Source organism: Arvicola amphibius, chromosome 12, assembly GCF_903992535.2.
Source record: "Arvicola amphibius chromosome 12, mArvAmp1.2, whole genome shotgun sequence".
NCBI classification, from domain to species: Eukaryota; Metazoa; Chordata; class Mammalia; order Rodentia; family Cricetidae; genus Arvicola; species Arvicola amphibius.
Genome location: NC_052058.2, coordinates 47,841,243 through 48,994,675, shown reverse-complemented (window position 1 = coordinate 48,994,675; position 1,153,433 = coordinate 47,841,243). Strand labels below are relative to the sequence as shown.

Genomic DNA, 1,153,433 nt, shown 5'->3' with positions numbered 1-1,153,433 from the left:
GGAAAGAATAGACCGTGACAAAGGGTGGGTTTATATGTGAATATTGCTGAGGAATCGAGGAAAATCAAAGCCACAATGCATCGAAAACCTCAGAGAACTCAGGATGGAGCTCGAGGGCAAAGCGCCTCACCTGGCAGTACAAGGCCCCAAATATCTGACTCTAACATTTCAAAAGTTGAGGCAAAAGAATTGTCATGAGTCTGAAGTCAGATATGCTACACAGAAAGTTCCAGGCCAACCTCCCCACAAAATAAATCCTGTCTCAAAAAGTAAAAGCTGAAAAACAAAAGTAGGGCCCAAGGAAATGTCTCAGATGGCTCCATCACTAAGGCAGTTGCCACAAAAGCCCAAAGACCTGACCAGAACCCACATCAACAAGTCAGGCATGGGGCTGGACAGTGGTGATGCACAAACCTTTATTCCCAGCACTTGGGGGCAGAGGCAGACAGATTGCTGTGAGTTCAAAGCCAGCCTGCTCTACAGAGCAAGTTCCAGGACAGCCAGGGCTACACAGAGAAATCCTCTCTCAAAAAACAAGAAGCCAGGCACACTGGCATTGTTTATTATAAGCCTAATGCTGGGCAAATCCTTAGCACCTGCTGGCATCCAGTCTATCCAAGCCTTGGGTCAGTGAGAGACTCAAAATAGAAGGTGGACAGCACCTAAGAAATGACATACAAGATTGTCATCTAGCCTACACACACACACACACACACACACACACACACACACACACACACACACTTTTTTCAGTATGCTTCACAAAACTTGCATTGAAAAGGAGAGCCCAAAATAAGCGACCAACACTAGCAGAAAGTACTTCAAGTCGTTTGGTTCAGAATTCTCTCTAAAGAAGTAACTGACAGGCCAAAATATCTTCACAAGCCACCACAAATGCTCCCCATGTCCCTTTGTGCATCTCTGCCAGTCACCCTTCACCAAAACAGCAAGGTGACCCTTGGCCAAGTTTGATTTCTCTGTTGGTGTGAAAAATAACACAAATTAAAACAACTTAGGGGTTTATTTCATTTTACGTTTTATAGTCCATCACCGAGGGAGGGGCAAGTGGGAACTCAGGAGGTGGGAACTGAAGCGGAGACCATGGAGACAGGCTGTTTACCAAAGGCTGTTTACCAGCTTGCTTCCAGGATCACACTTGGTTACCTTTCTTACACAGCCCAGGAATGGCAGCGCCCACACTGGTGTGAGTTCTCTTCCATCAACTAGCAATCGAGAAAACACCCTCACAGACGTGCCCATGGGTCAGTCTGGGGGGTCAGTTCCTCAGCTGAGGGTCCCTCTTCCCAGGTGTGTCAAGTTCACAACCAAAGCTAACCATGGTGCCCCTTCATCAAAGTCACCTAACAGAATTTCAGAAAACTTTTCATTAAATAGGTATCCCATGAGCTCATCACATAAGCTCATAACATCACAAAGCCTGAACCCACCCCAATATAAAGGAGAGTATAAAAATTCCTTTGTATGCTCCAGCACGTAAATGTTCGATCTGAAAGGAAACTCCAGATCTTTAAATAAAATATATAAGTTTGGTAGGTGGTAACAAAAAGTGATCTTACACCTACATCCTTAAGATTTCTGATATCCCTGTGTAATTTTTCAGTGAAATAAAGGAAAACCCGCAGAAAGTCTTGCTTCTTTCCAGTTTCTCTGTAGTGGCTTGAAACTTTCAGATGGATGGGACATCTGGACTCTGAGCAGTGTGTATTATTATTGTGTCCTAAATATCAGGCCTAAGTGGATTTTCCTTGTTTAGTCCAGTAAACATAAATAGCAAACATTTGTCACATGACTGATATGTTTGCCTTTAACAAAACAGCCCTGGCCAAAAAATTATTAGGAAACAGATCGGAAGCCCTGTTGGACTGAAGCAATGTAATTAGGTAGTCCGGCACTACATTTTGTCAAAAAATTCTGACAACCTAATAACCAGACTGTCGTCAGACAGACACTGAAAAATAGTACTGGGCTTGTTCCAGCTTCAGAATGCCTCTGGTTTTTGTTGCGTTTTTTAAATATAGAATTAAACAAAAATCTATAAAGGATGCAGTCGGTGGTCAGGCGGTATTTAAGTGGGCGTATTCCTCTTACAGTACGGAGTGGGAGGCTTAAAGTTCCCAGGAACACATGTGTGATTTCTATAACGTGGCGTGTGCACAGATGCTAGGCACACATCACTGGACATTGCTGGGCATTTGCTCGGCCCTGGCACTCTCTTCTCTTCTCTGTGTGATTAGATTCCAAATAATCATGGGTGGTGTGTGTTATTGTGACCCTCATTTCTGAGGGACAAAGGACGTTTCTCCAGACAATCAAACACACTTGTTCATACCCATTGGAGGCTCAGTCCACATGTATAGTGACTATCAGGCGTTGGCAAAGAAATGAGGTTTAATACAGTCTTGCTAGGCTGGTAGTGTCCTTTTCAAGAAAACTACTACATATTTTGCCTCTAAAAGATAGCGACGCAGTGTGTAATCTGACCTGTACGTCAAATTCTATGCACATTGTGTGCCAGTAAAAGGAAACAGCATTGTGTGTATGGATTATTTTCACATTTGTACCGTTAAATACTAAAAGGCAGAAACATTAGCAGGTCGCCTTAGGTACAAACAAACAAACAAATAAACAAAAAAAAACACCTCGTTTCCACTTGATTAGTCAATTATGAGAAAGGATCCACTACCCTCTACAAGAAAACAAAAACAAAAACAAAAAAACCAAACCTCAGGGTGCACATTTCTAAGGGGACCTTTGAGATACTAATACCTGAAACTCTCGCCATTGGCTCAGTTGGGATCTAAGTGAGAGACTTGCTGTTGAAGTTGCACATGCAAATTTTGTGGGTGAACTTGTCAGAAAAATAAATAGATATCAAAAATTGGGAATATTTCCCAGATACCTGAGATACCTCAGAGGACTTAAATATACAAGCAACCAATTGATCCTTTTATCTTCAAGGTACTCTGAAATTTCAAAGCATTTTCACATCCTCTGATTTCATTTAATGGCCACAAGTCTATATTATTTCTTAAAAGCTAAAAGGAAAGATTCCAAATGCCACAAATACAATGCTGAAAAAAGATACCACACACGAAGGACCTCATACAGTATGGGCCTATTTATTACCTAACTTTCAAAAACCTATTATCTGGGCTTAGATCAGGTCTCAGCGACATGGCTGCCAACACCAGGAAGAAAGGAATCAGTAGTAAATTATCATTCCACGTATGTCATTAGCCAGTAATAAATAGCAACAAAATCATCTTTCCTTGCTGCTACTTGCATTAGTTGGATGCTTTTACCTGCATTGCATCAATATTACTTCATTCAAAAGAGACTTGGAAATTGAAGCCTTCCTTAATGTATACTGCAATACGTGCTGGGATGAATTATTACAATCCGGGGTGTTTGGGTTTGTGTTTTCTTTTGTAGGGGTCAGGAAGTCAAATGATAGGGTGTGGCACGAGAAGGTAGAGCTTATAGATCAGGGAGTTCTCTTTTTTACAGCTTCTTCTTGACAGGTTGAGATTTGTGAGAAACATTAGAGCCAAATGTGCAAGCTTTCATTTTAAAATGATGCTCCATATTTTTAAAGGTTCCTAAAAGTGTAGGCTATGCTATGGGGTAAAATAAAGGACGTGCATATATTTTCGAAAACTTCAAACCTGTAGCAAAACAAATATATGATTCGGAGTCAAGATGGTACACAGTAGTGATTGGAAAGTGGTCCAGGTCACACACTTTAGCTTTCCTAGACCCGCCCCTTGGGCACACTCACTGCAGACTTTAGATCTGCGGCACATGAGTCACATAAGTGCTTTGTACTTCTTTACACAATTGATGGTGAGCACTGTCCTCTTGCTTCATTCATTCCCTAGACAGATCAGGAACAAAGTATGTAGCGTGCAAGAGCCCAGGCAGTATAAAAACATGTCAAAGTTGGACTATGCAAACCGCTGAGCTGCTGACAGTCAGATTAGACTCTCCAAGCGTTCCCTTCGCTCACAGCATCCGACAATTTACACAGCAATTCTTCTCAAGTAATCCCTATAATGGAAGTGTGAGCTTTGTAGTCGATCATAATTGGGTTCTAAAAATCCCAGACAATGTCTTCTGGGATGCAGGCCTCTGAAGTCTCAATGAGTGGTTTAGGGTAACGTGGGAATGAAAATGAAATGTGTGCCATGGCGATGCTGACGCATGCACAGGCAGCCCATATATGGTGGTTCTGTTGAACTTGTCCATATTGGGTCTCATGGTTGATAAGGACAAGTGACCAGACCTCATTACAGATGGTTGTGAGCCACCATGTGGTTGCTGGGAATTAAACTCAAGACCTTTGGAAGAGCAGGAAGTGTTCTTAACTTCTGAGCCAAGTGGGGAATTTTCTTAATCATTGTAACTTAGCAAATCTCCTTAAGATACAGACACTTGTTTGAGTATGGTGGCTCATGTCTGGAATCCTAGGTTAGACCTATTTCTGGTTGCTTCCATATAAGAGAACTATGGAGATAATGGAAGCCCTACTTCATTTTCTCTGATCTTGTCAGTTTGCAGAATTTGGAGCACAATTACAAATTATGATTTTCATGCCGGTGAGTAATGAATTCTAAGTTTGTAGCCATCTGTGTGATGTGACCTTAAATGTTTCCCAAAAGTCATGAATTGAAGGCTGGAACACCAGCTGATGGTGTTAGTGGGAGATGTTGGAACCATTTGGGGTGAGGACTACAGAAAGGAAGTTCGGTCATTGGTGGCATGCCTGTGGGGAAATTAGGAAGCTGAAGTCAAAAGATGTTTGTTTTTCAGTCGATTTTCTCAGGTATGTTGTCACGGCCATCGAAAATTGATGAACACACAGTTTAAAATTCTCTATTTCAAGACATAAATTGATTTGATTACCAAAAGTATCAAATGGTGCATTGTCTTCCTTGTATTTCTTGGGCTCACAAGACTATCACAAGGAGATTACCAATGATGCTAACAGCTGTTACCCAACTGAGTGGAGAGCACAGCAATTTGAGTAAAATTTGCTCCCCAGACAACCATGATATATACAGGGATAAATTAACATCAGTAGCCATTTTAGGCCTGAGCTCCCCAAGTTACCATGGAATACATTTTATAAGATGGATACATTAGCCTCCACTGGCTTTTCTTTTAAATAAATTTAAAAGAAATATGAAGGTTTGGATTGTTGTCTTCTTTCACACGTATAAAAAAATAAGAAAGCAAATATTCTTAAATTTTTTTTTTAGTTTGGCAAATCCCCTACTGGGGACAAAGTAATCAAAATTATGTGAAAGAAAATAACGGTTCCTCATGACAAAAGAACTAGGGAAAAAATCCCAACAAGTAAGTAAAGCTACGTACGAATGGCTGCACGGGGAACATCAGTCACTTTTAAATTTCTTCTTGACTTTCACTCATTAATTATCAAGAGACTACAGCAGACAAGCAAATCCACGCTGTGGAGATGCTGCGGTCTGTCTCTACGAAGGATGGAAACTCACTTCTGTCGCAGCAACCTTAGTAGGTAAAAGTGTGACAAGAGACTTTGGAGAGCAGATGGACGGACAGACAGACAGACAGACAGATGGACTGGCAGATGGTCCTTTTGATTCTTGAAGGAAATACAGTTTCACCGTGAGATTCTGGAAGAAATCATCTAGAAACCAGGGCCAAGGAGAGCCCAGGCTGTCACCTGGACTCCCATGCACCAATTCCCCAGTCTTGTTTACTTCCACCACCATAGGCTACTCCCACAGTCTCTGGGTTCTTTTTCCTGGCTCTTCCTAAAGACAAACCCACTCCAGAACTAAAATAACTCCCCCAGGTTGTCCAAGTGGTCCAGTGCTAACGAGCTCCAGAATCCAGTCCCAGCAGGCTTGACACTCAATTCCTATTCTACTTCCAAGCTTAATAAATATTCGCACAGGAAAAAAACTCTACCCTTGTTTTGACCATTTTTCTTGTCCTTCAAAAAATGATTCAGGAGTAGATTCATCAAAAGTAGAACATAGAGCAAGTAACAAATATTCTATTTATTCTACTAAGTTTTTATAATTTTATGGCTAAAAGGTCAATGTAGCTGCTAATTATAACATGCCTACTTACATGCACATATTAGTCCATGCAAGGGTGAGCATTTAATGCAGAAGAAACTATGGCTACCTGATTTATAGCTATACAAACCTGGATGCTTTCTCTGAGAATTCACTCACCTGTGAAGAAAAGAGATAAAGGACTGACAAGATGCCTTAAGAAGCAAACACACCACTAAACCTAAGAACCTTAGTTCAATTCCAGGGATACACACGGTGTAAAGAGAGAACCAATTCCAGCAAGTTGTCCTCTGACCTCTACATGTGTGCCATGCACACGTGCTAGCAAGTGCATGCGTGTGCGTGCGTGCGTGTTCATGTGTGTGCGTGCACACACACACACAAGTAATCGAGTAATTAACATAAAATAAAAAAGGAGAACGTGGAGTAACAGGTAGTATCTGCAGCACAAGTGAAACAGACGTCTTCAGAGGAGCTGTGTCCAAAGCACAGCACTCCACAGTGAAGGATGAAGCTTGAAACCCAGACAAAAAGAGACTACCGGGCCAAACCTTCACCTGTCCCTTCCATGGTCTTTATGTTTGTGAACATTATATCACTAATACAGTGTTTTTCTTTAAATCAACTCTATTTTCAATATAAATGAAATTTTGAGGATAATTCTATGTAAGCACTGTAAATATTCAGTATCATAAACATGTGTGTGCATAGTCTGTATATAGTATATAGCTTGCATCATTTACCATTAATAGAAAGAAACAGAACTCCAATGTGACTAACCCAGAGCATATTCTCATATCATGCATCACACAAATTACTATGAAGAACTGTTGATTTAAATGTATACTAGAGAAGAAATGAGTTATGCACATATATGTTATCACATCACACATAAACATGTACAATTACTATGTGCCAAGAACTTCATGTACACAGGAAATTCCCCAAACCCCACCACATATCTTGTCCCTTCAACAAAATTGAAGAGCAAGGAATCACCCGGAAAGGTATGTGGGACACCAAGGAGTGTCAATGTTCGGTGCTAGGGGCAAATTATAAATGGGGTGTCACAAACTCAGAAGTAAGGGTATGGAAGTGCAGACTGCAGATTGCCTTGCTATTTATTTATTCCCCGAACTGGATTCTCTAAACATGTGTCACAGAGAAGGTCCTTCGTACTGTTTGGTCTGAACGTCCTTCATCTCTTCTGCGCCGTCTCTTTTAGACATACATATCTGAGCTCACAAATTACCCATCACAAAGAAATGGCATGCTGCTAATAGGTCTCTTCATTGTGGGTGACAGTGCAGAACAAACAACGGTCCCTGAGCTGAGACCAAATTTCTGGAATACTAACCGGGGTTCCCAACGGGAAATGACACATTACCTAGAGGTCACCCCAAGAACTCTGGAGCAAGCTCCTGCATTCTGCTGCCACTCCCCACACTCACTACAATGTGCCATGTGCCCCAACTCCCTCGGGGCGTCCTCTCTCCACAGTCTCAATTCTCTAGCTTGCTACTACTCTAAGACCTAGCTGTCAACAGGTCCCCATTTCACAGGTGGCGGGGGCTGAGGGATGACTTGGCAAGGCAGCTTAGTAAGCAAAGGCATTTGCTGCCAGGCCTAACAACCTGAATTCAGTCATGGGGACCCATAATGTAGAAAAAGAACCAGCTCCTGTGAGTTGTTCTTGGACTTCCGCAGGCACAGTGTGACACTAGAGTCATATGACTGCCACCATCCATATGAAAATAGATAAATAGATGTAATTTAAAAAAAATGAGTAAGTGAATCAGAAAAATATCAAGCATAAGGAAATAGGGAAGGAATATATAACAGAGCAGCTCTTTAGAAAGGCTATGGTTTCAGGACAGATCATAATATCTCTGTAAATATCCATGGAGTTAGCACGATGGCAGAGAGCTGTAGCCCAGAGGAGGCTGACGCAGGAGCTCGAGTCCCCCACTAGCCTTGACCTACATAACTAGACCCTGTTCCAGACACTGACAGGATGGAACCAAGCCAAAGAAAGGCCTCACAGTCTCCGTGATGGTGATAAGATACCCTCATGTTTTCAAGTAGCCATCCTCCCCTGTTTCCAGGATGCAAGTTTTCAATGTTTACTGAGAAGGGGTGGTCAGCCGATCCTCCTGGGCATTAGTGTACACTGCATTGTGTACCAATATTTATAAAGGCACCGCCGGCATATTCCAAACTGTTGACATCTCGAAGGTCCTTAACTTTTTTGTTTCTCACTCTCAGCTTCCTATACTTATGACGCCCACACAGCTTCTCTCAGTTTTCAACCTGAAGGTTGAGCACCTGAAGCCACAGGAAGGGAAACGTGTGCACCTGATGGTTGCAATATTTTCCAAACCAAAAAAAAAAAAAAAAAAAAAAAAAAAAAAAAAAAAAAAAAAAAAAAAAAAAAAAACCACTCCCAGAATGCCTCTACCTAGGAGATGGTAAACTGCTTCAACATCTTAGCTGTTGCCCCTCCAAGGAGATTCACACACTTCTCAGCCAATGTCCCCTCTGGGCAGGCATCTCCTGTGTTTACAGCTATTCGCTGTGACCGGCTCTACTCACACAGAACCTTTGGAGTTAACCAGATGGTCCCAGAGACCTCTAGTCCAAGACAGCTGGAGGACACAGATGCGCATAAACAGGACATGGGCGGACCAACTGTGGTGGCTTCCTTGATAGGGAGAAACTGACACAGACCTGCTAGGGAGTACGCCCGAGCTCCACTGCAGGAGACTGCAGATCAGGAAGTTTTCCAAATTATCTTCTGTGGGTGTCTGCAAACCAAGATGACAGCAAGAGATAGCATCACTGGGGTAAGTTCCCGACTCTGAGCGTAAGTGTGGTTCTGATTCCAAAAACACAGTGGGAGAAAGGGCCTTCGCTGTCTGCCATCATTTAAAAATAGTCATGGGGATAGGTGGAGGGGCAGCACCTTCCAGAGGCAGCCCTCAGGCCTCAGAACCTCCTACATGAAACACCCTGTGTTGAAACGAGGGGCTCAGGTTCCTCCAAAGGGGCAGTCGTCAGTCACGGTCTCAAAGCTGGAAGTGAGTCTAAGAACTCTAGAAAGCATAGCAGAGTCCCACCAACACAGCTGTATCAAAGAGCATTGGTGGCGCCAAGGGAAATGAGAAAGCACAAATGGTGGCTTCTAGCATGGCATCCAGTCTTCATCCTTGTGATCCTCCCATTCTCAGTTCAAGTATAAACAGACTTTCTTCCCCTGAAATAGGAAGAGGATTAAGCAGGCAGGGCATTTTCTGAGTTCTGTAGATCAAATGTTCATGTGCTTTCCTTTTGTGGCATTTACGGATTCACTCTGAAGAAGGGGGAAGCCGGAGCAAAGCAATTTGGCATGCTTGCATTTGCTTTATCCGGACCAGCAAGCACAGACTGCAGGGCCACCCCAACCTGAGCTGCAGAGATGTTTCCAGAACAGTGAGGGGGCTGCTGACTATTTTCCTTACAAGGATATTCAAGCTGAGCCACCCTCCTTGCAAAACAGCAAATGAGCTCACTCAAGACTATCCTCAGGAAAAGGATAGCCAAAAGGACACATGTAATTATTATCATACAAACTTAATTTCTGACCAACTTCTACAATCACCTTCTCCCCTAAAAGTCAGTGAGGCAGGATCTTGTCAGTCACACAGACCTTGGGCTGCATGCCGACATCTCAGCCTGAGGACCATTTTGAAAAACAGATGCGTTGTTCCGACCTATACCTCCATTTTTTCTGCAGGCAAGGTCCACCCGCTGGAACACAGTGCAGACTTAGATGATGATGGTTTAGGGGAGCTTTTAACATTCACAATATGATGCTCAGCTGAAAAACGAGCATGTCCCACTTCCTCCGAAGAGTCTATCAACATAGAGAACTAGCCAGAAAAAGCATCTGAAGGAAATAGTTGGTGATCTCTGCAGAGTTGGATTAAGTACAGATTTGATTTTCTCCCCCTGCACTGATGTGTCTCCTAAATATTATAAAATTCAAATGCACTAGTTACAGAATAAAAATCGAGCAATTATAAGAGATTTAAAGATATAGAATGTCATTTACCAAAAGGTTTTCGATTTACAAAAAAGCAAAGAAGAATTCCCACTAAAATAAAACAAGCGGCTGTCGCCATTAAGAAGGAACTTCATCCTAGTTCAGGCAGCTTCATCGCCGCCATCACTACTTCTTAAGAACGTGCATCATGTGGGTCCCTGTAGTTGGAATCATGTAAACAGCTCAGTTGGTGACTAAGTTATTTACATCACTGGGACCTCTACCAGGGATATTGAAGACAGAGAACCTGAGAAGCAACATTTAACAGGGGTTAATAATACAGGTCTGTCTGCCCTGTATTCCACCTTCCTTGGAAGTCTTTTTGCAACCTTGCCAAGCAGGATGAAGTACAATTAAGTAGGCAGCCAGCAGTCAAAAGTACTCTGGACCCTGGGTCACAGCTGACTCCAACAAGGGGAAAGGCGTGCACTAACCCAAGCCATTCAAGGAAGGATGTTAGGTGCATAGGCAAAAAAAAAGAAGCATCCACAGAAGAGACATACAGAACCCATCTAACAATAGTGACTTTCCATCTCTTTCCCTCTACACATTAGGCAGAGTCCTGCAGTGATGGATTCCCTGTATCATCTTGAATGCACCAAGGCTGCCCTAATTAACTGTAATTTTGGGGTATGTCATTGTTTCTGGATGAGATTAGCATTTCAGATGGTAGACTCTGGAAGACAGGCTGGCTTCCCCAAAGCAGTTGGGCACCACTCAAACCCTAAAAGTTCTAAACAAACTAAAGGAGGGGGGTAATTGTTTTTTCTTCTTCTGCCCTGCTATCTGAGCTTGGACATATCTGGTCCTCTTTGGTCTTCAGACTGGAATTTGCACCCCCAGCTATACTGCTTCCCAAGCTATTGAGTCCCTTGCTTTCCTGGGTTTACAGCTTGCAGATGACACAGCATGGGAGTTCTCAGCTTTCCTAATTATGTGAGCCAACTCCTTATCATAAATAAGCAAACAGATAATTAATTCATTGGTTCTGTTTCTCTGGATAATCCTGATGAACATAAGCCTAGTTTTATTGTGTGTCCTCCCTCTTCAAAGCCATGTACCCAAGAAAGGGTCTGTTTATCTCTCATAAGGAATGAACTTCATTGCTTTAAAACAGACAAAGGGTTACTGTTGCTCTAATATCCACCCTTCCAGTTCCTAGGACAACTTGACCAGAACCAGCTAGTACAGGAGCCTCTTACTCATTCAAAGACACACACACACACACACACACACACACACACACACACCACTTCCAGCTATGGGTAGCTTTTTCTCTTTATCTAATATGCTGCTGACTAAACTATATTTTCTATAGCCCACACAACAACAATAAGACACTTGGTAATCTTGGTCTACATGCAAGTGTCTGACTTGGGAAAGAATTCTGGTGCTGTTGGTAGAAAAAAAAAAAACCTCTTTGCTGTTAAGCAGAGATAGATGAGAACAGTCTCTTTGGTCAATGGTGCAATGGTGCTGTCATATCTGCTTGAGGCTCACCAAAAACCAAAATGAAACAAAAAACAGAAGACAGCTGGTCTACGAAGGAAGTCAACACAGCAAAGGTGGAAGAGGGGAAAGAACAGGACATGGGGATTGTAATGACATCACGGAGCCAGTGTACTAAGACAACCTACAGCGACATCCTCCAGGAGGGCTTCCGTCCTGATAGAATTCACCTTTCTTAGTCTCATAGGTTTGGCTTTTTGGATTTCAAATGCAAGTTGGTAGAGCAATTCAGAAAACGCTTGTCAGGGCAGCGATCTGTCACTGGTTTACAGCCATCCTGAATCAGAGAGGTGCGGCGGGTGGACATGGACCGAGGAAAGCTTTGCCTTTTAACGCCCTTATTTTCTTAAACCATTTCAAGCTGACTTTTTGATTATGTGCAGCCAAAAGCATCTTCAATGATAAATCTATCTGCACATAATTAGCTGGAAATTTATGTATCCTCCTTTGAGTGAAGACTCCAGAGAAAAGGTAGAGAGATCCATAATTCTGCCAACATTCTCCCAAATCCTTAAATGATAGATCTTAAATGATTCTTTTCCAAAAGAAAGAAAGACAAGAGGGAAGCCAGAAAATAAAAAAAAAAAGGTGACTTATGCGACCACCTAACCCTCATCTGAGAGCCATAAAGCACCCACTAGAGACATCATGCCTTCCTCAGCATGGAGCCAGGCAGCGTCACTTAGAAATACCAATCTGCATGGTAGGTCATCCTTTCTGGGAATAATCTCCCTTTCTCGTTTCAAGGCTTTAACACACTTGGCCTTAAGGGAATGTCTAAAGAGAAAGTTATCACAGGCAATCCCAACCCTCAAATCCTGTCACCAGTATGGATCCCCTCCTCCCCCAAGTCTTAAATACATTGAACGGAATGTGCCAGACCCCACAAGGGACAACAGATAAAGACAAGTATAGGCTGCTTCTGCTTTGCTTAAAAGCCACCCTGTTTCCTCTGATCTTGCCTAGGTAGCCAACTGCAGGAGAGTGAGAAATGGGTTTGCCTGATGTTAAAGAGACACTGAATTCTGGTTCCTTAAAGCAGTGGTGACTGTCACCCCCATTCCTGCCAGTACTTTCAATAGGCATACTGACAGGCTGCTGAGAACATGGAGACTTTGACCTTGAAGTCACAGTAAAGAACACGACCTCTTTAGACTAGAAACAACAAAGCTGTATTGCACTGGGCGGGCAAGAGGCCCCCGAATGTGGTTGGTATAAGATGGAAAAGATGGAAGGGCTTTCCCTCTACGCTCTGGGCTATCTCAGGCCTGCTGTACTTTTGTACCAATGACCACTGATCACTATACAGCTCAAATAACACAGAGTCGGCTTTTCCCAATATTTAAAGGGAAACTATAACCAGGTCTGTGTCCATGCATTATTAAAATTGTGTCGCTCTTCCCTCCAGAATGCAACATTCCCTCCTGGGGAGTGTGGGGGTGATCACATGACTCACATAGCTCAGTGGCCTATAAGACTCACAATGTCCCTCCCCAGGTTATATAAGCAGTGTACAATTGCTTCTGAAGAGGAGCTGTGCCGAGAGGGCCGGTGCCACAGCTTCTGGAGTCATCCACAGAACTGCAGTGGGATTCTCACGGGTGCTGGTGCTCCACACCTAGGCTCCCCTGAGCATGCCCACTAAATGCACTGCTTCACCAAGCTGGCGCGGCTGGACTGGGTTCTTGGCGGTCTTCTGGGAAGAACAGGCTGTGTTAAAATGTCCACAGGAAAAGTCACACCACAAAAGCCACACGTGTAAGATTGAGAATAGTTTCTCAAAATGACACTGTTAAGTCAGACTGCAAACTCCGTGTTGGTTTGTGGTGGTTTGACATGTCCTTGGTTTCTGAAGGACACCACACCCCAGGACAGGTTCTCCTTAGTTACTCAGCATATTCACCACTACACTTTGTAAAGGGGAAGCTGGGAAACAGGGGCCCCCTCGGCTGGCGAGCAATGTTAAGCATGTTTAAACAGTCACACCAAAGGCGACGACAAACTCCTACATTAATTCTCTTACCAAATGTCCCACCCACTCATAAGAAGCTGTTTGATTCTCAGTGTACTGAGCATTAATGAGGACTGAACACAAAAGAAGGAAGTGCCCTACACACATAGGTCTTAAATTGTTGAGGTTCCCAAACAATACCAAAGCATTTCAAGTCACATATGGGATGGAAAGTGAAAACGTCCTTAGAGGGATCGTCTCTAATAAGACTTACCTACTTCAGAGAGTGCTGCAAAGCTCTATTAACACCAGCTGAACACTTTAAGATCTTCAAATAAAATTGTGGTAGAAATGCAGAGTATTATTACTATAGCTCTGAAATAATTTCACACCTAGGGATGAGAAAACCCCAGGCCAAATTTTACCACTTCTCTTCTGCCTGATAAACAAGAAGTGTCAAATATGGAGGTGGTGACAGGCAGAACAAAGACATCAGGGTTCCTCTGTCACCAAAGTTTTATATTTTCCGCCATGTCACTGTAGGGACACTTTCAGAGGAAAGCAAGTCCCTTAAAAGGGAGGGTTCAAATGGAGATAAACTTTTCATTGTTTTTGTACCAGGCCAAACAATAAAGCTAACAGAAGTAAAATCATTTAATCCAGTTCTCTGGGGCACATTCCCTCTAAGCAGCTCCCAAATTTAAAAATGATGAGATACATCCTTACCTGAATCACCACCAGTAGGAAGTCACTATGTCAGAGAGCAAACGCTTTAGCAGACATCAGGACTGCTACTTGGCAACTGAGGGCACCAAGCGACACAGCCACACATCACTGATGACAGTAACCGTGGTGACTGACAGTGAGTAGCATCACGTAACTATGACAGAGGAAGGACAGGACACAGACCTGGCCACTGCCTGTGGGGCACACCCCCAACTCTGTGCTAGCGATCTGGCTAGGGCCTTGAGAGTGCCACACAAGCATGCTCTTGCTCTCCATCTTAGTCCTGCTGCTTAGCATAGCGACCAAAGTGACAGCATCCATCACAAGTGTCTTGATTGGGACTATTAACCCTTCAGAGATCTGACCCTAGTTGTGCTCTGAACAAACTACTTGGCTTCAGCCTTACTTTCCATATAGATAAAATGGAAACACCTACCTGGCCCATCTATGGCCACCTTCTTCATAGGATACTTAGAAAAATAATTTTTGAAATCATGCATTAATTATAAACTATATTAGAATTTACATATTACAAGAAATAACCAACTAGCCTATACCTCCTGGCTCACTATGGAAAAGCAACATTATTACAATGATGCAATAATTACCTACAAATTTAAGCAAAAATTGGGATATGACTGTATTAGAAGGTCGTGGGAAATGGAAGTGGCCGGAATGGAAAACATCAGAAAGATAGTATTAGAACTCACATATAAGGAAAAGGTGATATAGACATTTTATTAGAAACAGAAAAGGGAATACCAACAGAATCAGAATAGAAAGAGGTTAATTTAGGGAGATCCGAGGAAAGAGAAATAGATAGAAAGGAGAAAGATGCTGCGGATTTTCATCATTTGCTTCTTGATGCTATTCTACTTAAATAATGTAGATATGTTGTTTTTATTAAATGTCAAAGGACAATTCACAATATAAGATGCTATACTTCTAGGCCAGGCAGTGGTGGCACACACACACCTTTTAAAGGAGGCAGAGGCAGGCGGATCTCTGTGAGTTCAAGGTCAGCCAGGTCTACAAGAGCTAGTTCCAGGACAGGATCCAAAGCTACAGAGAAACCCTGTCTCCAAAAAACAAAAAAAAAATGCTATACCACTTACATTTTAAACCTTGATAGAACTAATTATACACAGTTCTTACGCGGTTCTTAAGAGTGTACAATAAACAGTTAACTTTACCCCAGGTACATGATATCCCTAAAATACTTCTGTTGAATTGACTTGAGAGAGTGACAGAAAGTCATATACTTTATAATTTGGCAAACATGTCTATGTGCATGATCAGTATGTGACCCTCACACAGTCCTGCACACTGTGCAGGTTAAGTGACTCCTGACTCTGCGGATGAGGAATGGAACTGCAGGGAACATTAGGACTGTAGGACTGTTGCCCAGAGCCCAAAGCTAGCAAGCTGCAGAGTCAAACTGAAAGGCATTCTTCCTTTAGTTGAGGCTCTTCCCAGCATGCAACCATGTACTTAGTCGCAACAGGAGAGCAAAGATGATGTCCCTGTGTCCCTGGGAGAAGAGTCATTAAGTATCTTTGTTCCAGGACTTGCCCCAAACAGAGAAGTAGGCAACAAAGAAGACATAAGAGAAAAACTGCCCATTCCATTCTCAGGAAACCGTAAGAATGTCAGAGACCCAAACAGTAAAGTATTCAACCACATTTTACACATCAACTAAAAGGAGTTCCATGAAACAAAAAGAAACAAAAATGGTATTGAAAAAGAGAAATTAAAACTCAGAGAAAAGTAAAAAACAAACAACATTGTTTTGTTCTGAGATGTTGAGATAAATCTAGGCCACAAGGAGCTCAAGACCCTAGGCATTCGATGGGTGCCTTTCCCATCTCTCCCTGTGTGTGAGCATCCTGCATTCTCAGAGAAGACATCCAAGCATCTGTATCAAGCACGGGGGTCATGGGGAGTGCACCAAAATAGTGTGTTTTGAGATCTGTATTAGTAGTCTACTGTACAGCGCTCTGCTCTTACGCGGAGTGAAAGAAGGGTAATGGATACTCTCTTCATGAAATCTCCAAACATAGCCCCTCAATCGAAATCTTGCTCACTAAGGTCTAAGCTACTAGTTAGGGTTCTCAAATTATTACCAAGATAAACAAACTGGCTAGATCTAGATTACAAAAGGCACCTGGAGGTTAGATAAGGCATGGAAGAGCCAAGACAGACATGAAGGCTAACTCCCGGGAAATGCTATCTGCAGTCTCATGGGTAGGGCCAGGCCAGAATGCCCATCCATCTGGGATGAAGGAAAATGTTTTAGTAAAGATCTGAATTTCAAAGAGCAAGCATGCTCTTCAACCAGCTTGCAGCCGCCCTACATGTAGGACTGCAAGAGTCCACTACAGCATCACCCTAAAGGAAATAAAAGCCCAGAAGAGAAAAAGTACCGAGCGGAGGGAAAATGGGGGAGGGTGTTCATCTTCACTTACCAAGGCTTCCTTCAAAACCTGCTTAACAAACTACCTAGCAGTGGATCACTAATTTCTAAAAATATAATTTAAGACTACTGTAATTAATAATTGGCCATGCAGAGCCAAAAGGTCTATCTTCCTGATGCTCGCAAGACTTAACCTGACTGTTTCATTTTTTTCTTCTGAAAGTTTCTTATATTTCTTTTTTATTACATTTTACTGAGTCTCTCTCTCTCTCTCTCTCTCTCTCTCTCTCTCTCTCTCTCTCTGTGTGTGTGTGTGTGTGTGTGTGTGTGTGTGTGTGTATGCATGTGTGTTTGGACATGACATAGGATGCAGGTAGAAGTCAGGGGGAAAGGAATGATAGTTAATTCTCCTGTTGCACCGTGTGAAGCATGGTGACTGAACTCCCATCATTGGGGATGGCAGCAAGCACCTTTATCTGCTGATCTGTCTTAACAGACCCATTCCTAATTACCTATTAAAAGTAACATTCTCATTTTGAAAACATCCTAAAAAAAAAATCTTTTTTAAAAAAAAAAAAAAAAAAAGTAGGCACCGGAGACTGTTCAGTGCTTAGCAATGATTGCTGCTCTTACCGAAGGTCCATTACCCAGGTCAGGTCAGGCAGCCGAAACTTACCTGTAACTCCAGTTTCTGGGGGATCTGACACTTTTGTCTTCCACAGGCACCTGTACTCAAGTGCACATATGCACACACGGGCACACACGGGCATATACATTCATAACTTAAAACAATTTAAAGATTAATCATTAAGACTATAAAAGGAATGGACATGACCGGAGAGATGGCTCAAGCCACAAGGAGCACGCTGTACAAGCAGAAGGCCCTGAGCTTGATCCCCAGCATCTACACCAAAAAGGCTGCCATGAGCAATCTGATTGCTAGAGAGGCAGAGACAGGAGGATGCCTGTGACTGGCTGGCTAACCAACTTAACCCAATAGGTATACTCCAGTAAGCGAGAAGGTCTCAAAAAACAGTCAGAAAGCCATGGCAGAAGACACCTGATGTCACCCTCTGTCCCACACATGTACACACACACACACACACACACTTATGTGCATATGCACATGCACACACACAGATGCACACACATATATATAAACACATGAATAAACAAAAAGAATATACTTTTCAAAATATCTAAAAAAATTTTAAGGCCGCTATTGCTCTGGACAATGAGGACCAGGAGGAGGAAGTGACAGTAAGCAGCATCTGCTTGTCATGAACCAGAACAGGCTCTTGCACACCAACCAACCGAGGTCGAGTATATCTATCTTCTCCGTTTCACAGACAGGGAAGAGAATGAACACTTTGTTCATGGTCCAATAACCAAAGCAGGACCAAACCCACCTCTGACCGCAGAGTACTAACTATTAATAAAGAAACTGCCTTGGCCCTTTAAGAGACAGAAAATTAGGTAGGCAGAGTAGACAGAACAGAATTGTAGCAAAGAGAGGAGAGACACTTCAGGCAGTCACCATATGAAGTAACCATGCTTCTCCTCTCCGAGATGGACGCAGGTTAAGATCTCTCCTGGTAAGCAATCCACCTCGTGGTGCTACACAGATTACTAAATATGGGTTAAAGCAAGATATGAGAATCAACCAATAAGAAGCTACAGATAACGGGCCAGGCAGTATTTAAATGTATACAGTTTCCGTGTAATTATTTTGGGTAAAGCTAGCCGGGTGGCGGGACGCGGGCCCTGCCGTTCCTTCTACACTTGCACACCAACCAACCGAGGTCGAACATATCTATCTTCTCCGTTTCACAGACAGAGAAGAGAATGAACACTTTGTTCATGGTCCAATAACCAAAGCAGGACCAAACCCACCTCTGACCAAAAAGTACTAACTCGACAGAGAGCATGAAAACACTCCCTCCTCCAAAGGACCGCAGCATCCCAACTACACCGCCTAACTGCAAAGTCCTCGAAACGGCCTTATCATCTCTAACTCCAATGCTACTGAGTCCTGCCATGTTCCAGGAAACGGCTCAAGGATGCAGGGATATGAATGATATAGGAAAATGAGGACCATCCGCATCTTCTGGTATTTTCTTCACTACGGCCACCACTATATCAAAAATCCTAAGGAAGCCAGGCTTCATGCGCCAGAACTTGATCACCCCAAAGCAAATCCTCCAATCAGTTTTTATAGATAATGTTTTAAACATTCCAAAAAGATTTCTCTCCAATTTCTTTGTAAAACTACACTTTACTCTCAAAATGAACATTAAAAACTCATTTGTCGTAAAGTTAGAAATAACTTAAAATAGAAAGTAAATCAAAATTGCTTTTCAACTTTAACCAAAGTGGTCACGATCATAATTACTATAATAAAAATGACAGAAAAAAACTAAATTTGTCAAAAACATAATTGATGATGAAAACAATCGTAAAATTATGGCATATTTCACCCTGGCCACCACAGCCTCCTGATGAAAGTGCAGCCCTATAATTCCTCAGAGTGAATTCTCTAAATTAAAATACTTCATGCAGAACAGAAATTAAACAATGAATCAAAGAACACTGCTGTACAGAGGTACACTTATAAATACACCTGCAAAGGAGAAACAATTACATTTTCCCATGCAAAAACCAACTCAACCGTAAGGTTTCACAGAACTGGTATTTTTGCTATTGCTTTGAACTTGGAAGTTCACTTCCTGTAACTCACTTAGGACCCAGTGTGACTGGTGGAAAGGTAATTAGCCCCACCAAACTGGAAGGCTGTCTCCGTGATACAAAACCAGCTCTTCCACTCAACCACACGACTGCCTTCCGTGATGAATTTCATCCGACCCAACTGAAATGCCACTCTGCATTTTATTTTAAATGCTTTCTTTGGCCAGCTAGTTTTATTTAAATATTGACCAGATATTTAAAAGTGCATTCTTCTTCCATCTAGCATTAATCTTAGTAAACCTAGCTCTATTGAAATGTCTTAGGCGCTGAAAAGAAAGCAAAAGTCAGCAAGCACACAATTGCATTTGGCCACCCTCAGCACATCATTCTATTTCCTCCTGCTCTCTGCTAACTATTGCTCAGCACTTCTGCCTGTGAGGGGAGATGAGCAGGTGGTTAAGGAAGTTGTCCTGTCAGCTGTATCTTTAATCCAAGTGTTTAAATCTCTGAATAAAGGAAAAATCAATGTGGTAAAGGCAATGTTTGTCAAGGCAACGTAACAAATACACTTACCTTTACAGACTGTTCTCGGTGGATTTTCCCTTCTTTGCTGAGCTTCAAAGCTATGGAGAGATAAAAATGAAAGACTGAGATGCTTGAGAGCAAAACACCAAATGTTCCTTTTCTCAACAGAATTTCTATGGGCTGTTGTCTGTGGTGCTAGCTAAATACACCATCAATGAAACTCGTCCCTCACACCTGCCCAAGAGGCCAACCAGAGACACAAACAGCTATGGTTTTAACGTGTCCCAGTGCACCATGTGTCAAGATTTAATTTCTATCATGAGGCATGAAGAGAATAAAAACTTAATCTGAATCTGGTTAGAGGAAAGGACATCAAGAGATCTTAGGCGCGAATAAGGTTACTAGAGTAAAGGCTTCGGGATTAAATTCTGGATCCTGATAGCTTTTATAGAGAGAAGGAAAGAGACCAGACAGTCACCACAAGAGGCGTGTTTGTGTGTCCACATCTGTGTGTGTCTACGTGTGTTAGTGTGTGTACATGTGTATATGTGTGAAAAGATCAGATAGTCACAACAAGAGATGTGCATGTACATGTGTGTATGTGTGTGTACGTGTGGATATGTGTGAAAAGATCAGACAGTCACGACAAGAGACTGTGTGTGTCTGTGTGTGTGTGTCTATGTATGTATGTATGTGTGTCCATCTTCCTAAAGGAGTATGACCTGTGAAGACAATGCACACACTGATATAAATGGACACACATACCTATAGTCCCTGTCTCTTGGTATGTGATAATCTGCCAGCCTTGGTGTTCTGCCATAAAAACACCATGGCTAGATGGAGCCCTTTGACCTTTCACATTCATAACCACGATCCAAATAAACCTTTTAGATTTTTATAATGCCCCTTCTGCTGTGGTGTATCATCAGCAAAAAGGAAACAGGTTGATATGGATACAAACTGAAAACAGCACACGGTTGCTCAGATCTGCATCATCCAGACTTGGCTGCATCTACGGTCCAGCCTTGCAGGATGTACGTACCTCAGCAGTGAATGGCGCATGAACTGTGGGGTGACGAGGTGTACTAAACATCAGGATGGCACATGCAACCTGACCAAGCACTCACATTCTTAGTCTGGTTTGGACCCTTTTCCTACTGTGATTTCAACCTCCCATGGGAATTTTGAGTTCTGGAAGGTTGTTCCATTCCTAGAAGGCATGTGGGCCAGGAGCTCAGCTCAGTGCTGTTGTCCCGTAAGAGAGAGGGTGGCAGCTGCCCGCGCAAGCACAGTCACCCTCTCTCCAGGAAGAGTGCAGCTTCCTTTTAGGAGAAACTCACAAGAGAGCAGAAGGTACAACTTGGTATTTCAGATCAAACCTCTACTTGTTAACTTCCCCACTTACCCAGATACACTATATGCTTGCCACATCCTAATCAATGAGATCTGTGGAAACACCTGCCAAATGACAGCTGTTGAAAAATAATGACAGCTTATGGTTTGGGGAAGCTGATTCTATAGCATCCAACATCACTCACATAGTCCATGAAATTATTGTAATTTGCCTCTTTCATATCTTGGCTAGGTTCTCATTCATCCTAACATTGTAATAGTTGAGAAATACAAAGCTTTTTTTTCTTTTTAATATTCTGAGTGATGGCTTTAAGTCTTACAGGACTATTTCCCTCCATGTTCCTTAACTCCACCAAGGAATAGGCTATATTCACAGGCAATGCTATAAACCTTAGAATACTAATGCCGGCCTCTTCATGGAAAAGCATAAAAACATTTTCTCAAGCCCCTCCTAGCTCCATGCAACAACAGGGTTGGGAAAACCATAATTTGGTAATGAATAAATGAAATTGTATAACATTTCCTTTTGTGAAATGTGAGAAATTTATGGTCTGAACCCCTTTCCATTGAAAATACATAGAAATGCTAAGCAAAATAAGGAATCACAAGTGGCAAGGAGAAAGACCAACATGGAAAAACAATGCATATCAATTTTCTAGAAGGAAAGCCATGAGCCCTCGTAAAAAGCACACCGAAATCATATGATAAATACCAGAAAATCCTAACTTAGATACATCCAAATGAAAGTACAGAACATCAGAGACAGAATGGCAGCCCTAAATTCAATAAAAAGTACACCTACAAAAACAGGTTACCCACCCATAAAATGAAAGCAAGGTAATGATGGTGTAACATGTTCAAAGTGCTGAGAATGAAAAAGATCAGTAAACTACACTCATGCCAACTCTATCATTCAAAAATAATATAGAAATAAGGGCATTATTCAGATAAAAAAGATTGCTATCCATATACAGTAGTTTGCTTTTGCTGAAAAAAAAATCAAGGTGAATCTGAATCATAGACATTTATCTCAGAGGGAAAGGATAATGAGTAAAAAGCAATGGTGACCAGAGAAAGTCCGTCGAACTGAATTATCAACGATGAATATTCATCAAAATTCAGATTGTTAAGAAAGTAATAATCATAATTCTGGTTGTAAAGAAAAGGGAAATTGATGTGGGATTCCCCTCTATATGTTGTGAATACCATTGGTTAATAAAGAAACTGGTTTGTCCTGATAGGGTAGATAAATGGGGAAAACTAAACTGAATGCTGGGAGAAAAGGAAGCAAAGTTAGGGAGAAGCCATGGAGCTGCCGCCAGAGACAGACATGCTGAAACTTTGCTGGTAGGCCACGACATCATGGTGATGCACAGATTAATGGAGATGGGTTAAATTAAGGTGTAAGAGTTAGCAAATAAGAAGCTAGAGCTAATGGGTCAAACAGTGTTTTAAATAATACAGTTTCTGTGTGATTATTTTGGGTCTGAGCTGCCAAGCAGCCAGAACAATCCTTACAACAGGAAATACCAGTGATGATGTCTTAGAGTCACTGTTGCTGAGATGAAAGACTGTAACCAAGAAAGCGTACACTTTCACAACAGTGTTCCTCATCAAAGGAAGTCAGGACAGGAACTCAGGCCGGGCACGAACCTGAAGACAGGAGCTGATGCAGAGGCCACGGAGGGTGCTGCTTACTGGCTTGCTCCTGGTGTCTTGCTTCCTATGGCTTGCTCAGCCTGCTCTCTCACAGAACCCAGGACCACTTTCTTACAGCCAGCCCAGGGACACCACCACCCACAGTGGGCTAGGCCGTCTCCATCAGTCACTACTTAGGAAATAGCCCACAGCAGAATCCTATGAGGCATTTTCTCAATTAAGGTTCCCTCCTTTCAGACGATGCAAGCCTGTGTCAAGTTAACATCAAACTGGCCAGCTCAGAGGATAATAACTGCTGCTTACTGTTTGGATCAATGCAGTTGAGAAGTTACATGGAACGTGATAAGAGAGAGAAGGGTTAGAGGAAGTCAGAGTGTTCACATTACATGTCAACATGTGTGAGTCCTCTGAAGTTAGCTAGCCGTTCCTTATCCACATAACCACAGACTCATGCAGTCAAACTCAAATCCATACAGAAACTGTCCAAGAACACCATGGATAAAAACAGCATGGCAAAACATGTGAAACAACCCAAATATCATAGCAGTACAATAAAATGTTCACAGATTCTTCACATCAAATAACTTACGAACCAGAAGAGCTGATGGATCCATCATCAGCAATAACAAGGATGGGGGAAAGCAAGGCATAGATGGTCTTCCATAATATCATTCCTCTGCATACATCCCAAAAGGGCAAAATAAATACCAGGTTGTTTGGGAATAAATATAACATAAGTAAAGAAAAGCTAAAAATGAAAGCAAAGAAATGTCTTACACAGAAGTTAGGGTCCCTGTCTTGGAGTATTGGTAGGTATATGAGGAAGAACATGGGGGTTCCGAGTATGGGATACTTCTGGTGTGAGGGAAGGTAGTAAGATTATCATTTTTCCATATTCCATTTTTGTCCATATATTTAAAAGTTTTCATTAAAAAATCTACATGTCAAAAACCATCTGTGTGTGTGTGTGTGTGTGTGTGTGTGTGTATATCACCTGATCTCCTTTGTCCTTTTGTTGTTTTCCTGAGAAGGGGGCCTCATTATATGCCCCAGAACTGGCCCCCGACTCCCAGTACTTCCTTCTCAGTCTCCTGAGTGCAAGGACTAAAGCTTGCCAGATGTACAGGCAAGATTCCAAAAGCGTGTGTCCCAAGACAGAGCCAGGCAGAAGTTACCACTTTTGGGACAGAGGATAAAAAGTCACACAATATTATTAGCAATGTCACCAACCCCACCTGACAAAGACATGCACCTCCAAAGGGTGTCACACTGTAAGATCACATAACCTGTACAGGGGCAAACATGCTTGGGGAACACACTGGTCCTCAACATTGAGTAGCAAACCAGTGAATGATCTCTTCTCGGCAGGCAAAGGCACCACAACCTGAACTGATCCTTGAGCCTCCACAAAGGAAGGAGAAAACCAACCAATGCCTACAGGTCAGCCTCTGACCTCCACATGCATGTTGGGATGCACATGAACCTACAGACAAAGCCACATATTATACGTGAGCACATAAATAAGTAAAAGCTTTCTCAAGAAATAAGTTTTAAACTCAGTCTTCATGGCAGCTTCCTTTCAGAGACTAGTGGTGAGAGACTGTCTTAAACAGCTTTGGTGTCCCATGTAACGTCCAGGGATGGATATACAAGCTATTATCTGAAAGTATTATGTTCTGTGTGCCTATATTCTCTGACTTTAATCAGATGCTAAGTTATTTAAAATCTATACCTGTCATTGTTCAAACCCGCTTGCCTTATGCTTTGTAAGCCCGAGATTTTATCACAACATCCATAGTTATTCATTAAAACACATGCTCAACACTCAAATGCAAGTGTGTCCTATGTATAGCTTTTATAACATTTTTAGTGCCTGAAAATGTGTGTGTGTGTGTGCATGTCATCCCATGTGGCAACAAGTCAGGACCCACAAGATCTTATTCCCGTGTCCAAAATGCCAATCTCTAGACAAAAGTCGGAAATCGCCACTCAGAATTAGCCTTCCCTTTCCTTTGGCTACGTCCAGGGAACTACACTTACACGGCCTGGCAAACGTTCTCCTCTGCAGCTGCAAAGCTGCTCCACTCCCCACTCTCCCGAAGCCAAACTCAGCACACTCGTTTCTAAAGCAGACAGTGCCTACATCCTTCAGATGACCTTCTGCAAGACATAAATTAGATTTAAATGGATCCAAATAGGATTGGGCTTCAGCTGCTCCTCAAAGAAATAAACAGGGAGCCAAACCCGAACAGGCCAATGAGAAACTGATTTATCTTGGTGTTTTCTCGCAGCTTGACAAACCCCAAGCCCCTCGAACCGTGACCCACCCCCAGATCCCTTACAAACTGATCTGAACTAAAAGAAACTGCCTTCCCGCGGCTTTGTACAGCCTTCCCAAGCACACAGGTGGGCTTTGACTGTGGCTCTGCTTCTCGCACTTGAAAGCTATTTCTAAGGACCATCCAGGTGCACCCTACATGCAGAGAGAACACTCGGAACTCGGGTGTCTGAGCTGCTGTCACATTCTGCAGCCCTCACCCGACTTAACTGCCATGTTGAGGGATTGGTTATTGACCTTTAAGTCTGTAACAATTATCTCCACAGCTCCGGAAGAGGCTGTGCGTTCAGGTACAACAGTGAAGACACGGAATAAATTCAGTGCTCATTTTCATTTTTATGCTGCATTCACTGAGCTGTTACTGCAGACAAATTACTGCGACAGTCTTTCAAATGATAGCCAATTTCGACGAATAGAAGATTCTTAAACCACTTTCTAAAACCTTTCTCAACATATCGGTAAAAACCAGGCGGTGGGGAAACGGGCCTGGGTAAACCACCTGATGATAAATGAATAGTTTTAAATCCATGGAGTTATTTGAGAATCTGCATAGCAATTTAAACACTCATGAGAAATAGCAGCAAGACCCCAAACCCTGACACATTCTCCAATATACTCTTGGAAATTGTATATGTGTGTGTGTGTGTGTGTGTGTGTGTGTCTGTGTGTGTCTGTGTGTGTGTATGTATGTATGTATATATATATTCATACACATATTCTATATGAGATATTCTGAGACTTTGTGAAACTTGGGTATTCTCAGGGTTCAGAGTAACCTTACCTTTGTGATTTACCGTATGTTGTAAAAGTAAGTGGAAGTCCTTTCAAAAATCTGTAACTACAATAATGATTTGATCAGTGCTACATCTACACCTTCTATAAACATCTAGCAAGTAACAGGCACTCAGCAAAGCTTGCTTAACACCAGAGTATGTTTTCACTGTCACTAGTACACAAGACTACATCCCCACTCTTACTAGAATACATAGACTGAAATTCTAAAGCCATGGTTACTTTGGGGATTTGCTCTTTGTTTTCATTTGTTCCTTACTTTCTCCTACTTTGAATTTCAGTTGCAATAAAAGGAAGCTCTCTCTGCTCAATCCTGCCTCCCACGGCCTGCAGCGTTTTCACGTGCACCCATGCATACACACCCTGCACACCCCCGCCGTGCCTGGTCAAGACGGTCTTTGATAGGCATTGCAAAGGTAAACTCACCAAGCAGCCTAAGATCTGAAAGCTATTAGGTGACATCTGAGGAACAGAATACCAAGCGGTCAATAATGACCACCTCAAAAGTTACAGAATTCCAGACAAATCGGATTTCATGAAATCTCGGGGAGTATGACCTGAGCTGGGGAGGTACCCTGAAAATGGGGGGTCAATGAATTTGTCTGACCACCCAGACAGGACTAGAACATATGGGACTAATCTCAGGAGGAGACAATGTGACAATGTGGCATTTGCTCAGGGATGCCCTAACATGCCCCCAGCATGTTTTCTCAGAATGGGATGACATTTCAAGTCAAACAGCTCTGCTCCCAACAGCCCCAGCCCTCCTCAAAACTTTACTGAGAAATAGAAGTTCATCTGTAGGAAAAACTGAGGATTTTTTTTGTATGCTAATCCAGACTTAAAACGGTTCACTTTCTAAGATGTTGAAGCAGACACACAGCAGAGCCTCATTTGTTCCCTTCCTGGCATTCCTTAAACCGCAGTCTAAAAACTTGCTCTCATTCGAACACATTCTTCCTCCTGGATCCCCATACTGAATACTTTTCAGGGCATATTGAAATTAATTAGAAAGCCGTGTTACCAAGAGGCAGAGAGAGTTGTTGTCGGTGTGCTGTGATCTCACCAAGCCACTGCTTCCCAGAGAGGCTGTCCATGTGACATGTGAGTCAGTCTAAGGACCAACGGCCACTGCTCTACCCTTCCTAAAATCACCTTTCCTGCCCCGAAGAAACTGAAGATGCTGAGGATGCTAGCTCCCCATTATGTTTCTACACTTGCCAACTCTAACCTCTGTGTGACTTGGGAACTTGCCCTTGAGCAAAGACCAAGAAGAGGGAGCCAACACTTCCCAGACTGACAAAGCCCTGGGGTAAGGGTGGTGCCTGTACCACAGAGTCTATGTGTACCCCCACTGAATCTGCTCCCACCCAGAAACCATAATGCCTGTTCTGCTAGACCCTGCTCTGCTTCAAGACCAGAAAACAGTCTGTGCATCTCCTGGCTTCTGGCCAAGGGCTCAAATGACCCAGCGACGTCACTGGAAAAGGGAGTCTGGCTGTGCCCTCCTCTGAACTCTCCATCTGGAAGGTTCTCTGGCCTCCTTCCCTCTCATTTTTAATCTGACAGACACTGCTGGACAGGGACACTCAAAGCAGACCAAAGTTCATCTTCCCGTCTCTACTTCTCAGCCTGGATAATCACAGGGGCAGAATGAGGTTGGCATGAAGCAGGATGCCAGGAACTAAATGAGGATCCCTGACCACTGGACCACATCAGAGCTGCCTTCCAAAGTCTTAATTAGCCTTCTCTGCCTGGCACCCCCATGTGCCTCTGGAACCCATTGAGGTGGCGGGCTAAGGTGCCATGCTCACAGCAAGCAGTCAACAAAATACTTGTTGGGGATGGCAATCAAAGCCTGTTGGCTCATGACTTGGCAAAAACATCTGTTTGGAAGTCTGGGCACCGGCAGCAAGATTTCTGCTCCCCGTTCTGAAGTAGGCAATTCTACCAGCTTTATTCTGGGTGATAGTCAGCCTCTAGCTCAATTTGGAAGCAAAATGATCTTAACAAACAGAGGCAGACTTGACAGACAGGCTGCTGAGCCTGGATACCAAAACATGGGATGAAAAGCAGAAGAGGGGAAGGATATCGAGCAGAAGAGTGGGAAATGGTATTCAGACAAAGACAGAGCAAAGGGCAATGAGGATGAAGTCAAGGAAAAGGAATGGGACAGACTATCTTTGGAATTTTGATACCAAGACAGACTCAGTGGCAGCAGTGAACAGATTCATTTGAGAGTTTTCAAAAGAGAATGAGTCTTAATTTTGTCCTGTTTTGCAACTCTTGAGCTTCAGTGACACACTGAAATTTGCTATTTTTCTAAGAGGACATTGATAAATACAATGGAAAGTCTGAATACATTTTCCCCTCTGCATTCATTATCTCTGGCCCTTATCCACGGGCCTATTGCAGACTAAATTGGATTTTGGATCACTGGTACTAAGGCACTGCAATTAATTAACAATAGAAACATAATATTTATATCCAGGCCTAACAACATCTGACATTTAAACTATTCCGCCAGTCGGGCAAATTCCATTCGACAAATTTTCATTTTAATGAACATGGCAGACCACAGTTTACTTGAGAGGCCAAGATGCAGAAGCAAGTTGATTTCTTGGCGTGCGCTTCCAAGGACTGGTCATGCCCCAGGAGGAAGAAGATGAGCAATTGTCAGAATAACAAAAGGCCTGGTCCCCAATCCTACCCAGACATACCAAGGACATGCCACCCTTGTGACTCTTCTAAAAAGGCCCTGGACAAGGCTGTCCTCATTTCCTACATGTGCTCAAGATTAAGTCCCCTTATGCCACCCGTTATGAACCTCTGGCTAATGGTTCTATCGTTGAGCTACTGACACTTTCTTGGGGGCACTAAAATCCCTTAGTCCTTCCTAATTAAAAAGTGATAAACGGTTTTCAAGGCATGCAATAATGTGCAAAATACATGAGAGTTGGATCTGACACAGCTTTTTCAGTTGGCACAATCCGGCCTTCCGTATTTTGCCAGATGGTGTATCTCAGTAAGTCCTCGATTTCTGACTCAAGTGAGAGGCACTGTCATCATGATGCTGACGCAGAGATGGTCTTAAATGCTATCTTGTTTTGCATTACGCTAGCACCATGGACCCAACATTTATTCCTGCTCGAACCTTCACAGATTAAAGAAGCTTTCGTTCTCCTGTGATTCATCAGTCAAGCTAACAAAAGATGGCACAGAAGAGAACTTTCCACCTTACAGGAGCCATATAAAGTATCTGGTCTCCAAGGCCCATCCTGGAGCAAGGGCATTTCAATGTCAAGGCCAAGGTCAGCAAGCAGAGCTCACAGCCCAAAGTCCTCTTGTTCTTTCATGGCTACAGGGCTAAAGGAAATGGGTGAAAATGGTGTGGATTTACCCAAAGCCATCACCACTACTCCCACAACATGCATGTAAAGAAAACAAAGATGAAAAATTTAATCACACCATTATAAGATGGAGAGACATGGAAGCAAAGTACAAAACCAACAGTGGTCTAAAGGATCCCTTCCTAATGGAAGAGAAATATATTTCTAGCTCAGGTATCTAAAATACCCATTATCTAAGTTTTAAATGTCACTGTAGATGAAGTAAAATAAAAATGTGTTTTATAAATAATACTTCCTTGGAATACAGATTTGGCTCATAAGCTACCATCAGCACCTAAAATATCCACCTTCATGGTGGCGATCCACCCTCAGGCTATGTATGTGGTCACGTGTGAAATAGGAACTATGCTCCATGTCACGTTTAGATATGGCCAAGACACCAGACTATTAATTCCTGTAAAGATGAAAGCGTTTCTTTTATGTGACCTAATTTAGAATCAGCGAAATACTGTTCAGACCAACAAAACTTTGAATAGGGACAAGCACAAACAAGGTCTGCTGTGTGCACTGTCAGCGCTGTTATGAAGTCGGGACATGGTGAGGAAAGATACTTACAGCTATGGAGCCCTCCTAAATTCATGTCCACCGTCTGAGCATTTAAATGCAAGTGTAGGGAGAAAGCCTGGTCCCTCTCCCTCCTCAGCTGTGAGCTCCTCAACACAGTGGCATATGACAGCATCCACAGGGGAAGCAGCATGAAAGAATTGATTCTTTTTGCCAATAGTCAGAATATCATTTAAATATCAGGTATGAAACATTTTCAGACCACCAGATGCTTATATAATTTTGAAAAAAATCAATTTTATGGAGCTGCTACACGTAGTTTCATGTTTGTTAATGCCTGGTTATATTCTTGTAGAAGTAAAAGACTTAGAAATCTGAAAATGCCCTTTTTTGAAAGTCAGGAAACAAAATGGGACCCAGACAGGACTGAATGGAAAATGTCTGGCGGAACACAAATGAATAGCTTACGACGTTACCATGCCATTGTGGGTGACATGTTCTAAAGTGGCCATATCGAATGCAGAACACAAAAGACTTAACATGCTTATTGTTGTAAACAAAGGCATTCGGTTAAATGAAAGTTCCATCAAAGGATTAATAACTGAATTCGAGTGGGCACAAAGTAAAGGGTTATATACTTTCTGCGGTTTCAGTAATAGCTAATCTAATAATGGCAAATGGAGGGTTATTGTTGATTCCTTTGCCTCTGGTTCATAAATTAGATAAAGCAACCTGGCAGTTACAGTACTTTAGAGTTTTATTCGACTAAGTGATTTCCAAGCTATCTTAAAATATAACCGAGTCATGACTTGAATGGCTGCTGAATCGCACCTGGCTTCATGTCACCACGTTCAAACTTTTCACCGGTGTGAGGTGAAACCTTCCTGTTAACTAAAAACAACTCCGTGAAACATAGCTTCTGTCTACAGGGCCGAGCCATTTAGACAGCAAATGTCATTGATGCAGTATTATGTGATGCTCCGTTTCATCAGGGCCAAGCTTGTAAAATACAAACTGTAAGGGCAGTCAAGTGTTATTTATTTCCTCTGAATCAGAACTCGGAAACAGTAGAATTTCTCTGCTTAATGATTTCTCATAGCACGTTTCCCATTTCTCCCCGACAGTTTATTGATCTGGAATGCTAAAGCGGTTTCTTTTCCGACTGAAGAGTACACAGAGCCCATGACCAAGGTTCCTTAGGATGTGTCTCCCAGGGACAATGAAAGGGACATCTTATCAGTCAGCCGAGGTGCCCTGATGTGAGCCAAGGCACTGTACTTGAAAGCATGCACCAGTTCAATCTCAAACGTTTTGATAACAGCACCATCCTGGGCCTGTGCAGTTGGACCCAAGGCTCAACTCCTGCGGTGGGGACCTGGTAGACTGCCCCCTCAGAGGCAGCCTGCTTTCCCATACTTTCCCCATGTGCTCTGATATGGTTACTTTCAATTATGATGAAAGCTCAGCGAGAAAAGCATCCCTCCCTTTGTATCGCATGCACATCATAAGAATCTGCGAGTTGTTTTGTGTGACGGATGAGGATTGCATACTGAAGCAACCAGTTCCGCCTGTCAGCCCCCAAGAACCCACGGCCATGAGGTACAATCATGTGACATTACTAGAGAAGTGGGTCAAATGCATGGTCACTGGACAACAGAACGTCAGTCAGTCTTTCTACTTCAGTGATTTGATGTGGTGATGCTCAAAACACACTCGGAGAGAAAGAAAGAAGAGAAAAGAGTCTGCACCAACACAAATGAAAGCACTGCTCAAACGCCGTTCCCATGCACCCCTGAGCAGGCTTTCTGGCCTCCAGCCAGTGATTCCAGAAGCATTACTGGCATCAAGTATGAGCCAGACACGGAACCAGGAAGAGAATGTTGAAGACAGACACAGCCTGTGCCTTAGCTTAAGTCACAGGCAAAGGAAAAGGACAAGCATTGACGTATACCTGAGATTCATGTAAAATAACATATGATGTAATGACTTGAAGTACAGGACCCAAAAGAGCGTAAGAAGCTAAAAACCAAGTAAGTCATGTGGGTCAGAAGAGGTTTTCCTGTCAGAGGGACATTCGAGCTGAGGCCAGGTAAACATGAAGGGAAGGCGACTTTCCCCTTAGAATGTTTCCTTTCAAAAATTCAGTGAGATAAAGTCAGGAAAACGAGGTAGAAACCAAGTAAATGAAACCATGTGGTCCATCACTGGGGGAGTTATCGTTTCCTGTTGTTAAAACTAGCCTAAAAAATTAATTAAACAATTTAGATGTCAGTATAACTCTGTCCTGTCTTGTCACATAAAATCAAAAGTTAATCACAACATAATTCCTCATTGATCTATATATGTTAGGTAGATTTTATTTTTAAAAATCTAATTTATCTTGACTGCACAGATTAAAATCCACAGGTTATTTTTAAAAACATGTTTTGACAGCAGAGAAAGTCGCAGCACATATAATACCAAGAGCAGAAAATGTGTTCAGAGTACAAGTCCATGAAAATTAACACAAGCAGTGGTAAATATAATTCACCAAAAAATAGAGACTTGCTAGAATTTCAAATGTTATGTAATATATATTTATATCAAAGTATCACATGGTACCCCATTAAACATAAAATCTTAAGTGTTAATTAAAATCTTGAAGTTAAGTAAGTAAATGAACAAAATAACTGCAACTATCTACATGCCATGACGGGTAGACATGAAGAAGAAAAATGTTCTTTGGTTTCATATTTGGTCCTGAAAATTCTGACTTCCTCTTGCAGAAAGTTGTTTTAGATTATAATCCATGTCTTTCACAGTGAACAACTTTCTTGCACGGGATCTACAAACTGGAATGAAGAAGGAAACCAAACATATTCATAAATGTGCCTGCCCTTTCTGCTAAACCCCAGAGTGTGCCATTTGAATTATTTCCTTTTTTAACTCAAAACCCGTTCTCATAATCCAAAATCAATTTTAAAAAAATGTATTAGCATAACCAAGGGTTGAGTCTGGCCCTAAAAATTCAATGTCTGAGTTAACATAGGAGAGGTTTTTATTTAATGTCCGTAGTTATTAACTGCCAGAAATGACTTCAGCAGGTGCTTTCAAATGAACACTTTACAGCTGCTGTGTAGAAACACAAGGTGCCCACCATGAGAATCAACAGTCCCATTCCACCTGTAAGTGAAGGCAAACTATCCCACCCCAATACGCAGCTTTAACACTGGGAAGGGGACTTTAAAAACCCCGGGCCAGAGGCTGGAAACAGAGGTGATTCTGAACAAACAGAATCACACTAATCCGTGCCACTTTTCTTGCTGGTAAATATCCTCAACCCCAAGTCCTTTGCCCTGCCACACTGACACCGTTCTCTGCTCTTTGTCCAATCCTGCTTGGAAATATTCACCCCAACTACATCTCTGGAACTGGGTTTCTTTATGAGGCCCCAACTTCGTCGAAACATTAAATAAGATGGCATGCTTGCTCGGCTCACCTCTCCTTGTGGTCCTTCCTGGCGCTCCATCAGGAGGGCATAGTTTAGGAGGAACAGAAGCCAACCTTCTCAAAAGAGAAAAAAAAATCAACAGGAGGACTACACAAAGGGGAGAGAGTGGCTTTTTGGACCTCACATGAGCGACCTGGATATTCTGCCTGGAGTAAACCAAGGGAGACATGAAAAGTGTCTTAATCTACTCAGTGGGTCATCCAGTCTTTCTGTTTGAGTGGGCGCTTCCTCTCAGCAAGGCCCTGTGAGACACAATGCAGGGACAACACGGAGGGACAAAGCCAGATTCTGAGAACGTTGAATTGAAAAGAACTTGGATGTTCCTAAGCTGCTCCGCAGAAAGCTGTGTGAGCACAGACTCGGAAGCCAGCTCTGGAGTCAAAGCCTGGGGCAAGATGAATGGAGGCGCTGGAGCCCGCTGACACGTAGATACATACATAAAACACACATCATGTCTTCTGTCTGTGCTTGGCCCAACCGAAATCCGTTTTAATCTCATGTCATAGTTCCTAAAATTCTAGAGTTTGGGAACTCCTACAACAACAAATGACCTACCAAAGTTCTGCTCCAGCATTAGCATTTTCCATTTCTGAGGAATACAGAAGTGTGCAGACTGGCCATCAAGGAAGTGTTCATGATAAAGAACCGTCCTTATAGGATTCAAAGATGCTCCCCAGAAAAAGCAGATAGGAGCAGACCTCCACAGAAGACTAGAAAGTTGCCAATGAAATGAGTAGGTTCCATCCACGTTACCATCCTGAGTGTGGATGGTAAACTACAGTTCTGAGAACCATTATAATTAAAAGAAACTGGTTGAAGTGTGCCCAGAATTTTTTCTATCCCTGTCTTATGCATGCATGGGAACCTGTCGTCTGAAAGGAATTTCATTTAAAAAAATAATCTGAAAGTTCTTAGCTATGTTTACTGATCAGATTTAAATAAGTGCCAGAGAGTGCCTTTTATATGTAGTATTTTTAACAACCATTAATTAGTTCGACAAATATTTTTTCCTAAGCATTTCTTATGTGCCAGGTCCTATACTAGGCAGAGAAGTCACTGGCCAACCTAGCCCTTCTGCTCTAGATTGAGAAAAGGGGAACAGATGCCATCTGCATGTTGTAAAGAGGAGCAAAGGGAGAAAATACAGAGTGGGTCACGGAGGACCCACTCTGGGGGGGGGGGGGGTCACAAAGGAAGTAGTGCTGGATACTAGACATGCAGAATCACCTCAAGGGGACTACATGGGCCGAGAAATGCCCAACCGGATACCCATTTAGGGACATGTCCTTACCCCTTCACCTTCACCTGGCATAGTTCTGAATAATGAAGGACCATGCTTTAGAACAAGGTTGTGGGGTGCCCTTTGGGTGACTGTCTTAGTTAAGGTTTCTATTGCTGTGAAGAGACACCATGACCACGGCAACTCTTATGTGGAAAACATTTAAATGAGGTGGCTTGCTTACAGTTTCAGAGGTTCAGTCCATTGTCATCATGATGGGGAACATGGCAGCATCCAAGCAGACATGGTACTGGAAGTGACAGCCCTACATCTTGCAGGCGACTGAAACATGGGCGGTATCCTAAGTATAGGAAACCTCAAAGCCTACCCGCACAGGGACACACTTCTCCCAACAAGCCCATATCCACTCCCACAAAGCCACATCTCCTAATAGTGCCCCTCCCTATGAGCTTATGAGAGCCAAATACATTCAAACTCCCACAAGGAGCAAGAAGGAAATCCAAGGTTTAAGTTTGTCTTTAGAGATATAAGACGGTAAAGATGTCAAAACAGGCGACTTACTACTACACTTTGTGAGACGAACTTCCCAAAAAGGCCCAGAGTGTGTAACTTCCTGTCCTGCATCATTTCTATGGCCCCTGGGAGGAGAACAAAGGGCTTGGCTCACTACCCAGACTAGAATATGAGAGTGCCTACTAATGTAAGAGCATAAAACCACCTGGAGATTTTTCTCTCCTTGGGAGATCCAGAATACCTCAGACATTGCCAAGCACACACTGGGTGTTGTTAGATGCTGAAGTGTGCAGGAGCCCAGGCAGCAGGATAGGAAATGAAGACACAGCTGCCTACGCCTCTTAGTGGAACAGCCGCAGGGCCAGAATACTATGGTTCACTTGGGCCCAGTCTAGCTGGAAAGACACAGGTTTCAAATAAGGCTAGACAGGAGAACAGAAAAATAAAACTATGGAATAGTCACATAATGGAACATTATACAGCAGTCACATCAAATAACGCAACTTACAGAACCATGTGTATTGTTCAAGAAGGAAGGGAAATAATGTCTACTCTTTTCCCAGTATGTGCTTAGAAAACACTGAGAAGATAACAAAGGAAGCTACTTTTCTTAGTGCCTCCCCGAGAGAAGAGACCAGAGGCTAGGTTGTAGGAAGAGCAACAGAAAAGAGACTTCAGTTGAAAGACTCTTTTTAATGTTTGAGTTAATAAATAGGTTACACACACACACACACACACACACACACAAACGTATGCACACACCAGAATGCTATCCTCCTTAATCTCACTAAGAATTAAGAACTAAAAGAAGGCTACCACAACTGACAGATGGTGGGAGTGCAAAGCAGCACATCCTCTAAGGCCCTGTGGTGATGGGCATCTCCAGCCACCGGGTTCAAGCATGGACCTGGATGCTGATCACAAAGACTGCTTCCAAGGCAGCTCGCGGATAATCTTAATTTCTCTGCATATGGACATGTTTAACGAGACCAGAAAGACAGACATCAGAACCAGAGCAGGGATTCCCTCCAAATGGCAGGACCACAGGTGAGATCATTCCTACAGTGAGTGTGTCATCGCTGCGGTGAGAGATAAATAGAGAGAAATGTGTTCCTTTCTGTTCCACCACAGACTACCAACTCCCGGGACAGAGGGCATGTGACACTCATCCCTCTCTTCTGTCACCTCTTCCTAGCTCCCTGCATATAGCTACTAGCTATCCCAAGACCACCAGAAAGGGGCAAGAGAGCACTGCAGACACTCCCTCGCGTCTCTGGCTGGCCGAGCCGATACCCGTTTCTAGATTTTTCCTTATGGATGAGTTATACCCTCTGTTTGTTTCAGCCAATCTAAACTAGGTTTTCTGTTACTTGCAGCTGAAGGCATTCTGCCACACTTAATACATCATATATATATATATATATATATATATATATATATATGTAACATTTTTAACTAGCAATATTCACTAATCCACTATTAATAAATAAACCATGGTAGCAGATTAACATATTAAATAATATATGATTTCTTTAGGCTGAACAACCAATCCAGCATGTTTATTTTGATCAGCCCGCAGAGCCTGGAGAGTGATGGGGCTAATTGTCCCACCAGCCTCAGGCTTTACAGCTCTCTTCTGAAGTTCCTGCAAACCAGGGCTCAGGGGGAAAAAACACTGTTAAAAGGATTCTAAGTCTATCAATGAGGCCTACCTGCAGGAAAAGGGGGCACATACCCTGAAACTTACAATATGGCCCAGAATCTCCATTTCTGGGAAAGCATCCTAAGAAAGGGGCCATGGATGATGACATTTACATGTAAAGAGTCTTCATTAGTATGTACAAGAAAGAACGGGGGAAAAAAAAGAGATGGAGGAAACCTAAAAGCTTGATAATTTGGAAAAGTTAAGAAACAACGTTGTGTTCGAACAAAGATGTACTTTGGAAACAATAAGGAAATGTCAGTCACCCAGTTCACTGACGAGTGAAAGGTGACCCGTCTACATGTGAAGCATGAAGAAGAAACAAGTGTAGCTGAGCGGTTTCAAAGAAGGAAAGCGCTAACTGGAAGCATCAGTGATACCAGATGAAGGTAAAACGCCAATGCCATCTTATTTAGCGAGCATTTATGCAGTTAAAAACATCTAAAATAAGTCCACTTTCTTATGCGTTAAGTAAAATGAGTTAGTTAGCAAGTCAGTTTAACAGCAAAGTATTATAGACTATTCTGGGCCTTCTGACCAAAATGTTGGCCTCATAGACGCCAACTTTGTCTAATATTTGCCCACAGACTTAATGGAGTTAGCAAGAAACAATTTATTTTTGTGTTTTAAAAATAGACTGATGCCAACAGCTGCAAGCTAGGCTACAAAGAATGACAGAGAAATTAGATGTTTACTAGGGAATCACATTACAAAAATTCAGTATGTTTCTTTAATTCCATAAATACAGTTTTGATGCTGCCAATTTGAGAAAAACATTGACATTTCCTTAAATAAGTCTGTTCTATGTTGAAGTTCACCCTCTTGTTTGAAACGGAACGATCTTGGAAACAATGAGAATGAATGTTGACATGCTGTGTCTCCGAGGAAGAGCAAGTCCGTCTCTAGGCTGGTCCCTCCCCATCAGATGTCATCAGACAGAGAGAGCAGCTAGCAGGCAGGTCACCCTTCTGATGGCATCTGCCGGGAGAGATCAAGCTCCCTATTCACATGGCCTGGAGGCCCGGCACTGGCCAGCTGGACATCCTGGGCATTTATTTACTTTCTTGGGGGTTTTCCTTGTCTCTCCTGTGAAGTCGTGGTAACCAGCGCCTCTGACTCAGAGTCACTACAAGGACGACATGAGACAACATACAAAGGTCTTGTGTTTATTCCTGGCACACAATAATCTGGTAAAAAGAAGGGGCCCTAGTTCATTGTCTATGCTTATGTGGAGACAGACGGAGGGCCAGGAACTTTAGACTGTACGGAGGCCTCAACATTCTGCTTAAGAATTAACATTGGGTCTTGATTCCCCAGTGCTGTTTTGACACATTTATTCCACAGAACACAAAATAAATGAGACCTTTAGGACAAATATCTTGGACCGTATGTCTTGGTTTTTTTTCCCAGTTCTTTCATATTTAAAGTATTTTAATTAATAATAAAAATGAGCCCCCAAATGATTGCTAACGCGTATTTAGTGCCTGCTGCAATCCAGGATGCACCCTATGCAGTTTCATATGTTTTCTTATGTAATCCTCAGACTAACCGGTGAGGTGGTGTGTCCTACTATGATCATTTTCAGATGAGGAAATTGATGTAAAAAGAGACACAAAAGTGCTATCAAAATACAAAAGTCATCTGCAACAACATACTGCATACATGACATATAACAATCTATATTAATGTTTTCTCATACAATAACAGCAATTATACCATCACTGCATTATCAATAAATCCTATGCTCTGCTCAATACAGCACTTGATGCTACAACGCTTCCCAGAAACATTTTCTCTTGTCTACAACACCCTTGTTCTCTCCTCACATGAGGAAAGAGCACATTCAAGCCCAGAACTTCTCTACCCATGTCCCTGCATGTTGGAGAGTGACGGGATTTCAGGATGATCTGTTCTAAACCCTGGCTTCACTAATATGGAAAGTGAGGCCCAACAAAGGAAGACATGTGTGTCCACTGAGAGCCAGAGCTGTACCCCAAGGCCTCCCAGCAGCCTCTGCTCTTTAGTGGCAGAGTAATGCTCGCCCGTGGTGAGTTTGTGTTCTTGGTCACTAGGAAAGCAAAGACAGGTCTAGCCATAGGCCAGTGGGGGTTGTAGTGTGTGCTTCCTGACCCATGAGACTGTGAGATGTATTTCCAGGCGCCTTCAGAGCTGGCAGAGAATCTGCGGGCAAGATAAGCGGCACCAAGACTTTGGGTGATCCATCTGGATCCCAGTTCCAGTGCCCTTCTTCTGCCACAGATCCAAGATCAAGGTAGAAGTGTTGGCTCGGTTCCAGGGTCTATTTCTTAGACAGACACAATATACCCAGCTCTTGCAGACATTGTTTGAATCAGCATAACACCTGAATTTTTAAAAGAAATGAACATCTTTCTTACTTATGTAGTAGATAAAAATAGCTTGCATCATAGAGAATTTTTTTTAAATAGCGGTCTGAGATAACTGAATTAAAAATGCATCCAGCATTATGTAATCCTTGAAAGATAACAGTTGTTTACTCTGCTTTGATTTCTAAGCTTTCTCTTTGATGACAAATATTAATATTTATCATTTTTCTGGTGCTGGACTAATGAGAATCTTAAGTGTTTATGAGAAGGCATTTAAATATTATAGTACTGCAGATGTGTTTATTTTCTGATTTATATTCCTGTCTGTTGCATCAACCAGCATTTACTTTTTATGCTGAATCCTAGGTGGTGTTAATTGACATTTTCAGTAAAGTCTACATGCCCAGCACTGTTGGTCTCTTTATTTATTGGACGAAAAAGTGAATGTGAAATTTTACCAACTAACACTGCACTAGGAGCATAGCTGACCTATGATTTTCAATGTGAAGACTGACAGGCATGTAACTATTAACCAGCAATTCTAGGCAGACGGGCTGAATAATCCACATTCTATATCAGGCAGAATTTGCTGAGTGCTGTGTCAGGCACTTCCTATGGTCCGACTTACATCCATCCCCTTGGTACTCACGACACCTAAGTTTAGTTGTGTTATCATCTCAGCTTACGAAACTATTGCACGGCTCAGAGAGGTTGAGTACTTGGCTCAAAACAGCACAGTAAATGAGAAACAAAGTCAGAAGTCAATCTTTAGAGCAAGGTGACAGAGCCATGTCTTAAGAGTCCCACATCATCAGGCCAGCATTGAAAATTCCTGTTATCTTCTCAGCATAAATAATCCATCTGCCAGGATCAACAATAGTCAGGACATACAACCCTGACTTTCAGTTATTGATGGTAAGAGCGAGGTATAAATCATGCATTTGTCTATGCATGGAGACAGAGGATAAACAGGACAGCAGTGGTTACCCTCAAGGATCTAGAGAGCAAAGATAGACAGTATTCATATCATAAGCCAGTTTTGACCCCTGACACGGGAAGGGAGCGGGGCTGTGCAAGTTCAGAGAAATGGCAGGAACGACTCCTTACCCCTATGCACCATGCAGGTAAAAATCGATTGACCAGAGAAATAATTCACAACAACACAGACGGACGGCGCAAACATAAACTGGGGCGATGTAAAGTTCAACAATAAACTGAAGTTTAGGGACCAGCGGTGAGGAGATGGTCACGGAAGAGCAGGCGCTACTTTTGGCATCTTATAGCACTTGCATTCTGGAGCAGATAGAGGTTCTCGTTAAGACATTTTAGGTAAAATAAAGGCTGGGTTTTGCTTGTGTGTTTGGGAGTTTTTGTTTGTTTTTTTGGTTGGTTGGTTGGTTTCTTGCTTGCTTGGGTTTTTTGTTTTGTTGCTATTTGTTTGTTCATTTAAGTCTAGTCTAGAAGCTCAGGAAGTAAAATGCAAGGACCTAGCTCAGAAGAGAGTGAGGTCAATATGATGCTGCTGACTTAATCCATGACACCACTGAGTCACTCATCCACCTTAGAAGCAGTTTTCCTAATGTTCAAATAAGGAAGTGCAAGCTGTGAAGCTCTTTTCCCAGTGTGTCTTAGGCCATGATGAAAACAACATTTTCCTCCTTTGGTCAGATCCTGAGCTCTTCCCTCTATCCTGCATTTCCCCTTCGACTGCATCCCTCCCGCAAGGCTCTTTTCATGATTGTTGTGGCCATATGGAAGAGAAACCAAACAGGAGGGACATACATGTGCTGCCCCATCGGGAGCAGAAAGAGGTAGAACAGACACTGAGCAGAGGCAGGTGGAGGAAGTGAAAGTGCCCTTGTACATATGGAGCTTAACGTTCAATAGTGCGTTCACAGAAGAGCGGTCTGTGGAGATGGGAGGCAGTATACACCCTCGGCTAGGAACAAAACTGATGTCCTAGCAACAAGGAAGACGAAGGAGTCTAGGAGAAGATGCTAGATGAAGAAAATGTGGACGATGAGGAAGACCCAGACATCAAGAATCCAGCTACAGCTTCAGCACTGTAGTCTAGGTACCATTACCCAAACTCTATGCTTCCTTCTCAGGCCCTAGGGAGCCTGGGCTTATGGACAATCTTATCTAGTCTATCTAGTCAACCCTGACAGTCTCTACTAACCACAGATGTCACCTTTAAGCGTGGCAAGTTCTTTCCACCTTAACACCTGGTAAGGCTAATGTTCCTCCTGCTAAGAACATCATTCTACAAGCTGGCTCCATTGCATCCTTATGTGAGTCTCTGCTCAATATCCCCAGCTAATTTATCTAAAGGGGATACCCAAGCCCCCCTTCATCACAGTACTGTGCACCTGTCCTTCTTGGACTTGAGCTCTTTTAATCACATTTTCTGGGTGTTTATTTCCCGGTTCTGCCACAACTCTAACTGACCGCTCGATCCATACCTAGCACAGTATCTCACACACAGAAGCTGCACTACATTCTTAAGAAGTTTCCATTGAAATCTACATTTTTAAGGATGGGAAAATGGAGCCTGAGCCAAGTAACCAGTTCAGACTCGTGCAGCTGGTGATTAGTAAGATCCATGTTTGGGTTTAATGTATCCGGATACTTGAGCTCAAAAGAGTAAACGTGTAAAATATTTTAATAATTACATTTATCAGGTGCTTACTATACAAAGGATGTTGTGCAAATTAATGTTTTATTAGTTATTTTTGCATCGCTAAGAAAAGGCCTGGCAAACAACATAAGGGAGGAAGACTCACTCCGGCCCATGGTTTCAGAGCATTGTGATAGGGAAGGCTTAGCAGGGCCTCTCAGGTCACAGGGGCAAAGTGTGTACTGAAGGCCATTTACATCCCAGCAGGCGGGAAGCAAAGAATGATGCCAGAACCAGGGGCAAGATACCTACTGGCAATATCCTTCTTCCTGAAGGCTCCAGACTAGTGAAACCAACTAATAAACAGGCATTCAAAACATAAGGCTGTGGAGACATCTTAGGTTTGGACCACAATTACCACCAAATTCAGACCTACTGATAAAGAGTATACCATTCCATCCATCATTTTGAGAATACCTACAAATTGAAACAACTTGCTCAATAGTCTTTGAATGTATATATACACACACACACACACACACACAGAGAGAGAGAGAGAGAGAGAGAGAGAGAGAGAGAGAGAGAGAAATTAATAGATAGCCAGATACATTAGATTTGTGAATTATAAACAATTCTTCCTCATAACATTAAAACAGAAAGTCATAAAGACTAAAACTTTGTTATTTCAAGTAAGGACCACGGACTTCATCATGAGCAAAACCATGGAGTTTGCTGAAAACGCAGATGCTTCTGGCCTCCCTGGGACCCGTGCATTTGGCTCCAGCCAGCCCTTGACCCACAGGAGTTGGGCCCAGCTGTTCCATCTGCACTAGGAAGCCAAGCCCAGCCAATTCCTCTCGGCCAGGGAAACCTTGGCCTCCTGCCTCCTGGAAGTTCAGGAGGCCAAAGGAAGCCCAAGCTTGGGGGAAGCTTTATCCCTGCTCCACAGAGCCAAGAGGAGGCCTCAGCGGCAGATTTTTCTGTGGCCATTGGCGGATAAAGCTGCCTGGCCTTTCTTTTACCCACCTAAGCCAGAAGAACTTTGCACCTAGGATGTCAAGGTGCAGTGGTCACTTGTTGGTCTTATGCCCCCCGTTTCATTAACCCTCTGCTCAAAGTATCCCCATGTCCGTGTAATCAGACTGCCTCTGTGTTCAGACACACAAGCTGTGCACACAAGGCAGTCCTTCCTACTTCTTTTGAGCCAACTTCAGTGCTGGGAATATGCCCCTTGCCTGGCCCATCCCAGCATGCCTGACTCTGGGGACAGGAAGAGTTCTAAGTGGTAGGCTCATTACCCAAGCTGGAACACCTTCAATCTATATTAATTATTTGGATATTATGCTCAAGTGGATATATTTCAGCTAATAAAAACTGAGACTCTAAATTTGATGGTAAAATCTGAAAACCTTAAAATATGTTATATCTGGTATGTCATATAATGTTAGAATTTGAAGTTAGCCTGAACATAGTTACCATATTTTTTTCATATTTTAATCTGTATGGACTGCTTGCTTTCTTTCTTTCTTTTTTTTTTTTTTTTTTTTTGGTTTTTCGAGACAGGGTTTCCCTGTAGTTTCTAGAGCCTGTCCTGGAACTAGCTCTTGTAGACCAGGCTGGCCTCAAACTCACAAAGATCCGCCTGCCTCTGCCTCCCGAGTGCTGGGATTAAAGGCGTGCGCCACCACTGCCCGGTTTATGAACTGCTTTCTAAGCAACAGTTTGCATGTGGAATACAACTTAGATGACCTAGATCCTATGTGATTCAGAATGGCTTGGTATCTCTCTCTGGCTTCAGATTTTAGACACTGTTACTAACACCTGAGAGACACTATTTTAAAAACGGAAATTTGTAATTTGCCTCACAGTTTTGGAGACTTAGCAGAGCACTTGGCTCAGCAGTTCTGAGCCTCTGGTGAGGCGGAAGAGCATTCACAGGAGTATGTGGGCAGAGGAAGCTGGTCATATGGCAGCGACCAGCAAGCAAAGACAGAAAGAAGAAAGGGAGCTAGGGGCCAGGTAGCCCCTTCCTTAAAAGGCACACCTCCAGTGTCCTGCCCCTCCAGCTAGGCCCCACCTCCTAAAGTTCCCAGTACTTTCCAGTAATGTTACCAAATGAAGAGTCTACCAAGAGATAAGACCATTGATTAGGTCAGAGCCCTCAAGATCCTCCCCTCCCTGAAGCGCATTAGTTGGTAACCAGTTCCATAGCACAGGGGCCTTTGGGAAAAATCTGTCACATCCAAACCAGAGGTGCACCTTAGCTTCTGCTCTCCTAGAAGATAACCACTCATTTCTCTACCACGCCTCCACATGATTAAACGTACCAGTGTCTACATGTTAAATCAGACCATCCAGAGAGTGAGCCCAGCTCAGTAAGAGGAGACCTCCTCTTTCATATATTACGGAAGGAGCGAAGCACGTTCCTTCTTGCTCAGTCTCCCTACTGCTGCTGTTCATATCCATGCATGCGTCTCTCATTCTTTTGTCTCCTTCACCCTTCTGTCCTCTGTGTCCTCCCACCACCTCCTCGCTGTGGGCTCATCCCTGGGAAGGTGAACTGGAATTTCCAGTGCTCCAGGGTTGACATAGCCTTTATTTCAGCAGGTCCCACCTCTTCCCTGTACCTGTCCCAAGGGCTTTGCTTCTGTCTATAAAATCCTGCTGCCATGGCTTACACAGCTCCTGATACAAGCGGGGAAATACCCTTTGGGTAATGCAGAATCTGAGGGCAAAGCCAAAGTTTTATAGTTGTTTTATTTTGGTGGAATTTTTTCAAAACGGAAAGGCATGGGAAAGAGACTTCAAGCCTTGCAGAAAATGAAAATTTTGTTCTTACTGCATACCACAAACTTCACTGATTAAATGACTACAGGCTGTAATCTCCTCTAACTAAAATACGCATGCATTAAACCTCATAGGGAGTACTGACACCTCAACATTATCTATGATGGTTTTAACTCCAGTAACTGTGAGTCTGAGAAACTGCGAAATACACTGAATTTTAATAGAATTCTGATTGCTAATAGAAATAGGCAAACCTGAAAGAGGGAGGGGGGATTGCTAACAAACACACAAAAGACCTTACCTGTCTTTACTTTCCAGAATAGTCAACCGTACCTTCTGTGGATTTTCTTAGCACTGCCTCAATCTTCTCTTATCCATACTTAATTCATCATTAAAAGGAAACACAGGCCATAACTCTAAAAATGTCACGACTCTTAAGCATGCAAGGTTTTAACTGCTAAGCCCAATGGCAACAATCTTCTTCTTCCCGCATTTTCTCTTCCTCTATGGTGTCAACACACCAGGAAAACAAAGCTACCACATTGTGAAATAGCCTCCCACTGAGCAGAGACTCCAGAAATGCTGCCGAATAACGTGGTGTTGGCTAATATACATTCAGGCCAGGAATGCTCTCCGAGCCGCTTGGAAAGGTTTTAAATATAAATATTCAAACATAAGTTTGTGCATTTTCTATGGGGAAAAAGGCTTTTAGAAAGAGAATTCTGGCAGTGATCAGAACCTGTCTGCCCCATACACAGCACCTTAGAAGAGTGGCTACCTGTGCGATGGTAGTTAATCAGCTGCCCAGGGAGGGGGGGCTCTTTCAACACCTCCCCAGCTAGCTGAAAGCAGGGCGTACATTCTCTTTGTGACAGAGACGTGTTTGTAAAGGTGTGCCCCTCTCCCGACAAAAAGAGCTTGACTATGTGCATAGCAAGCCCTCATTTCCCATCCGTTTCTGTAGGCGCCTCCTCCTAACTCGCCCTACCTCCCATCTCTCCTCCTAAAGCAAGTCACCTCTCCCTCTGTTCTATCTGCACAGGGCATGCAAGCCCCAGCCTACCTCCTCTTCTCTAAAGTCTTCCACATGCACACCTAATAAAAAGCCCCCCCTCTGCAATCTCCCCCTTTGTACGCCTAATTTTTAGGGCCCTAGAAGCAAGACCTAAGAGGGTAGAAGTTTTCTTCCTCTTCATATAGATAATTCAGAAAATAAAAGGTATCTAATCAAATTATCTTAATTAATGTGCCAATGGAAAATGGGAGTAATTATTTAAGAAAAGGAACCAGACTTTTGGAGAGGCGGCTCTGAGGAAGCCATGCATTTTGGGCAACCGCACAAGAAACAGAGGATGTCACTAGTAAGAGCGGCTGGTAGTTTCTCTGAACCGTCTTTTAGACCTCTGAACAACCCTCCCCGCTTCTGAAAATTTCTTCTAAACATAGTTGCAATGAGTTGGTTGTTTCTTGTTGCCAGTTATTTAGAATGAAGCAAACTAAATACGAGGAAGAGAACCCCAACCTGAAAGTCCCCATGAGGAGAATCATGACTGGGATAAATAAGCAAGGCTAGAGACACAAAGAGAGGCAGGGAGGGAGGCATCGCCGAGCGTGAAATAAGGACATGGCCCAGGGCACCACCTGTACTTACTCATTAATTCCAGGAGAGCTTTGGATGAGGAGACATCTCATGCCTTTCACCCCCAAGGCTTCAAATGCTACTTTCCGCATATCTTGCTCCATAACTATGGCATTGGAATCACTTGAGAAACTTCCAAAAGAAAATGCCAACCCTGCCTCCTTTGCCAATCTGACTGGATCCATCTGCATGAGAACAGCCAGTCCCGGGTGGGGATGGGGGACTCTAGGGGTAGCTAGACAGCCCTGAAAACCACATATTGGAAAGCTATCCGAGCAGATTAATATTGTAGAAAGGGAGAGATTTCCATTTCAATGCCTCAAAGTCCCTTCTTAATAACGGAGCTTTGACTTGAACATGGTATGTTAAGAACCTTAGGTTTTCTCATTGAATCCGAAGAGGCTCCACTATGGTCTGAAATCCCTCTCCGCCCACAATGGGATGCACAAATATCAGAAACAAGGTTTTATTGTCAACTTTCCTCCTTCTCTCCTGAAGCAGGTTATAAAATCTAGGAAGGATTTTCAACTTTCCCATGAAACAGGGCATAAAACGCTCATGAGAAATAACCTCCCTCTACCTGGAGGAAGGACACATCCGTATCTCTGAAGAAAGGGGTCATGGTGAAGAATCCGATCTAACAGGCCCTCCATTTCCTTCAGGGTACTGACATCACATCACACTGTTTTTATCTGACCCCACTAACCATGACTCAATCTACTTCATCAACCCTGACATAAAAATACACAGGATTATGGTCTTCAACTCATCGTTACCTCATAAGGACCCATGTATCGTAAAACCTTACAGAGCACAAATTTGTAACTTTTTTAAAGTTGTTCACCAGTCTTTTGTTCAGGGGAGTGGGAGGTGGGGGCGTCCCTTCGCCATAAGTCTAGGACGAACGAAGAAAAGATATTTCAATTCTGCTGCACCAATAATATTTAAATCGATACAAATGGTTGGAGAACCTCTAGACATGGTATCAAGGGAGCTAAACAATAAGATTAAAGGTAATATCCCATCCAATGTTCAATTTATGATAAGCAAGGAAGCATGAAACAAAATGCACCAAGTTGTGATTTTATTTATTTATTTTTGGTTAGTTGACTCTTTGTGAGTGTCTTACTTGGTAAACTTACAAGTCACTATATGACCCAGGCTGGCTTTGAATTCATGATCCTTCTGCCTCTACCTGCTGAGGACTGAGACTATCAGTGCTTGGCTACCACTGTGCTTGGCTTATGGGGCTTTTGTTTTGTTTGGTTTTGTTTGTTCATTTGGTTGATTGGCTGGTTTTTGTTTGTTTGGTTGGTTTGGTTTTTTGAGACAGGGTTTCTCTGTGTAATATGTAACAGATGTAGCTGTCTTGCAACTAGCTCTTGTAGACCAGGCTGGCCTCGAACTCACAGCGATCTGCCTGCCTCTGCCTCTTGAGTGTGTTGGGATTAAATGCATGTGCCACCACCGCCTGGCAGCTTATGTTTTTTTTATTACTGTGAATAATAATAACAAAATGAAAAGTTACCATGTACTGAAGAGAGCTACTGGTTAAACATTTTCTACAGGTCATGTGGAAACTAAGGCTGAGAGAAACTGTAATACTTGACCCTGAGTCACCCAGAGGGTGGGACCAAGATTAAAAACCAAAGCCCTTTGTTCTTGTGGTCTGTGATGAGGTAAATGAGAATGACCTCCACAAGAACCTATGCTGGAATACTCGGTCCCCAGTTGGTGAACCTGGGAAGGATTAGGAGGCGTGACTTGTTGGAGGAGATGTGTCCCTGGGAGTGGGCTTTGAGGTTTCCAATCCCGGTCTTCTTTCTCTGCCTCTTGACTGCAGACCAAGGTGTGAACCCTTAGCTGGTCCCGCTGCCTTTGTTCTGCTATTGTGGACCCTAAGCCTATGAAACTGTAAGCTCAGTTTTACAAGCTGCTTTGCTCACAGTGCTTTGTCACAGCAACAGAACAGTGACTGAGACAGGGCCCATCCTCTCACCTATTCTCCTCCCAGCTCTCACAAACAACCTAGGAACTGCCTGAATACTTTCTATTCGGAGTACAGGTCATAAAGCAGTAGCAAGAGCCTATTAAACAGACTAGTTTTCTGGTCTATGCTTATCTACCAAATCGAAGGACACAGGCACATGCCAATGTCCAAAAAACAGAGATCTATGTATATCAGCCCTTCAAGGCTCAAGGAACATCGCAGCCGAGGGGGTTATGGGAAGAACGAGTGCTCCACAGGAAGATGTCAGCTGGATAAAACACGGTTGTTACACTAATGAACTCATGGGATTACCTCCACATGACTGACGTAAGATTACAAGATTGGGCCCAACAGCAGCATGGCAGCAGGGACACGTGAGGGGTTCATAAGACCTCACCTCTCCTTGGACAACTTTCGGAAATTAACGTTTGCTAAGGGGTGAGGTGTCATTCTTCTCTATGGTAAAGCCACAGATAAGCTACCAATGCTCTAATAAATACCCCTCATTCACACTCACACAACTAGCCATAATTAAACACAATGACGCCTCTCTCTCTCTCTCTCTCTCTCTCTCTCTCTCTCTCTCTCTCTCCCTCACACACACACACACACACACACACACACACACACAGAGTAGGAGAAAGACTTATTGGGAGGAAGATTGTAATAGGGGTAAAAATGACCAAAAATTCATTATATATGAATTGTAAGGAGGAGGCAGCAAGCACATTTGTAGATATTTTTTTTCTACATTAACTACTGCCTGTCACTGATTTACCTTACCCATTGGATCTATCCTTTTAAAACTATGCAAACATTTCATTTCCTCACTTGAGACTGGTAGGTGATTTCCTAAATTCCTTTGGAATAAATTTCAAGACTCTAGCAGAGGCTGGATGGTGTAGAACATTATTGTCCCTGTTTTCTTTCTATTGTGGTGATGAACAACACAGAGAGGAAAGTTGTTGATTTTCTCTTAAGGCTTCCAGTCCTTCATGTGAGGGCAGAAACTGAGGCAGAGTCCTTAGGGGGATTATGCTTACTGGCCTGCTTCTTGTGGCTTGTTCAGCTTTCTTCCTTATAACAGAGGATCACATGCCCAGGGTTGGTACAGCCCACAGTGGGCTGGATCTCTCATGTCAATCATTAATCAAGAAAATGCCCCCCACAGACCAGAAACAGGCTGATCTGATGGAGGCAAGTCCCCAGCTAAGGTTTCCTCTTCCTGGCTCACACTGGTTGTGCTCCTGTGACAGAAATGAAGCCGCACAGCTGTCTACGCTGGTCTGTGCAGCAACCTCACCTTGTCAGCTTCTGCAGTCAGTGGACATCACGCTTGGGTACCCAGACCTCCATTCCACTCCCCAAATCTCTGCACTTTCTTTCTTCCTTCTCTCTAGAATATTCCACCACTCTCCACCATGACTACCTTCCTATGTATACATTCATAGCTCCCTACAACTGGTATGTCGCGTAGGGTCTAGGGGACCCAGGAGCACACTTTCTACATGTGTTCAGTGTTTAGGATCCTAGAGACCTCTACCTTTCCTTTGTCCACTTAGCCCCTCCTTCTTCATTTGGCTGTGATCCTCATTTCTGGTCCTTCTTCTCTATCACTGAGTAACAGATAATGATGTCTTTATCAGCACCATCAACTTTAGAAACAAGCCACCAGCTGCTGCCCCTGAATTACTCACCAGCTGGAGGACAGTTGCCTCTGCTGAACCCTGAGGACCCTGGCATGGGTTTTCCTCCTTTTCACAGGTAGACAAAAGGCCTCACTGACACAAACCAGCTGCTCCTCAGTCTAAATTTAATATCTGCATGGAGCCATGGGTCAGGCTTCTCAGCAGGAAATTCTCACATTCAGTCTTTACCATCTCCCTGCCCGTAAGAATACCACTGGAATGATAAGATGGGTTTTCAAGAGCGATAAAAATTTTGTACTTTACATATGATGGCCCGCCCTTCCTCCTTTAAGAGGATAAATAAAAAAATCATTTTGCTTCCACATATCAAGTTTACATAGACAATGACAAACTAAGACATCTTATTTATCTATTTACTGCAGGCTCCTGGGAGCCTGGGAGCATGCTCTGAGTTAGAAACTCTCTTCTTATCTTCACCCCATTAAGCAAAAATGCAGAGATGACACAAGCCTCACAGAAGCCTCAGAGAAAGATCTGGGATTTAAATCCCAGGACTACACGTGACTGAGATGTGTTGCTTTAATCTGAATGCCATTTCATCTGAGAAGTCAAAGACATGGACATGCCCACATACAGCCCTTTGGAAGATGACCTCAGAGGCTGAGATGTTTCTCTGCCGTGTTCATGTTAAAAGTAACATAACCTACATCTTATCTTTCAAAGCTGCATTTCTACCCTAGAAGAGACAAGCGAGATTGAAAAATGCCAGGGGAGCAGAGCTCAGGGGTGCTAATGAATGCAAATCCACAGGCCTGCTCTCTGTCTTCTAGTGGTCAGCCCTGCGGGGTGGTGCATGACCAGCCTCCCACTGGAGAGGGTGCTGGAGGTCACGCAGATGGCTGGGAAGAGCTTCGTGCACAGCAACATGCTCTGAGTCAGTGATTTTCAAGGCCGTGATGTCATTATCTAATTATCCAGAAATCATCTCTCACATGGGAAAAGGTGAGAGGTGCTTGCTTACATATCTGTGAATACATAACTGAAGGGCCCGTGTGTCTTCTCGAACAGAAGTTCTGGGAACTTGTGGACATTTCTAATACCTCATACAGAGCGTCTGTGATATCTGTGAAGGTAAACACAGCACCAAACACTCGTTCTCTCCCCTCCGGAGGAACAAAGGAGCATTGGGAACCAAGACAAAACTAACAGAAATGGAACATACCAAAGCTGCTTGTACACATAAATTAAGACGAGAACACGGAAGCGTCCCTAACACATGCCACCGGATGTTTGCAGGAGGGACGTGGAGTAGGGACATCAAGAGGAGGCTAGCAGGGCTCTGGCAGTTCAGCCCTGTGAAGCCTCAGGAAACCCTCTCTTTGGCCCAAGGCGTGAGAGGAAGACCCACTTCCCTACAGAATGAAAACGATAGAGATGATTCCTAAGAACTTCCAGCTCTAGCACACGGGGCACCTCTCATTTAAACAGCCTTGCACCTGAAGAGATGAACACATCTTTATATACTTAAAATGTTTCTCAGGATTTGATGAATTAATGAAATCGGACAACTTTAGCCATGAGAAAAAAAAAAAAGACTTTACTTCAACTGGCCCTAGTCTGTGGCCTCTAAAGAACAAATCTTGAGAACAGGGGAAGATAGCATTATCCAGATACCTACACATCCACTGTGCCTTCTAGTTTATTGCTTTTGAAAGTAAGATTCTGGGGAGTAGTTTCGTCTCTGTCTTAAACCAACAACTTGACCCCAGGCAAACCGCTCTGCCTCAGGGACCAGCATCCTCATCACTGAAATAAAGGTGTGCTCAAGCTATATATAGCTACAGGTTTTTGAAACCTCTACTGCCAGCAATTGTTCTGAACTCCTTGCCATGGACTTTAAAAAGCTCAAAAGGTTTTGCAACACTAGCATTTAGTGTCTAATTACAGAAGTGCCACTGTGCAATTGAAAGGTTTTGTATTCTATAGTCCAACAGGCCGGAGTCTCAGAATGCATTCTGTGAGGTAGGTTCTTTTGCTAGGAAGAAACAAACTAGCAAACGGAAGGCGCTACAAACCCAGTACTTCTATTAAAAAAAAAACTCTACCATATCGCTCTAAAAAAATTTAAATTATAAATGAATCTATAGCACAATTTTGCTATAGCTATGAAACCATGACAGCGATCTCAGCCATCTTCTCAAGCTTTTTATTATGGGAGATACAGAATTATTTGAAGACCATGTAAACATGCATTAACAAAAACTCCATACCTAATATTTTGCATAGCATATGCAATCAGAGGGGGAGAAAAAGAGATGGGGGTATCTTCTCTAACCCTTTACCTTTAGCCCCATCTTAATTAAGCAGATGGACAAAGAAGGCAGCCAAGAAGGGAGGGCATGTGGGAGTCGTAGTTCTAAGGGACTGAACTACCTCCTGGTGTTCCCGAGAGTGAGACTTCAACTCCCAGAAGACATCTCTTCAAGCCAAATGGCACGTATTAGGAGCTGAAGTACCAGGCCAGTAGGGTGCACCGGGCAGGACTACAAGTCCCAGAAGTCTCTGCAGCCCAGGTCTCGGGTCATAAAATGGAGCCAGGAAAAAAAAAAAAAAAAAAGAGCTTTCAGTTGCAATCCGCTTAAGCACAAGTTTGAGCTGGGCTGCATCTGGCTGTCCAGGCCTCGCCCTAGTTATGCCCGAAACAACCACGGGATATTTTCAGCACAATTCTGAGAGACCAAAAATAAGCCCCTTTCCACTGACAAACTTTCTCGAGCCTGGCCTCAAGGTCGACTACAGCTCTAGGCAGCTTCTCTGAGCTGATTTTTATCCACGTGAGGACCGCTGGGCAGGTGGTCTAGAGTCCCAATGCAGAGGCAAACCCGCCTCCTTCCTTCTACCTACGTTTACAGCTTCCAGGTCCCCGCGTGTGAAACCCAAATTAAAATGCACGGAGGTGTTAAGGTCCGACGAGTGACGCGTTCTCACGCCACAGGGAACGGATGGGAGTTTGTCGGCTTTTCTTTATTTTGCTTTCACACTTATCAAAGGCAAATTCTTTCCCGAAACATTGTGCTCGGTGTGCCCGGCTCTGCTGCTGCCCTGGCACAGGTTCAGACCTTTGGGGACTCTGGAGCTAGGTTATCTGTTTAACCCAGACCTGTTGGGGTCAGAGGTCCCTGACACTTGTCTACGGGACTGACGAACTATTAGCCAACTAAACCTCCAGAACCCGCTGGCGCGACCCCGTGCCTCAGTTTACCCCGAGGGTCTTGCAGGTGCTGGCCTGGCCCCGCCCCGCCGGCCGCAGGGGTACGCGCGTGGGAACCCAGCCCGCGCCCCACGTTCTCTTCCACTTGGGCTCGCTTCCCGGGCCCCTACCTTCCAAGATCTTGACGGCTGGAATGAAAGGCAGAGGGCGGGAGCGCCGCCTGAGTGGGTGCCCACTGGGGTGAACCGGGGAGCTGAGGGGGGAACGGTCGGGCTGCTGGGCCAAACGGGACGGACTACAATTCCCACAGCGCCCCGCGGCAGGGGCGGATCCAATATGGCTTCCCGCCTGGAGACAGGCGCGGGGACCAATCGGTGAGGAGCACAAGCTTACGCCCTGCCAATCGGAAGCCAAAGGGCAATGACACCTAGTCTTGGAGTAGATTGTCTAAGGTGACACTCCCTTTTGAAAGGGGATTTTTGTCATAAATCACACAGTCTTTGGCTTTTCCCAAATGAGAAAAAGAAGCACGATTGTTTTCTCTTGAAATGAAAGCCTGCCCTGTACGTTTGCTTTCCTTCCTTTCGGAGCTGATCTAACGATGCTGCATCTCCTTTCCCCCACCTTGGCTCCTTCTTGTTAACCTAAGACCTTTGTATTTCTCCCAGAACACATTCCCAAGGCCCCCAAAGCCCCACTTGGTCCAGCATACGGCTCCCTTTGTCCTTCCCTGACATCCTGTCAAAATCACAGCACAACATTCCCATGCCTTTCCCCCTGCCTTAATCCTCCGCCCTTGCAATATTTTCAACTAGGCTCTCACCAGCAAACACTGCAAGTTACTTATTGGTGCCTTTTATTGTTTTACTGTTCCACCAGGATACTTGAAGAAGTAGATTTTTATTTGGCTGCCGTATTTCTTACACCTAGGGGAGCGAAACAACGAGTCAAAGATAGTAAATAAGTTTTGAATAATTGAGTGATATCTAGAGATGACCTTCTCTCTATCTCTCGCTCATATCCATTCAACTCATCTCTAATCACCACGGGTCTTTTATGCCTGCTCTTTTTCATTTTTATTCAGTCATTTCCTTGGTGTATTCTTTGCCAGATGCCGCGTGAATGGCGGAGAAATCGTTGACTTAGCCGATTCCAAACCTAAACATATTCCGGGTCTAATAATGAATGAGAGAAACAACTTAATTTCCCAATGAATGCAGTTGCAAATTGTGGAGCGCCTATATGGTTGCCACATGATCATGCAGCTCCTTAGCAGGGAGTATAATCTTCTTTCTTTCTTCTTAGAAATGCCCCTCCGCCAGGCAGTGGTGGCACATACCTTTAATCCCAGCACTTGGGAGGCAGAGGCAGACAGATCTCTGTGAGTTCGAGGCCAGCCTGGTCTACAAAAGCTAGTTCCAGGACAGGCTCTCCAAAGCTACAGAGAAACTCTGTCTCAAAACAAAACAAAACAAAAAACAAACAAAAAAAAATACAAAAAAAGAAAGGAAGGAAGGAAGGAAGAGAAATGCCCCTTCCTCTTTCTTCCATTCTCCCCCAGATCTGAGTACAAGAAAAGAAAGATATTTGTTAGTGTTCTTTAATGTTTCTAAACAAGGAGCAGTAATGATATGTCTCTGTTTTCTGTGGCAAAGCACCCTTCCCCTTGCCGTTTTTTCATGACTAGCAGGAGGTTGTACGAGTCTCAGATCGCTCACCCTTTCAGAAGTTTGGACCCCATGCAGGAGCAGCAAGGTGTGCGTAAAGCATCCTGGTAAGAAATACTGATGTCCTTGGAAACTACTTTGGGAGAATGTCATACAGGATGGTCGTCAAATACGCCTATTAACACTGAGACCCTAGGCAAACTATGAATGAAGGTGAAACACGGAAAGAATAACAGTTAAAACAGCAAGAATGCGGGTCAATATGTACGCAGAGCTAATCCTGTGCACAGGGATTAAAACCCCCTCTGGGTTTCCTCACACAGGCTTCTGTCAGCTTAGGGTTATTTCCTATAATACAACAATTCTTTTTAGCTTTTATGAGCATAGAGTTGGCTCCCCAGTCCCAGCTCTGCTCTAGCTGATCAGCATGAGAGATGTCACCACCCGTGTCTTCTGTGTAGCAGAGTGCCAAACTTAATGTGGAATAAAATCCCTGGGCCATAGGAAGCTGGGAATCATAACACTTAAACCCCTCCCAAGGAAGTACCAGTCTGCAGTCATTACATTTTCTACTTAAAGATGAATATGAATACATTTCAGATATGACATTGTGTGTGCTGATTGTTATAGCATTGGCAAACAGCTTATTAACATAGCTATATGAATATAAGCATTTGGCTGTGAATGTTTCTGGGTTTCTGGGTGAGCTGTGACCTTTAGCAATATAAAGAACAGCAAGAACACCAAGGCATGGTCTTGGAGATTGGATCTTTGGATCTGGTATTTGATCCAAGACTTCTTTTTTTGGGGGGGGGGGGGTCGAGACAGTGTTTATCTGTAGCTTTGGAGCCTGTCCTGGAACTAGCTCTTGTAGCTGGCCTTGAACTCACAGAGCTCTGCCTGCCTCTGCTTGAGTGCTGGGATTAAAGGCGTGAGCCACCACCACCCAGCTGAATCCAAGACTTCTAAGCACCAAGACAATCAACTGGAAGGTTACAATCTAATCTACAAACTGATTGAATAATTACTGCAGTGTGGGTTTTTCCAGAAGCATATCCTGAGGTACATACTCCACAGAGAGTTGTTTATCACACAGTAAACAGGAAATACCAGAAAAAGAATAGGAAAGTGACACAGGGAAGGGAAGACATGCTCCCCCACCCACCCAAGTGGCCCATCCCTCATGTCACTTGCAGTGGCAGCTGTAGCTCAGTCCTCCTGGGGAACCTTTAGAAGACTATGCTGAATTGATTTGTCCCAACAGGTAAGCAGAAGACCTAGGTTACTGAAGCACTAATTCCCATCCCTCGGTAGGGGATGCTTTAGGGGGTGTTTATGTTCTGAGTTGTCAGGCGTCTGGGAACACAGAGTTAGAAATTGAAGTCATGCCGTTGGAAATAAGAGGACACGGCACTGAAAGATCTGCCACTGCTGTGTCATGGAGACTAATAGAATAAGAATAGTTCCAAAATGAGGTCAATACATACCAAGGTGTGTGTGTGTGTGTGTGTGCGTGTGCGTGTGCGTGTGTGACGGGGAGGGGTGCTGCATGCACACACACACACACACACACACACACACACACGGTCATGTGCAGTCCAAGCTGCGTACCGCTTTACCCTTGTACCCTCTACCATGTGAACAATTAAAATAGACTATCCTCTCTAACAATCTTCGTTAAGGATGTAAACCAAACAGTGACTCTGGGAACCAGGAACTCCTGGGACTTTAAGAGGAGTCATGGTGAGTAGGATACATAGAGGATCAAGAGATGTGGAAAGGAGACTTGGAGAACATACTGCTGAAGACATGCTCGTTTTTTGTTTATCTCATTGCTTATCTTATGATCTTAAAGGAACACAAAAGCTTCACGGCAGGAGGAGGAGGGGGCAAAGATTGAGGTAATGCGTAGACCTAGAAGGCATGTTTTGTGAAAGTGTTCTCTAAGTCTATAGTGTTTCCTCAGAGCAAGTAGCTTTGCTTAAGACAGTAGTCACTGTCATTCTGCTCTTCCCTTGTCTCCTGCTACGCAAACTCTGAGAAGCAAGCACTTTCTGTCATAGTTCCTCCTCCATGGGAGTCAAGAAAGGAGCATGGCACCATAGCTATGTTATAACCGCAGGGTGCACACAATGGAGAGCTAGAAGAGCCCCAGAGTATTAAGCGAAGTCAGGAAGCAAAGGCATCCAGACGACCTCCCTGTAACCTTCCACTGTGAGAAATACAGGATCACCCTCCCCTGTGGGGCGCCTGGAGATCACATAATGGAGTCCCAAGAGCATCCTCTTCAAGCTCACAGGACCTACACAGAAATCTTTACTGTGGAAAGTCTCAAAACTAAGCAGTCATTGGCAGTCAAAGAGTTCAGCCCTCTGCATAATTCATTTTAGCCATATGTTACAGGTCATAAACTAGACAGTCAGACAAGCATTCTGAGGGCATTTATTTGAGAAAAAATATATCCAAAATGAAACTATACTAACCCAGGGAAAGCAATGTTTTGTTTTTATCATCCAAACTATAAAGAGACTGGGAGATTCAGCTGTCCTGAGATGCTCCAGTCTCCTTCACAAATCCCAGCTTGGAATCCTGGAGATTTTCTGGCTGTCAGGGAAAATACAGTTGCTAAAAAGAGCAAGAACCATCTTATGACATACTAAATATTGTCCAAATCTTCCACTCTCTCTTGTTCTGTCACTTTGTCCTATTTATTCTTTTGTTTTCCCATATTAAATAGATTCCTCAGGTAGATCGACTCATCAGATATCGAAGAGATCAGTATATTCCCTATAGTTAGAGAACATATGGACGCTGTCTCTTTTTAACTACGCCTCATAAATAATCACACTTAATCCTTCTTAGTGCCATCTTCTGCAATCATCTCCTGGTTACCTAGAGCATAAGGTACATAAAACTAAGCTCAGTGTCCACGCTGTGCTCTCACTGGGGTGGCTCAGAGAAAAGCTGTGCCTCCTCATCACTCTCCCTCAAGACAGGATACATCCAGACACAAGGCCCGGGCTCACTGCCGCGTTAAAGGCATTCCATCATTCAGGAAGATTAAAATCCATTAAAAACATTTCCTAAAAATTAAAAAGCTGTATTTCTTTAGTAGAGGACTGTCCTGGTGTGCCTGCCTATGGCTGTGATAAACACCATGAACAAATGGATTTGTTTTAGCCTCCAGGTTACAGGTTACTCCCATTGTGGAGCCCAAGAAAGAGCCTGGAGGAAGGAGCTAGAGCAGGGGTAACTTACTAAATTGTTTTCCGACTTGCTTAACTCCCTCTCTTATATGGCGCAGTCCTGCCTGCCCAGGGGTGGCACTGCTCACAGTGAACTAGGTCCACCCACATCAATTAACAGTCAAACAACAGTCTGTGTCATAACAATCCAGTGGTCAAGAAGACAGGGGTAATGAGGCATGAGCTTGAAGAAATGAGGAGACAAACCATGAGGAAGTCTGTGGAAGAAAGTTCCAGACAGAGGGAACAGCAAATGCAAAATCTTTAAGAACCAAAATGCTTGGCATGATAGTCCACAGTTAGTCTTATTAGTGGAAAGTCATGTTAATGAAAAGTAAAACGATAGGAGATTAAGTCAAAGTCTTAAGGGAAAAGGCTAAATTAGTCCATAAATATAGTTGCCAGTCAGTGCATATATAATATCCATTTGTGTAAACCTGAAAAGATTAGGTATTGTACAAGGGTACACACACAAACAATTACTCACATCTCTAAGTACATACATAAAGCTTTTGGAGCAGGTATATTTTGGAAACAGGTAAGTTTTGTAGGTTGTAGAAAAGTACATACCTATACTCCCTGGTCTACCCTGCTCAGGTCGTTTTGGGACAGCATCCTGTAAACAGACATTACTATGTAACAATCCATGGATATAACAAGCAAGTGCATTAAAAACCCTCAGTCAGGTTAACCTTTTGGTTTCCAGAGATTGATTGATTGATTGATTGATTTGGACTTCAGTAGTATGGATCTGTGCTTGCACTGGCAAGGAAACTCCTGGGAGAATCCCACGTGATTCTGAAGAACCCCTGGGAGCTTTCCAAGTGGGAAGATTGAGCCAGAACTGCTGTTAGGAGACTCTGTCTTTTGGCTGCATACTATCCTAAACTTCTGGACATTTTCTTAATATTTTTAAAATATAAAGAACATGAAATAATACTTTTGCTATAAAATGGTACAAAGTTGACATTTTTAATGAAGGTATCAAGGTTTTTAATTAATGTACTACTTGGATGTTAATAAATAAAATGGATAGTATTAACAGAAAATGTTCTCAACAAAAAAAGTTTTTTTCTTTTATGTGTGTGTATGTTTGTATTCAGGACTGTGTGTATGTGAGAGGATTCTTACGTGTGTGGTGTGGTGTGTGTGTGTGTGTGTGTGTGTGTGTACTCATGTATGTCGAGGCTGGGGATCATCCTGGGGGTGCTGTCACTCCTCAGCTGCCATCCACCTTGTTTTATTTTGAGAAAGGGTCTCTCTTTTACTTGGAGGTCATCATTAGGCAAGGATGGATGGCGAGTGAGTTCTAGGGATCTACCAGCTCCTGCCTTACCAGAGCTGGGACTACAAGCATGCACCACCACACACAACATGCCTCACCAGAGCTGGTATTACAAGCATGCACCAACACACACAACATTTTTGCATGAGTTCTAGCACTGAGCTCATGCCTTTCTGTGTGTATGCTAAGTACTGAGCTCGCCCAGCTCCCTCTCCAGACTTAGGAACGATTTTTAACATGGATCATAAAATCATTTCTAAATTTGAACTCAACTTTCACTCTGCACTCTGCTTTTCAGACTTTTGTCTTCTAAGTTTGGTTCTGTATTAGAATCATAGTGAAAAATGGGTCTGAAAGGAAGATGAAATGTGTGTAACAAATTCAAAATAAAGCATTCTTTGAAAATTTATGTAAATCATAAATAATATTAACTAATGTCCAGAGAAGTTTTTTTCCATTCTATTCTCAGGATTTGGGATGTTTCTGTTTTATTTTGTTTTGTTTGTTTTTAAGGCAAATCTCTGGGACTTTTTTTTCTGTTTTGATAACAAGATGTCATGCTTGTGATAAATACTCGCCTGAAAGATATTTATAATGTAAAAATCCCCTAAAATATTTAGACATTTTAAAACTGCAGCTAAAACCTCCCTATCTTCTACCACTTTTTCCCCAACAAAAAAAAAAAAAAAACCGCAGAGATGTATTTAACAGACAGCACATTTCATGGTGAACATTATTGGCTGTGTGGCTGAAAACTGTAATTAGCCATGCCTCACTGATTCATACATGAATCATTTTGAGGTTTGTTATTCCACTGGAATGTTAATGAGCACGGACGCAAACTACTCTGAAAGCTTCTCTTTTTATCTTGGTAAAGGACATATGTTAAAGCAGGAAAACAGGAAAACATTTAAAATAATTAATAAAAAATATTTCATGTAGAGGAGTAGCCCACTGATCGTTTTCAAATAGTAAGGAAGACTGGATAGTTGATCAGAGCCAGTTCTCTGTGATATGGTCAGTGCTTTTGTAAATATTAATTAATGAAGATTCCAGACCCTTCCAGGTAAATGTTAATAAAACCCAGGAGTCCTAGTTCTGACCTCGCTCCTGTTCCCAGGTAAGAAATTAGCTGACTAGGATGCTTCTAGATCTCTGAAAGGATTATGGGAATGAAACCAACATTCAGAGTTCAGATGTCTTTAATAAGTAGCATTCTCTTACAAACCCCGTTGGAAATAAAAGTAATTTAGGAGAAACGGTCAGTACTGCTTTAATCTAGCAGGGATTTTCCTCGTGCAACAATTATACACAGACTGGAAGTGTGACTTAACTCGTCCTACCTCTACACTTAGGGTCACTAAAGCATACTGTAAATGGAAATCAGCTTGCTTTAAAATCCAAGAACAAACTCTGCTTTTGACCTTTAGAAACTGTGTGATGTATATGCCCACAGAATAAACAAAATAATTTCTAAGCAAATTCGTTGAGTGTACCTGACCTTTGAAGCAGAGCAGACGATGTTAATCAGATTTGTATAATATTAATCTAGCTCATCCTCCATCCCTCCATGTAGTTCTCAAATATCATAAAGAAGAATTTCACACCAGGGGATCTGTGCCATCAGAATCAATTCAGATATGCAACAGAATGTACGACCTGGCTTAAACACTAACGTATGTGACTCAAATGCAGAAGCAAGGGAGCCCTGTGACTATAAACCTATACCATATACACCTAAGTTGGAAATGACTTTGAAAACCATTAACCTGAGTACGTTATAGACAGCGCCTCAATAAAACATAGCTTGAGTCCTGATACTATGCAAAATATCATTAGGTCAACTTTGAGCTGAAAATTACCTGCGTATTATAAAAAGGTAGTCCTTCTGTCTTCTTCTTCATTCCCCTTTCCCTCCTCCTCCTCTTCTTTAGAATTATTTTCCGCATTTTGAGCTTTCAGTGTTTGAGTCACAACTCTTTTGAATATCCTGTTAAGTAACTTGGTACATATACTCCTTTGTTCCCAATACTACCTCACAATGATAATCATCAAATCTGACCTCTTTCCAATAATAAAACTCTACCCATGTGGCTGTGGTGGAGCTGACCATGGATGTTCCTGATCCACATGACTGTGATGGAGCTAACCGTGTCTGTTCTTTATCTATGTAGCTATGGCAGAGCTGGCCATAACTGTTCCTGGTCCACATGGCTGTGGCAGAGCTGACCTATTCTTTTCCTGATCCATGTGGCCATGGCGGAGGTGACCATGGCTGTTCATGGTCCACTCCACATGGCTGTGATGGAGCTGACCATGTCTGTTCGTGGCCCATGTGGCTGTGATGGAGCTGACTGTGTCTGTTCCTGGTCCACGTGGCTGTGGGGGAGCTGACCATGTCTGTCTCTGCAGAAGTAGAAATGAGTACAGAGAAATTCACAGCAAACAAGCTTAACCAAAGTATTAAATGCCACCTGGCTAAAATGATTGTCTCTGAGAAGACAACGACCCCAAGCTAATCCAATTTCCTATGGTGTTTTGTCACAAAGATTGTTATTTTTTTCACAAAATAATACCAATGTAAAGCTTCTGTTTAACTTGTCTACCTAGGAATTAAGTCAAGCAGGGCAAAGCAAGGACAAGAGAGGGCTAGAGAACCTAGAGAACAGCCAAGTATAGCATCTGGGAGAGCAGCTCTACCCAAAGCTACTCCTCTGCCCGAAGCTTATCTGAGCTTCTTCTTGTGTCAATTGAGTTGCATTCAGTTTATACTTTCAAGCACAGGAATTCTGGTCAATCAACAAGTTCAGCTACCAAACTTTTAGCTGTTCCCATTGTGTTGCACGTTGGGGGATTCCTGGACCTTAGCTCTACTATCCCAAAAAGCATGCCCAAGGCTCACTGTATTTTTCTAATAACTGCAGTTACCTAGTCTGTAGACGAGAATACAATATGGACAGCGGCGCTCAACCATCTGAGGGGTCACTACGTGAGAGAAGAGCCGGGTGCATTTTGTGTGTCTCTGTGTATCACTGAAACACTCTCTGACAGAAGTGTTAACTTTCCTAACAACAAAAGCCATGTCTGCTTATACTGGACTCTACCACTTCCTTTTTTTCTTTTTTAAGGTGATGTGGTATTCCCCTCTGCATGCTGTGATTAACATTATTGAATAAAGAAACTGCTTTGGACCTATAGGAGAGCTAGAGGGGACAGAACTGGGTGGAGAAAACTAAACTGAATGCTGGGAGAGAGAAGGTGGAGTCAGAGAGAAGCCATGGAGCCTCTGCTGGAGACAGACATGCTGAAACTTTGGTGGTAGGCCACAACCTCGTGGCAATGCACAGATTAATGGAGATGGGTTAAATTAAGATGTAAGAGTTAGCCAATAGGAAGCTTGAGCTAATGGACCAAGCAGTGATTAAGGTTTTAAAAAATAATGGCTATATGTCTGCATGTATGAGTGCAGTACACATGGACTCCAGAAGAGGGCATCTAATCCCTAGAGTTGGAGCAGCAGGTGGTTGTGAACGTGGCAAAGTGAGTGCCAGCAATGGAAGGTGAGTCCCCTGAAAGAGCTGTATGTGCTTGCCACCACCCAGCCATCTCTCCAGCTCCCTCTACCACTTCTGTTAAGTGAAATTTCCTTGAATGACTTTTTAAGATGACCCTTATTCCCCGATTGCAACTGCATTTCATGATGGCCATCATAGCTGTATTATAAACTCCTCTCAATTTTCCAACAAATCACAGATTGTTATAGATTTATCATATAAAAGAGGCAGATGCCCCAAATGCAAGTGTGTATGCATTTATTCTCTGCCCCTTTGACTGCGCATGTGACTAGCGGCTCAGGTTCCTGCCACCATGGTTTCCCAGCTAGGGCAGACCATCCACTGGAACTGTAAGCTAAAGCAAACCCTTTCTCCCCTCATTTGCTTTTGTCGTGTATTTTATTAAGCAGCAGCAGATGATGCTAAGATAGAGGTGATATTTGAACAGTTTAAATTATAAATAAGGCTTGGTTTAGAGCAAACAAATCATGTGAACCAACACTTCACTGAACTCTGACTTGGAAAATATCTGTCCTGATGATGATTTCTTTAAAACCATGGAAGTGTAATACAGTAGCAGCCTATCAAAGCAACTGCAATGAAATAAGACCTTTTCTGTCTTGAGTGCTTGTAGGCAGATAAACAATAAGTGGCAATACAGGAAGATTTACCACATGTTCTTGGGCGATGAGTGCAGGTTCTTTCTTACTCCAGTTTTCCATACAACCGTGAACTCAGCGGGCTCCACACGCATGACTTGCCTGTTCTCTGTGGCATTCATTTGTGGACTGCCAATGTATTTTGGGCTCAATAATAAAACCAAGACGACAACAACAACAAAAAAAACCACCCAGTACTTAAGAAAAGATATGTAAATGTTACTTGCACACAAGAGTTGCCACAGCAAAGCAATGGCATCATTGCAGATATGCAAGAGTTAGAGATTCAGATACCTTTAAGAATTGTTTGAAAAGACAGAATCAAGCAACAAGGATCAAAAGAGTATCTGCTGACACTCTGAAGGAGAGCTTGAACACTACTAGCCCAGGTAGAGCAATCACCAAAGATTGTGTGAAAGCTGCTTTAAAGAAAATTACAACAGAAGAGCTGTCGAAACTTCAGAAGGTTAAAGAGCACAGAAGCATGTTTGCCATGTTGAGGGCCCGAGTACTTCTCCACGGGGACAACGCTAAGGAACCCCCACTGCAGTGCTGGTCACAACAGCATCCCCATCATAAACAGACTGTGGGTGCTGAACACCCAGTGAGGAAATGCCTCCAGACAGAGGAAACAAAAGGGCAACTTATAGAATTGGTAGTTTAGAAACCGTAAGTGGTTCATTGATACTTAAGAGGAGAGGAGAGGACAGCAGTTAAAAATGAGATTGAGACTATATTCAAAAGATTACAGGGTGGGGAGATGGTTCAGCAGTTAAGAGCACTTACAACTCTTGAGAAGAACCTGATTTTGGTATCTAGCATGCACACAGCAGCTCTCGACTGTAACTCCAGTTCTAAGGAAGCCACAGCCTTGTCTGACCTCCTTGGGGCCTACACACATGGCACACGCATACACTCAGACACATACACATATAAATAACTCTTTTATAGAGTTACTAAAGCACTGATAAAGCATTCTCTAGGCCTAGGGCACTTGAAAAATAAATGCAGGGTTTTATCACGCAAGTAATAACATCAAGCTTATATTTGTAGAAAAATCTAGAAAGGTTGTAGAGACTTAACTGGAATGGAATATAACCTGGGAGAAAATAAGAGAAGGAATCACTATGAGCAATTAGACAAATTATTTGACTTTTCAAATTACTAAACATTAAGTAAAAATGAGTGGTAAGCCAGCCAATAGCTGGTGGTACTCTCCTTTAATCCCAATGCTCAGGAAGTAGTGGCAAGTGTATCTCTGTGAGTTTGAGGCCAGCCTGATTTACAGAGAGAGTTCCCAGACAGCCAGGACTACACAGAGAATTTCTATCTCAGTGTGTGTGTGTGTGTGTGTGTGTGTGTGTGTGTGTGTGTGTGTGTGTGATAAAATAGGACTTGTTAAATTTCTAAGAAGCTTTTTATAATAAAGTTTTGTTGTGAAAATTTAAGATGCTCAGGCTAAAAAATGTATGTCCTTTGACCTAGCAACTCAATTTCTGTAAATATGTAACAAAAATATAGGAGATGCACATAAAGCCAGGAGTCCCGGGAATGTGTCACTGCCATTTACAATGCTTCCTGTAATACCACTGCCAAGGGACATTGTCCCTGGATTTGTGTTAACTCGAAAGCAAAGCACAGTGGTATCCATATGGCAGGAGCCTAGACTCATGTGAGAGTATAAAATGCAGTTGCAATTTACTTCCGGGTAGTGGTGGTGGAACTATTTTTATCTTCATATTTTTTCCCATTTTAAATCCATTGTATGAATATGTACAAATTTCATAGGTAAATGTTAGTCTTAGCCATTTGAAATTGCTTACTAGGCACAAAATCGTAGCCCCACCCCAATGCCTATGTTGAAGCTCTGACCCCAAGTTTGACTGAATTTGGGATAATTTCCTGGATAATTTTGATATTGTATGTCATTAGATTTGGTTGAGGTTTTGGGGGATGGGACTTATGAGGGCACTGTTGCCTTTATAAGAAGAGGAAGAGGTGACAGAATTTGTCTATTTCTGTAGACAAAGAAGGAAGAGGCTAATGAGTCGAAAGTAAGATCTACAACCCAAGGCCTGAGATACCACATTGGTAATCTAGTCATGGATTTCCAGGCTCCAGAATTTCAAGAAAATAAATTCCCATTATTGAAGCCTATGGTGTTTGGGAGCATTTGTCTACAGTATTTAGTAGTAGACTAAACCGACTAGGACGATGCTTACCTGATTCCAGAAATGGCAATTGCCTATAATTAAACCTACACAAAGGCGAAATAAGACAAAAGCCATTTATTTGCAGTTCTTGGCAGCGGATGCTAAGAGTCAGGACAAAAGCTACAAAGGTAAAAATACAAACTTTGGGTAAGGTGGACAGTGCAGGCTTGAGGGAGAAGTGGGGGCTCCTAAAAACCGAGTCCAGAGTTTTTAACCGTAGGAAACTGGGTTACAGAAGGAACAAAGAACATTAGAAAGGCCTGCCTGGTAGTTCTTATGTGGCCTCCAATAATCAGTCCCTACCTGCTGCTGTCCACACCTTTGGGAAGTCCTTGTCCTCAAGTTCAGCTTTAGCAGTGCAAACCGTCTCCAGCTTCTCGCCGTTTGCTGTTTGGCTTTGGGAAGCGTCTGCTGTCATTTCACTTTTCAACTTCATGGGGCAGGACAGAAATACACATTCAGTGGAACCATCCTCGACATTCTTTATTACTTCTTAGGGCTAGCAACGCACAACAGAATACTCTGTCCATAATAGACGGGCAGCCAACAGCCTCCACAGCTCCCACCCCACTCAGTCGGGATCCTTATAGTAACAACTGCTACTCTAGACAATGCTTCCTTTCCAGTGTTTGCTAACTACAGACAATCAACCAGTTCATTAAACCTTCAACAATTTAATATGAAACAGGCGCTATGTCGGATGACTGGGTCAAACCCTAGGCTAATGAACATGTTCTCGGGACATTTAAGGAAGGCTAGACTATGCAAAAATGCTTGGTAGGTGTATTTACTGTACTTGTAACATAATGAGACTTTCAGCTTAACCCATTTAATGAAAAAGATCCTAAGATACAATCATTCAGGAAAAAGATTTGTTTGAAAAGCGGTCTGATGAATGACTTTTATTCTTGACATGGCTTTTGGGACCCATGGGGCTTACATGTGCATTTTAATAATTGTGTGTTCTGGAAGCCCATAAACTCCCAAATGTTCCAAACTGCAAAGTTCTAAATCTGTAGCTTTTTACTTTGATAGAATAAACTTTAAAAAAATGTGAACCTATACATTTTTTTAATTACAGAAAGACTTAACAAGATAGTTTTCTCCAAATTCTTTCTGGTGCCTGGGGTAATTTGTATGTAGTGATTTTGTATCAACTTCCTTTCTTATTCTGGGCTGTCATGGACATTGACTTAAGGTTTATAGGTACAACTATTAACTCAAGCTTTTATAGTATATTTCAGTAATTATATGATACACAAATCAGTCCACGAAAAGCTAGTTTGCTGAGAACCATTGATTTCCTTTTATTGTCTGGTCCTATTAATGATTGGATGATCCAGAACACAGAAACAGCAGAATATGTAGTGAAGAGATTTGGCTCATGAGACCCACGTGCACTCCCAACAATGCTTAATCTTTAAATAATTCCTTGCTGAGATAATGCTGCGAATACACATAAACACTCATATACACATTTGCATATATTAATACACACACATTCACAAAATCACAGACACACACATAGATATACATATATACATATACACATATAAGCATATAGACACAGATGCATACATATATACAGAAAAATGTATACATATACACACATAAACATATCAACACACACATATATATGTGCATAAACATATAGATGCACATACACATATAGATATACATATGCACAGATACACAATAAGCATATAGATACAGATACATACATATATATATATATACAGACACATATAGACACATAAACATATAGACACAGACACATACATACACACATATACACACATATATATACATATATACACACATGTATATATAATAAACATAAACATAGACACACATATACATATATATATACATAAGCATATAGACACAGATACACATACATATATGTACAGATGTACATATATACATATACACACATAAACATAGACACATATATACATATATACACATATATGCATATACACACATAAACATATAGACACACATATACATATACACAAAAGCAAATAGACATAGATACACACACATATATACAGATGCACATATATACTTATACACAAATAACCATATAAACACAGACGCACATATAGACACATAAGTATATATACACATACACACACACATATATTTATACACACACACATAAACATATAGACACAGATACACATTCCTCCTACGTATCTCATCACAGTGTGTCCAGCCTGTGGAGAATTCCTGAGTGCCTGGAAGCACACCACATGCAATTAGAATGAAATGTTTATAAATTCAGGAGTATGATTCAGAGTTAATTATTAAAATGTAAAGCTAGAAAATCTCTTGTTCTAGCCAAATGAAAACTAAATCCACAGGAAACACTCAGGTACCACAAGAGCAAGGGAAGAAGAAACAGGAAGCCTGGGGTGTGAACTGAGGTGTGAACTAGGGCTTGTCCTAGGACAGCTGGATTCCGTGATCTTTTCTCGCTTAGTACTGTTCTATAGAGCTTACATGCCTCAGCCAATCATCTCTCCGATCCTACTGCAGACTTTCAGTTATATACAGTTATATACAGCAAATAAGTTCCCATCCCTGGGGCTGTCTACATGAACTTCCGGTTGGGTATGGCAAATAGAAGATCCCCTCCCAGGGTGTGCCTGCTTTTCCCTTTTTTTAGTATTTCATTTCATATCTCACTTTGATTCTCCATATAGTTCTTGCATATAATTTGCTACTTTCAAACGCTGAATGAGAGTGAGCCTTGCCATCTAGATTTCACCTAACTAAATCACAGGCAGACACTCTGACATGGCAAGAGATCTTTGACCTGTCTTTGATGTAATTAAGATAGCATCTCCGGTTGTATCCCATAGAAAATACAATAAATAAAAATATGAATTGATGCAACAATTCATTTATATTGGGTAGTAGATAATGGGGTAATCCTCATCCTCTGTCCCAGTTGGCTAGAAAGGATCTCCTCTGTGTGACCCCCTAGAAAACCTTGTAACCTTTCTGTGCCTTGGTTTCTTAGTCTAAAATAGGATAACAATTCTTGCCTTTAGGATTAGTTGGGATTAGTTTAGGATTAACTTGGATTATGCGGCTCTCATGACAGTATGGATGATATCATTTTTAACATTTCTCACAATCTTCTGAACTTCCTTTTTCAAAAAGATTTTGCAACATCTCCAGAACTTACACATCCTAACCTAACGAATATTATAAGGGGTGTGTGTGACATTGTTATCCATTTGAATTAGAAGCCTGTATTGAGTTGCAGGATCCCCAGTTGGTGGCTGGTACCTAGTTAGCACTTAAAATGTAGCCGGTCCTTGTATGAGACAGATCCAGCTGCTATAGTGAATAACAAAGATGTCCAGATGAGAAAGACTTAAACAAAACAGAATCTTTTTAGTCCTCATTGAGAACCAACAGGATGTTGGTTCCACAGTGTCCAGGCTTCTTTCATCTTGCTACACTGCCATAATCAGTGGGCATCTTCCATCTTTGGATGTGAGAAGGTTGCTTCATTTCTTCCACTTCCCCTCATTTCAGTAATGGGATAGAGATGTTGTTTAGCTTTCAGGCTATATATTTCACTTCATAAATAAAAAAACACATAGTGACATAACACAGAAATTACGGGTTCTTGGAAAGGGATTTGGAAAAAGCATAGCCAAGATGGCTCCATGTTGGGTCTTTGGCATCAGGGACCTCATCTGCGAAGAACTGAGGATCAGATGAATCGGTGGCTGAGGGATGTAGCCACCACCATGCCTTCCTTAATCACTATGTCTAAGGGTTAGTAGAGCACTTTCCTGACATGTATGCGGCCTGGAGTCCAATCTCCAACCTTACACACACACACACACACACACACACACGACAGCATATATATGGGGCTGGGGAAACGTGAAAGTCTAAATTATTATGTAATCCTCAGAATGACCAAAATACCTTGACTAGGGAAATAAGCTTAGACTCTGGGAGGGGCCACTGGGTTTGACGTGTGGAAGGTATGGTGAATGCAGTAGGGTCTATGGACACCTTGGATGTGAGGTAGGAAACAGGAACATAGAAAGTGGTGGTAAGCTTGGAGGCTCCAGTTTGTGTTGGAAGCTCCCCAGGCATCCAAAACTAAAGGTAAAGATGTGTAGCGCTTCTTGTTTCCTGGATAAAAACTCAAGGTCAAGTGCACAGACTGGGGCATCCCAGCAGTGATCTTGAGGGCCTTCCTTCCCCACAGACTAAAGGCAGAAATAGCCTCACCCTGAAGCTAGGATAACGGGGGTGGGGGAGGATTAAGTTTTTCGGATGGCTAAGGAGAAAAGAGGGATGCAGGGGTGAGCCTGTAGTCTTGAAGGTTATTTCTGCAAGAGTAGTGGACACAAAGGAACCGGGCATTCAGGATCCAAGCACAATAGAGCTCTGAAGAAACTGAACCCCTTAATTCTCTCAAAGTCATGGCCTTTGCTTCCTTCATGCCAGGCACCCAGTAGGCAATCCCCAAGTACCAATGACCACAAAAATGATGTTGCCAACCAGGCAGCACAGCCTCTCATTTGACCAATTATTTATGATTGTTCAGCTGATTTCCTATTCCTGTAATGGCCTTCAATTTTACTGCAAACACAATTAGGGCATGCCAACAATCATGCTTAACCACCACAAAAATAGATCTTACCTCGCACTGGACACCTTTATGACTAAATCTCTGGCTAAGAGACCTAAGAACAAAGTCCTAGGCAAGGCTCTCTTGCCTGTAGAGGAAGGCAGTTGCAGGAAAAGCCAATGTACTGGAGTCAGCCCCAGAAGTTGGGATCTATATCTTCATTCTTCCCGTCTTTGCTTCATCTGCTTCTTTATCATCGTTTTGTTTATAATATCCACGTCTTCAGAGGTTAAAATATGCATTTTTTTCACTTCAAAAACTGAGCATCGATTGATCCAAAAGGCATCATCTTACCATTTTGGGTTTTATTCCCCCTCATTCTATTTCTCTCTACAAGTCATATTTAAGTCAAAATGAGAATAAAGGGGTTTGAAATCACATTATATCCCTAAACCAGATATAATCCCAGCACTCTCGATGCTTGATCCAGGAGGACTGAGACTTGGAAGCCAACCTAAATAGTAAAGCAAGACCCTATCTCAAAAAGAGAGAACAACACAAAAAAGCTAGCTACTACATTGTTTCCTGGACACATGCCATTGGGTTTTTTCCCTCTGGGAATACCTATTTTTCCATTTTCAGACTTTCCCCTGTGTTTATCCCTTCACTGTGATTATGTGCTTACTTTTTGATATCAAAAGATTTTGCAACATAGAGCCTATGCATGGTTTGATCCTTCCCCTGACAGTCTCAGCTTTCCCTTTGTCCAGCTCTGCTCCCACCCACCTCCACCCCTGCTCCTGAAGGCGCCATCAATCCTGAGGATAAACAAGAGCCTACAAGAATTCCAGAACAAACAAGAAATGAATTCTGAATTGTAAAATCCAGAGCCAAATGAGGGGAAACAACACATTTTGGACACCCAAGCACCATTGATTAGCATGACTAATCAATATTTGATCCATTTCTTTAAAATTGAAGCACAGGCCTTAACCTCTACTGCAAAGCTTTCTAAGAAGAGCATGGTAAACAACATCCTACTGATGACAGCAACTCTAGCCCCTTTCTTGGGTATGAGGACCTGTTTTGTTGGGGTTTTTGCTGTGTTTGTTTGTTTGTTGTTTTTTTCCTTAGAGTTATGTTACTCTTGTGTTTCTGCTTTAACTTTTAGGCCTTTGGTAAAGGAATGTTTTTGTCCCTTTAAAGCTAGTTTTTCAAGTGTTATTATAATAGTCTCTCCTGTCCCTTTAAGAGACAAGCCCCATCTCCCTCCCCCATACACCGGCTGGGGAAATGTGGAACCCTGGGCTTTAGAACCAGGTTTCTTTTCAATAGCTCTGAATCCTATCTGCCTCAACACTGACCTCTACGTACACCAGCAGCTACGCACACCAGATGAGTTTTCCCCTTCCAGCCCCCAACCACAGCCTTCACAGCTATGGTTGAGTCCTTCACTGACATTCATCTCTGGTTGCTTTCTATGGCTAAAAACGTGACCGGACAACCCAGGGTTGGTCCTCCCATGGTAGCACAGCACACTCTGTTCAGTGAATTTGATTAGGAGCTTAGGGTTCCCCCAATTTTTCTTTCTCTTTTCTTTTTCTTTTCTTTTCTTTTGGACCACTCGTAAGTGGTCCATGCCATGAGAAACCGTTCGGAGCAGCCTCTAGCCTCTCTGGCTTCCAAGTCACCTGGACTGGAGCCAGTCAGGCTTTAACACCTAGCCTGTAGAGAGAGGATGCTCTTCAATAGGCCTTGTGGTGTTTTCGCAGATTTTCACATTTTCAGCTATGGTATAAACTTTCAAACTATCAGTCACCCACCTGTGAATGCTCTGCCAGTGTCCCGCCAGCTCTGCTTTTCCTCAAACTATCCTTGCCACCTCTTCCGCTGATCCCACAGAAACCGATCTGCAAGGCAGCTGTTTTCAATTCCAGTCTTTGCTCCTAGGCAACAGGGCAAATCATGCCTCTAGGTCTCTCTTCCATACAACATATGACTGCTGCCATTTTGACTGAGGTCAGGTGACCTTACCACCATCTTAACTGAGGTCAGGTGACTTCACCACCATGAGTGCCAGGTCAGGTGACCAAGTCCCGCCATCTTTACTGAGGTATTCCCTGCCAGGTTCCCTGGTGTTGACTCTGTTACATGTGCATTTTGCGTAATGGCATGTCTTTGGTAGGGACCAAAAAGAGTATCCACTTTGCCCAATTCCTGTTCACCACATGTGCATATGTGTGTATGTGTGGTGTGTGTATACATACATATAACTTAAATGCACCTATGTTTACTGTTAAATGTTATAATTGTCTGTTCATTATATCTCATTCCAGACTAACAAGCCAATAAATTTTATGTTTTAAATTGGTACTTTTAAGTCTCTTACATAAAATACTATATATTTAATACAACCCTGCTTTACCTGTTAAGAGCCACTACAGTCAAGCTTGGACCCAGCTGTTCAGGCAGAATCTATAACTTATCTATACCTGGTAAACAGCTCTCAACTGCTAGAGATCTGGGAAATATGGCATTTAAATATTTAATTATTAAAACTTTTCATAACAAAGAGAGACAGGGTGGCTCCTAGCAGCGGCGCTCTATTTCCTCCAAAGAAGACAGAAGACAAATGGACACACACAACAATGTCCATCCGTAATTCGCTTTAACTGCCAAGCACTGACCACCGGGAAAAACTGCCTTTCATCTAAACTGAAGATATCCAGACTGTGGACAGAATTGCTACAATTGATAGCCTAGCTGCTCAGGTCAAGGTAGGCTTGTCTTCTTAGAGATTTCTAGCCCACAGGATCTTCTGGAGCCTGGCAGGCCCTGCGCTAAACAGTAAAAGGCAAATACAACCCTCAGCGACCATGGAGACAGCTTCTGTTTCACTCCCTTCTCCCCCACTTCCCCCATCTTTGCCCCTCTTCTCTTCTCTTCTCTTCTCTTCTCTTCTCTTCTCTTCTCTTCTCTTCTCTTCTCTTCCCCTTTCTTCCCTTATCTTCTTTCCCTTTCCCTTCTATAACCCACTAAATAAATACCCACTTTCTCTGCATGGTGTGCCTAATAGGTCTCTGTCACTCACCCACTGCATAGCTCTCTGCTGGGACTAGCTGCTTTGGGGGACCTGTGGCATGATCTTGTGGCATGCCTATCCATCTCAATCTCTCACCTACCATGTGGATCCCTGCATAAGACCTGCTGGCCCTCATGTCCCATGTGCCACTCAGGGGCTTCCTACCTGGGATTGGCTGCCTTCATGGCCTGCCATGGTCTTGGGACCTGCTGCCTGCTGTAGCTACTCAGGGAACAGCACCATCTTACTTAAACTATAACAGTTATGCCCAGATCCACAGAGTCCCCCCAAAAGCAACAAGGAGACCAAGTCCTGTATGTAAAAGTAAAGACCCTTTATTCTTATTCAAATTTGAACTTGGACTCTCCAACACATTGGCATGATCAGAGAGCCCCGAGCTCAGTTGGGGTGAGGTTTTTATAATAGCAGAGGTTGGGGTGTGGGTTTTCTAAGGTTCAGGACCCCTGTTTGGCTGACATTTGTCCAAGGGTATCCTGGTGAAAAGCAAGTGTGTGCTGGCAGGTGATTCTATCTACAATGGTTGGAACCTTGGGAATTTCCTTTGGATGATCTGTTCGTGGGTGGTGCCTGAGTAATCTCAGTTTGTGGTCTTTATCAGAACCAGGTATTGCCTCAGGATAAACTACTGAGACTCAGGCCTCTATTGAGCAAGTCATGGCTGGGCCCTACATCAAGCATTTGTAAATGAATACAGAATCTTCTACTTTCTATCCTCAGAAAGTAATGATGTGGTTTAACAGATTGCAATGCCAGTACATCCTCTTTAACTTTCTTGTGTAAGAACTCTCCTCAGCTCCATCTCCTGTCACTGCCCTTAAAAGCTAAATCTCACTGTACTTATCAATAACATGTCAAAATGGCAACTAATCAAGAGAAACCATACCCAATCACACTTCCTGCAAAACAAGTGCTGTAGTTCTAAAGAGCATCCACAAAAACTTTTGAGTGTTGGTTTGGAACAAAATAAAAATAATAGATAAATATGTGTGTAACAATAATAATCAATGAAAAACAGGCTATCAATTTGAGAGTGGGGAACGTGGGAAAGATTGGCAAGAGGGCTAAGCGAGGGGCACGAGGAAGAGAGGGAAAGGGTCAAGTGATGTAATGATGTCTTAATTTTAAAAGTTTTAAAATAAAATATGTGTGGAAACATTAAATGCCCTGAATTGATATGTGTATACTGAGTGTGTACATTGAAATATCACCCTGTACACTGGCAGTATGCAAAGCCATTGCTTGCTAACAATAAGAACTTCATAGACTAATAAGTAAGTATATAGCTCCTACTTTGTTTCCTTTTGGGGCACTTCCTCCTGGGTATGGGAACCAGAAAATGCTTCTCCATCATATGAAGGATTGTTGAGCTAAAGACGATTAGAGGCAAATAAGTTCCCTGCCTTCCCTCTCTTCAGCTAAAGTAAGACATAGACTTAGAGAAGAGAGAGATGCCCTGCCCACCTTCCCACCATGCTAACAAAGATTAAATCACTGAAGCCAGGTGCTGGACCTTACATCCTGGAGAATGGTGAGTGGGTAAATCATATGAACAAGTGATGCTAACATGGGGTAGACAGGTGGGACACTGATCCTGACTCATCAGAAGGGTGACTGTTAACTGGCCTATGTCATCAGAGTTTTACATGATATGGGAACTCTCAGAATGAGACCAGAGAGCCAATCAAAACTGTCAGAACAGATAGCTGGGTAGAATTACAATGGAAGAAACCAGCATGTGAACCTCTGCTAACAGACTGAGGGCAGCTCAGTAAAACCTGTCTTTTCAGACTGAACCTCAGATGCAGCATCCACAGCAAAAGCCCTGTGGAGCAAAAGTGAGCATCAGGGAATTTCTGTGACATACCTTGGTGGGGGAGGGGAGAGAGAACTCGGGTCTCTATGACCCAACTTGTGGGGGAGGGGAGAGAGAACTAGGGTCTCTACAGTCCACCTTGGTGTGGGATGGGGAGAAAGAATTCATGTCTCCATGATCCACCTTGGTAGGGGGTGGGGAAGAGAGAATTCACGTCTCTATGATCCACCTTGGTGGGGGAGGGGAAGGAGAACTCTGGTCTCTATGAATCTCTTTGGAGGGAAACAAGGAGGCAAGGAACTGATGGGGAGAGGATCAGAAAGGCCTTGCTTCTGACATCCACAGGGATGTTGCCTTTTTCTCAGTTTGATACCATATTGCTAACTGCAAGGCCAGTTACGTGTTCCGAATCATTCCATTTAATTAATGAATACAATATCTGCAACATTTTATCAATTCAAAAGTAATGGAAGCCTATACCTTTTCTTCCACATGAGCTGTGGCTTGAACTCAGGGTTTTAGTAAGCATGTGATCTATCAAGCTACACGATTGTCTATGCACATTTTAAATTAAAAATTTACATAGTTAACAATTTATGAATGATATAAACCATACAATGAAATTTATTTTGTCATCACATAAAACTACTTCATTTTTTACTTATCACTACTTTGTATGCACATGTATGTATACATGTCCATGTACGTGCATTCGTGTGCATCTAAGCATGCATTTACATGAAGGCCAGAAGTCAGTACTAGGTATCTTCCTTAACCACCCTGTACTATATATATGAACAAGCATTTATAGCATGAGCAAGCAGTACTAACATAAGGGTAGGCAGGTGGAATACTGCTCTTTACTTATCCTAAGGGAGATAAATAGACAGACAGGATAGATAGATAGATAGATAGATAGATAGATAGATAGATAGATGATAGATAGATAGATAGATAGATAGATAGATAGATAGATAGATGATAGATAGATGATAGATAGATAGATAGATAGATAGATAGATAGATAGATAGATGATAGATAGATGATAGATAGATAGATAGATAGATAGATAGATAGATAGATAGATAGATGGTAGATAGATAGATAGATAGATAGATACATAGATACATAGATAGATACATAGATACATAGATAGATAGATAGATAGATAGATAGATAGATAGATAGATGGATAGATAGATGGATAGATAAACAGACAGAGAAGGTCTCACTGACTGGCCTGGAACTTGCTATGTAGCCCTGGATGGCATTAAACTCACAGATATCCACCTGCCTTTGCCTTCCTAAATCTGGGGTTAATGCTATGTGATGCCCATCTTCATCTTATTATTTTTTATCCAGGGTTTCTTACTGAACGTGGAGCTCATCAATTAGGCAAGGTTCACTGGCCAATGAGCTCTAGGAATCCATCTGTCTCTTCCCTCCTCCACCACACACACACACGTATTACATACACACATACTCATTCATATATACACACTCATCCACATATATACACACTCATTCACATATATACACACTCATTCCCATACACACATACTCATTCACATACAGACACACACACTCACATGCATATACACATTAACATACACACATTCTCATTCACACATAGACACACAATCACACACATGCTCATTTGAGTACATACACATTAATATACACACTCATTTACATACATACATACATACATATACACACATTCATATACATATGCACACTCATACACACACACACACCACACACACACACACACACACTAAGGCTCTAGCAAGTGTGTATCTGGCTCTTTATGTAGGTGTTAGGGATCCAGACTCAGGTTTTCATACTGCATGACAAACTCTCTACTGAGCCATTCCCCAGCCTCCTTATCATAGCTTCTGCAATTAGCATTATTCCCACATTTTATAAAGTAGAAAGTAAATCTCAAACAAAATGAACAAAATGGGCAACCGATTAATAAACAGTAAAGCTAAACACTAGGCCCTGGGACGACCAAATTTTGTTTTGTTTCTGCACAAACACAAATGAGTCTTTTGAAAAGTGGTTTTGCTAGTAAGAATGATGGGGTAGAACATGTGTGAACTGGAATTTAGACATGTATCTTACCAGGCAAAGTATCTCACAGTTTCCCCATAACGCTAATCAGGAGCCTAAATTATTATATCATTGTCTTCATCCGTTTCGGTTGTGCTTTGCGTCCTTATTCACGCATTAGAACATATCAAACGGATGTGGAGACTGTTAGTCTCAGCGTGGCCTGAAGAGTCCCCCTGTGGTGAAATTCTTTTACATTGTAATGACTTTACTGGTACCATTGTTTACCAATTTCATTTTCTATTACTCTCACACTGGCTGTAAAAATCTTAGCAAGTTGCCTGGAAAAATTAACTCAGAGCATCTATATCATTAAAGGTAAAATAGTGGTTCTGTGAAAGAATCAACCTCTGTTTCTGAGCGGAGCTGTGTAGAATCACACTCAATCTCAGCCATGACAGATGTTGCGTCTTCACCATTAAAACAACGTCAGATAACTTTGGTCAAAATAATGCAATAAAAACCTAACACGATTGCCTAAAAAAAAAAAAAAAATCACACAGTTGTAATTTTTTCATATAAAAACTGATAATTACCAAGGCTTTCCCGCCTTCACAAGTGGGGAATTTTCTCCAGTTTGTAAAATAAATGACCCCGAATGAGTGACTTCCGATGAGCTATATTATTATGTTTCTTTCTCTGACTTCATATTCTGAAGCTAAATGAATCCTCACATTTCTCAGCCAGGGGTCTCGCTGTCTCACATTTTATTTTTATGATTCTTTTGCTTAATAGCAGATTCTTTTGCTTTCACATTTCAATTTGATACTCCAGATTGTTCAATTTGTTGAAAGACAGAAGGCTTAAGAAACACATTAATCTGTTTTTCTATAACGGTGGCACGCCAATAGTTGCACGCCAATAGTTGCCTCTAAATTTTTCTTAATAGTAGCTGCAATAACTCTGCAAAATAAATTTTCCCTCATTTAGTAAGTAGAGAATTTCTTCTATATTTTTCATTGCAAATTAACTCAGTAACCATCTGATCAGTTACTTTCGAACATGCATGGTTCTACAGCAAGAATTCTAAGCTGACTAGACTACATGTGATACCCTACTTTAAAAAAAAAAGTTCCAGAAAGTCCAGTTATTGCGTGGTAAGTCACCTCTATGCAGTAATCTGCAGCTGACCTATAAACTCTACCGTCTTTCAGCTAGCTTGTTATGAGATTATTTGTATAAATATTTCATTTAGAATCCGAGTATGAGGAGACCTGCTCTTTCAAATATTTGACTCTTCTTAAGGTCCTAAACATCTTAAAATTAAATTATCTTTCAAAAATGATCTTTAGTGGAATTTTAATGCCATAGAACTTCAATCCATGTTTAAAAATATGAAAAATTTGCAGTGTCATAGCCTGTTTCTCAGAGATCTCTTTTGTGAGTTCCAGCTCTTCAGTCTCTTGTGAGAGAACCATATGCAGAATTTGACACTTTTCTCCCATTATAGGCGAAACAAACCTTTCTGCCCTGTTTATAAACCCTCCCTGGGGACAATGAAAAGGAAATAGCAGGCTTACAGGTGCTTGCCTCCTCCATTCTGCTCCTCATCACTAGAGAACCGTTCACAAGCAACAGCTGGTACAGGCTGGGATGTTACGTGGAGGAAATCTGAGCCTAACACTTGGGTCTAATCCGAGCTCACCTAGTCCTCACCAAGCACAGCAAAGCCTTAGACTCAAATCCACCAGCAGAACAAAACCGAATGCTTGTTGTTGAGAGACCCTGATGTTTTGGATTGTTTTGTTACACGGTGTTTCTACAGCAGTTGCTGCCTGTTACAGAGTCCCGGTTCCACCTCATTAGTTCTCCTTTGTGAACAGATTAAATGAGTTAATGAAGTTCAAGTGTTTCTCTGTTTCCACTTTTCATAGTCCTGCTATGGCTGAAGCTTTACGTTGCGAGACTCACGCCTCTAACTCTCCAAAACTACATTGCCAAGGCAGGACAAGGTCATTCATACTTACTCTATGGCAAAGTTTATGGTTCTGTTGATTTCAAAGACTATTAATTTCATTAAAGGGAAATTGGACAGTAGTACAGAAAAAAAAATAAAACAGAATCTAACTTCAAACTCTGAGAAGTGGATTTTTGGAAATCATAGGCAAGTGTGGTTGTGCAGCGAAGTTAAAAGAGAGTATTAATATAATTCTGTTTAATTACTAATTCAGCTTCAAAAGTCTATCTATAGAAACTAAATGTTGCTATCTCAGCTGCACACCAAGATTTATCTCTATAGTACCTTGGCATTCTTTTAGAAGCAAAAATATTGGAAGCAATGTAAATATGTAATAAGGGATTCATTAAATAAATTTTGATATAGATAGGATAGAACGAAGCCATATAACTTTCCTGCTGTGGAAAAACAATGTATAGTATGGAAGATTGCCCATTATATGCGACTTTAATAGAAAAAGCTTATAAAGTATTATTGCAGCTCAACCACACTTCTTTTTAAAAATACATATTTAGCAACCTGAAAGGATATTCAGCTTCACAAATGTAAGGGAAATGCAAATTTTAAACATTAACAATCATCCCACTTATGAGTTTGTCAAAAGCCCAGTGTCCAATCCCATTGTGTAACGAGAATTAGAGACGCTATGCTCACCCACTATTGATGAGATCTAGGATGCAACATTTATGGGTCATATTTTGGCAATATTTATCAAAATGACATATTCACCATTTTTGACTAACCAGTGCTACATTAACGTTCCAGATATTCCAAATTTCAAAGCCTAAAAATTGGCTGCAGGCTATACTCTTTTTCTGCAAAATGACTCATCAAATTTGGATGTTGAAGGCCAGTCTTTAACACCTCAGAATGTGACCTTATTTGGAAATAATGTTTTTGGGGTTTGTTTTGTTGTTGTTTGGTGTGTGTGTGTGTGTGTGTGTGTGTGTGTGTGTGTGTGTGTGTGTGTTTTGTGTATGGGAAGGGATATTTGCACGTGTGCCCATTTAAAGGTCAGATCAACTCCTCAGAATATGTATTTTGCCACAATCCTCTCACTGGCTTCTGGAGCTCACCGATTAGGCTGGGTGGCTGGCAGTACACACAGGAACCCTCCTGTCTGTCTCCCAGCACTGGAATGAGGCCTAGTTTTCCATGTGGGTTCTAGGAGTGGAAGTTGGGTCTTCAGGTTTGCAATTGTATCTCTGTGACATTGGAAAGGAGTAGTCACTGTGGCAAAGTCTAATAAGTGTAACTAGTTGAATCCAATTACATAGTCATAGAAAGAAAATGATGTAAGGGGATACAGGGAATGTGTGATCATCTACAGGCCAAAAAGAGAAGCCTTCTCAGGCCACAGAGGAAACGAATCCTGCTGATACCTTGATTTGGGGTCTCTAACATCAGAATCATTGGATGAAATAAAAGTATAATCTTGGGGCAGTGAATTAGGTAGATTGGTTTGTCTTAACATTTTTAAATTATTACCTTTGCAATTATTAGAATCACTATGGCATTACAATATCATGCCATTTAACACAGAAGCACAGAGACCCAAAGAAAAGGAATGGTTCATTTTCTTTGCTTTTTAATCAGTGTGCTAGAAAGCACATTAATAGCAGGATATTAGAGAAAACCTTCCAGTTATATTGTGGCCTAACAACCAGAAAACAAAAGCAATTATTAAATAATTTTCATGGCTATCTTCACTTTCATGTACGAAGCCAAGGGGGATTGTTTTCTTTCAACAGATGCACATGCAACAACCTATTTCAGCTAATTTGCTTGGAATATAAAGACTTTTATTCATAGGGATACTATTTAAAAAGGTCTTGTGTGTTTACTCTGACAGTCAGCCTTCATGGAGCTAACAATAGACCAGCTCCATCAAGGTAAAGAAGCAGGTGCCTTTCCTTACCATGTAGAAGATCATTAGTAAACCAAACCATATGTTAAGGACCATCCCTCTGAGGAGAGAGATGGAATCAAAAGCCCTTGTCCGTTCACCGGCGAACTGACAAACTTCTCTGTATAATGGCCCACTAAGATAAATCCAGCCATCATTCTATTGTACAAAGAGCAAAACAGCTCCCACAGGCATGCTCTAAAATAGCCCATGAAGAGGAAAGCCCAAATAAGGTGGACTTTAAGGCAGGCTTTGAAGAGATTCCATTTTCCTATAGGATAATCTGAGTTAGTGGTAGACCTCTGTAGACTTTCTACTGTTAAAGTCTAGAGAAGGAAATTACTTTTAGAAAGAAGGGACTGCACAATTTCTAGCCTCTTGGTATGACAAAGCAGACAATGCACCCTCATATTTATCTTTAATGTGCAGCTACCAGAGAATGTGTCTTTTGCTGTGTTAAAATCTTGTACAATCAGCGGCGATTTTACAGATTACTAGATAGATTTGAGGGTCCAGGTGAATATGCCAATTGTTTGGGGCAGAACCCAAATGCTTATTAGTTCTTATTCCTTTCCCCCTATAGAAGTTGGCATAAAAATATTGGCTGTCCTTCATAAAAGAAGTAATATCCTGGTATGTTATCCCGGTCCTTACTAGAGAACACAGGGCAAAAAGATGTCTCCACACAACACACAGTCATGAAGAATGCTGAAATGTCAGGACAATAGATAGCTACTAGAAATTATATTGACAATTAGAAGGTATTTCCAAGTGGCCAAGGAAGGCATCTTATGATGATCTGATGATCTTAAGTAAGCTCTAAATGATCACATGGCAGCCGGAGAGCTGGCCCAGTTGTTAAGGGTGTTTGTTGCTCTTACTGAGGATGAGAGTTTTATCCCAATACCCATAGCAGTGACTCACAACTACCTGTAACTCCAACTCTAGTGTATCCAACACCCTCTTCTGGCCACTGTGCAAACCTGAATGCATGTGCTCATACAGAGATACATATACTCACAAGTAAAATAAATTAATAAATCTTTACAATATGGATTTAGCTTAAGACAACCCCAGGTAAGGTGTTGTGCAGAGGCTGCTTCTACTTTATACCTTTTGTTTGTGTGCAACGAGGAAAGACAACAGAAATCGACTTACAGACGACCACGTTGCTCAAGACACCATGTATAGATACTTGGGTAGACAGCCTGGCTGACCTCCCAGTCAAGCGTTAACCTCAGCTAAAACCATATGGCTGAGGCAACCTTGCCTGTCCTGCCATCAAGTCTCCAGACTGCCATAACCCTGGCTGACAGTGAACTATAAACACACTGAAGATCCCAAAGAAAAACTGCCCACATGAACCCTTTCTTCATTCCTGGTCACAGAAAATTAACTCTAGGTCACAGAAAAATGAAGTAGTTATTGTAAGCTGTTTACGTTTAGAGTCATTTGTTGCACTGCAAAAGTAAGAGTCCTTTGACAAGATCATAAAAAGGACACACAAATTTAAACCATCAAAGTCTTTTAAACATAGGCTAAGCTGTCACTCTTTGATCTGCAAGAGCATTTGGTACTTTTCCACTCAATTTCAGGGCTTCTCAGCTCTCAATACCCCACTGCTACTTGAATCTAGAATGCAGACTGGATGGATAGAGATGCCAATAGCTTTGGGAGCAATTGTTCTTCTCATTTAACAGCCAATGGGACAAATGATTCCTGAAAGCTGAACAAACGCTGCTTTAGCAAGAAGTCAGTATGGAGAGGAAGTCATTGCTCAAGCCGTGACCAGGAGTCAGGATATTGACTACTCAGAGATACCTCACTTAAGCACACATGGGACGCCCACATCCTTTTTATTCTTTAGCACTCTTCTTCCTTTACCCATGTTATCCAAGGTCAGTCAGAGGAAGGTCTGGATTTCTTTACTTTGGTCCATGAGCTCAGCTAAGCAAACAGCACCAGACACACTCTGAATCTAGCTCACACAAAGGGGGCATCATTAGACAGCTTCCATGGGTTTCTGTCCTCACCAGATGTGCCAACGAAAGCAATTGTTCTTCTTGAATGCGGAGGGATATCTACAAAAGGTAAATGACAGAGCATCTTGACTGCAGCTATTCAGATAACCTCCACATCTTCCTGGCTGGCCTTCACAGCCAAGTCTCGCTCCAGCAAGACACTTGCCTCATAATGATAAATTCTTACTCTGACAAGCAGGCAAACCATAACTGGCCCTGTGCTAAGAAGCGAAATTTGGAGTCTTCCTTGAGTTGCAATATTTTATATGAATACTGTTTTTAAAGTATTCTGTTGCAAAGAAGTTCAAATTTCTTCCTTGCAGATGCTTTAATGATTTTTTTTCTATTACCTTACCTCTTCCTACTTCACTTCTTCTATACATCATGCAAGAGTCAAGCTCCTGGATATGAGAGGTTATTCAAAGTTATCAAAAGAAAAGGTTAATCAAAATTATAAATGAATTTCGGTAATTGGAGACTTTCAAGTAAAGAGTCCTGTAAGACATCAATGACATGGCTCCTGGTCTCTGAAAGATTCATATAAAATAAAAATCTTCCAGGATTTTCTTGATTAACATTTACTCCTATTTTGCAAAAAGAACCTTGGTTTTCCTTGGGGAAAGTAACCTTTCCTCATCCTTAGCTCTGTTTTGTATAGGTAACTCTCCCTTCTACCTATTGTGTGTATGATCACACACTCACCAGGGTTTGCCATCCAGAACACCCTTGAAATAAGAAAGGGAGACAGGAACATTCAGGAGGCTCGCATAGGCAGATACTGCAGAGCACTATCTACAGATTAGTGTGGGGGAACCCCACAGGATGTGAGGTGCAGGAGATAAAGTGAAAAGTGAGGGAGAGAAACCTTTGGATAGCTTCGGAGGAATTTGACATTCCTCCTGGGACCAGTCCAAGGGCTTCTAAAAGGGAAGTTATGAGGCCATTGCTATAGTGCTATTTAAAAACAAATATTTATTATGTATGCAATGTTCTGCCTGCATTTATTCCTGCTTGCCAGAAGAGGGGACCAGATCTCATTTATAGATAGTTGTGAGCCACCATGTGGTTGCTGGGAATTGAACTCTGAACCTCTGGAAGAGCTGCCAGTGCTCTTAACCTTGGAGCCATCTCTCCAGCTCCTCATTGCAATATTTTTATAACTAAGTCACCCAAGCTTGCCTTCAGTCCACTCTCTGTAGCCCAGGCAGGCCTTGAACTTGCTATCCTCCAAGCTCAGCCTCAAGACCAGCATCTGGGACTATACACTTGTGCCACCACAGCCAGCAAAAAAAAGTAGAAAGGATGTCTGTCAATTTATCTTGGTTATCTGCTCCAAGGTGCTGAGATGAAGAAATGTTACAAGGTACTTTCTGTTGGAAATTATTACAGTAATATTTTAACAAGACAAAAAAAAAACCTGACAGAATAAAAAATAGCTGTTAAGAGGCCGGAGTCAAACAGGGAAAAGTGGGGTGCCAGGAGGTAAAAACCAAAACACACGCTATTTAATATCTTTATTAATGATCTGAAGCACAGAGTATAGATTGTACATTATTCTTATTTGTGGAAAATCATAAACGATGAAAGATAGATCAACAGCGCAGCATAATACAGAGGCCTTGGAGAGGCCCACCGGCTTAAGTGCGCTGGGTTCAATTTATAAGAACATAAAACTATACACTTTGAGAAAAACCATATGAGACACAGACAAAAACAGAGAATTCTTCTAAAGAGAAAGCAAAAGGCCAAAGAAGATTTGGAGGTGATAGTAGAGAGCAAACTCACAAGTGCTTAAACTATACACTAGGACCTAGGACCACCCCCACCCCCCAAAAAGGCAGGGGCTGAATATTCGAGAAGCAGAGCAGCATGAGATTAACCATGAGAGCTAAATCACAGAGGTAGTAATCTAATGGCTCCAAATCACCCTGCCACTTTGTAATGTCTCCTCTAGCAAAGCATCTACAAAGACAGCCCTCGCTGTGATGAAAATGTTCTCCCCAACTTTTTACACTTCTAAAACCTCAAGTCACGTAAGACGTGAGGCTGCCCTCATAGGAATGAACTGGGTGTTTGCCGCAGCGGCAATAGAACTCCCCTAATCCAATTGTCCTTCGAGGAATTTGAGTGAGCAGAAGCACAACACCGTTGTTACGCAGGCTGGATTTCGCCGTGGTTGTCTACAAAGGAACATCAAGGGAAATTACATTGCCTTGGTGCGTTTCCTAGTCCATAAAACCTCATCAAGAAAGACTATCAACGATGATATGCAAAGGCATACGGTGCCCAGATGTAGAAAAGTGAGGCGCTGGTGAGGTGGCTTAGTGGGTGAAGCGCCTGCATCACAAGTATGGGGAGCTAAACTCAGACACCCAGAAAAAATGCTGAGGGTGACAATGTGCACCTTGACACACAGTGCCAAACTTTTAGGGGATGGAGACGGATGTAGAACCTTGGATCTCACCAGCCAGCCAGTCTACCTCAGCTGATGTCCTTTCGGTTCAGTAAGAGACCCTGTCTCAAAAAAAAAAAAGTGGGGTGTGATTGATGAAAGATACCAGTGTTAGCCTCTGGCTTCCACATGCACGCACACACACACACACACACACACACACACACACACACACACACGTGCCTGTGCATGCTCACACATACACACTGTATAATGTGTAATTCTGGAATAGACCCTTGGCTTATCCTGTCACCTGGTATGGTAAGTCCAAAAAAGACACAGTACGTGAGGCCTGAGCAGCAGGAGCAGCAGTGTCAGGCTAAGGCACAAGATGCTCTCAGCTGTGTGTTAAGCAGGTACCATGTCCAGTCTCGGAGAGGCAAGAAGACCCTGTCAGGTCCTTAAGGAGTCATTGAAGAGTGCTAAGTCACAAAGGGATGCAGCGCATAAGAGCCACTCTGGCAGCCGGGTGGAGACTTAAATTATTTGAGGGAAATGTTGTCCACTGTCTAGGGGTAGGATGCTATAAGAGACATCTGGTGCTTTTGTCAGGGCTGCAGGTGGACAGAGTACCCAAATTTCTTCCAGGAAGTTCTTTCCTTGCTAACTGTGTCTTTGGTCCAAAAGTGGATGGATGTTAAGATGAACAAGGCAGACTTACCATGTTTCCCACTATTTTAGATTAATAAGTATGGCCAGGAATAGAATCACATTCTCATTTTTTTTCCTAAAAGAATATGTGCCAAGTTGCAATTATTAAAAAGCCCGAGAACTGGTAAAAAAAAAATTAGAAAATACATAACTATTTCAAATGAGCTACTCAAAAAGTTGTTTAGGAAACTTTTATCTTTGAGGGATAAAGCAGTTTAACGCTCAGAAATATCGGGTTTCCCCAGTTAGCGTCAGATGCTTGAAGCCCTGTTCCAGACCTCGGAAAACATAAAATCAAGCCATGACATCATGAGAACTATTGAACAGGGGACTCCCCAAGCATTCACCCTAAGGGAAAATGGGGAGAGTGCTTACAATGATTTTTTCCATTAGGTACAGCAATGAATCAATCTGAAATTATTGAGTGGCCGACACGGTAACACAGAGGAATAATGTTCTGGAAGTCTCTCTTAAATTACTGACATCAGATATTAGAAAATGAATGGCCGTGAAATGTGCCCACAGGTAAGACACCGTGTACGCAATTATTCTTTCAATTTCAACCAGGGAGACGTGCTTTTAAAAGCTTAAAATGAAAGTTTTTTTTAATTACATTGCCCATTGTATGTGTAATTGTACAACCACGAACACAGGGCCCTTCGTTTCCTCTAATTGGAAATTGCAAAATGAGTAAGTATCAGATAAAGACAGAGGGTCAACCCTCACTTGTGTCCCCATCTTCAAGGACTCTGGAACAAGTCCTGAGTCTTTGGATGTTGCTCACAACGACATTTGGCTCGTCAAGGGCATCCAAGCCATGCTCAGTCCTGCCCCAGGACCCCTTCTTGTATACAATTCTCCCACTGTTTGCCTCTCCCTCTGCCCCCATTCAGTCCATGTAGAAGGATATACTCGGTAAACCCTCTGTGAAGAGCGCTACAGCCACTCAAAAGACCTGACCTGGGATTAACCTCTTCCAAATTTACCCTAAGCTCATCCTTAACAGTCATTTGCATCGATCAAACAACATCCCATTGTAGTAGCGTTTCATTTGTGATTTAATAAATAAAGCTGGTCTGAAGATCAGAAAGTAAAACAGCCACACTGCCCAGCCTTACAGACCAGGCAGCAATGACACAGACCCTTAATCCCAGGAGCCACACTAGTTTGCCATAGCAACCAGGTGTTAGTGGTGCACGCCCTTAATCCTAGAACTAGAGAAGGTTATAAAATGGGAGGAGACAGCTCTCAGTCTCTGGAGGCAGGATCACCATTTTCGGACTGAGGTTGAGGTAAGAGCCAGTGGTTGACTGCTTCGCTTTTCTGGTCTTCAGGTTGAACCCCAATATCTGTCTCTGAGTTTTTATTAATCATGTAACATCTCACGTTGCTAATCTTTTAACTATATAATATCTTACTATGCCTGTAGCTAGACCATTTGCTCCTCTATCAAATATTCCCTTACTCCTATGTACAGACATGGTCATTTGTACAAAAAAAAAAAAAATCCCAGCTGGGGGGAAAACTGGACACAGATGTCATCTAGTTGGAGGACCAATGCTTTAAAATATTCAAATAAGAAGTATGTGTTTAAGAATAAAATTATCATGAACACTGAGACAGCATGAATACATGCCACCTCCCATCGGAACTTATTTGTTAGGGTGGTGCTCCCTGCTCTCAAGTACCTGGTTGTTCTGCCTGGTTTCCCCTGAATCCCATCCTTGCTGTAGTTGTCCAGCACTGGAGAGCAGGCCACTGTTCAGGCAGCTTGTCCAGGTCCATAGAGACAGACCAGGCACTAGTCAGCAAATCTTGACCACAGGAGGTACTGTCACCAGGACCACCCAGCATATATCCCATGTTATTTCATCGACTTATGTTGGGTTATATACCCAACCTTTTAAAAAGAGAATTATTTATTTCTATTTTATGTGTGTGTATGTGTGTATGTTTGCCTGCATGCGTGTATATGTACCATGTGTATGCCTGCTGCCTTTGGAGGCCAGAGGAAGGTGTGAGATCCACTAGAATGGAAGTCATGAGTGCTCATGGGGTAATGTATGGGCACTGGGAATAGAGCCCAGGTTCTACGGAAGAGCAGCAAGTGCTCTTAACTGCCGAGCCATCTCTCCAGCCCCATATACATGAGATATCCAAGGAGGAGTGTCAGCAAAGCAGCTGGGACCATTAACACAGTCTGGACTCAGAGGAGCAATCTGAAGCATAAGCATTTGCATGTTAAAGCCTTGGGATTGAATGACAGTATCCAGACAGGCATAGACGGAGAAAGGCATGAGAATCATGACTGCAAGGCTGAGGAACTCTAATAGTCAATGATCAGAGAGAAAAGATAACTGGGAAGGGGATGGAGAAGGATCTGTCATAAGGCAGTCTATTATAGACTAAGTGGGACAGGGACCTTTTTATACTCCACCTGTCTCTTAGGTTCCATCTAACACAACCCCTGCACCCTGCAAGTGTTTCTGTCATCGTTTTCTGATTAGCTACAATTACCCTTTCCATTTAAACACCATTAATTAATGACTACCATGATTTGTACCTTAAAAATATTATTACTCTCAAATTGCCTCTAATACACAATTTATCACTTCGTGATACCCACACACATTGGGGCCAAAAAAGAATTACATAGAGCTAGAGTGACGGCTCAGTGGGTAAAGTGTTTCTCTGCAAGCATGAGAACCTGTGTTCAGATTCCTGGTGGCCAAGCAAAAACCAAGGCAATGTGGTATATGCCTTAAACCTGCTACTGTTGCAGCAAAGACAGACGGATTCCCCCAGAGCTTCTGGGCCAGTCAGTCTAGCCAATCGGTGAACACTAGGTTCCGTGTGAGACTCTGTCTCCAAAATTAAGGCAAAGAACAATGAAAAAGACGCCTGCTAACTTGCAGACTCCACGTGACCTCGCAAGGCCAGGAGCACGTCTCCACCACACACATACCCGCGCACAGACATAAAAAGAATTCCACATTTACTGTGTTTCTACTTGTTTCAGCAACCAGAAGATAAATTCTTTTGTAAATCTTATAGCCCCTTTGTCCTCAAAGCCCTAGCTCAAAAGTTTGCCCATACTAGTTTTTCAGGAGACTTTCGGCGAAAATGTCTTTATTTTCAATGATTTCTGGCATTTTCTACACATTCCCAATATCTTTAGTTCAGGGTATGAAATAGTCTTACTGTCTTTGCATCGTGCTTAGAGCCAAGTCTACCCTGTGTGGTGGTAAAGAGAAGTAAACCCAGGAAAGAAAGCATCTACTTCTAACCCACACCCATCTCATCCCCAAGGTCAAAACCATCAAACGGCATTTATTTTTACTAACTATGCCTTTGCCATTTAATCTACAGCTCCTCATTATTTTTTCTAATGGAATGGTTAATAATTTACCAAGTGCAAAAATGAAGATTGTGACTTCAAGGAAACATGCCCTCCTCCCTTTTTTTTAACCAGATAATTGCTAATAACATTAGACTGCTGTCAATCAATCCGCCCCATTCCAATTTCATGTTCCTACAAGGCTTTAGGATTCATTTGCTGTCAGTCTCTTCGATGGCCAACATTTCCAATTAATTCTGGAAACTCACTAAATTATGTGAAGGCTGTCTCACTTCTAAGAAAGCTAGCTCTTCAACACGACCTGTATGGACATCTGCTTACATTAAGGTACCCAGCAGTTATGCTGTGAGCCCACGGAATCATTTTAAGTGCAGGAGAATGAAGAAAGAACACTGTACAAATATTAAAATGAAAATATTTCATACTCATCCATAAGAAAAAACAAGTCACGTCAGAGCCAATAACAAAGAAGAAAGCTGGTAGCTGAGAACAATAAATGAAAAGAACAGCGCACAGCTAATAATTCCAGAAATGTCCTTTCCAAGAAAGTCCCTTGGACTTTCACAGCGACGCCACTGACATCTTCAGTGGAGGAGAAAGGCCTGGCCTACCCCTTACTGTCTTTCGAGAACTCGCAAACAATGGGATGTAATTACAAGGAGTACTGGGCCATCTTGCAGTTTACCTGCTTTGGAGTCTAAAGCTTTGAGCCTATCAAGCTGTCAGTTAAGCTGCCAATCAATCATCAAAGCCCACATTGAGTGCCTTCTGCAGGTCCATGTGGAGAGGAGGCGAGACTGCAGTACCAGCTTCCCAATCTGGTGCCTTTCGTTAAATTACAAAGACACTTGTCTTTGTCTCTTGATTAGAAGAAGTTATTCTATGTCCAGTCTTCCCTTTAAAAAGTGACAGAACTCAACCATGCACTATCCATTAGCTCCTTCTGGCAACTCCATTTAGTTAATGGGAAATCAGGTGCATTCGTGTGCAATTATTAGATATTGAAAAATCATAAAACATCTAACTTTCCTTTTTACAGCCCCACTCCCAGGTTTTCCTCTATATTTGTGAAGAAATACACCCAGTTGCAATATGTCAATGGGCCCCCGTAGGGTTGGCAAGTGTTCACCTTACTGAGTTCCTGTGAGGTGTTAAAAGCAGTCAGGGTTGTTCCTTACTTTTCCTTCACAGATCCGTACCAGATACGTTCATGTTTATTCAGAGTAGGTAAGAGTTTATGAAGAAGGACAGGGTTGGGGGACTATAAATCTGGAAGGTCGGGGTTGGGGAATTATGCATCATCCTGCACGATGATATTCAATTGTGGGTGTCAGCTGGAGTGAACTAAAGGATCCTCAGACACCTGGTAGAGGACTATTTCTGGTTACTATTTCTGGTCTCTGAGGGTATTTCTAGAATGACTGGCATTTGATTTGGTGGACTGAAAAGGGAAGACGTGTTCTCATTCATTGTGGGTGGGTTTCATCCAATTAGCCAAAGACAGAAACCAAAGCAAAGCTCAAAGGAAATACAAACTTTTGTATTCACCCTCTTCTTCCCTTCCTTTTTCCCCAAACTGACACATCTACCCTGTTCTTGAACCTCATATCTCCAAGTCCATGTCCCTTTGGACTCGGCCTAGTTCTTCTCTACCACCACTCATGAACTCCCAGTTCTCTGATGTTGCTGACTCTAAGGTACTTTGCACCTGGAGTGAGCGATGCTATTGCATTCCCTGATTCTCCAGCTTGCATGCAGTGTTGGCTTTCACAGTCTCCACAGTCCCTGAGTCATTTCTCCTAACGAGTTCTTAGCTATGTAACTCTGTTCCTTTCTCTCCCCTTCTCTTTTTCTTCCCTTTGCATGACTTCATTTTTAAAGGATGCCAAGCACTACAGATAGTTTCTTGGCAGAGCCATTAAAGGACCAGTGCCTAGGAGAGAGGATGGCGTTGGTGGTTCAGTGTTTATTGTGGAGCCATAGAGGGTCACTGATGGGAACTGTGCCATGTGTCTGATTCACAGGATCTTCATGTAGTGGATAAAGACAATACTAGAGCAGAGTCAAGTATTAGGGTGAGATAGAAGAATAAAACATAATAGAGTTACCCAAAACCAGGAGGCTAGATAAACCATATTTTCCTATAGTCCTTTAAAAATATCAAATTGACAATATGCAGCTATGTTTTGTTGTTTTCTTGTTTTGTTTTGTTTTTGTAAATAAGGATTTATTGGTATCATGACCAGAAATAGACTCCAGTAAGTAAGAGTCATCTAAGTACAAGGTTGGAATAAATCTTTATTTCAAATAATGACAGTTGATTCAACATGTTTTGGGGTTTTTTGTTTGTTTGTTTTTTGCATTACCTTTGAGTGTGTAAAGCATTGCATGACAAGACTGTTTTCTTGGGTGACTGCCTCTTTGGGTCCTCACTTGCCTTGCCTTTGTGCTGACTAATTGATGGATGTCCACCACATGGTGGGAACATCTGTCTTTGTCCAATGTGAGTGGGTGAAATCCAGTCAGATGAAGGCCGGGATGGAGCAGAGGGGCAGAAAGAGGAAAGGTAAGCCTGCAGACACTCCTTCCCCTCCCTTCTTACGGAGGAGGTTTAGAGATGGCTTTTCTGGGTGTTGATGGAGACTGTTCATTCATTGCCCAGCTGCACAGACCCAAATAATCACACAGTAACTACATTAATTACGACACTGCTTGGCCAATGACTCATTGACTTAATCAGTTTCTATTAACCTGTGTATCACCAAGAGGCTGTTGCCTACCAACTGGTAAAAGTTCTGGGCATCTTTCTCCTTCAGCAGCTACATGGCATCTCTCTGACTCCGCCCTCTCTCTCTCTCTCTCTCTCTCTCTCTCTCTCTCTCTTTCTCTCTCTCTCTCTTCCAGCCTAGCTATATTTTGCCCTGCTATAGGCAGAAATAGCTTCTTTATTAACCAATGGTAATGAAACATTCATAGCATACAGAGGAGAATCCCACATCACCTGGGCATCTCCTCAGTCTATGGGCCCCAACTGGCAGTGAACTGATGGCCATGGAAGGCCGAAAGGCTTTGTATTAGGAGCCTGTCTCCTCTGCCTGTGAGTTTAATAGCTGGGGGTGGGGTGGGGGTGTCAGTCAACCAAAGGGGTGCATTCTTGTTCGCATATATCCCCGTTCAACATATAAACACTTTCTTTCCTAATGCTGAGGAACAGTGAGGACCACAGTGAGGCAAATGAAGTGCTGGCTTCCCAAACAAAGTTTGAGGAGATGCCAAAGAGCCAGGCTCCAGAGAGCAGTTTTAGGTCAGTTTTTCTTCCAAACAGTGAACTGTAAAACTTACAGACAGCTCGGATTCATGCTTTTGTTTGTTTTGTTTTTAATTTTTCTTATTTATACTTTGTATCTTTCACACCGTGCCTCCCAAGCCCACCCATCCCCCCCCCAACACACACACAATCAAACAAAACTTACGAGAATAAAAGGAAAATCTCATCATGAAAGACGCAGTGTGACACAGGGAGTCACACAGTAAGCCCGTTTGTCCATGCATCTTTACATACAGGCATTCATCACAAAGAATCATCGGTCTGGTTTGAGACCCCTGGTCTCTGCTACACCCTCCACCTTGGACCCTCACTGGAACTTTTCCTGGACATCCCCTTGCTGCCCTGTGTCGTGGAGATCCTGTAGCCCTGGATCTTCAAGACACCCTGTTCCCTACCCAACCCGGTGACCCAGCAGCTCACAGATGGGATGGATGTTGGGGTGGGCCAATTTGTAATCCTGGTTCTGGGCCTGTTTAATCGCCCGTTTGTCAGCCCACCAGCTCTCACCTATCTTCACCACAAGGGTACGTTTTCCTGCATTGCCCAGTCTAGTTCACCCCAGGCAGTTAAGAGCAAGGGGCGGGGCCAGTTCTCCAGCTTTCATGCCCTGGGGTCTGCTCTCCGGGGCCAGCTCCTCTGTGTTGCCCAGGCGGGGTGAGGGGGCCATTCTCCCTAGTGCTGCTGTTGAGGGACAGAGGAGTAATGAGGAAGGTTCTCCCGTGCTCACAACATCGGGGCTGACTCACCCCTCGGGAGTCGCCCGCTTTCAAGTGCAGAACTGGCATGAGGTATCTTAAGTTGAAAACATTTGGGATTCAACAAATGCAGAAATACTTCTCTGCACATCCCTTATCTGACAGGAACTTCTGGGAAAGGAGAATGCTGTAAGTTCCCTTTTCAGGGCAGTTTTCACGCACAGGAGGAAGACCAAGAGCAAAGACCAAGAGCAAACAGGCTACAAGTGCCCTCTGGGGAGCATCGTGACAATGAAGGAGGTGGAAAAACTGAGTCAGCTGTTGCACTTGAGAACGATTTTCCCTTTGTTTCTCTAGAACCCATTCCTCCTTCACAGAGAGCCCCATTTGGCCCTGGGGCAGCCCCTCCTCACTTTCTCTTTGCCACCCTAAGAGGTAGATAAGTGTTTTTAACCTTCCCATCTGCCATTTGTTCATCTATTTCCTCCCTGTGTTGCAGGGAAGGAAGAAGAAGAAGGAGGAGGAGGAAGAAGAAGAAGGAGGAGGAAGAAAAAGGAGAAGAAGAAGGAGAAGGAGAAGAAGCCTTCTTCATCTCATCTGGCCAGGAACCATCTTTATCCCCCACTCTCAACAAGGTAACACTATGTTATCTCACATATGAAAATTACCATGTTTTTGCAAACCAGATAAAGAGCTATAACCAAACAAATTTGGCCCAACGCATGATTTCCCTTTAGCCTAAAAGATCTTCTTACTGTTAGCAGACAAAACCAGACCCAAACAGAGGAAGCAAAGAAAGGGTCTTAAAATAATAACCTTTCTCCAATTCAGTCTTGTTTTTGAAGTCAGGTGGAGCCTGTTAAGAACTCCATCTGTGTCGGGGGTGGGGGAGTGTGCTTGTTCATAAGCAGCAACGTCCTACCATACAGAAAACCTACCCATCAGATTATTCTCCTCTTAATCCTTCACAGCATACAAGATTTTAATCTCCCCCTCTTAGCCTGGCTGCGTTTACCTCCTGCTTTATGAACCGAAAGTTTAAGCAAAATGGTGCCCACAGCCAAAGGCTACTGGAGAGCTTGCCTGGAGTGGGTAGGCAAGAGAACAGTAGTTTGGTTTGCATTTCGCTCTGAGGTTTCCATAAAAGGCACGCTTTTCCAAAACAAATAATCCTGGAGGGCTGAGGATAGATATCACAGTCAGATCTTCGCTCTGCTGGACAGGCCTCTTCCCTTACTACTTGATGTCTCTGCCGTTCCCTAGGAATATTGAATTCACCCAAGCAGCTGCGTCTCAGGGAGCTGCGACCCTTCAAGCTGGAACAGGGCCCCCTACTCGCATGGGCTTTTCCCCACGGCTGCTTCTGAGATTGGCTCGGAAGAATGTGCACCAGCCAGCATGACTCTCATGGCTGCGCTCGGCTGTCAGTCAAGGAGTCAAACTGACTCCAGCTTCATTCTATTTGCATCTGAAATCTAGGCACCCATTCCTACTAAGACTCAACAAGGAAAAACGGTAGTGATGGCCTCCTAAATTCAGCCAACCTCCCTGGGAATAACTACAGCCCATCCGAGTATATCTGAACGTTTTAAAAATTAAAAGTTGGTGTGCAACTCAACAAAAACCTTGAAAATGAGCATTTCCTCCTGCTCAGCAAATATATCTTATTAAGCCAGGCGAACTTAACAAAAAAAAAGGAAGCCTGTCCTAATCCAAGTTAGAAATCGAAGTTCAATAAACTTTACAGGGGTGAGAAAATGCATTAGCTAAAGTGCTGACCGTGGTTTGCAGAACTGAAGTGGGTGGGTGCTGGGTTATGCAAAGGCACAAAAATGCAACCAATCACCCAAGCCCAAAAGCTGCCTCTGAATAAAATATTAAATAACTTTACACACCACAAAATGCAATCTGTTCCCATGTAGGGCTAAATCGGGTGTGAAGAAAACTTGTTGGAAAGAAGACCTTAAAAACAAGTGACGGCTGAGCAAGGGAGACAGCTCAGTTGGTAAGATGATCATCTTGCATGCAGAAGATCCAAGTTCTGGTCCTGAAATCTATGTTTAAAAAAAGCTGGGCATCGTAGCCCACTATCCTATGCTTCCTCTTGCTCTGATAAAACACCCAGCAAACCAACTCAGGGGAGAAAAGGGCTATTTGGCTACTGTGTCACGTTCAGTCAGGGAGGGAAGTGGGAGCTGGAACCACGGAGGGACACTGCCCCCCTCACTTGTAGTGTGAAGCGGCGGGGCTGTGTCCCGCCACCCGGCCACCGGCTAGCTTTACACCCGAAATAATTACACGGAAACTGTATTCTTTTAAAACACTGCCTGGCCCATAGTTTCAGCCTCTTATTGGTTAACTCTCACATCTTCCTTTAACCCATATTTAGTAATTTGGGTAGCACCACGAGTTGTGGCTTACCAGGAGAGATCTTAACCTGCATCCATCTCGGAGAGCAGCAGCATGGAGCCTCCCCACGCGACTGCCTGAAGCGTCTCCCCCTAACTCTACTTCCTTGTTCCCACAATTCTGTTCTGTCTACTCCACCTCTCTTAAAGGGCCAAGGCAGTTTTCTTTATTAATTAACCAATGAAAGAAACACAGACAGATAACTCTCCTCCATCATTTCCCCTTTTTCTGTTTAAACAAAAAAGAAAGGCTTCAACTTTAACATAGCAAAATTAACAAAACAGTTATCAAGCAAGTATTACAGTTACAATATTTAAATCTATTTTATCTTTTATCATAACTAAGGAAAGCTATAACTATCTATTTATTCTTCAACTCCATCAAAGACTCCAGAAGGATATAATGCTACCTAAGTAAATAAGAAATAAGTAACTTATAAAACTCTAGAAATGACAGAGACAACTCGCTGCCTGGACAGTCACCCAAAGTTCCTCTGTACCGTTGAGGCATCCATCTTCAGCCTTCAGGCCCATAGTGTCCAGCAGACTTTTTCATGAAGCAGGAAATTCCAAAGACAGTTCAGTCACTTTCTGCTGTGTCCTGCAGAACGTCTCGCAGGCTCTTTCATGAATCAGGAACCCCAAAAGGCCATCTCACCTTTAGGCAAGTTCAGCAGTCCTCTTTCTGTGGGTTCCTGTGTCCAGTTTATGCAACAGTCCAGGCAAGAGCAGTTCTCCATAAGTAGCCTCTTCGATGCCCATCTTCCTCTCGAAGTAGATTGGTGCTGCCAGGAGCAGACGTGTCTCATTGTCATGAAAAACCCTAAATTATTAAAACATTAAATGCCATATTCTGCAGTCTTTGAAAGATATGAAGAATGTCTATCTAACTGAAATATATCTCTACATATCTAGAAAATCTAATAACATGACTACAAGCTTAACTATTATCAATGATTATCCATTAACAACCTATATTTCCTAATTATACATTACAGTTTTTAAAATGAACTACAATCACAATAGCTTAATCAAGATCAGAAATACATATACATATAACAAAATTGACCTTAAAATCTATACCAATGCAAATTCATATCTATATCATCTCCCCCTTTAAATGTAAAAGAACATTTATAAGCAATATTTGGGAAAATGGGCGCAGTTTTTTCTCTCCAAACTGCTTCCTGCTGAATGGGGGCGCTGTTATTTAGGTCTTTTATGGTGTAACCTGTGTGCTAGGTTCATCCCAGTTGGCAGTTGAGTGAAGTAATTTTTTGAAGATGTTCACAGCAACCTTTCAGGAGGGCGTGGTCTATCATACCATATTGGGATAGAAGCAATCCACAGAGTCTCGTCCTCTGTGAAAACAAAAGAAGAAACTCTTTTCCAAAGCATCATGTTCTTAGATCCAAATCCTGAAGTCATACCGTTAAGATGTCCATTCTGGTCTAGACTGGCAGCCCATATAATGAAATGTCTCTCTGTACTTAGCTCCTTTACAGTCAAAAAAATCAAAGAAAACACAACAAAATACATAATCCAGACTCTCTGTGAATTTTCCATTTTTACGTGGCTTATTTTTACTCTATCACTTTACTTCTTTTAATCTATAACTATCTGTACTCTGTCTCTTTAAAGACTTTAACCTTTTTTTTTTAAGGCATTAACTTTATTCTCTATATTTTCTTTTTCTCTCTTTTAAGCCTACGTGAGCCATTTAAAGGCCTTCTATGTCTGAATCTTTTCTATTGTGAATCTGTAATTTTTTACTATCCAGGAGCATTTCTTAAAAGGTTAACCACTTCTTAAAATAATACGGTACTGCCTGTTTATAGCCAAGTCTAAACCTTAACTGCGCTGTTATCATGGTAATTACGATAGTTCCTGCCTGAGGTCAGCACAATTCAGCATGGCGGAGCAGAGCCAAAGCCGCTCCTGCCTCAGTCATTTGGTGCCCCTGAGCCGCACACAGTTCCAGGCACACAGCAGTCGACATTGGAGCCGCACTCAGCAGTTTAATTCTGAGACTGAGCGTGCAGCACAGAAACTCTTTTCATCCAAGTTACAGCCAAATCTGACGCGCAGAGCAGTCTGAAAACACCTCTCTCTCTATGGCGGCAGGAATCCGCAAATGCTGTCCCGCTCGCCTAAGCCTGATTCCGCCATCTGCCCAGGTGCAGGAAGGGAGCAGTGAGCCATTGGCATGGTCTCAGAGAACTTTCTTTCCGATCCCAAGCGGGCAAGGTTTTTAAGTGGATTTAGTCACCACGTTGGAGCGCCAATCTGTAGTGTGAAGCGGCGGGCTGCCACCCGCCGCTGGCTAGCTTTACACCCGAAATAATTACACGGAAACTGTATTCATTTAAAACACTGCCTGGCCCATAGTTTCAGCCTCTTATTGATTAATTCTCACATCTTTCTTTAACCCATATTTAGTAATCTGGGTAGCACCACGAGGTGTGGCTTACCAGGAGAGATCTTAACCTGCGTCCATCTCGGAGAGGAGCAGCATGGAGACTCCCCACGCGACTGCCTGAAGCGTCTCCCCCTAACTCTACTTCCTTGTTCCCACAATTCTGTTCTGTCTACTCCACCTCTCTTAAAGGGCCAAGGCAGTTTTCTTTATTAATTAACCAATGAAAGAAACACAGACAGATAACTCTCCTCCATCACTCACTTCCTCTGGTTTGCTTAGCTACCCTTCGTAGACAGTCACCCAGGGTTATAAGCACACAGTGGGCTGAGTCCCCGCCCCCTCTTCAGATGCACCACAAACTTGCCCTCTGACTGATCTGATAGAGACAATTCCTCCACTGATATTCCCTCTTCCCAGGTCTGTCTAGGTATCTGTTTTGCTTATGCTGTGTTTTAGCACAACAGAAAGCACACTAGGGAGGTACACACAACCTGATAAAAACCGTGACACAGTTCGTTGTAGTTCCAGTGTTGGGGACAAAGACAGGTAGATCTCTGGGGCTCACTGTCCAGCCAGCCTAGCCTGTACTAGAGGACTCCAGGCCAATGTGTCAAAAAGGAATTTGGGGGCTGGAGAGTTGGCACTTGTTGCTCTTGCAGAGGACCTGACATTAATTCCCAGCACCCATATGATATCTTATAACTATAATGCCAATCCCTGGGAACCTGATGCTATCTCTTCTCTGCGGGTACCAGGCATGAGGAGTGCATACATACATGCAAGCAAAACACGCAAACACATAAAATAATTAAATAAATCTTTAAAAAAAATTATTAAAAAAAAGTTGGATGTCTTCTGTGGAAGGACATCCAAGGTTGTCCTCTGGCCTCCCCACACACTCTGCACACATGTGAATGTGCACACACATGAACGGGAATAAGTACATACACCCATGCATACATATATGCACATGAAAACAAGTGGTACCACGCCCACATTATTCCCTGTCTCTTGTCACAGGTGCCATGTACCACTTGGGACTCTGCCAGCAAGGAAACTGTAAACAGATATGCCCCTTAACCTCGTAGGTCCAGAACTACAAGTTAAAGGTGGAGTGCAGATCCTGGCACACACGAACTGTCAAAAAATGTTTAAACTATGATATAATTACAACATACAGAGAGAGAGAGAGAGAGAGAGAGAGAGAGAGAGAGAGAGAGAGAGAGAGAGAGAGAGAGAGAGAGAGAGAGAGAGAGAGAAACGAGAAATTTTATCTTTTGGTGGCTTCTTGCAGTGTCTCCTGGTAAGTCTAGTTGCTGACTGGAGTTTGAGAGTTAGCAGCAAGTAAAAGTATCTAAGTTAACATGAACTGGTTTGCTTTTTTCCCCCTCTCTGGAATCTCAGCTACAGTCAGAGAACCCCGCCACTGGCAAGAGTAAGGACAGCCTGGCCTGCAGGCCCCTTAGCATCTCAACGGAAGGACTAGGACAAGAAAGCCCCTTTTCTCAGGCCTTCTGTGACTTCAGGCTCCAGAGAAGCTATGCCCTCCATAAGAGGACTGCTGGCCTGGCTGAGAGTTCTGAGCTCAGAAAGCCACCAACTAGTGAATGGATCTGTCAGCTTTACTTTGGAAAGATCTTATTTTCAGAGTAATTGTTTCTTACCAGCCAGTGGGGACAAAGCAGGAGTTTAACAAATAGTTGCTAAATAATGCTCCTTGCAGATTTGGGTTGTCACTAACAGGGTTTATGACACTTCACGTCCAGTTATTCTTATATCTGTGTGTACACACACACATACACACACACACACACACACACACACACACACCATGAAATACATACTGCTTTGTGTCAGGGAAAAAAGTCCACAAGTGAACTACTTTCAGAGTAAAAATCTAAAATCAAAGACATTGGCCAAACTATAAAAAGACTCGTGGCTATCTTCCGGGAATAGATCGAGGGGTACATTACCCAGGTTGCTCCTGGAAGGACTGAATCTAATGAATCTAATCAACCAGAAAACTCTTCACCCTCGTCCTTGTGGGGAGGTTTCCATAACTTGCATTTTCAAAGAGGGAGATTCACTGCCCTTGCCTTCCCTTTCCTGGAGGATGTGCCCTGTTGGACTGTACACTGCAGAACTGAGACACAGCAAAGACAAAGAAGTATGGGTCCAGTGATAAATCTCGGCTACACAGAGGGGTTGGGGGTGAATCCAGATCATCCCAATACCCTTCAGTCTCCTTTAGCACTACTGAGATGTAAGCAATGACTTAAGCTAGCTTTTTTACATTGAGTTAGGAAAGTTAGGGTTCTCCTAGAAACAGAGCCAACGGGATGAATATGGCTAGCAACAGGGCTAGCTTGTGTGGTTACAGAGGCTGGCAAGCCCTAACTGTGTAGGGCAAACTGGCAGAGTGGAGACGCAGGCAGGAGTTGATGTTACAAAGCCCAAAGGTTGTCTGGACGGCCAATTCCCTCAGGGGATTTCAGTCCTTGTTGTCTTACATCTTTCAATAGGGTGAGGTCTGCTCGATAAAATGCAAACCACTTTTGCTGATTTTAATGTCAATCTCAGTTTTCAAGATTCCTTCACACCTCGCTTAACATCTGATGAAATAGCTGGGTGTTGTGACCTAGACAACTTAGAGAACTCTGTCATTCTGAAATGACATGTCTGCTGCCGTATCAAAATCAGAGTGGGAAATTCTCACAGGATTGGGTCCACAAATATCCCCTCCTGGATAGAAGACAGGGCTCGGGAGTAGCCTCAGAACTGCCAAGGAGTTTGTACATTTCCCTGAGGATGTACAAGCAGTAAATGGTTGCTGGGGATGGGAGGCGCCTCGGGAGCTATGTTGTGAATTCTCCAAACTTCTCCACGCCCTTCTCACACAGGCTGCTGTAATCTAACCCAAGTCCATTGGGTCATCAAGCAAACTTGGGTGGAATTGTATCCTTAGTGTATCATTAATGCCCTGTCTGGTGTGAACAGACCTGTGTTCACATCTCCTCAGCAAAAGTTAAAGCGACACAAATAAATGCACAAAATTAACCACTACAAGGAGGACAGGGCAAAGGTGGGGAGCTCAAGGTCCAGTTAGTAGGCTTCACTATAATAGATCATTGCAAAGAGAAGGGAGATCAGAAGGCTGAGTCGAGACATATTAGCAAAGGTCTTTTATCTGTGAATTGCAAACTGGCTTAGTCTATTCATACATCAAAGCATCAGGCCTGCATTAGTTTTTCTAATATCTTACGGTCGTGTTCTGAGGCATTAGGAAGTATCTTCGAGGGGGTGGAATGAGGCCCATGAACAGGAGTGGTAGTGATCACTAGACACTTCCCATGCTTGGCAGTGTGCTATCCTCACAGCAACCCTCAGAGACAAATAGATGCCTTTCTTCCATCTTTCATGGATGAGGAAACAGGATTAGAGGTGATGAATCCAGTCTCCAGTCAGCCAGCAAAGACGGGGCAGAATGCTGACTCGAGGTCCATAGCACCACAAAACCCAACACCTCTCTTTACGCTGTATCACACAACACCTGTGGGGTTCCCCCATGAATCTCAAGTTCCTACGGTTGTACAAATAAACTGTGAGCTATTTAGGCTACTGGAATAGGAAATGACAAACGGAGAATAGTTGCTGGTCTGCTCCCTCCCTTTCTCTACTGTTTTCTCATTTAAGGAACCCAGCCAAGCCAACCTGTGCTTGCCAATAATATTAAAGTTGCTGTCTCATATATTTCCTTCCGTGGTTCCTGAAAAATAAAATGAAGTCATCATCCAGGTACAGAAAGGCAATTTATGTCTAAGCAAGCAAAACGGCAAGGGAAGGAGATGTCCGATGTGGGGGTACCATCCTGGGAAGGGTATGAGAAATCACCCTCATCAAATGGGCACAAATAGCTCCATTGCTTAGATACTCACCTAGAGTGAGCCAAGGGTGCCATGCACTCTGTGCCCTCACAAAGAAGAGTGCACACTATTTCCCCAATACAAATAAGCACCAACAATAATGTTCCAGGGACTCCCAGGAGGTGAACAAACCCCAAAGGAGCCTGACAGGTAACTCAGTGAGTATAGAACTTGATGCCCAGGCATGGGGACCTGAGTTCAGATCCCGAGAAAGACCTATGTTGGTGCATGTCTCCAATTCGAGCACTGTGAGAAAGTGGGGGTGCAGACAGGAAGGCTTTCTGGCTAATTCATCTAGCCTAATCTGTGGTCTCTAAGGTTCACTGAGAGACCCTGTCTTTAAAAATGGGGCAGAGAGAGTGATGAAGGAAAATACCCAAGGTTGACCTCTGTCACACAAACACACACCATGCATGTGTGCACCAAACACACACAACATAAACACTACACAAACATGACAACAACAGCAATAATAATCCTTGGTCTTGTAGATACTCTAAGAAAACTCCAAGAAAATCAGCAAGCCCCTGAGCAAGAGGCAGTGAAAACCACTGACATCCTTGGAAAGGGGCTGAACGTGCCATGTCTCAGGTAGGAGCCCCCAGCTCAGGCATACCCGGGTAGCAAGCTGCTGTGACTTCCCAACTGGTTCCTCTTCACGGGCCTCGCTTCTACAAGGGGCATCCAAAGCAGTAAAAGTGGAGAGGATTCTCCTCCAGGTTAAGTTCAGCAAGGCAAGGTCACCAATGACTGTGGACTCTGCAGATGGTCTATGGGTCTCTGGAGATCACAAAAGTTTATTCTGTCCTGGCTTCCTCCTGAGGCGGGGGACAGTATATATATACCTGACACACAATCAGTGTTCAATAAAGAAGCAAGGGAGTGTCACCACCAGCCAGTGAAAAGCCACAGGGGACCGTGGGGTTGTTGTTGACCTTTGTTGTGAGCTCTTTCTGTGTCTTCTTCATCCCCATCATATACAGGTTAGGATGTGTGTTTTCTTATCTCAGGGGAAGTCTGAAGCCAGCAGCAACTGTCTTTTGTGGGAACCCTGCAATCACTTAAACTTGCCTATGGGTTGCCTTGAGCTTTCTGAGAAAGGCAAGCATCACTTTAAGGGCTATAGAGAGAATGAGGGACATTCGTCAAGGAAGATTGAAGGAAGGTTGAAGACGTCTTTTAGACAACCAGAGCAGGTGCGCAGGACCTCAGAGGAGGAGGATGCTAGGCAGACTGGAAACTCACCTCCCCATCTCCTTCTTGACCCCAGTTCTAGTACTCTAATCCCCAAGCCATCTTGAGGGCCATACAGCGCTCCCATGCTCTTCGCAGAGCCACATGAAGCTTAATCTGTCACACCAGGGCTATAAGGAGAAACAGTGTGTGTTCATGACAGATGTTCATATTAGACCCACACTCCAAGGAAAGGTTGGAACACTTCTCTTTAGTATGGTGTATGACTATGTTGTTAATATCTAGTATGCTGATGAGATGTGGATGGCCATGGTCACCGCTTGGTGGGTAGCTATGGTGTCATAGCATCGTCCCTACAGTTGTCACCTCAGAGCAGAGACCGTGTCCTGATCCCCATCTTCTGAATGAACACAGGAATCCAGAGAGATCATGAGACTTCTCCCACTTACAGGATAGAGATCTGCAACTGTGGCCTAACTGGCTTATCATTGCAAACTGTAGATGTTAAGCCTCATTTGGTGACACACTTGCACCCACAACAAAAAGTGAGTTAGTGAATACCATTTTGCATGCAGCATACTGATTCAGGGCCCTGCTACAGTACAGTCCCAGCATTGGCACTGAGCGAGAAGGCCTGACACACCCCTGGCACTTGCTGCTTAACAGCAACCAAACTAAAAAAATAATGATACAAACAGCAAGAGCAGGAGTACATTTAACATCGCTGTAATGCTACAGAGAACAGACTAACCTCTTTATGTAGCTCAGTGGCATTTCCAAATGAAGAAACAGAAAGCCACAACTGCTCTAACCTCCCCACACAGAGGGGCAGGTGCACAGTACAGTCTCTGCCTCCATAGATCCAGTGCTGGCTAGCGATCTCTAGAGTTTACCTACGTTACACAACTAAACTCCACGCTCATTCATAAGCCACTTGCCCTAGTCACCTCCCTCTATGCTCTGGCCACCACGGGTTATTTGCTTCTTTGAATTTGAACATTTTTATATAGAACACATGTGGGTATTTCTCCTTCTGCATCTGGCTCACTACAGTTGAACATAATATCCTTCCAAGCTGATTCAAGATTTCAAGAATGAGTCAGTCCTTGTTTTTTTTTAAATATAAATAATATCCCATTGAGTATATTCACATATATGCAGATCTACACACATATATGTCATTTTAAAACTGTAATTGCCTAATTATCTTCACACTTTGGTAATTGTCAACAATCCAGCAAGTAATCCTGAAAATTCTAATGACTCTTTAGGATCCTGACCTACAGTCAAGAATGCTATTTCTGGCTCATCTAGCAATGTCCTCTTCTGGCTTCTTCTGGCACTACACTCACATGGTTTATCATCACACAGGTGCACACGCGTACGCACACGCGCATGTGCACACACACACACACACACACACACACATCCATCTTATAAAGTGCTACAACATTTTATATCCCCTGTATAAGAGTCCCAGTTTCTCCAAATCTCTCCAGTCCCATTATCTTCCAGCTGTGTGTTAACAGTTATCTTAACACGTGGGTGATAACATCTCATTGCGGTTTCGATTTGCATTTTCCTGACGGTACCCTCTGACCTTGAGTATGTCTTCTTCAGAGAAATGGAGTCCTTTACTTATTTTGATCACAGATATCTACACACAGCATCAGCTCAGCCTGCACAGGGTTCAACACTGCCTACGGCCTCTGGCAACCACGGCGGGAGTGGGGGTCTCAACTGGTATTAGCCCACACATGGTCCATGGCTTGGTGGTAAACACACTTTAAGCCATAAACACCCATAGAGCCCAACGTCACTACATCCTACGATCCCAGTTTTCTACGGTCAGCGAGGCAGGATCCATGTCCTTCTCTACACCCTTAACAATGTAAAATAATAAAACAGTTCTTGGAAGAAGCCGGAATCTGTCTCGTCGGAAACACTCTGGACATTTTAATGTGTTTTCTAAAGAGCAGGCAATGTCCACCAAAAAATAAAATAAAAGGGAATGAACTGTGCCATTATATTCACAGCGGCTCAAGACAAAGCATCCCTTCTAGTAAATCATGGTCCTTCTCCAGTGCCATAAAGGTGGCATGTTACTCTTCCTGCTAGACACAGTACACTTACCCTAGTGAATCCCAAGTTGCAGTTAACTCAGCGCCCCTAGGGAACAAACACCACACTCACAGCAAGAAGGAGCTTGAGGTGTATATGAACATACACACATACACAGTATGTAAATGTTTGATATTAATGTATACTGTATGATATACAATTTTTATATTATTATATCAATATAGTGCAAGCTTGATTTTGTTTGCACACGGATAATGATGTTTAATACAATGAGAACATTTAAATTTGGAAAAGGTATAACAAGTATACAATAGGATGTTCTACTATGTGAAATATAGTGACAAACTTATTGAGTTATTCAAAAGTGTAAGATCGGTAATTGTCAAAGATCAAAAGGAAATTTGGATTAAAAAATACCTTTGGCTGGGAAGATGGCTCAGTGGGTAATTGTGCACTGTGCGAGCTTGAGGACCTGAGCCTAGATCCTGCACACCCACATAAAACAACATGTCTGAAACTCTAGCGCTGGAGAAGACCAGCAGGAAGATCCTGAAGCTCATAGGCCAGCCACCCAAACAGTGAGCCCAGGAGTGGAGAAGGACCCTATCTTCCCAAACAAAAATAAGGTAAAAAGTGATGGAGGAAAACATCTAAGGTCAACCTCTAGAAGACAGGGAGGGAGGGAGGGAGGGAGGGAGGGAGGGAGGGAGGGAGGGAGGGAGGGAGGGAGGGAGGGAGGGAGGGAGGGTGGAAGGGCAGAGTAAAAGGGGGAAAGAAAACAAAACAAAAAGGAAATAGGAGAGACTAAAGGGAAACTACCTCACTTCTTGCTGGGAAGATTTCTCCAAAGTGAGGCTCATCTGGATTTGGGCTGCTTAGGCCCTGCCCCTGACAGCTGATAAGGAAGAAGGGTGGGGCCCAACTGCCCAGTAAAGGGACCCCCTGAGACCCTGAGTTGGCTAAGTTGCAGGTGCAGAGCCTGCAGGAGCTGTAATGTCCAACACTATGGACAGAGACCCCGCAGGTTTGGGAGGTACTGGCTGTGTCTACCCACAGCTCCAATACTCTGTTTTTGGCAAAGAGGTCAATGGCACTAGGGAGACTTGCCCAAACCAGATAGTTCATCATTATCAGTGTCAAGATTCAAATCTGGATCTACTGCACTCCAAAACCAATCAGTTAACCAAAACACCCCAACACTCCAAGGTAGGGGTGGGGGGAAAGGGCAGGTGCCTATTCCCTGAGGCTGCTCTAAACCTTATTTCTTCCCCAACTAACACACACAGAATGAATTAATTACCCAGGCAAAATTCAGTCACATTTGTTTGGACAGCAAGCAGCCTATCAGTGGTAAAGTCACCCCCCTCGTTGAGAGAGACATGATCTCTAACCCGACAGCTCGGCAAGGATATACAAGTTTCTTTTTCACAAAAAGATGGGAGGATGGTGCAGGCAGGTGGGGGATCAGTACCAAAACGGAAAAGCTTGCCTTTGGGGTCAGTCCATATGGATGTCTGTTTATACACTAATAGAAAGCAGCATATAAAAAGGGGGATTTTATGGTTGTTTTGTAAGTATCCCAACAGAAGTACCTAGAAAGAATCATGACCCACACAGGAGTTCCTAAATAATAGCCTATCTTTTTGTCAGTGTAGCAAGAACTAGCAAAGCTTGGAGAAAGCGACTTCATAAATAAATGTGTTTCTAAGTGCAATTTATTTACAAGCCACAAGACATACAGTGGACTGCTACCATGCCTTTGCTGAGATTTCACAGGCAAGAATTCATAGATTTTGCATTACAGGTCATCAGTTATACAAATATTTCATACTATCATAAAAAAGGCCTTACCATCTATAACAAAAAGACTTAAGTTTCACTATGAATTCTATTTCCTGGTTGAAACACAGCTCAATCAATCAGACTCGAGAGACTACTACATTACTTACAATAATGTTTCTTTATTGTTCTCTTTGGGACAAAGTCTGTGTAGCTCAAGGTGGTTTTAAAGCAACAATCCCCCTGCCTCAACTTCCCAGTGCTGAGATCACAGGCAGGCACCAGCACATCTGACTGTTGTTGGTACTTGACAGTTAACATCCTTGGATGCGTTCTGTGAGTTTTTCCTCTACAAAGAACCTCTCTGATGCTCAGTGAGAACCACTGTGAAGATGGAGCTTGGCTTCTCCGAGTATGGATTTGCACCATCAACACCTGCTTGTATCTTTTAGGAGACTTTTGGAAATGTCATATCTCAGGCTCCACCAGTATCTTTTGAGGCAGAGTCAGCACTGAATCCCAGAAAAGACCTTTGGAATCAAATCCCAACAGCGATAGTTATCACATGTATTATTTAACCTTCTGAGCACCAAGAAGGTGAAGATGATATCAAGTTATACCCTAAACATTTGCAGTGAGGAAGAAGCGACCGAATACCTATAAAAATGTCAATTACACAGTGTAATCCAGAGCACTCAAAACAGCAAGAACAGAACACTGGTTTTCATAAAGATGGTTTTCTATTTTGCCAAAGGAGGAAGCATCATAAATACCCATTGCCAATACTGCCATCTACATTTGCAGAATAAATATGTGGGTTTCCTACTAATTTGTTAATGGCTGGTAGGCCCAGTATCGATTGCTTAATGGCAATGTGTAACCTGAGAGTTTATCAAATTCTGTGCACAGTCAAAGTCGATTTCCAGAAACAGCGTTTAAGCTCAGCATGATAGAAAACTACGTCTGTGCGTAGAAAAAAAAAAATGAGAAGACCAAACTGGAAGCTCTCCTCCTGGCAGACTGCTTCTACACGAAGACTCAGTACACGCTACTAAAATTTACATCTTCTCTGAGAAACCTCTTTATCACTGACTTGCGCCTTCGAACTCGGCCTCGTGCCCAATTCAGTGTGACAGAGATGAAGCCCCGTCAACGGCCTCATCGCGTCATTATGGCAACTGTCACACAACTGTCCTGTTAGTCATTGAATTGTAAATATCCCTGGTTTGCAAGGAGACCCCAGTAGTTCTAGCAGAAGGCTTAGCTTAGTGTCGAAAGGGGCTGTGTGTGATGGCGATGGGAGTCACGAAAACTTCAGAACATTTGGTAATTAGTCCTGCTTTGCATTTCAGTTTATTTTCCTTCCCAGCAGGCCACTGGCAGGGTCCTTGACTCTTCACAGTTGATCAGACGTCAGCTCTGAAAGTATCAGAAAGGACTTGGCTCTCCTTGTAAAGCCCCAAACAGTGCACTAATGCCCAAGTCACCTACCGGAGTGACTTTCAGATAGAGCTGTTAGTGTTCATCGGGTCGCTGGATTGCAGCATGAAAAGGGGAGCACTAAGGATCATGCCCATCTTTTCCAGAACACACAAGGATTATCTCACATTTTATTTCTGTGATATTGAACTGAAGTGGTCCCTGAAACAAACCGGGCATTTGAGGAGTGCTTGGACCTACAGCCGCATTCAGAGCTCAGTGATGGCTGAAGCTAAGACCTTTACTCACGAAACACCAGAATTACATGATTAAAGAGCCTTAGCTGAATCCTGGATATGGAGTGTTCAGTAGCTACAGGATATTATTGGGACAACTCAGGGAAATTCTACAGTGTGCTATATATTAGACAATTACTTTAAATTGAAGTTAAATGGCTCAGAATAACTGCATGGTGGTCACAAAAGTGAGGGTTCTTGCGATTATAACTCTTAGTTACAGTATCTGTAAATAATTCTCACATGATTCAAATATATATACACATGCATTATATACAAGCACATTTATTCATATGCATGGAAATATGAAGACAAATGTGGTAAAATGTTAACAACTGATATGTTTACATACAGTATTTCGGGTGGGACATTCTCTCTTGTTTTTGTATTTTTTTTCTTTTACCAATAAAAAGCAGGAAGAGAAAAATCCATTATAATGCAAAGCTTCAAATCTGATGGGAGAGAAACAGGAATAAAAATAAAGATACAGGTATCAAGAAAACATTATAGCACAATGGTGTGCAGAACATACAAAAATTCCTTGGGAACCAAAAGCATCCATGTTACCGTGGTCTCCATACTGATGATATTTGACCCATATATATAATACATAGAGAGAGAAAGAGAAAGAGAGAGAGAGAGAGATTATTACACATAAGAAAATACCTTTAAAATAACAGAGCCAGAGGGAAATGATCCAAGACAGCTATGCAAGAGCCAAAAATAGTCATAAAAGCAAGTTGAGAGAGGAGGGTGGGTATTTTGGACCTCTTATCTCTGGTGAGAAGTCTACCCGTAGGTGGCTGGCAGGGTGGGCACCCTGGCCTTCAGGCACTCCAGTGAGCAGTGGCATACCTTGTGGGCTTGCAAGAGCTGAACTCATCAGCGCTGAAGCTAAACACTAGAAGAGATCCAACAAGCCAGCATAGTTTTCACATTTGTCTTACATCTGATAAATATCCCTTTCATTCATGTCTATTCTTGTTTTTAAAACAGTTGTCTTTTGTTTTTACAAAATCTGATCAACCCACGTCCTCCAGATACCTTCTTCAAACTCATCAGTGTGCAGTGTGGTAGGTGGAAAAACGGGATGGTAAAGTGAGCCCCGGACGCTGAAACGCCCCAGCTGTGCGGCCTTCTTGGGGTCCCCATCGGTGAGATAAGAAAGATGATGCTTCGCTTGAAAGCATAGACATGCTGATCTTATTAAGTTTAATAATGCCTTCAGAATAGGACCACACACTCTAGATGCCACCCAAATATCAGCCAAGATTACTGACGACTTATTTCAAAGTATCTGCTTTCATTTGTCTCTCCAAACAGAAGCAGAAACATTTGAGGGCTCTGCCCAGAACTCCAGCAAGAAAAAAAAAAAAGCTAGTACACAGACTCACAATTGTCTAAGGTTCCTAGACATTGCATGGGAGAAAATACCACGGATGCTGGAATTTCTCAGAACCTGCTTTTGACTCTCTAACCACTTCTCTTTACCTTTGTGTTTATTGGGAAACACCCATGATCTCTCTAGACTCCTGTGTTCATTTGGAAGATGGGAATCAGGACACGGTCTCTGCTCTGAGGTGACAGCTACAGGGACTACACTGTGAGACTGCAGCTACCCACCAAGCGGCGACCATGACCATCCACATCCCACCAGCTGACTAGAGAGGCGAATGTGTCTACCAACACAGTCACACACCAGTCTTAAAAGAAGCGATATTTCAGATAGCCTCCCATGTGGCCACAGCTACTGAAAATATCACAGCTTCAAAGAACTGGCTTTGGAATCAGAATCATGCTGATTGTGTTCTTTCCTTAAACCGAAGTATTAAACGTATGGAAAGCCTTGCCAGCTCTTTAAGAACACTCTCCACAAACAGTACAGCTTGCTGAACTGTCCAAATTACGAGATTAGTCCCCACCATGAGGTGGGGGAATTTCTAGCATGGTCAAAGCAACACACACCCCTGCTCTGACCACAGCTCAGCTTGCTTTGTCTGGAGCCGCTGTGAATATAATGGCACAGTGCGTTTCCTTTTATTTTATTTTTTGGTGGACATTGCCTACTCTTTAGAAAACACATTAAAATGTCCAGGGTGTTTCCGATGAGACAGATCCTGGCTTCTTCCAAGAACTGATTTATTATTTTACGTTATTGGGCACCTCCTTGTCTTGGTTTCATGCTCACTTGCTGTTTGTTTCAAATCAATTCTCTGGACATGCTCTAAAAGAAATGGCCTGTATCCAACCATCTTTCAGGAGCTAAATGATGACCACTTATGCTGTTCATCTGAAATGAAGAAAGCATGGGTGTGGACATTCAAGTACATCTTCCGGGAGAGGGGGGCACAGGTGGGTGCTGCGTACTTTTATCTAACCAGCAAGTACGTTCAGATGTATGTGGCTCAGAGCACTAATGTTTCCTGATGTGTTCGGGAGGGGCATGGAAATCCAATTATGTAGGGTTTGGGGGGAAAGAAACCTCAATAGCAAGAAGAAGCAACTTCAGAAGATAGCAGCCAAGGGGGCATAATTACAAAAGCAGAAGCAGTAAGAGAGGAAGGCAAAGGTTTCTGTAAACACAATAGGATGCTACACCCAGGGAGACAATGGCTGCTTTTGCTAAACCAGAGGCAAAGGAGATGATGAGAGACGGAAATAAGTGTGGAGACAGAGTCACTATTTTGTCTCAGTCTTTAGCACAAGAATGAGAAAAACAAGAGATCAGCAAGATAAATATGAATGGGTCTCTGGGAATACGAAGAAACAGAATTAATAAGAGATTGGTAAGAGAATGGTTATACAGTTTTAATATTTATAAATCAGCAGAGCTAGGTGAGAATCGGTTGAACATTTTGACAACACAGCTACTGCGGGATGCACTTCCCCTGCTATTTGCTGCGGAGACTTATGTACCAGGGACATCTAAGCAGGCTGATTTAGCACTGGAGATAAAGCAGCCGCAAGCAGATCCGAGAAGAGGTGGGCTAGTTAACGTTTCCCAACCACCAGTCAAAATCATGAATGAAATCATAAATCAGCCCACTAACACCTTGAGGAAAATAACATGGTAAGTAACGGCTGAAGAGGTTCATAAAAACAGTCTGTCAATGCAAGTTAATCCATTTTGGGATAGGCTAAGAAATTCGGGGAGGCAAATGGATATTACAAACATGGTTTGGGGAGTCCCCACAGAGGCCACCAGACAACTCCGTTAGACCAATCTTATTTATATGACGGCTATTGCTCCACTATTTCCAACAGAGGGAGGAGATTTCACTTACATACTTAATATGCAGGGAGAGGATTCTTTATTCATTCCCCATGACACCACCGCATGGGGTTTAGTTACTGGGTAAATACAGTCGTGCCCAGGAGTACAAACTAACTGTTTCCCAAATGAGACTGAGAAAGATTGGAAATTTTGTAGCAAACTGAACTGACATCCTTTGGAAAATCAATGTGTGTGTGTGTGTGTGAGAGAGAGAGAGAGAGAGAGAGAGAGAGAGAGAGAGAGAGAGAGAGAGAGAGAGAGAGAGAGAACATGCATGTTGTATGCCCATGTGCGCAGGAGAGTTAGCAAAAACAAATGTTTTTGTGTAAATTGTTCATATGACTTTTGAAAACATGAAGGGTTGTATAAATACAAAGACTTTCATAAATATAAAGGTTGTATAAAATATAAAGACCCAAACAGATCTTCAGGTCCCTCTGACGTAGTTCAGTGACTTTCCATTGTTCCTTGGCCAGAAGCCCACCCCTCTGACAGGTTCCCACCTCACCCCCTCCACATTCCCCAGCTGTCTGAGGAAGCTAGGTCTCTTCTGCTCTTCGGGAACTTCCTATTGCCCTTCCCCCTGGTCCTCTGCAAATGTTGGCCTCCCTTTCATTTCCTCAGGGTTCACTTTTTTTTCCTCAAATCCCCGCTTTGGGGGTGGGAGGGCTTTTTAAAATTTCAAGACCATATGATTTCCTTTGGACTTCACTCTGGCAAGACCACAGCTCCTTTTCTAGAAGCACTTATTTTAAAATACAATTTTACACATGTCCTTCAAGAGCGACGGTTTACATAGCCCTCCTCCACTAGCCCACAAACCCCACAAGGACAAGATTAGGTACATGTTATTTCAAAATTTCATCCCAGGACTCAGCACAGTGCTGAGCACCATAAATGTTGTGATCCAATCTCAACCCTAGGAACCCATATGCGGAGGGTTCCCTTCTGAAGTCTGCCTGGGAGAGTATCTCTCCTTCCTGGGTATTATAACATTCTCTTCAGCCTCTCTTTCAAGTATAGCACTGGGGAGAAGTCTTTAATGAGGGTCTTGTTGACAGAGGTGTAAAAACAGGAGGCAGCTAAAACTCGGATTGTTGGATTCTGCATTTGCACATTTAACTTTACCTCTGATGTGTTCCAAAATTTCATTTCATGGCGATAATGAATCTGTAGGAAATTAGCAATCCTATCACTCTTCATAGGAGAGTGTTAGAGGAGGTTCGCAAATGTGGGGGGGAAATAAAACATTTTTCAGGTATCCAATGCTGCCACTTCCCTCCTCGCCTTGACAGTGTTTGTCTTATGCCTCAGAGAAACATAAAACACCAAAGTACAAGACACCATGAAGTTAGGGGGGTAGGGAGATCACATTTTAAATTATGAGCAGCAGGGAACTTTCTTTTGCTGAAACGTTTAGATGCCTGTCTATATTTTTAAGTAAGAATTGTTAAGTAAAAGAATCAGTGACGTTTTGACATCTTCAAGGGCATGAAGAAAGCTGTGACCAAGGAGAGTATAGATGCCAGTTTCTGATCGCAGTCCCTTGACTTTTCTTGAGTTCCAAATGAAACTGAACAGTTCCCATGAGCTGGCGACTGTGCTAGGCAGTCAGGAAGCAAACCTAAATCTAATTAATATTAGCAACAGAAAACCAGGAATCAGATATCGGGATAAAAACCCGGAAGATCAGAGAGCCAGGATCAGCTGCCACTGCCTCTTTCCTCTCTAGTTCCTTAGTCTGAAAATGCTCAGCTCCTGTCTACATCCCATCTTACCACTTAGTGTCTCCACCTCCCGAGTGCTGGGATTAAAGGCCTGTGCCACCACTGCCTGGCTTCTATGGTTAACTAGTGGCTAACTCTGCCCTTTGATCTCCAGGCAAGCTTTATTTGTCAGAACACAAACAAAATAGCACACAGCATGAAGGTACTGTCCTTGTGCAACGTGGTCCCCTGCGCAACTGCAAGGGGTGATATCAGAGTGACTGCTCCTGGCCCCTAAGCCACACAACTCTACTCTCTACTGTGGCTACTGCTGAGATGGGTACCTCTTCTGCTTGCCTACTGGTTTCCCTCCTGTCTAAAGAGTCTCTGTATGGTTCACTCAGCACTGGGCGTGACCCATCCCTGGAGGCAGTCATCAGCCCTGAGGGACTGTGAGTCACTGAACAGATGTCATCCCTTCCATCCATTCTTCTGAAGAACAAGTCTGAGGGTCACCCCGCATTTTCTCCATTGTAATAACCAGCTCCACACTGTATCTGCACTGATTTTCTCATTTCTATTCTCTTTCCCATTGCTCCTCACAACTGCTTCTAAAAACAGGGGCACCAATGCGTAATGTCTCTAAACAAGTGAGTACAGGAATGATTCTAGAGCCAGAGCTACAAACTGAAACACCTCTTCTTGGTTATCAACACAGTCACTCCACATGGATTAGGTTTTAATTCTGTCTTACCTGCATGAAGATTATGCTGTGAAGCATTGAGAATAAAGATGAAGCATGGGGCTGCCACGTCATGGGCTAATCACCTTGTTAACTAGAGATGTGCATAGGGAAGAAACTAATGTAGAAACAGAGAAGGTAAGGCCAGCACACCTGCAATACAAAAAGAACGAGGCGGATAAATGATAAACAATGAGATACCAGAAGAGATCTAGCTATTGGGAGCTGCCCTTTTGGAAAGAGATGTTGAAGCCATGTAATATGTTATGAAATCCCCCAGGTTCTTCCCAGGCATGCAATGGGCCCTGGGCACTGCTCTTACTCTTGGGACTGTACACGCAGAAACATGGCTTCACAATCACTTTTGTAACCTGAGCTGCAGACAGTCCTGGGACTCACTGTTGCTTACCAAGATCTCCCAGCACACAAAAGATGGTCCAACAAAGGAGAAGTCAAACAGCAAATGTGTACTCAAATGTCCACACAGGGCTGATGTTTCTTAGGTTACTTATTTGTAGAACATGCCTATAACACAGAAATAAAGACAGAGTAAGGGAAATCGTCCCAATCAGCATAAATCAGGCTCAGTGTGACTTGCTTATGAGGGTGCCCTTGAGTTAGGGTGACAGCTGCATCAGGGCTCCAGCACCCAGCATGGTGCCTTACAGATCAGTACTTAACGCTTAATTGTGAACAAAAACAGGGAATAACAAGGAGGAAGGGAAAGAATTGGATTAGATTTTCAATTAATGGGTCATCCATCAAAAGATTTTAAACAATGACATAAATTCCAGATTGGTTCACAGACCCCAGGAAATTAAATCTTCATGAGGAGGAAGACAATAACAACTCAGGGCCTTCCTGAGTCCCTTTGATTAGGGATGGGAACGAGGACTGGAGTGGTGGACAAACGCTGTGTTCACACTGAGGTGGGGATGTTTGTCCTGCATAAAACATCAGAGGGTAAGATTGTGCTCTCTTATTGGTAATGAGCAATGGGCTTCCTTCCAGAAAGAGTGTAGTCTTCCAGTGAATCTTGTGCCCTTTGACGGGAGCACTGCTGGACACACATCAGCTGAGAAAGAGCAGGAGAGACATTTGAAGAGGCCATTCATGTTCTCCTCCACTGTGCCTTTGATCTCATCCATTTTGCTCTTCCCTGGGGAAAACTTGCCTCTGTATTTCTCTGTTGGCACACGACCCAATGAATAGGTGCTAGATAATGGGGCCTCCTGATTATCCAAGTGCTCATTATCGAAATTCCCATAGGCCACAGACTGCATAGAAAAGCAAAACTCATCATAGCAAAATTATTTACCTATGAGATTATCACTTAAAATGTTATCCCCGATTTTAAGATGTTTTGCCAATTACGAATAACTAGACAACACTAAAAAGCCCATCAGCCACTCTGAACAAATTGTACCATTCACAAGAGATAGTAGCATCATGCAGTTGATCAGAGTGGTTGTAGAAATCATCTGAATATCAAAAGGCTCCTTAGGGAAAACGACAAAGTGAATATTTGTTTCCAAGACGCTGGTTAATAAAACTCATGTCTAAACTTAAGCGTGACATGAAAGGTATCGGTTCATGCTTCATAAGTCTGTTCTGACAAACTGGGCCTCAGAAACTTCCGTCTCCTTCTGCATTTTAAACACTAGTTCATAATTGTGGGGATTCACTACATAATTATTGATATTACAAAAAAAACCCTCTAATTTTGGTTTTGTTTTTTTTTTTTCTTTTTTCTTTTTTTGGTTTTTCGAGACAGGGTTTCTCTGCAGCTTTTTTTAGAGCCTGTCCTGGAACTAGCTCTTGTAGACCAGGCTGGCCTCGAACTCACAGAGATCCGCCTGCCTCTGCCTCCTGAGTGCTGGGATTAAAGGCGTGCGCCACCACCGCCCGGCTTTGGTTTTGTTTTTTAAAATGAGTTCCAACTAAGTCTTCTTCCTCACTAGTTACTGAAAGATGGAGTCTCTGAATCAAATGGCTTCATCTCCTTTGTTGAGCCCCACTGTCTGTCCTCCACTCCTGCTTCTGTCTGCTTCCCCCACCATCAGTCCAGGAACAATTCACAGAGATCACTACAGCAGCCTCCCCTGCTCTATCTTCTCCTGAACCGCCTCTGATTCTCCTCCCCATTGTGGTCAGAAGGTATCTCTGTCCTATCTGCAGTCTTTTCAAGGGGACCATTCAGTTCAGTGTACATGGTCCTTTATGACCGAATACCTGTTCTCTCTCCTGCAACCTCAGTCCCTGCCCCATCTGGGTGATCTCTCCATACAGTTCGCAGTCATCTCTGGATGCACCATTGCCCTGCACCTCTCACGCTTGAACCACCTTAATGCCGACTAAGCTTTCAAATCTTAATTCAGACAACCTGGGTTAAGAGTCCATCCTTTATGTCCCTACAACACTCTGTGATACCCAGCTCTCTGTGAGGCTAGCCTGGGCCTCAGGCTTCAGGAGGCTCCAGCACTTACCCAGTATCTGAGTAGGAGCAGATGTCTAGGAAATGTTTAATAAAGGAATGAATGAATAAATTTTGAACAAATAAATGACGAATAGAGGAAGCGCCAAGCAAACCAAAGCAGAATGAATGACATGTCATGAAAGGAATTAAACCATGCTTGTTAGGCTGAAACATTTTCAATTCTAGTGGCCATAAAAAAAGTGAAGACATCAAAATTGTTCAGGCTAGCTCAGAGGTGAAAGTCTTTCTTGATATATGCTTGGCTCTGGGTTGATTCCCTAGTACTGAACAAGATGTTGCTGATGATAGTTATGATGATGGTGATGATTATAATGGTGGCGATGGTGGTGGTGATAGTGATGATGATGATGATGATGGTGGTGATGATGGTGATGATGGTGATGGTGATTGTGATGATGGTAGTGATGGTGGGGGTGGTGATGAAGGTGATGATGATGGTGTTGATGAAGGTGATGATGATGGTGATGGTGGTGATGATGGCAATGATGGTGGTGGTGATGGTGATGATGGTGAGGAGGAGGAGGAGGACCTGTTCCCAGTACTAGTTTCTAGAAAACAGAATGGAGAGAGTGTGAGGGGGAAATTTCATTTACTCTACAAAGCTAACAATTGTTTGTCATTACCCTACGTATGTATTATCATAGTAATAAAAAATTTTAAATAATAAATTCCCACAACTACATGGTTTTTGTTGGTTTTTAAATTAGAAATTATAAATTTCTAATCACCTTCTCCCACTTCTGAATCTGAAGATTTGTTTTTGTTTCCCCTTCTAAATTACATAAAAATAGAAAACCTTTAAAACTGCCAAAGAAAGTAAGTAGTCTGTAATCTTAGCTTACTTGATAAGCAATGTTTGTGCAGGATCTCAAGTCTGGCCTAAAACTCACAAGCCACCCTCCCCCCCCGTCTCATTCACCCAAGTGCAGAGATTATAGGTATATACAATTATAGGTGTGTACAAGCCTGGTTTTAGGATGTTGGGATTGTTTTTTCTTTATCATGTGTGTGTGTGCGTGTGCGTGAGCGTGTGTGTGTGCGTGCGTGCATGTGTGTGTGTGTGTGTGTGTGTGTGTGTGTGTGTGTCGGGCCATTGAACAAGGTTGGGAATTAGTTCTTACCTTCCCCCGTGTTAGGCAGGGTCTCTCTTGTGCCTGACATGCCACACAGCATACTTCATGCTAGCTGATCCACCAGCATCCTGTCCATTCTTCTGTCTCCTCCTCCCATTCTTCTGTACATATTCTGGAATTACAGATTGGTGCCACACATGAGAGGCTCATATTAGGTTGTAAGGTTTGCGTGGTAAGTGTTTTTACACACTAAGCCACTAGACCACTAGAGTGGTCTCCAGCTCTAGAATGTTTTTAATAGCAATGTGTCTTAAGAAATGAATGTTATTCCTTCAGTGAAATAAGCTTGACCATGACAAAGAACAAAGACAATTTTTAGAGGAGTTCTACTTTCCACTGAATATTATAGTGGAAATTGTTACCAGGGTTCAAAAGATAACTCAGTGGATAAAGCCCTCATTGTGAAAGCATGGGGTCCAGAGTTCAGATCCCCACAACCTGCAGAAAGCCAGATGTAAGTGTTTACAATCCCAGCTTGCTGAAGACAAGATGGGAGGTGGAGATGGAAATCTCCAGATGCTCTTGAGCCATTTGGACTAGGGTAATCCAAAATGAACAACCAAGAACCCTATTGGAAACAAGACAGACGTCATAGAGAGTCCAAAGCTATGCTCTGACTTCCAGACGTGTGCCGGGACCTTAAGCTCACACTGAAATGTACACATATACAATACATACCCAAAAATGGGTTTTTTAATTGTACAAGAAGCTCATATTACTTCCACAATAAAATAAAAACTAATTAAAAATACAAGAGCAAACACTGGCAAACATTTCATGCGGCTTTTAAAAAATGCATTAACACTCCTGGCACCTGCAAGGTAGACATTACCTTCATCTTAAAAATGAAGAAACTGAGACTCCAAGAAATTCTGTGACTTGTCCAAGGTCATAAAGTTAATAAGCTACAGACTAAGGACTCCAACACAAATCTGATTTCAAGGCCAAGGTAAAAGTCTTTAAAGGGAAACTGTGCAATGTTTGTTTTGTTTTATTAGAGAAGCAGATAGCGGTGTGCTCAGAGGGTAACTGTGTTACTTGAGGGGTGGAGGGAGATTTATTTCCTTAGTTTAGGGCAGTAATAAAGCTTAGGGATACAAAATAAATGCTTTCCTGGCCCAGGGTACCCTAAGAGGAATCAGATTAGCTGCCAAATTGAAAACGAATTTCCTTCTAACACTATTATTAGTATCTTAAGCATTGTAATATTTCCTCCATGCTATCTCTCAGCTTTGGCAACAATAAAGCCTTAGATGTGGAGCCCTGCATGTAAGAAGATATTGATTCCAATTTTAGTTCTGTGGAGTATACACGTGCCTATATCTAGATGCATGCATGAGTGTATTTTCACATGCATATTTGCGTATTTCAGAACAAACGTACACCAAATTTCAACTGTTATTGTACTCAAAGAACAAATTATGAATTCTCTGGAACTTTAAGTACTTCCATTAGTCTGAAATTGAGGGGGTTTAAGGCAAAGTATGCTTTCTTTATTTCTTGTGTTTACTTATTTGCAGGGCCATCAAGGGACTCAATGTGAAACATGAAAAAGCCCTTGGCACATTCAAGACTTTTGATAAATGTATCTACCCCTTGTAAATCCATGTAAAGGTGGGGATGACTCGTGTGTGTGTGTGTGTGCACTTGTGAGCAGATTTTGTGCAGAGGACAAAGATCAGCCTAAGGTATCATTCTTCTGGAATCATCCACTGTTGTGGTTGTTTTTGTTTGGTTGTTTGTTTTCTTTTTTAATCTAGCCCTGCTGCTGGCTGGCCAGTGAGCTCCAGGTTGTAGTTGGAGGCTGCTCGCTCATTTCCTGATCACCCAGCTCCAAAATAATCACACAGAAACTATATTATTTGCAACACTGCTTAGCCAATAACTCTAGTGTATTCTTAGTTCGCTCTTACATCTTAAATTAAACCATTCCTATTATTTTATATTTCACCTTGAGGCTCCCGGTTTACCAGTAAGGTTCCTGGCTTTTCTCCTCTGGCAGCTACATGGCATCTCCTTGACTCCTCCTTCTTTCTCTCAGCATTCAGTTCAGTTTTCCCACATAGCTCTATTCTGCCCTGCCTTAGGCCCAAGCAGCTTCTTTATCCATTAACCAACAAAAGCAATACATATGCAGAAGGACTTCCCACATCACCAGGGATCCTCCTGCCTCTGCTCCCCCACTGTTAGAATCATAAACACCTACCAGCATGGCCAGTCTTCTTACATAACCATGCACTTAACTGCCTGAGCTATCTCCTCTGTCCCCTCAATGCCTCCCTCCCTACCCCAGTTCAAAATGTTAATGCTTACTTTCTTCAAGGAGAGCATCTTCCAAGGTGTTATGCTATGATTCTCCTTTGTGAAATATGGAAGCCAACCATTGAGAGCTAATGTGACTCACTGTAGGTCACCCACACAGAAGGAGCAGGTCTGAACTTGAACTTGAGTAGTATGATTGATTCTCCATACCCAAGTCCTCTACTGCTTCTAAAAATCACTAGGTTGGAATATCAACTCACATCAAACAAAATCTCAGTCAGCAAGGGTTCCCAAGTCTGCCTCCTACTCCCACCACTCAGAGATATTATGTGCCTGTGTGTTTGCATGCACATGTGCACATGTGTGTGCATGTGACGGTCAGGTCAGACAGCTTTGACAGTCTATGGGAATCCTTGGGGCAAATGTCAGCTCTGAGCAGCAAGAGTCACAAAGGGTTAACAGCGTTCTTCCCTGAAGGGCACCAGAAAGTCAAGCAAGCAATTCTTGACCTTTCAGAAGCTATTATGGGGAAAACATAAAGAAACAATTCTCCAGGCTTAATGAAGGAACGCTGTGAAAGTGTAATGGGCTATTTGTGCAACATCTCAAAAGCATCATGTAATTTGGCCCAATTGGCAGCCTATTCTCCAGTGTGGCCAAGCAGGGTGTGTTGCTACTTAGGCCCAAAGTGCCTTGGCAAAGCCAGGTCCCCACCTCCACCCCTGCTCTAAAGCCTGGGGTGTCCATGATTTAATTTTCAAGGCTTAAGTATCAGCCGCTGTAATGAGATGTGGCACAGGTTCACTTATTTTCCCCAAGTGCAAAAAAAAAAAAAAAAACCAAAAAAAAAAAAAACATGCTTTATATTTCAAAACGCGAGCCCTGTTTTGGTTGGATTCCCCCCTCCCCACAAGTCTGGAGCTCTTTTTCTCTTTTAATAACATTTTCAGGCAATTAGTTCATTACGCTGAGGCAGCTCTTCATGATGTCGGTGGGAGTGGGGGCTGGCGGAAGACCGAGGTGGGAAAGTACTTCATTATTTTTAAAAATGGTTATTGGCCGCGCTCGGTTCCCATATTTCACTCCTGATTTCATAAGGGCATTTAGTATGCAGGGTCTGTGCGAAGCACCATCAGCTGCTGCATTAGCACAATGGCTCTTCTTGGAGCCATAACAGTCCACTATGGAAATGATCCGTGGATTATGTAAGTTTATAAGGTCGGATACACTTACAAACAAAGATTTTTTTTTACCCTTTTTCATTATTTATTCCTCATTAGGCTCCCCACCTTCTTTCTCTCTTTATTGTGAATGCAAACCACACACTCGTTGGCAGTAGCGGGGAAACAGGAAACACCCCCAAATAGTTTTAACTAAAGCTCAGAGAAGCATAAGGATGCAATGGTTACAGTTAACACTGGCTACACATGTGCTTCTGTTCACACTCTGAGTGCTCTTCCGAAGACGTGACGGAGCATGTGACATCCAAGGCCAAGGCTCTCTATTCTATCCATTCCTATGTATTTCTGGGGAGGGCTATCATAGGACATCTATGGGGTTGTTCTGTTCACGGTGAATGATCTGAATTTATTACAGGTTCTCAGTGTTCCCAAACAGGAGCACAAGTGGGGATCAACAGTGACAAGATGTGAAATATTTTAATCAAGTTTCTGTAAAACTGAAAAGCCTGGTCTCATGATGGCAGACCGAAAAAAAAAAATATCTTCAGCAAAAGGCTGGGATGAGAGCCCACATTTGGGAAAGCCATTTACAAAAGCAGCAACAAAAATGAATCTAATGACAACAGAGACATGCCCAGGACAGCTGTCACTGCTCATATTTGATTGGACGATATTTTACTAGCGGTACAGCCTTGCCCTTCACTTCTGACACCAGGGAATAGATTGTTTCCTTAGGAATGGAATAGTCAAGTGCAAGGTGTCTTGGACATCTCTGGGAACGTATCCATCAACAGCTGAGCATTCATCATCTCTCCCTTCCAAGACACAGAAACTGATGGCAAAAAAAGAAACCCATAACCAGGACAGACATGGAGGGGAGGCAATTCGTGGATGAGACACCTCACTAGTTTTCAGACAGATGGAGGAAAGTGGGGGATGACAGTGGATGAAGGCCACTGCAATGAATGTATGAATCGGGAAGAAGGACATAACACAGAACCCATGTGGACAGAGTCTCTTTGGAATTCAGCTTCATCTCTTTCTTCCTGTGTTAGGGTTTCTATTGCTGTGAAGAGACACCATGGCCGTGGCAACTTGTATAAAGGAAAACATTTAACTGGGGCTGGCTTACAGGTTCAGAGGTTTTAGTCCATTATTGCCACAGTGGGGATCATAGCAGCATGCAAGCAGACTTGGTGCAGGAGAAGGAGTTAAGAGTTCTATGTATGTCTGGATTGGCAGGCAGCAGGAACAGAAAGATACTGGGCCTGGCTTAAGCTTCTGAAACCTCAAAGTCTACTCCCAGTGACATAATTCCTCCAACAAAGCCATACCACCAAATAGTGCCACTCCTTCTAAGCCTATGGGGGCCATTGTTATTTAAACCACCACCTCTCTGTCCCAGCCCTACCCCAAACATTGCAGCACTATGTTGATGGGAGACAGGGACTCCCATGCTACCTTTTCCCCAACAAGCTAAGATAGAGTTCACCCTACAGCCACTACTTCCAACACCAGCGGTTTTATCTTCAGGCTGAAAAAAAATATCTCATTCAAGAAAAGCTGAAGCAGCTGCCTGGAGAGGAATGAATGGTCAGGTGCACTGTGGTGCTCCTCAATATAGTTTCCTGCCAGTGGGTGCCCTGTGGTGCTCTCTGATACAGTTCCCTGCTGGTGGGTACACTGTGGTGCTCCTCAATACAGTTTCCTGCCAGTGGGTGCCCTGTGGTGCTCCCTGATACAGTTCCCTGCTGGTGCACTGTGGTATGCCTCAATATGGTTCCCTTCTGGTGTTTGCAGGCCTTCTGCCTGGAAACCAGCTCCCTGTGTGTTTGTCTTAAAGCCATCCCAACAGAACCCTCACCTGCATCCTCACACCTACTAGACAGCATCGTAATCATCAGGATAACAGTACCAAGATTCCATGGACCAGATAACAGATGTCACCACTACCACCATCTTCTTCAACACTTACTGAGTGTCATGTGGACTTTACTTCCTGAATCTCTTGAAGACTTTAGAAGTTCTTGCCTAAGGAGAGCTCATAACCCTGCCCCAACTTCCTCCCTTAATGGCTCCTCTTCCAATATGTCTTCTCTCCTCTTCCAATATGTTAACAGGGAACCTACTGTATGACATACACTGATCTCAGCACACCACAGGGTAGAGGATGGGTATATAGAAATATAAAGACAAATTCATAGATCCACAGAAGACAGATGTCAATAAATTGAAGTGACGGTTAGTTGTAAAGCTTATCCTATTATGGAGTTAGGTTTTATATGTGTGAAAGAACTGTGGATATGTTTTTTAATGCACGGTCTCATCAAAAATTTAAAGAATGGCAGCACTTTAGCAATGTGCATATCCCAGAAGAAAAGCTGAGCCTTGAACAAATTCTTGCACACGCATGTCTCCAGTAGTGTCATACGCACGGCAGGCAAAAGGTGGAAATCACCTGCATGTCCCTCTGAGGCCAAGCGTGAAATAATAGCTTGGATACATACAGTGTATGCATATGGCCCATGTATAGAGTGGATCATAGCTCAGCTTTTTATAAAGGAGGAAGCTCCTCAACAAGAATGAACCTTGAGGGCATTATGATGTTGGGCAAATGACAAATTCAGAAGAACCCACCTCTAGGGGTCTGCAGTGATGGTTCCCTAATTAATAGTCCTGGCTGGGTTTGATTCCCAGCATCCACAACAGTTCACAACAGGCCATAACTTCAGTTCCAGGAAATCTGACACTCTATTCTGGCCTCCACACTGTATACACATGGTACATTTACATGCATACAAGCCAAACACTCATACACATTAATGAATATAAATCTTTTAAAATATACCTGTAGGAGTACCTACAGTAGAGGAATTAGAAGTATAAAGATGCTGGCTGGGGAAACAGGCAGTTACGGCCAATAAGGTGTAGAGTTTCCATTTTGACAGCTGAGAAATTCAGGAATATAAAGGTGTTTAATAACTCTGAATCATACTCCTAAAATGGCTGAAATACTATATTTTATGTTGTATATATCAGCCACTTTTTATAATATTTTTATTAACTATGAAATTTTTATAAAATGTGCTTTGATAATACTCAACCGTCATCCCTCCTAATTTGGATCCATTACCCATCTCCCTATTCCTTCCTACCTTTATGTCCTCTTTTCTGTGAGCTCAATTTGTGTTCCCCACGCATTCACAGGTATGGAACTGTGTTAGTTACTTTTCTATTGCTATGATAAAACATCATGACCAAGGCAACTTATAGAATAAATAGTTTATTTGGACTTATGCTGTGGGACAATAGTCTGTACCCTGTCAATTGTATTTTAATAAAATGCTGATGGGGCAGTAGCAAGGCAGGAAGTAGAGGCGGGGCAATGAGAATAGGAGAATTCTTGGAAGAGGACTGAGTCTGCAGCTGTTACCCAGATGCAGAGGACATAAGATGTGACTGCCTCATTGAAAAAGGTACCAAGCCATGTAGCTAATACAGACAAGAATAATGGGTAATGTAAGATGTAAGAATTAATTAATAAGAAGCCTGAGCTACTAGGCCAACCAGTTTATGATTAATGTAGACCTCTGTGTGTTTATTTGGGACTGAATGGCTGTGGGACTTGGTGGGACAAAAACATCAGTCAACAGGCTTAGGTTTCCAGGGAACTGAACTCCATTACAGCAGGAACAGCAGGGTAGAAGGTAGCAGACATGGCAGCAGGAGTTGAAAGCTCACACTTTGAACCACAAACTAAACTGAGGATGGCATGGGGTTTTAAAACCTCAAAGGCCTTCTCCAGTGATGTATTTCTGTAGCATCAGGACCTGCTTGTTTGGGGTTTCTGTCCTGCCCAGTTCCCACTGCTGGTAGGCCCCAAAGAAAATCACACAGAGAGTTTATATTAATGATAAACTAATTGGTCCATTAGCTAAGGCTTCATTTTAGTTCTTATAACTTACAATAACCCATTATTCTTATCTATGTTAACCACATGGCTCGGTACCTTTTTCAGCGGGGTAGGTCACATCTTGCTTCTTCTGTGGTCTGAGCAGGACTACAGGAAGAACTTCCTTCTTCCCAGAATACTCCTGTTCTTATTGCCCTGACTCTACTTCCTGTCTGGTTTTCCCACCTATACTTCCTGCCTGGCTACTGGCCAATCAGCGTTTATGTAAAACATAATTTACAGAATACAGAATTGTCCCCCACCATATTTCCTCAACTAGGGCCACACCTCTTGAGCACCACTCAACAGAGTCACTAACTGGGGGTCAAGTATTAAAATGCCTGAACCTCTGGGGAACATTTTCATTCAAACCACCAGAAGGGCCATTCACTGGGAAGTGGTTGATCTACCAGGGCCCACTGACTCTCTGAATCACCTTCCCCTAGAAGCTTTTAGCTGTCTATCACTCTTTGGTGAAGGATGGGTCTATGAGCTCTTCCCCCTGTGGTAGAGTATTGGCTTGCTAGATCTTGTGCTTTTGTAATGTCTAGAAAAGAGGTTGACTCTGTTCCTCTGGCTTTTAAAAATCTCTCTCTCTCTCTCTCTCTCTCTCTCTCTCTCTCTCTCTCTCTCTCCTGTCTCTTTGCTGCTGTTGTTTTGTTTTGTTTTGTTTTTTGAGACAAGGTCTCACTGTGTAGCTCTGGCTGTCCTGGAATTATGTAGACCAGGGTGGCCTTGAACTTGAAGAGATCCACCTGGTCTACCTTCCAAGTGCTGGGATTGAAAGTATGTGCAGCACCAATCCCTGGCTCAAAAATCCTTCCTCTTTTTTCCTTGATGATCCCTGAGCCTTGGAGGAAGGTATGATAGAATAGTGAGCACTCCACAGATGTTTATCCTCTGTGCTTTGACCAGTTGTGAAGTTCAGCATTGATCGCCAACTACTACACAAAAAAACTTCTCTGACAAGGTCTGAGAGCTGCCCTAATCCACAGGTAGAGACATGAATTTAGAGGGAAGTTGGATGATGTGTCCATTTAGCAGTGTTCCCCTACCAGGGTTTCTTGGCAAGATGTACATGGTCAGGCATGTGTTGACACTGTAAATTTAATCAGAAACCCCTTAAGTTACTCTTCTTGTTGCTATGGCAAAACCCATGATGGAAACAATTTCAACAAGGCAGTGTAGCTCACAGGGTCAGTCCATCTTGACGGGGAAGTCACTGCAGCAAAGACATGAGGCAGCTGCTCACACTGTAACCACAGTCCAGAGTCAAAGAGATGAGAACACTGATGCTCACACTTTCTCCTTTGATGTGGGAGAGTCTTCTGTTTGTGTTGATTTCATTCACTAATAAAGAAACTGCCTTGGCCCATTTAATAGGCCCGCCCTTAGGTGGGTGGAGTAGACAGAACAGGAAGAAGGAAGTGAGGTAGATGGCTCAGTCAGGTGCCACACCTCTCCTAAGTGAGACAGATGCCATGCCTCTCCTCTCTGAGCCAGACGCAATGAAGCTCCGGCCCAAGATGGACGTATGCTAGAATCTTCCCGGTAAGGCACCACTTCGTGGTGCTACACAGATTATTAGATATGGGTTAATCAAGATGTGAGTAAGAGGCTGAAAGTAATGGGCCAGGCAGTGTTTAAATGAATACAGTTTACGTGTTGTTATTTCGGGGCATAAGCTAGCTAGGCGGCTGGGAGCCAGGCTGGATAGCAGCCCACCACTCCCAATCACTACATTCCTTCCAACCAGTCCAGGATCCCAGTCCATGGGATGGTACCATCCGCACTTAGCATGCAGAAAGGGTGGTTGAGATCAGGGATAAAGAAGGCTATTCCAAGATCACCATTACTGAAGTTAGTGACATGGGACACAGTGGGTTTGAGGTGAGGGGACCGTGTTTTCCATTTGGAAAATGTTCCACCACCTCCAACTAGGTACAGGACACCTCTGATGCTCTAACTTTTCTGATACAAACAGGAGCCTGGAGAAAAGTCACTGCCCTCAGCTGGGAGAAGACCCCTCACCCCACAGACTTTCCAAAGTAAGAATTTCACCCACAACACTCTCAGGGTCTTCACTTCTCACAGCCATTGAAAGCTTTGGAGACTGAAATGAGACTGGACTGTTCTCTGGAGAAAACTTCTTTGTCTAGTGAGTCAGGAAGAAAATGTCAGATCAGGACAGTGCAATCGAGGGTTTTAGCCATAAACAGTCGTATCCAACCCTGCAGTGAAGGGGGCACATCTGAAATCATAATAAAAAGCTGGTCTTTCTCTCTCACTGGTATTACGATTATTTTGGTTTGACACTCATATCGATGACAACAAACACACAATTATTTATACTTCCACCTGAGACAAACAGCCACAAATTGCAATACGAACCCTTATTGCAAAGGCTATGAAGTCTCTACCTTCATGATCTCAGAGAATCAGTTCTATCTGGGGTCCCCACAGCACCCCACCCTCCACAGATACACAAATTTCAAGGTGTCCTTGTTGGGCCACTACAAGCAATGGCTGTTTCATTAATTCACATTGCAGCAAATTTCTTGAGTATTTGCTGTGTTTCAGGCATAGTAGTTGGTGCTAGGAGATGAGGGACATTCCGGACCCTGAGTAGATACAGAGACAACTCTAAGAGCCTGTGAGATTTAGTAGATGCAGAAAGAAGCCTCTGGAGCTTCCCCTTATCTAAGCACAGAAACTTCTGGAAATGAGGCTGTCATACATCCCGTCTTCAGGGCAGCATATCATCCAGAAAGGAGACTTTGAGTAAAACGGACATAAATCCCTCTGCAGGAAGATGACAGTAGCCAAGGAGATGGTGGAAAGGCTAGGCTGCTTCGTCTGCATGAGCAAACATCACCACAGACCGTTCCTTGACTTGTTCTTCTGAAAGTCCATTCATCCAGCAGAGAAACTCACTTGCTCTCCCCAGGGAAGACTTTCCTCCCCCATCAGCCCTTTCCCCTTATCGTAAAGGCTATAAAGTCTCTACCTTCATCATCTCAGAGAATCAGTTCTTCCTGGGGTCCCCACCCCCACCCCACCCTCCACAGATACACAAATTTCAAGGTGTCTTTCCTTTAACTAACCAACTTATCATCAATTGAATTCAGAAGTTCTCAAGCACTGAACCCAAGGAACTACAATAAAAGTTTTTCTTTTCCAAAAGATGAGGACAGGCCAAAGTCTCACTCTTGGAAGAACTATTAGAGAATGCACTCAGAAAGAAAGAATATGTGGATAAATACTTAGAGGTTGGAATTTCTGACACAGACCAGTCAGATGAATTAATACAAACCGCTACCAACCCAGTGATCTCGAAGATGAGCGCACTACTGGTACCATGTAGGTGTATACAGGTGGATGGGATTTGTCCCCCACCCATTAAAGCCTCAAAATGTATGAAAAGTTTGAAAGTCAAGCAAAGCCAACATTTATTTGAAGAGGACCATTTTATTAGAGTATAAAAAAAATCCAGGGCAGGCAAGATGTAAGCCAGGCCTCCCAAGTCAAGCAGCATGGAGGGCTGTGGCACAGCAGAAGGCAACATGCGGTGATGGTGGTGGTGAGGTTGAAGAAAGAGCGAAACCTAACTTGTTAGGGAAGCCTACAAGGTTAGACAAAGCAGCATACTTTTCTGAAGTAATTCAGAAAAGCAGGAAGACTACAGAGCAGCCAGCTGTCCTCTGTAACATTGCAGTAAGGGGCGGGGAAGCCTGTAAGCGAAAGTAGGGTATCTCATTAGTGGAATGACTGCTACACCCATCTCTTCAGCATGGCTTAACGTAAGCCTGCCTTCCTAGGAGCAGTTCCACCTTTCCTGAGGGGTGATTGATGGCCCCAACTGGACTAATTCCCAGATTAATTCATTTGTATTTTGAGTAGCACGGGATACTCATGCCCGACATTTTGTCTTAATCAGAAGGAGCTAGTTTTACCTTAAGGAGGTCTTTACTGTTTCTGTATCATGGCTCGTCAATAAAGGTGCCTGTTCTGATTGGCTAGCCCCTATGTAGTTCTGTATCCAGAGCATCATCTTGCCTTGAAATCCCATCCAAACAGGTGACACTTAAGGCAGTGTCCATAAGCACAGGGAAGAGCCATCTTGGAGGAAATAGAAAGAAAAGCATTCCGGGCAGAACTAGGAGGTTTTACGTTCAGGGTATAGAGAGCCACTCTATGCGACATGGCAGTATCTGCCCCCACAGGACTGCAGAACGAATGAGCATCTCCACCAGCAGCCCTGGTCCATGCTGGTCTGTTCGGGATGTGGGATGTAAGGTTTTCAGGCTGATAAGGGAGATGTGAAGTTACAAGAGACATTGAGATATTAAGTCAGGAACTCTGTCCAGAAAATATGAGCTAAGCCATTCAAAAGCCAGGAGCAGGTGAGAATTACAGGCTTCAAACAGAAAGTGGAAACTCTCTAACCCTTAGTGATTGGCAAGGGGAAGAATCCTGGACATCTGAACACAGGTGAATGTGTGGATGAAGCTGAATTCCATAGTAGAAAATTAAAAACCAAGGCATTCAGCAGCTTGCAGAATATGGTCCCCAAACAGATTGACAGACTATTGTATGTTAGCTTTCACTTCTATAGGATGTGTACAGAAAGATAGGGTCACACATTAAGTTTTAGACTCAAGAGAACATTAGAATGGTCTCGTTGTTGGTCTTACTTAATTTCTGTTATTATAAAACACCTTGTTTTGTTGTTGTTTTCATTTTTCTTTTTCTTTCTTTTTCCTTTTCTTCTCTTTCTTTCTTTCTTTCTTTCTTTCTTTCTTTTTTCTTTTCTTTTTTTTTTTTTTTTGGATACAGGGTTTCTCTGTATAGCCCTGGCTGTCTTGGAACTCATTCTGTAGACCAGGCTGGCCTCAAACTCACAGTGACCTGCGTGCCTCTGCCTCTCAAGTGCTGGGATTAAAAGTGTGCACCACTATGCCTGACTAGAAAGGTTTATTTTAGCTCGGAGTTCAGGATCAGTCTTTCATGGCTGGGAGGTAAAGGCAGCAGGAGCCTGAAGCAGCTGTCACGCTGTCCACAGCCAGAAGCAGAGAGCAATGAATGCTTGCGTGCTAGGACTCAACTTCTTCCTCCATTTTACCAGTTCAGGGTCCCATGCCCAGGAAATGGTCCCACGTCCACAATAACAATGAGTCTACCCACATCGACTAAAGTAATCAACATAATCCTCTACCCTTCCAGGTGAGTCTAGATACTGTCATGTTGACAACACTAACCTGCATGCTTCGATCATCACTGAGGACATCCCTAATGCCTCAGGCTCTTGAGTTACAGAGAGGACTGACTGCCTTAAAGCAGCGTTTACAGTGTCAAAGGGAAAAGCATCCCAAGCTACATGGCTCTCATATTCCTAGAATTCTGTCTGGCACCGTTTGCTGAGGACTTGGATTTAATTTTTTTTAAAGAGAGTGAATTTTATGTCATCCTCGAGGAAACGTGGTATTTAAGGTTAACCTTATTACAGGAGGGTTCCTGGAAAGACATAATAGAAAGCAACAGTTGGTAGATCAGAGCTGGAGGTCACTGTAATTAAGAAAGGAAAGACTAAACGGAATGCAAACAATCCTATTTCACACTAAACAATTCAACATGGGGAATCGTTTGAACATAATGACTCAAGGGCAGATTACATCCTCAGATAGGCAGGCACAGCCCCCTTTGACTTCCAGCATAGACACTGATGCATAGCTAGGAACAGTCTGGGGCCTGGGGGCTGCTGAAATAAATTGTGTGAGTCAATTTAAAATGCAGCCAGATGTTTTTGACTCTGAAAATAAAAAGACATGGGATGGGGTGGGGAAAGCCACAGATGGCCCTCAGAGCAGAACGCTGGCCCAGGAAGCTTTTAACTGTCAGGTGTAGCTGGTTATGTGACTTCTCATATCTTGCTATTTAGTACCTTCTTAATCACAGGTTCACTTCCTGCCATCTCAATTACTTGCTAAGAACTGCCGTCCAAGCATACTAACTCAGAAGCTCCACATATAAGCAATCCACAGACAGTAACTTGCAAACCCTTCTAGATGAAGCCTTACCCTGACCTTCCTTCTCTCTTGGGTTAGGGCCATCTTTGTGTAGAGTGGATCTGAGCAGTATATTCTACTCAGCTACGAATCACTTGGCTTCTATCTTAGTTTTCAGTTCAACCACCTTGGCATCACAAGGCATGCATGCTATTTCAGAAACACAGCTTTGCAAAGGCCCCAAGTTTACCAAATTCAAGAGCGGTGGTGCTGGTAACTCAGATATGAAAGTTTATTGTAGATCTGTGCACCTACAAAGGGTGAAATTCTACCATAGGGAAAATACTATGTAGAAAGTGTTGGCTACTGTTCTAGGTGCCAGACATCCAGTAAGGGTGTGTTAGAGGAGAACAGTGTCCTCCATTAAACAAAGAAGGACAAGCATTTTTGGAAGGCCCTGCAGTTTTAAACCACTCTAATAAAAATAAAAATCGAATGACCTGAATCTGTACTTTACAAAGCTCAAATGCTGGTTAAAGAGAGGATACGATCCATGTGCCTATAAGATCAAACAAGGGCAGACATTTGGGAGATAACTGTGAAAAAGAAAAAAAAGTGGGGGTTGCCTATAGACTGGAGTTTTATGGAATTTTAGGAAAATATTATTGTATGTAATATGTTCCAAATAGATAACTGTTGAGACTTAATGATAAAAATAGAGTACCTATGCAGTGGAATCATTCTTTTGTACACTGTTAAGATTTGTTACTCCAATAAGTTTAATAAAGAACTAAATGGCCAATAGCTAAACAAGTAGAGGTCAGGTGAGATTTGTTGGGTATGGGTGGGAGGACAAATTGCCAGCCAGACCTATAGGAACTAAGAGATGAACCTGCTGTGCCATGTGGTAGAGCGTAGATAAGAAATATGCATTAATTTAAGTTGTAAGAGCTAGTAAGTAACAAGACTAAGCTAGTGGTAATTATAATTAACAAGTCTCTGTCTCAGTATTTGGGAGTCAGCTGGTGTAACAGGGAAGAATGGCAGAACAGAAAACCCTACCTATAAATGGCACCCAAGACAGAGCCCATATTTTCAAGTGGGGCCTTAGAAAGCAAAAAGAAAGAGAGAGAGAGAGAGAGAGAGAGAGAGAGAGAGAGAGAGAGAGAGAGAGAGGGAAGGAAGGAAGGAAGGAAGGAAAAAAGAGAAAAAAGAAAGGAAGGAAAAGGAGAGAAACAGATACAACTTCTTTAAGAGGCTCTGCCATAGAGTAAGCTCTTGAGTAGCCAGTATTTAAGTAGAAATGAAAACTCAAGCAAAGATGCCTACCACAATGAGGAGTACCAATTTCCTAGAGCTGGGGGGTTGAATGTATTTCCTGGTTTCACACCTCCAACTAGCCTGCAAGCTGAAGGCTAGGCTCTTACAGACCCTAGAATGGGATAGAGCCAGCCACCAAAGCCATGGCAGAGGATCCAGTGGTAGCTTAGCAGTTTAAGATTTTCTTTTTTTAAAAAAAAATTTTAATAATCTATTTAACTTCATTTTATGTACATTGGTGTGATGGTGTCAGATCCTCTGGAACTGGAGTTACAGACAGTTGTTAGCTGTCATGCGGGTGCTGGGATTTGAACCTGGGTCCTCTGGAAGAGCAGTTAGTGCTCTTAACCACTGAGCCATCTCTCCAGCCCAGTTTAAGATTTTCTCGTGCAGAGAGAAAAGGCTAGAGATACGCAGTTAAGCAGGTTCAGATGGAATAAAAAAGAAATTTCTAAAAAGATTCCAGTGTATTTAAAAATGTGTGTAGGCTTAAGAAAGAAAAGAAAATGGGTATAGACACTCATAGAAAAAAATCAAATAGTTTATACATCATAAAAAAGAATGAGCTACACAGATGGAAAATATACATGGAGTCTGGATCTTATATGACATCGTGTTGTCTTTAAATTTTTAATTGCTGATGAATGAATGATAGCTGCTAAGAGACATTGAATTATGGAAGCTGCTGTAGTAAAGCAACCTATGTATTGTAAAAGTATCTTGAGTTCAAAATGGAGGTCAAAAGATGTGTTGCTTTGTGAAAGATGTTAGACTTTTTCTCCCACAAAGAAAATGAAAATCTTGGAGTCATTCAAGGTTTAAGATGATCATGTTTGATCAAGGAAGACCCCTGAAAGTCTTGGAAATTAACATAAAGAAATAAACTTAGAAAAACTACAACACATGTAACATATATTTTGCCTACTCAAACATAAACAAAAAATCATCTTTGACTGACTCATGTATACCACAGTCTATACTTGTATTAATGAAGGTATGTATATTACCTTGGAAAGTTTATGTATTTTAAGAGCAAGGGGACCAGACACCAATAAAAATGAATGACCCAGCTGATCTAACATCTCAGGCCATGTCTGTTGCAGCTTCCTCAAGAGTTCTAGATTCAGAACAGCTTCTAGACTGCTGCTTGAGATGGTTCAGTCTCACAGACTATACCAGCCTAGACTTAATCATTATCATAATTTTCTCAAGGTTCCCTCACAGATGCCAGTATGCCCAAACAAAAGGAATCAGTCTAGAGAAAATGACACCCACATTCCCAAAAGATAGATTATGGGCATTTAATATCATTGTGGGGTAGGGATGTGCAAGTTGTTATTAATCATGGTCTAACCCCTCAAAAGAAAAACTAAATGAAAGAGTTAGATTTGGGGATCTCTTTCTGAAGAAAAAGGGGGTGGGAGAATATTAAGATAATAGAAAAAAGGTAGATTATTGATTCTACTTTAAAAGGGAAGAATATAGAAATAATAAAAAAAAGGTAGATTATAAATTTACTATTAATCTCAAAATATTTATATTGGTATGGATTTTGGTTTATTTTATGAATTTAAAGTTAATTTTCTTATTCTGTATGTCTGTTTCTACTCTTGTTTAGGGTACTGTGATTATATAGCTCATTTAAAATATAATATATAATTAAGAAATACAGGTTAGTAGTTAGTCATCTATGATAATCAAATGTGTAGTCATATTAGGTATGTTTTCAAGGTCAAACAGATATATTTAAATAGGTGATTTTCAAGCATTTCAAAGACCTACAGAATATGGCATTTAAAATGTCTTTATATAATTCTTTTTCTTGACAGTGAGATGCATCTGCTCCTGGCAGCACCAATTTACTTCAGATAAGATAATGGGCATTAAAGCAACTCCATATAAAGTTTTCATTCTTTGTGGCAAAAGCTAGCCACTGGGTAAATAAACTACCCTTGCCCCAATTGCTGACAGTATGCTGTCCAAAGTGGGCCAGCAGGAAACAAAAGAAAGTGACTGCGAAACTTTGTCAATAGAAAGTAGGAAAGTTCTTCAATATTCCCGTCTTCTCAAAAATGTCTGTCAGATATACTGGGCATGTAGGATTGCAGAAGAACTTTAGGCGACTGTCCAGGTAACCAGATGTCCCTGTCATTAGGTAATATTATACACTTCTGGGGTCTTTGATGGTATTAAAGACTAAATATTAAACTTAAAGTTTTCTTTAGTTATGATAAAAGGTATATTAATTATAAAAATTTAGACTCACAAAAATAAGATAGATAATAAAGTATTTTCTCTAATTTTTCCAAATACAAATAAACTGGGTATTGTAACTGTATTTCTTACTTGATAACTATTTCTGTTATATGTAGTTTTACTATTTAAAGTTAAAGACTTCCTTTTTAATTAGACAAAAAGGGGGAAATGCTATGGGATAATCCTTTTATACACTATGAAAATTTGTCACCCTGATTAGTTTAATAAAGAGCTAAATGGCCAATAGCTAGGCAGATAGGCAGATAGATGTTAGGCAAGACTAGTGGGTGATGGGGGAAACATGGGTTCATAAAGGAAGTCAGAATTGCCAGCCAGACACAGAGGAAGCAAGAGATGAGCATGCTGTATTGAAAAAAGGTACCACCATGTGGTGGAGTGTGGATAAGAAAAATTCATTAATTTAAGTTGTAAGAGCTAGTTAGTAACAGTATATTCCAGCAGCTGAGCATTTATGATTAATAATAAGTCTCTGTGTGGCTATTTGGGAACTGACTAGCAGGACAGAGATGGATGGCAGAACAGAAAACCCTGCCTACATGTCTATCAATGACAATGAAGGCTAGGGATATGTGTACTTGCCTGGTATGCATGAGGCTCTAGGTTTAGTATTTAATGCTAGAAGAAGTAAAAAAAAAAGATGATAATTAAGAGATGGCTCAGAGGTTAAGAGCATTGCCTGATCTTCCAAAGGTCCTGAGTTCAATTCCCAGCAACCACATGGTGGCTCACAACCATCTGTAATGGGGTCTGGTGCCCTCTTCTGGCCTACAGGCATACACACAGACAGAATATTGTATACATAATAAATAAATAAATAAATAAATAAATAATTTAAAAAAATGGTGGCTGATGCCTATAATCCTATATTCTGGAGGTTGAAACATAAGGAATACCTCAAGTTTAAGGCCATAGCTATAGCTACTATCAAACCATCCAGGACTGTATAGCAGTGGATTGTCTCAAGGAGCAAAACGGGCGAGATAGTTTTTAGCTATTTAGAAAAAAAGGTACTGAAGAAAATATTTAAGAATTTGGAAATTTATTGAAGAATCATCAAGTGAAAAGCAGTTACCCAAACATCATTGACACCTGAGTTCATTTTTAAATGAAAGAAACATATTTTCACATTGGTTTGTTTGCTTGCTGAGGGACAGAAAAGACATGTATCATTAACACTTATTTCCTCATACTATAATTAAGAATTTTATACTTTGCTTTGCCTTTTTCTCATATGTATTTTCCACACTAAATACATGTGAACATGTAACTGTTGCATAATATTTAGCTAAGTAAAGATGTGTTTTATTTATTTAAGCTGCAGAATATTACTTTAACTGTGTAAAGGTGTGTTGCATTTGTTTCTGCTGCCTCTGTTAACAATGTAAAGATGCACTACTTTTCTTTATGCTGCATTTGTTTAATTATATAATGATGTGTTGCTGTTTCTTTGGTCTAATAAGAAGCTGAATTGCCAATAGCAAGGCAGGAGAAGAATAGGTGGGGCTGGTTGGCATAGAAGGAAGATGAGAATGAGGGAAAAAGAAAGGGCTACACCCAGGGCCAGAAGCCAGGCAGCTGCCATTCAACCACACATGAGAATCAGTTAAAGTAAGATATACAGAAGAAAAGAAAGGTAAAAAGCCCCAAGGCAAAACATAAATGAAGAGAGACAAGTTATAAGAGTTAGCAAGAAACAAGCCTGAGATAAGGCTGAGCATTCATAACTAATATTAAGTCTCCACATCATTATTTGGGAGCTGGTTGGTGGTCCAAAAAAGAAAAGCCTGGTACATTTAACCAAAAAGAGTATTAAGATGAGGGCTTTTAAAAGAGGATATAAATATGGTTCAAAATGGGAATGCAGGCATGCACTCAGAGAAGGTAGTGCCGGAGCTGGTCTGTGAGGGTGGAGAAAAGAAGAGAGGCTAGGGAGATGGCTCTGCTGGTAAAGTGCCTGACACACAATCATGAGGACCTAAGATCAATCCTCAGCAGGTATATTAAAGCCAAGCATAAGGAAATGCATATAATCCAGTGTTGAAGGGGGCAGAAGGATTTCTGAAGCTTAGAGGCCAGTCAGCCTAATTGAATCTATGAGCTCAGGTAAGGGAGAGACTCTGTCTCAAAAATTAAGGTGGAGAGGAATCCAAGAAAGACACCCAATCCTGACTTCTGCCCCCACAGACCCAAACAAGTACACAAAATACATAACCAATATACCATATACATTGAAGATTCCTATGCACACACACAAAACAAAACATACCAGAAATCTGGCATTTATCTCTGTCATGAGAGTTTTATTATGCCTTTTGAATAGCCTAATTTCACAAAAACAAGTATATGTGTCCCTCAGCAGCTGTGGGTACAAACAACTGCCAACAGGAAAAAGGGTGTGTGTGTGTGTGTGTGTGTGTGTGTGTGTGTGTGTGTGTGTAAATTCATTTCTGTGAATTTTTGTTCACTTCCCACAGCAAATGTGTAGAGGACAAAAGGCAACTTCTGATGTCCATTATCACCTTCCACCTTATTGGAGACAGTTTGTATTAGTTATTTCTCTGTGTCAATGTTCAAGAGGGAGATTGGTCTGTAATTCTCTTAGTTGCATCTTTATGTGGTTAGGATATAAGAATAGCTGTAGCTTCATAAAAAGAGTCTGGTAATGTTTCTTCTGTTTCTATTTTGTGGAACAATTTAAGGAGTATTGGTATTAGTTCTTCTTTGAAATTCTTTGTAGAATTCTGTGCTGAAATTATCTGGCCCTAGGTTTGAATGGGTATAGGAGATCACTTCCTAAATAAAGTAACACAGACACTGATAACAAAAATTAATAAATGGGACCTCCTGAAACTGAGAAGCTTCAGTAAAACAAAGGAAACAATCAATAAGACAAAAGAGCAGCCTACAGAATGGGAAAAGATCTTCACTAACCCTACAACCTCTGTGACTAATCTCCATAATATATAAAAAACTTAAGAAATTAGACATCAAAATACAAAATAATCCAATTTAAAAATGGGGTACATATCTAAACAGAGAATTTTTAACAGAAGAATCTCAAATGACCAGAAGACATTTAAGAAATTGTTCAATATACTTAGCCATCAGAGAAATGCAAATCAAAACAACTCTGACATACCATCTTAATTTGTCAGAATGGTTAAGATAAAAAACACTGATGATAGCTTATGCTAAAGAGGATGTGGAGTAAGGGGAACACTCCTCTGTTGCTGGTGGAAGTGCAAACTTAACTAATTTGGAAATCAGTATGGCAGCTTCTCAAAAAATTGGGAATAAATCCACTTCAAGAGCCAGCAGTATTATTCTTGTGCATATACCCAAAGGATGCACAACCATACCCAAGGACATTTGCTATAGGAACTCCTTCAGTCAATAGCCTTTATGATACCAGCCCACTTGGGCATGGCCTCTTATACTATAAATGCTGAGGTAAAGTACACACTTATTCTCTCTTCTGGCTGCTGGATTCTGTTGCTGTTCTCCATTAATGCAGAGTAATATGATCTGTGAGCCTACCCCTAAATAAATAACACTTTATTATGCTCAATTCTGAGCTACTGTGGGATTTCTTTTTATCATCCATAATCATCTGGTGCCAAGATGGATCCCAACTCCATGCCTACCAGGTGGTTGGGTCTAAAAAGCCCAAAAGGTTTGTAGACCAGAAGGTTTCCCACCTCCACCTGCCTGACTTGATTTCACCTACTAAGCAGTTTTTTGCAAAATTCAGTACAGCAGAGCTAAGCACAGTAACTTGGAAATTTCTCAGGTTCATGCACATTTCCCCCCACTGCCACTTTCCCTGCCATGTGGCAACTTGCGCAGCTTCCTGTTTGTGCTCCCTGCTTGTGAACTCTGGGCTCCTTGCTACATGTATGATATTGATCCAATTGTTTTTAATTTGTCAAGCAAAGCATATTTGTCAGTATTTAATCAGGCACTAACATGTGAAACCAAAACAGTGCAGGACTGTTCATGCCACTGCTAGTTACATCTTTTCACCACACGGCTGCAACCATGACACCTGCTGGATAATAAAGATTATAACATCTACAACAATTTACCAAAATCTTATAATAAAGGAAACTATTTGATTAATAAATAAATCAATAAATTTGAAAGTTATATAATTGTTGAAAATATTACTATCCAGGAACTTAATAACCATTTTGCTTATACTATGGATGGTATTCTTATGTGTTTTTTTATGATACATCCATTATTGGATATTGGGACTTAGTTTTCTTTTTCATATTATATCCTTAAGAAAATGGTTTGATAACAGAACCAAGAATAAGGCACTTTTAGAAATGATGCATTCTTTACAGAATAATAATGAACAGCTAGCTGACAGGAATAATACCATCAAAAATCAAAAGCTAGCTGAAGATTAATACCATTGAAATAGACAAAATTTGACAAACAAAATTCAATCCATGCCAAAGGGGGAATGGAGAGATTACCTGAAAGAATTCATACTATTGAATTTGATAATCAAAATCTGTTAAAAAGTTATGATAGGTTAGCAGATAGAGTATCTCTCCAGGAAGGCAATCTGTACACTATCCAAATAATGTCCATGAATGAGATGTGATCTTTAAAGGAAAAACTTGATACCTTGGAATCACATGTGTAGAATGAGGACCATAGGCTAGGTACCTCAATGAAATCACTAGAAGTATATACAGGCCAAGAGATTCAGGCTTTACAAAAGACAGTAGTAAAAAAGATTTGAAAAGATTGAGAAAATTATCAGAACTGATGAACAGGGAAAGAAGGAACAAGGACAGGATTTAACATCACTAGTACCTGTCAGAGTCAGGATGACTTACCCAGGGTTTTAGCTATACTGTAATCAACTCTTAAAAATTATCAAGATCTAAATACCCAAAAGGATCCAAATAATGTAGAGATATAAATGATCTAAAAGAAATTAAGCAAGCAGTGGTATATCATGGTTTGCATCTACCATCATTTAGGGGGATTATAAAGACATAGGTTTCTAGCAATAAAGCTACCCCACATGTTTGGCTTTAATTAATTTCAGCAGTGCTGGAAGATGGGCCACAACTACTGTGAAAATGTTATTTGTGAAAAGAGTCAAAAAAATTAGAACAAGAGTGGAAAGCAAAAGGTCTTGAGGCTTCTAAAGTCTAACTCTTGGCAATGGCACTTATGCTGACACATAGGATCAAGCTCTTTATGGTGAACAAATCTTGTTGTTATGCCACAAAGCAGCCTTAAATGCTTGTGACAGGACTCACAAACTAGGAAAATGGGGCCAGAGAGAAGCTTTTAGTGACTTTTTACAAAGATCAACTAAGGCTGTACAAATAGGAGTGACAGACCCAGATGCTAGATGAGTACTTATGGAATCTCTGGCTTTTGAAAATGCCAACTTAGAATGCAAAAAGATACTTGGGCCTTTAAAGATTAGATAAGCACCAACAGATGAATGGATCCTGCATACAATGAACATTGAGACATTTGAATATAATACTGAAGCTTGGGTAGGAGAAGCAATTTCCACAGATATGGGAAGACATTAAAATGTCAAATATTTCAATTGTTGTAGAATAGGACATCTGAGAAGGGATTGTAGTCAAGGAATTCCTAGAAATAATGTCTCCTCTGGGAATGGAAAAATTAGAAGGTCTCAATCTTCTGGATTATGTAGAAGATGTGGCAAAGACTGGCACTGGACCAATAAATGTAGATCAACAAAAGAAAGACAAGGCAACCCAATACCATCAGGAAACTCCTTATGGGGGCCTTTCACAGGCCACCAAATCAAACATGGTTCAGTCATTCCCAGTCACTGTGGAGGGCATGTTTCAACAGAAAAAAATTTAAAAATCCATTGCCTGCTATAAAAAAAAACAAACACATTTTTCTGGATGATGGAATAAACATGGATGATGAATCAGAAATTCCAATATAAAATAGGAAGCATATATTTTGGCAGACTTCTATAAATGATCAAAAACCAAAACTAAGAGTGCATATAAATAACACTGTAATTGAGGGATTACTAGACACAGGTGCAGACATGACTATAATCAGACTCTTGGCATCTGAATTGGTCTCCTCAAGAGGTAGATGTTCAATTTCTAGGAATTGTAACCCTATGTCAAGTAAAACAAAGCACGGGATGGGTTGAATGCATAGGATCAGAAGACAGAGAGAATGCTGAAGCCATATGTGGTTAATAGGACTTTGAATTTATGGAGTCATGACCTGCTGTAGCAATGGAATACCAGGTTAACATTCCTACAGTACCAGAAACTCATGTTTCTGTGAAGCATATGATAAGGTACTACATACAAAGTTCACCAACCATTTAGGCTATAGAAGAACACAAAGAAACTAGCAAATGTTTAGAGGTACCAACGGCTTTACCTTTAAAATGGTTAACTGAGAAACCAATATGGGTTAAACAATGGCCTTTAATAGAAGAGAAACTGTAGGCTTTAGAACAGCTGGGACAGGAACAACTAGATGTTCACCATATTGAAAACCCAACCAGTCCTTGAAATTCTCCTGTATTTGTTGTTAAAAAGAAATCTGGAAGATGGAGGATGATGATAGATCTAAGAGCTGTCAACAAGGTAATTCAACTTATAGGCATTCTACAATCTGAAATTCCTTTGCATTGCCTATTGCCTTAAAGGATGGTCTCTTATAGTTATTGATTTAAAGTATTGCTTCTTTGCTATACATTTATAAGAAAAGGACAGAGAAAAATTTGCCTTCACAATGCACACTTATAATAATTCTCAGCCTACTAGAAAATATCAGTGGACCATCCTCCCACAGGGAATGCTCAATAGCCCCACCCTATGCCAACACTTTGTAAGTCAGCCATTGGAAATAATATATAAACAATTCCCTAAATCTATAATTTACCATTACATGGATGACATTTTGCTATCTGATTCAGATGTAGATACTTTAGAATGTTTGAAGGAGTAAAGTTTAGCCTAAACGGGGATTATAAATTGCTCCTGAAAAAATACAAAGAGGAGATTCTGTCAATTACCTAGGTTATCAAATAGGTTTGCAGAAAATTAAAACACAAAAGAATAAGTTAGGAGAGACCAATTGTGTACTCTTAATGACTTTCAAAGACTTAGGAGACATTTCAAGTCTATGACCAGCTTTTGGAATAACACCAGATCTAATAGTTCATTTAAACAAAACCTGAGATGGTGACAAAGGTTTAAATAGTCAAAAGGAATTAACAACTAAAGCTGAAAAAGAATTGATTATTGTTGAAGAGAAATTACAGGTGGCACATATGGATGGGGTGAATCCAAATCTTAATTGCATTCTAGTCATATTGCCTTCCACAATTTTCCCTACAGGAATTTTAATGCAAAGGGAAGATATTATCTTAGAATGGATTTTTTTTTACCACATAAACCAAGTAAAAATTAAAAACTTGTGGGAAATGTCTCTGAATTAATTACAAAAGGAAAATTGAGACTTCATCAACTAGCAGGAATAGACTCAGCAGAGATTATAGTGACTTTTACTACTGATAAAAATTATGAGAAGACAATGAAACCTGGCAAAGAGCTTATACTATTTTTAGGAGAGATTAATAGCAATTATCCCAAAAGTGATAGAATTAATCTTATAAAAAGAACTACTTGGATCCTTCCTTGCATTGTATGTGACACACCAATAACATACAGCCCATACTGATGCAAATAAATCAGGAAAGGTAGATTACAAATCAGATTTAAGTAAGGTGGAACAAAATCCTTAATATTCTGTCCAAAGGGCAGAATTATGTTCAGTTCTCATGCTACTATGGGATTTTAAGGAACCTCTCTATATAGTTACTGATTTGCAATATGCAGAACTGTCTTGCACATTGAAAACACTGAATTTATACCATATGATACAGAATTGACTTTATTATTCATTCAGGGTGAAGATATAATTCGGAATAGGCTTTGTCTCATATACCTAACACATCTGATCCCATATGGGTCTGCAAGTCCTCTAGCACAAGGTAATGCAGAAAATGACTGATTATTGATTGGATGTGTGCTGAAGGCCTCAGAATTTCATAAGAAACATCATGTCAGAGCTGGGCGGTGGTGGTGCACGCCTTTAATCCCAGCACTCGGGAGGCAGAGGCAGATGGATCTCTGTGAGTTTGAGGCAAGCCTGGTCTACAAGAGCTAGTTCCAGGACAAACTCCAAAAAGCCACAGAGAAACTCTGTCTCGAAAAACCAACAAAAAAAGAAACATCATGTCAATAGCAAACGTTTAAAGAGTTTTCTATTACACAGTATTAAGCTAAGGAAATTATAAAGAGATTCTGTTTGCTCTTTTTATAACCAAACACTGTTACCTGCAGGGAGAAACCTAAAGGTACTCAAAGGAATAAAATCTGGCAGATGGATGTGTTCCACTTTGCAGATTTTGGAAAATCAAAATATGTACACCACACCATTGAAAATTATTTGGGTTTTCAATAGGCAACTGCTTTGAGCTCAGAAAAGGCTGATTCAGTAATCACACATTTATTAGAAGCTATGGCCATCATGGCTATACCTGCACAAATAAAGACATTGAGGAAGGGGTTTTGCTCTTGTTTCCACAGGAAAAGAAAAGCTGTGGATACCATCAAAATTAATAAATATTTAGTTTGAAAAAGAGAAACCTCTTGAGAAGGAAATATGACAGCTCATTCACAGAGGGGACAACCACATAAATGGTAAGGAAACCTCATAAGGGTTGGGGCAGGGTTATGTTCTTTTCTTTGCAGGAAAAAATACTCATCTTCAGGCTGGAAAGATGGCTCAGAGGTTAAGAGCACTGGCAGCTCTTTCAGAAGTCCTAGTTCAATTGCCAGCAATCACATGGTGGATCACAACCATATGTAATCAGATCTGGTGCCCTCTTCTGGCAAGCAGGAATACATGCAGGCAGAACACTGTATAATAAATAACAAAATTTAAATAAAATAATAATAAATAATAAAATTTTAAAAAGAAAACTCATCTTCAAAAAGTCAAGAGACCCTGGACATCGAGATGCCTAAAAGGGAAAAGATAACTATTCAGATAAGATCACAAAGTAAAGAGAATTATGACTTACGAGGACAGGTCATCTGAGGAAAATCACTGAATATATTATACACACACACACACACACACACACACACACACACATATGCTGCCCATTATAATAATAATCATGACTCCCTTAAAAATCAAAGTTGGCTTTGGAGTTGGACAATGGCTCTATCCTTCTCTAAATCCAAGCATGCTGTTAAAAAAAATTCAGAGTTTCTGTCTCATGTCAGGAACCATCTGGTATGGGACAGAAAGAAGAAAGAATTCAGAAAAAAATTTACTTTTCTCCCATACTTATTTTTGTCTCTATCATGCCTTGCATTGAATATATGTCTATATAAATCATGTTTATACTTTCTACAATAAACAATGAATTTTCCTGCAGTAATATTTTTAGTTTCCAGGAAGAAGATGCAGCCCCACAACAATGACTGGGCCTGGTTGATATGACATCATGATACTGATAGCACTACCATAACACCAGTTTGGGGTACCAGATACTCAAGATGGTTCCAACTTGGTTAGCTGAAATGGTGCACCTTTTTACAAGGTTCTGGCCAGAATTCCAACTAATAACCTCAGAAAAATCCTACCAAATACTCACATGCTACTTGCAATTATACCAGACAGTAATCTTAAAAGTTACCCATCATTTTACTTTCACAGGATCTCATAGAAAGAACATCAGCCCCATGACAGCTAGAAGTAATTCTAGAAGATGATATCCCCCTCCCAACAAAGTTTGTCCTCAGGGATAGGGACATCAATTAGGGGTTGATTATAACTGGTATAGGGTTGGGGTGGAATTTATATAGGCTCAGAGATCTCTATGAAAAAAAATAAAAGAAAAAAGGAAATTGGATGGGATAATAGGTAGATTAGTGTGACCTTACTCACACTAATAATTATCATGAAGAATAGAGTGAATACTTGTGAGCTATTATTTGATATGGGACTTCCCTCTGTATGCTGTGAATACTATTGGTTAATAACTGTTTTGGGCCTGTGATAGGGTAGAGCATAACTAGGTGGAGAAGGCTAGGCTTAGTGCTGAGAAAAAGAGGGCAGAGTCAAGGAGAAGACATGGAGCCACTGCCAAAAACAGACATGTTGAAACCTTGCCAGTATGCCACAAGCCTCATAGTAAAATATAAAATAATGAAGACTGGTTAATTCTCGATATAAGAGGTAGCTAGCAATATGTTTAAGTAATTGGCCAAGCAGTGATTTAATTAATACAGTTACTGTGTGGTTATTTCAGGAGTCTGGGCAGCCAGGAAACAAACAAGTGGAGGGCAGATGGGAACAGACTAGTTGCCTCTTACTACAAATTGGCACCCAATGTGGATCTAACTAAATCCACATAAAATCTGAGAGAGCTTGAAAAGGAATTCTAGACACTAAAAGAAAAAGGTTAGCCACATTTTTTTCAGGATGGGCTCTGCTTGCTGGTGGCATGCTGCAGCTCCTTTAAGAGAGGTTTTCCTGATTCAGCATTAGCAGGAAAAAAGCACATTTTTTTCAAAACAGCAACTTTCTGGACTCTGCTACCAGCACAATCTCTGGTTCTTTCAGGAGGCCAAGCATTTAAACAGAGTTTGTGGGCAGCGTGCTGCAAGTTACTGGGTGGCAGCATGGGCCAGCTGATTATCAGAGTTGAGGTGGTAAGGACGGCTCCCACCCAGCAGTCTCAGAGGCAGTGAATGGACTTCTGCCATGTCTGACTGGGCTGAGCAAGCAGACAGTGCCATATTTCCTCTAGCAATGCTGTAGCTTAGTTTCTTAAGAGGTGCTTAGCATTTTAAGAAGTGCTCCTGGATGGAAAGGTATATCAGATACACAATAGGACAGATTCAGACATAAAAGACCTCTAAATGAGACACAATATGTTTTAAAAATGTACATAGAATGGGGGGGGGGAAGAGTATAAAGAGTTACAAAAAGAAGTAAATGTTTTTTTTAAAAAAATTAAAGTCTTTAAAGAGACAGAGTACAGATAGTCATAGATTAAAGGAGTAAAGATAATAAAATAAATATTAAAAAGTAACACAGTTAAAACAAATAAGCCATGTAAAGATTGATTATATACAGTGTCTGGATTGTGTATATTATTGTGTTTTCTTTGAATTTTTTCACTGTGAAGGAGCTAAGTAACCGACATATATACTTTAAAGGTATCTTGTCTTCAAAATTTGAGTCTTAGGATATGTTGCTTTGGAAAAGAGGTTCTGCTTTTGTTCCCACAGATGATGAGAACCTGTGGATTAATTCTAGACTATTGTAGTTTGTTTGACCAAGACCTCCTGACTGGTCACTATGAACACCCCCCAAAAATTACTTTGTCAAAAAAAAAAAAAAACCTGGAAGCAGTTTGGAGATAACTATGCCCAAATTCCATAAATGATTGTTTATAAATTATTGTTTACATTTAAAAGGAGATATAATATAGAGAGGAATACTTTGCACTGGTATGGATCTTGGTTTATTGATACAAATTTAAGGTCAATTTTGTTATACTATGTATATGTATTTCTACACTTGATTAAGGTATTGTGTTTGTACAGCTCATTTAAAAATGTAATGTATAATTAAGAAATATAGGTTAATAGATAATCATCTTTAATAATCAGGCTTGTAGTCAAATAAGTTAGGTTCTAGATGTATAGAGTTATATTCCAGATAGATAGGTATTCTTTAACCACTTCAAAGATCTTTAGAATATGGCATTTAAAATGTTTAAGAACTTAGTACCTTTTATGACAGTGAGACACATCTGCTGCTGGCAGCACCAAGCTACTTCAAGAGGATGATGGGCACTGAAGAGGCTCCTTATGGAGTTTGCTGGCCATTTGGGTAAGAAACTGCTCTTGCCAGGACTGCTTGATGCTATATTGTATGAACTGGACTTGAAGGACCCACAGAGAAATGACTGCTGAACTTTCCTAAAGGTGAGACAATCCTTCAGGGTTTCTGCTTCATAAAAGGGTCTGCCAGACATTCTGCAATATATATATATATATATATATATATATATATATATATATATATATATATATATATATATATGTGGCTGACAAACTGTCAATATAGATGGAACTACCTTTGAAATTTTCTGCTTCGTGGAAAAGTCTGCAGGATACTATGGGCCAGTAGGCTGAAAATGGGTGCCTGCAACATTACAGAAGAACTTTGGGTGACTGTCCAGGCAGCAAGATGTCTCTGTCAATTCTAGAGTTTTGTAAGTTTCTTACAATGTACTTCCTGTTTACTTAGGTAATATTATATCCCCTGCGGTCTTTGATGGGGTTGAAGAATATATAGTTATAGTAATAGTTTTCCTTAGTTATGATAAAAGATAAAGTAGATATAAATATTGTAACTGTAATTCTTGCTTAATACCTCTTTTCTTTTATGTAATTTTACTATGTTAAAATTAGTACCTTCCTTTTTATTTAAACAGAAAGGGGGAGATGATGTGGGATTCCCCTCTGTATGTGCTGAATACCATTGGTTAATAAAGAAACTGTTTGGGGGCTGTGATAGAACTAGGTGGGGAAGGTGGGGCTAAGTGCTGGGAGAAAGAGAGTGAAGTCAAGGAGAAGCCATGAAGCCACTGCCAGAGATAGACACGTTGAAACATTGCTGAGCCTCGTGGTAAAATATAAAATAATGGAGATGGGTTAATTCTAGATGTAAAAGCTAGCCAGCAATATGCTCAAGTAATTGGCCAAGCAGTTATTTAATTAATATAGTTTCTGCGTGGATATTTTTGGAGTCTGGGAGGCTAGGAAACAAACAAGTGGAGGGTGGCCGGGAACACACTAGTAGCCTCCTACTACAATTATTTATAACTTATTACATTGGTATAGATTCTTTTTTTTTCTTTCTTTTTTCTTTTTTTGGTTTTTCGAGACAGGGTTTCTCTGCAGCTTTTTTAGAGCCTGTCCTGGAACTAGCTCTTGTAGACCAAGCTGGCCTCGAACTCAGAGATCCGCCTGCCTCTGCCTCCCGAGTGCTGGGATTAAAGGTGTGCGCCACCACCGCCCGGCTTGGTATAGATTCTTGTACATTGATAATAATTCAGATTATATTTGTTATACTGAATATGCTCCTATTTCTGTTTACAGTTTTTGTACACCTAAACAAAGTTATTTTGTCATATTGTATGCATGCATGCTTCTTTCTCTGCTTAAGACATTTTGTATATTGATACAATTTTAAGATATCTTTATCATTCTGCACTATATATTTCTACCTCTGATCAAGAAACTTATACATTGTTTACATTTTGAGGTCATTGTCCTCATTTGTTGCACAGTTGTTTAAAGATTGTTTAATAGTTTAATATGAAGTCTTCGTCTTTAAGCTATATAGGTATTAAGAATTATAGATCAATAGCCATCTATAGATGTTTGTCATACTTATAGTTAAACTAATCAGGTTTTTTAGAAACATAGAGATTGTGTTCTGCATAGATAGGCAATCTTCAACCACTTCAAAGAGCTCTAGAATATGGCATTTAAATAACTTACAGCTCTATTGACAGGAGACACAATTGCTTCTGGCAGCACCAATCTACTCCTGAGAGAATGTTGAGCACTTGAAGACACTCCACTTGGAGCTTTTTTTTTTTTCTTGACAAAACTGGCCTTTGAGCAAAAAACTGCTTTATCTGTTAGGGTGGGTGGGGGTACTGGCAGAGGAACCAGGACTTATCCCGGGTGCATCAGCTGACATTTTGGAGCCCATTCCCTTTGGTGGGATACTTTGCTTAGCCTTGATATGGGGAGGGGGAAGGGGAGTAGTTCTGCCTCAACTTGGTATACCAGATATTGTTGACTCCCCAAGGGAGTCCTTACCCCCTCTGAGGAATGGATGGGGGAGTAGGAGAGGGAGGAGGAGGGGGAATGGGAGAAGAAGAGAGAGAGGGAAGTGGGATTGGTAAGTAAAATGGAAAAAATTAAAAAAAGGAAAGAAAAGAGAGAGGGAGGGAGGAAGGGAAGGAGGGAGGGAAGGAGGGAGGGAGGGAGGGAGGGAGGGAGGGAGGGAGGGAGGGAGGGAAGGAGGGAGAGAGATAAAAGTCCAGAAAGAAATTCAACCAGTATATTGACTAGATTTGAAGAGCTTTAGGACTCTTCCTATACCTCTGGACACCCAGTAGAGACAGGCTTATTGGGTAGAATTCGAATCCTCTCTACCATCTCTATACTATTTCCACAGGTAGCTATGTACATTGTAGTGTCAAGCACAGATAAAGCAGTGAAGCCCCTCTTCTTTAACCTAAAACTAGATACTAAAAAGATAGATGGATGTCACAGCTTTCCCTGTAGGGAATCTTTATGTGTGTTTGGGGCATAAGGGGGACTGGGGAGGCTAACTCTAGTCGCTAGAAATGGGAAGTTGATACCTGGTTTGGGAACTGCTTAAACAGACCTCAATTTAAGGCCACCACCTGTTATTTCTTCCTTTTATAACAGTCTGTCCTGTCCCTTGAAATTCTAACCCACCAGCCTTGTTGGACTGGACCACTAGCTGGCTCCTCTCATGGCCTTTGAGTCACATTTTCTGTGAACGCCTGTCCTTCCACTCAAGAATTTGTCCTTTCCTTTTTTATTTCAAGGTCAACAATCAACAATCAAAGAGAGTGGAGGGGAGCTTGTCCCTCCCCGGCAGCACAAAAATATGAAGTTCTTTCCTTTTCTTCTAAGATTTCTATTCGGATTTGTCTCAATGTTTTTTAATTTGTCTTTTGATGTCATTTATAGGATAGACAAATTTTAACATTTAACTATTAGCATGCATTGTACCTTTTATCATTATGTTGGACAGCACAGACTTTAGTATAAACAAAAGAGCATTTATCCACTTTTGCAGCTCATACATGCATTTTATTCTTATAAGAACAATAGAAACATTGTACAGAACAGATTCAACTATTCCCTACTTAGTAATATACACATGTTGGTCTCCACATGAGTTAAGAACTGCAAGGACCAGAACTAAAAGTTGGTTGACCTTTCCTGATTCTTTCCCTTCTCCTTCCCATACCCACATTCCTCACTCCACCCCCCCATCCCTGCCCCACACACATACACCCCGCATTTCAGCATTAAGAGACTGACTGACATAGAACAGAAATAAATAGAGATATGACAAATCCCTGATCCATTTGTGTTTAGTAGAAACCTGCTCGGTGGTGAATTCTGCAGAGAGAAGGTTGGCTTCTCAGCCCCTGCTGACTCAGTGCAGCTATAACATTATTTAGACGGCGATAGCTTCGAGTCTCACGAACTCGCATCCGCAGAGGGTCAGCTAGAATACATTCTCCCATGGCATCACTTATAGTGATAGTTTGTTTATGATCTAACAAATAAAGCTTGCCTGAAGGTCAGAGTGCAAAGCTAGTCTCACTAGTCAGCCATACAGGCCAGGCAGTGGTGGCACACACCTTTAAGCCCAGCAGCCACAGTAGTTAGTCACAGAGTCTGGGCAGTGGTGATGCATGCCTTTAATCCCAGCTCTAGAGAGGAATATAAAGCAGCATGAGACAGGAACTCTCTTTTCAGTTTGAAGATTTCATAGGTGTGAATCTTGCGCACTTTTCTCACTACATTTTTATACAGAATTCCACATAAAATTTAATACAAGAAATATAAAAATTCATGCCAAAAGGAATTTTATATAGTATTAAAAATACCATCCCTAAAGGCTAGAGAGAAAGTTTGGCCCTTAAGGAACATTTGCTGTCCTCCCAAGAACCCAATCTCGGTTTCCATTATCCACCAGAGGTATAAGGTGTCTCCCAACCACTTGTAACTCCAGTTCTAGGTGACCCAACACCTTTTCTGGCCTCTGCAGGTACTTGCACATAAGTGTCGCAGACTCATAGAGACATAAATAAAATTAAATCTTTATAAATATATAATATAATGTGCATGTGGAACTGGGAAGGTAAATAAAAGAGGCCAAGTCCCTTGGTCTCACTTTTCCTGATGCCAAGAAGCATATAGGATAATCGTTACTCAGTCACCTCTTAACTCTACCATGAGGAAAATTGTAATGCTCGTGCCATGAAAAATGATTACTGGCCCCCTAGCTTTAGTGTTCAGTGACACTGGGGACTGTTGAGGACATCTGGACTCCTGTCCCTCAGGAAAAAAACTCTCTACTCAAGGCCAGCTGCCACTCCACTGGAAAAAGTGAACTCCACACTGCTACAGCCTCCAGTTTTCCAATACAGGAAATCCACGCTCTCTGTGATGTACCCCGATTGTTTAATACTGTTGGCTAACTAAATTTAACTTTACGTCAGGGACCTTAACACAAAATAACATACCACCAAAGGGACAGTAGAAGTCAAAGACAGAAAGAAGTTCAGTGGATAGTGTTGGAAAGAGTGACTCATCACATGGAGGAAAGGAAGGCTAGATTCAGAAAGAATACACACGAATCCTAAGGAATGGAGGGCTCAAGGGTAGAACACATGTTTAGCATGTGGGAGACCCTGTGTTCAATCCCTGGCACAAAGACAAAACGGGGAAAAAAAACCATAAAAACTAAATCCCGATGTGAATCGCCATATATATAAAGAATGCAGAAGCTAATGCAATCAAAGCAACAGGAAAAAAAATGGGAAAATATCTCTGTGACCTCAGCATAAAGAAAGAACTCTTCGGCCAAACTTCAAAAGCACCACTCGAACACACGGATGGATGCAATTATGTGTCAATATAAACAGAGTAAATGGGTCTGGCAGCTCAGGAGATGCTCTAGTTTCTATCAAACACAGGATTCATGCACAGGATGGAATGGAATGAGAGACACAGAGATACTCTGCAGAAGAAAGTGAAAGTGGGCTATTCATTTATAAAATATATTTTTCTATCAATCTTTTCAATACGTTTTAATAAAATGTGTTGCTCTGATCTTTTACATCTTTCAGATCTTAAATCTACAAAATTTTATGCATGTTTTATGTTCATGGCATGTCTCAATTCAGACTAGCCAAGCTTCAAGTGTTGAGCAGTCACATTTGACTATTATATATACCATGTTGGAAAAGTCTAGAAAAGACAGGATTCTTCCAATAAGAAATAATAACATTTTTTTCCAGGTGTCATGGCGCACACCTCTAACCTCAGTGCCTAGTGGGCAGAGGCAGGCAGATCTCTGTGAGCTCAAATCCAGCCTGGTCTATAAGGCAAGTTCCAGGCCAGTCAGAGGTACACAGTGAGACCCTGTCTCAAATAGTAATAATAATGCTAGTAACTTGATGTCAACCCCATAGGAAAATGAACAAAGGATAAGAACGGCCAGGTTGTATTCAGGGAATATTAATGTTGGGAAGAGAGGCTCAAATCACTAATATTTAGGGCTAGTGAAATGCCTCAAGTCTGATGACCTCAGATCCCTGGACTCACGTGGCAGAAGGACAGAGCAAGGTCCTACAAGATGTACCCTGACCTCTACATAGGCACCGTGGCCACGGAATGAGTGCACCTACACCCCTCCCACACAATAAAAATTGTAAAACCATTATCAATTAGGAAAGCATTACATTAAACCTATACATCTGGACAAAAAACAAACAAAAACAAACACTAAGTTGGGTATGTTAAGAGTTTGTGGGAATATTGGTATAAAGATTTTTTTTCTCATTTGCCAGGGGGAGGCAGACAAGTACAGACACTGGGGATGCTCATTTCATCAAAGTTAAATGGATGACAACAATTAATTTTGCTGTTAAGCATCGATCCTAAAGAACTGCTTGCACAGCTCACATGTTTATTTTCGTTATCTACGTTCCTTGGTGTGATGGTTAATGTTGCTACTTGACAGGAATAAGAAATTCAATCTAGGAAAAAACTTCTAGTCAAGTCTTTGAGGAAGTTTCTAGATCGGGTTCAAGGACATGGAAACACCCACCTAAAAACAGGCAGTGCCTTTTCCTAGGCGGGGACTCAGACTGAACAAAACGAAGAAGTGAGCAGAATGTGTGGGTGTTCTGCCCTCTGCTTCCTGACTGCGGTCTCCATGTGACCAGCTGCCCCACCTTCCAGGCCCGATGTGTTGTACTCCTTCAAACTGTGAGCCAAATAAACCCTTCCTCCCTCTGTTTGCTTTATTTGGGATAACTGATCACAGCAGGGAGAAAAGTAACTTATACAACTACTGAAAATGTAGGATATCAGAGATTTTTGGTACAGTCTTCTTTGTCTCAGTCTTGATTCACGGCAGACACCACTCTTCCAAGGATGAAAACAGAAGTGCCAAGTGGCCATCCCCGACACTGTGTCTAGGGCCAGCAGAGAAGGTATTAACACAAAGTCTAACAGCCTAGACCAACTATGATTGGTCCATTCTATATTTTCACATGGCGTCTTGACCATTTCAAACAGAAAGTTGGCTTATACACACCTGCAAAGGGCAACACTGATACATTTTCCAGATTAGATCAGAGCATGGCTACACATAGGAAAAACTCCCTCTCGACTCCTTCAGATCTTCTTGGGTTATGCCTTAGCTAGAGATTTTATTTTAAAAAAAAAAAAAAATTTTAAAAAAGGGAAGCAAGGGAACTATGACCAATGTGCAGCCTTTGTTCTCCTTCCCACACTTAGCATTTAATAACAAGGTAGGCAGTCTCAGACAGACACAAATCACAGCTTTCTGCTGGTCCTGAGTGTTGAAAGGGTTAATGCTCCCCCTCCAGTTTGTATACTATAAATTCTTGCCTTTCTCTTTCTCCCCATCGCTCTGATCTGAGATCTGGAGGAGCTCATTTGAATACGTACTTCATTTTCTCAGTTCTTTTTGGCCTCCGTTCCCTGTCAGGTTTCACCCTACGTGGGTATAAGGGCCCACTCCACACCACCACATATCCTTTCCACCCACTATTTCATGAATCAAGTGCTAACTAACTCTGAAGCAAAAACAGATCCATCTGGAAATTGGCATTTCTGCAACATGCTTTTAAAACTGCTGCTCATCATTCTCAGTATGTACACACGTGTGAAAAATTCCGAAGATATTTAAGCACGAAGCATTGGGAAGATTAGGTGCGCATTTAGAAGCCAGACTGCTTGCCACAGGGGGAGGGCATATTTTTGAGGGTAACGAGGACTGGCTCACACTTGTATCAGGTATACTAAATATTTGGCTAAATTTGACTAAACGCTTTTAGTCTGAACGTATTCTCTACTGTTTAACTAAGGATTATCTCCCAATTGCCAAAAGGATTAGTATTGCACAAAGTCCTAACACAGATCCCCTTTCTTCAGTAGCTAATTAATTTATGCCCAGCCCTGCTTTTGTCACAGGAAGACTTGAGGTGGCCTATAAACAAATTGATGGAGTGGATTATCTGTAAAAAAAAAAAAAAAAAAAAAAAAAAAAATCTCTTTCCAATGCTGATTCCCTATTTCCAAACATGTGACATTACTAAAAGTCACCACAAAGCCATGTTTCTGAATCAGTAGCATCCTGGGAGTGTCTCTTGTGTGCCACATTCTGCACAGTGTAGTTTTTTTTCTTTACTTACATAGCCACTACTTTGTTGTTTTTTTTAAAACTTTCTCTGTAATTATTCTTGGTGTCTTTCACATCATGCATCTCCATCCCATTCATTTTTTGTCCCTGCCATATCTGCCCTCTGCTTCGTAGCAACTGCTCCCCCAATAAAATCTAAGAAAAAAAGAGGGGGAAAAAATCTTGTCATGGAAACTGCAGTGTGACACAGCGAGTCATGCAGTAACCCCTTCTCTCCATATATCTTTACTGCAAGTGTTCATTGCAGAGTCCTTGGTCTGGTTTGAGGCCTCTGGCTTCTGCTACACTATCAACTGCATGGTAGATCTTCCACATATTTTCTCATTTAACCCCTAGGGTACTGCAATTATATACCGGTTTTATTTTCATTCACAGATAGGAACATTGGTTTTGGATAAGCAGAGGGCACAACTACATGTAACAGAAGGAGCTGGTACTGGACCCCAAATCTGTTCTAGAAAATCCTCTCCCTGCCAACCCTTTCCCACTACTTTCCTAATAAGAGACAGAAAGGTTCCTGGTCCATTCCTTGGGTTCAGGTGACCCCTAAGTAATTATCTAGAAAGACAGGTGACCAAGAGTGAAGGAAGAAAGAAGAAATGTGTGATGACCTCTTGTTGCTCATGTTGGGGAAGGGGCTGTCAGTGAAACATAGTGACCTATAACCTACGGCTGGGGCCCAGGATTCCAGCTAGACTTCAAGGCAGTGACCATACCTGCTTTATGTATCGTTCTATCTCCAATCCATTGCATATGACTAGCATCCAGCAGATGGTCATTGAATATTTGTACTTAAATTAATATACCACTGAGCCACCAACTCAGACAAGAACCCATCTCTCTCTCTCTCTCTCTCTCTCTCTCTCTCTCTCTCTCTCTGTGTGTGTGTGTGTGTGTGTGTGTGTGTGTGTGTGTGTGTGTGTGTGTATTTATGAGAATGTCCTCTGTAGGCTCACATATTTGGTCTCCAGTTGGGGGTGCTATCTGGGGACTTTTAGGAGGCATGGCCTTGGCAGAGGAAGTTATGACCCTGGAGGCAGACATTAAGGGTTTAAAGACATATCATTTTGTCAGCTGTCTCTCTGCTTCATGCTTTTATGTATGTGATTCAAGATGAGAGCTCCCAGCTTCCTGCTCCAGCTACATGCACCCCTGCTATGCCTCCCCACTATGATGGTGAGGGACTCAGCCCCTGGAACTAGAAGTCCAAATAAACCCTTCCTTCTATAACTTGTCTTGGTCGTGGTATTCTGTCACCGCTACAGAAAAGCAACTGACCCTCCATCTGACAGGGTGAGAATATATAAAGAGATGCTATCTCCAGAAATCAAAACACACAACAGGAGCACAAACGATGGGCCACTTCTAAGGTACCCCTAATGTTCTCTCCTCCCGATATCCACGTCTTGTGGAACACCTACCCTTTGAGCGCACGCCAGATTTACTGGCTGCTTCTAAGAGAAAGCATATGGCATAAGGGATAGGGTGTGCCATTTCCAAAATTAGTTAATAAATAGACTGGAGCTTCTGAATTATTCTCTTCTGTCCCTCCAGTTCACTACTGTCACATCGTGTGGCTACTCAGGCAGCCTATGGAGTAGTCCATATGGTCTAACAACTCAAGCTGCAAACAACCACCCAAGGAAACTTAGCAGATTTTCAGAGGCCTGTCAACAGCCACGTCAGTGAGCCTGGAAATGATTCTCCAGCCCACCATATGAGTCTACAAATGACAGCGGCCCCAACTATAGAGAGGATGACTCACCCTCACAAGACACCACCTCAAACAGAAACCCACCTCCGTTGACGAACTCATGTCCTTGTTCCTTACACACAGAAACTGGGGCATGCATAGGAAATTTTTGTTGTGTTAAGGTGCCAGACATGGGGACACTTTGTTATGCATCAATAAATCTCATCCATAAAGCTCATCGCTCCCCTCATAGCATCCATGTGTATTGTTTCTTACTTCCTGGCTTACCTCCTCATAGCAATGGGCTATTGCAAATTTCAAAGAGAAAAGGACCTCATGCAGTGGCAGCAAAGAAGTAAGGACGACTGGGAACACTGAGTCTCATTCCATCTAGTTATATTTTTGAAAAGGGAAGAAAGGCAGGCATAGAGAACATAACTGTTAGCCCTATGGAAACTTCTTGCTTCTCTTAGTTTTCTAAGCACGGTACTTGGGTGATAGACCAAGTAAGCAAGGTTCAAGTATAAGCAAGGGAATTCCAAGGAACGATGTATTAAAGGGACAGGATGCCCTTCTCTGTCACATAGGAAGTCACTTGAAAACTGCTATGGCATCTCTATAATGCCATCTGAAACCAGGTTCTTGGTGTCCATACTCAAGGATATGCATGACAGACGGAGCCGCTTTCACAATCCAACATAGATATTTGATTTCTGAGCTTAAATTATCAACCCATCAGTGGATGGAGGGAAAGGCAAAGAAAGGCACCCTCATCCTTCCCAGAGTGCATGGCTCACTGGCCAGGTCGTATTTATACAGTTTTCTTAGCTGCAAAGAAGGCTCTGAAGTGCCTCACTACAATTAAATGCTCTGCTATTAAAAAGAAATTTGAGAAGAGATAGGAGGAACTACTCAGGACTCTCCGCTAATGATGGGCTATGTCTCAACCAAACCACTGGAAGCTGAAAAGATCTTAAGTCACAAATATGTTCTCTATGTCTAACCTGCTTAGCACCATGGCTCGGCCCCATGGTACACTGCAGAGTGTCAATTATGCACCCCGGTGACCCAGTGTCCCCCTACCCTCGTGAGCTGCAGCACTCAGGAGAGAGGCCTCTGTGCCTCACCTGAGCAACACATGGTGTGAAAGAGCAGCCCCCGAAGACGTGAAAGCAGGAGAACTGGCCCCACCCCTCCTCTTTCACTGATGCAAGAAGTGAAATTGCTGAGGTGATGCTGGAGAACTCACCCTGGTGCTGAGGACAGGGGAGAACTGGCCGGCAGACCAACCATGCACTGCCCAGGCTCAGGCCCAGGGTTATGACTTGGCCTACCCCAACACCCACGCCATCTATGATCTGCTCTAGCATGTGAAAGGACCTGACCCGCAGACCGAAAGCTGCAGGACCTCCACAGAATGGAGTACAGCAGGTTATTCAAGAAAAGGCCCAGTGAGAGCCTAGCATTGATAGTGTAGTAGAAACCAGAGGCCTCGAACCAGACCAATGACTCAGTAATGAACATTTGCAAGTAAACATATATGAACAAAGGGGTTTACTGCATGACACTGCAGCTTCCATGACAAGATTTTTATTTTTTTAACCTTTATTAAAATGTATTTTTGTTTGATTTTTTATTTTTTCTCTCTTTTTTTTTTCTTTCCTCATAAATTTTGCTTTACTGGGGTGGGTGAAGGGGCAGAGGGCAGAGGCGAAAGGACGGGGAAATGAATAGGATCAGGATATATGATATAAAAGACACATACAATAAATAAAAAGACAGCCAAAAAAAAAAAAAGAAAGAAAGAAAGAAAATAGAGGATCTTGTTAGAGGTAGATTTGTGTCCCCAATCCCGTAAGGACCCACCTTCATATATGACAGGTCCTCTAAGGGAGTTCCTTAAGTGAATACAAATTTATTTTTCTAATCAAACAGTGGTGTCTAAGGCTGATGTAGACGTCAGAAACCCATGAAGGATTTGGGGAGTGCCTACTGCACTACAGAGTCTATCTGAATGTGGACTCCACCTTAATGTCTTGTCTCCATACCAGACAAGAAGAAAAGCACACAGGAAAAGTAAGGAATCGGGGAGCTCTGCTTGCCTTTCTGAGAAGTTCATTACTTTTAATTGGCCAAAACTAAGCCTTGTGCCTCTTACAAAAGCCACAGCTGCTGCAGATTCTGGTAAGGAGAGCTGTAGTGGTGCTCATCACTGTCCTTCACCATCAGGATTCGGTAATAAGGGATTGTGTGGGAAACCAGCCGGGAGCTGAACCTGCTTTAGCGCAACTACAGCTTAAAGATAATCCCTTTATCATGGAGAAGGAATGGGCCTAGTTAAACAAGGGGACAAGGAACTGACCAGATTTGCATTTAGAAAATGCTACCGCTTAAGAAAAGATTGGGGGTAAGAGAAGGACAAAGCCAGAATGGCCAAGATCAAAAACACTGATGACAGCTTATGCCAGAGAGGTTGTGGGCTAAGGGAAACGCTCCTCCATTGATGGTGGGAGTGCAAACTTGTACAGCTGCTTTGGGAAACAGTATGGCAATTTCTCACAAAATTAGGAAACAACCTTCCTCAAGATCCAGCAATACCACTTTTGAGTATATACCCAAAGGATGCTCAATTGTACCACAAGGGCATGTTCATAGCAACATTATTCATAATAGCCAGAACCTGGGCAACCTAGATTTCTTTCTCAATTTTTTTATCATTTGTATATAGAAGGGCTACTGATTTTTTTGAGTTGATCTTGTATTTTGCTATATAACTGAAGGTATTTATCAGCTGTAGGAGTTTCCTAGTAGAGTTTTTGCGGACACTTATGTATACTATCATAACATATACAAATAGCCAGAACTTCAAGAATATGTTGAATAGATATAGAGAGAATGGACAGCTCGTCTTGATCCTGATTTTAGTGGGATGGCTTTGAGGTTCTCTCCATTTAATTTGATGGTTGCTTCCAGCTTGCTGTATACTGCTTTTATTATGGTTAGATATGTTCCTTGTATCCCCGATCTCTTCAAGATCTTAATCATAAGGAGTGTTGGATTTTGTTGAATGTTTCTCAGTATCTAATGAGATGATTACATGGTTTTTCCTTTCAGTTTATTTATATGATGGATTACACTGACAGATTTTTGTATGTTAAACCATCCCTGCATCTCTGGGATGAAGTCGACTTGACCATGGCGGATGATTTTTTTTGGTGTGTTCTTGGATTCGGTTTGCCACTATTTTATTGAATATTTTTGCATCAATGTTCATGAGGAAAACTGGTCTATTTTTCTCTTTCTTGGTTGAGTTTTTGTGTGGTTTCAATATCACGGTAACTGTAGTCTCATAAAAAAGAGTTTGACATTGTTCCTTCTGTTTCTATTATGTGGAATACTTTGAGAAATATAGGTATAAGCTCCTCTTTGATGTTCTGAATTCTGCACTGAAACCATCCAGCCCTGAGCTTTTTTTTTTTTTTTTTTTTTTTTTTTTTTTTTTTTTTTTTTTTTTTTTTTTTTTTTTGGTTAGGAGGCTTTTGATGATTCCTTCTATTCCCTTGCAGGTTATAGTCTATTTAAATTGCTCACCTGGTCTTGATTTAATTTTGGTATGTAGTACCTATCCAGAAAATTGTCCATTTCTTTTACATTTTCCAATTTTGTGGAGTACAGGTTTTTGTAGTATGACCTAATAATTTCTCTGGATTTCCACAGTGTCTGTTATTATGTCCCTCTTTTCTGATTTTGTTAGTTTGGATATTCTCTCTCTGCCTGTTGATTAGTTTGGACAAGAGTTTGTCTATCTTGTTGATTTTTACAAAGAACCAGCTCTTTGTTTTATTGATTCTTTGTTTTGTTTTCTTTGTTTCTATTTTATTGATTTCAGTCCTCAATTTGATTATTTCCTGCTGTCTATTCCTTCTGGGTGAGTCTGCTTCTTTTTGTTCTACAGCTTGCAGGTGTGCTATTAAGTTGCTAATGTGAGATTTCTCCATTTTCTTTAGGTAGGCACATAGTGCTATGAATTTTCCTCTTAGCACTGCTTTCATAGTGTCCCATAGGTTTGGGTATGTTATGCCTTCATTTTCATTGAATTCTTAGAAGTCTTTAATTTCTTTATTTATTCTTTGACCTAGGGATGGTTCAATTGAGCACTGTTCATTTTCCATGAGTTTGTAGGCTTTCTGAGAGTAGTGTTGTTGTTAAATTCTAACTTTAAACCATGGTGATCCAATAAGATTCAGGGTTTTTTCCAATTTTTTTTGTATCTGTTGAGGTTTGCTTTGTTACCGAGTATGTGGACAATTTTAGAGAAGGTTCCATGAGGTACTGAGAAGAAGTTATATTCTTTTGTGCTTGGGTGAAATATTCTGTAGATGTCTGTTAAGTCCATTTGAGTCATGACATCTGTTTCTTGTTTCTCTGTTAAGTTTCTGTCTGGTTGACCTGTCCTTTGGGGAGATTGGGGTGTTAAAGTCTCTCACTATTAGTGTGTAGGGATTGATGTGCTATTTAATCTTTAGTAATGTTTCTTTTATATATGTGGGTGCTCTTGTATTTGGGGCATAGATGTTCAGGATAGATACCTCATCTTAATGGATTGTTCTTGTGATGAATATAAAGTGTTTTTCTCCATCTCTTCTGATTGATTTTAGTTTGAAGTCTATTTTGTCAAATATTAGGATAACTACAACCATTTGATTCTTAGGTCCATTTGATTGAAAAATCTTTTCCCAACCCTTTACTCTGAGGTATGTCTGTTTTTGAGGCTGAGGTATGTTTCTTGTATACAGCAGAAGGATGGCTCCTGCTTTTGTATCCATTCTCTTAGCCATTCTCTTTTTGTAGGTAAAGTGAGTCCACTGATATTAAGAGATATTAATAACCAGTAATTGTTAACTTCTGTGGTTTTTCAGTAGCAGTGTTTTTTTGTTTCCCTTCTTTGGGGTTTGGTGATATGAGGTTATTTTGTGGGTGCAGTTAGCTTCCTTGGGTTGGAATTTTCCTTTGAGAACTTTCTGTAGGGCTGGATTTGTGGATAGGTATTGTTTAAATCTGGTTTTGTCATGGAATATCTTGTTTTCTCCACCGATGGTGATTGAAAGCTTTGCTGGGTATAAGTAGTCTGGGCTTGCATCCATGGTCTGTTAGTGTCTGCAGCACTTAGTGTCCAGGACATTCTGATTTTCATCATTTCCACAGAGAAGTCAGGTGTAATTCTAGTAGGTCTGCCTTTATATATTACTTGGCCTTTTCCCTTTGTAGCCCTTAATATACTTTCTTTATTCTATATGTTTTATGTTTTGATTATTATATGGTGAGGGGACTTTTTTTTTGGTCCTGTCTATTTGATGTTCTATAAGCTCTTGTACCTTCATAGGGATATCCTTCTTTAGGTTGGAACACTTTTTTTTTTATATTTTCTGTGCCTTTGAGCTGGAGTTCTTCTTTTTATTTATCCCTCTATTATTCTTAGGTTTGGTCTCTTCATGGTGTCCCAGATTTCCTGGATGTTTTGTGTTAATAATTTGTTGGATTTAACTTATTCTTTGGCTGATGAATCTATTTCCTCTATAGTCTCTTCAACATCTGAGATTCTCTCTTCTATCTTTTGTATTCTGTTGGTTATACTTGCCTTTTTAGTTCCTGTTCATTTACCCAGATTTTTCATTTTCAGAATTCCCTCAGTTTGTGTTTTCTTTATTTTCTCTATTTCAGTCTTTAAGACTTGAACAGTTTGCTTCACCTGTTTGATTGTTTTTTTCTTGGTTTTCCTTAAGAAATCTGTTGATTTCTTCCAATGTTTTCCTTATCTTTTCCTCCATTTCTTTAAAGGATTTTTTTCATTTTCTCTTAAATATCTCCATCATCCTCATAAAGTTACATTTAAAATCATTTTCTTCTTTTTCTTCTGGGTTAGGATGATCAAGTCTTACTGTTGTATGATCACTGGCTTCTGGTGTTACCATGTTGCCTTTTAGGTTGTTGAATGAATTCTTGCATTGGTGTCTACCCATCTCTTCCTCCAGTTGGTGCTGGCAGTGTTTTTGCCTCTTGGTCAAATCCTTGCAATTGCTGTCTGGGTCTTTGGAAACTGTTCTTGGTCTGCCCTGTACTGCCGCTGTCTGTGTCTCGGGGAGACATTGAGAGGTCTTCCTTAACCTTCTCTCTTGGCCCACTCTTTTGGTCCTCTCTGTGTCGCTGCAGCCTGTGCTTCAGAGTTCCTCTGAGGTCACAGGAGATAGGAGTTCTTGGGGGCAGAGCAGGACTTGTAGCTTACAGGGTCTAATCAATGGGATGGGGTGTTGGAATAGCCTACCTGCAAGAAGCTTGCCTGCTGGCTCTACCTATTAGTCATTAGCATGTCCTATTATATATGCTTAAATTAGTTATATTAAAGAGAGATTTTGGAGACAAAAAAAAGGAGAGAGAGAAAGACAAAGCTGGAGACCAAATGATTACTGTCAGGAATCTGTTGAGGGAAGAGCTGGAAGTCACAGTGTAATCATGGGCAAGCAGGTTAGTAGTGGATTCATCTGTACCCCTCACACAAAACTAGTGTCCACCAACAACCTAAAGTTATAGTATTATTCAGAGAGTCTTTGAGGGTAGAATCAGGTAAGGATCCAAATGCCAGGTCTTGATGGGGTGAAAATATAATGAGAATTTCTTCAAGAAATGTGAGAGGATGCAAAAAGACACAGAGAATGACCTGTGATGTCCTGCCTGGTATGGAGACACAAAGAAGGACCTATGAGACAGGAGCAAAGACGGAGTGATGGACCCACAAGCCGAAGAACATTGAGAATATCCAGCAGCCACACAGACCTTGGGAGGAACCAAGTACAGTTGTTCCTCAGAACTCCCCAAAGGAACCAACCTCACGAACCTCTTGATTTGGGCCTTCTGGACACTTGACCTAAGAGGAAATTGCTTTTTGCTGTCCTAAAGCCACCCTGCCTGTGCCTATTCGCCATAGCAGCTCTCGATGATGGACTCAGGGACTGAAAACCATGAAGAAGATGGCATCAACAGGAGGTGTGAGCAGGAGCCAAGACTCCTTGGCTTCTGCTTTGGCTAGCCGAGCACATGTCAGTGTGTTCACGGAGGTGGGAACACGAGGAGGGACAAAAGCGATAGAGAAAAGGACTAGGTGCAGAGTTTGCTTTTGAAGCACCTGAGGGACCTAAGGGGACAGCCTGTGGTGGAGACTCAGAACCCTCAGAGTAGACGCCGTCCTTCCATCGCCCCACCTTTCCTTTCAGAGAGATGAGTCTTTTATATAGGAAAGAATTCGGGAACATGATTAGAGAGTTTGAGCTAAATTGCTAAAATGTGGAGCAAATCTATTTCAGGAAACTTGAATTAAAGGAAATTAATGTGAGGTGAACAAAATGGCCCATATCTCCATGTTAACAAGCAAGTTGCCTTCATTATTTTTAAGAATGGCGCAAGCCTACCGTAGTCTCTTACTAAAGTGGCTGTTCTAGTTCAGAGACCAGCTCTATCACATGCGGAGGTGTAGCACAAATTTGTAATTTGTCTTAATACTAAAAACCCAGAGTCAGATACGGGGGTTAATGCTGAAAGATCAGAGCAGCTGAGCAACCAACCACTAGTTCTTACCTTTTCTGAATCCTCAGACCACAGGGGCGATCTTGTCCCTATGAATTCTCAGACTGAATGCCGTTTCTATAAAAGCTCAGGCTGAATCCTTTGCTCCTGTCTCCTCCCACCTTCTGTTCCTCTTTTTGCCCGTCTCCAACTCTCTAGCTCTGGGATTAAAGTTGTGAGCCACCACCACTTGGTTCTGCTTCTCTTTGAGACTGATCCAATCTTGTGTAGCCTTGAACTCACAGAGATCTGTCTGCCTTTGTACCCTGAGTGTTGGGATTAAAGGTGTGTGCCACCATTACCTGGCCTCTGTGGCTAACTAGTGTGACTAGCTCCACAATCTGATCTCCAGGAAGCTTTATTTGTTGTTAAAACACAAACAAAATATCAGCATACGGAGGTGCTCACAAAATGTTAGAAATAGAAACCACGTCTTGTCCAATCTCCTCCCACATGGAGGGAGTCCATGGGGTTGTGGGAAACTTGCTCAAACTTGAACACAGGCTTGGCCTCTTTCCTGAAACTGACATCCCAAAGTGCATTATGGGAGAAAAAGTTAAAAAAACTCATCTGGAAGAAAATGAGATGTGGCTTCATCTATAAAAGTCAAATGATGAGAAAATGAGCAGATGAAAATATCAATCTTTTCTTGGCTTCAGATCCAAAATGCCAATGCGCCTATGCATATCAGTAAAGAAACTTTGGGGTGGGGTGGGGTGGGGTGGGGGAACCTAGCAAGTAAGAAAGTGATTGGTTGGCATCATTGACTAAATCCATTGGTAGGAAGGTCTTTGGATGTGGTTCCAGTTTGGTCTGCACTGTTTTCCAGGCTCCGCCCTTTTAGCAGCACCCCTGGAATGGTTTCCTAGAGAAGCCACACTTAGGGTCTGTCTGACGGTCCAGAACACAGAACTTCAGCACAGGGCTATACAAAGATGGGAAGGTGGCAGTCTTCCCTGTGGGGTGGGCAACAAGGAGTTGTACTAAGTGCAGAGAATTTTAAAACAACAGTAAAACCAACAAAATTGGGTCGACAAGCATCATGATCACAGAGTGGCCAGTCAGGGAGAAAATGTTCCTTGCACCAAGCCAACTGTGGTACTCATTATGTTACCCCCAGAGCCCCAGTAACTGGCTGGATGACGTCATGGTAGGTGGGGCACAGAATGTGCTGATTGACTGATCCCAGAGCCCCAGAGAATTCTACCTGAACCTTGAACAGGTCCCTCGGGCAACTGTGTGACCCAAGTCCCTGTTATATCCTAAGCATTTTATAGATGTGTAAACCCATTTAGCCCAACACCATCCACTAGATATAGCTGTTGTGATTATCTTTGCATATTTGCTAGGATCCCAACAGAAAACATATAGCAGGCTCAAGATTAAACTGTTAGGAGGGTCTATTTACAGAAATGCTTGTCCAGCCGGGTGGTGGTAGCACAGGCCTTTAATCCCAGCACTTGGGAGGCAGAGGCAGGCAGATCTCTGTGAGTTCGAGACCAACCTGGTCTGCAAGAGCTAGTTCCAGGACAGGCTCCAAAGCCATAACGAAACCCTGTCTCAAACAAACAAATAAAACAAAACCAAATACAGAAATGCTTGTCATAAGGATGTAGGGACCTAGGCTCCATCATTATCCCTGGGCCTATACTGTGTTATCTAAACCTGTTCTCATCACGTTGATCAAAACTGTTTTAGACAAGTTCAAAGTCAACCCAAGGTGACACCTTCAAGGTGGGAACCTTGGGAAGAAAATACCATAGAATTCCTCCCCTTCTGCCCTCCCAGAGGAGGACCAAAGCTGCCCACTGGCCCACCTGAAGAGAAGCAGAGGCCTCAGCAGTCTATTTTAGAAGCTGGGTTTTTTTTTTTTTTGTTGTTGTTGTTGTTTGGAAGATGGGTCAAGGAGAAGCTAGCTATTCAACACATTCCATCCTGCAGACGCGGACACAGAGACTTGGAGAGGTTGGGTCACTTGTCCTATCTAGAAAATGTGTTCTTTACCACCCTTGCAACTTCTCAGAACAAGATTCCAAGCAGAACTGTGTGTGTGTGTGTGTGTGTGTGTGTGTGTGTGTGTGTCTATTTCACACTTCAAGGAGGTTCTTTCTCTACTTCATTTTAGCTTTTACTGCCAAAAAAAATTTACTGATGAAATCAAAGTCCAGCTCTTCACCAGTCAGCCAATGAACTAAGCCCTCCTCTCCCTTCTCCCTCTAGAAGTAGCCTGTGTCCCACCACCCACAGGGTTTCCTAGAACCCTAGGGACCACAGTATAAATGTAAATGCATGCTTCTCTGCCTGCCTTTCTAAGCTAACTTGAATTGCTGGCTGTACCACAGAAATAAATCAGACTGTGAGCGTCTGTGAAGAGGTTCCATTCAAGGTGCAATTGATTTGTTACACAATGCATGCAGCACCCAGAGCCATGCAGACTAAGTAAACAGGGTGACTGACAATGTGCACAGATGCCAGCAAGCACTGCCTACCAATCCCCTCTCTCTAAGAAAATCAAAGCTCTCCACTGCCGTCTTCCTAATCCAATTCAAGCTCGCCTCGCTCTTGTCAGAGGGTGGGTGGCAGGTATTATTTATCATCCCGGTGTCAGTGCTAGGCTCAGAAGGGTGACATGATTTAGCTATTGTCAAACCAGTTTTCATAACAGCTAACTCCATTTGACACATTCCTTTCAGCAAGGCAAATACGCTGTCGGTCCATACCGTGAATGTGTCAAAATAACTTGCAAGCAACACCCACAGCCAGGTCCCATTTGACACAGTTGGGTTAGTCACTTGGGGGAGTTACTACGGAGGTTATTCCGAGAGGAGAAAATGGGTGTTCCAGACACTCTGTCTCACATCGGGGAAGCTGGGTTTACAGTAATGCCATATACAGGGCACAGTCTGCGGCCAGGGCACCACCACCAAACTCCCATATGGACCATGAGGGTGCTACGGAGGGAATCAGACTGTTCTGTCTTACAGAGGAGGAATTTGAGTCTAGAGAGATGTCTAAAGGGCCTGGAGGCAGGGCTATGAAAAGGGTCTGTACGCTATACTTTGCTAACACTGCTTGGACACACTAGGTGCTAATTTAGGCAGCAGACTCTCAGGCTGAGAAGCCAGCAGGACAAGATTCTGAAGGGTGCTCAGTCCACAGGCCCCAGGAGGGCTGAGGGAGAAATGCTCTAACACATGATGGGAACTGAAACAGGGCCATGGGAGAGAAGGGCTATAGGTGACTCTGAGACTTGGACAGACACCAGACTGGACATGATGTGGGGCGTGGAAGCTTAGATTTGACGTTCCTGCTGTGGGAAGCAGGGAAGTAATGAGAGCTGATGCACATCTTAAGGAGATTACTTGGGTGATTATTACGTGGAGAACAGATCGAGAAAACAGGAGACGCCCAGCAAAGCGCTGTGGTAAGCTGCTGTACTCTTCACAGTTCTCTACAGGACAGATGGGACAAAGCTCAGGGACGCTATGAAGTCATCCGGAGAGCCTACACACAACTGTATGGGAATTGTGTGTATATGTAATCTGTACACATATGCATACATGTAGTGTAAAGCACCTAAGGAAAAGCCACATACAAGTGATTTGCAGGTCAGAAATGTGTGAACACACACATGCACATATATTTCTTTTTTTTTTTTTTTTTTTTGGTTTTTTCGAGACAGGGTTTCCCTGTAGTTTCTAGAGCCTGTCCTGTCCTGGAACTAGCTCTTGTAGACCAGGCTGGCCTCGAACTCAGAGATCCGCCTGCCTCTGCCTCCTGAGTGCTGGGATTAAAGGCGTGCGCCACCACCGCCCGGCCACATATATTTCAACATGAAAAACACAACCAATACGTTCTGCACCAAGTTTACATGCAGGATATTAATTCGTGGCATGGATTGAACTTGTTTCTGTGTAACCTAAAATTAGAATTCCTTTACCCTCCCTGCGTGAAGAGCCTCGGGGGTGGCTTAGGATAAGATGACGAAGGACAGTGCCACTGTCTATTGTCTGTTTGTCTGGCAGTAGTGGGGATGCAACCCGGGGACTCCTGTGTGCTACTAGGTAAGGCCTTTGTGGCTTTGTTTCTTTTTGTTTTATTGATTATTTCAAGTTAGCATACAAAGTAATGGGTTTTCTCATGGTGTGCATGCGTGTGTGTGTGTGTGTGTGTGTGTGTGTGTGTGTGTGTGTGTGTGTCCTTCATTTGCAGGAGAAGCCAGAGGGCAACAAGCAACGTCTTCCTTTATCACTATCTTATTTGGGGGACAAGGTCTCTCACTGGATCTGGATGTTACTCATGGCTAGACCTACTGGCCAGTGAGTACGCAGAATCTTCTTATTGCTGCTTCCTCAAACAGCTATAGGCATGTTCTACTATAACCAGCTCTCTACATGGGTGCCACAGATCTGAACTCATGATCCCCAGGCAGGATCAGCAAACACTCAACTTGCTATCTCCCCAGTTACCTTAAACCCATTCTTCAGACTCTAATAATCTACAACCAGAAGAGAATAAAATGGCAGCGGGGCCCATAGACACTCTCTTTATCCAAAGATGGCGGCTTCACAGTTGGTATTTCTCAGTTTGTCTGACTGCCTTTAAAGACAGGAAAATGCTTTTAATTTTAAAAATACTTGTTTTCCAGTTTAAAAATCATTATTTGTCCATATATCTACAATGTGTGGAGGACTATTGTGGGCACAGCGGAACTGGTATCAAACAATAAGAAGGTGGAATCTGCTTTCGTGGTGTGTGAGATACTAAATTCACGGGACTCTGTGTAGGTCCGTGTCAAGGGGGAAATGGTCTGCTTCTAAAGCCGTGAGGTGCTCAGATTTTCTGCCTGGATTTTTGTTAAAAAAAGAGAAATGCCCAGTGAGAGCAAATCTTTGACCATTTTAAAATGTCTTTAAAGGGGGAACTGACACAATCTTAGAGGCTTCTGTCACCGGCAAGAATCAAAGACTGTGGCTCTGACTGAGCAGGGAAGTTCTTACTTATAAAATACACCTGCCTATTAGAATGTACAGCTGGCCTGTTCTTGAAAAGTGTGCCAATAAAAGGATAATTAATAAAAACAAAGATTTCTATAATGATAAACGTTTATAATCAAGTCTGAGCCTGCAATTAAAAAGGAAACGGGGCTACTGCTGTAGGCATTAAAGTTTTCTAAATCCAAACTCTACCTGAGATATTTATTTTTCGCCCACACCCTCAGCTGTTGCTGTTAAGAGTTTGTGATTATCAGCATCACCATGGCAACCTGTTTGCGAGGGGCTGGGAAAAAAAAAGATGTACCTCAGGCTGCCTTCAAGCTGGTGTTCGCCAGTCAAGCTCACATCCTTCAAATTAAAGAGGTGAAGTTCAATTTCTTGGGGCAACCAACAGCCTGTACCAAACAATAAGGTCTTTTTCTTCCTTCCCTTCCTCCCTTCCTTCTTTCCCCCAGCCTTCTTTCTTCCTTCGTCCTTTCTCCCTCCTTCCCTCCCTCCCTCCCTTTTTTCCTTTCTAAGAAGATTATCCGATAATTAAGAAAATCATTGAATTCTAAATATGATCTGAAACCTGATAAGATTTCACATTTGTAATCCAAACACGGCGTAAGATCCGTCAATAGAGAACGGTTTGCCGATCATATTACCATAATTGTTGACTGAGTGATAGATGACATGAGCAGTCTCAACACAGATTTTCTTCCCTTTTTAAAAATTCACTCTTAATTCTAACGTGTGGCCTTACCTCGTGAATTTTGAAGCCACTAATTTAGAATTTGTGATTCAAATTCAATCAAAATGTATTGAGTGCCTACCAGGTGCCTCTACATGCATCTTTCATTTAATTCTCAGAGCTACACAGCCATTCTAAGAAGTAGATATTATCACATCTATTTTGCAGATGAGTAAACAGAAGCTGTTCGAGGTTCAGTAAGTTGCCCAAGGTCATCCGATAATAAGGGAAATGCTGAGTCGAGTCAGACACTGGGATCTTTCTCAGACCCCAACCGATGTCGACCACGGCTTAGCAATGTTCTCATAATTATCTCCCATAAAAACACTAGGACAGGCATTAACGTAAAAGAGGCGATTATTTTCAATTATTTTTAACTCTTTAAATATAATTCAAATCCCTACAGATTTGATCTTCCCAAATAGCTGATTCATTTTAGGTAACCCAGAGATGGTGCTTTCAAATATTTGACTTATCGTTGCAATTATGTGATGACGTTGGGAAAACTGCATTGAATATCCTGTTTGTTCCTCCAAACCCACCCTCTATCCGTGTCCATTTTACCCTCCTACGCTCTGCTCTGGGAAGCCTCTCTGAACCTAGGAGACTTCCTGTCCTCTCTGTTCCTAAAGGTGTCCTTCAATGGTAGGGAGACCAACAAGCAGATCCAGGCTCCCTCCCTAAAAGCTAGCAGCAGGCACAGTCCTGGAGCCAATGCCAAGTCCTACCAGGTGAGGTGTCGTCGCCTAGAACTGCAGTTCCCACCATGATGCGGCAAAAGCTTCCTCTTCTCATCCTCAAGCTCAAACCCAGAGGGATTCAAACTCCTGACACAAACTCTGGGGGAGTCACTGTCCTGTGCTGTCTTTTAACCCTTTTCTATTTATCAATTATCTCTTTTTTATTTTAGGAATATATATTCTGAAAATGATTCAATAATTCTTGACATAGAATTCAAATATGGTTACAGGATAGGAGATCCTTGATGTAAACACAAGAGAGGGCTTAATTAGGTCTCACATTTTTAGGTGTGTGTGTCTGCATGTGTGTGTGCCTGTGTGTCTATGTATGTATATCTTACAGAAACTGCTAGTTCCTTTAAGATACTAGTATGTAAAGGTAAGTCAGATTAATCCACATTGACTGACTATAGTCATCTCTGACTGTTTATAGGATGAGTACACATGTAAATTCAGGGTTTCTTTGCATCTCCCTCAGGGGCTCTCCTTTCTCTTCAGTATTTCTTATTCCTCATTTTCTCACTACTTATAATAAAGTGTTGATATTCTAGCATTTAATATACCATTTTTGCCTATCTTTATCTGTTCTCCAAAATAAAACATATCAAACCACAGTGCACACTTTTTTTAAATAACAAACTGAGAGGTGGACATCACACTTTTTAATTCCATGATTATCTTTTAAAAAGCGAAAGCAATGATGAAAACTGATTCGCTATTTTAAGCGACTTCACATTACAGAGTATTCCATTTTATTTCTGTGCTCGGAAATCACTTACTCAGACAAAAGAGCAGACGTCACTCCTAAACATTCATTGTATTTTTCCTAATTTCATGAAAACAATTGCTAAGACTGTGACTTGGGCCATTTTGCAGATGCTCTGTCTGAGTTAGGTCTGCTAGCAATGTTATTTTCATCGCCTACATCATCTTCATCGCCACCATCCAGTAGGTCCCGGGGCTCACACTGTATTACACCAGGGAGCCAAGGGATTTAGGCAGCACTCTTCCATTGGGGCCATATCCAACACAGGCTCTGAAGAGAATCGGCAAGCTGTCATTCGGCCTCTTTCAGGCCACTTGCTGTGGGTCCCTTTCCATCCTCCACAGTGACTGCCTCTTGAAGAGTGTTCCACAAGAAAGTGCCACCCCTGGACCAGGTCATCGCAGAGGCACGGAAGGAAGGAAGACAGGAGCTCAGAGCTGCACACTACACGGTCACCAGTCACACGTAGGAGCTTGGATTGCTAACTAAGGCTTTATCTTCTTTTTCTTTTTTCATTCTAAGCTGACACATTGTAGCAATACCTATTGGTGGAGAACATTGTGGTTTTGTTCCATGGTGTGAAAAGCCAGTTCAAGGCAGCCAAGCCACGTATCACTTCAAACATGTGATGTGTTAATGATGACATTTAAGATCCACTGTCTCTGCAACTCTAAGGTGTACAAGAATTAGCTATACTCATCTTTATATGCAACAACCCGCAACAAGGGGAAAGAAGGAGCGAAGGGAGGAAGGAAGACAGGTCAGAGATGAAAGGGAAGCTTTGCCTCCCATCTCACTGAGGTCTCGTATCCTGTGAGGATCTTCTCAGCCCTTCTACTCAGTCTCTGGCGATGACCTTTCTACTCTGTTCCCCAGTCCAGTCATTTCACAACCTACGTATGCAGGAATCTCCTTTCTGTTTGGCTTCTGTCACTGAGCACACTTCCGGTTCCATTCATGCTGTACAGATGACAGGAATGTTCCTCCCAGAGCTGCGGCCTCTCTCTTTATCCGCTTGTCTACTGGTGGACACAGGACTTGATTCTCCAACTTAACTACTCTGTTCCTTCTGTAGTAGTTTTCACATGTTTAGAATAAGCCTTTGCTTGGCAGTTATTACGAGGTTTCCAAAAACAAGCACCCTGCTGGTCAACTATGTTACAGTGATAACCTGATTATGATGCTAAGAAACCAAAAAAGAAAGAACAAATATGCTAATAAAATACATTAATAATAATACTAATGTTCTGATAAGAAGATACTAATACAAATTACACATTTGAGCTCTACTGTTCCTACATTTCAAATGTTTGATGCCCTATTTTCCATCTTTGTGGGCTGTTTATCTCTAAACATTAATATCATCATATTACTATAACCATTTTGGTTTTTCAGTCTTTCTTCTAAAGATATAAATGCTTAGGCATCATGCTTATAATATTAACAGTTTGAATTTGTGGTTTCTCAGTAAATAATTTTTGCACCTTCTAGTGTGTACCTTTTGCTCATCAAACTCACTTTCTTTTGGTTTAAGAAAACTCCATTTAGCAGGGTTTCGCTGTAGTTTTAGAGCCTGTCCTGGAACTAGCTCTTGTAGACCAGGTTGGCCTTGAACTCACGGAGTTCTGCCTGCCTCTGTCTCCCCGAGTGCTGGGATTAAAGGTGTGCACCACCACCCACCCACCCAGCTTCCATTTAGCATTTTTTAAGTTGCAAGTTTTAATGGAGATGTATTCTTACTACTGATATATTCTCATCCATCTAATTGGTGGAGGGAGGCCCAGTGCGCTCTGGGCAGCACCATTTGCTGAGCAGGAGATCTGGGGCCATAAGAAATTGAGCTAAGAGTGGGCCTGAGTGAGCCAGCAAACAAAATTCCTCCGTGGTGTCGGCTTCAGTTCCTGCCTGAGTTCCTACCCGGACTTTCCTCAGTGATGGACTGAGACCTGGAAGCATAAGCCAAATAAAGCCTTTCCTCCTCTAAGCTGCTTTCGGTCAGAATGTTTTATCAAAGAAGCCGAAATCAAATTAGGTTTTCTGCTTCGATGTGGAAATGTTATGTGCCTGTCTCCTGGCGGGTGGCGTCTCTGCTGAGTTTGCCCCAGACAACCTGACAGCCTTCTCTCTTAGTTTTCTCCCAGGGACTTGAGGAGTTTTTCTTCATCTTTCACTTTCAAGCGTTGATTATACTGAGGCTTTGGGTAGATTTGGTTGAGTAGAATCTGACAGGTGAGCTTAGAACTTCCTGGAAGCAGGTGCCCCCCTCTTTCTCTGAGTTGGCAAAGCTCTCTGTTATTAGCTCTTTAACCAGCTCTCTTTCCTTTGGAACTGGCTGAAGGACACTGCAGTGACCACAGATCTCCAGGCTTTTCTTCAACATACAAACAGTGCTGTAGAATATTATTGTAAGGTGTGTTACATTTGTTTATGCTCTGAAACATGTTTAACAATGTAAAGATGTGTTGCTTTTGTTTATGCTGCATCTGTTTAACTCTGTGAAGCTGCAGTTCTTTGCCTGTCTAAAACACCCTACAGTCTAATAAAGAGCTGAAAGGCCAATAGTGAAGCGGAAGAAGGAACGGGAGGGGCTGGCAGGCAGAGAGGATAAACAGAAGGAGCAACAAGCAAAACGGGAAGGAGGAGCAAGAGGAGAAGGAGAGGAGGTCATCAGGGGCAGCAACCCAGCTACACAGCAAGGCACAGAGAAAGAGGCAAAGAAAGGTATTTAGACATAGAGAAAGGGAAAAGCCCAGAGGCAAAAGCTAAACAGAACAATTTAAGTTCAAAAAAGCTGGCTAGAAACAAGCCAAGCTAAGGCCAGGCATTTATAATTAACAAGACTCAATGCATGTGATTTATTTGGGACCTGGGTGGCGGCCCCTCAAAGAGAAAAAGAGCAAAACACAGCAATAATCAAGAAAAAATGTTTTCGATAAATACTAACAGGCGAGATTACTTCATCACATGCTAATTCTCTTGGTTTTTTTTTTTTAGGATGTTCCATACTATTTTCCAAAACAGATAAATTTGTTTACCTTCCTTCCCACAATGTATGAAGGTTTTCTTTACTATACCCTCACAGAAATACTTAGTATCTTTAGTGATTTTATTAATGCCTATGCTAACGGATGTATTTTGTCTCTTCTTTCTGATTATTACTGTTAATCATTTAGTTCATGGATTTGATAGCCAGGCATACCTCCTCTTTTTATAAACATCATCTGTCCAGGTCCCCTAGGTCAAGGTGCTCTCAATGGAGACAGGGCCATTGGAGCAGCCTGGAGGGGCCTGGAGGTTAAATGCGTCAGAATTAGAGCAGTGACTGCTCTATTCAGTAGAAATACAAGTTTGCTTTTTGCCTCCCTTCCTGAACAGGGTCTGGGGATAAACGTGGGGTCATAGATACAGCAGAACTAAAGTCTGCTTGTTGGGAAAAGGTTCGCTTTCCAGTCTTCTCCCTGTGTGACCCCAGTGGTCTGAGGAGAGTCCTGGGACTGACCAACGAGGGTTCCAAGGTGATCAGGACTCCCCGACTCTTCTGGGCTCTGAGGATGGATTCTGCTCCTCGCTGGCACTGACTGCTGTTCAGGTGCATCTGCTGGCAAACGCGCAGACCTTTCATCAAAATCTGCTCACTGGGTTCTCCAGGCTCCACCCCCATGCTTTGTTACACGACTTCCGGTGGCCTAGCAAAGCAATTTCATCCCAGATCCTTAAACCCTCCCATGGTAAGAACGGGTAGCACTCCTAAGGAGCTTCTCAGAGGGATGGAGAAGCTGGTACCCATCTCCCTGGTTCTCTTGCACCCTCCTAGAAACCAAGAGCCCTGGGGAGACCTTTTAGGGTGCTGCCTTGTGGGAGGGGAAGGGGGGACGCCGTGCCTACTACTCTGTAGCACGGTCTTTCACTCAGGTATCTGGGGTGCCATGTAACTCAGGCCCCGGGTTTTTCTGGTCCTCTCCATAGCGTCGATATCTGTGGATAACTGTCATTTGATACTTCTGAGAAAATGAAACTGCCTCCATCTGCCATCTTGATGACATCATCAAGTTTGACTTTTCCTCTTTCCTGATGTCTAATTTATCTTTCATCCCTGCTTTCACTGTGCCCCCTGTGTTGTGAGATGTTGTATTTTCATTGGCTTCAAAGTATGCTTTACATCTCTAGAGGCAACATTGTCTACTGGGTTATTTAGAATCGTATTGTTCAAGTTTCAAGCCCTGGGTGCTTTTTCTACTTTTGAACCTGCTGCTGGCTTCTTTCTGATTCTATTGTGGTCAAAGAACACTCTCCATATGGTATCAGTTTTTGCATTTTCTGAGGTTGGTTTTACGGCTCATGATGTAGTTCACTGTACCACGGACAAGAAACACAAACGTGTATGTTCTGTTGCTGATGGGCAGTCTGCTGCAAATATCTGTTTGATTCATATCTGTTTGATTCTGTGGGTTGATCATATTGAGTTCTATTTGCAGGTTTTATGTCAAGGAGTTCTTCTGTCATTCTTGAGGGAGGGATGTGGAAGTTTTCAGCGATCACTGTGGGTTTACCTATTCCTGTTTTTTAGCTTTACTGATTGATCTCTCCACTGTTGCCTGGAAAAAAACAGGACCCTCTGGCTTTCTATTCAGCATTTGCTTGGAGAGAGACGGGGATGGGAGGGGTAACAGTTTTTTCCTATGATGTTTGTCTACTACTCAGTAGGTGCTATCCAACCATTCTTTAACAAGTTGCCCTTTTCCTCATGTCTTGGTTGAAGGATGGAGTGGATTCTTGCTGGAGGTTTCATCTGCACCTCTTGGCAGAAGTAAGTAGCTAGTTTCTCCAGTGTCTGATCTCAGATATGGGGGTGGTGATCATGGGATACGCTCACCATTATGTGAGTCCTGATATCCCTGTCTAGTCTGCCTCCACAGCGACCTCATCACCATCATCATCCTCTTCCTCCATCTTCAGCCTCACACCCCTATTTCACAGTCTCTTACACGTTTCATGTATGGTAGCCAGGGTGTTCAATTATATTTAGCAAAGAAACAGGGTAAAGTATATCTAGTCCATGTGCTCGTAAGTAGGAGCCTTCATATTTGGTAGGGTTTTTATTTTGGGGTGTGTGTGTGTGTGTATGTGTGTGTGTATTTCTGTGTTGTTTATTCATTTTATATGTATGAGTGTTGTCTTACACACACACACACACACATATACACACACACACGGGTAGACTGAGGCCACCCTATGATTCGCAAACATTGAAAGTGAGTATCAATCTAGGGAAAGTTGGCCAGAGAGCAGTCAATGACAATGGCAAATTGAGAAGGTCTAATTTCTAATAAGAAACTGAACTAGTAATATATATATACCACGAACATTCCTGGTACCCATGGGGAGTCAGAAGAAGAAATCAGAAACCCTGGAACTGGAGTTATAGAATGGTTATGGACCATGGGTGCTGGAAATTGAGCCTCGGTCCTCTGAAAAAGTAACAAACACTCTAAACCACCAAGCTACCTCTTCAGCCCTATGTCTGATCATTTACAAAGGAATTTAGTACAAGGAACTCGCTGCCAAGACTGAATGAGCTGGAAAGCCAAATGGGTAGACTGAGGCCACCCGATGATTCGCAAACATCGGCAGTGAGTATCACTCTAGGGAAAGTTGGCCAGAGAGCATATGACACCAGCAAACTGAGAAGCTGGAGGCCCAATTTCTAATAAGAAACTGAACTAATAAACTATGAAAAACAAGCATTTTAAAGACTGCTTTCAAAGTGTCACTTTTAATAATAAATAATTAGTAGAGTGATCAAACATCTTAGGTTTTCACTGTATTTTTGGAAACATATTCCTAACTCTGAGAGCAATGAATCAATATTTCTATTAAAAATACCTTATAACTCAGATATATTAATAAATGTCATTCAGTGGGTTAAGGAATTGTTTCTGTGCTGTATGGAAGAGTGTGTGCTTATGAAAAATACATTATGTCTATTCTTTCTTTTGCGTGTGTATGATTGGTGTGTGTGTGTGTGTATACACGCACAAGTATGTGTTTGGAGGCCAAAGGGCGATGTCAGGGTGTCTTCTTCCATCATTCCCATCTTAGTTTGAGATGGGCTCTTCCCTATACCTAGACCTCATGTCTGGCTAGCTGGCTGGACTGTAAGCCCTAACTTGTCTCTGTCTCCCACAGCGCTAGCATTACAGAAGTGCACAGCCACACTTGGCTTTATCCACGGATTCTCAGATGGAGACTCAGCTTTCATGATCGCTCAGCAAGCCCTTTACTCACTCAGCCCTCTTCCCAGCCTCTAATTTTCACTCTTTCAAACGAATCATTTCCTTCATCCGTAGGATTTTCTTAATTATCACAGCAAACTGTAGCTGTTAGAAGCCAGTGAGGTAAGTCTCCTTTGACTGTCAATCAAAACAAAGTTTGAGAAAGAACTCAATACGGAGTTGAGGGGGCAGGCAAGCACAGTGTGTGCAGCTGTTTAGTAATGCACAAGGATGGCCAACACGGTACTCGAACAAGATGGGGGTGACAGAAGTCAATTAAAACCTTGAGACAGTTTCTGAGATGCGGAATATTAATTACAGAAAGTCACCGCAAAATACTGGCATCGCCAGGCACACATTTGAAATCTTGTTTGTAGTTCATGAAGTCATTTTTAAAAGAGCACTTGAGAGACTGAAAGGAGGCATCTAGAAAAGAAAGCAATTAAGATAATTCAGAGCTGGAAGATGTTAGGTCGACTTGGCCTGCGCAGTCCGCGAGGACATGGTGGTCAGCGGGGCTCCCCAGGAGACTGTCGGAACAGCTACTCTGTTTTTGTTGTCTGGAAAAGGGCCACTCAGGAAACAGAAACACGAGAAAGGCAGTTATGGGTGTACAGCATTGCCCGCTGTTGTGAACCTCCTTTTTTTCCAAATGTAAGCAGACACAGAGCCATTTCTGAGCTGGTTAAGCAAATCCTATTTGTCTGCAACAGGATTAGGGATACCACAGACTGGGAAGCTTGGCTGTGTTTCTGTGGCCCAATATTTGTCCTACAAAAATAAAAATAACGTCTTTTGGTAGAGTCCTTGCAGGCCAAGCACTGTAGCATGGTTTATTTCTTCCAGAAGGAACGCAGCATGGAAGCAGGTAAGCATGCTCATTTTGAGCACTCTAACTTCATACATGTTTGGTACATGGTAGGGTAGTTGGCACTCAATAAGTATTTTGGTAATGCATGGTGTATCTATAATGAGTGGATTTTATTTTTGTGTGTGTGTGTGTCCATATTACTTCCATATTCCGGAAAGAAAATGAAATTGTGACTTTGCCACTTCTTGGCATCCATGTCTTTGTACAAGCTCCTGGTCTTGGGACAATCTAAATGTAGAACCCCACTTGAAAAGAATGGAATACAGAAAAATTCATTTAGTGTCACTTGTGAGACTTGGGCCTCCATCTTGCCCTCTTTTCTGTCTCACTTGGCCATTATGAGAGAAGCTGCCATTTTCGAGCTACCCCTGTAAAGAAGTCTTTATTGTCAGGACTCAGGGAGATGAACAGCCAGAGAGGAAGTGAGACTTCAGGGCAACGGCCTATGAGGGGCTGTGTCTGGCTGATAACCATGTGGGTGAACTCAGAAGCAATTCTGGGCCCTGGGTGGACCCTGATGGCACCTCAGCCCCAGCTGTGCTAATTTGTGAGCCACCCTGAGCCAGAGTCGCTCCCAACCCCCCAACCCACCCCTGGATTCCCAGCATGCTCTAACTAGTGGGTTGAATATTTGTTGTGCTAAGCTTCTCAGCTTGTAAGAAGTCCCTTAAAAAGCCAAAGGTAGCTAATGCGTTCATCTAGAGAAGAGTTTTTTTCCAACTGCATTATCATTTCTTATTTTCTAATCTTTACGGAATGTATTGTTTCTCAAAAGCTGTGCCTGCGCTGGCAATGTGCTAGAAGCTGCTTCTCCTGTGACCAATGGCTAGGGATAATGTTATAATTAAAACCTCGCCTTCTCACTCTAACATGCCACCCTAGCATGTTGACAAAGAGATCCCTAAACAGTTCCAAGGAAACCAGAATTGAGTCCAAGAGGGAAAAATAATTTGAAATCCATTAGGCTTGTATAACATAGCATTGTATGTATCACAGTAATACTGGTTACTAAAATTAATGTCTAAATACCTTCCTGCTGAAGGTAAATAGGCTTTCACTGTCTAGATCCATTTACAGCTATAAGATCCCATCTGATTTTGTATTTGTTTTATAAAAGGAGCAAACAGCTGTACAAATGAGTCCTGTGGCCACACACCAGCTCAGCATTCCATCCTAAACACAGTTAACACCTTATTGTCTGCCCCCCAAATTCCAACAATGCTTATACATTATAGTTCAGTTCCACATTGCCAACATGTAAGCTCTCAAAATCTCTAAGTCTGGCACTATAAAAGAAGCAAAATATTCATTATTTGAACTTGAAGGTTATTGTGAGTTTCCATCTTTGTATAGTAAGTCTTCTTATTCTAGGCAATTAATGTGGACCTCTTATCATGTAACTTTATATTGGGACTTTTATTTATTTTCCTCTCAACTATAGGTTTTATCACGGAACAGCACCTGACATGTAGCACACTGTCAAAAGCACATGCTGAAGTCAGGGGTGATGGGGGTATACCAGTAATTCCAGCACTCAGAAGGCAGAAGCAAAGGATTGGTGCAAGTTCAAGGCAGACCAGGGCTACATTGTGAGATCCTGTCTCCAGACAGAGAATTGTATGCCTGATAAATTAATATACAAACCCCGCCCTCACTCATCCAATCATTTATATCATTCTAGGCCTCGTGGATTAGTAGAGGAAAAGAAAAACTATATGACATGATAGAAGACAGCAACGATTGCTTTGTAATCATCAAAGTAATATTAGGGATTTCTTTTTAAATATGATGATCCTTAGGGGCCAGCTGAATGTTTAACTTTACCTTGGTTTAAGAATCATAGATCACAGGGCTGGAGAGATGGCTCAGCAATTAAGAGGATTGGCTGCTCTTCTAGAGGTCCTGAGTTCGATTCCCAGCAACCACATGGTGGCTCACAGCATCTATAGTGGGATCTGATGCCCTCTTCTGACCTAAAGTCAATAGAGCACTCATACGTAAAATAAATAAATCTTTTTTAAAAAATCATAGATCACAGAGATTGACAACCTTTTTCCTATAATTGTACAGAATCAGGCATGTCCAACCTGTAGCCACGGACCACATGTATCCCTGGATAGGGATCAGCACAGCACATTTATACCTTAAATAGTGTTTAACTTTAGGTGGCTTGAAGACCGTCTAACCTTTGTTGCGGCTACTCAGTCCTACCAAGGCATGCAAAAGCTACTGTCAACAGTCAGAGTGGATGCACCTACATTCCAATAAAACTTCATTTACGAACGCTGAAATCTTACTTCACGAATTTCACATACTTTCGTTGTGTGTTCTTTTTGCTTTTTCACTTAGTCATCAATCTTGACTCTTGGCCTACACAACAGACAACTGTTCAGTCTGGCCTTGCAGCTGTTCTTTGCCAGCCTTTGGTACAAACAGCACAGGCTCCTGGATCTTCTCAGCCTAAGTCTGTGTTGCAGCTCTTCTGTTGTCTGCCTGGCGAAAGGAATGTGGTATTTATCCCGTGGAAGACATAAGCAACTGTAGTAACAACAACTTCATCCTTGATGTAGCAAGAATCTTGAAGGCCAAAGAGAAACAGAGGCGGGCTAAGAAGTCCGTGTGTTTCAAAAAAACAACTGTGCTGTTTGAACATCACAGTAAACATGTTTTCTTCTTACATGCCAATCAGGGAGCTAATTTGGACATGGATTTAATTAGACGCAGTTGGCCGTGTTGCTAGTACACCCCTCTCTCTTCGTCATATTCTGTTACACAGCGGTCATTTCTCTCTGGCGGTTGTTGTTGTAATGTGATGAGACTTCACCGTAACATGTCATGGGGTGTACCAGGCAGCATCTTTTATTTTTATATGACTAGATTTTAATGGGGTTTTACGATCCGGCTCTAGGACGTCTAGCCTGCCAAGTCATTCAGCAAATGCTAAGGAAATTGTCTTAACTAGCACACTACAAGGAAATGGTTTAATTTAATACATCATAAAAATAATAAAAAGAAGAAAATAAGATGGATAGGGTCGGGGGAAATTGTTTTGGGAAAAAAAAAGGTCTGGCTTTCTCCTAAATTAAGGTTTTAGGAAATAAGGTTTATCTTTTATTTCTGACAGAGTTTATAGCTGGCGTAGTCATGATTTTCTACCGCTACCCATAAGAAGACAGATCCTCCGTTTAATCACATTTCCTTTATATGGTGCTCAACAAGCAGTTGGCTAGTCTCATTTCGACAACCTGCCAGTAATGAAGCATCATAAAGGAACAATGCTTAACTGAAAGAATGAATATCCAAATGACACAGTTAAGCTCATCAAAGTAGGAGTAAGAGAGCCGTGACGGGGGCAGAGAAACAGAAGAGCCCAGTCCTTCTACGTGCAGACCCAGGGAAGGGACACACGTGTGGTCACAGACTGTGCCATACTCTTGACAAGTCACAGATCATGAAATCCCCAGAGCTGACTCCCAATGGGCTTCGTGGTGGCACAGTCACACTGAGCAGGCAGCAGAGGAGGTGGATCTGGGCTCAGGCCAGGGTTTCTGGTTGGGACTGTACTAGAAAATGATGAAAACTCGTAATCATGTTCAACATCATTGTGGTATGAGAGATCAATATGCAAAAGTCAATTGTATTTCTAGATATTAGCAATTAAGAATGCAAAACCAAGCTTAAGAAATAATCCTGTTTATAATAACATTAAAAAATGAACTGTTATACTTTGGTGCAAATTTAATATTAAAAGTGGAAAATGTAAACCCTAGCAAGTAGCAAACACTTTAAAAGAAATTTAAGATTTAAATAAATGGAAAACAATTCCAACTCCTAGATTAGAATCTTTGATGGTAATAATGGAAGCTTCCAAGTTGATCTACAGATTCAGCACGATCCATATGGGAGTCCCAACTGTATTCTTTTTTTTCCATAAATTGGCAAGCAGATCCTAAAATTCATCTGGAAACACAAGGGACATGAAACAACCTTGCAAAAGTGAAGAATAAAGAATAAGTGCCAATTTAAAAATGAAACACAAATGGCAGTAATCAAGACAGCATGTTATGTGCCAATGAGTATAAATACAAATCAATGGGATAAATTAGGAATGAGGAGTACGGCTAAGAAGATGGCTTGGCGGTTAAGAGCATATACTGATCTTGTAAAAGACTTAAGTTGAGTTCTGAACATCCTTATTAGGTAGCTCAAGCCATCACTCCAGTTCCAGGGGATCCACAGCCCTCTTCTGGCCTCTGTAAGCACCTGAACATGCATGGTGTACATAAACTCAATGAAACAAACACACGTAAACATAAATAAAAAATAAATGAATATATTTTCACCTTTCTGTTTCTAGGTGTTGCTTTTCTGATAGATTGAACACCCACCTTTTATGAAATACTGATAGGAACTTCATGTATGTGTCAGACATTTTCTTCTCTACAATAAAATATCTGACAGAAACAGCTATAGAAAGGAAAAACTATTGCCCATAGTTTTAGGGGTGTCAATCAATTGAGAGAAGGGTGGGACAAGTTAGAGCCATTCACATCATAGCACAAGGAAACAGCATGGATACCTGGGCTGATGAGCTCTCCTCTTTCCTGTCTGACTCCACTGACTCCCTGTCTATGGAATGATGTGTGGATCCATCCAGGTCTGGTCTTGCCTGCCTAGTTAATCCTCTCTGGAGATACCTGTGTAGGTCTCCTCAGATAACATGTACAGGTCTTACTCCTTACATGACCTGTGGCGATCTCACTCCTTGCGTAACCTGCATAGGCTCTGACAACTTGTGTAGGTCCAACTTCTCTGTAAAAGCTAAGTATCTCACGACAGTGAGGGAAGGGGCTATCCGGTCCCTTCACCCTGCACTCTTTACCCCAGTTAGAGTGTTTAATGCACTTTATGCTAATCCTTAAACAAGTGGAATGGTCCAGGGCCAAAAATCAGCAGCCTTCTTCTTCCCTTTGTCCCTTTTATTCGTTCAGGGAGGCAGTTGGTTGGTTTGTTGTCGTTTATTTATTTATTTAGAAACTGTGCCTTGCTATATAACTCAGGCCAGCCTCAAATGCAATGTCCTCCTGCCTTAGTCCCTTAGAGGCTAGGATTACAAGTGTGTGCCCATCATACCCTGTTTGACAACCATCTTCTTAAAGGGACAGATAGGAAGCACTTCAGGCTTGCAGTCACACAGATTTACATAGTCCAGGGCTCCCTTTAAGGTGCCACAGAACTTAATCTAGTGGGTAGGGCTATGTGCTACCTATAAGCCAAGGATCTCAGCCCCTGACCAACAGAAGTTTTGCATTATCTTAAAATGGAGCCTCCTGACTTCCTTGGACTTTTGGGGTACCTTTCTTCTTTCTTCTCTCCTGCCCAAAGAGCCACAGTTTTGGATTCTGGAGAACTTGGCTTTCCCTGCCTCTCTAGAGAGTAGAAGACTTTGTTTTATAAAGCCTTGAATTACAAAGCAATATTACGATAATTAAAATACTGGCTGACATTTACTGAGGGCTTACCAAGTCTCCAGCATGGCACAAAGACTGTCTTACGACAATTACATGAGGCCATCCCTCCCCACCATTGTGGAAGACTGATGGCTGCTCCCATCGGTGAGGAAACTGAGGCCCGCTGAGCACTAGCATACAGCTCCCGAAAGAGGATGATTTCAACCCGAGAAGTCAGAATCTAGAGTCTGTGACCCTAAAGGTCATGCATTTTTAATGATAGAACTGAAGGGCCTCCTGTAGGCGTCTTTAAAACCTACAGAAGGGATAGTATCTGACTTCAAAGAAGGCTGGATTCCCCCTAAAACCAAGGGAATAGAAGAGATCACAAAAGGCAGAGACTTAGGCCCCATTGCTCCCCAGAACCAAAAGCACAAGACCCTTTGATGGAGTAAGGGAGTGGGTCCCTGGGCACTGAGCAACAAGCTCCGCTAAGATGACATGAATTCCCAATAGCCATTTCTGTACGGAAAAGAAGCCCTGAAAACTACCTTCCTCAAAGGAACCCATGCTGGGCAGAGACAGAACGGTGACCATTTATTTTCCAGCCCTGAGAAATACAAATAGCTCTAATCAGACTCCATACCTAATAGACTAACAAGGTGGAAGCTGGTGTAGTTTAATTTAACAAACTGAAATGAGAGCTGGCTGAGAGCTACAGGACAAATCCAGCACTACGTAGGTGGAGGCAGAGGGAAGAGATGCTTTCACAAAAGATGCTGAGACAATGAATGAAAACACAGGCATGGTTTTTGAAAGGTAAGAAAGGATGGTTAATCGAATCCCATCTTCATGATGACAGTAGGAGTACATACTACTCCAAGAACAAAGACTACTCTGCTCTGTTTCTATGCTAAGCTATAGGACACCAACTACAATAAATTTGGTCGCTTGCTCCTGAAAGACTATGAACGGCACTATTGATACAATGAAGTGGATATGTTTGCTTCAAATTCTCAGCTTTTGCCTAATAATTTCTGTTTGACAAGATTTGCTTTAAAGTCCTTCTAAATTCTATCATCTCTGCGGATAATTCCTTCCCTGACCTCCCCCATCTAAGATGCTAACTACTAAGGGCCCCTTGGAGGTGTTCTTTCTTCCTACCCCCATCACTCAAATTAGCAAAATTCTGACCAACAGGTCTTCCTAGAGATTTCTGGACTAGGATGGAAACCAAAGACCAAAGACGCAAGGTGGATCCATTAGCACTGAATAGTCACTGGGAATTGGAAAGTGTTTCTTTAGGGCTTGTTGTTGCTGCTGTTTGTCTGGATCTCCCAGCACAGGGAGAGACTTCAAGGGTGGAATATATTTTTTTTAAGTTCTCCCTCCAGGACAATGGAAAGGAGCAATAGTTAGGGAAAACATTATTTGAAGGGGAAAAAGATGGGGATTAACTGTAAGGGGGAGGGAGACAGGCACAGAAAGAGGGGGGAGGCAGTAAAATAACAGCGAGATTATCTAAAAATCTCTTAAGGAATCATATTATTGTCAATTTACCTAAAATGACACATAATACATATAAGTCTATGCATACACATATGTGCTGGGTAGTGCTATGTCAACTTGACACAAGATAAAGTCAACAGAAAGGAAGGAACATCAGTGAAGAAAATACCCCCATAAGATCGGGTTGTAGGCAAACCAGTGTGGCATTTTCTCAGTGATCAATGGGGGAGGGCCCAGCCCATGGTGAGTGGTGCCATCCCTGGGCTGGTAGTTCTGGGTTCTACAGAAAGCAGGCTGAACAAGCCATGTGGAGCAAGGCTTTGCATCGGTTCTTTCTCCAGGACCTTGCCCTGTTTGAGTTCATGCCCTGACTTCCTTCGGTGATGAACACTGATAATGGAACTGTAAGCCAAACAAACCTCACCCCCTTCCCAATATGCTTTTCAATCAAAACATTCCATCACATCAATAAAAGCTAAGAAAATGTATGTAGTTTATTTTATTCTTTTAATTTTATAAGGTTTATTATAAAACTTTATTTTAAAAAACCTGCAAATAAAATTTAAAAATTACAGGCCAAAATTAGACAGACCCAAAGTCTATACAATTCAATTAACTCTATACTGTTTGGACAGGCATTTGCAACAGAAGCTGTGGGGCTTCTCACTAAGTTACACATGTAATCTAAATGGAATTCTCTCACCTGAGCTGGCTACCCTCAGCAAGGCATGAGAAGCCCTCTTACAAATTGATGGCCGGGAGAGTTCAAGAGACTCAAAATATTATAGGTACCTGCTGTTGCCTTTGGTCGCATCCTAGAGGCTAAAGGCAAGTCCCCATCTCTGAAGACACCCTGCACTTTGGAAACAGAGTCTGAAGGACCTGAGATGAATCTGATCTGAAAGCCCTCTCCTTGAGGACTAGCTTTTATGGTACCAAAATGGACCATGCAAGCTACCAAGGGAAGGGAGCAAACAATAGTCCTATGTAGTAGTTATGGTACCTCCGAACCACAACAATGACCAGCATGGCAGGATCTCGCTAAGAGCACAGTGCTGGTACCCATACCTTGGAAGTCACCAAAAGATCTCTAATTATGTTTACACCAAGAGGGAGATCATGCCTGATACTGAAAACGTAGCCAACTAGCCATAGCTAAGAACCCACGGATCTTGAAGGAAAACCTACAACCACTTGCTAAGCCAGCATAACCCCCAACTACATTTTAAATATTTGTCTTTATACACACACTTACATGCAGCTTCCACACCCATCAAAGAAACTTCTCGTTGCAACAGAACAACAATCTTGTCACTACAGAAAATGGCAACTGATCAAAATGCAAAGAGCAAGAGACTGTACGGGGCCCAGCCACAACTGATCCATCTATAGGACAACTCTTCCACCCAAGGCTTAGGGAACATCTTGGAAGAAGAGACAGAAAGAAATTGTAAGAGGCAGAAGGAAAGGACGTCTGCTTTGAGATTGTGCCTCCTAGAAATGTCAAGAAAGCTATGCCCACGGAGTCACCCCAGCATGGCTGCCTAAACAAGACCTGAGCAAGGAGGATGCCAACAGACATTCTAACAGAGAAGAGTGAAATATCACAGGATGCTAGCCCTAGACAACTACAGGCAACTGAGGAACGCTGGGAGTAGGAGAGCATTTCCCTCAAAATAGAAACCCCCAACTGGTTATCCAATACCAAGTGGTCAGTCCTGAAACTATTTACATAGATAGATTTTATGGACTGAGCAGATTGTACTTATATATTCAGGAATACACAGAAATGCATGTGTGTGTATGTATGTGTGTAAAACAAAAGATGCAAGAGGCCATGAATTTGAGAGAGCATGCAGAGAGGGTGAATACATGGTGGAGGGCGTGTGGAAGAAGAGAAGGGAAATGATAAATGTTTTGTAATTAAAAGTTTCCAACCGGGTGGTGGTAGCACACGGCCTTAATCCCAACACTTGGGAATCAGAGGCAGGAGGATCTCTGTGAGTTTGAGGCTAGCCTGGTCTATAAGAGCTAGTTCCAGGACAGGCTCCAAAGAACAAAGAAACCCTGTCTCGAAAAACCAAAAAGAAAAAAGAAAAAGAAAAGAAGTTCGCCCTCTAGTGGCGGGGGGAGTACAGCAATGGACAATTCCATTGCATAACTCTTCATACCAATAGTTTTTAAATCATGTGTTCTTATTGCTCTGACAAAACATAAGACTCTAAAATATTGGTAATAATTACACAGCAGCTATTAGACTATTCTCCCTGGAGATCCAGCACTTCTCTTTCTAAATTTAGCCCTAAATCAAAACAAGCCGGCCTAACAAAGTAACGGTACAAGGTATGACCATTACCTGTTGCGGGAATATCAGAATTACAGAATGGGAGGCATATCTGCCTATCTAATGGGTGCAAAGGTGCAAGAATGAAAAATCTTGCCATGGTCCGCTGTGTACCCATCATGTGCAGTCTGGTTTCCTGGTAACGATTGGTCCATGAATCACCTTCCAGGGGTTTAGTCCTGGGTCTCCTTCCACCTTTTCCTCTGCAGCCACCTTCCTCTCTGAACTCACTATCAACGAGACCCGAGGAAATGGCAATCTTTCTTACAGAACAGCTTTGTTCCCAAGCCCCAATTATTTTTTAACCTTAAACCTTAGAGAGAAAATTACCTTTTCTGATTGGGAAGCAGAGTTTCTGTCTCCGTTCAGCTTTAGTTTACATATGAAACACTTCACTGAGTAAGTTCTGTGCTCAAAGCTGAACATTTTTAAGATGGATGGGAGAACTCCGAGGGGAAGGCATGAGTGGGTAGAGAGGCTTTAGAAGTAATACGGAGTAGGTACATTTCTACCAGAAAGACAAGCATGCGTATCAAAAACTTCTGAGAACATGGACGTGTAGACATGGCATGCAGCTCAATTGTAGAGCACCTGCAAAGCTTCCATGAGGTCATTTTTCTCAATCCCCGGAGCCATGAGACTCAAGAGGGGAGGACCAGAGATAACCAGGCCGGGCGAAGGGATAAGGAAGGAGGCAGGAGGCAAGCAGACGGATGTGGAAGGATGCTCTCTGGACGTCCATCCTGAACACCTGGCACAGGGGCAGAGAACATCCGCCAGGTCAGGTCACTGAACATCCCCTAATCCACTCCAGAATTAGGTCAGATAGTTTTTATCACAAAGGCATGGCTCCTATATTTTTAATTCAGCCCCTGACCGGAGCAGAGGCCAGCAGGGATGCTACTAAGAGTTCACTCAATACCCTTTCATTCAACATTTGAGCACCTGAGTGTGTTGGCCGTGCTAGAGCCGGTGAGGATGGAAGTCCTGACCAAGCAAGCTTCTAATCTAAGGCTCTGTGCCGAGCAGGCATGGCTGAGTAAATAGGCAGGAAAAAAGTCAAGTCCAAAATGAAATTACACCTGAATGGTAGACTTTCTACCTCTTAAAATTTATCTTTAAATGACAATAAGAAGTAAGTAAATTAGAAAATATACAATGATGGTAAATACCTGTTGCATATCCTTAATAAGACCCAGCACTTGGGAGGCAGAGGCAGGCAGATCTCTGTGAGTTCGAGGCCAGCCTGGTCTACAGGGCAATTCTCCTTAATAAGAAAATTTATTATAATGATCTATAGTTTTGTGGGTTTTTAATTTTCTTTTTTATAATTTATTCAACTTTATTTTATGTGCATTGGTGTGAAGGTATCAGATCCTCTGGAACTGGAGTTACAGACAGTTGTCAGATACCATGTGGGTACTGGGAACTGAACCCAGGTCCTCTGAGAGAGCAGTCAGTGCTCTTAACCACTGAGCCATCTCTCCAGCCCCGATTTATATAGTTTTGCCATTAACAAATAAATATATCTACAAAGCCCCATAAAGGAGAAAAATAAATTTTAAAAGTCAGAATATTATGGGTGAGCAGGCACACAGAGGACAGAGACATCTCCTACCACCAGGCCCCTTAGTCTGGGGTGTGCAGAATCAATCACAAACCTGCCCAGAGTCTCTGGTGCTGGGTGACCAGGCAAAATGAGTATAAGATGAGGACATGGGAGAGAGAAAGGAGCAGAAAGACTCATAGCCGGGGAGAGAGATGGAACTGGAGAGGAAAGGATGGTGAGGAACAGGTTAATAAAGGTATCTACCCTGCTTGCTGGCCGGGGCCATGATGACGCCTGGGTCTGAGCTGCTGCCAAGGGCCATGTCTTTGTGGCCCTGATGCAGCTGCAACAGTCTGTATTGATGTCTGTGGCTCCTGCTACCACCAAGGGCCCTATGGACACATGGAGTCAGGGCTACCACCTGTGACCAGGTGGGTATGTGAGGGATGTGTCCCTACAGAAAATGCCTGTTTAAGAGGCCTCTGCTGCCACCCAGAACTGCTGCCCGGAGCCACGGCCCTCCTGTCGTTAGGCTCTGAATTGACATCCTTGGCTTCTGTTGCCACAGAGGGCCCAGCAGAGGCACCAGAGGCATGCAGTCTGGGCCAGCATCTGAGCCCTGTTGGTCTTTGAGGATCAAGCTGCCTCTGGTGTCATTTAGACCTGGGAGGCCTGAGCTGCCACCTGAGGCCATCGTGTCTTCATGGCCAAGGGCCACGTCTGAGTTGGTGGCCCTAGCACGACTGGAGTCTGTGTTGATGTCCATGGTTCTGGTTACCATCAAAGGCCAAGCAGATGCCCAGGATCTGGGCTGCCACCCAGGGACATATTAGCATTCTATGGCCACACCATCATTGGCGCCATGCCCACCTGGGTGGTCTTCAGTGCCAACGTGGGCCATGATGAGATGATATTCAGGTCCGGGTCACTGCCAACAACCATGTCTGGGTCTGTAGGTCATGCTGAGTCTGTGTTGATGTCCATAGCCTGTGCTGCCCAGAATCCAGGCTGCCACCTGTGGCTATTTTGGTATCAGAGGGCTGTGCTGCTGCCAGTCCACACAGACTTGAATGATCTGCTGCTATCTGGGGCCACGGTGTAGTATGGTCCATGGCCCTGCCACAGCCTTCATCTGTGGTGAGCTTCATGGCTCCTGATGCCACCATAAGCAGTGAAGATAGGGCTACACAGAGTTGGCCATATGCCTTACCAGCTACAACACTAGGTAGGGAGAACTAGCCTTGCCCCTCACTGACTGCAGCATCAGGGGAAACAGGCCCTGCACCACCCGAGGGCAGCACAGTTGAGCTGACTCTGTTGGGGGAGGGGCAGTCCCACGGGTTATTTGTCTCCTCTAACTCTCCCCACCCCTCATCTCCCATATGGTGAAAGACCTTTCCCCCTTTCCCCACCCCTTACTGCCTGTGACAGGTAAGAGAGTTGGTCCTGGGGTCATGAGAGTAGGAAAATTGACACTGCCCCTCACGTAGGCAGCATAGTAGAGTTGACCCTCTTGGCAGGGGTTCAGGTGAGTCAGCCCAGAAGGTAAGAGCAGGATCATTGACCTACATGACCCTCACCAGTCACGTGATAGAATGAGTGAGGGAAAGCTAGCCTCCCCTCACCTCACCCCTTGCTGCCTATGGTGAGTGGGAGAGCTGGCCCTGGGGTCTTAGAAGTGGGAGAACTTGTTCTATCCCTCACCGGGTGCAGCACAGCACACAGATCAGGCCCTACACCCTGAGGAGCACACTGGAGCTGAACCTCTCGTTTAGAGAAGGTGAGCTGATCCTGTGGATGCGACAACAGCAGAGAGACACCTGCTCCCTCCCCCCTCTGCCAAGTGATGGCATGGGTAGGGAAAATGCCCTCCCCTCCATACCACTTGCCAACTGCAGTAGGTGGGAGAGCCAACTTTGGGCAAACAAGAATGGAAGAATTGGCCCTGTCCCTTACCAATGGCAGCAATTGGGAGAGCAGGAGACAAACCTTGTCTGGGCAAAACAGTAGAGCTAGCCCTGGTGGTGTGAGCATGGGTGAGCTGGACCCAAGGGTATGAGTGGGAGAACAGGCCCCGCCCCTTGCTTTCTGCTACATTGGGTGGGCTAGCTGGGGCAGTGCTGGAGGGCTCACCCGGTGTAACAGTGAGGGAGAGCTGACCAACCCAGCTACCACCCAGGCCCAGAACCAGGGCTACAAGGAAGCCCACCCCAACATCCACTTCATCTGTGAACTGCTGGAGCTTGTGAAGGGGCCAGACCTGCAGATCCAAAGCTACAGGATCTCCATGACACAGGACAGCAATAGGACATCCAGGAGAGTCTCACTGGAGGCCCAGTATCAATAGGATAAGAGTCAAAGGCTGGAGCCGGACCAACGATCCATTGCAAAGAACACTTGCAAGTAAAGATGTGTGGGTTAAGGGGTACACTGTGTGACTTCCTGGGCCACACGACAGTTTCCACACTGAGATGTTTTGCTGCTGTTTTGGTTTGTTTTTTCTGGTTATACTTTTAGATTTTGTTTTGTTTTCGAGGGGAAGTCACAAGGGCAGAGGGCAGAAGCGAGGGGGCAGGGAGATGAGTGGGATGCATTATGTGAAAACCACAAAGAATAAAAAAAGTTTTTAAAAAGTTGGACTTACTAGCGTAATTTTCTTTAGAATTAGACATTACTTGTTTTCATAGTCTTAGTTTTCTGGTTTTTCAGTTTTTCTATGCCAGATATACTTTCTTTAAGTTCTTCAGAAAATTTGCATTTCTTCTTTACTTTGGTTACATTTATTTACTGTGTGTGCGCACATATGTGCAGACATGCCTCAGCACACATGTGAAAGTCAGAGGACAAACTTTAGGAACTGGTTCTCTCCTTCCGTGTGGGACCTGGGAGCAAACTCAGGTCGTCAGGCTTGGCAACATATGCCTTAATACACGGAGCCATCTCACCGACTCAGAAAGATTGGGTTTTAGTGGAGAGGATCACACTCATAATTCTGCATAGACAAGATCATCAGAAACCAACAGGGCCAACAGGCTTCCACAGGTCTATGAACTTGTTCTTAATACCACATTCTTGCATCTCAAATCTTATCTGTGGGTGGCATGAGTGTTGCTAATTCACAGAAAAGAACCATATCGCCTTAGTTAGGGTTATCATGAAACAATTGGTATCATGAAACACTGACCAAAAGCAAGTTGTGTGGGGAGGGGTTTAATCCGCTTACACTTCCACAGTGTAGTCCATCACTGAAGGAAGTCAGGACAGGAACCTGGAGGCAGGAGCTAACATTGAGGGATGACAGATGGACGTTGCTTAATGGCTTGCTCCAGATGCTTTTCTCAGCCTACTTTCTTAGAGAATCCAGGACCCACCAGCTCAGGAATTGCCCCACCCACCATGGACTGAGCCCTCCCCCATGGATCACTAATTAAGAAAATGCCTTATAGGCTTGCCTACAGCCCAATCTTACAGAGACATTTTCTCAACTGGGGTTCTTCTCTCTTAGATGACTTCAGTTTGTGTCAAGCTGACATAAAATTAGCCAGCACACGTGCCAAGCCATCTCTGGGAAGAAGACCAAAAAAACCTCTACAAGAGATAAAGCCTGGAAACAGTCAAGAACTCATTCTAGGGAGCCAACACCTGGAGCGGAGCGGCAAACTCAACGAAATCACACACATCTTCAGCGGTTGTTAATTGGCCTCTTGTTTTTATTCAACAGTTCCCAAACACACAGAATTTGTGACGGTGTAGTGTGTGTTTATGTTCTATCCAAAGAGACTGTTCTTCTAAACATAAACAGAGACAGGCGCTAACAACTGTAATCATCTCTGCTTTGCCATGCTTGCTACGACCCTGGCGTGGGGCTAGCCATCACACACACATTAGTTCATCCTGAGTCTCGTGAAGCAGGTCCCATAATTCTCCTACTTAGAAAGGAGGAAACTGAAGAGAGGTGTAGAAGGAACTCACCCAAAACCAAAAACAGAAGGGGTGGCTTCGCAGCAGGGACAGGTAATTACCGTTGCTTCTCTTTCCTTGGACTACTAGGACATTTTCAAGCCGCAATAATGGATCTTTTCCTCCAAAAACAAGGTCATGCAAAATGGAAGTTTTAATAACCTCTGTGTATCCTTTTAGCTAGCGTCTTTTTTTACCCCACAAGAAAGTAAGGCTGAGAGGAAGGAACCATTTTAAAAATAATTTATTTTAGGGTGGCAAAAAAATAGCTGTTATATATTATTTGACTATTTCTCCATCACATTTAGTCTTGAACTTGATTAGTTAAAAAAAAATGTATGCTGTGCTGTATTTGTCTTTCTCAACAGTCTTGAGAGATTCCACATAGAAAACCATGTAGGTAGAAAAATATTCCTTCTGATGAATTCACTGTCGTTTATTATTCCAGAAAACCATGGGAAGATTCTTCCTGAGAGTCACAAAATTTATCTAAACCAATCCAGTGCTTGTTTTGTGTATATTCATTACACCAATAGCTAGCAAGTGGTTGGGAAAGGAGCTATAGTGTGGAAAACCTCCGGTGAAAAGGTCATGAATGGGAGCAGGTTAGTGTGAGCCACACCCAGGGTACACGCTCTGTTGTTCTGTTAGTTCATGTGTGGGTAGGATGCGTTTGAGTAAGATGTCACATTCTTATTCAAAGTCTTCGAAGCAGAGTGAGTCTCACTGGTCAAGGACTCTTAAAAATGAGACTCACTGGCTTCAGCGTCAGAGATTCTGTCTGCCTTGCGTATCTGGAAACCTGGATAAAACAAGATCAGAACTCGAATGTAGGTATCACGTGATTCAACCTTTCAGAACTACCAGCTTTGAGACGATGAATCAAAACACAGGATCCAGGGTTGGCTAAGTCTAAGTTTTAATTGTGGACTCCCTGCTTATACACACACGGTATCTCTGACTTCAGTTCCTACCTGTGTGAAGTGGGGAGACGGAAAGATGATTTCTCAATGTTGTGAGAAGTTCTGAAAATTAAATAGTTATATAAAACATGTTTGACTTGCTGTGACTATGAAATCCCCCAAGTTTCTGTAAAAAGCCTTATTAGGGATTCAAATCTTTCTCTCTGCAGTATAAAACATGCTCAGTTTGACCTTAATGGGTACAATAATTATAACTGGTCTTCCTGGATCCATGCATGCAACAAACAAATGAATAAATCTCATAGCACAGAAGACAAATTAATTTCTTATCAAAGTAGTCCACACTAAACTGTAATCTTTTCCCATGTATTAGTCTGGCTTTTAAGGCATCGAGAGCTTTCCCACCATTGATAGTAATGACTGCTAGAGACTGAGGCCACTTTTTTCAGGGCTACGACTCCCTGGTAGGCTGCCCACAGTCCAGTGGAACGGAATAGTCCCCTGGGCATATGGGCATCACTAATTGTACTCCATAACTCACAAAAAAATTAAGAGAACAGGAACTTGGGAGAATGATTGGGGGCTCTGGGAGGAATAGGAGAAAGGGGAATGAGTGATTGAATTCAATTAAAATAAACCTTTTATAAAGGTATGAAATTCTCAAATAATAAGTAAGTTTTAAAAGAAAACTTTATAAACTTGCATTGGTGTGTTGATAACTAAACTTCAGGCTTGACTTGAATTTCTCTAGTCTTTCTACTACTGTGTCCTTTTTCTCTTCCTTAATCCCAGCTAGGCTACCACATCATATTTAGTCATTATTTCTCATTCGTCATCTTGGGTTCACTCTTCTTGGTTTTCATGACAACTTTAAGAATTATATTTTGTAGAATTCTCAATTTGAGTTTATGGGATTGCATGACTAGGTGGGAATTAAAACTCTTGCAAAGGAATACTCCTGGCCGTGTTCTTATTGAGGTTATGTAATACCCCCATGACTCATGCTTGAGGCGTTCACCTTGAATCCATGGTTGTTTGGCAGCTTTGGTTCCTCTATAGAATCATTACCTTTCATTTCCCACTCTGTTTCCGGGGAGTGAGTCATCTAAGTGGATATAATGGGACGTCTTCACTTCTGAGTTTGTAGTTTATGAATCTGGATGTGATTTTTGCATTGTATGGTACCCATGTGTCACTTACTCCTATGGGCAGAGGAGAGGGTTAATCTGAAGGAAGAATGTGTTGTAATCAAAATGTATTTAATCCACATCTCACAACCCAATTAAAAATGATGACTACAGGGACAATAAAATACGTGTAAAATGAGAGAAGAGGGCAGATTACTAGGAGTTAAAGGATTTAGCAGGGGTGGGGGCAGGGGACAGGTGAGAGGAAAAGGCCATAGATGGATTAACTAAAAACATATGAAGAAGCTTTATGGTTTCCCACCAGTTAAAAAGCTAACTTCAAAATACAACAATTAAAAAAGAAAGGGAGGAAAAGTTCGAATAGAATCATCCTGCAAGGGTAGACAATATTACTCCCAAAAGACATGGGTTAATTAATGGAAACTGAGTTATTGGTCAGGAAGGCCCAGGGATTGCCAGAACAACACAGGACATGTGCCACTGTTCTTGATCACCCATCACAGTTGAATGGGGAGGCCCTGTTGCTAAAGACACCACACACTTAGGCAGTAGCACTTGGAGATGTCATTCTTAAATGAAAACGAAGTTCCTCCCTACTGGCTGGATTTCCTAGTGCTGGAAAATGCTATGCCCAAACCCAAATGCTACTCAAGCCATGATTTTTTAGTTCAGCCTCACTCAAGTTTTCAGGACATGGGAAGAACACAGCCAGATACTTCGCCAAAATAAATATAATGGCTCTAAAGTCTTACTCATTTATCCTGCAAGCCAGTTCAAAAAATGTAAGAATCACATGTTCAGGTTTGGTACCAATTTTCTATACCGCCTATTTGTCTCATCATTGTGACCAAATACTTTGCAGAAGCAATATACGGTAGGAAGATTTTATTTTGGCTCATGGTTTGAGGGGACACAGCCCATTGTTTTGCAGAAGGCACAGTGTCAGACAACTCTATAGAAGCAGGAGTGTGCAGAAGGGGATCCTTGCACATCAGCAGAACAAGAAAGAGAAGATAAAGCAGAAGTATGGGAACAGGGTCAAGGCCCTGCTTCTAGCAGCCTACTTACTCTGGATAGACCTCCAAATTCCCAATGATTCCATGCATTCCAAGACAATACCATTAACCAATGTCTTAGTTTCTTTCCCTGTTGCTGTGATAAAATGCCCTGACCAAAATCATATAAGGGAAAAAGAATTTATTCTGTCTCGAAGTGTTCTCAATAGCTTTAGGCCAGCTTGAAACAAGCTAAAGTCATCTGAGAAGAAGGAACTTCAGTTAAGAAAAGTCCTCCATAAGATTACACTGTATGGTATTTTCTTAGTGATTGGTGAGGGAAGGTCCACCCACTATGGTCCTGGGTTCTACAAGAAAACAGGCTGAGCAAGCCATGAAGAGCAGCCCAGTAAACAGCACCTTTCCATGGGCTCTGCATAAGCTCTTATATTCAGGATCCTACTCTGTTTGAGTTTGAGTTTCTGTCCTGACTTCCTTAAACGATGAACAGTGGTATGGAAGTATAAGCTGAATACTCCCTTTCCTCCCCACCTTGCTTTGTGGTCATGGTGCTTCCTCACAGCAACAGAACCACACACACACACACACACACACACACACACACTATGGAGACATTGTGGTGGGGAAGTCTAGGCAGCAGGAGCTAGAACAGCTGGCCATGATGCATCCGTAGTCAGGAAGCAAAGACAAATGCTTGCACTCAGCTCATTTTCCTCTTTCTCTTGAGTTCAGGGCCAACCCCAGAGAATAGAGCTGCCCAGCGTATGGGTCTTCCCATATCAAGCAACTTAACTAGGATGATCACAACAACCAGGCCCTAAGGCTGGCTCCCAGGTGGCTCTATATCTTATTAAGTTGTTTTTATTAGAGATTAACCAATTGAGTTTAATTATTATACTAGTAACTGAGTGTTCAAATACATAAGTCTATATGGAAGATGCATTATATTTAATGCTGTGGGACAATGGTCTGTACCCTGTCAATTATATTTTAAATAAATGCTGACTGGCGAGTAGCCAGGCAGGAAGTATAGGTAGCCAGGCAGGAAGTATAGGTAGGGCATAGCAACGAGAATTAAAGGAAGAAGGAAGTCTCAGTCTGCAGTCATGACCCAAACGTAGAGGACACAAGATGTGATTGCCTCGCCGAAAAAGGTACCAAGCTACATGGCTAACACACACAAGGATAATGAGCTAATATAAGATGTAAGAATTAATAACAAGCCTGAGCTAATGGGCCAATCAGTTTATTATTAATGTAGATCTCTGTGTATTTATTTGGGACTAAACAGATGTGGGACCTGGTGGGACAGAAACCTGAGACAACAATTTAAAACATGACAGTATGCATACATGTGTGGGTGGATGGATGGATGGATGGATGGATGGACAGACGGACAGACAGTCAGACAGGCAGGCAGGCAGACTCATTTTCCTATACTTACTTTAAGGTCTCCTAAATATAATATCCATCATTACCTCATACCTTCCAATTTAATATAATTCCCTTAATATAATTCTAATTATTGTACAACCCAAATTCTTCCTAGTTCTACAAAAATAAACCCCTTGTGCTTCTATATTAGCACACAGGAATAAAATGATTTGTCAATTATTTTTTCCTGGGATATAAAAGGCAAGATACCTCTTTTACCTGAACTTCATGAGGTAGCCATTTATACTTTTATTCACAAAGCATTTGCTAAGATACCTATTAGGGGGCCCCCAAGGACTTGGAGATGCAGATGGTTCATTAGGATTCCTTGTTTGTTTCAACTGGAAGAATTTACAGAGCGCATGATTTATTAGGTAGCTGTAGCAAACACATCTGGCGCCCTGAGTCACATCCATCCACCCTTTTATCTTGTGGTAACCAGGTTAGAACAGATAATTCCATCCTATATTAGACTGGTAAGAGCCTTTCTCTTACTCACACTGAGGACTTGGTCTGCCCCATCTGTCTTGAATGCCAACAGAATGCTCAGTCCATACATATACCCAGAGAAAGAGTAGGAGACAATCTGGACCAATGGACAAGAGCTCCCTCTGAACCACTGTGTGAGTAACTTTAAATAGTATTGTATGATCCAACAGAAATAAGAGACCTGATGCCCCAAACCTTAAAATATATCCCTCCTCTATTTCTCTTCCCTCTCACCATTCCCCTCCCTCTCTCTCCATCTCTCCCACCCCCTACCTCTTGTCTCATTTACACCCCTGAGACCATCTTTTGGAGGAACCTATATGGCCTACCAAAAAAACCCTCTTCTATTTAAAATATATTGTCATTTAAGTCCTCTCAAGTTCAGCTTCATTTCCAGAGCTACTCTTAAGCCCCTGTTTCTATGGCATGTATTCCTAGACCATAAAAACAATGAACCAGTAAATGTGTTCTATTGCAGTGCCATCTAGTGGCAAGGATGAATCAAAGCTCATGCATCTAAGTGACTGTGGTACAGCTATTAAACAGAAGCACTGGGGACTTCACATGACATTAGTTAGGTGCATTTAAGAGCAGGCAATCCTACTGAAGGTCAAAAAGATAAATGCTTGTGGGAGGATATTAAAAAGATGGGGTAATTTTATGATATGTAGGTAATGCACCATAAGACAACAATAAAAATAATCAAATCTCACATGTGAAAAAGCAAAAGCTAGCCATGGACGAGGTCAGGTGGCACTTTACCTCTGTGTTTCGATTGAGTGGAAGGCTAAACCACACAGAGCTGGTTCTCACGGTACACAAATCTGCCTCCAACAGTCAGGGCTAAAGAGACCTTTGCAGAGAGTTAGCAATTGATTAGTAATATGCAAAGGTAACAGCAGTTACCATCAAATGAGTGTGTCTTATGTCCCGATTTATTGCTAAGTGTTATATTCATGTGATCTCATTTAAGTCCCAAAAGAGCCTTGGAAGATGAGTATTACTGATGTCTTCTGATGGATAACTTTGGCTTACTCAGATAGTATATGAGGAGATGAGGAAATAGTCCTCAAGTTTCTCAGGTCATAGATGTGGTGAAGAGCAGGACGGGGTCAGGTGAGATACTGTTTGGATACAAAGGCTGCTCTTCCACTTAGCTCATGATTCATGCGGCATTAAAAATCATGACTAATTTTTTTTTTTTACTAAGTGCAAACTAGTTACTGATGGGAGTTATCTATGAGGGTCTCTTCATTCTGCAAATGGAGCGCTGAAGCAGACATGGTGATATATTGCCTCAGGTCAGCTTAAAATGGACTGCTGAAATTAAGATTTCTTGCTCACTGGACTCTAGTCAAAATATATACTCTTTCTCATGACTGACTTCTGCCAGCAATTAATTTATAACCTCAAGCAAATGATCTGTTTGCCTTATCTGAGCTTTGTGGGACTGAAAATGCTATTATTAGATAACATAATCTACAGAACCATGAAAAAACTTCACTGCAAAAAATTTAACTCAGCGCCATCTTCTGACAAAGAGTTTCGAAGTTCAGCCAAGTTGAGGGTGCATTACAAGTAAGCTGTCAGCAAGTTCAGTCCTCAAAGCTCCCCTTAACTCAGGGATGAGATAGTCTGACCGCCATGATCTATTTGAACCTCACCATGCAAAGAGAGCATCTCTCGGGTAGGAGAAGAGCCTTCAGCATGCTACTGAGAATTCATCCATCAGCACAGCCTTGGACACAATAGTTAACCTAACTGGGACTTTGTTCTGCATCGTGGGTTGAATGAGAAAAAAGTAAAACCAACTTCACAAAACAGTTCTAAGAATTTATCAACATAACCCAGAAGAACACATTATACATAGTGAAACTTCTAAAATTTTTTTCTTTTCTTTCTTTCCTGTTTCAAAAAGAATTTTGATGTTGCTTCAGAAAATGATCTCAGTAGTGTCATCTCTCCTCCACTTTCCTCTATCCCAGTGAAGAAAACACTTTTATAGCTAGTTGAAAACCGTATAGCACTTCAGAAGTGAACGCTACTGAAATAGCTAGGCTTGCCAATGGGGAACCGTTGAGCACAGCTAACAACTTACAAATGCAAATGCTGTCTGATCTAGCAGTCCACCTATGGGAAATTATCCTACAGATAAATAATGTATTACAAGACTATGCATTGCAACAATAATTTCCATAAGAAAAGATCTTTTGAAATCTAAATGTCCATCAGTAGAGGCTTGGTTATTTAAATTATGATGCATGAAAGACTATACAGCAAGAAAATACACAGCTAGAAAAAAATCCAGGACATAGTTTTGAGTGAGAATAGCAGATAATAGAACATTATGTATAATATGCTACTATCGTATAAAAGGAAGGAAATAAATATGTTAATATTTGTTTATATATGTAAAGAATAACTAGAAAGATACTCAAAGAACGTGGAGTTCTCGGTAGGGTGAGAAAAAACTATATCCAAGAATGAAACGGGTGAAAAGGAGATTTTTATTCTGTCTTGTTTTTTGTTTTGATTTTTAAGTGGCGAGATGCAGAGAGATAGCTCAGCTGATGAAGACACTTGCTGCACAGGACTGATGACCTCAATTCAATCTCTGAGTCCACAGTGGAAGGAAAGACCTGATTCCTGGAAGCTGTCTTTTGATCTCCACTTGTGTATTGTAACACATGTACACCCCAAAACATCATACACATAATGCAACATTTAAAGACACTAGTGTCATATTTTTAATAAATCAATTCTAAAGTAAAAAAAAAATTTAATTAAGTGTGTATCTGCTTTCAGTATGCTGTCTTATTTTACATAGCCACTGTCAGAGTTAATTTTCATTGTCAACTTGACTTGGATTTAAAATTACTATGGAAGCACAGTTGTGTTTATGAGAGTGTTGTCAGAAAAGACTGAGGGGAAAGAACACAACCATGAATGTGGGTGGCCCTACTCCACATTATAGAGTCCCAGACTGAATGAACAGGAGAAGTTTTTGATTGCCAGCATTCATATCTCTGCTTCCTGCTGTGATCAACCTCACTCTGTTTGGAGCTGGACTGTAGAAAGAAGGTAAACCAGATGGAGCTGTGGGCTTGAGGCACCTAGAGATCTGTAAACAGTACTTCATAATCCATTCTTATGGGAGTTTGGAAGAGCAAAATGCTGAGAAAAATTCACACCCTGGAGGCTTGTTCACAAAATTACAGTGGGAAGCAAAACTGAGTTGGGCTAGCGTCTACTTGTTACACTGTAGCAAGACTCTTTGTTTTATTCTGCCCGTGTCTTGAGAACTTGGAGTGGGGTGAGACTGGAAAAAGTGGGCTTACTTCTATGGCAGTGAAAATTTCAAGACAACATAGTGTTCAGGCTATGTCACGGCTTCTGCTCACTGCTCTCATTCAGATCTACAGTGACAAAGAACTTTGGGTGTAAGAAAAAGACATGAGCATAGCAAGAAGAGGGGTGAAAGTTTGATGCTGAAAACAAGCACACTACAGAGAAAGCATCTGTAAGTGGTTAAGGTAGTTCATGCCCATGAAATTATAAAACCTCACATTCTTCTTTGGAGCAATAGAAAAGCCCTGAGGGTAAGACCCCACTCATTGAGATCTCCAAGGCATGAACTGCAAATCCATTTAAAGGGGGGAAGCCTGGGTTGAGAATGGGATTACCTGCTTAAACACAGGCCTAGGGAAGTGTTTTCTTGGGTTCTTCCCTGAAAGCACACAAAGGACACAGCAACTCTGTAATCTGTGTCTATCAAGGGTGCCCAGCATTTTGACACTGTGATGCGCCCTTGTGATCTGCTAATGTGTTATGTCTCTTTCATAGCTACTCTGGGATGCATGGGGCCTACAGACAGACTCTTCCTGCCATCTAACCCAGGAGGGTCATGGTCCTTCTGTTTCAGCCTCTTATATCATAGGCATGGGTGACAAATCCCTGCCAAACTGTACAATGCATTTCTAAATAATCTGTGCTCTATCTGGAAGATATTTCAAATTAAATCGCATGAAAATTTGTAGTATGCTAAAGCATTGCTGAAAAGTGAAAATAAATGTTAAATGATGAAGATCATAATGAAGACAATGCTAAAATCAAAGAGTGAATTCTCATAATAGAGAAAAACAGAATTTTATGCAAAATAAACAGAAAAAATAAATCAATGGCATATAAAACAAAAAAAAAGAAAAGTCTAAGAACAAAAATCCAGTTCTATGTACAAAGTAATCAGACCAAAAAGACCACTAGTGAGACTGAGAAAAATAAGAGAGAAACCTGAAAATCATTAATATCAGGAATGGATAAGGAATGTTTTTTCTTTTCCTTCTGGAGACTAACAGCGTGGTACAGAATATTACCAACAACTTTACACCCACAAAATTGATGAGCCATACAAAATGAAAAATTTTCTCTTCTTTATTGCATTTAGTTATTTTATGATATATATATATATCATATATATATATATATATATATATAGAGAGAGAGAGAGAGAGAGAGAGCATAAACATGCACATAGGTGTACAGGTGTGCCATGATATGTATGTGGAGGTCAGAGGACAACTTGGGGGAGCTGGGTCTCTCATTCTGTCATGTGAGTTCAGGGACTGAGCTCAGGTCATCAGGCTTGGCAGCAAGCACCTACATCTGTTAAACCACCTAGCTGCCCCTCTCATTAACATTTTTTTAAAGAAGACTACTCATAAAAGTTGACGACAAGCCCCCACCTCAAAAAGAAACAGTCTAGACAGGAAACCATTGAAGAGAGTCCTTAAATTTGCAATAAAGATGCTGAAGTACAGCTCTTCACAGTTGATGGCTCTGGTAGGGGTTGGAGTGCTTGAGGGCATGGGAACAATTCAGCTTTCTTTAAGGGAGTGTCTACTGGGAGTTTGACCATGTTCCAATAAATATATGAGCAACACAAATTGAACTTGCCATTTTTTTTTCCTTTTGGGGGGAGGAGGTACCTGAGAAGATGTACCTGGGAGGAAGAGGAAGTGAGCATTATTGGGGTGTGTTTTATATGATCCTCAAATAATCAACTAAAAAATATTATGTTGGGAAAAACTGATAGAAAAAATATGCTAAAATTTGAATGGCCCACTATTAGTAAGAATGTAAATTTGAATCTATTATATTTTTTTTTAAAAAAATCTTTCTACAAAGATAGCTCTAGATCCAGATGGTTTCACTGGTAAATTTTATCTAACATTTAAAGAAGAAAAATAACCATCTTAAGCCCACTTAGAGAAGAGAGAATTCCTTGCAGCTCATTTTATCAAGGCCCTACTACATTGATACCTAAACCTAACAAAACATCCTTTAGAAACTGCTGCCCAATATCTCTCATGAATAAAGATATCAAAGCCTTCAACAAATGCAAGTGGCCTTTGACTTGGAAGAATCTAATGTTGTTTTTCACTTTACGGGAGTGTGGGAAGGCTACGCCTTCAGTAGAAACCAAACAGCATTTTCACATCTCATCAAAGCAGATGTGCAAATGTAAAAAGATGTTCAATGAAATTAGTCAACAAGGACCATTAAAAATCACAACACACTGACTGGCCTTAGAAAGCTGTTAAAATCAAAATGACATAAACAGCACCAAATTACTGGCAAGCCTGTTGGAAGAACGACAGACTGATACCCTGCTGGTAGGAATATAAAACAGCACAATGACTTGACAAGACAAAAGTTAAACCCTGAGAGGGCATAGCTCGATGGTAGGATACACACTTAGCATGCATTAAAAGTCTTGGGTCCAATCAATAGAGGTAAAAATGTTAGACAGGCACGTAACCGCAAGCTTCACAATTTAAACATTGCTGGTCTGTTAGATCAGCCTTTGCTGATGTGATGCCTCAGGTACTAAGCACTGATGCTGGCCTCCACTGGGTGCCAGTCATGATAATTATAGATGTCAAATGTCCCAGACACAGAGGAAATCCAGAGAATCATCAGGTCATATTTTGAAAACCTGTACTCCACAAAATTGGAAAACTTAAAGGAAACAGACAACTTTCTGGGTAAATATCACTTACCAAAATTAAATCAAGACCAGATAAACAAATTAAACAGACCTATAACGACTAAAGAAATAGAAACAATCATCAAAAGTCTCCCAACCAAAAAAAGCCCAGGACCAGATTGTTTTAGCTCAGAATTCTACAAGATTTTCAAAGAACTAATACCAATACTCCTCAAATTATTCCACACAATAGAAACAGAAGGAACATTGCCAAACTCGTTGTATAAGGCTATAATTACTCTGATACCCAAACCACAGAAAGACATTACTAAGAAAGAGAATTACAGACCAATCTCACCCATGAACATTTGATGGGGAAGCTGACCAATCCCTTGTCTGAGGGGCGTGACCCCTCCGGGGCACAAAATACCTTTAAAAAATCCGTGTTTGTTTGTTTTGCGCTCTTGGTTCCCTGCTCTTCGCTGGAACTCTAGCTCTGTAAATTTCTCCCATTTTCTCCTTTTATTAAAGCTGAGTATTTTATATAAGGCTAGTTTGGTTATTTCCAATTGCCGACCAACCATGCCCGCTATAAACATTGATGTAAAAACACTAAATAAAATACTGACAAATTGAATACAAGAACACGTAAAAACCATCATCCATCATGATCAAGTTGGCTTCACCCCAGAGATGCCAAGATAGTTCAACATACGGAAATCTCTCAACGTAATCCACCATATAAACAAACTAAAAAATAAAAAACACATGATCATCTCATTAGATGCCAAAAATCTTATGACAAAATACAACATCCCTTCATGTTAAAGGTCTTGGAGAGAGCACAGATACAAGGAACATATCTAAACATAATAAAGACAATATACAGCAAGCCAATAGCCAAATGGAAAGAAACTCACAGTGATCTCACTGAAATCAGGAACAAGACAAGGTTGTCCACTCTCTCCATATCTGTTCAATATAGTTCTTGAGGTCCTAGCTAGAGTGATAGGATACCAAAAGGTGATCAAGGAGATACAAATTGGAAAAGAAGAAGTCAAACTCTCACTATTTGCCAACGATATGATAGTTTACATAAGCAACCCTCAAAATTCTACCAAGGAACTTCACAACTCTTAAATACTTTCAGTAATATAGCAGGATACAAGATTAACTCAAAAAAATTAGTAGCCCTTCTATACACAGATGATAAAAGGGCTGGGGAAGAAATCAGAGAATCAACACCCTTCACAATAGCCACAAATAGCATAACATATCTCAGAGTAACCCTAACCAAACAAGTAGAAGACTTGTATGACAAGAACTTTAAATCTTTGAAGAAAGAAATTGAAGACGACACTAGGAAGTGGAAAGATCTCCTATGCTCTTGGGTAGGTAGAATTAACATAGTAAAAATGGCAATCTTACCAAAAGCAATCTACAGGTTCGATGCAATGTCCATCAAAATCCCAGCAAAATTCTTCACAGACATTGAAAGAACAATATTCAACTTCATATGGAAAAGCAAAAAATCCAGAATAGCCAAAACAATTCTGTACAATAAAAGAACTTCTGGAGGCATCACAATCCCTGACTTCAAACTCTATTACAGAGCTATAGTACTGAAAACAGTCTGGTATTGACATAAAAACAGACAGGAGGACCAATGGAACTGAATTGAAGATCCAGATACTAATCCACACACCTTCAAACACCTGATTTTTGACAAAGAAGCAAAAAATATCAAATGAAAAAAGAAAGCATATTTAACAAATGGTGCTGGTATAACTGGATATCAACATGTAGAAGAATGAATATAGATTCATATCTATCACCATGCACAAAACTCAAGTCCAAATGGATCAAAGACCTCAACATAACCCCAGTAGCACAGATACTGAGAGAAACAACTAATAAATGGGACCTCCTGAAACTGAAAAGATTCTGTAAAGCAAAGGACATACATGGTCAAAAAGACAAAACGACAGTCTACAGAATGGGAAAAGATCTTCACCAAGCCCACATCAGACAGAGGTCTGATCTCTAAAATATACAAAGAACTCAAGAAATTGGTCATCAAAAAAACAAATAATCCAATAAAAAAATGGAGTACAGACCTAAACAGAAAACTCTCAACAGAGAAATCTAAAATGGCTGAAAGACACTTAAGGAAATGTTCAACATCCCTAGTCATCAGAGAAATGCAAATCAAAACAGCTCTGAGATTCTATCTTACACTGGTAAGAATGGCCAAGATCAAAAACAGTGATGACAACTTATGCTGGAGAGGTTGTGGTGTAAAGAGAATACTCCTTCTTTGCTGGTGGGAGTACAAGCTGGTACAGCCCCTTTGGATGTCAGTGTGGTGATTTCTCAGAAAATTAGGAAACAACCTTCCTCAAGACCCAGCAATACCACTTTTGGGTATATACCCAAAGGGTGCTCAATCGTGCCACAAGGACATGTGCTCAACTATGTTCATAGCAGCATTGTTTGTTATAGCCAGAACCTGGAAACAAGCTAAATGCCCCTCAACCAAAAATAGATAAGGAAAATGTGGTACATTTATACAATGGAGTACTACACAGCAGAAAAACTAACATCTTGAAATTTGCAGGCAAATGGATGGAGCTAGAAAACAACATACTGAGTGAGGTAACCCAGACCCAGAAAGACAATTACCACATGTACTCACTCATAAGTGGCTTTCAGACATAAAGCAAAAAAAACCAGCCTACAAATCACATACAATCCCAGAGAACCTAGACAACAATGAGGACCCTAAGAGAGACATACATGGATCTAATCTACATGGGAAGTAGAAAAAGACAAGATTTCCTGAGTAAATTGGGAACCTGGGGACCATGGGAGAGGGTTGGAGGGGAGGGGAGAGGCAGAAAGGGGAGCAGAGAAAAATTATAGCTCAATAAAATCAATAGAAATAAATAAATGTCAAATGTCCCGTAAGTGAAAAATTTGCTTCTAGATAAAAACCTCTATCTACTCTGTCATCTAACCATTGCACAGCCCATTTGCTTAAGAAAGCAAAACCATATCCAAGGAGAGATATTTTGCACTGAATATGTGTACTAACAAATCCATAGTGTCAAGAATTGATATCCAATACGACGCAATTAAGAGGTAAGGCATTTGGGTCACATCATAATGAGTAGTATTAAGTGCCCGAATAAAAACAGATTCCAGAGAGTGCAGCATAGTGGCTCCATGCCTTTAGTCTTGGGACTTAGGAGGCAGAAGCAGGTAGATCTCTGTGAGTCCAGTGCCAGCCCTTCCTATATAGTGACTTCCACTCAGGGCTACATAATGAGTTCTTGTCTCTAAGAAAGCAAAGACCAGGAAGCTTTCTTACCCTTTTTACTTATGTGAAGACATCTGAAGTCCGGGTGCCAACCTGATGCTGGATTCCCAGCCTCAAAACCAGAAGAAAAAATGTTTGCTGTTTTACCATCCGCAGCGCTATTATCATTACTGCTTGAACTAAGGTAGATTTGTGCCCAGACATTTCTATGAATCGTATTCTCAATAACTAAAAAATGGTGGAAAAATACAAATTCACTCAAAAGGCAGGTGATTGAATAAACTGTAGTGAGCTCATGCAATGTATTAATTAGTGTATTTTCTCCGTTTCTCCCGTGTCACCACCTAACCCCCGTGTAAATGAACTTTCTGTGAGAAAAGAGATGGCCACTATAGTCCCAGTGTTACAGAGAGACCGTAGTTCCTGGAACATAGTAGACATGCATACAAAACTGAATGAATGAGTAACTTTCAGTCTGTCTCCTGACGTCAGTTAATCCCTCTGTCTGTTTCTGACGTATGTCACTTCTCCCTCTGCCTAGACCATTTGTGGTTCTCAAATACTGTGTACCACTGGTAGTTCATGAAGATAAAAGAATTTTTTTGTTTTGTTTTCTTTTGTTTCAAGACAGGGTTTCTCTGTAGCTTTGGATCCTATCCTGGAACTAGTTCTTGTAGACTAGGCTGTCCTCAAACTCACAGAAATCTGCCTGCCTCTGCCTCCTGAGTGTTAGGATTAAAGGCATGTACCACCACTGCCCGGCCACAAAAGAATTCTTTTCCTAACATTAGGATATTTGTTTGTTTGTTTGTTTCAATATTGGCATTGCTACAAATGGTTCTGCATCAATAGTGACTAAAGCCATTTTTTAATGCCCAGTGTCACTTAATGTTCTTATTCAAAGAACAGAAATGCAGGTTGGGGAAGTGGCTCTGTCCATAAACTATCTGCTATGTAAGCATAAGGACCCAACTCGAGTCCATGGAGAAAACTGGGCCCAAGCTGGAGACATAACCCCCTGTTAAGAGCAAATACTACTCTGGTAGAAGATCTGAGTTTGGTTCCCAGCACCCACATTAGGCAGCCTATATGGGCACCTGTACTCTCAGACACACACATACACACACACCTACACTTACACACACACACACACATACACTTATACACACACATACACATATGTATACACACACATATATACACACACATATACTTACACACATACATATGTATACACACATACACACACGTATACACACATATACTTGCACACACACATACAAATATGTATACACACACATACATACACACACATAATTTAAAATATGACCCTGTCTCAAAGCAGATAGCAGTCACCAGATGTCAGCTTCTGGCTGCTTCCACACATGCGTGACCACACATGGACAGGCAGACACACAGAAAGAATCAATGATCACTTACTTTAAATTTTAACCCCAAATACATGCAACTTAAATATTCTAGGGACAAAATGGGAAGAACACCTACAACTCTTGATGTTGCATAGTGAGCTCAGTGGTCACAGCCAGGACCAGAGGGGCTGTACTGGGCTGGACGACAAGCCAAATGAGCCGCTTTCCTCATGAAATAAGGTATAGGCATTTAGACTTTGGAGTTGGAAGACCTTCCATGACAACCTTATTTATTTATGTGGTTTTGGATGCTGAAGATTGAACCCAGGATCTCGTGAGTTCTAAGCCTGTGCTCTTCCATTTTGCTGCATTCCTAGCCCACTGTGTTCTTAGCAATGAACACTGAGAGTCTGGAGAAATGGCTCGGTGGTTAAGAGCACTCAGTTTTCTTACAGAGGACCTGGGTCCTCTTCCAAGCAGCCATAGCCGCTGGCAAACACCTTGGGGAAACCAGGCACACATACAGTGCCCATACATACATGTAAACAGTACAATCATACCATAAAACAAAATAAATAAATCTTTAAAAAATAACACAATGAATGCATCTGTTCAAAACAACCAACAATATGTGTTGCCTGGCTTCTCATAATTTCCTTGATCTTTAGAAAAAAGTTACATTAACCCCCGATGCTTTTATTCTTTTAGTATGAAATGAAATAATGAATGTGATTTTTTCCATTTTAATTTTGAATTCAGCAATTAGAGATAAATGTATCTCAAGTAAATAAAACCTTTTTGGGAGCCTTGATTTCTTTTATTTTTTTTTTTACTAGTACAATAACACATAAATAGAATAAAATGCATTCTTTTAATCATTTTTCGGAATGTAATTCAATTTCAATCACTGTATCGACGAGCACTATCAGCGCGCATTTGCAGAGCTTTCAATCGTCCCAAACAGAAGTTCAGCTCACCACTCCCTGCCTTCAGCCTCTGGGAATCTCTGTTCAGCATTTCACAGCTACTCTAGGCGGGATCACACTGCTTGTTTTCGTTCTTGCTCGCAGTTAGCATCGTGTTTCCATGGCTCACCCGTTGTCTGACTTGGGTCAGAATCTCGTTCCTTTTAAAGACTGAACAGCGTTCTATTGTACGACATCCTGCGTTTGTTTATCCATTCCCTTGCTAACAGACATTTGTGCAAATCTGGGTTTACGAACCTCGCTATGCAAGTATCTGAGCTTGTACCCATAATTCTTTGGAGAGGGATTGCGAGATCATTTAACAACTGTGTGGAGTTCGTTTGCTTTGCTTTGCTTTGCTTTGCTTTTGTTTGTTTCGCCTTGTTTTTTGAGCCAGGGTCTCACTACACAGCCTAGATTGGTTTCAAATTCACCACCCTTAACGCCTCAGTCCCTTACAGTGCTAGCGTCTCAGTGTGAGCCACCAAAATTGGCTTATATGTCTTCCTTTTGAGAAATCCTTAGCAACCTTCAACAATGTCAAAGAATCTAAGACCAAAACCAAAGTTACTAGTTGCGATTCTAGAACATTCCAAATTTTGTCTTCATAACTCCTGCTTGTTATACAAGACAAAGACAGACATGGGAGAAATAGCAGGCTCAGCTTCAGGCTGTCATGAGGTTCCTCTAAGTGATGCATCTGCTATTTTCTGTTTTCCCTTTCTAAACTGAAGTTCTCTGAGGGCAGGATTCAGAGTTCTGCTATTTAAGTTCATGTCCTCTGGAACATGGGGGCGCAGTAGGAACGCCTGTGGTCTATCTTCAAAAGAAAGAAAAGATTGTTGTGTGCTATGGGCTATTAATTTAAGATTAGTTACATTTGTTCATGCTGTGGATCGTTTGTTTAACGATGAAAATGTGTTGCATTTTTTTTACACTGCATTTGTATAACTCTGAAGCTGTGCTACTGTGCTTGTCTACCACATCTGACAGATCTACAGAAGAGCTGAAAGGCCAACAGCAAGGCAGTGCTGGCAGGCAGAGAGAAGAACCAGGAGGAGAAATCTGAGGAGAGGGATGGAGGATCAAGAAAAAGAGGAGAGGAGGCTGCAAGAGGCCAGCCGCCCAGCTACACAGCAAGCCATGGAGTAAGAAGTAAAGAAAGGTATACAAAAATAGAGAAAGATAAAACCCCAGAGGCAAAAGATAGATGGGATAAGTTATGAAAAGCAGGCTAGAAACAAGCCAAGCTAAGGCTGGCCATTTATAAGTAAGAATAAGCCTCAGTGTGATTTATTTGGAAGCTGTGTGGCAGACTCCCAAAGAGCCAAGAGAGTAAAGAGTAAAAACTGCCAACAGAAGTTGTGTGACACTCTATAGGAAGATTCATAAACTTTTACCCGTATGGCATTGCCTATCCACACTGCCTGGAGGACTGTGCTGCATACATTCTGGGGTCATGTGGAGGCTTATGGAGGGAAGCAGGGAGTTATTAGCAACACAAGTGGTGCACGGAAGAGCTGCCTTTGCAGACCTGATATTCCACACAGGGAATGTTATTGCTTGTGCCTTCAAATCTCATTCTTAATACTTTATCTGAAGAATCTGATTCCTCTCCTATGAATACACTGGCTGTGGCCGTGCTGCAAAATCCACTCGTTTCAAAAACACGCATGCTGACATTCCCCTTTCAGACCGCGTCAGCGTCCCGGGAGCTCCTCAAGATCAAAAGTTCCTTCTGGAATTCTTCGTGGAGTTTTCAGAAACACATCAATGCAATCTTATGATAATATGAGGCAGTTAGACTTGAAACGAAGCACACTGCTTTTATCTAGGGACTCATTTCTTACCCAAGTAGCATTCAGAGACAAATATATACAGCCCACATTTTCACTTTATTTCCAGATTCGTGCCTTCGGTTGTGTTTATAAAAAGCTACACGTTGTTCAAAAATGAAGACTATTCAAATGTGCATTATTACATTATTTTTACAATCTTCGGTGTACAAATGGACTCCTGTCTGACATCTAAGGAATTACAGGCTACGATAAAAATGAATGCTGGCGCAGAAGAAAGGCTAATGAGATACATTAGGATTGGGGAGTCTAGCATCATGATTGCCTCCACTTCAGAAAGGAGAAAAAGTGGGGAGGTACCCATGAGCTAATCCACGAGGGTGACATCAAAGGTTGTTACATCACAGCATTGGCTTGCCAAGGCATGGCTGCACATGTGTTGAAGGTGGACTGAATGTGGCACCCAGAGACGACCTTTCATGAGTGCTGTCTAGATTTGTGCAGACATTACGAGGCCTCGGAGAGCGTGCTTAGTGCTTACCTTAAACTCACCCTGCAAGATACAGACAACAAAATGGAGAACTGAAATTTGTATCCAAATGTAAGTGAGGGGAAGCTGTACATTCTTGAAGAGGGGGAATGGGAAGTGTGGGACTTCTTTCCCAAGCACACATGTGGAGCAGAGCATTATGGGAAGACAGCATTGCCACCACGGCGTTAGTATGACTATCCCAAATTTTACAGCACTTTTTCCTTACAAAGGCACACTCGTGTGTGATTTCATCTTATCCTTCTAAAGAGCCCATAAGGGTAATGGGCAGGTTTGCTGCTCTCCAGATTTGTGTAACACTCTTACCACTGCTGTTCTAGAAGGTTCACAAATGCATTGGAGAGTATTTGTATGGGAGCTCTGTCTGGTGACTCACAGGAAATGGAGAAACAAATAAAGACTGTTTTACTTGGGAGCCAACCTTCCCTTATAAATATTTAACACAAAAATTAACAGCCTGGCAGTAGAGACATGTGCCTCTAATCCCAGCACTGGGGAGGCAGAGGCAGGTGGATCTCTGTGAGTTCAAAGCCACCCTGGTCTACAGAGCTAGTTCTAAGAATGTCAAGGCTACACAAAGAAATCCTGTCAAAAGAAAAAAGACAGAAGAAAAAAGGAGTGAGGGAAGGAGAAAGGAGGGAAGGAGGGAAAGAGAAAAAGAGAAGGAGGGAAGGAAGAAAAATTAGCAATAAACATTTCTGCTCTACTGAGTTATAATGAGTATCACCACACAAGGTGTTCCTATGTGGCTAGGACAGGAGCTAACCCTGAGTTGTGATCCTAAGAACCATGTGTAGCACAAAAGGCACTGACAGAAATTCAGGTTGGACTCGAGGATGAGGGCTTTTGTCTTTGGTTTTTTGAGACAGAGTTTCATGTAGCCCAGTCTGGTCTGAAACTCACTATGTAGCCAAGGATAACCCTGAATTTCAGATCCTGCTGCCTCTAGCTCCTGCATCAACCACTGCATCCAGTGTTATGAAGCACTTGGGACCCACCCCAGGGCTTCCTGCATGCTGGAGAAGCACTGTTGTAACCAAGAGGCACAATCTCCTTAACTCCATACCAAATGTATCATTCTTTCGGGCCTCTAGATAAAAAACCAAGAGGAGAGGAACATATTAAATAAGGCAAAAAATGACAAGCGACTTCCCTGTCATATACTGAGCTTAAATGAAACTTTGTTTCATTTAAAATTAATATATGTATTATTTCGTCTATGCCTTATCCAGAATATGAGTGAAAAGTCTTTATTAAGTGCTAGAGAGACACTAGGCAGAGTAAAAAAAAAACTTGCATTTAAAAACACTAGCATGACCTCTGTGTGTGCTCTTCCCTGCAGTAAATATAAGCATTCCTCCTCAGCTGGTGATGGGCAGGACCCAGGGCCAGCTGTATTTATCAGGCTGGCCCATCTACTTGTTTCATATTTTCTTGACTTCCTGTTGAGTTGAGTGGAAACTGTTAATCATCTTAGCTACAGCTTCTGACATGAGTATTGGCCTTTATATTTTTACCTTTTTCTATGCATTTGAAATCAATCCTGATGATTTATTTATAGATGTAAACATATCCATAAGCCATGTGCGTACATGCATATGTACACCTGTAATGTGTGTGTAGGAAGACAGATTCTGTGAAACATTTCATCTTGGTGTGTAAGAGAGAAAGGGGCACTAATTTCTTGCTGGAGCCACTAGTTTTTGAACACCCACAGTGCTCCCTTTAAGTTCAGACCTTGACCAAATCAGCAAAAAGACTTCCTTTCTCTCCCATTGTGTTAGATTTTCACCACTGTGATAAAGCTTGGAAAACTCAGCCTAAAGGCAGAACGTTTATTTTGGCTCAGTTTTGGAGATTTCGAGTCTTACTCATCGGGGCTCCTTTGGGCAATCATTATTCTAACAACGACTACGTCAACCACAGCTTCCTCGCTTGTGAAATGAAGGACTTAGGTGGTTAGAAGAATTAAGAAAACTATGAACGGGGGAGTGTGTAGCACACAGAAGGTCTCAGTGTCAGGAGGCAGCTGGGCCTTTAGATAGTTGTACTGTCCTTGACCCCAAGAGCAGGTAACTTATGTCGGTGGAAGACACTGGTTTCAAACTTTACTTCCTGAGTTCTTCACTACTGACCTTTTCAGGATATACAACAATACTGATATCTAGAACCACATTTAAAAGTTTTTTTTGAGCCTGGAGGTATAGCATAGAGACATTGCTTGCCTGGCATGAACAGTCATTTCCTACTTCTGCTCTGCCGTACCTCACACACCTGCATGTCCCTCTCCATGATTTTTTTCATCCTGGCTCAGAGAATGACCATCTGTGAACAAAGATCTTTTCTTTATCATTAACTCCATCTCCTCTCGTGCCTCTGAAACATTCCCATGTGGAGGACCTGGGGTTTCCTGGTGCCCAGAACAAGCCACATAACTAAGTCTCCTGAAAGGAGGATTTCTTACTCCGTTTCCTCTCTGCTCAGCTTCCTATGTCTCCTGATGCAGGAAGATTCCCAAAAGAGCTAACGAGAGGTATGAGAAACAAAGTATTTTGACTCAAGATTTGCTATCTATCTTTATTTTTAAATATTCTTGCCATGAATGTATATGTCATTTCCTAGGGTCACCATAACTATGTCTATCAATGGGGTAGTCCAAGTGATGGAAACGTACTGTGTTCTGGGTCTAGGGGTGAGGCATACAGACTGAAGGTGCAGGCAGGACAGGTGCTTTCCTGAAGACTTGGAGAGAGAATTGGTTTCTTCTCCAGCTTCTGGTTCTCCAAGTCAACTGTTGGCCTGCCTAGGCTTGTAGAATCGCCATTCCTCATCTGCCTCTGTAGCCACCTGCAGTTCTCTCTGTGTTTCTGCTCCCATCCTCTCAGTCTGACTGCTATTCTAACAAAATACAACAAACTGTGTAGTTTGAACAACAAATATTTGGTTTTGGAGACCGAAAGTCTCAGGTCAAAGTACACGGTGGTTTCTGACAATGGCTCTCTTCCAGGTTGCTGACAGACAAACTTGGATGTTCATATGGCATCAAGAGGACGAGAAAGATCTCTGAAAATCCCTTTAAAGGGGTGCTGATTTTACTCATGATGCCATTTCTTTCCCAAGTACCCCATTTCCCAACACTATCACATTTGTATTAGGAGTTCACCATGAAAGCTTTGGAGGAACACACATTTTAGCCCATTCAGCCCATTAGAGTATACGTAAAGAGAAGGGCCTTAAAAGAAGTAATTGAATTGAAATGAAGTCATAAGGGCAGAGCCCAAAGCCAACATCATTGGTGTCCTCATAAGAAGAGAGAGAAGTGTGAGGGGAATATGATCAGACACAAAGGGAAAGTCATGTTTTAACCCAGCAAGAAGATAGTTCTTCTGCAGCCCAAAGAGAAACAATATGAGGAAACAGCACCGAAGAACTATGACAGAATACATTTTGGTGGCTTTAGCTTTCAAGCCCAATGGTTCTCAATTTTCCTAATGCTGCAACCCTTTAACACAATTCTTTGTGTTATCGTTGCTACTGCATAGCTGTAATATTGCTATTGTTATGAATTGTAATGTAAATATCTGATATGCAGTCTACAAAGGGGTCGAGATGCACAGGTTGAGAACCACTGCTCAGGTCTCTGGTAGACCAGATGGACTAAAATACTATACCATTTAGTTCTTCCCTCTGTGTCATTGATCTCTGTATCAGCAAATCCAGTCCTGGTCTCTCAAGGGTTTCAGATAGGCTGCCCAAGGAAGTCACTTTTAACATGTCCACAGAAAAACTGTCACTGAAATGTCCTACTCTATCTCCACCCTGCATTGAAAACAACCCCCACCCCCAGAGACAGCCACCCTGAGCCAGACACATGGGCATCTTCTCCCTGAACTTGCATCTAATCACAGCCCTGCTGAACCTCTCTCACTAATATTGCTCATCAAGTTCCATCTTCCATGCTCTCTCTTGCCATCACATAGGTCCAAGAACTCATTATCTCATACCTGTGCCATTGAACAGCCTTCTAATTGGTCCCCCTGCATCCAGTCTTGGTCCTGTAAGACCATCTCTTCCAAAAAACTAGAATTATTTACATAAATTGCAAGTTGTATTTTTCCTCCCACCCCCAGCTCCTTAACCTGCTCACAAAACCATCTCTTACATGTCTTTCACATCCTTACAGTCACAGTTCTTGCCTCTCCTCATCATTACAGAACTAGCATCAAAGTGCTTACAGACACACGGTTCTGTGTCTCTTCCCCCATGTTAGTCCCTACGGGAAATCCAGCTTCTTTCTACTCCCTTCCTTTTCTCAACCTTTGAGACACAGTCCAGATGTGTTGTGCCCTTCAAAAAGCCACCTCTGAGAGTCAAGGATGAAACAAAGCACTTTTTCTATGTGGCCAGAGCTCCCTAAGCAGATTCAAGCAAACACCTCAGTGATAAATATAGTTATCATTTTATAATGCTTTAAAGTATTTATTATCATTTTATGATGCTTTAAAGTATTTTTCTATTTTATTATGAGACTGAAAGCCACAAGGGATGGGGACGTCTGTCTGTCCTCCTGGGTAACTGGAGCTGTATATGGGCATAGATACCAATAAACACTTCTCCAGTAGACCATGAGGGCAGAAGTCCCGAGTCCGTAGACTTCTGCAGTCCAGTGTGAGAAAAGAGGGCTGGAGAGGAACCCAGATCACTGTAACCTCCTGATCTTAATTGTTCAGTGCCAAGGTAGGAAGGGGCTGGTTTTGGTTACTGAGGGGACAGAATCATAACATTTATTCATTTATTTCCTGTTTGCTTATAATGGAGATATACATGTTCCACCATGTGGGTTCAGGGGATTGGACTCAAGCTGATGGCAAGTACCTTTACCCACTAAACCATCTTTCTGGACCCAGATATTATGTATTTTAAAACATGTATATTCAGTGGTTACCCAAGTCTGCTTTCAGAAAGCAATTGCTAAAGACATGGTGTCCAAAGACGGGCATAGTTAATTTTTCTAGAATTCCTCCAAACTGTTGGTTAACAAAGAAATGGCCATTTGGATAACTAAACATCACAGTCCTTACCCTATTTTGTTTAGATCAAAGTTTCTCAGTCTTGGCACTTCTGACATTTGTGCTGGGTTTTCTCTGAGGACAAAAAGGTCCTAAGACATAGGTCCTAACACATAGTGGCATCCCCCACCTGCCAGCAGTTTCTCACCTCCGGAGTGTGACAACAGAGGGAGGTCCCCAAACACTGTCAGATGTCCCCTTGCCAGGAGAAGAGGGCAGAGCTGTGAAGGTACAGGGAAGTGGGACAGCACACAGCACAGCCTGACCTTTAAAGTCAGTTCAGTTTTCCATAGCGCACTTCTGAAGGCAAGGATTCCCAGAACACTTCACTGGGTCCCTCAGGAGAGCATTTATTCTTTATAAGAACGCATCTGCCAGGGTTTATCATATGTTTTTAAAGGCATTTAAATCAACTGCATGTAAAACCTTTAAGAGTTTTTCTAATATAATTACCTTGTAAAAAGATGAGATCATGTCATTTATTGTTCTATAAAAAATGTAGGGTTGCTTTAAAAAAAGCAACCATGTGCTGATTCCCATTTGGAAAGGAGAGCAGTCTGTAATTTAATTTGAAAGCTGCTCCCCTCTGCATAAGAGGGGGGAGGAGAGAACAGAGAACAAAGACCAAAGGAAAGGAAGGGAGAAAAGGGCAGTGGGAATGTTGGATCCAAACAGGGAAATGGAGCATCTCTCTTAACCACCATTCCCTTTGCTCCCTGCCTGGTTCTAACCCATCAGTGTGGTCAGCACTAAACACAGCCTGAACAGGTAGTCTAATCCAATACTCTGATGGACACAGTTCACATAATCAAAGTATTCTATTATTGAATACAGCAAACAGGAAAACTAGACTAACATACTCCAAAAATTATTTGAGGTAAAGAGGATCCTGCCTGTGCTAGGATATGTGGGGTTTTATTTTTAACGCCCTGCACAGATGTGAACTCTATTCTCTGAAAGTTTATTATCTAGTTGGGGAATATAAAAATTAATGAAATAGTCACACTGATGGGGGTATAATTACAAATTGAATAAATGCTATGCAGAAAAGTAATTAAGGAGCATGACCTAGACTCGGGGAACTGACACTGGAATTGAGCTCTGAAGGAACCAGGATTTAACTAAGAGATGGAAAAGCAGCCGCAGATGGAGGGGACAGCATGAATAAATGTCTTTGACTGGTAGAAGCAGCCCAGGGAACTGAACTAAGAGCCAGGAGGACTGGTGGATCTGAGGACATGACTAGGGCCTGGTAGTTTGGGTAGAAGGGCCATCCATGATGTAGAGGCTAAGAAATCGCCTTGCGTGTGCTGTAAAGAATGGCGATACGTAAAGCTGGGGGCGGGGGATGCCAAGAGGGTTTCATGTCTTACATCTTGATCCTGGTTGTTCTTTCTAAGCTCAGGCAGAAATCTCTCCACTCTGTGCACAAACTCTGAATCACTGGGCCTGAAAGGACCCACTGACCAAGTCAAGGAGCCTGTCACATAGGCCACCGCATGTGAGACATCCAGACAGGCAAATCCATAGTGACAGATAGAGTCTGGATGAGGACGTGACTCGTTGGTTATAGATAGAAATTATCTAGGGTTAGACAGTGGTAATGGTCGCACGGCTTGATATACTAAATATCAATGGATGGAACTCCTTCTGGTACCTGAATCGCATCCCAATAAACCTACTAAAAAATAAACATCATTGTGTTTTAGGACAAAGTAAGTTCTAAATTCTAGGTAAATATAAGGTCAAGAACTAGCTTTCATAATTTCTAATTTTAAATACGTGTCTTTTAAAACATTTTTTACATCCTAAAATTCAACCAGGCAGAATAGGATAAGGATGCTTTTAAAATAGAGACATTTAAATAAGAACAGCTGATCAATGATTGACAGAGAGCTCTGTAATTCCCAAATCACACTTTTATTAAGAAAAATTATAACGAACCAGCTACTGGGAACGAGATCAATTGGGATTTTTCTACTTTGCCAGTTCAGTCAAATGGCAGATTTTAACTTTGAGCACGGCTGTCATTTTCCACCCAGACAGCCACTTAGCAGATGTGTGACATCAATACTGGTCTCCAGCCCTAGCTTTCTGCGTGAATTCCACAGGGAAGTGACTGCACAAGAATGTGTTTTAAAATACACATCTCAACGACCTCATCATTACCTCCACAGTTGGCTAATTCACCAGCCGTTGTGTTAGACCAGATCTCACCAACATGAATCTTTTAAGGTGAACCACATAGAATGTGTGTAACTGCTCTAATTGCCACGACCACGGCCTGTCCTTAAACTCAGATTCACACTGATATTAGGAACAACAACAATAAAAAAAATCCTATATAGGGACATTGTCCTGGTCAGGATTCATTCTGGTATGACAGCAAACCCAACTCAACATAATGTAACTGGAAATATATAATGTTCTTTAATTGCAATGTTCAGGGTTTTCAAACCTCTCTGCAGGGAAGTTGGCTTAATTTTCCAACTCAAGTGTGTCCCTGGTGGAGAAGCAGAGCCTCCCCTTACATCTCTACAATTCTACAAAACAAACAAGAAACACTCTGACTCCTAATGGAGCCTGGTGCTCAGTCATAGATCAATGTCAATCAATCCCAATGTCCGTGAGGATTCGTCGTCCTAGAACCCGAATCCCACTTACTTACCACATACAGATTGGGAATACTCGAGCAACTAATGCAGATGGAGAAGGACACACCCCTACAAGGAAAGCAAGTATTCTGACGGAAAGAGAAGACTGAGGCCAGCCAGGAGAATGACAAATTCCCATCATGTTTCCTGTTAAAAGACCAGCCAAGCCCGAGGGAGGGCAGCAAGAGGCAAGGGGACAAGAGCCTCCTTTGAGGCTGCAATGGGTAAAAACTCCCTTATTGTATGACCTAAGATATCACGTCGTCGGTTGTAGTTAGAACAGTCACAGCCCATGGGTAGACGCTTGAACTTTAGCTGAGAGTGACCACAGAATGAGGTGGGGTCGGGTGAGAAGTCTTCAAGTCCCTAGAGGTGTCCTCAACAGGGATGTGAGAGTCTGGTCTCTTCCGGTTTCCCTTTGTCTCCCAGTCATGAGGTGAGTATTGTTTCACCATCTGCTTTCCCAAAGTCACAGAGCAACTGACCATAGACAGACTTACAAGATCCTCCAAAACTGTGAGCTGAAATAGCTTCCTCTTTAGATGTTCTCTCCAGTAGCTGTGATGTCAGAAAAGATGGACTAACGCACCATCCTTGTGGACAACTAAACCCTGCTGATGGCTTCGCCAATAACCCCTTGATTAAAGCCTTCAAGAATTAGCCAACTTGATTGCACCATCTATTTCCTGCTGAGGTCCCCCCTCTCTTACACACACACGCACACACACACACACATGCACACTCTACCCAACCACACACACACACACCCTACACCACACTATACCTATATACCACACATACCACGCACACACACACACACACTCACCAAACACCACACAAACTACACACACACACCATACACCACACTATACCTATATTCCACACACACCACACACGCTACACGCTACACACACACACACCATACACCATACTATACCTATATACCACACACACCACAGACTTGCACACACACTCACAAACACCACACACACTACACACACACACACACACACACACACACACGAGCAGCCATACTTTACTGGTCAACCTCACTTAATCCTTTCTGATTATTCCCATATTTTTCTTACAAGGTTGGTATTATGACTGCCTGTTTGACAGATGGGGAGGCACAGAGTCAGCAAGGTTCAGTGACTTGTCAGAGGTCGCCCAGCCAGTAAGTGCCAGCTGATTCTGGAAGCCAGATCAAAGTTCTCGTGGTTTTTGTTCAAAGGTGTCATCTCTGGTCAGAACACTACTACCAAACCTGCTCTTTTATAGTTTTACCCCACACAGCAGCAAAAACACTACTCTTCTGTTGATCTAAAGAGACCGACACAGGGATTTGTTAGTAAAGAACTGTGTAGGCATAGCTCTGTGACTTTGCTTTCCATACATAACCCATATATATGGGGCATACTCACGTATTCTGAATGTTAACTATTACATATTATGTTCACACTCATAATTTGACTCCTTAGGTTGGAAGCGATATCAGAGGGACTGATCCTAGGGATCCAGTTTTTCTAAACCAGGCATGCTTATCTTCCCCTCTAGAAAGCCTTCTGCCATGCCAGTGTGGGTACCAGTCCCTGCCCTGGCATCCATGGTAATTCTGTCTGCTCGCCTCCATGTCCCATATGCTTGTCTAGTCACCTGTCTCTCTTAACCGACAGGCTCTAGGTGATGAGAAGTCTGTCATTCTTTCTGATACACACGTGCTGGCCATTGAGAACAGTCGTTAGATCTCTTCAGAGGTATGAACTGTAGCAGCAGAGACTGTACCCAAACTCAGTCTGGGATTCAGAATATCAGGGTACAGTCTTATCAGGTAATGAGTTTCTCACATGGCGTGTGCTAATAAATCTTTAAGTATCTCATATATTTTGGACCAACCATGATCGAATACCTAAATATACTGGAGATAATAACCAGATTAATCACTGTTGGGGGAAAGACTTCAGGACACAAACTGATGAAATTCAAATGAGGCCTCTCATTTAGGCAAGCGTACCCTCCCAGTGTTAATTTCTTGGTTGTGATAATCACGCTGGTTATGCGATCCGTCAACTTACAGAAAACTGGATGGAGGCTCAGGAGCAAGTTTGCACTGTTCTCCCTTCTGGTGCATCTTCAATTGCAGTTCAAAATGAAACTGTCCAACAGCACAGTCTTCTAAACTGAACTCTTAGCAACTGATATGGAGATGATACAATTTCACCAAGACTTTGGTGGGGTACAGCACACAGTGGTATGCAGGATCACAGGAGCTTTGGCTTACCAGTGACTGCCAATTGTGCTGTCAAGGGAACCTTCTTCAGAGTCCCTGACAGCACACAGCCTTTACCAGGCCTTCTCTAGGGAGAACAGTATACCACTACCCTACATGGTTGCCAGAATTGCTGGCGATGTCTTCCCGCTTCATCCCAATGAGTCACAATGTGTCTGTTGTCAAGTCTATAGACCCACAAGGTAACTCTTTAGAACAGAGAGAGCCAGCATGGTGCTCCTGTGGTTTATCTCCTCCAAAAAAACAAGGACACAATCACGCATTAAAGGGGGCCTCTGAGCTTGATGCAGTAGTTTCCAAAGCATTTCCATCAGCCACAGAAATCCTCATCAACATAATTCTCATGTGGAATTCTACAGGAAAAAGGTATCTTTGAGACAGGCTCTCACTCTGTAGCTAGGACTGGCTTTGAACTCACAAAGAGCTGCTTCCCTCTGTCTCCCAAGCACAGGGATTAAAGGTATTTGCTATGGTACCTGCAATATCAGAACCTTTAAAAACCAGAATAAAATGAAACAAACTTTAAATCAAAGTTGTACGATGACATGGGGCCCTCAAGCCTCAGAGTACTGACAGAACAATGCTTTCTGCTTCCCAATGCGGCAGAGGTACCCCCTGACATAAACATCTGCTGGGCCAGACATGGTGACGGGCCTAATAATTAATATCTGTGATGTTATAGGAATCGACTTAAGGAATACTAAGGCACTGCTATTGGGACCATCCCATTTTACAGCTGAGCAAGCAGGCACGCAGGTAAACCAGCATGCCCAGGAGAAGTGACAGAACTGAGCTTTTAACCCTAATTTCTCTGACTTCAAAGTAAGGGCTTTAGCCACTGTGTTTCTGGCCTCTTGGGTATGGATATTGGGACTTCAGACATCTCCCATGGACAGTCCCTTGACTATCTGGAACCCCTTTTAGAGAAGATTGGTGGGGATGAATCATAAAATACTGTCCCTGAGATCAGTCTCGTATGCATCCCTGTTGTAAGGAGGGCCGCTTGTTGGTTCCAGCTGCTAGGACCAGAAATAATTACAGAAACTGTATTAATTAAATTATTGTTTGGCCCATTAGCTCTATCTTCTTATTAGATAACTCTTACATATTAATTTAACCCATTTCTATTAAGCTGTGTATTGCCATGTGGCCTTGGCTTACTGAATAAAGTTTCATCCAGCTCCAGAGGGGCTACATGGCTTCTCTTTGACTCCGCCTTCTTCCTCCCAGCATTCAGTTTAGTTTTCCCTGCATAGCTCTGTTCTACCTCATCAGGTCAAGCCAGTTTTATTTATTCATTAATGATAATCACAGCATACAGAGGAAAATCTCACATCACCTCCCCTTCTCTCTTTAAACAAAAAGAAATGTTTTAACTTTAACATAGAAAAATTACATACAACAAAACAGGTATCAACAACTTCCAAAACTTGAGAATTGACAAAGACATCTCACTGCTTAGACAGTCACCCAAAGCTCTTCTGTACCATTGGGGAATCCATCTTCAGCTAAAGGCCCATAGTATTCGTCACTTTCTTCTGTGTCCTGCAGAATGTCTAGCAGACTCTTTCTATTCTTTCATGAAGCAGGAACCCCAAAGGACAGTCTCACCTTTAGACAAAATCAGCAGTCATTTCTCTGTGGGTCCTGCATGTCCAGTTCATCAAGTAGTCCAGGTAAGAGCAGTTTCTTGCCCAAATGGCTAACCAACTCAATAAGGAGACTCTTTGATGCCCATCTTTCTCTTGAAGTGATTGGTGCTGCCAGGAGCAGATGTGTCTCATTGTCATGAAAAGTCCTAAGTTCAAAAAATTTTAAATACCATATTCTGTAGTCTTTGAAAAGTTTGGAGAATGCCTATCCGTCTGAAATATATGTATGTACATCTAGAAAATCTAACTAACATGACTACAAGCTTGACTGTTATAGATAATTATCTATTAGCCTATATTTCTTAATTATAGATTACATTTTTAAATAAACTGCACATACAATACTTTAATTAAAATCAGAAATACATATACACAGTATAACAAAATTGACCTTAAATTTGTACCAATAAACCAAGATCCTACAGATGCAAATCTCTATAGCATATCCCCTCTTAAATGTAAACAAACATTTATAAACAATATTTGGGAATATGGACATAGTTCTTCTCCAAACTGCTTCCTGGTATTTGTTGAGCAAAGTAATTTTTGAGGGGTGTTCAAGGCAACCTTTCAGGGGGTCTTGTCCATCAAACCACATTAGTCTGGAATGATTCCATAGGTTCTCATCTTCTTTGGAAACAAAAGAAGAACCTCTTTTCCAAAGTAATATATCCTTAGACCCAAATTCTGAAATCAAGATACCTTTAAAATATATATGCTGGCTTATTTTAGCAATCCCCAGAATCAAATGTCTCTCTGCAGTCAAAAAATGTGAAGAACAATAGCATACATAATCCGCACTCTCTTGCATATTACCTCTTTACATGGTTTATTTTTCTTTACTCCTTTTAATCTATGACTCTTTGAACTCTGTTTCTTTAAAGACTTTATTTTTTCTTTTTATAACTCTCTATACTCTTTCTTCTCTATCTTAAGTCTACATACATTTATCCAACACTGTGACCCATTTAGAGGTCTCTATCTGTCTGAATCTGTCATTATTATGAATCTGTAATTCTTTACTGTCCAGGAGCACTTCTTAAAAACTTAAAATGCGGCATTACTAAGGTATATATGGCACTGCCTGCTTGCCCTGCCCAACCCAGCAGAGCTATTTGCTGCCTCTGAAAGCCATGCTCACAGCCCCATTTTTAGGCATACAGTGGTCTATGCTGCCATTAAGCAAGTTGTAGCAGTCTGCTCAACACTGAGACCTATTTAAAGGCTCCATAGCCGGACCTCCAGAAAGAGCCAGATATCCCTCTGGCAGCACAGCCAGCCCAGAAAGTCAGCACTTCAAAGCTGCAGCTTTTCTGCTACCACTGAATCAGAAAAACCTCTCTTAAAGGAGCCACAGCATGCTGCCAACAAGCAAAGCCCATTCAGTAAAATAAATGCAGCTAAACTTTGTTTTTCAGTGTCTAGAATTCCTTTCCAAGCCCTCTCAAGTTTTAAGTGGATTTTAGTTGGTCATAAGGATGCCAATTTGTTGTAAGGAGGCCACCTGCTGGTTCCGGAAGAGAATTGCACATCTTGAGTGTTGGAACATGGTCTAAAGAATGATGCATGGTTTAACACTGTGAGGAAATGTGAGAGAGGCTTCAAGAAAAAAGGCAGAGGGCCTTGCATTCTGTTCCCTGAATTGTTCTTGAATATTCTTGTCCCTTGTGTTTACAATTGAATTTACATTTAATTTATAAGACATGCTCATTCTTGTTGGATGTCAGAATGTAGCTATAGAACCATTTCTGGTCAGTGTACCATAAATCTGGATATAGCCTTCTGCCTTGCTTTCATGCTTTCCCGGATCTAACCTATAGTATGTACCAGGCAATTGTGTTTAAATTGGTCTGTCCTGGGAAAGTTCTGGGAAAGGGGTGTTAATAATTAGTATGTATTTACTGACATTTATTTACATGTTTTTCTGAACCAAACAACCTTCCTTGGATCATTGCTTTCATTCTTCCCTCTAGAAAAGTACACTGAACCTGATGTAAGGCTGTCTACAGCATTAGACTGTATGTAGTCCATCTCATTCTTTCAGACCCTCAGATACCAGGTCCAGCAGACAAAGATCTGCATAGATTGACAAATGTCAGCACAGAGGTTTAGTGTTTTTCTTTTCTTTTTTTCTCCTCCCTTCCTTTCTTCCTTTTTCCCTTCCTTCATTCATACCTCTGTCCTCTCTTCATCCTTCCTCTTTCCTTCCTCCCTCCATTATTCTTCTGTCCTTCCTCCTTCCTTTCTTTTTTCTTCCCTCTGATGGAGGAGTGTTTATGTGTTACTTTCATTATTAATAAAGAAAACTGCCTTGGCCCTTTAAGAGAAAATTAGGTAGGTGGAGTAGACAGAACAGAATTGTGGGAACAAGGAAGTAGAGTTGGGGAGACGCTTCAGGCATTCGCCATAGTGAGTCTCCATGCTTCTCCTCTCCGAGATGGACGCAGGTTAAGATCTCTCCTGGTAAGGCACCCCTCGTGGTGCTATATAAATTACTAAATATGGGTTAAAGCAAGATATGAGTATTAGCCAATAAGAGGCTGAAACTATGGGCCAGGCAGTGTTTTAAAAGAATACAGTTTCCGTGTAATTATTTCGGGTGTAAAGCTAGCCGGCAGCCGGGTGGCGGGACGCAGCCCCGCCGTTCCTTCAACATCCCTCCCTCTCCCTTCCATTGTTCCTCTGTCCTTCCTCTTTCCTTCCTCCCTCCCCCCTCCATTGTTCCTCTGTCCTTTCCCCTTCCTTTTTTCCTTCCTCCCTCATTGCTCCTCTGTCCTTCCTCCTTCATTCCTTCCTTCTTTCCAACAGCTTTCTAATCATACATAAGATCTTCTCAATAAGAGCTGTTGGTTACCAACAAGGTATGCATGCCACTACTACACCTTAGAGTTATCCTGCCATGCTGGTCATTGTTGTGGTTTATAGGAATGAATCATAACTGCATAGGACTACTTCTTGTATCCCTCCATTGAATGCTTGCATGCTGTCTTATAGTATTATAATAGCTAGTCCTCAGGGAAGAAACATTCATTTCAGTTCCAGCTCAGGGGTTTTGACTCTGTATCTGAAGTATGTAGTGGCTTCAGAATAAGGACTAAACTTCCACCTCCTTAGGGCAACCAAGCCAATAGTAAAAGCCCGTAATGTTTCAGGAGTCCCTTGAACAACCTTAAACAACAATTTTTAAAGAGGTTTTATGCCTAGTGTTTCTTGGAGGTTTTTGTTTTGTTTTGTTTTATGTTTTGGTTTTTTTTTTTGTTTTTGGTCATCTTTGGCTCTTGCTGAGAATATTATCAGCCCAGATGAGGAAATTTCATTTAAATTGTACATATATATATATATATATATATATATATATGTTTATACAGAGACTTACCTCTGTTAGTAGGTGTTTTTAACTCTCCTCTTGCCTGTATTTATCTCTCTCCTACCTCCCTAATTAACCCACAATAGTGTGTATATCATAGTCTCTTACATTTATTGCTTTGTAGTATCCCATGGTAAGAATGCACAACAGTCTGTATATCCATTTACCTGTTAGTAGATTCTTGGATTATGTTCCAATCCCAACTCTTAAGAATAAAGTACCATCCCAGACCACAACTCCAACAAAGTACCCTACTCTATAAGAGGCTGGTGTGGGAGAATTGTCTGTATTCTGTCAATCATATATTTTAATAAAATGCTGATTGGCCAGGAAGGAAGTATAGGCAGGTCAACCAGACAGGAAGTAGAGGCAGGGTGATGAGAACAGGAGAATGCTGGAAAGGAGGAAGCCCATTCCTCCCAGTCCTGCCCAGACCACTGAAGAAGCAATATGTAATCTGCCTGGCTGAAAAAAGGTACTGAGCCATGTGACTAACATAGTTAAGGATAATGGGGTAATATACGTTACAAGAGCTAATAAGAAGCCTGAGCTAATGGGTCAATCAGTTTATAATCTTATGGAGATCTCTGTGTGATTTTCTTTGGGGCTTGCCGGCTGTGGGGTACCGGGCGGGACATAAACCCCAACAAGCCGGCCCTCATGTTACAGAGGCCATGCCAGTACTCAGAATTCCAGAATCCCAGAAGCAATGTTGGCACCCAGACCTCCAGAGGCCACACCAGTACCAAGAGCCCCAGCAGTTACTCAGGTCACCCCAGTGGAGGCACCTTACTACACCAGAGGACTCACCAGTCACCAGGACTGCAAACCACTCAGGCCAGAAGACCAGAGAGAAAATATAAACAGAGGGGAGGAAACACCCATATAACAAAGACAAAGTCAGAAGTTGGCATCTAAACTTTTAATTACCCAAAACCCAGATGCCTAGAGGCCAGTGTGAGAACACAGTCAACAACAGACAGGGCAATATGGAATCACCAGAGACCAGCTATCCTCTGACAACACACCCTGAATATTCCAACACAGCTGAAACACAAGAAAAAGGCCTTAAAACTTTATGAATATGACAGAGGTTCTTAAATAGGAAATGAATAAATCCCTTAAAGAAGCCAGGAATACACAAACAAACAATTGGAGGAAATGAATAAAACTGTTCCAGACCTGAAAATGGAAACAGAAGCAATAAAGAAAACACAAACCGAGGAAAGTCTGGAGATGGAAAATCTAAGTAAGCAAAGCAAACAGGAACTATAGATGCAAGCATGACCAAAAGAACACAAGAATTACAATACAGAATCTTAGATGCAGAAGATACAATAGAAGGAACTGATAGATCAGTCAAAGAAATTTTTAAATCTAAAATATTCCTAACACAAAATATCCAGGAAATATGGGACACTATGAAAAGACCAAGACTAAGGATAACAGGAATAGAAGAAGGAGAAGAATCCCAGCTCAAAGGTATAAAGATATGTTTAACAAAATCATAGAGGAAAATTTTCCTAAAGAAGGGCGTGTCTATTTTATAATTATTATTTTTTTTTTTTTGGTTTTTCGAGACAAGGTTTCTCTGCAGCTTTTTTAGAGCCTGGCCTGGAACTAGCTCTTGTAGATCAGGCTGGCCTCGAACTCACAGAGATCCGCCTGCCTCTGCCTCCCGAGTGCTGGGATTAAAGGCGAGCGCCACCACCGTCCGGCCAAGAAGGGCGTGTCTATAAAGGTACATGAAGCTTACAGAATATCAGATAGTTTGGACCAGAAAAGAAAGTCTCCTTGTCACAAATAATCAAAACACTAAACACAGAGAACCAAAAAAATTATTAAAAGTTGCAGGGGGGAAAGACCAAATAATATATATAGGAAGAATAATGCCCTACTAGAATAACGCCCAGCTTCTCATGGAAGGGCCTGGACAGATGTCCTGAAGACTATAAGGGATGATACATGTCAGTTCAGACTACTATACCCAGCAAAACTTTCAATTACCATAGATGGAGAAAATAAGGTATTCTATGATAAAGTCAAATTTAAACAATATCTATACACAAATCCAACCCTAGAGTAGATACTAGAAGGAAAATTCCAACCCAAGGTGCTTAATTACACTTATGGAAGCACAGGAAATAAATAATTTTACACCAGCAAAAGCAAAATAAGGAGGCATACACATACACACAAAACCAAATGAACAATAATAAAAAATAGCAGAAATTAGCAATTGTTGGTCATTCATATCTTTCAATATAAATGAACTCAACTGCCCAATAAAAAGACGCAACTTAACAGAATGGATATGAGAACAGGAACTATCCTTCTGCTGCATACAAGAAACACACCTCAGCATCAAAGATAGATGTTATCTCAGAGTGAAGGGTTGGAAAATATACAACAAGCAAATGGACATAAAAAACAAGCAGATGTAACCATTCTAATATCTATCAAAATAGACTTCAAACCAAAATTAATCAAAAAAAGATGGGGAAGGACACTTTATGCTCATCAAAGGAAAGATCCACCAAGATTATCTTTCAATTCTTAACATATGTGCCCCAAATACAAGGATACCCACACCTGTAAAGGAAACATTACTAAAGCTTAAATCATCCATCAACCCTCATACATTGATAGAGGGAGACTTCAGTATGCCACTCTCACTAACAGACAAGTCATCCAGACAAAAACTAAACAGAGAACTATTACTGGACCTAGCACATTTCCACAGAACATTTCACCCATACCCAAAAGAATATACCTTCTTCTCGGAACCTCGTGGACCCTTCTACGAAAGTGACAACATACTTAATCACAAAGCAAGTCTCAACAAATATAATAAAACTAAAATAACTCCCTGCATTCTTCCAGACCACTAAAGACTAAAGCTGGATTTCAACAACAAGAGAAATAAAAGAAATCTCATGGAAACTAAACAACTCTCAACTGGATCAAGGCAGAAATAAATAAATTAATTAAAGACTTCCTAGAATTCAATGAAAATAAATGTACAACATACCCAAACTTACGGGACAAAATTAACGTGGTGCTAAGAGTTCACCGTGCTAAGTGCCTTCATAAAGAAATTGGAGAGAGCTCATCCTAGCAACTTAACAGCACACCTAAAATCTATAAAACAAAAAGAAGCAAACTCACCCAAGAGGAGTAGAAAACAGGAAGTAAGCTGAGTTCTGTTTATTTCAATAAAACAGAAATAAACAGAACAAGACAAAGAATCAGTGAAAAAAAGAGTTGGTTCTTTGAGAAAATCAATAAAATAGACAAACCCTTATTCTAACTAACTAAAAGACACAGAGAGAATATATCCAAATTAACAACATCAGAAAAGAAAGAGGAGACATAACAATAGACACTGAGAAAATCATCAGGTCATACTTTAAAAACCTATACTTCATCAAATTGGAAAATCTAAGAGAAACTGATCATTTTCACTTGATAGATAGCACTTACCAAAGTTAAATCAAGATCAGATTAACATTTTAAAAAGATCTATAAACTCTAAGGAAATAAAAGCAGTCATTAAAAGTCTCCCAACCATAAAAACCAGGGCCAGATGGATTTAAAACAGAATTCTTCCAGACATTCAAAGAAGAGCTAAGACCAATTCTCCTCAAATTATTCCACAAAACAGAAATTTTCTTATTAGTGTGTTTTGTGAATTCTTTATGTGTATTAGATTTAAATCTAAGATATGTGACTTGCAAATATTTTTTCTTGTCTCTGGTTGATCCTGTCTTACTCACACCAGCACGTTTGAAAGACCAGGTTTTATTTCTGGTGATGACCGAGTTCTGGATTTTACTCTTCTATCTAGCTCCAAGTCAAAAAGGTTTCGCAGGTGACTTCTGGTAGAAGCACTTGCTATTCAGTTTCATACACAGACCTGTGGTTTACTTTAGGCAAATGTTTAAGAGTGACAGGAGTTCTGGAGTGTGATACATGTCTATTTACATAAATATTCAGTTGTTGGAGACTATTTTTTCAAATATCATCCTTTGAATTACCTTTGTTAAAAATATCTATCAACTTTCCTGGACTTTCTATTCTATTTTATTGATCTGCTTATCTGTCTTGACAATAATACCAAACCATTGAAATTACTGTAACTTTAAAATAATTTTCAGCTTCAAATAGTGCCATTTCTCCATCTCTAAAATTCATTTTCAAAGTAATATAGGCAATTTTTAAAAGACTACAGGCAAGATGGCTCAGGAGGTGAAGGTCCCTGTCCCCAAGACCGACAGCCTGAATAGAATCCCTGAGACTCACACAGTGGAAGAAGGAAACATACTCTTAGCAAACTTCCCTCTGATGCACACGCACATGCACACACATACATGCATGCACACATGCAAAATAAGTAAATGTAATTTTAAAATACTTTTTACACAGCCTATTGAGATTTTGGTTAGATTGTATGTATTTGTTGGGGAAAATACACATTTTAATAGTACTGAGTCTTTTGACCCATGGAAAACTACCTAAATCTCCCCCACTTCTATTTTTTTAAAGCTTCTACCAGCAATGTTTTACAGTTCTGGGTATATCTTAAGCATTTTGCCAAATTTGTCCTAAGTATTTATTTTTCCAATGTTACTCTAATAATCTTGGTTTTAAAATTTCAAGTTTCCAGATGTTTACTGCAAAGCGCAGCGTCTTCTTTTTGTTTAAGGGAAGATTTTAGGACTCATAAGCAACCTCAGAAAGTGCTCTCCTGGATCAGGAATAAACCCCATCCAGTCAGCTGTAAGCAGTCTGGAATGGTGAGGTATAGATCACTCCCCTCTCTCACCTCAAGGATCAGCCTAATGTCACTTGACCTAATGAAGGATGGCCCTGGATTCACTAATTCCATGCTTTAACTAAAATTCCCACTAACAAGTAGAATGTTTTGGACTGATTACTCATGTTGTACTTTTTCCATTTTAAAGCAAAACCCCTCCCCATGGCTAGGGAGGACCAGCAAAAGGAATCTTACTCTAAAACTCCAGCTTTATCCTGCTGGCAGATCTAAATACAGCCATATGGTCCTAGAGGCCAGAGTGTTACAAATCCCACCTACTACAGGAAAGTCTTTGTTCCTGGGAGACCATATGTCTAATGATGCATCCCAGCCCTTTAATTTACACTGCGGTCTGCCAACAACTTGCTTTTCCACTGGTCTGAGGAACACAGAAGGCGGCACAGCTCAAGGGACTCTCAAGAGTAAATAGCAGGGACCCGCTGATGAATACTATCTTGGAGGAGAGACGCAATTCTGGGACTCAGCCTCCACCCACTAAAACATCCTTCTTGAATGCACATCAGTTTCAAAAGGAGGTATGTGAAACTTTAGTTTTCTCTGCTAATTATGATATTCTTCCTGTTATTCCCTGTCCCTTGGTTTTAACTTTTATTTTCTTACATTGATTCATCCAACAAATACACATACAGGAGGAATTTGCGTCTCAGGGCCAGGATAGCAGTGGGGATAGGAAAGACTATACAGACTTAGAATACAGAGCCAAGAAGATGGCTCAGTCTGTAAAGGGCTTGTCAAACAAGCATAAGGACCCAAGTTTGGATACACAGCAACCACGTAAGAAGTAAATCATGACGGCACACACCTGTGATGCCAGCCGTGGGCAGAGAGAGAGGAGGACCCCTGGGGCTTGCTGGCTATCCAGTCTAGCCAAATTGGTGAGTGTTGGACACAGAGAGATCCTTTCTCAAAAACTAAGGTGGAGAAATGGCTCATCAGTTAAGAGCGCTTGCCGCTTTTGCAGAGGACGATCACACATGCAAATACAATTAAAATAAATATTTAAAAAATAAAGCTACAACCAAGGAAGAAACACAGTGTCAAATTCTGGTCTCCATGTATATAACATGTATGCACGTTCATGTTCACACACACTACACATAAACAATACACGTGTGTGCACAGAGACAGAGAGAGAGAGAGATTTGTAGCACAAGATTCTCACACATTGTGGAGGAAAGAAAGACAAAAGCACACTATAAACAAATATATATATATATATATACATACATACATACAGAACACTGTACTTTATGAGATACAAAGCACATTCAGCCAGCAATTATTTCCTTATTCAGAAGAAGAGACTGTGCTGTGGAGAATGGAGAGTAGCCCTGCATGGTTTCCCAGAAGACAGACAAGTATTCAGTCTGAATTAGGAAAACAAGAGTCACCTTACGAGGAGAGAGTTTCTGTTCTGCCTGCTCCTTCCTTCAGCGCATTGTAAATTATACACAAGGAAGCTGGAGAATATGTGGTAGGTATGTATGGTGGGTTAATATTTTCCAAAGATGGCCAACTTCTCCACCAAGAGATGGGATCACTCCTTCACCTGGCCCTTTACATTCAAAGGAGAGGAGAGAGAATGCAATGTTATAAAAGGAGAAGGAGGAATAAAGGGGGTAGACTGGATATAGGGGAACATGAGGAGGGATCACTAACACCAAAGACCTTCTGAAAGGTTATATGAAAAGCTAATACTTGAGAAGCTTCCAAAATATTAACATATACATATATTTTTTTCTCTTTTTATTGATTTTTTTATTGAGCTCCTCATTTCTCTCTGCTCCCCTCCCTGCCTCTCCCAACACACACACACACACATACACACACACACACACACACACACACACACACATATATATAAAGTTTAAATGGAGTTGCCCTCAGATGGGCAACAGTGCCCCTACTAAACACCACAGACTAACAGGTAGAAAGTCCAGAGTCAGGGAAGGGCTGTCCCTGTTAGAGTTGCTGGCCAATGAGATCCCATAGACACCCACATGTAACAGGCTATGGCCGTTGCTCTGGGTTACCCTCTGAAATATGACAGTAAGACCCTGTCGCTGACAATACCTCATACTTGAGTCATAGAACACACACATACACATCAATCTGGCAGTGACCTGGAATCTTATCAAAGCTGACTAGTTTTCATAGTGCCGGAAGGTGCTCTGTGTGTTCTCAGAGGTGAAAAGGAATCTTCTATCTTACTCAACTCTGAACCCTTCGAGATATACTAATGACCTGCCTACTGGTGCAATAGTGGCAGGAAGGGTCTAGAAGTAAGCAACTTTACTACTGATTTAAAGACTGCTCTACAAGATAGAACTCAGGCCTGATAGAGTCATCAGAGCCAAGAACCTGTGGCTAGGACAGGTCATGGCCTTAGGAGAGAATCTACTACCATTATGATGCTACAGGGATTGGTTGTATTAATCCAACTCCTAAGGACTTCTTGTTATACCAATACATGATCACATCTCTCAAGCTTTGGTTGTGAGCTTAGCCTTTAGCAGCTGAGTCATCTCTCCAGCCCTAGCACAGCTCACAGACCTCATCAGAGATGCTTCTTTTTTGCAATATGATCCTTAACACAAAGATCCCCAACTGATCAAGGTGCAGAGAGTAAATGGGACATTTTACACACACACACACACACACACACACACACACACACACACCTTCCTCCCAAGACTCAGACGGCACTGTGGAAGAGGGGGTGGCAATACTTTAAGAGCCAAAGGCAGTGAATTACGGCACTAGATGGGTGACTTTCAGACACAACAGGGCAGTTGTACATATGAACGCACAGTCGTTGTAACAGCAAGACTTGAGTAAGCTCAAGCTAGAGAAAATCCCAAAGTGGAGGGTGGAGCTGGGCACAAAACCCTACCCCTAGCTGAGAAGCTACAGGTATTAGCCACCAGGAAGGAGAGAGCTTTCTTTAAGGGTGTGGACCGTGGTAGGTCTAACACATTCGGTAAATGGTGACGCACCTGGAAGGATCTAGGGGGCATTACTGGGTGGGGGTCAGTGGGTCTTTCAAAGAAAGTGAGGACACAAACTTGGGTGAGCATGAGATGGGCAGGAGACCTGGAAAGAGGTGTGGGAGAGGAATGAAGGCGACTAACATACAATGTATGAAATCCCTAAAGAAGCTGTAGAGATTGTAATAGCGCGTTGAGCATTGCTTCTGAATGTGAACTCGGTTTTGTGACTTCCGCTAACAGAGTGTTGCTGACAAAACACCACCATCTTGGTTCCTTCTCTCTCTCACTTCAGCAGGTGAGAGTGATGCCATGCTTTATAAAGAAAGGTGGCTCTTTCGGGTCATAGATTGGGTGACACATCTTACAAGGGCCTCACCACGCATCATGACTGGCTTTGGAAAAGGCAGAAGGGGAACAGGCATAGGGACGTACAGAACTGACAAATCACGAGAGCAGTCTCACTTCCTAATGACCCACTCTTCAGATGACTAATCCAGTCCCGAGAGAAGGCGTTAATCCTCCCTAATTTAATTGCCTCTTGGAAACACCGCTTCCCCTCATCACCACAACAGCAATCGAATTCCACATCCTTTTAAAGGGGACAAAGTATAATAACTTCTTACAACATTAAGTTAACAATTCAAAAACAAAAGCTCGTTTTCTCTCTGTTACCTGGCACATACATGTGGGAGCCCTGAACTGCCCTGTGCATGTTGCCTTCTGAGGGCTCTTCTGTGAGAGAAGCCATCCCCAGCCAAGTCCCCAGAGAAGTCTCAGGGCTCTGTAATGAGAGAACAATGCCTCAGTAGTCCCCACTCCCCAGCTCCAGCCACCATCTGATTGCAGTTCAGACCTGCTCAGTTGAGCTCTCCCCCAATTTCTGACCCACAGAAGCCAGGAAATACAATAATTAGGATTGTTTAAGCCACAAAAGCATTAGGGTGATTGGTTAGACAGCAACAGAAAAGCAGGGCAAAGGGGTAAGAAAAGGGAACTATACCTTTCCGGGAAGGTAAAAAAGCAAAAGGAAGCAGAAAAGCTCACCCTCGATTTGGCAACATGCCTTATATCAAAACATACCTGAGAGTATTGGTTTAGATATGGAACAGCATGTAACACAGAAACAAGATAGCTCCAACAATGTATAGCATAGCTACGTTCATACCTAAAAGGAGAACTGAACAGTACAGGCTAAACCAGCAAATACTATAAGTAAAGGTCCGTTCATTCATTTATTCATTTATTTGAAGTAGCGTCTCACTTTGTAAACTAGGCTGGACTCAAATTCACAATCTTTCCACCTCGACCTCCACTGTGCTGTGATTACCAGTGTGTGCCACACCATGTCTGGCTTGGGAAAATGTATTATTCACTGAAAACTTAGTGTCTAGCTGGTGTCACATTAAATTCCTCCCAACTCCAAGTCCACTTTGCTTCTAAATAACCCTAGGAGGTAGTTGCTATTGTCATTCCTGCAGGTAACCACAGGCAGTAAGCACGGCTAAAAAACTTCCAGGAAGTAGTTCAGTGGTGGGGACATGAAGGCCCACAGTCTGGCTCCATGGCACTGCACAGCTCTGTGCGCTACACAACTCTCAGTACAAGGGACCCGAAGGAATGACATGGGACTAAAACTTAGCTCAGCTGTTTCCAGACTCTTATCAGCACACTACCAGAAGACGACTGAGACAAATAATCTTCCAGAAGGACGAGCAAGCAAACAGAACAATGATTGCAGGGTTAAGAGGGGAAAGGGAAGGATCCAGAATGGATATTAACATTATCCATTCTTCCAAAAGCTACAGAAAATGCAGGATGCAAACACATACCAGAAGAAAACAGAGTTGTCACTGGGTAATTGGTGTCATGTACAGGAAATAAGGTTGCCAGCGAGAATGTCTTTCCAGGATACTATCTTGGGTTTTCCTCCTTTGGATCCATCTTAGAACTGTGTGACTACACGCATTTGGTTCAGCCCCTCTTTCTGAGGCACACTTCGTTATACATTAATTTAGATCTGATTTCTGAGAAATCAGAAGAGGCGGGAATTAAAGCCGTAGCTGATCACCCTGTCTCCTGCGTTTCTCCCTCCATTCTGAAGTGGGGTGTGTTCTACGCACACATTTGCCACTAGAAATGGGGCTGTCTCCAGTATGTCCTTATTTCTCTCCCACGCCTCCGTTTCTCTGACAGCCCTGGGAATTCGGATGGCTCTGAAGTGTGAGGAGAGGGTGGGAGTTGCTAACCAAAATCCTCCATCACAAACTGCTCCAAGCTGCTGTAGATTCCCTGCCCCGCCACCCTCCACACCGACCAAGGCAAGAGCATAAAGAGCTCCATGTGTTGAAATCCATTTCTCCTTTATGCTCATCCGCCGAAGGAGCACAGTACAGTTAGACGAAACCGCCACCTGATGAAGGGTTAGTGAGTGTGTAATTGCTCCCACAGCATTTTCAGAGTGATGCTCCCGCTGGAAGGAGCCAAGTTTGCTAGAAATAATCTCACTAAACCACCCAAAGCCTGTAATTCCATCCATCCATGGCTATTTGACTAGCATCCCAAAGATTCTGGAGCATCGGTTACCAGAAGTCATTCATCCCCTCAGCCTCACTTCCAGCAGGCCAGCAAACTCAGGTGTTGATGGTCTCTGTCTCTGAGGGTGAACAGCTGCTGACATTCATGCTGATGACTCTGGAACCTTTTTTTCTACAGCAGAATTTACTAGTATGTAGATAAGATCTTCGAGGTCTGGGTTACAGACAAAAATCTCTGCTGTACAAGATCACGTTCATAGAGCGGGAGGGATCCTACAACTCTTGATTTCTGCTTGAAGACCTCTTTTTACCTGAGAAGTTTTCACATAACCCCGTGTCCATTGTTACACAAACAGGCATACAAATAAACATCTACTGGTTATAAACCATAAATTTATTTCGCAATTCTTTGTTAGGCATACAATTTCACCATTTAAAATGAATACAAATCTCCACGCTAACAAGATGGTTAGGCTCTTTGGTTTTCACGTAACAAATAGTCCCCTTGCTGAATACTCGACACCATAAGACAGAATATCTTCAACATTTTCAGAGCTGATTAATATTTGATTTTATAATCAATAAAGACATTGCTACCTTATATAAATATGTAGTACAAAATGGCAGAGATATGTTTAGAATGCCATTGCAGGCAACTTTGGAACTTCTATCTCAATCCCAAGCCATGGTTCACTTAATGGCTTTTTTTGTGGAACTCAACCCAGCAATTCAAAGAGAAATCTTTAAAATTTTCATTCCAAAGATACAGTAATTTGACACACACTGAAGAACTATGGTAGGAAAACATTGAAAGTCTTTTCAATAATTAAATCATTCGGTTTCTATAAGCAGAAAATTAAGTTAAAGGGGAAATACAGTGCACTTCACAGCATGCCAGGATTAAATCTGAGCTGAGGTGCTGGGGCAGCTTTCCTTATTGGTATTACATGGAATGGCTGCATACACAGAGCAACATCGAACACACAATGTTGCATGTTCAAAACAAGGGTTGCACGGAAGTCATGTATGACCGACACCTCTTGGATTCATTACACACGTGATCTTGCTTTTATAGTTGTGCTTCAGAAACATACAGCTGCCAGATTTTTCCACACGGAAATTTTTTTTTTTTTTTTTTTTTTGGTTTTTCAAGACAGGGTTTCCCTGTAGTTTCTAGAGCCTGTCCTGGAACTAGCTCTTGTAGACCAGGCTGGCCTCGAACTCAGAGATCCGCCTGCCTCTGCCTCCCGAGTGCTGGGATTAAAGGCGTGCGCCACCACCGCCCAGCCCACACGGAAATTTTCAACCCCATGGCCCCTTATGCCCTTGCAAGCCACAGCTAAGGACGGCATTCTCTATTTCACAACTCATCCAGCTGAGAATAGAAGTTCTGTGAGTGCTAGCTACTGCTCTTCCCATTTCGCCCCACAATGCACAGGGACGGGGGAAGCTTACCTGCGGTGAGGTGGCCTACTGATGCGCACGGTCAGCCTTGGTAGACAGGTTCCTGTCCAAGCTCTCACGGGTACTAGCATCCCTCTTAACCAGAACTCTGCCAATTTTCCACTGTCTCAGCATTTATGTGAGTTTTTCTTCCTCACCACCTCCGCCTCTAATTTCCAAGGCTTTGCCTCGAGAGTGCCATCGCTCTTCATGTCTCCAAGTCTGGCTCGGCAAGAATATGCAAGGCTTCTATGAGGGTCTCCCTCTTGTCAGGACTGAATTACAGGGGTCATAGCATGGATACCCAAAGTGTGGGAAACGCTGCCAGAGTGGATACACGGAGACTTCCGGTTCCTTTCTCGTTTCCGCCCACGGGATTTTCACTTCCTCTGGGAGGTACAGGGTTAGTAGTCTTTCCAGTTCACTCCCTTTGGAAGGTAGTTTGGTGAGGAAAGAAAGCCAGATTTGGTAACATCTTGGTACGCCTGCGTCTCCACATGGCAGTTCCAGGAGGAATTGGCAGTGTTCTGAACTCTCCAGTCCGCTTCTGGAAAGCCAGGCAGGATTAAAGGATGGGCTCTGCCCGCCCGTGTCTGCCATCACTTCCTTCCACTCACGGCGGAATACAGAAGGGCTTTCTGTCCCTTTGCGTTTCTTTCTCTGGCTCTACAATTTGGGCATTTTATTACCTCCAGTTAAGACCTTGTTTTGTCACTATAAACGAACCACTCATGGCACAAATCGCTCAGTTTTACTAGGATTTACTTCTCAGACTTTGGGGACAGAATTGGCGTTGGGTTACTTTTTTGACATTAATCTCCATCGTCACCTCACGCATAAGAGGAATGCATCATGTGGACCTGACATTATCTCTTTGGTCATATTTATTTTGTGAGCTATTCATGTATATTTTTTTTAATCCTTCCATGTTACTCAATGTAACTGGCAACCCTGGGAACATACCCACTGGGTGCTTCTCTCCCTCCCACCATCGTTCTAGTGGGATCAGCGGGTAGGCAGTCAGGAAGATTCTTAAACGAGCAATGAACAAACAGTCAGGTCTATTAACACATCTTTTTCACTGATGAAATACCTGCGAGTATGTTTATGCAGGATAGAGACTTTTTCAGCTTACAGTTTTAGATGCTAGAAGTCCAAGTTTTAGTCAATCCGTTATGTCCACAGCAGATCACAAGAGAATACAACTCTGAACCAGGACTGGGTTTGGCGTTTATAACATCTTTCCCTTAGGCAAAAACTCACTTCAGGCCATTTAGTATGTCCTTCTGAAGAAAGGGTCCTCACTGACCTAAGAATGGATCTTATTCCACACCTGTTAAAGGATCCATTCCACCTCACTGGACATCTGTTCTGGTTTGGCTTCTGTGGTTGTAATAAACATGGTGACCACGTATGGTTTCCATGTAGTGGAAGGGTTTGTTTGTTTGTTTGTTTGTTGATTTATTGGAAGGGTTTATTTTATCTTACAGCTCCGCGGGTAACATTTTATCACTGAGGGAAGTCAGGGCAGAAACTCAAGACAGGCTTTTATGGAAGAAGAGACCACAGTGGAGAGCTACCTCCTGCCTGGTTCCCTCTGGCTTGTTCAGCTACCTTTCTGTTAAAGACCCAGCCCTCTCGCCTACCGATGGTACTGCCCACAGTAGGCTGGGTCCTCCTACATCAGTCAAGAAAATGCTCCAGAGACATGCCAATGGGCCATCTGAGGGAGACAACTCTTCAACTAAAGTTCCTTCTTCACAGATGTCTTTAGTTTGTATCGAGTCAATAATAAAAATTAACTAGCATAAGACCAAATTCCCTTTGGTAGAGGGGAAAATGCTTACAGAGAGAATCCCAGTAATTTTTAAACATATAGATTACAAAGTCAAGTATGGAAATTGAGAGGAGAAAGTAGCAGGATGAAGTGGTGTCTGCAGTTCCCTGTAGATAATTCAATGATTGGCTCAGTAGTCAGAAAGAAAAAGGTAGTAAATAAAAGGCAATGGAGAAATCTAGTTTACAGGACTCAGAGTGAGGTTTGCATGGAATGACTGCACATCTGTAACGGGACTGTCTCTCTTCAAAACTCCTCTGGTTACAAGCAGCACAATTCAACTTAAAGTTCCTCTAGTGAAAATAGGAACTGGGGGCCAACAGTGATGAGACAGCCACTTCACAGTCGTCGGAGGAGAAGAAGGAAGTCGCTCAGGACAAGCACATAAGCCAGAATGTGCAGAACAGATCCCCAGGATGTCTCTAGGTGACTTCCCTCACTTCTGTGTCTGAGTCTGTTCCCCTCATCCTCTGCTCTGCCTCCCTGTCGCTCACCTGACACACACTCCAGCAGAGACAAATTCAATCCCCCAACATGACTTGTCTACCTATTCTAGTGCCCATCTTCAACATAACCTTGCCAGGCAAATCTCTGGATCTCCGTACTTGACTTCGAGAAGAGCCTTAAGAGTTACATATGCTTGCTAACCAGCACTCAGAGGCAGAGGCAGCAGACTTCAAGGTCATCTTGATCTACATAGTAAGTTCCAGCCAAGACCTCACAATAAAACAAGGGAGGAGGAGGAGGAGGAAATAGAAAGTTCCATGGGTGGGAGAGACAAGAAAACACACCTACTACTTTTGGGGGTTTTTGTTGTTATTTTTGTTCTTGTTTTTTTTTTTTACTTTCAGTGCTCTTTAAACTTACTGGTTTTAGGAACATTGTTTTATTGATGGTGTGCTTGTCGCCTAGTTGAAGGACTAGAACATAGCAGCCATCCTTTATCTGTTGAGTGACTAAAGAATGCATGCATCAAACCGCCCTCAAGATACAGTCACAAAGACAGACGTAGCCATAATCGGAATCACACAAAATAACAAGTGCTAACGAGGATACAGAAAAACGAGAATTCTCATGTATTACTGAGAAGAATGTAAAATGGCCTATTTCATTTGGAAACCAGTGTGGAAGTCTCTTTATAAATGTTGAATATGTCACATGTAGTAGCCACGCCCTTCAATGCCAGCACTGGGGAATAGAGGCATTTTTCAACCCCATCATCATTTATCAACTTGTGTGAGCAGATAAACAAAATGACATCGATTCACACAATGGAATATAATTAAAAAACAAACTGGAGATAAATGTAAGAATGTAGGTAAACCCCAAGCACACAGAGTAATGCTAAATACCAAAGACTCCATGCTATGCCATTTCATTTCAGTGACTCTACAGAAATGGAGGGTGGGTATGAAAAGAGAATATCAGGAAAAATGAGCATAGGGGGCACTGCAGGGAATATCCCAGAGTTAGATTGCTGTGGCGTTGGCACAATTATGAAGACACGGGAGAATCACTAAATTAGACAGTCAAAATTAATGCATTTTATGGTTTGCCAACTATACCCCAGTTACTGTCTTCGAAAATCTGTAGGACCAAAATGACCATGTAAATTACCTATGATTACCAAATCCTCCTAGCCAATCAATTGCCTTTCTCTGCTTTGGAACAGATTTATACCCGGACCACTGAAAGTTTCACATCCGCCATACAATCCAACAAGTGAGGAAATGAACCTAACAGAATCAGAGGGATGAGCCTATTTCTTCTGGACTTTAAAAACCAGCTGAATTACATACACATAACATCACCAGGGACAGCTCAGATAGTATCCAGTGTGGTGGCCTGTTCTTCATCTCTGTAGCCTGCGTGACTAGAAAAGACCTTCTCCACAATATGGACAACTCACTTATCTAGAGAGGTATTACACAGTGTTATGATATGGACCATTTGCTTGCCTGAGAAAATAGAACCAGCCAGTCATTTAGGCATTCATAAAAACTAGTGTTGTAATTGGCTGATGCAGAATGTAACTTTACTATACAGAAATTGCTGAACGTTACATCCTTCACTGGCTATGTCATGATGTTCCATAACCTCTTTAACATAATCTTCCCACTGTGAGTATGGGGACTCATTCCATGACAAGTATGTGAAGTTGGAAGACAGCTTCTGGGTGCCGGTTCTTATCCTCCACGTTGTCTGAGGCAGGGTCTCCCTTGCTGTCCACTGACTTCACTGTGAACTCCAGGCTGGCTAGCCTGTGCGCTTCTGCATGCTCCTGTCTCTGCCTCCCATCTTTATCCCATGGGAAAAGGACAGAGAAGACATAAAGATTTAAAAAGAAGCCAAAATATTTTTCAGTATTGAAGTGGTTTGAATGAGAATGACCCAAATCGGCTCATATATTTGAATTCTTGGTCCCAGATGGTGGAACTGTTAGGAAGGCTTAGGAGGTGTGGCCTTATTGGAAGAGGTGTGTCATTAGGGGTGGGTTTTGAGATTTCAAAATAGCAGCCTCATTCTGAGTTAGTGCGGTCTCTCCCTCTGTCTCTCTCTCTCTGTCTCTCTCTGTCTCTGTCTCTCTCTCTCTCTCTCTCTCTCTCTCTCTCTCTCTCTCTCTCTCTCTCTCTCTCTCTCTCTCTCTCTGCCTCATGATTAAGGATTAAGGTGTTAACTCTCAGTTACTGCTCCGGCACCATGCCTGCCTGCCTGCTGCCATGCTCTCTGCCAAGATAGCCATGAACTCTCACTGTAAGCCTCTGAAACTATAAGGCCCAAATAAACTCTTCTATAAGCTGCTTTGGTCATGGTGCTTTATCACAGCAATAGAAAAGTAATCAAGACGAGTGACTAGTCTCCTCTTTCCTGGGTGGTAATGAAAAGACCATGGTGAGGAAATTTTAAATAACTGCAGGACAGGAGATGGATCTGTGGGCAAAGAGGCTTGCCATGTAAAAGAGTCTGGATGCCCCTGGAACCCATGTGACTGCACGCATCTGTAAGGATGGTACTCCTACTTTGAGATGGAAGGCAGAGACCGGACAAGATGCAGAAGTGCACAGTCCAGTCAACTTGCAGGACACAGTGACATCAGTGGACAGCAAGGGAGACCCTGCCTCATGCAAGGTGGAGGATAGGAACCAACTCCCCAAAGCTGTCTTCTGACTCCACATACATGTCAGGGAGTGAGTCCCCACACTCACGGCTGTAGTATACACCATACACAACAACAACAACAACATGGTTATACCTTCATATCTTATAGAAACGTTTTTATGTCAATAAAAAAAACTTACTTGTGTCCATTGAAAACACTATCACAATCCCTGCCACTCACAGAGAATTTGATAATTTGAAATAAGGGGTTTTCCAAGTCTTTTACCTTTTCACTTTTTCCAGAAAGTTTTTTTTTTTTGCTAAAATAATTTGTCTTTTTTAAGCTTTTACTTAATTTCCTAGCTGGTTCATAAATTATACCGAAGTGTAAGGTAAGAATAACTCACTTATTTTTAAATACCCTATGAGTTCTTTAGACAGCCTGATGATTTAACTTAAAAAGTAAACATTTTCATGCACATATATGTAGATTTTTGCACGTCATTTTGAGCCATATATTCCATGAGCCCCTGTGGAGAAGTCCTTGTTGTGCAAGTGCAAACAGGAGGAAGATAGTGCACAAGTACTACTAGTGACAAACTGACTTCAATACAATAGTGCAAGGGTTATATTTTTTTATTTTTAAAATTTAATTTTTAAAAATTTCTTTAAAACAACAAATAAGTGCAAAAAGAGAGGAGGGAAACCACAAAAATTGCAGCTATATGCTGTGAAAATGCACAGCAAAAGATGAGCTAAGAATTCTTTAATGGAAAATCAAATGATAAAATGTTTGTTAATTAAACAGAACACCTTATACATATTGATTAGAACTTGGGAAAACACTAAGCCTGTGCATCATAAATCAAGCAGAACAAAAGCTTTAAGACATGACAGGTGAAAAATAATGCACTGAACCTATTAAGTGTCCACAGCAAAAATAAAAGAGTTCTTATGGCAACCTGTTCCTGCTTCCTGTACGAAAAAGAACTCGAAGCATATTCTCTAGAAGCTGAAATCCTGGTCTTACTGTACTGGTAGGGGAAATGAGAAGGGGTCAGCAAGGGAAAATGGCTCAGCAGATAAGGGTGCACGGTGGCTAATATGACAGCCTGAGTTTGCAACCCGGAACTCACATGGTAAAGGGAGAAGACAGATTCCTGCACGCATCCTCTCTGACTTCCACATACACACCATGACACATGTACAGCCATGCATGTGTAGGCTGGCACACATATAAATACATTATGCACACTTACATTAACCCACTGGATAAATGAATAGAAAAGAAGGGAAAAAATCAACCATTCCAAGATACTATATGACTCACTAATTTTTGACAATAATAGAAATATTAATAATAACTTGATACTGGCCTGGGGGTCTGTAAACAAAGTCAGGTCTGAACTTGAGGAGTCTGTATTTCAGAGAGCGTTTGTGAGGCTGGAAATGTAGCTCGGTGCTGCAGTGTTTGCCTTGCGTGTGTGAGGTCAGGAGGTCGATTCTCATTTCCACAGAGGAAAAAACAAATGTAATAAAACTGAGGTGTTATTTGTTTTAAGTTTGTTTACAAGGTGTTTATCTTTACTGTGGTTCATTTAGAAAATATCTGAGCTTAAGTCTTAAGATGAAAAGGTCAGAAAAGTCACTTTAAAAAAAAAACCAAAATTAAAAAAGCAGATTTCGAGTCAGGTGGGAATGGAGAAATAACTATTCAAGAGGGTGTGCTTTGTGAAATCACACCGCTTTTGATTAATGAGAAGAAGGGCAGCCTAAATTAGCAAAATATTAAATTGAAAATATTTTCAAAGAAAACAAATGCTGTTATTTTTCTAGGTCAGGCCCTTGAGATGAAAAAAAAAAATTACAACGTGTTGAACCTGATATTATGGCTGGTTTTAATTGGCATACAAGACTGGTTCACAAATATGCATTAATTGGTTTTCGCGCCTAGACTAATCACCAGATCGTTACTAAGTTCCTTTCTCCATGCCCACTTGCATACAAAATGCTGGAGCAGACATTCCGAAACAAGGCAACTTCAGAAATCCAGCTTCCTTAGGGAATCAATGAATTTATTGACTTGCCTGCCCAATTAGAGTCAAGTAATTCTTAAAAGGTCACAGGTACCTCCATCAGCACAAAAAAACAGACTTCACCAATAGTCATTATTAAGGGCGTCTGCTGCCCTGAAGTATGGCCCAGTGATCCGCCTGAGTTGTGAGGGAGTCCTTCAAGCATTTTCGGGTTGCTCTTGAAACGAAAAGGTGCCCCTCAGAAGTTTGAGTGCTTGCGCAGCGGGTCCCCAGCTGGCTGGTGGTAAGTCTGGTCCCCAGCTGGCTGGTGGTAAGTCTGGTCCCCAGCTGGCTGGTGGCAAGTATGGGGAGGGTGAAAAACAGCTAAAGCAAGAGGGATACCTCTCGCAGAAGAGCCTTTAAGAGACAGATGTCAACTCTACTTCTGGGTCAAGCTATCCTTCCAGAGTGTCACCCAGGAGTGAAAGGCCAGGCACAAGCTCCAGCTGCAGAGAATCCCACCGGCTCCTCCCTCCCCAAATGGGCTGTATCCCTTTCTATCTTTAAGCTGCTTCTGTCTGGTATCTTATCACAACAACAATAAAAATAACAAACATGCAGGATTTGATAATGTCTCTGATCCTAATTCTCTGCTTATCCTCTATCGAAATGGAAAACCTGGCTCTCTCTCCCTCTCTCTCTCTCTCTCTCTCTCTCTCTCTCTCTCTCTGTGTGTGTGTGTGTGTGTGTGTGTGTGTGTGTGTGTATGTGTGTGTGTACACATATGTACATGCTAATAAGAAATAAACCCATGGTATCGCACATGCTAGACTAGACAAGTGCTTTCCCACCAAGCTGTACCTTCGGCCTCTTTTTATTTTGAGGTCAGATCTCAAGCAGACCTCAAACTTTCCATCCTCCTGCCTCAGCCTCGTGAGCACACTGGAATAAGTCCCTTATTTTCATCTGAGTGCCTTTCATGGAATAGTTGGAGCAGCCATTCCTGCATGACAGTTTCTGAGTTGGTCTGCTCTAGTGGGTACCTGATGTTTGCCTATTGGCATGATCAAGATTTTACTTTGAGGGACTTTCTGTTCTTTTCTTACTACCCAGACACACTGGAGTGAGCAAGAAGTAGACACATGTAGTTTGTATAACAGCACATACTTTATTATGCTGAGGGTCATCACACACTCCAAATTTCCAACTACCGTCCTAAGCCTCTCATCCCAAGGTTGCTCACCTGTGTGTGGTATCTGAGCTAAAGGTCAGGTCCAGTCTCTTACAGTCTCTGATTCAAGGGTCAGGATCCTGGGGGAGACTCTTCAGCCACAGGGCACAACAAGGCAGCATTTCTGCAAAGAACGTTACTCTTGGCCTCTGCTTACACACTGTCCAGTGGAAGTCATGGGTTCTAGGCCTGTGTCTGGTTATCTTGAGTGAATGATGTCACTGGGTTCTGCTTATCAGGTGCAGCCTTGGGTGTAGTGGGAATCCTGACTAAGCTATTTTTACATGTCTAAAAGGCAATTTTTAATATGTTTATTACAAACATACACATACACACATGTTCTGACAGTATGTAAAATTTAAGTCTATGGTCACCCAGTTTGGGCTTCTCAAACTCATCTGCCTTCCTGACTATAGCCATTGGCAAGAAATGACGGGCAAATCCATCCAGGCTAGTCCTGGGCTTTCTGGAACCACTGAGAAGGAGAGCTTCCTTCTTTGGTCTGCTACAAAGACAGTATGACATTGAATCCTGATAGTCAACGTCACTGTCTCAAGAACCACCTCAGACACTGGGAAGCACACTTTTGGGCTGTTGTTGATGAAGGTGTTTCCATAGAGATTGCTCAAGGGGATTTGTCAGGAGCCCTTTTCCATAGAGTGGGGCCTGGGTGGAAAGGGATCCCCTAACCCAAGATCCCCTCCCTTTCCTTCCCCTCTACATTTCCCCTCCTCTTCTTTTTCCCCTTCCTCCTCCTTCCCCTTTTCCCCTTCTCTCTTCCTCTCCCTTTCCCTCCCGCCTCTCCCTCTCCCTCTCCCTCTTCTCTCTATTTTCTTCCTAATCACCCAGAGGTAAGCTGCTCTGCTCCTACATTCCCTTCCAACTAAGGCGGTCTTTATAACCTCTAAAGCTGTGAGCCCAAAAGCCCTTAAAATTGCTTCTCCTTTAAATGGTCTTCAAACCTGTCTCTGATCCTAATTAACTGTTTACCCTCTATATCTAGAATTACTGGGAAGACAAGAACAGTCTCATCGATGTGAATGCAGACATGCCTTTCCTAATTAAATAATATTCTATGTGTCTTCTAGCTTCATCATATCACAATATTTACCCTAAGTAGGATTAACCCCAAGTCTTCACAGTCACATAAGGACATGGACTGCAGTACCAGGCACAAATGTTCCATATAGCACTGGCTGCTGAGTTATGACTGCTATAGATCTCTGCCAAGGTTAGTGGACACACCTCACCTATGGGTCTCACTCATCCTTGGCAGGCCCAAGTCATTAGGCAGATGATGGGGGACAGAGGCAAAAGTAAACAGAGACACAAAGTGTCAGTACGGCTGTGACAATGGATGACTCTACAAACTTCTGTCCCAGGAGGCAAATCACTCATTGAGAAGCTCCACAAATCAGCTGCATTATTTAGCATACATAAAATATGTGCAATCTTAATAATAGCTTAACTCATGAAGGCTTGCTGGAGATCAGCCACTTTGCTGGGATCTCAGCTGTCTCTGTCATATGCTCATAGCCAGGCCCACAGGGCTGTTGCCAACTCTACCTATCAGTTCCTGGGCTAGGGAATAGGCTCAGTAACCTGTCCAAGGTGACACATTCAAAAAGAGGAAGGAGGCTTTCAGACTTTATGGCCCATTGTCTCTGGAAGCTAAGACAATCACATTACTCCACCACTAGAAATGGCCTCTGGGATACAGTTTGATTCAGCTGTACCCCCACCCCACCGTCCTCTGTTCAAATGCATTTATGCACCTATATGTATGATGGTTCATAGGTATGTTGTGTGCACATATGTGTGGAAGTCAAAGGTCAAACATGGATCTCATTCCTCAGAAAATATCCATCTCACTCCCTTGAGTCAGGGTCTCTCACAGTTCTGGATCTGGCCATCAAGGCCCACCCTATCTTCCCAGTGCCATCAGGTCTGGCTCTTTTACATGGTAATGGGTATCAAACTCAGGGCCCAACACTTGCATGGCAAGGAATTTACTGGCTGAGTGAATTCTCCCTCCAGGCCTCTGTTGACTTTTTTTTATGGTCACCAAGCACACATAACATAAAATTTACCATGTAACCATTTCTAAAGGTACGTTTCTGTGTCTTCAGTACTTGTACACTTCTGTGATACCATTATCACTCACCTCCAGAACTGGTTCATCACCCCAAATGGACACTGCATCCTCTCTGTTCCATATTCCATGGCTTGTGTGTAGGACACGTTGTTTATCCATTCCACAGTCAATGGACCTTTTGGGTTTGTTTCTACCTTTCTGTTCTTGTAAATAATGGTGCTGTGAACAATATTACATAAATATCTAGGTCCCTGCTTTCAGTTTTATTGGTATAGACATGGAGGGAGGGGTATTAGGCAGTCATAGGTCACATGACAATCCTATGTTTACTATCCTTAGGTACCACTACACTATTCTCCATAACAGCTACACCCTTTATCTTCCGACCAACCATGGACAAAGTTTCTGATTTACCTATATTCATGCCAACACTTGTTATATACTGTAGTTCCTTTGGGGAGGGGCAGTTTTCGAGAATGATTATCCTAATAGTGGTAGAATTCTTATCCTGAACCTTATTTACATTTACCTAATGATTAACGAGGCTGAGCATCTTTTGTGTGTTGATATTTTTAACACTATGCCTTCTTTGAAGGTAGGTCTAGGTGAGTCCTTTGCTATTTGTGAATTGAGTTGTTTGTTTGGCATTTGCTGTGATCTTTAAATATTTTTCAGATTAATCTACTACCAAAAACTTGACTTGCCAATCAAAATTTTCCCCAATTCTGTGAGTTGCCTTCTTACAAATTATTTATTGATGTAGAAGAATTTTTAATATTTAATATTCATGCATACATATAATGTGTTTTGATCAAGTTTACCCCTATTACCTTGCCTTCTTACAAATTATTTCCTGATGCAGAAGTACTTTTAATATTTTAAATTCTACATACATATAATGTGTTTTGATCAAATTTACCCCAATACCGCCTCCAACTCCTCCCACTACTTTTTTCTCCAAACTTTACAAGCTTTTTTTTTAATTTAATACCAATTGAGTCCATTTGGTTTTGCCTGTAAGTACATGGTTGTGGGACCATCTACTGATTATGGATAACTCTCCCAGCCCACATCCCTGAAGAAACCTGACTCTCTTTCTTAGTCACTGTCCTATTGCTGTGAAGAAACACCATGACCAAGGTAGCTCTTACAAAGGAAAGCATTTAATTGAGGGCTTCATGCCTCTCTAAGAGAGCCCACTAAGCTCTGCTTAAAACAACCAACCACTTTTCTAGTCCAAGGTCCCAAAGTCTTCCATCTCCCACATTCAAAACAGCTGGGGTATTGCCCTAGCAATACCCCAGTCACGGGTACCAACTTTTGTCTTAGTCATTATTCTGTTGCTGTGAAGAGACACCATGACCCTGGCAACTCTTGTAAAAGAAAGTATTTAACTGAGGACTTGCTTACAGTTTCAGAAATTTAGTATACTACCATCATGGTGGGGCACTAACGCAGTGGCTGAGAGCTACATTATGGTCTGTAGGCAAGGAGAGAGAGAGAGAGAGAGAGAGAGAGAGAGAGAGAGAGAGAGAGAGAGAGAGAGAGAGAGAGAGAGACTCCAGGTTTTGCATGGGCTTTTGAAACCTCAAAGTTCACACCCTCAGGGAAATACTTCCTTCAACAAGGCCACATGTCCTAATCCTTTTATTCTTTCAAATGCTGCAATTCCCTGGTAACTAAGCATTAAAATATATGAGCCCATGGGAGCCATTGTTTTTTTAAACCACCACACTTTCCTTGCCCAAGTAGCTACCGATTGCCAACAGCTTTTTTCAAGACGGGGTGAGACTTCACAAGCTCTTCCCCTATCCATACTGGTCTGTTGATTGGCTTGATCTTGTACAGGTCTCATACATGGAGTCCTAGCAGTGATGAGTTCATGTGTACTATTGCACTGTCACTCTGGCAAATACTGTTTTTCTACAGATTTCTATCCCTTCTGGCTCTTAAGATCCTTCTGTCCATCATCTTTGATATCTACTGAGACGTAGTGGGAGGGGAACTGGGCACTCCTCAGTCTTTTATTCTCTTCAAGTTGACTGTTGGTAGGACTCTGTATTAATTGTCATTTACTACAAAAAGAAGCTTCTCTGATGAGGTTTTAGAAGTGCACTAATATATAAAGATATGTAAAGATATAAAGACAAGAACTTAGGGGGCAGTTTATTACTATGACCATTGAGCAGAATAAAAGCCCTAGGTTCACCCCCAGAGTCTATAACTAGCCATGGGCTTTTGGCCCAGTCAACAAAACCAAGTATGTGTAACATGTGAAGTAAGCTTTAAATATAATCAGGAAGTGGTTGGTTTCTCCTGTAATACATGCCTCAGTATCACTCCAGCGGTACTAGCTTGCAAAGTAAGATGCTATTTTTAGCATACAGGGTCACCAGATGTGTAAGATATTAATGACTTTTCCCCCTCACCATGACAGATAGCCAGTAGGGTTGAAGGCTACAAGTCAGTGTTTTTCCATGTATTGTGATACCAGTATTGGTGCCTTCAGCAATGGGGTCTTTCTCTCAAGTTCTAGAGGGTAGCAAACAACAAAGCAATAACCTGTAATGTTTGAGGCATCTGTGGGATCCCAATGGCTATTGGTTAAAAAGAAGGTAACCTAAAGTTTTATCACTTGGTGCTTTGATAGCCTATGGTGCTGTAGAAAAGGATTCCCCCTCCTCTTATAAAGTTAGTCCATTTAAACTCCTTTATTTGTGCATATTTCCTAAAGTTTCTACAGTAGTGGGTTAGCTATGCTACCCCACACTCTCTTCTCTACATTGCCCTCCCATCTCCACCCAACTTAACCCTTCCTGTGCCATTATTCAACACCCCTTCTTTATACCACTTGCAGTCTATCCTAGCCTGCCTGAAATTTTTCAAACGGCCCCTCCCTAGTGTCCTGTTTTCTACTGATACTCTAATTTATACATAGATGTCTCAAGATTCAAAGCTAACAACCACAGGTGAGAGAAAGCATGTGAAATTCATCTTCCTGGGTCTGGGTCACCTCACTCCGAATGATGATTTCCAGCATCATGCATTTACAAGCAAATTTAATAAATTTGCTTTTTCTTGTAGCTGAATAACAGTCTCCTGCATATATCAACCACAGTTTCATTATCGTATTCATCATCCGATGGGTATCAAGGCTGTTTCCATTTCCTGGCTATTGTGACGAGTGCAGCAATGATCATGGATGAGCGATACCTCTGTAGTAGGACAGAGTCCTTTGGGAATATGCCCAGGAGGGGTAGAGTTGGATCATGTGGTAGATAAATTTCTAGCCTTTTGAGGGACTTAGCATACTGGTTCCCATAGTGGCTGCATCAATGTGCACTCCCACCAACAGAAAACAAATCCCCCCCGCCCCTTTCTCCAGATCCACAAAAGCATTTCTTGTCATTCTTTTTTTTTTTTTTTTTCAACTTTAGCCACTCTGACTCAGGTAACATGAGATCTCAAATTAGTTTTAATTTTCTTTTCCAGAATGATAAAGGTGTTGAACATTTTAAAAAACTTTTCTTGTCCATTTGTATTTCTGTCTTTTGAAAACTCTCTTAGTTCCATGCTTCTTTACTTTTCTAACCCTTTTTTTGTTGTTCTTTTGTCTTTTGAGACAGGGTTTCTCTGTGTAACAGCCCTGACTGTCCTGGGACTCACTTTGCAGATCAGGCTGGCTTTGAACTCACAGAGATCCGCCTGCCCCTGCCTCCCAAGTGCTGAGATTGAAGGCATGAGCCACAGCCACCTGGTCCATGCCCCAATTTTTAATTGTGTTGTTTGCTTTCTTGTGTTTAGTTTTTCTGAGTTCTTTGTATATTCTAGATACTAACTCCCCTTCAGATGTATGAATACGAAAGACTTGCTCCCTCTCTAGATTGTCTCTTCACTGCAGGGCTATTTCCTTTGCTGCACAGAAACGTTTTTCGTCTCGTGGATGTCTGTTGTAGCTTCTACTGCCTGTGCTCTGCAGAGAAAGTTCTCCTTACCTGCAAGTGGAAGAGTGTACCTGTCTTTCTTCCCTGTCACCTTCAGAGTATCAGGTCTCATACTGAGTTGCTTTCTTTATTCTGCATTTTTAATGTTTGAATTATAATTTATTATGGGGAGTTTCTTTTCTGTTTATATCTTCTTGCTGTTCTGTAAGCCTCTTGTATTTGAATGGGAATCTCTTTATTCAGGTTTGGGAATTATTTTTCTGTGATTTCACTGAAAACATCCATAAAAGACATTCACATCTTCACTATGGTGATCTGCTCCTCTTCTTCCTCTTCCTGCTCCCTCTCTTCCTGCTCCTCCTTTTTCTCTTCATCCTCTTCCTCCTCTTCCTCACTTGCCCATAATTCAAAGATTAGGTGGTTGTATGGTGTCCCAAGCCTCTCCCACATTCTGGTCTTTGGTTGTTGTTGTGGTGGTGGTGGTGGTGGTGGTGGTGGTGTTTGTTTTATTTCTCACTGATTTACTGAATGATCTAATTTCTCTACTTTGTCTTCCAGCCCTGACTCTATTCTGCCAATGAGACTTTCCAATGAAGGTATTTGTTTTGGTTTGATTTTTGTTTGTTTGTTTGTGTTTTGGGGTTTTTTGTTTTGTTTTGTTTTTCTTTCTGTTTTTTTTTCCTTTTTTTTTTTTTTTTTTTTTTTTTTTTTTTTTTTTTTTTGGTCTTTCAAGACAGGGCTTCTCTGTGTAACTGCCCTGGCTGTCCTAGAACTCATTCTACAGACAAGGCTAGCCTTGAACTTACAGTGCACTTGAGTACTTGGGTTAAAGGTGAGTGCTGCCACCACCCAATGACTGTAGTGCTCTTTTCTTTTTTTTACATTTTTTAAAGATTTATTTATTTTTATTTTATATATGTTGGTGTTTAACCTGCATGTGTGTCTGTGTGAGAATGTCTGATTCCCTGGAACTAGAGTTACAGACAGCTGTGAGCCAGTGCTCCTAACTGCTGAACCTGGAATTGAACCCGGATCCTCTGGAAGAGCATCCAGTGCTCCGAACTGCTGAGCCGCCTCTCTAGTACCTCCGCTGAAATTTTAATTTTGCTTATTGAGTTTTTTTATTTCCAGCATCATTTACGTTTGGGATTTTATTCAACAACTCGATCTCTTTATTGAATTCGATTTTCCTAACTTGGGTTGGCCTTCCTATTTAATCCAGCTCTTTGATTTTGTCATCTTTGGGTTGTTTGCGCACAGTCATAATCACCCTTTCCTCTGCAAAGTCGTCCTCACTGCAGTTCAGCACTGTGTGATCCCTAACTGGGGACAGACAGTCTTGATTTTTGTGTTGCCTTTGTTTCTGCACTAGGACTTGACATCTGTTTGTTAGTTGTATCTTTCCTTGTGCTTGAATCTCCTTTCCTTTTCCTTTCTGCATACAACACTCAGGAGAGGGTTATGTTATAAGAAGACTGAGACGACTTTATTTCCTTAGTGGAATTTGTATTGAGTGCTAGAGGTTCTAACCCTAGTCTTTTTAGATGTTGCTACTGTCTGTACAGAAAGACACTCTCTAAGGATCAGCACTGCTGTCTGCTGCAGGTCTTCAGTTTTGGATGCTCTACTTTGATTAATTTCTAGTCAACCAAAGCTTAGAGATAGAAGATGTTGTGAAGCTAGTTGTATATTCCGGAGGCCTACGGGGTCTACTCTGTACTGTCTTCAGGTAGCCAGGCTGGGGTCACTGGGTCAGCATTTTTCAATTTCCTTGCATTTTAATAGAAAATGTTTGTCATTGATGCTCACAGCAAAGGTAAAAAGAAATTGTAAGAGAGGAATGGGGCCCTCTCACCAGAGAGGAAAACATATCACAAAGCCCAGTTTGATTAAAGCCACACAGAGGCATTGAAAAGGCTGGCTTCAGAGGCCATGGCAGCAATGACTCCCATGAAGAACAGAGGTCTGGGAAGCCTTCTATCGGTTACCTCAAGTAGGAATTATTGCCTAAGAAGAGACTTAGAGAGACCAAGTGTCAGTTCTGCAGGGAGGAAGGTCAAGACCAGAGTAGGGTGGAGGAGGTTAATGATTGCTAGAAAGATAGTGAAGTGGACCTTGGGCAAAACAGAAACTGTTGGAGGCCTCATTCTGGTCCCACCCTACCCAGATACCAAATGAGGGGTCAGGAATGAGTCATTCAATATTTCTATATGTCAGCAGCCCCAGCTCTAAGAAAGGACAGCAAGACTCGTCCTCTCCATGCCCCTACTCTCCTGAAGAGTTAGAGGGGCCAAGGGCAGTGACTAACTCGTCATAGACGACACCACACTTCCGGGGAGGAAATGAGAAACCCAAATGATGAGACCATGACGCAGAAGGGCAAAGTCAATGGTTTAAAATGTGGCCCACGTTTAAAGAGTTTCAAACAAAGGTGTGGCCATCTAGAGAGGTCTAGTGACCAAACAGGCCTCCTAGGAGCCCAGCAAAAGTTCAAGGAAAATTGCTACTTGTTGAAGAGTGGCTGAAACAGGGGAATCAAGTAGAGACAATGAAGAACTCCTTCAAGATATTTGGGAAGGGTAACTGAGGAAGGCACGGGATCATGAGAAACTTCTCCCTCCCACAATGGGAGGATGGTTGCAGATACAACGCCCAAGTCTGGGTGACATACACTTTCCCTGTGAGGATCTTTTAAAGGGCAATATTGAGATATTGTTCATATACTCTGAAAATGGTTCTGTCAGCACATACTACCATAAGGATGTTAAGTCCACATACTCACATATGCACACGGGGAGCCAAAAGTCAACATCAGGTAGCCTGCTCTATCACCTTACATCTTATTGTTTTGCGACAGTGTCCCACTGAGCCATCCCCTCGACTCTAAGAATCTTAAAGCATATTTTAACCATCTTCCTATGGGGCAACCTCTGAAAAGTTCCCCTAAGTTCTGCGTCTTGCCTCACACTGGTCCAAGGTGATGGTTCAATAGGGATAACAAAATTATGGAATGTCTTCTCCACTACTGCATTAGGAGATACATAACCACAAGCCTTGGTTTGGTTGTTGTGATTTAAATATGTCATGTCCCTCCTAAGCTTGTGTGGGGAAGCCTTGGTCCTTAGCAGGTAGCACTGTTGGGAACCACTAGAAGTTTTAGGAAATGAGGCCACTTAGAAAAAGTGGGTCACTAGGGGAGGGTCTTTGGGGATATAGCTTGTCCTGGCCTCTTCTTGTATCTCTCCCTTCGGCTTTCCATCCATCCTGGAATGAGCTGCTTCACTTCAATACATATTTGCCTCCAGGACACTCAGCCTCATCTTGAGCACACAGCGGTGGAATCAGCCGAGCCTAAATCAAAACCATGAGCCAAAATAAATTTCCCTTCCTTTAAGTGTCCTCTCAGTTTTTTATTATAACAATAAAAAACATCAAACATAGAAGCCAAACAAATATTCCATCTATCTATCCCATGCAGCTGTGCAATTGATCTGTGATAAGCCAGGGCGAATCAGCCCAGTCAAAGATGGCTGTATGTGTAGACCCTGGAAACAGAAGAGGAACTCCTTCCTCTGAGAAAAACCAACCTGCAGCAGTAAGAGGTGTTTCACCTTTCCCACCTGATCCCACCGACCTAGTTATATGGTAGGAAAGACTGAGCACATCAGCAGAAGATAATAGAGCCATGTGAGATGGAATCAGAGAGGCGCCAACGCCAAATGATGCCTGTGTCTCCAACCCAGGCTTTCCACTAAAAGGTAAAACTCCATCTCACACTGCAATGCCTGAAGAAAGCTAAGAAACAAAGAAAAAGAACGTTTTGCGTTTCATGAAAATGATCTAAAACTGACGTGTATCATCCACAAATAAATTTCGGCAGGAAGACAACTGTATTCCTCGCTGACATCTTTCTCTGGCCACTTTTGTGTGAGCTGGTTTATGCAACAGTTATGACAAGGCTCACGTGGCTCATGAGGTTGAAAACATTTACTATGAGACTATTTCAGAAATAGTACAGTGATGTATGCTTTTGGGTCATTCATTACCAGCCTGAACTGTTACCCTAGGAATAAAGTAAGGAAGGAAGGAAGGAAGGAAGGAAGGAAGGAAGGAAGGAAGGAAGGAAGGAAGGAAGGACCCCTGTCATTTGAAACAAAGTGCTTTCTGAAAAATTTCTTCTTGGGTTTAAGGATGAGTAACATGATGTTTAGAGGGGATGTGTAACTGGCTTGGTAGCATAGGTGACAGAATGGAACCTGTGCCCTGTCCTCCCACAGACACTAGCTTCATGGACACACAACCTGAGTGACCACATATAACTGTAAATGTCGAAAGACCCTGAGATTGGTTATGACGCTATCACAACCTTAAGGCTCTTAACTGTTTTTGAACAAGCCCTGAGTTTTGATTTTTCACTGAGCCCTGCAAATTATGTCGCTGGTCCTGGGCCTGCCCATGAAGCCTGCCCGACCCTACCAACCCTGCCCTTTGCCAATCGCATTACACATCATTACAATTTCAGTCACACCTACCACAACAATGTTAGAGAAACTGATTGAACAGCAGCTTCTGAGTTTTAATTTCGGCGTGGTTTATAGTCGGAAGCACACGTTTTCCCATCTTTATGACAAAATTAACTTTGTCCAAGGTTCTAGTAAAATAGCTGTAATTTTATTTTTCCCATGTGATTTGATTATTCTCGTGATCATAATTGACTTCTATTTATTTTGTGTTTTGCTGGTGCTCTGGGAGTAGTGGAGCTGAGTGGAGAGATTTAGAAAGTTCATACACTGGGACCAGGGTCTGGAGAATGGTGCCTGTTAGAGAAACATCTGGCTGTGGTGGCAATGGAAATGAAAACTTCTCTAAAGTGCGTGGATATCCCCTGAGCAGAGGATTAGTCAAACATAAGGAAACAGAAAAAGGAGGAAGAGCTCAGAGATAAGCAGCAAGTTGTCCACTCTTGTAAGATAAGTTGTCCACTCTTGTAAGCAGCCATCTAACCATGTTGTCTTAGGTTAACGTCCCCTGGGCTCCTCGTTTATCTTCAGACCCTACCCCTTCTCACTGTTACCATTTTTATAAATAACCCAAACCATACATGTTTATTGTAGAATATTTTTTAGGCAAAGGTAAGGAAATTTATTAACACAAAACCATTTTTTACCACCCAGCAATAACTACAGTTAACATTAATTTTTGTCATTTTTAACATTTAGAGTATGTCTTTCCTACTTGGTTTTCTATGCATGTAAAAACTTTTTAAGACGGCATCGCGTGGTACCCAATGTGGGTCTGTCACACATGCGTGCTTCCCCGAGCCATCGTTAGTTTTCTGCGCTGACATTTTAAGGGGTACACTCTGCATCATCTGTATAACAAGTTCCCTTTTGGGCTTTTGGGTTCTTTCCCATTTCTCAGCCACTTGAAGAAACACCTCCACAAACACTCTTAGAGTGATAGCTAAACTGTGTCTCTTTCTTCATTTCATGTTAAAGACAAAGAGAAGAGATCTGTAATCTGCACGCCTACACAACTTCTCATTCCAGCGCAAACGCTGGCAAGGGAGCCTGAATAAAAAGGATATATAAAGTTTCAAGAAGTGTGTAACATAGTGCCTTGGCCAACAAATGATGGCAGCTAATAGCATCCAGGGTACAACCTTCCTTGTGCCAAAGGCAAAGGGCAGTTTTCCTTAGCTGCCATTTAGGATCCTAAACATAGAGTTTTAAAAGAGATCTCAGAGTGTATTTTATCACACCAGAGAAGGCGAATTTCATTAGTTAGTGTCCATAAGAAAAAACGGGATATTCTTTTAACTCTCAGTTTCATTGTTTTAATATTTCAGAATCGGATAAATCGTGTATTTGTGTGTGTGTGTGTGTGTTTGTGTGTGTGTGTGTGTGTGTGTGTGTGTGTATGCAAAAGCAGGCATATAGAGGTCAGAGGGCAGCCTCGGGTGTCAACCCTTACCTTCCACCTTGTTTGAGACAGGGTCTCTCTTGCTTACTGCTGCACACACCAAGGTAGCTGGCCTGTGAGCTTCCTGGAATTCTCCTGCCACTGCCCCCCGCCATTTCCCCGCAAGTACACTGGGATAACAGATGCATGCTCTTTAAGTTCTAGCTTGCATGTGGGTTCTGGGAATCAAAACGCAGGTTATCAGGCTTACAAAGCAAGTTTCTCTCCCCACTGAGTCATCTCCCCAGACTAAGAAATTCATCCTAAGCAATTCAAAGGAGACATAAAGCCTACAGAGTTACAGAGACATATTTATATGCAAAACAGAGCTCTTTGGTTTTTTTTTTTTTTTAATTTTGCTACTTTTAGAAATGAAGATTCAATTCCAAGTTCATAAAAATTAATAGATGGGATTCAGGATTTTCCATTTTTATGTTAAATATGTCTGATAGTTTATTATAACTGGCAGGTAATTTTAATTTAAAAAAAATAGATTAAATACTAATAATAAGAGGATTAAATTTCTTTCCCATTTGATTCAATGTTCTACAAGGGACTTGTGTCTTTTTGACTTTCCAATATCTGAGCTTACAACAGGGTAAATTTTCATTTAGGTGGCAGCACGGATATCCTGTATATGGCAGGTTTTCTACGAATCCCTAAAATACTAATCACTGTAAGCACAGTGAAGCTCCCTTTTCTGAGCGCCTAGCATACAGAGTACAATAAAATTCTACTGATAAATAAGTGAATCACTCAATGCCATCAGATATTATCACTACTGTTAGCAACCAAGATAACTTTTACTTATTCTCTTCATTTATAAGCACCAGGAATGCATAACCTCTTTTGTTCCCTCATCTATACACTCAGTACAATGGTTATACCCACGGAAACATATGCAAAGAACATAACACTAAGTACGGCACTCAATAAGCTCTTAAAGCTTAGATGATCCATTACCCTTTACCTACAACATATACATCATCACCACCACCATCACCATCATCACCATCATCATCACCACCACCATCACCATCATCTCCATCATCATCACCATCATCAAAATCACCAACATCACCATCATCATCACCACCATCATCATAATCACCACCATCTCCACCATCACCACCATTATCATCATCATCATCATCATCATCATCACCACCACCATCACCATTATCATCGTCATTGATACAAATGCTATCTTCTTTAATCTTTAAAAGCAAATTTGAACTTTATTTTCTCCCTGAGAGAAGGGTTGCTCTGCTGTAGTCTGGTTTCAGAAATATTCCGTGCCTGGCAATACCATACAGAAGACAGTCAGTGAGGAGAAGTAGAAAAAGAGGGCCAGATATGTTGAGAAAAGTGAAATATTCCAAAACGTCTATTGTGACAGGAAAATGGCCTTTGTAATTTCAGTGGGCTTGAAGCTTGACTTTCATGAAGCCAGAAGTTGGAACTGTACAATCAAACAATTCAAAACTGTCCAAAGATCACTTTGTATTGCCTGAAAGTGGATGACACACAAGACTTTTTATAGAGAGGGCCTATTTGGCATGAAGTCTGATGCATGACACGGGATGTAACAGGCTATCAGCAGCTAGTTTGAGCATGAAGAAAAAGAATCAGAAATGGTACATCCGTATAATATGAGCAAACCCTGGGAGGAGATAATGGTGGTATTATCCTGAATAAAGAGCATGGCTTCTGTAGACATCACACTATAGAAAATACGGGAGGAGGGTGTTTATTTTTCTTGGTACACTGACTTTTGTTGATTTAATTGGTTCGGAGAAAGGCATTTAACATTCCAATCTGGATGGAACCATTCATCACGATATTTAGGAGGAAATCTATCATTAAAAATAAATTGGTGGGGGGAGTGGTTCAGTGAGTAAAGCTTGCTATCAAAGCATCCTAAGCAGTCACCTAAAAGCTAGGTGCAGTGGCATGCAGCTGCAACCCCAAGGATGGGAGCATGGAGATGGCAGATCCCAAGGGCTCGATGGCCAGCCAGGCAGGCTGCAGGTTCAGGGAGAGAGCTCCTGTCTGTGAGAGATCCTGCCTCAAACTCCAACATCAACCGTAGGCCTCCCATGAACATGCGTGGACAAGTGAACCTACACACACATACTTTTCTCATTTCTGAGTGGAGAATAAATAAGATTTCAGGTTAGAGAGTGAAGACATGGCAGAACAAAAAATTCACCAATTTCCAAGAAGAAGAGGAGGAGGAAGAAGAGGATGAAGAGGTGGAGGAAGAGCAATAGTGGAATGTAAAACTGTTTTCCGCTAAAATCCACACCTGCAAACGCTACTGTATCCATCAACAACTGATGGCTGATAAGTAGGGAGCCTTAAAAAGCTTACAGTTCAAAACAGAAACAAAAGCACATACATGTTCTGCCTCATTGGCCGGATGCTACTGCAGTTGCTGACCTCAGCTGCATGCTGCTCCCTTGCTTCAGGACAGACCACTGGCTGATCCACGGGGTTTTCACGTTCTAATTTCTGCAACAGCCACAACCATTTCTCATCCACTAGAATGCAAACTGTACAAAATGTCCAAGGTGACGAAACAGAGCTGTATTTTAGGATGTTTAGAAGCCATTTTTCTAGTAGAACAGGTAAATTATGAACTAGAACAGGACAACGGCACTAAAATTCAATGCATCATCTCCCTGGGAACATTCGTGCTGATTTCTGGCAATAAGTTACTCCAAGCTAACAAAGAATCAACGCTGCACCTTGTGAATGATGTCTCTGTATCAGCAGAAAGCATCTTCAAGAACTAGATGGTTTCCATATTAACACATTCTAAAATGCCTGTGAGTGGGCCATGGTCTACCCGCTGGGGTTAAAAACCGAAGGATTCTTTCTGGTAAACTCTCTGTTGCTACGGTGGCCTGCAAAGGGAATGCTGGCTGCAGCCCCAGCCATTAGCCTTCCAGTCATCCTGAGAGGACTGTCTGAATGATGCCTTGATTGCAACCAATTATCTCTGCTCCCACCAGCACATTGACACACATCCAGTGCAGACTCTCCCATGAGTGCTGGAGCCCTCTTGATGAACTGAGTGGCCTTGCTACCGCCACGCTCACTTCCTTCAATCAGTCCTAACCAGAACTATCAGACAGTATTTGAAAACAGGAAGTGGGTATTGCCAGCACCTCATTTTAAAGCACATCCATTACAAGCCCCTTTCCTACCAGAGTTAAGTCCAAAATCTAAAGACTAACCATTTAAAACTCGTGTGCTGGTTATTTTATAAGCATTCCATTTAATATTGTAATATTATTATAATTATCAAACTTAAGATTTCTCCTTAAGTCATGTACACTGTGGTTTTTTCAATTGCTGAATAAATAGTTCAATTTTTTTTTTTTTCTGAGCAGCAGATACACATCACAGTAGTGGTTTCCCAACAGGAACAACATAGCCTGCAGGGGACATTTTGATGGTAGAACTGAGAAGAAACAACCCGTATCTACTGTGTGGAAGCAGGAATGTTGCTAAGCATCCCACAGCGGGACAGGACAACACCTAACCACCAACCCCAAGTGTGAACAGTGCCAAGGTTCAGAAACTCTGCAATAAAACGATTTGTTAAAATGCCACTGAAGCTATGGCCGTGAAATTCAAGTTTGACAGCTCATACTATACAAGTGGACATTGGCAGCTGGTGGATGACTGCTTTGGAGAGCGATCTTTGGCTTTGTTTGGGGTTATGGTGGCTTCTAAAGGAGAGAGGACGGCACTGCATCAATACATACGGCATACCAGTTGGGACGATGTCTTTAAATGAGTCAGGCAAACAAAGGGGACAGAAGAAATTGGAAATGAATAATTAAAGCAGCAAAGAAGCCCCCACATGTCTGTCTGAAGAATGCAGGTGACATGAGAAACTATTCTTTGGAGAGAATACAGAGAAAAAAAAATCCACTGAAACTAACGATCTACTGAGTCCCTTGCCGCAGAAGTCTCACAACCCAGCTCCTTCTGGTGGAGCTTCCAACCGTCACCATCCTTGTAGGACAAAGATATGCACGTGAGACACTGCTCTTGGGAGCCAGGCTGAACTGGGCAAGAACAAAGGAATTCTTAAATCTCCCTTTAATCTCTCAGAAGAAAAGCATTACATCTGAAGGAATTTCCCCCCTTACCACAAGCCAGAGGTACCAGGAAATCGAGATGAGATGAAAGGACATTTGTAGCTTCCCAGGCAGGAGGTAAGAAGGATGCCTGTATAGTTGGGAGATATGTTTATAGAGTATGTAGTGTGTAAAATACGGGACCCGGAGAAGGGATGAAAAGAGGCCGCGAACTAGAGTACGGGCTCACCTGGAGGTTATGGAGCAGAGGTAAGGCCGTGTGAGCAGGAGAGAGGAGGTGATAACATTAGGATTTGGGTCGCACTTCACACTGCAATTCTGGAAGGGGGCCTTGTCACAGACTGCCTCTGACGGCTGCACAAAAACAAAGGGACAGGAAACACAGACAAATGTGGCAAGAGACGACCTGAAGTAATCCAGATGTGTCCATATGTACCAGTAAGGAATGTTAACGTGCTATAAGATCAGGAGTCAGTAGTTAAATGAGAGGCAATTTTATGGTGGAGGCTGGGTGGGCACTCAATGTTTGGATGCAGGGGTAGAAGGCTCTGGGGTCTACACTTAGACACTCCCATCAACATGAGAAGGGGAAACACAAAAAGAACAGTAACCAAGAAAGCATGATGAAGCTTTTATCGCCTTAGAAATTCAGCAGATACTGCCAAGTGGAACTAAACATATCTTCATAAATTCGACAAATCCAATGGGGGTCCAGACCCTGGTCCACGGCAATGCACGGAGTAAGCATCCAGCAGACATGAGCTTAGGAGAAATAGCCAGCATCTGAGAGAGGCAGATCTGGAGATCTTTCAAGTGTAAGGAAGAGGAAAGAAATGGACCTCATGGATTTGGAAGAGAGATGCGGAGAATCAACACTCAATAAGATTCTAAAAGCTAAATCACACCGTTTAAAGCATTGACACCTGGCTACAATGACAAACTCCTATTTACATAGGATGGTTATATAGCAAAATGAGAGGCAAGTACATTCCACAAATCAGAGTCAGTAAGAGGAGAAGCCCTCACCCCAAAGATCTCTCTTCTGTGTTTCCTTTCTATCACATTCCAGAGCATCTTGGTGCCTGGCCCCGCCCTTTTCTGCTTCCATAGGTCATTGCATCATGCCTGTGTCTCCAGCACAGGTTTATTCTGCAAACATACCATGCCTTTCCCTCCTTTATGGTTTTGGAAAAAAATCTTGCTGCTTCTCTGTACTTCCCACATACTCCTTTTATCTCTCCAACTTGATTTCCTCTTTTACTATAACTGAAAATACTTTGGGGTAAGTTGAGGCCCCCATTAGTTGGTAGCAATGCATGGAAGATACCAAGAAGCAAATTGACAAAGCACTACTATTTCTCCTGTTTGGCATTCCTCTGAGCAGAACGACAAAAGAAAATATATTCTACAAATGGTGCTGGCATAACTGGTTATCAACATGTAGAAAAATAAAAATAGATCTATATCTATCACCATACACAAAACTCAAGTCCAAATGGGCCAAAGATCTCAACATAAAACCAACCACACTGAGCATCATAGAAGAGAAAGTGGGAAGTACACTTGAACACATTGGCACAGAATATCACTTCCTAAATATAACCCCAGTAGCATAGACATTGAGAGAAACAATTAATAAACAGGACCTCCCAAAACTGAGAAGCTTCTGTAAAGCAAAGGACAAGGTCAACAAGACAAAACGACAGCTTACAGAATGGGAAAAGATCTTCACCAACCCCACATCAGGCAGAGGTCTGATCTCTAAAATATACAAAGAACTCAAGAAATTGGTCATCAAAAGAACAAATAATCCAATTTAAAAAATGGAGTACAGACCTAAACAGAGAACTCTCAACAGAGGAATCCAAAATGGCTGAAAGATTAAGGAAATGCTCAATATCCTTAGCCATCAGAGAAATGCAAATCAAAACAACTCTAAGATTTCATCTTACACCTGTCAGAATGACCAAGAACAAAAACACTCATGACAGCTTATGCTGGAGAGGATGTGGGGTAAAGGAAACACTCCTCCATTGATGATGGGAGGGCTAACTAGTACAGTCACTTTGGATATCAGTATGGTGATTTCTCAGAAAATTAGGAAACAACCTTCCTCAAGACCCAGCAATACTACTTTGGGGTATATATCCAAAGGATGCTCAATCATACCACAAGTGTCCAACCATGTTAATAGAAGCATTATTCATAATAGCCAGACCTGGAAACAACCTAAATGACCCTTGACTTAAGAATGGATAAGGAAAATGTGGTTCATTTACACAATAGAGTACTACACAGCAGAAAAAATAATGACATCTTGAAATTTGCAGACAAATGGATGGATCTAGAAAACATCACATTGAGTGAAGTAACCCAGACCCAGAAAGACAAATATCATATATACTCACCCTTAAGTGGCTTTTAGACATAAAGCAAAGAGAAACCAGCTTACAATTCACAACCACAGAGAACCTAGATGGCAAAAAGGACCCTAAGAGAGACACACATGGATCTAATCTACATGGGAAGTAGAAAAAGACAAGATCTCCTGAGTAAATTGGGAGCATGGGGATGTTGGGAGAGGGTTGAAGGGGAGGGGAAAGGAAAGGAAGGGAGCAGAGAAAAATGTAGAGCTCAATAAAACAATAAAAAAAGAAAGTTGCTGTGGTCATGTTGTTTCTCACTACAACGGAAACCCTAGGATTGTTTAGTGCTGCAACCATGTCAGGGGAATCATACTAAATTCTCAAGTTTTCAAAACGTGACTCAATCTTCCTGATGAAAAATAAAAGTGGAAATCTGGTATGACGTGCACAGGAAGGGTGAGCTTAAGCTAGGTAGAAATAATAAATTTATCAACTACGAGTTGTTTTCTTCTACATCTTTTTTTCTGGAAGTCACTATGGCATAAGGGAAATATCTTTTTTTTTCATAAAACATACAGAGCTAAATGATGTATATTCTAAGTGCTAATGAGGCCCCCATAGAGGCCAGCATTAATTGTAATATTTGAACTATCAGTTATCAAATGTTGGAAGACGAGATGCCTGGAGGACCAGTTCTCAGCACAGCTGTCTTCCATAACACACACAAACACCAAGGCCCATTTCTGTAGATTTCTGCATCTTTCCTGTAGATTTACTCTGCTGAGTGTTGCTGCCATTCCGGTCTCCTCATATCCTCATGCCAAACCTTAGCTTCACTATTTTTCAAGTGCAAATGATATTGGGTCACATCCATGATTGAAATCCATTGCTAAGATCCTTAAAATGAGCTACAAGGCCTGAGTAATCTGACAACCCCACCCAGCTCCCCAGCCCCATCTCTTTGCACACCAGCGAAGCCACACTAGCCTTTCTGTGGACCCTCATGGTCTCTACACACTTCTGGCCCCAGAACAGGTATCGTTTTAGCACATGCTGAAACTGTGGAGCTCTCCTTTAGCCCTGCTAATACCAGCTCATCCATCAGTTCTTAGCTGAGGCATAATTAATACAGGGAATATGTTCATGACACCTGAGCAGGCACAACACTCCTTCAGTCAGCAGTGCATCCCTCTTCAAAATCACGTTCCAGAGATGATCTTACTTGAATTGTATCACCGGACACATGTTGGTTGTCACCCCCAAATGATTAATTCCACGTAGACGTGAGCTACATCGGCTTTCATATAGCATTTCAGGACTCAATACCTAGTGAATGATTGAAATAATGAGTTATCCATTGATGTGCATAATATTTTTTCAGTATATAGACCCAGTAACTAAATATCACTAAAGATTACAACTCATGGTATCTGAAGGCAACAAGAAGTAGGTTCCCAGTAAAGATAAGAACATCAGTCATGCTATGACTCTAGGGGAAGAAATGACAGGTGGCAATCTTAGGGCTGGAGAGGCAGACTTAGGAGGCTCTCTGCAACTTGATGGCCAACCAGTCTTGCTGAATAGGAGTGCTCCAGAGTAAGAGACCTTTCCTCAAAAACCAAGGTGAAGGTTTGGGGCTGAAGAAATGGCTCAGCATTTAAGACTATTTGTCACTCTTACAAAGAGACTGAATTTGGTTCCCGGTATCCACACAGTGGCTTACAATCCATAACTCTAGTTCCCCAGGATCCAATGCCTTCTTCTGAACTTTGAGGACATGTTGATGTACACACATACACAGGCAAAACACTCCTGGACATAATTTAAAGTAAATATCTTTTTAAATCATAAGACAAAACAAAATAGCAAAACCCAACAAGGCCAAAAGTTCTAGTACATGCCTTTAATCCTAAGAGTCAGAAGACAGAGGCAAGAAGTCTAGCCTTCTCTACATCGTAAGTTCCATGCCAGCCAGGACTTCATAGCAATAACCGGTCTAACACATGTACATATAAACAACAGTAAGTGAACTAGATAGATGATAGACAGACAGACAGACAGACAGACAGACAGATAGATGATAGATAGATAATAGATAGATAGATAGATAGATAGATAGATAGATAGATAGATAGATAGATAGATAGATAGATAGATGATAGTAGATAGATGGGTGTGTGTGTGTGTGTGTGTGTGTGTGTGTGTAAAATAATAGTAATTAAAAAAGAAGAGGTCAAGAATTCAAGAGGGACTGAGGGAGGGACATGAGGTGCCTGAGGGAGAAATGTTGTTTCAATGTCCTGTGACTGATCTTGAAAGGACAGTTTTCAGCTTCATACAAAAATACAACATACCCAGTCTAGAAAAACCAATCCTGAATAATAAAAGAGCTGTGGGCAGTGTTCCCATCCCTGATTTCAAGTTGTACTACACAGCTATAGTAATAAAAGCTGCACAGAATTGTCACAAATCTGGATACGATCAATGAAACTATACTGAAGATCCAGATATAAAACTACAAACCTATAAACACCTGATTTTTATTTTTATAAAGTCAGAAATGCACACTAGGAAAAAACAGCACCTTCAACAAATGGTGCTGGACAAAGTGGATGTCTGCATGGAGAAGAATCCAAATAAATCCAGACTTCTCACCCTACACAAAAGTCAACTCCAAATGAATCAAAGACCTTAAGGTAAAACAAGATATACTGAATGTGATGAAGAGAAAGCAGGAAACAGCCTTGAACTCGGGGACACAGGAAAAGGCTTTCTGAACAGACTTAGCACAGGCACTAAGATTAAGAGTTAATAAATGTGATCTCAAAAAACTGAAATAGCGCTGGGAAGATGGCTCAAGGGTTAAGAGCACTGGCTGCTCCTTCAGAGGACCTGGGTTCAATTTTCAGCACCTACATGGTAGCTTACAACTGTCTGTAACTCTAGTTCCAGAATATCCAACACCCTCAAAAATGCCAATGCATATGAAATAAAAAATAAATAATTACAAAGAAATTGAAATGTAAGACAAAGGGTACCATTTGGACAAAGTGGCAGCCTACAGAACGGAAAAAGATTTTTAGCAAATGCATATCTGATAGAGGACTAAGATCAAAAATATATAAAGAACTCAAAACAACTAGATACCGCCGGGCGGTGGTGGCGCATGCCTTTAATCCCAGCACTCGGGAGGCAGAGGCAGGCGGATCTCTGTGAGTTCGAGACCAGCCTGGTCTACAAGAGCTAGTTCCAGGACAGGCTCTAAAGCTGCAGAGAAACCCTGTCTCGAAAAACCAAAAAAAAAAAAAAAAAAAAAAGAAAAAGATGAAATCTCAAAGTAGTTTTGATATGCATTTCCCCGATGACTAAGGATGTTAAACATTTCTTTGTTTCTCAGCCCTTTGAGTTGTTTCCTCTTTTGAGATTTCTCTGTTTAGAGCCCATTTTTAAATTGTGTTATTGGTTTTCTTGGTATCTAGTTTTTTTTTTTTTTTTTTTTTTTTTGGTTTTTCGGGACAGGGTTTCTCTGCAGCTTTAGAGCCTGTCCTGGAACTAGCTCTTGTAAACCAGGCTGGCCTCGAACTCACAGAGATCCGCCTGCCTCTGCCTCCCAAGTGCTGGGATTAAAGGCGTGCGCCACCACCGCCCGGCTTCATCTTAAACCCATGAGAATGGCTGAGCTCAATAAAACAAGTGACAGCTCATGCTGGTGAGGATATGATGTACGGGAACACTTATCCTTTGTTGGTGAGAGTGGAAACTTGCCCAGCCACTGTGAAATCAGTGTGCTACTTCCTCAGAAAGATGGGAATCAATCTACCTCAAGATCCAGTTATACCATTCTTGGGATGCTTCATGCTAACACAGAGACAATTGCTTAATCATGATCAGTATGCTCTATTCCCAATAGCCTGACCCTAGAGACAACCTAGATATCCTCCAGCCAAAGAATGGACAAAGAAAATATGGTACATTTACATGATAAAGTATTATCCAGTCATTTTTAAGAAAAAATGACATTATGAAATTCAAAGGTAAATAAAAAACAGAAAAAAACATCATCCTGAATGAGGTACCCCAGACCCAGAAAGATTAATATGGTATACATTCATACAACCCATAGAACCACAGAGGGTAAGTACAAAGTCAGGGACTAAGTCCAGACAGATCGTGTCAGCAAAATGTAATATAATAGATAGTTATATATGGATGGAGTAGGGGAGGGCTGGAGGGTGAGAATTAAGTAAGGAGGGGGAGGAAAGAAAAGGATGAGGGAATACAGGACCATTTGAGGGGTAATGTGAAAACCTACAGTAGAAGCTTCCTAAAATATATACATATATGAAGGTGCTCTAAATGAAATATCTAAATAATAGGGGAGACAGCATTCCAACTGTCCAACTCTTTTCACCAAATGAAGCTTTCGGTCCAGAGATTGGGTTTCATCTAATTCAGTTGTTGGCTAAAGAGGTCCCACCGCCAAACAGCCCAAGTTGTTTCCAAGACTATATATTGGTCTCCATGATCTGACAGCAAGGCTCCATTGCTGAAAGCAACACCTGTACAACTCAATGGACATGGAGAAGTTGAATTGGTTCCTACATGGAGCCTTCACCCAAATGTTCTGGCCACAAACACTTTGATCTACAATGTGTCCTGCCTACAAGATATTGCTAGGGCAATGGTGTCACAAAGTTTGTGGGAGTGACCAACCAATATCTAACTTGACTTAAGGTCCACTCCACGAGATAGAACCCAGACCCAACACTGCTTGGTTGACCAAGAGCCAGAAACTAGACAGCCCAGGGACCTATGATAAAACCAAATACTACTATTATGAAAACAAACAGCAATGAAATGCCTCTGGGTGGCAATCCGCTACACTCATAGATCAGTGCCCTGCTCAGCCATCATCAGAAAAGCTTTCTCCTGCAGCAGATGATAACAAATACAGGGACCCACAGTTGGGCCTCATGAAGACTGAGAGACCTCAGAACACTCAGCCCTAAATGGGATGTCTCCATCAAATCCCTCCCCTCAGGGCTCAAGGAACCCTGGGGAAAGGAGGCTAGAGGATCATAAGAGCCAGAGGTGAGAGAGGACATCAGGAAAAGAAGGCCCTCTAAAACAGCAGGAGCACAGCTCGTGTGAACTCGCAGAGACTGCAGCAGCGAGCACAGAGCCTGCACAGGTCTGCTCTGCACCAGGTCCTCTGCATCTGTACTGCGACTTCCAGTTTAGTGTTTGTGTGGGATTTCTGAGCATGAGAACAAGTAGGTCTCAGATTCTTGTGCCTGCTCTTGGGATCTTTTCCTTCTGTTTGCTTGTCTTGTCCAACTCTGATGTGTCAGTTTTTGCTTTATATTATAATATTTTATTTTATTATTTTTTTTAAAAAAAAAAGAATGAAAATGCCCATGATTAATGGGAAGAAAATCCTGTAATTATTCTTATGAAATTGACTTCAGAGGCCAAGGATGTCGAGCTCTTAACCCAAATGCTTCTTGATCATAAGATAAGACATGAGCCCTGATATGATAGGTCTGGTCTTAGCTATTACTTCTGGATGTGCCTTGTCCCCAAGGGATCATAGAGGACTGCTCCTTACTTTTCTAGTGCAAAAGTGATGTAGAGCCTTTAGCAGGCAGAGCTTCACACATGGTCCTGGAGTTAGTTTTTCTGCTTGCTTTGTTTGTTTCATTGTTTGATTTCTGGGGAAGTACAGTTGGAGTTCTGAGATAATTTCAAATACCATGTTGTGAAAAGAGCAAGTCTGACCCCTAAACTACAATCTTACTTTTGTCATCCACTGTGCCACCCCAGCTTATACTTCACTGAAAGCTAGTCTGGTCAGGCTCTGCGGTGAGAGCTTGATAGTGCTATCTCACTTAACGACCACGAAAAGTATGTATCTGCAGTTTTGTTTAGCTACTCCTTAGGATCCCCGATTCTTTTTTTTTTTTTTTTTTTTTTTTGGTTTTTTCGAGACAGGGTTTCTCTGTAGCTTTGGAGCCTGTCCTGGAACTAGCTCTTGTAGACCAGGCTGGTCTCGAACTCACAGAGATCCGCCTGCCTCTGCCTCCCGAGTGCTGGGATTAAAGGCGTGCGCCACCACCGCCCGGCAGGATCCCCGATTCTTAAAAGTCATTATCTCCTCCTATACATTATGCTTTCCACATAATACTGTCTTGTGGGCACTATTTGAACTGCTTTTTATCCTCCCTCCCATGAAGTTTTAGCATGTGATGAGGCAATTGCTCCCTCTCTGGAATATGACTCCTAGGCAGAGAGACAACAGGAGTCTGAAGCTAGTTGCTGTTCCATTCAATCTCTGGTGCCCAAAGGAAGCCAGATTCCTCCATGCAGGAGGCCACCTGGAGCTTGTTCTTGACTTATATCCCTGCTGTCTACAATGTTCAGGGTCCTGACAACTAGACTCTCCTTGTTTAAGGTCAAGCCAATTTCCATGACAGCTTAAGAAACCCATGGCCACTGAAAAGATGATGAGCTCAGTTGAGAAACAAGCTCACACAACTAGGAGACGATAGCATTGGGTTAGAACCCAGTAAGTCTAATTACAGAATTATCCTCATTGCTAACAGAGCAGGTTCCCAAGTGCTGGTTCTATGCTAACCTGCTTGGTTCAAAACTTCATTATTGACTCACTAGCAACTCCAAAGCATCCATGCCTCCACTCTTTATTTAGGAAGGCTAAAGGGTCAGCTGGAGCACAGATATGCGGACTGCTCACCCACATGGGTTTTACAGGCCTGTAAATAGAGCCAGCCAGTTTCTAACGCAGGCTGGACACAACGGCAGAGGGCTAGACCCAGACAGTAAATGGTTCTCCCTGAAGAGTGACCAAAGCTGATCTTCGGCCTGAGTCAGCGTCCAGTCTGAGAAATGCCCCCAGTTCTCCTGTCCTCTTCCCAAGCCAGAGGTTTTATCATTCTGGGAACAGCGAACATCCCACAAGAATGCATCTAAAACTCATATCTGACGCTTCTTCCTCTCAGACTTCAAGACATCGATGATGCTTCAAAGTGAATGAGTCACTCTTGAGAGAAGAAAACGATTTCAAGGGAAAAGGGAAACCAAACCACATGGGGCTAGGAGCCTGACCCTGTTGGGGTTCCGATCATGCCGGTGACCTTTCTCCATGGGAGCACACTGATGCACAGTCGTGTAAGCCCATGGCAGAATAAAAATGCACATAAACACGTTGTTGGAGTCCAGCGAAGAGCTCAAAGCATTTCTCTGCCTGTGTGGATTACAGCTCCCTCACACATACAATAACAAGTTTCTGGTTTCGCTGGCACATATGTTTGAGCAATGTGCTGCTGCATCCCCGACAGTTGGTGACATTTCCTTCGCAATCAGCAGGATTCGTACAGAGGCTGTGTGTCCAACGAAGAGATTAACATCCTGAGTCCTGCATTTGCGGTTAGTCATCATTCGCAACTTTATCCCCCCCTCCCTCCGCATTCACTGAACATCTACTGGGGGCTCAGCCTCCTCAGACACAAAGACACCCAAAGCAGCCTCCGCTCTCTCAGAGGCATGATACATGCACCAAAATCACGATGTTGCTCACTGCCATTGCTAGCTAAAACAGGAACCAGGAGACAGCCGGTCAGTAATGCTCTTGCTGAACAAACCTGAGGATGGGACTTTAATCCCCAGATCCCCAGCACCTTCAAACACACCTGCCTATAATCCTAGCATTGAGGATGTGGAGACGGACAGGTCCCTGGGTCTTGCTGACCAGCCAGCCTAGTTTAATCTAGGAGCCTCTGGTCCCAGTGAGATGCCCTATCCAAAAACACAAGAAGTGATACCTTCAGTTGGCCTCTGACCTCCACAGGTACCTGCACACATACACACACACACACACACACACAGAGAGAGAGAGAGAGAGAGAGAGAGAGAGAGAGAGAGAGAGAGAGAGAGAGAACAGTTGCAATTAACATTTATTTCAAGATATATTTCATGCTTAAATATTAAGCATGGAATGTTTTTCTATCACTCTTCAAACTAATGTTACTATTACACCCACAGATTAGAAACAGGCACAGCATGGTGCCACATGCTTACTATCCTAGCACTGGGGAAAGCTAAATTCAGAGCATTGAGAGTTCAAGACCAGTCTAGGCTATATAGCGACACTCTATCTAAAACTTAAATAAAATAAAAATAAGGACCATGAGGAGGCTTACATTCCCCAAATCATATTTGAACAGCAAGAAGGAGGCAGAGGGTAGAGGCCGCAGCACCTCAAAGCCACGCCAGGACGGCTCAGCAGTGGAGACTGCCGGGGGGCGGTGGGGGGAGCCCATACAGCCGCTGGACAAATGGCATCGCTCTGTTGGGGAAACATGAGCCTCTTTCTTTGTAAATCTCACCTTCAAGGACCACTGTTAGCCTGCAGCCTTCATCAGAGAGACGCTCACGAATCTGCCGCTGCTGATAACAGGCTTAACATGAAGATCTTAGGCTTCTATTGATCTCTTTTCAGAGCTTGAAAAAGTTCATCCCATTGGTCTGTTGTGTTTGAGATCTGAGAACTCAGTGGGTCGATTAAACACAGGAAAGAATTATCACAGAGTTAGAAGATCATTTGAAGAAACTGATACCGGACAAATTTACCTACTGGCTAAAAAGCCATTATAGAACCAAAAAAAAAAAAAAATCTCCACTGGATGAGGCCTTAGACATAAGCCAGTCTAATACTTTAATTTTAAAACTGAAAGAATGGAGAACATGAGTAGTCAGGAGAATCCTCCAAGCACGTAGCGAGTGCAGAGAGCGGTCACTGGAGTTTTCTCATTCCTTCAACAGTGTGCATGCATATGTGAGTGCAGGGGCGGGTGTGGGTGTGTGTCTGTGTGTAGAGACTAGAGGTTGATAATGTTTGTCTCTCTCTACCGCTTTCCACCTTCTTTGGGAGGACAGGGTCTCTCTCTGAACCTGGAGCTCACTGACTCAGCTAAAGTATCAACCCAGTGAGCACTGGGGGTTCTCCTCTTAGGATTATAGACAATCGCATGCTGACTTTCACATGGGTGCCGGGGATCAGAACTCAGATCCTCAGATCCCCATGCTTGAGCCCTTTCCCCAGCCTGTCAGTGTGTGTGTGTGTGTGTGTGTGTGTATGTGTGTGCGTGCGTGCGCATACGCGCGCGCGCATATGTGTGTGTGGAAGGGGGGTTATCTTGTAGGCTTATGTGATACTGCCTAGGTAAGTCAATAATGGCTGTCTTCACAATGGGAAGACTGAGAACACATTAACTGTTCAAGGCTGAATGCCTCAGTGGATCCAGCCTGGGGTAAAGTCCCAGATGATTGGCGTCAAGCCACTGGTCTTCAGTACATATTGGAAAGATGAAGAAGCTGGGTTCTGATGTCAGTAAAAAAAAATGGCAGCAACAGAGATGAGCCTATCATATAGTAATATGCTATAGTAGATGAACCCGCCAGCATAGGAAGGCAAGCAGGCAAAACATCGAGAGCTTTTTCCATCATGGTTTCTTACCTAGTGTTGCTTTATCTTTGGCACAGTGGCTGTACCTTAATCTACTGCTATCTCAGCCAGCAATTGAGACCCAACAGTTACCAACCCTCTTCTCTGGCAGCAGCCTATCTGCTCAGGCTGAAGCCTGGAGGGATTTCTGTTCCCACAGGCACCAGCTCTGTCGCTGCTGTAACAACAGCTTTAACCAAATCTCTAACGGGTCTGTTTATAAATAAGACTCAAGATTCAAAGGCTGAGGTGAAAACCTGCAAGCTCAGAGAGGTTGAGTAGCAACTAGCTAACCTTATCTCCTTACTGGCATCTTCCACAAAAAAAAAAAAAAAAAAAAAAAGCCACTCAGAATTCTCTCCATGTTACCTCTGGTGCATCTCTATCTCTTCCAGATGTCCTCTGATGCTCCATGATTACTTCCTGTCAACTAGTTGCTAAGCTCCTGACCCAAGTTTAATTTTATTTAATTAACGCAAAAGCTAACTCAGAGTTTACAGCATGATCGAATATTCCCCAACAATCTAGGCTGGTGCTAGAAGGTGTTATCCACCCCTCAAGAAGACCATTGTACTGAATCATAATTGAGGTATATTAAACCTCGTTTTAAATATACAATTTGCTCCATCTTTTGTGTGTATCGTGCTGTGTGTGTCTCATATATGATAGTGCAGGCACATGTGTGGAGCATCTGTAAAGGCCAAAGGACAACCATCATCCACCTGATTTGAGGCGGGGCTCATTATCACTCACCACAGCATGAGCTAGCCTAAGACACTGACCTAAGACTCTGAGAATTTCATGTCTCTCTCCTGTCTTCCACAGGAGCACGGGGTTAACAGACATACTGTGACTGGCTCTTATTTGAGTCGTGGGAATCTATCAAGATTGCCAGCCTTGCATGGCGTGTCCATTAAGCACAGAAACATCTCTCTGCCCCTACAGTTTGTTCCATTTTAACACATAATGATTCATCCATGAAACCATCACCACCAGGAAGATAAACATTGTGATAGTTCCTAAATTTTTCCTTAGGCCTGTAAACTGTATCCCTAGGCAACCACTCATCAGATATCATTCTACACTTACATTTTGACAATCTATGTAAATGAATTCATATAGTATAAGCTAGTTGGGGCTGGCTTCTTTCACCCACATAAGTAATTTGAGGTCCGCTCATATGTCTGCCCACAATTAATCCCTATTTATTGTTGAACAGTATTCAATTATATGGCCATTACTTATTTCATCATTAACATGTTTAAAATTTGTTTTTATTACTATTTTTAATTATGTGTCTATGTGTGGGTGTGCACATGTAAGCCAGGTACCCCCAAAGACCATAGTCATCGGGTCACCTGAAGCTGGAGTCACAGATGGTTGTGAGTCACCCAGCATGGGTGCTAGGAACCAAACTTGGGTCATCTGTAAGAGCTGCAAGTGATCTTCACTGCGGGGCTATCGGTCCAGACACTAGCATTAAGATGAAATTTGGGTTGTTTCCATTTTTAATTGCATGAATAAATCCATAATACACAATCCTATACAAGCATCTGTGCAGGTATATGCTTCCTTATCTCCTGGGCAAATATCTATGGACAGATTTATTGAACCATAGACTAGGTTTATCTTTTAGAGGAACTGCCAAATTGTCTTTCAAAGTTGCATCTTCTTACATCCCCACCAGTGTCCGTGACTTCCAGCTTTCCATGGCCTCCAACGGTTAATACCAATTTTTACAGAATTATTCTTAGCTAATGCTATCTATCCCCATTGCAACTGATGGAGAAATTATTTGATGCTGCACTGGTCATGGGAACCACAAGTTGTCTTTGGTGGGATATAATATTTGATATTATCTCTAGAGGTGATATCAAGGCGAACTATAGAAAGGCCTGGTTTTCTTAGAAATGCTCCCCTCTGGTGACTATGGAGGAACAGAAAGTCTCATCACTTAACACAGAGGAAGAAGGTGCCATTGCCACTACTCTGGCGTTAGATGCAATATTCACTCAGAGGCTCAGGGACCAAGGTCAGGTTTCAGGAAGGTTCAGAGGTGTGAAAAAAAGGAAGAGAGTAAGAAAGTTTACCTATCTTCTGCTTTGGAGTGCTCTCCAAGGGCACTGGTGATCTTTTTTCCTTCCCTAGACCCTGAGAGGGGACCCCATCTCTACATCATCTCTCTAAGTAACCCGTAAATATATATTATTAGTTATTTGTTCATAATAACTCTTCCCATTACTATAGACCTCATGTCAGCACAGTGCTGAGAATTCTACACTCATTGCCTCATTCTTGACAGCTACGTCATGCAGTTTTCCTGGTCTTAGTTTACACAGGAGGAAATTAAGTCACAGTGGAAAACACAGATATCACATGTTTTCTCTCCTATGGAGTCTAGAGGTTGTCTGTTTGTTTGTTTTTAAGAAATGATAGTAGAAGGACTATTAGGGAGGATGAAGAACTTACCAGAAGGATGGAGAGTGAGGGGGAAAATGATCAACTTATATAGCAAGCATGTCATGAAGTCTATTATTGTCTATTATTTTATACAGTTAATATATGCTACTGGGTCATGTGATCGGTCCATGACTCCCAGTCTAACCAGAAGAGATGTATTGGAAGCCACTTCTCTCTGATTCAGGAGCCCAAGCTCTTAACCTCCAGACTCTCGATCTTTGAAATGACTGGCTACAAATGTACTCTGATATGAACCCTTCCAGACGTGAGCCTCGAGGGGTCTACTCTGCAATACCTGGACCACTTGAAGGAATTGGCAACATGCAAGGAGTTCTTTCTTTCTTGAAATGTTGACTGAGAGTTGGTCCTTCAGGTGCCTGAGAACAAGCTGCAGGGGAGAGAGAATGAACATTTAGAACTCAATTACTAACTCTACCAATATTTTCTGCCTAGTTTGTTTTCCTGTTCTACTATTCGCTTCAAGCTAGGGTTTCATCAATAACCACTCCTTCTAAAGGGTCTGAATAAATATCTCCCAATAGCCCAAGTGTTTCAAAGGCAAGGCCCCTAGCCTATCGTGCTACTGGGGCATGGTAGAACACTTGAGAGCTGAGGCCTATGTGTAATTTGTCTGGTCCAACAGTAGTACGTCCTTGAAGGAGATACTGAGATACACAAACCAATATCACCACCACCCCGACACCACCCTTCTCTTCCGGCCCACCCTGAGGTTATTAGCTGTTTCCACCACACGTTCTCCATCATAACAGTCTGCTTGGCAACAGGTACAAAAGGCTTGGACCAATTATCCACAGACGAGTATCTCTACAGCCGTAAGCTGAAATAAAATGTTCTTGTATTAATTGTCTCAAGTTTGCTGTTTAACTGGCAGAAAGCTGTGTCACAGTATACCTCCCATGGCACCCACAAGTCTCACCTGGGGAACCTCAGCCCCACAAAAACAGAGGTGTAAGACCCCCGCCCTCTGAGACTCTGACTCAGTGACATTGTTTTTAAGCCTGGTACCTGTATTTCCAGCAAGTACCACACATATACGGCAGACACTTTTTACCTTGTGTCTGCCAATCATTTCATTCCCTGGCCAAAAAACCAACAGTTTTACTTAGAGGGACGGTTCCCCAAGATTCTCTGAATTCTACGAGTTCCCTCCTATTTACTCAAATACCTATTCTAAAAAATACAATTTTTTCCTATTAAGTTAGTCCACCATGTTGTGATGTTTGCAATCAAGGGTATCTTGGAAAGTTTTTATGCAGGGATCCAAAGCCCAGCCTTTAGGAAGTACTATGCTTGATGTTCAGAGACTCTCTGCTTGATCATTCTTGGTAAGGGCAAGTTAGCTTAACTATCATTAGACATCATTTCTGCTGAAGCAGTAGTAAAACAATATTTGCAAAAGCGAAGGAGTAATTCCATTACAATATTTTATTCTTCCTTTTTTGACCAGCATATAATGTTTTTATGTAATGTAGAGTGTCTTTTGTTTTTTGGTGTTTTTTTTTTTTTTGAGACACTGAATTAGTTCCCAACTGCTGTTTTTGGGCTGTCAAGTCCCGAATGGCCCTCACTATTTTCTTTCCTTATGTACCTCAGAGCCCTTGCTAGTTAGAAGTAGAAGAGAGTTGGTTGGGAGAACCAAGCGAGCAAGCAGCTGACAAGTCACTAATTAGCTGCCGGGTAGCGTGTTGATGTGGCCCTGACCTCAAGAAACTGGTTACAACACAAAGATCTATAGAAAAGCCTGGAAAACCAAAGGAACACCATTATTAGCAACTCCTGATGAGATGATGACACCCCAATGGTAACAATAGATGCTAATTGTCCCTTCCAAGGAAGTTTCTATGGTGATAAGCCCTTGGTCACAGATTTGTGGCTAAAGAGTTAGTCATTGCAGAACAAATTAGAGCAGGAAAGAATGAGGGCTGTGACCCCCTTTTCCCATCTCATGCAATCTTATTTACTTTGGTGTTCAGTAGTGTTGTCAGCTGCAGTCATGCTGATCTTCAGAACTCAGGACTTAGGGTAGAGAGCCAGTTTCCAAGGCTTTTGACAGACCAATGTACATAACTACTTCTCTCTCTCAGGATGGCATCCCAACATGTCTCTAGGAGACCCAAATTCTCCCATCGTTTCCTATGTCATTTTAATGAGCTGGCATCATCTCCTTAGCTTCCAACACAGACTTAGTTATTGGGGGCATTTAGTTTCCCTGCATGTGACAAAACCAGACCGATAAGAATCAGCACTGGACGTCCACTAGAAGCTACTAAGAAAATGGGTTTCAGATCCAGACAGTTCTTCTAGCACTAACAGAGAGGCCATGATAGAATCAAACCCACTCAGGGGAGAGCAAGGCCAAGAGACCAAGGAAGGAAGATGCTCTGATATCTCCGAGTGAGCCCTTGACTCCTGCCATGACTGAAGTACCACCACCCTCTGAGTTTTTCTATGACAGCAGCCAATAAGGCCTTTTCTGGTTTAGCTTAAGGTGGCTCTGTCACTTGGAACCCAAAACCCTGATACATAGACAGAGGGAGCCATATACTGACCTCTACAAAGATCATTTAAAGAGGCAGATAATCCATTTGCCTAGAACTTTCTGTTCTTCTGTTTTGAGTCCAGAGAGTGAAGAGATCTAGACATAAGAAAGGGACAAGAAGCTCTTATAATTGAGTCCTCCCACAACAAACACTTGCCCACACATTTCCTAAGCCTTGCAGAAAAAAAATCTTATTTCCTCGCTTTCCTTCTGCACAATGTTTTCAGATTCAGAACATATGCTGGAACGCTCCAAATGAACTTGACTTCTGCTGTTTCTCTTTCTCCAGGAAACCATTTCCATTTTTATGAAGGAGCTGGCCGCCCCCCATCATCTTGATGCCTTTCTTCCAGCTGTGATTTCTCCAAGAAATTCTACTCAGCCAAGACCATAAGCCCACCCATCACCATCCAGTCTCTGAACCTGCTTTCCATCCCAGTGAATCAGAGAGAACGCACATCGAGGTTGCCTCCCTGAATTCAATCCAGTGTGCACACTCTGCTCCCTAAAGAGCTCCTACACAGTAAGGAATTCCAGTCTCTTAATATTTGATTACCTTTCCAGTAAGATGGGACGGAACTACTGAGCATCCCAACAAGCCTCACTAGCTCAGAGTTTTAAAGTCAATTTGCCGCTTATTGACATCCTTGACTCCTTGGAAGCAATTTATTGTCAAACCCTCTGATCTCTGTGCACAAAGAACTTCACAACAAAATGTATGCTGCTAATGAAAAATGCACAAGGGGATTTTCAATACCCCCAGATTGGGATCTGGATAACCCCAAGATCAGCCGCAGTAGATCTATGATAGAAATACAGTCTGAAACCTTGTGAAGACTGGCGGCAACTGAGGACACAGAAGAAACAAGATTGTTAAGAAGACTATCTGACAGCCATGCTGGAGGTTCTCCCTCTGGAAGTCAGGCATCAAGGTAGAAAGTAGACAAAGATAAATACCAATAAACACAAAAGAATCTTAACATGAATATGGGGCTCATTTAGAAATAGAAATCACTACTGCCTGTGTATAAAGGTACTGAGAGTTTACTCGTTTTTTTATTTCTCTTTAAATTTTTTATTATTTTTTCTTTTATTAAATTATATACTTTTTATAAATTTTCACCCCCTCCCCTCCTCCCATTTCCCTTCCTCTCCCCATACTCCCCCTCCCCCTCCCTTTCCTGTTCAAGGAGCAGTCAGGGTTCCTTGCCCTGTGGGAAGTTCAAGGTCCTCCCACCTCTATTCAGGTCTAGGAAGGTGAGGATCCAAACAGACTAGGTTCCCACAAAGCCAGTACATGCAGTAGAATCAAAACCCAGTGCCATTGTCCTTGGCTTCTCAGTCAGCCCTTGTTGTCAGCCACGTTCAGAGAGTCCAGTTGGATCACATGCTCCATCAGTCCCAGTCCGGTTGGCCTTGGTGAGCTCCCATTAGATCAGTCCCATTGTCTCTGTGAATGGACGCACCCCTCACGGTCCTGACTTCCTTGCTCATGTTCTCCCTCCTTCTGTTCCTCATTTGGACCTTGGGAGCTCAGTCCAGTGCTCCAATGTGGGTCTCTGTCTCTATCTCCATCCAATGCAAGATGAAGGTTCTATGGTGATATGCAAGATTTGAGATACCATCTTACACCTGTCAGAATGGCTAAAATTAAAAACACCAATGATAGCCTTTGCTGGAGAGGATGTGGAGTAAGGGGAACACTCATCCATTGCTGGTAGGAATGCAAACTTGTACAACCACTTTGGAAATCAGTGTGGCGGTTTCTCAGGAAATTCAGGATCAACCTACCCTAGGATCCAGCAATACCACTCCTGGGAATATACGCAAGAGATGCCCTATCATACTACAAAAGCATTTCTTCAACTATGTTCATAGCAGCATTATTTGTAATAGCCAGAACCTGGAAACGACCTAGATGCCCCTCAATGGAAGAATGGATAAAGAAAGTGTGGAATATATATATATATATATATATATATATATATATATATATTATATGCATTAGAATACTACTCAGCAGTAAAAAAAAACAATGACATCTTGAATTTTGCATGCAAATGGATGGAAATAGAAAACACCATCCTGAATGAGGTAACCCAGACCCAAAAAGATGAATATGGTATGTACTCACTCATTAGTGGATTCTAGCCATAAATAAAGGACATTGAGTCTATAATTCATGATCCTAGAGAAGCTAGATAGGAAGGTGAACCCAAAAAAAATCATGTAGTTATCCTCCTGGATATTGGCAGTAGACAAGATTGCCAGGCAAAAATTGAGAGCTTGGGGGTGGGGGTAGGATGGGGATAAGGGGAGATGGGGAGAGCTTGGGGGGGGGGGAAATGGGACAGTTGGGATGGAGGAAGAGTGGATATGGGAACAGGGAAATATATATCTTAAGGGAGCCATTTGAGGGTTGGCAAGAGACTGGACGCTAGAGGGGTTCCCAGGTGTCCAAGGAGATGTCCCCAGCTTGCTCCTTGAGCAGCTGAGGAGAGGGTGCCTAAACTGGCCCTATATTATAGCCACACAGATGAATATCTCTTTAAATTTTTATACAACATATTGACCCTATTTTTCCTTCTTTCAAAAATTTATTTTAATTTTACGTGTTTGAGTGTTTTGCATACATGTATGTCTGTGCACCGCATGTGCACAGTGACTTCAGAGGCTGGTAGAGGTCATCAGATCCTCTGGAACTGGAGTTGCAGATGGCTGTTAGCTGCTTTATGGGTCTTGTAATCACCGAGCTATCTTCCCATGATCCTCCCTACCTGACTAGACACTGTCCATAATATTCAGTACAATCTGTCTACTTAAACCTTATAGTTTATTGTCACCCCTCCAAACCACTAAAACTATAAACATTTAAATTCTTTTATCAGCTAATTACTTAATATTTAAGAAATAGCAAGTATAAAGAACAGAAATAAGGATAAAGGACTGGAGATAGAGCTCAGTGCCAAGTATTTGTTCAGTATATGTGAGGCCCTGGATTTAATCCCACACAACATACACACACACACACACACACACACACACACACACTACAATTATACAGTGAACATGGAGCTTGAGAGTGAAATCATAAATGCTTTGGAAGTATATTATATATAGTATATAGAATGCAGTATAGTATATAATAAAACAAAACATATAATATTCTCCTAGATGGGATTCTCCTCTTTGCCAACAGTAACCACTTGAGCATTAAAAAGATCTATGTTTCTCTGTTGCAAAATGTTCCATCATAGAGGTGTATTGGACTCTGTGTCATGAAGATAGATCAGTGGATAAAGGTGCTTGACACCGTGACTGATGACCTGAGTTCCATCCCCAGAACTCACACAGTGGGTAAGGAAAAATGATTCCCAGGAGCTGTCCTCTGGCTCCACTCTGTACCACACATATGATAGACAGACAGACAGATAGATACATAGATCACTTTAATGTACTAAAGTCTATATAACCAGTTCTTCAGTTGATCTTGGCATTGGGAACTGATTGTGGTAAACTAGCCCAAATGTCACTAAACATTTGAACTTCTTCAGATTATACACAATAAACAATGCTGCAGTAAACATCATGATGTACACATTTTCACACACACACACACACACACACGCAATCTGTGGCAGTTTCCTATGCTATTAGTTTTTGTTAACTGAGCATGAACTAGTACCATGTGGGAGAAGGGACACTCAACTGAGGAAATTCCTCTATTCCATTGCCCTGGAGTCATGTTAGTATGGGATTTCCTTGATATTTTATTGAAATGTAAGACAAGTAGTTGAATGTGTTCCTGAAAACAATCCAGTAGCTTTCCTCTTTGGTTCCTGCCTCTGCTCCTCCTGAAGTTCTGTAGATGGAGCTGCAGGCCATGTTCCTGCCGCCCAGCTCCTGACCGCCTGGCTAGCTTAGCCCCAGAGATAACAACACACAAACTGTATTCATTTAAACACTGCTTGGCCAATTAGCTCGAGCCTCTTACTGGCTAACTCTCACATTTTGATTAACCCATATTTAGAAATGTGTATAGCACCATGAGGGGTGGCTTACCGGGAAGATTCTAGCCTACGTCCATCTTGGGTCCTACTCCACCCACCTAAATCCTGCCCTATCAAAAAGCCAAGGCAGTTTCTTTATTAACCAATGAGAGTCCTCCATCAGAGTTCCTATCCTCATTTCTTTCAGATGACCTGTGATGTGGAAGTGAAAGTTTTCCTCCCTAAGCTGGTTTTGGGTCACAGTATTGATCTCAGCAAAAGAAAGCAACACAAGGACAAACTCCTAGAAGTAAAACTGTTGTCACTCAGTGTTGAGAGCATTTTCTGATGACCAACATTGCTCACTTCCCCTCCTGGGCAGGTATAACCAAGTTGACCTCTGACCTTCTTATGCATTCACATAGCCTCATGCACATACATATACATACACACAAAAGAAAAGAATGAAGCTGGGGAGCTGGCTTAGTGATAAAGCACTTATATAAGCACGAGGATGTGGGTTCCAATCTTTTTGTATAAAAGTTCGTCATAGTTGAGTACATCTCTAATTCCAGCACAGATGGAAGATGGACAGGGACAGGCAGATCTAAAGGACTCACTGACCAGCCATTCCAACCAAAACAATGAAGCTCCAGGGTCAGGGAGAGACCCTGCCTCCAAAAGTAAGATGGAAAAGCAATTGAGCAAGGTATCCTGACTTCTACATGTACCTACTCTGGTGGATGTTCCTACACACAAGTCACACACATGTTCATGGATACCAGAGCACACATGTGCATACACACAAGTGCACACATACACACATATAACTGCATATAGGGCACATACACAAATGTGAAAAATAAGAAAGATAAACAAAATGGAGAGGAAGGAAGGAAGGAAGGAAGGAAGGAAAGAAGGAAGGAAGGAAGGAAGGAAGGAAGGAAGGAAGGAAGGAGGGAGGGAGGGAAAAAAAGAAAATGAACAAGAGTACAGCACAAGATTTCAGCACAAAAATACAGCCATTCTTCTAAGGAAAAAGGCCCAGGAAATGCTCCAAGCTAAGTTTCCTGCATTCTTGCCAGTGTGTCTCTACAAAACAGGTGAGCAAAATGCTTCCTGTACTTGCCTGAGGTGACATCTGCACAGGACAGGTTAGTACAGGAGCTTCTGCTGCTTGTTTTCCTTAGGGAAACTCTCATCCCTCATCCCACATCCCATGTCACTCTTGTGTGCCTATGCAGCCCAGGCATCTCCACACAGAAAGGTATCATTATCATGTCTGTGTTCTCTCATAGCAACATACTAAGAAGTCCTGAGGGGCTGCTACATGTTGTCAAATCTCCATGCTAAGTCCTGAGGGATGGAGCAGATAATGAGAATATGGTACTGAGCCAGGCACAGTGACTCAAGCCTAGTTTATGGATTATGGCCTGGATTATGACTGTAATCCTAACCCTCAGTGATCTGAGACAGAAGTATCTTAAGTTCAAGGTTAGCCTGGTTTCACAGCAAGACTCAGTCACCAAAAATTCAAAAACAAAACAAAATTGCCCTCAGTAACTTTTCATTCTGGTAACAGACTGAGTGTTTTGTATAACACATTCACATTTCTCTAAATATGACTAGACATTACTGGTCTATAGAAAACAACAATGAAAATTTTATTTTGTAATTAATGAGAGACAATAACTATAAGACAGGAGCAAAAGATAAAAATTTTAAAAAAAATTTTAAAAAAGACAGGAGCAAATAAACCAAATAAAAAATAAACCAGGTTAGCCGGGCGGTGGTGGCGCATGCCTTTAATCCCAGTACTCGGGAGGCAGAGGCAGGCAGATCTCTGAGTTCGAGGCCAGCCTGGTCTACAAGAGCTAGTTCCAGGACAGGCTCTAGAAACTACAGGGAAACCCTGTCTCGAAAAACCAAAATAAATAAATAAATAAATAAATAAATAAATAAATAAATAAATAAATAAACCAGGTTACCGAGCATAGTGGCATACACCTATAATCCCAGCACTCTAGAAACTGAGGCAGGAGGATTGTGAATTTGAAGCCAGCTTGGATTGCATAGCAAAATCCTGCATAAACAAACAGGCAAGCAAAATCCTGAGAAAAGTCCAGCTGCTTCAGGATTGGAACATATCTACCCTTCCTGACGAGCTTCTTGTGTTAGTGACTTCCTACAAATTGAAGCATTCCCTTCTGGGGGGGGGGGGCAGCTCGTTAAGACTCAAGAAATAAAGGAACCTCACAAGTCCCAAGCAATTCTTGAAACTTACACGACTAACAGGCCTCTCCCCAAAGTTAAATAAGCAGAAGCAATTGCTGGGGAGGAGGACACCCCATTAGGCAGGGCTGCCTGTAAGCTGTGCACAGACGCCCAGGGATGCAGTTCCCCGTGCCCTGGCTGGTTTCTTGATGCTACCTTTGAATCAGACGTGCTCCTGGAAGTAATTTCCCCAGCCTCATTAATTCACTGAGCTGGACTTGGATGGGACCAGAACTTCGGTATATTGTTGGTGCCCTATCTGGGGTGAATTGACATTTGTTCTCATCTCTCCGGGGAAAGTCACAGAACAACTTGAAAGGTTTGTTTTGTTCAGGTTCCAACAGTAAACATTGCAAGTTTTGCAGCCCCTGGATCCCTGCTACACTCACTCAGCTATGCCAATGCAGGGGCAAAACAGCCTGAGACAAAGCACTGGCAGAAACAGAGCATGTCGCAAGGTCGTTTCACAACACCCCCTCCACCCTGCTGTGAAAGAGCACCCTTCGCCAGATGTTTTCACCATTTAAAGCCATGAAAATCATCCCTCGCCCTTGGGACGGATTTGGCCCGTGGGTCACAGATACTAATTTCTGATTGAAAAACCTACATATTAGCCCAGCCGTGGATGTTTTGATATATTTTCACTGATTTTTGTTGCCCAGATTTGAATGTAAAGTGTCCCCCATGGGTGTCCCCCATGGGCTGGCATTCTGGGTGCTTAATCCTGGAGGCACTATTTTGAGAGATGATAGAAACTTTAAGAGATGGACTCTGTCTAGATGAAGTGGATCACTGGAAGCATGACTTTGAAAGGCTTCCCTGATTATCCTTCCTCTCTCTCTTTCTCTTTCTCTTTCTCTCTCTCTCTCTCTCTCTCTCTCTCTCTCTCTCTCTCTCTCTCCCTCTCTCTCTCTCTCTCCTTCTCTCCTCTTCTATCTGCTTTGAGGTGACTATGCTCCTCTACAAAACCTGACACCATGATGCTGTGCCCATCTATAGGGGAACAAGCATACACAGACTGATCTCTTAGAAACAGTGACCCCAAAAAGATAAAAGAAACCCCTCCTCATCCACATTAGGTCTCCTGTCAGGCGATGAAAGGGCAGCTAGTAGAAGCCATCGGCAAACCTGTAGTCATGTCTAGCTTTTCCCACTACACACAGTACCTGGATGGCGTCACTACACGCACAACCTTTGCATCCTTTCCAGGCATCTTGAGCCTGTATCGGAATCACCCATGTCCCAAGCAGCAGCCCATCCAACAGTGTTACAGAGGAGGAGTCTCAGGACGAGAGCATAGCAATCCAAATGCAGAGGCTCTCTTATTCTCCACCCCAATTATTCTGGGTTGTTTTTTTTTCTTTAAGATTCTACTATTTGGTGAATAGGAATGTTTACCTGAATGTACATAAGTGCGCCAAATGCATGAGGTCCTCCCAGAGGCTTGAAGCAAGCCTCCGTTTCAGTTCCCCTGGATTCCCTGGAAATAGAGGAACAGATGGTGGTGAGGTGGAATTTAGATGCTGGGAAGTGAACCCAGACCGCTGGAAGTGCAGCGAGTGCCCTTAATGGCTAAAGCATCTCTCCAGCCCCCAATCATTCTGTTCTTCAAGGATGTCAGATTCCTACGTCGTTCCTTACGAATCCCGCAGCTTCTGTTCACTGACTTCTCGTACTCACAACCATTTGCAGAGTCATGCTGATTCACAGAGATGCTTCTCCACCCAGGCTGGACCATGCATGCATGTGCACCTAGAGCTGTCCCCTGCTGGTTGAACATGACCACTTCTGTCTTGAGGCAGAGCTGCCGCGGCTAACTGCACAAGACCTTTCTGAGGTCAGGCCTGTTAACTTTCCCTCAAACAGGAAGAAGAAAAGCTCTCGCAGTGGATGGGGACGAGGTCCTTCAGCACTACAGCTGCAGGTGAGTGAGACATGCTGAGGGGTGGAACATTCTTGGGGTCGGGCAGCCTTTAAGAAACCTGTAAGTAATCCCTATAAATATAAATCCTGATGAATTCACTGGTCTACCATGCTGGGCTCGGCAGTCAGTGCCTTCTGCGTGGGGCAAGCAGACATTTTCTTACATGGCTCCAGGAAGTCAGGCAACACAGCATCCTCCAGGAGGCATCCCCACGCATCTTTGTTTTCCATAGCTAGGTTGATACAGTGTTTCATCCCCTCTGCTGCTACATCTCAGGAACCTACAGGACAGGTACCTTCGATTTTCTTCCCACCCGAAGATCCTCACACACCTTCTTTTTTCCCCATTACTTCAAAATTTTGAAGAAAATATTTTTAATTGAAGAGACACCATGACCACAGCAACTCTCATAACGGAAAACATGTCACTGGGGTGGCTGACATCTTCAGAGGTCTAGTCTATAATCATCATGGTGCAACACGGCGGCGTGCAGGCAGACATGGTGCTCAAGAAGGCATTGAGAGTCCTACATTTTGATCCGCAGGCAACAGGAAGTGAACTGAGACTCTGGGCATGACTTGAGCATACATGAGACCTCAAAGCCCACCCCCACAGTGACACATTTCTTCCAATGAGACCACACCTACCCCATAACAGTGCCATTCCATATAAGCTCATAGGGGCCGATTATATTCAAAGTACCACAAGAATCAATTAAAATCTTATTCGATGCCATAGAGTAGAATGAAGGTCCTTCCTTCCTGCCCCTACCCCTAACAGCACCTACTGCCCAGTGGCAACTACTGTTATCCAACAAACTGAGATCTAGCTACAGAATTGCATATCTGTAACTACCTCCGTTAATCCAGACACCTCATTCCTCTGGAGCCTGGTTACTTCATTTATAAATAATGGTAATTCTTTCTTAACTGCATTAGCCAGGGTACTCTAAAGGAACTACATTGATAGAATGCTATATATATTGAGATTTATTAGCCTGGCTTACAGGGTGTGGTTCAAGTTGTCCAACAATGACTGTCTCACGTCAAGAACCTGCTAGCTGTTGGGTCAGCCAGGTTGGATGTCTCAGCAATCACAGTCATTAGGGGAATCCTAGAGAGCTGTGGGTCTCCAGTCTTGGCCTTTCACCTAGCTCGAGACAAAGTCTCAATCTTGTTTGCTGCTACACTGCAATTGCCTGCATGCAGCTTGTCTCTGCTTCCCATCATGCATTAGAAGCCCTGGGATTATCCCACCACACCTGGCTTTACATGGATCCTGGTGATTTAAACTTGGATCCTCATACCTGTACAGCAAACACGTTATCTATTGATTCATCTCCCCAGGGTTATATGTTTTAATCATTATTTAAAGTTTTTTCTTACTTTTTTTTTCAGCATAATGTGTTTACTGATTCTTTGGGGATTTCACATCATACACCCTTATCACATTCTGTTCCCAGTCCTTCCCTATCCAACACCCCATCCTTGTGACCTCTCCCCAGCAAAATAAAAGAAATCAGCCCGGCCGGGCGGTGGTGGCGCACGCCTTTAATCCCAGCACTCGGGAGGCAGAGGCAGGTGGATCTCTGAGTTCGAGGCCAGCCTGGTCTACAAGAGCTAGCTCCAGGACAGGCTCTAGAAACTACAGGGAAACCCTGTCTCGAAAAACCAAAAAAAAAAAAAAAAAAAAAAAAAAAAAAAAAAAAAAAAAAAAAAAAAAAAAAAAAAAAAAAAGAAGAAAAGAAAAAAAAAGAAATCAGCCCAATTTATGTTATCTATACACTCACTGGAATATATATCATTCCATGGCCTGCTCCTTAAATAGAACCAAGTCCTTCCCCTTTCACACCACTACCAAAAGTCATCTCTTGGGCAAGGTGACGCTTCAGCATCCTTACCATGCTTTTTAAGAGTTCTCTTTAATGGCTTCCTGTTTAGGCTGTTACTTGGGGGGGGGGGGGGGGCTGGAGGGCTAGGGGTTGTCAGAGAAGCCTTCCATGTCCCCCTTAACTGTGTGCCTGCAGTTATCATTACCATAGCCAAAGTAGCGCATTTGCTCTTTATGGTCAGCAGGAACATGGATCATGACTTTCCACATGGTTTCTGGCATCAGAACAGACCGCAAACAGGGTTCCTGGCTGCAGCAGGGCCAGGGACCCAGGCAAGGACCTCAGACGCAGTAGGTACCATCAACATCTACATGACTTCAGGCTACAACATAGACCACAGACATTCGCCAGGCCTTCAGTGGTGACACGGGCTACAGGCATCAACACAGAGCCTAGCTGCAGTAGGACCAAGAACCCCTTTATGATCCTCAGGAACAGCATCAGGTGAGAACATCACTATGGCCTCAAGGGCAGCAAAGCCCACCCACAGACACCCACACGGCTTCTGGCTGCAGCACACACCACTGACTTTATGGCCTTCAGTGGTAGCATGGGCCACAGACATCAACACAGACCCAACCTCAGTAAAAAGCAGACCCAGACATCCCCTCCATGGCAGCAGGGACCCGGACATCTCCATGGCCTTAGGCGGAAGCGCGGGCCGCTTGGTTCATTATGTCCCCAGCAGAAGCACATTTATTTGAAGTTTTTAATACAGATCTTTCAACGCTGGAGGAGCTGTCTTGGAACATAATGAATTGAGTATTTCTAGGAATATTCTCTTAGGATGAATTCCCCAAACTGGAATTGCATCAATCTGCAAAGGACATTTTTATTCTGATAAAATGTCCTATTTTTATACATTCAAAATGTCCTATATTTATTTCAAGAAAAAGGTCATCCTAAGTCATCTGCCCAGATTCCACAATATTTCCGGCCATCGGCCTTCCACACTTCCCAGGCCCTTGCCTGTAGAAAGACCTGGAACATTAGTCAATACTGTGAGCACAAACACCATTTTATTGCTAATCTGAAACCTTAATTCCTCTGTCACCTCCCAAGGGGATGTGACATGAAGCTTCTCCACTAACCTGGACGCTGCAGTGAGTCCACTGTGAACGCAAACCTCAAATGACAGCCAAAAAGGTACAGCATGAGCAAGGGAAAGACACCTGATTAGGCCGCCATCATTTCGGTGGTACTGGCCACTGTGGCATAGCCTGCGGCAGGCACCATCCAATCCACGCTCCTGCCAAAGAGACGACTACTTTCCATCTCTTTCGCAATTTTCTTCCTGTTATAGATTTCTCTTTTCCACTAAACTCATTAGAGATGATCAGAAAATGGTGTGCAATGCCTAAGCCACTCGCCAAGGCATTATTAATATCACACACCTGCTTACTTATTAGAAAATCCGGTTTTCCTCAAAAATATCCTCCCATGCTAATAGGCAACTAAAAGCCTTCTTCTCGTGCTCTTCAATTGCTTTTTTACCCCACATTAGCCAACTCCTTTTTTTCTGGCCTAATCATATGTTCAATGCCTTAGAAATGTGCTACCATCTCTCCTCGGGTCCTGATTTTCACCCTGGCCCACAGAGAAAGTAGCATGTACTGTATTTTATATGCGACCATGGTGAAGAGTCCCTTTGAGAAACTCACAGTAACTCCTCCAAGTCGCCTGCATTTTTTAAATAAGGAGAAATAAATGTGAGCCCCTTTATCTGTTGTGGTCTGGATTTTAAGTGTCCTAGAAATGGTTCCGGTCTTAAAGTGTTGCTCCTCAGCTGAGAACTGATTGGATGTCAAAGGCTGCGATCTTATCAATGAATTAATCCATTGAGAGATTCCTAATTTCATGACATCATTGGAAAGGGTTGAAAGTTCTGGCAGTAGGAACTATGGAAGTGGGTCAATGGGCGTGTCCTTGGAGACTACATTTTGTCCCATCCTTCTTCCTCTACTTCTCTCTGCTTCCCACCCACCAGGAAGTGAAACATACATATGCCCTTGGTGCCCTCTCTACCAACCGTGGTTACCTCTGCCTCCTCAGGCCCAAAGCAATGGAGGCGGTCGGCCATGAACAGAAACCTCCAAACCCGTGAGCCCCGATGCGCTCTCCTACTCTGAAATCTCGCGGGGATTTATCACAGCACGGCACTCCTGCCTCCACCACCCACAGACGCCATTTCCCTACAGGAGTGGCTTTTTTGTGCCCTCAGCTCGGGACCAGCCCTGGCCTCCACATCCTAGCATCTTTCTCCTGACTTGCAGTGCGCACTCACCACAGAGCTGCAGTTACAGGAGCATGCTTGTTCTGTCCCTTGTGCCGCTGCATTACTCCCTCATGGGAGTTACATAGCAGGGACTGAGCACAGCTCTGACCCAGAGACTAAGGAAAGCATTGGTCCGTACACAGCAACGCGTTCCCAGGAAGGATTTGGAAAACCCTTGATTTTTATACCCCAACCCCATGTGGAAACTAGCACTCGCTGTATTTTATATGTGACCATAATGGTCTTTTTTGGGGGGAAAAAAACACCTCACACCATCGTTACCAAAAAATTTACTTTCATCCTTTTAATAAGAAGAGATAAATATGAACATATATCTATTGTGGTGTGGATTTAATTTGGTCTTAAAATATGAGTGATCAAATTCTGAACCTTGAAGAGTACAGGTGAATATATGTTTCTGTACATTAAATCATTCTGCTGACTTGGAGCCGGAGAAATGTTTCAACAGTACAGAACACTTGTTCTGGCAGAGGACCTGGATTCATTTGCCAGTATCCACATGCTGATTAACACCACCTATAATTCCAGTTCCAGGGGATCTGATGCCTTATTCTGATCTCCACGGGGCTCCAGCCTTTTGTGTGACACACAGGCATAAAGGCAAAATACTCACATGAATAAAATATACCTTTTTTTGTTTTTTGAGACAAGGTATCACTATGCATCCTTGGCTGGCTTGGGGCATACTACATAAACCAGGTTGGCCTTGAACTCATTGATATCTGTCTCCATCTACCTCCAGAGTGCTGAGAATATTAAAAGCACACACCACAAAATAAATCTTTTTTAGTTTCTTATTTTATCTTTTTGTTGTTTTGTTTTGTTATGAGACAGAGTTTCTGTCTGGAGCTCCCCAGGTGGAACTCACAGAAATCCACCTGCCCTGGCCTCTCAAGCACTGGTATTAAAGGCACGTGCCACCACCATCCAGTTTTATTTTTTATTTTAAATGATTGTTCTGCTGATTAAATCCAGGGCTGAGGAAGAGGGGTTATGTTGTGCATAGCGTTTGAACCAAGGCTCCCCAGGACAGACACTAGCTGGTAAGAATGTAGTTGGACAATACAAGCCAAACAAGGCTGGACTATTGAGATAAATGCAAAGATTGGAGTTTTCTGGAGGATTGAAGTTTTAAAAAAAGAACATTATAGTTGTTCAGTAATTGTTTACAACATGCTTGGAGGCGAGACAATGTACCACATGCCCCAAATCTTGCTGCAGTAAAAGCCAAGTTAATCTCAAATCCCGTCACTCACAAACACACACCATTGGATAAGCATTTATCTTCAGGCAGGCAAAAACAGGAGTCCCATGTGCCCGTGCTCAACCAACACAAAGCTCTTTAGCCCATGTACCTGACCATTATTTTTGCATGAAGCAGAGACGGACACAAGCATACTTTTAGGGATCATCCAGCTAAACTCGTAGCCAGCACCAGGTAACTAGAATCATCTAAGTAGGTAGGTGAGGGTAGGGTCACATTACAGCCAAGCCTCACCTACCATTCTGAACCTGGAGAGAGCTCTGGAGTTCAACATCTAGTTCATGAGCAATTTAGAAATGTCTCTAAATATTATAGTGTATCTACTTATCTTAAATACCAGTCATTTTGCTAAGGAATCCATATTTTAATATTCATCATTATATATGACCTGTGATACTGGTCAACAATAAATATACCTAAAGTTTAAGTTCATCCGAAATATAAATTTAGGAATAATTACCTACTGACCATCTATGAAGCCTATTCCCTATATGGGAGACAGCTATAAACCACTATCCTCGTGATTTAGCTTTAAAGCTCATCAACATGTTTAGATCTCCTGCTCTCTCCTCCCAAGCTCAATGTAAAATCAAGTGCAGGAGCTGAGGATGCGGCTCCATTAGAAAAGAGCATGCTCAGCACACACAAAGCCCTGGCGATATCAGCATAGCACAAAAACTCGATATGATGCTATACACCTGTAATCCCAGTACTCAGGAGGCAGAGATAGGAAGATCACAAATTCAGAGTCATACTTGGCTATATAGTGCATTTGAAGCCAATGTGGGCTGGACTACATGAGACCTTGTCTCAAATAAATAAATAAGTAAATAAATAAATAAATAAATAAATCCAAACCACATAAAACACCCAGAAATCTAGGATGCTATGAAAAAAACCAAACCTAAGAATAATAGGAATAAAGGAAGGAGTAGAATTTCTACTCAAAAGTACAGAAAATGAATTACAGAAGAAAATTTTCCCAACCCAAAGAAAGAGATGCCTATAAAGGTACAAGAAGCATACAGAACACCAAATAGAATGGACCAGAAAAGAAAGTCTCCTGGCTACATAATAAGCAAAATACTAAATTACAGAACAAAGAAAGGCTACTGAAAGCTGCAAGGGAAAAAGAACAAGTAATATATAAAGGCAGACCTATTAGAATTATATCCAACTTCTCAATGGAGACTCTAAAAACAGAAGATGTCCTGAAGACTCTAAGAAACCAGAGATGCCAGCCCAGATTACTATACCCAACAAAACTCTTAATCAATATATATGGAAAAAACAGATATTCTATGATAAAATCAATTTTAAACAATATCTATCCACAAATATAATCCTACAGTACTAGAAAGAAAACTCCAACCCCAGGAGATTAACTACACCTATGAAAAAAACAGATAAATATAACAACAGATGTCAAAAAAAGCCAGAAAATCATAAGGGCATACTTTAAAACCTGTACTCCATCAAATTGGAAACTCTAAAAGAAATGAATAATTTTCTCAATAGGTACTACTTACCAAAGTTAAATCAAGATCAGATACACAATTTAAATACATCTATAAGTCCTAGTGAAATAGAAATAGTCATTAAAATCTCCCAACAACAACAAAAAACCCAGGGCAAGACAGTTTTACTGCAGAATTCTACTATCAGATTTTCAAAGAGTTAATGCCAATACTACTCAAAATAGAAACAGAAAGAACATTGTTCAATTCATTTTATAAAACCACAGTTACCCTGATAACCAAAGCACATAAAGACTCAACAAAGAAAGAGAATTATAGATCAATTTCCCTTATGAACATAGATGTAAAAATATTCAATAAAATACTTGCAAATTGAATTCCAGAACATACCAAAGGATCATCCATCATGATCAAATAGGCTTTATCCCAGAGATACAGATACGATTCAACATACAAAAATCAGTCAATGTAATCCACCATATAAACAAACTGGAAGAAAATAACACATGATCATCTATCTAATTATAGCAGAAAATGGCTTTGACAAAATCCAACACTGTTTCATAATAAAAGTTCTAGAGAGATTGGGGATACATGGGACATAGTTAAATATAATAAAGACAATGTATAGCAAGCCTCCAGATATCAACAAATTAAATGGAGAGAAACTCAAAGCAATTCCAGTAATATCAGAAACAGGGCAAAGTTTTCACTTTTTCTATGTCTATTCAGTATAGTACTTGAAATTTTAGTTAGAGTGATAATTGAGAGAAAACAAGTGGGTACAAATATAAAGGGAAGAAGTCAAAATATCATTATTTTGCAGATGATATGATAGTATACATAAGTAACCCTAAAAATTCCACCAGGGAACTCCTACTGATGATAAACACTTTCAGCAAAGTGACTGGATGCAAGATTAACTCAAAAGAAATCAGTAGCCCTCCAATACACAAATGACAAATGGACTGAGAAAGAAATCAGAGAACCACAACCTTTCACAATAGCCTCAAATAATATAAAAGTCTTGGGGTAACTAACAAAACAAGTGAAGGGCTTATATGATAAGACTCGAAGTCTTCAAAGAAAAGAAATTGAAGAGAATTTCACAAGATGGAAAGATCTCCCATGGTCATGGATCAAAAGGATTAACATAGTAAAAATAGTCATCCGTACCAAAAACAGTCTACAGATTTGATGCAATCCCCATCAAAATTCCAACACAATTCTTTGGGGATCTTGAAAGGACAATATTCTACTTCATATGGAAAAAAAACCAGGGTAGCCAAAACAATCCTAAACACTAAAAGGACTGCTGGAGAGAACACCAACCCTGATTTCACATTGTACTATAGATCTATAGTAATAAAAACCACATGGTATTGGCATAAAAACAGACAGCTGATCAATGGAATAGAAGTGAAGACCTAGAAATAAATCCACACATCTGCAGACATATGACAACGAAGTTAGAAATGCACACTTGAAAACAGCATCTTCAACCAAGGGTGCTGGTCAAACTGGATATCTGCATACATTAGAATAAATAATACATTCTTATTACCCTGCACAAAACTCAAGCCCAAGTGGATCAAAGACTTTGACATAAAACCAAATACACTGAACCTGATATAACAGAAAGTTGGGAATAGTCTTGAACATATTGGCACAGGAGAAGAATTTCTGAACAAAATACAATAGCACAGGCACTAAGATTAATAATTAATGAATGGCATGTTATGAAACAAACATGTTTCTGTAAGGCAAAGGACACTATCAATTGGACAAAGCTTCAGTCTACAGAATGGAAAAAGGGTTTAAATAATTCTGTATCCAATAGAGCTCTAATGTCCAAAACATATTTTTTTAAAAGTCCAAAATAACAAATAATCCAATTTTAAAATGGAGTAAAGATCTAAACAGAAAACTCAATAGAGGAAATTCAAATGGCTGAGAAACAAATGTTCAACATCCTCAGTCATGAGGAAAATGCAAATCAAAACTACTTTGAGATTCCATCTTACATCTGTCAGAATGGCTAAGATCAATAGCAAGTGACAGCTCCTGCTAGAGAGGATTTAAGCAAGGGAACACTCCTCCACTGCTGGTGGGAGTTCCAACTAGCACAACCACTAGCGGAATCAATATGGTGGTTCCTCAGGTAGTTGGGAATCGATCTACTTCAAGACTTAGCTATACCACTCTTGGATGTATACCCTAAGGACACTTAATCTTACTACAAGGACACCTGTTCAGTGATGTTCATGTGGCTTTATTCTTAATGACCAGAAACTGGAAACAACCTAGATGTCCCCCAACAGAAGAATGGATAAAGAAAAATGTGGTACATTTACACAATGGAGTATTATTAGTCAGCTGTTTAAAAAATGACACCATGAAATTCAAAGGCAAACAGATGGAACTAGAAAAAAAATCAGCCTGGGTGAGGTAATACAGACCCAAAAAGACAAACAAGATATGTACTCATCTATAAGTACCTACTAGTCATTAAGTAAATGATTACCAAGGTACAATCCAGAGACCCAAAGAGGAGGATGGAGGGGAGCAAGACTCTCCTTGGGAAGGAAAAATAGAATAGATTTAGTAAGTAGACTCAGGATGAGTGGGGACAAGAGAGGGAGGTACCAGGTGGTGGGTGATGAGATAAAGAGGGAAAGTTTGGAGAAAGATGGTTAGAATGGGGAAGGCACAAGGGAGTGGTATGGAATCCTACTTCAGGGGAAACTTCCTGAACCTATAAGGGCAACCTTAGTGAGGACTCCTAGTAATGGGGAATATGGAATCTGAACTGGTCAACTCTTGTAGGCAGGCAAGGTTTCCAGAGGCGGTGCTAGGTTGTATTCAGTTGAGTTGTTGGTCAAGAGTCCCAGGTAAAGATTTCCCCAAACAACCCAGGCTGATGCTAGGACAGAGGGTTGCTCTCTGCAAACTGACAGTGGGGCCCTTTGCTGAGGACAACTCCACACAACTTATTAAACGTGGAGAGGTTGAGCTGGTGCTTGTATGGCATCTTTACCCCTACATTCTAGTCTCTCTTTTTTTTTTTTTTTTTTTTTTTTGGTCATTCTAGTCTCTTTGGTGCAAAAATGTACTGTGCAGGCTATGAAAGAGAAACCTAAACACCAACCCAGCCACAATTTGACCTTTGATCTACAATCTGTCCTGCCTGCAAGAGGTGCTGGGGCAATGGCTGCACATAACTTGTTAGAGTGACCAACCAATGTCTGATTAAGAATGAAAGGAAAAGCAATGAAATGATTCCTAATGATCTATATCATAAATTGGTGGGTAGTCCAGTTATCATCAGAAAGGCTTCTTCCAGCGACAGATGGGAGTGGGTGCAGAGACACACAGTCAGACATTAAGAGGAGAGAGAATCTATATTGGAAGTCTCTATCAGGTCCCTCTTCTCAGAGCTCAGGAAATGCCACAGAAGAGGCAGAGTGAAGAAGGACACTTAAAAGAAATCCCACACAAGCTCAGAATTGAGTAAAATAGAGGGTTATTTATTTAGGGGGTAGACTCACAGATCACAATCCTCTGCTGGAACGGGGAACAGCAACCAAATCTCACAGCCAAAAAAGAGGCCAGATGTGGACTTTCCATCAGTATATATAGTATAAAAGGCTACACCTAAGAGGGCGGGTAACTTAAAGGTTATTGGCTGAATGATTTCCTACAGCACCTCCCCCTTTTGTTTAAATAAGAAAGTTCTAAGCCTAATGCAAAGTTATATAAGAACAAATATCAGGTATAAAAATTAGAATTACAACCAACATAAAAAAATATCAAGCAAGAAACATGTAACAAATGCTTCAATAATTATCCTATCCTAGTGAGTTTAAGTCTTGTATAATAAATAACTTGGCCAAGTCATGAGAGGAAAGTAACTACAACTATCTAGTCTTCAACCCCAACAAAAGCCTGAGACGAGAAATAATATTACTTGAGTAAGCAGGAAGAGCAATCAAGCAACTTACAAAACGTACAACAAATGACAGAGACAACTGGCTACCTGGGCAATCACCCAAAGTCTCATTTGCAATGTTGGAGCAACCAACTTTGGCTAAGGCCTAGAGTAACTGACAGACCATTTTCAGAGGCAGGGGATTTTTCAAAACCATCTTACCCTGGCAAGATTTGACAGTCATTTTTCTTGTATCCTGCTTGTTCTGTCTGAACAACAATGTGCATTTTATCAGTGGTTGATGCATGGGCAGTTCCTTGCCTAAAGGCCATTTTTGCCAAGAAGAAAACAAGCTCCAAGTGGAATGTCTTCAGTGCTCAACATTCTCTTGGGAATAGATCATTGCTGCCAGTAGCAATCATGTCTCACTTCAACAGAACCCTAAGTTATTTAAATGCCATATTCTACAGCTCTTTAAAGTGGTTGAAGATTACCTATCTATGCAGAATACAATGTCTATGTACCTAAAGAACCTGATTAGTCTAACTATAAGTATGGCAAACATGGATGACTATTGACCTATGAATCATAATACCTATATAACTTAAAGACTAAGACTTCATATTAGAATATTAAACAATCTTTAAATAACTGTGTAACAAATGATGACAATGATTTCAAAATGTATAAGTACCTTGATCAGAGGTAGAAATATATATTGCAATATGATAAATATATCCTAAAACTGTATCAATATACAAAATGTCTTAAGCAGAGGTAGAAACATGCATGCATACAATATGACAAAGTAACTTTGCTGAGATATACAAATATTGTAGATGAAAATAGAAACATATTCAATATAAGCCTGTATTAATATACAATAATCTATATCATTATAAATTACCTATAAATAATAGCTCACAAGTACTCACTCCATTATTCACTATTATTTTTTGTGTAAGTAAGCTTACAATAATCTATTATCTCATCCAATTTCCTCTTTTTTTCAAAGAGATCCCTGATCCTACATAGTTTTCACCCAACCCTATACCAATCATAATCAACCTCAAAATGATGTCCCTAACCCTGAGGACAAACTTTGTTAGGAGAGGGGATGACATCTTCTAGAATTACTTCCAGCTGTCATGGGGGTGACGTTTTTTCTATGGGATCCTGTGAAAGTAAAATAATGGTTAAGTTCCAAGATTACTGCCTGGTATAACTACAAATAGTCTTCGAATATTCCATAGGGTTTTGCTGAGGTTCTTATTTGGAGTTCTGGCCAGAACGTTGTTTAAAAAAAAAGTGGACCATTTCATCTAACCAAGTTGGAATCATCTTGAGCAGCTGGTACCCAAAATAGGTCTTATAGGAGCACTATCAGCATCATGACGTCATATCCACCAGGTGGAGTTGTTGTTGTGGGGTACAATCTTCTTCCTGGAAACTTCAAAGATTACTGCAGGGAAATTCGTTGTTCAACGTGGAAAACTTAAACATTATTTATATAGACATATACAGACATATTCAATGAAAGGTACAATAGAGACAAAAGTAGGTATGAAGAAAAGTAAATTTTTTCTAAATTCTTTCGTCTTTCTGTCCCATACCAGATGGCTCTTGACTCTGAATTTTTCTTTTAAAAACATGCTTGGATTTAGAGAAGGACAGAACCATTGTCCAACTCCAAATCCAGCTCTATATATTCATATATATAAATGTATATGATTTGATCACCCATCCTTACAAGTCATGTTCCTTTACTTGATGATCCTTTTGGATAGATATTTTTCCTTCTGTCAGCATCCAAGCATACAAGGTCTCTTGAATTTTTGAACATGTGTATTTTCCTGTAAAGACAAGAGCAGAACCCTGCCCTTACCACCTCTATGATTGTCATTGTTGTGGATGAGCTATCATTTCTCTTTACCAAGGGATTTCTCTTTTTTGAAGAGAATCTTTATTAATTTTGATGGTATCCATAGTTTTTCTTCTCCTGTGGAACCAAGAGCAAACCCATTTTCTAATGCAGCACATATCCTTGTTTCCATTGTGAGGTCAACATGTCCTTAGAATACACCAGCTGATTTAATTCAGAAGACATTTCTATTATCCAATGTCTCTCTGCTGCTGTTGTCCCTTTCTCATTAGCATTAAGAAAATTCAAGGTTAATAAAGCATTATGTAATCTATTTCTGGGGTATTTTCCATCCCTTTCTGTTTGTTTAACGTATCCTTTATAATTCAATTTCATCTTTCTACAACTGCCTGACCTGTAGGATTGTGTGGTATACCTGTAATATGCTTTATATTATAAGAAGCAAAAAACTGTTTCATTTTTCTAGAGACATAAGCTAGACCATTATCTGCTTTATTTGTGCAGGCATACCCATGATGACCATAACTTCTAATAAATATGTGATTACTGAATCAGCCTTTTCTGAGCTTAAAGCATTTGCCCACTGAAAACCTGAATAAGTGTCAATGGTGTGGTGTACATATTTTTATTTTCCAAATTCTGCAAAGTGGAACACATCCATCTGCCAGATTTCATTCCTTTGAGTACCCTTTGGGTTAGTCCCTGAAGGTAATGGTATTTGGTTATAGAAAGAGCAAGTATGACATATCTTTATAATCTCCTTAGCTTGTTGCCATGTAATAGAAAACTCTTTCTTTAAACCTTTTCTATTGACATGATGTTTCTTATAGAATTCTGAGGCCTTCAACACACTTCCAATCAGTAATCAATCAATTTCTGCATTACTTTGTGCTAGAAGACCTGGCAGACCCATATGGGATCAGATGTGTGTTATGTATTTGGGACAAAGTCTATTCCTGAGTATATCTTGAACTTGTATGAATAATTAAGTCAATTCTGCATCATCTGGTATAAATTCAGCTGTTTTAATATGCAAAACAACTCTTTCTGCATATTGTGGATCAATAACTATATTAAGAGGTTCTTTAAAATCCCTTATAACCATGAGAATACATATAATTCTGCTTTTTGGGCAAAATTAGAAGGGCTTTGTTCCACCTTACTTAATTCTTCTGATTTGTAACCTGCCTCCCCTGATTTATTTGCATCAGTATAAAATGTATGAGCTCCAGTTATTGGAGCATCAACTACAATTCGGGGAAGAATCCAAAAAGTTCTCTTTATAAGATTAAGTCTACCATTTTTTGGGATAATTACTATTAATTTCTCCCCCCCAAAAAAAATGAGCACAAACTCTTTGCCATGGTTTATTGTCTTCCTGTAACGTTTTTATTTCATCAGTAGTAAAAGGCACTATAGTATCTGCTCAGTCTATTCCTCCTAAATTGACAAAGTCTCAATTTACCTTTTATAATTAATTCAGAGACTTTCTCCACAAAAGTTTTTAACTTTTTACTTGGTTTATGTGGTAAAAAAAAAAATCCATTCTAAGATAATATCTTCCCTCTCCATTAGAATTCCTGTAAATTCTGGAAAGCAATATAACTAGAATACAATTAAGATTTGGATTCACCCTATTCACATGTGCTTCCTAATTTCTCCTCAACAATTGTCAATTCCTTCTCCACTTTAGTTGTTAATTCTCTAGGACTATTCAAGTCTTTATTACCATCTAAGGTGTTGTTTAAATAAATTATTAGATCAGGTGTTAGCCCAACAGTTGGTCATTGACTAGAAACGTCTCCTAACAATCTTTGAAAGTCTCTCCTAATTTGTGCCTTTTGGGATGCTCTTCCTCCTGTCAGGTTGGCATGTCCAGCATCAGTGTGAGGGCTTTTGCCTTGTGTTATAGACAGTCTTTCTTTTGTGGTTTTGGTTGTCTCTTGGAAGTCTGCTCTCTTCTGAAGAAAGACAGAGAGGAATTGGATCCAGAGAAGAAAGGAGATGGGAGGTGGGTCTGAGAGAAGTGGAAAGAGGGGCAAATATGGTCAGAATGTGCTGTAGAGAGAATAATCTATCTTCAATTAAAAAAACAATTACAGACTTGAAGATGTATGTTCACTCATATGAGATCTGAGAGCACAAACCTTAGAGTACCAAACCCAGCTCTTAGAACTCAGGTTGGGCATGAAAAATAAAGTGAGTAGCTAGAACTCCTTATGTCTCTGGTCATGTTGGCTTTTGTTGCAGTGTAATAAAGGAGAGATGATGTCCCCCCCACCCTCCAACACAAATTCTTCTGGGGCCTATGTGCTATGGAGCACCTACCAAGAAAGATTTTGGCTCTTCTCCATGTACCACCTCCCTCCACTCCTCGTAGCTCCTCGAATCTATCACTGAAACACTTCCAAGGGTACCAAGATTTTCCATTTACCTCCTGCCATGTTCCGTGCATAGCATTCCTAGTTACCAACATCGCCCGCCAAAAGGATCATCGCTTGGCTGATGTACCTGCTTTGGCACATCATTATCTCTCAGTGTTGATGGTTTCAGTTAACAATTGATGTTGCTACCCATTCTAAGGGTCTAGAAAAATGTTTAAGGATGTCTATACAACATTTCAGCTCCATATGGAGTAGTTGCACTAACGTGCAAATCCTCTGTGCTCTGCTATTCAGCCTCCTCTCCCTGGATTCCACTGATCTTATTAACCCTCTCCAGAGCCTTAGCTTCTCAAGGTCATATCAATGGAATCATACTACAGCAGCTTGAACAGACTGGCTTATTTCTCCTTTAGTATCTTTAAGAAGGCTATAATGGGCTGGCAAGATGGCTCCATAGGTAAAAGTGCCTAAGGCACAAGTCCTGTGACCCTGGGTGCAATCCCCAAAACCCACATAAAAAGCCAAACACAGCAGTGTGCATCAATAATCCCAACACCGCAGGAGTACACAGCACAGCAGAAGGAAGAGAGACCCTACGTCAAAGACAAGTGATGGATGGGCTAGGGAGACAGCTCAGCAATTAAGAGCATTGACTGCTCTTCCAGAGGATGCAGGCTCAGTGCCTGGTACCCACATGGAGGCTCACAATGGTCCACAAATTTAGTTTCACGAGACCAACACCAACTTCTGGCCTACATGGCTGTAAGACACATGCAATTGTTCCATACGGGTGCTAGGAACCAAATTCCAGTCCCCTGGATTTGCAGGAAGTGATATTAATCACTGAGCCATCTCTCTATCACCTCAACCACCCTCTTTGGTGCCTCTTGTAGATGTGTTTTATGATAGTCCCAAGAATGACACTAGACCACACACACAATAATATTAATATTAGCTCTTCCTTTTCTGTCTCCCTCTCAGAGAGGTACCTTCTATCTCTCTTTCCTCTCTCTCTCTTTCTCTCTCTCTCTACCTCTCTGCTCTTCTCCCCTCCTTCTTTCCCCCCCTCTATAACCCACTAAATAAATATCCAACCTCACTCTGCAAAAAAAATTCATGTTAATAAATAATAATAATGGTAATACTCAGCTTTTAAAAGGGAGTATATAATGCCAGACATCATAGCTCATGTCTGCAATCTCAATACAGATTGGGGCAGGAGTACAGCCATGAGTTTGAGGACACTGTGTGCTACAGAGTGGATCCCAGAACAACCTAGCCTAGACTGAGGCCCTGTCTCAAAACACAGAAACACACAAACCAAGAAGAGGATGTAAAGGAGGCCAGATCCCGTAAGCCTAACAAGCTTACTGCTCCTTGTCCCCAGTCTCTAGCTTGGCTACTCACTACGTACATGGAGCCAGAGCAGATGTGAAGTTCAAAGCAATGGTTCTGGACCATTCTCACAGTCCTCTCTGCTCCTCCTTGCACTCATCACTCCTCTCTCTAAAGAATATTCTCTATGCGGCATTTTGTATAACAAGGTCCCCATAACTCTTCACAAGCCAAGGGTCAGCATCTGAAGGTACGAATGATTACACACACCCTTTATGATTTCCTCTGTATTTACATAATGCCTTTAAGTGTTTTTTAAATGTGTTTTGGGTCAGTGTTAATGGATGAAAAGTGTTGAATAGTGAGGCTCTAAGTAGGTATCTAGATTTTTTTTACAATAATTCTTCTGGAAATAATTTCTCATTATAAATCCTTGCACTCTAAGTTACATTGTTCCCGGGAAATAGCCTTTACATGTGATACAGGTCCGTTTACTGGCATATTTTAACCCCCATTAGAAACTCCAAGGGCAGGATTCTATTCCACTTTATTTCTGGATGTCTGACATCTAGCTATTTCCATGGAGCATAAGAGACCTTTACTCCATATTTGACATATACACATATACTAGCATGGTATATGTAAATCCACAAAGGTGGATGGGAACTGGAGGGATTGGGAGTAACCAGCGGACATTAGTGGTTAGTTTGACCATTCTTCAGGCCACAGTTAGATTTAACCTTGTTCTCAAAGTATATTAACATTTCAGTGTGCTTATTGGGACTTATATGCATATAAAAATAATTTAAAATATCTTAATTTTTGTAGGACTAATTTTGTATTTTCCAGACACATAGAGGGCATTGGGCCAACCCTACGAATTTTTGCCTGAAATTTAACCAGTAGTTTCCACATTATTAAAAGACTCTAAATCAAGGGGACAATTGGTAGCTGAGCAACATGATAGCTAGAAGAAACCATGGGAATTATTTCATAATAATGATGTGTGTTTATTTTATATTCACTATGTACACAGCTGTGTGCCAAGTACCTTACAAGCATGATTTCATTTAATCCTGTTTCCCTTCTGCCTTGGACTCTGACATGACTTGGCAGACCATCATTACCGATTTTGTCTTTATTGAAAAAAAAAATGTGTGTTTGCTCCTCATGAACTTTTGTAATAATTTTGACTTTTCAATCTTCTCTCTTGGGATTATTGAGGTTGGTGAGCCCTCTCTAGTGTTGTACTGTCTTCCAAGTCACAGACTCGAAAGGCCAACATTCCATTTTTGTCACTATAGGAAAGGGGAAACTAGGGGTTAGAAGAGTGGTATGTCTCCGTGGTTTATGGGGGCCAGTGACGGGTGGAGTAAGATCAGATTCCCAGCATCTTAGCTTTCTCACATAATTTCCCAGATGAGGGAACTCAGGATGTGCAGAGGAACTGAACAGCTTGAGAGAAGAGTCATTGTACAAACCAGGATTCATCTCTCTCCCTCAACTGTGGCAGAAGGAGCCACTGAGTGGAAAGCAGCTCAATCATTCTCCAGGCTGTACCGACTGCAAACTTCATCCTTTCAGCAACTCTTGATGAGTCATCACCTAGGAAAGCGTCCAATATTCTTGGCCTAATGATGATCAGCTTTTTAGCACAGAATTTGGAGAATGTTCTTGGAAGGCATTCATTCCTTCGTTTCCTCCCCCAAAACTCTGGGATACACTGTAGAATATGAATCTAAGTGGACGAAAGGGCACATATATACAAGTAAAACCTGGAGGGGCTGTGGTAATAGAGAAAGTCGAACACAAATGATATCAAAGGGGAAAGGGAAATGAGGAGGATGAAGGGAAATGAGGAGGAGGAAGGGAAATGAGGAGGAGGAAGGGAAATGAGGAGGAGGAAGGGATAGATAAGGAAAGGAATGGGAGGATAGGGCTGAGGAGAGGTGGGCTGAGGAATTAGTAACACAACGGAAGTTTGAGGAAACTTGTTATTCAGTAAGCTTCATAAACTCTCTCTCTCTTATGTATATATATAGTGTGTGTATGCGTGTGTGTTCATATAGAAGACTTTAATTGGAGTTACATTACACATGGGATAATGCTCCTCCTAGAAGACATGAGTGGCCAACTAAAAGGCATGTGCCAGATTATAGAGTACCTTCCCCAATGTTCTTGGTCAACAGTCTCCCAGAAACGTACCAGAGCATAAAAAGTATTGTCATTGTCCTTACTCCTGATAAGACCCCATTGCTGAAGACACCACATCCTTTGGTCACAGGACATGGAGACATCAAGTTGCTACTGACCAGGAAGCTTCCGCCATGTTGTACTAAGGTCACTTGTTTGTTTTTCTGACCCCAAGCAGCTCAGACACGAAATAATCACACAGAAACTATATTATTTAAATCACTGCTTGGCCCATTAGCTCTAGCTTCTTATTGGCTAACTCTTATATCTTAATTTAACCCATTTCTATTTATCGGTGTATCACCACGTGACTGTGGCTTACTGGCTAAATTTCTGGCATCTGTCTTTGGCGGGGCTCCATGGCTTCTCCCTGACTCTGCCTCCTTTCTCCTAGCATTCAGTTTAGTTTTTCCTGCCTATCTAACTTTTGCCCTATCAGGGCAAAAAAAGCCAGTTTCTCTATTGACCAATGATATTCACAGCATATAAAGGGGAATCCCACATAACCTCCATGCTAGTTACTTCTCACAGTACTAGAAGGTGCAGTGAGGCTGCTAAGGGGGAAAGGTCAACAATTCTACCCCTCTGTGAACCCTGTGAACTACAGTGATGACTCTCATTGCAAAATATCCCCATATATTCAATACTGGCGCAGCCATAATGGGGATAAGCAAGTACATTCTGCTTAGACTTAAGGCTACCTCCATAAGAGGAAATGCATACCTACTACTAGAAGGCCAGCTAAAACCCTATGGTTGGGGAGCTCACGGTGAGTGAAGTACCATTAGTCTCCAAAATGGACATAGTGTCAAACTCTCCTCTGATTTGTGTCTCTTTCCCCACATATTCACATGTGCCTCAGACCTAATCAGAGGAGATTCTTTATGCAGTGAAAGGTAATTAACAAAGAAACTCATGACTGTTCCAAGTGCAGAATAAGAGTCTCTGAAGTGCTCATTACAAACGGGACATCTATACCACCACCTCTGCCCCCTCCTCCCACCTCCGCCCCCTCCTCCCACCCCATCATGCAAGGCTCAGGGACCTCTGCAGAAAGAAGGGGAAGAAAGTTTGTCAAAGCCAGAGGTGGAGGAGACAGGAGCAAAGTAGCATCTTCTGGACATGGCAGGTCCACTTAATCATTGCCTCATAAGAGCTGTGGTTGAGAGCGCACACAAGAGCAAGTCAGTCAAGGTTCTCACGTGGAGGCAAGAGGGGCTCATGAGCTCTTCTCACTAACTGAGGAGCTATTCATAACTGATGGAATAGAAGGGAGCGTCAGGTGCTTTTTTAAGTGTGGCCCCCAGCAGTTAGACATCCCATGCTCCAGCAGATGGTCCCACGCTCATGATCCTCCTGCCTCAGTCTCCCTAGTGTTGAGATTATCATAAGCATAGACCACCACACCCATTCATTCATTCACCCTAAATTGTAAATGACTAATATACGACAGATTATAAATAAAGGGATGAGAAGATTAAGAACATAGACTTTCTGCTCTGTCTACCAGGTGACCTTCAAGAGAAACCTGCTTATACCTGAAAGAGACCTGGTAGGGAAGCAGAAGTATAGGGGGTAGAGGCTCCATGGAGCATGGTAACACATTCTCTCTCCATTGGCAGCAAGGGGAAGCTACTGCGGGCCAGTTATGTGCAGCTTCTGCTATTTGCATTAGATTTCTCTGTGCCCTATGCATAGATTATAGGTAAATATAAGGATTGATGACTAGATAAAATACACAGCTCCAATTATGCCCCAAACTGAAGAGAAGTAATATAATCAGCAATACGCAAATTCCAACAGCACAAGCAGCATCTAAGCAACCAGCTATTTCATCAACCCCTTGCTGAGGACACTGGATTCAAGCCTTGCTACAGTGTTGGGGATCAGAGCAATAGAATCACTAGGAAGGCTGCTGGACTCAGGAAACGAGTTACCTGAGTGAGAAGGCTATGCCCCTGTGGTTCAACACTGTCTCCTGAGTCTGAAAGCCATTTCCATCTTAGTCAGAGTAGCTGGTACTAGCACAAGGGACCCTCAGCACTGGGCCTTTTGGTGTTCCCTCATTGAAGGGGGCTTTGTAGGGGGCTATCCTCCCCTGAGGGATCAGCCACTCCTTTCTGCTCCTTCTTGCCAAGTGAGTGTAATTCACCCAACGGCTCTAGTCTTGCAGCGTGGGAAGGAGGTTGACTAAAAGGCAGACTCCATCCATGCAGCTATGTGGAAGTTATCATTCGTACTGAGGTGAGTCTTTTCAGTCAGATAGTTATATGGGGTCACCTACACACCTATAGGTAACCCTTTAGGTGACGTAAGAAAGCCCAATAAATCGGTTAGCTCACCTAAATAGGATGGCTACCCAGAAAGTGCAGTACTTGAAGAGGTGTTTGTAGAACGCGGTGTAACATGAATGTGAGATATATTTTTTTAATCTCTCAACCATTTTTATGTATCGGTGGACTCGGTATACAGCTCATCAATAGAACACGTGCCTGGTCTATATGAAGCCCCTGTTGCCATCACCAACGCTGTCACAAAAAAACAGCGGCTAGAGAGAACACTCCTCGCCAGCCACCTTCTCTCAAGATTCTAATTCTTGAATTTGCAGCAGGGATCGCAGCACCAGGCCAAACTTCCACAGAGTTTTGGAGGGGTTGTGGGAGCTACTGGATTGTGTCTTATTTCGAACAAGAAGACCAAGAGAGCTAAGACAGATTTGGAAATGATTACTGGATCTATAGCCTTCCGATCTAAGAGTCTCTTTATTTGTAAACAAACTTCCAAAAGGCCATTTGAGAGAGCAATTCAGAAGTTCTGTGTCAACAGGGCAGAGGCAAGATAAACAACACAGCTGAACAGAACAAGGAAAGGGCTGGGTTAAAACATAAAAACGTCTGTTTAAAAAGTGCTTTCCTGGACCGGGCTGGAGAGGGGCCCTCCCAGAGGCCAGGAGCTGTAAAGCTGGGGGACATTCCTCTGAGACCCAGACCTTGAACTTCGACACACACAGCTGCTCAGAGTGAGCAGGAGCGCAGAGTGGGCAGAGTCGAGGGGCAGAGTGCAGAGCAGAAATAATTTGTTATTTCCACATCAATCTGAGACCCTCCGAGTACAAAGCAAGGAGAAATGAGCCTGTTCACTGACGGCGATCAGACAGAGCTCTCTGGTCCATCATTCACCTCTTTGTCTCTTTGGCCTAATGTGTAGCTGTGTCCAGACTGTTGACACTATGCCTAATATTGTCAGCTACAAAGCTCACACTTGGGAACCATGTACTTAAAACTTTATTGTTATTATTATTACTTCATACTGTGCTGGGTGATGTTTGACTGGTTTTGAGACAAGGTCTCACTGTGTAACCCAGTCCTGGAACTAGCTACAAAGTACACACTAGACTCAAACTCTTGGCAACCCTTCTGCTTCAGCCTCCCGGTCCTGAAATTAAAATGTGAGCTATTTTTACTACATGTGGCACATTTTTGGAATGCATTTAAGGCAACCTACAGTAGCAAAATGCTTGAAGGCAACGTGATGCAAAGATGGGCCTGTTTTCCTTCTTCGTTTAACTCTTCCCTTGTTCTTTTGTCTTCCATACAAAAAGAGAGAGATTGAGTCTGTTGGAATTGTTATGAGGTTTTTCATCAATATGCTAAGTTAATGGCAGGCAATTGCTTAATTTTATTGATGCCTAAGCCCAGCTGGGGTAATAGGAGACATTTTCAAACATTTGACACTGGGAAGACCTCAAATGCCTTTCCAAGAAAGGTGGGCAAGAAGGAAAAAGTTAGCCTCTGGGAGGTATTTAGGTCACTAGCAAATGTACTAGAAAGACAACAATCATCTTGGCATGGCAATGTCTCCCCCTGGCAATCCAGCTCAGTCTCCCAGATGCTCAAATTTGTTTATTTGTTTAAAAGGCCCGATGAAGTTCACGAAGAATACTATTTAAACAGCCATTTCCAAACAGTGTCCAAGTGGATCTCCCCCACCCCACAGTTTGCTGATCTGTGTTATTTTTTTCCAGACATTCTCCTATGTATAATATCAAGTAATTCAGATCACCATATATATAGCGGTTGACAGACCATGAGATAATTTGCTTCCCAATGCAAAAATAATTGTCAGCTCTATTATGGGAAGAGGGCTTAGTAGTCATGCCAGAACTATTTTAAATCTAAATCAAGATGTCTCAACATGATGCCTTCAAGAGATGATCATAGATCTGCATAGCATTTCACTAAACACAGAGGTGCTTCACTGATAGATTCAACCTGGTTCACTTTTCAGAAGTGTCATCTTTTATAGGCCAGAGTAGAACTCACCTAGCATAGAGTAGAACTCACCTAGCACAGAGTAGAACTCACCTACCTAGCACAGAGTAGAACTCACCTACCTAGCACAGAGTAGAACTCACCCACCTAGCACAGAGTAGAACTCACCTACCTAGCACAGAGGAGAACTCACCTACCTAGCACAGAGGAGAACTCACTACCTAGCACAGAGGAGAACTCACCTACCTAGCACAGAGTAGAACTCACTACCTAGCACAGAGGAGAACTCACCTACCTAGCACAGAGGAAAACTCACCTACCTAGCACAGAGGAGAACTCACCTACCTAGCACAGAGGAGAACTCCCCTCCTTACTTTGAAACTGGTCTAGAACAGGGAGGAAGCACGACTTACAACCAAAGAAGCAAGCTAGCCTCGTGAGGCAGGCCTGTTGTTCCAGCCACTCAGGAGGCTGAGGCAGGTAGGTTCCAAGTTCAAGGCCTATCCGCATTACAGAGTTGAAATTCACAGTCCAGCCTGCCTAGCAGATGCAGAGCCCCTGCTTTAATCCTCAGCACCATAAAAAGGGGGAAAATGTAGTAATTACATTAAATTAAAAAGAAGAAGATCCCAGCACTTGGGAGACAGAGGCACACAGAGCTCTGTGAGTTTGAGGCTAGTCTGGTCTCAACCTGAAAGTTCCAGGCCAGCCATGAAAACATAGTGAGACGCTATCTCAAAAAGATAAAATTGATACATACAACGGGGCTGCAAAGATCACTTGCTATTGTAGAGGGTTCAGTTCCCAGTACACACATGGTGGCTATAACCATCCCTAATTCCAGTGCCAGGGGATCTGACACCCTCTTCTGAACTCTGAGGGCACCAGGCACACACATCGTACATATAATACAGGCAGGCAAAAATTCATACACATAAAATAAAATAAATAAATATGTAAATGAAAGCAGGCAATTTGTGAGGACACTTGTCCGCCTTCATCTTGGAACATGTAGCCATCCTGTTGTGACAGGACCCCAAACTCTCCATCCTAATCTTTGGCTGGGTTTGAATTCTCGGAGAATCCTGGAGTAGCCCCCAACTGACAGTTAACCAGAGCACCTGTGCGCGTGTGTTTGGCACTGGGTATCATTCTGTAGTCCACGATGGCCTGGAACCCACTATACAGGCCAGACTTCCTAAAACCAACAGTGATCCTCCTGCCTCAGTCTCCCAAGGGCTAGGATTACAGGTGTGAATCAGCAAATCCAGCGAGAATGCCAGTTTTCAAATGAACTGATGATGTAGGAAGAAAGAAAAGGGAAGCCAAGCTGGTTCTGAGGGGTGTGTCTGCAACTCTACATCAGTCTACACCTGAAGTCAGTGTATCTTTGAAAATCTCTGCTCGATAAGCAGAGAGAGCCTCCTATTATGTAAGCTAATGTGGCTCAAATTTTCCATTTCTTTGCCAACAAGTAAGTCTGGTGCCAGAGTAGAGGACCTAAGCCCTTTGAAAACTTCAACACTACTGAAACTATCCACACGGCTTAGGGATTAACCGCTTAGATGGAGTAAGATGTCTTCGTCAACAACGTTGGTCTTTACTGAAGTTGAATGTATATTTTAAAAAAAGATTTTTAACACTAATGAAGAAAAACCTATTATTCATGGCAGAATGGCAGATTTTGTTAAAACATTTCACCACGGAAAAGGAGGAGAGGAAATCATTGTCTTCGTCATCTCCATGGCAATTGTGAAAGTCTCCATCAGAAGATGCTTCCTTCAGCCAACCACCCACAGTCTTGGTTATTTAGATGACTGGTGGATTTGAAAAAGAAAGATGAAAAAATTAAAGATAGAGTCTTGAGACTCTGAAGATAAAGACATTGTTTCCTCCATTCTTCTGATGGCCATCAAGAAAGCAGCACACTTTAGAAGCTCAGGTCTCGGGTGGTCTAGCCCTTGTCTCCTTTCCCTTGGTCTGCATCCACAAGGCCTCTATGCTGCTTTTCAGCAGACATGATTTCTTCACAGGTCCATTGTTGGCATCCATTTACTACACCAGGGATTGAGGCTTTTTCCACTAAGCTGGTGAGTAGCTTCACAATAAGCTGGATTTAGAACGGAGCCTCTCAAGTGAATTTATGCCTTGAGAAGGCTGGTCTAGGACATACCATCTGTAGAAATGGGTGGTCATCCTAACCCATGAAGATTGGAAAACTGAGAAATTGATATTCAGTTGTTTTTTTTTTTTTTTTAGGAGAATTCAGCCGCCATTTTTGAATGGTTACTCACTAGCAGGTACATTACCTGCTTCGTGCTCTGAACTGTTCGTGAAGAAGCCACCGTTACGTCCTTTCTACAGACAGTAAACCTAGGATGAGATTAATCATCCAAGATCTGAAAGTTAGTAAATGACAAAGTAAACTTCAAGTCCAGGCCATCTGACTTCAGGCCATTTGCTTTAAAGCTCAGTGTCTCAAACGCAGGTGCCATTTTAGCCTAAAGTTTCACTGTGCCTCTTTCTGGGAAGACCCTCAGTATTTCTATGAGAAAACACCTCTTTTAGTTTAAGTTGGTTTCTGCATTTTACAAGTAAAAGTGTCTTAAAGAGAGTATTACTGACAATTGGGAATCGACATTTATAGTTCCCAAGAACGCAATAAACAGTAAATGGAAAAAAACAAACCACACTCAGCCACTCTGTAGGCTTTAGGACATCCTAAGTCACAACCAATTCCAACTCAGAGGCGCTGAGCAATGCTTCTGGTCTGTCCCCTGAACACAACAGATGCCCCGTGCCTGGGCATTTTGGTAGTGGGTGGATCATTTCCTGGGTCTGGAACACATTCAGGAGAGGAAACACAGACAATGCCCTCCCTGCAAGCTTGGCATTTTGAAGGACAGATTTGGGACTCAGTCCTCAGTTAGAATCCAGAGGAAATTGCATTGAGATTGGATTTTGGAAAACAAAGCCATCCTACTTATGACGAGATTAACTCAAGGCTGAGGATCCAGATCCAGAGTGAAGCAAATCGGAATTTGAGTGCTGGCCAGCCCCACCCGGAAGAGTTCTGTGACAATTAACAGGCTTCTGCACACGGCTATTTCGAAGTTTCGCAAGTTTTAAAATATTGCTTTAGGAATTGAACACAGACACCCAAGCAAGCACAGAGAAGAAAACAACCCGTCATATTTCTTCAGAACAAGTGTCACTACATCGTGGCCTCCTGGCCCCTGTCTTCTCTGTTTGTTAGGCAAGTTGATTAATATGAGAAGGCACCCAACAGTGTTCACAAAAATTACTATTCATTATGAACATAACAAACAGAAAAGCTCATTTTTATCAGCCAACCTCCCCAATCCAGAAACTTTTCTCATTTACATTTGGAATACACACACACACACACACACACACCCCCAACCCTCACCTGCTATATATGATATAATTTGATAAATATATATATATATATACTTATTTAGCTTCCATATAAACAGAGAGACTTCCATATTAACTTGCATATATACATATGTATGTAGACAGACAGACAGACAGACAGATAAAGATAAATGCAGTTGAGGAGGTGAGGACTGGCCACATAGTTTGATAGACTAGATAAAATTAGAAATACTTTGCAAAGATCAGCTTCACCTTAGTTTTTAAGTAACATATTTAATTATATTTGACACCAAATAAATAAATGAGAGAGGCTAGGTGGCTTAGCAGGTAAAACATGCTTGCTGCTAAGCCTAGTTTACCTGAGTCCAACCCAGGGGACCCACAGAGTAGGAGAGAGCAGACCACCATGAGCTGTACTCTGACTCCACATAGTGCACACACCCACACACACTCACACCGCACACACACTCACACCACACACACACTCACACTGCACACACACACACACACACACCATAAATGAAGAAATGGAAGTCTAGAAATTTTAATAAATCAAAGAGACTGTAGATCTTGAAATGTTCAATTTCTAATTTTCTTTCTAACATTTTATCATATTATGATGAAGGGTGTTTTGCCTGCCTGTGTGTCTGTGCACCATGTGCGTGCCTAGGTCCCGCTGAGACCAGAAGAGGGCACCGATTCCCCAGGACAGAAGTTGTGCATGGTCATCTGGATGAGGGGAGCAGAAACTGGATCCTCTGAGCTGCCTTTCCGTCCCCCTCTTTTTGTTGCTGTTATTGCTATGTTCTTTCAAACCAACCGTTTGGTTGGTTGGTTGGTTGGTTGGTTGGTTGGGTTTTTTGTTTGTTTGTTTGTTTGTTTGTTTGTTTTTAACAGGATCTCACTCTTAACTTCAATATCACCCAACATCAGCCTCCCACATTCTGAGGTCACAGGTATCACCACCACACGGCCACTTTCTAATCCTCCTCCTCTTCCACGTTTTAATGTACGAGAAATAGGTTTGATAATTTGCCCTTCTTCATTTCCACTCCGGTCCCCCGTCTCTCCACCACCCTGCACCCGCCTGCCTGCCTCCAGTAGACACAGTTCTGTTTCCCACGGCAGCGCTGCCACCAGTCACCCACACATATGTAAATATTAAAGACTAGGAGCTGCGTGTGGGAGAGAACATGTGTCTCTCCGAAGCTGACTCACCTCTCTTAATAAAACGATTTCCAGATCCATTTACTTTCCTGTCAGCTTCTTAAGTTCCTGTTTCCTTGTGGTTAAACAGGGATTCTGCCGTGATATGAACCACATTTGTAATATCCATTTATCTGTGGATGGGCATCTAAGTTGATTCCCTTTCCTTGGTATTATAAATTGAGCAACAGTACACATGGATATGCAGGTATCTCTGGTAGAATACAGTCCTCTGGATATGTGTCCAGCAATGAGACAGCTGGGTCATATGGTAGCTGTTTTTAATTTTTTGAGAAACCTCCATACTTGTTCCCACAATGGCTACACCAGTTTCCGCTCCCACTGGCAGCGAATAGATGCTTCCACACATCCTTGCCAGCATTTCCTGTCCTCTGGTTCTTCTGAAGGAGCCATTCTCATCTGAGTGAAATGGAATTCCAAAGTGCTTTCAGTTTGCATTCCATGCTGGCTAAGAATGTTGAACAATTAAAAAAAAATACTTATTGGACATTTGTGTTTCTCCTTTTGAGAACTGTCCATTTCAGTAGCCCTTTGACTGACTAGCTTGGTTACTTTTATTGGGTTTTTTGTTTTTGTTTGTTTGTTTTAGATGTTCTGTTTTTAACATTCATTTTTTAATTTATTAGCATTTATTTATTCATTCATTCATTTACTTATTTTGTGCATGCGTATATGTGAGTGGAGGCATCCGTGGTTCAGTGTGGCTGTGGAGGTCAGAAGACAATCTGAAGGAGTTGGTTCTCTCCTTTCACAGTGTGGGTTCCGTGGATTAAACCCAAGGCATTCGGCTTGAGAGTCAGTCTTAGCTGCTGAGGCCCCTCGGCAGCCCTACAGTTAGTCATATATTCCAACACTGCCCGTCTGAAGTGTAGCTGACAGGGGTTTCCTCCTATTCTGGGGTCACCCGTTCAGTTCACTGCTAGCTTCGCCTGTGTAGACACTTTTACTTTCACATGGTCCCTGTTGTTTTGAAATATGAGATTCAGCGGCATTCAGTCCATTGGCGGCCACCTCATCGCCTCTGAAGGAAACCCTGTGCCCGTAAGCTTTCACCTTCCAGCCAGCCTCTCCCTCTGTCCTGACAGCCAAACAATGACCTTTTTGCCCTTGATGAACAATCCGTAAATGAAATCATGGTGCCTGGTTTTTTGCCTGGTTTCTCTACTCAGCATTTCCCCAAAATCCATCTACATTGAAGCCTTTGTCGGAATTCTGTTTACTTTTCTAGACGAACACTCTTCCACTGCATGGACAAGCCAGCTGGTTACAGTGTTTCCTATCAACAGCTGGGTGTTTCTGCTGCTCCTACCTTCCAGTTATTATGAATAACGCTGCAGTTGACAAAAGTTTTGGCTTTCAGTGTTGCTGCTGCTGCTATTGCTTGTTTTAAGGGCTGGTTTTGGTTCATGAATCCCAGCTCAGCCTCCATCTTGAAATGTCGCTGAGGGTGGCATTAAACTTCTGATCCTCCCTCCTTACAGGTGTCTACCACCCAGCCTGGTTCACACAATGCTAGGGATCAAACCCAGCATGGCCCAAAGGAGGCAAACACTCTACCAACTGAGCTGTGTGACTAGTCCATTAGGTCTCTTGAGCATGTACCTCAGGGGAATTCCTGATCACATGACAATTGTGTTGGTTGTATTGAGGTATTAGCAAACTTCTCTGGAAGCTGCACCTTTCACATCCTGTTTCCATCACTCATACCACACCTGCATAGGCATCCCCCCCCCCCCCCAAAGTCAATTCCCGAGTTCAGTTCCAGGACCATTTCAACCATGCTGTGCCACTGTTCTTCTCATGCTTGGATGTTCAGGATCACAGTCAGGCAATTCTGAACCCAGCATCTAATACTTTCTCACCATCTGCCCAAGTATAGGCTGCCAGTTGATCAGTCTTCTCTGTAACTCATCATATACCACTGCCAACTGGTGACCAGAGAAACAAAAATTGAACTTCTCTCCAGGCGGAGAGAGGGTGAGAGGGTGAGGCACGCCTTTAATGCTGGCAGTCAGGAGGCAGAGGCAAGCAGATCTTTATGCTTAAGGAAGATCCTGCCTTGAAAGAAAGAAAGAAAGAAAGAAAGAAAGAAAGAAAGAAAGAAAGAAAGAAAGAAAGAAAGAAAGAAAGAAAGGACAAAAGGGAGGGAGGGAGGGAGGGAAGGAAGGAAGGAGGAAGGGAGGGAGGAAGGGAAGAAGAAAGAAAGAAAGAAAGAAAGAAAGAAAGAAAGAAAGAAAGGAAGAAAGAAAGAAAGAAAGAAAGGTAGAAGTTAAGTCGATTCGGGAAATAACCAGGCTAACTAAAAGATAAAACAATTATATTTTTATTTATTATAAGGGGAAAACTCACGAAACAGAAACGAGAAGTACAAGCTCAGCTGTGCCAAGAAGGAACCACACAGAGAAAGAGAATGCACCTGGGTCCCAGAAAACCACACCCTAACTTGGTCCCACCTCTTAAAGATAATTGGTTAATGAGGCTTCCCCATCAAAGGAAGGAAGGAAGGAAGGAAGGAAGGAAGGAAGGAAGGAAGGAAGGAAGGAAGGAAGGAAGGAAGGAAGGAAGGAAAAGAAAAACAACAACAAACTAAATTCTTCATTTTTCTCCCACACATGTTTTGTATCAGCCATCTTTCAGGCTTGGAACTCTCATCTCCTGGGGTCTCTAACAGCTGCTTGGTTTCTTATTTGTTTGTTTTTGTCTTTTATGTTTGAGATTATAATCATATCCCATCCTTGCTCCCCTTCAAATCCATGGCTTTTTCATTAATTGTTGTTGCATGAATATATGTACAACTATACATACATATGTAATCCTAAATACAAATTTTTCGGTCTGTATACTGTTCCTTGAATGTGTGTTTTCAGGGCTGAATATTGAATAACCAGTTGGGGTGCTCTTCCCTGGAGAAGGCTATTTCTCCCACCTTCAGCATTAACTTAGTTGCCTGAAGCTGTTTGTACAGGGTCAGTCCCAATTAGAACATACTGTTTCTGTCCTCCCTGCGGTGAACTCCTTGTGCGGCCATGTTGTCTGTCCATGCCCCACAGTTTGTATCCATTTTGTGTCTCTTAGATTTTATTTGTATCTAACCAAGTTCTCTTCACAACTCACGTGTTTCTGAGTTTGGTGAGAAACAGAGTGAGCAAAAATAGGGTTGATTAGTCATCAATGAGATACAGGCTTGAGCTCAAACTTCATGAGATACTCTAGCCGCCTTCCTCCCGCCCCCAGCTCAGGGATCTCCCTATTTCCCCTCCTGTGAAATGGGGGCAGTGCTGACCTGTGATGATCCTTGTAGTTAACACTGTGAACCCCACAGGCTACCAAAGGATTGGAGAGACAAAGAAGAGCAGAGTTTGTCTTCAGACTCTCTCCTGTCACAGACACTGCTACCGTACGTGGTAGTCATTCCGCACTTACCTGCCAGCCATGGGGGAAGGTTGAGAACCAGGTGAAGCCTCTTCTTCCATGGTACTTGCCAGCATTGTGTACATGGGACATATCCGTTTGTTTTGCTGAGTGTTTTATGGCCACATCTTCCCGAAAGTTGATGAGACACAAATATGCTCTTGTCTGAGCAGATTCTTTCCCAGAGCCTCTTCAGAATATTAACAGAGATAGGAAGGTGCCACCGGCCTGTCTTCCAAGCCAGTGAGTTCCTAAGTAACAATCCAATACAATAGATCTCAGCTGCCATCTCCTAACAGACCTTAAGCACAAGCACTGGCTGAGTTTGCCCCAGAAGTCAACAACTCACCCTAGGATAGGGGTGGGGCCACTGCCACAAGCCGTGGATGGAATCTGAGCATTTCAACCAGATGACTGCTCTTCATTCTGATACTGTCACATAGGGAAAAAGATTTGGACTCACCCTGACCTCAACCCAAAAGTGAGCAAAGGGGACCTTGTCAGGAAGATTAGTGTCAGTGTAACCTTAATGAGGGACAGGGGGCATGGTGAAATGATGGAGGAGTGTCTATGTGTTACTTTCATTATTAATAAAGATACTGCCTTGGCCCTTTAAGAGACAAAAAATTAGGTAGGTGGAGTAGACAGAACAGAATTGTGGGAACAAGGAAGTAGAGTTGGGGAGACGCTTCAGGCAGTCTCCATAGTGAGTCTCCATGCTGCTCCTCTCCGAGATGGACGCAGGTTAAGATCTCTCCTGGTAAGCCACACCTCGTGGTGCTACCCAGATTACTAAATATGGGTTAAAGGAAGATGTGAGAATTAGCCAATAAGAGGCTGAAACTATGGGCCAGGCAGTGTTTTAAAAGAATACAGTTTCCGTGTAATTATTTCGGGTGTAAAGCTAGCCGGCGGCCGGGTGGCGGGACACAGCCCCGCCGCTTCACACTACAGTGAAATGCCTGGGCTGCTAATACACCCAGCTGGAGTCCTTCAGAAGTTGGACAGGACAGGGAAGTCCTCACTTTGCCTACCTATGTACCAACTGGCTTAACAGTTGTCAGGCCTACCCCACCCCCAATATGTTTGAATAGTAGTAAACTTTGGTGTGATTATGCAGTTTTTCAAGTATTGGACCAATATTCAAGGAATATTACTCAGTGTGAAACACTGAACTTGGCATGGGATGTTTTTTTGATCTCTCAGAAGGGGATTTAATTGGAAAGTTTGACTGTGAAGTACGTCATATATTTAGGAGAACCATAGTACTTGAGGCAGACACTCTGACTTCTGGGCAGACTGAAGTCTGCCCAGGCATTCTTAGTTTCTAAGAATGAAGTTAGGTGGGGCATGATAATACATGTCTATTCTTTCAGGACTCCAGAAGCAGAGGCAAGGGGAGTCCAAAACTAATCTGAATTAAATAGTAAGACTCTATCTCTACAAACAAAATAATTAACACCCCCCCCCCCAAAAAATGTGATTTGTAAGAAACTGTCTTGCCACTGGGCAGTGGTGGCAGACACTTTTAATCCCAGCACTTGGGAAGCAGAGGCAGGCGGGTCTCTGTGAGTTCGAGGCCAGCCTGGTCTATAAAGCAAGATCCAGGACAGCCAGGGCTGTTATACAGAGAAATCCTGTCTCGGTGTGGGGCGGGGGGAGGGGGACACCTGTTTTGTCAAGCAGTGGTGGTGCAAATCTTTAATACCAGCACTCTGAGAGTGCAAGGGCAGCTTGGTTAACAGAGGTTCTAGGACAGAAAAAACCCGGCCTCAAAAGAAAGAAAGAAAGAAAGAGAGAGAGAGAGAGAGAAAGAGAGAGAGAGAGAGAGAGAGAGAGAGAGAGAGAGAGAGAAAGGAAAAGAAGGAAGGAAAAGAAGGAAAGAAAAGAAAAAGTTATTATCTTTATTAAAAACTCTTAACAGTATCTCCATCAATATTATTAAAATTTGATTAATGCTTATCACTTTTCTAATGCGAAAATCAAATGTCGGTTATGCCTAAGCATCCAACATATTAAAAACATCAATCCAAGCATTATATTAAAATGAGACCCCGCGTGTCCCATGTTCTCATACTCCTGCTGAGGTGTCAGAATAACAGTCTCCAAAGATAACCAAATTTTAATCCCTGGAACGCATGGCTTTGTCACAGCCCAATAAAAGGGACTTTGCAGATGTGACTCTGGTTTCAGGGACAGGATCAACAGGAGATGACCGGGCACATCATCGTCATCATGGGTATCCTTAATAAGAGAGACGGTAGGTTAGTGTGGAAAGGAGCTGAAGAGAAGAGCTAGGTTTGGGGATGGAGACCGGCAGCCTCCGGAAATTAGGAAATCTCTTCCAGCATCCACAGGTAAAGGGCAGTGAGTTTGGACTTCGAGAATTACGAATTACGATGCAGGTTCGTGTGACTTTACACCACTGACCGTGTCCATTTGTTGCAACAGTCCTAAGAAACTTCCAGATCAGCCTCTCGTAAGTCACACAATACCCCCATGTTCAATTCTGACTGAATGTTAAGACATAACATAAAATGACGTCGCTTTTAAAAAGAAATATCTGTCCTGAAGACAGGACAGAGCCAAGAGATCAAGTAGATACTGGCTTGTCAACTGAAGAGTTGCTGGGATCCTGAGGAGCTAGCTGTAGTGGTCCGAGTGCTAAGGACCTATCTACCCATCCCATGATATTGCAGCCATTGCTGCGGCTGCCAGAGCAGCTAGAGCTGCTGGATGTTCCATTTGTCAGTCAGTTGCTTCTGCTTGCACAATGGACACCCTCTCAAGGGCAGGTTGCAAATGCCTTGGCCATTCAAATTGAGCTAAATTTACATATGAATATTGCAGTTAATTTTGCTATTGGTTGTGGTTAAAGTCCACTGCTAGGTTAAAGGCTTATTGCTGTTTTTCATGGACCCTGGAGTATACAATTTACTAATTGGCTCTTGAGATTATTCTAGTTTACTATACCAGGGTTCCTTTCACCAGTGCTGAGACCTTACTTAAAGGACTCCAATTTGGGCAGACTTATTAAGCAGACACAGTCTCCTAAGGAATGCTTATATGCCCTGGAGCATCATCTTCATGGTTTCATGGTGCCAGAGCCAAAGGCAAACTCAGGTCAATGTTGCCACGTGGCAAGTCCTCTTAGCAATTGCCCCAGAGAATCTTTCAGCACAAATCTGGCTGAACTCGGTGATGGGTGACTAGTGAGCCAATGACGGGAAAGGTTTTTGGGGGGCTACCCCAACCTAAGACAGGAAATGTGTTTGATCGGGATGCTTTCCCATGACGGCTAAGGGGTATTGCCTGACGTCCAATGCCACCCAAGACAGGCCTAGTCATAATTTATATAAAAGGGGGACCTGTAGAGCCCGGGTCTGCCCTTGTCCTTGGGCTCATCTTGAGGACAGTTTCTGGTCAGATGACTAAGCGTTCTGTTTGTTCCTGTGCTCCCTCTGCCCTGCCTGGTGATTAGCTGTAGGGCATTGTTGACTCTATTGTTAGATATGGTAATTTCCCACCTGCCTAGGCGGAAGTCCTTGTGCAGCAGTTAGATGTGGTAATTTCCCACCTGCCTGGGTGGAATTCCTTGGGCAGCAGTGGGATATATAAGGATTTCCCCAAGGCTAAATAACGGCATTCGGCTGATCTCCTTTCTAATGACCCAGGTCTCTGTGTGTTTTTTCAATCTCCAGGCCCTTGTCCGACTCGAGTACGGTACAGGGGCAAGCGAACTGTACCGAGGGGGTAACACAGAATCGGGTGTTACAGAAAATGACAGAGCCCCACATTGGAGCACCGGACTGAGCTCCCAAGGTCCTGATGAGGAGCAAAAGGAGGGAGATCATGAGCAAGGAAGTCAGGACCATGAGGGGTGCGTTCACCCATTGAGACGGTCGGACAGAACTAACGGGATACCACCAAGTCCAGTTGGAATGGGACTGATGGAACAGGCGACCAAACTGGACTCTCTGAATGTGGCTGACGGTGGAGGAGGACTGAGACACCAAGGACAATGGCGATGGGCTTGGACTCTACAGCATGGACGGGCTCACTGTGAGCCTTGTCAGTTTGGTTGCTCACCTTCCTGGACTTAGGGGGAGTGGGGAGGACCTTGGACTTAACTTAGTGAAGGGAACCCTGATGGCTCTTTGGCCTGGAGACGGAGGGAGTGGGGGATATGGGTGGAAGGGAGGGGAGGGAAGGGGGAGGAGAAGGGGAGGAGATGGAAATTTTTAATAAAAACAAACTAAAAAAAAAGAAAAAAGAAAGAAATATCTGGCTTAATATGTAAAGGCACTTGCTGCTCAAATCCTGATGCTGTAAGGTACAGGCGGGGTGAAGGCGGGGTGCAGGTAGGTGCAGGTGGGGTGCAGGCGGTACAGATGGGGTGCGGGTGGGGTGCAGGCAGGGTGCAGGCAGGGTGGTGCTCAGTGTAAAAAGCAGATGCCAAAGCATCTGTAAGGCCACAACTGCGGGAAGACGATGAAGGGGAAGATAAGAAAGTCAGCCAGACACGGGCTGCCTGACCTGCACTATGCTGCGCAGTGACAGAAGCAGAGTTCCTGCCTCAACAAGTTTGGCGGGGGAGAACTGACTCCTGAAATTTGTCCTCCAACTGCCACACATGGACTGCACAAAATAAGTTGGAATTTGGGGAAGGGGGGGGTTGTTTTTGTTTTGTTTTTGTTTTGTTTTGTTTTTTTGTTTTAATGGACTTTAATGGACTTTATTAATTAATGATTAATCTCCAAGAAAACCAAACCTGTCCTCCGGTTACAGTAAAAGGGAGAAGAGAAACAGAGGCGCGCAGTATGCAATCGGACCTTTCTGAGGAGCGGAAACACCATCTATGAACGTGAGGATCATGGCAATTCAAAGGCTGCTCTTAGCTCTACACACACCCCTGCTCTTCCAAAGGACCTGGTTTCCAGTCCCAACACTCACATAGGGCAGCTCACAACCACCTGTAATTGCAGCTCTGGGCCATCTGATGCCCCGCCCTCTGTGGGAAACTGCACATGCACACACAATACATACAAAGTAAAAAAAAAAAAAAGAATCAAAGCCTAAAGAAACATAAAAACTACATGAAAAGAGGAAAAACACAATCTCTTCAATTTGGTGCATTTTCTTTTATATCAGTGCCTTGAGACTTAAATGCAGGGACCGAAAGGATGGCTCAGTGGTTGAGAACACTTGTTAACTCTTCCAGAGGACCACAGTTGAGGTGTCCCCCCCCCCCACCCGCGCATCCTCATAGGGCAATTCACAATTTCCTGCAAGCGCCAGGGGATCCAATGACCTGTTCTGGCCTCCCAGGCAACGCACCGGCACCTGCACACACGTAACACACATACACACATGAAAAGGTTTTTTAAGAATTAAATGCAGTAATAAATTAGAAGTGTCCATTGTGGCTGGTCTAATCATGGGCACCAATGATGTTCAGGATATACTAGCTCCTGTCTGTTTTCTAGAAGAGTTACAACAGCCGCCAAGACAATAGCATCTCAGCCTTCCACCCCACGTCTACCTCCACTTTTGAATATTTCAATTATAAAACACATCCACCTGCCGTCAGGTGGCACATTCCCCAGAACAGGAGGAATAAGAATCTCGGAGAAACAACCCATGAGAACATTATTAAGTTCCAGCATTTGACTGCTGAATACTGAAAGCTCCAATCAAAATGTTTCAGTACCTGAACAAGAAGTAGTCACAATGTGTTATGAAGAAAATGATTTTTGCTAGTTTTTAAGTATTTTTTATAAATTCTTCTGTACTTTGGTTATACAGAATCTTAATTTTCTGTGTGTGTTTTGAATTGTAGTGCAATGTACATAAAATACAACTTACAATGTTAAATGTTTCTTCCATTTATTTTAGGTGTGTGTGTATGCATGTGTGTGTAGTGTCTGTGTATAAGCATTATTCTGTTGAGGCATGTGTATGTGTATGTGTGTGTGTATGTAGTATCTATGTGTAGGCATGAGCCTGTTGAGGAATGTGTATGTGCATGTGTGTAGTGTCTGTGTGTAGGTATTAGTCCGTTGAGGCATGTATGTGTGTGTGTATAGTGTCTATGTGTAGGTATGAGCCTGCTGAGGAATGTATGCCTCTGTGTGTGTGTACATATGTGCATGCATGTAGTGTCTATGTGCAGGCATTAGTCTGTTGAGGCATGTGTCTGGAGGACGTGCACAGCTTTGTGCATTCAGTTTAACCCCCGCCCTCGACCTGGCTTGGGTCCTGGGGATTGAATTTGGGTCCTCAGACTTACACAGCAAGTGCTTTGCCCACTGAGCCATTGAACTGTCCTAATTGCACAGCCCTATGGCCTTGGCTGCATTCACATCATAGGACAACCATCAGCACCGCTACCTCCATAAATGCCCTCATCTTCCTTATCTGGAACTACATATTACACAATCAATAAGGTTCTTCCCTCCAGCCAGCCCCCAGGAACCACCGTTCTACTTCCTGCCCCAGAGGATTATATTACATATTTCACGTAAATGGTCAAATAGTACTTGTCTTCTTGTGACTGGCATCTTTCAATTAGCATAATGTTGTCAAGGTTCACTCTGTAGCAGCACATTCAAGAGTTGTTTTCCTTTTCAGAGACAGTTAATATTCCATGACAGCCCACCTTGTATGTCCTCCTGTCAATCAATGGGTGCATATTCCATGGCTGCCCACCTTGTATGTCCTTTTAGCAATCAACAGATGCCCATTCCATGGCAGCTGCCTTGCATGTCTTCTTATCAATCCATAGGGTGTTTCCACCTTTGACTTTCAATGAAAAATGATCTTCAAATGCCGATATCTGAATACACGTGTTTCTTTTTTATGGGTTGCTATTGTTTAAGACACAGTCTTACTGTGTAGCCCTGGTGGACGGAACTCCCTAGATCAGGCCAGGCACAAACTCACAGAGATCTAACTACTCATTCTCTTTGAGTACTGGGATTAAAGACAGGAGCCTCCATGCTCAGCCTCCAATGCGTTTGTCATTTAAATACTTAAACCACAATGACCAAAACTCACCAGGCTCGCTTTACTTTTGTAGATATTTAATATGGCATTCAAAATTGACTTTTATTGGCCTGTGAAAATATACAAGTCAAGCTTCCTGGAGCAAGCAGAAACAGCCAGCAACAAATGTTAACGTGTAAAGGGCGGTGCTCTGAGTCAGCCTAGTCAATGCAACCCTAGGCAAACGACTTCGTCTTCGAAAACTTTGTCACCTAGTGAAGAATTAACTATGCTCTAGGTGTTGAGGGGAGCATTCCACATGCCATACAAAGACTGCGATCTGCTCAAAATCACCCTGCCTGGGTCCTACCTTTATCATTCGGTACAGTAGTCAAGGGTGTGCATTTGGTAATATCTAGTGCTTCTACTTTCTGGGCCCTTAGTTAAGCCAATTAACCACATATTTACTCCCTCCATTGTGAAGTAGAGCTGACAATGGCATCCTCGGGTGCTGTTATCATGATGAGGTGAGAGTGCATTAGAGGTGCTGCTTGTAGGAAGTATTCATCTGCATCGCACATTAACCTTTGAAGCTGACCTTCACTCAGCACAATCCCATCCACAACCGTCATGCCTTAGGAGTATGTGCAGAATTTGAGAATTAATGTTAATACCAGCTGAAACCAAACAAGGTTTAATAAGTCACCTACCCTAGGGTTTCTATAGCTGTGATAAATACCTTAGCCATAAGAAAGAAACTTGGAAAGGAGAGGCTTTATTCCACCTCAGAGCTTCTAATGCATCATCCAAAAGAAGTCAGAGCAGGAACTCAGGGCAGGAAGCTGGAGACAGAGGCCATAGAGGAGTGCTGCTTACTGGTTTGCTCCTCGTGGCTTGCTCAGACTGCTTTCTTACAGAATCCAGAGCCACGCTGGGCAGTGGTGATTCATGCCTTTAACCACAGCACTTGGGAGGCAGAGGCAGGTGGATCTCTGGGAGTTTGAGGCCAGCCTGGTCTACAAAGCGAGTTCCAGGACAGACAGGGCAACAGCTAGAAAAACCCTGTAAGGAGGAGGAGGAGGAGAAGAAGAAGGAGAAGAAGAAGGAGAAGGAGAAGGAGAAGGAGAAGGAGAAGGAGAAGGAGAAGGAGAAGAAGAAGCATCTGGAGCCACGTGCCCAATGAGTGGCAGCACTGCTCACAGTAATTTGGGGCTTATGTCATGTAGACATGAAACTAGCCAAAACATCATATTTCCTTTTAATTTATATAAAAAAGTAATAGTGATATTAAGATCACATTCCGAGTCCAAGTAAAATTAATTGGTAATAGTTATCAAGTTCTTCCCCGTCCTCATATAGAAAGTGGCAACATTGAATTCGGTGAGTCCTCTCTCTGAGAGCCAGGCCAGTTTGAACTAGTTGCTTAGTCATGGGGCCTCGTTTTCCTCCTGGACAGATATGGGCGCAGACCTCAGGGGTCACTAAGATTTCCTTCCATTCTTCTCAAAGATGCTCGTTGTACCAATCACCAGTCATATAAAATGTACTAGCACAACGTGGAGATAGCTTCTTATCTGGAACTCATCCTAAGACCAAGGTCAAGGCCCAATAACATTCTAATGCCCTCAGCCCTGTTCAACAGACAGGAACTGGGTACAAGACACACTCTTTACATATGGGTTGGTTCTTAGTGAGCAAGCTATTCTTTGAAGGAGAAGGTCTCCTTTCTCAAAAGAGCAGCCTACATGGCTTCTGGCTAGAGCTAAATCTTGGGCAGACCTATCCATTGTATCCTTTCTGGTCACTGTTATGAGTGAAGCCGCTGGCATTCTGCAGTTCTCCTGACCAGAAGACCATGGAGGTGACCATGGCTTTTTTGACTTCTAGGACTTAATATGAACGATTTTATTTGCATGGCATATTCTTTCCACGGGAACTTGTACCAATTCCTCTATTTCAGTACAAATTCCATGTTCCCCAATGATATCTCCCAGAATATGATCAATTGTAAGGTTCTTTCCTGGGCAATTTCCACTGGTTAATTTACACCTTTTCCTTGACCTTTATCTTAAACTTTTTTGTTTGGTTTATAGATGTATATACAGGAACCTTGTCTTCTTTATCTTTGGGATATTCAGAAAACTTAGGGCAGCATCTTACAGTTGCAGAAAATTGACTATTTGGATGCTACCTACACCACTTTACTACAGCATCTACCTGTAGAACTGAATCTACTATTTTGGGTTCATGGGGTCAGATCTGATAATTCAATGCATGTGCTTTCTTTGTGTACCTCACGCCCATCCACAGCTTATACAATACCCAAATAGGTTATTTTTCATCCTAACTCTATCTAAATCTTCTCAGTCAGAAATAGAGAATAAGAAACCAGGAATCTGAACAAGAACAATTTTTTTTTAATTCTGGATAAAGAAATCTCCTTACACTGGAGTGGCGCTGTCCATGATGACCTAATGGAAAGAAAAACGGACTTTGTCTGGGATAACTATTAATGTGCTACGAAGGTCCTAGAAAATAATCAAAAGAAAGCCATTGTGGATAATCATCATGAATACTGAAGTGGGCCTATCCCATCAGAAGAAGGAGGAGGAGGAGGAGGAGGAAGAAGAGGAAGAAGAAGAAGAAGAAGAAGAAGAAGAAGAAGAAGAAGAAAAACAACTTTGGGCATTAGAAATAGTTGGAAGCATGCAGACATGGACCAATACCAGCTTCAGCTGGGATGAAATGGATGGCCTTTTGTACTTAGCAAAGCTATTTATAAAAGTCCACAGGATTAAGGATTAAAAATAAAGTACTAAAGAACTGGCAAGGAGTAAAATCCACAGGCTGATGTCCAGACCTGAGCGTTTGCCTTATCAGTTCAGAGGGGACCCTGCATCTCCCTTGGAGAACCGAATGACACGTGATGGCAAAGGCACAGGCACCTTGGGACCAGACCTATCACACTGAATATAAACAAAGACGTCAGCTGGCAAGCAGTATTTTCCATGAATAATTTAATCTAGGATTAGCAGGAGCCCAAGTAACTCCTAGATGAAAAACCAGCATACTAAAGAACCTCAGGGGATGTTTCCCATGTGTTAAATGCGAACCACAGTCCAAAGACTGGGCCGGGCTCCTGGAAAGAGAAGAAACTGGCTAGTTTCTGATGCTAACTCCAAAGCACCCTGGCCACCTGCTCAGTGATTCAAAAGCCCAGTCTTTCTATTTTTTAAGTAAAAATGTAAAAATATTAAAAGATGGGTATTTCTTTTTAAGCATCCATACATAGTTGTGTATGTACATGTGTGCAAATGCACATATGCTTGGGTGTGCATGTGAGGACCAGGGCTTAACTTCACGTGTAATCACTCAGGAGCCATCCACCTTCTTTTTTAGGACAGGGTCTCTCCCTGAGACCCGAGTCCTGTTAAGTAAGCTATGCTGGCTGATCAGCAACTCCAGGGATCCACCCTTCTCATTCTTCCTTGATCTGGTGGTTTAAACGCATTGCCACCGTGCCTAGCCAATTCAGGTCCTCATGCCTGCATGACAGACACCCTACATTTGCAGCACCCGAGACCTACACATTTTATTAAAAGTATCTCTACTTTCAGGTCCTGTATAGTGATATGGCGTTGCAGAAAATAAATAAATAAGCCGTGCATGATGGCACATGCCTTTAGTCCCAGAAGGCAGAGGCAGGCTGATCTCTGTGAGTTCAAGGTCAGCCTGGTCTACAGAGCAAGTCTAGAACAGTCAGGGCTACACACACAGGGAAATCCCTTCTCAAAAAACAAACAAATAAATAAATAAAGATAAGATAAGATAAATAAACAAGCAGAACTAACTAAATAAATAACTGTACTTACTTTAAAGAATCCAGAGGTGACTAAAACAGTCTCCCTGCGGGGGGGGGGGGGAATGTAGAGAGAGGGCACAGTGGTAAAAGGGGTGGCTGCTCTTCCGGAAAATGGGGGTTCTATTCCCAGCACCCACATGGCAGCTCACAACCATCTCTAACTCCAGTTCCAGAGAATCCAATAAACACACTTTTCTGATCTCCTTGAGCATAAACATATGCAGACAAAATTCCCACACACATTTGATGTGGGATACCCTTCTGCATGCTGTGAATATGTTTTGTTTCCATTGGCTAATGAAGAAGCTCCTTTGGCCTATTGCAGGGCAGAATATAGTTAGATGGCAAAACAAAACTGAATAGAGGGGAAAGAAGGCAGAGTCAGGGGGTCACCAGTCATTGCAGGAGAAGCAAATGTGACACAATAAGCCGCGAGTCAGAATAATATAAATGGGTTACTTTAAGTTGTAAGAGTTAGTTAACAATAAGCTTGAGCTAATAGGCCAAACAGTATGTAATTAATTAATATTAAGCCACTGAGTGGCTATTTTAAAAGCAACTGAAAGACCAGGTGGGATGAGAAACCTCCAGTTACACATATTTTTTTTTAAAAAAAAGTGGAAAAATTTTTAAAGAGCCTAGAAAGTTGGCTCTGTGGTTAAGAGCACTTCCTATTCTTGGAAAGGACCTGCATTCAATTCCCAGGACTCATACAGTGGCTCAGAACCATCAGTAACTCCTGTTCCAGGGTATCCAGTGCTCTCATCTGACATCTGCAGGCACCAGGCACACACGTCATGAACCAAAATTCATGCAGGCAAAATGCCCATATATATGATAAATATAAATAAACATTTTAAAAATAAGTTAAATTTAAAAAAAAATTAAGAAACATTGTATGTGTCTCCATTTATTTAATCATCTTTAAAATTTTCAGAAATATTTTCAGTATAAAAGACTTGGTAGATTTTTAAGTATTTTGTGTTCAGCAGAAATAAGTAAATAGAATTTCAATTATTTTCTTGTTTGTGACTTCCATATAAAACTGTTTGTTATATATTATCTTTTGATAATATACATACATATATGATAAATGCTTGTTAAGAGTTTTCTTTCCTGGTTTGTTGAAAGGAGGAACTGATTAATTGATTTTCAGATAATAAGTCTTACACACCTGTAGTAAATCTCAGTGGACATTGTGTATAATTTTTTATGCATTGCTTTATTTGGTTTTTTATTATTTTGATAGTTATTTTTTATACCTGTTTACAAAATATGCTATTTTTGGTTTTCTTTTTTTCTATTGTCTTTCTTAAAGATGTATTTTGTGTGTGCGTGTTGTGTGTGTGTGTGTGTTGTGTGTGTGGTGTATGTAGGTGTGTGTATGTGTGCGTGTGCATGTGCGTGTGTGTTCTTCTATGAGCTTATATGCACTGCATGTGCTCAGGAGCCCACAAGGGACAGAAGAGGGCATTGAATCCCCAGACCTGGAGTTATAGGCACTTGTGCTGCTCTGTGGGTGCCTAGATCCAAACACAGACCTCTCAAGAGCAAGCGATCTTAATCACTGTGCCTTCTCTCCAGCTTCTTCTAGGAGCTTATTCATCTGCATTCGGTGGTAGAGTCATAACTTCAGAAATAGAGGCCAGCTTCTCTCTTATTTTGTTACTTTTCAGCTTTCCTCGCTGATGTTTGCTCTTTTTTTTTTTCATATTCTTCCCTGTGCTTTGAATTTATTTTGTTTGTTTTTTTCTAATTTCTTGTAGTTTCCTGATTCAAATGTAGCTGTTCAGGTGGCACCTGCCCTTGGGAGGCTGAACAGGAGCTCAGGGACAGACCCAATCACAGGGCAAGCTTGAGGAGTTTAGACCTTCCCTCCATTCTGCCACGACCTCTCTCCCTCTGCACACTGCTTCAGGGGCATTCCAGATGTTCATTTTCCTTGAGTTTAAGGTGTTCTCTTTGGACACGTCCATCGTGAGCCTTGGATTATTTGGAAGAGTGTGTTTAATTTTCGCGTTAGTGAATTTCCTGCTAGAATTATGCTGTTGGCTTCTACTTTAATTCTTTTGTCGTCAGAGAACATACCTTATGATTTCAATTTTTGTATTTGCTTGGTGTGCTGAGGATTAAGCTAGAGCCTTGAACAGGACAGGCAAGCACGGTCATAGAGCTGCCTTCCCATCCCTTTTATTGAATACACTGAGGTCCATTTAAAACCCAGGACATGGCTTGTCTTGATGAATGTTCAGTAGACGCTTTGCTCTTATATTCATGGGAGGGTTGTCCAACCTTTGGCAATGTGACGTGATGTTACCTACAAATATGTTGGGCTTCATTCATAGCCATCAGGGAACATGTGTGGCTTGAACATAGAATGATGTTGTGATTTTTATCAATAAGTAAATATTGTTTATGATATTTGCGAGTACAAGGATAGGCTATTGCGTCTATCCATATAACTCCTTTTCTCTGATCTTTTTTTTTCCTGGTGCTCCAAGATTCCTTTTTAGTGTTACCTTCTTGCCTGAAAAAGATCTTTAAGCCAGGCTTCAAGATTAACTCTGGGGGCTGGAGAGATGGCTCAGAGATTAAGAGCACTGCCTGCTCTTCCAGAAATCCTGAGTTAATTCCCAGCAACCACATGATGGCTCACAGCCATCTATAATAAGATCTGGTGCCCTCTTCTGGCATGCAAGCATACATGGAAGGAATGTTGTATACATAATAAATAAATATATCTTTTAAAATATATCTTTAAAAAAAGATTAACTGTTTTTAATGAGTTTTTCTGGTTTTTTTCATTTTGTCTCAAAGGAATTAGTATTTGATTGTTGAGACACTTTTAGAGTGGTTGCTTTAAAGATCAGACCTATCTAGACCTATCTCGATATTATCAATTGATTATATTTCTCATTCAAATTGTAATTTTTTTCTTGGTTCTTGGTTACTCTAAGCAGAGACTGTTCTTTCACTTCCCATCCGCCTAGACCTGAATAATCCCACAAAAACTATATTAATTACAACACTGTTTGGTCAATGGCTCAGATATATTTCTAGCTAGCTCTTACATCTTAAATTAATCCATTTCTATTAATCTGTGTATCGCCATGAGGCTGCGCTTTACCAATAAAGGTTCTCTCCTTTGGCAGCTACACTGGTGTCTCTTTGACTCCACCTACTCTCTCTCTCCCTCTCTATCTATGTTTGTATCCCACACACTGCTCTGTTGTATTAGGAGACTATGGGTCACACATACATCTTTTTTACTTTAGTACTAAACCATACTATGTAGATTTAGCATGTAGATCACAGTTGGCCTTTATGTGCTGTGATTTCTATGGCAATTTAATTAGCAGACTTTGGCAGTTTTACATGCTTTGTTTATCTCTTGCCTCTGTTGGTGGTGGAGTGAGAGAAAGACTTTTCAAAACCACACTATTCCTGCCTTTTAGTGAGATATGGAAGGATGTACCCAAGCTACACTGTAGTACAAGGGCACCTGCACTCACATACATGCACACACCCCATACATATGCAATAATAATAATAAAATAAATTTTATTTTAGAGAACAAATAAAATAAATTTTACTTTAAGGAGAAAATAAAATATTTTGGGGAACAGAGTATAACTGTGTAGACGTGGTTGGTCTGGAACTCACTGTGTCAACCAGGTTGGCTTCAAGCTCATAGTCTGCCTGCCTCTGTCTTGTAATGGGGGGATTAAAGTTGTATGTCACCATCCAGGCCTAACATTAAAAAAAAAGACAGAAAGAATTATAGGGTTATTGAGATTTTCTGTTTCATCTTATATCAGTTTAAGCAAGTTGTATTTTTAATGTAATAATTTTTATTGTCTTATACTTCTTAAATAATTTTATTATTTTATGTGTATGAGTGTTTTGTTTGTATGTATGTCTGTGTGCCATGTGTGTGGTACCAGCAGAAGTCAGAAGCAGCTCTCAGTTTCCCTGACACTAGAGTTACAGACAGTTATAAGACAGCATGTGAGGGCTGGGAATCAAACTCAGGTTTTCATAAAAGCAACGAATACTCCTTTTTTTAAAAATTGATATTTATTGAGCTCTACACTTTTCCTCACAAGTAGTTAGCATAAAGTTGTAAGACTGTATTTTTAATGCTGGTAGGAGTTGTAACAATGAGACCTATTTAATTTCTCAGATTGCTGATTTGTGTTTTGTTTTTCTCCTGATCGTCTAGAGGTTTGTTGATTTTGTGTATTGTTTCCACAAACCGATTTAGCTTTCAGCTTGTGTGTATGAGTATGCACACTATGTATGTATGTGTGTAAGCCTGAATGTGGGAATATGCACGCTGTGGAACATGTATAAAGGTCAGAGGACAGCCTCAGGTATCATTTCTCACCTCTACATTGTTTGAGACAGGATCTCTTGTTTATTCCAGTGCCTGAGTCAGACTGTCTGGGCTGCCAGCTTCCAGAGATCACCTGTCTCTACATCCCAGCCCTCCATAGAAGCACCCAGATTACAGAGGCAAGTCTAGCTTTACTCCCATCCTGGGGATTCAAACTCAGGAGCCCACACTTGCATGGCAAGCCCATTGCTCACTGATCTATCTTCCAAGCCTCCAACTTCTTGATTAATTTTTGGTATTGTTTATTTGGATTTTGTTTTTCTCATTGGTATGCTTTTGAGGTAGTTATTTCTCCCTTCTACATGTTTGGGTTTACTGTGGTTTCCTTAAGTTGACTTGATATAAGTATACTGCAATGATCACTGGCATAAGAATTTAAAGTTCAATCTTCCATCTAAATGCTTTTGTAGTTTGAGCCCACAAATTTTGACACATTATATGTTCATTAGCACATATTTTAAGACACTAAGTTCCCTAGTGATTTCTAACAGACACATGAATTATTTAAAAGTATGCTACTTGATTTGTGAATGCTTGGAGCTTGCCTTTGTATTGTATTAATTTTTAATTTTTAAAGCATACTTTATATAATTAAATTTTCCTAACTATATGGAGACTTGTTGACTTAACTTTGATAACCTGATGTATAACCCATTTCTGTCAGTTTAGGATAAGTCCTTTAAAAGAGGCTTGTCCTTTAATTTCTGAAATGTCTTGTAAATATCAGTTCAGTTGATTTAGAAGATGATGCTATTCAAATTTTCCAATTCTTTCTTATTGGGGGGGTCTAATTTTTCTATCAATTGTTATGAGGTCATAAAACCTGATACTATAAGCACACAATTGTCTATTTCCTTTTAATCCTATTGATTTTTCTTCATGTATTTTGTTGCTTAGAAGTAGAAAAACGGCAGGATATAACTAATAAATATTCAACTCTGGGTAAGGCCAGGAATGGTGTAATATTGATATTATTAATTTTCATCTCTATTAAGTAATGACTGCATGGGTAGCAATAACAACATTATCATGCTGGTTTTCTCTCATGCTGTAAGACTTTATTACAATAAAAATAGTGTTATCAGGAGAATCTGCAGGCTCTTCCAGAACAAAATATCATTAGACAGAGTGTAGATGAGATCTTTTATAGAAAACAGTTAAAATATATAAACATAAGCAGGAGGTATCATAATCATTATCATTATAAAATCAGAGACAGAATCCCCTTCCAACCACATCCGTTCGGGGCAGGTTGTTTTCTCCAAAGCCTTTAGTACTGACAAAGCCGATCAGAGCTGTTTTGAAAACTACACACAGAGTCATTGCTGTGTTCGCGAATGGGGACACTTCTGTTGTTTTATTTTTTTTTAAGGTGGTGAGGACATAATCCAGGCATCATGTGACCAGCCCACTGAGCCACACACCCCCATTCCTGGAAGCACTTTTATGCGTGGATAAAGAGGGAGAAAATATTCTGAAAGTCACAAAAGGTAGTCATGTGGAATATACCACAATGAAGGAGAATGAATTATGTACCACAGTGATCAGAATATATTAATAAATGAGAAGGAATGTCATTTAATGTGGTCAAACTTTCTTTGGAATGCCAGCATCCAAATAATGGCATGGAGACTTCTTCTTCTTCTTTTTTTTTTTTTTTTGGTTTTTCGAGACAGGGTTTCCCTGTACTTTCTAAAGCCTGTCCTGGAACTAGCTCTTGTAGACCAGGCTGGCCTCGAACTCCCAAGTTCGAGATCCGCCTGCCTCTGCCTCCCGAGTGCTGGGATTAAAGGCATGCGCCACCACCGCCTGGCTGAGACTTCTTATTAAGTATGAGAGCTTGGCCTTATCTTAGGCTTGTTCCCAGCTAGCTCTTAAAACTTAAATTAACCCATTTACATTACTCTGTTCTGTCATGTTCTGTCACATGGCTTGTTACCTTGCCTCCATAATGTATACCCAACTAAATCTACATCTCCCCGGCCAGTCTCATCTCTCTTCTTCCCAGAGCTCCTAGCTCTCCCTGAATGTTCTGCTTATCCTCTCCTGCATAGCTGTTGGCCATTCAGCTCTTTTTGAAAGCAATCAGAAGGTGTCTTGGCAAAGACACATCTTCACAGTGCACAAAAAGACTATCTAACAACAGTTTAACAATACGTAATTAGGGAGGGTTGCGGGGTTTTTTGTTTGTTTGTTTGTTTGTTTGTTTTACTTTTAGTTTGGGGATTGATTTGTTTTGTTTTGTTGTTTTGTTTTGTTTTGTTTTGTTACAGGATCTCTCTATGTATTCCTGCCTGTCCTGGAACTTGCCATATAGACCAGGCTTGAACTCAGAGATCCATCTGGCTTGCCTTCTGGAGTGCTGGGATTAAAGGCCTGTGCCACCACACTGGTCCAAATGTTTTGTTTCGTTGTTTTGTTTTCAAGCAGACAACTTCAGAGGCATATGTGAATGGATAGTGAAATTGTTAAGGACAGACAGCTCTGCAGGTAAGGACTTCAGAAGGGTGTCAGCTTGTATGCATGGTGGGAGTGAGAGACAAAGGGGACCAGGAGCAGGACTGCGTTTACTTTTTTTACTTTCTATAGCTTTGTGTTGTTTCTATTCTCTTCTATAGCCATCATGTATTATTAAACAAAAACTCTATTTTAAGTTTGTGCAATCATCCTAAAAGTGATAAATACATACTAAAATAAGGCTAAATTTTCAAATATTGGGATAGGATAAAATCTTGACGCATGATAATGAGGGATTCCTTATGAATTCTCAAGGCACTGCAGACTTGCACACCTAAGTTTTGCTCTAGCTGGAAGCTTCAATTCCCAGGCAATAATAATAATAATAATAATAATAATAATAATAATATAATCATAAAACAGCTAACATGGATTGACACTCATCCTAAGCCAGGCTCTATTTTAAGTGCCTTCGTGTATTAACTCACAAGTCTACAAAGTAAATACTTTCATTTCTCCCTAGTTTCGGGAAACTAGTGTACCAGGTAACTCTGCCTGCATCTCACATCTAGTAGGTAGCAGAGCTGGGCTATAATGCCTGGTACTTTGGCTCCAGAATCTGTGCTCAATGCTTCCACAAAATGTCCTCTTAGAAATAAGCTTTCTTGGGGCTATAGAGATGGCTCTGAGATCAATAGTGCACCCTGCCCTTCTGGAGCTCCAAAGTTCGGGCCCCGCTACCCACATAAGGCAACTCACAATAGCCTGTGACTCCAGACCCCAGGGATTAAACACCCTCTTTTGACATCTGCAGGCACCTGCATACACACGACACACATACATACATATAAACAAATTCAAAAGCAATGTTTTAAAAAGAAAGAAACAAAAGCTAGGAGTGGTGGTTCATTCCTTTAATCCCAGCACTCAAGAGACAGAGGTAGGTGGGTCTCTATGAGTTGGAGGCCAGCTCGGTCTACAGAGTGAGTTTCAGACAGCCAGGGCTGTTACACAGAGAGAAACCTTGCCTCAAAAAAACAAATAGTAATAACAATAACATAATATCAATAATAATAACAACAATAATTTTAACAATAACAATAATATTGATGATGATGATATTAATAATGATAATAAAGAAGCAATGTCTCCGAAGGCAAAAGGGAGGAGTGACCTGAAGAGCGTGTGCATAGCACATGTTACAGGACAAGTAAAGGCTTCCCTTGTCAGCTTTGCCTGTGCTTCAGGCCTGCCCTGGGCTCTCCAAATGGCCAGTTTGTTTTTCATTTGGTGTTCTGTTAGTTCAAGAGCCAGAAAGTGTCTCCATGTCCAGAGTCACTGCAGCAAGGCAGTGGGGTGCCCCTCCCAGGAAGGACATCAGTTCCCAGGTCTTGGTCATTGAAAGAATGTCCCACACTGTAAGAAATGAATGTGAGGTCTCAAGTAAGTGACTGCACAATCCAAAGAATGCTAGCAAGATAAAAAGTTTCACTTCAAAAGAATACTGTGAAGCCGCACCATTTCAAGCAAGTGCATCCACTTGGGGTGTTGGGGGCACTGAGTTTGTCTTACTAACACAAAGGAGCCTTGAGCCTCTACTGTGAGTGGTCAGAACTTGGCCTCACATTTTTATGTTATTTAAAGCCACACAGTTGATGAGCAGAATACAGTTCTCAGCACTGAGGGCAATCTTGAGCACATGTTTTCCTTTCCAGACGCGCTGACCCTGGAGGAAGTTGAGCTCCTGCCAAGATGATTGACAATTTTTTTTTGAATGAAGTTTTCTAGAGCTGGAGAGATGGGTCAGTGGTTAAAAGCACTGGCTGCTCTTCCAGAGGAACTGGATTCAATTCCCAGCACTCACACGGTGGCTCCCAACTATCTGTAACTCTAGTTCCAGGGCCATCTGACCCCTTCTTCTGATCTCTGTGGGCAGCAGGCATGCACGTGGTGCGCAGACATCATATAAGCTCAATACCCATAAACACAAGATAAAAATATATTTAAAGTGTTGTCATCTTTTGTTCTTAAGTTTCCCACAGTCACCAAATCATTCCAAGTTCAATCTCAGTGCATTTCTGTCTTCTTTTGGCAAAAGCACCAAGGCAGTCAAAATTCATTCTCCATTTGGTAGGGTTACCAATCTCTTTCCCCAAACCTCTGTCTCCCTGTACCCATCCCTTCATTGCTTTGGCTGTTTGCTTTGTGATGCATTTCCTAGTGGATAGGTTGGAGGTTCGGGAAGCCATCTTTCCTGTCAATGTTTAGAGACAGTGGGCTACTATCCTTTTGGTAGCATAGGACAAGGATGGAAGTTTAGTTTTCCTTCATTGAAAAGAAGCGTCTTAGTCACTGTCCTATTGTTGTGAAGCAACACCATGACCTAGGAAAGGCCTATAAAAAGGTAGTACTTAATTAGAGGTTTGCTTATAGTTTCAGAGGTTCAGAGCTCATTGTCATCATGGCAGGGAGCATGGTGACAGCTATAGCAGGCATGGTGTTGGAGAGCAGATAAGGGTTACATCCTGATCCTAGAAAGACTCCGGGCCCGGCTTGAGCTTTTGAAATCTCAAAGCCCACCTCCAGTGACACACATCCTCCAACAAGGCCACACCCTTCTACTCCTTCTATTCCTTTCAAACAATGCCACTCCCTAGTGACCAAACATTCAAATCTATGAGTCTGCGGAGACCATTTGTATTCAAACCACCACAAGTGGTCATCAGGAAGATGGCTTGGTCATTAAGGTGCTTTCAACACAAGCCCAAAGAGCTGAATTAGGATGCCAAACTCCCATGTGAAAACCAAGTATGAGGGCACATGACTGTCATCACAGTGGTAGGGAGTAGAAAGAAGTGAACTCCTGGGACTCGCTGGCCAGTCACTCTAGTCCACTTGACAAGTTCAAGGTTCAGTGAGAAACTTTGCCTCAATAAATAAATAAATAAACAAACAAACAAACAAACAAGGCGGAGGGACCTGTAAAATGGATTAGCTTGTAAAGGTGTTTGCCACCAAACCTGCTGACCTGAGTCCAACCCCTTCAACTCACATAGTGGAAAAAGAGAACCGACTCTCACAAGTTGTCCTATGACCGCCATACCTCTACCATAGCATGTGTATCACAAGTTAAATATACAAATAGCATATTTTTTAATTTAATTAATAAGGTAGAGAGTGAGTGCGGAAAACATCTAAAATTGATCTTTGGCCTTTACACACCACACACACATGCACGCACATGATTGTGTTTGCATACATAAACCATATATACACATGCATGCTCACAAACACACACACACACACACACACACACACTCACTCACAGAAGCCACTGAAGGATAGGATGAGCGTAAAACTAAAATTCCACTTCCCAATTATTTCTTTCATCTAAGGACAGCCTGACCACTAACAAGAGACCAGGTGCCAATGGTTCTGTTTCTTTTCTGATCTCTCCTTGCAGCAACTTTTACAGTGAGGATCAACAGTGTCACTACAACTTCCCTAAGGAGCCGGGCGGTGGTGGCGCACGCCTTTAATCCCAGCACTCGGGAGGCAGAGGCAGGCGGATCTCTGTGAGTTGGAGACCAGCCTGGTCTACAAGAGCTAGTTCCAGGACAGGCTCTAAAGCTGCAGAGAAACCCTGTCTCGAAAAACCAAAAAAAAAAAAAAAAACTTCCCTAAGGAGACAACAACTCTCAACCCTAGATATGATCACTAAGGGACAAAAAAAAAAAAAAAAAATCAGGACCACGCCCCAAACCAATCACATCAGAATCTCTGGAGGTACCATCTGAGCAAAAACATTATTGAAAGCTCCCCCGGCAATCTTCAGGAAGTAGAAAATCATTTCCCTAAAATAACGTGTGACCTTGTTGTTAAAATATCCCACTTTCTAAAAGATAAAATCTTGATTCTTATGCAAATGTAAAGCGTGTGTGTCAGCTGTTTCAACTCATCAATGAGGAAGCCAGTAATATGTCAAAGACGGTTCAAAGAGCGTGTGAGGAACTAAATATTTATGGGCAATGTTAGTATAAGGTTGCTGTGTTAGAATCAAAACTAATTAATGTCATTTCCTGAAGCAAGTTATAGATTCAGTGCAAACTTGATCAGCATTCTAAAGCTTGGTTTGTTTGTGTTTGTTGGTTTTAAAGAAATGGGGGTTCCTTAAATTTCTTCAGGAATTATAAACGACCCGAAGTCACCCAAACGATCTTGGCAAAGCAGAAGTTGAAAGGCTCACATTTGCTGATCTCAACCCTTGTTATAAAACCATCCAAATCAAAAAGTAGTGTGAAACGGCCATAAAGATAGACAGATAATTCGTGGAACTGAATTAAAGGTCCAGACAAAAACCTGTGTCTCTACAGACATTTGAATGAAGAAATGACAGTCTTTCCAACAGTAGGCACCAACATAACTTCACAAGGAAAGAAACAAACAAATAACAAACAAAGCAAAGGTAGGGCCAGGAATGTTGCTCGCTTGGCAGAGCATCTGCCCAGCATACAGGGAGTTCTGAGTTGGGTTCCATTCTCAGCCCTGTATAACAGTAATCCCAGCATTTGGGGGGTAGAGGCAGGGGGATCTGGTGATCAAAATCACTTTCAGCTACACAGGTAGTTGAAGTCAGCTGGGATTATGAAACCCTATCTCAAAAGATATGAAGATGTGGGCTGGCTCAACAGCTAAGCTCTGAGTTCAGTTTCACACTGAGGAACTGACAACAGCAGGTAACTCTAGTTCAGGAGGGATACACATGAGGTTTGCCATAAAATCCCCCAAAAGGAAAATAACTGTTCAGAAAGATTTGGGGAAATTGGAATCCCCATTCATTACTGCTAGAAATAGCTGCCATGAGAAAAAGTTTGGTATTCCCTCAAAAACTTAAAGACGAGCTGGATGTGATGGCCCACACCTTTGATCCCATCACTCTGGAGGCAGAGGCAGGTGGATCTCTGTTAGTTTCAGGCAAGACTGGTCCACACAGTAAGCGCCAAGACAACCATGGCTACATAGAGAAATCCTGTTTCAAAAATTAAATGATGTAAACACAGAACTAATACAATACCCAGGTGTATGCCAGGTATTTGCTCAAAAGAGCTGAAAACTGGTATTTAGAAAAATACCTGAGTACCATTATTCATGACAGCCAAAGGTGAAAACAGTCCAAGTGTTCGTCAGGAAATGAACTGAAGCACAATTAATAAAACCTCAGGGTCAGAAATTGGGGTTCAACCTGAAGATCTGAAAATCAAAACAGCTAGCCACTGGCTCTTCCCTTGACCTCAACCTGAAATGGCAATACTGCCTCCAGGAACCTCAAAACGAGACTATGTCTAAGAGCTGTCTCTATGTAATAGTCTGTCCTGTCCCTTTAAGAGACAAGCCCTTCCCACTCCCTTCCCCTCTGCGGAAGCAAGAGGATCTTCCTTCTTCAGCTTCCAGCCTGCAAGCCTTCTTTCCATTTCTCTCTCCTGAAGAGGTAGCTTCTCCTCCCCCCCCTCTCTGTCCTCCTTCTCCCTCCCTCTCCTCTTTCCCCTTCCCTTCAATAACCCACTAAATAAATATTCAACCTCACTCTGCACGACATGCCTATCCGTCTCTGTCTCTTACCCGCTGCAGCTTTTTGTGGAACCAGCTGACCTACCGAGGTCTCTCACCCACAGCGTGGCTCCCTGCCTGGGACCTGCTGCCCCTCATGGCCTATGGGCCCCTCAGGAAATGGCGTTGTTTTATTTTTACCATTACATCCCCCCATTTTATATTCCTCTTTAGGGTTGGGGTTAAAGGCATATACCACCTAGTTTCTATAGCAACTAGTGTGGCTATTGGGATTAAAGGTGTGTGTTACCATAACCTGGTCTGTAAGGCTGAGCAGTGGGACTGTTTTACTCTCAGATCTTCAGTCTTTATTTATTAAAATACAATTGAAATGCCACTACAATGAATGACTGATGGACTACGGAATACCATCCAGTCAATAATAGGAGTGAAGAACCAACAGATCCATAGCTACCACAGATACATCTTGAAAACATTGTTCTAAATGAAAGAAGCCAGACACAAAAGGGTTGGTGTCATTTATTGAAATATTCAGAGGAAGCCAATTTTTAGAGACAGAAAATAGATTAGTGGTTGCAGGGATTGGGGTATGGTAGAATAGGATGCAGGGTTACTTTGGGGTAGTGATGAAAACCATTTGCAACAAAAATGGAGATAGTGTGTGTGCAAGATTCCAAATGTCTAACACATTGCTGAATTCTACACTTGGAAGTAGTTATTTGGGACAAAAAAAAAATAGTGGTTTGGTGGTGAAGAACACTTTCTATTCTTACAGAGGACCGTGGTTCACTTCCTAGGACCTACCTCAGGCAGCTCAAACCTGCCTGTAACCACAACTCCAGGAGACAGTCTTCTGGCCTCCATGGTGCATGCACATGTGTGTGCACAGGCACACACAACACACACGTAGAGACCCAAATATGTGAGCCTATTTCTACCTTGACCAAAGGTCAGAGAGTTGGAACTTACCTCTATTCCTTCAAGGTTATTGTGTTTCTACTCAAACAAAGGTCTAAGGATCCAACTAAGGTTCCAATTCCTTTAAAAAGATAACATTGGAGTCTACCCAGGGAGTAGTTTGCCTACAAAACGTTTTGGTCAATAGTGTAAGTGTGACTTGTTTTGTTCTAGCAACATAATGTTTTACTATGGATGTAGCCCGGAACCTTCAACTGGTCTGTTCATTTCCTTGTATCATGTTAATACAGTTTTTTTTTTTTTTAATCTTACGCCTATCTCATAGGGTCAGGGTATTTTAAGCAATTGGAAATTAAACATGGGCGATTTCAGCATTCACTCCCTCCCAGTACTATTCGGTGGTTTCTGTTTTATTATTTTAAACACATCTCCATATTCTTTACTTATATTTCTAAATCCACATGCCCCTATCCCGGCAAGTGGTATTTTTGTTGAGGCTGGTCCCTGACACACACACACATATAAATAAATAATGACAATAAATCTTTAGAAAAAAATTATTCTTTTCTAAGATAGACATGGTGGTGCATGACTGTAATCCCAACACTCAGAAAGTAGAGACAGGGGACCAGGCCAGTCTCCACTACAGATCAAATTCAAAGCTCTCTGTATCTCAAATATTATATGAATAAATAAGTGGTTAACTTTATGCTACATAAATTTGACTCCAATGACAGGGTTACAAATTATAATCTGAAGGGTGACCCATTCTTCCTAATAGAAACTAATTTAACCTGGTTAGATTCTATCAGAAAAATAAAAACAAACAAACAACAACAGCAAAAAAGAACCCATCTTAATCTCAGCACTGTGGGTTGTAATGTCCCTGACGACAGAAAGTTATCTTTATCCTAAACTAAAAAATAAGGGAGGAAAGGAGGGAGGGAGAAGGAAGGGAGGAAGGAAGGGAAGAAGGAAGGAAGGGGAGAAGAAAGGAAGATAAGAGAGAGGTAGGTAGGTAGGTGGGTGGGTGGGTGGGTGGGTGGGTGGGTGGATGGATGGATGGATGGATGGATGGATGGTATAGGTAGATCCTGTTTTTTTATTTCTGACTTCAGCCCCTGCTCAGTCTTCATGAATACTGAAAGTACCCACTTTCACCATTAGAAACATACTGAGACTAGGGAAGGAAATGCCTGGGATCTACATTTCTTTAGTCTCTAAAAACTGTTTGCATCCTTTATGAAAATTCACTCCGTTCTTCCCAATAATCATAGACCCTCCGTGTGAGGATTTATCTGACTACATCTGGAGGCTGTGTTTATCTCTGTCCACAATGGGGAAGGCAGAAGTGTCTTTCAGCATGTCTGCAGAGCTGGGTTCTTAACCCTTTGAGAGCAAAAAGCACACGGCCATTTGCATGCAAAATTCAAGATGTCATTGTTTTTTACCGCTGAGTAGAACTCTAAAGTGTATATGTGCCAGAAAACACTTTACTGAGTGAGATAACCCAGACCCAAAAAGAGGACTATGGTATGTACTCACACATAAGTGGATTCTAGTCATTAACAAAGGACATTGAGCCTATAGTTCGTGATCCTAGAGAAGCTAAATAAGAAGGTGAACCCAAAGAAAAACATATAGTTATCCTCCTGGATATTGGAAGTAGACAAGATCGCCGGGCAAAAGTTGGGAGCAGGGGTAGTGGGGGTGAGTTGGGAGGAAGAGGAGATGGGGAGAGAGAAGGGAGAAGGGGAGGATTGGGGAGAGCCTGGAGGAATGGGATAATTGAGATGAAGAAAGGATGGATATGGGAACAGAGAAGAAGATATCTCAACTAAGGGAGCCTTTTTAGGGTTGGCAAGAGTCTTGGCTCTAGAGGGGTTCCCAGGTATCCAAGGGGATTTCCCCAGCTAGGTCCATGGGCAGCAGAGGACAGGGTGCCTGAACTGGCCTTCTCCCATAGCCACACCGATGATTATCTTTCATATCACCATAGAACCTTCATCTGGTGAGGGAAGGAAATAGAGAGACCCACATTGGAGCACTGGACTGAGCTCCCAAAACCCAGATGAAGAGCAGAAGGAGGGAGAACATGAGCAAAGAAGTCAGGACCTCAAGGAGTGGGTCCACCCATGGAGACGGTAGGACCTATCTAATGGGAGCTCACCAAGGCCAGCTGGACTGGGTCTGAATGAGCATGTGATCAGACCGGACTCTCTGAATGTGGTTGACAATGAGGGCGGACTGGGAAGCCAATGATAATGACATTGGATTCTGATTCTACTGCATGTACTGGCTTTTTGGGAGCCTAGTCTGTGTGGATGCACACCTTCCTAGACCTGGATGGAGGGGGTGGCCTTGGACTTCCCACAAGGCAGGGCACCCTGACTTCTCTTAGGACTGGAGAGTGAGGGGGAGGGGGAGTGGTGGGAGTGGGAAGGAAATGGGAGGATGGGAGGAGGTGGAAATTTTAAATAAATAAATAAATGTAAAAAAAAAAAAAACACAGCCCCACCAAGCCGTGCTGGGGAAGAGTGACGGAAAGGGGGAGGGGGCGGATGAAGCAATGTCAGATAAAAGTTGACACTGGACACATTGGGGTGTTCATTCCTGAAATTTCCATTATACTAAACATTTCAGCATGACAGTACTGTTATAATTTTAAAAACAGGGAGAGAGAGAGAGAGAGAGAGAGAGAGAGAGTTGTCATCACGCAACAGGGCTCAGGGGAGGGTATTTTATTGGGAGAAGGAAATGGGAAGTGGGGGAGAGGAGGGAGGAAAGGAGCAGAAGAAAGGAAGAGGTGGGCGGAGCTTAAAGGGGGTATAGCGGATACACAGAGACCAAGTAGTCAGAACCGTGGGCAGACCAGAGTACCAACTGAGCATGCATGTGTCCTGCCAGATCCCCAAGGGCAGGCCAGTGCAGGTGCCTGACTGCTAACAAGTACTTCTTGAGAATTTAAAATACATTGAGGGCTATAGTTACATAAAAACAGACATGGATACATTAACGCAGAACTTCACAGATAGTTCAGATGATTTGGACTTCAGAAAGATTGTTAGGTGAGAAGTCCCTCCAAAAACCAGTGGAATGGCCAGGGTAAACCCATTAAAATGCTCACTGTTGAAGCTGGGAATGCAATTCAGTGGGTAGAGTGACTACCTAGCATGAACAAAACCCTGGCTTGGAACCCCGGAACTGTCTAAACCAGGCACTTTGGTGCAAGCCTGTCGTTCCAGCCCTCAGAGGTGAAAGCAAGAGACACAAGGTCATCCTTGGCTACAGTGCTCAGTGCGACGTGACTGCCCCATCTGTACTCAAAACCTCCAGTAAGTAGCTTTCGTCTTTTTTAAAAAAGATCCACAGGAAATGCGAAAGTGCTCCTTATCCTTGTAAGTTCTGAAACGAAGGACTCCAATTGTGAACAGGCAGGAAACCACGAAGGAGGGAGCATCTTCACAGACTTCCTCTTCTCGGGTGTGTTATTTTAACTAATTAGCCAACTACTGTTAAAAGACATTCATTTTGAAAACCTTATTTATTTTGCTCTGCCACATTGGTTTGCTCAGAGCCACTCTTGTGTGCATAGATTACTGGTTAATGAAGTCTAGAATGGCTTACCCAGCATGCCCTGCCGATCTAGACTGAAAATGCAACGTGCCCTACCAACTTCTCACGGAAATTAATCGCATTCCGTTTTTTCTCAGCTTGACTACTTTTTATAGCCCTACTACCCCTCCCGTTCCAAAACTCATTATTTTCATCTGCTAATTTACTTTTTTAATTACTTATTCAGCCACAGTTGCACAACAACATCCAGTGATTCCAGTAAACCTTGGGCTATTTCACAGGAAATGAAAGATGTCAGAATGGTTGGTTTTTGTTTTTTCTTTTGAGGGGAGTCTAAAGTTAAAAACAAGATTTACTTTGCATGTGCCATTAAAGGTGATAAATCTCTCGGCTTCAGTTAAGAATATAATAGCATCAAGTGTCATGGAAACTCCCTCTGTATGACACTTATGTCGTTATGAAGTCTAAAGTAGAATTTAAGGTCTTCTTTTTTTTGAAATAGCATAGTTTGGGTGAATAATACTTCTGTGAAACTGAAAAAAAGATACAAAACCAGGCTTGGTAATTCGAGCGCTGATGAGAACCAGTGTGGGCTGACCCTTCTGCTTATTTGGCGTCTTATTCTGACTGGTTAAAGGTTCAAGGTGACCAGCTTATCCCCTTTCTCCGAGGATTTCTCCAGGTTCAGCACAGAAAATTCCAACATCTTCTCCCAGTTCTCAGGAAACCATGACAGTTGGCCACCCTAATTGCCCTTTTCAGCAAAAACTCAGCAATAGACATTCAAAAGCACCCCAAGTCCACATTCTGTAAACAACTGCCCCCCCCACTGTGTTTGTAATACACTCCAGAAAAATTGTTTTAATATGCTCAACTTAAAACACATTGAAGACCAGAATGGAAATTGCGTGAATATTATGTCAGAAAAGCCTCATGGCAGGAAGGCTCATTTGCATTGGCATTTACAATGGGGGAAATTTACATATTCCTTGTGAAATTAAAGAGTTTTTTTAAGAGAGGCAGATTTGGAAATCTGCCTATCAAATGTTAATCTGAGAATAGTAAAGAATAGAATTTTCCTGCAGCTCGGATTTGTTGTTGTTTCTACAATTTAATTATATTCTTCGGAGCAGATAATAAATGTATATAAAATTCAAAAGGAAGGCAAAGTTAATGAAACATCCTTCCCTCTTCGTCCCCAGCCATTCAACTGTCCGAACAGTTAATTTCTAGGCTATTGTTGAGAGATAGTTTACAGAAAGACAGACAAATATGTAGAAGTTTTACTAAGTAAAAAGGCAGAAGTGGAGGGCTACCAGGCCCTAGCCTGGGGCAAAGGTTGGAGAAGCTTCACTCCACTGCCGACTCTGGGGTCAAAGGGCATGAGACCGTCAAGTTGGCAGGGCCAGGGAGCTCAGAGACACAGCTGGAAGCTGAAGGGACTCTAGCCAGCTCAGACTTGGCAAATAAGGCTTCTGGTGGGCCTTGCCCTTCTTCCCCATACTCTCTGCCTTGCTGAAAACCATTAGATTACATTCCTAAATCCAACCACCATGGTCTATTCCCTTATTTGGCCACTTCCTCCTCCTAAAGCAGAATACCAGAGTCCGGCTATCAAAGTACTGAAATCCAACCAGGGCAACAAAATGAAAAAACCTTTGGCTCACCTAATCAACACGCCCAAATAAAATCAATCACCTCACCTAGAGTGGGGGGAGGTCCCCCTTTATCTTTGTAAACTGCCATTTGCCTATGGCCACATCTGCCCATAGGCAGTCTTTTGTCCCTCCCTGCAGGGACAAAAAAAAAAAAAATCCCCCTTTCTCTAGTTCCCTTCCCCTCTCCCTCGTCCTCTATCTCTGAAGTTAGTCTCTTCCCTGCAAAGTAATCTTCTTTGTGATGAGAATTTGATCTTGCGGTGTCCTGGACCTATACTGATCTCTCACCTTTAAACTTAAAGGCTCCAGGGAGCCCCTAGAGAAAGGGCAAGGGGAGACGGGTGTAGAGTCAGCAAATAAACCAGCGTTCTACAGAAAAGCAGTTTTTGTATTAGAAGACTGTGGGCTAAACCGGGCGGTGGTAGCACAGGCCTTTAATCCCAGCACTACAGAAGAGGGAGAGGCAGGTGGGTCTCGGATTTCAAGGCCAGCTGGACTACGGAGTGAGCTCCAGGACAGCCAGGGGTTTTTACACAGAGAAACCCTGTTTGCTAAAACAAAACTTAAACAAAAAAGTGTGGGTAGAGAGAAGTGGACTCAGCTCACCTCAGGAGGCAGACAGAGGAAATTCTGAGAGACAGTTCAGTTGCTGCCAGGCCACGGATGGAGCGACCAGTGGGCAACAGAAAAGATCAAACCGGGCCGGGCGGTGGTGGCGCACGCCTTTAATCCCAGCACTCGGGAGGCAGAGGCAGGCGGATCTCTGAGTTCGAGGCCAGCCTGGTCTACAAGAGCTAGTTCCAGGACAGTCTCTAGAAACTACAGGGAAACCCTGTCTCGAAAAACCAAAAAAAAAAAAAAAAAAAAGAAAAGATCAAACCGCGTTTCGGCCTAGGCTGAGGAACCACACCAAGGTTTCGACAAAGTCAAGTATCAGGGGGCATTGTTTCACAAGAGTGTCCACTCTCCATCCCACCCACACCTCACCCCACCCTCACCCGCGTCCTCACCTCACCCCACCCCACCCACACCCACATCCAGACCCCACTAAACTTCCTGATGCAACCCCAGGTTTCTAAACTGCGGGGAAGAATCTCTTTCAAGCTGCCCCACCTCCTCCAATTAGGGCTCAGCCCTCCAATTGGCTGCGACCTTTCAGAAGACATTCTTTCCCACTCACAAGACTCCTGGGAAAGATGAGCGGTCCTCCCTTGCCCTTGGTGCTGCGAGGCAACAGGGTGCCGGCTGCTGGCAGCTGTGAGAAGATTCCCTTTGCTCAGCCAAAGAGCAGGCACTCCCGCTCTCAAGGGAATGACTTATCCCACTGCGTAGTTGATTCCAAGAAAGAAAAGAAAATTGCCAAGCTGTGCCAGGCAGGAGTCCTCTAACTTGGCTCTGTATTGGAGTATCAATGATGCTTTAAAAATTAAAAAAAAAAAATACTATGTCAGAAATGGTTAAGTTTTGCTTTTAACATCCCTGGGGACATTGGGATTGACCATAGGGAAATTCTGTCTGCAGAGGACGCTGGGACTGAGTCTTCGAAGAATTTGCATTGAGCCTGTAGGGAGGCTTCTTTTTTGGTGACAAAGCTGCCTACTTCTGAACAACTCCACAGCAGCGAGAAAACAAACCCGTGTTGGGACACATCAGTGACGTTTAACACGATAAATGTGTTTCACAGAAAGAGTGAGGAAACCAACATTTTATAGAGTATCTTAAATGGATAAGGGGACCTAGAATTGTAAAGCGGTTTTAGAGGCATTTCTCAGACAATGCAAAATATCTACACATAACAAAAAAATAAAAAAATAAAAAACATGGATGTAAAAGCCACTTCTGCCTCATCTATTTCCTCCCAAATATTCTATTTTTCTTTGTATTGTATTCATTTAAGTGAATTGTATTAGATTTTATAAAATCTGTTTGCTTCTCTTTTCCCCTTTTTTACAAATGATAATGCTAGTCCCTGTTAGGAGATAAACAGTCCCTCATTCTTGCACAGATAGAACGCATGTACCATACGTCTACATATGTGTAACTATTCCTCTTCTCGTGGACAGTCACCCCACCACCACACGCCAATATCAATTGTCCAACAAACATTCTGAAAAATATATCCTTATTAATATACTGTTGGTCACATATGAAAATAGTCTGGGTTTTGGTCCTGTAAACATATTCTAACAGAGTGGTAAGTCAGTGGTAAAGAAAATGTGGGGGAGACTGCTCAGCACGGAAAAGCACCTGAGTGAATTAGTTTAGCCAAAGGCGGGAAAGCACGGACCTTAGGTGGTTTTCTCTGGTTTCATGTGCACTGCCATATGTGCAGGCATGCACACGCAGAGAGATTAGTAATTCATAAAATTTAGCAAATTTAAATTTTATTTTTGGCTCACGATTTTGGTGCAGGGTTGAGAGGCCATATCTAATGACGGCTTTCTTGCTTGGCAGAGAGCCAATGTGACACAGGCCACCACATGTTAACAGACAAGGAGCACATGTGTGTACATGTCCTCTCTCTCTCTCTCTCTCTCTCTCTCTCTCTCTCTCTCTCTCTCGTTATTAAAAAATCATTTTTTCACCAGGCAGTGGTGCCGCACGCCTTTAATCCCAGCACTTGGGAGGCAGAGGCAGGCAGATCTCTGTGAATTTGAGGCCAGCCTGGTCTACAAGAGCTAGTTCCAGGACAGGCTCCAAAGCTACAGAGAAACCCTGTCTCGAAAAACCAAAAAGAAAATAAATCATTTTTTTTTTCAGTCATGGAGACTTAACCTGATGATCTTATCTTACCCCTGGTTTAACACCCCAAAAGCTCTGCTTCCAAACCCTATTGTCAAACCGTATTCAAACTATGTTAGCAACTGATTGACTGATTGGACATCTACAGGATAACATACCAGTAAGATCCATTCCCACAAGTAAAACTGCTATCTGCTCATCAGACTCAGTAGATAGTTCCAAACATATGCCAGTCCCCAAATACACCAACGTCCACTCCTGAAGGTACGTGTGGTGATCCTCCATATGTGCATTCATGTGTGTGTGTGCTGTGTGTCTGCTGGGAATTGAAGGCAAGGCTCCCATGCACACTGGGCAAATCCTGGCCACCATCAGCCATTGCATGCAGGTCTTTTCGACTGCTCCAGAGACTGTAGCTCACACAGCCCAGTCAGAGTTAAGAGAGGCAAAGGCAGAGTAGATCGAATGGTGCAAATATTGCTGAGATAATGTGGAGTTTAATAAAGACTGACTTGCCAACTCTGGGACCAAGAATGTCAACATGGATAACTCAGGCAGGCGTGTTCTAGACAAAACTGCCGTGAGCCAGTACACAGGCCTCAGGGACACTGGAGTTTTCCAGGTAAGCATAACAACATCACTGCATGAAGACGGATTTGTGCCTCAACCAATTACCCATTGCCGCCTTCTGCCACAGGGTTCCCTAAACACTCATTTGATGGTCGCTTGCTGAATGAACAAGGGCTGGGTCACAAAGCAGTCTTAGCCTGAAAAAAGATTTCTATTGCCCTCCCACCCCCATGGGCAGAAAGAGAAGCCTGCTTCCCGGGCAGGGGATGGGGGACGGGACTCAAGCATTAAAATTCAAGGACAGAATTTCGAGGGGAAGGCACCATAAATCGGCAATCACCCTGGGCTGCTATGTACCCTCATCAGACAAGTAGAAGAAAGACATTCATCTGTAAAGCAGCCATATCAAATACGAAAACTGACCCCCACAGATCTAAATAGTTCCATCAGAGAATATATAGGGCCCCACGGTACCCAAATCCAGGTACAGCTCACTGTGCATATTTTCCATCCCACTGAAGATAATACCAACTGGAGATGGGGCCCCTCTTTGGTACTCTGAAGGCTATCAACAACCATCCCACCCTGGCTAGATCTTGCCTTAGCAGAATCATCGCTGCTTTAACAGGCCATTAACTGTACGCTATACCCACACTTCACAAGAGACTAGAAAACCAGGTATGTTTGAGAATGCTTGTAATTCCAGCACTTGAAAGACAGAGGCAAGAGGGTTAGTAACACAAGTTTGAAGCCAGCCTGCTGGTCTGCTTAACAAGTCGCAACCCATCAAGGGCTCCACGTTGAGACCCTGTATCAAAAAGTGGGAGGGGTGCTGAGTTTCAGGACAGCCAGAGCTGTTTGTTACACAGAGAAACACTGTCTGTCTTGGGGGGGGGGGAATGAAAAAATACATCAAGATATTGATTAATCTGGCATTAAGAAGAATGATTAAAATTGTGGTGTTTTCAACAGTTAGACAACATTTTCAGGGATTTCTGTCCCTTTGTCGTATGCACTTTTCAGAATCCTGGAACAGAGGTGTTAGACTCCCTTTCAAAAATAAGGACATGGAAGTCTAGGGCATCCACACCAGAAAGGTGGAGACAGAATGTCTCTAGATGCTGATGAGGATGTGGAACAAGGGGAACACTCGTCCATTGCTGCTGGGAGTGCAGCCACAATGGAAATCAGTGTGGCAGTTCCTTGGACACTGGGAATAGATCTACCTCAAGATCTAACTAGACCACTCTTGAGTAAATACCCAAATTACCCTGCACCCCACTACAGAGACACGGGCTTATCCAGGTGCATTGCTGTGCTACTCATAATTGCTAGAAATTGGAAACAGCCTAGATACCCATTAATAGATGAATGGTTAATTAAAATGTAGTACACTTCCACAATGGAATATTTATTATTCAGCTGTTTAAAAAAATAAAACCATGGAATTTGCAGGTAAATGGAATTGGAAAAAAAAATCATCCTGATTGAAGCAACCCAAACTCTAAAAGGCAAGTATGGGATGTATTCTCTTATATGTGCGTGTTAGATTTTTAAGCCTCTGATAGGCCACAATCCATATAACCACAGATATTAGGTATAGCGTATTGAGGAAAAGGAAGGATTTCCTGAGGAAGGGGAATAGAATATATAGTCATGGAGAGACATGGGAGGAGGTAAGACTGGAATGGGGGGATTAAATGGCAAAAGAAAGGGAAGAGGGGGTAGGGGAGAGAATACAGGAGGGATGGTTAAAACTAAGGACCATCTAAGGGGTTAATACAGAAACCTACCATAATAGAAGCTTCTTATAAGAATATATAAAAAAAGCACATAAATGAAAGACATCTAAATGGAATCACTAAATAACAGGGAGACAGAGCCCAACCTAGATATCTCTTGCCACCAAATGAAACCTCCAATATCAACAACTGGTTGCATCTTATTAGTTGTTGGCCAAAGGGACCCCATGGAAACCCCCAAACAACTCGGGTTATTTCCAAGTCTATTGGGTGCTCTCAAGAAACTGAGGGTAAGTCCTTACTGCTGAAAATAATACTGACATAACTCACGGAACACAGAGAAATCAATCTGGTGCCTGGCTAGATCCTTCGTGCCTATGGAATAGTGTTCATGGTACTGAAAGATACTCTGTAAGATACCTGAGAATAAAGGTGAATACCAACATGGATATAAACCTTTCAGTCAGTGACAGTGACCTGCCTCCACTGGTGCAATAGTGGCACAGAGGTTATGGGAGCAACCAACCACTACTGATTGGATTTAAGGTTTGCTCCATGAGATGGAACCCATGGCTGACACTGCTCAGATAGCCAAGAATCTGGGACTAGATAGAACATGAACCTAGGGGAAACCCAAATACTATTGTTGTGCTAAAGGAATGTAGCAATAAAATGGCTCCTGATAACCTTCTGCTATACCCATAGATCAGTAAGTTGTTCAGCAACCATCAAAGATGCTTCCTCCTGCAGCAGACAGAAACAAATACCCACATTGGACAGTGTGGAGAGAGTAAGAGACCTTTGAAACCCAATCCTAAATAGGATGTCTCCACCAAATCCTTCCCCTCAGAGGTCAGGGAACCCCACAGAAGAGGAGGGGGAAAGAGTGCAAGAGTCAGAGGAGATGGAAGACGCAATGCCTTCCAAAACACACACACACACACACACACACACACACACACAAACTGATGCACCTATGAACTCATGAAAATGGTAACATCATACATGGTAGTCTCCATAGTTCCAAGCCAGATAGAGTCCCAGCCCTGAGAGGGGATGTGGACATGATTTTCCAAGCCTAACCAAGAAACTATGTCCAATTGACAAACCTCAGAAAGGAAAAATTAGTTTTCACCAATGGAGTCTCATTGGGTATTTAAACTACTCTCAAGGGCAGGCCCCATGTCTAGCTGTAGAGGGTCAACTCCAAATGAACTCTAGTGAACTTGGGGAAGTTGTTGTTTGTGAGGTTGTTGTCTCAGAAAGCTGTCTGGACATTTGTTTTTGACCTTACTGGTCTTTTGCTTACACATTGTGGTTTCTGACTTTGTGTTTTGGGAGGCTTTCTTTGTATGACTGTATATGTGCTTCTCATACTTTATTTTATTTTGCTTTTCCTCTCTGTTTTTTGTTTTGTTCTGTTCTGGTTTGTATTTTATTTGCCTGCTTATGTTCTAAAGAGAGGAAGAAGGCATGGCATTAGAGGGTGGGGAGGTAGGGAGGATCTGGGAGGAGATAAGAGATGGGAAACCATGATAAGACTATAATGTTTGGGGGGGATCCATTTTCAATTAAAACAAACCAAAAAGGCGGGGGGGGGGGGGGGGGGGGGCAAGAATGTCCCTAGAATATAAACTTTCCAGAGCATGTCCAAGTATTCTTTCTGTCACTACCTTCCATCACGTAGGAGAAGGTCAGTGTGCTCTTCTGATTGCCCAGAAGGTGACACAGACTCACCGAGACAAAGTTATCAAATGAGTGCTCGTGGGAATGGTGCCCAGAGCTGCCACCTGCCAAATGGCTTGGACAGTGAGCTGCAGGAGACACTCCTGCCTCCCTGGTGCCTTCGCCAAGGTCTGTCAACATCAAAGGGCAGAAGAAAAGTTCCAAACAAACTCTGGAAGGATGTTTACCAACAAGTAGAGATGAAACTGTAGGGGGCTGACCAAACAGGGTGAAGAAGAGCCAGTGAAAGGGATGCTCAGGAGACCTTCCCTTTGTTTCACCCACGCAGTTCTGGTATGCAGACATGCACGCCAGGCACATGCGCAGACACGACTAGCTGGCCAAGTCAAAAACAGAAGCGTTCCCTTTGGTCATACTAAGAAATCCCAAGACACTCGTGACAACCAAATATTTCCATTACTCTATGTCTACCTACAGATGGAACCGCTCAGCGTTTGCAGGACCCCTCTCCTACCTCAACCCCAAATTTGCTCTTCAGTCTTTTTTTTTTCTAAGTCTTGTAATATATCCCTTATACAGCCAAGGATGATCTTGAACCTCAGAACAGGCAGGCCTGGAACTCAGAGATTCACCTGCTCCAGTTTACCAAGTGCTGGGATTAAAAGGATGGCCACCACACCCTGACCAAACTTCTGATCCTCCAGAACAGAGAGGTGAAGGGCAGGCACCACCTACAAGGCTGGTTTGTGGGATTCTAGGAACCTAACCCAGAGCTTCCCGCAAAGCCACCGACGTTCTAAGGACTCTGCTCGTCCCAGCACTTTCCACAGTTCACCAGTTAAAGACTGAATTGGAAGATCACGTAAGTAGAGGCCATTGTCTGAGAAAGTCCACCTTCCAAGCCCAGTCCCAGTCAAACCAGTTTGTTCCCAGAGAGGAAAGCAGCCAATGTTTCTTAGGAAAACAGTGTGGTGACTAGTCAGACAGCAATGGCCACTCCAAGACAGGTCCTAGGACTCTGCTGAGGAATCTCATTAAACCACGCCCATGCCTGAGCCCCGCCCCCACCCCACCCCAGCCCGTGCCCTCTTCCCAGACTGCTCAATCCTGTAACACTATGTATTTGTCTTCTAAATCGAGGGTTTCTATTTCGGTTGAAAAGTGTTCTAGGTGACTCTGCTGAGTCAAGAAGTTTGGGAAACCCTGCCTGCAGGCACTTCCTGTCTCTAAGACTGTAAAATAGGACACACTTTGGCTAGCAAGCGCAGATTTGAAAGTTAGCTTCTTGAAATATATAGTCAAAGGATTCTTCCTTCTTATTAATGTCTCTAAGGAAAACAAAACAGGAATGCAAGCTTTCTCCAGGGATCTGATGTCGATCAGGGCTGCCATGCTATTTAAGGGTGCACCATAAAAAGGAATCTTAAGTGGCAGAGAGACGGTTCAATGGTTAAGGCCACTGGTTGCTGTAATAGTCTGTTCTATTTTTTTAAGAGGCAAGCCACTCCCACTCCCTCCCCCCATTTGCTGAGACCGGCTGATCTTCAGCTTCCATCCTGAGTTCCTTCCCTTTTCCAATTCCCTTTCAAAGTGGCAGCTTCTGCCTCTCCCCACTTCTCCCCTTCCTTATAACCCACTGATTAAATAGCCAACCTCTATCCATGTCTCTGTCTCTTGCCCGCCACCACGTGTCTCCCCCTGCCCTGGACCAGCCACCACTTGGGAACCTGCAGCCATCCCTGCCTGGGACTGGCTGCTCTCAGGGCCTGCTGTCTGCCGCTACATAGCCCTCTGCCATTGCTTGGGGATCTGCAGCGTTTCTGCTGCCTGCCACTGCCAGGGATCCGCAGCATTTTTAATTTTTCCATTACAGTTGCTCTTCCTTGGTTCAATTCCCAGCCTACATGGCAGCTCACAACCAAGGAATCTATATTCCATGGACACTAGGCATTCAAGTGGGATATCACATACATGCAAGCAAAACACCCATATGCATAGAAATATATATTTTTTCTTTTCTTAAGGAAACTTAAGAACTGCCACAGCCCTCCTAAAGCCAGGCTAAATGTACTTTCCTGTTTCCCAAATGCTGATTCTAAAAGCCAAACAACACAGCAACTTGCCCAAGAACTAAACGTGAATGGGACTTGGGATGGGGTTGGTGAAATTACCTAGACACAAGTGAGACCATGACACAGGTCTCCAAAGGTGGCTGGTCCTGGACAGGAAGACATGTGACATGCAGCTGCGGGCAAGAGACTGAGATGGATAGACAAGCCATGTAGAGTGAGGTTTGAATATTTATTTAGTGGGTTATGGAGGGGGAAGAGAAGGGGAGAAGAACAGAGAGAGAGAGAGAGAGAGAGAGAGACAGAGACAGAGACAGAGACAGAGACAGAGAGAGACAGAGAAGACACAGAAGCTGCGGCTTCGAGAATGATATGGAAAAGAAAGAGACTCAGGCTGCAAGCAGCAAGGAGGAAGGAAGATCTGCCTGCCTCAGCAGAGGGGTGTGTGTGGCTTGTCTCTTAAAGAGACAGGACAAGCCTGGTCTACAAGAGCTAGTTCCAGGACAGGCTCTAGAAACTACAGGGAAACCCTGTCTCGAAAAAAACAAAAAAGAGAGAGAGAGAGACAGGACAGACAGACCATTACAGTGGGGACTGATGAGAAAGAGGACTCTGTTTGAAACCGTCGTTTGAGTTCATCTAATCTCCATTTAGAAATGTTATCTTAGGGCTTTTACAAATTATCAGACATCAAGCTACGGAATTAAACTAAGTGCCCACCGTAAGAGAAGTGACAAAGAAGATCTGGTGGTTATTGTGCCCAGATTGGGGGTCCCCCAAAAACCACTATGGAGTCCACACTCATATGCAAAAGCAAAGAGCCTTGATTCAAGCTCAAGCTTGGACCCTCTGTCCATCCAACATAGTGGTGAGGTCAGAGAGCCATGAGCCCAGTTGGGGTGAGGTTTCTTTTTTTTATCATAGTAGAGGTTGGGGTGAGGGGATTTCTGAGGTTCAGGACCCCTAATTGGCTGACATTTGTCTAATAGTGTCTTGGTGAAAGGGGATGGGTGTGTCCTAGGCTAAGGGACATCAGGTGATCCTATTTAAGATGGTTGGAATGTTAGGTATTTCCCCTTGAATGGTCTGTTCCTACGTGGTGCCTGGGTGGTCTCTAGTGAGCCTGTCATGGCTGGGCCCTACAGTGGTGTGTAGAGACAATGAACTATTATTCAAATATTAAAAATGAAATCCCATCATTTGTGCAACATGCTTGAGCCTGGAAGAGACGATGCTAAATGAAATAAGCCAGGCACAGAACTAAAACTGCCCACATTATCACTCATATGCAGAAATGAAAAAGTTGATCTCACAAATGTGGAAATAGCAATAACTAAGGCCAGTGTGTGTGTGGGGGGGGGGGGGGAGTTGATGGGTACAGATTGCAGTCAGATGGGAGAAATGCCAGCATTCTGCAGCATACTAGCTGACAACCACTTAAGAAGGGGTGCTCAACATCGTAGCACAGACTTGTAATCCTTACATGCAAGAGGTGGAAGCAGGAGGATTATGACTTTTAGGCAAACCTGGACTACAAGAACCTGCCTCAAAAATTTAACAAGGAATGGCGGGAGAAAGGTAAAGGAGGAGGTGGGAAGATGGCTTGGTCTGTAAAGTGCTTATCTTATAGGCAAGTAAACCTGTGTTTGAATTCCAGAGCTGGTGTTTAAAAGCCAGGCATGGTTATGGAGGTTCTGATCCCAGCATTAGAGACAGGAAGTAGATACTTGGAGCCAGGAGGTAGTAGGACATGCCTTTAATCTCAGCACTTGGGAGGCAAAGACGTACAGCTCTCTGAGTTCAAGGCCAGCCTGACTGAGTGAGTGAGTCCCAGGACAACCAGGGGTACACAAAGAAGACCTGTCTCAAAAAACAAACAACAACAACAACAAAAAAAAGTAGATACTTAGGGTTCATTGGACAGCCACCTAGCCTACTCTGCTGACTCCAGGCCCGAGGGGGGGTGGGGAAGAAGAGAGAAAGAAAGAAAAAAAGAGAGAAAGAAAGAAAGAAAGAAAGAAAGAAAGAAAGAAAGAAGAAAGAGAAAGAAAGAATGAAAGAAAGAAGAAAGAGAAAGAATGAAAGAAAGAAGAGAGAAAAAAGAAGTAAGAAGGAAGAAGAGAGGAAGAAAGAAAGAAAGAAAGAAAGAAAGAAAGAGAAATAAAGAGAGGAAGGAAGGAAGGAAGGAAGGAAGGGAGGGAGGGAGGAGGAGAAAGAAAGAATAAAATGACGGAAGGGGTCTTGGGTGTAAAGAACAACATTGGAGTACTGGAAGTTGTCCTTTAGCCTCCATGTGAACACAACACATAGGCACAGACACACCCAGTCCCCGACCCACACCATGGAAAAATTGTTGATTGTACTTCTATTTTATCTATGTGTGGTTCTGATCGCAAAGGGTCAACTTTACAAGAAAGGGCTTTAGCTTCTCCACAAACACACGCATAGCCACTCTATCCTTACAAACATTATTAAAATAACTCCTGGTATCAGTTGATCAAATGTCAATGTGCTTAAGAGTCCCTTTTCCAGCTAGCTACATGCAGGTTTTAATTCGTTTATCAGTTCTGAGATGAGGCTGTGGGGAGTCTCACACTGGAGACCCATTTCTAAGATTTTCACCAGCATAACGTGTGTACTTCTTCCGGCTCTCACCACCTTCTTGTACTCCAAGGGGAACTACTTTTCTGTTTAACACAGCACTGTCTGGGGTAACTCAAAGAGCTCAGGGTTTCAAGAAAATCAGGTGGCTTGCCTGTCATGCTTTATGAAACGGCTGGGCTAGGTAGATCAGCGCCCCCTTGTGGAGCGCCTTCCGTGGCAGGTGCTAGCAGGATAATTGAACCACCAGTCTAGGAACAGAACTGGACAACAGTTCAAACAAGAATATTCTTCGAGGACTTGGAATTCTGGGAAAGCCAGTTGACTTCCTGTGTCCTCCCTCACTTCCTTTCTTTTCTGTTCTTTGGGTTTTTTGAGATAGGGTTTCCCTGTGTAACAATCTTGGCTGTCTTGGAACCCACTTTGTCCATAAGGCTGGCCTCAAACTCACTGAGATTCACCTGCCTCTGCCTCCCAAGTGCTGGGATTAAAGGCGTGCGCCACCACCGCCGGGCCCTCGCTTGATTTCTTACATCTGGGCTGGTATTGGGAGTGCCCATCCTCCTGATGATGGGAACAGAATTAACCGAATTAGCCAGTTTCCAATTTCCATTTGCACAAACCAACTCGGCATTTAATTCCACAAAGTCTGCTTTTCTCAAAGCCCTCTATTTTAAAGGGGGAAATTCCTAGATAAACAAACCGCCTTCAAAGAAAAAAAGTTTTTCCCTTTGCTATTTCCAAAGACAGATAAGTTAAACAAATTTTTCTATAATAGCTTCCATCATCATTTCTAAAACAAATATTTTTTTCGAAATCTCTTAATTCTCTGGTAATCTCTTGTAATGCATGTTTGCTGTATTATTTAAGATTACTCAATTCGGCAGTGTAAAGTAAAAGAAGCAAAAATAAGAAGAGATGAAACTAAACACAGAGGCCACATTGGCAATGCATTGGAACACGGATAAACCAGGCAGAGCCATGTCTCCACCAAACACAAAGGAAGGGACGTGGTAGCACACCGGCATCAGGTATCCCTGCAGCCAAGATACAGGCAACATTTTCTTCTTCTTTATCTTTTTCGTTGTAGGGTCTCCTGTAGCTCAAGCTGGCCTCCGACTCACTACTATATGAGGTTGACCTTGAACTCGTGATCTCCCTGCCTTTGTTTCCCAAATGCTGGGATTCTAGGCCCATCACATCAACACAACTGGATTAGAGACACGATTTGGAAAGGGATGAAGGGTGCTGAAGAGATGACTCCGTGGTTAAGGATACTGGTTGCTTTTCTAGAAGATCCAGGTCTGATTCCTAGCATCCACATGGCAACTCACATCCATCCATAACTCCAGTTTCAGGGGGTCTGATCCCCTCCACAGGCACCAGGCATGCATATAGTGCACAGACATAATACAGGCAAAACACCCATACACACAGAGTAAAAGTGAATACATCTTTTCTTTAAAAAAAAAGGAAAGGGGATGCTATGCAGAATGCATTGGTTGTCTCCAATGATAGGAAGCTTTCAATCAATATTCCGTGAAATCTTAATTGGCATCTATGGTGATATCCATTCCTGCCATGGTATCCTTTTCTACCCAAGAATGATTGTGGCTACCTATTTTATTTTGCCAGTTATAAATGTTGGTCAGGGGTACTGTCCAGCATGACTTTGATAGAGCAAGAGCAAACCTTGATCCCAGAGGTCTTGTCTGTTAGGTGTCCTGCTCAAACCTCTTGTCCTGATAAACATACCCTAACCCTAATCCTAACAACCATCATTGAGGATACTAATGTGGCTGAAAGAGAGAAGAAGAAAAAATCTACAAAGTCCCAGGAATTTGGATAGCATGGGATTTTCAGCCCATAGATACCCTGGAGGAAGGACATAACCTCGTCCAGCTTTCCCTCCCTTAGAATCTATGTGTGATTGATTCGGTGACCCATATGACCTGAGCAGCTCAGGCTGCAAGTGGCCCGTTAGCTTGCCTAGTAGTACATTCCGGAGCTATGGGGACAACTAAATTCCCCAAGTGTCTCCTATTCTTAATCTTTACAAAGCTTGTTTTGTTTGACTTTGTTTATATTTGTTTGGTTGGTTGGCTTCTGTTGTTTTGTTGTTTATTGTGCTGCTGGGAATCCAACCTGGGGTGTTTTATATATATATATATGAGGCAGGCTCTCTATCACTGAGCTGCACCATTAAGCTTAAAGATTATTTTAAGGTCCATCAATAAAGACTGCATATATGCTGGGTTAACATTATTATCACATTACTACAGCCCCACTAACATTAATATGCAAAGCGTCCTAACCAAGAATCCATAGGCAATGAACATCTGAAGACTTACAACTAGTAACCTGTTGGGGAATATTATTTTCAGATGTATGACTTTTGTTTATGCTGCATTTGATTAACTGTGAAGCTGGGATTCTTTGCCTGTTTAAAACACCTGATGGCCAGGCAGTGGTGGCACATGCCTTTTAATCTCAGCACTCAGGAAGCAGAAACAGGTGGATCTCTGTGAGTTTCAGGCCAGTCTGGTCTACAAGAGCTAGTTCCAGGACAGTCAAGGCTGTTACACAGAGAAATCCTTTCTTGAAAAACAAAAAAATAAGTAATAAATAAGTAAATAAAACACCCAATGGTCCTAATAAAATGATGACCAGCCAATAGTGAGGCAGAAGCAAGGCTAGGCGGGGCTAGCAGGGAGAGAATATAAAAGGAGAAACAGGGAGGAGAGCAAGGAGAGGAGGACACCAGAGGCAGCCACCCAGCCAATCACAGAGTAAGAAGGAAAGAAAGGTATACAGAAATAAAAATAAAAGCCCAGAGGTAAAGGTAGTAGGGATAACATAAGTTAAGAAAAACTTAACATAAGAAACAAACCAAGCTAAGGCTGGGCATCCATAAGTAAGAATTACCCTCTGTGTGTGATTTATTTGGGAGCTGGGTGGCAGGTTCCCCCAAAAAGCCAAAAGAGTAAAACTTCACACAACAGAGAACTCCTTACCTAAGGACTTCAAACTCCCCATCTGAATCCTGAATCAGCACCCAGAAGACGTGAACACGTGTGTATAAGCGTGGGGTACATGAGAGTAAGTGCACACTCGATGGTACTAACACTGGCATCTTCCTCAGATACTCCTCCGCTTCATTTTTTGAGACAGGGTCCCTCCCTGAAGCTGGAGATTAGTTTCAGCTCCCTTGGCTGGCCACAGAGCCATGCTCATCAATCTGCCTCTCCCCTTTAGCTGAGTTACAAGCATTCACCACCATGCTTGGCTTTTGTGTGGATCCTAGGGATCCAAACTCAGAGCCTCACCCCTGTGCACCAAGGGTTTGACTCATTGAAACAACTTTTACAGATGTTCATTTGGTTTTCATTTGTTTGTTTTAGAGATGGAGTCTTGCAGCGCACAACGCCTGTCTGCGCTCTATGCGCTACCATACAGTTCGCGAGCTTTGAGCAAGGGGCTGGAGGTTGAAACACACAAAGACTCACACAGAGACAGAGAGAGACATGGACCTCTAATCACTGGTAAGAAGCCCTCTATTCAATAGCACCACAGAGGCTTATATACCCAACAGTCAGGTGGGCCAACAGGTGAAAACCCTATCCTCTGATCCTCAAGGCAAGGCAACACGTGCTCGTGAAGCAGAGGTGGTAAACAGCTTTGACACAGCTTTCAGTAACTCAAATCAGAAGGAAAGTAAAGATCGCTAGCAGGGAAGAGCAGCTGGAGGCCAGGACTCCAAATGGTCCCAACAGAGTCTCACCACGTAACCCTGAATGACTTGGAACTTGATGTATAGACCAAGTAGACCTAAAATTCACAGAGATCCGCCTGCCCCTGCCTCCTCCTGAGTGTGTGTTGCCTCTTATTTGGAGAAGAGTCACATACTGTGTGGTCCTGTTGAAAAGTTTCCGTGGACTGAGAAGCACCTCAGTTGGTAGAGTTCTTGTCTGCCGCTCTACCTGGCACTCAGTCTCCAGGACTGAGGACACCAGATGGGATGGCCCTCGCCTGTGGTCACAGCAACCGGCAGGTAGCCGCAGAAAAATCAGACCTTCAAAGTCATCTTTGGCTACCCAGCAAGTAGGAGGCCAGCCTGGAATTCATTTTCCCCTGGATATAGTTAAGTAAGTTGATTAAAAACGAAAATGGGCCACTGAGATGTGTCAGTGGGTGAAGTTCCTGTCACCAGGCCTAACAACCTGAGGCTTGATCCCCAGATCTCACAAGCTGGAAGGAGTGAACTGACTCCCACAAGGTATCCCCTAACCTCTACAGGTGCCTCATGGCCACTGTGGCTTCACAAACACACAAGCACACACACACACACACACACACACACACACACACACACACGTTAAAACCCTCTACAAGGTACCTATTTGACCTCAGCTTCATGAATTAAAGGGTCTGTTCCATCCCTTCCATTTTTCTTACAATAAATATCCATCAAGTATTCAGTCCATGGCAGCCTGGTCATGGAACACAGAGCACAGCAGATGCTGTCTAGGCTGGCAGGATGGAGAAGGCCGCCTGGCCAGGACAAACCCATGTGTGGGCAAAGGGAGGTGCCATGTGTGAGGACCTGGGACTGTAGTGACCTTGGAGAAACGCTGAGTAATTTCCTGTCCACAGTGGCATCTGTGATCAGTTTCCCTGGAAGCACTATGGGCTCTGGATTTCCACACCTGGTTTTTCAAAAGGAAGTGGGAATGTGTGTGCATCTGTAAAATCCTGAATTTCTTTGTTAGCAACCAATTCAAACTATTACAAAACACTATGAGAAAAAAAAATGCCAGTGGGCCTAAGATATTTCCAAGTGTGACATTCTGCCATGTCTAAATTTAAAAAAAACAAAAGAACAAAAGATTAAAACTCTGATGATTTCAGGATGATGTCAGCAAAAGTATCAGAGAGTTTTAGATGTCAATGGTAAAGTAACAATTCAGCTAAAGAGATGAAAGTTCCATGCATAGATATCAAATAAGCAGAAGAATGTTCACATAAAGTAATAAAAGCACAGATAAAGTTTCAGATGAAGGCTCTATTATCTAAGTGGTGGGAAGACCTTGAAAACTAGGAGATTCGACATTTTCAAATGATGTTAGTGCTTTTTGTAAAGCTCTCAAAAATAAAAATCGTGAACTTCCCAGAAAGACAGACTAGAAGCTGTCTTCATGTGGCATGGTAAAGATAAGATTCTGAAGAGGGAAAGAGAGAAAGAGCTTTGGAAACCCACACACACAAGGAGAGTTAGGATAGCAGAAGAAAAGTACAGGGGAGTGGTGGTGGGGGCCTAGCAGATCGGGTGTTGGGGGGTGGTGAAGTAGGGGGCAGAAGCCTCACCCTAGAGGCAAGCCAGGCAGTCCTCCCACAGGACAAGCCCACAGCCCTCACAGCTGCACAGATTTCTCCTGAGGGATTGGTCGACAGTGGAGAGTCCCTCAGCTCAGAGTAACAGTGGCCCTGAGCCATCCAAAAAAGGATCTGTTGTTCAAACCTGAGCTATCCTTGGCCCCTGGGAACAGGTAAAACCCACAAAAGCATGAAACTCACCTGTCAGAGCCCCAAGGTGAGAATCAGCCCTAGGAGGCAGTTGAGGAGAACTAGAATCGGGACAAGCTAACAGTGCAGGCATCAGGAAGCTGCTGCAGGCCCTGAAGTGTGTAAGCAATGGTAGAGCTGCACTCACCGCCTGACAGGAAGTCTCATCACCAAACAATAACTCTGAAACTTGTTGAGCTACCTATATATGGTGACAGCTCTGGAAGGCCTGTGGATGCCCGACACCTACAGCCTCATCCCTCCTGTGGGGTCATTAACGTTTGATGGGTTTTAAAAGCATGAAGACAGGTCTACCTGAACATATCTCTTTGGAGAGTTCTCTTCCTCCCTTCCCAATGCATGTGGAAGACAGAGGCACCACACACAACTATAACGTGGAGTCTCAGAATGGAGGACTCCACCCACCCCAGAGATCACAAAGGTAAATAGCCAACCAAAGTCCCCAGCACACAAAAAAGGGAAACTAAGTAGCATCCCTGGTGGACATTGGACACTTTTCTGCTACAGGCTCACCACCAACCATCTTTTCCTGGCCACTTATGTTATCACCGTTTGAAATGGCCACTGTACTTTTAGCGAATTTTAACTTTCTTGTTAATATTTTTTTCAGGAAAACTTTTTTATTTTTTTAAAAAATAATTTATTTTTACATTTATGTGCATTGGTGTGCATGTATGTCTTGTGAGGGTGTCAGGTCTTGGAGCTTCAGACAGTTGTGAGCTGCCATGTGGGTGCTTGGGTCCTCCAGGAGAATAGCCAGTTCTCTTAACCATGGAGCCATCTCCCAAGCCCAAAGCTTTTCTTTTCATGCTCCTCTTCATACACTTATTTAGTTTGGGTTACATTTTTTAGTATTATTAAAACAATCTTTTGCATTATAACTTCTTGTTTTTCTGTTCCTTTGGTCTTTTCATAATCTTTATTTTTGTTTTGTTGTTTGTTTGAGATAAGATCTTCATATACATCCTTGGTTTGCCTGGAACTTGTTCTGTAGATGAGGCTAGCCTTGAACTTAAACAGACCCTTCTGCCTCTGCCTCTTACCTCCTGAGTGCTAGAATTAAAGGAACATGCCACCAAGCCCAACCTTCATGATATTCTTACCCTCTCCATGTGGTTTCATTCTGAAGAGGCAAGGATGGCTCAGCATACACAAATCAACCAATATAACATTAGACATAAACAGACATAAGGGCAGAAATCACACAGTCCTCTCAGTAGATGCTGAAAAAAACTAACATCATGGCAGCCTCAACAAACAGTGCTGAGAAAATTTAAACTGGCTATTCCATAATAAAGACTAAAGCTAGATTCATAAACACCAGTTCCAGAGGGATTACACACTTTAAGGCAGGATCTGAAACTTCAAGAAAGAGGCATAGGAGAGATATTCAGGAAAGAATTCTCGTAGCCCAGGAAATAATGCCAAGAACTGACAAATGGAACTACATAAAATTTAAAAATACATAGCGGAGTAGTCACTAGAGGTGACTCAGTGATTATGAGCACTTGCTGCTCTTACACAAGACACCAGCACCTATATGGTGGCTCACAACCGTCTGTAATCCTTTTCCAGGCCATCTTCGAGCCTCTGTAAACACCAGACACATATAGTGCCCAGACATAAATGCAGTCAAATACCCATACACATTAAAAAGGGGGGCAACTTTAAAAATATCATCTAGACAATTGATGAACCAAATAGACAGCTCTCAAGGAAAGGAATAGGAAGGAGGAGCAGCATGGAGGGGCACAGATGGTTGGAGAGTAAGAGGACAGGACGCTGGGCTGGAGAGGATTTAGTGGAGACTGAGTAGGGGGATCGGAGATAATGAGGTGAGGAGGGAGGTTAACCAAAATGAAAGGGGGATAGAAAAAGCTAGATTAAAAACTCATTTAAAATATAATTTAAAGACGTTTGGGGCCAGGTGTGCACGTTTAGCATGCAGAGACCTGCCCTGTGGTTTCAAGACCAGCTAGCACTACATTGTGAAACCCTGTCTAACAAAACAAACAAACAAAAACCAAAGTTTAAAGAGAGACTCCCTGCTGTGGAAAGCCAAGGCCGGCTGAGTTTTGGGTCCAGGGAAACCCTAAGGTCCCCCAGGCGATACAGACTCTTCTCCCTCTTTTTGGTCACCAACCAGACTCAGATAATAAGGGCCTCAGCAGCAAAGACACTGCATACCACAGACTTTGCTCAGGAGATAGAAAAGCCGAGGTGGAGCTGAGCAGGGAACTGGATTTCACAGTTTGACGAGGTGGTGTGTGGGAAGGTGGTGTGCACACAGCGGGGGGGGGGGGGGGGGGGGGCCGAGAAATGTCACCTGTGGTCTTTCTTACCCAGAAAACTAATATACAAACTTGCCAGACAAAATAGCCCTATGGATGCAGTAGAGGCAGGGCTGTTCTTGAGGTAATCAGCTGGGGGACTCTATACCTATTGCATCAAGCCCAAGCCATGGCTAAGAAGGTCATGGGCCCTCAGGGGGACCCTACAAATGTTGTTTCACTAAATGGACATGATGTCAACCCACCCTCTAAGTATTTATTTGTTTGTGTGTTTGTTTGTTTGTTTGGTTGGTTTTTTGAGACAGGGTTTCTCAGTGTTACAGCCCTGGTCGTCTTGAAACTCATGCAGCTATTGAGTGTTTTATTTTTTTTTTAATAGTGCTACAGTTAGTTTTGGGTGGAGAACTGCTCCTTACACTCGACAACAAACTGTCTTAGTGTTCTGTCTCTGTGAAGAGACACCATGACCATGGCAGCTCTTATAACGGAAGACATCTAACTGGGGCTGGCTGATATTCAAAGGCTTAGTCCATTATCATCATGGCGGGAAGCAAGGTAGCACGCAGGATAAAGACATAGCTGAGAGTTATACTTCTCAGTCGGCAGCAGACAGAGAAAGACATTAGGCCTGGCTTGAGCATTTGAAACCCCAAAGCCCATACCCTGTGACACATTTCCTCCAACAAGGCCGCACCTGGACCAACAAGGCCACACCTCCTAATCCTTCTCAAGTAATCCCACTCGCTATGACCAAGCATTCGGATCTATAAGCCTATGGGGGAGGGGGACCCCTATTCAAACCACCATACTAGTTAACGCAAAGTCTCATCCCTGGTCAGAGAACAAGTGACTCCTGCGTGCTCAGATCCAGAGGAGGCTGTCTCCATCAGCCCTCTGAGGCTCACAAAACATTGCAGAGCAGGACAGGGCATGCTGTGAAAAGACTGTCTCATAGACATGATTTAGCTGCTCCACCCAGGGACTCAAGGCAGCAGTGGTGTGCACATCACTGGCCCACCAACATTCCGTCCTGCGTGGGAGAGGGCTTATCAGGCCTCACCCCTTGCTGAGAAGCTACAGGCACTAAGAGCATGACAGGAGGGGAAGTCACATTCCACACTGGTACACTGCCCTTGGTCAATCTCTTATCTCTGCTCCTGCAAACAGCTATAATTAAGTGTAGTAAGTCACAAAAACGAATGTGGGGGATGACAGATGAAATTGGGGAAACTTTGATCAAAGAACATATATATGTATATAATTGTGAAAGAATAGAAACAAAAGATAATTATTTGAAAAATAATACTCGTGTGTGTGTGTGTGTGTGTGTGTGTGTGTGTGTGTGTGTCTGTGTGTGTATGTGCATGAGATTTTGCCCTGGAACTAACTCTGTAGACCAGGCTGTTTCTAACACACTGAGATCCGCCTGTCTCTGCCTCCCAAGTGCTGGGATTAAAGACGTGCACCACCACAGCCCAGCTCAATATTCTTAACTATTGAGAAGAGGTAAATAAAGAGTGGCTTAAATCCCATCTCGTCCCAATCAGAGTTACTATCATTAAGAGAAGAAATAAACTTCAGTGTACAGCTCATGCTTGTAATCCCATCGGTGGAGAAGCTGGGCCAAGTGGAATTTTGCAAGTCTGAGGCCAATATGGGCTACAGAGTGAGACCCTAACTTAAAAAATAAAAATACAGAGAAACCCTGTCTTGAAAAAAAATTAAAAAAATAAAATAAATAAAACCATACGGTAACGAGTGAGATGGCTCAGGGGTAAAGGCACTTTCCGCCACGCCTGACCGCCTGAGTTCAAGCCCCAGGACTGCATGGTAAAGAAACAGACTCCCACAAGTTGTCCTTGGATTTCTATTCCCCCCCCCCGCAGCATGTGCATGCATGCTTGCACACATGCAACCACCACCAAATAAATATAATTCAAATTCAATTAGCAATTATAGTTGCAAAAAAAATCAATGAGGATATAGATCTGTGTACATTGTCCAGTCCTTGCTACTTCTGACGATTCAGATTTAGATCTAAGAGGGCTAGGGTATGGCTCAGTGTGAGCATGCTTGCTCAGCGTGAGTAAGGCCCCATGTTCCCCAGTAACAATACAATTAATTGAAATATTTGATTTTAGCTGGGTGTAGTGGTGCATGCCTGTAATCTCAACACTTAAGGGATGGGGACAGGAAAATCAAGAGTTCAGAGTAGCCTCCGTTATGTAGGAAGTTTGAGGCCAGTCAATGGAAACGTACCTCTAGAAAGCAAAAGTAATTTAGTGGCAGAGGACTTACATATTGATGGAGGATTCTCATTGGCTAATAAACAAACTGCCTGGCTCATTTAATGGGCCAGACCTTAGGTGGGTGGAGTAGACAGAACAGGAAGAAGGAAGTGAGGTAGATGGCTCAGTCAATTGCCACGCCTCTCCTAAGTGAGACAGATGCCATGCCTCTCCTCTCTGAGCCAGATGCGATGAAGCCAGCCACCAGGTCAGACATGCTGAATCTTTCTGGGTAAGACACCACTTTGTGGTGTTACATAGATTATTAGATATGGGTTAGTCAAGATGTGAGTAAGAGGCTGAAATTAATGTGCCAGGCAGTGTTTAAAAGAATACAATTTGTGTGTTGTTATTTCTGGGGCTAAGTTAGCCGGTGGCTGGGAGCAGGGCGGCAGGAATGTGGCCCACAGCCCTCCCTACAGAATGGGTGGCGGGACGCATCCCACCATTCCATCTACAACATATAGCATGAGAAAGGCTACAGGTTCGGTAGTCAGTACTGAAAACAGAATATTCCTGAGTGACCATCATCCCCACCCCTAATATTTTTATTCTGTTGTAAGTCTGCAGTTCACAATTAGGAAATAGAAATGGTGATGTAGTTGCCTTGCTTTAGTAATATAACTCAAAAGTCAAAATATGCCAGCCATTTGAATTTAAATAAGAAAGCCATTATGACTGACATTCTGTAAATGAGGCTGAGTGGGTGTGGATATTTGGCCGCACAAGGTAAAAAAGCTTTCCTCAGATGAAATCATGATATTCAAACCAAGGGGATATTGGTGAGTTCAAGAGTTCTTAATACAAATGTTAGCCTTTGAGCTTAGACACGTTATACTTTTCCAAACATTTTACTTTGTAAAATAAAGATCATTAGGTAAATGCCCTGGTTAGTTTTTTGTCTAAACTTGATACAAGCCATAGTTATCTGAAAAGAGAAACCTCAGTTGAGAAAATGCCTCATCAAATTGCCTATAGGCAAGTCTGTAGGGCATTTTCTTGATTAAAAATTAGCCGGGCAGTGGTGACGCCCGCCTCTAATCCTAGCACTCCTGAGGTAGAGACAGGCGGATCTTTGTGAGTTCGAGACCAGCCTGGTCTACAAGAGCTAGTTCCAGGACAGGCTCCAAAGCTGGAGGCAGAGGTAGTCGGATCTCTGTGAATTCAAGGCCAGCCTGGTCTATAAGACCAGGACAAGCTCTGAAACTACAGAGAAACCCTGTCTCAAAAAAACAAAACAAAAAACAAACAAAAAAAATGAATGAGTGAGGGCTCAACTCACTGGGGGGGGGGGGGGGGGGTGTAATTCCTGGGCAGGTCGTCCTTGGTGGCGTAAGAAAGCAAGCTGAAGAAGCTATTGAAAGCAAGCCAATCAGTAGAGTTCTGTCATGGTCTCTGTTTCTGTTCCTGCCTTGGCTTCCCTCAAAATTGAACTGAGATCAGGATGTGTAAGCCAAATAAACCCTTTCATGCCCAAGTTGTTTTTGATCATGATGTTTGTCATAGCAATAGAAACTAAACTAAGACAACATTTCTCAAAGCCCTGAAGAAATGATGAGATTGTGTAAGATCCAAGCACACCCTCTGTAATCAATAAATGCCCGCTATTGTTATCAACTGGCCACCGGCCTCCCATATGGCGGTCTGCCGGGAACAGAACTAGTTTGCCTCCTACAGATTCTTACCCTTAAAATCCATGGGACTCTTTTTAGGTCACAGTTGGGGCCAACAGATGGCTTCTTCCAACATAGCTCTGCATCACTAGGTGGGCATTTGTTTAGTCCCTGGGAAATTGCTTTAATGGGCCTCACAGAAGACCAGATCCTGGTTTTCTCACCATGACCTCTTCTCTCAAAGGAGGGTGAACCCAACTCTCAGCTTGTTTGCTTAGAGATAAAAATAAAAGGTCACGTCCCCAACTGTAATATTAATTAGTACCAGCTAAGTGTTTTAGAAATGTGAAAATATGGTTGCATTTTAAAGGGTGGAAACATAAATGTTAAAATTGTTGGGATTTATCACACAGCGGAGGGAATACAAGTATTTTAGTATTTTTTTTTTTCCTGCAGGAAAACATTACATGGTGGTGGTAATAACATTTCATTCTCAGAGGCCAGGGCTCAGGGTAGCAGAGCTGAGAGGAGCCTCAAAAGATGAGGTGACCCTTTGAAAGCTGGGCAAGGAAAGCACAAAGAAACCATGCATGGTGTTGGGCTGCATTCTCTAAGATCTCTCCAGAGAAAGTGAACTTGCTACAGCTTCCCAGCAACTTTTACTCTAGTAAAAGTAGAGCGCCTCTAGTTTTATTATGGAACTATTTGCACTCAGATTTTTTCTCTTTGTCACCAAGAGTCTCCCTGTTGTATCTAAAACCGCTCATTTCACTTGTGGGAATGAGGGTCCCTGAGTCACAGGATCAGTGTAGCAATGTTCTATGAGCTGGCTCCTTAATATAGCAGTGGGTTGTTCTAAAATCAAGATTTGCCTAAGGACTACTTGATTCCTTTCTTTTTTGCAAAGCAGAAATGTTATCCATTTGACTGATAAAATTCACATAGGAATTCCTGACAGACAGAGAAAACTACCATGGCTCACATTGGGGTAAATGTCCTTCACAAACAGGAGTTACTAGTTGATCTTCTCTTATGAAGAATGATACACTTTATTTTTATCGCGGAAGATATCCTATGGGATAGATGGATGTTCTCTCCGTGGTTGGGAGGAAACTGGGGCATTTGGGTGTGGTGGCAGACTTTTCCTGACTTTGCAATGGAAGTAAATGAAAGAGCCAAAATTAGAATTTTCAAGTTCCGGCCCACTCTCTTCGCTCCAATAAAGCTACTTCATTCCAGGCAGCCTCCCTTCACTGCTTCCTGTTTGGTCTCTGGGGGCTTAAGCCTATCCATATTGTTTTTTTTTTCTTTTGTCTGACTTTCTAAAGACAGGAATATTTATGAAAGTCCTCCTTCCAAAAGCTCTGCTAGGCACCAGCCATTTGGGGATTTTGCTTATGGAACAGGTGACATCCGGCTTTGGTGGATAAGTCTGATTGAGACACTTGCCTCTACAAAGGGACCAGTGAGGGAGAGAAAGCTATAAAGTGGACACCAAATAACACGTCACCGTCACCGAGGAGAGGAAAACGGGATCCAGGAAGACTGTGAGTTGTTTGAACGAGAATGGCCCCCATAGGCTCCTATGTTTGAATATTTGGTGGAACTGTTTGGGTAGGATTAAGTTTGGCCTTGCTGGAGGAGTTATGTCACTGGATGGAGGATGGGGTGGGGCAAGTGTTGAGGCTTCAAAATACTCACCATTCCCAATGCTCCTCTCTCTGTTGTGCTGCTTTTGCCACCGTGTCTCTGTTCCACCATGAGGGACTATAACCCTCTGAAACTAGAAAGCGCAACTAAACACTTCCTTTTTATAAGTTGCCTTGGTCATGGTGTCTTATCATACCAACAGAAAGGGATCATGGAGTATTAAGGAAAAAGAAATAGTAATTGGTGTCGTACAGGATTGAGAACAGAGAACAGAACAAAGACTCAGGTTCCTGGAAAGAGACAGAAAGAGCTGTGTATTGCTTGCGGGTGCTGACCAGAAACTGGATAGCTATGATAGTGATGATTATGATAGTGATGGTGATGATGGTGACAATGATGATGGTGATGGTGGTGATTGTGTTGGTGGTGGTGGTGGTGGTGATGGTGGTGATAATGATGGTGAAGTTGATGATGGTGGTGATGATGGTGATGTTGATGATTGTGATGATGATAGTAGTGGTGATGGTGGTGATGGTAGTGATGGTGATGATGGTGTTGACGGTGATGATGGTGGTACCTCTCAGGTTTGAATGCAGTGCTGTCTTGGGAAAAAAAATGGACTAACTAACAGAGTGTCTAAGAATTGTTCCTGTTCTGTGTTCAGAGTGAGAGTGTGGGAAATTGACACAGATGCAAAGACATTGTTCAAATGCAAATTCTGGCTTGCATACCTAGCATTTCCTTTCAGTGAAGGCAGTCTGTACATGGGAGCATGTTCGCACAGTGGCCAATGGTCAATGTTGGATATCTTCTTCAGTAACTGTCTAGCATATTTTTTGAGACTGGCTCTCTCATTGAACTTGGAGCACACTGTCCAATTGAGCTTCAGAGATCTGCCTATTTCTTCATCAACAGACCCTGGATTGACAAGAGTTTTTTTATGTGGGTGACAGAGATCCAAACCCAAGTCTTTATACATGTGTTTTCAGGCTCTTTATTGAGTCAGCCATCTCCTCAGCCCCTTAATTTATTTCTAACAGAGGATGCTGTTGCTGGTTTTCAAAGAGTGGCACTATTAGAAGATGTGACCTTGTTGAAGTAGTCAAAACAGTCACAAACCTAATATTAAAAGAAGTCTTGAGGCAAGAGAGATGGCTCAGAGGTTAAGAACACTGACTGCTCTTCTGGAGGTCCTGAGTTCAATTCTCAGCAACCACATGGTGGCTCACAACTATCTGTAATGAGATCCGGCGCCCTCTTCTGGTATGCAGGCATACACACAGCCAAAACACTATATACATAATAAACAAGTAAATAAATCTTTTAAAAAAGAAATCTTTAATAGCATGCCCAAGATATTATATCATTACCATGTACTATGTAAGATTCTTTGTATTCCTCCCTTTCACCTCTACTAAATTTGTGAAATCTAATTTATATTTCACAATTACAAAACATGTCAGTTTGTACTTTATGTGGTAGAGGCTAATAGCCTCTATAGTGAGTACAACAACTTGAGAGCATGGAGGCATAGCACTGAAGAGCAAGAAGGGGCTGAAGGCATGATGGGACATAGGTGATGCTCTAGACTCTAAAGAAAGATGCTCGTGCCCCTCCGTGGCAAGCATGGAGATGGTAGCAGCCATCTGGGATGTCCCAGGAAAGGACCTGCTACCTGTCTCACTTCTGCATCTTTTGGATTTTGTCCTGTGGCTTTCTGTAGATTACAAGACTACCCCAGGCTCAATACAGAGAGAAGTTAAGTGCTTTGTCTTCCATATCTGCCATATGAAGAAGGCCACTGTCTCTTAGTGATTTCTGTTGTCTTATTTCTTGTAGAATACCCAGAAACTAAGACTGGGTTATGAACTTGAGCACTTGCCTCCAGAAACGCTAGAGGCAAACTGAAAACAACTGTCCATTCCAACCCCAAACCCTTCAGGCATGATCCACAGAGGACCAGAAGCATGAGGAGGTCCGTTATTTCCCAGCCTTCTCTGTAGTCCATGCTAGATTGCAATTAGTATGATTATATTTCTAGATGAGGGTTGATACAGGGGCCTCCGTAATGGCTATGGTCATAAGAAATAAAATGATAGGTCAGTTCAACACAACTAAATAGCCAGAGTTGCTTCAAAATTCTAAATAGCTACTGGCCCCAAGTAGGGTATTTTAGGTACATTTAGACACAGTACAATTTGATGAAAAATTTCTCTGTGATAATTAGCTCAATCCCATGGGCACAGTAAAACTTGAAATATGACTGCACCAAAACTCTTTGTAAAGTACATGTGACATTTTCTATAATGATGGATGCTATAGATTGACTCCATGTGACACCTTCCAAAAACATAGTTTCTATAAATTGACAAGTTCACAATAAGTGTCTGGGGGGAGGATTCAGTATGGTCTCAGCCACATAGATGGCACAAAGGTCACCAGACTATTAACCACGGATGCTGAGCAGATAATTGTCTGAAGTTTTCTGTCCTGCCTGGTTCCCACAGTCGTTAAGTCCCAAAGAAATCACACAGAGGTCTACAGTAGTTATAAACTGATTGGCCTAGTATCTCAGGCTTCTTATTAACTCTTACAACTTATATTAGCCCATTATTTTTATCTGTGCCACACGGCTCAGTACCTTTTTCAGCGAGGCAGCCACATCTTGCTTTTTCTGTGGCTGGGCCAGGACTGCAGAAGGAACTTCCTTCTTCCCAGAATTCTCCTGTTCTCATTGACCCACCTCTACTTCCTGTCTGATTGTCCTACCTATACTTCCAGCAGGGCTACTGGCCAATCAGCGTTTATTTAAAATATAATTAACAGAATACAGTTGTCCCACACCAGATAATAGGTTTTGCCTTTCTCCCTTTGAAGGGACAGCCCTGCATTTCTAGCATTCCTGGTTTCCCTAAAGTTTATCTATGAGCACAGAACCGCTCTGCCTTCCATTTGTCATCCTAGGACTCAGGAGTTTGAGGCCAGCCTGGGCTACAAAATAGCCCGTTTCAAAAAGACATTGACTATCTATGCACAAAAACATAGAGAGAGTAATAATGGTCCTCTTCCTTTTCCTTGATGCCACCATGTTTTCTATAGAGATGGGGTTTGAACTGTTTGCCTCTCTACACTGCCTGGCTGTGTTTCACTTACTCTTACATCCCTTTTCTTCCCTAAAAGCTGGCATTCATTGCGAGAGAAATGACAAGACCCAGAATTTCAGGGATTCTAATTAGAAGAAGAGTTTTCCACTCTTTACCCTGTGCTCCATGTGGAAAACACGAATGAGCATTTGGAATCACAATGTCTGGGTCTCCCCCGACTTTAGAGTGTATTAGCGTGGGGTGTACTCAGCCTATCACGAGTCTTGAAAGCTCTTAGGAGGCTCAGGCCAGCAGCAATGGTGGAAAAGAGCTGAAGTGGACAAGCCACAACTTGAAACAGCCGAGTGTTTCATCAGAACCTCAAGATCTGCCTTCCGGGTGGTCCCTGGCCATTCTGCCCACTCCACACTTCTACTCCAGAGCAAACCCTCTAAAGCTTACAAGGTTTTCTGGCAAAATAAATTTTTATTTTATTTTTTTTTTTTTTTAGAATTTCTCATGTATAGCACCTTGCTGAGAATTAGCCTTTTGAAAAGGTTTGAGAAAAAACAAAAACAAAAACAAAAACCACCCCTGCTCCAACTTCCAGGGACACTGATATAATTATTTGGGGTGCCCCCTGCAGTCTTTGGTTTCAGCCTCCGCTGGTGATTCCATGCATAGCAAGGAATAACACCCACAGCAGTGCCACTCAGTTGCATGAGCACATGCATCGTCTGCGGATTGCATTAAAGATGCAGATTCTGCATCTGCAAGTCTGGACAGACTCAGGTTCTGCATCCCGCTGGGATGAGAGTGCCAGTTAGTAGCCCTGGAGAGCACGGCCCTGGCAGTCCACTTCTGTAACTTTCTAGCCCGATAGCTTTCCAGGAGCCACTTCAGCTCTCTGAACCTTTTCCTCATCCACAAAACAATAAGACTAATAACACCCACCCCACACGCCCCTGCTTTAGCCACGGTAAATAGTGTCTGCAGACGCGAGCGACCTGGGTAGCTGAGTCGGAGGTTGAGTCTGTTGAAGTCATTTCCCACTGAGGCCAGATCATTTCCAAGAAGTCTGTCTGGCCTTCTCGCTGATCCTTTGCTGTAACTGGGAGTTCAGGGCATTTCAATAAGTATTCCGGGCCCAGCATCGCGATCGCTCTGCGGCTGTCAGGCTCTTTGCTTAGCAAAGCAGAATTGGAGGTTACCCGTGACCTGTGCTGTCTCCTTACTGCTCATCCTCATTACCTCTGGTCGCTAGCCCACCCACTTTGCCTCTCCCCAGCGCTCTGGATTAATGGCCTCTGTGTCGTCATAAATCACAGCGAGCACCGCGTGTTTCCGCGACCGTTTTGAAATAAAACTTCTCCTTTCTCATCATCTGCATAGCTTGCCCTCAAGTCTGAATCCTGCAAGTTCTCAACCTCAACTTCTCAGCGCTCAGAACGCACACTGAAAAAGCACCCCGTCTTTGAACTGTATGATTGCGCAGATCCTTTCTTTTTAGCCAGATGTGGCTAATGGAAGGTTGTGTATCATGTGATTATAGATGTCATTAAAACAAAACAAAAACAAAACAAAAAACAAAACCTCTTCTCAAATAAAAAGTTCTCATTGGTGGCACACACCTTTCATCCTTGCACTCGGGAGGCAGAATTAGGTGAATCATTGAGTTCGAGGCCAGCCTTGTCTACGGAGTGAGTTCCAGGACAGCCAGGGCTACACAGAGAAAACTTATCTTGAGAAACAAAAAAGAAAGCAAAACAAAAAAGTGTTTGTGCTACAAGGTTGTGGTGAGTGCACCACATCAGAATGGATGAACACGTGTGGTGTGTTTTTCCCACAATGTCACGATGTATTGAATACCAAGTCCCTAAGGGACAGGGGTTTCAGCGGCAACAACTTACCAAATACTCCGGCTTTCTCTGATGCCCCTGGCCAAAGCAAAGGCAGGTTCATCTATTCAGGTTTTAGGTGCTGAGAGTAACTCTCAGAGCACACCTGACCCACAGCACAGTGATTGCATCTACATGTGCACACGTAGAGGCTGCAGAATAGCCTTCGCTGTAAATAGGTCAAAGCAGAGTTCAAGGACTTCCAAGGATGCCTGGCTGCTAAGCGGCAGGAGCTGAGCTGACAGGGATTGGGACTCTCTGCTCCAATCAGATCCCTGCCTGGGCTGGAGGTCTGTGGTGACCACCAGGGTTGTAGAGTTGACTGCTTCCAAATTGCAGGTTTGATCAGAGCTACAGGACTGAGCCCAGCTGTGGAAGGGAGATACAGGACCATAGTGACTGTAGAGCCAAAGGGAAGGACCAGGTCCAGGCAAGTGAACCTGTAGACTGATGAACAACAGGTCCAGACAGACGTCATCAGCAGCAGGACCAAGTCAAGCTAAATTCCTAGGACAGTGTTTGCCATCAGTCCTCAAAATCAGAGATCTGCCTGTGTCTGCCTTCTTAGTGCTAGGATTAAAGGTTTGTGCCATCCTGGTCTTCCTGGCATGATTTTTAAGATGCCCTGTGCCTCTGCAGAGCCACCTGGTGAATGTATAGGGTGGCACAGTTTCTACAGTTAGAAGTATGTCATTGATCAGTCTCCATGTGTGGTGCCAGGCAGAGGACTGCATTCTCATGTCCTCCAAGGTGCAAAAATATCTTCCATCCTCCAAATGGAATCACAGGCCACTAGTGAGGTGGTAAAATGGTCAAGAAAGGCGCTGGCTGCACAAGCCTGTTTCACAATATGGCGCAGCTTGAGATTAGGCTATAGCTTAATCTCAACATCTGTAATCCCACTCCTTAGGAAGAAGAGGCAGGAAGATCATAAAGTCAAGACTAATCTTGTCTCCCTAAAGACTTTGGGTCAGCCTGGGCTACATGAGACCTATTCCCCTCCCACAAAACAAACGCAAAGTTTGCCTTGTCTCTGACAGTGCTTATCAGTGGTGTTTGGCAAGTTAACAGCTCCCAAGGGATACTTCTCACCACAGTTAGTGTTTTTCGGTTTAACAGAGGTCTCCTATCTATATGAGTTACTCTTAGTGTTCGTTTCTTCCCAATGCTCCCCATCCCAGTATCTAACTCCCAATTTCAAGTTCTTGTCTTCTGAGGGATCAAATAAATTAAAAAGCCTTTTTATTTGCTTCCCTGCAGAGATGTCCTTATGGCTGAAAATGTGTTTTTGATTCAAATTACAAGAAGAAAAAAATATACAACTTCTCCAGTGACTTAAAAAGAGGCCATCAGGGATGAAGAGACGACTCAGTGATTAAACCCAAGCATAGTGAATGAAGAGACCCCATGAACACCAGGTGGGTGTAGCAGGGAGGGCCCACTTGTTGGTTCCGGGCCGTCTGGCTGCTCAGCCCCGAAATAATCACACAGAAACTGTATTAATTAAATCACTGCTTGGCCCATTAGCTCTAGCTTCTTACTGGCTAACTCTTACATCTTAATTTAACCCATCTCCATTAATCTGTATATCGCCATGTGGCAGTGGCTTACCGGCACAGATTCAGCATGTCTGTCTCCAGCAGCAGATCCATGGCGGCCCTCTTTCTCTGCCCCTCTTTCTACCAGCATTCAGTCTATTCCTCCCCTCCTACCTTTTCTGCCCTATCCACAGGTCAAAACAGTTTTTTTTTTATTCATTAACGGTAATTACAACACACAGAGGGGACTTCCACATCAGATGGGGGTGACAGCTAGTGTGTAAGAGGCAAGGGATCCCCAGAGCAAAGCTAATCATGCAGATGAGTTCTAGGTTTGATTGAGAGTCCCTGCCCCAGTGGATGAAGTGGAAGGCAAATGAAGAAGAGGTGCAAATCTAGTCCCTGTCTAGGGACTAGAAACCCTGGAAGGGAAGGAAATCCACACGCTTGAGCACCTTGGTGTGCACACAATGACAAACACCTTTCTCACAGCCTTCTCAGGTCCTCTGGGAACGTTCCTGGTCACAGCACAATAGGACTCATTGTGTCCTAACCCCCGGCTGGTCCCCTAGGGAGGACTGAGAACTGGTGAGGTCAGAAACTTTATCTGCATATCTCTCCGAGCTCCTGCAACACAAAGGCTGCTGATGAGGACGGGGAGGGAGAGAGAGAAAGTAAAAGGAAGGTGGGCTGGGGGTGGGGTGCGGAGGGAAAAAGAGGCCGAACAGCAGCGGAGGGGACTGAAGACCGAGGAACGGAACGGTGCCAGTGGCGCAGGCGTTTGGGCCTGTTGATGGAGGTGTAATTTAAGTCAGACTTTTCTAAGGCCTGGTAAGAATTACACTGAGCAAAAGGCCCTCCTAATATTGAGGCGGGAAAACAAAACCTTACGAAATCAGCCTGTGAGCAAAGCAAGGAGACAAAGAGGAAGGCAAACAGGTCTCACCCTCCCACCCCCACCACCCATGCAGGCTGAGGGAGGCAAAGACGGGCTGGAGCACCGACAATTACTTACAGAAGCGCCCGAGAGAGTGTCAGGGACGTACCTACAGGTCGCTTTATAATACTGAAGTGCGCACCCAGATGCTAATGAGACACACAACGCATGAAATTGTGTGTAAAACTACATGTAGCCCCTCTGGAGGTACCTTTTGGACACCAGTGTCACCTGGCAGCAGAATGATGTGTGTCCCGTGGGCCCGTGATTCCAGCATTTGGAAGGCAGACGCAGGAGGATGGCAGCAAACTTGAGGCCAGCCTGGGCTACAGAAGGAGTTTCCAAGCCAGCCAAGGCTTCACAGTGAGATGTTATCTCAAAACGATGAGGAGTGGAGGGAAGGAAGAGGAAGGCTTGAGGGTAGGTGTGGTAGCCCATGCTCCACTCTGAGGCTGAAGCAGCGGGGTCAGGAATTCAGGCCAGCTTGAAGTATGTAGTGAGACTTTTAAAAATAAAAACACAGGCTGTGGAATCGGCTCAGAACTGAAGGAGCAAAATCTGGGTCCCCACAACCCAGGTAAAAGCCATGCAAGTGTGGCTGCCCACCTATAAACCCAGCCCTGCTGCCTCCAGAGGATCCCTGGAAGAAGCTGGCTGACTAGACTAACACTCTAACTCAGTTCAGCAAGAAACCCTGCTTACACAAATGTATGGGATGCACGAAGAGCTTATGGGATGGCTTAGGGGTAAAGTCACCTGCTACTCTAGTGACCTTGATTTGATCCCAAATAATGGTTTTCTGGGAGCCTGAAACACAGGGGGTGCTGAGTGAGGAAAGGAGAAAGGAAGACAGCAACTGGAAGGTGGAAGGGGGTCGTTCTCTGACCTCCATTTCCACCCCCCCAAATAAATATGTGTAATTAAAAAAAAAATGGAAGTAGAGAACAAGCAAGGAAGATACCAAACATCAGCCTCTAGTCACACACACACACACACACACACACACACACGAGAAATTGGGATCTTGCTTACTTTTTTAGAGGGTTAGTTTGACATCATCATAGTGGGGAACATGGAGCAAGCAGGCTGGCGGACATGGTACTGGAACAGAATCAGAGACATTACATCCAATCCATGAGATGGAGACCAAGGAAGAGAGACCAAGGACTGGGCTTGTTGTGGACTTTGAACCTCAAAGCCCACCGCTAGGGACACACCTCCATCAAGTTCCACAATACCTAAATCTTCCAAACAATTCCACTAGCTAGGACCAAGCATAAGAGCCTATGGAGGTCATTTTCATTCAAACCCCAAGGACAAAATCCTTCATGCCTTTTCTCACTAACCCAACACGTATAACTCTATGTGTTGAGCACATTAAGGCTCTATGCAGGCTGTGTTCCGGGTTCTGGGGACCAGAACAATATGGATCTGTGAGCTCCCTGCCTGGGTGAGGCTTCAACTCCAGTGGAGGAAGAAGGTGGCAATTTTAAACAGCAGCGGGGCCACGCAGATGTGATGTGGCAGACATGGCTCCTCACTGTGAAGAGGGCCATGGTTTGTAATAGTCAAACAGGGAGTAAGCATCTCTGGGGCGGAATTTGGAAGAAGTAAAAATGCAGCACCCCAGAGATGGAGTAGACACCTCCAGCTAAAACACTGGGCTCAAGAGGGTAGCATTTGATTCCGCAGGGGAATACTAGGCAGTGTCTGGAGATAGGTTGGTTGACACATGCTAAGTGGAGCTTGCCATTCACATGTTGTAAGGACCCAAGTTTGGATTCCCAGAACCCACATACAAAGTAAGACACGGAGGCAAGCATCTGTAACCCTAGTGCTGAGCTGGGGTGCGGAAAATTAAAAACCCAGCCCAGAAACACACACACACACACACACACACACACACACACACACACACACACGCACGGCCACACACACATAGAATTTTTAAAAGTGTGTAGTGTAAAGATAATTCAGCTGTTAAGAGCATTGGCTGCTCTGGCAGAGGACCTGGGTTGTTTCCAGCACCCACATGGTGGTGCACAACCACCTGTGACTTCAGGTCCACAGGATATGACCCCCTCTTCTGGCCCCCATGGGCACCAGGCACACATGTTTTAGATGAATACTCATATATATAATAAAAAGAAGTAAATATTTAAAAATATAAGGTGAATTGATTGAGGAAGAATCTGATAGAAATACCAACCACTCCATGTGCACATACATACAGCATGTGTAGGCACAAACACACACGCCCCCACCGCACAATCCCAGAAGAATTATTTGTCCCAAATGTCAATTGTGCCTAGGATAAGAAATCCCGAGCCAGCAAGATGGGCAACTGCTGTGACCTTGAAGTGGGAACTGAAAGACTCTGAGGGCAGCTGGTGTCAGGAACCATGCAAGGAGTGAAGGAAGATGGAGAGGCCAGGCTGAAACCTTCTGGGGCTTTCCTGGTAGTGGCAATGAGTATATCATCTATGAGTCTTCAGAACAATTAAGCTGGACCCCATGGTTTCTGCATGTTAGGGTTTTAGGTGGATAACTTATTTCCTCTAATAAATTTAAAATAAATAAGTCATTGTGTGCAGACAGCTATTCCCAGCTCTCTGCTATTTCAATAACAGAGGAAAAATGATTTCAGTACAATTTTCTTCTGAGAGATTGAAGGAAAGGACTCCTAAACAATCAGGCCCTTCATTCTGAGAATCAACAAAATTGCTGTGGCAAAGAGGGTCCCAGGAAATGGAATCTTGTTTAACCTTGCTTAATCCAGTTCTCCGGTCTTCTGTCATACAGCTCTATGGCTCTTTCGCCCACCTAAATTGCTAATGTGGGAAGAAAGACACCTTCATTACCAAGGGCTCTGAAGTGATGGATGGTGAAGCAATGATTGATTTGCCGTCGGTAGAAGACGGAGCCACACATGTCAAACCCACAGCAGAGAGAAGCAAGATGAACAGGTACCTGGCTCTTAACATGGTTGTGGAGAATCATGAAGAAAGGAGCTTCGGGAGGCTTCTGATGTTCATGCAAATGCACAGTCAATAAAAGTATTCCCAACCGTCAGTTATCACTCACTCTGTCTTGCATGCTATGCTACCCCTGAGCTACTGCTGTTCCATGCAGGAAAATGTGCATGGTGCCACAAGCTAAAAAGGAAAGTAAGGAGAAATTGGTTCTAATTTACAGCCGCTAGCAAGGTGTCACATAGTCAACGAAGTACAGCATAATATCCAGGATCAAAGAAATGCCAGGTTGACGCTGCAGTCGTCTGGAATTTCTAGCCTGCCTGCACACAGAGACAGCAACTGGCTTTTCTCTTTGGAGATGGTCACTCTCTCAACCCAAGGGGATTGATCAGGCTGGTAAGGTTTTACTGGACAGTTGTTTGATGTTGTAGTTTTTGGTTTTAAAAGTTTTGGATTTTAAATTTCATTTATTATTTGTGCATACGTGTGCATGTGTGTGTGTGTGTGTGTGTGTGTGTGTGCATGTGCTCATGTACATGTAATGGTTGCTCCTGTGGGGGTCAGAGGACAACCTGACAGCCAGCCAGCACCCACCCAGTCAAATCACTGGCCCATTGGCTTAGATCTCTAGGATGGACTGTGATAGAGACACCATTGGCTTAGATCTCTAGGATAGATTGTGATGGAGACACCATTGGCTTAGACCTCTAGGATGGATTGTGATGGAGACACCATTGGCTTAGACCTCTAGGACGGGTTATAATGGTAAATGCTCTTATTTGTCACCCATATATACTCTTTGTGTTTTTTTTCTTTTTAATTTTACTGTTAAATCTTGAGAAGCATTTGTCTGTTTCTTTATAAATCAGCAGTGTTGGGGAGTTAAGGTAGAGACTCATACAGGCAGACAAGCACAATGCCACATTCTCAGACCTGAGTCTTGGTAATTTAAAAAAAAAAAGAAAATTCTACATATAAATTTTTGGATATCTAGTTTTCAAATATTTCATTTAAATCCATAGGTGTGAGCAAGGTGGCCCAGCACACACCGGCACTTGTCACCAAGTCTGATAACCTGAAAGTTCCATCTCTGGAGTCACATGGTGGAAGACAGGACCAACTTCAGAAAGATTTCTGCTGTGTATACATACATAAATAATAAAAATTAAATTGGGCTGTGGTGGCACACACCTTTGATCCCAGCCCCCAGGAGACAGAGGCAGGTGGGTCTCTGAGTTCAAGGCCAGCCTGGTCTACTGCGTGAGTTCCAGGACAGCCGGGGCTACACAGAGAAATCCTGCCTCAAAAAACAAAAAACAAAATAATAATAACAAATGAATAAATCCATAGTCCACCTTTTACTTCTCTTGGCTGTATCTTTCTCAGAGTAAAACTTTTTAGACCAAGTCCCTCTTAGCAACTCTTTTTCTATTGTGAATTTTGCTTTTGACATCTTATTGGGGAACACTTTGTCAAATGAAGTACACTGCTCTCCCCAAAATGTGTTCTACGATGCTTTGTTTTGCATTTAGATTTATGGTACTTTTGAGTTAATTTAGAGCAAGATCTAAGTTTGTAGGTTATAGGATTATCATTATTATTTTGGGTAAGATCTTTGGATCCCAGATTGGCCTGGAACTCACCTTGTAGGCCAGGCTAGCTTTAACTTGGGTCAGTTCACCTGCTGTGTCTTCCTAAATTCCAGGATTACAAGTACCAGTTACCATGCCCTACAGCACAGAAAATTACTTCTTTTGTTCATTGATGCTCAGCTGGTCTTTTACTTTTGCTGGAAAAAAAGTACCATGTTAAATCCCTTAGTGCCTCTGTAGAACTCATCTGGCCAATGGGCAAATTTTGGAATTTTCAATACTGTTACATTGTTTTGTATGTCTATGCCTCCACTGATACTATATTGACTTGATTATTGTAGTTTCAAACCTACAGTTGAGTAATAATGGTATCCAGTTTCCTTTAGCTTTCTCGTAATCGCTTGGCTATTCTAGTTCCTTTACTTTCTCATATAAATTTGGGATCAGTTTGTCTGTTTCTACAGATATTTCTTCTGGAACATTGATAGAAACTACATAAATCCACGTGTTTGGTGGAAATGGAGACTCCTTGGTAACATATGTACATGTGCCTTTGTGTATATGGGTGAACAAGTGTGCGTGCGTGCGTGCGTGTGTGTGTGTAGAGGCTCCAGGTCAAGGTCAGCTGTCTTCTGAAATTTCCTTTCTACCATATTTGTTGAGGCAGGGTCTCCAACGGAACCTGGAGCTTCCTGACTGGACTAAACTGGCTGGCCAGCAAGTTCCAGAGATCCTCCTATCTCTAGCTCTCCAGGACTGGGATTACAGGTGAGTACCACCACACCTGGATGTTTACGTGAGTGCTGAAATTCAAATTTGGGTCTTCACAGTTGTGTGGAGAGCAGTTTGCTCACAGAGCCATCTCCTCACCCATGACAACTGACATCTTTAATGCGTCTACTTCTTGAGCATGGTAGTTATTAGTTATTTACTGTTTGGTCTCAGGTCAGTACTTTATAGTTTCCAGCATACTGACCCTGAAGATTAACCCTTTATATTCATCTACCTTCTGCCATGTGGCTCCTTACCTCTGCGCAGTGCCCTGTATCTCACTTCTCCATGTCTGGCTGGTGAATCTCACCTCTTCTCGGAGTTCCTATCTCTTCCCGGAAGTCCTGCCTATCCTCTTCTGCCTAACTATTGGCCATTCAGCTCTTTATTAAACCAATCTGAAGGTGCCCTGGCAGAGACACATCTTCACAGAGAACAAAGATTATTCTACAACACCCAAATGTGAGGCTCATTAATCCTTTGGGTGATTCTCTGTGCGCTCACCCTGACTATCAAGATTGGCCAAGATTAACCCTCAATCTCTCTCCTCCCCACCCCCCCCCACCCCCGACGAGACAGGGTTTCTCTGGATAGCCCTGGCCATGGCCTGTCTCTGCCTCCAGAGTATTGGGATTAAAGAATAATGGGATTAGGAATGTATGCTACCATATCAGGGTAGCATACCTGGGTTCTGAGAATCCCAACTCAAGTTGTCGGTCTTGCCAGAAGGTCAATGTGCCAACTGAGCCATCTTCAGTGTTTTAAAAGCGCATCTGTTAGATGCTACAGTGCTTTTCCCTGAGGAGACAAATAGATGGTACCCCTTTTAAAATAAGCATCACCGAGAAACCCAGTCGCCACCTCCCTTGCATCTGCTTCAGTCTTATTGGTCAGAAAGGAGTCATGTGACTATCCTTAGTTACAAAGCAGGATGGGAAAACCCGCAAGTACGTAATGAGCAGGGCTGGGATTGCACCCAATGCTATGACACAGTAAACCGGAGTTCTCTCGGCTCGAGGAACCGCGCAGACAGCAGCACTGTCTGCCACAGTGTAATGAAAACCTCTGACTAAAGCAAGTGATTACTGTTCTTTAACATTTGTTTTCTTTTTTTTTTTTTTTTTTTCGAGACAGGGTTTCCCTGTAGTTTCTAGAGCCTGTCCTGGAACTAGCTCTTGTAGACCAGGCTGGCCTCGAACTCAGGGATCCGCCTGCCTCTGCCTCCCGAGTGCTGGGATTAAAGGCGTGCGCCACCACCGCCCGGCTAACATTTGTTTTCAAATGGCATTTATTTATCTGTATGTGTGTGCATGCTCATGCATGCATGTCACTGCACGTGTCTGGGTCATAGGACTTGTGGGAGTTGATTTTCTCCTCCTATGTGAACTTCAGTGATTAAACTCAGTTGATCACACTCTGCAGGGAATGTCTTTACCAGCTAGGCCGTCTTGCTGGCATAAGTAAACTTGTGGATGACTCCTAGCCAGTAAGACTATGACTAAGGTTAACAGTAACTGGTCACATGACTTTCTGTTAAATCAGTCCACTCAGGTACCGTGTGTACTACGGGAGCAGTAATCTTTTCAGATAAGAAGTCTAATGTTTCTGGTAATTTTCCTTAAGACGACTTGATTTGCTAAAATGAACTCTTGGTTTTTCTGACATGCCCCTGTTTGATATGCTGAAAGGAATATGTTCCTGGGACTTTTGAAAATCCTCTAATGAGTGCTGGCTGAGCAATGAGCCTCGTAGTGTCACATAAGAATGAGAACGAGGTGGGTTGGCGGTGGAGTGAAGGAAGCCGTTATTTGACTTTCTGACTACAGTTTCTCTTTCGAAGCCAGTTTCATGGGACTTCATTAAGGCAACGAAACTCTAAAATGTTTTTTTTTTTTTCAAGTGACTATTTTAGCTCAACATTTTCAGGACAAGCTCCTGCAGCTTCCACCATGTTGGGGTGACCCACAGTTGCCCTTAGCACCAGCGCCAGGAGACGGTCACACTCTTCAGGCCTCCGTAGGCACCTGTACCCAAACACATATACACACATAAATTTAAAAAAACAAATTTAATTTTTTTTTTTTTTTTTTTTTTTTTTTTTGGTTTTTCGAGACAGGGTTTCTCTGCAGCTTTAGAGCCTGTCCTGGAACTAGCTCTTGTAGACCAGGCTGGTCTCGAACTCACAGAGATCCGCCTGTCTCTGCCTCCCGAGTGCTGCAAAACTTAAAATTGTTTTTCATGGCAGACAAGTTTAAAAATCTAAGACTCTAGAAGAGAAAATAAAACTGACTGGCGGTTTTGTTATCCTGAGAGGACCATATACACATTTTAGTGCAGTCGCTTCCTGTTTTTAATTTAAGTTTATTTTTAAGACAGTAGCTCTACTTATCTTTTTATTGTCGCAATCGACATGAGAATAAACTGTAAGGAGTCGGGAAGGCACGCCGTTCCAGAATGGTGGTGACAAGGTGTGATGCAGCCGTGTACTATAGGTTACGACTGGCTTTCCCCTCAGAGGGCACAAGGGCAGCAGACAACACGGTTCTGGGTGACGAGATTACTGTTAGCATCTGCCATCTGGAATGTCTGCATCAGTGAGGAAGTTTCTAAACAAGCAACGGGAACCCTGGACCCTGATTACCGCTTAACCATCAGGTATAGGTGAGAAGCCATCAGCATTGCCTTAAATCCCTCCCAACCCATAGGTTTACAAAAACAAGCTTAAAACCACGGCTGTCCAGCAGTGTAGAGCTTTGCTCTTTGCGGCAGATTCTCATTCTATGATTTTTTTAGCACACTTTTTCTCCTGCTGGGAGGTTTCCTTTGAGGGAGGAGTATTTTTTCCCCCTCCGGGATTAGTTTTCTTGGGTTTTGATTTGTCAAATTCTCCACTTCTGACAAGTCCGGGTTGTCATAAACTCATCTTGACTGTCAACCCTGAGGCTACGCAGTAGGATGCAGCCAACAGGTCAGACTACCCCTGGCTTGTGACCAGGCTCTAGTTCAATGCATTTTTTAAAAGACTTCTTTATTTTTATTTTATGTGTAAGGGTGTTTTCCGTGCCTGTGAGTCTGTGCGCTACCTGCATGCAGTGCCCTGAGAGTCCAGAAAGAGGGCACCAGAGCCTCTGGAACAGGAGGTAGAGATCCCTGCTAGTCACACCTGGGTGCTAGAAACCAAACCCAGGTCCCCCGGAAGAGCAGTCTGTTCTCTGAACTTCTGAACCATCTTTCCAGTGTCATTGCAGAATTTTTGAACATGTGTTTTTTAAAATATTTTTAATAAAGTTAAATATGCATTAATTGGGCCTGCCCGGTGGCCAGGGAGTCCAGAAAAGGGCTTATTGGATCCCTTGGAACACAGACGGTTGTGAGCTGCTGTGGGAGTGTTGGGGACAGAACCTGGGTGTGAGAGCACCTTTTGTCCTTATTTTTTATTTAACAGAGTAAGGTAGCCACCTTCTGTTTCCATCACCATCATTTTAATGGCAATGCCACGAGACACTTGACGCTGGATTTTTTTAAAAATATATTTTTGTCAGTTTATAATTTGCTATGACAATATGCTAAGACTACCTTTACAGACGTTTTTAAGAAACTTCAATTTTATTTCCTGGGCCAAATGACAAAATGTTTGAGGCTTCTGATGAACACCATTGTGACTGAATATGATTTGTCCCCTCATACCGGTGCTGGGTTGACAACCCACTGTGGAGTATGGGGAGGTGACATTAGGAACACTGGATGACTCTTGCTTATCAGTTGTTATGGCAGCAGGCTACTCCCGGTCCACAGCATCTACACAATCCTGTTTCTCTGCTTGTCCTTTTACAGTGAGGTCTGCTAACAAGACCGCAGGACTTACTTCTGAGCTTAGGGTGTCTAGAGATCGTGTTGTCCTCCAGCCGTTGGTTATTCCACTTTGGACTGAACTAACCTTTTAGGACCTTAGTTTCCCTATCATATATATGATTACTTATTTGTTTGCTTGTTTGTTTTTCAAGACAGAGTTTCTCTGTCACTTTGCAGCCTGTCCTGTTGACCAGGCTGGTCTCGGACTCACAGAGATCCACCTGCCTCTACCTCCTGAGTGCTGGGATCAAAGTGTGACCACTGTCTGGTTAATGATTTATTTTATGTGTTTGTATGTTTTGCTTGCCATGTGCATGCCTGGTACTCACCGGAGAGGGATTATGAGATCCTCTGAGGTTGGAGTTACAGACTGTTGTTACCTGCCATATGAATGCTGGGAATTGAACCCAGGTCCTCTGGAAGAGCAGCCAGTGCTCTTAACTGCTGGTGCATCCTTCTAACTCCACTAAAAAAAATACATATTTGCTGGTCCCAGAACTCATTTTGTAGACCAGGCTGGTCTCGAACTCACAGAGATCTGTCTGCCTCTGCCTCCCAAGTGTTGGGATTAAAGGCATGCACTACCACTGCCCAATATCACTCTTATTTTTTGTTTTGTTTTGTTTTAAGCCAATGGTGGCTGCTTTGCTTTATGGGTCTTCAGGTTGAACCCCAATTTCTCTCTCTGAATTTTTTTAATTGTGCTTCAGGCATCAGATCCCATTATAGATGGTTGTGAACCATCATATGGGTCCTGGGATTCGAACTCAGGATTTCTGGAAGAACAGTCAGTGCTCTTAACCACTGAGCCATCACTCTAGCCCTTGTTTTTTGTTTGTTTGTTTGTTTGTTTTAAGACAAGATTCTATGTAGACCAGGCTATCCTGGACCGCAAACTCACAGAGATCTGTCTGTCTCTCCCTGCCCTCTGAAGGTGGGAACTAAAGGTGTATGCCATCACTACCCCCCCTTTTTGTTTTTTGTTTTTGGAGACAGGGTTTCTCTATGTAACAGCCCTGGCTGTCCTGGAAGTAGCTCTTATAGACCAGGCTGCCCTCAAACTCACAGAGATCTGCCTGAGTCTGCCTCCCAAGTGCTAGGATTAAAGGTGTGCGCCACCACTGCCCGGCTAACCCCACATTTTAAAATACACTTTTTAAAAGATTTATTTTATTTATGCGTATGAGTGTTTTGCACACATGTATGTCTGTGTACCACATGCGTTGGCTGGTGCCTGAGGAAGAGGTCAGAAGAGGTCATCAGATCTCTTGGAAATGGAGTTTCCAGACAACTATGAGCTGCCATGTGAGTGATAGCCATTTTGCTCTTTCGTCTGTCTGGCTTTCTTTCTTTCTTTCTTTCTTTCTTTCTTTCTTTCTTTCTTTCTTTCTTTCTTTCTTTCTTTCTCTTCCTTCCTTCCTTCCTTCCTTTCTTCCTTATTTTTTCTTTTCTTTTTGGTTTTTCGAGACAGGGTTTCTCTGTAGCTTTGAAACCTATCCTGGAACTAGCTCTTGAAGATCAGGCTGGCCTCAAACTCACAAAGATCTTCCTGCCTCTGCCTCTGAGTGCTGGGATTAAAGGCGTGCACCACCACCACCCAGCTTATTTTTTCTTAAGATACTAATTTTTTCAAAATAAATACACTTTACTAAATTTTAGGTTTTTCTTTTTTGTTTCTCTCTTCTTCCTTCTCCTTCTCTTCCTCCTCCTCCCTCCTCTTCCTTCTATTCCCCCCTCCTCTTCCTCCTCCTCCTCTTTCTCTTCCTCCTCTTTTTCCTCCTCCTCCACCTCCTCCTTCTCTTCTTCCTCTTCTTCTTTTTCTTCCTCCTCCTTCTCTTCTTCCCCCTCCTCCTTCTCTTTCTCCTCTTCCTCTTCCTCTTCCTCTCCCTTACAGGGTTTATAGAGCTCAGGCTGCCCTTGAACTTCCATTCCTCTGCCTTCACCTCCTGGGGGCTCATATTAGAATGGTTACAGGCATGAATCACCTTTGGTGGCTAATACACTGCTGAAAGCATCTGTTAGGGTTTTTCTCATCTGGTTGTTTGAAGTAAGCAGACCTGCCCTAAGTATCTCCAGTGACTGCGGACATCAAAAGTGGTCCGCAGGAAAGCTCCGCTTTTGCTTTGCTTCTGTGACATCTGCCTGGCAAGCTTATCCATCCCGTTGCTATCCATACTGTGCTGTTCCTGCTGCCACTATACTTTTTTCTCTTTTATCAGTAGTGCATGCCTTTAACCTCAGCAATCTGGAGGCAGAGGCATGAGGATCTCTGTGAGTTCAAGGCATGCTGGAAGGGAGACCCTGAGTCACTGGTTGAGGTGCCAGTGCAGGCGTGACTGGCTGTGTGTGATGAGGATGCTTCTGCGGCACTCTTTAATAATGTGGTAATGAGAGCCGGGCGGTGGTGGCGCACGCCTTTAATCCCAGCACTCGGGAGGCAGAGGCAGGCGGATCTCTGTGAGTTCGAGGCCAGCCTGGTCTACAAGAGCTAGTTCTAGGACAGGCTTCAAAGCTACAGAGAAACCCTGTCTCGAAAAACCAAAAAAAAAAGGGGGGGGGGGGAAATAATGTGGTAATGACACTTTTCTCTGCGTCATTTGTCCGTATTAAGACTCAGCTTTATCAGGCTTTCCAAGACAACTTGGAAACCAATGGCTTTCCAGGAACTCCTCAGGCTTTCAGCATGAAGCTGGGACTACAGAAACATCCAGCCTCACAGACTGAGGGATTACCAGATTCTCAGCCTCTCTAGTGGGAAGACAGTCTTCTCAGACTGCCCAGAGAATATTGTGTCAGGCATTTGTGATGGCTTCAGTGACTGTTGTGCCAAGAAGCTGATTTGTTTGAATGCTGGATCCCCTATTAGGAGAGTTGTTTGGGAAGAATTAGGAGGTGTGTCCTTGTTGGAGTAAGTGTGACATGGGGCTATCCTCAGGATGTTCTTTTGGCTTGCTGTCAAGCTCTCTGCTGCTGCTCCAGCCGCCTGCTGCTTGCTGCCTCCACTCCACTCTCACGGACTCTAACCCTCTGAAACTGCAATTCGCAAAAAACTCTTCTGGTGGAAGTTGCTGTGGTCACAGTGTCTTATCAGAGCTGTAGAATAGTAACTAACATGGCAATTAAATGCAGCCTCTCTCTGTGGTTTAAATTCTCTCTCCCCTTCCTCCCTCCTCTCTCTCCATCTCTTTCCTGTCTCTCTCTGTCTCTCTTTCTTTTCTGTATTCTCTCTCTCTCTCTCTCTCTCTCTCTCTCTCTCTCTCTCTTTCTCTCTCTCTGTTTGTTTGTAGGTTGAAGTAAAACTTGTAGGAAGCGGGTCTCTCCATCCATCACGTGGATCCCAGGCATTGAACTCAGGTTGTTAGACTGGGCTGCAAGCACCTTTATCAGCCAAGCCATTTCACAGGCTCAACTCCTCTTTCAATATACAATTGTTTCATCGCTCCCTAGAGAACCCTAACTAGCACAGCCACCCTATCTCGCTTTTAATTTCTTCTGCATGGACATAAGCTTTGGGATGCGTAGAACTGGGTTTGCTGTTTCACAATCATTTGTTCATGGAGGTGACGGCGTGGAAGGGATCCAGCCTAACTAACCTTTGGATGCCATGACTACAAAATCAAGTTTTAGAAAGGAAAGAAAAAAAGTTACATAATGTTTGGAGTGAGTTTGTGACTCTGTGTTGGGTGGCGTTTGTAGCTGTCCCGAGGCACGAGTGTGCCATGGGTTGCAGGTTATGCATGCCTGATGAGCAAAGATGGTTTATGGGCTCTGTTGTTACTTCCCTCGGACTGGATCACAAACGGAGTGGTTGACAGCGACAGAAACACACTGTCCCAGAGTTCTGCAGGCTGAGCCTAAAAATCAAGGTGCGGGAAGAGCTTTGTTCCACCTCAAACCTGCGGGAGAATTCTCTGCCCACAGCCCGCTATCCGTGGGCTTTTACTGCCCATGCTACCCACACAGCTGTATTCCTTCACACTGTTTTCCCTGTGTGCTTTTCTGTTTCTGCGTCCACATTCCCTCCTTTTATAAGGATAACCTGTCATACTGGCTAAGGGCCCACACCAGCTGTATCCTCTTTTTGATGGACTTTCACCTTGATCGCATCTGCAACATCTGCAAAGACAGTCGCATTCTGCTGTACCAAGCAAGGGTTAGCGTTGTAACTTGTCTTTTTCAACACATCTTCATCAGTTCAATCCCTACCAGGTACTAATTAGTTCTACAGTAGATGGAGTGGATCCTTTGGGGAGAGGGCCACAGTACTTCTTCCCACCCACACATTCAAGTCCCATCCTTAGAGATGAACCTCGCTACTCCCTCCCGTCAGGCCTGCAGTCTGCTCCACACCCTTGGGAACCTGGCCGGGCAACATGTCTGGCTTTGATAAACAACACACATTCTTGGATCATTTGTACCAACTGCTCTAAGGCTTAGCCAAGGTCTCCAGATGCCTTGTAACTTTCTCTCGTTCTTTTATTATCCGGTGATCTTTCTGTGAGGCTAGCGACCACTGGCTAAGCAGAAGTAGAGCTGACCCCGCACCCCAGCATTGACACTGCAGACTGGCCAGCAGGACTGCCCAGCTATGCCCAGCCCAGACTGCCGGTCTGCAGCATCAAGAACAAATAAAATGCATGTTGTTTCAAGTATCTAAACTTTGAAGTGATCTTCTGCCCAGCAATGACGATCTGGTGTGAGAAGCTTGAGTCTTCTGTATGCTCACCTTCCAATCACCTAAATCAAATCTGTTTCTTCTTCTTCTTCTTCTCCTCCTCCTCCTCTTCTTCTTGAGACAGGGTTTTTCTGTAGTTTTTGGTACCTGTCCTGGAACTAGCTCTTGTAGACCATCCTGGCCTCAGACTCACAGAGATCGGCCTGCCTCTGCCTCCCGAGTGCTGGGATTAAAGGCGTGCACCACCAACCGCTTGGCTCCAAGTCAGTTAATTCTAAGCTCCTGGGAAATGTGTGTATTTTGCTTCTCTGCCACCATGTAACCCTGATTTCAGGGTTTTTTTTTATTTCCTAGGTAAAAATCCAACTAAGGGGCTAGAGAGATGGCTCAGAGGTTAAGATACTTGTAGTTCTTGCTCAGGACCTGGGTGGGTTTGGTTCCCAGCACCCACATCAGATGGCTCACAATCAGGGGTTTGTAACTCTACTTCCGGGGGAATCCAACACCTTCTTCTGGCCTCCATGGACACTCGTATACATGAGGTGCATATATAATCAGGCAGATACACACAAAGATACATGATGAATGCATAAATAATTTAAAACAACAACAACAACCCAACTTCATTAACCACACATAGGGAAATTCATTAGCTCCAGTGATTGAGAAGCCCAGGGTTTGCTATGGCTTCCAGTATAACTTAATTCAAGGACTTGTATGAAAATATCAGAGATTGGTTGACCCCCTACTTTTTTTCTGCTTCCTTTTGTAGGTCTGCTGAGATGTTAGACAACCTCATCCTACTTGAGGCTTGTCCTGCAGTTCAAAGTTCAAGTTCATCCTGTTTGGCAAACCTAAGAGGAAGCTGGATATGTGTACATGTTTGTGTGTGTGCATGTGCTTGTACATATTTATGTGTGTGTTCATGGGTGTATATGGGTATAGAAGCCAAGGGTCAACATTGGGCCTTATCCTCCAAAATCACCCACTTCATTTTTTCTAACAGACTCTCACTGGGGCCTGGGTGTTGGGAGCAGTGAGACCCCAATCCACCCTCATCTACTGAGGGCAATCTCTCAGCCTTCCCTAGTTCCCGATCTCGGCTGGGACCTCCAATTTCCGATATCTCGGTGGAGACCTCCAATTTCCACGCACCGCGCCCCCGTATCTGCATTTGGTGCGCTGGCACCCAGTTCGCGAAATTTGGGCAAGGGGCAGGAGGTTAAAATACACAAACACACACAGACAGAGAGGCAACGACACGGTCATCCTTGAATTCTCCAAGAATGCCCCCTTTATTGTGTTCAGGGGCAGAATATATAGAGATAGCCACACCCCAGCCAAACCCACCAGAAACCACTCTGCCATCAGGAACTTCTGAAGGTCGCGTGCTCAGAACCAGCTGTAGGCACTCAGATCAGGAGATTACAAGAAATTCAAGATCTGGGGTCTCACTGCTCCCAACACCTGGGTTTATTCATTTGTCTAGGGACTAGCTTTCTAGTGAGCCTGGGCGATCCATATCTTCAATTTCCAATTCCCCAGCACAAGGATTACATGTCTCTCTTTTTTTTTTTTAAATGTATCTTATGTTTTGCCTGCATGTGTGTCTGTGTACCCAAAGAGGCCAGGAGAGCCCATTAGATCCCCTGGGACTGGAGCCACAGATAGTTGTTAGCTGCCACGTGGCTGTTGGGAATTAAACCCAGGTTCTCTGGAAGAGCAGCCAGTGTTCTTACCCACTGAGCCATCTCTCCAGACCCCCATGTCTGGCTTTTAAAATGGATTCTGGGGATTGGTTGTAGGTCTTCATACTTGCTGCAAGGGCAAACAATTTACCAACTGAGCTATCTTACCAGTCCCAAGAAGATTTTTTTTTTCTTTTTCTTTTTTTGATATAGGGTGCCATATTGTTCAAGTTGGCCTCAAACTTGCTACATGGTGGAGGCCGGCCTGGAAGTTTTTATACACTTGCTTCTGCCTCCCAAATACTAGAGTTTGAAGTATGTGCCACCACATCTGGGTACCAGCAAGAATTCTGAACATTGTTGGACCAACTGGCAGTCAGGCCAGAGGGAGGATGTGTTCTTGGGGTCAGGGTTAGGCACCTGTCCATGCTGAGCTGGTAGGTGGACATGGTGGGTGGAGCACTGGTGGGGGGGAGGCATAAACTCACTGCAACCATCTAGGGCAGTTTTGCACCAAGGAGAACAGGTATGGCATTTCTAGAAGAAATGGAAGCTGAGCAGCTAGAAAATAACAGATGTTCGTTCTCTATCGTATTGCTGGGTGAACAGATAACAGTAATAGCTTACATTTATTAAATACTTATTAGGTATCTGGCACTTCTCTAAGTACTTTATGTATATTAATTCCTTTTAATCCTCTCAATTTAGGAGCAGATGCAGCTATTTCCCCCTGTTACACACAGGGAAGTTGGGGCATCAAGTGGCTACCCTGCCTGTCCTTAAGCAAATAAACACAACAGGAGACCTGCTGAACCTGCCTGACAGCCGTTGCCCCTAACCACCAGTCTGCACAGAGAGATGGTCCCTGATTTAGGATGGTCCGATTTGTGATGTATTGGCCACGATGATAAAAAAGCAACCAGCATTTAGCAGGAACCATATTTAAAATTTTAACTTTGAACTGTGTTCTTTTCTCTGACTAGCGATGTGTCATATAATTCTCACCAGACTTGCTGAGTGCCCTCAGGTCTTAGGTGGCCAGTGAGCCACAAGGAGAAATAGTGTGCTGGCTACTAACTCCAGTGTATTCAGTGTTTTGCAGACAAGCTACGATCACCAGGGAAGAAAGAAGTTAATTGAAGAAGTGCCTCCATCAGATTGGCCTGTAGGCAAGCCTGGGGGGTATTTTCCATTGTCCTGGGTGTACAAAGGAAGGTAGCTGAGCATGCTGTGGGAGCAAGCCAGTAAGCAGCTCTCCTCCATGGCTTCTGTTTCACTTCCTGCCTTCAGGTTCCTGCTTTAGCTTCCCACATCTAGAACTTATGGATTGTGATTTGTAAACTAATTAAACTATTTGTTCTCCAAATTTCTGTTATTGTTGGTAGTGTTTTTTTTTTTTTTTGTTTTGTTTTGAGTCAGGGTTTCTTTGTGTATCCTTGGCTGTCCTGGAACTTTCTCTCTCTGTAGACCAGGCTGGCCTCAAACTCAGATCTGCCTGCTTCTGCCTCCCAAGAGGTTCCAGGTTGGTGCTGAGCAGTGTTTAATCACAGGAACAGAAAACCCCCTAGAACAGGGTTTCACTGAGTAGCCAGGTGAGCCTTGAGCTTGTGATCTTCCTACTTCAGCCTCTGGAATACTGTGATTACAGGTGTGTGGCAACAAACCAGGCTGGTATATATAAAATTTATGATGGGTTTATTGGGCTGTAAGATGTCATACAGCAAGGGGCAATAGTACTCCTGCTAGGTCACAGAACCATGGTAGAACGAATTCTAATGTGGTTTCCAAGATGCTCAGTCTCTGATATGTAATTCCCTCTTCATGAAAGTGAGACTTCCCATGTGTCTGGATAGCTACTCCCTTAGTAGGATTGTATTGCAGTACAAAAATGGTGGAATGGTCTCTCTCAAAGATGTCTAGTCAGAAGAGAAGGTTCTTTTACTGGCTTTGAAGAAGGAAGATACCAAGATTCTAGAGTAGTGGTTCTCAACCTGTGGGTTGTGCGGCCCCCCTCCCCCCGCTGTGGTCACACATCAGATATCCTGCATATCAAATATTTACAATTCATAATAGTAGCAAAATTACAGTTAAGTAACAACGAAATAATTTCATGGCTGGGGGGGTGTCAAGACAACACGAGGTACTGTATTAAAGGGTCCCAGTGTTAGGGAAGTTGAGAGCCATTGTGCTGGAGGGATTCTAAATGAAAGCATCCTTTGGCTAAGAGCTAGTAAGGGAGAAGATTGCTCTATAGTCATTGGGAGCTGAGTTCTGTGCCCATGAGATTGGAAGAGAACCCTCCAGCCTGACTGACACCTTGGTTCGGTCCCAACGCCTGAGCTCTGGCCACCTTCCCTTCCACCCCTTCCCATGCTGATAGAAAATAAGTGTGTAAGTGTGGGGGGGGGATTTACTATTAGTAGTAGTGTCTTTCTGTTGCAGTTTTTAAGTGGTTACCATGGTGCCAAGCCCCCTCCCTCCAGCTCTGATCACTGCACCTCCCGACAACACCTGAGAGAGGGGTACTGCCTCACAGATGCCAGGTAGAAGCCCAGGCTGTGGCGAGGTCATTTTGTGCCTCGACAATTGAAAACAGAGGTTTGCTATGCATTTGACTGTAGAATGAAAACGAAAACACATTTGTGTAACAGGCCCATAGATTTTTGTGGTAAATTTAAAAACCGTTTCTGAGACAATGTCTTGCTATGAAGTTAGGCTAGCCTTGAATTTGTGATTCTCTTGCCTCCGCTTCCCGAGGACTGGGATTACGGGCATGTGTGGATGCACCTGGGTAAAATTTCTGGATGTTTTGGGAGCCTATAGAGCTTGAGGTGTGCTTTCAATATCCATTTGTGTTAATCTTCAGACTGGGGTCCCAGCACAAGCAACAGCCAGGACAGACTTAAAGTCATCTAACGTATTAGCACAGAGCCCCATACACTGTTAAGGACATGATCTTGAAGCTGAACAAGCTGGGGTCCTGGAGCCCCTTCTTTGCGGATCACATTTAATGTCTTCTCAAACCCTCCCTCCTTGGACTTTCCCCAGGTAAGGCAAACAGACTGGCATGTCTTGGTTTCAGTATACCCAGCCGAGTGGGTGCACAGTCCACTTGCTGAAGCAGCAGGGTATAGAAAGAACCCAGCGTTGTGCAAAGGGCAGCTCCTATGACATCCGTTCCACAGATAAAGCTCAGTTGAGGACGCTGATCCTCCTGAGATTCAAGTCCCACCAACTGGGCGATGAGGAGGAGGCCGTCATTTACATCAGGGCCTTTTTAACCTATCTTACTCTCATTGGCACCTGAATAGCCTCCAACACGACTTTCAAGATAACTGGTCATCACAAGCATTCCCTTGGCCCCTCGATTGCAATAACGTCAGGAAAAATCAAATTCCAAAGCAAGCAGACCGGTCTCATTGCCCAGCCCCGGGAGGGCGTTCGACGGGTTTGGCTAAACATAGAGCTGGGGGCCCTGCCCAGGAACTTCCTGGCTTTTACTAGTTTGTCACCCCAAACCTAACTTCTCAAAGGCTTTTCTTTGGAAGTGTGGGTGCGAAACTGCTTTCCTAATCACACCATGCCGCAGGCTCCTCAGAACATCTGCATATTATTTGAAAACCGAAAGAACATCCGGTTGGGTTGTTCGGGTGGGTGTGGGACCATGCCGCGGTGGGATGAAACAGCAAGGAACACTTTAAAAACATGTCCACATTGTTTTCAAAGAGAGGCAGAAAATTATGAAAAAAAAAAAACCTTACAAATTACGTTGGTTCAATTACAAATTTAATTTAAAAAAAAGCGAAAAGTCAAAAGCCGGCCTTCCTCACTTTTAGCACCGACGTAGGAGGGGAAAAAAATAGGTTGCTGGGAAGCCCAAGAGATAAAGATCTCAGTAAGAGCCAAGGGACAAAACTCATTACAGATAAGCCTAGTCCTCGCATTTCCCCCGGATGCCTCTCCCTTGTAGCTTACTTAAAGCGTGGCTCCTAGGGAAGCTGCCGGAAAATCCAGTCCTGCCCTGGGGTGCTGCTTTCCTGTGCCCCGGGTGAGAGGCGCACTTCACTCGTCCTCTGCCCAACCACGCCACGGTGCAGCCACCTTCTCTCCGGAGCGAGAGTTGAGTAAACTCCGCCACAGACCTTCGTGGCTGGGGGAAAGCGAGTGTAGAACTGGGGCTGGATTTTGCAAGCCTGAGATTGACCCCCCACCCCCACCCCATCTTCCAGCCGTAGGCTCGGCCAATAGAAGCTCGGAAAGGGGAAGAAAAAAAAATCAAATCTCAAAGCAACCCGAGTGCAAAGGCCGCTGGGCTTTGTCTCCTAGCCTGGAATGCACCAGGAGAGGGACGTAGGGGGTGCAGGCACGGTCAAGGAGGTAGGGCCGTAAGGAAGTCCCCACTCGAAGAAAAAGGTAGCTGCCGGCCCCTCCGCCCCCAGATTCTAACCCCGCTACCCTTCCCTTCTCCCCAAAGTCCCGGATCCACGAGCAACGCCAGCCAGGGATCTCTCCGAATCCGCGGAGAACGCTTCGTCTTTAAGAGCTCGCAAATGGAGCAGAGCCACGTTCACCCCTGAAGACAGCCGGTCTCTTCCCTATCCTAGACCGAACCACGGCTACCAGCTCCCCAAAACGTACACCCTTTGCCCTGGGCACGCCTGGAGAGGCCAATAGTGCAAGTCCTTGGAAGCGTGAGCCCAGAGCGGCCGCTTTAAGAGAGTGCAGCGCGCGTGCCCGCCGGCGGCAGCCCGGGAATGCGCGTCCTCGCGCGCCCGTGCCCGCGCGCCCCCGTCGCCGCGCGCCCCCAGCTCGCTTGCTCGCCCGCTCGCCGGCTTTAAAGTCTCTGCCAGGATTCATGCTCACATGTTACTTCCTGTATGGAGGCATGGCCAGTTTCCAGCCCCGCGCTCTCGGTTCCTCCCCAGCCTGCGCCGGAGCCACAACTTTCAGGAGCATGGACTGAAGGCGCCCTCGCCCCGGCGCCCCTCTGAGATCCTTTGTGTTTCTCTGCGCTCCTCCGGCCGTTTCTGTTCTGGGGGGCTCTGCGCTCCGCCCCGCCGCTTCCCTCCCTTTCCCCGCTCGCAGACATGCCTCCTTCCTTGCCGGGGCCCTGGAAGGAGCTGCCCGCCTGAAGCCCGGAGCCGCCGTGCAGCGCACAGCCCCGCCGTCGCCCGCCGGTTCTCGGGCTGCGCTGCGCTGCCGACTCAACTTGGGGCTCTTCCGCTGCTCGCCGCCGCCACCCGCGGTCCCTGCCTGCCCCGGGCCCCGGGCGCTGCCGCCGTGCGCCTTCTCCTCGCCCTGCCCGACCGGCTGAATCGTGTTTGAGCAGAAAGCCGCCCTTCTCTTCCGAGAGGATCGTCCCTAGAGTGGCTTTGCATCCCCGGTCACTTTTTGAGGTTTTCCTGGGGACGCTTGGCAGCATCCAGGATTCCTGCGGGACCGGTCGCCTAGCGTGGGGAGCCTGTGTGGTGGCGGGCGAGCCGAGAAAGCCTTCTGGTTTAGCGGAGCCTCACTCGGAAGCAAGAACTTATTCAACAAGTTTACCCCCCTGCTTTTCTCCTTTTCGATGTGCGTTTTCGGACATGCGGAGGTTACTGGAACCGTGTTGGTGGATTTTGTTCCTGAAAATCACCAGTTCTGTGCTCCATTATGTGGTGTGCTTCCCGGGTGAGTGAGGGCCGCCGACGGGACACGGCTCCGGCCCGCGCGCGCGGGGTATGCGGAGTTGTCGCCGGGGCGCGGAGCTTGGGCACCAGTTTAGGGACCGCGGAGAGGGTGAAGGGGGGCCGGGCTGCCGGGGAGGAAAGAGGGATCTGCTTCATTGGCTCCGGCAGTGTTCTAGGAGGCTGGTAGTCGGGGAGGGCAGAAGCAGTGGCGGGCTGGGAAGGATTGGGGACTAAGATCTGCTCTGACTGTAGCTTGGGAAGCTTGGAGCAGATTGAGTCGAGGGGTGGAGAGTGGGGGGGGGGATTGCTTTGCTGACCCGGAGCCGATACGGAGGGCTAGAGTTGCAGGGTGTCTGGGGAGACTGGCTGTGGGAAGGATGCTCTGTTGGTTTAAATAACCTGGGGTGCTCCCATTGCTTCGGCGGGGATGGACGGAGCTCATAACGGAGGCTCGTTTTGCATCCCTCTGACCCTTTGTAGGGGGTGAGGGGTGTTTGGCGGAGGCTGGCTGCAGTGGATTCAGGATGTGAGGAGCAGTCCGCGTTCTGGTCTCCGGGACCGGGGCCACCTCCTTTCAGCCTTGCTCCGGGCTGAGGTGCGGGCTACGCCTCAGTGCCGGCGCGAGACAGCTCCCTGGACGCGGGGGCCTGGGGGCTGCTAGAAGACAGGGAGCAGGGGTTTTTGGCTAGATCGGTGCCTCTTGGGGCTCGCGGCCCCTGTCAGTACCACTCTCAGGGGCTGGGCTGCGGGGTCCAAGTGCAAGGGGCGGGTCGGCGGCTGGGTTGCTTTTGGCGTCCGGGCGGATTTTTTTGCTGTCTGGCGCGCCCTGCCTACCTTCATCTTTGCCCTTTTGCAGGCTGAGTGTGCCTGCCAGATTCAGACCCAGACCCGCTCCTTTTCTAGGTAGGTTAAGACTGGAATAATATTGGCCACTGACGACAGTCCTAAATCACTGCACGTAGCGGTGTGCCGCCGGCGACCCTCCACTCCCAGCCTTCAAACTCCCCTCCCCCGCTTCGGTTAGGGCAGAGGCCACCCTCTTCTCTTGCAGAGTCTGAGGGCTGCAGCTCCAAGCCTCCCACAACCTGCCCAGATCCTTCTCTGTGGGTGAAGGCCACGTCCTCTGTCCTGGCTGGGGGGAAAAGGGTGGGAGAGGGCGCGATTTGCTTTTCTTTCCTCGATCACCTAAGGACAGAACACCCAGTTTTTCTGCTTTCTCATCCGCCCGTTCAGGGATATTTGGAGGCGGGGGTTATTCTAATCAAGAAAAAGATACGTGCCCCAGTATTTCCGCTTTCCCTGGTTAATAACAGCTTGTGCTTCGGTAGCCAGAGCGCGGGGTTTTGGTGCAGCGGGTACCCCCAAGCCCGTCGTGCACCTAGGAGCCAGGCGTGAGGACCCTCACTGCCCCCCAGGGACCAGCTCTAAGAGGACTGGCAGCTAGTGGTCCCTTGGTAGGTTCGAGGATGGTTGCGAGGAGCAGAGAGCAAAACACTGCAGGTTCTTATGCCCCCTTTTCCTCAGCATATCCTTCAGTCTCCGGAGCTGTCAACCCAGCTCTTGGCACAGTTCAGAAACCCCGCTCGAGGATCGGTCAGGCTGTGAGTGCCTACTCACCGGAGGCCCAGGGTTTGCATCCTGGGGTCCTGCCTCTATGGGAGTAGACACTGAGTAGCATCTCCTCTGAGAGTCAGCACTTCTCTCCCTTAGAGACCATTGAACAGCATTTGTTTTTATCACTGTCTCTGACAAGATTCCTATTTTTTTTTCTCCCAGAGACTTGCCAGCTGAGTGCGCTCGAGTGCACTCGGGGTCGAACCTAGTAAGGGACACTTTTTAATAGGGGCGGTGGGAGGCAGCCTGGCAAAACAGAAATTTCCAATTCCGTTTCTGCCTGACCCCTCCGGGCTGTAGCCAGTGTTTCTACAATGTCTTTCTTCCTTCTGGTGCCTGAGGAGGCTTGCAACCCAGTATGGGACCGCTAGGGATGCCGCCTTGTCGAGGCTTGAAGCATCTCAGTTCTCATTTTTCGTTCCTGCTTAGGCTTCTAGGCAACTAGCCTTTACCCTCACCCCAGGAGCCGAGGGCACAGGGAAGGCAGCTTTTGGAGTCAGGCAAAGTATAAAAATATCATAGCCCTGGGAGATGCTGATTTTAGGTTTGCTGAGGCCGCTGGACCTCAGGGGGCGCCCCAGAGCCACCTGTCAAGCTCCTGCTTCCTCTAGACTGGCTCAACCACCTGCACACACCAAAGGGTCGGGGGCGCACGCGTCCAGGTGCCCTGGCTGGGGGTTTGCGACATCTGGCGCTAGGCGGTACCCACAGCTCAATGCTGCCGCCCGTGGTAGGCTGGAAAACCCTTGGGGGACCGGTTGCTTTGGGACCCGGCACTTCTTGCTGCCATAGCTTCGGAAACGTTTAACGTTTGTCTTGGGATGTATTTTATTTAGCTTTTGGTTTTCATCAGGGTCCTTGTGAGTTCTTAACTGAAATTTTGTGTTGGTTATTTTTGTTTGTATTTTTTTTTATAATTCCACCGACTTTTCAGCTGCATGTGAGCCCCCAGCTCTTGTTCAGAACTCAGAGTCGTGGTTTAGGGAGGTCTTTGGAAGTAGCTAGGGCTTGGGTGTTTTCCAGCGGTCGGAAGCAGGGTTATGGCTCTTAACGGCGCGGCGAGTGTGGGATCTCTGCCACAGCTGGTGCTACAAACGATGCATTCAGGGTGCTGAAGGAAGGATTATCAAACACAACGGTGGTCACTTCACATTTTTTTTCTAATTCTAAAATATTAGTGTATAAAATCATGAGGCGACATAGTCGATTCTTAGATATCTCCTCTGAAGCCTCAACAGTTGTCAGTGATTTTATCTAGATCCCCAACCTCCTCCACACACTAGTGTGTGTGTGTGCGCGCGCGCGCGCGTGTGCGCGCGCCTGCTTGGATTGGGGAGGCAAAGCTTTTTATCTAGCTCAAGCTGGCCTCTAACCTGAGCTGGGCTGAGGTAGGCCTTGAATCCCTGATCCTCCTACCTTCGGGAGTGCTGGGGTTACAGGCCCATTGTCAAACATAAGATTTTAAATATAATTTTGAGTGGTTGTCATAACTATTTTGTATTTATCCCCAGACACTGGGAACAGAATCACCTCCGAAAGGATGTAAAGTAGATTATTTGAAAGGGTTAATTTTGCTCCCCCCCAAATTATTTTTCACTCTTTAGCTGTTCATACAGATTCATAAAAAAAAGGTTCTTTTGGCTGTTAGAGTCATTCTCTTGGATTCTGATGGCCTGTGTTGTGATGACATTGTATCTAGCAGGTTGCTGTTGGAATACTTCAGAAGGAGGAGCCTGACTGCTTTTTATCCTGGATGGGTCAGAATCGTGTGATTGACATCCGATGTCCCTTGAATCCTAGCTGGTCCAGCGACAGGCTTCTCTAGCTACTGCATATGTGACCTGGGCATTTCAGTGGCCATGCCAGGGACCTCCTCAGGCAGAGACTAGGGTAGTGTTTGGAAGTCTTTGCTCTTGGTCTTAGAAGTGAGGTCTGACAAGTTTCTCCCTTCCACGTATTCGTGTGAGAAAGAAGACTTTGTTATCTCGTCTGTACACCCAGTCCCGCAGACACGATTAGAATCAAATCTTCCATCTCTCCTTTCAGACATTGCTTTTGGTGAGGATTGCTGAGGTTAGAACCCAAACACAAACAGACATAAATACACGAAGGCGTACCTGGGTCTTTCCAAAATAGAGGACGTTCCCATCCTGGCTGACCTGAAGACAGGGGTATTCTGTAGAAGGACTTTGAATAACACTGTTTAAACTGAAGCAGAGACTATGTTGCTAAAATGAATGTCCAGGAAGTGTTGATGATTTAATGCTATGATAAAAAGCAAATACAAAACAGAAAACAACAACCAAACAAAGAACACCCTCCCCCCCATTTACCATTTCTGTTGTTTACTCCTAAGTTGGCATTAAAATCTCCTGGAGGAGTTGAAGGAGTGTCCGTGCTACACGGTGCCCTGTACCTCCTCTTGTCCTTGCTCTCCCTTTCTCGCCTCCCTCTTTAGCCACAGAAGCAATCTGGCACCTACCTGCACCTTCCTGAGGCTGAAAAGGCCATGGAACCAAGTAGACGGTCTGGCCTGTACCATGTTTTCAGTGGTAAAATATGCCTTTGGTGGCGTTTATTCTGTTTCTGTTCAGTGTTCTAATGGTAGCCCGGGGGGCCATGCAATGCAAGGTGCCGATGACAGGCGTGCCTACGATCAACACTTTCGTCTCAGGCCGTATCTCTTGTGTTCATAACTTGGAGCGCTGTGGGAAGACCTAAGGAACCCAAAGTTCCATCTACAGTGGTAATGTCCTCCAGTCAGCTTGTGATCTGCCTTGGTGCCAGGTTGACCACTCTTGGGTCCTGGGTGGTCATCAGTGGCTTTGGGATTCTGTCTCTACCCCTGCAAGGAATAAAAGTGTTTTAGTAATATAACGAAGTTATGGAAGAAGTTCCCTGTGTTCAATTTCCTGCTGCGCGTGATCTAGGTCAAGGTAGTAGCTATGTACAGCAGAGCAAGGGACCTGGGTGTGAGGCTGCTCTCAGCAGAGCGTTCTCAGCAGGCCTGAAGTCGGACATTGGTCTCTGGCTTGGGTCAGCACTAAGTGGGCACGTTTTACATCACCGTCAGCTACTCGAGATCTGCAGGAAGTCTTGACAGGGTTAAAGAGCACAGGCCTCTGGTTCCCCCTGAAGAAATGAGAGCAACTGCCTTGCCTGCTGAGAACATCATGGAAAGCCATGCCAGTCAGTCCCCTGTGCCCTTGGAATCAGGTGTCGCTGTGTGAAAAAGTTACCTGTTACCAGTGTCATTTATTTATTTATTTATTTATTTATTTATTTATTTATGTGTTACATTTATGCAGTATTATAATTTTAAAAAGAAGACTAAATAAAAAGGTATTTTGCTGTGGCTTTGGGTTCAGTTCCTAGCACTGACAAAATAAATTTTCAAAAAGTGACTGCATTTCAAATTCTGTATTTGTTACAGCCCTTCCCCCCTGTTTTTTGAATTCTCTGGTTCCAAATCCTCAGGACTAGCCAAGTATTAATCTCTTTAAACGATAAGTATCTTGTAGCAAGATTAGATGAATTACACTTGGAGAAAAGACCTTGGTGGGCTGGGAATACAGCACAGTTGGTGGAGGGTTTGCTCAGCATGAAAGAAACTCTGGGATGGACCCCAGCGTGTATAAACTAGGGGGTGGCACTTGGGAGGTGGAGGTGGGGGGGGAGCGTCAGAAATTCAAGGTCATCTATAGTTATACAGAAATGTTGCAGCTACCCTGTGCGTGTGTGTGTGTGTGTGTGTGTGTGTGTAAGGAGAGCATGTAACAGATTCATGGCTTATTCATACTACGGAAAGGTCTCACTATCTAACTCTGGCTGGTCTGCAGCTTGCATGTAGACCAGGCTGGCCATCCACCTGCCTCTTCCTGTGCACCGCGATGCCTACCTGTAAAAAGAGTTCTTAGCCTTCTCCACACTGGCTGTGCAGTGCCGCTCTAAGTAGCTAGAGGATTGAGTGATCCCTTCAGGGACACCTAGCCTTGGAGTGGCCATTTTACTTGGTATCGTTTGTAGCAAAATGTTTGGTGTTTTGACAGAAAAACAAAACAAAAGCCCGCTTTAACACAAGATGTCTCCAGGCCTGTGCAGGCTTGAGGGTTTTCGACAGTTGCGTTTGATAGGATGAATCTTTTTTTTTTTTTTTTTTTTTTTTTTTTTTTTTTTTTTTTGATAGGATGAATCTTAAAAAATATTAAGGAAATGCTTCTTGGAAGGAGAAGGATGAATGCCTGCTGATCACATGCTGTCTGCGATGTCTGCTCTGTGGGAACAGGGGTATGACTGCTCTTCTGGGGTGAGGTGTAGGAGGCAACTCCAACTGCTCAGGAACTTTGGTTTCTGTCAATCATTCAGTGAGAGCTACCGTACTGTAGCAAGGGAGGCATCTTACAGGAGCCTGGAACTTGTTAATACTTCATTATTATTGTTCTTATCGTTATTATTCCCTAAACTAGGTTGCCATTGAGAGTTGTGCACGGATGTAGAGAAGTCAGTAGGAGTTTGTCCTCTAGAGCCAACCTACCTCTCTTCTAGCTGTGTACCGTAGACAAGTGACTTCCCTCTCGTATGCCTTGTGCTTCTCTCTCCATTAGTGCCAAGGAGTAGTGCTGGTACCATGTTTCCTTAGGTCTTTATGCAGTGTGCGGGGAAAGTGATCAGAGATTTAGTGCAATGGGTGGTAAATAATAACTCAATAATTTAACCGTTTTTTTCTTTTATGGATATGAAAGAGTTTGGAGAGGAGTATACGGAAAGAGGAAACTGGACCAAGAAAGGATGACTACTTAGTAACGTGTCTGCCTGCTTTGATAAGAAAATGTACAGTGGGTTTCTGTTTGGCCTTTGTTGTTGGGCGAAGGAGGCAGGGCAGCACGGAGGGCATAGCCAGTGGAGGTAGGAAGGCTGGCTGCATTTCACCTCTTCGAGTCTGTGGTGGTCTTTGTCCACTCTGCAGGCTCAACTTCATGTGTTTCCTGCAAACCCGACAAAGCAATCTTTCTGATCCCTACGTACAAGGAGTGGCTTGGTCATGCACCCCAAGGGGTGTGAGAGTGTGTGTGTGTGTGTGTGTGTGTGTGAGTGAGTGTGAGTGAGTGTGTGTGTGAGTGTGCGCGCGTGTGAATGAGTGTGTGTATGTGTGTGAGCGTGTGTGTGAGTGTGCATGTGTGTCGGGTGTCTTCCTTAAGTCTCTGCCTTGTATTTTGAGACAGGGTCTCTCAGTGAAGCCGGGGCTCCCCTCTTAGGCTAGCCTGGCTGGCAGGCCCCAGCAATCCTCCTGACTTGGCCTCTCCAGGATTGGAATTACAGGTTTGTGCCCCAGTGGCAGACTTTGCGTGTGGTTGCTGGGGATCCAGACTCAGCTCTTCGTGCGAGTGTGGCAGGCAGACACACTACCAATGGTTCAGCGTTGCTCCAGACCCCTCCAACAGCTCTTAGCAAGAGTTTCTGTCCTTTTTGGACTTAATGGTAGCCGATGAACCCTTGCTCTGCGATTATCTTTTTGAGGTTTTGTGGCCTGGACTAAGGGAGAGCCGACAGCGGTATTGGGTACCATCTCCCCTTTTGGACTTGTGTTGCGCTCTGCCCATTAATGTCTCTGTTTCAGGGACTTGGACCTGCAGCGTGTGCAGGAGACACCATGCCAGCCACAGCTCCTGCCCTCTGGTTCCAGTTCTGAAGGCTCAAGTCAGAATAGCACGGCGCTTTTCTGGCCAAACAACAAAATGCGATTTTAAACCGCTCAGTTGAGCTATTTTGGGGGAGTGACACAGTTGGCTGCCGAAATCTAACTGAAAAGGAAGAAATGAAAGCGCAGTTCATGGAATATGTAACACTTCCTCAGAGAAAATAGGGCCAGCGCTCTTATTTTGGGCCTGTGATACTATGTTGCTGACTTTGTGGCAGAGCAGAGAGGCAGACTGTTGGATCGGGCAGTGGGTATATACTTTTGAGGAATTCCTATCAGTTACTATGTGAATCTGAGAGCTCTCTGGCTTCTCACGCTAAGACTGCTCCTGGTGTCTCCAGCGCATTTGGAATATCATCTGGAGGGATCCGGATAAAGGAGGCAACAGTTAGCATTTTACTAGGCATAGGGCTAGTGTCCAGATGAGCGAAGGCATACTCTTGATTAAGATCGTCTTTTCTCTCTTAAAAACTTATTTGTTCATTTAGTTCGTGTGTATTTGTGGGTGGGTGTGCACATGTGTGTGTGTGCAGGTACCTGTAGAAGCAGAGGGCATTCTTTGGTTCTGCTCCTTAGGCATCTCTACCTTGTTTTCCTTCCTTCCTTCCTTCCTTCCTTCCTTCCTTCCTTCCTTCCTTCCTTCCTTCTTTTTTGAGATAAGATCTGTCTTTTGGCCTCTGCCTGCCTGTTGGACCAGGCCAGGGAGCCTCAGGGAGCCACTGGTCTCCACCTCCCCAGCACTGAGTTCACAAATTCCCAACTACATGCGCATATCTTGTTTACCTGAATTCAGAGGACCAGACTCAGGTTCTCTAGCATGGAAGGCAAACACTTCACCAACTGAGCCATGTCCCCAGTCCCCAGATAGTCTTTTTAAGCCTTTGAAGGATTGTCAAGAGAGAGGGCCTAGTTTTTTTTTTAAACTGGGGAACCATTTGGGGCTCTGACTGCTGTGCCTTTTCATCATGCTATATATCATGTGAGTGTGGAGTGTGGGCTGCAGGTTCTGAATCACCCAGCACTGGAGGAGCAGGGTTGACGGGGGTACTTAGACTTGGCAGGAGATGATGAGGGTTCTGGATTTTTTTTTTCCAGAGTGTAAAACTAGCTTCCAGGAGCCTACTTACCAGCTGTGAGATCTTAGTCAAAACCTTCACTTTATTTTTCTTCCTTTCTTTCTTTTCTTTTCTTTCTTTCTTTTTTTTTTTTGTGGCCTGGGTTGGGGTCTCATGTAGCCCAAGATGGCCTTGAACTTGCAGTGTAGGTGAAGATGATCTTCAACTCCTGATCTTCCTCTGTCTCCTAGTTATAGGCATGTGAGTAGTCCTGGAGGTTAAAGCCAGGGCCGTTTTCAAGGGGCCACATTCCCAGCCCAGACTATATTTCTTTGAGTTTTTTCCCCTCATCTTTAGCTAAATCGTTTCTAAGATTCTTGGAGTTTTAAGGTTCGCTGCTTCCACACTGAGTTGTTGGGAGGGTTGTGACCTTTGTATACTAAGCAAGTCAAGTATTCAGTGCATCCAGTACTTTGTGGGGGCATCCTGCAGTCAGTGGGGCATCCTGCACTCAGTGGGGCATCCTGCACTCAGTGGGGGCATCCTGCACTCTATGGGGCATCCTGCACTCTGTCAGGGATCCTGCACTATGTAGGGCATCCTGCACTCTGTGGGGCATCCTGCTCTCTGTGGGGCACCCTGAACTCTGTGGGGCATTCTGCACTCTGGGGCACCCTGTAGTCTGGGGCATCTTGCACTCTGGGGCATGGTGCCTGGTAAACTTTTCCTGAGTTTGCTTTCTTGCTGTAGGATATTTCTGGGTGGGATGGCCCTTAGTTAGGGTTTCCCTTGCTATGAAGAAACACCATGACCATGACAAGTCTTCTAAAGGAAAACATTGAATTGGGGGTGACTTACAGTTCAGAGGCCATCATGGGAAACAACCGTTGTCACGGTGGGAAACAACCATGGTGGCATGCAGGCATGGTGCTGGAGAAGGAGCTGAGAGTTCTCCAACTTGATTGACAGGCAGCAAGGAGTCTGTGTGTCATCCTGGGTGTAGCTTAAGCATAATGAGACCTCAAAGCCCACCCTCACAGTGGCACACTTCCTCCAAGGCCGCACCTCCTTTTAGTGCCACTCCCTTATGGGCCAAGCATTCAAACGCATGAGTCTATGAGGTTTATACGTATTCAAACCACCACAGGTGATCTGTGGGGCAGGAGACAGGCCTGCTGGTACAGGTCTGTAATCCTAGGTACTGGCCAGGTCAAGGCAGGAGCATCAGAAGTCCAAGGCAAGCCTGGGAAACTGTCTTTCTCAAGAGGTAAAAAGAGGGCTGGAGGTATTGCTAAATGGTGGAACTCTGACCCAGCATGCTTGAAAGTCCTAGGTTCAATCCTAATCTTGAAAAGAAATAAATCTTCTCACTGGGAGTAGAGAGATGGCTCATGGGTAAAACCTTGTACTGCTTTGGTGGAGGACTGGAATTTGACTCCTAGCACCCACTATAGGCTGAAACTCCAGTTCCCGGTGGATGCAAGGCTTCAAGTCTCAGACAGCACCTACACTCACGTGGGCATTGACCCCTCATACGTAATTACAAATGGTAAAAACCAGTCTTTCAAGCAGAGGAATATCCTCTCTCCTTCTTGCTGTCTGTTTCTATCCTAGCGAGCAGCATGGTGAGCAGATGCGGATGCTCATGAATGTGTTTTCCCCTGGTACTGGGAGTGAACCCAGGGCCTGTGGATGGTAGTCGAGCTCTCTGTGACTGATCTGCAGCCTCAGGCCTTTTGTTTTTCTTTTCTTTGCAGGAACTGATCATTATGGGACCGGAGAGTTGGCTCAGTTGTTAAGAGCACTTACTGCTTTTGCAGAACTACCCGTAACTAGAGTTCCAAGGAACTCAGATCCCTCTCTGGCCTCTGAGGGCTCCTTCATGCACGCTCAGGCACACACACACTCAGGCATATGAAAAAACAAAAAAGAAATCCAGATAATTGAGCACTTGTGGGACATATAGCCTTGAAGAAGACCATTGTCTGACTCCTGCTTGCAGTGGCATTTGAGTTACAAGAGTGAGATGCATAGGGCCAAGCCATTTTAGGGCATGGCGTCACGACGGAGTTCAGAACGAGCCTGAACCATATCGGATGGCAACATTGTTTAGCTGACTTTATCCTTGATGATTGGCAGAAATGGGGGAGGCTGGTGGCCGCTTGAGTGCATCCCATGGCTTTTCTCCTGTGAAACCGAATGAGCTGCTGTAGGGGGAGCAACACCGTGTGAAGGGACACCCGGTTGTGTTGGCAAGATGTGGAGGCAGCAGGATTCCCTAAATGTTGGCAGAAGTACAAAAGGGCAGAGAGGGGCTTGGAATCTGGGGCTCCTTAATCCTAGAGGCAGTTAGAATATTCCGATTTCTTCTTGGCCTCCGTTTCTTCATGGTTAACTTCAAGTCAGCACTACTAGTCCATTCAACAGCATGTAAAAGCCGAGTACTTCAGTCTTTGGCCATTTATTAATTTTACTGAAATAAAAAATATTTTCGATAGGGTCTTTCATATTCCCAACTGGTCTTGACCTCACTATATAGCCAAGGATGATCTTGAACTTCTGAGTGTCCTGCCTTTGCTTCCAGGAGCTGGGATTACAAGACTTTGCTACCATACCCCATCATGTGGTTATGGGGTTCTAATCCAGAGTCTGTGCATGTTGGGTAAGCATTCTACCAACCTAGTTACATCCCTGGTCCTGATTTTCCTTGGAGACGGCTTCACTGTATAACACAGGTTAGCCTAGAAAGAGCTCAACATCTAGCATCTTTGCTGCATGGATTCTAGATTCCAGGAGAGGACCACTATGCCTTCTTTACTTTTGGCTTTGTGAATAAGCATTCAATCTTATTGATCCTGAAAGGCAGTTCCAAGGATGTAAGTTTGCTCATGCCGACACAGCTCCCTATCGCTTTTAAATTCTGTCTTATTTATATGGATGTTTTGCCTGCATGCCTGTCTTGTTCAGCACATTCATGCAGTGCCCAAGGAGGCCAGAAGAGGGCGGGTCGGAGCTCTGGGTATCCTGCCAGAGGACCTGGGTTTGATTTCTAGCACCCACGTGGTGGCTAACAAGGGTCTGTAACTTCAGTTCCGTGGGATCTTATGTCATCATGGGGTTGACAGACTTACATGCAGCCAAAACACCCTTACACCTAAACTGATCATTTAAAGAACAACAACAAAGTAAAAACTAAAACTGAAAAAAAGAGAAAAAAATGGGTGTTTTACATTCATGCAATCAATGAATGTTTTCTGAGAATCCATAGCTTGCCTGGCAGTGTTGGGGACACCATGGAGACAGTGGTGGCCACATCAGCTGCAAGCTCCTGCCCGCATAGCAGCTTCCTATGAAAGGGTTACTCATTAGAAACTGGGAGGCTAAGAGTCCTGGAGTCCCTGTTCTTGCTTGGCAACACCCGCAGGTGCAGGCTGGAATTACATGGAGGCTGCCCCCTGGGGATGGGGCACACACCTGGCCCACAGTGGTTATTTACAAGACTAGGCTGGTCTCTTGAGGTGCTTGCTACTTTGGTGTGGGTGATTTCTCACTGAGGGACAGGTTTTCTTAGCTTTATTTTTATCCATCCATACATCCATACATCCATACATCGAGCCAGCCAGCCAGCCAGCCAGCCAGTCATCTATTTTAACTTTGTAGATTTTTGTATTCCTTAGACTGGCTGTGTTTGTCTGGGAGCATGCATATATGTGCGTGTGTATATTTGAGTACATTCACTCTTAACTGGTTATGTGACTTCATTCCTGTCCACCTGGCCTTTGAAGCCTGGGCTCAGCTGTCAGTTGTCCTGGTCTCTCTCTGGCTTCACAGATGTCCTGCTGTTTGAATATCTCACAGGAGCCTGGTGACTTCTATTGGCGACTTTAGGCAGTGGTGGGTTTTGATCAGTTAAAACCAGGGATCAGAGAAAATCTCATTTGATTTCCAAATTACCATCTGTCACCTTCTTATTAACCAACTCCCTGAGACTGGGATGGGGTGGGGTGGGGTGCTGGGTGAAGATGGTGGTAAGAGCGGGGAGATCTGAGTAGATTAGCGTTAGTGGTGCACGTTTAGTGGGCTCCTCGCCACTTCATTTTTTTTTACACAGAATCTCCACCCCTTCTAGGTTTTAATAAATGGATTTCTAGTTAGTGATAACAGTCACATATCTTGCTTTGTATTTGTATAGGTGTGTGTGTGTGTGTGTGTGTATTGTATGTGTGAGTGTGTGTATTTCCACAAGGAGGCCAGAGGAGGACATCAGATGTCTGGCTTTGTCTATCATCTTCCCATGAGAAAGAGACTCACAGAATCTGGAGAGACACTGATAGCCAGCAAACTTGGGTGATTCCTTGCCCCTTCCCAAACAGCACTGGGGTTCTAGGCGTGTCCCAGCTCCCTCCTCCCCCTCCCCCACACGGGTGCTGGTATCTACCTCAGGTCCTCATGATTGCTATCAAGTGCCCTCTCTAGCCTGAAATCAAGAGCAGTGTGTGGATCCCAGAGCTTTGTATTGAGGTTGAGGGCAGCTTTTGACTGACAGATGGACGGTAGGAAGAGCCTACTGAGATTGCCCGCCCCCAGGCCCACATCCGTCTTCAGTGCTGAGTGGCAGCAGTTGGATTTGAGGACTGACAGAATGAAGAGACAGCTTTCTCCTTCCACAGTACAACCGGGATGTCTACTGAGCTCTGGTAGCTTTGGACGTATAGAAACTTACATGCGCTTACTTTATTCTCTTAGGAGTTGCATTACCCAAGGTTAACGCCCCTTAATAGGATTCCAAGGGTCAATGTTGTCACGGTTGTTGGGATCCCTCTTTATAAGGAAAACTAGCTGGGTGTGATGATAGACCACTGTCAGTCCAGAAGATAGGGTTGCAAGTTCTAGGCCAGTCTGTGCTATGTAGTGAGCCCTTGTCAAAAAATAAATAGAAAAATAGGAAAGTCTGAATTTGCACCGTCTGTTGCTGGCCACTAAGGTGTCTAAACCGGCTAGATTCTGATTCTGTCTGTGGCGGTACCAATGCTAGTCTCCCTTTCTTTCTATGAAATAAATAAATTCTCTCCAACCAGTGGTTATTGTGTCAAGAATGACCTTGATTTTAGAACGACCTTGGTTTCAGGCTTGGTCAGAACTAGGCACTGTCATTTCTGCTTTGTTTATTTTAGAAATGTGGATGTGGGGCATGTCCAGGCTAGCAGAGTGAGGCTCAGCTGATCGTGGGGTACAGAAACGGAGTTATCTCTTGTCTCAAAGTGGCTTTGGGCAGCTGTCCAGGAGAAGGGCTTCCACTGCTGCTGTTCCTCAGTGACAAGCGCTAACTCGCCACCTAGTTTCTAGTGCCTTGGCCCTGCTGTGTGCTGGCCAGTGCATCCTGGGGACTGTGCACGTGTGTGTGGGCAGAGACCAAGTTTTCTAGAGCGCACTAGCTGCCTGCCCTGTTTATTGCTCATCAGACCCGTTTTCTCCTCTGAAGCCAGCTCTTTTCTTTTACTCATGTGTGGATAAAGGCCGTTAGAGGAGAGCATGCAAAAATCTCTTGAGTTTTAGGTTACCAGCCCCTCAGTTTCTCAACTGGCCACTTTGGAGGAAGCCCCTGAAATGTAGTGTAACAGAGGCAGGTAGGTTGGTGCTAGGGTCTCTCTGCATATACTTCAGGTTGTGATTATTTTTCAGTTGGTGAAGCTTCTTGCTTGATAAGGAGGTAGCCGTTGGTCTTCAAATTCCTGTCTTTGCTCTTGATGCAAAGTGGAGGAAAAATGGATTCCTAGAAAGTTCTAGCTAATGTACAGGTGCTCTTGCCGCATAAACGAAGGAGACCCATGGACATACTTGTTAAATGCTTGATGACCTTTAAGCAAGATACTGAGGGGACAAGAGAGCAGTGGCAAACGCATGTGTTCTGAGCTGCTTGGACCCTGGAGTGGACCTCAGCTTCGTCTTTCACCATCTTTGCCCAGCGACTTCCCTCTATTGGTTTTACTCCCTTTGAAAATGGAAGCAATGAGTTCCAGCCTCCTAGATTTTTCAGAAGAAACATGTGAGCCATGCGTGCAAATCACCAGCCAAGAGTGGTTTGTGTAGAATATCAAGAGCCCTGCTTCCAATAGGGCTTGCTCGAGATTTACCGTATCCATTAGCTCCTCTTCACCATGGCCAGAGTACCTAACACACTTTGGGGAGAAATTACTTATTTTGGCTCACAGTTTCACAGCGTTCAGCTCGTGGTGGAACAGATGGGGTGGCAGCCTGTGATAGGCAGGAAAGAATGCAGAGGGCACACAGGGACCCCGACAACTTGTCGCCCTCAGTGACACAACTGTAGTCTTCCCACCTCCCAGTGATGCCGTCACATTGTGAATCCATCCATGGATTGAATAACCTATTGATTAGGGCAGAGTCCTCAGACAAGTCCAGAGCCTGTGCTTTCTTAATCCCCCAAGTGTTTCTCATCAGGTCAGGCTAACACTTAGCCTCGCCCTCACACTTGTGGAACAAAGGCTTGCATAAGTATGCTCTCAATTCCTGCTGTGTTGTCCTTTGGAGAGGGGAGTGAGCAGGAGTTCAGAGACCACAGAGAGCCCATCGCTGGCGAAGTAGCCCAAGACCTGGATTTCTGGGTGCTGGCAGCCTTCAGTCTGCTTTCCTTGGAGAGCAGGCAGTAGACCAAATCGGTCAACATTTAGTTGAGACTGTATTCTTAAGGTTTCTGTGACCAAATATCTCAGTCAACTTAAAAGTAGGAACGTTTTTATTTTGACTCACGGCTGATTCGGTAGGTTCTCGTTTGTGGTTGCTTAGTCTGTTACTTTGGGCAGGTATGGGGATGGAGTGTCATGGTGGGAACATGTGATGGGGAAGTCTGTTCATAGTGGAGTGGCTGAAAAGCAAAAGACAAGAGAAGAGGACAGGGTCCTAATATTCCCTCCAGCACATGCTGCTTCTATCCCCTAGGGTACATCTAACAGTGTCATGGAGGAGTGACCAAACCTTTAACATAGGAGACTTTGGAGGGAATTTTAGCCTCTAGCTGTAGGAGCTGCTAAGGCTTGAGTTGCTCTCTTTAGTTCTCAGCTGGCAGGACAGGTTTATAGGAACTGGCTTTCTCCTACTTCATATTCTTGGTATGTACCATGGCAATTGATGACTGAAATTATCTGTGTGAGTATGTTTCCACCTTTGGAGATAGCTCATCATGTCCTCAGGGTGCACAGGGACAGGAACATTCAAAGAAATTTTAGCATCTTATGTCTTCTTTCTGCATTTTCTATGCAGCGAGCTGGGAGCGGGGGCGGCAATGGCTGGTATTGGAGCTCAGGGCTCCCATTCCTGTAGCAGTGGCAGACATTGCTAATCAGTCATAGAGCTCTTTGCTGCCGAAGCCTGGATGAGAGCTTATAGATGGCTCACGGGAGGACTTTTGCAGCATCCCTGTGCTATACTAAGATAAGCCAACCTTCAAAACCGGCAGAGTAAGGACAAGTATTTTCTGCGGGATTTTATACCTTGTAAATATGTATACGGCCATGGTTAAGATTTCCTGGTCTGTGCGATTGATTTGGTTTCCTATCTGACTAAGGTTCGTTTATTCAGGAACAAAGAATCCAATCTCTTGACGGTGGTTACATCATATTCTAATTGGTGAGATCCATGGGCAGAGGCCTTGGGATCTAAACCTACTCACCTTTTTTTTTTCCTTCTTCAAAGCCCAGAGGTTTTGCATCAGATTCTGGTTCTTGTTGGTCTGTTTATATTCTGAAGCGGCACCGTTTGGAATCCTTAGCTATTTAAGTAAGTGTTAAACATGGGCTTAGCAACAGCAGGGTTTTAAACTGTGACTGACTTAACGGATGCTGTTCCTCTGTTTATGCCTGGTGAAGGATTGTGTTTACTGTGAATAAATTCACGGGTACCTTTATGGTCGCCTCCCTCTCAGGATCTGATTGGTCCTTGGATGGGTGCTGCTTTTGTAAAAGGGAACTGGGGAGGAGAGACAAGAGTGTGAGGAGTCCCCTTCTGTAACACACAGGTGTTTGCTACTTACCAGTTTCTTAGATGACATCCAACAGTCTCATGTTTGCTTCCCAGATGTGGCTGTCTTCCTAAAGGTCCCTTTTGGTGTCCTTGGATTATGTCCTGCGAGCCACTTGAGCTGCTCCATCCACCGCGGTGGCCACTGATTTCACGTGCCTGCTGGGAGGTGAAGTACTTCTCGTCTGAGATGTGCCTCAGTATGAAATACACGCTGATTTCAAACACATAGGGAAGAAAAATATATACACTCTCTCATTAAAACGTTACATTGCAGGATTGAGGAGATAGCTCAGTTGGTTAAGTGCTTGTCACATAGCGTGAGAATCTGTGTTTAGTCCTTAAACGGTTTTAAAAAAAAAACTTATAATATCAGTTCTGGGTTGGAACTGTAGGGTCCCCAGCCAGGCTAGCCTACTTGCTAAGTTGAAGGTCAGTGAGAGACCCCGTCGTAATAAAAAAAGCTCCTGAGGAATGACATATCCCACGTGGCCGTCTGACTTCTTCACACAGATGTATCCATTCATACATGAACATACATACCCAAGCATTTATATTGCTTGCCTATTGAAATAATACTTTACATATATTAAAAAGAAAACTATTAAAAGTTAATATTATCTGCCTCCTTTTACTGTTTTACACCATACCATAAGCTTAAAATTATTGATGTGACTTGCATGCAGTGCCTGAATCCTATCTTCATATGGCATTCATAAGGTCTGTATCAGATGGCCTTTGTCTAGAGTCCACTTGAAGTCTTTCTCATGCTCCTGGTGACAGATCCTGCGGTCCTCTCCAGTGTGACGCTGGCTCCCTCATTTTCTTCTCAATTTCAAAACTTAGGGCTACTAAGAGAAACCGCTCCTTACAATGGTGGCCTTAAAAGCAGAGGCGTCAGTGTTAATTTAGAGCATTGGGGTCATTTGCCTAGTCTGCCTTTCGTGAGATGGGGCAAGGGTCCCGCCTCTGTGATGTGGCTTGAGGAATGAAGTAAACCATAGGACACACAGCCCTGACCTCTGTAAGCCTTTGAAAGTCAGGACCACTATTGTTACCACTTATGAGCTAGGTTGCTAGGTTCTGGCGGGGTAACGATGGGCCATGGGTCTTGCTGCTTCTGCTACTGTGGATACCTGGAGACATCAGAGAACACCTTGGACATTCTGACTGCGCTGTTCAGTGATCTGAAACACGGTGCCTTGCAGGTCTTCAGAGAGATTGCACACAGCCCACAGAAGCCTGTCGGCAGAGGCACTAACACACCACAGTGCTTGGCCAGCCTTCCTCAGCAGCACCGCAGGTTTGTGTGTTGCTTTCCCTGGGAATTCTGTCTGATCAAAGGTCAGGCGCGCATTTGAGTGCGTGCAATGCCAGGCAGGATGCGGGTTCTGGGCTCCAGGTTACTCCCGAGGTGCCAGCTCTAATGGCATGGTGCACTCCTTTATCAGTAGGACGAGGTAGTGGCCTCCGCATCCATACAGTGTATCCGTTCCTTTTCTCTTGCTGGGCTAGAAATACCGGGAAGAACAACTTCAGAAGAAAAGTCTGTTTTGTGCTTCTAGAGGGAAAGTCCGCAAGGGCGAGGAAAGCATGGAAACGGAGAAGGAAGCGGAAGCTGGCCCATCACATCTCAACAGCACACTGGGAAAGTGGGACTAAGCTGTAACCCTCGAAGCCCACCCCCAGTGATGAATCTCCTCCAGCAAGCCATCACACCATGCACATTCTGTAATCTCCCAGAACAGCGCCACCAACCACGCCTGTGGGGGCGTTAGCATTCACACACCACAGGTGGTGACTTCTCATCTCTGCACAAGGGACATTTGATTCTGTGGCTAGCACACGGAAACCCTAGTGGCCCTTTCAAACAGTACGTGTTCTGTGTATTTCATCCTGCCTGTGTTGCTCTTTGCTCTGCATCTGTGGGAGACTGGGTCCTTTACTCCCAAGGATCGCAGGATGCACAGATGTTGAAAACTCTTCAATGCAGTGGTGTGATATTTGCATGTATCGCCACACATGTTCTCCTGTGTGTCTATAAGAGTGGCCCCAGGTTATTTTCTCTAAGGGGTTACACATGTGATGCAGAACACATCAGATGGGGGGGAACGTGAGTCAAATAATTCCAAGCCAACTCCAATTAGAGTGTTCTGAGGTTTTTCTTTATTAAAAGAAAACTCACGAATCACAGCCAGGAAGTAGGAATGGGGTCTGACATCCAGGTGTGGCTGGCGGGAAGAAGAGACTGAACAGGGCAGGACCAAGACTCTTTGGTACCCAAAAGCCACGCCTCAACCTGGTCCAGTCTCTCAAAGGCCATTGGCTGGAGGAGGTTCCCCATCATACATGCAAGTAATGGTGTTCGTTGTTGTTTTCTTAAACACTGGGTATTACCATGTGGTTCTCGACGGCCTGGAACTGTTACATAGACTGCTGGCTTCAAACTCACAGGGATCCGCCTGCTTCTGCCTCCCTAGTGATGGTAAAGTAGTAAGATAGTAAAGGCTTGGGCCACAAGTGTTAAAAGGACTCTAAAACTCTGTGTGAATTATAGAACTCGAAAGAAGATTGCTACAGGGGTTCGCTGTGTAGCTGTGTTCAAGGTGGAGAAAATAAAATGCTGAAATCCTGATCCAAACCCCAGGTGTCCGGGGACCATAAATGCAATAGGATACTGTATTCATTGCTTTTCTTGGTTTGGTGATAAACCATCTGACAAGCACCTAAAGGAACGAAGGGTTTAGCTCCCAGTCCAAGGGTACAGCCCCTCACGGCAAGGATGTAATACTGGCAGGAGCGTGAGGCAGCTGCTCACATGGTACCCACAGTCCGGAAAGCTGAGAGAGAAATACTGATGCTGGCAGGCATCTGGAACGCTGCCTTCCACATTCAGGGTGTGTCTTCCCAGCTCAGCTAGCTGGTTCTAGGAACTCCCACACAGATGGATGGCCAGAGGCTTATCGTTCTATGTGGTTCAAGATTCTGTCAAGTTGACGGTCGGAATTAACCTTTACAGATGCCTCCCTGGGAGAAAGTGGTTTATAAACACTCGGAAGCCTGGCTGGTATTTCCTTTGTGCCCAGGGAATAGGGAGCTGGTCTGGCAAGCAGAGGTAGTAGTGAGCCTGGGAGGTAGCTTGTTCCTAGGACTGGGTTGCAGGGCTTCAAGATGTGGGCCCTTACCTGCCTTGTATCTTAGCAGCTTCCTCAGGGAGTGCAGGTGTTAGTTACCAATGCCAGGCCACCTGCACATGCTCATTGGAGAGAGCCAGATGCCTGGGAGCTGGTACCGGCATTGACTGGACCTCAATAACCAGGTTCAGGCATTTGCACCCAATCAACACCTTGATTTGTGGAGACCATCAAATAACACCTAGGAAGACTCCTGGACTGTCACACTGGTCTTCAAAATGAGACGTAAGTAGCTGCTAGCGTTGTCATGTACCGGGTTTGGATCTTTTGTTCCTGATTTCTTCATGGGTAAGATTCCATCAGAGTCCAGTCTCTGAGTCGGTTGTAAACAAGCACTGTGCAGTCCATAGCAGGCACATGGCTGTTATTGAAAACTATGTATGTAATCAGTATTTTTGTGACTCTCTGATAGGCCCCTCTGTCGACCAAGGGGGTCTCTTCATACCTGAAGGGAGGGCAGTACAAAGACCAGGCTATGTTGGGCACTCCTTGCCCCTCTGGACTCCAGTGTTTGAGCCAGATGATGTAAGATTCCATTATTTCTCTCAGTTGTGAACGCTGTTCCGCTCCTCGCCCTGCTTAATGCTAGGTTGTCAGTTGATTGGAGTGGATGGCCACGATCCTTCCAGTGCCTCTTTCAGACCAGTTTCAGCCAGGGTTGACTTTGGTCGTTACTCAGCAAAAGGCACCAATATTAGCCGGAAGGCCACAAGAGGATTGGCACATAGGTAGGCAGTGGGAGCTATCTCCTGCCCGATGAAGTCCTTTACTAGTGGCTTTTTTCCTTATGCTTTGAGCCCCAGGTTCATTCATTTTCAGCTCTTAAAGAAGCCAATAATAATAACAATGATAACAATAACAATAAATAATAATAATAATAATAATAATAATAATAATAATAATAATAATAATAATAATAATAATAATTTGCCCCTTTCGGTCACAGGGACTGACAGCCTCTCTGAGAAAATACATGGCTAGCACTTCGCTCTAAACGCTTCTCTTGATTTTATTTGTACATGAGACTCCCAAGAATCTGCAAGGAAGAGAGTAAAACTTGACTGAGCAACATTTATAGCTTGGATTAAAAATAATAGAAAGAGTCTGTGACGGTAGGAGGCCCTAGAGGGCCAGAGTGATGTGGTCTGCACCTGATCCTCGAGGGTGGGGAGGATGCTGTCCCTGTCACAGCTGATCCTTGTTTTAACTTACTCGTAGACCCGAGGTCAGCAGAGTGTCAGGTTGCCTCCAGAGCTTTGCTCCTAACCATATCTCGTCCTGTGCACTTTCCTTTCTCGGCATTATTGGACAGCGAGTGTTCCAACCTGAATTAAAATCAATAAGAAGCAATTTCATTTGTGTTTAACGACGAAGACAAGCGCCTCCAACAGAACATTGTGCTTTTGAGTAAAGTTTGGTTTTGTTGTTTGTTTCTTTCTGATATAAAAATAATTCGTCCTGGCTGGTGCCTCCAAAAGCGATTAATTTTTAGTAATCCCTGCTTTGATTTAAAGTCGTGCTCACCATCGTGTCTTTAAAACTTAGACTGTCGGTGTTGGAACTGCGTTTGTGTGTATAGATCCTCTGCAACACAGCATCTTGGCATCTGGACCTTCAGAGAAGTGTTGTCGGAGATGCAGGTCCAACCCCGCCCAGCTCCATGTGTGCAGGCAGCTGCCCTGGTCTGCTGTGTTCCCACACATGGGAACATCCTGTTAGAAGGTCACTTGTGATGTCAATGCTGAATCATGACTCATGGCTTACCACTTGGTTTGTAATATTTTGGTGAGTGGCAGATTTCTGAGCATCGGGATCCTTGTAGAGGACTGGAGATGGCTCAGGGGTTTAGTGCACGTATCGCCTTTGCAGAGGACTGGAATTTCCAGCACCCATGTCAGGCAGCTCACAGTTGTTTTCTGCCTTGGCTCCAAGGTATCCAGCTTCCTCTTCTGGCACTGTATGCATGTACACATGTGAACATGCATGTACACATGTGAACGCACATGTGCATGCATTCCCCCCCCCCCCCAAAATAGGAGCGGAAGAGATGGCTCAGCAGTTGAGTACTTGGCTGCTCTCGCCAGAGTCTAGGTACCGTCTCTGCACCCATATGGTAGCTCACAACCACCTGTTACTTCAATTTCAGGGGATTTTGGCCTCTGAGGGCTCATGCATGCATGTGGTACACACATAAACTCACTATGGCACAAATATTTTTAATTATAAAGCTTCATTATTTAGAAAAAGATGAAGTTTCAAATTCCTTTTTGACCCAAGGTGGGAGATTCTTGGAAAACTGGCCTCCTGTATCATTCATTTACCTGTAGCGTTCTTTGTGGTCCCAATATGCCTCGCCTACTGACTTCTCATGAAACTATCTAGTTGCTAATCAAAAATCATGAACTTTAAGACACTGATCAGAGTGGGGAATTTTAACACTTTTTGTTGTCATTTGTTGAGGCAAACTTCACGATGTAGACCAGGCTGGCCTCGAACTCACAGAGCTCCGCCTGCCCCTGCCTCCCGAGTGCTGGGACTAAAGGCATGCGCCACCACGTGTAGCTATTAACACTTTGGTTAAACTTCTGAGCTGCTGAGCAAAAACAGTTATAGATATGGCTCTCTCTCTGCTTAATTTTTCTATTAATTTTTTCCTTGCTTTGCAAGCATGAATTCTGAACTAATTGCTGTTTTAATTGCTTTCATTAGGTGATAGATTCTTCTGATTGAGTAGACCCTTTCCATCTCAACATAGCCAGGATTTAAAACTTAGAGTCCAGAAGGCTAAGTTCTTTGGTAAGGAGATTTAAAAGGTGATTAATAAAAAGGGAGGTGATAATCTTGGCAGCAGAAGCTTGTTAATTACAGCTGGTCATTATCCGTTTGGTAAGGGTTTCTTGTTGGACTCTGGTGAGTGAGACGATGTGGTGCAGAACACAGGAGAGCTGCCTAGTCAGTGTAGGGCGCTGGGGTGGCCTTATGTCCTGTTGCCTTGGTGGCCATACTCACTGATGGAAAAACCTGCACCATCGTTTTAAAGGTGTTATGCTCACAGGCCTGGGAGTGCTTCACAGAGGCCCAGGCTACGATGATGGGGCATAGTGGCAATGCCCTCGGTTCTGGAAGCACAGGCCTGGGAGATTCATGCGGCCAGCAGGGCCCGGACTCATCTCTTTGTTTTGTCTAGGATTGCCGCTTTTCCCAGGAAAGGCTCCGCTTGCATTTAGTAATTATTGTGATGGGAAAATGGAAGGGTGACACCATTCTGCTGCCCTGTCTGCTCATCCTCTAGCTCTCTAGAACCATGTGCCACCCAGGTGTGGCCCCTGACCACAGGTGGTTACAGGAGCAATATTTCCTAGGTGGTGTCAAGAGTGGTTTCCTATAACGGGGCTACATTGGGATTTGGGGCACGTGAATTCTTTTTTGTTGGGAACAACAGATTCAGTCTTCCAGTTCTGGGGGCTGAACTCAGAGCGTTGAACATGCTACGCAAAAGCTAAGTTGAACACCAAGTCTTCAACAGGCACCATTTTTCTTTCATGCATGCGCACTTTGTGTGCACACACACTCACACAGGCTAGAGACAACTTAGGAGTCGTCTTTGGGAACCCTGTCCAGCTCCTTTGACACAATTTGTCTATAATTTGCCCCCAGCTCACTGAATAGACTGAATAGACTTCTCCATCTGGTCAGCTCGGGGACCTGCCTTCAAGCTGGATTACAAGCAGAGATCTACCGTGCTCAGCGTTTCTGTATCTGTTCATGGGGTCAAATTCGGGTGGCCATAATTCTTCGCACTTAGTGATTCAGACACGGTCTGGATGTTAACCTGTTTGCCGTACTGAACAATCAGGAGATGTGAGTTTATAAAACAGAAACTCAGAAAGCAATTGGGATTTCAGTGTAAGCCTGTCATTGTTATGGGTCTTTGCCTCCTTAAGTTTTTAAACTCTGAAATAATTTCTGCTTTCCAGAGAACTTACCACGCTTGGAGAAATAGTCCCTGAGGTTCCTCAGTATTGAGTTTATCATGTTCTTTTTCTTAACACACACATAATAGTGTTTTCTCTCTCTCACACGTACATGCGTACACACCTACACAGTTTCTTACGTGCACACACAGCATTTTTCTTCCCTCAGGCATGTGAGCGCGTGCGTGCGCGCGCACACACAGACATATATGCACACACACATACACACACACACAGATTTTTTTTCTCATGTGCGCACAGCAGGTTTTTCTCTCTCTCTGACACGCATACACTTTTTTTTCTGGGTGGTTTGAGAATAAGGACTTGGACATGATGCTTCTTCGCCCTTAAATACCTATGGCATGTTTGAAAGGAATATGTTGGAAGTATGGCATGGTTTGATTGTGGTATCTAATTGGTAGGCTCTGTTCGTATTTACTCAGTTATTACACTAATTCCCTTTGTAAGAAAACATGTGTTATGTTTTTAGTCATGACCTTTTAAGGCTCTGATTCTGTCTGTGTTTAGACTATTTCCTTGGCTGTCTCAATTCTTAATTCTTCTTTTGAAATCTGGAACCTTGGGGCAAGGTAGATGGCTTATTTTGTGACGTGTTTGTCATGGCAAGCATGAGGAAATGAATTCAGACACCCAAAACCCACAAAAAGGCTGGATATAAGCCAGACATAATGGTACATGTCTTTAATCTCAGCACTCAGGAGGCAGAGGTAGATGGAGCTCTGTGTTTTTGAGGCCTTCCTAGTCTACAAAGTGAGTTCCAGGATACCAGGGCTGTTACACAGAGAAACCCTGTTTTGAAAATGTCCCCACCCTCCAAAACAAGACAACACACACACACACACACACACAAAAAAAAAAAAAACAACAAAATTGGATATGGTAGCCTACACTTATAGCCCCATTGAGGGGAAACTGAGGCAGATGGATCCCTAAAACTCACCATTCAGGCTAGCCAATCAGTGTGCTTCACATTTAATGAGAGAATAAGTTGGCTTTCTCAAAAAAGGGAGACTGATGGAGGAATGACTTCTGATGTGGACTGGTGGCCTGTACGCAGGCACACATACCCCAACAATAAATAATATTAAACAGTAAATTTGAGGCTGGAGTAGTGGCACACAACTCTAATCCCAGCATTGAGCAGGTAGAGGCAGGGCAATCTTTCTGAGTTCTAGGCTAGCCTGGTCTACATAGTGAATACTAGGTTAGCCAGAGCTTCCCGTGAAACCCTGTCTCAAAAACAAACAAATGCCAGACGGTGGTGGCGCTTGCCTTTACTCCCAGTATTTGGGAGGCAGAGACAGGCAGATCTCAGTGAGTTCATGACCAGCCTGGTCTATAAAGCAAGTTTCAGGACAGCCAGGACTGTTAAACAGAGAAACCCTGTCTCGAAACCCCACTTCCAAATAAAAACCACCCAAGATCCAAAAACCAACCAACCAACCAACCAACCAACCAACCAACCAACCAACCAACCGCCCAACCAACCAACCAACCAACCAACCAAACAAACATACTAGAAACTTTATCTTTGTGACCTTTCTTGCCTCTGAGCACAAACCCTTCAGTTTGAATCTCCCTCTGATTGGCCTTGTATGATGTATGGGTCTTACCTTCCACTCCTTGTGAAAGCCCCCTGCCCTGGTTCTGAAAGGTTCTTGTGATACTTTGAGTCTTTGATCTGTACTGTTACTGAGGAGAGGAAAATTGCACACTGTCCTATTGAGTATCTTTTTCTAAATTAGAGATGTACTGTTGTACTGATGTTGCATCTATCATAGACCTTCCCCAGTACAAATTCCAAGAGGCATTAATATTTCTACAAGATGCATATTGGTATATGCAAATAAACACCCGTGTGTTTCTTTTGAAGCAGGCCAATGCCTGGGACTTCAGTCAGCTCTCCACAGGCAAAGAATTTGTTGCATTATAGCCTGGCATTTCTTTTCTCGTCTGCCTGTCAAGGAACTCCTTTAATACAGGGGCCAGGAAGCTATAGCCTGGGGCAGTGGCCCTCAGCTTGTTTTGTGCCGCAGCTAGGTTATAAAAATGATTCTATTTAGCCAGGTGTTGTGGTGCAGACTTTCCGTCCTTGCACTTGGAGGCAGATCTCTGTGAATCTGAGCCTAGCCAGGGCTACACAGTACCCCCACCCCATAAAGTATATTATACATATGTTTTTACATATTTAAATTTTTTAAGACTTATTTTTTAATGAGACTCTAAAGCAATCATTCAAATTGATTCTTTAAACATTTATAATTTGAAGGGCTAGGAGATAGCTCAGCAGTTAAGAACACGGGCTGTTCTTCCAGAGACCCCGGGTTCAATTCCCAGTACCCACGTGGTAGCTCACAACCGCCTGCAACCTCTGGAAGAGCAGGACTTGCCAGCTCCTCAGCTCTGAAATGAAATTTTAAATCACTTAAAGCAGTCAAAGTCCTATGCTTTTCAAATTTCAGTCTCCATGGATTCTTGTCTCTGGTCTGCGTTTTGGTTTCTGATAGATGGGAGTAGCCAGGAGTGAGTATCTCCCCCGAGGTAGGAAACAGGGGTGTTTTTCTATCTTGAACTAGGATTCTGTTCCTAGTTTATGACTGTGTTCTTTGCCAGGACACTTGAGTTACATCTCAAGTCTTCGCTCCTCTCTTCCACAATAGGAAGCCAGTTTAGCAGATTTACATCCATAAATATAGGAACACAAAGATGGTTTTTATACAAATACTACATTCATCATTCTATCACTTGCTCTTTTATTCAACAGCAAGTTTTAAAAAAGCATTGTTTACCTCATCGATTAGCAGTCTTCTTAATCGCTGTGTATTTTTCCAGTGTTGAAAGCACACCGTAGAAGTCATTAGATTTTTTTTCTCCTGCTTCTAGTCATTAAGACCATGTCATAAAAGTTCTCGTATGCATCTCCCTGAGTGCACATTTGCCAGTATTGGCTTAAAGTTGGGCCACGGTATCCTAGGGGGCCTTGGCGTTTCTTGGGTCTTGGGTAACATACCGTTGTCACCCTGCAATGTGTGTTCCTCCCTGCTGATGGTGAGGGGACAGAAAAGGTGAGATGTGCAGAATCAGGACAAATCAGGTCAGATATGCTTCTCTAGAGCTTCCTCAACTGCACTCTGGGGGCCTCCATCCCCCATCCAGACAGACACCTCTGCAACCCTGCAATCCTTTCAGCCCAGGGGTCAGCATTTCCCGTGTCAGCTTAGGATGGGGAAAGGGGGAAAGAGAAGGGGAAAGAGGGAGAGGGTAGAGAATTGAGGGACCGTGGGTGGGAATTGCTCCAGTCCCCCTAATCAAGTCCGCGCACAGCTCCCGCCCCCTTCTTAGCTAAAGTGCACCAATTTCAGAAGTCGGGGATGAATGAAGTTTTCATCATAATCTCTTGCCTTTACCCAGCAGCGCTGTTCTCTGTTTCTGTCTGATGGAGGCGTTTTTAATGAGGAGATGTTTAGGAAGGGGGAGCTCTGGTCAGGGAAGCCGAAGGACACAGAGATGCACTGTCAGGCCGCATAGCTGCTCTCAGCACTGGAGATGACTGTTAAGTTGTGATTAGTAGCCGGCGGGTCTTCCTCAGGACCTGGTTTCTCCCAACCTTGACGGCCACGGGAAAGATGCACAGTTGGGTGGATTATCACAGCAAGTGGACTCTTTTCCCCCTGACGTGTTTAGAGCCTTGTCAGCAATGTAGACAGAAGACGGGCAGCTGTGTTTAAGAACACTGTGTCTTGGAGTGAATATGTATTGATTGGTAGAATTATTTTTTAAGGATGCCATTTCAAAAGCAGAGTTGGGTATTATTTTGTGGGGGCTTGCGTGCATGCATGCATGCATGCATGTGTGTTTGTAGGCCAGAGTCAGACTTTGGGTATCTCCGAGTTCACAGATTGGTTAAACTGTTTGACCAATAGATCCCTGGGACCTGTGTGCCTCTTCCTTCCCAGCACTAGGAGGACAAGTGCGGGCTGACACACCCGGCTTTTATGGAGGTGCTAGGACTCGGAAGTTAGGTCCTCATGCCCGCTTACCAGCCTAAGCATGGTTAACTGAGTAGCTGACCTATTCTCAAGTGTTGGGATAAACGAGCTAGTCTTTGAAAGCATCTTGGACAAATCAGAATGTCACCAGCCACACTGAAAAATGAAAAAGCTCATCCGGGAGGGGATAGGTAGCTTGCGAGCCAGGGAACTGCACCTCACCTGTGCAGGCACACTGGGGGGTTGTTACTTATGGAGACCTTGATTTCTTTATTCTGAGGCTGATGTAAATTGAGCTGGAGGCTGGAGTAACCTTAAGGGAGTGGGGCAAACCCCTATTGTACCTCTGTGACGCCAGAAGTCCACACAGAGGTTTAGCAGAATTATGTGCAAGGTGTTTGTAGGACAGGACCAACTTCATGGGCTGAATGACCAGACACGTCCACTGCAGTTCAAGATTTGCTGATGCACACCCACAGGGCTGCTGGTGGTGCTTGGTGCTGTTGGGTAGGCGAGCGAGTGTCTGCTCCATGCCACTTCATGCCACGTGGCTGTGCTGCATGGGTTGCAGGGGGTTGGACCTGGGTAGCACTTTGCTTGGTTCTGACTTACACTCTGCTTATCATCTGGATGCCTTGCTTTCAAGCTAGCTCTTATCAATAAAGCACAGCAGGGCAGTCTGCCAGTGTGCTTGGGGAAAGAGTTTACAGGAAGAGACACAATGTTGTAGCAAAATGGCCTGATCTCAGCGGAGCCAGGCCTGAAATCCACAGTGGTTACAGCCAGCTCACTTTTGAAAAGAAAAGCCATCTTTTGCGTGTCGTGGGGAAATGAAAGCAGTTTTTCTCAGTCCAGGTGAAAAGGGAGAGGGCCTATCTGTGTACAGATGTTTGCCATTCGTCAACACACAGATGGCGTCTCCTTTTCAGTTTGCATCTGGATTGCTGTATGCACAGAGCAACAGTGATATCTCCTCTCTGCGCAGAAGTAACAAGTCGCGGGGTTGCTTTTGTGCAGTGCCTCACCTTTGGCTGTGAGGAGTTGGTTTGCTCGCGGGGCAGCACATTCCCTGGAACATTTAGAGAGATTCCTTCCTGATTGCCCTGCTTTCTGCAGTAGGAGAAAGCTGGCCATAATAAGCTGTGCACAGAAGTTAGACATGAGTATAACACGGATTATACAGCACAAAGGAAGAGCAAGAATATAAGGGGATGAAGAAGGAGTGGAGACAAGTCATAAAAGAGGATAGGAAGGTAATTGCTTTTCTAATTCTAATTTTTTTCGTGGATTGTTTGGGTTTTGGTGATGGATAAGTATATAAAATATATTCAATATTGAAAGTGTAAAATTTAATGTGTATCTCCGTAGCATCTATTTCAAATGCCAATTCTCAGCATTTGGCAGTTTGTCGAGTTCTATAGACTTCGGCTTAGGTTCCTTCTGCTGTGCAATGTTTTAATTTTTGTAAGTTTTCTTTCTTTAAATAATTGTCTTAGGGTTACTATTGCTGTACTGAAGCACCATGACCAAAGAAACTTCAGGAGGAAAAAGTTTATTCGGTTTATACTTTCACATCATAGTTCATCATCAAAGGATGTCAGACAGGAACTTAAACAGGGCAGGAGCCTGAAAGCAGGAGCTGATCAGAGGTCATGGAGGCAGCTGTTATTGGCTTGCTTGCCATGGCTTGCTCAGCCTGCTTTCTTACAAAGAGTCGGGTCCCAGCTCAAGTATGGCCTGGTTACAATGGGCTGGGGCCTTCCCAGTCAATCACTAATTAAGAAAATGACCTATAGGCTTGCCTGATCTTAAGGATGCGACCCCCCTTCTCTCTGATGGCTCTGGTTTGTGTCAAGCTGACATAAAACTAGCTAGGGCACTAGTGAAGTTTGGCTTTTTAAAGAAGTTACTTAAAGTAATGCTGTATAATACCTTTATTTTATCTGTTTGTTTTATTTAAAGGTTTATTTTTATTTTATGTGTATCAGTGTTTGGCTACGTGCATATGAGTGTATCCTGCTCACGCAGTGGCTGAGGAGGCCATCAGAGGATGGCAGATTTCCCGGAACTAGTGTGACAGATGACCGTGAGCGGCCATCTGGGTGCCAGGAAACTGAGTCTGGGCTCTCTGCAGGAGCAGTTGCTCTTAACTGTTAAGTTTTCTCTTCAGCCCCCGAGAATACTTTCAAAAAGTAAATTCTGCAGTCTCCGTTTACTTTTTCTGTTCCTTGCTCTGGAGACAAAACCTCTGGACAGGAAGACAGTTCATTTTAGAGAGAAATGTCAATGGTCGCAATGGGTATATTTGGTTTTAGAAATGGAAAACGTATGCTTTATAATAATTGATTTTTCCAGGGCTGAAGGGGTGGCTCAGAGGTTAGCGCACCTGTTTCTAGCACCCACATGGTAGATCTCTGACTCCAGTTCCAGGCATACACATGGTACACATGCATGCACACACTTAGACACACAAAAAATAGATAAACCATCTATAAAATTGTTTTTTTCTGGAACTCTAGCCCGTAGATATTTCAGAACAGAGCTCTTTCCCATCTCGTTTGCTGGGAACCGAATCGGGCTGCTCTCTAAGCTGAGTGTGCACCGTCATCGTTTGCTTTGGGGATGAATAGACAGGGAAGGTGACGCTTACCTGTTCTCATCTTTTCATTCTTTATGGTCTCTACTGAAACAGGCCTCACTGTGTGGTCCAGGCTGGCCTTGAGTTGTAGTGATCCTCCTGTCTCAGCATCCTAAGCCTTGGGATTGTTGCTATCTCCTGTTGGTTTCTAAGATCACTAAAATTTCTGTGAATATGCACATGCGGCTTAAGATTCCCTAGAGCTTTATGAGCTAAGTGTTATATTTCCTGTGCGTGACTCTAGATTTTGGTCTAGTGAACCTTTCTCTTGTTCCTAAAGACAGGACTGAGGTCAGAGAAGTCTGAGGCCCATCCGAGGTCACTCCCAGGCGGTGACAAAAGTGGATCAGAAACACAAGTCTTTCAGCTGCTGCTTTCTCTGGCCCTAGCTTCCCTGGAGTTCACTCTGTAGATCCAGCTTGCCTGGAACTCCAATGGCTGGGATTGAAGGTGTGAACCACTGCCTCCTGGCTCAGTTGCTGCTTTCTGCTTGTTTGCTGTCGGATGGAAGAACACCAGGAGAAGGTGGTAACATGGAGGAGCATGCAGAGCCTTGGTGATTTCTCCGACAGTGGTCATTCTCTTAAGGATTTTAGCCTTCACTCCACTGGGCCTCCACCACCCAGCCAACTCTCCATTTTATAAGAATAACCAATCCTATTGGTTTACACTCATCCCAGGTGACTTACTAAATTAGTAAGTTAATCTTACTAACTTATATTTGAGGTCATACTTGGAGGCACTGGCAACTATGCCACGGGAAGTTTGGGGGACACAGTTCAATCCAAACGGTTACAAGTTTAACTAGCTTTTGTCTCTAGACTCTCCGATAAGACTGGCCCCAGTCGGGCAACCTACATGTTCAGAGTTAGTGAGCACCTGCTGCGTTATGAATCTTCTCGGTGTTTTTACATGCCTTGCATTCTTTACCCCAGCAAACAAATGCGTCTGTGTCTCTAAAAGCCGCAGAGGTCTCATTACTAGAATAAAAGTGAATGAACCCTGGAGACGAATGGACGCACTGCAGAAATCTGCTCCTCATCTTTTTCTCCCGGGTCCCCAAAGCCTAATAAGTGTAACCTCCAGTCACACGCGGGAAGACTCTGATTTCAATCAAGCTCGGTGGGTGGCAGTTACAACAGAGCCAGCAGTGTGCCCTTCCAGAAAATGTGGACTGGACATCTTGGGCAATCCAAAAGATTTGTCTAGGGTAATTTTGACAAGCTGATACTTTATATAATGGACTTTTTGTTTTTTTTGGAGGGTGGTACCCAGCCTGGCCGCAAACTGGCTGTGCACCCAAGGATTGCCATGATCTCCTGATTGTTCTGCTTGCTGTTTCCCAGGCTGGGATTACAACTGTGCGCTGCCACACCCAGTTTCTGCAGGAAAGGGCATCCAACCAAGGGCAAAGCCAACCATGGTAGGCAAATACTTTACCAGCTGAGCTACACTGTCAAGCCCCAGCTAGACATTGACTTTTGACTTTAACTTCTTCCTGTAGGTTGGCGATGCTGTGCTTTCATTTGCTAGATGTCTCCATGATGGCATTTGGTAGTAGAACCTGTTTTGTTAATGAAGTATTCCTGAGTACCGTAATGAAACAGGAATTTTAACAATGGATCATCCCTGGTCAACCTAGGCTGCCGTTTTGAGCTCACTTGTCCAGAACAGTCATGAAGACACTGAGAAATTATAGAGGGAAGGTGTGTTTGTGTGCCCTGGGCAAGTTCAACACCTAGAGGAAAATTAGACGGAGTAAATACATTGGGTAATATGCTTTAGGTCATCTCAGGTCTTTACCCATTCCAACTGGTGCTCCTGATAGATATCTACATATTATGCAGCAAGAACAGTGTTGTTTGTATAAGATGGAGGCTCAAGGATCAAGAGGATGCAGCTTCTCTGTGGGAGTCTTTTCACTTCCTCTGTGTATCTGCCCGCCTGGCATGCCCTATGTGCCGTGCCGCATTTTAAACATTTGGAAAGCTGACAAAACCCAAGGGATAATACCTGGAGGATGGAGATTAAGTGTCAGGGAAGAAGTGAGAGGGATAAGGGAAATCAGGAGTGTGGGGGCACAAGTGAGGCAGGTTGCCGCTTGTTTTAAATGGGCCTCTCTGAAAACAGTTGACAATAAACATTTCAAAAAAGGAGGAAAGTTAACCTGTGGTGTTGTGGAGGTCTTGCCTCATTATCGGGGGTGCCCTCAGAGTTGCTTGCTACTCAACCATGGCGACCCAACTTTGTAACCATGGGGACCAATCCCTGTAACCATGGCGGCATGCATCTGTAATTCCATTGCTGTAGAGGCAGAGACAGCCAGATTCCCCGGGGCTCATTGGCCAGCCAGCCTTACTCCTTAAGCAGGTCATTGAAAGACCGTCTCCAACAACCAGGTGGACATCTGCCTGTGCACACTAACTTGCTTGTGCATTCCCCCATTGCTCACACATGTGCACATATTAGTGGTCAAGGCTCAGGTCTCTAGGAAATGGTAGTAGAATGGGAGTCTGTGCTGCCTCTGAGCTGCTGGCTCCTCTGTGTTGCTGGGCTTCTCATCCAGAAGGATGAGAACTATGTCTGTCTTGTTCACATGGGTCTCCAGGGTACCTAGCTCATATTCATTGCTCTCTGAACATGTGTTGGTTGAATAAGGAGGATAAAATAGCATCCCCCCATTGTAATTAGAGAGAAGCTCAGACACCCAAGAAAGAGTTGAGAACAAAATCCTTAGGAGAATAAGACCCACTTCCTCAGGGTGCCCTATTAGGCACATACCCCATTCTTCTGAAGCTGGGGGACGGATAGCTACTGTTTTCATATAGGCTTCTCATTTTCATGGTGGATCACACTAAACAGTCCCCTTGCTCATCCAAGAGGGGGAAATTGATTTCAAATTGCTCCCATTTTGGTTGAAAACCAAAACTGCCATACATGCTTTATGGAACTGGGGAGAAGGTAGGGCTATGGTTTCAGCTGCAGTAAAACTGGTTTAATTAACTGAGCACTGTGTGCCACTGTGTGACAGCTGGTGCGACCCCACTTCTGCACAGCGGCGGATTGGAAGACAGCGACAGGGCCAGGAAGAGAGAGGCACTGTTTCTGTTACCGTGAGGTAGTGGGCATGGTCTCTGTCCTGCGCAGGGCTGGGCTGGAAGACAACAGTATCAGAGGTAGGAGTTAGGCACTGTATCTGCTGCTGTGGGATAGTAGACATGGTCCCTGTCCTGTGCAGGGCCTGGGAGCCTGCGGAGTGGATGACACATGCTCCGAGCTCCCCCTCTGCTCTCTGCCTCTTTCGAGGGTCACTGGACCTGAGAGCAGGATGCTACATATTCAGGAATTTGAAAGCTGGTTATTAACCATAATCTTTTAAAACGCAGAATTGTATAAACTTTCAATTAAATTATGTTGAAGAAGTAATGGATACCCCAAATTCATCAACCTTAATTAAATCTCGCTGCATGCATGTCTCTGATCCAGAGCTGTGCCTGTGTCATGCTGTGGTCTGCGTTGTCATGACACCACCATCTCTAGGCATGCTCCTGTGTCTGTATCTTCCCCAGGTGGTCTTCCCATCTTGTCTCTTCCTCTCAATATGGTGACCGGATTCTTTACCTTCTTGTGTTACTGTGACCAAAATACCCAACACAATCTGGGGGAGATATTTATTTGGACTCATGCCTTTGGGTGATTCAGTCCAGGGTTGTGTGTCACCCTTCACTTGAACACGATACCGTCGTAGCCAGTAAACATGCAGAGGAGAGCGACCAGGAAGCAGAGAGAACGGGTCATGGGGACCAAACATTCAGAACACGAGTCTATGCAGATAGTTTCTCTTTGGCCCTAACAGGGTTCAGCCTGCTCCAGAGCCTGTGTCTTGAGTACCGAGATCTACAGCCACCCTGTTTTCAAACCATGTCACGTTCTGAGATGTTGGGGTGACAGAGTTAACATGTCTTTTGCAGGAAGGACGTAGTTCAATCCTTAGTGTGACTAGGTGCTTTCAAGCTTCCTGCTGGGACTACTTCCTTGTGTGAAGAACTCGCATAAGAAAAGTAAACATTAGAGCCCCTGTAATTGTGATTCCAGTGGTTTCTGGCACATCTTTTGCATGCGTTCTCACAGAACTGTCTCAGCTACCCAGTCGTGTACTCACCATTACTTCCTGTTTTAAAAATATATTTGCTTTTTTTGGCTACGTTAATCTTTTTGATATAAGTTTATGTGTATGTATGTTTGTCTTGCCTGTATTTCTGTGTCCCATGTGCATGCCTGGGGCCTGTGGAGGTCAGAAGGGGACATTGGATGTCCTGGAAGTAGAGTTAGGGTATTGAATGAACCATCATGTGGGTGGTGGGGATCAGACCCCAGTCCTCTGCAAGAAAGGGTGCTGTAAAACTGCTAAGCCATCTCCAGTCCCTTCTTTATTTGTTACATATTGTGTGTGTGTGTGTGTGTGTGTGTGTTTAAATCTCTGCTCCACTTAACAGAAAATACGTAGTACTTGTCTTTCTGAGGCTGGCTTGTTTCATTTAACATAATGTTCACCAGTTCCATCGGTTTTTTACTGCAGATGTTAATTTCATTTGTTTCTTTCTTATAAAACTTGTCCATTCGAGTGGAGCTTAGTGCTTTGATATGTGTTGCTGAGTGTATTTTCTCATGACATTTTGAAGGTGTAGCCCCAGTCCTAGGGAACGGATGGGTGGAGAACTTTGTTCCTGCGCCAGGAGGAAGGACCTGGCCCAAGGCACAGAGACACCCACAGACCTTTCTTCATAGATTCTGCCGTAGTCTGGCGGAGCAAATGCCACATCTCAGGCACCTATTGCTGACCCTTCTTGTAGAGGATTTATTTCCCGATCTCTGTGGTTTTCATTCAATTGGTAAATGCCAAGAAACCCCTGGTGGTGCCTTGAGTGTGGGCTGTGACTTGTGAGTAACATCACCGGCTCATGCCTGACAACAGGAAGGTGCGAGGTCTTTCGTAGCCACCCTTCCTGACCAGGACAAGAGGTCCTGCTTCTACTCCTGCTGTTCTGCTGGTGGCCGGCAGTCCACAACAGATGATAAAAATCCCAGTGACAGCGAGATGTAGGATCATGAATTGGGCATGAGCTGGAGATCCTCTGTCTGGCTGAGGGCAAAGTGTCAGCTACCCTTTGGGCACACATGAGGCTTTGGGGCTGTTGGTGTTATTTAGTGTTCTGTGGTTACAGGGCTGATGGGCCTTGTCTCAAAGCCAAGCATCTGTGTAACCTATAGTGTCCCTACCGTATGGCCACGTGCTTCTTTAAAGGTCCAGTCACTCTTGTTGGTGTCTTGTAAAAGACTCATTGGCAAGGCCACTGTCCCACTGTGAATCAATTCTCGTTCCAGTAAATAAGTCAGCAATCAGAGACTTGAGGGTATTGGTAAAATTCCTTCTTCACTTTTGCCACGAGTCATGGCTGGAAGTGAAACACAGGTTCATTTGTGGCCTGTGGTAGGGATTATGTAGGATGCACATGAAGGACCACAGGTAGGTGTGGAACTTAAAAGGCTGAACTCGGGGAGCAGACCAGTACTTATTAATAAGGGCTAGATGCGGGGTGGGGTGGGCAGATGGTGTTGAAACTTCCAAGTATAACATGAGGGAATTCTGGGGACCCAACATGCAATGTGGAGCTTTAGTTGCCAGGCCTACACCTTGTACTTGAAGTCTGCTCAGTGGGTGTATCTTACCAGTCTCTTAGATGCACATGCGCACATACACATGCACGAACGCACACACACACACATGCACGCACGCACACACACACACTCACACACAGCACGTCAATGAGGTGATGGATGTGTTTAGTAAATAGTGTGGTAATCATTTCTTAGTGTATAGATGTGTCTCATGTTTTATTCACACACTTTTATTCGTCAGTTATATACCAATAAAGCTGGGACATCAAGAAGAGGCGATGATCAGAGAGAGGGGCCGTGTTGGAATGTCGTTACCACATCTGGATCTCCTCTGCTTGCTCCACTCCTGGGCTCTGACTCAGGTATTCTCTGTCACTCCCTGACTGTCTTAGCCAGACATGCCCATGAAGCTCATATACCGGGAGGGCAGGAGAAACAGAGTGACGGGCCACCTAGGGAGAGCCTCTGCCTTGCCCGTCCTTTGCCTGCTTAGTGTTCAGATGTGTCCTCAGAAGTACCAGTTTTCTGGCCTCATTCTCAGAGGTGCCTCTGTTTTCCATTCAGTTATTTTTTTTAATGTGAATTTGAGACTTTTACACACAGATGGAGTATATATAGACCATACCTACCCCCTGTTCCCCCTTCCAGCTTCTTCTAGGGACCCCCCTCATGTCCTGTTTCTAGAATATGCGTAGATGTATTACTATCCACTGAAGCGTGGGCAACCTGTCAGGGGTCATAACCCTAAGGAAGACTGGTTCACATCAAGTGTCGTTAGCTCCTCAGCTAGGGGTAGGACCTCTCAAGCCTCTCCCTACCGTTACCACTCAAACCTTCTTGATTTCAGCAGTAAGACAGTAGTGGGTTAGATTTTGAATTGGAAGGGAGAGACTGTGTGGCACACCATAGTCTAAAGCAGGTAGAGCTCGTTGTCAGTGCCGGGTGGGGTAGGTTCAGGAGCGGCTGGATCCGGCACCTCAAACCATGTGTTAATGCTGTCTTTTTTAAAGTAATTAAGTTTTGTGTGTTTATGTCGGTGTGTACACGTGTGTTCATCACAATATGTGCATTTGGAGGTCAGAGGTTGATGTCTTTGCTTTCCTTTATTCCCTACTTTATTTTCGGAGACATCTCCTTTTACTGAGCCTGTGTGCATCACCTTAGAGTGGGCTCGTCAGCCAATAAGCGCCAGGAGCCAATGATATCTCCCACCCCCTCCAGTTAAAGGCATGCGTCATCACGCCTTGCTTTTTAAAATGTGGCTGCTGGAATATGACTTTGAGCCTATGCGTAGGGAGCAGTACTGTATCAGACGGAGCTACCTCCACAGCCCGGTGCCAGTGGCATTTTTGTGCTGATTCCTCTGCTTTGAAAGCCTCTGTGATGATGGTGGAGGGAAAATGGCTACCCTCTCCTCGGAACCCTTAGAGCTGTGGTTCTCAACCTGTGGGTTGTGACCCTTCCCTCCTGCAATCAGATATTTACATTATGATTCCTAACTATAGCAAAATTATAGTTATGAAGTAGCAATGAATTAAGTTTATGGTTGCAGGTCACCACAACTGTATTAAAGGGTCGCAGCAGTAGGAACGTCGAGAACTGTTTTCCAGAGGCTCACACGATACACACAGATTCTTTTTGTAAAGTGTAGAACTCTTCCCCAGCCTCAGTACCTGCTTGCCTCTCCATGACTTGGTCCAGGAGGTTGTCTCGTCTTGTGAGTAAAGAGCCTCTTGCTCGGTCCTTAGCCTTGTGGAATGACATTTCCTAGGAAGCAGGGGTCTTTGGCAAGAGAAAAAGGAAGACTCCTTGGCAAATGGCCACTTAGGAACCCAAAGTATTCAGGACACTCTGCACAGATCAACTTCATTTAATTCCAGGGGTTTCGGCTTGGTATTCTGCGCCTCATCTCGCTGCACAGCACAGCTCTAACATGGCCAGTTGTGAAGTTTAAGCTGGCTGTTCAGCGGCCTTGGTTGCTAGGTGATCTTTTTCTTTTTCTGTTTTCATTTTCTGAGACGGTTTCTCTGAGTACTGAGTAGCCCTGCCTGACCTAGAACTCACTCTGTAGACCAGGCTGGTTCTTGTAGAACCTGCCTGCCTCTGCCTCCCAAATACTGGGATTAAAGGTGTGTGTCACTACCACCCATTTTGGTTGCTAGGTTTTCTATGGGGCTTAATCCCCTGTTTTCTTGACATGGACATCCTTTAAATCCTTAGGACTACTTTCTCTAGGTAATACCAAAGGACAGTAGGACTCAGATCCTACTATATTCCTAGGATTCGTCTAAACTGAAATGCCCTGGACTGCACACTAGCCAGATGTCACAAACACGGCCCCCGGAGCTGCATGCCCGACACTGTCATCCTATGGGATTTTTTTCTTCCCATAAAGACGGCACCTTTGCTCACTCTCAAACTCACATTGCTTTATTTACTATTGTTGTGTTTAAGGATGGGTCTGAGCAAAGATCCAGGATGTGGCTGAAATTGATTTAGCCTGGTTCTGGCCTCCTGCTTCTCTCTTTAGAAGTAAGTTTGGTCTGGGCAGAGGTCTGGAGGTCTGGAGGCAGTGGTATTGCCGAGTTTGGGCAGTTTGGTGAACTATTTATTCTGTCAGGTGTCTATTGCAGGCAGATGCTGGAGCTGCAAACCAAATAAACACCATCTGGCCCAAGGAACTGAGAGGCCGACAGAGTGGCTGGACTACAGCAAGCTGGGCACAACTTGCCTCTTGTCCAGGGACAGCTTGGTCTGCCTTGGGCTGGTTATTGCCTTGCAGGAATTTGAGCCAGTGCCGTGAAGTTGGTCTCATGTTTCAGCAGAAACTAGAAGTTTCGCTTGATAAGCTGCAGCTTTGAAAGCATGCTAGGGAATTCAGTTGTTTTTGTGTGACGATGTGAACGATGAAGCCATTGCCTTTGTACCAGGTTTGCCCTATACGTGGCCACCTTGCCCCTGTAGTCTGTCTTGCCATGGTCGGAAGATGGGTCGAGATGCTGGCTGGGCCCGAAGCAGCTTCTCTTCCATCTTCCTTCCTCCTCACAGAGCCTCAGTTCTGCACAGTTCTCTTTCCTCCTTTTAGCTAGGGGAGGAACCAAACCCCAGCTCTGCATTAGACTTGTTTGGGTTATTTCGATTTCTTCTTTGTGATTGGTTCAGCACTGAATGTGTTCTCTGACTGTCCAATGGAATGGGAAGATATGCTACTGACCTCTCCTTGGGAAAGCCTTGTTTGTTCCCGAGGCCTGAAAAGCTGTTGTCTTCCTGGGTTCTGAGTGCCACCCACAGAGGCCTTAACAGCCTTGTGGATGAAGTAGCATTGAGAAGGGCTTGACTGCAAGGGAAGGAAAGGGAAGAACTTGCTCTCTTGCTGAGATCAAATGGCATCTCATTTATATGAGATAAAAGTCTTTATTGTAGACTGGAGAGATGGCTCAGGGGCTGAGAGCATTGGCTGCTCTTCTAGAGGACCCATGTTCAGATCCCAGCACCCACATGTTGGCTCAGAACCATCTTTAACTCTATCTCTAGGGCATCCTGTGCTCTCCTCTGACCTCTGTGAGAACCAGGCACACATGTGGAACACTTGCATACATGCAGGCAAAGCACCCATACACAGAAAGCAAAATAAATCTTCCAAAAAGTCTTGATTGATTTTTCTTTCTTGCCAGAGGCAGCATGTGTTGACCTGCACACAGACCAGGGGAGAGGCAGGTGAACTATTGGCAATGAAGAAAGCCTTCTTGCTGTTGGACTTAGCTGCCACTAACTCTGATGACAGGATCTTAAGTCTCTATGGTATTGGCCCTTTGGGGAGTTAGCCAAGTCAGGCTCCATCTTTCTGCAGAGAAGGAAGCCAAAACCCTATGGGCAGGGTAGGCAAGAGAAAGGAATTGGTCCCATCTTCCACAGGTTCAGGTTTGCCAGTGCTGAAACACTTGTGTTGGCCATAGAGGTTTGGGACCAGGGCAAGCGAGCCAGACTTGGTTCTGACAATTTGGTCTCTGCAGATCAGATAGGAATTAAACTAGACTCTTTTCATTTACATAATTACTCTTCAGGATGAGGACCTTTCAGCCTGGGAAGGACCTCACCCTTCAAGGATAGGCTGACTTCAACTTTTTATGTAATCCAAATAGTTTAGGTATTTATACCAGTACAAAATAGAAAGCAGTTCCTGCTTGGTCTATTGTCTCTGAAAGAAAACCCACTTGATGAAGCACCCTAAAAACTTAATCATTCTGGGTACTTTTCACCATTTGTATTTGTGTTAAGGTCAGGTTTCAACCATAGGTCTTGTTTCTCAGGAGTCATTCACCTTATTTTTGAGACAGTGTTCCTCACTGGACAAGAGTTTGCTGGCCAGGCGCTCTCACACCTGACTTGGTTTTTTAATGTGAATTCTGGGTACAGAAGCCTACATGTGTGTGAATAGCACAGATTAAGTCTTGGTCACACACAACTCTTTCCACTCCTAACTAATCACGTTCATTGTATACAGCATGGAGAGACAACGAGGCACATGGGAAAGCATGTGAATTCTAATGCCACCTGGGTTGGGTTTGAAGCCAAGCTACCTGTGTGATTTTTCACCTTATCAAAAAGCTCATTCTCTTTGTGGCTCAGTTTCCTAATCTGTGGAATGCAAGCAATTATGACATGCTTCTTTAGGCATGGGGGAATTAACAGTTTAATACATTACTACATTGAAGGTACTCAGAACCATGCCTTGCACACACTTAAGTGCCGTGTATGTTTGCTATTCTGCAAAGTCCAAATAACTAAAGAAATCTGAAGCTCACTGCTGGCTGACTCATAGAAGACCGTAATCAATTGGTAGATGTATTGTCATTGTCTTTTAGATTACAAGTGATTTATTGCAGGATAGAGAACCGGCTGCGGGAGGTAAGCTTGTGGGAGTCTCCCTGGGCCAAGGATGCAGGCTTCCAGCCAGCAGGCATCATGGGGAATAAAGAGATTATATAGTGTGTTTGCCTGACTGGATCTGGCTGCACTCAGGGTGACAGTTAGCATTCCTTAGCGCTTAACACTAAAGCGTGTGGTATTTAATAAGACAAACATTTCTCTGTTAAGTGTCCATTCCTTTCAAAGGTAGGCAGTCTGTTCTCTCATTTCTTACCGTTATTTATTCTTTCACTGCCTCATCATCTTGAGAGTGATGGCCAGTTTGCGGAATAAGATCCACTGACCTGTGAAGGCATCTTGGAGGGCTGTTACCTTGCCAGGCCATGGTGACACCCTGTAGAACTATGGCCCTATGAGGACTCGGTGACATCTTGTGGAGCTGTGACTTTATGAGGACACGGTGACATCATGTAAGGCTGTGATGCTGGGATGGTGTGGTGACACCCTGTACGGCTGTGATCCTGGAGTGACGTGATTGCGGCCTTGCTGGGACATCAGTCCAGGTCTTCACACGTACGGTGGCAGCACAGGTCTCTCAGCAGCTCCCTGTGGAGCACATGGAGTCCTGTGTGTAAGATAGCCAGCCTGGAGCCTTCTTTGTCGTGCTTTGCTTTCTTCTTTCTGTCTGTTTTAACCAGCATCTTGGTTTTCAGGTAAGAAAGCTTCAACTATAATTCTATGTGAGAAAGGAGTGATACTCTTTTTTTTTTTTTTTTTTTTTTTGACTTTCTGTTTGGCGATGGAATCTTTTAATGCTGACCAGCCTGCCCTCAAACTCAGAGCTGGAGAATTCCTCCCGCCTCAGCCTCCTGAGTAGCCCGCACTAAGGGTACATACCCGTTTGAGTCACTGCATGCTTCTTGTGAGTTTTTGGTGTATTGCGAGTGTTTCACTGGCTATTGTGGGTGGTTTAAATAAGGGTTTGTCAGGCGTTTCCTGTGAAGTGCTTTGGCTCTTTGTACCATCTCGCTCAACCCTTTCTCATTTGGATCTGCAGCTCACCGGCTAAACTGCTGATGTGGCAACAGGCAGTGCTTCACTGCACATGCCTGGTTTTACTAATAAGACTGTATTTGAATTTCATGTACTTTTAATGCCTCATGAAATAGTATCTTCTGATATTTTTTCAACCACTTAAAAACAGTTGGTTGGGTTTTTTTTAATTATTACTTTATTTGAGACCTTAAAGAAAGATGGCAGTAGGAGTTTGCTGCCCTCCTGGGTTGGGTAATAAACTGTGTTAGACTCCATGTAGTAGGAGGCAGTCATTGATGGAGTTTGTCCAGCCATACCTATTTTGGTTTTGTTTTGTTTTGAGACAGGGTCTCACTACATAGCTGTCTTTGAATTTACTGAGTAGGCCAGACTGGCCTTGAACTCAGAGATCCCCCTGCCTCTGCCTCCTAGGAGCTGGGATTAAATGTGTGTGTCACCAATGTCCTGCTGTGGTCACACCTTTTGAAGCATCATCTGGAACATACCTGGAGGCTCCTGAGACATCTGGGGCATACCTACAGGCTCTGGAGACATCTGGAGCACACCTGGAGGCTCCAGAGACATCTGGAACACACCTTGAGGCTCTTCAGAGATGTCTGGGGCACACCTTGAGGCTCTGGAGACATCTGGAGCACACCTGGAGGCTCCAGAGACATCTGGGACACACCTGGAGGCTCCGGCAAGTTCAGAATTGTTTTAAATGGCTTCTGCCAAGGTCAGGTGCACATGTACTTCCTTTGAATTAGGTCCAGGTGGTTCTAGATAACGGAGTGTGTGGTGGTTCTAGATAACGGAGTGTGTGGTGGTTCTCGATAATGGATTGTGTGGTTGTTCTAGATAATGGAGTATGCTGCCTGTTTTTCGTGTTGCGATGCCAGGTCACTCACTTCGGGACCTCAGTTGCCTGACTGCCCCTGAACAGCTCCTGTCTCCACTTCTGTTGAAAGGTTGGTCTCCTGCCTTCCGCTGACTGTTTTGACCCTCTGCTTTCTCTCTCCTATCTCCACTGCATTAAAGGCACATTAATGTATTCTCAGTGCGACACTTTAAGAGTTCTTAGAATGAGCAGAGAGCAGTTCTATCCCATAATAGTGCATAATCAATGGAGAGAGATTGCCAGGCTATAAATCACCAAGGAGGTTTGATGATATCAGCTTCAGGGATGGAATTGAGATCCTGCGGTTTGCTCAGGTTCTGAATCCTCTAGTTTCTGAAACTATTATTCTTCTTTATTTATTATTATCATTATCATTATCATCATCATTATTATTATTATTATTTATTATTTTTAATTTACAACCGTCTGGTGGAAAGGTGTCTGCTGTGAACCAGCCATCCATGACAGTGCAGGTCAGCTTTGTCCCTATGGCCCCTCCGTTCCTCCCTGTTTGTTTCGCTGCAGTGGGAAATGCTCCACACAGCTTCAGTGGGCACTGTGGTGCGGCTCCTGCTTGGCCTGTCGAACGTCTTTTCCTCCCAGTGCAGAAGTGAAGCTGACACTCGTTAGCCTGGCAGCCTCACAGCCGATGCTCTTGATGGGGCTAAGAAGGGGTTTTAAGAGAGTAAAGTACCTTGCACTTTCTGGCTTAATGCAGAGAGCTAAAAATATACTAAAAACATTTTTTTTTTAAAGTCATAGACCAGAGACTTTTTTGAAGCCTTTTCATCTAGCAACACCAGCCTTCTTTCCCTCCAAGCATCAGGATTGCTTCAATATTTAGGTATTAATATTCCCTTGTGGCTCAATCAGCTCTTTGAAAATGAATTTCTCGGCACTGCTGTCATAATTAAAGACAGACATGCCGAGGTGAACGGGAATTTGTGTGTTTCTTAGATTGAAAGGCTCTGTCGAGTCGGATGAACATCCTCTCAAGGTTAAGTTCTCTATTTAAATCCCTCCCAATTACGGTGCCAGGTACAATCTTTGATGAGATGCGGGGAGGACAAACGACTTAATCTGTGGGAGAGACATTCTCCGCGGGAAGGGAAGCTATGAAATCAGAAGGAACTGGACAGTGTTTATTATCGAGGGAAAACAGTTATATAAATCGAGCCTGCCGGAGTCCCAATAAAACAGCAGTCACTACTGGGTTGCGAAGGTGTCATAACGGAAGACCGGAAGGATGGCTTTCCTCTTCACAGAGCAGTTCAGATCTCTAAGGATGGGTTCTTGCTGATGGTGCTATTGGGAGGGTCTGTGTACCTTAAGCGTGGGGGCATGGTTAAGTCACTGGGGGCAAGTTCTTGATTGGGATTTGGGGACCCTGGCCCTTCTGTTTTGCCCTGCTACCTGGCTGCCATGTGGAGAATGATCCTCCGCCGTGAACTCTTGCGATACTGCACTTCCTGCTTTGACCCAGGCCCCAAAGCAGTGTAATCCATTAGGTATCAATGGGAATGTCTGAAGCTGGGAGCCAAACATAAACCTGAAGTTATTCCAGGGATTTGTCCCAGGACCAGAGAGTCAACAGCACACTGACTGTGCTCTTCAGAGCGGGAGAACTATAAGGTGGTCCAAGTCTCAGACTGCCAGCGGATGCTGTGATGCTCACGGGATGCAGTTGTACTGAAAACGAGCTCTCACAGCCTGGCTCTAGAATCATTCCAAGTCTCATTGGCTTTCTCTGTCGTAGAAATCAAGGGCTCTGGCTTGTGTCTTTCCGCTTGAGCTTCTGCTGACATGGTTGGTCAGCTCTGGTGATCGGCCTCCTTGCCGTGAGAATGTTTGATACCGGTGTCCGAAAATATCCCTTTCTGCCTCTGCCCTTCAGTTCTTCCAGTCTCTTCTCACTACGGGCTTCGGTGTCCCGTGGGCTCCATTCTGCCTCACTATCCGTTGTGATTAGTTGTGTGTGGGTTGCATGGACGGTACAGGGATCTAGTGTATGTGCTGGAGCCACACTGGTAGGTTCAAATCTTGACGGTGCTGCTCACCAACCTGTGTGCGTAACTGAAAACTTTTTGGGTCTCAGCTTCTTCCTTGTTGAGTTGGTTTTATATGTGGCTTTACTTGAGTAATATTAATACCCCTGAGATTTTTATTGAGGAAAAAATGATGTAACGTGGAAAGAATTTAGTCCATTGATTTCTACTTAGTGAGCTCTCTATATATGATGATGCTTGAAAAAAAATCTTGTGTGTGTGTGTGTGTGTGTGTAGGTCAGTCAGAGGACAGCTCTGTCTTTCCTTCATCTAAGTGAGACAAGGTATTCATTTACTTCTCTGAATGCCAAGTTAGCTGGCCCATGAACATCTGGGAATTCTCCATCTGCTTTCCGTCTTGCCATGGGAGCACTGGGATTCCAGATGTGTGCCACTGTGCCAGCATTGCATGTGTTCCGGGGCCTCAGGCTCAGGTCCTCATGCTTGCTTGGCAAATGCTTTACTCCTTAGGCCATCCCTCCGGCCCCAGTGTTCCTCTTTTGTTGTGAAGTATACATCATATACCATTCTGGTACATTGGAGTTGTACCTGACTATTCCATCGCTTGTAAACAATATCCTAAGCACCTTTTCTTCCACAGTAACCTTCCTGTTTCTATGGCCGGTCTATGGCCAGAGAGAGCCTGCCACCTCCAAACACAGTACTCTGCATCAAATGAAATAGAAAGAAAATGTTGCAACAGTAAAGAGCGACGTGAACTGACAGTTTCACCCTATTGACCTGGGGCTCATCCCTGTACTGATACACTGTCTCCTGGGCGCTTGAATGAGGGTTTTCAGTAAGCGAGGATGTCACAGTTTTAACCTTCACCATATCGTTGCCAGACACCATTCAAATTTGCCAACACCAGAAGTTATCTAAAGTCCTATGCCCACTGTGTGTCTCTCTCAGATCTTTGGTGCTTTCTTGGGCTTTCTTTGGCTTTTTTGACCTTGATGCATTTGTAGATAACACAGCACTTTGTGGATGATCCCTTAGATTTGCTGTATCTGATGGTTTCCAGCCATCCCATTCCGAGTCAGATCTGGCATGGGGTAGAAGAACCACAGATACGATGCCCGTTCCTTTCAGTTCCTTCTGTTAGGTAGCACAAAACGTGATTTCCTTTTCCTTTTATTCTCAGTGTTCAGCTTTGGTCAAGGATAGAGGCGGCATCTGCTGAACTTCCCCATTGTGAAGTCACTCCCCTTACCTTCTTTGTAGGAAGTCCGTATTGATATTACACTCTTTAAGGTTTCAGCCTGTTCATTTGTTATGATTGAGGACTCAGGGAGTTCCATTTTTTAATGGTATATAATTCCTCATTGTTCTTTGGTATACAGATTGCCTCCCATTGAGATAGTGGCTCCTAGGTCCTTTTAGAACTGTCTGAAATAATTTTATTTAAGTACATCTGTACTCTGTAGACCAAGAAATTCTAGCCACACTGTCTTTTGCTGGACCCAGCCCTGTTTTTGTTTTTGTTTTTTTTGCCCCGGAACAGAGTAGCTATTCGGCTTATGATCCCCTTTAGAGAAAGAAGCGTGATGTATAGAAACCGGCATCTAGACACTGTGTGTGCACATTGCTCCTGGGTAGTGCAACTCCCAGACCCCTGAGTAATTAACAGGTTGTATTCATTGCTGTAGTATCATTTGTTGTTAGCCACACATTCACACTGCTGTACCCAGCACACACGGCACGGTTCATTTTTGTTTTCTCCTGTGGACCCCGGTGGCTCTCTTCTCCTGTAGCGGAAACCTGACTCGTACTGACAGTGTATCATTTTCCCCTTTTGTCTCACACATTTCAGGCCTAGTCCTGTGTGCAGATGTGTCTCTTTAGTTTCTGGAGGCCACGATTCTGCGTCAAGCTCTTCTCGACGTAGGTATGGGTACCCTCTTCCTCTGGATGGGAATACCGGTTGGGACAGATGGGGTGTACACTGCAAAGGTGTACAGACTCTACCCTCTTTCAGGTAGAGTACAGTATGGATGGCATTTTATCCCTCCTGTCAAGGAGAAGGGTGACAGGAAGTCATTCATCGCTCACCGTGGGTTGTACATCAAATGCACGGTTTTACGTAGCAGCCCAGATGGTGAGTCCATGTCATCACTACTTGGGCAGTGGTGGCCCTGCTTTGGAACTGAGGCACGGCTGCAGATGTGCTGCAGATGTGCGGCTTGGCTTTGAGAAGGCAGGAGAAACATTGTTGCTGGTGGCTCTGTGATTGGAATAGAAGAAATAGGAAGATGAGGACTAGAATAAAGGCCTGTTGGAGGCCTGGGAGAAGGGTTGAGGAGCTGGCCTTAACTGCAATCCTGTGCTTGATGTTTGAAAGACAATTACATGTTAGTGTGACCCTTAAGCCAGGCCCCAGGGCGACCCTGGAAGAAACTGCACAGTGGTCTGGCAATGATCCTTGATACCAGAGGCCACTCAGCCTGTTAGATGGGGCAGCTTGCTCAACAATGGTTAGTCAGATAGGAAGGAGAGGTGGGTATCAAAAGAGATCCCCTCCAGCTAGGCTGGCTGTCAACTTTGACTCTTCTACCTTCTGGAGGAAGAAATATGGGACTAGAGCAGTTTTTGTGTTCCTGAGGGTGTATAGAGTTTTAAAAGGTCTGCTTTTTCCTGCCTGGAAATTTACTTCAAGAAGATGGTGTCAGTCACATACAGATATTTCAGGAATCAGATGGCCTTCATTTCTTTCTCCCCAATCAGTTCTATAAAGCTAATTGTCCAACTGAGAAAGGCTTAATTTTACAGGCATGTAGGGGAGGCAGGCTTGTTGTTTCCAGCTTTCCATCCCCTTCCGCCTTCCTTGCCAGAGGCTGTGTTTAGCAGCAGCACCAGAATTTAACAGGAGATATTTGAAAGTTGTGTCTATCCAAGGACTCACCGTGTACAGATAGGTCTGTGACATTTCTCCTGTGTAGCGCATGGTGTACCCAGTATGTTTTTCAGGGCCCTCAATATTTGCCATTGTTGTGTTCGTTGTATTTGAAATGGCTTTGACTGAAAGCAGGAAGTTTGTCTGGTTCTTTTCAGACAATGTCCGCATTAATGCCCAGTAGGCAACGGCCTGGTAAGTGCAGGAGACCATATTAAGAAATTATAATGCAAAAATTACGTTGCATAATAAATGTGCAGGAGCACATTATTCTAACTAATTATGAAGCTTACAAAGAGGCCAAGTGGTACTTGGTAAATCTGATTATTTAGGGCGGTGGAAAAACTCCTGCAGCACTGGAAATGCTATGCAGAGGAAAGATAATAGTGGCTAGAACACAGGATTAGCCATGTGCTGTGTGAGAGATGGCAGGCTTAAAAAATCCATTTGTATTTCTGGCAAATTGTCTTAATATAATCTACATGCCTTTCTAATTTAAAATATGAAAGTTAAGTGAAGCGTATGGAGGAGAGCTGTAGCCATTAAGGAACTGGGGAAGTAGTCCAGCCATTTCAGCCTGGACTATATAGTGGTGTGTGTGTGTGTGTGTGTGTGTGTGTGTGTGTGTGTGTGTGTGTGTGTGTGGTGGATTGTGTCTGTGCTGTAGTGTGAGGGTATGTGGTATATGGACTGTGTGTGTGTGTGTGTGTGTGCGCGCGCACGTGCGCGCCCTCTTAACATTTAAGCTGTGAACTCAAATTGTAGCCCCGTGCAAGTATGTATTATTTTTAATGAAGACTGGGGCATGGTGGGGTGTTCTAAATTAGGCCTGATTATGACTACAGATGGCAATTGAGCTTTTGGAAGCTGTTTTCTTAAACTGTTAACATGAAAAAATTGCCTCTTAGTATTGGTTTGCCAAGTTCAGCACTTGTTTAGGGAAAACTATCTTTCGGTTCCCCCTTCCATTCACAGCGTGTCCATCTTCCCTCTTAAACCAGCTTTGAGGGGTTTAGATCTACAAACCTCATTTCCTAAGACTTTTTAAATAATCGATTAAACACGATTTTGGCTCCCCTCCATGATGGGTGTTTTCCGAATGCATTCTGGACGGTTGTTGAGTCAAAGCAGCCCTGTTCTCGTCTATTGTGAAAAGTACGTTTGACGCTCAGTGTGTTTACACTCAGAACATCCTTAACTGCCTTCTCTCCAGAAGGCAAATTTGACATTATTCAGCCTTCCCGAAAAGATTGTGGATGTGAGTTGACATTAGCTGGGTGGCTTCATTGTAGACTTTCCTGTCCAGGTCCTCTCTGTTAGTAGGTATGTAGACCTGCTTGTACAGGGTCCCATGATCACAATTTCAATTTTGCTTCCTCTAAGGATACATTTGGTAATGCTGGGCCTCATGTGTTTATGTGTTTTTTCTCTTAATTTAAGCCTACATGTATTTAATTGTGTGCATGTGTGTTACACACACACACACACACACACACACACACAGAGCTGCCTCAGTGTTCCTATGGAGGCCAGAGAACAATTAGCAAGAGTGGGTTTTTTCCTTCCACTGTGTGGGTTGTTGAGATCCAAATCAGGTCACTAGACATGGCAGTTGGTGCCACCTCCCTGGCCCTGACCTTTAATTTGGTGTTGGTGTTCTTGATATTTGTCAAGTAGGGGCTTGGGACACTTAAAAACGCAGCGCAGAGCACACAACAGACTTACAATGTTAGTAGGGCAGCTGTTGAGAAACCCAGCGGTCAACACAGCCAATAGAACCTCATTTGGCCTCCCACTGTAACAATGGGTGTGAGTTCTCTGTGGGTCAGGTGTGCTTTAATAATTCTTATTACAGTTTTGGAGTTGATTTTTAAATTAGATATGAATACGTAAGAAATAGTCCTTTCTGGCTGGGGGTGCAGCTCAGCACTAAAGTGCTTTGCTAATGTGTAGGGAGCCCCGCGTTTGACCCCTGGTGCCCCCATGCCCTCCAGCTGTCATCTTGCCAAAAAGAAAAAAGTAAAAAGGAGTGAACCAGGAATCAGCCTTGAGCCATGTAAAGGCATCGTGGACTGGACCTATTCAGGTCAGATGCTGGGTTTGCTTAGGAGCCTTGGGGAAGCATCTGCTGTGACCTTTACCAGTTCTGCAGCATTTCACCCCGTCAGTCTGCGCTCTCCCGCGTGAAGACTTCTTCGAAAGGTTCCGATGGAAGTATCCGAACTAACAACATCACACAGTCCTTCTCTTTTGTTGTGAATTCTGCGTCTGAAGCCTGGAGGAGGGGCGCAGCCACTACGCTTAACTCCTTTCCATTCTGTGTCCCTAGCTCAGACAGGGAGGAACCCTGGGAACAAGTCATGACCAGATTAACAGATGGACCCCTTTGAACGGTGACATTTCAAGGTTATTATCATCTATTTTTTTTTTTTTTTTGTTTTGTTTTTCGAGACAGGGTTTCCCTGTAGTTTCTAGAGCCTGTCCTGGAACTAGCTCTTGTAGACCAGGCTGGCCTCGAACTCAGAGATCCGCCTACCTCTGCCTCCTGAGTGCTGGGATTAAAGGCGTGCGCCACCACCGCCCGGCTTATTATCATCTATTTATTTATTTGTGTATATGTGCGTGTGTTGTGTGTCACGTTATGTGTGTGGAGGTCGGAGGTCAGCTTGCTAGAGTTGAGTTTCCCTTTCTCTACGTGGGTCCTAGGGATTGAATTTAGGTCATGAGACTTGACTGCAAGTGTCATTAGTCACTGAGCTATCTCTGGCTCTTCATGTTTATTCTGCTCTCTCTTAAAGGAGGAATCCAGGAGGAGGGTGTCAGGCTCTTGTGCAGTTTGTAGTGATGTACACGGTAGGGAAGAGATTGCAATTTGCCTATTATATGTTGACTAATCTTTCAAAACACTTTTTCACGTTTTTGAGTTAGGCAGCAACAGCAGCCAATGATAGATGGGGCTATTGGTGTGAATCAAATCTGCAGAGACAAAATTGGATCTGGATGAGTGTGAGCTTACGATGAGGTGGTCAGCCCCGGCTTGCCCCCCCCCCCCCCCCAACCAGGTACAAATCGAATACCCATCGAGGGCGGCTGATGCTGCAGGGCTGCTATTTCCCTTCCCCAGAGAGTGCAGTGCTTCTAGCGATGGCAACAGCATCTGTTCGTTGAGGATAGATACTGTCGCCTTTGGCTGTTGAGGGTTCTTGAAGTAAAACATCCTTTGGAGAAGTGAAGCGTGGATCAGAGATTGTCATTGATCACCTGGTCTTATCAGTAAGGAAAATTTATCTGCGCCCTCAGCAAATATGTATTTGTGTTCTCTCTGCATGTGTATGTGCATATGGTGTTGTGTGCGCGCAAATGAGTAAGCCTGAGATAAAGTTGAGAAATCTTTGATGACTCTCTACCTTATCCATTGAGGCAAGTGTCTCATTTGAACCCACAGCACACCAGTGTGGCTACTTTAGGTAACCCACTTGGTTGGACATTTCTTGGTTCTTCTTTCCAAGTGCTAAGAAGTACAGGTGGGCCACGATGCCTACACAGAATTTACGTGGATGTGGGTATTTCAACGCCTGTCCTCATGCTTTTATGTAGCCAGTGCCTTATGCACTGAGCCATTTCTGCAGATCACTTTAAAAATTATATACATTCATACATGTATACACACATACATATCTGTATCATCTACCATCTGTCCATCTGTCTGTCCATCCATCTATCCACCCATTCACCACCCACCCATCATCTGTCCGTCTATCTATCATCTGTCTGTCTGTCTGTCTGTCTGTCTATCCATCCATCTATCCATCATCTATCTACCTATCTACCTATCTATCTATCTATCTATCTATCTATCTATCTATCTATCTATCTATCTATCTATCTATCTATCTATCATCTATTCCCGGTATCTTGGGTACAGACCAGAAATGACAGATGCAGTCAGTAGTGCTTTGGGGCCATTGCCAGGTCCTGGAGAACATTGATCTCCAACATCTTCTTAAAATAAGTGACTTCTGCCCAAGAGGTGGCTCGGCTTGTACTGTTCTTGCGGATGACCTGAGTTGGGTTCCCTAGGACTCGTATCAGGTGGCTCCAAGGGGGTCTGCTGCCTGGGAAGACACCTGCATGCCATCAAATGCACACACTTTAAATCAATAAATGACGTCACAGGATGGGAGGGATGACTTCACACCAGTGAACCGCTTCCTTTACCAGCGTGAGGACCTGAGTTGATCCGCGGCACCATGTAGAATGTCAGACGTGGTATTGCACCTGTAATCCCAGTGCTGGGCAGACAGGAGGATTCCTGTGAATACTGGCTAGCTACTGAGCGAGTGTATTCCAGGTTAAGGGACAGACCTTCTTTCAGAAAAAAATAAAGTTGAGAATGCTAGAGAAAGAAACCCCATGTCAACAGCTTCCAGCCTCTGTGTGTGCCCACACATATTTGAACATACATGAATGTACACATGCCTTCCAAACCCATACAGAACAAGCGATCTAACGTTGAAGCTTTAGTATGATTGTGTAGTGGGAGCTGCAGACAGGACTGTGTTAGCATCAAAGATTGGAAGTTTCTGAGTCACCCGAGCTCACAGGTCCCTCATGTCTTATCCAGATACTGTATCTTAGATTCGTCCTGCCCAGCTCACCTTTGCATGTCTTTCCTTTTCCTCTCCTTTCCATCCCTCCCATGCTTACTGTCTTTCCTTTTCTGTGAGGAGACTGAGTCACGGTTTGTATTCTAAACCCGTCTTGTCTGGTTCAGAGACCGTGGGTTAAGAGTGTGGACCCGTCAGTCAGGATAGCCACAGCATTTTAATAAGTTAAAGAAATCAATGCTGGCCTTTGCTCAGGCTCCCGGGGAGTCAGTTGGCAGATGCCGTCTCGTATCTGTAGGCTGTGATAACCAGTGTGATTCTCTGGGGTTAAGTACACATGTAAAGCCCCCAGCACAGGGCTCATATTATTTAAATGTCCATCTCATTTTGGTTTAACAGTTCCCTCAATCGTTTCTATCCTTGGGTGACCTGAAACTCTTAGTCTCTGTCTCTCCTCCTGTGCCCTGCCTCCTGTTTTGGTCTTAAGTAGCCCAGATTGGCCCTGAACTTTCCCCATCCTTCTGCCTCCTGAGCTATGGTCACAGGTGTGTAACACCCTGGGTATCCCTTGAGATCCTGTTTTGAAAGTCTTTGTTGTACCTCATGAAGATCTACATAGCAGAATGACTGACGGAGGTCTACGTGGCAGAGTGGCTGATGGAGATCTACGTGGCAGAGTGGCTGATGGAGATCTACGTGGCAGAATGACTGACGGGACTGCATGTTCCTGGCTCCAACCATTAGATGCTTCTTTCTCAGTAGAGTCAGCTTTGAGCCTCAGCCTGCCCTTGTGCTAGCTGGTCTGGCTTCTTCCCTGTCAGCATAATCTAATTCTTAGTAATCAGGTAGGGGAGTACTCCTTGGTCTATGTTCCTTAAACCTTGGCTTTGCTTTGATCAGAAGAGGATCTTTAGGCTTCTAGAAGGTTACTTAAGAAGAGGGGCCCCGAGGGTGGCAGGAGGATGGCTTGCTGTAACTAGTGCCGAGCAGAAGTAGCTGCATTCCCAGTGTCACTCAGTCACTTTGGATAGTTTCTTTTCTTTTGCTATTATTTTTAGGTGACAGATTGCAGTGCATATTTTAGGAGCTGCCACCCACTTTGATTTGGAAGATCATGTTGTCGGAATGTTGAGATGCTGCAGGTAGAGACCTCGTTTTGCTAAACAACGGACCTCAGGATCTTGTAAATTGCATTTCTCTTGTAACCAAAAGCATTTCTCGCTGATTCATTAGACAAATAACTAAATCCTGTAACAGGGTAAAGTGAGACTTTTCATGTCTTTGAAATCCATTTTCTGGCTTAGCAAAGTCTTTAATAGCCTTACCTTAATAGACAAGAACTATAAGTGGTGTGGATTGCTAAGCAAACTTGAAGGGTGATATATGTTGGTTCTTTACAGTTAGCAGCTGCCTCTTACTGAATCAGAAGATGCAATGCCTCTGTTATTCCCCCCACCCCCCACTATGTTACCTCTAAAAAGGGGCATTTGTTACCCTGAAGGAAGTACATACAGTATTCTCTCTTTTCCAGTTCTGAAATTATAGCACAGCCGGACTTTCTGCTGTGTATGCTAATAGCAGGTACATTTCTTTCACACATACTCAGGAGCAGGGTTTCTTGTATGCAAGCAACAGAGTGGCATGCGGCTTTGGAAAGGCTGGATAGGTTTGCTACAGGTTAAAGCAAAGTGTGGGATAATCAGACCTTGGTGAGGGGAGGAGCCAGCCCACTGGGAGACTGATGACTGGTGCATCAGGCTTCTCCACTGGGAGGGACCTGATAGAGCACATTTATAGATCTTTAGGGGATTTATTAGAGTGGCTTGCGGCTGTGGTCCAGCTAGTCTCATGATGGCTGTCTCCCAATAGAAAGGCCAAGGATCTGGATGTTGTTTAGTCCACGAGGTTGTGTGTCTCAGTTGGTCTTCAGCCTGTGTTGGAATCCTGACAAAGTATGCTTTAACACTAGCGACGGAATGTCCCAGTTCCATGGTTGATGAACTTGCCAGCAAAAGTAAGAGCAAACAGGCAAAAGAGCAAAAGCTTCCTTCTTCGATGTCCTTTTCTGTGAACTGCCACCAGAAGGTGTGGCCCTGATTCAGGGTGACCATTCTGACCTCACGTGATGCAGATTTAGGGTTCTTCACACATCAAATAATGTGATCTGGAATATTCTCACACCTGTGCCCAGTTGCCTAGGTTTTAGTTGATTGCGGATATATTCAAGTTGGCAGTGAAGAGTAGCCATGACAGCTAGCTAGATTGGACTGGTCCCTATCAGATTCTGTTTCAGGGATGACACTGACATTCAGATCCCTCCCTATGAGGGACAGGGCACCTGTACTGATAATGAAGGAAAATGGCAGACTCTTGACATTTCTCCATTCCACGGAGAAGTGCAAGATTGGTTTGTGAAGTTCCCCGCTGAGCTTTCTTCCTTAGACATTATTCTGCCCACAGCTTCAGTTATATGGTGGAGCCAGCGGTCCTGACACCAGCCTGAAGAACGAGCCGCTACTTTAGGACTCTCAGCCAGAACTGCCTGTGGAGATCAGGCTGAGTTTCCTTACTTGTGTATCACACTAATCAGTTCAGTTCCTGAGGGATGCAAAGCAGACCTCTCATAGTTAAGGGAGGTGTAGGGGAGGAGTGGGGAAGGTGCCTATGTGTTTGGAAAAGGTCAGTTAAAGAAGACAAAGAAAGCCTGTAGTTGCTGTTGGTAGAAACCAATGGAAGAGCTGCTTGAGAAAGATCTCATCTCTTTAAGGAGTGTAAGAATCCTTGGTCAAACTAAACAGTGCACGAGAGCAGTAGGCAGGCTAAGACTATCTCCTCGGTTTGTTGTCAAACACCAAACGCAGCCTGTAATGTGTGTTTAGAGAACGTCTTAGGCTGTGTGTGTGGGGGCAACCAAAGGCCAGCCCACTGGCCCTCTCATTTATCACTTTATATTAGCAGCTGTCTTAGTTTCTGTTCTGTTAGCCAAGAGCTGCCATGACCAAGGCAACCTGCAGAAGAAAACATTTAACTGGTGGTCTGTCTCCCTTACTGCGTCAGAGGGTGAGTCCATTATTATAATGGCAGGGTGTGGGGTGGGGGGCAGGCAGGTGCTGGAATAGTAGCTGAAGGTTACATCCTGAGCCACAGGCGGGAAGTATACACACACACACACACACACACACACAGACACACACAGAGAGAGAGAGAGAGAGAGAGAGAGAGAGAGAGAGACGGGGGAGAGTCAGAGATAGACAGAGACAGACAGAGAGGGATAGACGAGAGACACGGAGAGAGGGAGACAGAGACAAGGGACAGAGGGACAGAAGAGACACACACACAGACAAGAGACAAGAGAAAGAGGGACACTGGGCCTGGAATGGGGTTTGAGACCTCAGAGCCCAACATCTAGTGACACACCTCCTCCAGCAAGGCCACATCTCCTAATCCTTCCCCAAAATCCCACCAACTGGATACTAAGCCTGCAAATATTTGAGCCTGTGGGGCCATTCTCATTCAAACCCACCACTGCACTGCCCCTCCTCCACCTCAACGAATCCACTGAGTTTGAGAGTGGTTCATGTATGGACAAACCCGACCCAAACTGTCCTTTGGAACACATCTTGGCCAAGGTTCTGTCCTCACCTCCAGACAGGGTTTCTCTGTGTAACCTGTCTGACTTGGAACTCACTCTGTAGATCAGGCTGGCCTTGAACTCACAGAGACTTACCTGCCTCTGCCTTGAGTGTTGGGACTAAAGTCATGCGCAACCGCTGCACAGGAAGGTTCTGGGTGTCTTGATGGTGCTTCCAGCTTTAGGTCTGACTGGAAGAGGAAACTAGGATTTGAATTCTGACTCTCAGTTTACCCAATCAGGATTGGTCATCATCTCCTTCCTGGAGATGACAGCAAACCCTGCTCTGAAAACCCCTGTTTGCCAGATACTTACCCATAAAAGTACTTATCTGGGCTTCCTGAAAAGCTATCCTAAAGTTTTCTTTTCATTCATTCATTCATTCATTCATCCATTTATTTATTTATTTATAGTGATTTTTTATTTGAGATAGGTAGTATACAGCAGGGTAGAGTAATCTGGAGTTCAGTGGTAGTGTGCACAGGGCCTTGGGTTCCATTCCCAGCATACCATGGAGGGAGGAAGAGAAAAAAATGATGAAGAGGAAGAAGCAGAAATGAAAGGTGAAGAGGAGAAGGAGGAGGAGGAAGAAGAGGAAGAGGAAATGGCTCCGAGCTTTCGTAGCCAGTTTTGGCCCATGAGTGAAAGGCCTAGGGAAACGCAGAGATAAAGCTCCCCACTATTTTCCTGTAGCCCCCACTTCCATAGCCCTTGTTTCAGGAAGGAAGGAGAATCAACCCTTACCGGTTAAGCCCCTGCAATGGGTCTCTGTTAGTAGCAATACCAGCAGTAACACACGCCTCTCCCCACTTCAGGTTTTCTGTTTGTAGCAGCAGAATAGGGCTGACCCCGTAAGGTCGCTGTGTGGCTACCATGACGGCCTGGCAGCCTGTGCAGGCTGCTTCCGGTTGTTTGGATGACTGTCACTGTCAGCACATGGGATAGGCTAGCTGGAGTTCCTGAGGTCTCTGACAGCAGTGTGCTCTTAGTGGCTTATTGATTTGCAGTCGACTAGATGTCAGCTATCTTGTGTTGTAGGTTGGTTCATTTTGAGGGAGAGGAGGAGGAAGCTGCCTTTGCCCTTTTTCTTCCCTATCTCTACACTGAGGGTCTAAGTGTTCTCTCTCTTTTTTAATACAAAGACAAAAGTACTGTTTGTATAAGTCTATCCTGTACTAGGGTCTCGCTGTAACTTGGTTATTTCTATAAAACCCTGCTTCCACTTAAGGTCACATACTGAAATACTGGGAATTAGGACTTACACGTTGTCCTCGTTAAGGTTACTATTGGCGTGTTGAAACACCATGACCTTAAGCAAGCTGGGGAGAAAAGGGTTTATGTGGCTTACACTTCCACATTGCTGTTCATCACTGAAGGAAGTCAGGACAGGAACCTGGAGGCAGGAGCTGATGCAGAGTCCATGGAGGGATGTTGCTTACTGGCTTGCTCCCCATGGCTTGCTCAGCCCACTCCCTTATAGAACCCAGAATCACCAGCCCAGGGATAGCATCACCCACCAAGAGTGGGACCCTCCCCATCAATCACTAATTAAGAAAGTGCCCTACAGCTGGATCTTATGGAGGCTTTTTTTTTTTTTTTTTGAATTGAGGTTTCCTCCTTTCAGATAACTCTACCTTGTGTCAAGTTGACATAAAACCAGCCAGCACACATATGGTTCTTATTTTCTTTTTCTTAGTAGCATGTTACCAATGAAGCTTTAGTCTCTTGCTTTATTGATTATAGATTCTCCTCTCTCTCTCTCTCTCTCTCTCTCTCTCTCTCTCTCTCTCTCTCTCTCTCTCTCTCTCTCTCTCTCTCTCTCTCTCTCTCTCTCTCTCTCTCTGTTCTGTTTTTTGAGACAGGGTTTCTCTGTAGCTTTGGAGCCTGTCCTGGAACTCACTCTGTAGACCAGGCTGGCCTTGAACTCACAGAGATCCACCTGCCTCTGCCTCCTGAGTGCTGGGATTAATGGCATGTGCCACCACCACCCCAGCTTGATTATAGATTCTCTTTTAAAGACATATATATTTCCATGAGAAATTGCCTGCCCTCTAAAGTATATGTTCTTAGATAAATGACTTCTAACATACATGTAAGGATTCCAGGTTCTCAAGGCCTATGAACATCCTTCTCACCTCATTGGTTTACTCAGGGCAGAGGGCATCACGTCTTGTGACACCCTTGGCTTTTCCCAGTGCCTTCTTTCAAGCACGTGACCGAAGACTTCCCTATCTGAGGCCACACTCTCTAGTGTTCTTTAGGATACCAGGACACGACGGGCTGTTCACGTGCCGATGTTCCTGGTGGGGTCATCTGCTCTAGGTGCCGCAGAGTGTCATAGAATGCCGAAGGGAGATTGCCTCAGAATATTGAGGAATGCAGTGCTTCTGTTGCGAGTTCTGGAAGGTAGGACCCCTTTGAGTCACATTCCGGGCATGAAGATTAAAGATGCTGAAGTTTCCCCCACATACAGGATGTCCCAACCCCCTTTTAATTTGCAGCCCCATGTCTTAATGCTGCTTTCTTTTTCTTTGCAAACCTTTTAAGCACTGAGACCATTAAATCTCTGGAATGAAGCACATTACTCGTGTATTAAGTAAATAACATTCCTGTCCCGACAGGATTTTTTTTTTTTTTAAGGATCATTTTTAGGTCACATTATGTGTTTGCAGGGGCTTGTCTTCAAATAAAAGGCCTAATTGAAATACAGCTGAATCGGAATCAAGAGTGCAATTCAAGTTTAAGGTGAAATGGTGGTATCCCTCACTGCTCCATAGATAATTACTTTATGGTACATATTTCCTGATAAAGCTTTTTAGAAAAACAGACAAGCATTTTTTTCTGAGCCGTAATCCTCCTTCCCATCTATCGTGACAGGATACAGAGGGAGGCAGACTCCCATCCCCGTCTCAAGAGTGATTGCAGAAATTGCTTGTTGCTTGGAAATCTATATTAGCCTGCTGGTGTGCCATTAAAAAGGGATTTGGTACCCTGAATTTCATTTTTTATTTAACATAAGATGTAAGGAGTTGCAGCTTCTGTGTCGGCATAAAGTAGGATGCGTGGATGACTTGAACATTGTCTTTCATCATTTAAGCGTTACCATTCAAAACCCACTTAGGCTAAGGAGTTGACAATGCTTAATAAGCTAGAAAGAGTGCTTTTTCATTCTTTCTGTCTGCCATGGCAGTAAGGTCATTGCTGTGGCTGGGTGCCAGACGTGGGCAGCTGTTCCTCCACCAGTGCGAGGAGTTCAGGCTGGCAGGAGCGGGAGCCAGGACGCTGGCTGGTAAAACAGTGTAGGTGCCACCCAGTGTCACCTACACCAGGGTAGAAACTGAATTCAAACGCCTGGATCCAGTGCCAGAATAGATCACCTTGTAAAACGACAGCCCTTGAATGCTCTTAGCAGAGCAGATGAGGGGAGTTCGTGGAGATGGCCCGGTTCTTCAAAACCCCCGCGCCAGGTTATAAAGCAAAGGTTATAAAGCAAAGGTTATAAAGCAAAGGAAAGCCTTTGGGTTAAAGCGGACTTCAGTGCCAAGGTCAGCCACACGCACCGTAAGGAATTGGGTTCTGATTGGACCAGATCAATATTAAAAGCTTATTTTTCAGTGGAGAAACATGGGTGATGAACGGTGTTTGATTTGTGGCATTACCACCCACGTCTTTAGGTCTGGATTTATTGTGGTGTTGGATTGGCTCAGTCTTGACAAAGTGCCTGAAGTACCAGCAGGAGGATGTGAGTTTGACCGCAGTGTCTACATCAAAGCCAGATGCCATGGTATGCGTGTGTAACCCCTGTGGGGAACATACCCTAAGTTGACTTCTACCCTGTGCATTAGAAGTCACACACACACACACACACACACACACACACACACACACACACACACAGCCTTACCTTTTAGGGACAGATACTGAATCACTTATGGGGACCATTTATCATGCTATTTGGCTGGGATGTGTTGGTTCACTTCTCGAGCCCCAGCACTTGGGACATAGAGGAAGGAAGATCAGGCAGGAGTTGAAGGGTGGCTGTGACTACAGGAATCTTGTCTTCACCGCCCCCCCTCAATAAACCTAAACAAACCAAACAAAAATACGTTTTCTATAGAAACTGAGTTTGGTATACAGAGAAATGAGTTGACATACAGGGCATTGTTACGTGGAAGGGAATGCCTGTGTGAGCTCTGTTCTTTCTGCTATTTCTTAAAAAATATAATAAGCCGGTGTTCTGTTGTTCCGGTGACCACTGACTTTACATGTCCTTTTAAGTATTCTTTGGGTAATAAATATTTAAAGATAGAACCTTATACCTATAAGTACTCTTAAGTATGAATGTGGTCACTAAGTCTAGTAACCAAGTCTTGCAGAATTAATGGATATTTAATGACCCATTTTCCTTTATTTGAACCCAGCCCTATGGAATAAAGGAGATGTTTTATTCAGCGGACTCTTTACTGTTTCCTCTTATTTTTTAATTTTAGAGTGCTTTGTTGGAATTAGCAGGTGTTTAATTGTCAATGCGGGGATTATTTATTTGCTGAGTGCCTTGGAAAGTCATGACAAGAACTTTCAAATATGAAAGACTCCACTGGAGGGTGTGGGGGTAATGCAGCCCGTCCTCTGCCGTCCTCTGCCGGGTTCACTGAGGTCGAGCGAGGCGTGGCCGTGTGCTTTACAGCCTGGCTGTTGGCTGAGCCAAAGTCAAAGCTTTCTGTCCTTTAGTCAGACATTCCGGACTGAGAAGAACGGCAGCTGGCATGGAACCCTGCCAAGGTTTTGGGGTCACACTAAACGGGAAGTTTTGATAGTTGCTGTAACTCTGGCTTTATGGATAGCTTTATGCCCTGTTTTGATGGCAGGGTGCTATTTCTATTTTTTTTTTTTACATTTTCTTTTAAGATTAGTATACAACTGCCACTGCTTTCTTTAAAACAATTTCTTTCTTTTTTATTATTTTTTTTAACTGCGTGTTTCTGTGTGTGTTGGCATGAGCACATGGCTGCGGGAGCTTCTAGAGGCAGGCCACTAGAGCTGGAGTTAGAGGTGGCTGTGAACGTCCTTTGTGGGTGCCGGAAGCCAAACTCTGTCTTCTGTAAAAACTGTGTGCTCGTAACTGCTGAGTCTCCCTTCAGCCTTCCTTATCGAATTTCCATGCATGGTTTATCGACTCCCTACTCTCCCCTACTTCCCTGCTCCCTCCCACTCAGAATATCCAGTGTGTTCCTTTCTATTACTCTATCTATGATCCACCCTCAAATCCTCTTGGCCCCTTTCTAGTTTCATGACCCTCTCCTGTTAACGTGGGACTCATGCCCACATTAATATGCATATAAAAAAGTTACATAGGAGGATGCGAATTTGATAGAGAACATTGATACTCGGTTTTATTTATTATTTTTTTCTGAGCCTGGCTTACCACACTATAATATTTTCCAGTTCTCTCCACTTTCTTACAAGGTTTATAGTTTATCATTGCAGTTTAAAATGCCCTTGTGTTTCCCTTGCATCTTCTCCTTCCATTGTCAAGGAGTGTGTGGAGTGTTTGCCAGGTGCACAGCTGTAGGGACTTTGCGTCTCTCTCTACCTCACCTGGTCCTGCCTTGCTCCCTTACTTTTTCTTGCTGCACTGCCCTCCCTGTCAGCTTCAAAGGGTGCAGTGCCCCTGGCCACGCTCAGTCAGTCAGAAGCTGTGGTCCAGTGCAGGTGGCCTGGACACGAGGTGACACAGAAGGACATGAGCTGCTACACTTAGATGCTGTCTGACCCGGCGCAACGGACTGCGTGCAGAAAGTTCTCATTTATTTCATTGAAAAAATAAAAATAAAAGAAGCCTCCAGAAGACTTGCTCCCAGTTTGCATCAGAGAAAGGGAAACCCAGTTAAGGTCCTGGTCAAGTTCAAGGGCTCATGACTCATAAACTTTCTGTTAGGAAAGACTGGGTTCGGGCTTAGCTGTGTTTATAATCCGGTATGACGGGTGGTGGGCTGTTTTCTCTCCTCCTTTAGGATACATAAACAAACATATTTATTATACCTTATGAATCATAGTTTTATGTATCCCAAGCTGGTCTTGAACTCCTATCCTGCCGTTGTCTCCTTAGTGATGGGATTACAAGTGCAGGTGTGCGTCTCCAGGTTCAGCTTAAAAAAGATTTTTTTTTTTTTGGTGTTGCTGGTACCTAAATCCAGGGATCTGCATATGCTAGGTGTCTGCTCTACCACTTATGCACACCCCGTTATTTTCAATGAAAACCCTGCTCTCTGTTGACATCATGGTGTGGCCTTCTATCGATTCTATCACGATACACTTAGATACAAGTTCTAGGAGGCATTTATGTTGTCCAGCAATTCAATAAAGGCACCTATGTGAATATTAGGATCTGTAAATTTATAGTTGAAATATTTTTTTTATTTTTTTATTTTTCTTCCCCCCCCCCCCCCCAGATAGGGTTTTTCTCGGTGTGTAGATCTGGCTCTTCTGAAACTTGCTTTGCAGACCAGGCTGGCCTCAAACTCACATAGATCCATCTGCTTCTGCCTTCCAAAAGCTGGGATTGAAGGCATCTGTCAGCACCCCTGGCTCCTGAAATATTTTCTAATAGTGCTAAGGGTTAGGTTTGCTGCTGGTGAGAGGTGACTATGTGCTCTCGCATTTTGACGCTGTGACTTAACCTCGCAGCTGAGTCCATCCCTGTGATGGCATCTACAGGGATCTTGGTGAACACTTTGCAAGCCACAGGCAGCCACAGGAATCCGCTGTGTTTTCAGACTTCTGGCTGCTTTTTGGGGCCCAGTGAAGAAGGGATTGAAAGGGCAAGATTTTCTATTTCCTCTGGATGCTGTGCAGATTGCCTCTGGGAGAGACCTTCCCATTACCGTTTTGCTGAGTGGACCTGTCTCTGCTCGGAATCTTCTGCCCAAGGCCCCTCTGTCCATTAGACAGTGAAGTCTGATGTTAAGGGACGATGTTGGCTAGTGGGGTGAGAGAGCTGCTGTGGAGCTACCGGACGCTATATCAGAACTGGAAGAGGGAGTCATACTGGGATGAAGCACCCACACCCACTGAACATGGCTGATGGCTGAGCTTTGCTTGCTTCACAGTGGTGTTTCTTGGCTCCAGGTGTATGAACTGGCCAGCCAGATGTGTGTTTTCAGTGGATAAGGTGGGGAATAAATGGGTGTCGAGAGAACTTGAGGCTCGCCTCCCTTCTTGCATGTTATTCCTGGTAGTTTGTGTGTATGTGCGTTGTATTTTCTGTTTTGTTTTTGCTTTTTCAGACAGGGTCACATTTTTCAGCTCAGGCTGGTCTTGAAGTTGAGATGTTTTTGCACCAGCCTCCCACATCATGGCGTTCCAGGTGTGAGCCACCGAGCTTGGCTCTCCTGGCCCTTTTAACCATGGTGTTTACCTGATCAGATGAGAAAAGCACTTGTTTGTCATAAACTTAACCTTCAAGAAGCTGCCTTGAGCCTGCTTATATCACAGGACCCTCGCAGGGAGTGGCTGGCTTAGATTTAAAGTACTGCCCTGCAAAGTTGTTGGTGTGCTGCGTTATTCTTCCAAATCAAAGATGCTTTCTCCGATCCCCTCCACCAAATAATAAAGACATTCCCTTAGAGAGGTCTTCGGGGGCTTCATCCCTCACAATTTTTCTTTGTTTTTCTTTCCTTCAATGCTGGTTTTGGATCTGGACCCTATGGCTTTCTGGGTTGTGCTCTACCCCTGAACTACAAGCCCTGCCTGGAGGGGTTCTTTTTCAAGATTGGCACAGCCAAAGGAATTTTTCAGTTCAGCTGACATTCTTCGCGATGCATTTGTGGTTTGGCATGGTTTGACATATTTACCGCTTCAAATCTCTTTGACAACAAGGGTAGAAAGCAGTACTTGCACACCCTCCTCATGGGGCTGTAAAAACCGAGCTCCTCAAGGAATAGACCCTGCAATTAGAATCCAGATCTTTAGAGGACCACAGCTGCCAAGGCCTTCATTCACTCCCTTCAAATTACAGAGTTAAAAAAGGTGCCAGCTTCTTGCCAGGTGTAAAAGTCCTTTCAAATTTTTAAGTGCGGGCCTTTTTTTTTCCTTTTAATTATTACGTTGGTTAGATACAAATCCACGTGGGCAAGTTTTAAAGACTTTTGTCTTCAGTACTGTGAACACTTGCTCTGTAAGGAAGGAATCAGCATGCAGGTGACACGCTCCTTGCTTGTGACGTAGGCACAGGAGGGGTGGGTGTGCATGAAGCAGTTTGCACTCAGTTTATGCAGAAGCAGGTGTGTCCTCCCCAGCTCTGATGCAAAGGTACAGCTGGTCCTGTTTGGGATGGGGGCGTTAGAGCAACCAGGCCCACAGATGTGGCATTTGGGCTAGAGTCTGTAGTCGAGGGAAAATGGCAGAATGCGGACAGCACGTAGAACGCTGGCTAGAACTGGGTGCAGGATGAACAGGCAAGGAGTCGCTTCTTGTTTCTAGAGGAAGGAACTTCAGGCTCTTTTGGATCTGCAGGGGAATACTTCTAGTAAGTGCTCCATACCAGGGGCTGCAGGTGTTCACCCCCTTCATACACACAGGATGGTAGCATTTGCCTGGAACCTAAACACATCCTCCTGTGTCTTGTAAATTATCTTTAGATCATTTATAGTACAGTGTCAATGAACAGACTTTACCCAACAGTGTAACATATTAGGTCAACACAGAAATACTTGTATATTCTCCCTAATATAGTATACGTGATGCATAAGGGATTTCTCTAATGTACTGTTTATGGAGTGTAAAAACAACAAAACCCTGTGCATCCCAGCTGTGGGGCGACTCTTGGTTGGGCTAAGTAAACCGGGTTTACACCTACTCTGTTGAGTAGTTTTGCTTTTTAAAATCTGCGAATATTAAATTTTGTCAAGCACCGGCTCGGCAAATAAATAAATAAACAACAGATAGAATAGCATCCTTCTTTTTAAAAATGCCATTTGGACCCTCATCCAGTCAACCCGGAACACATGGCCTTGTCTCCTGAGTTCACTCCGTCCTTACTTAGACCAGCACCTGTTTCAGAGTTAGCACCTCTGGGCCGAAAACCTCTCCATCACTACACTGCTGGCGTGCGGTGCTGCATCCAACAGAGACACCTTGGCTGTGTTTGTTTTACAGGCATAATGCTGTCAGCGCGCTGTTGAGTGAGCCGATTTCGAGCTGTTGATATAGTTCAGACCTTGGCAGTTGTCTAATCTCCTTGAAGCTTTCGTGTTTGATTGCGTTTGTCCGCCCTGCAAATAGTCAGCGGTGTAAGTGATCTCGAAGTGAGAATATATCTAAAGCCTGTGTTTATAATAGACAAGGTTCAAAAGAGAGCTGAGACCTTGTAAAATACAGGCATGGACTTCCTGAGCCGAGAATAAAGACTTGACTCTTCTCGTCAAAGCCTGTCAGGCAGCCACATTGCAGGCATTGCTTCATTGCATAGAACAATAGAACATTTATTTTTAATATACCTTTCTTTTTTTTTTTAAGACTGTTTTTTTTGAGGTAGGGTTTCATGTTGCCCCAGGAAGGACTTGAACTCACTGTGTAGCTAAGGCTGTCCTGAACTGATCTTTCCAGGTGTATAAGCCGTGATTGGTTTTATATAGTGTTGGGTAGCAAACAAGGCAAGCACTCTACCAACAGACCTACACCCCGAGTCCTTAGATTTATTTATGAATTGATAGAACATTTGGGCATATTGATGAAATATCCCATGTGATATTTTAACATCTCCTGTCCTATTGAGCATACTTATTTTCTCAAATATGATCATTCCTTTGTGGTGAAAATAGTCCAACTGTTTTCTCGTTGCCTTTTCCATTGTATATTATATATGCATATATTACACAGTCACTGTTCCAGCCATAAGTGCGCCAGGCACTCCAGGATTTCCCCTCCTTTGTGTTCCTCAGTACCCCTGCCATGATTCCTGACCGTCATTCCTTAAGAGTGTCTGTCCTTGATGTTAATTCAGTAAAATGAGCTGGTGGAAGACAAACCTGTCCTTCAGGAGACCGAGAGAACGCATGGAATTGAGATAAAAAGGAGCCCTTACATTCCCCGTAATTATAAGCTGGCTTTTTGAAAACGTCCAGTTAAAGGCCCTAGATGCTTTCATTTGTGGTAACGTTGTTGCGATTGGATCCATGTATTATATAATCCACCCATCTCAAATGTTCTTTCTTTTTACTTTCTGTCTGTATTTTGAGATGGGGGGCCTCGTTATGTAGTTCGGGTTTGCCTTGGACTCGTGGTCCTTCTGCTGCGCTCCTCAGCTCTGGCGATACAGCTGTGCACCCATTGAGTGAGTGACGTTTGGGCTGACACTAACGCTGAGATGAACTTGTGACTGTTGCCACCGATTCCATTGACTCAAAGTATGAAATATTGACCCATCAGTTGCGGGCGATCCATTCATTTAAGCTGTGTTTTCTGCCAACTGGCGACATTGTTTTCTATCATCGTCTGACTCCTGGATCAGATTATTCTGCAGACAGAGGCTCCCTGCCATGTCGTAGCTTGTTTCTGTGGAGAGGGCCAGGGCTGTCCTGCTAGGCACTGATATGCGTGTAATTAGAGGTCTCACACTTTTTTATGTCGGTATGAAGTATCTATCCCCAATTCTGGCCTGGTCACCACTCATTTAGTAATCTCCTTGAAGCCTAGCTTAGTTGGTTTTCTCTTCGGCAAACGAGAACGGGGTGAGGCTTAGCCTTACAGGGTCATTGCGAGGACTGCATAAGAGAGTCCGTGTATGCACACACCTGCTAGGCATGGTGCCTAGTATTTCAAGGAAGAACACGTGATCCAGGGAAGTCCCTGAGATTCCTCAGAGAGAAAGTGAGAACTGCACGTATCCAGCAGAACACCTCCAGTGTCATAGCTGGCTTGTTCCCGTGAGATTTCAGTTTCTGGGAAGCCAAGATTGTTGTAGTGTTGGGGCCCAAACCTATGAACCCTCAGTCTTCTTAGGAGCTGACTGGATTTTCCCATTTTCAGCACTCTTGACAACATGGTATTTTGTGGGCATGTGTTTGTTTTCATTGGCCATGTTCTGAGAAAACTGCCTTTATACATGGTCTGGAACCTCGAGGAGGATGTTTTCGTTCTCAGTGTGGTGATATAAGTGGAACCCGCCTTGTCCTTCAAGCCTGTGATTCGTTGTTTTCTCAGACTGGAATACTCTGAGAAAGCTAGCTGTGTGTAGTCTCTGTACAGTGACTGAATTCCAGTTATCACTGAGAGATGGCACTCAGTCTCAGGGAACTTTAGGATGTCATTAAAAGCATTCTGGACTGGAGAAAGTTGGTTAGCTTTGGGTTTGATGTACTGTAAGCTGTTCTTCTCAGAATTGTCCTGAGATGTTATTAAGCATTGAGAACTCCTTACCCTCAGTCCGTGGGGCCTGAGTGCTTCTTGGTCGGAGGTTTTGAGCTGGCACCATCTTGGAATATTTGTATGGACTACTGGCTTAGTATCCCTGACATGAAAATTCCAAATCTTAACTTCTTAAAATGATTGCTCAGAAAGCTTTAGACTTTGGGGCATTTTAAATTTGGTATTTTAGGATTAGAAATAATAATTTAACACTAGGAACAGTGCCTCATACTCGTAATCTGAGTACTTGGAAGGCCAAAACAGGGGGATTACCATGAGTTCAAGGCTACATAGTGAGTTCCAGGCCATCCTTTGGTAAGATTTTGTCTGAAAAAGAAACCACCACCACCACCACCACCACCACCACCACCACCACCACCACCACCACCACCACCACCACCATGAAATATGTAACATATACTTCAGGTGTTTGAAAGTGGTCTTTAGAAAACCAGACAGGCTAAGATAGGAAGGTATTCAGAGCTAATTTTCTTCAGAACTCATATGGAAATGGTGTGTGCGTGCGCACACACACACGTGGACACATGTGCTTCAAAAAGAGACCCCTTTGGTTTATCAGTATTGCTTTATCTATAACTGGCAGTGAGGCTCCTCAGACACTCGGTTGTGCCTTTCCGGGTCTGCATTTTCTTTATGGACCAGTTGCCTTGAGAGCTTATGGCTGTTTCGTGTCATTCTGATATATCCCGGTGCCGGCCTGTTGGGTTTGTGGTTCCTGATTCACAAAAGAAGGGGATACGTCTCAGTTATGTTGACTGGATGTGGGCTTGATGCAAGGTGACATCGCTGTAGTTTCTTAGAGCTACACAATCTCAGCTCTTTAACCTGTAGCAATCGATCCTATCACAGCTCTGAAGACCTGAAGCCAGCAATCAAGGAAATGGCAGCTGGGCTCCCCCCTGACTCCTTCCCTGCGCTAGCTGTTGCTAGCTGTTGACAGACCTCCACTTGAGGCTCCTGGTCTGTTTTCAAGGTCCCACCACCTCCTCTGTCATTGCTTGTCAGTCTCTCTCAGCTGTACACTTATGAGGAAACATCACGGTATTTAGGTCCTACGTGAGCAGTCTGGGATACACTCGGATACTCTCCTTGGGATGCTCAGAGAGTCTAGCCTGTGGGATGTGGATTTATCTTTCGGACGGGGATGGGTATTGCTATGCAGCACACTGCCGTCATCGAAATCACCGGATTGCTGGAAGTGAGCAGAACCAGAAATCCCGAACACTGGATGCTGAATAGAGAAGATGGCCATCTTTCCAGAGCTTTCTGTCACAAAGCAGGTGCCCTGACTAGTTTGTTTATTATTGTTGTCAACTTGACACAAACTAGAGTCACCTGGGAAAGAGGGACAGAATTTCTGTTGAGTATTCACTCCCATCAGACTGTCTTGTAGGCAAGTCTGGGGACATTGTCTTGATTAATGGTTGGTGCGTGAGGGCCTGGCTCACAGTGGATGGCGCCACCTTGGTCAGATGGTCTCAGGTTGTATAAGGAGGCAGGCTGAGCGGTAAAGCCAATAAGCAGCATCCCTTCATAGTTTTTATTTATTTTTTAAATTTATTATTTATTTTATTTTTTTGGTTTTTCGAGACAGGGTTTCCCTGTAGTTTCTAGAGCCTGTCCTGGAACTAGCTCTTGTAGACCAGGCTGGCCTCGAACTCAGAGATCCGCCTGCCTCTGCCTCCCGAGTGCTGGGATTAAAGGCGTGCACCACCACCGCCCGGCTCCCTTCATAATTTTTGCATATCGGGTTCTGCCTCCAGGCTTCTCCTGCCCTGGCTTTCTTCAGTGCTGGACTATAGAGTAAAGGCTGACATAAGCCCCGAGTTCCTCCTGCCGTGATGATGGACTGTGAGCTGTAAGCGGAAATAACCTTTCTTCTCCACAGTGCTTTTGGTGATCGCGTTTCTCACATAGATGAGGAGCAGGGCTCCCCCTGACCCTTCCTGCTAATGTGTCTCTTTCCTTGGAGAAGCTTGGGGTATTGTCTCCTACCTTGAATTCAGACCAGTCCTTACCGGCTAGACCTTTCCCTTACGTCGTCCATCTGCTTTCTCAGAGTTCTGCCTGTGGTCTGTGATTGACAGCTCTGTTTCCTGGTTGAATACTTCATATGAGCATGAAAATTCATAGTGGCCATCAGGGAGGATGAAAGCCGATGGGGTCCACAGAGGACAGCCATCACTGCCTTGCTTTTTTCCCAACCAAAGCTGCTCTCGAGGGAAATCAGAGACGCTTATGGGGCAGTCGCCAGGCTCTCTCAATGTGTGCTTGGTGCTGCTTTTCCTCCTCTTCCTCCTATTGATTGGCCCAACTTCCCAAATGTAAACCCCAAGAGCCAGGCTCTGTACCAGGTCCTCGTGTTTAATCCTAGTACAACTCAAAGGAACTACCATTTTCAGCCTGTTAAACAGACGAGGCAAACACCGTGGGGAAGTAAATTACCCGTTGACATCATGAGGCTCGCAGGAGTCTATGCTGTGATTCCAGACTCTGAGGATGAGCTGTGTGGCCCTCCTGTCTAGCAGGTTGGTACTCAGGTGACACCTACTACAGTGACTTGAGCCCCCTGCTTTGGGATACTTAATGTTCTGACCTCTGGTTGTTTCTTGGGTCACCTTCAGCCTATGTCAAACAGGACTCAGGCGGCTAGAGTTTCTCTTGTTCTCCACCAGTGCTCTGGATGAGATGGTCTTGTGTATTTAGAGAGAAGGGGATGGTTTGCTGTTTGAGGGTCTGGTGTGAGTAGTGGGAGGACATTGAAGAAAGGCTTCTTCTAGCCTTGACTAGGGAAAGTTCAGGCTGGCGATCATCTTAGTACATTGAAACTGGAGTGTATTTATAGGGAAGAAACCCACAGCTTGACTTGTGCTTATGTGTGTGTGTTTGCACATGCATATGTTTGTGGTTATTCACACTAATGTATCTGCATCTGGAGCCCAGATGAGGGTTATTTCTTCCTCTCTTGCCCACTCCCTGACCCTTGTGACAGTCCCTCACTGAAGTCATTGTTTATGCTAGACGGGATGGCACGGAGCTCTCAAGCTCACCCATGCCTTGCTGCTTTTATGTGACTGGTGGGCATTCTAACTGGTCTCTGTCACGTGTTCTTACCCACTGAGCCCTCTCCCTAGCCTGATCTCCTGGGAGTTCCTGGTAGCTTGGAGCCACTGTCGTTCTAGTGCTGAGTGCAGTTCCTCCTCTGCCTCCGTCTTGCGCAAAGCATGCTGGGGCTGCTGCTGTGGCTCTCAGCAGATGGACACCCTTCCCCTTCGGAAGGCCTCTATCCTGAGGACAGATTGCACATCTCAGGCGGGTGGAAAGCTTAGGGCGTGGCTGTTCCATGAGCTGCAGTTATAGTGGGAGACCTTCGCTTAGACTCACCACTTCAGCCCTCTACAGGAGAGAGAATTCCACGTGCACCTTTCTCTTTGTCCTCTTTTTAGCATCATGGGTGTAGTTTTAAAGAGAGATCACTGAGCTGGCTCTTCTGCCATTTGCATAGCCGTTTCCCATTCCCCAAAGGCGCAACAGCTTCTTGCTGTCCCGCTTCCCTGCAGGTGGGCTTGTGGCTCTGTTTAGATAGAAGACAGGCCTTTGGTACTCAGACTCTTAATCCAGGTTTAAGAGTGACAGCCGATGCCTGTATGACATCTGGTAATGATAAAACTTCCAAACAAAGCTCACTAATTCTTTGTGTGGTTTGGGAGGGTTCTGCCCCAATCTAGAGGGCAGGGGCTGCCATTCCAGGCCGTAATGCTGTGTAGAAAAATGAGAAACAGGAAGTAAGCCTTGCTGGCTGCCGAAGTCTGAGATTTGGAATGGATGGGTCTAATTTTGTTTTGCATTTATATTTAATGGCCCGGGCCCCTTTCCTGTGGGCTGGTGCACATTTTGCTAATGAATGCCTTCTGGGGAGACCTGGATGGCAGGCGAGGGCCTAGCCGGCCTCCCCATCTGTAGCCCTAGAGGCAGCCATACTCTTGTGGCTTGCTCTGGCAGGGTTGCTCGTGTCCCTGCTTTGCTGCATTGTCCGTTTATAAAAATCAAAGCGCTGAGGCAGAAGCCCAAGCTCCGACCCCGAATTATTAGCTGGGCTCTCTGGCCATCATTCTCCGCCACAGGTTGTGACCCCGCGCCGGGGCATGTGGCTTCTCCGCCTTGGCTCCTTCCTCCTTCCAATTTGTAAAGTCGTCATTCAGTTGAGTTCAGGCTGCTGGTTTCATTTCTTCTGTATAGTTTATCCGTGTGCACCGTTTTCCTGCCCCTGTGTGAGGACCTTTCCCAGCTCGCCCCTCAGCTTGGGCTCAGGTCACATTCATCTGATTTGGTCTTGGGAAGCATCCCTGAGTATTCTGAAATTCTGGAAATAGGACATGTTGTACCAGCCACTCTCTACTGAAGGGAGGGCTGCCTCATGCCCAAACACACATATACACACACACACGCATGCGCGCACACGCACACACATACACACACACACTCCTCTCCCATCCTGTGGCGTGTGTGTGTGTGTGTGTTGGTGTGTGTAAGCCCCAGCTGGAGAGAGACCAACCCATTGTCCTGAATAGGATACAGATTTTGGGGATGGCCATGCCGTTTTGGGGATCTTCTTAACACCCAATTTTATTTCAAAATGATGAGGTTTTTGGTTGTGGCATCTAGTCATAGTTTATGTATTCAAAATTCTGATGTATAAGATCTGTGTGTTGGAAAAATAAAGAATAGTTGGGCTGGCGAGACATGAATTTACCATCGGAGGCAGCTCATGGGGACATGGCTTGGGCTTCTTTGCGCTATTTATCATAACACACGTTAGAAGTTTTCTGTAATTGAAAATTAAAAGAGGGAAATGCGGCGAGATATCAGCAGCGAAGCCTGTATTGCTTTCCTTATATAAAACCACATATGTTCTTTGTAATACAGGTAAAGTGAGTGGTTTGAATACTTGCCAAATGTGTGTGCGTTCATATCATCCTGTCTTTAAAAGGGAAGTGAATTCTGCTGTATGCTTTTGTCATCTGCCTGCTGTTGCATTGATCTCTCTACCTTGAAAGCTGTCCTAGGCCATTAAATACTCTTCTGAAGCCCTTAGAATCGACTGTGGAGAGGGGCGATTTAATGCTCGGCCCCTGACTTTACTTAGCTGTTCCCTTATTGTTAAGTAAATGGCGCTTACAATTTCGGATGTGATAATGAGTTCTGTGATGAAATCTTTCTAACTAAATCTCAACACATATCCTCCTTTCCCTAAAATAAATTCCTTGGAAGTGCTAGGTTGCTATTTATACAGTTTCAGATAGCGTTTGCTCAGGCTTCACCCAGGACCTCAACTTGTTTCTTCTTGTAAGGATTTACTTCTTGAATCTAGGCTCTGGGTTTTTATAAAAATTATATTATTTTTAACGGTGTATGCGGTGTGTGTGTGTCTGTCTGTCTGTCTGTCTGTGCATGTGAATACAGGTGCCTGTGGAAGCCAAAGAAGAGGGCGTTGGATCCTTTGGCATTGCAGTTGGAGTTGGTTGTGAGCTGCAGCTCTAGATGCTGAGAGCCAAACCAGGGTTCTCAGGAAGAGCAGCATATGCCCTTAACTCCTCAGATAATGCTCTAGCCTTTACTCACCATTATTTCTTTATTCTTCGAAGAGATGTCGAGATGCTCACAAACATTGCTTTAATTGTCTTTGATGCCTTAAATCTTCAAGGGGATGTTCTTAGGCGAGATGGGCAGCAAAGATCCTGCCATTCTCCAGTATGCCTGTGAATTATCGGTGAGCCACGGTGGGCACGAACATTCTCATCGCACTAAAAAGAATGAGTGAGTCCTGATGTAGGTGCTGCCCTCCCTTCCTTCCTTCCTTCCTTCCTTCCTTCCTTCCTTCCTTCCTTCCTTCCTTCCTTCCTCCCTCCCTCCCTCCCTCCCTCCTTCCTTCCTTCCTTTCTTTTTGTTTTTCGAGACAGGGTTTCTCTGTAGCTTTGGAGCCTGTCCTGGAACTAGCTCTTGTAGACCAGGCTGGCCTCGAACTCACGGAGATCCGCCTGCCTCTGCCTCCCAAGTGCTGGGATTAAAGGCGTGAGCCACCACCATCTGGCAGCGCTGCCGTTTATTGGTGAGATGGTGACGTTTTCTTTGTAAAGATGGAGTAATATAGATGAACTAGCAGGAGATACTTATCAAGTGTAGTTCGTGCAAATTTAGGGAAAGGGATGTGTATGTGAGTGTGCAAGAGCATATCTGTTAATGTGGGTGCAAGTGTGTGTAGCATCATACTGTGTGTGGGGGTCACTGTGAGCAATTCATTTGTATTTTAATAAATCAAACTTGCCTGAAGTTCAGCCCCACTGGTCAGCCTTACAGATCAGGCTGTGGTGACACACACCTTTAATCCCAGTAGTCTCCCTAGTTTCCATAGAAACCAGGCGCTGTATGCCTTTAATCCCAGTGGTGCACGCCTTTAATCCCAGCCCTAGAGAGTAATATAAAATGGGAGGAGACAGCTCTCAGTCAGTCTCATTGTGAGATTCCTGGAGGGGCAGGATCGCTGTTTTCGGACTGAGGTTAAGGTAAGAGCCAGTGGCTGACTGCTTTGCTTTTCTGATCTTTAGGTTGAACCCCAATTTCTGTCTCTTGAGTTTTTAATTAATTGTGCTTCGGGTCAGAAGACCACTTTTGCTGTTGGTCCTGAGGGCTCTTCCATCTTCTGTTTAAGACAACCTCCCTCATTGGCTGGAACTTCACCACGGAAGCTGCTAGCCATGGAGCTTCCAGGCGTTCGTATGCCTCCCGTCACTCCAGGGCTGGGGTTCTCAGTGTTTGTACAGGTCCTTTCATTTTACCTCGGTTCTGGTTATTTGAGCTCTGATCCTCATGCTTGTGGGGCCAGCTCTTTACTTAGCCTTTTCCCCAGCTCAAGGAAGAATTTGATAGGAGTCATTACCACTGTCTAAAATGTTTTGGTTTGATTTGGGCAGCTTGAGGGTCGCCGGCTGTGGTGTAATTTAGATGTCACAGAAATGTGTCTTGTGTTGAACACAACAGGGCAGTTCTGTTTTCTCTCTCCTCACCCTGTGAGACGGTCCCATCCTTGAAAGACGGACATGGCGTGTTAATGCTTTGCCTTTCTCTGTGCTCAAAAAGACTCGGGTTCCCCGTGTGGATAGGGGATGTTTGGTAGAAATCAAGCCTCTCAACTCTGAAAATTGGAAATCTGAAACTTTGTGAGCTGGCTGGACAGTGTGAGTGGAAAATTCCACACCTGTCCCAAGTGATGGATCACAGCTGAAGTAAAGGTCTCTGAAGGACTGTATGAAATCTCCTTCAGGCTCTGTGTGTAAGGTGTATATGAAACACATTTCAAGTTTTGACTCGGGTCCCTTCCCAATACCGCAATCTGTGCGTGCAAATATTTCATGATCTGAAAAGGTCCCAAATCAGAACCTTTTCTCCGGTTCTTTTAGACAAGGGGTGTGCAGCCAGTGATGGCAGAATCCCGTGTTTGGAAGTGGGTAGGTGTGGGTGGAGAGATTGCACTTCAGGACGGATTTAGGAGTTTATTGGGAGACAAAGTATTTTGTCTAAGATTATGACGTCAACAGTGAAAGCGACATTTTCAACCAGGTTTGGCCACATGGCCAGAGCACTGGGTTCTTCAGTCTTCTGTAAACCTACCCATTTAACCTGCCCTTTTAAATTTTTATTTGTGTGTGTGTGTGTGTGTGTGTGTGTGTGGAGGAGGGGGAGATTAGTACAGTTGCCTGTGGAGATATTGGCCTTCCGGAAGCTGGAGTTACAGGTGGTTGTGAGCTGCTCACTGTTGGTGTTGGGAACTAAGTTCTCTGCAAAAGCAGTGAGCAGCTCAAACTGCTGAGAGGTATCTCCAGCCTCCCATGTGGGGTCTTGGGTGAATCCTTGGAGGCAAGAGGTTAACAGGCCCGTGGTGCTCAGAGGCAGAAGCGGCAATGGGGAGAACTCTGTTTGAGATCTGGTTGCTTCTCACAAAATGTCTTCATCTTTGGCAAATTACGCGAGTACCTGCCTGGGTTTCTCCATTTGTAAGTGATTGCTAATACTAGGCTCTACCTTACACCAAGGGTATTTGTCTGAAATGAAGCAATAACGTAATGTATACGTACGTGTTTAGAATGATTAGAAGTTCAAGTGGCATGTGATAGTGTCTTGATACTAACTTTTTACATGTTTTAAATTTGGTAGTGTGTGGGCTAGAACCCAGAGCTTTGCATATCCACTACCAAGCTACTACTTCAGTTTCTTCTGGACTTGAACTCAAGCCCCTAGCACCTCAGCCTCCCTACTGCTCGGATTATTGACCCTTCTCACGGTTCCCAGCTGATATCCTGGTTTTCTTAGGAGCACACTGAGGTGGCTCATCCAACACAACACTTCTATATAGTTGACAGCCAACAGACACTGTTGAACGGTCAGATTGATATGTCCTGTAATATTTAAATTGAATTTGCAACTATGTTAGAATTTAGCTCCTCCCACCAGGTGACCCTTTGTAGGATGGAACAGATGAGTTCTCTGGTTTTCCATGTTTCTTTCCCCAGGCTCTGGAAACAAATTCATTATTTATACAGCACCTACCCTAACAGAGACGATCGTAATCATATTGAAATTACTCTGTGCACCTAGAGAGTTTCAGCAGATGTGTGAATATTAAGTTATTAATAACTAATTGGGTGTTAATTATGTGCCCTGTAGTTCTTGGAGCTGATAAAGAGGTGTCACCTGCTGTGTCAGGCCTCTGTCTTGTCAGGTCTGGAGAAATCATTTTTGGCAGACTGACGTTAACTTTAGGTTTTGAATGTCATTTTCTACAAGTTTGGCTTTTGTTTTCTTGGTGCCTCAGGACATCTCCCCATGAAACTGTTGCGGCCTCAGTGTGTAGAAATGCCATTTTCCATGTACCAAGGGTGTGTGATGCTAGCTGGTGGTTTTCCCTCTGGGGAGACAGGAACCTTGTGAGGGGCAGGAAAGCTAGGGAAGGGTCTGAGGCAGTCAAGCAGAACAGAAGAGTGTCAGGGCTGGAGATCAGGCTCAGTGGGGGAGAGCAGCCTCTCTGCAAGCCTGAGCAGTTGAGTTCAAACCACAGCGCCCTGATGCAAACAGCGGTGCTGGGTCAGAGAGGGGGTTCAGCCGTGCAGAGTGCTCGCTGTAACCTAGGTTGCTTCTCAGCCTTCAGCTGAGGGTGTCAGCTTTACAACCACCCACCACTCCAGTTTCAGGGGTTCTGATGCTCTTTTCTGACCTCCTTGGTCTTGGTCTTGGTCTCTGTCTCTCTGTCTCTGTCTGTCCTCTCTCTCTCTCTCTCTCTCTCTCTCTCTCTCTCCTCTCTCTCTCTCTCTCTCTCTCTCACACACACACACACACACAGACACACATACATGTAAAACAACAAAGTCCAAAAATCCTGGTGTAGCCAGGCATAAGCCTGGAACCACAGTGCTGTAGGCATGGACACAGGGACAACTGCTGAGGTTCATTTGCTTCCGGCCCAGCTCCAGGATTGGTGAGGGACCTTGTCTCAAAGAAATACGTCAGAGGGATTGAGTAGGGTACTGTACATCTTTCTCTGGCTTCCACATGTTCACATATGAGAGAGAGAGAGAGAGAGAGAGAGAGAGAGAGAGAGAGAGAGAGAGAGAGAGAGAGAGAGAGAGAGAGAGAGAGAGAGAGAGAGAACGAGCGCAAAAAGCCTAGTGTAGGTCTTATATTTTTCAACACAGCTATGACTGAGTGGCCTTGAACTTGGACCTGTGACTCAGCTCCAGCTGATGTGCTGTAATACGCAGGATGATATGTGTCTTCGCCTTGTCTCCTCCCTCCAATCGGTTATTCTATGTCTGTCTTAGTTGGAAATATGTTGGTTGTTCTTAGCTGGAATAAATCTGTGAGTTGAAAATCCTTGGCTCGTGTCAGGGTGCTGGAGTGTGGTCTGGTGCATCCAAAGAAGTTGTTAAGAATGAGAGAATCTCTAGATACAATAATTGAAGCATTGTTTTCTTTTTTTAAAAATTTTTTATGTCTAGTTACTTCTGATTCATGGGACTTTTTGCCTTCTCTTTTGTCAGGAAATTCATCTGTGTTAGCACATCCTGTGAGAAAGGAAGGTGTGGCCTTATGGTCAACAATACACCTTTTCTTACAGGAAGTTCTTAGTCTGTTAGGGCTGCCAGGCTGCATCCTTCTTTTAAAGTTAACTTCAGCATAAATAAATACAATCAAAGAGGCTCTGAGTTGGCCATATCGCTTCCAAGCAAACTAAGAGCATCAGAACGAAAGCTAAGCTTTCACTTCTAGCCCAGGGATAAATATATAGTATAGCATGTGAGACAGAAAAGTGAAGATGCTTGTCCACAAACAGAAGAGTGGGCACAGCAAATATTGACAAGGATTAATATTTCTAACTGGTCAAAGTGTCTGGAAACCGAGTATTTCAGTAGAGCTGCAGACAGCAATGCCTGACTCATTTGGGTTGTGGTTATGACCTCTGACCTCACTCTCCATGACTCTTCTGTGCGGTGCCTTTGTCTCTCTGCTGTCTGGAATCCCTTTCTACACTTGCCCTTGCCTGTTTGAGCCCTGGCAAATGTGGAAGAATGTGTGTTGTTCGGGTTGTCAGCCTCCCTTGCAGCTATGTCTTTGGTCATGTGACCAGCACTCCACCAGTCACAGGCATCTGCTCTAGTTTTGGAATGATTGGTGGGTTTGTCATCTTGGGAAGAGAGAAGAGATGTTTTGGCAGTGGCTGCATCTCATTGAGAAGAGCTGAAGTCTCCTTCCACTCCTCTGGGGTTTGAGCTTGGCTATCCAGCCCCAGGCGTGTGAAGTGTTTCTGCCATGGGACTGACAGTCAGTACTTTAGGTGTAGGATAGGCAGTAAACACTCAGCGATAGTGGTGTGAAAGCACTCACAGACATTGTGTGAACTAATGAGCACTGGTGTGTTCCAACAAAACTTCATTGGTGAACAGGCAAGTGGTTCAATTTGACTCTAGTTTGGTGAGTTCCTGGTCTTGCCTGCCCTGTGAGCCTGGTAGCTGAGCCACCTGTTACTTTTAAGAGAGGCTTGGTCTATTTGCCTTGCTACTAGAATGTCAGTTTCTATTTCAAGGCTTTCTAGTCTTCATCTACTCAGTGGAGAGCTGTAAATTCCTTTCTGCTTCATACAGGCAAAAACCGGTGTAAAGCACCAGTTCTTGGGTTAAAATATAACTTATTCTTGCTCCATAAAGCCGATAATTTCATTATATTATATTTTCCCCCCAAGATGGGGTCTCAGTATGTAGCTCTGGCTGTCCCTGAATTCACTATGTAGATCAGGCTGTCCTCAAACTCACAGCCATCTCCTGCTTGCTGGGATCAAAGTTTTGTGCCACTATCTGTGGCTCATTTTATTATTTTAAAATGATTTATTTATTTTTATGTATGTGGTACATTGTTCTCATGTAGATCTGTGTGCCATATGCAAGCAATGCCTTTGGAGGTCTAAAAAGGACATTAGATCCTCTGGAACTGGAGGTACAGATGCTTATTAGCTGCCATGTGATGTTGGAAACTGAACCTGGGTCCTCTGCAGGAACAGCCAGTGTTCTTCACCACTGCACCCCCTCCCTGTTCCTCATTGTCTGACTCTTTATTGAACTCACCCTATTCCTCCAAAACTCTTAGTGGAATTATAAATCCAGAAATACTTGATTTGTGTACTCCCTCCCCCACAGGTTGGGATTGTTCTAGAAGTCCTGTGTATTCCTGACACAGCCCCTCACTGATGTAATTATACATCAGTTTGGCAGTGTATTCCCAGACTTGATTTGGATTTCATTAGTTTACCATGCACTTCCTTGTGTCCATGTTGTTTGTTTGTAAGTGAAGCTCGAGATCTTTGCATCCTCCACCACACTCAGGAGGAACTCCATGACACCATTTACAGCCTCTCCTCTCCCCATTGCTAATCCCTATCCTTAGGCAAACTGATGCCATTTCAAGATTGTTGAAGTGGAACCTCGTAGTGTTTAACCTTTGGGGATTGGCTTTCTTCCCTCATCATGATTCCTTTGACCTGTCCCAGTTGCTTGCTCCTTTTTTTTATTGCAAAATATACTCCACAGTATGGCTGTAGCATGGTTTGGTTAACCATTCAACTCTTGAAGGACATTAGTTTTTTCTATTTGGTGTGCTTTCAAAGCTACTGTGGGCTTTTTTTTTTTTTTTTTTTTTTTTTTTTTTTTTTTTTTTTTTTTTTTTTTTTTTTTTTTTAATAGGCTTTGGAGTCAACTTAAGTCAACTTAAGATAAATATTCTTGAGCGTAATTGCTAGATCATATGGTATGTCTATTTCACCCTTTACATGAAGATGCCATCCCAAAGGCCATGTGACCGCCGAATTGGCAGTTATGAACTGGTCTCCTTGTCTTTCATTTTGTTTCCATTTACTGCTTTGTCTGGATTAGTTTTCTCAAAACAGTAATTGTAGCTTTCAAACTTGCTTGGTTTTGCACTCAACACTTTATACATACTGTCTAATTTCTTAAAGACTCCCTGGCGGAGGTCTGATGCTGTTATTTCTCTAGAGCAGGAAATGGATCCACAGGGTATATAATTAACTAGTTTAGATACATTCAGCTCAGTCAGGGGCAGAGTTAGAAACTCCGGCCTTGACTGCCTGTGGAGCTAGTATCATTAGATTGGCAAGGCAGCCCTTAATGGTGGTGTACTCAGTGCCTGGAGATGTTGGCTGGCAAAGTAATTCTGACTTTGACCTTGTGGGTCATCCCTGACCTTGTACATTCTTGGAACCATCTGTGAACTTCTGTTGTTTTCCCTCTTGCCTTTACCATATCTGAATTCCCGTAGTACCTCACAATGTCTTAGGCAGCACTCAGTATTTGTATAAAGAAGCCCTGCATATGGTCAGCTGGGGGATATCATAACAGAGGAACTGTTGTTGCAAGGCTAGTGGACTATGATGGAGAAGAAGTTAAAGGTAACGGTCTCAGAACTGAATTGCAGGTGGACCCCCAGTTTCCCTAGTTTGTGGGTTCCCATACTACTCTCAGGGAAGTTATCTGTCTTTTCATCGAGTTCCTTGATGTGTTCAAGCACAATCCCAGTCTCCAAGGATGTGGCAATTAGCTTGTTCCTATCAGGGTGTACATGTTCATCACAAAAAAGGGGAATGACAACCAGCCAGTAAGTGATGGCCTTTTACACAATCACCCAACATCAAATTGTTCAGGTCTTCCATCTTGATCCAAAAGCACTTGTTAAACCGCACTAAATGAGAGGTGTAGCATCGAAGTAGCTCCCTGGCTGATGTATTCATTCCTTAAACACCCATTTGATTGACACCTGGGAGACTCCCAAGGAGAGGGGCTGAAAATGATGTTCACCACAAGAGTGCCTCCTGTGTTCTTGTTCCTGATGTATTTCACCATCCCGATGGGAAGAGTAAAGCTGGTGATGGGAGATGCTTAGTCCACTGCCAATGAAGATGTATACTTGTGACTCCCTTAGAAATGATTAGTCACATTGCCTAGATGAATCGAGTGTCGTGTTGGTAGATAAATGGCCAGGTAGGGAAGTTTCCATTATTTGCCTATGATGCCATCAGTGCTGAGAGGGCGTGGACCTGGTAGAGCCTAGGTTAGGAGCTGGGACCTTTTTTTATACCCTGAAGTCTGTTATGTCAACCATGTACTGTTTAGTTTACCAAAACCAGGCGCCAAAGTGTTCCTTTTATGCTGGGTTTGGCATATGGAAATGGAGGCAGAGAATTGAGAGCAATTTCAAGACCAGCCTGGGGCACAAGAGTGAGAACTTATCTCAATGAACAACTGAACACCTTTTACAAATGCTCGCTTGAACATGCCAGGAAGCGTATTGTGGGTGTTGCTACGAAACAAAATGGAACACCTCTGGTTTCTCACTTTCCTCTGGTTTTTATTTTTCTCTTGTGTTTCCAAAAGGAAAAAGAAAATGAATTTACTGGCTGGGTTTCTGTGTCAACTTGATGCAAGCTAGTCATCAGAGAGGAAGGAGGCTCAGTTGAGGAAATGCCTCCATGAGATCCAGCTATAAGGTATTTTCTCATTTAGTGATCAATGGAGGAGGATCCTGCCCATGGTGGGCGATGCTATCCCTGGAGCTGGTCCTGAGTTCTATGAGAAAGCAGGCTGAGCAAGCGATGGGAAGTAAATCCTTAAGCAGCATCCCTCCATGGCCTCTGCATCAGCTCCTGCCTCTAGGTTCCTGCCCTGTTTACGTTCCTGTCCTGACTTCCTTCAGTGATGGACAGCAATGTGGAAGTGTAAGCCACATAAACCCTTTTCTCTCCAACGTGCTTTTGGTCATGGTGTTTTGTTGCAGCAACAGAAACCCCTGACTAAGACACTGAGGAATTCTGTTTTAATTTATTTTTGTCCTTGTACAAATGAAGCCTCTGAGAATGAGAGCCACAACTGGGCATGCTGCTGAAAAACTCTCTTTTAATATATAAAAAGTACAAAAGTAAGTCAAGGAAGCCATTTAAGGGGTGGGGGCCTCGCTGTTCTGTAATCCTAAAAATATCAGGTGCCAGCCAAGCATTACTGAATCCTCAGTTAACCACACACCGGGGTCAGCAATAGAAATATGTAATATAAGATTTTAGTGAAGTCAGACTCATGTTCAAAAAGCATGGTGGAGAGTTCTGCACTAAACTGTTGAGATGTAGCCAAAAAGAAAAAAAAGGCTCATGAATGATTGAGCCCTGGCCAGAAGCGAAATTAGGCACCTACCTTTATTAGCATACAATCATGATCCAAGCATCGGATGCATTTGTGGCTTTCATGAGGCAATGTGGAGGATCTTGGGTGATGATTGAGCGAGGGAGATACTGGTGTGTTAGCCCGTGCGCATCTCACTAGGAACCTTTCTTCCCCACGAAGAAAATGTTTTTTCCAACACTAGAGTCAACATTTAATCCAATTAAATTAACATTATTCTCAACAAACATAGCCAAGTTTCATGTTAAAATTGATTAACGTGTTCATTTCTAGATGCCTTGGGTGGTGCGGCTCTTGGAGAAGACACTGGGTTTGAAAGGGTCTTTCCCCACCGTTTGGCTTTATAGCTGGCTTTTCTTGTTTATGTTGTGAACTAATTTTAACTACCCATAAAAGTCTTAGGAATCCCATTTACATCTGAACAGTGATTCAGCAATTTGGACCCATATTTTTTGCCATGGAGTTGTCTAGTAAAAAGTTTATATGAAGCTGCTGACTCTAATGGTTCAGATAAATTATGCTTTTATCTCTCTGTGTGTTTATATTTCTTTCCTCTCTGCCTACACTTTCAGAACCCTATTTATCAACCTCAATTATATGGGTGGATTTGGATATATTTTTCTCTCTCCCCCCTCTCCCTCCTTTCCCAGGAAAAACATAATTTCTATATGCTACCAGATGGGTGTGTTGGCTGTAAGCAAAAGAAAAAAAAAATCTTTACAGGCCATCTGGTGTCTTGGTGGGGTCTACTTGATTAACTTCTTACGGTTGGTTTTCAGCCTCAGCACCAGAAACCAAGTCCCTTTTGGCTTTTAGCATTGTAAAATTTGTCATAGTGGACAAACCTGGTGAAGCTGCAACACTGGGCTCTGCTCCTGGACTAGCTGGGTCCTGGCAAGGTTAACAGGTTAAAGGGAGTTGATCTTCCCCAGGTGTGCTGTCTGAAATTGAATTTGAGCACTCTGAACACACCAACAGGCTGGGAATATTTTGGGTGTATGTACTTATTGTGTAACAGCAGGAAGGAAAACAACTCAAGAGCTCCTGCTCTACTGAATGAACTAGACCCCAGGGCAAATGTAAACAACTTCAGGAAATTCCTGAAACTGATCAGATTCATCAGGCCCCTCCCTGCCATAGTAAACAGTACTAGCTGCAAAGACCTTTCTTAGGCCAATTTGCAGAGAAGCCTCTTACAATCAGACCAGCTGTTCCAGTGAGGTTTAGAAAACCAAGTCACTTGGAGGATACCCTCCAACCTGTTGAGTTGCCTATAATCCGTGCAGTGTGCTTCAGGTTTTTAACTTGTGGGATGTCACCATGCTGGGGTGGGTTTTGGTGATGCAGCTGTCTTTGAGTCATCTCTGCTCCTGTAAGTAACCCCTCACCCATGTTCCTGTCAGTAGCCCCAGTAAAACTCAGTGGTTCACCAAGGTGGACTTTGGTGGTATCTGATCCCTCTCTGGGTTAAGCAGATGTATGTATGTGTTGCATCTCCCCAGTGAAAATTTTGTCAGCCAACAGCACTGTCTTCAGCAGGGTCTCAATACTGTTCTTCTGTAGGACAAGTGTCCCCTCGTTGAGAATGGCTCAGGAAGTGTTCACCATTCCTGAGTAAAGGAACAACTGCAGGGGCTGTGGAAATCTCCTGTCAAAGTATTGTGTAGGGGAACACAGTGAGCAACAGGACAGCTGGGTATTATGGAATGCAGAAGGTATACTAGCCAACATGTTCATTATAGAGCAGTAATTGGAAGATGTAGGCCATGGGATCTGTTGCACATTGCTTCCAGAAAGTCCATCCTGTATGGTTTACATATGACAGATAAACATCCTCTTGTATCTGTCCAGCCGTCATGTGACCTGGCAGTGTGCTGTATGTGATTGTAACTTTGTTTCTGCTTATGTGGGGAAATGGTGCTATACCCTGCTGGACCAGACATTCTGTATCTTATGCAAACTGGTTTATAGTCTATTCTCACTTTATATTGAGATTTTCCTATTTCTTCTTTTTAAAAGATTTATTATTTTTTCGTTCTTTCTTTCCTTTTTCCTCTTCTTTCCTTTTCCTCCTCTATCTCTCCTCCCCTCACCTTCTTCCCTCCCCTCCTCTCCCCTCTTCCCTTCCCTTTCTTTCCCTCCCCTCCTCTCCCCTCTTTGAGTCAAGGTCTTTCTATATAATTCTAACTGTTCTGAACTCACTGTGTAGACCAGGCTGGCCTTAAACTCACAGAGATCCACCTGCCTCTGCTTCCCAAGTCCTGGGGTTAAAGGTGTACATCACCACGCCCAACCTATTTTTTTTTAAAAAATAAATTGTGTGTTTGTATATATGCACATGAATGTAGGTGTTCTTGGAGGCTCAAGAAGTTAGGTTCCCCTGAAGCTGGTTATGAGCTGCCCAACATGAGTCTTGGTAGGTCAGTTTGGGTCCTTTGGAAGAATAGTCACAGTTCTTAAACACTGAACCATCTCTCCAGATGTGCGCCCCTCCATATTTTTTATATCCTGTTTATTGTGGGTAAGCTTGTGGGAGTCCATTCTTTCCTGCACCATGTATGTGGGTCCCCGTGTTCACCTTTATGTTGTCTGGCTTAGTGACAAGTGTTTTTCGCATTTTGTCAGCCCAGACCTCCCCATTTCTTTAAGGCTCGCTTTCTGAGAGTATTCGCCCCCTTCATCAGTTCGCACAGTTGTAGAGATAATCTTCAATTAATGGACTGACATCTATTTTCCTACCAGTTTTTGGATGGACTTTTACCGTTTCCAGTCTTTATACACAATGCTTCGATTTATACCATATCATGTCCAGGTACCCAGGGAAGAACAGATTTGAAGCCCCATGGATCTGGCTATATATTTAGAACTCTGTCTTTGCTTTGTTGGGGTTCATTTTGCCCAGCTTTTTGCTTCTCTGTGCACCCCCTTGCCTTTTAACTTCTCCTTGCTCACCTGGGAAAGTGCTTCTGGTCTAAGAGCAGGCAGGCTCCACTGGGTTTGCCTTAGAGCTTATATACAGTTGACCGTGGCTCAGAATGCTTCTAGTGTTAGTGAAGTCGGCAGGAGCCAGAGCCTGCTGCAGACAGCGTTAACATTGGTGTCTTGCTAACCACAAGACCTGTAAAGGAGCAAGTGTGGCCAGTAAGGGACAGAAATGTCACACAGTTTATTGGGTGGTGTTTCCCTTGTCCTGCTGGCCTTGGATATCCTCATTGGAGCACAGTGCAGGGCATGGGAAGTGGGAATCAATCACTCTAGAGAGTGGAGTTGTTCTTTATGACTTTTTTATGATATCTGTAGAATGGCCAGGTGTAGGGTAGGAGCCACGTTTCGGATCGTTTGCCATCTTGTTCTGGGTTCCATGGGCTCAGCTTCCCCCTGCTGACAAAGGACGATCTATTGGTTGAGATGTGGGGCGGAAAGGGTCCTGATCAGCTACAGGCATTAGTGCTGGATCCCTGATCCCTGTGCCAAGACTCCCAGTGACAGGGCCTCAGTGCTGGCCCTCTCACATTTCTCCTTGGTTTGAAACTGACGATGACTCCCCCAGCCTTTGGCGGTCCGGAAGCGGTGTTTTTCTTTTCTTCCTTGACCCGTCTGTGATCTTCCTTTATTCTGTAGGTTAAGATAAGGTCACGGGCACTGGACCCGTTTTACTCACTTGTGGTCATCTGGTCTTCACATAGGGCCAGGCAACATCATCAGTACGTGAAAAGATGGATTAGATTATCATCGAAATTCCTTATACGAAAAGGGTCGCCCGCTGCCTTCCCCAGGAAGTCCTTAATTCCTGGAAGGACGCTCATCAGAGGCTGCACGTTTTGGCCGCGTCGCCGGGACGTTTGGGCGTCATTTATCAGTTTCCTTATCTGATCATTTGATCTGAAACAAAAGGTGAGGTGCTGAGCCACGCCGCGTTCTCTGAACGCGGGTTAGCGAGTAGAGTTGAAAACCTCCCACGATCCCAATTCACATGGAGGTAGTGAAATCTGCAATCCTTGGGAATGTGGTGCACAGACAAAGGTGTCAGATGGGTGCATCTGAGGATAAAGGGGACATACAGTCTGAAGTACTAGTGGCAAATTTTTGGCAATAATATTTTACAAATTCCCTTCCATGGGTTTCTTCTCCAAGTGTGTCCAACTTTCCATCAGAGCGTTTTCCTGATTTGTTTTCTGGCCCGATTAGGACTTGGAATCATTAGTATTCTTGATGCCAGTTTTAGTCATTTTATCGGTCCTGGGTCTCCGGGGTCACTGCCAGCGAGCACGGACACTGTTTAGCTTCATTGTCCTTGTTTCCTGGTCTCAAATCTTCATTGTTTTAATGTGTTGTTGACTGTAAAAATATTTTTTATCGATTTTCGAGTCATGTAGTCCAGGCTGGACGTGACCTCTCCCTCCCACGCGCAGGGACAGAAGCAGTGCCATCACTAGTCATATACCCTTCTTGTCTTGGGATTGGTCCTGTCCCTCAGCTACTTTTGCTCAAGATGGAGTGATTAAAGATGGAATGAATGTAGTCAAGCTTCATAGCCGTTCTTTCCAACTGAGCCTCGTGGAGCAGTGGTGGCTGCTTTTGCCCTTCTGGTTATGATGCTGCCCTGGGCACTCACCCCAGGGACACCCTGCTCTTTTGAGACGGAGGGCTCTAGGAACTGCAGGCTTTAGCACGAGATAGAAAGAGGGCTATTCGCTGGATTTGGGGTGGATGCTCTCTATGTCCTGAATTCGGTTTTTCTTCTACAACACGCTTGGGCCTTCGTTGCCTTCAGCCTTCAAAGACTGTCAAACGATAGCCATAGAATGTTCTGTCTTGGGTTGAGCAGGTGCCAAAACCTACGTGAACCCAGGTGTTGGTGGCAAATGAGTGTCCCAGGAGAGTGTCCAGCTGAGCTCTTGGGACCAGGGAGAGAGTTAGAGGAAGAGGCTGTGTGCCCTCATAATCAGGAGCATTGTGTGCCTTTGGCAGATTAGACAACAGCTTGTACCTGGGTCTCTACCTTGAAAATGGGGATCTGATGTCATAGGTTTGCTCCCCGGCTTTCTGCTCTGCCCACCTTGTCTCCACAGTTTTCTTGTTTGTTTTCCAGCTTTGTTTGCTTTCTTGCCACGTTTCTCTAAAATGAGTGTTTGTCATGTTGCTTATTTCCCTGGCTGGGATGCGAGTCCTCTAATAGCCAGGATTGGGACTGCCTGTGTGCACCTAGCAGCTTCTGGAGACATCTGTAGAACGAAAAGATGAATCTGGTGTTGGTTTGTGGTCAGGACCATGTGTTGTTCCTTCTCATCTGTTACTTGGTCACATCCGGGAAAAGATCATCATTCAGTGACAGATTGGGCATCCTATAACCGAAATACCTGGGATCAGAAGGGTTTCAGATTATATAATACTTGAATATATATAATGGTGTTTTTTTTGCGGGATGAACTCAAGTCTAAATGTAAAGATTATGTGTGTTTGATGACTATCGTATGTACATAGCTGATAAAAGCTCAGTATAATATTATGTATATCTTTGTACATGAAACAAAATTTCAATGTGATGTCAGATGTGGAGTTTTCCATTAGTGTTATCATGATGGATCTTAGATTTGATTTTTGGAGTATTTTGGATTTAGGGGTTTGGGTGAGGCATGGTCACCCACCAGTATACGGAGTAAGAACTTTAGACATTGTGGAGTTTGCTGGCTGTCTTCTTGGCACTGTTGGGTTTTTTGGGGGGGGCGGTCACACAGCTTGTTTAGAAGGATGTCTGGGAATTGTTGACAACCCACAGCTTAGCAGTGTGAGCCCTGTTGTGTTCCCTCCAGTACCAGCCCTGTTCCTTTTCTCAGACAGTATCCTAGGCCCAGCAGCCTCCTCTGGGATCCCGTCGTCTGAAATCCTTGCTGAGTCCTGCTTTTGAGAGTCCTGAGTCATGACCTGGTTAACATCACACAGACTTGTGATTGTTTTATTCTTGTAGCTCCAAGCTGTCAGTCTGATGAGCTAGTCTCAGATTTATATAGTGTATAGGATGTGTTTTTTCTCTTTGCCAAAGGCTGTGGTTGTACAAGTTCACACGTTGCTCCTCAGCTGAGTGTTTTCTTCTCATTCAAGTTTTGAGAGCTCTTGACTGTGCCCCTGTTCATTGGAGAGGAGGATGCTTGGGTAATGTGTGTGCTTCTGAAAAATGAAGACACCTTGCCTGAGCATCGGCCCAGGCTGGAAGGAGAAGCACAGTGCAGCCTCCTGAGCTTTGTTCTTCGGGGACCCAGGATCTTAGCATTTGGATTGAAGTTCCTTGCTTTCCCAAGAGTATGTTAAGATCCAGTGTTGCAGAAAGAATTCTTCATCTTGAATGTTCCTGATGGCTGAGAGGGTAGACCAGGGTAGAACTCCATGTTGAGAAAATTCAAAGGTCCTGCCTTATTTAGACACTGTAGGAGGGGGCTGGAGAGATGGCTCAGTGGTTAAGAGCATTGGCTGCTCTTACAGAGGTCCTGAGTTCAATTCCAGCCACCACATGGTAGTTCACAACCATCTGTAGTGGGATTTGATGCCCTCTTCTGTCCTGCAGACATTCATGCAAACATAACACTGTATATATAATAAATAAATTTAAATCTTTTTTAAAAAAGACACTGTAGGAAAGTCTCCAGATTAGTGTGTGTGGGGATTTAATTTATCATTCACTTAAACTCGGTGTTTCTAGTTCTTTAATCATGTATGTGTTATAAAGTTTGCTTTAAAAATAAACTCATTTAACTTGAAGATAGAAGTCAGCGTTTTAAACAAGACTAAACTAGTGGTAGAGGGTGTGGGGCTATAACAGAAGTGACTATTGTGTGAGCAAAATTGGCTCCCTAAGGAGATGAACATTAACCAGCCTTGAGGCAGTGCTTTGGGGTTTTGATGCAGGTGGCAGCTTGTGCTCCCTAGAGGCAGCTGCGTGGTACTATGTGGGTAGACCTACTGACCGGGAGGTTAAATGAGCGGAATGCACCGACTAGTCTTCAGAGCGCTCTGTGTGCAGCCTGGAAACATGATGTAGAATAGGCTATCGGTTGGTGCGAGCGCCACTGGTCTGTGCACACATACCAGCTAAGTGGTTGCAGTAGTTACGTTTCTCACTGCCGTGATAAAGTACTTGTCAGAAGCAGCTGTTGGGCAGGGAGGTCAGGGCAGCAAGAACTTGAGGGACGGTCACATTGCACCTGAGGCTGGGTGGCAGAGAGAGGTGGGTGCTAGTACTCGGATTCGTTTCAATTCGGTCTAGGATCCCAGTGCATGGAATGGTGCCAGCCCTCAATTATGGTGGATTGCTCCATGTCAGTTCTCCTAATCTATGGACTCTGGCACACACACACACACACACACACACACACACACACACACACACACACACACAGAGAGAGAGAGAGAGAGAGAGAGAGAGAGAGAGAGAGAGAGAGAGAGAGAGAGAGAGGTTGTCGCCTTGGAGACTGGATCTGTCGAGGTTTAAAGGCATTACCTGTCACCTAGTAAAACTTAACAGAAGTCATGGGAACACCACCACCAACCTCCTGGTAATGGTACAGGGCTGAAGGGAATGATGCAAAAAGAGCTCCCAGAGTCCTGCCTGGGTCGCTGTAGTAACAGCGCAGATGCAGTGACAGTGTGTATGAGGCAGAGGGTGTCTTCGGTGGTCATTAAGCAAACATGAATATTTTCTTTCTAGTTTAGGTTTAGGGGGTAGATCCCAGGCTTCGTACATGGTGAGCACCCACTTACTGCGGAGCTGTACCCTACTTCCTTCCCTTTAATTTGTGTGTGCACACACAAAGGGCAGACCTTCCTCATCTTGGTGCCATTTCTCATCTTAATGGACCATATTTCTTTATTATTATTATTATTATTATTATTATTATTATTATTATTTCTACTGTTGCTGTTTTGAGGCTGGTCAAGGTCTCCCTGAGTAGGCTAGACTGGCTGGCCAGCAACTCTGAGGGACTCAGCCCATTTCTGCTGCTTCCTGCACTCACACCCAGAAGCTCTTCATTGACCGAATATCCTCCCTAGTGTCCTCTCCATCCCTCCCCGCAGAGGTGTTGCCTTCACTGACCAAAGGCTTGTTAGTTGTATCAGTTTTTGAGAGGGAAGTTCCTTCTGGGCAGCAGACCCAGGCTTGTGGCTGATATTTCTGGAGTTGTTCCTTTCTGAGCTCCCTTTTGGGCTGTGGATGTCTTGTTTATCTGGCTGCCTGAGGCGGTTTAGAATATATAAGCATTCACGCAGCTGAATATCTCATCCGATGATAGGGTCCTCCGGGAATGAGTCTTTCTAGGGCAGGGCATTTCATCCTGCTCCGAAGACAGGAGCAGTGGAAACCAAAGAACGAGCGGATTCCGGTTTGTTTAAAAACCCTGTCTTTTGATTAAGATACATCCTGTTCTGAATCACCCCTTCCTCCTTTTTGCTGTCTCTATGCGGAATATAGATAGCGTCTCAGTAGGTTATCTATAAGAATGCAGCCTTGTGTGCATAAAACCCCAGGCTCTATAAGCTTGTTTGGAAATGAGATTGTAGAAATCATGATAGGGGGTTTCCTCATTTCAAAACACCCCAAATGCAGCGAGTGACATCTGGACATTTTGAGTATCAGAAAGGGATGTATGTTGGAGCATCTCAGATTTTTGATGATCAGAGTGGAGATACTTATCCGAAGTCTATGCAAATGCTCTAAACCCCCACATCCCCAAATCTTGAATGTTTCTGCTCCCTGTTCTTGCAGATAAGTGTGCTCAACCTGAAAAGGTTGTAATTTAGAAATGCTGGGTCTAGAAAGCCCCAAACAGTAACAAGGGGAGCTAAAATCAAGACCCCCCCCCCCCCGCCCAGTCATTTTTTTTTTAAGTATTGATAACATATAGGTTAAACACCAGACTTAATATCTCACTCAGCACCACAGTTGCCCTTACTCTCCTTGCTCTGGTATAAATATAACTCTTCTGCTGACGAGACTAACCTGTACAAACAATTATGAATTTCGAATCTTTTGGTTTCTTACTTTTCTTAGAGAAGGTTAAAAGACCACAGCACTTTCAAAACATGCCAACGAATGCTTGGGTAATTCCTTGGACGTTCATATCATTCTCCCATTATAGGTAGGCTGGATTTGTTGACTTGAACTTCCAAGATGCACCAGTAAGATTGAAGTGAGGTGAACTTACAGGCTTCCTTTCTCAGGCCAGTGATTGTGGGGGAAGCTGTTAGCCACATGGTGAATGTTTGGCCGTTCAGTGGAGAGGCTGGGGTGCAGCTGACTGCTCACAGTCCTGGAGTGAGCCTGGAAGGCTGCCTCTGACCAAGTCATACATGCCAGCCAGTTCCTTCACTGTCACCTCCTTAGAAACCCAAAGGCAAAACCCCCTTGTCGGAGTGAAGCCTGGGCTCCACACGAAGACCGTGTTCGAGAAGATGGCGGCCATGCCAGCACCGCTCTTAGCTACCCTGATCTGGAATCCTGGCTTGCCCATATGGTGTGTGAGCTTGAAAAACGAAATGGTTGCTGTTGGAAGCCTCCTTGGTGGGGCCATTTGTTAGGCTGTAATAGAAAGCTGGTTCAGATTGCTGATGGGATTTGGACAATATCTAATATTCAGCAGTTAGTCTATGATATCATTTTCATAGCATGCACACACACACACACAAGCACACACACCCCAGCACCACCCCCACACCCTCTGCATGGGCACCAGCAGTGGTGGGGACCCCTGGCTAGTGCCTTTTTAGGGACAGAAAAGAGAATGATTTGGGGTTACACGAACAACAACAACAACAACAAAAAGATACAGAGAATGTTTTGGGGTTATATGAACAACACAACAAAAGATATGTTCTCATAATGATTTTGAAAGAGTTTCCAGCTAAGAACCAGCAGCTGTATCTTGGCTCATACAACTCAGAATGTAGGAATGGTGGTGTGTTTGTGTGTGTGCACGCACATACATGTGTGCTTTAGAAACATGCTGTGGCCAGAGAAGGTTAAAACTATCTTTTCTTTATTGTCAGGTCAGTTAGCTTTTGATGAGGCTTCTTAAGTTTTCAGAAACAATTGGAAAGAGCAGGAACATTGAGCCCACTCGTGGTTGCATGAAATCTGCCTTTGAAAATTAGCGCCTCCGTGAAGGTTACTGTATGCGCTTGCGTGAGTGTGTGTGTGTGTGTGTGTGTGTGTGTGTGTGCGTGCGTGCGCGCGCGTGTGGTTCAGCCCCAATGCTTGGCATCAGAGTATAGAAGACGCTCAGGAAGGGTTTCTGTGTGTTTGTTTTAAAGAATGGACATGTTGCATGGCTTCCAGAGGATAAAGTCTTTTTGGGCTTCAGTAGACTATTGTGTAAAGTGGAGCTGAGTGACTTCAGAGGCTTTCGGAAGGCCTGGAGTTGGTGTGTTTCAAGGACACGAGCCATCATCCAGGCCGCAGCTGGTGGGCCTGCCTTTCTCCTGCCCCAGAAGATTAATTCTGGTTGTGGCCAGAGGACAATGTAAAGTTGAGGTCATGGCACACTTTCTGTTTTGCAGTGCCATCCTCGATGATTTAGATCTTTAGGTGGTTAGTGACAAATTCAAAACGAGACCTGTTGGCGTTGACTCTGCGGCTGAATCTTGTTAGGTGGATTATTGCCAAGCTCTCATTGCACACGTGCCTGGTGGGCAGGCACCATGGTCCTGTCACTTGTGAGCAGATGACGTTCACTTGAGTCTGCAGCAGGTTTCTGTGTTCAGGGGACTCTGATGGTGGCTGAAACCTGAGCTTTTCTGTCTGGCGGCTCCTCCTCAGTCTGTGTTGTCTCCGGTCCAAGGGCATGAAGAGCCTGATCTCTTTCACTTCAATCTTACTTAGAAGCTTGAATATCGGTTTGAGCACCAGAAAATGGGTTTGAACACCAGAAAAGTGATCTCGTGTTTTCCCCTCTGTGCTGTAAATAACAGTGATGAGGGACATATTGCCTGCAGGTGGAAAAAGGCATTCCAGGTAGATATTGAGCAGGATGTTTGAATGAATGCTGTGTGATGTTTAATAAGTTTGACATCTTTTGGTTTTAGGTTATTTAATGGAACACCATTAGCGAGTGAAATTTTCTGATAAATATTAGTACTTCCATTGCTCTGATCCTTTTGGATGGGTATCTCATGGGGGAGGATTCACATATACGCACGTATGCGTATATGTAAATATGTCATATTTATTTATTTGTATGCATGGGGGCTTTGTGTGAGGAGGCCAGAGGAGAACATGGGCCTTGCTCTGTTACTTCGTTCCCTTGAGACAGGGTCTCACGATGGATCTAGAGCTGGGTTAGTGGCCAACAAGTTCCCGGTGATGGTACAACCGTAGTGCCAAGTTACAGGCACACGTGGGTGGCTTTTTATTTTGTTTTTTTAATGAGTACTTAGTATTTGAATTCAAGACCTGTACTTGAGCAACACGTTACTCTCACCCAAGCTGTCTGTCTGTCCATCCCAGAGGAGTCAGATTCAATGCCAGGTTCATTTGTGGTCAGTTAAGTGCTGTGGTCAGGGGTGAAGCTGGGAGGAGCGATCGCATGCCTGCTCTTACCTCGCTACCGTTCAGAGCTGAGAGCAGGCTACTGCAGAAATATGGATTCCAGTAATACATCCCTGGGACTAATGTTTCCCCTGCCCCTTTACCAGAAATACAGTTTTACCGTCTTTGCACAGAACCAGCCAGATTTGTTCAGCTACTATTTTCCCATATGCAATTGTATTTTATAGAGACTTCGGATTAATTTGGGGCCAAGTTAAAAATTTCAGAGCAAAAGATTGTGTTTGTAATAAATATATTATCTAACTCATTAAGGACTTTGCTTTCATGAGCATGAATGTGCTTAAAATACGTCATATATGTATGAAAATATCCTCATGTAATAAGCCACTACCACATGCAATGATAACACACTAATGAAAATTTAAAAACACATTAAAAAAAACCGCAAAGGTGAAGCACTCAGTTGGAATTTGCATATGTAAATTTGAGAGGCCCAGGAAGTGAAATCAAGATTCGCTGTCTAAACTTGATGGCCTGAAACAGGTGCTCCGGGCAGCTCCGCAGGTGAAGAATGATGTTAAGCTTTCCTGAATGTTGTGGCTATGGAGTTTGGTACAGTAAAATCCTATAAAGGAGAAAGAGCTGCAGAGTGAAATAAACTGCCAGGCGCTTGATAAAACCTTCTTCCTCTTAGCTGGCCGGTCAAGTTCAAGGGCGTCGCTGAATGCTCCTTACTGGTGTGAAGGTGATGAGATTTCTCTTCTAGCTGTCTGAATTACTTCTGGGCTTGACAGAGACACAGACTCCCAGTCGCTAAGAGGGCCCAGACTTTGGATATCTCATTTCCCTGAAGTTAAACCTACCAGTCTTCATTTGCCCAGTAATTTTCCCCTCTGGGTGGCGCGTGTGATAAACATGACAAGCTTGTGCCCAGTTCCCGGCTTCTTATTTCAGGTTGTGGCTTGCAGCGGGTGGCCCCAGTTTCTCTGTGCTGTCTGTTCTGGTCTCTGCTGGTCTCTACTGACAAACCCAGGGAAAATCGTGTTTTGTAGGGTTGACAGGAAGGCCAGATGAGGTGGTAAACACACAGTACCTTTCAGGAGGTTCTTTTCAGGGGGTTCCCTGTTACTGCATTTCTGTGTGTCTAAGGTATCATTTCTCAATTGCAATCTAGATGCCACTTTTGACATTTTGGGCCAGATGATTCTTGGTGCTGGGCTTATCCTGAACATTAAAGGGAGGTGGAGAGAGTTTTTTTTTAATTTTGTTTTTTTTTATGTATGGGTATTTTGCCTGCATATCTATTTGCATGCGACCTGTGCATAGTGCCCACGGAGGCCAGAGCGGAGCATTGTATTCCTCTGGAAGTGGAGTTAGAGATGGTTGTGAGTGCTGGGAATTGAACCCAGGTCCTCTGGAAGAGCAGCCAGTGCTTTCTCTGAGCATTTCAGGCTGTTCACCAATCCCTCTGATGTGTTTCTGACATTCTATCTCTACACTCTCTCCAGTTCATGATCTGGGTAATTTTCCAAGAAAATATGTATTCTTGCCTACTGATAGAAGTTACTTAGGAAAAATATGGCATGCTTTTCTTCTAAGAAAAAAAATTATTTTCATTTATGTATTTTTGTGGGGGGGTATGTGTCTATGAGTGTCCCTAGAGGCCAGAAGAGGGCATCATAAACCTCAGTTGTTAGCTGCCTGAAATGACTTCCTGGCCCCACACTCTTGTTTCTCTAGAGGAGGTATACATACTCTTAAGCGCTAAGCCCCCTCTCCAGCTCCACTATTTCTTTTATTTAGGAATTGTACCTTAATTGGTACAGTGCTTGCCTAGGAAGTACCAAATTCCAGTTTTTATTTCTATCACTGAATGAATGTTGCATGCCTATGGAGGACCAGAGGGTCAGTCTTGGCCATGTAGTGAGTTCAAGACCATCATAGGATATATAAAACATAGTCTGAAGATAAACTAATAAAAAGTATCAGGGCACGGAAACCTAAAATGAATAGATGACTTCAATTTAATAATTGCTCTTATATTTAATGAAATTTCCTACAAAGGCCTCTTGCTGCAAACTCCGGCCCCTGAATTTGTTTAATTCATTTAGCAGTACTTTGAAAGCATTGGCCCAGTTATCTCCTTCTTCCTATTGCCTAGAGCCAGCCTTAATCTTTCCTGGATGGCTTTGAAATATCATCGGACATGGTGTCTGAGCCTCCATCAGAACAAAATACTCTACTCTTAAGTAAGCCACAAGTAGCTCAGGAGGAAGCTCCAAACTGGGGCATGCCTCCAGCAAGTTAAACTGTATCACAAGTAGCTCATGAGGAAGCTCCAAACTGGAGCATGCCTCTAGCAAGTTAAACTGTATCACTTATGTGCAGTTAGATGTTCCAGTTCTGGAAACTTCTGGAAAATTTCCTGCTTTGAAGATCTGTGCACCTTGACATAGGGATGGAAAGAGAGGGTCTTCCTAGCTCTAGTTAAAAAATGTAGCATCTTTGCCGTAGCCAAAATCAATAGCCAAACTGTGTATTTGAACATCATCTTTGGGAGTGTTCTCTAGTCAAGGTAACTGTTGCTGTGATGGAACACTGGACCAGAAGCAGCTTCAGGAGGAAAGAGTTGGTTTTGCTTACATTTCCACAGCCCTTTTCATCATCTAAAGAAGCAAAAGCAGGAACCCGGAGGCAGGAGCTGGTGATGTCCAGTCATGGAGTGGTGCTGTCTACTGGCCTGTTCCTTTGACTTGCTTAGCCTGTTCACTTATAAAACTCAGGGCCACCAGGCCAAGGGTGGCACCTCCAACAATGGGCTCCCCCCGCCCCCCGTCAATCACTAAGAAAATGCCCATAGGCAATTTCCTATTTCCCTACAATTTCCTACAGCAAGTTCCTATGAAGGCATTTTGTCAATTGTCTCCTCTCCATGACTCTAGCGTGCATCTAGTTTACAAATAGCTAGCTCAAGGGAATGCGGGCATTTGAAAAACAGAGCTTGTGGGAAACGGATGCACAATGTGTACCAGCTACCGTTCTGTTTCCTTGCTTCATTTCTGTGTGTTTGTGTGTCTGTTGTCCCCTCGCATGGCCATAGAAGACCGGAGAGGGCATCAGATCCTTTGGAACTGGAGTTACAGGCATTTGCGAGCCACCTGACGTGGATGATGGGACCTGAATTCCCGTCCTCACAATGGAGCAGCAAGTGTTCTTAAGCACCAAGCTATCTCTCCAGCCCTTCTTTATTCCCGTTGTAATCCTCTCCAGTCTGTCATTCCCTTTTCCATCCTCTTGCTTTCCAGAATGAGCCTGCACGTAGTTATAGTAAATCATCTCCCCTGTGCCACGTTGGCCATGGTGCCTTCTGCCTGTAATCCTGGCACTTGGGAAGCAAGGCAGGAGCGTGAGAAATCTGCTCTCCCCCAAGTCAAAGGCAGTTGATCCTCCAAGGTCAGTATTCTTTAGTTTTTAAAAAAGTATCCAATCAGGAAACACTGGGGGGGGGGGTGGACCCTATGTAGTGGGGAAAAGATGTAAGTAACCAACAGTAGTAGAATTAAAAATCAAGTAATCTTCCTGTCCTGGTATCTGCTGACCTGGTTTGGTTCCATTTTTTGCAAAGAGTTTCCTTTTAGCTTTGTTCATGTGTGCGTTTGTGCCCCACTGGGGTTAGTCTTTATTTCTAATAGGAAGAACACACACAGTCAGACCTGGGGACCTACAATAGACTGTGTATGTGTGCATGCGTGTGCATGTCTTTGAGGATGGGATAGGTATGGAGGCAAAGTGTCCTGCCCAGTGCTTTCCAGCTGATAAGTATTAATCTGGTTCTGGGTTGTTAAGTTGATCCTATCGATGCTGTAATTCAGTACTATGAACTATGTCTCATGGATGGTGAATACTATCAATACTTGGTACATAAGGATTCTTCGAACATTCACGACTCTTTTTGGTGGCTTGTTATCTTGCTACATACTGATGTGGGATATCCTTCCGTGTATGTGTTGCTTTTATTGGCTAATGAATAAAGCTGTTTGAGCCAATGGCTTAACAGAGTAAAGTCAGATAGGGAATTTGAACAGAGATATATAGAGACAGTAGGCAGAGTCAGGGAGATGCCAGGTAGCTGCCGAAGGAAAAGAATACCAGAACCTTACTGGTGATACATAGATTAATAAAAATGGATTAATTTAAGATGTAAGAGCTAGTGAGGAATATGCCTAAGCCATTGACCAAACAGTGTTGTAATTAATATAGTTTCTGTGTGATTAGTCAGGTCTGGGCGGCTAGGAAGCATACGTGCAGTCTCTGTTCACAACATGTCATAGCAATTTTAAATATATTTTGATCACACTTTCTTGCCCCAGCCCCTCCCAATAGCAGGTTTTAATAGTTGATATGGAGACTACAGTGACTTACCAGCCCTAAAATATTTACTCCTCTGGGATTCTTGACATATATCTAAGAAAAAAAAATCTGTGTACGGAACATGGAAGAATGTTCTCACTTATACATGTAGTCTAGAAAATTAGGACGTTTCAACAAACCACAATTCCGCAAACTTTCAAATGCAGCTTAGTTAAAATTTATGTTATATTTCGATGGCTTAAGTGTATGAAGCTATTCTTAGTGTAACGAGCGATATTACTGTGTTCATAGAATATGTTTTCCTCAGGGCATTCCCAACCGTCTGCTTAGGAAAGAAAACCAAGTAAAAGAAAAACCAAGTAAAAGATATCAAAACTGGGATGAGCGTGACCGGACCAATTGGTGACACTCGGCAGTGAGTGTGCAATGGAGGTGCTGCAAGGATCAAAATAAGTTTGCGCAGAATTTCTCTATGGAATGAGGCTTTAACTCTATGTAAAGTTGGAAAACAGCCCCGCACATTTTCCACAAGTCTCATTGTTTCTTGTGGATACGTTACAGGATAGAAACTGCCATGGTGGCCTTGCAGAGAATGCACAGTAATTTCTGGTTCCTTCTGTAATCGGATTCCCGAAATGCGGAAGGGGAGATCAAGACATGAGTTTTCTTTCGTCAAATCAGAAATTATGCAAATTCTGTGAGAAACATTAGAGTCAATATGCGAGGCTGTAGCTCGGTTTATTGCTGCTTTATAAATGTTATTCTGTGAGCATTACCCTCTGCCCAACACGACTGCCCCTTCCTGGAGTTTGAATGAACTCTTGGAGCTGAATCGCCACGTATGTCAGTCCCCGGATGATGGATGGTCTTACCTCGGGCTGAGGCCCTTCCTAGTTCTGTCACTCCTCCATTGTGGCTTCTCTCTGCAGTTACTCACAACTGCAGCAGGAAGCTGTCTGCTTGTGCCGAACGCACAGAATACTTCTTTAGTGTATGCCAAATCAGTGGTGGCCCAGATTTTTTTTTTTTTGGTTCATTCATTATGCTGAACTTTAGTTAATATGGAAATACTTTCTAATTACAGCTCAGTCCCCCGGTAGATGGATGGTATGCATCGTATTTTTAGCCTTGGCATTTACTTCCAGGCCTCTCTGTGAGTGAAGAGTTCTGAGTTGCTTTCTAAGACTGGTGTTTTCAAACTTGGCTTTGGCTTGCTAGCAAATGGGGCTTGCCTCCTTCAGAACAGATAAAAAGGAGCCTACGTGCTAGCCTCCTGCAGAGCTTCTCTGCTCTTCTATCCTGAAATGTCTCCTGTTTATTGATCCTGAGAAGCAGAAGGAAGGACCCATTCCAAGCAGACAGCAGCACAGGACGGGGGATGCCCTAGTGTTACTACCTGCTTAGTATGTGGGAGCCCCTGGGAAGATTGACATGCATATGGGGACTGTGGCAGCCTTGGGGAGCTCATTGGTATGGTTTGTACTTGTCATGTTCAAAGTCATGGCTGTGGCCCGCAGCATGCATGCACAAAAGGTCCCCACTGTGGTTTGCTTCCAAGCTGGAACCTGAAATAAAGAGACTTGAAGGGACACTGGTACCTAACACCGTCCCATCTGCGGCCTGCCCCTTGCTCCTAGTGTGTGTGACATCATCCATTCCTACTCCTCTTCCCTTCCTCACTTCCCGTCTGAGGCCTTAGCACGGCAATAAATTACAATTCTGTGTCTCTTTCGCATAGAGCCCATTTAAACTTGCTTGATTGGATGCCTTGTAGTGTGAGTGACTGTTCTGGTTTTTCTTCTTCTAAGCAAGGAATTTCCTCCTTAGAAGCACACTGCTCACTTACCTCAACATTCTCTTGGGCACCTCTCACTTTTGGGGTCTGCGTCGTCTGTGGAATGGATGCAAAACCTATTGTCCTGAAGACATTTGGCATGGACTGAGAAGGTACTGTGTCTACCTTGGTTGGGGTTGACCTAGTGACAGACGGTCTTGGAGGTCTCCAAAGCCAAAATGTGCGCTGTCTGTGACTATACGTGATTTGTGAGCACAGTCTTTAGGAGAAAGAGGCAGCCTGACAAGGTGGCTGAGAGTTTCTGATTCAAACCCATGTGGGGTGACACAAACATGCAATCCTAGCACTTTGGAGGCAGGAGATGACCTAGGAATTTGAAACCAGCTCTGTAGTAAGTGCTGGGCCAGCTAGGGAAACAGGACAAAATCCTGTTCTCACGCTGTCCCAAAGCCCCAAACAATCAGTTTTAACCTAGGCATGGTTGTGCGGGTCTGTGAGACTAGAATTTGAGAGGCTAAAGCAAGAGGATTATTCTGAGTTCAAGGCCAGCCTGTTCTCTACATCTTAGGGTATGAGTTAAAACTGGGACACATAGTAAAACTCAGACTCAAAAAAAAAAAAAAATAAAACTTTTGGGGGTCTTTGTAGCCCTAGGTTTCTGGCTTGGCATGCAAGCTGTTGAACCTTCTCAACTACTCAACGTTTTTGACCATTTTTTTTCTCCTGTTCTTTGATGGGTTGAAGTCTAATAAAGGTGTCGAATAGCCTAGCCGTGGGCTAGGAAGGTAGCCGAGGATAGATCATGACTTCTGTGCGGCCAGATTGGAATGAATTCAATTGCAAAGAAATGCAGATTGTCATCACTGATGTACAGATTTGGGATGCCCGGGAGAAGACTTGGCTTAACCTGAAATCAGGTTCCAGTGAGGTGTCATCTCAGGACAGCAGAGAATTAACTCCCATCAGGGGCACCAAAATGTCACTATGCACACTGAGTCGTTCTTAAGAGAGCTTCCTGTGGAAGGGAATGAGTGCATTTCATTATATTTGTTTAAATTACGTCACAGTGCTTTGTAGACTTGTAATCCGTTTTCCGAATGGAGTCACCTGCCCCTCATACTGATCGATGTCACATCTGTCCCTTGCTTATCACACCTTCCCATATGGCTGTTCTCCAAAGCGAGGCCTCTCGGAGACCCACTAACTCATTAGCCTCTGACTAGGAGCCCAGACCTTCCAATGTGAGTTGGCAAAGGGAGGAAGCATATTAACCTCCCACTCCCACCCCGCTTCCCCCTACTGTCCTTGCATTGCCCACTAGCTTGTAGGCATTAGACCCGGTGCGAGTCATCGCCACACGGTGAGATTCGTTATGGGTGACTTCGTGTCGCCATTTGAAAAGTCTTGCTGAGTTCTGTGAGAAATCATTGATTGTAGAAAAGAGCCCTTCACCGTGGTTTGTGCAGCTCTGAGCTCTCCCTTCTGCTTGCGACTGCCCTGCCTTGAGGGGTGGTGGAGACAGTGAAGCAGGCCTTGGGCTCACTCCAGACGAGAGTGGGGTACAGTTTAGTAAGAAGATGGTTTGCTTTGCAGCTGTCCAGGGCTCCGAGAAAGACAAGTAGAAAAGAAAATAGGAAACATCTTTTCCCCTGGACCTTGCTTGTTTTGAAGGAGGCTTCTGGGTACCCCCTGGCATAAGGTGAACTCTTTGCTGAGAAAAAACTATTTCAATCAGTCACTTGTGTTTTGGAGTCTTAAGTTATTATTACAGCGTCCCTCTCTCTTGTGAAGCCAAATTCTCTGGGCTTTTGGAAACCCATACACATTTCTGACAGCTTGTCAGATGTTCTTTCTAAAACCCTGCATTAGAATTTTTGGTAAATTACAAAGAACCTGACTGGCTCTGTGGGCTAAACTACAGCAGAGTTAAGCTACCATTAAGGTATATTTCCTGGTTTTAGGATGAGGCTGTATCAGCCTGGGCAGTGGAAGTCAGTTTGGTGTATGGGGGACAGTGTGGCATTTGGCACCAGCTGAGTAGGAAATGCCTCCTTCATAATCTTCTTTCCAATCCTAGAATTCCGAGCAGCTCTGGATGGTGAAGAGGGCTGGGTCAGAACAACGCCGGTTCCTCATTGGTGCTGTAGCATCTGCAGTCTGAATTCAGCCCCAGCACCCTCTCTCCCGACCCCCGTCATAGTAGAACAGAGACAGAGTCCGTGGTCTGAAGAAAAACCACATGTCTGTGCCTGAAAATAACCCACAAACTCACACAGACACATTGATTAATACGAGATCAGGATATTGTTTTCATTTCTCCCCTCCCTCTTTCAGCTTTTCCTATTTCCCAATGTGTTTAAAACCACAATAGAACTCCATTAAGACTGATTTTTAAAAAAGAAGGCCGGGAGGCGCAGACTCCTTCGTCCCTGCAATGTGAGATTTGCCGTGTGTCTGGACTCCATTCTGTTTAGTAAATGTTTATCCTGCACCTTTGTTAAATAGGCAGAAAATGAATTTACAATAATTTTATGTTGACCTTTTCCATCTGAAGCATTTGCATCACCTCCTGAGGTGACTGAGGAAGTTCTGGAATGCCTTTCAAACTCCTGGTGGGGGAATTACTGTTTAGAACCTGTCAGCCAGTGTCACCAGGTGACGGTTCCCCTCTGTGTGACTGTCATGGTTACGGTGTGCTTTTTTCCTCCCCCACTGAAAAGAACAATTATATTCAAGAATTTTCCTAGTGCATTTAAAAACAGCTGGGTGAAAGTCATTTTAAACACCCAGATCCAACACATTAGTTCTCTTATGCATTTAATTAAGCAGAAGTTAAAATAAATTAGAACGGAAGACATTCAGTGCTGATTGTTGAATCAACAAAGCAAGAAACAGCCTAGCATTACCCTTCCACGGATGTCTGTCACTCAGCGCTGATGCCTTGTAAATTCAACCCTTTAGCCGCTTCTAAATATGATTTCTTTACCAGTAAAGGCTGGTCTGTGGTATATTAACAAACAGAGGACTTCACAGAGACCAAACTTTGGTCTCTCTATGTGCATGTGTGCATATACCAGTTTTTCTTCTTCATGATACCTATATGTTGCTGGTCTGGAAAACATTGTTTAATCCCAGCACTTGGGAGGCAGAGGCAGGAGGATCTCTGTGAGTTTGAGGCCAGTCTGGTCTACAAAATTGAGTTCCAGGACAGCTAGAGCTGTTACACAAGAGGGAAATCGTGTCTCAAAAAACAAACAAAAAGGAAAACAGCAAAGTTCAGTAAAATATAGAAAAATGAAATTTATCAGTAAGTTTGGGTTCTATTGATTGCTGGGAGTGTTATTTCTAGTACTAAACTATCCTTTCTTGACAGGATGGATCTGAGCCCTATATGCTGGTTGTGGAAGCAGAGCAAAATTACACACACCAGCCAAGAAACTCAGCCCTGTAAAGTTTTCTAGACTCTTCTCTGTCGCCTGCCTTCCTGCCTTAGCAGAGACAGTTACTCGTGAGTGTCGCGCTGATCTGACCAGAAGACGCTGGTCTGACCAGAAGACGCTGGTGTGTTGGCTAGAAGAGGCAGATAGCAACAGTGCAGGCCCAGGCCCAGTGAGAGTGGATACTTCAGAAAGCTCGCCCCTTTGATGACCAGTGAGGCATGGACAGCAAACTCCCAAATGATACACTAATTGATTTTGTTTCTCTGACTACAAAGGTGTAGACTGTCGCATTGAGTTCAAGCTAATGGCCGCTATGTTCAGCAGGGAACCCGGTGGCGGGTTCTTCAGGCAGATAGAAAGCATGCGGGCATGTTGCCCCATATCCAAGGACTTATTTTACTTTGCTTCAAAAAGTCCCAAATACCCTAACGTGCTCCGAGCCTGTAAGCTGCACAGTGACCCCAGGAAGGGCACACGGAGCAGAGCTAATCTGTAGGCACAAGACTTAGGCCCTCTCATTGGTCTGCTGCTAAGAAAACCCCAGCTGATGGGGGATCCTGGGATTTAATGGCTTTTTATGGGAGTCAAAGAGCAGTTCCTAGAGTGTGGAAACCTATGACAGCTTGCCCGTATCACTGTGTCCCACTTCCCTCCACCGGTTCCCCTCCGGGAACAGGCTCACAATCTCAGTTGTCGCCTTCAGCAATGTACTAATTAGATATTAAAACTGTATGCTCTCAGTCCCAGTGCAGGATGAGTGAGCCTCACAAACGGGGATAGAGAAGAACAAAGATGTACCTGGTGCAGAGACTCAAAGCCAGAGCCCAAACAGCTTAACCCGAGTGGAGTGGCCATAACAGTGCTGGCTTGTTCAAGTATGTTGCTGTCAGGCTCCGTGTCCTGGTCTACGGCCCGAGAAGATGATCAATGGGAAATGGCACTTACTGGGTGTCATGAGGATCAGTGTCCGAATCCCGGGAGCCACCACGGCCTGGTTTGGCAGCATGCATATGTATATGTATGTGTATGTGTATATGTGTGTGTATGTGTATATGTATATGTAATCCTAGTCCTCTTAACGTGAAATGGGAGATAGGGATGGAGAACTCCCTAGAGGCTTGTGGACTGGCTCCCCTGGTTAGGAGTGGCGAACAGCAATCTATCTCAGGTAGAACCTAAGGCTTGTTACCCAAGTTGTCCTTTGACCCCCACATGTATGGTATTGCATATGTTTTCCTGTACTGCGCACACATGTGTACACGTACACATGTCTTGATGAGGCTGTAATTAGAATAAGTGGTAGTAGGGAGTGTTTATGAATGGCGGGGACCCCATTTCTGGAAGCAGCCTACACCCTGCTCTATCAACCTCACCAGGTTGCTCAGCTACCACGATCAATCCAACTGTGTTTCAAGATAAGCCAGAAATTGGGGATTTTAAGTGCCTGAACCAGCCTAGTGAGTACTTTCGTTCTACACAGACACCATGATGCCCGGCTTTTGGCACCCTTTGAGTGAGGGCTTTCTTCATTTCCCACCTTCGAGGCTTCCATGCCTAGGCTCTTTGCTGCTGTTTCCTTTGGAGATCAGCAAAAGGCAAAACCGTATAAGGCTGACTGAGAAAGGGGGCATGGAATCAGTGGTCGGTTAGCGTGGACTAAGAGGTTCTGTCAGAATCCATGGTCTGTTTTGTGGAGTAAGGTTATGTAGGAATCTGTGGCCTGTTTTGTGGACTAGGAGGTTATGTAGGAATCAGTGGTTGGTTATTCTGGAATAAGAGGTTATGTAGGAATCAGTGGCCATTTAGTGTGGACTAAGAGGTTCTGTCTGAATCCTTGGCCTGTTTTGTGGACTAGGAGGCTATGTAGGAATCAGTGTCTGGTTAGTGTGTACTAGGGTTATTTTTGAATCAGTGGCCTGTTAGGGTGGACTAAGATTCCATAGGAATCCATGGCCTGTTTTGTGCACTAAGAGGTTGTGCAGTTGAGCCTCTTTCCACGTAGCCGTTTCAGTTGCTAGTTGCCAGGATTTCATGCAGGATGCATAGGGTGACACGTATGATAGTGTTAGTTGGGGGCCTCAGGCCAGCGCCACTTGCTAGGCAGGGAAAACGTGTACCACGGCAGTCCTGGGACACATGCAGACGAGCGGTGCAGAAACCATCCTTCCAAACGTGGCCCTGGCATTTAGGTCGTGGATTTTTGTTCCACAATCGGCTTTGATGCTCAGCTTTGGTTTTCAGTCAAATTGAGTTAGTCTTATATCTTTATGTTCTTAAAAAAAAAAAGTAATAATGTCCTCACTTCCCCGCAGCCATTTCTGTCTCTGTGAAACAGGCGATTTAAGGTCCAGCCAGTCCTAAAAGCTTTTAGCTTGTGAAAAGCTTCTTTTTTCGGCTTTTAAAACCTTCACTCTGTGTTTAGAATAAATGGCATTCCTGGATCTGTTAAGCAGGCAGTTAATAATGCCAGTGAAGCTGCCCACTCTCCACCCAGCCATAAAGCCCACTCGGAGGGCAGCCCACGCAGTAGGATGTTCTTTCCACATGGCCCATGCCCAAAGCCTTCGATCAGCGTGACCCTGCAATCTGTGCTTCTAACTGCAGTTATCAAAGGACTATTGATCTGCCCTGGTTTCCCCTAAAGATTGACTGGGTCCCAGTAATCTACTGTGCCAGTCTGCCGGGAAGACTGGCTTGACTTCTCCATTAGAGGAAGCAGCGTCTCTAAGAGAAAGTGCTGAGCCTGTGTGGTTCACCTTGGAGAGAGCTTCTTTGGAGCGAGTCCTCCTTGCTCATCTTTAAAATGTACGTTCAAGGGACTTAAGCCCTGTGGAGTCTTTGTGGGCTTCACATGAGGTTGGTTACCTAAAGATACAAAATAGGCCCCCAGGAAACTTTAGCTATGAGAATTGTTTATTTCTGTGTATTTAGATGTTTAAAGATTCTGAAGTTGGGATCACTAATACTATTGACTGTTGGAGAAAAATTGAAAAAAGATGTCTCCCTCCTATCTCTCCTCTCTTCTCTACTTTCCCGTTTCCCTCTTTCCCTTCAGCAGGGTCTGTCTGTGTTGCCCAGACGGACTTCATCCTCTTAGTCCTCTGCCATTGTTACTCCAGGTGCTGGTATGGCAAGTCCATGTTGCCATGCTGGTGACATCATTTTCTTGGTTATTAGCATGTGACATAGTGGGGAGAACACAGGCCTTCGAATTTCAGATGGCCCATGCAACACCAGTATGGTCTGTAAGTTTCCAGAGTTCCGTTATTTGAATAGGGTTGTCATAATGATTATGGAGGAGATCCCATTTGTTTTAGGAGGTTCAGTCAAGTATTTTGGACCTAAGGTTGCTGAAATCTATGAATGACTGTCAAGTGGGCATGTATACTGTCAAACATACTACCAGATGCTGGGTGCAATGGATGCGGGTAGAGGCTTGGGGGTTGTAATTTTCAATATCAAAACAGTAGAGTAGGCTGCAAGCTGGTAAATGTGCTGGGGAAAATGATGGGGGTTTTCATAAGTTTGCACCAAAGGTGACCCTCTCCCACTGGGTCTCTGCATCCTGCCCTCCTCTCCCACCTGACTGTCCTCCATTCCTGGGACGGTTGTTTGAAAAGACAGCTTCCTTGTCCAGCCCTGGGTGCCCCTGCTGTTTTGTTTCCAATTCCTAGTCATAATCCTGTGCTCATGACATTATAATCATCACCACAAGTGGCTAATTGTGATGTCACAAATGGGGGATTATGACTCGAAATGAGGAATAAACAGCAGGGGCGGATTAATTCCTAAGCAACGAGAAAGATTCAGTTTGGTGCAAATGCCCCAGGGTAATAAAATTTAAAACGGAAAATGGCAAGAGGAAGACAAAGGGAGCATATGTGATCTATTAGCCAAATTGTCTTTAAGTGGGCAATTCCATCCTCCCCCCCTTTAATTTTCCATGTGGCATGAAAAGCTCCTCTATAGGAGATAAATGGATTTGGTTTTAGGCCTGACAAAACTCAAGGTGTCTTGCTGACTGGTGGCAGGGACGTCACACCTGGCCTGCAAAGTGGGTCATTATGGAGCCATCGAGGTGTTTTTTTATTTTCCGTGAGGCCAAATTGCTCTTTGCAGTGAGAATTGCAAAAGCCGGGCTATAAAGACCAGAATGATGGCCAGAGACAGCTGGGCTGGTAATTGACAGCAGTCCCAACCTGGGAACCCTGGGCAGGGCCGGCAGAGCCTGAATGGCGCTGATCACTCAGGACGGTTTTCTGAATGGCTTGCATGTCAGCGGTGTAGCAGCTGTTGCTCTAAATTGGCCTGGAATAAGCAGACAATTCTCCGTGGAACTGGAATTTTCAATTCCAGATGAAGGATGTCCTTCTTACCCCTTTAGGAAATGTCTGGTTCCCACACCCTTCAGTGAACCTAGCTTCTAGATTATTCTCCGCTGCAAATGACCCTCAGCTACTCCTTTATCCTCAGGGTTATTTGGCTGTCTCTGTCTCCGGAGGGCTCTTGAGTTTGTGGCCTTTTCTCAAACGGCACAGCCAAACTAAACTGGAAATCCCATTGATTGTTCTCTGCCTAGGACAGAGTGTTCTGTGCTTCCGTGAATTGTATTTTGTTCTCTCTTGTGTTCCTCCAACTTGGACTTAACCCTCGCTTGAATGTTGGAAACCTTGGAAAATGCCCACCAAAGACTCAGAGCTTGGGTTGAGAAGAGCAGCGAGCCTCATATGGTTGAGGCATTATAATTTAGTTATAAAAGTCTTCTTATTGATAATAATAATAAGGCGCTTAATAATATCCATCATGCACCAAGTAGAAACTGTGTGCTTACTACCTCGGGACTGAGATTAAAATGTGTTGCTCTGTCAGTGACATCGTCTTGTGGCTGAGAGGAACGTGGCCACATGCTTGGAGTTGGACACATCTGAGGTCCCTTCCAGGCAGTGTCCCCGGGAAAGTTGTGCTTCTTTGATGGCAATTTCCTCTTGATTCCCAGAGCCAGCAGAGACGGTTCCTGTGTTTGTAAGAGGCACTCATAGCCAGGTGTTGCCTCTCGAGCTGTTCCGCAGCCCCAGAGTGGCCTACTAACCATGTGTGTACACATGTGAGTTGAAGGTGGTTTGCTTGCTCCTGTGTCCATGCTGCTCATCCCTAGGGTGCATTGCCAGCTCGTTGCATCTTCGATCCCATGTATAGTCAACCATTCAGGCATTCTTAGCTTTTCTTTGAAATGGTACCTGTATTTAGTTGTATACTTTTGCTGTTTTGTGTGAGCATTTATGACTTTCTCTCTCGTTTTTATTTTATGCATCCGTTTTGGTGTGGGATTTTCACAGAGTCACTGTTTGCCACGATCTGGTAACATTGGGAGGAGCCAAGTACATGTGTTCAAGCAGAGAAGAACTCTCTTTCAACACATGACAGGAACTCCGAAACCCAAGTGTGGTTTTATTTGGGAAGTCCAGCGCTGTGGGAAATACAAAGTCCCAAAAACTGCGGCTCTGATTCTGGTGCGTTTACAGCTCTGTGTGAGAGCCAAAACCCAGACCTTGTGCGACAGCTTAGGGCGATTTCAAAACCAGCATTCAGCATTGGATTAATGGAGATTAAAACCTTCCTTCAAAATTCTGAAGGAATTGGAGATCTGACCTTGTAATTTTCCAGGAAAAACTGTTTGGGTTGATTGAACTTGGGAAGGAAGTTTGAAAAGTACCAAGAGAGGGTAGCAAAAATGACCAAAGCTGTGGTTATTAGAAGCTCCACAGTATAAAGGCCTTCTCTGCCCCTGAGGGGTGTTAGGATACATTTAACCCAGGTCTGGTCTTCAGAGGTTGCATGGTTTCTGACTTACTTCTATTCTCTCTCCCAATTTAAAGGGTACTTCCTTTATATTGTCAAGTGGTCTTGAGGGTTGAATGAAGCAACACACGTGAAGAATGGGGGACAAGGGTCTGTGTGTCCTTATTTACTTATTTGTATTTAGTATATGGTGTGTGCATGCGTGTGTTTCTGTGTGCGTGTGTGCATGTTTCTTTACAGAGGCCATCATGGACAATCAGGTGTCTCTTTCTGTCTTTTCAGTCTTACTTCCTTGAGATGGGGGCTCTCTTTGGCTCTGAACCACCTTCAACTCTTATGTCTACACTTGTTTAGCAGGCCACAGTGTGGCAGCACAACAGCTCACGATGCAATGGTTGGTCAGCAAGCCCCAGGGAGTTGGCTTCTCTGCTCTCACTGCCCTGAACTCTCAACACTGGGGTTCCAGATGTTTGGACCCTGCTGTTTTTGACACGGGTCTGAGAATCTGAAGTCAGGTTCTCATGCCCACTCAGTAAGCACTGGTCTCCACTGAGCCATCTCCCCCTGCATGGATGAAGCTCAGAGTTTGGAATTGGTCTTGGTGAAGAAGATATGTAAGATCTTGAAAGATCTATATGAACAATTTGAACGGAGCAGGGAAGGGTGCACCATGATTCTTTGTGGAGGGCAGGCTAGCCAAGCTAGGGTTGGATTTACAGCTCTGTAATCTAACATGTATGTGCTTGGCATGATAAGCCCCTGCCTTCAATCTCCATCCCCTAGTTACAAAAGAAACCCTCAGAAGCTACAAGGTGGGTGGGGGCAGGAGATAAATGAAAGAATGTTGAGATGGAAATGTCTAGCCAAGAAGGAGGTGGGGAAAAGGTTTTCATTAAAATAGTCTTGCGTACTCGTGGAGATGAAACGGCATTGTCTGTGTCGTGGTTTTGGTGCAAAGAACACAGACACAGTGGTGCAAGAGTAGTTTGGTAGTTAATAATGGTTGCAGTAAAGGTGGGAGGCGAGGCAGTGAGGACCTCAGAACACCATGAAGATCTCACGCAGTTGCAACCCCTGTCCCTAGGGTTCCATTTGTGAAATCTTTGGCTGGGGAGAAGCTTTATTTGACTCAAAACCACGGCTGGATTTTAAATGCTTGAAGCTTGAGTATCAGGTTCCTTCTAGAAGGGAGGTGGCAGTGGGTCACCTCCAGGGCTGCTCTACTGTTTGAGGTAGGCTTCTTGCTCATTTCTTATTTCTGTCACATCCTCCTGTTTATTGCCTTCATAGCCTTGGGTCATCAGCTGTAACAGCAAATTGGTACAGTTAATCTCTGCCTCCAAGGTGCGGCCTCAGTTAGTCTAATTGACTGCCATCTCACCAAGGCGCACTGCTGGGGTGGCACCCATCGGGGCAGTTTTTGGCAGGCTGGCATGTGAAGGTGTCTGGCCTTTGGTGAGGTGATCTCTCATTGGGGCTTTGGATTAGTGGCCATGCACAGTGTGCTGCATGGAAATGTAGTTACTTTTTACAGCTGCTGACCTTCCCCCCAACCATGCTTAGCACATGGCTGTGTTTACTCATGGAGCAAGGCAGCAGTGGAGAGGTATGAGCTTTTATTTACTTAGTTGAGCATGTACACATGCCTGTTCTGATCAGGAAAGTGTGGCATAGAGAAATTAGGGACTAGGGCTTGCCCAAGTCCCTCACCTGAAGAATTGGTAGCGGGGGTGGGGGATCTTTGCTCTGAATCTCCCTACTAGGTCCGTCATCTGGGTTACTGTTTGGTAAGAGATAGAGTGGACGGAGACCAACCCACACTGCACTGTAGTCTGCCACCAAGTGAATGGCCTCTTAGAGCTGGCCTGTGCCATGGCAAATGCCAAGGTGGTGGGGGAGTGAGTCCTCTTAGACTCACCCAGTCACTCAGTGGGTGGGGGCTGTGGAGTTGTGCAGTTTCCGTGAAGGGACTGGGCTGTGCCCATGAATTCTGCATGTACCTACTCTTTGATCTGGCACCCCTGCCTGTAGGGCGCTTGTTCTGCAGATGTACCTTGTCCTCGAGTGCAAGCTGACACATGTCAAGGTTGTTCATCATAGGAGCATTTGGATTTGGAGAAAAGTTGGAGGTAACCTGACAGCCCATTAATTGAGGCAGCTTTAATAAATTATGCTCGCCCAAGTAATGGCATATGGGCAGCTGTTATAACTAGCTAAGCAACTCCCTGTGAGCAGATACGTGTGCTTGTCTGTATCTATATCTGGATTGCCCTAGAATGCGTAATAAAATCTAGAGGAAGCCATGTTTTTGTTTGTGGAGGCCTAAGGACATTCTCAGGCCTCCGATGAGGTCGCTCAGACACTGTCCTTTTGTTTAGCCCCTCTTCAACTCTCTTACAGACCTGGCATTCACCATGTAGCTGAGGCCGGCTACATGGTGGATGAGCCCCAGGAATTGCCCTGTCTTAGCCTCCACACCACTGGGGTTTCAAACATGGGGCCACCACAGACAGCATGTTTGTTTTAAAAACCAAAACCAAAAGCAAAAACATGCATTCTGGGGACCAAACTTAGTTGGCTAAGCCATCTCTCCAACCCAGGGGATTGTTTCTATGGGGTTAGCACAAGGTGTCACCAGGAAGTTTGGAAGAGGGGAAGGGAAGAGTAAGGATTTCACCACCCCTTTCTCTTTGACTTTGCTTATTATGTCTGTATGCATCAATTCAGAAAATGAATTGAAAAAAAAAAAAAAGGAGATTCCCCAAAGCAGCTCAGCCAAAAGAAGGTAGACATTAGGCTGGGAAGAAGATGCCGAGTGGAGAGTACCACCTGCAAGATGGAGCCTTCTTTCCAGTTGAAAGAACAGTTAGGAACAGTACTGAGTTTGGAAGAACTTTGAGGAATAACTTGACTGGAAGAGTTTGTCTCGGGTTCGCTTAGGGTCTTTCTGCTTTCCCTTTTGCTAGGCATCTGCAGTGACAGACTCTTGTGCCACGCCCCTTATCCTTTCATGGAAGGATAAGCAAGTATTTTTCTAAGTATTTGGGATGGTTAGTTTTGGTTGTCAACGCGATGGGATTCAGAATCACCATGGAAATGACTGACGGAGGATGCTCATCTGGGAGATCTAGCTTAGGTGAATGAGGTGAGAAGACCCACCCTAAATGTAGGCCGCATTGTTCCTGTGGACTGGAGTCCCAGACTGAGTGAAAGAGAGAAAGCTATGGTCATCTCTCTCTGCTTCCGGGTTATGGAGGCAGTGTGACCTCAGGTCTTGCATTCCCGCTGCCCCTTCCTTCTGCTCCATGATTGACCTCAAAGCATGAGCTCAGATAGACCTTCTCATTTATCTGACACCCCCCCCCCCCCCATAATTTTGTCACAGTAATCGTAAGGCCTTAAGGAGAGCTGCCAGGATGCTCATCTTCAGGGTGGGTTTGTCAAGGCCTTCTGTCCCACCATGTCACCGGGCTTGTTCTCTGTCAGTGTGGCATTTCTTCTTGCAACGAAAAGAAATTGCGATCTTTATGTTTTATATTCCTACAGAAGGATAGGAGAGACTGACTTAGGAAAAAAATGAATTCCTTTTTCAGGGAGGACTCTTGTAGCTTTGCTGGCCAAAGAAATCTTTTTTATTAACACATTAGACAAACTCTTTAGAGGCCAATTTGCATTCACGCAGAAGCATCTGTGGGGGTGACATTGAACTGTGTGGCTATACCTGCTCCTTTCCTGGACATCAGTTTGTTAAATCGCCTTCAGAATGTGACAACTTTATAGTGGGATTATGATTTTTTTTTTTGTTGTTTTCATGTCTGCTCAAGAGCTATAGAATAAGACAGTTTAATCGCACACCATTATGTGGATAGGACCGTGGGAAGCTCAGATTTTCCTCCAGAAGAGGAAGTCGAGACCCAGCTGGTGGTCAAGTCTTTAACAAACGCTCCTAATTATGCTGTTTGGAGACAGATCCTTTCAGCCCCTTCTCGGGGTATCTGGCTTTCCTGAATTGTGGCTGATGTCACTTTTTCTTCATTTGGTCTTGTAAGGTGGTTGCCAGGGAAGGGGTAGCACCAGCTTGGGGGAGAGGGAGGTAGAGATAGGAGGAAGGAAGTCTAGGATGCAATCTGTAGTTCTACTTCATCTATTTTATTATTTACAGAGATTAGGCAAGCACCAGGATTTATACAGGTGTTACTGCAAGGACTTCTTTCCGCAGACTGAGGAAGGAGGGCCCCTAGAGACAGCCTCTGGTGTACCCAGGCATCTGTCGCCCCCGCTGGGGACTTTTATGGAATCTGGGCTCCACAAAGCCAGAACTCATCAAGGCCCCCCCCCTTTTTTTTTGAGACTCTGAGGCCACCAGCTGTGGCAGCAGGTCTCAGCTTTGTCGGTGATTAGCTGCCCGGCAGGGAAGGCTCTTCCAGCTCTCTCTTTTCTAGAGTCTTTGGTGGATTGGCACAGTCTAATCTGGCCCCTCACTGAGCGGGACACTGGCAACTCCAAGCAGAAGAAAGAAGCCAACTCCCTCTCCCCACCTCCCTGCTTTCCATCGCAAAGGACTTCACATTTGTGTTTGCAAAGTTCAATTTCTGTAGCCCTTGTCAGCTGCTGCTTTAAGTTGTGCCCCTTGTTTCTGGGTCACCGCCTAGAGGAGGGCAGACTTTGTCTCCTCCTCCCACAGCTTCTTTCTCTGGGTTATTTTGTATGAGTTTCTTTTCCAAGTAGCAGAGGCTTAGGTTTGGTGAACTAACATTGCCCCACTTGGCTGTCTTTTCAGTACCACAGGGGAAGTATGTGGACTCAGCTCCTCCTTTAGCCTGACAAAGAGGCCAGGAATTGAGCAACTTTGGATCCATACTTGGTTAAAAAGCCAGTATGAGTGACTCAAACCTTCCCTAGCCCTGGCACCTTGACTTCTGTTTGAAGATGGTTTATTCTGTAAGGTTTCATCACTTGGCTGGGCAGTAATGGCTTCATCACTTGAGAGGCAGATGCAGGTGGCTCTCTGAGTTCAAGGCCAGCCTGGTCTACAGAGCAAGTTCCAGGACATACAGGGCTGCACAGAAACCCTGTCTTGACAACCCTCTCCCCCCGCCACCCAAAAGGAGCAGAAACCATCACTCTTTACATTATGTTCTAGGAACAGAAGTTGGTTTAATTGTTAGTTTACGAGAATCGTTGTTGGGAGGCATTGGGAGTTCAGGTAGGAGTGAGTGTTGTGTACATGTATGTGAGCTCCATGCATATCCATGCACCTAGAGGTCAGAGGTCTGCTTTGTTTCCATTTTTCATAGCTGTCCATCTTATTTTTAGAGACAGGGTCTCTCACTTGGTGTACATTGTTAGGCTAGGCTGACTGGCCAGCAGTACCCAGTGAGCAACAGCATTTCCAGATTTTTTGTTTGTTTTAAATTTGGGTGCTAAGGATCAAACTCAGTCTTTGGTTTTACAAGATAAACACTTTATAGGGCAGCACTAACAAAGATTCCTGATGTCCTTTCCAACTGCTAGTGGCGATTGGAATAACATCTTTGGGGAGTGATTTATGTACTAACTCATTTGTCATGTAGATTGAAATGGTATATATCCACAAACATAAATGTACATACATGAACTAGCTTGCTTATTTGCCCTTGATAAAATCTATAGGGATTCTTACTGAAATTGAATGTGCATTTTTGATAGTCTGAGTTAGAATGTAAAGTGTGGCTTGTATGAAATTCACTTTGCGGGAGCCTTGGAGAATACTTCAAGTAAATAGGTGGTCGCCCACTCTTTTCTGTGGTAGCTGAACGAAGAGACATAGACAGAGGCTAGTGAGACTGCCCACATGGGATGCCCTAGGATGCAGAAGACCACGGTAGTAAATCGTGGTCCTCTTGAGTGCATGATAAACGGAACGCCTTCGGCAGGAGCATAGACTCATCTCCTAGCCAGTGCCCTTGCTATTTCCGCATCCTCGTGTGCGTTCAGCTTTTTCTTCCTCTGGGCCCTGCCCACATCTTCCCTGGAGTAGGCCTTCAATGGACCTTTGCCAGACTGCACTCTGGCATTAGTTCCAGAGAGGCGCAGTGGCCTTCACCTGTTGTGACAATGTCACTGCCTCTCATTTTATGCAGCAGATGGCTTGGAGCACAGTTAGTGCTTCCTGTGGTGGCCATCAGTTCTTGGAAGGGTGGAGCTTTTGTTCTGGAACTCTGCTAACATTAAAAAGGGAAGAAAGGGTTGCCAACGCTCCCTAGGGGCAGTGCATTACCTGCTCCTCTCATTGTGTGTCAAAATAGCCTGTATAAAAGAGGGAGAATAGTTACAGTGGCTCAACATTCAGACAGTTCAGCCATTTGGGTGGGACATCGTGGAAGTGGGAACATGTGGTAGAGGAGAGGTTCATATCATAGGTGATCAGAGAACAAGTGGCCAGGGATAATGAACTCCAACCCAAACCCAGGGACCTACTTCCTTCATAAAGGGCTTCTCCAGAGCCAGGACTGGACCAACAACTCAGAATATGAGCTTGTGTGTGTTGGGGGCTGCGGCGAACCCCCTTGGCCAGCAGAGAAGAACGACCACCGAGTTGAGGATTCTTCTCAAATCACGCCTTATTGGAGCCTCTTGCTTGAAGGGAGAGCAGGAAGCGAAGGGCCCAGAGCACTAAACGGCAGCCGCTTATATAGGGAGAGCAGACACGGGTTGTGCCTGGATTGGCTACTCGCTCGTCTTTCGATGCCCCCGGCCACGGGATTGGCCAAGATTACTGCGCACTACTGCGCATGCGAGAGGTTCCGTCTACAGCCTTGCCTAATATGGAGTTGTTTACTCGGTGGTGCAGGGGCTCGGTGCCATCTTGTAATGGCGGCCAGCAAATCGGCTCCCTGCAGGGGGCGGGGGTGGAGTGCGTTTTGCTTCATCCTTTTCCATTTCTGGATGTCACTCTCCAGCACAGAAGTCAAACAAGTACTTAATTGTCTCCGTCCTAGATGTGGGTCTTCGTTAGAGGCAGCAGCTGTTTGCAGGAGCCTTTCTGCCTGCCCACCTGAAACAGGCGGAGTGAAAAGGATGTGGGAAAATGGAGGACACGGTGAGAGAACGGGAACTGAACTAAGTAAAGCTCGCGTGCCTAGGGTGATTTTTTTCCCTGAAAGTTCGTAAAGGGATATATTTGCTCCTTGTCCTGTATAAGTTCAGCACTGTGCCATTGTAGATTGCGGTCCTCCAATGCCCACGATTCCTCATATTGACTCCTCCTCCTTAAAAAACACGTGATTGGCTAGATGGAAGCAAAGCTATTTGAGTAATGCAAACTGCCTGTTGGGTTTTGAGCTCAGGTCAGCTTTTTGCCAGAGAATGAAATCCCCCTCCCCACAAAGAAATGAATGGATAGTAGACTAAATGCCAGGCTGTTTCAGATCTCAGAAATGTCTTCCTGGAAAGCATGTTTTTTAAAAAATATATTTCTCAGAAGATAATGCTTAGAGGATGATTGATTTTTTGGGGGGGGGTGCTATGTGAATGGAAAAAAATAATGAGGACATGCTGCTTCTAGGTAAGACTGAGGTTTATTGTGTATGTGAGAGAGAGAGAGAGAGAGCACAGCCAGAAGCAGGTGGAAAGGGGGGGCGGGGGGGGGGAGGGAGGCAGAGAGGAACTAGAAGCCTAAGAGACCAGGAGCGAGCCAGGAGACCAAGAGACTACATAGCCAAGATGGCGGAGGGTTCTATATGAATCAGAGAAGCTAGGGGGAAGGGAAAGGAAGCTGAGGGTGGAGAGGTTCAAGGTAGGGGTACTGGCTAGGAGCCAGGCCTCTGTCACAGGCATTGGAGGTGATTACTGGTGGCCAGTGTCCTCTAGATCTGTTAAATAGGCACCTCAGTTTGGCCTGAGTTTGAGACTTAAGATGATGTTTTCGCATAGATAAAATGAAACCACTATAGTTTCTGCCAATGCAGGACTGGCTAAATTAAAGTATGGCCTCCTTCAAACATAGAATATTAAGTAGCCGCAAGTATCATCAATCTGTGTATTAACATTGAGAGAGTTTAGCGTGTGTTTGGGTGGAAAGCGCTGTCCAGAAGAGGATTCTGGGGATTTGTGGATGCCCTCAGGACCAGCCGAATTGTGTGCCTGTCTGGGTATGTCTGTGTGATTTCTCCGAAAAGTGGCTCTAAGCTACGCATGAAACTGTGTTACTTTGGGCACATGGGGCGTCCTCAGGGAGAGGGGACATAAAGGGGTTGTGTATTTACACCCATGTGTCACCCTACTTTTGTAGAAAAGGGAATGCATTTTTAGTCTGTTGGCCTCCCAGTAAGGATAAGGTTAGTAATGGGCAGACAACCTGTTCTTATCAGGACAGGCAGTAGTGATGTTTATGCTGGTGGAAGCCTTGAGGGCCTGTCCTAGGAGCTGGCAGGAACAGCAGGTCTCAAGGGTAAGGGACTCTTCTTTGAGTTCCTAAAGCACTTGACAGTGGAAGGGAAGAAATGGAAGTTCTTATCACACGGGGCATTGTTAGGCCTTCTCGTTGTGGAGGGGACCAGAGGATGAGGAAGGAGCATTCTGTGCTGGCGAGAGGGCTCGGTTTGTAATAGCTGCACAGACATGAAGTCTCTTACCTTGTTCCCCTGCAGCCCCAGCACTGGGATGGTGGGGTGTGCGTGTGGTGTGGAGACAGGAGAATCACTAGAGCTTGCTTGTTTAGCTGAAAACTGAGAAACGTCAAGTTCTGTGTGACGTTCTGCTCAGAGGGATAAGGAGGAGCATGACAGAGCGGGGCACCTGATGTCATTATCTGAGCTTTGCACATGTGCGCATACACTGCCATGTACTCCTGGCCCCCATGCACTCCTGACCCCCACAATACACTGCTGATCCCCACAATGCACTCCTAACCCCCACAGTGTACTGTTGACCCCCACAATGTACTGCTGACCCCCACAATGCACTGCTGACCCCCCATGCACTCCTGACAATTCCCCTCCATTTATATATACTCCATGTCTAATAGAGTGATAAACACTGAATAATAGATGATTAATAGTGAATTTTTTTCGGTTACTAAGGCTTGCTTCCTTATGTTTCATAGGTGAGGTGCCAGGTCATGGCTAGAGGAGAGGTCGGATGTTACATCTATGTTGAACATACCATTCTTTTTATGTACATGCTCCAAGGAGTGGACAGTGTTCGTGTCTCCATTGTTCAAATTAGGAGAAGTACATCTTGGAAGGAAGCCGTCTACTTGGGGGTTGTCAGCTACCTAGTATGAATAATAAAATGATTGAGCATCATAATGTGGCTGTGTACCATGAAAAGGGACCCAAAATGTTCAGGGGCCATTGGTGGTCCGTGCTGTCTGTAGATGCAAGCTGCTGTTGCCCTGCATGGAGGAAGATTTATGATGAAAGTTAGCTCCCTTTTAAAAAACACGCATCCATACTTTTTTGTTGATTGTACATTTTCTCTTTTATTTTCTTCTCAGTCCTGCTGGTGGTGGTTGCTCTTAAAGGAATTGGATGTGATGCGAGACTAAGGATTTTTATTAATTGGTTGCTATTCCTTGGAATAAAAATGAAAAAAAGATTAACAGTGGACGGATATTAAAATTGCAATTTGCTCATTCATTACACGAGCGGTTTCAGTTTTATGGAGAGGTAGGCATCATATTAAGGTCCAACTATTTAGCAAGATGTATGAATGATTAATATGTGAGAAATTGTGAATTTAATACCCGTCCAAAGCTTGTTAGGATAAATGATTTTTTATGTTTCCATTAGGTTTTGTGATGGGAAATAATATATTTTATGTAAGAGAAAATCCACATTCTTCCACTTCTTACGCTTGGCACTGGATTCTGCTATTATACTCTGAACACCGTATCTTTAACTGCCTAGGTAATGATTTGTAATTGAATAGATGCTCACACCAGTAGCTTCTGCGGAGACTCACGGCTTTTAGGGGTGGTGTGTGGGAAGCATTGGTTTTGTTGGGGCCAGGACACAGCTGCCTCCAAGTCTGGTACTTGGTCATGTGAGACAGCATCATGAAGGGGACGGCCACCTGCAGGCTCTTTCACCCTGCCCCTGCAGTAAGTAGGTGGGAAAACCTAGGAAGATGTCTCTGGAGTGTTTTATGCTGAACAGTTTCTATCCAACCCCACTCCTATCCTTGTTCCTCCCCCCTCCACCCTACCTCCTCTGTGACTTCCTGTCCTCTCAAAAAAAAAAAAAAAAAAAAAAAAAAAAAAAAAAAACAGCAAACCCAAAAAGTGAACCACTGAGACTACTTGGAGCTGCCATATACTCATGGGTTTGGGACAGCCTGGTTGACTTGTCAAAGACCACACCCTTAAAAGTTATTCCCCCTAACCTAAGCCATCAGCTGTCAGTACCCTTCACTCAGGGTGGGGGCCCATAGGTCCCCTTTTTGTCACTGCTGGACCATTGACTGGTCTTGTCCAGGCTGTCACAGCTACTATGAGTGATTGGGAGCATCAATTCAGGCCTGTCCAGAAGACGCTGGGTTTGCTCGTCTTCCCTGATCACTTGCTTTTAACAACAGCCCTTCCCATTGCCCTCCAGCCCCAATTTCGGGTGGACGTGAGCCCTGGTTGGCGTATGCATATGCTGTCCCATTTGTGGTTGAACATTCCATTGACTCTGTGTACCGTCACTAGTTGTGGGGACACACGCTTTTTCATGCATGTAACGTGGCCGTGGTTAGTGTCTGGTTCCTGGAGGATGGGCATCTAGAATTCCTCCTTGTTGTAGGCTTTTCAGGCGACACTTTCTCTGCCAGAACTACTCAGCTTTGCCCTTAAAGAGTCCTAGGACTTCTATGTAATGCCTCGGTGTGGCTGTGCACTAATGAAACTATCCACATAAATGCACACAGTGGGTTTGGTGTCTTGGGTTGGTGGCTGTGAACAGCTGTGTGCCTTTGACCCTGACCAACAAATGAGATTTGACCTGTGGGCTGATTTGCGGCTCTCAGACCCTTTAACCTCAGATCTCCATTTGGCTCCTTGGTGTTAGTGAGGAGGGAGTCTGTATGGATTATGCCTTGACAGTTTACCATTTTAAACATGGATGCTGAGAAAATTTAAAATCGTCAGTTCATTCGAAACAACAATACTAAATCCATAGCATGTTCACTTTTATATTTATATTGCCTATATTTATGAAAAATATTTTGCAAACCGAGAAGTCTTAATCAGAAGTGTGCCCATGCTTTCCATTTTTACCAGTCTCTCTTACATCCAGTTCAGGAGACAGACAGCTTTTATACTCAGCCTGTGCTGGTGTTAGAAGTCCTTCAGTCAGGGATAGGCGGTGGTGCTGCGTGCCTTTAATCCCAGTACACAGGAGGCAGAGGCAGGTGCACCTCTGTGAGTTCAAGGTCAGCCTAGTCTACAAGAGTGAGTTTCTGGACAGGCTCCGAACCTGTACCCCGTGTTCCTTTGAAACAGTCTTGACAATGGACTCCTGAGGCTTACAATCTCCATTCTTCAGATGCCATTAATGGGGATCCATTTACCTGGCAGATCCGTGTACACCTCCGTTTTCGTAGTCCCCTTGTCATGCCTTTCTGAGCGTGGTGGTGTCTAGCGCAAGTCCCTGCAGAGGGCACTTGGCTCACTGTATTTTCCGAGACAGTTGTCACCTTAGCTGAAATGGCTCCGGCGGCAGCACAGTAGCGTTTTTTTGCGCAGTGGAGAAACAAAGGGAGGAGACAGCCTGGACTCTTTGGTGTAAAGGGGGAAGAAAAGGAGACTGCTGTGTAGGGAGGGTGCTGGAGAGGACACAGTCGCTTTAGGGATGATTTGCATCCAACCGGAGAGGCTGACACCTCAGAGGGGACCGCTTTTGTGAGGGATGTGGGATTTCAAAGAGCCAGTGTTTCATAGTGGACTTTTAAGGGCCTTTGGAGTCCAGGGTCAAAGAGACTTCAAGGTCTGGAGATTTTAGGGGGTTGAGACAGTACACGTCTAGCTTCTCTCACACTTCGTCCTTACTCAGTGAGGAGGGATTTTCCATGCTTGCCCTCCCTCTGCCCTCTCGGACTTGGTACACTGACTTACGCTCCCATGAGTTGACTTTCTAAACTAGAATCAGTTAGTCCACGCGTGGGTCCCTGAGGCTGTGCTGGGAGAGCCTGCAGCAACCGTGTGTGCGCGTTTTCCCAGAGAGAAAAAAACGAAATTATTTTTACCCGAATCTGTTTAGTTCTTAGGTACTTGTAGGTACACAGATTGAGGGCCAATTTGCACATCAGTTGAACATGTAAGATTTTTACGTAGACCTGAGTAAGTGGAAGTCATCCAGCCCAGTGCCGAGAGCCTGGACCTAATTGCCTTTCTTTATATTTAGCTCAACTTTAAAGGAAATTTATAACTAAATTGGGCTCAATGAATCCCCTGGTTGCTTCCTTTTATTACCCATTATAACATATTTCTGTTTAATTTACTTCTTAGAGCCGTGATCCTTCAGTGTATTTGAAAGATGTTGAGGTGAACTTGAGCATCTTTGGAGGCTCACCTCGGGATGTAGAGGTTGATGTGTAGGACATTCTAGAATGTTCACATTCTGAGTTTTATCTTCACAATTTAGGAGACATTCCTTGTGTTTCTTGTGGGTTTTTTTCTTCATCAAGTTCAGCTGTGTCATTTCCATTCTGCGTGCGCACCCCCCTTTCCCACTTGTGACATCTGTTACTTTTATATTCCACAGGAAATATATGTGAACCCTCCTAACCACTTTGATGAGAAACAAATGCTCATCCCTATCATTAACGCTACAGCTGTAGGCTTTGCTGCCACACAGAGCAAACTGCCCAGCCTTGTACGGAATCTCAGCAATTAGCAAGGAAGTGGTGGTAGCCAGCGTTTGAGCAAGACTCCAGGGTTTCTGGAAACACCGGCCGTAGGAGATGTAGTCGTGGTGATGGCCCAGTCCCTCATCACTTGCCCCCTTGTTCTGTTTACGGCTAACCACAGATTTCTTCTTGTGCGTTCCCTAGCATTCTACCATCACGCCATATGGGCCTTTTCTCTGGTGATTAATCAGGCTGCATGCTGGGTTCCCCGACTCCCCAGGGACTGTGTTTCCTCGTGGCCTTGTCAGAACATGCAGAACTGCAGCGTGATGCTTCTCACGTTCGCCCCCACTACTGACATCTGAAGACCCAGACTCACAGTGGATGGAAGAGAGGCTAACGCACAGTCTCATTTTCCAGTTCTCTCTGAGGCTGCGTTTGAGGAGAGCCGGATCGCATTGCTCGATTGCTCCTAGGCCTCTAATTTTGTGTTATACTGATAATAACAGTAATGATGCTGTTTTGATGTCAACCCCTCCCCCCATTTTTGGCCCAAAGCAGGGAGCAGTAAGCAAAACCCATATTCACTGGTCAGTTCATACCTCTTACAATGAAAAGGAGTTGAGCACTGTTTTTAATATTCGCTATCACTGTAATGATGTTGAGGGAAATACCAGCAGCCCATGTGCTTTCAGAAGCCAAAGCACAGCAAACAGTTACAAATCTAATTGGCTTTTTACTCACCATTTATGAACCAGGGAAGTGTCTGTCCTACAGAATGGAATGAGCACTCCCATTGGGCCCGTGGCCCAACAGTAGGCTTTCTAAGGCGGGAACAAGAAAACACAACAGTTTCCAAAAGCCATGTGTTGCTTCCCAGGTTCTGTCAGGCCATTTGCTCTCAGTAAGGATTCAAGCAAGCAGGACTCTCTCATTTTTTAGGCACACTGGGTCAGTTAGACCTCAGAATTTTTGATCCAAAATACTCCCTCCGTGGTTCCATCTTTGAGTGCCATTTACCATGACTTAAGTCATTTTTTTTTTTTTCTGGAAGGCAAAGGCAGACAGATCTGTGTGAGTTCCAGGCCCACCTGTTCTACAGAGCAAGTTCCATAACAGCAAGGAAAAACAAAACAATGCTCGCCTTCCATTCTATTCTGACCCCGTGTGCGCACGCATATAAAGTACACAGATCTGCAGTCTGTGGCTAGATACCTTTGTACAGGTGCATTACTGTCACCTGAGTGACAGTCATCCACAGTATTCCCAGCATCGTAGCGTGTGGCTCACTGTCCCCGCATAATCCATCAGGTGACCACTGACCGTCAATGTAAATAGAGGTGTACTATATTTTCACAGTGTCTAGAGGCCCCTGCAAACCCCACTGCTGGCAGAGAAACTTAATTGTGAGAGGCGGGACGGAAACTCGGTTCGTCATGACTTAGGTGGGCTGGTCCAAACTTCTGGAGTCTGACCCCAAGTAGTTTTTTTTTGACATATTTAAAAACATGGGAAAACGGTTTCTTGTGACAGTTACCACCACAAAGTTTAAAGCCTGACGATATCTAAATTGCTTTGCAAAGTACCTGTGACCTCTTTCATAAGAGTGGGTTCTGTTGACTGCATTACCATGCTCAGGATGAGGACCTGGGGAGAAAGGCTTTGTAATCGGCACGGTACTGAACTCCTTCGCGAAAGTCATGGGACCTCTTTCATAAGGATGGGGTCTGTAGACTGGGAAACTATGCTCAGGAGTCTGGGGAATTCAGATGAAGCCTCTCTCTACAGGACAGCAAAGATTACCAGGCTATAAACAACATCTATCCCAAGCTTCTAGACGGAACAAGCATATATCCCTCCTGTTGAGGAGAAAACCTGCATGTCTACCATTTGTGGTTTCTGTCGTACTGTCTATGAGCACGGTGGGGGGGGGGGGGGCGTGTGTCCTACAGGTGTCCTGTGTTGTCAGCTCATGCAGTGTCTGTACAAATCACTCCGAGTGATGTGGGTTACGTGAATATACAGTGATCTACCCATTTTCTTATTGCTAAGCCCTTGAGTCCTAGTTCAGAGCTTCAAAGTTTGAAGGGTAAAGAACACTCTGGCAGTGCCTGTGGGAGCCAGTTTATATCAGTGTTTATTATCAGTTCATGGCTTGCCCTTGAACCTGGAGTCTGTTTGCCAGAGCTCTGACTGCTGTTATTGTTGGTGGTGACAGAATCTCGTTTTCCTCCTGTGGGATGACTTTGTGACTTCATGTGAAAGTTTGGTGAGCTGGCCCTTTCAGGTGTTTCCTAGCAACCAGTCCTTCCCCAGTCACGGCCTGCCATCATACTCTGAGGAAGATCAATCCTGGAGAATAGGAAACTCCTCAGGATTGCATAGAGCTCACAAGCTTTGGAAAGAAGTTCTAGATACAGCGATGTGAGATTCTACAAGACTGACGAGGAGAGAGATCTGTGCTCACCTTTCCAGATTGTATTCTAAATTTGGCTGGCGTGATTTAACAGCCTTGGTGTTAAATGGCTTCATGAGTGGAGGTCGGAAGTAGAATCGGTAGTTCGGAAGCCAGCAGTAGAACTTCTAAAACACCGCACAGCTTTGGGGGAGGTGGTGCCATCCCTTTTGTGTTGTTTGCTGAGAGTCTTCTGCAGCCGCTCCCTTCTCCTGTCCATTTGGGTGGGAGTGGAGTTGAATCAATTTTCTCCCTCAATAAGCTGAGGGATACTCTCTCACTTGAGAAATATTTGTGCTAAATATAGTTTGTATAGGTTTCTGTGAGCATATTCATGCTTATTGGCTTAGGATTCTTTGATCATAAAGGATATTTACAATTCTAATGTTAAATAAGAGCTCTTCTCTGTTTTTTGAAGGAAAAGCCTTTTCTTGCATTGGGTTGTGGGTTGCTGATACATGCTTTCTTGTCAAGGAAGAGAGCTGGGTCTTTGTGAAGTGAAATGCCCAGAGCTGAGGTGCTTGAGTAGGTACTCATTGGTGTGACTACTTCACCTTTGTGATCTGTGTTCAGGTCACAAACATGATTCCTCTTTCACCCATGTGCCCATTCAGATCATACCCAGTTCCTCTTTAAACCACAGCCACCTTGAGGCGGCCTCGCGTTGCAAGTGTAAAGTTTATGTGACATAGTCTAGCCTGTCTCAGCTCTACTGTGAGGGGGCTTGGATTGGGTTAGGTGAATAGTGGAGAGGAGAAGCCAAAATTGGCCCCCTGGGAGGCCAGGTAATTTAGTGGGGAAAAGCTTGGGGTTTGAAGGTAGACAGACCGGGTTTGTATCTCAAATCTCTGTGGCTAGTTTTAAAAACCTCTCTTGTTCAGTCTGTCCATGGGTGAGAAAGTGTCCTAAGTATTGTCTAGGACAGAGTGCTTTGACCTTGTTACTGTTTGAGTCTCTGTTTCAGATTATTGTTGTAGGGGGCAGTGCTCGCCATGGCTTCTATCCAGTAGATTCCTGCAGTGTGACATAGAGAGCTTTCTCTAGCCATTGTCAGAATTCCTCACTGGGCTCTCAGGCCCTTTGGTCTCAATTTAGATTACTTAATAAATGTATGATAAAGTTATTGGTCAAATAGCCTTTTACCTTTAAGGAAAAAAGTTCTTTGGCGGTAAGCCAGCGTTCTCCCTGATTGCTTCTGAGAAACCAAAAGCCCATAACACACAGCGAGCAATGTCTGTCTGTCCTGTTTTCTTTTTTGTCCTGTCGATGTGTGACCTCTTCTTAGTGAAGTAGGATGGATACACACCACTGCTCAGTGAATGATCGCTTCTGCCTGCCTGCTGTTCCTGACCCACTGCAAACAACAATCCTGTCCCCCGCAAACCCCAACACACTAGCAGTTCAGCTTCCCGGGATTGTGCGCACAGCCTCTTGTTCCCGGGGTCCATTTTCACAGCAGAAGTCTTAAAGAATGTTCAAGCCCAGGCAGCCCTGCTGAGAGTGTGAGCAGAAGCTTGCTGGAGGCGTGGGCACAGGTGTAAGGCAATGGCGAGATCACTTGACGCGGTGAAGGCACGGAAAGGCATTGGGTGTTTGAGACCCGGGTATGGGTTTATCACTCATTAGTGGTTGCACACTCAGACTTACGGAGTGGTGTTTGGCGCACCTAAGGCGTGAAGTCGGTGAAGATGCTGGGATGGGCGTGAAGAAGAGATAGAAGTAACACTTCCAAAAAGGCAGATGAAGGTGGGGAGCCAGAGTGCAACATCTGTCTGCGCTTTGATTATTTTGAGGATGGGCTGGTGGACAACTGCTTCCTCTCTTTTCTCCTTGTCAGTGATACTATTTTCTTACTGTTTTGGGCTTTGGATTTCATGGAAAAGTTAAAGAAAAACTGAATGGCTCCATGGCTACTATGTGAAGTAGCTCGCTTTTGAGTTTGTTCAGTAAGAGTGTTTGTTTGTTTTGAGACAAGGTTTCATGTCTCCCCAGATGGCCTCCAACTTCTCTGTACTTAAGGTTGATCTTAAACTTGCGACTCTCATTCTTAGCCACTTCTATTGCTGGGTTTGTCCAAGGACCACTGTGCCAGCTTCAATAAGATAAAAGATGTCATTCGATGTCACTGTTATTAGTTAAAGGTTATTATTGTCACCCAAATAAAAGTAGATGGTCAAATCATAACTGTACAATAAAGGAGGGCCCTGTGAAAGGAAGACTTACTTTCTGTTGTATCTCTAGAGGCCCCTGGGCCTTCCTCACACAGTCCCCCAGCCCCCTTTCCTCAGAACCTGATAGAGGTGAATCCACTGAATTGCTGGTGTTTTTGCTTATTGCCTTGGGTAGCAACTCTGGGCTGAGCAGGAGCCATGTGGTACCCCTCATATTTGAGGAACCCTCGACGATGCCATTGTTTCTCCTCCAGTCCCCTTTCTATCCTGTGCCACTGAACACTTTCCCTCAGAAATTGGGTGCAACAGTGGCCAAGTTCATCCCAATTTCTCACCTCTTCTTCTAGCAAGTTCCTCTTTTGTTACAGTGATATCTCTGCCCTCCCCGCCCAAGTCAGGGGAGAAGCCTACAGATTGAAGGGGATGGGACTCCTGCCAGCATAGACAAGACGCAGCACGTATCAGTTGACACTCTAACATGCCTAGGGCACTCAGAATTAGAGCACTCCACTTTAGAATCGGGGCTGTTTTAACAGAAATCTTTTTAAAAAGAATCCCTCGGAGAATGTAAGATGGAGCTGGGAGTTGTCTCAGTGTTGATGTGCCCGGTCTGAGCTGTGTCTTCAGTTTAAATAAAGGCTCTGACCTATTTTCTTACTAGTCACCGGAAAATATATAAAGACACAGAAGCTATCAGATTGTTTGACAAAGGAGAGCCTCAGTGCTGGCTTTGGAGGATATGTACAAAACTACATTGCTTCAGTTTCTCTCTGTGAATTTTCTTACCGTGATTAATATATTTTAGAAAATTAATATTAAGATTTTATTTATTTAAATTAACGAAGCAAAAAATTAACAAAGTGTTTGAACCTGTCTCCAAATGACCCCCTTCCTGATGGTAAGACCGTCTCAGAAGTCAGGGAATGTTGTGCGTCTGGAGTGTGTTTATCTTCCGAGGGAAAGCTCATTTCCAGGTTATTGCAATGTATCCCTGTTGTTGGTACACTTCTCAGTCTTTGGGTCTATTTGAAGTCTTTGTAACCATTCTTCACCTGGTGGTCTCTGATTGTGACTCTACAGCCTTCTGAACATAGTATTCTATACATTCGGGTATCCTGGAAATGAGCCTCCCCTCTGAAGAGTTCAAACACTGTTAATTTGTTGCAGAAGGGATTGCAGCATTTCTGTGTTTGGTGACAGGCAGGAGGGGTGGGGGTGAAGATGGGAGACAGAGTTCCCTCTTCTTTGTAGAGCTTTGGCCAGTCAACCTACCAAGCACAGATATGCTGCAAAGTCTGGGTTTTTGCATGGAATCTTGAGATTTGAACTCAAGTCCTCCTACTTGGACAGCATCTCCCCTGCCCAGTGGTTTTTACATTTTTAAGTAGTTGCATTTTTATTGGTTCCTTAAACAATCACATACCCTGATTTTGCTTCTTGGCCTAAGAAGCCAAGGCTGGTTCGCAATCCCTTCTGTATTTGCTGCCTCTTCATCACCTAAGGCTGAAAAGCAGACTTTGCCACCTACAGGGCTAGTTAGCCAGGCCTGAGTCTCCCAGAGGTAAGCATGGGTCAGGTCAGCAGGCCCAGAGGTAATCCAGACTGCCAGCCCTTCTGAGGTTTGCAGTGGTGTCTCGTTTCTGCCAGGTCCTCAGGTTTTGCTGATGGTGCTATCTAGGGGAACTCACAACCTACGTCAGTGGGATGAGCTGGGATTAGAGAATTCCCAAGGAGTCTAGGGCACCTCATTTCAGGTGTCGGTAAAGGAAGAGTGGCCCCTTCATGTTGGATCATAGAGTGCCCCAACTAAGCATAGCCAGGGAAGTTAGAATGTTAAGACCACGGTGCCGTGTAAATGAGGTAGCTGGCACCGAAGTACTATAGCGTTCTCTTCCTATACTCTTGATAGACAGGTGGCCAAATAGGTGCTTAAGCCTCTCTCTTATTTAAATGGTAATCACTAGTGTTAATTAGTGATGATTACCATGTGCTGAAACCTGTACTGAAATGATGAATCAGTAGGGCACGCGGTAACATTGCCAGGTTGAATCGTAGGATCACCATTGTGAAAGTGAGCCTGCCAAGGTGGAAGTTCTGTAATTAGGATACAAATCCAGGTCGTTTAGATCCTTGTACCTAAGAGAACTTTCCTTTGACTTGGTCCTCCATCCCTGCACCAGGTGCTTATGTTAAGTGAATTCTGTCTGTCTATAAAATTAGAGAAGTTTTACTTTGGGGGAAAATGGCCATTACGTATAGTGTTATTGATGCCTTTATTTTCATGGAGACAGCTTTTACTTCCGGCTCTTCTGTCATCGATAGTTTGTTGTGATTTGAGTTATGTTGAGTTTACATGGTGGGACCCTAAACTCACATTGAACACATGCACATGTTTCATCACAGCTGCTTGTGAGATTATTTTCTGGCAGAGAAAACACTAGAGAATGACTTGGTCCCTAAACATCCATACCTCTTCCTTGCCTAGCCAAAGTAATATCTTGGTTTCTTCCACATTTACATATGCAGAATGACCAAAAGTTTGTGGAATCACTGGGTACAGGGGTAGCCTGTGGGCTTAAGAGTATGTGCTCTATTGACAGTTGAGTAAGCGTGTTGTGTGAACTCAAACTTACTGGATATTGGGGACTGGCCAGTGGGTTGTTGATTGTGCATGAATTTATCTTGGTTGAATGCATGTGTATGAATGTATGTTGGTTGGATATATGTTGGTTGAATGTATGTGTATGAATGTACATTGGTTGTTGGTAGTCTCTGAATTTCTTTTTTTCTAAATTAGGAAATAGAGTCTTGCTGTGTAGCTCAGGCTGCCCTTGAACTCGCAGACATTCTTCTTCAGCTTCATGGATGCACCATCCCACTGACTCCAGCATCTGGAATTCTCACCTGCAACACTCACCCTTCTCCACTTTCTTCAGCCAGTTTTTTTTTTTTTCTTGTTCTTTTTTGATTTCACAGTGTAGTGGTTTGGTTTAGAAATGCCCTCCATGGGCTCAGGTATTTGAATATCTGCTTCCCAGCTAGTGGCACAGGGGACGGGTGCCATCTTGCTAAAGGCCAGAAGTCACTGTGGGTGGAGTTCGTCACCTTACCCCTCTTCCTGTTTGCTCTCTCTGCTTTGTACACATTGTTGAACACATGGTCCCTCCTCCTGCTGCCATGTCTGCCGCCTGCTGCTCTGCCTCCCTGCCTTCATGGACTCTTATGCTTCTGCAACTTTGAGCCAAAACAGATTCCGAATTGGGTACATTGCCTTGACTGCCTGTTGTCAGGGCAGAAGAAAGGAAAGGAATGTGTCCAGGCCTTTTGCCTTCCTAGAATGCATGTCTTTGAGGACCGGTTTATGTTCTTATCAGAGTGAGGGCAGAACCTTAGGACCACAAGTTGGTTTTCAGGCCCTGGTTGTGACTAATATCTTGCTGATAGGGAAGAACAGACAGTGAAAATGACCCCATGGAACCTGCCTGGGCTTAGGTCATTCTTTTCTATTAACTTCTTGAATTTTAGTATCATATGATTTTTTTAAGTGGTAATAGCTGGAGCCAGTGGAGACTCAACAGTGCTGTTCCCGTCATCCCTGTGTGCTGCAGACAGTGTGTTCCAATTCTTGGTTCATCAAGGGTGGTCACCTTGTCTATTACCCGGCAATGAGCCATCCACAGCTCTATGAAATGGCCCACGACAGTTATGTGCCTGTTTCCACTTGTTATTACACATTGCGCTAATTGCATGGGTGATTTAAATGTTAAAAAGGCATTAAAGCATTTGTTGTAATAATGAACAAAGGAATCGGTAGGTTACAAATGAATGATAATGCCATATTTTTAAAGGAGGGTATCGCCTCTCTTTGTCAAGTATTATAGTTATGAAACATTAAGGTCCAAATGGGAGATTTGAACTGAATGCTCTCTAAGATGATTGCGGGAAAGTCCTCTCTGGTTTTTGGTGTATGCACTCGGTAGCTATTACAGGGCTTTGTGAGGTGTCAGTTCTGCCCATTTGTGCCCTTCTTAGGGAGAAGCCGCAGCCACCCACCATTTGTCCTGCATAGTAGTGTGAGCCGAACTTGTAGAGTAGGCTAGAGACTGCTTGTCTCCTCTTAGTTTTCTTTCAAAGACAAACCTGGTGTCTTGTTTGTTTTTCTGGTAAACAGAGACTTGTGAACTAAAGACCAGCTTTTAGCTCTTTTGCTATCTTTGATGTACATTCTATCTAATGGTCTGTTTGGGCAATGTGTCCAGAGGTTTCCTTAAAGGGAGAGAGACATGCCCTTTGTCTCATTTTTAATCCTGCTTGCTGGAATGTGGACCTGGGACTGGATCTTAAGTTTATGAGGCTAGTGCTATGTTTCAGAGACCCCAGATAAAGGCAGTGGGCAGCTCTGCTCGTCCTGTTGTGATGATTACAGCTTCCTGAAAGGCCTCTGACTTTAAGGGCGAGAGCCTGAAATTCCAGCCAGACTCTGCTTTCCAAGTTAGGCACCTGGAGAAAGGCTGGGTGTGTCTCTTCCAAGGAGACCGGTGTGCTTGCTAACCATGTGTACACCAGAAAGACTCCCATCGCCTTGAGGCCTACCTTTTACCACACAATTCGATACTGTTTTGTGTTCCAGCATCACTGACTACCTGCTCTAAGCCGTGTGAAAAAAACACGTGTTTTAGATGGAGCCTCTTTGCTCTGGTGTATTTGCTCTGGCGTTGGCATGGGTCACTATTCCCTATCTTTGCAAGGTTGGTTTGGGTTCTCATGTTTGCAAACAGTAGGCAGTGAGTGTGTCGTGTTGAAGCCAGCTGAACTTTGGAGAAGGTTATCAAGAGTTTACAGAACATAGGGTAGAGGAAAGAGTTCATGGGTGTTGGAAACACCAGAAATTGTACAGCCTCTGAAGAGTGCCATAGATTTTATGTTCAAACGGGTTAGGTCTGCTCAGAGCTGTGACTCCCAACACAGGGCAGTGATTCTAAGGAGGCCATCTGCTCCTCCGAGACCTCACTTAGACTCAGCAGTGTTACCAGGCCATTGGTTCGGGCCTTGGTCCTTCAATTTGCTCACCTGGAAGTCGGGCCCTGGCCATAGACTTCTAGTTTCTGTGGGTGGTTGGCAGCCCTCAGCGCTGACCTTTGTGGAGAGTAGAAAACATAACATTTTCCCAAGGATCAAAACTACAGATTGGGTGGGGAATAGATGCCACACAATCAAAAGGAGAAAAAGGGAGAGAAACAAGTTTGTAATGATATCATGTGGTCACATCCCTGCGAGGATGGATTCTAGAAATACTAGTTCCCTCCAAGAGACCTCGCTCCACCCCCACCCCCATTTCTTCTTGGTAATTTTCTATCATTAAGACACTAGGGGGAACTCACTGTGTTAGTCCCCAGATGGATTGGCAGATCCTTATCAATGCTCAGCTCTGTATAGTATTCTGAACAAGATGTAATGTTGCAACGGATGGAGAGGAGCTCCCTATGGGACTGTGTGGCGTCCACAGTGCTGGGTGGGTTCCAGAATCACCTGGTTCCAGAATCACCTGGTAGCTGCACAAGCCACTCCCCTCCCTTCCCTCACTCCTTACACTTGGTTAGTTCCTCTTCCAGTGCTGTGGCCTAGGCGTCAACTTTGAGGCTCTATCTTCTTGAAACTCGAAGAAGTCTCTGTCTTCCTCCAGAGGGCTATGTTTCCTGCAGTTATCGGGGTGTTTCTTTACAAACAATATTGTTGTGGAACCCAGTGTCTTTGCACAGCAGTGAATTTGGTGTGTATCAAGGACAGCTGTCAGCTGAGAGATCGACTTCTCATACAAAGGGAGGGAATAGGTTATGTACCCTCTTCTAGATGGTCTGTTCCATAAGTGCTTTGCAGTCTTCTTATTCTGGTACTAAGTTCATGGATATTACATAAGCCACTTGGGATTCCGTCTCATGAAGACAATAGTATGCTTCTGTATTCTGCTTAAATGTGTGCGCAGGAGCTGTGCTGGTGTGCAGAATGCCCTCTGGCCCCAGCATCTGAAATAAACCTAGACTTTGACTGTCTCATACAAATTCCTAGTTTTTTTTTTAATAAGCCTCCCACAACATCAGCTCTATAAACCATTTTGATGACTGACTTCTTTGTCTTGAGTTATTTGAGCTTTAACTCAAAAGCATGTTTGATGCTACTATTTTAATAAAAATAATTTACACCAGGCAGACTTCAGACTTAGCCGTGTTCTAGCCTCAGCTTCCAGAGTGGCTGCAGTGATAGACGTGCATTACATGTATTGCCAATGCTGGTTTCTTACTTTCTGAATGCATTTCTTCCACACACACACATACGTGTGCGTGTAGGGGTGAAGGGTTGTATTTGTTAGTGTTTGTGCTCATCTTGGACGGTGTGTGTGGAAGCCTGAAGTTGATACTGAGAGTTTCCTGTTACTCTCCTTGGTGCCTTGAGGCAGAGTCTCTTGGTGAATTCGACTCACTGACCTGGCTGGCTTCTCTTGCTAGCCAGCTTGCTCTGTTGGTCACCTTCCGACTGTTGGAATTAAGACCTGGCCCGTACTGGGTTCTGAGAATCTGGTCCTCATACCTGCACGCAGACTCTTTAACTACTGAACCATCTCCTCAGCCCCACAGATTCTTATCAATGTCTGTTGCGTGGCCCTTCTGTTAAACCTATGGGGAAAAAATTTGGAGTAGAAAATGAATGTTTCTCTGCTTAGCGTATCAGCCAACACAGTTAAGAGCCCAGCATCATGAGAAGGAGCAGGGACTGTACATTGTGAGCTCTGGAAAGTTAAAGGCTCAGTTTCAATGGTGTCTGGATGCATAGCCTGTTCGCACTGTTGTAAGGGGAAAACAAAATCATAAGTCAAACCATGGTAGGCTGGGGACCGTATATAAATTGTTCCTAGAATTACATAGTCATTTTAAACTCTTAAGCCCCAAACCCTATACCACCTGTGTTGGCAATTCCTTGTGATGAATGTCTTACTGAAAGGGGAAGGATAGCGAAATGGATGGTAATGCTTATAGTTTCTTGAGTGCTTCTTGTAGACAGTGTGGTGCCCTCACCGCCTGGTGAAGTACCCACTGTTAGAGTTCCTAGTCTCCAAGTGCAGGAGCTAAGGTTCACGTTCTCGGTACCAAGACCAGTCTCTGCTTCAAGGGGGATGCTGTGCTAAGTCAAAATGTCTCTTTGCTTTCTTGCATCTGTAATAATACTTGAGGGTACAGTTAACCTTTGACTAGGAGAGCTAGGAGTCGTGTCGATGGTGGTCGTGGGTTGAACATGCCTTGGCTGCTGGAAACATTTCAGATTTCAGGTGAGGTCTGTGGTATGTGTGCAGAGACTTGATTGATGCGAAGACTTCACAGTCTGTACTCTTGGCACTCAGAAAGCCCCCTTGCCCCAAGCGCTGCAGATAGATTCCAGTGCTGAATCAGGGTTAGGAAATAATAAGCTCCTTTTGACTCACCAAGAGACTCCCACCCTACTCTCTTCTTGCTGGCGTGTCACCCTTGGGTTAGATCGGTGACATTACTTTACTCCAAAATGATTTCCGTGTTCACAGCCACCGTTCATTTTGGCCTTTTGTCTTGAGATGTAGGAATGAACTGGAAAATGCCAGCTGGGTTCAATTTGGAGAAACATGGATCCCCATATTGTCTCTGTTTTTATGCCCCCCTTTTTGGGGGGTGTGTGTGGGTGCTCTAGTGCTTTAGAAGTGGTGAGTGGTGCCAGGTGGTGGTGGCGCACACCTTTAATCCTAACACTCGGGAGACAGAGGCAGGCAGATCTCTGTGAGTTTGAGGCCAGCCTGGTCTACAAGAGCTAGTTCCAGGACAGGCTCCAAAGCCACAGAGAAACCCTATCTCGAAAAACCAAAAAAAAAAAAAAAAAAAAAAAGTGGTGAGTGGTGTAATAGTCTACGACTAATTTTTAAAATCTGGGATTGTTTTATAGCGCTGGCTGCTGTGTGGGAGAAAGCAGGGAGAGTGAAGTTTTTGTCTATCTCTGTTGCAGTGAAATTAGTCTGGAGTTCAGTGTATCTGGGAGAGTTCCGTGTATTCAGGCTTCTGGGGTGTAGGACTCAGTGTGTTTTCTTAGGAGATGTGAGACCAGGTCCCTGGGAAAGGCAAGGGTGTTGAAATGGCCTAGGGAGTGCCCAGACCGGTTGCTCAGTAGAGCTGGGCTAACCCTTTTGGCTGGCCACCCACCTCGTTTCAGTCTGACTTGGTCACAAAAGCCTGCCATTGAGTGCCACTAACTCAGAGCCGGCACTGAATTGTGCAGCACACTGGCTTTGAAATGTGCCTCTTCAGTTGAAAGAGGATAAACATTTAGAATAGTTCTTTACCTTTTGGAACCCCATTTGCTCCATAAATCATCCCCAACGATCTGTCTCAAATGGTAGACCCTAGGCACCACCTGGGTTGATGAAGTAACAGAAAGCCTGCCTAGTTGTAGGCAAAGCTTTCCATTGCTTCTCTTGCAAAAGATGTCCAGACAGCAAGGTTCCACGTGTAAGACATTGTATTCTATTACCTGCTATATGCCATGGCTTTTATTGCACTGGGGACAATGGAAATCGAGTATGAAATTTGCGGGACTTTGTTTACCTGCGTTCTACATGAAAATGGAATTGAACAAAGTTCCTGGAATATAATACTTTTATGAGAATAAAAGAATCAGATATTTGCAGGCATTTATAAAGTATGTGTAGCCTTGAACTGGTAGAGGGTGGAGTAACTGGTGTGGATTTTTCCTCCCTCTGTTCTGTCATTTGTGGGCTCCTTGGTTGTTTCATGCTTCCCTTCCTCCTCTGTCTTTCTACTGTGGCAGATCTCGAATCCGTTCGGTGTCTCAGGACTTCCTCAGTAGCGCCCCCACGGTAGTCTCTAGCTTCTTCCAGGTCTCCACATCTCCCAGCTTCTGTCATGGTGTATCTGTGCGAGTCTCCAGCATCGTCTGGGTTTCCATGTCAACCGATTCCTCTGTGCTGCACATGAGATGGTTCCAGAACCTCTCCTGTGTCTCCATGTCTCCAGCTTCCTCGTGGTGCACTGCTGGTAGTAGTATCTTTGGTAGCCGGTCTGGTTGTGGTTTAGCATGGGGACGGGGGAAGAGCATAATGAAGCCATGAGTCTTCACTTCTTCCTGTTTCCGTTTGCTGGAATTTATTCATGTTTGTCTTCATGGCTGCCATGTGTTCACTGTGTAAGATATGAAGAGTGGCCTCTGACTGAGCCTCTCTGGGGATTGGAAAGGGATGCTAACATTTGCATCCAGGGTCTGAGCATCACTTTTATTTTTAATTTAATTATTTAATTAATTAATTTATTTATTTTGCTTGAGTCAGGCGGAGCAAGAGACTCCCTCTTTCTTACCTCTATTCTACTCAGACTTTTAACACCAGGCATGGGTGGAGTGGTTTTTTTCTCTATAGCAGTGTTTACAGTTAGGACAGTGTTGCCACCCAGGGGATATTTGGCAATCCTTGGAAATACAGGATTGCCGTCTCTAGGGGTAGGGCGTGTGGATCGCGAACATCTAGTGAGTGGACAGAGTTTTCTCAACATAAAGCACAAGTGATCCTCAAATCAAAGAATTTTTCTGCTCCAAGGAATGCTGAGGGTGAAATCCTCACAGGAGGATGGCGGGGTGGCGGATGGCGGGGCCTACATCCCTGCTAGTTTACCTATTACCAACTTCCTCTTTACTTCGCATTGCAAACTCTGTTTTAATGCAAAGCTAATGTCATCACCAACCAAAAGGGACACAAGTGACGGTAGTGGAATCCAGATTGGAGGATGGATGGCTCCCGTCATGTGTAGCCTGCCATACACTAGCCTTTTGCTGTCCGTTGCAGAGAAGTACAGTCTTTGAGGGTGTAGGGATCTGTTGGGGATTGGAGGTTGCTTTTGTGCCAAGCCGCTTTGCTGTTATTCGTCTAGCCTCCTTGGCACCAGTCTGTGTATCGATTGACCTTTACCCTGCCTGTTGCTCCTCTTGAAAGTGAATACACTCCAGGGAGCGGCTTGGTGGGCGAGCACTGTCTGAACACACACCTGTCAGGAACTCACAGATCAAGACCCAGAGCTAATCAGCCCCTCGGGAAGCTCTTCATACACCTTTTTCCTCTTCGAGGATAACTACCACCCTGGCTTGTTGAGGTTTGGGTTGTTGGTGTTATTTAATTTTTTCACCTTGTGTATGCCCAGCACAAGGTAGGGAGCACTACACATAAAAGAGTAACGTACTCATAGGCCAAGAGTCCCGAACACCTCAGGATGTTCCCAGTCTTCGTCAAATGCGGTTGGCGGTGTTTGAGGTATTACCTGGTTGCAAGGCAGCAGCTATTACTTAGCCAATTAGGTTTGTCACTTGTTTGTGCTGTGTTGGCTCTGATTATTTAAATATCTTACCTGTGATCTCCTAAGGTGAACTCTCTTTGCTCGTAATTTTAATGTATTGTCTATTCTGTTTGCCAGACACTTAATCAGACGACACCTCTCCGGTGATTGTTTTACAGGATTATTTAACTTCTTGCCTCTCACTACATTGTAAATTTAACCAAGCATAATATATTTGTGCCCCGTTTTACCCTTCAGTCCCGCTTCTGTGCTGACGGACACGATTGTACATTTCTGCTGTGGTGACTGGCTGGTCTTTGGGGCCGTGTGAGAGTTGGCTGTTGTTCATGTGACTGCCTGTCTTAGAATCGCAGCCTGAGTTGTTGCAGATGCTGAAAGGAGTTGGTTGCCATCGGATCTGAGGATACCGTTAACTGTTTGATCATGAGTTCCAGGATACGGCGGCTTTACTAGCTGTGAAGATGTCTACACTCAAAGGTGTGCCATTTAGCCCACCCCTTTGTCTCCGACGCATGGTGTTGGTGGGGTTTTGATCCTGGAAGATAACAGGGGAGTTTCTAGAGAAACAGAAATGTAAAATTAACCAACCAAATCGAAGTCTCCCAACAGCTTAACACTTGACTGTGGAGCTTGATGGCGTCGTGGGTAATATTACATACTCATTAAAACTCATTAAAATATATTGTGGAGCCCGTTTTCCTGTTTCTCATGGTGCCAGGCAATGCTCACTGAAACTGAGTTGCTTCTCATAAAACCCACAGACACTCTTAGCTGCAGCTCTCTTAAGCAAGGTCTGTCCCTCGCCTTTCGACGATCTCAGTGGGAAGAAAGAAAGCTGCAACTCAGAGAAAGAGAGAACAAACAAATTGGGGCGCAATCTCGAGGCCTAGAGGTCAGACGTTTCCAGAGATCCTGCACCTAGGGGTTGTTTCTGTCCTCTTTTGGTCACTTGTGTATCACATTTGACTGCAGAGTTCTCGCAGGGTTCCCGTGTGTTGAAATGGATGTGATCTACTGAAAGCAGGGCACACAAAAGTGAGGAGCACCCTCGGAGCTTGTCTTAGTCAGTGTCACGCTGCCATTTCAGACTAGAACAGACAGGGGAATTTATGATGTGAGGAAATTAATTGTTCATAATTCTGGAGACTGCGAAGTAAGTGCATGACAGTAGTGTGTATCTGATGGATTGATTCCAGGTGGAAGGGCAAAGAAAGGGGGGGAGAAGCACACACACACACACACACACACACACACACACACACACACAGCAGCTGAAAGAAAGGGGTTAGATTCTTTTTTTTTTTTGTTTCATGTGTATGTATGCATTTATGCCACATGTGTGCCCGGTGACTGTAGAGGGCAGAAGAGGCATCCGGTTCCCTGCACTGGAGTTATCCATGGTGTGTGAGCTCCCACAATTCCCACTGGGTGTTGGCAGTTGAACTCTGCTCTGCTAGAACAGCCAGAGCTCTTAACTGCTAAGCCATCTCTCCAGCCCCAATTACCTCTTTATAAAACTGTCTATGCAAACTAACTGGCCACTGAGACAGGGTGTTAATCCATTCAGTTCAGTGATAATGCCCAAGACCCAATCGCCTGCCGGTAGTCCCCTCCCAGCCCCTTTGCATTGGACCCCAGCTTCCAGCACATTAACGCCATGGTGCATGTTCGAGTTGTAGCAAGGCATACTGCTCGGTGACGGAAGGACAGTCTAGAAACCGAGTACATTCTGTTCAGGAAGAGGGAGCAAATCAGTAAGCGGGGAACTAGTAGAACGATGGACAACCATAGAATTCGCTGGTGTTAGAATGGAACTTGCAATGGATGGGAATGATCTGTAGCCCTGGCTCAAACACCAGCACTGTATAAACCCTGGAATCCCAGCTTTCAGGAAGGGGAGGACACGAAGTTCAGTTTTGACTACATAGTGAATTCCATGCCAGCCCGGGCTACAGTAGACCCTGTCTCAGAAGAGCTGGAATTATAGCCCCATCTGTGCCTGAGTCTCCCTTGTTGATCGACACTTTGTGCAACTATTTGGAGTCTGGAAGTCAACTGCAAGTTTCTGATTCTGCTCTCTTTTGGTTTTATATCACGAAGTGAAATTTCCTTTTGGTGCACTGCTAATAACCAGGCTGAAGTTCTGTTTCGTTTGCTCCATTTGATTGAACTGTAGATTGACTGCTGTTTTGCTTTTCCTAAGACTGGGAAAACTGGCGCATAGCTGTTCAGTATGTAGCTGTTTAATCATGAGCGTGCATTTTCTGTGCTCAGGTACTGTATGAAGGTGCCAGGCCGTATCATGAAGGTTTGAAGGCAGCGTTTGAGTTTGAATGAATGGCTTGAAAGGTAGAAGTAGTGCCTCTGGTACTACCTAAGAGGCTGGCTTGTGGGTTTGTGGGTATTGGGATGGGTAGGTAGGAGGGTGGGAATGTTTAATGTTGGGGGCATTGCTTTTGCTGCCTGCCCCTGAGTTAGAACTGTCCTTAGCACCAGACCTTGCCTAACTATTAGAACTAACCCTTCCCCCACCCCTTTATTTTCTGAACACACTGTTGTAGAGGTTACATAATCCATTCCTTACTCAGTACAGTGTTTGAGGGCCTGGCAATGCGCGGTAACACGATTCTTTTCGGGCCAGGTATTTTATCAGAAGATCAACGGGAAATGCTGTGTTTACAGTGTGGTAGATTTTCCTCTTTTTAATCTCTCCCCTGTCACAGCAGCATCAATTTCATGACCTGATAATCTGTGGAGATGCCTTTGCAGGAAGGGGCCGAGGTCTGTGCCCTCCCTTCCTACCCACGTTCCCTGCCTTTGGATTTCATTTGACATACAAGTGTGTGAGTTCTCCACAGTTCCGCGTCTTAGCTTCCACCTCCGTGGTTATGATAGAGTAGTTTCCATGTGGAATTCTCAATACCTGTTGGGGAAGGAACACTCATGGGGTGTGGAGGGATGACGGCTCAATAGTAACGTAACAGCCTTTGCTGCTTGTGCAGAGGATTCGATCCAGTTCATTGTACCCATATCAGCAGACTCAAAACTACCTGTAACTCAGCTCCAAGAAATTCTGTGTCTATTCCGGCCATAGAAAAGCCTGCACACGCGTGGCATGTAGCCACACACACATTCACATAAAGTAAAATAAAGAGGAAGAAAAGCAAAACCAGTGATGACTGGAGCATCCGGCAGACACCATATCTTACTGTATGCTGATGCTCTTGTATTTTCCAGACGTTCAGTGTTTTCTGAGTGGAAAATGCATCTTGCTCATGACTGCTAGCTTGGCCATGCACCCTAGTGAGCACCCCAGCAACTATGAAATGTGTTCATTGCCCCTGCCCAGCATCCTGTGTTTTTCCCAGTGTCTTCCTAGTATGGAAACTAGGTTACAACACAGAATTTCCAATATTATTAGCTCTACTGAACACATACCGTTTTTGGATCATTGTAAAACTGATAAATTAATCACAGCCAGGATTGTCTAAGCTCCTGTAGAGATACATGTGCTCCATATTTACCTGTAGTTGACTTTTCAGGTTTCTACTTACTTTGGAATAATTAGATATGTAGGGAGGTACAGAGGTTGTGCAGAGGCCAGGTGCCCATTGGGCTATCTCCTGGTCATTCCATAGTGCCTGCTTATAGCATGACTTTGAGACTGCCGTGTGCACAGAATCCTGTGGTTCGCAAGTGGCCCTTTTCACACAGCACAATCCCGTGGCTGTGCCTGTAGGCTGGGTGTGGTAGCCACTGGGCTAGCTTCATTGGGAGGCTGTGTTTAGTATATTGGGCATAGCAGTCTTTGGGCTAGCTTCATTGGGAGGTTGTGTTCAGTATATTAGGTAGCCCTCACCTTTTCAGTTTCTGGGGGACATTTTGATTGTACCCGTTTCACGACTTTTATAAAGTTAATTCTTCATTCTTTGGTGGGGTAAGTGCTCATGTCCACAGTTTCTGTACAACTGGCAAATGTGAATGTTTTTAGAAAGGAAATGGCATAATCCTTATGCAGAGATGGTTTTCTATATACATGACTATCCAGTCACACTGGTGACCACCTTCTCTGCAGTTTGTCCCCAACTCTCACTAATAAGCTGTTTTCCCATTTCATCCATCCTGAGAGGGATGTCACGGGGTTTCCAGGTGGCCCTGTCTGTATTTTCCCAGGGGACAGGCCGAGTGCCCTATGACTTTCTCCTCTGTATCTTGCCCACCCTATCCCACCTGTTTTCTGAGACAGGGTTGAACTCGCCGTGAAGCAGGGATGGCCTCAGCTCTCAGGTGTTGGGATTACAGGCTTGTGTCACCATGCTTGTTTGGGTCACTCTCCCCCTGCTGCTGGGCTTGAAGAATTGTATGCAGACTCTAGATAGCAAGAGCCTTGTCAGGTACGTGGCTTGCAATTTTTTTTCCACATACAAGAGCTTCCTACTTCATTTGCACCCGCAGCTTTCCAGAACAAGTCCGTACTTGTAATGAAGTCCTGTTTCTTTTTTCCCCTCTGAGTTTCATACGTCTCTTGATGTTCATTAAAAACAAAAGCAAAAAACTCATCCCCCAATCTCCTGCTCCAGCGAATTCTCTCCTCTTTTATTCCGTAAGTGTCACGTGCCCACTGTATATCTGCATAGCCTTTTGATCTCCCTTTCTGTGTGAGATGTGAGGCCGAGGTGAGATTTCTCTTCCAGGCTTTAAACCTTAGATATGCCGCTAGCTGGTCCAGCACCCTGGCTGGAGAAGTGTCAGCCTTTTTCCATGGAATGGCTTTTGTCCCATTGTGAAAACCAGTACAATGAAGTGACCATACTGTGTGGCTCTTTGTGGGGTTTCTGCTCTGTTCCCTTGCCTGCACGCTCACACCATGCAGTGTGCATTATCTTAGCTAGGAAAAGCGCAGAGTAATTTTCCTTCCTCCTCCTCTTTGATGGTGTTGCCTTTGAAGGCTTGATTCCCTAACCCCACCTCCTTTCTGTTTTATTTTTACCTGCGGTGATCACTGTGTTCCTTGAGAATGACCCCAGTGTTCTCTAAGAAGCCCTCATGTGGCCCATTTCCTGAAGGCCATTTCCAAAGGGCTGGAAATGTCTGCTTATCAACTATTTGGCTTTTCTCCTTGTCTGGAATCCAGTGTTGAACTGGATGGCCAGGCCCTGTAGAGCCATGAGGGCTTTGATCCTTGAGTTCGGATGGGCTCCTGGGGCCAGCGCTGCGGGTTATTCATGATACAGATAATAAATAAGGCACCATGGAGTGCCCGCTGTAGGGGAGACTGGATGTTTGTGACTGCCCAGGATGGTTGGTAGGGAACACACCTTCCCTGTTCTCATCTGGTGTCTCCAGCGTAAATACTCCCGAGGGAGTCCTCACCCTCTGTGACCCTGTTGTGTAACTATGTCTGGCACTGCGCTGCAGACTTCATTCAAGTCTCATTGCGTGGTTTATGTGCCCCACCTTTGTCTTTTCCGTGTATTGTTTACTGCCTCCTGCGAGTGCCAGGTCTGTTGAATTCTAGTTCAGTGGGATTTTTCTCACCATGGGTAGAGTATGTGTATATGTTATGTGGAAAATACGTAGACTTTACTTGTTTAAGGAATTATCAGCTCGGGGCGTGTTAACTTTCTCAGTACTGGTGGAAGCATATAGTATCAGACCTTGATTGAGATTTTAAGATTTTATTTTATTTTGTGTGTATGAGTGCATGTATGAAGAGGCCAGAGGTTGATGTCAGGAATCTTCCTCCGTTGTTTCCCACCCTATAATTTGCAGGCAGAGTCTCTCACCGCACCTGGAACTCACTGATGTAGCTGGGTAGGCTTGGCGCTAGGACTCTCTGTGGTTGCCACGAGCTTGGATTACTGGCACGAGCCACTGTGCCTGGCTTTTTATATTGGTGTTGGGAATACAAACAGGTCCTCGTGCCTATATGGCAGGCACTTACTCACTAGCCAATTGGCAAGCTTTTAAATATTGGAAATGCAGTTCTTTAAGTTGGTCTCTCTTCTCTCTAACTCCCCGTCTTTCCCCCTCTCCCACAAACACACACACACACACACCTCTGTGTGGGGGTGGTTTCTTACCTGGGGTACTTAGGATGCCTTTAGCTCCATTCGGGGAGGGAAGGGGGAGAAGGAGGGGAGAGAAGGGGGAGAAGGAGGGGAGGGAGGGGGGAGGAGGAGGGAAGGAGATGGAAATTTTTAAATATAAAAAAAAATAAACCATGAGGAAAAAAAAAAACAAACAAAAGTTTGCTTGCAAAATGGCTGCAGTGACGCTATTTATTGATACTCAGTTTTGGCATCTCTGGAAATCTTCTATCTGGAGTGTCCACGTTAAGATACTTCTCCACTACTGACTTCTCCGTTGAGTTTGGGTCAATTTAGCTCTTTAGTGCTAATACTTTAAATTTCATGGAAATGAGCAAGATTTTTTATTTTTCATTTGGGGCATTTTTAAAATTAGCACAAACCTCCTTTTTTATTTTTATGTTTTTTGAAGAATTGTATGACCGAGTAGCTCAGGTTAGTGTCTACCCCGAATCCCCCTGCTTCCTCATCTCAAGGACTTAGCTTACAATCTGGCATTACAGTGCCCAGCTTAGTGCAAACTCCCTTTGAGAGACTTCCATACCTTAAAATCTCAGGCTTATTGATTATTGGCACACAGGAGAACAGTGGTTATAGTTATTTTTATTTTCTTGCTTATGCCTTTTATGTACTCACCCATCTCTTTAATGTACTCTGCTTATTAATGTACATTGCCTAAGTTTTCTTCTACTGCAAATATTTATGGCTTTTATAATCGGAAAAAGCAATAAATGCTATTAAAAAAAAGGATTTACCATGGGCATGCCTGGCCGTGTGATAATAAGATTATTGATCAGTTCCCAAGAAAGCTGCCAACAGGCCTCTCTGTTTCATTTGCTGCATGAATGTCATTGGCCCCCTTCCTTTGCTCCTTAGATAAGTTAGCCAGGTTCTTCCCTATGTCCTCAGTGATTTCACTGACGTAATGGTCTGTGACCACCCGAGGGTATGTAACTTGCTGGGCTCCTCCCGGGCAGTTTGCCTGCAGGGGATGCAATCTGTGCTGGCAGAATCAGGGACTTGTCCTGCTGGGCCGGAGCCCGCCAACTGTTGCAGCTACAGAGTCCCAGCTGTTGTATTTTACACCGACTGTTATTAGCCATGCAAACTTTTAGGGTTCAAACCAGGCCACATCTGTTGTGAAACCTGTGCCCTTCGAAGGCAGGCCAGACAGAACTGCTTTTTATCTCTGGCCGCTCTCTGAAGGTACTGTGTAGAGCAAATCTTGCTTTCTGTGTGTTCCATTATCAGTGGACTAGATTTGAGCCGATGAATGCTGCTGCTTTGTTAACTACTTAGGTCTGATTAGACCTTTGTTAGCTTTTTTTGTTTCCTGGCGCCTCCGGTGAGAGCCCTGCTGAGAGATTTGTTTGCAGCAATGTATTTCATTTTTCATTCTTCTGGTGTCTTTTTCTGTAGCCAAACCTAGTTTTGAACTCAAGGTCCCCCTACCTTCATGTCTCAAGTACTGCACCGCCCCGCTGGGCTTCAGTAACACCAGAAACTTGTGATCTGGACATCTGGAACATTTCTGAAGGCACGTTCTGTCTTAGAGAACTGACACAAAGTTAGAAAGAGGCAGCACTAAGGTGGGGAGTTGTGACTTGGATGCCACTGAAGTATCTAGATTTGATGACGTGTTTTGTTTTGCTAATACTCCCCATAAAGAAAGCGCTTGTAAAACTGAGGGGATAGACCTCAGGTCCGGACACCTGGAAGTGTCTATGGCTCTTGCAGAATGATCTGTAATTGTGGAAGGACTATATTGGTTCATTTTAGTTACGTGTCTCACTGGTAATAATATGTAGAGTTGTTCTCAGTGCATGCTGTATGTCCTTCCAAGTTTTCTTCCTCTAGCTCAGCATTCTCCTGCTGCATTCTTCAATGTCAGGTGTCAGGGCCTCCAGATGGACTTAGGAGTCTTATGATTTCAGTGCTTACTCAGTGAGGAAACCAGGGAACCACTAAGCTGCATAAAAATACTACCCTCAGCACCATTGAATTAGTGATATCTTGGCTAGGAAAAGAACAGAAACAGACTAGTTGAAATCATTGAATTTGTAGGAATGATGTAGGTAGAGAACAATATGGGGTTTTGCCCAAGTTTTGTCCTTGGGGGCAGGAGCATAGTAGGAACTGTATCATGGACAAGGTATGAAAGCTGGCATTCACAGCCATCCAAAGTTCAAACAGGGGTGCCTTGCCTATGTCTTGCCAGCCACATGTAGCCACAGAGAGCTGTGGGTATTGCCCAACACAAAACTATATATCTATTTAAAACATCACACCTTCCATCCATCCATCCATCCATCTATCCTTCCACCGTCTGTCTGTCTGTCTGTCTGTCTGTCTGTCTGTCTGTCTGTCTGTCTGTCTGTCTTAAAGACGGGATTTCACTGTGTAGCCTTGAGTATCCTGAAACTGCTTTTGTAGGCTGGCCTCAAAGTTGACAGAAATCCACCTGCCTCTGTCTCCCATGTGCTGGGATTAAAGACATGCACTACCATACCTGGAGATGTCGCAGTTCTTGAGCATGAGCTTTGTAGATGACGTGTGACTTGCAGTGTCCAAAGGTTGGCTATGCCCGTTGAGAGCAATACATTCTGTATGTGACATCTTTGAACTTTCTTTCCAGTGTTTCATTATCTAATAGAAATACAGGGAGGCATGAGTAGGAACTTGGTGGCAGAGGAAGTGCTTTGCTTACATGAGGGCCTGAGTTTGATCCCCCCACCCCTCCATCCTTTCCCAGTGCCCAGAGTACCAATGTCTTTGTGCCCAGTTGTACTTGTGGAGGTCAGAGTTCCATCAAGTATCTCTGATTGTTTTTCGTATTCTGTATCGAGGCAGGCTCTCCAACTGAACCTAGAGCTTACCAGTTTAGCTAGCCAGCCTGCCTTGGTTCTCCCCTCTCTATGACCGGAGTCTTGGGGTAAATTGTGGGTGCACCATTGTGCTAGCTGAATACTTACATGGATGCCGGGGTTCACAACTAAAGTCCTCATATCTGCACAAGTACTTTTCCTTCTCTGCATCCCCTCAAAATACCGTTTCAAATGTTCAATAAAAGCACAAACTTGATAGACAGATATCCTGCCACCTTTTCCTTACTTGGTAACTGAAGTGTGTCTTACCACATGAAGCCTATGTGGCCAGCCATTGCAGTAGGGGACAGTGTGATTCTAAAGGCTTCTCATCCCCGTTTCTCAGTGGAAATGTGAACATATGCCCGCATGGAACGTTCTCTTCTTCTGTTTTAGGGAAACTGGATTGTTTTCTCAGCAGTTCGTTGGCGTTAGCATAATGCCTCCCTGTGTAGGCTGTAGTGTTAGAATACTCTCTGCAAGCCTTGTAATGATTTTCAGGAATTATCGCTTTTATTATAGTGTATTTGGTATAGCCAGAAAGTGTTTTCTATTCAGTGTGGAATCTCTGAAAAGGACAGTCAAAACCACATGTGTTTTCTAGTGGGACATGGGGTTGGGCATCTAATTGCTCCATGGAGTGCTTGAGACTGGATGTGTGAATTGTCCAGTTGGCATTTTGTTTGGGTTTTTGTGCATGGTTTTTAAAAGGTTTTAGCTATTCACTCTCTAGACTTCTGGAGAGATCGTGGAGTTCTTATTTCCAGCTGAGCAGCCTCTATCTGGAACTTGTCACGGATCATGTCCTTTTGGTGGAGAACTTGAACACTCTGTATTTTGGTGGCTTCTTTTTCTACCTGAGAAGGATGTAAAAATTTGCCCTCAAAGTGCTGGTGAGCCTAAGATAAGATCTTTGTGGGCTCCTGGCTCACCCAGGTTTCTTGAGCTACTAAGGGATCATAAAGGAGTGTAGAGTTTACAATGATTTTTTTTTGAAGCACCCAGAATCTTTGGGTTTATTTTTTCCTCTAGATTTTGATTCCATGGTGTTGAATATCAAAGAATGTGTTAACCAGACTCTATCAGTGTAGGAAGACTTTGAAGAAGTCATTTATTTCTGGGACAAAGAAATGAAAATCTAAAAAAGTTTTCCAGATATGAATTAAAACCTTCTTTTTGTCGCTGTGTCTCTAGTCCTATTTTATCCTGGATAGAACATTTCTTTGCTTTGGATAAATTACATTATTCATTTTCAAAATTTAATCTTGAGACAGGTATTTTGCTATGTAGCCCAGGCTAGCCTTTGCTCATGGTCATTCTGTCTCAGTTCCCAAGTGCTCGGTTTATATGCATGCACCACAAAGCACAGCTAAAAAAATATTAGACAGTTAACGTGTGTGTGATGCAAAAAAATCGAACTGAAAATCTCACACATTGTTGCAAACAAGGTTCTAGAGCTAAATGAAACTTTGCTCTTTGAATAATAGTACTCCCGTTCAGTGACTTTCAGAATTCTTTTTACCATGTGTTTGAAGTGTGATCTGGATTATATATGTGTGTCACACGTGTGTGGAGGAAGCAGGACCTGCTGTTAGCTGCTATGTAGGTGCTGGGAGCTCAAGCCAGGTTCTCGGCAAGAGCAAATCTCATTTTCCTGTAGCATACTATCAGTGAATGTCATTCAGCATTGTTGCTCCCTCTCTCCCATAATGCATAAACTTCACACACCAGACGCCACTGCTGCAACACCTAATATCTGTACTTTCTTTTTTTAAACTCCTCTGGTAGTTTTGGATTCTATTTTTTTTTTTAACTGTCACAGAATGGATTGATCTGAACATCACTGGACTGTCAGAAAAGGGAATCGGAGGCTTATTTTTCCCCTCTTTGTTTGTAAAACTATCTCCGTGGGGTCTGCATCCCCTTAGCAGGCCTTTGGGGGAGCTTCTGCAGTCCTTTGTGTGCATCATGGAAAGCAATGTGTGTTTCCAGACCAGTCTCTCCCACTGGCTTCTTACACCAGTTTTTGACAGATGTAGGATGTCCCCGTGTGTTACGTCTTATTCCTCTGTGCAAAATTCAAAGGCACAATCTGTTTTATTCGATTTTGCCCAATAGTGAAGCCCTCAAAGATACAGTTTGCTTCTGACACGAGTCTTTTTATTTTAGACAGAAGGAAGCTTATTTCCCCTACAACTTCCAGTTTGATTGACTAGGTTGCACCGTTATAACACTATTTAAATTCCAAGTGGACACCTTTACTAGAAATTGGTTTTTCTTAGATTTTTTTAATACAAATATTATGGGGATTACTGAACTGAAACTTTGAATTTGGGGCTTGAGCTTTGCAAATCATAACCTGCTTTTCCCTTCAACTCTGGATAGGTCTTGTAGTATGATTGGTCTGAGCTTGAGGTTTTACAGAAAGTAGAGACCCAAGAGACGAAATGCAAGATAAGCCCTGCCCCGAAATGACATTTGCTTTCATACTCCCTCCCAACCCCCCCCGCACACACACACACACACACACACACACATACACACACACACAGAGAGAGAGAGAGAGAGAGAGAGAGACAGAGAGAGAGAGAGAGACAGAGAGAATTTTCTCCTCTTTTTAATTATTCAAGAAGTTGCTATTAGAGCTATTTAAACAGACTGAATGATAAGTACTTTAGCCATCCTGATGTGATCTGGTAAAAAAAAAATTTATAATGGTTACAGTTTTTTTTTAATTAAATCATTTTATTTAAGATTCTAATAGCTCTTTTAAATTATTTTCCTTGAGAGTTGTATTGTGTTATTTCAAGTTAATAACTCCCTTTCAAGGCAGTTCTTGGGTGATTTCTTGCTGTGTTTGAAGAGAACAAAGCTAGCCTCCTTCTTGCTGGAGTGGAAGCCAGCTTAACACCTCAGAAACATGGAGATCACACAGATAAACTTGTAACCCTGTGTCTCTGGAACTAGCCACACCAGTGTGGTTGCCTAGCAGTGTTAACCAGTTCCTTGTGTTTTCATTTTCCCTTTAAATGCCACAGACAGATTTATATGTGTCGAACAAAAAGATGCCAGTGAAAGGCCTGTTTATTAGACTTTTGGGAGGGAGAAATGGTCCTGTAGACCAAGAGAGTCTATTGTAGTTGACCATTTATCCGTTTCCCAGCAGGTCGTCTTATTGTCCCTGGTTTTTAATTTTTTTAATTTTTTATTTTTTAATGTGCATTGGTGTTTTGCCATGGAATTGAAATTACAGACAGTTGTGAGCTGCCATGTGGGTTCTGGGAATTGAACTTGGATCCCCTGGAAGAACAGTCAGTGCTCTTAACCACTGAGTTATCTTTCCAGCCCTTGTCTTTGGATTCTTATTATGCGACTTATACACAACCTTGAACCTTTGCTAAAGATAAAATCTTCATTATCCTCTTTATGATGAATAGTCTTGATTTCATTTATTAATTAGTTTTCATCTAAATGACTTTCTTTCCATGTGCTTACATCTTGTTGTGGAAGAATGGTCCACTCATCCCAAGACTAATTAAGGGTGGCAGAATCGAGGCCAAGGCCATGCTCTTAGGCACGTTTAAATAGTGACAAAGTGGTTTTTAAAACTCTACCCAGGGCCTGGAGAGATGGCTCAGCCAGCAGTTAGGAGCACTTCTTGTTCCTCCAGAGGACCCAGGTTCAATTTCCAGCACCCGTGTAACAGCTCACAGCCACCTCTAACTCTAGTTCCAGGGGTGTCCAATGCCCCCTTCTGGGTTCTGATGCCACCTCCATGCTGATGGTGCACATATACACACTCAGGCACACACATCAAGCATAAACTAGATCTTTGGAAACAAGCAGTTCTGTCTGTTCCTGTGGAGTCTATAGCAGTGTGCTTTGGACCTCTGGGCTTTAGAGTCATGCAGGTCGCCCCTCTTCTTGTATGAGGGTATAGGCTTTTAAAAAACAATACTTACTGATCTTTTGTATGTGTGTACAATATATCTCAATCATATTCACGCCTGCTCTCTCCTTCAGCTCTTCCCAGAAACCCCGTCCCCAGCATCACGCTCTCTTTTAAAAACAAAACTGAAGTCCAACCACTGAGTCCAAATAGTGCATGGGGCCTTCTACTGAACCACGGCTCATCTCTCAAGGATCACATTCCTAAAGAAAACTGGCTCTTCCTTCCCTTGCACTCATCAGCGGTCAGGAGCTCGGCAGCTGGGGGTGGGAGATCCCGCACAGTCCTACAGTCCATGCTGAAATGTTGACTGGCTTCATCTTTAGCAGGCTGCCATATCTACTATGAGTTCATGAGTCTAGAGGGCTGGTCACGTCAGGACACTGTTTCCCCATCACCCCATGGCTCCTGGAATATTTGTCTCCTTTTCCTTTTGTTCTTTGAGCTTTGAGTCACTCTGTACTCTACAGTTGTCAGTCTCTGTATTACAAGAAGCCTCCCTGTTGAGGTCCAAGGACTTGACTAATTAGTGGATGGAGCTGTGTTGAAAAAGCAGTTTGATACAAGAGGGCATAGCTTTATTTAGCAGATATCACTTAGAAAAATGTAGTGGTGTTATTATTACCTCTTTTCACTTTTGATTGGAAAGTGTGTGTGTGTGTGTGTGTGTGTGTGTGTGAGTGAGTGATTATTGCCTCTTTCCACTTAGGTTGGAAATTGTGTGTGTGTGTGCATACATGCATACATCTGTATGCGCACACATGTGCATGATTATGTCATGGTGTGTTGAGGAGCCAGAGGATGACTTGGAGGAGTTCGTGTCTTCCTTCCTCCATGTGGGTCCAGGTTTTGGAAGTCAGGATATCAGGGTTGGAGACCCCTTCATCCACTGAGCCTTCTGTCTCCATTACTGTTTCTTTCTCTTTCACTTTTCTGTGTAGTTGTTTCTACTTTTTACCACTTTAAAAAATGTTGTGATGCATAATGAGCTTATTTTTCCTTTGTTCTCTTGTAGTAAATATCAGACTTAGGACCTGCTGCACGCTACGCAAACACTCAGCCACCAAAACCCCAGGCTTTTAACAGTTCCTTTTTTCCCCCCATCTCTATTCAGGTGAAAAGGGTAATGGTGAGTTGCCATGATAGTAAAGAGAAACTAAGTAAAGTTAAAAACCAGCTGGGACTGTTTCTGTTCACGTGAGTGCGTATCTCCAGTATTTGCTTCTGGAGAACTCCACAGCCCTCAGCTGCGGTGCACACTTAGTATTGTGATCCGCCTAGAGGCTAGGTGTGAGTTCTGCTTGTGCTCAAGCCCACCTGCCTCTGCTATATTTCCTGCACAGCAGAGTCACTGATACAGTTTCCATCCATAAAAGTGCCTTAGAGGTAGGTCATCGCAGTGGCTGTCTGAGATAGCACTACGAGCCTGAGGCCTAAAGACCTGAGATTGTCTGACAGAGAATGTCACCTGCCAGACCCACAGGTTGCTGCTTGTGAGTTCACCCACCCTTCCCAATCTTCTTTAGGTCTTACGTGAATCCTGTCTTCTTAACCTTTGTAGTCATGGTCATTGTGGTCGCCGTAATCATCCCCCACTGCCCAGCTCCCTAGGCTTGTGTGTCTACATATCCTTATGTGTGTGTGTGTGTGTGCAGGACTGGACTTGAATCCTCATGCTTCCTCCCCATTCCTTGCACTGGGATTATCGACATGCATGCTCATACTCACCATTTTATGTAGGTGCTGGGGTTTGAACTTAAGTCCTCAGGCTTGCACAGCAAACACCTTTCCCAATGAGCCAGTCTTCTTAGACTCTGCAGCTAGCCTCTTTGTGACCTTAATTTTCCATGTTTCTTTATCCCTCTTTGTGCCTTCGTGACATCATCCAACCTTAGGTTCCTCCACTCTTTCTGTGAATGCTCTAAATTAAAATACCCTTTCTCTAGCTACTCCGAGAATAGTCTTCGCTCTCTTTTCCATGGTAGTGTGTTGTGTCTCTTTACTTACTTTCCTGTGTTCCCAAGTCAAGATCCAAGAGGACACAAGACTTTACACTGTCTAATAACTGGTGCTGGAAGTCACAGGTTTCTGATGATAATAGAATGTTATGAATTAGTTCTACCTATGTTGTCTTCAGCAAAATGGTGTCGTGCTTGCCGTCCACTCTGAACTGGATCCTCAAATCAGGCCCGGCGTTGTGCGAATAATCTGCTATTAGTGGTGGTTATTCTGGTGCCGATGTGTGTTTTCTTGGGGATGTCTATTTTAGATTTCTTCCTGTTGGCGTGATTGAATCCCACAGAGGAGATGATATAGATGGAATAAAGGTTTCCTTAGCTCTGTTTCTGGTGACTGAGAAGTATGAGAATTTGTTGTTGATGTCTGGTGATTGCAGATTTATGAAGGCAGATTCTTGGGACCCAGTTACCTCCTGACGGTCCCACCTCCTAACACCAGTAGTATATGAACTTGCGGGTTAAGTTTCCAAACACATGAAAATCGGGAGGCATTTTAACAATAATAGCAGTCACTAGTCACTGTGTGACAGAATTGTGAATTATTTGCTTACTGTTGGCATGTTTTGCTAGAGTTAGTGGATATGATGTCATTTTCAAATGGGTGCTAAGCCACATATATTTTTTTTTTACATCATAGGACTTTTTGCTCTCTATGAAACCCATTTTAATACCTCACTAACAATACGTATATATATAGACAATCTGACTACATCAAAAGTCTATGTTATGGAGAGTATTTCTGGTAAATAAAAGTATGTTAAGCAGTAAGTATTTTAAGAGACTAGAATGAAGAGAATTTATTAGCCAATGTATCACTTTCTTTCTGTCTGTTTTCCCCTAAAGCCACATTGTAACCATGTTGATTTGTATTTGGCATGGGCGACTTTCTTTTTATAGGCAGTAAGTAATGTTTGTGTAGTGGTAATTGGATCTTCTCCACAGTATGGTAGAAAAGTCACTACATTTTCTGAGTTCTATTAGGAGCAGGCTTTTATCCTTGCTGCCAACAGGAGTAGGAAAAGTAGCCCAGACAGCTCAGTTCTTTTGAAATGGTTCCATTTTTAGTTTTTGAAGCTCTTGTAGATGTTTTTTCTTCACTTTGAGCAAATGGCCACGCTATTAACCCAGATACCTTATGGTGCCCCAAATGCAATTTTGTGAAAATAGTGCAAGAACTGAGAAGGTAGTAGAGCTCTTACGAGGACCTGTGAGGGCCTGGCTCCATCTCTAGCCTTAGGCAGAGGAAAAAGAAAACAAGAATTGTAATCTAGTGTCACCTCTAAAGGCTTAAAAGATAGTGCCTGCCTTCAGGCTGTGTATCCTTGGACAAGTAATTTAGCATTTTCTAAGGTACTTTTTTTTTTCTAGACCATAGGGTTTCCACTGCATCACTTCCCTGAGCTACTGTACTTGCCTCTCTCCCTCCCTCCCTCCCTCCCTCCCTCCCTCCCTCCCTCCCTCCCTCCCTCCCTCCCTCCCTCCCTCCCTCCCTTGTAGTGTTCTGTATGCCTTTAGGCCAGAAGAGGGCGCCAGAACTCACACTAGATGATTGCCAGTCACCAAGTGGTTGCTGGGAATTGAACTCAGGACCTCTGGAAGAAGAGCCAGTGCTCTTAACCACTGAGCCATCTCCTCAGACTCTGTACTAATAAATTTTTAATAGTGCCTGCTTCATAGCAGTAGGGTATTTAGTAAGTAGCTTCAGATGGACTGGGCTGTGATTGCAAATTCAGATCGCAATGGGAACACTGTCAGAAGAAAAACCGGTCAGGGGAAATGGAGGTGCAATGAGCCTGCATTTCAAAGCATTTCTCTAAACAGGGGCCTACTTGGCATATATCATGTTGTTGTTGGGAATAAACTGTTACAATTAGAGAAGCACGCGTATCAGACTTCTTTCCTTAGTTTTCCCATCTTGGATGGACAGATGGGCATGCGTGCGCACACGCACCCCCCCCCTCAGACACACACACACACACACACACACACACACACACACACACACACACACACGGTGAAGTAAAACATCTTGGTGGGTGGCTGCTCAGCTTGGTGGCTACCACTGAGTAAACTCTTGGTTGTATTTGCTGTATTCTGGATCACTAAAATTTGGCAAAGACACGCAAGAGTGGTAAAATCCTCGTACCTCATTGTCAGGTTGAATGTGACCGTGATGCTACCTGTGACAAGCCTTCGTTTTCTTATTTTATAAGCCTTGCAAGACTCAATTCTTTGGGAGCCAGAGTATTTATTATTCTAAAACAGGCCCAAAGTGCTATTCACTTCACCTCTGACCGGTGCCATGAAGTCTTTGAAGCCAGGAACCGAGTCTTTCTTTTTCAGGATTGCGCGTCCGTGGCAGGGAACTGTCTCTTTCGGATTTTCTTTGCAAGGGGTTATTAAGCTGTGGGAAGAGTCAGCTTTTGAAGTGTGCCATGTGTGCCTCAGACCTTTCGGGAAGTGTTTTTAGTTTCTGAACTTCTCAAACTATGGCGGAGTTAATTATAGCAGAGGGGGTGGCTCTAATTTTTCTAGTCTTGATTTAAACGACAACAGATCCTGCCTTCTGGAATCACGCTATGTTATAGTTATTCAGACTTTTGCTCCTCTATTTTATTTCAGGTTTTGAGGTCATTTTGTATCTTCATTGCCCAGTAGGACCTACCACTACTGTGTGATCTTTTGTTCCCTAGAATTACTTCTGAGTTCTGATGGTTTATTTTACTTCAGAAGAAGCCATGGCCCTATGCTAGGTCTCTTTATCATGTTAGATAATGAAAAACAAATTCTTTGTAGTTAGGACAATAGGTGCATTTGAATACGGTGAAGTAGACAATCTGCTGTAATAGGATCCATTGTATTTGTGGTTAGTTCAGTATCACACAAGGCTACTGCAGGCTGTGGCACTGTAGCTGCTCAGAGAGAGGCACACGTCTTGATTCTGCTTTTTGGGACACTCATGAAGTACATCTCACCACAATTAATTGAAATGTAGCACAAAGGAAATGTGAGCCTCGTCAGAATATTTAATTACCTTTAACTATAATTTGATACATTTGCTCATTGTAGGCACAAAAAAGATAAAGATATATTCATTTCAGACTATTGTGTGCCGTGTAATGTTCTTAAATGCTCTCTAAAATCTAGAGAAAATTGTGCCCGATTTCCTCCTCCTTGAGGGATCCTTAATTTGTTTGTTGTATGAGGAGTTAGAATAGACATAAACAGCCTGCTTAACTATTTGTTGGCCACTGTAAAAATAATGCATTCTCCACACGGAAAGGAGAGGGTCCATTGCTTGGTTTTACGTGGGCTTTTTCCCATGGGAGCTAGGGGGAAGAGCCAGGCTGCCTCCTCGCCCCTCATGTGTCATTTCCATTGCGCCACACTGCTTTGTTGTGACCGCTTCAATTTTTTTCACTTTTCTTTTTTTTTCTTTTTTCTTTCTTTCTTTTTTTGGTTTCTAGGCTGGCCTCGAACTCACAGAGGTCTGCCTGCCTTTGCCTCCCAAGTGCTGGGATTAAAGGTGTGCCTCATCATGGCCTGGCTGATGTTTTCAATTTTTAATAAAAATATCTTCTCCCAGACCACCCACATCTTTTGGAATGTCCTAGAATTAGGTAGGCACCTAGGTAGGGAAAAATACTTTCATCAACAGGGTACTAGGTCTATCAGCATGCTTCAGAAGGTATTTGGGATGTTCTTATGGTAAACCAAATTAGTTTCTACTGCTGTATAACCCTATGTGACCATTAATGATATTAGCTAATTTTTCATTGTTGTGACAGGTTTCTGAGACATAATTTGAAAGGAAGAAAGATTAATGTTCATTTCTGGTTTCAGAGGTTATAAGTCCATGGGCATCTGACTCTCCTCTTCCTGGACTGTGAGGAGGAAAAACCTCATATTGGAAGGGCAAAGCCACTCACTTCATGGCATCCAGGAAGCAGGGAGAGAGACCAGAAGTTGGAGACATAAGTTTCCTATCAAAACCGTGCTTCCCACAGACCTAATATTTTTAGTCAGGCCCTACTTCCAGCTAGTCCTTTTAGCTATAAAGCCATGCATGGTTCCATCCATTGATGGAGTGGGTGTCTCCATGGTCCAGTCACCTCTTTAAGATATCGGGGTTAAGGAATAAGCCTCCAACACACAGATGTCTTTTTGTGTGTGTGTGTGTGTGAGAGAGAGAGCACACAAATGAGAGGGAGAGAGGGAGGGAGAAGTGGGGGGGCGATTTGATTTCACGTCAGAGTATTTCAGATCATGAGTTAACAGAGATGAAGTGGGCGTTATTGGTTCAAGCTGGGAGTAGAACCGGTCCTGTAGAACTAAGCAGCATCTCCTCTGAAATCCTTTCTTCCTTGGTGGGCATCTCAGACCTCCATTTTTCATATACAAATGGATATGCAAATAATTATTTGCATATTCAAACTGCGCCCCCCTCCCCCCCCCCCCGCCAGAAAAGACTTCAGGTGCTGTGGTGCTGTGTGCTTTTAGCCATGCTTTCCAGGTTGGGAAAAAAAGCGGCTGTATATGACAACTTGACCTTCCCCTCCCTCCCTCCCTCCCTCCCTCCCTCCCTCCCTCCCTCCCTCCCTCCCTCCCTCCCTCCCTCCCTCCCTCCCTCCCTGTTTTTAAGGCAGGATCTCACTGTGTAACCCTGGCTGGCCTGCCTGGCTCTGCCTCCCAGTTAGTGATATTAAAGGTGCAAGCCACCACATCCATCTTGATTCCTACTTCTTACCATTTTGGTGACACTTGCTTCTCTCCAACAGTGAAACTGAAGAAGACATTTGGGGCTAGAGAGATGGTGGTTAGGACTGCTCCTGGCTCTTGCAGAGGACCTGAATGTAGTTCCCAGCATCCAAGACGGGTGGTTCACCACTGCTTCTCAGAACTGGTCCTGTGGCTTTGTGGTATTCCTCTCTGGCCTCTGCAGGCACTACAGACACACATGGAACCCCCTCTCACAAAAATGAATACAAATTAAAAATAAAAAGGTATCTATATCAAAATGTTACTCAATAAGTGCTCATACACAAATAAACATAGGGCACTTACTGAAACTTCAAGTTCCTTCCCCTAAGACCAAGTTTCTGTGAAGCTCTGGGTAACAGAACCCTCCTAAAGATGCAGTTAGGAGATGGGTAATGAATCTGCTTTTATAGTCCCATAATACAAACATTTATTCTCATAAACTGTGTCCAGTAGCTCTGGGAAATTAAATCATGCACACAGGAAACTGTTACGTTGATGTCTTCAGCAATAGGTAACTCATAGGATATTTTTATAGGAAGGGATTGGGCCTTTGGGTCTGAAACATTTATAAATATCTTCTTCACTTTAGGCTCCGGAGAAGTTCTGAGAGGAGAGAGAGTGTCTGAAAACTCCTGCCACTCATTTGGCGCTCTGCCTAGCAACCAAGTGACTTAAGATTCCTCCTGCTGAGTGAGATGGAAGCATCATTGGCTAGTTAATAATGTTGGGTTTTTAACTCTCCGCTTTCATCTAGTCAGGATTGGTAGACTGGGATGATGGGAGTAGCTGGATTTGTTCTTCCTAATCATTCGATGATTAAATACTCAAGACTCTTGAAAACAGCTTGAGTTTGAAATTCCTTCTGCCCACGTTTGCTAGCCAACTGAGGATATATATGTGCTTCTTAAAATGACATTAGAGTCAACCTCTTTCAAAAACGTACGTATCTGTGTACACTACTGGGCTTTTCTGTGTGGTACACAACGGCTCCAACAATTTGGAACATTATATATAACACAACAAAAGGCCCTTCTATGCTTCCAGCTGACAAATGACTTCATATCCCTAAACCATAGGGGCTTGGTTATAGAACTTGCTAGAGTTTATGTTTGCGTAACACCATCTCCTCCTCCTTGTTATTCAAATGATAACCATAGGCAGATTTACGCATATTGTCTGTTCCGAAGAGTGAAACCACACATTTTCATATAAGCACGCTCCATTTTTAATTGTGTAATTAAGTTGCTGACATAAGCAAGTATGCAATTTCACATTAAGGTAAGGATCCGTAAAGGCATGCATTTGCATAATTTAATTTTCTGCACAGAAGATATTGAAAATCAATAGCATGATTCATAGCCATACCATAGCATACCATGCTGCGGCCGCTCAGCTGTTGGCGCTGAGGAGAGCACAGAGTATTAGAATTGATTGAATTTGGTGTTGCTGACTCTAGCTTTCCTTGGGAGGCACAGACTGTTACCGTGTGCAAGGCTCTGTTCCTTTAATCAAATAGAAAGTTGTTTTATATACAGTGTATATATCTCGACTGCTATTCAAATGGTTTTAAAAATACATTTAAAACCACCTCATCTTTGATTGGAAGATATTTGCAGTGAGGGCTTTAGATTGTCTTCCTTAGTTTGTACAGGTGTCATCGATACACACTTCTGTCCTTATCTGGAGGTGGGATAAGGAACCACACATAACTGCCGCAGTGGAAGGGAATAGTAAATATAGTTACTTTTAATGAGCAGGTTGTCTGTTGGAAAGAACGTGGTGCCCAATGATGGCGTCTTTGCTTCCCTGGTCATTTTCAAATCGCCTCCCCAAAGACTTTCCTGTGGGATTCTCAGGCCCTTCCCATCCTGCTTTGCGTGTTCAGTGTTTGTTCTTTCTGGTAGGTGAGCAGTGGTCCTAAAAGTGGGTCAGTGGAGGCAGAAGGTGACTTTTGGCTGCGCGCGCGCGCGCGCGCGTGCACACACACACACACACACACACACACACAATCTAGGACCTTTAAAAAGTTGGTTTTTGGGTCCTTCTCCAAAACAATTTAATTTGAATTTCAAAGCCCAGAGTCCAGGACAGTTTGTCATTGATTTATGCTTTCTATTTTAAAAAAATTTATCCCCGGGTTGATAATCTATTATAACGATGGTGACCTTGTAGATTGTAAAGTGATGGTCAGAAGCCAAAGTGCGTATTTAGAGGCATTGCCATTGCAGGACTAGTTGCACAGGTGACAGAAGACAGAGTTTTACTTTCTAATCTGTTCACTGTAACTCTCCAACTCTCTACCTTCCCGTTGGCACTGGCCAGGGCTTAATGCTGTCAAAAGAACTGGTCCATACAGTCTGCCTCCTGGCTTAGCTCCAAGTTTTGTTATTATTGCAACTTCTGCTGATCGCATACTTGGTCCTCAGCCCACCCTACCCATTGTTTGGGGACTGTGTCCCAACATCTTCATGGATTCCTCATGCCTAGCACTTCCATAAGCAAGGAAGACATGCTGATACCCTTGTGCCTGATTTCATCACGGGGGTTTTCAGGATGCTGGTGTATGGGGGACTCAGTGGCTGAAGTCAGAAGAGGGCAAGCCATGTGCTGGGATGAGAAAGGTGCCTGGGTAGCTGTGGGAGAATGGAATGGGCTATGACTGCTACTGAAGCAATGGCTGTGGAGCAAATTCTGAAATGGTGCTGAGGGAAAATGTCTCTCCAACAGTTCAATTTAAATTTAGTCGAGTTTACTGGAGCAGAAGAAAATGAAAAATGGTCTGTGAACCTAATAAACACCCAGAACAAGTTCTGAGAAACCATCCCCTAGCGAGCTCAGACATAGGTTATAGAGAAAAGGAGGGGGGGGGATGTAGAAGTCAATTGAACGTGGACCTGAGAATGTAGCTAAGGGGGTAGAGCTCTTGTCTGGCATGCACAGAGTTTAGTCTCCCATTACGTTGAAGTACACGCTTGTAATCCTTAAACTGGGGGCATGGCATCAAGGGCACCAATAGTTCAAGGCCGTCTTGAGCTACATGCGACCTTGTTTTTCAACAAGCACAAACCAAAAATCAGCTTAGTGGGTTACAGCTGTGGCAGTCCACCAACCTGTTGGTCACACCTTCACACATTCTAGACAGTTAGCTTCCTGCAGGTTCTTCTGCATCCGGCAAGAGGTCAGTTAGGAAGAGTAAATTCCCGTGTCATTTGTTCCATTGGGCTTGGGGCTGAGCTAGGTGCTCCACTCTCAGTAAGTCCTGTTGTTTTCTGAAGTATCCTCTAGGGCCTTTATCTCAGAAGGAAGTAAAACTTAGGTCATACTAAAACCCCCCCGTAGACTTGGCTTTTATCGGTCACATTGTCACGATGCTGCTGTACCCCTTGTCCTGACACAAAGAGAAAGGCTTTGGGGAACTAGGTGAAGCAACACATTAAAATTCATGACACGTGCCCCAAAAATATGAATTGTGCAGCGTGAGGGAGTCATGATAGAGGGGGAGAGCAGATGCTGTGTTTTCCATGTTAGGTGAGAACTTGCGACTCACGCACGCTCTGCGCGGCTCACCTGCAGAGCTGGTGGCTGAGATGGTGAGTGGTTACATTTTCATTGCACTTGTACTTTTTTCGTTGTTTTGAACGAGGGAACAAATAGAAGTGATAGCAGGTTTCCTTTTGAGAAGAATGTTTGGAGTCTCCTCCATTCCAGCCCTCCTCTAAAGGCTCATCTCGGGAGCATCCGTGGTCCAGCCCTGGCTGCGGGTCTGAAACTAGTTCTCAAAGTTGTGGTGTTTGTTATTGGCCACTTTCTTCTCATCCAAGGTAACGCCCTCGTGCCCCCGTTGCCGACCAATCGGAGTAGAAAATGTACTGTCATATCGCGTTCCCGTCCGCTTCTCAGAGCCGATGGACGTGTTCCTGAGCATTTTCTTTGCTTCCTGAAAGCAGATTTGATTTTGTTTGTGGGTGCATTTGAGTATTAATATAGGCGGGTGGCGTGTATTGTTTGGGAATCTGGGCACCTGTGATGTTTATCCTTGTACACATCTGTGCATTTAAGCGTAGGCTCATCACTTCAGGCAATTTGCATTCGATGGAGAGGATGCAGGTGGCGTGGGGGGTGGGTGGAGGAGGGCTTTGAAGGCTCCAGTGTGCACATGGGAACTCTCCATGGTGGTAGAGAATCCTTTCGATATTCTGGGGTAGATTGGATTTTTTTGAGGTTTCAACAATGTGTCACTCTTATGCCGTAGTATGAGTATTGGTGTGTACTCTGCTGTACTACGAGAGAACGTTTGTGGGCCTAAGGGTGTGGATCTGGAGGAGTCTCCAGTGCATGTCTGTGCTTTGCCGGGCAGAGGTCCTGGTTTCAATGCTTCTCTTTGGCTCTCAGATCTGCTATGTGCTTTGTGCGGTGCTGAAGCCTCGTGCGTGTCTGCACCTGGAACCTCTCCCCAACCTCCCCCTCCCCCATAGTGTAACAAACACAGTGAAGAGCACTTGTGCCCTGGAGGCTTTTATATCCAAAACACACATTTATTCAGATAGTTAGAAATGTGTGCTTTGGTTTCTAATTTCATTGGACCTTAGGCAAGTGCAAGTCCATTTCCTTGCTTGAAGCTTGTTTCTACCACCGGGACCCTTGTGTTCATGTTTGTTGTACTGGTTAAATAATGTGCCTAGTGAAGGTTCTGCTTGGGCTTATACCTGTAATCCAGCCGAAAGGATGGAGTAAATAGGAGGTTGGATGGGAGTTTGAGGCTAGCCTGATCTACAAGATTACTTGCAGGTCAGCCTGGGCTACAGAGTAACACTGTCTCAAAACGAACAGCCAAACAATTGCAAACTAAATTCAAACACAAAAATCAAATAGATGTGATTAATTATTATATTAATAATTATTATATATGATAATATTGATTATATTAAGCATTAATATGGTCAGTAAATGTTTTAATGTCTTGCTTTGCGCTTTTCTCTAGTTTCTTTTGAGACAGACTCTTACTCTGTAGCCTTGCCAGCCTAGGACAGGAGGCAATCTTCCTGCCCCAGCCAACTGTTGGGAGGACAGACACAGGCACCGTGCAGAGAGGCAAAACTGAGGTTCTGTTCAGACAGCCTCTAAGGCCCGTGCTTCTGTGACTACCTCTGCTGCACGCAGCTGAGCATCTTCGCTGTGCCCTGCGTCCACCTCAGCGTGATGACTGACTGTGTTCTCCCTCTCTTCCAGCATTGACTGAAGGCTATGTGGGGGCTTTGCAGGAGAGCAGACAGGGCAGCTCGGTGCAGATCCGCAGGCGGAAGGCGTCCGGAGACCCCTACTGGGCATACTCGGGTGAGTCCATCTAAGTTGATCTGTGTCCTGGAAGACAGGAGCATCAGGATTTCACCTGATCCCTGTTTGGTCAAGCAGGTTTGGCTTTGTTAAAACTTGAAATGTTGAAGCCGCTCTTTTCATGTTTTCCCACCGCGCCCCATCCTCAAAGTGTTGGCCCCTGAAATTGCCTTGTTAAGAAGTCACTGTACCAGACACGTAACTCTTTGAGAGACACAGTGTTGCCTTGAGCGTGCTGTGGTGACCCTTAATGTCCGCAAAACATGATACAGTATTCAATAGCTCGTGGAGTTTCTCCTAAGCCATCATCCATGAAACGCAGCTTTATTTCTAAAGTCTTTGTGGTTGAGCGTATTGCCTCTCTCCGCTGTATACCGAGCCCAGCTTTACTTTGCACGTTTGATACAGTAACGTGGATAGCATCGCTAACAGTTATAGTGCATATTACATCTGAGCTAATTTCCTTGCATGTAGAGACCTTTCTGGATTGTGCTCCCTTCACTTAACTTAAAAAAAATGAACTAGGTGGTTTGTTATTTTTAAAAGAGATGAGAAAACTCACCAACTTGTTGAAAGCAGATCATAGCAAATTAGGGAGGAATACTTGAAAAAGACAGAGTGCTTTGAAATTACTGGGGTACTGAAAAATTCAAGTTCCTTGTTTGAAAGAGCTTGGAGGTGTGGCGATTATTCTTCCTAATAAATGTGTGTATTATGCCATGTTGTTGCATTTGAAATTGCTGTGAGTTTCTTCAGAACCAGGGCTTCCTCCTCAATCCCCAATTTCCACCTGCAAATCTTGTTAAATTTATGTCAGTGTAAAATATATAGCCTGATCTTTAATTACCCCTTATCCGGTGGCCGTTTGCATTCTCTTGTCTGCTGATAAATCTCCTGCCCCTGCAGAAAGAATGGCCAGGTCTGTTTTGTTTGGCTTGTCACCGACAGTGATGGTGAAGTCTTCCATCACACCGCCCTCTTTGTGATTAGAATTATCTAATTAGAGCCTTTTGTCACCATTTTCTGATAAATGAAGGAAATTGGGAGATGGAGGCCAAAATTACATACATACAGCTTCTTGCCAAGACATGCGAAGAAAATTTATCATTGTGTGCTCTGTGGCTGTGGTATCTGTCATGAAGAGGCGTAAAGTGGCCCGTTATTTACAGTTCATCAATTTAGAACAATAATGCACTTAGGCAGGAAATTGGAAGTTACAGGGCATCTGTGCAAATGGCGGTGAAGAAGCAGAACTTCTCCCATTCCTCAGGAAAGGGGTCGTGCATGCTTGGCACATCTGGGGAATAGAGCCATTGGTCATGGACCTCCTTGCCTGTGGTAGGCCCTGTCGTGTCTTTAGGTGTCATAGAGTGTGTGTCTTTGGGTTTAAGTTCTGCCTCCGGCTGAAGGCTGAGAGTTCAGGTTGAGGGATTACTTTATTTACACCTATCTGGGGAGATCTAGATCATAAACATTCTAGACTTTTTCAGGACACAGGGTCTTTGCTACAGCACATAGCCCTGCCAGCAGCACGTCACCAGAGCAACCATAGGTGACACCGGAGAGCCTGGGTATGCTGTGATGAAATTGTTCATGCGTACTGGAACTTGAACCTTACGTAATTTTTATGTTTCAAGGAAATACTGTCTTTGGAATTTGTTTTATTTGTTTTTGTTTAAACTGAGCATTTGTAGGTCTTCAGAAGCATTTGTCCTCACAGGTAGCCAGCTGGATAATGTTCACAGGCTGTAGTTTGTCAATTTTTGTTGTAATAAATCTGAGACATGCATGTGTGCACGCGCGTGCACGCGCGCACGCGCGCGCACACACACACACACACACACACACACACACAAGTTCATTCAGGGCAGACCATGAAGACAGAACCTTGGGATGGATATGACCAACTTGGAAGAGCCTCTCAAGTAGCTTGCCAGAGGGGTAATGAAAATCAGTTGGGAGGAGGAGGAGGAAGAGGAAGAAGAAGGAAACGGGGCTCCTGTACGATCTGAGAAACTCACCTGGCATTGTTGGGGCCAGCGGACTTTGAGATGTTAGATGTTTGCTTATTAATATATCTCAGGGATAGCACCCAAGCCCGAACAGGGTATTGTGTATCAGAGTACCTAACACTCAAAGGTAATTTTATGCAATGACTTTAATAACATTTAGAGTTTGAACTGCCACCCACCTCCTAAGGTTGGTTGTGGGATCTTCCACTTGTGCTGCAACAGTTCAGAACTTTTGAGATGGGGTGCTCATCCTGTGTACATTCTTCGTACATTGAAACCATTTCCCTAAGGATATCAGAGTGGTTCTTTTGTCAAGCGAGCTCTGTACTGGTTCTTATGTCAACAAGATTTGGGGTTCATCAGAGAGGCTGCTCCGTAACTGCTAATGGATACAGGAAGGGCAGGAATCAGTGAGACTTGGCATCTGCAGACTTTCCACACTTCAGGCTGGTGGGGACTGTGCTAGTCCCATTCCGGGATATACCTTTGAGGTAACAATGAAGCTTAAAATGTGAACTTGAGAAAAGAAAGGCTCTGTGTTGCGAGGCATTTTATTTTTAATTTAACAAAGGTAAATTAGGCCATGTCTGAATGATCTGTCTAATGAACCAGATCTTCACACCATGCCTCTAATTCTGTAATTCATTTAGTTTCTCACAGGACGTTACCATTTGTTGGGATAACACATAGACTATAAATTTTGTCCTGCCGTATAGGCCTGTGTCAGATACTGTAACACTGCATCTGATTTTGGAGAGACTTTTCATTGCTCAGAGCCTCAACTTTCCTTCTGGGAAACTGGAATAACGAGCAGCATTTCCCTGCTAGGGTGTTATCTGTGTGACGTGAGTTGGGGCACAGCTTGAGTTTAGTGCAGTCTGTGTCCTCAAGTACCCGACTCTCCTCGCTGCTCTTGACTCTGTTTCTGCATTACTTGTTGGTGTTTCTGAAATTCTCCCTGAGCAGCCAGGCTTTCCAGGAATCACTAGATAGAACCGAGGGCGAAGGAGCTGAGACAGGCATGGGCAAATTTACATATTTTGCCTTTGTGAATTTCTAATGAGGTTTGTAGAAAGGATCATTGAGTTCAGAGGTGGAGAAGCTGCAGGCTTCAGCCCTAGTTTGTGCTTCAGGCTTTACTATAAGACGACCACACTCATTACATTGTGTACTGTCTGTGGAGGTTCACTACAGCTTCTCAGCTAAGAATTAATGTGTGTGTGTGTGTGTGTGTGTGTGTGTGTATTTATAATTAATAATATTTATAGGGAGATCTATTGTGTGTGAGGTTGACATGCATATGTGAACATACTCACATGTATGTGTGATGGAGCCTGATTGAGTCTAATCCGGAGCTACCCATGCATGAAGAAGACGGCTTAGATTTCCTTTTCTTTGTCCACACAGACTTCAGCAAGTCTTCCGGGTGCCTCTTGCATTTTCCTTTCTAAGAAAAGGGTGTAGAAGAGACAAGATGAGGGAGGCAGGATTCGTTTCAGGATCGGTCAAGGAAACACACGTGGGGTTTCATCGTTTGCTGTTTGGTGGGGTGCAGTTTAGTTTCCATGCTGTCCGAAGTAGCGACTTCGCAGTCACTGCACAAAGAGTTGGAGTTTTGAGCTGTGGCTAGCTTGCTCTTGTGCAGAGTCACTACTGTACTTCATTCGTAGAATGGGGACCTTTCAGCTTTCACTCGAGAGTGGGCATAGTTATTCGATTTCTAATGGTTTCTTTGCCGTACTACAGATCCCTGTTTATAGTTGATATGTAAGTTGTCCTTTGACAGACTTATCAGGCATCTAGAGCGTCGGCATACAGGACTGTCGGTGGAGAAGTCTGCCTGTTCTCTGAATGTAGTCATCCAGAGATGGGGTTCCCCCTCTGGCTATTATTTGAGGTACTGTAGCAAAGGGCCATAATATCTATATCCAGGTGGAAACTTCGTCCATCAAAAGTGAGGGACGGATGTTCGATCGTAGGGTTACCTGTGAGGAGCGATGGCACCATTTCAAAAGGCTTTTGGTCTTTGTATTTCTTTTTCCTTGCAGGTAAGGAAGAATGTGATGAAGAATTAAGTATACCAGAAGGAAAATGCAGTTCTCTCAAGTATCTTACTGGAAATATTAACATGATTTGTCTTCTGTAGTTTTATAACTTGCTAAGAAATAGAATTTTTTCCTGTAACTTCAAGTGATGGTAGTTCACGAATTTTGGAGCCGGCCCAGAACTTCTGTAGTTTTTACATGAAAAATACCATATGTCGGGACGGTCACGGTTGCTGGGAAGAGAAATAAGAGACAAACCTGAGTCGAGTCCAGGAGGAACTATGAATCGTCTTTATCAACCTGTGTGTATGTGTTCTTCCTCTCAAACACTGAGAGGAAAGAATGCTGTGTGGTCTCCAACCCTGGACTTTCTCCATATCCAATAGTTTCTTTGGTGTATAAAGAAACTGTATGAATCGGTTTTGGGTGGGAGTGGTCCCCATCTTTAGAGGAATCCAAAATCAAAACATGTAGTTGCCCAAATTCCCTGTGGGAAGCAGTGTCCTTGGACAAGTTGAAGGTCAGACAGGGTTATTCTAACAGGAATCGCTCCTGCCTTTTTGGTGTGAGGATAGCTAAGACCTTTTTAAATTACCTGTAAGATGGAGATGAAGAACTGACCTTACAGATGGTGTAGATGTGAGGTTCAGGTTTTAGGCATCTCAGCATCCACATGAATTTGGGGATTTTAGGTTGGACCGGAAAACCCATTCTTGTGGTTCTTCATTACACCCTTCTCTTTGATCACATTTCTCTCTGTATGTAGATATGTGGTCCATTTCCCCAGCTAAGTATACAGGTTTTGAGGACAGATTCAATGCCTCTTTATGAGACAGGGTCTCACCACGCAGCCCAAGCCAGCTTTGAATTGGCACTGCTTCAGCTTCCTGGGTCTTGGGATTATAGGCGTGTGTCTCTAGGTCAGGCGTTAGTGTTCAGGTTTTATCTGGACAAACAGACAGATAAATGAGAGTCTATGCTCTAGAGCCCACGCCTCAGTGCTCACTAACGGGCTCTGGTATTCAGATCAAAGAGTAGGTGATGCACAAAAGACTTTGCAGTTGGAGCCCTTTAAGTAACGAGCTCCCCTGTGAACAGAGGTTATAATTAACTTCTTTAAAATTACATTTCCATGCCTATTTTTAAGAATGTCTGTACAGGGTAAATCAAAATACACATGCCTACAGAAGGCTGCTTTTGTCATTGGAAGAATGGAAGGCACTGTAGAACGTGGAGGTTTAATGTTAATATTGCTGTATTATTTACTGCTCTCCTGAGGCCTCCTATAGAGCCTCTTCAGGGAGTAGTTTCCCAGGACGACTCCCCCCCCCCACTTAGTAGATAGCTCCTGATTGGCTGAAATATGCTGGCATTGGGCAGGGATGTAGTCAGCCTTGGGTCCCCAGCTCAGAGGCTACCTTTGTCTGGTTCCTCAGCTTTGATCCGCCTCTCCCATGGCACCTAGCCTCCTGTTTTTTTATTTACAGTGAACTTCCACACACCCCTGTTAATCTGGCTATATAGCCTATGAGTCAGTTTTTTTTTTTTTCCTGCTCCGTTTTGAACTGTTCCCTGTATGCCAAGTGTCAGGCTATCATGACAGACCTCAGAGAGTGTGGAGACAAAGCCTCGTTAATCTTGAGGAGGCTTATCGTGGGGGCTTCGAGAAGTAAGAGGAAAGAGCCCAGAGGACTCCATTACTGTTGGGCATAGAAGAGGAAGCAAGATGAAATGTCTAGGGTGTCGCCAGGGTGACGTAAGATGATATCACACTTCATTTAAAATGCGTGGATGTGGAGGAGACTGGTGGGTTGGTTATAATGATTTCAAAACCTTGAACTTAATCCTATCAAAATGTGTCACGGTTGTCTTTGTTCTATGTTTGTGTTGTTCTTTAGGCTTTTATTTCATTGACTAGACACTATGAGTAATCCTTTTCTTTCTATGTTCTTAACTAATTGTTTTAGGGTAGAAGGGACCTCTAGGTAAGGAGGAACTTGTAGACAAGACTGTGCCTTCTTATGGGTTGGTGTCTTGTTTGTTTGTTTGTTTAATCTGAGGCTACAAGATCGAGGGTGAGCCAGAACCACATGGTCCAGCATTTACTGGCTTCCTGTTTAAAAGCAAACTTGGTGCCAGATGCGTGGGTTTTCCACAGTTGGCCAAATTTGGCTTTTCCTCTATAATTGTTTAAAAGAAGTTTTCTGAACTCAGATTTTTCTGTTGTTGTTTTCCTTTTGAGTTTCTCTTTTCTTAGAAAACAGAAAACAAAAAAGAAACCTTTATTCTAAGGTTTTTTTTTTTTGGCATCATCTCTTGCCAGAGAAGGCTCCACGGTTTATAAAGTTGATCGGCACCTGTGAGCTTCAGAAGAGGACCTGACTACATGCGTGAGGGGCTTCTTGACTTGTGATCAAGCTTACCAGGGGGTGAAGTCTTTGTCCATCACGGCCTTGCTGTCAGGTGGCATCAGTAGTGAAAATTTCATTTGGCTCTAGTTGGGACATTTGAAAATGGGCATAAACAGGTTCAGATTTGAGTTGTAAATTGATTCTGAAGCTAGCAGTTTTGACAGAGTATTTTGGTGGACTTTGGTGAACATCTCTAGAATATAAAATATTAAAATATTTTAGTGTGTGTGTGTGTGTGTGTGTGAGAGAGAGAGAGAGAGAGAGAGAGAGAGAGAGAGAGAGAGAGAGAGAGAGAGAGAGAGAGAGAGATAGGACAACTTTGTGGTTTCTGTGGATACAACTTACACAGTCAGGCTTGGCAGCAAACACTGAGCCATCTAACTCCAGCCCAAGGGTTAATTCTGTTATTCGCTCAGCACTGCCGAGCTTAGGAACCTACCTCTGAAAAGGGCTTGTGCATGTTCCCAAGGTGACACTGTGTTAAGACAGTCTAAATGACCCCCAGAAGAACTTTATACCGAAATGCTTATATACTAGCCACAAAAATGAAGTAGTTGAGCCACCATGTGTATTCATGTAGTATCAATAATATGGTCCCTTTATGAGTAGGCTGAGGAATGTGGACACTGCTCCAGTCCTGTTTAGAAGTGAGCAAGATTGTCTCTCTGTCAACATTTTCAAAATATTGTCTATTTATGAAATATTTCTAGAGTGCTTCAGTTTCTCATACCAATATGCCCATATTTAAAAAAAAAGATTGTGTTTTAGGATAAATTGATTGTGTGTATTAAATCCGTGCTGTGTACTACTTACAATTTTGAGGGTACACAGTGAGGAGAGAGAAGGCTAGAAATGAATGAAGTCATAAGGACTCAAGCCTGTTTGGAGCTCTTGTGCTTTCTGTATCCAGATTTTTTAAGTGAAACATTCTGTAAAATGCTGATATGAACCGAGTAGAAATTAATGAACTGATATTGACTTGGCTTGAAAATGAACATCAGGATTTATTGAGTAAAGCAGTAAATATTGACCGGGGCAGAGCTAAGGTCAATATTTACTTTGACATAACATAAATCCTGATATTCATTAGTCCATAAATTTACTGGGTCTGCACAAGGCCCAGGGTCAGATGGAAGTATATACTTTTTGTATCTGTGATGGATCAAAGTCAGACATCTTTTCTGCTAGTTATAAATTTGAAAGGGTGATATTTCTGCCTTTGACACTGACTCCTTTAGGAATGGTGTGTGTATGGGGGGGCTGTGGATGAGTGGGAAGTTTTGATTAATCCCCCAAAGGAAGAGTTCTCTAGCTCAGTTCATGCATGATTACCACGTAGCAGGTAATGCTTCATGTGTGCTGCGAGATCCACTGAAGGCTACTGGTCATCTTTCATACCTAACAACACAGACTCATTTATTAGATCTGACTCAGTTCATAAACCCAATGTCTGATGATAGAAAACAAAGAAATATTCGGTTCTTCCCTCTGGACATCGTTACAGGATGGTTTAGAACATTTTCATTGACAACATAGTGTTGGCTTATATCATCGTAAGTGCTACTTGACTGGCCTTTTTCCTGTTGAGGTTATTAAGCTGAATTGGGTTTCCATTCCTTATCTTGTATTTTTTTCCTGGTGAGGTGGTCTTGGTATCAATGATAAAGCATTGTTGTTTGACTGCATTAGGAACTTTCAAGATTGTCCATACTTGGCTGGACCAAACAGCGCTGTTTGTGCCTAAGACTGACTTGTCTTCTCAAAAAAACAAAACGAGTTACATGATTAAGAAAAATCTTATACCTGAGCCTCGTGTCTCATACCCTGTTGGAGACTGACTGTGGTAAGAGCCGTATACCTTCTTTCTCACGCTTCTGTTGGTCAAACGTTCCAGCTGTCTGTTTCATTCACGAAACCTCATTTGTGTCTCATGCAACTAAGATCTGGGGTAGGCTATGAAATATAGCCGTAGTAGCTACATAATGTAGAATCATGTCTTAATTATCCTTTTAAATCAGCCTATATAGCAGTAAGTTTCATTCTGACGTTTTCAAATGTCTATCATTGTTTGCCCGTCTGTAACACCCCTTAGTATCCTCTTTGCTGCATTACCTGTGTAGACCAGGTTGGCCTTGAACACGTGAGCTTTCTGCTTTATGAGCTTCGGGACGACAGGCACCTACCACCATGCCCAGCTTTGAGTCTTGCCGGCTTTGTAGTTTTTATTCTTCACACATGAGAGAGAGGGAGGGAGGGAGAAAGGGAGGAAGGGAAGAAGGGAGGGAGAGGAGATTAGAAGGCAGCCTACTATAGAACAGAGTTGGTTCTGTTTACTTTGCCCCTTCTTGGGTTCAAACTTGGATGCCCAGACTTGTCAGACCAGTGAGCACCTTCACATGGTGACCCATCTCTCTCCGGTCCTGATGTTGCCTTCTTGAGAAACACTTTCTATTGGTTTTAGGAGCCCTCCTTCTTCACTGACACCGCTAGAGTGTAAAACAATATCTTCAGTTACTGTGACACTGAATTCTGTTGCTGCTGTTATTCCAGAAACGACCAGTTTTTAATCTAATAATGCCAGTCCTCTCTGAGAGGTTTTCTGTCAGGGAGAAATTCGGGGATTGGCATAAATAGGTCCTTCACGCCTCTCTCGCTTGCTCGGGTATTTTTATAATGAGGAGAGAGAGAGCTGTCTGGCCCCAGAGTCTTTAGCAGGAGCGTATCTTCGAATGTTGATACCATCGTTTCCTAGTTTTGTTCCTCACTGGCAGGCCTGTTAGTTTTCTGTGTGGGCACATTAAGCTTCCTGTTACATTGAAGATGTACATTGAAGAGTTTATAAACATTGGTCCAATTTAAAGAGAAATTATCCAAACAGAACTACATTATCTAAACAGTAGCCAAACTACTATTCTAATGTGACACAGTCAACTTCCTTCTGAAGGGAATGTTGCTGTCACAGAGAAGCTGACAAAGCCAGCTGGCTGCCAGACAGCCAAAGTACTATAAGGTGGATAACTCAAACAGCGTACCTAGGTGCCTGGAGCTGGGCTGAAGGTTAGGGAAACATAGAGTCTGATTCAGAAATCATGGCTCCATGGCTTTCATTCAGTCCTATAAATAGCTCAACATCTTATGATTCGCTCTTGGTCTTGGGCCCCTGAATTATCTCTCTACGCTGTCTTGGAGCATCCTCGGTGTTTAGGGATCTCCTCAGACTCCTGCAGTCGATATCTACCCTTGTCCTCTGCCAGCCATTGTGAATCTCCAGTATGTGTGTGTGTGTGTGTGTGTGTGTGTGTGTGTGTGTCAAAGTGTGCTTGCACGTGGTGGGTGACCCGAGGACAACCTCAGGTGTTGTCGCTCGTGAACTGTACCCTTTCTCTGGTGATACGGGCTTCCCGTCAGCCTGTGTAGTAAGCCAAGCTCCCTCTTCTTCACATCTGCACCTCTTGGTGCTGGTGCTGGGGAATGAGTGAGCTCAGCACCTGCTTTTACTGGCTGAGTCTTAGCTGAGTTTCATATAGAGACCCAGGGTTTAGTTTGTGCTTCCCGATGTCACTGTGCTCTGTGTCACACTGGCTCACTCGACATCACCGTCTTCCATAGTGTGGAGAAGCCAGCACATCCAGATTTCTTGAGCCCATCTGTTCACACTCTTAGCTTGAAGGCCCTCCTCTTACATGTACAAAATTGTTCCTAAAGTCTGCACGAAACTCGTGCTCCCAAAGACTTCATTCCCACGGGCTCAATTTCCTCCTGCAGGCTCCTCTTCTCTCTCCTCATGCTCCCTAGGTCCTAGTATAAAGACAGTGTTACTCCTTATAGCAGTGCCAGTAATCTAGTCAGTGTTGACTGGCCATTGGGAAATTTTAGGTTGGGAAATTTTAGCATGAAAAAAAGTGAATTTCTACCAGCCTTCTTGACAAGTATTGGCAAAGATGAGCCAGGCCATTTTTTGTGTTGTGGAATGTTATTTTAACTAGGCAGAGATGTCTTACATTTGTTTATGCTTCAGAATGTTACTTTAACTGTATAAAGGTGTGTTAAATGTGTTTATGCTGCATTTATTTAAAGATGTAAGGATCTGTGTTTATTTATGTAAAGATGTGATGTAATTGTTTCAACTTGCCCACCTAAGGCACCTGATTGGCCTAATAAAGAGCTGGCCAGCCAAAAGATAGGCAGGAGAAAGGATAGGCCGGGTGGCAGAGAGAATAAATAGGAGGAGAATTATAGACTTGAGAGAAGAAAAAGAATAAGAGGAGAAAGGAAGAGAGAAGAGAACAAGGAGAAAGGGGGATATTCCCGGGGCAAGAAGCCAGGCAGCTGCCAAACAGACAGGAGAAGCAGTGGAAGTAAGATATACAGATGGAAAATAAAGGAAAAAACCCTGAGACAAAGGTAGATAAAGAGAAACACATTAATTTCAATTAAAAGAGCTAGCCAGGAATGAACCTAAGCTAGTCCCAGCATTCATAACTAATAAGAAGTCTCTGTGTCATGACTTGAGCTAGTTGCTAGTCCAAAAGAAAGAGAGCCTGGTGGGTGCATGGGGGCAGGGTGGGGTAGATGTGGGTGTGGATGGATGGTTCCTTTTCTGGAACTTTCTGTGATAACTGGAAGTATTTTCTTTTCATTGTTGTTAAGTCACTGATGGTCTCTTATAAGTGATTTTGATACACTCTGAAGGGCTTTTAGTTCTTAACACTACCTTTCTAATGAGCTAACTTAGGATATCTTTTCCACATTTGGTTGCCCTTTCTCTCACCATCCACTACAGTGTCAAAAGGAAGTTTCTGTGCTCAGGCTCATTGGACTGCTCCCATGGCGAAGAGGAAAGAGCTGGTCAAGTTTCGTGTCCTGTGGGCATTGTGATACCCTGCAGCTGCCAGTGTCCCTGAGATCGCTTACACTCAGTACCCCACAGATGCATGTTAAAGTCCCTGAAATTACTTGGCCATGAGTTAGGATGCTTCCATTTTTCCAGAGACTGAGGATGCATGGCTTGACAGCAAAGGACAATTCTTTATATCCACAGCTCTGATTACTTTTAGACAATTTCTCTGTTACTGCTCTGTTGCCTTGAGGGCTCAGTGTTTCTTCCCCACACTTTGTCATCCTCTGGGTAACTTGGTCCCCAGAACCCTTTCCTTAAGGTTTTGATAGGGCGTCAGGAGTTGCAGAGATTGGAAGGCCGTGGTGCACCGAGTAGAGGAAGAATAAAAAGCATCCCATGATTAGATCTCTTTTGTGTGTGCATACCTGCGGAGGCCAGCAGTCAGCTGGAGTGTCTTCCTCTATCCATCTCCATCGTGTTTTTTGAGACTGCTTCTCTGATCTGGAGCTCACCTCAATAGGTGAGACCAGTGCCAAAAAGCCCCATGGTTCTTCTGCCTGAGTTGCAGGCCCACACTGCTGTGCTAGGGTTTTTATGTGAGCTTTGGAAATCACGCTTGGGTCTTCCTGCTCGCCCAGCAGGTACTTTACTGACTGAGCAGTCCTCTCAGCAAATATCATAAACATTGTCTCAAAGAGCCCCGTCCCTGACTAGTCCACCTTCGGTTTCATTGATCTTATTGTATGCTCATATTTTACCTGTTCACTGATGAGGATCAACTCTGTAGATATGTAGGGTAAGCATTCTAGGCAGAAGCCAAAGGGGAAGTACAGTGGAATTCAGAAGGGTTAGCTGGCCTACCCAAAGTAACTGGAGGGACAGTTAGTGAATACTGAATCTGCCTCGTTTATTTTCCACAGGCTTTTATACTTCATTCCAAAAGGGGGTGGGGGAGGCAACAGACTTCATTAACATGATCTAAGGACTAGACTTGAATTCCCTGACCTTTGGTCCTGGTGTAGTGGATCCACTTCTACACCCAAAGTACTAGTTTTTAAAATGCATACCTGCAAGTTATAAAGGTGTGAAGACAAATACAAGTAATCAGATTTCTCTCTCATGCTGCGTTCCATAGTCTTAAAAATACTTTCCATTGTGCAGAAACAGCTTTCCCAGTCATTCTGACATAGATATGCTACTATTTATACAATGCATGTGTCTAAAACTTACGTTTTCACAAACCCAAAGAATTCTTGTGAGTTCCAGGGAGCTGAATTGAAGGATCCACCTTAAACAGGTTAGATACACTCTTCTCAATTCCCTGGTCCTAAATTTTTTTCTCCTGCACTTAACTTCATTCTCTGTGTAAGAGACACTGGACATTTCCATACCACAAACACCAAAGAGGAGCAAAGAGACCAGCTATGCTAGGATGTGACCAGCACTCAGTCTTCTCAGGTTCCCCACCACCACCAAGATAACGCCCACAAATAAGCAAGAAGTAGTCTTGAGAATCCAACATCCCTATTCCTTTAACCTGTTGTGCCTAACCTTCCTCCTTTTTATTATAAAAAAGAGATGGGAATGTAATGGTCTGTCCTGTCCCTTTAAGAGACAAGCCCCGCCCCTCTCTCCCCTGTCCACCCAGGCAAGCAGATCTTCCTTCTGCTTCAAGCCTATGAGACCTCCTTTCCATTTCTGTCCTGAAGAGGCAGCTTCTGCCTCTCTCCCATCTCCCCTCTCCTCCCCTCCCTGCTCTCTCTCCTTCTCCCTCTCTCTCTTTCTCTCTCTGCTCTTCTCCCTTCTCCTCTTTCCCCCTTTTCCTTTCCTCTCCTTATTGCACTAAGTAAATACCCACTTTGTCTTCATGGCACATCTCTGTCTCTCACCCACCATGAGGCTCTCTGCCTGGGACTGGCTACCTTTGTGGCCCTCCTTGGACTTGGTACCCGCTGGTGCCACTTGGGGACTTGTGACATTTTAGTTTTCCCGTAACATCATGCCTTTCCTTTTTTTAAACTTCAGCAGTACAAGTGACAAGCCAGGCAGGTCGACCATTCCAGGAGTCTGTTGTGACATCATAAGGGCAAGATCACAGTTTGATCATGGTGAAGCTCTACCTCTTCTGTCACATGGGGTAATGAAAGATGACTGCCCTTCAGCAGAGAGCCGGGGAGATTGCTTTTATTATTACTGTCTTACTTCCAGGTCTCTGATGAGTCTTCCATGTGTCAACGCTTTAATCTCGGGGGTTGTTATCAGAACATATCCATGTTAGTATCACTGACCGTGAAGGACCCTGAAGAGTAAGCTGGCTGTGTTGCAGCACCATGAGAAAAAATTATAGTGGTCCCCCCCGCTACCCCGTTGTAATTCTTCCAAATCACTGTAGGGCTACACAGGGAATAGCAACTCCCTGTGATCAGAGGGAGTGGGAAAGGAAGGAGCTGAGAGTGGTGATTGACAGGGCAGCATCACCCAGCTTTGCCAAGTGTAAGTATCTTATTATCCGGTGAGTTACATAAATATGACAGCAACCATGTGTAGCTCCTGTAGTAGATTCCCCCTCCTCCATATGGATGAACAAGAGCTTCCCTGTAAGGGGTTCGAGCCCATGTTAGGTTATTTCACATATCAGCTTTCTTTCTCCACGGCAGGGTGTTGTTTCTCTCCCTTCTCAGTCTTCAGCCCTTTTGTACAAGTTTGAATTTAAATTTAGACATCACGGGGTCCCTGTCTTGTGCAGCTCTGACTCTGTTTTCTTCCTTTCTCTTTGGAAAAGGAAATCATGATTCCTATGTCGGCCACTCGCCGTGTAGGGTAAAGATACTGAAATACATGGGCTTGTGTATCCACTGTGGATCACTGGGTGTGCCTGTGGGACTCTTGAGGAACTTCAGAGGGGGTCAGATCATCCAGATGCCAGGCCCACTGAGGAGTGTGGGTTTCCTCCAGTTGGGTTGCTAGTGTGTTGGCAAAGCTTTGTCGGTCTTGTTCAGATATTATATTGATATGTGCCCCTCCCTCCAGCCCCATGTTTCTGAAGGTCAGATCAGGCCCAGAGGCTGTCGATGGTGAAGGCTGTGGGAACTGCACTTCTCTCCCAGAGAAACGTTCACCTTATTTTAGTGTTTTGCCCCCTCTTTCTTCTGGATTCTTTCTCTGTTTCATAACTATTCAAAAAAAAAACAAAAATAAAATTTAATACTGTTAAAAAGAGACTTCAGTTTTAAAGATGATTTTTTGCATTTTTTGCTCTCTGAGATTTATGAGTCCAGCCTTGCAGTATTTCTAGTGGAAGTACAGTCCACTTAATGAAAAGGGAGCTAAGCTCCTATCAGATCCATTGTTTAAGTTCATTATTACTTGGGAATGCTTCCTAAGTACATACAGTAATGAAATAACTATTGATTATTAAACCACATGCCCTAGAAAGCAGAAGCTGCAAAACTGCATTTTTTCCTTCTTGTTTTAAATTTGGGGTTAAACCTTGCTAGGGTCTTGTGTGTAATGGGCAGACACTCATATTGAGCTTCATGTCCATCCCTCTTTTTACTTTTGGTTGCAGACAGAGCTCCCTTTGAAGCTGCTGAGGCTGGTCTTGAACTTGTAATCTTCCTGCCTCCGTAGCTGAGTAGCTGGGATTAAAGACTGCTACCACTAGAGCTGGGTTTCCTTGTTCTGAAGTTTAGTTGTTAGTGCCATGAATGCTGTATCATAGTCTTTAACTCCTGTTTCATTTTTATTTCTGCACGTGCATGATGATGCTCTTATACTAAATTATTTAAATATCCCCCTCATGTAGAAGTTGCTCCAATACATAAATTCTTATTGAAATAACTAAAGGTAGCATCAAATGAGCACTGCCCTTTGTTGATTTTGTTGTATTTTGTATGAAGAGCGGTTCAAGTATCTTTTCCATTAATTGGCTAACAGTTGTTTTAATCATCTGGGTAAAGGTGTTACACAGAAGATGGAAAACGTACACTTTGACTGTTCATACAGGCTCTCAAGTGCTCTGGCAAACTTTTCAAATGTAAGTTACGGGGAGTAATGAGATGGATTTTGATCTCATTAAAGAGGAAAGATTTATGTGTTGGGAGGACAGGGAATATAATGACAGGAAGTGCATTATTTGATTTTATATTTTGTCTGTAAAATAGTGGTCCATAGATATACATTTATTAGAATCCCTGTTTATGGTCTTGGAATTTGATGTAGACAGTTATTAATTGAAAAATGTAACAATCCTTATATTTATCATAACTACCCATGGGTTTATCTCTCTACAACTTAGAGGTGTGATGTATGTCTTTTGAAGGGCGATGTTTTAATGCGAGAATTAATTTCAGACACTGGAAAGTTTTACAGCTATTTTAATGTTCGCTACCATAATTTAAATAGCTTTTTATTGATTTATTGTGTTCGCCCCTGGACTACAGTTTCTTTATGTGATCATGGTACCAACAGTGTGGAATTAAGTCCTTCTTTGACCATCTCAGCATTAGATCTCCATGAAGGATGTTTCTGGAACGAGCTAAATGAAGAAGGTCCCTGAGATCTGTGTTTATCAGCAATGCAGCCTGTTGACTGTTTTGTTTGTTTGTTTTATGGGAAGTGGGTTCTCTGGCCTAGGAAGTTGGGAAAATGTTAAGGGACAAACACTAATTCCCATTTCTTTACTGCAGAAATAATCAGTTATGAATAAAGACTTAGATATACACTTTGACTGCTTTCATGTATTTCTATGGAAAGGGAAGGATACATGGAATTGCACCTGGTGGGCAAAGTGTTCCCAGGAACCCTGGATTGGTAGTTGAACGTAGGAGGTGGTTCTTATCAACATCTATCTGATGTGCTAAGTGGTTTCCAGACAGTTTTACAGAGCTGTCCTGTTCTTGTGGATTGTGACAATAGGGCACTTCCAGTCTTTTACAGTGAACTTCCTAAGTGCCCTGTAGATGGAGTGGCGGGCTGTGTCCCGCCACCTAGCTTTACACCTGCAATAATTACATGGAAACTGTATTCATTTAAATAAACACTGCCTGGCCCATTAGTTTTAGCCTCTTATTGGCTAATTCTCACATCTTGCTTAACCCATATTTAGTATCTGTGTTGCACCACGAGGTGGTGTCTTACCGGGAAGGATCTTAGTCTGTGTCCATCTTGGAGAGGAGAGCTATGGCGTCAGCCAGAGGCATCTGCCTGACTGGGCTTTCTTTCTCCCACAATTCTGTTCTGTCAACTCTGCCTACCTAATTTTCTGTCCTATTAAAGGGCCAAGGCAGTTTCTTTATTAACCAATGAAAGTAACACATAGGCAGATGACCCTTCTCCATCAGTGCCCCCACCCCACTCTGATGCAGTAGAAGTGGCAGCAGGACCCAAGTAGGTCCCAGGTGGTTTTCCTCTTCTTCCCCTTTTGGGAAGTGAAACGCCAGGTCGTTTCTTGTGCTAATAATGCATGCTTCAGAACCTGTGCATGTGTGTGTGTTTAGTAGAACTGGCGACTTGGAAATTGACGGATATGAGTTGCCTATAATACTTAACCTGAGAAAGCAATGAAGCCTTTGAGAGTGTGGGATGTTTGTATTTCATGCCTAGTTTGGAAAGAAGAGAATTCCCACCCACAAATGATCAGATGAAGGAAAGAAATCTTCGAAGAATGCAGTTTGTGAGAACAAGCAGGTGGACCCTGAATGGCCGGGCTGTGGTGGGTGAGGGTTCATGAAGTTCCATGGGAAGAGTATCTTTCGAGAGTTAATTTTTAGGAGGGAAAAAGATGAGCATAGGAGTTACATGTAGGAAAGAAAACATTGAAACAGGGTCCCTTATTGGTCCTGGTGTCTTCTGAGTGTGAAGAACAGTGCAGCCTCAAACGGACAACCAGAAATGTTTCCAGATATTTACACCGGTCTCCTGGGTACACAGTCAAAACTATAGTTGAAAACCATCCCTTTTAGGATGTGTCTCAAACAGTATTAGGCCAGGACAGAGATTCACTGGGGAAAGTCCCTGCTAATACAATCTTGAGGACCTGAGGTTGGATCCCCAGGACAGGACTTAAGTAAAAGGAACATATGGCCATGTGGGTGTGTAGCCCCACCGCTGGACAGACATGAGACTCTGTGGACACTGGCTGGCTGTGTTTCCACCATGTGTTACCTTCATGATCAGTGGAAGACCCTGTCTCAGAAAGCAAGAGGGAGAAGAGTTGAGGAAGACCCTTAGCATCTACCCCACACAAACATGAACGTGCTTACAGAGATAATGACAGTTAATAACAGTGTAGAGTGTGATAGATAAGTGGTATTTGATGATATTTGACCTGGTTCTTTCTTATTTTTAAAAACTAGAAAGATAAGAGTTTTATTCTTAATTGTGTGTGTGTGTGTGTGTGTGTGTGAGAGAGAGAGAGAGAGAGAGAGAGAGAGAGAGAGAGAGAGAGAGAATCCAGAGAGAACAGAAGATAGTGTGGGATCTCCTGGAGCCGGAATTACAGTCAGCGAGCTGCTATATGGACTTTCTGAATGAAACTGGGGTCTCAGGAAGAGCAGGAAGTGCTCTTGAGCACCAGCCGTCCCTCCAGCCCCCGGCCTGACTCGTGCATAGAGTGAGTCTAGGAGTTTCTTATTCTAGTTGGGCAGGCTTTAAGGGCTGTGAGCCAGCTGCTCTAACAAATGCAGAAAACTGTGTTTTCGTTCTTCTTAGTTTGTGCTTTTTCGGCCTTGTAAAGTGGGAGCGATGTCAACTGTAGCCACACTGCATGTGAGTCAGGAGTTTCTAGATTAACAGGTACCTGTGAGCTTCAGTCTGCAAAGTTCCTTGTTTCAGGCGAGAATTTCAGAATGAGTGATTGGGGTTTACTTTTTCTTTTTTCTTAACCTCAGCAGGATGGCAGTCAACAAGCCTGTACCTCATGTGTGTTTCCCTAAGTAATCGAAAATGTGCCCTGGCTTGATCAGAGCAGTTGGTGCATTTGTAAACTTCATTTCCTGAACATGTTAGACGCAGGATGCACAGACACCTGTTCTTCATTCATGTGCATGGAATTATTTTCTTTCGTACATCAAGTAGTTTTCCTCCATACGTTTCATTTTGAAATGGTTTTGTGAAGGATTTTCAGTGAACTCTGATGAGATTTAAACTCCCCCCCCCCCCAAAAAAAAAAGAAAAAGAAAGAAGACATTGGATTTATTTGGGTGCTTTTTATCTGGAATTTTAACTCAAATAGTTTTTAATACTTAGTTGTGAATTCCCATTTTATGTGTAGTGTGTCTTTTGTGCATGCATATCTGTGTATCATATGTGTGCCTAGTGCCCTTGGTGTCCAGAAGAGGGCGTTGGGTCACCTGGAACTTGAGTTACAGATGGTTGTGAACTGTCATGTGGGTGCAGGTAATTGATGTGGCTTATTCAGAACAGTAACCAGTGCTCTTCCTACTAAGCCGTCTCTCCAGCCCTGTGAATTGCTGTCTTAATGCAATTAAGAATTGGCTGCTTAAATTTGGGCGTGTGCGGAGGGAATGGAAGGCCCCCTTTTACTGCTTCTCTTAATTAAATAAGAATGACCTTCCCTTGCTGGAAACTGGGTCCCCTTTGCCACGTCTCTGCTTACTTTTTATTTAATGTTATGGTATGCTGGGTCTTCGGGTTTTCCGTTCTGCCTGGAAGGATATCTCTCTTTCTCTCTCTCTCTCTCTCTCTCTCTCTCTCTCTCTCTCTCTCTCTCTCTCTCTCTCTCTCTCTCTCTCTCTCTCTCTCTCTCTCTCTCTCACACACACACACACACACAACGAGGGAGCTCCTTTTCCTGGCTGTGAATTTCTATCCACAGCATCTCTATGTCTTCCTCTCTTGTTCCCAGGGCTTTTTGTTTATGTTTGTGTTTTGTTGTGTGTGTGTGTGTGTGTGTGTGTGTGTGTGTGTGTGTGTGTACACATGCTCGCACATCAGCTAAGGGTGGTAGGAAGGGAGGCAATAGAAAGGACTTGAACTCTTGTTTCTTCTACACTGCACAGTTCCCTTCCCCCAGCAGAACAAAGATGCATGATGATGAAGCTTTGACATTTTCCGAAAACGAAGCTTTTATTTCCCATAATGTGGAATGGAGGTCAGAGAGTGTGCCAAGCCTTTTACTCTCTGTTTGGCTTGTGTTTGCCTTGGTTCCTCAGAGGACAGGGACAAGGCACTGCAGGAACTCCGGGTCTTTCTCCCCCACCTCCCTTAATCTTTGTCTTAAAAACAAACAAACAAAACCTCTTATGGAATTTAATTTTGTTGTTGTTGTTGCTTTATTGGCCTTGAGTTTCATTTAACCCATAGGAGCCAGTCATTCTACACCCATGTGCTAGCTCAGAGTTCAAGATCTCCGGATTCCCCGAGCTTATACCTTGAGCACTTTGGACCTTGGTAACTTGCTTTCTTTGTAGTTTATTTGCCATGGCGACCAGCTATAAAGCCAGTACCCTCAAAGACTTAATGATGCCTATGCAGTCACTGTTTTCCACCTCAGTTTTAGATGTTCTAGTGAATGTCCTCTGTTGGAAATAGTGTTAGCCATTATAAAAATATACCTCTTCTGTGTCCTCCCCACCCTCACCCTGGAGTTATCTTGGATGAGGTTTTCTGTCCTGCCTGGTTCCCACAGTCGTTAAGTCCCAAAGAAATCACACAGAGGTTATAAACTGATTGGCCTAGTAGTAGCTCAGACTTCTTATTAACTCTTACAACTTAAATTAGTCCATTATTCTTGTCTACGTTAGCCACTCAGCTTGGTACCTTTTCCGGCGAGGCAGTTACATCTTGCTTGCTTTGTGGCCAGATCAGGATTGCACACCAAGATTTCCTCTTCCCAGAATTCTCCTGTTTTCATTGACCCGCCCCTACTTCCTGTCTGGTTGTACTGCCTATACTTCCTGCCTGGCTACTGGCCAATCAGCATTTTATTCAAATACAATTGTAAGGCTACAAGCCATTGTCACCCAGCACTTTATTAAGAAATGGTTAACAAGAGAGGGAATCCTGCATCGTCAGAGACTGACTGCAGTCTTTCAACCATACACAGCACAGCAGAACATGGCAGTCACAGACACTATTGCAGTTTAAATTGCTCGTGGAGGTACAACTTTGGGGAGTACTTTATTCTTTCCACCAGGTGGGTCCATGAAATGGAACTCAGGTCATCAGGCTTGGCAGCAAAAAATTTTCCCCCCTGAGCCATTTTGCTGGGCTCTCAAGAAAACATTTTTCTGATTGTTTTTAAAGTAAATTCACAAAGACAAAGAAAATGCAAATGCATTTAACAATGAAATTCCCCAAATGTGAGAATTGCATCTTTGTGTCCCTAGGGTGGGACTTGGTGGTATGGATTATACCTCTGTCTATCCCACCCTACCCCCTGTATTTGAAGTTTGGGCTTTTAGATGAAAGATGTGAAACCTGGTCTTGGAACTGCTGTTTCAGAGTCCCAATCGTTTAGGAAGGCAGTAATTACCTGCAGCCCTGAGCTCCTGCTGGCCACCTAGGGTGGATTCCACTCTCAAGGCCATTGCCCTTGTTTTCTCTTCCTAAGTGTAGCTGTGTCTTGATTACTCTCTAGAGAGATTTCAAAGGTAAAATCATTGTTTGATAGAGAACGTGAGAATCAGGGCAGAGGGTACCTCCGAAGGATGGTTACCAAGGATGGTTACTGGGTGCTGCCTGCCTCAGTCTCCACCTGTATGGAGTGGAGGTTACTAAACACTAAGGAAAATGAGCATCGGAGTGGAGCTCACTCCACTAACCATGGTTCTTCAGAAGCCTAGGCAGAAATAATTCATTAGTATATGCAGAGACAGGCCTACATAGCAATTCTGTCTTTAAAAAGCCAGGGCCTGGATATTTGTAGCTCAGTTGCATGTTGCTCCCTGAATATTTGCAGAACTGTAGATTTTACACCTAGCACAGTAGACAACAACCTAAACAGTGCCTCTCCCCACAAAAGAGAGCTCTGTGAAAGTTACTGGCTTAAATAAGATTGACCCAGATGCCCACATGACTCAGTCTTTCCACTGAGCTGTCCCCAAATCATGAATTTATTCTTTCACCAAGGCAAACTCCATTCATTTCCAAACCAGACCGTTTTCTTAGGCTTTGCCTAATGTTCAATTCCTAGCAGGTGACTTCTCTCCCTACCTGTGACTGTGTTTGCTGAGATTAGGATTACGTGTGACTTTTTCTCTTTTAATAACAATCCTTTCAGCATTTTGAAATTTGTTAAAACTAGCAACACATGCAGAATACCGCAGACTGCTTCAGTTGCTTTGCTCTCGTTTTGTTTCTTCCTCTACTCCTCTCCTTTTCCTCCTCCCGCCTTCTCTTCCTGTTAGCATTGCTTAAGAAATGTCTATCTCATAATGAAATGCTTGCATTTGTTGTGTCCAGCAGTGCTTGGTCCTGGAAAGCTGACTGGGAGCTGCTTGGGAATGAAGACAGGACAGACACCTGTACACAGGAAAGCTGGGGGCAAGTGGACTTTGTGCTCCCTGATGGAGTGGAGGTGTGATCTCTGATGAGTGGAGGTGTGCTCTCTGGAGTGGAGGTGTGCTCTCTGGTGGAGTGAAGATGTGATTTCTTGTATTGTGGAGGTATACTCTCTGGTGGAGCGGAAGTGTGATCTCTTATATTGTGGAGGTGTACTCTGGTGGAGCGGAGGTGTGATCTCTAGTATTGTGGAGCTGCTGCAGGGTTGAAAGGAAGGCTTTGCCAAGTCTGAGCCTAAAGTGAGGAAGACTGCCAATTTCCCGCGGTTCTGAGGCCCATGTCAACAGAACACAATCACCCCTCAGGGCTTGGTTGGCTCTCTGTACCTTTTGACAGTGGACCTGTTAGTGTAATATGGTCTAATCCAGTGCTCAACCATCTTAAAAACAGCCTCCCCATGAATAGTTAGTTCACTTCTATGGAAAACAAGCGCAGAAATGTGCCAGCAGAACAGGTGGGTCTGGCGATGCCACACTTTCAGCTCTTTTGCTAGAGCTGTGTCACTGGGAGCGATGCTCTCTGCTGATAAAATGGTGCCTACTCTTTACCCGTTTGGTCATCATTTTCCAGAATTCATGAGCTTGGCTTCCATCATTAAATGTTCTGTGGTGTTGTGACTCTGACATTCTCACTACTGACTGGATTTTCCCTTCTGTTCCACTGAGTAGATGCGTCTGTCGCAGATCTCCCTGCCTTCTTTGTCACTGTAACTCCTGATGTCATCCAGGGGGCCAGATGGTGTATGTTCTTAACATTTTCCTCTCCATCAGATTTGTTTCCAGGCCCAGGGAAGATGGCAATGGGAGCCATTAGTGGTGAACTAGGCAAGTTCCTCCAACCCAGGACCTTTGTTGGCTTACACCCTGCTCCCTCTAAAAGGAATTCTGTCCCTCTGCACACTTAGGCTTTGCCACAACCTCTCTTCAATTTCTTTCTTTTAGCATCAAAGACATTTGTTACTCTTCTCAATTTTTTTTTTGCAGCTGAATCTTATTTTCCACACATTTTAATCCTTCAATGGCCTCAGGTTGTCTGTTAAGATCTTCCATGTCTTTAAGAGTAGTGCAGAAAGTTCTTTGTCTAAATGTTGCTAGAATATGAATATCACCCCCTACTCTAGTTTAAATTAGTGATCGAACCTTTGTATGGCTTTCCTTGTTCATTAATTGACTCTGAATTGTAGCTGACTCTTGACTGGTAGGACTGTGTCTTGCTTTGCATAGTTGTTAGTGAAATTTTTATGGATCAAGATTAGGTTCATAGTCTTCCGTTACTCTTAATATGGTATCTCTCACACACATAGAAATCTTATATACATATTTGAAGCATTTTATTGAATCAAGTATCTTTATAGAACGCTAGAAATACCATTCTTCTAGTCAATCAGTTATAAAGTGTTTATCCGGATGTTTTATTTTCTGAGGGTCTGTTGAGCCCAGTCCGTCCACTAGGACTCGACTGTGATAGAGATGTTTCATACTCTGCTGGCTCCCAGTGCTGCTGCTGGCCACCTGTGACCATCGAACATTTGAAATATGGCAAGTGTGGCCTAGGAAATGAATTTAATTTGATTAAAATTAAATTTAAGGACCACATGTGGCTAGTGGCTCATGGCGTCTCTCAATGCAGGCAGAGAAATTATCCGTTTCTATCTTGATCTCCCCCCCTTCCCTCCAGCAGGCTTTATTAAGTGTCTATGTGGTGGCAATATTTTTTTTAAGGCTCTGGAGCTATCAAGCAGCATTGGCTTCTGCCAGGATTGGGGAGGCAGTGGCAGTCCTGTGAAGGGACTGACAGATCCCAGTGCTCATTAAGGCGGGGCAGTAAATGAGATGAGCTAGGGCAAGCGGGCCACTGGGAGGCAGAGAAGAGAGAAGTTGAACACCAGCATTGTTTGCAGCCCAGAACTGGGAACAGAAGGCCAAAAACTGGATAGGTCAATGACTTGGGTCATTGTGTCGAATATGTGTTAAGGACCATGGGTGGTTATCTTTAGCAGTTGGCCAGTTTTATAGCACATGGTCACCTAGCTATTCCGTTAACCCATCTGCACTCTCAAGACAGGCTCTTGTTACAGGCAGAGCTTTGAAGGCCATGACTTCCTTTCCTCTCGGCATCAACGCTGTAAGAATTTTAGTATTTAAAGAACCATTCACAGACCCCAGGGCCTCCTGCAAATACCCAACACACGGATCACTCAAAAGGAGGTATCTGTGTCAGTGTTCATACCACATTATCCTCAGGAGCCTCTGCTCTGAAACAGATCTTACTAGGTCTGTTGGGTCCACGGGGGTTGCACAAAGATGGAGGAAAGACCACCAAGGTCTGTTAAACCAGAAACAAACTTTATTCCAGGAAAAAAAAAATTTTAAATTAAAAAAAAAAATCTCCATGGGGCACAAAAAGCTTACCAGCTAGCTGAGACCACAGCCAGAGATGCACTTGTAAGGTTGTGGCAAAGGAGGGCTTCCTATCTCCTGCTGTTTATAGCAAGAAGCAACAAGCATTAGGCATGAACAAAGGAATTTTTACCATCGTGAGGTAACTTAGATACAAGTTGCTCTTCTTTGCAATTTCCATTAACAGAGTTATTTAGTCAAACTAGTGTTTGTATTTCAGGTAATTGTTTTCTTTTGGCTCTTTCTGATGGTGTTTACCAAAGCTCTATAAGCCATTGGTACTGCCACTTCTGTATAGCAGAGAAGGGTATGGGACAACACAAAACCAAACAGTCACAGACATCCCATCATTTAAAAGCTAACTCAGCTCACTTCAGTTTCTGGTCATGAGTGGCTGCGGGGTTATCTAAAAACTGATTCTCAGTTTGCAGAGCGACCCTCAGTTTGCAGAGGGCCGCTTCAAGCTTGGAGACAGAGATATTGGTTGTAAAGCGAAGTAACCCATTGTTAATTGTTAATCCTTAAGCTCCCGAGAAAGCTGCTGACTGCCAGCTCTCCTTCTTCTAGGCTTACAACTTTATATTTCTTTATTCCTACATTCTTATTTCTGGAATCTGCATGTCTATACTCTTGTTCTTTGACTCTTCAAGGTCAACGAGGCAAGCAAGTTTAGAGCCTTCCAGTGAACATCATGGTTGTAATGCAACCGTGAAGAAAGTCAATAGGATTGTTATTGATAATGGTAGTGGATGTGTATTGTATGGTGAGAATCACGCAATTTTGTAATCAGCGAGGGGGCCAGGTTGATAATTTTGAGCAAGACCAAAGCCATACAGAGGAGAAGTTGCATAGGTTGCTCTAAAATTTACTTTAATAACTGTGGAGGCTGGACAATAGAGAGGCAGAAGGCAGTGTTAGGAGATGAAGTCTTAGAGGAAGGGATGACTAGGTCTTACACTGTCTGACAGGATGTACCACAGTAAAAACAGTTCTAGGATTGATTGATCAGCAAGCATTTCCACTGGCCACCTCAAGAAGATGCTTCCGTCTCCGAGGTTTGGAAGCATCTAGTCTGTCTTAGAAGTTGCTGCTTACTTCTTCTGGCCAGTCCACTTGCTATTTTGAGATCGTTTCATTTTGGCCAGAGATTAAAATCCATTAGGAAGTTGTGTAGAGCCCCACATTCTCCAAAGAGTGCTGGAAGCTAAGTAAACCAGGGGAACATCTGATAGATCCTTGGAGAGCCCCAAGTGGGGGAGATAATGCTGCACAAGTAGGTTGTGACTCCAGGTCTAATTTTAAGAGTGAGACTCCCTGGGAGAAGCAGTAATTGGCCAGAAGAATGTGATTGCTCCTAATTGCCTTCCTAATTATACACTTGGATGTTGGGGGCCTAAGGCTTGGGGTTTGGCACTGTACATCACAATTGACTTGTCCCTGGAGAGATGTGGCTAAAATACCTCCTTAAAGATAAGCCTATTTTCACATCCCTCCAGCGGCAAAGATGCAGATAGAAGGGGAAGAAGAGGATTATATAAGTGCTCTTGTAGGTAGACATAGCAGAACTTAGAAAGTAGACAGCACACAAAACCTTCTTGGATTAAGAATGTTGTTGAGAGCCAAGGTGGTGTAGTTACTGTTAATTTCATGGCTATGGTTTCCTCTTTCATTTCTAGTCAGAGTTAGGAAAGCAGTATAATCCATCAGAAGGAAACAATCCATCAGAAGTTGCTAAACATCTGTCTGTCTAACCAGTTCCTTCGAGGAGAAATGAAGCTAGAAAATATCCAGACCTTATGGTAGAGGATAGGTGGACACAGACCTCCCCACCCCCAGCAAAAAATTTTAGAATGGTTAATGAAACTGAGGAATTTTTAGTGAAGTCCCTGGCAAAATAAAATTCTCTGACTTTGGTCTACATCTGGCCTCTTAAAAATTTTTTGTTTGCCTTGAATTTTTATTTTCTACGAATTGGTTTCCAGCCTTTAAAAATTGAAGAGTTTGATTTAAGAGTGCCGTGTTAGTGCCTTCACACATGTGTCCTAGCGTGTGTACAGACCTGAGAAGACACAGTGAAATGGAGCAGTAATGTTGCAGAGGGCCCATGCTGAAGCACATTCCTACCTAGTGCCTCCAGTTGCTCAGTCCCCACTGCTCTGAAAGAATATCCACAAGTCTATCCCCTGTTCCAGAGAGCGGGATTTTCATCTGTGATCTGAGAGTTTGTTTTCAGTTCATTAACTATTTGAAAGATCCAATTCTTAGGCACTGAAGCCAATTAGCCCCATATACAAATATAAATTAAAATGTGAGCCTGTGTCCACCCTTTTTATTGGAGAGGGTGGTCCACTTGAGGATTGCTATTAATTATAAGTTAATGGGATCTTTGTTAACCAAATATGTTTTGTTAACCAGAAAGAGCCAGGAGCTCTTGTGGTGGTGCCTCCAGGGAGAGTTGGCAAGAACTTTTTATAATTCTGTAGCTCCTAGAGTTGTTAGCTGGGATATTCTTGGTCTCTTAGCTGATTGAAGGTGACAGAAAGCTGAGGGATGAGAGAAATTTGGGACCAAGGATGCTGTTTCAGGTGTGGGAAGGCAGTATTGACTTGCCTCTTCTGCTTGTCTTTAAAAAGTTAGGAGTGAGCCATGGCTGTGTACACGTGTAATCCCAGCATTCAGGAGGCCGAGGCAGGCTGATCTTTATGGGCTCAAGATCACGCGGATCTACATAAAGAGTTCTATGCCAGCTAGGGCGATAAACCCTGCCTTAAAAAAGCAAAACAAACAGAAAATTCCCCAAAGGTAAGCAACATTAGGGTATGGGTGGGTTTCAGAGACTTTGGCACCATAAGATCTAATGAATTTGCCAGTTGTTATATATGAAATAATTTTAGCTATGAGCAACTTTCCAGATAAATATTAAAGGTTGTCTTTTTTCTAGAGCTGAATGATAGAATCTATAAGTGACTTGATGATTCTGTTCTGGTCAACTGTTTCCAATCTTTTCTTCTGAGTAATATAGATCAACAACTTTGAAATGGATGTCATTCCTTCCCCGTACTACCTCCTCCCTTCTGAATCATATTTTGTCTGTTAGCAGGCTTTTTTTTTTTTTTTTTTTTTGATTTAATAGTACCATCCCTAACTGTTGACCGGCAGCAGATTTCCAATTGTCCCTGTTATAAAGATGTCAGTTGTTCAATTAACTCAATTCATTATTTGATTGATGGATTTGTTTCTTTTTAAATAGACAATGTAAATCTGTCAGGACTTCTGCCTGGCCTGTCATGACCATGCTGCTTCATCCGGTCAACACTGTCTTGGCAGTGCAGCAGAGTGATGCCCGGGTAGCTGCTTCAGGTCTCTGAAATAGAGGGGCATTGCCGTGTGGTTCCCTGTGATTTTCTCAGACCAGGGGTGTAGTATGAGGCCGCTTGTTTCCAGCTGCTCAGCTTTGAAATCACCACACAGAAAGTGTATTAATTAAATCACTGCTTATTAGCTCTAGCTTCTTATTGGCTAGCTCTTACATTTTAGTTTAACCCATTTGTGTTAATCTGTGTCCCGCCACGTGGCTGTGGCTTACTGACAAGGTTCCGTCTGGCATCTGTTTCTGAAGGAGCTACATGGCTTCTCCTGACTTCCCTTCTTTCTCCCAGCATTCAGTTTAGTTTTCCCTGCCTAGCTCCTCTCTTATCACTTATCACAGGCCAAGGCTGATTCTTTTTTCCTTAACCAGTAAAAAGCAACACATACTCAGAAGGACTTCCCACACCGCAGTGGGAAGACTCTTGTTTTCATCTCCCTACTCCGGTTACACCTTGCCAAGGAAGCCATGTCTGTGCTTCTCCCACCTCCTCAAGGTCAGATGTTCGTTTTCCAGCAAAGTACTTAAGGAGTTCGGCAAGCCAATCAATGCTAAGTTGAAGACGGCGCTTTATTATTTTTCAGGACATTCTTGTCCCACATCAATCAGTAACTTGAGTTTGAATCATTAGGCCAAGCAGAAGAACCCAGCCTTCCTACATTTCATTGGTATTAATCATTAAATCCTTCACCACTTGTGGGTTTTCCAAGTGCGATGTATAGGATGTTTGATATGCAGGTAAATAAGTGTTTAATGACTCAGAACGTGCGGCATTCGAAGGAGCTGAGTAAATGACCTTGTCAATGGAGGCAGCGTAAGTCTACCAAGATGAAGGGTAGAAGAGAATGTTGAGGAGCTCATGTCTATCAACTCGGGCCTGTTAATCTCAAGTTCTCAAGAGGCTGAGGCAGGAGGATTTCAAATTCAAGGCCAACCCAGGAATTTAACGAGACCTTATGGGCAGTAAAATGTAAAATGAGAGTTGGGGCTGTGCCCATTGTTAGAGCATTTGTGTAGGGTGCACGACTGCTTGGTTTTGGTCCCCAGTACCACAGAAAACCTAAGCTGGAAAAGTGTAGCCCAGTTTATGGTTGCAATAGGACCTCTTGTTGTGAAGAGGTTGTTTAAATCTGAGGCTTCTATCCCGTGCCTACGCTGCCCTTCAGGGTATCCCCATGTTCGTCTCAGTTTGTGATTCTCTTTCTTGAGCATATCCACCTTCATGTTGACTTTGTTAGGCATTCTGGGTACTGAAGTTCTTATTAGCATAAGCTGTAGTTTCCATGGAAGAAACACATACGATCGTGATAGTTCCCAGTGCTCCATCATGAGATGGCAGCGACAGCAGGGAAATGCCCAGGTTCTTGAAGAACCCCTTGTGTGTCAACAATGGATGTGGAGGATTTCTGTGGGTGCTACTGGATTGTAGATAAGAGGGTTGAGAATGGTGTATGTGGAGAGCTGACATTGGTGTTGTGTTTGGTTTGGAGATGGTGGTAGCAGCATGTTCCTGCAGTAAACAAGTCCCAGCATAGGGTGGAGACCAAATTGTTACATAATTCTTGCTGGGGCCCACAGGGAGGTCAAAACCCCTGGAAGTACTCTGAGGGCCCTCTTTAGAGGCTGCAGAGTTGGATCATGGAGAGCATTCGTGCTGGTTTTTGAGCTTGTAACGGGGAACCATGAGAGGGGTCTGTGCAGCTGGTTGTCTGGGTTAATTGGAAGTATCCCAGGATGTGCGGTTGGAACAGTGCACTTATCGTTGAATATTCAGGTTTGGCTGCTGAAGAAATGTGGGATTAACTGAGGAGAAACACTGGGACTTAAGGACCAGAAAGGGCAGAGCAGTGCACAGCAGAGGGGCTAGAGGTAGAGACACTGCCCTGGAGTGTATACCTATGGAGCCTGGGAGTCGAGCCATATGTCCTTTCTATTCCCAGAGGTGAAGTGAACGTGCCACTTAGTGGGTATGTGCAGGGGGCAAGGTTGAGAAACACTTGGCTGAGCAGGTCGTATCTATCAACCAAGGGATGGTTTCCTTCTCTTCCTCATTCATTGCTTTCAGGTAATTTCTTAATGCCTTTAGCCACATGTGGTTATTTTTGATTATGCAAGGATGTGCTTTTAATAGGAGAAAGCTGGTAAGGGGTCAGGAATGAGAAGGAGAGGGGTCTACTATACTAAAGACACTATAAGAAATGGCAATTTATTCCTGCTCCCGACCGGGAGCGAGAGGACGAGCCAGAAGCTGACACATCTGGTCTGGCTTGAACTCTGGACTTGCACAAGCCAGACCCCGTCAGCTAGGTGTCTGTGTCGTTGCCTCTTATTAAGTCTCCTGTGGTTGCTACTCAGAAGTTAGAAGCTTGGTAATTTCATCGGGCTGCCGTGATCTGTGTCTCCTGCCTTCTCCTGTTCACTTGCTGAAGCAGTCACTATTAACAAGCACACTGATCCATTAGCTCTCATTACAAGACAGAATTCTTCTCAGGAGTTTAGCATGCTCATCCTTGACCCCCTCCCCCCCTTTTTTGGAATTGGAAATTATCCTGAAAATTTACCTCTACCTCTGTAATTTCTCCGGCGTGCTCAAGAACAGCTTAATAGTCTGAAAACGGATGAATTTGCAATGAGAGCTCTGAAGGTCGTAACCGAGCAGCGATAACTCAGCTAATGAAATATTCATTTCCAGCTCTGAAGTGGCACTGTATATCAATGTGTTGTCATCAGCTGTCATTGTTACGTAGGGCACAAGTATATTTATGCATTTATAAATAGCTCGGGGGAGGCGGGAGAGGCTAATTACATGCAGGAACAGGTACAGCAGCATCCATGGCCCTGTCTCTAACCGGCACCTGCTTACCAGTTTCCCAAGGCATGTCTGTGAATTAAGTATAGGTTCCGCACATTAACCTCTGGTGTGTTTGGTTTTGCAAATGATACAATTAGAGAGAGAACAGTTCGGGAGATATATGTGCTTTTTCTTAGGTCATGTCCACACCAGGGGTTTGTTTATATAAATGTAAAACGGAGTGCGTAATTTAGCACTTACCTAGGACAATTAAACTGAAAACTGTTGGGTTTAAAAAATCTAGAACACTGGAGAAGAGATATATATTTATATAATTAACTTCGCCAATTAAGAATAGATTTACGTTAGTAAAAATCAATGTAATTATCCAGATAATTCAGGCTAATTAAAGTCCTCCCCGCATCCTTAGATTTCCATTAGCCGCCTGTTTCTGGTAACAGAGAACTTTTGGTGTTAAATTAGTTCTATAATTTGTATAAAGTATCCTCACTCGGTTTTGCTAGTGCTTCAGCTGACTGTGTGTACGTGATAAACAGATGTCCTTTAGGCACATAAAAAGGGGCAAGATCAAATATAGTGCGCCAAATCACACACAGTGTTATGATAATTATACAGACAAACTTCAGTGTGCAGTCTTTTAAAAAATGTAGAAATAGTTGTGGGTGTGGGTGTGTGTGGTGTGACTATTCTTGGTTGTCAACTTGATTCCATCTGGAATTGGCTAAAACCCAAGAGGCTGGGTACACCTGTGAGTGAGGTTTCTTAATTAAACCAGTTGAAATCGGAAGACGTAACCTTTGGAATGCATCTTTTGAGGGGGGATCTTTTCATGTGGCCTGCACCTTCTGGTGGCGACCTATATAAAGGCCTCGGAAGAAGGACACTTGCCTTCACCCTTGCTGGAAAGTCCATTCCTTCTCCGGCATTAGAGGCTACTTCTTCATGATGCTGGTGTATACTCAGGATCAGCTGAGACATCCAGCCTCATGGACTGACCAACTCCTGGATTCTTCTGGTTTTTGGAGTAGTGGAACCACAGCCTGCAAACCATTCTTCTCTCTGTCTCTGTCTCTCTCTTTTTTGTCTCTGTCTCCCTTTCCCTCTCCCTCTCTCCCTCTCCCTCTCCCTCTTCCCCTCCCCCTCCCCCTCTCCCTCTCTCCACCCACAGTTAACCATAGAGACCATTAGCCCCCTGGAGCCTGAGTTACAGGTGTTTGTGAGTGAGTGCTGGGGACTGAACTCAAATCCTCTCTCTGTAAGAGCAATCCTTGCTGCCAACTCCCCAGCCATCTCTCTGGCCCCTGGTTTTTGGACACAGGGTCAATCGCTGAACCTGGAATTCTAGAACTTGGCTATATTGGCTGGCCAGCGAGCCCTGCGATTCTCCTGCATCCGCTTCCCTGGGATCACAGGTGCAGGTCCTCGGCTTTTCATTTAATACAGATGCTGAGAGGCACGAGAGGCACACTCATTTTTCTTCATGCCTGTGCCACACACTTTACAGACTGAGCCGTCTCTCCAGCCCTTGCTACAGAATCCTTTATATCCAGATATACTGTACCAATGATGGGGATTTGATTAGAAATGGGCTGGGATATATATTCAAGTGTTCTGAATTTCGTACACAACCCCTAGTTCCAGCGCACCTATGAGAAGCTTCTACAGCTCTGGATCCCCTCTTGCCCCTTCCTTTGAACTCTGTATCTTTACCCTGATCTGAAAGTACCCACCTCTTCCCCTCATCTGCCTGCCTCCATAGTCTCTCAAAAACAGAAAGCAGCAGCCTCTTCTTAGGTTTATAAATAGATGGCACCTTAGGTGAATGTCAAGTGTAGATTCTCCTCGAACCTTGTGTGTCTTTGGCATTTCTTTACCATTCTCTGGAATTAAAAAAAACTTCCTCCCTGTAATCTGAAGGGGTGTGAAGTGGGTGGTGTAAGATGGGTGTTTCACAGTGAGTGTTCAGACATGAAGAGAGGCGGATTTGCCTTGGGCAATTGGCATTTCGTTTTAGCTTGGAAAGTTCATTTTGTTGTTTTACTTCTGTTCTTTAGTTTCTGTTTTTCTCTGTTCTTTAGTCTGAGAAAAGAACAGAGGTTACAGCCTGGGCTTGCTTCATCATGTGAAAGCCAACTGGTCCATGTGAATGAACGCAGGTACGTAGTTGGGGGCAGGACTCTTGGTTGATGCTGTGCCTTGGGTCTCATGAGCTACATCACGTTGGTCTCAGGTCTTCCCCATATTTAAAGGACTTTGAGAAAAGAATTAAACAGCTGGTCTGGTTATTATAATTACTGTATGTGTGCAGAAAGAGTTGGAGAGTCAAGATTTTGAAGAGTTCAGGAAGAGGAATCCATTCCAAAGCTTCATATAGAACGTAGGTTCTGTCAGAAACATGCAAGTATAGTGTTTTTTTTTGGGGGGGGGTCAGAACCCTAAATTTGCTTGTATGCTCCTTCTATTTATATCCTCATCTTAATGATTTTTTTAGAACATCAGAAATGGCATGTGTCTGTCAACTTTTGGAGCTAATATATTTTAAAATAATTACTCCTTGATTAGATCATGCTGATTTAGAATATGCTTACGCTAAGGAAGATTCCCACTGTGCTTTTGAAACTCCTCCTTGAGAACAGAACCTATTCTCTTGTAACTGATCTTAAAATATGGAGAGCAAGCAGCTGAGTTTGGAATCACCCGGTTACTACCCTCCTCGTCCTTGGTCCTTGACTTACTGCTTTCCTGAGCAAAGCACACTTACCACCAAAGAGAAGAGAGCTGTCCAGAAGTAGGGCATCTAGCAGGTCAGATGCTCCTAACTCAGGCCTAAGAGTCCCAGAATCCCGGTTAGGGCGGGGTGGGGAGGGGAAGAGAAGGAAATGAATTATAGTGATAATTTCTAGTGACCTTGAATGTTCTGTTGATGGTTTACGTGAAGGGAAATTACTTTGGACCAATTCCAGGAACTTGAAAAACCTCATACCAGGAATTAGGGGATTCAGGCTGTCGCTTCCTTCTCTGCCTGTTCCTGGGTAGATCTCAGGCAGCTGTAGCAAAATCACAGCCTCTGTTGGAAACCACACCTATGCCGTGTTTTAGTGGGCAGACTGTGTGTGTGTGTGTGTGTGTGTGAAACTCTGAATATTACAGATTCTGGTTCAGTGTTCCCCTAAGTCAAGAGCTTCTATTTAATGTGCAGTAGCAGTGAGCAATTCCAGGCTGTGATCTCTTGGTCATGCCCATCTAGAACTCTTGGTTGGTTTGGTCACTGACTCTAAACACCACAGTGATACCGAATTCTAATTTGCCAAGATCCTTTGATTTCAGCATGCTGAACCATTCTTCCACAGTGGTTCCTGTGGAGTTGTTAAAGTCCTTGTGTTCTTTGAAACTTCTTGTGAGGCCGATTTATTGACTTTTTGGGCTGTAAAGCTGTTTTGCCTGATGAAGAGAATTACCTTCTTAGCTACGTGTTTGTGGCCATGATGGCTTCCGTGAGACTCCTTGCCATCAATGGAATTCTGTTAAAAGAGTTACAATGAGGCCGCCTGTTCTCCAAGGATGCCGTCTCCGCTGCTGTGCTTCTGTCCTGATGATGGATCCTGATGGAGAACTGACTACCAGCTTGTGTGTAAAAGAAAGGATCTATTGTAATAGAGTCTTCAAAGTCTCCAGTTGGTAGAATCTTCTGCCTCTTGTGTTTTTCCTCAGAAATGATCACATGAATGGACCACTTCTACCCCACAGTTCCAGTGATGTTTCACGTCGTTCAGGTGCTCCATACTAGCATGTAACTCATGGGACCTTCTCATGAATAAGACAGGAACTTATTCTTAGGTGTGAGAGAGAAGTTTTGGTCCCTAGGATTACTACTAGATTGAAAAGAATTATGTGTAGTTCTCTCAACCAGAGTACATAGGATTACAGAGAAAACTCATTACATAGAGATACCCCAGTTTATCATTTGCGATTGGCAATATGGGGACATTTTATTAACATCTGCAAGATCTGTTAGTTGTCATGTGTCGCTGTGACCCCTTGAGAAACCAGCATCATCTACCACCTGAGTGACATCCAATGGTGGCAAGGCCCTTAGTGTTGCTACCAGTACTATGATAATTTGCTAAATATCAAACTCAGCAACCAGAGTCTGAAATTGTCTCAGCCTCACTGGTCCCTGGAATTCTAGCTAGTGTTGTGAAGGTCTGTGGAGAGCATGAGGCAGGACATGGTTCTGACATTGTGAGCCAGGTAGTGATTATTGCATCTGTTCTAATGGGCTCTGTGAAAACTTCCATAGATATCTTTAAACAGTTGTTCTGTGTTTTCATAGGGCTTCATGTAGAAGCATGGTAGATTTCCGGATTTGAACCATGATGCTGTCCCTCGTTTGGTCACATCTTGTTTGGATAAAGGCTCTATGTATTTTGTACATTCCTAGTGGTTTTGAGGTACTCTTCCTATACTGCATGCATAGTGTGTTTAGGGTACATTGTTTCTTGATTGCTATATAATGCATAGATGATAAAGACATCATCTCTGTTCTCATGCACCCTCCTGCACTTTGGGTAGATCAGCATGTATGGGCAAGCACAGACTCTCTAATTACTGCAGTAATTAAGCATTCACTGTTGCTGGGCACAGAGGATGGCATTGCTGGGTTTCTCTTTGCTTTGCACTCAGTACTTGGCACTAGACTATGTTTTAGATTTCTTTCCTTTCTAGGATCTAGTATCTGTAAGGATTACCATGACTATATTTGAAATGTGTAAGTCAGGTGAGATAAAAAATAATGCTTAAAACCCAGTCCACCAACCTGGGAGATTACAGGCCAGCATGGCTAATGAGTTTGTCTTCTGTGCTTCATGTAATGGATGGTGTCTGCCTGAGTTTACAGACCTAACAGGTCCTTTCAGTACTTGTTGATGGTAACTGTGTGAGCCTGTTGTTCTGGCATGAGCAGTAGAGAAGGACTGCCGCGGTCCACACCTGCACCACATCTGCCTTGAGATGGTTCCTCTGCTAAGAAAGTCCTTGGCCCCTAATTCTGCAGGACATGTTGTTGGGGTGGTAAACCCTAAAGTCCTTCATCCTCTAACAAAAAGGGTCTATCCAAGAACCATCATGTCTTTGTAATTGCCCCCCACAAACTATTGATTATGAACTTGTAGTTGAACAAAGATGTTTTAGCCCAGTGATTAGGGTGAAAACCAAACTCGATGAAGTTCAGATAGTGTGCTTTTTATTGAACCCTCCATATCTGATTCTCTAGAGTCTTCATTGCCAGATAAGAATCAGGAGAACAGAGTTACTGCTGATGCTTTAGTGACATTCATGGATAAAACAACCGCTTGGTTTTTGCCTAAGTTCACGGGTAAGGTTCTGAGTGAAGTTTTGCCCGCACAGGCACACACGTGCCGTGCAGTACCAGAGAGAAGTGTCGTCCCGCAAACCCCAGCCCTAGAGTCCCTTTCGTCTCTGAATCTCTGGCTTCTATGATTTTCTTCTCTCTTTACCATCATGATGTTCGCATCGTGATTCAGTTATTTTATCTAGGAGTGTGTCTGAGGAAGTTGTTCATCTCTGCCGTGTGTATGTGATTGATTTGTTCATAACCTTCAGAATGTCAATTATATGAAGTATATGCCGAATCTGATGTTTTGATCTCTTGGATATCTGCAAGGAAATTCTTCATTATAATGAATTACATGTTGGCGTCTCTTTTACGCTCTCTCTTATGCTGTCAACATAAGACATTGGTCATTCGTTTACAATAACAGCTATCCAATCAATAATTGTGATATTGCTAAATTATTAATGAAACAGGAGAGAAGTACGTTGCAATTTTTTATTTGACTTGGCGTCTCCATATATTTCTCTATAATTGATCCTGAGCTGTTAGATTTCATTCTCAGGGGAGAGTTTTGAGAAGGCAGAAGTCATAATTTCTCAGTGGGCAGGAAAAACAAAGTCAACATTAGCCCGGGGTATTTAGACTATGTCGTGTCTGAGATTTGTAATTCAGCCTTGCTCCCACAGAGACAAGGACATTATTTCCTGATACAGAGATGAGCTCCCGGACATATGTTGTCCCAGCATTTGAATCAGTGTCGCCGAGTGGCTTTGGGAACAAAGATGATCTTATTTCTTAGAGTACCCGTTTGAGTCCAGGGTTGTACTTAACAGGTCGAGGCTTGCTACATTTAATAAAATCATTTGTGATACTCACCAACTCTCTTGGAAACTGCTCAGTCAGTGTTAATTGGGGAATTGTTTAAGGTTCGCTCTTGCTTGCGGAGGCATTATTTATTCATTAGTTTACTTGAATCTCTTCTCATTTTTGGTTTTGTTAACATTTTACAAACTTAAGGGATGGGGAAGCAGAGAAGTGCATTCTTACTTAGCTTCATGTCTAGTCAGTGAAGTGGGAGTTCTAGAAACTGGGGTTTCTCTGTGGTCCTAGCTCCCTGCTCCCTTGGCTTAGGGATTCTGTGATGTCCGACTGCTCCATCTGGGCAATCCGGGAGGGTAAGAGGGTTACTTACAGCTGGTCGAGTCACCAAAGCAGGCTCTTGTGTGTGGACAATGGCTAAGTCTTTCCTGTACTCTGTCATACACCACCTACAGTGTTCTTACGTTGATCAGGTAATTCAGGAGTTCGCCTTTGATGTCTCAGATGTGTTTTGTCCAGGTTTCCTAATTCACCCCACCCTTCTTCATGGCCAGTGGGTCGTTTGCTTGTTTTCAGGAGAGGCTGATGAGCTGATAAAGTGGGCACATGATGCCGTTGGTTTCTTACTTTACTCCTGTGCGGTCAGGTTTTGCCATGGGCCCAGATTATCTGTAACTCAAGGTACTTTGACCTCCACTTTTTTGTTTTTGAGAACCAGCACACCCAGCTAATGCCACGGATTGATTTATTGATTGTATGTGGGGGCATGTGTGCTCACATCTATTTATGTGTGTGTGCGCTTGTGTGTGTATATGTGCTTAGGTTAGAGGTCATACACACACAAAATGTCCCTCATTTTCCTCCATTACTTTGATCTGTTTTCCTTGTTTTTTTTTATTCTTTAAATTTTATTTGTATTTAAAGTTTTCATTTCATTATTTTATGCATAGGCATGTTCCTTCTGCACATGGGTCCATGTAGCACTTGAGTGTCTGATCCCCATATAGGCCAGAAGAGGGTATCAGATCTCCTGCAACCAGAGTTTCAGATAGTTGGGTGATGGAACTTGAAGCTGGGCTCTTTGGAAGAGAAGCCAGTGCTCTTAAACATTGAGCTACTTCTCTAGCCCGGCTTGTTGGTAAGTTTGCTTGTTTGAGAATGGCTCTCACCATGTAGCCCCAAGGAGCTCCGGAGTGATAGAGTCAACTGTCTCTAGCTCTTCTGCTGGTATAGGGAGTGTTCACCATCCTGCCTAGCTTTCAACCCTGGACAACAGGGTCTCTCCCTGAACCTGAACTATACTGACTTTGCCAGACTGGTGACCGGCCATTGAACCCTAGGGATATGTCTGCCAGGCCCTCCCATCATGGAGTTATATGTGTCTCACCCTTTACACTGCCGTAAAAAAACAACAACAGAAAACAAAACGGAACAACAAAAAGAATGCCAGTGATCTGAACTCCAGTTCTCAGTCTTGCCCCTCGGACATTTTACTGACTAAGCCACCTCTCCAGCTCAGCCCTGATTTAAAACAAAACAAAACAAGACCTGAGCTGCTGTTGCCAGCATATGGCCTTCCTTTCTGGATGGACAGCACTTTCCAGTGCAGCCGGAATATGTGTACAGATCTTTCTGCAGCCGCGCCTCGCTGTGTGCCTCTCAGTGAAGGCGAATGTGGTCCCACCTTTGGCGAGGTGGCAGGAAATCAGCTGAGAGCATCTTCTGCTCGGTTTCTCCCTGCCACACATAAACAAACATCTTTTTGATTCTTCAGCTAATCTGATATTTTCCCAGGGCACGTTGCAGTTATTTCTACCAGATCCTGTGTTGGAGTAAGCTGCTTCTGCCAGGGAGGAGGTGACAGGCTCAGGGGTGGGTAATGTCGCCAATCTGGAGTGTCTGGTCTCTGCCTCAGGCTCGTTGTTGTGAGTTAGCCCAACTGCCTTGCCTGATCAGCAGATTATTTTGTATCAGTCTCCAATCTCAGCCCTGTTTCTCCCACCATTTTATCCCCCCTCCCAGTTCTCTCTTTTGTCACGGTTACTTCTTGTGACTTGTGTTTGTGTGTCTTTTTAAAGGCTGTGTTAGCATTTCTATTATTTCTGAAATTCTCGTCTTTATTTTTCTCTCGCCATCTGTTCATTTCAATATTCTCAGTTTGTTTATGATTTCAGCTTCCCATCCATACATTTTCCCCCCCTGGCGTTTGACTGTCCTTTCCTGACATAATAGGTCAGACTTTTGGGAATCTGGCCCCCGTGGAATTTGACTTTTTCCATAGTTAACACACTGACTGTGCCTTCTGAAATCATTCATCTCTTAGGTCTTTGAGCAGATGTTAACTGTTTCAATATTTTGTTGTTTTGGTGGAGAGAAAATTGAAATATAAGATGTCAGTGATAGCACGCTTTGCTTACACCGCGGCAGATTGCAGCTTCCAAGTAGAATATGCAAGTGTCTCTGAAACATGGAGTGTTTGTTCCCTTATGCATTTTAAGCACCGTCTACAGGTTGTGTGTGCTGAAGAAATGAGTAAGTGCATCAGGGTTGTAAAGAGGAGGGAGACCTTGGTGTCTGCAGCATCTGAAATGGATGTTGACATTCCTTGAATTGGGTTTCAAGTGAGCTGTAGGAACTCACTTGGCGTTGACTGACGCGTCCATGTGAGAATGTGCAGTGGGAAAGAGAGTCTTAAAAGTTTCTTGTCTTGGTTGTAAGAAAATCCTTTGGTAAACACACCCGAAGAAAGAAAGGCTTTACCGTGGCTCACAGTTCAAGAATTGGGTCCATCGTGGTGGGGAAGTCCAAGGCAGCAGTAGCTTGAGGCTGATGCTCATCTCACGTGGCTTCCACAGTCAGGAAGGCTTCCTGTTGCTCAGAGCCATTTCTTCTTCTGTGTAGTCCACGATCTCAACCAGGAACTGAGGCCACCCAGAAAGGGTTGGACTTTTCACCTTATCAGTGCAGTTGAGATAATGTCCCACAGTCATGCCCAGTCATCTCCCGGGTGAGTCTAGATTCTGTCCAGTTGACAACATTAACAGGAAGGATGATTTGACCACTTGATAACTTGGTTCATATTCTATGGTTGAGACTCATCAGATCAAAATATGAATGACAGAAATAATGTATCTGGGAGCGAGGAGTGATTTCCAAATGATAACTGATAATCAAGACTGAGAAAGGGGACGTCCCTGGAGAGCCCGTGTTGCTCTCACAGTCTATACTCGGTACCTCCTGGTGGGTTTTCTGGGCATCTGTCATTCTTTTCGTCATCCTTGCAGAAACAGAAGAACGTAGAAACCTGTCTCAGAACGTAGATTACTGACATTTTTATTTTTTACCTGTGTCAAAAGGAGAATCTAATAACTAATGACCGACTTTGGGGATAGTTGACAGAAGTCCTCCCATCTCACTAGCTTGATAGTTGCTGGTTACAGAGCCCAAGCGGGCAGAAATTCATTCCTTAGAAAGGAGGGAAGCCAGCAGAGCCCTCTCCACAGTGTGCATGCGAGTCTGAGGGTGGCATGTGGCACTGGGAACTACGCCTTGTACTTTTGGTCACCCCTTCCTCTGCTCTCTTCTTTCCTTCTAGTTTTCCCCCTTTTCAGAGTACAGGTGACTCGCCAGTGCATCACGTAGGTCTCCCAGGACTTGAGTACGTCCCTTAAATGTGTTCCCATCTCTCTTGTTGCTGCGAACTTGCACTTGATTTGGTTCCTCAGCTACCAAAGCCAGGGTTTTGTTTGCCTCTTTCCCCCCTCCTCCAGGTTAACTCAGGGCCTGATGCTGAATACTCATTATACAAAGGTATTTAGAACAGACATCCGTTACTGTCTCATTGCATGTTTTCTGGTGTGTTCTGTGTGTGTGTGTGTGTGTGCACATGCGTTTTTGTATATACTGGGGCACTTGTGTGTTCCTATGTGTACTGGTGCAGTTGTGTGCACATATGTTCCTGTGTGTACTTGTGTGCACATGTGTTCCTGTGTATACTGGGTCAGTTGTATGCACGTGTGTTCCTGTACATAATGGTATACTTGTGTGTACATGTGTTCCTGTGTATACTGGTGTACTTGTTTGCACATGTGTTTCTGTGTACACAGGTATACTTGTATGCATGTATGTCATGAAGCCAGAGAACTAGCTTGATGATTAAGCCTCAGATATCAACCTTCTTTTTTTTCCCCTTAAGGTAGAGTCTCTCTTTGGCTTGGAACTGGCTTCTCAGGCTTTGTTTGCTTGGCATCCCCAAGGCTCCACCTGTCTTTGCCTCTTCGGTGCTGGGATTACAAGCACCTGCCACCTTTTCCAGTTTCTGTTGCTGCCTCTCCCTCCAGGTATCCACCTTAGGTCCTCTTCTTGCAAGGCGTGCACTTCCTTACATAAACCCTCTCCTCTGTCATCTGTTTTTTATGAAACCATTGTGGTCAGGTCTTTGTCTCCTGCCAAAATAAGACAAAAACGATGAGATTGTTTCCGTAAGTTTGGACATTCTTACAGTATTCTCTGAATTACAACTTTTGACTTATCTCTTACAGAAATTAACTTATTTCTAGAAATAAGTTAATGGCTTTGCCCATGTAGTGTGGGGCATACAGAGAGTGTCGGCCTTGATTTCACAAATGGAATCCAGGGAGAGCAGCAATGGCTGCAAGCACCCAAGTGCCACCTCCTTACTTAGCACCCAGCCCACTGTGTAGGTTCCCCCAATCCTGCATGCAGCAGTAAGATGACACCAAGTTAATCATTTCAGTGCGCTAAGGATCCTTTAGCATTGGAGATACTGTCAGGCATGCCTTTCTTTATTTTACCTTTCTTTATGTGCTTCTCCAAGTCCTTCCCCGCTCCTCACTGGGCCTGCGCGTCTGTCGAGCACTTCCTGGGAAGGAGTATTATTTCTTTGTCTAGCTTTCTAAGGCGTCCAAGTGTGGCAAGGTGGGCGATGAGTTGCCGGTTTTTCTTGCTAAGGCTGAATGGTCTTAAATGTTTTAATTTTTTTACCTTCACATTGGAAGATCACTGGCGGAGGTGTTTTCTTTTCATTTGTGGGTGTCCTCCATAATTGTGGCTCAGAAACAAGTTCCCTGGTAACTCAGGAGTTGGAGGTGAGAACCAGTGAATTAAATCACCTGGTGTGTGAATGAGAACAGTGGTCCCTGGACCAAAGTAAGCGCACGGGCTGTCTGCTTGCTGTGCTGGAGTGCTGCGTGGGATGGAGCCAGTCCTTTCTTCGTTTTTAGGTTGCTTCACATTACTCATGAGGGAGCTGTGTGCGCTTTGTCTTTCACACTTTTCTTCAAGTTATCTGGAATGTACTCCTTATGGTGTGCATTTTAATAGCTGAAGAGATAGCTCGGTAGGTACCAACGTTTCCTGTGTGTGCCTGAAGACCAGAGTTCAAATCTCTGCATTGACCTGAGAAGCAGGGGTAGCTGTTCACATGATTTTCACCCAAGTGTTGTGAGGGTTGGAGAGGGGAATGTCACTGGGCTGGCTTCCTGGCTACAGCTTAGCTCACTGGTCTTCTGTTATGTAGCTGTGTACGGTGTATACATGTGTATGTGCATGCACATACACATGAGCATGTTGTTCTAGTGTTGCACACAGGATATCACCCTCTATGATGTGTGTGCGCGCGCGCGCGCGTGTGTGTGTGTGTGTGTGTGTGTGTGTGTGTGTGTGTGTGTGTGCTGTTCCATTACCCGGGTATTAAGGATGCTCAGTCCTGCTAGCTATACTCGGATATGAATAAATTAGATTATTCTCAATTACAGCACACAATTCCCTATTCTCTTGTGGTCTCACTAATTTATAAGAAACAAATAATAGTGCATATAATACATTCTTTATCTCATTCTTTCTAAATTATTATCATTTTTAACACGTTATCAGTGAAACTGTGAGTGATATCCTTGACACTGTCGCAGTCCTGTTCAATGTCTGGAGCCCAGCGCATATTCTGTAGCATCAGCATATTTTAATTTCCCCCAGCCAAGCTGCATGTCAGGTGTGTAATTGGCCATGTGTACAGCCTGATGCATGTAGGGTGTATGCATTTTTGTGAGCAATCGCAATACTTTCCTAATTTCTGTTTCTGTGTGATTGCATGCCTGATGAATGAATTTTACCCCAAAGGCCTTTTTAACTGTGTTTTTCTACCAATATATTTATTTTAATGAGTTATTATTATTATTGTTGTTGTTGTTGTTTCTTCTCCTCCTCTTCCTCCTCCTCCTCCTCCTCCTCCTACTACTACTACTACTACTACTACTCCTCCTCCTCCTATTACTCCTATTACTCCTCCTCCTACTCCTCCTCCTCCTCCTCCTACTACTACTACTACTACTCCAGACAGGATCTCTTCTTGTAACCCAGGGTGGCCTTGGATTTGTTTTCCCCCAGCTTCAGCCTTCCAGCTCTGAGAGTCCACGTCCATTTTTGTGCCTTGTGTAAACTGTTGTTCAGATGTGAACTTCTGGGATACTGGGCAGGTGGCTGACTAGGATCTCACTGTGGTGTATAACACCACTCTGTGTGTTTCTTGTACATCACATGCAGTATCCCTCAAGAGATTTCTGAGTATCCATTTGTCTTGGATCTTCTGGATCTGCTAGAATATTCAGGAAGCTTTTTTGAAGATACATGATACAATTCCAGGGTCTTTTGTGTTTCCTCTAGGGTGCAAGCTGTCAAGTATGAAAAATCCACCCTGCCAAGATGCATTTGTTGAATCAATCACTCCCTTTCTCTTGGGTTTGAATTGCAGTTTGGTGGGAAAGTCTAGGAGGTGCTTAGTGTGAGTAAGGCTCCTTCTTAGCAAGAATGCCCTTTAGGTTCAGAATGAAGACAAAGAATACGCAGACCAAGGCAAAAGTTGTTGAGTCACGTAAATTCCCATGGGCCACCTGCTATTTTCTGTGTGGCCCTTCCAGCATCTTGCACAAAGAGGCCAGGGAACTGGGCCAGCTCACTGTATTAAATGTTCTTTTGGATTGATCTCACTCCCATTGTTTTCTTCTTTGGGTGATAGATAAAGGCTCCCTTCCTGGGCATCGGCCAATTCTGACATGCAATTAAGTGGGAACTAGCTGCTATCCTCTTGGGGACAAGCCTCAACACCTGAGCAGCCCGGTTGCTTGGTGAGGAGGGGTGACTGAGGGCTTCACTTTCTGTCTACCTGGTTCAGGTTGCTTCTCTGTCCCCCAAATGGAGCCCAAACCTTCTTGTCCAGATGACAGTTTCGACAACGTTTTGGTCAACCTCTTCTGCCGAGGGTTGAAGTAAAATAAACCTATCTCATGGATATCTCTTTGTTTAAGGAGAGACTAAAAGTGCTGACAGTTGGCTTGCCTCGTGTTTGTGCCTACTTTCTAATTCTTACTGTGGGACCCCTTCCACTGACTTTCACACCCCTCTCTCCCAAAATGAAGAAAAAGAGAGACTTTATTGATATGTCAAAAAGACGAAAAGCTACTAGTAACATATTTAGACTCTCTCCCCTCCCAACTTTTAAAAATAGATCTTCTGACATCAGGCACTTTGCAGCGCCTAAAATTTCCCCTCCCTGAGCTTATGAAAGCTGAGTCTCGTTCTTTCTCCTGAGAATCCCTTGGAGGTTTGAGTTTTATGAGAGCACAGTATGAAGTTTGACGACTCCTTTAAGATGAAAGTCTGTTGTTTGTCTCACTGATGGTGGCTTCCAGCGTATGCCAGGCTTGACTGGTGGTGGTAAAGGCTATTTCTTTTGCTCTTAATTACTGTTGCCCCACATCTCCCACTGTGAGGTGATTTTTACCCCCTTGGAGTGCATTTGGTGCTATCTAGTTATTTTGGTCATTATACTGGGATCCTGTAGAACTCTGTCCCACAAGACACAAGTTGGTGCAGCTCATTGATGAACCCCGAGTGCCAGAGTTAAGAGGTGTCCTGGAAGGGGTGTTTTCTAGGATCGAGTTGGCCTTGTGTGCATGCCCCTTTCTGTTGTTGTTAAATGCTTTAAAGTCATGACCATTGAATCATTAATAATAAATGATATATTAAGGAAAATGCCAGATTTACTCTTTCCCAGAGGGGAAAGGAAAAAATCCAGAAAATCAAAGTAGACTTATTACCACTTGCCCACTGGTGACATTTCCACCAGAAGACTGTGTCTGTGTTTTGTTAATAAACACAGCTTGGAAGATGATGAATCTCTCAGATGTGATACTCCTCTCGGGTGGGGAATGGGACAGGGTGAAATTACAGGGGCTTGCAGGAATTGCTCAACATAAGAGTGATTACTTTGTGGACATGAAGACCTGAGTTCAAATCTCCAACACCCACCTGAAAACGCTGGGCCTGGCCATGCACACACCCTTAATCATTGCTTGCACAGGGGTGGAGACTGGGGAATCCCTGGGGTTCACTGCTTACCGGGATAACTTCTGTCTCAATAGAGAAAACATGACACCTGACGCCCATGCCCGGGTGCACGCACCTGCGTGTGTGTGCATGTCCAGACACAAATCACAGTTACCCTTTTGGTACACATGGTGTGTTTGCCAAGCCCCGAGGAGCTGTTCTAGCAATTCTCGCCCAGACTAAAGCTTCTACCTTTTAGTTGTATGTTTTATTTTTTGTGAGGGGCACACATTAGTCAGTGTAAAAGGATGGAAATGGGTTTACAAATATCATATTGCAAAGTTGTGATGTGACCTTTGGTTTTCATATCAGAGGCTGTGTTTTCTATTAAGCTGTCAATCATATTCCCTCCTTGCCATTTAAGAACACGAAAACCTCTTTCCTGACTTTAGTCAGCAGTGACAGTGTTTGGTGGGCTGATGGCTTACATTCTGAGACAGACCCTGGGATTGTATTTTTTTAGAATCAGAAAGCATCCTGGGAACTGAATGAAATTTTGCGTTTATCCTTGTCTTCTAGAACTTCCCATAGCAGTACTCACCTGAGCTGTGACGTAGAGAAGATGGGAAAACACCATTCAGGATAGTCTTTGGCCTTTTCAAAGTGGAGGAAGGGAAAGACAGACATGGTCTAGTTATAACACACATTCTTGGTTCAGGATGTTTTCTTTAAAAATAATTATATGTGTGTATGCACATTCACCTGTGGGTAAATGCATGCATATCTGGGGGGGGGGCACATACATGTGCATTTAGAAGCCAGGAATCAAGATTGCATGCAGGTCTTCAGAATCTATCTACTTGATGACTGGCCAGGGAGACCTAGAGAACCCCACCGCACCCACCCACCCACCCCCCGCCTCTCCATCATATTGATTGCATGTGTGAGTCACTACACCTGGCTTTAGAGTGGATTCTGGGGTATTGAATTCATGCCCTCATGCTTGAACAACAGGCCCTTCATCAACTGAGTTATCCTCCCAGCCCAAGGTTGGGTTTTGAAGTTTAATGAAGCTGTATCTCTCAGCACAACTGTATCCAGACTGAGTCTCCCTAGGTCTTTAAAATGGTTGGGTTCAAGACTTCTGTTCCTCTTCCTCCTTGTCTGAATCCTACATACCTATGTCCCGTTCTCCAAGAGCTTCATTTTAGATGCTGTGAATGGAAAGTTTAACTAAATGACTTAGCCCCATTGGTTTCTGATTTCTGGATAGTCTCATGGTTTTTCTGCCTTCTGGATCAACAGTGGACAGTAAGACGTTCATTATAATTTTATCCTTAAATTACCTTAAAAGTTGGAGACAACAGTCAGCCTTTTGCAGTGTGCACAAAGGAAGGAAACGGAGGTGACAACCAAATAGCTCTGGGGCCCCGGTGGAATCACAGTGGGGGCGCTGTTCTTTAATAGTGAACAGTTTTGTCAATTAGACGCTTCTTGAAACGAGCCTCCACCATGCATCTGATTTTGTTGTTGATGTAATTTTAGGAAATCAAATGAGCCAAGATGGAAATTAAGTTTCTCTGCGGTGGCTGGTATACTCTCCTTCCTTCTATTAGATTTAGCACACAGTGTGCAGGTGGGAAGACAGCAGGCCCACAGCCCTCAGCATTTGGAGGATTGTTCGTTCGCAAACACGGGGTTTGGAATCATGTCTTTTATCTTGCCATTGAAACCTCATGTCAGGCTTCAGAATTATTTATCATACACACGGGGAGAACAACTTAGGATATTGTAATTTGTTTAAAATTTTTATTCCTTTATTTTCCCTGTGTGAAAGTGTACATGCCACGGAGAACATGTGAACGTCAGAGGACAGCTTCTGGGGATCGCTTCTTTCTCCCCACTGCATGGGCTCCAGGGATGAACTTGGGTCATCAAACTTGGCTTCAGGGTGCCTTTCCCTCCTGAGCCATTTCACTGGCTCAAGATGTTGTATTTTGAAGGCAAAAAAGAGAAGTCCTTCAAATTCCTCTTTGAATGAAGTAGATAAGCATCACCTTCTAATTCCTGAGGCTACTTGTCAGTCACGGAGAGAGGGTCCCTGCCTCCCTTGTCAGGGGAGGAGAGGAAATTGATGTTTGCTGGAGACCAGCAAGAAGGGGCTTCTACTGAGAAAACTTGGCCTGGGGAGCCAAGAACCTTGAAGGTTCCTCAAAGCTCAGCAGCTTTTTGTCGCACTTCTAGTGTGCTGCACTGGGTCTTAGGGACACAGAGTCTGGTGCCATGGACAATATCAAAACTTGGGTTTGAACATAGAGAGCTACATCTTGTGTGACCCTACCTCTCCCTGCTTTCTTTCATCTTACAGGAATCCTTAAATTGTGTTGAATTCTGTGCAATCTTGTTCCGTTTAGGCTTCATTGTACTGGATTTCCTAACTTTACATGTCTAAGTGTATTTATTTATTTATAACTAATACTGATTCACATTGTTGACCTGTCCAGTATCTGTCTGGAAATAAGTAATAACATATACATGTATACCTGTGTGTCGCCTTAGACACGAAATGCCCATGTCAACTCTAGCTGAAGACAGAACTGAGCCAGGCAGTCACTGTCAATCTTCTACAAATGATGTTTCCCCTTTCAGACTATATTTTGAGACTGTTGATAGCATTCTTGACCTGAGCCCTCTCTTTTCTTCCGTCCTGCAGCCATGCTCAGGGTGACTCTGTCTGTGCAGGATGAGGCCTGAGCTCTGACATCTAGACCAACAAAGATTTCCAGGCCCTGCATCCAGGGCTTACACCGCTGCTGCTGTTAATGCCTATTTATCAGATTATCGAAGGGCAAACTGCTCGCCTCAGTGTGCTCCCTGCCATTGTGTAATCCCAGCCAGGCAGTGTCCTGATAGCCTTACACAAACAGGGCTCTCTGCAGACATTAAGACTCTCAAAATGTGCAGCATGGGTTTTCTGGGATCAGGCCTTCTGTGCAGACATAATCAGATTCCTGGGCAGCCATACTACTCGTAGTCCCTAGATTTCACAGTGGGCATTTTCATGTCATGGCAGCTACAAGTAGAATAATCATTTCCAGAGAGAGGTGGGGGAGACAGGGAGGCTGGGAGAGGATGGCTACACTGGTACTGCCAGTCATGAGAGTCAAAATCTTGTTTGCTGTTGCATGGGAGATTGACTACAGCTGGCAACAAAGCTTTACCCTCTAAGGTCAGCGTTGCAGAGGTCTGGCTGCTGCTACCAGAAATGATATGTTTAAGCCCTTTCTGATCCTTACACATCCCAGGCATGTGTTGAAATTCTGTTGGGCTGTGACACATGCTACCATGCCTGGCTTTTTTTTTTTTTTTTAATTAAACTCGGATTCTGAGGCTCAAACTCAGGTCCTTAGACTTGCACAGCCAGCCAATTACAGACTGTCTTCTCACCCTACCTGCTAATTCTTATGCATGTGGTCACCGGGTCCAGTTTGAAAATTTAAGTAGTTTACCAACTTCATTTGAAGGTACCCAGACAGGAATCAAAATTTTTTTTTTTTTTTTTTTTTTTTTTTTTTTTTTTTTTTTTTTTTTTTTGGTTTTTCGAGACAGGGTTTCTCTGCAGCTTTTTTAGAGCCTGTCCTGGAACTAGCTCTTGTAGACCAGGCTGGCCTCGAACTCACAGAGATCCGCCTGCCTCTGCCTCCCGAGTGCTGGGATTAAATTTTTACTGAGACATTTAAATTCCATAATTTGATATTGGGACAGATTGCATTATATAGGACATACCATCCTTGTTACAAAACACAAAGATTTTCAAGTTGAGCCTAAAGTCTTTGGAACATATAGTACCTTGGGCACAGATTCCCTGGCCTAGATAATATTGAATCACAGCCTTCCCTTTCCTGCTTTCCCACGTAGAAGTTGGCAAGGGAGCCACAGCGAAGGTTATTCTTATAGCCAATGCTGTTCACGGGTGCCCATGCAAAAGGTTTTAAAACTTGGGTCCACTCCTAATGAAGTACAGATGCTCTGTGTCCTAATGGGTGAAAACGGAGGCGTAGGACCCTCTATAAACACCCTGTCTTTTTTTTTTTTCTGTCCATGCTGCCTTCAAATCAGTTCCTCTTACCTATTAAACGGTGACCTTTCTTTCCCACACGCTGTTTGTCGGCAGAATGGGAACAGAATCCAGAGAAGTTACTGTAGGAATAAAGAACGGAAGTGTGCACTTTCAGCTCGCTGGCTGCCTGCACGATGGCTTGGTCACCCTACTCTTACTTTCTGTCTTGAGGGTGGTAAGAAGTTCCAGGAGGACCGTGCTACCACACAGTGTCGAAGTTAAGTAATAGTGCGCCTTCCTCAGAACACCTGGCTGCAGTTGCTTTGGCTCTACCACTGCGGAAGGTAGCCATTCCATGAAATGGCTTTATATGCCGAGCCTAAAGGATGGGACCAATAAACAGGCTGCATGCGGAGAGGTAGTGGGCTGGGGCGACCCGTGCCCTTCATAGTGAAATGAGATTTGCATTCTGGTCCTGTTAAGTTCTGTGAAACGGGTCTAAGTAAGGACATTGACTGTGAAGGGCTGGCTACAGGAAGTAACTACATAATAGTTGTCTTTATGTATGTGGGGGTGGAACTTACAGGTTAGAATTGTATGAATGCATCAGATGGTGAAGCCTCTTAACGTGTATTAGTTGTATTACTCAGTGAGTTACATTGTAGCATTGTATTTTCACTGTGTATAACATAGCCGTGTTTTGTTTACCTCCCCAGTCCATTTTCTATTATCATCTGTTCAGCTACCTTAGTAGGTTTTTTGTTTTTTTTTTTTTTTTTTCTTTTTACTGTAGGTTGTGTGCTAGAGAAATGGCATCTGGATTAAAGCCTGCTCTTGTGTGGGCTACAGTTTGATTTCTAGCACCCATATTCGGCAGCTCACAGCTACCTGTGATCCCAGCACCACTGAGGGCCCGTGCCCGTGACCTCTTCAGACACCTACGCTCTTGTGTCTGGATGCACTACCCCAATAATCTAGATTATATAAGAAAATACTTGATACTTTTCTCCCCGAGTCTCAGTTATTTCCCTTTGCGCAGTCATTTCTAGTTCTGTCATTTGTCTGCTTCCAACTTGACGCCCTGCTCTGTGGCCCCATAATGCTGCAGTGTCGTCCAAATTATCTCTTCATCTGCTGGTGAGCATTTCAGCCGATTCCATAACTTGACTATTCTGAATGAACGTGAGAGTGCAAGTGGGTAGGATGCTGATTTGGGTTCCTTGGGAGATGTTCTTACGAGTGATGGATTTAGCACATGATAGATTTTGGTTTTTTAGGACCCTCCCTGCTGATTTCCATAGTGGCTGGGCTAATTTTCATCCCTGCTTGTAGCATAAGACTTCCTTTGCGCCCACATTCTTAGCATCTACTGTTTGTGTGCTTGATGGTAGCCTTTCCAGCAGGTGACGGGCAATCACTGTGTAGTGCTGATTGACGTGTGTCTCTGATGGCTAAAGGTGTTGAACATTTTCTCAGTGTTCTTTCTAGTCATCTGCCCCTCTCGTTGTCCAGTTATTGATTGGATTACTTTTTTTTTCTGTTGGTCGTTGATTTCCGGAGTTCTCTATATTTTCTGGATATTAATCTCTTGTCAGATGAACAGCTACAACGATTTTCTCTCAGTGAAAGCATTTTAATAATGGGCTCAGGGATTTAGATTTTACCCATTTGATAAGTTCGAGGCAAGGAAACTTTTAGTGTGTGTGCGTGTGTGCACATGCATGGAGATGTCTTCATCACTTTTTCTCAGAATCACTTTTTGAGGCAGGATCTCAGTGAATCTGTTGCTTGCTGATTTGGCTAGACTGGGCAAGCCCCAGAAATTCTCTCACCCCGACTTCCCCAGTATTGAGATTCCAGGTGCTCACCACCATGCCTAATGCTTACTTTTTTGGGGGAGTTAAACTGAGATTCTCATGCTTGTAGTGACAACTGATTAACAACCGAGCCATCTCCCAAACCCCCTGAAAGCTTTTTTTTTTTTTTTTGGTTTTCGAGAGAAGGTTTCTCTGTGGCTTTGGAGCCTGTCCTGGAACTAGCTCTTGTAGACCAGGCTGGTCTCGAACTCACAGAGATCCGCCTGCCTCTGCCTCCCGAGTGCTGGGATTAAAGGCGTGCGCCACCGCCGCCCGGCCCCTGGAAGCTTTTTGACCAGGTGTATAGACACTGTAGTTCTTAAATCTTGTGGATTCTAGATAACTCCTGCTTCCCTGTCTTCTCTTGGTTCCGATTCAGGTTAATTCCATGCCTATCCCATAGCTGCCCAGGGGTATGAGAGAGCAGTTAAACCCATGTGGATGGGAGTACACGCGTGCTGCATACATGTGACAAGTCGCTCTTGACTATTTGACCAGTGATATATGCAGCCTAGATTACAGTAACATGTGGGGAATCTGAGTGTGGACAGAGGCAGATGTGATGGTCTTTGGATACAGCACAGAGGATGGAAGGATACTGTATTGAACTTTTGGCCCAGTGTACATTTGGGGTGCTTGTCAACTTTCCTGGAGGAAGTGACATGTAGACACGTGTAATGGAGGATGATAGTATTGATTGAGGAATAGTTCATTTAGAAGGTTAGAGAGAAATGGGACAATCCCAAGCAAGGACAAATTGAAGAGGAATGAGCATGCGCCAAATAATTAGTCTAAGGAAACGGCTTCTTAAGATATCCACACAGAGAGTGCCAGTGCAGGGTGCTTTCTTCGTGTTCTGGCACAGCCAACTTTTTTCCGCAGGTGCATGACCATTAGGGAAGAACACAGTGTGCTTGCTGTGTAGACCCCACTGGCAGTCCGGGTCCTGTGCTGTGTCCTTCTGCGCCAGCTCCATCCTGCTCGCCCCGGGATTCTGCTCAGATATGTTGCTCAGTCTTCTGTGTATAGAACTTGGTTATTCCACTGTGACCTTTGATGGACAATATAACTTATACCCCCACCAAACAGATAAGATGGGCATTTATCAAAGTTTGTTGTATTAACTCAAGGACAGATGGAGCCTCTGTCCCCAAAAAGGTCTGTAGTTAGGCTCCAGAATTTGCCTTAATGGGCCGCCCCTGAGGTGATATTACAGAGAACATCTGGCTGTTTGGCTCCCTGCAAGCCAAGGAGTCCTGCCCTTGGGTTCCACGACTCCTCTTAGCCCACCCACAGTGGGGAGCTAGGGGCTGTCAGGAGGGCGCTTGTCAAGGTGGAACTGGGTGCTGGTAGAAGTCTTCAGATCTGATGCCATGGGGCGGACTGTTTACTGCACATCTCCTCTGTGATCTGCTAGGCCCATCTCAGGACATTTCCTGCCCATGACTGTGTGTTGGGCTCTGTGGACACTTTGATCTTTGCCTGGAAGGTAGGTTGATGGGGAGCTGAGACAGCTTGAGTAGAGCAGGAAGCAGGGTGACATGTAACTGCTGGTAGTTTCCGAGTGGCATGTATGGGGAACCCCCGGTCCCAGGTTATCTTGAGTTCACCTCGTGTGCCCAGGTCCCAGTGAGTACGCAACAAATGGCTCCCTGTTCCCCACCTTTCTTCCGATCGCACACCGTGATTTCAACACAAGTCCGCCCTGTGCAGAGGACAAGTTGCCAGTGTATGGTTTCGAACGATGCTTTGAGAGGAGTCCTGATGTTCAGTGGTGTGGGGGGATGAAGCACTCTGGTCAGGGCTTACCCACCCCGCCTCCATTTGTCAAAAAACAAACAAACAAACAAAAATCCGAATTTCTGTCTACCTGCATTCAGGACCGTGTGACCTGCTTCCCCCGCCCCCCCCCCCCCTTCCAGAACACAACTTGAGCTTCCGTGTTGTGATTAACGGAGCAAATATACATTCTTAAACTTAATTTAAAGGTGTAACTGGCAGTGTCATTGAGATAAGGGAGAAAAAGATGGCATGGACCTTTCCCAAATTCCCACAGGCGAAAGCCATAATAATTTGCTTCCAAGTGCCGATGGCACACCTCGCTCGTTCTTGTGGGGCCGTCCCTGTTTTGTTTCTCTGCCAGTTCGGGAATATCATTAGGTTACAAATCAGATCTAACGGTTTAGATTATTGCTCATCTCGAGCTCTGCGCTTTCTCTCCGTTCGTCGTGGCATAACAGAAATAATTCAATTTGCTAGCAGGCTGATCTTCATATTCAAAGCGTGTGTGTGTGTGGACACAACGAGAGAAAACTACAGGAACCCGAGATGTCTTAGGAGGTGAAACCGTCACTGTATACCATGTTTGGGGACATATTTGTGGTTTTTGTATGGAGAGATACTTGCAGCCTGGCACACCTTGTCTTCACCGCAGAGCATAGGTGGTTCTGGTAGCAATGATTGTTTCATTTCAGTCAAAATACTGATGTCGGATTTATTGTCGTGTGGGTGACTTAGAACAATGCCGACATTTATTCTCTCATTCATTCAGTTTATCAATGCACCTGCCACCCCAGTCAACTCCTATTTGCTTACTGTCGTTTCTGGGCATGACCCATTTTTCTTTACTGTGTCGTAATCTTTTATACCAATTGAAAATGATGCTTCATGGTCCTGTTTGGTTTCGCGGTAAGTGAAGGCACGCTGCTTTAAATCAGATCTATGAATCGTGGCGACGCATTTCCATACAATGAGCATCCCAGTTGCTATGGACACTGGAGGCTACAGATCATCCTGCACAGGGGTGTACACCTTTGTTCACCAACAACTTCAGAATAAAGCTTAATATTCTCTACGGGAATTGCTGAATTCCAGACAGTTGTTCAGTTAGTTGCTTTTCACGTGAGATGGCTCTAGGGCTCTTTTGATATCACCTGTGCGAGCCCCTCCCACAGTCCCCTGGCTCTCAGTTCATGGTAGGGTGTGGGAGAACATGGGTGGCATCAAGGCAGATGAAAATGTTGTGAGCAGCTGTTGTGCCGCTGTGTTGTGTGTTTAGTGTGCTCCTCCTGGCATGGAATACGTGTTCGTGGCTCCCGTAGGCTCGTGAGTGCTACCCCTGCTTTGTGGAGATCTTTAAATTCTAACTATTGTAAACAGTGGTGTCACATGTAACATTTAATCGTTTATAGCACTTGAGCGTGTTCCTACTAACCATTGTTCAGCAAAGACGAGTGTCTTTATCTCTACAGGGGCGTGAGGAAGAACACACTAAAAGTCTTCTGTTATGAGGTAGTTTGGGGACGTAAGTTGACTTACTCATTGAGATTCTGTTCTGCAGGCAAAAACAAGTTTAAGAACTAAAACTTAACGGCTGGGAGCTGGCATGGCACTACTTCCAAGTCACCATGGTTTGGAAGGCCTAGCCAGTACCTTGCTAAAGTATCCTGCAAACCTGACCTTTACCCCAGTGGCAACCATAAAAAACTAATTAACGGTTTTAATGCTATCCTACAAACAAGAATTCTGAGGCTTATGTTGGCCAGCAGTGGAGATGCATGCCCTAAATTAATTACAGAAGGTATAGTTGTGCTACTAGTGTTTAGCATTTGTTCAGCGTCTGCTAGATTTTTGGTTCTTCTCTATGGAACATGAAGTTTGATATATCCCCAGATAATCCATAAGGAAGACATTGCTGATATTCCCCCAAGGAAAATGTAGTCAAGTCTCCAATTTAGTTTATGATCTGGACATGGATGGAGTATTTAGGTGGTGGATTTCCCACACATTATACGGATTTTCTATTATTTTACTCTTAGTCTATTTATTTTGATTTTTTTTGGGGGGGGGGGGCGGACCATTTTTACTTTATCGCTAAGACTGGCCTCACACTCACCGCAATCCTGACTCAACCTCCCAAATACAGTTATTGGATGTGTGCAGCACCATCGCTGACTCTACACTAGATCTTCTTTTAGTGTTGTTTAGTTCATTGTGATCCTCACAGTAACATTAGATTCTGTTTACACGGTGAGGACATAAAGCGAGAAAGTTCAGTCCCTTGTCCTGAGTCACGTGGGGTAGAGTGGGTTTCAGTAGGGCTCTGGCTTTCCGGCCACCTCAGTGAAAGGCTCCTGCCCACAGCCTCCTTCTCTCCACCTCTTGTATCAAAGAACCAAGCAAAGGGCTGGCTTTGCTGTCAACAGTGAGCTGCTCTGCCCACCAGGAGACTGTCTGTTGGTATTTGACTCGCTGCCATGCGGCCTCTCTTTACTCTATCCAGCAGCCTGGTTTTCTGCTTGTTTGATTTTGAGACTTCAGCGCTGTCGGTTAAGGGCTTTTCAGATCTGTGGGAAATGTGAGTCACGTGAAGATTGCTGTGAAGTTCTGTAAAGTCAAGATTAGCTGCTTGGGGTGGCTAGTGATTGAGGCCAAGGAGAAAGGAAGATCTTGTATTGAATTGCGGGTGCCTTGGAGGATGCTTGTGTTTTCTTCCTCCTCCGCTCTCCTTTTTTTCTTCTTTTGTTGGGGGTGAGCAGGAAGGACTCCGCCAAATACATTTTATTTACATGACTCTTCTGGTCCAGACACCTTGCTAAGGGCATTGCATATCTGTTCTTGTTGACCCTAATGGCAGCAGTAAAGAACTAACGGCTTTTATGCCTGTTTATAGATAAAAACACCAAAGCTCAGGCAGGCTAGTGTTGAGATGGGTTTGTGTATACATGGATGTGTGCTGATATGTTCATGTATGCATATATGCATATACAGCCCAGAGGGAGGTGACAGTTCTTCCTTAATCTCCGCTTATCTTTTTAGTTAATTTATTCATTTATGTGTATGGGTGTTTTCCTGCGTGAATGTCTGCACCACACATGCCTGGTGCCCACAAAGGTACTGGGAGTGGAGTCACAGACAGTTGTGAGCTGCCATGTGGGTATTGGGAGTGAAACTCTGTTCTCTGGAAGAGTAGCCAGTGCTCTTAACCATTGAGCCATCTTTCCAGACAGCCATTTATTCTTTGAAACAGGGTCTCTCACTGATCTAGTAGATTGGTTTAACTGGGTTGGCTGAACGGCTATCCCCAGGGACCCTCCTGTTACAACCTCTTCTTTACTGGCATTACACACTGGACATAATGATGCATGCCTTTAATTTCAGACCTTTGCAGGCAGAGTCAGGTGGATCTTTGAGTTTGAGGTTCACCTAGGTCTATAGAGTGAGTTCTAGGACAGCCTGGGATACATAGAGAGATCATGTCTAAAATAGACAAACAAAAACCAGGTGAACACACTCATGTCTGGCTTTTTTTTTTTTTTTTTTTTTTTAAGATCGGTGCCATAAATCCAAGCTCAGGTCCTTCTGCTCTTAGGGCACTCTCAGTGTGACAGCCTCAGACTAAGCTTCTATGAGATCTGCCTTCTGGCTTGGCCTTAATGGCCGCTGTTGGCTTTGATTTTGTTTTGTTTATTATTAAACGAGATCTCATTGTTTCATTTTAGTGTCTCAATTGACTGCAGCCGTGTTTCCAGTGGAGCCTTCGAGATGGAATGCATTACAATGGGAATAACCATTTCCCAGTGTCACCTCTCATTGGAGCTAATCAGACAATACACACTCATATATTGGCAAAATCCTAGCTACCCAGATGAGGAGGCTTCGCTGCTTAACTGAATAAAAGTAGTTTCTCCATCCTTTATTGCAGGCGCTTAGGGAGAACCGTACTGCTGTATGGTCTCAGTCATTACCAGGCGAGATCAGAGGCACAGCAGCAATTTACTAGGCCATACAGGCACCGGAGACACGGGTGATCGAGGCGGATCAGGTTCTTTGTGTTACAGAAACATAACTAGTGTTTGGGAATTCTGGAAGAGACTCCTCATTACTGTTGCTATTGCTTCATCTTGACTTCATTGACTTCCTTCCTAAAGTCAAATAATGACCGGCCATCTTTTGAACACCCTAAAACCGCTACTGACAGATGAAGACCTTCGGACTGTAGAATGTCCATGGTAAATCTTTTATGTTCCTTGCCTGTTGTCGTAAGATGGACTCAGGGTCTTCTTGTCAAGCCTCTACTCTCAGCCAGTAAAATGGTGGCCGACACTATATGGTTCAGATAGTACAACAGTCATGTTTTGAGTAAGAATGTTGACTCTATGCTGGCGTTAGTGCACAGAGTAGAAAACCCAGAACCCAGAGCGGCTCCCCCACCATCCTCGGTCCAGCTCCAGACCACTCAGGCATTGCTGCCTTCTAAGGACTTAGTATTTCTCAGCTTCCCAGAGAAGTTCATTTTGCTTAGATCAGATTGGAAACTGCTCTGATGACAGGCTTAAGTCTGACTGTCGCCTCACTGACAGTCGGTGGAAGTTTTGTTGAGGGTGACAAGGATGGACACGCAGTGACGGGGGCAGGTGGGAGGCTTTGTGCCAGCTCTGGCTTCTCGGGGTACAGGTCAGGAGAAAGTCCCTTGTCCTTTGGTAGCATTGGTAGTTGTAAACTTGTTGTTCAGTAGCTATTTGAGTCATTTCCACATTTATTCAATGTTATATGTCCAACTAACTATTATAACTTAGAACTAAAGCCACCAACCTTTTTATTTAAGTTATTTAAGAAAATAAAAAAACAGCTTCACTGAAAACATTGGTAAGTAAGAACTTCTGATTTGGAAAAAGTAACTTTTCCCTTTGTTTTTGTTTGTTTGGTTGGTTTTGAGATAGGTTTTGCTACAGAGCCCGAGTTCATCGCATGCCATGGGATAACACTCTTGTACACTTGTAAAGATATGTCACTCACTTTGGTTTAATAAAACACTGATTGGCTAGTAGCCAGGAAGGATGTATAGGCAGTGCATCCAGACTAAAAGAATTCTGGGAAGAGGAAAGGCAGAGAGAGCCAGTCACCAGCCAGACCCAAAGGAAACAAAATGAGAATGCTTTACTGAAGAAAGATACCAAACCACATGGCTAAACACAGACCAGAATTATGGATTAATTTAAGTTGCAAGAAGCTAGTTAATAATAAGCCTGAGCTAATAGGCCAAATGGTTTGTAATTAATTTAAGCCTCTGTGTGTTTCTTTCGGATTGAACAGCGGGGGAAACCAGGCAGGAGAGGAACTTCCATCTACAGTCTCAAAATTGCTTTTCTTCTGTCAGCTTTTCCCAAAGACCAGGATTATAAATATTCAGTATCCAGTGTCCAATGGGAACTGAGATTATTTTTGTAGACCTTTTGTTATTTCTAAGACAGATAAAATGCTTGATGGTTTTGTCTTAAGAATCCCTGTAATATTGCCAGTTAATTCTAAAGGGCTTTCATTACCGGAGGTGACAGCTTTAGTCTTTAATTCTCCTCAAAGGAACGAAAGCAACTCAGAGAGCTAAACCATAAAATCCCAAACAGCATCTACAATAATTTTGCCCGTTAAGTATACCATCAACCTCAGAACATGTAAGGATGACATAGACCACGCAGAGCCATTCTGCTTTCTGTGCTGGCAGAATAGACAAGAAACAGATTTGGGAAGCCTTCTGAAACAAAGCAGGTGACAAACAAACGTGTGTTAAAGAGATAAAGAGCGGATGTAGAGGTCACAAGAGATGTAAAAGCACATTTTTTATGTTAATCAACAGTTTATGTGGATGGCAACTCAAGCAAGCACATTGTAAAAGCAGAAGGAAATTATGTAATCGAGACTATCTTAATAATGGATTCTTAGGACTTGAAAGTTTATATCTTTAAAAATACTTTGTGTATCTTGGCTTTCATTAGTAATAATGAAGAATAGATTAAAAGGGGCTGGAGGACAATCGCAAAGTTTGAAATGCCGAATAGTTCAATTTGAGGTTTTAGCTGTTCCACCCACCAGCCTTCTCCAGAAGTACAGAACCCATGAAGAGATCTGTTACAGTTGGATCATCCCAGAACTGCTAGCCCCAAATCCAGCAGACTCTGAAACTGAAGCATTTGCAGTACTTACGCAGTCCTGCACGTGGAAAATGCCATCCCTCAAAACTTTGTTTTCTGTCCCCGCAAAATAAAAGTAACATGTGGAAAATATCTTTGGACTATGTGCAAGGTAAAGCTGGCATGTCAGTGAATCTTGAGTTTAGAATTAAGTTCAGTCCTTAAGGTACCTTAAGTACACTGCAAATGTTCTAGAACCTTCCAGAACCCACAATTTGAAATATGTGTGACCCACGTGATTCCATTAGAATTGTTTTGTCAGGGACTACATCACATGATCATGAAGGTGGGGATGCCTTTAAGAAAATCACAAAACAAATTGGCTCCTGTAGAAGATACCAGAGAGTCACTAGTGAAAGATCCCGTCCCAAGACAAGGTCCCACTCATGTTGAGGCAGACAAAGAGAAAATTCATTCCCACTCCCCTTTCTGTTGTACCTTGGCCCTTAGCTGATTGGATGATGTTCAGCAACGTTGAGGGGACCCATTATTCTTCTCCGTCAATTGATTGAATTGTTTATCTTATGCAACAGAACTCAAACAGCTTCCTAGAAATAATGTTTAACCTGATACCTGGGCATTGCAAGACCTAGTCAGGTTAACCCGTGGAATTCCTCATCACGATGGACAATAATGGTTTTGCATTTTCATTGCTTTGCCTTCTTTCCTGCTTCACCAGCTGTAGGTGGCCAGACAGTCATATGTTAGTGTTGAATGACTGACTACTGTGGTGGGCATGGTAGGACTGGAATTTGTCAGATAACAACTCACTGTGTTCCTCTTCTGGGGATCTTGACTTTGATTTTTTTTTTTTTTTTGTGTGTGTGTGTGTGTGTGTTATGTTGGTAGGAAAGCTCATGTGAGTGTGATTTCCTGGGGTGTGCTGGCTACTCTAAACAACCTTATTACTTCTTATTTTTCTAACACTTTTTTTTGATGTGGTGTTTTTTGATTGCCTGTGAACATTTGCTGGTGCAATCTTTCCTGCATGTCAAACATTTCTGGTAGAGTTTTCCTTAATTGTGCTTTTTATTTGCCATGTTGCTCATGGATATTGTCCCTCTTTTTATAATTCTCTCTTTAGTGTAGATTTTCTGTCATTCCTAATAGCTTTCTTGGTTGGTCTGTTTGGTGGTGCTGAGTATGGGCCCCAGGGCTTGCTAGATAGGCTTCCGCCTACAGCACTATATCTCATCCCCTTTCTCAATAGTTATTTTTCTTGTTCTAAGCATTAATGTTTCTATTTGGGATGAGTATCAGAGTTATAAATATTGACCAGCCCTAACTTGTATGATTGTCTCAAATTAACTAAAGGTATCTCTATACATTTTATATGATTAAAATCTTGGGGTTGTAGGTAGCTGTTATCTTTCCCATTTATATCAGTATTGAGAGCATTAAATGACAAGTGATATCGATGAATTACAGAGGTAATGGGGGAAGCTAGGACAAGCCCCAGGGTCCCCGAAAGAGGCAAAAAAGGAGGAGCAGAGGATGGGGGAAGATGAACGAGCCGTGAAGATCTGGGAGTAATGAGTTGTGAGGTGAATGGTTAGCAGCAAATGCTAATGAGGATACGGCTAGTGTTGACAGTGATGGAGAACATTTTCCTCGCGCTGCATCCCAGCATCCAAAGCGCCCCCGTGAGTACCAGCTACTATTTCCTGCATCGTACAGAGGTGTTCTCAGAGCCACTGCGTCTTGTGACTTGCACTGGCCTAGTCTTTCGCCCCATAATTGAAAGGCACCGTGCTTACCTGTTTGCCTTTTCATACAATTGCCTTTCAGGTAATTGTATGCCAGGCAAGTTGAGTAACTGCATTTTATTTTGTTTTAGTTTTATTTTTATGTGTTGGTGTGTATGTGTGTGTGTGTGTGTGGATATCAGAGGGCAACTTTTTGAGTCTGTTCATTCATTTCTTCCATTTTTATATGCGTACTTGGAATTAAACTCAAGTTGCCACGTGCAGCCAGTGCCTCTGCCCACCGAGCCATCTTGCCTGCCCTGGTAGTTACAGTTTGATGGCAGACTTGAGAAGAGACTAAGTAGGAATTATTAGGACTTTGTCCAGTGAATTTATTTTCATTAGAGCTTCTCAGAGGCCACGTTTTTTGTCTCCTTGCTGTTTCTTTGACTCCCGTGCCATTTAGAACAGTGTTCACTTTTTTCTTTCTCTCCCCATTTCTATACTGGAAGGGCTGGGTTTGCATTGTAATTGAAAAAGGTGAAAGTCCTTTTGAAATAAATAATTCTAGCCTACTGGGCATATTAGCTTAATGTTCAGAGAATCTCTCTTGACTGTAACCTCGGATCAAAATCTTCCATCAATGAGGACCAACACTTATCCCATGGTGCTGTCCCTTCTCATCCAGCCTCTGCAGAGTGTAGAACATGGACCTTGTAGGAAAGAAAGGTAATCCCTGTCTGTCCTCAAAGGAAAACTTCCTGTTTGTAAAGACAAGCGCACAGAAAAGCCAGGCCTTTGAGGACAGGGGCTACAGACTTGCGAGAGTTATACCAGGAATGACTCTCGTAGACTGGATGTTAACTTGCCAGATTCAGCTAGGAGGAATTTTCCATCGTGGAACTATTTTTACACGGCCACCAATAGGTTATTTTTGGTGCTGAAATAGTTGTTGGTCCTTCGTGTAGTGACCTTTTTCCCCTTTAGTCAAATGTCTTTCTCTTCTGGCCATACGTAGTAGCAGAGTATTTCTTTACCAGCGTCTTCATGTATTCCCCTGAAAGGAGAACCAGGGTGGGAATGTGTGCTGTGGGGGAGAGTCTTACATAGTTAAGAGTGGATGAGATCAGGTTCTTTGGCGGGAAAAGGAATTACAGCGTGGGTGTCTGTTACCTGTGGCATTTGAGGGTCAGCGTCCTTCCCCTGATGGGTATGATTGCCCCAGGTTAAATGTCCCCCCTTTTCTCTCTCTTCTTTTAGATGCTTTTGATACCCCAAAGTTGGGTGAATGGGATGTAGAAGTTGACACAGCTGTACAAGGGTTTTTCCTTAGTGAAATTGCATTGCCCCATGCATAGATTCAAAATGAGTGTATTTGTGGTAGGCTTTTTCATGTACAGAATTTGTGCATTTAAAGGAAACTCACTCTGACTTACCCGATTTAGTGGGAAACTTACTGTAGTCATTCATTTTATGTTAAGAGACTCTTTTCCACAGAAGTACAGTCTTTACTGATTCAGAAAGCAAATAGAAATAGATAAAGTAAGAGAAAGACAGTGAGGAACACTTCCTTTCTTTGAAAGTCTGTCTGCCAGCTAGTACAGAGATGATGGATGGCATAGTTACCATAAGGGTGGAGGTCATTTTGTGAAATCTGGGTGGAGACCCAGTCATCTCAGCAGCGACGCCCCATTTCCCTCGTTCAGTTGTTAGTAGGTTGGCCTCGCTCTGCAGGCCTGGGAGCCAGAGTGAAAGTGGGGGGCAGCTGGATGTGGTAACGTGTACTGTCATCCCACTGCCATGCAGGTGGAGACAGGCATGTTCCTGGGGGCTCACTAGTTGGCAGCCTAGCCCACACCACAAGCTCTGTGCCCCGTGAGAGACACAGTCTCAAAAAACGAGGTGAATGGCAACTGGGGAATTCCACTCTGACTTTTGTGTGGGAGGTGACCAACATTTTTAACAAGGATGACTTCCTTTGCAGTGGGAGAGACCGCCCTGTGGGTGGAGTTTATGGTGAAGATTTTCCTTTGCAGTGGGAGAGACCGCCCTGTGGGTGGAGTTTATGGTGAAGATTTTTTTTGTGCCGTGGGAGAACCGCCCAGTGGGTGGAGTCCTCAGTGAGGATTTTCGGTCTTAATGGAATGTTTTAGTGAGATTGTACTTTTTTTTCACAAGTAAGATTCTTGTTTATGGGGTAAATTACAACTTACCCATGTTGAGTAGACAGCCATTCAAGGGTCACAATCCAAAACTCTTAACGATGATTCCTTGATTCCATAAGGGATGTGATTTAACTCAGTGTGGCCCAGAATCTACCTCCCTGGCCCTGGGGCCCGTGCTGAGGATGTGAGAGGGGCAGGATGTTGTGAGGCATCATCTAGATGCCCCTGGCTTCACATCAGCTACAGAAACAGTTCTGAGTCATTAGTGAGAGTTGTCGTTTGGTTTATTTAAGTGAAGTGAGCTAAATGTTTTACATCAGAGGCTTTTGTGCTGAACCCAAGAGTGGAGAAGAGCAGACAGGATCCTATCACCCATCAGACACAGACATGGTGAAAAGGGCATACAGTAAGAAGAAAAAGTGACAATATAATGTCCTATTGATCATTAATGTCTTTAAACAATATTATATGTACCACGCATTGCTGTAAAAACAAAATCAAAAACAAATCAGGTGCTAGTTACGAGGTTTGAAGTATGGTCCAGATGACAGCATGATTGGAGTAATACTGAGAACTGATCTTACAGTTTAGTTAATGATTCCATTGTCTTATTTAGTGTTTTGTTGTTGTTGTTTGTTTGTATTGAGATGAGGTTTCTCTGTATAGTTCTGACTGTCCAGGAATTCCCTTTGTAGACCAGGCTGACCTTGAACTCAGAGTTGTTCCTGTTGCTGCCTCATGAATGCTGGGATTAAAGGGGAGTGTGCTACCACTGCCCTGCTCCATAATTTTATTAATTGATTTAAATGAGTTAAAAGAATATTATGTCATTGAAATCATGTATGCAAATTTGTGTGTGTGGGTGTGTGTGGGAGAAAGAGGGAGGGAGGGAAGGCGTGAGGGAGGGAGGGAGGAAAAAAGACTGAAAAAAATCTCTATTGTTATCATTAAATAGACACATCAAATTAAGCTTGTGTTAAGCTGGAATGCAGGCAGGCTAACCTTCTTCCTTCATTTCTTGGAGATGTAGTGGATATCTGCTGTGAACTTTTACCCTCTCTGGCAGCCTCCCATTTCTCCATGGAGCACCACATATAGAGAATATCAAATAAGTGCCCCACTGTAGTGAAGCAGAAGGGACCAACCTTCCGTGACATTGAGTGGACATGACACAGAATGACATGGAAGCTGGTGCTGATTGATCAGGTCAATGGAAGTCACTGGGAATCCGTTTCTCCCTCCACCTGACCCGCCCACCCTGGCTTATTAGATGGAGCTTCTAGAACTTTGATGTCTAGACTATTTCCTCCTGTTTCCTTCTGTTGACTGCCGATTTGCTAACAGGGTCGGGATGGCTTGGCATTGCACCTGAACGGTTGTGATGCCCTAGAGTTCAGTCTGCTTTTGAGGGCGATTAGCTTGTGTGTGCTTGTATATCTTTCCTGTACCTTGTATGTTCTATGATATCAGAATCTGTATGACAGGGTCCATAAACATAAGTTTCTGAATTCGAATGCTGTTCTTATGGTGCCAATTCCTCACCTGTCCTGAAGTCCTGATTAATATAGAGGTGTCTGTGTTCCAGGAAATACGGTCAGCTCTCTTTCCTGACACAGAAGTATCTCACCTTTGCTTGCTTCTACTTTGAGCTTTAGTCTTGAACATCCTCAGGCAATTAGATTGTAGTGAAGTGAGCCTGGGATTTGATTTCCCTCCCTCCTTCCTAATCCCATGGGTCATGTGTTGGCTGCCTGGGGAGCAAGCTGTGAAGGCATCTGTCAGTCTGTTCCTTTATTGTGTTTCCTAAAGTCACCTTTGCTTGACGGGAGAGCTTTCCCAGCCCAGGTCTCTGTTCAGACTTTGTCACATGGATGACCCGGGAGGCTTGGAAGTATGGTAATTGGTTTTTCATTTCTGTGACAGAAATATTTGAGAGAAACAATGTATGCTGTAAAATACGGGTGCAGGTGATTTTGGAGAGCTCTTTCCACAGTGACGTGGTTCATGGTGGCAACAAGCAGTGTCACCCTGTAGTGGACCAGACTCAGAGGCTGAGCGTACAGCAAACGGTCAGAGAAGTACAGCTCCCACAGTGGCTCCCGTGATCCCCCAGCGGTTCTACCACCTGCCCAGGAGGGGACACAGGTGATCCTATTGGGACATCTCACAGTCAGTCCATAACAATGAGCGAGAAAACTCATGTTGTTTTTAAGTTTCTGTTTTGGAGAATGGTTAGTTTTTTGTTGAAAAACCTTGCTTATTCTGGCAAATATTAGGTCAAAATCCTGTTTTGAAGGTTTACATTATTTATTGTATACTGAGTCTGTTCGTTCCTGGCCGCTCAGACCTGAAATAATCACACAAAAACTATATTATTTAAAACTTTGCATGGCCAATGGCTTAAGCATATTGCTAGCTAGCTCTTACATCCTAAACTAACCCATCTCCATTAATCTGCGCATCACCACAAGGTCGTGGCCTATTGCCAAAGTTTGTTGGGCTCTGGAGAGGCCTCTGTCTACTGTTGCAGCTACATGGCTTCTCCTTGACTCTACCTACTTTCTCCCAGCATTCAGTTTAGTTTTCCTGCCTAGCTCTATTCTGCCCTATCACAGGTCAAAGCAGCTTCTTTATACATTAACCAATCAAAGTAGCACGTGTACAGAAGGACTTCCAACATCCACCTTACAGTTTTGGACATGGTTTTCCTGCTCTAGTCTCCCTGTCACCTGTACATATTGAACCATTTAAGCCCTGTCTTCCCCCTTATTATCTCTATAACAAGTAGCATTCATTTGGCAGGAGAAATGCAAGAAGGGTGGGGCACGGGCTTCTGGTTCCTAGGTCCCATCTCACTCCTGCAGATGCATTCTGTGACATTCCTCAGCAGTTCCTCAATCCATGGTGATGTCCCCACCTGCAGTGTTTTGTGACTCTCTCTCCCCCAGTGCTATGCTTCTGTAGGTTGTCTATGAATGAAAAATGACTAATAGTAATGTCAGGTAGGTAAAATACAAAGATCTTGTATTCTTGGATATAGGTCTTGACAATTGACCATCGCCTGCGATAGCTATGTTAGAGATATAGAGTGTAAAGTATTATCTACTTAACAAACATTCCTTCATGGATAGAGTCCAGGTCTTGTTCATTGTAGAACCCTACAAATACTTAGGATAAGGTGTAATAAAACGGATATCACTTCATATGTACCACTGGACAGATTTTATGTTTTGGCAAGTTTAGGTTGTCTTTTCGAACATTAAAGTTGCATTTCTTTCACTTAACTGATGCTTGATGTAGTGCAATCTTTCATTGCTGACTCATGCTTCAAAGGCATCAGCTTTGTTCCTGTTTTGCTGGGGAACTGCTGTGTTTCGTTTTTACTCATCTTTGTTTTTGTTGTGATATCTCTTCTCATACCATGTGGTTTCTGCACTCCAGGTTGTTGTCGGGGGTTTCTGTCCTGCCCAGTTCCCGCACACAGAGGACTACGTTAGTTATAAACTGATTGGCCTATTCGCTCAGGCTTCCTGTTAACTCTTATAATGTATATTAGCCCATATTTCTTTTTTAAAAAGATTTATTTATTTATTTATGCAGTATCTTGCCTGTAGGCCAGAAGAGAGCACCAGATCTCACTACAGGTGGTTGTGAGCCACCATGTGGTTGCTGGGAATTGAACTCAGGACCTCTGGAAGAGCAGTCAGTGCCCTTAACCGCTGAGCCATTTCTCCAGCCCCCTAGCCCATATTTCTTATCTGTGTTAACCACATGGCTCAGTACCTTTTCCAGGGGGCAGGTCACATCTTGCTTCTTCTGTGGCTGATTCACAACTGCTGAAAGAGCTTCCTTTTTTTCCCAGAATACTCCTGTTCTCATTGACTTGCCTCTACTTCCTGTCTGGTTGTCCCGCCTGTACTTCCTGCCTGGCTACTCACCAATCAGCGTTTATTTAAAATATAATTGACAGAATACAATTGTTCCACACCACAGGTTTGCCTGTTGACATAAAACAAAGTCAGAGTCAAAAGCTTTAGCATTTAGAATGTGCTTTCCCATAAACGCGTAGACCTCTCTGACTGCATGGCTACTTCTAGGTATGTGTGAATGCTTCTGACCATGCTTGCACGTAGCAACACGTGTGTTTACAATCGCCATGTGTCGTGTGTGGATTCTAACACTTGGCAACATGCAAACAGTGAAGTCCAAAGCCCTCTCTGCTCCGTAGGTGGATTCCACTAGATTATATCAAGGCCGATGATGTCTTCTCTGTGCATGCCATGACCCCTTCATTTGCACAGGACCGGCTTATGGTTGACATTGAACCATGAGGGTAGGGTCACAGATTTGCCGAGGCACTTGCCATTATCACGGGGCACTTCCTGAATCTTCTTGAGCAGGTCCTATGGGGACCAGAGGATGTAAAAGAGCTATGCTTGTCTGGCATGGGACGCATTGAACCAGCTTCAGTTACGATGGACTTGGAATTGAGCCAGTGGGAATGGACTCGGCAGAGAACTCCTGAGGAGAGGGTGACAAGCCCTGCCTGCAGCGACAGCAGCTGGTGTGAAGTAACAGAGCAAGGATTTTGAATCAAGAGGGGCCCTGTGGCTCTCATTTCCCTGATGGATCTGTGTGTCAGTGGAGCATCTTTTACAGGTCCATTTTCCTTCTCCTGAGAACCAGTAGTATGGGACTGTCATGTTTGTGAACGACCCTTTGCAGAGGTGAGGTCAGAGGTGAGGTTAAACCCAGACTGGATCGTGTGTCCACTACATTCAGCATGGACTTCATTTGCCTCTGCTAACCTCATGCCCAGACACATGCCTTAGCTCTTGGCTTTGTGATATGAAAAGAGGTATTTGGTATTTGTTGCATCCCAAGTAAAGAGAAGCAAATGTGTCATAATATCCCACGTAAAGCACGAAGCACTAAATAATACCGAGAGCGCCTCATGGAGCCTTCCACAAATAGTACATTAATGTCAAGGAAGTGTTAGGGAATTCCCAGAGAGCACTGCAGTTCAATAATGGCTGTTATTTATCACAGATGTGCACTCTGTTTGTTCACATCGGGTAATGAATGACCTTTCTGTTTCCACAGCCAGGGCCAAGCGGGCCTCTGTTGATGGTGGGTACAGGCTGGGGGACATTTATCATGCATCACTTAGCCCAGTCACTCCCTAAAAGGATGCCACCTGGGAAATGCCGAAAGGATCAGGCCAGACGCAAACACTCCTGGGTTCACTGCTCCAACAGCAAGTGCTGCCCCATCTCCCCACTTCACTTTCTTTCCTTCTGTCTTCTCTGCCTGCCTCTTTCTCCCACCCCTGTCTTTTAAAATTTGGTTAGAATCACGCGACATTGTTGTCAGCAAAAGTGAAAGACTCCACAAGAATGTTTCCAAAGCGAGTATTCTTGGAGGGCTTCATCCTGGTGTTGCTGCTGCGTAGAACAAATTCTGTCCCTCTTTTCTTCCCTCTCTGCTTGTATTTTCTTTTCATGCATGTGTGTGTGTGTGTGTATACACCCATGAGTGTGTGTACAACTATGTGTGTATGTATATGTGTAGGCCAGAGGCTAATTCCATTACTTTCAACCATGTATTTTTTCAAAGACTAATTTAAATTTTTTTATACCAGTATGTGTGTGTGTCCAAGTATACGTATGTACACCATATGTGTGTAATTCCCCATGGAGGATAGAAGGGAGCATCAGATGCCCGAAGCTCACCAACTTAGCCAGACTAGCTGGATGACGAGTCCAGTGATCTTCCTGTCTCTGCCTCTCTAGTATGTGCCACCATGCTCTTTGCTTTGGTGTTTGGAATTCAAACTCCTGTCTTCATGACTTCGTGACAGGCATGGTACTGTGTGATGGGCATGGTACTACGTGACGGACATGGTACCATGTATGTTGGGCATGGTACTGCATGTGACGGGCATGGTACGGCGTGTGACGGGCATGGTACCGCATGTGATGGGCATGTTACCGTGTGTGATGGGCATGGTACTGTGTGATGGCATGGTACAGGAGATCCTTCTCCTTAGTTTCAGCTTCTGTTTGTTGTTTTTTTTTTTAATTTAATTAATATGATATGGAGACATACAGCTCAGTAAATGATTCAATAATTTTGTGTAGCTTATATGTCAAAGTCCTGAATGTGGGGAGATTCTTACTCATGATCTGTTCTGTGCCTTTGGTTTTGCACGGAGCTGAAGTACCCCATTATCTCATCTTCATAATGCCCTCATGCACATCTCAGAGGAAAAAGAGAAACGAAAGCTTTGCTTCTACTGCTTTGAATCCTACGGTGTAAGGACAGCATTTTGTCATTCATGGTTGGTGTCCTTAAAAGTTAGATTTACCTCAAATGCTGTTCAAGATTATTCCTGTAAAAGCCAGGTCTGAGGAGTGCTATGATGTCATCTTGTACAACCCTGGGAATACTGCCAGCCACAGTTCGTGTAACCAGTCAGAATTGCTGTATTTTTGGAAGCTTCCCTGTGAATTTCGAGACTGCTGTGCTTTAGAACTGGATGGTGTGAATCTTCCTGCTTGCTGTCTTACAATAACGAATGCTACCACCTTGTGAGCTATCATGTTTACTTTAGGTGAATGGTGGTTATTACAGCCGTAAAACCTGGAAAAGAAATCCATCAATTCATCCATTTAGTTACTCACACACAAAACCATCTATCCAGCCATCTATCTGCCCACCACCATTGATGTATCCATCCACTCACCCCTATATCGACCCACCCACCCATCTATTTAAAAAAAGTAGTCTAGGGCCAGGAGGTGATGCACACACCTTTAATACCAGCACTCTGGAAGCAGAGGTAGGTGGATCTCTGTGAGTTCGAGGCCAGCCTGGTCTACAAGAGCTAGTTCCAGGACAGCCAGAGGTTTTACACAGAGAAACCCTGTCTCAAAAAACCAAAAGGGAAAGGGGAAAACATGGTCTAGTGCCCCCCATGTCCCTTGATGCTTAAAGCAGGTGGGAGTAAAATGAAACTCAAGGCACCGTTGACCTCATTTTTGTGTTGTGAGTGGCACCTGTCACCTACTTTCTTACGGTTCTGAGTAAGTCTCTACCCTTGCTCCTCTGTTACTGCCTTGAGAGTTTTAGGAACACTAAGCTGACAAAATTCCATAGAATCTTGAAACAGAAGAAAAACTCTCAAAGTATATATTTTTTCTTTTCTCTTGGATGGTATTTTGAGGCATTTTTCTTATTAAAGAAGGAGATGGTTTTTACTAAGAACAGTTTCTTCAAACTGCACATATATAGCTACATGTCGCCATACATACATACCTGCATATCTATGGTAGATATTAGAGGTGGTAAAATATTCTAATTGCTTCAGATGCTAGATTGGAATAATTACTTGCTTAAAGGCAAGATAAGGTCATGTGTTAACTCATTGTAACTATTCTAGGTGGTATATTTAACAAAATAGCATTTCTGAAATGTCTCTAAATGGATTATATTTATACATTGATTTATACATTTGTACCCCAGAAAGAGTCAATCAAGAAATTATATCTGGCAAAATGCATGTAATCATGTTGTTCAGCCAACAAGAAGGAGGTGGTCCTGCATGCATAATTCCATGCAGACGAGCTTGTCTTACCCCCAAGTTGTAACTGGCATACTCTCCCACAGCTGTGCTTCCGGGTTTGATGTGGCGGCAGAAGTGCCACTTGCAGAATTACTGGATTTGGAAGTAGAGCTTGGAATGTTGGATTTGCTGTCTGCATTAATGACTTCCCCCAGCTAGTGTCATTACTTGTCGGGTATTACTCAAGCTCTGTGTGCCGGTAGAATTCATTTAATTTCCATCATAACCCTCGTTCTGAGGGTTGGACCCAGGGTCCTACTGCATGCCAGGCCAGCGCACCCCTGCTGAGCTGCACACTGTTCTTTTCCTGCTTCTTATTGTGTAAATGGACCAGAGTTGGCCAGAGCTGGAGGGAGAAGCCATTGACTGAAATCTCTTAAATGGATTCTCCCTGTTCTGCAGTATGTAGACTTGAAAGCTTTTGGTTCTGCAGTATATCTTGCTCCATGTCAAAACTAAGCACGCGTATTTCAACCCAGGAAACCACCTCTAAAATTTTGCTGAGGAGATCACAAAAGGTTTTCCTAGTTTGATCAAGTGCATTCGGGAAAATGCATTTTATGCTTGGACATCATTTGTGGCAGAAGTGATGCAGAGCTCCTGCAAGAATGTCCCAGCAGGTACAGGGAGGCCTGGAGGGAGGAAGGGATTTGGCTTCTCCTTCTTCAGCAGATTTCAGAGTTCACTCCTTTATTGGTGATGGGGTAAGACTAGTTTGAGATGGGAATCTCCAGAACAAAGGCTCACTTCAGACTCGCCATGGATCTGAGACCTGTGTACCCTGAGCTCCTCTTTCCTTGTGTGCTGGGAGTCCAGGCAAGAGCCACTACACCCAAGTTTAGGCAGTTTTGCACACCAAACCCAGTATCTTGTGCATTTTAGTTAATCACCTAACAACTTAACACCAGGGGTCCTCTTGAGGCATTTGCTAGGGATGCTCTTGTTTGAAAGGAGAACCCTTTCCGACTGCTAGACGCTCATCAAGGTTATAAGTATTCATCATATCTTGTCTGTATTCCTGCTTCAGTGAGTCGTGGCACTGCCATTTACTGTGATTCATAAAACAGAGGTCGGCCATAGAGCTGATGAAGGGAAGGTACTTTTCTTGGAAAACCAGCACCACAAATATCTTATTCCTGCTTTCTCGTTTTAGGTTCTTTGTCCACCAAGACATTGGCTGTGAAAGCTGTGTGTTTGCCACATGGCCTTTCTCTGACTCTTGTTTTCCTGGAGTTATTTCTTCACACGCACGATTCTCTGCTGTTAAAGTTGTTGTATTGAAGTTCAATAAAGCTTGGACTTGCCATCTCCTGGAAGAGTGCTAATGTCAAGCACATTCATAAAGCTTTCCTTTTGGTCTAGAGATTATTTTGCTGTCCAAGAGTTCTCGTGTTAAGGTTAGATAATTTACATTATAGAATTTTCTTTCCTTATTTAAGGTCTGGTTCAGATGGGAGGTGTGAATTTTGGCTTCTCATCCTAAAAGTTGTTTGACCTGGACATATTGAGAGTCCATGTAGACAGCTGGATTTTAATCCATCCAGATTGCCAGTCCAGGCTAATGAAGGCTTATGTTTTTTCAAATTTGTTTTGTGTTTATGATGTTTTCCTGTGTTCACCATCTTCAGTTCAGCTAAATGTAGAATTAAAATCCAAATATCCCTCAGGTTCAGCCTGGGAAATGTCAGTTCTGGGGAGAGATACTTTGTTTCGTGTTCAGAAGTATATTGTTGAATGTGTTGCTCACAGTGGCTTTCCTGTTGAAGACCAGGATGTCTTGGGCACTTACAGACTTTCCCTTAGTGGTGGAAAGGACATTCGTTATGGCCTTAGCTTCCTGCCACCCGTCTTGCCCCTGCTCCAAGCACTTCTATAAGTAAAACCAGTTTTCTTCGTGTTTCAGATCACATCACTTGTCACTATCCACACAACTTCGTGATCCTGCTTATTGGCAATTGAAATCTATATCCATGGTTTTCTAATTTCTCTCTCCAGACAGGATTATTTGAGCCTTTCTTTGTTTGAGCGCTTGGTTGCAGCATTTTTGCCTCTGTGGTGCATTTAGAGACCGAGTTGAGAGGTGGTCAAAGAAGTGAAAGCCAGGTGAATCAGGCTCCTAGGGAAGATATACCTGCATACCACAAACAGTGATGTAAACCACAGAGATTGACTTTGTCACAGTTCACAAGGGTGGAAGTTCCAGGTGGAGGTGTGGGCAAGTTGAGTGTCCCTTGAGCCCTCTGGTTAGCCTGCAGGCACCTTATTTCCCATTGTCTGCACGTGATCTTCGTTCTCTTCTTCCTTTTCTTGAAGGAACACCTGCCCTCCTCATCATGGCTCTACCCCTGTGAGTCATTTTAACTGTAATTTCATCTATAGAGAAACACTGTCTTCTGTCCCGGGGACCCTCACACACTTATCAGGTTCAGGATTTTTTTTCAACTTTATTTTGAGAGCAAAGTGATAAACATTCAAATTCTGAACTTTCAATTTTGATGAAGCTGATTTGTGCAGTGTGATATCTCTTCCAATGCAGGGCATGGATGGGTGAGCAGAGGGAAGCCGCTGAGACTTTTGCAGTCTGCTTTGGCACCGTGGTTGGAGTTGGGTGGGGTCAGTGTAGCAAGCACTAGTCTTTGGTCTCTTCAGCTTGCACTAAGTTTTCCAGGGCTTGGACCACCTGAGCTAGAGAGGCAGCTCCACATCTTCTAGGTTAGAGCTTGAGCATGAGGATGAACACAACCTAGCTGACTTGGCAACACCTGTAGAGAAATAGCAGCTGGGTAGGCATGGTGGGTGGCAAGCCTTTGGGGCAGGAAGTAGGCTTCAGTGAAGATGGTGAACTCGCCAGGATCATTGCCTTGAACTAAGAAGTAGATAGCTTGAGGGATTGGTGTTGTCGGGTTGTGAAGGATCAGCCCAAGAACTGTATTACTTATGAAATGCATAGCAGGCCGGTGCCGGTGAGATGGTTCAGTGCGTAAAGCCTTGCCGCCAAACGTGATGACGTGAGCTTCAGCCCCAGAACCTGCATGGTGTAAGAAAAAAAGCCAACTCCCACAGTAAGCTTTCTTTTGACCTCCCTATGTGCTGTAGCACACCACACACACCACACACTCTTTTTTTTTTTTTTTTTTTTTTTTTTTGGTTTTTCGAGACAGGGTTTCTCTGTGGCTTTGGAGCCTGTCCTGGAACTAGCTCTTGTAGACCAGGCTGGTCTCGAACTCACAGAGATCCGCCTGCCTCTGCCTCCCGAGTGCTGGGATTAAAGGCGTGTGCCACCACCGCCCGGCGCACACCACACACTCTTATGCACTGCACACACTTGCTGGGGTTAGGAGGCCCACTAAGGTCTTCTCTTTTTTTTTTTTGTTTTTGAAAGATTCCTTTATGGATTTAATTTCAAATTTACACTCCTACTCCTTGTAAGCATCCAGCATCCTTCAGATTGGTTGTGCTGAAGCCAGTATGTTCAACTCCCTCTGTACGGTTGCTCTGGAGTAGATAAACAGAACATCTGATGAGGTGTTCTGGCCCATGAGGTGAGGAAAATGTGTTTTTCCTTTCCACTTTCCAGAGTAGTTCATGACTGTGAATGTCGACGATCATTTCAACTCAATGCGATTTGTATCTTCTCTTCAACTAGAAGTCGTGTCTGAGAATTGGCATCCGAGTCTTATCTCAACAGAGTCATTGTGCCTGAGCTGCCTGACCAGAGGGGAGCCTGGGTGCTCTGAGCATTTTCCCAGTGCCTCACTTTCTTTTCCCTTCTGCCAACACCATCATTTAGAATTAGTTCTTGTCTTGTGTTTCTGTAAATAAAATTGATAGCATGCTATTAGCGTCTTTGTGGCATTACGACAGTTTGCATTTTAAAAGGAGCTATATAAAATCGGTGCCTTCCTGCTGAGTATGCTGGTCTTTAGGGAACAATGGTATGAAGTTGGCCCATGTTAATTACAGTGTCTGCAAACCCCCTGCTTTATTAATTCAGTGTAGACTGAGGGACGTCTGGCTCATTCTGATTTATTTGTTGCCATTGAAGAATTGTTGATGCTGTCGGCAAATCCAAAACCACTAAGGTAGGTCTTTCCAGATAGGAAGACAGCCTTTCATTCCAATAAGAATGTCTGAGAGATAAGGAATTTTTATTAATGGCAAGAAAAGCTTATTTAATGTATTTAATATATTTAAGTAGCTTTTGAGTGGATTGCATCTGAGTAATGTTACTATTGGATTTGAGATTGGCTTCTGAAAGAATGAATGCTGTTTTAGATACAGAGAAAACAATAGAAGAATCTTCTATAATATTCTTAGGTTTCTTTAAACACATGGGCAGCTGCTCCTAGGAGCACCAAATAAGCACAGAAGAGAAATACGAAAACAAGGTCCATTAAAAAGGTAAATATTCTTTAGCTTCCAGAAGAAGTGTTTAGGATAGATAAGTTCCAAGAGGTGCAGCCTACAGCATTTCAGACCAACCTTGATAAAGGTAGAGCTTGAAATGCAAAGAGGGAAATTTGCCTTTTATAGAGTAGTGTTGAGTAACAATATTGCCTTCTTCAGAGGAACTTTTTAAGAAATATTTTTGTTGCTATTTAGTTTATAGAAGTAATACGCCTTAAGTATAGACAATAAACAAAATGTATATAAGATAATTGCAATAAAGAGAAGTACTCTTGACCTGTTATGTTTTCCTTTAGGTAGGGTCTTTCCCATCACCTCCTACCCCTCAATCTTCATGCCCACCCATACAGCCTTTTCTGTATTAGAAACCTCTCGGCCCTCATACATAACCCCCATGCATCTCAGAGTTGTGTGGCTTTTATGTGGCACTATTCCTTTTTCCTTCAGAAAAGCTGCTATTAAAATGACTGTATTTCAGAATTCATGGAGTCTCTGAATTAGGGAATATAGCACACATTTATTTATGTATATGCTTAGAGTTTATATGCACATACATATTCAGATGTGTGCCTGCATTTCCCCCTTGACATTATATCAGAAGCCTTGCCTCCTACTGTGAAGCTTGCCGTAGCCGAATCCTAATACTTGATATGGTTTTCCTATAACTCACGTTGTTTCATTTTAGCTATTTTGATTGCTTAATTTTTAGCTAAATACAATTAATTTTTTAAAGAAAATTCTTTGTTAATTTTTTTGTCTGTCTGTCTAGGACCCCTTTTGTCCTTCATTCCTCTAGTTGCTAGATGTCAAGTAGTGAGGGTTGTAGGTCTATCATAATGTACGAATTGAATTGCCTTACACACTGAATTATCATTCAGGCAAATGTTTCTTATTGTTCTAGGGAAATAAGTGAAGATTTCATATCGTAAGCTAATTGATTTTTGTAAGCAGTTGAGTACAGTGAAGATGACTGAGTGTAATTACAGTTGATAGAAAAATGCAAATTTTATAACTCCTTGCTTTGGCCATGTCAGTGTGTGACCTCGAATTCCATGTTTTATTTACCACTCTGTGTTGGAGTTTACTATGGAGAAGAAGGGGTGGTCTCAACAGATTGTTTGCGTGAAGCAGTTTCTGATAGAGGCCAAAGGGAGACCTTTATATCCCTTCTCAGGATTGTTTTCTCTAGTTCAAAGTATGGAACACATATAAACACAAGAATTAGCACATTTTGTCTGTTACAGGAGGGGTTTCAAGGAGCAAAAATATCATTTAAAAGCTGGATACGCATGCACGCTCGTGCACACAGACCAGCTTGGTCATCGTAGTTCAGAGAGGACGAAAAACCTTCTTTATTGGTCTTGTAAATCAGATGATTGTGGTTTTATTTCATTTGTATTTTAGTAAATGAAGTTTGCCTGAAGCTCAGAGACTAGAACAGCCACACCCACCAGCCTTACAGTCCTGGCAGTGGTGACACACACCTTTAATCCCAGTGGCCACACTAGTTTGCCATAGAAGCCTGCAGTAGTGGTGCATGCCTTTACTCCCAGCACTAGAGAGGAATATCGGAAGGGAGGAGACAGGTCTTTCAGCTCAACCTCATTCAGAGGATTCATGGAGGCAGGATTGCCATTTTGGACTGAGGGAAAGGTAGGAGCCAGTGGCTGGCTGCCCTGCTCTTCTGATCTTTAGGTTGAACCCCATTGGGGTTCAATGTCTGCTTCTAGGTTTTTAGTATTCATGCTGCAGATGAAAGTTTAATTGAGGACAGACAGACTGCCACTGCCTGTACATTTGTGGGGACAGACTGCCACTGCTGGAGTGTCTCCCGTGGAAACAAATTAAGAGTGCATTGCTTTCTTTCTGATGATCTCAACTTTGTGGGGTTTCCTTCTTTCTTTTGAAAAGAGGGTGGGCACCTTTGTCCTGTAGCCATAAGTTCATCTGACTAATGGGGCCATGAACTGCATTCATACCTGCAGGTGGCGCTTTCTAAACCCTTTCAGTGACTCCTTTTCCTGTCAGGTCCAGCAAGATGTGACTAAATTTAGCCTTCCTCCGTGCCCACTTCTGTCCTCAGAGTTTTGTTCTCGTGCTTTAGAAGTGGAACCACAAAGGAACAATCATGAGCTTCTCTCCCCTGGCAATTTCCTAAGTGAAGCCGCCAAACGTAGAGGACAGTGTTTCAGACGGGTAACCCCGCATAGAATCAGGTAGACATGTACACAGAGGATAAACGCGCGTGCTCCCGCAGGCTGTGCAAACAAGAAATAACTGCACATAGTTGAAAAGGGCAGCTCAGCACGTCATTCCTGATGAGATTTGTCTGGCAGAGAGAGCCAGAGAGCAGGGGAGCTTTGGGAGGCTCACTTGGGAGAAATCAGTATTTTTTATATAGTCCAGGATGGAACATGGGTTGTGGACCTGGTCTAAGCCAGTAGCTGTGCCACTGTGCATGGCCACAAGTCTGGTAATAGCCATTCAGTGTTGGCAGAAACTAGGTAAGAATGGCACCATCTTCTGGGATGCTCAGAGCTTTTCTTGGTACCCGCTAGTTAGTTTGGTGGCGTAGGACCCTTGTTTAAATGCAGAGTTCCTTGGGAGACAGCAGCCTGGGGTGGAGGGAAGGGTGACATGGAGACTCAGCCATTGAAGTCTCTCAAAGTTTTATCTGAAACTTGACGTATTGCTTCTATACTATGCAATCAGATATCGTCTTTGAGTAGACTGAACTGGCTGATTGTCTCTAAGTTGGCCCAGAGAGGCCTGAACAAACTTGATGCACACAGACAGCCGGCATGTCAGTCATCTGACCTAATACGAAGCTAAGGTGATCAAAACTGTGTTGCTCATAAAGACCACTCTGGCGTTCACAATTTCAATGCAACTGAGTTGCCCATGAGCGGATGGATAATTTGTGGTACATCCATACAGGGAAATCCAGCCTAGTCGTGGTACAGATGGATGAATCTCAGAACATACTGATTGAAATAAGTGTCTCATATCTGTCTGTCTGTCTGTCTGTCTGTCTCTGTCTATCTCTGTCTGTCTCTGTCTATCTCTGTCTGTCTGTCTGTCTGTCTGTCTGTCTGTCTATCTCTATCTATCTATCTATCTATCTATCTATCTATCTATCTATCTATCAATCATCTACCTGTCTGTCTGTCTGTCTGTCTGTCTATCTATCTATCTATCTATCTATCTATCTATCTATCTATCTATCTATCTATCATCTACCTGTCTGTCTGTCTGTCTGTCTGTCTGTCTGTCTGTCTGTCTATCTATCTATCTATCTATCTATCTATCTATCTATATCTATGATGAGCACTGTGTACTATTGAAAACCTGATTCAGGTTTTCTGTGCACCGGGGTAAGATGGGGAAGAAAACACAGATGTGTTACAGCAAATTTTGTTCTTAAACAGAATTACTAGGGGTAAATTATCCTTTATATTAATTCATTTTCTGCCAAAGCACTACAATACCCTGAGAAAAACAGCTTAGGGTAGACAGGGTTTGTTTGGCTTACAGATCCAGATATTGGTGTCCATCATAGGTGGGGGGGTGCTAGCCGAAAGTGACAGGAAGTGGGGCCTGAGTCTACAGCGTCACAGCCCACCCCTGGTGATGGACTTCTTCCAGCAAGGCCTCACCTCATAAAGCGTCCATAGCCTCTCCAGACATCTCCACCAGCTGGGGATGGAACTTTCAAACATGAATCCATGGAGGAACATACCAGTTTAAACCACCACCTCCCTAATTACTGCCCCTTAAGATGGAGCCATAGGTAAGTTTCCTTTCTTGATTTCTAAAGTGATAACTAGAGTGCTGGAGAGATAGCTCAGAGGTTAAGAGCATTGCCTGCTCTTCCAGAGGTCCTGAGTTCAATTCCCAGCAACCACATGGTGGCTCACAACCATCTGTAATGAGGTCTGGTGCCCTCTTCTGGCCTGCGGGCATACATGGAGGCAGAATGTTGTATACATAATAAATAAATAAATATTTTTAAAAAATGATAACTAGAAGAAGAATTTGGCAAAGTTTCTTTGTAGAACATGTGTTCCTGAAGCTGCAGCTAACATGAACACAAACACTAACTGTCATATTAGACTTCACCCAGTCGTGCGATATATTATGTATCAGTATTTTTAAGGAAACGTCCCACTTTTATGAAGACTTTATTTTTTATTGCTTTTCTCAGTCTGAGGATGTCAGATACCATGTGTGACACCGGCTAACAGAACATTCATGTTAGGGACTAAGAAGAAAATATGGCTCACATGTCAGTATTATAAAGGAAAAGTCTTTTCTGGTCAGTGGAATGTTGCTAATAGAATAACTCTTTGGGGCTTGGTAATAAAACAGAGGAATATTGCCCCAGGCATATCCCTTCGGATTTGGGAAGGAATGAAGTATTTCGGAACTGCCAAAGTTATTAAAATACCTGACATAAAGCCCAGTCAGCTAAAATGCTGCTTCTTCACCCAAACTTTTCTATTAATTTTTCTTACTATGCGTTGTCTCAGACTGCTCCCTGAGGGCAAGTTTTACCTCAGCCTTTTTTGAGTAGATTTTATTTATCTCTGTGTGCCACATTGCTTTAAGTATTAACTTTAAAGTGTGATTTTTCTTACATATAGTTGAAGCACATGTATGCCCCCACTGTCTGTCTGTCTGTCTGTCTGTCTGTCTCTCTGTCTGCATTCTCAAGTTCTTTATGCTGGTTCCTTAGTCTTTTGCAGTGTTAGTAATCATGTGGCTTTCTAAGTTTAAATTGCCATGAACAGCAGAACTGGATTTTCTTTGGAGAATGAATCAATATCAAATTGAGAAAGAAAAAAAAATGGAGACATTTTCCCCGGATGTGGGATACAGTATAAATCAGACCTGAGTGGCCCAGCTGCAGGCAAGATGCTGGACATTTCATGAAATATAATTTGGATTTCCATTTGATTTGTAGTGTTTTGGACATATATTAATAGTGCTGATGCCTGTAACAGGCTTTTGATCTTTGGTTCAACATAATAAAAGTTTTTTTCCTGCCTCTTTCACACCGAGTTATGTAGGTCAGGAGGCTCGGCTCCTTCTGTCTTCCAGGGACTTTGTCATTTCTTGTGTTGTAGCTCTGGGTACTTGTCTGGCTTGAAAAATTTTTATAGGTCACACTGAAAGTATTTTACATCACATGTGCCACATTCCATTGGCCCGAAGACATTTATCTGTCTGTCCCTGCTCAGCAGCGAGGAGTTTTGAGGAAGTCACTTCATCTGTGCCATAGGAAAAGGGTAGCGCTCCCACGATAGTATAATTTAGACACATCGTGTTTATAATATAGCGGGTTGATTTAATGTGTGTCTTCACAATCTTCTTTTCATACAACCTTGGAATACAGCGGACACATTCAGTTCCTATCTTTTCCTGGGGACACCCCCCCCCATATTGGGCAGTGCAGAATGAAGGGAATTTCATGATTGCTGCCCACAGTCTGTCATGAATGTGCACATGTTGGTGCTGTTTCCGTGTGAGTGTGCATTAGTAGCCCCAGCGCCTTTCAGGTTGCTGGGCAAAATTCCCTCTAGAAGCCGAACCTGGGTTCTTTGATGGATGCACGGCGACTTGATAGATGCTGGGAGCAGCTGGCTTCTGAGCTCGGCTGTTCTGGATTAAACGTGGTACAGAGTGTGACAGTGAACGTGCTGTCACAAAGTCAGGCTCTTGCCCTGTTCAACACCGAATTGATTCCTCTAAATATATTTATCAAGTAAAATCTAGGATTTGCGGACCCACAAGGAACAGTGAAACACTAAAACTTCCACTTTCTTTTCCCTCTCTGTCTCTGTCTCTCTCTTGTTGTCGACTGCTCAGCACTGCTGTGTTCTAGAACCCACAGTGCCATTCACTACTGGGGATGGTTCCTGTGGCAGCCTGGGTCTTCTTCTTCTACCCCATGTACATGCTCTGGAGGAGTTGTATGTTCTACCCCTGTGTACATGCTCTGGAGGAATTGTATGTTGTATGTTCTATCCTTATATAATGCTCTGGAGGAGTTGTATGTTGTATGTTCTACCCCCGTGTACATGCTCTGGAGAAGTTGTAGGTTGTATGTTCTACTCCCGTGTACATGCTCTGGAGGAGTTGTATGTTGTATGTTCTACCACGTGTACATGCTCTGGAGTAATTGTATGTTGTATGTTCTACCCCCGTGTACATGCTCTGGAGGAATTGTTTGTTGTATGTTCTACCCCCGTGTACATGCTCTGGAGGAATTGTACATTGTATGTTCTATCCTTATGTAATGCTCTGGAGGAATTGTACGTTGTATGTTCTATCCTTATGTAATGCTCTGGAGGAATTGTACGTTGTATGTTCTATCCTTATGTAATGCTCTGGAGGAGTTGTACGTTGTATGTTCTATCCTTATGTAATGCTCTGGAGGAGTTGTATGTTGCAGTTCATCTCAAGTCATCATTGTGACGTAATTAGAAATCTGACACAAGGTTTGTAATCCATAGTTTCCACACAGCTTAATATCACCAACTATGTGTTCTCCTGGCTCATCAGGTGAAATATGGGATCTTTGTTGTGTTTGAACTTGGGGTAAAAGATACCTGGTTTTAAAAGCTTTTAAAAATAAACCCTAATTTAAAGATTTATTTCATGTGTGTGCGTGTTTGGCTTCCATGTTTGTCTGTGCACCACCTGTGTGCCTGGTGCCTGTGGAGACCGGAGGAAGGCGTCCCTGGAACTGAGGTATAGGTGGTTGTAATCTGCTCCATGAGGGCTGGGAATTAAACCTAGGTCTTCTGGAAGAGGAGCCAGTGATCTTAACCACTGCACCATCTCTCCAACCACACTCCTGTTGTTTTAAACCCTAAAAAAAAAAAAAAACAAAAACAGACCTAATTTTTTATATAGGTTTATCATATTGGATATTTATGAGATTGCTTGCCTAGTATGCAGGAAACATTGGGCTTGACTTCCAACAATGTGCCAACCTGGGCAGGGGTGACACATGCTTATAATCCAATGACTGATTGTCAGGAGGGTCAGAAATTCAAGGCCATACTTGGATACATAATGAGTTGGAGAACAGTCTTTGATACATGTAAATCTATACCTCCAAAATGTGTATGTAACATAAAAATTCTTTTCATTTATATGACATTCAAGTTGCCATCTGCATTTTGTTTGCTAAGCCTGGCAACCCTAGTTTCTAGAAGTGTTTTGTGAAATAAGTTGGAAACGATATAGCATGGATAGATAGTGTGTAGATAGATACCTGCAAGAGGAAATGGCAGTCATTGTAAGGTATTGCTGCTCGTGGCTCTAGGACACGGCTGTCTCTTTGCTGCTCCCACTCTTCCTAAAGTGCTGGGAACAGCTCAGTGCTAACATTGGCGCAGGTCCTTATGAATGAAGAGAAATGGGATCATTCATTTCATCATCCGTGTGCTCTCTCTCTCTCTCTCTCTCTCTCTCTCTCTCTCTCTCTCTCTCTCTCTCCCTCTCTCTCTCTCCCTCCCTGTCATGGTTCTTCCTCCACCTCGGCCACCCCCACTGTCGTATTTTGCTTTGCAGCTTGTGTATCTCTCTGACCAAGATCGTTTTATGTGGTCTCTTTGTGTTTGAAAAGTATTCGTGATTGAAAGGACACTTTCAAGTGCCCTGTTCACCTTTCAGGAATTTTTTTAAAGGGTGCCGGGAATGGAGGGATTATTTATGAGAGCAGCTAGTGGATGCCACATTGAAATTTCCTGGGAAGAATTTGAGGCTACAGATAAGGACAAATCACCTCACTGCGAGGACGATTAAACTGTGGGGTGGCCTCTTGTGGCAACCGGCAACCGCTGTTGCTTTTGGCCGTCGCAGGTAAATGTCTCCTGTGGGAACCCATCTATTGATCTTATTATCCAGGGACCTGAAATAACACTTCTGTTTCTCCCGCAGAAACCCATGATGGCAGGTTTTAAAATCACATGCCTCATCCTTAAGCTTTCGTGCAAAGCCATTACTTGAACTAAACCTCTCCAGCTGGAAGTATCTTCCCGGGAAGCCCTGAGCATAAGGCTGTGTATTGTGAGAAGTGAGAAAATCATGCTGCTTTTCCGGGTAGAAGCTCCCAGGTGACTCTGTGCTGAGGCTGTGAGATATTCTATGCCGTCTAAAGTGATACCTGCCATAGATGTTCCTGGTCCCTAAGTGTATGGATGAAGTTAAGAGGCAGAGGAAGGGTTTACCTCACAGCCCACGTGTGCTTTGGACCTTGATTGCATGGGACATGCATTTTTCTCTGTAACCTTGGGCAAACAGGTCAGTCCTGGAAGCTTGGCTTGGCTCCTGTATTTTGGCTCATATATAGAAATATTACTAAAGGCTCATGGGATGAATCCTGATGTTCAGATGGATATGTGATTGAAAACTGATTTTTTTTTCTTTTTAAATCGTGAAGGTGCTAGCCTGTTCATCAGGTTAACACATTGACAGATTCACTCTTTGAAGACATCAAAATGCCCCGTGAAGCACGATTAATCAAAACTCAGTGACCAAAATTGGGGTTCAGCCTGAAGGTTAAAAAAACTTTACCTCTACTTCAGTCTGAAAATGGCGATCCTGCCTCCATGACCTTAGAATGAGACTGAAACCGAGAGTTGTCCCCTCCCATCTCATAATCCTCTCTAGTGCTGGGATTAAGGGCGTGCACCACTGGTTTCTGTGGCAAGCTATTGTGGCTTCTGGGTTGATTAAAGGTGTGTGTGTCATTGTGGCTACTGAGATTAGAGGTGTGTGTCATTGCTGCTTGGTCTGTAAGGCTGGCCAGTGTGGCTGTTTTTCTCTTCTGATCCTCAGACGAGCTGTATTTATTAAAATACAAGTGAAATGCCCCATAAGATAGAACGTGTGGCTTACTTGGAAGAAGTAGTTGGCAGTGGGTCTGTCCCTGCCCCGTCACTGCCCCCTGTCACATACTTCTGTTGTCCCTGACACTCTGCCTTCGCGTTCAGGTACACTGTAGCGGAGTCAGCCAACTTGGGGCAGAAGCCTTGGAAACAGCGAGCCACGATAAACCCTTCTGCAGCTGTATTGTCCCATCAAAGGGAAGTGTGTTGCCCAGACCGTAATTGAGACGCGAAACCCTGTGGAAAGCGCTCACCTCAATGCCTAACCCCAGGGAAATGCTTCGAGATTTTTGAGTTGCTGTATTTTATTACTTATACAGATAGTGTTTAAGAGATAATTATTGTTACATTGTTAAGACTCAAAGCTACAATGGCAAGTAATTAATCCGTACAATAGCAATTAATACCTGAGTGATGAACTGTCTTCCCGTAACACAGCTGGGAATGTACGTATGTGTGTGCCGGTGGCATGTTCAGGACACTGTCACAGGTTGCAAGGGACGCCGCTATGGGGACAGCTAGAAATTTGCAATTATTTCTTGACACTGAGCTTAGCGACCTTTTGGGTTTGAAGGAAGGGGAGGCTTGACCTGCCTTGATCTTGGGTACCTGGTGGTACCAGCTGCTTCTTATTCTTTCAGCCACAGTCTTGCCAATTGTCCTGAAGCCCCCATGTTATCCAGACTCCGTCCTGCAGCCTTTCCACCGCAGATTCCTGAGCACTGGGGTGACAGTCGTGTCCCAAACACCTTTCTTGGCTTGATGCCTAAGTCCCTTTAGTGTTTATTTTATAGTTTGTGTTTATGCCTAGAATATAACTAGAATGAAGGAAGAAATATGTTCTAAGTCAATTAAAATGAATTAAATATTGTTGGTGAGTATCATTTCATCCTCTCCCTCTGTGGGGGTTTGATTCATAGTGTCCCCCACAGACTCTGGTGTTTGAACATTTGATCCCCAGTTGCTGACCCTGTTTGGAGATGTGATGTGGCTTTGATGAGTTTGCTCTGGGGACAGGCTTTGAGAATTCATAGCATGGCCCCTCTTCCCACGTGTGCCCTCTGCTTCCTGATCCAGCAGCCTGCTTCCGTGTCCCCCCCCACCCCCCGCTGTGGAACTGTAAGCCCCTCCATCCCTCCTCCTTCCGTAAGTAGTACTTGGTCGTGGTGTATCCTTACAGCAACCAAAAAATAGCTTATATAGCCCCTTCCATCTATTTAAACACTGAGCCTATATACCCTAGAACGAGACGTTAATGAGAAAGAAGGCCATTGAGGATGTAGTGCGATCACACACAGTTGTTCTGGACTGTGACCCAATGTAACTGGTGTCCATATAGCGAGGGGACATTTGAACAGAGAGATGACCACAAGAACTTGCCCGTAGGGATCCAGGGTCATTTTCTTACCAGTGAGGATAGGGGTGATTGACTTGGAAGCACAGAGAGACATTGATTCAACTCTTCTCCATTGCTGCTAAGACCTTACCATCAGCCTTCTAGTCTCCTGAACTGGAGGCTGAACACACCCACTTCTGGCTGTCTAACCACAGCAGCGCTGGTGTTAGAAGGTACTCGGCCCTAAGCATGCTGAGTAGCTGTTGTCTGTAAGGGTGATCATGACATGAGGAGCTTTGCAGAGACCGCCCTGGTGAGACCGTTGGGGACTCCAGACTGTGTATAGCCCTAAGTGCAAGCTTCAAAGAATGACAGGAGCAGAGGCTTGAATGAGTTGTACGAAGTGTATTTATTCTTTGTCCCGAAACTCAGAGACAAACACACCAAAAAAACAAAACAAAACAAAACAAAAAAAAACAAAAAAAAAAAAACATTTAATGGGAAAAATAAATCTCAGTCTTCAGGCAGGGCCGAGGCTCATGTCCCCATATTCATACAGGGACTTCCTGTTCAGCGGAGGCAGAGACGGCAGCCAAGCCAGCCGACTCCGCGCTGGGTGGCACTCTGTCAGCTCTTATGTAATTGTTGCTATATACAGCTTCGCTCTGGAACCGGCTCTCCCCTGCCTGTCTCCTTCTCCCTGCTCCACGAAGTATTTGCGAGGCTGCCTTGCTTCTGCTGAGGTCGAGGAGGGCTTTGCTCCTCCAGTGTGAGGGATGCGCAGCTTCAGGTCCTTCCTGGGTTCAGCACAGACAGCGGAACTGTGGAAATGCTTCTTCACCTTTGGCTGGAGCATGGGTGGCAGAGACCTTTTTTTTTTTTTTTTTAGAGTGGCTTATGAGGAGGGGCTGACAGGGCAGTGCCTCCTAGACACAAAGTAGCCATGGGAACTGTCTCCTTCCTTCTTAGCTGGTGGTGTTTTTTTAAATATTTATTTATTTATTATGTATACAATATTCTGTCTGTGTGTATACCTGCATGCCAGAAGGAGGGCACCAGACCCCATTACAGATGGTTGTGAGCCACCATGTGGTTGTTGGGAATTGAACTCAGGACCTTTGGAAGACCAGGCAGTGCTCTTAACCTCTGAGCCATCTCTCCAGCCACCCTGGTGGTGTTTTTTTTAGCCTCAGGCAGCCATTGTGTCCTCTGTTGGGGCTGCAGTCCTGTCTTTTGCTGTCCTTCTCTGCCTCTTTTCCTGAGGTCACACTCTGATTGCCAGGCTGACTGGTTCAAGGAGACTTGTTTGGCAGCCTGACCTGCTGGTGGCTCTTTGCTCTTGACCTGAGATGCCTCTGTTGGCAAGGATCACCTTCAGTGAGTCAGAGCTTGTTACTGTTTCAAGTTATAAGTAGGGATACACCTTAGAATATATAATATGCCTTTTATGGCAACACTTGGGAAATGTATTGTATCCAAAGTGTTATTTCGGAATAAAATCTTGGCTAAACAAGAAGTCGTTCCTATAATGAGCATGGAATTTAGGGGCCACATCTCCCCTAAATAGCTTGATGTGCAGTGTTCCTCCTTGTTTCATTGTTAATTTAATATCTAACAAAAATTGTATGTCTGTGTATAAATTTATATGCACATTTCTCAAAGTTGTAGTCTTATTCCCTTCTTATGTCTCAGGTACTCTGAAACACAGTAAGTCCATTTTAAGTTTTTCCTGTTAACTGAACTTCCTAGGAAAGGAAAGGAGCCACGCCTGTATTAATGTTGTACGAACATTACTGGTTAAAAGTTTGTCATTGTTGAGTTAGAAGGCTGCAGATCCAAACCTAAATTCTGCCTCCAGACCCTTAGCAACCATGCCTTCCCTACCTCCCATGACTATCACGTGGAAAACCTTTTGGAATATATTAACAGATCCCAGGACTTATGGTTCCTAAGGCTACGGATATCATCATATAGTGTCTGAAATCCCTAACACAACTTCGTAGCTTGCTGTGACCTGTCTACCTGCTGGCCTACCAGTATATTTACAAAGTACCTTGATCATGACTTCCGATTACTCTTTTGCAGTAAAAAGTTCAGTGAACTGTTTCCACGTCAAAACATGTTATGGGGTGTAACCCGAATCTGTTCCTGGACCACATCACTCATAGCTGGCTCCAGAGCAAACTTTCTTCATGCCCTGTTGCAATGAGAGATGCCTGACAGTGACAATACAATCAATCTCACAAAGACACAGATGATACGTCATTCCCATTTTATCCTTAAAGAAAAGAAGTTAGTTTGGTCTCTTGGCAGACCCTGTGGCGTGAGAAATAAATGCAGCCCACCTCCCACCCTGGCCGGCCCTGCCTTACTTGTGAACGAAACAATGGTTAAACTAACATTGTGCCTGTCCTGGCAGCATGGGGAACATTCTAGATGCTTTGCAGTCTGGACACGCCATTTCCTTTCTCAGTGGAGGCTCTCCAAGTCTCCCTCTCCAAACAAAACGCCCAGGATTATTTTTGCAGACTTCTGTGGAGTCATTTTTGGACAACACCCTGGAACAGGAAACCACAGTTGCTCCTAAATTTGTACAAGATGGAAATAGATAACATTCTTTAGAAACCGTGGCCACACTTAGTGCCTTCAGGTTTGTGGCGTGACTGATGGTTTGTTTAATGTATTTCATACCTGAACGACTTACAGGAACCTGTGGCCAGGGGTGGGGGTGGGGATTTCCTAAGTCCAGAAGGCTTTTTCTAGAAACCAGTAGTGCGGTGATAATTGATTCAGGCTTTTGGAAAGCCTTCTCAGGAAGATGGGCTGGGAGCAACACAGGACTTCAGTGCAAATGATGAGAACACAATTGTGGTCCCTAAGGCTGGGTTCTGCCAGTGCCATCGAAGAGCACGTGTTGAACTTGGCATAAGTGAGGATGTCGTGGGGGGAGGGGACTAAAATAACCTCATGGGGTGGATGCTTTTAGACATTTTCGTCTCAGTGAGAAGCCAAAACTGCTCATAGAGGGACGAAACCCTAGGCATTTATCCACCGCAGTTGTGCAAGGACTGAGGCGTGTAACTAGTTAGCCTTGGACTGTGTGCTGAAACCAACTTCTCAGGACTGAGTTGATCAAAGGAAGCTTGGATTTTCACATGTACTTTGTTTTCATGATTAAACAGTTAATCCTTGCGTATAAGTATGTCGTACGCATGGTTGTTTGTATGTGTGTGTGGATGCACGTGTGTGCCTGCTTCTGTGTAGACCAGAGAGATCCACTTTGGTTGTCTTCGTTCTTGTCCACTGTAATTTTGAGGGCAGGGTCTCTCACTGAGTCCGGTGCTCATCGACTTGGTTAAGAGGCCTGGCCCGTAAGCGCCAGCCACCTGGCTGTCTCTGGTCCTCCTGTCCTGTCTACAGAGAGACTTCCGTGCAGCAGGCTTTTTACTAGGTGTCAGGCCTTCATGCTGGGACTCCAGACACCCTACCCAGTGGGCTGTAGCCCTTGTCCCATGATTCATTCTTAATTCTCATCGTAAGTTTTGTATGAATGAATTAAGTACTTCCCACTAGCCTTGATGGCCCACTCGTTTGCCAGTCCCAGCTGCCCTAACAGAAAACACTAGCTGGCTTTATTCCCGTGTGTATGCCAACCCTTTGTGCAAGACTGACACCACTTTCTGTTATTTCAGAGTGGAGAAGGTTTAAGTCAGCATTTTGTGTATATGTACAGTTGAACCCTTTAGAAGGTGCTCTTCCTCAAGGCCTGTCTCCTGATGTGCCAGTTCTGTGTGGTTTGGTCCTCTGAGGGCAGTTCAGACCTTTCGGTGATGTTAGTTGTGAGAGTTTGCCTAACATCTGCCTCTGTGGCTGTGTATGCCACGGCCACATTTGTCTGTGTGTGCCACGGCCACGGAGCCACAAATAAAATTGGCAGGAAGGAAAGCTCCATTGCAGGTAAATCTAGATATCATCCTTGCAAAGCAAATCATGTCTTTGTAGGAAACCTGATAGACTTGAGGGGCGGGTCTCCATTTTATTTAGATCCCCACGTCGTGTCTGGAGTGAGGCAGCTCCCGGGCTGTTTTCCGGCAGTTTCTTTGAGAGTCCTTGCATCCATTAGCGATGTGGCAGGTTAATCCTCGGTGTGTCCCAAAGCTGGCCTTTCTCTTCTCCTGCCCACCTGTGACAATTGAGCTTCTTCCATATGGTACTAAGACAGAGTTCACACATAATGCAAACCTTCCTCACTCTGTCCGTCAGCCGGTTTATACAGACATGATCTCAGTTGGTGAGAGGCGATGAAGGAAGCTGGAGAAGCTCTAGGGAAACAGAGGAAATCTCCAGCTTGTAGGAGATTACAGTCATTCATGACCCTGATACAACTGTTGGCTTCATTGTCCATACTGGAGAGATGGCATCGGGGCTCAGAGTTTCCACTGCTGAACCTGAGTTTGAGTCCTAGCACCCAAGCTGGTCAGCCAACAACTAATAGCTTCCATTCCAGGGGCCCTGGCTCCTCTGGCCTCCACAGGCATGTATGTCCTGTAACTGCCACATACTCACATAATTAAGAAAACGAAGCTGGATGGTGGTGGCGCACGCCTTTAATCCCAGCACTCCTAAATTTTCTAGTCAGTTCTGAGGGATGTAACATCATATCAGACAGAGAGCATGATTTGGACCCATTTTTATTTGACATCAAGCCTTTCCTTGGCTGTCTGTACCCCATCTCCTATGCAGGTCTCTAAAGGGGTCGTTGCTTGGCTCTGGAGTTGCCTCTGCTGGCTTCACCGCTTGAGCTGCTACCCAGAGAGGGTAGGAAGTCCTCATAGCTAAACTATGGCACCGCTTCATCTCTGTCTTCTTTTCCTGAAGGATTTAATTAATTGTCTCAGCCAGTTCCCACAGCTCCTTGGACTTCATATTCTCCTCTTTGCAGCTTATACCTTCATTCTTTGGTAATTAGCTCCACTCTGTTCTCGTCCCACGGTGTGGAGATGTTCGCATATTGCTTCCTCCTGCTATGGAAAGGTCTCCCCCCAGTCCTGTAATTCTTCAAAATTCTGTGGTTCTGTGGTTTTTTTTCTGTGATTCTTGCTGGTTTTTACTTATCTGTATTTTGGCCTTCTAGGTAAAGCTTCAAAACTGAGTTTAAAGAATTAGTAGCAATAGATTTTGAATGTCCACATGAATGCAAGCTTTATGGTTCGTTAATGCTTTCCTTGGAGATACAAACCGTGGTCAAGCAGACATTTTCCTAGGGCAGTATATCTGCCCATGTAGTAATTTCCCGCTTTGGTTCCTCTCTTAGCCTCAGTTCTAGTGTTGGCTGTGTACTGGGTCTTTTGTCCTGAGGCTTCCCGACAAGGAAGCCCTTTCAACTGTTTGAATACCTGCTTCCTGGATGTCTGGAGGTGGGGACCTATGTGTCTTTGGGGGACACACTTCCTTTCCCACCCCTGGTACCCATCCTCTGGAGCTCTTCCTCCTCCACATTTCCTTCATCATGGGCTGTGGTCCCTGCCTCTAAGACCAAAAATTTACTCAAGCTGTGAAATACACTTAATAGAAAATTTACCCTGTAAAATGCACATTTCAAGATGTTAGCTGTATGTAGAGGTGGCTCAGGGGTTAAAAGCACTGGCTGCACTTCCAGAGGTCCTGAGTTCAATCCCAGCAACCTCATGGTGGCTCAGAACCATCTGTAATGATATCTGGTGCCCTCTTCTGGCAATCAGTTATGCATGCAGGTAAAACATTGTATAAATAATAAGTAAATAAGTCTGAGAATGTTAGAAATACAGTGTAGCAATTATGCCCACCTGGTTTCATTGTTTCCATCACCTTGTTCAGAAATCTGCTCTGCACTGAGCCCCTTCATTCTCTCTTCAATATCCCCTCAGCCTCTGGTGTCCACTAATCTTCCTTAGGTGAAAAAATTCTTTCTTTCTTTCTTTCTTTCTTCTTTCTTTCTTTCTTTCTTTCTTTCTTTCTTTATTTATTTTCAGTTCGGTATTCCTTATTACCTCACATCAATACCACCTACCGCAATCATCCCTCGCTCCTCCGGCCCCTCCATTCCCTCCCTCCCTCCCTCCCTTCTTTCTTCTCTTTTCTTTTCTTTTGAGAAGGTTTTGCTAGATAACCTAAGCTAGCCTCAAACTTGCAGCAGTCCTGCCTCTGATTCCTGAGTGCTGGGATGCCAGCATGTCCAGCCACACGTGGTTAGGACAGATCACACAGAAGGTATTTTTCAGAGAGATTGCAAGAGATTTCTTTTAGCCTGTGGTGTAAGCACAATCTGAATGGAATCTTGGCAGGCACCTCCCACCTCCCCATCTTGGCACCCCTCCTTCCTAACCACCGCCCCAGGACTACATGAGGTCTGTCCTTCTGCACTTTCTTCTTTGCCTGTAGAAGGATGTGTTCATGGTGTTCAGTTCACTTCCTGGTTGTTTCTCACGATGGGATTAAAGGACACCCTCCCCTCTGTTATGAATATGTATCCAGGACCTTACAGAGAACTCACTCTCATTCGCTCATAGCCCTGTAAAGGGTCTGTCATGTAGAGAGCCCATAAATTACTCAGTCATGGCTGCTCTTGGACACCCATTAACTATGTAGCGATTAATCTAGAGAAATTCCCATGGTGGTAACTGGACAGGTGGAATTGGTCCCCTTTGTATGTGAGGGCACTGAGCCACACGTTTACTGTAAGTCACAGAAATAGCTCTCTTTTGTCAAGCTGTCACTCAAACTGACGTCTTCCACGTTAATTCTATCACAGTGTAATCCCATGTGTTTTTCCTCTGCATGTTGTTCCCGTCCTTTGGCGGATAAATACCTTTCTTGGGTTCTGACCATTTCTTTCCCTGATAAATTCCCATCCTACCTATATATTCTCTAGTGTGTCTAATCTTTGTTCTTTACTGAGATAGTCTCATGTGTTTAGTATGGACACTCCAAAGATTGAGGCACATAAATGGTGTTATGGGCTGGAGTCCAGGTTCCTGGGACTGGATTCATGGCTGGAGTCCAGGCTCCTGGGACTGGATTCATGCTGTTCTTGCATAAGGACACAAGCTTAGTCCCAGCACCTACGTTGATTGTTTCACAAGAGCCTCCACCTCCACTTTTAAGTTAGGACAGAGCTTCTCAGCCTTCCTAATGCTCGACCCTTTAATACAGTTCTTCATGTTTCGGTGATCTGCGGTATAGAATTATTTCATTGCTACTTACTATAACTGTAACTGTAACTTCACAACTATAATTTTGCTACATATAGTCTTAATGTAGCCCCTGTGAAAGGGTCATTTTATTTGCAAAGGGGTTTGAGACCCGCAGGTTGAGAACTGCTGACTTAGGGGCTCTAATACCTCTGGCCTCTGTGGCATTTCAAACACCCTCCCCCCCCCTGCACACACATAAATACATAATTTAAAAACAAAAATAAAAGCAACATTGTTACTTCAGAAATGTTAGATTGCAGATTCTACTTTAGAGTTAGGATTAGAAGATCCTTGTTAAATCTACTAGTGCATGCTATGTATTAGACACAAGCATACCCAGAGAGTTTGAGTGGTAAACTTAAGTTCATACAGCCCTTCTATGGCCAAGGCATGACTTGAATCTTTATCTGCTGAGTCCATATGCCATTCTGGATATCATGTATATAATGTCTTTTTTTAGCAAGCCTCATGCATTGGCAGTGGCTTGAGCATCAAGAGACAGTAGCTCTGAGCCCTTGATTTACGACGTCTGTCACATATACACCAGGTACCTACAGTCTAAAGCGATATAAAAATTGTCTTCTCTATGGAGCACTGACAAAACAGTAGACATGTCCAAATCCACTTGCCTTAATCCCTGAGTAGATGACATTTCCCCGTAAACACTGTGCTGGTTTTATGCTTGTGTGGTGGTTTATGTGCTTACAGAGATAGTCTCGGCATAGAGTATTGACGGTTATTATTCTTGAATATAGGTAGAAAATTATTTCAGGATTTTAGGAGTCAACCTAGGGACCTCACACAAAGTAAAATGAAATAAGTGTTGATAGTAGTTGGTCAGTATTTGTTTTCATTTTTAATGTTACAATAGTTGGGTCTTTATACACTATACCCTTGGAAGGAGTAATGTATTTCCTGTTACTTGCTCCATATTTACTAATTTCCTTTTGAATATTGGCTTTTTGAAATTTATTTTATTCTTTAATCAAACTTAGTATGCTGTCCTTTGAAAGCAATGGCAGATCTGGCTGAACTGTGAGTAGCCAGGACAATGGACATCAGAGCTAGTAAAACCTGTTCAGGGGGGACTGATCTGTTGTAGCAGCATCCCTGGTCTCTACCCAATGGGATCCACAGCATCTCAGTCTTCCACTCTGTCTTTCCAGCGTCAGCCACTGAAAATTTGCAGGAAACCTTGCCAATACCCCCTGTGGGCAAGCTCATCCTTCCCCGAGAATTGCTTATTCAAATGGGTCCCTGTTTTCAGTAGATTAGAATGGAGTTTTACCAGCTTATATCCGTGGCCCATTTGAGTTCTGCTGGGTGTTGAAAAGCAGCAGGAGACCATGCAGGAGTTAGGACACTACCCTGTGGAGAAGGCTGCTTTTGTCCCTGTGGAACAGAGCAGGAAAACCTCAAATACAGAAGCCAGGGTTCCAGCTGTTGCTCACTCTGACCCAGAAGCCCAGGTCAGAAGAGTCTGGGGGGGGGGGAGGGGCAGGGATTTCAATTATTTTTAAAATATGTTATTACCAAGTCCTTTTTTTCTCGTAAACAGATCTTCGGCTTCACAGAGCTCCTAAAGCTTATTTCATTCTTTAAAAAGGGGACAATTTTGCCATTTAGTTTACAAAGCAAGCTTGTAAACCAACACAGTATTAGGATGGAAATATCGTATAATCAAGGGATTAAGCCAAGTGGGGTTGGACATGTCATTATTTTCTCAGTGTTGGAGAGAAAGACCGTGTTCACATTGCCTTAGATTGTAGGTGTCTGGTGGATATTGTTCGAACAAGGAAATGGGTGTTTGTTCTCTGGCAGTACTTTAATTAAGAAGCACGCCAGAGTAACACATGACTTCTCTAGATCACAGGTCAGAATAGGCCAGTTTGGGGTGGAGTGGGGCTGAAATCTTAGCAGCTCTCAGTTCCTCTTCCTGGCAGTTCCTCTCAGAATTTTAATTCTGATGCCTTCATGTATGTTTGGAGGAAGACTATAAATAAAAATCTTAAAGACTCTAAACACAGTGCTTATATCTAGAATGTCAGGCTAGATCATTACAAATTCCAAGTTCTTTTTTACCGAGCTGTGTACTTACCAATTTAGAAATCAGTGTTGTTTACTCCCCCCCCCCCCCCCCCCGATATGCAGGCCATGATGCAGGACTTGCCAGTGAGGAGGCCAGCAAGTTTCTGATTGAGGATTTTTATTATCTTTCTTGCCGCTACTCTGCCTTACTGAGAAATCATCTAAGTACTGTGGGGCCTAATCCATGGTAATCTCAAAAGGAATGAGAACATTCCTTCTCCAAACCATGCCGGTTCAGTTGTACGTGAATTCTAATGTTTTTCTAAGCGCTTGAAGATCGATGGGTTCTTCATCATTGAATACCATTGACTGTTGGATTGAGGTTGTTTGTGGATGTTGGGTTGTTGGTCAAGGTGCTAGACCGGAAGGCAACCTTAGCCCTCACGTCCTCTAAGTCAACAGCTGCCATCTTGGTTTCAGGTGATCTTGTCTTTCCAGGTGGCCCGGGTTTTACAAAGCATCTGATCCCATCTCTGCCTCTGGAAACCACTGATGGCTGAAGGCAGTGTGGTGCTGCTGCCTAGGGTGTAGAGCGTAGCTGACATTCAAAATTGAAAATTTGAGAGAAATAATAATAGCTCTCTCTAGAAGACCAAGAGGTCCCTTGACTACTTCTCCCACATGTGTGTGTATGGATGTTGTCTAGTTATGTGGTTGCTGAGCCATAGGAATGCTGCTCTCTTCATTCATAAACTTTTATCATTTCAAAAACATTCATAAGGATCAGCACAGTAAATAGACAGTTTGGGGCTAGTTTCTTTGATCTCAGTTTTCTGGAGAAAAATCATCCGAGTTGTTGCGCGTTAGCAATTTGCCTCTCTTTATTGTGGATTTTTTTTTTCCAAGCACACAATGCCATCCTTAAGAGGATGTTTTGAGAATTAGCCTATAATAGGGAGGGCTCAGTGACATGGCTGTAAAGGCAGCAGGCTTGCTGTAATTGTTGTGCAGTATTTCCTTTGAGTTCCATTTTCTTTCTTTCTTAGTGGAAGGGAGGGAAATGGTGCAGGCAGGCTTTGTCAGACCAGGGGTGGAAAACAAAATCCCGTGAAGATACTGATCAAAGGCCGCCCTGTAGAGCAGGTCCTTGAGGGAGGGAATGCTGCCTGCCTTTTACTGTCTTGCTCTTGGCTGGTAGTAGAACCCGGCCCTTTGTCATCAAAGCCTTGGAGAGCGGCTCCACATAAAGGGAGATGAAGCCCTGCTGCAGAAGATGCTCGCCTTTGTTGTTGTGAGTGTGCAAAGTATTGTTCTTTGCTATTGGCAAAGTAATTTGCAGCTCCAGGTGAGCCCAGATCGGCCACAGTGGCCCTTGCAGGCCTGGTAGGGAGGCCTAGATTGGTGTTAATTAGTCAGAGCTGGGGATGGAGGGCTTGTGTTGGCACACTCCGTCAACATGGAGTTTGTCCTGGTGGCCTGGGCACATTTCTCAGCAGTCATTGCTCTGGCAGGCAGTTAGAGTTGCTGGTGCCTGTGGGTTTTATTGCACTATTTAAAATTTCTGCCATGTGTCTGTAGTCGGTGTGTACTGCTGTTTCATTGATCCAGTATGAATTGTGAAATTAAATTAAAAGAACCTATGGTGTAGAATAGCGAGAGAGTTAATGAAAACAGGTCAGCGTTCTTTAGGGTGTGTCCTCTGGTCACGAACGTAGTGAAACTCTTTGATACAGAGCCCCGAATTTGATACAGAGCCCCGAGGACCGGGGCCTCCTGTGGAAGTAGTCCCAGGAATCACTCCTAAGGTGAGCGGATTGTTAAGAGTGGCTTTCTCCAAAGTCATGGAATTCCCAAGGGTGGTAGAGGACATTTACCTGTCCTGTCCGACCTTGCTTTCTTCCTGCTTGTAACAGTTGATTTACAGACTTCCTTCTTCTTTGTTTCTATCTGATGTCAGCCCATCTTGTGTTAAGTTGCTACCTCACGTGCAGCTTTGAAGAAAGAACCCACAGGGTGCCGTGATCCCCTCATGCAGGCAGAGCAGCTGGGTACCAAGTGCAGGGAGCCAATTGAACAAATCAGTCACTGGGCCAGGCACAGGCAGCTTCCCTTCTGCCAGGAAAGACTTGATAGGGGCCTAGTGGTTCTTTTTCTCTCCCTCCCTTCCCCTCCTCTTTCTTGTGTGTGTGTATGTGTTTTATGTGCCTCATGAAGGCCCTTGTGGAGGCCAGAGACTGATCCTTATTTTCTTCAATCATGTTCACCTTAATTTTTGAGAAGGGGTCTCCCATGGAGCTAGCCTGAGAGCCCCTGGATCCTCCTATATTGTTGATTACAATAAAGTCATCCCACAGTAGCTCAGAATGAAGTATAATAAAGGTTTCTTTATTTAGGCGTAGACTTACAGATCAACACTGCACAAGTGGGGAACAGGAACTGAATCCAGCAGCCGGGGGTGAAGGAGATGTGCAGTTTTTTTCTTTTGTATATATAGTACACATTGCCACGCCTAGAGTAGACCAGTAGACTGTCTTACCTTCCTTAGGCAACTTTAGCAGTTATTTTTTTGTGGTTCCTGCATGTCCAGTTTATACGGCATACCATCAAGCAGTCCGGTAAAGAGCAGGTTCTTGCCCAAATGGCTAGCCTTGCCACATTGAAGGCAAATATCATAATGAGTTTCTTCAATGCCCATCAACCTCTCTGAAGTAACTAGTGCTACCAGAAGCAGACATGTCTCACTGTTGAGAAAAGTGTAATTTCTTAAAACATTTTAAATACCATATTCTGTACGTTTTTAAAAGATTTGAAGAATACCTATTCATCTGAAATATATCTCTGTAACATGACTACTAACTTGACTATTAATAGATGACTTTCTAATAGCCTGTATTTTAATTATATATTAGATTTTAAATGAGCTGCATGTACAATACCTTAATAAAGAGCAGAAATATACATATAACAAAATTGACATTAAAATTTGTATCAATAGACCAAGATCCATACCAATGCAAAGTATTCATTTCTCTGTCTTATGCCCCTTTAAATGAAAACAGACATTGATAAACAGTATTTGGGAATTTGGGCATGGTGTTTGTTTGTTTGTTTTTTATAAAACTGCTTTTTGGTTTATTGATATAAATTTAATATAAAACTGCTTTTTGCTTTTTGTTGCATGAAGTAGTTTGGAAGGTTTACAGAGACCTTTTTATGGGTCTTGGTCCTTTAACCACATTAGTCTAGAAGGAATTCTCAGGTTCTCATCTTCCATGGGAAAAAAAAGCACCACCTCTTTTTTTTTTTTAAAGCGACATATCCTTAGACTCAAATTTTGAAGTCAAGATACCTTTAAAGTATATATGTTGGTTTAGCTTAGCAGCCTGTACAATGAACTCTTTCTCTGTCCTTAGCTCATTCATAGTCAAAAACAATGCAAAGAACACAATAATATACATAATTCATAAAACAAACTCTGTGTTTTTTATTTTTATGTGGCACTACTACAGGATTATTTGCGAGGCGGCAAAGAGGCTAGAGATTTAAACACATACACACACAGACAGAGACACGGACACGGGTCATCCTTGAAACAAGAAAGCCCCCTTTATTGTGCTCAGGAGCAGTCTGTTATAGGGCTCTGGCCATGCTACAGCTCTCAGATCTTTCAGCTGCAGGCCCACCAGAAATCACTCCCCTGCCATCAGGGTCTCCTGCTCAGAGCAGCTGCAGGCTGCTTAGAGCACAGGAAAACAAGTTGTTTACAGGAAATTCAGAGTCTGGTGGTCTGTAGTCCCCAACATGTGGCTTATTTTATTATCTTTACTTTTTACATCTATGACTGTATGCTTTCTCTTTAATGACTTTATTTTACTCTTTTTATAAGGTTATGTGCATTTATTCAACACCATGACCCACTCAGAGGTCTTTTTTTTTTTTATCTGAATCTGTCTTTATTGTTTATTAGTAATCACTTTCTGACCAGAAGCGCTTTTTGCTTTAAATGTTAAGCGGGCATGGCTAGGACCAACTCCACAGTCCTGCCTATTGTTCTGCCCAGTCCAACATGGTGGAGACATGCCCACTGCCCCAACTCCAGGGACAGAGCTAGTCAATGTTGCCATTAAGCAACTAGTAGCATGCTGCTCACAAACCCCATTTAAGTGCTCTTGGCTTCCTGAAAAGTCAGAGTTCATGCTGGCAGCACAAACCAGGTAGCCACTGTTTCTTTTTTTCTTTTGTTGAGGCAAGGTTTCTCTGTAATTTTGGTGCCTGTCCTGGAACTAGCTCTTGTAGACAAGGCTGGCCTCAAACTCACAGATATCCTCCTGCCTCTGCCTCCAGAGTGCTGGAATTAAAGGCGTGTGCCACCTGGCTAAGCCTCCTTTCTTATGCTGAGTCAGTAAGCATTCTGTGAAAGCTGCTCCCCCCACCCGCTCGCTGCCAGCAGACAACACCTATCTGAAAAAAATATGGCTACTAATAAGCCTTGCTTAGTTTTGTGCCTAGAATTTTTAAAAACTCTGTCAGGTTTTATGTGAATGTAGTTTAGTTGCCTATGTTGGTGCCATTATATAGGCAGGGGCTGCCCAAACCAGAAATAATCACAGAAAATCTGTATTAATTCCAACACATTTGGCCAATAGCTTATACTTCTTATTAACTAACTCTTACATCTTAAATTAACCCATTTCTATCATTTTATATTTTATCACGAGGCTCATAGTTGACCTGTAAGGTTCTGGGACTCTGTCTCCTTCCGCAGCTACATGCCATCTGACTCACCTTCTTTTCTTCTCTGTCTGTGCTTTAAATTCCCACCGTGCTCTATTCTTCACTGCCAAAGCAGCTTCATTATTAACCAGTGGTAATAAAACATATTTACAGCATACAAAGGGGAACCCCACACTCCTACTCCTTCACCCTGGAGCATTGGGATTGCTTGCCTAGTGTTTTGGAAGAAGCTCAGGTCCTCAAGCTTATGCAGAAATCACATCACCAACTGAGCTACCCTTCCCCACCCCTACCCCACCTCTAGTCACTTTTCTGTGCCCTCTTCTTCTGTCAGAAGTGATTTCAACAACTTTAATCCCAAAGGAGCACTTCTATACAAATCACCCAGCTTGTGCTATGTAAAGCCGCATAGATGAACTGAACCATTATCATCACCCCTGTTCCCCTCTGTCTAGGTTTGGCAATTCTTAACCCGCTAATTCTGTCTCCTTGCTGGCATAGTAGCTACCCTGTGCCTTTTAAGGGTTCTGGGAGAATGAAGGCAAATTCTAGGGGGATTAGGGACCGGAGACATTTGTTTGTCACTTGATCTTTCGCTAATCAACTCTCAAGTTCAGTTTTGCACAGGGAAGTGAATTTGTTTCGGTCCCTTAAGTTTTCGCCTTGCCACTGCAATGATCAGGCTGTGTTTACCATCTTTAAATCCGGTTCACTAGCCATCCAGCACAGTGAAATAACCCAGGCCTGTTAAAGTTTTCACCTCTGCATCTGTGCTCGGAAACTGAGAGGAGGCTGGGATGGAGAGGCACATTGGAAAGAGGGCAGAAGTTCTGTTGCCTCATGACCTGAGTGTGTATCTTCTCATCTTATGAGACTGTTCCACAGTGTCCTCTGCACATCTTGTTGGAATGCTTCTGTACGAGCTGTCTGAGTACTGTGGTCTCTTGACATTGCTCAGCAGTAAGATGCCTCTGTCGTGGGTCTTTTCAGCCATCCTCTCTCTTACCTGCTTTGCGACTCTCTTTATGTATGCTTCCTCCAGTGCGAAATGCTCAAGCAGTTGGCTGCATCTGGTGTCTGGAAATTGAGGGCCATCTTTGCTGATTGGCAGAGACGCTTTTGTCCCAGGACATCCTTGGGAGTTACTCTGTGTCTGTGGCCAGGAGGCAAATGCCTTTGGTTTTTGTGGAGTCAGAACCAGATGGATTAGAGTGTTATTCTCAGTTCTATCCTTGCACATCGAACAAGCCTAGCAGTAATGGTAGCAATGGTGATAATAATAGTTCTTGGCAGTTGATAGCCACGTGTGAGGCCTCCTGTGGCTCACCAGAAATTCCGTAGGAGTTTTTTTTTTTTTCCATTTTATAACTGAAAAACAGAAAAAGGGAGGAACCTAGAGATCCATCCAAAAGACTTGTCTCATCAATAGTGAACCCATGACTCCAACAGTACTAAGCCCTTCCTAAAGGCAAAGTTAATGTTGACTGTGACTTGTACACTATTGTCCCCTCAGCTGTGGAGCACAAAGGATCAAGGACACTGTCCTTCAGATTACCTTGAACCAGGTGGTTATCAGATCATCCTGTCTTGGAAGTAACTCCTCCTCTGCCCTACAGACAGAATAGGAACAACAGGTGGCTTCCTGGCATGAACAGGGCAGAGTCTGTGCCTGCACTTTCTGCCGCTGAGCCCAGATTCCAGAGGCTGCTACCCCAGGAGAGCACATTGCTGTGATGGCTCAAGAGCCTGGGCAGGGCAGCCTTTGAAGGCTGGGGCCATGAGGTCCTTCTTATTTTCTGCTGGCTTCATCTTTCCTTTTCTAGAAAGTGCCGAGCTACAGCAGTTTCAGAAGACCCTGACAGCTAATTATCATCCAGCAGGCTGCTGCCATAGCAGGCCTTGATAGTGCAGTCAGAAGGGCTGTGCTTCATTTACAGGCTCATCTTTAGCTCCTTGGCGCGGAGAAAGTGGAGGGAGAGCATTTGGTGAAGTCTGGCCAGGTACCTCTGAGAATGCCTTACAGCTGAAGCGGGGTCCTTCTGCTTCTGTGCCATGCTAATCTGTGCAGTACTGTCTTACCAATATCTGCGGCGGTTGACATTCATCCATTCGACTCTCTAGGCTAACTTCCTGCAGCAACCTTTGCTAGGGTGGTCACTTTCTTTGTTCTGACCGAGTACTTGACACGAAGGACTTAAAGGAGTGGTTTATTCTGGGTCACATTCCCAGCAGTTCTGTTTCATGGTCTGTTAACTTCATTGCTTCCAAAACTGAGTTGACTTAGAAACATCATAGAGGAAGGTGGCTCACTTCATGGCAACCGGGAAGCAGAAAGAACACAAGAGGAAGGGACCAGGACAAGATAGTCTTCAACAGTGACACAATACATTTACCTTCTTCCTCCAACTAACTCCCACTTTCTAAAGGCCCATTCACCTTTATTCTCTTCAATAGTTGACCCCATTGATGTAGTTAGCCCTCCCATCGATGCCCTCCTTCAGATGACCTTGAGACTGCTCATAATCAAATCATCCCATCTTGGAAGAAGCCCTTCCTCTGACCTGCAGACAGAATGGTAACAGCAGGTGGCTCCTTGCTCTAACAGGGCAGAGTCCACTCACCGGGTTCAGATGTGTGGTTGTCTCAAGAGACCAGCCTCCGATACTCAAGTATAGGTGAAGCCCTTATGAGGTAAGAACTAGGATCAGTCTATTGTTGCAGACTGCCTTTCTAACTGTTGGAGGCTCACATCTCTTCCATGCGGCAGCTAAAATGATTTTCCTTTCGTCCCTACTAACCCATAATTCTGCCCACAGGGGACCGTGATCATTTTCTCCCACCAGGCTCAGAAGGTAGATGGTGCCAGATGCTCCAAGACATCTCTTCCTTCTTTGCGGACCTTTGTGGAATTAGGCTATTGGTCATGTCTTCGTTCTAGAACACCTGGTGGTGGGGGAGGATGGGAGGATGAGCAGAAGATGTGGCTGCTTCTGTGGTAGCAGCTCCCATGTGACTTTGGCATTGGCTGTGCTTTTCTGCAGACGGAGAGTGCTTGTTTACAGTGAGAGCAGACCCTGAGAGCTAGTGCCCAGGTTCACAGGAGGGTTTCACTAGAGTCTCAGGGAGGGCGCCATCCTTCCAGCACGGCCTCTTTCCTCACCAGGCTGCTTACGTTTGGAAAGAGATCTATCTATACCAGATGGCCGCCTGGCCTGTGAAGTTCCTTCTGGAGACGAGCAGGGCTCCCTGTCACCCGTGATTCATCAACAGCAGGTTTTGATGGCAGCCCCTCTGGTTGCCTGGCATGGCTGCTTACCCCCTGCTTTCCAGAGCTTGCAGCCTTCCTTCATGGCCAAGGAGCCAGTGTGCATGGACGCACACCAGCAGCCCTTGTTGAGCTGACTTGGTTTCCTGAAGTAAGAATGGCTAAATGGGTAATTGATGGAAACAGAAAGCCAAGGGAAGTCTGTGCCTGCTGGATAACTGCTTGGTTTACAGGGCTGAGCAGCGTGAGGAGTCGAAGTTCATAAGCTTTCAAGGTGAATCTTTTCCCTTCTTTTATATTATAATAACTGCTTAATAATTCATTATTTTTTAGGAACCATACTCTAAGCTTTCTTAATCTAATACTCATTTGATCCTTTCATGACTTGTAGCTTGTTATTAAAAACAAGGAGTGGGGAGTCTAGTGGGGTGAAATGGAGCCTCCCCCCTCACACACACTGTTTCATAACTGGTAGAAACTGGTTTCCAAAAGGTCCTGATGGCTTCTCTTAAGGAACTCCAAATTCAGAGAAGCAGTTGGTTGAATTCCTTACAGCTGCCCTTGGGGCCATTGCCTGGTTCTGCTGCTCTCGTGAAGTCACCTGCTTCAGTTAGTCTCCCCAGGGAGGCTGAGCATTGAGGGCCCTGCTGAACTCAGGACCTCTCCTGGCATCTGGAGCATATGAGCTTTAGTCTGTATGATGCTCCTTTGCCTGTGGTCTAGCAAATGAAATTAGTGCAACACAAGTGGTATCGTGTGTTAGTGTAAACCTCACCCTTGCCCAGGGGAAGGATTATAAAGGCCAAGACGGGCATGTTTATGACTGAGCTTTGAGTTTGGCTCTTCCGTTGCAGCATTAGACACTTTATTATCATCCCTCTCCCTTATTTACTGAGACAGGAAAGGTTTCATGTAGTCTAGGCTGGCTTCAAACTTGCTCAGTGGCTGAGAATGCCCTTGAACTCCTGATCCTCTTATTTGAAAATATTGTATTATTTACTTTATATGTGTAGGTGTTTTTGCCTGCATGTATATCTGGGCACCATGTCTTTGTGGTTCCCTTAGGCCAGAAGAGAGTGTCGGTCTCATGGTCTGGAGTTTCAGATGGTTGTGGGCAACCTGTGGGTGCTAGGAATCAAACTGGGTTCCTCTGGAAGGGCAACCAGCGCTCCTAACCATGTAGCCATCTCTCCAGCCTCTCCTAACCCTCTTGCCTCCACCTCTTTGTGCTAGGATTATAGGCATGTGCTGATCACCTGGTTTTATTCAATGTGGGGCTCAAACCCAGAGCCTCATGCCTGCTTGTCAGGCGTGCTCTCGCTGACTCAGCATCCCATGGCTGCTAGGCAGTGAGACTCCCCTGACTGAACCTCTCTCCAGCCCCCACCTCCTCATTCCCATGCAGCGCATCTGTTTAGAAAAACCACTGAAGTCATACTGGTTAAGGCCACTTTGATGCTACAGCTCTTTTTAGAATCTCAAACTGAACCCCATATCTTTATGTGCTGGAAGAAAGATGTGCACCCTGGCCTCCTGCATCCCTGCTCATCTCCCCTTCCAGGGTTCCCGTTTTCTGCCCTGTTCTCATTCTGTGAGTTTGATTTAGAAGGGTTTTTTGGGCAGAGTGAACACATTTGGCTTATGGAATCGCCTTGAGGCCAATTTATAGCAGAAAATTGTTGAGAGAGAGAGGGGGGGGGAGGAGACTGTAAGAGCATGTGCACATACACACACACACACACGCTTGCACGCGTGCACACACACACACTCACTGGCACAGGAATAAAGCAAGCCGTCCAGAGCTGAGGTCAAATATGATTTCTCCTTGTGCTCAAGGTCTCTTAATATTTTGAAATCCTTGGAGCATCAGCCTGTGTACCTGAAATAGCCTCATATTTAATTCAACACACATTTATTACAGGGTCTGATTTGAAGGCTCACACAGAATTCTTTGAAAGATCCTAGCAGAGTCATGAGATCTTTTGGCTCTTAGTTTGGTCACCTCCACAAACATGTTTTTCCAGTTTGATCTCTCTGTCATTCTGCTTTGCACAAGTCAGGTGGCTTTCCCTGTGGTCACTATGGCCTTTCCCGATGCTCACTTTCTCTTGACTGAGGATATCTCTGCTGGGATGCTGCCTAGCACCCGGATCTCTCTAGAGCAGTGGTTCTCAACCTTTGGGTTTGCACCCCTTTGGGGGGGGTCAGTCAACCTTTCACAGGGGTCGAATATCAGATATCCTGCATATCAGGTATCTATATTATGATTCATAACAGTAGCACAATTAGAAGGTAGCCACGAAAATGATTTTGTGGTTAGGGTCACCACAACATGAGGAGCTCTGTTGAAAGGTCAAAGCATTAGGAGGTTGATAGCTATTGTTCCAGCGAGATTACCTGTTTTCTCCAAAGTGTCTTTGTCGAAATCAGGATTAAGCTGCTACTTTTTTTTTTCTTTTTGAAACAGGATTCCTTTGTGTAGTCCTGAGTGCCCTGGAACTCTCAGAGATCTTCTTGCCTCTGCCTCCCATATGTTGGAATTAAAGACTTATACCACCACTGCCCAGTATGAGCTGATGCTTTTGTCCAAAGGGTATCTCCCTACACTCATCTGGGTGTGGCACTCGGTAAGAGGCACAGAATGAAAGTCTGTCTTGTACTTTGTCTGTTGGCAGTTCTTTGTATGAAAGGAACTCATGGTTCAGTACTTTGCATGACTAGGAAGACATAGAGACCTAAAATGCTCATTCTCCTCTCTCTCTAGTGCTGACACAATTTTGGGATAAGTCTAGTGGTTTCTTGGATGTATTAACCTTCTGTGTCCTGCTTCCTTCTTCTCTGCCTGTACACGACCATGGCCTCCATTTCCCCTCCCTCCTGGTCCTCCTTTTTGCCATCCAAACTTTCCCCCTATTCTGTCAAACTGCCATGTAGCTAATTACCTACTTTTTAATGGCCCTAAATCTTGACATCCTTTTCTTTGGGGACAGGGGTCAGCTTGAGTTTTGGTTGGACACCTGTATTTGTAACACAGTAGTATAGAGTACCCAGTATTGTCTATGGTCTCATCACATATATGTATATAGGTGCTGTTGTATAAAATATTATTGCTTTTATTCCCTTCGTTTGTTATGTATATGTTAAGAGTATTCAACCATGCCTGTATACACATACCCATATGTAATTACATACATACAATACAGATGCTGTATCTTTCAAGACAAAATGGATAAATATTTCTTCCTGTCATTTCTGTGCACCACATGGTTCTCTGAGACCTATGAAAGTGTTGTGTATGTTTGAACCTTGAAGAAGCGAAACTGAAATCCTGGTAAAAAAAAAAATAGAGACAATAATAGCAGTAATATTAATAACTGGATTGTGTTAGGTATCTGTTTATGGTTTATGTTTAAATAAGGAGTCTCACGAAAACCCCAGTATCACTGGGGTTCTCTCTTTAAATCACTGTGTTGAAGCAGCAGTGGGTTAGAGCTGCACACAGATTTAGAAGAAGTACTGACAGAGGTGGGGATTTTATACTGCATGCCTGCAATTATTTGACTCTAGCAGGAGTGGACAATAGAGCACCTTTAAGATGCTTCCTCTAGATTCCTTTGCCAGTGTCCTCTTTCATCTCCTCAGGGTAGCTGGTTCTATTACACAGAGCCCCACCCCCCTCCTGGCTCTGTTAGATCCTATTGATACTGTGTTGAAGATTTGCTAGTGACCTCTATGCAAAGAGGAAGGTTGTGTTGACATTGAGAATTTGTTTTCAACACCTTCAGGCTTTGGAATTTACCTTGCACTCAGCTTTCCATTGATTCTGGCATAGCTGCTTCCAGTGGCCACCCAGGCCTTTTGGAACCGCAGCTCCTGAGCAGTGCTGCCTCTTTGCCTTTCGCTTGCAAGGGAAACAAATTGCTCCCTCTGTTTCACCCCATTTTGTATCTCAGCAAGGCTGTTTAAGGGCTGTGGGCATTAAGGACCCAGGGTTCTGTGTTTCTGAGCTGATGTTTTGCCCAGCCTAACCGAAGCCCAGCTCAGAGCCAAAGATTTCAGCAGCAAAGCCCCTGACACCTGAGATCCCATGGCTCTGCTCAGTCAGTGCAGTGAGGCTGGCTTCTAGGATAATGGGGCTTTACTCAGATCCTCCATGGACTGTTGAAACCTCAGCAAGGGAATCGTTTTTCAAAACATCTTCTTCTGGGAAGGATTGGGCAAAATAAATATATTTACTGTGGAAAGAAGCACACACTTAAGAAGCTACTACTTCTCGTATAGCTGGGCTTTGACAGTAAAGGTGGGAGGAATTGGTTCTAGGATTTGGCTTGGTATCTCACAAGGTTTTGATTGCGGGCATGTGGCTTATTGGTGAGCTTCAATGTCCCTAGTCTGATGGTGCAGTAAGATGCTATGGGCTGTGTTGTTGTTCCGATTCAGGGACAGCCGGTTGGTTTATCACGACTCCCCAGGGAATGTGTTTTCACATCTATAGAAAGGGGCTCTATTGTTTCTCTTGGTGAGTTTTCCTAGCCATCTTGATAGGCGCTGTGCCAATGTGTTCTTCAAGAACACCAACCGAACTCCAGGCTGGTTCATAGTGAGCATTGTATGTCTGGTCCATGTAATTCCAGGATAACTCAAAGCTGGTTCCTATGTGAGCCTTGTATAGCTCGTCCAAGTGATCCCACGATAATTAAAGCCTGGTTTGTATGTGAGCCTTGTATATCTGATCCATGTGATCTCAAGATAACTCAAGTGATAGCAGATGTAAAATTCCCAGGTCAGGAAAACCACTGCTTTGCACAGAGGCTTCCCTAATCCCTACATCCCGCCTCAGAGTCATCTTTAACCAATAGGAGGACGACTGTGGCTAAGACCCATCCATCAGTGGGAAGATGAACACTAGTCATGAAATGAAATGAAACTTGCAAAAGCTTTCATATTTGTTTTCAGAGTTCTGGGAAAGAGGATAGAATGATATAAACACACATGTGAGTTATGTGGTAATTCAGTAAAGTTGAAACCCCATGTGCTTGACAATCAGGGAACTCATTTGTCACATAGAAGAGTTTCTGATTGCTCCAGCCGTGATGACATTGCGAGGACATTCATAATTTATAGTGGCATCTTGTTCTCCGAGCTGCCCCTGGAAGTGCTGTCAGAGGTAACAGGTAAACCAGGTTTCTGTTGTTACTGTCTGTGGTTCCTCTCGCCCCCGCATTCCTTTCCAAACTGGGAAACTGCCAACATGAAGAAATAAGAACCTGAAGTCCTTGTGAATCTACTCTCCTTTGCTTAAACTTCACATCTTCTTGTTACCACAGATAGCAAGTAAATGTGACAAAAAACTTAAATCCTGTCAGATCCTGATAATGACTGTGTAGCTGTCAGTTACATTGTTTCTGGGTATCTGTCGTTTACATTGTTTCTGGGTATTTGATCAGAGTTTCGACTTTAGATTGCTTGTGGAATAGAAGTGAAATACTACTGGAGGGACAGTTGGCTGGACTGGGCATTTCCTATTATGATATGATATGATATGATATGATATGATATGATATGTTTTATGTGTGACCCACGAAGTGCTTGTGCATATTTTGGAGAAGAGTGCTGGCTACTCCTCCTGTACTCCAAGCCATTGGAACTACCAATTTACTATCAATTCCTGTGTCAGGCCCAATGTTTTTAAAGTCAGACTCAACCCCTCGTCCGGCAGTTTCCTGTGTGAAGCTATCCAATAGAAGAGTGGGCAGTGGATTGCCTTTTTGTCCCTTGAGGATTCAAAAGTCAACAGTGACAGTATGAGACCCAGAATAAAGGTTAGCTGATTTTTATCATCAGAGTTTGATAAAAAGGAAAATGGTAATCCGGGATGTAGTTATAACGCCATATTCAGAGATCTCTGAAGCAGAATGTTCCAGCTGTAGGCACCTGGAGACCTTAGCCACACAAGATGTCTTTGGTCCTCATCCGTGTTTGCAGTTCTTGTTTATTCGGCCACACATTCAGCACCTTCAGATGTCAAGGAACTAGCAACTTTGTTGAGTCCCTCCGTCACCTTGGAAACCATCTATTCTCTCATCAAATCTGGACAATGCAGATATGTTTAGTGAAGCTGATGTTTGGGGTTACAGAGCAAGAGGGCATTTCACACTCAGGCTTCTGACATGAATTACATTTGGAGTCAGACAGGTAAATATCTCCCTTTTGTTTAAATGCATAGACCCAAACTCACTGCCTCACTCATTTCTTTTCTCCCTTCTTTCTTCCCTCTCGTTAGTCTCCTTCCTTCCCTTCCATCCCCCCTTTCTTTCTTTGCCTATTCTAAACACAGATTCTTATGCCCGCCCACCCTAAATGTTTAAAGACCAGGATACCAGATGATCGGCCACAGTAAGTAAGTAAGTAAATAAGTAAGTAGAGTTCCCTACTTACACACTTGGCAAAGGTTGAAGATGAATTCTATTGTTGATTTTTGGGACCACAAGAGAGCTCTATTTACGAATAAGGATAAGCAACAGGGGTGCTATAACATCCCGGTGTGTATATAGCACAGGCACCTATTCCCCAAGGCAGGGAACAGCCTAGTGGAGTCTGTCATTCTAAATTCTTCTATGAATTTGATTTTTAGCTTCTGAATATTTATGAGGTAGATGTTAGAGCAACCAGGCCCTTTATGCCCTGAATGGAGAATATTGTATTTTGGGAAGTCACATTCCATCTCTACTACCACCAGCAAGAAGAAGCTGACTTGCATGCTGTCCAGGGTCCAGCCTTGCATCACACATTGGTCAGCTGTCTGCCTTCTTACCTGCTCACCGTGGCGATCTCGGCCCAACATTAGGCCCTTCATTGCCCCTCCCCAGATTTCAGCAGCAAAGACCCTGACACCTGAGATCCCATGGCTCTGCTCAGTTACACGCTGATAAAGAATGATCTAGTCTGCTCCACGTGTTCTTGTGCTGAGGTAAGATGCTTGATCAAAGGCTACCATGGGCGTGGTAGGCTAGAGCCTTTAACTGAAGTTCTGAGACTGCTTCCCATTGGTAGTGCCTCATAGTGGAATCTGTTGGACATCATACAATTCCTCTTCTGTAAAGCTGTAGGACAAAGCCAGTCAGGAGGGATCTAGATAAACCTGTCAAGTCTTACCTTTTGGGACTGCCCTTAGGTTCTGAGATAAGAGTGGAAAATGGCTAGCTTTTAAAGTGCCTGCTACCTGACCTCCTCCCCCAATGAATTTGAAAAGAGGTGATTGAGAGTGGATAAAGATCTCAGGAATCTTGGGCTTTGCTTTGGTTTCCCTTCTTCCTGTCTTTTCTTGGTGGGTCCAAAATCACACATCAGACATGGGCTGTTGGGAGAAGGGAGCTCTGGTGCTGAGTGAGGCCACCTTCTTTCTGTGTTCTGGCTCTGTTGCAGGCATTGGAGGTGGGTGAGCCTGTAACGACTTCCTGCCTTCCAGCGGACCTGGGTGTCTGCAACTCTGTCTGAGGCAGTTGCTTCCCCTGCAAGGGAGAATGCCTTGGGAGAGAGGCTTCTCCACTGGAAGACTAATGATGTTTTTAGTCTTAATGAGATGGGTGACTGTTGGAATTGAGAAAGGCCTTTTTCTCCCTGCACGGGGTGTGTGGGGTGGGGTGGTAAACTGGGAAGTGCTCCCATAGACAGGGCATTCACTGGCTAGGGAGAGGCCTTGATTTTGTGTTTGAGCCTTCGGCAGCTACTGATTGGGTGTCTGTCAGGAAGGAACTGACCACTTTGAGGTAAGCCACAGTTGTGTGCATGGGTGGATACACACATACACAGACACATGTGCACACACACATGCTTGCGTGTGCACACACTCACACACACGACTCTCTTCATGCCTTTGTCAAGCCTTCTATGTTATTTTAACATCTTTTGTTCTCACAAAGCTCTAATAAAGGGGCAATATGTGTGGAACCTGTTGATCTCTCTCTCCCTCTCCCTCTCCCTCTCCCTCTCCCTCCCCCCCCTCTCTCTTTCTCTCTCTCTCTCTGTCCCTCTTTCTCTGTCCCTCTCTCCCTCTCCATTTCCCCCTACCTTCCTCCCTCCCTATATCTTCTACTTACTCATCTTGGAACTTTTGTTTGGAAATAAAGGTGAGGTGTGCTTCATCCCTTGATTGACTATGAGTAGACTTTTGTTGTCAGTTAAACAATACACAGAATACACAGAATTATAAATGATGGAGTCAAGGTTAGAGTGTTTGATTGACCAGTGTCTGTCACTGAGAAGAGTTTCACAAATAAAAACTGCAATCAAAAAAAAAAAAGCAAATGTTACTTCTGTCATATTCTTCAAGCACATGCTTGATTTCTGCTCATGGGACTCCGTGGCCAATCCCTCTCTAAGGTCCATGGTTAATGGTTACTGTGGGAGAAAAAAACCTGATATACACACAGGCAGGCTGGCCATGCTTCTGTGAGTCACACCTTACTTCTCCAAGTTGGGAGGCTAGGAGCTGGGGGGATGGCTCAGTATGTAAAATGTTTGCACAGGGTAAGGACTTGGGTTTGGATCTCGGTGTAAAAGCTGGTTACTGGGCTGCACCTAGGTAATTTCAGTTCCAAGGGTTGAGGCAGAGATGGGAGCATCCGGGGGCTCCCCAGCCAGCACTTCTAGCCAGTGGCAAGCGCCAAATTAAATGAGAGAACCTGTCTCCACAAATAAAGTGAAGATCAGTTGCGGAAGAAGTCCAATGTCTCCCTGTGCGCTTACACACATGTACACTCAAAAAGCATACATGCATTGTGCAAAACATGTTATGCGCACGCATATTTTTAGAAGTTGAAAGGATACATTTATAGACTTGTTTGAACTTAATACTTGTCCTTTTTTAAAAGTATAAAGGCAGTAGGTATATTATAAGGTTTTAATAAGTTATGAGAAATTGAGTTATGCTTTCTTTCCTTCTCATTTTCTCTTTGCAGAATTCAGGTGGAAGGGATATGTTGGTTTCAGTTTCATATATGTGGACATACGTACTGTACAGTGAATAGAATAGTATCATATTGTATCTGGATTTTATATCATCCTTCTTTTGCCCCTGTTTTTGATAATGCCTAATAATAATATTTTTGATGTTTTTCTTAGGTAGATATTTTACTTAAATAATTTTCTGCTTAAAACATTGCATCTTTAAAGTTGTAGCTTCTTACGCAGCCACCACTGAATCTGCGGGCTTCCACATTGAACATCATTCCATTGCTTTCCTTGGGTTTCCTCCTGGTCCTTTGTGCCTTTGGTTCCTTTTGCGGCTTCGTCACTGATGCTCATATCCAGGAGCCTGAGATGTTTATTCTGTATATTGCCTTTTATTTTTCACCTCTAAAGTGCCACTTCCCAGATCAAATATCTGGGTCTCACCGTAGGGACATCTAGGTTGTAGTCTCCAAGTGAGACAACCTGTATTTAAATTCTGTGACTTCCTGTGATTTTTAGTTGTTACTTGACACACGGGGTATAGAAGCCTGTCTCCACCTTTCTGCGTCGATCACATGGCTGTTACTTAATGAAGGGTTAGGCCAGTGTGCTGGCCCCATCCTCAGAAGCTAATTTTGTGTTTTTAAACTCCAATACAAATGCTTAGGCTCCTGGTGGGGGGCTAATAAGTGATCCACGGAGAAGCCACAGAGATGCCTGCTAGTGACTGTAGTTTATCATTAGGCTAGAAAAGGTGGCCGGGAGCGGGTGACCAAACAGTTCACTGAAATGCATTATGTTAGCTTGGTTAATAGCATACATTAAACAATAAATTACCCTGTGTGCATTTTGACCGGGACATCATTACAGCCCCATTGGATGATGCTTCCTTGTAGAAACCTCAGATTCAGGGGGTTGGCGACTGAAGTTATGAAAATAATGACAATGAAGAAGAGAAACTATTAGACGGAGGCCAACTATGGACAAAACCAACTGTTTCTGTCTCCAGTTTGTGCATTCCAAAGACTGTGTGCTGAGTTCACAGGATAAGTGCCGTAGAAGGCGTATTCTTGAACAGAAGGCTCTCCCAGTCGCTCAGAAGACAGTCAATGTCCTCATTCTTTGGGGTCACTGGTAACAAGATTAGCTCCTTGCACAATGGAATGTTCTGTCTGGAAGGCTATTGGGAGTTATTAGCGAACCTACGGCTTCCTGAGGCCTCTGTTGTTAAATGGGGCACTTTTTTTTTTTTTTTAATTTCAGTCATCTTCTCTAGCGGTGAGCAGTTGTTGATCACTCTCTGGCATCTATCTCCCAGGCTCGCTACACACTTAGCCTTCTCAGTTTTAGCGGGAAAACCACTTATGAATACTGAGGAATTTGCTGTATCCTGTTGAAAACACAGACCTTCCAGGAGATTGGAGAAGCCTATTGAGTGGTACCCATTTGCTCTGAAGAGCCTTGCTACTAGGGCAGTCATGGTGGACGAGAGCCTTCAGGATTTTATTCACCTGATGCTGTATGTTGATGCAAAGCCACAGCAAGGACAGGAAGTGCAAACGTTTTCTCCGTGGTTAACTTTTCTGTTTCCGATCATGACTTGACTTTCTCCCCACGTTTGTAAAGCACAGCGCAACCCTCCTACAGCTGTCGAGTGTGTTTAGGGAGTGTTCCGATGGGCTGCAGCTGAGTTCAGAAACATTAGGCATCATGGCTTAACTGGGGTGCCTACCTACAAGGCCCCTGAATTCCATACAGTTGTGGAACATCTTGTCGAGGATACAGAAAACTAAAATAACTGGCCTTTATCGAAGGTTAACTCATCAGCAATAAATTCTGTGCAGTTAAACCTCCCCCCCCCCCCCCCCTTGATGAAAAACAAGTCAGAGTCGTCAGAACACAGAACACCTTTAAGTATCCCTGGGCAGTTTTTGCACCAGGACTGCCGTGCAGTTCACTTTCGTGTGAAATGGAAACCTTGAGCCTTATTGGGTTACACAGCACACACTCACAGAGGGACAGATTTCTGTTTCCCAGGGTAATTCTAAGTCTGTTGGTCATTGGATATGGGATGCCTTTCCAGACTTCTTTGGACAATAAATGTTTCCCTATTACATTTTCTGGGTTTTAACACATACTAGGTTTGTTGTTGTTACATTTGCTCCTGTTTTGTTTTTCTCTTTGCTCCTTTGTTTCATTAGTGTTGCTACTGGGAATTGAACCAAGCTTTCATCCATCAACAGCCAGTGCTCCACCTATGACCTTTCCCCTCAGCTCCAATTTGACCACTTTGGCACCTCTTGAATAGAATTATGTTCCCATTTTGTGCTCGAGGTTTACAAATTGAGCCTGTCGCATGGAAACGTCGTCTTTATTAACTCCTTATTTCTGTGGGTCCCTTAAGGTTTTCCCGTAGGGTTCTGTCTTCTGCCAGACCCACCACTTACCTTTTTCCTTCCTGTTCTGGGTCCTTTCCAGGTTTAGTTCCTAATCACAGTCCATGAAACATACTGCAGTGATGAGTGGATGTGGGAGCACTGGTCAGCTTTGTCTTCTAATGTATTTAGTGTATTTCTCCCACTGTTCAGGCACACTGTTAGCTCGGATCATATGGACCCAGTGTGTGTCTGTGATCTTGGATGAGAGCAAGCGTATTCAAATCTCTGAAAGGCCTTCTCTGCTGTGCCTCATGGTGCGTACTGGGATATGGAATAAAAGTACCGCTTCTGTTCTTAGTTCTTCTATACACCTTCATAGTATGACAGTGTTAAAAAAAATTACCTGCCTCTGGCTCCGTTAATAGAGCTGTCATATCTGGCAAACTAATAAGGGTGTTTTCATTCATTTATTCATCACCGATACCGAGCATAATTCATGTTTCAAAGAAATAAATAAGAAGAAACTTAGCCTATTTGCTAGAAGCAAAGTAGCAATTAAGTTGATAAATGTGAAATTTGTTTAGAATGTTTATCTCCATCCTTTCCCAGGATCCCTGTTCTAAGATCTATCTGTTAAGTGGCTCTGAGCCTTGGGAGAGGATCTGAAGTCTTGAAATATGAGTGATTTCATATATTATGCACATGAAAAAGGGCATCGAAGAAATAAAGGGATAGTGGTTGCAGCTATTTGCCCTCAAGACAAGGTCACATTCAGAATGATCCCCAAATCAGGCATTATTGTTACTGTATGAAATAATAGGTTTTGTTAAGACATTTTCATGCAGGAATCATACTTGGTTATTATTCACATCTCTTTTACTCTCTGTTGTCCTTTCTCCACTGTCCTTGGGTCCCGTCCTACCTCTCAGATGGGCTCACATCATTAAATTGGCACATGAGGAAACAGGGTATTTTTCTAGACGGTACTTTGAATGCTCACAGTATGAGAGCAGTGCCCGTGCTTGCCATGAAGAGCTTCATCTCATGCCCACGCCCCTTCTCAACCATGCTTCCGCATACCCATCTTACTGTACCGCCTCCAGTGTGCAGACGTGAAGACTCTTCTCTTCTTTCCCTTTCGGGTTCTTTTTGTTGTCTTTGCTCCACAGTAGTGGCTGGACTGTCTAGATGTCAATAACGGTTACATGGAGAAGGGTTGCAGACTTTCCTAAATACCCTCATGGAGGGATATGTATGTGCCCGTCACACTTGGGACTGGTGCAGAATTATAGGGTCTACATTAGGAAAATATTAATACCTTTCCAGCATTAGGTGTCTAAGAATAGGTACCAGTTTTGAATGAGGAAGCATAGGCCTTGGCACTAATGCATCTGGCTTCTAGAACTGTTGGTAAAGTAGCTTTCAGTAACTCATTTCTCTTAAGACTCATGAAAAAGTAATTCACAGCAGATGGGAGTATGGGTTGAAGGTACAGTATAATAAATACTATAGTAGGTGGTTCAGAATCTTTGGTTTTGTTTCTTTCAGACAGTTTTTTTGAGTAGAGAGTTTCTAAACATTGCAGAATCTTCTTGAAATACATGTTTATTTCAGGGTGTGAGTCATTGCTCGTCCTCTCCTTTCACAGAAAGCAGAGCAGCACCTAGGCCCTGCCCATTCCCTGCACATCCGTGGGATAGAGTTGCCGCCCTCTCCCTTGGAGCCTTATGCAGGGAAGGAAAGCCTGTGGGCAGGTGTCCCACATCTGACTAACACTCTGTAGGCACCAGCCTGGGAGGCGTTGCCTCTGCTCAAGAAAGCGCATGCCAAACCTCTCATTTCCTGGGAACACAATCTGGGAACAGTCTCCAAATGGAAAAGTGATTTGACATTCTGAGTCCTAGTTAAAAAGCATCTGGGTAACTCATAAATTGGGGGGTCAGTCCACTGTGTGTGCTGTTCACACAATGCCAATGACTTGCTGTAAAGTCGTTTCCTCAACTGAGTACCTTGCTCAGATGGAATGCTTTCCAAAAGGCTGGCCATGCTAAATAGCTTTATCGTCTATTTTCAGAAGGCCGAGTGTCCTAGAAACTGTAGGTTTTTCTATTTGACATATTTTGAGATTACATCAGTGCATTTAACTGTGGACTTAGTCATAATGAATGATATGAAGTAGATGAGTCTTAATCATGGAGACAAGGATTTGGTTTGGTTCAGTCTTGGTGGCATAGTTAGTGTGGGCAGGTAAGGGTTTGGACGCTGTGTACCACATTGCGTGTCTGTATTTTTATGAAAAAGTCGAGCATATTTTCACAACTGTCAGATGTGCTGTCTTATGTTTTGAATGTTAATAGGTTACACCCTGTGCATATTCCCATTTTAATTCATGCAGTGTTCCTGTTTGGATTCAGTGCAATCTGGGTTTAGCTCTCTCAGAACCCCTGTGACACTCTTCTGTAAACTGCCTTTTGACTTGTGTGTTCCGAGTAACTGTCATTTAGTTCTGGGAGAAACTTGACAAATGAATGGGTTTGATGACCAAACCAGTTGCCTGGTCTCTTCTATTCTGCCTCCTTGACCCTTGGCTCTTATTCTTCGTCTCGTCTCCTGCCTCCTCAGTCAGCCAGGGGATTTTAATGATGCCTGATATTTGCTCCAGTGCCAGTCTTGTTTACCTTGTTCCCTTCAGCTCCAATGCTCAGGATGCTCAAGGTAGTAGCCATTGTCACCACCAGGTCCCGGTCATTGAAAAGAAGAATGACTTAAAGATGGATCTCCTGGTATGGAGAGGTGGCTCAGGGGGTACAGTACCTGCTGCTTAAGCTTGGAAGCCTGGGTTAGGATTCCCAGGACCCATGTACTAAAACCCAGGTGTGGCTAAACATGTCTGTCACCCTAGTGCTGGAGGTGCCGAGTAAAATGAATCCTCAGAACTCACAATCTCCCAAGACAGCCAGTCTAATTGGTGACAGGCAGACACCTGACTTTGATCTCTGGCCTCCATATGTACTCACAGTGAGGGAGGGCCAAGGGAGGAAGGCAGGGAGGATCCTTTTCCTGATGTCCTGACTTCTGTCTAAACCTCTTCCTGGAATCCCTACTTTATCTGGTTATTTTCTTGTCTCTTGTTGAGACTCCTGTGCTCTCTATTTCTGTGGGAGTTTTTTTCTCCTGTGCTTCTCTAGCTGTGTACCCACAGCCCTTTCTAGAATTCCTATCAGTGCACAGTTACTGTCCCTTAAAATCAGTTTGTTCCAAGCAAATGACTCTCTCTGCTGGTATGTCCTTTTAAAACCTTCTAAAGGAAATCCTCCTTATTCGGCAATTCAAAATTATCTTTATTCAGGAAAGGGTATGAAAATTGCCTATGAGAATGTGAAAAAGTGAACAATAATTCCATACAAATGAGGAAATGTATCTTTGAGAATTAGAATATTGGTTGAGAAGTGATTGCAGTATAAAAGTGGATGTCATGAAGTCTGATGGGTTTATAGTATTCTCTCGTTGCTCTCTTACTTTGTGTGGCCCTGTTACTTTGAACTCGTGGATGATGTAGGAACTGGAGTGGCCACAGTTGAGGAGATGGCTTTGCAGCCGGTCCCTGGCATTGTGTGAATAGCACACACAGTTGACTGACCTTCCAAGGGAGAGAAGAAGGTGAGTGGTTAGTACCCCAGGATCTCCTTCAGGGTACCACATTTCTCTAATGTTGTTGTGACCAGCCCTAGCTCCCAGAGATTCTCCCACCTTTTCCATAACACCGCAAGCTGGCAACCAAAGTTTAACACTTAAGCTATGTGGCTGCTTTAGCATTCATTTTAGCTGGAAGGTGGTGGCGCACACCTTTAATCCCAGCACTCAGGAGGGAGACGTAGGTGGATCTCTCTGAGTTTGAGGCCAGCCTGGTCTACAAGAGTTAGTTTCAGGACAGGCTCCAAAGCTACAGAGAAACCTTGTCTCAGAAAACCAGAAGAAAAACAAAGAAGGAAAAGATTCCTCTTAAAATCAGGAGGGCAACAAGGGGCAAGTTGTAATGAGTCTTTTTCTGTTCCTCCAGCCAGCTCCCAAATAACGACACAGAGACTTCTTATTAATTATGAAAGCTCAGCCTGTAGCTTAGGCTCATTCCTAACTAACTCTTATAACTTGAATGAATGAACCCATTATTTTATTAATTTTGTTCTGCAATATAACTTTTATCTTGTGTATCTGACTCATTCTTCATCTGGCTTGCTTCTCTGCCTCTCTTTTTCCCAGAGTCCTCCCTTTGACTGGAAGTCCCTCCTATACCTCCTGCCTCGCTACTAGCCATATAGATATTTGATATTTTATTTGCTTGTTTGTTTGTTCGTTCATTCATTTACTTATTTTGGTTCTTTAGAGACACGGTTTCTCTATGCGTCTTTGGCTGTCATTGAACTCACAATAGAACAAACTAACCTCAGACTCACAGGGATTCTCCTGCCTCTGCCTCCCTGAGTGCTGGGATTAAAGATGTGCACCACTGCCACCTGGCTCATTTAGCTCTTTATTATATTGATCACAGCAGTGTATCTTCACCCAGTGTACTAATAGCCCACAGCAGCAAGCAGGATTAGCAATGAATTAGAGGAATGTAAGTTATAGAAAATCTTTAAGAGAAACGAAAATCTGGGGACCCCTGCTTTACCTAGAGGTTTTGTTAGAGCCTCATGGCTTTTCAGTTCCCCCCAGTGTGAACACATTCGTGTATGTTCAGGGTCTTTTGTTCAGCTCTGGAGTTTGTCCAAAGGCTTCAGGACTGTCAGAGACTTGATGTACTCAAAGAGGTAAGGAATGCCCATGCAACCAGAAAAATGGTCAATTTGTTTAACTTAGCTTTTCCTATAAAAGTTGAAGTTCTTCAAGGCATGAGCTTCACTTGTCTTTGGAAGCTCGCCTCTCTGTCTCATTTTCTACCTTGCCTCTTCATGCTCCGTGCTTGCCGCTGGCCACTTTCACCAACCTCTGTGGGAGACCTTGATTCCTGTCAGATTTCAAGGGTCCATAGGAGAAGAAAACCTCAGAGAGAAAGCAAGGGTAGAGCTTCGGCAAGCGGGATGCCCCGGGCTCAGTCAGAATGCTTGCTTGCATCCAGGAGCTGCTTCCAGATCGTGCCCGTATGTACAGTCAGTAAATACCGGATATACAGTGTGCACGTTTGTTGCCGACCCAAGAAAAATATCATTTATTTTTCTGCCAATTTCAAAGCCTTGCTCGTCCATGAAAATACAAGCAGATGCGGCATAGAGGAGCGTTTTGCTGCCTTTTCAGCCCATCTGTAAATTTCATGGATCACATAATGGTTAGACTGTGACAGCTTGGCGGAGAAAGGATAGCACCGGCAATGAGTTTCTCTGCAGTGCTTTCTTCTGGTTTTTTCAGAGGGAGAAAAGGGAGAAAGGAAGGGCATGAACTGTGAGTTTCTTTATAGGAGTCTAGAAAATGCCAACAGTGCCGCAGAGCCCAAAGGCAATGCAGTTCACCAGACTTCCACCATCACAAGCCCGTTCTTACCAACTGTTGTTACGTCGTTTGCCAACCCCTGAGTATGCGCCTGTGCACATGCATTGTGCTAATCTGCGTGGGTACTCACGAATTTTTATTATTCTTCCTGGTTGCCCACCGAGTCTTATTCCAGAGAGCCCTCACAATGGAGATGCAGATGGGGTGTCAGATGAAGACAAACCTAGCCATTTTAGTCACGGTCATGCTGGGGTGGAGCACAGCTTGGGTCATAGTTGGGTGTCTGCACCTCTTCAGGAGGAATAGTTTCCTCAAAGGGGTCATCGGTGAGCCGCTCCCTGGTATGAAATTTTATTTATTGTGACGTGCATCAAAGAGGAACATGGGTAGATGACATGCGTGCATGTGTGCACGCGCACGTGCACACCTAGAAGTTGTATAGGAAAATTAGGTTATACTGTATAGTGACTTTGGAGATGCTGCATGGGGGTAGAGAGGATTTCTCCAAGTAAACTTGCTTGTTTCCAAACCAGAAACGTAATTCTGCATCCATGTTAGTTCCCCATTTGGCGTTTCAACTCAGAAAAACCACATTTCTTTCTATGGAGAAAAGAGATGGAAAATTATGACTGCTCCCCTCAGGGATGGACAGTAAATGTTCCTTTTTAGCCCTTGTGGGTGCATATAAAATAAGCCTCCCTGCTTTGAGTTTTCAAGTCTCTCTACCACAGCGAATGACCTTCCAGTGGTCCATTTAGTCATCTATTTTTATATGTTTTGTAGGTGGTGTTTTTTTGTTTCGTTGAATATTTAGAATTGAAGTCATAGGAAAACAGTTGCAAGGTCAAGCACCCTGCCTCAGCAGGATAGCAGAGATGGTCGTATTGTCTGATTCTGTGGGTCCTCATTTGATTCTTCACGTCAGCCATAGCCTGCCCCGTGCTGTTCACGAAGTCACATAGAGAAAGGAGAGAATCTTGAGTCAGGGAACTGACAGGGTACCTGGAGAATCACGTGGCAGGAGATTGCCACTGAGGATAAACTCCCCAGTTAGTTAAGGCCCACAGCCATCGTAAGCTCCATTAACTAGCCCTTCCATTTTCCGTGTCTTTTCAGACGTCTGTTTTATAGATAATCTTCTCCCAAATAGAAGGGTTTTATTTTCTGCTTAATTGAGTGTAAACAATTGATTACATGTTTGCTTCACCAGCTCCCTGTATTGTGGCATTTTTCTGCTGTTGGGAAATTGATCAGAAGGGGACTGGACTTTTTTTTAGTGAAGTTTTGATTAGGGAAGAAGTCAAACAGTGCAGTGTTCATGGACGATCAAGCAAGCCAATGAAGCATCCTGTGTGCCCCAGCTAATAAGAGGAAAATGGGTCGGCTTCCAATTTTCTCATTGTTCTCTGCTGTAAGGGTGTCTGTAAGTACTGCCTTAAAACTCACTCCGTCATCTTATCCTGAAGTGGTACTGCTCAGTCCTTGCTTCTACCCAGAGTTCAGGCCCTGACCATGGAGAGGAGGGAAGGCTGGAAACGAGGATCCAGGATGAGCTTGTCCTGTGAATTATAGCCCTCAGCAGTCATGTGTTTATGCGGACCAAGAGCCATCACAACAGGCATGACAGGACCTTTTAGATGCTGTGAGGAGTGATGCCACACATAAGAACAAACTTGAGCAATTTCTATCTACATGTTCCGGTATAGGTCAGTGCCGATCGCTTGCTTGCTACACAGGACAATGCAGGTTCTGTCTCCACTGGCACCAGAAAGAAGAGAGGATGGAAGGATTTGTTACTTTCCCATTTTACTATTCATAGATGTGTTTGTCATCTTGAAATGGATTCAGATTTCTTAAGGCTACAAGGCCAACAAACAATATTAATAACAACAAAACCACACATTTCCCCACATTCCAGAAGGGAAGTTTCTGCCAATTAGTAAATTCCTTGACTTTTGATGTGAGCTTCCTTTTAATCCCTGTTTACTTTGTTAGCGTTGAACAGTAACAATGTTAATGAGTTTGACAACTATTGTTTTGCAATAGTATAATCCTGTATTATCAGGTCATAACGAAGTTTGGTGCCCTCTGAAGTTAAAGCAAGAGCTGGTGATTAAATCCTCCATAATTCATGTTGGGTAAAATAAGAGCATCTCACAATAACTTCTCTCTTAAACCAGAATCAATGCTCCACTTCTGAGTACTGCTGGAAATGCAAAAGAATGAGGAACAGTATTCAGAGTCTCCATTTGGAAGGAGCACAATATGGTCCAAGGGAGAATTACAGAGAATACAAAAATGAATTCAGTTAGCACGAGATGTATGGTTAAGAAAAAAATCTGTTCCCTCCCATCCAGTCCCAAGCTGTTGTGATTGTTTTGTATGCATGTAAGCTGCTGGATTTTTAAAGGTGATTTCATCAGTCCAGGCAGTTTTCTCGGGGAACTTTCGGTCTTCTAAGTACAGGAGTGTGTTGTCTGCAACCACACATAGCTGGACTTTCTTCTCTCCCATTTTCTACCCCTCTTCCCCCTGCCTTGTCTTTCAGAAATAGCATTTCCATATGGGAGCAACATTGTTTTTGTTTATTTCTCTGTAGCTTTAAAGCCTGTCCTCGAACTACTCTGTAGACCAGACTGGCCTTGAACTCAGAGAGAGCCACCTGTTCTGCCTGTCTCTGCTTCCGGATTGCTGGTATTAAAGGTGAGCCACCACCACCTGGCGGCAACATTTTTTTTCCCGAGCTAGAACATTAAATGTTGGTCTGTTACCATAGTGGCTTGTATGAAGATGACCCCCGTGATCTCATTTTTGAATGTTTGTTCTCCATAAATGATGGACATTTTTGAAGGATTAGGAGGTGTGGCCTTGTTGGAGAAGGTGTGTCACTGGCTGTGGGCTGTGAGGTTTCAAAATCCCACACCTGACCCAGTCTTGTTCTCTTTCTCTGACTCATGCTTGTGCGTCAAATACAAGCTTGTAGATCCTGCTCCAGCTCCAGGCCTGGCTGCTGCTATGCTCCCTTCCATGATGGAAACGGATTGAACCCCCTGTAATTGTGAGCATGCCCATAATTAAATCTTTCCTTGAATCAGTTTCCTTGGTCACCGTGTTTTTTCACGGCAACAGAACAGACACTGAGTCAGGTGTTATCATCAAATCCACGTTCTATGCTCACATTGTACAGTTTGTCCCTGTTACATTGTCTATAGCGGTTCAGTCCCCGATCCCTAATGCAGGAGTGTGCCTCACTTGCAGACACTATGGCATTTTGGACTCTTGAGTTTGATGCACTTCCCCACTCTTGGAGTTTTGCAACTGATGTTTAGAAGAGCAAGTGGCAGTTATCTGAATTGGTTTTCCCCAGTGTTTCTTTATGAATATATTGAGATCACAGATAATGATTTCTGTGTGACATCTGAAGACACAGGATCCTGTTGGTAAACCTTCGCTGATGTTGATTTTCACAACGGTCTAAGTCAACCATATTTCCATGGATTGTAAAGCTACAGAATGTTTGCATGTATGTATGAATTTGTACCATATGCTTGCCGTGTCCACAGAAGCCAGAACTGAGGCTTGGAACCATTTGGGATACAGTTATAGATCGTACTGCCATGTGGGTGCTGGGAAGCAAACCAGGGTCCTCCACAAGAGCAGCTAATTTTCTTAACCTCTGAGCCACCTCTCCAGCCCCCTGAATTGTTAGGAATACACTGTTTGTTGAGTGATATTTTAAATCTGGTTTTCATCAGATGTTATCCGCTGATAATGTGTGTTACTGCCAGGGATGCCCTACGATGCCTTTCTAAGTCTGGAGCAATGCTGTTGTTACAGCTCTACACCCATCCCTTCTACTGAAGGATGACTTTCCTAGCTTCATCTTTCATTTAGGCTTTGACTTTATTGTTAGGGATCACATGTGCTTGCTTTATGCAACAACTGTTATCTACCGTTGCTGCTGTGTTCAAATACAGTGTCTGAGTCCTGAGTACCTTGGAAGATGATGTGTTTGTCTTTTGAATAAGTTTTTGGTATGCTGAATTTGAATAGAAGAATTAAATTTTACCACCTTTGTAAAATGGATGGATGGAAAGCTAGGGAGGGAAGAAGGGAAGGAGAGAGGCAACTCATACACAGTGAGTGGGTAGTCTCTGAAATACATGGAGTTCTTTCACCAAGTCTTTTGTTAAGGGCTGCTAAATTAAGACACTTTTTGTATATAACTTTTCTCATACTTTTTGTAAAAAGACATTTTTGTTTTTTCCCCACTTAAACTTTTCAACAGGGTATATGGGACAGCTGTTGTGTTCATTTTAGTGGCAGAGTGTGATTCATTTTGCAGTCAGAAGGTCAGCTTTGAAACACAATTACTACCCTTCAATATTTATGGGATGGAGAACAGTCCACAGCTTGATAAGTTAGGTTAACTGGACCCCAAATTTAGGTTTGGGAACATTTCAGGGAATATATTGTCATTTCTATTCTTTGGTTTTTCTTGTCTCTTTTTGTGACTATATTTTGGTTTCTGGCTTATTTAAGCCAGTCTTTTTGCTTTTTATCATGCAAACCAGTGATGGCCATATTTGTTGTCTCCCTTCTTCCCTCTCTCCTTGTCTCTCTCCCTCTCTCTCTTCCTCCTCCTTTTTCTTCTTTATTTCATAGCCAAGCTCCTCACTTTCCTTTTCAGTTCTTTCCTTTTCAGTTCCTAACTCAGTAAATCTGCGCTGAGTAAACATGCCTGGATGCTGTGTCACCAGGAAGATTTACATTCTTTGAAGTCACTATTTTAATCTCTTCTAGACCGTTTTACTCTAAACTTGGCGAGCTTTGAAATCATCAAATCTAGGAGTCCATCTTGAATTGGCAAATTCGAAACAACATCTTCCATTCAAAAGTGGACCTCATTTTCTTCCGTTTTAGTGTTTGTCTTTGACATAAGGTCTCATGTGTCCCAGGCTGAGATCTAACTTACTAATTTGTGAAAAGGCCTAAAACTTCCTGGGGGTCTTTGTTCAATATCCAGTGTTAAATCAACCATGATGCTTGCCCTGTGAGAGCCGGTGGGCAATTTGTACCACCTCTCTCACAGGAAGCACAGCTCATATTAACGTGCTGTGAGTGAGAAACTTTACATTGGTATGAAGACTTTTTTTTTAATAATTAACTTGTGCTATTAGAAAAATTGATGAACTACATCACATGTAGTTCTAGGAGAAAGGGGGATGCTTTGTGGATTGGAGCTGTTGTTTTCAGAGGTCTGTTATGGTTAAATTTCTTCTTATTTTGTCTTTGACTTTTTCCTTCTCTGTTCTATCTTGTGTGTCAACTCAGATTCCTGTTGGGTTTCTTAACATTGTAATCCTCCAAGGAGGTTTGCCTTTAATTCATCTGACACTATAAAATAAACTGTAGGCCTTTTGATGGGCTCAGAGCAAGTCTACTTGGCAAGGACCTAGATGATGACCAGAGAGATGGGATTGAGGCTTCAGAGAACCAAGTCCAAGGTCCAGAGCTTTGTACATAGCAGCCTGCCTTCTGGGAAGCACGTGGGTATTGAGGACACCAAGGTAGCCAGGATTCTCTTAGAGAGGCTGGTGTTTTCTGATCCACAACACAAAGGATGCACATGGAATTTTCTGTAGTGAACGAGTTGGATCAAGCAGTGTTCTTGAAACCCTATTGCCAGCTGGTAGCACTGGAGTATACAGATGTTCTGTGTTGAAACTGTTATTGTGATAGATGGCCAGGCATCATTGCAGCCTACTCGGGGCGTATAGATGGATGGCTGCTGCAAGCCCTGTGTGGTAGCAAGAATGTTCTGTGATGTGCTCAGAATGTGGAACAGTGAAGAACCTATTATGGTTTTACTGGGTAACATATTTGGGTATCCTAGTGCCTTCCTTGAAGGTTGGAGAACTCCAGGCTGCATGGTTGGGAAATGGCTATCCCCTTGCTAAGAAGAATCCTAAGTGACACTCTCAGTTGAGCACCAGGCACAGTTCTACTGCATTAAATACAGTAACTAATTGATCTCCCTAAGCACCCTATGAGGTGGGTTCTGTTAATATCCCTTCTATTCATTCTCAGGAATCAGACCTTGCCTGGCTGGCTTGGTTACATGGATTAGAGAAGGAGTTAGTGTCTGTTGTAACCACCACAGTCCCTCTATCTCTGCTCTCAGTAGTGGAAGACTGGGATGCATGTGCTTTAAAAATGCATTTTGTTGTCCTTAGGCAAAGACTTTCTGGCCATTGGTATGTGGAGGGGAGAAGCCCTGTGCATGGCTAGCCCATAGATGGCATCACCGCTCCAGTGGTTCCCTGCCAGCTAGCCCGTCGGCTGTGTCTGCAGTGTGTCAGGGGTTCTTACGTTCTTGAGCTCCAGTGTGTACATGGTTAGAGGCCAAAGCAAACATTTTATTAACACAAACAGTTCTTAAGGAATATGAGGTGAAGTGTGTTTGCTTTGGATGAATTTCTGTCTTCTCAGTGTTGTCTCTTATCTGAGACGTTAGCAGATTCAGTGGCTAAGAGACACTCTGGTAGCGTTACCCAGATAGAAACCAAAATGGCACTATGTTGAGAAGTTAATTAAATATGGGTGTCCCTTATTTGGCACCAGAAATTAGTGATAACAATAACCATGCAGTCTGAAAACGATGCCAAAAGTGAACTACTTTCCTCTGCTGGCTGCTGAGATGCGGAGGAGTGTTGTAGGAGGCTGCTTGTTCGTTTCCCAGCCACCCAGACTCCCCCCCAAAAAAAAAAAAAACCACACAGAAACTGTATCAATTAAATCACTGCTTCACCCATTAGCTCTACCTTCTTATTGGCTAACTCTTACATATTAATTTAACCCATTTCTACTAATCTGTGTATAGAAACGAGGCTGTGGCTTACTGGGTAATATTCCGGTGTCTGTCTCCCGTGGGGCTACATGGCTTTTCTCTGACTCTGCCTTCTTTCTCCCAGCATTCAGTTTAGTTTTTCCTGCCTAGCTCTACTCTATCCTATCACAGGCCAAGGCAGATTCTCTATTCATTAACCAATCATATTCACAGCATACAGAGGGGACACCCACATTTGAGGACTCTGGTGGGAACTGGAGAGAGGATATTACTAAGAATAACACATAGTTTCTAGATCTTCAAGCCATTCTTTGTTGGTTTCATTGCTCTAACAGCTCTTACAGGGAAAACAATTATTAATTTACTTTGCAGATAATAAACTGAGTCTTGATAAAGGTAATTGTCTTGCTTTATGTCACCCAGATCTTTCAAATTTAGTTTTCCTGTAATGTTTGTGACTCCATAACACCCCTCCCTCCCTCCCTCCCTCCCTCCCTCCCCTTTCCTCCCTCCCTCCCTCCCTCCCCTTTTCTCGCTCCCTCCCTCCCCTTTCCTCCCTCCCTCCCTCCCTCCCTCCCTCCCCCCCCCCAACCCCGAGGGTGGGGTGTATGGGCTGTGCTGTGTGTGCTAGAGGAGGTTATCTGGAGTCTTTTCTTTAGCTCCATCTCATGCTTTTGAGGCAAGAACCCACACTGAACCAAGCCTGCCAACTCGGCCAAGGCTTGCTTGGCTGTGAGCTCCCCAGCTGGTGTCTAGGCAGTTGCAGCCATACAAGGCCTTTGTGTCGGCCTGGGAATTTGCAGTCAAGTCTTCTGACTTTCACAACAAGGTCTCTTAGCCATTTTGTTCCCAGAACTGGTACTCTTAGAGGTCGTGGTCACTCAGGGAACTCTGGGTGACTTGAACATAAGGAAGTAAAAGGATGAGCAATTGTCTGGGACACCACTTCCTCTTAATAACTACAGTTGTTAAACTTGCTTTTTTATTTGGTTTTTCATGACTTGAAAAGAGTACCAGCAGTATACCATTTTTACATAAGGAAAAAATTACTTTAAATCACAGTTTGAGGGGTGTATAGCTGTGATCGTTATCTCTGTTGCTTAGGCCCTTTGGTGGCCTAATTTATTTGGGCAGAAGCTTGTGTTAGAGATAGTTCTTTTGCTTCATGGTTGCCTAAAACCAGAAAGAAGGGTGGGGTGGGGTTCTTTGGTCCCAGTGTCCCTTCAAGGTCATGTTTCAGTGACCTGCCATCTCCCTCCTAGCGCCTGCCCCCTAATGTTTCCAGTATGAAGTCATCCCATTAGCTGGCAACGTTTCCTGATCCTCTTGTTTAATCATATGTTTGCTGAACCCTTGGCAGATATCTCTGGATGTTAGGGATTTTCATCCTCGGCTCACTTGAAATTTGCGACACTATATTTCTTCGCCTCGGGGGCTGTCCTGAGAAGTATAGGATGTTTTGCAGGCTCTCAGGCCCCTCTCCTCTTGAGTTGTTAAGACTGGAATTCTCAAATTACAAAGTGTTGCAAAGGAGTTGATCAGTGTTGGGGTCCTCTACTTTGTAAACAGGTGTGTATTTAATAGGAAATCCCACACCTCCTCCTGCTGAAGAGAGCTTACCACATTGGTTCTTACCGCACATAATGATTGTTGGACATTCGAAGAGGAACCATTGATTCCGTGAAGTGATGGGACTGGGTTCTTCTGGGGCTATCCTTTTTGGCCAGTACTGTCAGAAGTAGTCATGAGGAGCCAACCACATGTCTGCTGATGGAAAAGCCTATCACAATTGGAATAAGAAACGGCACTATTGATGACACTTTTCCAATAGGCTTGTGATGCTCTCTGATGGCATTTTTAGCTTTTGGGTGGATGGAAGCCCTTGGCCTGCTATGTTAACAGATTCCAAAGATTTTTATCTTTTAGTTAAATGTTGTGTTGGTTTGGACACAAAAGTGGGCCTCAAATGGCTAATACTAGCCCAAGAGAATGAAAATAGCCTCTGGACATGCAACGTTCCAGTCTCTCCACAGTCCCAATGTTCTAGTAGGTCTGTCAGTCCAAGCTCAGGTCATCTCCAGTTCCACAGAAACCAGCTGTTGGGCTGGGCTACACTGCATTGGTGAGGCTCCATTTCCTGGTTTGTGTGAGGCCCTACTTTTGACCCCTCCCACTGAAAAGGTGAAGAGAAGCCAGCTTTGTTTCTCACAGAGGTACAGAGCGCTGAGTGCTAAGACATCTTCCAGCCCTGCTTCTCCGCTCTCAGGTCCACTGGGTTGTCACGCAGAGGTCAGGTTTACAGCTGAGCTCAGGAGGTGCCCAGGTTTCTCAGCTTGTAAAATCACACGCTGTGCATATAAATGTGCAGGATTTGACCTTATAAACTAAGGAACAATTATCCACATGTCTCAAGACACAGCCACCTTTTGACTCTGCAAATACTACCCAGCAAGCATTTTATCTAGGAAGTCAGATCTTTTGTTGTTGTAGTAAATACCTGTTTCTTGGACTCTACAGTTGCAGTTTTAGGAAAGGATGGGCATTGAACAGGGCCTGGCACAATAGATGCTGGTGACATTGAGGATTCTGTGACAGGATTTGGTTTTTATGTCACACTTGCCTCCTGCCGCTGAAAGTGAGCCAGCCAGGCTGGCTCTGGGGGTGAGTCCTGCCAGCTTCCAGCGGCTGCAGCCAAAGCTCAGTTTAGAAGGCATTGTGTTAGCAGGTGATTCTCCTAACGAGTCCTTTGTCTTCCAAAGCCAGCTTTGACAGACAGGAAAGTGAGACCATTTCGAGTTGAGTTCAGCAGCGAGCGGCACAGTTCAACAGCTAACCTGCTTAGCTGTCTCCTTTTTTTCTTTGTAACCTTAACTTTTGTTGGGAGGTAACAATGATGGTGAGGAGGAACAAGCTTATATACACTTCACTCAGTTCCCCAAAGGCTGCATGCGACAAGACAAGAGGGGGTTGCATTGCAGTGTCTTGACATCTGTACCCTCCCTGATCTTACTCAGATGTCCAAGTTCAGTTTTCATATCTATATGTGTAGGTTAAGTTCTATATAACCTTTAAAATGATTTTATTTTATGTTTATAGTGCTCTGTTTTTTGTAGCATGTATATATGTTTACCACATACATGCAGTGCCCTCAGATCCCCTGAAACTAGAGTAATGGATGGGTGTGAGCTGCCATGTTAATGTTGCAGTGGATCCCAGGTCCTGTGGAAGAGCAGCCAATGTTTTTACAATGATGCTCTCCCTCCAGCCCCAATCTTGCTGTCGTTCTTACTGTACATTGTGTAATGAGGTTTATTCCCGTGACCTCACACAAACTCATCCTCAGGTTCTGTAAGATGCATCACCACATGGTGATGTGGTTATCATGACCATGGACAGAATTCGGGAGTGGACAATCTCTTTACCTTATGGATCCCTCTGGTTCCTTCTAGGGAAACATCTTCTGCCTCTTTCTTTACTCCTGAAAGTCATCAATTTGCTTACATTTCTAAAATCCCTGTCATTTAAAAAATGGCATAAATATCAAATTATAAAGTACTTTAGACTTGCTAACTTTCAGGTAGAATCATCACCAGGATATGATTGAAATTCTCAAGTGTATCAGTAGCTGGTTCCTTTTGGTGGGGGTGTGGTTTTTTGATTTTCAAGACATGGTTTCTCTATATGACTACCCTAATTGTCCTGGAACTAGCTCTGTGGAGCAGGCTGGCCTTGAACTCATAGAGATCCCCATGCCTCTGCCTCCCAAGTGCGGGGATTAAAGGTGGTGTGTGCCACCATCGCCTGGTACAGCTGGTTCCTTTTGATTGCGCAATACTATTCCAAGGTGCTGTGTCCATTCTACCCTTCGCTTTTTGAGTTTGTTTAAGCCCCATCTGTCAGAATTGCCTCCAGTGGATCTTAGTAGTGGTGCCACCTGCAAGCACCCCTTGTTTAGCCCTAATATTCTGAAGATTCCTTTGTGTGTTCTTCTGAAACTGTGGTATTACATTTTAAAGTCATTTGGAGGTAATGTGTTTTTGAAATGTGACGTTTAGGTCCATGCTCTTCTGTTTGTTCTTTTGCGGTTTCTGCCTAAGAGCAGCGAGTTTCTCTAGCACCATCTGCTAAGGATGCTGTTCTTCCATCATTCATTTTCAATCTGAAGCACAGAGGCAGCTGAGCATGCGTGTACGGGTCTGTGTTGCTTCCTCAGTGGCACCGATTCATGTCCTTTATTGCACGACATCACTGTCTTCCTGGCTGCAGCTCTGCACAGTCTCGGGGTGACAACGAATGGCCTCCTATTGCTGTGATTGCGGCCAGATGTTCTAGGGCCTGTGTTTCCCATATGAAATTTATAATCTAGACGTGTATGAAACCACAGCCAGCACTGGGTGGTGGTGGCTCACACCTTTAATTCCAGTGCTCAGGAGGCAGAGACAAGCAGATCTCTGGTCTATCTAGCGAGTTCCAAATCAGGTTCCAAAAGCTGCAGAGAAAACTGTCTTGAAAAACAAAACAAAAGAAAAACAAAAAAAGCCACAGCCAGCATTTTGGTATGAGTTGTATTAACAGGATAGATTAGCGAGCAGAGACTCATTGTCAGCGTTGCTATGTTGACCATTCAGTCCAGCACAAGGCACTGCCTCTGTTTATTTGGACTTCCCTGGATTTCATTCATATACTTCTGGCCTTCAGCCTCTCTTTCTCGTCTGTGCTTTCTTTAGTATATACCTAAGTACTTCATTGACTCCGGGATAATACAGTGTGATTCATGCTTCATTTGTTCATTGGAAATATATAGAAATGTGTTAGGTTTTTCAGGTTGATCTCTTACTGCGCCAAACTCAGGACTGCTTATGATCCTCTTCATTAGACAAATGCACTTCCTTCCTGTTGTATGAGTAGCTAGAACGTTGAGCACTGGGACAGATCAGGTTAGGTGAGAGCACACCTTGTACTAACGCGTTCAGTCTTTCAACTTTAAATTCAACGGCGCAGGTCGGGTTTTCTGTGGCAATGCTGTCAAGTCGCATTGATCCTTCTGTTTCCTGGGGCTCAACCATTTCATGATTGGAGACTTGAGATTGTCAGACTTTTTTGGTTTGTCAATTGATACCCTGTGATCCGTCTCACTCTGTGCTTTTAAAACCCTTTTTTCATATTTGTTCACATGTGTGAGAACACATGTCAATGTGTACAAGGCATGCATCCAGAGGGTAGCTGGGTCCTGGGAATGGAACGCAATCATCAGGATTGGCAGCAAAAGCTTTTACCTGCTAAGCCACTCATAGGTCTTTAGAATTTGTTTTTTACTAATAACTGTACTTGGCCTCCATTCTTCTAAGCACTGTATAGCCTCTGCCTTATTGCAGAGGTCCTCATCCTTCTTTCTCTAGCTTTGTCTTTATGTATTTATTTTTCTTTATGTGTGCTTCTCTTTTCTAGATTTCTGCGTGTTAGGGCGTAGGCCACCCACACTCCAAGTGTGAGAAAGGTGCTGTCCCGTGGCTTTTTTGCTTGAAAGCCGACTGTGACATAGATCACAAAGCTTTCCTTCCTGATCAGAAATTACTTTTCCTTCTTTTCAATGGAGTCTCTTGACTCATTGACCAAAGACAATGGAGAAGCGTTTTCTTTGAATGAGGTTTTGCTGCTGAGGAGAACAAATCCAGAGGAAGGAAGAAGTGGAGGAGGTTCCCCAGTGAGAAATATAGGTGATTATATTGACTCTGAGGTTGATTAATATGGCCTGAAACTGGATTCTAGACACTTGTCCTGTTGTATTCCTAGACAGCCTCTGTAAATTCTCCTGAGTATTTTAATCTGTGCAGTCTTTCTGTTTGGATTAACAGAACTAATGCCAGCGAGCTACACTACCTGGTGCCTGGGTGTCTTCCACGCACTCCAGGGAAGGTGGCCAGATCTGCTCATGCTTCATGGGCTATGTATGGAGGGAGCAGCATATTGTAGTGTGCAGCAGAATGAGTAGTTAGAAGGTGGTGCTACTCACACTGAATTGGTATTATATTTAGGTAAAGGAAACACAAAGGAAATGTTTTGAGAAAAATGAACAGAACCCCCACACCCCCCAAGACAACTGTGTTTGAACATTGGAAGACTTGCAGATCTGAAGTGATTTTCAATTGTTTTTGCTTTTAAAGCTCTATGGTGGGCAGGCGAGTGTGTGGTTAGTTCTGTCTTTCCTGAAGTCTCACTCAGCTTGGTTGTAACATTGTTGTCTTCCTATGGTGAAGCATGAACCTACCAGAAGCCCTGCTAGCAAGGGGGTCCCAGCCAGATCTCCCTGCAGGCTCATCTTGCACCTGTTCCTGGGGTTTCAGAACCAGTTTCTTCATTCTGATTCAGTAGGCATGGAATTGGTGGGGGTGGGGGGCATCAGGATGACGTCAGCATTTGGGATCTGGCAGCTGTAACAACATCTTCAGTTCTGTTGCCTGCTTTGCCTGCAACCCTAGGAAAATCATTTAACCTTTTTGCACCTCCCTTGACTCAGCCTTTTGAGAGAGGCAGCGTCGGGCATAATAACCCTGACCTACTTTACATGGTTGTTGTTAAGAATTACTTTTAAAAATGACTGCAAAGCACTTTACAAATAGAAATTGCTCTATAAATGCCTTTTAAAAAATGTAATTTTCTAACACAGCTTTAAACACAAATAGTCTCGTTGAGTGCATCAGCTCAAATTACAAGTATCAGATGACATGACAGGATGACCAGAATGCCTGCTTTCTTCTTCCTTTTTAAGTCCCTAAAGTTGGAAGCAATCAGCGAAGAGTGTGAGGTTGTAATATCTCCTTTATCGCTAAAAATTATGCTGATGCTGGCCTTAACATCCACGTTTGTTTGGGTTTATGTTTTTAATAGGCTACTCCCGCCGACTTGAGAATTTAATTAGAAAAATAAATGACTTCTTCCAATGCTGTTGTGGTGCTAATTCTTCCCACCCTGGTCTCTCAGTGAAGGGTCGGCTCCTCCTGCTAGGGAGTCCTCTGTGGATCTGTTAGTGGTCTGCAAATGGATGTACATCTGTAGCGTTGGCAGACACCCTTAGTCCCTGTCCTGTGATGCAAGTGTACTCAGTCTTCCTTCCACCCATTCTTAAGGTGCTGCCTGAAACAGCCCAGAGTGAAGTTCCTAAACGGTCCTTCTTCCAAGGCTGAGACCTTTGGAGTCACGTGAGCACCAATGGGGGATGAGGTGGCCTTGGGATTTACAGGCTCATTTTTCACATCCAACCTGTTGGGAAGATTGTTGAGGTAGCTCAGTAGCAGATGTGACAGACAGGAGAGTCCGTGAATTCAAGAAATGTTATATTTTCTCTCAGTTATTGTCGTTACATGCTGTCTTGTAGGGGTTGGTAATTTGGCTCATCAGTAAAGTGCCATGAATTCTTGTATACCTGAGTTCAATATTCCTAGCCCTGGGGAGGCAGAGACGAGAGCATCCTGGGAATTTACTGGGTAGCCATTTTAGCTAATCAGTGAGCTATGTGTTCAGTGAGTGATCCTATTATAAAAAATGACGAGACTGGCTAAGTGGGTAAAATGTTTACCAACCAAGACTGAGGACCAGATTGAGGTTCCCTGTAGTTTATATCAATGACAGGTAGGCTTGACAACTTCCATGTAATACGAGGACTTGGAAAGCAGGGTCCAGACATGCCTGGATCAAGATGGCTAGCCAGCGCTCCTTGTGGCACTGAGTTCTTGGTTCAGTTGACTAACTGTGCCTGATGTGGTTTCTCTTTTTCTGTCCCTCCCTCGCCCCCTTCCTCCTTCCCTCTCCTCTCTCTGAGACAGACACACACACACACACACACACACACACACACACACAGAGAGAGAGAGAGAGAGAGAGAGAGAGAGAGAGAGAGAGAGAGAGAGAGAGAGAGAGAGGACACAGCAAGAAAAAGACTGATGATCAAGGAATGTTATCAGCATTAACCTCTGGCCCCCTTCACATGTGCACACAGCCACAGGACATGTGCATATACCACACATGTACATAGACATAAAGAACATGAGAAAAGTGTTAGTTCAGGTTCTGGCACACAGTGTGGACTTCAACGCTGAGGAATCTGCTAGCTGAAACTATGGTACCCTTGAAGGACAGGAGGAAACCCCAATAGACTTCTGTGGATTCCAGAAGTTGCAAGAGTCTTCATCTAAATATTTTTTTAAAGATTTATTTATTTATTATGTATACAACATTCTGCCTCAATGTATGCCCCCACGCCAGAGGAGGGCGCCAGATCTCAGTACAGATGGTTGTGAGCCACCATGTGGTTGCTGGGAATTGAACTCAGAACCTCTGGAAGAGCAGCCAGTGCTGTTAACCTCTGAGCCATCTCTCCAGGCCCTCATCTAAATATTTTTAAACCCTGGTGTCAGCTAATTTAATTTCATATATGCCTTATATTTTGCTGCATTTTCTCTTCAATCGTATTTTGTTACCGTACTCGGACACGGTTCCAGACAGCTCTTTTCGACAATATGACAATAGCTCTTAACAGACAAGTTTGGGGGTTGGGTTGCAGGCAGAGAACTGTTTCAGTGTTTTGAGTTTCATCTGAAGACTTTTATGCTTTTAATTACTACCTGGTGACAGCTGATGCTGAGAAAATGTTTGTTCTGGGTAGTAATACGCTGGGATCGGGTTACAGTTGGAAATTAGATTCCAGAAGTTTGGGTGTGGTATTCTTGCCCCTTTGGAAGTTATCTCCTGGGAATGGCCTTCCACTACACGTGTAAAAATTGTACACAGACACAGATAATATATGGTGTAGGATTCCTCTGACCTTTAGGCACATATGAACACAGCTACAGGAACATGTGCATATACCACACACAAACACCAGCATAAAGGAATTTAGAAGGGGGTTTCAGGTTGCCTTTTGAATTGGGGAGAAGGCTGTGTGTGGACAGTTTCCCAGGCCTTGACTGCAGTAAGCCCCAAGCCTTTTCACAGTTTCTGAGCCAAGCCAATTGGCCAAGTGTTCCTCTAAGGTAGCCACCTGTTCCTGGGGTCTGAGAAGTGCTGTTGAGGAGAAATTCAAGACCAGTTTGTAGATTGCCTTGCCTTTTTATTCTCTTTTGAGTCATATATACTGTTGCCCGAGACCCAAGCCTTTCAGCACAGCAGAATCAATGCATTATGCTGTAAACACATTTATTTGAAAGTGTTTCACACCCTTCCTCCCAGGCAGGTTCTTGTCACGGATTGATAGCTGATGAAAAAGACCAAAATGGAGTCTGAGGAGGTGTCTCCGTTGGTAAAAGAAATGGCTTGCCACCCAGTACCCAGCAGCCATGGACAGAGCATGGATAAAGGAGGTAGAGATAGACAGACCTCTGCTGCTCACTGGCCAGTCAGTGTATCCAGTAGGGGAGCTGAAAGTTCAGTGGGTACCCTGTCTCAAAACATATGGTCAAGAAAGTTGGAGGAATAGCTTGATGGCCGACCCATGCACCTGTGTGTGCACATGAGGATGAAGGCTTGGGAAAGAGAAGAGCCCTCCTGTGGTGTAGAGAGAAAGAAAGCTGCAGCCCGAGAGCTGCTGGTTTGGACCATGCATGGCTTGCCCTTGTCTGCTTTCACAGCCCTCATGACATCTACGTGGACACCTGGAGAGATGGAGTTTTCTTCTGGCTTCCAGGCCGATTGAAGCTGTTTTCTGCCCATCTGGCGAGGTGGCATAAAGAGAAAGGTGATTAGGGGAAAAGATATACAAAACGACTTTGTAGTGTGTGCTTCCAGCTCATAGCAGTTTTGTTCTTGGCTGAGACACGGGAACTTAGGAGTTGGGTTCCTTATAGGCTCCAGGGGTGTGTTTATCTAATTATTCTTTAACAATAAAATGTCGGGAATCAGATACCGGGGTCAGAACGTGAATGATCAGAGAACTGGTTGAGTAGTGACCAGTGCCATTCCCCCTCTCTCCTGCATCCAAAAAGGGCAGGACCCTCACTAAGCCCTGCCCTATTTCCTCTCTCTCTATCTGTCCTCAGTCCTCCAAAATATCTGTGGTTGATTTTGGTCAGCTAATAGCTAGCTCTTCCCTTTGATTCAAAGCAAATTTTGTTGACAGTGTTGGAAGCTTCAGAATGCGATTTTAAAAAATCACACATTTCCCCCTTTTTGTCTAAATAAAAAGGGAAGGTTGTAACTGACTCAAGAAAATATACAATAAGAACAATTATGAAGTAAGAATTATATTCACAATGTCTAGTCCATTTGGTTTGGTAAACTCAGAGAAAATACTCTGTTATCTATCTTGTATTGGTGAATTCAAAGTTTTGTACCTAATTCACTTTTTCCCAAATATATATATATATATATATATATATATATATATAGAGAGAGAGAGAGAGAGAGAGAGAGAGAGAGAGAGAGAGAGAGAGAGAGAGAGAGAGAGAGAGAGAGAGAGAGAGCAGCGCACAGCTTTGCTTACCTGGGATCTATCAGCAGGCAGTGGTAACCAACATCCCAGCTTTCCTGAGTTTCCAGAACTCTGTGCTGGTCACTCCTGAGCTTGTCTTGCAGTTCTTCATGGGAGACACTGCTTTCCGTGCCCTTTGGTTGCGGTGGAGAGTGTGTGTTGCTAGTGGGCCCACAAGGAAGGCCTCAGAGTGCTCTGTCTTGTCTCCCTGGAGTGCTTTCTGTTTTACCTTTCACTGTGGCTAAGCTGGTTGCAGACCTTGCTGAACAGAGCCCTCCCTGCCTTGCCACTTACCCTGCCCACGGGAAGCTGCCCCTTTCCTGCTGGTTTTCACAATATCGCACTCCCACTGGGATGCCTTTGGCTTCTTCCCTTCCCCGTCGCATGCCTTGCCTTTGCTTCTCCATCCGCAAACACTCAAAAGTTGCAGCCACGTGGATAATGACCCCCTAAGAAAGCCCAGTGAACAGTAATTGTAGGCCAAGAATTCCTATTTTCATGAGTTCGGAAACACGCATTTAGAAATACCCTGCTACCTCCTTTCCCCTCTCAAACCATGTTCCCTGCGGCCTATTATGAATACCTTAGCTGGACTGGTTCGGTGAAATGTGTGCACAGTCGTGCCCTTTTATCCTTAGGGAGTGTGACTCACGACTCCCAGGGCATGTTTAAAACCTATGTACACACAGAAGCTAGAGTTTAGCTTGCATGTATTGTGTGGTGTGGGATTATCAACCCAAAGTGGCAACAAAACAATTATAATGCAATGGGCATGTATCCCTTGTTAAGATACCCTTTTATAACGTGCCCTCCCTTGTCTGGGGATAATGTGACATGGTACCCACAGGAATGACATTTCTGCTTCTCCTGCACATGCCCGAACTGCCAGCTTTACTGCCCTAGTGCTGTGGAGCCAGGGCAGATGTTAAGTGACCAATGGGCCACGGCCTATGTGGTGTGAATGTGCGGGACAGTGTTGATTCACATGCCATCTGCGACAGAGGACGGTGACGTTGTTCAGAAGGACGTGTGATTTTAAGCTCCTGATGTCTTCATTTCTGGAATTTTCCATTTCAGATTTTCAGACTATGGGTTAGCCAAATGTAGAAAGCAAAGGCAGCCAGCTAGGCCATGGTGATGCATCTCTTTAATCCTGGCATTTGGGAGGCAGAGGCAGGTGGAAATCTGTGACTGAGTTTGAGGCCAGCCTGGTCTACAGTGAGAGCTCCAGGACAACCAGAACTACACAAAGAAACCCTATTTTGTGGAGGGGGGGGCAGGAGAAAGGCAGCAAGGAAGGATAGAAAGGCTTGGGTAAGGTGAGGAGCAACTATAATCTGCATGTTTTTTTAAAGATTCCATCCTGGATCTTATAATCTAAATATGTAGCAGTCTGTACCTGCTTCATTATTTTTATTATTATTAATATAGGAAGCAAGTCATTAAGTACCACTGCCCTTCACCTCACCTCCCCCCCTTGCTCCTCTTCTCATGTTTCTAGAAGGATTTGAGCCTGGCAGCCGCAAGGCGGATGTCGTGCAGACACTGGCAGGAAGAGGGGCTTCCGTAATAGTTTCTTCACATCTTGGTGTTGGGTTTCTCGGGTGGGGCTGAGGAAATTATAAACATTGAGCATCCTTTTCCCTGCTGAGGACAGGGTCAGTCATGGGACTCTGTGCTCTTACATGCTACAATCTTGTCCTGCCTCTCTTGCTTCTGCGTAATGGTTTCAACAACCAAGAGCAACCGGGGAGCCCTCTCTGTGCTCCAGCTTGTCAGTAACTACTCCTTGAAACTGGGCCTAGCTGCTGTCTCTCAAGCTGAGTTTTTCTTAGCGCCCAAGAGACGGTCTATGTGAAGGGAAAGCGGAATACCCAGAGAAGGAAGTACTGATGGCCTGCTCTGCCTGCCCTGCAGGGGCCAGGGGTTTGCGTGGCTGTGGCTTAGTATCCGACTAATTGTCTGTGTAGCAGCCCAAGCAAATGTGGGTATGCCGACCCTGGGGGAGAGCAGGACAATGCTGACCTAAGATTCATACAGATTCTCACAGGCTCCAAAGCACCCTGTGAGTTCCAGAGGGCCTCAGGCTCCTAGCTGCCTAGTTTCTTGGTCAGATTTCTGCCTCTTACATAATCCCTGAGTATACAGCCAGGCTTCTCACTACGTTGGAATTGGTACTCAGAGTTTAATGTTGGCTTTCTAAAGTGCTGTTCCTTGAGTGGTTTGAAAGACATGTAAATCAGTCTGTAAAAGCCTCGAAAGACATTTATATGAACACAGTTAGCATTTAAGATTTTACGTATATATTTTCCTCCATTTGACAAAAACTGGCCTAGCAATTCTTACCCTAGGGTTTTACTCTAGTGCAGTATTATGGAGGAGGAGGAGGGATCTTTACCCTTTCCTCTTCATTCTCTTCCCTCTTCCCAGTGCCCCCCTCTCCCCAGTGTCCCCTTCTTTTCTCCCTTTCTGTATATTTGAGCGAAAGATATGCAAATCTAAGGAAATTTCTGGAAGCCAGCGGCAGGTTCGGATGTTTGCCCAGGTTTGTTGAATTTTTTCTCTTGCCATCCTGTGAACAACCCACATGGCTCTCATAGAGGTTAGAGAACTTTTAACACAGTCGCTAGAGATTAGGACATGGTCAGAGGATCTTTCCCATGTCTGTGTCCCCTTGACTCTTCTCATTTGAAAGGCAACATATTTCATATGTGAACATTGACTTTACGCAGCTGTATCCCGAAGCCCTCCTGAATTTCAGAGCAAACGTTGTTATGAAAGACCTCTGCAGTCGTTTTTCCCATTCACCTGCTTTTATTTATTTATGATATAAGCACATACTTTTATTTTCTGGGTTTCATTCAGTTTTAGAATTGGTTGTGACAGAATTAAGTTTGAAGAGATTCTGTTGGGGCCATCGGATCATCCCTAGAGAAAATAAGAGGCTCAAAGCTTTTCAAGGTTACAGGATTGTAAGCATACATCTTTGTTTACATGTGAAATGTCTTAGGTTGCAGAAATCTACCCTGTGTAAGTTAGACTTGTGTTGGATTTTGTGTTAGTTATTCATTTGACACACTCTTACTATGTGACCCGATTGACCCGGAGCTTGCCTTGTAGATTAGGAAGCTTCAGCTCATCCACGGCTTCTGCGTCTGAAGTGCTGGGATGACAGACATACATGGGTTAGAGAGTCCAGAGCTGTTCCAAGCCTACCATTGATTGCTGCGGGAGGAAATGAGAAGCAATGTGCTCCAGGTTTCTCCTCAGAAACAGATGTGTTTTTCTTCGCTTGAAACAGAACGAACTGAACGAAAGCATGAAAGTCATTTAAGTTGAAAACTTCAAGATAGACAATCTGGGATTTCAGAGCAGTACCTCAAAAGGTGTGATTTGGGGTGATGTGTGTGTGTATGTGTGTGCGCGCGCTCATGCATGCATATGTGTGCGCGCTCATGCATGGGTGTGTGTGTGTGTGTGTGTCACTGCTTGCTGCTCCTCCTCCCCTTCCTTCTTTTAATAATAGCAACTTTGTTTCTCTAGAAGTATCTACTGTAGTACAGTAACTTCTGGCCAGATTTTTTCTGGATGTGCACTTTGTAACTTTACTAAGAGAAGCCGGGGATGAATGTCCAGTTTTAGACTAGAAGCTACCTTTCCAATACTCAGAAAGGTTTCCTCTGGATCTGCACGCATGCCTCCATTGTCCTGGAGATCGTCACTAATCTCCAGTCTTGCCAGCGGAGCCCAGATGTGGATGTCTAAGTTCCAGTGGCACAGCCGCCATTCTCCTCGAGTCCTGCTGTAACTGATAAAACTGCTTTCCATCTTTGAATAAAAATGTTTTCTCCAAAGGTCCTCTTAAAGCTGTAACCTTGTGCTGAAGGGTATCTGGGGGAAATGTTTCTTTAAGGAACTAAATTTCTAGTAAAGAAGGTGAGGGCCGCACCCAGCAGAAACATAATCAAAGTGAGTGGCAGCATCCAGGGTGAGGAATTGACAGAGGAGGTCACAACAGTGCTCAGGTACCCTCACTTGTCCTGTCTGTGGGACGTCATTCACCCTTGAAGTAGAGCTTACTGTTGCCTCCCTAACCTTTGAGCAGAGACTTAGGTATAGGTCTGAATTGACATTTCAAGCCAGCATTTCAGAAATGGAAATCATGTAAAAAAAAAAATCTCTCAGATCATTGACTCTTTGGCCTCAGTTCAGCACGCAAGCTTAAGAGAGCATATTTGTGACTTGGAGTGATTTCGAACCAGCAGTTTGAAGTCCAGAGAGCTGACCATTACACGTTGGGGTAGAATTGCCAGTTCAGTCTGGTATAATTTGGTAAGTTGGCATAATAATAAACCCTGGCACCTTCTGTCTCTCTGTTTCTTGGGGATGGGAGTTAAGAAAGCAAGCATGACTTGGCATGGTGGTGTATGGCTTTAGTCCCAAAACTCAGGAGGCAGAGGCAGGTGGATTTCTGAGCTCAAGACCAATCTGGTCTACAGAGTGAGTTTTGTACAGCCAGGGCTTCATAGAGAAACTGTCCTGAAAAACCAATTTTTAAAAAAAAAGAGAGAAAGGGAAGGAAAGAAAGTAAACAGAAATTATTGTGACTTTGTATCCTTAGATGTAGTCAGTGTCTGTTGGGGAGGTGAAAGTTACCACCTCTGGTCTACAGAATTGAGTGGCCTGAAGAGAGAGCATTAATGAAGTTGTTGTGATTGCAGGTTTAAGCTTGCTATGGTTGATGCTGCTTTGCACTCTCCAGTCCCTGGACTCACTGAGAGGCGCCAGAGGGCTCTGACTTTTCCCCTTGTCTTCTCAGGAGACCTTTCCTGCCGCTGCTTACCATGATGGTTTTTCTCAGAAACACTGAAGAGGCTCTCGCCTGTCCCCAGAATAGGAACAAAGTGGATCATTTCCCCCCTTTTCACTTTAATAACCAGATAGTTTTAATTGACAGGGCTTTTCTTGGCTTCATTTCTTGGCCAATTTTGAGATCGCATTTGGAGCTCATTGCAGCCTACACACTCAGATGAAGCTCTTGAGCAAAAAGTTTAAAAATGAGCCACCTGGAGTTGAGAGTTCCTGTTTCAGGGGCCAAGCAATGAGGAGTTAGGTGTTTGGTGGCCCTGGGAAAGCCGTTACCTCAGCTTGAGTGTGCCCTTCTCAGCTATCCCATGTGTAGCCCTGTCAGCTCAGCCTCTCAAACCTCCAACTCTGTTTACACGTGAAGAGAAGTAAAGCAATCCTGACTTTAAGAATGATCGGGGAATCCCGGCCCTTTGTATGAAGAGAATGGTTAAAATGGCAGCCACAACGCCAAGAGCGATTTTCTTTGCTGATAAAGATTCAGGTTGGTTTCCAGGTTACTGGGACGTTTTATTTAGGAACTGTCCATCGAGGCACATAACACATGCCTTTAATCCAGCACGCGGAGGCTGAGGCATTGCTGTAAGTTCAAGGCCAGTGAGATCTCCACACTGAGTTCTGGGTCAGCCAGTGAGATCTACATAGTGAGACGCTGCCTGACACAAAGGAAAGTCCCCAGACTGTGAGGAAGCCCAGTCAGTCCCATGCTTGCCGAGTTACCCCAGGCCCTGAGTGTGATACCTTGCACTGACATTACAAAAGCAAATGGCTGAGCTTTTGTTCTTATAATCTCAGCACTGGGAAGGTCTTCAGCACCCCCTGGCCAACTAATCTACCCTATGCAACCCCAGGTCCCAGTGAGAGACTGCGTTAAAAAATAACAAGTGAAGGCTTTTGAGGTTGGCCTATGGCCTGCACATGTGCTCACAGCAGTGCAGACACAAACATACAAAGTACAGGTGTCAGGTTCAAAGGGTTTAGCCAGTATATTCTTTTTCTTTCTTTCTTTTCTTTTCTTTTTTTTTTTTTTTGGTTTTTCGAGACAGGGTTTCTCTGCAGCTTTTTTAGAGCCTGTCCTGGAATTAGCTCTTGTAGACCAGGCTGGCCTCGAACTCACAGAGATCCGCCTGCCTCTGCCTCCCAAGTGCTGGGATTAAAGGCGTGCGCGCCACCACCGCCCGGCTGCCAGTATATTCTTTATAGCGTAGCATCTCTGCTAGCGTGTGAAGGACCCTCATCCATTGTTCTTTACCTACTTTTTTCTCTTAGGTCCCCTTTTGTCCACGGATGCTCATTACTAGTGTGTTGCTTTACCTGAAGCCTTGCGTGTTCTCCCTCGTGATGTCTCAGCTCAGACTTTATTTAGAACTATCTTCTGAGATCTGTCTGACTTGCCTTATTCTTGCTCGTTGCCTTTGATTACTGTGTAATGTTCTCTGTATGCATCTGCTTTTCCCATTACGTTTCCCTGTTCCCAACGTGAACAGTTTTCTTGGCTGCCTGTGTCTCCAGCTACCACACATAGTGTTGCGTGAGGATTTTTATACTTAATACCCTCTGGATCTAGGGGTGTGCGTGCATGTGTTTGTGTGTGTGTGTGTGTGTGTGTGTGAGAGAGAGAGAGAGAGAGAGAGAGAGAGAGAGAGAGTCTGTGTGTGTGTGATTTATTTGTATGTGTGTTTGAATGAGTATGTACAAGTATATGTGTGTGAACATGCGTGTGTCTCTACATGAATGTGTGCCTTCAAGTATCCATATATCTATCCAGAAGTGCACCTTGGGAATTTTTGTTGAATTGCAGAATTTTAAAATTTACTGAATTGGGTTATTGGTTGGTGAATTTCAACAAAATGTGCTGTTCCTACTTGCTGGAATGACTGAGCAGTCTTTCTCTGGCATTATCCATTCACCTTGCTTTGTATCCTGTTTTCGGAAGACCCAGTGGGTATATCGTGGGCAGTAGAGTGTTCTCCACTGTTCTTGTCTCTGGATTTAGGAGACTCAGCATCATTTTATACCTTTATCTGTTTTTTGCTGCTCCTCAAAACCTCTTTTATTTCTAGTTTCAATGTTCTTTCTTGTCCTTGCATTTTCTTTACCAGATTGGTGAGGTTGTGGGTGAAGACCATTGCAGTGCTCAATGTAATGAGCATCTTTGGGCCATTGGCCCAGAGATCGTCCTTCATCTTTTTTTGGCTGGTTATTTCTTGGCTTATTCCTCACTTCCTTTTCCCAGATCAGCACTGGTGTTTCCGAGGGACAACCAAGCACACACTGCTCAAACCACATGGAATCACTGGCTGATATAAACTGCCTTGGGTTCCAGTGGTTCTCGGACACAGGTCTGAACCTCTTGGGAGTCTGGGGTTCTTCCACCAAAATGTCACTCGACTCTGCAGTATCCTTTAGCTGCTGCTTCACAGGGTGTGGCCTTCCCTCCACTGCCCTCTTCCACTTCCCCAGAATCTTCTGTGTTGGTCTCTCGTGCCCCCATATTAATCCCCATTCCCCTCTTTGAAAAGTTTTTTCTATACTTTGTTTCTGCAAACTGATGATGGATATGTTGTTTGCTTACAAATAAAAAGGGAGTGGAGAGTTGAGGCATTTCCCTCGTAGACTGCGGAAGCTAGGGTCCTTTGCCTCGTTACATTCTATTGCTTTCCATATTAGTTACTTCTCATCTCCCTGTGATAAAGTACTCTGACCAAAGGAATGAGAGGGAGGGAAGGAGGGCTTATTTAGGCTCACAATTCAAGGATACCGTCCATCCTGGCTGGTAAGTAAGGCAAGAGGAGCCTGAAGCAGCTGTCACACTGTCCACAAAACGGGAAGAGTCAGGCTCATGCTCAGCCAGCTTCTCCTTTGTACAGTCCAGGACCAAAGCCTAGACAGCTGTGCTGTCTACCTTGAGGCCCCCAATACTGAATCAAGAAAATTCCAGCCGGACGGTGGTCGCGCACGCCTTTAATCCCAGCACTCGGGAGGCAGAGGCAGACGGATCTCTGTGAGTTCAAGGCCAGCCTGGTCTACAAGAGCTAGTTCCAGGACAGGCTCCAAAGCCACAGAGAAACTCTGTCTCGAAAAACCAAAAAAAAGAAAAGAAAATTCCGCACAGGCCTGCCCAGAGGTTATGTGAATCTAGACACCTCCCAAGTGTGCCTATGGCTTTTATCTCATGGGTGTTTGGGAATCCTGGTAAGTTAAAAAGTCAAATTGACCATTAAATATTCTGAGGATACAGCTGGGCACTTGGGCCCAAGGGATAAAACTGTTGATGTTTTAACTACTAATTTTAGCACTTTGGCTTCCCCTGTAAAACATTTAGACCAAGGCATTCCAGTGAACCTGCTTTCAATCTGTGTTTTACATTTAGTATATAAATACCTTTCACTGTAGTTCTCTGGGGTGTGTGTGTGTGTGTGTGTGTGTGTGTGTGTGTTAAATATATGTATCTTTCTGTTAAATTGCTTATAAGTATATTTTTAATGGAATATGTTGTGCATGTCTTTAGCAAAAATGCCATTATATACTACTGTGCTTTGTCATGGTTTTTCTAATTGTTTCCCTGTGTTGAAGCATTGTTTCCAATTTCATTATTTTTTAATGATATGTAATATTTTTGGTCTAAATGGCCACCCTCCCCCAACCCGGTTATTTCTTTGAAATTACTGCTATTGAACAATTCTTATTAAAGGCTGCTGGATCATTTAGGAAGATTGAAGCTGGCTTTGTGGCTGGCAGTGTATACCTGTTTATCTTGGGCCCCACCAAAATTGGGTTTTATAATTTCATTGTGTTTTAATAGCCCTGAAGTATAACTTTAAAGTTCTTCCAATTTGCGTTTCTTCCACTGCAGGCAAACCTGTGCATTTTTCCCCGGTGATTTCCACCCTCCATTTCCTCTATTGTGCCTTCTTTGATGCCCTCCTTGGGTAATCAGATCTTTTCTTTTCGTGAGTGCTAGGAGAGCAGGGAGTCGGAGTCTTGCCTGGCCCTGCATGGTTTTGGGGTTTTTTTGTAGCATTTTTAGAGCCTCGCAGAAGGGGCTTCTTAAAGTATTCTTTGATTCTCCGAGACACTGTGTAGCAGTCAAGAGTCAGCCTTGGAAATCTAGCTTCTTCAGAAGTGGAGTGTGGCCCTTAGCTTTTCTCCCGCCAGCAAAGTGTGAGCACGGCAGTCATGGAGTTGTCTGTTGTCTGAGTTGTAGTGAGGTGCTGTGGGCAGGCCTGTTTTTTATCCTGTCCAGCTCCCACATGTTTAGCTTTACAAGTGAAATAACAACACACAAATTGTATTTTTTTAAATATTGTCTGGCTCATTAGTTTTAGCCTCTTACTCACATCTTGACTAACCCATATCGAATAATCTGTGTAACACCACAAAGTGGTGTCTTACCAGGAAAGATTTAGCACGCCTGACCTGGTGGCTGGCTTTATGGCATCTGGCATCTCTCTCTGAGGAGAGGCACGGCAGTCTGTCTCCTTTAGGAGAGGTGTGGCATCTTACTGAGCCATCTACCTCACTTCCTTTTTTCTGTTTTGTCTACTCCGCCCACCTAAGGGCTGGCCAATCAAATGGGCCAGGCAGTTTCTTTATTAGCCAATGGGAATCCTCCATCATTTCCCCTTTTTCTGTTTAAAAAAAAAAGAAAGGCTTTAACTTTAACATAGTAAAATTACATATAACAAAACAGTTATCAAGTAAGAATTACAGTTACAGTATTTATATCTATTTTATCTTTTATCATAATTAAGGAAAACTATAACTATCTATCTATTTTTTAACTCCATCAAAGACTCCAGAAGGATATAATATTACCTAAGTAAACAAGAAATATGTGACTTTTAAACTCTAGAAATGACAGAGACAACTTGCTGCCTGGACAGTCACCCAAAGTTTCTCTGTACCGTTGGGGCATCCATCTTTGGCCTACAGGCCCATAGTTTTTAGCAGACATTTTTATGATGTAGGAAATTTTAAAGGCAGTTTAGTCAGTATCTGCTGTGTCCTGTAGAATGTCTTGGAGACTCTTTTATGAATCAGGAACCCCGAAAGATCATCTCACCTATAGGCAAGTTCAGCAGTCCTCTCTCTTAGGGTTTTCTGTGTCCAATCTATGTATCAGTCCAGGCAAGAGCAGTTTTTTGTCCAAATGGCTATCAAACTCCATAAGGAGCCTCTTCGATGCCCATTTTCCTCTTGAAGTAGCTAGTGCTGCCAGGAGCAGATATGTCTCATTGTCATGAAAAGCCTTAAGTTATTAAAACATTTAAGTGGAATATTTTGTAGTCTTTGAAAGATATTAGGAATGTCTATCTAACTAAAATATATCTCTATATATCTAGAAAATCTAACTAACATGACTAAAAGCTTTACTATTATCGACGATTATCCATTAACAACCTATATTTTTTAATTATACATTACATTTTTAAAAGAACTACACAAACACGATACCTTAATCAACATCAGACATACATATACATATAACAAAATTGACCTTAAAATCCATACCAATGTAAATTATTTATATCTATATCATATCCCCCTTTAAATGTAAAAGAACATTTATAAACAATATTTGGGAACATGGGCGCAAAGTTCTTCCAATTTGCGTTTCTTTCACCGCAGGCAAACCTGTGCATTTTTCCCCGGTGATTTCCACCCTCCATTTCCTCTATTGTGCCTTCTTTGATGCCCTCCTTGGGTAATCAGATCTTTTCTTTTCGTGAGTGCTAGGAGAGCAGGGAGTCGGAGTCTTGCCTGGCCCTGCATGGTTTTGGGGTTTTTTTGTAGCATTTTTAGAGCCTCGCAGAAGGGGCTTCTTAAAGTATTCTTTGATTCTCCGAGACACTGTGTAGCAGTCAAGAGTCAGCCTTGGAAATCTAGCTTCTTCAGAAGTGGAGTGTGGCCCTTAGCTTTTCTCCCGCCAGCAAAGTGTGAGCACGGCAGTCATGGAGTTGTCTGTTGTCTGAGTAGCAGCACTTTGAGAATTCACTGTTCACATGGAGTGTGTTCTTGGTTCCCCTTTAAGTGTGAGAACTATTTATGCAGAATCATTTAGCATTTGCTTACTGACTCAAAGGCAGAGCTTTGCTTAAAGCCTTACTCAATTATCCTTTAATGTAAATGGAAGAAAAAAAAAAAGGAATGGAAGAAAAAAGATTTCATCAGAGTTTGCCATTATGATTGATTCCTGTGTGGCTGGCAATCTTTTCCAAAACTTTCATGGCTCTTTTTTGATCTCTTGCTTTTTTGTTTGATAGACTTGAATAATCTGCATAGTTTTGATATTCAATTCCCCTTATTCTTGTCAATTGGGAGCTAGGTTTGGGAGGTTGGTATTTCTTTCTTCTCTGTGCAGTGAGGGGCTTCTTCTGAAGCATGTAAAGTCTGTAAAGCCTAGAAGCGTTTCAAGAGGAGTTTGATCCGGGTATTTCCAGTTGCGGGGAGGCAGTAGACTGCCTGGGTGTGAATCTAGTCAAGCTCTCGATGCTTAGGTTTGAAGTTGTTTATATATATAATTAATGGGAAATTTTCCATATGAAGGGATAGAGTGATCTCCTGGGCACGGCCTTTGCTGTGTAACAGTGCATGCTCGCTGCTTTCCTTAGCAAGGGCCACCTTGCCCTAGCTCTTTTGAACTCCATCTGCTTAGCCAGTCTGCAGGTCTGTGACTTTAGCTGTCAATCATGGCTTTCCAGGTCTCCTGTTCATATGTGAGGTTTTTTTCCTTCCTTTATGATTTTGCCCCTGTGGTTTTCCCTAAGGGATGTCTGAAAACCTGTGCTGTGCCTCAGTTTATCGCACCCTTAGCTTGGTCTGCTTTACTTGTCTTGGTTGACCTAACGTGAGGTACTCAGCTGTGCTGCTCTCAAAAGGAGAGAGCGTCCCTGTTTCAGTTCCTCGCGCTGCTTTCTCCTCACTCAGTGGATGTCTAGTGTGATGAAGCTCTGTAAGTGGAGAGGCTGTGCTCTTCAAGAACAGCTCCACTCACAGAGATCAGTAGAAACCGTGAAAGAGCCCTCTTTTGTGTTTCCTTTAGCAAAGGAAAACGTGCCCTCTTAGCCCTAATTGAGTGTGTCTCAGAATGGGCTTACAAAGGCTCCAGTTTATTGGCCATCTGAATGGAAACCAGTGGTCGTAGCATTGGCTTTTTTCATCCATGTCTCTTCAGTAGTTCCTGGCTTGAATGGAATATGAGTTCAGGCACATGTTCCTATAATTACCTCGATCAGAAATCAGATCAGGGCGGAATATAGTTTCCACTGGGCTCCAGCCCTTTCACTTTCTTTGACCCATTTTTTTTTTTCCTGTGCTGGAAAGGATTCACTTACCTGCTTTGCCGTTCTGCATCGTGATTCCGTGGTAGCTGCTGGAGTCAGGTAACGAAGTTCCCTGATGGCCTCTAGCTGGCTCTCTTGCGTCAAGACCCAGATCCTTATATCGCCGTGGGAGTCTTTACATTTCTGTGGCCGGCTCATTTCCTCAGAGAGAGGCTCCAGGAACTCAGCTGGATTGGATAGCTCCTTCCCATCTGATAGTCATCCCTGGCTGCCCCTCTCTCTCCTGCTATGAATATCGCAGTGTGGGCAGCAGAGAGTGGCCCATCTCTGGGTTTTCGTGTTCCAGGTTTAAGTGTCTGAAGCTGTTCATCAGTTAGTCAGCATGGTCTTTATGAATAAAAATGTCTTGAAAAGACCTCAGTTTTGTCTTCTTTGGAGTCTGTTGTCTCCTCAGTGTCTCTAGGTTGGGTTTTTCCCTCGCTTGTGACCCAGAAGTCAAATGGGGGCATAAAGAGCAGGTGGCTATGGAACCCTGCTCAAAGATGGCTACCCCTCAGCAGGAAGCTGAGCACCTGCAGGGTGGACCAGTCTTTGTGGTAGTGTTGTCTGCTGCTTCCCCCAAACATTAGCACCTTGTTCGGGTTCTCCAGTGTGAACTCTGAAGTGGACAAGGCCTTATGAATCAGTTTAAGATAACGGGCTCTATAGATTCTTTCTTCCCTGCGTCAGGGTCACCCACGTGCCCAGTTCTGTGTTTGCTGGCTCTCCCAGGACACCGATCTCCCTGCTCCTCTGCAAAGTGAGTGTGTGTGGCTGCGGCGGAGGAGGGAGCAGAGATCCTGATTAATGTGCAAGCATTCCTGTGTCTTGACTGTTTTTAGCTGGAGACGGCTTGGAGTTGGCGGAAGGCGTTGCTGTTCTGCAATTAGAGCTGCGAAGCGCATCTTATTCTCCACCATCTTCTTATTCCGTGGTCCGTCTCTAGAGAACCCTGCAGTGAAGTTTCCAGAGCTGCTCCAGCAGCCGCCTTTGGAGACTTGTGGAGTGAGGTCTTGGAGGGACCCTTGGGTGGTCGACCGAGGTCTAAGAATTGTGGGTATTTTTCAGATGCCCATGTAAATGGAGATGAATTCCTCTCCGAGAGCACAGCACACAGTAGGATGTTTTGTTAGAGTCTGATGAGCATCACATTGTGTCAGGTGGTCATAGCCAGACTGTATGGTGCACACCTTTAATCCCAGCACTCAGGAGGCAGAGGCAGCTGGACCTCTGTAAGTTTAAGGCCAGCCTGGTCTACATAGCCAGTTGGAGGCCAGCTAACACTACACAATGAGATCCTGACTTCAACAAAGTCTCATGCATACACTGGAATAAGGGGTTTCACAGATAAGGACAAGGGATGTAAAAAAGTTACCATTGCTTTTAGAAGTCCTAGCTACATTGTTTGAAGGTACAATTTATAGTTCTATACCTAATTGTAGCTTGTCCCTAAATCATGTGCCAGACCCTGTGTGACTTAGGGTGTAAGAGACAGAGAGTTGTTGAGGAGGCCAGTCAATTGTTGGTTCTTTTGAGGGAAAAGCATACAGAGGACTATTCAGTCATATTTGGCTACAGTGACACCTTAGTCTCTCAACCCAAGTGGAATCAGAATTGCTAGCCTCTGGAGAAGCTTAATTTTCCTGTTTGTCAAGAAGCGGTTTGAATGCTCCCTTGTGACATTAAAAGTGTTAAATGTTGAATATATGTGTTTCTTTGTTGGTCTTTGCCAGTGAAGTTTTTCCACAGGACTTCAGGCTTACTTTTGGCTGTGTATATAAAACTATAATATTTAATGAAAATGTGATTTGTGTCAGACAAAATGGCAGTGCTACCAAAGGTCATTTTATTAGCCAGTTTACCACAGCTCCTAGTTAACTTAGGAAATCATACTTTCAGTAGGACTTGGCACTCAAGTCTTTGAAATCTCTCTCCCCTGTATGCTGAGGCTGGATGGTGCTGGCTGCTTTATTTCTTTTAAAAACTTTTTTGGAAGAAAATTTAATTGCTGATGTTAATTATATCCACTCTGTATTCCAGTTGTTCTCTATTTTTATTTTCTAATGTGTCTTGACCCCTAATGATGTGCATAATCCGTCTACTATACTCAGCCTTCATCCTAGAGGATGCCTGAATGTACAGACAGCACCGAACTCCCTGACAACTATGATTTCTCTGCTTATAAACCTATCATCATCACCCATGAGCAATAATAACACAATAGATACATATAACACATAAGCTGCTTTCATCCTGTGCTTTGGGGTTGCATCTGAGAATTCTAAGGGCTGCTTGGATATAGGCACTGTATACTGTGACAGTGGAATGAATAATCTAGACTCTACTGAGGGACTAGCAGACGCATCATGGAGATTCTGGGCGAAGGTAGGGTTCATGGACCAGTAGAATAAAGAGGGATGGGGGAGATTTCACTGTGCTCATCCAAATCACACTTACCCTACAGTCCCATAGCGTTTCTCTATTTGAATGTTTGTGTAATGTTTTCAAGGTGTGCTGCACACAGGAACTAAATCGCTGGAAAGCAAATCTGAGCAGAAGAGCTCCCATGTGAACTCTTTTCTCCTACCGGCCATGCGACACAGGCTCCATTATCACGTCCATTTATAAAGCGACTTTTTTGAGCTACAGGAATATTAAATAGGAGGCTTGGAGTTCGCTGACGGCTGTGTGTCTAATGTGTTCTCTTCATCTCTTCATAGCCACCTCCCAGTTACCCTTCCTTATGTCTTCTACCGCTCGGCTCCCTTCTCCTCAGTCTGTTTTCATGTCTTTTTTGAGTGACCCCCCCCATCCCCAAATTTAATTAACGACATGAGGCTTTTTATTTAACACACGTGAGCTGTCTATATCTGCACAGCTGTGCCAGCATGGAGGCCAACAGACAACTTGGACTGTCATTTTCAGAAAGGCTGTTCGTCTCCTTTGAGACAGGGGCTCTCATTGGCCTCATGCTCACTAGAGTAGTCTGACTGGCCATCCAGTCCCTGGGGTTCTCATGTCCTGGCTCTGGGATTATACATGCCACTGTGCACAGAGTGTTAGTAGAATAGACCGCTTGGCCATCATGTTCCTGGGGTCCTCATGTCCTCTGCTCTGGGATTATACATGCCACCGTGCACAGAGTGTTAATATGTGTTCTGGGAATTGAACTTGGGTCCTGTGTTTATAAGGCTGCTTCCCCACACCTCAGACCTTGAGCTCTAGGCCTCTGTTTATAAAACATATCTAGCTGTTTCATGGGTGGAAGCATCAGAAATCAGCGAGACTTCCGAGGATGTCGAACAGTGCCCTTCCTGTGACAAGTTTTGCTTGTGTTCCCTGCTTCTCTCGGGAAGCTTCCGACCTGTCTTTGTCCCGGTGGTGGAGGGCTGGTTGTTCTGGAATCAGCTGCTCTGATATCAGCTGCGCTGGCTGGTGACAGATGCATTTTGGGTCAAGGTGGCAGCCGGTCCTTTCTGGGCCTCCTGCAGCTGTTGAGACGCTATGAATCTGGGAGGTGGAGGACTGCCAAGTTCGACGCTCGGCTCCTCATTATGCTTTGGAACTCACAGCTTCCACAGCCCCCTTGCCCCACAGTGGCTCCCATCAGTGCATGGCTGTGTCGAGCTGAATAATTCGCAGCATTTAGCACTTAAATTGGCTCATTGCAGACAATCCAATTAGAATAAAGTCTATTATCGTTTTGGTACCTTGGAATGAAATGGAGTGTTTAAGCGATGAACTTGCCACGTTGCCTGGCAGTTGCTTCTTGTCTAACTCTTCCTCGTCTTACAGGTTCTTCGCGTCTCGCTAAAATGACACCCTGCCGTAGTGTGAGCCATGCATGAAGTTTGGTAGCACACCTTTCTCCTACAGACATTGTATCTGGAAGCTCCTCGGCGTTAGACAGATAGCTCTTAAATGGTAGAAGTTGTCCTGCTCAGAAGGGACATTTCAGAAAGGTTGCTTTTCAAGTGGAAGTCCAGAATTCAAGTGGCCATGGTTTAGGAGGGTCATAGATTAATAATAACAGACCCTGGAGCTTAGTGATGGGTCACATAGAATGGGTCAGCACGAGCAATGTATAAAGCTCTTATATTTCAGTGGAGAGACCTGTCAAGGGACATACTGTTCTGAAAGTTCTGGATTATGATCATTCCAGAAGACTGCAAGTTCTGGGATCACTGTGGAAGGGAAACATTTGGAGGAGACTGACTCAGAAAGAATTGCTTTCAAGTGAGTGACTGATGGATAGCTAAAGACACACATGCGTTCAGACCCATCACTCTTTTCCATACATGAGAAAAACAATCTTTATTGAAGTTTGGGGGTAGCATGTTGATTATACACATGTGCACATGTATGTACTTCTAATTCTCCTATGGTGCAACATGGTACATTTAAGTGCTACCAGGGACCAGAACCATCAAGCCATGGACTTGATATTAAGCACAATTCTTTCCTAGCCATATGACCCTAAGGGTCATCCATGCTTCTATGACTTGTTCTATTTTTTTTTTAATTGAAAAGGAGTAGTTATAAGAATGGACTGGGAAGCCCATGTCCTCTTCTGCCACACAATTGCAGTGGGCAAGCTGGCTTTATTCGCCTGAACAGACAATATCGAGGAGCAAGTAGGAGGCAGTTTGTAAAGCCTTCTTGCCTTCAGTGAAACCCACCCATTTCTTTCCCTTCTGCTTCAGCCTACTCTTAGAAAGCCCAGAGCCAAGTCAGGTACTTCCTTTACCCCCTTAAGATTCTACAAGGTTGCCTTGGAATTGGGAGCTGTGAACGGGCTTCGAGCAGGGTGGGGAGGTGCTGCTGCCATCCTTTCTCTCCACCTCTCCTTCCTTTTCATTTAAGATACATTTTACATTGCCGGCCAGCTGATCCTCATTGATCTATCTTACACAGTGCATCACAAAGGCTACCTCATTTCCCGGGAAACCGTAGTTCTGTAAACACTCCTATATCCTTCTGTAAATGCCATTAATGGCTGCTCGAGCACTTGTAAGAATGGCCTGGGAAGCCTGTGTGGTCCTCTGCCCCACAATCGCTGTAGACGAGTTGGCTTTGAATGTGAAGTCTCAAAGTCACGTCATCCCAAAGGACAGGGCACAGGCACTGATACGGTTTGGGTATGAAGTGAGAATTGCAGCCTGCTGCCGTTCTCTTGGGAATCACCGTGGTCCAGCTGCCCCGAGGTGGTGTGTTTTTATGCAGAGAATAGCCATGCTGCACTCTCTCATCCCCTACTTCCAGGGAAAGGTAAATGGATGGTCTTTCACAGTCCCGTAAGGCAATGCTTGGGGCCTATGTAAGAGGGTAGCTTCCCAGTGGGGAGGTGAGATAGAAGTAGCAAGATATTTAGAGTTCTGCATGTTCTCCAATAGAAAGCCAGTTAGAAATCCAGACAGGGTCAAGGCGGTGGCCTGAAATGTGAACAAACAAGCTATTATTGTATGTGTTGACGGGAAGAGATTTTGTTCATCTTCTTTGGTGTTGCACAAACTATTAGGATAGTGGTACAGATGCCCTTCCAGGCGGAGACAGCCGCGGCAGATAGGGCGGTGGCAGTACGGGCAGTGGGAGAAGAGCAGGAGCAGAGCTAGAAAGCAGCCAGCCACCTGGCTCGTTCGCCTGGCCCTTGCTGAGCAACGTTTGCTTACTTGGTTCTGTATTTACAGTTCAGAAAATTGGTTATCTTCCATAACCTTTTCATAGAAAGCAGACAGCCAAGTTTGTGTATTGCAGTTATTTAAGCATATCTTAGCATGCGTGCGTTCGTGTGTGAGTGTGTGTGTGTGTGTGTGTGCCTACCTACCTGCCCCTTTATTTGAGTTTCTGTAGTCTCTGGATATTTAACATGTTATATTAGGCACCCACTTATGTCTTTTTGATGTATTACATATGAACTACATGTGGCAGAAAGGAAGCTGGGATGTGCACTGTGTACTTAGTTACCAAACATGCGGAGCTTCCACAGACCTGCGCCATACTCAGCCACATGCTTTCCGGGTCGTCTTGATCCCCAAGGCAGCATGCTGATTCTTCTCAGGCAGATGTCCCCAAAACCACTCAGTGAACTAGTTATCAGATGCTGTGGAACATTCAGAAAGTCCTGGAAAACATAGTTACCTTAAAAGTGGGCTCTTCTGTGCAACGCATATTTCATGTGCATGTTCCATGCTGGCAGGCAAGCTTTGCACATCTCTTGGGGGCATGGACGAGAAGGCTGGCAGCAGTGGTGTGGCACCCAGGAAGTCAAGCTCAGTGAAGACTGGCACAGGAGAAGGCTTCTTTGGTACAGAATTTGGAGCTGGTGGGTTTCTTCTCTGAAGCCTGTTTCCCTCCCTCCCAGTTTGTGCCCACTGAAAACACGTTCAAGCTTAATTTTTCAGTGCCACAGTCTTGTGAACAACTTTGGATTACGGGAGTGGAGTTCTCCAGAGCGAATTAATGCCTTTCTCTGAGGAGTGAGCACTGCCCCTCTGCGTGAGTGGGTTTAGCACAGCAAGGGAATGTTGTCTGGCGCTCTTTGGACCCTCTGTCCCTGCTCGCCTGCTTGCCTTTCCTTCTTCTGTGCATTGAGGTTGCACATGGCCCTTGCGAGATGCTCTCGGTGAGTCACGAACTTCCCAGGCTGACACACCCATGAGCTGAAAATGAACCTCTTCTCTTTAGGAATTAATTGTCCAGTCTCAGACACTGTGTTATAGTACGTGAAAGCAGAGCAGGTTGGGGAAGCAGGGTTACAATCGTATCCGTTGTGTGGGTTGGAAACTTACTGTACATGGCACCAGGCAAGGAAGTAGGAACCCGTGCCTTGTTTTTTCCCCTCCCATTGCTTTGCTATTACACTAGAAAACCTAGTAGAGAAACTGTATTCACTGCTAGCCCTAGCCGGGAAGCAAATAGCCTTTTAAAATCAACTAGTAAATCGTCCCTTTAAACATGAACTTTTCTCTTAAGACAATGTTCTAAGCATCAGGAGATGTCTCTGCCATGCCCTGTGCTGCTGCTCCCCAAGAACTTGGGGTGTTTTCTGTAAGGATCTCCTTCTTCCTTTTCTTTTTTCTTCTTATGTTCAAAATATATGTTTCCTCTGGCGCTCCCAATGGTTATGTGGTATTGTTTGCTGTCACTGTGGAGGGAGCTCCAGTTGGCTGGACTGGGATCATCTTTTCATCCTGTCTATGCCAACGGGGTCTTATGGTCATGGAGATTCTGACCTGCGTTTCCAGGTCCCCAGGGCCAACTGCTTCTGGATGTAGTGGGTCCGGATATGGAAGCTCCGTTCCCGGCCTGCGGTGGCTCTGGAGGAAGGAAAGGGAGTTCCTGGAGGGTGAAAGCAACTGGTTTTTATTATGAGAAGGCTATATTAAGAGCCGTCGTTTTTAGCACATTGTAAGTGCCTTCAATGGAAGAGCCAGAGAAGGGAATGGAAACTTGGGAACATTCTGGCACAGGTGCAGGTGCTTAAGTGCAGCTTGCACATGTCCTGTGCGCCTCCTACTCAGCTAAGTCTGTGGTGTGGTAAGGAGCAAACTGACTAGCAGGGAAGATGAGCGCAGAATGTGTCATTACTCACGTAGGAAACAGCGTGGAGTTAAACAGGAAGGTGGGATGAATGGCGTCGGGAAGTGATAGAACGTTCCTGGGCTGGGGTCAGCAGTGTGTCTCTGAAAACGGCCAGAGATTCAATATTTAGACTTTGAGAGCCTCTAAGTGTCTTTTGTAACTTCTTTTGGTCACTGTATTAGAGTGTAGCAGCCGCTGTGACCCGTGGCGTTGGTGTACTGAAACTCATGTGTGTAAGCCCAGCCTCAAGATGTTGGGTTGATTTTTTTTTTTTTTTTTAAAGGTGAGGTCGTGGGGAGGTAATGAAGTCATGAGGGTTAGCCTCCCTGCATGGGAATAGTGCCCTCAGAAGTAAACACTTAGGGATGTGTGTGTGGGGGGGTATTTTTTCTTTGTATTTATTTTGTGTGTTTTTGTGTATGTGCTTGGAAGCCAGAAGAGGATCTCAGACACCCTAGAGATCCTCTATAGGCAGATATTCGGCTGCTCACCCTGAATGTTCTTCTTCTGTAAAAGCAGTATACACTTTTAACCAATGAGCCTAGCAGGTCCTAGCCAGTGAGCTCATCATTCGAGTCCACCCAGATTTTAACCAACGGGTTGATCCCCTTAGCCCACTCATTCATAGTCAATGAGCCCACCACCCTAACCCGCCCAGATCTTAACCAATGAGCCCATCTCTCTAACCCACCCAGATCTTAACCAATGAGACCATCACTCTAGCTCACCCAGCTGTTTTGTTTTGCTGGGTGGGGAGCCAGCACGAAGGCAGCCGCCTGCAAACCAGGATGAAAGTCTATAAAGAAATTTTCCAAGCACAGTGAATCTGTAATCTCAAACTCCCCCACTTCACCAAACTGTGAGAAGGGGATGTCTGTGGCTTCAGCTATGTGACGTAGTGTTTGTTAGAGCAGCTCTCTACAAGCAATTCATAAATACATAGGGTTCTTCTCCAGTAAAACCTCCCCTATCTGAAAGGACGATTGGCAGCCTAGATTTCATGGTGGCCTAGAGATTTAGCTGTCGTTTGCCGACCTTTTATTTGGCTGTCTTTCTACGTTAACTCTGTGGTGTTCTTTTTATGGTAGTAATCTTCACTGGCTTGTAGTTCTGAGATTGCTACCCGAGCCTCATCAAGGCCCCACCCCCCATGTCCGTGTCCAAGTCAGGTCAAAGAGATGGTGGGAATCACCAACACAGAGTCAGCCGTCTCCCTCCCAAACCGGAATATTAGCATGGACTTGGATGCAGCTGCTGTCTCTCTCTCCTGCAACACATTCCCTGGTTTGACCGTGCTGCTGTCCAGTAGAGTTCTTTATTTTTTCCTACAACAAGAAAAAAACTGGCTGGGGCCACTGGTGATACTTCCTGGCTCCTGGCCCCTCATCCTGGTCCTCTGATAGGAGCATCCCCTGAGAGCTTATTAGGCTTCATAGCGTCAGCTCCCATCCCAGACCTGGGGCGTCACATATCCCCAGGTAACTCAAAGAGAAGATAAAAGTATGAGCAGTCCAGAGTGATCAAGGAAGGTGGTTTTTTTAAAAAAAAAATCCTCAAAGTGGGACCGTGCAAAGTCAGTAGAGTGGTTCATAACTCCTCCTGACTCATAGTCGCATAACGCCACTACAATTCTTTTTGCATTTTATAATTAATAGAAAATCTCAGCACATTTGTGGCGTTTCCAGTGAAATGGACCAAAAGTATGTAAAGGGATCATTTCATCCTTTTTGCCTTAGTAGTGTTCATGTTGTTAGGTAATTGGACAAACAGACAAACAACAAAGAATGCCTGCAAGGGAGGGCGGGGGTAAAGCAGGAGAGAAGGAAAGAAGAGGGGAGCACAGGAAGAAGACATAATGAAGGCGAGGAGGACTTGCCAATATGTTTTCCGTTCATATTGTTGCCCACGAGCCCGACCAAGTGTTTCTGGTTTTGATTTTGAAAGCATCACTCATGCCGTGCGACTGTGTGAGTGCGTAGAACTGTCGAGTGTCTGGATTCTGTTTCTGTCTAGAAAGGCTATCTGTGTATGATTTGAAATTTTTGATTTTGATTTTCTTTATTTCTTTTATAACATACTGGAATACCATTCTGGATACTTGTTGAGACTATGTAAAAGGCACCGTCTTGTCAATAATGAAAGACCAAGTTTTAATTAAAGTTTTCAGTAATGTCCTCTTTTGCCCTGTATTTTTGGATATTGACATAATTAATAATAGAATAGCAGAGTGCATTATGCTTCTTTTTTTACTTCTTTGGATTGCTTTTAAGTTCTCCCCGATCTGGTTGACAACTGCAAGTATAAGTATTTATAGAGGAAATAGAGATGGAGCTACCTACACGGCGTCTATAAATACAGCTGGAGATGCGGAGCCGGTGATGACAGCCATCTTGCCTGTATCGAATGTGCATGCTTTCCAGATTTCAGTACAGAGGCATTGTGTCTGCGCAAATCATCTTGTGTATCTCTTGTAGTTTTGGTTTAGTGACCTGAGCAAAGTTAATCCTAGCAAGTTCCATCAGGAAGAATATCTAATATTTCTGGGAAAGGGTGAGCGTCCAGGTCACCTTTCATCTTGGGATTGCAGCGAGGAACTAGCAGCCTGGGGGATGAGCTCAGCAGTTCATTTTGAGTGTACGTAGTCTCTTACACACCAGGTCTTCTTTTTGAAATGTTATCAGTGATCCTTGTCCTCACTGGCCAATCAGAGGCACATTAGAAAGGACAGTATTTTTCTGAGTACATCTCAAGAATTCAAAGCTGGGAGTGCCCCTTATCCCATGGTTTTTGTTGGTTTGTTTGGTTTGGTCTGGTTTGGTTTTTCAAGACAGGGTGTCTCTGTGAAACAGTCCTGGCTGTCCTGGAACTCACTCTGCAGACCAGACTGGAACTCACAGAGGTCCGCCCATGGTTCTTGGTGGGGAGCCACTCGTTAGGGCGAGCATCCTCCATGGGAGTTTCTGTGGGAAATGATGCTGGCGACAATGTTGTCAAACAGTTCAGATTGAAAACATTCACAAGCATCCATCTGGCTGAATTATTCCTCCTACGGGTTCAGAATCTTTCTCACCCGGTGGCCCATGTGACCTGGCTTTTTTCCCCTCCCCAGCGTGGTCATCTTCTGCTCCTCTACCCCTTGTCTGCATGTCTCCTCTTCCTTCATCTCAGCTCCTTGGGCCTGACAGGGTCTGCAGAGTGTTGCTTCTTTCCCTGTTTCTTCTCCCCCCATCCTTCAATCCTCCCTGTGCCCCACTGCAGGCCACATTTACATCTGACTTTGGCATTATTGTAGAATTGTTTATTGTTGTTCTTTGGTTGTGGTTTTTGTTGTTGTTTTTCATGTGGGTTTCTTTTCTCCCCCAGGCAATAGCTCAGCTGGTCAGATACTTGCTGCACAGTCTAAGTATCTGAATTTGATACCTGGGGTTACATAAAAACGCCAAGAGTGTCCAGGACCTGCCTTTGATCCCAGTGCTTGGGAGGATGAGCTTAAGACCTGCTTGGTCTGTAGAATAAGTTTCAGACCAGCTAGCTAGATTCTGTCTGAAAAACAAAACAAAACAAAAACAATTACCAGGTGTGTCAAGGGATAACTATAAAGGCATCCTTTGGCAGTTGCATGCACGTGGATCCCTGGGGCTAATTGGCCAGCTAGCCTACTTTACTTGGCAGGCTCCGTGAAAGACCTTGTCCCAGATAAGCAACGTGAGCTGTGCCTGAGGAGCAAGCGTCAAAGTTGACCTCTGGTCTCCACATAGGTGGGTGTGTGTGAACACCCCCCCCACACACACACACACAGAGGTCTCAGTTTGAATTTTTTTTATGCAAGTCCTTCTTAGGAATTTGAGGGAGAAACTGCCTTGCTTTGCCCTCCTCTTCTTGGGTCCCTTCACCTTGAAGAGTGTCCAATAAATATTAGTTGGATTAATAGATACAATGTAAATTTAGCATGCAAAAGTATAGGCTTTGATTTTTTTTTAATGGTGCAAGCCCTGATATTGACTAATTACTTCAGTTCAGGTAAATGATTTTTACGTTTAAGTTTAGACTTTGAGGTGGCACTGTGCCTTCAGAGTCTCTTTAAAATCCTTCCTTGCTACGTTGTAACCCTGCATCCTTCATGCTTCTTCCAGAAAATGGTTTTAGTAGAGCCAGACTAACAATGAGGTCAAAGCCATGTACTTCCTGGTGGCTTTCGAAAAAAATCCATTCCCCCATCCTCCAGTGCTAGAACATTGTTCTCCTCTGATGGCACATTTTCCTTAGATGTTCTTTTGTTTGGAATTGGGTGTGACTCAGTGTGCGTATCTAGAACATCCATATGCTCACAGCCGTTCATTCACACACAGCGGCAGGAGCCAGTTGATGGATGGCTTCCGTGATAGCTTCCTGCCTTGCCACCTTGAGGCAGTGTCTCGCTGGATCTGACGCTTACCATTTCCATTAGGCTTGCTGGTCAGAGAGCCCTCAGGATCTGTCTATCTCTGCTCTGAAATGCCAGGGTTACAAACACATGCAGCCATCCCTGGCTTTTTGTGTGATGCCTGGGATTCAAACTCAAGTCCTCCAACTCCCCACCTTTTCTCTATTCAGTAATAATACCCGTGAGTTGTCGAGTAGATGCTACAGCAGGCATTCATCTTTGATGCCAATGGGGCGCTTTCATTCTTAGTTCCCATTTAAGACCACCGTGCCTAAAGATCTTTTCAGCTCCTTTGCCGACCATTGCTGTTCTATTTTGTTTCTTTCTTACAACCTAACAATACTTCATGTACCCCTGAACATGACAATTGTTTGCCGTTTGTATTTTTTACTTTGTGTGTCTGGGTGTTATGCCTGGGTACCATGCTCATGCCTAGTGCTCCTAGAGGCTTAATAAAAGGGCTTGGAGCTGGAGTTTCACATGTTTGTGAGCTGCCATCTGGGTGCTGGGAATTGCACCTAGGTCCTCTGGAATATCTGTCAGGGCTCTTAATTGTTATGCGATCTCTCCAGCCTCCTGTATTTTTACTTAACTTTTTTCTTTTCTCTTTAAAACATAGGAAGCTGGTTACACTATTTCTTCCTGCCTCTATCTGTCTGTCCGTCCATATCTCTCTTATATATTATGTGTGTGTGTGTGTGTGTGTGTATGTATGTATGTATTTTAACCAAAGGAGATAATTTTGGTCAGTCTTACTTAGGATGCATAAGGTGAGGCCCGCTAATGCTGGCCAGAGCGAGAGTACGTCTTTGGATAGGGTGCTTGCCTGACTCTCGCTCCTCAGCGCTGCTGGAGTTACCACTCTGTGCACATGGGTGCTGCACACAGCAGACCATAAAATTCCATTTCGTTTCTGTTGCATAAACATAGGATCACAAATAGTGTGATTATTTCTGGCAGCCTCAGGCATCTTAGCTAAGAGGAAGATGTAGAAGAACATGAATACTTAAATATATTTTAGGCTTCCTTGCATGAGCTGACCAAGTACCTTTGGCTCTAGCCTTTAAAAAGTCCCAATATACAAGCATCTAATACTGCCCTTTGCCGCGTTCTCACTGTGTGGGGTTATGTTGTCATAACCCAGAAACCACTGTTAATGGTGTGTAGTGTTCTTACTCCACAACTGAGGGAATCGGGACATGTATGTTCACAACACTTGGCCAGTATGTACATATCAGCTTGACATAAGCTGGAGTCACATTAGAAGAGAAAACTTCAATTGAGAAATTCCTCCCAATAGATCCACCTGCAGGCAAGCCTATGGTATGGTTTTTTGTTTGGTTGGGTTTTGTTCTTGTTGTTGTTTGTTTTGTTTTTGTTTTTTGAGACAGGGTTTTTCTGTAGCTTTAAAGCCTGTCCTGGAACTCATTCTGTAGAGCAGGCTGGCCTCAAACTCACAGAGACCCACCTGCCTCTACCTCCCTCCCGAGTGCGCCACCGCCACCCGCCCATGTTTTCTTGCCTGATGGTTGATAATTGATGTGGGGTGGCTCAGCTCATTGTGAACAGTGCCACCCCTATGCTGGTACTGGTACAGTTCTGGGTGCTCTAAGAAAACAGGTGGAGCATGCACTTCTCCACTGCCTCTGGTTCCTGCCTCCAGCTTCCTGCCCTGACTTCCCTGTGTGATGGATGGAGTGTAAGCTGTAAAGTGAAATAAACCCTTATCTCTGTGAGGTCATCATGGCATTTTTTTCACAAAAGTAGAAGCCCTAACTGAGACAGGCAGTCGATAAACAGACGGGAAAGAAAGGGATAGCTTAGGAACCCTCATTTTTTTTTTTTTGTAAAATTAAGACACCATTTTGTTTTTCTTTGATTTGCTCTATTTTTTCAATCGTTGATGGACTTGTCTTTGAATACTGAACAGCGTTGAGTGTGTGATTTGCACATGTGCACGGGGGAGACCTGTGGTTAAATTCCAGTTATTTTCGTCAGTCTCTCTTCGCCTTATTTTTTGAGACAGCGTTCCTGACTAAGCCCATGACTTGCCAACGTGGGTGGCGCAACCAGAAGGCAATCCCCAGGGATGCTTCTGCCCCTTCTGCCCCTTCCTCCCAGTGCTGCGATGAAAAATGCAACTGCTCCACTCAGCCCTGGTCTGGCCTTGATTTGATGTTCCCTTGCAGACTTTGCAGGTGTAGCCAGCCTCTGCTTTTCTCCCGTCTCAGGTGTTCTTCGTGTCAGGCAGTGAGTGCCTCCGACCTACTCGTAGGCTCGTCTCGAACAAGAGGCAGGAGAGAAGAAACCACCCACTCTACTTGCAATTTTACTTGACGCTAATGATGGTCAAGTCCAGAATGGCTCTAATGGCCGTCTGGAGTGGGACATCCAATTAAGAAACCCGTATGGCTGAGAATTTGTGGTCAGACAAGCAAGACAGTTTGAATGCAGCCTCTACTGTGATCCTATAATTGGGGTCCTAGAAGCATTATAAATATGGAATCCAGGAAAGGCACGAGACAGACGGAAATGATGGTGCCTTGGTCTACATGGAAGGCCCACACGTTTTCTCTCTCTTCAATGTCATGCTCAGAAAACACTAACAAAATCTTACAAGTGTGATGTTAGACTGTTGCTAGGATACCTTCTGTAGTTAGCATGTAGGTCCTTGAAGAGACAGACCTTGTCTTTAGTAATTGTTCTAGTTACTGCTAGACACGTAGACACTCATTAAATATCTTAGAATTGATAAAGGTAGGCTTGATGCTCGTATGAATCCCAGCACTTGGAAGTGGAGGCTAAAGGGTCAGAAGCTCAAGGCCAGCTTCTGCTCCATGTGGCCTTTGAGGGTAGTCTAGCTTTCATGAGAGCCTGTCTCCAAACGTAGGAACAAATGAAAAGAAATGGGCTCTGGCTGAAGAATTAATCATTCCATCAATTTCAGTTTCTTCTCTAAAGTGGCCACTCTCCCAATTCACAGGTCAGAGGACAGAATGCGTCTAAACAGTCTTTGGTGCACATAAATCTTAGCAGAAACTTAGGATGTTGGTTGTAATTTTCACCAGTTGATTGTTACTATACCGTTCTTTATCTTCTACTTGGAAGCAATAAATGTTTGGAAAAGAAAAACCCATCTGAAATTAACAGTTTGATTCCCATTGGCGTTGATAATGGTTACCCATGGTATCCCTTCCCCCCGCCCCACCTATAATCTAAGGACTTATGCCTGCTTTTTCTTTATGCAGCCTATCTTTTATTTATTTATATATATATATATATATTCATATATTCTGGGATTTTTTTAGGTTCTGTCTCTCACCATAGAAAATGCCATGATCGTGCAATTCATTTCTTCTTTTCTCTCGTCAAGGATACCAGTCTTTTTCTTTCTTTGGCATTTGTTTCAAACATGTAATCAGTAAATCATCAAGTTTGGAAATAAGCGCCCCTGACGAAACTCCCCCCATTAGATTTCGCCATGAAACCCAGGGAAAGCTAATTTGCTCCCCACGAGGGCGCCACACGTGGGTCGTCCGGGCCTTACGCTTTCATTTCTGCACCTGTGTTTTTGTGTCTGAATATTTTAGGCGCTTGTTTTGTGAGAGCATTTAGCATGTTCTGCTGGATGCTTGGCTTCTCGGTGAATGGAGGGAGGTGTAGAGAAACTACAGTCTGGCAGGAGTGAGAAGAAAGGTTTCAGTTTTATGTATAGTTTGCATCACATGTAGTTGTATGTATGCACATGTAGAGAGTCCCTGCATTCATATATGTAGTAAGTGTCATTTTCTAAAATGACATATGCTATACTCCTCTCTCTCTAACCTTGTCCTGTTGAGTGTCTTAATATTGATGATCAAGTGAGTAAAAATACATGAGTGTCTGGAAGTCATTGCTTACACTAGTGAATGAAATGGCTCTCTTTCATCCTTGAGACATTGGGGTTCCAGAAAGATCCTGAGTTTATGTCCCTCCTGTTATTCTTTGCATCCTATGGGCTCATTGATTTGCCTCCATTCCCCCTGTGCTTTCCTTGGTTTGCAGACTGCTGCCGTGTGTAATTCCTTCCTCTTCCTTCCCAACTCGATGCCTAGCACCATGGTCCCTGTGAGTGCTGTATACGTTCCCAAACTCGGGTCCTTCTCCCAGCCTTGTCTGTCACCTCCAAACACATCCCAGTTTGCTCATTTCTCTTTCAAGTGTGATGTTCAGAACAAGCACAGCTTCTCGGTTTTGCATGTAACAGATGGACAGAAAGCGGTCTGCCTCCTGTGCATTTGACGGACAGCCTGTCTTTCAGAAATTCTTGACTGTAGCTTCCTTCTGAGTGTCACTGAGGGTGGCCAAGATAGGGCTGTGCACACATTCCTGCCCACACACCCTGACCCACTGAAAACAATGGAATACTTGCCAATAAATGTGAAGTAATAAACTCACCAGACCCTTCTCAGCACACGGGAGGGGCCTCACCTAAGCAGTAGACTCTAGGTTTGGTGGGTGCTCCTTTCTGTTGTATTGACTTCTTAGTTTCCAGGGTCTGGGCTGGTGTTTCATGTTTGTTCCCTCACACCTACATCACCACACCCCTCCACCCTTATTTTTGAGACAGACTGTTATGTAGCCTTGGATATCCTATCTCTGCCTCCCTAGTGCTGGGATGAACAACTTCACCACTGTACCCATTACTTTCTTTGCCTTTAAATTCCCATTTTTTTAATTCTCATTATCAGAGACCCTTCCCTTTTCTTAACTCTTTAAAATTTCTCCATAATTGTGTGTTGTCTTTTTATATTTTTAAAAAAAGGAAAGGCTTTTTATATTTTAAGTATGCATGTCTTAGCATTGTTTTTATATGAATCACCTTTACCACCTATACCCAACCCTCTGTATGTTCTGGGTACCATTATCCACAATTAATGATGATTTAACATGTATCTTGTATGTCCTAGGTATTGGTATCTACAGTTACTAATTATTTAACATGCATCTTGTATGTTCTGGGTACTGGTATTAGCAGTTGATCACTGAACAGGTGTGTTGTATGTTCTGTGCGTTGTTATCCATAGTTAATAATTATTTAATGGGTATGTTGAACAAATTCCATTTCTGTCCTGTTCAGAACACGGAGGCTGAGAGAAGCAAGAAATCTGCCCCTTTTTCGTTTTCCAAAATTAAATTCAGTACCAGGTGCCACAGTTCCAGAAATGATCCTCCTCAAGCAATCATTCTGCCCTAATGTTAGTATTCATGACCTTGAAGTTTGACTGCCTGTGTAGTTTACTAATTAAATGTTTAATAAACAAAAGCCAGGAATGGGAACAGTACTAATCCTGTGTGTGTGTGCATCCACACACACCCGAATCATGCACAAATGGAATCAAATCTACTTGGCGTTAGTCAGGCCCGGCTTCCATTGTGTCTCTGGGCCTGAGAACTTTCCCAGCTTTTCTTAGCATACCCACTGTGAAGACAAGACAGTCACATTCCAGTTTTTAACTATGTGGAACCTTCTGGATTGCAGCTCAGAGCCTTACCTTCTGGTTGTGAAAACTGTCTGTTATTTATAGCTGAAGAATGACTTATAGGTGACCAGAGGCAATAATGAGGAAGAAATGCCTTCTGTGGTAACTTCATTAAAAGCAATGGCTTCGAAAGTATCTTTTTACAAAAGCAGTTCCAAGACTCAAAGCTCGATGTTTGAAATTTTAAAAAGTGATCTGTGATTAAAAATGCTTTTTAAGTTAGGTGTGGTGGCTGGCACCTGTGATTTCAGCACTTGTAGGACAAGGCAGGGATTTTGCCTTTGCATACCACCCTCCGATTTATGCTGCATTTGAGGTCAACCTTTGCTATGGTGAGACTCAGCCCACACACAGATAAGACAAGCGGAAACCAAGGAAACCTTAGGGAAAGAAAGAAACAAGAAAACATGACACCTGCTATAACTACCAGAGTTTGATTGTCTGAACCCACAGTGGGAGGTTAGAATCCACACCCCTCCATTTTTCTCTGCTCTCCATAGGTCACACACACACACACACAGAGAGAGAGAGAGAGAGAGAGAGAGAGAGAGAGAGAGAGAGAGAGAGAGAGAGAGAGAGAGAGAGAGAGAAGAATAAAAGAAACATAATATTAAAGAAACATCATTCAGGGAAAGAAAGAAATACCATTATTCTGGCGACATATTAATAATCCCAAAATTTGTTGGCTAAGACAGGAGTTCAATTCCAACGTCCTCTGTGTATTATGTTTCAGGCCTTCTTGGGCTGCATGAGACCCTGTCCCCGATAGGTAGGTATGGCTAGGTTGGTCCATCAATAGAAGTATGCTTTTGGGTTAGGCTTTGTGGCACATCTCTGTCATTGTTGCTACTCGGAGGCCAAGACAGGATGATGGAAGGTAACAGCCCCGAGGTCTTCGGGTGCTTTAGAAGTCTGCCTCCCCAGTTCAGTGAGACCCTGTGTTAGAAATGCTAAGGAAAAGGCCTCCTGGGATGGTAGCTCAGGGGTAGAGTGCATGTCTCTTGCCCAGGATTTAATCCTCTGTTAAAAAGGTGAAGTGTTTGTCTTGCAAATGCAGTAAGCAGGAAAATAGCCTGGCAACTTCCAGCCATCTCCCAGATGCTGTGAACCATAATAGGGACCATGGTCTCCTCTGCAGTGTATTGGCTGTCACCTTCATTGCTGCAAACTCACCATCTCAGCAGCTGTAAGCTTTTCTGGATAGATGCACACCTCAGGGGTCCTCAGGTGGATTGTTGCATAGCTTTCTGGTAAGTCTGTCCAATGCGGATGGAACTAAATTCCTAACCTGATTGGCTTTCCTCCTGTCTCGTTTTTAAGTGAGAACCACTGGTCATCCCCAAGTCACCCTGGTCTCCATGCTGTGGCAGAGTTCATCGTTTTGAACTTGGGTCGCGTCTGTGGGGCTTGCTATGCTCCTTCACATCCTGAACTTTCAGAGTTGCAGTCCCCTAGACAACAAAGCCAGGTTTGGGATCAAATCTCGAGCTGTGTAACTTTGTGTAAAACACCGAGAAGCGAAGGCGAATCAGAAGTCCCTCCTCCAGCCCCTTTCTGAAGGGGACTCCAACTAGCCTTTGATGGAGGCGGCTGAGGCCACCGTACTTCGTGAGTTCCTTCTCTCTTCTTTGAGGCCTGGAAGCTTGGAAACATTTTTCACAGCTTCCTGCTTATTTTAGAGGCAAGACACTTGCAGGCAGAGTGATGACAGTTGTAGGTTTATAACAGGTGACGGCAAGAGAGAACATTGGGCGCGTCGAACTGTTAGTGCCTCTTCCAAGTCCCAGCTCCAGTATATTTATTAACATGTTTGAGTAGTCTTAGAACTATCTATTAAGCACAATTTTTCACCCTTTCTGACAGATTACTGGTTCTGCCAAGAAGCTTTTAGGCTGTAAATGAAAAGAAAAAACACTCCCATTTCAGTCTTGGGTCTCATCCCTCCCTCCGTCTGCCCCTTCCTCCCTCTTCAACCCCCTCCTTTCTTCCTTTCCTTTCTTCCTTTTCTCTATATTTTCCATCTTCCTTTTCAGTAAATTATCTTAGGATACAATTGTTCCTTCTTAGGAACCTAAGACTCTAATGCCACCTTCTCTTTCTCTCTGGATGTTGGGTTTCCCATTGCTCTAAGGTTTCATTTAACATTACCTATGTTATCTGAGTAAAGGCTTTAAAAACAATTTTCCTTTGTATTTAAATTTTTCTCTGTACTTAACCAAGCCTGAATGATTGATGTTTGTCAATGTTTAGCATTCACCCTTTCTATACCTTTTTGCTTCTTCACCATTTTCTCTGCCTTTTTTCTTAATTTTTTACTTCCATTAAACTTCCCAGACGTGGCTGCATTTATCCAGTTTTCTGCATGATCATCAACTCGATCATTGTATTTTAAGGAAGCATTTGAACCATGCCATCCTGCAAATTAGCAAGTGTCTGATCTGGAAAAGGACATGGGATGGCTCATCTAGTCCATGGAGTTTTATGTAAATTGACATTTACTGTGAATCAGATTCTATCCTAGGTGTTCTTGTGGAATCTGTAAATACCAGCAGAGAAGCGGAATTGATTTTGCATTCCTTCAGTGGTCCGTGATGAGCATCACTTTGTTGGAAGTGTGTAAGGTCTTCCCTTAAGTCATTATTGTCTTAATAACCTTTCAAAGGAGACTTCTTCTTGTGTTGCCTGTTTCAGGATTTGGGGTTTTTTGTTTTTGTTTGTTTGTTTTGTTTCATTTAGTATGAGGGCTGTTTGAGTATTTGGCACGGCTCTCCTTATTGCAGAAGTGAGCCCACTGTGAAAGTGACTTTCTCTTACATTTGCCCATTTCTGTAGGAATGATAACCAAAATATGTTCTGGGGTGGGAAGGAAAATTAATATTGCCTCATGTCTTTATCATTTATTATGGTTTTCATCCTTAGCTTTCAGATTTTTGCTTTGGGAGAAAAAAAGCTTGCATGGCACACTGCAGGTTAGTGTCGAGGTACTGCAGGTCAGTGTCGAGGTGTCATGTTGGCGGCCAGATGTGGAAACAGCCAAATCGTCAGCTGTTGGTACAGGTACAGCATCTCCATCCTGCTCGCTGTCAGAGGCTTTCGGGACACTGTGCTCATGACACTACACTGATGGTCACTTTCACACAGTGTTTCGAGCAGGCTTTGAACATACTGAACAAGGACACCTTGGAAAATAAGATGCTGTCTTTTGATCCGAATCTGTCTTTATTTCCTCCCACGAGCACTTGCAGAACTCAGTGGAATAGCTTAACATCATAGGCCTCCCAGAGAACCTCAGGCAAGCTCTTTAGGGCTAAGCTTGGAGAGGGTGCTTGCACAGCAGAATTGAGTAAATACACGTCCGGCTGGTAAACAGCTCTCTGTGGTGGAGCCCAATGCAAAAGTCGGTGTTAATGAAATCTCTGTGTGGATTATTCTGCCAGGTCTGTTGTCCTAGCTGGGCAAATACTGAGAAATTGCCTGAGATTTTATAAAGTTGTTTGAGTTTTAACTACGTAAAAAGAATTAAGGTCGTACACCTTGAGGAACACAGGCCAACTCTGCTCCTGAAGTGATGAGCTGTTCCCTTTTATGATCGTGCAGGAAATGGATTGAGAGACACATTTACCTATAGTTTCCTTGTTAAGAAAGGTTCAGTAATGTGCTGAATTTTACCGAGGAGGAATAACCTCTGTTGACAAACAGAAAACCTATCGTGTGAAGCACTCAGCCATCAGACCCTCACTCTGTATGGTTGACTCAGGTCAGTAATGTATTTGGTGGATGTCCACTTATGTGAGCTGCAGCAAGTTTGGAGAACTCTGAGCCCCTTGGAGGTGAATGGAAAGATGCTAGGCGTGACTTCCCATCTCAGCTCCATGACTTGATTTTGGTGGGCATCTATTATCTTCTCTGTGCATATTTACCTACAGGAAAAATCCCTCTAGAAAAGCTGTGCATTAGCAACGATTTCCTAAGTAGAATGTACCAGTTGCAAGGTTCGTGCACGAATGAATAAAATAAAGGAAGCATTGAACTTTGAACTTCTGATCTCATATCCGTGGGGTGCTTCTAGAATAAATTCTAAGGCAGTGTTTTTTTTTTTTTAGCTTTCCTAGACTCTGGTTTCTGTCCTCGTTGTTGCTGATTTTGCCTGCACCCCTGTGTATCGTGTGATGATTTTTACTTTTGGTCTGTCAGTAAGATATTATATTTTACTTGGAAAGCTACCAAATTTTATGTGGTTTAAATGGAGTCCTGTGTTCAGCTGGTGCTTACTACACGGTGGTTAATTGTAGTTCAGAGAGATGAGTTCCATAATTGGGCTTGTACAAACTGATATTGTAGTCTCAACCGAATGATAGTTGCCATCTTTCTTCTTTAGGAGCTAAGTGAGAATTAGAAATCTGTCCTCACAAATGTGTTCAACAGGTTGGAAGTGGTAATCCGTGTTGACGTCACAGCTGTTGACATGCATGCTTCCTTCCTCTGAAGTGCTTAGTCTAGGGTCTGAAGGTTCTGACTCTCACCATTGGGGTCTCTCAAAGGGGGTTATCTCATGGACCTGAATGGTCAGTAAGAGAACCGTCTGTGGTCGATGATTTGTCCTAAAGTCACCCCTAAGGTCACCCCTAAAACTTCACCTACAGCCAATCTCCTTTAAGACACTGTTTTTAAAGAGTTGCTGGTCTTTATTATAATGAAAGAGAGAGAAAGAGAGAGGGGGGAGAGAGGGAGAGAAGTGCTGTGCTGTTGGAAAGCAGAAGAGGGCATCAGATCCTCCTGAAGCTGGAATTATAGCCACCTTTTGTGAGTGCTGAGAATTGAGGGGCTGGAAGCTCTAACCGCTGAGCTATCTTTCCAGCCCCCTTGAAGAGTTCTGAACCCAACCATTCTGACAACCTGTAGTCCGTAAATGACTTGAGAGTGCTGTGCCACCTTGCACTTCATCAAGGGGGCTGTTTTCATATGCTAAACAGCGTGTAGAAAGGAGGGGTGTTTTATTTTGTGTTGTCTTGATCCATCACCTTCACAACTGGAACACAGATGACTGCATGGCAGAAACCAGCGTAGTCCAGCCGGGCCTTGTGTCGGGTGTGTGCCCTTCCAGTGTGTGCTCCACCCTCCAGTATCATCTGCTGTATGTCTGCACATCTACAGAGCCCAAAGAAACCAAAGTAGATGCTTCCTTTATCTGCTTACTAAATCAGTGAACATTATAAACATTAAGCTCTAAGCACCCAGTACTTCCCTTGATCCCACTGTTCACCCCTGGAAGTTTTCCAGCATCTGCTTTTTGCCATTTTTCTCTACTGATCTATCAGGTTCAGACCAAGGAGATATTCATTACCCACAGCATGCGTGTTGGATGCCGCAGTTCTCCCTCAGATCTCTGGATTAGGTGGTGGTGGTGACGGATGCTTGAGCGGTTGTTTGATCTGCAGAAGCTGTGGTCCCCAGCCTCTTGCTATAGCGCTCTCAGATAGATGCAAGCAGTCAGCCTTCTTTGTGGATAAACATCAGTGATTCGTGTCCTTGCTACAGAAACTCTACCCAGTGGTTTGAAATAAAAACACTACTTCTCCTTAATTCCTTAAAAAATTCACTGGGTGTCATAGCTCCTGCCTTTAATTCTTGCATTCAGGAGGCAGAGGCAGGTGGATCTCTGTGAATTTTGAGGCCAGCCTGGTCTACAAAATGAATTCCAAGGCAACCAAGGCTGTAACAAGCAGAAAAGAAAAAAAAAAAAAAGCAAAGAAAACAACGAAAAAAATTTCAGGAATAGAAATTGTGACTTTTTAGGTAAAATCTGGAACAAACTTTCTTACCATCCTTATGTTGAAAATAAGTAGTAAGATTTCCTTCAAGTTGACATCTCAAGGCTCTGAAGATTTCTATATCTATATCAATCATCGAATCTATCTGTGTATCTGTCTATCTAAACATCTATCTAAACGGTCACCGACTGGTCTTACCTTTCATGACAGTGCCGATGTTCGCATGGATAGATGGTCCTTCGTTTGGCAACATTATACTCTCAGCTGGACCAGTGGGTGGTTTCACAGTTAAAGTGAATTGCGTTGGCTTTTTATTACAAATTTTTTCCGTCTGTTACAGTATTAGCTGTAGAAAAATGCTCATATCCAAAGCAAAAATTGAACATGGCTATTTTTCAAATGGTAGCAATTGTGTTAGAGGATGCATTTGGGGACGTCCAGGCCCGAGGCTTTAGGTATACCATTGTATTAACAAACCTACTGTCTAAAAATGCTGATGCGTAAATATAATAAGGATGCATACACTGTTCCTTATCTTGAAGAAGTGCAATGCCTCTCAGCACACTGCAATGGCTGAGTTTCTCACACAAGGGACCGTCCAGCAGGCCACTGACTGGCCTCTGTCATGTCCTAAAATGTCAGTATCTTCTTCATAATGTGCTTAGGAATTTTGTGTTCTGGTCTCCTCGTGTGAATCTTTGGATGAAGTATGAACGGAAGGTTGGACTTACGGAGGATTGGCCAACTGCCGTTTAGTAGATGCGGTCGAGCTACCTCACACTCATTTCAATCTCACAACCTATTGTGAGCAACACGGGTGTAGCTGGCAGTCATATCCAGCACTGTCTCTTTACTGATTACACAACCGCAGTATTCTTGAGCTCCAGAGGCAGACCAAACTTCCTGGGTCATGTTAGGAATTATCAGCTTGAGTCGTAATGACTTCCGGAGGTGCCTGAGCAGAGGTCATTCCTCGTACTTCTAACAATCAGACCGCCCAGATATTGTCCGAATGTTCCACAGAAAACAAAACCGCAGCCCAGGTGCCCAGTTTTCACATAATTGTGGCCTTGTGATTAGAGTTTAGACTTAGACTTCTAGAATAATCATTTGCTGGGTGCATCTCTGGCATGGGACCCCTCACAGTAAGTGAACCCCGTGCTTGAGTAGCCCCACTCTCGGTGCATGCCCACAGTGGGCCAAGCTTGATAGCTGTCTGGGAATGCTGGCAAAAGGAATTTAAGTCCCTCTCAGCTTACGCGATTCTGCAGTATCATCGCAATCTGACGCTCCTTTTATCTAAGGGACCAGAGAGTGTCCTGCAACACAGGGTTCCCAGTTTGAGTATGAGCCTCGTCGATTCACCAGGGAAAGGCTAGGACAGCTGTCAATCTCTGCCCTGTTGGCGTATGCTAGTTTTGTTTGAAGACTTTTTGTTTTTATTTTATGACTATGAATATTTCTCCTACTTGTATGTAATTGCACCATATACAGTGCAGAGGCCAGAAGAGGACACCAGAACCTCTGGAACTAAAATTACAGTAGGTTTGAGCCCTTTATCAGGTGTGCTGTAAACTGAACCCTGGTCCTTTGCTAGAGCAGCAAGTGCTCTTAACTTCTGAACCAACTTTTCAGCTTCTTGAAGTAGAATTTTTAAAAATATTTAATTTTGATTCTCTCAGTGTGTCTTCCTGTCTGTCTCTGTCTGTTTCTCTCTCTCTCTCTCTCTCTCTCTCTCTCTCTCCCCCCCCCCCCCCCCCCCTGTGTGTGTGTGTGTGTGTGTGTGTGTGTGTTAGTTTTAATTACCACAGGAGTTTAACATTACCTCACATCATTTTAGCTACTTAGTCGATCTTTTTTGGGAATCCAAGCGACGACGTCCTTGCCAGCTGCCTTCTCTCCTGTTACCCAGGCTGCTCTACAAGGCACTGGTGGTGTTCCATGAGATGTTCTTGAAGGCCTTTGCTGGCAATGGATGAATATTCACCTGGCCCATCTGTGTTTCCCGGAGGCCTCATTCATTCATTATTAAATAAATGCACCTGCAATGATTCAGGTTTGTGGTAGCCTGAGACTTAACTGCATTGCCTGACCTGTGATCCTTCCTCCGCTTCCTGAGTCCTAAGCTTATGGACCTGCACTCACGCACCTGATATGATGGCATACTCCAGCACAGAACTAGGGCTTCTTTAATGTCATCGAACCCTTTGACTCTGTCTGCAAAACTTGGCCTCCAGCTGTTATTGAAAGTTGTTAAGAACGAAACAAAAGTGAGTATCAGAGCAGCAGGAAGATTATATGAACTCACCCTGGCCAGAAAAAAAATATGCCTGCAACATATCATGGAAGTGGATTTCAGCAGACTCTTGGGTTTCCCCTGCAGGTTGATGCACGGTGGTATTTGTTGCCGCCATTGGAATGCTTCCTTGAAACATGGGCTGCTCTTCAGTGAATGCTTGATGTGTGTCTAGTGCTTGTATCAAGAATTGTGAGTGAACAGTAGACCTGAGGACATTCTCCATGGGGATGGGCAGAACGGTAGTATTAATTACCTTCACATTGCTGTGACAGAATACAGGACAAAGACCGCAATAAGAACAGGGTTTCTTCTGGCTCACAGTTTGAGGATGTACAGTCAGTTCCTTAATGGGAGGGGTTATTCGCTTGAGCACAGATCCACAGTCAGGAAGCAGAGTGGTGAGTGTAGGCTCAGAGCTTACATTGCCCTCTCTGTCTTTTGATTCAGTCTGGGTGCATCTTTCGCCCTCTCTGGAATGCCTTCATCAACACACCCCAGTGTGCACCCCCTAGGTGACTCTAGGAACCAATAAGGTAAACCAGGAAGATTAAGTATCACAGCAGGATGCATGGTTGCCATTCTTGTCCCTTAGGGAAAAGAAAGTGGGGGTGGGGGAAGCTGGAAAGATGGCTCAGTGGTTAAGAGCATTGCCTGCTCTTCCAAAGGTCCTGAGTTCAATTCCCAGCGACCACATGGTAGCTCACAACCATCTGTAAAGAGGTCTGGTTCCCTCTTCTGACCTGCAGACATGCACACAGACAGAATATTGTATACATAGTAAATGAGTAAATATTTAAAAAGAAAAAAAAGGAACAGAAAGGTAGGATCTTATTAACCATCACTGTTGAAATGGACAGGTCTCTATCCAACCATGCTTCTTGACTGATTGATTTACTGGTCAATTGATCCATTGCTTGTCTATTTGCTGGTCCATTTTTTCCCTCTTGTTTGTCTTTGTATCCTGCTGAAACTGTTGCTTGTGGTATTGAACTTGAGAACTCACTCACTCAAAATGCTATAGGGTGAGGAGTTCACCACAGGCGCGTAGGGTCCTTTGTCTGTCTCTTTCTGCCTAACAGTGATTCTATCCTGCCTAGTAGTCTTTCAAACCATGGGGAATCATACATGCTTCACATCCATGACCCGGGCAGTTTTCTGCAGAGGATCCCACAGTTGTCATACGTACAGAAAGGGCACACACCTTGAATTTGATCAATAAAGGTGTTAGTTCCTGTTGTACCCTCGTGGTTTGGCGTGGTCCTCAGAGAGGACCTTATTTCCTGGAGGCTCGGCTTATAGGTTAAGGAGAGGGAAGTTCAGTAAGCCCTTGTTTTCTCCTGTGGAAGTGTTGACCTCGAGTTTGTTCCCACCTTCAGAAGACATCCTTTGGGCTCTTTGCATTGCAGCGAGCATGTTGCAGTTTAGATGGGACGCTCAACCCACAGGTAAGCAGAGCCTGGGTGCGAGACTCCATTGCTGTGGATTGAGGCATCTTGATTTTGTAATTGAGAGGCCCAAAATACCTGTGCTGGGTAATTAGTATCGCGTTGCGCATCGGTGTGCTATTTTGGCACCGCTCTCTTCTATTGCAGAAATTTGAAGACATCTGTTTACTCTCAACTTTCAAAGACCTTGTCAAGCACAGAGTCTGTAGGACACGAGCCCGTTCCTGCATGAGGGTTCTGTGCAGCATCTTCTCTCTGCTAGAACATTTTCACCCAATTGTTGAAAATTAGTGAAAACATTTGAACAAATTTAGACATCGTATGATGAGAAATGACAGCTTCTAATAAAAGAAGGAGAATTCCACTCAAATCCCTTCTTGGGGGCTGTGAGCGTGGGGTTAAATAAAGAAGGCTCTCACAGGTTTTAGCAGAGGTTTCTGGAAAAGCTTCTGATTTCTTTTTAAGAATCGCCAGAGTGGACCAACCGGGGTGAAGAGGCTTTTATTAGCAATGTTAATTAGCTCAGCTAATCAAGGCTGCATTTAGGCTTTTGATCCCATGCTAATTTTCAGGCCTGCAGTAGGAGATAAACTAAGGTGGAAGAAAGGTCAGTGCTGTGGTTGGCCTGTGGATTGAGCGTCTGTCTCAAGTGTAAAAAAATCTTTAAAAGGGAGAGAGGCTTTAGGAACTCACTGACAAAGGAGAGGGAGGCATGGGACTTGCACGTGAGAATCAGAAATTTCGGGAGGACTTTAGCTACAATGGGAATGACTGAGGTGAACCACAGAGGTCTTTGGGGAAGGAACGCCAGTTATGTAGGGGGTGCTGTAGTTTGCGCCTTTCGGGGGAGGAGGCGCATGTATGGGGGTACTAGAGGCACGCGTCTGGAACATGTCACAGAAGGTCTGGGATAGTCGGGGCCAAGCGAGAACTGGAATTCCATGAACCGCTGCTGGTCCTGGGCTGGTGTGACTCTGGCTTTGGCTGCATATGCAGACAGCTGCCTGGCTTTTCTTCTTTCTAGATGGGACATTCGCTGCCTGTGTACATTCAGCGTCTCTCATTTCACAGGGCGAATCATCCTCTAGCTTTCCAGACCCCGCTCTAAGGTTTCCTGAAAGACTTACCTAGACCAGTCACTCTCTGCAGGTGGAGTGGCGTGTGTCTGATCACAGAGCTCCTGCTTGCTTCCATTTTCAGAGGAGCTGCCAAACACAATCCTTAGTGTGCCTTTCAGAAAGACAGACTGTGGACTGAGGACACAATTTGCAGAAAGGAAATTTGTGCACACCAGTCCAGACGAGAGCTTGTGTGAGCCAGGCAAGCACAGCACCTGTTTGAAAGGGATTCACCAAACAACCTATCCATCCACTTACTCATCTTCAGCAGAGAATAAATGAGCATCTACTATCCAGGCTTTGTTCAAGGTACTGCGAGTTCAACAGGGTGCGGAATGTCTGTAATTGTTATCTCTATGGAGCCTATGACATTTTTATACCGTTGTTGGGGTTCTATTGTGGGGGCATGTTCTCTCCAGATCTGGTGTGGTTGGTTGCTATAGCTACAGCAAAGGGTAGAGGTGTGGATTGATTCTGGAAAGAGCTATCAGGGGAACAGGAGATGAGGCTGGCCGAGAAAGAAGGGATGCAGAGGGGTTGAGTGCCTCCAAATGGGATGCCTGTGGGGTAGCCCTTCCGTATTTGCATCTAGCACAGAAGGCTCCAACCTCGTTCTGTTAGTTGGGAGTGGGAGAGTTAATGTATTTACTTCTGAGAAGGTGGCCATGATAGTGTGTTATTTTAGATCTTAGCCCTCCCTGGAAGGAGCCAGGAGTTGGCGATCTAATAGCGTGTTCGTGCCACTAATGTCTATGATTATCTTTATCACAGTGGGAATAGAGCTGTCAGAGAGAGAGAGAGAGAGAGAGAGAGAGAGAGAGAGAGAGAGAGAGAGAGAGAGAGAGAGAGAGAGAGGGCATTTCTCTCGCTATCAGTAATGCTGCTCGATCTGCTTAAGCTCCAAAGAGGGGGAGACATAGCAAAAAAATATGTTAGCAGACACTGTCACGGGGGGACCTTTCCACGTGGAGACTTTTACTTGTCTTGCCAGTGGTTGGAGAATTTTCCTCTAAAAGTATTCATCCTTTAGCAAAGGACCTAATTAATTACAAAACAACAAATGAACAAAAAAAAATCAAAACCAGAGGAGGTGGTGGAGTGGACAGATACGGGAAGGGTATTTATAACTGAAGGGGAGTGAATTTAAATGAATAGATGGGAAAATAAAAAGAACCCACCTTTTCCTACTGATGGTGGCAGACACATGATTTATTTAGGAGGACGCAGACATTCAGGAGGGCTATGCTGAGGCTTTCATGCCCATCACCAGGGACTGAGCTACTGCTGTGCAGAAATCTCTGACAGAAAAAAAGGTAAGGGTGTGTTTGTATCTTTGACAGATAACTGGGGCAGTGATTCATGAGCACATATAAAAACAACTATTCTTACCCTTTGGGGTGTCTTCTAAGCTCTTCTTTGTTCTTTTGTGTTCTGACCAGTACATTTAATGCATTTGTCCCTTGGTCCCCAGCTGGAGTTGGTTCTCGTCCCTCCTGCACATGCTAGAAGTTTTGCAAGTGTTCCCATTAACATGATTTCTTTCTTACTAGTAATTGTTTCTAGAAGACTTACAATTGCTAATACAATGCAGACATTTTATGGGTAGTTGTTTCATAGTTGACTAAGGAATACTGACAAGGAAAAGCTTGTTCTTTTTCAATCCAGTGTAGGCATATAAGTGCCATGGCATATATTTGGAAGACAACCAGACACGTTGATCCTTTTCTTCTATTTTGTTTTCAGAAAGGGTCTATTCTTGTTCTTCTGCTTACTCTATGTTAGCTGCCTGTGAGCCTTTGGGGATATTCTGGTCTCATCCTTAGCCTTCGGCCTTGCCCCAGAAGCATTGTGGTTATAGATATCCACTGCCACGCCCCTGGCTCCTCCCGAGTCCTGCGGATTCAAGCCCTCATACTTACACTGCAAACATCTCTCTGGCTCCAGATATTTACACACACACACACAGACACACACACACACACACACACACACACACACACGTTTTACACATAAATGTTTTAACATAGCTTTTACAAAAGACTTTTTAATCTATGATTGTTTGTTGATTGATTGTGAAACCCATGGTTACAGAGGACTGTAGTTTTGATGACCTGAGAAACACAGCAGAGAAATCTCTGAGCGGTCATTTGCTCCTGGCAAAAGTACAGTAAACACATTCTGACTTTGTGTAGACCGCAGGCATCTTTCTGAGCATGCTCTTGTAGGGCGTCCTGTGTCCTCTGCTCTCTGTCTTCTGTCTTAACTGCCACTGCTCTTGTATCTTGACCCTGCTGCCATCTTCCTGCCTCCTGTCCCTCACTGGTGTTTGTGCACATATCTGTGATTGAACCTCCAAACTACATTTATGAGCATCGGCCTAGGGGTGCTTCTGGGAGCTCCAGCCTTACTCATTGGTATTTGACTCCATCCATGATTTTATACAGCGGATGTACAATGCAGCCAACGTTGAAAGGGAGAACATACGTAGTAATGGAATTTCTTTCTGTCCTCAAGTCCTAAGTAGCAACCAGGCCTTAAGTGGTTTCTATTACTCTTAAAAAATAAAAATAAAATCATTAGCTATATATTCTGACTGGCTATATTTGGGGAAGATTGCCTCTCCTTTCTTGTGCCTCTGGTAATTGCATGAAAAACTCTTCATTTTCCTACGAAGGCTTGATTCTTAGCTGATTCAAGCCCCTTAATTATTTTACCATATTTATGCCTGCCACAGGAAATGGGGAAGTGGTTATTTTTAGATCTTTAGCTTTAAATTATTAATACAAGGAGTCACAACTGGTAAGAGAGCTGAGTTGCTGCATGGTGTGCTGGATTCCTGCATTCTCCTGCTGCAGAGCCGAATTCCTGAGCTCAGTCTTGGAGGTTGTGCCGTTGTCCTCTGTCCAGTGATGGGGACCTCCACTGTGCCATCTCTCCCTTCCAGGTCTCTTTTGCAGAATTTCTAGCGGGGATTTGGAACTTAACTAATTGTCATTATCTTGTTGTGTGCAGGAACCGAGGGTGTCTCCTAGCTCTGAGTGAGGGATGTAAGTGTCAGATGTGGTGGTACTCCATGCCCAGTGCTGCCTAGAGGGATGCTCCCATTGTCCTTATAGCTGCTTCTGAGTGCCTCGGTCATATTAGAGAAGAGTCTTCTCTCCCCATTGAGCTCTTTCTCTTGGTTACTCTAATTGACGGTGACAAGCGCATCCTTTTGTGGTGTCTGTCTCAGGTGAGCTGTGGTCGGACGCCAAGGCCTCGCATGCTAGGATGGCAGACACTTTACTAACCACACCTCTAGCCGATGCTTCTGATCCATCCTGTTTTGCGTTTTATACGCGGCATCTGTCGGAAGTTTTAGAAAGCAGAATAGGCTTTCTGATTAGACCTTTGTATCTTGCTTCTGCTGTATGTGTTAGTAGTCTTAAGTTCGTAGTCACTTCTTCCTCGACTCAGTGTGCTTAAAGCTCATGGTTCTTTCATCTGTGGCCAAGTCCTATCTTGTATCTTTACATAATCTTATAAAGATCTCCTTTAACCAAATATGGTAAGCGAGGCATTTAGTCTGTGTAAAGACATCAGCGAGGTTTTTAAGAAGCAGGCTAGGTCGTTGTAGGGCTGAAGGTGATCTCCATGTTCGGGTCTGGATGATTCAGTTTCAGGATGACTTACAGTCTGCCCTCATCTCCCTGAGGCGAGAGGGATCATCTGATTTTCCGCTATCCCCATTGCCCTGTGTCTGCTGTGGATGAGGTTGACATAAACATGTAGAAATGTGTAAAGCTTTCTTCTTGGTGATGAAAAGGATGGCTAATGACGGAGGTTGTACAAAGTCTGTGATGGGTGTGTACTTTTGCTGGTGAGCTCTGTGGGCCTGTGAGGTCCTTTTTATCCGAGTGGTCTTAAGAAGTCAATTTTAAATAAGATGTGGCCGGTTCAGCCTCCTACTATGGTTCAGACCTGAGATGTGAGATCAGCATGTGTTGAACAGGACTGGAGAGGTCTTCATACCAAGAGCCCCAGGAATCCACTGCTTTTTGCAGATGGGCATCCCGCCACCCAGTCATCTGGTCTCTGAGCAGGAATCGGAAGGATTTAATGGCATTTTGCTTCATTGTTAAGTACTGAAGGAGCAGGGCGGAGGGGGGTGGTCTTGAGAGATTTGTGTTCTGGGAGTGAGAAGCCACCATTTTAACCATGTCAGGGCCATAGAGAATTTTAAAAAAAGAAAGGTTGAACCGTTGTCATCCATTAAATTTGTTCACAGTAGAAGTCCCTCCGTGGACCATCTGGAGGCTATTTCTCTTTGTAACATCTTCTAGGCATTCTGATAGTAGCTACAATTGCTATCTGTCCCCAGATCACCCTGAGATCTCCCTTTTTATTTAAAGCTGTAGAGCCTTGATTTCTCCTTGACAGTGAGCACCCCAAAGGTGAGATCAGTGTGTCTTCCTCAACCTTGCCAACTCGGTAGTTTTAGTCTTTCCTGTTCCTATGGGTAACTGAACCACAAGTTTATTTCCATCGGCCTCAGTCCTCTCCCTCTCTGGTAGCCTTGCCTCCTGTGCTTCCTGTGTCCTTATACCTATCCTTTCCTTCCAGACTCATTGCTATCATCCATGCAATGTCTCATCTCGGAGCATCTCTCCAGTTCCTCCCTTGTCATCGTCCTGCTGTCATCAGGGACATCTGAAGTGGCCTCTAGAAGTCGATGTACTCCTTTTAAGGCAAAACACAACAGAGTAACACACACAGACACACACAGACACACACACACACACACACACACACACACACACACCACAAAGACCTTTCAGGACACATTTCTAGAGGACCTGGCCTCCCTTTTCCCTAAGCCATAGATTCTTCTATGTCAGTCCAGGGAATCTCCTCCCCGATACCTGCCTTACTTTCCCAAGTGCCCTTGGCTAAGTTTCAGCCTAGGTTAAAATAACAAAAAATAATTAATAAAACTCACCTCCAATTTTTCTTTCCCCACGGAAGGGGGTAGTGGGTGCAGGACTGTGATACCCCCAGTAAGGTCCAAGTCTGGCTTCTATCCTTACAGCCTGTACCACTTTGTAAGAAACAGTGCTGGACAAAGGTGGTTTTGTCGTTCTGGCCAAAAGAAATTGTTGGAAAAGCAACAGAGGGGCTCCTGTGCTGCTGTTGACTTTGTCCCTGGGAGTTTGCTCCCAATGTGGCCAGGCGCATCTCTGTAGATGGAGCAGCACTCTTGGGGGCTTCCTTGGGCATCTATCAGGAGTTAGTGATATGGATCACAATGGCGGTGATTGTGTGCCCAGGAGACAAAACCTGCCTTTGCCAAAAGCATTGGTTCTTTTCTGGAGCCTGCAGCTGCCCAGTGGGTAGATACGGTCACGGTGAGACATGACTTCTCTGCATGCATCTTGATTCTGTCTTCTTGGCCTCTTTTCTTCTGCACTCACCTGGGATTCTAGCAACAATGGGCCAGGTGGACAGACATCCTCAGACAAGACTTGCACCTCCTTTCCCCAAAGCAATGACTTCTTGTGACAAAGGTCCCCTGACTTACCTTGAAATAATAATCAGCCACTCCAGTCAGACCGACAAGATTAGCTATGCAAGCTTTTTATCTCCCTCATTGTCCTCACAGGTCCAAGGTGCCTGGATCTCTTTGCCTTCTGGGATAGCTATACTAAATGAGGATTCCTTCTGCTTTTTCATCATTACTTTTTGAAGTGAGTGCCCAGACCTAATTTGTTGGGATCCTCAGAGTTGGCCCTCTGGACTAGGACTAGCATTCTGAGCCTATTGCTAGTTTGTAAAGCAGGGAGACCCTTCCCACAAGCTGACCCCCCACCCCCCACCCCGCTACTGCTCATGTAATGAACATAATTTCTAACCCAAGTCTGACTGCTGAACCTCTCCAAAAGGGAAGGACACATAGTCTTTGAACTCCTCGTGGCTGACTGTGTAGGGCAGTGGGAAGGAAGCAGATACTGTGGTGGAGACGATGTGAGTTCTTTTCATGCTTCTCTCTGAAGCACAAGTGCCCTGAGAAAGACTGTTACTGGCGATAGACTGCTGCTCTGCTGATCCTGTAGCTTGGCTGTAGCAGTCACCTGAGCTTTAGAGCAAAGTCCTTTCATTCACATGGCCATGCTGCCAGCCGGCTTCTACACAGAGTAATCCCTGGACAGAGGGTTGAGTTGGAAGCCTGGGAGGAGACTCCATGGCACATGAAATCCACCTGTGCCCAACCATGGCATGTGAAATCCACCTGTGCCCAACTACCCTTCCCACCTGACCCCACCATACAGCCTGGCAGGGCGTTGAGGTTTGAGTGTATATGGAGGTCCCTGCCTGCCTCTTTTGGGCCAAGATCAACCTTGAATGCTAATATACCAGGAAGCCAACTGCTCATAAACTGGTGCTTGTTTATTCCCCCGTGCATAAGGTGTTAGCAGACTCCGGGCAGGCGGGCTCCCAGGCTGGGAGGCTCAGGAGAGCTCTAAATACTGTCTGTTCGCATCACCTTGATGATCTGCAGGTGATCAAATGATAGATGAAGGCAGGCTTGGCCTGGAGAGCTTTCCTACTTAGGAAGCGAGCAATAGAGACCTGTGGAGGGAGATTCATGGATGGCATCTATCCAGCTCTGAAAAATGGCACAGTTTGGCCTATGAGATTGGAGAGGGGAAGCCTGGCTTCAGAGAAGCGGGGGGGGGGGGGGGTTAAGGAGATCTTCCAGTTAGCAACTCTGGTAAGACCCCAAGCCCCATTCATTATATTCTTCTTTGAGCTGACTGATTCAGAAATGGCCACGGGGAATATTTTGTGGTGAACTCACGTGAATCCAGTGGCATTAAAGAAGAAAGACCCAGAGGTCCTAATGACAACATTTCAGTGAGACTTGGGATGAAGAATTTAATGAATCGGGGGGGGGGGTGAGATATGGGAGAGAAACCAATTTGGAGAGAGGGAATTATATTCTCTGTGTTCAACTGAACAATGCTAATATATCCTGGGGAAGTGGGTGGGGTTGACTGCCTAATAAGCCACCCATGGAATCAATTGGTGATACATTGTTACGGGCATCATGTTGTCTCAGTTTAATGGCCTTACAGAATGACCTCCCTCAGCCATTAATCTAACATTAACCCCCACCTTGGTTCTCAGATGTGAACTGTGCTTTAAGCTAGGCATCACCACCGGGTTCCTGGGCCTGTGTGTGTTACCTTGAACTAAACTCAGCTTCCGTCTTCCCTTGGACATCATTTACAAGGCCAAATCTCTATTCCTTGAGACCCAATAAAGGATGCTGGATCTTTTTAAATGGAAAACGTTAATGGTCTTTTTTTTTCTTTATGGGAAGTAAATGTTATATAAATTGAATTTTAATGCTATGTAGTCCCAGAGGATGACGGACATCATTAGCTAATGTTTCAATTGTTTTTAATTGAAAAATAGTATTTATAACCTGAATTGCCATACTATATTGCAGTAGTTAGGAGGAAATTTTGAACGTTCCATAACTGTGTGTGTACTGGTTATTGAGAATAGAATGGTGCAAATATACACATATGGCTGAAGAATGGTTGTATGTAAGATTGTTTCCCGAACAGTACCAGTCTGTGTCTAGAACCTTGCTTGCTCAATTATCTTGTAGTGTCAGATTTTCATTAGTATTAAAAAGATCCTTTATTTTTAATTTATCTTGACAGAAAAGTGACTTGGGCAATTATCATACCGTGTTATTCTGGGGAATTAAAGATGCGTATTATATGCCAGTTTCACCGTAGTAATAGAATCCACAGACACACATATCCATGCGTGTATTCTGCTAGACTTTAGAGAGTTATGCCTGAACAAGAGATGATTTTAATAGTGTCTGAAATAAAATAAGAAAAAGGAGTTTTTTTCTATATTGATATAAAGTGTCGGGAATTCTTAATTTCTTCCTTCATGCCCCACCCAGGTAAATTATAAATACTTGGTGCTGATTATTTAAGAAGAGAATTACATTTTTAGACACTGCATTGTCAAGTTCATCATTTCTAGTGACTGTGTCCTCATGTAAGCCTGGAAATGAACCAGCATAGGGACAAATGACGTGTGTTTATCGAAAGACAGAATGTTCTGTATGTGAGTTGTCTTATATTTCTTTTTCAGTAGACCTGTGATTCCCTTCCTTTAAACGGGGCCAGAAGGAATTAATTTTAATTTTTGCTCCATTAACCATGTGCGTGGAATGTGTGAATGTGTGTCACTTCATCGCCCACCCTGCTTCTGTGCGCACACACCTCTGCACATCCTCAGGATGCACTGACATTTATTACACAGGAAGAAAAGCATGAAAGAGACAGAGTGACTGGTGTTCCAGCTCTATGCCGCATCATTCCGGAACTTTTCATCTACATCTCTGGGTCATTAGCCCTGTTGACTCTCAACCTCACTATTATCCATGGGTCAACATAGCCTAAGAAGACGATCTCCTAATTCCTGTTCTAAGTTCCAGCTACCGTATGACTTCATGCGTACTCCAGCTGCTAACCTGAGAGGTTAAATGCAGGGAGATGGAAAGGAAATAAGGAAGAAAATACTAGATAGGATTGTGGGTAGCGGGTGTCCACTTGTGATCCACCCTACTTGGGAGGAGGATGACTTGAGCCTAAGAGTTCAAGGCAGCCTGAGCAGCATGGACAGAATCTCCCTCTTTTAATGTTTTAAACACAATTAAGCTGAGGGCTTGGGGTTTTGTCTAGAGAACTAACTATGCAGGAGGCCTTTGGTTCGATCCCCATCATTGAAGTCGAGGGAGGGTTATACTGATGTGTTGAATCCATGTCCTGTGTCTCCTTACCGGCATGTGTTGAGAGTTCTCCTTATCCACAGCAGAGGGGCATGTGTGCGTGTCTTCCTTTCTCAGAGTCACGCTGGGGGTCATGTCAGTGCTATTTGGACAAGTCACATGACATCTAGGAGGGGCCTCTCCCTGCTGGGGAATCTGTCTGGCGTTTTCTCCTGGAATAGGATCTTAACCAGTGTAACGTGGTCATGTGTGAACATGGGTTTAGAGTTCTCCACATTTTTGTCTCGAGCATTGCTTACTGTTAACAGAAAGCAGAGTTCAAGATGTGTTAATATTTCATATTAATATTAGCTTAAAGTCTCTTCCTCATATCATTAAATCACTCCCGATAAAAACTGGTTCTGTGATGCCTGTTGCTGTCTATAAATATCACCTGACAGAGAGCAAATAGAGCCGTGTATGTTTAACTGGGAACAGTTGAGAAATAATGCTGAATTAAAATATTGTCACACAGATTAGTAGAGGCATATACACACAAACAGTCGGTCTCTGATGCTTTTCTCTTTACTGTGAACACTGAATAATAATTATTTTATGAAGGTAGTGCATTGTAAATATTTATAAACAGAAATGTAAAACAGTGAGACCACAGTGAATAAATTATTTTGAAATTTTTTTTAAAATCTCATTTTTATATGCTTTTTAGTAAAAATTATTCATGGTGATCAATATTTCCTTCGCACTTGCCATCTGCTCCGCTTCCCTGGCGGCACGGATCTAGGTGAATGATGCAGCGTGCTGCGTCGCGTGCTCCGTAGATTTGTGCATTTGGAGGCAGCATCTGGGTGGAGGGCAGGCATACATGTAATCACCTAACATAGGTCTTCTGCTGTCAGTAATTGCCAGTTTTACCCCATCCGCTAGCACAATTAGGAGACCGCGATGTCTCCTCTGCTCCCTGAGATCTATTGCCTTTCAGCAGCTTCTCTGCTTGGGAGGGATTCATCCCACATTGTTCTGGAGGGTCTGGTCTGGAACTGGACCTTGGAAGCTGCAGGCAGTTTTAGCATGTTTCCTTTGCATCTGAAACAGCCCTGCAAAGAGCTCCTCCCTCCCTTCCTCTCTGTCCCTCTCTTGGTGCCCAGTGGGTGGCGCTCTTCCACGAGGATCAAGACTTTAGCCTTGCAGGAGGCAGTGATCACTGGGGACAGACTTAGAGAGTTTAAAGCTTCGAGTCCCTTGATCTTGTAATTGTTACTTCACTGATTGTTTACATGGAATATGTCAGCTTAGCATGCAGCTCATACACATAGGCTCACAGATCCACATATTCTGGCTATGTACCCATTTATTACATGGGATCTCGTGTAGCTAAAGCCAGCCTGGAACTCACTATACAGCCAGCCAAACAGGATTCTGAACTTCCGATTTTCCAGCCTTCTCCAGAGTGCTAGGATTACAGGCATCCCCTACCATACCTGCTTGATAAAGTGCCAGGAACAGAAAGCCCAGCCCCCTGAGTGCTAAGCAGGCAGTCTGCCATCCGAGCCACACTTCCAGCCCCTGTGTTCTCTTCTAATTCCATTTTAAGTGAGTCTCTGCAGCCAGTTTTACACAATGACCTTCCCCCCCACCCACCCACAACACACACCTGAAAGCCTCCATCGAGTCTGTGCCAAGGCAGTAGCAGTTGAGTTGGTTTGACTGTTCCGCCCACGGTCCAAACCTGAAAGCAGGAGTCTGTAGCCAGTGAATAATCTGGGCAACTCTGGAACCTTCTTTTTGTCATTTGTCTTGGGGGATTAGCTGTACTGATCTTGGGGCAGTCTGCAGTTTTGTTTGACACAGTCCTCGCGAAACAAAGCACTCTTGACTCTTCTGTCTTCTATTTAATTTCTGCCTGAAGCTGGACTGGTTACAAATATTCTAGAAAGTCTTCTGAATAGGGTAAAAGAATAGTATTAGAGTGATCTTGTCTTTCATTGAGAGTAGATGTGGGTCAAAGTTTGTCTTTTCCGTGCCACCCCCCCCCCCCCCCCCCTAACTCTGTTTAGTTTCCATTAACCACTTAGTTCTTTGCTTCCGTGGCTATGGCTATGTTCATTTGCTCTCTTTGACGAGCCTGCCTTGCATAAGTTGCCTTTATGACTAGTTCCCCTGCTGGATGGCCAAGTTTACAAAGACTGAATTGAGTCTCTAGCCATCTCCCCACTCCCCTGAACACAGGATATATGGTTGATAATCACTTGTTGAATTGGAGATTCTCAGATTTCTCTCTTGTAAATATACTCTGAACTCTCAGTGTACCAGGCAGGGATCATTTGACAGCAAGACCTAGAAATCAGAGTTTCTTTGAGCAAACGTGAGGGTTCATCTGGAGAACACAGGAGTATACTTCCAAGCCTGGGCAGCATACCTTGCCAGGGACTGGGGAAAAGGGTCCATTAATGGGGAAGTCATGGCATCCCCGCTCTGTCTGCTTCCTCCAGTTCCTCCAGTTGTCACTCAATACTGTTTCCATCCCTTCAGCATGTCCATCTCCAGCTATAGCGTCTGTCGTGTTTTTTTATTTTTATTTTTATTTATTCGTAGGGAGAGGGAGTAGATGCAGATCTTCTCTATGTAGGCCTGGCTGGGCTGGGAGTAGCTCTGTAGGTTAGTCTTGAACTCAGAGCACCACCTGCCACTGCCTCTCCAGTGCTGGAATTAAAGACCTGTACACTTGTTAACAAAGCATTTTGTTCTCTTCTTCGTGATGACTGGGTCAGGAATGCCACTGTGTTTCCTCCAGTTCTGCCGATTCTAGGTCGTGCCATAACTGATACTGTGTCTCGTGTTCATATCTCCTTCGGAGCAATGATGGGGGTCTTTTTTAGGTCACAAATCAAGACATCTTAGAAAGGGTCACCCTATCCTCAGGCAGTTTGTCTTAAGAATGGATTACAAGGGACAGAAATGGTTCCCAGAGACATGGGACAGGTATCCGCGATATACCGGGCTTGGGATCACAGCCTGTGCCCCACCAGCCAGGTTTGGTGGGGGTTCCTGGACGCCTTCGTCTCTTTTCCCACTGTGGGAGCATCTAACCTCCCTTTCTGTTTTTCTTTGTTAACGTGACTCTTTTAATTGGCTTTTGGAAGACATATGATCCTGGATTACCGCAATAAAGACTGTGACACCCAGTCCAGTAACAGTCATTCCTGTCGATCTCTCTCTCTCAAGGACTGTGATACAGGAGTATGCCCTACCTGTAACCTTAATTAAAAATGGTTCTTTTCTCTGTTCCAAAAAACGACAATCATGTCTTTGTTTCACAAAGTTGTTATGATCAATCTTGAAACCCTGCCTTTGTTGTAGAAGGTTTTTATAACCACCCGTTGTTATGACTACCTTGTTAATACTGCTTCTTATGTTCTGCTTCTGTAACATTGCCTATTTGCCTGCCAGATCCCCTGTTTGGAAACCTCCATATCCAAGACTGATCTCTTGAACCCTGACTTTAGGGTTCAAAGAAAAGTTTGCTTTAATTAATTTGGCTATGATGGTTTCGGTCTCTCTCCTTCCATCTTTGGGATTAACAGACACCCAAGTAAATGTAAGAAGGGGGTGGAATAACGCACCGAGATAATTTCTTTTTGTCAGAAGGGCGTACTACAATGCAGATCCAGCTAGTGAACAGCAGGTGTGGCCGGGCTGCTTTGCCTTATTCCTGATGTTAGACAGGGTGAGCCTACCTGTGGTAGCAATCGCTTTTAGACACCCAGTCACCTCCCTTCTCAGCAACTGTGTCTGTTTTTCAAACTAGCTATAATGCAAGGATTTAGATACAATTTTAATTTGAGAGTTCCCACCCCACCCAAAAGGGGAGGGAGATTTTGCTAGACTTTCCCTTTAGCAGGCTTATCTGTATTACTAATTGAAATGTTCATTTTAAGCTTACTCTTGGAATTTTGGTTTTCACTTTCAAATATTAATTCTGGAAACTGAGGCTAAAGAAGGACCCGATTTCCTGGATTTAGTGTAGATGTCCTCAAAATGGCCAAAAATATTTTATTAAATGTGCAGCACATTTCTGAACTGCTTTTGCTAGGCAAGCTTAAAGTATAGAATTAAGAACTTAATCTTAGGATTGACCTAGTGTATGCTGCAATTCTTTTACCTTGGTCCACTTAAAATCTCTATTCAGTTTGGTGGTTGTTGAAGTGGGCTGGTTTCCCCTAGGGATAGCTATGGAGAGATGATGCGTTGTATGTTAAATAATGTAATGACACAGGAGGTGGGAAGACACACCTTCAATCCCAGCACTTGCTAGGTGGCAGTAGGCAGGTTTCTCAAGTTAGTGCCAGCCATATCTCTACCCGGACTAGAGAGACCACTCAAGATCCCGTGCTTTTGACCAGCGGAAGTACCTTTTCCAAAATGAGCCTTGCAGCAAACTCTGAACCCTCTTTGCTTTCTTGCTGTATAGTGTGGATCTCGGGAAAGGGAGTTTGCCACAGATGCGCAGGAGACCGTGAGATGGTGCCCCCAGGTGACAAGGATGGGAGGCCGTTAGCGGCTGCCTCCTGTCTATAAGTCTCACAATTGTGCACTGTAAATCTTAATCCATGAGGAAAGTTCGTTCCGTGGCTGCTCCACGACCAGGGTTTGCTATAGTTGTAGTCTAAGTTGCTCTAATTGTAATGTTGATGTTTACTCTTCTTGCCCATATCACAGACACCTCCTTGTTTGGCCAGAACTTCCCTGACCACTGGACCATTGTTCTTCACGAGTTCAGAGATGAAACATTCCATTCGCCTCCCATCTGTGAAGCTCTGTGTTCTTTTAAGCTGGGCCATAGCTTCATTCATGTGTTTTCCTGTTATCAGACCCCTGCTGCTTAGCTTTAGGCAGTCACCAGGGCAGCTTAGGCTTCCCCTCCACTCACACCTCCTAAAGCATCTTCTCCTCCACTCACACCTCCTAAAGCATCTTCTCCTCCACTCACACCTCCTGAAGCATCTCCCCCTCCACTCACACCTCCTGAAGCATCTCCCCCTCCACTCACACCTCCTGAAGCATCTTCTCCACTCACACCTCCTGCAGCATCTCCCCCTCCACTCACACCTCCTGCAGCATCTCCTCCTCCACTCACACCTCCTGAAGCATCTCCCCCTCCACTCACACCTCCTGAAGCATCTCCCCCTCCACTCACACCTCCAGAAGGTATCTCCTCCTCCACTCACACCTCCTGCAGCATCTCCTCCTCCACTCACACCTCCTGAAGCATCTCCCCCTCCACTCACACCTCCTGAAGGTATCTCCTCCTCCACTCACACCTCCTGCAGCATCTCCTCCTCCACTCACACCTCCTGAAGCATCTCCCCCTCCACTCACACCTCCTGAAGCATCTCCCCCTCCACTCACACCTCCTGCAGCATCTCCCCCTCCACTCACACCTCCTGAAGCATCTCCCCCTCCACTCACACCTCCTGCAGCATCTCCCCCTCCACTCACACCTCCTGCAGCATCTCCCCCTCCACTCACACCTCCTGCAGCATCTCCCCCTCCACTCACACCTCCTGCAGCATCTCCCCCTCCACTCACACCTCCTGCAGCATCTCCCCCTCCACTCACACCTCCTGAAGCATCTCCCCCTCCACTCACACCTCCTGCAGCATCTCCCCCTCCACTCACACCTCCTGAAGCATCTCCCCCTCCACTCACACCTCCTGAAGCATCTCCCCCTCCACTCACACCTCCTGCAGCATCTCCCCCTCCACTCACACCTCCTGCAGCATCTCCCCCTCCACTCACACCTCCTGCAGCATCTCCCCCTCCACTCACACCTCCTGAAGCATCTCCCCCTCCACTCACACCTCCTGCAGCATCTCCTCCACTCACACCTCCAGCGATTTCGTATTTCTTTTGACTTGCAGTTATGTTTCTCTTCCTGATTCCTTGCCCAATGCCTTTCCGCTTCCCGAATGTAAGCTGCACATGACGTTGCTGTCTTAGGGTGTCGTATTTATCCTGGCCATGTAACCCAGCCTCTTCTCGAACAATTGGAGCTGAATGAAACCTTGTCTCGGATCATGTCCAGGCGATAAATTTCCTGCTCGTATAGTCAGCTGCCCTGCCACAAGCGTGGCTTCCCATAGTGTGCACGATACAGTCGTTTAGCATTTGAGGTTGCTTTTCTGCATCATTTGGTCCAGTCGTAAACCTAAGTTATGAAGTCTGCCCTCCATGGCACCTAAGGAAAACAAATCAGCGGGTTGTGTCTCAGGCACAAGAACTTAATGTGTTTTGCTTGCATGGCAGCTGACTGCAGCCAGTGTCTCTGTTCCCCAGCTGCTGGATGCAACGTCCAGATATGTTAAGGTGTAGTTTTTGATGAGCAAGTTAGGCCGCTCTGCTTTTGCATCAGAATACAAGATGATTTTTCAGCTCTCTTCTTTGGAAGTTAGGCGTTATACGTTACAGACTCAGTTGGTGAGGAGCCTGCTATGTAATCACGAGGACCTGAGTTCAAGTCTCTAGCAGCTTTGTAAAAGCCGTGCCTATAACTCAGCTGGGGGATGATGGCCTTGAGAAGTAAGTGGGTCCCAGGGGCTCACTTACTTGCCAAGTAGCCACAACGGTGATCTCCATGTTGAGAAAGAGACCTGTATCAGAAAAATAAGGTAGAAAGCCATCCATGTAAACCCATGTATACAAAGGCAGAGGCACTCATACAACCCCTTCCCTAACATACTCACACATACATATATACAGAGAGAGAGAGAGAGAGAGAGAGAGAGAGAGAGAGAGAGAGAGAGAGAGAGAGAGAGAGAGAGAGAGAGAGAGAGAAATTTAGATTTGATTGAGTACTATTATTTTAAAAATACACTAGGAAAACCTAGTTTTTTTAAATCTCTTAATTTCTTTTTTCCAATGAAATTTACTATGATCATATTTATTCATATATTGGTGTGTGTGTGTGTGTGTGTGTGAGAGAGAGAGAGAGAGAGAGAGAGAGAGAGAGAGAGAGAGAGAGAGAGAGAGAGAGAGAGAGACTGTGCGTGTGGAGGTCAGGTCATAACATAATAACTTTTCCGTGTTGGTTTCCCTTCCAGTGTGTGGGCCCCAGGGATTAATCTCATGTCATCAGCTTGGCGGCAGATGCCCTTACCCACTGAGCCATCTGTCTGGCTCTGAGTGTCTATTTCTTCCTGAAGAGGTTTACTGTGTATCCGTGTTCTCAAAATGCAGCCCGTAGCCTGGGCTTGTCAGAAATGCGCATTTTGCCCCACGGTGTACATGTCTAGGATCCCATGAGTTTGCTACCAGTGTGTGCTTCTCTGTGAGTTACGCGCTGGACCAAGCTAGCGACAGACCCTGATTCTCAGCCCTTCCCACTCCAGTGCATTTAAATGGAACTCCCTGGGGGTGGGCCAGACCCCTCCACCTAGTGTCTGCCTCGGTAAAGGGTTTGAAGTTCTCCACAGACTGCATCCTGCCATGCTGCCTTACAGGTATTCCTCTCAGGGCGATGACTTAACCTTACGAGTGTGCAGAGGCATTTCTATTACAGAATTGTAGGGTTGGGTTGTTTACGTGTTAGTTTGTGTTCTGCCTCAGTGGGTCTGACACCTTAAGCTCCTTTAAGTCCTTTAAGCTCTTCTGAGCCTGAGTAGGAATACTTGTTGATAGGGACATGTCACTGAACATTGCTGAAGATTTTTGACGGCTGTGTTGACTCTCAAGACAGGTCCAGAATATTAAGACTGTACAAAACCAATATGTTATATAAAGAACTAACTTTTTTTTGAAGCACACCAGAAAACCGAGATTCAGCATCTGATGTCTCCAATTGCTTTGTTCCTGAAGTTGTTTGGTTTGAGTAAACTTTATTTGCTTTGAGTTTTCTTTCCAAGTCTGTGAAATGGGTATCACAGAACAAGGATCTATAAATAATGTTCACATGGGAACTTTTTGTTTACCTGCTTTGCATATCCACAGTTATGCATTTCTAGTTATTTTTAAAGAACAGTTCTGTATTTTAGGTGACATAGTTAAAAATAGAAGGTTTTTCTTTTTGAAAGATCAGTAACTTGCACCTGGAGAAATGGCTCAGCTGGTAAAAGCACTGGTTGCTCTTCATGAGGTACTGAGTTCAACTCCAGCACCACATGACAGCTCAAAAAAAAATTTATCTGACTGCTACCATAATCTTATGGGAATAATATCCTATTCTGATATACAGACATGCATGCTGACAAAACACCCATCTATGTAAAATGAACAATTTTTTTAAAAAGTTATGTACTTAGTGATATATTACACATGTATGTATATGTTTTGAATCATTTTAGAAAGTTCCATTTCACATTTATCTGTTCCAAAACAATGTTTCTCAAACTTTTCAACTTCAAATCCCTCCCGCCATTTTGTTTTTGGCCTGAGAAATTTTTACATACCACAGTGGTATAGATGTATAAAATGGATTTAAAATTAAACATTTACATTATAGAGAAATGTAAAGCAATTATGGGGATACATAGAATTTTAACATCCATTAATGATGACATTGAATCCACATACTTTAAGATACATGTGATTATTTATTTTTCATATAAGTAATTAAATGTTGGGTTATATTTGGCACAGTAAGATATAGGCCCCCTTCAACACTTTTTCAGTACTGGTAGATATTTTGGGTTTTTAAATTGTCAATTCTAAAGTGCCCTTTCACATAAATGCACAGAACAAAATGGCAGAAATATGTTGAGGATCCTGTCAAAAATCATTGGAAATTTTGTCCGTCCTAAGTCAAAATTCATTGAATACTTTAAAAAAATGAAACTCAACCTTAGAACTCAGAGTACAATCCAAGGTTCTACTGATTCGGTGTTTATGAGGAACGATGGTCAGAAAATATTAAAAGTCTGCATTCCATTAATTAACCTCTCACATTTCCACAACAGTCAAAAACATTGTATTTTTAATAAAAGCATTGTAATTCATAACATGATAGTTTCGAATCTGAGAGCTGAGGTGTATTGGGAAGCAGGGTTTGGTGTGGAGATGGCATGGTTGCTAACGGACATCTATTAGGTTTTGAGAACCCTGGACTGCAGTGATGTCACAGGATACAGCATGGGCGGGTATGGCCCTGAACACCCGTGGTTTATTATTTGGTTTATTATCCAGACTGGAATGAATTCATGGTGCTTGAGAACTCAGAAACCTTTTAGTATTGCCAAGGATTTCACACCGTCACTTTTAGATCCAGTGTTGAACAGCACAGACAGCCGGGTGTCTGAGCAAGCTTTCGATCCGTCCTTGCTGTCTGGGTGTTTAAAGTGCAATTTGGAGAAAGAAAGGGGTGATGATGATCAAGTCTATGGATGATGGAATTCCGTGCTTCCCTGTGTTCCGTGCGTTAAATGACCGTCTGTACAGTACCGCAGTAACACTTGTTCAGCTGTTGCTTTGATGGCTTATGCCAGCCACAGAAGTTGGATGGGGGCAAATGAACCTTGCTTTGGAAATGCAGCCTATGGTGGTCTTCATGTCAGCTTTTCAGAAATGTGTAACTAGTTAAGGAGACCGAGAGAATAGTTTTCTTCTGTTGTCGTTCGTTATTGGAGATGTCCCCAAAGGTGTTGGCATGTCTTAGAGAAGATGGACATGCTCCTGAACAGGGAAGTAGAGGACGAGGTAGCAGATCATTTCTTCCACTCTGGAGAGATTTCTCCGATGCCTGCCTTTTCTTGTCAGCTCTTGCGTACATCATGGAAGTAGTCATTCATTTTCTGTGAGGTTCAGTCCGTGACCCACCACCAACAGTGCAGCCTGTGCATTGGGGTTTTAAATCTTCTCTCAGACACTGTGGAGGTTCATACTTCCAGACTGTCCCTCCCTAGGAGGGAGGTTGTCGAGCCCCTCCTGCATTTTTCCAGACACCCATGACACAGTGCTCCATTCCCATAATTCTCTTGTCTTTACTTCCCAGGCTCCTGTCTTTCTGTCACAGATCCTTGTGTTAGAATAGCTTTCCATGTCTGGCTCAGCCTGAATATTGGCCTTTGGTGTTTTATTTTATTTATTTATTTTTTGTTTCTGCCTTTTCCCAGCTTTTGACAAGTCACTGGATTATCCAATCCACATTATTGCCATATTAACCACATAGCACATCTCATTGACCTTTAATTTTAGAAGCATTATATATTAGCATCTCTCATTTATTCAGTCCCTTTCCTTTTATTTTAAAAAAGGCCAATGAAAATCAATTATCTGTAGTTCGTACAGAGTGTAGATTTATGAGAATGTTAAGTTTTGGGGTAAGAGACTAATAGTACTGATGAGAGGCCTTATGGTTTATCCAAGTCTGTTTTTTTAGAGAATCAGCAAAAATGGTTTTATATGCTCAGTCATTCATAGCTAATACTTGTGATCCTCCATTGTGTTCAGTGTCAGGTAGAAATGATGATCAGATCGTAGTAGCAGAAAATTTAACATATAATGTGTGATGTGGGATTTCCCTCTCTATTCTACGATTACCATTAATGAATAAAGAAACTGCTTTGGACCCATAGCAGGGCAAAACTTAGCTAGGTGGGGAAAACTAAACTGAATGCTGGGAAAAAAGAAGGGCGGAGTCAGGAGAAGCCATGGAACCACTGGAGACAGACACTGGAAATGGTAAGCCACAGCCTCGTGGCAATACATAGATTAATAGAAATGGATTAAATTAAGATGGAATAGTTAGCCAATAAGAAGCTAGAGCTAATGGGCCAAACAGTGATTTAATTAACACAACTTCTGTGTGATTATTTTGGGGCTAAGTGTTTGGGGACAAACAAGCAGTCTGCCGCTACAAATGTGCTGTTGTCATGGTGAAAACAAAGCACTGGACTTGACCCAGGGCATGAGTTAGCTTATTCTACTTTTGCATAGTTCCATCCAAAATGCCTCCAAGAAAGGACTGAAGCAATGTACAGTTTTTTTGTTGTTTTGGGTTTTTTTTGGTTTTTTGTTGTTGTTGTTGTTGTTTTTGGCTTACAGTCTCTGGGAGTTCATTCCCGTGTCTTAGGGTTCATGTTGCTGCAGCCTGTAAGGTGCAGTAGAGCACAGTTCTTCACATCATGACGGCCAGGAAGTAGAGAAAAAGAAGTGACCTGCTTCTGCCTCCCAAGCCCTCCTCACCACCTCTCGGTACTGTCATCAACTTCTGAATCTGCCAAGGAATTAATCTAGCCAGTAGGTCAGAGCCCTAAATAACCTCTGACAGAGTATCACAGACACACCCAGGAAAGGGATGGGTTTTCTCTTCTGAGCCTTTCTTAACCCAGTCAGGTTTCCAATGAAGATAGAGCATCACCTTTGGGCATTTATTAACAAGGAAGAGAAGTGAGGCCCAGGTAGTGTACATTGTCCAAAGTGGGGGAGGGATCTTTTGTCCCATTTCATTGCCCATTACCTTTATATCTGTGCCAGGCTGTGCATGGTGCTTGCCTGTATTGAACTGACCCAGTTGAACCTGGCCCACAGAGTATGTTTACAGTCCTTACAAGTACTCCCCTTCTTCCACGGCCAGAGTGTATTCTGATGCTAGCACCATCTGTACCGTCGCACTCTAGATGGATGGATTTTGAAGCAAAGAGTAGCGGTACTTCCCCGTTATATCAGCAAACACACCGTATTGACTTCAGTTACTAGTGATATTCGCTTATCAAGTTTAACTTGGACAGCACGGTGAAGTTTAACTACCTGCTTTAGATGTGCTTTTCCCCTCTTTGATGTCATGGACTGTGTGAAAGAGAGCCAGCAGAGCATTGCCAGGTAATTACGTGTGTGCACAGCAGGCTGTCCTGGAAACAGGCAGCCACCAGCAGCTCCTGTCGTGGATAAGAAGTTACTTGAGACATCTGAAATTGGGCCTTTAATGAACCTTCTTGATGAGTGGGGGATAAGGGATGTGAAGAAAAGCGAGGCTGCACTCTGTCTCAGGGTGTGTTTGGTCTCATGTCGCATGAGTGCACTGTGAACCAGACCCTCGTAAGCTGGGGTGCACTGCTATGTGGTTGTGTTCTGGGTGCACCAGTAGAATGGTATGAAGGGATTTCGTATTTATGCTTTAACACGTTAAAACGCAGTAAGCGGATTAGACCAAATGAACTTGCATTTATTCATTCCTTAGTTTTTTCTCATAGCATGAATTTGAGAGACGTATTTGGGTACTTATTTGGTACCAGTATTTTTTATAGTCTCTGAAACCAAAGGCAGCAAAAAGAGCAGTTGGCTTTGAATTTTTAAGATTCACCCCAGGCTAGAGAGATGACTCAGCAAGTAAGAATGCTTGTTTAATAACAATGAAGACTTGGAAGCCAAGATCTACCCCCTCCCCAATACCCTGGGTTACTCTTGCTCTCAAAGGTGGGAGGTTGAGAAGGATCAAGCAGATACTTAAGTAAACAGTTCTAATAGTGGAAGAAATAACAAGAGAGACCCTGCCTCAAAAACAATCTGAAAGGAGTGTTTGGTGGAGTTGTAACTATTCTTTTTAAAGTTTTTATTTGTTTTATGTATATGAGAGTTTTGTCTGAATGTATGTGCACCATTCCTGGTATCTGCATAGACTAGAAGAAGGTGTCAGATCTCCTGAGACTTAATATGTGTTTCTGAGCCACCATATGGGTGTTGGGAATTTAACCTGGGCTCCGCTGAAAGAGCAGCCAATGCTATTAACTGCCGAGCTATCTCTCAAGCTGAATTGATCACTTTCTTCATGCGTGTGGTCCCTCTGTGCATCTATTTTCTTGCCCATGTGCAGGGAATACAATTTTCCTTTTGCTACAGAAGGAATGAGGTATAATGTCAACAATGCAGGCCACCTGTCTGTCTTGATTAAAGAGTTCCTTGGGGACAGTGATGACCCTAGCAAGAGTGTCAGTAGCTCTATACCCCAGAATGTGTTCTAGGGACTGGAGAAATAGCTCAGTTGTTAAGTGTACTGGCTACTTTGTAGAGGACCCAGGTTGGATTCCCAGTACTCACATTATAGCTCATAACCATCAACACCTTCTTCTGATTTCTAAGAGCACCAGACAGCCAGACAAATAGGCAGGCAGACAGTCAGACAGACACACACGTATGCACACACACAGTGTCTTGATATACATGTAGACAAAAACTGAAACACAAAAAGTAAATCTTCAAAAAGAGTGTTCTTCGTGGGACAGAAAGCTTTGTCCCTCCACTACATGGAGATTCAGTACATTTCTGGTATGAGAATAGAGAGTGAAGCCCTTTACCACCTGTATTTTATTTTCCAAACAGAGAGTATTCTCCGATAAGGTAGCAGAGAGAAGCTTCAAGTCCTGCCCTGCCTGGATCTCATATAGCATGCTCAAGAAAAGCCCAAGGTATACCAATGTGGGAGTTGTAATAACCTAAGGGTAATGGGCCTTATGTCCCATGGTTCTAGGACTTTCTCTCAGCTGGCTCTCACTGCCATTCCTGAATGTACTTTCTCTTTCTTGATTGTGTAACTCTGCATGTCTACTTTAATTCTTTGCTTTGTTACATAAGATCCTGGCTAGTACTTGGGAAGGTAGCCTGGTGCTCAGATCCACACTAGTAATGAATGCCTAAAGCCTGGGGGTAGGGATGGGATGCTGTGAATGGAACCTTGCATTATGAATGTATAATAGAAGTAGGAGAGACTTGGTATTTTGTGAATAAATTAATTTTTCATGCAGAGTTTTAATTAACTGCAAAATAATTAAAAATCATGTAGGCACACAGTAGTTGAATGCTAAATTGTGTAATATAGATAGGTTCTTATGAAAATTCACTTAGGAAAATAGGGTTTATATCTAGGAAGGCAAGAGTAGGACACAGTGGGTATTAGAGAATGACCAGGGAATAAAAGGAATTATTGTTTTCTGCAGTATGGCCTGTTCTCAGTGAGTTTTACTTCCTTCCTCTTTTTGACCAGTTCCCACCCAAGAAATGCAAAAAGCCAAGGGAAACATTTACAGAGACCTGTCAGCTACCTTTTCTAATTAAGTAATGGCTTTTATTTGTTTGTTTGTTCTTTAATTTTGGAAACTCTTTAGTGTTGAAGACAATACTGAGTCAGTAACAAGTGTGTAGATTAAAATTTCTGTCCTGCCCACTCCCTCAGCCATTCAGTTACAAAGAAACAGACAGAGGCTTATATTAATTATAAACTGTTTGGCCTATTAGCTCAGGCTTATTATTAACTAGCTCTTACAACTTAAATTAACCCATAATTCTTGTCTATGTTTAGTGACGTGGCTTGGTACCTATTCTCAGTGAGGCATTCTTATCCTTCTTCCTTTTTGTCTGGCTGGTGACTGAATCTCTACCTTTCCTCTTCCCAGAATTCTCCTTTTGTGTTTGTCCTGCCTATACTTCCTGTCTGGCTACTGGCTAATCAGCATTTTATTAAACCAATGTAAGTGACAAATTCTAATAGTATACAAGAGCATTACCTCATAGCACGTGTGCTTTTTGCTCTGAACCAAAAGAGGGCATTTTTGTATTTACAAAATGTCCCGTGCTCATGAGTGCCACACCGTAGACTAGTGACAAACAAGAGAACCACAGCTGTCCTTCCACCCCGGAATGCTTTGACTGATCTTTCTTCCTGTCTTCCAATTTGCTTCACTTTGGGATCTTATTCAGAGGGAGGAAAATGTCCTACTTGCATATATTCTAAAAGAAATACCCAGCAGAATATGAAGTATTAAGTGTCGCTCAAGCCCACAGTATTTGGATATCTGTTTACATAAAATTGCTCAGCAAGCATACTTAAGAGCCTGCAGCGTCCAGAAACTATGTTCCTTATCAGAATCTTTTTTCTCTCTTGAGTTCTGTGTTTATAGAGGGGAGACAGCCTAGTGCTAATAAATGAAAACAGCTTCTCAGAATGTCCTCCTTACAAAGCAGTCTCGCAGTTGAGTTTCTGGCTGCAGAAAGAATGACAGCTGATTGCGTGGTGCCTCTCCCTTGTCCACCCTCTCCCGAAAGTGCTTCTGTTGTGACGAGACCTTGTCAACAATCATTCTTTTTTTTTTCTGCAAAGAGGGCTTCTCCTTTTTCCAATAGACCACATATTCAGAGGCAGGATCCAACTGTTCTGGGACCACGTAGTGTTTCCCTGGGATCTGAGTGCCTGCGCTCAAGAATTCCATCTTCCATTGGTGTGGTGGACAGGGACTGCCATATGCTTGCATTCTTGAATGTTCTTTTATGGGATCTTGAAGGCAACATGAATGTACTGCCTCCTGCTTAATCACAGTCAAGGGATATGCACTCATTTTTAATTGCTTTGTGATTTTGATTGTTTCCTTTATTTTTCTTTCTATCTTAATCCCTCAGTGTAGATGGCATTCGTGTTTTGAAATGGAGAATAGCACTGTATCAGTTATTTTTCTACTATTATAATAAAGTGCAATGGTCAGGTGCAATTTTAGGAGAAAAGTTTCTTTGGGAGAGTGTCTATAGTGGCAGGGGCAGCATGGCAGCCAGGGTCAGGAACAAAAAGCTGGCTGGCCGCCTTGTGTCTGCACACAGGAAGCAAAGAGAGCAAACTGGAAGCAGGGTGAGGCTATAAAACTTGCAAAGGCTGGCCCCAGTGATGAACTTCTCTAGCATGGTTCCATGCCTTAAAAGTTACATACCCTCGCCACACAGCACCAGCAACTGGGGACTGAGTGTCCCAACACTGAGCCTGTGGGGGACACTTCTCACCTATACCACAACAGGCACTCAGGGGCCTGTTTCTCCGTGACTAGCTGTCTTCAGGTATCGAAAACAGCGTTGAAATTTCCTCATTGTCTTCTAGCTGCTTGCTTAACTTGACATACTGTTCACACATACATGGTTTTATTTAAAATGTCATGCGTAATTTTTGATATCAAGGGTTGTGGTCAGAGGTAACCTGTGAGTGGGTACTCTCAATTGCAGTTGAGCTCAACTCTTGGGAGTGCACAGGCAGGAGCAGTTCAGGTTTCCTCTAGATGATGGCTGACATCAGAAATGCCAAGAGTGATGGGGGCAGAATGCATAGATCCAAGACAGGAACCCTCTGTTAGAGCTTGACTCTCCCCTCTGCTTAATGGAGCTATCCGAGTGCCAGAGAGCTCATCTCTTCAGACTCCGGTTTCTCCATTCCTGATATGAAAATAGTATCTTCAAGAGCCAAGAAGATGCATGTGCTGCTGGTCAGTGACTGGCGGCTGTAAATGATACCTGTGAATAAGGAATGGGTTAGGGGAAGGCATTGGAAGCTGTGCCTCATTTTCTTTCTCTCACATGCTTAGGCATTGTGGAATGTATTTCAGAATCCAGATGTGGTACTTAGCGATGCCTCCTGATGTGTTGTTGAGTATGTCAGTAGTACTATTGTAGCCTGATTTTATTGTTCAAAACATATTTCAGGTTGTATGTATACAATAGTTCATATCAAAAATCCCACTACGCAAGATGCTGAGGCAGGGGGATTGCTGTGTTTGAGAGCAGCGTCAGCCACATGGTGAGTTTCTATAGCCCAACCTGAGCTATAGAAAAATAGAATCCCTGTCTTACAAAACCTGTCTTAAAAAGAAAACAAAAACTTCAGAACCCATGCAACGCACACTGACTTAGGGGCTAAAGAATATGAAGCTCTATCGCTAAGGAGACAGCACTATCTTGCTGCTGCTGCTGCTGCTGCTGCTGCGATTGTTTGCTCTAACTGTATTTTGTATTTATTGTTATTTGGTATCTCTGTGTTTCCATGGGGCTGAGGTCAAAGAACAATGATGGCGTTGGTTCTTTTTGCCCCTCCCTCTATGGATGGTTTTGAGGAGTTGAGTTTAGGGGTCAGGCTTGCGGGACAAGCACCTTTCCCTGTGCAGCCACCTTGTTGGCCTACGGCTTCCCATCGGTACCACCCGCCTCCTTGCATTTCAGCTTCAGAGTGGCAGGAGGCGACCATTGCTTACCCTAACCAGGGATGATGAGGACAGAGGTTTGCAAATGCTGACAGAGCAAAGGGTGAGTTCTCAGAATATACTGCCGCCTAAAGATACGCATTTTCCTAGATGAAGCTGGTGTCTTTTCGCCCAGATAATGATCTCACAGGCTTCCCTTTCATCTTTGTGTGATCTGCTTATGGGTTTGCTGTGAATTTGTCTTTCTTCAGATGCTGTGATGTCATGGGGTAGTGACAGCTCTAACGCCAGCTTCTCTTCCCCCACAGAAAGGCGTGAGACGCTCTTGCCTCTGTCTTAAATTTCTGCGCACTCCGAATACTTACCTTTTAAATCTGGAGTATATTATGGAATTTTATATTTAGACCACATGCGTGCTGCATTTGTGCCTTTTCACCTTAAACGTGCTTGCACAGGTATTTAGTACACACACGCAGAGAAACACGCGGCCATTTATTTCTTTTCTCCCTTTTGTAGTGGTAGGGATTGAACCCACGCACTTATGCATGTGAGACCACTGCTGTGCCCTGACTCGTTCCTAGACCCTGTCCTCTGTAGTTTTTCTGTAGTTTTTAATGAGTGAAAATATGCCACAGTGCACATTGGGATTTCTTTTTAGAAATATAACTTGACGTTTTTTTCTGGTTGAGCTTAAAGAACTCCCCTCCCTCCCGCTTTCTCACCCTCCATCCCTTTTCCCTTCCTCCTTCCCTCCCTTCTTCCCTTCCTACACCCTGATTGCTCTTCTTCTTGTTGTATTGATTTGTCATGGTTAACTAGCCCTTCGGTGATATGTACTTACCTTAATTTTAATCCTGGATATTGCTGATGATGCTGTCATTACTAGCCTTACCCTTACAAAAGCTGCTAGTGTGTCTGTGGATTTGACACCCCCAAGCAAAGGCGTGCTTGTTTGCAGTTCTTATAGTCACTGCCTTCCATGTAGAATACCTGTATAGTCCAGGTGAGAAAGCACTGTTTCAGAGAAGGGTCTCTTACTCTCTGTGTGAGGGTCAGAGTGCTAGCTTCTAAGCATCCGTCACCTCATCTGTAACACAAAGAAACAAAAGCACACTTAACACAAGTTATTGATTAGTTTCCATCAGAGTGCATAGCATGAATATTCTCCAGAAGGGCAAAGCGCTACTGGTGTGGTTCTGTTGCCGTCTCTTATGCCACTTTGTCATTTTAATACCTGGGCCAAGAATGGGGTTTCAAACAGTAAGCCAGTGTGGGCTTGACTTCTTACTCTTTTCTTTTGTTTTTAATCTTCTCTGAGACCGGGTGTCATGTGGATATGCTGAGGTTTGTCATGAGCAGCAACAGCTAACCCATAGCATTGCATGGCCTGACCCCAAGAGCGGAGGAATGAACTGCAGCCCCTCAGTCTCCAAACAGGATGTGCAGCTCCGCTTAAACCAGACCTTCAGTGCAGGGTCTCTTTTACTCGCCGAGAAGCACGATGGCTTTCTAAAATAGTTCATGCTCACACCAGCAAGTCTTCCCCACATAATAACCTGAGCGGTGTAGGTCTCTGAGGCAGAGGACTGCCCCCAGAGATTACTGTTTCCTTTCCATCTTTCTTAGACTCTAAGCTGTGACCTCGGTGTTACCGAAGGAAAAATTTACAGCAAGGAACCCTGGAGCTTGTTTCCTCTAGTTTTGTCTACATGAGATCTTTAAATCCTACCCCGGCTTTATGTTTCCCTTCTCGGGAATGAAGCTGAAGGAAGAGGTAGAATAAAGGGGGAGTCAAGAGATGGCCTTATATATGCCAGCCTGCATGGGCTAATGATTATTATCTTTGTAATTTGACACTTTGGTCTTACTGATGGATGAAGATCGAACTGGTAGTCTTAAACCAGCGTTTGGATCATCTCTTATCCTGTTAGTTCCGAAGGGCGGATAGCCTCCTCAGCCTGAAATACAAAGGCACTTGAAATGGAAGGGTCTAAAGATAAAACTTACATTCCGTGTGTGGTTTGGTTTGTTCAGGGCCCCGACCTCTTATCCCCAGCCTCCCATCCCCGCTCCCTTGGTCTTGGTTTTCTGCTTTCCCCATTATCTTCAGTTTGCAGGGCAGGTCCCTCCCTTCCTTCTAAAGTCATATTTGGGGACTAGCCAGGTTTCTCCCACAGGGCCAGCCAGCCACACGAAGGCAGCACCTCCCTGTGTGAATAGCATTCACCTAAATCAGATCCTGTGACTAAGCCAACCCCATAGCATAATGGGTATAGGCGTTGGCCAAAACACTTCCTGACTCAAGCAGGTTGGGCCTCTGTGAGTTCCCCATTTCTAGTTGGGTGTTGTCTTGGTCAGGGTCACTGTTGCTGCAGCTAAATGCCCTGACCAAAGCGACTTGGGGACAAAAGGATTTATTTGGCTTTTTTTTTTTTTTTTTTTTTTTTTTTTTCTTTTAGTCCACCATCCAGGGAAGTCAGGCCTCAAACAGTGCAGGAGCCCAAAGGCAGGAGCTGATGCAGTAGCCATGAAGGGTGTTTAGCCTGCTTCCTGTTAGAACCCAGGACCGTCAGCCCAGGAATGGCTTCATTTACAGTGGCCTGGGCCTTCCGTATCAATCACTAATTAAGAAGATGCCTATAGTCTTCCCTACAGCCCGACCTTAGGAAGACATTTTCTTAATTGAGCTTCATGCTCTTGGATGACTTTCATTTACGTCATTTTGACTTAAAAGTCCTCAGCATGGGTGTCATTTCTCAAGCTCGGTCAGAGCCATTGTAGCGATTCCTGGGGATTTAGATGTGGGTACTTGAGGATATCACCATCAGTCATGTTTCTTGTACATGCCTGCATTTAATGTGTGATGAGAAGAGTGTGTGTGTGTTTGTGTGTGTGTGTGTACATGTGTGTGTATGTTCCTCATCACATTCCTGTGGCTAACATTAGGAGTGTGTCTGGTGTCGTGGAGAGGGTGGCTGAAGAGTGTGAGCTAAATTTAGACAGACAGGGAGATGTCATACCTATAATCCCAGCAGTAGCCTGGGGCAGAAGCAGAAGCCGGTCCTTGAGATCAAAGCCAGCCTGGTCTACTTAGTGAGTTCTAGGTCACCCTGACAGACCCTTTCTCCTGAAATCAAAACAAGACAGATGTGTCCATTTAATTGTTTTGAGTATTGCCAGAAGTGTTCTCACAGAGCTTAGAACCTTTGGGAATTTTGAACTCTGTCTGATATAAGAGAAATGAACCTTGATCAAATGTGATTAATTTCCAACTCTTACTTTCCCAACCAGATTGGGAGTGGAAAAAGAAAACCTGGAATTCAGCTGTTTCCCTTGCTGAACCCTTTTCAGACACTGCTAATGGATCTGGGCTTCTTGGATAAACACACAGCATAGCTCTACTTTCCCAAGCTAGATGATGAGTGGAAGGAGCAAACCTTTAATTCGGTATTGCATCCTTCCCTGGCTGCACCCTTTTCAGACATGGCTAATAAATCTGGGCTTCATGGATCAGCACAGGTCAGTAATCATACAGTGTGAGAATTATTTGGTTCTAGTACTCAAGTCTCGTTTCCCTTTTTTAACCTCCTCGTCTCTCAGTTCTTTGTGTGCTGCTCTTTCCACGCCTGTGATGGTTGCTTTTGGGTCTATAACAAGAAGCAAACATTTTAAAAGAACTGGTGTTTTTCCGAGTAATGGTCATGGGGGCTGCTGGAGGCGTGTCTTATAAAGTGGAATATTCCGGGTCTAGAACCAGTTTCTCTCCATTTTGCAAGCCTGTAAAATGCCGTGCAACATAAAAAAAAAAAAATAGGATGACATCATTAACAATAACCAGTCCTTTGCTATGTATGTAAGAGGCCAGAATAAAGGTCACCCAACTTGAAACCATGCCATGGAGATTTGGAGGTATTGGATAATTCCAGTTCGAGTTAGACATTTGTGTCAAATGTTTGAATGTAGCATGGGCTCTAACCATGACATGTAGAATTTTGATCTAAGATCCCTCTGAGCATGCATAGTGACAGGTTTGGACTTGGAAAGACCTTCTGCAGTCCCCGATGCTCCTGTACACACCCTGGCCTTCGCTCTGTCTCTGTAATATGAAGCAGTCCTATGCTACCATAACCTCTGTGGCTCAAGCCTCATGGTTGGCAGTGACTACCACTTTACCTGTTCCAGAACAGTGGGGTGATGGTTCCCTGGCTAAGAATACTGGCTGTTCTTTTAAGGGCACTGGGTTCTGTTCCCAGCAGCCCTGTGGTGGGCACATCTGTCAATCTAGTCCTAGCGGATCAGACAGCCCCTCTGATGTACTTAGTCACCACTGTATATACACAGGGCACAAACCTACATGCAAATAAAATACCCATATGCATAAAATAGACTTTTAAAAATATGTATTAAGAAAGAGAGAGAGAGAGAGACCACTGAGTCATAAAATAAGTACCACGAGAAACTGGACAGATAATTGTCGGTAGAAGGAAATGCACTTTGGGCAGTAAGAAAGTCAATTGCACTTTGCTTCTCTTGTCTGGTGCTATTTATGGTGTTATACCTGGTTATTGATAGGTCCCATCATTAATGGGAAGTTGGAACATAATGTTTTTTTGCTTAAAATTTACAAACAAAAAGGTAGAGGCTAATTTTGTCATCTTTAAAGTCACTGTACATTTCTGAACTGAATTTGGAACTGGAGTGTTTCTCCTAACACAGATGAACAACTACGTAATTGTACATTAATTAATAAAAGCAGCAGAGAGCAATCTGAGTGCTTTTTTAGCACTTTTTTCCATGTATAACAATAAATGCACAAATAGTAATTAAGTTACTAGTTCTGGTGTGAGGGAACACATCATAAACTGAATCTCACAAAGTGTTTTTAATTAAAAGTGGGATAATTTAAAGATGTGTATTAGATTGGGAGAAAAAGCATTAATTATACGTGGTTAAAAAAATGAGCACATGTATTTTGAATTTTTACTGTTGGCTAAAAGTAGACAACAAGATGCAGAGTAATAAGCCTGGATTCAGGTAATGTTTTTTAATAAAAGTTCCTTGAGGGGGGCATTAATAAACTTACTTGACTGGAAACAGCACATAACATGTATATTAGTTTTATTTTTAATTAGATTTAGACAGAATTCATTATTTTTAATGGCTTTTCATTAGTGAATGGAAACCATTATTTGAATCTGTTGTGGAAAAATAATTTCAAAATGTGTATTTATTTTCTGAAAAAATATCATGTATGTGTTTAAGGAAGCCGTGGTTTGGAATTGGAATTGTGTGACTTGTCTGCATTGTAAGTAAGCTGTCTATGTCTCCGCTCCGCTGTTAAGAGAGTCCATACTGAAGTGCGGTGCATTGTTTGAAGTGTGCAAAAGTACACTTGTCTTCCCTGGGCTTTAAATTGCTTTTTCTGATTATGGGTCATTCTAACGATGGACAAAAATTAAGAAAATATATTCCTTCCTTCCTCTCTCTCTCTCTCTCTCTCTCTCTCTCTCTCTCTCTCTCTCTCCACACTCTCTCTCTCTCTCCACACTCCCTCTCTCTCTCTCTCTCTCCACACTCCCTCTCCCTGTTTTATTTGCATTCTGTTTGAATAATGGAATCACCAGTATTGGTATAAAATTGATACCCATGGACCAGCAGCTCTTTGAAGATACATTTCTCGTAAAAAGAAACCCTGAATGACAAACAGGCTCCTATACACCCGCCTGGGTTTGCTGGACTTTGAGCTACTTCTTTGCAGGGAATTCTGTCTGCTTTTAGCAGACAGTTGGAATGAGTCTCAGTTGTGTGATTTATTTTCCATACTGATGGAATCCATCTTCCTGATGCTAGTGTCCTGAACTCTATTGTCTCAGCAAGGCAGATACGGCGGCTTGTTAACGGCACACTCAGGAGGGGTATGTTATTTTAAGGCACAGATGATCCATAAATTAAGCTTAATAATGTTGTTTCTTAACTACAGTCTTTAAAGGTGAATTTCTCCTACTTTATATGCCATAAGGCTTTTTTAAAATACTACTTTAAATAATGAATAATGACCCTCTAGCTTGCTGAAGGCCCCCATGCTTCTCCTTTAGCCCCGCCTTTTTTTTCCTGGACCTGTGCACATTCCATTCATGCGTAAATGACGTGCCAACCATTGTCACGGCTAGGTCATGACTAGCTCCCCCATGTCCTCAGTAACACTGGGAACTGAGCGTGTTTAACAATGCTTACAGTTTTTCTCTAGCTTTTGTGAAATTTAGAATTATTTCCTCTTCATACTGGCAGGTATCCACAAAAGAGTGGGGTTTTGGTGGGTCATGGAGGGGAGGGACACACCTGGAATTGTGGTACACGGGTAGCTGAAGCTGGAGGGTCAGGATTTAGAGGCCATCTGGTTAGATTCCCGCTCAAAACATACAGAAATCCAAAACAAACGCAGCAACAGGTCACATTGTTATTATGATCTCTTTCTTCTTTGGTGATCTGTGATGGTGTTTTATTCTGTCATGGTTTGTTGTTGTTGTTGGTGGTGGTGGTGGTGGTGGTGGTAGTGAGTACGCACGTGCATTTTGCTTTATTTTTTGACCTTGAGTTTTAGGTGTGTTGATCAAGTATGAAAGTGAAGGGTCTGATCTTGGGTTTTGCCCAATGCATTCTTCCTGATCAGGTCAGATGGTAATGGAATGTTTGAAAACCTACAACAGAGGTGATGGCCTCCCGTATGGAACCCAGTAGGGATGTCTTCGACATAGGCATGTCATGGGACAGGGGATCTCTTCACTTGGCTGTGGTGATGTTTGCCAGACTTCTCTATTGTGAAGTTACTGTTTAAAATCTCCTCCTCCCTTTTTTCCTTTGGTCTTTTTAGGGGCAGGAGGGCAGGAGGCGGGTGGGGGGAGCAGTTGCCATGTAATTCAGGCTCACCTAGGACTCAAGTTGACCTAGGATTCAAACTCACCTAGGATTTAAGTTCTCGAATTTCTTCAAATGACTTTAAACCTCTGATCTTCTTCTCTGACCTGCAGCGTGCTTAGATTGCTGATATGTCCCACATACTCACTCTTACACAAGGATGGAGAGCCAGCCCCTTGTTTGGTGCGTATTAAGCCCTCTGCCACCTGAGCTACATCTCCGACCTTGTTTTTGTCTTCAGGCCTGTAACGCAACCAGAGCCAGCTAGCATTCACTTCCGTTTTCCATAGAAACAACGACAAATACTAACAGTGGTAAGAACACAAACTAAAAACTCCCCATCGAGTTCGACCCTGCAGCGGATGGATGACCTTGGACTAGTAAAGCTGTGCCTGAAGAAACGATGCCACTCAGGTGTCACCTCCTCCGCAAGTCCTAGTAGGTGAAGATCTCCTTGGCCGGACTCTGCTTGTTTCCCTTGTTCTAAGGCCGGTTTCTTGAGAGTCGTCTTCATGTTTTATAGCCCAACCACAAAACCAAGCGTTGTGTCAGCCACCGCTTAGCAAGCTTTCATAGTCTGCTATTGCTCTAGAACTTGGCATGGGGTATTTCATAGAGTTTGCTTACTGCCCTTTGATATGAGCAGCTCGTCACTAGATGAGGCACTAAGCCACAGCAGCTTGCGTTGGCCAAGCTTATGTTGAATCCCAAGGAAAATTGGCCCAGCACCGAGTGTGTGTTAAGGTCATGTTTAAATGGATCACTCGGAATCAGCTTCCTCCCCCTTGATTGTCTTTGAGTAGCGAGGTCGGTGAAATGATTCGAAACCATGAGAGATTCAACGGTAACTAGCCACGCTTCCCAGTGGGCTTCCAAAGCAGGTCCTGTTAACACCCTTACACTAAAAGGCACCGTCCTCAGGCTTGGCTTGCTCAGTTTCCTCCTCATCAGCTCGCAGCGCATCTTACCTTGTCACAGTTCAGACTAATTCGATGTGTTAATGAAGCTAAGGAGCATTTACCTATGAAATTGGCATCCTGACCCTGGAGACCCAGGAAATGAGGGAGATTTATTAAACAGTCTGCTGAGAAATGTGCAAAATTAAAGTGAAATCATGGCCAAGAGCGTGCAGAGTGTCTGTGGAAGACACTTTATCCCTCTTGTTTCTTCTTCCAGCTCTTTGTTTTTCTCTCAACCTGTGCTGTAGGTCTTTACCGAGGAGCCTGTGCCAGGTGTGAGGTAAAGAGAGGAGGTTCAGCAGAGACATAAAGAAGGACCATCCTTTTCGGCATAGTGTATTTATTGTTTTGGTTAGGTTTCTGTTGCTGTGATAGAACATCATGACCAGCAGAAACATGGAAGGAAAGGGTTTTGTTTTTTTCTGCTTATAGTTTGTATAGTCGGTCATCCAGGAAGAAAGGGCAGGAAGTGAAGGTCAGAATCGGGAAGCTATGGAGGGCTGCTGCTTACCAGCTTGCTCTTCTTTATTTTATGTAACTATACCTAGGTACAGCACTGCCCACAGGGGCTGGGCCCTTACATGTCCATCATTAATCAAGAAAATGCTCTACAGATTTGCCTACAAGCAGATCTAATGGAGGTGTTTTCTCAACTGGGAATCTCTTTCCTCAGATTCCTCTACCTTGTGTCCTGTCGACATAGACTCTTTAATAAAGTGAGCCACACAACGGGAGTCTGAACTGGTTCCAGTTTCACCTGCAGAGTGCAGATCCCTGTTCTCTCAAGGTACTTGGAGAAAGGACAGGAAGTGGGGAGATGGTGTGGCTAACATCACCTGCTTTTAAACCACATTGTTTTCTTGTTTTTCTAGTTGATACAGGGATTTGCGAAGCCCCAGGGATAGTTTGGGATATGGAGCATCCGGAAGAACAGTAGCCATGATTAGTCTGGGACATGGTGGTGTTCATTTGTCTTGCTCATGGCCCATCTCGTGTCCGGCTTTGCTATTTGGAAGGGCCCATTGTTTGGAGGTGGGGCAGCGATGTAGGTATCCTGCCTAGGAGATTTGAAGTTATACCATAGAAGAACCTTGTCTTACAGATATGTTCACAAGTAGGGGAAGACAGATATGTAGGAGCAAGTAGTGAGTGAGCAATAGTGATGGAGAGGCATAAACGGAATCAAGATCGCCCGTAGGAGAGGGCCAGTTTTATGAAAACCACGTTTTTAGCCAGTGACTTCCCATGGACTCATTGCATTCATTAAAGAGAACTATTTTCATCCTAGGCTGAATGAGGAACATTGCTAGATTCTCTTGGTATTTAAAGGTTGGCAAGGTGTCTCCATTCTGGTCTAATTGGCTGAAGAGTTTTAACAGGCACGTTACTTTGGGCCAGGGAGAGTCAGCCTGTGGCCTCTTACCCTGGCCCAGCTTTCCCCATTGGAGAACATGAGCCTGTCAGGAAGTTGCACTGTCAGAGAGGGGTTAGCTGTGTGGAATGAATCGAGCTCCCAAAATGCAAATATCCTGCCCATTCTAAGTCTTTTAAGGGAAAACCAGCCTGCAAATGAATTGCCCATATTTTCATTGGGTAACGTCATTCCTTGAGAGGAAGCTATCCTGCTGGCGGCTTGTTTTTGTTCCGTTTTTCTCAGAGACCTAAGGGATCAGATAAATTAAAAGGTCGTTTTGTGTTTTCGTTTGTTTTGTTTTTGACTTTGAAGCACTTATTCAAAATTCTCAAAGCCAGAAATCCCCAACATGGTGAGACTGTGAATGATTAACAGTACGAACTTTTATAAAGCATCTCCACGGCAGAGAGACATCCACAGTGTGGATGGGCAACCGTGCTTCGAAGTGAAAATGGGTAATCGATACCTGTGAGCTTGGAGAAAGTGTTCTATTTCCTCCGCTAATGACATAGGGGGGTTTGCAAAGCAAGGGTGTCTGGAGCATGAAGCACTCCAAAGAAGAATTAATTTGAAACCTGAAGTGGAAGATCAGTTTCAATTAAAATTGCACTTGAATGTATATTGGCTGGAAGTGTGGAGGCAAGCGTGCAATCAGCTCGAACCCTTAGATCGTCGTGCGCGAATCCCACCAGTGTTGAGCACTAATTATTTTTTTATAATCTCCTAAATTATATTTCACCCATCTAATGTGGATGGTAAACACTCTGCTGACCTTGGTATTTTTTATTACCATGATAATAATTGTTATTAGTGTAGTAGTGGCGATGTAGTAGGATAATTGTTAAGTATCCGTTTCCGCAATGATGGCTTGCCTCCATTATTTCCCGGGTGTTGTATATGTTTGGCATTAGGTTTCTATGGCATTGGTTTTCACTCTGTTGCACTAGGAGGGCTCTCTAAGGCATTTCATTTGTAGATGCCCATATACAGCATCCCATGTTTTGGACATGGTGACCCTTCGTAGCCAACCATGAGTCATATTTGGGTTTCCATCCCAAGTATCAGCAGTTGGCTCACTCTGTTTGTCGATGCAATTTTTTTGTGGCCTCTGGAAGAACATTGTGGCAGTGGCAGGAGACTAACTGGAGTCATTTGTTGCACCCCTTTTCTCTGAATGCTTCAGAGACATAGAGAATGAAAATAAAGTTGGGCCGAAATGTTTGCAGAAGTACACTGCTTTTCTTTGTGATTCATGTTAGCCTCCGGGAGCTTACACAAGAAGGGCAGTGTTCTGTGTGCAAAGCCCTTGACATTGCCCGCTTTACTGCTCTCTCACCCTAAGGAAACCAGCAATGTTGACTTTTTCTAGAAAGTATTAAACACTTGCAAATGACTCCAAAGCGCCCCAGGCTTATCACACCTTTTCCTGTGTGTGAATGAGTTCTTTCTGATAGTCCATTCTTTCTTCTCTCTCTGTCTTTTACTGTTGGGGATGGGCATTTGGGAAAATGACCCAGCATTATGGCCAAGCTGAAGTATTTTCCAGAGGGCGAGAATATAAATCATTTTAAGCACCTATTCCAATTGCTCTGGCAGCTATGAAACATCCAATTTTTTTTTCTTTGCCTTTTTTTGACAGAGAAGATGTCCATGGCTATCTTTTGGTTTGTTTTTTTTTTTTTTTTTTTTTTTTTCCTGGTGCCATTGTCTGTATCTGCCTTGAGCTGCATTAGGCATAAGGGGCTGAGGACACCTAGTGGGGCTCCTTTTCAGTAGGAGAGAGAACTTACTCTCTCTGCTGCTCCTCTCACACCAGGTACTTGTGTGTGTCCATCCTGTTTTGAATTGCATTTAGTCTTGAGTTTCTTTATTCTGTTTACTGACTATTGTAACCTAAGAGGAAAGCCATACTTGGGATATGGTTCTCTGTATCACAACATGCTTAATTAAGCCCCCTTTTTTGTGAATTAGCACTCCGCTTATTTTTAGGACATTTACTTAAACTTTTTCAAAAATGTGAACAACTCTCCAGACGCTTCTGCACAGCTTCCTAAATTGGATCAAAATGAAGCAAACAAGAGGTTTTTTTTCTTGTAAATCAAAGACCAAAATCATCTCAAGTTCTTTGAGATCTAGTTTCAATACTGGGCTGGTCTGTGAGTGGAGTGTGAGTGTGTGAGCGTGTGGGGAGGGGGAGGTCCACATCAGGGTGTGTATGTGCGTTTATGTGTGCGTGCATGTGCTTGTGGGCTTGTACGCAGGGCAGAGGGTCTGCATATTCCAGTGTTTCCCATCTTATGTTTTGACACAGGATTTTTTGTTTAACCTTGGGCTCACTCCCCTGTCTTCTAATGTAAGGTGCAAATATGGACCACCATGCCTGGTTTGGCATGCTTGCTCACAGTACATGACCCACCAAGTCCCTCTGCAGCCCCCTTAGCCACATCTTTTTTGTTCAGATGCAGATTTCTGGGCCATGGTGACTGAAGTGTCACTTTTCTCTACAGGTGCCTATGGTCCTGAGCACTGGGTCACCTCTAGTGCCAGCTGCCGGGGAAGCCATCAGTCTCCTATCGACATTTTAGACCACCAAGCCCGTGTTGGCGAAGAATACCAGGAGCTTCAGCTCGATGGGTTCGACAATGAGTCCTCTAACAAGACCTGGATGAAGAACACAGGGAAAACAGGTAGACTCTGATTTTTTTTTTTTATCTTCGTTTACAGGCCAATCAGAATCTGTGTTGGGATGTCTTTGGTGTGTGACTTTATTCCAGCTTGCTTCTTAAATAGTGTCCTCTGCTAGATTGCTACAGCAATCTTTGGTTTGACATACCCTCCCCCCATTGTGTGATTGTGCCCCAGTTTTTACAAACATATAAAATATGTACCATCAAATGTTGAAAGGAGTTTGTCCAGGCCACCCATTAGTGAGATAATCGCACAAAAACTGTATTAAATCACTGCTTGGCCCATTAGCTCTAGCTTATTATTGGCTAACTCTTACATCTCAATTTAACCCATTTCTGTTCATCTGTGTATCACCACGAGGTTGTGGCCTAACAGCAAAGTTCCAGCAGGCTATCTGTGTTGGCAGATCCATGGCGTCTCAGACTCCTCCCTCTTCCTCCCAGGATTCAGTTCTGTCTTCCCCATCAACCTAAGTTCTGCGCTATCAACAGGCCAAGGCAATTTCTTTATTAATTAATTGTAATCATAGCACACAGAGGGCATTCCCACATCAATAAAATAATACTGATCTCAGAGGGTTACAGTTGTCCAGTGAATTCAATGTGCTAGGTTCATAGAATGGACTTGTAGAAGAAACTCGCTAAGTCTAAACACCTGATGTGGCGGGCACTATTTACTGGGGTCTCCATTTCAATTTAAGTTTTAATTAAAAAGTAAATAAAAGCTGGGCCTGGTGACCTTCATTTTTAACCTCAACATTCGGAAGGCAGAGGCAGGTGAATATGTGAGTTTGAGACCAGTTTGAGGTTAACGAAAAGAGTTCCAGAACAACCAGGGTACACAGTACAGTCCTGTCTCAGAAAAACCATGAAATGAGATGAGACTGAGCTTCCTGTAGTAAAAACATCTACGTAGCTCAGCCGCTACATAGTTTCCTTGGCTACCATACTGCATGTCCCAAAGATAGAAGAAACCTTGTAAGAAAACACTGTGCCAAGTGGACCTATGGAAATATGCCCTGTCTTCCTTGACAATGTGCTTTGTTCCGAATTGTTAGGATCCCAGAGTGGCATGAGCTCACCCAGCCCTCTGTGGCTCAGTCCTGCTGCTTGAACCTTCTTCTTTCCTGAATGCCACCCGTCATCAGGGGTTGCTAAGTGGATTACCATCTTTTCACCATGATAAGTCTACCAGTTAACTATTCCCCTGCAGCTATGGGTTCCCAGATTGTTCACAGAAGTCCCAGATAATGTTATGCTGTGCCCTCAACTCTGATGTCCCTGGAAACACTCGGGTGTGTAGTATGTCACTGCTTACTATAGCCACGAATTAAGTTTATGTCTAAAGACCCCAATGACCTGAGGCTCTGTGTTGCACTAAAATGAAGTTATCTGCCTTGGCGCCATGTGAGACAGTGAACCTCAGGCTTGCATTTCCTTTAAACCTTGTTGGTGGCCTAGGCAGCTTTAGGGATGTATTTTCTTGACCAGCACCTGTCTCAAACTGCTTTGACTTGCTCACACAACTGTTGGCCACACACTCCTTACAGTGAGTCTCAGCAATGGCCTCTTTCCCGAAAGGATCTGTGGACCGGTCACCTTCAGCTCTTTACTAGTTACCTTTCTGTGGCTGGCATGAGACTGTAAAAAAGCCAGCTTGTCGGACGAAGAGGTTACTTGGGCTTTTGGTTCCAGAAGGAGTCCCATCGTGGCATCAAACAGGCTCAGGAATCTGAGTGTTCACATCCTCATCAGTGAGCTTGAAGCATAGGGCAAAGTAGAAATTAGGGGAAGCCATGAATTCTCACATCCTGCCCTCAGTGACATTCTTCCTCCAATGAGGCTGCATCATCTCCCCAGACAGCATCACTAGCTAGGATTCAGATATTAGAGCCTATGGGGGACACTTCGCGTTCAAACCACCACAGGGCAGTGTAGCAGACAACTGTTTCTTGGAGCTTGATTTACCCACTTTTGTAGCCATTCAAGGTAAACTGGTGACCCACCAACGTTACTTATTGATATCAGTGCACTGGGGTGTGCGTGTGCGTGTGCGTGTGTGTGTGTGTGTATGTGCATCGATGTTGGTGGTGTCTATATGCCTCAGCATGTATGTAGAGCTCAGCAGACAGATTTTGGGTGTTGCTTCTCTCTACTCTCAGCTTTGCCAGTCCAGCCATGTCACACACCGCAACAATGTTATTTCCAAATGCCTTTCCATCTCCTCTCTCCACCTTTAGCATAGATCATGGATTTGCTGTTATGGCCCACTCCTGGGCAATTGTCAAATTTTGTATATCAAATGTTAGTGTCCCTTGGAAAACCATGACGCCATCCGAACACAGTGGGTGAGAGCTTTGTCACGCTCGGTATATCCAGAGCTTGGAGTCAGTACCACTTCGGTGCCTCATCCTTGAAGCCAGCCAGAGGCAGCTCACCGGGTGCCCTCCTGCAGTTTTCTACTTGACTTGCAATGCTTGACAGCCTTCTGCAGAGATAACACGTTTCACTGACAGCTTTCAGCTTGGAATCACCGGTGAAAGGTTTCAGCTGTGTGCAGGGTTCACTCAGTGTAAGTTGATTCATGACCTTGGCCTTCCCAAGGCTGATTAGCCATCTCTGTCATCCTGCCGACTTCCTCAAGTGATGTGCTACCTGTTGCTCAGAGTGTGAGCTCCTGGTTTTGGAGCACAGCCAGGAGCAAGCCGATACATCCGTCTGCAGTGGAGATGCAGTAGCAAGCCGATAACATCTGTCTGCAGTTTGAGATGCAGTAGCAAGCCGATACATCTGTCTGCAGTGGAGAAGCAGTAGCAAGCCAATACATCTGTCTGCAGTGGAGAAGCAGTAGCAAGCCGATACATCTGTCTGCGGTGGAGATGCAGTAGCAAGCCGATACATCTGTCTGCAGTGGAGAAGCAGTAGCAAGCTGATACATCTCTCTGCAGTGGAGAAGCAGGATGCAATCCCTCGTACTTCTTAGACTCCCTGTATTGCTGTGGAATTCACGGGAGACTAGATGGTGGCCCTTGAATTCACTAAGATGATTGCAGGGTCGGGCGGCGTGATTCGAGTGACAGCCACTACCTGACATTTGAGATCTTAAACGTTTCAGCATACAGTATTATAGAAACTTTGGTACTCAAACCAACTTGTATTCTTTTTAAATGATAAACCCTAGATACTTTTCATTATGTTGATGTTAAAATTAAGTCCGCGGGTTTGCTAGTATTTTGGAGAAATATCGACCCCCTGAGGGTTATGTTTGGATCATATCCATTTATATAATTCATGTGAATTCAGTACGCGTCAGCTCAGAGTCCTTTGTACCTGCTTAGTGTAAGTTGCTAATTTCCAATGAATCGCACTGAGACATAACCTGGAGCCTTCAAGTTCTTTGGAGATGTTTTTGCATACATATTGTGAGTTTTGAAACATTATTCTGGGGTGATATTATCTTTTCTGTTTCTTAAAACTAGATGTGAATCTATAATTACCAGAAAAATTAAGTTTATTCTTTTAAAAATTCATACTTGATAAGCCCTGTGGTCTGTTGTTGCTGTAGCCATATCTGTCTTTCATACCTAGATAATGAAAACAATATTCTCTTTCTTAAATCATTAATTTTTCTTCATTTATTTTGTTCATAATGCTAGTGATGTATCCCAGCTCTTTGTGCATTGCTAGGCAGGCTCTCTCCCACTGTGTTATATCCCTAGCCTACAAAACATTATTTTTTAAGCCTATTTTTTTCTTCTGTAGAAGTATTTTTACAAAGCTCATATTTCCAGAAAGTAAATCCAAGATGTATTCCCCGTCCATAAAGATCTGAGGTCACTTATCTGTAAAAGAGAATGAGTCCTCATACTGAAATATCAATATAGAAAGCTAATATTTAAAACTTCCTGTTACATGGAGACAGTGGTTTCCTGTAAAACAGTCTTAGTCTTTGGATCTGTCTTTGCTCCTGAGACACCCCCCTCTCTCTCCCTCTGTGTGTGTGTGTGTCTTGTCCTGTAAATCATAGGGAGGCTTGGTTGCACCTTGCCCACTCTGACAGGTCCTCTACAATACCCTGATTACACAAATGGGCCCTCTCTGTCTCTTCCCAGGAGATGTGACCATCTGATTTACAGTTCTACTGCCCAGCTACCCAGTGTCATCCTCTTTCTTTGATTTGCATGGGATGAAAAGACAATGTTCTATAATAAGACCGCAGTGTAATCTTACTGTCCCGGCATTAATGTCTAGCAAAGTGATTGGGTTTAAAGCTCCCATGAGTTTTCAGACACACACAAATAAGTCTTCTCCTCCTGTGATTTTTTAACTATTAGTGAATTTTACATTGTTTTGAACCAGTTGTTTTTCAGTACTGGCCCTGGAACACATAGTAAACATGTTTGTCATCGACCATAATTCTTGCATTTTCCCATTGCATTTTGGTTTACTGTAATCTTTTTCTCTCTGCCTGTATTTTTTCCTACATCTGAAAATACCATTTCAATTATTGTGGGTCATCTTCAAGTAATGGTTATAAGGGGCTGGATAGCTTGCTCAACAGTTAAAAGCACCAACTGCTCTTGCAGAGGGCCCAGGTTTGCTTCCCATAACCCCTTGATAGCTAACACCATCTGTACTGCAGGACATCCATCACCCTTTCTGGCTTCTGCAGGCACCAGCCACAAGCATAGTGCACATGCTTGCATGCAAGCAAACCCTCGCAGACATAAAATAAAAAGATCATTTTATGTTAATAAAAATATTGACTGCATTTGTAGACTCATAGTTCACATCAACTAATAACAAGAGTCATAGACCATTCTGCTTACTTGAGTTTTTCTGACCTGGGGACTTTTATAGTAGAGCTATAGTATAAGAACTGTAGACTTAAGAACACAGTAATTGCTCACTGGTCTACAGAGGAAACGATGTTCTTATTTATTTACTTCTTTCTGCCTGACTGATTGACTTATGATAATGCCTCTGCAACTCCCTGCAAGCCTTCTGGAGTGTCCCCTCAAATGAGTGTCCCATACTGAGATCTGTATCTGTTCACTACAGAGTATATCTTAGATGTTGGCTCTATGTATTCTGAAGAGTCGCTCTTCTTGCCTTGCTTTGAGGGAGACCTTGAGCTTAGAGCCCAAAGAAAGACCTTCAGCGACTGCTGAGGTGGGCCTGGGCCTACACTTCCAGGTCGTCAAATACAGTGAATTTGAAATCACAATATATCTCCTCTTATACTTTTTCTGTTTTTATTTATTCACTACCCATCTTAGCATTTGGTCCATGTGAGCAGAAAGTCCTAGAAAGTTCACTCATTTGAATGTTCCTTCTTTCCTGCCTGCCTTCCTGCCTGCCTTCCTGCCTGCCTGCCTGCCTGCCTGCCTGCCTCCCTGCCTGCCTCCCTGCCTGCCTCCCTGCTTGCCTCCCTGCCTGCCTGCCTGCCTGCCTGCCTGCCTCCCTCCCTCCCCTGTTCCACTGTCTTTGTAATTTTGGGCTTCTGGTACAACACATTGGACAGTGAGTAGCTCACCCATTTCTCACAGATATCAGAACTAGAAGTCCAATCTTTAGACATTTACGATTCCACTCCCAGCCAGCACTTTTTTCCAATTCTGAGAGGGTCTGCTCTCACTGTGTCCTCCCCTGGATGGAAAGGGCAAAGAGCCCCTCTCTGCATACTTCTGAGGGTGCTCATTCTGTGCGCGAAAACTCCAACATCGTGACCTTGACTCCTCCCAAAGGCCTCACCATCTAACAAAGAACACTGGAAATGGGACTTTCGATGTCCCAGGCTTAGATCCTCGCAGACTTTTCTGTGTTTCAATCGTTGTTTCCAGTGCTGAAATGTTTACTTGCAGACTCCCTCACCCCTGCCTTACCAACATTTAGCTGTTATTTCTCTTGTTTTCATTTGTTCTTGTAGTATTCTTTACTTAGTCTTTTTCTTTAACTTTGATAATTTTATTTTCATTAAATAAGGTGATTTTTATTTCCAAAGAAAACTTTGTATCCAATTCATATTTTGAAAACCCAGAGGTTCAAAACAGAATCCCTGTTTAAATTAAGTCTGTAATCCATGAAAATAAATCAAAGGTTCCTGTGTTATTAAGTCCTAGTTTAGTGTTTCCTCTTGAAACCAAGACTGAAGTGAAACAGTAACGGGTTTTCTTTTCAGAGAGAAAGAAGAATTGAAATAATTTGTAAGAGGAAGTGTCTTGTTTCCGTCTGTGTTGAAATGAATGAAAAGGGACAGTTCGGTCCTTCAGCTCACCTCCCAGGACTGACGTAGGCCTGCTTAGCTTTAGGTTTAAATTCTGTCTTGTGTGTTTAGCTGGTTATTGAACCCATGGTGTTGCGCAGGCTAGCAAGGGCTCTACCACTGAGCCACTTTGAAGCCCGAATCAAGCTTTTTGGGAACATTCAGCATCACACTTAGGTGGCACAGCTTTCCCTCTGGACCTCACACGCTTTTGACCCGGATTCCTGCAGTGATTGACGGTAGTCACCCTTCGCCATCTGCATGCAGGGTTCCTGGCACTGTACATGGTGCTTTGGGAAAGTGGTACCCTTCAGCCTCACTGGGTTGGTACTGTTACTATACCCTTGTGAACAGTGAGGGAAACTGAGGCACAGAGAATTTGGAAACTTCCTTGGGGTCCTACTTCTCTGTCATAAGACTTTATATGAAACTATCATTTTATCCCTATTTCAAAATAGTGCTGCCATTCATCATTGGCCCTTAGGAAAAAATCTGTCACAATATAGGTGAGGAGCTTTCTCTTCCCCATCTAATAAAATGTAAACAAAATATAAGCTGGTTTTGGAGGGCTGTATATCCACGAGCATGCTGTGTGTCTGGTGAGAAATTCCATAAAATGAAAACGGAGATTAATGTTTCAGATACATAGTTCCTTAATTATAACTTTAATTATTCATGTAAAACAAGTAAAATGACCCCTGACAGAGACATAAATGATTTAGGTAGAATCAAATATTCATGAGATGATGCTGAGTCCCTGGGTGTGTCCTAAAAGATAACACTCAAATCTCTGCTTCTGTCTATCTGAACTGAATGTGTGTCGGTGGAATTCATAGCAGGCTGAGAATAACCCACACTATTTAAGACCCTACCAGCCACATGCCTGGACACTGCTGGACACAGGCCTGTATGTTCTGGCACTGGCCTGCAAGACACATGGAGATGTAGAACACATTAAGAGGCATTTTATAATAGCTCTGTACTCATCAGTTAATACCCATAAAACAATGTGCTCAACTTTGTCGGGGTGTTCTGTGTAGCATGGATTAGTTGAAGCAAGAAGGAACTCCAAGATAAAATTTAAGGCCCATGTGGTAGCAGAAAGGTCCAGCCTGTCTGGAAGAGTTAACCCCAAACAGCTGTACAAAGGTGTTTTTATTGATTGTTACACAGTTCTTTTTGGGTAATGTAATTCTTCCTACCAAGGTCCTATCTAATCCGTATGTATTTCTAAAGGCCCTCCTGACTTCAGCCCTTTATTATGTATCATTTGCAATACACAATGATCCAAGATCCTCAGGTGTGCCAGAGGCATCTTGTGCCCAGAGTCGTGGAAAGCTGCAAACCCCTTCAGCAAAAAAGTTCTGCAAATCACAGAAAGCAGTCGGTGTTTTCTGCAAAGATTCTTCCCTGTTTACCGCAGTGATTCTTCAAGGTCAGAGTCCTTCAAAAAAGCAGCCATTCACTCTAGTGTTTACCCCAGATACAGGGACCCTGCTAAGTTTCTACAACACAGCTTCCTAATAATTTTGATAATATTTTTCCATTTTGTGACAGGACATGTGCCCCTTTTAATGTTTTATAAGTAGATAAAGCAAACAGGAGCTAGTGAAATGTCTTGGGTCTACATGTTTGCCTCACAAGTATGGGCATCCGATTTTGCATGCCGGCACCTATATAAAGCCCAAGTGAGATGGTGTCTTCTTTCAGTCTCAGTGCCAGGAGACAGAGACAAGAGGAGTCGGAGCTCACTGGCCTTCTAGCCCAGCCAATCATTGAGCTCCAGGTTCAGTGAGGGGGGTCTATCCCTTCAAATAAAAAGAGCTATTGAGGACAGCATCCAACTTGGACCTCTGTCTTTTATACTCAAGTATGTGTATACCCATGTACACATATGCTCACAGGAAACATATACACACACACACTCAAAAGGAGAATACTTTGTGATACATACCGATTACATTAAGTTCAAATTTCAGTGTGATTAAATGGCATGTTTGTGCAATGTAGGTGCGTTAGTTCATTCCCATATGGTCCCTGTAAACTTCCACCAAGTTTCCATTGGAGACACAGTGCTCTGCAAAGCCTAAAATATTTACTAATGGCCATTAAAGGGAAAAGTGTGCCGACCTCCATTCTAAAGCACACCCCAAGCAGGGCAATGCTGGAACAATGCCATCGTTTGTTTAATTGGCACAAGCAATGCTTGCTTTTAAACTTCATTTTATTCTTTAATGCATTGTCCCGCTAATTGAACATTTACTGTGTATTTTTCAAAAGTTGGTGAACAAGTGCCTTTTGAAAGCAATAATAGGGGGATTTATGTGATCGGGGCTCCTTCTCTTGCTTTTAATGCTTCCTTTCCCTAGCAAAGCACTGAAACTAATTGCCCTGTTTCAGAAATGGGTCATTAGTCTCGTCCCTGTCTTTTATGTGAACCTAATTTTCATGCAGGATTCCTGCATGAGGCTCTGACTGGGATCGCGTTCGGAAGAAGAGACAATGAGAACCTGAGTGCCTTCCCATGGCTTACACAGCCTTGCCTTTTGATCCTAAGCCAGTCAGTGTATCTCTTGGCAGCTGCCATGTATTTAGCAGCCAATGAGAATTTGTTAAATGAATGAATGAATCAGCTTTAGGAGGGCGGGGAATGGAAGTGAGACTATAGCAGTTGTAAAACTGAAATACTTTTGTATACTTTTAAATAATCCCATTCCCTTTGGAAAATCTAAAGTTTGTGGGAATAGAATCCATATGATTCTTGAGTTCTTGTTGCTGGGGTTTGAGAAGGAAAACTATATTTTTAATATTTAGGGTTCTCATTGGTCGAGTCCCAATTGGGCAGTTGGTGCATTTATTAGACGTACTATCAAAGCATGGAAGATGAACCGCTTGGAGGCATGTGGGTGACCCCCAAAAGTATGGATGCTGACCTCCCCTAGTGGAGCATACGTATAGTTCCCACTTTAGCTAATCTTCCATTTACTATGCTTCAGCACCCTTTGAAACCAGGGAGCCGTGTGTCATTAGGGCAGAATGACATATTATTAGCTGGGCCCAGAAAGGATCAGCTGGGTGCATAGGAGCAGGTCCAATGATAGTACTTCCGTGAGGGAACCCCATGGCCAGCAAACCCCATCCCCACAGCTCTTCTGATGAAGGTGATTGATGGCTGTTAATGCTCAAAGGAAAGCACCGCACAGGAACCAGTTGGTGGTTCAGGAGCGCTCCGTACCCTCAACGCCTTCCTTTGCTCAAGCTGGTGATTTTGAATCATCTTAGAGGTGTATGGGGAAGTCATTCACACCATGGTGAGTCGTGAACTCAATCGAAGCAGTAGAATGACCAGTGGTTTGAAACTCACTCTTTTTCTATTCTCTCTCTCTCTTCCTGTTTGACAGTTGCCATCCTTCTGAAAGATGATTATTTCGTGAGTGGCGCTGGTCTGCCTGGCAGATTCAAAGCTGAGAAGGTGGAGTTTCATTGGGGCCACAGCAATGGCTCCGCTGGCTCAGAGCACAGTGTCAACGGCCGGAGGTTTCCTGTGGAGGTAAGAGACCTGGGAACCCCAGGATTCCCACTGTTGGCTGTCGTGTCCTTACTATGGTCATTCTGCAGGTTAAATGGACATTCCCTGCTTTCCTTTCTCAGGAAACCCTGTGTCTAGAGCATGGCAAAGGGCTCCCCACAAGACTCAGCTTTGCTCTGGAGGAGAGCCATAAAGAGTCCACGGACACAGTAACTTTAGCCGGCTCAGTGATGTCCGTCATATTTTTTCCCTTTTGACACAGTTTCTCTTCTCTATCCATTTCTCAAGCCCTCTTTTCTGAAGGTGACATTTTCTGTGACGCAGAGAAGACTTTGCTGTCACTCTTTAGAAAATGGCAAGGCTGTTGACATGAAAAGGACTGTAGAAGCCTCTCTGAGTTGTGAACTTCTTTGAAGGGTTTGTTTTGTTTTGGTCCCTTCCAGCTATTGGGACAGAGGATGTGACCATTGATGGCATGAACCTCTGTCATCTTTTGTTAGGTCCCATGGTGACACTGCTTCATTCCTCCGTCATTTTGAGTCCATCTCTTCATACATCCAGGGTAGTGACCAGAAGGCCGTGGTTCAGATATATGGAGTTGGGAAAGAAGTTCTGTCGTAAACAGTCTCTTTTATCAATGTCACCTGGTACAGCACGTGTATGGCAGGCCTTTTTTTCTTTCTTTCTTCATGTGTTTGAATTTTATTCTGTTAGGGTAACCTGTGCCGATTGGCTCGCTTCCCATGTGCTAAGCCTGACAGGTTTGTGGCACATCTCACTAGATGTGGTAGTCTTTGGTTATGTAAAACAGGGAGTCACTGTGGAAGCTGGAATGTTTTCATCCTAGGAACCGGATTGCAGAGTATCATTTTCAGCTCACAATGTTTCTCAGTTTGCGTCCCGTTTGATAGCCTGATAAATATTTGAGACCTTCTTCATAATGAAAACACATGTATTTCACATGTATGTGTGTGACTTATAAAGTGTTAGGTATATTACCTAGCTCCCCACGCCTGTTTATTAACCTTCTACAAAGACTTGACCCTTGTGTGAGAACTTGTGCACATCGGGAAAGGCATGGATATCTCCTCCGTGGAGATGCTTTTGAGGATAAATGGGACAGTGCATTCCACGCCAGCTTTTCTTACTGTAGTCTCACAATGCAGACCACTTTAGATCCCAGAATGTGTGAAGCTTCCACCCCAACGGTGTGTGAACAGTTCTGCTGGCTGCTCTTGGCGTCTGTTCCTTTCCCTCTGTGTGGGGATTCTGCAGAGCCTACAGAAAGCCTCATTCCTACCAGGCAACCCTTACTTTAGTCACAAGTTAATTTTCTAGAATAGCTCATAGAATTTAGGGAAACAGTTACATTTCACTAGTTTGTTGCAAATGATATTTTAAGGGTTCTAGAGCAATCTGTTAGAGAAAAAAAAATAGAGAGTGCGTCTGGTATGATCCTGGACATGGGAGCTTCTGATGTCACCATGAACCAGTTCTTATTCAGTCTTTCTGTGTGCCTGTTCCTTTCGCATTCTCCAGAGATCCCCTAGTCCCATGCCTATGAACAGTCGTTTTCGGATTTCATTAAAGTGTGAACAACACTATAGAAGCATGTACAGAAATGTCTGCGCTAGTGCCAGGGGCTTAAACAGGACAGTTTAGCCAGACCTGTTTCTCCACATTCTTCTTGGGCTGCCTGTCCCACTTTTGTTCATGGACAGAGACCAGATCCTCCTGGTGCGAGGGTTAGTTGTCCTATCAGACATTGAACAGTTTCCTTAAGGGCAGTTCCAAGACATAGTGTCTGGCAGAAAGGCGGTTTTAGACTGGCCTTGTAGGAGGATTCTCATTTCTTTTCTCTAGAGAAGCATTCTTTGTTTTTTTGGAAGATCAGAAGCCAAGAACTGTGGATGGAACATACACATGCATGGATGCATGGATGTACACATCCATGTATACACTCACGTGTATCACAGTGTCACCTGCACTGACACATAGACTCCCCCGGAGACAGCAGCGATAGCTACTCTGAGAAGATGCATTGTGTTTTCTCTTGTTTGTTTAATTTGCAGTGCCACCCCTGTTCTGTGTGCCCTTGTCTGTGGCACTTCCTCTCCTGGTCACGTGAATTACACGATTCTGAGTACGGTTTTGACTTAATGGGCCTCCTGCCCTGTGCAAGGGATGAGTCATCTCTTAGAAGTAATAGTTTTTTTTTTAATATATGGCAAACTTGCTTCCTAGAATCAAACTTAATATGGTGTTTGTAAGTATGGGCTTTCCCTTCTGGTCTTGTCCTGTCCGCTGTTCCCCTTGTCCCCCATCCTCCGATTGCTTCCCATGGGCACTGGGAGTTGAGGAGGTGATTTGTGTCCTGCCAGCTTTGCTCTGAAACCTCTTTGTCCCAAAAGTGGGTTGCCATTCAATTGGCTCATGGCTCATTGGCTCATGCTCGAAAGTTTAAAAACTGTCTGGCTTGGGAAATCATGTCTGTGGAGTAGGAAGGGTGTGACTCATGGGACCCCTCTGCAATCATACCCTTCAGTGCCAGAACAGACCCTCCTGCCCACACTTGGCTCTAGATCAGTGTTCAGCTCACCTGCAGTCACACCCTCTAGTGCCAGTACAGGCCCTCTTTCACACTTGGTTCTAGATCAGTGTGCAGCACAGACCTACATTTTCTTTGGAGGCATTATGAATTTTGAAAACCATTTAATCTTCCCATTGCTTCAAGAGTGCCATCAATTGCTAAAGGAATAAGCTATGGTACTTCTGATGCCCAGACCTACTGTGTGCTGAAGTGACTTGGGTCCTTTGCTTTTGAGTGGCATCAGGTCATAAGCCTGCCTGTATTAATGGGGTTCCTCATGCCCAACTGGCTCATAGCTTGATTTCATAAATTGTGATAACATGTTGATGTTCTTAGTGGTATATTTGAAGGTTCTTAAATTGCAGGGATTAAAGGCAATTGGATCCAATTTAAGTGTAAAATATGCACGGGAAAGTTGTTCACTTCTGTCTCAAATGTGTCTATAAATTTGGTGATCGCTTTTCGTCTCATGCTCATTATTGACACTCGTTCTTCCCGGTGTTTCCATGCTGTTGGGACCCCAGAGTCGGCTCACTTCCTTCTGCACTGAGTGGGAAAATGCGGATGTGTCTATTCCTGGGTCTAGAGTGAGAAGAACGTTTATTGTAGACTTGAGGGTGTAAACAGTCCTGAGAGGCATCTGGAAGAGTTCAGTCTGAACATGGCCAGCAGACCTTGGGAGTGAGAGAAAGTGAGAGAGAAATAGAGAGAGGGGAAGAGGGAGGGAGGAAAGAAGGAAGGAAAGAGGACGGGAGGGAGACCAGGAGCCAAGGCATGAGCCACTGGATCAGGTGAAAGAGACCAGATAAGCATGTGGAACAAGAAGACACCAAGCCAACGTAGCTGAGTTGTATATGGGTGGGAGACAGAACCCCAGCAGAACCTAGGGTGGGGGAGGGGTGAGAAGTGCAGGGTGGAGATCTAGGTACTGAATGATTTTGGGGAGCTAGCCAGTGTCTGCTTTGATATGTTAATAGGCACCCCTGTTAGCCATTTGTTCAAGCTTTCCTTGAGACCAAGTAAACTTTCCAGCATTGTTGAAAATTTGATCTACAACTTAGGTATCATTTTTGTGTATGCCATATATCAGGTGACAAAATATTACTGGAATTAGGTCAGAGTTTGGGTACTGGCAGCTCTAGTAAGTCCTCAAATGGCCAGTTCAGCCAGTTTCACTCAATGTCACAGACTGGGAAGGAGAACAAAGAGGCCCGTTGAATGGTCAAGTCCATTATCAAGGTTCTGATATGAGGTCTGTGTTTGTAAGTTAGGCAACAAAGTGCTACTCCTAATGAAGCTGTCCTGGTTCAGGCGTGGCTCTACCCCTTGCCGCTGTCGTCTGACTCCAGTTTCTCTTAGCAACTGTGGAAATGCCTTTCAGGGAGGTGTCGTAGAAATGGCTCAGTTGGTATAGTGCTTGGGACCTGAGTTTGGCACCTAGGACCCAGGTGAAAAGGCCGGGTATCACGGTGGCCTGCTTTTGGAACGTCAGTGCTAGGGAGGCAGAATCTGGTAAATCCCTGGTGATCCTGTCTAGCCAGTTGAAGGTAACTGGTAAGTTCCAAGCCAATGAGAGACCCTGTGTCATAAAACAAGGTTATTAGTTCCTGAACAGTGACACCTTTGGTTGTCTGGCTTCTACATGTGTGTCTATGTATCTGCGGGCACACACACATATAGGTACCGAGAAATCTTGTTTTGGGGAAATAGACTCCCTGTCCGGGGTTTGCAGCCTTTTCATTCTCCCTAGTGTGTAGTTTCTGAGGAAATTCCAGCATTGGGGAGAGCATTGTTTTAATAATCTGATGTCACGAGTGTCACATGTGTGAACCAGTAGCGCAGCAATAGCGTGCACTGGTGGAATTGGGCCGCCCTTCACCCTGGTGGCATCCCTGTAAACACGTCTGAACACTGAGTTCTTGTTTCCGGTGTTGATTTAAAAAGTGGCCTACCTTGCTTCTTGAAATGCAGCTCAGCCCTGGCAATTTCAACCACTCCTTCAGGCTTCCACCCTGCAGGCTGAATTTCAAGCATTGTCCCCTCAGAACCTGGGCCGACTCCCCTGAGGGTAAACTGTAACAATGCCAGCCTTGTAGATTTTGTTTCCTCCCATGATCTTTAAGGTTAGCTATGGCTTTTTTGGCATGTGCAGTTTAGACCTGTCTCTATTTTCCTGGCCAAAATCCTGGATTTTGTCTCACAGCATCTGTACTTAAAAACATCAAATCTAATAGTTAACTATAAAGTCATTATACAATCCAGTGTTCTTCAAAAGCCAGCTATTTTTCTCTGTTTTCCTTACCTCCCTCCCTCCCTCCCTCCCTCCCTCCCTCCCTCCCTCCCTCCCTCCCTCCCATAGTTAAACTTAGAAAAGCAAATGGGAGTGACTGCCATGTTCTGTTGGGGACAGGTAACAGACCCATCAAGTGCCCTCTGTCCCCCTGCAGCAGCTTCCCTGCTAACTGAAGATGTTCTGCCTTAAAGATGCTAAGGACACACAAGTAAAGCAGGAAGCCACAGTCCCTGCCGGTTGTGGTTGGTCCTGTAAGGAACACTGCCTAACACACAGAGAGCAGTTGCATCACACCGCGTTTCCTCTAATAATGGAAGTTGGAGTGAATTCAAAGGAAAACCTCCAGACAGAACCTCTGAGAGCTCCATTAAAGTGGAGGTTCATTGCGCGCTGTTGTCTATGGTAATTAAAATCGTATTCATTACAAGAAGAGTTTGCAGGAGCTGTTGATTCAGATGTACTGGTGCTTTATGAGTTGAAGTCTTCAATAAGTTTAAATGATCCAAATTGATCGTCTGCCGCCTTTCCAGCTAGATTCACAGCTGGTTTGTTTCAGTTCTGGTTAGAGCATCTTGGCAAGTAGGGAGAAGCAAAAGCGGTCTTCTCCACACATCCATGTACACATTACTGTATGGCACAGGGTGGCAATTCCTTATCTCCGACTCTGGAGGCCAAATGGTTTAGAATCTCCATTAATTTTTTTTAAGGTTCTTGATTGTGTGTAGGGGCGTGTGTGTGTGTGTGTGTGTGTGTGTGTGTGTGTGTGTGTGTGTGCGCGCGCGTGCTCCAGTTGATGCTCATATCGCGGAAGCTGCACCTGAATAGAATACCCATATTAAATGGAAATATACGTTCTATAAATACTTTCATGTTTCCTCACATCAGGATTCATCACCAACTAAGTTTCTACAAAATAAAAATAGCCGAAAAATTCTTTTTGATCTCCGAGAGATGTCTGAGACTGGTGTAGACAGCACAGGGGATGTCTGTGGTCTGTGGATAGTTACTATGGTTGCCAAGACTGTCCAGTTAAGCCACTGCCAGCTGAGCTGCCTTAGGGTGAATGTCACATGAACTGTGCATTGCTGTCCTGAATTTTTAGGGTCTGCATTAAAAGAGATAAGAAGCAACAGGTGATTTGATTAAAACTGAACAGTTTGTTTTATGCAGATATTTATTATTTATTATAAAAGCTATCACAATCTCATTGATTTTAATAAAAATGTTTTATTTACCTTAATATTATTCCAGTATAAAACCAACTATAGAAAGTTACGATTCAGATCCCCTGCATTCTGTTTTGAATACTAAATCTTTGAACCTCACTTTATCTTTTAAAATATCTTGTATAGGTGTGTCGGGGGGGGGGGCACATTGCCATGGTGTGTGTATAGAGATCAGAAGGCAAGTTGAGAGAGTTTGATCCTTTCACAGTGTGGGTTCCTGGACTCAAATTCATGTCATTGAGCTTGGCAGCAAGGTTCCTTATCCACTGAACCATCTCGCTGGTTCCATTTTAAATATTACAACAGCACATTTCTGTTTGGACAAACCGCTTCTGTATTCCACATGCCCGCTCGTCTCATGCAAATTATGGCTCCTCAGTGCAAACGCGTAGACTTTCAGGTTCTCAGCCTCAGTCATGGAACTAGGTCAGAAGTTAGCCGGAAACCAGTGGAAGCTATTCAAGAGGAGTTTTCTGTAGTAAGTAATTTGTCGTTTTTCCTCTTCTAGCAAGAACAGAGAAGGTCAAAGGACATAAAGTAGCAGCCATTGTAGGCTGAGCAAGTTGAAAGTTCTGATTCACAACCCAGCAGTTACTGGTCGTAGTGGAATGTGTCCTAAACGAATGCCCCATGGCTGCTGTTGCCACAGGGGGCAAGTGCAGATATTCGCACGGCGTATTGGAGAACCTTATGTGTTTCGCTATAGTAACCTTTTAGATTTGGCAACCATTTCGCTTTGTCTCAAATCCCATGTACACGCTTTAACTCTACACGATTAATTATATTAAAATACCGATAGATATTTACAGTTCTTCTGTTTCATTCTGGGTTATAGCATCTGTATTACAGACTTCAACTGCAGGCATCCCAGAATTGATTTCTTCATAAGCTTTCTGGTTTTTCTCTTTTTCTCCTTCACAATGTTTATTCCCAGAGCTTTGAATGGTGTTCTTTTCAGAATCCTTTTCCAACCTGAAAAACTCAAGTAAAGCTAGCTGGAGAGACCTTTGTGCTATGATGTGGAGACCTCTGGCAGCCTGATCACATGTATTGTGAGTTCAAGTCCAGAGGATTTACTGGCATGAGGCTCACACCCCCCCTACACCCACTTTTATTGTGCCCTGTCAAAACTGAAGCAGAAAGGCTTCAAGTCATCTTAAATCTAAAGCCTTTAGCTAGTTCTTTAGTGCCCTCGCCACTGGGAAGGGACAGTCAGGAAGATTTATAGGGAATAGAAAGAAGTCCAGTTTGAAAGTCTATTTCCTCTCACTCCTTTAAGTCCCTGGCACAGAAATCCACAGCACCCCTGAATGGAACAGGAAGGACATTCTGCAGGCTTCCCAAACTGGCTTGTGCGCCTGTGGTGTGTTCAGTGCAGACTGTGTCCTGGGAACATTTACGGGGTTATATGGACGCTAGCAAGGCAACTGCGGCCAAACTCAGTTATCTGTTAAAAAAACGGAATTTCCTCTCTTGAATGTTTGATGATGTCTTAAAAGATAAGGACTTTAAAAGGCAGGTTAATATGTGGAAGATAACTTCTACATCCCGGCTCTTACATTTGGATTACCCCCCACCCCCGCTTCTGATTGTCTTCATTAAAGCCTGACAGCGCCACTGGAGGATGGCTAGTGTTTCGGGGACATTTCCCAGTTATCTTTCAGCATTTAGTATGCCAAGATCACGGGTGACTTGGAACAAACTTTCCAGTCCTCAGCCACCCCTGTGCTTGTTTCTGCAACTGTATCTGCCTCTCTCCTGCTCTGTTTCTTTGTCCCCATATATCAGCGGGATAAGCCTGGGCTAGTATGCTATAACTGTGTGAAACACACCATATGTCTATTCCCTGGATTCTTGTCTTAACCCTCTTTATGGAAAGTGAGCTTTAGTCTCGTATATTTACAAAACTCTGCAAAATATCTCCTTCTGTTAGTCGCTTGATAAGCAGCAAATGTGTAGGACATCTCAAATAGTTCAGTGCTGAAACCTGCTTCGTTTTCCTTTAACCATTTCACTGAGGACCTCCCAAATTCAGTTGCCGCTAGGACCCTGCGTATTTTTATGTCCTATGGGGCGGGGATGTAAAGCTTTTGGGGAAATGCTTCCTGGCCCTTCAGAAGGGAGCTCTCCCTGACTCTGTGGAAGGCTTGGGTGGATGGATGCACTGAAATCGTCTCCTTTTCCTAAACTGTGGATGGTGGATGGTGTTGGTTCTCTTGGAGGCTTCACCCATCCCTCCGGAGTCCTGGGCTTGGGGATTTCACTTCACTAGGTGCTGAGATCCTAAGGCCGGGGTGCGCCGAGAATAATTGCAGCACAGCTTCTAATCTAGAACACACACACACCCCCAAGAGAGTAAAGAGGGGCAGCGACTGGAGAAAGAGTTACCCTCTCCAGGGAACCTCTGGCCTTGTAGCACGGGTGGGATGCGAAACTGTTGACAGGTTGTTCTCACCAAGAACAACAGCGCTACTGGACGACAGTTTAGAGCGAGCTCCTGCCCACAGTGGAAAGAGAGAAACTGGGAAGTCGGCGCTCAGAGCTCCATGGGAAGATGAGGGTTTACTTTCAGACATGAATGCTTGAAGCAGAGGTAAGGTGTTGAGATCAGCACTTCAGACGATATGGAGGATAAACGTACCCACTGCAGGGAGACAGCGTCAGCGCTCACTTGGATAATAAAGTTTGTATTTCTTGATTTTTTTTTAAATAGGAACAATATAAGGAGAAAAATCATGAATAACTATCCAATCTAGTCATCAGGTCTTTTAAGGGGGGCGGGGGGGAAGCCTTTAAAATGTCTGATGATAAATTGTTCCCATTCTGGTTTCATTACACAGTAAATGTTACATGCTGAAGAACAGCAGAGCACAGAGAAGTGTCTATTAAACCTAATATTAATAAAAAAAAAAAGAGGCCCCTTTGCAGGGTGGATTTGAGTTGATAGACGTGGAATATGTGGAGCTGGCTTATTCTGAAACGTGTTCAAAATAGGCAGCACACAATTTAAGGTGAGTTGACTTAAACTTTTTAGTCCCAAGAGGGTGTAAAAATGATAGGCATTCATTATAAAGCTAGCTTCAAGTCCAATTCTGGTCCCTGGGCAGGTGTGCAATCCAGCTCTTTCCAGGATGGACCACAGCATCCATGGTGTGCAGACAGCTGCACCTCTATACTTGGGAAGTGCAGTGGAGAAGCAGACATTTGGCATCTTAGATGTAGCAAGTACATATTCTACATGCAGTGTCTTATTGGAACAAAATCCACTATCAACAATGGGACAACTTGAATTCACATCATGATTGCTTGAGTTTCCTCCACACATTGACTCATATTCAATCCATCCATTTCTTTTTTAAAAAGATTTATTTTTATTCTTTTCATTTTGTATGGACAGGTATGCATCTGTATGTACACATATGTACAGTTGCATATGGAGCTGGAGATAGCATTTTCTTCTATCTTTTTTGAGACATTCTGACTGTATAGCCCAGACTGGCCTGGAATTCACTAAGTAGACTAAACTCATAGAGATCCTCCTGCCTCTGTCTCCCAAGTGCTGGATTCAAGGCATACATCAACACTCTTAACAACCAGGCTTGTTTTTTGGAACAAGGTCTCCTATTGGGACATGGCTTGCCAGTCACGCTGGGTTGTCTGGCTGTCTTTGCTCTGGTGTGCTGGGATTTGGTGGTGAGCCACCTCTCCTGCCTTTTCCTTAGGTTGTAGGGCTAGAGCCAGGCTCTGCTGCTCTGCTCCTGCACAAGCGTTTTACTGACTGAGTTCTCTTCCCAAAGGCCTTGCTTTAAACCCTTGAACTGCATCACATTTCTCCTTTGCTTTAAAATCTTTTATTAGTTTCCAGCTATGGTAAATACATCAGCTGTCTTTTTTCACCTTCCGTGATCTACTTGCTAATACTCCTGTTCCCCTCCTGTCTCTTGAGTGTGTCTTCACTTCCCTTTTGTTGATATTTCTCTGATTCCAGAGTCTTCTCTGCCAGCTATGTTGCTCATTCCTGGCCCGACCCCCACCCCCACCCACGAGCACAGCATCGTGTGCTCTCAGCTCTGTCACTTGCTTTGCTGTCCCATGCTTTCAATTTTTTCGCAATACCCATCACTTTCTGAAATTACTTATTGATTTGTTTACTTGTTTATGAACTCCCTCCACCATTTGCACTGGCTGCAAGTATTCTTTGGGGCACAAGGGGGTCTGTCTGTTTGCCACTAAAGCTTGGCCCAGCTAAGGAACACAGTCCCATAGCAGGATAAGTAGTAATACATGCTAAGAAGATGACATTCCTTTAATGTAACCTCTTCTTGTAGGCATACTGGTTTGCAAAGAAAAAAAAAGCAAACAATTCCTGATAACGGAAACTTTTAATTTATTCATTTAAAAGATGTTTAAAGAAGCAAATCTTTCCTCTATTGTGCCTCTTATATGAAGGATGAGAAAGCCCCAAACAAATGAGTTTTCATGTAAACACATTCATCTGCTTCAAGACTTGGGGGAGGGGGTTGGTCCTGCAGCCCGGGAAATGCTCTTTTTGAGACCTGTTCTTCCAGAGGATGGCTCTTCTATTAACAGCCATCACATCTCTGCATCAAGACAGATTGTTCCAATTAGTCGGTGAGGTTCAGATTTGTGGGAGCTGTTGATATGTACATGAGCAATTACTGCTGGGGAATTAAAGTGTGTGCCTGTGGGAATTTTAGATTGAGATTAGCACTTTCGGGAGCTAAGGCGGAAGCCATGAAACTGGCGCGCTGCTATTCTTTGTAAGAAGATGCTCTTGCTGGAAGGGTTGGGAGGCTGCAGTTTTCTCTGCTCAGCTCCACCCTGTGTGCTCCCAGGCCATACCTTCCTATGGATTCGCTTGGAACCAGGCCCCACACAAAGCCCTTGGACATGTCAAATCACTAAAGCTTGCACTCCATTTAAACTCCAGGCATATGAGAACTAAGAGAAGTGAAGTTAACAGTAGTGAGGGTTTATAGCAAAAGGAAACAAGCATTGATTATTTTGTATACTAAACTTTGTCTGGCTTGTGGAGTCACTTGTGCACTTGGTTCACAAGGATAAGAGAATTGGAATTTGAGGCTTTGTCTACTTGAGACAAGCTGAAGTCATCTGAGAGGAGCCTTAGTTTAGAAATACCTCATAAGATCAGGTTCTTTGCAAGCCTGTAGGGCATTTTCTTAATTAGTGGTGGATGTGCTAGGGTCCAGTCCATGGTGGGTGGGGCCAACCCTGGGCAGGTGCTCCTGGGTTCTATAAGAAAGCAGGTTGAGCAAGACAGTAAGCTTCAACACTCCAATGGCCTCTGCATCATTTTCTACCTCCCTGTTTGAGTTTGGGCTGACTGCTGTCAGTGATGAACTGTGGTGACGTGGGATGGCCTTCTGTATATGTGTTGCTTTTATTGGTTGCTAAATAAAGCTATTTTGGCCAATGGCTTAGAAGAGTAAAGCCAGGCGGGAAATCTAAACAGAGAGAGGGAGAGAAGGAGGGAGGGCAGAGTCATGGAAATGCCACATAGATGGCCAAGTAGAAAAATGCCAGAACATTACTGGTAAGCCACAGCCTCATGGCAATGCATAGAATGACAGAAAGGGGTTAATTTAAAATATAAGAACTAGGTAGGAGCCGGGCGGTGGTGGCGCATGCCTTTAATCCCAGCACTCGGGAGGCAGAGGCAGGCGGATCTCTGTGAGTTTGAACCAGCCTGGTCTACAAGAGCTAGTTCCAGGACAGGCTCCAAAGCCACAGAGAAACCCTGTCTCGAAAAACCAAAAAAAAAAAAAAAAAAAAAAAAAACTAGGTAGGAATACACCTGAGTCAGTGGCTAAACAGTGTTGTAATTAAAATTGTTTTTTAATTATTTGGGTGATTATTTGCGTCTGGGTGGCTGGGAACAAAAGCACAGCCACCGTTTACATAATGGCACCCAACGTGTGGCATGAGCCTACGAGCTTAGGATTAAGAGTCTATCTCTGGGTTATTATTAATTGTGCTGCTCTGTGATAAGGAAGTGTAAGAGCAGTAAGCCCTCTTTCCCAAGATGCTTCTGGTCATGATGTTTCATCACAACAATCTTAACTAAGACACCTGCCTCACGAAGAAGAAGAAAGTAAGAAAGAGAAAAAACACAAAATATGAGTGTCTTACTTAATTTCCCTATTGGCATGATACCACATCCTAAAAGAAGCATATTAGGGGAGAAAGGGTTCATCTCTGTTCAAAATTTCTCAGTGCAGTTCATCATCACGGGTGGGGTGGGGGTGGGGTGTCAAGCCAGAAAGATGGTCAGAAAGCCGAGGGCAATGGATGCTTGTGCACAGCTCACTTCCCTTTTTATAAAGTCCCAGAACAGGGAATGGTGCCACCCACAGTGAGCAGCTCTTCAATTAGCATCACCCAGATAAATTCCTGGATACTAGAGCTCATCGCATTGGCATTTGAGATTAGTTAAGGCACTGACTTAGTCCACCCCTGCCCTGCTCATTCCTCATTACTGATAAATGAAGGCAAAAACACTAGTGGCTTGTTGTTGTTTCTCCTATATCTTTTATGGGTATGCTGTTCTTCTCCCCTATAGTCAGGTGATATTTCCCGAGTTTACTATACTCTCACAATAAGAATAGGGTCTGGATTCAAATGACAGCAGGTCTGTAGACTGTGGATCCCACACTACTTTTATTCCATTAGGCCAGTTCCTGAATAGTTTTAAGTTCACCAAGTGAATCTCAAAAGTATCAGAACGTCCGCCATGTGAGCAGAGATTTGCCTGCCTATGCTAAGCCAATCTGAAAGAAGCAAAGCTGAGACTGTAGCTACAGCATGTGTAACTGCATTACACGTTACGTTTGTGTCGACTGCCTTAGTCAAGCTCATCAGATGATGTTGCTGTGGTGTACAGAGCATAGGATCATGGTTGATCAACTGCGTTAGCACACAGTCCGGGCTGTCTGGAATAAGACACTTCCCTGGGAGGGAGGGCCCAGATTTGATATGAGTGAGGGTATGGAACAAGAACAGCAAGTGTTAGATCAGTAGACACAGTGGTTCTATTTTTGATGGCAAGTGAGCTTGCCACATTTCTTAGGAAAATGATCAGAGTAAACTGTGTTGGGAATCGTAACAGATTTGAACGATTCTCTTAGAACAAAGCAACTTTGTTTTATGCACCTGTGATAACTAGTCTTGTTTGTCGTCCTGACACACATGGAAAGAAAAATGCTCAGTTGAGAAATGTCTGAGTTAGAGTGCCCTGTAGATATTCCTTTGGGGTATTTTCTTGATTGGTCATTGCTACCGGAAAGCCCAGCCCACTGTGGGCAGTACCATCCCTGGGCACTTAGGTCTGGGATATATAGAGATGGTGTGGCTAAATGTGAGCCTGGATGTCTGCCACTAAGTAGCATTCTTCCATGCTTTCTGCTTCAGGTTCCTGCCTTGGCATCCCTCAACGATAGACTGTAACCTGTAAGATAAAGTAAACCCCTTCCTCCCCAAGTTGCTTTTCATCAGAATGTTATGGTCACAGTGGCACAAAGCAAACAAAACCAGCAGCCTTAGTAGAAAGAGTACATAGAGAAGTGGACCATACTGAGGAATCTAGCTGCAGATTCTCACACAGTTCCTGTAGAAGGAAGCAGCGGGCTGTGTCCCGCCACCCGGCTAGCTTTGCCCAAAATAATTACACGGAAACTGTATTCTTTTAAAACACTGCCTGGCCCATAGTTTCAGCCTCTTATTGGCTAATTCTCACATCTTCCTTTAACCCATATTTAGTAATCTGTGTAGCACCACGAGGTGTGGCTTACCAGGAGAGATCTTAACCTGCGTCCATCTCGGAGAGGAGAAGCATGGAGACTCACTATGGCGACTGCCTGAAGCATCTCCCCACTCCTGCTACCCCTTTTCCCACAATTCTGTTCTGTCTACTCCGCCTACCTAATTTTCTGACTCTTAAAGGGCCAAGGCAGTTTTCTTTATTAATTAACCAATGAAAGTAACATAGACAGATAACTCTCCTCCATCAAGTTCCAATGACGTGTGCTAGTCCTGAGCTTAGTGTCACGTGATGGAAAGCAGAACCTTTAAGTCTGGAGTGTTGCACAATGGTTATAGTTAATTGCAATAGATTATTTTCTTAAAAATTACTGAGAAATTACATTAGGTGTTTTTGGTGGCTATTTTGTTGGTTTTTGTTTGTCATTGCTTATTGCATTGTTTATTGCAGGTTTTGTTTATGGGTTAGGGTATTATGCTTGACCAGTCAATGCTTAGGCAACTACTCTACCACAACCATACTGAAAGCCCTTGGAGAATACACTTTACCCGTCACGAGAAATGATAGGTGAAGTGACAGGTTTATTAATTAGCTTGAAGTCATTCTACAGTGATGTCCATATGTCAGAATATCATGGTCTATTCCACAAATAGAAGTTGTGTAACGTAAAGCAATATGTAGACTTTGGTGACTTATCACTATAATATCAAGCATTTGGATGGTGAGGCAGGAGAGTACCAGGTGTTACTTCCAGACAGGGCTGGCTACACCGACATTTCTAGGACATCCAGAATTACAGAGTATGAACCTGTGTCAGGCAAGTAAATAAATAACAGATGCTAAAAGCACATAGCGTAATAGCAATTGAGTTTTGACTTGATATACCCAGAACATGTACATATGCTGTTTTTTAATCATCATTTATTTAAGAAATTCTTCTACAGAAGCAGCAGTTAATTAACATCCACTGCCTCCGTTTTTCAGTTGTGTAAGAGAGGTCATTCTGATAGATATCTCTAAAGAGCCTAGCGTAGGTCTGAGCCAAAGGAGTCGAGGAAACTAATAGTCTGCCTTCAGGGTCCCTTTTGCCTTTACCACGCAGTGCCTGGCTGCTGGCGAGACATCTCTGCATTGCTTTGAGGGAGGCTGAACACTACCAAAGTGAGTCGACTCCTAGCCCACCTCACGATCTCCAAGGATTTTGAATATTTTCCCAGTCTTTCTGAATCACTTACTTTCTTATTTCTATCTTACTGCATTCGGTAGAATGTTTTTCACATTCTAGGGCCGGGGAGGGGGGGACAAAACAGAACAAATCTAATCTAATATCATTTCTAAGACCTTATTTTTTTAGTCACAAACAAGTAGAAAAGTAGCATGCGAAAGCATAAAAATAAAATTTCCAAATTCTTTATGGCCTTTTTATTACCAAAGTCATATCTAACATGAGTTAAAGGGATTATGCTTTTCTTGAAAACATACAGAAATGCCAGGAGGCCACACGTGATTTTCTAGGCCTGCTTTCACTAGTAGATGGAGTCTTTCATTGCGGGAGGGAGCTGCCTGTAGCCAGGCTATGTCAGCTACAGCTTCCGGAATTGGAGTTAGCAGTATGGTCAGTGCCAGTGGCCATGGGGCCATGGAGCCAGCAGGCTGCAGCCAACAGATCCCATCACTGCTGCTTCCCCATGGTGGGGTTCTGGGCTATTCTTTAAAATCGTTCCCCTTCTGTGACTGACACCCAGCGCTAATGGCTCATCTGATGGGACTTTTGATGGGAATTGCTACAGTGCTTTGTTGGATGCCGCATAACAGGCCATGTGTAAATGTTGTGTCTGCTTCTGTGATGTAGATGCTTCCATCACTGGTTGTCATTTCCTCCGTCTTTGTTAGCAGCATCTGGTGTATCTGGGTTTATCTCTGGTGACTTAGGGCCAGGCATATATATGTGTCAAGGGGGGGAAAAGAGGGAGTTCACTGATGATGCTTTGATGGCATTCAGGGATAGAAGCTGGCCTCAGTCAGAACGTCTGACTTTACGAATGAAGCCAGAAACTTTCGTTGGAAAAGCCAACAATGCATCATTAGGTAGATGGCACACTGTCTACATTGCATTGTGTTGGCCAGCCTGGTTTATATGGCAAGTTCCAGGCCAGCAAAGCAAAAGCAAATCTTTGCTAGTGAAGGCTGTGTGTGTGTGTGTGTGTGTGTGTGTGTACATATAGCTTCTCGCATGCAGAGACCATTACTGGACCTGTTTTGTTGTGGTGGTTTTTTGTGTGCTTGTTTTTATTGACTAAAGTAATGGAGCCGCTGCTTTTACTCTTCTCTAATTGAACACATTAGGGATCTTCCATCACAGATTTAGAACTAGGTGGTTACATGGAACTGTCTTTCCATGAGGCACCTGCATGTATGGCCATTTCCCCCTCTCAAAACAGCACAGCAGAGTCAACGCTTGCCTGTGTTGACCAGGGACAAGGTAGAAGGTTCAGCAGGATTGACCCAGCAGACTTTGTTCAGTGTAAGTAGATAATGTCGTGAATGGTAACAGTGGCATTCAGAACTGGCAGGAACTGGGATTTGAATAGGAACTTCCATCTATTTGACACGTCTCATGTTCTTATGCACAAGTACGGACCCTGGTTTTGGTGATACATGCAGATTGGCGTCGGGTTTGATAGAGTCCCGGCTGGATTAGCAAATTGATTGGCTATGAGCTGCAGTGATACGCCTCTTGGATCTGAAACTCATCCAGCAGCAGCTTGAGATAACAATCCAAGTGGTGCTTGTATTTCAGAGTCATTTTGTATATGTCCTGGAAGTGGGTTTTTGTGGAACTATCATTTCTACGGAAAACAAAGCTATTTCCCCTAACAAAATAGGTAATTAATTTCTTGGTGATACGGTATTTATCTCAGTCCTTTTCTTTGCCCCTTGGCTATTCATCTTTTAAAATGTCATCAATTTTTCTGTCTCTTTATTAAAATAATACAATAAATAAATTAAAAAATGAATTTGTTATTTAATAAAGCTCTAATTAATTAAGTTGAAACTAAAAAAGCCGCAGCTTTTCTGTACCTCCACATGTTATCATTAAATTACCTGCTCTAAATATTGAATAAGACAGAACAAAGCAAGAGCAGTGCATATTATTCTGTCAATCAACTACACCAACGCCGCTCAGATCCACCCCAGCCACTGTAAATACGTCAGGAAGCGTGCAATGCAGAGATTACCTAACGCTGACAACACGCTCAGGAGACCTCAGCGTGCCTTTGGCTACTGCTGGCCTGAGCTGAAGCAGGCGTCTAAGGACCTTTGCTTAACTGTCCTTCAGTACTCTTGGGGGCCAAAGTGCATACCTCGAAAATCAGCCTGAATCTTTGTGTCTTTGCTTCTATTTCCGGTCATCCGATCTCAGTTTATGGCCATGGTGCACGGTCCGGTTGCTTCCCTCCTCAGATGGTATTTTCCTCATCTCGTCTCCATTTTTTACTCTGCACTGTGATTGGGGTTTTTGAGGAAATGAGGTTTTTATACCTCTGAGGGTTAGCACCTGTAGATTAAGAGTGCTCACACAGTAGTGGTTTGAACTCATCCGTCTAACCAACACTTCAGACTGGATCATAGCGCCACAGTGAGGATTTTGTCTTAGGGGTTCAGCCTTGGGATTTTCTAGTTGCGCAGATGATGGGGAGTTGTCTCCTTTTCTATCGTAATCTATCTATCTTGAAAAGCAGGTTCTACTACTGTTGCCTTCCCTAGCCTTAGTAGCTTCTTACTTGATAGAATGAGTTCTTTCCACAGTCCGGAAGCCAGTCTGTGACCCCAGTCAGAAGGGAGCTGTTTATGCACGAGGCTAGGTCCAGATGGTCTTTATGGACATGGAAATCAGAGTTAGACACTGGGAGATGGAGTAGGATGAGACCCTGAAGATTCTAGCGTGTGGAATCCTAGCTGTCACTACCCACCTCTGTGCCGAAGAAATCAACTTATTTTTTTTAAAAAAAATTATAGGTCTGAGTGCATTATATATAGCAACGCATGCTTTTCTCTCCCTCTCCCTCTTCCCCCTACCACCCTCATCCTCTCCCTGGAAACTGAAACCAGGGCCTTGCACACACTAGACAGACACCAGCCCTGATACGCCAGGTTGATGCTGCTAAGTTGCCTTCGGACAACACAGTGGTCTTCCTCTTTGCTGTTTGAGAGTATAGTTTTGTCATCTGGACAGACGGGCCGAGAGGCCCAAAACTTGTTTCTGTGCCTCTGTCTCCATGTGTTCTAGGAATCCTCACCTTGGTATGATTTCTTTTCAAAACTTTTTTTTTGGGGGGGGGGGTTGGGGTTGAGACAGGGTTTCTCTGTGTAGCGCTGGCTGTCCTGGAACTCACTCTGTAAACCAGACTGGCCTCGAACTCAGAGATCCCGCCTGCCCCTGCTTTCTGAGTGCTAGAATACAGTTGTGTGCCACCACTGCCCAGCTTGAGAAATACTTCTTATAAAAACTGGATTTGTTTGCTGAGTTAAACGTGAGCACCCCAAAAGTGTCTAAGGTTTTCTTTGTTAACAAATGGAAAAAATTGTGTCTTTGAATTCATCTCATATGACATCAGTTATTAACGTTTTCCCACAAAACCTGTCTTTAAAAATTCCCAGCTTTATAAAATCGTGTTTTTGCTAGGGTAAAAATTGCAATCATTTTATGCTATGGTAACCAGTCTGTGTAGATAGTGTCGGTGGGGTGGATCGGAACTCTCAGTGATGATATCACCAGTGTTTACCAGGTGGAGGGAAGAGAATTCCCGCGTGACTTCCTCACTTCTTGGTTCATAGGGGCAGACCATTTTTATATTCATTCTCATATTTTACTGCTACATTTCGAATCGCAAGTTTTTGAAAAGGTTAATAGGAATTGTGGGGCCTTATTGTCATGATGCTTAAGTGATTTCTTTTTCAATAAAGGGTATGTTATTAAGGAGAAAAATGATTTTGCAACCCATGCATTAGGGTTTGCGTGTCCCATCTGTCTTGAGCCCAGGCAATCAATGGAGTAAGTGAAGCCAGTTTATTTCTCACAGATTTACTAGCGCCGCTGCATAAATAGCCATAATGGAATTGATTTCCTAGGCCGAAGCAGCTCTTATCACACACAAGGCTTTGATGATGACTGTATTAAGCACTGTCTTGGATTTTCCTGGTTAGTCTTGGATTTTCCTGCAAACTAAAGTATCAAAATTTTTCAAGTATTGAAGATACAGTGCTTTACCATTTGCAAAACTTTTTACTGACCTTGTTTCACGTGTGTTTGTGCGTCATGAGGGGAATGTGCCTGTGTGGCTGCTTGTTCCCCTGCACAGGCATGTGAAGGCCTGAGGAGGACCCAGCGGTCCTGGTCTCTTGCTGAACCTGGCACATTCTGTTAACCAGCCCTGGGATGCCAGCTCTGCCTGTAGCCATGCATTGCTTTCTTACATGGGTGCTGGGGGTCCAGCTGGACTCCTCATGCCCATACAGCAAGTGATCTTACCCACCAAGCCATCTCCCCAGCTCTGAATGCTTTAATATTAGCTATGCGTCTTGATTCTTCTGCACCTCAGTAAATGTTTCTGGTTGCCACGGGCATCCTCCTCATGCTCATTTAGAGACACAGAGACTATTATTATAGTAGGCCAGTGTCAGTGATTTGCTTTCCCATGTGCGCCTGGGTATGAACCACAGCCTGTAGTCTTCCCTGCAGGGCTCAGCCTCAGTTTTCTCCTCTGAAAAGAAGGTATTTAAAAGTCTAGGTAGCACATGACAAGGTGCTCAACACAGCCGGCAGATGGGCGCCATGGTTACATTGGCTCCTCGACTGTCACAGATGCTGAGTCAAAGCATCGCTCATCCCCAGTGGTTTCTTAGAAGCACCGTAGTAACCACTTAGGAAAGGACCTTTTCATTATATGTCTACCTCTTTTTGTCATTGTCATCCACCCTGTGACAACTGAATAGTGTGAATCAGAGATGAAGTCTAGCATATCAATTAAAAATGTTTCTCCAGCAGATTTTTAAAATGGTTAATTAACATAAGAGAAAACGACCTACTACCTGGACGCCCCCCCAGCTCTGGAAAACCTTTAGGGAAATGGTGTTCCCCACAATGCCCTAACAGCTCCTGAGGGCTGCGCTCTATTGCTGCTCTGGTTGTAAGGACTAGAAGGTCACCAGTGGCTTTCCTTCTACCTCAGAGCCTTTGACCCCATGTTCTCCTGCCCAGCGCAGTGGCCTGCGCCCAGGTCCATCACCTGCCCGGCCCTGTGCCACCATGAGGACCTCAAACCTTCTGGGTCTTAGTTGAAGCCAGAGTCTGCATAAAAATAGCTTGCTGCTTTTGTGAAAAAGCCGGTGTGCCGTGCTAACTGTAATTCCTCCAAATTTTTCCAAGTGTCGACTTGTGTTTTAAGCCAAGCAGATGACAAAAATTTACCTGTAGGCTAGCTTAATCAGATTTTACCCCAGTCAGAGGCCTAGCAAAAGAAATAAACGTCCTTCATGAACACGGCTTTCCAAATCCATCAAAAAAATGTGCCCCAGAGCCAACAACGACAGGAAAAAGAAAAAGAAAATGGCTAAATGATTATCCAGGAAATGTGTGTGCTCATCTCTAAGACAAGGCCAGGGGTTGGGAAAGAGGCACTTTTTTTGTGTGTCTCAGTGAGTAATTTTCCTTGTTATAATAAAAAATCACATCACTTGTTGGAAATCTGGAGTGTGTCGGTTGCTCCGGGCAAATGTTTCTTCTCATGATTATTTACTCCACAGATCTTTGGAAATGGGCTATGCGCGAATCAGCCCTGCCTGCATTTAAGACTTGAAAAATATCCTTTAGGGTTCCTAGGAATCACAGCAGCCATTAATTATGGAGGGGATGAGGCAGCGGTTTACTGGAAGTTGGAATCTCCATGTTCTTTGTTCTGAGGAGGAGAAAGGCGTCCTCTGCAGAAAGATTTTTGGAAATATTCCTGTGACAGGCAGGTATTTCAGTCGTTAAAGTGCTTGCTGAGTAACACGAAGGCCTGATTTTTGGGTCTGCCATCCCCAAGGCTGGGCATGGCTGGAATCCTATTGAGAGGTGGAGACCAGAGGATTCCTTGGGCATGCTGGCCAGTCAGCCTCGCCAAATAGGTGAGTCACCGCTAGGGAGAGACCCTGTCACAAAAGACAAGTCGTAGAGCAGCGGTGGAAACACCCTGTGTCAACATCTGGTCTCCAGCTGCACGTCACACAAAAATGCCCCTTTAATATTGTATCCAAAAACAGGCAGTTTTTGTGGATTTAAAAAAAAAAAAAAAACTTTTCCAAAATGATCTTTCTGTGGTGACATCCACATTACACGGGAAAATTTTTTTGTATTTTTGGAAACTGTACACTAATTACCACCTATACATTTTTAATCATTTAATCTGTCATATTCTCAAAGAGGAAGGATTTTGATTCCAAACAAAACTGAAATGCATGACCAAACACATTCCGAAATATGCGGTTTTTCATCAAATCCTGTCGTTAATTCCGCCAGAAGGAAGTCACGTCGATTAAGCTAGGAGCCAGAGTTTGCTCTGATATTTCGTGTCACTCCCATCCTCCTCAACCCTCACCACCATGTTGGGCATGCTCTATGGATATCCAAAGAAATTTCAGGTCACGCTCTGAAGACAAAATCCTGCCATCTTTCATGGCACTTCTACGCAGACGACAAGGAAGAGAATTCAGCTTAAAAGTCAACAACTTGGTTACAAAGACCCAGAAGTGTCTTACAGAACATGGGCACAGATGTGGGCAGAAGCAAACAGCATCTTGTCTTATGGTGTCCGGCTCCTTTGGTGTCTTCATGGTCCCTCCTGCTCTGTATGTTCTGCTGTTAATAGGTCAGGTGTCTGATCCATCCAGTGTGTACCTGTCGGGACAAGGCTTACACTCGGCTCTTTGTATTTAATATCGAAGGCCCTGGTCTGCCTCCGTGCATCTGGTCCATAGAGTATAGAACAAAGGTGGCAATCACAAGCTTACCGCTGTGTGGCTGTTACCAGGGGAGAAGACATGGGGAAGGTTCCCAACACATACCCTCGCTCATCCAAGGAGAATTTTTCATGGTAGCTTCTAGAAGGCCACCGCCACACTGGGTCAGCATCAGTCTCAGAGATTACAGAGCTTCCTTCTAACTGCTGGATGGCCTGTTGCATGAAGCCTGGCCCAAAGAGTCCCTTCCCATACACTGTTCTTCTCATTCTCACAGGTTTGTCTTGCGGTTTTCACAGGTTTCAGGGTTGCCTCCAAGAACTGAAAAGCATATGCGTTTTTAAAGACCCACTCACTTTTAGAAGGTAACCGGGATGGTGTCCCCAGTTGTACATCTCTACCACACCCTCAAAAATGGCTAGAGCACATGCTGTTATTTATGAACAGAGTCAAGACTAGCGGCATGTCCTCTGAAGAGACGCTTGCGCTGTTTATTTATTAATTTATCCCTCTCTTTTGGAAAGCTTACCATTTGGATGCTGTCCACATTTTAAAAACACGTAAGTTAAAACCCACGGCAAATTGACTTCTCTGTGGGTGACCTTCAAGCCGCCTGTGATCAGAGCCGGCCATTTCCCTTCTGACTAGGCTGGAATGTGGGAGAAGAAAGGGGACCATGCTCTCTGCCCTTCTTCACTGGGTGGGTTCAGGGCTTCTTTTCTGAGACCTTGCATCTGCTTCAAACTTTGTATCGTAAATGATAATAAAATGTGAATTACGGCTCCATGCAAGACTACATTCCCAAAGTAATGTGGTGCATTTCCTATTGTCTGGCCATCTCCCACCTGTCACCAAGCATTGTCCAACATAATTTTCCAACTTGCATTTTCTGGCTGTGGTTGAATGACTTCATAAATTGCTTTCATGATCGTCCCCATGTTCTATTAAAGGAGATGGGTTTGATGAACAAATATATTGCTTACAATTTGCCACTATCATTCACATATCCTGAGTTAACTCAAGTTTTAAATTGCATAAGGCTTTCAGTGAAATCCCAGCCTAAGCAGGTATGTTTATGAAGATGTATTCTATGTGTGCATACAATTTTTCAGTGATGAAAACATTTTCCAGTGTTTTTTTTTCTTTGACTTTTCTGCACTTTTAAAATGAAAGTTTTAATGACAGACTTCCAAAGGAAATAAAATCTGCATAAATTCTTGGGGACCTGGGGAAACCTTTTTGATGCTGGCATGTCTCTTGTGTTTAAGGTCTGCCTATCAAATTTCTCATAAATTTGTTTTTTCCATAACAAATGATTTATTGTAATTGAAATATTGCTAAGTAAGTTTTAGACATAAGGAAGAAGACAATATATACATAAGACTAATTAGTATTTTTAATAGATGATACAGCATTTCTAAAAACTTGAAGTTCCAGCCTGGGGATTTATGGTAGAATTTGTGGTTAAATAGGTATTAGTCAGCTTGTGCCTGCTCTTTAATTACGGGTAAAGGGAATCAGGCTTTTACTGGAAGTGTCACCATTGATCAATCAGTTGATCAGCGAGGGACGGTTGCGGAGGAGGGGCCCTTGGAGTGGAAGAGGACTCATAAATCACAGCATGGGGATGAGGGAGCACTCTTAATGAGTAACAAGCAACATGAAATGAAGAATTGGGTTGCAGACAAGTCTGAGGATATGCTAGGAGTCTCAATTAAGGGATTAGTTGTGGAAAAGCCTGCACAAGGAAAGGAATTGCTCTTGACTACATTTGGAGTGACGGCTGCTTCACCTCTGGAGTGGACAGGGAACTCGAGATGACCCAGCTGCTGCGACAGCAGCTAGCCAACAAGTAGGGATTGAGGACTACTGTATCCACCAGCAAGTGACGTAGGTTACCCTGGAAGATGACATGGTGACAAACCTATCTAGCATGGAAGCTGGGGAGGTACTTCTGAGGAGGAACTCCGAGTTCCCTCAAACATAGAAGGCACGGAGGAGACAGGTGGAAGATTGTAATAGAAGAGACCTAAGGGAGAGGGTGTCAGGCAACTCTGGGTCACAGCTAAGGGAGACACTAAGCCATATGAAGTACCAACCAGATGGCTAAGGACAGAGTGATGTCAGCTTGGCCTCACCAAGGAGATGGCCAGAAAGATAGACAAGCCTCACTACACAAGCTAAGATTTTGTTACCCTAAGGGGAATGAGAATCCGTTCAAATATCCTGACGTGGGAATTGACAAATTTAGTATCTGTGTCTTCAAAGATGAGTAGCTATGTGGACTATGGGAGAGCTTGAGGAGGCCTGCCACCCAATGTGACCTTGGGAGGCTCAGGAAACAGCACAGCTAAGGGATGGTGCTTATTGATCTATGATGGAGGCGGGTCTTCTATCAATCTGTTGATTTCATTGGTTAATTAATAAAGAAAACTGCTTGGCCTAATAGGTTAGAAAATAGGTGGGTGGAGTAGACAGAACAGGAAGAAGGAAGTGAGGTAGTTGGCTCAGACAATTGCCCTGCCTCTGCTGTCTGAACCAGATGCGATGGAGCCAGCCGCCAGTTCAGACATGCTGAATCTTTCCCGGTAAGACACTATTCGTGGTGTTACAAAGATTATTAGATATGGGTTAGTCAAGATGTGAGTAAGAGGCTGAAAATAATGGGCCAGGCAGTCTTTAAAAGAGTACAGTTTCTGTGTAATTATTTCGGATAAAGCTAGCCAGTGGCTGGGAGCCGGGCGGCGGGAAGCCGGCCCACAACTCCCCACTACAGATCTAGACCTCACTGGAGGCTGGGCGGGGGGAGTACATTGGCAACGAACTAGTCTTGTTGAATGTGGAGGGAACAGTGCAGACAGAGGCTGTCAAGGCTTTGGATTAATGCAGCTGGGGTCATGGTGGTGCTGTGTTAAAAACGTGAGCGCTGACTAAAAGTCCTGGGTGAGAATATGGATTCCGTCCACCTCCATCCGTCGACAGGTTCTCACTATGCAATTCTGACTGTCCTGGAATTCACTATGTAGACCTGGCTGCCCTCGAACTCACAGAGATCTGCCTGCCTCTGCTTCTCAACTGCTAGGATGAAAGGCGTGCGCCACTGTACCAGGCTGGATTCTGCTTTCCACAGCCATGGCGTATGCATTTGGGGAAGTCGGAAAAAAACCGTGATTCTGATGGACCTGCCATTCCTAAACTACATCAGAGCTCGGACAGAGTAGGAAGACCTGAGGCTGCGTGGGAATAGGTTCCACCGTGTCCTGCCCCACTGAAGAGAACTGAAGGGAGAACCTTAGGGTTCCAGGGCCTGCCAGAAGCACTGAGATGGAATAGCCGAGGAACAGAGGAGTAGCGTACCCTCCAGGCTGCTGGGGAGAAGGATCGAAGTGGAAAACAACCTAGTAGAAAGCTTCCTGGTGACCTCTGCCTAATCAGTTGCTTCCGATTGAATCTGAGCAGATTTGACTAAACATCTCCAACCTCCCGCTTGGCAGACAAGCCTGATGACATGGTGTAGAATTACGGGCTACTCCAGAGAGGTCCAGTGTTGAACTGGGAGCCTCAACTGAGCCTTTGTGGCTGGAAAAGAGGGAAGCAACTGGATTTTAGTAAAGAACATTCTATTTCTGCAAAAGTATCAGAGGAAGGAGGGAAGCCACAAATCTGATTTAGTGAAGATGTTGTGCCTGACAGCGGGATTTACACCTTGGTTATAAATTTTCCCGCGATCCAGACCAAACTGCAGCGAAAGTTAAATTTCACCTATATCTCATTCAGCGCCTAACGTGATTTAAATGACAAGATTTCAGAAGTGACACGTAGCCTTGGATCTAAATATATTTTTTTTATGGTGGGAAATTTTAATTTCAGATCAGTGAAAAATCCTGACGCCTCCTCCTGGGTAAGAGACGTCAAGAGCAGAGTTTTCAGCTGGTACAGATGGTTTTGTCAGGCAAAACTATTAATGCTGAGGGGGATCCGATGGCAAAATTTGCACAGGCTCTGTCTGTCAAATTGTTCCTTCACAATAATATTGAAATGGATGTGTGGCTGGCCTAGTTCTGAAATGGAGACATGATGAGTTCATCTTGTTGTAATCTCACATTGGTTGTTCGGTGTGCCTGACATGGTGGCGTGGGCGTACCGGGAGGCTGTGATATGTGTGTGCCCTGGTGGCTGCCTGCTCTCCCAGTCAGTTGCATCTGGAGATGTTCTTCCCCACGTCCTGTCTGCTCCAGCACCGCTGAGCTCCTTCTTTAGAAGGATTGCTGCTTTCTTCCTCTGGACTCCACTCCCAGCTTGTCTTTCCTCTGAGAAGCTGCCCTGTTCTTATGTGACAACGAGAAGACTTCCCCCACCGCAAGTGTGCAAATTCACGAGAAAAGACACGAGGAAGAATAAGCTTGCCAAGTCTGCCTGTGTACCTGTCTGTCTCTGTGTGAGTGTCTATCCGCATGAGTGCAGGTGTTCTAGAGGCATCGGATCCCTTGGAATTGGAGTTACAGGTGGTCTCTCCAGTCCCTCGGCAACTCTTCTGGAGTGTCCAGAAGCCTTGTTAGCTGGTGGTTTTCAAGAGGACATGACAATCAGTTAATTTTCTTTTCAGAGGCCGTTTCATGCGTGTGCCACACATATCCCTCTTATTGAAGTTGATTATTATATTGTGTGTGTGTGTGTGTTCATGCTGTGGATTGCAGGCATACATATCATGGCACGCATGGAGGTTAGAAGAAGATGTTAGGCGGTCAGCTTTTTCCTTCCACCTTTCCTCGGGTTCTGGGGATTAAACTCCTTCTGACAGGTGTGTGTGGCTAGGGACTTTGCTGTCTGAGACCTCTTGCGATTTCCAATTTCTTTTTAAAATTTTTCTTATTTATCTGTGTGGCTAGTTTGCCTGCATGTTTGCGCGTGTGCCATGCCACTTACATGCCTTGTGCCTGTGGAGGAAAGAAAAGGGTCTCTCGTGGAACTAGAGTGAAAGGTGACTGTACTCCAGCTCATGGGTGTTAGGAATCAAACCCAGGGCCTCTGGAGGTGCAGCCAGTGCTCATAATCGCGGAACCATCTCTCCAGCCCAATCCAGATGTTTTTAATTCTCATAGGGGATCTGAGTTAGCAGTGTGCTCTGTGCTTGTCATACAGGGAAGCTGAGGCACAAGGTGATTTTTTTAAAAAAAAAAAAATTTACAACATATGGAATATAACCCAAACCCTCTGGGATGTGTGATTCTTGTGTTTTCCTGCCTCTGCCTCCCCAGTGCTGGGATTAAAGGTGTGTGTCGTCATTGTCACACCTGGGAGGGTCTTCAAAGGGAGCAGCTGCTGCCCTGTTTGATTCTGCCCATGGCCTGTCCTGCAGGCCTGTTCTTCCTGGCTTGTCGGTTCGTCGTCCTTCCAGGCGTGTGTCCATTAGAATTCTCAGCAGCTGTCCTGTTGGATGACAAGAACAGGTGAGCGAGCGATGGCGTAGAAGGAGCGCAGGACCCCAGTCAGCATCCGCACGCTCCGAGAAAGTTTCAGCACACAGACAGTGGCCCAAGAAAACCATGCATGATTCAAATGTAAATAAAATCTGAGCCGTGGCTTTGATGGGTTTTCCATGCGAGGCCCTGCGGTAGTCTTGGCTGCCACTGCAGCCAGCCGCTCGAGGGCCAGTTCAATAAATGTAACGGGAGCTACCTCACTCTGTTACTTTTGAATTAACCAGGTTCACGTGGCTATCCTCGTCCGCGGATCCTCCTTGGGGAACAGGACTGCGCCACATCGATTCGGACTGTGGTTAAGAATATTAAGTGTTTGGAGACAAGACAGGTGCCTGCACTGGGGTCTCATCATAGGTCTCTATGCTTTGGGGGCCTCGCTGGGCCAGAGACTACCTACCTGCACCCCACCCCCCTACATTTAAAGTTCATCTGTGAGCCCTATGAGTATTGAGACTCTTTCTGGGGGCTCCAGAATGGTGCAGGCTTTAGACTCCATTTGGTGGCCCTTTTCTCTGAGCAAGACCCTCTCTGAGAAGTTGACCCTGGTGATCCGGCACTGCTCATGTCCCAGAAACCTTGACATCACCTGCCAGGGAGGGACCTTACTGCGTTAAAGCCACCTTGGAAGGCTGTGGTCCGGCTGTTCTGCCCTGAGAAATGGATATGATGGGCTGGGGATGAGGAGGTGTGCAGATCCTTCAGGTCCATTTCTGAGAGCGTGTACCACCAGTGCACGACCGTGTCCCTGGGCAACGTGATTGATTGCGTTTGCCTTCATTGGTCTCATTTGTTTGTTTTGGGGCCTGTCTTCACTTCCCCATCGACTATGTAAAAAATACAGCTAGAGCTGTTCTGCCCAGTCCCTGCTCTCTCTCTCTCTCTCTCTGAAGTCCTTTATTACTGCAAAGTGACATATGGGAAACCTTGCCACTGACATTCATAGACTTATAATCCAACTCCTTCAATTGCTTTATTAATGCTTCGGCTTTCAGCGTAAAAGCCAGCACATTGGAAACCGCAGAAAATTTCTGATTATGACAGTGGCATCTATCATACTCCCTAATGGAGAAGCTGCAGCTTCTAGCCGGAAAGTTGGCGGGTACATCCACTGCGAGATTCTTCATCTTGGATGCGGTCCTAGTATCCTCTCGGTCTCTGGATCATACTTAAACTTCAGACAGATGTAGGCCTAGGTCCAGCCATTTGGAGGGACATCATTAGCTCTTACCTGTAGATTTTATGAGTGAGGAATTAATGTCATGTTAATTCAATGATATATCCACCCTACCAAATGCTATCTTTATGCCCGGCATTGCTATATATACAGAGAAAAATTCTTCCCCCACAGAGTATATGTTCTATCTAGCAAAGGGGTAGTGGGCTGGCTCACTTGAAGGGCTAATTACATGGCTGAGAAAGTGAAGAGTGCTTTGGAAGAGCGATAGTCTTCATTGAGGGAAATCATTTGAACTCTGTATTTTGCTACAGAGGTATAGTTTACCAGGTTCATTGCTAGACATTTAAGCTAAGCTTCTATTTAGTGATTTCTTTAGTTTTAGGAACCCTCCCAAATGGATTCCACGTTAAGATAAACAATAATGCCAGGTCTTTAATCCCAGCACTTGGGAAGTAGAAGCACAGTTCAGGGCCAGTCTGGACTATATAATGAGTTCCAGACAGCCAGATCTGCAGAGTGAGACCCCGTCTTGAAAAAAAAAAATTAGGAAAGGGAAAATGAAAAGAAAGACAAGAAACCATAAACTCTCCACGTGGTGGTGGCACACACTTGAGTCCCAGCACTGCTAAGGTATAAGAAGGTGGACCTCTGAGTGCCAGGACAGCCAAGACTACACAAACTCTGTCTTGGAAAACTAAAAGATAGATAAATAAGAATTAAATATTTAAAAAAAAAACAAATTTAAATAATCTTAAGGGAGAGCAAAGCAAATCCCCATGATTCTAACTAAAAATGTATCCTCACCTTCTTTTGGCTTTGGGTTTTCTTTCCTTGTGTCCCAGCACTGTCATTATTTGGGGAGAATGGCCAGCACTTCCACCTGTCCTTACTACCATAAAGAATGGCAGAAATCAGAACTGGCAGATGTTCAGGAGTTTAGCAGTCAGCCGGCCTCCTGCAGGCTCGCTCCTGCCTTGTTTGCCTTGGTGTTCAGTGGGTCCTGAATCTGCTTTAACAGTTCCTCTATGCAGGCAGCTTCCTGGGAATAGGGGTGGGGAGATAAAACTGTCCCTAGAGCAATTTTACTGAGATTTTGTTCCAGAAAGAACCGGTATAAATAAACATCAAGAAAAGCAGTTGCTAAAGCTCTGTGCTCCAGAACAAGCCAGAAGACAAATGCTAGGTAATTTGTACCCTGCTCTGATTAAATGGCCTCCAGGGCACACTCCATTGCGCTTTGTTGTGGCTGGGAATGACACACGCGTGTGCGTGGCTCTGTACTGAGATAACTCAGGCCGGGTTGTCAGTACTGCTTCTCCACCCTCAGCCCTGCCATCCACGGTGCCCTTAATGCAGAGCCAGAGCGAGGTGTTAGTCAATGACATTATCTCTGTGCATGTTTTATCTTCCTGGAACCTTATCAGCTAAGTGCTCGGTTTTTATCTGCAGCCTACAGATATGAAGAGTTGGGCCTGGGGTGATTACATTAGTGATACCAAGAATGTGGAGCCCCCAGCCAGGGAAAGGGCGAACTGGTGTGGATGGACCCCAGCACTCCAGCCTAGGAGGCACACATTGCTACACCCAGGTTTACATAGTTAAGTCATTTCTGTTGACTTTACTGACACACTGTAGGATCTTTGGAGCTTTCTTCACACTTTCAATACACGTCCCCCTTTTGATTTCTGGGAGTTGAACCAAGAACACTGCCTGCTGGGCAGCCTTTCTGGGCAGCCTTCCTTTCCTGAGTTCAGTCTTTGCATAGCGAACTTCTGGGTGGGTTGGCTTCTCCGGCCCTCAAGTCTATCCCTGCCTTCTCATGTGTCCTGTATGGCAGATCTTTGGGCCCTGTGTACTCCATGCCAGACAGTCAGGGTGTCTCCAGATGTTCCCAGTGTCACAGACAGAGAAGAATGGATTCACCCCTGCTCTCAGGTGGTTTGTATCTGCTATTGATGTTAAAATCGTGGCTCGATTCATCATTATTCTGTTAGTGTGCCCAGACTGCTACAGCGGAATAGCTGTGTGCTTTAACAACAGGATTTTATTTCTCTGTGCTTCCAGAAGTTGGAAAGTATCCAGAGCCGGAACGTAGGTATCCCTGTGAGGCATCTTCTCCACTGTATGCTGGCATGGAGAAAGTGGGCTTTCCTGCCTCTTCATAGGTTAAAAATTGCACTTCATCCAACAGAAAGGCCTCTCTCGATGCCTTGTAGTTTGGGCTTCAGTATCTAAATGAAGGAAGGGATGTAAGCATTCATTCCACAATTCAAGGCTTTGGAAATTTCAAAGATAAAGGAAAATAATCAAATACACCTGTTTGCTCCTGGTCGAGTTCTTGGCAGTCTGAAACCTTTGTGCAGCCCACTTTGTGAACTGTTCGTTATCCGCTTCGTGGGATGAACTTGAAACCAACTGAAATAGTCACTTTCAAGATGTGTCCTTTTTTATTTAACAGGAAAGAACATTTTATTTCTTCTTCTGTTTCCTCGAAAATCTCTCTGTATGGAGCCTAAGTGGGTGATGTGTATGTACATTTAAGGTTAGAAAGATGAACGAAGTCTGTAGTGGGTACAGCAGACCCGCTGCAATCGATCCAGTTAGCAATCTTACACCCTCTCTTCCTCTTTCTCTCTTTTCTTTTTGTGCCATTGGCAATTAAACCCAGGGCCCCATGCATGTCAAGCAAGGATTGACAGATCTTAAAAGATTGTAAAGCCGCTAAGAAATGCTTGCTCGCCAACTCTGGTATCAGTGAAATGTCCACATGCTATAGGGGCAAGAAGAAAAGAATCTCTTTCTCTTACAACATGGTAGGCACCAGGTGAGAAGTGCGTTTGACAAAAACTGTCGAATGTTTTCCTGTTGATAGGTGTTTCTCCAGTTACTGCCGTGTAATGACAACGCATGTGGTCTTCGTCAATTCGAATCTAAGATTTCAGTTTTGAGTAGATCTAAAGAGAATCTGTGCATGGAATTATTGCTTGTCGTTGGGAGGTGTTAAATTAATAGCCGATTGGTTTAAGCAAATGTGGCTGTGTATTGAACTTAAAACAGTGTTGTTTGGCTTGGTAGTTCCTGTCTGCAGTCCCACCACTCAGGAATCAAAGGCAAGAGGATCACAATTTGAAGCCAGCCTGGGCCACATAGGTCAACCCTATGTACCAGAAAGGGTGTGTTGGGGGTGGGAAATCAGCCACGAATGAATGGCTGCAGCTAGTTGCTACTACCCCGGCCTCATAGGGGTGTATCTAAGGCGAGCACAGCTCCAGACACTTGGTGTTTGTTCTGTAATATTTACAGCCCTTGCCCGTCTCCCACCCAGCATTATAGTGTATTTAATACACTCATCACTACACATGTTTAATACAAAATATTTTCTCAACTTGCAAGTGACTCTGTGTTAAGACATTCACTGAGCAGTCTTGACATTAAGTAGATTTAATACGAAAGTGTTGGCTTCTGATGGTTCTCAGCGTTAAGTGTTTTGTATAGGTAGTTACTTTAGCAGCCGGCAACCGGTTCGAAGCCTTTAATATTTAAAAAGTTGTCTTTTAGCTGCTTGGTGCATCTGCGTTTAAAACATGGCATGAGGTTTGCCTCTCCGTTTCAGAAGACTCTTCCTAACAAACATAAGAGGAGAAAGCATTTTCATTTCCTTAACATATTTATATTTCACACACCAAGTAGATTCTGAGTTCCACAAATTGGAGACAGTTCCCCCCCAACAGCAGTCGGAATGCCTTGCAATACACTGGATCACAAGGCTCCCTTGAAAAAATCTGTTTATCCAAGATTTAACACCTGTGGGGACTATTGCAGCCCCAGTGATGAAGATGTATAATGCCATGTCCTATTAACCCTCTGAGACCTTCCTGAAACATCAGCCCGGCTTCAAAGGCCTGAATCGAACTCAGGTGTGGTGCTTATGAACGGCATCTTTAGCACAACACAGCAGGGATGGAAAAGGCGGTTGGTTGGCAAGAAGCCAGGATTGTGCTTTGAAACTAGCATAGCCTAGATAGGTTTAAACACTTGTTCCCAAGTCAAGGCAATATTGTAGCAGACCTCGGGAGCATTAGGAGGTGGGGCTTACTTGACAGAAATGGATTGCTAGGGGAGAGCCTTTAAAAGTTGTTTCAAAGCCCTGGTTCCCTGCCCTGTGGTTTCTGGTCCACTGGGATGTGAGGAGCCTCTGTCCCATGCTCCAGTCACGACAAACTCTCCCCGTCCTCCTGTGCTCTGCAGACAGAGGTCCTCTGAAACTGGGAACCAGAATAAATTAATATTCTTTCTTTCCTTCCTTCCTTTTGTCTTTTTGAGGCAGGGTCTCTCTAGATAGTCCTGGCTGTCCTTGAACTCACTCTGTAGATCACGATGGACTTGAACTCAGATTTCTGTGTGCTTCTAGCTTCCCGGGGTGCTGGCGCATGTACAATACAAGAGTAACTGATACCATCTGAGATGCCAGCTGAAGCATCTCATTCGGTTTTAAGGGGGTGTGCAATTCTTTTTGTTGTTGTTAGAATTTTAAGTTTCTGTATAAAATAATGGGTTTCATCATGATATCTTCATACACATGTGTCATTGAATTTTGATCATGTGTGCCCCTTAGAGTCTTCTGTTTTCTTGAGTAGATCTGTGTGTGTATACACTTATTTTTATTTTATATGCACTAGTGTTTTGCCTGCTTGTAGGGTATCCGAATCCCTGAGAGTAGAATTATAGATAGTTGTGAGGAGCCATGTGGGTGCTGGTAATTGAACTTACATCCTCTGGAAAAGCAGCCGGTCCTCTAAATCTCTGAGTTTTCTCTCGAACCCTCTAGTGCTTGATTCTTAATAATGTGCTTAATCCAGGACTCCTGAGGCAGACACAGAGTGATCTCTGTGAGTTTGAGGTTAGCCTGGTCTACAAAGGGAGTTCCAGGACAGTTAGGGCTACACACAGAGAAACTCTGTCTTGGCAAACCAAAAAAAGGAAAAAGAAAAGTAAAAAAGAAAGAGGAAGGAGAGAGAAGAGGGGGGGGGGGGGGAAGGAGGGAGGGAGGGAGGGAGGGAGGGAGAGAGAGAGAGAGAGAACTAAAGCAAACAAACCTGGATTGTGTCCTCAGATAATGCCAAAGTGTTAATGATGTGCCAACGTGGATTGTGACTCTCACAGGCCGTGCTAGCGTGCCTGTCCTGCAGGATGCAGATATGGACATAGGCACAGGTAAAGGTGAACTACACAAGCTCGGAGTACTTCCTCTCCCTGTTCTCAGTGACTCTGCGTCCAGCCTCTGTGTCTTTGTCTCCTTGGTTCTGCTGTAAATTTTAGGTGACAATAATCGAATTGTCGAGGGATGAGACCTCCATGCACATGTGGTGAGGGTACCCCTGGGCACCGAGTACATTCAGTGTTTATTCCACATTCTTCCTGTTGTTTTAACGTCTGTGTAACTGGAAGGCACAGCTGATTCTTTGCAGCAGTTATTTAGAAAATAGTTGAGGCCAGACAGTGGCGGCACACACCTTTAATCCCAGCACTCGAGAGGCAGAGGCAGGCGGATTTCTGCGAGTTGGAGGCCAGCCTGGTCTACAAGAGCTAGTTCCAGGACAGGCTCCAAAGCTACAGAGAAACCCTGTCTCGAAACACCAAAAAAAAAAAAAAAAAAAATCAGAAAAAAGCAAATAGTTGCTCTGGAGACTTAGAGGCCTCACTGGATGCCAAATTTGCTAAATCTGGATGATGGGTTCTTATTTCTGCCCATGTATTTGCATACTGCCCATGTTCAATCAGGACTGGTGGCCTGATTGGATGATGGTGTTTTCGTTGTGTACCTCAGAACCTCTTCAGGAGCAGGGCGTAGGGTTGGTGCTGTCATGTGTATCTTTTGAGCCACACTTTAAAAGAATCAAATCATTGACTTACATGCAGTTGACCCCACATAGCACATGTAAGTTTCTTGTTGAGAGCACTTCCTTAGGGCCTGTGTTTGTGGTTGAGTGACTTGTGTCAAGGCCGCCTGCCCAGCTGTTCAGATTCACCTGTCTGAAGAGACAGACAGGAAGAGAGATGGAACCCAACTTCTTATTCTATCTCATTTCCTCATATAAAAACCCCTCAGCAAATATATGTTTTTCATGAGGTTTCTCAATTTACGTTGTAGAATCAGTTCTGAAGAGACAAGCTGGTGTCTTGCTCTCCAGATTAAATGTTGTTTATCTTGGTGTCTTATGTCCTTTCTCCTGCAATATCCATCAAGACTTTTTAAAGCCATATTCAATTATCATACCATGACTTTCTTGTCTGTTTTTACAATGATTGCTGTGTTCATTCTGTCAAATATCATTTCTCTCTACTGTGGGATATTGTCCTTAGAATTTTCCCCGTTATTCCATCACTGTAGACAGTGGTACTCAACCTGTGTGTCACAACCCCTTTGGGCCCCAAAAGGTCACATATCAGCTATGCTGTGTATCAGATATTCACATTGCAGTTCGTAACAATAGCAAATTTGCAATTATGAAATAGCAACAAAAGTAGTTTTACGGTTGGGGGTCATCACAGCATGAGGAACTGTGTTAAAGGGTCACAGCATTGGGATGGTGGAGAACGCTGCTTTGGAACCTTTTAGATGATAAAATAAGGACGAGGAGAACTCTTCCTTCCTTCCTTCCTTCCTTCCTTCCTTCTTTCCTTCCTTCCTTCCTTCCTTCCTTCCTTCCTTCCTATAGGCTCTGGGTGTGTGGTGTGTGTGTGCACTTATGAATGCACATCCTGGCTGCAGATGTCTGCATCAGATTTCCCGGAGCTGGAGGGAGTTACAGGCAGTTGTGAGCCATCTGACGTGGATGCTGGGAACTACGCTCTAGAGTTTTGCAAGAGTGTTGTGCATTCTTCACTGCTGAGCTGTTTCTCCAGCCCATGTCCTCTATCTTTAAAGGGCAGATGAAATAACATTCTGGCATCTAAGCTCTCCTCGCCCCTCTTCCCCTTCTCTGTTCATCCATCCATCCTTTCATCCATTCATCTATTCATCCATTTATCCATCTCTATCAATCCATCTATCTATCTATCCTTCCTTCATCCATCCATCCATCCATCCTTTTCCCTCCCACCTCCCCTCTCTTTCTCCCTCCCTCCCTCCTCCCCTCTCTCCTTCCTCCCCTCCTTTCCTCCCTCCCCCCCTCTTTCCCTCCCTCCTCCCCTCTCTCCTTCCACTCCCTCCCTCCTTTCCTCTCTCCCTTCCTCCCTCCCTCCCTCCCTCCCTCTCTCCCTTCCTCCCTCCTTCCCTCTCTTTCCCTTTTCCCGTTAATTATTCAGTATTCAGGGTAGTATATCCTGTTCTTTAAAATTAGGCCATATTGGTTTAGCTGTAAAGAATAAGCCTTTACTATGGGTCAGATTTTTTTCTTTGTTTTTCTGAAGTTTTGTTGCTTTTGTGATTGGACCAAGTTAGTCTTTCTTAGATTCCAAAAAGACTAGGAAACCCAACCTTTATCAAAGAAGTGTTGTAATCTTGTTAGTCAGGAATAAAATCCTTAAAAAAAAAAAGAAGGAATTTGAGCCCCATAATCCCAGGACTTCATAGTCATAGTCAGGAATAGGTAGATCCCTGAATCTCCGGGGTCAGCCAGCGTAGCCTACTTGTGAGTTCCAGGCCAGTGAGTGATCACATTTCACAAATATAACACCTACGACAGTACATAAGGAATGGTATCTGAGATTGTCCTCTGGCTTCCTTGTGTATGCGTACGTGCGTACACACTTCAACATGAATGCACATGGGCACACACACACACACACACACACACACGAAGTTGTTGGAGTTTGAAATCATGCTAAGAGAGCATTAGTTGAGCTGATCACAAGATGGTCATGGCTTAGTGAATGTCCGTAGTGATTATGAACTAGAACAAACACAGAATGTGAAGGCGATGGTTTTCAGTTCTCCTGAGCTGGGCATTTGGAGGATAGGCTTTGATCCTAATAGGCACCACTTTCTACCCAACCACCACCCCTTTCTGTCTCTTCAGAACACACATCCTTGAACACCACGGTTTCAGTGCAGAGAAAGGCTATGGAGTTTCAGCTTTGCCTCTTCCCAGCTAGACAGCATTCACCAACACGTCTGACCTCTCATTACCTTTCTGTCTTTACCACTGACTTAACCAGTGATGCTTCCCTCTTGTGATTAGCGCTGTGGGATTAAAAGAGCTATTGCACTCAAACAGATAATTTATGGTCTGGCATAGTAAATACAACTGAATCCTTAGCTGTGGCTATTAATAGGAAATAAAAATAATCAATAACATATGCAGTGCAGTATGCTGCCATCCTTTTTAATATCCTTCTGATCTCAGATGTCATTGCTGAGCCCAAATGCCAGCTCTTCCATTAAGCAGTCCCTCTTCCCCATTGGAATTAATTATCCTTCTATATTCTTATTTACTCTTTCCTGTGTGTTTATTATAGCCCTTAATACTTAATGGATTTTATTATGTAAGTTCTGAAAACTTGGGGCCATTTCTCACCCATCCTTTTAATCCAGCCTGAACATAGTAATCATTTTAAATTGAACAGCATAATGATGGAGGAGAGGATAAAAATAGGTGACCCCGGGCGAAATGTTTAATCTGCTTTTATTGTAAGAATGGAGAGGGGCGGGGCTACAGGGTTCAGTACCCATCACCATAGTCTCGGAATCCTTTCCGACCATAGCTGTGCACCGGAACGTGGGCTAAGACATGAGGTGCTTTTCATGTGCCTCACACTCTGTCTTAGGTCGAGTATCCGTTATCCAATTCACATAGAAGTTTCCCCAGATGGAAAGCCTTGAATTATTTATGCAGTGTTTATCTCTGAGTTTACTTCCCATCACAACCAATTAAGGCTATTTGGTTTCATTAAAAATAGCATTTTCTCATTTGGGAAAACATTTATCTGAAGGAAATTTAAATTTACCCACTTAGAGGCTCCAAAGCTGGTGATGAGCTAGCTGCACAGACCTAAGCCAAGTAACAGAAATGGAAACCCGAGCTGATTTCTCTTTTCTGGACATTTTTCCCCTTTAAAAACCTTCAACATACATGAACTAGTAAAATCAAGCTTCATTTTTTATCATCTTTTTATTAAAGTTCTGCAAATCAGAAACGTGCACACCCCACGTTTATCCATGCCCTTGTTGTCTGGGCTTCTGCCATGACGGATGCCCTTTGGACTCACTGGGATAGCCATTGCAGTGGACACAGGCTGCATTCACCCTGGGCCAATCATGACTTTGAATACGATGTTCTCAATCTTCTCCTCATGTTCTGATTTCTTCCTTGCTTATGATGCACTGTTGAACGGTGACGCCAAACTTTGCACTCAATCATGCAGGTGCTGTTGTTGAAATGAGATTGATCCCCTATGATGAACCCCCCAAAAATATGGTCAGTGATAGGACCAGACAAGACTGAAGCCATTCAGCCTGAATTTCTTAACAGTGCTCTCAACAGGCAGGCCACAGAGCCATCACAAAGGGGTGGTTCCCTTCCCAGCCTATGTTCTCTTGCTTCATTCCCTTCCCCAGTTGTCTTAAGTCAGTGTTCTGTTGCTGTGAAGAGACACCATGACCATGGCAACTCTTATAAAGGAAAGCATTTCATTGGGGCTTGCATACCATTTCAGAGACTTAGTCCTCATGACTAGAAACATGGTGGCCCACAGGCAGACATGGTGCTGAAGAGGCAGCAGAGAGTCCTCCACCTGTCTCTGGAGGCAGCAGGCAGGGATAGTGACACCCCCCCCCCCCGGGCCTGGCCTGAGCTTCTGAAACTTCAAAGCCCACCTCTTGTGACACACTTCCTCCAACAAGCTCCTACCTCCGATTGCCACTCCCTGATGACTGTCAGCCTTGGGAGGGGGACATTCTTTTTTAAACCCCTACAGCAGTCAAAAGTGCTGGCTATGACTTCAATTCCAGTCCTGATCTCACCATGGTGCTTCTGCCCAGGCTGAGTTTCACCAAATGGCAGCAGTAACATGATGTGTGTAAGAGTATATTTGCACATTCTCTTTTACTCTGTCCCACTCATGTTTTTGAGGGACCCTCAGCCTTCTCATTCATTTCACTTAAATGTGCCAATCTACTGTGGCTTTTGTTGATGCTTCTTCTTCTCCATGGACTATAACTGAGTGATAGAAGAGTTGGATACCTATCTATTAGCTCCTGAATTCACACTAGACCTCACTAATTCATCACAGAGTCTCCTCCAAATTTGATTGGACTTCCTGATCTTCCCCAAAGGTCAGAACCAAGCAACCATTCCCAATTAAGTCAACATCTGCATGCTAGGTTAAACCTGTTTGCTCCCTTCGATTTAAGTTAAGGTCTTCTTTGTCTGCTTTCGGGCTGCGAAATCTTTCTGTCTCTTACTATTTATTGCATGCCGAGGTTTTGAAATCCATCCTTATCTAAGCTAGTCACAGTTCTCTGTGCAAAGAAATTGTGTAATCAGAGCAAGAATATTGACATGCCTTTTAATAAGAACTGTCCTTAAATGTAGCAGAAGATGTTTGTTATTTAGATGGATTGTTTTTGACTTTAATAAGTGGATGCTTGAAACTTGTGGTCTGCATGGAGAAAGGTGTGCTAAGAACACCTTCTCCCCTTTGTTGGACATTTGCAGGGTACGATACGGTGCCTTGAGCTAATTATGAACATGATGTCACTTAATTCTCACCAGCGTGCTAAGTAGGCGATATTACCTTCCGTGTTACAGAAGATGTAAGTGGGGCGTGGAGAGGGTAATTTGTATATAAGTACGACAACCGCAGGTGGAATCTATTATAGAGCTCCATCCTTGCCAGGCTTTCAAGCTTCATTTCCAATTTCAGTCATATTCTTTCAGCTTAAAACATTCTGCCAGCATAACCCCAAATACTCTGTCTCATTGCCCAGTGATGCATTTTCAAGCAGCATCCAGAAGGGGAAGGCAAGCTGTAGCCATTAATTCTCATGCCCAAATTCCTATGATTTCAATAGTGTCCCTAAATGCCTTACTCATCGATCCAGACGTGCATGAAGTCCCAAATGTATATAAGCTCCCTTTCCTCATTCAGCTTCCCCCTTCTAGGTACTGCCCCTCCTCTAAGTCGGTGCTTGGCTGCCAGCTATGACTTCCTCAGATGTAACGTGGAGGACCCCTTCATCCTGTGATCGAATTCCTTCCAGCAGAGCTTTGAGTGTATAAATGCAAGAAGCTTTTCTCATTCCCTTCCCTTCCTAACCCCCTCTCCATGCTTTTTAAAAAACACATTTCAGGTTTAGATTTACACTGATGTAAAAAAAAAAAAAGCCTGCACAGTCATGTAGCCACAGCTTGCTAATTTTACTCATCTTTTTTAAAATGTGCATTAGCAACTTGACACTCCATTAATTACTATATTTCATATTCGGAGGCTCAACTTTCCTTTCTCTCCTCTTAGAAGCCTGCTGTAAGTAAGACAATTACCTCTGCTAAAATCTCCAATTGTTTCATATTAAATGAAGCATGTTAACCTAAGTGTTGTTTTGTAGAGATAAGAGTACCCTTACTTTATCGATTTTGAAAAACATGTATATATGCATATATGTGTGTATGTATGTATGTATATACATTAACAAGGAGGAAAATAATGTAGTCCTTTTCTGAGTTAAAAAAGGTATCCATATACCCATAGGAGGCAGTGTCTATAGATGTCCCCATCCTCGAGGGCAAAAAAAAAAAAAAAAAAGAACTGTTCAGGTGTGTAATGGGTAATACTGATATTTAATAATTTGGAAATTTAGAAATATTCTGCTACTATTACTTTGAGTTTGGTCATATAGAAACAAAAAGTCTAAAATGTACCCATAGTTCTCCAAAGTCATGCTTGGCTACTAAATACATTTAGTGTAGCTAGAAAGCCAAGTCTTCTCCTGGAGTCATGGTGCACACCTTTAATCCCAGCACTCAGGAAGCAGAGGCAGGCAGATCTCTGTGAGTTCAAGGCCAGCCTGGTCCATATAGTGAGTTCCGTACTGGCTAAGGCTACAAAGAGAGACTGTGCACCCAAAAAAGTTAATTAATTAATTAATTTAATTAAAACGTAAAAGGCAGGTGCCCTTGTCCTTGCCTTGTTCACCGGCGGTAGCTGTTCAGAGGAGTTTCATCTCTTTGTGCTGTGTGAAGACACCACAGTTGCCAACAGGAATGGGAGTCATTTCTATTAAACTTACTTTGTCTTATTACCTTCTTCTTAATCTGTTGTGCTCCCCCTGTCTTTCCCCCCGCCCCAGCTTTTCACCGCTCAAAGACCCCAGAATGGAAGTAAGCTCCATTATTAGCAGAACGACACTGCCTTTGTAATGTCTGTGTTCTTCATTTTCCATGTGGAGTGGCTCGGCCAGTCATAATCTGGGCTTGCTCTGCCCTAGCTCTTTTTTTGGTCTGTACAGTAAGTGTGTTCTACCCCCTGCAAAGAACCAAGATGGTCAACGTTGTCGTTCAGAATCTGCCCAGGAAAGCACATAACTTTCCTCTAATTAAAGGCGAGGAGGGAAAGGAGTCTGAGGTAGGCTGGCACAAGTGGCCTGCCCGTTTCCTATGCCCCTTTCAAAGGGACACAATATAAAACTGAATACTTCATGAACTCAATGAGAAGACAGTAAAAGGGAAGATAACTTGGACACAAATTTGAAGTTGATAAGCTTGAGTTGGAATGAGAAGGTGAAAATCAACCCTACGTGAGTTTTAATAATAAAAGCGTATTTTAAGTGCCTCTTTTTACAACGCCTTCATATTCTTTAGTTGGCACAGACCCATAGCTGTTCCCCGTTGGTTTGGTGTCTGTATAACCAGAGGAAGATATTGCTGTGTACACCTTCTGCTTTAGACTATACAGGCTTTTGGACTTTTTGAATATCAGCTCTTTGGTAGGATTCTCCATTTCCCAGTAAAGCGATGAGGTGCTCGGCTATATGATGTACTGGATAAAGAAGGGCTTATTTAGAAATCAGTTTGTTTGTTCCTTGTCAGGGACAACTATGTCTTTCTGGTTTGGTACGTACATGTCATTGCCCAGGGTTTCTTTTGAGTGGTGCTTGCGGTCTCCTACGCTTGCATACATCTTTACACAGAAACTTCTACACTCCGTCATGTATAGAAATTTATTGTCTTGTGTCTTTTTAAAACAAAACAAAACAACAACAGCAGCAACAACAACAAAAAAAAAACAGATGCACAAGCCATTATGTAGAATGAGCATCTAGGTAAGTTGGAAAGGTTTAGAATGGCAGAACAGGTAGATAGAAAGTTCTGGAGATTTTGCATGTCACACAGGCCCTGCCATGCTGGCCCTGCCTGGCAGGTCACGGGAAATACAGAGGAGGGCATGAGGACGTCCGTCTCTTGAGCTGTCAAGTCAAGCGAACTGACGTTGCGCTGGCAAGTCATTTCCAGGTGGGACTATGTAGAATCTCTTCCGGACCTTGAAAACTGTCAAAATGGAGAATTAAGTGGGGGAAGGAAAGTAGAAGTAGTTTTATCCACGATATAAGTGATACAGGGGAAGTTTCGAGGGCTTCCAGTGGTTTGGGGAGTTAAGATGGCTGGGAGCCTTGGCCAGATGCCAAGAGCCTCAGAAACGAGGCAGAATCTCAACAGAGAAACTAATACAAGGGGGGGGGGGATAGTAGGTGACACTGAAAATTCCGTTCTGGGAAGAGCATTTGATCCGCGTGGGAGATAAATGTAGGTGTAGGCTGGAAGGGGCTTGTGAGGCCTGCCCTTGCCAGCTTCTAAATAAGGAAATGAAGAAATACGGTGCTATAGTTCTACCGAGGAACACAACCAATAGGATGTCTGTCCGCATGGATTTATTAGATCATTTCAAGTCAGAGACCCCAGACCACAAAACTGGAAGGCTGAGAACAAAAGCAAGCAGCGATGCAGCCCCAGACCATGGCTGAAGGACTAGAAGCTTCTCCCATGGCTAGTGTGTACCTGATCTAAAGGCTAAAAGCTGAAGTCCAAAGCCTCGGGGGATGGAGTATTGGGAAGATTGGTTCACCTGTTGCAGAACAACCCAGCTTAGAGCAGAGAAGGGTCCTTGGCTTCCGTTCAATCTGTGTTCCCAGCCTAAGAGATAGTAACACTTAGCCTTAAGGAGCATCCTCTCCCTCCATTGGCTGATAGACATGCCCGTCATTTCTGTAAACACTGTCATAGACTTGCCCAGAAGTACGCTTTTAACAAGTTCCTAAGCTGACCTCAGGCCTGAAGTCAGCAGAGGGGAAAGCACTTCTGTGTGGTCGAAAACTACAGAATCCATCACAAGCAAAGTCAAAACAATACTGTGAGCATATCGTGGGTCGCAGAGCTGAAAACCACTAGGGTGCCACAGGCTTGCAGATGTGAGCTCTGGTACCAGACATCAGTGTCTGACTCCGTTCTTCCTGCCTTGCTCTCAGGCAAGCTCTTGTCTTTGCCTTTGCCTGCCACACCACTGGTTTAGATCCTCACCCACCCACAGCAGTTCTCGGAAGACTCCTGCTTTGTGTCACTGGACGTCTCCAAAGGAACTTCCCCTACAGGGTGGTGCAGGGATTCTTATCTGAGGGGAATCTGGACTTGGTTACCCAACCCCGAGGGCAGCCTTATGATCGGACATTTCCCTCCCAACCGTCCGGACCCAAATAATCGACTCAGATGCTGAGTATTGCTTATACATGCTCGCTTGATAGCTCAGACTTGTTACTAGGTAACTCTTACACTTAAATTAACCCGTATTTCTGTCTATACGTTGTCCTGTGGCTTGGTACCTTTTCTCAGTATTGCCTTTCCATCCAGGTTCTCTGCCTTTCCCAGTCATTCTCTAACTCTGCCCTTCCTTTTCCCAGAATTCTCCTAGTCTGGTTCTTGAACTCACCCTCTTCCTGCCCAGCTATTGGCCCGTAAGCTTCTTAGGAGCAAATGAGAGTAATACATATTCACAGTGTACAAAAAGATTGCTCCACAGCACAGCCTTCTGACACTCCTTACACAGAGCGTAGAATTACTTCAGGCCAAACCTGAGGACCATGTCCTCCGCCTCACCTTCCAGTTTTTCATTTGCGACATTCATAAAACACTTAATGTTCTCCGCATGTGTTGGTGACAACAGAGGCTGGGGCCTGGATGCCCTACTCAGCTGCCATCTGGGCCCAGATCCAGTCCTTTGAGGCGGTCCACCCCAACATCTCCCTGTCTACGAGATGGAGCGCAGGCAGGAGCAACGCTGCAGGATCACTGGACACTGGCAACAGCCGGATATCCGAGATGATTCTCGGCAGTGGTCCAGTATTTGTGATGCTTCAGAAACCTTGAACCAGACCAATGATTCGCTGCGTTGAATATTAGCATGCAAAGCTGTCTGGACTGTTTATACATACCTAGTTGGAGCTCCTCAGAGTTAAGCGCATAAAGTATTTGGTTTGGAATTACCATATTAAACTATGGTAATCCTGATACTCTACCCTAGACCCATTCAGCTTCCTCATCTTGGGCTTAGGAATCTGTATTTTCTTTATCTGCTCAGATAGGTGAATTTGGACATTGGATCAAATTGCCCTCCTAATTGAGGGAATTCACTAAACCAATTCGGCTCTGGGGGAAAAGTATATGTTAAGAAGCTAGTTTTATAATATTTTTTAATTGAAAGAAACCATTATTAATATTCAATGTATTCTTTACAGCTGGAATGCTCATGTAGCTTGTGAGCCACAGGAAGTCATGTGTATTATTTGGTGTACGTTCTGTGGAAAGAACAGAATAGCAAAACCCATGTGCATCCCCTGCTTTCGGCATGTTGCAATAAATTGCATTTTATGTATGCTGTTACAGATAAATCTATTTACTAATATTATATGTGTCACTAAACTACCACTCCCTAAACAGACAAATTGCTCAATCAACATATTTCTTCTTGTCCATTCTTTTGTGGAAAAAAGATCCCAAAAAGACATATTGGAAGTAATCAAAACTGACATAGGGTAATCATGAAAATTATAAATTATTCATATTATTTAATACATGTTTTTATTATGCCCTGTCATTAACCTTGAAGCTCACCTGAAATTTATTTTGTATGTTATTACCTGATTGTAATGTAAATATTAGTGTGCATCTTTGAAATATTTTATTAATTTTACCATATCTGATATTCTAGTTTTGAGAGTAAACACACTATGCTAATACCATTGTGTACTTGATTTATCAAGAAACAAAAGTAGAAAGATTGCATGCACATGCAAAAAAATGCAACAGTTGAGATGGGCATATTGTGAAGAGTGAATGTGTTACAGGGAAGGACGGAGGGAGGAAGGAAGGGATGGAGGAAGAGAGGCAAGCATGCAGGCAGGCAGGCACATTATTTAGAATTCTTATGCCCATACTTTGGTATGTTTGCTTAGCCTTTCGCTTCCTTGTTATTTGATGTTAGAAAGAGGAAGGAGGAGCTGGCTGTACAGGTTGCTGTTTCCAGACTTCTCTAACCAGGCAAAGCCCAGCCCTGTTTAAAAAGGAAAAGGAAAACTCCCTAAGAAAGAATGATCTATTAGTGTTTTTGTCAAGCCCTAAGGAAAATATCTCACATGTGTCTGTATTTGTTGTTGCTGTTGTTTTGTTTGCTGGTAGTCAGGTTCATTTACATATTACTTTATTAGCATAAAAGGGGGAGACTCCAGAGTAGCCATTGCTCGCTTCTTATCATGCATCAATTTTTAAGCTATCCCTAAGTTTCTTCAATCCATTTGCTTTCCCTATTTCAATTCACTTCGATAAAAGAAATATGTTAGTGTGCATTCAACTAAGTTTGAAAAAAAAATTCCCCCAAGGGTATGTCAAACTCTTGACAGATAGTTGAGTGTCATTTTTCATGGTTTAATATAGACTGTATTCATATTTATAAATGTAATTGCACTCCAAAGGAAATCAGTAATTTGTAAGCGATTATCTGTATTTTGAACTTCAGTGCCTTGCTTTTAATACATTTAAAACTCCTCTGCCTGGTGCTTAGAATTCCAAATGCATGAATTTGTTTGCTGAGAGAAAGATAAGCATAGAATCTGCCTCACACCTGTGGTGCTGAGGATAAAGGGTGCCCAGCCAGCTAGGGCCAGCACACTTTGCAGGATCCTCAGGGAACTGTTGGTGCTCTGAGATTTTTCCTCATCTAAATGTAAACTAAAATACGGACTCCTTCCCGCCGCTGCTCTTTCGGGGTCATGAGTCTCCAACTAGTAGTTGATTCCCTTGACTTTCTAGATCTGTATCCTAGCTCCCACACAGTGAGAATGTTCTTTAACTTTCTCTTAGCACAAGCTACATAAGAAGCAAAGTGTTCCGATAGGAAGGAAGCAGCTTGATGAGCCACACATGTGTGTACATCCATGTAGAAACCATTCAGAACCAGGCGTGTCCAGCCTCCTGGCCACCATAACACTTGAAATTTACTTAAAAGAGATTGATTTGCAAGTTTGATTTGTAATTTGTTTGGACCTTTTTCCAGCTTGAATTTTGTGTAAGTCAAAATGTTGGGCTCACCTGATACCAGACTCAGATGTAGAGGAGGTTTTTTTTTCTTTTGACGTCGCTCATTCCTAATAACACAGTGCCTAGATGGTTGTAGTCTTGTAGTCATTTTTTTTTTTTTTTGGCCCCTGCTGCCTGTTCATGACCCATTATGGCTGTTGACACTTTCATTGTTGAGACTATGTTAGAATATTATTCTTGGAAAGTGTACGAGACAAGCTTAAAATTTCCATAGCTTTCCATGAAAGGAACACACCTACTTGCCTACAGTGTCTCCTGGAATACCCATGGTAACAGCCAAGCTCCACTGTTGATTAAGCAGTGTTAGAAATAATTATTCTGTGTTTCCATCTGGCTTTCACTTGGTTTTTATTGATCGTTTATTTAGAAGACTTTGCCCACATGTTAGTGTCTCTAGACCCATTTCTAACGATGATTTGATCTGATTAGCTCGCCATTTCCTAATAGTGTTTGCCTCCAAAGAGAGATTTGAGGAAGAGTCGTAATAAGGAGTATGGCGGTCCTGCTGATACTGCCTTGACTTGATTCATATGGAAAATATATGTTAGAGGCAAGGTCAACCACAGTAAATATTGAGACAGCTGACCGGTTCTGTTGGGACACGATAGTTCTTTCATGCTTAGAAATGGATGGAAACACGGGAATCTATTGTTTCTTTATGGAGTTCTGTTTCTCTGTCTGGACAGAACTGTATTATTCTGCCTTTTATTGAGCAAATGACAACATGCTTGATAAGAGAGCCATTCAAAGACCATTTAGTACGCCCATGGCAGAGTCATACAGGCTCTTACATGAATATATATGGTATTTACAAAGACAAATTTATAGACCTTATTGGAAACAGAGGGTTTCCTGTGCTCTGGCAGTTGCTGGGAAGGCAGGCCCGGACACTGATGCACAGTGGGCAGGAAATACTCCCTCCTACATGTAGGCCCAAATTTGAGTTTTGGAACATGGTACAAAGGAGCTTTCCAGGTAGAACTACATCTTAAGCTTCCCTCGTTTTGGTTTCTGAATTGATGTACTCACATCATAAATTGCTATTGTGGTTAATATTGTAATTAAGGCTCAATTATGTTTTAGGTATTAGCAGAATTGAGCCCACACTTCCACTGCTTTGCAATTTTTAGAGTGGTGATTATTATGGTGCTATTGTTACAGGGTGCGTGTTTAAAGATGGCGCTCTGCTTTCTTTTTTTTGCATTCTGGATTACAGTTGTGAGCTTCCTAGGAGAAACGGGCAGGTGCCACAGAGGGGCATCCAGCTGCTAAGGGGCGAGCCGCTTCTGTCTGTTAGACTTTAAGGTGGCTTCTTTTCTCTGTGTTTTCAGCTGCTTGTAAAACTTATACTAAATACTGTCACAATTCATCCATCTGACAGGTAGAAGACTAAGATTGTTCTGATCCCTTCAGTGACCCTCACAAAGCACTACCCAGGAGCTAAGTGAGACTAGAGAGTTTCCTTTTCTGATTCTAGAAGCCAGCAGTTCAAGATGAGGGTGTTAGCAGGGTCTGCTTTTCAGGTTAGCCGGAAGCGATGCCTTCCATGCTGTTAGCTTCTAACAGCGCGCTGGCAACTTTTGACACTCCGTGGGTCCTACATATGTCACCTACTTTTATCACTGCACAGAACAAGTTTCTCCTAGTCACAAGAACACCATCCTGTTGAGCTCTGATAACTTCTCTTAACCCAGTTGGCTTCAAAAACCCTGTTTCCTAATAAGACAACAACCGCTGTTAGAAAGGGCAGAAGGAGGGCATGAAGCAAGCCATAAATTTCCTAATCCAACTCCCTCATGAATGAAAGAGACAGAATTCAATCTCCAGCCCATAAGACTGAGTTCTGAAGGTTTGAACAACCGTTCCATCATACATGAGACAGATGTATTCATATCTAAGGACTGTGTATGTCCTCATCCAGCCATGGATAAACAGGAATGGTGGCATCAACATCCTGTGTACATAGGACTGACTTGGTATCATCTCCTGGTAACAAGTGTTAGCTGATTTTACTTTGTGGGATAAGAGCATTTATATATAGTTGCTTTGTTCTGTGTGTAGTGGGCATTTGGATAGTGTTCTTTTAGTGTCCCTGGGAATAGGATCTCGATCTCAACACTGATATGTATAATTCTGATTTCACTGTATGATATTTAAAAGCATCCTTTGCATGCTGTCTCTAAGGTGGCCCATCTCCAAACACTACCAAAGGCCTCCCGAGGGGCAGAGCCAGCTTGCTTGAGAACCCTTGACTTCGGAAGGGAGGGATACTGTGGGCTACTGTGGCTGAACTGGGCTCTCATGACGCTTATGCATTTTCTTGGATTTCAAATCTGTTCTGAGTGGGTGCGTTGGGTGTGAAGAAGGCTTCCTGGGCTCTGAGACCACACATGGGCATGGGAAGGTGAGTCTCAGCGAAGATGGAGACTAAGTAAAGTAAAAACCCCAGGACACGTGCATTGAGCAACTTGATTTATTCAAGGCAGGCACTGTTTGGGATGAATGGAAGTTACAGATCCCTTCTCTGACCAGTAAGGGACCATTCTTGCTTTCAGTAATAATCAAATGAGTAACATAATTCATTTCGGATATATTTGCCGTTAACATCAAGGTTGTAATGTGTCCTTGTCCTTAGGTGAAGGGCGTGGTTTTCCTGACCACACCTACAGGACAGTTTGTGAGACCAATGATGGTTTACCTTGAGAAGCTACAGCTGTTTGCAGCTGGCTTTTGGAGTGTGGTTGGGAAGTTCTGAGTGGAGTCTATCATCGTATTTTTGCTGTTTTTCTACTGCCCAAGAAGGTGGTGGAGTGTTACTCTTTTTGGGGGGGGAGTGTGCCTTCAAAGGTGACTGTGTTGGGACAGCCCTTTCCTGAGTCATGTCCAGTCGTCTGCATGGTACACAGTGGTGTTGTATCCTTACACCAGCCAGTGTGTTGCCCCTGGCGACAACTGCTAATGCGGTTTTGTACACTGATCACAACTAAAGAGACTGAAACCAGAATGTAGAAGTTGAGCTGTGAAGATTACCAACAAGAATGTCAGTGCTGCACAGGGCAGGTTTACGCCCTGAGAACCAAGGTTAAGGTACCAATGGCCTGGAAGGAAGGCTGGGGATGGAACTCAGCTGGTAAAGTATCCCTCACTCAAGACTAAAGACCTGAGTTCAATCCCAGCACCTCCATAAATGCTAGGTTTGATGGCACAATTCCTGTCGTCCCAGCACTTGGGAGGTAGAGGCAAGTGGACTTCTGGGGCTCAGTGGCCAAGCAGTCCAGCTTAATAATCAGTAAATTTCAGGTTCAGTGAGACCCTGTCTGCAAATAGATATTGATCGATGGTTCCTGAGGAGGAATGACCCCCGCAATTGACTTCTGCCCTCCACCTGCCTGTGCACTCATACATGTGTCCACTCACCCAGACACAAACACACACCTCAGGAAAAAGGAGGAAATACCTTTATTATCTTATTAACATTCCTGAACTGCAAAGCCCAAGACCTCCGGGTGAGTCTTCATATGCCTTTCAGAGCTCAGAGAACATAGACAGCTTCCTGCCACACGGCTCCGCCAGACTGGGAGGGGAAAGTGGGGTCGCCATGCTGTGCAGACAGCCCGAGGTGTGGTGGAATCCTTTTGTAGGAGTTCCTAAGCCAGTTTGTTAAATACCCTGGAGATGGAGGCAGCTGAAGAAGTAACAAGGCTCAGTGCACCAGCCTGAAGCTCAAGACATTAAATTGGGGTACAATGCTTTGAATAAAAATCTAACCACTGCCTGCCAGAAACCCCTCTGAATACACGGCCATGAGTGCCCGGATGTATTTCCTCTTTCACACAATTCCTCATGGAGACAACCTGATTTCCTGTTTCAACCCAATTCAGAAAGCACGGTGAGAAATCCTCGTTACCCAGTCATATTCTCCATGACAGTTGTGTCTTCATTGTATGGCAACTGGTGTACCCATTCCCACCTTCACATAATAATTAGATAATATAAAATTCTAAACTGTTGGATGAATAAATTCCCATACATCAGTACCGTGCTATATTAGTAGCACATTGTGTGTGTGATTTAACCGTGAATGCAGTAGTGATCAGTGGCTTCTTTCAGGGGGGAAACAGGGTACTTGATTCTGTGTTATTTCCATGACAGCAGCCTGTCTTCCTTTCCCACACTCTGTTCACGCTCTAGAAGTATCTCTGATGGATTCTGCCTTGCCCCTGTCCTTGCCTTGCGGGGAGTTGAGCTGTTTGCTAGACATAATGGGTCCCATCCCGGGTAGAGTTGGTCAGTGTGTCCCAGGTAGCAGCTGGGTGAGATCAGTTGGTATTAGTCACTGTCAGGTAGGCACAGCCGATTCTAACCAAAGTCATCCAGAGAGAGAGAGAGAGAGAGAGAGAGAGAGAGAGAGAGAGAGAGAGAGAGAGAGAGAGAGAGAGAGCATGGGTGACAGCCACTGTCCTTGTCTGCCTTCTGTTGCCGTGGCAAACACCGTGACCGAAAAGCAACTTCAAAGGGAAGCATTTATCTCCTATTATCCTTCCAGGTAGCAGTTTATCACCGACAGAGACCAGAAGAGAAACTCACTAAAGTCGAGGTCATAGAGCTTACTGGCGTGCTCCAGGCTAAACTCAGCTACCTTTCCCATACATCCCAGGATCATTTGCCCAAGGGTGGCCTTGCCCACAGTGAGCTAGACCCTCCCACATCAGTCAACAATCAGAAAAGGCCCCATAGATGTCACCTGCAAGCCAGCCTCTTGGAGGCATTTCTTCATTTGAGGTTCCTACCTCGGACATGGCTCTAACTCCTGAGGGCAGTGCCTCACTACCTGAACTTGAGACTGACCTCAGGGCAGGAGCTTTTCCTTCCTGAACTGCATCCAGGTCATTGTCATCACCCAAGGACTCCACAGCAAATGACCCTGCACTGTGTGGGGTCTGCTGTCTCCAGGAGTCATTTCTGCTACGGAGGAACACAAGTCTGCAGACCGTCATTTCCTGCTCAACAGCTATGTTCATTCTTTCTCAGTTGGTTTGAGATTTTCATATGTGGAGACAGTATGTTTTGATCAGTTCCATACACCCCATTCTCTCCCTTCTGTCTCTTCCCATACCTCACCACCTCTTTTCCCTCCTAATAGTACGTATTACTACTTTTGTTTCGAAAGCCGCTAAGTCCACTTAGCGCTGCCAGTACATTCGTGGGTGTGGGACCATCCTTTGGAGTGTGGACAGCCTATCGGGGACCACATCTGAAGAAAACTGGTTCTTCCTCATCCCAACAGCCATCAGTTGCCAACAGCTCCTCAGCTATGGGTGGGATTTTGTGAGCCCCTCCCCCATCCACACTAGCCTTTTGGCTGACTTGATATTGTGCAACTCTTGTTAATGAAGTCAGCTTCTGTTGAGATCTTATGAGCAACGGCCCTGTCATGGTCAAAACCACAACTGTTCTCTGCCTCTTGCAATTTTCTTCTGAGTTTTTTTTTTGGGGGGGGGGAACGTTGTGATGTAAATGTCCCTCTTAAGTGTTACACATTCCCCATCTCTTCTACACTGTGCTTTAACCAATTCTGATCTTCCATAGTTATTACCCTTTGCTCTAAAAAGAAGTTCCTGTGGGGAGAGAGTTGCGAGGTCCACTAATCCGTGGGTATAAAGGTAACCTTTTAGGGACATGTTAATACTGTGTCAATTTAGCAGAATGATCATAATCAATTCCTCCTTTGAGTCCATGACCTACCCAGACACAGGTTCCTGTCTCAGGTAACATTGCAAAGCGAGAGTTCCGTCTTGTGAAGTAGGCCTTAAATGTATTCAGAAATGATGTGGGAGGGTCTTCTGTTTTAATAAAGAAACTGCCTTGGCCAGCCCTTAGGTGGGTGGAGTAGACAGAACAGGAAGAAGGAAGTGAGGTAGTTGGCTCAGACAATTGCCCCGCCTCTACAGCCAGATGCGATGAAGCCAGCCACCAGGTCCGACGTGCTGAATCTTTCCCGGTAAGACACCATTCGTGGTGTTACAAAGATTATTAGATATGGGTTAGTCAAGATGTAAGTAAGGGGCTGAAACTAATGAGCCAGGCAGTATTTAAAAGAATACAGTTTCCATGTAATTACTTCCGGTAAAGCTAGCCGGTGGCCGGGAGCTGGGGCGGCGGGAAGGCGGCCCGCAGCTCCACACTACACAGAAAGATATTGGTGACTCTGAAATCAACCGTGCCACTTTTAATGCCAGTGGTGATCCCTTGCTAGGCCAGTCTTCATTATGGCTTTCAGAATTTACATCTGGGTGCAGACTGTGCCCAGACATGCCGATTCCTTTTCTTCTCCAGTAGCATGCACAGGACCTGCTGGCACTGTGAAGGCTAGCCAGTAAGCATGAAGCTCCCAGGTCAGAACCAGCATGTTTATCTCCAGGTCCTGTCAATCATCCATCGAATCCTAGAGGGTAACCAATAGCCTGTATTGTTTTGGGGGGACGGGGAGGGAGGGAGATGTGACCATGATACTTCTGCCTAAGAACTGGGAGGAAAGAAACTCGTATTTGGCACTGAGCATTTTATTTGATAGCCTCTGGCCTCTGTGAGAGAGGCATATTCCTCTATAGGATAACTTCATTTAAACTCTTCCTGTATGTATATGCTTCAGGAAGCTTCTGGAATAGTACATTTCTGTACAGGCTTCATAGATGTTTAGTGTTTGTTACTACACCCCATTTAACTCTTCCTATCTCTTTATTCCTCACCCCCCCCCTTCTTATCACCTCTGCTCTGCTTTCTTCCCGTGGCCCAGTCGGAATGGATCAAGAGAAGAAATGACAAACATTGACATGGACCTAGGGAAAGGGGGACAGTGATTCGTGGCTGGTGGAAGGACAGGCTGGTGCAGCCACTGTAGAAATTGGTGTGGATGTTCCTCCAAAAGCTAGAAGTCTACCCCATGATCTATCGAAACCCTCCTAGGCGTGTTCCTAAAGACTGTGTCTCCTCCTACAGAGACGCTTGCTCATTTATCCTCCTTCCTGCTCCATCACAGTAGTCGACTGGCGAATGGAAACTACATGTGACACATCATCTCAATGAAATCTGTAGATGGAGCCGCGGGCTGCGTCCCGCCACCCGGCTAGCTTTACGCCCGAAATAATTATATGAAAACTGTATTCTTTTAAACACTGCCTGGCCCATTAGTTTCAGCCTCTTATTGGTTAATTCTCACATCTTTCTTTAACCCATATTTAGTAATCTGTGTAGCACCACGAGGTGGTCGTTTACCAGGAGAGATCTTAACCTGCATCCGTCTTGGAGAGGAGAGGCATGGCGACTGCCTCGAGCATCTGCCTCCCTGCCTTCTACCCAGCATTCTGTTCTGTCTACTCCGCCTACCTCATTTTCTGTCCTCTTAAAGGGCCAATGCAGTTTCTTTATTAATCAGTAAAAGTAACACATAGACACTCCTCCATCAGAAATATTATTCGAGTCTAAAAAAATGAAGGCATGGAATTCGCAGGTGAATGGATGGACCTGAACGTCATCATTTTAAGTAAGGTCGCTGAAATTCAGACAAATGCCAGATATCAGCTCTGAACTTTCAGATAGATGTGTTTAAATTAAGTACTGGAAGGTGTCAGGAAACCAGGTGTGTTCTTGAAGCAATTCCTCATTGTCCAAACCTACCTTTCTGGTCTTTAGTATGATCGTAAGACAGCACCTCTTCTAGGGAGTTGTACACAGGCAGAATTCTCCATAAAGTGTTCACGTGCGTTTTCCCAGACAGTTCACAGGCTTTAGAACAGAATGCACGTGTGTCTTGATAAGTTCTAGGTAGCCATTGAAGTGACCAAATGAGTACATTCTGTGATTCTTTTTTTTGTTTGTTTGTTTGTTTTTTTGTTTTTTTGTTTTTTTTTTTTTTTTTCGAGACAGGGTTTCTCTGTGGCTTTGGAGCCTGTCCTGGAACTAGCTCTTGTAGACCAGGCTGGTCTCGAACTCACAGAGATCCACCTGCCTCTGCCTCCCGAGTGCTGGGATTAAAGGCGTGTGCCACCACCGCCAGGCTGTGATTCTTGGAGGCAGTATTCCCCCAGCATCTGTATACATACTGGTTACATAGATACACTCCCTCTGGGACCTCCCTGGGGTTACTCAGATTGTACTTGGACTATGGATTGGCCTGCAGATACATTCGTATCTTGTTCCATCTGACTATACATCCTGTCACCTGTGTAATGCTAGGTCCCTCTTCATCTTCCTTTGAGGTTGGTGGCTTATATTGTTGATATTTTAAAGAGTACTGCATCTGTCTGCTCAAGGTCATTTCTTCGTTTCAACCCTGCATTTTCAGGTCTCTGAAGACGCAACAGTTAAATCTCTTAGCTGTTGTCTCTCCCTCTCTGTGAATTTCCGCATCTCCTTCTTTATTTGAAAAGTGTGGATCAGACCATTTTTTTTTCATTTCTGCTTAATTCTCCATAGTACAGGCATTGCTCAATTGATCTAGTCGCTCTCTTATTAATTGGCAGTGAACCTGGCATTGGTCCTGCTTTATTCTGACTCACGCTGTTTTGAGCTCCTCTGTAATATCAGCAAGTACTTCAGTCCCAGTGAAGGCAGCCAGTTTTAAATATCTGTCCATTTAAACTCCCCTCTGCTGTAATATGTTGGTCAGGAGGCTTTCCGTGGTAGTTGATTGGTAAGTTTAGAGATTCTGAACCCGACTTCCTGTGCAGAGTTCTGGGTATGAGGGTCTGCATTACAGATCTGAAACAAGTCAAGGATACATGTGTTTGAACACAGTTATCATTACCTGTCTAGACACTTTCTGTATCAGTCAGCTGTTCAGTATGGGTAATGAACAGAGCCAGTTGCAAGCATGATTAGGGGGCTGTCTGTGTCCTGTGGATGCTTGCCTTCATAAAGCCATGCTTGGATATTTTGTTGCTTTTAAGCTCTTTGAACTTTATTTTTATTTCAAATTAGTAGCAACAACCCACTGAGATCTACCCTTCAGAAGGATGGTTCTCAACCTTCCTAATCCTGTGGCCCTTTAATACAGTTCCTCATGTTGTGGTGACCCGTGACCATAAAATTACTTCATTGCTACTTCATAACTGTCAATTTTCTACTGTTACGAATTGTACTGTAAATGGCAGATATGCAGGATATATCTGCTACCCCCAAAAGGGGTTGAACTGCTGATTTAGAGCCCCAGAATGTTATAGCCAGAGGGACTTCCACTAGAGCCCGGGAAACATTGCTTCCTGTTAGCACCAGTGTTGCTCGTTTGGCAGTGACTGGGTATTAGAGAATGCCAGTGGGCTTCCGCACGTTAGCATTCTCTGCCTGACCGTATGGTGGATGGTGGGGTGAACTGTCTAAAAGAGCATATAGGTGTTCACAATGATGCTCTTCCAGTCCCTGCTCCTTGTTTAAAATGTTCCTGATGAAACTTCGGACACGAAGAGCGTGAGCTGGAATGGGAAGGTCAGAAAAGCAGCCAGTGAAAGGCTCTGAGATGATGCAGTAAGTGATTCAGAATTAAATAACCAGATCTACAGAAATAGGTATTTTTAGGAGGCTTATGCTATACTGATAATTATGAAGAAGGGAGGAGAAAGAGAACGTTAGAGATTCTGTAGTTGTGACATTTCTGTTTCTCTGTGGTGTTAAATCTTAGCCCCAGACTTCTGAATGGATGCATGGGAACCTAAAATCCACTGAAGCTGTCCCCATTTGCTGTTCGATTCCTCTCACTTTCATTCAGAAATGGGAAGTTGAACTGATTGCTCCTGACGTCAATACCTAGTGTGGTAGAGCTTCCATTTAGTTTTTCATGTTTATTTACTTTTTTCCAATGGCTTGTTCTTATTTTTTCAATTGTAGTAAATTGCACATAATATAAGATTTACCACTTCAATTATGGTTTTTTTTTTCATGGTTTATTTTTTTATATTTAAAAATTTCCATGTCCTCCCCTCCTCCTCCCCCTTTCCTCCCCTCCTCCTCCCCCGTCCCTCCTCTCCTTCTCCCCCTTCCCTCCCCTCCCCTCCACCCATACCTCTCCTCCCTCCCTCTCAAGGCCAAGGAGCCATCAGGGTTCCCCACTCCATGCTAAGACCAAGGTCCTCCCAACTCCCCCCAGGTCCAGGAAGGTGACCGACCAAGCTGAGAAGGCTCCCACAGAGCCCGTCCATGCAGAAGAATCAGAGCCCAGCGCCATTGTCCTTTGCTTCTCAGTCAGCCCCCGCCATTGGCCACACTCAGAGAGACGGGTTTGGTCGCATGATCCATCAGACCCATTCCAACTGGAGTTGGTGATTTCCCATTAGTTCTGTCCCACCGTCTCCATGAGTGAACGCACCCCTCACGTTCCTGACTTTCTTTCTCATGCTCTCCCTCCCTCTGCTCCTCATCAGGACCCTGGGAGCTCAGTCCGGTGCTCCAATGTGGGGCTCTGTCATTTTCTTCATCTATCGCCAGGTGGAGGTTCTATATCATTTCGGTTAAGCATGCAGTTCAGGGATGTTCACTCTATGCAGAATATCCACCCATCTCCAAAACCTTGTTCTCATGTCTAACCGGAGCTCTATCCCCATGGGACACCAACTCCTCAGTCCCTCCCCACCAGCTCTAGTGGCGTTCCCTTAGCCTTCTGCCTCTCTGGATTCGACTGGTCTGAGATTATCGTCAAAGTGCTGGGGAACGTGCATGTCCTAATGGTGTCTTTTCTTCACCGCCAGATGTTATTCCTGCGGTTCTGTAACCCAGCGCTAGTCTCTGGTGAGGTGGTCTCTTTCTAAGACAGTGCTACACTCTGCCCAGCGCGGAGCTCTGCTTCCCTCTCCAGTTCTCAAAGATAGCTTTGTGAGGTGACTCTTTATGACTGGATTCGCAAGCACTCGGCAAATATGCACGTCAGAGCTGCTGTGGTCTATCACAGAGACACTGTCTTTTCTTTACCTCTGTGTCCTTTACACTCTTGGGGAGGTTGGGTCATCTGACTCGTGGCACTCAGATATGACAAGTGAGAGGAGCAGTAGAGACACCCCCAGCCTTGACGTGGCTCTGGTCCTCAGAGCAGGTGCCTAAGGAGACTGATGTCCAGCACAGTGTCCCTAGACCCAGCCATTAGTTGCTCCTCCTCCCTCCAGAGCTAAGGAAACAAAATCAGGCCTGCTCTTTCTCAGTTTCTATTTATACATTGCTTTCCGTTTTTAAAATTGTTTCTGTGTCTTCTAGAAGGGCTGTTACGAGCCCAGCAAGGGTTTTAAATTATCCTAAAAACAAATTCCTGTCCTGGGTCCTACCTTAGTTTTGCTCTCTTCTTCCAAGAAAATCCCTAGTTGTGGGTGGCATTCGCCCAGCTGTGCCGGCTCACTTCGTTTCTAAGCCCCTACACACACATGTGTAGCACATCCGGTATTGTGATGCGAGCAGCATTGTGGGGCATGCTGCTTTGAAAATCGAATGTGCTCGCGGTGTATTTAATTTGCACATTGGCTTTCCCCATTGACAGTGTACATTCGGGACCTTTCAATGAAGATTGATCGCTTCCTTTCCCTCCTCGGTGGGTTGTTTTGTTAATTCTCTGACACATTATGTAGAACAAGGGCTTTTTTCTTTATATAAACAACACTGAGGAGCAGGTACACATGTATTTGCCTTTGCACTTACAGGGCCTGTAGGAGAGCATTGATTTGCCTAAGTAAAAAGCCTCAGTGAGTAATGAAATGGCCATCATTAGAAAAAGATGAGGGAAAGTCTTTATTCTAAATGGCTATCAGAGCAATATTAAATGAAATTAGAAACATCCATCCAGTGGCTGAAAGCTAAGAGAGTTCATGAATTTAAATTAGCAATAGTGTAAGAAAATGTGTGTGTACACGCTTGTGCATGTGTGTGCATGCGTGGGTGTGCGTGTGCATGTGAAAGAAAGAGATGACATAGATGTACATGCAGGTGTGTGTGGAGGCCAGAGTTTGACCTGGGTGTCATCGTCCTCTCTGACTTATTTCTACATTGTCTTTTGAGGGAAGGTCTGTCACTCTCACTGAGCCAGAGGCTCTCGAACTGACTGGACCGGTAGACTGCCTTTCTGTGAATCCAGGTACTGGAGTTACAGATGTTCACAACCTGGTTGTGCGTTTACATGGTTGCTAGGCATTCAAATTCACATCCTCACGCTTCCAGGCCAGGCACGGTACTAACTGACCCTATCCCTGGCCTTCTTCCCCATCCTTTGTGGAAGTGTAAAACATGTATATTCTTCTCAAAGGATGCTTTGAGCCACTTGCAGGGGTATTCTAAGCCCCTGAAGATTCCCATGAAAGCCCCGACTGTAAGACCAGGACTGAATGTATGTGTTTAAAAAGTGTGTTTGTTAGCTTTTCCTCCTGCTATCTGAATTAGTAGGGGAGTGTCAAGTTTAAACTCCTGGTTACTGGGAATTTGCCACCGCTGATGCAATAAGCCAGTCAAACCAAACCAAATCAATAAATCCAGAGCACAGCATTCCTAGGTGGCCCCAAGGGAAGTTGAGGAGACCATGTGTTTGTTCTCTGGGGGCAGTTTAAATACCCTGTGGGAATGGTCTTGAGCATCTCTAGGGAGGGGTCATCATTGGCAGACTTTCTCAGGGGCAGAGTCTGGACTGAGGCAGCTTCAGGGGTGGGGGTTTGGGGTGGAGCTTTGGTTATATGGGTGCCAGGGCTGGAGTGAAGCCTTCACCCAGACCTTCCAGACTCTTTGAGTATATGGATGCTAGGGGCTGTGGAGACACTTTCGCCCAAACAGAGAGGAAGGGTGTAATAGATGTCCATCCTGGCATGTAGGGTGTTGTGGAACAAAGCAGTTCACCTTCATAGCATCCAGGAAGCAGAGAGAAGGGCATGCCTATACTGTGCTCAGTGTCCCCTTTGTTCATTCTTTCTGTCTGAGTCCCCCACTTATAGGACTGTGCTGTCCATATTCAGGGCAGGTATCTCCCCCTTTCTTAATCCTCTCTGAAACGACTCATGCCACCTTCCTCCCATTGTATCTTACGGAGATCCTGAGTGTTGGCACCATGCTTTTCATGAGTAGTGGATAACCATCCACATTGCTTATCTTTGCTCACAACTCACTGCAAGGCCTCTGGCAGGGAGTAGGGAAGGAGTCACAACCGGTGACACGCCTGTACGAATTTTACTTCCCTTAATTGCCATTTCCTAGCCTCCCGGTGTCACCCACAAGCCATTATGGGGTTGAGAATACATATGAGAAGGAGTGAAGCATAGTGGGAAATTGGGGCGGGTAAGTCACAACCTGAGCTTTGGGCTCCTTGCGTTTCCAGGTGGGAGACATATTGCCAATTCCTAGTTGGTGCTGAATGATGGATAGCCTTTTATTTGTGGTGAGCGTTGCAGTCTGTGTTGTCATGGAAATTCTATTGAATTTATAGGCCCATTTATCCAAAATGATTTTCCAGACTTCATTTCACGGTGAATCATGTGGCTGTTGCCTTCCAAGTACAAAGCGATTCCGACAAAGTTTCACTTTGCTAGGAGCGCAGACACCAGTGGTTTTCCTGTTTCTGCAAAACAAACGTGCTCCACATGTACCCGGGGAATCTTCCCTGTCCTCTGTGCTCGGAGTGGTGAGTCCCACTGGGCTTCAGAGCTGACCGTGTGTCTGCAAGGAAGTGATAGCTTCTTGTTTGGTTTTGCTTTTTTTCAGTAAGTTCTAAAAAGTTGAACTCAAGGCAATCCTCCTGCCTCAGCCTCTCAAGCACTGGCAGTACTGGTATGTGCCACCTTGTCTAGTTGTTATTGTTATTTTTGTTTTAATTCTTTTTTTTTTAAAAAAAGTCTTTATTTATTTAATGACCCTGTCTCTGTAGGGAGATTGTGGACAGATACAGGTACATTCTCCTTTGCATTAACTGAACTGCATCATGCCTTAACCCCTTATCACATATTCTTTTGGCTTTGTAGCACCCCTGCTGGCCTTAAACTTGTGGCAATCCTCCTGCCTCAGGCTTCCTAGTGCTCGGGTTGTAGGTGTGTATTCTGCAGGGACAGACTTTGTTCACTCGGTCTCAGCAGCACAACTGCTTTGGTAAATACTGAAGCATCGTACACACAGAGGACAGTTCATAAATAATAGGCATGCAAGCGAGGTCTTTCTGGTAGCTTGTAGTCAGAGAACTTAACCCGCTGTGTGTCTTTCTGAGGTTCTGCCCTAGGGGGAGCCACTGTGATGCCTTTGAGATTGTGTGAGGTTTCCTCTCCTTCCTTTTGTGTGTACACACGTGTGTGTGGTTCGGCTCTGTTTGTCAGATCTGTCCATTACTATGACTGGAGGGAAGCTTTTGCTGTTTATTTATCCATTACACCCCTGGCTCTTGGATGTGTGAGTTCTTATCTAAGAACAGTGGAAGGTAGCTCTTCCCCTGGGTTATTTGCATTTTCTCCCCTCCTTCCTCTTAGACTCAATTTAAAGCCTCGAACACTGTGACTTGCAGAGTATAAGTCATGAGAGAAGGTGCTTTACCTGACTAATTTTGTTTGCTCTTCCCTGTAGCTTGCTGCTGTAGTTTTTCTTGAGTGTACTCTTGGGAACGTCAGTAGGTTCCTTCCTCCCTGTCACGTAGCTCTTACCTGGCAGAGCTGTAGATTATTGTCACCTTCCCTAAACATGTGATGAGGGGTTAGTGCATGATCCAGTTCAGAATGTGCTATTCCAAATCTGCCCCATTGCTTTCCAATCTTTCTCTGAGCTTGAGGTAAAAACTTCATGAATCATGTGTAGCAAATTCCTGAGAAATGCAGCTTCCTTTTTCTTCGAGGATGCAAGGTTCTTCTTCTTCAGAGGAGAAGTGCAAAGACTTGTCCCTGGATCGGGAGTTGTGAGGATGTCTGTAACAGAGTTAAGAAGTTATAGAGATAATTGGCAGTAGACACTATTGTCCCAACTCCTGCTCTGCTGGCTCTTGGACTTAGTGTGCACTTTGGGATCATCTGCTCCAAAAACTAGAACCCTAGCTACAAAGGAGCTGGGGACAGTTCATGGCAGAAGCAGAAAGGAGTTACTGAAGACCAGGGTGTCCTGTGCCGAGCCGTGCAGTATTTAAATCAGCCTTCAGAACATTTATGTGGACGTTCATTTGAAAGTCTCTTTTCCCACAGCGATGCTGTGGGCAAGAATTTTTCTTCAGAATTTAGTTCTCCTAAAAATACTCTTTCAATGAAGGCTGCTTGAGCCCACACCTTTTGGCATGACTTCCTGGGAGGCTGGCTGGCATGTGGAAAGGATCGATTTCACCATCGTGGACACATCACTTCTGCTCATAGAGATTCATGGGAAAAGAAGAGCTGTCTCTCTTATCCTGACTTTTCTAAAGCATTGCTTAGCGAATCTTCAGGCTGCGAATGGCCTCTGGTTTTCAGATAGGAACCCTGAGTGGAGGATCTCATGAGGCCCTAGCCAGCTTTACGGATTCATGAGCAGTTAAAGGATGCTGCTGGGGGAGAAAGATTTTCTTCAGTGACATAGCCAGTAGTAAGCTTCCGTTTTCCTGTGAATAACCCCACACCCATGCCCCTAAAGTAACTTTAATTAAACCAATTGGATCTCCAAGCAGGGACATGAGAGTTAGTAGGTAGAATGCTTTGAAAGAGGAGGGGCTTCAGCAAGAAACAAGAAATGAGAGGACAGTGGGGGCGGATATGATCTGAGTTATTATATACACATGAAATTTCATAGTGAAACTCATATTTTACATAATTGATGTATGCTAAAAATAGATAAATGAGAACAAAATATTCAGTCAGCAAATGAGCTCTGATGCCACACCAAGCACCCAGTTCTCTCTGAGGCACTAAAGGGGGATCTGGGTCGTGACTGGGGATGTGTTCCCCTGAGAGAAGCCTGATTCTGGGGAATGCAGATGTGCTGGTCAAGTCACTGGATCAGACTGCTTTCATCATGTGATATGCCCAGGTCCATGTGGCATGTCTTGAGTTTGATGTCACAGTCCTGAGTCCGAAAGCTGACATTGCCAGAGACCTCATTCATACCTTTGATTAGATAAGACCCGTGTACCTAATGGAAGTCAGTCTGTTGGACTCGTAAATTCTCATGGTTTATATCTTAAGCATAGGTGAAAAAAATACTTTCTCATAACACTACCACAAAACATAATGATTCATTTAAAAATAACTACAGGACCTGGAATGGTGGCCCCCAAGTACAGTTCCAAGCACTCTCCTTTGGTGTCTCATAACCACCTGTAACTCCTGCTCTGGGGAATCCAACACCCTCTTCTGGCCTGCTAAGGTTTCTGTATTCAAGCGCACACACACACACACACACACACACACACACACTCATGCCCAGACATTTTATTCACCAAAATAAAAATAATCCTTCACAAAATATGTGTCCTGGATCATTGGGAACTCTGTGATATGAATTATTGTATAATATATATAGTGCATTTGTTTACCATTTTCTTGACAATTTAAACGAACAAATCTTCTTTTGTTTGTTTGTTCATTTGTCTGAGCATCATAGTCTTAGTCCAGAGTCAGTTAGAAAATGTTCAGTGTCTTGTGCATTAAAGAAAATTTAATATATGTAATTTGTGTTTGCCAGAATCATACCTGGAGTTATTTGGCCACCTTATGGTATCTTTGTCTTATATTATTTCTACCTTCCCAAGGTTTTATGTCAGAAGCTTAAAGCTCTTTGTTCTTTCAGTGCCCTGTTCCCACTTTGTCTCTTGGTATTTATTCCTTGACATACCAAGGAAGGACATATGAATCCATTGATGATATTATCTCTCCGAAATCTTCATTCAAGTCACTCTGTGTCCCTACTCAGTTTATTCTTCCCAGAAACAGTTTCATAGTCTGTGTACTGACCAACACTGTGTCAGGCACATCTTTGAGCCAAGCTGACTTATGCTCTGCCCGCATAGATATTTCTAGCTAATGGCCTTGGGAGAACTGGATAATTGGAACATGGCTTCATGTATGTGATGGTTATACTTGATCGTTAACTAAATGGGATCTGGAGTCACCTGAGAGACAAGTCTATGGACATGGCTATGAGTAATTTTCTAAATTGAATTAATGAGGGTAAGAAGATCCGCATTGTATATGAATGGTATCATTCCAGGGACGGGGGTCCTCGGCTGAATGGGAAACGCAAGCTGAGCACATCATTACACTGTTCTTTGGTGTGGGAAGTCCTTCTATATATATGTGTTGCTTTTATTGTTTAGTGAATAAAGCTCCTTTTGGCCAGTGGCTTAACAGAATAAAGCTAGGAGGGAAATCCAAACAGAGATGGAGAGAGAGAGTAGGTGGAGTCAGGGAGAAGCCATATAGCCGCCACAGGAGACAGATGCCTCCTCCTGAGCACGCCTAAACTTTTCTGGCTAGCCACAACCTCGTGGTGATGCACAGATTAATGGAGATGGGTTAGTTTAGGATGTAAGAGCTAGCTAGCAATATGCTTAAACTATTGGCCAAGCAGTATTGCAGATAATATAGTTTCCAAGTGATTATTTTGGGTCTGGACAGGTGGGAACGAGCAAGCAGCCTTCCCCATCAATTCTCTCTTTCCTGACTGAAGGCAATGTGAACACCTGCCTCAATCCCACCATCATGGTTGTCCCATCCTGCAGTACTGTACCCTGGAATTGTGAACCTTGAGGAAGCCTTCCTTCCTCAAGCTGTTCCTTGAGTCTATATTGTTGAATAGCTGAGTCCTGTGTTTGTATAATGTCTATGCAGCCCAGCTTAAATGATCGCTGCAGTACAGCATAAGAACTCAGATTTCACTTCTCCCATCACGCAGTAGAAATTAGCTCAAAAGTGGACCGCCCCAATAATGCTTCATTGTGTTTAGATTTTTACTTGCCCACTGCTTCATCCCACCTGGCTCTCTTGGAGGTTATCCCCTGCCATCATTAAAAGCCCACATTTCACTTCTTCCCTCCTATACCTCTGCCTTCTATGTACTTCTGGGCACCACTGCTGCCTGGTCAGACTTTACATTGCATCTTTGATGCCCTCATCCCACCCTGAACTCTCTTTCAAGACTTATTTCATTTTTTTCATTATGTGCATTTGTGTCTGTCTTGGTTGGGGACATATGCACATAAATGTATGTATCCAGAGAGGCCATGAAGAGGGCACCAGATCTTACCATGATGGAGTTGCAGGCATTTGTAAAATGCTAAGTATAGGTTCAGGATACCAGACCCAGGTTCTGCAAGAGCGTTATGTACCCATAGCTCATCTCTCCAGTTTCTCTGCGGTTTTGTTCTGTAGCTTTTATCTGTGTGCTTTTTCCTATATGAGAACTTCCCAGGAATCCCAGTCAACTGGATTCTTCAGTCAATAGCCTTTCCTATGAGCTGTCTGGTCTCTGTCTCCGTACTTATTTCTCTGCAACCCCCTGCCCTTTGCTGTGTATGGAGAGTAGGTAAGAGAGATAGAGGTTTCTAAGAGATAATATAAATGTAGCACTTTCTCGGTGGTGCACGCCTTTAATCCCAGCACTCAGGAGGCAGAGACAAACAGATCTCTGTGAGTTGGAGGTCAGCCTGGTCTACAGAGCAAATTCCAGGACAGGCTGGAAAGCTACAGAGAAACCCTGTCTCAAAAAACAAACAATGCAGCACTTTATGAATCTGCTGAGAACATGAGGGTTTTCCTCTCTTGACTTGGGGTAGTTTCATTGTGTCCATTGTCCTGGTCACCTGAGTACTGACTTAGTTACACAGATATGACATTAGAGAATGCGTTGACCTTCATTGAATCATCCCATATTCCTCCAGGCTAGACTGACTTATGCTTTGTTTTGACACATGTTTCATTTGACCATGACCTTAAGCTCTTTTTCCATGCATTTATCTAACTTTGGCATTCAAAGAAAATGTTAACCTTGGCTCTTTTACAGCACTTTGGTATTTCCAAGCATTTTCTGTGTCTTTACCTACCATGATGTCTTACACAGAGTCGCCATTAAGTAGATATTCTTGCCAGGTGGAAGGAAGCACCGTGATGTAGACCTTGAATTCGGAGGGTAAAAGGTTACTTTCCTATACTGACAAGTGGTTTTCTTCTTTAAGAGCTTTGAAAAATTTGGACTCACAAACTCTTGTTTTCCTTGCCTGAAACTCATAGTAATATCTTATTCACAGAGCATTAATGAACTGTAGAAAGCAGATTTGATATCCTGTTTCTGGTCAATAAATATGTGAAAAATAGCAATATTAAGCTTGTTTCGGATTGATCTTTCGTGGTTCATTCAGCTTTACATGCACAGTGATGCAAATTGAAAGAAAAAAATACATTAAGTCACGTTGCACCTAGAGTCGATTTAAGTGGTAGGGAAATGGTGCAGTGTAGGGGGAGGGCTGTGAGTATCTTAGACTCTGTGTGTATTCCTTAGCACCCATATGCAGGATGTCATCTGTCACTGCACCCATCCCACATGGCAGAGCTTATGTTGGCATCCCCCTGTATTACCGCATGTGTCCTGGCCAGTGATGAGGCTTCCTTGTGATTTGCTTGACCTGTAAATTATTGATTTCTAAATGTATGATGTCCTTTGATTCTCTTGGTAAGACACGCCTGACCTGGCTACAGGAACACCTACCTGGAGGATGGCCCAATGCTTTCAGTCTACTTGGTAGGCATGATCTGGCCCATCCTAATCACTCCTGGCTTTGAAGTGTTGACTAAGAGGTCTCATGACTGTCCCACATGCACTCCTTCTCAGTGGCTTTCTCCTTTAGTTTTCTTTAGCCTATCTCTATAAGAAAGAAAGGTCACGTGACATCCATTCACAGTGTTGGTTTAGCTTCCTTTCCTTTTCAAAATGGATATGCTGGTCTTCAGCTATAATGTGTTCTTAAAGAACCAATGTTTTGGGGGGATGGTTTTCAAGACAGGATTTCTCTGTGAACCTACCCCAACTATCCTGAAACTCATTTTGTAGGCTAGACTGGCCTCAACCCCACAGACATCCACCTGCCTCTGCCTCCCTGGGGCTGGGATTAAGGGCATGTGCTACCACTGTGTGGCTTGATGTTTTCTATTTTCAGCACATTTGGAAAATAATGAGCTCCCGAGTCTTTAAACCACTCTTCCCACCAAAAGAATCCAGTATGTACTAGAATAAAATGACCTTTTTTGTAGCAGGGATTGATAAAGTTTAAGTTATGTCTAAACCAGTGTGCCTGATCAGAAGGAGGGAGTTAACAATAAGCAAAGAAAACGATAAAAGCATAGTTGCATGGCAGGGAGTCCTTTGGAAGGGTCTCCTGCTGGGCGAAGCTGGGGCAGTTTGCACATCAAGATAATACAGTTACAAATAAGTGTCATCGCAGACTGAACAAAGTAAAAGCCACAGAAAGTCTGTATGCACACAAAACAAGTCTGTATGCACAAACACGTGCATGCGTAAACCTGGAGAAGGGAAAGATACTCCTTGCGTAAGGATCTCATTCACGAATACAGAAAAAACAGAGTTAGAAAATCATTAATGAATGTCAAAACCAGTGGTTGAAACTGAGAAACCAGGGTAGGAATATTGTTTCACCCTGTCTCCCCACAAAGATCTTTGCAATTCCAAAGGAATAAAAAACCACAGTGGAGAAGATTGTCCCATGTCACCCTTGAAATAGAATTAGGATAAATCCATGTCATACTCACTTTGAGCTGGTACCTTGAATGAAGATGGTAGCACCACGTGGCAGTTTGCACAGAATATACCACCGCAGTGCACCCTTGAGAAACTGTGATGAGATGGACCACAGTGTCATGTAGATTGTCCCTGAGGCATCTCATTCTCAGAGTCAAGAGTGTCAAGGAGTTGTTCCAGGCGGCGGTGGGAACAGACATCACGGATATGGTCACTGAGTGCAGAGTTTAATCCCGAGTTGCATCCTGCACCCAGAACTGTAAAATGATCTATAATGGGCTTTTAGTGGGCACTTTTACTAAATTTGAAAGTGAACCGAGAATTAGATAATCAGATCGCATCAATGTGAAATTTCCTTATTGTAACAATTACACCTCGATCATGTAAGAGGATAGCCTTATTCTTAGAAATTACACGCTTACGTATGCAGCTCATGGGACACATTATCTCCCTCTTGCTCCCAGCGAATAGGAGGAAAATAAGGATGTGATGGCCATAGGTCATCTACAGAGACAGTATGGGGTCAGTGGGACAAAATGTAATTTATTGGTGGAACTGGGTAGCGGATATGACACAGACATCTCTGTCACTGGGCATTCCAGATCTTTCCCTCAGCTCAGGTGCAGCATGTGTCTTTGGCAGGAATTACTATATAGAAAATATCCCCCAGATTTGTGCAGTCTGTGGTGGGTGTTACTTTACCTGTCATTCTTTATTTTGTTTTGTTTGTTTCATTCAAAATTTTTCTACACAGCCTACTGCCTTAACCACCCAAATACTAGGATTATAGGCACGCACCCCCCCCCCCCGTGGTTTAGGTGTGGCTATAGAAAATAAATGCAGAAATTCTAGATTCTTGGGGATCTGACATTGAAATGATAACCCGCAGGCAAAGCTAATTCAGAAGGACTTGGTATAGGTCAAAACCAGGGTCACGGTGGACTGAATTAACCAGAAACGTTTGACAGCATTGTCTTTGCAAAATTTCTCATCAACCAGCAATTGCTAGAGTCCAGTTGCCCCCAGTACAACTTTATCCCTTTCTTTGCTTTCTTATCTTTGGACAGCTTCGCATGTTAGCATAATTCAGTAGGCTGCAGTTCGAAAGCACTAGCAAGGGAAATTTATATTTCCAACTCGTATAAGTGATCTCTTTCTGAGACGTTTTATTATCCAGGTGGGTGGAGCCTTGACTTGAACATGTTTTCCGAATATGCATTTCCCCGGGCTATATATCAGAGTGCCCTTGAAGAAGTCTTAATGCATTTTGTGTCCCTTGCTATTCAGGTGGGTGCGTTGAACAATAGTGCCCTGTTCAGGGGCCGAAGGATAAGCTTTCTGGAACCTACTTACTGTGAGAGTCTAAGTTCTAAGAGGAAAGTGGAGTGTGAGTTTATGAATATACTTGAATGGAGTATACAAGGATCCTCCTTGGTTCAGTGGCATTGAGCCTGAAGCACCTGACCCAGTATTTAATGGTTTTAATCGGCACCTCGCAGAGTGGATTTTCTTAGTGTAAATTCATGATGTCTAAAGCTGTCCAAAGCGCCAGCATTGGTAGGAACTCAAGGTCTTAAGAAAATGATTTTGCTTTAAAAGAATAATGTCACAAAAGAATCTACCTCTTTCCCCGATCTACATAGACCCTGAATGTCTCTAAAGCGTGATCTGACACGGTGGGCTTTGTCTTTCCCTCAGAAACGAACCTGTCACAGTTTCCTCAGCATTTTGGTTCATTCTGTCACGCAGACTCCATTCACCTTTGGCCAAATGGAGTCACCTTGAGTTCACAGTATCTTCTGGGAATTAATTGTTTCGTATCAAATCTCCAAGTTCCTTGCTTGGATATGATCATCATTTCCATTGCATGCCATTTAGGAACCGGGGTGAGTGGAGGTAGAGAAAGATGATATCTACCTAGGAGATTTTTTTGGGGGTTTTTTGTTTTGTTTTGTTTTGAAGGAGCAGGATTTCCTGGGAGATTAAGTCCAATCCATTCATACTATGATTGTATTTTTTATTCAGTTCTTTTTGTATGTTTACAAGTGCTTTGCCTGCATGTATAAATCTGGTGCCCCAAGAGGTCAGAAGGTGTCTCATGGAGAGTTACCGAGTTACAGGTGGCTGTGAGCCACCATGTGGATCCTGGCAATAATACCTGTTTCCTCTAGAAGAGCAACGGCTGAGCCGTCTCTCCAGCCCTCTCCGGAGGATGTTTAAGAAGTCTGCTGGTGTCAGCCTATGTTGGTGGTGGGTGGAGTGCTGGGGTCTGAGCGTGGTGCAGTAACGCTGCTCGTGTGCCTTCACCTTCACAACCCCTCTGCCACCAAGAAAGGCTTGACCTTCTTTGTCAGGAACACCGCCTTCCTGAGGGTCTCCTAGGCTAGGAGCCAGCCATGTTGGAATAAGAATGGAGGTAGTTAGCTGGATGCTGGTGGCTCACGCCTTTAATCCCAGCACTCGGATCTTTGTGAGTTCCTGGCCAGCCCGGTCGACAAAGCAAGTTCTGAGACAACCTGGGCTGCGCAGGGAAACCCTGTCTTGATAAACACAAACAAAAATCACAAACAGACAACAGAAAGCAGTCGCTTGTGTCGTCTGCATGTGTGCTCAGTCTTCTGAATGATCTTAAGTTGATGCGTCGGGAGTAAGAAACTCTGGTGAATACAAGAGAAGGTCCTTGCCATTGGTGTGGGGTGCCCAGAGTTCATTCTCCCTGTGGGGTTCAGCCTAAATCAACTTGATGGGCATTTACTGAATCAGTATTTTCTTGCCTTTAGCTACTATCTTCATAGAGCTTTTAAAGTACATTCAATGATCTCATGCGTAGAATAGCTTTTATGTACACGGTAAACTCTAAGACACAATTTCATTGTTTTTACTGTTAATTTTTTTTCTTTGTGAAATTTCTCCTAGCACACTTCAGGTGGTCCCACAATCTCTTGAGATCTAGCTTGCGAGTCTCAGTAGTTATGCCCAAGCCGTTTCTCGTGTGTTGATAATTTCACACACTGGCTACCTTCTCGCAGGCTCTGTTTCCTACTAGCTAGTGCTGAGCCGTGTTCACGCTTTTCCTCTTGGGAAGGTTTCATCAGGCGCCGAGTAACCGCAATAAGAACACCTCCGTAGTAGTGTGTCCTGGGACGCCTCTGTAGTAGTGTGTCCTCTCGGCAGCGTGGATGCAGTCGTGTGGGCAGCTGAAGTGTGTGGGAAGTGGCGTGTTGTGTAGATGTGCTCTCACAGGTTTCAGCAAAGGAAAACTATGGATAAAAGAATAAATGGGTTCTGGTCTCAGTCTGTGGGAAGTGAATGTCCTCTCTGGACTATTCTCTACTTAACCATAGGTGTGGATTTTTTTTTTCTAATACGATTTTTAACTATTTTGCAGATGCAGATTTTCTTCTACAATCCAGATGACTTTGACAGCTTCCAGACGGCAATCTCAGAAAACAGAATAATTGGAGCCATGGCCATATTTTTTCAAGTAAGTTAACAGCAGCTGAAATACTTCAACCATAGAGTTCTTTGGGGTTTTTCTTTTCCTTTAATTTGCCGAATTGTTCCATGTTTAATGAATGCATCTGTTTTCTAGTTCACACCTGTCTAAATGAAAGATATTTCATATTGTCTAATGTGTGATTTAAAATGTAAATAAGTATGTTTAGAAACATAATGAAAATTTTTGCATGAATTATTCTGATTTTATTGCTACTTGACTGGTGTGCAGATTGAAGAACACATTTATCATCTAACTTACTTTGTGGCAACCCCGTCTTGAACAGGTTCCTTCAGCATATTAAGAGGCAGATGAAAAAGAGGTGGTTTTCTTTTAAGCAACTTTGAAATTTGACATTACCTGAAGGAGCCGTAATAAGTAGCAGCAGCCACTTGCTGGAAAAGCCCCTCTTCCTTCCATCTCCAGGTCGCTATGGCAACTCATCTTTGTTGAGACTCTCTTCAAGTTGGCTCACTCAGGAATCACCACTCTCCATCTCTTCCTTTTGTTTGTTTGAGATAGAGTCTCAAATTCTAACCCATGCTAGCCTGGAAGTCACAGGTATCCCCCTGCCTTAGCTTCCCTGTGCTAGGAGTGCAGGTGGGAACCACTACCCCCTGCTCTTTCTCTTACCCTTCATATGTTTATATTGATTACTGCTCATATATTTGTGTCAGGGTTTGAAGTAAAGTGGAAACCCTTCATCCTACAGATAGTGCTTCAGAGGTGTGCCGCACACACTCACAAGTGTGCACGCACATATGTTTGTGTATGTGCTCATGTAGCATGTGTTCGTGGTCAGCAGGCAACTTCCAGTGTCATTCTTCCACTGTTTGCTTGAGACAGGGTCTCTCATTGGCCTTTGTCAAATGACCAGGCGGTCTGGACAGCACATTTGAGGGTTCCGCTGTTTCTGCCACTCCTCTCGTGCCCATATTTTTATGTGGGGATCAAACCCAGTTCCTCTTGCTGACGAGGACAACCTTATCTGCTAAGTCATCTCCGTAGACTGTGCTCAGGCTTTTAAAGAAGTCCATTCATACTAAAGTAAAATTTGTCTAGGAGACACGGTTCTTGTCTAATGTGGAATATTACTGGGACAATACATATGCGGTTTGCCTTTCTGTCTTCAGAATTGTCCGGAACCATTGCATACAAGTGTTTCTTTTCCTTGGGGATCAGTGTTGGTAGTTGGTGCTTTCTCAACCACTCAGAGGGACTGATAACCCTCTCCAGCCTAGGTCTACCACACCCGTCTCTCTGAGCAGGCTCTTTTGCCATGGAGAAGGAACATTCTTGTTTGAGATAAGTTCATTCCACCGTTCTTTCTGGTGCGGAACATGCGATTGACAAGTTTCTCCATTTCCCCCTCTCTCCTTACTGCTTCTCTCCCTTTTCCTGAACAGACACTTCAGTAGGAGATGTGAAGAAATCTCAGGCACTAGTATTCCTCCTGATATTAAAAACCATTGGCTCTGGACCAATTTTCTTTTAAGACAGTATTTTATTTTTAAGTATATACATGTGTAAGAGCAGATGTATGTGGGGTACCTGTGGAGTCAGAAGACAGTGTAAGGGTCTTCTGGGGCTTGAATTACAGTTGTAATTTGCCTGATGTGGGTGCTGGCCACTGAATCCATGTCTTCTGCAAGGAACAGAAACCACTTTTAATCAGTGACCCCCTCTCTAGTCCCTGGCACCACTTTTTGAATACAGGGTTCTATTCCTCTGGACCATGAGACTAGTAGGGATTTCTGTCAGCATTGTAAATATAATGAAACAGAATAAGCTAAAATAGGAAAACAGCCCTAAAAATTTGGAATGTGTCATTCATAGTGACTTTTTCTTCGAATGTCCTTAGTTGTTTATATATAGAAATATAATCTAGCCATGCTGTGTTAAGCCGTGAAGAATGTTATTTATCATTATCCATGGCCAAACACTTTGAAGATCTGTGTTTATGCTGCATATTGTTATCCCTCGTTGGTCCTCAGTCCCTCTCTTTTCCTTGATTATATTCATTCATCAAAGCAGAGCATAGTCTTTTCAGAGATTTTTTTTTTTTACTGGAGTAGAATCCCTTGTTTTTGAGCCCCTCCCCTGCCTGACAGCGATGCAGTTAGTCTTCCTAAGCACAGCACTCTTGTCTATGAAGTGAGGACAGCACATCCCAAGCCAAACGCTTTGTATCTATCCCTGTGGGGTTTTGTGGGCTGGAGACCCTTGTGATATCATGAGTCTTCATGAGGGGAGGAATCTCAGGTTCACCTCTGCTGGAAGGGTCACTGGGTTCTGTCTGGACCCCCTCCTGGCTCCTGAAGTGACCAGACTACAGTTGACAACTCTGACCTCTCACTCTGAGGCAATTGCCACCTAGCTGTTAACCCATAGTTTTCTGACCTTCTTTGCCTATTGCTTTTATGGCTGTTAATTTTCTACCTTCCTTCACGTGAGTAACCAGGCCCTACTTTGTGGAGTGCTGTTTGTGTGGGAAAGCGTGTTTGGAAAGATGTTTTTTAAGTATTGGAAAGATGCATGCTTCACCAAAACGTTTGAATTCCTTTTCTTTTTTGATTCCTCCACAAACACTTGTTAAATATAGGACCAATTAGAGGGTTGGGCAGACAAAGCACCAAAATACTTGACTGTGAAATCTAGGGTTTGAGTTTTTGAAGTGTTTCTAGGACGCAGCTCCTCTTTCATGTATGAAGAAGTTCAACGTATATTTCGTTAGTTGGGACTTTTCCAAGTTTTGGCCTGCTGCTGTAGAGACAAGAAATATAGGGCAGATAATAAAAGGAACCGTACTGTGTGGGACACAGCTGTGCTGAGTGGCCTTGGTTCCCCCCCTGCGCCAGGCCTCCTGTGTGCTCAGACATTGGAGCTTCGCTTCGTTGTGCGCTAGAAGGAGAAGGTAGTATTGTTATCTTACAGTCTCACTTGATTTCCTTTTTTGATTCTTTTTTTTTTTTTTAAAGAATGATTGAGAGGGCTGGAGAGAAGCTCAGCGGCGGAGAGCGGGTACCGACTACTCTTGCTGAGGGCCTGCGTTCAGTTCAGTTCTCATGACCGCTGCCTGTAACTCCAGCTCCAGGAGATCTGATAACTTCTTCTGGCCTCTACAGGGCACTGAACTCAGGTGTCCATACACACAAACACACCTATGCACATAGTTTAAAACAACAGAAATTCTTCCTTTAAACACATAGTAGGTTCGAATATTTTTGTCTAAAATATAGAGCAGTCTTAAGCTGGTGATGTATGTGGCTTCATGGGTAAAGGTCTTTGCAAGTTTGATGACCTAAGTTCCATGCTGAATCCACATAAAAAAAATAGGAGAGAGTTGTTCTGTGGCATTCACATCATGGATTGACATACTTGTATCCCCTACACTGCCCACACATCATGTATACACACACACACACACACACGTACACACATGAGTAGTCAAGTGTCTCACACTCACCTTGTCTTCACTGGGCTACTGTTTGATAACCCAGGATGATAGGGCAGACTTCCGAGTAGATAGTCAGGGCCAAAGGAAACTGCACTTCCCCACGTTCTGGAGATTAGACAAAAGCCAGCAGTCACAGCTTAGGAACTTGTGAAGCTGGTTCCCTTTACCAAAAGGAACACTTCCCTTACAATGGCAGAGGGGACACATGGCTATCTGTGGGATCTATGAGCATCCTAAAGCCCATTCTGGTTCCCAGGCTCCCTCAGTATCACAAGTGCAGAGTCCAGCTAGCATCTCAATTCTTCTTCCCGCCACCCCTACCCTCGACTTCTCCAGCTCCTGAGACTCTCCCCCCCAGCTACCCTTTCTCCTTATAGCCCGGCTATTTCAGCTATGCTCTCTCCTTTGCCCACACAATCTCTCTCCCTCTCCCCCCCCTCTCCAGGCTGTTCTTTCTCTCTATATGTCTTCCCACCCCCACCTTGTTCTGCTTCTGCATCTCTCATGGCCAGGTCTAAGCTACTGGACATTGTCAATCTACTGTTTTCTCTTTCTGCTCCAGACTCTTCTAGATGCCTCTGGTGGCTCCCCACCCCTATCTACAATAAAAAACCTTCCCTTAGACCACAACGGGAAACAGTCATGTCATCAGTGTAGACATAGATTGTAGTGATGGAGCAGCGGGCTGCGTTGCCGCTGCCCCGCTCCCAGCCTCCTGGATCCTGCACAGCTAGCTTTACACATGAAATAACAACACACAAACTATATTCATTTAAACACTGCCTGGCTCATTAGTTTCAGCCTTGACTAACCCATATCTAATAATCTGTGTAACATCACGAGTGGTGTCTTACCAAGATTCAGCACGTCTGTCCTGGTGGCTGGCTTCATGGCGACTGGTTCAGAGGCAGGGCAATTGTCTGAGCCATCTGCCTCACTTCCTTCTTCCTGTTCTGTCTACTCCACCCACCTATGTTCTAACCTATGAGGCCAAGCAGTTTCTTTATTAATTAACCAATGAAATCATCTGATACATAGACACACCTACATCAAGAGATGTTGGTCCTCCTGTTGACTTACTCTACACACAAATCTGTTGTTCTGAGTCCTTCTGGTGCTTTTTTCACCTTTGCTATGGTTAGATCTGTATGGTTCATGACATTGCCAGAGCACCATATCCAGCACTGGCCCAGCAAGTAGACTAAGGGATTTTGTTTGGGCTTAAACTTAGTTTTGTTGATCTAACTTTATGACAGATCACTGACATAATTTGTTGAACTTGTGAAGTTGTTTTTTTTTTTTTTTTAATGTTGAGTGTGGGAGATTTTATAGAAAATGTCTTGATACTCTCGCGGTCCTCAGGATGAGAACTGTGTGACTTCCTTGGAGGCAGGTGCCCCCCCACACTGTAAGGTGTGCTTGCCTACAGATGTTCCCATCTGCTCACGTTTGCCTGCTCCTAATGTCTGTATGCCAGGCATGGACTGCCAAAACTTGAGTGGTGGCTGGCATTTTTTGGTAACATGTCAACTCCAGAGTCTGTCTTAGCGGTGAAAGGTGGCAGAGCAGGCCTCCTGCAAGTGCTGCCTGGGAGCCCAGAGGAAGGGCAGAAGGACCACTGCCAGGGGCAGGAAATCGAGAGTTCCATCAGCCTCCATGGATGCAGTGCGGTCCCACGAAGCTGAGAGAAGCTGAGAGTCACTCAGTGTATGCCCTGGCGATCTGGCAGTCATATATCCAGGTTAAGGCCTGTTTTCTCTTGGTCACACAGGTCACCTTTGGGTTCACAGCCCTTGGGATAAAAAAAGATAAGTAAGAGTAAAGTTTTGTTTTAAAGGACTTTACAAAAAAAAGAGAGAATTTGAAATAAACAGCTTGGTAAAGAATAAAGGAATTTGTTGTTAAACTATTCCAAAGAATAAATAATTAGCGTAAGTACAAAACTTAAAATAATTACCTTGTTTTTTAGAGTAGAACTTTGAATATTCTCTATTGTTAACCTTGTTTGAATGCTGATAAGAATGTAAGACACTCTGAGAACTATTAATGTGCTCCTTTACGCCTTTCTCTTATTGTAATGTCTCCCATGGGTGATCTCGTGAAACGAGTAAGAATATACACATGCTTGTATGAGCTAGAATCAGGAAAGTAATTGGGCAATTGTGGCAGGATAGTTTGCTTTTAAAAATAATACGCTAAAAGATTTAATTGGCTTCACGTGGCGTTCTGAGAGGAGACTCTCTAGCCATGCTTTGTGTCTGGTTGTATTTCATCACAGCCACAAAGTTAGGTCCACTTTTGGTTTCTCAGTTACAAACTGTTTCTTCCCGGGCAGTCCTCCCATACTTTCCTATTTCCCACCAGGGAAGGTGGTATTTTTAGCCACATGACCACCTGAAGGATTTCAGTGTCCCCAGTAGAGGCTCGCTGGCACCCTCGTTCAGACTTTATCCCTTCTGCCTTTGCACAGAGCGCCTGATGACTGTTGACTTTATTGATTTTTTTTCTGGTGGACTGCCCCAGTCATCATGTCCTTCATGTCCATTGTCTTATATACGCATGTATGAAATTGCTTTGATGTGTCACTGAGTCCAGGGAACTTCAGTGTGTTGAACGTGGAAGGCTTGAAGGGCCAACTACAGTTAGACACTTCTTTCTCCTGCCTCAGTCTCTGGATAGGGTCACCTCTAAATCTGTCTCAAATGAAAATATATAAAATGGTTCTCATGTCAGGAGAGACACAGCCAGTTAGTGTATTTCTATGAAGTATAAATATGCTATGTTGCACTTATATATAAGGGAGCTTTCTTGAAGTATTTCTCTTTTTTGAACATTTTTAACCTTTTAGGTTTATGTGTATGTGTATACCCCGTTGGTATAAGAATCTGTGGAAGCTAAGCGAGGTTGTTGGAACCCTCCACCCCACCCCCACACACCACACCCTGAGTTAGAGCTGGTTAGTGAGCTTCCTGGTGTGGGCAGCTACCATTTCATTTGAAGAACTTGAGTCCTCTGGAAGAGCTAGCGCTGTCCACAGCTGAGCCGTCCCTCCAACCCCCCCGAGGTCTTTCTTTTTGACAGCCCGTCATCGGGAAGTCGTTGTGTCCTTTCTCCATTTCACCTTAGCAGTTCTGCTTTGGATGGGCCAGCAGAACGCTGCCCTTCGTCCCACGACTTTCCCCTTTCTGTTTCCGTTCTACCCAGGGTTCGACTACGCTTATTGAAGTTTTTCTAAGGTCTGTGCTGTCCTTTGACCTCTTTTCCTTTCTGCCCCCACTGCACCATTGAAAGGAAACATCAGAATTCAAATGGCTCACGAGTTGCCAACCTATTCTTTATATCACGTCGGCACTGCAGACTGCTTAATTATTTTTCTCCATCTGGAGAGGCTTAGTAATTAAATGAAATGGCAGCACCTGGGGTTATTTATAGACATGGAGAAGGCAGGAGAAGTTCTTGGTGACTCATCCATCCAGAGCTGGCTCCAAAGCCTTTTTCCCTACCTCCTGCTTCTCACCTTCCTCTCCCCCACCCATCAGAAGCAGATATGACTTGTCCTTCTTTTGACCTGCTGTGGCCCCTAGCCTTCCATCTTGTGGAGAAACTGTTGTTTTGCTTGCCTGTCCTGTCCCCACTGCCAGGAGCTCACTCTGGGCCAGCAGGCCTATTCGTGATGGCATCTTTTGTATGTGGCTGGTGACTTGCTTGCTCAATTGACTGTCATGTCAAGACTCTTCACCGTGGCTTGTTGCGGGAGATACTGATGGCCTGTCAGTGAATGAGTGTTGGGAATTTTTACTGGGAGGTGTGCTTCCTGGAAGGGTGGAGTGTGAACTCGCTGAGGCAGAGGCCCATGGCTGCTGTTCTTTCTGTGTCCACGACCCATCTCTTTCAATCCCTCACGCCAATGCTTTGCCTCGGTTGCTGTTCATCCAATTAGAGGAAACCCCATAGAGCGTTCCCACCCCATCCGTGAACTGTGCTTTTAAAAAAAGCATTGTCCAGAAGGCTCTTGTGCGTCGCCCATAAAGACACTGGTTCTATCAGAAGCACATGACCCTTGAGACAGTCAAATCGTAAACGTGAGCAATGCCAGTCTCATGATCCGTGAATCTTGTGATTGGCTTACACTGATGATTTCCCCAAGGGGCGTCACTGTCCACCTCCTGTAACATGGTATTATAGGGACGCATTTCTGTATTTGTGCCCGCAATCCTGAAAGAGCAACAAGCCTTAAAGTTCTTCACTATTGAATTCAGAGGCCCAAAGGAATATTTTAGTGCCAGGGCTGTGTGCGATGTGTGTGTCTGTGTCTGAGAGTTATTTTGTAATGCTTCCTATCGAAGTGCTTTCATCTTTCTCAATAACAGGTGAGCACTGGGCTTCTTGTCACTGTGCCGGCTGGCTCTGCTACCTCTTGGCTAGCTGCTCTTTGCGGTCTGGGTGTGGCCCTTGATGACTGGTTCCTGTTTTAGTGCATCTAGTCTTCTTTGTTTCTTTTTCTCAACTCTTGCTGTTATTTGCATCTCTGGTTTTCTCTCCCAGATTTGCTTCAGACTTTTCTCCTTTCTTCATTTCTGTACCTCATTTGATGACTTCTTCATTCAGTCTTCACTGTTTATCAGACAACTTTTCTGTCCCAGGCTCCATTGACAATTTCAAAGGGAACCTAACATTGTATCCTACCAGCAGTGCAATCAGGGGCAGTAAGTTCCAATAAGGGACAGCCCGTGAATCCTTTCTTCACAAGTGACCCCCATCCTGTCCCTAGGATGAAGGGACGTCAGACAGGTCAGGTTGATAATACCAACTGAAAAATGCAAATTTATTTTTCTTGTAATTTCACAGTGATGAACATTTCATGTGACGAGCTTGTAGTTTGCAATTACGATGTCTGGGATTGGCCTCTTTCTGTTTCTTTTTTTTTTTCTTCTACTCTTTTTTAGACCAACTACCAATACTAAAGCATAAATCATGGTTTTGTTCATGGTGTCCTCAGTAGGCATTTTTTTTTGAAAAACATATTTCCAAAGAATTTTTTCTGCCTTTTTTTGTTGTTGTTAATAACAATAAATTATTTATCATAGCTATAGCTAGCTCTAATTTCCCCCTACTAGTTCTGTGAAGTTAGGCGTCGGGGTAAGGACTCAATAATTGTACCCAACTGCTCAAATTCACACACCATTTTTCTTTCTGTTGCCTTTGTTGGTTTGTTTGTCCTGTGTCTGTGGGGTGGGGGTGATGGTCTCAGAGGTCAAACTCAGGTAATCAAGACTTGGCCACATTGTGCCTCTACCTTCTGAGAGGCCCCACTGTCCCCCCACAGCCCCCTCCCCAGGGATTTAAAAATCCCCCAGAACTGTTTTTGTGTCTGAGAACATGAGCTTGGACTGAAGAAGCTCGTTCTTAGATGGCTTTTGAGCAGAGTCACGCCACAGCCGTGTGCTCTTACCACCCTCCTTGCGAGTTGCTGCCATTGGGCTCACACCCCTTCTGGCATTTTCCACCTCTTTGCTTGTATCCTGTCAGAAGTTCAATTCTTTTACTCCATTACCTAGAAATGCAATTTCAGAATGTTTTGGGTTGATTAAGAAGACTTTTTTTTAATACACACACAAATTAAAATACATATGTTCCAATTAAGCTATTTTAACAGCTAATTGATTTCATAGAACTTATCATTAAGGGAAAGCCAGAGTCATTCTTAATGTTCAGATGCAATTTTGGAGCTGATTTGTGGGTGCACAACACAGGATTTATAGCCTTATCAGGTGTTTCCAGCGTATCGCCTGTCTGCAAATAGCCCGTTCCCTCCTAGCGGATGTTACCAAAGACTATTTAATTATTGGCAAAGCATTCCATAATTAAGAGACTTGAGTTCTTCGAATGTGACCATGTGAAAATCTATTTTAATTAAATCATTGCACTTCAAGGACGGTTACCAAGTGCTTTGCCTTTGCACACTAAGTGGTAGTTGGGAATTGCTGTAGCCATTTGTTCTGATACATGTCACAGACGCTTCTTGTCTTCGACCTGGAGAGCTTAGTCGCTCTGTCATGACTCCTCCACTCCCAAGAAACTGACCAAATAACTGAGGACAGGCCTGACTTTCTGAAAGGTTGAGTGAATGACCATTGTCTCCTAAAACCCACGGGAGTTTTCTCAGCCAGGAGCTCAAATTGTATGGCTAAGTCCCATTGGTTCTTTTTCTTTTTTTTTTTTTTTTTGGTGCTGCATCCTGAAATATGTTTGTGTAGGGTCTTTCACTGATCAGATTGCCCATCTTTGAGGCCAGTGGCAACTTCGTATCCCTCTCTCCTCCCCCACATAAACTAGTTAGTTCTGTTATGCCTGAGTTGCGAGACACCCCCCACCCCCCGCCGCCCCAGCAAGACTACCTTGGCGCTGGGGCTGACTTTCCGATGCAGTTATACAAGGTTTCTTTATTGTTCTACATACAGGCATGCAGGTGGAAGCCCTGTCCCACATACAGCACAGATGCAGTGGGTGAGAGAGAAAAGCCCCGAGCTCACAGTACAGGGAAAATCACAAGCAGGGAGTTATGTGCCCTTGGCATTACTACATTGGGTAGGGGAATAGTTGGGTCAAGTCTAGAGGGGATTTTTTTGTAACTTTCTTCAAAAACATCAGGTAACCTTAAAAAAGCTTGTTTGTCTAGCTTCTGATTTATCAAGAAAAAAAAAAAACTATGTGTGTCAAGTCTCTGGGCAGCCAGGCAGATTTGGGGCCGGTTGTGGCTTTTCTATGAATTCACAGGTCCATGGGATGGGACACGTGGGGTGGGGTGCCTGCTAGGTTAGACTCTCACCAAGATGGGGCCTGGGTTTAAAATGGCTTTAGTCTTGTCTCTTCAGTTCAAAAGCTGCTCCTGTATAGCACTAAATACTGCTGGCCAGCTAGCCCTGGGGACACTCATTCAGTAAGACACCGAAGGCAGAGCACCTGCTCCGCAGCATCTCTTCTTCCCTGAAACCCTTCCAGATATTATTTCTTTGCAAATATAGAAGCAAAGGCATTTGGCTCTTGTGAAGCTTTGATCGACTAGGAGCTGGAGAGATAGCACAGCAACTAAGAGCGTTGATTGCTCTTCTAGAGGACCTAGGTTCGATTCCCAGTACCCACACGGCAGCTCATAACTGTAGAGCCAGCATTTCTGAGAATGAAGTCTGTCTACACTGTTGGTGCTCTTTAAAGAGAACCAAATCATAAAGTTGGGTTCCACATTGCCGAGGTAGAGAGAGATGTGTTTGTAACCAGTCCAGTATTGTGTCATAGAAGTCTTTGGGGCCTCCCTTTATTTTGCAGATATCTAAATAGTTCCTTTCTCATAACTTTAAATTATGTTCTGCTTCTGTTGTTCTTAGTTGAAGCCTTTGATCTTAAATTCCCTCACACTCAGTGTGCATGTCATTATCTTAGGATTCTGATGGCAGCCATTTTCCTTAGTTTCTTCCCTTCTTTTAAAGCTCTGTATAAATATGGAAGACGCAGTGTGGTTGAAGAGGGAGAACATGTCATTGGTCATTCAGGAACGTCTTTTAAGGGCAATGGGGTAGGGAGTGTATGAGGAATTTTGCTCCCCAAGGAAAATCTGATCCTTTCTAAAGATACCATAACTTCTGACACATGACAGGTAGCATTAGCATCCATTGGCAGCTACCAGTTAGAAATCCTGGTTGCTGGGCAGATCCATCAGGGCACAGGGGAGTTCGCTGAACAAGGCCAGATTGTCCATGCTGGTTCAAGCTGGGAAATTCTCCTAAGTGACTGAGAACACCAGAGTTTAATTTCAAAAGGGTACTCAGCTCAGGGAGGGCTGATGATGTCTTGATACAGGGGCTGGATGATGTCGTGATGCGGTGCTGATGATGTCATGATATAGGTTGACAGAATTGCTGGAATGACTAGCAACCCCAAGCTCGACACTCCCAGTCCCTGCTGATATAATATTAGATATCTGGGATTCCAACATAACAACAGTTAACAGGCAAAAAATAAGAAATCCTTGCTTCTCTTGTATTTCTAAGTATTATGGCTTTCTCAAGAGCTCCTGTGGGTATTTCTTCTCAGGCAGCAATGCTAGCAACAAATGCAAGTTTAATAGATCACTCACTGAGTAAAGAGAGGTAAGGGTTTGTGCAGATTCCTTTGAACTTTAAATTGGTAAGTACCTTTTTGAAACTCCAAAAAGGTTGTGTGGGTTGGGAAGCGGCTCAGTGGATAGTGTTTGTCTCACATGCTTGAGGATCAGAGTTCAGATCTCTGAACCCATGTAAAAACAGGTGGTTTGGTGGCTGCCTGTACTCCCAGCACTCCTGAAGCAAAGGCAGAGGAGCCCCAGGGTAAGGTGGCAAGCTAGATTAGCTGCAGTGGGCCAGCTCTATATGCAGTGAGAGACCGATCCTCAAGAAATTAACTGGAGAACAGTCAAGGAAGATGCTCTGCCCCCCCCCCCACATCAAATGAGTGAGTGAATGAATGAATGAGCAGTAGAAAATGAGCATCCCTTTTGTGAAGGTTGTGGAAATGCCAAGGTAGTCTCCCTTCACAAATTATAGCACCCGTTTTCTTCCCATAGCAGCCAAGGATTTCCCTAGGGCAAGACTTTTTGTTGCTCTATTCCTTCCTTCCTTCCTTCCTTCCTTCCTTCCTTCCTTCCTTCCTTCCTTCCTTCCTTCCCTCCTTCTCTCCTTCCCTCCTTCCTTCCTTTCTTTCCTTTTCTTTCTTTTCTTTTTTTTTAAACAGGATCTCACTATGTAGCTCTGGGTGCCATGGAACTGGCTGTATAATCTAGGCAGGCCTCAAAATCAGAACTCACAAAAATCTGCCTGACTCTACTTCCTGAGTGCTGGAACTAAAGGCCTGTACTACCAAAGCCAGCACCCCAGGCAAGCTTTTAACTCTTGAGGGGTTTCTTTTCTTTTACAGGTGTAGGAAAAAGTCATGTGACGTATTTCAATGTAAACTCTCCCACAATTGCAAAGACGAGTACATTGCAGAGCCAACACTTTTGTGAGAATACGGTCTGTCTCAATTCTTTGTGGAGAACAGGATCAGAAAGTAGGGTTTTCTGTTGAAGGAGGTAGAGGACAAGAAACTTATGCCTTCAGGTCATTTTTATTTTCTCACCTCTCCCTCCCTCTTTCTCCCCCCCATCTGTTCTTGATTTATCTAGTTCAAAATCATAAAGCATTTCCCTGCATAGATGTAGTTAAGTATTTCACTGTTTAAATCTTCCCTACTGCCTGGCCCTTTGTGTGTTTGGACGGAATCATTAACTGTTTGACTGGTTCTGATGTCCCGGCATGCAGTGCTATGTGGTACTCACTGCCCAGAAAAACGTGCAAAGATGGCCTTGGATTCTATAGTTAGAGTTTCCATCAACACTGCTTTGTTTTCTTTGTTTGGAGACGCAATGTGTCAGGTCATTGGAAGCCAGACATAGACTAAGGCTTTTGTTTCATCTGCTCTGTACAGTGTCAATCTCTCAATGAGCCTATAATCCATGCTCCTGAAGCAAATGTCAGGAACACCACCTGGATTATATTTTAAGAGGGACTGGTTTGCACAGGCATTTTTCTAGTTGGGTAGAAATGCATTCAGCTACACTTTTTATATACTATGATAACAAAAAAGAAAGAAAAATTGTAATGTTTTTGAAAATTAAAAAACATTGTTGAGCATAGTTCTATTCCATAGTTCTGTTTGGTTTGTATGATTGTCTCTAGGTGTGTCTTCTTTTCTACAAATGACAGAACTTTGTTCTTCTTTACAGTTCCATCGTATGTACAAGTTCTGTTTTGGTACCCGTAGGTTGAGTCTGTGGCTTAGCCAGGCAGTAAACATTATCCATGGGTCTTATCTGTTTGGCGATGCTGTAACCAAATAGCCAATACTGGGAAATACATAAAGAAAAGGTCATCTTTGCCTGATGATTGTACTGACTACACAGTCCACATAAGGTAGAACTGGTGTCTCAGGCAGGAGGGTCCCTGCTCTGAGCTATAGTGTGGCAGACAGCGTCAGATGAGCAGAGAGAATGTAAGCAGGAGCACCGGGAAGAAAGCTGATGTGGTCAGAGAATGAGAAGGAGGAGGAGGAGGAGGAGGAGGAGGAGGAAGAGACTGAGCCTTTTTATAGTCTGCCTGTTCTCGTGTACACCCTCCTCCTCCCAGGACACCTCCCTGTGAAGGTGCTCACACGCGGTCACGTCCTGTGTACTCCTCCTCTTACAGGTTTCACCGTGTTTCAGTGAATTTACGCCTGTATGCTTCTGCAGCAAAAACCGTACCACACGACAGCACAGTGTGAGCCAGTCTGGTGCCTTTTCTCTTCTTTGGTCTTTCTTTATAACCGTTGTTCTTGACCACAATGATTCACCAACTGTGGTGTTTTTCAAGATGCATCATCTCTTCTTTGTGAGGTATTAGGAGACCGTAGGGAGAACTTCCCTCTTAAAATACTGTATTTTCCAGGCATTTAACCTGCCCCAGGTAAGCATCCAAATGTGACGGTATACTAAGCATGGTGTTTACAGTTCACAACATTTCTTTGTTATTACTGCAGGTGTCTTTTTAGAAAACGGCTAGCATCAAAGCTCCCATTTTGAGTTTTGTGGGCACGGTAAAGCATCCTTGTGCCTTGATTTCCTGGGTTTATTTTTACAACAGGCTCTCTCTTTCTTAGCTCATATGAACTTGGAAGAAGTAAATGCTGGACTGGAGAGATGGCTCAGTGGTTAAGAGCACTGACTGCCCTTCCAGAGGTCCTGAGTTCAATTCCCAGCAACCACATGCTGGCTCACAGCCATCTGTAAAGAGATCTGGTGCCCCCTTCTGGCATGCGGGCACACATGGAAGGAATGCTGTACACATAATAAATAAACAAACAAATAAACAAACAAATAAATATTAAAAAGAAGTAAATGCTGAGTTATATGATTTTTGTAGATAAACACAAATTCCACAGATTCCTAGGTAGCTGTATATAATACAGGGCTTCAGTAGTGGGGACTTGAGATTTATGTAATACGGGGGTCTAATGGGAGTTTAGTATGAACCATGCTACCATTCAGACCTCAGCACTGAAGTCATGGATTTAAAAAAAAAACTATCAAAATAATAGACATAATGAAATTAGGTCTTGCTTATTTGAAATTTGAAACTGTCCAAGTTTTAGTAAACAAAGCCTTACTTTGCTCTGTAAGAACCCGTTAACTAAGCACTTAACACTGTGAATACAACAGCAATTGAAAGGGTGGTTTGGTTGCTGTACCAACTGGACCTTGCCAATCCACTTATTTAGTATTTTACTAGTCTTACTTCTTTGGTTGTGTCAAAGGCCCCTTACGTGGCCATATAGGTGGCTTAGTGATAGTCACTCTTCAGCTGACACTGATATCCAGTGTCCCATGGTTGGCCTGCCCACACTGCAGTGTTCCATCTGAAACAGGTCTTCAAAAACTGCTTTTATTCTCCTCTCCTACGTTACATCCTGAATCCAGTTTCCCCTCCCTCTACTCCTCTCATTCCCTCCCCAGTTTCCCCTCTGCCCCAGATCAGTTCCAATTCCTCCTCTGTGAGAGAGAGAGAGAGAGAGAGAGAGAGAGAGAGAGAGAGAGAGAGAGAGCAGGAATATCCTAGGAATAGCCACTGAACATAGCCTAAAATGGTTCAATGAGTCAATGTCAATGAGCCTGGGCACCAACCCTCATATCATGACTGGATATGGCAACCATGTAGAAGAGAAAGAGTCCCAATTGCAGGCAAAAGACTTAGAGACACCCCCACTTCCATTGTTGGGATCCCACAAGAACACCAAGCTACGCAACCATAACATATATGCAGAGGACCTAGGTCAGATGCACACAGGCTCTGTTATTGTCAGGTCAGCCTCTGAGCACCTATGAATCCTGCTTAGTTGATTCTGTGCGCCATTTTCTTGTGGTATCCTTGTCCCCTCTGGCTCCTTCAATTCATCTTCATCTTCTGCAGGACACCCTGTGCTCTGCCTAGTGTTTAGCTGCTTTCTCCGTATCCACTCCCATCATCACTTGCTAGATGAAGCCTTTCAGATGACCATTAGCTAGGTGCTGATCTATAAGTGATCTACAAGCAGGTTAACATCAGGAATTATTTGTTTGTTTGTTTGTTTGTTTGTTTGTTTGTTTGCCATTCGTGTTTGGTGCTATTCTGGCTCTCTGGGATGTCCTGCCTCTGGTTCCTGACCTTCTAGGCACTGTCATACGTGGGCTCCCTCTCATGGTCTACACCTCAAATTGAACCAGTCTTGGGCCGACCACTCCCACAAGTTCTGTGCCCCCATTGCCCCAGCATGCCTTGCAGGCAGGACAGATTGTATGTTGATGATTTTGTGGCTAGGTTGATGTCCTTGTCCCACTGCCAGAAGCTTCACCTGGTTATAGAAGATGGCCAGTTCAGCCTCCGTATGCCCCTCTAGGGTCACTTTTGTAGTAGCATTTCATTTGTATTTTAATAAATAAATCTTGCCTGAAGATCAGAGAGTAGAACAGCCACACTGGCCAGCCTTACAGACCACGCCTCAGTAACACACACCTTTAATCCCAGTAGCCACAATAGTTGCCATAGAAACCCGGTGGCGCACGCCTTTAATCCCAGTGGTGCACATCTTTAATCCCAGTGCCAGAGAGCATTATAAAATGGGAGGAAACAGCTCACAGACACAGTCTCCTTCTGAGATTCCTGGAGGCAGGATCGCCATTTCAGACTGAGGTTATGGTAAGAGCCAGTGATCTTCAGGTTGAAACCCAGTTTCTCTCTCTGAGTTTTTATTAATCATGCTTCACACTTTTCTAGCTTCCAGGGAGTTCCCACTGCACTTGATGAAGCAAGTCTCTATTCCAAGTCTCCATCATTTCTGGGGACTCATTGATGCGTCTTGTTGCAGTTCCACTCAGCTTTGTGAGCTATTCACACCGGCAGGCTAGCATCTCCAAGACCCTTCTACTGAGCCTAGTGGCATGGGGGAGGCCCATGAATTATTTCTAATTTTAAAGGCATTTCTTTCAAAAGGTCACTATGTTTTCTAATTTTATAGGCAAAGTGTGTCCTTGTTTCACGAAAAGATATGACAGGTAAAATCCTAAGCCTTTTGGAAAGAGACATCCATTGTCTGGCTTTTATTCCTGTAAATACTGTTAAGGGGAACAGTCAGTGATGTGTGTACTCAGCTAGCTTTGTCCACCAAGCATCCTGTGTAGCTCTCTGAACTCCCCACTAAGAAGATCCTGATTCCAGAAGCTTCCCAAACTCTAAGCGCTCTTTGACTACGGAATCAGTGTGTATGCATTTGAAGTAAGATATTAAGTGCTAAAATTCTAAATTTCCGTTTGATGACATATTCCTGTCATGGGTTGGCCCTTCCGTTTTCTCGTCTGCACCAGGGAATTACCTCTCTCTGATTGATGTGTTATAAATTTCTCGTGACGTCATGTATAAAATCATTGTGGAGATGTCTTTAACGCTCTTCGTAGAAATCTCAAAGTAATAATAGTTTTGTGTCTAATATTTATTTTCAGTGTGTGTGGATAACAGAGCAAAGATGATTGCATGTTATTAAGACAAATAATAAGGGCCAAAATAATAATGGTTTTGACGATGATAATCTGCAATGATTAGAGGTGCAGTACCAGAGTGACAGAGGACACATTACGTCGTTACGTTTGAAGTCACAGCAAGAACGCACATAGTGAAGGAGACGTATCGCCTTGGTTAATGACTACACAGTGTACCCTCCCAGCCTTCTTGCATTTGGCAGACGATGCCTCTCGTCTGCTTTGGCTGTGAGTCAAGGTCTTAAGGAGTTGCTATTGGTGCTGTAGCTCAGTAATTCGAGAGGAGTTAACTAAATTCAGATTTCCTCAAGGAGCATCTACATGTCTCTTTTACTGCCGTAAAGAGGGGCTAATGTAATTGTCGCTACACTTTGGGTGGGGAAATAAGTAGTTATTGAACTGTGTCAGCCAGTTGGCTGGTAGAGAGACCAGGAGCACAGTGTTTTGGACACAGATGCCTGTCACAAGTTCCCATTGGTTATCTCCCATACCCAAGGGATTCTTTATTGCTTAGCAGTGAGTTTTCCTGCTGTGTCGAGCATAAAAAAACAGATTTGCTTTGTGCTCTTATCGGTGCTGGTAATACAGTACAGCCTCCTCTGTGAGACTGTTGGTCATGTTGGTGCTGGGAGTACAGTACATCCTCCTCTGTGAGACTGTTGGTCATGTTGGTGCTGGGAGTACAGTACAGCCTCCTCTGTGAGACTGTTGGTCATGTTGGTGCTGGGAGTACAGTACAGCCTCCTGTGAGACTGTTGGTCATGTTGGTGCTGGGAATACAGTACAGCCTCCTCTGTGAGACTGTTGGTCATGTTGGTGCTGGGAGTACAGTACAGCCTCCTCTGTGAGACTGTTGGTCATGTTGGTGCTGGGAGCACAGTACAGCCTCCTCTGTGAGATTGTTGGTCATATCTGTGCTGGGAATACAGTACAGCCCCCTCTGTGTGATTTTTGGTCATAGGCAATGCATCAGTAGGGTGTGAGCCCTTTGAAGTGTTAAATATTGTTCCAGGATACAGCTTCCTGTTCTCGTGATATGTGTTCTCAGTCCCAATGTGGATCCAGGATGGGTGTGGGAGCTGTGGTTCCTTTCTGCATTGATTGACATACATACCTTGTCGGGTTCCTTTCTCTTGCTTATTCCCTTTTAGAAGTATACGGTCACTATGGTGTGCCATATGCAGTGATGAGTATAAGTATTAAAGATAAAACATGGTCCCTGTTATCATGGATATTCTGCTTGTGTGTGTATGCGCATGCACACACACGCGCGCATGCATGTGTGTGGGGAAGGAGCCTTGCTCATTTGCTGCTGATATTCTCAATCATAGAGCCACTGAGATAAAATTGGTATTACTTAATCAGTTTTTTAAGGTCTATATTGCTCAGTTAAATCCCAGTCCTGGCAATTACTAGCAGTAAGTTCTAGAAATTCCACCTGGTCTCTTTTATCTCAGTGTCCTGGTCTTGAAATTAGGACTGGTAATAACCATTCATTCTTGGAAAGTTGCTTTAAAGTTTGTATTAGGTCTCATAGGGAAAATGAGCCTGTACGGGAACATAGCAGGTGAATGCCAGCTCTCTCTCACTCTGTGCAAACAGCAACACTTACCACCATGTGTGCAGTGGAACAGGTGTGGGCCTCGACCGTGTGAGAGAAGACGCCCTTGCTACTGAGTTTGCCTCGCCTCGGTATCTTGTGTTCTTTCCAACGCTTTGGACCGACAAGGCAGAGAACCGTTGTCCTCCGCAGCGGCTGCATGCTGGGATCCTGGAGCCAGTTCTAATGACAGTAACGTTGGAATCCCATTCCAGGATTTAAATGCACAGCTGCCCCCCTCCATGTTAGTCTGTGTTGCATCTGAACCAACAGTGCATTCAATCCAACCGCAGATCTGACTCTAAAAATGTTGGAAGTCACATCTGTTCTGAATGTGAACCCTTGTTTTTACCGTTCCTCCCTGCACTGAGTATGACAGCTACGTGTGCAGAATTCCTATTGTGTTATATGTGATGTCAGAACCAGAGTTGACTGGAAATAAGTAAGATATTTTTTAGACCATTGGCAGCACACACATTGCATATTAGGAACTGGTGCATATGGATTTTGTCATCTTTAGATGGTCTCAGTGGCCTACAGACACGGAGGGATGGCAATGATTGGTCTAGAGTATGGCTTGAGCATGGCTGTATTTATTAATTTCCTCCTTAATTTCAAAGTCCAATGCAGGTTGACAGCTGCTGGCCTTGGCCTGTCCAGTGGACTCTGTTGGGTTTCTCCCATTGCTCTCCACTCTCCTGTCTCTGCCAAGCCTTCCTCTCTCGGGTTGCAGTTTTCTTAGCGTACTCTCAAGTCTTGAGATACTGACGGTACCTTCCCCCCTAATCTCAGAGCAGAGTGAAATCACCCTTGTGCCTCCCCAAGTCTCCCCAGGTCTCCTGACAATACCACCGTCCAGTTTGGACTTTCTTTCCATTTTGTGACCTGCAGTCAGGAAGCCCTGTGATAGGGATTGTCCTTGTCTGTGGGTCACCGTCTTCCTGCTCTGAGTTGGAAACGAGTCAGCCCCAAGAGTCCCTTGCACATCTTGGGCAGATTCGAGGCCAGGATGGAGCACAGACGTTGACAGAAGCCTGCCTGCTCTCCCCTCATGCATGATGAGCAGGCAGGCAGGGCAAGTCGCGTTTGTTCCATTAGCCCCAAACAAGTGTGAGGACCAGGGATTTGATCTTGGGTCTACATAACACCCGAGGCCAGAGCAAGGTCTTCCCACCTCCGGCTTGGGTGTGGCCCAGAGATCCAGAGGCCACTCCAGAGAAAAGGTCAGGATTATTTATCCTTTGAGTAGCCCAATGCTAAGTAGATATAGGGGCCTGTGAAGAGAACTGGGCGAGGGAGAAGAGACGGGGAGGAGGAGAGAGGGGCAATGTGTAAGATTTCTCTTAAATTCTGAGAATCAGTTAATGTGGGAAGCACTTGCCGCTGCTTAAATCCCTGGCAGTGGACAGAAGGACAGGCTCCTTTGTTCTCCTCCTTCCTCCTCCTCTTCTTCCTACTACCCCCATCCCTGCTTAGCTCCTCCTCTTCTTTATCAGGAAAGCAAGATAGCAGCGATGTCCATGGGCCTTAAAATTGCTCTATGGTCAGGTCTGAGTCAGCGCTTTCTTACTGTACAGGTACGTGTTCTCATCTCTGTCACGATGTTATTCCACATCTGAATTTTCCTATTCCCTCGCTGCCCTAGTGTGGCATGTTTGTGTTAGGGTGGTTGCCCCACCAAGTGCTCATTTTACCTTAGGTTTACCTGGTGACCCTACCTAGTACCTAAGGTGTTAGGCTACGAAGGACACAAGGGATCTTGTATGTCTGATCGTTTCCTGCCAGTGCATGTTCCTAAGATGCTGGTGGTGTTAAGGCTGCTGCTTGGCTTTCCGCGGGCCTGCATGTGACTTCAGTTGGTTGCTTATGGCACCTCACCATAAATTGGCTTTGTTGCCTTTGGCCAGACAGTAAGTAGTCCTGTTGCTTCATCAGAGGATGCTGGGATATTCCAGGCACCTGTGGCACCGGCTGAAGCGCTTAGTGCCTAAAGCTAAGTCCCTCAGCCAGTATCCTCACCGAGGCCACCCAGGCCCAGGGCTATGACTTTATTTCTGCACCATACCCAAGAAGAATGATAGGCTCATGAAATGTGGTGGCCTCTGAGTGCTGTAACAATTTCTTCTTTGGACATGCTAAAATGATTCTGCTAAATGGTCCAGGTGACATTGTCTCCCCGCCCCCATAAGACCTTTGGGACTTGACAGAGAAAGAAGGCTGTCATGGGCCCATAAAATCATTTATCTTGGGTGCCTTTATCTCCCTAGCTCCAGTGCAGTCAACCCTGGCTGTGTATATGATGAGCCGTTGCAATGCCTTCCCGTCGAGCAAATATAGTGTCAGGCCCGACTTCCAGCAGAGAGCGTTGCCTTCAATTACATCCTTGGTATAAAAGCTTCATTGAAAAGCACACGGGTCATAAAGCAGGGTGAGAGCACAGCTTCTCCTGGGCGGTTGTATGCCTGCAGCCTCGCTGTCAGAGGAGACCCTGCTACACAGAGCTCTCGTGTTTGAGGGACACGCGTGTCCCCTGTGTGGCCTACAGTGAGGTGAAGGAAGAATGCCTGGAAAGAGCTTTGTGTGATACAGTAGGGGAGGCCTTCCTGGGGAGGCACAAGTCAGTCCTTGGATTCACACCAATGCAGGAGGTCACGGATTGTCCTGCCTTCTCAAGTTTGGAGCATAATGGAACATCTTTCGGTATCCAGCCACCAAATGTGTCTCGAGGCCAAGAGTGTGCGTCTGTGATACCTGGAGTCTACACTGGTATGGACTTAATGTGTCTTATCTTGTGCTATATAGTCTCTGCAACCATCACAGTCTGCTGGAGGAATGGCAGTGATTGAACGGTGTGGTGATAGAGGCTTGGGAGAAACTCAGTTAGTGATGGAGGCCGGGAAGAAGCTCAGGTAGAGATGGAGGCCGGGAAGAAGCTCAATCAGTGATGGAGGCCAGGAAGAAGCTCAGTTAGAGATGGAGGCCGGGAAGAAGCTCAGTTAGCGAAGTGTTTCATGATCATGAGGATCAATGTTCAATTCCAGCATCTGTGTGAAAACCTGGAGCACAGGCACTCACATGTGAAATCCCAGAGCTCAGGAGACAGAGGTAGGCAAATCCCTTGAGTTTCCTGGCTGGCCAGCCTAGTCTATTTGAAGAGTTCCGTCCATCCCATCTCTAAAAGCAAGGTGGATGGTACCTAAGGAATAAAGACTCTGAGGAAGGACCCTATAGGCTGACCTCCGGCCTCCACGTATAACATTGGCATGTGCATATGTAGCCATGTACATACACATAAAGATAGTACGTGGTGGTGGCCATGGTCCTGTTTTAAACTTGAGTTAGGTCTAGGGAAGCAAGGAGTCACTCAGATCTTTGAGAACCTGTGATGTCAATAGGCCCCGTTAGGCATCAGGAGACCCTGCCCTGAAGAAAATAGGATTGCGCTGTGATCTGCTGAAAAGGAAGTGTTCAGAGTGAGTGTTGTGGGCTTCTCCCACAGAGGGCACAGCATACAGATGGCCTCCCAGCAGAACTCTGTATCATGAGGGGCTGAAAAACAATTCTGGAAACTGTCCTGATTTTGCTGGAGTATTGACAGTCGGAGAGCCTTGAAGGCCACCAGTTCTGAACTTTTCTCCAGTAGTCACATCAAGAGGCAAAATGACTGACCTGGTAGCATGTTAGGCGGACTTGGGCGAGTGCACCCTCTGCAGAGAGGCACGAGGTAGTGTGCGGAAATGGTTTGGTTATAAAGAAAAGAGATGATGGTGGCTGGAACCTTGGGATAAACAATTTATTTCTATTGCCAAGATTGTAAGGATTTTATGTTCCTATGCTGGAGAAAGAAAATTAGTTTCAGGTTCTGGGAGCCTGCATTTGAAGCAACTTGGTGACTAACGAAAATGGCACTTCTGAAGTAGGAATGGGGGGTTAGATGAGGATTCGCAAGCAACACCTGGGCTTGTGGAAAGCACCCCTATTATTGTTCGGATACTTCTAGCTTTTGCAAGCCCACTTCTTGTTACTTTCCTCATTTGGTGTTCACTCCTGTTGTGTTTGTTTCTCTCCTTGTCTGTGTGCATTGTATGACTCTATTGAGTGAGCCTTCTACCTCCTTTGGGCTATATTTTTATTTATTGGGAGTGAGCCAGAGAGGACAGTGGCAGTCAGTTCATGTGTTGTCACATGTTGTATCTTCAGGTACAACTGGCCTCTTCCCAGTGTATAAGTTAAATTTGCACCTGTCATAAAAACCCTTTGAACTCTGGGGAGATTTCATTAGTGTATTTGTACAAGATAATCTGTAGGTGTCTCATGAAAAGTTACTGTTTCCACTCACGGTAGCATATTCTCTCCATACCCTTGTGTGTGAGGTCAGATTGATGACCAAGCAGAAGCCCAATGACGATTTTCTGAGCAAAGGAACAGACGAGGTAGGTGGCCTCTGTCGGCACTGGCCTTTCTGCCAGGCATACTGTGCACTCCGAATTTACAATCCCCAAGACCTCCATTCTTAGCCCACTTACAGGAGCATGTAAGGATTTTTTTAAAAATACATAGTTTAGCTGATTATTCTTAAAACACAGAACAAAAACCCAACCACCTTAAAAGTGAAACTACAGGGCCGGACCCACTTAAGATCCCACCGTCAGAAGCTCTCTGTGAGAGACAACAAAGCATTCAGCCAGCCTTCCCATCCTCAGGCACTTAAATGAAGGGCGAACTCCCAGTCTCTTAGTAAGTAAGTGATTCCCTCCTGCCACTTAGTGCTCTAAATGAGATATGGTTGTAAAAATCTAATGCTATAAAATAGGTTTGGTACAGGATGGCCTTTGCGCTTCCCTTAGATCTTACTCATGCAATCTCCTGGCTAAGAGGGGAGCCTCTGCCTCCCCTCAAATGTAGTTCAGGATGTTCTGCCAAAGGCGACGTTACTCCAGACCCGTGTCCAGTCCGGGAAACGCAAGCCGAAAAGCCCTCAGTGGCTCCTCCGGTTTAAAGGGACTGTTGTTCTGAATGCACAGTGTGTCACAGAACATTCTGGCACACTCGCGCTACTGGTATATGAAAGTGAATTGAAGGGCACACCTTTTTTTGAGGGCAGATGTCTCTCTCACCTTTACCCAAATTAGAAAAATGCCAGGGCTTATCGAGATCCGCTAGAAAGCAGCTCGATGACAGCATTCCTGATAGGAAAAAAATGTCACTCTTCTGTGCTTTAAAAATAGAACTTCCAAAGTCCCAGTAGTTCGGCGGCTAAGTACACTGTTGTGTATGTGCTAAGTGACAGTGAGAATAACTTTAAGCTCTACACAGAGTAAATAAATGTACACTAATGATCAGAAGCCTTAGAAGCTAGACATTTCCCTTTCTCGAAGATCTTGTCTGTGCTGTTTTCATTATTCTTCCCTGTTCTTCTCCTTTCAAACGGGCTGATTAGATTACACATTTGTAACAGGTAAATAACGGCGGCTTTCCTCTGCGGTCCTTGTTTGGTTTCCTATTGTAGGGAGCACCAAGTATTTTGAGTGTTTGAGAGCTGTTGTGTGAGAGAGAAGCGAGACCAAACATTAGACCACAGAATCTGTTTTAGCCGGGGCAGCATTGAGGGGGGGGGGGGTTCAAAAGTACTTTTAGTGAAATAGTTTTCCCTCATCGCATTGGCCAGTCATTTGAATACTCACTTCCTGAGATTGTCTTCCCGGTTGCCCTATGCTTTTGAGGAATCATGCGGCTGGTTGCTACAAGGGCGTGAAAAAGATTTAATATCACTTTACCTCTCCATAATCCTTGAAAGTTCATCCAGTGCTTTCACCTTCGTGACATTATTTGATCCTTAAGTAGGCAAGTAGTCATTGTGAATATTATTCTGCTCTTTCCCGTGGCTTTAACCATTTTCATGCTCACCTAGTTCTTTTTGTTGGTTTAGTCTTCTCTCATACAATACACTCTGCCCACCAGCCTCCTCTCCCCATACTCCTCTCAGTCCCTTGTAGGTGGAGTTTTCCCGTCCTGGTAGTCATTTCCAAATGATCATACAGAGGCTTAATAATACTTATATAAATCCTCAACTAAGTGCTCAGGCTTGTTACTAGCTAGCTCTTGTATTTAAATTAACACATTTCTATTAACCTATGTATTGCCATGTGGCTTGTAGTATGTTACTTCATTTCTATATGTCCTGCTTTCTCAGTGGCTGGCTGGCATCTCCTCTGACTCTGCCCTCCTTCTTCCCATCATTCTCAGTTTGGCTTTCCTGCCTAATTTCCTGCCCAACTACTGGCCTGTCAACTTTTTCCTAACCAATGAGAGTAATACATATTCACAGTGTACAGAAGGATTATTCCACATCAGTCCCCCCACTTTGCCTCCCCCAGATCCACTGTTCTTCTACTTCCTGTCAGAAAAGATCAGGCCTCCCAGGGATATCAGCAGACACAATAGCAATATGCAACAAGACTAGGCACAAACCCTCACTCAAGTCAAGACTGGATGAAGCAACCCAGTAGGAGGAAAAGGGTCCTAAGAGCAGTCAAAAGAGTCAGAGACATGTCATTCCCACTGCTAGAAGTCCATCAAAGACCCCAGGCTATCAACCACAACGTATATGCAGAAGACAAGATGTAGCTCACACTCTTGCTGGCTCTGTGATGCTCAGCCAGGTCTTAATAAACTCTGGGGGCAGGGCAGGCATTCAGTGACATGTCTGGCACCACAGAGTTGGCTCCAGCCCTTAGGCCCATCACTGTGCCTTTCTGTACTTGTCTCTGCTTCCCAGGAAACCTGGTTTTTCTCCAGCTGTTAACTTTCTCGTCAGTTTTCCTGAGTATACAGGGTCAGAAGGTCTTTCTAGACCATATGGTAACTGTTTTGTGTTTACTCTCAGGAAGATAGACAGCTGAGTTTGCTAAGACCTAGCCTTCAGGCTTGAAGTGACAGAAATGGAACTTGAAAGTTCACAGCCAGATCATGTGCTGGGGCTGTAGAAATGGGGGTATGACATCCCAGAAGTAGCATACAGCTCTCAGGATCACTGAGTGGACAAAGTCCCTCATGGTGACTTTTCCGTGGTGCCCCCTGTGCCGCCTAGAGACTCATACAGCTCTTTCTTTGATTTGCTCCAACAAAAAAATCTCTGCATTTAAGAATTCTCCTGGGCCAATGATAAGGCATAGCTTCTGAAGGCACTTGCAACCTGAGTTTCCACTCCTGGGCCCACATGGAAGGAGAGAACTGACTCCTTCGAGTTGTCCCTCTGATACATGTGCGCATACCCTCATGAGCATACGCAGAAATAATCAATAAATGTAATACAAGTTCTAAAAGTGGAGGAATGCCCTCCATAAATTTGAAGCTCTTTCCTAGGATCTGCCTTTGTACAGAGAATCTGCCTGAACACATGGTTTCAGTGTAAAGCCCTGGATTTACTCAGGAGTCTCAGAAGGCTGAAGTAAACCCTCACTGATGGATGGATGGATGGATGGGTGGGTGGGTGGGTGGGTGGTAGATAGATAGATAGATGATAGATAGATGATAGATAGATAGATAGATAGATAGATACTTGTTACCATTACCAATCCTTCAGAAATTGGTATTTCCAGTCTGAAAATTAATCTTACAAAGATAATTGAAGCTCCAGCTGGGTCCAGTGTTAATATGCCTATAATTCCAGCACTCCAGAGGCAGGAGTGAGGAAGGATAGGTGGGAGGACCTTGCAGGTTGTACTTGTGCCAGGTTCCGGCTAGGAGCTATAGGACTCCAGTGTCCAACATGTAGGAACTGATCTGAGAGGTCAGGTCAATCTTGGCCTTGGAATACTAAGTAGTCATGAAACTGATGCTTCCTGGAGACTCTTGATGGCACGAGGCACATTATCGATTTATGCCATAGGCAAACATAGCAATTAGGGACTGTATGCATGTTTGCTTCTATCAGGTTTCCTGCAAGGCATTTAATGTCAAATGACGTAAGCAGACATGGATGAATGAGATACATCCATTTAGAAGCTTCACTTTAGATGAGGAAACTGGAATCTAGCCATTAATTCGTGTGGCTAATAAGTGGATGAGCACCCTGGTCACCATAGCTGTGACCCCACATCTGTGGGGTTCATAGTATATGCCCATAGTATATGTCCATTATGCATGATTCTGTGTGTGACGTACTTGGAAGGGTGTGTGGCAGGCTCTTTTCCCTCCTGTGTGGCAAGTATGGGCTGTTTGTCTCTGCCCTATGGTGCCTTTGTCCTTTGGAAGTGGTGTGATTTCAGACCAGGAAATGGGACCCTCCTTTATCCTCTGCAATTTCCTTGCTATCGAGTGAACACCCAGCCCTCCTGTGGCTTTACCGTCCATCCCTTCCTGTGTCTGGTGCCCCAGAACAAACAGCGGCTATGGCTTCCTTCCTCACCCGTGCTCTTGAGAGTGAGTCTAGACACAACCTGGACCTGCCTGAGAGGCTTCCTGCTCTCCTGCCCTGAATATGACAGGAGAAGCACGCGGGAGTGCTTGCCGCAAGAATCTGTGTCCCTAAGGCCCCATGTCATTAGCTCTTAGTTGATTTGACTAAACACTTAGCCATTTTAGCCATGGGATAAATACCTGTGAGGACATTATAGCATACATAATGGAAGGCATTTTAGCGGTGCACGTTCTGCAGAGAGCCGTGGACAGATGGGTTGTTTAAATGCTAGTTCAAGTGCTGTGCTTTTAGAGATTGGGGAGAGGCTTCATTTTTCATTGCTCCCCATCCCCCCACCCCATCTCTACTAAATTTTCTGTCTTAGTTAGATGTTTACCATAATTAAAGTGATACACAAAAATACTGAGGGAACCTGTCAAGATTTTTTTAAGTGATCTCTCTCCCCCCGCCCCCCCTACTTCTTAGAAAGATGTGAAGTGTTTGCTGGTGAAGTTGAAGACTTCAGTGCAGAGGGAGACTTGTAAGGGCAAAAGACAGGGACATTCATGAAGCGGAGCCGTGGGCACAGGGGAGAACGCCACCATACTGAATCTTTCTGCTCCGATTTATGTTGAAAAATTATTTTCATCAGACCCTTCACGGCTACCCCAGCCGTGTTTTTCAGCCATACTGTGCAACAAATTGAGGTTCCAAATGTAGTTCAAGAATGGTAGATAGAACTTCAGCTCGTGCATTTCCCTGCCATTGCCTTGGTCTACCAGGTATGGCAGTACATACCTTTAATTCCACTTCACACAAAGCAGAGGCCGGTGGAGCTCTCAGACTCTGGGGTCTCCAGTGAATTTCAGATCAGCCACAGGTTACGTGAAGTGCCTGTTTAAATAAAGTAAGAATAAAAATTCACAGTTCATCATTGCGTCATTTGCATATAGGACCAGGCCAAAGTCGAATTGGATTATTTCTTCAATTAGTTTTACAGTTATATTAGTGGGTTTTTATCGGGGTCCAACCCCAACATAAATCATCTCTCTGGACCGGCGTGGAGGTACGGGAATAATTGAGACACAGTTCACGCAGCAATATCTGGGAGTCTCAGGGTCCATTCAAATCCTGAAGATCCCCTGCATTTATTCTCAAAACAGCCTTTATATCCAAAGGTAAACTGATGGGGAAGTTTATTAGCATTCTGTTTCTGGGGTAGCAGGAGTAAAGCCATGTCCACAACTATGGCTGCTCTTCACATTAATCTTTTACATTAACACCTCTTCCCAGGTGATCTCCATAGTTACAAGGAAGGGAGCAGAACATTAGCAAACCCTGACCCCGGGGACAGCCTCTCTGTAGGTGCTAGGTGATCCCCTCAGGTGCAACTGTGGCTTGAGAGCCTGGCCGCCATACAGTGTGGAAATATGTGGCCTGTAGAATATTGCCCCACGGTTTATTTTCTCTTAATAATTTTGAAGTAAAAACCTGTGCTTTTCTAACAGGATCTGCGTCATCATGCCCATTAAGCGTGACGCTTCGTACACGTTGTTACTGCCCTGTGCTTTTGTCGCTGTGCAGGTGTTTGAAACGCTCACGGAGGGTGCAGGCTCTGAGGCCAGTGCCCCCTTCATGCTAGTAGCATGTAGCATGTAGCATGTCCTCATCCAGGAGATGGCAGTTGCTCTCCAGTTCCTCTGGGAAGACATGTTAGTCTGGCCCCAAACCATCCCGGCAGGTGGATTTCCTCGGCCATGAGCATTCTCTCTCAATGGACCCACATCATCCTAAGAGAATGAACTCTTTAGAACCTCTCCAGCTTTATTTCTAACACTATCCCGAAATGAGTTTGCTCTCCCGCCAAGCGCGTAAACCATTTTTCTACACAGTGAACATTATGATTTTTCAAAACCATCTTCTGAAATGAAAGGCTGCTCAAAGATGTATCTCTTTTCTTAAAGGAGTCATGTGGATGGGATTTTTCCCACATATTCATTAATTTTTTTCCCCTTGTCCACTTAAAATGTAATTGCTTCTATCTTTCCTACTTTTGTATTATTGAGTCTGAGGTTTGTTTTATGTTTTGTTTTGTTTATTTCTCCCAGCAAGATAGAAGCTCATCCTCCACTGTCTTATGCCAGTGGGCCAATATTATCCCACTGTCCTGTTCATTTTCGGTTCCTGGTCAGGTGTCTAACTCAGCATATATACTTAAAATAACAATTGTTACCTCCTTTGAACAGCTTGCATAAACCAAAGATAATTAAAACAAAACAATTATCCCTGTCGCTGTCTCTGCTCTTCTACAGAGTAGGTACTGCTGTTTCTCATCAGTGCCCCTCAGAGAGGCCTGGACGGGCAGGCAGTGGCTGCATCTCAGGACGGACTATCCTGAGGGTGAGCTCCGCCTGCTGGCCCTTAGGGTGAGGTAGGAAATGGATGGCACAATGCATGAAAATCTGGGCGGTGCTCACATCGCAAGGCAGTAGCCAGTAGTTTCTCAAGCCATCGTCCAAGGGGACCAAAAGGCCATGGCAAGCTCTGGGAAGACTTCCTTTTAACCTGGGTTAGACCCTAGACTGTCTTTAGTGACCCCCCCCCCCCCCACACACACACAGACATATACTACCACCACCTTTTTCTCAAACACGGCAAAGAAACCCACAGGCTTCTCAGTTGTCACCCCCTGCACTGACTTCTGCCGTTCTTCACGCCATGGCGTTTGCTCCTATGACATCACTTTTAAAAACAGTTTCCTCATCGATCCTGCTTCTTGGCAGCCTTCCTATATTTTCTGTTCTCAGTTATTGAACAGTCAGCCTCGAGGCTCCAATCTTCCTGTGACATTCTGGGACTCTGCGTGGCATGCTGGGACTCTCCCGTGGCATTCTGGGACTCTCCCTTTACATGTGGAAGCCTTTGCTTTGCTCTTATTGCAGGCCCATAAATTAAACTCCCTTTTTAATATTCCCTGCCCCTATGTCTCTCCCTTCCTTCCTTCCTCCCTCCCTCCTCCAATGTGTATGTAGCAAAAGAATGTCTGTACATAAGGGAATGTCTGTATCTCTCCATCCGTACCATTTGAGATCCTTAAACTCTCTTGACTATCATTGGTTGATTTGGTTAGCTTCTGTGCTGTAATTAAACACCCAAGAGAACACCTTGCGAAGACTAAAGGTTGCCTGGGGCTCACAGTCATGGAGGCCGAGACCTGTATTGATTGGCCTCTACTTTTGGAAGCCTGTGGTGAAGGAGTACGGTGTCATAGGAGTCTATGGCAAACAAGTGCTCCTTTCCTGCCAGAAAAAAAAAAAAAAAAAAAAAAAGACCTGCTATCTCCTTCCAGGGCACATGCCCAGTGAGTGTTCCTGCAAGGCACCCACCGCTGCCACGTTCTATCATCTCCCAATAGCTCCACCCTGTGGGCTTTTCGCATGTAAGCCTTTGACTGACTTCAGGATACACGCTGTAAATGGGCATGGTCTTGCACGCCTTTAACCCCGACACTGGAAGCAGAAACAGGTAGATCACTGTTAGTTCAAGGCCAGTCTGGTCTGCATAGAAAGCTCCAAAATAGCCAAGGCTTCATAAAGAAACCCTATCTCAAGAAAAAGAAATCCTAACGATAGAGCCAGTGATGTGCTAGGCTGTAGCACGGTGTCTGTGTTAGCAGAGAAAGACCTGGTCTACTTCTGGCTGCTACGTTGGATTGCCTAGACATCAAGCTTTAGGGGTAGGCTGTCCTCTATGATAGGACGCCCTCCATCCACAACATAGCTTTCAGCGGTGGGGAAAGAGGTCTTGAGGTCTTGACCTCACATCTGTCCGGAGCTCTGAATGCCCCTTGTAGTGCTTGTTTAAAACTTTGTAAGGACCTCAGAAATGGCAACTGTGGTATATTTAACCGGGCGGTGGTGGCGCATGCCTTTCATCCCAGCACTTGGGAGGAGAGGCAGGCGGATCTCTGTGAGTTTGAGGCCAGCCTGGTTTACAGAGTGAGTCCCAGGACAGCCAGGGCTGTTACACAGAGAAACCCTGTCTTGGGGGAGGGACACAATTTTATAATGGTTTCTCACAATTACAAATGACAGAAGGACTTGGTTACTTGGCTGTTTCTCACAACTAGTAGCTTGGGGGTGGAGGGTAGTGTCCTGGTGATTACTGTGGGCTGATCTTCCTTCTGCTTCTGTGGAAGGAAGATCTTCCACTGATCTTCCTTCTGCTTCTGTGATTGGCATGTGTTCTCCCGCTTTGCTTTGTCCAGTATAACAGGTTTTGGGGCTGACACCCTGAGTTTTAGAAATTCCAGAAAATGCTAATAGTGATGAAGTTGAAACCCTCCCAGAGAGTGAAAGTCCAACCTAAAGGGTTTTCCATCTTGCTCTCTGGAAACTGCTTTTCTCTTGGTAATGACCTAGGCTTTGCATCGGTGTCTGTGCAGCCATCTCTTAGGAATCGTGGATGAAGTCCCCCTTGTGCACCAGGCCCTGTGAAACCATTTTCCTGATTATGGCCGGCCTGTGGAGAAATGTAGGCTAGTTGGCTGGATCTTTATGAATCATAGATTTGAGCCTATTTCCTGCTTTACTATGATTGCTTTAGTGAAGAGCAGAATTAACTTCAGCTTTCCACTGGGAAGAGGCCTGTTCATATGCTGCTAGTGGTAGAGGAACCCAGACCTGGTGAGACCTCTAAGGTTGTGTGTGACCGACCATGTCAAAACTTCAGAGCTCTGAAGATAGTTTTTATACGACATAGACTAATTGAATTATTATCTCTCATATTTCACTAGGTTAATTTCTTTAAAAAAAACCTAGAAATGGGTTATATGGAATAGACTAATTGAATTATTATCTATCATATTTCACTAGGTTAATTTAAAAAAAAAGCAACCTAGAAATGGGTTATTACCAAAGTGGCAAGTTTGTTTATTGAAAATGGAATGAATTTTTGTTTTCATAGCTTTCACTACTGATACTTTATAGTTTCTTGCCATTAGCATGCCCTAGCTGTGTAACAAAGAAGTCTTCACTACTTCAACAGTGTAGTTTCAGGAAAAGAAATATTTCACTTGAAGAAGCAAGGTCATCTTGGAGTTGTGAATGTAAGCTTTATTAATGGGTCTGCCTGATCTTAGGGGAGGAAACAGTTGTCCATAGATATTTATGACTGGGACTACACTAAGTAATATGCCGTAGTCATTGTCAAGGGGGAAATTCATCATATGTTCTGGGTGTCTGCGCTAGGCACCCTGGTTAAACAGCTCTATAAATGTTCCAGTGAATAATCTCGAACAATTTTGTCTTAGTTTTATTAGGCCTTCCCATAAATTTTAGCAGCTAAAACTCAGGAAATTCAAGATTCCTGTTGTCTCACCACCGATGAAGCTCTGGTAGAGACCGCTCAAATCAGCAGCTTTCAGCCACAGGGTCGAAGGTAGAAGACTCATCGTGCAAGCTTCTCATGGGAAGCCTCAGTTTGATTTTTACTTCCCTTTAGACATATGCCGGTTGACTTTCCTACAGCTTTACTTAAGAGTAGAAGGCCTCCCCTTCGCAAAGAGACTGATGATGTTGTCTGGCACAGATGAGAAACTAGTTTAAGGCAAAGCCAGAGGCCACAGGGAGTTGAGACTTAGTGTGAGAAGTGACATTTCCTGTATTGGCACTTTAACGAGTCCCACAGCTCTGGAGATGGCACAGAGCCTGGACTTGTGATCCTGGAAGCCAGAGCCAGTCAGTTACCCAGTGACAGTCTGCGTAGGGTTTGTAGATCACTCTGAACCCCTCAGTCTTCTCTCGGGTCTGTCACTTCATTCATTTAATAAACTCTCGGGTGTCTAGGATGCAGTAATTACCATGGCAGGTGTGATCTCTGCAGCGGTGTAAGGATTCTGACAGGATAGTTTCTGAACAAAAATTCATCAACTTGGAGAGTATTGTTCTCTTTTTTAGCCATTCTCCTAATGCCTATTTTATCTTTCTAGATAACTCTATTGAATCAGTTCTTTATTTATAGCTTCTATACCTTCTGTGTGTATGTGAATGGATGGAGTACCCCAAATTCAAAATAGATGCTCACCTTTTGCATGCCAAGAGAAGGAAAAGCCAGACCTGACCTCATATGACACTGAAAAATGGGGGTGTACTGACAATATGAAATTACCATTGGAAGTATGTATATGTATGTATACTTATATAAATTATGCAATACATATATGTATGTATGCGTGTATACATTGTATATGTATAGACATACACATATTTGTATAAATTGTGTATATGTACATATACATATATAAATATATGCATAGACATACACATATACACACACACATCAGCGTGTGACTGTCATCTGGGTGCTCAGGAGACAGAGGCAGAGTCGCTAATCTGTCACCAGCCTATGCTGCACGACAAAACATTCTTCCAAGAACAGGGGAGCTGCGAACGGGCTGTGTGTGGTTTTTTAAGTCTAGCAGCTGTGAAGGAGAGGCAGGGGGATCTCTGTGAATTCCGGGCTAGCCTCATCTACATAGTGACTTCCAGACCAGCCAGGGCTGGTGTATAACATAAACAAGTTAGTTCTCAAGAGAGGAGGTTGTTGCAATAAAGCAAAACCAACCCCTCCATGTGTCTGTTACCCGCCTTCTCCCGTTTCCTAGAAGCCCATGTTGGCACAATGTTCTTAGTCTCTAGACCTAAGCTAAATCTCATCTCTCTGCAAATTAACAGAAAAAGAGGCATAGGAATAATAGATGAATTTCATATTTAAATATGAGTGCTCTTTCCAAGATAACACATCGGGAATGTAGAAGTATTATTCCCAAATCTGAGCAGGTATGTAATCTGTAACACTTCTGACTTCAGCCATTTTAGATAAGAAAATCTCAGCCTGCTTCATGTCTTTAGGGGAAACTTTTCTGTAGGAAAATTGAAAAAAAGATGATTTGTTTGCAAATAACGAAGTGTTGCCTTTGAGGGAATGACGACTCCCAGTGGATCTGGATAGTGTCATGGGGACCCGTAAGTGGTTTCTGCTGCATTACTGGAATCTAGGTGCAGGGTTGGGTCGTGCATCATAGAGCATCTCGTCAGACTTAGCAAGGAAGTCCTGCACATTCCTAACTAACCAGAGAAGTGGGGGAGAGGGGAGAGACCTCCACCAAGTATCCAAGAACAAAATGCTGCCTTTTCTAGACAGCATGTATAATTCTTGTCTAGTCTTAACCCTGAGTTCCGTTTTGACTCTTTCAATCCCACCACACCTCTTGCAGTCATCTGCGGATGAGACCCAGGGCTTTCTGCTTGGTAGGCAAGTTGCTCTTCCACTAAGCTCACCCCAGATCCCCATCACCTCTTACTTTACAGTGTTTTTGGTAAAAACTGATGTTCCCATGGGGTGGGGGTATACAAGTGATATCAGTGTCTTTCATGTAGCATTACAGCAAAGCTTCATTGTAATTTTATCCTTTGGTAGTTCTGAATGAAAATCTTCAGGTGTTTGTCTTATATCCAATCTGCTTTGTAAGTTATCATTTGGTTTCCATATGCTGAATCCAATGATTTACATCAACGCAAGAACCTTATTGAAGGCAAGAGTAGAGGATGTCTGTTCTTGATCACCATGCCCTAAAAATAGTAATGTCAAATTGCTCTTGATGTTAAGAACTTGATTTTCTTCATTGAACCAACCAGTCCTTCTTACCGGTACATCAGAGCTGTTGAAGGTGTCCCAATTAAGACCGAGAACAAAGGGAAATGTGAAGTTTGTTAGAGAGATGTGTCTGTCTCCCTCTCCCGGTTGGCATGCGTGTGATTGATTATGTCTTCATCCGAATTTGTCAGTAGGCTCAGAAGCTCAGATGCGTCGTGAGAGCTAAGTGTTACTGAGATCTACACGGTAACTCACACAAAAACACACACATGAGGTGGTGCTTGAAGCAGGAAGGTAGATATGGGTGGAGCCTGAAACTTGCTCTCTGGCTACACCTTAACTTACTTTGACATGGCATTTGAGGAAGGATCCCTAAGTTGTCTTCTGGCCTCTACACACACACACACACACACACACACACACATACACACACCATATACTGAAAAATAGGCAAGTGCTTGACATATATATTCCGTCATTTACTCATTATTTTTGGTTTCCCTTCTTGAGACACTGGGAGCACCAGCTATTTCCTCCTCTTTCATTCTTCTGATGGACGGAAAATTGAATCATGTCCTTATAGGATTTTTCGTGACTGTTGGTGGTATCTTTCTCTTCTTGCTGGAACTCTGCCATGAGAAGAGTGTCACGTGGGACCTGTTTCCTCTCCGTTACAGGCTTACCCATCCACCCACCTGCAGCCAACCCCTGTAAAACGTTCTTTTGACCTTTATCGGCTGGAGCGCAGTGGTAGGATTCTGAGCCGTGCTTAGCAGTTCAGTTCCCATGGATTTTTCTGGAGCCTGTGTTTCCCAGAAAATTTCCCCATGGCCCCTGTGGACCACTCCTCTAGATGTCCTGCAGCAGTATAGGAAGCTTCCTTACTTTGGGGCAGGGCGGAGAGTTTTTCTGTGCTGCAGCAGCAGCAGCAGCAACAGCTTGCCTTTCTTTCGTAGCTAGCGTGTTCCTGTGGCACTGCTCCCTCTCCATAGCTCAGTGGATCCGCCTTAGGGGATGGTCCTTCTCCTTCATGTTTGTCCCCCACCCCCCTTATTTCTTCTTTTTTTCTCACAGAGGTAATAGCCACTCCCTGCTCCAGCTTCCCGTCTCTCAAGGGCTCTCTTATCCAACCCATTTTCAGTAGGGGACTATTTTTGCTTGCTAGCAATTCTTCGATTTAAAATGTTCCATGTTCATATTACTAGTGTGATTTCTGTCTCCTGATGGGACCCCGACCAGAAAAAAAGGGGGTAACAGAAAAAGCCACCCACAAGAAAGAATTAATTGCCACTGAATTACCAAGGGGTGCCCTATTTTTCTCCATATGCTCAACAACTCGCTTGACTTTAGTCTGGATCACATCAGCCAGTCTGTAATCAGGTGCTGGTGAAACATTCTCACCAGCGTGCCTGCAGCAAGCGCAAAATAAGTCAATATCCTTTTATGAGTTCATAATATAAAGGCATTTATCTGTTCAGCAGAGAGTAATTCAGCAGGATCTGCAGACTGGCAGCAGGGTGGGTGCTTTTAAAAAAAAATAGAGGACCCGGACTCAGGCCCTGCCTTGCAAGTTTGTTAGGGAGACAGGACCTGTATGTATGGAAAGTTAACCAGGGAGGCAGCTGTGCTTGTGAAACATTCTGCATTAGCATTTGCACGGTCTCATGTTCCTAGACTAAGAGCTGCTGCAAGACATCGGTGTTTCGCATTTCTAAGTGTCTGGACATTATTTGTCTTTTCAGTTGTTAACCGTTTTCTCTACGTTCATGATACTTGCTGCTGGGAATTACTGGGGCAGTGATTTGGTAGATCCTCAGTCATCAATGGCAAGACGTAGTTTTTGACACTAGACTGCTAGAATAGTGTCCAAGTCTTGTCTACTTTGGGGCTTTGGGCCACATATTTTTGACCATAGGGATTGCTAGTAGCCAGCTGATCAGGGTGAGGTGGGATGGTCCGACAAAAGCTGTGTGCTGCAGATTGGAAAGTTCCAGCTGAAGTGGTTCTAGCATGGATGACATTCTTGTTGCTACATTGAAGGTGTCTTCTGTCCTTCACACATGCATGCACGCATTGCACACATGTGCACACACTACATACTACACAATAACATATAGGCAGTCGCCATCCTAGAATTGTTCCGGCCAGTCTCTCCAGTGGAACTGGGTTCTCTGTGCCGTGTCTCTCATCACGAAGATAAATCACAGTGACAAGTGCTGCCCTTGGAGCTGTGAACCATTGCCGGAGGTAGCACTCTGGGTTATCCCAGCCACACTGTTCCTAGAAATGATCTTGAGCTGTGTGTGACTTTGATCGAGTTCTGGGAAGTACTGTCTAATCCGGCGTGTATTCCTAGAGATCAGCTGTGCCTTAGCGGAACGAAAGCTCGCTGATGAACGCTGCCGTAAAGGGAACCTGTCATTTTATGGCGGAAATCTTAAACTGGTATTTACCCTGGATCCTTCGCTTGCCCTGTATACAAGCTGTTCCTACACTTTACTTAGAGGGAAAATACCAGGAATCTGAATGTTGCATCTGCCTGTGTCCCTCCAAACCATTGCCTGATGGTTAAGTTCATGTGAATCTATTATATGTTAAAGTTTTAGAATATTTCTCAGGGTCTCTGTCATCCTTTAGGTTTTGAAGACCTAAATAAACGGCTATGGGCTTTAGGTGGAAACTGTGACTTTAAGATTGGGACCTGTGATGAAGTATTGGCAGTAGCTTAAGTTGGGCCCAGTGGCCATAACTCTAGGTTGTAGCCACAACTACCTTATGCTTATGACTGTGGCAAAGGCTCTCATTCTTTCTCTGGCTGTAGGAGCTGCAGCATGGGGAGAATTGTTAGTTCTACATGGAGAATTTCCTGTTTCACGTGGAGGCTCTTGGTGGGTACTTGGTGCATGTGGTGTTGTGTATGGCCCTTCACAGATCCACCAGGTGCGAAGTGTTACTTGACAGATGATTGGCACCAGCACTGGGATTGTTGGAGAGACAATGAATGAACCCTTCCCAGGCAGGGGTGCAGGAGGCTAGCTCACACAGGAAGTCCCATTATACTCTTAACCACAGACCTCACTGGCTATTCCAGCCCAGAGTTCCAAAGTCTTGACAATCAGTTCAAAGCATAAAAGTTATATGGTCGAGTCTATTATAGCAACACCTCATTCTCTGTATCAGTGTCTGTTCCTGTGTCATTTCTATTGCTTTGATAAAATAACCTGATTACATAGGAAAGGAAAGAGGTTTTGTTTGTTTGTTTGTTTGTTTGTTTTACTTACAGTTCCAGCTTATAGCCCACCACTCGGAGGAAGTCAAGTCAGGAACTCAGGTAGCTGGTCACATCACATTCACAGTCAAGAATAAAGAGTTTATGTCCATCTTTGCTTCCTGCTCATTTGCCCTGTCTCCTCTTGTCCAGGGCCTGTGTGAACTGCCTACAATCGCAGGCTTTTCTACATTAGCTAACCATCCAGATAATTCCCTCTTCAACATGCTGACAGGACAACATGATCTAGAAAATTCCTCAATAGAAACTCTAGGTGGTGTCAAGTTGATAGTTCAAACTAACCACTAACATATACACTCACCAAATGTGCAAAAGTATTAAAATACACTATCAGATTTGATATTTTTTTTTTTTTTTTGGTTTTTCGAGACAGGGTTTCCCTGTAGTTTCTAGAGCCTGTCCTGGAACTAGCTCTTGTAGACCAGGCTGGCCTCGAACTCAGAGATCCGCCTGCCTCTGCCTCCCGAGTGCTGGGATTAAAGGCGTGCGCCACCACCGCCCGGCTCAGATTTGATATTTATGTACCTGTATCAGCATTTACATCTGAAATTGCTTTAACATTTAACATAACATTCCTCTATCTCAGGTTTATTTTTGTGTGTGTCTGTGTGTATATGTCTGTGTGTGTCTGTATGTATATGTCTGTGTGAGTGTGTCTGAATGAGATGTCTGTGTGAGTGTGTGTCTATGTGATATGTCTGTGTGAGTGTGTGTGTCTGTATGTATATGTCTGTGTGAGTGTGTGTGTTTGTGTGAGTGCGTGGAGAGGCTGGAAACATATCAAGTCACTTGGAGCAATGTGGTGTAGGTGCTGGGATCCAAACTCCAGTCCTCATGATGAGCAGAAATCTCTCTTAACTGCTGACCCATCTCTCCAGTCCCCAAATAATTTCGATATTGACATATTAATATAATGTTGTTTTCAAAATGTGGATAACTTTTTTGGAGCTCTAAAAAGAATCAGTCTTGGGCAATGGCAGTCTTAGGCAAAGGGTTTGTCATGAAAACAACAGAACAGACTATGGTTTAATCCCAGTAATTCTTATGTTTTTATTTTTTTAAAAAAAGAGGCTAAGCATAGGAGCACACATTTATCACCCCATTTCTTGGAAAGCAGAGGCAGGAGGGTCCCTGAGGCTTACTGGCTATCTAGCCTATCCACATTGGACATTTCCATGTCAAGTGAGAAGCCCTGTCTCCAAAGCCAAGATGGAACAGGGCATGGTAGCTCATGCCTTTAATCCCAGTATTCTGGAGGCAAAAGCAGGTGAGGAGCTCTGTGAGTTTACTGCCATCCCGGTTACATAATAAGTCCAGGATAGCCAAGGCTACATAGAGCTCCCGTCTATAAAATAAACAGATGGCCAAGGTGGGTGGCAACTGGTTAATGTCTCCTAAGGTTAATCTCTGGAATACATGCCTATATCCTCAAATACACGCAGTAATTGTGCTTGTAGACATTTCGGGGAACATGAAAGTCTGTTAAAGAGAAAGTGGGATGCTTCAATCCTGCCATAAAGAGGGAAACATCTATATCTGGTCTTTCTTCTGTCAAGTATTTTAAAGGATATTTATAAATATCCACATTACCTAAGTAGAGTGAAATTTAACTGTAAGGTAGTTTTTGCCCTAACAGAATGTCATGTTCATGTCTGAATATTAACACGTCATTTTTCTTTATCCTTTTTTAGCCACTTGATAGTGTGACCCTAAATGTTATTTATCATTATTTATTTAAGTAATAAGCAATTAGTGTACTTCTATTTGGTTTTTTTCCTGTAATGAACATCACAGAAGTAAGAGTGCTGCCTTCACGTTTGTGCCTTGTTCAATTTCAAGGTTCTTTTTCCTTTGTATTAATTCATAGAAGTAAATTCCAGTCAGAATCCTCCGTTTTGATTGTGAAAATACCTGGTAGACATCGCAGGACACTGATTAAATATGGCAGCACCCACTTGGTCGCGTGCATGGGCAGTTTTTAAGTTCAGGAGGACATCATCGTTGTTGCTCACGGGTTCTTGTGACAACATCACCTCATCCTCATTTTTCCCTGTCATAGCCAGCATCTGTCATGGACTCTCATTGTGCAAGTAACCGAAAAAGTAAGAACAGAATAAGGAATCCTAACCTCGAGACATAGAAAGTTAATTTTTAAAGCAATCTTTCAAACTCAAATTACGGATGGTGATTTATACTCTTGGGCTGTTCTAGGGGCATAGCCTTGCTGACATGGGGTTTAACTGAATACTTTAATTGTATAGAGACACAGCCAGAGCTTATATAATAGATTCCCAAGGAATCCATAAAATAGAGATTTTTTTTTTTTTCAGGCTGACATCGTGCTAGTTTCTCGTCATAGCATCCTACCTCCTGATTATTCTGAACCCTCATGGCCTGGCTTCCAACCAGGCAGCAGTGAAATCTCCCCCAGATTCCACTAGGGATGGAGTATAGAGTATCTAAAATTCATAGATAACCTTCCTCTCGCCTTATCTCTTGACATGAATGCAGATAACTAAAATTCTCAGAAAATGCCCCGTTTCGGGGGAGATGAAAGAGTTTCTCTGGTGCAGATGCTCAGCTAATATGTGATCTCTGCCGTGCATCATCGTCTCAAAGAGACAGGGATGTAAGCAGGGAGGGTCTCCCTCCGAAATGCCTTCTAAAAGAGAAAAAAAAAAAGAGCATGAACTGCATGCTTGATTTCTACAGAGCTAAGCGTGAGACCATCATTAACTTCTGTTTACTATGAAGAATTTAATTAATAAGAGGGCACAGCACTGATTGATCTACGGCGTTTTCTAATGGCCGGAGAGAATGTTAAGGAGAATGGCTGTTCAAAATGAGTTCATACGCTGGGAGTATAATCCCAGTGACGGAGCCCATACCTGTGTACATCACTGAATTGATCCCGCAGTACGAGAGGAAGGTGGGCTTCAGTCTGACGTCTGTCTTGCTTAGCAAGTCAAGCTTTCTGTATATTTGAAAGCAGCTTTTCCAATTATTATAACAGCCAGTGTCATGAGGACCTTATACTATAAATGGGTTATTGTATTCAATTCTCATGATAGAGGTTAAGGGTATATTGTTGATATTTCCAAGTTAAGGGAATTAAGTCTTGAGAGGAGGTTAAGTGGTTTGTCTAGGCCAAATCAGGTCTTCATTTTTGACCATGATGATCTTCCAGCACCTGCAGTGTGAGTTCTAGTGCTAGGCATATGCCTTTGGTGCCATTGGATAAGGTTCACGTTGAGCATCTTTGCCGCATCTTCATACCTTCTGCTCAGATTTCTTTTGCATGTCACTCAATAAATAGTAATCACGGTGTTTCCGTGTGGTGGGACTCTCTGCAGCACTCATAACTGCCTCTGCCTCCTGAGTGCTGGGATCAAAGGTTTGAACCTCCACACTGGTAAAACTAAAAGCCATTGTATCTTCGAGTTGTTTCTTAGTAAAATTTCTTATTGCCACCCAGCTTAAATCTGGTCATTTACCTGACCGCCTCTAGAAGCGAATAGGCAATTACTTTAAAACGTATTTTCAGGTTCAGCAGATTCATTTCACAAGTCACTGAATCCAGCACACTCGGTCCTTGAGCGCTCCCTGGGTTGTAAATGCACTCACCCGCTGGGACGCTCAGCATGGGAGCCCACGCCCCAGACTTTTGTTTTATTGGAACGTGATCCTGCAAGGATGGTTCAAAAGGCCCTTGCAGAGCTTTAATTCATTTGAGAAGTCTCAGCAAAACAGGCTTGTGTTTTTACAAAGGTAGCCTCAAAAATAATAAGGATAGAATTGGAGAAGTTAGAGGAGGGTATCGCAGGATGCTGAGCAGCCGCTTCCGTGGTGTGAAGTCTCTATACTGTCTGCTCAGAAGGCCTGACCTTCACAAACCGCATAAGGCGAATTCCCTCCATTCTCTATACAGTCTCTCCGCATCACTTGGCAGGGAGTATATGTTTTTAGGTACTGGAGATGTCCGTGATGCTCCTGGGATGCTCGCACATAGGCAGAGAGTACCATAACCTGGACAGCGTCTGTGTCATTGTTGGGAGACCCTTTGTGTGGTAGTCAAACCCTTTGGAATGACCATCAGTCAGTCCTTCCTCAAAGAAGTTTGGAACTGGGGAAGCACTGGGATTCGTGCTACAGGGCATCATAAAAATCACACAGATTCAGTCTGGACTGATGTGTTAATGCTGCATCTGTTAGGATTTATGTCACTGTTGGTAATACTCAGGCTTTAAAGCTTGTGAGAGGCAAAAAAAAATCTTCCTTTCCTGGACTGGGGATGTGGCTCAGTTGGTAGAATGCTAGTACAGCATGCCGGAGGCCCCAGGTTCCAGGTTCAAACCCCAGTACTGCATACAAAGTTATAGTATACACGGGGCACGGGGTTCAGAAGTTCATGGTCTTTCTCCACTGCATGTGGCATTCCAGGCCAGCCTGTATACTTGACTCTGTCTTTAACAGTGGAGGTTGGGAAGAAGGGGTATACATAATCTTCTCTTTCAGGTTTTGGGTTTTGTTTGGTTTTTGCTTTTGCTCCAGGGCCCTAGCTCCAACCCCAGATCTATGCAAACAGTGCTTTGCCATTGCTGTGTGTTTGCCTTGCTGATTTTCCCGGGCTGGGCAAGAATGATTTCAGCAGACAGTGTACATGAGAACCCTGTCCATTATTCAGGGTTGAGGGTATTGAAAGAGCAGATGCAAAAGCCCAGCAGACATGCAGATTTGGATTGAGACAGAAGGCTTTATTAGTGACCTGTCTCCTGGCTGTGTCAAAAATTCCTGAGTAAACAACCTTAGGAAGGAGTGTGGTTGGGGAGGTTTTGGTCCATGGTCTTTGGCTCTGTTGATGTTGGGCCTGTGGTGAAGGCAGAGCTACAGAGTGATGGGGGAATTTGGAAGAGCAGCTCACCTAAAGGCAGACAGGGAGTGGGGTGCTACAGGAAGGGACCGAGGGATGCCAGCCCCTGAGTACCAACCCAGGGGCCTACTTCTTCCACCTCCCCATAGCCTACTAGGTTTTAAATCCACAAGTTCCTCATTGGGTGAGAGCCCACACTTTCCGATTGCCTATGGAAAGGCAATCACAGACACGCCTAGAGGTATGTTTTTCTCTCACCTCTGAGTTGGCAGTGAAGGTTAGACACCACAGTCACCTAGGCTGAAGTCAGAAGAGAGGAGCTGGAGACAATACAAGCTGGATTCGGGATGTGCTCAGCGGGCAGCAGCAGCAGCAGAAGCATCATCAAGAACGGGAAGGGTGAACATTCTACCCAGGTTCGCAGACTTAATTCCCTCGGTGAAAAGCTGCTAACATTCTCTTGAAGATCAAGATTAAGGGTAGTGATAGAATTGTATCCAACTCACTTTTGAGAGAGAGAGAGAGAGAGAGAGAGAGAGAGAGAGAGAGAGAGAGAGAGAGAGAGAGAGAGAGAGAGAGAAGTTGAAGAGCATACCCAGATTTTAAATCTGTATCTACCAACCTAGTTTCAAAATTTCTGCACTTGGGCACAGATAGACCATTCAGTAAAGTGCTAGCTTAAGGACCTGAGTTCAAATCCGTAACAGCCGTGTCAGCATCCAGGCGTGATAGGGCACAACACCCATGTCAACCTCCAAGTGTGATGGGGCACAGCACCTTTGTCAGCATCCAGGCATGATGGTGGTGTACCATAGCCCCAGTGCTGGAAGGCAAAGCCCAAATGGTCCCTGGGACTTGCCAGTCACTCCATCCAGTCTAGCCAGTAGCAAGCACTAGGCTTAGTTAAGAGATCCTATCTCAAAAACAGGACAAATCGCAATTGGGGAAGACACTTGATGTCAGCTCCTGGCATGCACAAACACATTTCCAACACAAACATATATAAAATGAATTAATTTATAAAGTCTTTGCACCTACTCACTAACATACCAAACTAGCTTTTTTAATGGCCTTGCTCTGCTGAGCTAAGGAGATCCATCTGTGTTTGTCCTAAATCATTTCTACTTCTTAGACTCTTGTCAATGATAGTTTTATAAATGTTATGGGATTCTCTCTTCCCCGTGGAGCAGTCCCTCCCCTCCCCAACCAATGGAAGTAACGCTAAATCTAGAACACTGGAGTCCCAGTGCCTGAGTGAGTGACTTTATGCTCTGTGGAGAAAGTCGTATTATTTTCTCTGAGGAGAGTGAGTTGCCCCAGCGAGGCAGTGATAGTGGGAACAAACTTTCTGGTTTTCCATTTCGTTCTGTTACAAATGGCATGTTCTATCAATCAAAGCCTGCTGGGAAAGATTTTGTCTTTCCTTGTTGCAGTTTAATTTTACCCTCTGCTGAACTCAGGTACCTTTTAAGTGCAAAGCTGAATTCACATTCATCTGAGTCCTCTCCAAGGTGGATCTGGACTCATTTATGGGACCACTTGTGAGACAGGAATTCGTCTAATTAGTGGGTTTAGCTGTGTTTACCCACATAGATGATCTAATTGTAATGTCCAAGGCACTTCTCAGCTGATGCTCTTACATCAGGTACTGCGACAGATTTATTGGTGGTCCTGATGCAGTTGTCACCGTGTGTGAATGAAGTGTACTGTCTAGATGAGTGAACAGGTTTATTTCGAAAGACGGCGGCAGGGAGCTCGTGTCTCTCCTATAGTGGTGGGCAGCAAGCTCTTCATGTGGGAGAACCGTGCGAAATGGGGGGTGGCCTATGAGGTATTGCTGAGAAGAGTGAATTGATACTTAATCCATCTTCAGAAGACTCCATTAATGGCGCCATCATTCAGTCCCGAAAGGCAGCCAGAGTAGAAATACCCTCTGCGAAAGAGCGCCGCGGTATGTAATGAGCTCCGCTTGGTTGCCGGGATTCTGAGCAGCTGTTCCTGCTGCTGCTCCGTGCCCTGTGCGATGCCCGGGGATACCTTTCATGATGATGGCCTCAAATTCCATGCTGCAACCCGTGGCTTTCCTATGTTTGCTTAAACATAAAAGCTACTGAAATGTCTTTGTCTCAGAATTGATTATTGATGCTTAATTGCTCTGCCTGGTGACCCTTTTCATTATGGCTGTTCCATTTCCCCAACCTGAACCTGAGGTATAACAACTGCATTACTCTACCCCAGTGCCAGCAGCTGAGGTCTGCATAGGAGCAAGAGCTAAGCCAGAAGGACAGAAACTACCAAGCCCCTTTTAGGCAGTTGGAGTCACAGCGTAAGGAAGATGACAGGGTGAGAAAAAGAGCCCGCTTGTGCCCTTCAAGACAGAACTAGATTGTCAGCTCTGCAAACAGAGTGTCACCATCCATTCCGTGGCACATCCTGGTTAGCACTCAAGCTGTGGCATATGGTTGTCTGTCTCGGTGTAACGCATCGCGAGTCTACCAGCTTAAACACAGCACACAATCGTTGTCAATGTTCTGGGTTTTCCGGGTCAAGGTATCTCGCCGATCCAGTTGACAGCCATGGCTGGGGCTCACCTGGAACTTCACTTTAAAAATGGTCCACTTCCAGACTTGCTCAGGTTGTTGGTCAAGGTCTCACCTTCACTCCTAACCAGTGGCCAAAGGTTACCTGCGATTCCTTGTGATAGTGGTTTTTCCAACAAGACTATTAAGAAAGATCTGATGCCAGCCATTGAGATGAAGGTTGTTAGGGGCTGGAGAGATGGCTCAGTGGTTGGGAGCACTGGATGTTCCTCCATAGGTCCTGAATTCAATTCCAAACAACCATATGGTGACTCACAGACATCTGTAAGGAGATTTGTCGCCCTCTTCTGGCCTGTAGGCATACATGCAGACATAACACTGTATACATACATACATACATACATACATACATACATACATACATACATACGGACGGACGGATGGACGGTTAGGTTCTTTTATAACCACAGCAGAGAAATGACCACATTGCTTTGCTTCATGCTACTGTATCAGTGTAAGTCACTCCAAGGCCCAGGGTACTTGGAATAAGCATTCCTGGAGGCCTTCTAGAACCATCCTAGCCCAGCCTTCCATGGTTCTTCAGTACAGACTTGCTGAATGAATGATGTTAAAGAGCTGGTTACATGTAATTAGATTAAGAGCACTGTTCACTTACCTGTCACCTCGTCATATGGCTACAGGTACAGCCAGCCTTTTGACGTTGTGATACAGCATTGGCATCTACAAAATTCACATTTGAGAACTTTGCACAGGTGTCTTGGTCAGGATCTCTGTTGCTGTGAAGATGCCATGATCACGGCAACTCATGTAAAAGCAGACGTTTCATTGAGCTGGCTTACAGTTCAGAGGGTTAGTCCATTACCATTATGGTGGGGCATAGTGGCATGCAGGCAGACCTGGTGCTGGAGAAGGAACTGCCTGTTGATCTCAGGCAGCAGAAGGAATCTGTGTCACCTTGGGTGTAGCTTGAGTGTAGGAGACCTCAAAGTCAGCCCCCACAGTGACACACTTTCTCAGTGAGGCCACACTTACTCCAGTAAGGTCACACCTAGTAATAATGCTACTCCCTTTGAGCTCATGGGGGCCAGTTACATTCAGACTCCCACAGCAGTGTTTTTTGTTTTCGTTTTGCTTTGTTGTTTTAAATCATGAGATCAGAGAGATGACCCAGTGGCTAGGCGGCTTGGAGAACCAGAGTTATGACACCCAGGAGCCTCATAAAAAGGCAGATGCAGTTGTGCTTGCCTGTAACCTGAGCACTGTGGAAACTGGAGACAGGAGGATCTCCGGGACTTTCTGAATACTGGCCTAACTGAAAAATGTCAAATCCCAGGTTCAGTGAGAGACCATGAAGGGGCAGAGAACAAGAGAAGCTATAGGAAGTCACCCAGTGTCCTGCATTTACTTACTTACACACAAAAGGTGCAGACACCAGCACACACACCACCACAGAATCGGCAAGCGCCATATGTACACCACAGCATTTTTAAAATACCAGCAAAAATCTATAAGTCTTTATTTGGCAATTTTGTATCTGGTCACATTCATAGCGATGCTGGGTTTCATACAGCCTTCAGGCCATGATTCACCTCCCCAAGTCATGTCATTTTAATATTTTATTTGCTTTCCTTTTTTTCCCAACCAGTGCTGAAGGCACCACACTCAAGGCATGCAGGGCAAATGCTGTCCCAGTAAGCTACCCCCGAGGCCCCACTTAAATATTTTACACATGCCACCTCTCCACTGTTTACCTATGCTTCCCGCCTTCCTAATAGAAGCAGTGGCATTCTCTGCTGCTAGAAAAGGATTTTCTGCTGCCACGAGGATCAGTCTGGCAACCATTTGATCTGGTACGCCTTGTTTCTTGTATTTCTCTTGCTGCATGCATGGCGGGGATTTACATCGGTCCCTACACAGCCCTTTCTGGATCCTCTCTGTCTTTCATGAATCAAGTGCCTGGAGCCGCTTTTTGCTCGGAGGGAATGAAAAAAGCAAAGGTGAGAGTTCACATCGAATGTGTTTCTTGTTGAATTCTCTCTGTGCTGGGAAATGGCTGGCCCTGCTTTCTCTCCTAAGCTTTTGCGGTTGTCCAGGTTTGCGGTCCATGGCAGGAGCATTACCAAGGGAGAGTAAGGACTGTTCAGCGTGCCACACAGAACAGAGAGAAACACCTGGCCAGCTGTAGAGGTTGAAACACACTGCTCTTCCGCCCCAGGTTCCCGCAGATCACACACATTTCCCTCTCCTTTTTAATCCAAAGGTCACAACAGTATCACTGTGAGACAGTGAACATTGCAGCTTAAGACTCTAGGTTGGGCTTTATGGGTTTGGAATTTTGTGTGTGCTCTGTATTCCAAGAGCCTACTCTCTTTGGAAAAGGCTAGCTTGGATGGGACAGGCAGTTTTGGAACCGTATCATCGGCTGGTGGGAGACACATTGAAAGACACGGGACAAAAGCCCACGTGGCCCTGTGCTGGTACTGTTTGCCCACAGCCTCCTCCTCTTTCGTGGCTTTGCATTGGGCTAGAGGTGAACTGAAAGCCAAAGAAATGGGCTTGACCACCACACTCAAGACCCTGATGCCCGTGAATGTGGGATGTGGCCTACATGGACAGCAAGCAAGACTGTCTTGGCACAGTCTAATTGGGCAGATTGGTGGCTTTTGGTGGAGATGACTAACTCCTGAATTAACTAGTAACCCCCAAGAATATTAGCTAACAGTAATTAAGCCATGTCAGGGCCTGAGCTCTGTCAGACAGACAGGAGGTTGTACCCTGCTAGCACGCATCTCGTTTCGTGCCAATCCTTACCGGGAGCTACGGCACAGAGACTTTTCATCTCCTTGGCAGCTAGTCCTCGAGGTCTGTCTGTCAAGTGCTGGAGGCCAGATGATAACCACGGGCTAGATCCTTCCCCTCGGATGAGGGCGCTCTGTTCCCTGCGGCTGTGGTGACACTTTTCATAGAAGCTGGTAGGTTAGGCTGAAAGGCTAATACTGGAGTGTACGTGGTATGCGGACGTGTTTGCTGTATTCTTACCTGTATGAGGATTCAGGTGGCTGTGTGGATGTTCAGCTCTTTTGTTCTCCGCCTTATTCCCTCAAAGCAGGGTCCCTCACAGAGCCTGAAGCTAGGCTGCTAGCCTGCAAGCTCCACTGATCCTCCTGTCCCTACCCACCACAGTGCTGGGGTTAGGCCCACACAGCTGTGCCTGGCTTTGGTACATGCATCCCTGGACCTGAACTTAGGTCTTTATCTTCATAAGTGAGTGCTCTTACCAGTTGAGCTACCTCCCCAGCCCTTGACCTTGGAAATTTTAGAGTCCCATTTAAAGCCACCCTGAGGATTAGGAAGCTACTCTTAGATTCTCCTGGAGACTGTAGTGTGCCTTTCAAGAAAGGTCCTACAGCCTTGCTGTACACCACTCCCCTGTCCCCATGCCTGTGCTTTGCCTGTTTCTGAACCTTGTCCTCATTTTCCTCCATGATTTCCTTATGAGGTGGGGTGCTAAGTGCTTCAGCCCCTCTGATCCCACATTTCACGATCCTATTAACAGCAGTGACAGCCAGTGGAGAAGATGGTGTTGAGGTGACAAAAGAGAAGAACCCCTGAGCATCTACAACTGAGTCCAATAAGAGACTGGGGAAGGGAAGGGTGGTTGGAGTGTCGCTTAGCAGGGACTGAGTTAGTGGGCGTAGACACATTGCTTAATTTACAGGGACTGGGAAGATAGCTCAGTGGGTAAGATAGCTTGCTTTATAGTCAGAGCCTGAGTTCAGACCCCTGGCACCCACATAAAAATTCATGGACAGCCACGCACACCCATAAGCCCAGCACTGGAGGGCAGAGATGGAAGGATTGCCAGGAATTGCTGGCTACTATCTATCCTTGTTAATTTTCTTTGCTTGTACTGCCATACAGACCGTGACCAAAGCAACTTGGGGAGGAAAGGGTTTATTTGACCAGTTACAGACCATCGCTGAGGGAAGCTGAGGCAAGAACAATAGCCAAAGCCTTGGAGGAATGCTGTTTTTTGGCTTGCTCAGCTTGCTTGCCTAAACAATCCAAGACTACCTCCTCAGGGGCGGCAGCACCCCAGGGACTAGACCTTCCCATACCAATCATTAATCAAGAAACACCCCTACAAATTTGTCTCTGATAGAGACATTTCCTAGTTGGGGTTCCCTCTTCTAGAAAACCCTGGCTTGTATCTGGTTGGCAAAGCAAAAACAAACAAATAGGAACACACACACACACACACACACACACAAGAGTTTAATGTTAATAGCAGAAAGTAGTCACTCTTAGCTGCAGGTAAGGACTCCGTGAAATGGGGAAGAGGCCAAGGTGAAAACAGTCGGTACCAGGAAGCTCCTAACAGCAAGGTAGCCAAGCTGTGGTAGTCAGAATGAAAGAAACTGCCGTCTCCATGCTGTGTGGCTCTTAGGTGAGTGAAATTGAAGGGAAGGAGACTGATGTGAAATTGGACCTCATGGGAAGCGCGTGCCCTCCTTCTGGTCAGGTGTGTTAGCCTCTGAATGCACAGTTACCTGCTAGCCCTCGGGCTGGTTGGATCGTTACTGCAGTTCAGGAAGGCGGTACAGAATCTCTGCCGTTTGACACTCCCCACCCCCCACCCCCAACAGCTCTGGTTCATGGGATAGCTCTGCCCTCTGCAAACGTAAATCTTTTTTTCCCAGGAGGGTGGTTGTTACTGGATAGGAGGTTTGTGATAGGAAAGTAGCAGCTGCCGATGTCGGATTTGGGGCAAGGAAGTTGTCTTGGCCATCCTATCTACCAGATGGCCCGGGCCTGATAGATTGACAATTATTAGAATCTGAGACAAGGGCCAAATGGCACAGGGTTCGGGAAAAGGCAATAGGAGCCTCTTTGAATGCGGCACACATGGTCAGCTGGGATTGCTCCACGTCTGTTTTATTTTGCTCCACGTTGGGATGAGCACAGCCCATCCCGGAGTGCCTGGATGATAAGCATAGACGGACAGACGACTGGGAGCCTGGGGCTGCTAATTTGATGGTGGTACAAACCCAAGTGGTTAGTGACCACGTGCAAGGGAAATTTGGTGTGTTAGATTTCAGTGCTCGTGCCTGAAGTTAATCTCTGTCCCAAAGTCCATCCGTGTCAGCTTCCTGTATTGGCGATGTCTCCATGTATTGGAGTTATATCTAAAGGCAACCAGAAACCTTCTGTCCTATTTGTGTGCCATCCATTTGAAGGTGACTATGGCTACAAAGCTGCTCAGAATTGGAAGTGCCAGGAGCTACGGTTTTCAGTTCAAGCACAAGTTATGTGTGTGCATGGTGGGGGGAGAGTATGCCCCCCCATCGTTTTTAAACTCCTTTGTGGATGTTCTGGCTTCTCTGTGTTACCATGCAATTTCTTTGATCTTAAAGTGGAAGAAAGCAAGTTTCAAGAGCCAGGAAACCTCCTCGTGTGGCTCTGAAAGGAGCGGCATATTACAAAATTGAGTAGATGTAGAGCAAAACGTGTGGATCTTTTGAAATTTAACTCGAAGTGGTTTTACTGACACACAGAGATGCTTGGGGTAGGACCTCTGCTGTTGGCTATTCATTGAAATGGGAGAGCTTCGGATAGACTGTTGTTCAGTGGGACCCGCCCCAGGCAGACACTGTCTATGCTGAACCCGAGGCACTAGGATGTGGACACAGAAGCTGTGAGGGTTCACGCCTGATTCAGAGCCCCATTTTTCTCGCCCTCTCTCTCTCTCTCTCTCGGCCGCCTTCTAGCTGGAACAGAAACCAGAATGTAAACACGGGTTGCTAAAACAGCCTTGTTCACTGCCATCGTGTTAAAAAAAAAAAAAAAAAAAGCTGCTCACGTTGCTTAGCTGATATCCACAATTTTGTTTAAGTGGCAAATTGATTGAAACAGTCAGTGGAAGGGATTATTTCAGTGAGGGCTTTGCCTTCCTGGAACAAATCTACTTATTAGCATGCGGTTTGGATTCCCCGCCCATGGACTGGAGAATGAGCTCGGTATTATTAGGCAGTTTCTTTGACTAACCAACAGCTCCATTTCCTTCGCCTTTTCCTCGCCTGTCTTCTCAGCGGCAACTGAAGAGGCTGTACAGAGACTTGCGATCGTGGGTTTCTCTGAATCCAGGGTCAGGCCTTTGAGCTGAGATGAGACCAGGTCTGAGTGGTGAACTCGGAACCGCTGTAATCAGAAGTGAACAGAAATGGAGCGTGGATTAGTTTGCCTGGTTATTTCCCACTTGTATGTTATCAGTGGGTGTCAGTCACGGAGGATTAGGAGCACCTCCTCTGAGCCTTCACACCATCAGACAGGACTAAATGCACCGAGGGGCTCCTGACTGTAAGACATCCCTCCTCATCTCGGATGGAGCATCCTGGTACAGTAATCCTCCTTAGCTGCAAGGGCTGCATTCCAAGCAAATGCTACAGCCTGAAGGTCATATCAGACCTAACACAATTATGTATTTTTCTACCCATGCGTACCTACAGTAAGGTTCAGCAGGCAGATTAATTAATTAATTAATTAGTATACACAGTAAGAAATTAACAATAATATCTAATTAGGGAGTAGACGTGGAGATTCATGCCTGTCATCTCATCACTTGGGAAGTAAAGGCGGGAAGGTCAGGAGTTCAAAGTCATCCTTAGCCAGATGGCAAGTTCAAGGCAAACATGGGCTGCATGAGACCTTATTACAATGCAAACAAACAAAAAAACTAATAACAGAATAACTATAGCAATGTACTACAATAAAATTGCTGGCATTTGGGGGTCATTGGTGAGGAAAATAGGGCTCCTTGAACAAAAGCAATAGTGACTACAGGGCATCTGATCTGAAATCTAAGAGGAGAGGACTAAGGGACCAACAAGAAGGAAACTGATCCTGTGTGGGCACACAGGGCAGTGGGCTCACTTATGGTCGAGACATCAGAAGATTCCATCCCCAACCCAGAACAGTGTTCACTTTCAAACATAGGAATTATTTATCTCTCCTTTGGGGTTTCCCTCCTTCTTGCTTGCTTACTTTCTGAGACAGAGTCTTCTATCCCAGGCTTTCTTTGGACTCCCTTTGTAGCTGAGGATAACTTGAACTGAGCCTCTTGCCTCCGTTTCTTAGTGCTGGGGTTACAGACGGGCACCATCACCACACCCTGAGAGGACTTTCCTGTCTAATCAATCTGTTCAGACCATAGCTGACTATAGGAAAAGGAAATAATAAACAGCGAAACTTTGCCTGCTGTTTCGAGAACGTTGCCATCCTAGGCAGCAGGAGGGTGGCAGAATTTTGAAGGGCTGAGTCAGCTGAATTGGTCTGGTAAGGAATCCCGTTTGGAAAACTGTAGAACATAGCATACAACATAAGCAACATGCAATGGCAGAGAAAATTATCAGAGCCATTCCTCCCATTTCAGCCCCTGCACAGTCATAGAAGCTCCTTTATGTGCAGTTGGCTCTGTTGAAAGAAAAATGAGCCTGGTTGGTTGAAATCACAACCATCCGATTATTCCTACATTCTTTGCATTGGCTCGCTGGCCCTGCTTGGCGGAGCTCCAGCTCTGCATGGGTTGTAGGGGTTGAGCAATGGCCACATGGCTTCGAGTGGACTTGCTTACCTCTTGGTAGCTGGGGAACTGGAAGGCCATCAGCTAGAAGTGCCCGTGTTCCCTCCTGTTCCATTTGAGTCTATGGTAGGCAAGTTTGGGGTTCTCCGCAGGGTGGTCTTATGGTCCCAGTGCTGAAAGAGCATCCGCCTTTGTCACATTCGCCAGATGAAGCTCTGGCAAACCCTATCTCTGGAGGAGTGTGTGGCAAGGAGGGAGGGTGTCTGTGGCCATCTTTCCATCTCTCTCCACAGACTTGGAGGGTTTAGATAGTTAGACTCACGTGAACATTTCCACTCCCCCGAGTTAACCTCTTGCTGCATAACAAAATACAGAAGATTTATTTTGACTTATATTGTATGTTCCACTCCATGATTGATTGCCCCCCCCCCCCACTTTGGCCATTACATAGGGAATGTGTAGTACTGTTAACCTCATCACTCAGCAAGCCAAAGAGAAAGAGGGTGGGTCTAGCCCAGGAATGGTCCCCAATGACTGAGAACCTCTCAACTAGTCCATCACTCCTAACGGTTCCACCACCTTCCCATAGCATCCCCTTAGAGACAAAACCTTAAACCCACAGCTAGAGGACACTCTTCCAAAACACCCTTCTACCTTCGGCCTCCAGACAGGGCTTTTCCTCCAGACGCTTACTCTGTTCTGGGCTTTTGAAATGTGACACACTCACCGGTGAGATTCTCTTCGCCTGCATGTAGTCTTGAATTGTGATTCTTTTGGGGGGGGGGGCTTATTTTAAATTTTTGATTAGTTACTTGATGTGATGGAAACATAGTATTTCTTCACATATAATTTGGATTTGGTATATCTTATGGATATTTGCCATATGTTGGCTTTTTAAGAATGTTTTATACTTTAATCATTGCATAGCCCTGGTCTGGGCTCGCTTTCAGGCATGGGCTCAGTCATGGCAACTTTTAGGATTTTACCTGTATGTTCTATCACTGTGAGTCCTCTAACACTGTCCGTGTTTCCCTGTTCGTTCCTTTCTTCCTACCTCCCTCCGTCCGTCCCTCCCTCCCTCCTTCTTTCCTTTCTTTTTTCCTCCCTTCCTTTCTCTGTAGTGTTTACAGTGTAGAGGTGACTTTCTCATTATCTTACGTTACTAGTCTATAAAGATCATACTGCATCATGGTCCCTGTGTTCTGAAGGTGGGGTATAATGTGGGGCTCTAGACTTTGAGCCCTTCAGCACACTGCTGGCCTCTAACATCTGGTAGTGCTTCATTGTAGGGGATAGTTGTGAGCACCACTGCTGTCTAACAGCATCCTATTCTTTCCCAGACAGATGTCAGGGGCTCTCTAGAATCCCGTACCACCCCCCTCCACCCACTGTAGCTGTCAAAAAACAGAGATGTCCTGGGAATGATCACATGTTCCCTTAGCGGGGCAGTGTCTCAATTTACCATTTTGAGCCACTGTAGTGTCCTGGAGATGCTGGAGCAAAAAGGGAAGGAAATGTGTGAAGTGTGGATTAGTCTCCAAGAGAGCAAGACAGAAACAGCAGCTCAACAGGGATGGGGGCGTCTGCCTAAGCTGGAAGTGGTGTGTATTCTTTGTAGTCCCGAGAAACTCAGCATAGGGCTGGCTCTGGATTCCTCTGCGTTAACTTGAAACAGCAAATTGGGTCTTGCTGCACATTGAAAGGTTCATCAATATCTCAACTTCATTATGTGAGAAGTGGATTAATAGGAAATGCAGTCCCTGAAGGGGAAAAATGCAGGAACTATGCTAACCGCAGATAATGGATTTTGAAAAGCTCCTTATTTTTAGGGGAGAAAGAGAGCATACATAGGAGTAGAAAGGATGTATCCTGACGCATCCTATACCTACCATTCAAGTCCTAAGTGATGGATTCAAGGTCAGTCTCCCATCTCCCCACTCTCCCAGTTGCTGCCCACTCCTGGATTGTTTTAGAAGCACACTTCACACATGATTCTGCTTCATTAAATCGTTTCTTGTACATATCGAAGAAAAATAGCTAAAATTATAACTCTAGCATACTAGGGATATTTTCATCTACAAAAGGCAGTAATATACTAAGAAGTATCTAAAACTTGAAGGAAGGAGCCAGTGGGGCCCACGGACCATGAGGCTCGGTCTGGAGTAGCATCGATTCTAGAAAGAAGATGAAGAACATTATCTTCCTGCCATCCTGCTTTGATGGTTCTTACGAATGCCCACAGAGAACAGGGCTTTTCCAGGGGACCTGGGGTCTTTGCAGAGGAGAATGAACTGGCAGGGACCGTTTTCTAAGGAGCAGGGAAAAGGCAGTCAGCAGGGGGCAGTGAGTGTTGGGTCCATGATGGATTGTTCTCTGGTGACTTTTTTTCAACCGACCGGGAGCAGTAGCTTTTTAAGGCTTTGCCTAAAGGTGCTTAAGGTGGTGTGTCTCTCCTGTTATAATGTATTCTGAGAAGTTTCTTTGTTGTGATTGAGACTTCCCTCACTTGATTTTACTGTGTTGTAAATCTCCGGCATTTGGTGAGCACCGTGGTATAGGCGAGAGCCGAACAGCTCACTGGATGCATCCATTTCCCGCTTCTCTTCAGAAGATTAAACTGAGGCCGTTGTAGCTGATGCCAGGACAGATTTAACCAATCGTGTTTCCTTTACATGTAGGTCAGTCCGAGGGACAATTCCGCACTGGATCCTATTATCCACGGGTTGAAGGGCGTCGTCCATCACGGTGAGTAAGCTTCCTTTTGCTGGAAAGGGAAGTGCTGGAATCTTCACCTGAAGGACTCAGGTTATCTTGCAGAGGACAGAGGGTGATGTCACTCCTTGCCCTCTGCTGTGCAAGGGCTTTAGAGCCATTATCTTACGAGTAAAGAACACCCACAGTTATAACCTGCACAGTTATAACCAGCCTGGCTTCACAGCGAACCATTTGTTTCCCCTCAGGTATTTCTGTGAATGCCCATATTGTAAATCAGAGTGTTCCATGATACACGATTCTCGGGTGTTGTATCTGCCATTTGTCTCCCTACTCTTCTCAAAATACTCCGTTTTCAAGTTCCTTGCCACTGGTGAATATTTTTGATCTGCCTCTCAGATTTAAGAGGGGAAATACAAGTAGCCAGGACAAGCCATTGAGCTTCAGGCTGTAACCCAGCACCTTGCAGCTGCTGGCAAGGAAAGGGCAGGGCTGGCGCTCTCTGCAGCAGACATCATCCCCTCAGGCACAGACCTGGGAGAGGAAGGAAGATGAATGAGTTCTGTCTCTTCCAGCTGGTTTTATTGGCAGAATTTCCCTGCAACTATATTCTCAGCCATGCATCATTACCTGTGGCACAAGGATGCTCCCGTAGCAGAAGCACCCTAGCTTGCAGGAAGGTGTTGAGTCTGGAGCTCATGTAATGATTTGTAAAGTTTTAACAATCTAATTAGAATTCCAAAGACATTGACAAAAATAGCCCTGGTCGCCATAGTAAATCTCCCTCCATTTCTTCCACTGTGATGAAATGTCTTCACACCTTTTGAGAGGATTGTCTTCCGACATGAGCCAACTCTGTAGAGCTTAGCAGATACCTCTTCCCGGGAAACTAAACTTGTTATCAGAGTCCGATTAAACTGGATTGAGCATTAATTGTTCTGTTCAGTCAGGCAGCAGGTAACAAGAATAAGCCAAGAAAAACAGCAAAGCAGAGAGCCAGGCCATGGCTCAGTCGGTACAGTGCCTGCCTTACAAGCCTGAGGATCTGCGTGCAGATCGCCAATATGCACATTAAAAGCCACGCTTGGCAGCATATGTCCTAACTCCAGTGCTGGGGTGGGGTGTGTGCAGAGACAAGAGAACCCTGGATCTCACTGGTAGACCAGCCAGCCCAGCCTAGTCCACGAGAGACCCTACCTCAAAATTTAAGGTGGAGGGAGGTCGAGGAAAACGTCCGCCTCTGCCATCTGCCCTCCACATGCACCTCACGTGAATCCTCACATACTCATCTGCCACACACATATTAAAGACACATACATGGACAAAGAACGAAGGACTGTATGACAATCCCATGACAGCATCCCATAAAGCTTTTTCACTTGAAGAAGCTTGCATTGTTCCCTTCCAGATCTGTGTTAATAAAGGCACGCCTCCAGTTCTGGGAATCAGACCCAGGGTCCCACTGTTAGTAATACTCCCCCACTGAGCTGTCTCCACTCATCTCATCTGTGAGGACTCTTTCCTCAGCATCTGGATTGCCTTCCCCAAGCCCCACCTATTGCCGTTTCCTCGGGTATGAGTTATTCAGGGAAGGCACAGACAATTTGCCACAGGAGCGCTCTGTCTGACTGAGGGACCCAGTGATCCCAGGTTCCACCCTGCTCTCAGACAAGAAAGAGCTACACACAGTGTTTGCCTCCAATTGAAGTTCACCTCTCTCGAGTAAAAAACAAGATGCACGCCTGACCACAGGCCACCGTGGCTGGGGCGTAGATGGAGGCAGCCCCCGCCAGCTCTTAGGAGAGGAAGAGAGGCACCGCCCTCCTCTTGCTGAAGTCTTTGCAAAAGTCTCCTCTGAAGTCCTCTCTTGGCACACTCCTCTTCCCCTCTTGCGTGTTGACCGAGCATGTCTCCATTGTGTGCTTGCTCGTCTCCGTTCAGATATTGCCTGTCAGATGACTCCTCCCTGCCCACCGCCATCATATCATATCATCCAGGTTTCTTTCTCAAGCATATGTGGAACATCGTTTTTGCTTATCTGCCCATACAATACCTCCTCAGGGGTGAGCCTCAGTAAAGGTAGAAAGATGACATATTACACTTGGCCAACAATAGCTGCCTGATCAATCACAACTAAATGTTTAAGTCACGTAAAGGAACACACATTCAAGAGAAATATTATTGTATAAAAATAGAATTCAAAGGGGAAGCAGGGAACTAAAGACCACTAAGGCTTGTCTCTGATTGAGAAGAGAATCAGTATATGCAAGGGGTTGGGGGGAAGGGGTCAGAAGAGTATGCCGTTCTCACAGATGGGAATAGACATCTTAAGGAGTTGAAAAGAGCACTTGTTGAAGCTGAGATGCATTTTTGGTTGGAGGTCCTGCGAGGGATTCATGCGATCTGCTGATTTGAGGGAGCGTAAATAATTGTGCTCTTCACAGCTTCCCTGGCTGGGGAAAGGTGACACAGATGTGTGATGTGCAAAGGGATCAGTGTGGCTCTCTGAAGCGGCCTCTCCATCTTGACCTCTGGGGGTTGTATCTTAGAAAGTTAACTTCATATGAGCTATTTTTTGTTGTTCAGCCAGAGGAGTCTTCTGTGTTCCTTCAGCTGAGATGCAATTATCTGGTCTTGGCTGCACCGTGTGCTTGGCACATGGTCACAGGAGTGCTCTGTGAATCAGATGCCAAGGTGGGGTTTTAACTAAAAGAGAGATTCCCCAAGGGGGAAGATAACCTGGGAAAAAGAAAAGAGAGGAGTGGTGTGGTTGGTAAGAGTGTCCATTCGCAGGGCAGAGAGCAAAGCCTGAAGCAGCCAGAGGCTCCAGAAGTTCTTGGTCAGGACATCAGAGAACCCCAGAGCCAAGACTGCCCCTGCAGGGAGCCCTGCATAGGATGGTTAGGGACCTGTGACTCCCTGCTGCGTGTGTTCATTTACTGGATCAGCATGATGGGAGTACTTCATGAAGACACGGAGAAAATCTAGAAGGCGTGACCTCACCTCAGCTTGTCTCAGGGAGGAGTGTTCCAGGGCCACTCTCACGGACAGTGTGAAGCGCCTTAGCTTCCTTCCAAAGGCAGGCACTTGATCCCCTCTCAGTGGCCTTTCTATTTGCTTATCCTCTCTCCTAAAATGTTCAGTTCTTCCTGCAGTGATTGACACCACCGGAGTAGGTGTTCAGCAGGTGGGCGCTCGTGGGAGGGGCTCCTAGGTAAGCAGGAGGTGGCCTGAGAAGTAGCCAGTTTCACTCAGACTTGGGAATGTGGAGGTGTCAAGTCTAAGGCCTAAGGGAATGCTGAGCAAGAGATGCTCCAGGCTGGGAATAAACTCCAGATTCAGCACTGTGAGTTTAGGCTGAAATGTGTGATGGCAGGAGACATTGTGTTACCTTGGGGACTCCGAGTCCAGGTACATTTTTCTCCATTGCTGCAGGGATCAACTCTAGAAGCTTATGGGCCACTGGAAGTACTGTTTTTTACGTGTCCCTTCCTGTTGTCACAGTGCAGGGTGCATGGGCAGCCATGTAGGAATGCTGGCATGCAAACTCACTTTACTTAACCGCTCAATGATAAAAAGTGTGCATTTAGTTCCATGCTAAAAGTATGGATTTTTCCTAAACTTGGGGGTATACATATTTTATTGACTCTTTAAATAGCCACCAAAACAGATGTCACCACTTTCTTATATATATTTTACACACACTATCAAAATTTATGGATGCACTGTTTGGTCTCTCTCTTACTATCAAAATATTCCACTTTTCTATTCCTTTCTTTTTCTCCTCCTCTTCTTGTTCTTCTTCATCTTCCTCCTCATCTTCCATTTATTTTTTTTGGACAGGGTCTCACTATGTATCTTTGGCTGACCTGGAACTCAATATGTAGACCAGGCTGATGTAAAGCTGCCTGCCTCTGCCTCTCCAATGCTGGGATAAAGGCATGTGCCATTATTCCATTGAATGGAAGCTTGCTGATGCTAATTTCTTTCTTATTGGGCCTTGTTTGCTTGTCTCTCATTTCCAAGCTCTTCTAATCCTGCCATCACTTTGTTCTTTCTTTCTTAAAGATTTGTTTATTTATTTATTATGTATACAGTGTTCTGCCTGCACACCCAGAAGAGGGCACCAGATCTCATTACAGATGGTTGTGAGCCACCATGTGGGTGCTGGGAATTGAACTCAGGACCTCTGGAAGAGCAGCCAGTGCTCTTAACCTCTGAGGCATCTCTCAAGCTCTTGCTCTTCCTTCTTCATGTGTGATGAGCCGCTTCTGTGCCCCATAAACATGAGGATGGTTAGGAACAGCACTCGCCCCATGCAGCAAAGCTTTGCACTGCCCATTTTCTGAGTAGCTGATGTTTCTGATATTCTCTGTTGCTCTCTCGCTGGATCCTTCCAAGGAAGCTATCTGTGAAAGGACAAATTCTGATCATCGGGAGCAGACTTCTAGGATGCTCCTTCTAGATGAGGCTCTGGCAAGCTTTCCTTGTCAGCGGAAGTTACGGGTGGGACAAGATACAGACATATCTCTCAGGAGAGCTTCAAATGAACTGTCAAGCAAAACACGGTGACAGACTTTCTCGGGATGGGGGACTACAATACTCAGGTGTGCTCACCCCAGAAAGGGAGCCTGTGACAGGCTAGGGTAACAGCTGTGCAATACTCACTTTGATGAACAACTAACTCCTAAAGCAGCTTCATTTTCAGAGGACCAATTCCAGCATGGGTGAAGATTCCTGAAAGCTGAAATCCTCAGCTTGCTGTGTGAACCATGCGGGCAGATCCATGGCCTGAGCACCCAAGCATACCCTTCTTTCTGGGTGTGACTTGTCTGGGTCACCAGCCCAGCCACCGGTACTCCGTTTCATACTGTTAATAGCTGCCCGAGTTTCCATGTTCCCTCCCCCACCCCTGGAAGGAGAGTGCTGTCATTCAGAGGCATGGGCCATATAACACTTGTGCATTTCCTGGCACATCTGCCTTGTGCTTCTTCTTCTTTGCCCCTTGCCCTGGGAGACATCTTCTGCTCAGTCTGTGGACAGAGTCCTGTGATTCCAAACCCCAAACAGAAAGTGGAGTGAGCAAGTCAAATTGTGCAAGGTAACAGCCCCCAGCCAAGGTTCGCCACGGGCTGTAAGAGCAGGTGCTGGCACATTTGGTCTTTTTTCACATCAAACCTGACTCAACTGCCATTTCCCCAATAAATAATGAACTCTAATCCTAGACATGCCCAGACTTGGCGGGCTTCTGAAGCAGTGGGTAGGCTCCATCTCACAAGATTGTGATCTCGTGGCTGGGCATAGTGAATTGGTTGGAAGAGCCCCTTCATATTGCCGTATTGTTCAGATGCTTCGCTCTTTGATCTGGCAGTCTCATGCTTAAGTGTATACACCAAACAAACAGCCACACAAAAGACTTGTAAACAGTTTTGTTCTTAATAGCCACAGATTAGAAATACCGCGTATTCACCAGTGGGAGCATATGTACTAGCCATGGTATATTCCATTGTAGCCCGTTACATAGGGCAGCTAAAAGATGGCGACCTACCATCCTACACAAAGGGACAGGCACTGCATGGCTACATTTATATTAAGCTCAAGAACAAACCATTACTCTAGGGTGATGCAAGTCAGAATGGGAAGGTGAGTTGGAGGGGCAGCTCAGAGGGCTTTCCCTGGATTTAAAAATGCTCTTTGTTAGCTCTTCATATGGGTCTGCCCAACATTTTTAAAATGAGACATGGTGTTGTCACACATGAGTTCATACCTGAGAATCACACCATTGAGTTTACAAAAGCAAATTACCCAAAAGTTACATAATTTCTGAAGTGAGTTTATGCTTTTGTGTTGTTCCGTATTCACACCTGTGTTTGGACACACCTCACAGAGGGTGACTACATAGTTATAATACAGTTTCACCTGTTGATCCATATTTACACTTAGGTTTTTACACACCCCACAGGTGTGATTACATAGTTACAATGCCATTTCACCTGTTGATTTGTATTCACACCTGTGTGTGGACACACCCCACAGAGGGTGACTACATAGTTACAATACCATTTCACCTGTTGATCCATATTCACACCTGTGTTTGGACATACCTCACAGAGGGCGATTACATAGTTACAATACAGTTTCTCCTGTTGATTTCTATATTGGACTCGTTCTGAGTTAAAGAGTAGCTCATGCGTTTGATACACTAATGTCTCAAATATGTGCCCTCTACAAAACTTTAAGCAACAGCAACAAAACAGAACCCCTATCAGCCTGCGTGGATAGTCTGATGTGTAAACTGCCCAGAGTATTGAGTGCTAGCTATGGTGTGAATACACAGGACTTTTCTCCGTGCTGTGTGGTAGTAAGTCAGCGCAGTCTGGAAACCACTGCAAGGAGAGACTCGGAGATATGCCTGGTGGGAGATGAGTATTTGTGGCATTGCTCCTTCCAGTTATCCAAAGGCAGAAAACCCTCCAAGCCCATTCCTTAGCAGGTTAGCCAGAGACATCTTAGCAGAATGATACAGTTAGACATTTTCCACAGTGAAACAATGAAAAGGAGCGGGACCACCCATCAGCATGGCGTGTTTGAGAACCAGGAAGACTTCCATGGTGAGACCGAAGGGAAGGCAACATAATCATTATTTCAAACACCATTGCTTGGGATGAGTGGGAGAGTGGTCGTGTCCTGAGAGTCGAGTGGAGGCCACACACAGGAGTTGTTTTAGGGTGATTGGCATTTGGCTCTGCACATCTTCGTGTTAACATTTGCAGTCAGAGCAGCCAGTGATTTGAATTCAACAGCGGGAGATTCAGAGACCTCACAGCAAGCCGAGAGGGGACTGACAGCCACGTTTCTAAAACCTTTGTGCCATAACGACCTTTGACAGGCTGTTTCTTCTTTATGGTGATTGGTTATAGAACTGTGTCTGCCTCGGGATCTTAGCATTAAGAGGTAACTTTTGATGCCAGTATCTACTCTGCTCCTGGGCTTTAGAAAAAGGAAAAAGCAACAAAGAAGGCAGGTGACTGTCTAAAGAAAAACTGCTCACTTCTGTGTTGTTGCATGGTCATTCGACACTCAGTAAAGGTCAGACTAGCCCAACAGGCACCATGGATTCTACTGAAAACCCTCTGACATTCAACTGCTCAATCCCCATGCCACAGAAACACGTGAAGCGGCCTTTTCTGGGAAGTTGGTCTAGGGTCACTCCTTGAAAAGTGACACAGGTGTAACATCCTGTTTCTTCCAAGCTGTTGCCACTCCTTGTCACTGTGTGTCCCCATCTGCAGGTTTCAGTCTTAACAGAGCCCCACCAAATAGTTTCTATCAAAGGAGCAAGTTAAAAAGTATTCAAAGGACTCTGCTATGTTGCTATGGCTCCATCACTGTTATGACCATGGCTCATACCTTTAAAAAAAAGTCTTAAGATCACTGTCTGGGGCAAATGAATGAATGAAAACATCTGCACAAATTCTAGGAAGGCTTCGTGGAGTAGGGAGGATGATTAGGACACGAATAGACACCTATGTCATCATGCACCCGTATGGTATCACAGAGATGAGCTGGCTTAGTTTGAGATGTCTTGCTTATTTTTTACCCATGAGCTTTAAGCATCTTTGGTGAGTCCATTCCTCCTTCCACCATGGAGTCTCTAAGACACAGTAGTCAAGACACTGAATGAAGTCAAAGGAAAAACATGGTCCTTTCATGTGGAACAATTTTTTGATCATTCAAAAGTTTCCTTTCTGTGTTTGCCATTCCTGGTGCTCCAGAGACTGGCATTTCAATTGCCTGTACAATTGCTTCCTATGTCCAAATATTCAAGTGTGTTTTCTTACTTTCCACATGAAGTTTGACCCTAGGATCCAGCAGACATGGAGACGATTACAGAAGTACGTGTCGGTTCAGGCTGTCCTGGATTTGAATTTTGACTCTCGAGCTTAGAAGCTGTGTGATCCTGTGCAAATGGCTGTGTCTCTCGTTAATATTCCCATATGAGAAAATGAGGATAATATTGAGGCTGAGAAGACATGGGGAATGTTGCCTGCTGCATGCCCGCCCTCCCACAGCACTCTAGATTTGTAAACCAAATCAAGCCTCCTGCTTGCTCGTTCAGAGTTTGATTGAGTCACACAAATCTTGGCCCACTGCTTGTCAATATAAAGTTTTATCGCTCAGCTGTACTCATTTGTTCACGTATTATCTGTGGCTCCTTTTGTAGTACAGACAGTACTTGTCACTAGCAGTGCATTAAGTCTTACAGAACTTTAAATATTTGCTCTCTGGCTCTTCTCAGAAAACGTTTGCCAGCCTCATCTCAGAGGAAGCTGGGGTTTTGTGTGCTTTCTTCATGGCACTACCACATTCAGTATGCATGTGTGATCAAATACTCACCATGTAACAGCCTGAGCTTTCGTTTTGATCTTGCCCCAGTCCTCACGTCCTTCAGATATGTTTCAAGTGAATTAATGAGGGTTCTGTTGGAATGTTTACCTGGAAGCAGTTGTTCCAATGATTTTCCCTCTTTCCAATGTGGGAGTCAGTGCTATGCTATCTGCGGCTCACTGATCATTCTGAACATTTACAGCTCACTGGTGATTTTGAGCATCATAACACGCGACAAAATTTCCCATTTGAAGTTTATGTTTCCAGCACTTAATTACATGGAACTTTCCTGAAGTGTGCTATAAATGTGCAGCAGCCAGCGCCTGGCTAATTGGCTTCTGTCTTTTTATGGATCCAGGAAGGACTGATGCCTATCTGAATGCTTTTGATCTCAGAATCTTCTAGAAACAGACAGGCTTAAGCCATTTCCAGTTTCCTGGATTTCGGTTTATCAAAACCTCCACCATAGATGCGAGCTGTTTCCGTTTCTTTTCTTGGCCAAGTCCAGGAAGTAGGATGCTGTGTGATTGCTATTTTATCACTAAATAGCATTGTTAACAATAGTGTTAAGACATAAAAAGGCCTCAGAAGTTCTCATTCAACCACCCTCCTTTGTCAATGTGTTATCATTTGAACAGGACCATGGGAGTTTAGGGAAACACGCTTAACCTTGTTTCGGTGAAATATAAAGAACAAAGGGTTTAAGAAAAATCTCCAGTGATCTACTGGTCTCCCTTGGGTGACTTTTATACCAGGCTTCTCTGCTGTCTATATGTCACCTTAATAGGAGAAGTCCTGTCACCTCAAGGCCAAGAGCACAGGATTTGACTTTGAATATTATTTCTTCCTTTGACCAGATGTACAAACAAATCAGTTATTTTCTCAGTGCCTCAGTTTTCTCCACTGTTTGGTGAGGTCTTTGGTTTATCTTGGAGATATATTATCTCCCAGCACACAGTGTCCCTGGCACATGCTAAGTGCTGAACATGAGCTGGGTTCCCTCCTGTCCCACGTCCCTTGTTGACTTAACACTTGTGGGTAGGTGCTACTGTCATCTGGAGTGTTCTTCTTGTGTCTCCTCCTGACGCTGGACTTTGCTGAAACATAGAAAACCTAAAGGAAATGAAGTCAGGCATGGTAGTAACGCCTGTGGTCCCAAGACTCAATAAGCAGAATCAGGAGGATCACAAGGGCAAGACCAGTCTGAGCTACAGACAAAAGCAAAGAAGATCTAGAAAAGTAAAGGAAACAGCGAAGACGATGGTGTAGATGCTCTGTGGTGACCAGTACTGTTTTGAGTAGGGTAAAGAGCCAGAAGGGGGAAGAAAGGAAAAAGCAGATCTGTCATAGCTGTTTGACCTTCCCGTGAACTTAGCTCTGCCTTGGTGCTTTCTACAGGTAGGCCTTGTTTCATCCCTGCAGTTGCCCGGGAGATAACAATGCTGTAGCAGACAGGGAGCTGAGGCTTCCGAGAGATTAGCTGACCTGTCCAGTCCTCATTGTGGAACTGAGGAGCCCAGTTATACTGAATACTGAGATACGTTTTCTTTTCTCTCTGTCTTTTGTTCCTCTCTCTCTCTCTCTCTCTCTCTCTCTCTCTCTCTCTCTCTCTCTCTCTCTCTCTCTCTCTCTCTCTCTCTCTCTCTCTCATTAACAGGGTCTCAGTTTGTAGCCCCAACAGGCCTGAGACTCCTAGAGATCTGGCTGTCTCTGCCTCCAGAGTGCTGGGATTAAAGGCGTGTGTCACTATGTCCATTCTGAGATGCCGTCTCCTTCTGCTCTGCCGGGCCACCTTCTGGAATCACCCACTTCTTGTTTATTGCCCGAATCAGTTAACTCTCGTGTACCGTGTTCCTCTTCTTGTGAATTTGTTCTTTGCCTTGTTTAAAGGGAAGCCACGTGAATGTGTTACCCTGTCAGTTAAACTCTCCGGGGCTTTACAGGTAGAGAGACAAGCCCTAAAACTGCTTGGGATGGTCCTGGATTTTGACATTATATAATTCCTGGAACTTAAGTGCCACATCCATTTCTCTGATTGTGAACCTCGTAATTTCTCTTTGTTTTTTCTGAACATCAACTTGAGATGAAAATGCCATGCTTGGTCAGCGTAATCACAGAGCCTAGATGGCTTTGCAGTAGGGTTCTGTGACAGTCATTATCTTCAGCCTCTCTAAGGTTGCCTTTAGCATCCGGGTTCCTCAAATAGGTTCACCAGCCTATAAGCCAGTCCTACTTGGCCTGCACAACCACACCAGGTATTTATGTTACTGTAGATGTTCCTGGATTTTTCTCTAGAGTGTGCCTGTTAGGGAGAAGAAATACGTCATGTTGCCTTGTTGTTGCTTCTTTTGGAATATCCCACTCTTCTCTATGGGTAGCAGTGTGCATCACCATGCTTGGCAAATCCCACTGTTCTGAATGACGTCACTGGTCTCCTCCATATGTTAACTATTGAGTGTATTTTATGAAGAACCTTCTTTGTCCCTATGTAACCAAAGCATTGCAAATATTAAGTTATTAACACACTGAAAAATGCAATCAATCAGGTGATTATCATCTAATGTTTTAATGATCACATTTTTAATCCAATTATGCATGTTTGAATCTTTCAAATTTTCTTTAATTAAAAATTGCCTCTTGGCACTGCTATCAGAAAGAAGAAATTGAACAGAATGAGCCAGATATAATTTAATGTTGAGGGGAGCTGCAAGGATAGCTGGGCTGGGCTGAGCTTAATGGCTGACCGTGACTTTAAGGCCCTCATACAAAATTTCCTAATTGATAAGAAAAATTTAATCATCTTTGAATATACTTCATTTGCATTCAAATAAGGTACTCCTTTTTCCAAACAAACCTCCCCTAACTGATTATTCATATTGTCGCTCAAAATGCTTAAAAATGAAAGACAGAGTTGGGTGAAGTGTAGACTACTTAATACAGTGTGTATTTAATATAAAAGTCATGCATTATTCATTTTCGCAATTTGAATAACTTTGAATTTAGCATTCCTGCTCCTCATTTTTTTCTTTGATGAACAATTAATTATTAAAATATAATATTGTCTGCATACAGCACCCGGGATCCTTGAAAGTGGAACAGGAGGCTTCTCCCTTTTCGGTTCTTTGATGTGCTCGTGCACACACCTGCTTATTCTGGCACAGTGCAGGGCATGCTGGGAGAAGTTTAGTGTCTCGTATGTTTTCATCAACTGGTAAGAGGCTGCAATAAAAATGCCTTGGATTCAAGTTACTAATTAGTCTAGAAGTTGGGGGGAAGTGTGCAGTTCTGAGTGGGCGTGGAGCTACACAGCCCCTGTAAGGTCACAAGACACACAAGTTTCATCGAATAGCCCCTGTGGTCACTCTCAGTGCCCGGTGCTCTCCTAACCTTTTAAGGAATGTTAATTGGTTACTGCCCAGACTCCAGTATCAGGGCTCTCTTATTCCTTGTCTCAGAGATGCATCGGTTAGAGGGAAGCTGAGTTGTGATGCTAGCCTAGGTGGTCTGGCCAGAGCAAGGCTCTCTGCTTCCTAATAGCTGCATTGTTAAAATCTTCTTTATGAAGAGCTAAGGTCTCAGCTGGAAACGTGTTCTTTTTTTTTCTTAGTCATGCCTGGCATCAGAAATAGCACGTTTGTGTTCTGTTGGTTCGGTACCTATGGCTGGACAGTCCTGGAAGTTCTGCCATGTCAGGTGCCTCCATTCCCAAGTTCAAGACTATCCTACAATACATAGCAAAAACAGTGTCTGGAATACCAACCTAAAAGTCAATTCTGTTATGTACTGTCAGAAAACAAATGATGATGGCCCCTGAACTCACATAGCATGTCTTCCCTGACCCTCTTGCAAGTCTGGCTCTGGCTTATCAGGGTGACATTTGTGTCATATTGTGTGGGACTCCTTCCAGAACTTAAAGACAGAGGTAGGCACATTTTGGACAGAAAGCCCACTCCTTTCCGCTGCCAGTTTTGGCACAGCCCTGAGCTTCTACACTGCATCTTTAATTAGGCAAAATGTTATTCCCCCAGCATGAGTTACAGTCTTCTCATTAATGCAGACATATTTTGAAGGGTGTATGCAGCCATTAGTAGAATTTAGAATGTCCTTAATAAGATTGTAGAAGTGACTCTGTTACATAAGTCCTAACATAAGATCTTTGATTTTTATCTCTTGGCCTGCAAAACCTAAAATATTTACTATCTGGTACTTGACGGAGAATGCTTGCTATCCTTGCTTAGAAACACAGCAAAGGCTAGCCTGGGATTCTTCGGTGGTTGCTCTCAAACGAGGCTTCCCTTGAAAAATGAAGGCTGACAGTGGACCAGGCACCAAGTAGCTTCTTAATTGTCATAGCAACCCTGAAGGATATAAAATCTCACAATTGGGGCTGGGGAGATGGCTCAGAGGTTAAGAGCACTGGCTGTTCTTCCAGAGGTCCCGAGTTCAGTTCCCAGAAACCACCATCTGTAATGCAATCTGGTGCCTTTCTCTGGCCTGCAGACATACATGCAGGCAAAACACTGTATAAATAAATAAATAATCTTAAAAAAATAAAAATAAAATAAAATCTCACAATTGATATTTTATGGATTATAGAAATAGCCCAGAGAGGCTAACGCTTTTGCCCAGAGTTGCACAGCTTTAAGATATCATTGCATCCCACGGCTCAGGCTACAGGCTTGGCACAGGCAAATGTGTGCTCTGAAGACACCAGTAGTCAGCTTGAAAAAGCAAAGGCTCTAGGCGAGGTTTGGGTCCCAAAGGCATTGCTTTCCCTAATACTAGGGAAGAATCACCCTCTAGTCTCTGCTCTTCACAGGCTTTTGACCCCGTCTCTGTTATTTCTCTCCCCTATTGTAATGTCACAAACTGGACTGAATCAACAGTTCTGAGAGTGACCCTTGGTCTCTAGCTAAGTTCTGGACACATGGCTTTGTTTTTCACCATTAAGAGTTGCTGGGCTCCAGAGTAGGGTTTTTTTTTTTTTCCCTGAAGAAATGGTAGTCTCTCTCCTAGAGCCCCTACCTATGGCAGTCTCAAGCCTTCTGGGTGGGTGGAATGGTGGTGACCGAATGGAGAATCGGAATCCAGCCCCTGGATGCGTCTACCAGCTTCATCACAGAACTGAGCACACCTTGTAAAGAATCAAGGCCAGGGCTCTCTGCTGAATCTACAGCAGGGCCCACACTTGAAGCTCTCCTGAGACCATGGGAAACTCCTGCCAATCTCGTATTCTCATATTGCATCGCCACCTCCTTGGTGGGACAGGTTGCTGCTGCATCTTTTCCTGCTCAGGCTGGTGTGATGCCAAGGGAGACAGGAAGGTGACGGTTTTGTCACTCATGATGCCAAGCCCTGGACACATCCTCTGGGGACTACCTGTGTGGGCTGTTACATTGACCAGGAAACAGGCAGAGGCCAAAATAGCCCTTCTCCCAGCCAGACCAGTCCCAGCCAAGCGCATTCTGATAATTGTCCCCATGATTTGGCTCTCTGGTAACCAGGTAGAATTAAAGGTTAGACTTGCCAGGGGGCAGAGAGGCAAACCCTCTAGTTTTCTCCTTTTGTTCAGCTATGACCACTTTTTTTTCTCCCATGATTTTGATTGCAAAACCCATGATTTAAAAACTTCTGCATTTATTAGGTAATTTTTTTCTTTTAAAAAAATTCCATCATGAAAATCCATCTTGAACTTCTAGGAGAATGGGCTTCTCTTGCTGATCCTCTGTAAGTGACCGCCGTCCTGTGCCCTCTTACGACACAAGAGTCTATATTTAGCTTCATGCTGCCTTGATTCTCACATCGCTCATGCATCTCAAAGTGCTTGCTTGCAGGATATGGAGATAGTTCAGTCAGGGAAGTGCTTGCTGCACCAGCATGAGTATGGTCCCAGAAGCCATGTTAAAAAAAAAAAAAAAAAAAAAAAAACAAAAACAGTTGGGACAAGGGAGCAAGTTTCTTATCTCAGTGCAAGGGTGACAAAGATGGGCTTCCACCCTGGGGTTCACTGGCTAGCCAGCCTAGCCTGGTTTGTGAGTTCCAGGCCAGGAGGAGACCCTGTCACAAAAACAAGGAGAACACTACCTGGGAAGAGGCTGACTTTCAGCCTCTACATGCAAGCATCCTATGCATCCACAGGAACTGTGCACCGCACACGCGCACACAAAACTGCATCCTTTTTAGGCCTGTATACTGCTAAGAATTATCATGGCCTGTTTCTTAGCTCCCTGCTTTGTCCTTCTAGACTCTGGGAGTTGAGTTCATCATGGGACTGACTTGATGGAGGTTAAGTATCAAATAATTTAAAGTTTGCAAGGCTTAGAACCAGACCTTCTAAGTGTATTAAATGTAGTGAAAGTGTTTACCATATGAACAGGATATTGCCTAATAGAGAGTATAACCCATGATGTCTTGTTTTAAAAACAGGGTCTCTTCTAGAAGATAGTATGGTTTCAGTGATTTCAGTGCATTTGCTTTCTACTGAGGTTCTGGCAGTTTCTACCAGGTGCCTAGACTTCTGAAGTGTGGCAGTCATGCTATGCCTGTCCTGAGTATTCTACATGGGCAGTGTCAAACCATGGAAGGAATGTGGCTACAAGCATATTGGTGCTTCTGAATGTTTGCTTGGAGATTTGAGTCTATCAGCAAAGTCTGGGGAGCTGGGGTGGAAGCTACTTAGGAATGGAAGTGAACCATTAGCAGGATTTTGATAGTCTTAAGACATCTGAAACTTTTATTGAGGGGAGGGCACTTCTGATCTAAATTCAGGTCTTTCCTGAAGATGCAGACAGAAACTTGAACTTTCTCAGATTTGTAAAGAAAGGTATATAAGCCACTAGTAGGGAGGATAAGAAGACTGTTCTGTTCAATCTAGAGAATGATTTATTGTTTACAGTAAGCTAAAGTAAAAAAATAAAAAGCAAGTGATTGATGATACATGATAGCTAGATGATAGCTAGATAGATAAATAAATAGATGATTGATAACTAGTAATAGATAATGGTAACTACATGATAGACAGATGATAGATGATATAAATATATATTATATAATGATAAATAATTGATAGGTAGATTATAGATAGATAATAGCTAGGTAAATAGATGATAGGTAGGTAGATGATAGATGGATGGATGGATGGATGGATGGATGGATGGATGGATGACAAAATATTGTTAAAGCAGGTACATAAAACACCCAACATAAATTGGCTGAGGAAGCTCCTATTGAGGCAGTCAGCTAGAGTCCCAAATAGAGAGAGTCTCTGACTGTACAGTAGCCCCTTGTTTAAAAAATCTGTCCTATATGATATTACACTTTTAGACATTTCGTGGTTTAGAATGGGAAGAACAGTCTGCAGTTCTTCATTCAACAGAAATAAATGTACAGTTCACAAGGGGAAGGACAAACAGCCACAGGAAAATAGCATCAGATCAGATGCTCAAAGCATCTGACAGAAGCCACCTGGATAAGTTGAGGCCTGCAGCAGAGTTCCCCATTGAGCCTTCTCTCCATGGATGAGCATCCCATGGCTAGACTTCCATCTTCTCTCTCTCATAGTTATGGGATAGGTGGTGGTCACCTGTCGGAAATGGTCACAGTGGTTTTACTCTCAGGTTGGTTCTGTCCTCCCTGTCACAGCCTGTCCACAAACAAGGAGCCCTAGAGGACACTGGACCATGTGACCTACGGGGAGAGCAACCCCATGTTCATAACCAGCTTCTTAGTGAGCTTAGGCAGCACTTGGCGCTTTGCTAGCTTGCTTTTCTATGCTAACGGAAAGCAACTTGGGAGAAAAGAGTTTTTTTGGCCTACACTGTTGTATTAATCCATCATTGGGGGAACCCAAGGCCGAAACCATGGAGGCACACTGCTGCTGGTCTGGTCACGCTCTGCTTCATGAGTACTAGTTTTCTTGTGTGGCCCAGTCTTCTCTACTGTACTCTGCCCGTGTGCCTCAGCAGCACTCACGGTCCCCACTGCCTGGAATGTCCCCCACCTTCAGTTTGTACCTAATTCATTTTAGGTCCTTTCATCGAAGCTGTGTAGCCTCAGGCAGACACCAACTTGTTGTATGTTCTACTTTCACAGACGGATGTTGTCACCGTCATTGTCTCAGCCTGAATGTTGTTGTTCTTTGAGTCAAGATTTTCTCCCTCACTCCCCCCCTCTTTCCTTCTTCCCTCCCTCCTTCCTTCTTCCCTTCCCTCCCTCCTTCCCATTTTTTTCTCGCCAGCCTTTCTAGGGCCAACATTTTCAAGGCAGAGACATTCCCTGCCTAGATTTCACCTGGAGCTGAATAGGCCTTGAATAACACTGTTTTCATTCCTTTTTTAAAAAAATTATTTATTTTTGTTTTCTGTTTATGGGTGTGAAAGTGTTGGATCTGCCAGAACTGGAGTCTCAGGCAGTTGTGAGCTGCCACGTCGGTGCTGGGAATTGTTGTACCTGGGTCCTTTGGAATAGCAGCCAGTGGTGGCTCAACCTATAAGTTACCCTGTCACCCTACCCTACTTTTTTTTCTGAGACAGGGTTTCTCTGTGTAGCCCCGGCTGTCCTAAACTCACTCTGTAGCCCAGGCTGGCCTCAAATGCACAAAGATCTGCCGGCTTCTGCCTCCAGAGGGCTGGGATTAAAGGTGGGCACCATCATGCCCAGCTGCTTTTCTCATTCTTCTGAGCGGCAAGGGAGGGAGGGTTTGCTCTGGCTCCTGTAAGAGTGCAGTCTGTTACATTAGGGAAGGAATTACAGGGAGGCCTGCTAGCACCACAGCATCAAGCTCATCAGATTCTTGCCTACATCTTAACTGACTAGAAACGGGTGGAAGGGGTGCCGACCCCAAGCTAGTTTTCTTCCATTTTTTTTCTCCATTTTTATTCAGTCCTGAACTCCAGCCCATGCAGTGGGACACCCACATTTAGGGTAGGTGAGCTGGTGAGCTTACCCCCTGCCGCCATCCGCCATCTCTGGAAACATCCTCAGAGACACACCCAAAGGTGTGCTTCGATAATGCCCTAGGTATTTCTTAATCCAGTCAAGTTGCCCGTGAAAACTAACTGGTGCATGTTCACCGAATTCATCATGATGAGGGTGACCCTTTTGAGAAATGAGTGTCGCATTAGCTAATGTGGTTGATTGGTTTGTTCTTTTGTTTTGTTTTGTTTGTTGTAGTAATTCTTTCATTTTCTTCCAAGTTTTCTCTCCTGGTTGTTGGTCTAAAGTTGCTAGATAGAGAAAATTTCTGTGGTAAATAAAGCAAGATTGGGAAGGGCTTTTCTGTAGGATGTGTGAGTCTTCACTATGCTGGAGAGTTCTGAGTCCTGGGGCAATAGGGAGGAACCGCCCTGCTGTGCCTAGCCTGGCCTTGCCCCCTGGAAAACCCAATCTATAAGAAATGCAGCTTGTTCTGGTGTCTCTACCACCCCAGACTGACTGGCTACCTCATTTTCTAAAGTCCTCCTGCTACCAGGTGGCAGTGCTTATGGGAGGATAGGCTGGGTGGGGGTCTGAATGGGCCTGGGGTTCGAGCTATATGTCTGAGGTGTGATGCAGTCATACTAGATGGGGTGGGTGGGGATCTTAGTGGGCCTGGGGTTCGAGCTGTGTGTTAAGGCTTGATGTGTCATACATACTGTTGTGACCTTCTCACCTCTTTCCCCAAACAGAGAAGGAGACCTTCCTGGATCCTTTTGTCCTCCGAGACCTCCTGCCCGCATCCCTGGGCAGCTACTACCGGTACACAGGCTCCTTGACCACACCTCCATGTAGTGAGATCGTGGAGTGGATTGTCTTCAGTAGGCCTGTTCCCATCTCCTACCACCAGGTGAGCAGCCGGCCTCCATTTGTGCTCTCCGTCTTGACTGTATTTGCCTTGAATATTTACTATTGCTAGATACAACTAGTGTGGGGTTTTGTTTAATTCTCTGCTTTTTAATTGACTTATTCATACAGTTTTAAACCCAAGGATAGCAGAATTTAAAATATGATTTCTCCATTGGGCGGTGGTAGTGTGTGTCTTTAATTTCTGCCCTCCGGAGGTAGAGGCCGGCCGATCTCTGTGAAGTTGAGGCTAGCCTGGTCTATAAAGTGAGTTCCAGGATAGCCAGGGCTGTTACACAGAGAAACCCTGTCTCAAAAAGCAAAATCAAAACCAAATAAAAATATGGTTTCCCAATGCTGTCTTCTATACATGACAGAGGCAGTGCAGTCAATATCCCTCCCCTCTCCCCTGCCTGGCAGCATGGTTTTGCTGTCAGTAGTCAGTCATGGATCCAGGAGAGGTTTTACAGGGCCCCACCTGTCCCTGTTGACTGGATTCTGGAGAAGGGGCAGTCATTGTATTCAGCTGAGTACCCACCAAGGACCCCTAACAGGCTCAATGGGTAGTTCCAAACCCATGGACACACTAATAGTCCTCGTTAAACCCAGTGGCTCAAGAGTGAATAAGTAAGAAGACGTGGATGTGGAAAAGGAACCTTTAGGGAGGAGAGAGAATGATAGGGATGGGGTATTAGAGAGTGGGGGTGGCAGTGGGAGGGACTAGGGGACTCAGAATCCGCATTATACACACTGAAATTGTCAGAGAACAGATTCGGTAAACACGGTATCAACAGTAAGCTCTAAACATGAAAGAATATTCTCAGCTGAAGATTACCTGCCTGAGCATGGCAGACATGGCAGGAGGTATTGTCTAGGGTTTGGTCTTGTGGAAATAATAGCTGTCCACAGTGATAACTTGCATCAGAGGCACATATGTTCTTCCTGTATGTTTCCCCATCCGTGCTCTTAGAAGGCAGATCTTATTTAAACCCTCACTTCATGGTGGGGATAAAGACAGATAAGGGTCAGTGGCTTTCAGGATTCTATGAGGACCCAGCCTACCACAGCTGAGAAAATAGATCCCTGTGCACAAAGAAACAGCACTCGTGCGTGGCTCACTGAGCTCTCCGGCCCTCGCTTCTTTTCACTGTCGGAAGATCTAAGCAGTTCAACATGAAGGAGCAAAGTTGTGTTTTTACTCAGAGGGTTTCATCTGTGGTTGGCTGGACTTGCTGTTCTGGTCCTGGGTGGCAGGATATTGGTGAAGGAAACAACCTACCCCATCATGGCCAGAAAGCTACCAGCAGCAAGGCCAGATGGGGCCATGACACCAAAGGCACGTCACTGGGACCTCGTCCGTGGGGTTAGCCTTTGGAGGAGCTGGCATCCTCTCGATCCTGTCATTCATTTCTCAGTAGTGCCAGCATCTAGGGCATGGTACGTCTGAGCCTTCCTGGAATCCCATGCTATTTCTGAACAGGCTCCTTATATGTCAGTTGGATCAGTGACTCAAAAGCCTTGAGAGATGGGTACTGCTATAACGTGGCACACACAGGGCACTAGAGTATGGAGGCATTGGGTGCCATGGGAACTGCCCTAATGGGGCACACACAGGGTGTTAGAGTGCAGAAGCATTGGATGTGAGGACCCCAAAACTGGGTGTTTCTGACCCATTGCTGCACTGCTTTCTTTTGATTTGGGTCTGAGTTTATCTCTTTGGAAGGTGAGACTCAGGCCAAACAGTTAACCATAGGGAGAAACTTGTGAAAGGAACCTGGACTTGGCAAACTGGCTGAGGAAAGGGAGCCACCAGAGGCATGAGGGCCCTTAGGTCACATCGTGAAAATTGACAGAATGAAATCTGGAAATCATGTATTTCTTGTCAAAAGTTCAGCCTATTGTCCTCAACATAGTTCTGTGGGAAGGCCACTTGTAGCCACACCTAATGATGTGAATTCTGTCCCCAGGGTCTACACGATGAAAAAAAAAGCACCAACTCCCACACATGTGACCCTTCAACATAAATAATAAGTAAATGTAATTTTAAAAACTTAAGACTTCAACTTGTACTGGGAAACTATAGTAGGATGCCTGGTGTGTAGTGCCAGAAACAGTGGGTAGGACATGAGAAAGCAGGATGGAGCCACTAACCAGGGCTATCTGAAATGAAGGGCTCTTGGAAGGCTCTTCCCTACCCAGCTGTAGTAGATGGTCACTTGTTTGTTCCTGGCTGCCCAGACCCCCATAATAATCACACAGAAACTATAGTATTTAAACCACTGCTTGACCAATTACTTAAGCATATTGCTAGCTAGCTCTTACATCTTTGGTTAACCCATTTCTATTATTTTATATCTTACCACAGACTGTTGTTTACTGGCAAGGTTCTGGTGCGTCTGTTCCCGGCCGTGGCTACATGACTTCTCTTTGACTCCACCTTCTTTCTCCCAGCATTCAGTTTAGCTCTCCTGTCCCCACCCCCATCTCTACTCTGTCCTATCACAGTCCAAAGCAGCTTCTTTATCATTAACCGATAAAAGCAACACATATACAGAAGGACCTCCCACACCACCCAGCCACCCTTACAGGTGTGGGCAGCAGTGAGACAAAGGGAGGGGGAAAGTTCTAGAATGATGTGACAATGCCAGTATTTAACTAATAACAGAAGCAATAAAATTTTGATCCCCAGGGGGATAGTCTAGAGTTTTGGGTCTCTACCAAAACTAGGGGGTAAGCTAAAGGGCCAGGTGGCTCTCTGCTTAGGCATGGGTCCGGCTATAACAAAGAGAGTTGACCACTTCAAGAAGTTTAAGCAGATAGTGTATTTTGGAGACACAGTAAGTCAGGGCATTTTGAGGTGAGGCTGTGTAAGCCTTTCTACACAGGACTGACTTCTAACTAGGAAGCGAAGCCTGGGCTTTTCTTGCCTGTCTTGCCTCCAGAGGTCTCATCAATCCAGGAGCTTCCAGCATGGCTTTGCAACTGATCCTGGGCTTTCATAGACCTCTCCTCCAGTTTGTTTGCTCTCGGTTTCCCCCCCACATCGTGGCTGTACTAGTCCCAGTTGACCCTTAAGGTCAAGAGCTGGCAAGAGCTGGCTATAAAGCCAGGTCTTCCATCCAGAAAGGATTCCTGAAGATGTATCTGAGAACCCAGCCAACCAAAATCTGGCCTTAAGTCACATGCCTGTTCTTAAATAAGCCAGCAGAGGTGCTGAGTAGTGCCCCCAAAGCATCCAGTGTTGACCTTTCTCAGGTTACAGGAAGCAGGCACTGTAAGAGATTCAACAGAGCAGTCTTTATCCTCCTGGCAAAGCAGGGTGGCATGGTGCCAGGCTAACCTGAGTTTTTCTGCTGTTAGCATCCATTTTTTCTTTGAGGATGTTTTTCCTTTTAATTCACACCATGACAAAAAAAAAGGAAGGACTAGCAATTTAGTTCCTGCACAGGATCTGCCAGCCGCAAGGAGAAAATGAAATAAGAGACGAGTTTTCTTCCTAATGGTGAAGCCAACATTGTTTTGTTTTTAAAGAAATCAGTCCAAATATTTATTTCTGTAGGGTTGAGTAAAGAGTGTAGTTGATCTTTAAAAGGGTCCTTTTTGTTACTTAAGATAAATGCTTCTGCCTTCAAATATTTAAATGCTTGAGCTATTGAAGTTAAGTAATACAGATTTTCCCACTTTCGGTAGGGTTCCTGGTGATCGGGAGTGAGGAGTGGCAGTTGGCTAACTCAGGAGGTTTTGAAGGCCATCAGCATATACTGGGTTACTTTGGCAAACAAATATCTACTAGGTTCAAACAAAGCACACACTTTGGGGGAGTGGATGTCTACAGAAGTGTTTGTGGATTTGAAGCATTTTGACATTTGGAAACTGGAGCTTTTAGAAAGTGCTTTGTTGATACCCTTTACGCCCTCCAGAGCTTGAGAACAAGGACACGCAAGAAGGATGTAGGCATTTGCTTTGCCTTCCCTGGAAGGGATTGTGTTACAGAGAAACAAAGAAGAGAGAAATGGGACTAGCTTTCTAATTTCTCATTACCAATTGCCTGCAGATAATGCTGCACCTTTTATCAGACCCTTCTCCCTACATCCTTGTCTCACTCCCAGGGGAAAAAGACAGCGTCCTTTCCCTATGGCTGCACTGGCTCCTTGCTGGCTGGCTTTGCAGAGGCCGCAGCTGCGTCACCCGACCCCCACCCTGGAAAGGAAGTGTCAGTCAGCCCTCCGAGTGCTCTTGCTTCAGACCCTCCTGCTCGGCCACTGCCAGCATCCTTTCCGAAGCTAGCGCAGAACGCTCTTTTCAGGGAGGCAGAGGCCAATTTGGAAAAGCCAAGCGGTTAAGGATTTTCTGCCTCCATCAGAAAGAAATCAGCCCAAGTCTTTGAGAATCTGCTCAGCTATTTCTCTGAATCCCCTCTCTCTTAACTCTTCTCTCATCTCTGTAGGTACCTACAAGCAGCGAGCAGAGTAAGCATGTTCTTCATAAGATGTGGTCATCAGCCCAGGAGTAGGACCTGGGGGATATAGGTTTCTTTAAAGGCTTGCAGAGCCCACGGAGAGATTCTTCAGCTGAGTTTTTTGTTCTCTCCTGTGAATCTCCATAGGCCTTCTCCCCAGCTCTTAGCCAGTGAACTCAGCCTCTGGCATGTATGATTATATGAATCTAAATTTGGTGGGGTTTTTGTTTGTTTGTTTGGTTGGTTGGTTTTTGATGGAACCTAGGCATCTTGGTTGACCAGTAGTCGGTGTGGTTTATTTGTCTCCGCTATCCCTCCATTGTAAATACCAGACCGAAGTCATGGGGCTGGGACTATGACTCAGCAGTGAAAACACTCATTGTACAAATGTGAGAATCAAAGTTCAGATCCCTGGAAACCATAAAAATGCTGAGTGAGCACAGTGGCCTGCCTGTCACTGCCAACCTTGGAAAGCAGAAACAAGAGATCCCAGAGCTAGCTGGTTATCAAAACTAGCTATCTGGGGGAGCTGGGAGTTAGAATGAATAAGGTGGAAAGGGATGGGGAATGATTGACGCGTGACGTCAGTCTCAGGCTTCCAAGTGCGTGCACACACAGATGCACGCAGACACAGGGGTAGCGTGATAAGAGTAAGAGAGAAAATGGGAAATAAAACGATGCCATCTTGCCATCCAGTCAGAATGGTGGCACTGCAAAATGATGGTCTGGGAGCAGGAGTAGGCCTCCGTCTTGGAGTCAGCTGCCTGTAGTCCCTCTGTATGCTTTCATGGATTGTATGGTCAGCACTGTGCTCTTGTGGTGAGTCCAGAAGGTACTATTTCTGAGTTCACAGTGGCAGGACTCACTTCCTTCTGCAGCAGAGTCTCAGAAATGAGGCTCTTTGCCCATTGTCACCACCAGACCGGCTCCTCCTATGGGTTCAAATGCGGCATTGCCTATAGTTTTCTCCAGTGTGACTTTTTTAATATTTGGATTTTACGTGCGTGGGTATTTTGCCTACACATATGTCCATGGGCTACATGGACATGGTTCCTGGTACCTGAGGAAGCCTGCAGACAGCACCGAATCTTCTGAAACCAGAGTTAGAGACTAGAGTGAGCCACAGTGTGGCCACTTGCAATTAAACCCAAATCTCCTGCAAGAACAACACGGGCTGTTAACCACTGAGCCCTCTCTCAGCCCTTTACCAGAAGTATGACTTTTGGGGGGACGTTCTCTAATATTCCGTAAATCTGAATGTCTTAATTAGTCTGCTTTGGATGTTTGACCTTCTTCTCTCCCTATCAGTGAGAAAGATTGGAAAGGACAGGCTTATGTGCACTGCCCCTTCCAGGCTGCTGCGTGTCTGTCAGACTAATTAGACCATGTCTTTGGAGTTAAGAGCTTATGCTTTGCGGGCTGATTGCCTTCAAGTAGAGAGTTCCGTTGCTGACTCCGTTCCTCAGATACCTTTCTCTACTTTGTGCCTCCGTTTTCCCGTCTGTGGAAACAGGAAGGAAGGCAGAATACCCCGACTTGTGCCTGACAGGAGAAGCAGCAGCTTCCTGTCTTCCTCACTAAACAATCTTCATAACCAAAGGACAGCCCTGCCCCATTGACATAAAGCAAGCCATGTGTTTTGTCTAAACTCTATAGCGGACACATTGAGACATATAAATAAGAACAGAAAACTAATTTTAACAGCGTTTAACCCAGAATTCTGAACTCTTACTTAAGTATGGCCTAGCTAATAGAAGAACATGCGATAGCAGTAGGGCCGTGACAGCTGTGTGTCAGGTATCCAGCGGTGTCCTTTCCAAGACCATGTGGCGTGCAGTACTTGTGTAGACAGAGAAGTTGTAAGTTGCAGGGTGACGATGCCGTGATTAGTCCAAAAGGGACTGCTTTCCTTGTTAATTGTCTGAAGGCAGTTTCTTTATGTAGAGGGCCTCTATCTGTAACTGCCTTCCTGTAAAAGTGTCTGAGCCGCAGGAAGGATGCGGCCTTGCCTTTAGCTAGCAAGTCTCAGAGCATTTTTTTTTTTTTTTTTTTTTGCAGCCGTGGTTCTGAAGTGCAACCCGAGATGCTCAGGGTCATTGTCACTGTCCGTTCTGTAACGGGGTGACACACAGGGCCCACCCTGCCATTCCTGAAAGTTAGAGTCAAAAACCAAAGCGTCTCCAGGACCATAGATGAAACATCCCTACTGCTGTCCCTTGGGTTTAGTCTGAACTGCTTCGATATACCCATCCCTTCAAGTACCGCTTGTTCCAGTGTTTAATGGCTCCTAATTCTATTACTTTTTATTTTCGCTATTCTCTCCCCTTCAGCATCCGTGGTCGCCTGTCCACGTCCTGTGGACCGAGAACTCGAGCGGCACACACAGGGCCTGAATAGATTTCAACTCTCCTTTGATTTAAACTGACAGGTTAAAAACTAATTATTCTCTGGAATACTTTTGTAATAAAAACTAAGTTGAAATGATTTATATACACTTCCAGCCAACACATTTGCGATTCAAGGTTAAAATTGTTCTTGTAACAGCCCCAGTTAAAACGCAATTACAGCTCCCCGAGCAGGGATAAAAGAAAGAAGTATTTTACACTCTCTTCAAAAGTTAAAAAGTCAATTTGATATTATAGAAATAAAAACTTTCATTTATTTTTACTAAATGATGAAGACTTCATTAGTTCTATTAAAGTTAAGATAAACCCGAGTGTGTTCATCATCTGCTCCTGGAAATGGCTCAGGTGAATAGTGGTGAAGGCTTAGGGATGTGGAGAACATTTTCCTCTCGGCCACCATCTTGTTCATGCCACCCCGCTGGCCATGACGATATGTGGTTTCCTTTCAGAACACAAAAGAGAACAAATTGATGATACTGGATACTCTGCCTGAACTGGCCTTGGACTTAACTAACAGAAATTGCTGGGGACAAACTGTCATCACATTGGGTCCTCACTGCTGGGTTCTCATTCACTGAATCATACTGTGGGCCCATTCAGTATGACATGGTGCTGTTGAGAGAAACTGAGTCACTCAGATAAGGGTTTCCAGTCTTCAACCTTTGGTTCCTTTAAGTCTCATGGGCCAGTTTCCTAGCTGGAGTCAGTAACATGATCGCTAACAGTAACAATGGCCCCAGCCTCACAGGGCCTCTCTGATGACAAAGTAACAAAGTACATGCTACTTGCTTATCGTAAGAGCTTTGTCTCAGTTTCTGCTGTCAGTGTTTGCCTTAGCTACTGTTCTGTTTCAGTGAAGAGACACCATGACCCAGCAACTCATAAAAGGCAACTGTTGAATTAGAGGTTCCTCACAGTTCCAGAGACTTAGTCCGTGATCGTGGTGGGGAGCATGGCATCAGGCAGGCAGGCAGGCATAGCACCAAAGCATTAGCTGAAGGCTTGCATCTTATCCAGAAGCTCGAGGCAGGGTGAAAGAGACATTGAGACTGGCATGCATGGATTTTGAAACCTCAAAGTCCACCCCAAGTGATGTGACCTCTCTAACACGGCCACACCTCTTAATTCTTCCAAAACAGTCTACCACTGGGAATCAAACATTCAAATATGAGCCTCTGTGTCCATTCCTGTTCAAACTCACCACAACAAAATAATAATATATTATTAATATTATTCTTTTAGGCTAAACGTGCATTTCTAAAACAATGTGTTCTAGTGTTTGTTGAACTGCCTGGTATAAAGTTTGATAAAATAAGTAATAAAGAGAATGAGGAAAGGACAGATACGCCACGTTTCATTTGTAATCAGAGAACACAATCACCATTAGCTACAGTCTTCATAAAATAAAACTAATTGTGATGAGAACAGTATTTATTGAGTACTTCCTTGTATCAGGAACTATTTGAAACACTTTATATATAGCAGCCCCGTAGACAATGAGCAAAAGCACACAAGGTAAGTATCACTGTTATCCCTGTTGTACTACAAAGTCTCAGAAGTACAGGATACGTGGGGAGCCAGGAAGACAGCTCATTCCGAGAAATGCTTGAAAGCATGCGGACCTGAGTTTGGATCCCCCAGTACCCTCCTCAGAAGCTAGATAGAACAGCACACGGCTGTAATCCCAGCACTGGGGAAGCAGAGATAGGGGAATCACTGAGTATTGGTGCCAGCCAATCTAGCAGAATTGGTGACTTCCAGGTTAGTGAGAGATTTGCTTTCTCAAAAAGTAAAGGGGAGAGTGCTCAAGGAAGGCTCGTGACATCAGCTGCCAGTCTCCACACAGACATACACGCATGTACATTTAAATATATACATAATACATGCAAAAATAGGAAGAGTAAGTAAAGTGACCAAGACCGCATCGTTGTCCATTGGGATCTGAAAATGAAAGTTTGGACTCAAGTATTAAGAGGGGGGGTTTTAAAGATGGAAAATGAGGCACAGGGCAGATGATCAAAAGCAGGGGATTGAGATGGTGTGACCCACGCTGTAGCATGGCGAAGTGTACGGTTGTTTTCTTTAAGATCTTTTTTAAATTTTGCCGGGTGGTGGTGGCGCATGCCTTTAATCCCAGCACTCGGGAGGCAGAGGCAGGCAGATCTCTGTGAGTTCAAGACCAGCCTGGTCTACAAGAGCTAGCTCCAGGACAGGCTCTAAAGCTGCAGAGAAACCCTGTCTCGAAAAACAAACAAATAAACAAACAAACAAACAAATAAATAAATAAATAAATAAATAAGTTTTATGTGTATGAATGTTTTGCTTCCCTGGTGCTCATGGACTGGCGGAGGAACTTGATTGTAGATGGGTTGTGATCTTGCATATGGGTGCTGGGATCTGAGGTTGGGTCTTCACGAGTAACCAGTGTCGTAACTGCCTAGCCGTCTCTCCAGAACCGCTGTGTACGATTTAAAAGGCTCACTGTATCACTTCTAACCGGATATGAAAGATTCCATCAGATATGTGCACTGACCCAGAGAGGCATGTCTGTCTGGGTGGTCCTGTGACTGGTTTTCCTGAGGACTGTCACATCATACAGCTCCTCCTCTTCCGGTCTTGCCTTTCCCTGGACAATCCAAAATATAAGTGAAAGCCGGTTAATCCCAGCACTTGAGAGGCAGAGAGGCAGGGGAATCTCTGTGAGTTGGAGGCCAGCCTGGTTTACAAGAGCTAATTCCAGGATAGGCTCCAAAGCTACTGAGAAACCCTGTCTCGAAAAACCAAAAATAAATAAATAAAATAAAAATGAAATATAATATATATATATAGTATGAAGGTCAGTGGAGTTCTGACCCAGGAGATTTACTTCTCTACTGGCAAAACAAAGCATGGAGACTTTGTCCCAGTCCAAGAATCAGGGAGGTTACTACTCTGTCAACAACTGCGGCCATTATTACCAAAAGGATGGGCTACCGGCAATTTCCATTCCTTTTAGAGGAATGCCAGCATTTAGCGAATGCTGCCAACCTTCCTAAAGGCGTTTGCTAAGCCCGCTGAGCCTGTCCTCCCACGTGAGCTCCTTTGTATGGCTGTCAAGGGACGCTATGATCCAGCTGACAATATAATATCATTCGGGTCATCAGTTCACTCAAAACCGCCACATCCTTCCTTCCAAATCGGTGGGGCGAGTTGAGTTCATGACAAGGCAGCCATCTTGAGCTTGAGCTTTTAAACCGTAGCGTGTCATTAAGCTGTGAGAGCAATTTAAAGGAAGGCACTTTTGTGTTTAATTCACAGCCTGCCTCTTTTTACAGTTATGTGACTGATTCTTTCCTGAGGCTTCAGAAGTAAACTTTTCAGGAGTGAGTGCTAGCCAAGAAGGAAGTACACAGTCTAGAGAACAAACCAGGTTCTTCTCTTTGGCTCTAATCCCCCTCTGGCAAGACTGTCTCTTTCAGAAGACTTCCTGTCTGACTTGGGTGTGGTAGCCCAGTCCACGTTAATAACAAAACAAAAACTAAACAAGCAAGTTCCCACCTTGAACACGAAGAGATCCCTCGCCTTTATTCAACTCACGTCGCTATGGCTTTTATTGAAGCCACTTTTATTTTGCCTTTCCTGGTCCTGGAGAGCAGCTGGTCAGCATCTTCTACAAGGGCCTTTAATCAAATTGTGCCTCCCTCACCTTTTCTCCAGGCTGAACAGTTCTTCCTATGGCCTTTCCCTTTGCCTCGCAGGATTTAAGTCTCCAACTTTTAATCATCTTGATTGGCCTTTACCTGGCCCTTCTCCAGCAGGTCCTTGTTAGTTCATTTCATAAAATTTTAGGAAGTCATTTCCTCCGAGAAAATCAGAAACCTGTATATTCTCTCTCTCTCTCTCTCTCTCTCTCTCCCCCTCCTTTTCTCCCTCTCTCCCTCTCTCCCTCTCTCCCTCCCTCCCCCTCTGTGTCATTTTGGTCATCCTGTCAAGCTAGTGGCATCACTGGGCTGGGGAACCTTTAGCCCCTTTGTTTCCGTCTCAGCAGCATCAATGGCACATCTCTTCGTACCATCAACAGTCTAGGTGAAGGATTTCAGTTATAGGAGTCTCCCTAGACTGCATCTGTTTCTCACGCAAGTAAGGAAGCCTCAAGTTTTCATTGGTCATTTTCTGGGTCATTCTCTGAACTGAGTGTTAGGTCCAGGCTTGAAGGTAACCCCCCGACTCAGAAACTGCAAAAAGTCAGATAGCATTAATAATTTTCAAAGTTTTTACATACTAGTCTTGATGGCCAGCTTCTAGCCCTCTGCTTTTCTGCCCTTTCTTCGGTGACAAGATTGTCTTTGTGGCTGATGAGAGCCATTGTGACAGCCAGTCAGTGCTCCATCTTTACGCACAGAAGAATGACCTTTCTTAATGATGCAGTGCTGAGGGCTACAAGGAATCCATCTCGATGGTCAGACTGTGATTGTGGGGTACTGAGGTTTTTTTCTTTCTTGAAAAGTTTCATCATTGTTCTTGTGGAAGATGTTTCTTCCCAGCGATCATGGCAGCAGCTGATCTTCTTTAAGCACCTGTGTTGTTCCGGATGACCCACATAGATTCCATCTTTTTGGGACCCTACATTGATAGGCCTTTCACTGATAAGGCAGCTTGTGTTTTTAGAGAGCTTGTCTGTGACTAGCCAGCCATCTGGTAAATTTAGAACTGGCATTTGGACTTACCCACACAGCACTGAGCATCTTCATGACTTGGTTGAATTTGATTTGGAGCACATGCACAGAGGTTTGTTTGTGAGAATTGACTGACTAACTAACATACACACACACACACACACACACACACACACAGCCACACATAGATACTGTTTTTTCAAGACAGGGGTTTCCCTGTAGTTTTGGAGCCTGTCCTGGAACTAGCTCTTACCAACCAGAATGACCTTGAACTCACAGAGATCTACCTGCCTCTGCCTCCAAGTGCTGGGATTAAAGGCGTGTGCTGCCACCACCCAGCTGTAACTGCTGTTTCTTAAGTGTTTCGACCTCAGTCCTGTTGCTCAAACTCTTATCAGGTCAACACTGTTATGATTACCACTATTTGTGGAAGGAGAGTGGAGGCTCAGAGGGTCAGGGGAAGCCATGCGTGTAGGGCCTCTAGTTCATACCTAGGCAGTTTACCGCGAGGACTTGCCATAACTCCACAGTCTTCCCCATAGTTCTAAAGGTATTACTGGGACGCTCTGCAGAAGGCACGTGCGGCTGAGAGCCCCATCCCACCCTCAGCGGAGAATGGCCCCCATTAGGGGTCAGGACAGAGATGCAGCCACTTGGGATGGTTGCAGATCTACTACTGGGTAGATCAGCCTTGGCCTGACCACTTGCCACTTCATGTTCTGTTCACCCCATAGGTGCCCTTGGGATCACCTAGCTTTACTAATCGCGTTTTTCTCTTCCTCTCTCTCTCTGGTTCTTTGTCCAGCTTGAGGCTTTTTATTCCATCTTCACGACGGAGCAGCAAGACCATGTCAAGTCAGTGGAGTACCTGAGAAACAACTTCCGGCCACAGCAGGACCTGAATGACAGAGTGGTGTCCAAGTCTGCCGTCCGAGATGCCTGGAACCATGACCTATCTGACTTCCTGGACAACCCACTAGGGACAGAAGCCTCTAAAGGTAAATGTTGACTGAGTTCTCTAGCCTGGGGGAGGAAGGTTTCTTATCATAAAGGATTTGAAATTCTAAAGGGAATAAAGACATGGATTTGGATCCTCAGACAGAAGAGCCAGGCACCATGCATCTGTAACTAGCTCCAGGAATGGGTGTAGGGTACAAAGACATGGAGAATTCATAGAACTCATTGACCAGCCAGTGTTTCCAGTCAGTTAGGCTCCAGGTTCAGTCAGAGACACTGTCTCAAAAAATAAGGTAGAGAAAACTTGAGGGACACACCTCATGTTGAGCTCTGCAAACACACACACACGAGTCCAGAGTCAACCAAGAATTGGGACGTGGTGTTAAGATCATATGTTTCTCTGCAAAAAGAAATTTGTCTAGACAGTAAAGAGAAATGATGTGCGAATAATTTTGGTTAGCTTGTTTAAAATTGCCCCTCTCACTAGCAGGAATAGATCAGTCATCCTCTTGTCTATTTTATTTCCTACTTCCAAACTAATTAGTAATGTCTAAATGAAACTCTTCTTTAGCCAAACTCTTTCTTACTTGTGTATTTTATGGTTGCTGGTTTGTTTGTTTTTTGAGGCAGGGTCCCAGGTAACCCAGGCTGGCCTCCAGTTTGATGTGTTTGCTATGTAGGCAGAGTTGACCTTGAACTCTTGATCTTCCTCCTTTTGCCTCCTGAGTTTATGCAATGCTGTGTATGGAACCCAAGGATTTGAGCTGTTGGGTTGAAGCGCTCTACCACTGAGGCACAGCCTTAGCCCTGTCCTACCTGCTAGGCAATTCTGTTGCATTCCTGCTCGCTCCCATGTTACAGGAGTGTGACTCAGCTTTGACTGCTTCCCAGAAGCCACCAGCTTCTTAAACCAGTGACAAGTTGAGTTCCAGTATCTGCTCAGGATGTGGGCAATACTTGCTGGCATCTTCCTTACACTTCTGCTTTCTCGTGTGAAATAACCATGATTTCCTCCCCCAGAAACCCTTGTTCTTCCTTTAGCCTTATTATTTTTAATAATTTAATAATTACTATTTTTACAGTATTATTATTACTATTATTATTATTTTAAATCACAATTGTGAGTTGCTTCTTTGAAACATGTGGAAAGCTAAGTCCAGTCAAAGTCCTAGTCCTGGAAAGGGTGGGAACAGAAATTTTTGCCCTGGTGTGATAATTAGAGCTTTTTCCCAACCAGATGCTTCATTCCTTTGGAGTTGTGTGTTTGGGTGGTATAGGAAGAGCTCACGGGCTTGCCAGCAAGAAGACTGTGCTCTGTATCTCACAATAAGTGACGTGGGGAGTTTGTTCCAGGAATGTCTCCACCCCCATGAAAAAAGCTTTTTGGGTCCAGAGGAATAAGATTATAGTCCATGATACCTATGCTTGGATAATAATAATGAGCCTGTTTTCCAAGCTCTTGAACCTGAAAAGGAGCTGAAAGGAAGACAGCAGGGAAGGGGAGTATAGGATGCAACGTATGGAAGAGCATTTTCCTAATGTCAGTGCAAGGCCCAAAGTTCAGTGCCTGGCACGGAGTGTCAGGAGTGGGAGCAGGAATGAGTCGCATTCTGACCTGTCTGTCTGTGGTTTGGTATAGAACACTGGTCTTGCCTGGCGTGCTCACGAAAGGCTTGGGATTCATGTCTAGCCCCTTTCCTGTCAGTAGCAGGACAATTAAGATGCTCACAAGACTATGAGATGCCTCAGGGTTGGGTTGGTATTAAAGAAACCCTCACTTGGGCTAACCTTTTAAACTTAGCTAAAAATAACTGAACTCGAAGGCCTTTTCCCAAGGAACTTGGTGAAAGGAGACTTCTTCGGGGTTCTCTCTCTGTGAGAAGTCTGTGCAGAGGTCGTGCAAGGGATATGAAATCTGGATCAAGAGGAACACACAGTCTGCTAGCTCGGGAATGCTGAGAACACCACAGTAGCAAAGCTGGGAACTAGACGGAGTGGCTGAGTGAGTGACAGAGGAGCTGTGCAGAGAGACTGTGTGGCATCTGCTGTCCATGGAAGTTAGAGGGGAGTGGTCTTCCTTCCTCTGAGTCTAGTTCAGTGGTTTTAGTGTGACTAGCAAGTTGGATAGCCATCTCTGCGGTCTGTTTCTAGAACACTTTAATCGTTCTGCAAAATAGCAACATTTCCTTTAGCTACTGTTCTTACTGTCCTTTCCATGATTCCACACCCACCCTTCCTCTCCCCCTGGCAACCACAGATTTCCTTTCTGCCCGTCTAGGTTGGCCAGTTCTCGACATTCCTACCAATAGGTCACAGAGCGTCTCCGGCTCCTCTCACTTCTTGTACGATGTGTGGGAGCAGGAATCAGCAGCGAGCGAGGCGATGTAGTCAGATAACGTAGCACTGCATAGCCATGTTACAGTTTGTGTACTAGTGTATTGCTTGCTGGATATTTGGAGCTTCCCATTTCTCAATTCTCAAGGGATTAGGGATGTTGCTACACTCACATCTGGATTGATGTCTTTGTGTTGGCATCTGCTTTTAGCTCCTTTAGATAGAGTCAGGCGTAGAGCATCCCGTTGACACCAAATCTCTAGGTGTGTAGTTGGGAGGACGGCCCTTGCATTTCCACAGTGGCAACACCCATTTGCATTCATTGATAGGGTGTGGAGTGAGTGCGGTATCTTCATATCCTTGCCAACTCTTGCTATTGTGCATCTTTTGCCTTTGGCCACATTAATGAAGCTAAAGTATTTTCCTTTGGATTTTGTTTTCAGTTCCTTAATGACTAAAGATAGCTATGTTTTATTTTTACATGTACATGCCCAGGCACTCTACCGGGCAAGTGCTGTATGCACTGGCCTCACCGGCAGAAGCCACCTACAGATGCTCACAATCATGGGACAGCTCCAGGAGCTGATGTGGTTGGCCTTAGGGGTACCAGGCAAGATGGAATACAAAAGAAGAGTCCTTTTCCTTTCACTGTTCATCTGTGAAATCTAGGTCCCCTGAGAGTAGAGTGGTGTGCTGAGATCTGGTTGTGGTTCACAGAGGACAAAGCTCCTCTGGGTGGCACTCTCTAGCCGCTCACCGTCAGAAGCTCTAGGTCCTCAAGGAAGAGATGATGTTTTATGCGTTTGTTGCTGTGTTGTGACAGAAGAAAGAAAAATTAATTACCTAAGTCAGGAGTCATTCTTAAACTATTTTGGCTGCATGTCAGGTAGTGAATACTCTTGGCTCTGTGGGCCATGTGACTCCTGTTGCCACTATTCAAGTCTGCCATTCAGTCATGAAAGGAGCCAAGGCCAATATATACATGAATGGTCATGCATGGCCCTACCTTCCCATGACCCTACCTTCCTGTTATCCTGCCTTCCCGTGACACTGCCTTCCCGTGACACTGCCTTCCAGTGACACTACCTTCCTGTGACCCTACCTTCTAGTGCCACTTTATTGAGCACAAATGAGCCAAGAACAAAATTGTCCTGGGAACATAGTTCTGGCCCCTGCCCCAGGGAATATGGAACAGTAAGATGGAGAAAGCATCTTTTTTTAAAATATTGAATATCTCAACAGTAGTTGTATGATTAAGGATATAGCTTAATGGTAGAGTGTATGCAGAAAATACACAAGACACGGGTATTCCATATTCCATCTCCTGTCGCCTCCCACCAATGGTGGTAGTAGTAACTATGAACTGTTCGGTATTTATATTCTGCTTAGAGATTTATGAAGCTGGTTGTCCGGTACTCACTATTTCAACTTGGGACCTGGCCATCTTCCCATCAGAGGTATAGAGCCTCTGTTGAATGCATGTAGCTCCTCCTTATCCCTGGTCCCATGGCTGTGATCTTTCATGAGAAGAGTGCTGGTTGGGTGCCAAGCAACACACCCCTTCTCTACCTCTGTCATTGCCCTGTCCACATACTGGTTGCAACTGCAGGGAGACAACAGAATACTGCCCATTATTGCCCCAGCACAAGAAGCGTGGTCATGCAGGACATCAAAGAAAGGGAGAGGAATGTTCGTCCTAATCCTGCACTGTTGCACAAGGAAGACATAACGGATACCATCCATAGGAAATGTAAAGCCTTGGGTCCAGAAAATGGAAACAGTGTTTAGGCTCAGTGGGTTGTTCAAGGGCCATCCAATCTGCTACTCTGCCCTTTGTCAGTAAGTGACTTGGACAGACCTTAGGATTTAATGGCTGTCATCTCAGTTATTCCTCAGCCCGTCCAGGGCACGTGGAAGAAGATTCTGTGATTAAGTGCTGAACGCTGTCTGTTGTGAAGAAGTTCGGAATGGCGGTTGAAGAAAAATAACATTGCTTCCAACAACAGAAAACATATGGTTTTACTAATTTAACAAAACCCGTTCAACCCACAGTGGAATCGAAGCCACTTGATCTGATAATCTGATCTGATGGCTTAATTAAAGTGACACAGCATAACGTGATAAAAGCAGAGGCAACAGAGAGGACACTGGCTGTCTGGGTGCCATAAGTGTCGCAGACTCGTCCCTCGGTCTGTAGGAAGTGGGTTGTTCTGCTGCTGGGATGTTTTTTTCAACTTCAACCTCAGTGTCAAAGAGTGCTTCCTGTTTGGCTTTTTTAAAAGACATAGCCATAAGTAACGAGCTGATTTTCAACCAGAATACGCTGGGACAGAACATCCCATTTCCCACCAAAATGAGCAAAGATAGAAACCATGATTGCTTAGAGAGAGTGTGACATTGAAATGTTGGTTTTGTGCTATTTTTGGAGAAAATATTAATGTTGTTCTATTTTCAGTTCAATCATCTCTCCACACCACATTAATGAGCTACAATTACTTTATCTTATTAAAGGAAAAGTCTGATAGGAGGTTTCATTCCTTTGTAGGCAGCTGCTCCTCCCAGAAACCGTTCTGAAAAGTTACCTTGTCGCTTCCAGAAACTCTCAGGACAGGTCCATGTTGAAGCAAAGCGTACGTTCCAGGCAGCTTCACAGAGGGCTGGTATTTAACTGCCCTCTTCCAAAAACAACTTGGCTTTGCTATTGGTTTTCACCTGGGAGTGGCTACGTAGCAAGATACAGGGCTGATTGAAAACTCAGAACACCGTAGCATCAAACATTTTTAAATGTCCAACACCTTAGGACATCTCTCATTGCATGTAATCATATGTTTGTGTAGACTGCCTTTTATTTTCTTTTTGCTTGACATGATGTTAGTGTTCTGCCTACCCGCCGTATTGTCTGTTTCCTGTTGCAGTAGCACCATACCTGAGACTGAGTAATTTGTTTAAAAACAATAACAACAAGGCTTATTTGGGATCTGCCCAGCTTCTAGTGAGGGACTCAGGAAGTACCTATGTGGGCAGCAGAGTAAGAGGATATGATGAGAAGAGAGGGGACAAAGAACTTGTCTGCCCTTTACGTCCTCATCGTCCCTATACCACCACCTGGTTCATTGAGGACCAGGGCTCAACATGGGCTTTGATGGAGACGAGCCATATTCAAACCACAGCTGACATTGCCTGTTTCACCCGCTGTTTGCAACCAATAGATTTACCTCCGTGTGTATCTCCAGCTGCCTTTGAAAAGATTACCAAGAAGAGCATCTGTGCCCAGGAAGAGGTTGGTGGTGCCAGGTGCTGCGCTGGCCTCTTGGCACTCACATTTGCTATATGTAATTTTCAGGATGCCTTCAGCCAGGACTTCGCACACGTTTGTTGAGTGTCCACGGTGAACATCTAGGCACGAGAAGCAAAGGCTGGGGATATGGGTCTGTGGGTAAAGGGCCTTCTTTGCCACTATGAAGACCTGGGTTCCAATCCCCGGCACTGCCTAAAAGCCAGCTGCTGTAGCCCCTGTCCGTAATCATTGCCCTGGGAAGTAGACACATGGGACCCCTGAAGCTCAGCCTCCCCAAACTTGGTCAGCTCCAGGTGCAGTGAGAGACCTGGTTTCCAAATCCCAGGGGGTGGAAGAAGCTCACCAGATATTGGCCTCTGTGTATACATATTTCCCAAGCCCCCCACCACCACTGCAGCACGCACACACACACACACACACACACACACACACACCACCCCTACCTGCTTGCTTACAGGTAGACAGACACACATGGACACACTGTACGTTGTGAATTGAAGATGCAGGGAGACAAACACAGAGCACAGGCCATCACGCCCAACTGTTACTGGTTTCACGGGAAATCAGATCATGAACCAGGAGTGGGGGAGGCAGTGGGAAAGAGGTTTCCTGGAGCAAGGCAGAACATCATTCTTGACGTGCTTGCTGTTATCTGTTCTGTCAAGTTATCTTGGGTGTTCCAGGTATAGACGACCAAGTCCCTGGTTGTGGGATTGGCCTCCCTATTAGAGAATAGTGAGGGAATCCTGAAGAGATCTAGAGGGGAAAGTCATTTGCAAAGGCCCTTGGGTATAGGGGGCATCATGGAAGGGGGAACAGAAAGGAAACAAGATTAGACAGGGCAGAGGAGATGGGCCTTTGTCAAGTCAGGAAAGTCGGTAGGGCATGGTGATAGCAGTGTCAGAGCCCTGGTACGGTGATAGGAACAGGGGTGTGAGCCTCTCACTTTGACTCTCGTGAAGGACGTGAAAAAATAAAAATAAAATATAAAAAATAAAAAAATAAAAATAAAAAATAAAAAAAAGGAGTAGGGAATCTTAACAACTAGAATCAGTGCCTTACACATAAGTTCACAGCCAGGAGGTGGTCAGACAAAGCAGGGACCCAGGCGATTAAGATCTTTTGTCCAATTGCAGCATTGTAGTAATCAAGATTCTTAGAGAGACGGGAACCAATAGAATGGATAGACAGATGATGGATGAATGGATAGATAGATGAAAGATGAGTGGATAGGTAGGTTGGTAGATAGGGATATATGAGAGATGATAGGTAGTCAGGTAGATAGATAGATATAAGATAGATAGATTAGATAAATAGATAGATGGATGGATGGATAGATAGATAGATAGATAGATAGATAGATGATAGATAGATGGATGGGTGGGTGGATGGAGATCGATGGATGGATGGAGATAGATGGGGGTCAGCACACGAGGAACTGTATTAAAGGGCTGTAACATCAGGGTTGCTGGGAATCATTTGCCTAGAATGTTTCCAGAGAGCCAGTGGTCCTCATTTCATACTGAAAACTCAGAAAAGCTTGTTCAGAATACCAGCAAAGGAAGCACCAGCACCACCACCACCACCACCACTAACTAACTCAGCAGTGAGGAAAGAGGCCAAGGGAATAAAGAGCAAATATTCTTATCATGTGTCCTTTTTTATCTGGGCCACTACCAGAAACAGTGGGTGTTGTCTGTTCCAGTGTTTTCTGTACTCCAGGGCTTTCCCTCTAGACTGCTCAAGATTACATTCGCTGTCCTGATGGCTGACCCCATGACCCCGAACCTTAATAGCCTCTATATGGAACACAAAAATGTGCACGTTTCAGGTGGGTCTTCCTGTATCAATTGAGGTAGTCAAGGTAACCCTATACAGACATGCCCATGGGCCAGCTTGATGTAAACATTTCCCTGCTCCAGTGATTCTAAGTTGTAACAAGATGCTGTTTAAACCAACCACCACAAAGCATGTCATCGTCATCATCATCATCATGTGCTTAGTGGTTCCTGCTTGCCAGCTTACCTTGGGTACTTCTTGTACAAGCTCCTGAGTCCCCAGTCTTGAGACCACTTCATCTGGAGCTTCTAAGGAGAGAGCCTTGTGCATATTTAAATTAGTGGCACCTCACCCAGTACCCAGTGCTGTAGCAGGTGCGCAGCCATTCATTGCTCACTGGCTAATGGGGCAGCCTAGGGCAGTGTCAGAAACCGGGCTGGGGAGTGCAGCAGGCCAGGCTCAGGTCCCAAGAGCAACAAATTTATCCTTGGATGTGCTCATCAGACTCCTTGTCTGGCAGTCTGTGGGATGGATGATATACAATCTGAGTCATGGAACGTTCTCCACAAACAATTGTGCTTTCCGGTCTGTAGGTGAGCAGAGAGTTCTGTGTACATCTGGGGCAGCCTTTTATCTGTGACATGGTCATTGGAGCTCACATTTCAGCAAAAGGGGTTGTGCTCCTTGGAAGAAGTGTGAAGCCAGGCTGTGTGCAACTGTCAAAATCTTTCTGGGAAGCTTGGGGTTTGTGTGTGTGATGGTTAGTGTCAGCTTGACAGAATATATAATCAGCTAGGAGCTGGGCCTCTGGACATGCCATAGAGAGCCATCTTCATTACATTAACTGATGTGGGAAGGCCCATCTTAAATGAGGACAAGACCATTCTCTAAATTTAGGCTGAAGAGGCTTAGGCTGAAGAAAAAGGTTTAAGTGAGCTGAATACATGCGTCCACCGCCCTGTGTCCTGACCGTGGGTGTGACATCACTTAAGTGCTTCAAGCGCCAGCTGCCTTGGCTTCCCAGCTATGATGGATTGTACCTTAAACTGTGGGCTAAAATAAGTCCTGTCACCCTTAAATTACCTTTATCAGAGGGTCTTATCACAGCAACAGGAAGAGAAACGTAGACACTGTGATCTATGAATCCTGTCCCCTCCCCAGACCTGTCTTGCCTGTTACTTCCTTTGGCGTCAACTCTCTGGCGTGCTCCGGCCCCAGCAGCCAGCTCCTTCTGCCTCAGGACACTTGACCTCCCTCTGCACCTAACTGATTGATTTTTCTCAACCTTCACAACTCTGCCTAAGGTGCACTTCAGGGGAAGTGTCTTGGCTGCTTTGGTTTGGTCATTCGGGAGTACACGCTTACTTAATTCCTCATAGCACTTAGCACTACTGACATTTGGTTTTAAGAGTACCTTGTTCTTCTGCTACCCTGCAAGTACCATGATGTGGTACTCTGTCTCTTGGGGAGGTGGCACAGTGAATGCTGACCATGCTGATTCTTCAGTAAATATGGGGATGGATGGATGGATGGATGGATGGGTGGGTGGGTGGGTGGGTGGATGGATGGATGAATGGGTGGGTGGATGGATGGATGGATGGGTGGGTGGGTGGGTGGATAGGTGGGTGGATGGATAGGTGGGTGGATGGATAGATAGATGGATGGGTGGGTAGGTGGATGGATGGACCTTGCTATAGTGCTGTCACAATCAGAACATTTGCTGTTTATCCAGGCTAGGTTCTCCTATAGCAGAAGCATATTCAGACATTTAGAGCATGTATCTGCATCGCTCCCAGAACCTGCAGCCAGAGAAGCTTTTCCTCCTGTAGACAGAATCCTTGTGAATTTGAGTGTTCATTTCAAAGCGACTGTGAGGGCTTGCTTTGCTGTCTCAGAGATCAATCACTCTTGCAGCACAGAGAGGAAGTGCTTGTTCCCAGGCATCACTACTGTCTGTGCTTGGGAGTATTGAGCCAGTTCCGGTAGCAGGTGCCAGGGGCTGTCAGTCGTTTTCACGCTTTATAAATATTACCTAATTACTTAATCCTCTCTGTCTCCAGGCAGGTAGGCAGAACTGGAGCTTCGAGGCCAACTTAGCAACCCTCCTACAGCTTCTTCTTTCTTTCGCTCGCCAGATAAATCTGCTCTGACATTGTCTTAGTCATGTGGACACTGTGGTGCTTTTGAACAACTGTGTGGAAATTAATAAAGGCCAACAGTGTCCTTCCTCCCAGAGCAATGGACTTCCTCTTTCCGGTTAGCTAGCATTTGCTGCTCACGAAGCATGGGGCTCCCGGACTGCAGGCATCTTTCGGGTCTGCAGGGGACCATAGCTGGGAGACAATGTATCTCCCCACTCTTCTCGCCGATTATTCCTCAAGCCTCCTTGGGGTTATTGTGGGTGCTATTCTTTAATTGCTGTGTATGGACATGGGCAGGACCCCGGCTTTGTCATGACCTAAGAAACAACCACTTCCAATGCTGCTGGCGAGTAGAAGGAGCCATGAATCCAGCTTGGGCGTCCTTGTGAGGCTGACTCCCCATTCATTCTTTGCTCTTTTCCGCACACCCAGGGGCCTTACGGTTGTGGCTCTGATCTTGGGAAGCGTGTGTTCGTGTGTGTGTGTGTGTGTGTGTGTGTGTGTGTGAATTCCAATGCATTGGATTGGCTTGGGCTGAGATACGTGCCTTGACTACCATGTTTCGGATCTCTTCTTATACGGAGGAGGCACCATTTAACCGAGTACTGTCGTGTGTTAGCAAGAACCCAGAGCCATGTTTCTTGGCTGGTACCAGGAACAGCTTCTCAGAAGGCATAGGCTGACATAGGCTGAGCTCTTACAGCTGTTGCCAGCCACAAAGCCCGAGCTCCTCAGAACATGTGGACCTGTTTGTTAGATCAGCCTGGAGTCAGAGCTAGCTCAGTCTCTTGTGTGTTTAGGGCTGGCCGTTTAAAATAGGGTTTTCCAGAACCTACTGCCCATTCCTAATATTGACTCTGTACAAATGATCCCCCACTTCCTAACTAGCGTACTCTAATGAAAGCATAGCCAACCTGCCTATGAGGGTCACATGTAATTTTTTTGTCATGTCTGATGAGAAAACTTTAAGCCAGCTTGTAGGCTGTTAGACTGTCACACAGAGCGCTCCTTTGGCTGCTAAAGGTATCTTTGGACCCCTATTTTGTGTGACATAGCTGTTTTTTCACATCTGTAACATCATCCTAGCAGTCAGAAACATGAGGCTGACCTTCAGGAACCCCAGCACAGAGCAGGGTCTCTGACAGAAATCCTGTTGTGAATCCATGTCTGAAGCAAGGTCCGTGAGATAGAGGAAGGTTAGAGCCACCACATGGAAGGGCTGCTCAGTTAAGGTGGAGCTAGTCCACGTTGCTCTTTTGGCTCGATGTCAGTATGTTCATGGTAAGGGGAGATAGTTTCCCAGAGTGTGTTAAAGAGATCCAGTCTTATACTCAGGACTCAGTGGTTTGTTTTAACTGTGGCTTGGAAGATGGATGATTCTGATTTCTGCCACCTCCCTTAGTGTCAAGCCAAACAATACTCCTTCCTGTACAGGATGTGGCCACCTCCCGTGGTCATTAGCTTTCAGAAGAAGAGAGACATCATAGATAAAACAGACCCCAGAGCAGCAGGAGGGGTTGGGGAAATCCAGAATGCGTACTTGGAGTTCTGGCACACAGGATGCCTGCTCTGCCTCCCGGGCAGCCTGTTTGATGAGCACGGGAGAGAGTGCAGCAGTCACAGTTCTAGTGTCTGCAGGCCTCTGGTCGTTGCCACCCATTCTAACCCTTGTTTGCTGAGAAGCAGGGCTACTGGCAGCGATGGAGGAGATGCCCCGGCATGGCATAGGGGGAACAGCCCAAGGCAGCGCAGAAGGGAAAACTGGATGTGGCCAGCCGGTGCTCAGCAGAACTCAGGGTTTTAAATTGTGGCATACGTACTGTATCAGTTACTCTGCTATTGCTGTGGTAAAATAACACAACCGCACCTCCTAAACGTACGCAAACAGCACCACCAGTTAGGGACCTTGCTCTCAAATATATGAGTCGGGGTGTGGGGGGCGAGGGTGGGCATTCTCTTTGAACCACTACACGTCTTTGCTTTCTAGTGATGCTTCACTTGCAAGATTGAGCAGCAAGCCGTTCATCGTTAGACTCAGCCACCAATTGGTGATGTTGCACCCATCCTGGGAGCATTGCCGCCGTTAGCTGCCAGCGTCTGAGTTGTAAAGTCATAGGACATCTTAGAGATTGGTGAAAATAACAGCATCCTTTTCGTCCAAGTCTGTGGTTGCATTAAATTCGCTCCAGCCCTTAAGGAGCCCCGAGCTGAGAACTTGATTGTGCAGGCTTGCTGATGGTTATCTCTTTCCCTGCCAGACTGTGATCTCCAAAACGTTAAGACTTACTCCAGCCCATGTTCATCGTTTGAGTAAGTGAATAAGAGATCCTGTTAAGGCTAGGTCTCTAAAATAAGTTAGCGGGGAAACTGGGAGCTTCATAGACTCATAATAGGTATCTCCTGTGTCAGCCAGAGCAGCATGAGGTAAGGGCCATGGATGCTCAGTGAGTTTCACCGCCCATGTTTATTGCTTCCCCGTGATGGTTTGAAGGACTAGGACTTATACCTGCATTTCTGACATAAGAAAAATGTCAGTTGAGCTGCCTTTGGCTTTAGAGGGATTCACAGGAGTTCTAGACTGTTCTGGAGATATTCTAGAGACTCCCCTTTGCTTTTGTTACTAAGAAAAGGCAGCCTGAAGGGACGCATGGAAGAGAAAGGACCTTTTGGACCAAGTATTGTTAGCCCTGGAAGAAGCCAATGCTCTTGGTCTTCAGTATGGATGCATGATGCCCGCGGGGGATACTGTTCACCCCTTGGCAGTTTGAGCAGTGTCCTGATGTCTTTATCACAGTCATGGAGAGGGGATAAGATAAGAAGCAGGGAACAGGAGAACAAGCACAGCCGCTTTACTGCCCCTCTGCCAGGTTCATTCAAATCAGGCTGACTCATCTCATCTGAATCCTCCCACTCGTGTCTCACACTCTGCTCAGTGGCTCGTCCTCTCTAGGCCATGGAGTCCTCAGTATGAATGGGTATGCCCCTCCTGGGCTCAGTCACTATGCGTGCATGGACTATTAGAGACGAGTGTGGAGCCTGCCTGCGGACAACGCGTATATGGCAGCTGGCAGCCCTGAAGCCACGGTCTTTGGATGATGGGAATGCAAGGCACATCAGAAGCTATGGTCATTTTAAACTGTCCCCCAGCCCCTGTACCTTCTATAGAGTGCCATGCCCTTCGTGAGCTCTCGGACAGGGAGGAAAGGGAGGTGACACTATGAGGCAGCAAAATTCTAGGGGTTTGGGATTTTGTTGTTTTGTTTATTCGTCTTGTGTGGTCTGCTGTGGGAACTCCGATCCCTTTCCTCAGGCCAGGTCTCTGAAAAGTTCCCTGTGCTTGAGGGTTCTTGCTGAGCTGGGGTGTTGTGCCTCCCCTTGTGTCCATGGTAGCACCCCCTGGCATGGATCCGGTTGCCCTGGATAGCATTATGTAATAGTAAGCCCGTGCCCAAGTGCTGTGTTTGAGCAATCTATGTCTCACACTGATCCACAGTTGGCCCAGTGCCTCAGGTGTGACACTCAGAAGTGGTGGGGGCCCTAAGAAGAGATTCCTGGAGTAGCCGTTTACTCAAACAGACTCAGACACTTGGGGGTTACATTGACTTTCATCAGAGCTGTCCCTGTAGCTTACCTGCTGCACAAAATGAGCAGGGCTGGGGTCAGGAGAGACTTAGATTGACTTTTGTGACCACTGGGGAAATGTCCTCCACACCGATGTAAAATCTGAGGGACCTCGGGTGCTCAGTCGGAAGCCTCTTCATTATTTAACGAAAGCTGGGATCGTAATTAAAGGTTATTCAGAGTCAAAGCAGGGGTTCTCAGTGCTGCCGAGGGAGTGTCCTCCTGGAAACCTGGAGAGCCATCAGTCCCCAGAGAGCCTGTCATCAGGCCCTGGGAAGGGAAGGGCTGCTGTCAGGGCCACCTCACAGGGGATGTTTGTTTAGAGAACCGGGTGGGGCACCTCCTGTGTGGTTAAAAGGCTTTGATTTTTATTCAAAGGGATGTGCCAAAAGATCCTAGTTTGCAGTGGCCATCAGTAGGAAGGAAGGATGTGAAAACAGGCGCCTGCCCGCTGCACTGCTGGCTTTGAGGGCTCAGGCAGCTGAGGATGAGCGGGCTGTGTAGGAGCAGTAGGGTGTGGTAGAACTGTGGCAAATGTGAACGCACCTATAGTCTAAAGGAGACCATTTCTCTGCTCTTCTAGCTCACCTGATTTAAACATCAGACTTAGAAGTAAAGGTTATGTATGGGGCCTGAATGTCCAGCAAGCCCGTAGCTTGCAACTGTAGTTCATTTACCGTGTTCCCGTCACCCCAGCCCAAGAGGTTACAGTGTGCCAGTCACACTCACCCCAACTTTGTGAGGGTGCAACATGCCTGTCACACTCACCCCATCCTATGAGGAAGCCAGTACCAAATAGTGGCCCATCATGCAGTTAAAGAGACAACAGAACACAAGAGCCAACATCCCACGCTTCAATATGCCAGCTTTTCCAAACTCTCCCATGAAAGCGTGCATGGTTTCCAATTCCGTCCTGGGCTTGGAAGGGAGACCTCATTGATGTGAGGGTTTCCTAGAGGCACAGGCACAAGGCCTTCCCTGTCTACCTCAGCCTGGACTAGGGCTTGCTGCTTCTGTGGACAGGATGCGTTTCCTGAGTAGCGAACATCCCCTTGCTGAGTAGACAGCATCTCTGTACAAGCAGAAGTCCTGGATGTGGCTGCAGGAATGGACTGATTCTGTGGATGGGCGTCTTTCAGAAACAGCACAAAGAGCAAAATCCTTTCTCATCAAGGATGAAATCTGTGCCTGTGCCCAGGAACCTGGTGAACAGTGATGTGCTCCCCTCCCTGAGGTCCTCAGGGCTCAGGCAGAAGCGTAGGGAGTGAGCAGGTGGTAAGGAGGGACAGAGGGACCTACATGGTATTGAAGGCAGACAACCAGTAAAGCTGGAGCAGAGCTGGCCAAATACAGGCAAGTGAGGAGCAGGTGGAAACCTGGGAGGCTGGAAGCGGAGGTCCTATCCCACAGGCCTAGGATCTTATGCCGTGTACCACCAGCTTGCGCGCTGTTGAGATACATACACACGGCAGCCACTGCTGTGGCTCAGGCAGTGTATGGAGCATGACCCAAGAGGCACTGGCCACACCGTACTCTAGTGGGGAAGGCCGATTGTTCCAGATAGCCAGTGAGGCGGCAGGGTAACTCAAGGTGAGCGCTGCCAAGGGTCTGAGCTCCACGGAGAAGCCACCCATGAGCTGTGCCGGGCATGCAAACAGATGTGTCCCTTTGCATGGGGAACGCCTCACCCACCACCAAAGTTTGTGTGACATAAACTGAACGCTAGTGCCTTAAAGCAGCACAGAAGAGCCAAGAGTGAGACCCACAGAAATCATCCAAAGCTGAAATTTTACACCGCTGTGTGTGTTCTCCTGGGCACAGCCACGCTCACGTTCTCATTGCCTCCGCTGCTTTGTGCTTTGAAGGCAAGAGAGACCACATGACTTGCAAAGCCAAAAGTATTTCCTATCTGCCCTTTTTATAGATAAGAATGCCAGGCTCTATCCTGGGTTCTTCTGGTACGGTGCTCCCTCTGCAGAGCCCTCTTCCACATCAGCCCCTCCCTGTCCCTGATGTCCAGAAACCCGCTGTCTCAGAAGATGGGAAGCATGCTTGGGAATAGAGAACGGAAAGAAGCTTCTGTCCTTGTTGCACTTTTCCCCAGCCAGGAACTGTGTCCCAGTCGGGCCCCTCGGGCAACATCTTCTTACCTTTGGCCAGGTCTTGGGCAGTCTAGGTCAAGTATGGATCTAGAGTGACTGCTTAGCTAGAGAAACCCTTGCCTAGCAGGTGGTTCTGTCCCCTGAGAGCTTAGCTGATAGGGGATTCTCTACTTTCCACTCAAAGCAATGGCATCTAAACTCCATTTATTACAGGCAAAAGTGACTAACTATGACATCCACTTACCTACAGACTTTATGCCTCTGTTCTTCTTGTTGGTCTGTTTGGCGTTTTGCTTCATTTTGGTTTTTGAGACAGGGTCTGGCTGTGCTGCTTAGCCTGGTCTCAGCCCTGAGAATCTCCTGTGTCATCCTGAGGACATCTGTGATGGTTGGCGTGCATGACCACTCTCCTGCCTCATCCTGAGGACGTCTGTGATGGTTGGCGTGCATGACCACATCTAGCTCTTTCTCATTTTATTTTTTTCCTTACATCAAATTATGTGTGATCCTCTTTGACCTATGCAGAAAGAGATAGATAATCTACCAGACATTGGATTCTAGGATGTTCACAACGGTTGTCTGAGGTTACAGTAACATTTGGGGTGAATCTCAGAACTTTCTCTTACTTTTGTGTACTATATATTTCAAGAAAACATGAATCATCTTCATCTACATAGAAAAGGCCAGACGTTTTCGTTTCAAAAAAAAATAAGCATGGTGCACGTGGGTGCTTAGGGTATTTATGTCACTGTGATGTCACTGCCGGAGAGATGTGCCCCTGAAGGCTCACCAGTAATTGCAGCAGGGGAGTTAATGGCTTAAGAACATAAGGAAAATAAGAATGTAGTAGGAGGTGAGAGATATGGAAATTAGGTCATCTTTGTGCCGTATAGAATATTCCCAGTAGATAAACCTGGCCTCCCTGCCAGTGTTAAGAAGGATGGAGATGTGGATCTCTGCTGATTTCCCCCCTCCCTTTGTGTTGTCTTGAGAAACAGAAGCCTAGTAAATTGAACGCTTTAAAAGCAGTACCTTGTCGCCCCCTAGTGTTCTTGTTCTGTTATGTCACCTTTGGCCATCCCAGCAGTCTTGATAGTCTGTATTTGAAATCTCTGCTCTGGAGGCAAATGCGTGGTGGCTTGGTACCCATTCCTCGGGGTCGGGGGGGGGGCATTCTCCAGGGAAATGAGAATGTCTCATCAGTCCCCACTTCTTCCTGTTGAAGCCATGCAAAGCACATCTCTTCAACAGAGACAAGGAGCCTCTCCAGGCAGGGCTACAGCCAGAGCTAGCCACGCCTCCCTGCAGGAGGGTGACCATTGGCTTCAGAGGCAGCCTTAGGTTTGGGAGTCTGGGGTGGGAAAAGAGGTGTGTGTCTCTCAGTGCTCTGTTTGGCACATACAGCCTCGGACTTGCCACTAGCCCAGTCACAGACATACCCTAACATGCAGACAAAGCTGTGCCCCTGCCCCTGGACAGCCCTCCCCTCCCTCTTGGGACTCTGCTTTGATGGGACCAAATGAGTCTTTGTTAAAAACAACTTCACCTTACCGTCTGGCCTGAGGCTTTTCCAGTGGTTTTCAGGGGCTCATGGGAGAAAGGCCTGAATTTCAATCTGGTTCTCCAGGCTTCTCAAGCCTGGACTATTGCTCCCGGGTCCCTTCCACGGACTTCGCTTCTTCCTCAACCCCACCCAGGTAGTCTTGCTCAGCACTCAATTGAAAGGGCCTTCCTCAAGGGAGTCAGTCCCTAACAGAGTCTCGTCCTTCTCTGGAGAGCTTACGAGACAGTGGCATTTTCTTTCCTGGTATCTGTTCAGACCTGTCCTGTGTCCAATACCAACCGTATACAGGCAGTTCCTCCGAAATCTTCATCTCCCCTTGGCTTCTGAGGGAAATCGGCCCCAAGGAGACATTTGCTTAGGTCCAGGGACAAGTTTGGCCATGCCGGTGAAGAGAAAGGTGGTGCTCTTGACTGTAAGGTCACTGGACACCTTCAAGAGCAGCGAGTGCCCCAGTCACCCCTCAGCAGACCGATCCACAGCTGTCAAGACTGTAGTGAGTTGGCCCTAGACAGATGTGGCTCCGTCACATCGCTTAAAGCTATCCAGCTACACGGATGCAAAGACAGACTGACCCTCAGAGGAAGCCATCTTTTTTGTGGGTGCCTTTGCTTTAAAGTTATTTAAAGACTACATTGCATGTATGCGTTAATCTGTTTGCAATAAAATTTCATATGCAACTATAGTTAGTTGGATAGTCGTCCAGTCCAGTGTCTTGCCTCCCTCAAAGAGTCTGTCCTGAGGGCAAATCAGGATAAAGCTTTATTAATAAAGGGTAACATGAGAAGCAGAGCTCTAAGTGATCCTGAGGCCAAGGAACAAATTTGAATATGGACATTGTATGAGATAATCCTGTTAACCTGACAGCTGCCCTTTTTTTAGGTAGGATAATGGCTGTAAGGTTAGATGAGAGAATGTTGTTGTTGTTCTTAAAAACTGCAGGCCAGAGTATTTAGGGCTGAAGTAACAGAGTGTCTACTTAGTTAAAAGTGTGTGTGTGTGTGTGTGTGTGTGTGTTGGGGGTAAGCATGGCAGTTCATGACTGCAGTCCCAGGTCTTAGATGACTAAGGCAATAAAACCGTAACTTTGGGGGCTAGTCTGGACTATATAGCAAGTCTGTGTCTCAAAAAATAAAAAAGAGAGCTGGGGAGATGGCTCAGTTAGCAAAATGCTCACCTTGCGATCGTGAGGACCCGAGTTTGAACCCCAGAACCCATCTTTAAAAAATAGAACAAAATTGCCAGTTGTGGTGAAAACCCCAGCGCCTGGGACCTCAGTGCTGAGCAGGTAGCCCTGGCCTTGGAAAGTTCCAGGCCAGTGGGAAGCACTGCCTCAAAAATGGATGACGCCGGAGAAAGGACAAGGTCATCTTCCTCCTTCACACATTCACACATGCGGGTGCATACTTGTGTGCACACGTGCACATATACGTGTCCACATGTATGTGCACGTGCTCATGCACAGTGGGTGAATAAATAAATATCAGGAAGGAATAACTGATAACGGAAGAGAGTGTGGGTGGCTGGGGGGTCCGTTCTTCCTGAGAACCGTTTCCTGGAGTCAAGGGGCACACGTTTGAGTGGCAGGTGGTGCTGCTGCCCGTTCATTTTTCCCTGTGTCTCCAGTCTGCAGCTCTCCACCCATCCACATGAAGGTGCAGCCTCTGAACCAGACAGCGCTGCAGGTGTCCTGGAGCCAGCCAGAAACCATCTACCACCCGCCCATCATGAATTACATGATCTCCTATAGCTGGACCAGGAATGAGGATGAGAAAGAGAAGACTTTCACTAAGGACAGTGACAAGGACTTGGTAAGGCCCCTTGGGATTGAGACCTCTGACGGTACACAGAGAGCGCATCTCCTCCTATAGGGAGAGAGGAGATGGTGACAGTGAGCCCCGAGAAGCTGGCAGACCAACTAGCCTGGCATACAGAGCAGTGGACAAGACCGTGTCTCGAGGGAGATGGAAAGCGAGGGCCACACCTGATATTGTCTTCTTCCTCCACACATATACTGCGGCATGCGGATGCCCGGACATATCGCACACCCTGGTTTTCCCTTTTAAACTGGCTGCTTTTCATTCATCCCAAACAAGCCCTTTTCTTCCAATCAGGTTGTTAAATGTATTAGGTGTGTTACGTAAGTGCACTGCGGGTCATGACCCTTAGCGAACTATGTTTGAGTGTTTACCTCTCACAGTTACCCCGCGTCCACTTCCCCCTCCTCGTCTTTTCTGCACACAACTCTGCCTGCTGCTGGCCACCGTCCTCACGGTCCCTCGTGTGTCATGTGTCTCATGTGTCATGTGTCTCACGTGTCAGTACACATTCTTGTTGCCTGATGAACTCCAGAGCCCAGGGTGCTTTACACTCTGTTCTGTTGGAGCTGCCGTGACATAATCTGACCCCATGTTGGCCACACAAACCAAGGCCAGCCTCTCTTTTTTAAGATGTACATGAATATCTGGCCTCAGACGCCCAGCAAGTCCCTTTGGGCATCTGCTTGGAGAAGCTCTTTTCCCTCGTTGTAAACCGACCAACAAGCACGAGTCTTTAAGAAACTCGAAGTGACACATGTGAGTTTGAAAGCCTTGCTGCTTTATTGTTAATCAAAGGAGGCCCGAGAATAATGAAGCCTATAATTGTATATGCACGTGGAAAATGCTTCTCCGCAGAGTGGGACTCTTAATGACTTGCCACTAAAAAAAAAAAAAAAAAAAAAAAAGAAAGAAAGAAAATCCTCGGTGCTCATTCAATCAGTCATAGAATAATACTTTTCATATTCCTTTAGATGAAGATTCTTTTGCTTCATTGTCGTTTATCTTTTCAATTCCCCTACTAGACATTGTTATCTGGGTCGCATCAGGGAGCACAAAGCCTCCTGAAATTGGAGAGGTCTGTATTAGAAGGCACCCAAGGTCACGGTGTGCCTTCACCTTTCTCTTGCGCCCGGGGAGTCCATCAGGGAATCCTTCCCTTCCTGAAGTCAGGCTTGCATTAATCTGCAGAAATCGTCTAGGCCCTCCTTCTGTTTCTTGTTCTAAGTGGAAAATAATTAAATACGCAGGGAGGAAGAGACGCTGGCTTGGAGTGAATTCTAGTAAATTCCACCTAGATGAAGGGAAGATGTTGAAGATTAGAAGATGGGACAGAGGTTCGGGGAACAAGGCATAAATTGGATTCAGAAAGCGAGATGGGCAGAAGACTCTGCTTTGACAGCATGTTCCATTTCAAAGGGATTCATAGAGGCTTTTTCTTTCTCCTATTGAGACACACAAAATTAAGTTTCTTATTTCTGCCACACGCCGTGAGTGCTGACTCAGGAGAGTGCCCTCCTCTAGCTCCCAGTTACTGAGAGGCTTGGCCAGCCTCCTGTCCCACACGTTCATTGCAACCCTGTGTTGGTGCTCAAGGCTTTTTCTAAGAGAATGGAGTAAAGCCTCAGGAACGTGACCTTAATTGTAGACAGAGGTTTCTGTCCTGATGCTGTTCAGTCCCAAAGAAACACGTAGAGGCTCGTATTAATCATAAACCGTTTGGCCTGTTAGATCAGGCTTAATATTAACTAGGTCTTACAACTCAAATTAACCCATAATTTTGTCTGTTTAGCCACAAGGCTTGGTAACTTTTCTCAGTGAGATGTTCTCATCTTGCTTCCTCTGCGTTGTGGTGGCAACTGACACCCTGCCTTTCCTCTTCCCAAAATTCTCTTAATCTAGTCATCCTGTCTATACTTCCTGCCTGGCTACTGGCCAATCCATGTCTTATTAAACGAATATGAGTGACAAATCTTTACAGTGTACAAGCGCATTATCCCACAGAATTGCCCCTTTCTTTCTTTTCAAAACAAATACTCTGAATCTAACCTCCTTTGTTTAGCTTTTTTCCTGACGATTGTCCATAACAACTTGTAACCAACACTCTAAACAAAGGCAAATATCCCTAATCTATTTTGTGGGGCATGTCTACTTTTGGTAGACTGGGGGACGCTGATAATTTTAGGAGGACCCAAAGAAAATTTAGGATTATGGTCAAGTCCTGACTGTAGTATTCTGTGAGCCTGGATCATCTCAGCCAGCAGCCTTCTGGATGCAGAACTCAGAAAAAACTGCAACAGAGGTGTTCTGAAATGTTGGATCATCTGGGCCATCCATTCCCATTGGAAATTTTTTTTTTAGGGATCTTTCTTTATCAAACCTTATTTTCTTAACCCAGAATGAATCCACAGCCTCTCATTTCCTTTATAAACAAAAGCAAAACCTCTTCTCCAAGGTAACATAGCTTTTGACTTAAATTTTGAAGTCAAGGCATTTTTAAAATATATAGATCAGATTAATTCCAGCAGCATTTATAATCAAATGTTTTTAAGCAGCCGTTGCTCCTTTCTCAGTAGACAATTCAAAGAGAACATGATAATGTACATTATCCAGATTCTCTATGTATTTTCTATCTTTACATAGCTTTTTTTTACTTTCTTTCATTTTTATTTTTATTTTGGTTTTTTTTTTTTTTTTTTTTTTTTTTTTTTTTTTTTTTTTTTTTTTTTGAGACAGGGTTTCTCTATATATCTTTGGCTATCCTGGAACTTACTCTGTAGATCAGGCTATTCTCTGTGGCCTTCACACATCTATGCTCTCTGCTTGCTGCCAGAAAACAGAGCCTATCAGAGACAAAATTGTTACCAAGAAGTTGCACTTGACTCTGTTATTGAATGTCTAGAATCCCTTTTTTTCCTTTTTTAAAGCTTTCTCAGACTTTATGTGGAAATTCTTGCCAAACATTTGAGCACCACTTGTAGACGGAAGTTTTTGTCCCACCTAGTCCCACAGCTGTTCAGTCCCAAAGAAACACACAGAGGCTTTTATTAGCTATAAACTGGCCGCCCTATTAGCTCAGGCTTATTGTTAACTAGCTCTTAAAGCTTAAGTAACCCATAATTCTTGTCTATGTTTAGCCACGTGGCTTGGTGTCTTTTCTCAGTGAGGCATTCTTATCTTGCTTCCTCTGTGGTGACTGACTCTCTGCCTTTCCTCTTCCCAAAATTCTCTTAATCTGATCACCTTGTCTATACTTCCTGCCTGGCTACTGGCCAACTAGCGTTTTACTAAACTAATATGAGTGACAAATCTTTACAGTGTACAAGAGCGTTATCCCACAGCACGTAACCCCCCATTCCCATCTGGAAGTTGTTCCCAGTGGTAGCAACCAGTGTTGCCATGACCATGTGCTAATGCCAAACTAGAGGATTATGGTGGCTGTGCCAGGAGAATCTTCTTGGTAGTTCCATTCATACTGGCCCAGAGTACACACCTCTGCCAGGAGACCTAGCATCCATTAGACAGAACCGTTGGAGACCGGAGGCATTCCCTGCTTGTTTCTCCAGGAACAATACTGCCTGCTTTGTAGGTATGTTCCATTTCCTTGGTGTTAAAGGCTGTGGAGAGGAAGCATTGAGGAATGGTGGTCAGGATGTGGCTCATGATGTCTGATGACAGTTGACAAACATTTTTCTAGAAAGGGCCAGGCAGTAATTATTTTAGGCTTTCGGGTCATATAATCTGTCAAAACATCTTAACCTTATCAATGTTTCGGTGAAAGTGTACAGAATACACGTGTATGCACAGACACGCATGCACGTGCACACGCACACACAATGACCTTGTCTGTGTGCCAATTAAACTTTATAATAACGGATGACCTGCCTGATCTAGCATGCAGGCTGTAGCTTCTCAGTGTTCAAGTGAAAATAACCATACAGAATACACAGCACACACACACACATACACACAACCACAAACAGAAAAGCAGTGGCCATGCCTGTGTGACAGTAAGAGCCGGCCTGCTGGATCTGAATGCAGGCCATAGCTTGCTGACCCTAGCTGCTGCACTGGTCAGTGTTCCCAAGGGCAAAGTTTGCCTGGCCTGTATTACACATTCCTGTTAGGTGGCTGTGCCTGTCCACATACTAGCAGAAGCTGGAAGACATTTAGTGCGTGTTTCAGGGTCACACAGCTAGAGAGTACTGTGGCAAAGTTACGTCTTGTAAGTCTCTCGATTTTGTTCTTTGTGCAGAGGGCTTTAGACAACAACAACAAGAAGAAAACCATCCAAGCAAAGAATTTTTTGCTAATTTTCTAAAACTGATATGGCTCTGGAGTTCTTTCGTTTAATAACTGTGGAGGTGGTTGTGGATAATAATTACAATTTCTGATGTTTAGTGATAACGACAGAAGTTGGGGCTTTGAGAGCAGAAAGGCTCAAGACCTGTCCCAAGCCTTGAACCAGTTGCTGGTAATTCTTCAGTGTTCAAACAGATTCCCCCACGAAGTTATTCCTAAGCAGTCTCTCTCTAGAGAAAGCCAACCATTGGGACTCTGGGATGCCCAGGTTTGTTCTCGGGTGAACTGCATCTGTGAGCTCCGAACCAACTCGGTACCTTCTCTTCCTTCCCCTGCAGAAGGCCACCATTAGCCATGTGTCACCTGATAGCCTTTACCTGTTCCGAGTACAGGCCGTGTGTCGGAATGACATGCGCAGTGACTTCAGTCAGACGATGCTCTTTCAAGGTAAGGCTGGTTATTGTCTTCATGCCACCCACTGTCCCTAACGCTGCTTCTTTCCTCAGGAACTTGGTGTAAGCTGTATTCAGGGAGCTCTTGTCGTTTAGGTCTATCTTTGGGGTTGGAGGTTTCAGAGGCCGATAGAAGAAGGAAAGCAGTGCTATCTTTACATCGCTTCGTTGACGTTTTCCAGCTGTGCCTCTTGTTTCAAGCTATGACAGATGGCGTGGTCTCCCGATTCCTGCCATAGCCTCTTAGATATCCAGCAGGATTGATCTTTGCCTTTTAAGAACTTGAGCCCAAGATATGTTATTTCTAATTAATTAATTAATTAATTAATTTTGGTATCTTGCGACTGGGTTTTTCTGTGTAACAGCTCTCTCTCCTGGAACTAGCTCTGTAGACCAGGCTGGCCTCAAACTCACAGAAATCTCTTCCTCCTGAATGCTGGAATTAAAAGTGTGCGCCACCACCACCTAACCCAAGATATAAAATTTGTCCTTCCAGTTTGCAAGCCACACAGAAAAGTCTCTGTGAAGTACTTTCGTGGTTCCCAGTCTGGAGATCTGTGTGCTGTGCTGCTTGGGGACCTTTAGGAGGGTCTAGGGCCAAACTGAGGGTGAGCCAAATGGAACTTTGCCTCCATGCATTTAATGGAGTCATTTTTCTAGAAAGCAACCAGTACAAAGATTTCATGAATGAAATATTGGAGTCTTATTTTATTAACTTATTTTATTTTGTCGGTATACGTGTTTTATCTTCACACAGGTATATGTACCACATGCATGCGGTACTCATGAGTAAGGCCAGGGGAATGTAAAGATGATCTGGAGCTGCATGTAAGTGCTAGGACCCGAACCCAGCTCCTGTGCAAGAGTAGCAAGTGTTTTTAACAATGGAGCCATCTCAATCTCCAGACATATTAGAACCATAGATAGATAGATAGATAGATAGATAGATAGATAGATAGATAGATAGATAGATAGATCCATCAGATCGGTTGTAGCTTAGTAGTGAAGCATGTGGTTAGCATCCACGAGGCTTAGGTTCACTCTGTCATAAAAATATAATAATAACAAAAAATTATAGAAGTAATGGTGGGACGTGATCTTTTTTTGTGCCCTATTTTAATCCTAGTATTATTTACAGAAATCAGCAGTCACCTATGGTCCTTAGTTCATGAATATAGTTTCATAAAAGAAACTAAATCCATCAGGAAACTCAGGGCCCTGGGCTCCGCAGAGACTCCGGCCACTCAGGCGGCTTACCTCTTTAAGGCCACAGCTTTCTGTCTGTCAGGTGAAAAGCCTGCACACCAGGCCAGTCTTACCCCATTTTCCGCTGTCGTGTCTTTCTGCAACAGAGACCATACACAGCTGATCCTTAGCTTCCAAGTTGTGGATCAGATTAAACATCTGGACTTCCCCCTAGAAAATGCGTGTAAAATCGCGGACCCTTTAAGTCACGTGGGCAGCTTGCAACAGCACCGTCTAAAGCCTCTGAGCTCCTCACGCTCACAAACCCTCACACCAACCTAGCAACAAGAGTTCTAGCAAGATGGCCCTAGTGACTGACAGGCACGTTAAATGCTGAAGAATGCCAAGGTGGAGCTGGGCTCTGCCGGGAGGGTGCAGCTCCCAGCCCACAGTCATCAGCTGTGTCCTGCTGAGAACATGGGTTGTTTGTCTTCTCGAGGCTGCTGTTTGCCACCCCAAGGAAACGGGCAGCCTTTGACAGGCAGGTGCATCCATGGGGGCCATTGTACACTAACGCCAGTGTGCCTTAAATAATCAGTGTAGCATAAATCACAGAACCGTGGACCAACAGCTCCTGGGGTGTCATTGTGAAGTGCTTTTCTAGGCCTTACCAACTGAACATTCCACACCCGGAAATAGTGTCATCCAAATCCTCCAGTACGGAAGTCATTTGATCATCATGGGAGCATCCAGAAAGTTTCAGCCTTCATGAGGGTTGATTGAAAGTAGTAAACAATAGCCGGGCGGTGGTGGCGCACGCCTTTAATCCCAGCACTCGGGATGCAGAGGCAGGCGGATCTCTGTGAGTTCAAGACCACCCTGGTCTACAAGAGCTAGTTCCAGGACAGGCACCAAAGCTACAGAGAAACCCTGTCTCGAAAAACCAAAAAAAAAAAAAAAGAAAGAAAGAAAGAAAGAAAAAGAAAAAACAAAAAGAAAATAATAAACGATGAACCCAGGGGGGAAGTCCTCCAGCATAGATTTCTTCCAAGGAACTGGAATGTACGTGTGTCATTTAAACATTCTTGGCTAATGATTTCATCCTTCTGTTAAAAATTAACTAAAGTGTACCATAGTTTCATTTTTTTCATAAATAAATCTGTGTCCACACATTTACAAAAATGCATCATTCCATGTTGAGCAGGCTCCTTGGGCCATGGCAGGGTCTGTGCGAGGCAAGGGAGGGAGAAGGTCGGCCGTTCTGGGAGCTTGCTGCAGCCAGGCCTTGGAACTTCAGCCCCATAAATCATGATTAGGCCTCTCGTTGCCTGGACCCAGAGCCTGGGAGCTGCAGAAGTGTCCCCTTTGATTAATAGTAGTTCTGGGCTGCCTGGCCTATGAAAAATTAAAGGTTTGTAACAACGCTATTCCGAAAAGGCCCCATCAGGTATAAATTCAAATCAGGGAGCATCTTAAATGTCTGGTCACAGCGGCTTGTTGAGAATGACTGGTGTCTGCACATGGTCTGCGTCTCTGCTCATACCGTTGGCTCCTTGTGTGCAGGGCATTCGCCCCCATGTGTTGAATAGGAGTGGATTCTTGGTTCGCACCTCCCCACACCACCCATGAAAGCCCTGTGCCAGCCAACCCGCACCCTCATCAAGGTCAGCCCACTGCTTTTTCTGCCCAGCCTTTTCCCACTGCTTCGGAGCAAGAGAGAGCAAGGTGCAGAATTCACCTCCTATTTAGACTCAAGGTTTAAGAATGAACACAGGATCTTGGAGAATTCCAGAGAAGTTTTTTTTTCTATAACTGCTTTTAGAAATAAATGTATATCAGATTTAAGAGCATAGAAACTCACATGAAGTATTGTTTGTAGTGATTATAACTGTATTTATGACCCATATAATATGCCAAAGCATTGGACTGGCGACGCCACTCCACTGGCAAAGACAGCTGCTGCCCAGCCTGCAGACCCGAGGTCGATCTCAGGATCTACGTGATGAAAGTGGATCTCTGACCTCAAAGCATGTGCCCATGGCATGTACATGCTGTGGCATGCACAGGTATACACAGGCACATACAATAAGTAAATAAATTAATAAAGTGGAATAAAAGCTAAGGTCCTAAGAACTCCTCAGCCATCGTGATACATGTATTAGCAGCCCTCATAGCGGCATTTATGGTGTGGCTCCCCTTACAGAGTGCCACCACTTCTGCTGCTTCACCCTGACATCCTGGGACAGTTTATCATGTAGGGTTTTGTGTGTGTTCGTTTGTTGGGGAGCGCGACCTATAGTGGTGGTTTTATAAATGGAGAAGTTATATTCAGAGGGCAATCAACTTGAGATAAATCATTTAAGCTACTGAGTGTGTTTTTAGTCTCAGCTCCGTGGCTCATGGACAGCTTTGAACCACCCTGTCACTCACCACACAACGTCTTCCATGTTGACATCAGGCCTGATGGGCAGCTGCGCTAGCCACTGCACAGCGCTCAGCAGTCAGTCACGGACGGGGCTTCCAGAGCCTTCCGTCTGAGCATAAAAGTTGTCAGGCACATCCTCCCTCACAGTGGTCTTAAGAACTAACATCCATCAGAGGGGAATCAGTTAAAGTCATATACATTGTCATAATATTTTAAACAAAGCTTAGCTGCAGTGACGTGTGTATGCATTTAATGCAACCACCGAGTGACAAGCCATTGGTCCTGGAGCTGCTGCCTTGTGGAGGAGCGATCACCATCAGCCATTCTCAGAAATCACTGAGTCGATCCGGCGGTGGAATGGAATCAGATCTCAGAGACTGTTCAAGACTAATAAAGCCAGCAGCCTGATGGAAAGGCTACTGAACCCATTGGCCTTCTCGGACCACAGGGTTCCTGAGAGCCTTTTATCTTATATTAAAGAAGCAGGATGTGCATGCCTGTGTGGGGTATATTTTGCCCCAGGTTAGAGTTGCAGCCTTAGCTTCTTTATTTGACCTGTAATCTAAGCAGTTGTATTGACTTGTAGATCTGCCTTCCCAGTTCTCTCTTTGCACACTGTACTTTTGTTTAAACAAAATGCGTGCATCGTTAGGTCGGGGGTTGTGAACTCGGGTGTCCATGGGGCCTGTTGAGGGGCATAGATCGTAAAGGGAGTGGCAAGATACCAGGTTCCCAAGAAAAGGAGTGATAGACTAAAGTTAATAACACAGTCAGTGGTATTTTTTGTTGTTGGTGGTGGTGGTTTGGGGGTCTTTTCTTTTTAATATTATAGGGCAAACAAAATTGTGTAGGGCCCTTGCCATTTCTAGATTAGGTAAAAAGCGTAGCAGATATGTTACTTGCTTGGTTGATTGGCATTTTTGGTAATGTTTTAAGGTTGTGTGTATAGGAGGCAGGTCTTGAGTTTATAGAATGTTCTAGTTTTATTAAATATCCCCAAGAAGGCTGATATATTTCTGTTTTAAGTTATGATGTCTAGTGTTATTCAGGAGCCAAATGCACCTCAGCAAATGAATAGCTAAACACAGTCGGTAGACACACACAAGAGAATATTATTGAGCATTAAAAAAAAAAAAAAAGTAAAGAAGTTCTGGCCCGTGCCTGTTTTGCAGGAGTGACCTTTACGGACATTATGCCATGTGAAATACATCAGTCACAAAAGTACAAATGGGCATGATTACATTTATATGCACAATATAGAAGAGTCACACGCAGAGATAGAAAATACCATCCTGTGGTGGTGGCTCCCAGGGACCAGGTGAAAGGAACTGAGTTGGTTCGTTCGTACTCAGAGTTGCATTTTGCAAGATGAGGAAGCTCTGAGGATGAATGGTGGGGAGGTCAGCTGCATGATTAAGCAAATGAACTAACTGAACATTAGTGGATCAAACGCTAAAAACGGCTAACGTGGTGCATTTTATATCCTTCACCTCTTAATACAAGTTGACATATACTGGGCGAATCTTTCATGGAGACTGCGTGGGAGAGCGGAACTCCGCAAAGAAAAGAGCACAGGACACGTGTGCCGTGAAGAGAAAATGGTGTGACTGTGTGGAGCATAGCTTGGAGCCTATCAGATGCAGGCGGGAAGGGAGCACATGACAGTCCATGGTGAGAGGAAGGCAATAGAGTTATTGCAGGACACAGTAAAGGAGCTAATACAAGATGAACCGTTGGGCTGGCAGGATGGCTCAGTTTGTGAAGGCGCTTGCAGCCAAACCCAATGAGCCAAGCTTGGTCACACGCGATGGGGCAAGAGAAGCAACTCCACAGAGCTGTCCTCTGATCTCCACAGCGCGTGCATGCTCACGCGCACGCACGTGTGCGCACGCACACACACACACAGAGACACGCACGCGCGCCATTCCCTGCCTCCTCATGAAGGAATGCATGCATAAATGTAATAAAAGCTGAGAAGAGAAGATAGTAAGCTGTCATAAGGTAAAGATGCAAATTAAAATCACTGCAAGGATGAGAATGGTGACCACCACCACCCCAAATAGATGAAGCTCAGATGCCCAACAGCCCTGGAAAATGCATCTGAGGGTCAGTGGAGTTTCACAGGCATTTGGTGGAGCAATAATACAGCCATCTGTTGCAGTCGTGGGCATCTTACTATTGTTGAAGTCCTGTCTCAGTAAAGCACTAATAATTGCAAGTTTTAAATGAATTGCTTGTGACGGGAACAGCTGGCTAGATCCCGATTGTCTGACCATGTCCGCATGACTCAGGAGTGCATCGCGTTGTATATTGAAATGGTTGGAAAGCGTACAAAGGGGTACTATTCTGTGCCGTGAAAAGTAGGTGTAGTTTAGATTCGTGTGTCCATAGGTAGGGTTTTATTGGGAGCACATGTATACATTGTGTTTGGTTTACACTGTAACCTCTCTTTTATCTCCCCCTCAGCTAATACTACCAGAATATTCCAAGGGACCAGGATTGTGAAAACAGGCGTGGTAAGTGGAGAATGCTGGGTACCCTGTCCCTGGTGTTAATTTGGATGCAGTTAAAGCTCTTGCCACAAGGTGTCAGTATAATGTTGTTGAACTGCCCTCGCAGAGCTTTCAGAGACACTTCCTGTCTAAGCTACTACAGGAGACAGCAATATTAGTGGCTTCCGTTGTATAATTTTGTCCTCATAAAAAAAATCTTCCCGATCTGTAATTATGTATGATTTTCTGGAATCAGACGATACAGGGATTACTCCACCAACAGCCCTCCACTTATGCTAAAATCTAGATGTCGTAACCCATAGCTACTGATCAGAAATTACCAGTGCTGGGGAGAATCTCAGTCGGAAACTCACTGGGCACATCCCAGCATCCAGACACAGGGAGGGTGTTGTGTTTGCATCTCCGGAAAGCCCAGGATGGTAGTACCGTTACTCCCATTCGACAGGCAAAGAAGCTGAGGCTTGGTGAGTTCAAGGAATACGCACTTCGTCATGCAGAGCGAGGCAAGGAGTCAACGCTAAGCAGGCTTTTCTGTGTTTGGTGCCTAATCTTATGTGTCACTTGGCTTTCAGAAATGAGCTTTAGAACCCATGGTCCTTAAATGGCTAGATTTTTTTTTTTTTATGTTAAAGTCATGTGAAGTTCCAAAATATGTTCCGACTGTTGTTTTGGATTTGTATAAGTGATGAGATAGGATTTTGGGTTCTCTACACCAGCTCATAAGGACTGTATCCCAGGACATCTCCTGGTTTTGGTAGAAGATGTCTCCCCTGAGTAACACCATCACTCCGCCCAGTTGAGTGTTGGGAAAGGATGGGCTGAGCCTAGGCCTCAGCAGCCCTGCCTCTGGCTGCGCAGCCACGCAGTTTGCTAAACTCCAAACTCCCTCTCACTTCTGCACCTTCCTGTCTTTGCGCATAGAACAGGCTGCATGGCAAGCCCTGGCCCCAGGGTGGCGCTGTGGCGAATGCAGTTACTCTGAAAGGCTCTGGGACTGGATTACACTCAGCTTGAAGCTGTGTCTGTAGAGCTTGTGTCTGAGTGTGGCACCTGCTTCTGTCTGACCCTGCTGACCAGAGCCAGCTGTTTTCCCTCTTGGTCTGCTGCCTGCCACGCTGTATGAGGGTGGAATTAACTCCATTTTGTGGTTCTCCACATCTCAGAGCTGGATAGTCACCTGCAGAAATTGATTTGAAGCATTGACTTCTGTTTCTCACCCCCACCCCTGCACGCACACACACAAACATAAATGGTGGGCATCTGGCCGTTCTATGACTTTTTTGTGGCTTGTCTTTAAGACACTTTTAATGCTTCCGTTTCCCCATCTAGCCCAACCCTGAGCCACATCAGTGAAAAGCTGAATTTGATACCACGAGTTAATGTCTTAATTCAAACTGATTATAAAGCCACTGAAAGAAAACTTGGTTACCCTGGACTAGCCATGGCTAATTTATGAAAACCTGTTAGATGGCTAAAATTCTGAGGTTTTGCAGAGGGGCCTCACTTTGGTTCTTGATTACTGATACTGCCTTGCTTTTTCCTTCACCTCCCTTCTCCACACCCTGTGTGGCCCTTTCAGCCGACAGCCTCTCCTGCCTCTTCAGCGGACATGGCCCCCATCAGCTCCGGCTCTTCTACTTGGACATCCTCCGGCATCCCCTTCTCATTTGTTTCCATGGCAACTGGGATGGGTCCTTCCTCCAGTGGCAGCCAGGCTACCGTGGCCTCTGTGGTTACCAGCACGCTTTTAGCAGGCCTGGGCTTCGGTGGTGGTGGCATCTCCTCCTTCCCCAGTACCGTGTGGCCCACACGCCTTCCTACTGCAGCAGCGGCCAGCAAGCAGGCGGGGAGGCCGGTCCTTGCCACTACTGAGGCCTTAGCTTCTCCTGGGCCTGATGGCGACTCCGCTCCTACCAAGGACAGCGAGGGTGCGGAGGAAGGGGAGAAGGAGGAGAAAAACGAGAGTGAGGATGGAGAGAGGGAGCACGAGGAGGAGGGGGAGAAGGACTCGGAGAGGAAAGAGAAGAGTGAGGCCACCCGTACAGCGGAGGAGAAGAACCGGACTGCTCCTGCCCCCACGCCTTCTTCCCCTCACAGGACTACAGAGGAGGGAGGACATCAGACTATACCTGGGCGTGGGCAGGACCACGCCGGCCCTGCAACAGACCAGCCAGGCCATGCCGTCCCAGGCTTGGATCCCAATGAGGACACAGCCACCCAAGTGCCCCCAACAGCCACAGAGGAACATTATTCAGGGAGTGATCCCAGGAGGCCCGAAATGCCATCGAAAAAACCTATGTCCCGAGGGGACCGATTTTCCGAGGACAGCAAATTTATCACTGTTAACCCAGGTAGGTGGTGCTGGGTCCACATTTGAGGGTCCAGGCTGCTGTGAGCAAACTCGATCAATTTCTAAAAGTTGGGGGGCAGGGGGGTGAGGGGTGGGGAAGCAGGTAATAATATCTTTGGGATTGTGCGTATCGCTGGCGTGTCTGTGCCTACAACCACATCTACTTCTGTCATTCTGTAAGAAGCATTCTCTTCGCTGGAGTAATTCCTTCCTTGTACTTCCGTCTTTCCTTCAGAAGAACTCCACCCTAAACAGAGATCCAAATGAAGAAAGTGGGCGCCGGCTCTGAGACATTTACCCATTTCTGTTGTAGTCCTGGGTGCTGGTGCGAGGGGTAGCCAAAGAAAAGTAAACCGCTTGCCTTGAAAGCCTGGAGTCTGAGCCCCCACACCCAGGTTTAAAGAGAAGCAAAGCATGGTGACATGCACTTGCAGCCTCTGCACTGGGGACGGAACCAGGCAGATTCCTGGGGCTCAGTGGCCAGGTAGCCTAGCCTATTTTAAGAGTTCTATGTCAGTGAGAAACCCTGTCTTAAAAAGCCGAGATAGGTGGCTCCCAAGGAACAGGGTCCAAGGTGGTTCTCAGATCTTCACGTTCACAGGCAGATGACACCCAGGTGTGTACACGTGTGGGCGCACACATTCACACACATGCCCGTACCCACACAGACATTCTTATTCCATAGTCGTTTATTAAACATAAACATGTCTATTTCTGGGTGGCCATTGTTGTGCCGGGCACTAGGCTGGATGTTCTGCCAGGGAAGCCCCTTGCCTGTGTCACGGAATAGATGGGAAGATGACTGACAGCAGCTGGCTAGAGCGCATTCCAGGGAGTTAGGTCGTGGGGACTTGGGAGAGCAAGCTGCTGAGATGGGATTTTGTTTTTTTGTTTTTTCTTTTTTTTTTTTTTTTTTTTTTTGCAAGCCAGGAAAGAAACTACCCAACTGAGATGTTTGATTGTCAAAGAGTAATAGAAGAGACGGTCACAGTGTTGTGGCTGGTAATTCTGGGGAGGATGGAGATCCACCTCAGGTGAGGAAAGAGGACATTTTCAGTCTGGGGAGTCTGTGGTCCTCGCCCAAGCGGTACTCAGGCTGGCTGTCCTCCAGCGTGGCTCCGCAAACTACCCATTCATAGCTGGGGAAGCAGGCATGGCTGGTTCGGCCTCCACTCACTGTGACACCGAAGGCAATGTTTTCCCTCGGTCACATGTTCAGGTCTCAATGAGCCGTCATGATGCCTGTGCCGGAGCCGTGGCATGAGGGGCTGTTCCTGTTGCAAGGGCTTCTCTTAATAAGAAACCCCTCATGTTGCCAGACTGCAAGGCGTTTAGCAACAATGTTTTTTTCATTTAAGCTGTTGTGAAGTTATGAGTGCAAAGAAAAAAAAGGCAACTGGTAAATATTTATTTGCTTTTCTGCTCGTAAACATTAAAATTCATCTAAAGCTGAGATCTCGTATGTTAAGATACAACGTAGAATACATTTTCATGTTTTGAATTACTTTCCCCTTAAGGCTGCTGTGAACTAATCTCTTTCTAAGTAGGGGTCTCTCGTAGGTGTCGTTCAGCATGGGGCAGTTTGGCAGCCAGGCTACAGTAGCCTTGTATAGGTGAGGAGAGTGTGTGACCATTGATAAGGCCATTCTTATGCATTCCCTCTGAGAGGCTGGGGTGAACAAGTTGAATTTCTTGCATTTAAAGACAGCAAAGTGTATGGAGTCCCTTCCCATTGTATGCCAGGCTCTCGAGCAGGCATTAAAGTGAGACCAGTGATGGAGACGTCTCTTCTCCCAGGGGGTACATGCTCGTAGGAGAAGTATATTGAGAAGATCCTGGCAAACAAATGTGTTTAAACAGAGACCAGTGTGGGCAGTCAGCCACTCACAGACACATGGGAGAACATTCTGGGCCGCTGGAGTGGCAGGTCTAGAGATCCTAAACTGGGAATGAGCTTGGATGGGATGATGTCCCTGTGGAGCAGGACCACGGGGGTTGGTGGGGGGGGAGTGATAGTAAGGATTAAGTCCAGACCCTGAGAGAGCCAAAGACATGAAGGCGTCTCGGCCGTGCCGAGGGTTAGGTTTTAATCGAAATGGCAAACCTGGGAGTCGATGCTAACGAGAAGTTGCTCATGTGATTGGCTTTTTCTCAAGAACACTTACTTATGCATGGAAATGGTAGTGGCCATGGGGCCAGGTGGCTTGGGCCGGTGTGTTTCCTCTTTAAGACAAGGGATGAAGTTGAACTGAGTGGACTCAGCCTGTTTCTGAGAACAGTGCCTGCTATGTGTTTGAATTAGGAGCTAGTCATAGCTTGGGAAGCTGCAAGGCTGGGCGCCAAGACTGATTCTGGTAAGAGGAAGCGAGAGCTAGAACTCAGACTCCAGGAATGGGGAGAAAGACGAGCAAACCCTGGGATCCCCAAACCCAGCTTCCGGCCCCTTCCACCCCAGCATCAGAAAACATTTATAGTTTGGCAGAAATGGCTTTTGGTGTTAACTCAGTTCTGTAGCTTGATGGCCTCATTCAGTTGACGCTCAAGTGAGTTTGTGCCCAGTGACCTTATCTGCCAAGGGCAGGTCATGAGAAATCCCCAGTCAGTGCAGAGATAGTGCTGATAAAGCTGCCTTTTTTTTTTTTTTTACAGGGGAGGGAGGAGAGGTTTGGAGACAGGGTTTCTCTGTGCAGCCCTGACTGTCCTGGAACTTACTCTGCAGACCAGGCTGACTTCCAACACGGATTCCCCTACCTCTGCCTCCTGAGTGCTGGAATTAAAGGTGTTTGCGCATCACTACTGCCCAGCTAAAGTTACTGGGACGCTTCAGAGGAGTTCAGCCTGTCCGCTGTGCACGGACGACATGTGAATTTGTGGAAGTCACCTGTCCTGTTAGCGCTAAGGAGAGCTGCCAGCAGCCAAATGCCATATCACAGTGGGGACTTTGAGGGGGAGGCGTGAGTGGGTCTATTTTGCAATCTGAATGAACATTAAAGAGCAGTTCCCCGCTATCTGAAGTTAAAATGACCTGCGGGAGTTTGATAATGTAGCTAAATCAACAGGGTGCTTGTTTATTATGCAAAAAGCCCCAGTTCTAACCCTTGGCACTGCATACATCTGCTGTGGTAGCACATACCTGTAATCCCAGCACTGCATACATCGACATGGTAGCACATACCTGTAATCCCAGCACTGCACACACCCACTATGGTAGCACATACATGTAATCCCGGCATTGCATACATCCAGCATAGTAGCACATACCTGTAATCCCCGCACTGCTTACATCCACATGGTAGCACGTACCTGTAATCCCAGCACTGCACACATCTGCTATGGTAGCACATACCTACAATCCCAGCACTGCACACATCCACATGGTAGCACATACCTGTAATCCCAGCATTGCATACAGCCGGCATAGTAGCATATACCTGTAATCCCAGCACTCAGAGGCCCAGACAAGAAGATCTGAAGTTCAAGACCAGCCTGTGATGTGTGAGACTGTCCAGGAATGCTCTCTATCCTATCATCTCTGTAGTCAGAACAGCAAGGCTCACTTCTCCCTAAAACCACAGACCATGTTCTGAATTTCTGGGGATTTGAATTTGAAAGTGGTTCTGGGTTGAAATCATGAGTTGGAAAACCTTGAGGAGGAAAAAAACCAAGTAGTAAATCATGTTCCTAGGCCATGGTTCTCAGCTCTCAGGTTCACCCTTATGGCGCATATAGCCATGGACAACAGGATATCAGTGAGTGGCTGTAACTGTATGCCAGACGATTCCGTTCCTAAAAAGGTAGGGGCCCTGATTTGGCTGACACTCTGACCTTCTCCAGCTCTGGTATAAAATAAAAAAAAAAAAATAGTGTATGTCTGTTGTTGAATGAAGGATTTGAGTAACCAGCCAAGCCTCATCAGTGTGTAATGCTACCATCTTATGTCTTCTCCATCCATCCTGCCCTGTCCCCTATCAGCTCCTCCAGCTTGGGGTTGGTTTGGTTTTAAGTGAAATAACCATCGTTTCTGTGTGAGTGGCGATTGATCTGAGAGACGTTGGGTATATATTGGTTTGTTCCACAGTTAAGTTTTCTTCCCATGAAGTAAAAAAGCCATTGAATTAATCTTCAGTATCTTTGAAAAGTCAGTGCCCGCAGTTAGCAGAGTGTGTTGCACGTCAGTCTGTATCTCCGAAAGGCTCGTTTAGCTTCCTTCCACAATGCTGACCTCGCAACCCCACTGAAATCCGTCTGTGGAAGGAGTGGCAAACTCAAGCACAGAAATAAAGGTGAGGCATTTCAGTGAGAGAAAAGGCCCAGCTCTCACACATCACAGAGTGTTGAGGGCAGTAGCAAACTCTAGAGTACCTACCGTTTCTCAGTATGGCCGTCCCGGCTCCCGCTGTTGCCATTGGAAACTCCCTGTAAGTCAGAAATCCTAGTTTTTGTGTGGCATACCACCTCACTTTTTAAAATTGTAAAAACAATTTGCTTTGGCATATTCCAAACTAAATGTGTCCCCGGGCCAGGTAGGAACGCCCCGCATTTATCCACCACTGGCATAGTGGCTGCTGTCCCTGGGTCTGGAGGTGTGTGTGTGTGTGTGTGTGTGTGTATGTCCTTCAAACCTTTTCCCAGCATTCTGTAGTGCCCAGGCCTCCTAAGAATCAGTGCATGGACATCTAGCCTGTGAGTCCTCGTTTTAGGAACATAACCTACAAGTTGGAGGCAGATTTGAAGTCAACCAACATAATTCCTGGGCGGTGTGCACCAGTATAAATATCTCAGTGCATGCCACCTGCGAGCTCCTCATTCAGGCCAACACTTGTCTGTGTTTGCCTCCTTAGGGGAGGGATGCAGTGTTTTCCAAATCACACCCTGCTTAGACTCTCCTTACTGCCTCTTCGCGTCTGTCTCAAGCAGGGTGCTGAAGATGATGGTCTGGATCAGGGTGGCAAATGACAAACTTCAGGAAACATCGGAAGTGGCCTGGTGTTAGCTGGCCCATGAGCTGTGAATGCTAAAGAGAGACATAGGCGGTTCCTGCCTGGCTGCTCCGCTCTGAGAGGAGCCACAGTGGAGGATGCTGAGACCCAGACACCTCGCTCCTTTGAAGAAGTGTAGAAAACCTTAAGTTGTAAGGGACCCAACGTTACAAAGCTAGTTATTGAAACAACACCTTGGGTTCACGCTTGCTCCCTGTGCTGAGCGCACTTGCCTGTCACTCATCCTAAGACACTCCCTTTAGAGCTTTGCTGTCATGGTTACCACCAAGGTTTGGAAGGGTAAAGGGGCATTGTCCAGGGCCCAAGACGGGCTTTGTTGATCCGAGGTGCACGGAGTCGTCTCCGTCATGCTCAAGGGCTCCTGTGGACTCTGGTGCTAGTTCCCGGATCGCAGGAGGACTAGACGTGAACATCATAAAGAGCCTTCGTCAGAAGCTGCCCATTTCCATTTGAGCAGAAGCTCTCTCTCAGGTGTTCTGCTCCTCCCTGCAGGGCCATGGAAACTGTTGGGGCTGTCATGACAGGGAGTGTTCCTAGGATCTATTAGGAAAGGCCTAGGGAGTAGCTCACACACTACCCCACAGTGAGCGAACATCTGGCCCACAGTGTCAATATGCCAAAGCTCACAGACCTGACTTGTGGTGCTCATATCAAGTTTCCCTGAAGGAAGGTTACTCCCTGAAGGAGGAGGCAGGGGAGTCACTGATCTAAAGGCAGAAGGCCAGTAACATGGCTCAGGCACTAACAGTGCCTGCCGTAATTCCAGTTCCATCCCCAGAACACAAGTAGAAGAAAACCAACTCCTACAGGTTGTCCTTTGACCTTCACGCTTACACGTGAGTGCACATACACTCTGTGCAAGCACACGTACATACACATTCATGCACACACTCACCATAAGTGTAATGTTTTCAAACTCAGAGCAAGCTCTCCAGACTAAAGAAGTCGGGAGTACAGTACCGAGCTCTTCGTAGGTTAGGACCTATGAGTGTACTTCATTTAAAATGCGTGACGGAAGACCCTGGGGAGATGCCACAAGCAGTCTTTAACCAAGGCTAATGAGACTGGACACTGGTCTGCTTCCTTCTGTGAGCTATAGCCTGCATGTCTCTGCCGTTTTCCTGAGTGTTGTGGTAAGAACCAGCTCTCTGTAGCAGGGTACAGGATGCCGAACATGGTTTAGTTTCCTCTCAGAAAAGAGTTGGCTCCTCCCCATACTCCATGTGATCTTTGAACTAGGAAAGTTTGTGTAGCTCTTCATGTGAAAAACCAGACCCTAAGAAGTAGGTTGGAGTCAGGAACTGGGGTGGGAGTAGGGGCAGGATGTTTGATGTAAGGTTGTATACGGCTTCTGTCTGCACCCAGCTTCGGGACCACATGGTGGTTCTGGTGGCCTTCTTTCGGTCTTTGATGGGTATTCCAGTTGCTTCCGTGTCTTGGCTATTGTGTAAGCAGTGTGGCTCTAATGCACATGATGGCTCAAGTGTCCCTGGTCGCAGTCTGGTGGGTCAGGACTAGCTCTAATTCTGAGACTTTTAGTCAGATCGGGAATGATTAAACACCCTCGACATTCCAAGAGCTCCCGGAGCTGACAGTTCCTCCTTTGATTGTCGAGGTCTGGTACAGCAGGCCTGTGTGGAGTGGGGAGGGATCTTTGCTCATGAAAACTCTGGGCGTGGGTACAAGGAGAAACAAATGGTACTCTAGTGTGGTTTACACATGCCACTGGGTCACAGAGCCAGGCCCTGTTAAGGCAGACTACATGGGCACGTGCACATGGCGTGTGCTTCAAACAGATGAGCAGCTGGTTCTCTGGAACAGTAATGAAAGTAACCTCAGAGTTACCAGGAAGATAACCTGGAAGATAAAGAAAAACCTCATGGGCTTGTAAAAGACGTTACTGTTTCACAGTATTTTAAATAATAATGCATTAGTAAAAGTGTGGAGAAGTGGAAACTGGTTTTAACACTCTTCAAGGGAAGATAAATAGACAATGGTTAGGAGAAATAGTAGAGATTGATGTTTGAAAAATTGGACCTAGAATGACCATAAGACTCGGTAATCCCAGTTTTCAGAAGCAGCTTGAGGAGGCATCTACACGTGTGGGTTTTAACCCCATTGGTCACAGGACAGACAACCCACCCATGGAAGCAACTGGGATGCGCATCAAGGAAGGAAGGAAGGAAGGAAGGAAGGAAGGAAGGAAGGAAGGAAGGAAGGAAGGAAGGAAGGAAGGAAGGAAATGCAACATTGCCTAGCCTTGGAAAGGAAATTCTAGGGATGGGAGTAGGGAGCAGAAGGGAGCCAAAGAAAACCCGACCCCACACATACCATGGATAAGCCTGAGTACATTATGCTAAGCGAAATAAGCCTGTCACTAATACAGCTCCTATGTGGGTCCTATGGAAGATCCCAGACCTGTCAGTTCCTTTGTGGAACAGAGGCTGGAGAGCAGGATGTAACTTACCAAGCACAGTTTTCTCTTTGTAAGATCAAAATGTTGGGGAGACGAGCTTCCCAACAGTGTTGACATGTAGCCCTACTTATATACGTACATATACTTAGAAATGCTTAAGATGGTAAATTTTACATTATGTATGTACACACACACACACACACACACACACACACACACACCCCAGCAGCAGCCACCTTTCTTCACAATGGGTGGTGTTTAATGAGGGTGTCGCTCAGAACAGCTATAGCCAAGTCACTCATGACGAGAACAGGCTGTATGTTGTTGACGGTACAAACCCCTCTTCCACGTTTCTCCCTGACAAAGGAACCCTTTTCTCCATCTGGGCAGTGCCCTCAGGAGGGACCTGGTCCTAGTTGTAAGAGCACCGGAGTTCCTGACCGCGGCTGGAGCTGAGCCCTTCCTCGAGGCAGGAAGCCCTTCCGCTGGGTCCATCTGATGCTCTCCGCCTGCCTCATGTAGAGTACATTGTGCTCGCTTTTTTATTTGCTTCTACTGGGATGAGAGCCAAGCCAGTAAAAGGCAAACAGCATTAATTCAGTGATGACATATGCCACTGAAAACTGTTTTTCTTTTCTTTTTTTGAATTTTTTTTTTTAACAGAACGCAGGCACTGTACTCAATTGCTGCTGGATGCAGGGATGAAGACGGAGAGGACAGGAGGTACTTGCGCTTCCCCTGCCTCCCTTCTTCAGATGCCCAGAGCCAGTTAGCCAGTTGGTTTTGAAGCAAGTGCATCCACTGAGCCTGAGACTGCATCAGGTGGGATTAGTGGCGCTAGCCGCTAGTGTCCCTGGTCAAGAACAGCTCTGTGAGCGTGCAAGGTGAACACTCAACAGTTCCTGTCCCCGGAACAGCCCACGCCTGCAATCACTCGGGTCCCTTCTGGAAACTCCTCAATGAGTTTTGAACAAGGAGCCCCAGGGTTTCATTTGCATTTGACTAGCAAATTAGCCAGACATAATTTAGAGTCAGCTTTACCTAGGTAATCTGTGCGATCCCTGTTACCACCTGCTTTCCTCTGATAGAGGAAGGGACCGGCTCTGAGGCTGCCAGTCATTTTACTCAAAGCCACACACAAACCTGTCAGCTTGTAGCCAGCTCCACCCTATCGGAGGCCTAGGAGCTTGCAGTCAGACATACTGCCTCGGTTGAACCAAAAGTGTATACAAAGGTCTTCAAGGCTTCCTTTCTGCAGTTTAAGTTCGTTACCACCAGTCAGCTATCGTCCAGACAAGATGAAAGGGAATTCTAGAGTTTAACAATTACAGATAGGCAGACCAGGCTGCCCTTAAAATCACAGAGCACTGTTTGCCTCTGCCTCCCACATGCTGGAAGGAACGGGCAGGCACTACCATGCCCTGCGGTTATGAGAATCTCGAAAAAATGTCACACTGCCTTAACTCCGCGCTGCCTGGAGAGTGAATCCTCTCTGCGTCCCGGCTGTATTCACACCTAACACGTGCACTAGTTGCTTAGTTAGCAGATTGACACTGCCCATTGTCATGGTTTGCATTTTGAAAACTGAGAGATGAGAAAATGTTTTAAAAATAAGAAAAAGCTGTCATCCCAGTGTGTTCTAATTGTCCTATTTTACTGTTATTCATACCTTACTCTACTCCGTGAGTTAGACTTCATCATAAACTTTATGTACAGGAAAAAACACGGCATAGATAGACATGCACTGTGTGTGTCCTCAGGCAGCCACTAGGGGCCTGAACAGACTGTGATTCCTTGTGAGGCACGCAGAAGGTTTGGGGGACCAAGTAACAGCCTGTGTGGGATGCTGTGTGTTCTTGGGAGCTCCTAGCAACTCATTCTTCCGCTAGAGTCACAGACCGAGTCAACACCTGGACAACTGTCTTTCACAGTAGAAAGTTGGTCTCCCCTCAAGGCCAGCCTTGAGGCTCCAGTATTTGACCGGTGACTTGTGATAGGCAGACTGTTCGAGCCGTGTACTTCTGAAGTGCCCTGTGACCACACACTCAGGGAGGAGTCAGATTCAGCAACCACTCAGGGAATGTTCGTTCCCATTCCCTTAGGAGCTGGGCTGTTGCTGAGGAAGACTCAGTGACGGGACTGTTGTGGGGATGCTCATAGTGCAGATGGTAGGAGTGATGGTCCCAGTGGTGTTAGGAGGGATGCAGTGATGGGGACAGACACAACAGCCAATGGTAGCTAGGAGAAATACCAGGCAGCATTCTAAACGTTCTGTGTGTTCTTACTCCACAACGCAGGGGCCAGTATTATTACCCCCTTTTACAGAGGGGGAAACTGAGTCATAGAGAACTTAACAAGAGTAAATTATTAACAGTAGCTAACTTGTCCAGGGTTACTCACAGATGGAGACGGTAGACTGTCTCTACATTTGCCTGGCGTGGGAACACTTCTGGGCATTCTACACATATCTTCTGAATGAGTGTCTCTGTATTAGTCAAAGTTCTATGTAGACACAGGACTGAAAGGACAAATCTATGTATGTAAAAGCTGGATCTATTAGAGTGGCTTACAGGTTATGTTACGAATTATCCCACCGTGGCTGTCTCCTTACGGAAAGTCCACAAGGCTGAATGTCTTAGCTGGTCTTCAATGTATACTGGGGTCCTGAAGGAGTAGCCTCTAATGCCAGTTAAGGGATGAACTTGCCCGTTAGGGAGAGGACAAACAGGCAGAGAGCAAGCGCTTCCCTCCTCCGGGTTCTTTATATAGGCTGCCACCAGAAGGTGTGTCCCAGATTTAAGGTGGATCTTTCCACCTCAAATGATCCAGATAAAAGGCAGATCTTCCCACTTGAAATGTGGGTCTCAGTCAGGTAGACATGTGTACAGTTCAGCAGGGCTGGCTGGTTGGGCACTCCCCCTATACTCTCTGGGCAGGAACCCAGGGTTCAGGAGAGGAACAGATTGTGGGATTTTCACAGGAAATGGCATCCCCTTCCAGGCCCTTGATGGACAAGAAAAGACAGTGCCGTGAAGTTGGCAGCGAGGCTGTCTCGCCTCCCATTTTGAAATCTAGTCCAGCCCCATGTTAGGTGTTTAAAGAAAGCCCAGCCACAGGCAAGGATTGAAATCAAGCGGTGTCGCGATGCAAGTGTCTGCCGGCTGAGGTCTCCTGTATGACAGACACTGCCTTAGGGGACAGTGTCACACAGCACCACGCAATACTAGGAAGAAGTGGCTCAGCCCAGCTCTACCAAAGCTGGCTGTGAATTCGAGAACTTACCCTGTCAGACATTGGGAGCCCCTCATCACCACCCTGTGTGGCCTTGGGCCTCTGTGAAGACTGGGTACAAACCTGGGTCATCTTGTGAAGGCTGAGGAAGGGGTGGGCAGAAACACCAACATAGATCCACACTCAGTTTCAGAGACAGCTAGGGTGCCACCCATCCTCACAACCACCGCTACTCCTGTGTTGTCCCCCCGCCGCCAAAGCCAAGAAAATTCTAGAGTGGTCTTACAGGTTTAGAATGGCGGCAACGCCAGTGATCGTGGAGAACTGATTACTGGGGGACCACAGGCAAGAATCCACAAAAGGCTCTGAGCACCCCCAGTTCCTGAAGGCTTCCCAGAGTAAAGGCAGAGCTGATGGGTCATGTGGCCTCTGCTGCCAGCCCATTAGCAGGACCTCTGGGTCTTTGAGATGCCCCCACCAGCAGCCAGATAATTGTCTGGCTGAACTGACCTCTGTTGGAACCCTGCCAAATTATTCTCATTTGCACCCCTGGCTCCTCTGCGGTCGCTGCTTTACACTTAAGGCAGTGTGTGGAGCGGGAAGGTGAGAAGGTCTGCCTTGTACTGTGAGGACTAAAGTTTGTGACCTTCACTCAGCCTCTGAGACCCCGGTTGATTGACTTCTACTTTTCCGTCCTCGCCCCCCCCCCCATACTTACGCTCCCCTAATCATATGGCCTGTGTTCTGAGCACACTTGCCTGGCTAACTTCACCCTATAGTTCTTGCTCTGAACCTTGCTCCTCTGGGACAGTGTGAGAACTGGCCTGAGCCCTTGTACTTCCTTCCCCCGGCACTATGTTAGCTGCACTGTGATCAGTTCTTCAAAGGTCGACCTCCTAACTGGTCCTCCCGGCAAAGGCTGCTCGTGGGTGAGCTACTGCATTGCCACCCTGCCCTCTGGAAGTGTGTTTTCAGGGAAGTGGTGGATCCAGAAGGCATTCCATAACACTGAGAGGCTTCCAGAGGTTTGAATCAGTCGGGGTTGCTGCCTATCTGTCCTTTCTTCAGTGAGCTGGGGCGCACCTGGGCAGACCCTGCTTCAGGAGCCTAAAACTAAAGACAGAGGAAATGCAGCAAAATGCGTTGGATCACACAGGAGCACACCTCGAGGCCAGGAGTCTTGCCTCTTTAAATATCTGCTCCCAAGGCCTATTTTCTCTTGTTTGCTTGACCCATCTCCCCTCCCTGCAAACACAGCTTGATTAGCCCTGCATTTAGTTCATGTTGCCAAGGGATACTTCTGGGCTGGCAGTGTCCTGGCCTCTTTTTTTTGCCAAGCAGGTGGGATCCTTGCTGTTCCTAAGATAGCTGTTGAGCAGCCCTGGAGTGTTGGGTCTTCCCTCAGAGGTCAGTGTTAGTCCTGTCGCTGGCTGCCTCTGTATGTCTGGGCTGCTTTGGGCTGTATCTCTGTCTCATTCGCATCCCTAGCCCTTCCCAGGCATCTGCCCCATAGTTCATGAGAGACTCGGCTGTCCTAAGGCTTCTGGAGATAACAGATGCCGGAAGAAAGAGCTGCCGGGTAAGAACTATTGGGTGGTCAGGGAGAACAACCCTGGTTGCAGGTTTGGCACGTAGTTTAGAGGCAGGAGTGTGTGTGCTGTGATCTGGGGCAGGCCAGTTCCTTATCCTCTTTTGTCTTCCTTTCTGGGCCCCAAGTGCTATTTCTGAGTGCACCCAAAGTTCCTTCTGGGTGGAGAGCGTCCTTGGAGTGAAGCTGAAGTCTGTCTTCTACAGAGCTCTCCTTACACATCCCCTTTAATCTCGCAAGCAGATCTATCTATTCTACCGGCCACTAAAGAGTACCACCTGCAGAAGAGTGGGTTAGAACAGCCATCTGCCCTTCTTGCCCTGCGGTGGCTCAGAGTGGCGAGGGCTCAGCCATCCCTGGAGCAGAGCTCAGCATCATGCCTTGCCTGCTGGCCTGTCACATCTGTCCCCTGACTGGCTTATTTCTCTCACAGCTGAGAAGAACACCTCCGGAATGATAAGCCGCCCCTCTCCGGGGAGGATGGAGTGGATCATCCCCCTGATCGTGGTCTCAGCCTTGACCTTCGTGTGCCTGGTCCTTCTCATCGCTGTGCTTGTGTACTGGAGGTGAGTGAGCAGGGGGGCTGGCCAGGTATTGAGGTACTGGAGGTGAGTGAGCAGGGGGCTGCCAGGTATTGACCCCTGGGGAGTTAAACACGGGGCTTCTGTCTTAAGAGCGCTGGAGACACTTTTTATTTTGGTCTCTGGGCAATGGTACAGGCCAGCACTGCGTCCGAGGTCCAAGCATTTGTGGTAAACTCCATCGGAGAACCCGGGAGATCTCTACTCACACTCCAGCTCTGCTCCCCACTGGGTGTAGGACCCTTTTCTGTTTTGAATTTTAGTTGTCCACACCTAGAAAAGGGGTGGGCAGGTTCCATAGGCTTCCGGCCTCTCTCAGACCCTGCCTTCACCTTGCAGTGTTTTCTCACAGTACATTAAGTAGCTTTTGTCTTTAAAGTATTTCATAACCTTTTGGTGAGAAGGAAATTGGGTGATGGCAAGCAGTTACTCTGTCATGTGGCACTAGGTATGCAGAAGGTAAGCATGTCGGCTTGTGGCCAGCCTTCCATTGTCACTGCTCTCACTGTGTCCCCCAAGGAGCCAGCTTGGAGCCTTTTCAGAGTTTCCAGCTAGAGTCTCAGCTACTTCAGTGGAACAAGTCAGCTAAAGTAGATGGTGGGCCAGGCGGCCTTCATCACCGGTGACAGGGTTTAGCAGTATGCTCCTTAGTTTTTCTCAACTTGACCCAAGCTAGGCAAGTCACCTGGGAAGAAGGAGCCTCAGGTGAGGCATTGCCTCCCTTAGACTGGCCTGTTGGTGTGTTGGGAGCGGGGGGGACATTTTTTTTATTGCTGATTGATGTAGACAGGCCTAGCCCCACTGTGCCATCTCTGGGCAGACGGACCAGGCTATAGAATTCTGAGGAATAGCTGAAAAAAAAAAGACAGGGTGGGTAAGCCGGTGCTCAGCTGTCCTTCCTGGTTCCCGCCTTTGCTCAGCTTAGTTCCTGCCCTCATTTCCCTCATTGATGCCTCCAGTAGAGATCCGTAAACCAAGCAGACCCTCCCACCCACCACGCTGCTTTTGGTCATGGTGTTCTTCACAGCCATCAAAAGCAAACTAGTGCACCAGCGTAATGGTTCATTTTGATCACCCACTTGGTTGTATTAAATGCTTAGGAAAGATCCACCCTGAAAGTGGGCAGCACTACCCGAGGGGCTGGCATCCAGCCTGAACACAGGGAGGGAGAGGAGAAAGCTGGCAGAGTGCTCAAATTCCCTTATCTACCTTGGTGGAGAGGAAGTCGCTTGTGGCCCTGCTACCACATCTTCCCTGCAGTGAAAGATGACGCTCAAACTGAGAGCCCAAATAATCCTTCCTTCCCAAAACTGAGTCTGGCCTTGTTGCTCATGGCAACCAGGAAGGGAGCAAAAGAGCCCGTGGCCCCAGGTATAGCTCAATTTCTCCTCATCTTCTTCCCATTGGTTCTCTTATGTTTGAGTCACAGCATCTTGTTGAGACAAAGCAACAGCGTCAATCAGTGGCTCAGCCCTCGTGGCCTTAAAGCAATAGCGAGCATCAGTGGCTTAACCTTTCTGGACTTAAAGCAATAGCAAGAATCAGTGGCTCAGCCCTCGTGGCCTTAAAATAGCAGTGAGAATCAGTGGTTCAACCCTTGGGGGCCTTAAAGCAATAGTAAGAATCAGTGGCTCAGCCCTCGTGGCCTTAAAACAGCAGTGAGAATCAGTGGCTCAGCCCTCGTGGCCTTAAAACAGCAGTGAGAATCAGTGGCTCAGCCCTCGTGGCCTTAAAGCCATAGCAGGTATCAGTGGCTTAACCTTTGTGAACTTAAAGCAATGTCAAGAATCAGTGGTTCAACCCTTGTGGCCTTAAAGCAGCAGTGAGAATCAGTGGCTCAACACTGTGGCCTTCTGCTGTGGTGGAGACAGGCAAGAAGGCCACCTCTAAGATATTCCTCAGAAAGTTCCATGTGTGAGCTGGAGAAAACTACATCTGGGAAGAGGCCAGGTCATGGGACCTAGAGCTGAGCATTCTGAATGCTCCGAGTGACCATCCTGATTGGGGCAGTCATCTGAACAGAGACCTAAATGATGGGCTCCATCTTAGCCCAACCAATGCCCTTTCTAGCATAGGTGGCAGCAAGCGGAAAAGCCACCCACGTGTTACAGAAATAACCAGTAAGTGGGTATGACTGTCGCATTGGAGTACTGGAGAATGTCAGAGGCAGGCCAGGGCAGGAAGGGTTGGGTCTAAACAGCCTTTTAGACTTTGAACGTTTTTTCATCCTGGGTTTTTTTTTTTTTTTTTTTTTTTTTTTTTTTTTTTATACAAGGTTTCTCTGTGTAGCCCTGGCTTTCCTGGAACTCACTCTGTAAACCAGGCTGCACTCAGACTCAGAGATCCCCCGCCTCTGCCTTGTGAGTGCTGGGATTAAAGGTGTGCACCACCACTGCCTTGCCTGGACACTAATGCGAGTGGGGATATCTAGGAAAGAGTGTGTGGTCTAACTTTTGAACTACTTGCTGCTGGATTAAGCAGAGACAGTGAGGAAGAGCATTCAGTGGCCGGGAAAGGCGTGCCAGGGACAGTGTGATGTGAGCATCCATCACTACTCGTGTGCTTGGAGGAAAGGCTCAGCAGAAAGTGAGGGTATATGTATTAGCTGTCAGCCCTCAGTTTGTTCTCAACTGAGCAGGACAGGATACTTACCTCAGGCTTCCCCAGGTATGTGACAATAACTCCCCACATGGGAACATGGCACAGTGGTTCTCAACCTTCCTAACACTGCCACCCTTTAATACAGCACCCCGTGTTGCAGTGATCCCCCAACCAAAACATTATTTCATTGCTACTTCATAACCGTAATTTTGCTACTGTTACGAATCGTGATGTAAATATCCAGTATGCAGGAAATCTGATGTGTGTTCTCCAAAGGGGTCGTGGCCTGCAGGGTGAGATCTGCTGGGAAAGCTCTACAGCTGCCACTCAGCTGACCGTGCCCGCCAGTCCTGCCATGAAGAAGCATCAGGAGGCCAAGGCGGGTGAAGTTCTGAGTTCGAGGCCAGACTATAGAGTGAGTTCCAGGATAGCCAGGACTACCCAGGAAAACCCTGTCTTGAAAAACCAGGAGAAAGGCAGGAGCAGCAGTGTCTGGTGGAGCCGTGTAGGATGGGGCACACCTGTAATTCTAGCATTTTGATTTTGAAGGCAGAGGCAGGAGGATTGCAACTTCGGGGTCGGCTTGTACTGAGTAGCAATTTTGTGGCAGCCTGCGCTACATAGGAAGGGGGCAGGAGGGCTCTTGTACCAGACAAGTCCTGGGAAGGAAAATCAAAACAGCTAGATTATCCCAGACTGTATTCTCACAGATCATGGAGACTGAGAGGGGCTGGAAGCAGAGCAGCAGGACAGGCACAAATAATCCGGCAACTAAAAAGTGCGTCTCCTGTGCGCATGGACTCCAAAAGGGCTTGGTCTATAGGATGGGCTGCTCTAGGTCATCTACTGTCTTTGGCTTACTTTCCCAAAAGATTGAAACGACAACTGTTTATATTTCTGAAAAATTCGGTTAGTCCAAATGGAAAATAGATTAATAGTTCATGCCAAAATATTACTTCCCCCTAGCTTAAAGTGCACAAAAATGGCTATAAAAAGAAAAAAAAATCCCGACAGCAAGAAAAATAAAATTGAATTCATGCTAAGATAGGTCCATTGGCAAAGCATGAGAACAGCCTAGAAGGGACAAAGGCCCTTTTCCTGCCCAGCTTTTTCCCTGTGGTTAATATGAAGAAAGGAGCAGCACAAGGCAGCTCCCATAGAGAACTGGCAAGCACGACAGAGACTCGTGTCGTGTCCCTGTGGTGGTGTGGCTTTGAAGCTTGGGTAGCCGTGCATCTCTGCCTCCTCAGGCATGGAGGCAGGATGACTGAGGTGACTGACAAAGGGACTTGACGTAGGCAGAGCGGCGAGGCTCGACCTCCAGAATCACGTCCTCAGGTGGCAAGTTGTGCGCCCGCAGCGTCAGCCCATGGTGGCAGCAGCCAAACCCTAGGACCAGTATTTTATAGTCAGGGTTCTAGCTTGAGTATGGTTGCCTGGCACTGGTGACGCCGCAACTTAACCGTACATGAAAAAGCGTAACAATGAATCCCAGGGTCTCTGGATTTTCTCTGTTTCCTGTTGTACAGTTGAAGAGTGTAGTAATGTTCCTTAGGTCCACTGTGAGTGCCAGGCACTGTGCCAAACCCTTGGAAGGTAGCATCTCCTGAGGTTTATACAGATCGGTGTGGTAGGTGGGAGGTCCTTTCCTTTCTCTGACCTGGGGGGAGAAAGGGAGCTGAAGTTTGTTGACTAGCTGCTGTGAGCCAGGCAAAGGCCAGTATCATCAGAGCACCTTTTGGTTGTAAATTGACGGGCAAATCAAATTCCCTTAAGCCCAAGGCAGGCGGGGGGGTGGGGGGGGGACTAGTATTGATTCATTTCCCTGAAAGTTCCAGGGGCATCAGGTGTGACCCATCTTGGAAGAGAGAATAAGGATGTGGCTGGCCGGCGTGGTTTTTTTTCTTCATGGGAGCCCTCTGACCTATGCTAGACTTCCATTCTTTCATCCCAACAGAAAGGGACTTTGTCATCTCACAGTTCCCTTGAGGCCCCCAAATGGTGTGTCTCATGTCTTACTTTGATCATCTGGCCACCTGCAGAGTCTTCTGGTGACTGAAGAAGGATGGACTGTGCCCATTGTGCTTGGGTTTAGCTCTGGAATCCAGAATTAGCCTTACCACCATTATCCTCAAAAATATGAGGTGAAAGCTGGCTGGATGTAGTTTCTCAGGGGACTGCCCAGGCTTAGAAATGCTGCTGGTTTAGAAGGTTCAGCTAAGTATTCTGTTATTTATGCAATTATAAAGCCATCTCTGTCATTGCATGGACATGGTCTTTTGTATGCCACTTGCTGCTGTTTATACAATGCTTATGGAGTTGGTACCATGCATTATCATGCATTGTGGTGGGCTTGGTGATTCAGTCACAAAGCCCTGTGGCCCTCAGCATTTATTAGAGTTGGGTGTGTAACATACTGAAGTATGGAGAATGTCCTAGAAGGCTAAGTGTGCCTTGGGCTTCAGCGCAGCCCGGGAGGAAAGTCAGGTCCAGGAGAAGCTCCCCAGGAAGCTGTCAGCTGAATGGCTAGGAGCCAGAGGAGGAAGCTGAAGAGCAATGGGCCTGGAGAGAAAGAATGACCTCCAGCAAGCAAATGCACTGACTGAGTGTCATGGGAGCAGAGTGCAGGGACAGCAGAGGCACTGGAGGTACTGCCATGTGAAGAATGACCACAACACACTGCGGGGGGCGGGGGCGGCTGCAGGCAGAGGAGGCAGCACCCGAGAAAGGCAGTAACTGTACAGCTATATAGCTAAAGTAGGAGCACAGGTCAAAGCCTGGATTTGAAGCCAGACCCCTGCGGACAGTGTGCATGTATTCTTAGCAAAGGTTACTGTCCTTCCCAAAGGATGAAATTTGGTTCCGGGCACATTCATTCTCTCTCTCTCTCTCTCTCTCTCTCTCTCTCTCTCTCTCTCTCTCTCTCTGTGTGTGTGTGTGTGTGTGTGTGTGTGTGAGAGAGAGAAAGAGAGAGAGAGAGAGAGAGAGAGAGAGAGAGAGAGAGAGAGAGAGAGAGCACAGTATAAAAGCTATTTGGGGCTTGGAACTCAGAGGACTGACCATAATGGGAGCCTTGGGACATACTAGAGAGAGGTCAGTAAGAAGTACCACTTTCAATGAAGATTCATCTTCCAATGTCAGTTTCCTTACCTGTCAAGTCGTTAAGAAACATGCCCCTGCCAGGCGGTGGTGGCACACGCCTTTAGTCCCAGCACTCCAGAGGCAGAGGCAGGTGGATCTCTGAGTTCAAGGTCAGCCTGGTCTACAAGAGCTAGTTCCAGGACAGGCTCTAGAAACTACAGGGAAACCCTGTCTCGAAAAACAAAAGAAAAAAGAAAAAAGAAACATGCCCCTGGGTGCACATAGGCAGGCCCTATAGGCTATGAGAAATGTCTGCCCCATGTAGCAGATGGGGACCAAGTACACACGTGCCATGGTATTATACCAGATCTGACTTTAAGGAAAAATAGAAACATAATTTGGGGTCCTTGTATACCTAAAAGTGTTTGGAAGTGATAAAATGAAATCTATAGATGGAAATAAGTATCTTTTGTTTCAATAATTAACTGTGCATAGTTTCCAGTAATCTCATCATGGCATAAGACAGTATTTGAAAAAAAAAAGTTAGGAATCTCCTTTTAGAGTTTATTCTTTGGAATGATCTCCTTATGCACAGTAGCCTAGAAATAGCTCAGTCATCAATTTAGAGCTAAGTATGGTATGAATGTAGGTTAACCAACTGAGCAGAACTCCTTTGAGCCAAAATGAAAGGGTGACTATAAAGTTAATAAAATTGGTTCCGGTGATGCTCCTCATGGGCCTAAAGGCAATTCCAGACGGGGGTGTCATGGAGTAGAAACAGAGTAAAGGCAAGTCCCTGCGCCCCCCACCCCCACCCTCTGGAAAGAGCTGTGCAGCCTGGGAGCATCCTTGCCTGCTCAGGGCTGGTTGGATTCTCAGAGCCTTATTAGCAGCAGCAGCAGCAGCTGGTAGCCTACCAAAGAGAGGCAGGTTTACTTGTCACCCACGTGAAGTTGATCAGGGTCAGGCTCTCCTCCCTGATGCCCCAACTTTCTGCAATTCCTGCATGAGAAATGAGAATCAACTTAGCCGGGGAGGGGGGGGGGGAACCTGTATTTATGAAATACTACCACCATACGTGTCTTTGAGTAATCAGATCCATTGACTCCGTCATACCAACATGTGTCTCCAAAAGGGATAACCTCATTACTTCAGATTTGCTCAAACAAACAAAAATAACGGGCACAGACTTTAAAGAGATCTGGGATAGAGTTTCCCCCAAGACTACTGAGGAGCCACGGGGGACTGTTGAGGATCAAACATGGCTGGTGATAGAGATCTGCAAAGGAAAATATACTTTGTGATACTTGTAGCAGAGTCGTTGCAAATAGGATGCTACAGTTTGCTCTTGCAGAAAAGGAAAACCCCAAATCTGTAGCAGTCCAGAAAGTACAATGAAGGTAGAGAGACATGCATGCAGAGTGGTTGGGACAAAGGACAGGGTGACAGACCAGGACATAGAAAGGAAATCACCCGAGTTAATGCTCGGCTCCTTCAGTGAATGGCACCCAGTTGTGCGCATGAGAAATATTACAGATCTCACAATCTGTTTCAGTGGCTCAGAGCTTTTGCAAATGAGTCAGAACAACTTTAAAAAATAGTAAAATAAAATCAAGAGTTCTTGAAGATGCTGGAAAAGGAAAATGTGCCATTTTGGCCCTTCCTACTCTAGATGGCAACAGCGCAGGCTTTGAATCGACAGCAAGGAAGCCCACTGCGAGAATTATGTGGCGTTAGTGTCCTGAAAATACGTGAACAACACAGCTGCTGCTGCTCAGCAGCGGGACCTTTCAGATAGTACCTTTTTGATTTGCATAATTTGAGGTGGTTGCTAGGGGAGGCTCCAGGTGCACTGGTTCGGGCCACTTGTTGAGCATCCGTGCTGTGGTGCAGATGAGCTGCCTGGAGCCAGGCATCAGTAAACACCAAGAATTATGATTGTCTTGAAGGCAGGTTTTGTTTGTAAGTTTCTTTTGTGTTCCTTAAGGCCTGAGTAGCGCAGAATTTTTTTTTTAAGTTGACTTTTCATTTTGTTTTGTTTTATTGTCTCTGGCCAAGTCATGATATAGATCTTTAGCGTGTGGATCCTGGGTCTGAACCCAGCCAATCTGCCTTCGTAACCCACCATTGTATGTGCTGCATGTGGGGGGCGGGTATTCATGCAGAGACCAGAGGAGGCTACCTGATGCTTGTTTTTATGATCAGAGACAGGACCACTCTCTGAGCCTACAGCTGGTCGTGTGTCAAGCAAGCCCTGGTGGTCCTCCTACTCTGCCCTAAATTAGCACGGGTGGGGTCTAGAGCCAAGGCTATAGCTTTATTCATGGGTGCTGGGATAGGAAACAGGCCCAGCAAGTGTTCTTGCCCACTTATCCATCTATCTGAACCCCATAGGCCATCATCTTAACTGTTAGATTCTGTTGCCCAAGATCAGGGCCTAGCATGCATGATAGGAACAATTTATGCCTTACGTAACTTGCTTTCAGTTATTCCTTACGTAGCTTGTTTTCATGTCTGCAGGTCAGACAGACGCTGTGGGCACAGGAACCGTTTAGCTACTACTGTGTGAGGTTTGCACAGTAATGACCACCTGGCCTGAAGGCTTAGCTAGGAGAATCACCTTGGGTTCTGAATCTGCCATAATAAATTAGGTGGATGAAGTTTTTGAGAAACAGTTACATTTTCAGGTGTTCTGGGGACACAGTAATGATGTTCGCATTCAGTTACATCTCTGTGAGTTTGAGAATTTGATGTTGAATAATATCGCCTACTTTGGCTTAGTCCCAGCTGATGAATGCAGTGATTAGTTTAGTATCTTACTGACGGTGATTCTAGCTTAGAAAGGGACTTTGCAGAACCACAAAGCAGCTTTACTTCAGATAGGCTCAGCTAACGTCATGGATTCTGGGACCGTAGGGCATGAGCTTTGTAAGCGGAAACTGTGGCCTCCGATCCCTAGCAGAACTAAAGTTGGCTACTGAGAAGCCTTCTCTAATCTGGTAAATTCACGTTCCCTCTTGACCATGTGACCGAGATCATATGACCAAGTCATTTGTAAACTTTGTGGCAAAGTCCGCTCATGTCAGTGAGTCGTATCTGCAGGTAGAAAAAGGTGTTTTGTTTTGAGTTCCATCTTTAGACCTTTGTACAGGTTGACGGCCTCCTCGTTAAGAATGCCGTTCACGAACACGAGTGAGTTTTGTTGCCATTGCAGCATTTGTCTTCTGGATGTTCCGTGGGAGACAGAGTAGAGAGGATGCGAAAGAATCCACGTGACAGCTGTGTAGGGGATTTGTACGGGCGCAGCGGAGGCTCAGGCAGGCAGAGACACATGGCCAGAGAGTGTGGGCACATGAGAACATGGCACATGTGCTCGCAGCATGGCCAGTCACGTGCACTTCTCTGGAAAGTGGGTCTTTCCTGCAGTTACACGGTAGTGACCATGGCGGGCAGAGGGTCTGTGAGCAGGCACACTCTGCACCTGCTTCTCCGGCAGCCAGCACTTCTCAGCCATTCGAGGTGGCTTTAGATGAGGGGGTTGCCTGCTCTCCTGGCAGAGTCATAAGGGAGGGGGGTCTACTAAGAATTTGCTTTTTCTAAGTAGGTGGCTGAAGGGGTACCAAATACAAAACTGCTAGTAGAAGCTACCAGTAATAGTTGAATGAAAGAAGGTACATGTTACGTCTCTTTCGCTGTGAGGTGCTGGGGATTGAACCCATGACCTTGTGCATGCTAGTTAAGTGCTCTGCCCACTGAGCCCAAACACATTTTAAAGATCTTTTCAGTAGACTCATAGGAAGTTGCCTGACTTGGCCTCGGATGAACAAGTCCCCTACTGCAGCCCCCTGAGAACCTGGGACAGCAAGTGGGCCCTGCCATTCCCTACGTGCATGACACTTCTGATTCTACAGAGTCTGTGCAGTAGCCAGGGCATCAGGCAGGAGATTATCCTCACTCCACGAGAGGAAACAGTTTCCGGAAAGGAAAGGAAAGGAAAGGAAAGGAAAGGAAAGGAAAGGAAAGGAAAAAGGAAAGGAAAAAGGAAAGGAAAAAGGAAAGGAAAGGAAAGGAAAGGAAAGGAAAGGAAAGGAAAGGAAAGGAAAGGAAAGGAAAGGAAAGGAAAGGAAGACTGACCAGGATCAGTCACCTCACAGTGTTAGCTTCTCATAGCCAGGATTCTGTGTTGCTCAACTAAGACCTGTGTAGTTGGGGCACATTTACTCCTCCGCGTGTTGATACATTCACTGGGGACTCCTCCAGGATCAGAATTCCAGCTTTGAAGAGAAATTCACAGCTTAGTAGAGGAAATGAATAATTTAAGAACTCTTACCACAAACCAGTGACCGAATCAACTGGCCCGTTTTTTTTTTTTTTTTAACTCTTTTGTGCTATTTGAAAGTACCAGCTCACTCAGGCTATCAGCTCACTCCCCAGCAGGCTGTCTCACAGAAAAACCAGCTACAGCATTGTCACCTTTTTTGTGGTGGCACCAAGCTGGACAGAGCGAACCCTGCGGCTCCCTTGTCATGGTCTGCTGTCCCTTCTCTTCCTGCCTGATTCCTGGATGCATTTTGGGGACCGGTGAGTTCTTTAAGAAACTTGACCGTGACTAGGGTCCAGTGGAACAGCTTGAGAGCCAAGGACTTCTGGGAGAGAATACTTGAGCTGCGACGATGTAGAAAAAGCTGAGGGTAATTGCTCAGACAGAGGCAGCCTTGTAGATGCCCTAGGTCCTAGTGCAGTCAGTGTGGCCATAGGTTTGTCCCTCAAATGGCACGTCCCTCGTGTCAAGCAAAGGCACTTTTTTGGCCTTTTCTGGGTGGTTCTGCATGCACAAAACAATGGATTCCGTCCTGGCCTGCTCAGCATCCTCTTGTTCGAAGAAAATAATCAAAAGGTAGAAAATCAGAGCTTCAGTCATTTTTGATGGCTCTATGCAATCACCTTTATCTTTTCGGCAAACAGACCGTTCATTGGTGTTTGTGTGTTTTTGATTTTTTTTCTCTAAAAATTAACTACTGCTGGCGTAATTCATCTCTATCTATAACTTCTTGATCTAACTGTATTTTACGATTTTGAACCATGAAGAATAATTCTTACCATTCAGCTCTCCAGAGCCTGAAAATGTGTCAAACCTGTGGGGAGAGCTAAGACACATTTCATGGTGCCAAAATAAGGCTTGCCTTGGAGGGTTGGCATTATGATAACTCAGTAGTGTTAAACTGGCATGTCGTGAGAATCTGAGAGGGATGGAGATGGGAACATTTTGAGGTCCCCAGGTGTTCCAGGAAGTGAGCACCTTTGGTTTTTTTGTTTGTTTGTTTTTTCTTTTTTCTTTTTTTTTCTTTTTTTTTTCCTTTCCCCCCCAACTGTTCAGGGAAAGCTGAGTCACGTGGCAGCTAATGCCTCCGATCCCAGGCAACTTTTTGCTCAATAACTGTTTCCCAAATGGCTACTCAGGGGCCTTTCAGAATTCATGAGAGCTGTCAGTTGTTATAGTAACCGACCCCCTGCTGTCGAGTTGGCCCTGAGATGCCAGTTGGAACTCTCTCGGAATAGGCTAAAACACAGTCATTAGACAAAAGCAGGAGGGAAGCACAGCTAAAGGTGGCCATTTAAACATGGTCCTTGATACTTCAGAGATAGCACAGGCTGTGCTGGCTGGTACAGATTTAAACAGAGCTCACTTTCGGGAGAACTGAGCCTTAGGTGCTTGTTCTAGGCTGGGTGAGCCATTTTCTTCCAATCTCTCAGAATCCACTGCCCTTCCCTTCCACGTTTAAACCCTTGCGCTTGCTCGGGTTACCCCTTGGTTGTTGGGGGATATTAGTTACTGGCGTTTGCTTCTCCCCGAAGTGTTGTCAGCTTCTGGGTGGGAGTCTCGAGAGCCTGTGATGGTGTGTGAGGAAAAACTGCGGAGAGATAGCCGGCTCTGCTCCAACATTCCTGAAAGAGTAAAGCTGGCAGAATTCAGAGCGGGGCTAAGGGTTGAAAAAAAAAGTCTAAATATTTTAGGAAGCTGCAGACTTCAAGTTTTTATGAAAATTTGTAAAAACATTCCAACACACTCGTGGTTTCTTCAGATTAGTGTTCGCAGCCACACAGCTGACTCCTGATGTGTGGAGGACAGGCATTGTAGTGACAGAGTAGTTTCAACAGAGGGAGACAGGAAGTTCTGAACTGTGCACTTCCTCCCCCTCTTAACCTTGTTCCCAAGTTCTGCTTTCTGTAAAGGCTGGCTCCCATGACAAACACTTCGACCTAATAGCCAGTCTAGTGATGACCAAAATAACTTATTAAAGTCTTTGGGAAAGGGAGAAGAAAAACACCAACACTAAAAAGTCAAAGGTGTTCATTCCTAGAAGGGAGTGGCTGCCGAGAACCATCTGAGACCTGAGACGTGGAGCAGTGACCCTGACTTTACATTTCTGTGTGTGAGTCAGCAGGGCTCCCACAGAAGAGAAGGTTACGTATTGGGGTTTAGCTTCCTTGTTCTATGGACGGAACTTAGAGTCATTTCAATGTTACATCCTTTAGCCCAGGTGGCTGGAGCCACTCCCATCCAATCAGCCACCTGCAAGTGTTTGCATGGGTCAGAAAATGCATTCTGAACATAGCCAACCTAGCATCCGGTGCTGAGGTTTTTAAAAGTTTAAGAGACTCTTGCCAAGTACTGGCGCTGTCCGCTGAGGTACGTTCTGTGTAAAAGTGACGGGGACACATGGGAAAAAGACGAAACCCTGCATCTGTCTAGTGCAGAGAAATTGGTGGTGGAAGGCAGGCCACACTGGGCAGTAGAGACCCAGCAAGTTGTGGAAGTTCTTCTGAGCTGTCTGCTTTCGGGACAGCAGAGGTGGTGAGTCCCTGGCCATTGTCTGTATCCAGATAAAGCCACCTTCTAATATGTAAGTCATCACTTTGAAGAACAAACCTACCTGTGTTGCATCAGAGACTTCCCTAACACCATAGCCATTTTTGCATGAGTGCCCCCTTTTGACAGTGTTGTACATGATAGGTGGGTGTCCGCTGTGTGAGTGGAGGGAGGGCATTTGTGCGGAACTCTGGGTGGCCAATTCAACTACTGTCTTCTTCTACACATGTTCTCTTTTGTTTTTTATCCATTTAGAGGGTGTAACAAAATAAAGTCCAAGGGCTTTCCCAGACGTTCCCGTGAAGTGCCTTCTTCTGGGGAGAGAGGAGAGAAGGGGAGCAGGTGAGGGCGGCCCAGCTTAATGGGGAGTCTCAATGGCTGGGACTGGCTTGCGGAACTTCTGTTTTGTTGCTATGGGGGTGAAAGTCTTCTAGACAGAAACTGCTGATACTCGCCTGTTCCACCCCACCCAGTAAGATCTGTAAAGCCCAGCTGAACCTCCAGGTCCCTGCTGTCCCTTGCGGTAGCTCCGGTGTGTGCTTGCTTTGCTTTTTCTGTGGCCTGGGCTGTGTTTTCTGTTCCTGTTGGTCATACGGTGGGTGCACTGTGTTTGCGTGTCTATATGTATGTTGCATCCATTTTCTTTTAAAAAAATTAAGATGTTGCATGTTTACAGCTTTGGTTTTTTCTTTCAAAAGAGCATAATGCATGATTAGAGCTTTGTTTTTTTAAAAAAAAGCATAATCTTTTTAAGTGGAAAATGTCTTAATTTATAAATAAAGAGTTAAAACTAGGAAAGACAGAAAATGAACAAATGTGGATATAACATGCTTTTCCATAAAAAAGCAATTGTGCATGAATGCTTAATACTTCGAAAATTACTAACCTAAAGAGTTTTATAAGAAGCAATTGGAAGTTGTAAATGTACTCTTCATATCTGCACTTGAACTTCTTGATATTTGTATTGCTTATCTTACATAGACTGTTTGATATTAATAATCTTTTAATGCTAAGTTGTTAAGTAGGGTAGTTAATCAACTTATGTTGTACATAGTACATTTGTATTTTCAGTCAATGAATTTATAAAATTTACATCTAACCTTTCACATGGAATGGCTTGTCTCTGCTAGTTATCATAGATCAGGCCACTGAGATGAAATTTCAGTTATATTCCCAGGATAATCAAACAGAGCTTTTTAAAATATGGGACCAGAAACCTCTCTTTACAGCTTTCAATTCAAAGATCTTACCTTAAGAGAGGGGGCCATGGACATCACATGAACAGCTGTTATACCCTGTCCATGATGACATTTCTCCCATGGACATCACTTGAACAATTTTATACCCAGTCTATGGTAACATTTCTACCATGGACATCATTTGAACAATCGTTATACCTAGTCTATGGTAATATTTCTCCCATGGATATCACTTGAACAATTTTATACCCGGTCTGTGATAACATTCCTCCCATGGACATCACTTGGACAATCGTTGTACCCAGTCCATGGTGACATTTATTCCATGGACATTACTTGAACAATTTTTTTTAAAGATTTATTTATATATTTATTATGTATATAACATTCTGCCTCCATGTATGCCCGCACGCCAGAAGAGGGCACCAGATCTCATTAGGGATGGTTGTGAGCCATCATGTGATTGCTGGGAATTGAACTCAGGACCTCTGGAAGAGCAGCCAGTACTCTTAACCACTGAGCCATCTCTCCAGCCCCTACTTGAACAATTTTTAAACCCAACCCATAATAACATTTATTCTATGGATAAGTGGAATTTATCACTTGAGTAATTTTTGTAGCCAGTCCATGATGACATGTCTTACTGTACTGCTTTAAAAACCCAGCATGTCTCATGCACAATACAAAGGTAAATGCCTGTGCAGCCTCTGGGGCTCACAGATATGATGCTCGGCTTGCTTATATGCTTGACCCTTACATGGGAGCAGACTTGCCAAAGGCACACTGTGTTTGTACAGGAGATACCTCATGTCTGCAGTTTGTCTCAAGGAATCTGATAGCTTTGCTTAAGACTGAGGGAAATGTAAGTTAATTCCACCTAAGTCCATGCTAGAAATTATCTTGAAGAATGGCAAGTATTTATGGACTCGACCTAACTGTGAGTTGTGTAGTATAAAGTGAATTTTCTACGGTGTGCCTACAAACACGGACCTTGACTCAGGGACGTGTGGATTGGTAACTTGAGCTCTACCACTTCCTGGCTCCATGACCAGGGATCCCTTTGAGACTCCATTTCCTCATCTAGAAAATGGGTCTATTCAGAACTCATCCACTTAGGGATGGCTATGAAGATTAAATCAGGCAGAATATCTGGAAGGCTTAATACCCAAGAAGGAGACATTGAGACTCTGAGGAGGTAAGTGACTTGGCTAGGCAGTCCCATGGAAGGGGATGAGCTGGGTGGGGCCTCCTCTCTAGGCAGCTAGAGCTTACACAGTTCCTTTCTCTTTGGCTCTGTGCTGTGTTCGGTACTTTACAGGGAAGAACAGGGCCTGATGGAAACTCTATCCTCAGGGGCTCAAGCTCAAGGGTTTCTTATCTTCCCCAAGGAGTTTCTCTGACTATGTGATTTCTCCACAGCCTACAGTCACCTACTCCCCAGTGTGTTCTATATGTTTACGGCCAGCAACCCACATGCTCTTCCATTGCTCCATATTGTACCCACTCACCTTAGCTGCTAACCCAGTTCCATACCAAAGAAGGATGCTTAAAAGACATCCCTCACTAGCTCAGAATTGAGAAAAATAGAGGGTTATTTATTTAGGGGTAGATGAAGCGTGGCGGTCAGGCTGCAATTGAAAATAACCAAAAATAGCCTTGTCCGAATTAATCAGCTTTAATACAGGAAGGAAGTGGGGTAAGCTTACAGAGCCAAGGTTCCAGCGAAGAACAGGGAAACAAAAAGGGAGGGGCTTACCAAAACCTGGTTCTTTTAAAGGTATTTTTTGCCCTGGAGCGGCCACGCCCCTCAGACAAGGGATTGGTCAGCCTCCCCAACAGGTAGACTCACAAATCAATATCCTCTGCTGGAACAGAGAACAGAAACCGAATCCCGCAACCGGAAAAGAGGCCAGATGCACACTTTACATCGGCATAAATAGTATTAGAGGCCATGCCCCAGTGGGCAGGTAACTTAAGGGCTATTTGGTGTAGGATTTCCTACAGCACCATACCGTATAGTTTCCTGGTACATGAGCTGCAACCTCTCCTAGGCCTCCATTGGAGTCTGGGATGCACCAGGATGAGCACTTCCACCAGCCTCCACGTCTGCCATCTTTGTTTCTCCCCCTCTCCCTCTCCCTCATATCTCCTCACATGGCCTGCAGTCATTCAGAAATGCAGCCTGGAATGAGGAGGGAAGAGAAGCCTCCAGGGATGCTGAAAGAACAGCACTACACATAGCCGCAGGAGCTGGGTATGAGCCTGATGTGATATCTGCCTTCTAGCCCTGCTCCTGCGATGCTTTTCTGTCTCTCTGAAGATACGAGGAAGGGCCACAGATCACGGAAGGTGTGAGCCAAGGATAAAACTCTGAATACCAGACTCAAGTGTCAAAGTTTTCAAAAGAAGTTGATTTAAATTTTGAATAAGTAATATTTGGCATAACTCAAAATAATGTTTGAAATCATGTAGACCCTCACAGTTCTGTCTGCCCACCTTACGTCCACCTCCTTACAATAGTGGCTCATCTTTGGTAATTTAGACATTATTCAAGAATTTTTGATATCTAAACAGATAGGGCTGTCTCTCTACCCCTTTATACATAATAAAGTACTGCATGTTTTACCCAGGCTTGGCCTTGTTTGAGGTAACAGTTTTCTCTAGGCATCTATACTTCCCCTGTTTTGGGGGCGGTGGTTTTAAAATAGATGATATGCCATGATTTGTTCAAGCAGTCCTCTAAGGCCGTCAGTTTTGTCACAACACAGTGCAGTGCTGAAGAACTTTGGTAGCGTGTCATTTTGCCCATGGATAAATACAGCTGCAGGATCAAGTTAGGGAAATGGTGGCATCAGGGGGTGTGGGGGAGGCTTTGAATAGAGTGACCCATTGTCCTCTGCCTCTGACTCAAGGGGGTTTCTGTTAGCAGTGTGTATGTGGACCTGCCCCTCCAGTACTGGGCGCCATGGCCTCTCTGCCAACTCTTAAGAGATGGAGCAATAGTATCAGTGTACTTCTGATATGCTGCCATTTATTGTAAGGAGATTGAACCATTTGTTTTTCCTTTTCTTTAGAACAGCGCTTCTCAACTTGACTAATACCGCAGCCCTCTAACAAAGTTCCTCATGCTGTGGTGACCCCCAACCATACAGTTATTATCGTTGCTTCTTCATAACCATAATTTTGCTGCTGTTAGGAGTTGTAGTGCAAATATCTGATATGCCGGATATCTGATATGCAACCCCTTCGAATGGACCATCTGACCTTGAAGGGGTCATGACCCGCAGGTTGAGAGCCACTGCCTTAGAAAGTCTCTCCAGTCTGAGAGACTTGTTCCCAAGTTCTTGTATGGGTACATATTTAAAAAAAAAAAAAAAAACGAATCAGTTATTGATCATTGGGAATGCCACCTGGATGGCAGTGGGGTGTCTTTTGGCAGGGGGATACTCTCAAGTTTCACAAGTATTGCTACAATAGAGATGACCAGTAAAAAAGCACACGGCATCTTCCTAGATCCTCAAATATTAAGGCTATTAAGAATATTACAGCAAGCCAGACATGGCGCTGCACACCTTTAATCCCAGCTCTGAGGTGGCAAAGGCAGGTGAATCTCTGTGAGTTCAAGGCCATCCTGGTCTACATAGTGAGTTCCAGGACAGCCAGGGCTACCCTTCAAACTGTGATAAGCACCTGTAGCCTTATTCTGGGTGCTCAGAACATTCCAGGATAGGGTACAAAGGCACAACAGCTTTTCTCAGAGACGCTGCTGTCAAGCCTTTCCCAGGGAGGTGAACTGTGAGGGGCTCATCCCATTGGATCTGGCTGAAATATTGAAAAGAGCATGCTCAGGTTACTGGATGTGGCTTAGGAAGTGACCTCTGCTCCCCTATTTCCTTGAAAGTGCCCTGCAGTCATCCCTAGGGACCTAGGAGGATTTCTTGGCAAAATAATGTTGAGCAAGAAAGAGCATTATCTCAAGGCCACTTCTGTGTCTACAGTTTATTTTCTCCCCTTTCTCAAAGAAATTCATTACAGGCAGTGATCCATCCAACAGCATTCTTCATGTGGAAATCAAACGTTTTGTGTGTGTGTCACTTTGACCTATAACAAGGATGAGTTAGGACATCACTGCTACCTGTGTGAAATCCTTAAGACCTGGGAACACTTTCTCCTGAGTCTGTGTATTCCCTCTCCGGCCTCTCTATCCTCCGCGTGATCTCATTCTCTTTTCTCTCCTCATTTTTCCCTCCCCCTCACACTGCACACCCCATTTGTCCAGAGCTTGACAAACGCATGCCCAAGAATCCCAGCCACCCTCATGTGAAACACGCCACATTATTACCCCCAAAGCACGTCCTGATTTGTCATATTTTTGTGTCCCCTTTCATGGCTTGGAAAATATGCCAACCAGAAGCATATTTTGGTTTCTGAGTCTTCCGTGCTGGAAGAGCCCTTCCGGAGACTACACTGTGTAAACTTTAGCTGCATGAACCGGATCGCTTAACAGGCAGTGAGGAAAACTCAACAGCAAGTGGGTTGTTGTGTATGAAAAATCTCAACTTAGCATTGCATTGGGCCGCCTTCCAAGCAAGACCGGGAGTAGCTTCAGCAGACACTCCTGAGGGAAAGCCCGGCGTTGTGCACAGTCTCTCCGTTCTATTGCTGTGTGTCACTTCTGTTTCTGGAGTTGTTTTGCCCTAATAAATCAGTCAGAGTCTTTTTAGCACAGCTCTCAATCCCCTCCTTTACTGGCCCTGTGAGTGTTTGCAGCTTTCCGTTAATAAGTGGCTCTTACGTATACAAAGTTCACTACAACACACCCATTTACAAAAGTAAATATTAATGGGATTTCTGCTCTTGACAACATGAAAATAAATGAGATTATTAGCGGGTATGCCACTGTAAATTCAAATGAGGGCTGTCTATGAATCAGTTAGAATTGCTTAATTAATATTCAGTAGTGGCTCAGCCAACTGCCCAGTATAGTCTGCAATTAGAATTTTGCCTCCACACTGCAAACAGACTCCTTCACACTGTGATGTGATTATAAAACCATTGAACTTAATTTGAAGATAGTGACTTGATTTCCAGTCTCTGTATATCAACATTTGTTTAGTTTGTAATTCTGAGTTTTCATTTAAATCTAAAAACCTTGTTAGGATTTCCCTCCAGCCCCCAGCCCAGCTTCCACAGCACTAGAAAACAGTGTTGCAGTACGCCAGAGACTGAGAATGGGAACAGGCTTGTCAAAAGGACGGACATGCTGAGCCAAATGTCTGGAAATCTCAGAATCACAGCATGCCTTTAGAGGGGACCTTTTGATAGACAGCATTGCCGAGTGCAGCGTTAGATGTTTCTAGACTCAATATCGGCCCTTTGTTTCAGGAAAGTGTTGGCTGTGTACTTACTCTCAAATTCTTGTCAGGCAAGCAGAAAGAGATAGAAATAAGAAAATTCTTAGCCCCCATCAAGGGTTGTCTAAACAGGTACCTGGAGAAAAACAGAGACGGCACCCTGGGAGGGCGTTGGGCAGACAAGCAAGCCTTCTGGGTGTTCTGCCTTGAGAACATGTCAAATGTCTGGAAGGAAATGGGGAAGGGTGTTAAAAATCTAGTTCCCCTACTCGTCTCCGTAGTTCGCTCTACGTTGTTGGCAGAGCAAGACTCTCGAACTGGATTGTGCTATTGGAGCAGATGTTGGCGTGTGTGTTGTTAGTCGTGAGGGCCAATTAAAAGCGGCAGACCCTGCCATGTGCTGGGGTGTGTGCGCGCTTGGGTGGGAGCTCCAGGACGAAGAGCTGACAGCTGATGCGGGTCAGTGGCTGCTGCATCCTGCTTGCAGACAGCTGCTGCCACAGTGGTAGACCGAGTCTCCTTGAAATACCTCCCTTGTTGGAAAGACAGGAAAGTTATTTTAGAAATGCTACGTAAAGAATAAACTTTGGTGACCCATAAGGCTCAAGTGTTCTTAGACACTCATATGCACACTTGTACAACAGCAACAAAAAGAAATCAGACATCCCATAGTTCTGGACTACAGTGGTGGGGGGTGGGCTTGAGACCTACGAGCTGCTAAGAATCCACACAGACTAGAAAAGCTGCTAGAGAAAATACCCCCCACCGTACAATTTTGACTTCCAGGGAAGCCTTTCTTAGAAGTCATTCCACAATGTACAAGTCCGTGTTAGCTTTCTCAAAGAGGATGGACGGATACAGAAGAATACAGGAAAATCGCTCCCACCTGGCTACCTAGTACTGTGGAAGTGGGCGTAGATGGATACATTGGCCAGCCTTGGTCCAGCATCTGATGCTGTTGGAGACATGCTTACCTTCAAGATGACTGTTGAAGTTGGAGACTGGCTCACTGTGTCAGGATGCTCATTATGGGAAAGACACACCAGGAGAAGCGACAGATACATCTCCCGTTCCGTCTCTTAACACCCACTGAGTTGAACTGAGAAAATACCTCACGGACAGGGTTGTCTTCTGCCTACTACCACCTGACAGTGTTCAGAGTCGTGTCATGGGAAGCCCTGTCACCCTGTGGTTTCCGGATTCTTCAAGGAACCAGACACTCAGAACTAAAGATACCAGAACGCAGCACAGTACTTGATATTTAAGTAAATACCACAGACTTCGATTCCTTTGCAGAAACTAAAATGACTTTTGCTATCAGACAGGCAAAGTAAGTGGCGAAGGTGATTTAAAAATTAGCCTCTCAGGAGGGGAAAACTGAGAAATGTCTTTCCTGTAATTTAGCCCCCTCCCCCCAAAGGCTTTTATTTAGGGTGCATAGAAGAACATTTTAGCATCCTACCCAGAATGCCATTCTGTTGTTTTTGTTCGTTTGTTTTAGAGACATGGTCTCAGTATGTAGCTTTGGCTACCCTGGAACTCACTAAGTAAACCAAGTTGGCCTTGAACTCCCAGAGATCCACCTCTCTCTGTGTCCCAAGTGCTGGGATTAAACGTGAGCACCACCATGCCCAGCCTGGTTTCTGACACTCGATTCCAACAGAAGCAGAACTCGGAGGACTTTGACATTTTTACTCAAGTATGTGCTGTACCGCTTCCCTTGGTGTACTTAATACGACTCTTTTAGCACCCTTACAGCCATAATGACTATTTCTCATGCCATACGGGATCCTGTAAACTCTCATAGGACTTTTATGGGCACATTTATGATACTGTCCACCTTAGATTTGAGGTTTTCTCATTTTCAGTGACTTCTTAGTGTGGGCACCGGAGAGTGGCTGGAACCACTGTCCTTCTGTCCCAAGAAGTTCTTAACTAGGAACAGTGCAAACCAGCTCCAGGCCTTCTCTGGTGATTGTCACCAGGTATAGGATTCGTCCTACATAGCTTTTTTAAACCAACAAGATTGGGACTTCAGTACATTACCCCTGTTGACCGACAAGTTGCTATCACGGTGGTAGAACAGGCGTCTCCCTTCAGGAACCCTCAAAATGCCGAAGACTCTCCAAATTAGAAACTGTGTCAGTATGGAATCAGGAAGGCAGAAGATAATGTGGATTATCTATACACTAATGATGTCAATTCAGTGGAAATACTGTGACCCAGTCTTAGCTCCTTAAGAGAGGGGCGAGCTCCCTGGGGGGATGGGAAGTGAAAAAACAAAATGCATGGTGGTGACCAACTAGATTATACTTTGTAACTAAACCTGTAAATACATTTCTTCTTTATTCTAAACATGACCTACTTCGTTTTCCCATTTTTAGAATAATACTCACATAAAAATACTCATGGTAAAGCAATTTTGGAAATGGCTTTTCACTACCCTGGATTTCCGTTCATTCAAGAAGGGATTGTTAGGCTGCGTTAGTTGAAAGAGAATTGGAACTACAAAGAAAATTGAAATTGCATACTCAGTGGCATGCTTGAGAACACTTGGAGAAATTCTGTCTCCATTCCCTTGGGCTCAAAAATCAGAGGCAGCCCTGCATCTCGGATCAAATCCACGAGAGAAGTTTGGAGGAACTGAAACTTGTGGATATTTTTCCCTTTGCTTTTTAAAACCTTTTTCATGGGATTTTTTCAGAAATTAAAATACATTACCATGCAATATCCTTCTGCCTTTTCAGAAAGTTAAAACCAAAGTATAGGATTTGTACGCAAGAAAAGATGGCATTTGGGGAGCGCAGTGAACGGCTGGTAGCAGCCTGGCCCCAGGATAGACTCGTAGCACGTGGTTATTAAAGCAGTTATTAAAGTAGCAGTGCAGTGGCTGGTTAGGCCAACATTGTAATGAGAATATTACCTCTCTTTTGTCATAAGGGATCTATGTTGATGGTGGGATTGTAGTGTGTTATTAATATATAAAGCAGGGCTGGAGAGGTAGAGCACTTACCATGGGCAAAGCTCTAGGTTCAGTGCCCAACACCACAGAATGTTTTCTGTTCTCTCTCTCTCTCTCTCTCTCTCTCTCTCTCTCTCTCTCTCTCTCTCTCCTCTCAATCGTCGTATCTCCTCTCTCTCTCTCTCTCTCTTCTCTCTCCTCCCCCCTTGAGTTTTGGAGTGATCACAACAGTAGCCCTTGGTTAATCTTCTTACCTTCTTGATTGTGTGTAATCCGTCTCACACAGCAGCCCACGTAAGCCTGTTCAAAGCCATAACTAAAGGTGCATCCCAGCATAGGTTGGAGTCTTCACTGGTTTTGCAAGGCTCTTAGACCCCTAGAAAAGCCAACAAAGGCCTCCTGGATCTTGTATGCTGGGGCTCTTAGCCTTTTGTCCAGCCTTATGGCTTGCGTCTCAGGTTGCCTTTCAGTTCCAACACCTGTCAGGTTTGCTCTGTTGTAAGATACTTTCTGTGGCTGCTGACTCTGCCTAGAATGTTCTTCCGCTCCCACTGTGAGCCTGTCCTTCCCTCATAGGTCTCAGCTCAAATTCCTTCTTTCTCCTTCATCCATTAGCCCCTATCCCCTTAAGCTGTATTTCCTTATAACTGCTCACATACATGTGGTTCTCTTTCCTATGGAAACGTAAGTGGCAAGAAGGCAGAATCCTTGTCTGTCCTGTTTTCCCCGCTCCCAGCATCATTGAAAATGACCAGAGAATATTGAAAAAGCAAATGTACAAAGGTGTGGAAGGGTAATCCCCAAAATGTTAATAGTGACCAGAGGAAGGAGGGGAATTTGAGGTGATTTGAAGTGATCTTTCCCTTTAGTTCATTGGTACCCACTCATCTCTCTGGTAGGATCATTTCCTCCTATCTGGGTCTTTCTAAATGACTCCAGCGCTTACCTGGGCTGAGGAGCTGGTTCTGAGGCTGCTGGACAGTGGCAGAGTGTGCAAACCCTCTGGCCGGGCCCTGAGCTAACTCCTGTCATAGGTCATAAAACTTGCATTCAAAGGGAGGAGCTTTCCCCAGGTTCTGGGGTGGTTATGTCCACCCACGCCCTTGTGCGGGATAAAATCATGGAATGCACAGCAAGGCACAGATGCGCACAGCTTTATCTCCCAGGTTCCCGACTCCGGCCCCACTTGCCAGCTTTGCTCTGGCAATCAAGGCGTCACTTTGCTCCAGGGAAAAGCCATTATAAACAGCAGCACATGGGGCACAGGAGTGAGATTTGCTTCAGCACACTGCTTTTTCCCCAAAGATAATGTGCAGCTGTTAGTCCTACATTTAACACCAAGACAGACGGTCTGCCTGTTTTCTAGACAATGATAATAATAAAATATAAATTAATAATCTACATCATGATCTGTACTTCTAAGGCTGTCCGACTGTAAAAGTAACAGAAATAACAATTCTTAGAAGTGATAGGCATGGCAATTTGCAGTCTTAAAACCTAAAATCGTTTTGGAGACTTGTCTCACACTGGTAGCCTAAGCTGGCCTTGGGGAGTGCGGGGATTACACGTTTGCTACTATTCCCAGCCCAGAAGTTATTAGGTGGTTGTTATTTTTGTTGTTGCTGTTCATTTGTTACTCTGTATTTTAAAGCTAAGCTGGCACAGTGTGTGACTTTACCTAAGTGACTTTGAGAACTTGTTCAGGCTGCTGAGTAACTGAACAAAAGCAGAGTTCCAATAGCTAGGGCCCTACACAAGTAAGGCTCCCGTTCATTTGTACTGTCCATGATCCATGTTTCAGCTTCTGGATTGTGTTCTGGAAATCGCTTCACGTGGGCAGTGAGAAAGGGGGAGAAGAAAATCAAGAGTAAAAAAATGAGCAACTAATTTAAAAAGAGAAAGAAGTTGGCATTTCCGATGCGGCAGTCTTATTTTTCATATGGATATGGCACTATATGTTTAAGACCAGAGCCCCACAGTATGTATGTGTGTGAGTATGTATATATACACACACCTTACCCCAAGCAAGGTAAAGGCTGTTGAATATATAGGTGTATACCTATATATTCAATACATACTTCATACACACACGCATACACACACTTTTATATATAAATAAATACAGGTTTTCTACTTCTATTATAAATGTCAGGCACCTGCAGAAACCCTGACCTTCCCTTGGCCTTCTTCAAGGCCAGTCCTGCAGTATATGTGGGGTTGAAGTCATTTATGTTCAGGAACCCCTATGCCTTGGAAGAGCAGTACAGACGGCTGTAAGGCAGTACCCTTTCCATGTGAAAACACAGACTATTTAAAGGAAAAGCCTTCATTCTGGAATGAGTGCTACCCTACTGTGGGAAAGCTACATGTCTCTGAGGTCTCCTGGGTGTTGCGGGGATCTGGTTTGGTTTGTTAGAGTGACTGACTTTTCTCCCTAGTTCCCCCCTACCCTCCTGCATTCCTTGGCTTCCTAAAAACATCCCAGGGTTGTTGTTTTTTTTTTCCATTCGATGAGCAAAGATACCCTGAAGAAAAGTTGACTTATCCCTACTAGTTGGAATACACACCCCAGATGATGCAAAGCCGTGGCATGTAGAGACACAGGAGGAGTGAGATTGAGCCTGGTGGCTGGGAGCACCAGAAGGATGCCGCCCGCCTGGCTAAAAGACCCAGCAGTGGGGCCAGCCATTGTAAAGCCCCTCCGCCAGATGAACAGGGACCCTTCTCTGGTCACAATAGCCATTCACACTGAGCCGCCTCATTAAATATTCAGCCTGTGTTTCCGGCAGCTCATTAAGGCCTCAGCAAGCACTGACGCACGGATGCTGGAAAGCTGAGGGCTGGCCAGCATCTCAGGCAGAGGCTGCGTGAGCTGCTCCTAGCCTTGCTGTTCACTGCCTGTCCTGTGATGACCAGTGTGTGTTCCCTGCTTTGCTTGAAGTACAGGTAAAAACAAAGCTCAGACGAAGGCAAGCAGAAAACACCTGCAGGTTTCTGCCCTGGCCTTAGATGTTGTCTGGAAAGAACCTCTGTTTGGGGCATGCTTATCCTATTGAAGCCCCTTGACCCCTTTAAAAGCTGTCTGAGGATTTGGGGCCTTGGCTAAGCACAGACAATGTGGTGCCATTATGCAGTAGGGTTGTTTAATGGGTGTATTGGAGGGGATTCAAGGTGTGGTTTTGAACTTGGTACTTGGGGGGCTAGTGAGACTAGCTGGAGAGGAACGGGGTAGTGTCCTCACAGCGTGTGCAGGAGGCTGCTCTGTGCCAAATTCTCACTTATTCGAGCCGTTTGGGGCTCTGTGGTTGGGGCTGGCTGTGATAGGCAATGACCTCAGACCTTGGGGTTCCTCCAGTGTGCCGAGCGCTCTGCTTTTGCATTCATCACTTCTCCTTGGGTCTGCCGTCCGTGCTGTGCGATGCTTCAAGCTGGGGAAGCTGTTGAAGAAGGGTTTTGAGGTGATAAACTCAGACACAGTGTGCTTCCATGCTCACCGTTGCCTTCTTTTCCTTTTCCACACAGAAAATGTTTCCAGACTGCTCACTTCTATGTGGAAGACAGCAACTCACCTCGGGTGGTCCCCAACGAAAGTATTCCTATTATTCCCATCCCGGGTAAGTGGGGCACTGCAGCATCCCCAGTGGGTTGCTTTCTCTTTTGTTCTGTTTTCTGTGATGCACACGACAAAATATCACTGCCATTGCTGTTTGAAGCTTGCCCGGTCCAAGGTTTACTTCACTAAGGCTAATGTAATAAAATTTGGCCCCTTTTCATATCTACAAAGTAATAAAATCCTCATTGCAGAAGAAAATACCTATGGGTTAGCGTAGGACAACGTCACCATAAGGAGAAAAAGTGGCGGCTCCAAAGTGGAAAATACACCGATTTTAAGTCATAATGTGTGAACATATTTTCAAAGGTGAGTTTTCCCTCCAAGATTCCACATACTGTTAGTGTTTTTGGAACCTTGGACACTTGGGTGGAGCTGTTTGTGTTACTAGTGTGGTCTGTTACAGCACGAGCCTAGAACGGTTACAGCGTGATAAGGATTGCTAGAACACACTGGAGACAGTGCAAGGAAATGCTGCAGGTCTTGGAAGCTTGGAGCGGGGCTGGCTGTCACAGTAGGGTGTGGGGTTTCAAGATGTCACCCACCGTTTGTGTGTGCACCCTTTCCCTTTTGTCAGATATGAACTTGTTACTGCTGAGTTGTGTGTGTGTGTGTGTGTCTGTGTCTGTGTGAACAAATACATGTATTTGGATATCTTATGCATCTTCCTGACATTGCTTTTTAATACAGAGAAAGTACTTTGAATAGTGCTGTTGCTCCATACCTGCAACATCACAAAGTTCTTACCAGCTAATCTATTTTACTTATTTGAAATCACTTTATCTTCCCTATATAAGGGCGAATGGGTGTATTTTCAGGGGCTATAAGATTACCTACCACATAGTAGGCAGTTTATACTGTTAGATGGATACATGAATGTTCGCAGCAAATTTAAAAGTTTATAAAAGCCATTGCATGAAGCTCAGGGTACAGCCATTCTCTGGCTAACAAAAAGCAATTGTGTTTGAGAGTCTCATGAGGTATGGTTATGGTCGGGGATGTAATTGTCCTTTTCTGTGTCTGCATATGTTGTCGTTAGATGTTGCTGAAATTGGCTTTATCTAGGCAGCCTTTTCTCACTAGAACTTGTCAGAGAGACAAGATGGATAACAGAATGACTTTGCTTGTTCCTGCTGGGTAGACAGCTAAAAGGTTAAATGCGGGTGGGGATGGGTCCTGTGACACCCTGGGTTCTTCCCACTAACTTTTATCCTTGATGGGGGAACTGTACTTGGTATGAAGAGCAGCAGAGAGAGGAACTAACAGACTCCATCACGATGGATGGTTCGTCCCCTCGCTTTGCACGGGAGCAGTGTGTATGCTCATTTTCAGTGTGTATATTCACTAACAGGCTCCATCACAATGGATGCATGGTTGGTTCATCCCGTCGCTTTGGCAGAAGCAGTCTGTATCCTCACTTTCCTCCAATATTGCCCAGAATATGTGGTGACTGCTGGGAAATTCCTGGAAGCCACTTTCTTCTTGCAAGTGACTCATCTGACAAGCACAGTTTTTAGGTTGATAGACGTCACTTGTAAAGGATCAGTCATGAGGCAGAGGAAGAGGCTCACGGCTTCTAGGCCAGCCTGTGTCACACAGGAGTCCAGCCCTCCCTAAGCTCCACAGCACGACTAAGGGTAGGCAAGGTGCTCATAGGTAGAATGCTTACCTGCATTCCTCAAGGCTTGTGGTTGGAACTCATCACCACACAATGTAATAATAATAAAAAGGTGGCAAAATAACCAAACATCTGGAAAGTTGCTTTGTGTGTATGTGTGTATTTTTGTATGTGTATACATGCATGCCTGTATGCGTCCGAGATGCCAGGGATCTGCCTTACAAGAATTCTACCAATGAGCTGTACACCTTGCCAGGTACAATTCTTCTGAGTCAACAAATGTGAGTAAGATTCTCATTAGTGATTAGTGAAGAATTACCAAAGTATATGTCGTAGTTAAGGCTTTTGTTGCCATGATACCGTGACCGTGACAACTCTTATAAAGGAAAATATTTAATTGGGGTGGCTCACAGTTTCAGAGGTTCAGCCCGTTATCATCATGAAGGGGAGCATGTGCCATGCAGGCAGACATGGTGCTGGAACTGAAAGGGCTACATCTTGAGGAAACAGGAAGTCGCCTGTCACACTGAGGGAAGCTCAAGCAAGAGACCTCAAAGCCCACCCCTGCAGTGACATACTTCCTCCAAGGCCAAAGCCCCTAATAGTTCCACTCTTCTTGGAGGTCGTTTTCTTTCAAACCACCACAGTGCATTACCTCAAGATTGTATTTACTGTAGTAGATCATTCTTTTAGACTTGTGTTGTAGATCAGCATTTTAAAATTAGAAATTAGTTCATGAAATTAACCCGCTTCAAACCCTGGGAGAGAGTTACAGATATGCAACATGTCAAAAACAAATGTCCTTAAAAAAGCTTTCTCTGGAAAGCCTAGCTTTCTAATAAGCATATTATAAAACAAACTGTGGGAGCTGCCAGTAGCCTAAGAATCTAGAAATGGTTCTGCTTTTCCAGCGGTTAAAATATAGCTTAATAATTTGAAGGTCACTGGCTTCAGCTGGGTGCCAGCATAGAAAGGGTTTTCTATGTGATGTTTAAACCGTTGGGATTAAATCAACCCTTTTGGCATATTTTATTTATACAAAGATTATCTCCAAAGGAGATTCATTGGCATTTTGACTATAATGAAACCCTTTCTTCATTGACTTCATTGTGCCATAAATGAAAAGATTTCCTTTTATGTCAGGAAATAAAATGCTCTAATCTCCAAATTCTCCTTACATCCTAAGAGTTTGATTTAGACAAAAATCTATTGATTGTGCTCTTAACTCAGGAACTAAAATCTTGACTGTGCTCTTTTCTTTCATGTTTGTTTCATCTTCCCAAGTTGACACAGAGGTCATACTAAGACTGGAACCTGAAACTGAACTCTAGGTGGCTGGAAGGGCAGTCGGAGGGGGAACTGGGCTCTTGCCATTGAGGTCTGTCCACTAGAAATGTGTTTATCGGCCCCTGGTAGTGCCTTGGTGGAGAGGACTGGAAAAGTCTTTGAGCATCGAGGATGTAAATGGAGCCTGGTACTAGAATTTTACATGTTCTTACTGCTACGGGTGGCATTGACTGGAATTTGGGATAAGGTTAGAAATCTACTGAGGGTTAAATAAACCTTGTACAGGGATTCCTCCTCCTCCTCCTCCTCCTCCTCTTCTCCTTCTCCCTCCCTCTCCCTCCTCCTCCTTCTCCTCCTCTTCTTCTCCCTCCTGCTCTTCCTCCTCCTCCCTCTTCCTCCCTCCCTCCCTCCCTCCCTGCTCCTCCTCCTCCTCCTCTTCTCCTTCTCCCTCCTCCTCCCTCTCCCTCCCTCCCTCCTCCTCCTCATCCTCCTCTTCTCCTTCTCCCTCCTGCTCTTCCTCCTCCTCCCTCTTCCTCCCTCCCTCCCTCCTCCTCCTCCTCCTCTTCTCCTTCTCCCTCCTGCTCTTCCTCCTCCTCCCTCTCCCTCCCTCCTCCTCCTCCTCCTCCCTCTTCCTCCTCCCTCCTTCTTCCTTCTTTCTTCTTTACAGAATAGGTAACCTAAGGATTTCTGAAATCCTAATATATCTATGTATATGCCCATCCACTTCCCAAGCCAGCAAACGGGATATTTTCTTAAATAGAGCTATAGCCAGTGAACCCAGAAGCCAGCATTAGTACCTTTCTTTACCTAATGTCACCGAGGTGACCAGTGACCCAGTGTGAACTTGTCAGGAAGCAAAACATGTCACTAAGGTAATTTGCATGGGAAGGATCTGGCCAAATGTCAGGTCTGGAAGGCACTGCACTCAGGGTGAGCCTGGCCCTGGAGACATACTGGCCCTCGCAATAGCTGAAGGACAGTAGGCAAGTGCCTTCGTGTCTCTAGATCATTTCATCTGTCCCTTGGATGAGATAGTACAGAGAGAGCAAGTGTGCCTAATGACACCTCATAGTTACTAAAGTCACCAAATGCCAAGACAGGCCTCTGGCAGGTCCTTACTTTGTTATTTCTCAGAGCACTTAGTGCGGTGGCTCTCAACCTTCTCAATGCGGGAACCTTTGATATAATTCCTCAGCTGCAAAAGTATTTTGTTGCTACTTTGTAACTGTAATTTTGATGCTGTTTTGAATTGCAATGTAAATATGCAAGCCCTGTAAAAGGGTCATTTGTCCCTCAAAGCGGTTGAGACCCACAGGTTGAGAACCACTGACTTAGTGACTAAGGTATTGTTATTGTTGCCATTTCCCAGATACAGGAAGGCAATCCCAGGGAGGCAGGCTTTGCTTTGACTTCTCTGCTCACTTCACAGAGTGGAAGTGCCTGGCCGGTAGAAGGAGTTAATTAGACGGGACTGGTAAACTGAGCTTCATTCTCCTGATGGCTGAGTAAAAGGCTGAAGTTGGGGCTAGCCTTTGCTATAACCAAAGATGACAGCAAGAAAGTTAACTTTTTTCTTTTCCTTAAGCTAAGGAGAGATCAGATCTACTGTGAATGAATCAGTTGGAGAAGCCTAAGGTATTGGAGATTTGCCTCTTTTGGTTCTGAAGATGCAGGGCCTTACCCCGTGGATCTGTGAAGCAGATTTCCCTTATGTTCAAATGCAGTGTTCTTTATTCCCAGGACTGGCATGTGAGCTTTGATGCCTTCTCTGGGCAAAAGTTTCTGTCCACACTGCATCCTAGTCAGGGATGTGGATGAGCCCAGATGAAAACTATTCATAAAAAAACCTTTTACTGGTTTAATTCTCATCCCAAAAGCTAAGAACAGTCATATTTGATAACAAAGTTTACACTTTAGGTACTGATTCTCAGTTGATTATATAAAACATTTTATAATCGAGGGGTTTAGTGAGAATGAGTGGTGGCCTCATTTTCACCTAGCAAACCTCAGATAGCAGAAAATTCTACAAATAAAAATACTAGTGCAAAATGATTGTTGTTTAGCAGCTTCCCCAAGGCACTCTGTTCAGTGTCATGCTCTCCCTATTAACTATCCTAATTTTCAGAAACAGAGGCAGTCCAGGCTTTGACTTCACCAGGCCAAAGCCGAGCGCTGTATTCCCTTTAGATAACTGGCCTCAAGTATCCGTAGGTCTATCACAAAAACATTTCTGTTCCATTCACCTGGTTCCTCTAAAAATAATAATAAAAAAAAAATGCATTCAGAGTATGGTGGGTTTTGGCAACCGGTACAGGTCAAATGGTTGCTCTCTTTGAATTAGACCAGCTCCAGCTTTATGTGTTCTCCCCATATATCCTAGGACTTTACTTCTAAACCTGGAGTTTGCCCACCTTTTTTTCTTCAAGTTTCTCCCATAACTTTACAGTATCAGTGGTCTCCCCTCCACATCAAGGTTTTGACGGCAGTGTTCAGTCTGTAGACTACACACTGGCTTTTCCTTCACTTTCTTATGTTGACTTGAGTTCTGACACAGACGTCAGTCATGAACAGGGACCGTCTCCCTAACTGCTGGCTGATCCTGGGTGCTCAGCCAGTAAATGATACAGTGATACCCACAGTGGAACATAAACTTTGGGGTTTCCCTGAGTTGGAGCACCCTGTTAAGGGTCAGCAGCCAGCTTTTCTAGGCCATGCCTGTCTGTGATGGCTAATGTTGGTTGTCAACTCCACATACCTCAGAAAGGGGGAACCTTAATTGAGGAGTTACCTTCATCCGACTGGCCTGTGGGCACATCTGTGTCGTATTTTATTGATTGCTAATTGATGTAGGAGGCCCAGCCCATTACAGATGGTACCGTCCTTTAGGCATGTGGACCTGGGCAATCCAAGAAACATAGATGACCGAGAACCTGGAGCCAGCCAGTAAGCAGCACCTCTTCATGGTGTCTGTTCCAGGTATCTTCCTAAGTGCCTGCCTTAGCTTCTAGCCTCCCTTCCCCAAGGTGCTTCTGATCAGAGCGTCTCATCAGAGCCACAGGAAGTCAAACCGGAACAGCATTCTTTAGGTCGTCTTGAAGAAATCGTTTGCTTGTAAGAGGAGGCTGCATGAAGTACCTACACCAGGGCACATAGAAGGTGTATGCAAAGCACTTGGTCGTTAATTGGTTCTGCTGTCATCTGTAAGTGAACACGTTCAGGTAGAAACAGTATCCCGTAGATAGCTGTTTTCCTATACTGAGTTGGATCTTTCCAGGTAAAAACCGAGTTGCTCGGGCCTGGGGTGCTGTTCAAAATGGTTAAGGAAACTTGATAGAAATACCATTCTAGAGAAAGTTGGTCAGGGCATCTCGTTAGTTGCTATGTTATATTTTTCATGAGAAAGAAAAGATTATATGAGCCCTCTGCTGTTTGTCTTGACAAAGTGATGTGTTATCTGTGTGGTTGGCAGAGGTCTGTGCGCACATTTGCCTGTCTCCTACTTCCTTTATGGTTTTGGGGGTGCCTGGGAACCCAGGGTGTGGAATAGGGATGCCTCAGTTTCCTTGGATAAAAATGCAAAAGGGAGAAATAGTGCATCATATTTTTTCTACGGCAACCCTACTGAGCTCGGCTTAGGTTTTACTGCATCCCACCATGGGGTCAACAGGCAGATTGATTTCTGGGCATGTGACATTAGGATGGACGTTACAGTTGCTCACATTACAGGACAAAGGTGGTTTACTGTGAACTTTGAAGTATGTGCTGTGACCTTCAAAATGCCATTTTTTTTTTTTAACCTCAGCATCTCGGTGTCTTGAAAATCCTTGATGTTACATGTAAAATATCAAAATATAGCAACCATAATTTTTTTCTCTCATTTTGAACCGACTTCCATGTCCTTTCCTAGAACCATAACCTTCTGGGAACTGGAAATTTCAAACCGTGATCGTGGAGTAAAACTTTTCTGTCACCCAATTATTGTCTATGCTGCTCTGCCCTTGAGAACCGCTTATATTGTTTAAGTGCAAAGATGTGCTTATGCTCGGGTACTACATTTTTGTGCATATTAATCTTTTTTTCCTGCTTAGCCTGAGGGGCCTTCATTGCCACATAGCAGTTATTATAGAATTCACCAACTTCTAAACATTTTAAATGATCAGATAATTTTGGAAACTTTTCTTGAATAGCATTCTGCTAAATATTCTGGGCAAACATTTTGGCTCTTCTTAGTTTGTTAATGCTGGTTACATCATGGAAGCTATAGATTTCTTGGGCGTACAAAATGATTGCATATTCATGAACATCTTCAATCCTGAAATATTTGTAAATAACTTGGCAATTTTCTTCATAAAGTTTCCTTTTAAAGTGATCAGGACTTTAATCGTTCACACGGAGTTTATGTTTGCGAAGGACAAGCTATCCCATTGAAACAATGTTTCCGAGCTGAGCAACTTAGGTTACAGACATAGGAGTCACCTTTCTTAAACAGAGTCTAAGAGTGGCAACTTCCCACTGAAGAATAATTCAAATGTCAATAGATGCAAAAAGCCACCCTAGAGCTTTGCTCTCTCCAAAGAACGTAGAGAAGGAATGACACAGGCAATGTTAACTGTCACCAGATGAAGAGAAATCAGATTGTCAGGCCTGGATCTATGAAATTCCTGCCAAAGTAGGACCTCATTTACACATAGAGATCTTCATACCCTTTACTAAGAAAAGCATCTGCGGCAGTTTGGATGTTTGTGCCTTTGCCAAAGATCTTTCACTCTGAATAAAGTAAATGTCATGTCTGTTGTTTATCTCAAATTCAGCCGAACATTTTTTTAAAGGGAAATATTTGTGGGGGAGGGCTGAGGGAGGAGGAGTTGGCAGAGTGAGGAAGTGGGCGTGGCCATTTCGCAGACACAGTCAAGGATCAGCCTGGATCTCTGTAAATAAACCTAAAACAGGCATTGGGCTCCTGAACTGGAAATGTCCCTTCGGAGTGGCAACGCTACAATAAACTGGTGTGTGTAGCATCTTCCTGAATCTACACGTAGGCTGTCAACACCCAAAAAAAAAAAAAAAAAAAAAAAAAAAAAAAAAAAAAGTCCGTTAATTCCATCAAATTGATTCTTTGGCACCGTACAGACACAGCTGTCTTGAACTAAGATTCTGAACACTTAACCATAGAAGGCTTTGCACAGCTGGCATGGGGTGTCTGTCCGAGAGAAGACCATGTGCATTCAAGCCCTAGCCCCTGAATAATAATTAAAGTTGAAAAACCTAGGAAGTGCCAAATATCTTGGCGAATGGGTACACTTGGTAAAAGCAGACTTTTAGCATAGAGTATAATGTATTTCCTTTTCTGTGTAAATTCTCTTCAAAATGAAAGCAGAGGTGTAGGTGTGTGTGTGTGTGTGTGTGTGTGTGTGTGTGTGTGTGTGTTTGAAATACCTTATTTAGCCTGGCTTAAGAGCAACTCAACCCTAACAAGATCTTGATGTAAAATGAAGTCCCAGACCTTTCTTCAGAAATTAATTTCAGTTGGTAGAATTTTATCATTTTCGTCAAATGTTTATCCTATGTAGGATTTGCTTTTCCAGTGCCGTTGGTTTCATGAACATATTCTGTGTGACCTGAGTCTGATTTTCTTCCTGCAGATGACATGGAAGCCATTCCTGTCAAACAGTTTGTTAAACACATCGGCGAGCTCTATTCTAATAGCCAGCATGGGTTCTCTGAAGATTTTGAGGTATGTCTCGAGACTGGAAACTAATTTCGAGAAAGTTTATTTTTATCTCATAAGGATTTTTGACAGCGGGAACTGCATTTCTTCTAAACCTATCAGAACAATAACTCTGCCAGCTGGAGATGTCTTTCTCTTCTCACTGATGGTTTGCATCAACGTTTTCTGAATCAGATGTAGAAAGAGGGAGCTCATTTCACCTGTCTGGCCCCCTGCACATCTATGGAAGACAGGACATAGAGGTTAAGAAGAGGACAGTTACTGGGGACAGGTTTTTCTGGTTCTTCGTCTTAATCCTAAGATGAAGTCACACTGCCTAGTCACACGGTGCCACTGCCGAGCTCCCTGATTCTGTGTCATTTCTGGGCTGTGCACGGTATGGTGGAGACAGGAGGTTTGGCACCAGAGAAAGCGCTGGCTCTGCCAGAAGTGAGCTTCATAAGGCCAATCGCTCCATCTCTGCTCCCCAGTTTCCTCATCCTTAAAAAGATGGTGCTAATGTCACCCACATTCTAAAGTTGTTAGGCTAAAAAAAAAATAAATAAACATCCATGGAGTGCTGGGTTAATTATTAATTGATTGTTGTTGTTTCCATGTATATTAATCCTTGGAGAGAAGACGTGAGTTAGCATAGCCTCGTGATTTTAAGAGCTGGTGTGTAGGAAACAAGGTAGAGAACTGGCACGTCGCCCTCTGCCAGCTCTGGGTTCCGTGCCAGTTCAGCAGTGACAGGGTGTCAATGAGGAGCCATAAAACAGACTGTCCTTTTCTTGACTGAGGCGCATCCCTGGCAGCAGGGGCTGTGTGGAGCAGGGCATGCTTTCATGGCAGCTCAGCTGTCTTCGAGCTGTAGGGGTGAGTGGGTTTCTTCCTCTTTCCCTTTCTACTGTATAATGGGAATGATGGCGAAGAGCCTTTCTTGTCTGATTCTTCACACAGTTGGTTATGGGGCTCAAATACAAAATGGGAAGGAAGCAGTCAGGGACCGTCATGGACACATCCAGCTCTGAGGCGCAATTATCTCATAGGAACAATGAGAAAAATGGGACCAGAACCCCTGTCTCTATGCAAATTTGGAATTCCCAGAGGTCACCAGAAAGGCAATTATATTGACATCTCAAGTTAAATCTTTCTCTGAGGTTTCAGTGGTTGTGAGTTTTACGTTGTTTTTGTTTTGTTTGTGTTTTGACTTGGCTTGCGCTTAGGTTTTTATTGACAAAAAAAAAATGATGGGAAAAGTGGTAGAGAGAAGACTGAGCAAAAGCTCATCAAGTATTTAATGCTGCTATTGTATGCTGGTCCAGAAAGGTGCTTAGTCCACGACAAAGAACATGGCTTAAGTCAAACATTTTGTATTCATGAGGACAGCAAATGTGTGTGGCGTTAAAGTGATTTAGCTCAATTGACTGTTGACTGGGTGACTGAGCAAGAATATTGAGGCATTTAACCATGTTGATGGTATTCAGGACAAACATTTATCCTCTGGAGGACAGAATTTGATCAGGATGATCAAATGCAACTCTGGTTTCTCAATTATTTATGATTTGAGACGCCAGCGCTATTCATCACAGCTGGTTTTGACACCATTTAATTATTCAAAATAATCAGCTACACCTCCGTATGCTTGATCTGACTTAGAGATGGGCTTTGCTGTATCGAAATCACGCCCGTGAACAAATCCTGGCATTTATTTGTATCCTGTGTCTACCCTAAAAATATTGATACTGTGAGCTAACAGTTTAATCACCTCTCCTGATCTTGACAGCTTCAGTACCAGGAACTGGTAGTTCATGGGAGGGGATGGGGAACCTAGGTAGAAGCAGCCACTGTGATTCTGTTACCATCTCCTGGCTCCTCCTGGGGAGAACTAAAAGCTGGAGTTGCTTCAAATCAGAATTCTGAAAAAGTAAAAAAAATAGTAAAGCAGCAACATAAAGGGGAGAATGAGACAGAATAGGAGCTCCTTTAAAACTCAGCAAAACTTTGAAGTGTTTTTAAACAAAAGCATCATTCCTTTTTGGTAATCTTGCTAAAAAAAAAAAAAAAAAAAAAAAAGGAAAGACAGCAACAAGCCCTGTGAGGAAGTAAGCAGCAGTGTAAGGGCTGTAAGGGCAGGAAATGAGATTTTATGTAGTACAAAGAACAATGAAATATTTAAAATAAACCATCTGTTGCGGTCAGAGAGTAGTAAGCTTCTGCACGGATTTCCATCACTTGTGTGGAATAACCAGGGCCCACAGTTAGCTCAGCGCATTACTTACTCCTTTACTTTATCTCGGCTCCCACTGACCTCACTTTAAAGTTGGGGAAACATTATCCATAAGAAAACCAAGATATTAGGTGGCCAGCTTCTGAAATAGTGGCAGCAGTGGTTGAGACCAGCACTGTCAAACGCCAAGTCCTGTGGTTAACCCCAGTGCCTTCCAGACTCATATAAGTAGTGTCTTATAATGAGCTGGAGTCCAGAAAAATAAACAAGCTTGCCCTTGACTCTCATGCACCTGTGCCTTGGACAGAGATGACAGAATATTAGATTGGAAAGTTGCTCATGAATAATCATCTGAGTGTCCATTTTCTGCCTCATACTCATAGTACTATAGTTTTCAATTTTTTTCATATCACAAAGATAAATAATATGACGCTGATTGAACAAGCCCTCATGTACCTCATACTGTGAGAATCTCTTCACCAATAACCATCTCCATTGGCAAGTTTTTTTCCTTAATAAAATAATAAGCACTGGAAAAAAAACAGAGGGTGTTAGGGGCCCCTCTCCTACATGTATTAGGTGAAGAATACATAATCTTTCTACTCTATAGCGATTTTAGCCCCAGTATGGCTTACAGAAATTTTACTCAACATCCAAACAGAAGCCTCAAGTTAATCAAATCACTGATCTTCTCGAGAGTACCTTTCAAGCTCATAGTCAGGCAAGGTAAAATAACTGAGTGTCAACTGTTCCCTCTCTGTACAAAGATTAATTAGAATCCCTTATCAGAAGAACTCAGTCTGGTGGTGCTGGGAGGAGACCAGAGTAGAAATGAAAAAGAAAGAAAGTAAAACAGAATTGGAGCTCCCCCACGGTGTGCATTTTGACTGGGTGTCCCAGAGAAGGTGATTCTCCTTGCGCCGTTTGATTTTTCAGCCTTGGGATCAAGAAAAAAGAGTGAGCAACTGTCATGTTTTAATAATGTTGTTACTTAAGCGGGGAATGGGAGCAGCCTGAGTAACTTTGAGTCTTTGTCTAGAGGTGATGCTGGAGAACGGTGCTGTCCAAGAAATTGTGAGCGGCCTGTAAACCTGGTGGTATTATGCCTCTCCAAGATTCTGCCGCCAGTAGCAGTCTTATTTGTTCTTCTTTGAGGCTAGCGTTTCCTGGTTCCATTCTCCTGGCTGTCTGAACTGGCCCTGACTAGTTCCCTGGGCTTCCTGGACAGTGGCATCCTAGAGTGGCTTGATTATTAAATATTAGAGTTCGCTTTCCCTGCCCCCATAATCTTAACGCAGAAGGCTTCCTAAAATGCAGTACTGGCACATTAATAAGAAGGCTACAGAGGCCCACGGACTAGTTCTTGGGGGTTGGAGGAATCAAAAGTTTAAAGGCTGGGCACAAAGATGAAGCCAGAGGTCCATGGCCCTTGACACAGTCCTCTGGGGGATGACCTCTCCTCCAATTAACTGCTGGGCTAAATGGGCACTGGTTGTTCATCTTAAATCAGGAGCGTAAGGCTCTGTCCACCTGAGCCCATGTGCCGAGGGACTAGTGGCCCCATTGTTTTGTGTCATGAACTGAGACGTCGGTGGCTGCTGATAACGGGAGACAGGGACATCCCCGAAAGGAGATGTAATGCTATACAAAGACAACTGGAGGATGGCAGAAACTGTCCCTGAAGAGCTTCTGAGCATACGGCAGACCGTGCGTTTGGTCTGGATGTTAAAGAAATGTGCTTTAAATCCCTATTACCAAGAAAAATTCTTGTTTACGTAGGGACTTCTGTAAAGAAGATGGGATAATTTCATAAACTTCTGCCTGCAAAAGAATTTTCTGTGGGGTGGTGGAAAACGGCAGCCCCTGGGAGCAAAGACCAGGGATTTGGATTGTGGGAGGGGAGAGATAAATGGCAGCCATGCCTAGGACAGGAAAACATGCCACCTCTCTAAAAAGGCATGGGTTTAAGGCTAAGATTAGAACATGAAGTGGTAGAAGATAATACCCTCCCTGAAAGGTTGGCAAAGTAATTTGGAACCCACTGAGAGGTCCCTGCCTAATGGAGTCATGCCCAGCACACAGCACTGAAAAAAGTCAGATGTGATGGCCAAGTACAAGGTGGTGGAAGTGGGAAGGCACAGACGTCCTCATCTCTGTTGAGGACCAGCTCTCTGTTGGACACTGTGCCAGCTCTGGAATAGTCATGACCGATGCATTTCATTGTCTGTGGATTAGCCCCTTAACACACCAGGTCCAAAATACTTTCCTCCAGGGCTCTTTGTTGGGTAATCTGACAGATGTGTATGCAGTGTTTGTTGGAGTGCTGTCTCAGAAAGGTAGGATAGCAGGCCATCCCATGTTCTCCAGATGACCTCTCCGCTCCACATCTCCAAAGCAGGAGATTCAGCCAATTGCATCCCCCAAGAATTCTGGTGATAGCAAATGCTAGGATTTTCATGTTTTGTTTTTAACAAATTATTTTTTCTTTAAAGCCTCTTGGCTTCTCTTGGCCCTCTCCTGTGGGTTATGTATCTGTCAATATCCAGAATATCTACTTTTAGAATTCTAGGTTAATATAGGCAATAAAATACAAGCAAGCTTCATCCTAAGCCTCTCATTAAAGTGTGAAATAGGTAAGTTTCCCATGTGCAGTCCACTGACTAGGGTCACTTTAAAAGGCTTTAACGCCTACTAAAGTCACATTAACTTTGCAATGCCAGTCTGGTAAAGCAAAGCATCATTTCAGGATCAGATGCTATTATCGGCTCCTGAATGAGCCAAGTCATACTGCAGGAATTTACAGGTGACATTATTATCCTCAAGACCAAATCTGAAGGCTGTGGCCAGACCCTGTGAGTGCTAAGAAAGTCAGATCTAGCATTACTTACATCCTCCCCTTGTTTTATGCCATTCATTGGAAGCATGAATGGAGGCAGCACATCTGGCCAGGGCTTTTAGATAGCAAAAGGCTCTGATTGCTGCCTTGAGAGACTGCTTTATAGAGCAGCCCTGGTCCGTTGTGTTATATTCTAGCTGAGTCTCAGCCTCAGTCCATGGCTAGGGTGGTCTGATCCATATAGTACGAGAGAGAAAAGAATTAATAGACAAAATGAATCTCTGACTAAAGAACTAGGGCTAAAATGTCTTAGTATAAGCTGTCTAATGACCTCAGTCTTAAAGGGGTACCTGCCCAAAGGGCTGGCTTTTACCCAGGAGCAGTGGAGTATTGACTTGTGCCTGGGATTCGTGTATACAGTGAATTAGTGCTATTGAGGATACAAATCCATTTGTGAAGTGTTTTGCCTTAAACTGGCCTCACGCTTTTAAGGCAATTTCAAAAGGTAGGTCCCCATAACCCAGCTATAATCAGCATCACCATCTTCTTGCCATTCTTAGGATAGCAGGCTCATTATTTTGTTCTCGGACTTTTTCTTTTTCCATTATGGAGAAAAGAGCCAGAGGCAGCCTTCGGGCCCTTTAAACCACTGTTTGCAAAACTGAGTCATAAACTGGAACAGGAGAGAGCAGAATTTATCCAACTTCGTAGGGGTAGGAAACAGGTGAGAATCGCCATTGCACACTTTCCCCGGAAGACGTGGACCGGATTGACACCTTCGGAGACAGCTGGGAAGACCTTCAGTTAAGAAAAGTTAAATACGAGCTTCCAGGCATTGGAACAGATCATGACCCTTCATTTTTATACCTTAGGTTATTTGAGTGCAGAGTTCCTCTTCGTGGAGAGGTGACTGCTCACTAGGAGGTACTTTGAGGTTCTGTGAGACAGTCTGCCCCCTGTATTCATTACATCACTGCCCTTGATGCAGCTGCTGTTGACACATACATAGCTCTTCCGCAGCTGCCTTGGGAAACACAATAATCTGCCATGTGTGCAATATCCCCTGGCAGTTTTGTGATTTTGCGCCTGCTCTTAGTAGAAGCGACGCACTGCTAATGGCTTCCTTAACTAGTTGGCTCCAGTATTTCTTTGTGTGTGGAGCATCCAGGGTAGAAGAACCCTGTAGTGTGAAGCGGCGGGCTGCGTTCCCGCCGCCCAGTTCCCAGCAACCGGCTAGCTTTATCCGAAATAATTACACGGAAACTGTATTCTTTTAAACACTGCCTGGCCCATTATCTGTAGCCTCTTATTAGTTAATTCTCACATCTTCCTTTGACCCATATTTAGTAATTTGGGTAGCACCACGAGTTGTGGCTTACCAGGAGAGATCTTAACCTGCGTCCATCTCGGAGAGGAGCAGCATGGAGACTCACCACGCGACTCCCTGAAGCGTCTCTCCAACTCTACTTCCTTGTTCCCACAATTCTGTTCTGTCTACTCCACCTACCTAATTTTCTGTTCTTAAAGGGCCAAGGCAGTTTTCTTTATTAATAATGAAAGTAACACATAAACACTCCTCCATCATTTCCCCTTTTTCTGTTTAAACAAAAAAGAAAGGCTTTAACTTTAACATAGTAAAATTACATGTAACAAAACAGTTATCAAGCAAGTATTACAGTTACAATATTTAAATCTATTTTATCTTTTATCATAACTAAGGAAAGCTATAACTATCTATTTATTCTTCAACTCCATCAAAGACTCCAGAAGGATATAATGCTACCTAAGTAAATAAGAAATAAGTAACTTATAAAACTCTAGAAATGACAGAGACAACTCGCTGCCTGGACAGTCACCCAAAGTTCCTCTGTACCGTTGAGGCATCCATCTTCAGCCTTCAGGCCCATAGTGTCCAGCAGACTTTTTCATGAAGCAGGAAATTCCAAAGACAGTTCAGTTACTTTCTGCTGTGTCCTGCAGAACGTCTCGCAGACTCTTTCATGAATCAGGAACCCCGAAAGACCATCTCACCTTTAGGCAAGTTTAGCAGTCCTCTTTCTGTGGGTTCCTTGTGTCCAGTTTATGCAACAGTCCAGGCAAGAGCAGTTTCTTGCCCAAATGGCTAACAAACTCCATAAGTAGCCTCTTCGATGCCCATCTTCCTCTCGAAGTAGATTGGTGCTGCCAGGAGCAGACGTGTCTCATTGTCATGAAAAACCCTAAGTTATTAAAACATTAAATGCCATATTCTGCAGTCTTTGAAAGATATGAAGAATGCCTATCTGAAATATATCTATGCACATCTAGAAAATGACTAACATGACTACAAGCTTGACTGTTAATCGATGATTATCCATTAACAACCTATATTTCCTAATTATACATTACATTCTTTAAAATGAACTACAATCACAATAGCTTAATCAAAATCAGAAATACATATACATATAACAAATTGACCTTAAAATCCATACCAATGCAAATTATTCATATCTATATCATATCCCCCTTTAAATGTAAAAGAACATTTATAAACAATATTTGGGAATGTGGGCGCAGTTATTTCTCTCCAAACTGCTTCCTGCTGAGTGGGGGCGTTGTTATTTAGGTCTTTCATGGTATAACCTGTGTGCTAGGTTCCTCTCAGTTGGCAGTTGAGTGAAGTAATTTTTTGAAGATGTTCACAGCAACCTTTCAGGAGGGCGTGGTCTATCATACCATATTGGGATAGAAGCAATCCACAGAGTCTCGTCCTCTGTGAAAACAAAAGAAGAAACTCTTTTCCAAAGCATCATGTTCTTAGATCCAAATCCTGAAGTCATACCATTAAGATGTCCATTTTGGTCTAGACTGGCAGCCCATATAATGAAATGTCTCTCTGTACTTAGCTCCTTTACAGTCAAAAAAATCAAAGAAAACACAACAAAATACATAATCCAGACTCTCTGTGAATTTTCCATTTTTACGTGGCTTATTTTTACTCTATCACTTTACTTTATTCTGTCTCTTTAAAGACTTTAGCCTTTTTTTTAGGCATTAACTTTATTTTTTATATTTTCTTCTCTCTCTCTCAAGCCTACATACATTCATCCAACACTGTGACTCATTTAAAAGTCTTTTATGTCTGAATCTGTCCTATTGTGAATCTGTAATTTTTTTACTGTCGAGAAACTTGTTTGATTTGAGCCTTTACATTGCTAAGCGCTTAAGACTCTAAGCTGTGACATTCCTAGGTCAAAAAACAGGTACTGTGAGCTTGCCACGCCCAGTCCAACATAGCTGAGCCGCTTGTGACTCTGAATCGGTTGCAGCTCTGAGCTGCAGAGCTGCGGGCTGCTCTGGATGTTGGCTCCACCTCTCTCCAATTTCAAAATGGAGGATGTACCATTTTCTACTAGCTCTGGGGCCGCCAGGTAGGAGCCGCACTCAGCACTTTAACTCTGAGACTGAGCGTGCAGCACAAAAACTCTTTTCATCCAAGTTACAGTCAAATCTGACCTGCGCAGAGCACCGCGCAGTCTGAAAACACCTCTCTCTCTATGGCGGCAGGAATCCGCAAACGCTGTCCCGCTCGCCTAAACCTGATTCCGCCATCTGCCCAGGTGCAGGCAGGGAGCAGTGAGCCATTGGCATGGTCTCAGAGTACTTTCTTTCCGATACCAAGCGGGCAAGGTTTTTAAGTGGATTTAGTGACCACGTTGGAGCGCCAATCTGTAGTGTGAAGCAGCGGGCTGCGTTCCCGCCGCCCAGTTCCCAGCAACCGGCTAGCTTTATCCGAAATAATTACACGGAAACTGTATTCTTTTAAACACTGCCTGGCCCATTATCTGTAGCCTCTTATTAGTTAATTCTCACATCTTCCTTTGACCCATATTTAGTAATTTGGGTAGCACCACGAGTTGTGGCTTACCAGGAGAGATCTTAACCTGCGTCCATCTCGGAGAGGAGCAGCATGGAGACTCACCACGCGACTCCCTGAAGCGTCTCTCCAACTCTACTTCCTTGTTCCCACAATTCTGTTCTGTCTACTCCACCTACCTAATTTTCTGTTCTTAAAGGGCCAAGGCAGTTTTCTTTATTAATAATGAAAGTAACACATAAACACTCCTCCATCAGAACCCGGCTTTTTCAGCGGCCTCATATTGAGCTAAGAGATGAGGTTTCTGTCCAGGGCCAAGGCAGTGGTGCAGAGCTGCCTCTGCTGCTGCTGTGTCTCTAGTGCAAGTTCAGTTGACCAAAACCAGAGCCAACACTTAATCAGGACAAACGATATCTGAGCCAGTCAAGACAATTAGTGGGCCGAGCATGACTGTCTTGTCAAATAGACATTTTAGCATGGAGGGTTCTAACTATGAAATGAGGCCATGCGGCCTCCAAGCACATTGCAAATCCTGGTGGTTTTGTCCTTCTTGGAAATTCCTGTGCTTCCTTTAAGACTCAAGTGAATTGCCATGTCCTATTTTAAGCCTCCCTCAGTTCCTCTATTTTTGTTCCCATATTTTTTTTTTCAGGCCTCTTCTCTGTTGATCACATTTGGCTAACAATCTTTTTTTTTTCTCTTATAGACTGTGACTTATTTAGAAAGAGATATTCTTTTGTATCTCAGCACTCCAAAATTGATACTGTTTTGTACCATCCCAACACCAGGTACAAACTGGAATAAAGTAGATGAGCAGTGAGCTAGTAAGGAACGAGACCATACCTAATTAGCACTGTTCCTCTGTTTGCGATTGTTACAGCAATTCTCGGATCTGACTGCGTTCGAGGAAGCAATGGCACTGTAGGGACTGAGCCGACAGCTATATCTGTGTGTGTATAGAGGAGGGGAGGAGTCGCACCACATAAGATGAGGTCAGATAATAAGTACCACATTGGGTGGTGTCGTCATAATACAAGCACCATAAAATGTAGTTAGACAAACCTAGACAGCGTGGGCCTGTCACTCGACATGACCTCGTGGTGCAGCGGAGATACACGGGAAGCATCAGTATTGAGGCCGTGTCCAGTGTAAAAAGGTCATCCTGCTTTGCCGAATGAAGCTCAGGGACACCGTAAAATGGCAATGTTAAACTTTGTCCCGTGTAATGTGCTGCCCTGGATCTGACTGGCTCGCTCTCGGTCTGTTTCTTCCACAGTGTTTCAGCAGAGGCGTGTGTGCTAAAGTGTCTCGTAGCTTCCCCTATCACTAGGCCGTAAGAATTCAGCTACAGCGTGGAGCATGCGTGGAGCCTATGCTGACGGAACGCTGCGTGATACGTGGCGGCGGCTCCATTTAGTTTCCAGCGTGTCTAAAACCTTTGTCGTTCTTCTCCTTTAGGAAGTCCAGCGCTGTACAGCTGATATGAACATCACTGCAGAACATTCCAATCACCCAGACAACAAGCACAAAAACAGATATATCAACATTTTAGCATGTGAGTAATCGAAACTGTCTTCAGGGGTGGGAGAATTCAGTCTTCGCGCCTCGGGAAAAGCCAAAGAGTCAGAATTGCACCACCCAAAGAGGCTGGTGTTTGAAAGCCAGTCTATCACAAGGTAGATGCAGCATGGGCATTTGCTGCCCCTGTGGGCCGTCAGAGCTCCGAGGGAGCAATAAGCTGACCGAAAGAAACTCCTCTGAGCTTTTGTATTTTCACGTGAGCTGAGGTCATGTCAAATCTTGGGAGACAAAGCATGAATATCATGGGGCTATCCTGACGTTGTTTTTAACCAGTGGGAGGCAGGTCTTTTTAATACAGATTTGGAGAACTGAATCGAATAAGCCCAACTTCAGAACAGGTTAAAGTTATAGCTACAGAGGAATAGGCTTTGAACATGGAGGGACCAATTTCATTACCTTCTGTAATAAGAACCACATTATACAGACTTTTAATTGGACTGCTTAAAGTTTGAACACTGCTATGGATAGTCTGTGAATAAAATGTTGAGATTATCTACATGCCGCTTGAACTGTCCATTCACAGGTGTTGTTACAACCACAGTCTAATGTTCAAGTATTTCTAGCAACAAGAAACTCCATGGCTGTTAACAGACACCCTTTGCCCCTGAAATCCATTACTACTTTCTACCTCTCGGGATTTGGGTTTTCTGGACAGTCCCTATGGATAGACTCACGTGAAACCTATGTGCCTGGCCTCTTAACACTTAGCATCCTTTCAGAGTTCATCCATGTTGTACTGTGTATCAGTAAATCCATTGTTAATACTCCAATTATATGCATATGGGATATCTTGCTAGGTGTTTGGATTTTATCCAACTTGGGGCTCTTAAGAACAATGCTTTTAGAGTCGTTCGCGGACAAGGCTTTTCCGTAGGTCTGTTTCCTTCCTTCTTGGGTGCATACATAGAAGCAGAGTTGCTGGTTGATGAATGAACCCGTGTTCAACTTTAGGAGAGCTGACAGGCTTTTTCTAGAGTGGCTGTGCTGGGCTCCATTCTCACTGGCAGTGACGGAGAGGTCCAGTGACCTCACGCTTTGACAGAAGCACCCTATTTTGTTTTTGTTTTTTGAGGGAGGTGGGTCTTAGTGATGGTTTGAGGTGGGAACCTCTGATGTGCATTTTTCTTGGAGTTGCCTGAGTGGTCAGTGGGATCAGTACTACATTGCTTAACACTCATTGGCCATCTGTATATCTTCTTTCGGAAGAAATCTGTTCTCATCTTTTACTTTTTCCTAGCTGAATTTTATCTCTTTACTGTTGAACTTTGTATATTGTGGTATTCCATATATTTCTGCTTATTCTTTGCATTATCTTTTCCCATTTTTTTGTTTTGTTTTGATTTTTTGAGGCAGGGTTTTTCTGTGTAGCCCTGGCTGTCCTGGAACTGGCTTTTGTAAACCAGGCTGGCCTCAAACTCACAGAGATTTGTATGTCTCTGCCTCCTGAGTGCACTACCACCACCCAGACTATCTTTCTTAATGGTGCTCTCTTAAGATCTTCAAAAGTTTATCTTCCAAAGTTTGTCAATATCCAATTTAACCTGGTGTTAGTGTTGATGGTGGTTTTAGAGTCATATTAGGAAGGAAAACCATGCCAAGTTTACGCTGTTTTCTCATCTTGAAATTTCATGGTTTCAGAAATCCTGTTTAGGTCTTTGATCCATTTTGATTGTGTTTTTATGTGTTCTGAGCTAAGAGCTATTCTTCCTTTTGTTGCATGTGGGTATCTACTTCTTCTGTGGTTTAAGATTTAGGGCTTTCTCTTCCGTGAATTGGCTCAGCTCTCTTATGGACAGTTATCTTACTGTAAGGTAATGAGTTGCTTCTGGCTGCTGGATTCTATTCCTGGTGCTGTCTGCGTTCATTCTCCTGCCAGCTCTGCGCTGCCATAATTATAGGCAGCTTGGTGGCAAAGTTTGAAATTGGAAACTAAGATTCCCCTGTTCAGGCTCTCTCATCCCCTTGCATTTTCATATGAATTTTAGCATCAACTAGAGTAAAAGTTCAACATTTACCCCTCATGACTTTATATAGCAAAGGACACCAAAGAACTGTCACAGAAACCAGTAGGATCAGGTCCTGAATGTGCCAGATTCACAACTAACATGGGGCCGGATTCTGATGGAGATTGTACTGAGTGTGGGTTGGATGTGAGAACCATTGCCATTTGAATATTGTCTTGGAGCCGTGAAGATGGATGGTTTTCCACTTAGGCCTTCCTATTTCTTTCAACTATGGTTTACACTCTCATTGCACAAGCTTTGGCTTCCTCTGTGAAATTTATTCCTGCTTTGCTGCTTTGGGGTTTTCTTTTTTGCTTTGGGGGATTTATCTATATGAGCATGGGTATATCTGCCTGTGTGGATGTCTGCACCATGTGCATGCAGTGCTCACAGAGGCCAGAAGAGGGCATCAGATTCCCCTGGAACTGGAGTCATAGACAGCAACCTTGTAGATGGCACTCCAGTCCTCTCTATAAGAGCATGAGGTGCGCTCAACCACTGAGCCATCTCTGGCCCACCACATTTTATTCTTTTTGATGTTTGTTGCAAATGAAAATGCTCAGTGTAAAGAAGTACAGTTGACTTTTGTATATTGATTGTATTTCATGAAGCCCTGTTAGACCCAGTCATTCTAAAAGATCATTTGGGGGAACCCCTTTGGGTTTATATATATTGAGTCGTATTGTTTATGACTGGAGATAGTTTTGTTTGTCCTAATTTATAAAAGAACAAGTTGTTCTTGAGTAGAACTGTTGGTCTCATCTATGTGAATGAGTAAAGAGAAGGGAAAAGGTGCAAAAAAAAGTCTTTTCTTTCTCTTCTCATCTCTGTATGAATCAACTTTTAACAGATTTTTTGGCTGACCCATTCAAGGTGGCTCAGAACTGTGAACCTTTGTTTATAGACATACCATTTTTAAGAGTCAGGCAAGGGCACACATAATGTCATCCTCAATACGCAGCAATCAGAAAGTAGGTGACAGAATACAAGAGAAAACCAATGCAGCATTTGTATGACGAACACAGGAATTGTGTTGTTTGTCTAGACAGAGTCCGTTTGTGTAGCCCTGGCTGGCTTAGAACTTGCTGTGTATATCAGGCTGTTCTCAAACTCACAAAGATCCACCTGCTTCTGCCTCCTGAATGCCACCATGCCCAACTGAAAGTTTTTTTTGCTGGAAGACCATCATCTCTGCTTGCTTTACAAGTTCAGAGAGTTGGGTTTTTATGTTCTAGCTGCTCATATTCTGTACATATTGCCTATCACACCCATTTACCCCTCATGACTTTATATAGCAAAGGACACCAAAGAACTGTCACAGAAACCAGTAGGATCAGGTCCTGAATGTGCCAGATTCACAATATAGGATAAGTTCTGGTTTGTTCCCTTCATTTGGTTCTGGGGAGTTGCCTCGACTCCAACCTCACAGAGCAGTGAAATACCCTACAGACGTTATAAACTTCATTGAAAGTCACTTCATAAAAACATTGTTTAATCTTCTTTCATACAACATATTTTGATCACTCTTTTTTTTCCTCCTCCAACTTTTCCCAACATCCTTATCCACACAGCCTCATGAGTTCTTGAGTTTTGTGTTCTTGTGTGCTCTCTCTCTCTCTCTCTCTCTCTCTCTCTCTCTCTCTCTCTCAATTTATAGTACTAGGAAGGGGATGGAAGAATGGATAATCAAAAGCCCTTGAGATTTATTTTGAAATAAAAAAATGAAATCTTGGCGTATTGTGCAATTTCTAGCAGTTTCATGAAAACCAGTAAAGACTGTTATTTATGCTCCTAGGGCCCTCTCTGGGACAGCCGTGGCCGTGCAGTGTTGGGATGGCTTTGAAGCTGTACCCAGCAGCTGTTCGTCGCAGCACCTGGTTGCCATGTGTTAAGGATGCTGCCGGTGGTTGCTGTTCTAATTCTACGATTTGTTTTTGTCTTTCGTTCTCTGTAGATGATCACAGCAGGGTGAAGTTAAGACCTTTACCAGGAAAAGACTCTAAGCACAGTGACTACATCAACGCAAATTACGTCGATGTAAGTCAGGAAAGCTCTTCCACTTGTGTCAGAAACTGGAAGCCTGTGGCAGAGGTGGGTGGGGGTATTTCACCACCACACGGAAATGCCACTCCAAACATGGCCTGTTCCACTTTGAAGGTACTTCAATTATTAACTGGTCTTCTGTGATACTACTTTTATCTCACTTTGTGCTCTGTCATCTTTGAAGGGTTACAACAAAGCAAAAGCCTACATTGCCACCCAGGGACCTCTAAAGTCTACATTTGAAGATTTCTGGAGGATGATCTGGGAACAAAATACAGGAATCATCATCATGATTACCAACCTCGTGGAAAAAGGAAGGGTAAAAAGCCTCTTTTTTTTACTCTTTTCATTTTGTGAATGAAAGTGAATTAAACACCTGCTGTGGGAAGGAAACTACACAGCTGTAGAGAATAGACCTGCTCTTTCTGCACATGGGATTGCTCATGTTCTCTGAAAGAGCTAAGGCATCACGAGTGCAAATTAATATGAAACATAGGCATGTTGTAGGGCTATACTGATGGCCTAGGCATGTTGTAGGGCTGCACTGATGACATAGGCATGTTGTAGGGCTGCATTGATGACGTAGGCATGTTGTAGAGCTGCACTGATGACGTAGCCATGTTGTAGGGCTGCATTGATGATGTAGGCATGTTGTAGAGCTGCACTGATGACACAGGCATGTTGTAGGGCTGCATTGATGACACAGGCATGTTGTAGGGCTGCACTGATGATGTAGGCATGTTGTAGAGCTGCACTGATGATGTAGGCATGTTATAGGGCTGCACTGATGACACAGGCATGTTGTAGGGCTGCACTGATGACACAGGCATGTTGTAGGGCTGCACTGATGACACAGGCATGTTGTAGGGCTACACAGCGTGTTTTAGTGCTGCAGTGACACAAATGAGTGCATTCTGTAGTATGGAAATTTTAGAGAAGCCCCTATTTGAGATGAGAAACAGTTTAGCAAGAGAAAGAATGTACAGAATACGAGACAGCAGAAACCAGGGATGTTGGGAAATGCTTGGTGTGAGAAAGACACTCGGAAAAACAGAGGCTAACGCAGATGACCGTCATGGAGAGTGTAGTTGAATGCGCTGTATTCTTAGTTTGGGGAAATGGTGCTGATCAGGTATCTCAGCACTCTTAATTGTGGAGTCCCGGTTTCGCTGGTGACCCAATCTTGTAACAAATTCCCAGCCTGGCTTCTGTAAGCCCAGCCCAGATGGCACTTAAAACTATTCTATATCACAGTCTACTCATATTTTATACAAGGTTCCCTCTTAACCTCTCTCTCTCTCTCTCTCTCTCTCTCTCTCTCTCTCTCTCTCATATCTGTGTGTGTTGATCATATTTACTGGCCCATTTCTCAGATAATGTTGGACAAACTTATCCAAAGTCATGAACGTCTTCAGAGGTCACACTAGCCTTTAAGCATTTCAGCCCATACTTTTCTCTTTTAGTTAAAAAAAATTGAATATTAGTATCTATGTCTTAATACTGTTGTGTGAAAACCCTCCCCTTTCCCTTTTTGCAGAGAAAGTGTGATCAGTATTGGCCGATGGAGAATAGCGAGGAGTATGGAAACATCATCGTCACCCTGAAGAGCACAAAAGTACACGCCTGCTATACTGTCCGGCGCTTCTCAGTCAGAAACGCAAAAGTGAAAAAGGTGTGTGCATGCTGGGTGAGCTGTCTGGAGACGCCTGCACACCAAAGGCGAATCCAAGCTTTTAGGACATTTTTCACAATTTTCTTTCTTTCTTTCTCTCTCTCTCTCTCTCTCTCTCTCTCTCTCTCTCTCTCTCTCTCTCTCTCTCTTCCTTCCTTCCTTCCTTCCTTCGAGGCAGGGTCTCAAAAAACAAACAAACAAACAAACAAAAAAAAAAAACTACAGCTCAGCCCGGCCTCAAAGTGGCTGTGTGAGTGAGTCCTTGAGTGAGTCCTCCCATCTACACCTCTGAGCGCTGGATTCCAAGCTTCCACTACACTACTAGATTTACCTACTGCTAGGAGTGCGACCCAGGGCTCTATCCACCGAACTCTGCGGCCCTGTACCTCTTTTCCCAATGTCTGTGTGTCACCTGAAAGGTATTGGCAAAGGGCATGAGACCCATTAGGGGCTCTGGCTGGCTCCTCTGTCTTCACAAACCTGGCTTCGAAAGTCGAGAATACAGCATGTCCCGTGGTACCCGTTCCTTGGTTTGTTGTTTCCTGACAACTTCACTGCAGTGTTTCCCAAAGTGTAGCCCAAGAAATTCTAGTCCTGCAAGATGGGTATTTAAAACTCATCTTCCGCTGTTCAGGAAGAATGGAAAGAGGCTGCTACATAATATGTACCCACTTTTAGGAAGGGACAATGAACACAAGTGACCATCATGTTTGAGTTCGTGTTTGGTCATGTGACTTACCCATACCATTTTTTTTTCTATGAACTCGTAGTGTTCCAAGAATCACAGTGTGGAAATACTGCTTTCAAGTTATCTCAGTTTCTCTCCCCCACAAATCCCCTGTCACAACAAGAGTCGCCACAGCAATATTTTGGAATCTAAGTAGCAGCTCAGTGAGAAAGTACAGTTGCCACGCAGTCTTGAGTCTGACAGCTGTCTGAAGCAGTGCCATTTGATTTCCGTTGGCATCTCAGGGAATGTAGTCCTACGAAAAACCCACATTTAGGCAGCTCTAAATCCCACCGATAGCCTAGGGTTAGCAGCCCTTCCTCAGTGTGGCTATGATTAGCGCTAGGCACTATTTTAAATCAGCAGCAGTACATGATCTTTATTGTTGAGCTTCTTCTGGGTGATTCAAGCCAATCAATAATCATTCTAAAATTTAGAGAGCTCCTAGGCATCCATCACGTACTTAAACAGGCCCAGTTACCCTGCTTTGATAATAGCTTAAGTAAGAGAAAGCAGTAGGAACTGAGGGTGCTATGTGTTTGACCAGTGTGTACCAAGTCGTCCACTTGGATTGGTGAGATTGGAAAAAGTTGGCTCCGAAATGGAAACCCACTGAATAGACGTCACCTATTGGAGAGAGTGACAGAGCAGGGAGGCTGGACCCAGGCTCTGTCCACACCTCCGGCTTCCCCTCGATTCTTCTAGAATGGGTGGCAGTAAGGAACCCTGGTTCAGGGTATCCAGACTGAGTGTAAGGAAGAAATGGGAATGGCAGATGAAAGCAAAGCAGACTGTTGGGCAGCAAGTCCGAAAAAGCAGGCTTTGTGGGAGAGTTCAAAGAGCTCTGTATTGTTCTAAGTCCAAAAGCCTGGTGTTGTTAAACGTTCATTCTCGGAGTGATTTTATTCTTCTCTTCTGAGCGCTGTGGATGTGGCCATGCAACATGGAAGTCGGTCACAGACAGGAAATAATTTAAGAACTGAGATCCAAGGTCATGTTTCCTGACAGCTTTGTACTATTCTCAACCAGATGCTAACCCTCAGGCTTCAAGGTGTCTTTTTACACTTTCCTCCAGGGCCAGAAGGGGAACCCCAAGGGTCGTCAGAATGAGAGGACGGTGATTCAGTACCACTACACACAGTGGCCTGACATGGGAGTCCCTGAGTACACCCTCCCGGTCCTGACCTTTGTGCGGAGATCATCAGCAGCGCGGGTACCAGACATGGGCCCCGTGCTGGTGCACTGCAGGTAGGGCCAGCGTGCAGAGTGGGGGTGTGGGCCCCGTGCCGGTGCGCTGCAGACAGGGCCAGCGTGCAGAGTGGGGGTGTGGGCCCCGTGCTGGTGCACTGCAGGTAGGGCCAGCATGCAGAGTGGGGGTGTGGGCCCCGTGCTGGTGCACTGCAGGTAGGGCCAGCATGCAGAGTGGGGGTGTGGGCCCCGTGCTGGTGCACTGCAGGTAGGGCCAGCGTGCAGAGTGGGGGTGTGGGCCCCGTGCTGGTGCACTGCAGGTAGGGCCAGCGTGCAGAGTCGGGGTGTGGGCCCCATGCTGGTGCGCTACACAGACAGGGCCAGCGTGCAGGGTGAGATGAAGCTGGTGATTAGAGCCCTGTGAACTGCACCTGTGCTCGAACAAAGCATAGAGGGAGTTTGTGTGGCCCATGTCCTCTATGAACATGGCAGTGGGGAAGTGCAGTGCAATTATGAATAACTATAATTTCGTCACACGGAAGCATTATCTGAAAAAGAAGTCAAAAAAAGAACTATGTAGCTTTGAGGAAAAACTGACTGACTTAATATCTAATTTTTATGAAATGTTCTTGGTAAGCTCCTACAAATGTAGGGAAACTGTGGGCTCCGCCTAAGAAAATTGGAATATAAATGAGAAGGTTCCATGGCATGTATTTATGACATGGATAAAACGTTCTTTCAATTTTCTAACTTATATGTGCTACATAAATGACCTCTTACAAAAACGCTTGACAAAGTTTGTATTTTCTCTTAACAACTCTTTAAAAAAATTGTCTTTCTCTGAACAAGCTAGAATTTTCTCTGAACAAAAACTCTTGAAAAAAATTGTGTTTTCTCTGAACAAACTAAAACAACTTTGGATGGTTGTTTAAATGTCTTCATTGTCTGTTTCGTGTGTTATAAAAGTGCAACCATGGTTTCCTCTATTTTAGTATTCAAGTTACTTATTCTGTGGCTAATATTGCATAGCTTCACAGCATTTGCTAAGCATTTCTGTGGGGCTCTTCTTATAGTATGCTTTAACAAAACAAGACATTTGCAGGAGCTGAGACACATCCCATGTTTAAAGCCTTATAAGAACGCTACCTTTTTGCTAGTCCATGTTGCAACTACCAATGAGAAAACTGTCTGCCAAACTGCCTGGGTACTGTGCTAGATGAGGAACCTCCTGGAGGCATCCTGCCAAAACAGGCTTGCCATTCGGCAATACAGATTCCAGATCTTCTTGGCTATCTTTTAAAATATGAATTAGGAAAATAACTACAGGAAGCTAAATTTTCTGGGCATAGCATTCTCCTTTACTAAAAGGAAAATAGCCCATCATAGAGTTTTCTACTGCTGACATTAGTTGCATGAAGCAGAGGCAGGCAGAGAAGGTTGTACGGAAAAAGGGATTTTAGTCAGAGGGTAAGTTTCCAGATTCAGTAAGAGCCATAAAACAAAATGCAATGAATGGCTGCCTGCCCAGGCCTCAGCTGACTGCATCGTGGGTGAAGATGGCTGCTGGCAGGTGCCTCCAGCTCCATCCCTTGGTTAGAACTGCAGGGAAAGCTGAGGTGGCCCCTGTGTCCCATTTGTCCTCATAGAGTAAAAGGCATTCTGTGCTCTTCATTGAGGCTAGATGGTGCAAAGTGTTCGGGCGATATCTATATGAATAGAATAGCCTAGCTCATTTCTCGTAGGCGATCAGGAAAGTGGGCTATCTCTTAGCATGGGCGCTTTTACGTTTTTTAATTCTTTCAGCCAATGGTTGAAAGCACCAGCTGAGTGCCTTTGTCTCTTCCAGCGCCGGCGTGGGCAGGACAGGCACCTACATTGTCATAGACAGCATGCTGCAGCAGATAAAAGACAAAAGTACAGTCAATGTCCTGGGATTCCTGAAGCACATCAGGACTCAGCGTAACTACCTCGTCCAGACTGAGGTAAGGAGTGGCGGTCACACAGCGTTACTATCTTGTCCAGACTGAGGTAAGAAGTGTGGCCGTCGGAACGTCCCAGCACAGGTCAGAGCGAGCTGAAGAGAAAGATGCATTCCCTTAGAACTTGAAGGAATACACGGGCTTGTGCTTGAGATTTCTGGAGATGAAGCTCTTTCTGAACCATAGCTTTCCCTCGCCGTCTTACTGTCTAGACACCAGGGTCAGCTCCAGTTAGGTCAAGTCATGCTCCTGATCCCAGGGAGTTAAGCTTACTCTCTGGCAAACACGTGGGAAAAGTTGGATCTTAAGCCCTTTAGTGAACATGTGTTTGCAGCTGTGTGCTAATTATCAAACCACCTGGTCTAGACAGGGTGGAGAAAGACAGAGCTAAAAGTAAATGATAGCTTATCAGCAAGCGAATATTGGGGTCACCATCTAGCGACACCACCAGAGAAATGCACTGTAGATTCCTGTTCAGGGAAGTGTTGAGCTCAAGTCAACCTTAGGAATGGTAGCTGTCCCCGAGCAGATCCCCTCCATGACCGCCACACCTCGTCCTTGCAGGAACAGTACATCTTCATCCATGATGCCTTGTTGGAAGCCATTCTCGGAAAGGAGACGGAAGTGTCTTCAAATCAGCTGCACAGCTACGTGAACAGCATCCTCATACCCGGAGTAGGAGGGAGGACACGGCTGGAAAAGCAGTTCAAGGTGAGGCTCTGCATGGTGCTTTTAGCAAAGACGGGGAATTGGTGGAAAATGCCCTGAATCTGGGTTATGTCTTCTCTATATCTATGCAGATGCTGAAATAGACTACTGTTTTCACTCTGTAGTGTAATGTGAAAGGAAGTCTGGACCGTGCGTGTGTGCTGATGTTCAAGCAGATGTGGCACAGTGTTTTATCTTCTTCTGAGCTGTTGATGACTTTATCTGAACGTAGATACCATCCTCTAGCCTGTTGACCTAAGATTTCCAGTCAGTTTTCTGGCCCCCAAAACACTGTGCTTCCCCCCTCAGAAGTATTCAGTAGTACTTTTATTGAGAATGGTTGTGTGAACCGGGAGTAATCCCAGCACTCAGGCTGAGGCAGGAGGATCACAAGATCAAGATCAGCTGGTACTGTAAAGTGAGAACCTATCAGAAAGAGAAAGTGGGTAAGAGAGGAGTGACTATCTGGGTACATATTGTGATCAGAATAGGCGTCTATGGGAAATCAGAAGGCCATCAGGAAACCTAAAGGAGTTGCTACGTAGTCGAGATAAGCTTCACTCTTTGTAATGGAACACAAGGTCCAGTGCTTGTTGAGACTCATGGGTAGTTGAAGGGGAATAAGACTACTGAAGTCTTTTTAAATATAAAAAAAAAATAAACCATGAGGAAAAAAAAAAAAAGACTACTGAAGTCATTGACTGTCACTTTCCAACACGGTCTTCCCATCGCCTGAGCACTTCCCCCTTTCCTAGCCCCTCCCTGCCTTTCTAGTTTTTTTGTTTTTTTGTTTTTTTTTTGTTTTGTTTTGTTTTTTGTTTTTTTTTTTTTGATTTTTCGAGACAGGGTTTCCCTGTAGTTTCTAGAGCCTGTCCTGGAACTAGCTCTTGTAGACCAGGCTGGCCTCGAACTCAGAGATCCGCCTGCCTCTGCCTCCCGAGTGCTGGGATTAAAGGCGTGCGCCACTACCACCCGGCTGCCTTTCTAGTTTTTGCACAATGTTCTGCACACAATCTCCTCACTCCATAGCAGAATGGAAGAGATGGCTGCAGTTCAGGTTTTCACGGGAAAATTTGCCCTAGACTCTGAAACCCTCATTGGAATCTCCGCTGGAGAAATGGGACAGCCAAAAGAATTATACGAAGTGGTATGAAATGAAAAACAAATCAATTTTTACTGAGTTCAATCACAACACCAATTTCAAATTTCCTGTTCTCCTCTAAACAGCCTAACAACTGTGAAACCACTGGAGGTAATTAGACGGCACGGTGTTACTTTAAATGTGAAAAGTGGGTATCACAAAGCATGGCAGACCAAAATTATTTTTTAAATTTTCCTTTGTTTTTTATTTCTGGTGTATTTGAAGATTCCAGAGTTTAGGGAAAGTTTGAATGGGAAAACAGAAGGGGACAGATTTCATCTCATTTTGGCTATCTCGACACAAATGAAAACCTATTTACATAAGGGCCAGAATAAATAATCAGAGAATAATAAGCATACCTACATTAAGAATCTAAACTCCAAAATGCTTCAGAATCTAAGCCTTTGTGATGGCCTCCGTGATGTCATAAAGGGGAGTTCCATACCATGAAATCATTGTTTCATGCACAAAAGATATGTAAAAATACCATCGTGCCATGATTCCTGTCCCTAAGATATCTAATTATATGTGCCAAAAGATACCCAAGTAACAGACAGACTGCTCCCAGACATTAGCTCTTGATCTGTTGTTTCTTTGTATACACTTTTAAAAGATCTCCCAGAAGAAAGTTTCAAAACTTGGAAAGAAGCCAGGCAGTTGGCTCTTTTAAGACACTAGCCATTTTGCAGAAACTCAAAAAATGAAAAGACCGTCTACAGCCCAGTACAGTGGCAGTAAAGCACCTGGAGAGATTGTTCTCATGTGTTTTATGCAGATAGAATGCCTGCTTTCCTTTCTGCTGATCACGCCATGTAATACAATGGTAACATTGTATTAATACAATGTAACACCACCATGTAATACATACACTTACCGGCTCTGATGTTTTCTTCAGTGGCGTTGTCACTGGTGAAGCTTAAATAACCTTCCACTCATGCCTGTGCGAGTAATACTAATTAATCACACTAGTAGGGGAATTTGTTGTGACAAAGAAAAGATTCAGCAGCACGGGGAGGATGGTAAGAAGGTTGTAAGGTGTGAAAATGACCAAAATATATTATAGACATGTATAAAAATGTCAAAGAGTTGAAAAACAGAACAGAACACAGAAATCTGCTCAGCCTATTTTCATAAACAGGAAGCGAAACACTTCTGTGGTGTAAGGTTAAAAGCCTGCCATCGACAGAAATGTGCAGAGAATCAGTTCAAGTCTTTATCTTCAAGAGGTATGATTATATCTTAAATTAAGTAATATTACAGTATAGATTTGACTCATATATGCTATTGAAGAATTGTAGACAAAATTCCCAATAGCAGTGCCATCAACAGAAAAGTCACAGTGTTCAGTAAATACCCCATGCACAGTACCTTCATTCCAGACCCCTAGGGTCTGCCAGCAGACACAAGTTAAGGACACAGCCAAGCCAGCAAGAGAAGGCCCATGAGTGCAACAAAATGTTCTTTGGGGTACAAAAATACTTATTGCCTAATAGTCTGGATGGTGATTGATACAGTCTTTCAAAGTTTCAAGCAGGCACTAGCAATTGTCCCTTGGACTAATGCCCCAAATGCTGCTCCTTCCCAGCTCATCACTCAGTGTAATGCAAAATATGTGGAATGCTTCAGTGCCCAGAAGGAGTGTAACAAGGAGAAGAACAGGAACTCTTCCGTCGTCCCAGGTGAGACATTAGCTTCGCGGTTCATTCAGTGAGCAGACATTTTAAAACTAGATTCACGTATTGTGCAAGATGTGGTGTCATCAGTCCGATGAAAGGCACGTAGAAGCAGTGACTTTAGACACCGGCAGGTCACTTGATCTATCTGACATGAAACCTAGTTTTGAGTTTCCTCAAAATGCCACCATATTTCAACTTGAGAAAGCGATGAGAAAGCTAGTATCCCTGTGGCATTAAGACTTTGGGTCTTCGATTAATCTGGACTAATTGGACTCAATAGAACTGTATCATTAAATTAACTATTGAGAGCTGGGCCCTATTGGTCTGTGGTGACGCTTGTATGCATAACTAGGACTTAGCAGGGAATACTTTGTAAACCCCATAAACACGGGCATTTATTGACCGTTGGATATTGAATATTGGTATCTCTATTGAAAAGGGTCACTGCTCTCTACACCCTTCATGCAGAGGACACTAAGATGTTGAGAGAGAAGAGCAAAGTTCAGTATATTGGCGTAGCTGTAGCAGCATCAAAAACCAGGGTCAGGTTATCAGAAACGCTTTTTCCATGTTTATGCCCTAATAGGCTATGAAAGCCTTTCCTACAGTTCAATTCTTATCCTATAGTGTCTGACCCGAGTCCCCAGGGAAAATTTCATTTTATACCCTCCTTACCAGATAACACTTAAGCTTGTTTAAATACATCAGTCGTAGCAAGGAGCTGGGGAGTCATGCCATTCACCAGAGTAGATCCTAGGAAGAATTGCGGTTTCCTTTGAACAATCAGGCAAATGTGCTGTTATTGTTTCTTTCCATATGATAAGCCGAGCGCGCTCGAGTGGGACTTGCACCATTGCCCGGAATGAAAGGAACAGATTACATTAATGCTTCTTACATCATGGTGAGAGTCAACCGTTAACACCTTTCAGCTTAATTGGCTGTATTTACGATGAAGGAGTACATACCACCCCTGGGACTGATTTCATTTTTCGAAGTAATTTCTCAATGTGTAATATCAAAAGTACAGAAATTTCTTTGCTTGGAACTTTTAACAAAAGATGCCTAAAGGGTGGGAATACAAAAAAAAATCTAAATTAAGCAAAAGGCTTCTTAAGGAATTAATTTTATTGTTAATTCGCCCTACTAGCCTTTAAATAAATGTTGAAATTGCTGTTAAGTAAAAACAGCAGGGGCAGCTTGGAAGTGAATTGCATGTGGAGAGAAAATTGTCTGCATAATATTCACAGAAGTACAACTTAAAATTAGCCACATGGACCGAATGCCTCTCTCCGTTTTTTTAGTGTAGCCAAAATAATGCTGCCTTGTTGCATGAACGTATTTTACCACCCCAAAGTGCTAGCGATAACATCCGCAGTCACTGCTCCTCCCTCTCCCTCACTGAAGGGCTACTACAGAAGCAATGAATTCATTATAACCCAGCACCCTCTGCCGCACACGACGAAAGATTTCTGGAGGATGATTTGGGATCACAACGCACAGATCATCGTCATGCTGCCAGACAACCAGAGCCTGGTGAGTAGGGACACATCTGCCACCTGTCAGCAAGCCCACAAAGCCACAAACATGCGTTACTGTCATACCTTGCCATGGGATGCTGTGTGTCTGCGTATGCTAAGAAGGGCATCTTGATTCTCCAGTGCTGTTTATACTGCTCTTCGACCACGCTGTACTGGATAAAGGCTTTGAAAACATCTTTTTAGGAAACTCCTTCATATGACTTCACACTGACTTCTTAGCCAGTGCATGGTACTTTCAGAAAATGGGTAACTTGCTTCACGTACGGCATATGTGACTGTGTTTACCTTACATGAATTATGTTATTTAATAGCTGGAGAAACGGAAGGAATGACCCTGTCCAAGAGCATGCAATAATAATTAGACTCGGATTTGTCCCTAAGTCATCTGCCTGTTCAAAGTCCATGCTTCTTATCATTTTACTGTTGGTCCCGTCATACCACATCAGAGCGCTGCCTCTCAACTAAGTGCAGTAGTGTTTCCTCCGCAGTCAGGCCCACAGCAGAGACGATCCAGCAGAGGCTGCTTAGACCCATCCTATGGAGAGGGTTTAAGCCACTAGTTTTTTCCGTCCCTTAGTCATTCTCTGTTAAGATTCTGCATAGGAGATTGGGGAAAAGCACATTTAAAAACAGAATTCCATGTTTCTGTTTATATCTCATGCATATATATGTTTCAGAATTAGGTGCATCTTTAAAAAGGTATTCTGTGAACATGGAGCCTACAAGATTAGACAAAAGTTTCTAATTAAGGAAGAACAGCCTGTGCTTGAACCCCTAGCCTGGATGACAATATTTGGCCGTGTGCCCAGCCAGTAGGAACATCTATGCTGTAGTTTCAGGACCCAAGGCTGCTGCTGTAGGACGGGATGGCAGCAAGGTTGAGAAGCTTAAGCTGAAGTGCAAGCGTTCCGATTAGCTGGCAGCAGCGGCCCGTTCTGAATGGCTATGGAAATGGAAGGCTCTGAATGGCTATGGAAATGGAAGGCGTTTAGGGTTGAAACGTTCATTTCCTGGGTGAGCCAGTATTTTGTTATAGTCAGTTAACAGAGGCCACTCACCACCAAGATTCCTCCCAGGGCTTATTTGTGTGAGAAACCTAGAGAACAGTTAGACCCAACAAAGAGAACCATGTTCACCAGATAGAATCCAATGACTGATGTAGACCATGGCATCTCAGGATCCCTCTGCAGCCAGGCTACAAGACTACCTGAAGTTGACATCATTTTGCTGTGTTTTTACTAGCACTGTAACTATACAACACTCCAATTTTTAATTGACTTATAAGTCACTAATCTAATTAAAAAACAGTATTATCAATTCTTTTATATCTAGATAATCTTATACTTTTATATCTAGATGTTCATATCTTGAGGTCTAGATACTCATATCTTTATATCTAGATCGTATTATATATTTATATCTAGGTTATCTCTAGAACTTGTGATATAGAAACAGATCGATCAAGACTTCAAGGTTACCACAGCTACAAAGTCTAGCCTGTACTCCATGAGGTGCTATCTGAAAAAAGCTATAATAATAAATAAATGTATCAGTGAGGACAATATGGACAATAGAGCAAGCAGCGTAAGACTCTGTGGGTCTTTATTTGGAGGGAACCTGCGAAGAGGGTCTCTGTGAGAGTCAGCCTGTCTTAATCTTACAAACTGGGGGTAGGTACAGGCCAGAAGGGAGGGGTAGAGAAAGAGGTGGGATTTTCCTTTTGGGCCCAAAGTTAGCCATTGATGGTGGGAGCCAGGAAGTTGTCAGTTAAAGAATGTCAGGTGATCAATAAACATCTTTCATGGTAGCCATTACTGGGGATAGAGCAGCCAAAAATCCAGAAAAATTAGTTATATTACTACTGGATACTGAATTGCCATTGTTAAGGGATGTGTCGCAATCTAACAAATAGTGTATGTATAAGTACACACACACACACACACACACACACACACACACACACGCCTGTTGAAATAAGAAGTCGCTCTTGGATCTGAGACTGGAGTTCAGTTGATAGAGTGCTTGCCTAGCATGTTTGCAGCCTGGGTTTAATTCCCAATACCACATAAAACTGTCTGTGACATATGCCTGTAGTCTCAGTACTTGGGGAGGGAGAGACTGGGAGGACCCGGGGTTCAAGGTCATCCTTGGTGCTGTGTAGCAAGCTCAAGTTCCCTCTGGGCAAAGGTGAATTTAATTGTCAATCTCTCAAGATGACTACTCCTAATTCAATGTCTGTATTTGGGAGGGTTTTTTTTCCGTCCTGTGATCTCTTTGATACCTTTAAACAAACTATATCATCAGTTATTCCTATTCTGTCTTTTGATAGTACAGGCTTGTTTTTTCAGAGGTATGAAGGCATGGGGAATAGAATACTAATAAATTAATCTCTGCATATTGGTTGAATTCTGATGTTTTGTTCATCTTAACTATATATCCTGAATCCGTTTACAGGGTCATACTTCCATTTCCTCGAACAAAGCATAAGAAAATTCACAGTTGTTCAGACTTCTTTTGTATAGACTAAACCCAATTGCTAATCTGCTTCCCCTTATGCTGAGCTTTAAAAATAAGAATGTACTTGGCAATAATCTATATTGAAGCTTGAAGGGGTGATAAGTCTCATTGGACTGCTGGCTCATTTCTGATGCATCAATGTGAGCCCAAACAAAGTCTTCTTGGTTGTGAATATTACTCCTGACTTCTGGGATAGTAAGTAGGCACTCTGAGTAAGATACCCATGCAAACCTTCTTCCTGCAGGCAAGTGGGAGTTTCTCAGTTGAGCTCATTAGAAAAAGGAGGAAGAGGATAAAGCCTCGTAATCACATTTCATAGTCTCCTCCATTAGGTTTTTCTTAGGAAACCATCATTTTTAGGGATAGAATTCAAGTGCCAAGCCTGAATTTCTATTTTTAAACTTAAAATAGATGAACACGTAAAGCTTGCATGTTCCAGAGCTGAATGTGTTACCCCCTCTTGAATCTGACACCACCAGGGTAGCTTGTCTGATAAAATGCCTTTTACCAAGGGCCTACCTGCTATGTGTGCACAGCTTCCTATCCAAAAGGTGCAGTCTCGTACCCTTTATCAGCAGCATGATTTAGACAATCTATGGACATCTCTGAGTGTGTCCTCATTTGTCAAGACAGATGGTACAAATCCCATATCTAGTGGCTATCACCCAAAACTTATAAAGATCTCTAAAAAGTGGGCAAAAACATGTTTTCAAGTATGACATAAATGATAAGCAGGTATGTACAAAGATACTCAGTGTTATTATTAATTCTTGTATAAAATAACACCTCCTATCAAATGGGGTGACTTAAAAAAATGAATAACAAATGTTGGTAAGGAAGAATAGTAACTCTTCCTGGTGTCATACAACTTAGTTGTAAACCCAGCACTGGGAAGGCAGAGGTAGGAAAATGAATGCACGTTAAATGCCTAGTCTACAGCATGTTTAAGGTCTATATCTGTCTTTAAAGAAAAAGGAAAGAAAGACAACTCACTATACATTGAACTGTAGACTAATACAACCATACAGAAAACGCTATTCAAGTTACTAAAGAACTATAAAACACATGCTGGGCATCACTCCCCCCCAAAAGATAAGCATCATGTCTGTACCCCAGTGTTTTTTGTAGTGTTGTGCACCACAGCCAAAATAGAGAAACATCATCAGTGTCTATACAGGGGCACATTTTCTGGCCGTGAGAAAGAGTGAGGTCTAGTTTTTATGGCAGATTGAGCTCTAAGAGCACTGAGCTAAGTTAAACAAGCCTACACAGGCTTCCTACACAGGAAGAAAACATTCTACAATCCTACTAAGAAAGCACAAAAGATAGGGAGCTAACGAGATGATAATCAGGAGCAGGGGTAGGTTGAAGGACACAAACCACAGATTTGTATAGAATGAAGACATCTAGAGTTCATGTACCATCTAAGAATTATAAAAATAAAATTATAGTATACTTAGCATTTATGGTAAATGATATTATAGCCGTTGCCACAAAAGTAATACATAATATATTTTTACATATATATTTTCATATAAATGTGTATATATATATATGAAAATTGATAATCTGTTCATTACTTTGGTAAACTTTACTATCTCTTCTATAACGTGTATTATATTTCAAAAATACACAAAACATGTTTTAAACATCATTACTAATGATGTAACATCAAGTGTGAATAACAAAACGAAATGCACTGTAGTGGTTTGGCCATGGCTGTCATACGCTGGGAGGTCCTGCCCCCTCCGCAGAGCAGAGTTGGGGTTGCTATGATGAGAGAAAGACGCTATGAAATGGCTATTACCAAAGTGCGATTTGTGATAGACGGCAGTAACATTGAAACCGGCCAGATGGAGGATTCATTCTATGAAATCAATTTAAAAGGTAAGTTGAGTGGTTTGGAAGATGGCAAACGTGATGGGTTGGTTTGCAAGAAAACTGAGAAGCAGATATTTGATAACACTGTAAGATAATTTATTTTCCTGGTCCCCAAAGGCCGAGGACGAGTTTGTGTACTGGCCAAGTCGAGAAGAATCCATGAACTGTGAGGCCTTCACTGTCACCCTTATCAGCAAAGACAGGCTGTGCCTCTCTAACGAAGAACAGATCATCATCCATGACTTTATCCTTGAAGCTACGCAGGTAACTTAACCCACATTTCCAATGTGGGCCCCATATCCTCTTTTCAGTAATAATATAATAAAGTCATTTTGCCGCCTTTGAGAGAAGCTCTGCTGTTTGAGCAAGACTGACTTTAAATATGTGCATTTCTGTTTTTCCTTCCTTCAAATATTTGCCTTTTCCAATTGGGAAGCTGAAATGTAGCAGACTCTGGCTCAGCATGCACACAAGGAGGTCTTCGGGCTTCATGATAAAGACAGTGTATAAGATAATATTCAATGCAGCAGAGAAATGCTGTTTGCTTTGACATCAGAACCAGAGTCTCGCAGTGTGTTAAGAAGACAACATGACACCTTAATAAACACTATTTTCATATACAATAGCTCTCTTCCTAGAAGGATAAGAGACATTCTGTGTGTGTCAGCAGTTTAAATGATACCTAAGCCCTCCCTTCTTTCTTTTCTATTATGAGTCAAAGTTAGAGTAGTGGGGCCAAACATCTCTGACAGGGTTTTTATTTTGTTCTGTTTGCCTACTGTTGACTGGTGTGCTGTGTTTTGATGACCGGTGGGTCTCGTGCAGTTTGGGCAACTGAACACTGTTTCCTGTAATAGATGCTTTCTAGGGAGCAGGCTCCAGCCGTTTGGTTATAGACATAGGAAATACCGGAGGAGAGGAGCTATGATTCTCTTTTGTTGCTTGCAGGATGACTATGTACTAGAAGTTCGGCACTTTCAGTGCCCCAAGTGGCCTAACCCAGATGCCCCCATAAGCAGTACCTTTGAGCTGATCAACGTCATCAAGGAAGAGGCCTTAACCCGGGATGGCCCCACTATTGTCCATGACGAGTATGTATCTGATTATGTGTATTAGATCCCAGTGCTGTTCTTACGGGAGTCATACAGAGGTTGAAAGGGAACACCTCCCTTTCTCTTTGGATACTCCATGTTATTCCTGTAGGGTATACACACACACAAGTATGTACATATGTATATACATATATACGTGCATATGCAACAGCTCTGCGGTTGTGTTTTCATTGGTCAAATTTCGCATGGCTCCAAGTGTCCCTAGCATGTGCATTCTAGAAGGGGGAAATTACTGCACTCTGTTCTTCATCAGAATGTCAGCAGGCTCTTACTCAAGGACAGGCACACCCTAACAGTAACACGTGGCATTCTCACCTTGCTGTATTCCCCCTGCTCAAATCTGTTCCATTTCCAGACTGATCTGTCCTACCCAGGATGCCTACAGCACATAAAATCTTTGGAGATGGTTGTAGAGCAGACACTTGACTCAAACAACAACTGGTTTCTTGTGTAACTAAGCTAGCTTCATTTAATAAGTCTCAAAGTGTGGTCTGAGAACCCTTTGGGTTGTATCTCCACAGTCTTTCCAGGAGATCACAAAAATCAAGTTATCTATCTATCTATCTATCTATCTATCTATCTATTACAATATACATATAAAACAAAGAAGCCATCTGCCTTGTTCACTGCCTGCCATGAATATATAGAGATTTCCAGAGCTACTTGACATGTAATCAAACTGTCACTCAAGATTAGTAGCAGGCATGGGCTTCTGCGGTAACATTTTCTAATTTTAATTCCTAATATCTTACATTGTTTAAATAAGTGAGAGTTTAGCTGTTATTATAATTTGGTCTTGAGATCAAGGACTGAAGACTGGTAAGAAATTCTGTAGCAAAATACATTGACTGGTCTCTACTCCTCCTGATGCAAACACACCCATAACTGCTTAGAATGACCAAGAACAGGATTGCAGAGATGGCTCAGAGTTTGGGAGCACTAATTGTTCTTCCAGAAGACCTGGGTTCAGTTCCCAGCGCCCATGTGGTGGCTCACAACTGTCTATAACTCCAGTTCCTAAAATTCTTATATAGGCATGCGTATGCAGGCAAAACACCAATGCACATAAAAAATGAATAAATATTTTTTTAAAAATTACCAAGAACATAATTTATGCTCTTTACTCTGTGTTCTGGGAAAACAGACGTAGGGAAGAAGGGGCTTACAGCCTAGAGAGATGTATAGTCCGTGTCAGCTAGCATCAGCCACACTATTGATGGGATCTAGTGTAAGATGAAAAATGCAGAAAAAATGCCAAAAAGACACAAAGAATCTCCAGGGCTACTGTCAAGCTCTGACCTCACTCAGGAGAGTTCTGAGTGAGCAAGTCCATTGAGACTACAGGAGATCAGCCCCGGGGCCCAAAGTCACTGCCATTCCACACTGCTTTCTTCTGGTTTTACTGGGGTCCCTCCTGTTCCCTCTTTCTTTTTTAGGCTGTGCTGTAGTTCTTTCTGGCTTCTTGTTCTCATTTGCTTCCCACACTTTAATTTGATTTTAGATTGTGGTTCTTGGGTTTTGTTTGTAAGGGTTTTGTTGTTGTTGTTGTGAGACACGGTCTAGGATATAAGACTGGGCTATATTACTTTAACAGAACAGTGGTATTTGGCTTCCCCCCATCCAGTCTCAGGTTCTCGCCAACGCAAGCAGTGTTGGATACAGGCTCCATCTCATGGAGTGGACCTTAAGTCAAATCAGATCATGGTTGGTTACACCCACAAGCTTTACACCACTGCATCGTGCAGATGGTCAGCCACACTTCTGGGAAGTGTGACATTAAGGGCTTTCCTCACGGGTGAACATCCCCTAAAAATGTCATAGCCCAATCTGCATTTATTGAAGTTCAGAAACAAACTTGGCTTTCAGTTTTAAAATCTAGGTGGAAAATAAAATTGATAAAACCACTAAAATACAGGTAAGTCACAGATGAAAACAGAAAGGATGAAAAGGAAGCAAAGATAGAAAGAGTTAACAGTAAACAGACCTGGCCTAAGGAAAGATACAATGGTGATATCCAGGGAGGTGACATAATTCTACAGCCCCAGCTCTGAGGAGACAGAGGCAGGAGCATCAGGAGTTCACGACCAGCCTGGACTCCACCATGACACGTTATCTTGACAGGGAGAAATGGAGACTTGGAGTGAACACTAACAATGAAGAAACCAATTTAGATAAGGGATAAATAGGAAGGAACAAGATCTCCTATTTGTACAGTTTCAGTGCATGTGAGAATGATCTGTTTAAGCTTGTCCTTTTAGGTTCTTACCACTCATAAATTATTTATACAAGCTAATTATAAATTAAACATCTGAAATTTACATATGTAAATGTAGGAGTAAGTGGTAGAAGGCTGAGGTGGGATTCCTCTCTATGCTGTGAATATGGTTTATTACCATTGGTTAATAAAGAAGCTGCTTCGGCCAATAGCCTAGCAGAGCAAAGTCAAGGCGGAAATGTGAACAGAGCTATATAGAGAGAGAGAGTAGGTGGAGATGAGATGCCGGGCAGCTGCAGAAGGGGACAGACACCGAGAACCCTTACCAGTAAACCACAGCCTCATGGTGATACGCAGATTAATAGAAATGGCATGATTCAAGATGTAAGAGCTAGCTCGAAACAAGCCTGAGTCATTGACCAAACAGTGTTGTAATTAATACAGTTTCTGTGTGATTATTCGGGTCTGAACAATGGGGAAACGAAAGAGGAGTCTCCGCCTACAGAAGACTGTCCACAAGCTGCTGGTTTGTGTAGCTGAACGATAGCTCCAGCCAGGACCTGGTGAGAGTGTACTTCTGTGTATCTTGAACACACTGATTAAAAAGCTAGAAATAAATACATTTAAAAGGAAATGAAGTGAGGATTTGAGACTGTTTACGTACAACATTTTGTTAATAAACTTTAAGCGCAGGCAGTAGACGATGTTTGCGTGGTGTGTGCCCGTCTCTATTCTAAGCCACTTACACTTGCAAGCTGAAATTTAGCCATAGTCTCACTGGAAGACTCTCCTGAATATGCCTCTTCAACAGCAAGTGACAACGACAGCATTGTAACCTCATCGAGAAGATCAACTCCATGTATGTAGTGATCTAGAAAGAACAAATCCCACACAGCAGCGATTACCAAGACATGAGTAGGAGAGAGCGAGCCTTCCAAGAGCCTGGGCTCCCCAAACTCTCACTGAGGCTACATCGAAACAGTACAACAAGAAGAGCACAAACTTAATTAAAAGGAGGATGTTAGCACCAGAATTGCCATGTACAGACTAGTCTTATATATTTTAAAAACATGAGTAAATTCCATCCAACAAAATCTAGTATAAAAGGAGTTACATATTATGAGAAAATAAGCTTTATCCTAGCAGTGTAACACTAATTAAGTAGTACCAAAATGTATTGGTGAATTCAAGATATTTTCAAAGGGGTTTTTAAAAAAAATGAACAGATAGATTAAAAATAAGTGGGAAAGCATCTATAATAAATAATGGGATAAAATGACAACCATTCATACCCCGCACCAGTACCTTCAGCAAGCAAAACAAAATGAGCCATCATTCTTAACCAGATATCACTTATGAGAAGCCGATCATACATGATCTTCTTTTTTATTCCAAACTTGTATAGCTTGACCGTAAAAGACCATAAAGAGCATATCTGCTTCTAGTGCTGGCACACTGAACATCCCAGGGTCTAACCAAGGCAGTAAACACCAGAGACAGGAATAAACCTCAAGAAACAAAGCCCACCACCCGAGAGCCTGCAGATGACTAGGGTTTCAGGAGCTCTGCTGTGGGGCTTTGCAAGCACACTTTGTCAAGACGACTAATGTCTCTCGACATCAGCTGAAGACAGACAGCTAGTCCCGCAAGAAGAGGCCATTCTGAGGAGAAGCAGAGCCTCTGCGAACCCAGGAATGAATGTAAAACATGGTGTGCAAGGATATAGAAGAAACTCTGAAGCCCGAGTGACCTAAACAGATGGAGAAAGGGCAAGCTGTTCGTGAAGAGAAAAACTAAAAGACCAGAAAAGCATGGCTTTCCTTGAACTCATTCATATCTTCATGCAACATAGCAAGAAATCCTAACTACATTATATATTCCTTGATAGTCTAGTTCCAAAATCACCATAAAACTGGGCAGAATGATCCCAGCACTCGGGAGGCAGAGGCAGGCGGATCTCTGTGAGTTCGAGGCCAGCCTGGTCTACAAGAGCTAGTTCCAGGACAGGCTCCAAAGCCGCAGAGAAACCCTGTCTCGAAAAAAAAAAAAAAAAAAAAAAAAAAAACTGGGTAGAATGGAGCATAAGGTTTACAGGTATTTTGAATATGAAATGAAAATTTCCAGTACATGGGTTTGGAGATACAGCAGCAGTAGGCATTTGTAACCTAGACTTGAAACATGAAAAATAAAATTAGAAGGTATAAATAAATCTTCACAGACAGAATTCTCAAACAGAATCCCCCTGCCCCAAAATAAAAGATGACCTAGATTTACATCAAACTGAACTGTATTTTAGGGAGACAAAAATGATCATAACAAAGTTTATAAAAACCAAAGAAAGGGGGAAGGACTTGAAACATATACTAGAAATACTATAAAATCATTTGAAAGAAATAAACCTAACAGATGTATCCAAAGTTTATTAATGAGGGAAGCTCAGAAGAATAAATGGGGATGGTAAAAAAAAAAAAAAAAAAAAAAAAGCGTGTTAAGAACCGTCCTTGTTCTTAATCACCCATCAACTTCCCAAAGTCTTTTACAGTTTAAAATAAGGAGAAATTAGTATCCCACCTGGGAAGACTATGGACAAGTGATGGTCACTTTGAGGGAGGGCCTGTGGCAGGATCTTTGAAATGTAATGTGAAGTTAGTTTTAGAAGTGGTGGCGCAGGTCTTTAATCCCAGCACTCGGAGAGGCAAAGGCAGGCAGGTCCCTGGGAGTTCAAGGCCAACCTGGGCTACAAGAGCTAGTTCTGGGTCAGGCTCCAAAGCTACAGAGAAACCCTGTCTCAAAAACCAAAACAAACAAACAAAAAAGTTCTGATTCCTTTTGAGCCACATATATTCATACATAGTGATAGCCATGAGCTCATAGAAATTCTCTTGTGCAAACATCACAATGTGAGTGTAGGCCCCTGCTTTCTCTGTATGTAAATGACATCAAAGTCATCAATGTAAACCAGCATTGCCACAAACATTGTGCTCGGCTGGAATGTTTCTATGGTATGGTGTCACTGGCAATAGGAAGTCTCAGCTGCACTGAAATCTTACAGGCTCATCATAAATGTAGTTTATGGTTAGCCAAAACATCATTATGGGGTGAATGATTTTTTTAAAGTCCAGTTTATCTGATTAAGGGATGGAGAGATGGCTCAGCTATTAAGGCTAGGGAGGGTCACAACCAAATGAACATTCAATATGCTTACGATCATTGAGAAATGAGGACCTTGTAGCACTTTCTATGTATCTAATAGGAAGCGGTCACACTTCTCATATTGGTTTTTTTCATCTATTGTAATACCAGTTATCCAACAGCAAATCAGCAATGTTTCCAAGTCTGCTTTTGAACCTCTTGTTCCCTATTAGATGTCAAGCTGAGTTTCTATCAGAGCATTTGGCAAAAATGTCACCTCTATGTAAACTTTTAGATCCCTCCCCCTGTCTAATTCAGTTTTGTCTTCTGGAATAGGCACCAACCCAGCCTACCTAATTCCTAAGGAAGTACATGCTGGTACTTAGCGTCTACTGCATGCAGTCTGCTCATGCATCTAAGATTGCGTCCTTCTTTTCTCCTCCCCAGGTATGGAGCGGTTTCTGCAGGAATGCTATGTGCCCTTACCACCTTGTCCCAGCAGCTGGAGAACGAAAATGCTGTGGATGTCTTCCAGGTGGCAAAAATGATCAATCTTATGAGACCTGGAGTATTCACAGACATTGTAAGTAGTTTGTGTCTATGTCAAACCTATCACATGATCCTCATATCTGTACAATAGGCCAGGGGTCCTCAACTATGGGTGTTGACCGGGAGACATTTGGCAATATCGAGAGACTTCCTGCTTTTCACAACTGGACGGAAGTCTGTAGCATTTAGTGTATAAAAGCCAAGGCCGCTGCTAAACACTGTGCCACACACAAGACAACCCTTGCCAACACAGAAGTATCAAGCCCAAAATATCAGTAATGTAGTTTTACAAAAACCACCACTAACAACAGCAACAAAAAACCTTTAAGAGTAGAGTGTTGTCCTGTTATAAAATAGGGATATTCCGTTATCTTATGAGCCACAAACTCAGAAACAGGTTCTAGACCAGAAGGATATGAAGAAGGTATAGAACTCAATGATTAAAGTGGCTGCCTTTAAAGTTTCTTAATAAAATTTCTGCTGTTCCTGTCTCTCTGACTATGCTTTTTAAGAGTATATTTCTGGTGTGGGAAGTTCTTCTGTATAGATGTTGCTTTTATTGGTTAATGAATAAAGAAACTGCTTTGGCCTGTGATAGAGTAGAATAGAGCTAAGCTGGGGGGGGACTAAACTGAATGCTGGGAGAAAGAAGGCAGAGTCTTGGAGACGCCAGAGGAGAAAGACACAGACCACCTGCTGGAACCTGGCCCTAGGCCACAAGCCTCATGGTAAAATATAAAATAATGGAAATGGGTTAATACTAGATGTAAGAGCTAGCTAGCAATATGTTTAAGTGTGTGGCCAAGCAGTGATTTAAATAATACAGTTTCTGAAGGATTATTTCGGGTCTGGGCAGCCAGGAACGAACAAGCACCCCTCCTAGTACATATTTCTGATCAGTGTTTGCATCTTAGATAAAATGTCTGACCCGTGATTCCCTCCTGTCTTCTAGGAACAGTACCAGTTTGTCTACAAAGCAATGCTCAGCTTAGTCAGCACTAAAGAAAATGGAAATGGTCCCATGACAGGGGACAAAAATGGTGCTGTGCTGACCGGAGAAGAATCAGACCCTGCCGAGAGCATGGAGTCTCTGGTGTGACTGGAACCCCGGAAAGGGCACTTAATTTGTAAACTTCTGAGACTTGTAAAGACAGAACTTTTTTGAGGCCTTTTTTGCCAGACTCTAGGTTATACAATAACCCGGTTACTTTTTTACACTGATAAAAGTTTTGATATTTATTTTTTGCCATTTTATGTCTTAATGGTATCCTAGTAAGCATTTGCACCTGTTCATTTCACACAGTGAACCGCAACTTTACCCAGTTTGCACTATATGATCAGTGTTACTGCCTATAACCTAATACTACAGCAAACCCTGATGTGACATTCCATGGCCACATACATGCTCCTCTTTAGTTCCGTGCAGTGAAGGTCTCGGTTATGACAAGGACCCTCAGTTTTGTTATCATTCTAAAGCGACTGCGTTTTTTCTAGCAGGCAACGCTGTCTTTTTCTCGGTCCCCCTCTTTTTTAGGCACCGTTCAGTACTATATGCCTTCTGTTTTCATGGAGTGGATGGGCGTCGTTTCCTATTGCAGGACCGCAGGTTAAGGGGAGCCCCCAAGAAGTCTGTTCATGTCAGTTCCATGTGTAATGGTTGAGGAATCCACTAAGAAGTGAAGAGGGCTTAAGAGTTGCTTCATGTGAACATCTCCTATTAGTTACCAAGTTATATTCGCAGTTGAAATGTGTCAAAATAAAGAATCATTCTGTATTACAGATTTCACAGTAGCTATGTGGACAGTGTGTGTTATTTCCATCCTGACTCTCTGAAGTATCTACACCCTAAAATCAGGGCTGTCTCCTACAACGGAAAGGTGGCACTATCTTGTGCAGTTTTCTTAGGACTTTAGTTAATCTCCTGTAAGACTTTTTGGTATAGTACCATACCTCACAGTAGCTCCAACAACAGAAATAAAAATAGATATTTAAATTTAAATGTAGTGTTCCAAAATATCCCTACCAACTACTCCTATAGCGATATAATTTTTAAAACTACCTATAGACAGCATTCTTTTTTTATAGTTTTGCCAAATGTTTCATAATAAATCTCTAAATTACATACATACTCTACTTCGGATTGAATTGGAAATTCAATCTATTCAATTGGTCTATTTGGGAAATTCCTACAGCTGAAACAGTCTTATTTGGAGAGAGAAATTTGAGTCTTAAAGAGAAGATTCAGTGTTGAATGAAAGGTGACGTCTCCACTGTAGAGTAGGTTTCATGAGGAGGTTTGTGGATATTCATGAGCAGATGCTCACCAGTAAAAGTGGTGGGAGTCATTAGTAAGTCCTAGGTCCAGCTGGAATGGCTTTCATCCCATAGTACATTATGGGAAAACTGGAAGCATTATTAGGAGATTTCATTTGAGTTTGTTTTCAACCAAACAAACCCCACTAAACTATTCACCAAGATCTGTATCTTCCTTTTCCTGTCTCCTTTTGAAGGTCAGCTTCTGTCAGACTTGAAATCATCCCCCAAGCTTGGGCCCACGAAGAGAACAGGGTTTGGTTTCCTTATTATGCCAGTAAGCTTTACCTTGAGACCCTGCAGCTGCTGTCACTGTTGGGGCAGCATTGCAATGGGAAGGAGGTGTTGTTCTTTGTGAGCTGTTTGTCTGAAACTAGTCACGGATATACTGGAGAACCAGAGCTGCTAAGGAAGGGGGTCACAGCCCAAGTCCAAGGGTTTCTATGCACGGGCCAGACCCAAAGAATTCCATGAAGATACTTTGTGAACCTAGGCTTTTGAATGCACAGAGAACTGAGAGCCTGGCTTTCATGAATGACTAAATATGGTCTGTAAGGTGTCTGTGCCAGATAGCGCACTAAGCACATTTAAACGCGCGCGCACACACACACACACACACACACACACACACACACACACTTGACCCCACCAGAGGTATCACTCTGCACAATTCAAAGAAGGACTGACTGTCGCTACCACTCTAGTGCTGAGCTAGAAGGGAAAAGATTCAGACTGTGGGGTTTCCTAGCCAACTAAACAGATCCTTCTTGTTGTACACAGATCTGCTATTAGCTGATGCTCTTCAGTTAGATGCTTGGTGGCTCTACCATTCGGAATTAACATTCAAGTTGGAGTTCATGGCCTCACAGTTTTCCCTTAATAAAAGTAGCCTTGGTTAGAAGACAAATAGCAAGTATTAGTTTCTGTGCTATTCACACAGGAGATTCGACTTGTGGAATTGCATACTCCCCACAACTCTGGGACTGTCTCTTAACATGAGTGCGAGAATAAGGAGAAAAGAAGGGGATGAAACAACCAAGACAGAAATAAAGTCAAGGCGAGGTAGACGCTCTCTGTGGGCAGCCTGCATATCTACAGCAGGCTTGAACCAAAGCCTGCAGATTCCAGCCTACTGGACTGTGAGCAGTTGCTGTGTGGCCATTTTGCCAAAGTGGTCCACACCCCCTTCATTAAGGATAGTCACCATCAGCCGTCCTCAGTCCTTTTGTATCTTCACTATTCTGTGTTATTGGCAAAAGACATTTTGCATCTTTCCAGAGGCAGAGAGTTCCAAAGATGTTTTCTTTGGGACGTAAGCACATTGCTTAAGTACATAATAAGGTTATAACCACTTGCAGTCAAAGGGAAGGGATATGGCTAGTGTCTAAGTCCCTAAGATGCTGTTTGCATGTAAGATTTACCTCTGGGGAAACAAGACACACACCAAACGAAGCTGAATTGTTAAACTTAGGTCAGGTGGACACGCTGGACATCAGAGATGTATTAGAGACATCAGAAAAGTTTCTTGTACCTCAAACCATGAGACCATCTTTAATGTTTCTTTTTTTATCATAAGTTACCTTCTGAGCTTCAAGAATAGTGCAGTTAGTTCAGTGATTCTCCTAATCTTTGTGCAAGTTTTGAAAGCCCGTTGTGAATAGAAGAGTCCAGTAGAGTGTTCAAGATGGAAGAGGGCTTATGGTGTTCAAGGGACAATGAAATCCGTAAGTAACCTGAGTTGTTTTATAAAGGCGTGGCACAGCTGCCTTCTCATGACTTTTTCTTAATTGCATATATATACTATATTTAAAATTAAAATATAGATACCAATTTACCAAAGATACACATAACTAATTCTAAGCAAAATAAAAATAAAAGCCCCAGATGCATCGTAATTCAAGAAAAAACAATCATAATGTAGTTGTCGTAAGGCTTTTGCAGTTCCACTGGAAAATGTATTCTCAACCCCTGTGTTCTAAAATTTCTGTTCAAATGGTGCCAGTAAATTTTTATAGGAAGGGAAAATGCCTGCTTTCTTTCTCTACAGCAGCTGCACTTTCACGGAGCCCTTTGCATTCTCCCTTAGTTACCACTCACACACAATATTGGCTTTATTTAATCTCTTAGAAAGAAGGCATGATAAAAAAGATATATATCTAAGAAATTATAATGACATTTGGCCTCTACTTTTGTCTTAGCTGTTAAAATGTTTTTAGTATTTTTGTTAAATATTTGCAAAGGGAAGCATTTTCTACAGAGGATAATTAATTTCAAGAAAAATATCTTGAGTTTTAAGAAATAAACCTCTCCAGAAAAGGAGACAGTCAATTTTATAAAATGTCGTAACTCTCCAACATTTGGGGTAGTGACTCCTCTTTTGTTAGGACATTTGAAACAAACTAGCAAGCAGCCATTGTTTCTAAAGATCCCACCTTCATGTCGAAGACGCCTGTTTCTTTCACTTCCTTTCCAAATAGCTAAAATCATTAAAACTGTAAATATTTTGTTGACTGAGTAAGCATCTCCTGGGAACTTTGTATCTATGGTATATAATCATAGAATTTTATATTTTCATATAAAGCTAATTTTTTTCTAGTTTTCAACTGTGTCATAGTTTTCTGTTTTGTTCTGTTTTGTTTCCGTGGTGGATATGTGAACTTCTGTGTACTGAAGTAGCAAGAGCCATCTTTGCATTCCTAGAGAATCCAACGTGTGTTCTTCCTTTGAGGCAGTGGTTGTGAAAGTCAGGCTTGCTTTTTAATCCCATCGACCATTAGTGCAATAGCAGGTAGACATGACTAGTCCCCAAGTACATGTGTCGCACTGACTCATTTTGGAAAAAGTGATTTTTTTTAAATGATTTGTTCCGTGGGGGCAGGGGTTTTTATAAAGTGGAAAATTTCCCTTTTTCCTTCTGTTTTAAACTATATCAAATCATTCTATTATAGTGTTATTTAATATGTAAATTGTATTGCTATACATAAAATAAAGTATGGTTTTTGATGTACGTCTTAGCATGGAGCATTTCTATGAGATCCCGCTTCCCTTTTTAAGTCACCTTAACCCTCAGCAGCCCTCCATCGTGGTAGGAAATGAAAGTCAGCTGTGGCCTTTACAAGCAAACGGTCACGCTCTTACCCTGATTTACCAATACTCTTCCTCCTTTTCTAAGGAAACAAGACAAAGTCTCACCAGTGTCAAACATTCCTCTTGCTTTGTGACGTCCACCAGTATCGCAAGCACACTGGGAGCAACTTCCCCTCTGAACATTTGCTGTCTAGGAAGGAGGGTGGATCGCAGCAAGACACTTAAGGAGTCATGGAGTAGACGTAGGATCAGTACAAGTTCTTCTGTGTCCAACATGAGTTCTTAGTTTACCATCCTTGTGTGCATTGGTGTGGGGAGGGGTACACCTGGAAGAATGCATCTCTTCCTCAAATTATACCCTTGGTGACTCTATCAGATTACTACAAATTGATTATATAGATCCTGATCGGGCAACAGGTATATTTTATTTGGCCTATATTTATTATAATTCCTATCAGTTACAGACATTTACAATCTCCAGTAATGAAACTAAAGTTCAATTTCTTCAAAATTCTTTATCTGCAGAGCTTGGAGGGGGGGTGGTTCTGTGGGTTGAGTTTGGTTCTCCAGCACCTGTGTAGAAGTTAGGTACTGTAGCACACAGCGCCTGTAACCCTAGAGCAAGAGAAGTATGGGTGTGAGCAGAGAGGGATCTCTGTGGCTTGCTGGCAATTCACCAGAAGCAGCAGGCCCTGGGGGGCGTGAGAGACACCGCCATCATAGAAAACTAGGTAGGGACAACAAAGCAAAACACCAACATTGTACAAATACACGCAACATAAACAACAACATAGTTTTGGCATTTCGGTAGAGATGGATTTTAGTCTAGAGGGACAGTTGTACACCACTGTGAGCAAGCAAGTGACCGTTCACTGCCGATGCAGTGAGCTGCACACCATGCTCACAAAATTCCTTTTATTCTACATTAAACTAGTTATTGGAAGATTCACCTGTGGGTGGAAAGAAAGGAATGAGAAATAGAGAATCAAACAGCCAAATTCTAGTCAGTTTGGCCACTTACAAAGATCTAGGGAAAGTTACTCCATCCCTCCCCAGGTGCTATTTTCCTTTTTTATAGAACACAACTAACGTTTTCCTAGTTAAGCAACTGGGAGAAGTAAATGAGGTTACTTGTGCAAAATTTGGATATGGTGCATAGTGGGTACTCAATATCATCCATTATACAATCTTATAGTTTTGTTTTATGTAGTTATTTTGTATATCTATGACAAAACATGAAACAAAAATTTACTTTAGTTCACTAATTTTCATAACAATGCTAAGAGATTTCTATACCCAGGTGGCTCCTCCTCCCATATCCCTTCTCCCTGTACTGGAGTTTGAACCCAGGATCTTGTATGTGAGACACAAGCCTCTAGCTCCTTGATGTTTTCTTAGCCTTTTCAGGATCTAGTCATTGAATGGGATTTCTGTCCTACCGGATCCCACAGTTGTTCATTCTCAAACACACAGAGGTCTGCATTAATTATAAACCGGTTGGCCTATTAACTCAGTCTTCTTATTAACTCTTATATTAGCCCATAATTCTTCTCTGTGCTAGCCAGGTGGCTTGGTACCTTTTTCGGTGAGGCTGTCACATCTTACTTGCTTTGTGTCTGGCTTCCTCTGTCTCTGGGTAATGACTAATCTCTATCAATTTTGATTTATGGTTTCTCATGAAATTTTTGTTTTAACTTTTATCTATCTATCGAGATATATCTATATATCCAGAGCAGTATGTTTTTTTTTTTTTTAAACAATAGGCATTAGGTTTTTTAACTGCTCTGAAAGGAGTTTCCTCTAAACTGACAGGAAATGACTGAGCTGAATTTGACATGGGGGCCTGTAAGAGGCCCCTCAAGGCATTTCCCAAAGACAAAAGATTATCTTGACTGTCCCTTGTTGATCTACATTTATTAATCCAATGCCTGCCTTTGCCACACCTTCTGCATAATCCAGAAGGGAGGGGGCATTCTGTTTGGATTATTCAAAAAAAAACATTGTTTCTAGGAATGCCCTGTTTACAGTCCCTTTTTAGGTACCTTTGTTTATTGCAATTGAAACACTTGACATTTCAGTTTTTCTTCAAACCTCTGGATATCACCTCTCCTAGCTGTAATGTAAGTTGGGAGCCTCACCCCAGCCCCTGACATCCATCCCGGCCCCATTTCCTGGGAGTTGTGTTGGTTTGGACTCCAAATCCCAGCATGCCAGGTCCTGACCACACCCACAGAGTATTTAAGTGGGCCTCCAGAGAAGGACTGCTGGTCCAGAGTTTGCATGTGCTCCCCGGTTTTCTGTCGCCCCTGCCATGCTCTCGGCCACCCAAGAGCACTGTACTTAATAAACCATGGGTATTTTAATTTGGTGTAACCTGCTTTAATTTGATTTTGTGAGCTGGCAGAGCAGCTCGTTTTAGGATTATTTTCCTAACACTAGCCAAGAATCATCATGACTATAAGATTCAATATTGATTGTATCTCAGATCCATCTCTCCAAGAGTGCTGATCTTGCTTTTAATAGCGTAATTACCCTTTTGCATTGTACATTAGCACTTTCAAAAGCCAGAGTTTGAATTATTATTTGTCTAGCATCTGAATGTGGTATCACATTTACTGCTGAAGTCAATCTTTATAAGAAATCCATGAAGGTTTCTTTGGGGGCCTGTATTACCTTAGTAAATACAATCTTCTTTCCTACTTCTTCAGTTCTGTCCCAGGCATTCAAAGCTGCTGCGTGGTATAAAATCAGGGTTTGGTCATCATATGAAGCTTGCTTTTCTACATTAGCATAATCTCCTACTCCAAGAAGTTGGTCTTAGAAGACTTACATACCTCTCGCCCTATTTCCTTGCACAGTGGCCTTAGCCTCTACTTTCCTCTAGGTTCTCCATTGTAATTGTGGACCAGGCTCAAGGCTGCTGTAATTTAAGTCTTTATAGTCTTTAGGCATAGTTTTAGTACAAGATGACCATGAGTTTAAAAGTAGATTCAATAATCTACATTTTTATCCTATTTCTATAATTTACAGTGATGATTCCTTTCACCTTAACTGAACTGTAAAAAATGTGCTACATCTATGTATCTGTCTGTCTGTCTGTCTGTCTGTCTATCTATCTATCTATCTATCTATCTATCTATCTATCTATCTATCTATCTATCTATCTATCTATCTATCATCTATCTATTTGCAGTGAGTGCTGCATGGGTATGTGGAAGCCAGAGGACTTTGAAGAGTTAGTTCTCTCCCTCACAGGATCTGGGAAATAAACTCATGTCACAGTCCCTAAACAAACTTATAACCACTGTAATCGTCGCTAATTTCTACACATCACATCAGTGATCTTAAACTCATTTATTGGTCACTGTAGATACACTTGGCCTCTTTGAGTAAACCTAAGTTAGAGTTATTTCCTCTTTTCTTTTCTTTTTTTCATCTTTTTTTTCAAGACCGGGTTTCTCTGTATAGCTTTGGAGCCTGTCCTAGAACTAGCTCTTGTAGACCACCCTGGCCTCAAACTCACAGAGATCCGCCTGTCTCTGCCTCCTGAGTGCAGGGGTTAAAAGTGTGCACCACCACCGCCCAGCTATTTCCTCTTTTTATAACATTCCTTAATCTTATGAAGTGCACACATGTAGTGTAGAGGATATTTCCACACAAATAAGACAACTTGTTTCTTACACAAAAATTTAGTGATTGAAGGAACATTATATCAGTTATGGTCGTTTCTCTTATAACTGTTGATATTTTAACAATACATTTTACAATATATTCCAATAAACCACATTTCCATGAATCACGACATTTCAAAAATGACTGTGTGAAAACTAACATGCGGTGAGAGTGTATAACAAGAGACTAAATATGAAACAGTTTTCATGGAAAAATGAATCATAATCATAAGACTCTAAGAAGAACTAGTTGCTAATATTCATATAGCCAAATGTTCTTATTGATTAAAAGTATGTGACCTGGATTTTGTAGCCATCCTAGGTAGCTAATCAACTTCTTTACATTTCTTCAACGCTGCTATGCAAATATTTTCATATAGATAACGCACTTCATACTGTGGCCCCCTTGTCTTTCTCATTTCTTAAGTGTCTTATGTGAGTACCTGTGTGTAAGCTGGCTGTGTACTTCCAAGCCATCCTGAGTCCTTTTCATTTTACTCTAGACTTTTCTTAGCACTACAAAGGAATTGCTAGATATTCTTAAGAACAAGTGCACAGTGGCCCCTCCCTGCTGCAAGCTCTGAGGAAAGGCAGCTGGCCTCACCCTGCCTCCTCTAATAGCTCTCTCCTCCCTGCATCTGAAAATATCTTTGGCTAGACTCTCCAGTAACCATGCCTTTTGAGGTATTCCCCAGGGCAGTTAGCATCTTCTCATCCAATTATAGAGCATAAATTCAAACTAGAAGCTTGGTATCAGACACTGCAGAAACGCTCCAAAGAAAAATAAAGTCTTCATAACTCTATGCAATACCATGACACTTCCACTGCCAAGTGCTAGCATATTTACATAACAATATTTGAATAAGATAGCTTCAGGCATTACTCAGCTAAATAACTTAGGCAAAAGACAACTAAATGTATCAACTTCCCTGTATCCACACTATGCGTCTTCTTATCACAATCAAAGAAGCATCTGAATATGGCCATGGAAGGACTTTTCCAACATCTTTCACCGCTCAGAGGTAGCCCACCCATGCCTTCAGGTCCTCTCAAGAAACTAGTGAATGCTTTCCTTCTTTTCCTCACCTGAATGAAGTAGTTGTTTCTTTGACAAGCCACCAATCTTGCTACACAAACATACAAACTTGCTCTTTACCCCAAGACTTCTTTTCCCTCACTGTAACCATTTCCTGTGATGGAGAACCTTCCCAGAAGAGGCAAGCCACCTACCTCAGTCCCCCACAGCAGTAACAGAAGCAACTTCTTAGAAACTTGTGGGATCTATAACCACAAGTTCCATTCTTTTCCTCCAGTCTCTACTTGCCTATCCAAGCTAGAGTTGCATCGTGACCATCCCAAGACTCTTCTTTACCCTCTTTCCCGCTAGTCTGTCAGTCACTCAACTACTAGGTCCCAGGAGGAAAGGATAAATTGTAGGTGTCAGGAATACATCCTTTACTTCATGAGACTTGTGATGCTAGACAGACAATCATACATGATGAAATATTTAGTATATATCATCAAACAAAGCTAGATGGGGAAGGCAGAGTCATAAAATATGACAGATAAATCGGTCAGTCATATCTATATGGAAAACTTACATAGAGGCTCATTCTGTGTTTCTTCTTGTCACGTTTTCCTGACATCACTGCTAGGGAACATGCTGAGAAATATCTGGGACCTCTCAAGTAGAACTATCTTAGCTTCTAACTGTTACTGAGTTACCTCAACATCTGCAATTTCTCCAGACTCCACTTTTCCATCTTATTTTTTCAGGTAAGCATTGGCATGCCGTAGGCTAACGTCTCCTTCTTTGTAAGCTGAGAGACAATTGGCACATCCTCATGTAATTATGCATGTCCACCAATCTCATGTAACTTTATATACATAGCATCATGTAACTGTTTCCTCCGAGACTGAAACATTGCATCCTGTAGGGAAGCTCCTGGAGCAGAAAGGTAAACAACTCAGCATAGCATCAGGAAGGCCCTGGAACTTCCCTATATTGACTAGGCCCTTCCCTCCCAAGGTAAGCCATAAAACCTGAGAGGCCCAAAGCTGAGCTGCAGAGAAGACTCTCAAGTCGGGTCAGTTTGCCTGGAAGAAGCAGACACCAGCGGAGCTGCCTGGAAAAGGTAGCTTAGAACAGAGGGGCTTGGAGAGGACCCTCTCCAACCTGAGCCGCCTACGGGTTTTGTGCTGTGCTCCAGGTTCCCAGCTTGTGTGAGCTGTTGCCAGTGCTGGGGTGGGCTAGTGTGATGCAGCTGTCTGTGAGCCATTTCCGCTCCTGTAAGTAACCCCTCACCCACACTCACGTAAGTAACCCCAACAAAACTAACTGGTTCACCATGCTGGAATTTGGTGATCTCGGTACCTTGGTTTGTCATGGGCTCCCTATCTGGGGGAAGTAGATGTGCATGGTGCATCTCCCCAAGAAAAGATTTGTTACACAAAACATATATAGGGTTTATGTCTGGTCCCAATACACACTTCACTGAGAACTCTAGATTCGTGTCCAGCTGGATATTTATTACTTCCATTTGTAGGTCTTCACCAGCATCCCGAAGGTAATACAATAAAAGCACAACTCCAACGTAGTCTCTTATTCTGCTTCTCTCAAGGCTTCCACATGTAAATAAACAGCAGTAGTGTCTATGCAGGGCTAACCATAGAGCTGGATTTCTGTTGATTCCCTGACATCTTTTCAGAGATAGTGTCTCGCTGTATTGCCAGGGCTGGCCACAAGCCCTTAACTTAAATCCACGTGTCTGGGCTCAGAATCAGACTACAGGTTCGTGACACTGCACTGTTGGGGTCTTGGAGAAGTCCCACAAAAGACCACCATCCATGTACACAATCAGCAAGGGCATTTATTATTCCAGTATGCTGGGGCCTGCCATCCCATGCAAAGGCAAGATGTTGGAGACCACAAGAGCAATGTGGGCTCCTTTTAAGTGCAGCCATGGGGAGGTCCTAAGGCAGCTGTGTCATTCTATCTATAATTGGCTTAAGCAAGTGGCAATCATATTACTGAGTTCTAATTGGCCAGGGCTAGTTAGGGGCTGGTCAGGGCTACAGTTTTCCCTTTGGGGGCAGGCCAGGACTAGTCCCAGGCTTTTTCCTTACTCAGTTATCATCTTGAGCTGCTTATGGCTTAGGCAACCAGGCCTCCTCATCCTTGCCACTTGGGGCATTGGAAATTAATTGTCCTTTGTTCATCATCAAAAACTGCTGGCTCAGTCTCAGGAAACAGAAATTGAGGCTTGATGTCTCTGAGAGAAGACAGAGCAGCCTGTTATGGTGTCTGCTTGGTCTTTTAATGCATCAAGCACCATTGGAGAAAATACAATTTAAAGATAGGCAGAACAGCTCAACAGATACTTCTCAAAGATGTTCAAAAGAACACAATAAAAAAGATAAAGCTTGTACACACACACACACACACACACACTACAGTCAATAAATAAGCTAATGATCTGAGTAGATAGTTCTCAAAACACACACAAAAAAGGTCAATAAATATTCTAAAAGATGTTAAACACTCTTAGCCACCAGGGAAATAAAAATCTAAACTATTTTGAGATTCCACATCACCCAAGTCAGAATGGCTAACACCAGGAAACAAATAACAATGAATTCCGGTGAGACGGAGGAAGAGATGAACATGTTCATTCACTGCTGGTGGGAGTATAAACTGGTGCAGCTACTATATAAATCGGCACCAAGGACAATCGGCTCAGTGACGAAGGTGCTTGCTGCACAAACAGGAGGACCTCAACTTGGGTCCACGGCAAATAAGGAGGAGTGCAATTAAGACACCTGATCCTATCCCTCTAGCCTCCACATGTGTCTACACAGGTACACACACACAAGCTAGACATAGAACTACCATGTGATTTAACTACATCACGCTATACCTAAAGGACATCTAAGGCTACCCCAAAAGGCACTTGCACACGCTTAGCTGCTCATCAATAGATGGGAAAATGCTGCATGTATGGAATTTTAGTTTTATTCAGCCATTAAGAAAAATAAAATCTTTATATGGGAAGTAGAAAAAGACAAGATCTCCGGAGTAAATTTGGAGCATGGGGACCTTGGGGAAGGGTTGAAGGGGAGGGGAGAGACAGGGAAGGGAGCAGAGAAAAATGTAGAGCTCAATAAAAATCAATAAAAAGAAAAAAATAAAATCTTGACATGTAAGCAGCAATCGTTGGAACCAGATGTTATTATGTTAAGCAAAATAATATTGACACAGAAAAAAAAAAACCCACATCTCCTACATACGGATGTTATGTTTTAATGTTTATATATGTACAGGTATATGTGTGTGTCTATATGGGGGTCAGGAAATAAGGAGGGGGACCATGAGAGGGGTAAATAGATCTAAGATGAGGGAAGGGGATACAGAACACTGTGAAATCAGAAGAGGCACTACTAAGGGGAGAAGGGCAACCCAATGCTGGGTCAGGAGGAGAAGTGGGCAAGGAAGATCAACAAGAGAGTGTCTATAAAGAGGCCAGAACAAAACCAATTAACTTGTTTGCTAGTTTCTTTCAAATGTTAAGATGAGAGCGTGGACGGTGGCTCAGCCAGTAAAGCAAGTGCTCAACTTGCAGACCCAAGGCCCTGAGGTCGATCACCAGAACTCGTATAGAAAGCTGGGCATAGTGACAAAACCTAAGGCTATCCTCTGGCATCTGCATACTCATGCGTGGTTATGTATACACACACACACACGTGCATGCACACATGCACTTACACACTCACACACACACTCATGCACACACATGTACACATGCACACACACATAAAAAAAATTAAAAAATCAAATTGATTTAAAGTTAAGTTCTCAAGACCACACTTACTTTAACACTTATTGAGATGGACACTAAATAATAAGAGTGTAAAGGGCTGCTGAAGGCTGTCGCTCATCACGAAGATATAAAATGACACAGCCGTCTACTACGACAGAACCAGTGAACTTGAAGGCAGGGTCAGGCGTGAACAAAAGAGAAATGTACAGAAGAAAAGGACGGATAAATACAGGATAGTGAATCCCATAGTGACATCATATCAAATGATGTGTGTACACAGAATTGGAATCCCCAAAAGAGAACCATTTGAAGAAATGTCTGGGGACATGATTGCATATGGTTTATAATACTAATGGCATGAAACCACAGATCCAGGTGTTGTAGAAAACTGATCAAATAACAGTACACACACACACACACACACACACACACACAAACATTGTCGCGGGGGCAGCCTCGACAAGATTACTTTTCTTCCAAAGTGGAGGCATGGGAATGTAGAAATATAGTAAGGAATACGAAGATGTGAAAAACAAAATAAAACGCAGAAACACATAGGATAGTATCGAGAAGGAATTTCAGTGAGTACTGAAAATTCACTGTGTTTAATTTCCAACAGCTTAATATACCCCTGATTTCAAAAGGTAGGAGTAGAACAAAAGGAATACATTAACATACAAATTGAAAGTCATGGGGAACACAGCTGCTCATGCCCTTGATTCTTGCCCTAGACCAAACACTCTATAGGCAAACCACTCCCTGGGTGGAATCCCAAGTTATTTCCGTAAAGAGAACTAGAACCTAGTTGGCTTCCTAGAATTTTGTTTTAGGTAGGAACCAACTACTTCCCTATTTCAGGAGCGCGAGGTCTGGCAACTAGCCACACCTGTTTACAGTATCCTTGAGAGAGCAGAACTCTGATTTACATCTAGGTGGGACTTTTAAAAACAAGTCCCAAAACTTTCTGACCTTTGGCTTCTTTGGGCCTCCACAAAACATAAACATACAATCACATACACACTTATACACACATATATATACACATATGTACACATACATGTGTATACACATACAAGCACTCATACACACACCCATTTACACATACATTACAAACATATACCCATTTACAGATACATCACAGAGAGAGAGACCTTAAAGCAGCTACAGATACTCTTCAACACATTAGGTAAAAGGAGAGCAGGACACTAGCTTCATGTCACGGAGTACACAGGCCAGGAGACAACTGAGTATCATACGTGGAAAGAAAATCCTGTCTACTGAGTGCTCTTTCCTTTAAAATGTTCTAGCTACATCGCTTATTTACTGATTGATTTATGCAATTATGTGAGTGTGTATGGGTGTGTTTGATTTTTTTATCCAATTATGTGAGTGTGTATGGCTGTGTACTCCTTCCACCACATGGATCCTGGGTACTGAACTCAGGTTCCAGGCTTGGAACAAACACCTTTACTTGCTGAGCATTCTACCAATCCTACATAGAGTTCTGTTTCTAATCAATACTTACTTTTGTGGTTGAATAAATTTTTCTTTCTATTTATAATCATAGTCTTACAGACATTTTATTCTCTAACTAAACTAAAAACTGACCCTGGGATCAGGTATGTTTTTCCCGACAACGTTTCACAAATACAGTTTAGTAATATCCAAATGGAAATTATTAATGTATCAGTTTATAGAAAATCTGGTCAGTAGGTCTCTATGTATAATTATCAAGTTAAAAACTGAGCTGGCAGTCAAAATGCCCTCCTATTGAGCTACACCTCCATAACTACTTCTTCTTTTTCTTCCTCTTCCTCTTCCTCTTCCTCCTCCTCCTCCTCCTCGTCTTCTTCTTCTTCTTCTTCTTCTTCTTCTTCTTCTTCTTCTTCTTCTTCTTCTTCTTCTTCTTCTTCTTCTTCTTCTTCTTCTTCTTCTTCTTCTTCTTCTTCTTCTTCTTCTTCTTCTTCTTCTTCTTTTGGAGGCAAGATTTCTCTGTGTAGCCCTAACTGCCCTGGAACTTGCTCTGTAGACCAGCCTGGCCTTGAACTCATCGAGATCCACCTGTCTTTGTCTCTAACACGCTGGGATTAAAGGTGTGCCCCACCGGTGCCCTGAGTTGGAGCTGAGGGCAAAGGTCTTATCTTGTGTGTACAAGGCTCTGAGTTCAATTCCCAGCATCACACACACACACACACACACACACACACACACACACAAAACCCCACACTCATATTCATGTTACGATGGTGGGAAAACAAATTTTTAAAAATGAATATTAGAGCAAACAATCTCTTGAAAAGACACACTCCCTTAGAATTTTAATAAAGCCAGTACATAGCTGTATTAGTATCACTCAAAGATGAGCCAATGGGAGAAAGTTGGTATCTTAATAAAATATGTGAAAAACATTTAGCTAATGCAAGGACACAGTTCTTTCCGTTTCCATCTGAACTGATTTAACCTTAGGAGACCTTGTAACATCTAACGGTTCTGTACATGCCAGCTGTCTTTAAAAGCCCCATCTTTCCTCCCTTCAGTCTTTCGCTCGCCCCAGTCTTCTGTCATCTTCAGCTCACACCCTGTTCCAGTCAGGGGTTCAGTCAATCTGCACAGGCCACTGCTTCCTCCCATGCACAGCCTGGCACTCCTCTCACGCTGTCCCTTGCAATGTGCTTCACACCGCTCCCCTTCCACGCTCACACCAGGGCTTTCTCCTCAACGTGCTTCACACCGCTCCCCTTCCACGCTCACACCAGGGCTTTCTCCTCAACGTGCTTCACACCGCTCCCCTTCCACGCTCACACCAGGGCTTTCTCCTCAAAGTTCTTTCTGATGGGTTAGCTCAGAATGTTTACTAGCAAGATTAACCGCTTTATGGTCTCACTTAGTCCAGGTCTGCTCTTCTTCATCAGCTGTCCCTGAGCTACAGGTGTTGACTAAGGGATGGGGAAATAAGCTGTCTTAGAATCCCACATGAAGAGAGACGATGATCACTATCAGCCCCAAACAAATGAGCCTCAGATTGGTTGTTTTTTTTTTTTTTTTTAACCCAATAGGCTAACATAATATTCTGAATATGAGTGTGGAAACCGAGGGCTTTCAGTAACTGCTAACTCAGTGAAAGCAATTTATAATAACTAATCATGGTTCCTTTCCCAAATGCTTGTTTGGACAGTTTTGTCAAGAGTTTTTTCAACTTCGGAGTTTTGTTTTGCAAGAAAAAATGCACGTATGGTAAAAGGGCCTATTCCTTAGTTTTGAAGGGTGACTTAAAGCCAACTTTCTAATGAAAAACTACACTATTAGAGAATGCAACTATCAGAACTATTTAACCAATTAAGGATGCTTGCTGTATGCTTTAAGTTCTGTGGAAGACAGAAACAATGAATAGTATATGTATGTACATTAACACATACATAAAATATTCACATAAATTTTATTGTGTGTGTGTTTGAGTGTCCTGTATCTGAAGGTTGACATCAGGTATCTTCCATTATTATTATTATTATTATTATTATTATTATTATTATCATTCAGATTATTTTTGAGACAAAGCTTCCACTCGACCTGGAGTTCACCAATGCCCCTACACTGGCTGCTCAACACACCTCAGGTGTGCCCATCTGTGCTTGCTTCACAGCAGCATGGAGAGGTGACCATCACCTTCAGGTCCTCATTCTTGTGTGGTGTGCACTTTGCTGAGTGAGCCATGTTAAGGGCCCCCGGATCTAAAACTATTTTCTTTAAATGTTTAGATGTTTAATTTAATTTATTTATATGGATGTCTTGCCTTAAAGCATGTATACATATTACATATGCACCTGTTAGATCCCCTGGGAATCGTGGGTGCGGGAAATTGAAACTGGATCCTCTGCAAGAACAAGTTTTCTTAACTCTGAGACATTTATCCAGCCCCAAGACCTAAGTTTTAATAGTAGTACGTGAAAGTTTGCATTAGGCCTCAGACGAATTCGTATAGACAGAAGTAAGTGCCACAGGAGTTTCAGAGGAAAGCCCCAAGAAGATGATATTTTAGCTGGGCATCAAAAGATGGGTAAACCTTGAAAGGCAAAATAGGTTAAAAAAAAAAACCAACAACAAAAAAAAAAACCCAAGGACACTCTGCATTAACGTTAGAGAAAATCTTGCAAAGCAAAATTTCATCTCAAAAAAAAAAAAAATGGGATGAACTTGGAAAGCAGGAGCAGTTACCGCAGAAGATCTTGGTTGCCATCTGAAGGAGTCTGGACTTCACCTGGCCTACAGGTGAGAGCCAGGGAAGATGTAAGTATTCTGCTGTTGTTGTTAGACGGTCATATGCAGCCACAGAGATCTTAACCAGGTTTAGAGGAGACAGAGAGTACTAACACATTAAAAGGAGGAAACAGTCCAGTCCTATCTTTTTGTTTTGTTTTGTTGGACTTTTGTTTCTGCTTTGTAGATTTTAATTTGAATGAGTTGTTTTTTGTGGTTGTTTGGTTAAGTTTGATTTTATTTGGAGAATGGCTCTCCATGATTCTCATGTATTATATTTGTAGCAAATGATGACCTTGAACTCACGCTCCACTTCCCCAGTGTCGGGATCACAGACGTCCCCTAGAGTCTTCATTGATGAAATACTGGGGATTGAACCCCTGACTGTGTACATGATAGGCAAAAAGTCTACCAACAGAGCTACATGCCTAGTATGAATGAGTTATTAAGAGCAATATAAGCCGGGCGGTGGTGGTGCACGCCTTTAATCCCAGCACTCGGGAGGCAGAGGCAGGCGGATCTCTGAGTTCGAGGCCAGTCTGGTCTACAAGAGCTAGTTCCAGGACAGGCTCTAGAAACCCTGTCTCGAAAAACAAAAACAAACAAACAAAAAAAAGAGCAATATAAGATGATTTTCCTCGGAATCAAGATTCCTGTCTTTAATTGAAAAAAAAATCAACAGCTTTGACATGGTTTCTCTTAAAAGGATCCAAATTGTTGCAAGTTAGCATGATTTTTGTTTTCATTTGTAGTTAAAATTTTCTAGCAGAATCACTTCATGCAGAAAAATCAATTAAGAAAGCTAGGAATTGGAAAATCTTTTCCCAACCCTTTACTCTGAGGTAATGTCTCTTTGAGGTTGAGGTATATTTCTTGTATGCAGTCAAAGACGACTCCTGTTTTTGTATCCGTTCTGTTATCCTGGGTCTTTTTATAGGCAAACTGAGTTCATTGATATTAAGGGATATCAATGACAAGTTATTGTTAATTCCTTTTATTTTTTCATTTTGGTAGTGGTAATGTATATGTGTTTCCCTTCTTTGAGATTTGCTAGTGTAGGATTATCTACTGCCTGTGCTTTTGTGGGTGCAGCTAACTTCCTTGGGTTGGAGTTTCCTTCTAGTACTTTTTGTAGGGCTGGATTTGTGGATAGGTATTGTTTGAATCTGTTTTGTCATGGAATATCTTGTTTTCTCCATCTATGGTGATTAAAAGTTTTGCTGGGCTGGCATATGTAGTCTCTTAGTATCTGCATAACATCTGTCCAGGACCTTTTGGCTTTCAGAGTCTCCATTGAGAAGTCAGATGTTATTCTGAGGAGTTTGCCTTCATAAGTTACTTAGCCTTTTTCCTTTGCAGCTCTTAAAATTCTTTCTTTGTTCTATATTTATAGACTTTGTCTATGTGTCTATCAACAGAAGAGTAAATAAAATGTCCTATGAATACACAATGCCATTCCATCTGACCACAAAGAATAGTGAAATCATGTCACATGCAGGAAAATGTATGGAACTGGAGATTATTTTAAGCAAAGTAAAGCAGACTTGGAAAACGGAAATATTGCATGTCTTCTCCCTATCTATAGAACCTGTACTTTAAAATAATGCATGAAAACTGGAAGAGGGGCTATTTGAGAAGGAACTACTAGGAGGCGAAGACAAAGCAGGTGGGAGGAATGAGTACAAGCATTCCTAACACACAAGCATTAAGATGTAAACCACTGCTCAGCGCAGCAAACACAACAGCGTAATGAAAGAGGCAGCACGAAAAGCTCTAGTAGAAATTTCTCTAAAATAAGCGTACAACCTGTCACTTTTAGCTTTTTAGTTAGCATGGCTTCATGTGGTTTTTCAAACAGGAAAATCTTTTATCCTTATGCTTTCAGCTTTTAGTTAACATGACTTCATGTGGTTTTTCAAGCAGGAAAATCATTTATCCTTATGCCAACTGAAATGCATTAGACTGGCATATTCAGGAACCTGTCACAAACCAATACCTGCTGTCAGGAGCGCTTGGGAATCACTTGAAGGCCATGGGGAACTTGTTGCAACATGACCTCATGGGTGTGGGAGGTCCTTCTGTCTATGTGTTGCTCTTATTGGTTAATGAAACTGCCTTGGCCTGTTGATAGGGCAGAACTTAGGTAGGCGGGTGGGGGGGGGGCAGCAGGAATGGACTGAATGCTGGGAGATGGATGGTGGAGAGGGAGATGCCATGGATCCACCGCCGGAGATAGATGTGCCAAAAGTTTGTTGGTAGGTCACGACCTTGTGGTGATACACAGATGAATAGGGATGGGCTAAATTAAGGTGTTAGAGTTAGTCAATAAAAAGCTAGAGCTAGCCGGGCGGTGGTGGCGCACGCCTTTAATCCCAGCACTAGGGAGGCAGAGGCAGGCGGATCTCTGAGTTCGAGGCCAGCCTGATCTACAAGAGCTAGTTCCAGGACAGGCTCTAGAAACTACAGGGAAACCCTGTCTCGAAAAACCAAAAAAAAAAAAAAAAAAAGCTAGAGCTAATGGGCCAAGCAGTGATTTAACTAATGCAGTTTCTGCGTGGTTATTTTGGGGCTAAGCTAGCCAGATGGCAGGGAAGAACAAGTGGCCAGCCCCCTCCTATACCCCATCTCTTGGGTGGATCCTACTGAACATTTATTCTCTAAGTAATCCAAACAGCAAAAACTGACTCCAGCATTTGAAGTGTTCATGGGGTCCCAGGATCCAGGGGGCATACGTAGCCCAGCATACATTTGGACCCTCACTACAACATTCCTTCCAATTTCATTAGCAGTGTGGACAGCAGGGCCAGGCTCCATGTAATAATTCACTACTTATAGAAAGACCCAGCATAAATTGCTAAACGCAGAAATGAGAACCAAATCAATTGAACCCTTTCAAAATGCATTCTTTTTTTTTTTTTTTTTTGGTTTTTCGAGACAGGGTTTCCCTGTAGTTTCTAGAGCCTGTCCTGGAACTAGCTCTTGTAGAGCAGGCTGGCCTCGAACTCAGAGATCCGCCTGCTTCTGCCTCCCGAGTGCTGGGATTAAAGGCGTGCGCCACCACCGCCCGGCCTGCATTCATTTTTTAATGCAATAAAAATGTCATAAAGCTATGGCAACATTTCTAGCTGGCTGACAAGCTGGATGAAGTACTTTAGTTCTGTCTCATATAAGAACCTTTCTGTACCACTTGTCAGGCATCCAGACTCTCAAGAGAGAGCTGTTTACAACTGTCTCCAAGTCTTCGAACACACAGTCCACTCAAAGAGCAAGTACCAAGCACGGGCTAGCAAGGTGTTTTCTTTCCCTCATAAGTACTCTGAGAAACATCTCAACCATTAAACACACGGTGCTTTTACCAATGGTGCATGGTTTGACTTGGTAAAAAACCTGTACGCGTAAGGAAACCAGACTGAACAAAAAATTTCAGGATGAAATACAATAGAAAGCAGTGCATACATGTAAGCCAAACCATCAGATTTAAAAAGGAAAAAAAAAACTTGCCATGATAGGGCTTCCACTATATATTTAACATGTGCATAACAACATTTTATACACATCTGTTTAGCAATATGAATGCAGGAGTTCATTTGGGTAATATAACTAACTGGACAGCAGGACCATAATGTGTGTTTTGCAACTTTTGTTTTTCTGTATTTCAAAAAAAAATTGATCTTTGTTAGTTGTGTTTAGCTGCCATCTAGAGTTAAAAGGAATCCATTTCTTTTCTCCTGTTACTAATCTTCAAATTTTTTTTTTTAGGAATAAAGGCAATTACATTTAGCCCGTTTCATGTTGAGCAAATACTCAGACTCCAGATTTTCAAGAGATAACTAATTATCCAACTTGTCAATCATGGCAAGCATTCCCACCTGTTGCAGGCAGCATAGGGAGAGTAATAGATGAGAATTACATTTAATCTAACAAATATTCTATGATTTGTTGTATAAGCTTTTGGATAAGCAACCTGATATATATTTGGACTCAGGGCAACATATCAAAACATAGGTATGTTATAGTCTCTGTCTATTGCCTCCAACTCCCCTGGTCTCAGAATTTAAGAAAACCAGACTCAAATAAAGATATTAAAATTTCTTTTTATTCCATTTTAATCTCTGAAAATACAATTATAAAATTAGGGACTTGCAATATGGCTCACTGAGTAAATGTACTTGCTGCCAAACTTGGTGACCCGAGTTCAATCCCCAAGACTCAAATAATGGAAAGAAAAAACAAACTTGAAAGTCATCCTCTACCCACACACATATGCCACACGCATATGCCCCCATACACACACTAAATACACTGATGAAAAAATTAACTGAGTCCCTACCTAATATAATACTTTTATGTTGAGTGACATTTATATCAAAATTTGATGAGCTGATAAGATTAAACCACTTGTGTGATTCACTTCAAAAATATTTATAGGAAAGAAAAAGAAAAAAGGAAACACTTAAAAGTAAAATCAGACTTGAAAGTAAAACTCAATGTCCAACAAAAGAGGGAGTATATTCACATGAAATCTTCAGTCAGGTAAAACATTTATTTTCAAATAAATAAAGGACATAGTTCCCCCCCCAAAAAAAAATTCATTAAGCTACAATAGCCTTTCAGACAAATTCTTACTGTATCATAAATAAACAAAAAAGCAGTAAATTTGCAATTCCTGTGTTTTTATTGTTTGAGGAAAATTTTCAAGTGGGTGAATATGACAAATAATACTGTAAAAAAAGCTTTCCAGGTACACAGAGCCTTGAATGTTTTTATAAAACGTAACTGCATATTACAAAAGCCTGTGAAAGGCAGAAGACAATGCTCACCAACTCTTCAATACCAGTTCGGGGTTCTCAGCTACCTGCTCAAGGGCGAACTTACGATAAAGCTGTCACAGGGCTGTACGCGAGAAAAAAACTCCAAGAAACAAGCAGGAAGGCCATGAGTAGAAAGTACCCACTTTGGGGCTAGCAGTTAAGAATAAAGGCTGCTTTCCCAGAGGACCTGGGTTCAATTTCCAGCATCCACATGGCAGTTTACAACTGTCTGTAACTCCAGTTCCAGGGGATCTGATGCCCTCACATAGACACACGTGTGGGCAAAACACATATCGATGCTCATAAAATTAAAATAAATAATTTTTTAAAAAAGGAAAAAAATGCCTACTTAAAGAAAATCCCATATCAAGCATTCATAGATTAATAGATATGTATCAGATGGCAATGAGAAATCAAGGACCCAGATCTGGAAAATGTTTATAGACGATAGACAGCTAGAAGGCTATCAGAATAAGACAGACAGATTGTGTGAGCTTTACATGAATGGATTTGGGAAGTGAGACGCATACATATTTAACAAATATCCAATATATAAATGATTCACCTAGAATTGTCATATATGCATTAAATGTAAAAAAACCTAAAACTTTCTCCAATCAGTTTTAGAACTGGTAAGATTTTAAATTCCATTTCCCAGGAACGAGAAGGGCATATACAAGCTGTCACTGGACAACTCTGGAATTAAACATGATTCTGGGAGCAAGAAGATACCATCTCGGTCAAGGATGTCCACAACACAGGTCCCAGGTGTGATACTGATTTCTCCATTGCATCATTTTCTCTGATTGAACCTTGATACATGGTTGATTCACCAGTAAGGGCTTCTAAAAAGGTGTGTATGTATAAACTTCTTTTATATGGTCAAAATCAGGAGACAATTTAAAGCGTTTTTGTATATACTTTGAGTGTAAAATATCCTCAGTGGTAAAACAGACAAAGTAGGAGTACAAACAGGTGAAATAATTCTAAGGATTCTATTTCAAATGGAATAAGAACAGATATTTGAACCCATTTTAACAAATTTGTGAAAGAAGAAAAATCAACCCCATTTGAGTCATGATTTCTTTATTTTCTAAACATTGTCTAACTATGATAAATTCAAGGGATATCTGAAAAGGTCTCTACAGTATATGAGAGAATTTATTGTCGTTATTTTAGAGTATTGGAAATATTCAAGGATTCTTCCATTTTTTTTTTCATAAATTTCTTACTTTGCCATTTCCTCGAGTCTTCCTTGTTCTCATTCCTTTTCTCTGCTCTCTAGACTTGCCTTCTCTAATAATCCTGTGTATTACTGTCAAGGCTCTGTTTGAAATTCCCTAGCACTGGAAATATGATCTACAAGGTTGGTAGAAATTAGGAGAAAAAATTCTTTCCAACGTGTACACACACACACACCATACTTCTCTGCAAATTTTTCCCTTCCCCTAGAAAATCCACCATGACCACTGTACCTCTCACCGCCTGAAACATTCCACCTCAGAGACACGCTTCTAAAGCCAACTTAGTTTTCCAAAATGCTGTCCAGACTAGTCAGCTCAACGCACTCTCTCATCTATGAGCAGCTATGCCACCCGTCCACGTGATTCTCATAGTTATATACCCTCTGGGTAAACCACCCGTCCACGTGATTCTCATGGTTATATACCCTCTGGGTAAACCACCCGTCCACGTGATTCTCATGGTTATATACCCTCTGGGTAAACCACCCGTCCACGTGATTCTCATAGTTATATACCCTCTGGGTAAACCACCCGTCCACGTGATTCTCATGGTTATATACTCTCTGGGTAAACCACCCGTCCACGTGATTCTCATGGTTATATACCCTCTGGGTAAACCACGGCTCCGTAGAACAGCTTCCTCTGCCATGTGTTCTTATCGTGATCTACTGGTTCGCCACGGACCCAAAAGTCCCAAGAGCCAACTGATCCTGCCCTGCAATTGCCAAAAGTGACTAGGAAAGCCATCTTGTGACCATAAGGAAAAGCAAGGAATTTCCAATGTCCTTGTAACCACTGAATAATACCAGCAACTGCTCAAATATTTTGCTTCTTTCATTAGAAAAATAAATCTTAGTTCATGGGAAATTTCTATCAAACAAGCTGATACTCATTTGCAATGAGTGTGACCACAAGTCAGTAATTTCTCCAAGTATCAATTTCTTCAGCCATAAGTGTGAGCTCACCACCTATACTTGTTTAAGATTGGGTGGAACTTGCCGGGGTGGTGGTGGCAGGGCACGCCTATATCCCAGCACTCGCGAGGCAGACGGATCTCTGTGAGTTCGAGGCCAGCCTGGTCTACAAGAGCTAGCTCCAGGACAGGCTCCAAGGCTGCAGAGAAACCCTGTCTCAAACAACAACAACAACAAACAGATGAAAACAAACAACAAAAAAAAGATTAGGTGGAATTCATGCCAAATGCCCAGTACAGAAGGAGTAATAACAAATATTAGTCATTTTATGTTGCCAGCTGCCATCCTCTGGCATTGTTTCAGTATACATTGAGGGCTCAGCCAGTCAATAGGTTCTTAAAGGCATATTATGCTGCATTACATATACCTTTACAGAATGTACCACTTAAAAGGTAATACTCCTGGAGCCGGGGAGATGGCTCAGTGGCTAAGGTGCTTGCTGCACTTCCAGGAGATGCAAGATTGGTTCCCAGAACCCACTCACAACTGCCTATCACTCCAGCTCCAGGGGATCTGATGCCCTCTTGGGGCCACCATAGATACACACATTTTTCTTTTCCAAAAGGCAATCCCTATACAGCGAGACTAAGGCAATAATTGCAGTAAACTGGTGCACGAATCAGCACTAGGGAACATTACGTGTTCTACACATGTCCAGAGTACCCCGCGATGGGCCAGCTGCTATTTAGAAGATCACAAAGATTTGCAGGGTAAAGCCGGAGTGTTTCGTTCCACAAACCAAATCGCCTAATCAAACACAGAAGCTGTATATGAATCGATGCCCTCTGGGCAGTTACCAGAGGTTTGTCCTCACCAACTAGCTGTCTCGTGGGAAGGGCCACCCGTGTGCTTTGCCATACTAGAGGGGCTATCATAGAAAAGCACTTCTCTAGGTTGCTATAAATGGCCACAGTACATCTACCTATCTTCAAGTTGCTGTGATATATTCTTGGTTTCTATTTCCCTAAAAATTGCACGTTTCCCAAACTATCCCTTAGTTTAACAGTAAGGCAGACAATACCTGAAAAGGTGGGGTTTTGAACAAAAAAAAAAATTCTATGTAGGCTTCTCCTAGTTGTGTTGCTATGCAAACTTACCAAGGCATGACGGTACATAAAGTTTGTCATAAGCAACATGAAAACATTTGAATAGACTCTCTGTTCATGCAGTCCAAAACACATCTAAGAAAAAATTATTTATAAATCCTGCAAAACAAACAAGAAAGTATTGTAATCGAGGAAACAAAGAAATGCTCTACTCTATTCATAGGTGAGCCCAGAACACCGGGTCATTCAAGGGGAAGGGTGTGAAGTTTATCAGCTAAACAGATCTGTCAAGTAAAGGCACGGTGCTTTGACGTCAGATGAAATGCAGCAAGCAAAAAAAAAAAAAAAAAAATTACAAATCCATTCAATGTGAATCAAAGACAAAAAATGTATGTTGCTGGCCCTGGAGAGATGGCTCAGGAGTTGTGAGCGCTGGCTGATCTTTCAGAGGACCAGAGTTCCCATCACAACATCCAAACAGATCTCCAGGGGTACCTGAAGCAGTCTTCTGGCCTCTAAGGGCACCTGAACATACTATGGCATATCATGCCAACACCACACACACACACACACACACACACACACACACACTTCACACTACGGGAGCATCCCACCCGGACTAGGAAACCACCTGGACTCCCTGACGACTGTTTAACATAGGTCGATCCCACTTTTTTTAAAAAAGCTTGAGCTACCAGCTGCTCTCCCTCCAGGCCCGTGAGGGCCCCCTCGGGCTAACCTTCCACGGAGCCAGAGCCACTGACGTCACAGCGGAAAGGGCGGGACGCTGGCCGCCTGGCCACGCCCAGGTCCTGCGCAGGCGTGTTTCGCGGCGCCTTCCCGGAAGAGCTCGGCGGTGGGCGCGGGGTGGCCGCGACCCGTGGGTCGTGGGGCCGGCGGGCCGAGGTGGAGGACACTATTCAGGGGAGAGCCAGGTGATGAGGCAGGGTCTCAGGCGTTTCCCCGGGGAGACAGGCACGAGCTGGGCCTGCCGTCGGGCTCCTCGCTTCCAAAGGCCAAGTTTTCCCGTGTGCGGTCCCACTTCCGGCTGCCCCGCTGCATCCGACCCCGAGGCGCTTCAGGGATTGAGTGTTTAATTTCAGAAAGTTCAGGAAAAGCCGCCTTCAGGAAACGTCTTGGCTGTAGTTTCCTCCTCCCTCTGGTGGGGCACCTTTTTAGCTTTTTGTGCTTTTCGATGCAAGGTCTTGAGCCGAGGTGACGCTGCACGCGGTGTAAAATGTGCCTTCGAAAAGAGTTTCTAGAAAAACTCTCCAAACGAGAGTTCCTACCTGCCAGGTTACACTGAGAGGACTGCATTGAGATTTTCCTGAGTTACACATGGAAAACACTTCCCTTGTTTGGAAGAGTGATGGTAGACCGGGGCAGTCTGCCAGGGAAGGAAAGACCATGGATTTCCAGTCGGTTCTCATACTTGTTTGCCTTTCTCACCCGTCTCTGCGCACATGCCCAAGGGGATGGTGATATTCTGTTTTGAATTTTTATATAGGTTTTTTTCTGCCTGTTAAAATGTACACCAGTCTTATACCAGCTTTTGTTTGGGCTCAAGGTTAGAGTTTGGGTGGAGGAAGAAAATACGAAGTGTGTTTGCGTTTTACCTGATCCATGGTATTTGGGGTGAATCTGGCAAATGCAAGAACAAAGAAAAAAATCATTAATACAAATGGGTTTGCGAGCATTCTTTCCCATTGTACATGACGTGGCCAGTTTTCTCCTCTGAGAGAACAGTGGGCTGTCGCAGCACTAAAGTGACCAAATTGTAGAGCTGAACATAGGGAAAATAACTGTTTTTATTATTTAGCAGAAAGCTTATAGCCCAGCTTTGATTAAAGATGACTTCCTTGTTCACTCAAGAAATCCACCTTTCTAAAAGGCATGAAGAAATGTAAGTTTTTGAAAAAGATACTCTTAAGTACGGAGCGTGTGCTGGCTTTATTAGGGAAACATGCACAGGAAGACTTAGACATGTTAAAGTGTCATTTTCTGACGTGAGGCTTTATTGGAGATAATTTCATTGTCTCTTAAGACTAAAAGGCACGATTATGTTTTACGTCTATATATCTACTTACTTTTTAAAAACTAATATCAAAATTCACCCATTCTGTGCTTCACAATAGAACGTTTTTGGTGGCAGGGGCTCTCTAGAAAGGGTCTCATGTGGCCCAGACTGGTCTTGAACTTGCTATACAATTAAAACTGATCTTGAACCCCTGATCGTTCTGTGTCTCCTGAGTGCTTGGAATAAGGGTACTTTTACCACCATACTTGGATCTTTTTTTAAAAAAAATTAAAACAATTTTAAAGTTTATTACTTGAGATTTTCTCTCCCTCCTCCCTCCCTCCCTCTTCCCTCCCCTCCCTTCCTCCCTCTCCCCCTCCCTCCTCCTTCCCGCTCTTTCTCTTCTCTCTCTCTCTTTGTGTGGTGTGTAATTATACATGTGTGAATACACGGGATCTAGAAGAGGGTGAGAAGGTATCAGAACCCCTGGAGCTAAGAGCTACAGGCAAGTGTTTACTGCTTGATGTGGGTGCTGAGAACTAAACACAAGTCCTCTAGAAAAGCAAGAGCCATCTCTCCAGCTCCAAGCTTGGCTTTCAATAGACTTGAGGCTCTATCTCTGGTGCCATTATGTTCATGGAGCATGACTTGTACGGCCGCAGCCCCTGCATCCTCTCTAATGTTCTGATTCATAGTCTCATATTTTCTCTTGGCCCAGCATATTGTATAGCTAACCCATGATCTTATATTTAATCTTCTTCACTATCTGTGAGCTTTCAGATTTTTTTTGTTGTCTAACTACCAAGTCCTGCCCCGTTTGCTGTTCTGATACACTGTTCTCATAAAAAACAAAATAAAATGAATGTTCATCAACCTCGGTTTCTAGTTCTATATTCAAGATAGCCCCATGAATCAGTGTTCTTTGACAACCTTCATGACTTATTATTTTTCTGTATACCACTTACGTATTTTTAATCATTGTATATGATGTCTTATCATTTAGAGGACCCCAAAACTTATGAACAAGAAACTTTTCAAGTGTATTGTATATAATAAAGTAGTTAAACAATTTACTCATAACTTTCCATCTTTCTTCAAGCATTGGTTTACCTTGTGAGCATGCAGGCATTCATATATACTGCCTCTCACTCATATATCAAACCATCATCTTTCTCTTGGAAAAAGAGATAAAAAATATTTTTATTGCTTCTTCAAACATATGGAAGTTTAGCACAATTCTAAATGTGTAACATGAGATTCAGGGGTACTGAAGTGTTAAGCAGAAGGTTTCCTATAGCAAGTTATAGCAATGTATATGTGTGGGGAGGTATATATAACTATGTGTACAAGGAGCTATGTATTACAGTTTGCATTTTCACCAAAAATTACATGTCTTCAACACTCTAAAATACTTTCAAAAGACCGTGGAGGCTAAAAAAGAAAGGCATGTACTTATGACATATAAGAAGTATATGTTAATGAAAATAAAAATAATTTTATCCAGATTGACTTCAGGCATAGTAAACTATCTGCTCTTTTTATTGTCCCAAATAGTTGATAAAATAATCGGCTTTCAATCATGGTCATAGTTGAGGTGAGATACAATTAAGAAAGAAATGGTGTATACTGGTCAAGCAATAAAATGTTTGCTTTTCTATTTTTTCCTCTATATAATCTCCATTTCTTTTTCAGAGTATCACGAAGATTAATGTTACTTCAGAAAATGAGGAATAATTTTGGTGATCAAAACACAGGCAGGGCATGTCTCCTCCAAGCCACTGAGACTGCTCTAAAGAGGAACCTCAGTCTCTTGCAGGTAATTTCCATAATGGGTATAGATGTCTTCCCTTTCCTGAGGTATTTACAATGCATCTTATGATTTAGATTCACATCATTTCTTTGTTTTTAGTAACAAGCAGACTTAATGAGCCGATGTCTTTTTCAAGCCTGTGTTAGTTGGGCAAATAGCATATGGATTCTTGCTTTTTAAAAATGAAAAAAATTGAAGTTTACATAAGCTAAATATTTTCTGTCAACCAAAAAATCAATGACGACAGGAAGAATATTAAGGTCACCTTTGTGCAAGAAGAAGCAGAAAGTGTATCCTTACATTTTCCATATTCTTCCACTTCAAGGAAGGACCCCCAAAGACCTTAAGCTGTGATGTGTTTAGATCCAACTCAAATACTAAACAGCATGGAAACATGAACCACTTGATTTTGCCCAACTAATTCCACAGAATTCTTTGTGTGAGAGCTCACTTCGCAGACTCCTTGGGATAGTTATGGAGTAGGTGGTCAAAGTGGATGATTGTGCAGGGCCTCACCATTTGGCCAATGTGCCCATTTGGAATAAAATCATATGTGTAACATTTTTGGCTGCTTGCTATACTGTGCTTCCAGAATTGTGTGGCTTCATCCATAATTAAAACCCTAGAGTTTGCTTCCATTCAAGCTTCCAAGAGATCCTATGACTAAAACATTTGGTAGTAAGACTATATTATTTAAGTTATAAAGCAGTGTTTTCAGTTTTTTATTGTTAAATATTTTCATCGATAGGCATGATACAGCTATCTTCTATCCTCACTACAGGATAAAGGGAGAGGAAAATTCAGTTATCTTCTCAGCTTCTGGCAGTTTGATCCACAGTAATTTAAGTCACAGCCATAGTGCTACCAAAGCATTCTATATTGCCATATGTCTTACTTGCCCAATGGTGTTAACAATATTTATTTTTAAATGGAAATATATAGGGTATTCTGGAAATCGCTGTGAAAAGTTAGAGAAACTAAATTGGAAGACTTGATTGCTACTACCTGTGGCAAGTGATGTGATACTGGTTTTCAAGTGTTTTCCTTTTAATGAGCGAGCATCTGATGAGTGCCTAGAGCTAAAGTAGAGATGATAACGTTAGGAGAATCGGAGGGTTTGTGCAGGAAGGCTCCAGATTAGATGCTGGCCGAACTGTGCGAGCTCCTCGTGGCAGAAGACGGGCCCTTTCTGCGATCGCATCCTCAGCTCCACGGGGTAGACCGGAAACTGAAGAGTAAGCGTGAAACGGTGCTCGAGAGCCTCTTTAGGATTCAGGTTTCCCCGCCTTTCCAGAGATACTTTGCATGAACTTATGATTTGGTATAATTTCTATGTTCTGAATATTAGACCTAATTAAGAGACAGAACTGATGTAAAAATGTTCATTGAGACTTCTGAGATGAAGCCAAACCTCGTCTGTGTTAAATAGTTAAGATGCTCCACTGGATTCTTAAATAAAAGCGGTCAAGAACAGAAAGATGAACGGCCCTACTGACGTTAGTGGGCTTATGATCTAACAAGCTTAAGAATTCACAGAAGACAAAGTTGGGCATGTCAGAGATTGTACTGGTTTGGACAGACAATGTCCCCCAGAGGCTCATGTATTTGACCACTTGGTCTCCAGTTAGTGGTGCTCTTTGGGGAGATTATGGGACCTTTAGGAACTGCAGCTGGAGGAAGGCTGTCACTGGGGATGGACTTTAAAAGTTGATAACCTCACTTTCAGTTTCCACCTTGTGCTTCCTGTGTGCAGTTGCTATGTAATCTCTAAGCTCCCTGCTCTGGCCGCTGCCATGCCTTTCTTCTGATGGACTCTTACTCCTCCGGAACCATGAGCCAGAATAAATGCTTCCATAGTTGCTTCTGTCACTGTGTTTCGTCTCAGCAACAGGAACAGTAATTGATACAGGAACCAGAGAACATAAGGCTCAATATATAACTGTGATATAGTCCTAGAAATATCTAAGTTCAAGAAGAACACAGATTTACAGAAGAAATAAATGGGCTGGCAAGATGGCTCTGCAGGCAAAGGCACTCGCCACTAAGCCTGATGACCTAGTTGGAAGTCCAGGACCCACATGATAGGAGAGACCTGGTTAATATGCATGCGCACACACACACATTTAAGAAAGATTGATCTTCTACTTAGATGTTTCAAGAATAGGGAAATAGGGTGGAGAGAAGGCTCGATGGTTAGAGGCACAAGCTGCTCTTCTAGAGGACCAGGTTCGATCCTCAGTACCCACATGGTGGCTCACAACCATCCTTGACTCCAGTTTCAGGGAACACCTGATATGACACCTCTTCTGACCCCAGTGAGTTCTTGCACACATAGTCAGACACTCAGTCACACACATATACACCTAAAAATTAATTTTTAAATAAATAAACTATTCTTGAACTAATAGAGGTTAGGAGAGAAGCTGAAAAAGTAGTCATCAAACCAGTTTCCTTATTTTTTTAATATTTATGTAAAACTCAGTTTTATATAAAGTTCAGTATCCATTTTATAAAGTTCTACAGATTGGATGTGTTAAATTAATTCTGAGTTGATTTTCAAATCATGGGTCCATGGGTATAACCCATCACAAGTGGATAAGGAAGGGAATGCACTGGTGTTCATAACTGAAAGAAATGAGTTTCGTATGCGGGACTTTCCCCTGGCCGTCATGGTGAAGAGAAACTGAAAGAACAGCGTGCCCGTCCTCACAGCGCCCTGCTCATTCTTTAAGCTGCTGCATCCCAGCTGTGGTGACTGCTGCCAGACATGCTTTGTGTCCTGCCTTTGTTTTATATGCTTTAATCACATATGCATTTTTAAATCCTGTCTTGCTTCATGGTTTAAAATTCCAAGGCAGTATTAATGGTATTAATATAGGAATCAGTGTATAGAAGTAAGATAAATAGAATTTGATTACTGTGGAATATCGTGTTGAGAGATTTTCTCAGGGGAGACGGAGTGCTTAAGAATAAACCCAGGCCATCATGGATGTTAAATACACACTATCCGAGAACTGCTTCCCATTTCCCAAGAGAGCTCATGTGTGTATAGGGGGTGAGGGCTGGGAGAGTGGGGATAAAATCCAGGATCTTTTACACGTGCTAGCAAGCATTCCACTGCTGAACTGTGGCCCCAGCCCTCATTTTCCTTTTTATTTATATAGTGGGTGGGGTGCCACATAATTCTTAAGACAATCAGAGGATAATTTGTAGGAGAATTTCCTCTATCCTCTGTGTGGATTCTGGGTTTGACTCAGGCTGTCAGACTCAGCCACAAGTGCTTTTACCTATTGACTCATCCACTGACCTACTTCTCATTTTGAAATAGAGTCTAAGTTTCCTAGACTGCTCTTAAACTTATTCTATTGCCTAGATAGGCAATGAATGTGCAAAAAGTAATCCTCCTGCCTCAGTCCCCTGTGTAGCTGCGATTACAGTCTTGTGCCACCAGGCCTAGCTTATGGGAAAGACATTAAATAGCATGTATATTACATTAGATTCTCGTTGAAAGGTTAAACATTCCTTTTAACATTAAATGTTTTTCCGAGGTTTAAAAATTAGATAAAAGTGAGCTTGGCTTGCCCTCCCTCTCCCATTCGACCTTTCCATGGTACCCAAGTCCTGCTCTCGAACTATAAAAACCACTAGTCAGGCCCAAGTGTTTAAAGAGTGGTAAACCATAGTGTAACTACTTCCAGTGTCTTGTCAGGACCAGGGTAGGTTACCTCTAGGGCAAGCACCTTGGCAGTACCCAAAGCTTACAGACGGCTCTACCAAAAGCATCCTAACACAAGCATGACCCCTCCTACTACCCGTTATCTCATCTTCCTTTGGTCTTCTGACTGGTGTAATAAACATTAACAAGGGATCAGCCTCTTCTGGAAAAGCATGAAAATGCACGAACTCAGATTTACATTTGCAATACAGTTCTAAGCTACTTGGGAATTCTTCCCTGCTACTCATGATAGTATAAAGATATTTATTACACTAAAATGTGATATTCAAGAGAAAATTGAAGAAGACCTCATTCTCACTGGGGAAACTCTTGTTTACTTACAGTCACTTATAACAAAGTTATTTACATATGTATTTTGATCCCTACAAAATTTGCAGTGAATTTGATAACATTTCTGTCAAGTCATTTGGGAGAAATAAACTATCATAAACAGACAATATGAAAACAGAAGTGGGGCCAACAAGAGGGAAGGAAGAGAACACAGGGAAGAGATGAAGAAAGACATATATGTGCCATGTTTGTGTGGAAATGGCCTAACAAAGCCGTTGTCTTTTGTGCTAACTTTAAAACTACTTTTCAAAAAGCAGTATCAAATGCCAGAGAATTTTTTAAAGGAGGCACAAAAAAACAACTAATTCATGAAATATTTGACATCTCAGTAAATAAACTGCATGTGAAGAAAGATAGCTCTGAGTCAAATTTCAGTCAGTAAATGTCACAAAAGATTGTGGACTTGGAAAATGCAGGTGGAGTGACTTTTCCTGACTAGTATTCAAGAGACTGTCCGCCTTAAAAACAAGCATGATTGGTGTGCATTTGGAGGAGAGGGAGGACTTTGTTTGTGTAAATACTTCTGTGTTATAAAATACACTTCCTCCTCCCCTCCCAGAAAACTCAACCTTCCACAGAAAGACCATCCTGTGCTTACAGAAGTTGTCCAGGCCCTGAAGGCCAGCATAGGCTAGGAAGACATTCCAAGCAGGAATAGAATGAGAGCCTCTACTGCCATCATGGGGCACTGCAATTAAGCAGGAATCTCAGCAGACTGTCACCTGGATGGCTGAGGACAAGTACTTTTGATGAAGGCAGGAGAAACAGCTGAGCCTGGCGTGCACCAGGCCCTGGGCGCCGTCCCCAGTACCATAAAAATCAAAGATAAGAGTTGTTATTTTTTAGTACTTGTAAAATATCACAAACATTTGCTTTCAAAAGATTTTTTTTCCACTAACCTTCAAAACTTGGTATGCATTTTATGCTTACGTACATCATAACTCAACAATCAGCACAGTTTAAGCTCTGGTAGGTTAGATTAATGGCTATAGTGCTAAGAGTGGAAATCTAGAACCCCCATCACATTTGAGTTTGATATTTGAGGCAAGATCACTTCAGCATTCCTGATCACTGGCAGGACATAATCTAAAGGCTGTATCTATAGTGCATGGCTATAATTTCAGCCCTCAGAGGCACCAGCACAGAGTTGCTTTAAATTCTAAGCCAGTCTCACCAATGAAGCAAGTTTAGGCTAGCCAGGTAACAACAGCAATACTCTATCTTAGAAAGAAAAAAATCAAATTTGTGGTTCAGTTATTTTATTCTTTCTCATTTGACTTGTGGTTTTTATTGGTTTAAAGAGAATCTGCTGCCTGTCAGTTACCTAGTTACAGATAGTTAATGTAGGAAACAGGATACTGAATGTGTGATTGCTTTTATGGATTTAGATGTTTTTGTTTTATAGAGCTGGGAATCAAATCTAAGACCTTGTACATGTTAGACAATTGCTGAACCCCTTTTCCCGCCCTGTATTGTTATTTCTTTTTAAAAAGATTGGTTATGTGCTGTGCACATGAGTGCAGGTGCTTGTTGAGGCCAGAAGGGGGCATCTTCACCCTGGAGCTGGATTTATAGGGGCTTGTGAGGTACCTGATTTAGGTGCTAGGAACCAAAGCACCAAGCCATCTCTCCAGCTTCTGCACTTTGTTTTTAAAATAGGCCAGTTTCCCACCATCCCACCAGGGTGACTTGTGAGATGTTGCTTTGCTTTTAATTTTCTGAGATTTAAAATATTACAGTTCTTTGTCTTTTTATACTCATATTATGCCATTCTTACCAAATGGAAACCTCTCCAAGTTAGCCCTGAATGCCTTCGCCAATATAGTAACAGTCTTCTATAGTTTCCTTTCTTCCTGACCTGGAGGGTTCTTGCAGCCTTCTTGTATTTGCCATCCAGACTTGGAGTTGGTCATTGCTTCAAGGAGCTTTGGCTCCTTTTGGCAGGAAATATATTCCGAGCGCTCAATCTGGGCACTGGGGCTATTTATTGCAGCCTCTTTGATTTTCCTTTTTAAGATAAGATACAAGAGTTCCTATCAGTAATTCCAATTCAGCCAAAGGATTGCAAGGTTTTTAAGTTAAAACCATTGGTTCTGTGCCCTATCTTTTCCCCCTTATCTCAAAACCTCAGATCGGAAGTAAGTGTGACATCTCAGTGCCTGTAATCCCAGGGAGGCTAGAAGAGGACTGCTGTGAGTTTGAGGCAAACCTGAGCCCCAGAGTGAGACTTTGTCTACAAAACCCAAATGCTTAGTCCTCAGGAGCTCCCCAGCACCCGCACACTTGTGTGCAGTAGTCTCCCTGGTCTGGGGGGGAGGGGCCTCCAAGACTTCCCAGCAGCCATTTGAAGCCACGGATAATGCCAAACCCAGAGTACACTGTTCTCCCTAATATTTGCACACCTGTAATGAGGCTGAACTTCTAAGTAAGGCACAGAAAAGTTTCATGTGACATAGTATACACTCCTGGCCATGTATACAGCTGTCAGGAGGCCCGTATAGAAATTTCGGGATATATCTTGTTGCAGAATGTGCTAATCAAATCGTGGCATTTTTGTTCCGTTTGGTTTACTCCAGTCTGGCAAAGGGAAGTCATCCTTCACCCTGTTTCCTGAACTGGCTTCGAATCTAAGGTATATGAGGATAAATTTCAAGTGGTTGTTTAACAACACATCAATCTTAGGACAGTTACAAAATAAAGCAAAATATTTTCTTGGCACATGTCAAAGCAAGTACTTGGTGAGCACTTGAATGAATAAGTCAGTAATAAGACCATGACACCGGGCATCAAGTGGAGACAATGAACATCATCCTGAAAGAACAGTCTAGGGAGCTTTGTGTTCCTGCAAGCAAGGCATCAGGTAGCATTACTGTGTACACCAGGGGCACCTGGCCTTTGAGACCCCAGCACCACTCAGCAAGGGGCTTTACCCAGTAGAGAAGTGAGTGCCGCGGTAGAGGGCCTAGCCCTCCTCTGCAGTAGTGATTGAAGCTGTGTAATGCAGGCACAAGGGAAGACAGAGTAAACAAGGGGAGTAAGTTGTCACACATGTTAAGAAAGCCCACACCAAGGCAGCCGAAGAGAAGCATGAGAAGTCAGCAGAGCACCTAGGAGCTTCAAGTCATGGGGCTGAGGCAGCATCCAGTGATGTGGTGTGGGGTGAACGCTACAGGATCTGCCTCTGCTGCCAGCTGCTCTTCTGTTTGCAGATTTACTTCTCTGCAAGAGATACTCAGTGTCCCTGCTTTCTGTCTTCAGGAAAAACCTCGATAATATCAAAGCTGAGTGTCAAACAGATTTGTACTGACAGGAACAGCGCACCTGTTCCAGGAGTCCTGGCAGAACCGGAGGAATGATTATTTTCTGTTTATCTATTATCTGTTTATCTGTTGTTACTAATACAACTTTCACAAACCTTGTAAAATCTCAGGGAATATCCACGAGGAGCCGGTCTTCTGTACTGTCATGGCGGCAGCGTGTGTCTCTAGCATGTGTCTTAGCTGTAAGCTTCTGGTAAGGGATAGACATGCTGACATCAGCTTTTGTAGCCCTAAATTGTGTATTTTTCCTTCAAATCACCTTCCCCTAGACAGCAGGTGCATTAATGGTTGTGCAACTTTGGGGAGTCCCTTTAGGGAATTTCCTGTTTTTCTTTTTACATTTCACACCCATTCCTTGCTCCCGCCGCTACCATCTGCTATCCTTTTTCTCCTGCTCAGCATTGGCTTCTTCACACCCCACTCCCACGCCCTCTCCCATTTCTCTCCGTCTGTCCAACAGCCCTCTACTTAGATTGCTCTGATGCGTGTACATGGATCTGGGGAACTTTTTGCTAGCAAGCAATTCACTCAGCTCAGAGGAGACACAGAGTGTGCCAAGCCTTGCACCCAGACCTCTGTGAACTTAGAATAGTAAGTGTGCTCTAGACAGCAGCGGTGCTGGTTTGAAGAGCAGTAACCAGACTCAAATGTTTCTATAACAACATACAGAACCCTACATTTCTTTGCGTGTGTTTAAGGTATGTAAGGAAGAAAAATTATACCAGGTTAAGTTTAATTGCCCTGCTGTCTTTACAACCATAGAAGAAAATATTCTCATCTTGAAATTAAAACTACAAATTTAAGTGTAGTTCTTGAATGCTATTCTCTGAATGATGTACTGCCTAGCAGCGACACATCCATTGGTGAATGCCATCCACAAAGCAATGTACTGCCTGGCAATGACACTTCCCATTTAAATTAGCATTAAAATCCAGTCCTAAAGACGAGTACATGCTCACAGCCTGAGGATTGCACATGGCCAAGGATAACTGTGATGTCTCCCAACACAAGAGTTGGAAACTTTTAAAGCATCATGAAATGAAAGTCAGGTAACTAGACTATGGAGTTCTCAAACATGGCCTTTGTAGGCGATAGTGTTGCCTCAGAATGTCAGAAAGTTAGATGTGTGGTGGCATATTTTAAAAGCCCTATTAGAAAGCAGTAAAGTAAGTCATTGATCAGCCTTAGCTATGTGAAATATTTCCACGGCATAACATTCTAAAACAATGTTGATAAAATGTGCCATTAATATGTTGGCCTCATCCTCTTCAGAAACTAAACTCTTCACTGCATAGCATGAGCCCGAGTATCTAGTTTTGTATCTCTCAGCAAACCATTATTTTACCCCTTTGCCTGTTTTCAGGTGATCTTAAAACTAATGTAACTCATGCTCTGATCATTTTTTTGCTATGCTGATTTTGTCTCAGGGTCTCCTTATGCAGTGGAGATTGGCCTTGAACTCAGCTCTCCTGCCATGGCCCTCCCTCCCACGATCTGGGGTTACGGCATGCTTCACCACACCCAACTCTGAACATTTTTAAAGGAAGCTTGGTTTTTCTCTCAAAGTAGTAACTGGTGTTTACCAGCTAATCAAAGTAAAAAGGTAGAGCACAAAAGTACCACCAGTGCTCCCGCGCTCCATAAAACACCCTGCACTCTCGGTGGAAGTGGGTTAACTGCTCTGTAATCGGTCTCTTCCTTCTGTGTCCCTCCGTCACCGGATAAACTCACTGTGTATCCAGAGAAGGGCTAAGGTGAAAGATTTGGGGTATAGACACTGGGGGTGCAGGTGCCATTTATATTGAACATAAACACACTTCAGCTTTAAATGCTGGCATCTGTTGCAGGACACAGAAGCTGCAGAGAGGTCTTTACAGGCCAGTCTTAAGCCACACCCACAGCCTGCAGTGCGGTCTCTTGAGGTAAGACCCTGAGTTAACTGTAATGGAAGTAACAACTGCATGTTTCCTGCAAGCTAAACAAGGGCTATACAGCTGTCATTGCCCGGCTTTACTTTGTCAGTAAAATAAGCAGGAAGGGTCTGGTTAATTTTTTTTTTTTTTTTTTTTGGTTTTTCGAGACAGGGTTTCTCTGTAGCTTTGAAGCCTATCCTGGAACTAGCTCTTGTAGACCAGGCTGGTCTGGTTAATATTTTTATATCCATAGTACAATGTTTATATATCTATATATCTATATCTATATCTATATATATGGTAATTAAAGCATATCTTGAAAAAATTTAATCTGCATCCAGTTCTGTGTATATGTGAGTGCATGCATGTGTGCAGCACATGTACATATGAAAGTTCACATGCATGATCACATGTTGTGCATATGTGGAGGTCAGAAGACCTTCGAGAGCTGTGTCTCTCCTTCCATCATGTGGATTCTGGGGATCAAGCTCAGGTTATCAGACTCAGTGGCAAGTGTACTAACCTGCTAAGCCATCTAGTTCTCTAATGGAGTAACTTTTTAATATTTGAAATAGTTGTTCATGTACACAGATCTATTTATATCCCTCTACCTACCACCCCAAACACATACTTTTTAAAATTATTTATAAGTCCAGTTAGAGCTGCCCTCACGTGCATGGATGTGAGGATTCACTGGGGTAGGGACACACCCACCAGTTACCACGTTCTCAACGAAGGATGAGTCCCCTTTCCCATCAACTGTCTACTACCAGTAGCTCTTGAGTACGCCACGGGGCCTGGAGACCCTCTGCCTCATCCATGCCAAGACTTTGGCTGGCTTGATCTCGTGTGGGTAGCCACAGCAGCTGTGAGCTCATGACTGTGGTAGTCATGTCACATGCAGAAGACAGCATGTCACAGCCGTCACTCTTACCCTCTGACTCTTACATCCTTCCTAATGGAGCTGCCCTGCAGAGGTGAACAGTGTCGCTCCCAGAAGATGAGTTTTTCAATAAAAACTGGATGGCTTCCTATGAGTTATTGCCCAAGAAGCCTGATAGGTCTCCAAGACAACAAAGCCTATCGCTGTTGCCATCACTGTTGGTTACCAACCAAAAATGCATGGTAAGACTCTATTGTTGAAGACACCATACACCATACACTTGGCTTCCAGACATAGAGAAGTGTTTGAAACCAACATGAAACTTCCTCCCCGCTGGCTAGGCTTCATAGTGTCAGAAGGTGCTGTGCAGTCTGCTGGGTGAGAAGAGACATCAGTGGTCTTACCTAGTGCTGAACCTCACATGCTGCAATACGAATCTGCCAGGCAAGCTGTGCCGCTTGCTGCGAGAGTGAGACAACTATTTGGGGTAACTGTCTACTCTGATTGGGTTTGAGACCTCCTCCACAGGATGGGATTCTTGCCTAATATTGAAATGCTAGTCAAAAGTCCTGGACAGTGAGATTGTCGGCCCTAGAGTATTGTTATTTTGCTAAATAGGCATGCTGTCAGATTGCCTTCCACATGTTTGTGCATGGACCCGTAGACCACGGCTGCTGTCAGCCTTGGTCAGTGGGCAGCAGTCAGTGCAGATGCAGAACTGGTCTCAGTGATGAGAATGAGAGACTCGGTGCTCATCCCTAACTGGATGTCAGCATTAGCCAAAGCTTAGGAACATAGGATGGAAATTTTATAAAACATTCTGTCTTCTTGTCACACTGAAGCAGCTGTCCTGTTGAATATACTGGAGTCCTGAGGGACAGCGTGCCCAGCCAAGCAGTGCTTGCTGGAAATGGAAGGAGACGCTTGCTTAGGCTGTGGCCAAAACCTTCCAGATGCTCATCACCAGTGCACCTGGTGGGAGGCTGAGGCAGGAGACTGCTGCGAGTCTCCATTTGAGGGGTTTACAAAGGAGGACTGAAGTGAAAGGAGACGAATGTCTGTCCCCACGCTTACCACACAGTGCAGGCGGCTTCATTAGCTGTTTTCAGAAGCCGGCCGGGGAGATGGTTGGCAAAAGGGAGCCGCACTCGGTCTATGGATGTTTGTGCTGGGTGGGATTTCACTACATATAGAATAGTTTCATTTTCTACTTCTAATGAGCTTTCTCAGATGTCATTTTCCCTTTTGCCCAACTGGGGATAAGAATAGACTCAAAAGTAGAGGCTGAGAATCTGCCCCTCAATTTTCTGTGTCATTTAGGGTAACAAGAAAAAGCAGTGATCAAATGCAGAAACTCTGGCACAAAGTTGTGCACTGGGTATGTCCTCCTTTGTTGAATTCACCAATGCCTTATTTTAGCACATACAGGGCCCTGACAATAGTGGTTAATTCAGCCGTGAATGGCGCAGAAGCCCCCCGTTTCTGGCCTTGGATGGTATTCTGAGCTGCTCTGGCACAGCAGGATAACCTTTCTCTACGCATGTCAGGCTGTTTCTCAGGCCACATGCACAGATGTATAGACATTTAGAGTCTCTCACACCATCTTCCAATAGCAGAGCCACTGTGTGTGTTCCTAGCGCTGTCTGACTCAGCACAGAATCAGCCCCAGAACTGATCGTGTTGATCCAATAGAAATTGCCATCCTGTGTGCAAACCTTGGCCTCCTCGGCTGCCATTCCCAGCTCATCAAAGTTCCTCCACACAGCGTAGCAGCACCGCTTGGATTTCTGCAGCCTGTAGACCATAGTCAGACAGAAACAGCATCTCTACTTGCAAGTCATTTCCACCCAATGGGTGCACTATGGTAGTTCTCTTCTCAGCTGCAAGTCTGAGGAGCTGAGAGATGGCGCGGCAGGTAAGAACATTTGCTGCAGAAGCACGAAGACCTGAGTTTGCACCCCGGCTCCCACCTAAAACTCATGCCTCTCACCCCAGAGCTGCGGGAGCGAGATGGAAGAGGATCACCACTGGGGGTTAGTTGGCTGCCAGACCAGGTCCAGGCTCAGAGAGGCACTGTGTCAAAGGAACAAGGAGGCAGAGAATGACAGAGGCCTCCCAATATCCTTGTTTCCATGGGCATGTGTGCATATACATGTGCACATGCACCACACATGTACACCACATTCGTACACACACAAGTTTAATAAAAATGAGAATGTGTCATATCAAGCATTTTTTTTTAAAGATAGGTAGGTATATAACATCCCACTCACCTGAGGAGCCAGTTTACCAGCTCCTTACATTCAGTTACATTCCTGTCCCTGGGTCCAGGTCACATCATCTGTTAATTCTGAGGAAGTTGCTTGTGTATAATCTTCTGTGGTCATTGCCGTATGGACGGTCCATGCTACAGAGTCTAGACTAGAAACGGCTATTTAATAACAGGTGCCACAAATGGCAGCGCTGTTAACAATCACACAGCTGGCCACAAGAGGGCGTGCAAAATCACAATAACATTGAAAACCTTTCTCCTGCCGAGAAATTTGAAAATTAACACTAGTAAGTACCCAGTTTCCCCCCCTAAAATTAGCATAAAATGTTCTGTAGAGGAAATTTATTCTACATATATGTGCGTGAGAATGTACATGTGCGCGCACACATATATACACACTGAAGATAATTACGAAGAGCCGAATTCAACTGCTTGCTATGTTTTCTTACTTTAGTTTTTTTTTGTTTGTGTGTGTTTGTTTATTTTTATTTTCCAGACTCGTTACTGGGCATCAGTAGAAGAACATGTCCCCAAATGGGAACAGTTCCTTTTGGGAAGAGCCCCATACCCGATTGGTGGTGAAAATCAAAATGAGGCAGGAAACACCATTCAAAATGAGTCACAGTGATAACTTTATGTGTATCTCAGAAAACTAAAACAAAATCAAAACCAACTACGTGACAAAACTATGTAAGTCCTGGCGGGAACCTTAGGGAATTAGTGTGCTTTGTTTTGTTTCAGTGCAACGTCAGTCTGAGACCCCACAGAAAAGTCTCAGGTTGGACTGTCTGTCGCAGGGCCGTAGATTTGCCAATAAAAGTGTTAAAAACTCACGCTAAGACAGAATATTTGTTAAGGATGGTATTAAGTCAGTGTCGTGTGTGTTTAGAGCGTTCCATATCGTTATACCCTTGTGCGGTTGTCTTCCCTTATTCCCGCTGGGGAAGCAGAAGCAAGGTGCTGACTTGTGTTGTGATAAAAGTCGCCTTGTTTAGCTGCTCTTGTCCAAGACTCATCAGAAAGTGGATCCTCAGGACTGGGTGCCTCAAACAGACTTCCCTGAGATAGTAACTACAAAGGATTCAGTATGTAGGCAGTTTCAGGAAGGCTCGGTATGGTCTTGAAAAGGACCTATGAGAGCTGGAAGTGCCCACTGAATTCTGATGGGCTTGAGGACTGCCAACCTTGTAAAAACAACCTCGCCTTCAGCTCTCTTTCTACTAGTCCTCCCCCCCACCTCTTTCTGTTAACTTTCTCTCTAAAGCTTAAAAGTCAATAAAGAAAACTCAGAAAGCTGTGGGTCACAGCCACCAGCAGAACAGCTCCAGGGCTCTTCTGTTCACCACTGCTTGCTGAGCACTGGACAAGGAAACAGGCTTGGGACTGTAACTATGGAGGAGGCTGCCCGCACTGTGTTGCAGTGAACTGTTCTGAATTGCAAACGTGTGGTTTTGTTGTGGTGTTTAAAAGATTCTTCTTCCTTGTATTTTGTGTTGCCTGTAAGACCCAAGTTTCACGCTATAACCCACGCTGGTCTTGAAGTCACAGCAGTCCTCCTGCTTCAGCTTCTAAGCACTGGGATTACAGGTCTGAGCTCCCACCCCCAGGTCATTTGTATTTTTACAAGAAGACACAGGTAAGTTAAAACCCAGACAAACCCCACATCAACGAAAAGCCAGTGACGCGTCTGCCGTGTGACACGTCCCTGTTCTCTGCCGTCTTGGAAATGTCCTGTTGAGTGGGTGTTGGTGTGGGTAACAATAACATTGTTTTCATAATATGTGCTGGCAGATTAGCGCACATCTCGGCAGTGTGAACAGTTGTAATTAAGGAATAAGCAGCACAGGGTGTCAGTCCGCTGACAATTTCATCTATAGTGTCACAATACAAAATGTCACAAAATATTAGCGCTGTTGCATAGCTAGAAAAAGTACCAGCTTAGAGCTGAAGGCATCTTGAAGAGAGGAGATGGAGGAGGAAGAAAGAGGAAGGCTGACTTAGCGGCCAGACAATTTTATACGTTCTCAAGACTGTCATGAAAACAAATTGATAATTTTTCTGTTACATTGCAGTTTGGGCTCCAGCCATCCAGTTGATTTAGCAGCAAAATGCAGGTTTCTTAGCAGCTCCAAACTGGTAAACAGATTTAGATGCAGGAAGGAGCAGGAGGAAGGTTTGTTTTTTTTACCATCCAGTCTCCCAGCATATGCACATAAGAAGGTGAATGAAGCAACGTGAAACTTATTTCTCTTCAGTCAAGTGAAAAAAAAGGCTAAACATTTGTTAGCTAGTAAAATATTGTGTCAAGTAAGTAGGAACATTCCAAAATTAAAACAGTGGTTGATATGTTACCGTCCTCAAATATTTGAGCACACACTTCCTCTGAGATCTGTAAATTTAATCACCAGTAGGTTGAATTAAAATACAAAATGAGTGGCAGCTTCGCCCTCTCAGAAGGGCTCTGTTTTGTTTCTCCTCCTTTGACCGACTGGCTAGTTTGGTTTGTGTGTTTTTTTAAAGATAATCTAAAAAACCTGAAGAGAAGATGTTTAAAAGCTGCAGCTGAACCATCTCCCCATTTTGGCTAATACTTCATAAATCCCCACAGACGACTTTATTCCTGGTTCCTGCAGAGCCACCCACCAACCCTGCTTTGGAGACGGTAGCAGATAGCACCACATGGTGTCTGTTTTAAAAAAAATCCCCCGGGCTCTGGATATCCCATTCAGGGGCTTTATATTTCTCATGGCAAATTATCCTAACACAGGAATTTCCCAACATCACTTAATGGGAGGAAGAAAGGGATGCTACAAAGTATCTTTTTCTACAGCTAGGCCCTGTGAGAAGGAAAAGGGATGCTACAAAGTATCTTTTTCTACAGCTAGGCCCTGTGAGAAGGAAAGAGGAGCCTTCCACTCAAACCTTCCTCCCCCAGAGCAATGGCTTCTAAATTGTTATTATTTTTAGTTATGTGTATGTGGGAGGGGGATGCATGTGTGCAGTTGTCAAGTAGGTCAGAGGCTTTGGACTCCCCTGCCCTAACCCTTGGAGCTGCCCAAAGTGAGTGCTGGGAGTCAAACTCTGGTCCTTTGCAAATACAGCAGGCCCTCTGAACTGCTGAGCCATGACTCAGTCAACCAAATCAATATCTTAATCAGAATAGAATCTCTATGAACATAATGCATTTGGTTTTTTTGGTTGGTTTGTTTGTGTTTTAGGATAATAGTGTTTGAAGAGAAACTGTTGTTTTGTTTTTTTATTTTTAAAGATCAGAGATTCCCCCCACCCCACCCTCCAGCTTTCTAAGCTTGTTTGAAGCATAAATATTCAAAGCGTGGTTTCTGCTGGAACATTTTTGGTTATGAAATTGTCAAACTATAAAATGCTAAAATCAGAAGGAACTGTAGTTTTCCTCATACTTAAGAAATGCGGTTGGGGAGATGGCTCAGCAGTTAAGAGCACTTGTTGGTCTTGCAGAGGACCTGGTTTTGGTTCCCAGCACCCACACTGTGGCTCACTAGTCTCCATGATTCCAGGTTCAGAGAATGCAATGCCCTCTTCTGAGCTTCATAGGCACCAGCCATGAATATGGATGTGCACATACATGTGTGCAGGCAAAACATCAATACACAAAAATAAAACAAATCTGAAAAGGAACTCGTGAATTATAAAGACTAAGGGAACACCTGCTCTGAGGTGGGCATCCAGTCCTCTGTAAAGAGAAGCGGATGAGGCAGAGTCCTGTGGGCACGGTCCTGCTTCTGCCACGGGCAGGGCATTTTAGCTTCTCTGCTTATGGAGAAACTTAACCTGGTTTTCAGTCTTGGCCTCTGCCCCGTTCATCTGCCCCGGTAAGATAAATAAATTGAGCATGGGGGCATATTTACGTTTGAATAAAATTTCAGCTTCTATTTCATCACTTCTTGTGTGACTGGAGCTGTGTGTGTATAAAGTTACCAACTTCAGAAGTAAGGACCAGACTTGGAAATCTGTGTGACACACATTCCGATACATAGAACTTAACATAGAAGGCCATGAAGCTGGCTTCTTTACAAAACAGATTTCTTCACTTTCCTTCCCTGCTATATTAATTTACTCCAAGCCAATTCATATCATTTTGTCTATTTAAAGAAGCCTCTTACTTAAAACAAAACCAAGTTTTCAACTCACCCTACCAATTTCTCCTACTTTTCAAGAACTGCCCATATAGTTTTTAAACATTTTTCCAGCAATCACCTGTATTGTGCTTCTCCATTCCTTGAAGTATTAAGGTAGCTTTCAGAGTTGCAGACGAAATCTCCCCTTCAGAGTACGTACTAGCCAGTGCCAACAAGAGTAGAAGAGACTGGGGAAACACAGAGGAGAGATGCTCTTTGAGAAAGCTTCAGGCTGGAATGAGAGCCCCCCCCCCCCGTGTGGTGTTTGTTTCCCTTATAGTTCAGAATTTAATTTGTCTACATAGGAAATTTAATTCCCCATTGCTAATAAAGAGTTTTTTTGAGACAAACATGGAGACGTGTCAACCTTTGGCAATTCAGAAGAGGATTGATGTGGGGATTTGACAGCTGTCTTTGTGAGCACCCTCTCTAATGGAACTGAGATTATATCCTCACCAAAACCCAAGGAAAGAAAACCAGCTTCCACAAAACCAGAGGCTAAGAATATTTCCGGACGTCATCTAACCATAGAGTTGAGTTTCCTGCTTCCTCTTAAGTTACAGTGATGAGAGGCTCTTGCAATTCTGGAGAATCAGATTCGTCTCTCAGACAAAGGCAGAGATGGGGATTCTGTGGGAGTATTAATAGCAGTAGCTGAACTGCAGTGAGAACGGTGGTGCCGGGAGGAAACCCGTAAGTACACGTAGCTTAGGGAGCGGCGTCAGCGCCCCAGTCTTCTGGGTAGTGATCATTCAACCAGGTTCACCGTGGCTTTCATTGTTTCTCCTTTAGTCTTGGTTCCCAATGCAGGAAAAATTTCGATATTTTACACAACACAATTTTACAAAAAAATACGGCAAATGGGAAATTTAAAAAAGGATTCCGTTTATGTCATTTGTTTAGCATATCTCTATTTTATCTCATCTCCCAATACCATGTAGTTATTTTTCATACCTGATTCCAGATACGTAAAAAGTCCATAACGTATTTTGTACTAGACTACTCTATCACGGGCAAACAAACACAAAGATGCTAAAAGAAGCCAGACCCTGAGCCCTTTGAAATGCTAACTTCATTTGTAACAACCAGATACACATGAGCAAGGTTCATGCCTTCTAGTTAAGTGCAGGCAGTTATTGCCCAATAGGGTTTCAGTGGATAATGGACCACATCCAAGATTTTACTACTCCTCACTGCCTCATTTGCTCATGGACCATATTAATCCCATTGTTCATCATGGGATTTGTTCATCATGGCCATAGGCTACCCACACATGTACCATATAGCCTAGAGGGTAGGAGGCTAAACCATGATCCTCCCACAGCTAAAGAGTCTAACAGCACCATCACAGAGCATGTGTGGCTGTTTAAGCAGTCCTACTTTTGAAAGGCTGGTGTTGGAGATAAGCCTAAAAACTCCTTTAAAAATCTCTTGTCCCGCCGGGAGGTGATGGCGCACGCCTTTAATCCCAGCACTCGGGAGGCAGAGGCAGACGGATCTCTGTGAGTTCGAGGCCAGCCTGGTCTATAAGAGCTAGTTCCAGGACAGGCTCTAAAAAGCCACAGAGAAACTCTGTCTCGAAAAACAACAACAACAAAAAATTGTCCCAGGTCTGGCACCAACAGCTCCTTGGTGAGTTGAATTAGAGCCACAGCATCTGGAAGACTTTTCTGCAATGGTGAGGAGGCCAAACTCACCTCTGTCCCAGTATCCTGGCACCTGCTCATTCATGGAGCGTGGATCCTGAACACTGGAAATAAGTCTCATGCATTTGGCTTTCAGATATTATTTTAAGAATTCTTAGTGCAAATTAGGTACCTTTTTAACTTTTTTTTTTTTTTGCCTTTTGGTTTTTCTTTCTTTTTTTTTTTTTTGAAACAGGGTTTCTCTGTGTAACAGCCCTGCCTGCCTGGAACTTACTCTATATACCAAGCTGGCCTCTACCTCACTGCCTGCCTCAGCCTCCTGAGTGCTGGGATTAAGGACATGTGCCACCACCACGCGGCTTCAACTAAATCTTATGAAACCACTACTAATGAAAAGATGGGCATCTACATACTGGATTCCAAAAGCTGTATAAGCATGATAATATGCTGACTAACTTTTTATTGATTGCTTACTGAAATATTTCTAATGGAACAGATTACCAAGATAATTTTACCTTTTAATTTTTTTTATCAAGTATCTACCGGGAAATTCAGGTTTTTCCTGTGACTCATGTATCTCACTGAACACCATTAAACTAGACATTTTCTAAACGTTTTTGTAACTCTGATTCTATAAATTTGTCATGATTTAATCACTTTATTATGTGATTATAAAGCCAATAATTCATACATTCAGGGGGAGAAACTGGATAAATATTTGATACTTTCAAACTTCACTCCCAAAGAATGAAAAAGAAAAGTTGCGAGTAGCTAATGAGTAGTGGTCTTATTTTTGATATTTTATTTTTGTTTGCTTTGGTTTTTGAGAAGGATCTCATGTATTTCAGACTGGCTTCCAACTTGCTAGGGAGGCAAGAATGGCCTTGAACTTCCTATTCTCCACGGAGCATATCCAGAGTGTTGGGACTGCAGGCATGCACCACAACCCCGATTCAGGTGGTGCTAACGATCAAGCCTAGAGCTTTGTGCACCTAGGCAGGCTCTCTACAGAGTGACGTCCCCAGCCCGTTGAGTAGTAGGTGATGCTGGGAAGCTCGATGCCTAGATGGTGTCAGGCGTTGGACAAATAAACAGAAGATTTGCAGTTCAAGCAGACTCTTGTTTTAAGACAGAGTTTTACCGTGTAACTTTAGATGTCCTAGAACATCCTCCTGCTTCTGCCTCTTGTGCTAAGAAAACAAGCATGTAGTACTATGCCCCTCATGATGTTTGATAAGAACGTTCATTAAAGACACAGCAGGGGGCTGCAGCCATATAAAATATTTAGGTATTTGTCTCATACACACAAGATAAAAAGAAGCTGGGTGGTAAAATCATAGGTTTGCCTTTTCTCAAAGAACCTTGGAAACCTCTGAGTGTAATGGTAATGCTTGCTGGCAGCTAAACATCTTCCACAGCAAATGCACACTGGGTTTTAGCTTCTTTGCTGTTGTTTTCTGTGATACTGGAGATTAAACCTAGGGCCTCACACATGCTAGGCAAGTGCTCTACTGCTGAGTCCTAGATAAAATCATCAAATTATAGAGGGCGATATGGAAGCAATGTGACATTGATTGTGTAAGTCACACCAGTGATTCCCTTTTTATACCCAAGAACTCAAGGTTCTTTGTTTTCCTCTTCTCCTGCCCCCAACCACCACAGTAATGGGTGCTCCAGAGCAAACAGGAAGAAGCACTTACCACTTAAAACAGGTTAAAAAGAAACACGGCTTTCACAAAGACCTGCACACCAACCAGTGAAAAGAGTCAGATCCCTCCCTCTCCCCCCATGTGTAGGATGATAAGTGTAGATGGTGCATGCATGTGAGGGCACAGGTGTGTAGATGGTTGATGTGGGATGTCCTGTGTATGTGCTGCTTTTATTGGTTGATGAATAAAGTTGCTTGGGCCAATAGCCTGGGCAAAGCCAGGGGAGAAATCAGAAATCTGTAATTAATATAGTTTCTGTGTGATTATTTTGGGTCTGGGTGGCCAAGAAATGAACAAGCAGCCTCTGCTTAAAAATGGTGCACCAGCGTGGGTCAACTACATCCACATGAAACCTGAGAGAGCTTGGGATGGAATTCTAGACACAAAAGAACAGAGTGAAGCACAGCTCCTTGGTAGCCGCATTTTTTTCAGATAGATTCTGTTTGTGGGCTGCAAAAGAGGCCCAGTTCCTTTAGGAAACAGCGGCTCCCTGGTTTGTGGTGGTGGCATGAACTCTGGCTCTTTTGGGAGGTCCTACACTTAAATGTGAGCAGTATGCTACTAATTGCTTAATGGACACCGGCTGTGTCCCTGGAGCTAGGATGGTGAGCAAACAGGCAGGGCCATGGAGTTGGTCCTGGCCATGCCTGCTTAGCATTAAAAAAAAAGTGTGCTTGGTCAGAAAGTGATTACAGATGTACAATAAAGACAAATTCAGATTAAAAAAAAAAAGACCTAAATGGGTTACAGTGTTGGATAAATGTACATAGGCTTGTGAGAGAGAAGAAAAAGAGTATAGACACTTATTTAAAAAGGTTTAAAAAATAAGACAAAGTCTTTGAGGCAACATTAAAAATAATATAAAACAGTATATAGTCATGAATTAAAGGTGTAAAAATAAGTCACATAAAGATGAAAAATACAGAGTCCTACTGCTGAGTCCTAGATAAAATCATCAAATTATAGAGGGCGATATGGAAGCAATGTGACATTGATTAAGAGTCAATTAAGCATATTATTGTGTTTTCTTTGAATTTTTTGACTGTATAAGACATTTGATTCTAGAGGCTGCTAAGTTAAGCCAACATAAAGGTATCTCAACTTCAAATTTTGAGCCAAAGGATATGTTGCTTTGGAAAAGAAGTTCTTTTTTTTTTTTGTTTTCACAGAAGACGAGAACCTATGAATTCCTTCCAGGCTAATATAGTTTGGTGGAACAAGACCACCCCAAAAGGTCTCTATGAACCCTAAAAATACTTTGCCCAACAAACTTAAGGAAGTAGTTTGGAGAAAACAATGCCCAAATTCCCAAAATAATTGTTTATGAATGTTTATTTTCACTTAAAGGGGGTTGATTATAAATGATTAATGATCACAGTCAATTTCTTAAATAAATAAATGAATAAATAAATAATAAGGGGGTGTGATATACAAATGAATACTTTATATTGGTATGGATCTTATTTGATACAAATTTAATGTTTATTTTATTATACTGTTTATATATGTTTCTACTCTTATTTAAGGTATTATGTTTGTGCAGCTCATTTAAAAATATGTATAATTTAAAATGATGAACTAATAGTCATCTATAATAGTAAAAGTTGTAGTCATGTTAGGTTTTCTAGATGTACAGAGATGTATTTCAGATGGATAGGTATTCTTTAAACCTTTTAAAGACCTATAAAATATGACATTTAAAATGTTTTAAGAAGTTAGACTTTTCTCAGCAGTGAGACATGTCTGCTTCTGGCAGCAACAATTACTTCAGAGAGGTTGATAGACATTGAAGAAACTCTTTATGTAATTTGGCTTCAATGTGACAAGGATAGCCATTTGGGTAAGAAACTATTCTTGCCTGGACTGCTTTATGGTATGCTGTGTGAATTGACATACAGAACCCACAGAAAAGTGACTGCTGAACATTCCAAAAGATGAAATGGCCTTTCAGAGTTCCTGCTTCACAGAAGAAACTGCCAGCCATTCTTCAGGATACAGAAAAAAGTGACTGACAAACTGCCAAGATAGGCAAAACATCCTTTCAAATTTCCTGCTTCGCCGGGCGGTGGTGGCGCATGCCTTTAATCCCAGCACTCGGGAGGCAGAGGCAGGTGGATCTCTGTGAGTTCGAGGCCAGCCTGGTCTACAAGAGCTAGTTCCAGGACAGGCTCCAAAGCCACAGAGAAACTCTGTCTCGAAAAACCAAAAAAAAAAAAAAAAAAAAAAAAAAAAAAAAAAAAATTCCTGCTTCATGGAAAAATCTGCTAGATACTATGGTCCTGTAGGCTGAAGATGGATACTCCAACAGTACAGAAGAACTTTGGGTAACTGTCTAGGCAGCAAGATGTCTCTGTCAATTCTACAACTTTGGAAGTTGCTTACAATACACTTCCTGTTTACTTAGGTAATATTATATCCTTCTGGGGTCTTTGAAGAGTTCAAGACAGATAGTTATAGTTATGATAAAAGATAAATTAGATACAAAATTTTAGACTCACAAAGATAAAATATCTGATAGTATATTTTCTTTAATTTTTCCAGATACAAAAGACAAAATATTGTAAATGTAAATCTTTCTTGAACCTGTTTTGTTATAAGTAATTTTACTATGTTAAAGTTAATACCTTCTTTTTTAATTAGACAGAAAAGGGGAGATGATGTGGGATGTTCTGTATATGTGTTGCTTTTATTTGTTGATGAATACAACTATTTGGGCCAATGGCTTAGCAGAGTAAAGCCAGGCAGGAAATCAGAACAGAGAGATAGAAATAGAGAGTAGGTAGAGTCAGAGAGATGCCATGTAGCTGATGAAGGAGAAGAACCCGGAACCTTTCTGGTAAGTCACAACCTCGTGGCAATACACAGATGAATAGAAATGGGTTAATTCAAGGTGTAAGAGCTAGCTAGAAATATGCCTGAGTCATTGGCCAAATAGTGTTGTAATTAATATAGCGTGATTATCTGGGTCTGGGCAGCCAGTGAGTGAAAGAGCAGCCTCTGTCTTCAGATGGTACATGCATATGAGTGTCCAGGTATGTAGATAGTACATGCATGTGAGTGTACAGGTGTGTAGATGGTGCGTGTATGTGTGTCTAGGTGTGTAGATGGTGAATGTATGTGAGTGTCCATGTGTGTAGATGGTGAATGTATGTGAGTGTCCATGTGTGTAGATGGTGAATGTATGTGAGTGTCCAGGTGTGTAGATGGTGCATGCATGTGAGTGTCCAGGTGTGTAAATGGTGCATGCATGTGAGTGTATAGGAGTCAGCGTCTTCCTCTGTCACTGCCTTACTGTCTTGAGACAGGGTCTCTCAGTGAATCAGAGATCTGCTGTTTTGGTAGGCTTCCTGGATCCACCTCTTTGACCTGCCCCCACTGTTGAGATCATGGTCATGCATGCTTTTTACATGAGTGCTGGGGATTTAAATCAGGCCCTCATGCCCACAGAACAAGTGCCCACTGAGCCATGTCCTCAACCCCAGCTGTTGGTTTTGCTTTTGGTGGTGGTGGTGGTAGTAGTGGTAGTTTGTTTTGTTTTTCCCCCTTTAACAAACACACCAAGTCCTTAGAGTGCCCTGACAGAAGACAGCAACTGTCAATGTGATGTCATGAGAAATGGTGCAAAATTTTTGCATTAATGGGGTGAATGATTACTCATCTAAGAGGCCTTATGTGCTTCTTTACATGCTTGTCAAACTCAGAAATTCTTTGTACCACAACCTTTAAAATGACTGAAAATTCAGTTAAACAAATAATGAATATTTAGATCCAGAATGGACTGGAATTATGAGCAGAGATACACAAAACACTTACCTCACATGGGCAGAGCCATCTACATACACAAATAAAGCATACTATCAAAATAACACCAGCCCCCAAATTCGAATCAAAAAACCAGGCATGGTAGTGCACACCTTAATCCTAGCACTTGAGAGGCTGAAGCAGGAGGATCAGAAATTATGTCATCTGGGCTACATAGTAAGAATGTCTCGCACTCCTATTTGGAAGGAAGGGAGGGAGGGAGGAAGAGAGGGAGGGAGGGAGGGAGGGAGGGAGGGAGGGAGGGAAGGAGGGGAGGAGGGATGACAGCAAAAGTTCCAAATCAACCTGAGTGGGTGGGTAAGGAAGGAAGCTGGGAGAGAAAAGAGGAAGAGTGAGAAGCAGCCAAGAGACTTCCCCTTTCAACCCTGACACCCCCTTTTAACAAATGGGGTCTCTACTTCACCTCTTTCTGTCTTCACTGACGTACTCCAATGGAGGCCATCAAAATGTGGTCTTACTGATTACAATGTCTGTCCTAACTACTCATTTTCTCAATCCCTCAGCAGTGCTTACACGGTCCCTCCTGTGATTGAGAGGCTTCTTCACTGACCTCTAGAGCCTAGACAATTCCTCAGCCTAGTGCAGCGTGTCACAGTTCAGCCTTTGACCCTGTTCCCGTCTATCTGATTCCTTCGGTAATGCACCTAGAAGTTTTCACCTAGCTGTGGAGGGAAACACCTCCCCAGAATTATCTGCCTTCTCATTTTCCCCCTGAGCTCAGTGTCTGCTTAACCCATAGTAACCTAGTCTCCAAGTTAACCCTGCCAAGCCAGAGCTCAAGTCACCTCCCCTAATCCTGCCCCTCCCTTAGTCTTCTCTAACAACTGAAGTAGACATTCTGGAATTTCCCCGAAATCTTCCTCCCCCCTCCCACCCTCCCCTGCTGATGATTTTTCACCACTCTGCACCTTGACCTCTGAGCCCCAGCCCCAGCTGCTTTCTTCCTCGGCTCCCTCCTTATCTTGGCTCCATTATAAGTGTTAATTCTTTTGTATGGGAGGCTTTTCCCTTTGATACTTTCTGTAGGCCTCTTCTGTTTAGTGCAGGCCTCCCTTCAAATCTCACCTGTCAGTGAGGTCTTCCCTGATGGCCTCCTCCAAAGTGAAGCACCCCACCCTTAAACCCCAGAGTGCTATTATATTCCTGGCAGTGTGTTCATAATGCATGGCATTCTGGTGTGTGCCCATTGGCAGTGTGTTCATAAGGCATGGCATTCGGGTGTGCGCCCATTTATACTACATTGTCTGTTTCTCCCTTTGAATCTTGAGCTCCGGGAGAGGGAAGATTCCAGTGTATGACCACCACATCGACCCCTTCACTGTCTAGCATAGTGAGGGTACTCACTACTCTATTTTAGATAAACTACACAGGGGGGGAAACATGAAAAGAAATACCAGAGAGTCAGAAGGAGCGAGGAGCAAGAAGCCACAGCAGTCATGCAGCACCAACTGAGAAGCAGGTAAGCTGGGCCCAAACAGCAGAAGCTGGAAGCTGGCTCCATCAGTAAAGCGCTTGCTGGACAGCTGTGTTTGATTCCCACCACGCAAATAAAAATTCAGGTGTTGCGGTGTTAGGACTGGTGAGGAAGGGACAGGTGGCTCTCTGGACTCGCTGGCTACTCAGCCTAGCCTGCCTGCCGCCTGATAAGTCCCATCTGAAGAAAGGACAGCTCCTGAAGAATGACGCCAAGTTTGTCCTCTGGCCTGCATGTGCACACCCACATGGGTGCAGGTACCCCATCCCCACACACAGAGAAGATACCACAGTAGCCACGCAAGATGAGGAAGGGCGCTAAATCTTAGAGACATCCAGGAAAATGGAAGTGATCTCTAGATACCATTTTTTCCCTATTGCATTAAGAAAGATGAACAAAGTGTAATATCAAGCATTGCTAAGTAGATATGGAAATGTCCTTTCGTGTGCTCCCGGGACAAATACAAATAGGTAGCTGTCCTTTGAAGGATAACTGTCGCACAGAGGCTCCCAGGCACCTGCAGTTCTATTTTCCAGTTTCACAGGACAACTGCCAAGAACCATTACGTGAAAAGCCCTAGAACATTGACTCTTAACCTTTTGGAACTGAACAACCCTTTCATGGGTGTCACCTAAGACCGTGAAAAACACAGATATTTACATTACAATTCATAACAGTAGCAAAATTACAGTTATGAAGTAGCAATGAAAATAATTTAAAGGTCCCCACAACATGAGGAACTGCATTAAAGGGTGGCAGCACTAGGGAGGTTGAGAACCACTGCTCTAGAAACAATTCATAGTTTTAATGATGTGCTATTTGAAGAGAATATTGAAGTCTCATATCACCTGCCTGAGATGTCAATCATCCCCAAGTCCAGAATATTCATAATCATGTGTGCTACCTGGGAATCCACTTGGTTGTCAGATTGATTGACGTGTCATTGCAGTATGGTATGCATGTATTCCTTACAGAGTAGCCAGACATGATCAGCACGCCTATGCCATTTACCTCACTGCAGCTCCTGTGCCTAGTTCAGCATCTCACTGCATCACAAAGGGGAATGCGGTGCAAACTCATTTCACGCCTTACAACCTCTGTATATCCCTGTAGTGAGGAGCTGCGGGCCGGCCTGCTTTTCATCCTGCCCGGCTCCCAGCCACCAGCTAGCTTTACCCGAAATAATTACACGGAAACTGTATTCTTTTAAATACTGCCTGGCCCATTATTTTCAGCCTCTTACTCACATCTTGACTAACCCATATCGAATAATCTGTGTAACACCATGAATGGTGTCTTACCGGGAAGTTTCTAGCGTTTGTCCATCTTGGGCTGGAGCTTCATTGCGTCTGGTTGGAGAGGCAGGGCAATTGTCTGAGCCATCTACCTCACTTCCTTCTTCCTGTTCTGTCTACTCCACCCACCTATTTTCTAACCTATTAGGCCAAGCAGTTTTCTTTATTAATTAACCAATGAAATCAACAGATTGATAGAAGACACACCTACATCATATCCCAGTCTGTTTTACTTTATTATTTTTTTTCTTTTCTTTTTTTGGTTTTTCGAGACAGGGTTTCTCTGCAGCTCTTTTTTAGAGCCTGTCCTGGACCTAGCTCTTGTAGACCAGGCTGGCCTCGAACTCACAGAGATCTGCCTGCCTCTGCCTCCCGAGTGCTGGGATTAAAGGCGTGCGCCACCACCGCCCGGCTGTTTTACTTTATTATTAAACTTTGTTGTCAGCCTTATTTTGTCTAATTTATGAATCAAACTTTATTATAGGTAATGTATATATGAGAAGAAGCATGTTTGTATATATATCTATATATCTATATATCTATATATACATATATTATTTTATATGTTCAATTTTGTCAGCTTATTTTGTCTAGTTTATGAATTAAGTTTTACTATAGATAATGAATATATGACAAGAAACAATATATAGCTTAGAAATATGTACAGTTTCAAGCATCTTGTGGGAGAATGTGCACCTGCACATAAGAGATTGCACTGTCTACAAAACTCAGGAGGTACCTTTGCTGTGACCCTATATTGCTGTTTTTCCTAAAGAAATTTAACAGCTGATTAGCTGGGCAGATACAAGAATGCGTACAGAAGCTCACTTGATAATACTTAAGAAATATGAACTTGGAAATTCCCAGTAAAAAGAACGGGTAAAGGCTTCATTTAGCCACACAATGAGATGCTTATCTAATACTTGAAAGTTATGAAGCCCATATACACGTGATGATATGTGCACCTCTCCAAGACACACTTCTCACTGACAAAAGCAATCTGCAGATTTCATAAGTCATTTCTATAAAGAGGTGTGTGTGTGTGTGTGTGTGTGTGTGTGTGTGTGTGTGTGTGTAAACAACCCATAGGGGTTGGCTCTCTCCTTCCCCCACAGAAGCTATGGGAATCGAATTCCGATTTTCAGGTATGCAGCAAGCAATCTGACGCCATGAGTCATCTCTCCATCCCTTTATCTTTGTTTTTCTTCTGTGACAGGGCCTCCTGTAGCCAGGGCTGACCTCACTGATGATCGCCCTGAACTCCGGACTCTTCTACCTCCACTTTTGAAGTCCTCCCATACCCGGCTCCCATTCTTAACTTCTTCATATCTGGATGCATTCAGTCAGTCATCTCTTTCATACACCAAACATTTTAGTTCGATAAGTGTTATATGCAGAGGCTATGCTAAGCAAAACCGGTTCCCTCCCTGATAGAACCTAAGATGTTGGCAGAGGCCCATACTCCATGAATTACTACATCGGAGGAGCATGAAAGTGAAGCAGGCTGTGCTGCCCCTTGTGGCTTGGAGTGCAGTGGAGGAACGGAACTAGGGAGGTCTAAGATGCTTTCTCTAAAAAAGAGCGGATTGGAACCTGCAACGTGGTGGCTCACATCTACAACCCTCACCGTTGGAAAGCTGAGGTAGAAGGATAACCCTGAGTTCTGGGTCAGCCTGGGGTACAACGTAAAATCCTATCTCCAAAGAAGTGAGGAGAGAAAAGATTGCATTTAAAAGAAGAAAAGGAAAGGCCAGGAGAACTGGCAGTGGAGGGGAAGTTGCTGTGGGCGAATGGAACAACGAATACAAAAAGCTTGAGCCTAGAAAGGTACAACACCAAGTTTTCTTTTCTTTCCTTTTTTTGAGAGCTTGTGAACCTTTTATTCCCTCTACTGGAAATTCTAAGGCTCAGCAGAATCAGTTAAAAAATAAATTTCCCTTTTTTTTTCTGAAAATAGATTCTTTTCTCATATAATTATCCTAATTAGTTCCCCTCCCTCTACTCCTCCCTGTTGTGGGAGCTCCTTCTGCTCCTTCAGCCAATAGCCGCTGAGACACCAGCCCATTGGGGCGTGGTCTCTCTTTTTAAAAATGCGGCCACTTCCCTCCGCTCGCTCTCTGGCTTCCGGCTCCGCTTCTGACGACTAGGCTCCCTTCCTGATTGCGCAGAGGGCTGTTGTCTGGGACGGTGATCTGTAAATTTTTCCCCTTTAAATAAATAACCATTCTATTAATCATAATTCCAAACTGGTTTGGGATTGTTTGTGATTTACGCCATCACCTCCCAATTCCTCCCCTCTCCCTTCCCATCTGGATGACTCCTTTTCTGTCTCTCATTAGAAAACAATAGGCTTCTCAGAGATAACAACCAGCCACCACAAAACATAAGGAGATAAGACCACAAAAGGAAAATAGCTCTAGAAAAGGCACAAGACTCAGAGACCCACTCTTCAGCACACTCCTGAGTCCCATCAAATACTAAACTGAAAGCTTTAATATATATGCAGAGGACCTGGTACATTCCCATGCCGGCCCCGGGCTGGCTGCTTCAGTGTCTATGACTTCATGTTAGCGTTCTTTGCTCAGTTGACTCAGAGAGATGCGTTCTCCTGGTGTCTTTCGTCCTCTCTGGCTCTCACACTCTTTCCCCTCCTCTTTTGCGGGGGGGGGGGGTGAGGGGGGGAAGGTGGGGGGGTGGGGGGTGGTCCTCTGAGCTTTGAGGGGAGGGGTTGGATGAAGACATTTCATTTAACGCTGTGTATTCTAAGATCCCCCCACAATGAGTGTGTGTGTGTGTGTGTGTGTGTGTGTGTGTGTGTAATGTCTAGCTTGTGGGTCTCTGGATTTGTTCCTGTCTGCTGAAGGAGGAAGCTTCTCTGATACTAACTGAATAAAGAAAGCACTGGCCTAAGAGTATAGCATAGCATAATATCCTCAGGAGTCTTTACCACTGCAGTGTTTTATTTGTTGGTTGGTTGGTTTTTTATTCTACTAGTGTTTGGTTTTGCTCTAGGTCTCTGGCTTTGGTTCTCTTGTGGAATAGGCCTAAGTCAAATCAGTTGGCTACTCCCAAGCTTTGTGCCACTATTACCCTAGCATACTTTGCAGAAAGTACAGCATTGTAGATCAAAGGATTTATGGCTGGCTTGGTGTTTATGTTTCTCTCTTGGTAGCCACATTGTGGAGAGCCGTCTTTCCACATGGAAACAGCCCAGGGGGACCGCTATGGCCAACAACTTCATTGGATATAACCCAGTCCCAGCACTGAAAGCTTCTTTTGGTGGCAACAGCTGGCCAACCAGAACTCCATCTCTCCCATTATTTGGAGACTTCATTAGGATTACCTTCACGTGTTTCAGGAAGTCTCCACCACACCGGGTTTCCATATCACCCTTCCAATGCCCTCAGTTCTAGCCGTCTCTCCCCATCCTCCCTCTCTCAAACAATTCTCCCTCCCTGGTCCCCAGCTCACCCAGAAAATCTATTTCCCTCTGTCAGGGAGACTCAAGTGTCCTCCCCCTAGTCCCTTCTTCTATACCTGAACATTTCTTTAAGTGTCTCACAGTCATTTTCATTTCCCCTATTGCTAATTCTGTTTAGATCTGTATCCCACTTTTTAATTGATTATTCAGCTTTTGATATCTAGCTTCTTGAATTCTTTTCATATTTTGGATATTAGTCCTCTTTCAAATGTACAGCTCATTAAAAAAATTTCCCATTCTGTAGCCTGTCACTTTGTCTGAATGACAGTGTCCTTTGCCTTACAAAAGTTTTTCAGTCTTATGAGGTCCCATTTATTAATTGTAGGTCTTAGTGCCTGCACTAACAGTGTTCTGTTCAGAAAGTCTTCTCCTGTGCCAATGTGTTCAAGGCTATTCCCCAGTTTCTCTTGTATCAGGCTCAGTGTATCTGGTTTTATGTTGAGGTCTTTGATCCATTTGGACTTGAGTTTTGTGCAGGGTGATTAAGTATGGCCTCAGAAAAAATCCGAAAGGTTCATGAGCATGGGAGATCTCTCCATCTTCTGACATCTTCTTCCATTTATTTGTTAAACATCTACGTTTTTTAAAATGCAGGTATTTCACTTGCTTGGTAAGAATTACCCCGATATTTTATATTATTTGAGGTTATTCTGAAAGGTGTTGCTTTCCTGATTTCTTTCTCAATCCACTTGTAATTTATTTATAAGAGGGCTACTGATATTTGTGACTGACTCTTGTATCCAGCTACTTTGCTGAAGGTGTTTATCAGCTGTAGTGGTTCTCATGTGCAATTTTTAGGGTCACTTATGTATACTATCATATTTGCAAATAAAGACACTTCGACATTCCTTTCTAGTTTGTATCTACTTGATCTTCAATTGTTTTATTGTTCTAACTAAAGTTTCAAGTTCTATATTGAATAGACATGGAGAGAGTGGACACTTTGTCATGTTCCTGATTTTAGTGGAATTGCTTTGAGTTTCTATTTAATTTGATGTTGGCTATGGGTTTGCTGTAAACTGTTGTTATTATGTTTAGTTATGTCTGTGGTATCACTAATCTCTCTAGCACTTTTTATCATGAAGGGGTGTTGGGTTTTGTCTAAGGCCTTTTCAGCATCTAATGAGATGATCATGTGGTTCTTTCAGTTTGTTTACATGGTAGATTACATTTACTGGCTTTTGAATTTGAACCATGCCTGCATATCTGGGATAAAGCCTATTTGATCATGGTGGATGATCCTCACGGTGGGTTCTTGGATTTGGTTTGCAAGTATTTTATTGAATATTTTCACATTTATGTTAGTAAGAGAAATTGGTCTGTAATTATGTTTCTTTGTTAGGCTTTTATGTGGTTTGGGTATCAGGGTGACTGTGGCCTCACAAAATGAGTTGGGCAATGTTCCTTCTGTATCTATTTTGTGGAATAATTTGAGGAGTATTGGCAGTAATTCTTCTTTGAAAGTCTAGTAGAATTCTTTGTTAAAACCATCTGGCCCTGAACTTTTTTTGTTTGTAAGACTCTTTAATGACTGTTTTTATTTCATTAGGGATTACAGATCTATTTAAATTGTTTTCTGATCTTGACTTAACTGTGGTAAGTGGTGTCTACCAAGAAATTATTTATTTCTTTTAAATTTTCCAATTTGGTGGCGTACAGATTTTTAAAGTATGTTCTTATGATTCTCTGGATTTCCTTGATTTCTATTATGTTATGAAAATGAAGACCTTTTCATTTCTGATTTTAAATATTTGGATATTCTCTCTATGCCTTATAGTTAACTTGGATAATGGTTTGTCAATCTTATTGATTTTCTCTAAGAAACAACTTTTTGTTACATTTATTCTTTGCATTGTTTCTTTGTTTCTATTTTATTGATTTCAGCCCTGAATTTGGTTATTCCTCACCATCTTTTCCTTTGGGGGGGGGGTGATTTCTTCTTCTCCTTTTTATTTCAGGTATACTGTTAAGTTGCTAGTGTATATCTCTCCAGTCTTATTATTCTTATTTTAATGTAGGTACTTAGTGCTTTGAACGTGCCTCTTGGACCACCTTTACGTGTCTCATAAGTTTGGGTTTGTTGTGTATTTATTTTCACTCAATTCTAGAAATTTTTAAATTTCTTTCTTAATTTCTGTGTTGACCCCTTTTTCATTCGATAGAGAATTGTTCATTTTCCAAGAGTTTGTAAGTTTTCTTTTGTTTCTGTTATTATTGATATTCAACTTTAATAGGTGGAGGTTTATCCTTGATAGAATACAGGGAGTTATTTCAACTTTCTTGTATCTGTTGAGACTGGGAATGTGGTCAATTTTGGAGAATGTTCCATAAGCTTCAGATAAGAAGGTATAGTATATTTCTTTGTCTTTGGGTGAAATGTTCTGTAGATATCTGCTAGGTCCAGTGTGTGTGTATGCTTTCCTGCTTTTGATTTTGCTGGCGTATGTTATCAGAGACTGCTTGTTCATTTCCCTGCCTCCCTGACCCAAAATAATCACACTGAAGCTATATTAATTGTTACACTGCTTGGCCAATAATTCTAGTGTATTTCTAGCTAGCTTTTTTTTTTTTTTTTAAATTAAATCACTGCTTGGCCCATTAGCTCCAGATTCTTACTAGCTAACTCCTAAAACTTAATTTAATCTATTTCTAGTAATCTGTGTATTACCATATGGTTGTGGCTTACCAGCAAGGTTCTGGCACATTTGTTCCTGGTGGCGGCTACATAATATCTCTCCGACTCCACCTTTTTTTCCTCAGCATTCAGTTTAGTTTTTCCCACCTTTAGCTAGCTCTTACATCTTAAATTAACCCATTTCTATTAATCTGTGTATCACCATGTGGTTGTGGTCTACCTGTAAGTTTCCATCCGGTATCCAGCATATGTCTCCTGCAGCAGCTACATGGCTTCTCTCTGACTCCGCCTACTCTCTCTATATATCTTTTCTAGCCTGGCTATATTCTATTAAGCCGTTGGCTGAAAGGAGCTTCTTCATTATCCAATGGCAATAAAATATATTTACAGCATATGGAGTGGAATCCCAGATCAGGTATGAGATTATTTATTTCTTATGTTTTCATGGTTGTAATTAACCTCTTTTGTTGGAGTTTTTCTTCTAGTATTTTCTGTAGGGCTAGGTTTGTAGACAGATGTTGCTTAAATTTGGTTTTATCATAGAATATCTTATTTTCTAGGTCAGTGGTGTTTGAAAGTTTCTGGGTATAATAGTCTGGGATGACATCTGTGAACTCACAGAGTCTGCAGCACAGCTCTCCAGGCTTTCTGGCTTTTAGAGTCTCCACTGAGAAGTCATGTGTAATTCTGATAGGTCTGCCTTTGTATGTTACTTTCTCTTTTCCCCTTGAGGCTTTGAATATTCTTTCTTTGTTTTGTATATTTAGTGTTTTGATTACTTTTTTTAGTTCAATATATCTGATGTTCTGTGTCTTTAAAGGCATTTGTAGCATGATTAATAAAAACACAGAGACAGAAACTGGGGTTCAACCTGAAGGTCAGAAAAGCAAAGCAGCAAAGCTACTATAGAGCTCTTACCTCTACCTCAGCCCGAAAATGGTAGTCCTGCCTCCAGGAATCTCAGAATGAGACTGTTTCTGAGAGCTGTCTCCTCCCATTTTATATTCCTCTCTAGTACTGGAATTAAAGGTTTGCACCATTACCACCTTGTTGCTATGGCAAAGTAATGGGGTTACTGGGATTACAGGTGTGTGTCACCACTGCCCAGCCTGCAAAGCTGATCAGTGTGGCTCTTTTACTCTCTGAACTTCAGGCAAACTTTATTTATTTGTAAAAATACAAATGAAATATCACTACAGGCATCCCCTTCTTTAGATGAGGATTTTTTTTTCTATGATTTTGTTGAAAATACTTTCTGGGTCTTCGACTTGGGATTCTTCTCCTCTTCTATTCTTTTATTCTTAGTTCTGGTCTTTTCATAGTACCCAGACTTCCTGGATGTTTTGTGTTAGGAGTATTTTAGATTTAATATTTTCTTTGGCCAATGTATCCATTTCTTCTGTTGTATCTTCAATGCCTGGGATTCTCTTCCATCTCTTGTATTCTGTTGGTGTAGCTTGCATCTGACTAAAACCCTACATTTTTCATTTTCAGAATTCCCTCACTTTGGTTTTCTTTACTGATTATACTGTTTTTGATTTTCAGGTCTTGAACAATTCTGTTCATTTCCTCCCACTGTTTCTATGAATTGTCCTGGATTTCTTTAAAGAGTTTATTTATTTCTTCTTTAAAGACCTCTATCATTTTTACACAGGGTGTTTTAAGTTTTTTTTTTTCCTGTGCTTTGGCTATGTTGGAATATCCAGGGCCTGCTGTGGTATAGGGTTGCTGGGCTCTAGTGTTAACATATTGTCCTGGCTGTTATTGATTGTGTTTTCACATTGGCATCTGGGCATCTGTTTCCCTGACCTGCTCAGCTGGTGTGTTCCCAGGGAATGCAGGCTGGTGTTGGAGGCTGGCAGAAAGGGAGGCCTGAAGAGAAGGAAGGTTTGTGGATCTTTGTGCTCGGCTGGGGATGGGGTCAGGGAGGAAAGGTGTTCTGCTACAGAGCCGGGGATGAGACTGGGAGGAATTGGGACTGGAGGAGCAGAAAGGGGGGGTGAAGATCCACAGTCATCCTACTTCCTTCCCTGGCAGGAGTGGCCGGTGGGCCAGCAAGGGGTACCTGCTGGGATAAAGCAATAAGTGGGGTGGGAGGTTAGGGGGAAGATCTGTGGTATTCGCAGGAGAGGGGAGCGGGTGGGGGAGGGGGAGGGGAAGGAGAAGGCTGCAACAGGTGGGTGCTCTCTTGCAGATGTGGAATAGACTGGGGGATTGTATCTGCAGATGTGGAATAGACTCACCACATAATAATCAAAACAATAAATATACAGAATAAAAAATATTAAGAGCTGCAAAGGAAAGAGGCCAAGTAAGATATAAAGGCAGACCTATCAGAATTACACCTGACTTCTCAGTTGAATCAATGAAAACCAGAAGGTCCTGATCAAGTGTTGTACAGACATTAAGAGACCATGGATGCCAGACCAGACTACTTACTATACCAAGCAAAAGTTTCAATCACCATAGACAGACAAAAATAAGACATTCCATGACAGAAGCAGATTTAACCAATACCTAGTCACAAACCCAGGCCTACACAACATATTAGAAGGAAAATTCCATCCCAAGGAAATTAGCTACATGTACAAAAACACAGACAATAGATGATCTCACAGCAGCAAATCCCAAAGCAGGGAAAAACACACACAACATCACTAAGAACAAAAACCAAAATAACTGGAACTAGCAATCACTGGTCATTAATATCTCTTAATATAAATGGGCTCAACTCACCTATAAAAAGACACAGGTTAACAGATCAGATACGAAAAACAGAATCCATCCTTCTTCTGCATACAAGAAACACACCTCAACCTCAAAGATGACATTGCCTCAGAGTAAATGGTTGGGAAAAAATTTTTCCAATCAAATGAACCTAAGAAAGAAGCGAGTGTAGCTATCTTACTATCTAACAAAATAGATTTCAAACTAAAATCAATCAAAAGAGACAAAGAAGGACATTTCACATTAGTTACAGGAAAAATCCATCAAAATGAAATATCAATACTGAACGTCTATGCCCCAAATACAATATGCACCCTCATATGTAAAAGAAACACTACTAAAGCTTAAATCACACATTAAAGCATTAAACACAAACACTAATAGTGGGAGACTTCAACACCCCACTCTCACCACTAGACAGGTCTGTCAGACAGAAAATTAACCATGAAATAAGGGAACTAACAGATGTTATGAATCAAATGGACTTAACAGACATCTATAGAACATTCCATCCAAATATAAAAGAATATATCTTCTTCTCAAAAATTGACCATATACTAGGTAACAAAGCAAACCTCAACAGATACAAAAAAATTGGAACAATCCCATGTATCTTATTGGATCGCCATGGCTTAAAATTAGAATTAAACAGCAAAACTAATTTCAGAAAACCCACAAACACAGGGAAATTAAACAATGCTCACCTGAATTACCAATTAGTCAAGGAAGAAATAAAAGGAGAAATTAAAGAGTACCTAAAATGCAGTGAAAATGGCCACACAACATACCCACATTTATGGAACACAATGAAAGCAGTGTTAAGGGGCAAGTTCATAGCATTAAATGCTTACAAAAATAGACTGGAAAAATCCCATACTAGCAAGTTAACAGAATACTTGAAAACTCTAGAATTAAAAGAAGCAAACATACCCAGGAGAACTAGACTGCAGGAAATAATCAAATTGAGAGCTGAAATCAACAAAATAGAAACAAAGAAAACAATACAAAGAATCGATGAGACAAAAGAGTTGGTTCTTTGAAAAACATCAACAAAATAGACAAACCTTTATCCAAACTAACCAAAAGGCAGAGAGAGAATATCCAAATTAGCAAAATCAGATAACAACAGACTTAGAGGAAATCCAGAGAATCATTAGGTCATATTTTGAAAACATGTACTCCACAAAATCATTAGGTCATATTTTGAAAACATGTACTCCACAAAATCATTAGGTCATATTTTGAAAACATGTACTCCACAAAATTGAAAAATTTAAAGGAAATGGACAATTTTCTGGATAATGATTTGATAGTTTGTAATATGATAATAATGTAGCAGGAAACAAGATTAATTAAAAAATCAGTAGCCCTCCTATACACAAAGGACACATGGGCTGAGAAAGAAATCAAGGAAATATCTTCACTATAGCCACAAATAATATAAAATATCGTGGAATAACTCTAACCAAACAAGTGGGAGGCCTGTATGACAAGAACTTTTAATCTTTCAGAAAGAAATTGAAGAAGACACCAGAAAGTGGAAAGATCTCCCATGCTCTTGGGTAGGTAGAATCAACATAGTAAAAATGGCAATCTTATCAAAGACAATCTACAGATTCAATGCAATGCCCATCAAAGTCACAGCAAAATTTTTCACAGACCTCAAAAGAACAGTACTCAACTTCATATGGAAAAGCAAAAAACCCAAGAAAGCCAAAACAAACCTGTACAAAAAAGGAACTTCTGGAGGCATCACAATCCCTGACTTCAAACTCTACTACAGAGCTACAGTACTGAAAACAGCCTGGTATTGGCATAAAAACAGACAGGAGGATGAATGAAATCAAATTAAAGACCCAGATATTAATCCACAGATCTACGAGCATCTGTTTTTGACAAAGAAGCAAAAAATATAAAATAGAAAAAAAGAAAGCATATTTAACAAATGGTGCTGCCATAACTGGATATAAACATGTAGAAGAATGAAAACAGATCTATATCTATCACCATGCATAAAACTCAAGTCCAAGTGGATCAAAGACCTCAACATAAAACCAACCACACTGAACCTCACAGAAGAGAAAGTGGGAATTACACTTGAATGCCTTGGCACAGGAGACCACTTCCTAAATATAACCCTAGTAGCACAGACACTGAAAGAAACAATTAATAAATGGGACCTCCTGAAACTGAGAAGCTTCTGTAAAGCAAAGGACACAGTCAACAAGACAAAACGCCAGCCTACAGAATGGGAAAATATCTTTTTCAACCCCACATCAGACAGAGGTCTGATCTCTAAAATATACAAAGAACTCAAGAAACTGGTCATCAAAAGAACAAATAATTCAATAAAAAAATGGGGTGCAGACCTAATCAGAGAACTCTCAATAAAGGAACCTAAAATGGCCGAAAGACACTTAAGGAAATGTTCAACATCCTTAGTCATCAGAAAAATGCAAATCAAAACAACTCTGAGATTCCATCTTACACCTATAAGAATGGCCAAGATCAAAAACACTGATGACAACTTATGCTGGAGAGGTTGTGGGGAAAAGGGAACACTTCTGAATTACTGGTGGGAGTGCAAGCTGGTACAACCCCTTGGATGTCAGTGTGGCGATTTCTCAGAAAATTAGGAAACAACATTCCTCAAGACCCAGTAATACCACTTTTGGGTATATATATCCAAAGGATGCTCAATCGTGCCACAAGGACATGTGCTCAACTATGTTCATAGCAGCATTGTTTGTCATAGCCAGAACCTGGAAACAACCTAACTGCCCCTTGACTGAAGAATGGATAAGTGTGTGGTACATTTACACAACGGAGTAGAAAAAACAAACCAATGACATTATGAAAATTGCAGGCATTTGAATGGATCTAGAAAACATCATATTGAGTGAGGTAACCCAGACCCAGAAAGACAAATATCATATGTGCTCACTCATAAGTGACTTTTAGACATAAAGCAAACAACACCACCAACCCCCCCCCCACAAAACAACAACAACAATAAAAAAACAGCCTATAAGTCATAATCCCAGAGAACCTAGACAACAAAGAGACCCTAAGGGAGACATACATGTATTTAATGTATATGGGAAGTAGAAAAAGGCAAGATGTCCTTAGTCAATTGGTAGTTTGGGGACCATGGGAGAGGTAGAAGGGGAGGGGAGAAAAAGGAAGGAGAGTAGATGATGGGGCAGCTAACCAATCCCCTTGTTTGAGGGGCGTGTCCCCTGGGGGGGGCAAATACCTTAAAAACATTCCTGTGCGTTTGTTTTCGCTCTCTTTGTTTCCTGCGCTTCGCTGGAACTCTGGCTTTGTAAGTTTTTCCCTTTTCCTCCTTTTATTAAAGCTGAGTATTTTATAATAAAGCTAGTTTGGTTAATTCCAATTGCCGACCGACCATGCCCCTTCAAGTAGAGAAAAAATATATAGCTCAAGAAAAATAATTTTAAAAAAGAAAAAAGAAAAGAGAAAACCAAGTATTTTTCAGTGTCCACATGGGAAAAAACAGACTTTTTAAGTATTAATTTTTTAATTTGTAATCTATTCAGTCTTCATGTAAGGAAAGTGTACCCTATGCATGCATTACCCAAACAGTCCAGTAGAAGGCATTGGATCTGGAGCTGGAGTTACAGAGGGCTATAAACCGCAAGATGAGTGCTGGGAACAGAACCCAGGTTGTCTGATCATCATCTCTCCAGCACTAATTCTATATTGTTTACTTATGTGAATGTGTGTGTGTGTGCATGTGCGTGTGCGTGTGTGAGTGCATGCATGCGTGTGTATGTGTGTGCGTGTGTGCGTGTGCATGTGTGTGTGCGTGTGTGTGCGTGTGTGTGTGTGTGTGTGTGTGAATTCATGTCTCATGTGTGGTTGTGACCCTAAGGAAGCTAGAAATGAGTGTTGGATTCCCTGAGCTGGAGCTATGGCCAGTTGGAACATTCCAAGTACAGGTGGGTGTTGGAAACGAAATTTGAAATTCAAATCCTTAGGACATTGGTTCTCAACCACTGTCGGGACACATTTGGGGCTGAACGACCCTTTCACAGGGGTCTCCTAAGACCATCAGAAAACGTGGATATTTCCACTGTGATTCATAACAGTAGCAACATTAGAGTTACGGAGTGGCAAGAAAACAATTTTATGGTTGGGTCACCATGACATGAGGAAGAGTGTTAAAGGTTGGCAGCGTTTGCAAGGCTGAGAAGCACTGTCTTAGAAGCAGCCTGTGCTCACAATGGCTCATGCCACCTCTCCAGCAAAGTGTTGACATTTGCTGTAGGGAAACTCCTGACCTAAGACGGGGTGTGTGTTTGTGTGTGTGTGTGTGTGTGTGTGTGTGTGTGCAGCTGGCCAGTTGACCAACCCTGCAAGTACCCAGGCCCCAAAGCAGAGTTATGTGTTGCCTCACCCCAACATCTACCCCATCTGTGATCTTCCACAGCTCAGGTGTGTGTGGGGAGGTTTCAGTCCTGTGGACCCAGGGCAGCAGGATCTCTGTGACACAGAGCAGCAACAGAATGTCCAGAAGAGTCCTAGATGGTGTAGCGGAGACCAGGGGCTTCAGACAAGACCAATGATTCTTTGGGATGAATGCCTGCACACAAAACTATATGAAGAAAGCAGTAACTGATGGAGGCAGATGTAGCGATCCACAGCCAGGCACTGGGCTGAGCTCCTGGAGGTCAGTTGAAGACAGGGAGGAGGGATCATATGAGCAAGGGGGTCAAGATCATGATCGAGAACAGGGACAGCTGACCTGAATTAATGGGAGCTCACAGACTCTGGACTGACAGCTGTGGTTCCTGCATGGGACCAAACTAAGCCCTCTGAGTGTGGGTGACAGTTATGTGGCTTGGTCTGTTGAGGGAGGCCCTGGCAGTGGGACCAGGACTTATCCTGGGTACATAAACTGGCTTTTCGGAGCCCATTTCCTACGGTGGGATACCTTGCTTAGCCTTGATCCAGGGTAGAGGGGCTTGGTCCTGCCTCAACTAGGTATCCCAGACTTAGTTGATTCCCCAAGGGAGGCCAGTGGGATAGGGGAAGTGGAGTTGGAAGAAGCAGAGGGAGGGGGAACTGGGGCTAATATGTAAAACTTTTAAAACATTAAATAAAAAACTAGGTGGGGGAAGTGGGAGAAGAGGGAGAGGGAACTGAGATTGTTATGTAAAAAAATTAACTAATTAAAAAAGAAACAAAACTATATGGATAAAGGAGTTTACTCCACGTCTTATTGTGTCATGTAGCTTCCATGATGAGATTGTCCCCTTCTTCCTCTTTTTCTTTCTTCCTTTCTTTCTTTTTTTTTTTTTTTTGTTTTTTTGACACAGGGTTTTTCTGTGTAACAGTCCTAGCTGTCCTGGAACTAGCTCTCATAGACCAGACTGGCCTCGAACTCACAGAGATCCACCTGCCTCTGCCTCCCAGGTGCTGGGATTAAAGGTGTGTCTTTTTCTTTTTCTTCTTTTTCTTTTTCTTTTTTTCTCTTAAATTTTATTTTGGGGTGGGGAGGGAGATGGGTGAGATCTGGAGGCATGATATGAAAGACACAAAGAATAAATAAGAATAAATAAATTAACTAAAGAAGAAACTGCTGACTAGAAGGCCCAGCTCCTTAGTGCCTAACCTGGGCTTGTGAACGCCCTCGGTGGAGACCTTTCAGTATGTTTTCGCCTGTCACTCACATTAAGACATGAATGGGGGGGGGCAGGCAGGATGGCTCAATGGGTAAGGAGCTTGCTATGCAGCCTGACAACCTAGGTCACACATAAAGGAGAAACATACATAGCTACAAAGTCATCCTATGACCTCCACATATGCACTGTGGCAGCAGACACGTGCCTACAATAAGAGACACAGCACACACACACACACACACATACACACACATATACAATAATACAATGTTTTAAATTTACAAATGTATTTCAAAGGGAGAGGTGAATATGGAAAAACATACAATGCTATACATAAAGCGAAAGGTTATAGTGAAACCGAAAGGCAATGAAGTATATGGGGGGGGTAAAGAAAGCACCTTGAACTTGCTTTATGATAGTTCAACAAACAGCCACTGTTACAAGGAAAAGCCAGTGTGAAGGGGCCAAAGTAGTTGGGACCTCACCGCTAGGTCTGGGGGTGCGGTAGGGTGGGCAGGCAAGGGTTCAAGACTCAGGCTGGATACCTGTACAGGAAATGCTTCAATCACTGTGGCTCCAGTCTTTTTATTTTAGAATATCTACATATAAGTAATGTACCCAAATCTAAATAGGAAAATGTACCGCTGAATTTCATACACCTGCTAAGCACGCAGCTGTGTCTATGGGACTGTTTCCATCCTGTGGGAACGGGCGTAGAACTGTCCACAGTGACATCCTGCAAGTACCCAAAGAAGCTTCAGATTTAGGAGTGCTTTTGCTTTCCAAATTAAAGATGCTGTTTTCTCTACTGTTCTGTGTGTTTTAGGTCTCTTTTTCCCCACAATAAAAACATTAAGAGCTGGGGAACATAGCTCAGTCGTTAGAATGCTTGGCTATTGTATGATGTTCAGTCCCCAGCACAGCATAAACCTACATGGTGGCGTGTGTGTGCAGTCCCAGCACTGAGGCTAGCAGGACCAGAAGGTCAAAGTCATTGGTTAGGTTCCACAGCAAGGAAGAAGCCACTCTTGGATACAGGAGACTCTTTCTCCAAACAAACAAACAAACAAACAAGTTCAAATTCCAGCTCAATTTTTTTTTTTTTTTTTTTTTTTGGTTTTTCGAGACAGGGTTTCTCTGCAGCTTTTTTAGAGCCTGTCCTGGAACTAGCTCTTGTAGACCAGGCTGGCCTCGAACTCACAGAGATCCGCCTGCCTCTGCCTCCCGAGTGCTGGGATTAAAGGCGTGCGCCACCACCGCCCCGCTTCCAGCTCAATTTTTTAAAACCAAATAACAGAAGGGAGTGATCTAAATGATCAAGAGCCGGAAAGGTGAGCTGGCGGTCTCTAAATTTGTAATGAATGGTAATGAACGAAGCGAGTTGCTGGCTTCCATCCCTTCTCTGTATATATGGGATTAATCCCACTCATAAGACTCCTGCTGGTCACTCAAAGGCAAATTCAAAACAGAAAGCCTTGGTCGCCTGTGCTTCCGGCTTCTAGAAAATGCAGCTCTTCTTGACATTTCCTCAGTTGCCTCCTGAAGTTCAATGTGACTCGCGGCTGCTACTTCGGGAGTTGCCGGATCATGTCTGTCACCGTGCAAGGATGCATGCCTCCCTGGTGACATCTAAATGTTGGGTGTGCAAATTCTGCAGCAACACATAATGAATGTCAAAGGCATGCCAAGGAGCATCAAAACCATTTCCCCTCCAAATCTGGGTTTAGTCTAAATGCCAAACCAAATTTAAAGGGAAACAAATCAAAAGTTTATTTAGATGGCTTCAGCTAATTAGTTTTCTCCACTGGTAATATTTGGAACTTTAGACACCAAGAATGTTGAGTGCTTAATTTCTGCTGTGACGTGTAGTAGTTAATTTCCAAAGCAAGTTGGTTGCTTACGTGAAAAAAAAAAATTAAGACAATTTCTACTTTTGTACTAAGTGGAAATTTCTAGCATTAAATAAAACTCTAGTTTTTTTTATTATGCCCTTGTGTGTAAATTTTAAATGTTGCCACCTGAAAGCTATATATAGCTCTGTCTTCTTTTGCTAGCCTATGACTAGCCATCGACTCTGACGCCTCTCTGATATCTTGACTTAAGCTCCTTGTGTCCCTTTCCCAGATCTTGTGTGGCAGACACCGTTGGCTGCATCCTGTTGCTTACATCACTTCTCCATACAATTTGCTTCAGCACAGCTTGGTTTCAATTTGGTATCATCTTTTCAAAACCAATGTGCTTTCAGGGGAGTGGTCCCACCTCTAGTAATCAGACAGACCGTTGACCTAAACCAGCCGTGCCAATCTCCTTCTCATCACTGACTGGCTTTGGAAGGAACACACGGTACCATCTCTGGCCGTAAGGCAGGAGTTAAATAGTCAGCTGAGATCACTTCTGGGGAAGGGTCCCCAGCCCCAAAGAGATAGAAACATTTTGCTCACCTGGACATTGTTAACACTGCACATGAGGCTGGGCCCGAGGCGCGTTCTTTAGCCTGAAGGGAGACTGTAGAGCTTCAACCTAGAACAATCTCATCAGATTTGAGGCCCTTCCTCATCCCCCTCCCACACCCCCACGCCCCACTCCCTGCTTAAAATGCTAAATACTCAAGGTTGACGCATCAGCCCCTTGCAAGTTGCTTGCCGCTAAGAACACTCAGTGTCACATTCTCTGGACAGAATTTCAGGTGAACCTCTCAATCTATTATTTTTAGGGAATTTGTGACATTGACAACAGGTAAGTGTGACCCTGCCTCCCCAAATAGTTCATCGTTGACATGAAGTCATGCAAGACTTGATATGATGTCAAAGGATCCTGATGGTCCAAATGTCTGAAAAGCCCGACTGACTACAGTGCAAAGGGTCTAAGAGAAGAACGGAAGAGATGTGGATGCTTATGCCCTGGTTGCCCCGTTAGCAGGACGGGAGGAGGGACCATCACGCGCCCCAGTTTCACACATCCTTATCCCCGCTGCATCCGGAGGCCTGACTAGAAGATGTCAGCTGCTACCAAGGCAGACCTTCAGATCCTGGTTAATTACGAGACAAGCTGTATTCTTAGAAAGGCTGTCCAGAGCGCCTAAAGTTCTGAGCCCATCCCCTAACCCGGCCGACCTATACATTTCATTGCGTGGTTCTGCGAGGTGTATATAAGCAGATGACTTTAAGGTTGGATCTCAGCAAGGAGACGCTAATCCAGTTTCATACCTGGCAGGGGGAGGGACTACATCCGGACATAGAGCTTTTTTACCCTAAAGGGAGGAAGAAGACCCTCTCGTTTTGCCATCAATGAGCAATCAGTAGGCAAGAATGTATCACTCTGGCTGCATTACTTTGTATCATCTTGCCACTTCTAATTTTTAGAAAACACACCTGGACAAACAAAAAACTGGTAGGCCTGACTCAGTCTCCATCACCAGGAAGGTGATCAGAAGATAATGTGCTTTAACTCTGAAAACATTGTAATTTTTAAATGAGAATAATGATATATTTTATGTAAAAGAGTTATATGTTTGGCTTGTGATATTTAAAGCAAAATGATCATGGCATATGTTTGTTTTATGTGATCTGGGGAGTGACATTCGATTTCGGAACATTGCCTGGCACACAGTAGGCATGCAGATACTGAATGCAGAAGTATCGCTGGGGGTGGCATTTAAAAGAATAAAGACATTTTTTGTTTCTTCATCCAAACAGGGAGGGAGAGAAAGCCCTTTCTAGCTTCTAAAACTTCTAAGTAAGTTTAAAGTCTTTCTGCCTGCTGTAACACTAGAATACATTATTTCTATTATTGCCTGACTTTTTTAAGCTAACAATTTTTTTTGGGACTGGCAAATATATTTTTAAGCAGTTTCGAAAGCTAAATTAAGCTTGATAATTACGTGTAAATTGAGACGTGAGTGGCAATTCTATTTAAGCTCTGAAATCCATTCTAGACTTGCCAGTATTCTTAATACATCTGCATTCTAGAAGACGCCGAGTGGAGGTGATTAAGGCATAGTTTCTTGCTTTGGAAGCTTCCACGGATTTATTTCATAGATGCTTTTGTTTCTTTTTTTTTAAATAATCTTGCAGTAATTCTAATAATTCAACATAGCTTTTATTAATAGGAAAATATGTTACAAGCACCATTTGAAATCACACAAAGCACATTTCAATCTACTCTGACCCATACATGTACTATTTCTTAAAGACTTATCAAATCCAAGTCTTTGAAAATGCATACACTGTAACAGATTTTTTAAAAACATGATGGAAAATACATACCACCCAGCTAAACACTCTCTGGATTTAGAATCGAGGCCTATATGTTTCTATTTCCATAGTGACTATTGCTGTGGAATCGACATGTTCTAATTTAGATATGAGATTATAAACATCATTTGGAGACAGAATTTATTTTCTTCTCCTACAATTTCTGAAAATTGATCAGTGTAAGTCCTGAGCAGGAGCAAATTCTGGAGCCAGATTGAGCAAATATTGGTTTAAGGGTCATTTACGATGGGGGAAAAAAGGTCGATTGTGTTTGTTTATTCCTAGAAAGTTACAGATTTTTCTTAAGCCTCAGAAATAACAGAATTTTCATGAGGTCCCTAACCAGCGCACCTCTAGGGTTAAGCTAACATCTAACTGTCTGTGGAAGAAACATCAGGATAATTAATAAGTACAGATTCTACTGGCTTCTTTTAAATACTGTATTTCTTTAGAAAAAATGGAAATGAGACATTTCATGCATATTAAGTATGAACAAATGTAGTTAGGGTATAACTCATATTTAGGTCAAAGAGAAGTTAGCATACCGAAGCTCTAATAAACTGAGGGGTGAGGTGGGGAGCACGTTTTCACATTTTACACTATTTTTCAATGAATTGTGTTGAGCTCTGCTTCCCATAGGCTGGTGCCTGTCCCTGGAGGGAAAGGGGACAAAGAGAAGACAGTCTCCTGAACCAGAAGAAGGTCCTGGAAGAGGACCTTGCCACAGGAAGAGGATGGTTCTGTGCTCAAACTGGGGCTTCTCAAACAGAAGCAGGCACGTGCCCAGTCCTCGGAAACTCAATAAATGTGGTGGAGTCATTGAACCCAGCTAGCACAGAGGCAGACTCTGTTGACACCTTGTAACCTGCGTTACCGCTGCACCTTCTGGCAATGGTAGTTCTCAGGTGGAATCTCATCTCTACTGGGATAGCATAGGAGAGAGGATCTTAAGTTTGAGGCTAGCCTGGACTACACAGCAGAATCCTGTGTGTGTGTGCGCGCACACACACACATACACACATGTATATGTATATATAAAAGAAAGACAAGAGCCCTATGCACCATCATAAGCCCTGAATTGCAGCTTTTGCTTTGGGTTCATAAGGTTGGAAAATGCAAATCAATTCAATCTCTCCAAGTCTTTCCAATTCTTTCTGATTGCTTTCTGATTTTCTTTCCTAAGTATGGAGACAAATCCAAGGCTTATACATACAGCTCAGGGACTGCTAGAACTGGCCTACTTTGAGAAGTTGGCTCCTACGCCTGAGACAGAAGCCACGAATCCGAAGAGGAGGGAGACTGCAAGAGAAGACACTATTTTGTTATAGTGTTAGATTCATCATACGCATCAATAAAAGGCTACCATACCGCTCAGCCGCAGGTTTCTCGGGGGTAGGTTTCCTCTAAGAGTCCCCAGGCATCTACAGTTGGATGAGAAGAGGGAAAAGCCAAGAGGTGAAGGCTCCACCTCGCCAAAGATCTTCGTGCCCTAATGAATTGTATATGTCACTCGGATGCAGAGAGGGAGGCATTAAGTAAAGCCACAGAGGTTGGAGGGGAGTATTTGTGAGAGGAAGAGGCAGAGGGAAAGGGAGAAAGACGATTTATTTGTTTTCTTTTGTACAGAAAGGTTCGCGTAGATGGGCAGGGGAAGCCTTTTACAATCCCAGAGGTATCAGGATATAAGCAAACACCTAAAGGAAATGAGAAAGGGGGCTAGAGGAAAGCATAGCTCACACAAAGGTCCTGAGGCAGGAACTGGCTTCCTACCAACGAGGTCAGAATAGTTGGAGTGGAGTGAAGGGAAGCAGGTAAAAAGTCCACACGGAGGGGTTGGGAAGGGCTGTGTTAGGGATAGTAAAATGTTTGCCCTGAGTTAGCCAGAGTAGCACACTGGAGGGCTTTGAGCAGTGGAGTAGCTAGAGGCAATGCTTTCTAGCAAATATTTACCGAGCATCATATCCAAGGAGAAAAGAAGGAAAAACAAGAAAGAGGACCATAAAAGACCGGGTGAGAAAAATGCATGGGGAAGTTTACATCCTGCAGGGAGTTTGGAGATGAAAGTAATGTTTGATAGGAACCTTAAAGACTGCAGAGAAGCTAAATGCAGAGCCAGAGGGCCGAGGGTGGGAGAGGGACGGGGGAACATCAGGCAGAAACAAAGGGATAAGGCTAGCTGCAAGGATCGAAGCCAACAGACAAGTCTCAGTGCAGATGAGGAGTAGGAGGAGGAAAGAGACTGGAGCCATAGGCTGGACACAAGCTAGGCTGCTAAGGAGTCTGAAATACGAAATTGGTGACCCAAGACCAAGAAAAAAAAAAAAAAGCCAGCCATCAGAGAAGGCATACAGATAAAAAAAGCTTTCATTTCACAGAAATACAAGCGCCACTGAAAGGGACAGGACCAAATTCCACGTCTGTCCAGGTTGACGAGGAGAGAAGGCATCACAAGGGGGTGGACAGATCAAGATGTGGAGTCTATTGAGTGGGCTTCAAATGCCTGCTTAGCCAGTCCCAGCTCAGGCCCAGCAGGAGCCTTTTGGGAGTCTCTGTTTTCCCCCCTGAAACATGGCATGTGCCTGGCAGGTTGGGAAAAATAAAAATAGCATGTATCAAAGTCCATGCACATAGCGAATGTCAAGTAAACTATAATTATCACGATAAATATATGTTCTGCTCATTTCAGTTCCGACTCCCCGGTCGCGAGCAACAGACATGTACTAGCTCCACTTTGAACCTCGCGTGTCGTTTGCCACTCGTGATTTGTTTTCTAGAGAAGAGAAATGTTGCCTTATTCATACCTTAGAATTATTGAGTGTCTACAAGATGTCAGGCATGGGACTTGGCACTTGACACTCTAATGACATCATAGCATGTGATACCTGGCACATTCTTAGGGGGCAAATTAAGAGGAACAGGATATATTTGACCTATGATACCATACAGAAAATGAAAGGAAGCCATGGGCCATGATGGGGGCAGAGAAGAACCAAGGAAATCCAACACAGCTGGTAAGTGGGAGAAATAAAGGCTGAGTCTCTCCAAAGACCTTTAAAAGCCAAATCTGGGCCAAGGGCAGCTCAACTGTGGTACTCAACTCCTTCAGTTCGAGGAAGCTGTGGTACTCAACTCCTTCAGTTCAAGGAGAGTCTTTTCTACAACAGGTACATTCCCAAGTGGAGCAGGAGACAGCCACAAGAAGGAAGAGGAGGCAAGAGAAGGTTGCTTAAGCAGAATGAATAAAATGGTACTTACAAAATATCCGCAGTTCGCAGACTCAGTAGGAAATCAGGCACTAGCAGAGAACTCAGGGATCCAGGCACGAAAGTTGGTGCTCATCTATCCAGCAACTGAGGAAGCTGAGGCAGGAGGATCTGGAGCTTAAAGTCTGCCTGGCTTACATATTACAAAAGATCTTATTTTAAGAAACAAGACAAAACAAACAAACACCTCACGGGACATGAAGAACACCCAAATGTCTCCTCATTAGCAGACAGGACGCGTGAGCATTTCTTTTCTCAGAGATGGGACCTACACCACTGACATCCAAGGCTGTCACCCCTCCCATCCCCCATCATTTACCATGAAGGCTTGCGATGTGAGGGCTGTATGCTCAAAGCCACTTGTGAGTTCTTCAAGCTCCCCTCCGGGGATGTCACTGCAAACACCCGGTACATCCTTTCCTCACAGTATTCTTTTGTAGGAGACAGCCAGGAGCCTTAGGTCAAGTTTATAGATTTGAAAGCAAACCACAGAGACTCTGTGTATCTTCTCAACCTAATCCTAGACCTACAATTGAAATCCCATGTTTGCTCTGTCTCGCTCGGAAGAGCCAGCTCCGCTCCTGCTCTCATCCCTAGAGAAACCCCACACACTTTCTTATAGACATGAAAGATACGCAAAATTTATCTGGGAGAAAAGTGTGATCAAGAGGAAGAGTTTACTGAAGCCCTGCGTTTTTTTATGAGTCAGCCACCATCATCAGGCAACTTCAGCTTCCTGCATCTTCCCCCTGGAAACTATGCTAGCACTGAATGCCCAACTTCACAGCACCTTCCAGCTGTCATGGCACAACCCAGCTGGTGCTCACCTGTAGGAGTGGATCCTGTACGCGAAGGTTCACAACACGGCCTGAAGAGGAGCGAGCACACTTCGCAAGTCTCAAGGCTGAAGAAGTAACTGGAAGGAAACTCTGAAAGAAGGCCGATTCAAGAAGCCGTTTGGTTTATTTTCCAGTGTCTCTTGAATAACAACAGGACAATACAGTGTATATTATATTTTGCTTTACAGCCTTATCTATCAGGAGTTTCAATGTTTGTGAAAGTATATCTTTTTTCTTTGATAACCCCTTTAGCTAGAATGTTTCTCCTTGATTCCCTATTTGAAGAAGGATGCTTAAGAGAAATCCCACACTAGCTCAGAATTAAGAATTAGATGGTTATTTAGGGGTAGACTCACAAATCAGAATCCTCTGCTGGAACAAAGATCAGAAACCAGATCCCCCAACCAGAAAAGAGGCTGGATGTATGCTTTACATGAACATATAGTATAAAAGGCCACGCCCCAGGGGGCAGTTAACTTAAAGGCTTTCGGTTGTATGATTTCCTACAGCACCTATTTGGACGATAAACTTACTCAATGAGTGGGTTCTGAAGGGAACTACAGGGATGTGTTCCTGTAAAGCAAAAGGGTAAAGCTTCTCGCTCCAACTGCGTCCCCTTCAATAAACAAAACAAATAGTGACGCACAGAGGCACGTGCCTACAATCCCAGATATCCAGGAAGCTGAGGCAAGAAGGAACATAATGAGATCAAGACCAGCCTGGGAAATTTAGCACAGCCTGGATAAATGAAAGTGAAAAAGCTGGGACTGTAGCTCAGGCAGAGTGTGTTTGTTCGGACTATATAAGGCTCTGGATTCAATTCCTTGTGCAACCCACCCTCCTTTAAAAATATAAAATAAAACAAAAGGCTTTTAGTACCTGTAGAAGGAGCTGCAGGCAGGCCTGCTTTTTATCCCACCCAGCTCCCGCATAGCTAGCTTAGCCCCGGAAATAACAACACACAAACTGTATTCATTTAAACACTGCCTGGCCCATTAGTTTCAGCCTCTTATTAGCTAATTCTCACATATCTTGCTTTAACCCATATCTAATAATCTATGTAGCACCACAAGATGGTGGCTTACCGGGAAGATTCTAGCATACATCCATATTGGGTCGAAGCTTCATCGCATCTGACTCACTTCCCTTCTTCCCAGCATTCTGTTCTGTCTACTCCACCAACCTATGTTCTAACCTATCAGGCCAAGCAGTTTCTTTATTAATTAACCAATGAAATCATCAGATAGATAGAAGACACACCTACATCAAGTACCAACCCTTGCAGCTGGACAGACCAGACAGACAGACAGACAGACAGACTTTAAGCCATTTTAGGGTTTGATGTCATTCAAATATTTCTAAAGTCTGTGCTAAGAGCACCCATACCCCATATTTTTATTTAACTATATTTAACAAAATGTCACTATACCATGGGAGTCCTGAATAGGAAAGGAATCACATTCTAAGAGGCCTTTCTATGCAAAAGATTTCTATCCAATCTCATCACTGGGCGCCATTTCCCATCACTGTGTGCCATTTTTAACCTCTCTCATCTCTGCGACACCAACTCCCGCTTTTCCCACCTCTCCCAGAAGACATTTTTGTTTTGTTCTTGGCTTTGGTGTTTGAAGCATGGTCTTGCTAAGTAGACTAGGCTGGCCTCTAACTCATACCATGCCTCTATATTCTTATAGATGTGGGCTACAACCCCAAACTTACGTTTTGCTTCTTGGAGGGGGGGAAACTTTCAGAGAAAGAGAACCCCATCCATAACCAAGAGTAGATTTGCAGGCCTGTAATTCCAGTTGGTCAGAAGGCTGACATAATTCCCAAAGGCTTACAGCCAGTTTGTGCCATATAGATAGCTCCAGGGTAGCTAGGGCTACATAAAGAGATCTCCTCCCAAATCCTCATCTTTTTATTACTGAGAAGAGACACCATGACCACGGCACCTCTTAAAAGGAAAACATTTAATTGAGGGGAACGCTTACAGTTTCAGAGGTTCTGTCCATTGTCATGGTGGGGAACATGGCAGCAGGCAAGCAGAAGTGGTGTTGGGGCTGAGCGTGCTATCTCTTGCAGGCCACAGGAAGTCAACTAAAGTTACACTGAGGGAAGATTGAGCAAATGAGACCTCAAAGCCTTTCCCCACAGTGACACACTTCCTCCAACAAGGAAGTACCTCCAAACGGTGTGCTCCCGTGTGGGGGGGCATTTCCTTTCAAACCACCACACTCCCCCCATAAAAAGTCAAATACACACATCTAAGAAGCACGGGATATGTAGTCTCTACATCTCCAAAGATCTCTAGGCATGATTCAGGTTAACAGAAGATGCTGGAAAGAGGTGTGTGTGTGGGGTGCGTGTCCTATGAGTAGGTAATGATATATGAATGTAGGGTGATGGGGGAGGGTGGGAGAGGTGTGTGTGTCAAAGGTGTGTGTAATAGGCATGTGATGCACACATGAAAGCATAAAGGTATACGTGCCTGAAAAAAAAGGCATGTAGAAGCCAAAGCAGAGCCCTGGGTGTCTTCCTCCATCACTCTTTGCTTTATTACCTTCCAATAAGGCCCCTTACTGTCTGGAAGGCTCAACGTTTTGGCTAGGCTGCAAAGGATGACAGCAAAGCCTGACTTTTTATGTGGGTACCAAGGATTCAAACTCATAGCCTCTTGCTTGTTTGTCTACCTGTTGAACCATTTCCCCGACCTAAGACTGTGAGCCTAAGCTTTCTCTGTCCCATTTCAAAGGACAGTGCAAGCAATGAATCACGGCGATTTGGATGACTGTTTCAAATCTTTCATTGCAAGGCGCGCACACACACACACACACACACACACACACACACCCCAAATAGCTGTTCTGGAAAATTCAGCGGAATGGCATGAGGCTGCATGAGAGGGCAAAGGGAAGGTGACAATAGCAGATTTAGAAGGGCAGAAAGTATGAGCGACGGGCTGCTCCATGTCTCCTCGGAATGTATAACCTTCACTTATTTGCAGCTGATCGCTCTACTCAAGGCTCAATTCTGAGAAAGCATAGAGCTGACCTAGTCAGAGTCTCGCGTCTATCCCCAGCCTATGAGAAAGGAATAAGCGGGCTTTGGCACCCAATGACACTGCCCTATGCTCAGTGAGAAGGGCAATCAAGCAAAACCAACATGCTCACAAGCCAGAAGAAAGGCGGGTGGAGGCCGGAAGGGCAAACACAAACAATGGAGCCATCCTGACAGCCACGAAACTCAGACACTCTATAAGCCAGCACAAGCACAAGGAGCTTGTGTCACCCACTGTTCACCCCACCGTCCCCCTCCCCTGACACCGTGGCTAGGTCTCTGACTTCTGCGACTGCAGGAAGTGTGAGAGAAAGAGCGGTATCCTGGAAAGCTCTCACCCAAAAGTCTGTTAAGAGTCTCAAGTTCCTAAGACAAGCAACCACCTTCTTGTGGGAAATATGGCCTACCCAATATAACTGTTAAATAGTCACATTTAAGTCAAGGATGTGTTGCTTCGGTGATTCCATCTGGAGACTTGGCTGGGAAACGCATGGTTGGAAAACATGGCAGCAATATCTCTTTCTATAACATTTTTCACTTTGATCAATTACCATTCCACTTGATAGGAAAATCGTATGTGGGTCAAAGGCCTGCGCCACCAGCTGCCCAGGGGGTTCGTTGCTTTCTGTTGGAGTCCCTTAGAAAAATCCTTCTCTGGGTTCCAAGAAAATTTAAGTTGGACCAATCAATGGGCAAGTTGGGCTGTGGTGGGGGGGAGGGAGAGTTGCTTCTAAAATTAAATGTAAGTGGGTCAATTTGAGGGGACAACTGGAAGTTGGTCTGATGCATCTTAGCTCTTGCGTGCACTCAGGACTTTAACTGCTAGAAGGTACCACCTATTACAAATAGCCTTCCCCAGGGCACATTCCACCTAGCCACCACATTTTCTCCGCTCCCCCTCCCCCTCCCGCATTCATCGAACCCCGATATCATTTCACCTTTCCTGGTTTACCACCCATTTTCCCGCCATTAGGACGATAAGTCTTGTTCACCACACCTGGTACACAGCAGCCTTTTAATAGGCCTTTGCAACTCCTACAGGGTGGCTGCTTGTAAGACCAGCCTGGGTAGCCATCCAGCTTCTAGGAAGGAAGGAAAACCGGCTATGATGGCATACTCACAATCCTAACACACAGGCAGGCCTACATAGCGAGTTGTAGGTCAGTCGGGGCTGCATAGCAGGATCCTGGGTCAATAGTAACAGCAGAAATGTTCATCTCAGTGCTGTCTGCTCCCATAGGCATTAGCATAGAGTGGTCAGCTCAGTGGAGGAAGATCCGCCCTTGTTCTTATAGCCCTTTATTAGCTAGAGAACACTGAAGTCCTACTTGCTTCAATGACCAAGTTTCCCCATCTCTGAGTCATAATCATAGCAGCCATAATTAGCAGGGAGAGTAAGAGCTACCATTTATTCACCAGCCACATGCCGGGCACTTTCCATATTTTGTGACATTCCAATCATAAGGCCGTCTGAATAGTAAATGGGTGCGAGGACAAAGCAACCAGGTCTTTGGAATGTTCAGAAAAGCCACCCACAGCTGGAACCACAAGGAGCTGATGAGTGTTGAAATCAACCAGTCTCTAGAAGCCCACAGCTCAGGGCATTGCAACTTAGGGGACACCCCTGTCCCTGGAAACAGGTAGGCTGTGTAGCCAGGCCACAGTTAGTAGGGTAGATCCCTCGCTCTCATCTCTAGCTCCATAAGACCACACCTTAAGACATTCAAGGAATTCTTTTTGTTTTTTTTTGTTTGTTTTTTTTTGTTTTTTTTTTTTTTGAGACAGGGTTTCTCTGTAGCTTTAGAGCCTGTCCTGGAACTAGCTCTTGTAGACCAGGCTGGCCTCAGACTCATGGAGATCCACCTACCTCTGCCTTTCAAGTGCTGGGATTAAAGGCGTGCGCCACCACTGCCCAGCCTCACGGAATCGCCTCAGCGCCAGCGCCTGCGTGGGAGGGGTCGATGTCTGAGAGGTCCTCAGGCTTTCTGCTTTGGTGGGCGTTGCCCATACTCACTTTGCACAATAGAAACCTAAGTCTTAGGACAAACAAGCCTCTAACTCATAGTCCCAGGCATTCAGACAATTGGGCTTCACTGTCTGATCAATTGATATCAAGCTCCATATACACAGGGGCACTTAGATACAAAGAACTTGGGGCCTTCTTGGCTCAGGGCTTTCCCTCTGTCTGCCTAAGGTTTCCTGTTTGTTTTGTTTTGTTTGTTTTATCGCCATTCCTCCGGAGCTAACACCTGTTTCTCTTTAACATCTCAGGAACCACTCTTCCCCCTCCCAGAGAGACATCTTGGTCTTCCCGATTTTCTCAGGGCTCTTAGGGGTTAGAGACACTATTTAAAGTAAATTCTTAAGGAGTCTACAGTAAGCCCATTCAGTCACACTGAGGGTCAGATCTGGTGCAGCGAAAGATGAAAGATTTGGATTACCTGGCTCTCCTCTCCTAGTACTCTCAATTCAGGAAGGTCTTCCCTAACAATGTAGCGAACAGGCCCACACCAACACTGCAGACCACGTTCAACCGAAGGAGAAAGTCTCTGCCGTGGCAGAAGTCCTGGGTGGGACTCTCACTGCCCCCTCTTAGCTCCGGCTCAGGCCTGAGCCAGACCTGTGGGCTGCGGTGCTCTGATTGGCCAAGCCTGCGGTGCTCTGATTAGCCAAGCCTGGGTCACATGCTAAGCGTGGACGGATGGAATAGCTCCCACCTTAACCATATGGACTGAGAGTTGGGGGGGAGGGGTGACTTCTCCAAAGGAAATGTTGGATGTTGTTACCAGACGGGAGGATGATGCTCAGCAGGCAAAAATAACAGATGCCCACTACACATACCAACCCAGACTGGATTCAATGCCCAATTTTGTCTTCATAACCACGTATTGGGTGGAGATTTTTGTTGCGTGTGTTTTTCTCCTCTACTAAACGCTAAACTCCTCCAGGGCGGAGACCGAACCCTCTTCTTTATAAATCTAGAACCAAGCACAAACTTGAAGCCTGAGAAGCGGTCAAGCCTTATTTACTGAATGGATGATCCAATGCATTCATTTAACAGGAGCTGTTGTTGGGATCTCATCTTTCGATGGGAGCCCGGAGAAAGAGCACAGACGCTAAGTCACTGTTTTTCAAAGTGGAGTCTGGGAAGCTTCCTGCACCAGCACAGAATCGCCCTAGCCACCGGCAACATTGACTTCAAGGCAGATGCCTGGACCACCAGCAGCAGGGGCTTACTGGGCATCTCAGTAAAAAAGGTGGCAAGTTTAGGGGGGAAAAAAACCTTTGAGATTCTTATGAACATTTGTGTTAGAACCATGGCATCATATGGAAGTAAACCTCAACGCCACTGTGCTCTGGTTATGTGAACTAAAGTGGGGGAGACAGGGTTGCGTACATGTTCAGCTCCTCTGCTTGCAGCCCTTCAATATGGAGTTAAGAGTATGGGGATACCCTTGAGTGGTAGGACATGCACTTAGCATGCCCAAGGCCCTGCATTTGATCTTCAGAAATAAATTAGTTGATAAATAAACAACAGACCACAAAAGCTACTATGTCTAGTGAGGCGTCAGCACAACGACCCAGGTGGTTTCCTGATAAAATGTTGGGGTTTTACTATTCGAGTCTTTTCTAGTAGTAGACTCTAGGATGCCTGGCGTGCACTTGTCAGATGCTGTTCTGGAGATCCCATTGTGTGTTTACTCCTTTCATCTTACCATAGGTTTGGGAGGCAGGTATCCTTAACATGTCTATTTGAAGTTCTGCACTGTACGGATTTGTTTGGTGTGTGCACACATGCTCGTATGTACTGGAGGTGTAGGAAAAGGTCAGAAGACAGCTGGTGGGATTCAGTTCTCTCTTCCCACAGTGCAGGTTCCAGGGATCAAGCTCAGGCTGTTGGGGTTGACAGCCCTCAACGTGCCCGTTTTGTAGATCCAGAAACAGATAAGAGTCAAAGTCAGGTTGTGCAGCCGAGGCAGGTTTCGAACTCAGTTACTTCGATGTCAGTTCCAAGGCTCCTAATTTCTCCTTAGAAATAATAGTCTGACTCCCTCTAAGAAGTTCCCTAACCATCAGGAGCCACAGTAAAGAAAACTCTTTGAATACAAAAAGCTCCAAATAAGACCTCTGATTAAAAAAGGTTTAGAGATGGGAAGGATGCAAGGGCCATTGGTCAGATCTGTATCTCAGAGAAAAAGAACACTGTTTACCAGAAAGTTGGTCTGGCTGCAGCAGAGAGCCCCCTGTCTTCTGCTGCTCCTAGTGTACCTCTCTAGGTTCTGTAACACCTCTGGGCTTTGAGAACCAGGAGTCCTCTTTAATCTTAGATGACTGTTTTTATTTTGAATTGCTGTATTTCTTTTTCCTTCCTTCTAGACACCAATGCGTTTCTCTCCGTGAAGCATGAGCAAAGCCCGAGGTGCAAGCCAAGCCCTCAGAAATGTGATCACGGTTACCAAGGATCTGAAGCAAAGTAACAAACCTAGATTCAAGATCAAAATGCTGTACTCTAGTATCTGGGGTGGCACCTATCCTAATCAGAAATGGTAAGCACGGGGGTGGGGTGGGGGGAGCTTTGCTCTGGAGTATGTGGTTGCTGGGCCATGCTGAGAATCCCTTCTCACCTGTGATTTTATTCTGGCTCTGAGGGATACTGTGTTAAAGAACCTTCAAACATTCCTGTTCCAAGGAGTGCCTGGAGGTTTATGTTAGTGAACATGTATCCTGTCTCATACAAACATAGACCCTTGACCTACTCTGTTCATCTAAGGACACATTAAAATAAGATAGTTTTTTAAGCCTGATGAAGATGAGGTGAGTTTTAAACACTCCACAACCTATTCGACAAAGCCAAGCTGTGAGGAAAGTCTTCCTGTTCTTGCTGCCTCTTCCCCATGCAGAACTGGGAAACCTGTCAGTAGGACTGAGATTTCTGAATGGCCCTGAGGAGAAAGGCTAGTGGACCACCTTTGAGGAGGAGAAAGGTAACGGATGGATGGGACCCCCAGAGGCCAAGTGGGACCATCAAGAGGGAGGTAAATGTCAGGAGCTAATTATCAAATTAAAGGGACCTTGGGAGGTACCCCTCCAATGTGGGCCTGCTACATTCTCACTCCCGGATGGAATAGCCAGCGGGTGGGGGATGGGCGGCGAGCGGTTCAGCGCAGCACCTGCCAAGGTCCGGCCGGCGGGGTGGGGAGGCTATCCTCCGCAGAGAGCCTCCTTTTCCCCTAATTTCCTAACTCTTGGCCTGTTGAGTTCCTCAGACAGTCTGTCCACTGTCCAGCAAGGGGCCTGGCCATGGCTCCCTTTCCTTGAGCTCTGTACTTTCATCCAGTTTTGAGCAGCCCCGTTTCAGATTGGCCTTTTTATGTTTGATATAAAGAATAGTTGTTGGCCAATTTCATCTTTTCATCGCTGTTCTCTAGGCCGGAATCCAAGCGGCTTGTCAGATGCTCATTAACTCCCCCTTTGGCTCTTTCTCGTGTGTCTCCTAAGCTCATTGTGCCAAGAACTAACGCTTTCTTTTACACGATTCTCTTTCTCTGCTCCATCAGGGAGACAAATTACTTTCCAAAAGGGATCGCCAGGGATGGTTTAATGAGAATTTCTTTGGGGCTAGGCATGGAACGCAATGTAGTTAGCATTCGGTGGACTTAATTGGACTTTTCTTTTCTGCCTCTTTTAAAAAAAAAATCTGAAGCTATCCTGTTAATCTCTCATTTGTAATCAATTGTGTTGACTAAACAAAAGTCTAGGTCGTCTTTTCTTCCTGTCCCAGACAATCCTTTGTTGCCTCTAAATGCCTCGTTCTTGAGTGATCCTGGTTCTGTAGATGGGCCCGATTGTTGACAGTTCATTATTGCGCTTTTGTCCACTTAATCTTTCTCGCTGTGTTTTGCATGTGCATGCCTTAATGAGCTCCCTTGGCAATTAACATGTTTCTGGGAGCAAACTGGTTGCTCAGACGTTTGAGAGGGAAGTGCAGGGAAAAGGGCAACGCAGCTGCCTTGAGGTTGTTTATTTCCCAGCGTTTTCTCAAGACTCCTGTCCCCTCTTTGGCAGCACCCTCCTTTCTGCCCTCCCCTCCCCCAACCCGTTTACCACCAGCACACCTGACGTCTTGCCGCTCTGGGTTCTGGCTCAGGCAGCCCTCTACCTTCCTGTAAGCCAAACAGCAAATTGGGGCCCCGTGTAAACCCACTTCTGCAGCCAAGGCAAGAGCATGCAGAGTGCCCCCCAAAATGTATCTGGATGCTGGCACTTCTCTGTGTGGCTCTTTGTGGAGAGGAACCTCTAACCCGCCTAAGGCAATAGGACTGTACAATCTGTTATGCACAAGGCTGTGGCTTTGGAAGAAGGCTTTTTTTTTTTTTTTTGAGTCTTGCTGGCAAGATTGCTGAAGTGTGAGCAGTCATGGACAGAACAAACATCTTGTAGGGGAAAAGATAATTGGAGTCTTTTTTGTGTCTATGACAGGATTCCCTTCCCCCGCAATTTGATTTTTTTAAAAAAAATATTTTTTCCGGGTGGCCTCTTCAATTTAATCAAGGTTAAAATATTAATGTGCAGTGGGTGACTACCTTGTTTAAATCATTTATTAATATTGAAAACTCCAAGTCATGCAAACAATTTAATATTAAGGAGGAAAAAAAATGAGGGCAAACAGAGCCTGTCGCCCACCAATTCCGATGCGTAAAGCTAAGAAGGAGGCAGGCTAAGATGGTCAGAGAGGGAGCCTGGTGCTGGCTGTGGAAGGTGTTTAGTAACTCGGGCAGTAGGTTCTTCTCTTCTGAGGTGAAGAACCTTTTTTGGATTCCACACCCAAACAAACCTCTTCAACAAGGGAACGACGTCCAACCCAAGGAAGGCAGCGCTCAGGCGAGGTTCAGAACAACTGTTTATCTACAGTTATGTCAGATGTGAAACACCGCCTTGTCAGGTGAACACCGCTGACAGAAGCTGGAACAAGCAAGAGAGACAACCTCTAGGGGCTCAGGATGTGAGGGGAAACCGGGCAGGTTCTCTTGTCGTCCAAGGGCCAAGCAGGAGGGAAACGCCTTCTCCATCTGACTCATTCCTTCTGAGTTTGCTAGGGAGCAATCCCCATAGCACTTCAATATGGCCAAAACCTGAGAACACATTTCTCCAGTTTGCAAGATGGGAGATCCTTTTATGAAAAGTTACAACAGCAGAAGACTTGTTCAAGGTTCTGTCACTTGACGGTTGAAAAGCTAGCCTTCTGGATGGCATGCTCCCTCTTCCGTTTACCAGTTTTTCTTAAGAGGAGAAGACTTGACCAGATTCCCACCTGCAAGCCAACTCCCCTTCACCCGTCACATCCCACCCAGCATCTACCTCTGTATAAATATCTTCCCAAGGTATTTAAGAAGATATGTTTGACATGATAGGCTTTCCATCCGAAAAGGGGCCTCTCAGGGGAGAACAGGAGGGGGAGGGAGAGGAGGAGAGAGAGAGAGAGGAAGGAGGGGGGAAAGGAAGAAAAGGGAGAGGAGGAGGAGGGAAAGGAGGAGGGAAGGGAGGAGGTAGAGAAGGAGGAGGGGATGAGGAGGAAAGAGAGGAGGAAAAGGAGGTGAGGGATGAGGAGGGAAAGGGGGAGGAGAAGAGACTTTTGATGGAGATGACGGTTACAGAGCCCTGAGATGCCCGAACTAAGTGGCATATAAGAGTGTCAAGCAAAGTTAATAAAAACACTTTGAGAATTATTGGAGGAGCTGACTTCTCAAATTCAAGCGGTCTCCAGGAGCAAAGTTCATATTCTCTGTGGCCAAGTCCTCCTCACCCCCTCGGGGGTTTCCTGGGATTTATAGAACGCATAGAGAGTTCGAAGTTAAATCTGCCTGCTCCTGTGGGTCCCGATCTCTCCTCCAGGAACTGCAGCCAGAACAAGATAGCATTTAAATTCCCTCTGGCTTCCTCGTCCCCCTCCCCTGGCTGCGTCTTCCCAGACTTGAGGGAGGAGGAAGGGGAGGAATACAAAAAAACGAGGACGCTCTCCTTTCAGGAAATGGAATTCTAATGTACGCGTTCCTATTTCTGAATCGGAGGTACTAAAAATACCCCTGCGACAGCCTGAGGAAGCTGTCGCTGTCCTCTGTGCAAACAAAATCGACAATTCTCCTCAGCGCAATGGGTCTTCGGATTGGGACAGAAGGGTTGGCTGTGACCAGCATAGATCTTCCACCCCGGCCAGGAGCTTCTCCAGGCCACAATCCCGAGACTGCTTTCCATCAATGAAAACTGGAGGAAGCGATGGTCTCTTAGAAGCCCGGACTTTGGATCCCTGCCCTACCTCACCCCGGAACCCTGGGCATGTCATTTAGATGGTCTCTGCCTCTATTTCTTTCTCTGAGGAGTGGGAATAATCACCACACACACACACACACACACACACACACACACACACACACACACACACACACACACCCCAGTTTGCAGATTGTTGCTAAAGCTGCATGAAGGTGCTGAGTGCCTAGCTGAGAAAAAAAGCCCTGGAAATAAGAGGATTTATTCTTCTCTCTCTCCTGGTGGAAGTCACTGGCATGCTCAGTAATGCGTGCCTACTGTATACAACGCGTTGGGCTAACCTTCACTCGTTACTGTCAGAGTTACCTGGGATTGCCCTTTGCAGTAACCATCCTTCCCTCCAAACAGCCGCCACCGCGGTGGAAATCCGGGTGGGGTCAGCACTCAGCAGTCCTCGCCCCCACAACTCGGAGGCTGCGTGGAAGAGCACTCCCGGGCCCCGCGCCGCGTTTCCTCTGGTGTAGAACAACGTTCCAAAAGACGTGGGCTGAATCACCGCACCGATATTAAAAGTGTGGAGGGGAGTGAGGGTGGAGGGAGGAGGCCAGGCGCGACGCGCCAGTAATCCGAGCTCTTGATTATCTAGATTCGGATCAAACGGGGCGGCGGCGGCCGGCCCCCTCCTGGGAATGATTAGATGATTAATGTAATGCTGTTTGAAGGGTCTCTGTTTTCTCTCTTAATTTGGGTCATTACTTAGAAAGCAAGCGTGAGATCATTTCATCAGTGTGCATGGCGGCAGAGATAGCTATTGAGGAAGTGGGCTAACTGCGTGGTAATCAGGACCGGGGAGGACACGGCGGCCAGCTCGGGGAGCTGGGCGCGCCCTCCCGCGGCAGGGGGCCGCGTGCGTAGCGCGTAGCTAGCCGGGTCGGCGGAGCGCAAGCAAGGGACACTGCTAGCTCGCCCAAGACTGGGCAGCCTCTAGCAACAGTCAGAGAGGAGGCTTGGATAGTGGTTGCGCTCCTCAAGCCCTGGCCTTTTTCCTGCATTGCATGCTACTGAGTTCGGGGATACCCAACTACCATTCCACGGCATCCAGACACCTTTAACCCTTAAAATTTGTTTTTCTCACCCAAATAAGAATCCCAAGCATCTGCTCGGGCACCAAATAAAACATTGGGCTCTCGATGGAGCGGGATGGAAGTCTTTCGGCCCATGCTCCTGGGTGCTTTAATATAACAGCATACCAGGAGTACGGGTTTAGCCTCAGCTTGGCCCCGGTGTCTCAAGGAAGTCACATTTGGGAAAGGAAAAG

General features: G+C 43.9%; 3 protein-coding genes across 6 annotated transcripts in view; 2 read left to right on the top strand and 1 right to left on the bottom strand.

The window, feature by feature from the left end:
* Window positions 1-53,502, bottom strand: part of Fhit (fragile histidine triad diadenosine triphosphatase) — a 1,447,725-nt gene extending 1,394,223 nt beyond the window's left edge. Inside the window, exons 1-2 of one of the 2 annotated variants that reach the window (XM_038350177.1) lie at window positions 53,386-53,502; window positions 20,025-20,074 (exon numbers count right to left, since the gene is read on the bottom strand). The gene's annotated coding sequence lies outside the window, so the exon portion shown is untranslated. Of the gene's footprint in view, window positions 1-20,024; window positions 20,075-52,437; window positions 52,529-53,385 lie in introns of those variants that run through there. The other variant, XM_038350178.1, reaches the window with a different exon arrangement.
* A 348,654-nt stretch (window positions 53,503-402,156) lies between these two features.
* Ptprg (protein tyrosine phosphatase receptor type G) lies at window positions 402,157-1,063,134 on the top strand. 2 transcript variants are annotated; one of them, XM_038349432.2, is made up of 30 exons: window positions 402,157-402,987; window positions 564,737-564,841; window positions 779,031-779,210; window positions 788,877-789,025; window positions 859,240-859,335; window positions 915,054-915,120; window positions 933,141-933,298; window positions 945,619-945,811; window positions 964,233-964,417; window positions 969,064-969,172; window positions 975,254-975,303; window positions 976,880-977,651; window positions 990,319-990,451; window positions 1,003,275-1,003,361; window positions 1,016,057-1,016,148; window positions 1,024,692-1,024,783; window positions 1,035,140-1,035,236; window positions 1,039,220-1,039,302; window positions 1,039,493-1,039,627; window positions 1,040,846-1,040,980; window positions 1,042,783-1,042,955; window positions 1,044,742-1,044,877; window positions 1,045,439-1,045,585; window positions 1,048,309-1,048,402; window positions 1,049,224-1,049,300; window positions 1,049,804-1,049,932; window positions 1,054,453-1,054,599; window positions 1,055,284-1,055,426; window positions 1,061,242-1,061,377; window positions 1,062,296-1,063,134. In XM_038349432.2, the coding sequence occupies exons 1-30, from the start codon at window positions 402,903-402,905 to the stop codon at window positions 1,062,440-1,062,442; spliced, it is 4,332 nt and encodes a 1,443-aa protein (XP_038205360.1). In that variant the 5' UTR covers window positions 402,157-402,902; the 3' UTR covers window positions 1,062,443-1,063,134. The 2 variants fall into 2 exon arrangements, with proteins under 2 accessions (XP_038205360.1, XP_038205361.1); XM_038349433.2 differs by lacking the exon at window positions 1,003,275-1,003,361.
* Window positions 1,063,135-1,088,358: 25,224 nt separating this feature from the next.
* C12H3orf14 (chromosome 12 C3orf14 homolog) lies at window positions 1,088,359-1,104,469 on the top strand. Of its 2 annotated transcripts, none has more exons than XM_038349730.2 (5): window positions 1,088,359-1,088,495; window positions 1,089,383-1,089,463; window positions 1,091,270-1,091,393; window positions 1,100,621-1,100,695; window positions 1,104,338-1,104,469. In XM_038349730.2, exons 2-5 carry the CDS (start codon window positions 1,089,411-1,089,413, stop codon window positions 1,104,467-1,104,469), a joined length of 384 nt encoding a protein of 127 aa, XP_038205658.1. In that variant the 5' UTR covers window positions 1,088,359-1,088,495; window positions 1,089,383-1,089,410. The 2 variants fall into 2 exon arrangements, with proteins under 2 accessions (XP_038205658.1, XP_038205659.1); XM_038349731.2 differs by having other exon boundaries at window positions 1,088,366-1,088,495; window positions 1,089,380-1,089,463.
* Window positions 1,104,470-1,153,433: the final 48,964 nt, after the last annotated feature.

Bases quoted from the DNA above. Each gene is read 5' to 3' on its own strand.
- Ptprg (XM_038349432.2), top strand. From the start codon at position 402,903: ATGCGGAGGTTACTGGAACCGTGTTGGTGGATTTTGTTCCTGAAAATC. The intron at 975,304-976,879 runs GTAAGTGGAGAA...TGGCCCTTTCAG, and splicing joins GGATTGTGAAAACAGGCGTG to CCGACAGCCTCTCCTGCCTC. The intron at 1,045,586-1,048,308 runs GTGAGGCTCTGC...GCTCCTTCCCAG, and splicing joins GGCTGGAAAAGCAGTTCAAG to CTCATCACTCAGTGTAATGC.
- C12H3orf14 (XM_038349730.2), top strand. From the start codon at position 1,089,411: ATGACTTCCTTGTTCACTCAAGAAATCCACCTTTCTAAAAGGCATGAA. The intron at 1,091,394-1,100,620 runs GTAATTTCCATA...CATCTGTTGCAG, and splicing joins GGAACCTCAGTCTCTTGCAG to GACACAGAAGCTGCAGAGAG. The intron at 1,100,696-1,104,337 runs GTAAGACCCTGA...TTTATTTTCCAG, and splicing joins CTGCAGTGCGGTCTCTTGAG to ACTCGTTACTGGGCATCAGT.